Genomic DNA, 1022569 nt, shown 5'->3' with positions numbered 1-1022569 from the left:
CAGCTACACCCCACTTTAGCTGGGTCAGACCTGCCCCCCCCCCCCCCCCCCTCAGCTACACCCCACTTTAGCTGGGTCAGACCTGCCCCCGCCCCTCAGCTACACCCCACTTTAGCTGGTCAGACCTGCCCCCCCCCCCCCCCCCTCAGCTACACCCCACTTTAGCTGGTCAGACCTGCCCCCCCCCCTCAGCTACACCCCACTTTAGCTGGGTCAGACCTGCCCCCCCCCCCTCAGCTACACCCCACTTTAGCTGGGTCAGACCTGCCCCCCCCCCTCAGCTACACCCCACTTTAGCTGGTCAGACCTGCCCCCCCCCCTCAGCTACACCCCACTTTAGCTGGGTCAGACCTGCCCCCCCCCCCCCCCCCCCTCAGCTACACTCCACTTTAGCTGGTCAGACCTGCCCCCCCCCCCCCCCTCAGCTACACCCCACATTAGCTGGTCAGACCCCCCCCCCCCCCCCCTCAGCTACACCCCACTTTAGCTGGGTCAGACCTGCCCCCCCCCCCTCAGCTACACCCCACTTTAGCTGGGTCAGACCTGCCCCCGCCCCTCAGCTACACCCCACTTTAGCTGGTCAGACCTGCCCCCCCCCCCCTCAGCTACACCCCACTTTAGCTGGGTCAGACCTGCCCCCCACCCCCCCCAGCTACACCCCACTTTAGCTGGGTCAGACCTGCCACCCCCCCCCCCCCCCCCCCCCTCAGCTACACCCCACTTTAGCTGGTCAGACCTGCCCCCCCCCCCCTCAGCTACACCCCACTTTAGCTGGGTCAGACCTGCCCCCCCCCCCCCCCCCCCTCAGCTACACCCCACTTTAACTGGGTCAGACCTGCACCCCCCCCCTCAGCTACACCCCACTTTAGCTGGGTCAGACTTGCCCCCCCCCCCTCAGCTAAACCCCACTTTAGCTGGGTCAGACTTGCCACCCCCCCTCAGCTACACCCCACTTTAGCTGGGTCAGACTTGCCCCCCCCCCCCCCCCCCCTCAGCTACACCCCACTTTAGCTGGGTCAGACCTGCCCCCCCCCCAGGTACACCCCACTTTAGCTGGGTCAGACCTGCCCCCCCCCCTCAGCTACACCCCACTTTAGCTGGGTCAGACCTGCCTGCCCGCCCCCCAGCTACACCCCACTTTAGCTGGGTCAGACCTGCCCCCCCCCCCTCAGCTACACCCCACTTTAGCTGGGTCAGACCTGCCCCCCCCCCCCCTCAGCTACACCCCACTTTAGCTGGGTCAGACCTGCCCCCCCCCCCCCCCCCCCTCAGCTACACCCCACTTTAACTGGGTCAGACCTGCACCCCCCCCCTCAGCTACACCCCACTTTAGCTGGGTCAGACCTGCCCCCCCCCCTCAGCTAAACCCCACTTTAGCTGGGTCAGACCTGCCCCCCGCCCCCCCCAGCTACACCCCACTTTAGCTGGGTCAGACCTGCCCCCCCCCCCCCCCCCTCAGCTACACCCCACTTTAGCTGGGTCAGACCTGCCCCCCCCCTCAGCTAAACCCCACTTTAGCTGGGTCAGACCTGCCCCCCGCCCCCCCCCAGCTACACCCCACTTTAGCTGGGTCAGACCTGCCCCCCCCCCCCCCCCCCCCCCCCCCCCTCAGCTACACCCCACTTTAGCTGGGTCAGACCTGCCCCCCACCCCCCCCAAGCTACACCCCACTTTAGCTGGGTCAGACCTGCCACCCCCCCCCCCCCCCCCCCCCCCCTCAGCTACACCCCACTTTAGCTGGTCAGACCTGCCCCCCCTTAGCTACACCCCACTTTAGCTGGGTCAGACCTGCCCCCCCCCCCTCAGCTACACCCCACTTTAGCTGGTCAGACCTGCCCCCCCCCCCCCCCTCAGCTACACCCCACTTTAGCTGGTCAGACCTGCCCCCCCCCCCTCAGCTACACCCCACTTTAGCTGGTCAGACCTGCCCCCCCTCCTCAGCTACACCCCACTTTAGCTGGTCAGACCTGCCCCCCCTCAGCTACACCCCACTTTAGCTGGGTCAGACCTGCCCCCCCCCCCCTCAGCTACACCCCACTTTAGCTGGTCAGACCTGCCCCCCCCCCTCAGCTACACCCCACTTTAGCTGGGTCAGACCTGCCCCCCCCCCCCCCCCCCTCAGCTACACCCCACTTTAGCTGGGTCAGACCTGCCCCCGCCCCTCAGCTACACCCCACTTTAGCTGGTCAGACCTGCCCCCCCCCCCCCCCTCAGCTACACCCCACTTTAGCTGGTCAGACCTGCCCCCCCCCCCCCTCAGCTACACCCCACATTAGCTGGGTCAGACTTGCCCCCCCCCCTCAGCTACACCCCACTTTAGCTGGGTCAGACTTGCCACCCCCCCCTCAGCTACACCCCACTTTAGCTGGGTCAGACTTGCCCCCCCCCCCCCCCCCCCTCAGCTACACCCCACTTTAGCTGGGTCAGACTTGCCCCCCCCCCCCCCCCCAGCCCTAGCTACACCCCACTTTAGCTGGGTCACCCTTGGTATGGGCTGCTGGCAGTGACTCTGAGGTCTGGGGCAAATTCCACGTTGTAAAATTTCAAACATGTTCAAAGGGACTTCACGGAACATTGCCAGGTAAAATTTGTCCTGGTTCCACAGAAAAGGTGACCAAAAGCTTGGTCAAAGAGTTAGTTACTCAGTAGGAATGAAAGATGATGAGGTTGACGGAGGTAATCCGTCTGGTTTCATTTTTTTGGAAGTCGGTCTTATTTATTGATAGACCCGCCCCCACAACTAGAGAACTGAATCACAGTCCTACTCAAAAGAAAATTTAGAAATTTGGAGAAATAAATAAGACCGACTTCCAAAAAATGAAACCTGACGGATCCAACATTCCACGCTTCTACAGATTACCCAAAATTCACAAACCAGGAGACCCCCTCAGACCCATAGTCTCACTACCTGGAACACCAACTTACAGATTGGCCAAGGACCTACACCAAAGACTAAAACACTTAGTAGAAGGCTCATGCCACTCCATCCACTCCACCCAAGAATTCCTGAAGACAATTAAAGACACCAAGATAGAAGAGGTTGAAATAATAGTCTCCTTTGGGTAACAGCCCTATTCACATCCATCAACATCAATCTGGTCAAGGAAACACTGACTACATTATTAGAAGACCCAAAGACACATACACCAAACATCACCAACTGCATCAGCAAGGACAATACCGTCAAGCTAGTGGTCCCATGCCTTACCACTCACTTCACCTTCAACAACAAAACTTACAGACAAACTAACGGAACACCCATGGGGTCTCCAATATCTGGGTTGTTAGCAGAGGCAGTAATCCAGAAACTCTGATAAACAGCACTGCCAACCATCCAACCCAAACTTTGGGCCCGCTACATGGATGACACCTTTGTCATCACTAAATGAAACAAATTAGAGGAAACCTTCAAGACCATCAATAATACCCTTACTGGCATAAAGTTCACTAAAGAGAAGGAAAACAACAATAAACTGCCACTCTGAGATGTCGCAGTAGAGCGAACAGCCAATGGGGAACTTCAAACCAGCGTCTCCAGGAAAACAACACATACGGACCAAATATTGAACTACAGAAGCAATCACCCCAACATCCACAAACGAAGCTGCATCAGAACATTATTTCAATGAGCCACCACACACTACAGCACAGAGGAGCTACGCAGAGCAGAGGAAAATCACATATACGGTGTATTCAAAAAGAACGGGTACCCACTGAACACAGTCCGCCTATTTCTGAGCAACAAACCCAAACAAGCAGACAAAACGCATCCAGAAATCCTCACCACTCTCCCCTACATCAAAGACATCTCGGAAATGACTGCTAGACTACCCAGACTCCTTGGTAGCCCACAAACTCACTAACACAATAAAACAGCAGCTAATGAAATTGAAAGACCCTATACAGACAACAAGCAAAACTAATGTCATCTACAAAATACCTTGCAATAACTATAACAAACACTATATGGACAAAGAGGCAGAAAGCTAGCTACCAGGATACATGAACACCAACTAGCCACAAAAAGACATGACCCTGTCTCACTAGTATCCTCACATACAGATGAGGAAGGACACCAGTTCGACTGGGACAACACATCCAGGACAAGCCAAACAGAGACATGCACGAGAATTCCTAGAAGCATGGCATTCCAACTGGAACTCCATCAACAAATGCATTGACTTGGATCCCATTTATCACCCCCTGAGAAAAAGAACAGAAAATTACATTGCCAACCTAAGGAAACCCAAACATATAAATAGAAAACGGTCTACACCACCAGTGCTTCATTCAGAGGCTCACTGAAGATGTTACCTAGTATGGTGACGAAACGTCTGAAAATGAACCTTCCAGCTCAGCGAGCAAACCTATATCCAGAACCTCAACCTGAGCTACAAATCTTCTCAAAACATGAAACTCCTGTTTTTACATACTAGTAGATCATTGACCACTCAAACACACTGACCCCAGGGACACTGCCACAGTCAAACCTTTCACTATTCTGCAGCAAGTTATAAATTGGGTTCTTTCAGTGACTCAACATTTGCTCATGTTTCAGATTTTAAGAAGCAAGGGATGCAAGACCGAAGAACAATTCAGAAAGGTTCAAGCTAAGGTAAAACTGACAAACCAACAGTACCAGCCTATGTGTGCTGCAGCTGAAAATGTGTTGCTGGAAAAGCGCAGCAGGTCAGGCAGCATCCAGGGAACAGGAGAATCGACGTTTCGGGCATAAGCCCTTCTTCAGGCTTATGCCCGAAACATCGATTCTCCTGTTCCCTGGATGCTGCCTCACCTGCGCTTTTCCAGCAACACATTTTCAGCTCTGATCTCCAGCATCTGCAGACCTCACTTTCTCCTCCTATGTGTGCTGCACACCATTATACTCACGGTCACACTCAATAATACCCAGACTCTGAATTTAACTTTCAGTTTGGCCACTTCTTACTCATGCTGTTCAGTGACAGTGCAACAAACAGCAGAAAATGTGATGATGGGTTTCCTGCAGAGCTTCGAGTTAGATAGTTACTCTTACAGTTGTGCAATCAATGCTGTCACAGTTAGAGAGTCAATGCTGAGGGAGTGCTACACTATTGTAGCTTCATGAGGTTGAAAGTCTCTGGTCCCTAGGGTTAGGGCTGAGTGGGGAAGAGTTTAATGAGACTTGGGTGGACAGGTGACCTCACTGAGAGAGAAATAGCAGATGGATTATTCATAGATTCTTACTTTAAACTGAAAGCATAGAACCAAGAGATTTGGGAGGAATTTAGTGAAGAGTAACTTTAGGGCCATAGTAATTGTGATTTGGGAAATATGGTTAAATACCCATAAAAGATAATTGGAAACAAAACATCTTGAATTGTTTGATGCAGCCATTAAGGATGTTTATATTTCCATGACTGGTGAATAGTTTTATTTCTTGGGATGTGGGTGGCACTGGCAAGACTAGCAATTGTTGCCCTAATTACTGCTCGAGTGCCTTTGCTGTGTGATTATAACACCCGTGTTATTGCAACATTGTGTGTCCAGATGTCCACAAGATGGCTGTGAGCAAACAATAAAGCTATTCGATTAGCGCTATTGGGGCCCAGTGGTGTGTCCATATCTCTGGACCAGCAGGCTTAGGTTCAAGTCCCACCTGCTCTAGAGGTGGGTCCTACCATCTCTGCACAGGTTTAATTAAAATAAACAATAACTATTTGATAACCATCAAGTCACACTAAGTCATTTTGTCTCCCTCAGATTGATGAAGAAGTTCAGAGAAGAAAGTTGCTCCATCAGAAAAGTTTGGAGAGAAGAAGCATTATTTCTGCATGTTACAAGCCACTGAATCCTGCAGTCTATGTTTTACAGGTAGGAATTGTCTCTGTTGATTCACTGAACAGCATTAGATTCACCATAAAAGGCATTAGTGAGATTGTACCATGAATAATGAGTATGGTTTTGGTCACCTTATTAAAGAATGGCTTTCTTTATATTAGAAACAATCCAGCAATGATCCACTGGCTGATTCCTGGAATGAAGGACTGGGTTTGGGGAGTGATTAAATAGGTTGGACAGTAGCTATTGGTGTAGGGATTGTGATGAGGTTAGCCAGCCTAGACCTCAGAAAGAGTGTTTCCTAACAGGGGCTGTTACTCTGGTCCAATCATGGAGCCCTGACAGACACAAAAAGGGACATGTGAGAGATGCTGATACTCTGGTCCCTGACTCTGAATGAGGCCATATTAAAGTTAAGGACTGTTTACGTATAAATAAAGGGCGACTTGGTGATGGGAGCTATTTCAGTGGCAATGGGAGTAATGCGTGATCTTGAAGAAACTCATTTGCAGTAGTCATCTTTGAGTTGGGGTAAGCATTTCTTGCATCATTTGTTGGGAAGCTTGATTCATTTGACTCTGCTGTCGAGGGCAGGGCCCAGTACGTGGGAAGAATGCGTTCATTTTTCTGGGCAGATGAAAAACAACAAGTAAGTCTTCTGACAGCTTGTGGAGCTGCAGCGTTTTTGATTATTAGGAGCCAAACGTTCCCTGAGCTACCACATACCAAAATGTTTCTAGAGCTGATGGGTTTAGTTAAGGAATTTAATAACCCCAAGCCGCCTCTAACTCTCTGAGATGCGATCCGTTTTACACAGCAGTTCGAGAACCAGGGGAATCCATGTCAGGATTTTTGACGAGGTCAAGACGCCTGGCAGAGGCGTGTAACTTTGGTTTAACCCTTAATGAGATGCTGACACACTGTTTGGTATGTGGGATTAATGATGTCACCATGCAAAAGTGCCTACTAGTTGAAGCCCAATTGGATTTCAAACAGGTACTACAACTGGCTTTGTCATTAGAAATGTGACAATTGGAGCAAATGAGTTACAGGGTACGCTGATGGAAGTGGACACCCTCCCAGTCCAACTGAACTTGGGGAACACTACTTGAGTGAAAGCAATTGCATCGCCACACTTGGGCATATCCTGGACAGAGAGACTCTAGGTCAGCCCACAGCAAAACCCAAAACAAAGCCAAGCCTCAGACAAATAGTTCACATTTTCCTCAGGATCCTGGCTGGCAAACCAGTGTAGTTGCTGCCAGGATGTGGACTCAGTTCAGCCCAGTGGGACTCATTTGCTGTCTTGAGTAAGAGAACTCCTAGGCTGATATCCAGGAGTGTTCATACCTTGGGAATCCACCTATATCTAGTTTGGAACAGTTAAATTGCTTAATGACCTCAAAATCAGAACCAGTCAAGATAAAACATCTGGTTAAATGATCACTTGGTTCTAATGGAGGTTGATATCAGTGTGGCTGTTTCAGTAATCGCAGAACCAGTCTTTAACAAAATTCACTCTGGACTCCAGCATTTAACTTTGCTTGAGACCGCAGCTAGACTGAGAACCTGTACCGGGCAACCTTTACAGATTAAAGGTGCAACTTCAGTTCAGGTCTTTAATGAGAAGCAGCTGATTCAGTTCCCACCGAGTGTAATACAGGGCTTGGGCACAGGCTTGATGGGGTGAAATTGGTTGCGAGTGATTATATTTGATGATGGGACCATTGCACATACAGTTGCAGGGATAGCACTGACAGAGTTGCCACTGGGGAGGAGTCTCTGCACCAGGTTAAATCTGATCTTATAGATAGCTAGATACTATTCCTGATAGTCTGGGAACATAGGGTTCATTGTCAGAAAGATTAGAGTCAGACCATTCAGAGGGAAACTTAGAAAACATTTCTTCACCAAAGACAGGGGAAGGAAGGTGAAATGCCAGTGCTGGACACAAGCCTCAGCCGAGTGAGAGAGAGAGTTTGGTGTAGGAATCACAGGAGTGGCCCTACATGGGTAAGAAGCTTGTTTTTATTTTGAAGAAGAACAGTGATGTTCTCTGCAGTGTCTTGATAAATATTTGTTCTTCAATCAACATCATCAAAATCAGATTATCTTGTTGTTATCACAGTGCTATTTTGGGAGTTTTCTGCGAGCATATTGGCTGCTGTGATTTTCACATTGTTCACTGATTATGGTTTAGAAATGTGCTCAAAGAGTCTTTGGGATTGTCCTGAGGTTATGAAAGGAATGATGACGTGTAGTCTGGCTTTCTTTACTTGTGATCGAAGAGTTGATATGCTATTAACTCTCAGTAACCGCATGTTCATGGGTCAAACAGCAGGGGTATCTGATGTTTATGGTGACCAGCACATTCTGTGGTCAGTCTTGTATTAATGAAATTGGTGCAGTGTGAAAAACAATGTCGTGGTTTGTTTTTTTCCCAGGAATCCTTCCTTGCTCCAGAATTCCATGAAATAGTTGCCTACTGCAGAAGTGAGGATGCTGACTTTGAAGGATTGCTGGACCGCATTCACTCACTGCCAGGTCTGTCTTTAAAGGTTTTGTTCAAGCGCAAAAATGTAGGATTCAATGTTTTATACAAATGTACAAATAAACAGGGTCGTTAAATATTTCAGCAGGAATTTAGTATAGCTTGAGGAAAAACGAGGTGTGAAATGACACTTTAACAGTCACAGCAGACCAGTACCCCATGTCCTGGGTGAGCGATGTTGTGCTGTCACATGTTGAGATAGTCTGTACAGCTTGTGTAACTTCTTGCCTGAGTCTTGCAAATTCTTATGTTCTTTTAAGGATCAATTAAAAAAATGAAACAAAGCGACCTCATGAAATCTAGAAATTACAAAAACAAGTCCTTTTTCAGATGCACAAATCTCTTGTTAGACTGCTGCTGAATTCCAGGGAACAATTCTGGGACTAAACCTTGGAAATTAGGAGTGTGCTTTGATCAGGTTTCTCAAAATATCGATAGATAACTAGATACTATTCCTGATAGTCAGTCTAGGATTCATTGTCAGAAAAATTAGAGCCAGACCATTCTGAAGGAAACTTCGAAAACATTTCTCCACCAAAGGATAGTAAAAGTTTGGAACTTCCTTTCACATGAGGCAATTAATGCTCAAGCAGTGGTTTACTTCTAAGAGAGGGTAGATTTTGATGAGCTCGGTGTATGAAAGAATGCTGGGCAAAGTATATAAAGTTAATTGCTGGACAAGCATGATCTCATTGATTGGTGGAACAGGCTAAGGCTAAATGACTTCCTCTTGTTCCAATTTTCCATTGATTCCTATGTGTCTCTGAGAACATTAGGAACAAACTTAGTGCAGAATAAATTATTCTTGAGAAATAAATGTTGTTGCTGGTTAGAAAAATAATATGTAATCCCCATTAGTCTTTACTCCAACTCAACAAGATTCTGTAATCTTTAAAACTAATAGAAGGTTTTATGAAACAGTCATCAGCCGAGTGATGATAAAATAACTGGTACTAAGGGCAGCCTAGACGGAGTATGGAGTGTGTAATCCACAGGGATTCCTGACTGAATCTCCAGTGGTTTCCAGGCAGCATGCTCCCTAGGGAATCTCACTGTATGGATGAAGGCAGAGGGACAGAATTGATCAATAAACAGATTGATTTTTATTTAAGGAGCTTCATTCTTTGTCACCCTAAACTCCTCCCCTCGCAGAATTCTAACACATCTTCCTCGTAAAAGTAATGGAGTCAGTTGAAAATTTCAAAACAGAGGTTGAGAGATTATTATTGATAGTTAAGGATATTACGGAAATAGGATGAGATATAATACAGAGATCAGCCATGATCTAATTGAATGATGAGACAGGTTTGCAGGGGCTGAACAGTTTCCTTATTTGTCTGAGTTCTTATTGCGTTTGAGTTGGTTTACAGATTAAATGGTTTAATGTATACAAACAGTTTATTGAATGTTCCTTCCTTCTGTCTTTCCATCCTTCCTTCTAGCTGAGAGAGTCTATTCAATCCCAGTATTCACTGAGCAATTCTGTGGCCAGTTGATTAGAGAGCTGGAGAATTTTGAACAGTCTGAAATGCCAAAAGGCAGACCCAACACCATGAACAACTATGGGGTAAGATGTGAAGAAGGGCTTGGTGAACTCGCTTGGTTAGGTGTCAAGTGTGTGTTTTGGAATAACGCTAACTATACAGGTACAATTCCCCCTTCTGGCTGATGTACACTGGGACCTGCCTATTCACCTGCTCCATGCTTGATGCAGAGTGGCATTCTCTAGCTATAGATCCAATTGTGTGTCTCTGTTGGAGACAGATGACTCATGGTTGATGATCTGCCTATTCAGTTGCAGTCACAGACACTGTCACCGCCGCCCCCTCCCCCCCCCCCCCCACTCACATACTGCCATGCCATCACAGGCAGGAAAACCAGGGCTTTATAGGCAACTTCCTGGGTCTGAGCTTATAAACTGTTACAAACTTTGACAGAATCCCTGACAATGTTCTCTGCAGCTAGTGAAACTAGTTAAAGTCATGTTTGTGCGTGAAAGCGAGAGAGAGCCAGATAGATAGACTGACAGATCAGAGAGGGGTGGAGAAACTGACAGAAGAGAGAGATCTCAGAGAAGGAATATAAGAAGAAACAACATGATTTAAAATAGGAACTCAATTCAAAGAGCATTCATGAAGCAAATGATACTGGTTCCAGTGACAGCAATCTATTTAATTATTGAATCATTGGCTCTGTTACTCCTCACCCTGTAAACCTTCCAATGAAGGCACAATCTAGAGAATTAGCAACATGGAGGCCAGTCATAGAGTCATAGAGATGTACAGCATGGAAACAGACCCTTCAGTCCAACCCGTCCATGCCGACCAGATATCCCAACCCAATCTAATCCCACCTGCCAGCCCCCGGCCCATATCCCTCCAAACCCTTCCTATTCATATACCCATCCAAATAAGCCTCCACCACATCCTCTGGCAGCTCATTCCATACATGTACCACCTTCTGCGTGAAAAAATTGCCCCTTTGGTCTCTTTTATATCTTTCCCCTCTCACCCTAAACCTATGCTCTCTAGTTCTGGACTCCCTGACCCCAGGGAAAAGACTTTGTCTATTTATCCTATCCATGCCCCTCGTAATTTTGTAAACCTCTATAAGGTCACCCTTCAGCCTCCGACGCTCCAGGGAAAACAGCCCCAGACTGTTCAGCCTCTCCCTGTAGCTCAGATCCTCCAACCCTGGCAACATCCTTGTAAATCTTTTTCTGAACCCTTTCAAGTTTCACAACATCTTTCCGATAGAAAGGAGATCAGAATTGCATGCAATATTCCAACAGTGGCCTAACCAATGTCCTGTACAGCCGCAACATGTCCTCCCAACTCCTGTACTCAATACTCTGACCAATAAAGGAAAGCATACCAAACGCCTTCTCCACTATCCTATCTACCTGCAACCCCACTTTCAAGGAGCTATGAACCTGCACTCCAAGGTCTCTTTGTTCAGCAACACTCCCCAGGACCTTACCATTAAGTGTATAAATCCTGCTAAGATTTGCTTTCCCAAAATGCAGCACCTCGCATTTATCTGAATTAAACTCCATCTGCCACTTCTCAGCCCATTGGCCCATCTGGTCCAGATCCTGTTGTTATCTGAGGTAAATCTCTTCGCTGTCCACTACACCTCCAATGTTGGTGTCATCTGCAAATTTACTAACCATACCTCTTATGCTCGCATCCAAATCATTTATGTAAATGACAAAAAGTAGAGGACCCAGCACCGATCCTTGTGGCACTCCACTGGTCACAGGCCTCCAGTCTGAAAAACAACCCTCCACCACCACCCTCTGTCTTCTACCTTTGAGCCAGTTGTGTATCCAAATGGCTAGTTCTCCCTGTATTCCATGAGATCTAATCTTGCTAATCAGTCTCCCATGGGGAACCTTGTCAAATGCCTTACTGAAGTCCATATAGATCACATCAACTGCTCTGCCCTCATCAATCCTCTTTGTTACTTCTTCAAAAAACTCAATCAAGTTTGTGAGACATGATTTCCCACGCACAAAGCCATGTTGATTATCCCAAATCAGTCCTTGCCTTTCCAAATACAGGTACATCCTGTCCCTCAGGATTCCCTCCAACAACTTGCCCACCACCGAGGTCAGGCGCACCGGTCTATAGTTCCCTGGCTTGTTTTTAATGTCACGGTGATGCTTCACTTGAGCTCTCTCCCAAACAACAGAGTCTTGACTCTCACCTGAAAAGGTATTACAGATGGATCTGATGTGTGAGATATTCATACCAAACCTGGGGCTTGAATGAATTTGCAATGGCGAAGACCTGCTGTTATTGATACTGGGGTAAATTATATGATGATTTTTGTTTACTTCAATCTGATTTGAACGTTTTAGATATGAACTAATTTCTGCTTATTGTCCAAATACATGCTGACTGAACTGCACAGATTAAAACATTTCCATCATCTGATCAAGGTACTTTTAAATGAACTTGGATTTGATGAAACTTTTATTACACCGCTGCGTGAGGATTATCTTCAGCCAATCACATCACTTCTTTACCCAGACTATGGAGGTTGCAGGTTGGACAGTCACAAAGCATTTGTTGTGAAATATGCTGTAAATCAAGACCGGGATCTATGCTTCCATTACGACAATGCTGAAGTCACTCTCAATGTGTCACTTGGGAAAGATTTTGGTGAAGGGAATCTCTGCTTTGGAGACATGAGACAGGTACTGTAGAAATGTTCGTTAATTTAAGCAAAAACTTAGTCCATCATACTTCCCTCACAGTTACTGGATGTGACTCAATTTCCTTCCTTCCTCCAGTACCAGTCACCTTTAACCAGTAACTGTGACATCCCTCAACTATGACTGACTTAGTGCCTCTCTGAGCTCAGAGTGGCTTCTGGTTCCACTTCTGCAATTTTAGAACAAAGTCCAGACTGAGATACACCAAACGTACTTTGGGTCAGTGCTGAAGGAGTGCCGCACTGTGAGAGGGTCAGTACTGAGGGAGTGCTGCACTGTCGTAGGGTCAGTACTGAGGGAGTGCTGCACTGTCGTAGGGTCAGTACTGAGGGAGTGCTGCACTGTTGAAGGGTCAGTACTGAGGGAGTGCTGCACTGTTGAAGGGTCAGTACTGAGGGAGTGCCGCACTGTGAGAGGGTCAGTGCTGAGGGAGTGCCGCACTGTGAGAGGGTCAGTGCTGAGGGAGTGCTGCACTGTCGTAGGGTCAGTACTGAGGGAGTGCTGCACTGTTGGAGGGTCAGTACTGAGGGAGTGCTGCACTGTCGGAGGGTCAGTGCTGAGGGAGTGTTGCACTGTCGGAGGGTCAGTGCCGAGGGAGTGCTGCACTGTCGGAGGGTCAGTGCCGAGGGAGTGCTGCACTGTCGGAGGGTCAGTGCTGAGGGAGTGCCGCACTGTCGGAGGGTCAGTGCTGAGGGAGTGCCGCACTGTCGGAGGGTCAATCCTGAGGGAGTGCTGCACTGTCGGTGGGTCAGTGCTGAGGGAGTGCCGCACTGTCAGAGGGTCAATTCTGAGGGAGTGCTGCACTGTCGGAGGGTCAGTGCTGAGGGAGTGCCGCCCTGTTGGTGGGTCAGTGCTGAGGGACTGCTGCACTGTCGGAGGGTCAGTGCTGAGGGAGTGCCGCAGTGTTGGAGGGTCAGTGCTGAGGGAGTGCCGCAGTGTTGGAGGGTCAGTACACGGTGAATCGTAAAAACCTTTAAAAAGTTGCAGGAACATTTTTTTTTTAGATTACTTTACAGTGTGGAAACAGGCCCTTCGGCCCAATAAGTCCACACCGCCCCGCCGAAGCGCAAACCACCCATACATTTACCCCTTACCTAACACTATGGGCAATTTAGCATGGCCAATTCACCTGACCTGCACATCTTTGGCCTGTAGGAGGAAACCGGAGCACCCGGAGGAAACCCACGCAGACACGGGGAGAATGTGCAAACTCCACACAGTCAGTCGCCTGAGGCGGGAATTGAACCCGGATCTCTGGCGCTGCGAGGCAGCAGTGCTAACCACTGTGCCACCGTGCCGCCCATGGGGTTTCAAGTACAGAAATCTTTCTCAGTGGCAAGATAAGTTAAGAAGGCTTTTAAGCAACAGCGTGTGGGCACCAAGACTTTATTTGTGAAAGCGTAAAGCGTAAAAGCAAGTCGGTTTTAGTAAACCTTTTATAAAACACTGAGGCCTCAGTTGTAGTATTGTCTTTAACCTGGACACCACACTTTAGGACAAGTGTCATAACCTTGGAGAGGGTGCAGAGGCATTTTCTTAGAAGAGACTGAAATACTTCAATGACATTGAGAGACTGGAGAAACTGGGGATTTGCTTTCCTTGGAACAGCGAAGGACCTTATGATATTGAATAGAGCTGTTCAAGATCGAGGCAGGTTTGAGAAGCCATTTTCATTAACAGAAGGACAAGTAATTACAAGACACAGTTCATGGTAATTTGGACAGAAATAGGCAGCATGAGGAAAGACATTTCTAAACCGTGTGTTGTGTTCCCTTGTCCATTGATCAGAAAGGTGAATGGAATATTTAATCATTGATTTCAAAAGGAAATCAGAGAAATATTTGAAATGATATAAAATTAGAGGCGCCTTGCTGTGCTAAATGTGGCACTGTATTTTAGAAAATTATAACAAAGACTACACTTGGAAGTGTTGGTTGTAAAAGGATTTGAATGGTGTGATGTAAATTCTTGTATCTATTGAGCAAAATGTTCTTGTTGCTTTCAACCTGGATCCCATCTGAAGGTGTGCCATATTTGTTACAGATATTTTCGAATCAACCCGGTAGCTCAGTGGTTAGCACTGCTGCCTCACAGCGCCAGGGACCCAGGTTCGATTCCAGTCTCGGGTGACTGTGTCTATGTGAATTTGCATATTCTCCCCGTGTCTGTTTGCTCCCACAATCCAAGGATGTGCAGGTTAGGTGAATTGGCCATGTTTTATTGCCCATAGTGTTCAGGGATGTGTAGGTTAGGTGCATTAGTCCGAGGTAAATGTAGAGTAATAGGGTAGGGGTGGGTTACTCTTCAGAGGGTCGGTGTGGACTTGTTGGGCCAAATGGCCTGTTTCCACATTTTGAGCTGTTATTGGACCCCTCTGGAGCTGTGGGACATGAACCCAGGCCTCCTGGCTCAGAGTTAGGGACATTACAATTGAGCCAAAAGATCCCTATTCAGGAATGTTACAGACACATTGGGCAACAAAAAAATACACTCTTTCGTAACAAATAACCAATACCGTTACCATTTCCAACTGTCTCACTGTGAATAAACCCACTACTCACAGAATGCCGTGGTTCAATAAGGCAGCTCACCCCCACCTTCTCAAGGGGCAACTAGGGACAGGCAATAAACACTGATCCAACCAGTGACACCCACATCCCATGAAGAAAAGGGTTCCAGACAATGAACCCTAAATCACCAACAAAGAACAAAGAGCCACCTCACATTTCTCAATGGGAACAAGATAAAGTCATTCAGTATTTTCCATTCATGAATTATTGTATGGCACAAAACCAACCAATCAAAATACATTTCTCTATCTCCTGTCCATGGATTAAGACCTAACCAACGTAGTGATTTCATAAATTTAAAAAGAAATACGCTATTGAATGGTATAAACTTGGAGAGAATTCTCAGGACATAAACACTGCCATAAATGGACGTGTTTCATTAGCACCGTCCCAGAGTCACTTTCACATCTGTAAGGCTGGTCTCTGCCTATCTCCAATCCCTCAAGTATTACCAAGTATTGAGTGTGAAGCAGGTTCTCTGTTGCTATTTCTCAGGCTGTGAACCTGTATTATAGACAGAGTAGGGAAAGGTTTCCTCACATAAGCAGGATCAAATTGAATAGGAAGACTTGCATTTCCATAGCACTTTTCATCACTCAGAATGGATTAAAGCACTTTCTGGCTGATTAAACACTTTTTAAAATGTAATGGTTGATGCAATGTAGGAAATGTGGTGATCCATTTGTGCACAGCAAGTTTCCAAGAACAGCAGGTGATCAATACCTGCTGATGTTTCAGGGAAAACTGAAAAACTGCAGTAAATCAGAAATTGCTGGAAAAGCTCAGCAGGTCTGGCAGTGCATGTGGAGAGAAATCAGAATTAACGTTTCCGGTCGCATGACCGTTCCATTGGACCCAGCTCTTATTTCTCTGTAACTGCTGAGCTTTTCCAGCAATTTCTGTTTCTGTTGTTGGTATTTCAGTGAAGATGGTTATACCGAGAGAGATGACCCTTCATCTGAATTTGGCTTTTTAGGTTGGATTTTGTATATTGATTTCAAATTCCCAACTAGCTACAATGGGATTTACAATCAGCCTTTGGAGTATATCCCTCATATCCAATCACTGTCCTGGCATTTATGAAAGGACAGACTGGGTCTCACTTTAACACTCAACTGGAGGACAGTGCCTCCAGCAGTGAAGCACTCCCTCAAGGCCTGCAGTTCCCAAGTCTCTGGAATGGAGCACGAAACCACAATCCTTTTGCTCTCGCTGTACCTGGAGTGCTATCGCGCACATCTGAGTGACTTTCCAACCGTCAAAATCATTGTGACTTTGCTTTTTTTGTAAACTACCAGCAATAAAACACTGGTTAACCAATTAAATATTTACATGCAAAGCCCACTCAGAACATAGAACATTCCAGCGCAGTATAAGCCCTTCCGCCCTCAAAGTTGCGCCGACCTATGGAACCAAGCTGAAGCCCATTTAGCCTACACTATTCCATTCTTGTCCATATGCCTATACAATGACCATTTAAGTGCCTGTAAAGTCGGCGAGTCTACAACTGCTGCAGGCAGTACGTTCCACACACCTACTACTCTCTGAGTAAAAAAACTATCTCCGATATCTGTCCTATATCTATCACCCCTCGATTTGAAGCTATGCCCAATCGTGTTATCCATCACCATCTGACGAAAAAGGCTCTCACTGTCCACCCAATCTAACCCTCTGATTATCTTATATGTCTCTATTAAGTCACCTCTCAATCTTCTTCTCTTTAACGAAAACAGCCTCAAGTCCCTCAGCCTTTCCTTGTAAGACCTTCCCTCCATACCAGGCAACATCCCAGTAAATCTCCTCTGAACCCTTTCCAAAGCTTCCACATCCTTCCTATAGTGCGGTGACCAGAACTGCAGGCAATGCTCCAGTTGCAGCCGCACTAGAGTTTTGTACAGCTGCAGCATGACCTCACGGTTCCAAAACTCAATCCTTCTACCAATAAAAGCTAACACACCGTATTCTTAACAACCCTATCCACCTGGGTGGCAACTTTCAAGGACCTATGTACCTGGACACCGAGATCTCTCTGCTCATTTACACTATCAAGATTCTTACCATTTGCCCAGTACTCTGCATTCCTGTTACTTCTTCCAAAGTGAATCACCTCACACTTTTCTGCATTAAACTCCATTTTCCACCTCTCAGTCCAGCTCTGCAGCTTATCTATGTCTCTTTGTAACCTACAACATCCTTTGGCACTAACCACAACTGTACCAACCTTAGTGTCATCCGCAAATTTACTAACCCATCCTTCTACGCCCTCATCCAGGTCGTTTATAAAAATGATAAACAGCAGTGGACCTAACAACAGATCCTTACAGTACCCCACTAGTAACTGAATACCAGGATGAACATATCCCATCAACTGCCACCCTCTGTTTTCTTTCAGCTAACCAATTTCTGATCCAAACTGCTAAATTACCTTCAATCCCATGCCTCTCTGTATTTTGTGCAGTAGCCTACCATGGGGAACCTTATCAAACACCTTACTGAAATCCATATATACCACATCAATCGCTTTAACCTCATCCACCTGTTTTGTCACCTTCTCAAAGAACTCAATAAGTTTGTGAGGCATAACCTATCTTTCACGAAACTGTGTTGACCATCCCGAATCAACTTATTCCTCTCCAGATGATTATAAATCCTATCTCGTACAACTTTTTCCAACACTTTACCCACAACTGAAGTAAGGCTCACTGGTCTATAATTACCAGGGTTGTCTCTACTCCCCTTCTTGAACAACGGGACAATATTTGCTGTCCTGTAGTCTTCTGGCACCATTCCTGTAGACCACGATGACATAAAAATCAAAGCCAAAGGCTCTGCAATCTCCTCCCTGGCTTTTTGGAGAATCCCAGGATAAATCCCACCTTGCCCAGGGGCCTTATCTATTTTTATACTCTTCAGAATTGCTAACACCTCCTCCTTGTGAACCTCAATCCTGTCTAGTCTAGTAGCTTATATCTCAGTATTCTCTTCAACAACACTGTCTTTTTCTAGTGTGAATACTGACGAAAAATATTCATTTAGCGCTTCTCCTATCCCCTTGGACTCCACGCACAGCTTCCCATTACTATCCTGATTGGCCCTAGTCATTCTCTTATCCCTTATATACCTATAGAAAGCTTTAGGGTTTTCCCTGATCCTATCCGCCAACAACGTCTCATGTCCCCTCCTGGCTCATCTTAGCTCTCTCTTTAGGTCTTTCCTGTCTACCTTGTAACTCTCAACCACCCTAACTGAGCCTTCGCATCTCATCCTAACGTAAGTCTTCTTCATCCTCTTGACAAGAGATTCAACTTCCTTAGTAAACCACGGCTCTTGCGTTCGACAACCTCCTCCCTGCCTGACAGGTACAGACTTACCAAGGACACACAAGTAGCTGTTCCTTGAATAAACTCCACATTTCTATTGTGTCTATCCCCTGCAGTTTCCTTCCCCATCCTATGCATCCTAAATCTTGTCTCATCACATCGTAATTGCCTTTTCCCCAGCTGTAGCTCTTGCCCTCCGGTGTATACCTATTCCTTTCCATCATTAAAGTAAACAGAACTGAATTGTAGTCACTATTACCAAAATGTTACAAATACATTAAGGCTAACTCGGGAGAGAATAGAACCCCTCAAAGATCAGCAAGATGGCCTTTGTGTGGAGTCGCAGGAGATGGGGGAGATCCTAAACAAGTATTTTGCATCAGTATTTACTGTGGAAAAGGACATAGAATATATAGAATGTAGGGGAATAGATGGTGACATCGTGAAAAATGTCCCTATTATAGAGGAGAAAGTGCTGGATGTCTTGAAATGCATAAAAGTGGATAAATCCCCAGGACCTGATCAGGTATACCCTAGAACTCTGTGGGAAGCTAGGGAAGTGATTGTTGGACCCTTTGCTGAGATATTTATATCATTGATAGTCACAGGTGAGGTGCCGGAAGACTGGAGGTTGGCTAACGTGGTGCCACTGTTTAAGAAGGCGGTAAGGACAAGCCAGGGAACAATAGACCAGTAAGCCTGACCTCGGTGGTGGGCAAGTTGTTGGAGGGAATCCTGAGGGACAGGACATACATGTATTTGGAAAGGCAAGGACCAATTAGGGATAGTCAACATGGCTTTGTGCGTGGGAAATCATGTCTCACAAACTTGATTGAGTTTTTTGAAGAAGTAACAAAGAAGATTGATGAGGGCAGAGCAGTCGATGTGATCTATATGGACTTCAGTGAGGTGTTCGACAAGGTTCCCCATGGGAGACTGATTAGCAAGGTTAGATCTCACGGAATACAGGGAGAACTAGCCATTTGGATACAGAACTGGCTCAAAGGTGGTGGTGGAAGGTTGTTTTTTAGATTGGAGGCCTGTGACCAGTGGAGTGCCACAAGGATCGGTGCTGGGTCCATTACTTTTCATCATTTATATAAATGATTTGGATGTGTGCATAAGAGGTACAGTTAGTAAGTTTGCAGATGAATCCAAGATTGGAGGTGTAGTGGACAGCGAAGAAGGTTACCTCAGATTACAACAGGATCTTGATCAGATGGGCCAATGGGCTGAGAAGTGGCAGATGGAGTTTAATTTAGATAAATTCAAGGTGCTGCATTGTGGGAAAGCAAATCTTAGCAGGATTTATACACTTATTGGTAAGGTCCTGGGGAGTGTTGCTGAACAAAGAGACCTTGGAGTGCAGGTTCATAGCTCTTTGAAAGTGGAATTGTAGGTCGATAGGATAGTGAAGAAGGCATTTGGTATGCTTTCCTTTATTGGTCAGAGTATTGAGTACAGGAGTTGGGATGTCATGTTGTGGCTGTACAGGACATTGGTCAGGCCACTGTTGGAATATTGCATGCAATTCTGGTCTCCTTCTTATCGGAAAGATGTTGTGAAACTTGAAAGGGTTCAGAAAAAGATTTACAAGGATATTGCCAGGGTTGGAGGATTTGACTATCAGGAGAGGCTGAATAGGCTGGGGCTGTTTTCCTTGGAGAATCAGAGGCTGAGGGGTGACCTTATAGAGGTTTATAAAACCATAAGAGGTATGGATAGGATAAATAGACAAAGTCTTTTCCCTGGGATAGGTGAGTTCAGAACTAGAGGGCATAGGTTTAGGCTGAAAGGGGAAAGATATAAAAGAGACCTAAGGGGCAACTTTTTCACGCAGAGGGTGGTATGTGTAGGAATGAGCTGCCAGAGGATGTGGTGGAGGCTGGTACAATTGCAACATTTAAGAGGCATTGGAAGGGTATATGAATAGGAAGGGTTTGGAGGGATATGGGCCGTGTGCTGGCAGGTGACACTAGATTGGGTTGGGATATCTGGTTGGCATGGATGAGTTGGACTGAAGGGTCTGTTTCCATGCTGTACATTTCTATGACTCTATGCTCACCTAGCTCCAAATTTAACGCCTGGCCGGTTCATTACCCAGTACCAAATCTAATGTGGTCTCACCCTTGTTGGCTTGTCTACATACTGTGTCAGGAAACTCTCCTACACACATTGGACAAAAACTGACCCAATTAAAGTACTTGAACTATGGTATTCCAAGTCAATATTTGAGAAGTTGAAGTCCCCCATAACAACCACCCTGTCACTCTTGCTCCTATCGAGAATAATCTTTTCTATCCTTGCCTCGACATCTCTGGAACTATTCGGAGGCCTATAGAAAACTCCCAGCAGGCTGACCTCTCCTTTCCTGTTTCTCAGCTCCGCCTATACTACCTCAGCTGACAAGTCTTCAAACGTCCTTTCTGTAACCGTAATAATGTCCTTGATTAACAGTGCCACACCCTCCCCCTTTTACCATTGTCTCTATTCTTCCTGAAATATCAAAACCCCGGAGTCTGCAATAATCATTCCTGTCCCTGCTCTACCCACGTCTCTGAAATGGCCACAACATCGAAATCCCATGTTGCAAGTTCACCCACCTTATTCCGGATGCTCTTGGCGATGAAATAGATACACTTCAAATCAACTTCTTGCTTGCCAGTGCCCTCTTGTGACCCTGAAACCTTATTTTAGACCTCACTACTCTCAATCTTCTCTATACTCGATCTACAATTTCGGTTTCTATCCCCTGCTGCATTAGTTTAAACCCACCCGAATAGCATTAGCAAATATCCCCCCCACCAAGATATTGGAACTTCTCTGGTTCAGGTGAAGACCATCCTGTTTGAAAAGGTCCCACCTCCCCCAGAAAGAGCTCTAATTATCCAGGAATTCAAGACCCTCCCTCCTGCACCATCCCTGTAGCCACATATTCAACTCCTCTCTCTCCCTATTTCTCACCTCACTAGCACATGACACGGGTAACAAACCAGAAATAACAACTCTGTTCTAGCCTTAAGCTCCTACCCTAGCTCCCTGAATTTCTGCCTTAAATCCCCATCTCTCTTCCTACCTATGTCGTTGGTTCGTATGTGGACCATGACTTGGGGCTGCTCCCCCTCCCCCTCAAAGATACCAGAAACACTATTTGATACATCACGACCCCTAGCACCTGAGAGGCAACACACCAGTTGTGAGTCTGTCTCGTTTCCACAAAACCTACTGTCTGTTCCCCTAACTATGGAGTCCCCGATGACTAATGCTCTGCTCCTCACCCCCCTTCCCTTCTGAGCAACAGAGACAGACTCTGTGCCAAAGATCTGTGCCCCATTGCTTACTCCTGGTAAATCGTCCCCCCTCAACAGTATCCAAAATGGTATACTTGTTGTTGAGGGAACCGGCCATGGGGATCCCTGCACACACTGCCTGTCGGTTCCCTTTCCGTCCCGTGACGGTAACCCATCTACCTTCTTCTTGCACCTGAGTTACCTCCCTGTAACTCTTCTCAATAACCCCCTCTGCCTCCCGAATGATCCGAAGTTCATCCAGCTCCTTCTCCCGTTCCCTAACGTGGTTTTCGAGGAGCTGGAGTTGGGTGCACTTACCGCAGATGTAGTCAGCAGGGACACTAGTGGTGACCCTTACCTCCCACGTTCTGCAGGAGGAACATTCAACTGCCCTAACCTCCATTCCTACTATTCTAAATTCCCAACAAGCCTACTGAAAACCAAAAGAGAGGAAGAAAAGAAGACGGGCACTGCTGTTCAGAAGAAGAAAACTCGTAGGGCCACAGTCACAGGGGATTCTATTGTGAGGGGAGTAGATACACGTTTCTGTGGGCAAAAACAGGACTCCCGGATGGTATGTTGCCTCCCATGTGCTCAGGTCAGGGATGTTACCGATCAGCTGCAGAACATTCTAAAAGGGGAGGGTGAACAGCCAGTTGTCTTGGTGCATATAGGCACCAACGATATAAGTAAAAAACAAGATGAGGTCCTGAAAGCAGAATTCAGGGAGCTGGGAGAGAAGTTAAAGAGGAGGTCCTCAAAGGTAGTGATCTCGGGATTACTACTAGTGCCACGTGCTAGCCAGCATAGAAATAAAAAACAATAGGTAGGATGAACACGTGGCTTGAGAGATGGTGTAGGAGGAAGGGGTTCAGATTTGTTGGACATTGGGACCAGTTCTGGGGAAGGTGGGACTATTACAAAATGTACGGTCTACACCTGAACCAGACTGGAACCAATGTCCTTGGGGGAGTTTTTGCTCCTACTGTTGGGGAGGTTTTAAACTAATGTGGCAGGGGACTGGGAACCGAAAGAGAAAACAAGTAGGCAGCGAGGTGGAGACTGTAAGAATTATGAAGGTAGCATCAATAAGGGGAAGAGTAGCAGAGAGCAGGTGAGCGCAAAAGAACATGTGTCCTGAAGTGCATCTACTTTAATGCAAGGAGTATAGTGGGTAAGGCAGATGAACTTAGGGCTTGGATTGGTGCCTGGGAGTATGATGTTATTGCAATCACAGAGACTTGGTTGAAGGAAGGGCATGATTGGCAACTAAATATTCCAGAATATAGATTCTTCAGACAGGACAGGGAGGGAAGTAAAAGTGGGGGTGTAGTTGCATTGCTGGTCAGGGACGATATGACGGCTGTGCTAAAGGAGGAAACTATGGAGGGCTTGGGTAGTGAGGCATTATGGATGGAGCTGAGAAATAAGAAGGGTGCAGTTACATTGTTGTGGCTGTATTCCAGGCCTCCCAACGGTGAGCGTGAGGTAGAAGAACAAATAGGTAAGCAGGTTATGGAAAGATGTAGAGGCAATAGGGTAGTGGTGATGGGAGATTTTAATTTTCCCAACATTGACTGGGATACACTTAGCATCAGAGGTCTGGATGGGGTAGAATTTGTAAGGAGCGTCAAGGAGAGTTTTCTGGAGCAGTATGTCAATGAGGGATGGGGCCATATTGGACCTGGTACTGGGGAACGAGCCAGGACAGGTGGTAGAAGTTGCGGTGGGGGATTTTTTGGGTACAGTGACCACAAAATTAGGCAGGAGCTGGGAAATTTGGATTGGACACAGCTATTTGAAGGGAAGTCCACATTTGATATGCAGGATAGGCATCTCCCGTTGAAGGCAAAGGATAGGAAAGGCAAGATACGTGAACTGTCGATGACAGGAGAAATTGTACGACTAGCCAAGAGGAAAAGGGAAGTGTACATAAGGTCTAGGCAACTAAGAACAGAACGGGCCCTGGAGGAATATTGGAAGAGTAGGAGAAGTCTTAAACGAGGAATCAAGCGGGCTAAAAGGGGTAATGAAATAGTTTAGCGAGCAGAATTAAGGAGAATCCCAAAGCATTTTATTCTTGTATAAGAAGCAAGCGGGTAACTAGAAAAAGGATTGGTCCACTAAAGGATAGGGAAGGAAGGCTGTGTGTCGATCCTGAGAGAATGGGTGAGATTCTGAATGATTACTTTGCATCAGTGTTCACTGAGGAGAGGAACATGAATGTTGAGATTAGAGATAGACGTTCGATTACTCTGGATCATGTTGACATAAGTAGAGAAGATGTGTTGGGTAGGCTAGAGGTTATTAAGGTGGACAAATCCCTAGGACCGGATGGTATCTATCCCAGGTTGCTGAGGGAGGCGAGAGAGGAAATAGCTGGGGCCCTGACAGATATCTTTCTGACATCCTTAAACACTGGTGAGGTGCCGGAGAACTGGAGGGTTGCTCATGTTGTTCCCCCAGTACAAGAAGGGTAGTAGGGATATTCTGGGTAACTACAGACTAGTGAGCCTGACATCGGTGGTGGGAAAGTTGCTGGAGAAGGTACTGAGGGATAGGGTCTATTTATATTTAGAAAAGAATGGGCTTATCAGCAACATGGTTTTGTGTGGGGGAGATCGTGCCTTACCAACTTAATAGAGTTCTTTGAGGAAGTGACCAGGTTGATCAATGAAGGAAGGGCTGTTGATGTCATATAGATTAGATTACATTACAGTGTGGAAACAGGCCCTTCGGCTCAACAAGTCCACACCGACCCGCCGAAGCGCGACCCACAGACCCATTCCCCTACACCTAACACTACGGGCAATTTAGCATGGCCAATTCACTTAACCTGCAGATTTTTGGATTGTGGGAGGAGCACCCAGAGGAAACCCATGCAGACACAGGGGTAATGTGCAAACTCCACACAGAGAGTCGCCTGAGGCAGGAATTGAACCCGGGTCTCTGGCGCTGTGAGGCAGCAGTGCTAACCACTGTGTCACCCATATACATGGACTTTAGTAAGGCACTTGATAAGGTTCCCCATTGTAGACTAATGGAGAAAGTGAAGTCACATGGTGTGCTGTGTGTTCTAGCTAGGTGGATAAAGAACTGGTTGAGCAACAGGAGACAGAGAGTAGTAGTTGAAGGGAGTTTCTCCAAATGGAGAAAGGTGACCAGTGGTGTTCCACAGGGGTCAGTGTTGGGGCTACTGTTGTTTGTGATGTACATAAATGATCTGGAAGAGGGCACTGTTGGTATGAGCAGTAAGTTTGCAGATGACACGAAGAATAGTGGAGTAGCAGAAAGCATTGGGACTGTCAGAGAATACAGGAGGATATAGATAGACTGGAGAGTTGGGCGGAAAAGTGACAGATGGATTTCAATCCAGACAAATGTGAGGTGATGCATTTAGGTAAGACTAATTCTAGAGCGAATTATACAATGAACAGAAGAGCCTTGGGAAAAGTTGATGGGCAGAGAGATCTGGGAGTGCAGGTCCATTGTACCCTGAAGGTTGCTGCACAGGTGGATAGAGTGGTCAAGAAGGCATATAGTATGCTTGCCTTCATCGGATGGAGTACTGAGTATCAGAGCTGGCAGGTCATGTTAAAATTGTACAAGACATTGGTTTGGCTGCATTTAGAATACTGTGTACAGTTCTGGTCGCCACATTATCAAAAGGACGTGGATGCTTTGGAGAGGGGGCAGAGGAGGTTCGCCAGGATGTTGCCTGGTATGGAAGGTGCTAGTTATGAAGAGAGGTTGAGTAGGTTAGGTATATTTTCATTAGAAAAAAGGAGATTGAGGGGGGATCTGAATGAGGTTTACAAAATCTTGAAGGGTATAGACAGGGTGGACAGAGATGAGCTCTTTCCCAGGGTGAAGGATTCAATAACGAGAGGTCACTCTTTCAAGATGAGAAGTGGAAGGTTTAAGGGGGATACACGTGGCAAGTACTTCACACACAGGGTGGTGGGCGTCTGGAACACATTGCCAGCAGAGGTGGTAGAGGCAGGCACGGTAGATTTATTTAAGATGCGTCTGGACAGATGCATGAATAGGTGGGGAGCAGAGGGATACAGATGCTTAGGAATTGACTGACAGGTTTAGACAGTAGATTTGGATCAGCTCAGGCTGGGAGGGCCGAAGGGCCTGTTCCTGGGCTGTAAATTTTCTTTGTTCTTTGTTCTTATCAGTGCAGTGCACAGAACCTTTTTTCTGGTGGAAGACGATGGGTGGGAGACACTACTCGAGTAGTGTTTCAGGTAAAGCAACCACCCAAATATAAAGCCTCACTTACTCAGCAGGCCCGTGTCCACTCCTGCTCAGCGTGCGAGGTCAGTTTTTACACTTACCCCTACCTCCCCTCAGGCCTCTGGTTCTCACTGTCACTCCTCCCACTGCAACTGCTGCCAAGGAATGAAGTGATGCAAACTATCAAAGGTGAGAGGGAGGTGGGGAGAGATGGAAGGGACTAAATCAGATGGAGTTCAAAGGGGAAATAAAGCACTGTATCCCCTGCGGTGCCCACCTCTCTGTGAATGCATCGAGACTATTGATGGACACTGTGTGCTCCCTCCCCAGGGGACCATTGTAATCATGGAACCCACAATGTTCTGACTTGGGCTGGAGTGTTACCAGCATTTAACCTGATCCTATTTAGATTTCTACTTACTTCAACACAAACAATCTACAATAAGTCTCGTAATTTCAGTTGAGTCACCTCTTAGTCTTCAAAACTCTAAGTAGATACAAGACCCAACTGTCCACCTTGTGTCATACCATAACCTGCTCATTTCAGGTATTTATTGAGTAAATAAATTGAGTTATCTGAACTGCTTCAACATATTTACATCTTTCCTTAAGTCATGGGATGAGTTATGTGTGCAGTATCTGTGTACTCCTGTTGTGATGTCACCAATGCCCTGTAAAAATCTGAAGCATTACCTCCAAACCTTTGTATACAATTAACATTCTATTAGCTTTCCTGAAGACTTGCTGCAGTTGCAGACTAACCTGTGTGATTCATGCACACAGACACCCAGATCCCTTTGCATCTCAGAACTCTGCAACCTCTAACCATTTAGATTAAATGCTTCCTTTCTATTCTCCCTGCCAAAATGGACAATCTCCCAGTATTTCATTTGCCAGAGACTTGCTGACCCTCTTCAGCTATCCATTGCAGCCTCCTGGTGTCCTCTTCCTGACTGATTTTCCTACCTGTCTTTGTATCATCATCAGATTTATCTACCATAACTTCATCTGAGGAATTTATATAAATTGTGAAATGTTGAGGCCTCAGCACTGATTTCTATGGCATTTGTTACATCTTGTTGACATGAGAAAGGTGCATTTATGGCTACGGTTTGCCAGCTTTCACCAACCAAACCTCTATCTGTGCCAATATTTCACTGTCTACACCAGGAGCTTTAATTTTCCACATAATCTTTGACACAGCAGCTTATCAATTGCCGCCTTGAAATCCAGGTCTATTAATATCCATCAGCTTTCCTTTACCTGTAGCACAGGTTACTTTCTCAAAGATCTAATCTAATCTCCAATAAATTGACAAACATATTGACTTTGCCTAATTATCTGAAATAATTTATAGTGTGCTTTCTTTAAATTTGATACTGTTTGTAACCTTCTTTAGTTAACTCTGGTTGGTTGGTCCACCGTTTTGAAATGTTCTTCCTTGTTGTAATGTATTTATTGTGTGCATTCTGAAATAGTCCCTTAAATATCTGCCACCAAATGTCTATTGACCAGTCCCTTAACCAGTTCACTTTAGTTAACTCTTGTTTCATGCCCTCATAACTGCTGTTAATTATGTTTAAAGTAACTGTTCTTGGATCCACTGTCTCTCCATCAAGCTGAGTGTAAAAATTAATTATTTTATGATCACTGCTTTGCAGACTGTCTTTACTAAGATCATTAATTCTATCACATTACACAATTCAATGTCTGGTATAATCTGCTCGGCTCCAAATTGCTGTTCTCAGAAACTGTACCAAAATATTCTTTGATCTCCTCATTTCGACTACTTTTGCCTGTCTTGATTTATCTGTCTCCATGTAGGTTAAAGTCTCCTGTGATTATCACCAGACCTTTCTGACAAGCATCCATTATTTCTTCCTTTATACGTTGTCCTTCATCTCACAATCAGTTTAGTTATGATTTTAATGAATAGTGGAGCAGGATTAACGGGCTGAATGGTCTCCTGTTCTTCTGTGATGGATTACTCTCCACATGCTGAAATGAATGGAGCTGCAACAGCACTCCAGTAGCTCAGCACCAGTCCGGACAAAGCAATACTTGATCCACTCCCTCCACGACTGATGCACAGTGTTGACAGTGTGTACCATCTACAAGATACACTGCAGCAACTTAAAGTTTCTTTGACAGCACCTTCTAAACCCATGACCTCTACTATCTAGGTTAAGGGCAGCTAACGTGGCAGCACCGCCACTTATAGATTCCTCTCCAAGCCACTCACCATCCTGACTTGGAAACAGATCGCCCTCCCTTCACTGTCACTGGGTCAAAATCCTGGAATTCTCTTCCTAACAGAATTGTGAATGTCCATACATTAAATGGACTGATGCTGTTCAGGAAGACAGCTCACTACCACCCTCTGGAGGGTAATTAGGGATGGGCAATAAATTCTGGCCTTACTGACAACTCTTGCATCTAATGGACAGGGAAATGTAAAAGACGTTGCTGTTATCTAAACATTGCTTTTTTCTGTCTCTGCACCTTCTGGTCCCAGATTCCAACAGATGAGAGAGAGTGTGTGGAGATAGAGCACAGAGTGAGTTACGGATTGCTCCACCGAGGCCAGCACTGTCATGGAGCTTTACCCATCTCCTCAGGCGAACGCTGGAATCTCATCATATGGATGCGGTCATCTCCAGTTCGTAATGAACTGTGCCCAATGTGTAACAAGAAGCCAGAGTTAATGGAGGCAACTGGGTTTGGGGATGGTTTCACTTCTGAGCTATCGGAAGTCTGGCAGGAGCAACAAGAGAAAGTGACTGTCTGCACCTTGAGTTAGTAAATTGTTAGCAGTGTTAGGTTTGTTCCTGCTCTGCTCAACAGTGAGGTTCAGCTTTTGGCTGATTCATAGTCATTGGCAGAGAAAGAAACTCATATAATTGAACAATTGTACAAAATATTCATCCCATTTCTTTATTTCAAGCAGCATCTGTCAATTTTCCAGTAATATTTGTGTGTGTGTGGGTGTCTGTGTCTGTATGGGTGTGTGTGTGGGTGTGTGTGTGGTTTAAGGATATGTGTCTCCACAATGTTTTATTTCTTGCAATTCTGAATTGAGGGAGTTTGTTGCTTTCCTCTCCTATCAACACTCAATTTGTCAAACTTTTGGTAGATGAGATAATTGATTATGGCTGATTTACTATTCCCCTACAAGGTGATGGAACAATGTCTACTTCTTTGACACCTAGATTTCACTGTTAGGATATAAATAAAAGGTAAAACTAGTCTGAAGTACAGGAGGTGAAGACAGGAATTAGATACCAGATAAGTGAAGTAAATCACAAGGTACTCAATCTAGTGAGGTAATCTCATGTTCCCACTGGGATTTTGGTTTCCTCCGGGGATGACATTGTTAAAATCCAGGCAAATTGTCATTGACAAATGTAAAATCATTTTGAAATTAGTGTTTGCATTATATAACATCTGATGAAGATTGTTAGAGCTGTAAATGCAATACTTCACAATGTCATTCGCTCTGGTTCTGGGACTGGATTGCAAGTTGTGAAATTGACGTCAATAAATCTGATTTAATAAAAGGATTTTTGTGAAACCTGATTGATCAGACCTTCACCCCCTGCAAGTTCCCCTCCGAGCCATTCACCATCCTGACTTGGAAGTATATCACTGTTCCTTTAGCATCAGTGGGTCAAAATCCTGGAGCACCCTTCCCCCATGGCATTGTGGGAGACAATGACAGCTCACCCCCCACCTTCTCCAGGACAGCAGGGATGGGAATAATTGCTGGCTCAGTTGGTGGCACCCACATTCCATAAATGAATAATAAGGGGAAAAATCCAGGGAATCCTCTTGCCTGCATTATTTATTGATGCAGCATATTTAATTGGCTCACGTATAACAGTCTGGGAATTCCCACCTCACTGGTCAGTGTGTGGAGCTGCAGAAGGCAAGACACAAGGCAGATTTAGACATGCTGTTTGTAAAACAGCTCTGATCTGAAAGGCTTCTCAAACTGTTTTAACCTCCACAACATCTGGCTAATGTAAACAGCTTTAACTAAAAGGGGAGGGGTCCTTTTTAACTTAGCCCTTCAAGGGACTTTTGTTCTGTGCTAAAAAGAAAGAAAGTGGCAGAGATTCACTCCCACGTATCTCATCCCGCTGTCTCAGACTCTTGCTGCTGCAGCTACTATTACTGATGTAGTTTGAACACTCTTAACATGATCACTGCAGCTCCTTCCCATTGACTGGATGTAGTCATTATCCCATGACCTTCACTGCCCTCATGTAGATTTACCTCCTGGTAGCAGCACACTGAACACGCAAGCCCGGGAGGCAGCTGGGATAAAGACAGTTTGTGAGTGTGGCTGAGTGGGCTTGGCAATAGTCTTTTCTGCTTCACCTCAAAGTTTTCATTTCAAAAAATAAGGCTTCCTTCTTGTTAAGGACAAGTAACACTTGTATCATCAAAGTGGCGATGGCGTAGTGGTATTGTCACTGGACTGTTAATCCAGAGATCCAGGTAATGTCCTGGGGACCAGATGTGAATCCCACCACAGCAGATGGGGAATTTGAATTCAATAAAAATCTAGTCCCGAGATGACCATGAATCGAATGGGGTGGCTCAGTGGTTAGCGCTGCTGCCTCACAGCACCAGGGACCCAGGTTCAATTCCAGCCAGGACGACTGTCTGTGTGGAGTTTGCAAATTCTCCCCGTGTCTGCGTGGGTTTGCTCCGGTTTCCTCCCACAGTCCAAAGGTGCGCAGGCTAGATGAATTGGCCACGCTAAATTGTCCACAGTGTTCAGGGATGTGTAGGTTAGATGCATTGGTCAGGGGTAAATGTAGGATAATAGGGGAGCGGAATGGGTTTGGATGGGATACACTTTGCAGGGTCGGTGTGGACCTGTTGTGGAATGGCCTGTTTCCACACTGTAGGGATTCCATGATTCTATGATTAATGCAGCAGCACAGTAGGTCACATCTTGTGTCTGTTGAGGTCAATCACCAGCAACTGGATAGAGGTATGGAGGAAGCTTTAGGTTTTACATATATTAACCTTTCACTTTTATATTTAGACATCAGTACTGGATCAGCACAAATTTATTCCAGCTCTTGCCAGTATAAGTTTGTACTGTCACATTTAGAATTGATGCTGTCTGTAAACTTGCTGCACTAAATAAAGCTCCTTATCTCTGGAACTGATAGAGTGCCATCATTGACAGGAAGCCCTTTACAGTGTGTCTACTTACAGTCCAGAATGGACAGAAAGCTGTTCACTCCTCACCTGAGATCCATGTCAAAGGTGCTCCGAGCCCTTGACACGGAGTGGTTCTACGCTGACGATGCCACACTAACATTCCACACTGAGAAACAGCTGCAGCAGCAAATGGACAGACTCTCTCTCTCTCTCACGCTGAGAAAGGGTTTGGTTTGACCATCAGCTTCAGGAAGGCAAAGGTTATGCTCCAGGATGTTGCCATTGTCAATGCTGACAGATGACATAATGTGACCCTGGAGGGTGTCGATAGTTTCACATCGCTCCACAGTCACCAGCAATCTATCACTTGATGCTGAAAGCTCACTCCCATCACAAACACTGCAGCTGCTATGCCTGAGCTGAGTGTGTGTGTGAGAGAGAGAGAGTAACAACAACAGAGACTGCAGAGAACATGACACAGAGTTTACCAAACCTGCTTCCTCAGTGCACTCCTGTAAAGTGCTGAGACCTAGACAGTATCTGTTTGGCAGGAGAAAAGGCTGAACAGTTTCAGAGGACAGCACTCAGTACAATACAGGAACAGACCCTTTGGCCCACCAAGCCTGTGCCATAACATGACATTTCTAAACTAAAAAGTGTTTGCCTCTACACAGTCGCTATCCCTCTATTCCTTACCTATTCATATAGCTGTCAAATGCCTCTTAAATATTGCCTGTGTATCTACTACTAACCCGTTTGGCACTGGATTCCAGGCACTTACCACACAGTGTAAAAAAAACTGCCTCTTACCTCCTTTAAATTTTCCTCTTTTTCCCTTAAACCTATGTTCTCCAGTAATTGATATTTCCATCCTGGGAAAAAGACACCCATGCCTCTCAATTTTGTAAAATTCTATCGGGTTTCCCCTCCACCTCCACCGTTCAAGTGAAAACAAACCAAGTTTGTCCAATCTCTCCTCGTAGCTAATACCCTCCAAATCAGGCAATATCCTGGTATGCCATTTCTGTACCCTCCAAGTCTTTTTGGCAGTGTGGCAATCAGAACTGCACACAATATTCCAATTGTAGCCTAATTAAAGTTCTATACAGCTGCGACATGACTTGCCAATTGTTATACTCTGTACCTCGCTAGATGAAGGCAAACATGCCGCATGCTTTCTTGACCTCCATATCTCCTTGTGTTGCTACTTACAGGGACCTATATGCTGGATCCTTCTGTATGTTAATGCTTCTAAAGTTTCTGCCATTTACTGTATCCTTCCCATCTGATTGGACGTTCCAAAATGCATCACCACGCATGATTCAGATTAAGTTCCATTTGCCACTTCACCTCTCCCAAGTCTCCAGCCTATCGATGTGCTACATCTTCAGGCAATCCTCCTCACTATCTGCAGCTCCCCCAATCTGTTGTTCACAAATTTACTAATCAAACTATCTACCAGTATATTAATATGTATTACATACAACAGGGGTCCCAGCAATGTGGAACACCATTGGTCACATCTACAGTCAGAAAACACCGTTTCACTGCTACTCTCACCATGTGACTTCATCTTCTGTGTCAGTAGACGAGAGAGACTTATCAAAGACCTTGCTAAAGCTCATGGAGACAACATCCTCCACCCTGCTCTCAATCATCTTTATCATTTCCTCAAATATTCAATCAAGTTTGTGAGACATGACTTCCCTTCTCAAAGCCACGCTGCCTATCAGTAATAAGTCCATATTTTTTCCAAATGTGAGTAAATTCTATCCCTAAGAATTTTTTCCAATAATTTCCCTACCACTGATGTAAGGCCTGTAATTTCCTGGATTATCCCTGTTGTGCCTCTTAAACAAAGGAACAACTTTGGCTAGTCTCCAGTCTGACCAGAGCGGATGCAAAGATTTCATACCAGGCACCAGTAATTTCCTCCCTCAGTATTCTGGGATAGATCCCATCAGGTCCTTAGGATTTGCCTACCTTAATGCTTTTCGAAACACCCAACACCACCTCCTTTTATATATTGACATGTCCTTTGATATTCTAGGATTCCTCTCGACTCACCATCCATCATGTCCTTCTCCTTTGTGAATTAATTGTATTTGTTAAAGACCTCAGCCACTTCCTCTGGCTCCATGCATAAATTCCCTCGTTCATCCTTTAGCGAACCTACCTTTTCCCTAGCTACCCGGTTTCTCCTTATATATGTATAAAATGCCTTGGGTTTTTCCTTAATTCAGTTTGCCATGGACATTTCACGGCTCCTTATAGCCCTCCTAACTCCTTGTTTACGTTCCTTCCTGCTTTATTTATATTCTCTATCTTCAGTTTCCTAAACCTTACTTATGCCTCCTTTTCCTTTCTGACTAAACTCTTTATTTCTCTTGTTCCCAAATCCTGCCATCCTCATCTAATGAGCTAATGGACAGCGATAAGTTATGGTATTTCAGCAGTGGGGGTTTGAATTTTTATTCCTATCCACAATGCCATGATAGATTGACTAAAATAAATCTGTTCTATTGAAAATAATACATACACTCCCTGCCTTCACTTTAGTCCTCCCAATCGTGTATACATTTTTATTGTATTTAGTGGAAGTGCAACATCACCTTCACATATCCTCAAAGGTCCTGGATCGTGATATTTCTACCAGCACACACTCAATGCTAAACCAATGACATCTGTGCTGGCTCACAGATATCACAGAATCCTCACAGTGTAGAAGCAGCTATTCAGACTACTGAGTTCACATCAAACCTCTGAACAGCATCCCACATTGCTATCCTATACATGTAACTCTGCATTTCCCATTACCAATCCATCTAACCCGCACATCTTTGAACTGTGGGAGGAAATCCACACAGACATGGGGAGAACGTGCAAATTCCACACAGTCACCTGAGATTGGAAATGAACCTGTGTCCTTAGTGCAGTGAGGTAGCAGTGGTAACCACTAGCTATGGGGTCACCACCCACACCGGTGTCCTGTTTCAGGGATATGGTAAGAGAGCTATGAAGGTGGTGGACACTGACAGCTGGGAGACAGTCACTTTCATCTGTGACCTCTGGAGGATGTGATTTGCAGGAAATTAGGATAAATCAAAATAAATACAAAAACTGCTGGAAAATCAGCATTTCTGGCAATATATGTGGAGAGAGAACCAGAGTTAATGTTTTGAATTCAATATGATGTTTCCGCAGAATTGGAAAGCTGATCTGGCTGTGAAAAGGAATGTGAAAATAGGTCATCAAATCTTCCACCCTCATCGCACTGTCTTTGGAAACATATGTGACTGAACCACCTCACAGTGGAGCTCTTGGCATACACCAAACAGTGTTTAACCCAGAATCAACAACAATATGCAAACCATTGCCTCTCAGGGATGGAATGACAAAGATGTGAAATATGTTCTTGCATTTTGTGTGATTTTACTGGAGACTGATTGACTGACAGTTTCAGATATTCCAACCAGAGTTCTCAACTAGCACCATTGGGCTGGAATGGGGAATTGGTTGTTATTTTAAATGTTTTGGCATTTTGTGTTATTTAATGGATTTATAAGTTAGTAACTTATTAAAGAAAAAGTCAAATATTTTGTATGATTATGTAATTGGTGGAAAGACACTCCATTATAGCACTGCCAGAATATTAGAAACAGTGGCCAAGTGATATTTGATCAGCTCACCTGGAATTTGTCAAACCAACGTTGGGGAATGGACTTCCTGCAGATATTATTCAGTATTATTATTTATTTGGTTGTTTTAAAGAAAACCTTTCAATCATTCTGAGCTCTGAAAATTGTTGAAATTGACATAATGTTGGGAACCAGGAACTTTCTGCAGCGGGTCCGGTTTCCGGACGAACAGAAATCAGTGTCACACACACAGCCCGGTAACCGGAAATGCTCGGGGGAGGGGGAGGGGTACAACCAGCAGAACGGAGAGTGAGGTAAAAACAACTGGCGCTAGAGAAATGCACAACATATCCCGGGGACTCGGGGAAAACTGGGAAACGGGAGGAAGGCGGGAACTGCACCCACTCCCTCAGCACTGACCCTCCGACAGTGCGGCACTCCCTCAGCACTGACCCTCCGACAGTGCCCACTCCCTCAGCACTCACCCTCCGACAGTGCGGCACTCCCTCAGCACTGACCCTCCGACAGTGCGGCACTCCCTCAGTACTGACCCTCCGACAGTGTGGCACTCCCTCAGTACTGACCCTCTGACAGTGCGGCACTCCCTCAGCACTGACCCTCCGACAGTGTGGCACTCCCTCAGTACTGACCCTCTGACAGTGCGGCACTCCCTCAGCACTGACCCTCCGACAGTGCGGCACTCCCTCAGCACTGACCCTCCGACAGTGCGGCACGCCCTCAGCACTGCGCGAAGATGGTTGTAACTGTTGTAATGTGGGAAATACAGCAGCCGGTTCATAAAATGCAAGTTGCCAGAACAACAATGTGATCATGATCCGAATAGCTGTTGTAGTGAACATAGAACATTACAGCACAGTACAGGCCCTTCGGCCCTCAATGTTGAGCTTATCTGTGAAACTAATCTGAAGCCCATCTATCCACCACTATCCCATTATCATCCATATGTTTATCCAATGACCATTTAAATGCCCTTAAAGTTGGCGAATCTACTCGTGTTGCAGGCAGTGCGTCCCATACCCTGACTACTCTCTGTGTAAAGACACTACATCTGATATCTGTCCTATATCTATCACCCCCTCAATTTAAAGCTATGCCCTCTCCTGCTCACCGTCACCATACTTGGAAAAAGGCTCTCCCTGTCCACCCTATCTAACCCTCTGATTATCTTATATGTCTCTATTAAGTCACCTCTCAACCTTCTTCTCTCTAACAAAAACAGCCTCAAGTCCCTCAGCCTTCCCTCCATACCAGGCAACATCCTAGTAAATCTCCTCTGCACCCTTTCCAAAGCTCCCACATCCTTCTTATAATGCGGTGACCAGAACTGTACAATAACTCCAACTGTGTTTTGTACAGCTGCAACATGACCTGATGGTTCCAAAACCCAATCCCTCTACCAATAAAAGCTAACACTGTATGCTTTTTTAACAACCCTGTCAACCTGAGTGGCAACTTTCAGGGATCGATGCACATAGACACAGAAATCTCTCTGCTCATCTACACTACCAAGAATCTTACTGTTAGCCCAGTACTCTGCACTCCTGTTACTCATTCCAAGCTGAATCACCTCACACTTTTCTGCATTAAACTCCATTTGCCACCTCTCAGCCCAACTCTGCAGCTTATCTATGACCCTCTTAATCTTGCAACATCCTTCCGCACTGTCCACAATTCCACCTACCTTAGTGTCATCCATAAATTTACTAACCCATCCTTCTACGCCCATATCCAGGTCATTTATAAAAATGACAAACAGCAGTGGCCCCAAAACAGATCCTTGCGGGGATATCAATTGATGGATAAGTAATGGACAGGAGACGGGAAAATTCCCATCTGTTCTTCAGTTAAGATTGTAAGAATTTTAATATCCACATGGGAGGACAGGTGTGCCCTTTGGTTGAATATCTCATTGAACAGAGCAGTGATCCCTTGGTCAAGCCTCGATTATGTGTACAAGCCTGTAGACTGACTGCCAGAACGTCTTATTCTGGGGTTAGAGTGCTACACAATGTGCCACAGCTGACATCCAGGTCTGGCAGATGGAGTACGTTGTTAGAAAATATAAACTTGTCTGTTTTGTAGAATAAAAAAAACATATTATTTCAATGGAGAGAAGTTGCAGAACTCAGTGGTACAAAGGGATCTGGGTATCCCGGTACATGAATCACAAGACATTAGCCTGCAGGAACAACAAGTGATTAAGGAGGCAAATGCAATGTTGTCATTTATCACAAAAGGTATGTGATATAAAAATAGGGCATTGATGAAACCATAACTGGAATGGTATGTGCAATTTTGGTCTCCTTTTTTAAGAAAGGCTATAAATGCATGAGAAGCAGTCTGTAAGATAAAGGAGAGAAGTAGACCTTTTGACCCATTGAATCTGCGCTACCACTCAGTGAGATGATGGCTGATCTGATCATTCTCAACTCCACTTTCCTGCCTTTTCCCAGAACTCTCGAATCCCTTCATGATTAAAAATTTGTCTATCTCATCCTTGAATATCCTTAATGACCCAGCTGTGACAGCCCTTTGTGGTGAAGAATTCCACAGGTTCCCTCCCAGAGAAGAAATTCCTCTTCAGCTCTCTCTTAACTGGATCACCCCTTATTCTGAATTATGGCCTCTTGTCTTCGACACTTCCAAAAGGTGGAGAAAAAAGCCTTTCTGCATCCTAACTCTACTCAGTCAAACTCCCAAAGAATCTTTAGACTGCTGGATGGGCCTCTTTAACTTCAAATAATGGTGATCTTGCTCTGTACACCTCCTGTGTTGCCATAACATAGTACATTCCAGCGTAGTACAGGCCCTTTGGCCCTCGATGTTGCACCAACCTATGGAACTAATCTGAAGCCCAACTGACCTACACTATTCCATTACCATCCATATGTTTATCCAATTACAATTTAAATGCCCTTAAAGTTGGTGACTCTACTACTGTTGCAGTCAGTGCAAGCAGAAGTAAGGCACACCCTAACTTCTCTCTGAGTAAAAAAACTACCTCTAACCTCTGTCCTATATCTATCATCCCTCAATTTAAAGCTCTGCCCCCTTGTGCTCACCGTCACCAGGCTCTCCCTGTCCACCCTATCTAACCCTCTGATTATCTTGTATGTCTATTAAGTCACCTTTAGAGTGGTGCTGGAAAAGCACAGCAGGTCAGGCAGTATTTAAGGAGCAGGGAAATCAACCTTTCGGGCAAAAGCCCTTCATCAGGAAATTCCTGCTCCTTGGATGCTGCTTGACCTGCTGTGCTTTTCCAGCACCGCTCTAATCTCCAGCATCTGCAGTACCCACTTCCGTCTATTAAGTCACCTCTCAACCTTCTTATTTCGAGCAAGAACTTCCTCCAATCCCTCAGCCTTCCCTCCAGACCAGGCAACATCCTGGTAAATCTCCTCTGCTCCCTTTCCAAAGCTTCCGCATCCTTCCTATAATGCGGTGACCAGAACTGTACACAATACTCCAAGTGCGGCCGCACCAGAGTTTTGTACAGCTGTAGCATGACCTCATGGTTCCGAAACTCAACTGTCTCTACTAATAAATGCTAACACACCGTATGCCTTCTTAACAACCCTATCAACCTGGGTGGCAACTTTCAGGGATCTATGCACATGAACATTGAGATATCTCTGTTCATCTACACTACCAAGAATCTTTCCATTAGCCCAGTACTCTGTATTTCTGTTGCTCCTTCCAAACGGAATCACCTCACACTTTTCCACATTAAACTTGATTTGCTACCTCTCAGCCCAGCTCTGCAGCTTATCTATGTCCCTCTGTAACCTGCAACATCCTTCCGCACTATCCACAACTCCACCGACTTTAGTGTCATCTGCAAATTTACTAACCTATCCTTCTACGCCCTCATCCAGGTCATTTATAAAAATGACAAACAGCATTGGCCCCAAAACAGATCCTTGCGGTACACCACTGGTAATTGAACTCCAGGATGAACCCTTCCCGTCAACCACCACCTTCTGTCATTTTTCAGCTCGCCAATTTCTGATCCAAACCGCTAAATCACCCTCAATCTCATGCCTCCGTATTTTGTACAATAGCCTACTGTGGGGGACCTTTATCAAACGCCTTACTGAAATCCATATACACCACATCAACCGCTTTACCCTCATCCACCTGTTTGGTCACCATCTCAAAGAACTCAGTAAGGCTTACGAGGCACGACCTACCCTTCACAAAACTGTGCTGACTATCCCTAATCAACTTATTCCTCTCAAGATGATTATAAATCCTATCTCTTATAGACCTTTTCCAACACTTTACCCACAACTGAAGTAAGGCTCACTGGTCTATAATTCCCAGGGTTGTCTCTACTCCCCTTCGTGAACAAGGGAACAATATTTGCTATCCTCCAGTCTTCTGGCACAATTCCTGTAGACAATGGCAACATAAAGATCAAAGCCAAAGGCTCTACAATCTCCTCCCTGACTTCCCAGAGAATCCTGGGATAAATTCCATCTGGCCCAAGGGATTTATCTATTTTCACACTTCCCAGAATTGCTAACACCTCCTCCTTGTGAACCTCAATCCCATCTAGTCTAATAGCCTGTGTCTCAGTATTCTCCCCAACAACATTATCTTTTTTCTGTGTGAATACTGACAAAAAGTATTCATATAGCGCCTCTCCTATCGCTTCAGACTCCATGCACAACTTCCCAGTGCTGTCCTTGACTGGCCCTCATCTTACCCAAGTCATTCTTTTACTCGTGACATATCTTTAGGGTTTTCCTTGATCCTTCCTGTCAAAGACTTCTCATATCCCCTCCTGGCTCGTCTTAGCTCTCTCTTTAGGCCCTTCCTGGCTAACTTGTAATTCTCAAGTGCTCTAACTGAGCTTTCACGTCCTAACATAAGCCGCCGCCTTCCTCTTGACAAGAGATTCAACTTCTTTAGTAAACCACGGCTCCCTCACTCGACCACTTCCTCCCTGCCTGACAGGTACATACTTACCAAGGACACGCAGTAGCTGTTCCTTGAACAAACTCCACATTTCAATTGTCACCTTGTATACATCACTCTGTCTCGGCACCCTGTCATCTGTCTGTCCTTGTACTCTGTGAACTGCCTGTACAGCTCCCAAAACAATGGTTTTCTCTGTACTTAGGTAAATGAGAACAATAAATCAAATCAAATCAAATCTTATATGTTATAAACATGTCATTTTTCTTAACTCCACTGAGTATAGGCACATTTTCCTCAACTTCTCCACCTAAGACAATTCCTTCATACTTGGGATTAATCTAGTGAACCTTCTCCGGACTGTCTCCAATGCCATCTTATCTTCAAATTGGGACCAAACAGTTTGTAGTTTTCTGGTATAGTATTGACTTGTGTCTTATATAATTTTAGCAAGCCCTCCTTACTTTTATACTCTTTGAAGAAAGGCTAATGTTAAAATTGTCTTTTACCTATTAACTGCTGAACTGTATGATAGCTTCTTCTGATCCACACATGAGGACTTACAAATTCCTCTAAGCAGTAGCTTTCCACAATCTTTCTCCATTCAAAATCTTCTGCTTTTCCTGTCAAAGTGCAAAACCTCTCATTTTCCCACATTATGTTCCACCTGCTAAGATTATGGCCACTGTTTAACCTCTGTATGTACCCCTTTGCGCACACTCTGTCTCAGCCCTTGTCTTCCCACCTGTTTGCATAGATTGAGAGAAGGTTCCCTTGACTGATACCTGGGATGGGAGGCTTGCCTTTTGAGAAAAGGAGGGCTTGGAGTTGCAGGTGAGAAGAATGAGAGGTTTTCCCCGGAGCGTCGGAGGCCGAGGGGTGACCATGTGGAGGTTTATAAAATCATGAGGGACATGGATAGGATAAATAGACAACATCGTTTCCCTGGGGTGGGGGAGTCCAGAACTAGAGGGCATAGGTTTAGGGTGAGGGGGGAAAGATATAAAAGAGACCTAAGGGGCAGCCTTTTCACACAGAGGGTGGTACGTATATGGAATGAGCTGCCAGAGGAAGTGGTGGAGGCTGGTACAATTACAACATTTAAAAGGCATTTGGATGGGGACATGAATAGGAAGGGTTTGGAGGGATATGGGCCAGGTGCTGGCAGGTGGTACTAGATTAGGTTAGGATCTCTGGTCGGCATGGACCGAAGGGTCTGTTTCCGTGCTGTACATTCCTATGGCTCTATGACTCTTAAGTTTATAAGTCCTGCTAAGATTTGTTTTTCCAAAATGGAGCACCTCACATTTATCTGAATTAAACTCCATCTGCTACTCCTCAGCCCATTGGCCCATCTGGTCCAGATCCTGTTGTAATCTGAGGTAACCTTCTTCGCTGTCCACTACATCTCCAAGTTTGGTGTCATCTGCAAACTTACTAACTGTACCTCTTATGTTCACATCCAAAACATTTATATAAATGACAAAAAGTAGAGGACCCAGCACCGATCCTTGTGGCACTCCACTGGTCACAGGCCTCCAGTCTGAAAAACAACCCTCCACCATCACAGCAAATACATGTACATCCTGTCCCTCAGGAGTCTCTCCAGCAACTTGCCCACCACCGACGTTAGGCTCACTGGTCTATAGTTCCCTGGCTTGTCCTTACCACCTTTCTTAAACAGAGGCACCATGTTAGCCAACCTCCAGTCTTCCAGCAACTCATCTATGACTATTGATGATACAAATATCTCAGCAAGAGGCCCAGCATCACTTCCCTAGCTTCCCACAGAGTTCTAGGGTACACCTGATCAGGTCCCGGGGATTTATTCAGGACAACCAGCACTTCATTCCCTGTATTATGGGCATTTTTTAAGATGTCACCATCTATTCCCCTACATTCTATATCTTCCATGTCCTTTTCCACAGTAAATACTGATGCAAAATACTCGTTTAGTATCATCCCCATCTTCTGCGGCTCCACACAAAGGCCGCCTTGCTGATCCTTAAGGGGCCCTATTCTCTCCCTAGTCAAAGTGGTGTCCTTCCTCATCTGTATGTAAGGATACTAGTGAGAGAGGGTCATGTTGTTTTGTGGCTAGTTGATGTTCATGGATCCTGGTGGCTAGTTTTCTGCCTGTTTGTCCAATGTAGTGTTTGTTACAGTCCTTGCACAGTATTTTGTAAATGACATTAGTTTTGCTTGTTGTACGTATAGGGTCTTTCAAGTTCATTAGCTGCTGTTTTAGTGTTTTGGTGGGTTTGTGGGCTACCATGATGCCAAGGGGTCGGAGTAGTCTGGCAGTCATTTCCGAGATGTCTTTGATGTAGGGGAGAGTGGCGAGGGTTTCTGGACACGTTGTGTCGGCTTGTTTGGGTTTGTTGCTGAGAAATCAGCAGATACAGAGAAATCAGGCAGAAAACTAGCCACCAGATACATGAACACCAACTCGCCACAAAACAACATGACCCTCTCTCACTCATATCCTCACATACAGATGAGGAAGGACACCACTTCGACTGGGACAACATATCCATCGTAGGACAAGCCAAACAGAGACATGCATGAGAATTCCTAGAAGCTTGGCATTCCAACAGGAACTCTATCAACAAACACAGTGACTTGGATCCCATTTGAGAAAAAGAACAGGAAATGGCATCACAAACCCAAGGAAACCTAAACACAAAAATAAAAAGCTGACTATATCACCAGCGCTTCACCAGAGGCTCACTGATGATGTTACCTGGTATGGTGACAAACGTCTGAAAATGAACCTTCCAGCTCAGCAAGCAAACTTACATCCAGAACCTCAACCTGAGCTACAAATCTTCTCAAAACTCACTAATGGTCAGTGAATATTTTTAAGAGATAGGTAGGTAGATTTTTGATTCGTAAGTTGATGATTGCCCATAATGGGTGGAAATGTCAGGTTGCGGTCACAGTCACATCAACCATTATCTTACTGAGTAATGCAGCATGCTGAAGGAATGATAGCCCTCCTCTTAACTCATACATGATTGAAATTACACTCCCAGTTTGGTCACGTATACTGTACCCTCCATCAGAAAACATCAAATCACTACCTTACAGAGTATCACTGCTTACTCTCTCAGCTCAGCGTATCATTAACAATAGGGCATTAGGAATTATTCATTACATTTGGAGCCAGATTGTTCTGCCTAGAATTGATAAACTGCTGTTTCAGAAAAATATGGTCATTATTTAAGACTATGGTCATTATTTCACTGGAATGCAGTTGGCATTACGCAGTGCAGTGTTTGGATATCTAGTTGTGTTTTATAAAGGAGGTGGTGACTGATACTACAACATCTTTCTTTTAGATGTTTGATATAATCTTTGGAACAAACGACAATGGGTCGCAGTCGTTCGAGAGAAGATTTGCGAACTAGGAGTGAAGGTGGATCGAGAAGTAAAGTTAAGAAAAAGGAAGAAAAGAAGAAAAGGAAGCGAAGCAGCAGGAGCCCCGCTGTGTCTCACAAACACTCCCGAAGCTCAGCTCGGGGACTCCGCACGGCTGAGCTAACCACACCTGAAAATCCAATCAAACCAAAATGCCATTTGTCATCTTCAACATTATCCTCCTCTTCGTCTTCAGGGAAAGGAAAGCATCAAAAAAGGAGTCACCGTTCAAAAAGGAAAAAAGATAAAGCTAGGAAAAGAAAGAAAAAAAGGGAAAAGGAGAAAAGAAAAGTGTTGACAGTGAAGCCATCGCAGGAACCTCCCGGTGAAGGCAGGATTTCAAGTGAGGCAGTGACTGAGTGTTTGGAAGCAGAACATACTGAAAAAGGTAGTGCTGTATCGTCACGGGACTCTGTAGCGTCTGTTCGTGTTTGTTTAACAGAGTTAAAACAGAGCATGTGTGGTCAAGGTGAATTTGTTTTTCACAGCAAGTGTTTCTACACACACGAGGTGTGACTCAGATGGAGCTTGGGCCTGACCAAGTCAAACTGTTGGATTCCAGTTTTATTATAAATCCAAAACTAAATGATAATAACAACTTCCAATCGCAGTCATGTGTGTACAGACGCTGTGCTCAATTTTCAATTTTCCTTTAAAACGGTGCAAATGAAAAGGACAGCAAATGTTATAACATGTGTTTACCTTGCTGTAGCACACGCATGTTGTGTTTACCTTGCTGTAGCACACGCATGTTGTGTTTACCTTGCTGTAGCACACGCATGTTGTGTTTACCTTGCTGTAGCACACGCATGTTGTGTTTACCTTGCTGTAGCACACGCATGTTGTGTTTACCTTGCTGTAGCACACGCATGTACCTCGCTCGAACTAATGTCACTTTTAGTTGTTACAGATGAACAGAAAACTCGAATTCAGGCCATGCGACCAATGACAAAGGAGGAGTGGGAAGCCAGGCAAAGTGTCATTCGGCGGGTTGTGGATCCGGAGACTGGCAGGTCAAGGTAAAGTTAATGGGTTAACCCTGAACAGGTCGAGGTAAAGTTAATGGATTAACTCAGAGCAGGTCAAGGTAAGGTCAGTGGATTAAACTAATGTGATCACATTTTACTTTGAAGATTTGCAGATTATCAAGCAGCTCTCAGTAAAAACTACATGGAAGTGATGTCAGTTACCTGTGACATTGTGGAATTTCACTTCCTTTCGAAGATTCACTGTAATGTCCTTGATGAGGTGGAGTCTGGTGTGACCTGCAGGTCATGGTAGGGAATCACATCTGGCAGCACCTGGATGCTAATGATTTCACAGCAGATCTGCCCCTCAAAAGATCTGTAATTTTAAAACAACTGAAGAACACTTTTTGTGTATTTTATTTAGGAAGTTGAATGGAAAATACATAGGAGAAAATGTTTCTTTTATGATTGATAAGGAAATAATTGAACCTTAACCCCATATCTTGCAGAGATAATCCAATCCAAAGAAAACAGTCAAGTTGAGATCTGTAATAACTGTGGTTTCAGTTGGTGGCACTGTTTATCACACACTGATTGCAGTGAGTTCTAATAGAAGGATTGAACTTCACTCCAAAGTGTTCTACTTTTCAGTGTGTTCTGGGATTTATCTGCTGCTGCTAGATCTGCATGACTCAAAAAGAATGTCAAAGAGTGGGGCTTGTGTTGCATGCATTTCCCTGGGAGAACAGTGTGACATAAAGGAATTCACAACTTCCATGATCATGACCATCTTCACATCAGCCAAGAGAGAGGAGTTAGTTCTGAATGGTAAGAGGAATTTACATTCCCTCATAACTCATCCAGTGAGGGTGACAGGGACAGTCTGATGGTCGTTCACACCGACTGCATTTTAACCTGTAATTCCAAATTGGAGCTACAGTCCCCACTCGCCCAGACTGAGACAGTGCTGAGTTTCAAACCTCAATGCTGCATGATGTACTCCCACCAAGGAGTTGCTCATGTGTTGACATCAGTACAATACTTCTGCAACAGAGAAGATTGCGTAGGGTAAACCTTCCAAATATAGTGGTTTAATTCAAAGTCTTTGTCGTATTGTGTTCATCTGAGCAATTTGAAATGTTGCTGATGATCAGAATAGAGTGTGTTGGAACATCACAAATAAGAACTAAAATAGACCATTCAGTCCCTCGACCCTGCTCTGTATTTCAGTAAGACCGTGGCTGATCTGATTAAAATGAAGACCTGTGTTTATATCTTCGTAACTACCAGAGATCTCAAAGCATTTTACAACCAACAGCATCTGACTTAGAGGAAGGAAGTGAATGTACTGAAACCACATTTGCAGATGACGCAAAAATAGGTGGAAAGGCAAGTTGTGAGAGGGATACAAATAGTTTACAGAGAGATATCAATAGGTTAAATAAGGGAGCAAAACAAACTGTGAAATGGAGTATAATGTGGGAAAATGTGAAGTTCTTCGTTATGGAAGGGAGAACAAAAGAACAGAATATTATTTAAACAGAGAAAAACTGCAGAAAACTGCGACACAAAGGGACTTGGGAGGGGCGGGAGACTTGTACACTGAATACAGGAAGCTATCACCCAGGGGCAGCAGGTAATCAGGCAGGGCTATGGAATGTTGGGCCTTACTTCAAGGGGGTCGGAGTATAAGGGTATGAAGTCTTACTGCAACTGGACAAGGTGCTGGGGAGACCACATCGGGAGCACTGTGAGCAGGTTTGGTCTTCTGTTTAGGAAAAGATATAACTTTATTGGATACAGCTCAGAGAAGGTTCACTGGGATGATCCCAGGCCTGGAAGGATTATCTTCTGTGTAAAGGCTAAACAGGCTGGGGGGTGAGAAGAATGAGAGGTGATCACACTGAAAGATATCGGGTTGTTAAGGGGCTTGACAGGGTCACGCTGAGAGGATGCTTCTCCCCATGGGAGGGTCTCGGACCAGAGGGCACAGTCTCAGAATAAAGGGGCACCAATTTCACTCTGGGATCAGGAGAGCTGAGAGTCTGTGGGGACAGAGTCTTTGAGGCTGAGACAGATTCTTAATCAGTCGGAGAATCAAGGGTTATGGGGAAGGATCAGGAAAGTGGACATGAGGAATCTCAGTTCAGCTGTGAGTCTGTTGAATGGCCGGCTTCTGTTCAATTTTAGAGTCTAACCAAAGAAAAACTTTTAAATGTAGTTACTGGTATAATGTAGGAAACATGCGAGCTAATTATATGAAGCAAGATATGATAATGACCAGATACATTGAAGGATAAGTATTGGTCAGTAATTCTCCCTGTTTCTTTGAAATTTGCTAAGGAATCTTTATGTGTTTACTCAAGTAAAGAGTTGGCACCTCTCTTTACTGTCTCCACCTGAAAGGTGGCACCTCTGATAGTGTGGCATTCCTTCAGTACTGCATTGATGGGTCTGCCTGGATATTGGAGCTCAAATCTGGGAATGGGATTCAATCTAAAACCTTGTAATTTAGAGACACGAATGCTGTCAGCTAAGCCATAGCTAACCCATAACCATAACTGTGGGGCTTTCCTGTCCTGCTCAGATAGCCAATAGGATTAAGTTTGCTTGGTAAACTTAAGTTTGCTTGGTAACGGAAACCCATGTTCCTATGCTGCAAGCATTGATAAACAGGTCTCCATGTGTTAGAGTGAAGATTTTTCTTTAAACGGGGTAATAACGCTGCTTTTATTGCTTCTGGATAAATATAAAATCTAAAAATTAAGCAAATGTGTTAACTTGTATTTTAAATCACTTTGTAGGATGATTAAAGGTGATGGCGAAGTTCTGGAAGAAATTGTTAGCAGAGAGAGACATAAAGAAATAAATAAGGTAAAAAAAAAGCTCCTGGCTTGAACTTTTCTGAAGGTCATTTTGAGTGAGATTTTGATGATCACTCATTGCGCAACAGAAAGTGGTTTCAGTGAGCTGAGTTTTTTTCCTTGTTTTAACTTTTGCAGTTTTATAGTAGTACTCCCTGTGGAGATCATCTTGGGAAATTTTGAGTGATGTCAGTTAAAAGCTTTCCCAAAAAAGCATTCCTTCTCCTATCCTTTGTCAGCCAAGTGGCGCAGCGGGAGTGTCCTGGACCCATCACCCAGAGGTCAGTGGATCGAAACCATCCTCTGCTGTTGCTCAATATTTCATTGAGCAGCTTTCCTTTGGGGTGGCATGGTGTCTCAGTGGTTAGCACTGCTGCCTCACAGTGCCAGGGTCCCAGGTTCGATTCCAGCCTCGGACGACTGTCTGTGTGGAGTTTGCACGTTCTCCGCGTGTCTGCGTGGGTTTCCTCCGGGTGCTCTGGTTTCCTCCCACAGTCCAAAGATCTGCAGTTCAGGGTGAACTGGCTATGTTAAATTGCCTGTAGTGTTAGGTGCATTAGTTAGGGGGAATGGGTCTGGGTGGGTTACTCTTCGGAGGGTCAATGTGGACTTGCTGGGCCGAAGGGAAATCTAGGGAATCTAATCTAATCTAATCTAATCTAATCATATATGTACCTGCAGCTGGGAATCTCCTTGCCTTTTTATTCCAAAGTAGCACAGAATAAATGTTTCCGTTGAGTAAAGGGACATCAGATGGGAAAGTTGAAGTTCTGTTCTGTCAACTGGCTAGCAGGTTACTTTTACTAACCTACTCTACAGCTGTGATGTAGAATAAAGGATCAAAGAAGCTTTATTCAAGGCTCTCGTTCACGACTCTCAGAAACTAGCAAGTCTTAGCATCTGGTATCTCTTGAAGGAGAGGAGACACAACCACTTTTGTAGTTTAACTAAAAATTGTTTTGGTGAAAGATATCTTGGCCTGAGATGGATGCAAGTGCAAATTCACCCGAATCAGAATGGGGCTAAAGAGGTTACATAATGATGATAGTTTACGCAGATTAGACTTGTGTTCCCTTTACTTTAGAAGATTAAGGAGGTCTATTTTAACTTCAGATTATCTTGTTGAAATGCTTTAAGTGGTCAGATTCAATAGAGTCGATACTGTAAAGCAATTTCCTCTGTTGGGAGAATCCCAAACAAGGAGCAGATCTTAAATTTAATGTTATTTATTGGAAGAGAAATCAGAAAGCATTTTTCAGAGAGAGAAGTGGAATCTTAAACTCTTCCCCGAAAAGCCTGTGAATGCTGGGGGACAATTCCAATTTCCAAAACTGAGATTGATAGGAGTTTTGTTTGTAAGAGTATAAGAGATTATCAAACAAAGTTACATGAACTGGGTCAAGGTGCAGCTGATCGATTATCTTTCCAAATGACAGATGGAATCCACAGGATGAACGCTTTCCTCCTGTTTCTGCATGGATGTATGAATGTGAATAATGATTGTGTTTCAGTGTCCAAAGAGATACATCAACAACAGTGGTAACCTTATGTTTAAGGTTTTAGGGAATCATGGAACCATGCAGTGCAAAAGAGGCCCTTTGGCCCATCGAGTCTGCACCAATATGTCAGAAACACCTGACATTCAACCTGATCCCATTTGCCAGCACTTGGTCCACAGCCCTGAATGTTAGGACGTGCTGAGTGATCGTTCAGGTAGTTTTTAGAGGATGTGAGACAACTGGCCTCTTCCACCCTCCCAGGCAGCACTTTCCAGACCGACACCACCTTTCCTTAGATTGCTTCAAGTTAGGTTTTCTTTGGGGATTTCATCGCCATATTTTCTGACGTTATGATACATTGGTAAAACGTAAAAATTGGATCTTAAGTTAGCAAGAAATTAATGTTAAAGCTGTAAAAATATTTTAAAATACCAAAGAACTGCAGATGCTGGAGATCTGAAAGAAAAACTAAAAGTGCTGGTGAAACTCAATGAAGGATAAAGTTGTCATTGTCCTACCAGACCATGCAGCTGCTGTCTCATTATAGAGAGCTGACTGCTAGTGTTTTAACCTGAGGGTCACCGTGCCTCAAGTGAGGAGGAGAGTCCTTCACGGTAACCTCAGCCGGTACAGGAAATGCATCCACACCGCTGGTGTCACTCTGCATCACAAACAAACTGTCCAATCAACTCCCATAGAACGTCACTGGGTCATCTAACATCTGTGGAGAGAAAGACAGGACAACTCTGTTTCTGTCTCCACAGATGCTGCCAGACCTGCTGAGTTTCTCTAGCAGTTTCTCTTTCTATAAACAATACTGTTTGATTGCGATTAGGTCCAATTGTTCCAATAGGTTTCTCCTTAAGGAAGCGTGCAGAGTCCATGGAGAGGGCACTGATTATCAAGAATAAGAACAATATAAACTCGACAACTTCATTAAAATAGAGAATGTTAAGAGATCAGATAGAGGAATTCAAAATGTGGCAAATGTGGAGATATGCTTACCTTTATTGGTCAGTGTTGAGTGTAGGAGTTGGGAGGTCATGTTGCGGCTGTACAGGACATTGGTTAGGCCACTTTTGGAATATTGCGTGCAATTCTGGTTTTCCTGAAACTTGAAAGGGATCAGAAAAGATTTAGAAGGATGTTGCCAGGGTTGGAGGGTTTGAGCTGTGGGGAGAGGCTGAACAGGCTGGGGCTGTTTTCCCTGGAGCGTCGGAGGCTGAGGGGTGACCTTTATAGAGGTTTATAAAATCATGAGGGGCATAGCTATGGTGAATAGATGAGGTCTTTTCCCTAGGGTGGGGGAGTCCAGAACTAGAAGGCATAGGTTTAAGGTGAGAGGGGACCTAAGGGGCAACTTTTTCACGCAGAGGGTGGTGCATGTATGGAACGAGTTGCCAGAGGAAGTGGTGGAGGCTGGTACAATTACAACATGTAAAAGGCATCTGGTTGGGTATATGAATAGGAAGGATTCAGAGGGATGTCAGCCAAATGCTGGCAACTGGAATGAGAACAGTTTAGGATATCTGGTCAGCACGGACGAGTTGGACCGAAGGGTCTGTTTCTATGCTGTATGACGTGAATTAGAAAGGAAGAATTGACAGCCAGCAACATTGCAGTCAGTTAAAAATGAGTGAGACAACAGCGAGGGTGACAGAATCTGTCGAGGCAGATGGACAGGGTAAAACTGTGTGCAAACACTTGAAAGATGGAATAGAATGTTGTAAAATGTAAGGTTCTGTACTTTGTCAGGAACAATAGAAAACATGAATATTATTTAAATAGAGAATGATAGAATTCTTCATCAGGTGGAGAATGAATTGATTTGGAGACCAAGATCCTGAATCTATATGAGGGAAACTGTGGTGATATGAGGCATGAGTTGATCCTGATGGATTGGGAAATGTTACTGAAAGAAATGACAGGGATGGCTAATGGCAAACGTTCAAAGAGAGAATGGATTAACTACCAAAATTATTTATTCCTTTCTATTGTAAGAGTGTAAAGAGAACTGTGGCCAAACTATGGCTTACTTGGGAAGTTAGAGATAATACTTGATGCAAAAAACGAGGCTTTCAAATTGGCAAGAAATAACAGACATGAGGATTGTGAACAGTTAAGAAATCAGCAAAGGATGACCAAGGGATTGACTGGGAAGGGGAAAATGGAGAATGGGAGTATATTTACAGGGAACAGAAATGTCTGTAAACGTTTCTGTCAGTATGTCATGAGAAAAGAAATTGGTAAAAGCTAATGTAGCTCTCTTCCAGTCTGAAACGGGAGAATTTATACTGGGGAGCAAAGACATGGCTAATGAACTGAATTTATCCTTTGCTTCTGTCTTCACACAGGAGGACAGGAATAACGTCCCAGAAATGACGGGGACACGGGGTTTAGACAGAGTGAGGAACTGGAGCCAGTCTGCATTAGTAGAGAAATGGTGTTGGAGAAATTAATGGGAGTGAAGGCTGATAAATCCAAGGGCCTGATAATCTACATCCCAAAGTATTTAATCCATATGGCCATAGAAATGGTGGATGCATTGGTGGTCACCTTCCAAGATTCTTTAGATTCTGGAACAGTTCCTACAGATTGGAGGGAAGCTACTGTATCCCCAGTATTAAAAAACAAGGTAGAGAGATTTAGGGAGTTATAGACCAGTCTGATGTTGGTAGTCAGGAAGATTCTAGAGATCATTAACAAAGATTTTTTAACAGCACGCTTGGAAAGCAGTGATAGAATCAGACACAGTCAGCTTGGGTTTACAAAATGGAAATCATGCCCTGACCAATCTACTGGAATTCTTCAAGGGGGAGCTGGTGGACGTGGTTAAGTTGGACTTGCAGAAGGCTTTCAACAAAGTCCCATGAAAGATTAATGTGTAAAATGAAACTGCATGGGTTGAATTGAGATAGAGTCATAAAGTCATAGAGATGTACAGCATGGAAACAGACCCTTCGGTCCAACCCGTCCATGCCAACCAGATATCCCAACCCAATCTAGTCCCACCTGCCAGCACCCGGCCCATATCCCTCCAAACCCTTCCTATTCATATACCCATCCAGATGCCTTTTAAATGTTGCAATTGTACCATGCTCCACCACATCCTCTGGCAGCTCATTCCATACACGTACCACTCTCTGTGTGAAAAAGTTGCCCCTTAGGTCTCTTTTATATCTTTCCCCTTTCACCCTAAACCTATGCCCTCTAGTTCTGGACTCCCCCGACCCAGGGAAAAGACTTTACCTATTTATCCTATCCATGCCCCACTCGATTTTATAAATCTCTATAAGGTCACCTCTCAGCCACCGACGCTCCAGGGAAAACAGCCTGTTCAGCCTCTCCCTAAATGGATAGATAATTAGTTAGCAGACAGGAGATAAAGAGGAGTAAATGGGTCTGTGTCTGAATGGCAGGCAGTGACTATTGGAGTACTTCAGGGATCATGTTAATGATGTAAATGAGGGAACTAAATGTCATACCTCAAAATTTATAGGTTACACAGCTGGATGGGAGAGTGAGTTGTGAGGAAGATGCTTATGAGTTAGTGGAGTAGATACAGTATAATGTACATAAATGTAAGGCTATCCACGTTGGTAGCAGAAGTAGGAAGGCAGATCATTTGAATGGCTGTAAATTGAGAGGGGGGAATGTTCAATGAGACCTGGGTTTACTGATGCACCAGTTGCTGAAAGTAGGTGTGTGGATGCAGCAGGCAGTGAAGAAGGCAAACTGTATGTTGGCTTTTATAGGGCGAGGATTTGAGTACAGGAACATGGACATCTTGCTGCAATTAGATAGGGCATTGGTGAGACCACAGCTGGAATATTGTATACAGGTTTGGTCCGAGAAAGGATGTGCCTGCTATCGAGGGAATGCAGAAAATGTTTATCAAATTGATTCCTGGGATGGCAGGACTGACGCAGGAGGAGAGATTGAGTCCATTAGGATTGTATTCACTGGAGTTTAATAGAATGAGGAGGGATCTCATAGAAACCTATAAAATTCAAACAGGACTGAACAGGAAGGAAGGATGTTCCCGATGGTGGGAGAATCCACAGCCGGGGTCATGGTTTAAGGATAAGGGGAAAACCTTTTAGGACTGAGATGAGGAGAAATTTCTTCACCCAGAGAGTGGTGAGCCTCTGGAAGTCACTATCATCAAAAGTGGTTGAGGCCAAAATATGTGCTTTCAAGAAGGAAATAGATATAGCTCTTGTGGCTAAAAGGATCAAGGGATATGGGGGGTGGCGGGGGCAGGATTAGGGTAATAAGTGCTATAACATGTTATGGTCATTTTAAATGGTGGGGCAGGCCTGAGAGACCAAATGGCCTATTCCTGCTCCTAGGTTTTTATGTGAAAGATGGTGGAAAATTGCAACACAGAGGAATTTAGGGGTCCTTGTGTATGAATCCCAGAAAACCGGCATCCAAGTTCAGTGGGTAATAGGGAAGGCAAAGGGAATGGAATATAAACATAGGGATGCCTCGAATGAAATGATACATAACTGGAATACTGTGAACAGTTCTGATCCTCTTAAGTAATGGAAAATTTACTGGCATTGGAGGCAGGCCAGAAAAGGATCAAATGGTTTATTCTGGGGATGGAGGGGTTGTCTTATGAAGAGAGGGTAAGTAGATTGGGCTTGTACTCATTGAATTTAGGAAGAATGAGAGAAAACTTTATTGAACTGTATAAGGTTCTTAGGATGCTTGACAAAGTAGACGTGAAGAGACAATTTCCACTTGTGAGAGAGTCTAGGAAGGGAAATCAGTCTGTGGAAATCTTGACCGCAGAGATTGGATCAGTAAGGGAATCAAAGGTTATAGGGAAAAGGCAAAAAAGTGGGATTGAGGATTATCAGATCTTCTCTGGTTCCACCACCCTCATGGTCAGAGCAGCCTCACTGGGCTGAGTGGCCTCCTTGTATTTCTCCAACATAAAATGGCTGTTCAATGCCAATAAAGGTTTACACACACTTTCCCGATCAAAATGTCTGTCTTCAAAATCATACAAAACAGGTGACAGATTCAGTTTAAGGTAAAAAAAAACAGCTTCTGATTAGCTGGTAGTATGAAGATCCAGGACACATTTAATGTTTTAGCCCATTGAGTCCATGTTGGTTCTGTGTAAAGCGATCCAGTTCGTTCCATTCCCTCAGTCTATCTTTGTAGCTTTACTTATCTAGTTCTCTCAAGTACCCATCCAATTTTCTTTTAAAATTATTTATCTTCTCTGCTGCCACCAACTTCACAGGTACAAACTTTAGATCATTACCATGTTCTGTGTGCCAAAACAATTTTCCAACATTTCTGGCCCATCCTAATCGCTTGGTCAAAACATTAAATGTGTCCTGATCTTCATACTACCAGCTGATGGGAAGCTTTTTTAAATCTTAAACTGAATCTGTCATGATCTTGTTCAGCTTTTATCAAGTCACCCCTTTTATATCCAGGAGAATATCCCCAGTTTATCCAAACTAATTATAACATTTTGGTTTTGCAGCTTGCAACAATGGGCGATGGATTCACTTTCCAGATGAGAATGGGCCTAAATCAAAAGTGATTGGTGATGAAAGTCTTTGAGATTAGTGTTTTCAACTCAAATATGTGCTACAATTTAGAATCTTTTTAAAATATAATTTTCAATAAATTGTGGCGCAGTTTATTCTATGTGTTGTAAAATAAGTTTCAGCTTCCAAATAGCATTAATCAGCCACTAGAAATAGTTGTGTTGATTGTTTTACAATGAATTTGAAACTGCTAGTGAATTACACAGATGTGGTGGATGCTTCAAGTTAATTCAATGGATATATGCTTCCCCCAGCACCTGATATTGCAATTTTATTTGAAGCAATTAAGAAGAAAGCAAACAAATTAAGAGGAGTTGGCCATTGGCCCCTTGTGCCTGCTTCACAATTTTGTTAAGATCATGGCTTCACTTCCTTGCTGAACCTGGTAACCAAAAAGGGAATCAAAAAGGTAGGAATCTCTATAAAAATGTTCAAGGACACTCTCTGGGGAAGAGGCTTCCACAGACTCCCGACCCTGAGAGAAAAGCCTCATCTCTGTCGTAAACAAGGGATTCATTTTAAACCATGTTCCCTTGTTCCAGCTTCTCTCCAGACAGCACCTATCTTTTCAACATCTATCTTGGTAAAGTCCTCTCAGGATCTCATATTCTCCTGAACAAAAATGAATACAGATCCAAGCTATCAAAGTTTTCCTTGTAAGCTAATCCCTTTAATCTCAGGAATCAGTGCAGTGAACCTCTTTTGAGTTGTTTCTAATGCAATTATGACCTAGCCATAGACAATACTCAAGATGTGGTCACGAATAAATTTAATGTCCTGTACAACTCTGGGAGAAGTTCCTTATTCTGATTTTCCATTTGCTTTCCGAATCAGCACGTAGGTGTCTGAAGTATCATGTGCATCAAATTGGCAATGTTCTTTGATCTCTATTTACATAATGTATTGCATTTTTATTTTTCCTGCCAAAGTGAACAAGGTACACCAACCCACATTATAACTCCAGCTGGAAAAAAAATTGCCTAGTTAACCTGTCCATACTCATTTATGGATTCATGCCTTCTCCACAACTTACTTTATCTTTGTGTCAACAAAGTTAGTAACCATTCATTTAGTCGCTTCATTCAAATAATTGCTAGTGATTGGTAATACTTGAGACTCCAGCACTGATTCATGTAGCTGTCCATTTATTACAGTTTTGTCAAACTGAAAATGACCCATTTATACATACTCTTCTCGTCCTGTTAGTTAAATAATCCTGTATACGTGCTATAATCTTACTCCCAGCTACATTGCGCCTTGTTGAGTGTCTCTGGAAATCCAATGACACCAAATTTAGCTTCCTCCTTATCCTTGTTAAGTCCTCAACTGTCTCAATCAATTGGTCAAAACTTCCTGATTGCACTGTGATTGTCCAAGTGTCCTGCTGTAAATGATTAAAAAGTTATAAAAGATACCAGACCAAGGGCTAGCTTTCTCATTAGAAAGAGAGATGACTGCTGGTGATTTAACTTGAGGGTCACCACACCTCAGGTGAGGATCGAGGTTAAGAAGTTCTTCGTAGTGACCTCAGCAGGAATTGAACCTACACTGTGGCATCGCAAACTGGCTATTCAGCCAACTGATCTAACCAACCCCCTTCCTGCTATACCCTCCTTAACAATGGATCTCAGCATTATTCCTGCCAGATTAGGCCAACTGCTTTGTAGTTTTCTGCTTTCTAGCTCCCTCTTCCCTTGGGCAGAGGAGTTACGTTTCCTATTTTAAATTACCTTTTTCTAAATTTTACTATCATGGAAGGACTCTTACTCTGAACTTTCTTTTCCTTTATTTTTTGAATTTATTATGATGATTTTGTACTTTGTGAAGGTCTGTAATGCTGGACCTTTTATTTATTTTTTCAAGAATCTGTACCTAGCTACCTTTCTACCTAAGATAGCACTGTATAAACTTATCACTGCACTCATGTGATGCATGTGACAATAAACCTAATTCAATTAGTCTCTCCATTAAACTGATTGCAAATTTCAATCATGTTATGATCACTGAAGACCACTGAAGTATGGTTCCAGTTTAAAGATATTCATTAGAAATCAGTGACAAAATTTAACATACATTGTTAACTTCATACTCAGGATGTGAGTGCTGCTGGAAAGCCGTAACATATCCAAGCCACTTGATAGTTGAGACAACCATGTTGGTGTTAATTTGGAATTGAGCCAGACTAGGTAAAGATATTAGTGGAGAAAGTGAGGACTGCAGATGCTGGAGATCAGAGCTGAAAATGTGTTGCTGGAAAAGCGCAGCAGGTCAGGCAGGGCTTATGCCCGAAACGTCGATTCTCCTGTTCCTTGGATGCTGCCTGATCTGCTGCGCTTTTCCAGCAACACATTTTCAGCTAAAGATATTAGTGAACTGTTTCAGTTTTCAGAGTGAAATCTTGGTGTATTAGCCACGTAACATAAGCATTAAACAGTTGTATCCTGGTATATTTTAACCATATGTACTGCTGGGTTGTTGTTGATGCTATCATTCCTGTTGGGGTTAATGACAATACAAAGGAGTTCTGCCTGTTCCTTGGAAACATACAGCCCTTGGCCATTACTATCAAAACCAGTTTAATCCTTAACCTCATTGTTGTTTGTGGAATCTGGCTTTACACAAATTGGCAGCTTTGTCCCAGAAAAGACAAAACGGGACTTACATTTATGAGTTTGGGTCTTTTGAGAATGTGAAGCCTGCTTTAAAACAGTTCGCTGTTTCTCTCAGCAGTTCCTTTGAAGAACATGATTAAACCACAGTCAGAGCAACTCCTTCAATCAACTCCATGACACAACCATTGGCAGCTCAGCATGTCTTCTGGGGGAATGGAAAGCTAGCCTAGACTTTGTGATCAAATCCTCGGGTGCTGATTGAACTCTGGAGTGAGATGGGAAGGTTCAATGATGGTCACACTGAAATCAATCAGGACCCTGATTTGATTATAATGGTTAGTGATTAATGAATGTAAGGTTTCATGCTAGATGCCATAGTCAAAGACTTTCCTGCACAAAATGGTAATAAAACAAAGAACTGTGGATGCTGGAAATATGAAACAAAAACAGAAATTTGCTGGAGAAACTCAGCAGATCTGGCAGCATCTGTGGAGAGAAGGCACAGTTAACATTGATTCCGGTGTTAGTTCTGTCTTAGTTTTAACATAGTTATGAATAAAAATAGGACAGGTCCACAGGTTAAAGTGCTAAACTGAAGGAGGACAGTACGATAGGATGAAGGGAGAAGCTGGCAGGTTTAGGAATCCCTGGCTGATGAGAGATATTGAGGTTCCTGATGAAGGGCTCTTGCCCAAAACATCGATTTTCCTGCTCCTCAGATGCTGCCTGACCAGCTGTGCATTTCCAGCACCACTCTAATCTAGACTCTAATCTCCAGCATCTACAGTCCTCACTTTTGCCAAGAGATATTGAGGCTCTGGTCAGGAAAAAGAAGGTGGCATACATTGAGTTTAAGCTGTCGGGCTCAAGTGAATCCCGAGATGACTACAGAAAGTGTGGGAGCATGCTTAAGACGGAAATCACAAGGGCAAAAAGAGGGTATGAGATGGATTTGGCAGATAAGGTTAAAGATAGTCCCAAGAGGTTTTGTAGCTATATTAAACGTAAAACAGTCCCCTTAAAGATCAGCATGGCCATCTATGTGTGGAGCTATAGGCGATGGGGGAGATTTTTAATGAATATTTCTCCTCTGTTTACTGAGGAAAGAATCATGGATGCTAAGGAAAAACTGTAAAACAAGTGGTAATGTTTTGGACTGCATACATATTACCAGAGAGGAGGTGTTTGCAGCCTTAAAGCGCATTAAGTTGGCTAAATCCCCATCTTACGGGCTTGATCACGTTCAACCTTGGACGCTGTGTGAGGCTAGGGAAGAAATTACAGAGACCCTTGCAGAGATTTTTGCTTCATCTTTAGCCACTGGTGAAGTTCCAGATGGGGAACTGGGCTGAGGATTGGCAAATGCAATTCCATACAGATGTGTGACTGTAGCACTTTGGAAATTCAAACCAAGGTAAGACTTAATACTGTAAATAGTAAGGTCCTGAGGAGTGTTGTGAAACAGAGGGACCAAGGAGTACAAGTTCATAGTTCGTTGAAACCGGTGTCACAGGTAGACAAGATGGTGAAGAAGGCATTTAGCATGTTGCCGTGCAACAGTTGGGGCACTGAGTATTGGAGTTGGATATTATGTTACGGTTGTATAAATCGTTGATAAGGCCACATGCAGAGTATTGTGTACAGTTTTGGTCACCTTGATACAGGAAAGACATAGTTAAACTGGAAAGAATGCAAACAAGATTTACGAGCATATTGTCAGGATAGGACTTTATTCCTTGTAATGTCAGAGAAGGAGGGGTGACCTTACTGAGGTGTGTAAAATCATGAGGGGCACAGATAGGATGAAAACATATAGTCTTTTTCACAGAGATGGGGAAATGAAAACAAGAGGGTATAGGTTTAAGGTGAGGGGAAAGGTTTAAGGTGAGGGGAAAGATTTAAGAAGGACCTGAGGGACAACTTCTTTACACAGAGAGTGATGCGTATATGGAATGGGCTGCCAGAGAAAGTGCTTGAGGCAGGTACAATAGCAACATTGGAAGACCATTTGGATAGGAAGGGTTGAGAGGGATATGGATCAAATGTGCACAATTGGAACTAGCTGAGTGGGCATCATGGTCAGCATGGACCAGTTTGGGCCAAAGAGCCTGTTTCTATACTCTATGACTCTATAACAATAAGTAAATTATTCTGATGCTAAAACAAATGTCAGTCAACACTGAACAGCTAACAGCATTTTTCAAACATATGCTTTACCCCTGTGATTAACCCTCAGTGTCAATCACAACTTTACATGGCCTGAAATCAAAATATCAGTGTAATAAACAGGCTTTGTAATTTGGAATTATCTCAGACAATCTTGTGGAAACGTTTATGTGCTATAATTTGTGTCAATAACCAGAATTAAAAAGTGGTACTTCCACGTAACTGCATTGTCTAAGAGTGCAGTGAAATTCAATTGGTCTTGATAGGTACCACTCTGCCAATAATAAAGTTCTGAAGAAGGGTCACTGGACCCAAAACATTCATTTTGATTTCTCTCCACAGATACTGCTAGACCTGCTGAGATTTTCCAACAATTCCTGTTTTTTGTTTCAATTTCCAGATTCTTTCGGTATTTTTTACTTTCTGAGAATATGTTGGTCAATAGGTCCACACTGAAATCAGAAGCAATAAATGCAACACAAAGGAATTTAATGCTGTCCCAATTTCATTTAATCCATATAACATACAATTACGCACAAAAGCACACCTAGGCATAACAATGCATGACAACAGCCAGAAGTAGAAATTTGTGCAAGTTTGGAGTGTTTACATACAAGTGAACAGATTGTAAAAGGTCTCTCTACCGACAATGAACCAAAATCTAAGGAATGGAGACTGATTGCAGCAGCTTAAATCTAATATAGTCTTTAGTTAATTTGGGGTGTTCAGCTATTTAACAGATTGAACAAGTTTTCAGTTGTGTTTATATGTAACATTTCTATAAACAAAATATAACAAACACTTCTGAATAAAAAATTACTGTCAAAGTTATCAATATATCGATGGATTTTGCACAGAACAGTGATGTGAGGCTTCAGCAGCTAATGCTTAAATGCAGCAAGTTGTCTTACCTTTCATCAGCAAGATGACCAAGTGTTCACATGCTTATGAAGGGCATGGCTGGATTTATTGGTGACCCTTCAGTGAGTTAGACAGAGTACTAGAAATCTGTACCATTGTGTTTGTCTACTCAGGATTGTGCTCAGGATTGCGAGAGATTTCTTCTGAGCTTTGGCCAGAAAACCTACTGCTATAGGATTGCTGTATTTGATTTTACTCTAAAGAAATCAGTCTGAGACAAAAATAAATGTCAGTCAAGGCTGAATAGTTAACTGCATTATTAAAGCAAGTGCCTGACCCTGTGATTAATCCTTGATGTCAACTACAACTTTACTTGGCTCAAATCAAAATATCAGCATAATAAATAGGATTTGGAATTATTTCAGAAAATCTGGTCGAAAAATATGTTATAATTTGTGTCAATATGCAGAGTTACACATTGGTTTCTGCATTGTGTGGGAGTGCTGAGAAATTCAATTGATCTTAATTGATGCAAAGGCTGCTGATCTGCTCGTAACACTACAATTGCCTCTTGTATCTCGTATGCGAGATGGTGGAGATCTGAATTTGCATCTCTGATGGGTTCACAGCTAGGGCACATCCATTACCTTGTACAGTTAATAGAGACTCAGGGCAGACTTCAGAACCCAATTGTTTAACACTCAAAAGATCGTACATGTAATGGTGACACCATGAGATCAGTGTCTGCCTTGTAGGGAAGGGAAGTGAAGAAACTCAAGTAAATTCTGATCAGGGCCTCGAGAAAGTTCTCTACTTCAGATTGAAATATAAACACAAAATTTTATTTGGCACTTGCTTCAGCTTTGGGACGAATAGAATTTTGCAGCTTCAAAACAAGGGTCGAACCGATTCAGAATGAAAATATCAACATCTCAAATTATTCAGGGAAAGTAACCAATTACTCAATGTGAAATGCATGCAATGCATTCAGAAAGGGACATCTTGGCAGCTTTGGCTGCCACATCTACCACACCGCATTGTAAGTTCCATTCTTGTATAAAAATCAGGTCCATATTCTGAAACTCAAGGGAACTGGTACCTATCTCTGAAACGAGGGAAGAGAATGAATGTTTTAGCCTTCAGTCATCAAAAGGTCACATTTATTCCAGTCCATATGTTACACTGATTGTCAATGCCATGATTACTGATTATGAATAGTGGTTGTATATTGCACTTGTGCAATGGCAGTAAAATTCTTCTTGGTCCATAAAACAATTTTATATATAATGTTCAAAACAAAATTCAAACTTTCAAATATTAATAAATTTTGAAGGATTTGTCACCTCCTGCAATTTATCTACACAAATAAATACCTCTTGCCTTATTTAGACCTACATTTACATATCTTGCTTTACATTATCTACACACATATTGTTATAGAACATTTCCAACATCCCCCTATCTAGTGCATCTGTTATATGGTTTATCTTCCTTTCTTGTGTGCTAAGTTTTGGGATTTGCCAAAAATCTTCTCAGCTCCAATTGCCTTTTAATGAGATAGTAGATCAACGTGGATGGTTGTACGCAGCAGCATCCAGTACTAAATAAATGGACAAACCTTTCAGTAACAGGAAAACATTACTTATTAATCCACCTGGAACAGTTCCTAATTTAAGTGGAAATACATGCAGTTATCTCGATTTGGAAGAACACAGTGTTGTAATACAGAATGGTGCAAATGAGTCCCGTGCACAATTAGGTCCCTTCCCTCCCCAACACATTATAAAGTTTAGGAAGGAAAGTTCCATCAAACTCAGTTGCCTCCTGGAGGCTGGTTTTAAAGAAGCACAGAGTAGAGGCAGGTCTGCAGATGGTGACTGCTGCAAAGATACCAACAATAATTTATATTCTGGACAAATTATCAGGAATTGGGAATTTACTCACTTCAAAAGTGATCTTTTTGGAAAGAAGCATTCAATCTCATTACCTGTAGAGAAACAGTCCATCTTTGTTGTGAGGAACACTGAAGTTAGTTCCTTCTTCTTTAAAGTAAAATTGAGAGTCAGGTGTTTTCAAAGACTGGACAGAGGTTAATGGCTCTCAGTTCTGTCTCCAAGCCTCACCCCAACACAAATAATTCACACAAGAAAATGTGACAACACCAACCCTAATCATTCAAGGTTTTGTTATCGGAAGCACATGGGTTGACCTACATTTAAGAACCTGATTTCAACAAATGATTTGTGCTAACTGTGTTTAAAAACCTGTAGCAATGCAGAACTCATTCGTTCCTGATGTATATTTCATATACATGTAAGCATCACTGGTACTTAAGAGTAGCTTTCTTGAGTCAGTTCTCATAAAACCAAGGTATTTGTCACATACTTGTAAGATAATGTAACGATGTGAACATGAAAAAAAAGTCTTATTTAATGAACAGAAAATTAAACTGTCCATAGAACAGATGGAAGCTTAAAAGAACTGTCAACTTAGTATCTTTGTTCACATGTTCTGTTAATACTTTCTTTAACCTATTGCCACTTGGCACGGTAATTAGGAGATAATGCATCTACTCATTTCCGACCCTCTGGATCAGCACACACTTAACAAATAACCATCATTTAAACCCTAAAGACCAACACTTGAATTTTCATTACACTTTTAGTCACATCTGCTGCACTCTTCCTCCTGCCTCAAATAGGAATTACAGTCTAGGCTCGAGTTAGATTCTCATCTCCTCCATGTAGCAGTGATGCAAATTCAACTGACAACAGACTTTTAAACTAATTCACAGAAACAGATCATCACAGAACCACCAACATTGATTTCATTTATCAAATGTTTGGCAAGAGATCTAATTTACAATTCACTTTTCATCACTGCAAAAATGGATTCTGTTCCATTGGATGCTACTACATTTCTTATTATCATTCAACAAACCAAGTTCTTCTTAAACATGGCTAACATTTCCACGTGGATGATTCTAATCTGCAATTTCAGGCAATTTGGCAAGATGCCTTGGATTGAATCCTCACAAGTTTACAATCCACACACAAGATTACTCTGATATTAATGTGAAGGTCCTATCATGCACTACGAGGGATGATGCAGTGACAAACGGCAGTAACAGAATTCCAATCTAAAGTTAATCAGTGCAAAAACTGAGGTTTTACAGTATCGAGCTAATAAAGCTAAACTGCATGAAAAATAACAGCTAATCTTACATGATGTTCTTGCTGAATTTCAAGAAAACATATGGGAAATGTCTGGTTAGCAACAGAAACCTAGTGAACTAACATACTATAAGTTATTTGGATAGGAGGCATGGATATTTACAGTAGTCATTGCCAAACCCTGAATAGAAAAGATGCAGAATTAAGCAGGGTCTAAAAGTCTGAACTATGTCTCTATGACTAAGAGAAGGTTTACTTTACAGCTAGTGTTCCCAATGCAACACTGCATTGTTAAGGCCTGCAGTTCACACTAAACACAATGAGTTTACATCTTCAGTATCTTTTTGTTAGCACCATGGTACCCATTTCACCCGCAGTGCTTGCTTCAATGCTCATGTCAGCAGCAGATATTTCATTTGTTATGCTGACCCATTTCCCTGAAGCCGTCTTGCTATCTTTTCCCAGTGTCTTGCCCCTTCTGTTAAACACCAGATTCCAGTTTTGATATGCCTGTGCGACCCCAGCATCCTGCAGTGATGCTCATGCTCCTTTGACTACGCTCCTTGTCTCGATCCCGCTCACTATCAGACTGGCTGTGTGTCCGCTCAGGCTTTGGGGCTGTGGATGCCGTTTGGTGGCTGGAGATAGTGCGCAGCAAATGGTTCCGTTTCCTCAGGAAGTCCGTCTGCCCGGGTAACCCGAAGCTGCCCTTGCGCAGTACCATTCTGGAATTACTTTTAGCAGGACCGGATCGATGGCTATACTCCAGCTGAGATAGATGTGCTGCATATCCATCTGATAAAAACTAGAGCATCACACAAAACATGCATCAAGACATACATTTGATTGGGAGTCTTAAGAAAATATAATAATGCCAATTAAATAGCCATAGATCAGAAAATTTCATCTCTTAACAAAAACACCAAGAAGGATGTTGCCAGGGTTGGAGGGTTTAAGCTATCGAGAGAGGCTGAATAGGTTCGAGCTATTACCCTGGAGCATTGGACGCTGAGAGATGACCTTACAGAAGTTTGTTAAATTATGAAGGGCATGGATAGGTTAAATAGGCAAGGTCTTTTCCCCAGGTTGAGGAGTGTAAAACTAGAGAGCATAGATTTAAGTTGAGAGGGGAAAGATTTAAAAGGGATCTAAGGGGCAGTTTCTTCATGCAGGGGGTGGTACGTGTATGGAATGAACTGCCAGAGGAAGTGGTGGAGGCTGGTACAATTACAACATTTAAAAGTTAAAAATCACACAACACCAGGTTATAGTCCAACAGGTTTATTTGGAAGCACTAGCTTTTGAAGTGCTGCTCCTACAATCACCTGGTATCTCCAGATCATGACCATTTAAAAGGCATCAGGATAGGTATATGAATAGCAAGGGTTCAGAGGGATATAGGCCCAATGGTGACAAATGGGACTAGATTTATTTGGAATGAGTGGTTAGCACGGATGAGTTGGACTGAAGGGTCTGTTTCTGTGCTGATTATCTCTATGACTGTGGGCCCTGTCTGGTGAAAGTTGAAGCTGTCACAGTGCTATTCATATAACAGCAGAGGGGTTCTCTTGCTGTCCTGGAAAATATTACTCTCTCAATGAATGTCATCAAAAGAGAAAAACAATCGTCAGGCCATTTGACCCATTGCTGTACATAAACAAATTGCTCTATTTGTCTCCCAAGTGCTCGGGGACTTTGCTGATACATACGAATAAAGTCCTGACTACTGGAGTCCCGAGCTAAAACCAGCCCGTACTTCCAGCACTATGCCTGTGATTGTTATAACCTATTATAAATAAAACTATCCATTTCAAAATATTTTGACAATGTGAAGCAATACCTGACATTGATGCTGGTACTTTTTAGATGAGCGACCTACAATGTAGATTTGTGATGGTGATAAGCCGAGAGAACTGTAAACCGAAATATCCTTTGTGGATCCGTACGCTGCATGAATCTTCATGGACACCTGCAATTTTCAAGAGTATATAGTGGAATTAATACTTGTGGAGACATTGTGTGTTGAAATATTAAATTATTAGTCTCAGTTTAATCAAAAACATATTGAAGAAGGATAAAATTAGAACTGATCATCAATAATTCAAACATTAGATGAGATGCAATAAAACTAAAAAATGAGATGCTTACATCTTGCACGAGGCTGCGAAGAAAATTGGCTTTGTGCCTGAGGGGGTCGTGGACGAGTCCATCACAGAAGGAGACAATTCCATGGGGGAAGTTATGTTGAGCCAGCCAAGCCACTACTCTCTGCTTCTGCATATCGGGACGCCCTGTTACATATATAATGAAGTAGCCAAGATCCTGCCAGTGTCTGTGAACACAACAGCTAATTAAGAATTGCTGTTAAAAGGTTCTACTTTCACAAGTCTCAACACGATCAGTATTATCCCCTAAATACGAGAGTATGGTGCTGGAAAAGCACAGCAGGTCACAGGAGGCCCAGAGCCTGCAGGCCCTTGGCAGAGTGAGAGGGGGAGTTGAAGAGTTCAGCCACGAGGCGGGTGGGGTTGGTTGGTGCGGGTGTCTCGGAGATGTTCTCTGAAGAACTCTGCAAGTAGGTGTCAGAACGCTTCAGAGAACATCTCCGAGACACCAGCACCAACCAACCCCACTGCCCCATGACCGTATACTTCAACTCCCCCTCCCACTCTGCTGAGGACATGCAGGTCCTGGGCCTCCTCCATCGTTCCTCCCTCACCACCCAACGCCTGGAGGAAGAACGCCTCATCTTCCGCCTTGGGACCCAAGGGCATCAATGTGGATTTCACCAGTTTCCTCATTTCCCCTCCCCCCACCTTACCCCAGTCACAACCTTCCAGCTCAGCACCGTCCCCATGACCTGTCCCATCTGTCAATCTTCCTTCCCACCTATCTGCTCCACCCTCCTCTCTGACCTATCACCTCTACCCCCACCTCCATTTACCTATTGTACTCTCAGCTACCTTCCCCACAGCCCCACCTCCCACATTTATCTCTCCACACCCGAGGCTCCCAGCCTCATTCCTGATGAAGGGCTTTTGCCCAAAACATTGATTTTCCTGCTCCTCGGATGCTGCCTGACCTGCTGTGCTTTTCCAGCACCACACTCTTTGACTCTAAACTCCAGCATCTGCAGTCCTCACTTTCGCCTAATTATCCCCTAACTCTCAAGTTGAATTTTCTTTTGATATACAGCCAGTACCTAATTCAGAGTTTTGTTCTTTTTTTGCAGAGATGATTTAGAACATTGTTCATTCAGATTTGTGATAATCTCTCATTAATTTATTACGACCTCTCAGTTCAGCTGGAGAAGATACAATACACACAAAGGAAGCCAACTAGAACTTTTATAGCACTTCTAATGAAATAAACATCTCCAACTCACATAACAGGAGTGATATCAAACAAACTCTGACACCAAGTTATAGAAGGAGATATGAGGGGAGATAACCAATATTTGATGAAAGGCACAGTGGCTTAAGGCAGTGAATAGTGGGGAGGTTTTAGGGAGAGAATCCAGAGTGAGAACCCAGGCAACTGAAGGCGTGACCACTAATTAAAACTGGATGAGCATCACATACTCTCCTATACTCCCTGTTACATCTCTGACTCTTTCCTTCCTCAACTTCACTGTTTCCATTTCTGGGGATAATACACCAATATCTAAAAGAAACCTACTGATCTCCCACAATTACCTCACACCCTGCTTTTTGTAAGAATACCATTCGTTCTTCCACATCTGTTCTAATGATGCCACCCACCATCTCATTTCTTCTCAATTGAAGATTTACCCTATTGAATGTTGACAGGACCCTCAGCCAGATCCAACCCATATCCTGCATTTTTGCTCTTTCCCCCTCCCTCCCAGAATAATGATAGGGGTTCCCCTTGGCCTCAATTTCCATCCCCTTCCCCTCGTCTCCACGTTCAAAGTATCACCCTCTGCTATTTCTGCCCCCCCACACCAAGCAGGATGCCATGACCAAACAACTCTTTCCCTCCCCTGTCAGCACTTGGAGGGAATGTTCCCTCCAGGCCACCTTGGTCCATTCCTCCATCACTCCTAAAATTCCTCCCACCCCCCACTTCCTGCGCACACACAGGAGGTGTAACAGTTGCCCCATTCCTCTCCTCACTGTCCCAGGTCCCAAACACACCCTCCAGGTTGAAGCAGTGATTTCCTTTTTCTTCCTCCAATCTAGTCGGCTGCTCCCTACGGGGGTCTCCTTTACACTGTAGAGACCAATCACAAACTGGGAGACTGCTTTGTGGAACATCTCTGCTGTCAGTGGGAATGATGCCTTCCATCCCACTCACCCCTCCTTCTGTCAACATCATGAATGGTGATAGAATAACAACTCACTTGGCAGAATTCCAAAAGCATCTTCAATGAAGGAGGAGCCTAGCACTTCAGTGCAAAAGATAAGGCTGAAGCTTTTGGAGCAATGTTCAACCAGAAGTGCTGAATGGATGACTCACTCAGTAGTCCCCAGCACTGCAGATACGTCTTTAGCCAATTCAATTCACTCCACAAAATCATTGGAGGCATTGGATACTACAAAGGCTATGGGCCCTTACAACATTCTAGCAATAGTACTGAAGACTTGTACTCCAGAACTCCCATAGCCAAGCTGTTCCAGTAGTTACAACACTGGTATCTACCCAACAACTGGAACATTGCCCAGGTATGTCCTGTACACAAGAAGCAGGATAAATTAAACCTGCTAATTACTGCTCCATTATTCTACTCTTGATCGTAAGTAAAGAGGTAGAAGGTGCTACCAAGCAGCACCTGCTCAGCAATAACCTGCTAGCTCAGTAATACCCAGTTGCTGACTGCATTTCAGATCTTTAAAAAAACTTTCCTATATGAGCTCGTGTTTATAAGTACAAGGGTTTGTAAGTCAGAGGATCGTAACTCAGGGGCCCCAGCCACGGTTAAAACATGGAATAGAGAAGTAAATTCCAGAGATAAAGTGAGAGTGACAGCCCCTAACACCAAGGCCACATTTAAATACGTGGCATCAAGGTGCCCAGCAAAACCAGAATCAATGGATATTGGGGACAAACTTTCCACTTGGTTGGAGTCATATCAAACACATAGGCTGTGGTTGTTGGAGGTCAGTCATCACAGCTCCAGGACATCTCTGCAGGAGCTCCTCAGGGTAGTATCCAAGGCTCAACCATCTTCAGCTGCTTCAGCAATGGCCTTCCCTCCATCATAAGGGCAGAAGTGGGGATGTTCACCGAAGATTGCATAACGTTCACCATTTGTGACTTCTCAGATACTGCAGAGAGATCTAGACAATATCCAGGTTTGGCCTGAAAAGTGGCAAGGGCTTATCCCCGAAACGTCAATTCTCCTGCTCCTCGGATGCTGCCTGACCTGCTGTGCCTTACCTGCACTACACTCTTTCACTAATTCAGATATCATCGGCATCCCATTACCTAGATGTGGCTTCCTTTTTCTTTCCATTGCTCCCACATCCTGTTGAGACTTTGTTGGGTAATTGACATCTTGAATTAAAATGAATCGGCAGTGAATGAGTAACAAGTATCATCACTGGGTCAGTGACCCCAATACTCACTGTCACATAACGTGCACGAGTTGGTACTGGTAAATGTGAATCATGTCAACTACTCTCCAATACTTAACCTGGCATTTCAAGCCTGAACATTGTCTGTCTGAGCTCCACAATATTTATCATTGAATGTGCCAAGGCCAGCATCGGTTGCCCATCCTTTGTTTCCACTTGGACTGAGCAGCTTGCTAGGGCTATTTCAGAGGAAAGATTAAAGGCTGTGGGTTTGGAGTCACATGGGTAACCACGGCAGGTTTCCTTTTCTAAAGGACATCATTGAACCATAAGGGAATTTACAGCAATCAATAATGGTTAAAGGGTTGCCATTAACCAATTTATAATTCGAGATTCTTTTTAATGAATTCAAATGTCAACATGTGCTTTGGTGGGATTCAAACCCCCATTGCCAGGGAATCAGGAACAAAGTTCTGAAGAAGAGTCATTGGACCCAAAACTCTTTCTTTCCACAGACGCTGCCAAATCTACAGAGTTTTTCCAGCAATTTCTATTTCTGTTTTAGACTTCCAGCATTCACAGTTTCTTTGTTTTTCCAAGGAATCAGCCTGAGTATCTGGATTACTAGACCAGTGCCATTAAAACTACTTCACCATCTCCCCAATATTTCATGAAAATGTCTCACACGATGCTATTGAATATACCAGCTTCATAGGAGAAAGTGAGTATCAATAAAGGAAGAAATGAAGAACACCATTATGGTTCTTGGCCCGTGACCTAAATAACCTGGTCAGCATATTGTTCATCAATGCAACTGGGGCTAGGAAGGTTAAATGAAGCAGACAGATTGCACAGATTGGGGCCTGCGTTCCCTCAAAAATGGTCTCATCCAAGTATTCACGATGAATTGATAGGGTAGATTGTGAGAAATATGCTTCCAGTAAAAGAGGACCAAACAAGGGAGCAATATATTACAATTGGGGCATTCAGTGTATTGCCAGGAAGTACTTTGTCATAAAAAGATTCATAGAAATCTGGAACTCTCTCACCTAACATGTTGAGGTTGGGGATTGATAACATTTTGTTAGGTAGTCGAAGGAAAAAATATGGAGCAAAGGTTGGTTAATGAAGTTGAGATATGGGTCAGCTGTGACCTAAACAGGCTCAAGGAGCAAAGTGGCTTCCTCATGTTTCTGTGTATCTTAACCCTTGTGTGTTTGTTAGTAAAACAGTAAAATGAAAAGCAGAGTGCATTTAATTGTTGAATGTTTCGGTTTTTTGGTTACTGAATGTTGAAAGATATTTCTTCAAAAATGTGCATGCGTTAAGTATATTCACTTACATTGTGTGGGAGGGATTCATTTCCAAACTAACTGCATATTCAAATTTGATTAAAATTCTACTCTGAGGTACAGTAACACAAACCTGGAAGGGGCAAATGCAAGATGTTTGTGCTTATCTACATAAAAATATATGATCAAAATGACATTCATTTTGGAAATACTTAGGTCAGGCAGCTTCTGCAGCCACAGAAACAGAGTTATGAACAGAAGATGTTCCCAGCTCTGTGTCAGGTTAATTTCCTGATTTCGCTGCTTTGGGAAATTTCCCAAGAGGTGGACAGGAAGGGAACTAGGTTGACTGCCAGCTGCCCAGAGAGCTAGGTCTCCAATTGGTCCAGTTCAGGCTGCAAAAAACGGCCCAAAGCTAACATTTTATTGATGCCCCAAGCAGCTCTCCAATCCACACAAAGGCCACTGACTCAACTGAGGCAGCTTCCTAGCAACAGGCCAGTGGGCCATTGGAGTCAGAGGTTCTATATCCCAACAATGTAGGTATAGGGATGAAAGGCCATAACTCTCTCTGTGACTAGCCCTGTGGAGGCCATTTCCCTCCATCCTAATGTCCCAATTGACTTCAGACCTATTTAGCTGATAACCTCTGTTATGCCTACCAGCCTGCCACAGCAATGTCAGCCTCTCCAGATGGGGCTAAAGGCCTGGTATCACTGTGAGCTCTCTTATTGGGCCTGCTGCCTTTGGCATCTGACCTACTGCAGTGGGCATCACCTCAGAAAAGTTACATACTGATAACAGGATGCCAATTGGGCCTCATATCAGCATCCTGCCCCTTGTCCAAAAGCAGCTGATCTGTCCTCAATGTACATCATTCTCTCATTCCTCTCTTTACAGTTCATATTGACCTGCCATATATTTCCAATGTTCCATGTTTCAGATTTCTAGCATCTACAGTTTTTATTTATTCTTCATGATCAAATCACGCATTTATTTTTATTCATTCACAGGATGATGAGGTCATTGGCTAGGTCAGTATTTATTGTCCATCCCTAACTGCCCAAAGGGAATTTGAGAGTCAACCACATTGCTGTGGGTCTGGTCACATGTCGGCCAGACTGGGTAAGGATGGCAGATTTCCTTCCCTAAGAAAAATTAGTGAATCAGATGGGTTTTTTTCCAACAATCGGCAACAGTTTCACAGTCATCATTAGACTCTTAATCCCAGACTATTTTATTGAATTCAAATTCCACTATCTGCCAACACCTTAGCAAGAACGAACACATTTACAATGTTCAGAATCATAGGTCATTCATAAGTGGGCGGCACGGTGGCACAGTGGTTAGCACTGCTACCTCACAGCGCCAGAGACCCGGGTTCATTTCCCGCCTCAGGCGACTGACTGTGTGGAGTTTGCACGTTCTCCCCGTGTCTGTGTGCGTTTCCTCCGGGTGCTCTGGTTTCCTCCCACAGTCCAAAGATGTGCAGGTCAGGTGAATTGGCCATGCTAAATTGCCCATAGTGTTAGGTAAGGGGTAAATGTAGGGGTATGGGTGGGTTGCGCTTCGGTGGGGCAGTGTGGACTTGTTGGGCCGAAGGGCCTGTTTCCACACTGTAAGTAATCTAATCTAATCTAATCTAGTCATTTGATTACAGTTTGCGAGCAGAGTGTTGTAAAATAATTTCATAGCTTTGGGGTCATGCAAACAATATTTCTAACGTTAATGCAGGAACATATACCCACTAAGTGATGGCGAGAACAGAAATTATTGACATTTACCTTACAACATCAACTGCTCCAGCTCTGACCTTGGGATCACTGCCCATAATGGAAACACTGGCTGCAAATGATCCATCAATACTAAACACGACACACTCTGTTCCTTTTGGTAGAACAGTAATGTAGCTATCTCCAGACGTATGATCTCCCCTAGATAAAAGGTATAAGAAAGTCCTATTCACAACCAATCAAAACAAGTTCACACAACAGTACTTACAGAATGGCTTTAAATTAATTATTTACAAATTCACCCTCTGTCAAGCAATTCCTATTAAACAAAACTAATTATTCTTGTGCATTTAACATACTTGTCATATTTAATTGTTTAGTTAGTGTTTTGTTAAAACAGTACTAACTGTTTAGCACAATGAAAATATGTCTCCAAGTGTTGTGCTGCCACATACTGTACTGATACGTCAGCCTGGATTCTGACTTGAATCTGTAATGTTACAAGCACAGAGATAGGTGTGCTATCACTGAGCAATGGCTGACCCAGTAATGATAGATCAGAAGGTAGAACATTAGCCCAATAATGCGGGCTAGTGTTGTTGTGTCCAAGGAACTTGTTAAAATTGGCAAATTTTATTTCATATTGAAGGGTTGCTGCTGGCTTTAGAAATCGAGCTGTCATTTCATTAGGACTGGAATGTATTCATAATATTCTTTGCTGTGTGATAAAAGATGAATTATTTATATTCATGAATATAATTTTTAGAATGTGAATTTCAAAATAGAGGCAGGTAAGAAATGTTTAGGGTTCTGTGAAGGGCTTCCTTTTAAATAAACAAGGTCAGAGAGTCCTTCCAGAACAGTACCAAAATTGAGCATTTCTCAGAAAGTAGGTGTCTGGAGATCCCTGTGGTATTCACAGGAAGATACTATTTGGTTGGGTTTATGCTAGGCAAATATTTAAGAATACTAGTTACCCATTCAGTTCATAAGAATCTAGGATTCAGGGCAGGACTTATACACTTGATGATATGGTCCTGGGGAATGTTGCTGAACAAAGAGTGCAGGTTCATAGTTCCTTGAAAATGGAGTCCCAGGTACATAGGATAATGAAGGCGGCGTTTGGTATGCTTTCCTTTATTGGTCAGAGTGTTGAGTGCAGGAGTTGGGAGGTCATGTTGTGTCTGTACAGGACATCGGTTAGACCACTGTTGGAATATTGCATGCAATTCTGGTCTCCTTCCTATCAGAAAGATGTTGTGAAACTTGAAAGTATTCAGAAAAGATTTACAAGGACGTTGCCAGGGTTGGAGGGTTTGAGCTGTAGGGAGAGACTGAATAGGCTGGGGCTGTTTTCCCTGCAGCATCAGAGGCTGAGGGGTGACCTTATAGAGATTTATAAAATCATGAGGGGCACGGATAGGGTGAACAGCCGAGGTCTTTTCCCCGGGGTGGGGAGTCCAAAACTAGAAGTCATAGGTTTAAGGTGAGAGGGGTAAAATCTAAAACAAACCTAAGGGGCAACGTTTTCACACCGAGGGTGGTGCTTGTATGGAAAGAGCTGCCAGAGAAAGTGGAGGAGGCTGGTACAATTACAGCATTTAAAAGGCATTTGGATGGGTATATGAATAGGAAGGGTTTATAGGCCAAATGTTGGCAAATGGGACTAGATTCATTTGAAATATTTAGTCGACATGGACGAGTTGGACTGAAGAGTCTGTTCCTAGAACAAAGAAGAAAGAAAATTTACAGCCCAGGAACAGGCCCTTTAGCCCTCCCAGCCTGAGCCGATCCAAATCTACTGTCTAAACCTGTCGCCCAATTCCTAAGCATCTATATCCCTCTGCTCCCTACCTATTCATGCATCTGTCCAGACGCATCTGAAATGAATCCACTGTGCCTGCCTCTACTACCTCTGCTGGCAACGCATTCCAGGCACCCACCACCCTGTGTGTAAAGTACTTGCTGTGTGTATCCCCCTTAAACTTTTCACCTCTCATCTTGAAAGCATGATGAATCCTTCACCCTGGGAAAAAGCTTCTCTCTATCCACCCTGTCTATACCCTTCATGATTTTGTAAACCTCATCAGGTTCCCCCCTCAACCTCCTTTTTTCTAATGAAAACAAACCTAACCCACTCAACCTCTCTTCATAGCTAGCACCTTCCATACCAGGCAACATCCTCGTAAACCTTCTCTGCACCCTCTCCAAAGCGTCCACATCCTTTTGATAATGTGGTGACCAGAACTGTAAACAGTATTCCAAATGTGGCCGAACTAACGTCATGTACAATTTTAACATGACTTGCCAGCTCTTATACTCAATAGCCCATCCGATGAAGGCAAGCATACCATATGCCTTCTTGACCACTCTATCCACCTCTACAGCAACCTTCAGGGTAAAATGGACCTGGCACTCCCAGATCTCTCTGCCCATCAACTTTTCCCAAGGCTCTTCCGTTTACTGTATAATTTGCTCTACAATTAGACTTCCCAAAATGTACCACCTCATATTTGCCTGAATTGAACTCCACCTGCAACCTCTCTGCCCAACTCTCCAGTCTATCTATATCCTCCTGTATTCTTTGACAGTCCCCTATGCTTTCTGCTACTCCACCAATCTTCGTGTCATCTGCAAACTTGCTGATCATACCAACAGTGCCCTCTTCCAGATCATTTATGTATATCACAAACAACAGTGGCCCCAACACTGATCCCTGTGGAACGCCACTGGTCACCTTTCTCCATTTCGAGAAACTCCCTTCAACTACCTCCCTCTGTCTCAACCAGTTGCTCAACCAGTTCTTTATCCACCTAGCTAGAATACCCTGCACACCATGTGACTTCACTTTCTCCATTAGTTTACCATGGGGAACCTTATCAAACGCCTTACTAAAGCCCCATGTATATGACATCTACAGCCCTTCCTTCATCTATCAACTTGGTCACTTCCTCAAAGAACTCTATTAAGTTGGTAAGGCACGATCTCCCCCACACAAAACCATGTTGCCTATCACTGATAAGCCCATTCTTTTCTAAATATAAATAGATCCTATCCCTCAGTACCTTCTCCTGCAACTTTCCCACCAGTGATGTCAGGCTCACTGGTCTGTAGTTACTTGGAATATCCCTACTACCGTTCTTGTACAGGGGGACAACATGAGCAACTCTCCAGTCCTCCGGCACCTCACCTATGTTTAAGGATGCCACAAAGATATCTGTCAGGGCCCCAGCTATTTCCTCTCTCGCCTCCCTCAGCAACCTGGGATAGATCCCATCTGGTCCTGGGGATTTGTCCACCTTAATAACCTCTAGTCTACCCAACACATCTTCCCTCCTTACGTCAACGTGATCCAGAGTAATCAAACTTCTATTTCTATGTCCCTCTCATCAGTGAACACTTCTGTGCTGTACAACTCTGTGATTCTAAATGTTTTCGCTTCTGTTTAGAAAACACAAGATTTGATTGCAGAAACAAGTTTAATTTCTCCCCTAGGAGTTCAGGGAACTAGTTACCTCAGCAGAATGTAAAGATTCCAAACCAGGGAGTTCATTTAGAATCTTATTTAGAAATGTTATTAGAAATGAGAAAGTTTAGGTTCAGCTTTGTGGAAAGCACATGTCAGCAGACTTGGAAAGGACTCACTGAATGTCTTCATAGTCCACTCCAAAGAAACTTGAGTTAGTTCAGGTGAAACAAAAGGGGTTGAGAAAGGTTGTAATTTCTCTGCAATAAATAGGGTTGGTAAACCAGATAAAATTTTGTTTTGCTGTATGTTTTAGACCTTGGTAATTGTATTCTATATTTAGATAGCTTTTTATTTTTAAACTTCTTTTATGTATTAAACTTCAGTTGTCAAAGGAAATTTTCAATTTTATGTGAGTATATTTTACTAATGCATGTTTCATTAATGAACAGAGGAAAAGCATATGATCTATCAGTCCAGAGTTCATTCTGGAACCTAACTAGTCCAGTTGTATTATCACATGAGATCATAATAATGAAGACTTTATCAGCTTCCTGTCTCAATTGGGTAATGATTTCAACTTACAAAGAACACAATGCAACCTTTTAGAAATACAAAGGAAGATACATTTGCATAAAGAAAATATATTCCCTGGAGTGTTCATTATTGTGCACATTGACAGACTAACAAGTTTCAAATTTGAACCCATGCAATTACCTAATCACCATTTTTACTGGATAGACACCAACTCCCAGTCTTTTGTCTTTTGGGATGATGTAGGAAATCCTACCACTGTTGTTTGTAATATCAGTGTCAAAATAAACCCACTCTCCTGCAGGAGGCTGAGTCATAATATGAATGTCCACCTATTGAAAGAAAATAAAGAACAAAATTATATTGTGTGGAAATTGAAAAGTAAATATTAAAAGGCATTAGTGGACATAACCTAATATTACTTGAATCTGGCAAAACAGTTTTTACAAAGGTGCCATGAACAGGTTCAAATTGATCTTCAAAGTAATTTCCTGGTGTTCCAAGTCCATTTATCTGACGATTGGTGGCAGTGACTGAGATTCCACAACGGTATAGGAGATAAGTCAACAACACTCTCTACTGCCATTCAGTTCTCTGAGACACTGGCTACATTACATAAAGCCAAGATTTACAACCTGATGAATCCCTGCAGGTATGTATACCATGGATACAGGAGTTTACTGAAGAAGGAAATCAGGACGGCGAAAAGGTGGCACAACACAGCCTGAGAGGATTAGGGTGAATCCAAAGAGATTCTTTAAGTATATTAAAGGAAAAGGAATAACCAGAGAGAGAATAAGACCCCTCAAGGACCAAAATGGACATGTATGTGTGGAACCGCAGCAGACGGGCAAGGTCCTCAATGAATATTTCATCTCTGTGTTTACAATGGAGAAAAACACGAACATGAGGGAACTTTGGGAAGTTAGTGGGGATATCTTGGGGACAGTTCATACCACAGTAGAAGTAGTGTTGGACATCTTAGAATGTATGAAGGTGGATAAATCATGTGGTCCTGACCAGGTGTATCCAAGAACCCTGCAAGATGCTATAAAAGGAATTGCAGGGGCCTTGGTTGATAAATTTGCATTATTGTTCGCCATGAATCAGGTCCTGGAAGACTAGAGGCTAGCGAATGTTGTGACCTTATTCAAGAAGGGCTGCAAAGAAAAACCTGGAACCAAAGACCAGTAAGCTTAACATCCGTGGTAGGTAAGTTATTTGAGAAGTTTCTGAGATAAGATATATATATGCATTTGGAAAGACAGGGTTTGATTAGGAGTAGTCACCATAGCTTTGAGTGGGAGATCATGCCTCACAAATTTGTTGGAGTTCTTTGATGAAGTGACCAGCAAAGTGGATGAGGGCAGGGTGGTAGATGTAGTCTATATGGATTTCAGTAAGGCCTTTGATAAGGTTCCAGGTGGTTAGATCACATAGAATCCAGGGAGAGCTGGCAAATTGGATCCACAATTGGCTCGATGGTAGAAAGCAGAGGGCATTAGTGGGAGGATGCTGAGGCCTGTGACTAGTGGAGTGCCTCAGGGGTCAGTGCTGGGCCCATTGCTGTTTGTTAGCTATATCAATGACTTGGATGAGAAAGGCATGATTAGTAAGTTTGCAGAGGAAACAAAAAAAGGCAGTATCTTGAACAGTGAGGAAGGTTATCAGAAATTGTAGCAGGATCTTGGTCAGGTGGGGAAGTGGGCCAAGAAATGGCAAATGGAGTTTAATACAGATAAGTGTGGAGTGCTGCATTTTGGAAAGTCAAATCAAGGTAGGAGTTTCATGGTGAATGATAGGGCCTTAAGGAGTGTAGTGGAACAGAGGGAGCCTGGAGTTCAGATGCACAGTTCTTTGAAAGTGGAGTCACAGGTAGACAGGGCAGTGAAGGCGGCTTTTGGCACACTGGCCTTCATCAGTCAGCGCATTGAGTATAGAAGTTATGTTGCAATTTACAGGATGTTGGTGAGGCCGTATTTTGGAGTAAGGGACTAAGTTATAGGAAAAGGTTGGACAAGCTAGGACTTTTTTCTCTAGAGTGTAGGAGACTAAGGGGGATCTTACAGAAGTGTATAAGATCATGAGAGAAATGGATAGGATTACCTTTTTTCCCAGGTTTGGGGAATCGAGGACTAGAGGGCATCAGGTTAAGGTTAGAGGGGAAGAAGAAAAAAGGGAACCTGAGGGGCAACCTTTTTTACACAGAGAGTGGTGCACATATGGAATGAGCTGCCAGCGGAAGTGGTTGAGACGTGTACATTAACAACATTTAAAAGGCATTTGGACAAATACATGGATAGGAAAGGATTCGAAGGACATGGGCCAAGTGCAGGGAAATGAGGTATCTGTACACTATACGACTCTATAATGTTGAGAAAATCCAATTTGAGTAACACAGGCCATTCCATGTGGAGAATATCATGAGTTACATTCAAAATGATCTGACTATTGCTGAAAAATAATACTTTATCAAATCTTTTCCTCTTGCATTAATCAGGACATTTCATAATGATATAAATACAAGGGAAAATCAACATTTATACTGCATAAGAGGAGAGTGCTAATTGCCAACCAATCAGGTGGAGGAGTTGCCATGAAAAGTGCACCCATTAATGCTGATTGACAGTTAATAGTCAGGCTTTGTTTAAATTTTAAACCAGGCAAGTCAATTCTGATTGGTCAGGGCATAGCCTGAGAAATTAACCAGCGAATAGTGTGACCTACTTTGTTTAGTTGAAGCAAGTGCAGTTTGTGTTCATGTTCTTTCTGTCTGTACAAAACAGGCCCCTCAGTATTAATATACATAGAATAAGAATATATAAGAATCATCCTGATTGTTGTGAATCTAAAGTCACATATAGGCTAGACTGAATAAAGACAGTGGTGAACCAGTTGGGATTGTAGGACAATCCAGTAGTTTCATAGTTAAAAATCACACAACACCAGGTTATAATCCAACAGGTTTAATTGGAAGCACACTAGCTTTCGGAGCGTCGCTCCTTCATCAGGTGGTAGTGGGTTAGGGTTAGGGTTAGGGTACCACCTGATGAAGGAGCAACACTCAGAAAGCTAGTGTGCTTCTAATTAAACCTGTTGGACTATAAGCTGGTGTTGTGTGATTTTTAACTTTGTACACCCCAGTCTGACACCGGCACCTCCAAATCAGTAGTTTCATGGTCAACATTAGTGACATATATCTAGCAACACCACTACATTTCATGCCCCAAAATAGCTGATCCTAAAATTGATCCTCTGATCATTTTGATGCCATTTTTGGTGAAGAATGCTCCAGAATGAAGAAGCAGTTCACGTATACGACTCAGGAATGGTCAAATTGTGGTTCTATTGTTAGATTTAATAATCCAGATGCTGAGCCAAATAATTGAGAGATGTGAGTTCAAATTCCAGCATAGCACCTGGAAAATTTAAATTCAGTGAATTTAACAAAATATGAAGCAAGTATCTTGATTGTTGTAAAACTACAACTGATTCACTCCTACTTAAGAAATCTTGCTGTTTTTAAGAGTTTTTGTTGTTATGCGAATCCAGCCCTATTTGACTCTTTATCTCCTCTGAAAAGCAAGCTATTCAGTCATATTGAAAAACAAGTGAAAAATCCACATGGAGTGCAGTCAGTTAAGAATGTGACCCATCACCTGGTCAAGGAATGAGAAACAAATGCCGTTCTTGCTGGTGATGCTTACATTCTGGGAAAGAATTTAGAAACAATAAAAACAGTGTTGCAATTTATCAAATAGCATGGATTATTCACACAACTTTAAAACCACTCCATGCTTTACCTTATATAGCGTGAGCTACGACAGTAAAACTAGTGTGTCAAACTAGTGGACATTATCTAATCATTCTAAACTTTGGGCTATAAGTAGTCTATTGGGACTATGTAGGAGCGCTAGCCTCCTCAGGTGGAAGTTGGGAGGTTTGATCTTGTTGCTAACTGAAGTTTGAATAGGTCAACCTTACTTTCATTGAAACAGAAGTTTGGATGCAGGTTAGAAGTGACAAGATACAGAAAATGCTGATCTGGAACATTCCACCTATCAAAATTTTAGAACCTAAAGAAATCACTCTTTTGTTTTCAGTTTTAGTGGAAGGCTGGTGAGAAATTGATTGGGTCATATAGTCCATACAATATAATCCACAGTAAAGACTAAATTAGCCAACGTTTGCCAAATGAGCTTCCAACTCTTTGGATATTTGAAAATAAATTGCCTGATGAAAAGCAGGTTTGGTCTTGGATTTGACCCTGAGTTATGTTGACAGAATTTGCAAAGCAGAAGACAGAGGATGGTTAGAGGAGCAATGAACTCTCCACCCCAAGGGCAGACAGTGACAGATAAACGATTCCTTTATTATACTCTGCTAAAGCACATATTATCTCAAAGCAAACTATCTGTCACCTGATTATATTGAAATGTTTTGTCTCCATTTCTAGTGTTAACACATTTTTTACTAGTCTGTACCCCCAAAGCACTGCACAGAATTTGTAGTCACTTAGATTCATTTATATTTTTATTCATTCCCCTCATCCGTAGTCCTTTCAAGCATGAAGAGTCTGTGTCACTTACACCCCAGTTCCTGAACTCTTAGAACAGTCTATTGGGTCTTCACTGTCCAGGCTTTATGAATTGCGTCTCCAGTACCAGAACAGACTTTTCAAGTTCTGGCCTGCTTAGAGCTCCATACAGCTTTAGAACAGTGTTTTCATATTTGTACTCTACTCCTCCAGCAATTCAGCCCAATATTCAGTTTGGTTTATTGATTAGCTTTGTGCAACAGATGTCAATCATTTCCCAATTTCTTTCACCTTCTGCTCCAGAATGTACAACATGCATTCAGTGTGTAAAACCTTCCACTTCATCTTGCCTGAATGTTTGCCATGTGTGAACATTGTCCTTGCCCTTTTGTACTTCCTGGGATGCTCAGTTTAATCTCTCTCCCAATTACCCAATGTGGTATAAACTGGGAATTTGACCTGACTCTATGGCGCCGGTTTTAACTTTGTCTATGTGCATTCAAATCTCAGTCTAAGGTAAACCCCCTCCAGAGTGTATCCCAATGCCGCTCAATCCTGACATTACTTTCCTATTTAATACTATTATGCTGAAAGTAGAATTGAAAGCTATACCACAATTCTTATGCTGTCTTATTCTTATATAACTGAGTCAACACCATCACTCCATCCCTGTGCAGCTTCTGGTTGTTAATGGATTTGGTGTAAACTGTACTGATCATGGTGGCATGTGAACACATTCTTCAAGGCTGTGGAACCACAGTGAACATCTACATTAGAAACTTTGGCTTCCTGATGCTTTCCTTTATTAAGCAGGCACCATGGCAAAGAACCACTACCATGTGATAGGCTACACTGATAGAGTTTGAAATCTAAAGACTTTGTGCAGAAGGACTACTGTACATTAAATAGGTATTCAAACATCAAACCAGTGGCATTGTGCTTATTTATAGTCACTTATTATTGACTTGTAATGTGAGAAACGCAAGTACAGATTAGTCAGACACTTCATCCTCAGACTGAGGCCCCCAGGGTTGGCTCTCATTTACACACTTCTCAGAGAACATGTGATTATTTTGATCTGGGAGAGATAGTACAGCTACCCAAGAAAAGCTTTCTATTTCCAGATTTTACAACCAGTCAAACAAATGCTCAGGGAGGAGAGTGTCATGCTAGCAATCTCATTGCCATCTCAAGCAGCTTAAGGATGAACTTTCTGGAAACTCTCAACACAGAGTTAGTAACACTCACTGCTGCTGAATAGCTCAACCATACCAACAAGTGGAGTACTGACAGAGACCGTAGAATACATAGCCACACTATAAAAATGCTTGACATTTTAAATCAAGTAACAGTGCTATCAATGTTAACAATACAAGATCCCACTCGAACTCACTACAGGGCTTCATTCTTGTGTCACAGAATCATAGTGCTGAAAGAGGCCATACCGAAGAGCATCGCACCCAGATCCACCCCACAAACTACCCCTGTAATCCTGAATTCCCCATGGTCAACCAACCAAGCCTGCACATCCCTGGACACTACTGGACAATTTCACATGGCCAATCTACATAACCTGTACATCTTTGGGCTGTGGCAGGACACTGGAGCACCTGGAGGCAACTCATACAAACGCGGGGAGAACATTCAAACTCCACACAGCTAATTGCCCAAGGGTGGAATTGAACCTGGGTCCCTTGTGCTATGATGCAGCAGTGCTAACCACGGAGTCACCATGACGGCAGGACTGTAAAGGACCATTGGATCTGTACCAACTTCTGATCATTTCAACGTAATGCCAATCTCCTGCCTTCTCCCTGTAACTCCGCACATTTTTCTACTTAAATAACCATTTAATTCCCTTGAGTACTTCAATTGAATCTGCCTCTACCACACTTCCAGGCAGTGCATTCCAGACCTTAACTATTTGCTGTGAAAGAAAAGGTTATGCTTTTCTTCACTTCATATTTGTTTCTTTGGGAAAACCCTTTAAACCTGTGCCCTGTCATTCTTGATCCTCTTATAAGCAGGAACAGATCAGGCAGCATCCGAGGAGCAGGAGAATCGATGTTTCAGGCAAAAGCCCTTCATCAGGAATGATGCTTGTGAGCTAAGGGGGTGGTGAGATAAATGGGGGTGGGTGGCTGTGGGGAAGGTAGCTGTGAGTGCGACATGTAAATGGAGGTAGGGGTTATGGTGATGGGTTGGAGAGGAGGGGTGGAGTGGATTGGTGGGAAGGAAGATGGACAAGTAGGACAGGTTAAGAGGGTGGTGCTGAGCTGGAAGAGTGGAACTGGGATATAAAGGTTGGGGGGGGGGGGGGTGAATGAGGAAACTGGTGAAATCCACATTGATGTCGAGGGGTTGGAGGGTCCCGAGGTGGAAGATGAGGCGTTCTTCCTCCAAGCATCAGGTGGTTAGGGAGTGGCAATGGAGGAGGCCCAGGTCCTGCATGTCCTTGGCGGAGTGGGAGGGGGAGTTGAAGTGTTTGGCCACGGGGCAGTGGGGGTGGTTGGTGTGGGTGTCCCGGAGATGTTCTCTGAAGTGCTCTGTAAGCAGGCGTCCTGTCTCCCCAATGTAGAGAAGACCGCATCGGGAGCGACAGATACAGTAAATGACATGGATGGAAGTGCAGATGAAACTTTGATGGATGTGGAAGGCTCCCTTGGGGCCTTGGACGGAGGACGGAGGTGAGGGGGGAGGTGTGGGTGCAGGTTTTGCAATTCCTGCAGTGGCAGGGGAAGGTGCCGGGAGGGGATGGTGGGTTGGTGGGGGACGTGGACCTGACGAGGGATTCGTGGAGGGAACGGTCTATGCGGAAAGCAGTTGAGGTGGGGAGGGAAATATATCCCTGGTGGGAGTTCAATTTGTAGGCGGCGGAAATGTCGGCAGATGATGCGATGTATACGGAGGTTGATGAGTGGAAGGTGAAGGCCAGGGGCGTTCTGTCCTTGTTGCAGTTGGAGGGTTGGGGTTCGAGGGTGGAGGTGTGGGAAGTGGATGAGATGCACTGGAGGGTATCAACCACATGGGAGGGGAAATTGTGGTCTTTAAAGAAGGAAGCCATCTGGTGTGTTGTGTGGTGGAACTGGTCCTCGTGAAGCAGATGCAGCGGAGGTGGAGGAGTTGGGAATAAGGGTTAGCATTTTTACAGGAGGCAGGGTGGAAGGAGGTGTAGTCCAGGTAGCTTTGGGAGTCTGTGGGTTTGTAGAAGATGTCAGTATTGAGTCAGTCACCGTTGATGGAGATGGAGAGGTCCAGGAAGGGGGAGGTGGTGTCTGAGATGGTCCAGGTGAACTTAGGTTCGGGGTGGAACATGTTATTGAAGTTGATGAACTGTTCAACTTCCTATAGCTCAGCCAATATTGTATCTGTGTTTCTACTGTCCCTTTTGTTATGAATGATGACTTTCCACACACAACTATTGTATGTCACTTGATTAGTTACTGTTCTTGAATCTGCCATCACTGCTTTCTGGTAGGCATTATCTAATTTTGTAATGGAACCAAATAGCCTATTGCTGTTTTCTATCTCCCTGAAAGGGTTCACACTTATTCCCATTCCCTTGCACTGTTTAAAATTGTTACTTTTCTACTTTTTATCTACTTCCTTATTACGAGCTTTTATGGATTCTGCACCTGCCCCTCTTCCTGGGTGGTTCTTTCAAAAACCCTCAACCTGGTGCCATAGTGGGTTTTCCCACAGTGAGGAGTCCAATATACAGTGTGTGACGTACCTCATAAACCTCAGCAAAGAATTACCTACCTTTTCACCAGTCAGTGTGACCATGTCCAGGGGCCCGTACATAAATCTCCCAGTCAGTGTCTGAGGACCATCTTCAGTAACAATAGCATCACTCACTCGATGATTTGCTGTAACATTCTGTGTGAAACAATATCCAAAAGGAAATTTATTTCACTTTAATTGCAACAAAAAAAAATTCAAGCTGGTTGCACACAACAGACACCTTAATAAAGGTATGTTTATACCCGTATCTTAACTTGCGTCCTCTTGCGAAGCCACTTTTCACGTGGTTTTGAAGGACTAAATACAGAAACCTCTTTCCCGTCCAGGTCCAGAACACTTGCATTTTCGTGTCTCATTACCTAATGTGCATGTGAATAGATGTAAGACATTACTTTGCATTATAACAGTCACTAAATTCGAAAATATCTCAATGTAAACTTTAGGACCTTCCAAGGTTTGATAGACACAATACAAAAATACAAGCTTTCTTTCTGCATCAACTGAGTGTTAACTATTGCTCTCTAAACAGATGATACCTGACCTGCTGAGATTTTCCAGCATTTTCTGTTTTTATTTCTGATTTCCATCATCCGCAGTGTTTGTCTTTTGTCATTCTCTATTATTCCATCATCGATTTTCCACCGTTATTCTACACTGAGAATTTCAATTACATTTTAAATCGTGTTTGAACGTTAAATTGCAGATCTGTCCATGTTAAAATAAAATAGTAACAAAGGAAACTTTCAGACTGATAATTGGAAACATGCTTTAATTTACGTAAGGCAACAACCTTGACTCAGTGTATCAATACCAATCCTCATTAAGAAGTGGGTCATGGGTCAAGTCTCACTCCAGAGATATGAGAATATAATGCATGCTGACACACTCAGTGCAGCACCAAGAGATTGCTAAGCTAACAGAAGGACCATCGCTTGTATGGTGTGGGAAAATGGAGGCATATTCTGCCTCTTTGGTGGACATTATAGATATATAGCAATATTCAATGAGAAAGATGGGAATTCTTCAGGCGTCCTGGCACCTGGAACACGTAAATAATTGATCTAGTAATTTGTGACAGTGCTGACTTTGGGATCTTGCTATGCACAAACTGACTTCAAAGTTTCCTATTGATGATTACACTCCGGAAGTGCTTCAGTGAGTATAAAGCATGAGGTGTGAAAGGTGGGATACAAATGTAGGTTTTTTTTTTCTGACTTGCCTGTCGCAGTAGGAATGAAACAACATCTGTTGACTCCCAGTAACTTGCATGAAATAGATGAGGTAAGGCTACAGTTGGAAAAGCTGTTAGAGCATCTGGGCAGTAGAGAGCATAGTCAATCCTCTTCGTTCCCCACCACCTTGCTGCAACTAAACAACAAGAAATGTTTTCCATTAACAAAGTCACTACAAAGACTTTAGCAATTAGTTTAAATATGAATGCACTATCAAGGAGAAGAGTAGAGTGTAAAATACTGAATAATCCCATTACTGTACAGTAACAAATTTCATTCAAAAGTAAAACGTGGATGCAATGTATTTTGTTAAGTAATCTGTGAGCTAGAAACTGGTGCTGAAACAATGATACCCAAGCTGTAGTTTCCCACAAGTGATAGTGATAGGGTGGTACATTTTTCAGCTGGTTATGTTCTTGCGCAATTACTTTAAGTACTGTTACCAGAGTTCTCTCTAATCTTAAAAGGGCAAAAAGGAATTAAACTGTAGCACTGTAAGAATTTGTACAAGATCAGTACCAACTGGAAAATCTACCCTTGCAAGAAGCTGTCAAAGTTCCACTTAGAAGAAACCTGTCAAATGTTTAGAAGTTTGTGATCTCTTCCTCTGAAGCATGACTTCTGCTTGAAATCCATCACCTATGTAAATAGTCAATTAATAACAGAATAAAAATTCAAATTGTATCTTATATGCCTATACTTATAGTTAAAGACAGACTTTTATCTGTTCAGTAACCTAGCAATTCTTTTCTAGGAGTCAAAAAGAAAATTTATTTGGAGAAAGGGTTAAGAGCAGCTAAAAGCTACATTAAAACTAGATTTGGTTCTACTATCCCAATACCTGTCTGGATGTCCACCTCTGAGACTCTCTGTTGTGTTGGACTCTGTTTTGCAGCAGAATTCACACAATTCTGTTTCAGCTTTTGCTTGTTCTGATTCTGTTTGGACTGATTATAGCCCTGAGAGAAAGTGTATTTTGCAAGGGCTTTGTTGTGTGGGACAAGTTTGAACAAGAAAGCCAACTTTTTGCAATTATTTGGGTGATAATTTTGCTCTGAGAAATGAAAGTAAAACAAAATTCAAATTACACAACACACAAACCAACAGCAAAGACATTGCTTTCTATTTCTAACATTTAATGTTTGGCTTATGACAGAATGGGTTGTCTCTGTTGGGAGAAGAAGTTATTTCAGCATTCATTTGCCTTGTCTCCCCACAGTGCTATCAGTTAATGCCCTGGCTTAGAATGAACAAGCTGAACTCATCTCTGGCTAGCAGCAGACCTTTTCCCCAACCTAAAGACTTCATGGTGGAGTTAAGCATTTGATCGTTGGACTCTTGAGGCTATGAACTGTGCTATATATGTTGTCAGGTCATTGAATCAGATTAATATTGAAGTTTCTATTGATGCTTCTTTCCAAAATCAGTGACCATCTACAAACCAGTTTTTAGATGAGTAACTGAAAATTACAAAATGAACAGTCAACTGGTCTGATGAATACAACAGGATTCCAGCATAATTTTACAAATTGCTTTGCAATTATTGCACCCAGGGTCTTCGAGAACCACTAATGCCTCTACTGTAGATACATCACATACAAAACAGCCGGTATAACATTCTTTCCCGTAGTAATGTGGGATATTGTTTGTGTTCCACTAATTGTGGAGATCACAAAGAAATAGATACAGTGAGGCTGAAACCATTTTAGGCATTGCCACACCAACTGTAAAGCAACACAAGGAAGTCATAGGATCCCTATAGTGTGGAAGCAGGCCATTCAGCACATTGAGTCCACACTGACCCTCCAAAGTGCATCCTATCCAGACCTACCCCCCTATCCTATGTTGGTAACCCTGCTTTTCCCACGACTAATCCACCCAAAAACCTACACATCACTGAACACTGAGCAATTTACCACGGCCAATCAACCCTAACTTGCACATCTTTGGACTTTGGGAAGAAACTGAAGCACCTGGAGGAAACGTACGCAAACGTGGGGAGAACATACAAACTTCACACAGAAAGCTGCCCGAGGGTGGAATTGAACCTGGGTCCCTAGCGCCGTGCAAGCAGCAGTGCTAACCACCGAGCCACTGTGCTGTCCCTAGGAACAGAAAGTATGGGTCAAATATAAAAATAGAAGTTGCTGGAAAAGCTCAGCAGGTCTGGCAGCACCTGTGAAGACAAATCAGAGTTATTGTTTCGGGTCTGGTGACCCTTCCTCAGAACTGGGTTCTATGGGTCAAAACTGTCCAAATAAATACCTCACTGGAAAGATTTATTCAGGCATATGGAAAGGTACAGAAATGTAAATAATCCAAGTAGTTTTCTATTTCTTAAACTTTGCCTATAATTCCTGCAGTTCTCCCATTCTATCCACATGGTGTTCTACTAACTGAAATTGCTGGCAGAGCTCAAGTTTTTATTAATTCAGCTCCTCTGAGAGGCTATGGGGGGTGTGGGGTGCACAATTCTTCCTCTGATCTTCTCTCTTTTGTTGTGAGGTAGAGTTTAGTATCAATTCAAAATCTGCCTGTGACCACAGGGCTGCAAGAAAACAAAAGCAGACAGTGCTGGGAATTCACAGCAGGCCATTCAACCTTGGTGGCGAGAACAAACAATTCCAAATTGTTCTGGGAGCAGCAGCATAGTTACATTTCTGAAGTTCACTGTGACAGCATTTCACTCCACACATCACAATCTGGCTTTGTCACCTTCAGTAATATAACAAATGATCTGACAATGAGCTACACCAATGTGAATCGCACCTGTGATAGAACCTGATTCTTTCTTCCCCAAAGACAGTGTAATACTATTTAGAAGAATTAATGTGTTTTAACTAGATTATTGTGCAGCACGGTGGCACGGTGGTTAGCACTGCTGCCTCACAGCGCCGGAGACCCGGGTTCAATTCCCGCCTCAGGCGACTGACTGTGTGGAGTTTGCACGTTCTCCCAGTGTCTGTGTGGGTTTCCTCCAGGTGCTCCGGTTTCCTCCCACAGTCCAAAGATGTGCAGGTTAGGTGAATTGCCCGTAGTGTTAGGTAAGGGGTAAATGTAGGGGTATGGGTGGGTTGCGCTTTGGCGGGTCGGTGTGGACGTTGGGCCGAAGGGCCTGATCCACACTGTAATGTAATGTAATCTAATCTAATCCTGAATACATTTCAATTAACTGAATGCATTAATGTGTGAATGGATATTTAAGTGAAGGATAGGTGAGAAGGGGAGGTGGTGGTAAATCTACTAGATTAATCCAGAGACCCAGGTAATGTTTTGGGGACCCTGTTTGAATCCCGCTATGGCATATGGGGAATTTGAATTCAATAACATCTGGATTTGAGAATTTCGATTGTCAGGAAAACCCCCATCTGGTTCACTAATACTCTTTAAGGAAGAAAACTCCAGATCCACAGCAATGTGGTTGCCTCAGTTGTAACAATTGCTACAAAGTCTCAAGAAAAAATGAAACCACCTCGCACATGTGCTCTAGAACTTTCCACACGCCTGAACAAACTGTTTCAGCACAGTTACAACACTGGCATCTCTACAAAAATGTGGATGTTTGCTCAGCTATGTTCTGTACACAAAAAGTAGACCAAATCCAACCAGGCCAATTACTGCCCCATCAGTCTTCTCTCGGTCATCAGTAAAGTGATGGGAGGGGTCATCTGTAGCACCTGTTCAGAAAAACCTGCTCAGTGACGCCCAGTTTGGGTTCTGCTAGGACCACTCCGCTCCTGACTTCATTACAGCCTCAGTTCAAACATGGACAAAAGAGGGGAATTCTGTCAAATGAGGCCTTGATGTCAAGGGTTGTCACTCTCACAGCCCTTGACATCAAAACCTCATTCGACAGAATGAGGAACTACGTAGGAACATAGTAAAGCATTCAACTCCTTGAGCCTGTTCCACCACTCAATGAGATCACGGCTAGACTGTGGCCTAACTCCCTACAGCTGCCTTAAGCCCATATCCATTATTGCATTGGCTTAACAAAAATGTATCTTTCTCAGATTTAAAATTAATAACTGAACCAGCATCCACTGCCATTTAGATTAGATTAAATTATCCACAGCGTGGAAACAGGCCATTCGGCCCAGCAGGTCCACACTAACCCTCTGAAGAGTAATCCACCCAGACCCATTTCCTTCTGACTAATGCACCTAACACTATGGGCAATTTAGCATGGCCAATTCACCAAACTTGCACAACTTGGATTGTGGGAGGAAACCCACGCAGACACGGGGAGAATGTGCAAACTCCACACAGACAGTCACCTGAGGCGGGATTCGAACCCAGGTCCCTGGCACTGTGAAGCAGCAGTGCTAACCACTGAGCCACCGTGCCACCCCTGGTATAATCGCTTCTCAAAACTTAACTCTTGAAATCCAAGGATTGTTTTTGTAAACTTATGTTTGAATCTATCCTTCCTAAGGTGTGGTGCCCAGAATCTACTCACACAATAATCCGGGGTAGAGGGGGTGTCTGACCAGGGTTTTGTTTAACTGCAGCATAATTCTGCACCTTTATACCCCAGTCCTCTGGATATAATGGCCAGCATCCCATTAGCTTTCTTGACTATTTTCTGCACCTGTTCATGACGTTTTTAAGGTCTCTGCACTTGAACCCTCAAATAAGACTCTTTGGACACATCTGCTATATTTAACTTGATACCATCTACAAAGTACTCTTATCTAGTCTTTTCAGTCTAAAATGGATAACCCTCATACCTGCTTACATTGAACTCCATCTACCACAATTTTGCACATTCACCCAGTCTATCAATATCTCTTTGTAATTTTGTACAATCATCTACACTGTTACAATACCAGCCAACTTTGTGTCACCAACCAATTTGGATATATGACCTCCTATGCTATTAACTAAGTTATTAATAAATATTGTGAATAAGTGAGGCCTTATCACAGATTCTAGTGGGACACCACTGGTCACATCCTGCCAATTTGAGTATCCGGCCATTATCCCTACTTTCGTTGCCTGTCATTCAATTAATTTCCCGCGTCAGTAATCGTCCCTCAATTCCATTGTCTTCGACCTCAGTTGACAGTCTCTTATGTGGGATTTTATCAAGAACCACTAGCAAAACAAGAGTCAATGGGTATTGGAGGAGAGCGCTCCACTGGTTGGAGTCATACCTGGCACACAGGAAGATTGTTGTGGTTTTTGGAGGTCAGTCATCTCAGCTCCAGGACAACTCTGCAGGAGTTCCTGTGGACCATGTCTTTGGGCCAAAAGTTTTCTGCTGCTTCAGAAATGATCTTCCCTCCATCATAAGGTTGAAAGTTAGAATATTTGCTGATGATTGTACAATGTTCAGCACCATTTGAGACTTCTCATATACTGAAGCAGTTCATGTTCAAATGCAACAAAACCCGAACAATATCCAGGTTTGGGCTGATAAGCGGCAAGTAACATTTACATCACATAAATGCCAGGCAATCACCATCTCCAATCAAGGACAATCTAACCATCATCCATGACATTCAATAGCATTACTATCACCAAATTCCTCACTATCAACATTCTGGGGGCTTACCATTGACCAGAAACTGAACTGGTTAGCCACATAGACACTGTGATTACAAGAGCAAGTCAGAGGCTAATCAACTTGTGGTGACTAACTCATCTCCTGATGCTCCAAACCTGTCCATCATCTACAAGGCACAAGTCTTGGAATACTCCCAACTTGCCTGGATGGGGCAGCTCCAACAACACAGAAGCAGCTTAACACCATCCAGGACAAAGCACCCTGCTTGATTGGCACCAGTTCCACACGGGCACTCAGTGCACAGTACTGTGCACTATCTACAAGATGCCAAAGATTCTTATACAGCAGTGAGTGTCACTGGGTCAAAATCCTAGAATTCCCTCCCCAACAGCATTCCGGGTCTACCTACAGCATTTGAACTGTAGTGGTTTAAGAAGGCAGTTCACCACCATCTTCTCAAGGGGCAACGAGGCACAGGCAATAAATGCTGGCCCCAGTCAGTGACACCTGCATCCCAAAAAGAATGAAAGAAAATGTTAATAAGGAAATATACCGAGCACCATTCCTAGCTCAAACTCCTGAATACACTCTGTATTGTCTGTATGGCGTAGAATATTGTTCATAATCAAGAAATATAGTCCAGATCACTATGTAACTCACATCAAGCAAATCTTTGGCAATGTTTGTAAAATACCGATAGGTATGACTTTGATATAAGTAAATATTTGCACAGTTCCTATTTCTGGTATATTACCCTGAAACGCAAAAGCAATATTATTGTTTATGTTGATTTTCTCCCATCACTAACAGCTCCAACTTACTCTATACATTGTAAGTTCGTTGCATGGAAGGAGCAGAAGCTGAATTTGGCTTGTGAGGACACACTACATTGGTTCATTTTGCGGGACAAAAACAATGAACACTTTTTACTCAATCAACACTTATGTCTGTATCTGAGAGGCCTGGAAAAGACATGTTTAGAATAAAACAGTTGACAGAATGATCAGGGATTAGATTTTAATCAATATGTGACTGCACTGGATCAGCTTGGCACCCCCATGCAACTGTACAGATTGCAGGGTCCTGGTGCCACACTAGGATCAGGCTATTCTTCAAATTCAGTGGAATTCTATTTGTGTTTACTAATAACACACAGGATATTTTTGTTTTCACGTATAGTGGTACTTACTGTTTGCAATGTTGGAAGCTGTGTAACTGTCTGCCATTCCCGACACCTGACTGGCAATGCTGACCTCACTGGCCCTCCGGAATCCCCGGAAAATTGGGGCTGTTAAGGGGGAGGAAGGTGATGAACTTTCCATGAGGATACCAGCATGAGACTGAATAACGTCTGCTATTGAGCCAAAACAAAGAAATCTAAATTAGATCCATCAGCAATACAGATAAACTCACACAGTAGCAAAAAGCATCAATGATCATATCTAAGATTCATTTGGAGTTGACTTCATGGGGAAATAAACACATCAACTGAATTTTGATGCCAAAAAGAAACCTCAAATAAGCAAAGAGACAGAAGGGGAAAACAAACAAGACCAGAGTTGAAGTTGCCTCAGTTTGTAAACATGGAAGATACTGCAGATAGTGAGGGGATGTCAAAGCTTAGCCTTGGGAAATTATAAATTACTCAACTGGGTCACTACACCTGACTCCACATGCCAGATCCATCACCAGAACACTCTTGTCATTGTAGTATACTGGATTAAATAAAATAAATAAAATACTTGCTTAATTATGAATCAGATATCTCTTTCTGATTTTCCCAAGAGGAAATTAAGTTGATCAATAGAAATGGTGAAGAATGAAGCTCTCAGTTGCCAGACGAACCGTCATTATGTCAGCTTAACAGTCAGATGTCAAGGGTTTAAATCTCAGATCCGGCAGGTTCTTTATTTGACTACGAAACTTTGTATTAGGGAGAGGTTGTACTAAAAGGCATTGCCTTCTCAATTAACTCAAGCTTCCTTTACATCATCAAGGAGCACAACTGGCCAGCAGCTGTGGAGAAAGTCATGACCTGACTAGTGCCTATTTCTAAAATGAAGTGGATCTATCAGGAAACTAGTGGAGTAGTATTAAGGGAGAGGTCATTGATAAAGACAAAGCAGCAATAAAATTGTTAACACTTCTTGTATTCATTGTTGCATCAGAGATACTGCAGAGTTCCACATATTCTGATATTGTCTGGCACCACAATGCACTGGTTGACAGGTATAATGTTCTCAATGATACTTTCAATGTGTAGGACAATTAGATTAATTGCTTATATCATGGTTTATCTGTTCTAGGGAAACAAATTAAAGATGATTATTAAATATGCATTTAATTAATGAGTTGAATTTAAACAGTATGAATTATTTCAGTACTAACTTCTCAGCAGCAGTCATGCCAAAGCAGAAACAAAAGCATGAAATGCAAAGTAAAATCCAAACTGTCTCTTGAGAGAGCAGGAGTGGAATAGACTGTTATTCATCAATATGATCTTCAAACATAAATTAACTCCATGCAAAAACACAATTATAAACTATGGCTAGGTAAGATCAAAAACCTGCTCGGTATGTTTTGGTTTTTGATATTGATGGGAAGATGATTCTACAGTATTTAATATAGAAGCTATGCAAAAGCAGTGGATTCCTTTTCTCTGGGGTTTTGCAGTCATGCTGGAGGGTGTCACTCACCATCTATGCACTTGCCAGGGAAGACTCTGTGAATGAAGCCATTCACCAGTTTGTTTTTTTTTATATACAGTACATTAATCAATCTCATGAGACATTGCACCCAGGAAGTTACAGCCAAGTCTTCAGCTGAGGTGAGATTGGGGGGGTAGGGGATAATGGGTGCAGGAAGCACAAATGTAAGTCAGTTCTGATTTTGTAGTTACATATTCTACACGCACTAACATTTCAAATATTCTGCCCATTTAAAAGTGTAAATGAACTGATTACATTTTTAATTCAAAGCTTTGATAAATGCAGATTAAAATCAAACATTTCATCATGCTGAACTTGAAAGAATTTCAACAGCTCTGTACTTAATCCAGTAATATTATTAATTATCAAATATTGCTTCATAGTTGTTCCATTTTGAGATGGAGATTCAAACTGAATTCCTACATAATAGTGCTTGCCTGTGTGTATTAGTGGGTTTAAGTATTTGTAGGATGTGACTTGGGACATTTTACAAATCAAATGATGCCAAATAAACTTGTGTTATTGTTTTTGAAGATGCAATGTGGCCTGGGTAGGTGCACAATTTTCCCTGCCAATTGTGATCATTAGTCTACTCATCATTTCATAATATCCCTGTACACTGTCCCATTCCCACCCACAACAGTGAAAATGTTTCAAGTCCGTTCTAATCACAAAACATATCACTTCTAAACAAAGAAGCAGGCACATAGCACAAATCACAACAATACAGAAGGAGAGACTACACACACTCTGCAACAGTTGGATTCCTACTGGAACCATCTTGCCAGTTAAGGACAGGAACAGGAATACTAGTTTCCATTACACTCTCCTGTCGTTGGAGAGTCACAAATGGAGTTTCCAGGATGAGGGTGGGGTTGTTCTGGATTGTCTCAACTAGAGCAGACGGGAGAAAAACAAAAGGACAGACATCTAGCTACAAACCGTACAGCAAACATCACAGTCAACCACTTAGAGCAACTGAGAAGGTTAATGCTGACAACTTTGTTCATATTTTCTGATTTCTCATGCTACTGAAATAGTTAATAAGTTGATGTTTAATCTAAGTGACTTTACATGTTTTACAATATAAGGATCAAATTTATCTCTTGAAAATTAAGGGAAAATACAAACCTGTTGAAACACAAAACAGAGAGAGAACACAGTTTCTTAGCTATCCCTGTTTTAACAACAATGCCATAGAATCAAATACAATTTATATTCACAGTTACACCTAACAGGTTCCCATTTCTGGTTTCTACTGTACTATAGGAATATTCACACATTTATTATGCAGGAATGGTCTAATTAGTTTATTACTGCAATGAAAATAGGGTCCTCTGCATATGAAACAAATGCTATTTCCTAAACTTGCAGTCTTCTTTAACTTATTTCCAAAACACGAAAAAAAGTCTAATTCTGTTTGTTGGCCAACACACGCTACTGTAAGTTTTATACCCTCAAGCATGTGTAGTTGATTCAAACATTTTCCAAACAGAGCACTTGTTATAATATGTAACTTGTTCTAATGTATAGCTCTGATCATGCTGGCTAATTATTGATAATTAACAAGCAAAACATCCTATACAGTTGTTCCTGGAAAACATGTATAATGCAATCTACCAGCATATCTAACTAGTTGTTGTGGTTCTGTTCGCCGAGCTGGGAATTTGTGTTGCAGACACTTCGTCCTCTGTCTAGGTGACATCCTCAGTGCTTGGGAGCCTCCTGTGAAGCGCTCCTGTGATCTTTCCTTCGGCATTTATAGTGGCCTGTCCCTGCCGCTTCCGGTTGTCAGTTACAGTTGTCCGCTGCAGTGGCCGGTATATTGGGTCCAGGTCAACGTGTTTGTTGATAGAATCTGTGAATGAGTGCCACGTCTCTAAGAATTCCCTGGCTGTTCTCTGTTTGGCTTGTCCTATAATAGTAGTGTTGTCCCAGTCGAACCCATGTTGCTTGTCATCTGTGTGTGTGGCTACTAAGGATAGCTGGTCATGTCGTTTCGTGGCTATTTGGTGTTCATGGATACGGATCGTTAGCTGTCTTCCTGTTTGTCCTATGTAGTGTTTTTTGCAGTCCTTGCATGGGATTTTGTACACTACATTGGTTTTGCTCATGCTGGGTATCGGGTCCTTTGTCTTGGTGAGTTGTTGTCTGAGAGTGGCTGTTGGTTTGTGTGCTGTTATAGTCCTAGTGGTCGCAGTAGTCTCGCTGTCAGTTCGGAAATGCTCTTGATGTATGGTAGTGTGGCTAGTCCTTTGGGTTGCGGCATGTCCTCGTTCCGTTGTCTTTCCCTTAGGCATCTGTTGATGAAGTTGCGCGGGTATCCATTTTTGGCGAATACATTGTAGAGGTGTTCTTCTTCCTCTTTTTGCAGTTCTGGTGTACTGCAGTGTGTTGTGGCCCTTTTGAACAGTGTCTTGATGCAACTTCTTTTGTGTGTGTTGGGTGGTTCCTTTCGTAGTCAGGACTTGTTCTGTGTGTGTGGCTTTCCTGTATACCTTTGTGGTGAATTCTCCGTTCGGTGTTCTCTGTACCATCATGTCTAGGAATGGGAGTTGGTTGTCCTTTTCTTCCTCTCTCGTGAATCGGATTCCTGTGAGTGTGGCGTTGATGATCCGGTGTGTGTTCTCTATTTCTGTGCTTTTAATGATTACAAAGGTGTCATCGACATATCTGACCCAGAGTTTGGGTTGAATTTGCGGTACGACTGTTTGTTCTAATCTTTGCATTACAGCTTCTGCTATGAGTCCAGAGATGGGTGAGCCCATGGGTGTGCCGTTGATTTGTTCATATATTTGGTTGTTAAATGTGAAGTGTGTTGTGAGGCACAGGTCCAGTAGTTTGAGTATGCCGTCTTTGTTGATAGGTTCCCCATCTTGTTGTCTGTTCCGTATGTCCAGCAGGTTGGCTATTGTTTCTCTGGCTAGGGTTTTGTCGACAGAGGTGAACAGTGCTGTTACATCGAATGAGACCATAGTTTCTTCCTTGTCTATATGTATATTTCTGATGATGTCCAAGAATTCCTGTGTTGACTATATAGAGTGTCTGGATCCGCTGATCAGGTATTTCAGTTTCTGTTGGAGTTCTTTAGCTAGTTTAAGCGATGGTGTCCCTGGTAGCGATACGATGGGTCTGAGTGGGATGTCTGGTTTGTGCACTTTAGGTAGTCCATAGAATCTGGGGGTGGTGTTGCTTTCAGGTTTCATTCTCTCCGTATCCATGAACACCAACTAGCCACAAAACAACACGACCAGCTATCCTTAGTAGCCACACATGCAGATGACAGGCAACATGAGCTCGACTGGGACAACACTACTATTATAGGACAAGCCAAACAGAGAACAGCCAGGGAATTCCTAGAGGCGTGGAACTCACTCACAGATTCTATCAACAAACACATTGACCTGGACCCAATATACCGGCCACTGCAGCGGACAGCTGTAACTGACAACCGGAAGCGGCAGAGACAAACCATTATAAATGCCGAAGGAAACAACACAGAAGCGCTTTACAGGAGGCCCCCGAGCACTGAGGATGTCACCTAGACAGGGGACGAAACGTCTGCAATACAAATTCCCAGCTCGTCGAACAGAACCACAACAATGAGCACCCGAGCTACAAATCTTCTCACAAACTTTGAATATCTAACTAGGTTAACTAGTAGCTCTCTGTTGCTGATTGAAAGTGCACCTACCCAGAAGAACAGAGCTGCCATCACCCAGTGGGAATCTCTGATACCGGGGAACATTAAATGGTGGGAGCAGGTGGAATTTCTTCTCCAAAAGTGGCTCCAAGCGGGAAGATGAAGGATCCGCTGGATGGAAGAGATTGTAAACATGTTGACACGCTGGTCTCAACTGGTAGACTGAGAAGGAATGGAATAGATGTGACAATTAACAGACTTTGTTTAACACTATGTTTTCTAAGGTAAACATTAATTTTCATGATTCAAGTAAAACGTTACTGAGGAAAGGGATGTTATTACTCTCACCAGCTACTGGGCAGTGAACCTTCAAATTGATTTTGTACTTTCATTTGACTCCATTTCAGTTACCTATTGGATAGTTTCTTAATAAAAAATTGCAACAGATGAACAACAGCAACAAATAAAAATAAAGTGGGAAAGATCCTGGTTTGAAACAAATGGTGCCAGGATACACCACACACTTCACGGAAAAATGTAGGATATCCAAGATGAGGGGAGAAGGAAGGATAAATAAAGTAACATGTGAAACAGGCTGCAATTCATCAGTAACAATTTTTCACTCACAGCAAGTTAAAGTGAATCCATTAGCATGCCTAGGATATTTATTTTACGCAGGATGAGCAGGATTAGACACAAAGAAGATGCAAAATCCAAATCGGAGAGATAGGTAAAATTCCTCAAATATTTGTTTTCACAGTGTCAGCTACCCTGAAACAGAGTGTTCACTGAGTACAGTGTTTCAGGGAGGAACTGGCTAAGATCTAGCCAGTAGAAGATAGCTTGTAACAGAAGTTGGGTGAGGTTAACTGGCTAAACCAGCAGTCACCATGATCTTTGTAAATTAATTATCTTCTGGATCAGAATGGAATCTCTATGGGGATTTTCTTTTCCTGTTTGGCCACAGATTTTCTTTTGGTCTTGCACAAGATTACGTGATGTGAAATGGTACATTGTTGGTTGGGACAAGTTGGGAGACCCACTTGGATTCCAGTCCTTTTCCTGCTACATTAGAATGGATCATATGGGAACCAGGAAGAGCTAGTCAACTGGATACAAAATTGGCTTGATGGTAGAGAACAGAGGATAGTGGTAGACGGTTGGTGTTCACAAGGTATGTGACCAGTGCTGTTGCACAAGGATTGGTGCTGGGTCGACTGTTGTTCTGCATTTATGAGAATATAGGAGAACATCTCACCCAGACTCAGCGACAGGAAGGATGTTATTAAACTGGTAAAGTTGCAAAGAAGACTTACAAGGATGTTACTGAGTTTGGAATGTTTGAGTTATAAGGAGAGGCTAGTTAGGCTGGTGCTTTTTCCCCTGGAGTGTGGGAAGCTGAGGTTTATAAAATCTTGAGGGGCATAGATAAGGTGAACAGCCAAGTTTTCTGCCACAGGGTAGGGGAGTCCAAAACTAGAGGGCATAGGTTTAAGATGTAAGGATAAAGATTTAAAAGGGACCTAAGAGGCGATGTTTTCACACATATGTTTATGGATTGAGATGCCAGAGGAAATGGCAGATGCAGGTAGAGTTACATCACTTAAAAGACATTTGGATAGATACTTGGATAAGAAAGGTTTAGAGGGATATGGGCCAAATGAGGGAAAATCTAGTTCAATTTAGGAAATCGTCGGCATTGATGAGTTGGGCTGAAGGGCCTGTTTCTGTACTGTATGACTCAATGATATAGATAACTTCCTGAGCAATAAATGCTGCAATACCAAAGCACTTTCCCAGTCAGAAACAAGATGTAGAAACAAAATTTACTGGCACACAATGTTTCAGTTTCATTGTAACAAACAGAGGGAATTGCACTGGTCGAGCTACCCACCATCCAAGCTTGGAATCACTGTCTTCCTCAATGCCAGCACCAGTCCCAAGGGAGAGCCAAACAGAAAGAAGTCAGTCACTTCAAATTCAAACTTCCCAGGGTTTACTCCTTCCAGCATGGTTGAACTACTAGATCGTCTTGACCCAGGATCATTCTTAAAAACGCTAGATTGCAAACTACAAGAAAAAACACAAATATTAATATTTAAGATACCTTTCTTGTAAATTAAATTCCCAATAAAACTGCACCTCAGCTAGGCCATCAATCTGCTATATCAAAGGTTAAACATTAAAAAGAGAGGAATGAGCAGTGCAGAGAAATTACGTCCATTCTACCCTTCAATAGATCTCAATAAACAATGCCTTGTACCCCATGTAGGTGAATTCAGAGGATCAACACAGCAGCAACAGGAAATGGAAAGTGGACATTTTGTCAAAAATGCACAGGTCACAATAAAGTAAACACCACATAAACACCATGGAATTTCATTAAGAGACAAACTAACCACTGCCCCATATTATTCAATGGTGTTACCATCATTGAATCCCCCACTATCAACATCCTGGGAGTTATTATTGATCAGAAGCTCAACTGGACTCACCACATACATGCAGTGGCTGCACAGAATATTGTGGAAAGTAACACTCCTCCTGATTCCCCAAAGCCTGTCCACCATCAACAAGACACAAGTCAGGAGTGTGATGGAATATTCCCCACTTGCCTGGATGAGTGCAGCTCCAGCAACACTCAAAGAGCTTGACACCATCCAGGACAAAGCAGCCCACTTGTTTAGCACTGCATTCACAAGCATCCACTCCCTCCATCACGGACGCTCAGTAGCAGTAGTGTGTACTATCTACAAGATGCATTCAAAATATTCATGAAAGATCCTCAGACAGCACCTTCCAAACCCACAACCACTTCCATCACAACTTCAATTCATAAAACATCAACACTAACAGCAAATCATACTGGGTCAACTTCTCAGGGACAGTGAAAAACAAAGAATAAATAACAAAATAAATATAGCACAGGAGCAGGCCTTCGGTCCTCCAAGCCTGCGCCAATCCTGATCCTCTATATAAACCTGTCACCTATTTTCTTTTTTTTTATAGATATTTTTATTAGAAATTTAACATTTTTACAAGTTTACAAAAATAAACAAAACTCTCAAGTACAAACATTGATATACAATTAAATCCTAAATATATAATAACCAAAATTTAACAAAAGAAAAATACTGAAAAAAAACAAAATTCAACTAACTACTAATCTAACCTACAACTAACCAGAGTGTATATTTACGTCTCTGACATTATTCAAATAAGAGAAAGAGAGAAAAAAAAACAGCGGATAACATCGAAATTAGGTAGTGAGATACATGCTCGGAATGTGTTAACATCAAATGTAACAAAACCCGTATTCGTACGGGATTCCTCTCCCAAGGGGCCCCGGACCAGCCAAGTTCGTAATCTCAATTAAATAAAAGCCCTTGTTAGGATAGCCAAAATATCTGTATTCATATAATTCAAGAAGGTGTTCGGTGCACCATATTTGTAAGTAAGTCAAGGGGGATACATTCCATAATTAATCTGTGCCAATTTGAAAGTCCAGGGGGGCCCTCAGCCATCCAGTTTACCAAAATATTTTTCCTTGCACAGAAAGAGAGAATAGAAAATAGTCTCTTCCCATGCATATCCAGGGAGGGAAAGTTTGAAAAGCCCAAAAGGAGAGATACAGGGTCCACTTTAATTTCCGTTTCTAAAATTTCTGTGAGGGCACTTGCTACTTTAGTCCAGTATTTACGGATCTTATGACAGGTCCATAGACAATGTACAAGAGTGCCCACCTCTATTTTACATTTGGGACACATTGAAGATGCCCCTGCCTTAAATTTTGCCAATCAATCCGGTGCTATATGGGCCCTATGAAGTATATTCAGCTGGATAGCCTGAGTTCTGTTACAGATAGTGATTCTTCTGGCAATTTCCCAACTGTCATTCCACGTTTCTATAGAGATTTCTAGTCCCAATTCCTGATCCCATGTTTTAAGCAGATTATCCATATCTCCCGATACTTCTTCATGTAGTAAATGATAAATAGTACTGATGGAGGATACCCCCATTGGTCGTAGTACTCTACATTCTCGATCTGATTTATAAAGACTATCTAATAACGTAGTCTTCTTCTGTATATAGTCTCGAATTTGGAAATACCGATAGAGGTCTCCATTAGGTAATCCGCATTTCTGACGCAGCTATTCAAAAGACATCAGGACCCCATCTTTAAATAGGTCCCTTAGACATGAGATACCCCTGGATCTCCAGAGTTTAAAAGTGGCATCTGTAAACCCTGGTTGGAATCCCCATGCTCCCACTATCGGCACATAGGGGGATGTTTTATGTGAGTTGCCCTCATTTTGCCGTATTATATTCCAAGCCTTGATTGTATTTAGTATTATAGGGTTTTTACAGTGATCCGTAATGATTTTCCTCTTGTCTGAAAATAAAAGGTTAATAACTGGGTATTTTACTTGAGAGGCCTCGATGTCCAACCAGATTGATTGTGGATCAGACAAGACCCAATCAGCTATGTAACTTAATAGGGAACTTAACTGATATTTCCTAAAGTCTGGGAAGTCCAATCCTTCCCTTGTCTGTGGAAGCTGTAGCTTCTTCACCTTAATGAGGGGCCGTCTATGATTCCAGATAAAGGAACCCAACCAGCCATATAATTTACATAGTGCCAGCCTCGGCAGCATCACCGGAAGCATTCTCATAGGGTATAGGAGACGGGGCAGGACATTCATTTTAATTAGTGCTATTCTACCCAGCCAGGAAATTGGAAGGTCTCCCCATCGCTGGAGGTCCTGCCTTATCCTTTCCAGTAAATGCACAAAGTTAGCCTTGTATAACTGACCAAATACTAGGGTAATAAAAATGCCTGAATATAAGAAATTTTCCAGGGACCAACGAAAGGGAAAATGGGATCCGTCCACTAAGTGGGGTATCATAGCAAGGCCACCCATTGGTATAGCCTCCGATTTTGAGAAATTAATTTTATAGCCTGAGAATGCGCTAAATGTATTAATAACTTGGATTAAGCGAGGTACGGACATCCGAGGATTACTGAGAAATAGAAGAACATCATCTGCATAAAGGGTAATTTTATGTTTACCTGTACCAATCCTCGGGGCCGTTATATTAGGATCAGCTCGTATAGCTTCTGCTAGTGGTTCAATTATTAGCGTAAATAACAATGGCGAGAGAGGACATCCCTGACGGCAACCCCTACCCACACTGAAGCTATCCGAACCTAATCCATTGGTAACCACAACTGCTTTGGGATCACTATACAATGTTGAGACCCATTTGGTAAACACCTTTCCAATGCCAAACCTTTCCATTGTGTAAAACAGATATGACCATTCAACCCTATCAAATGCCTTTTCCGCGTCTAATGAAACTACTACTCCTGGTATCTTTCCCTGATGGCAGGCTTGAATCATATTCAAAACCCTTCTAATATTATTGGATGATCTACGGCCCTTAATAAACCCCGTCTGATCCTCCTTTATGATATGTGGCAGTACCCTTTTTAGTCTCAATGCTAACGTTTTAGAAAAGATTTTAAAATCTACATTTAGCAAGGATATTGGTCTGTATGACATACAATCTTCTGGATCCTTTCTTTTTTTAAGGATAAGAGAGATATTTGCCTCTTTCAGCGAAGGCGGGAGGCAGCCCTGAATATATGCTTCTGTTGTGGGCAAAATCTTAGAGAGAATTGTAAGGGATAGGATTTATGAACATCTGGATAAGAATAATGTGATCAAGGATAGTCAGCATGGTTTTGTGAAGGGCAGGTCGTGCCTCACAAACCTTATTGAATTCTTTGAGAAGGTGACTAAGGAGGTGGACGAGGGGAAAGCGGTAGATGTGGTGTATATGGATTTTAGTAAGGCGTTTGATAAGGTTCCCCATGGTAGACTACTGCAAAAAATACGGAGGTATGGCATTGAGGGTGAGTTGGAGGTTTGGATTAGGAGTTGGCTGGCCGGAAGAAGACAGAGGGTAGTAGTTGATGGCAAAGGTTCATCTTGGAGTGCCGTCACTAGCGGTTTTCGCAAGGATCTGTTTTGGGACCATTGCTGTTTGTCATTTTTATAAATGACCTGGAGGAGGGGTTAGAAGGTTGGGTGAGCAAGTTTGCGGATGATACGAAAGTCGGAGGAGTTGTAGACAGTGAGGAAGGACTTGGCAGGTTACAGCGGGATATAGATAAGCTGCAGAACTGGGCAGAAAGGTGGCAAATGGAGTTCAATGTAGCTAAGTGTGAGGTGATTCACTTTGGTAAGAGTAACAAAAAGATGGGGTACTGGGCTAATGGTCGGATACTTGGTAGTGTGGATGAGCAGAGGGATCTTGGTGTCCATGTACACAGATCTTTGAAAGTTGCCACCCAGGTAAATAGTGCGGTGAAGAAGGCATATGGCGTACTGGCTTTTATTGGTAGAGGAATTGAGTTCCGGAGTACTGAGGTCATGTTGCAGTTGTATAAGACTCTGGTGCAGCCGCATCTGGAGTATTGTGTGCAGTTTTGGTTGCCATACTATAGGAAGGATGTGGAGGCACTGGAACGGGTGCAGAGGAGGTTTACCAGGATGTTGCCTGGTATGGTAGAAAGATCGTATGAGGAAAGGCTGAGGCACTTGGGGTTGTTTTCATTGGAGAAAAGAAGGTTTAGGGGTGACTTGATAGAGGTGTACAAGATGATTAGGGGTTTAGATAGGGTCGACAGTGAGAATCTTTTTCCACGTATGGAGTCAGCTATTACAAGGGGGCATAGCTTTAAATTAAGGGATGGTAGGTATAGGACAGATGTTAGGGGTAGGTTCTTTACTCAGCGAGTCGTGAGTTCATGGAATGCCCTGCCAATAGCAGTGGTGGACTCGCCCTCATTATGGGCATTTAAGCAGGCATTGGATAGGCATATGGAGGATAGTGGGCTAGTGTAGGTTAGGTGGGCTTGGATCGGCGCAACATCGAGGGCCGAAGGGCCTGTACTGCACTGTATTCTTCTATGTTCTATATGCATAGTTATACATGTCCATAAGTGGACCAGCCAATATTTCTGTAAATTCTTTATAGAATTCAGCTTGAAAACCATCTGGGCCAGGTGCCTTACCGCTCTGAAGTTGCCTGATTGCGTCAAGTATTTCTTGGACTGTTAGGGGAGCATTTAGGACCGATACCTGTTCCGGAGATAGGCCCGGAAAGGTCAAATTTTTAAAAAATGATTGCATCTTCCTAGTCCTGTCTTCACAATTCTACGATTTATATAAATCAGAATAAAATTTTCTAAAGATTGCATTAATCCTTTTGTGATCATGAGTCAAAGTGCCCGTACTTTCCTTGATAGCCGTGATAGTTTGAGGGGCCTTTTTTTACTTTGCAAGAAATGCTAAGTATCTACCTGGTTTGTTGCCAAATTCATATAACCTTTGTTTTGCAAATAATATTTCCCTCTTAGCCGTTTGGGTAAGCGTAGTGTTTAGAGCTGTCCTAAGGGCCAGAATCCTTTGCAATTTAATAATAGAAGGTCCATCAGCGTATGCAGTTTCAGCTGCTTTTAAGCGAGCTTCGAGCAGATGCTGTTGTTCTCCCTTTAATTTTTTTCTGGGTCGCTGAGTCGGAGATGATCAAACCTCGCGGGTAAGCTTTGATGGTCTCCCACATCATTGATGGGTTGCTAGCCGCTCCTAAATTAATTTCTAAAAAAGTTTTAAATTCTTGAGAAAAGTACTTTACAAATTTACTGTCTTTCATTAGGAACGGGTCCATACGCCAATGCCGAGGGGATGTCCCATTGTTCCTCGCCTTGGTTTCCATATAGACAGCAGCGTGGTCGGAAATTGCTATACTATCTATTTTACAGGATGATATGGAATTTAAAAAAATCGAGGGGGCAAAAAACATATCAATTCTAGTATGGCATTTATGTGGATTGGAGTAAAAAGAAAAATCTCTGCCCTGTGGATGAAGACATCTCCATACATCTACTAATCCTAATTCTTTGTTCAGATCTACCAATTGTCTAGATCTGGGAGATCCTCCTGTAGTACTCTTGGGAATCCTATCTATTTCCAGATCCATAATACAATTAAAGTCTCCCCCTATAATTGTATGACGGGCAAAAAGAGCCATCAATTTTGAGAAGGCTTCCGTTATAAATTTAAAGGGGTGTGCCGGGGGGCAGTACAAATTTAAAATTCCATATTCCTCTCCATTTATAAGGGCTTTAATCAGAATATATCGTCCAGATTCGTCTTTTATCTGATTTAGGATTTTGAAAGGGAAATTCTTCCGAACAAGAATAACAACTCTCCTACTTTTTGAGCTAAAAGAAGAAAAAAAGGCCTGATCAAATCCACCCTGTCGTAATTTCAAGTGTTCTTTATCCAACAGATGTGTCTCCTGTTGGAGAGCTTTATCAACTCTTTCCTTCTTAAGATTTGATAATATTTTCTTCCTTTTGATTGGCGAATTACTCCCCTTGACATTCCAGGTGCACCACTTAACCGACTGATCAACCATAATCATCCGGGCAAATCCGAGACCCCTCGGGAGGGGAAACCCTATCCAGAACATCCCGAGCATAGAGCATATAAAATTCACAAAAATAAAGCCCCTCTAATACACTCACAACAGTATAATAAAAAACTATTTCTAAATAATAAAAAATATATAAAACGTATTTAAATGGAGATTTTCCCCCTTGTTCCCGAGGGTGTCACTTCCTTTCCAAAGGTCCATCGTATCCTCTCCCAACCAATGCCCCACACTTGACCAAGGCGCTCCTCAATAGGATGAGGAGAATTCAGATATAATACAAAGCTAGAGTTAACAGTGAGCACCCTACCCCCACCCCCCCCACACCTGGATATGTTTGGTAATGTTAATACCATGTATAAACATATATAACTATAAAATTACGATCTCAACAAATAATAATTAAATATAATAATACAAAATAACAAGGGAAAACAACCCCGCTCCTAGAGACAGAGATAAAATAGAATAAGGTAACCACCTCCGCCCAACATTAACTAAACCCCCCGGCTTATATATATACATACATATATATATATATTATATATATATATACATACACACATACATACACATATATATACATACATACATAGAATAATAATAAAAAAACAACCCCAAGGGGGGGAGAAAATTGTAAAATAGAGAACAAATAAATATATCCCTCTCCCCACCCCCCCAAGATAATATTAATCAGTAAGATAAGAAAAAAGAAAAAGGGTGGGGGGATATAAACCGGAGTGGGGGAAAGGTAAACCAACATCCATTGTCTCTTACAATTTATCTAAGAGAGTCCAAAAATTCCTTAGCCTTTTCTGGCGATTCGAAGTTATACACGGATCCTTTGTGGTTAAAGCATAGCGTCGCTGGGTAGCGTAAGGAGTACTGAATATTTAAGTCCCTTAAACGCTTCTTCGCCTCGTCGAATGCCTTCCTCTTTCGGACCAGAGCTGGGGAAAAGTCCTGGAATAACATGATCTTGGATCCTTTATAGATCATAGCTTGGGAATCTTTTCCAAGATTTCTAGAGGCTTCTAGGAGTATCTGCCTCTCCTTACAGCTCTGCAGCCGGAACAGGACCGGGCGGGGATGCTGGTTCGAGCCGGGCCCGCGTATTGCGACCCAGTAGGCCCATTCTACCCTTACCTGGCCTGATCCAGCTTCCAGATTTAAAAGCTGTGGCAGCCACTGTTTGAGAAACGCTGTAAGCTGGCCTTCCTCTTCCCGTTCGGGAAGGCCCAGCAAACGAATATTTTTTCGACGACCTCGATTATCGAGGTCATCAATGTAATTCTCTAAGGTCCGGACTCGCTGTTCGATCCACGGCCGATTGCGCTGTAGTTTTGGAGGTCGCGGCCTTTAGCTCTGCCCCTCCGACTCGGCGCTCGATTTTTTATTTTCTCGGTCGTGCTTTTGCTGTGGGGTTGAGAGTGAGTCCCATCGACTTCGGGATTCTTCAATGAAAGCGTCGATCTTCGCATCCAGTTTAGAGATGATTTCCACAAGGCTTGTCCACCGAGGCGGCTGTGGACGCCTCAGCTGCAGCTGGAGAGGGTGGGGGAGGGGTTCCTGCTTGCTGAGAGCTGCGGGCTCCCCTTCCTTTAGTCGTTTTTACTAAAGATTAGATTATTTAAATTTAATACTAAGCAACTAATTAAATTAAACAGCTATTTTAAATGATTTGGTGAGTGTGGTGGGGATGGGTGGCCCACTTTGCCCAAGTCTTGGGAGGAGCACTATAGACTCAGACTTGCTGGGTCGCCACCATCTTGGATCCCCCTTCGCCTATTTTCTGAGGATCTGTATCCCTCTGCTCCCTGCCCGTTCATGTATCTAGGCGAAAGTGAGGACTGTACATGCTGGAAATCAGAGTCGATTAGAGTGGTTCTGGAAAAGCACAGCCGGTCAGGCAGCATCTGAGGAGCAGGAAAGTTGACATTTCAGGCAAAAGCCCTTCATCAGGATTGAAGGCAGGGATCCTCCAGGGTGGAGTGTAGAGAGGAGGAGAACTTCTTCAAGGTAGGCTTCCTTGCAAGAGGATTTGCAGTAAGGTTAAAATCAACTAGATACTCCCTTTTCTGTTTCAGAACTGTTTCAAAGAAAACCTAGTGGGCGGCACAGTGGTTAGCAGATAAAGGAGGAGCCATTGTCATTCAGAATAGAACAGATTACTGCAAGGAAGTGTACCGACAACTGAACAACCAGGAACACGACAGGCAACTACCAGCTCATCCCACCAAAGAACACACCCTTGAATTAAACACGCTGATCAGAACTTTGGATCCAGTCTTTCAGAGTTCCCTACGTGCCCTCATCCCACGTACTTCTCGTGTAGGCGACTTCTACTGCCTTCCAAAGCTACACAAAGCCAACACACCGGGACGTCCCATCGTGTCGGGCAATGGGACCCTATGTGAGAATCTCTCTGGCTATGTGGAAGGCATCTTGAAACCTATTGTACAGGGGATCTCCAGCTTCTGTCGCGACACTACGGATTTCTTACAGAAACTCAGCACCCACGGACCAGTCAAACCGGGAACATTCCTCGTCACAATGGATGTTTCCGCACTCTACACCAGCATCCCCCACAAGGATGGCATCGCGGCAACAGCCTCAGTACTCAACACCAACGACTGCCAGTCTCCAAACACCATCTTACAACTCATCTGCTCTATTCTTGATCACGTCTTCACTTTTGACAACCAGTTCTTCATCCAGACACATGGAACAGCCATGGGGACCAAATTTGCACCCCAATATGCCAACATTTTTATGCACAGGTTCGAACAAGACTTCTTCTCTATGCAGGATCTCCAACCAACATTATACACCAGGTACATTGATGACATTTTCTTCCTCTGGACCTATGGCGAGGAGTCACTGATAAAACTGCACAGTGACATCAACAAGTTTCAACCCACCATTAAACTCAGCATGGACTACTTTCGACTGTCTGTCTCATTCTTGGACACGTGCGTCTCCATCCAGGATGGACACCTCAGCACCACACTCTACCGCAAACCCACAGACAACCTCACAATGCTACACTTCTCCAGCTTCCACCCAAAACATATTAAATAAGCCATTCCCTATGGACAAGCCCTGCGCGTACACCGGATCTGCTCAGATGAGGAGGAACGTGACAGACACCTGGAAATACTCAGGGATGCCCTCACAAGAATGGGGTACGATGCCCAACTCATCGACCGCCATTTCCGACATGCCACAGCAAGGAACCGTAATGACCTCCTCAGGAGACAGACACGTGCTGCAACTGACAGGGTACCCTTCGTTGTTCAGTACTTCCCAGGAGCTGAAAAACTACGCCATGTTCTTTGTGACCTGCAACACATCCTCAATGAGGAGAAGCACCTCACCAAGACATTCCCCACACCTCCACTACTTGCCTTTAAACAACCGCCAAACCTCAAACAGATCGATGTTCGTAGCAAACTGCCCGGCTCTCAGGACAACTCCATACAACCCTGTCACGGTAGGCGCTGCAAGACGTGTCAGATTGTGGACATAGATACCACTATTACGCGTGGGAACACCTCCCACCTTGTACATGGCAGGTACTCATATGGCTCAGCCAATGTTGTCTACCTTATACGTTGCAGGCAGGGATGCCCGGAGGCATGGTACATTGGGGAAACCGAGCAAAGGCTACGGCAACGGATGAATGGACACCGCACAATAATCAACAGACAGGAGGGTTCCCTCCCAATTGGGGAACACTTCAGTGGTCCAGGACATTCAGCCTCGGGCCTTCGGGTGACCATCCTCCAAGGCAGACTTTGGGACAGGAGGAAGAGGAAAGTGACTGAGCAGAGGCTGATAGCTAGGTTCGGTACCCATAGGGAGGGCCTCAACTGGGACCTTGGGTTCATGTCACATTACAGGTGACCACCGTTGCACTATACATACACACACACACACACACATATACACAGACGCCCACACAGACGCCCACACACACCCTTACAGACAGACAGACACACACACACACACACTCCCACACTCACATATGCACCCCCTCACAGACTTAAGACACTCTGCACTCACTACAAACACACACATACACTTTCTCACACTCACAACCGCCAACCCAGACACACACACAGACACAGACAGACAAAGACCCACATGCACACATATATTTTGTGGGGAGAATTTGTACTTGCTGGGTTACATTGTACTTTGCTCAAAAACTGCATGAATTTATGTAAAACTCCGTTATCTCACTTTTTAGATTAGAATCAATCTAAACATCAGGTCATAGACAGAGAACACAGGGGGCTAACACCTTCAACACATTGTCCAGCTATCACCATTGTTAACAGCTAACCTGAGAATGCAACTTAAAATAAAAGTTTTGTGATTTACACATGAAAGAAGTGAAACTATCACTGTATTCTAACAGATGAAAGGCTTAACAGACAATCAAATTTTCAATGTATAATTTCAGTTACATCACACTGTAAATTTTTGCTATAAATTCTGTGCGTTAGGATTGAGCCCTCCACTATCACCTGATGAAGGAGCGTCGCTCCGAAAGCTCGTGTGCTTCCATTTAAACCTAGAACATAGAACATAGAACAATACAGTACAGAACAGGCCCTCCGATGTTGTGCCGAACATTTGTCCAAGCTTAAGCACCCATCCATGTACCTATCCAATTGCCGCTTAAAGGTCACCAAAGATTCTGACTCTACCACTCCCACATGCAGCGCATTCCATGTCCCCACCACTCTCTGGGTAAAGAACCCACCCCTGACATCTCCCCTATACCTTCCACCCTTCACCTTAAATTTATGTCCCCTTGTAACACTCTGTTGTACCCGGGGAAAAAGTTTCTGACGGTCTACTCTATCTATTCCTCTGATCATCTTATAAACCTCTATCAAGTCACCCCTCATCCTTCGCCGTTCCAATGAGAAAAGGCCTAGCACTCTCAACCTATCCTCGTACCACCTATTCTCCATTCCAGGCAACATCCTGGTAAATCTTCTTTGCACCCTCTCCAAAGCTTCCACATCTTTCCTAAAGTGAGGCGACCAGAACTGCACACAGTCCTCCAAATGTGGCCTAACCAAGGTCCTGTACAGCTGCAACATCACCTCACGACTCTTCAATTCAATCCCTCTGCTAATGAACGCTAATACACCATAGGCCTTCTTACAAGCTCTGTCCACCTGAGTGGCAACTTTCAAAGATCTGTGAACATAGACCCCAAGATCCCTCTGTTCCTCCACCTTACTAAGAACCCTACCGTTAACCCTGTATTCCGCATTCTTATTTGTCTTTCCAAAATGGATATCCTCACACTTGGCAGGGTTGAACTCCATCTGCCACTCCTCAGCCCAGCTCTGCATCATATCCAAGTCCCTTTGCAGCCGACTAGAGCCCTCCTCACTATCCACAACTCCACCAATCTTCGTATCATCTGCAAATTTACTGACCCACCCTTCGACTCCCTCATCCAAGTCATTAATACAAATTACGAACAGCAGAGGACCCAGAACTGATCCCTGCGGAACTCCACTTGTAACTGGGCTCCAGGCTGAATATTTACCATCTACCACCACTCTCTGACTTCGACCGGTTAGCCAGTTTTCTATCCAATTGGCCAAATTTCCCTCTATCCCATGCCTCCTGACTTTCCGCATAAGCCTACCATGGGGAACCTTATCAAATGCCTTACTAAAATCCATGTACACTACATCCACTGCTCTACCCTCATCCACATGCTTGGTCACCTCCTCAAAGAATTCAATCAGACTTGTAAGGCAAGACCTACCCTTCACAAATCCGTGCTGGCTGTCCCTAATCAAGCAGTGCCTTTCCAGATACTCATAAATCCTATCCCTCAGTATCCTTTCCATTACTTTACCTACCACCGAAGTAAGACTAACTGGCCTGTAATTCCCGGGGTTATCCCTATTCCCTTTTTTGAACAGGGGCACAACATTCGCCACTCTCCAATTCCCTGGTACCACCCCCGTTGACAGTGAAGATGAAAAGATCATTGCCAACGGTACTGCAATTTCCTCTCTTGCTTCCCACATAATCCTAGGATATATCCCATCAGGCCCGGGGGACTTGTCTATCCTCAAGTTGTTCAAAATGTCCAAGACATCTTCCTTCCTAACATGTATCTCCTCTAGCTTACCAGTCCGTTTCACACTCTCCTCTTCAACAATACGGTTCCTCTCATTCGTAAATACTGAAGAAAAGTACTCATTCAAGACCTCTCCTATCTCTTCCAATACACAGTCTCCCACTACTGTCCTTGATTGGACCTACCCTCGTTCTCGTCATTCTCATGTTTCTCACATATGCATAAAATGCCTTTGGGTTATCCTTGATCCTATCCGCCAGAGATTTATCATGCCCTCTCTTAGCTCTCCTAATCCCTTTCTTCAGGTCCCTTCTGGCTATCCTGTATCCCTCCACTGCTCTGTCTGAACCCTGTTTCCTCAACCTTATGTAAGCCTCCTTCTTCCTCTTTACAAGACATTCAACCTCCCTCGTCAACCAAGGTTCCCTCATACGACCATTTCTTTCCTGCCTGACCGGTACATACATATCAAGGACACGTCGTATCTGTTCCTTGAAAAAGTTCCACATTTCCACGACATCCTTCCCCGACATCCTATGCTCCCAACTTATGCTCCCCAGATCCTGTCTTACAGCATCGTAATTACCCTTCCCTCAATTGTATAACCTACCCTGTTGCACGCACCTATCTCTCTCCACAACCAAGGTGAAAGTCACAGAATTGTGGTCACCATCACCAAAATGTTCACCCACTAACAAGCCCATCACTTGTCCCGGTTCATTACTGAGTACCAAATCCAATATGGCCTCCCCTCTCGTCGGACAATCTACATACTGTGTTAGAAAAGCTTCCTGGACACACTGCACAAACACCGCCCCATCCAATCTACTTGATCTAAAGAGCTTCCAATCAATATTTGGGAAGTTGAAATCGCCCATGACTACTACCCTGTGGCTTCTGCACCTTTCCAATATCCGTTTCCCAATCTGTTTCTCCACATCTCTGCTGCTATTGGGGGGCCTATAGTAAACACCCAACAAGGTGACTGCACCTTTCCTATTTCTGACTTCAGCCCATACTACCTCCAAAGGCAGATCCCCCTCGAACTGCCTTTCTGCAGCTGTTATACCATTTCTAATTAGCAACGCCACCCCCCCTCCTTTTTTACCACCCTCCCTAATCCTACTGAAACATCTGTAACCAGGAACCTCCAACAACTATTCCTGTCCCTCTTCTATCCACGTTTCCGTGATGGCCACAACATCGTGGTCCCAGGTACCTATCCACGCCTTAAGTTCACCGACCTTATTTCTGATACTCCTTGCATTGAAGTATACACACTTGAACCCATCTCTGTGTCCGCAAGTATTCCCTGTCAGTGCTACCTTCTTCACAGCCTCCCTACATTCTTGGACATCCTGACAAACAGCTAGCCTACTTGCTGGACTACAAGTCCGGATCCCATCCCCCTGCCAAATTAGTTCAAAGCCCCGAAAATAGCTAGCAAACCTACCCCCCAGGATATTGGTGCCCTTCTGGTTCAGGTGCAACCCGTCCTGCTTGTACAGGTCCCACCTTCCCCAGAATGCAGTCCAATTGTCCAAATACCTGAAGCCCTCCCTCCTACACCATCCTTGCAGCCACGTGTTCAACTGCACTCTCTCCCTATTCCTTGCCTCACTGTCACGTGGCACCGGCAACAACCCAGAGATAACGACTCTGTCCGTCCTAGCTTTTAGCTTCCAGCCTAACTCCCTGAGCTCTTGAATGACCTCCCCACCTCTCTTCCTACCTATGTCGTTGGTGCCAACGTGCACCACGACTTCTGGCTGCACACCCTCCCCCTTAAGGATTCTGAAGACACGGTCCGAGACGTCTCGGACCCTGGCACCCGGGAGGCAAAAAACCATCCGAGAGTCTTGCCCATGTCCACAGAATCGCCTGTCCATCCCTCTAACTAGAGAGTCTCCTATAACTAGCGCTCTCCTCCTCTCCCCCTTTCCCTTCTGAGCCTCAGAGCCGGACCTCACGCCACAGACCCGGTCACTGCAGCTTACCCCTGCTAGGCTGTCCCCCCCCACCAGTATCCAAAGTGGTATACCTATTGTTTAGGGGAATGACTACAGGAGATCCCTGCACTGCCTGCTTCCTCCCCTTCCCACCTCTAACTGTTACCCAGCTACCTCTGTTCTCTGGCGTAACTATGTCCCTGTAGCTTCTATCTATCACCTTCTCAGCCTCTCAAATAATCCTCAGTTCATCCAACTCCAGTTCCAGTTCCCTAACTCGTTCTGTGAGGAGCAGGATCTGACTGCATTTCCTGCAGATGAAGTCGGCAGGAGTATCGGTGGTCACCCCTACCTCAAACATCCGGTAGGAGGAACATTCCACTGCCTGCGCTGCCATTACTCTACACCTCGTCTCCAAAGCAAGAACACTGAGTAGCTTACCTGTGGACTTTAAAGTTAGGTTAAAGGAGGAGGATGGGAGGGAGGCCCTACTGTGTAGGGCCTGGGGTATAGAACACACCCACTCAAATATCAATCACTTACCTTCCCGACCAGCTCTGCGCTCCAACCTCACTTCCGCCCAGCTCGCGCCGCTCTCTGCTGAGAAAAGACCGTTGGCGTCGAGGTAAGTTCTTTATATATCACTTACCTTCCCGACCAGCTCTGCGCTCCAACCTCACTTCTGCCCAGCTCGCGCCGCTCTCTGTTGGACTATAACCTGGTGTTGTGTGATTTTTAACTTTCTGCTCCATCTAGACCTCTAACACTAAGTGAATCCCAGTCAATGTTGGGAAAATTAAAATCTCCTATCACCATCACCCTGTTGCTCCCACAGTTTTCCATAATCTGTTTACATATTTGTACCTCTGTTGCACACTTGCTGCTGGGAGGCCTGTAGTACAGCCCCGACATTGTTACCACACCCTTCCCATTTCTGAGCTCTGCCCATATTGCCTCACTGCTTGAGTCTTCCATAGCACAGCTGTGATATCCTCTCTGACCAGTAATGCAACTCCTCCACCCTTTTTACCTCCCTCTCTATCCCACCTGAAGCATCGATATCCTGGGATATTTAGTTGCCAATCATGTCCTTCCCTCAACCAAGTCTCAGTAATATCAATAACATCATACTCCCAGAAACTAATCCAAGCCCTAAGTTCATCTGCCTTACCTTCTACACTTCTTGCATTAAAACAAATGCACTTCAGACGACCTGTCCCTTTACGCTCACCATTTACTCCCTGCCTACTCTTCCCCTTGGTCATGCTGACTTCATTACTTAGTTCCTTATAGGCTTTAGTTACTACCTCTGTACTGTCCACTAACCTCCTCATTTGGTTCCGATCCCCCTGCCACATTAGTTTAAACGTTCCCCAATAGCATCAGCAAAAGAATCCCCAAGGACATTGGTTCCAGTCTGGCCCAGGTGTAGACTGTCCAAATTGTGATAGTCCCACCTCCTCCAGAACTGGTCCCAATGCCCCAAAAATCTGAACCCTTCCCTCCTGCACCATCTCTCAAGTCATACATTCATTCTGCCTATTTTTTCATTTCTACTTTGATTAGCAGGTGGCACTGGTAGCAATCCTGAGAATACTACCTCTGAGGTTGACTCGTTTTAAAATAGTTTTGAGAAATTTGTTGTTTACAAATTTATAAAATTACAAAAATGTAACAATTTAAAATTGTAACAACAATTGCAATGAACTAACCTACTCTACAAGACAAATCAAAACTACACTCACTACAAATCTATAAATAAATAAATGAATGCATAAGGCTACTCAAAGGCAACCACACCGAAGCTCCCAATCTTCAGCAGCATTAATTATTACACCTGTATTTATTCAGGATTCTTCCTCCCAGGATACAAGGCTCATTAAACCTAATCATCATGGCTAACCAAATGCCCTAACAAAAAGGCAGACAAATCTGCTTCCAGATAATTCAAAAGGGCTGTCATGTCTTATAAAAAAGTTCCGTTTTATGCTGCACCATGTTTGTGGGGAAATCCAAAGGGACGTGTTCCATAATTAACTTACAGCCCCCTAACAGGCCCGGAGAGTTCACAGACACCCAGCTCATCAAAATGTTCTTCCTCACACAGTAAGTGAAAATGTTAAACAGCATTTTTCCATGAATGTCTAAGGAAGATAAATTCAACAAGCCTAAGAGAAGAGAGATTGGGTCTGCCTTAACTTTGGTCCCCAGGACCCCCTCTATTACTCCTGCCACAGTGCTCCAGTACCTATGAAGCTTGTGGCATGACCACAAACAATGAGTGAGGGTAGCTATGTTTGTTTTGCACTTGGGGCAAGATGATCTGGGGCCAAATGAACCCTATAAAGAACCTTCAACTACATGGCGTGTATCCTGTGACAGATTGAGTTCTTTCTCGCATTCTCCTAAATGTCGTCTCATGTCTCTGAGGGGATCTCCACTCCCAACTCTTGCTCCCAGACCTCTCACAGTTGCTCAATGTTGTTCAAGGCACGGCACCCCAGTAGGTGGTAGAGAGTATTGTTACGACACAGGATAAACCCTTCTGCTTAATTTAAACCAGCAACATAGAAAAGATTTATCCCGTGCAGTGATCTGTGAAAATTTGAGAGGCCAAGAACTATTTAATGTAAAAATTAACAACTTTATTCCTCAAAGTACAAAAGAGAATAATTAACTAACTACTATTTACAACTCCTTCCTCTAACCTATCTTTTACTTTCCCTTCTATAATACTAGTCTGATAAAACCCTCGATTAAGGTTAACCAAAAATTCAAATGTTCAAAACCAGCCAGATGTTGAATCTTATCTTGTATCTTTCTCTGTCTTCTTTTCTTCTTCTTCTTTGGAATTTCTGAGCAGTCTGCAGATGCTGGTGGCTTGGCAGTTCTCCTCCCAACTGTTCAATTTTCCCTGGTCTTATAACCCCAAAGCATCAGCTTGTGTCATTGGCTTTTAGGATTGTCAATATATAAAAGTCAAACTTGATTGGAGTTTGGTATTTTTTGGGGTATAATTTAAACTGATTGGTCTAATTTAATTTTGTCACCTCCAGGCAACCAGCTAATTGAGTTGTTTGACCAAATGTTACATTATATCTAGTTCTGAACACTTGGCACTGTGTCAGGTAGTTCTGCTAGATTTTAACTCTCTTAAAGGTACAATACACCAACATCTTCATAACATCTCCCCCCTTAAGAAAAAATGAAGCATCATAATGAAAAGATGGCTTCATTTTCTTTTCTGTTTTTTAAACACATTACCCTAACATACAGATAACTTTAATCTAAGCTCACCTGAACCTTTTCCCATAAAAATGTGTACATGTAGACAACTTTAAATAAAGACAAGTCTCATCTAATCTTTATCAGTTAAATCTGCGATAACGCACCTGCGATTACAGTCTTACGACACGCAACATGTATGATTTCTAAATTAAAAGTCTGTAACATAAGACTCCAAGTAAATAGTCTCATATTCTTGTCCTTAAAGCATTCTAAGAATGTAAGAGGATTGTGATCTATGTACACAACTGTCTCCGACACATTGTCCGTGACATACACATTAAAATGTTTTAAGGCCAGTACCAAACTCAATAGTCCTTTATTGCTCGTAGAGTATTTCCTTTGGTGCATGATGATCTTCTTTGAAAAGTAACCGTCAGTTCAATCCCATCTCAATCTTCCTGTAGAAGTACAGCTCCAACTCCTTTGTCACTAGTATTGATGGCAACGTTAAAAGGTTTTGAAACGTTTGGTGTAGCTAAAACTGGTTTGGTGGTTAAAATAGCTTTCAAATGATCGAGTGACTCCTGGCATTGTTCTGTCCACCAAAACTTTGTGTTTTTCCTCAAATTGGTTAACGGTGCCACTACACTGCTGAAGTTTGAAACAAATTTCTGACAGAATCTGCTGAGTCCTAAGAATCAAATTACCTCTTTCTTCGAGGTTAGTCATGGAAGTTCCTTGATGGCCTTCATCTTTGCGTTCCATGGGGTCAACCTTCCATGACCAGTGTTATCTCCAGATAATCTTTCAGATAATAACCCTCCAGAATATTCTCTGCCTCCTTTTTGGAGTATGCATCCACATATATATCTTTTATGCCTTTTCTTGCTGTTGCAACTCTCGTAGTCTTTCAGGATTAAACACTTCTGTCTGACCCTCTGCCTGTTCAGGTTTTTCCTGCATCATTACATCAGACAGGGTGTCTGCTAACTAAACCTCAATTCCTTCACCTTTCTCTTTCCTTTTCGCTTCGTGCAGTGACTTATGATAGTGGCATCTGGTTACCAAACAGTCTGGGAAAATACCAGGATATTTCTGTTTTAACTGCTCAGTTTCTTGGTCTTCCTGGGGCTTTTCCACAACAAGGGGTGTCACTCCCACCTTGGATCCTGCCAAATCATTGCCAAGAACAAACTGAATTCCTGGAACTGACACTCTGTCAATCACTCCCACCGTAACTTCCCCACTCTTAAGTTGGCACTCCAACCTGATCTTACATAGGGGAACGCTACATTTCTGTCTATCTATCTCACAAATTACCACACTCTCGGGTAACAGATCAGAAAGAGTGCATATTCGCTCATTCCTTATTATCAACGATTGGTTAGATCCTGTATCTCTCAAAATTAAAACTTCTTGCCCTTCTCCATCTGTTCTTTCTGAGTAAACTTTACTCACAGAGGTGAATTCTTTATAGAGATCAGGTACTAACTCCATACTCAGCCCCTGTCCAGGCTGTGCACCTTCCTGCAGCTCCTCGGCTCTTCTTGGGATCTCCTTTACTACCTCCTCTATATTGGGGAGACAGGCCGGCTACTTGCGGAGCGTTTCAGAGAACACCTCTGGGACACCCGGACCAACCAACCCAACCACCCTGTAGCTCAACATTTCAATTCCCCCTCCCACTCCACCAAGGATATGCAGGTCTTTGGACTCCTCCATCGTCAGACCACAACAAAACGACGGTTGGAGGAAGAACGCCTTATCTTCCACCTAGGAACCCTCCAACCACAAGGGATGAACTCGGATTTCACCAGTTTCCTCATTTCCCCTCCCCCCACCTTGTCTCAGTCAAATCCATCGAATTCAGCACCGCCTTCCTAACCTGCAATCTTCTTCCCGACCTCTCCGCCCCCACCCCAGTCTGACCTATCACCCTCACCTTGACCTCTTTCCACCTATCACATTTCCGACGCCCCTCCCCCAAGTCCTTCCTCCCTACCTTTTATCTTAGCCTGCTGGACAAACCTTCCTCATTCCTGAAGAAGGACTTATGCCCGAAACGTCGATTCTCCTGTTCCCTGGATGCTGCCTGACCTGCTGCGCTTTTCCAGCAACACATTTCCAGCTACCTTCATTAATGCCAATGGCTTAGCTTCTTTTACCACATCTTTTCCCACAGCGCCTTTCTTTAATGACCAGCACGGTGTCTCACCTTTTGACAGTGAAAACACCTTTACCCAGTGTCCTTCTGAAACTACCAGCACTGTAATTTTCTGTATTCCACTCCATTACAGTGAAAATACCTGAGGCCTTTCACCTCCTGTCCATCCTCTTGGGCTTCTTTTTTATCCTGTGGTAAAATGTTACCAGTGCTCTCTACTTTTGGTTTAGTAGTGAAGGATCTCCCCTTTTCCCAACTTCTATTCCTCACAGGACGAAATTCTGGCCGGAAGCTTGTCTTTTGCACCAACAATGTATTAGACAATAGGTGGAAGAGTAGGCCATTCTGGCCTTCGAGTCTGCACCACCATTCAATATAATCATGGCTGATCATCCTTAATCAGTATCCTGTTCCTGCCTTATCTCCATAACCCTTTATTCCACAATCCTTGAGAGCTCTATCCAACTCTTTCTTAAATGAATCCAGACACTGGGCCTCCACTGCCCTCTGGGGCAGAGCATTCCACACAGCCACCACTCTCTGGGTGAAGAAGTTTCTCCTCATCTCTGTCCTAAATGGTCTACCCCATAATTTTAAGCTGTGCCCTCTGGTTCAGCACTCATCCATCAGCGGAAACATGTTTCCTGCCTCCAGAGTGTCCAATCCTTTAATAATCTTATATGTCTCAATCAGATCCCCTCTCAGTATTCTAAACTCAAAGGTATACAAGCCCAGTTGCTCCAGTCTTTCAGCGTAAGGTAGTCCCGCCATTCCAGGAATTGACCTCATGAACCTACGCTGCACTCCTTCAATAGCCAGAATGTCTTTCCTCAAATTTGGAGACCAGAAGTGCACACAATACTCCAGGTGTGGTCTCACCAGGGCCCTGTACAGTTGCAGAAGAACCTCTTTGCTTCTATACTCAATCCCTCTTGTTATGAAGGCCAGCATGCTATTAGCCTTCTTCACTACCTGCTGTACCTGCATGCTTACCTTCATTGACTGATGTACAAGAACACCCAGATACTTTGTATCTTTGTTCTGCTGCTTTACCTAAATTGATTCCATTTAGGTAGTAATCTGCCTTCCTGTTCTTGCCACCAAAGTGGATAACCACACACATATCCTCATTAAACTGCATTTGCCATGCATCTGACCACTCACCTAACCTGTCCAGGTCACCCTGTAATCTCCTAACATCCTCCTCACATTTCAACCTGCCACCCAGCTTAGTATCATCAGCAAATTTGCTAATGTTATTACTAATACCATCTTCTATATCATTAATATATATTCATCTGCTAATTCTGTTGCCCTTCTCACTTATTGAACTTTCTGTTCCTCCACGTGAATTCTTAGCATCTCTGGAAGTGAGGTTTTAAACTCCCCCAGTAGAATAATCTCTCATAGAGCCTCAAAGGCCTTTTCTATTTTTAAAGCATGCACCCATCAATCAAAATAACAACGTTTAATTCTTTTGAACACCACATCAATCTGACGTGGTTTTGTTCTTTGTTTCTGAACCGCTGTCTATATGCTTTTGGTACCAGTTTATAAGCACTGAAAATAGCCCGTTTAACCAATTCATAATCTCTTGACACCTTATCTGACAGTGTGGCAAATGCCTCACTAGCTCTGCCTACCAGTTTAGTCTGAACTAGAACTACCCATTAATGCTCAGACCACTCCATCTGCCTAGCCATTTTTTCAAATGAAATAAATAAGGCTTCAACATCTTTCTCATCAAAATGTGGCAGAGTTTTGATATATTTGTATATATTGTTATGAAGATGTGGGTGTACCTTTAAGAGAATTAAAAGCAGCAGAACTATCGGACACAGCACCAAGTGTTGTCAATAAGGGAACAATGTAAGTAACATTGGGTTGAACAACTTGAGTAGCTCGTTGCCTGAAGACAAAAACAAATTCAAATTTGGCCCATCTGTTTAAATTATACACCAATAAAAATACCAATTTCCAATCAAGTTTGAATTGAGTATATTGACAATCTTAAAAGCCAATGACACAATCCAATGCTCTGGGGTATAAGAGGAGAACTGCCAAGTCCCAGTATATAGAATGCTTGAAAAGAAAATCTCTCTTCAAAGTCCCTTTTCGATCAGTAACCTGCAATGCAGAAATTCCTAACAAGGGGAAAAGAAGACACAGGAAGATCCAAAGACAAGAACCTACAGCTGCCTGGTTTAGATACACTACAGTAAGGAAACAGGCCCTTTGGCCTCACAAGTCCAAACCGACCCTCCGAAGAGCATTAAATGATTCCTGAAGAAGGGCTTATGCCCGAAACGTCGATTCTCCTGTTCCCTGGATGCTGCCTGACCTGCTGCGCTTTTCCAGCAACACATTTTCAGCTCTGATCTCCAGCATCTGCAGACCTCACTTTCTCCTCCGAAGAGCAACCCACCCAGACCCATTCCCCCACCCTATATTTACCCCCACTAATGCACTTTACACTATGGGTGATTTAGCATGGCCAATTCACCCATCCTGCACATCTTTGGACTGTGGGAGGAAACCCACGCAGACGCGGGGAGAATATGTAAATTCCACACAGAGTCACCCAAGGCTGGAATCGAACCTGGGACCCTGGTGCTATGAGGCAGCAGTGCCAACTACTGAGCCACTGTGCCGCCCCATATCTCTGAATATTATGGACAATTTAGCATGGCCAATCCACCCAACCTGCACATCTCTGGACTGTGGGAGGAAACCCATGCAGACACAGGGAGAATGGCTTTGAGATAAGTGATATTTTGTAAATCTTAATTAGGACTTTTTTCAGACTAGTATTATAGAAGGGAAGGTAAAATATAGGTTAGAGAAAGAAATTGTAAATAGTGGTTAATTATTCTCTGTTATACTTTAAGAAATAAAGTTTCTAATTTTTACTTTACATAGTTGTTGGCCACTTCAAAGTTTACAGATTACTGCACAGGATAAATCTTTTCCATTTTAAATTAAGCCGGAGAGTTTACCCATGTCGTAACAATATCACTACCGTCTCTTTTAATCTCCATCCTGTTAACTTGACTTTGGAGGATCTGAGCTTTAGGGAGGGGCTGAACAGGCTGGGGCTGTTTTCCCTGGAAGCTGAAGGGTGACCTTATAGAGGTTTATTAAATAATGAGGGACATGGATAGAATAAATAGACAAAGTCTTTACTCTGAGGTGGGGGGTCCAGAACTAGAGGGCATAGGTTTAGGGTGAGAGGGGAAAGATATAAAAGAGACCTAAGGGGCAACTTTTTCACACAGAGGGTGGTATGTGTATGGAATGAGCTGCCAGAAGATGTGGTGGAGGCTGGTACAATTGCAACATTTAAAAGGCATCTGGATGGGTATATGAATAGGAAGGGTTTGGAGGTATATGGGCCAGGTGCTGGCAGGTGGGACTAGATTGGGTTGGGATATCTGGTCGGCATGGACGGTTGCACCAAAAGGTCTGTTTCCGTGCTGTACATCTCTATGAATCTATGACTACGGCTAAGTCGCAACTTCTCAAATTCAAATTCTCTCTTTTTGCTCGGTTAAGAAGCTTCTCTCTCTTTCTTTTTCCTCTCTCTCTTTCCTCTCTCTTTGTTTATCTTCTAACTCCATTTTCCTCCATTGTGATTTAAGTTTTTCTTCCTCTACTACATTTGTATGTTTGTCTGACACACCTAAGTGTTTGAGTAACTCCCTTACAATTTCAGTTTTACTTTTGTCCTTGGTTAAACCCAAATCTAATTTATTTGCTAATTCTAAAAGCATGGCCTTTTTCTTTCCTTCTAAACTTTCTTGGCAAATTTGAGAATAATCTTCAAATCCCAGAACCTCTTTATAGCAATTTTAAGAGCCATTTCTCTCACTTCTAATTTAATCAACCATAAGTCACTGAAATTAAACAAATTCTCTCATCTACATTTTATTTAACGATCTAGGACCCTAACCTGCAAATGTCTAAATCTGGTGGGATTTTGTGTACTCCAAATCTATTCAAATCTGTCTAAACCTGTTCAAATCCTAAATTCCAAGTCCCAAATTGTTCAAATCGCAGACAAAAGCCACCAAACTGTTCAAGTCCCAGCAATGTGCCCCCAAACCATTCAAATCTCAGTGACAAGCCCCCAAACTGTTATGACACAGGGTAAACCCTCCTGCTTAGTTTAAACCAGCAACACAGCAAAGATTTATCCCCTGCTGTAATCTGTGAAATTTCGAGACCAAGAACTATTTAAAAGTAAAATTAACAACTTTATTTCTTAAAGTATAACAGAGAATAATTAACTAAAAAACAATTTACAACTCCTTCATCTAATCTATCTTTTACTTTCCCTTCTATAATACTAGTCCAATAAAACCCCCATTTACCAAATATTCAAATTTTCAAAACCAGCTGGATGTCTAATCCTCTCTTATCTTCCACAGTCTTCTTTTCTTCTTCTTAGGGATTTCTGTTTCACAGGTTACTGATCAATAAAGGTACCTTTAAGACAGCTTTTTTTCTGGGCAGTCTGCAGATGTCGCTGGCTTGGCAGTTCTCCTCCCAACTATTCAATTTTCGCCGGTCTTATACACCCAAAGCATCAGCTTGTGTCATTTGCTTTAAAGATTGTTAATATATAAAAGTCAAACTTGATTGGAGTTTGGTATTTTTTGGGTATTATTTAAACTGATTGGCCCAATTTAAATTGGTTTTGTCGTCTCTAGGCAACCAGCTAATCGAGTTGTTTGACCAAATGTTACATTATATCTTGTTCAGAACACTTGGTGCTGTGTCAGGTAGTTCTGCTAGCTTTTAACGCTATATACATCTTCATAACAGTACACCCACATCTTCATAACGGTCTTAACTGATAGAGTGCTTACAGCATGAAGCTCTCTCTCTTCTCCGTAAAAGGCCTATAGGGGTTGGTCAAAACTGTAGTCTAGTTTTGGATAAAATCCCTAACCTGAAAGTAACGAGAAAGACCCCTGCTCAGCAATCCATACTTGCAGCTAATTTGGTCAAAGGACATCATGACCTCCCCTTAAACGGTGACTTCCCTAGTTGCCCACAGTTTGAATCCAGGGTCCATCATCCCTGGCCGGAATCCTGGCATACCAACTACAGAGTTAAGAAAGGAGATTTCAGATATTCTGCCCTTGCTCTGTTGCATTGCTCTCCATGCTTTGACTGTATTTATAATGATTGGATTCCGACAGTATTCCCGAACTGTCCTCATCTTATCCATAAACAACTAGTAAGGGGGCACTTTGAATGGGAGGCCTCAATATCGAGCCATATTGATCTCGGGCCCTCAAGTCCAGTGGCTCACCAAGGACAGAAAGGAGCTTAATTAGTATCTCTTAATATCCAAAAGTCTACTCCCCTCAATCCTTGGGGTAGCTGCAATTTGGCAAGCTTAATGAGGGGCTGCCTGTGATGGCAAACAAACTAAACCAACCAGTGAGTCTCCACAACGTTTGCCTGGGAAATATCAGATGAAGCATTCAAATGGGATATGACAGAAGAGAAAAGACATTCATTTTGATACGGGCTATTCGTCCTTAGCAGGAGATTGGAAGGGCTTCCCATGTTTGAAGGTCTTTCTAATCTTACCAAAGGAGCAAAATTTGCCTTAAATAACTGATCAAAGGTGGGAGTAACAAAAATACCTAAATAAAGAAAACCCCCTGCGACCATTTAAAGGGGAAATCGTACTTCACCTTTAATATCAGGTATTGCCTTAAGAACCCCCACGGGCATAGCCTCCAACTTTGCAAAATTGATCATATATCCTGAAAAAGAGCCAAATAAATTAATACATTGCATTAAATGGGGTACAGAAACTGCTGAGTTTGATAAGAAGAAGAGAAAATCATCTGCATATAACGTAATCTTATGTGCCCTTGATTCCACTTCTGGGGCGCTATGTCAGGATCCTTACAGATAGCCCCCTCTGCCAGTGGCTCAATCACCAATGTGAACAGTAGCGGTGAGAGGGGACAACCTTGCCGACTGTCCCTACCATAACTGAAATTACTGGATCTTACACCATTGGTGAGAGCTGCAGCTAGAGGATCACTATACAGGACCTCCACCCATCTGACAAAGACTTCACCTAGACCAAACCACTCCAGAGTATAAAAAAGATATGGCCACTCCAACCAATTGAATGCCTTCTCTGCAACCAAAGAGATCACCAAACCCTGAACCGATCATTGTTGACACATTTGGACAATATTCAGTAATCTTCTAATATTATTAGAGGACGTACATCCTTTATAAAACCTGTTTGGTCCTCCTTAACAAATTAGGGCAACACCTTCTCCAATCTCAATGCAAGTGTCTTGGATAAAATTTTAAAGTCCGAATTTAAAAGCAAGATGGGCCTATATGAAACACAGTCCTCCGGGGTCTTCACTTTCTTGAGAATGAGAGAGATGTTAGCCTTTCTCAGGGATGGTGGGAGGCAATCATGACTGTACGAGTAGTTGTACATGTCCAGTGTTGGCCCTGACAAGACATTTATAAATTCTTTGTAGGATTCACTCGGGAGACCATCAGGGCTGGATGCCTTCCCTTCCCTCTTTGGAGCTGCCTTACTGCCTCCTGTATCTCTTGCACAATCAAGGGGGCGTTAAGAAGAGACGGCTGTTCTGATGTCAAACCTGTAAGATCCAGGTTCTTAAAGATACCATCTCAGCCCACCGATCCTCACAGCATTCCGTAGGATATAACTCGAGTAAAAACTCTAAAATGCTGCACTAATCTTTTTAGAGTCACACTTAAGAATCCCAGTGCCTTCTCTAATTGGTGTAATGGATTGGAGGATGCTCTTTTTCCTGACCAGATATGACAGGTATTTGCCAGGCCTATCACCATGCTCAAACAGCCTTTGTTTCGCAAAAGAGAGCTTTCTCTTCACTGAGTGAGCATGGAGTTCAAAGCAACCCGGAGAGCCATGACTCGCTGCAATTTAGTCCCTGATGGCCTATCAAAATATGCTGTTTCGGCTGCCTTCAACTGGGTCTTGAGCAGATGTTGTTGCTGTCTCTTCTGTTGCTTCCGACTGGCTGAGTAAGAGATAACTACCCCTCTAGCATTGGCTATAGCAGTACAAACGGGTTACTAGTCATACCTGAATTGATAGCCAAGAACGCTTTAAAGTCACTCAAGAATTCCTCAATAAACTCAATAAATGGATCCATTCGCCAATGCCGCGAACCTGTTCCATTGCTTAATCTCAACCTCCACATACACTGCTGCATGATCGGAAATGGCTGCATTTCCAATTTTACAGCTCATCACCCAATCCAGAAAAACTGAGGGAGCTAAACAAAGGTCAATCCTGGTATGACACTTGTGCAGATTAGAGAAAAAGGTAAAGTTCAAAGTTTGTGAGAAGATTTGTAGCTCGGGTGCTCATTCTTGTGGTTTTGTTCGCCGAGCTGGGAATTTGTGTTGCAGACATTTCGTCCCCTGTCTAGGTGACATTCTCAGTGCTTGGGAGCCTCCTGTGAAGCGCTTCTGTGATGTTTCCTCCGGCATTTATAGTGGTTTGTATCTGCCACTTCCGGTTGTCAGTTCCAGCTGTCCGCTGCAGTGGTCGGTATATTGGGTCAATAAGCACATCGACCTGGACCCAATATACCGACCACTGCAACGGACAGCTGGAACTGACAACCGGAAGTGGCAGATTAAAACCACTATAAATGCCGGAGGAAACATCACAGAAGCGCTTCACAGGAAGCTCCCAAGCACTGACGATGTCACCTAGACAGGAGACGAAACGTCTGCAACACAAATTCCCAGCTCGGCGAACAGAACCACAACAAGGTGAAGTCTCTACCCGTAGGGTGGAGACATCTCCAAGCATCCATCAGCCCCAATTCCACGCATAAGTCAACCAGTTGCTTGGATTGCAGAGATATATTTGGTGGACCTTTGGGCATTCTATCCACTGTGGGGTCTATGAGGTGATTAAAATCTCCTCCATGATAGTGTGTTGTGTTCCAAGGGCAATCAACTTAGAAAGTGCATCAATCAGCAATTTGACAGATGTGCCGGGGTTCAGTAAACATTTAGGATGCCATACTCTTCACCATGTATTAAAACTTTAAGGATTACAAACCACCCATATTCATCTTTAACTTGATCTAATAATTTAAATGAGAGACTCTTCTGGACAAGTATGGCCACTCCCCTGCTCTTAGTGTTAAAGGACGACAAAAACAGCCAATCAAACCCACCCCGCTGTAACTTTAGGTGCTCCTTATCATTAAGATGGGTTTCTTGCAACAGGGCAATATCAACCCTCTCCTTGCTGAGACTCGAAAGTACTTTTTTTCTCTTGACTGGTGAGTGACTCTGCTTAATATTCCAAGTGCACCATTTAAGGAGACTCTTAGCCATATCCCTCTATAACATCCCTTGAACTCCCGAGAACAAGAACCCTACTCACAATGCAACAAGTGTAAATAAGTGGAGACTCATGGAGTCTAGAAAATACACACACTAAAACTACATTAACAAAAACCTGTCAAAACCTACCTCTACTAAAAACCAACAAACTAAACCAATTACAACATGCAAAGTCTTGATGGGAAACTCTTCCCCTGCCCACAGGGAACGCTTACACTACCCACATACACCTTCATAACTCCTTCTAGTTTGAACTGTGACCCAAACTCAGGTGAAGGATAACAAAAAAGGTATTATGGACAAAGAAATTAAAAGTGGGCACTTCACCCTTCCCCAACCCTACACTGATCTCAATTAGCACTGGGAAGAAAAAAAACACTTTCTGTAATAAAATAATAAAGACAAAGGAGAAGTACACTAGGTAGAGAACAAAAAGGGAAAAGAAAAGAGAACCATTATTTTCCATGTTCTTTGGACCTCCAGTCTATTTCCAAGTGTGCAGAAAGTTCTTCCCTTTTTCTGAGGATTCAAAGACATGCACAGACCTTTCGTGATTAAAGTGGAGCACTGCCAGACAGCTGATGGAATACTGAATATCCAGATCCCTCAGTCTCTTCTTCACCTCATCAAAGGACTTCCTTTTGCGGATCATGGCTGCAGGAAGTCCTGGAAAAACATAATCTTTGATCCTTTATAAATCAGGGCTTGGAGACTTCCATTGCCTTTTGTTTCTCCCTATAGAACTGGAATCGCACTAGGACCAGGCCGGGGTGCTAGCCCTAACCGGGCCTGTGCACCGCCACCCGGTGAGCTCTCTGAATCTGCACCTGGCCCGCCTCAGCTTCCCAGCCCAGAAATCATGGCAGTCATTCTTCGAGAAAACCTGGCTGGCTGCGTGCCTTCCTCTCGCTCCGGCAGCCTTACCACCTGGATGTTTTCCTCAAGATCGTCGACCTGTTCTACTATGGCCCATACTTGCTCCTCCAGAGCATGGATACGTCTCAACGAGGACTCGACCACGGTCTCTGATGTCGCAGTCCGCTGCTCAACATCCTCCACTCGCTTCCTGAGACTCTGCAGCTCAGCCCAGGCTTCTGCAAAATGGCTGAGATCGGCTGAGAGCCTAGCCCGACTCTCTACAATCAATGCCTTGATCATCTCCTGGAGTTTCGCGAACTCTGCAGCCAGGCCTTGCTGTGTAGGTGAGTCCATTGGGATTTCCCGGGAGTGTCTGATGCTGCAAGGTAGAGTCCTGCCTGTTGCGATTTACTTGGTCCTTTGCCTGTAGTCATCTTCCCTTACTTAAAAAAAAGACATGTTGCAATTCTACTGATATTAAACTATCGATGTTCTTCAAAATAGCTTTGCTGGGGAGGGTAAACGCACAACCTTGCCTGAATTACAGTGCAGAGCTCAAAAGGCAGACCTGTTAGAATGCTGCCATCTTGGATCCTGACCCCATTCCACCGCCTTCAAGCTGCAATGTTTTAATTTGGCACCTAACTCGCTAAATTCTGCTTGTAGGACTTCATCTCATTTTTTAATTACATCATTGGTGCCTATATTTACCATGACAGCTGGCTGTTCACCCTCTCCCTTCAGAATGTCCTGCAGCCAATCTGAGACATCCCTGGCACGTGCGTCTGGCAGGCAATATACCATGAGGGAGTCTCGTTTTCAATCACAGAACCACCTATCTACTCCTCTTTCAATTGAATCCCCTATGTCTGTAACCCTTCCACTCTTTTTGCAGCCCTTCTGTACAGCAGGGCCAGCCACGGTGCCATGAACCTGACCACTGCTGCCTTCCCCTGGTGAGCCATCTCCCCCAACAGTATCCAAAACAGTATATCTGTTTTGGAAGGAGATGACCGCAGGGGACACCTGCACTGCCTTCCTGCACTGCCTTTTGGTCACCCATTCCCTTTCTCCCTCAGCAATTTAATCTGCAGTATGACCAATTCACTAAACGTGCTATCCACAGCCTCCTCAGCATTGCAGATGCTCCAAAGTGAATCCATCTGCAGCTCCGGAGCCATCACGGGGTCTAACAAGAGCTGCAGTTGGACACACTTCCTGCTCTCAGGGAGCGTCCCTGAGCTCCCACATTGAGCAAGAGGAGCATAACATGGGTCTGACATCTCCTGCCATTTTTAATTTTAAGCTTAACTTAGTCCAACTATATTATCAAATAATAGGTACATGAAAAAAGAAAAAAAGAAAAATTTTCACCAATCACATGATAAAATAAGAAATAACAAAACCTGACCTTCTCAACACAACAGAGTTTTATTTTGGTTAGAGGAGGAAGGCGGTTGGGAGATACTATACGCTACATTAGTGTCTCGTGTCTCGGTGAAGTTTAAAACCTTCAATTCACAGAGGATTGGCTAACTAATAGAAAACAGAGAGGTGGCATCAAGGAGTCATTTTCAAGATAGCAACCTATAACTAGTGGTGTACCATAGGAATCAGTGCTGAGGCCACAATTATTTACAACATCTTGTAATGACTTGGATGAGGGAAATGATCCCAAATTATGGAGGCATTGTCTTATGTGCAAAATTTAACAGGTTGGGACTCATTGGAGAATGAGAGGTGATCTCATTGAACCATACAGGATTCTTACAGGGCTTGACAGGATAAATACTGTTCTTTGATACATGTGACACTAATAAAAGTCCCTTTTACTGCAGCTTTCTGCAGTTTTTTCCTCCATTTACATAATACTGTTCCTTTGCCCACCCTTCTAAAACAAACAACTTCACATTTTCCCACGTTACTCGCCAGTTCCCAACATTTTGCACAGGTGTACAGATCTATAACTAATTCAAGCTTTTATTAACAAATTGTAGTGCATGTAAAAAATGCTGTTGTAAAAGAAAAGCTGAAATAAAATTTTTAACAATGCTGGGAGATTCAGCAGTGATGTCTGTTTTTCTCTCATCTTTCTTTCTAGGTGTTAAAGGTGTTTTACATTTGTAAAGTATTGCTGTCATTTTATCCTGCATAAATTTGTAGTGCCCCTTGTTGAACTACCTCAACCACCTTTGATGTTGTTATCTCTAAACATGATCATCCCAATGCACACTGCGCAGCCTTTCATGTTCTATTTTAAATGTGAACTCATGCAAAACTCTGGCATTGCCTTAACATGCTCCAAATACCTTTGGCCTGCGCCTACCGACTTATATTGGTTCATAGTCCAATAATTCCTTGATTTTAAAATTCATAGCTAATTTGAAATTGTTCCAAAGACTCACTACTCCCCAGATCTGTAGCTACCTTCAGACCTACAACCTTCTGAGACACGTACACTCCTCCAACACTGATATCTTCAACATTCTGGATTTTCCCCTTGTGCCCTGCCATCAGCTGTCAAGGTCCTGAGCTTTGGAGTCATCTCTATCAATCTCTCTTTCATTCTTTAAGACATCCTTAAAACTTACCTTTTTGTTCAAACCTTTGGTCATTTTCACTTATTAATTTTCAGGTTGTGGTTATCACTGGCTAGTCCAGCATTTAATGTTCATCTCTAATTGCCCTCATCTCGGAAATGACTGCCAGACTACTCAGACCCTTTGGCATCATGGTAGCCCACAAACCCACCAACACACTAAAACAGCAGCTAATGAACTTGAAAGACCTATACAGACAACAAGCAAAACTAACGTCATTTACAAAATACTGTGCAAGGACTGTAACAAACACTACATTGGCAGAAAACTAGCTACCAGGATACATGAACACCGACTAGCCACAAAACGACATAACCCTCTCTCACTAACATCCTTACATTCACATCCATCCTAGGACAAGCCAAACAGAGACAGGCACGAAAATTCCTAGAAGCATCGAGTTAGACCCCATCTACCACCCCCTGAAAAAAAGGAACAGGAAGTGACTTCGCCACAGGAAATGACATTACCACCCAAAGAAACCCAAACATATAAATAGAAAGCAGGAATATTTTAGCATTGCGTTGCCTGAGGCTCACTGAAGATGTTACCTAGTAGGGTAACGAAACGTCTGGAAATGAACCTCCCAGCTCAGCGAGCAAGCCTACATCCAAAACCTCAGCCTGAGCTACAAATTTTCTCAAAACTTGCCCTTAAGAAGGTATTGGTGAGCCATATTATTGGAAAAAATGGGCCAGGTGAGTCAGCATTCCCAGTTCCCTACCCTCCTGCCAAAGTGATAAATCGCTCCAATGACACCCCACATATTGGCAAAATCGAACTTTGTCACAGCTACAGTGAGAATACTAATCCGAAACAGCAATGCCATTTTAAGACTGCATGCCCTTGTTCTAGATTTCCCTGTCAGGAAAAACATTCTTCCAGAAACTATCCTGTCAATCCCTGAAGAATTTTACCATTTCAATAAGATTATCCTTCATTCTTCTAAATTCAAATTTGACTCAATCTCTCCTTTAGCACATTAGTTGCATTGCAGGAAACAGTGCAGTGACCCTCTATTGCACTCCATCTAAAGCAAGTATACCCTTCATTAGGCAAAGACAACATATTGACATGTCTGTACATTTTGCTCTAGATCAGTTGGTCGAATCTTTTAAAGTCTTACCTTGAAAGAAAAGCCTGGTGGTGTTTAATTGTGTCAAGCTCATATGTTGAAGAATCACTTCTCTTTCTTGGCAGCTGTTTATTTGGATTATCCATGCTGCTTCGAGGAATGTCAATGTTGCTTCTACTGAGATGCCTGCTGGTTTCCAGGTTGGAAGCATTGCACATACAGCTGTTGTTCACAACTATACCAGGAGATAATAGATCATTGTCCTGTAAATCAATTATAGCACACGGCAATTGGTAACTGCTCCCAAATCAGCAGCAGCAATATCATACCTCAGCCAAATAATCTAGTTATACTTGCACTGCTTTTACATGAAGCAAGATTCATCATTGCGCCACACTCCCTTAACCATAGCTCTCACGTGACTGGTTGATGTAACAACTCAGTTTCCTCAGCCTCAGATTGTTTTTGCTAATTAATAACCATTTAAGTAGGGAAGTGCGCAAATGAGATTTGAAGGCAGAACTTGACATTGAAAAAATGGAACATCAGACCCCTCTATTATTCAACTTCCAGGTTGGCTCAAAGAATCCCTTTGTGATGTTTGCAAGGTTCCAACTCAAGCATTTAGTGCATGCTGACTTTGTTCGTCCCACCACTAGTCCTGTGCCTACAGCTGCCTGGGTCTTAAACCTTAGAATTCCCTCCCCTAACATCTCAACTTGTCTTTCCACCATTAGGAGATGCTTTTAATCCTCTCCTTTCCTGCCAATTATTTTGTTTGGTGCCAAAATTTGACTGATTAAAGTCTGTGAAACATATTGGAACTTTTTAATGTTATAAACACATGACATAAATTCAAGCTATTGCTGCCTCTCTTTCAGCAGCATGAAAGTTCTTAGAATCAACACAGCACAAAGGATAAAAATCCTGAGCTCTCACAATCAACTATCACTTTCCTCCAGAGTTCCCAATCTATGCCATATTATCAGTGAGGGACAGGTAAGCACTGCAGGGTAATGGGACAGGTCCAAGGCAAATCAGACACTATGTAATCAAGTAAATCAAAGTCACCAAATTGAGCACTGATGTGTAAAGAAGGAAAATCTAATATAAGTGGTTATGTACAGTGAAGCATCTAAGATTCTGGGGGGACCCTTGATAAGATGGGTGCTGAAAGGATATTTATTATTGTGGGAGGGTCAGGTGAATTGGCTATACTAAATTGCCTGTAGTGTTAGGTAAGGGGTAAATGTAGGGGTAGGGGTATGGATGGGTTGCGCTTCGGCGGGTCAGTGTGGACTTGTTGAGCCGAAGGGCCTGTTTCCACACTGTAATGTAATCTAAAAAAAAAGAACTACGACATGGATTCATACAGAGCAGAAAAGACCCTTTGGCCCATTGAGTCTGCATCGACATAACTACCACTAAATTCCAATTTCCTGCACTTGTCCCATATCCTTGAATGTTATGATATTTGGAGTACTCATTCAAATATCTTTTAAAGGTTGGAAGGTTTCCTGCCTCCACTACCTTCGCAGGGAGTGCTTTCCAGGTACCTGTTGAGTGAAAAAGCTTTATTCCCAAATCCGCTCTTAATCTCTTGCTCATTACCCTAACATTATGCCCTCTCGAGACTGACCCCTCAACCAAGGGGAACAGCTGCTCTCTATTCACCCTGTCCATACCTCTCATAATTTTATACACCTCAATCATGTTCCCCCCCCCCAGTCTTCCCTGCTCTACAGAAAACATTCCAAGCTTATTTAGTCTCTCCTTATAGCTCAATTCCTCCATCTCAGGCAACATCCTGGTGAACCTCCTCTGTATCTATCCACTCTCATGCTATCATATCCTTCCTGTAATGAGGTGATAAGAACTGCACACAGTACCCCAGCTGTGGCCTGAGATTTTGTACAACTCCAACATTAGATCCTTGCTCTTATACTCTATGCCATGACTGATGAAAGCAAATGTCCCATATACTGCCTTAATTATCTTATTCACATGCTTGCAAGCTTCAGGGATTTGTAAATAACTACCCAAGATCTCTGTGTTTCTCTAAGCTACCCAGTGTCCTGCCATTCAGTAAATACTCCCTCATCTTGTTTCCTCTTCCAAACTGCATCACCTCACACTTATCAGCGTTAAATCCCATCTAACACAGATCTGCCCATCTTACCAGCCCATCTGTATCTTCCTATAACCTACAACCATCTTCTTTGCTATTAACTATTCTACCAAGCTTGGTGCCCTCTGCAAATTTTCTTAACATTCCCCAATGTTTCCATCAGCATCACTTATATATATAAAAAACAATAAGGGTCCTAGTACTGATCCTTGTGGTACACTGTTGGACACCAGATTCCAGTCACTTAAACAGCCTTCTACCAATATCCTTTATGCCCTATTACTAAACCAGTTTCTGATCCATCTCGCCAAGCTTCCCTCAGTTCCACATGCATTAACCTTCTCAATCAGTCTCCCATGTGGGATCTTGTCAAAAGCTTTGCTAAAATCCATATAAACTATATCAACTGAACTTTTCTCATCCACACACAATCACATTTTCAAAAGATTCTAACAGGCATGACCTCCCTCTTACAAAGCAATGTGGATTATCCCTAATTAACCCATGTCTTTTTATGTGGATATTAATTTTCTCCTTCAGAATTTTCTCGCATCACAGAATCCCCACAGCGTGGAAGCAGGCCATTCAGCTCATCGAGTCCACATCAACCCTCTGAAGAATGTGCCACCCAGACCCAGCTCCACTACCTACCCAATCCCTGCATTTCCCATGGCTAACCCACCTAACCTGCACATCTTTGGACGGTGGCCAGAAACCGGAGCACCTGGAGGAAACCCATGCAGATACAGGGAGATTGTGCAAAGTCCACACCGACAGTCACCTGAGGCTGGATTCGAACCCGGGTTGCTAGCACTGTGAGACAGCAGTGCTAACCAGTGAGCCAAGGTGCTGTCCCTACTACTGAGGTGAGACTCACCAGTCTATAATTTCCTGGCCCATTTCTACCACCCTTTTTAAAAAGTGGAACCAAATCAGCTGTCCTCCAGTCTTCCGGCACTTTCCCTTGGCCACAGAGAAACTAAAATTTGTGTCGGAGCCCCTGCAATCTCCTGCCATGCTTCCCACAGCAGCCCGGGATACAATTCAGCTGGGCCTGGGGATTTGTCTGTTTTGTCAAATATAAAGAATCCAAGTATGACCTTCACAGAGCCATTAAGATAGCCAAGGACCAATACCAAATCAAACTAGAATCCCAGACACCCAGCAACTATGGCAAGGACTGAATGACATCACAGGTTCTAAAAAGAGACAGTGCAAGATGGCAGATGATGACATATCCCTCTCAGATCGTCTCAACGCCTTCTATACTCACTTTGAGCAGAATTTCGGTGGAGAGGTAACACCTATTCCAACAAGTCCTGACAAACCTATCCCAACAGTCACTGCATCAGAGGTCAGATCAGTTTTCCTTTGTGTGAAAGCAATGGGACCAGACGGAGTACCAGAAAGTGCACTCAGAGCATGCACTGATCAACTGGCAGAGGTCTTCTCAGACATCATCAACCTCTCCCTGAAGCAGGCCACTGTCCCTACCTGTTTTAAGAGGCCAACATTATCCCAGTGCCTAAGGAGGCTCATGCAGCATGTCTCAATGACTACCACCCAGTGGCTCTAACTTTGGTGGTCATGAAGTGCTTTGAAAGGCTGGTCATGGCATTAATCAACTCCAGCCTCCCCACTACTCTTGACCCACTCCAATTTGCCTATCGGACCAACAGATCCACGTCAGATTCCATATCACTTGCCCTTCACTGCTCCCTAGAACATCTTGACACCAAGAACAGCTATGTAAGGATCCTACTCATTGACTACAGCCTTCAACACTATCACCCCCTCGAGACTGATGACTAGACTTAGTGATCTCGGACTAAACCCCACTCTCTGCAACTGGATCCTCAGTTTCCTGACCCACCGGCCACAATCAGTGAAGATTGTGGACAATATTTCATCGTCACTAACACTCAACACTGGAACCCCCCCAGAGGTGCGTACTCAGCCACCTACTGTACTCACTGTATACGCATAACTGCGTCGCCAAATACCAGACAAATGCCATTTACAAGTTTGCTGATGACCCCACCATAGTCGGTCGAATCTCAGATGGCAACAAAACAGACTACAGACGGGGGATGGAAGACCTGGAAAAATGGTGCACTGAGAACAATCTCGCTCTCAATGCCGGCAAAACCAAGGATCTCATTATTGACTTTTGGCAGCATGTTACTCATGCCCCCCTACACATTAGCAGCACAGAGGTGGAACGAGTGGAGAGTGTCCAGTTCCTGGGAGTGGTCATTCACAACAAGCTTTCTTAGACTCTTCACGTGGACGTACTGGCTACAAAGGCCCAACAACGTCTCTTCTTCCTCAGACAGCTGAAGAAATTTGGCATGAAAGTGAATACCCTTGCCAACTTTTATACTGTCTTCCTCATCCAGTCCTGAATTGTCCTAGACATCTAGGATTCTCTGAACTTATTGCTCCTACATTTCCCTCAAAAGGGCACATGTTGGACCAGTACTCTCCCTAGCTCCTTTTTGAAAGCCTCCCAATACTTACATTTAATGGCTCAACCATTTAAGACAGAGATAAGGAGAAGGGTTTTTCTTAGATGATTATTAATCTTCAGAATCCTCCTCCCAGATATCAGTGAAGGCCAGAGTTATTGAATACTTATAACACTGATGTAACAAGAAAGACGAAGGTTATTGGTCTGCTGGAACGGTTTTTGATTTTTTTCACATTATGTGAATGTGGCTGCCAAAGTCAGAACTTATTACCTGATTGCTTCATTCTTAACTGCTCTGGAGAAAGTGGTGGTGAGCTGTCTTATTAAACTGTTTCAGTCCATCGAGTTTAGGTAAATCCAAGAGCTCTTAGGAAGGAAGCTCCAGGATTTTGACCCAGCAACAGAGAAGGAATATTAATATAATTTCATAGATGACCCACACTACTACGCTGTGCATCAGTGGTGGAGGAAGTGAATGCTGAAGATGGTAGATGTGATGCCAATCAAGCAGGGTCATTTGTATAGGATGGTGCTGAGGTCTTGAGTGCTGTTGGAGCTACATACAAATTGTAAGTATTCCATCGTACCCCTGACTTGTGCATTGAAGATGCACTCAAGAGATAGATGGTGAGTTAAAACAGAATTTTTTGTCTGTAAACTACTCTTATAACCACAGTGTTTATAAAGATGGTCCAGTTCAGCTTCTGGTCAATGATCAGTCCTGGAATGTTGATAGTGGGGATTTGGTCATGATAATATCACCAAATGTCAAGGGATGATGGTTAGATTCTCTTTCATCTGCTTTAATGAAGTCGGGAACTGCGCCATCCTGCTGGAACCCAAACTAAGCATCAGTGAACAGGTTGATGCTAAGCAATTTGATTGATAAAGCAGTCAATGGCATCTTTCATTATTTTGCTGATGATCGAGCGAAGACTGATAGGGTGGTAATTAGCCAGGCAGAATTTGTCCTTTTTTTTGTGCATAAGACATGATGGACAATTTCTGGATTAGTGATGCTGGAAGAGCACAGCAGTTCAGGCAGCATCCGAGGAGCAGTAAAATCGATATTTCGGGCAAAAGCCCTTCATCAGGAATAAAGGCAGACAGCCTCATTTAAGTCTTGGCTTAAGCACTGATAAAGAGCTGAACTCAAGAGAAGTAAAGGAGACTTTTCTTAACATGAGGCATTTTAGAATTAGAATCCCTCCAGGGTGGAAACAGGCCCTTCGGCCCAACAAATCCACAGTGATCGTCCAAAGAGTAACCCACCCAGACCCATTTCCCTACCTTATATTTACCGCTGACTAATGCACCTAGCCTACACATTCTTGAACATTGTGGGCAATTTAGCATGGCCAATTCACCTAACCTGCATATCTTTGGATTGTGGGAGGAAACCGGAGCAGCTGGTGGAAATCCACACAGACCCGGGGAAAATGTGCAAACTCCACAGAGACAGACGCCTGAGGCCGGTTCCCTGGCGCTGCGAGACAGCAGCGCTAACCACTGACCAACCGTGTCATCATTCTTGACCAAGAGTGGCCCTAACAGAGCTGAAGTCAATGAGAATCAGGAGAAATCTCTTTCTCTATTGGGGTCACTATGGCACAAAGAAAGATGTCTATGATTGTTAGAGGTCAGTCATCTCTGTCCAGGACATCACTGCAAGGGCTCCTCAGGGTAGTGTCCATGCCTCAATCATCTTCAGTTTCAATTAACTTACCACTATCATAAGGTTAAAACTGGAGAAGTTTGCTGATGATTACACAATGTTCAGTATCATTCGTGACTCCTAAGACACTGAAGTAATCCATGTGCAAGAAGTGCCATCTCCCCTTGATGTCCAATGCTAGTACAGTAGCTGTACTGAGACAGCTTGGGAAGGGGCACAGCTGGTTCTTGAAAGCACATCTTTAGTACTACTGCTGGAATTTTTGTCAGAGCCTAGCCTTGCAATACCTAGTCAAGATTAGAGTGGTGCTGGAAAAGCATAGCAGGTCAGGCATCATCTGAGGACCAGGAAAATTGATGTTTCAGGAAAAAACCTGATGAAGGGCTTTTGTCCAAAATGTTGGCTGCCTGACCTGCTGCAATTTTCCAGCACTATTCTAATCTTGACTCTAATCTGCAGTACCACTTTCGCCTTGCAGCATCTAGTGCCTACAGCCATTTCTTGCTATCACATGAAATGAATTAAATTGTTGGAGGACTGGAATCTGTGATGCTGAGGATCTCAAGAGGAGGCCGAGATGGGTTATCCACTTGGCATTTCTGGCTGGATAGATTCAAATACTTCAGCCTTGTCTTTTGCACTAATAGACTAGTCTTCACCCATCAATGAGAGCGGGGTATTAGTAGGACATCCTGCTGTTCTAGTTTAATTGTTTACTACCACTCACGACAGAATGCAGCAAGACTGCATCGCTTAAATCTGATGCATTGGTTGTGGAGTTGTTTAGCCCTATCCATTATAAGCTGCTAGTCTTATCTTGTAGATAAAAATGTTGATGCTCCTGACATGCCTTTCTGTACTCTTCTGTGAACCGGCACTGTCCCTTAGCTTAATGGTGAAGTGAAAGATATGCAAGTTTGCATAATGTTTACAAATTCAATTTGCAAAAGAACATCATAAAATGGCAACCAGGCTGTGCAATAAAAACAGAAGAAAACTAAAACAGATTATTATTTTAACCAATAAGAAGCCATCTGGTTGTTACTCTATTTCCTTAAAGTCATCTCATGATATGATCATGACGCTGGCTTTCAGTGACAAATCAGAGAATACAATTCCCAAAGCATACTTAAGGAACCCACTTGACAAGGAATCACAATTTATTTCCAATATGATAATGGGCTGGAAGCAAGTTAATATCTGATTTGTTCATTACCTGTACACTCACAACACTGCCTCTCCTGCTACTGTTCTGGCTCTCAGAGACTGTCTGATTACTGAAGCAGAGTGCATCAAATCCCAGGATTCCCCCAACACAATCTCCAATCAAACATACCTGCAATAAGAGAGACAATATTAAATACGCAATGAGAGCTGACAAATGTGTGCTTTAAATTTGCACGCCTGTCCTTAAACTGCTTTATGGACTGGAAAATATATCCTTTGTACCACGAAATTCAATTTTTAAAGCTTCAAGTCAAGTGATTCCATGTTTGTTTAGATGAATCAATTAAGTAAGAACATTCTAATTTTTTAGAAAATGGCAAAGATGTTTACTTTCCATACAAGGGAATATGCTGCACTGTCCTCCCCATATGATTTTTCCACTATCTCATTATTTCTTCAGAAGATTTCAACTACCCAATATTCTAAAGAAACAGAAACAATTCAGACACCTTGCCCAAGTGTCATGTAAAAGCAGTGGCTACAATTTAACAGTTACTTTACTACTTGGGATTCGCCTTAGGATGTCTGAAGATTGTGAATATAAACCTACAGAAATAGAAGTATGTTCCTTCTTGGAATGTTATTTTTGTAAGCAGTCCAACCAGGAATGATCACGATTAAAGTTTTTCCTGTTAAATATTGTCATCTATTTACTTAAAGGACAGTGAAACCAAATTGGGACTGAGGCCAAGTAAAACAGCAGGCACTCAGTGATTTTTGCTTGTATCTGTCCTTCATCCTGCATAAAGCTCTCTGCAGCTGCAACATGAATGTGACCTGTGGACGTTGTGTCTCTGGATAACCACCTCTACGATAACAATCCAGCCTGCAAAACATTTCAGGTCCATGACCATTCACCCAGAGCTAGGAAATAGATCTTGAGCAAGGGATGGGTGGGACAATAACAAAAGAAAGTTCTACAATAGCCTGAAGATAATAAACTAGGAGTCAGTGAGGTCTGCAGATCAGAGTTGAAAGAGTGGTGCTGGAAATGCACAGCAGGTCAGGCAGGATCCGAGGAGCAAGAAAATCGACATTTCGGGCTGGAGCCCAAAACATCGATTTTCCTGCTCCTTGGATGCTGCCTGATGTGCTGTGCTTTTCCAGCAACACTCTCTAAACACTGAAGATAATTAACAGTTGTTTATGTTTCCTTATTCTTCAGATAAGGTAGGATGTTCCCTGTGGGTTGTGAATTCCATCATCAGGTGAAATGGGAGACAGAAACTGTTTCCACAGTGTGAGAAAGAGTCAGTTGTTGTGACGTGCCCTGGCAACAAATAAGCAGAGGGCAGGTACACCATCCAAATAAGAACAGCAGGAGGGCCAATTAGAGGCATCCTAGTTTAAATGATTCAACACCAGGTTATCATCCAACAGGTTTAACTGGAAGCACGAGCTTTCGGAGCTCTGTTCCTTCATCAGGTGGCTGACCTGATGAAGGAGCAGAGCTCCGAAAGCTAGTGTTTCCAATTAAACCTGTTGGACCATAACCTGGCGTTGTGAGATTTTTAAATTTTGTACATCCCAGTCCAACACCGGCATCTCCAAATCATAGCTTAAATGAAACAGTAGCCTATAATGGGAAGGAAGAAAGAGATGACAATGTTAGAAATGCAGGTCACTTTAAGTGTCAACAAGAACCCCTCCAGAGTAGATTAAAAGCATGTAATGTTCACTGACCTTTGTATTTAAAAGCTGGGTCCTTTGAGGGCTCATGTATTGCAGTGGTAGTGCCTTTATATCTGCCCTGATTCAAGCCCCACCTGCTTCAGAGGTGTGGAATAAAATTTGAGTAGGCTAATTAAAATATTTTTTAAAATAAAGAGCTGGTTCTTGTGATGCAGTGGTAGTGTCCTTATCTCTGAGCCAGGAGGCCAGGTTCAAATTGCACCTGCTCCAGAGGTGTATCATTACATGTCTGAACATGTTGATTAGAAAACAAAATGGCTGGAACATTCATCCTTGAAGCCTTTACACAAAGAGGCGAGCACTGCAGGGCTGGAGTGCATTATCCACCCCCTTCAACATTAAGTTCCCTCTTTCTTTTTCATTCCTTCCTTCATTTCTGTTATTGAGCAGTGCTTGTAATTTATTTGTTAATCGGTCAAGTGAGTGATTTTGATGGTGGGTTCATGAAAAGGACTGGGCTGTTGTTAATTAGTGAATTTAGTGGTAAAATAAACAAGAAGAGCTGGGTTCTTAGTGACTCCTGAAGTGCAGTGGTCGTGTCTCCTTTCTGGGCTAGAGGTCTGGATTCAAGACCCACCTACTCCAGGTGGTTGTTGTAACATATCTAAACAGGTTGATTCCAAACAGAAGAGCTTGGTTCTTGTTCATCCCCAGCTATCCTCTGAGAGGGAGCACACTTTCAGAGAGAGGTGGGCACCACATGGACTGCATCACCTCCCCTTCCAATGCCATTTTGATTAAGATCCCTCCTTTGTTTATCCCACTATTTTTTTTTGTGACATTGCCCCTGGTGGCTGTGCTTATGATTTAGGAGAAAGTGAGGATTGCAGATGCTGGAGCTCAGAGTCGAGAGTGTGGTGATGGAAATGTACAGCAAGTCAGGCAGCATCCGAGGAGCAGGAGAATCAACATTTCAGATATAAGCCCTTCATCAATAATGAGGCTTGTGAGTCAAGGGGGTAGAGAGATAAATGGGAGGGGAGTGGGGCTGGGGAGGAAGGAGGCTGAGAGTGTGATAGGGAGATGAAGGTTGGGGTAATGGTGATAGGTCAGAGAGGAGGGTAGAATGGATAGGTGGGAAGGAAGATGGTGAAATCCATACAGGATTAATGTGCATTTCACCAGTTTCCTAATTTCCCCTCCCAACACCTTATCCCAGATCCAACCTTTTAACTCGGCACCACTCTCATGACTTATCCTACCTGTCCATCTTCCTTCCTACTTATCGCACTCTCAGCTACCTGCTCCTCAGATTTGGCCTGACCTGCTGTGCTTTTCCTGCACCCCACACTCAAATGTGCCAATGATTTGTTTAACTAATTCCTCAGGTGATTTGGTGGAGAATTACAATAAAATGAAAAGCTGGGTTCTTGGGCTCTTATGGTGGAGTGGTAGGGGTTTTATCACTGGGTAAGATGGCCTGGGTTCAAATCCCACCTGCACCAGAGATATCATAACGTGTCTGAAAAGGTAGATTAAAAATATCGATTCTCAGCAGCTTTCAGTTTGGGTGATTTGGTGATGGATGTTTGAAAATAAAACATTCAGGCTTGTGGAGAGTTGACTTCTGGAGAAACATGTCAGCTATGATTGAATGGTGGAGCAGACTTGATGGGCCGAATGGCTCCAATATCTTATGGTCTTAAGGACAGAGCAAAAGGTGCAGAAGGGAAAGGTGGACACTGGTGTTTATGCTAAACTATAGGTTTACTATAAAATCCTGATAAATCTCTGAAAGTCCTTTCTTGTCTAATTGAGCACATAGATATGTGAAACAAAAATGAAGGACCTACAGCTTCAATTTAAAGAACAGGCTTTGCAGTTATGGCTCTCTACATAGTTGCCCTGCTCTTCTGCAATGCCCAGAGACAGGCCTGTCTAGAGCAATCGAATGGTCCCCACAGTTGCCTATAGGATTGTGAAGGCCAAATGGAAAATCCTAATTGACCGAATCTAAATGGCCTTAGGTGAATCTAAATGATCTGTGTCGACTCTCCAGTCTGAGGCCAGTGGTCCTGCTGACCTCACTTTGCCTCTGTGAAAAAATGGCTTATAGGCAGAACGGAACAGAGCCCTTTTCACGTTCTCACCGGCTTCTAATTTTAGCTCTAACAGGGCCTAGAAATTAGCTCAAAGTTATAAACAAAAATTTTTCTTTTCAAATACTTACCTGGCCACTAAAGGAGACACCCTCTTGTGATTTGATAAAATCGCTGTACACTTGATTTGCTCTGAAAATCACCGTAGCAACTGCCTCCTGGTAGTGAGGAGATGATGTTGCCAACAAAGGAAGTGCAGCCAGTGGAATATGATCTTGACTGTTCGACAAACAGCTTTCATCATAGTTCATGGGACTGAGGCTGGAAAAGCAAAAAAATATTAATTAAAATAAAGAGAAAGCTACAATGTTATCTGAAAGCAACTGATACTTGTTACCTAATGATTTGCTGGAATACTGAAACCTAACTGAGAAAGAAATGAAAGGAAAACATTTAAATGGTGTTGGCACTTTTCACAAAAAGCACACCGGAGTTTAAAACAAAATAAACTACCAAAATTGAAATAAGATCAATAGGATTCTTGGCACATATTGTATGGTGTGCTTGTAGTAATAAATTCAAAGCTACTGTTTGAGGCATTAGTGGCAGACATTGAATACAAGATAAGTATGGTCCTGTGTGAAGCAACTGCTCATGGGGTCACTGTATTCCTGCCATCAAATACCTGCTCTTGGTTTCTAATGTGAGGATGCTGCACAATATTTTGATCTTTTTGTAGAAGAGTTTAGTTTTCTCTCATTCATAAAAATTCTTTTAATGATTTCACTTTATTGATGCTGATTTAAGTTACAAATATCCCAACAATTGTACAATTTAAGGAAAGCTCTAAGAACAGGTACATTTGAATGTGTGTAGGTGTATGCAATGAATTCTGAGAGGGCTCACTGTGAGGATGTATTCTTTGGGGGTTCTGGGGGAATAGGGATCAGAGTCTCAGAAGAAGGGATCAATCATTTTGGAATTAGTTGTGAATAATTTCGACAATTAGATGTTTTGAACCTCTGGCGTTCTCTATCCCAGAGAACTGTGGATTCTTAGCCATTTAAAATACTCAAAGCAGAAATTGTTAGATTTTTGGAAACCGAAGAATATTGGGATAAAACATGAGTGTAAAATTGAGATCAGCAACAGACTTACTAAATGGTGGACAACTTGAGAGACTGCATGGCTTATTCCTGCTCTTATTTCTTTTGTTCTTAGCTAGAACAGTGTAGCAACAAGTGGATGTCTGTGGTTTTCACACTGTACAACACTGGGGTATATGTGTATATCGTAATAATATAAAACCTGTGTAATATCAATGAATAAAATAGAGATGATAATTTCCTAATTCTAACATTTAAAAACATGAATATTTATGAATATAGGAACAGGAGTAAGCAACTCAGTCCTTTGACCTTGCTCTGCCATTCGATAAGATCGTAGCTGATCTGATTTTAATATCAACTTTACATTCCTGCATATCACTGATAATCTTTCACTATCTTTTTAATCTAGAATTTACCTATCTGCCTTAAAAATATTTTAAAATCGTGCATCCACTCCTGTTTGAGAAAGGAATTCCAAAGATTCTCAATCTTCTGAGGGGAAAAAAAAGTTTCCTCATCTCTGTAATAAACAGGTGACCCCTTATTTTTAAACTCAGACTGCTCGTTCTAGATTCTTCCACCAGAGGAAACATCCTTTCTACATCCACCTGGTCAAGTCCCCATAGGACCTTAAATGTTTCAATTAAATCACCTCTGACTCTTCTAAACTCCAGAGGACATAGACAATTTGTTCATCCAGGTATTAATCTAGAAAACTTTCTCTAAACTGCTTCCAGTGCACTAACATCCTTCCTGAAGTACGTGCCCTAAGGGCGGCACGGTGGCTCAGTAGTTAGCACTACTGTCTCACAGCACCAGGGACCCGGGTTCGATTCCTGCCTCGGGCAACCGTCTGTGTGGAGCTTGCACATTCTCCCTGTGTGTATGAGTGTTTCCTTCAGGTGCTCCAGTTTCCACCCACAATCCAAAGATGTGCAGGTCAGGTGAATTGGCAAGGCTAAATTGCCCACAGTGTTCAGGGATGTGTAGGTCAGGGGTAAATGTACAGTAAATAGGGTAGGGGTGGATTACCCTTTGGAGGGTCAGTATGGACTTGTTGGGCCAAGTGGCCTGATTCCCCACTGTAAGGATTCTATGTTCCACAGTGACCAGTACCAGTTTACACAATACTCCAGATGCGTTCTGATCAATGCCCTGTATAACTGAAGAATAACCTCCCTACTCTTGCATTCAATGCCTCTAAGAATAAAATATTACATTCTAACAGCTTTCCTGATTAGCTGTACTTTCTTACTAACCTTCTGTGATTCATGCATGAGGATAGCCAGATCCCTCTGCATCTCAGAGCTCTGCAGTCTCTCACCACTTAGACAATGTGCTTCTTTTTCATTATTTCTTCCAAAATGGACAATTGTATACTTTTCCGCATTTCCCACTCCCTTCACCTATACATATCCCTTTGTAAGCTCCTTATGTCCTCTTCACAGTTCACTTTCCTGTCTATCTTTGTGTCATCAGCAGATTAAGCTCCTATACCTTCGATCCCTGCATTCAAAATATTTGCATAAATTGTAAACAGTTGAGGCTCCAGCACCAGCCCCTCTGGCACATGACTTGTGACATCCTGCCAACCAAAAAAAGACCCACTTATTCATAATCTCTGTTTCCTGTTAGCCAACCAATCTTCTTTCCATGTCAATACGTTACACTCTACACCGTGAGCTTTTGTTTTCCTCATTAAGGTTTGATGTGGCAGCTTATCAAATGTTTTCTGGAAATGTAAGTACATTACATGTACTGGTTCCCCTTTATTTGCAGCCCAAGTTACTTCTTCAAAGGATTCCAATGGCATTTGGTATGCTTTCCTTTATTGGTCAGAGTATTGAGTACAGGAGTTGGGAGCTGAAAATGTGATGCTGGAAAAGCGCAGCAGGTCAGGCAGCATCCAAGGAACAGGAGAATCGACGTTTCGGGCATAATCCCTTCTTCAGGAACCCTGAAGAAGGGCTTATGCCCGAAATGTCGATTCTCCTGTTCCTTGGATGCTGCCTGACCTGCTGCGCTTTTCCAGCAACACATTTTCAGCTCTGATCTCCAGCATCTGCAGTCCTCACTTTCTCCCAGGAGTTGGGAGAAAGTGCGGCTGTACAGGACATTGGTTAGGCCACTGTTGGAATATTGCATGCAGTTCTGGTCTCCTTCCTATCGGAAAGATGTTGTGAAACTTGAAAGGGTTCAGAAAAGATTTACAAGGATGTTGCCAGGGTTGGAGGATTTGAGCTATAGGGAGAGGCTGAACAGGCTGGGGCTGTTTTCCCTGGAGCGTCGGAGGCTGAGGGGTGACCTTATAGAGGTTTACAAAATTATGAGGGGCATGGATAGGATAAATAGACAAAGTCTTTTCCCTGGGATCGGGGAGTCCAGAACTAGAGGGCATAGGTTTAGGGTGAGAGGGGAAAGATGTAAAAGAGACCTAAGGGGCACTTTTTCACGCAGATGGTGGTGCGTGTATGGAATGAGCTACCAGATGATGTGGTGGAGGCTGGTACAATTGCAACATTTAAGAGGCATTTGGATGGGCATATGAATAGGAAGGGTTTGGAGGGATATGGGCCAGGTGCTGGCAGGTGGGACTAGATTGGGTTGGGATATCTGGTTAGCATGGATGTTTCCATGCTGTACATCTCTATGACTCTATGACTTTCCTTTACAAAAGCATGTTAGCTCTATCTGATTATCTTTAACCCATCCAAGTGCCCTATTATAATGTCTTTAACAATCAATTCTAATGTTTTCCCTATGACAAATGTCATGTTGATATCTTGATCAACAGTAAATGGTATTTCACAATGTCTGGAAGGTGTTTTGTTCTGTTTTGCATAATTTAACACTATCAATAATTTTGTCAGCAATATGAATGAAACAGCAGAAAGGTGTCTGGCACAATGACAGACTTAACATGAAGCAAGAAGAGATTTGAATAGCCCCATCTTTTCAATATAAATACATACATAATATTTTATAGCACTTAGGAAGTAGATTATGCACACAGTATGAGCAAATATTTGACAGCTGCCAGAGAATGATGTAAACTTTGTACTTCTCCCAGCCACTAACGATATCCTTTGAACCACATGAGTTGGGAAACTCACTTTGATACGAGTGAAAAGGCTTCTGAGCAGATGGCTGGGCATGGAACCAGCTTGACTGCAATGTGGCCTAGGCCTGCAGGGAAGTGCACTCTCATCACCGTGTCAAAGACAGAAGTGATGGTGTTGACATCAGCCTGTTTGGAGGTTTGATCTCCACTGCCAGAGTCCAGAATATTGCCACCATGCAGAATGAGGACAAGGACATGAATCTTGCAGGACTGCAAAGGCTGCTGTGATCCTCCCTCCTGAGAAAAAAAATACAAGACATAATAGAAGTTGTTTTGCTGATGTCCATTCTAAATTGCTATTATGGATTTAAAAAAACACTTTGGTTCAGAAACTCACCACTAACATAGTGTGATCGAGTGATTAACAGTGTGAGAGGGGCAATATTATTTTGATTGATTTTTATCACACCAGAAAAATCTGATAAGCCTCAAAAAGATTATTTTAATCTGCAGTCTTAATAGAATTAATGTGTTTATACCAACGATTTAAATCTGTTTAAACAACACTGAAAAATTATGATCAAGATAATGAATGACATAAATTAGTTGAAAGGGACTGCAGTCTGAACACATATCAACAACTCATCTGGTGCCTGTAAATTTAAATTGTTTATTACCTTTTAGGTGAGCTAACAAGGACTGTGTTGAAACAAACCTGAATAAATAAGACTATAACACATAGGAGTGGAAGTAAGGCCATTCGGCCCATTTAGTCCAGTCTGCCATTCAATCATCGTTGATGGGCATTTCAACTCTATTTACCCGCTCTCTCCCCGTAGCCCTTAAATTCTTGATCTCGCAAGGAACTATCAATCTCTGCCTTGAGGACATTTAACATCCTGGCCTCCACTGCACTCCATGGCAATGAATTCCACAGGCCCACCACTCTCTGGCTGAAGAAATGTATCCTCATTTCCTTTCTAAACTGACCCCTCTAATTCTAAACCTGTGCCTAGACTCCCCAACTAATGCAAACAAATTCCCAGTCCACCCTTTCTAAGCCATCCATTATGTTGGAGCGATAACATGATTTTCTGACAATTGTCAAACAAACCCAGACTTGCCAAAACTTCAGGCTACACCATATAATTCCAAAACAGTTTAAAACTGCCATTTCCAAATTTAAACTCGGGTTTAATATCACATGTAATGACTCACACATGAAGACCAAGAACAAATGTCCTTTTGAATGCTACACTATAGTTTACATAATTATGATGGTTCAAGTGATGTACTTAGGCATACAACTTCACAACCTCTCTTCAGAAATACATCACAAACAAGATTGCGCAAGAAACCAAGCTAAACACATCAACTAAAGCCGACACAGTTATATACTCCACACTGAATAAACATTTCTTTCAGGCTGCGAGTTCCAACTTAACATCATTAGAGACATTCTAATGATTTTTGATTGGATTCTGTCATATTTTGAAATCTAGCTGTAAGTAAAATTGCTACATGTAATTTTTTTCTCAAATACTAAAGGATACTTATGCAGAAGAATTCTGTAAGTTATTAAATCAAACGATCTTAAACAGATTAAGCGGTTACATTTACTAAGGACAAGAATTCTCTGTCAGCATGGCACATTATTACTTTGAATTGTAAATAAAACTCAACTGCTGTTAAAACTGTAAAATAAGATAAAACAATAAGATAAAACTTATGATAAATAAGGTCTTCTTTTTAATGAACTATTAAGGTAGGAGAGGCAAAAGGTTAAATAATCGTAAGCAGGTTGCTCCACACACACAAGCAATCACCAGCTTAAAAAAAAATTAGTCAGCTATTGATGGGTTGTGAGGAGAGAGAAATCAAAATAATCTGGAGGAGGGAGAAGTATTTCCCTGACTATTGATGGTGGAGCAGAAGTGCACAGTGTGAAGTTGTTCACTGCCTTGCAATTCTGTGCCTCATCTTAAAGGAAATAATTTAATAGGATATTGTGCACCACACCAGATAAATACAAAATCCAAGCACAATGCTATCATTTAGCCTATCATTCCTTCCAATGCCAAATTACAAACTGTAGATCGAAACCTTACAAACCACATAGAAACAAAATAAAACCTTTATCCTAAACTATCATATTGACAATATGAAAAGTTTATAAGCAAAGACAAATGAATTAGGTTTATTGAGATGCTATGAAAGTAACCTAAATTATTTGAAGATGTAGATTATTTTCACTAAATCACATCACCAATATTGGAATATTATTATACTTTCACTCTTACTAATAAAATTAATCGCAACATTAGAGGGTGTATTTAATGCATACAGAAGCACAGAATGCATTTTTAATGACTTTCTGATGTTACTGCAACAACATACTTGCTAGCTTTTTAAGGCAAATCCACAGATGACAACAGTGATAGGATGGTGAAGAAACAAATTAAGATTTCAGCACCTCCTACCCCTGTATAGTTTAGACCACTTGCACCAGCTTTTTTACAGCATCTACTCAAAACAGACTGAACTTTCTCTATTATTACTTCCAAGCACCCATTAAGCCAAATAACAGCAACTTGAAGTAATCCAGGAAATATAAACTTCTTGGAGCCAAACACATCAGGAAAGTCCTGGTTAATCTGTAAAGTGAGTTGGTGTCAGTAAAGGCAACAGAGGAGAGTGATAAATGGTTGCCACATACAGGTTATGGAAAAAAAGGAGATCAGGATTCCTGCTCCTATCCAATAATCCCTGAGTGAATGGTGCGAGGCTGAGCTCACCCTGGTGCTGCTCCAGATATACAGCTAGCCAATACTTACTAGCTCAAATCTGTGTAAAATTGGAAGATAACAATGGCCTCTGGTATTATATTTTAGGGAAAGGATTATAGTATTGAGGACAGGAGAGGAAGGGATGAAAAATAAATGTTGATTAAGCCAGTCACAAATATTAACCAACAGTTTAAGTTCTGTTGGCAAGCAAACGTGCCACAGTACAAGTTTATCTCTTGCATACAGCAGAAAGTTATGGCTACTTAGTTAGTATATTGCTCAAGTCAATACACTTAGGAAGTAGTAAGGACACTAAAACTACAGTTTTAATGTTACTTACTGTTGGAACACTTGTAACTGTAATCTGTGGAATACTGGTACTGACACTCTTATTTTTAACAGGACTGTGTATCTGCATGAGAATACAGGCCAGTCAGGAGACCGCAAAAAACCACAGGATTCGTATTCTTGCAGAAAATACATCATATCAACAAAGGTTGCCAAAAACGATATCTGACCATTTGTCAAGCTGTAACATAATAGGCCATGAAATTGATAGAAACTTGCATGACACATGCTGTGGCAGCATTCTGAATTGTTCTACATCAGATAAAATCATTATCATTAATACAGCTGATTAAATGGCAGATTTGAAAGGTCTCCTTTACAATAATGTAGATGAATGAAGTTACTGTGTACTGAACAAGCCATGGTTCTGTTTTTAGTAACATGTAGGGAATCAGATATTCTGAAGGGAGAATGTAGAGAGTTAGGCAGGAATTTAAAAAGGAAGTTCTTGAGAGTAGTAATATCTGGATTACTCCCGGTGCTACGAGCTAGTGAGGGCAGGAATAGGAGGATAGAGCAGATGAATGCATGGCTGAGGAGCAGGTGTATGGGAGAAGGATTCACATTTTTGGATCATTGGAATCTCTTCTGGGGTAGAAATGACCTGCACAAGAAGGACGGATTGCACCTGAATTGGTGGATTGGCAGGGAGATTTGTTAGAGCTGCTCAGGAGGATTTAAACTAGTAAGGTGGGGGGGGTGGGACCCAGGGGATAGTGAGGAAAGAGATCGATCTGAGACTGGTACAATTGAGAAAACAAGCGAGTCAACTAATCAGGGCAGCCAGGGACAAAGCAGAGAACAAGGTCGGACTGATAAATTAAACTGCATTTATTTCAATGCAAGAGGCCTAACAGGGAAGGCAGATGAACTCAGGGCATGGTTAGGAACATGGGATTGGGATATTATAGCAATTACAGAAACGTGGCTCAGGGATGGCAGCTTAATGTTCCAGAACATAAATGCTACAGGAAGGACAGAAAGGGAGACAGGGAGTCGGGGGGCAGCGTTTTTGATAAGGGATAGCATTACAGCTGTACTGAGGGAGGATATTCCCAGAAATACATTCAGGGACCTTATTTGGTGGAATTGAGAAATACAAAAGGGATGATCACCTTATTGGGACCGTATTACAGACCCCCTAATAGCCAACGGGAAATTGAGAAACAGATTTGTAAGGAGATCTCAGTTATCTATAAGAATAATAGGGTGGTTATGGTAGGGGATTTTAACTTTCCAAACATAGACTGGGACTGCCACAGTGTTAAGGGTTTAGATCGAGAGGAACTTGTTCAAACTTGTACAAGACAATTTTCTGATTCAGTATGTGGATGTACCTACGAGAGAAGGTGCAAAGCTTGACCTACTCTTGGGAAATAAGGCAGGGCAGGTGACTGAGGTATCAGTGGGGGGGGGGGGGCACTTTGGGGCCAGCGACCATAATTCTATTGGTTTTTAAATAATGATGGAAAAGGATAGACCAGATCTAAAAGTTGAAGTTCGAAATTGGAGAAAGGCCAATTGTGACAGTATTAGGCAAGAACTTTCAAAAATTGACTGGAGGCAGGTAAAGGGACGGCTGGAAAATGGGAAACCTTCAGAAATGAGATAACGAGAATCCAGAGAAAGTATATTCCTGTTAGGGTGAAAGGAAAGGCTGGTAGGTATTGGGAATGCTGGATGACTAAAGAAATTGAGGGTTTGGTTAAGAAAAAGAAGGAAGCATATGAAAGGTATAGACAGGATAGATCGAGTGAATCATTAGAAGAATATAAAGGCAGTAGGAGTATACTTAAGAGGGAAATCAGGAGAGCAAAAAGGGGACATGAGATAGCTTTGGCAAATAGAATTAAGGAGAATCCAAAGGGTTTTTACAAATACATTAAGGGTAAAAGGGTAACTAGGGAGAGAATAGGGCCCGAAAATGTGTTGCTGGAAAAGCGCAGCAGGTCAGGCAGCATCCAAGGAGCTGGAGAATCGACGTTTTGGGCATGAGCCCTTCTTCAGGAATGAGGAAAGTGTGTCCAGGAGGCTAAGATAAAAGGTAGGGAGGAGGGACTTGGGGGAGGGGCGTTGGAAATGCGATAGGTGGAAGGATGTTAAGGTGAGGGTGATAGGCCGGAGTGGGAGTGGGGGGCGGAGAGGTCAGGAAGAAGATTGCAGGTTAGGAAGGTGGTGTCGGAGGGGGGGTGGTAAGGTGGTGCTGAGTTCGAGGGTTGGGACTGAGACAAGGTGGGGGGAGGGGAAATGAGGAAACTGGAGAAATCTGAGTTCATCCCTTGTGGTTGGAGAGTTCCTAGACGGAAGATGAGGCGCTCTTCCTCCAGCCGTCATGTTGCTATAGGGCCCCTCAAAGATCAGCAAGGTGGCCTTTGTGTGGAGCTGCAGGAGTTGGGGGAGATACTAAAGAAGTATTTTGCATCAATGTTTACTGTGGAAAAGGATATGGAAGATAAAGAATGTAGGGAAATAGATGGTGACATCTTGAAAAATGCACATATTTCAGAGGAGGAAGTGCTGGATATCTTGAAATGCATAAAAGTGGATAAATCCCCAGGATATGATCAGGTGTACCCTAAAATTCTGTGGGAAACTAGGGAAGCGATTGCTGGGCCTCTTGCGGAGATATTTGTATCATCGATAGTCACAGATGAGGTGCCGGAAGACTGGAGGTTGGCTAACATGGTGCCACTATTTAAGAAAGTCAGGGAACTATAGACTGGTGAGCCTGATGTCAGTGGTGGGCAAGTTGTTGGAGGGAATCCTGAGGGACAGGATGTACATGTATATGGAAAGACAAAGACTGATTAGGGACAGTCAACATGGCTTTGTTCATGGGAAATCATGTCTCAAACTTGACTGAGTTTTTTTGATGAAGTAACAAAGAGGACTGATGAGGGCAGAGCGATAGACGTGATCTATATGAACTTCAGTAAGGCGTTCGACAAGGTTCTCCATGGGAGACTGGTTAGCAAGGTTAGATCCCATGGAATACAAGGAGAACTAGCCATTTGGATACACAACTGGCTCAAAGGTAGAAGACAGAGGGTGGTGGTGGTGGAGGATTGTTTTTCAGACTAGAGGCCTGTGACCAGTGGAGTGCCACAAGGATCAGTGCTGGGTCCAATATTTTTCATCATTCACATAAATGATTTGGATGTGAGCATAAGAGGTCTAGTTAATAAGTTTGCAGATGACACCAAAATTAGAGGTGCAGTGGACAGTGAAGAAGGCTACCTTAGATTACAATGGGATCTTCATCAGAAGGGCCAACGGATTGAGGAGTTTAATTTAGATAAATGCGAGGTGCTGCATTTTGGGAAAGCAAATCTTAGCAGGACTTATACATTTAATGGTAAGGTCCAAGGGAGTATTGCTGAACAAAGACACCTTGGAGTGCAGGTTCATAACTTCTTGAAAATGGAGTCGCAAGTAGATAGGATAGTGAAGTAAGTGTTTGGTATGCTTTGTTTTATTGGTCAGAGTATTGAGTACAGGAGTTGGGAGGTCATGTTGCGGCTGTACAGGACATTGGTTAGGCCACTATTGGAATATTCCATGCAATTCTGGCCTCCTTTCTATAAAAAGGATGTTGTGAAACTTGAAAGAGTTCAGAAAAAATTTACAAGGATGTTGCCAGAGTTGTAGGATTTAAGCTATAGGGAGAGGTTGAAGAGGCTAGGGCTGTTTTCCCTGGAGTGTCGGAAGCTAAGGGGTGACCTTATAGAGTTTTTTTAAAAACATGAGAGGCATGGATAGGGTAAACAGACAAGGTCTTTTCCCTGGGGTGGGGAGTCCAGAACTACAGGGCATAGGTTTAGGGTGAGAAGGGAATGATAAAAAGGAGACCAAAGGGGTAACCTTTTCATGCAGAGGGTGATACGTGTATGGAATGGGTTGCCAGAGGAAGTGGTGGAGGCTGGTACAATTGCAACATTTAAAATGCATCTGGACGGGTATTGAATAGGAAGGGTTTGGAGAGATATAGGCCGGGATGTTAGCAGGAGAGACTAAATTGGATTGGGCAAGTTAGACCAAAGGGTCTGTTTCTGTGCTGTACATCTCTATGACTCTAAAACAATGTGCTATTTTTCATAATTTAAATCTTCACACGTAAACTGACAGCCATGTGGACAATGGATTTAACACCCTTCACAGCATACAAGGAATGAAATAGCAATATCATTTCAAAATAGTGCATGTATTCGCATGATCGAGTGAAATACCTTGGTTTGTACAGAGTGTCGGATTAGTAGGGAAACTAATATTTTATGATTGAGTTAGTTTAGTTATAATCGCACAATCAAAATATATTCATTGATTAATATTATATTATTCGGCTAAACTGTAGCAATACAGATCGTGGTACTTCAACATCATCTGACTCTGCTTAGCTTCACTTTACAAAGAAATGCATCATGGAATTGCGAACAGCATGAAGACAATACTCTAATATCTTAGTGTTCCACCTGCAAGGCCAAAGGGCCCCTGTTTAGCTTATAACTAGACATCCAAAGTTGGAGAAGGTGGTATACTCCTGGCTTGTTTGCTTTATCAAGAAATCATAACCACAGCTATACTGGAATTTTGAAATTTGTTTCAAAGTGAAGCAAGTTACAAAATATGACATTGTCATAAAGTTAATTTTAATACAATGTGTTTACGTTTGTAATTGGATAATCCTTTCCACTTTAACATTCCATCTCTAATGATTGGAGGATGCTCAGGTGTGTGATGGGATCCCGTCCGCGCTCACCCCAGCCCGGACAGAATTTCACATTGGCCCCAAGGTCCCGTACTTCCCACGGGAGCCTGTGCCCCACAACCTGAGCCGCCTCCGGAATTTTAATTTTGTCCCTTTTAAGGACGTAAAAAGGGCCCTATATCGACTGCTGCTGCACACCGTCCACCTCTTCTCCCTCATCCACCGTCCGGATATGCCTTGGCGTGCCCATTTGCCACCGGGCGGTGGGGATCCCCAGTGGAGGGCTCTCTACGCGGGAGTCCTCCCCCTTTCTCTCGGGGATCTGGGGTGGAGGGTGTTGCACGCAGCAGTCCCCTGCAACCACAGATTGCGGTGGTTCACGGACTCCCAGTCCAACTGCTTGTTCTGGGGCGCTGTGGAGTCCGTGGACCACGTGTATATTGGGTGTGGGCATTTGCACTCCCTTTTTGATTTTCTGAAAAACCTCCTCCTCTGCTTTTGGTTGCACTTCAGTCCCACGCTCCTGATCTTTGGGCACCCGGTACGGAGGAGGGAGGGCAGGTCTGTAGACCTCCTCGTGGGTCTGCTCCTGGGCCTGGCCAAACTGGCCATCAACAGGTCCAGGCAGCGGGCCGTGGAGGGGCTCGTTAGGGCCGACTGCCTGCCCCTCTTCTGCGGTTACGTTAGGGCCCGGGTGTCCTTGGAGGAGGAGCATGCGGTGTCCACCAACACCCTGGAGTTGTTCAGGGAGAGGTGGGCGCCGCGGGGAGTGGAGTGCATTATTTCCCCCTCCAACTCTATTTTGATTTAGTCCCTACCCTCCCCCTCACTGTTTTGATCACACAGCAACGCCCTTTGATGTGAAGGGCACTGCTTGTCACTGGCCACTCGGGTGTTTTCCTATCTTCCTGGTGGTGGAAATTGAATAAAGATTCGTGCACTTTGTGTCTCACACCTGCACACACACACCATGGGTGCTGGGGAAAAAATAAGCACTACCGCACTTAGATGGTAGTGTGGGGGTTTAAAAAAATAATAAACCAGAGCTACAGAGCATTGCCCTTTGATGTGATGGGCACTGCTTGTCACTGGCCACTCAGGTGTTTTCCCTTTTGAGAGTTGGATCAGTGTGAGTGAGTGAGAAAAAAAAACAGGGGATTGCCCGGGTGTCTCTGGAGAAGGAGCACGTGGTCTCCACCAACACCCTGGAGTTGTTCAGGGAGAGGTGGGTGCCGCAGGGAGTGGAGTGCATTATTTCCCCCTCCAACTCTATTTTGATTTAATCCCTGCCCTTCCCTTCACTGTTTGATCACACAGCACTGCCCTTTGTGAAGGGCACTGCTTGTCACTGGCCACTCGAGTGTTTCTTTCTTCCTGGTGGTGAAAATTGAATAAAGATTCGTGCACCTTGTGTCTCTCACTGTGTCTCACACCTGCACACACACAACATGATGCTGGGAAAAAAATAAGCACTACCGCAGTTAGGTGGTAGTGTGGGGGGGGAAAAAAACAGGAGTGTCAGGTGTTCTGTTCACTCTGAGAGCTGACTCTGCATCAAGGACTGTCCGTGCGTAAATAAAGGGTGACTTGGTGACAGGAAACCAGCCTCTGTGGAGTTATTTCAGTGGCAATGAGAGAACAAAAATGTGCTCCTGAAGAAATTCGCCTGCAACAGTTGTCTTTGAGTTGGAATAAGCCTTTCTGGCATCACGTCATTATTTGGGAAACTTGACTCATTCAATCCTGCCGTCAAAGACGAGGTTCAGTACGTGGAAAGAATGCATTATTTTTCCTTGGCAAATGACATTGGAGCAGATGAAAAGCAATGAATAATTTTCCTGACAGCTTGTGGACACGCACCTTTTTCACTTATTAGGAACCTAATATTAAAACGTTTCAAGAGTTGATGGATTTAGTTAAGGATTATAATAACCCCAAGCCGCCTCTAACTCTCTGAGATGCGATCCGTTTTACACAGCAGTTCGAGAACCAGGGGAATCCATGTCAGGATTTTTGACGAGGTCAAGACGCCTGGCAGAGGCGTGTAACTTTGGTTTAACCCTTAATGAGATGCTGACACACTGTTTGGTATGTGGGATTAATGATGTCACCATGCAAAAGTGCCTACTAGTTGAAGCCCAATTGGATTTCAAACAGGTACTACAACTGGCTTTGTCATTAGAAATGTGACAATTGGAGCAAATGAGTTACAGGGTACGCTGATGGAAGTGGACACCCTCCCAGTCCAACTGAACTTGGGGAACACTACTTGAGTGAAAGCAATTGCATCGCCACACTTGGGCATATCCTGGACAGAGAGACTCTAGGTCAGCCCACAGCAAAACCCAAAACAAAGCCAAGCCTCAGACAAATAGTTCACATTTTCCTCAGGATCCTGGCTGGCAAACCAGTGTAGTTGCTGCCAGGATGCACACTCTAGACTGCAAAGGAGTCCCACTAGGCTAAATTGAGTAAGAGAACTCCTAGGCTGGTATCCAGGCAAGTGCACACTCTGGCTTGGAACAGTTAAATTGCTTAGCAACATCCAAATCAGAGCAAATGCCTGGTTAACGGCAAACACGAGGGGACACAACTTTAAAGTGAGGGGGGGATAGGTATAAGACAGATGTCAGAGGTAGTTTCTTTACTCAGAGAGTAGTAAGGGTATGGAATGCTTTGCCTGCATCAGTAGTAGATTCGCCAAGTTTAAGTGCATTTAAGTCGTCATTGGACAGGCAAATGGACGTATATGGAATAGTGTAGGTGGGATGGGCTTCAGATTATATGACAGGGCGGCGCAACATCGAGGGCCAAAGCGCCTGTACTGCGCTGTAATGTTCTATGTTAAATGGTCATCCAGTGGAGGTCAATACTGGTGCAGCTGTATCAGAGATTGCAGAACCAGTCTTTTAACAAAATTCATGCTAGACTCCAACCCTTAAGTTTGCATAAGACCTCGGCTAGGCTGAGAACCTATATTGGGGAACCTTTACAGACAAAGAGTACAACTTCAGTTACCAGTGATTGTAGTAAAAGGCTTGGGCCCAAGTGGACTGAGCAAAATGTTTTGAGACAAGTTCACCTTGATTGGCTCAATATTTTTTGTTTAGAAAATGGCTGCCTGAGTGAAGTCCTAATTAAATACCTGGATCTTTTTTCAGATATGCATAGGAACAATCAAAGGAGCTAAGGCCACCTTGCATGTTGACCAGGAAGCAATTCCACCATTCTGCAAGGCCCAGCCTGTGTCATTTATGTGTAAAAGTAGAGGCAGAATAAAGGAGGCTGGAAAGTGAAAGAATCATCAAACCAGTACACCTGTCATGCCAAATGTGAAGCCTGATGGGTCAGTTCACCTTTGTGCAGATTTTAAACAAACAGTAAACCTCTTCTCGCAGCTGGACATGAGTCATGAGTACCTGGAACTGTAGTTAGATGAGGATTGACAGAAGTACTCTACAATTAGTACAAGGCTGCCATCTGGGTATCAGCCTGGGTCATTATCCAGCAGACAAAGGAGAACATTTTACAATGTCTATTCCAGGTCACCATTTATGTGATGATGTGTTCATAACAGGGAAGATAAATAAAGAGCACTTAGAGAACTTGAACATAGTGCTTAGATGTTTTTCTCAGGTGGGCATACACATAGGAAGGAAAAATGTGTTCCAGGCACCCCAATTGACCTACTTGGGCGACAAGAGTCGACAAAAATGGATTTCACCTGCTGGGAGATAAAGTGTGGGTGATCAAAGGTGCCCCAGCTCCCATGCCTCTACCAGAACTTAGATCTTTCCTTGGATTGGTGAATTATTACAGAAAGTTCAAACGTAACTGGCCTCCATCCCGGCACCCTTAGACCAGCTTTCGAAAAAAGGTGTCGCCTTGGAAATGGTCTCCTAGCCAAGATATAGCCTTTAGACAGAAGAGGCTAAAGTGTGCCAATACCTTAGATGTGCCAGTACACATCTAAGGTATTGGCACACTATCATCCCAAGTGAGATTTGGTGCTGACGTGTGATGCTTCCCCATAGGGTTTCGGGTAGTATTGGCTCACAGATGGCCCAATGAAGGGGACCCTGATAACAATGCACCCAGGAGTTGGCTGTTGCAGAGGGCAAATACACCCAGGTAGAGGAGGAAGGTTTGGTGGTCATCCTTGGCGAGAGGAAATTCCGCCAATACCTTTATGGACATAAATCTGCCAATAATAATGGACCACAAAACCCTGTTGGGCTACTTAACAAGGGCAAGTAAGTGCAGCCCATAGCTTCATGTCAAATTCAGCAGTGGGCTCTCATTCCAAGCGCATACAATTATAAATTAGAACACTGTCAGGAAGGCCAAGTAGCAAATGTAGATGCCTTGAGATGCGTCCTGCTGGCAGATATGCCACGGGTGCCAGCAATGAAAGTGTCCATTCTGGTTTTAAAATTTCTGGACACCCTTCCGGTCACTGCTGACAATATCAGATCGTGGACGCAAAAGGATTTGGTCCTGGCAAAACTAAAACAGCTAGTGGTGATGACTGGGGAAACAAAAGTGCTATCAAAACCAGGATTGAAACCTTTCTGGACTCTGGGAGATCAGATCATTGTACAGGGCATACTTTATTAAAGGAAACAAGAAATGATTGTACTGAACAAAAGCTGCCACCCAATACTGGCTGAATTCCACCAGGATCATCCACGGTGTCCAAAATGAAGACATTGATGAGAAGTTATGTCTGGTGGCCAGAATTGGATGCAGACATACCCATGTTGATGGGCAGTGCCCAGTGTGCCAAAAAGCACAAAAATTACCACCAGCAACTCTCCCACATTCATAGGAATGGCTGGGTAAACCCTGGACTCAGTTACACATTGACTATGATGGCCCTTTCATGGACCTCAACATTGTTAGAGTGTTGGTCATAGACAACAGACCATCATTTATTAGCAGAGAATTCAAATACTTTCTAAAATCAAAAGGCATTCAGCATGTAAGGATAGCTCCATCCATCGTCCAATGGTCTAGCGGAAAGAGCAGCCCAAACTTTTAAGGCAGACTAAAAGATATGGCCTCCAGCTTCACTCGATACCAAACTGTCCCAGTTCCTATTTGATTATTGGACCACCCCTCATGCAACTACAGGAATAGCTCCAGCTGAATCGCCAATGGGGAGAAGTTTCCACACCAGATTAAATCTGATCTTCCCAGACCCTAGAGGTGGGGGGTTAAGAGCAAGAAATGGCATCAGGAATGTCGATGCTGGATACAACCAGGAGAGATAGTTTACTGCAGGGGATGAAGTTTGGAGCCAAAACCATGGAAATAGCCCTGCATGGGTAAAGCCACGGTCAACATAAGGTCAGGTCCTATGATGTACAAAGTCCGGGTAGGTGATGCGGTCTTGAACATGTGGACCACATGAAAGCTATAAACCTGCAAGCAGAGAAGGAGCAAAACACACGGGGTCTCTGCGAACAGCTAGAACCTGGTGGACTGTCCTTTTCCGTTGAATGTCAAAGAAACCTCTGAGTCTGAGATGGACACTGTGGCCCGTTTACCACCTGAAGAAGATGGACATCTTGTGAGATGCTCTGGGTGCAAGAAACAGGCTATAGTCCAGTACATGCCACTAGTATCCTAGGCTGATTTAGAGGAACCAGACTTAATGTAAAAATGCCCTACGAGAGGCTACAAGAAAAAGAACAGGTCTATGTCCCTGGACAGAAAGGGAGAGGGATGCAGTGACTGTCATGAGGCCAGCCAGGTGGACCTGATAATAGGAGTTCCATGATTAGGGCTGTTAATCTGGTCCAGTCAGAGAGCCCTGGCTGTCAGAAATTAACAGGAGTGTCAAAGGTTCAATTCACTCTGAGAGCTGGCTCTGAGGGAGCTAGATCAGTTTCAAGGACTATGTACGTGTGGAAAGAAAGGACGACTTGGTGATGGGACACCGGCTTCTGTGGAAGTATTTCACACAGGAATCAGCTTTGACATAATAATAATAATACTTGCTCCACTGACTCAGACAGCTGTGGGTTCAAGTTCCATTCCAGATACTAGAGAACATAATGCAAGCCAACACACCCAAATTCAGTCCAGAATGAATGCTACACTATATGAAGGAACAGCACTGAGCATGTACTGAGGGAACACGGCACTGTGGAGGGGCAGAACTGTGGGAGATCTACAATGTCAGAGGGTCAGTCCTACAGAAAATATGCAACTGTAGAGGATTTGGACTGAGGGAATCCTGCATGTCCCATGGACAGTGCTAAGAGAGGGCTGCATTGCTGAAGGTGCACTTAAACTGAGGCCCCACCTGCTGTCTCAGGTGAACATAAAAGATTCCATGGCTCTATTCAGAGAAAAGCAGAGTAAAGTACTTCACTGGCTAAACAGCACACTGTGGGGTTCCTGACGTGCCAAAAGGATGTTGTTTAAATTTAGGTTGCCTCTGTCTTCATGTCTGGGATGGAAAACACACCGCCAACACAGATATTTATAATGTGGTGGTGGGAGGGGGTTAAGAGAAATTCTCTGTGCTTTACTAGGTATTGAGAACAAATGAAAACTCTGGTGTCCTGGAAACAGGAGCAATTCTCAACATTCACCACATTATTGTTAAGCACTGGGCAACAGAAATATATCAAATTTTCTTTGCATTGGGTACATTTCTCCCACAAGTATCAGAGAAGTTGATCTCCAATGTACTATGTTCATACTTACAGTCTTGTCAAGTCTCAGAAGTTACAATTTATTAATTTGTTCTTAATCATGGGATGGTGCCATTTGGGATGAAATTAGATTAATGTGGGTTAACTTGTATCTTCCAATTTTGGAACCTTTTCTATTCAGACGATAGCTGGTTGTTTGGGGTTGATATTGAAATGACTGGCCTCTTTTCAGGTGAGTTTCAAGTATGTTGAAAATTAAATCCCTTCAATCAAAATTTGCTTAAAATGCCCTTGATTTCAAATTTCAACAAGGTCTACTTTAATTTAGATTTGGGAAATGGAGATTATTTCATAGATTTCAAATTACTTTGAATATGTAATAGCTCTGTATTATGTAATAATTTACAGCAGTGAGCATTTTTCATCTATAAGCTAATAAACATTTTAGAGCTCATTACTGTGATACTTTTCTTGAATGTGTTTTTTTACAGGGAATTCCATAATAGAACTGTCAATCCTTCCTGGGAAACACAATAATTTTGGCAACTCTTGAATGGTCAAGAACTTGCAGATTAGGCAGACCACAGGAAAGAGGTAGGGTGAAACTCTTATTTTGTTCCAACAATGCATTATAATTTCAGCACCTGGGCTACAAATCATTTTCTGAAGAGTTACTCTTTCTAGTTTATTGAAACTTTCCTATTTTATGATAAATTTAATGTCTAATCCTTGGGCAATTTCACACATCTCCCCAGAGCTTGTTTCAGAATAGCAGAAACAGACAGCTTTCTGTTTAGACTGATCTGATGTCCAAAGACTGGCATACTTGGGATCAAGACTCTACTGGATTTTTCCTGATTTTGCATTACAATCCAGTTGAACGGGGAAATGGGCTTTACCACCACAGCTCATGTTAGCAAATCAGTGAACAGATATGACCATCAAGTGTAAATGTACCATTTGATATTTGAGAGTGCAAGGTTCAATCCTGAACTTTGCTGAATTGTCTGTTGGTCTGACGTTAATAGCACTGAAGCCACATAAGTGAAAGTAAAGGTAAAGTTGCCATAGTAACACATGACCATAGTTCTGCTCTCTCACAAAAGAGAGAGAGATGACTAGTGGTGGTTTAATCTGAGGGTCACCATACCTCAGGTTAGGGGTGAGATTGAGAGGGACAATCCTTCATGGCAACTTCAGCCAGTATAGGGATTGAAGCCATGCTGTTGATATTACTTTGCCACACAAACAGCCAACCAACCAATTGAGCTAATTGACAGCAGTATGCAAGAACATTTAATAGTTTTACATTTGAGAAAATAACATTTTCTTGGTTCTCTAAGAAAAATCTGCTTTTTTGACTTTCTTGTCCTTAGTGACTTGGATATGTGTCACTCCACACAATGATGGTTCTGTAGCTGTTTTAGCTACACTGTCCAGTGTTTGCACTATTCTCTCTGATTCATTCCCCTGGGTTAGCATGAGAATGGCTTCTCACTTCCCATGCTTACTCTGTCCTGAGGCTGGCATTCACATCTCGAGAGAAAAATATCCCATTTTTGGACATTCTGTTCCCGTGCATGGAGTAGGGGAAACCTAACATTTCTCAAAAGATCTGTATAACGGGATATAACATTCACAAAGCACCAGAATAGGATTTGTTTTGGTTGACTTGATGCTGCAAAGACTTTTGTTCTACAGAAATAAAACTAAATTGCCATTCTGTACTTTCTTGTTGATTATTCTTTTTCCCATTGATAATGTTTATTATCTGTGTTGCATCCACTCCCAAATACAGATATTACAGCAGTATAACACCTTTTGTGTAACAGAATGTCACAAATACCTCAATATGATCGAGCTGCTCGACACTGGTAGGAACACAATCTGTTAATTGTCCTTGGTATATGTCACCTGGGGGATAAAAAAAGGATTCAATAAAGACATGCATACTGTTAATAATGTAGTCAGGGCTTATGCAGACATCTCATTATATATCAAACAATCTATTTCCTCTTAGTACATAAGTAGATTTGTTACTTCCTATATATTGTAGTCATTCATAAGGACTAGATTTTTTTTATTTATTAATGGAGTCAGTCTTGCTTCAGTTGATCTTACACTTACACCCAAATCAGAAAATCATGGTCAAGCCCTAATCCAGAGAGCCAAGCACATAATCTTGGTTGACACTGTCAGGGATGTTAACATTCAGAAAATGACAAGATCTTCCAGCATGTATCAGGCAGATTTCTATTGGCTACCTGACCAATAGGGCTCTGCAATCATTTGCTCCCATGTTTCCGACATTACAACAGGGATGACACACCAAAAGTAATTAATTGGCTGTAAAGTAATGTAAGACATCTCGAGGCCTTCCAATTCTTTCTAACCCAATTCACACTATCACAAGGTGTTTCTGAAAGTACAGTTGGTAGAAGAGTTAGTGTGTGGTGTATCAAGACATTCCTCTTACACTCAGCTCTAAAATCCAGCTAGATCATCATTGGAGGGGAAACCTGAGCTGCTGCCAATAGTGTGTAAAGTGTGTATTACAGGAAAGTAAGAAAGATCTAGGTAAGGAAACTGACTGGTGCATGGTCCTTGTGGATCCCAATGGTCCTATTCAATCCCAATTACACTCTGAATAAAGCACTAATAGTGAAACATGCTCCAAATAGATTCCAAATTTAATCCCCAGTTTGTACTGAGCTGGTTGACCTCTGCTAGAGAAAATTACTGAAAATAAAAGATCCATGGTACATGGGGGAGCAATTTGGCATGGATAGCTAACAAAAAACAGCCAGCAGACATGAATTTTTTTTTCAGATGTCCATATGTAACAAGTGGTGTGCTACAGGGTTCTGCTTACAATTTATACAAATGACTTAGACGGTGGCACTGAAGGTATGGTTGCCAATTTGTTGATGACAAGGGTATGTAGAAATGTAAAGTGTGAAGAGGGTGTAAGGAGGCTACAAAAGGATATAACTTGGTCAAGTGAGCGTGCAAAGATTTGGCAAATAGAACATAATGTGGGAAAATGTGAAATTGCCCACTTTTTTCGAACAAATCAAAAAGCACATTACCTAAATGGTGAGGGATTGCAGAATGTGAGATACAGAGAGATCTAGTGCACAATGCACAAAAAATTAATACAGTAGATAGGAAAGATGTATAGAGTTTATGCTTCAGATATCCAGGGCACAAGAGAGACCACATTTGGAGTACAGTGTACAGAACTGGTCACCTTATCAAAAGAAGGATGTAAGTGTGTTGGAAGCAGTTCGTAGAAAGTTGGGAAAACTCTACCTGTAACAGGTGGGTTGTCCTTTGAGGAAAGGTTAGACTTAGCTTGTGTCCCTTGGAATTTAGTAGACTAAGAGGCAACTTTATTGAACCATAAAAATGACTCTGTTTTCCTGAGGAGTCTTGACAGGGTAGATGTGAAATGGATGTTTCCTGTTATGTAAATTTAGAACTAGTGGTCATGGTTCAAAAATAAGTGGCTGTCCATTTATATCAGATGAGGTGAATTTTTTTTATATCACAGTAGTTTAAGAGTCCCTCTCTGAAATGAGTCTTCACGAGGCTGATTCCTGGGATGTCAGTGTTGTCTGATAAGGAAAGATTGACCACATTAGGCCTATATTCATTGGAATAAAAGAATGAGAGATGATCTTATTAAAACAAATAAAATTCTAAAGGGATTTAATAGAGTAAATAGTGGTGGAATCTAGAACCGGGGCATAGTTTAAAAGAAGGGATCTCCCATTTAAGACTCAGATATGGATAAGTTTATTTCCTCAGAGAGTTGTTAGTCTGTGGAGTTTTCTTCGGCAGAGAGCAGCAGAGGTTGGACACTGAATATATTCAATGTTGAATTAGACAGACTTTTGATTAACAGCTTATGGGGACAGGGAGGAACGTGGAGTTAAGTTCTGATTGAACAATTTTATGTAACGTCATAGCCAAAGGCTTTGAAAGCCTAAGTATGGAGAGACTGTTCACAAATGAAGAAACTGAAGTACAAATAGGCCTAATTCCTCTCACCAACATTTTTTGATACTTATTTTAAATCTGTCAAAACATCTTGGCAAGAGGATGGTGAGAGGAATTAGGACAATTCTTTTGTAAACACAATGAAATGTTATAATCTGGAATATAATCTGGCACTTCCTGAGTGGTCAAGAGAAATAAATTCAATAGGAACATTCAGAGGGAATTAAATAAATATTTGAAGAGGAGAAATTAATGCTTAGGGGAGAGACAGGGGTAGGGAATATTGCCAATGACTTTATAATTCAAATATCACTGAACTGAAATAAAGAAAATTCTTTAAAGCTTTCAAATAACTGTGTGAACAAACACAGCTTACTTTTGCTCTCCTCAGCTTCACAATTCCCTCCAATTTTATCGATAAGATCATTTGAATTCCATTTTGTGATTTCTTGAGGGAAGATCTCCTCATTGTCTGAAAAATCTTCTGCATAGATGAAAAAGAAAACATGAGGACAAAGTGTGAATTATTTTGGAAGTCTGAATGCAACAGAAAACTAGATCAAAAATCATTAACTGTTAGGTGAAATGAACATCAGATCCTTTAGCCCTTTCCACCTGTTACACAATGCCACACTCCTTAATCAGTTAACAACGATGCTGAGCTGAGTGTTCCTGACAACTCTACATCCCTTTTTATAATTAGCATTCCATTCACCATTCTCACTCCATTGTAAAATTCCCATGTTCAACAGCAGAAGCAGTCTTGGCCAATGTGAGTAAATTACAGGAACTAATCAAGCTCAAGAGTTCAGGAAGTTAATACTGCAAAGTCTGCCAAGCCCCATAATCAGCTCCAAAACATCAAAAGGAAGAATTTGTGTCTGCTGCAGACTTCAGAAAGAGGAAGAGGACATTGGCATCATTGCTGAGCTCAACTGACACAACAAGCACAAGATGGTCAGCACAACCAATGAGCTCAGAATACGACACAGCAACCCTGGAAATACATCACCCTTGCTTGGGTTCATTGCAGGTCATAGACAGCAAATCTCAGCAAACTCCCCGCACATGTCAGTATCAAATTATGTCAGTGGAGGTTTGTCTCTTAGTAAACTCAGGATAAGGGTATAAAGGCAGAGCTAGCGAAAGTGAACTTGGCAACTAGTTTAAATGGTAGGGCAGTTGACAGGCATGCTTTTATATTTAATCATTCAGGCAAGCACTTTTCCCAGTTGTTTTAAAAAATTCTCAAGGTCAGGTTCGTAGGAGAGTAGTCTGACACAGAACAAACGACCAAGAGGCGAGTCTGCTAGAATATGGGCATTTTATTCCCCGCAGCGTCGCCACAACGGGTCTGGCTTATACTCACTCTACATGTTACCGGAACTGGGAGCTGTCAGTTCTCGTAGAGCGGTTGCCAACAACCCACGCTCGGCGGTTAAACGTAACCCCGGAGCAGACTCCCGGGTCTGGCTTATACTCACTCTACATGTTACCGGAACTGGGAGCCGTCAGTTCTCGTAGAGCGGTTGCCAACAACCCACGCTCGGCGGTTAAACGTAACCCCGGAGCAGACTCCCCGAACTGGAGACTTTTCCAGCTGATATACTCTTTTCCAGATATAAACATTCATGTGAACAGCAGAGCAAGGCTAAAAAACACATTCCATTCTGGTTACATACAGATAAGAAGATTCACACGGGGAGGTGTGTAATAAGATTCACACGGGACTAAGCAACACCTCCATTCCGGTTAGATTCACACATGTATCGGGACATAATTTTTAACCGTTTCACCACATTCCACTGCTTGGAATTTTACACCACATTCCACTGCTTGGCCCAATACATGTGTTACATTATGCTTAATTCAGTTCAATTCGTTTCAGTTAATTTCAGTTCAGTCAATTCAGTGTAGTTCAATTCAGCTCAGTTCAGGTCTGTTCAGTTCAATTCAATTGTGTTCAATTCAGTTCCGTCCATTTCAATTCAATTTAGCTCAGTTCCATTTTGTTCCGTTCAATTTGATTCACTTCAGTTCCACTCAGTTCAGTTCAGTTCAATCCCATTCAATTCTGTTAACTCCGCTTCAGCTTTTTGGACATGCCCACATCCTCCGCTGTACCCCAGGCAAGGGGTTCTTCGGCAGGACTGGGATCCTCTCTCAAACAAACTGCCACGTACATGCCCACATCCATGCCATCCCGGGACGGTCGGGACCTCCACAGTTTGTTCTTCTGGTTTCTTAGTCTTTTTCCAAAACATTGTTCTGTATCAAAATCTCTCCTCAATTGCGATTGATCCTGCCGACTACGCCAAATGTTTTAAAAAATTCTCAAGGTCAGGTTCGTAGGAGAGTAGTCTGACACAGAACAAACGACCAAGAGGCGAGTCTGCTAGAATATGGGCATTTTATTCCCCGCAGCGTCGCCACAACGGGTCTGGCTTATACTCACTCTACATGTTACCGGAACTGGGAGCCGTCAGTTCTCGTAGAGCGGTTGCCAACAACCCACGCTTGGCGGTTAAACGTAACCCCGGAGCAGACTCCCGGGTCTGGCTTATACTCACTCTACATGTTACCGGAACTGGGAGCCGTCAGTTCTCGTAGAGCGGTTGCCAACAACCCACGCTCGGCGGTTAAACGTAACCCCGGAGCAGACTCCCCGAACTGGAGACTTTTCCAGCTGATATACTCTTTTCCAGATATAAACATTCATGTGAACAGCAGAGCAAGGCTAAAAAACACATTCCATTCTGGTTACATACAGATAAGAAGATTCACACGGGGAGGTGTGTAATAAGATTCACACGGGACTAAGCAACACCTCCATTCCGGTTAGATTCACACATGTATCGGGACATAATTTTTAACCGTTTCACCACATTCCACTGCTTGGAATTTTACACCACACCAGTGAGAAGGAAAGATGCAAAGAGGAGTTTGGTCTCTGGTATTCTTCTCATACAATATGAAATAATGTCTCCCTTTGTAGTGGTATTCTTGTGAATGTCTTGTGAATACTAGTATTCTTGTGACAGATGAAAAGCTTTGTACAAAAGAGTCTATTTTCAGCAATACTCAAGTTCTGTACTATCAAATGACTTACTTGAATATAGATTGGTTCATAATGTGGGACAATGTGAACTTGTACACTGTGGCAGGAGGACTAGAGAAACAGTCTACCAGTTAAATGTGAAGAGATTACAGAACTTGGGTAGAGTGGGAACTGCACACCTTGTTCTATGAATCACAAAAAAAAAGGATCTTGCTACTGCAAGCGCTAAGGAAGGCAAATGGAAAGTATTTATTGCAAGGAGAAAAGAATATAAAAGTGGTGTAGTTTTACTGCAACCATACCGAGCCTTGCTAAAACCATTCCTGGAGAAACTGTGTACAGTTTTGGTGTCCTTATTTGAAAAAAATACATGATTGCGCTAGAAACAGCACAGAGAAGCTTCACTCGAACCTTTTCCCAGCTACAATTCAGTGAAGAAGTGTTACTGGACCCGAAATGTTAATTCTGTCTTCTCTGCACAGACCCTGTTATACCTGCTGGCATTATCATCACTGAACTCCCCACTATAATCATTGTGGAAGTTACCATTGAGCAGAAATTGAATGGGACCAACCATATAAATATTGCGACTACAAGAGCAGGTCAGATTTGAGGAATTCTGTAGCAAGTAATACACTACTTGACTTTCCGAAGCCTATCCACCACTTACAATGTCCAAGAACACCATAATTTGCAAATTCTCTTCTAAGTTGACAGTGTGTTACTGGAAAAGCACAGCAGGTCAGGCAATATCCGAGCAGCAGGAAAATCAACGTTTTGGGCCGGAGCCCTTCTTCAGGAGTGAAGCTGGAAGCCTCGGGGGTGGAGAGATTATTGGGAGGGGGGTGGGGCTAGGGAGAAGGTAGCTGAGAGCGCGATAGGTGGATGGAGTTGGGGGTAGAGATCCACAAGCCTGACTACCCCAGTTGACCCATTGTCTCAGCCTGCTCCTGCCTCACCGAACTTATCTCCACCTACCTTGATACTGTCCTATCCCCCCTGTTCCAGGAACTCCCTACAAACGTTCGGGACACCACCCATGCCCTGCACCTCCTCCAAGACTTCAGTTTTCCCAGCTACCAACGCTTCATCTTCACCAAGGATATCCAGTCCCTCTACACCTCTGTCCGCCATGACCAGGGCCTCCAAGCCCTCAGTTTCTTCCTCTCCCGACGTCCCCACCACTACCCTTCCACTGACACTCTTATTCGTTTGGCTGAACTGGTCCTCACCCTCAACAATTTCTCCTTCCAATCCTCCCACTTCCTCCAGATGAAAGGGGTAGCCATGGGCACCCGCATAGGCCCCAGCAACGCCTGTCTCTTTGTCAGCTACGTAGAGCAGACCATCTTCCAGAGTTACCCAGGCACCACTACCCACCTCTTCCTCTGGTACATTGATGACTGCATCTGCACTACCTCTTGCTCCCACGAGGAGGTCAAACAGTTCATCAACTTCACCAACAAATTCCATGCCAACCTTAAATTCACCTGGACCATCTCTGACACCTCCCTCCCCTTCCTAGACTTCTCCATCTCCATCCACGAGGACCGACTCAACACTGATATTTTTTACAAACCCACCGACTCCCACACCTACCTGAATTATGCCTCCTCCCACCCTACCTCCTGCAAAAATGCTGTCCCATGTTCCCAATTCCTCAATAGCATCTGCTCCCAAGAGGATCAGTTCCACCGCGGAACACACCAGAGGTCCGAAATTTCCCCTCCCACGAGGATGAAGATGCCCTCCGATGCATCTCATCCATGTCCTGCATCTCCGCCCTCGAACCCCACCACTCCAACCGTAACAAGAACAGAACCCCCTTGTTCAAAGAACAAAAGAAAATTTACATCCCAGAAACATTTACGGCCCTACAAGCCAGAACCAATCCAAATCCACCTTCTAAACCTGTCACCCAATTCCTAAGCATCTGTATCCCTCCGCTCCCCACCTACTCATGCATCTGTCCAGACGTATCTGAAATGAATCTACCGTGTCTGCCTCTACCACCTCTGCTGGCAACGGGTTCCAGGTACCCGCCACCCTCTGTGTAAAGTACTTGCTGCGTGTATCCCCCTTAAACGTTTCACCTCTCATCTTGAAAGCATGACCCCTCCTTATTGAATCCTTCACCCTGGGAAAAAGCTTCTCTCTATCTACCCTGTCTATACCCTTCATGATTTTGTAAACCTCAATCAGGTCCCCCCTCAATCTCCTTTTTTCTAATGAAAACAATCCTAACCTACTCAACCTCTCTTCACAGCTAGCACCTTCCATACCAGACAACATCCTCGTAAACCTTCTCTGCACACTCTCCAAAGCGTCCGCATCCTTTTGGTAATGTGGCGACCAGAACTGTACACAGTATTCTAAATGCAGCCGAACTAACGTCATGTACAATTTTAACATGACCTGCCAGCTCTTATACTCAATACCCTGTCCGATGAAGGCAAGCAGACAGTATGCCTTCTTGACACTTTATCCACCTCTACAGCAACATTCAGGATACAATGGACCTGGCACTCCCAGATCTCTCTGCCCATCAACTTTTCCCAAAGCTCTTCCGTTTACTGTATAATTTGCTCCAGAATTAGACTTCCCAAAATGTACCACCTCACATTTGCCTGGATTGAACTCCACCTGCAACTTCTCTGCCCAACTCTCCAGTCTATCTATATTCTCCTATATTCTTTGACAGTCCCTTATGCTTTCTGCTACTCCACCAATCTTCGTGTCACTTGCAAACTTGCTGCTCATACCAACAGTGCCCTCTTCCAGATCATTTATGTATATCACAAACAACAGTGGCCCCAACACTGACCCCTGTGGAACACCACTGGTCACCTTTCTCCATTTCGAGAAACTCCCTTCAACTACCTCCCTCTGTCTCCTGTTGCTCAACCAGTTCTTTAACCACCTAGTTAGAACACCCTGCACACCATGTGACTTCACTTTCTCCATTAGTTTACCATGGGGAACCTTATCAAATGCCTTGCTAAAGTCCATGTATATGACATCTACAGCCCTTCCTTCATCTATCAACTTGGTCACTTCCTCGAGTAACTCAAGTTGGTAAGGCACAATCTCCCCCGCACAAAACCATGTTGCCAATCACTGATAAGCCCATTGTTTTCCAAATATAGACAGATTTGATCCCTCAGTACCTACTCCAGCAACTTTCCCACCACTAACGTCAGGCTCACTAGTCTGTAGTTACCCAGAATATCCCTACTACCTTTCATGTACAGGAGACGACATGAGCAAACCTCCAGTCCTCCGGCACCTCGCCTGTGTTTGAGGATGCCACAAAGATATCTGTCAGGGCCCCAGCTATTTCCTCTCTCCCTTCCCTCAGCAACCTGGGATAGATTCCATCTGGTCCTGGGGATTTGTCCACCTTAATAACCTCTAGTCTACCCAACACATCTTCCCTACTTATGTCAATGTGATCCAGAGTAATCGAACTTCTATCTCTAATCTCAACATTCTTCATGTCCCTCTCCTCAGTGAACACTGATGCAAAGTAATCATTCAGCATCTCAGCCATTTTCTCAGGTTCGAAACACAGCCTTCCTTCCTTATCCTTTCGTGGACCAACCTTTTCTCTGTTACCCGGTAGCTTCTTATATAAGAATAAAAGGTGTTCAATTTTTGTGAGAAGATTTGTAGCTCAGGTGCTTGTTGTTGTGGTTCTGTTCGCCGAACAGCCAGGGAATTCCTAGAGGCATGGCACTCATCCACAAATTCAATCATTCAGCACATCGACTCGGACCCAATATACCGACCACTGCTGCGGACAGCTGGAACTGACAACCGGAAGCGGCAGAGACAAACCACTATAAATGCCAGAGGAAACATCACAGAAGCGCTTCACAGGAGGCTCCCAAGCACTGAGGATGTCACCTAGACAGGGGACGAAACATCTGCAACACAAATTCCCAGCTCGGCGAACAGAACCACAACACTGGTAGTAATCCCGAGATCACTACCTTTGAGGTCCTCCTCTTTAACTTCTCTCCTCGCTCCCTGAATTCTGCTTTCAGGACCTCATCTTGTTTTTTACTTGTATCGTTGGTGCCTATATGCACCAAGACAACTGGCTGTTCACCCTCCCCTTTTAGAATGCTCTGCAGCCGATCAGTGACATCCCTGACCCGAGCACCTGGGAGGCAACATACCATCCGGGAGTCCTGTTTTCGGCCACAGAATCACCTATCTACTCCCCTCACAATAGAATCCCCTGTGACTATGGCCCTACGAGTCTTTTTCCTGCCCTTCTGAACAGTAGTGCCCGTCATGGTGCCATGATCTTGGCAACTGCTGCCCTCCCCTGGTGAGCCATCGCCCCCAACAGTATCCAAAACAATACACCTGTTCTGGAGGGAGATAACCGCACTGCCTTCCTACTCTTTTTCTGCCTTTTGGTCACCCGTTCACTGTTGCCCTCAGCAATTTTAACCTGCGGTATGACCAATTCACTAAACATGCTATCCACAACCTCTCAGCATTGTGGATGCTCCACAGTGAGTCCATCCACAGCTCCAGAGCCATCATGTGGTCAAACAAGAGCTGCAGCTGGACACACCTCTTGCAAGTGTAAGAGTCTTGAATGTTAGCCACGTTCCTGAGCTCCCACATCAGGCAAGAGGCATGAGCCACTGGTCTGGGGTCCCCTGCCATTGTAAGCCTTAGGCTTTTGTCCGATATGTCGATTTTCCTGCTCCTCGGATGCTGCCTGACCTGCTGTACTTTTCCAGCAACACTCTAATCTAAAATCTGGTTTCCAGCATCTGCAGTCCTCACTTCTGCTTAGCTTTATATCAACTAACTAAAACCAAACAATGCACTTAAATATATGAAAGAAAAGAAAGAGAAAAAAACAAAAGCCTTACCTTACAGAGTCTTTTCCTTCTGGTTGGGGCCGGGGGGATATGTGTGAGATACTACACGTGTAGTACCTTGGGTTCAGCCACTGCCCAAATATATACTAAGTCCTTACCGTCCTGGCACTCTCCTGGTCTCCACGTCACCTCCACTCTATCTCCCGCTGCTCCCGTTGGTCCTCACCTTCCAACCCACCAACCTCTGCATAAATTGCATCATTCACTGACATTTCCACCACCTACAAATGGACCCCACCACCAGGGATATATTTCCCTCCCCACCCCTATTCGCTTTCTGCAAAGACCGTTCCCTCCGTGACTATCTGGGTAGGTCCACACCCCCTAACAACCCACCCTCCCCTCCTGGCACCTTCCCACACCACCGCAAATTGCAAAATTGCAAAACCTGCGCCCACATCTCCCCCCCCACCTCCAAGGCCCAAAAGGAGCCTTCCACATCCATCAAAGTTTCACCTGCAATTCCACACGTCATTTATTGTATCCGCTGCTCCCGATGCAGTCTCCTCTGCGTTGGAGAGACTGGACGCCTTCTCGCAGAGCGCTTCAGAGAACAAGCCCACCGCCCCGTGGCTGAACATTTCAACTGCCCCTCTCTGCCGAGGACGTGCAGGTCCTGGGCCTCCTCCATCAGCACTCCCTTGCCATCTGATGCCTCTAGAAAGAATGCCTAACCTTCCACCTCGGGACCCGCCAACCCCAGGGCATCAATGCGGACTTCACCAGTTTCCTCATTTCCCCTCCCCCTCACCTTACCCCAGTTCCAACCTTCCAGCTCAACACCGCCCTCACTACTTGTCCCACCCGTTAACCTTCCTTCCCACCTATCTGCTCCACCCTCCTCTCTGACCTATCACCTTTACCCCCATCTCCATCCCCTATCGCACTCTCAGCTACCTTCCCCCCACTCCCTCCACTACCTCTCCCATTTATTCTCCCCTGAAGCTCCCAGCCTCATTCCTGATGAAGGGCTCCGGCCCGAAATGTTGATTTTCCTGCTCCTCCGATGCTACCTGACCTGCTGTGCTTTTCCAGCACCACACTGTCGACTCTGAACTCCAGCATCTGCAGACCTCACTGCCTCCAAGTTCTCTTCATACACCTGACTTGGAATACTATTATCATTTCTGCTGGGTGAAAATCCTGGAACTCCTTCCCTAATAGCATGGGGTGTCTGATACAAATAGGACTGCAAAGATCCAAGAAGAGGCTCACCACCATCTTCTCCAAGACAACTCAACAATAAACACTGGCAAAGCCAGTGACACCCATATCCCACAAACAAACAAAGGGAAAGCCAATATTTTCTAATTCTAACCGACAATGACCCTCAGAGTACGATACTCAGTTTTGCCATCCAACTTTTGATGTGGGACTTCGTCAAATGCTTTCTTGAAATTATTTGATTAATCCAGAAGTTATAAATCCATAATTGCTGTACAATGTTCTCTGAATTTCAACAGGTCTATCAATATAATTCTTGGGTGGGAGAATAGCTATAAAAATAAAGGATGGTGTATGTAATTTAAAAAGTTTATCTTGGTTTACAATTAAGCAATTAGGTTAAATATTAAATGGTACTGAATACAGAACTTCACTGATTGCATTTTCAATTTGTTATGCTTAAAAACAATCGAAGAAATATTAAAGTATTCCAAATACTGCAGCAAGCCACTCAGGTAAACTGCCCAATCTCCCGGATGTGCTGCTGTAGCCTGGGTTTAACAACAGGCAGGTCGTATTTAAAACCAAGTCCTTTCTACTTAAGTTAACACAAAATAGGTATTATCTGTACATGAAATGATGAGAATTGTGTGACCACACTGAACATGTGATAGAGAAATCAAGTCAACAACCAATCTCTCGACCCCCATTTGTATTCTTGACTATAAAACAACATCGATTCAGTATTAGCAATGAATGATTGGTAGAGGCAGAGTCACTGGTATTTAGGTAATCCAATATTATGTGGAACTCCTTCGCAGAATTAATTATACAGAAATTACAAACAGATCATCCTCTATTAGCCACTCCTATAAACGCTGAAACATCAACCAAATGCTGAGGTAATACAAACTTGTCAGTGACAAATATATACAAGCATATCCAAAATCCAGAAGGAAGATACTGCAACTCTGACCTTGGCGCCAATATTAATGAAGATTTATACTGGTAACTGGGTTACCTGCACCCATTCCCATCGCTGCACAGTAATGTTAGCAAGGCTTCAGTCATTTTCCTAAGCACTAATTATTTAGTACCTTGTGCATCAAAGAATTCATCATCAGAGCTGTCATCAGAGTCTCGAGCAATACTTTGCATTCGCCAGTCTGCTATATTGTGACGTGAAGGGCTGGCTGAGAAACAAAGAAACATTTGTCAGAGGACAGCATCAATATAAGGATTGCTGTACAGTCAGCAACTGCTGAAAAAAAAATTCTAAATAATGTAACGTTGTAAGCCAAGTCACTTGTAAAATTATATTACAAACATTTGCGGGTTTGATGGAAAAATGCGACTATTATTCTATACATTTAAATCCTAAGATAAGTATTATAGTTGTTCAGTTACATTAAGCATAAATGAAGAATAGTTAGATTGTTCAGTTTATGATAGTAACCCACGTTTAGTTCCTCATAAATTGTTAGTATGGTGAAAGATTTATGGCATTATGTACTAAAGCAAAGGTCACAGATGCTCCTGCACATAAACAAGCAATTTTATTTGGTACCTTGCTGTTATAATTAGTTCATTTGCTGTAACGGCTGTTGCATGTTTAGTTTAACAAGTTTGGATGTGTAATTTGAATACCCAGATGTATTGCAAGTATTTTAGAAAGCTGATCTTGCTGCTTGGGTGGCTCGAGATTATGTGCTGGTTCAGGTATCCATGAGTTTCCTGTCGAATCGAGATATTTGGATAATGTGTTGATTATCCAAATATCGCGTGCTAGATGAAAATATACAGTATTCTGTTGTTGTGGTAACGATCAGCTAGAAGAAAATGGTGCCGCCCTTGTAATCACACCCAGTGTAGCTGGAAAACAGTCAGATATCAAACAGGAGAACTGACTCACTCACAAGAAAAGTCCCCTAAGAAGCTATTCCCCTGTGTCCCAAATACATTGTCCATATAAGTTTAGGACTGATTCAGAAGTTCACAGAAACAAATAGGCCAATAGCTCTATACAGTTGGCAAAAAAAAAATCAAACTTGAACCACATTACCTTTTTTTATTGCTTACCTTTCTAAAATGAGCTCCAGGGTTAATGGCACTTTTCCTGTTTTTTCTACAGTATACAAGTTATAAAATAATTCAATCAAAAAAGATCTAAAAGATGACATCAAATCTTAAAGGAAAGAATGCTCAACTCTCATTCAGAAAGTCAAGAGTTCAGTTCCTGCAACTTTTAGGCTCTTGAATGTAAATTTCTTTCACCACTTGAATTCCAACAGTTTTCCATCAGATGACAAGGCAGCAGGGAGTGGCAATAAACAGTCTGTTGTGGCTCTCGTAATGGAAGAATTATAATACTTGGTGAGGACAAATATAGGTCCCTTGCAGTCAGAAACAGGGGAATTTATAATGGGGAACAAAGAGATGGCTGACCAACGAAATACCTTTGCTGATTTTGTGTTCACAAAGTAGGATACAAATCACATACCAGCAATGTTGCGGGACATAGGGTTTAGTGACAGGGAGGAACTGATGGAAATCCATTTTGTAGGAAAATGGTGTTGAGGAAATTGATAGGATCGAAGGCAACTAAATCCTCAGGCTCTGATAACTTACATCCCAGAGACCTTAAGGAATTGCCCTCTGAAATAACGATTGTAGTGACAGTGTAAGGACCCAGCTATTGTTAGTGATTTAAATGTTAATGATTTAAATGAGGCAAAAAAGTGTAATACCACAACAACCAAAGAGGATTGATGAGTGCAATGTGGTACATGTGATCTATTGGACTTCAGTAAGGTGAATTTTCCTGCTCCTCGGATGCTGCCTGAACTGCTGTGCTTTTCCAGCACCACTCTAATCCAGACTTCAGTAAGGTATTCGACAAGGTTCACAAGGTTAGATCTCATGGAATACAGGGAGAACTAGCCATATGGATACACAACTGGCTCAAAGGCAGAAGACAGAGGGTGGTGATGGAGGGTTGTTTTTCAGAATGGAGGCCTGTGACCAGTGGAGTGCCACAAGGATCAGTGTGGGTACTCTATTTTTTGTCATTTACATAAATGATTTGGATGCGAGCATAAGAGGTACAAAGTTAGTAAGTTTACAGATGACACCAAAATTGGAGGTGCAGTGGACAGCGAAGAAGGTTACCTCAGATTATAACAGGATCTTGATCAGATGGGCCAATGGGCTGAGGAGTGGCAGATGGAGTTTAAATCAGTTAAATGTGAGGTGCTGCAATTTCGGGAAAGCAAATCTTAGCAGGACTTATACACTTAATGGTAAAGTCCAAGTGAGTATTGCTGAACAAAGACACCCTGGAGTGCAGGTTCATAGCTCTTTGAAAGTAGAGTCGCAGGTAGATTGGATAGTGAAGAAGGCATTTGGTATGCATTCCTTTATAGGTCAGAGTACTGAGTGCAAGAGTTGGGAGATCATGTTGCAGCTCTACAGGACATTGGTTAGGCCACTGTTGGAATATTGCACGCAATTCTGGTCTCCAGAAGAACGTTGTGAAACTTGAAAGGGTTCAGAAAAGATTTACAAGGATGTTGCCAGGGTTGGAGGATTTGAGCTATAGGGAGAGGTTGACTAGGCTGTTTTCTCTGGAGCATTGGAGGTTGAGGGTGACCTTATAGAGCTTTATAAAACCATGAGGGGCACGATTAAGATGAATCGACAAAGTCTTTTTCCTGGGGTGGGGTAGTCCAGAACTAGAGGGAATAGGTTTAGGGTGAGAGGGGAAAAATATAAGAGAGACCTAAGGGGCAGCTTTTTCATGCAGAGGGTGGTACGTGTAGGGAGTGAGCTGCCAGAGGAAGTGTTGAGCCTAGTACAAGTGCAACATTTAAAAAGGCATCTTGGAAGGGTATATGGATAAGAAGGGTTTGAAGGGATATGGGCCGGGTGCTGGCAAGTGGGACTAGATTTGGTTGAGATATCTGGCCGGCATGGACGAGTTGGACCGAAGGGTCTATTTCTGTGCTGTACATCTCTATGACTCTATTTGCAGATTCACAAAGGTGAATGGGTGGGATAGTGAACTGTGAGGAGGATGCAGTGAAGCTTGAATGTGATTTGGGCTAGCTGACTGAATAGGCAAATGCATAGCAGATGTGGCTTAATATGTGGATAAATATGAGACTACCTACTTTGATAGCAAAAACAGGAGGCAAATTAATACGTGAATATAAATTGAGAAAGGAAAATTAACATGAGACTTGGGTGTCCCGAGACACCAATCACTGAAGACAAGCACGCAGGTGCGGCAGGCAAATAGTATAATGGTCTTCATAGTGACAGGATGCAAGTACAGGAGCAAAGATCTCTTGTTGTAATTGTTTAGGACATTGTGAAAACAAACCTGGAATACAGTGTGCAGTTTTGGTTTCTTTATTTGAGGAAGGATGTTCTTGTTCTAGGGAGTGCAGCAAAGGTTTATTAGACTCAGTCCTGGGATGGCAGCACTGACATGTGAGGAGAGATTGAATCGATTAGGATTATATTCACTAGACTTCAGAAGAATGATGGGCAATCTATAAAAACCTATAAAATTCTAACAGGACTCAACAGCATAGAAGCAAGAGGATTCCTGAAGGCAGAGAGAATCTAGAGCTAGGGGGTCACAGTCTAAGGAATTTGAATTTAATAAAAATCTGGCATTAGGGTTCCATAATGACCATGTTTCTAGAGTTGATTGTTGGAAAACCCATCTGATTTACTCATGTCCTAAAGAGATGGAAACTGCCACAGATCGGCATCTTGGCTCAGTGGGTTGCAGTACTGCCTCACAGCGCCAGGCACCCCGGTTCGATTCCCGTCTCGGGTGACACACTGTGTGGAGTTTGCACATTTGCCCCATGTCTGTGTGGGTTTCCTCCCAGTCCAAAGATGTGCAGGTTATGTGAATTGGCCCTGCTAAATTACCCATAGTGTTCAGGGATGTGTAGGTCACGTGCATTAGTGAGGGGTAAATGTAGGGGAATGGGTCTGGGTGGGTTACTCTTCAGAGGTTTGGTGTAGACTTGTTGGGCTGAATGGACTGTTTCCGCACTGTAGGGATTCTATAATTCTTACCTGGTCTGACCTATATGTGACTCCAGAGCCACAGCACCATTTCTTAACTGTTTTCTGGACAATTAGGGAAGGGAAATAAATGCTGGCCAAGCCAGCGATGTTCTCGTCCCGTGAATGAATAAAATAAAAAATGTGTAGAATTCAAATTTTGCCATTTGCCATGGCAAGATTCAAATCCAGGTTCCCAGAACATTACTTGTGTCTCTGATTTGACAGTTTAGCAATAATACCACAAGGCCATTGCCACCTCATCAAAGCTTATACTCAAACCAAGCTAAGGAAGAAGCTGAGAAACACACATAGAGACTAGGTATAAGGCTCAATATATCTATCCAGCAATCAATAAGCCTCACAAAATGCTGGACCAGGCCTGGACAGCAGAATACACTTCAGAGGCAGTCATAGGCAAACTCTACAGCATTCAGATTAGACTCCATGTCGAGTTATGGATCCAAATGAATTCTACTTTTCCAGCTTTTGAGATGGGATAGTTGATGGTGTAAAGATGTACAAGCTGGTTGAGACAATAATTACTCTGAATGAAGTGCAAGACTAACACCTCTGGACTGAATTTCAAATTGTGGGGTAAAAGGCAAATTTAGGACTGGACGTCAGAAAGTTTTCTTTGATTAATAATCAATAAATCTGAAGGTCTCCCAAGGAACATATGATAGTAAACTACTCATTTTGTAAACTGATGACCAACAGGGTACATTCAAAGGTTTAAGGTTGCTAATTTTTGGTGGGCACATTACTGGAGAGTCAACCAGGTAGAATTTGTCCACTGTTTGCAGATATTAGTGTATTTATCTTGTCTCAATATTTTAGCAGCTCTGGGAGTAATGGAACATAATTATAGCACGGTACACAAAATGCACAATTTTTCAACTAGATGCTGCACTTAAAAGGAAATATTTTGTGAAATCCTGTTGTGCAAACAATGAAGGTGTGTGCCAGAATCTGCCAAGGACAAAATCAATTGAGAATGTCACAGTGGCAATAAGTGAGTGAAGATAAGAACATAGTATCAATTATAGACTATTTAGCCTCTCAAGTCCATTCCAATTTTCATTTCAATCATGGGAACAGGAGTAGGCCATTCAGCCCTTTGAGCCTGTTTCACCATTCAATTAGATTACCCCGATTTGTGGTCTAACTTCATATACCTGCCCTTGGCCCAAATCCCTTACTACCTTTTTAAACAAAAAGTATTTACCTCAGATTTAAAATTAGCACCAGATCCAGCATTCACTGTTAGTGGAAGAGAGTTCCAACTACTTACTGCCTTTGTGTATAGGAATGCTTCCTAACATCTTGCTATTCTGTAGCTCAATGTGTAAATTGTCTACCAATCTAGTGTTTAGGCAATAAATGTTTCAATCTGTTGGTTACAGTAAACATCTTAAAATATCAAACCTTGTCATGTCATTCATTTCATTAGCAACTTTTTTTTAACAAGTTATTAGTCCCCAAGGAGATTGTAACACAACTTCAGTCTTGAAGTGATATACAGTATTTCAGAATGGTGAGTGGCTTGGAGAGGAACTTGCAGGCAGTGATGTTCCCATGTATCTGCTGCCCATGTGCTTCTAGATGATAGAGATCGCGGGTTTGGAATAAGCTGTTGAAAAAGCTGTGGCAAGATACAGAGTGTAGCAGCAGCACCAACAGAATTCAATTTAAAATGGAGCTTGCAACCCCTTCCCTGCTATTTGGTTAAACTGAATCCAGAGATACAAGCCACGATGGACAGTTCGATCCACATGCAGGCCTCACCTACATTTGTCCTTCACAAAAAACATGTTTTTTTTGGCTGCTTCTGGCCTGGACTTTGCTGCTGATTCCGTAATGTATGCTTTTACCATCTTTCAACTAATATCCTCTTTGCTGGTTTCACATCCTCCAAGCTATTCCCAATCCTGACTTGGAAATATATTGCTATTCCTTCAGCATTGCTGTGTCAAAATCCTGGAATTTTCTCCCCAAGGCCATTGTGGTCAGCACATGGACTGCAGCGGTTCAAGAAGGCAGCTCACCACTACCTTCTCAAGGCCAACTTGGGGTGGGCGTTACATGCTGGCCGAGCCAAAGATGCCTACATCTTATGAACAAATATATTTGAAAACACTCTGATTCATCGTCAAGCAGTAACAAGCAGTAACACAGCATCACAGAGGTGGCTTTGGTTGTCAGTGTGGGAAAATGGAAACCTGGGGACTGGAGAGGCACGTTTGCAAACAGTAACAATTTTAAGGGAAATGGTATATTTGACTGTTTTGCTGCAGTACAATAGTCTAATTCACCCAACACAATTTCCAGGAAATGATAATCGTTAACTTAAATTTTTGAAGGAGAGGGGAATAATTTGAATAAAAAACCAGAAGAATTGCAATGCTGTAAATCAGAAACAAAAACAGAAAAAAGCTCAGCAAGTCTGACAGGATCTGTGAAGAGAAATCAGAGTTGAAGTTTCAAGGTCTGGTGACCCTTCCTCAGACCTGAAACATTAACTCTGATTTCTCCTCGCAGATGCTACCAGACCTGCTGAGCTATTCCAACAATTTCTATTTCTGTTTCTGGAATAAGTTATAAATTCATTTGAGTAAAGACAGGAGGAACCTCAAGTGGTCCATAAACACTGGCATGACTGCATTGACCAAATGATCTGTTTCTGTACCATACATGGAGAAAGTGAGGACTGCAGATGCTGGAGATCAGAGTTAAGAGTGTAGTGCTGGAAAAGCACAGCAAGTCAGGCAGCATCTGAGGAGCAGGAGAGTCAACATTTTTTGCCCTCATTTCTGATGAAGGGCTTATGCCCAAAATGTCGAGTCTCCTGCTCCTCGGAAGCTGCCTGACCTGCTGTGCTTTTCCAGCACCAGACTCTCGACTGTGTGTCATATATGCTATGCAATCCTAACTTAGAATGTATCTATTTGGTGATAGGCACCAGGAGATAGGCAAAAGTATTTCAAACCACTCAGTGTGCATGTAGATGCAGCTCACAACAGAGAAAGATATAGTTCAAATAATCAGCTCTTTCAAAGTGAAGCTAATTCGTTCCACTTCCCAATTGCATCCACATAGCCATGCAAAATGTTCCTGACAAATACCTATCCAATTCTGTCAACTAAATCTGCTTTCTTCATCTTTTTAGGCAGCACATTCCAGATCACAACAGAATGCAGAAAAATAAATTCTTCTTATCTTCTACCTGCTGTAGGGGGGGATTGATAGATGAAGCAATAGATATGATTTGGGGCTGGATTAAATTTTTTTCCTTGAAAATTGCTTGTGTCAAGCATTGCAAATTCCCATTCACTATGAGGTGCCATGTTACTGATCAGGACAATAGTCAAAAAAAGGATCTGAGAATATTTTGATCAATTTCATCAGTTTGCCTGCATCTTTTAAATCTGCTTTACTTGCTCTGTGTTTATTTCATATTAGATATTTTCAGATATATTTAATTGTTAGTCATTGAAAATTTAACATCTGTTTCTTCTGCTGTCAAGTCATTTATAGCCTACATTTTGATTTGTGATTTGTCATGGTTTAAAACAACATGAGCCAATTGTGTGAAGTCTGATGTGAAAGTCAGTTGTAGAAAATTGCAATTCCAAATGTGATAGAGAAACCATTGCATTAGATACACAACATTATAAAGACAGGCATTATCGTCTGACTGGCAGTTAGCTCAAAGCAATCATGAATCATCAACAACAACCTGCAATTACGTAACTCCTTTAACAGTAAAACAGCCAGTTTTAAGGAGTGTCTCAAGGGTGCAGAGAGAACTGGAGAGCTGAAAAACAGCACCAGGATAGATTTTCAAATCCTGACGCATTCTGCAATAGCTTTTCAACATTCTGGCAAGAAACTAAGAGTGCACAAGTCAGATTAAATTTTAGATCAAGTGAATAGGGCGTAGGAGGTTGAGGGAGTTATCTTATAGAATCACAGAATCACTACAGTGTGGAAGCAGGCGATTTAGCCCATCAAATCCACACTGAACCTCCGAAGACCATCCCACCCAGACCAACCATCCCACCCAATCCTTGTAATCCTGCTTTTCCCATCAACCTGGATGCATCCCTGGACACTATTGGCAATTTAGTATGGCCAATCCACCTAACCTGCACATCTCTGGACTAGGGGAAGAAACCGGAGGAAATCCATGCACACACGGGGAGAAATGTGGAAATTTCACACAGACAGTCACCCAAGGCTGGAATCGAACCCAGGCCCCTGGAATTATGAGGTAGCAGTAGTAACCACTGAACTATTGTGCCCAGAGAGCTTTATAAAATAATGAAGGGCACAGATGAGGTGAATAGCAAACGTCTTCTCCCCAGGATAGGGGAATTCAAAACTAAAGAGCATAATTTTAAGGTGAGAGGAGAAAGATTTAAAAACTACCTGAGGAGCAACATTTTCAGAGGGCAGTTTGTATTTGGAATGAACTGTTAGAGGAAATGGTAGATGCAAGGACATTTACAACATTTTAAATATATTTAGTCGGGTATGTGATTAGGACAGGTGTCGAAAGATATGGGTCAATCACAGGCAATTCGGGGTATTTAGTTTCTGAAATCTGGTCAGCATGGACGAGTTGGACAGAAGGGTTTGATTTTGTGCTGGATGACTTTATCATTCTACTTGCTGGATACAATGAAGTCCAAGATCCATTCTGATTTAAACAATGAAAAATAAGAAAGAAAGTAAGAAACTTCAGTGAACAAAATTCGTTATATGCTTCAGTATCAATCCTGCAATGAGCCTCTTTAAATATTCAGTAGATGTGGTTTTTAATTATATTGCTGGAAAAGCGCAGCAGGTCAGGCAGCATCCAAGGAGAAGGAGAATCGACGTTTCGGGAATGAGGAGGGTGTGCCAAACAGGCTAAGATAAAAGGTAGGGAGGAGGGACTTGGGGGAAGGGCGTTGGGAATGCGATAGGTGGAAGGAGGTTAAGGTGAGGGTGATAGGCTGGAGAGGGGGTGGGGGCGGAGAGGTCGGGAAGAAGATTGCAGGTCAAGAAGGTGGTGCTGAGTCTGAGGGTTGGGACTGAGATAAGGTGGGGAGAGGGGAAATGAGAAAGCTGGAGAAATCTGCATTTATCCCTTGTGGTTGGAAGGTTCCTAGGCGGAAGATGAGGCGATCTTCCTCCAGGCGTCGTGTTGCCATGGTATGGCGATGGAGGCCAAGGACCTGCATGTCCTTGGCGGAATGGGAGGGAGAGTTAAAGTGTTCAGCCACAGAGCGGTTGGGTTGGTTGGTGCGGGTTTCCCAGAGGTGTTCTCTGAAATGTTCCGCAAGTAGGCGGCCTGTCTCCCAAATGTAGAGGAGGCCACATCGGGTGCAGCAAATGATGTCTGTGGAAGTGCAGGTGAATTTCTAATGGATATTGAAGGATCCCTTGGGGCCTTGGATGGAAGTGAGGGGGGAGGTGTGGGCGCAAGTTTTGCATTTCTTGTGGTTGCAGGGGAAGGTGCCGAGAGTGGAGGTTGGGTTGGTGAGGGGTGTGGACCTGACGAGGGAGTCGCGGAGGGAGTGGTCTTTCTAGAACGCTGATAGGGGAGGGGAGGGAAATATATCCTTGGTGGTGGGGTCCGTTTGGCGGAAATGACAAAGGATGATATGATGTATCTGGAGGTTGGTGGGGTGGTAGGTGAGGACCAATGGGGTTCTGTCCTGGTGGCAATTGAAGGGGCGGGGCTCAAGGACGGAGGAGCGGGAAGTGGAGGAGATGCGGTGGAGGGCATCATCGACCACATCGGAAGGGAAATTGCGGTCTTTGAAGAAGGAGGCCATCTGGGTTGTTCGGTATTGGAATTGGTCCTTCTGGGAGCAGATGCGGCGAAGGCAAAGGAATTGGGAATATGGGATGGCGTTTTTACAGGGGGCAGGGTGGGAAGAGTTGTAATCTAGGTAGCTGTGGGAGTCAGTCGGTTTACAATAAACGTCCGTGTTGAGTTTCATTTCTTTCATGTGTAAATCACAAAACCTTTTTTTAAAAGTTGCATTCTCAGGTTAGCTGTTAACAATGGTGATAGCTAGACAATATGTTGAAGGTGTTAGCCCCCTGTGTTCTCTGTCTATCACTGTATTCTAACAGATGAAAGGCTTAACAGACAATCAGTGTTTCAATGTATAATTTCAGTTACATCATACTGTAAATTTTTGCTATAAATTCTGTGTTACGATTGAGCCCCCCACAATCACCTGATGAAGGAGCATCGCTCCGAAAGCTAGTGTGCTTCCAATTAAACCTGTTGGACTATAACCTGGTGTTGTGTGATTTTTAATTTTGTGCACCCCAGTCCAACACCGGTATCTCCAAATCATGGTAAATATAGTATTACACATTGGTAAGTATACAGTGCATGGAAAGTTACAGTTTAATTTTCCCAATAAATGGCAAGTTTAATTTAATACGGATAATTTTCCCAATACATGGCAAGTTTATTTTAGTACGGATAATTTTCCCAATAAATGGCAAGTTTATTTTAGTACAGATAATTTTCCCAAGTTTGTTTTATTACGGACTCAAAGCAGAGCACAGCGAGATGGGGAGGGAGTGATTTGGTTTTCCTTCACTGTTACAGTTCTTGACTGAGCAGCCCTGTCCATTTCAGAAGGCATAAGGAGCCAGTTTGAATGACAAGGTTTATTCACGCAGCAAAAAGACGTCAGCACCACATTTCTAATAGTTTCTATAAATAAACTGCATTGCAAGTAACAGATGGCGTCAATATCACAAATCTACTTGGAGCCTTTCAGCAACGGTGTATCTCACGCTGACTGAAATCATTCCGGGATATTGGCAATCACAGCTCAATGCAGAGTGAAGGATCCATTTATCTTCAGAATATACTGAATTTGATTATACAGGTTGTGATATAGGTTGCTTATAGTGCATATTTCAATTATTAAAGATTAAAATTGAAGGAAAATATTTACATTTCTGTAAGGCCTGCTTTTCTGTGATTAGAAGCAGAATTGCTCATATCCTGATACCTCGTTTTATGCTAGCTCTGGTTAAGGCAGTTATGTAACAAACACAGGGAATGACAACAACAAACAAAACCTTTGAAAAAAAAATGCTGTCTAAAGAGAATACATCTACTGCAGATTGTTTTGTCCAAATTTAAGGTTTTTGAAATGCAAAATGAATGTAAATGGAGCATCAGAATACTGCGCCAAAAAGTGTTTGATAATTTGCTACATCAACTGCTACCACACCAAATAAAGTTAAAAATCACACATCAGGTTATACTCCAGCAGCCATCAACAGGACAACCATTACAGCAAATCCAAAGCCTCCAGAAAGAGTTCAGAAAAGCCTATGCTCGACTCTCCTGCTGCTCGAATGCTGCCTGACCGGCTGTGCTTTTCCAGCACCACACTTTTTGACTCTGATCTCCAGTATCTGCAGTCCTCACTTTCTCCCTTATTTCAAAGTATAACCTGGTGTTGTGTGATTTTTAACTTTGTCCACCCAGTCCAACACCAGCACCTCCACATCACGCACACCAAATAAAGCCACATAGTGTATGGAAGAGATAGGAAATTGGTTAGCTAACAGAAAGCAGGGAATAGACATAAATGGATAATTTGAGGTGGCAAGGTGTAACCAGTGGAGTGCCACAGGGATGACTGCTATGGCCTCAATTATTTATAATTAATACAAATGATTTTGATGTAAGGACTAAATGTACAGTTACTAAATTTGGTGATGACACAAAGATAGAAGAATAAGTCGTGAAGAGGACAATAGGGAGTTGCAAAGGTATACACATACTGTAGGTTAAGTGAGTAAGTAAAAATTTGGCAAATGTGGGAAAACGTGCAGTCTTCCACTTTGCCACAAAGGACAGAAAGATAGTATATTATCTAAATGTAGTATAGAATGACCCAAGTGTCCGAGCAGATGAATCTCACAACATTGTATGCAGGTGCAGAAAATGATTAGGAAGGCAAATGGAATAATATTGTTTATTGCAAGTGGAATGTGAAAAGTGGGGAAGTTTTGTTATAGCTGAAAATGTGTTGCTGGAAAAGCGCAGCAGGTCAGGCAGCATCCAGGGAACAGGAGAATCGACGTTTCGGGCATAAGCCCTTCTTCAGGAATCAGCCCAAAACGTCGATTCTCCTGTTCCCGGGATGCTGCCTGACCTGCTGCGCTTTTCCAGCAACACATTTTCAGCTCTGATCTCCAGCATCTGCAGTCCTCACTTTCTCCTCAAAGTTTTGTTATAGTTGTACAGGGCATTGATGAGATCACATCTGGAGTATTACAAACATACTTTGTCTCCCTCTGTGACATAATCATATTAGAGTCAGTTCAGAGAGGGATCACTCCACTGATTCCTGGAATGAAGAGTTTATCTAGTAAGGAAAGATTGAACAGATTGGACCTACATCCATTAGAGTTGTGAAAAACGAGAGGTGATTTTAGATTAGATTAGATTAGATTAGATTAGATTAGATTACTTACAGTGTGGAAACAGGCCCTTCGGCCCAACAAGTCCACACCGACCCGCCGAAGCGTAACCCACCCATACCCCTACATTTACCCCTTTTACCTAACACTACGGGCAATTTAGCATGGCCAATTCACCTGACGTGCACATCTTTGGAGTGTGGGAGGAAACCGGAGCACCCGGAGGAAACCCACGCAGACACGGGGAGAATGTGCAAACTCCACACAGTCAGTCGCCTGAGGCGGGAATCGAACCCGGGTCTCTGGCGCTGCGAGGCAGCAGTGCTAACCACTGTGCCACCGTGCCGCCCACTAATGTTCCTCTGAAGCACAGAAGCTCCTGAGGGAACCTGAGAGGTTGTTTTCCCTGATGAGAGAGTCTAGAACCTGGGGACAGAGTTTAAAAAAACAGGAGTCTTTAATTTAAGACAGGGAAGAGGAGATTCTTTTTTCGTGAAGAGGAACATTAGTCTCTGGAAACCTCTTGCCCTGAGAACAGTGGAGGCTGACTTTGAACATTTTTAAGACTGAGTTAGACAGATTCTTAACTAGCAAGAATATCAGGATAGGCAGGAAACAATCAAATCAGCCATGATCTCAGCAAACAGTGGAGTAGGCTTTATGGGCTGACTCCCACGCCTAACTTGCTTGGGCCCAGGTGTCTGGCACAGAGCCTGTCCCTGTTGCACAGTAGGGTAGCAGGGAAAGGAGGAGAGTGTTAGTCATTGGGGACTCAATAGTTAGAGGCTCAGATAGAAAGTTTGTTGGGAACGAACGAGACTCACGGTTGGTGTGTTGTCTCGCAGGTGCCAGTGTCTGTGATGTCTCGGATCATAACTTTGGGATCCTGAAGGGAGAGAGTGACCAGCCTCAAGTCATGGTCCATATAGGTACCAATGACATAGGTAGAAAGAGGGATAGGGATGTAAGGCAGGATTTCAGGGAGCTAGGGTGGACGCTGAGAGCTAGAACAAACAGAGTTGTTACCTCTGGCTTGTTTCCCGTGTCACATGATATGCCATGTGTTAGCGAGGCAAAGAATAGGGAGAGATATCAGCTGAACATGTGTCTGCAAGGATGGTGCAGGAAGGAGGGTTTCAGGTTCTTGGATAATTGGGGCTCCTTCTGGGGAAGGTGGGACCTCTACAAACAGGACGGTCCTCACTTGAACCAAAGGGGCACTAATATCCTGGGTGGGAAACTTTCTGGTGCTAATCAGGGGAATGGGAACTGGAATTGTAGTTGAAGTGCAAAGGGGAATGAGAGGAGGGAGGACAGGGACAGGATTTCAAGTTCACAGGAATGTGCTGGCAGACAACAAGCTAGTTTGAAGTGTGTCTATTTCAATGCCAGATATATCCAAAATAAGGTAGGTGAGCTTGCAGCATGAATAGGTACCCGGGACTTCAATGTTGTGGCCATTTCGGAGACATGGATAAAGCAGGGTGAGGAATGGATGTTGCAGGTTCCAGGGTATAGATATTTCATTCAGAACAAGCAAGGTGGTAAAAGAAAGGGAGGTGTGGCCTTGTTAGTCAAGGATAGTATAACAGTGGCTGAAAGAACTTTTGACGAGGACTCGTCTACTGAAGTAGTGTGGGCTGAGGTTAGAAACAGGTGAGGAGAGGTCACACTGCATGGAGTTTTTTATAGGCCTCCAGGGAAGTGGAAGAGAGGATTGGCAAAATTATTCTGGACAGGAGTGAAATGAACAGGGTAGTCATTATGGGGGACTTTAACTTCCCCAACATTGACTGGAAATGCTAGAACTCTAGTACGTTAAATGGATCAGTTTTTGTCCAATGTGTTTCCTGACACAGTATGTTGAAGGGCGGACAAGAGAGGAGGGCACACTGGATCTGGCGCTGGGTAATGAACCAGGCCAGGTGTTTGATTTAGTTGTAGGTGAGCACTTTGGAGAGAGTGACCATAATTCAGTTACGTTTAGCTTAGCGATGGAAAGGGATAGGTACATGCCACAGGTCAAGAGTTACCGATGGGGCAAGGGCAATTATAATGCGATTAGGCAAGAATTAGGATGCATAGAATGGGTAGCAAAATGCAGGGGATGCAGACAATGGAAATATGGAGGTGGTTTAAGGAACAGATATTGCATGTCTTTGATAGGTATGTCCTTGTCAGGCAGGGAGGAAGTGATAAGTTAAGGGAACCGTGGTTTACTACAGAAATTGCATCTCTTGTTAAGCGGAAGAAGGAGGCTTATGTGTTTATGAGGCAAGATGGTACAGATGAGGTGATGGAGAGTTACAGATCAGCTAGGAAGGATTTAAAGAGAGAGTTAAGAGCAAAGAAAGAACACGAGCAGTCTTTAGCAAATAGAATAAAGGAAAACTCTAAAGCTTTCCATAGGTACGTGAGGAATAAAAGGATGACTAAGATAGGAATAGGGCCAGTCAAAGACAGAAGTGGGAAGTTGAAGGTGGACCCTGTGGAGATCAGAGAGATGCTAAACAAACATTTCTCATCGGTTTTCATTCAGGAAAAGGAGAACATTGTAGAGGAGAAGAACGAGGTACGAGATATTAGACTAGAAAGGATCGAAGTTAGTTACGAACAGGTGTTATCAATTCTAGAAGGAGTGAAAGTAGACAAGTCCCCTGGGCCAGATGGGATTTATCAGAGGATTCTCTGGCAAGCTAGGGAGGAGATAGCAGAGCCTTTGGCTTTGATATTTGAGTCATCGTTGTCTACAGGTTTAGTACCAGAGGACTGGAGGATTGCAAATGTTGTGCCCTTGTTCAAGAAGGGCAGTAGAGATCACCCAGGTAATTATAGACCAGTGAGCCTTACTTCTGTTGTAGGAAAGGATTATAAGAGATGAGATTTATAATCATCTAGCAAGCAACAACTTGATTGCAGATAGTCAACATGGTTTCATCAAGGGCAGGTTGTGTCTCACAAACCTCATTGAGTTTTTTGAGAAGGTGACCAAGCATGTGGATGAGGGTAGGGCAGTTGACGTGGTGTACATTGACTTCAGTAAAGCCTTTGATAAGGTTCCACATGGTAGGCTGTTGAAGAAAATGCAGAGGCATGGAATTGAGGGTGATTTAGCTGTTTGGATTAGAAACTGGCTTTCTGAAAGAAGGCAGCGAGTGGTGGTTGATGGAAAATATTCAGCCAGGAATCCAGTTACTAGTGGTATTCCACAAGGATCTGTTTTTGGGACCACTGCTGTTTGTCATTTATATAAATGACTTAGACGCAGGCATAGATGGATGGATTAGTAAATTTGCAAACGACACTAAAGTTGGTGGAGTAGTGGACAGTTTAGATGAATGTTACAGGTTGCGGGGGACTTAGATAAATTGCAGAATTGGGCTGAGAGGTGGTAAATGGAGTTCAATGCAGCTAAATGTGAGGTGATGCACTTTGTGAAGAATAACAGGAAGGCAGAGTACTGGGTCAATGGAAAGATTCTAGGTAGTGTGGATCTGCAGAGGAATCCTGGAGTCCATGTACATAGATCCCTGAAAGTTGCCACCCAGGTTGATAGTGTTGTTAAGAAGGCATACAGTGTGTTAGGTTTCATTTGTAGAGGGTTTGAGTTCCGGAGTCGCAATATCATGCTGCAACTGTACAAAATGTTAGTGCAGCCACACTTGGAATATTGTACAGTTCTGGTCGCCATATTTCGGGAAGGATGTGGAAACATTGGAAAAGGTGCAGAGAAGATTTACCAGGATGTTGCCTGGTCTGGAGGGAAGGTCTTATGAGGAAAGGCTGAGAGACTTGGGTCTGTTCTCATTGCAAAGAAGGCGGCTAAGAGGGGATTTGATAGAGACAAAGAAGATGATCAGAGGATTAGATAGGGTAGACAGTGAAAGTCTTTTTCCTATGATGATGACGTCAGCGTGTACGAGGGGCATAACTACAAATTGAGGGGTGATAGATTTAAGACAGATGTCAGAGGCAGGTTCTTTACGGAATGCACTATCTGCCACTGTAGTTAACTCAGCCACATTAGGGAGATTTAAACAATCCTTGGATAAGCACGTGGATGATGATGCGATAGTGTAGAGGGACGAGTTGAGAATAGTTCACGGGTCGGCACAACATCGAGGGCCAAAGGGCATGTTCTGTGCTGTATTGTTCTATGTTCTATGTCCTAATTCTCTCTCTCTTTCTCACACCCATACACACACACATATAATTGCTGTAAGGTCTCACTTTTAAAGAGACCTCTGCAAGAAAAGCACTTCTTTCAAAATTCACATTGGTGACATGAATGAACGTGACATGACTGGTTCTGATTTGGATGCGACTAAGGAATGTAACTGTTCCAAACCAGATGTAGGTGGACTTTCCAGGGTGTGCACTGTCTTGGATACCCGCCTAAGAGTTCTCTTACTCAATTTAGGTCCAGTGGAACTCATTTGCAGTTATGCACACTGGCAGCAATTGCAATGTCTTGCCGGCCCGGATACTAAAACAAAGTTAACTGTTTGGTCGAGGCTTGGCTTTGGGGATTTGCTGTGGGCTGACCTAGAGTCTCTCTGTTGAGGACATATCCTGAATGAGGCTATGCAGTTATCTTCAAATGGTGTTCCCTAAGGTGAAAGTGAGGACTGCAGATGCTGGAGATTAGTGTGGTGCTGGAAAAGCATAGCAGGTCAGGCAGCATTCGAGGAGCAGGAAAATCAATGTTTCAGGCAAAAGCCCTTCATCAGGTGTTCCCTAAGCTCAGTTGGACTGGTGAGGGTGTCCACTTCAATTAGAATACCCTGTAGCACCTGAATGAATCCAGTTGGGCTTCAGCTAGTAGGTGCTTTTGCATGGTCACATCATTAATTCCATACATCAAATGGTTTCTCAGCATCTCATGAAGGGTTAAACCAAAGTCACATGTCTCTGCCAGTCATCTTAACCTTGTCAAAAATCCCGATATGGAATCCCTGGTTTTCAAATTGCCCGAGTAAAACCAATGGCCTCTCAGAATCAGAGGAGGTTTGGGGTTGTAATACTCCTTAACTACATCAGTCAACTCTTGAAAGGTTTTAGTATCTAGTGCCTCAGGGAAAGTTAGGCTCCAAATAACTGAAAAAGCTGTGGGTCCATAAGATGTCAGGAGAATTAGTTATTGCTTGTTATTTGCTCGGAAAAAAAAACATTCTTTCCTTGGTCTTCGGAGGGTTGGTGTAGACTCACTGGGTCGAGTGGCCTCTTCCTGCACTGTAGGGATTCTATAAATCTATATATGTGGATGACCATTCAGGAATGCTCCATGTTCAGTCATTCCAAACAAACACTACCTAAGGAGAAGTACATGGGAAGGAAAATGGAGCACCATTACCGATGGATCAAGAATAACAGCACTGAACTTCAGACAAACTAATAAAAGTAAAGACTCAGCATCATTAGTATTTGAGAATGTATACTGAATTAATTCAATTAAAAAACTCATAATTGGAAAATGAATGAATAATTGAAAAAGATATTTACAAAAATTCCAGCATTCTGAATTTTGTACTTCTCACTGATGCAAAGACGAAGACGTTTTAGATGCACCTGAAATAATTTGGACAATGCCTGTAATGCCCTCTCCTCAAGGCCAAACTTTGGCTCTTTCTGTTACACACTGGGTATGACACAATAATCCAATGTCACATGCCTCAGCAAATTCAGCTTTTCTGTCCCTAGAACAAAGAATATTACAACACAGTACAGGCCCTTCGGCTCTTGATATTGCGCTGACCTGTGAAACCAATCTGAAGCCCATCTAACCTACACTATTCCATTTTCATCCATACATCTATCCAACAACCATTTAAATGCCCTTTCAAACTTCCAAACTGCCCCATCCAGCTGGCCCTACAACAAGGTGTTCAGCTCCACAGAAGTAGGCATAAGCTGAAAGACACTAACTGGTAAGCGCCTCTGATGAAGTGATGTAATGTATCAGAAAATCAGGTCAAAAAGATCAATGGAAACCCACTTTATGGAATATTTGTTTAGCAAATGAATGTATTTGCACAATAAAAGGTGTGAAGTGAAAAGAAAATACATGTCATTGTTGGGAATCTAATTTAATGATTGAAGTTTGGCTTCTGGAGCTGAATCAATATAAATTAGTTTGTAATCAGTGAACTCATCCCCAAATAAAAATGAGATATATCACTTGGGACTGGATGATAGAGCCACTTGAGGGTTTAAACTAGCTGGATTATGTCCTCTTTGCCTGTTCAGTATTCCATTCATATTTCAAGCTTGAAATTATACAATTAAATAAATATTAAAACTCATTTTGACAGGTAGATAAAAGTCTATCCAAATAAAACTCTACAGAAAAATTGAGGTAAGGGGGGGCAGAGCGGCATGAACAAAAAAGGTCAAAGTCTCATTCTCTGCAGCTATCCAATAATCTCTGATGGAGCCTTATATGAGGATTTTTTATAGAAGTAGGAGAGGTTTGGCTGTGATACCCCACGTGATTAAACATTGTGCAACTCGCACACGAAGAATGCCACTTCACTGAGGTGCTCAAGGAGCTGTCATGTCACTATTCCAGTGAATAATCAATACTTTTAAGATGGAAGGAGATGGGACAGCATTGGAGAAAGGTTATAAAATAAAAACAAGGTGACTAAGAAAAAAAGTCAGGCTTGTAGGAAACCATTCATATCTGAAAAATGTGTTGCTGGAAAAGCGCAGCAGGTCAGGCAGCATCCAAGGAGCAGGAGAATCGACTTCAGGAAGTCCTGAAGAAGGGCTTATGACCGAAACGTCGATTCTCCTGCTCCTTGGATGCTGCCTGAGCTGCTGCGCTTTTCCAGCAACACATTTTTCAGCTCTGATCTCCAGCATCTGCAGTCCTCACTTTCTCCTAACCATTCATGTCTGCCTGGAATAGTCAATGAAGTCCTTGTGATGAGAAGTGTAGTCACTATTGTAACATAGGGAACAAGATAATCTACTTGTGCACAGCAAGCTCCCATACAAGACAATGTGTTAAACAATGCTGGATTGAGAGATAAAAATTCACCTTAACTATTTTGCATATAAGATGGAAAGTCATAAAGCAGGGAAAAAGTGAATTTTTAATGGAAAGGAAGACTTGAGAAATTTGTAAGCATGAGCTCCCAGATCTTACCTCCTCTTTTTGATGAACGTGATGATTTGGATGATGTCGACCACTGTTTGGTTAGTGATTTTTCTGTTAACGAGCCACTGTACTCCTTCACGGTGACATTTTCAGGTGCTGGTTTGATTATGGAATTGTTGATGTCTAGATCTCTTTCATTGGAGGATTGAATTGGACCAGTTTGCTCGGCTTCACTGTCGTTTAAGTTGAACTGAGTCATGAATTCGGCCATCTTCAGAGCCAGCATGAGTTGTGTTTCACGCTCTAGTCGCCGGATATCCTCCATGGTCAGGCCATACCATTCATCCTGCCAACACCATGCTTGGCGGTGAGCCCTCAGCATGACCTTTCTTAAACCTGCAATACACCAATAATTTTAAGCAAATCAGATACTTGCATCTAAATGAGTTTGAAGGAATTGAAGCTATAACACAAAGGAAAGATTTGATTAAACAATACAAGGTGGTACAAACAAACATACGTTAATTTCCTGGTGGTCATTGTCCATTAAGCAAGGGCTTACAGCCAAGGCACTTAACGACATTCATTTCATGTACAGGGGAGAAGCAAGGTCCTTTGGTATTCAGGTGCTTGCAAGATCAGAGATAATTGGTCCTCTGCGACAAAGTTGGCTCCTGAAATGTCATGATTTCAACGATGGTTGGGTCTGGTGTAGATGGCTGCGCAGGCATTATTGACCATGAGCTCGGTCAGGACTGATAGACTTGCGTTAAGCTATACATTTCTTTTCTTTTATTCTTAAAACTATTCAATATAGCACTGGATCATAGAGACAGTGAAAAACCTTTTCACATATTTTACTGTTTTTCTAACTGTGACAAGAAAATCATAAATCATTAACACATGCACATGCAACAGATGGTGAAGACGACCAATGACATATTGGCCTTCATAAGCATGTAGTTCAAATACAAGATCAGGAATGTCTTGTTGCAATTATATAGGGTATTGGGGAGACTATGCCTGAAGTACTGCATTCAGTTTTGGTCTCCTTATCTTAGGAAGGATGTTCTGGCTCTGGGGGCAGTGCAGCAAAGGTTTACCAGAGTGATTCCTGGGATGGCAGTACTGACATGTGAAGACAGACAGGGTTCATCAGGACTATATTCACTGGAGCTTAGGAAATGAGGTAGGGGAGAGCTCATAGAAACCTTTAAATCCTAACAGGACAAGACCAAGTAAATGCAGGAAGGATACTTCTGATGACTGGGGAGTCAAGAACCAGGATTACAGTCTAAAGGATACAGGGTTGACCATTTAGGACAGAATTGAGGAAACTTTTCTTCACTGAGAGTGGTGAGTTGTTGAATTTTGTCACAGGAAGTGGTTAAAGCCAAAAAACTTTTAAGAGGGAGTTAGATATGGGCTCTTGGAACTAAAGGGACCAAACGGTGTGGAGAGAAAGTGGGAACAAGAGACTGAGTTAGATGATCAGCCATGATCATACTGACTGATGAAGCAGGCTCAAAGGGGCCGTATGGCCTACTCTTGCACCCATTTCCAATAATCCACTATGCCACCACCTTCCCAACAGGATACCAAGGTATGGAAAACAGGCACATCATTAGGCAGAAATTTACTCCACATGATTTCCACAGAATCTCTAAGTAATGGATGGCTAGTTTAGGTCAGATATACAGCAGATTGCCTCCAGTGGCCTTCATTGGTGAAGGTGTTACATTACAGCTTGTTAAATTCCAGAATGCTGAGAAGTCCCAGCTATTGTCTCAGAGTCACAGGATCAGACAGCACAGAAACAGACCCTTCAGTCCAACAGGCTATGCCAACCATAATCCCAAACTAAATTTGTTCTATCTGCTTGTGCCTGGTCCATATTCTTCTAAACAATTCCTTTTCACATACTTTTAAATGTCTTTAAAACATTGTAACTGTAGCCGTATGCACCACTTATAAAGTCATAGAGATGTACAGCATGGAAACAGACCCTTCGGTCCAACCCGTCCATGCCGGCCAGATATCCCAACCCAATCTAGTCCCACCTGCCAGCACCCGGCCCATATCCCTCCAAACCCTTCCTATTCATGTACCCATCCAAATGCCTCTTAAATGATGCAATTGTACCAGCCTCCACCACTTCCTCTGGCAGCTCATTCCATACACGTACCACTCTCTGTGTGAAAACGTTGCCCCTTAGGTCTCTTTTATATCTTTCCCCTCTCACCCTAAACCTATGCCCTCTAGTTCTGGACTCCCCGACCCCAGGGAAAAGACTTTGTCTACTTACCCTATCCATGCCCCACATAATTTTGTAAACCTCTATAAGGAGCAGGCAGGTGGGACTAGTTTAGTTTGAGATTATGTTCAGCATAGACTGGTTGAACCAAAGGATCTGCTTCTGTGCTAAATGACTCTATCACTATGTTTCACCGTGAGGAATTCATTGAATATAGAACATTACAGAACAGTACAGGCCCTTCGGCCCTTGATGTTGCACCAACCTGTGAAACCAATGTGAAGCCTATCTAACTATTCCAATATCATCCATATGCTTATCCTATGACCATTTAAATGCCCTTAATGATGGTGAGTCCACTATTGTTGCAAAGCCTGATGTGCAAACTCTGTTAGATAAAAGAGAAAGACAAACTCATGTTGAGTTTTTGTGGAAAATGGAAAGTTGCACATCAGGCAAACAGAAACCCTACGTAGCTAGATTTTTCTGTAACTTGGTTTATACAATAATCTTCCACAAGTGACAGACAGGAGGCTAACCAAACAAAAACTGCTCTCTCCATTTCTGTATTGTTATGCAATAGATAGTAACAATTCTAATTACCAACAAAAAACCTCAGCAAATTATATGGTCAGAAGAGTTGACCATATATTCTTTTGTTCACAAGCCCATTACCTTATTGATAACTAAGAATAGAAATTTATTGTCATATGTACTTTTACATGAAAAATATAGTGAAAACTTTTATAAATCGCCTCACCACAATACCTACATCAATGACAAATACAGTACTACAATTACAGACAACCTATCACTATTCACACATCATTCATCCACACCATACCTTGATTTCAAAATACTCAACAACACGACACGGCTTCTGGGGACCAAGAATTTGCAAAAAAGGTGAAACTTGTCTCATGTATGCTTGGCCTTCAGAGCACATTTGCCTTTGCTTTATTTAAATTAATTCATTATTAATAGAAATTGCTTGTTTATATGTGAGGTCAATTTAACTAACCATTCTATCAGTTCTTTTAGCTTATAGATTGTAAGGTTGTGACAAATCATAGGTGGTCTTAGGATAAATTACACAGGCATGAGTTGTCTCCAATTACCTTTGTACCTCCATGTGAATATCATGACCTGACTGCAGGCACCTTATAAAACCTTGTGATAAATAATGATAAGGTGATGTGACAATCCATTTATTGATCTACGTGTGCATGAACATTCTGAGAACGTGAAAACATGAAGGTGTCCTTATCTTTTCCGTTAATGGTACACAAGTTGGATTGGCTCCAATCTGTTCCTAGTAATTCTGTGCCTGAACATAAAACTAATTTCATTTGCTAAATACCATATTATTTAAAAGTGTCCAATGACAGATAGTATTAGAAATGGGGCAAATGCCACTCTACCACAGTGGAAACAGCTTTTCTGAAATTGGGGCTTAGGTATATTATTGAAGGAGGGTTGTCTTAACTCAAATTACATTACGTCTTCTAGAATGAAACTGACACTGGATTCCTGAAATGTAAAGTGTTCTGCTCTCCCGCCTTCAATTCACACAAAATAAATATGGAGGTGCACGTTGTGATCTGATTGAAATCACTGACCCATTGTATTCCTTCACTGTCTCCTTCTGTTTTTTTAGATTACATTACAGTGTGGAAACAGGCCCTTTGGCCCAACAAGTCCACACCGACCCGCCGAAGCGAAACCCACCCATACCCCTATATTTACCCCTTACCTAACACTACGGGCAATTTAGCATGGCCAATTCACCTGACCCTGCACATCTTTTGGACTGTGGGAGGAAACCGGAGCACCCGGAGGAAACCCACGCAGACACGGGGAGAACGTGCAAACTCCACACAGTCAGTCGCCTGAGGCGGGAATTGAACCCGGGTCTCAGGCGCTGTGAGGCAGCAGTGCTAACCACTGTGCCACCGTGCCGCCCACAGGATTGTGGTTAATTTATAGCCAAAGATTGCTTCAAAAATTATAAAAGCACAACATTGCAAGGGCGGAAATCTGAATCAAACACAGAGGATGCTGGAAAACTTCAGCAAGGCTGTGGAGAAAAGATAGAGTTGCTTTGAGTCTGCTGTGACTCCTCTTCAGAACGTCAGGAATCCTTAAAACCCTGCCGAAGAAAGATCTATCAGCAACTTTCAAAAGAGACTTCCACCACCCATTATGTGAAGAAATGTTTTTGGCTTTGTTCCTGTTGGCCTTGCTGTAATTCTTTGTCTGCTTATTATGGACTTCCCACACTCCAGGAATGTTTCTCTCTACTTAGCCTAACAAGTGTTTTCATTGTTTTAAACACATCAATTCAAGAAGGCAGTACTTAATGGTAATGTCACTGCAGTAGTAATACAGAACCCCAAGTTCATGTTCTTAGAGTCTGAAATCCCACCATGGCAGATGATGAAATTTGAATTCAATGAAAATAGTTTGGAATAAAATGCCAATCTAATGGAGATCATGTAACCACCATCAATAGCTGTTTAAACCTTATGATTCACTCATATACCTGAGGGAAGATGATCTGTCATCTTTACCTGGTTTGGCCGAAATGTGATTCATGACAACTCTCAACTGCCTCTGGACAATTAGGAGTGGGCAATAAATGCTGGCCAAGTGAGGTGAAGTCCACACCCCATGAATGAATATTTTAAAAACTAGATCATCCTTCAAGTTTCTGCATGTTCCTCAACTGTTCAATAAGATTGGGGATGTGTCCACATTCCACAGAATTCCACTCCCACAGTAGCTCATGTGAAGGATGACAGGAAGAGTTTGAACATCACAACCAAGCTACATTGGGAAGAAGAAGCTGTTTTCCCTGGAGCGTCAGAGGCTGAGGGGTGACCTTATAGAGGTTTACGAAATTATGAGGGGCATGGATAGGATAAATAGATAAAGTCTTTTCCCTGGTGTAGGGGAATCCAGAACTAGAACGCATAAGTTTAGGGTGAGAGAGGAAAGATATAAAAGAGACCTAAGGGGCAACTTTTTCACGCAGAGGGTGGTACGTGTGTGGAATGAGCTGCCAGAGGAAGTGGTGGAGGCTGGTACGATTGCAACATTTAAAAGGCATCTGGATGGGTATATGAATAGGAAGGGTTTGGAGGGATATGGGCCGGGTGCTGGCAGGTGGGACTAGATTAGGTTGGGATCTCTGATCGGCATGGACAAGTTGGACTGAAAGGTCTGTTTCCTTGCTGTACATCTCTAGCACTCTCTAAGAACACAAGAGATTTCGCTAGAGATTTGCTGGTGAATGATTGATCCAATTGCTGGGAATTCATTGGGGGATGCCACAAACTTGAACTTCAAATCTTATTAATAGCTGAAGTTAAATAGATCTTTGGCTTCTCTTCACTGCAAAGAATCCGAATCTCCAGCTCAAGCTGGTGTGTTAGAGCTCCAATCAGTAGAACATATTCCCAAATTCAAAACTTGAATATTTCACACTGCATACAAGTCACATACAATTACTCAAAATAATCTGCTTTTGCCAGTTTAGATTTACATAGCAAACTAACAATTGCATGAAAATATCTGAACAGGACAAATGAGAAAAAGGTGGCTTACAAACCTATTTCAAAATAACTAGCTTCTAACTAACTAGGTTTTAAGGATTCCTAATGTTCTGAAGAGGTGTCACAGCAGACTCAAAGCAGCTGTATCTTTTCTCCACAGCCCTGCTGAGTTTCTCCAGCATCCTGTGTTTGATTCAGATTTCCACCTGCACAATGTTGTGCCTTTATAATGTTTGAAGCAACCTCTGGCTATAAATTAACCACAATCCTGTGAAAGAACAGAAGGAGACAGTGAAGGAATACAATGGGCCAGTGATTTCAATCAGATCATAACTGTGCACTTCCATATTTATTTTGTGTGAATTGAAGGTCCAACTTGCCCTTGCCAATCAAGTTTCCCAAACTAAACTAGCTGTGTTCATTTCTAAGACTGGAATGCAGAAGCTATTTATATGCAACATACAGTTTTGCCATTAAATTATATACTGTATTCCCATGGGTAGCATGTTAAGGCAATATGTCATCCAAAACGTTAAAATGCGAAGTTTAACCTTGAAGCCTCTCTTTCAATGGTCTACATTGATATGATAAATTTTTCATAAGTGATTTTTACTGATATCTACCAAATTGGTAACCAGTACAAATAATTCTCATTTTATCATCTTTCATTGCAAGACTTGAAAACACGAGACACTAATTTTATTTAATGAATTTCATGATAGCATTTAATGGAAAGACACATAAAATACCTTTTCTTGGTAAGTGCATAAGTTGCAAATGACGCATACTTACCCACATCATGGATGAATCTTTCAATTTTGGACTGCATTCCCCAGTATCGAAACTCTACTTTACAGAGTTTGTACGCACACATAATTGGCATTTTTCCAGGCTTATTCTTGCACTCATGTATCCAGTTATCAGATAGAGGCCCTCTTCCTGTCTTGAAAGACTTGTACAATTTAGGATCTTCTTCTGTTTTGTATTCATGAGGAGGAATGGGATCTTTGACAATATCAATCAGATCTAGAACACACAGATACAGGTACCATTTTTATTTAAAATGCAGCATAAAAGAACTAATATTTAAACCTAAAACCTGAAAAGGAAAATTAGTCCCAATTAATACAATGCTGATTATCATTTATAACATATGTGTAATTAACGGAATACACTTGCATAAGTTTGCCCTTGTCCTTACTCCATCTGCAATGTGCAGAAATCAGTTTTGGTCCTCAGTAAAAACTGTTCTGAGCTGAGTACTTCGCATTCTGTCACATCCATCCCTACTTCCCTAATGTCCTTCTCTGGAGAACGTCTTTAGCTTCAACTTAAAACTCCACTCTCAGATTCAGGTTAGCGTCAGAAAAACTACATCACTGAAGACAATTGTGGCATAAAACCACTTTAGACAATATACACCTGTCCCAATTTGTTTGTCGACTGGAAAGATTGGCCAACACAGAGTCAGGCAGCATGGAAACCTTTGGTCCAACTTATCCTTGCCAATTAAGTTTCCCTAACTAAACTAGTCCCATGTGCCTGCGTTTGGGCCCAAATCTCTCTAAACTCTTCCTATTCATGTACTTGTCCAAATGTCTTCTAAGATTTTGTAACTGTACCTGCATCTACCACTTCGTCTGGAAGTTCATTCCATATATGAACCATCCTGTATGTGAAGAAGTTACCCCTCAGTTCCCTTTTAAGTCTTTCTCCTCTCACCTTAAACACCTCTGGTTTTGAACTCCCCCACCCTAGGGAAAAGAACTTTGCCATTCACCTTAATTATACCACTCGTGATTTTATACACCTCATATGCTCCAGGGGAAAATGTCCCAGCCTATCCTTAAAACTCAAACCCTCCATTCCCAATAGCATCCTGGGAAATCTTTTCTGTACCCCTTCAATTTAATATCTTTCCCATAGCAGGGTGACGAAAATAGTACATAGTACTCCAAAACGGGTTTCACCAAAGTTCTGTACAATTGCAACATGACATCTCAACTCCCAGAGTCAATGTTTTGAGCAATAAAAGTAAGCATGCCAAATGCCTTCTTAACCACTCAGTCTACCTGTGACACAACCTTCAAATAACTATGTACCTGACTCCCAAGGTCTTTTTGTTCCAAAACACTTCCTAGGGTCCTATCGGCTTTTGCCCGAAACGTCGATTTTGCCTGTCCTCGGATGCTGCCTGAATTGCTGTGCTCTTCCAGCACCACTGATCCAGAATCCTATCATTAATTGTATAAATCCTGACTGCATTTGTCTTACCAAAATGCAACACCTTGCATTTAACTAAATTAAACACCATCTGCCACTGCTCAGCCCATTGGCCCAAATGAAGAAGATCTCTTTGTAATCTTAAGTAACCTTCTTCACTGTCCATTATAGCACCAATTTTGGTGTCATCTGCAAACGTACTAACCATACTTCCTAAATTCTCTTCCAAAATGTTTATGTTAATGACAAACAGCAGTGGACCCAGCACCAATCTATATGGAACATTGCTGATCACAGGCTTCCAGTCCAAAAAACAACCCTCCACCATCATCCTGTGTCTCCTACCATCAAATCAATTGTTGTATCCAGTCGACAAATTCTCCCTGAATCCTATGTGATCTAAATTTACTAACCAGTGGGTTTTGAGGAGATTAATAGCTCAAGTTTGCTTGGTGAGTGGGAAGGTTTGTTTTCAGATGTTTCGTCACCATACTAGGTAACATCAACAGTGAGCCACCGGATGAAGCACTGGTGGTGAGGCCTGCTTTCTGTTTGTGTGTTTAGGTTTTCTTGGGTTAGTGAAGTCATTTCCTGTGGTGATGCCATTTCCTGGTGGTGGAATGGGATCCAAGTCAATGTGTTTGTTGATAGAGTTCTGGTTAGAATGCCATGCCTCTAGGAATGTTCGTGCGCGTCTCTGCTTGGTTTGTCCTAGGATGGATGTGTTATCTCAGTTGAAGTGGTGTCCTTCCTCATCTGTATGGAAGGATACTAGTCAGAGTGGGTCACGTCTTTTTGTGGCTAGTTGACGTTCATGTATCTTAGTGGCTGGTGTTTTGCCTGTTTGTCCAATGTACTGTTTGTTACAGTCCTTGCAAGGTATTTTGTAATTGACATTAGTCTGAAAACAAACCTTCCAGCCCAGTGAGCAAACCTACATCCAGAACCTCAACCTAAGCCACAAATCTTCTCAAAACTTGCTAACACCTATGGACGCAATCTGCTAAAACTGGCCTGAAAATGGGAAACAAATGTCATCCGACAGAGCCACATCCGCGAACAGCTGTACTTCTTGCACAAATGCCTAAGGAAACAGGTACTACCTAAATGTCTTAAATACATACCTCCCCTTAACACCCCACTAGCCAAAAGAATAGCAGAGCAAAACGACCGCAGAATACTTAAAAGAATTATTAATGATGGCCACAATAGACTCCATAAATACAACCAAAAAATTTCATGCCAAAAAAGATCTTTACTCACGAATGCAACAGACCACGAATGGATAGACACAGTACAACAAGCCATAGACATTAGACAGCGACAAACACAGAAAATTAAAAAAATAGACCTGCAGAAAAAACTAGACAAACTTAAACAACACAGACAATACAGAAGCAAGGATAAAAAACTTATGTGACAGACTTTAACCAACAATGAAAAAGCTGCCTTAGTAAGAGGATTAAATTTAAGTTCCAGGATATGGATAAGAAAGATCTCTTAGCAGCATTAAAAACAACACTGAAAGACAACCAACTCACAGAGGAAACTCAGCAAACCATCAGGCAGGCAGTCACACCAACATTAAGCAGGAAAAAGGAAGGAACCACATTCAACACACAAGAAAGGAAAGCAATAGAAAGACTAAAAAAAAGATAAAAGCATTGTTATCCTTCATGCAGTCAAAGGATGCTTGACAGTCATTTTAAATCAGAGATTGCATCGAGAAAGTGAACGCATTACTTGCAGATACCAACAAGTGGTGATAGACCTGACCTCACAACTAGAGAACCGAATCACAGCCCTACTCAAAAAACTTCAGATATCTGGAAAAATGAATAAGACCGGCTTCCAAAAAATGAAACCGGACGGATCCAACACACCATACTTCTATGGATTACCCAAAATTCACAAACCAGGAGACCCCCCCCTCCTCACCCCCAAACCCACAGTCTTGCTACCTGGAACAACAACTTACAGACTGGCCAAGGAGCTACACCAAAGACTAAAACACTTTGTAGAAGACTCACGCCACTCCATCCACTCCACCCAAGAATTCCTGAAGACCAAAGACAACAAGATAGAAGATGATGAAGTAATGGTCTCCTTTGACATAACAGCCCTGTTCACATCCAACAACATCAACCTGGCCAAGGAAACACTGACCACACTATTAGAAGAACCAAAGATACATATACTAAATACCATCAACTTCATCAGCAAGGACAATATCATTAAGTAATGGACCTATGTCTTACCACCCACTTCACCTCCAACAACAAAACCTACAGACAAACCAACAGAACACCCATGGGATCTCTGATATCAGGGTTCTGTAATGCACAGACTCGAACAAACAGCTCTGCCAACCATCCAACCCAAACTTTGGGTCAACTATGTGGATGACACCTTTCTCAACACTAAGCGAAACAAATTAGAGGAAACCTTCAAGACCATCAATAATCGGGCAGCACAATGGCTCAGTGGTTAGCACTGCTGCCTCACAATACCAGGGACTCAGGTTCGATTCCTGTCTCAGGCGACTGTGTGGAGTTTGCACATTCTTCCCGTATCTGTGTGGGTTTCCTCCGGGTGCTCTGGTTTCCTCCCATAGTCCAAAGATGTGCAGGTGAGGTGAATTGGCCATGCTAAATTGCCCATAGTGTTAGGTGCATTGGTCACCGGTAATTATAGGGCAGGGGAATGGGTCTGGGTGGGTAACTGTTGGGAGGGTTGATGTGGACTTGTTGGGCCAAATGGCCTATTTCTCTACTGTGTGGGATCTAATCTAATAGGAGAAAGTGAGGTCTGCAGATGCTGGAGATCAAAGTTGAAACTTTATTGCTGGAACAGCACAGCAGGTCAGGCAGCATCCAGGGAACAGGAGATTCGACGTTTCGGGCACAGGCCCTTCTTCAGGAATGAAGATCTAATCTAATACCCTTACTGGCATAAAATTCACTAAAAGAGGAGGAAAACAACAAAAACTACCATTCCTAGATGTCACAGTTGAGCGAACAGCCAATGGGGAACTTCAAACTAACGTCTACATGAAACAACACATACGGACCAAATATTGAACTACAGAGACAATCATCCCAACATCCACAAACGAAGCTGCATCAGAACATTATTTCAACGAGCCACCACACACTGCAGCACAGAGGAACTACAAAGAGCAGAGGAAAATCACCCATACCGTGTATTCAAAAAGAACGGGTACCCAATGAACACAGTCTGCCGATTTCTCAGCAACAAACCCAAACAAGCAGACGAAATGCGTCCGAAAACCCTAGCCATTCTCGCCTACATCTCAAAAATGACTGGCAGACTACTCAGACCCGTCGGTATCATAGTAGCCCACAAACCCACCAACACACTAAAGACCCTGTACAGACAACAAACAAAACTAATGTCATTTACAAAATACCTTGCAAAGACTGTAACAAGCACTACATTGGGCAAACAGGCAGAAAGCTAGCCACCAGGATACATGAACATCAACTAGTGACAAAACAATATAACCCACTCTGACTAGTATCCTCACATACAGAAGAGGAACGACTCCACTTCAACTGGGATAACACATCAATCCTAGGACAAGCCAAACAGAGACACGCACAAAAATTCGTAGAAGCATGGCATTGCAACCAGCACTCTATCAACAAACACATTGACTTGGATCCCATTTACCATCCCCTGAGAAAAAGAACAGGAAATGATGTCACCACAGGAAATGACATCACTAACCCAAGGAAACCTAAACACATAAATAAAAGGCAGGCCACACCAAAACTGCTTCCTCCGGAGGCTCACTGATGACGTTACGTAGAAATGTCTGAAGACAAACCTTTACTAACCTGTCTAAATGTGGAACCTTGTCAAAGGTTTTACTAAAGTCCATGTAGACAATGTATACTGCACTGCTCTCATTTAGCATCTTGGTCACATCCTTAAAAATCTCAACCAAATTTGAGAGATGTGCTTTCCCGTGCACAAAACCATGCTATCAGTTCTTGCATATAACTCCTATCTCTCAGAAACCCCCTCAAACAACTTATCCACCAATGACGTCAGACTCACTGGTCTATAGTACCCAGGCTTCTCCTTGCAACCTTTATTAAATAAAGGCACAACATTAGCCACCCTCCAATCATCCAGCACCTCACCCTATATAGTTTAATAACTCTGGTGTACAGTAGCTATCTTTGTATTATGATACATTTTAAATTTCATACACTTTTTGAAGCGAACCAAAACTTCAGTCCAAGTATCTGTATGATTTAAACAAACATAAATAGAAATGTTCCAGAGCAATGCTGGAGATTGTAGACCTTACTGGATTTATCTCGTAAATGTCACATACCCCACAGGATCAAAAACCATAAAGTGGTGCCATTAGTGACACACACAATTAATTTTTGATAAGGCTGTTGGTTTATAATATTCACAAATGGTTAAATGAAACAAGCTGTTGGAGGGATTCCTGAGGGACAGGATGTACATGTATTTGGAAAGGCAAGGACTGATTCAGGATAGTCAACATGGCTTTGTGCGTGAGAAATCACATCTCACAAACTTGATTGAGTTTTGTGAAGAAGTAACAAAGAAGATTGATGAGGGCAGAGCAGTCGATGTGATCTATCTGAACTTCAATAAGGCGTTCGACAAGGTTCCCCATGGGAGACTGATTAGCAAGGTTAGATCTCATGGAATACAGGGAGAACTAGCCAGTTGGATACAGAACTGGCTCAAAGGTAGAAGACAGAGGGTGGTGGTGGAGGGTTGTTTTTCAGACTGGAGGCCTGTGACCAGTGGAGTGCCATAAGGATTGGTGCTGGGTCCACTACTTTTCTTCATTTATATAAATGATTTGATTTAACATAAGAGGTATGGTTAGTAAGTTTGCAGATGACACCAAAATTGAAAGTGCAGTGGACAGCGAAGAACGTTACCTCAGGTTACAACGGGATCTTGACTAGATGGGACAATGTGCTGAGGAGTGGCAGATGGAGTTCAATTCAGATAAATGTGAGGTGCTGCATTTTGGGAAAGCAAATCTTAGAGGGATTCATACACTTAATGGTAAAGTCCAAGGGAGTGTTGCTGATGAAAGAGACCTTGAAATGCAGGTTCATAGCTCCTTGAAAGTGAAGTTGCAGGTAGATAGGATAGTGAAGGCGGCATTTGGTATGCTTTCTTTTATTGGTCAGAGGACAGGAGTTGGGAGTTCATGTTGCAGCTGTACAGGACATTGGTTAGGCCACTTTTGGAATATTGCATGCAATTCTGGGCTCCTTCCTATTGGAAGGATGTTGCGAAACGTAAAAGGCTTCAGAAAAGATTTACATGGATGTTGTCAGGGCTGGAGGATTTGAGCTATAGGGAGAAGTTGAATAGGCTGGGGCTGTTTTCCACTACCACACTACCACTGTGCCACAAGAGTCCTTTAATTTTGCTGCTGCATTCAAAAAGACACAATATGCATGTAACATATGCACAAATGAACAATTATGTGTACGAAACCTTGCCTTGGCTATGTATCAACACAAAGAGCTGACAATGTGGATACAGGAGGATATGTTTAATCCTGTTTCTTTTAGAGTTGTTCAGCTTTAATTTCACTAAGTTACTGCCATCTAAGAGGCAAGCTGACCAGTATTGCCCCCAGGACACACCTGGACGAGGCAAAGCCATCTGACTGAGCTTGGCAGGCCCCATTCTTATCCTGACCTCCACAGATAATGGCCACAGCTAAATGGGCGGCATGGTGACTCAGTAGTTAGCACTGCTACCTCATAGCCTCATACCTCATTATACAGGATAGCCAGAAGGGACCTAAAGAAAGGGATTAGGAGAGCTAAGAGAGGGCATGAAAAATCATTGGCGGATAGGATCAAGGATAACCCCAAGGCATTTTATGCGTATGTGAGAAACCTGAGAATGACGAGAACGAGGGTAGGTCCGATCAAGGACAGTAGTGGGAGACTGTGTATTGAGTCGGAAGAGATAGGAGAGGTCTTGAACAAGTACTTCTCTCCAGTATTTACGAACGAGGGACCGTATTGTAGAAGAGGAGAGTGTGAAATGGACTGGTAAGCTAGAAGAGATACCTGTTAGGAAGGAAGATGTGTTGGACATTTTGAACAACTTGAGGATAGACAAGTCCCCCGGGCCTGACGGGATATATCCTAGGATTATGTGGGAAGCAAGAGAGGAAATTGCAGTACCGTTGGCAATGATCTTCTCGTCTTCACTGGCAACGGGGGTGGTACCAGGGGACTGGAGAGTAGCGAATGTTGTGCCCCTGTTCAAAAAAGGGAATAGGGATAACCCCGGGAATTACAGGCCTGTTAGTCTTACTTCTGTGGTAGGCAAAGTAATGGAAAGGGTACTGAGGGATAGGATTTATGAGTATCTGGAAAGACACTGCTTGATTAGGGACAGCCAGCACGGATTTGTGAAGGGTAGGTCTTGCCTTACAAGTCTTATTGAATTCTTCGAGGAGGTGACCAAGCATGTGGATGAGGGTAGAGCAGTGGATGTAGTGTACATGGATTTTAGTAAGGCATTTGATAAGGTTCCCCATGGTAGGCTTATGCGGAAAGTCAGGAGGCATGGGATAGAGGGAAATTTGCCCAATTGGATAGAAAACTGGCTAACCGGTCGAAGGCAGAGAGTGGTGGTAGATGGTAAATATTCAGCCTGGAGCCCAGTTACAAGTGGAGTTCCGCAGGGATCAGTTCTGGGTCCTCTGCTGTTTGTAATTTTTATTAATGACTTAGATGAGGGAGTCGAAGGGTGGGTCAGTAAATTTGCAGATGATACGAAGATAGGTGGAGTTGTGGACAGTGAGGAGGGCTGTTGTCGGCTGCAGAGGGACTTAGATATGATGCAGAGCTGGGCTGAGGAGTGGCAGATGGAGTTCAACCCTGCCAAGTGTGAGGTTGTCCATTTTGGAAGAACAAATAAGAATGCGGAATACAGGGTTAATGGTAGGGTTCTAAGTCAGGTGGAGGAACAGAGGGATCTTGGGGTCTATGTACATAGATCTTTGAAGGTTGCCACTCAGGTGGATAGAGTTTGTAAGAAGGCCTATGGAGTATTATCGTTCATTAGCAGAGGGATTGAATTCAAGAGTCGTGAAGTGATGTTGCAGCTGTACAGGACTTTGGTTAGGCCACAGTTGGAGTACTATGTGCAGTTCTGGTCGCCTCACTTTAGGAAAGATGTGGAAGCTTTGGAGAGAAGATTTACCAGGATGTTGCCTGGAATGGAGAGGAAGTCGTACGAGGATAGGTTGAGAGTTCTCGGCCTTTTCTCGTTGGAACGGCGAAGGATGAGGGGTGACTTGATAGAGGTTTATAAGATGATCAGAGGAATAGATAGAGTAGAGAGTCAGAAACTTTTTCCCCGGGTACAACAGAGTGTTACAAGGGGACATAAATTTAAGGTGAAGGGTGGAAGGTATAGGGGAGATGTCAGGGGTGCGTTCTTTACCCAGAGAGTGGTGGGGGCATGGAATGCGCTGCCCGTGGGAGTGGTAGAGTCGGAATCATTGGCGACCTTTAAGCGGCATTTGGATAGGTACATGGATGGGTACTTAATCTAGGTTAGAAGTTCGGCACAACATCGTGGGCCGAAGGGCCTGTTCTGTGCTGTATTGTTTTATGTTCTATGTTCTATAGCGCCAGAGACTCGGGTTCGATTCCCACCTTGGGCGACTGTATAGAGTTTGCACATTCTCCACGTGCCTGCGTGGGTTTCCTCCAGATGCTCTGGCTTCCTCCCACACTCCAAAGATGTGCAGGTCAGGTGAACTGGTCATGCTAAATTGCCGATAGTATTAGGTGCATTAGTCGGGGGAAATGCAGGGAAATGAGTCTGGGTGGGTTACTCTTCATAAGGTTGGTGTGGACTTGTTGGCCTGAAGGACCTGTTTCCACACTGTACGGAATCTAATCTAAATGTGGCAGAATGGGGAACAGAACCACAGATCCACACAGAGGCATTGTCAAGCTCTATCCAGATGAGTTGGTCATCACTTTCCACACTTCACCCTGACAGAATCCAGCAGATCCCCCACCGACCGTGAGTTACATTGGAACCCCAGCAGCATTGGTTACTATCACAGAGAGAGAAGGGGGCTGGAGGAAGGAAATGTCAGTGAGACCAGCTGTAACCAACACATCAATGGCTATGGAGAGGATGGCTAAGAGCAGCAGCCCTTCCAAGTGTCAGTGAGAGTAAACCCTCGAAGTGATAGCAACCAGTGAGAAGGAGCACCACGGACCCTCATAACAGTGCTATCAGGCTGTGGCCATGAACAAGAGTTGGCCACAGCAGGTGACCTGGAGCCTGATGAGTAACGGCCCACTCTGGAAGGTCCATTACAGTAAGTGCTGTAAGTAGAATGATGCATTTTTCTTTCATATTTTAAAACGTATTTTATATTAACAGCTACTTTATTTACTAATACTGCACTTTCATATTTAAAGGGCTGTATTCAACTTCGAGGGTACAGGTGTAACATTTAATGCTTTTCACTGATAAAGACAGAACTTTAATAGACAATACTACCAAAACAATGTGTTTTTTTTCTGGTGGAAAAATGCAGGAAAATTGGTAACCATTTCCTGCACCTCAGAATACGAGAATGTACTATATTTTGTTTAATCATCCCTTAACAAAGTACTTTGTTACAGTACAAATTTACTAATAATGCCAAGTAATTTTAAATGCCTTTCAAATAACTGCTCCACACCACAGCTTGAGTACAAATATTTTGGTTGACGCTTGAATACAGTAATTGAGGGAGTGCTGAATTGTTGGAGGTGCTGTCCTTCAGATGTGAAACTAATGCCTCCTATGTCCTGGCTCAGAGAGATGTAAGGAATGCATTACACTATTTTGAAGAAGAGCAAGGGAATGATCCTGGACAATATCTGTCTATTAATCAACATCACAGGAAACAGGTCATCTGATCAGTTCCACGTTGCTGTTTATGGGAGTTTGTTGTTGTGAAAATTAGCTGCATCATTTTCTACATTAGAACAATGACTGCATTTCAGAAAGTGCTTTATTGTTTGCAAAGCTCTATGAGACATCCAGTTTTCATAAGAAGTGCTATATAAATGCATTTCTTTCTTTTACTTTATTTTCATAACACGTTACTTATGTTTTTCCAAAAGGGATGCAAAGTGAATTGTTAATGTATTAACATCTTTCTTCAAGAAAACATTGAAGAAAATTCTTTCCTCAACAGCATGTGGCCTCCTTCAGGTTTGGCAATCTGGGCTATAAATGTGTTGATATCTACAACGACTCAGTGAATGACAAGATGCATATCTACTGTCGAGAATCACATGTTGGTAATGTTCCCGTTCTTATTCAAATTGCAGTGTGCCACCCAGCTTTGTACTTAACCCAGCAGCCTGGCCTAAGACAAGCAAACTTCAACCAGAACATCTGAAAGAAGGTTCATGCCTGTAACTATCAAATCAGGATCTAACTACCCAGCACCATGCCTCTTATGATGATGATCTTCAATAAGTGCAGTGCAATAAATTATGTAATGAAAACAATATAATGGCTCTATACGTTTGGCTTGACATCTTGCTTTAATTATATTCTCTTCTATAACCAAATGTTTAATGAAGGAACTATATTTTAAAAAAAGATAGAAAACAAATACTGTACCAATCATCCTCAGTCTTTTTTCAGCAGTTGAGAGGTTAAATACATTGGCCTGATCTCCTGAATCAGGTTTATAATACGTTTCAATATCAATGGAAAACTTCTCCACAAAGGGACAGGTATATCTGCAACAAAGAAGTGCAACAATTCACAATCATTTCTGCAAAAAACAAGCTTCATCTTTACATTCCTGTAAGAGCAAGGTTTGCATTGAAGAAGCTAGAGGGCACAATTCACAATAGCATGCCCCAAGATTAACCACTTTAAACAAAACCTCATTCATTTAATTACAGCATGTTGATTAGATTATAGTTTGAAATTTTGAATACTCCATTACAGAAAGGATCTTAAAGACCGGGAGCACCCAGAAAAAAGATTACTAAAGTGACGCTCAAGATGTGAAATTATACAAAGATAGAAATCAGGATCAGGAGTGGGCTCTTCAAGCCTGCTCCATCATTCAATAAAATGGTGACTGATTTGAGCAGCCCACATTCCTGCCAACCTCCAAAAACCCTCCAAGCCCTTACTTACCCAGAATCTATTCACCACTGTCCGAAAAAGGGTCAAAGACTCTGCTTCCAATGCCTTTTGAGGAAGAGAGTTATATTTATAAGGATAGATTTGAGAGACTGCAATGATGTGTACTGGAACAAAGATTAAAAATAGATATGTAAAGAGATTTTCAAAGGTAGAGATAGGATAAAGAATGACTGTTGATTCTGTTTTTTGTGTCAATGACAAATTTAAAGTTATCAGAGAGAGTTAGAAGGAATTTCTGTACACAGCAGTTTGCTGGGATTGGAATATTTTGCTACAGGAGTGGTGAGGCAGTGATCACTGGAACTTCTGGGAAATCACAGGAGATAAAGAGCATTTGAGATAGGGCAGGGCAGAGGGCTAAGTTTTTGAACTGGTCTAGCAAAGAGTTAGCATAGTTACAATTGGTAAAATGGGCTTCTGTGCAGTGTTTTGTGTTTCCAAATCCAGGGTGTCTGGTGGACCAGTGCTCTCAACTAGAACATTAAGGCTTCCACTCTTTTGTAAAACTGCTCTCTAATAAAAAGATTCAAATCTTTTGCTAACAATATGCTTAGCTTACAAGTTATAAATCAACCTACTCCATTATTAAATTGCAATCTTGGATGACGAACAGAGAAAACATACAGCAAATTTCAATATTTCCAGAGAGACAGATATGACAGATTAATATTGTAGTAACTGAAACTAAATGTACGTGGATAAATGTCTTTCTTGGATAAGGTTATGACTGCAGGCACAAAATTTGTTCTGGTGATGAGGATAGAAGGTAATAGAAAATCTAGTTTGTTGCAGTGTACTGTCAGATTCATTATAAATAAGGAGTAAATTATGGTTGCAGTATAAGGAAAAACGTTACCAAGAATAATTATTAAATATCGACAATGACATTATGTTACCCTCCATGTTCCTTACATTTCACATCACGGTATTACAATCCATCACAATAACATCATACAGTTCACCATACCTGGATAATTAACCAACTCACAGTAATAAAGCCAAGCAGTGTGGGTTGTTACATCATCCCAAAAACTTGTACACTTTTTCATGCAGAAGTACAACCAGCAGTGCAGGTTATTTCCTGCCATGAAATCCAGTAAAAAACTTTAAGATATATTGTGGTGCCATCACAAAAATCGCTTGTTTCAACCTAAGAAAGACTGAACATTTCACATTGATCCACTGCCATAAGTTTTAATGATGAGGGGCTCCAGTTATTTGGAAAGATTGGTGATGAATAATTGTCTTTAGAAATGAGAAGATTGAAAGGAGATATATTAAAAGGGTGAAAAGCCAAGGAGGATATAGAGTGGCTGGAGAGAAACAATTGCCTTTGGTAGAAGGATCATGAACCAGAGAATACCAACATGAGGGGAATGGATCATGGATCAGAGAAGTTGAAACTTTATTGCTGGAACAGCACAGCAGGTCAGGCAGCATCCAGGGAACAGGAGATTCGACGTTTCGGGCACAGGCCCTTCTTCAGGAATGAGCAGAGAGTGTTCAGCAGAAGATAAAAGGTAGGGAGGAGGGACTTGGAGGAGGGGCGTTGGAAATGTGATAGGTGGAAAGAGGTCAAGGTGAGGGTGATAGGTCGGAGTAGGATGGAGGCGGAGAGGTCAAGAAGAAGACTGCAGGTCAGGAAGGCGGTGCCGGGCTGGAGGGATTCGGCTGAGACAAGGTGGGGGGAGGGGGGGATGAAGAAACTGGTGAAGTCCAAGTTCATCCCCTGTGGTTGGAGGGTTCCCAGTCGGAAGATAAGACGCTCCTCCTCCGACCGTCGGGTTGTTGTGGTTTGGCGATGGATGAGTCCAATGACCTGCATATCCTCGGTGGAGTGGGAGGGGGAGTTGAAATGCTGTGCTACAGGGTGGTTGGGTTGGTTCGTCTGTGTGGCCCAGAGGTGCTCTCTGAATCGCTCCGCAAGTAGGCGGCCTGTCTCCCCAATATAGAGGAGGCCACACCGGCTGCAGCGGATGCAGTAGATGATGTGGGTGGAGGTGCAGGTGAATCTGTGGCGGATATGGAAGTTTCCTTTGGGGCCTTGGAGAGAAGTGAGGGGGGAGGTGTGGGCGCAAGTGTTGCACCTCCTGCGGTTGCAAGGGAAGGTGCCGGGAGTGGAGGTTGGGTCGGTGGGGGGTGTGGATCTGACAAGGGAGTCGCGGAGGGAGTGGTCTCTACGGAAAGCTGATAGGGGAGGGGAGGGAAATATATCCTTGGTGCTGGGGTCTGTTTGGAGGTGGCGGAAGTGACGGCGGATGATGCGCTGTACATGGAGATTGGTGGGGTGGTAGGTGAGGACCAGTGGGGTTCTGTCCTGGTGGCGGTTGGAGGGGCGGGGCTCAAGGGCGGAGGAGCGGGAAGTGGAGGAGATGCGGTGGAGGGCACCGTCGACCACGTCGGGGGGGAAATTGCGGTCCTTGAAGAAGGAGGCCATCTGTGTTGTACGTATTTTGAACTGGTCCTCCTGGGAGCAGATGCGGCGGAGACGAAGGAATTGGGAGAATGGGATGGCGTTTTTACAGGGGGCAGGATGGGAGGAGGTGTAGTCCAGGTAGCTGTGGGAGTCGGTTGGTTTGTAGTAGATGTCCGTGTTGATTCGGTCGCCTGAGATAGAAACAGAAAGGTCTAGGAAGGGGAGGGAGGATGGATCAGAGAACACCAACACAAGGGGAATAGATCATGAACCAGAGAATACCAAGACTAAGTGCCAGTCCTGTGATTAAGCAATGTCATCAAGAGTCAGCAACCATCTGTAAAAGCAAGGGGGTCCAGAAGTGGCTAACTAGGAGCAGACCTTCTGGATAAAACTTTCCCAGAATTGCTTTTGTTAAGTGCAAGTTCAGGATTCCCACTTAGTCCTAATGTAGGAGATTGTCATATAAGGAAATGTTGAGCAAGTCATGCTTATGCTCATCGGAGGTGCAAAGGATGAGCAGTGATCTTACTGAAAGGGGGCTTGACAAAGTGGATGCTCAACAGATGTTTCCCCTCGTGACAACTAGGTGACAATAAGAGGTCTCCCATTCAAAACTTTAAATCAAGAGAATTTTTTTTTTCAGAGGACTGTTGTTTTTGGAATTCTGTTCCACTGAAAGTAATAGAGAGTGGATCATTAATATATTCAAGACTGAGGTTACTCAGATTTTTGATCAGTAAAGGAATCAAGGGTTAAGGGGCATAGGCAGAAAATTGGTCGTACGGCTCCAAGCAGATTAGCAATGAGCGATTGAAAGAAGGACCGACAGTTGGGAGTTAATTCTTACTCTATGACAGGGGAAGAAGCTAGTTGTTGGTGAGTATCTGGTAAATGGCCTATTCTATTCCAAAGGTTTAAAACTGTACAGGAATTCATGATACGGTTAATAAAATATACAAAGAATTAAGTAAGTGAACAGACTGTTCAAGCAGACAGCTAAGCAGCACATTAAAAGCAAAGTTGCCACAGTCCTACCAGACCACAGGGCTGCATTCTCATTACAGAGAGGTGACTGAGGTGGTTTAATCTGGGAGCCACCATGTCTGAGGTGAGGGCAGAAGTTAAGAAGGAATGTCCTCCATGGTAACCTGAGCTGCTGCAGAGATTGAACACACAGTTAGTAACACACTGCATCGCAAACCAGCTCAGCTAACCAACTCCCAAAGACAAGAAAGATAATGTGTCACAGCTGTAGTATGTGGGTACTCCAGAAGGTCCATGTGAGCCAGGGCGAAGATCTGTATAATATGCATTTATAGCTCCAGCAACCTTGGCTCAGAGTTTATGAGCTAGAAAATGAAATATAGACCCTGCAACACATCAGGGAGGGGTATGTTCCCTGAATATTTTGTCAGGAAACTGTCACATCTCTTAGGAGACAGTCTTCGGATTTGATCAATAAGGGAATCAAAGGAGCATGTGAGTGAATCATTTAACATGACCTAAAGGGCAGGGTTGCAGGAACATCAGCCTTTGCAATTATTGAACAATTTGAAGGTTCTTCTTTGGCATTCAGACAAGCATGAGGGCTGTGAGGTGGATGACTTAATTGACTACTACAAAGTGGTTCAGGAAGGCATTTGAGTAGGGGGAGCAAAAAGGAATGTAGTGGTAGCAGGGAAGACACACTAGTCTGTGTGGGAGTCCAGAGAACTATGTCACCAAGCTGGTATCAGTGTTCAGGACATCTGCTCAAGCTTGAACAGGAACCTGGAGTGGTGGAGGAGGGAGGGCAAGAGCCAGTTATCGTGGTTCATAAACAGGACAAGGTAAGAGGTTCTGCATGAACAGTATGAGGAGTTAGGTTTCAAATGGGACAGCAGAATCTCAAGGGTAATATTCTCTGTATTATGAGCTGAGTTACATGTCAATTGGCTGAGGACACATAAGAATAGTGAAACAGACATGTCACTCAAAGATTAGTGATGAAAAAATATGGGCTCCAGTTCTTGGGCACGGACAACCTTACTGTGGAATGTGGATACTATACCACTAGAATGGTTTGCACTAGTGTCCCAGCAAACCGCACTCTAGGGAAGTAGAGAGGGCTTTAAACAATGGGATGAGGGATTAAGCTTGAGGTAGAAATAACAATTCAAAGTGTAGATTCAAAGCAAGATAGCAAAATAATAATACAGGAAATGAAAGTCAGAGAGTGTCAGGAAGGGTCAGAGAGAATAAACCTATGAATATACCAATAGTCATTTTTAGATGTTACAAAAGTAATCTGCCTGGTCTGGACAGACCCTGAGTTTCAAGACAGATAGCTATAGTGCAATTGCACTGGGCAGAGTCAAAAGGTTTTTTCATGAAATGATATCTGTTTTTTACGTAGTGGTTTAAATCTTCTTGCTGTAGGTTTCTGCTCTCAGGACCAGAAAGCAACAAAAATAGAAGGCCAGGCAGAAAGAGATTTCTGCTATTTCTTATGAATTTCAGTGCTGACACTGAAAGCCAAACAATTACTCTGTTTCAATAGCATTATCAACAGGCTGGCACAGCTGAAGCCTTTGGATTGTTGCTTTACTGAATACAGCCTATAGATACTGCTGAATTCAGACAGACAAGGAGCTCTTCTAAGTGTGCGAGGAGTATTGGCCCACAAGCTGCCAAAAGGCCACCTGTGTCATATTGATGATTACAGTCCTATAGTCAATCTCTCGTCAGGGAATGATTCACTCTGTGGGTTGGTTTATTCAAGTAAAGTTATCCATATAAGAAGTTATGAAGCAGGAATAGCAAACCAACTGATTTGTGTGTGTGTGTACACGTGTAAGTTATCGACAGGTAGCAAACTGTCAAACAGAGTATATATATCATATGGAATGAACTTTCTTACAGGTCAGATTAACCCATAAAACTTCAAGGCAGTTAAACTGACAGCTGCTAACTACAGTAAACCGAAGGTTAAAAAAAACATAATTATTCCAGTTCGTCTCCGTAAATTGACCAAAAATGCCTCTTAAATATCTACAGTATTTGGTGAGGTAGTCCTGCAACCTCCTGCACTGCCTTCCCACTTCTGTGAAAATGGCTCGAGGTTGGGACAAAACAGGGAATTTAGCACAAAGACGGATGGTACTACTTTCAGTGCACACCTGCCTCCAACCCTGGTCTTGACAGAATCTGAAGATACAGCCCCAAGTTTATTGCCTCTTCTGCACTCACTAAAGTTCAACTTGAAACACCATAAATCCTAGAAAAACCATATTGTTTGAATAACCCTTTCACATATTCTGATCTTAAAGAAGTCCAAGATAAAATATAGGTTGTATTTATTTAGCAACATTAGTATTCTAGCAAAGCGATTGCATCCATGAACATGTACCTTGTTCTGGTATAGGGGTAAGCATTCCAGGACTCCTCTTCAACACGCAATGCAGCTTTCGGTAAAATAGACCTAAACCAACTGGGGATGTGCATACCAATATGGTAGACTTTACGGGTATACTGCCCTGAACCACCTGGACCATCATTATATGGTCTGTTCTCAAGGATTTCCACACCACTCCCTTCTCCAGAAGTCTCTTCTCTGCTCTTTTTCTGTAAGACAAGAAAAACATTTGCATTCGAATTCAATTGCTGTTTGAATAGCAATGAAAAATCAAAAACAGAGGAACCTCTTTAATCCAATTATTGTCACATGATTTTATTTCATTAAATATTCTTTTAACAAAACCTTAAGTACCAAAGGATTAGAGTATCAAGTTGCACTGCTGTCCTTAGAATTAGACATTAAATCAGGGCACCAACTGCATTCTCAGGTCGATGTAAAGAATCCTTCGGCATTGTTTGCAAAAGGCAATTCTCCCTCATAGCCTGATAAATATTTATCCCTCAGCTGGCAGTTAAAACAGATTACTTACTAACTCATCACGCTGTTGCTTTGCAACATACAGTATGTAAATTAGTTGCCATCCATATCTGATTAGAAGAATAATTACACCTCAAAACGTATTGGCTGCAAAACACTTTTGAGGTACCGTATGATCAAGAAAAATATTTCAGAAGTGGAATTGTTTTCTTGTCTTTCTAAACCAATCTAGAAAGCTACATCTGCAAATCCTGCAAAGCCGGTACATGACCCCACCTGAACTAGTGCAAAAGCAAAATATTTAAGATGCTCAAATATATTTTGTGAGTTTTACATCAGAATCAAAGTTCAATATCTTAGTGGAAAGTACATTATATGATCTTCAAGACACCGAGTCTAAGAACATATTCAAATATATATTTTCAAACACCACAACACAGTCAAACATCCTTAACCATCAATGTTGAAAGTAGTGAAAAATGACTACCACATTTACTTGCACAGTAACAGTATAGAAATGTAAGTTCTTTATTTTGTTATAGTAGGGAGACCAGCGGCTTTTAAACCATAGTTAACACATCACATTTCATTTCCAAATGGCCTTTTGATAGCATCAAAGCTTTGAACAAACCCAGAGTTTTATCAGTGCTTTAACAATAACAAGTTTAGATATGAAGCATTCATTGATGCACAAATAGCGGCAAATAGTTTCTGCAACATTCTGCAACAGGATCTCAAGTTTCTAATGAACACAAATGTCAATAATTCACAAGAATATTTAAAATGAACTAAGTGTTTGAAATCCCTGTGGGAGAGTTCTTACTTTCTATGTCTCCAGTATGAACAAATAAGCTGTCTTTGAAGAAATACCATTGTACATTTTGGCTTGTCATACTGATGTGACCTTTGATATAATCTTTTGTAAGGTTTTAGAGTAGTATCCACTTTGCACACTGAACGGAACATGGCATTGAGAAGTATGCAAATGGGATTGAGTGGATTTTCATTACTATAACATATTTGTTGCAACGTTTGTGAAGGTTTGTAGCTCAGGTTGAGGTTTAGGGTGTAGGTTTGCTCGCTGAGCTATAGGTTTGATATCCAGACGTTTCATTGCCTGGCAAGGTAACATCATCAGTGGCGACCTCCAGGTGAAGCGAAGCTGTTGTCTCCTGATTTCTATTTATGTCTTTCTCTGGGATGGGGTTCCTGGGGTTTGTGGTGATGTCATTTCCTGTTCATTTTCTGAGGGGTTGGTAGATGTTATCTAGATCTGTTTGTTTATGGCGTTGTGGTTGGAGTGCCAGGCCTCTAGGAATTCTGTGGCATGTCTTTGCTTAGCTTGTCCCAGGATAGATGTGTTGTCCCAGTCAAAATGGTGGTTTTTTTTCATCCGTGTGTAGGGCTACGAGGGAGAGAGGGCCATGTCTTTTTGTGGCTAGCTGGTGTTCGTGTATCCTGGTGGCTAGAGATATATTTCCCTCCCCACCCCTTTCCACTTTTCACAAAGACTGTTCCCTCCGTGACTACCTGCTCAGGTCCACACCCCCCCCAACAACCCACCCTCCCGTCCTGGCACCTTCCCCTGCCACCGCAGGAATTGCAAAACCTGCGCCCACACGTCCTCCCTCACCACCATCCAAGGCCCCGAAGGAGCCTTCCACATCCAAAGTTTCACCTGCACATCCACCAATGTCATTTATTGTATCCGTTGCTCCCGATGCGGTCTCCTCTACATTGGGGAGACTGGACGCCTCCTTGCAGAGCGCTTCAGGGTACATCTCCGGGACACCCGCACCAATCAACTCCACCGCTCTGTGGCCCAACATTTCAACTTCCCCTCCCACTCTGCTGAGGACTTGCAAGGTAAAAACAATGACTGCAGATGCTGGAAACCAGATTCTGGATCAATGGTGCTGGAAGAGCACAGCAGTTCAGGCAGTATCCGAGGAGCTTCAGAAGTCCTGGGCCTCCTCCACCGCTGCTCCCTCACCACCTGACGCCGGAGGAAGAACGCCTCATCTTCCGCCTCGGAACACTTCAACCCCAGGGCATCAATGTGGACTTCACCAGTTTCCTCATTTTCCCTCCCCCCACCTTACCTCAGTTCCAACCTTCCAGCTCAGCACCATCCCCATGACCTGTCCCACCTGTCAATCTTCCTTCCCACCTATCCGCTCCACCTTCCTCTCTGTCCTATCACCTCCATCTCTACACCCCCATTCACCTATTGTACTCTTTGCTACCTTCTCCCCAGCTACTCCCACCCCCTCCCCCCCCCCGCCCCCCAATTTATCTCTCCATTCTGGAGGGTTCCTACCTCTATTCGTGATGAAGGGCTTTTGCCCGAAATGTCGATTTTCCTGCTCCTCGGAAGCTGCTTGACCTGCTGTGCTTTTCCAGCACTACTCTGATCTAAACCTCAGCAATTAATGTCTGGTAAAATAAGTCCATGAACTAGCAATTAAGGCCCTTAAGTGGTCAATTAACAGCCACTTAATGACCTCAACTTGCCACCTCCCATCACCAGCCTCCCTGGTAGGCAAGAAGAGTGGCATCTGCCTACTGAATTGCAGAGGAATGGGGGAGTGTCTATCAATTTGGAAATCAAAGGCGTGGACGGGGGCAAGGAGATAATCTCTGGGGGGGGGGCAAGCATGTGGCCTCTGAAAGCCATCACAAAACACACATCCCACGCTTAGAAAAGAAAATCATAAAACTATCCTTGAAATCTCCTTCAGAACTGAAGTCAGAATTGCCACCTGAGCCTTAGGGATTGGGGCTTTGCAGCTCAGTTCTGATTCTAATCCTGTGGAAATTGCAAACCACCATGAGAAAGGAAAGAAAGGAAAATAGAAAAGACAGAAAGAAAAAGAAGGGATAGGAAGGAAGAAAAGAAAGAAGGAACAAGAAGTCAGATACAGAAAGAATATTTGGTAATATTATGTAAATGAGAAGAGGATTTTAAATAATTAATATAAAAACTTGGATTTTAAACAAATATGTGAGCAATAAGTTTGAGGAAGAATGATCTATGAAATGATTGGTAAAGACTTTTACAAATTCAGACTGTATGACTTGTATCTTTTAGTATTAAATGATATTAAAACCTCATGTCAAAGATGGGATTTGTTGGATTTATACTATAAAGAATGGCCATTCAACCAAACTGATAATCATTTTATGCTTCACCTGAACCTCCTCACATCCAGAGATCTAAGGAAGAGTCACTGGACCTGAAAGGTTAATTCTGATTTCTCTCCACAGATGCTCAAAGACCTGCTGAGATTTTCCAGAAAATTCTCTCGACATGAGACATATAGGGTAATCAGAGAGTTAGATAGGATGGACAGTGAGAGCCTTTTTCCTTGGATGGGGATGGCTAGTACAAGGGGACATAGCTTTAAGTTGAGGGATGATAGATATAGGACAGATGTCAGAGGTAGTTTCTTTACTCAGAGTAGTAGGGGCATGGAATGCACTACCTGCAACAGTAGTAGACTCACCAACTTTAAGGGTATTTAATGGTCGTTGGATAAACATATGGACAAGAATGCAATAGTGTAGGTTAGATGGGCTTCAGATTGGTTTCACAGTTCGGCACATGGAGGGCCAAAGGGCCTGTCCTGCGCTGTAATGTTCTATGTCCTGTTTTTGTTCTCCTCCCATTCACCTCACTATAACACAATGTGTTGTTATTTTTCTCAATTAAAAATATCTAGCTTCCCTTAAATGTAACCAGATAAATTACTTCAAATTACTCTGTGATCAAAAATTTCATATTCTCACCACTCTTTTTTCTGAATTCTCTCCAAATGCTGGAAAGTGGGATTGGGTTTGGTGGCTCATTTCTTGGCTGGTGCAGACACAATGGGCCAAGTCTGCTCATTCAGTGCCAGAAATATTCCAAGATACCGTGATTCCAAAAATGGAAACATCTTCTCTATATCTATCCCATCCAACTCCTTAATAATCTTAAAGATCTCAATCAGGTCAGCCTTGTCTTTTTCCAAAGAAAACAGCCTTCATCATTTTTGTGAACCTACTTAACACCTTCTCTAATGCGGCTGCATCCTGATTAAGTAACCTCAAATTATAATTAACACATGTTCAGAATTACAACATGAATAAAAGCTAGTAGATCAACTCCCTCCCATAGCTCTGAATTATCTGCTGAATTGTGATTTTCAATTGATCAATGTCAATAATGTATTAAGATGCTTATCCAATATCAGAACATTCCAACAGGACATTTATCAGACTGCAGTGGAAGGCAGAGTCCAACTGACACAAGACTCTTACAAATGTCAGGAACTGAATTCTGGATCTTGAGTAATGGGACTGAACGATTATAACAATAGCAACATTTTACTGTATGCTGTGATCTATTTCAACATTCCCTCCAGAGTCTAGATGCACTGCACTGCACTGTTTTGACATGTGACAGGATGGAATTACAGTGCTGCAAATTTACAGCAAGTTTCCAGTGTGGACATATGAGCTTATAATGAAACTATACTCAGCCCAATCATCTCCCATCATCCCCCATCATCTAATTGCATTTCATCTGAAGACTATGGGCGGCACGGTGGCACAGTGGTTAGCACTGCTGCCTCACAGCGCCAGAGACCGGGTTCAATTCCCGCCTCAGGCGACTGACTGTGTGGAGTTTGCATGTTCTCCCCGTGTCTGCGTGGGTTTCCTCCGGGTGCTCCGGTTTCCTCCCACAGTCCAAAGATGTGCAGGGTCAGGTGAATTGGCCATACTAAATTGCCCGTAGTGTTAGGTAAGGGGTAAATGTAGGGGTATGGGTGGGTTGCGCTTCGGTGGGTCGGTGTGGACTTGTTAGGCCGAAGGGCCTGTTTCCACACTGTAATCTCGGAGGTCGCGGCCTTTAGCTCCGCCCCTCCGACTCGGCGTTGAATTTCTTCAATCTCACGGTCGTGCTTCTGCAGCGCGGCCGAGAGCGACTCCCAACGGTTTCTGGATTCGACAATAAAAGCATCGATCTTCGAGTCAAGCTTGGAAAGCATTTCTGCAAGACTTGCTACTGTAGGTAAGTCCCCCAGGGCGGCTGTGGACGCCTCTGCTGCAGCTGGAGAGTGTGGGGGAGGGGTTCCTGCTTGCTGAGAGCTGCGGGCTCCCTTCCCTTTAGTCATTTTAATTTAGGATTAAGTTGTTTAAATGTAATATTACACAACTAATTGAGTTACTAAACTATTATAAATGATTTATAAATGATTTGGTGAGCTTGGTAGGGGGTAGGTGACCCACTGTGCCCAAGTCTTGGGAGGAGCACTATAGACTCAGTCTTACTGGGTCGCCGCCATCTTGGATCCCCCTCCACACTGTAATCTAATCTAATCTAATCTAATCTAATCTAATCTAATCTATGTCTGAAATCTTGACTCCATGCAAGCAATATTGAGAGAGACTGACATGTTTGCAAAATAAAAATCAAGCCAGTTTCAATGTTCTTTGAGATACTAAAAACTATGTTGCTGGGTCAATCCATTAGCTCATTTTAAGAGTTACATAACAAATGTTATTTTGGTTAAATACAACAAAACAGTTACATTTGATGCAATTGTTGATATTACTGAAATAGCAAGGTGACAGTTAATAAGAGACATAAATATAACTGAAAGTATTTATCAATATTTAGTGTGTGCCTTAGTAGTTTCATTTCCAGGAGGTGCTCCAAGTTGGCAGGCAACCAACAGACCAAGCCCATAAGGGCAGGTCCATGCAGAATGCAGATTATTTCTCCAAGAAATTAACCAGCAAGTCATGATTAGACATAATGGATTAACTTTCCAAAACCTGTACCTACCTTGACCTGTACTGAAATGTATCAATATCGTTAGTGTTAACATTTTAATACTTGCTTCCATTAAAAAAAATTCAACAATGTAACAGCAACTTCAATTGAATAATAAGGTGCATGAAGGAACGATTAGCTGAAAAGCTGCAAGGTCTGTCGAGGTCAAAAGCCGATATTTACAATCTTTCACTATTTCTCACTATACAGCACCCTGAATGGCCACTGTACAATCCAAAATGCTTCACAGCCAACAAATTACTTGTCGTTCTGGAGATAAATATACCTCTACAAACACGAATAGAATAATCTGTTTTTGGTCCTGGTAATTCAGAGATTAACCTTCCACAGAACTTTGGATGTTTACTTCTGTGACAAAATAGAACTTAGCACATGGAACAATACAGCGCAGAACAAGCCCTTTGGCCCTCGATGTTGCACCAATCTGTGAACTATTCTCAGCTTGTCCCCCTACACTATCCTAAAATCATTCATGTGCTTATCTAAGGATAGTTTAAATCTCCCTAATGTGGCTGAGTTGACTACATTAGCAGGTAGGGCATTCCACGCCCTTACCACTCTCTGCGTGAAGAACCTGCCTCTGACATCTGTCTTAAATCTATCACCGCTCAATTTGTAGTCATGCCTCCTCGTACACGCTGACATCATCATCCTAGGAAAAAGACTTTCACTGTCTACCCTATCTCGTCCTCCGATCATCTTGTATGTCTCTATCAAATCCCCTCTTAGCCTTCTTCTTGCCAATGCGAACAGGTTCAAGTCTCTCAGCCTTTCCTCATAAGGCCTTCCCTCCAAACTAGGCAACATCCTGGTAAATCTCCTCTGCACCTCTCCAATGCTTCCACATCCTTCCCAAAATATGGGGACCAGAACTATACACAATATTCCAAGGGTGGCCGCACCAGTGTTTTGTATAGTTGCAGCATGATAGTTGAGCATATAGTTGAGCTCCGGAACTCAATCCCTCTACCAATGAAACCTAACACACTGTATGCCTTCTTAACAGCACTATCCACCTGGGTGGCAACTTTCAGGGATCTATGTACATGAACTCCAAGATCCCCCTGCACATCCACACTACCAAGAATCTTTCCATTGAACCAGTACTCTGCCTTCCTGTTATGCTTCCCAAAGTGCATCACCTCACATTTAGCTGCATTGAACTCCATTTGCCACCTCTCAGCCCAATTCTGCAGTTTATCCAAGTCCCCCAGCAATATTCTTCCATACTGTCCACTACTGCACCGACTTTAGTGTCGTTTGCAAATTTACTAATCCATCCACCTATGCTTGCGTCTAAGTCATTTATAAAAATGACAAACAGCAGTGGTCCCAAAACAGATCCTTGTGGCACACCACTAGTAACCGGACCCCAGGCTGAATATTTTCCATCAATCACCGCTCGCTATCTTCTTTCAGAAAGCCAGACGTTGTTCATCTATTTGAGCTGACTAACTTGGTCTAACATTTCATCCAAAATACCATCTCCTTGATAAATAGCCCCGACATCATCACACTCAGCCCTTATTACATAGCACCATCTAAACCTGAGTAAGCAAAAACTGAAAAAACTGTGGATGATCGAAATTAGAAATTAAAAGAGAAATTGTTAAACAAAAAAAAGCTCAGCAGATCTGGCAGCATCTGTGGAGACAAATCAGAGTTAACGTTTTGGTTTGAGTGACCCTTCCTCAGAACTGTTCTGAGGAAGGGACACTTGACCCAAAACATTCATTCTGATTTCTCTCCAAAGATGCTGTCAGGCCTGATGAGCTTTCCCAGCAATTCCTGAACTGACTGCCTACTGTTAGGACATGGGGTAAAGCTCTCTGCTAGTTTAAACCCAACACACACAGAAGCTCACCTCATGCCAGAATGTTAAATTTTGAGAGGCAAAGATCTATCCCAGAGGTCACTATTTGAAGTAAAAATTAACAATTTTGTTCTTTACTCCAACAGAGAACATTAAACAACTATTTACAACTCCATTCTCTTAAACCTATCTTGTACCTCTCACTCTACAATACTGGTCTGATAAAAAGAACCCTGATTAAGATTTGCAAAAAAAAAAATCACACTTCAAAACCAGACAGCTTTGTCGATTCTCATTTATAGATTTTCCTCTGTAAATGTTTCTAGGTTGGCTTTTCTTCGGTCTTCTGCTGCACAACTTTCCTTATGAATAGGGACCTTTTAGACAGCAAGCAGTCCAGTTGGTTTTCTTGGCAGTTCTCCCCCGAACTGTTCAAAATGTCTGGTTTTATACCCTAAAACATCTTATCATTTCATTGGTTTGATGTCATCAAAACATTAAATTCAAATTTGATTGGATTTTGATATCTGGGGCATAACTTAAACTTATTGGTTGAATTTAAAGTCGTTTTTATTCCATGGCAATTCAACAGCTATTTGTTTCAACCAAGTGTTACATTATTAAATTGTTGAGGACCCTCTATGCTTTCAGTCAGTACTTGCTAGCTTCCTCTCTCTCAAAGAATCATTACACACCTACACCTTCATAACACCTCCCCCCTTAAGAAAAATGAACTAAGGCCCTCTGCCACCATTCCATCCCTAACATAGGTGATACCAACTCTCACATTTTCTGAGAAGGCAGAATACATTTGTCCAAATGTTCCTCATTGGATTAAATACAAGCAATGGGTTTACAGGATTTATCTACCTTTTCTCCTCTCTGTCTCAGTATACAAGATTAGGATCCTGCCTGCAGCACTGTTGCTCAAGATTAGGTTTAAGTGATGTGACAGGATTCTGGGTAATCCAAGATGGATGATGGGAAAAATTTCTGGCTGTAAGAGCTGTTCCTTTTTTTGAGGTATTTTAGGTGTTGGAGGTGATTTCCTCAAATTCCAGGAGCAGCAATTACTGTTTCCTATGCTGTTGCATTGTTTGAGCTTTGGGAAAAATGTCAAATAAACAGCAATTTTAAAAGGGAGAAGGACAGACAAAGGAAGTACATGGTGAAGTCAGTGCAGGAGAGAGAGAGAAAAAGAAACACCACAGTGAACCTGTCCAGTTACTGCCTTTGCTGTTTGAATTCATGAATCGCTGGACTTTGGAGTGCGTCTGGGAAAATTAACAAACAGTGAAATTCACAACTGATCTTGGAGGAACTGCTGGGCGAAGTTCACAGCACAGAATCAGATAAGTGCATTTTGTTTTAAGTGTGGCCTACAGAAAGTCTGCAGTAGTGAGTACAGTGGGTTCTTTCTTGATTATATGTATTTGGAGATATGTCTCTTCATTAAACTTAAAATATAAGCCATAGCTATTAATTTAACCTGGGGCAGTGTTTGTAGGGAAATAAGACGGTGTTATTTTCTGGGTCTGTAGATTGTGAAGAAGCAAAAACGGCCTTTAGTAGAGTGATATGTGCTTCTTGTCAGATCTGGGAGTTTAAAGAGAGTTTAAGGGTTACTGTGGATTAGATCTGCCATGAATGCTGTTGGCTGCGAATCTTATCAGATCGAATGGATTGGTTGGAGAGACAGTTAGAAGCAATGAGGAATTTGCAACAGCAACAGTATGTGATGGATGGCAATTGTAGGAAGAGAGGAAAGTCTCAGATACTGTCATCTAGATTAGTTAATTCCAGGAAAGGTAAGACCGGTAGGCAGCTAGTGCAGGAGTCCTTTGTGGCTATACCCATTTCAAACAGGTATGCTGTTTTAGAAAATGTAGGAGGTAATGGATTCTCAGGTGAATGTAGCACGAACAACCAAGTTTCTTGTATTGAGACTGGCTCTAATGCAACGAGGGGTACGTCGGCTTCCAAGAGATCAATTGTGTTAGGGGATTCTCCACTCCGAGATACGGCCAAGCATTTCTGTGGCCAGCAGCGAAAAATCAGAATGGTGTGTTGCATCCCTTGGGCCAGGATCAAGGATATCTCAGAGAGAGTGCAGAATGTTCTCATGGGGAGAGGGACCAGCAGGAGGTCATTGTCCACATTAGAACCAACAATATAGGAAGGGAAAAGGTTGAGATTCTGAAGGGAGATTACAGAGAGTTAGACAGAAATTTAAAAAGGAGGTCCTCGAGAGTAGTAATATCTGGATTACTCCCGGTGTTATGAGCTAGTGAGGGCAGGAATAGGAGGATAGAGCAGATGAATGCATGGCTGAGGAGCTGGTGTATGGGAGAAGGATTCACATTTTTGGATCATTGGAATCTCTTTTGGGGTTGAAGTGACCTGTACAAAAAGGACGGATTGCACCTACATTGGAAGGGGACTAATATACTGGCTGGGAAATTTGCTAGAACTGCTCAGGAGGATTTAAACTAGTAAGGTGGGTGGGGGTGGGGGTGGGGGGGGGCAGGGAGATAGTGAGGAAAGAGGTCAATCTGAGACTGGTACAGTTGAGAACAGAAGAGAGTCAAACAGTCAGGTAGGCAGGGACAAGGTAGGACTAATAAATTAAACTGCATTTATTTCAATGCAAGGGGCCTAACAGGGAAGGCAGATGAACTCAGGGCATGGTTAGGAACATGGGACTGGGATATCATAGCGATTACAGAAACATGGCTCAGGGATGGGCAGGACTGGCAACTTAATGTTCCAGGATACAAATGCTACAGGAAGGATAGAAAGGGAGGCAAGAGAGGAGGGGGTGTGGCATTTTTGATAAGGGATAGCATTACAGCTGTGCTGAGGGAGGATATTCCTGGAAGTATATCCAGGGAAGTTATTTGGGTGGAACTGAGAAATAAGAAAGAGATGATCACATTATTGGGATTGTATTGTCGACCCCTCATTAGTCAGAGGAAAATTGAGAAACAAACTTGTAAGGAGATCTCAGTTATCTGTAAGAATAATAGGGTGGTTATGGTAGGGGATTTTAACTTTCCAAACATAGACTGGGACTGCCATAGTGTTAAGGGTTTAGTTGGAGAAGAATTTGTTAAGTGTGTACAAAAAAATTTTCTGATTCAGTACGTGGGTGTACCTATGAGAGAAGGTGCAAAACTTGACCTACTCTTGGGAAATAAGGCAGGGCAGGTGACTGAGGTGTCAGTGGGGGAGCACTTTGGGGCCAGCGACCATAATTCTATTCGTTTTAAAATAATGATGGGAAAGGATAGACGAGATCTAAAAGTTGAAGTTCTAAATTGGAGAAAGGCCAATTTTGACAGTATTAGGCAAGAGCTTTCGAAAGCTGATTGGGGGCAGATGTTCGCAGGTAAAGGGATGGCTGGAAAATGGGAAGCCTTCAGAAATAGATAATGAGAATCCAGAGAAAGTATACTCCTGTTAGGGTGAAAGGAAAGGCTGGTAGGTGTAGGAAACACTGGATGACTAAAGAAATTGAGGGTTTGGTTAAGAAAAAGAAGGAAGCATATGTAAGGTATAGACAGGGTGAATCGAGTGAATCCTTAGAAGAGTATAAAGGCAGGAGGAGTATACTTAAGAGGGAAATCAGGAGGTCAAAAAGGGGACATGAGATAGCTTTGGTAAACAGAAGTAACAAAAATCCAAAGGGTTTTTACAAATACATTAAGGATAAAAAGGGTAACTAGGGAGAGAATTAGGGTCCCTCAAAGATCAGCAAGGTGGCCTTTGTGTGGAGCCGCAGAAAATGGGGAGATACTAAACGAGTATTTTGCATCAGTGTTTACTGTGGAAAAGGACATGGAAGATATAGAATGTCGGGAAATAGATTTGACACCTTCAAAATGTCCATATTACAGAGAAGGAAGTGCCAGAAGTCTTGAAACACAAAGGTGGATAAATCCCCAGGACCTGATCAGGTGTACCCTAGAATTCTGTAGGAAGCTAGAGAAGTGATTGCTGGGCCTCTTGCTGAGATACTTGTATCATCAATAGTCACAGGTGAGGTGCCGGAAGACTGGAGGTTGGCAAACCTGGGTGCCACTGTTTAAGAAGGGCGGTAAGGATAAGCCAGGGAACTATAGGCCAGTCAGAGGTGGGCAACGTGTTGGGAGGGAATCCTGAGGGACAGGATACACATGTATTTGGAAAGGCAAGGACTGATTAGGGGTAGTCAACATGGCTTTGAGCGTGGGAAATCATGTCTCACAAACTTGACTGAGTTTTGTGAAGAAGTAACAAAGAGGATTGATGAACGCAGAGCGGTAGATGTTATCAATATGGACGTCAGTAAGTCGTTCGACAAGGTTCCCCATGGGAGACTGATTAGTAAGGTTAGATCTCATGGAATATAGGGAGAACTAGCCATTTGGATACAGAACTGGCTCAAAGGTAGAAGACAGAGGGTGGTGGTGGAGGGTTGTTTTTCAGACTGGAGGCCTGTGACCAGTGGAGTGCTACAAGGATCGGTGCTGTGGCCTCTACTTTTTGTCATTTACATAAATGATTTGGATGTGAGCTTAAGACGTACAGTTAGTAAGTTTGCAGATGACACCAAAAGTGGAGGTGTAGTGGACAGCGAAGAAGGTTACCTCAGATTACAACAGTATCTGGACCAGATGGGCCAATGGGCTGACAAGTGGCAGATGGAGTTTCATTCAGATAAATGCGAGGTGCTGCATTTTGGGAAAGCAAATCTTAGAACTTATACACTTAATGGTAAGGTCCTGGGGAGTGTTGCTGAACAAAGAGACCTTGGAGTGCAGGTTCATAGCTCCTTCAAAGTGGAGTCGCAGGCAGATAGGATAGTGAAGGTGGCATTTGGTATGCTTTCCTTTATTGGTCAGAGTATTGAGTACAGGAGTTGGGAGGTCATGTTGCGGCTGTACAGGACTTTGGTTAGGCCACTGTTGGAATACTGCGTGCAATTCTGGTCTCCTTCCTATCGGAAAGATGTTGAAACTTGAAAGGGTTCAGAAAAGATTTACAAGGATATTGCCAGGGTTGGAGGATTTGAGCTATAGGGAGAGGCTGAACAGGCTGGGGCTGTTTTCCATGAAATGTTGGAGGCTGAGAGGTGACCTTTTAGAGGTTTACAAAATTATGTGGGGCATGGATAGGGTAAGTAGACAAAGTCTTTCCCCTGGGGTCGGGGAGTCCAGAACTAGAGGGCATAGGTTTAGGGTGAGAGGGGAAAGATATAAAAGAGAGCTAAGGGGCAACTTTTTCACACAGAGGTTGGTACGTGTATGGAATGAGCTGCCAGAGGAAGTGGTGGAGGCTGGTACAGTTGCAACACTTAAGAAGCATTTGGATGGGTATATGAATAGGAAGGGTTTGGAGTGGTATGGGCCGGGTGCTGGCAGGTGGGACTAGATTGGGTTGGGATATCTGGTCGGCATGGACAGGTTTGACCAAAGGGTCTGGTTCCATGCTGTATATCTCTGTGACTCTATGACAGTGTTTTTGCAATAGGCACCATCACATAACAGGTGACATTATGATGCAGTTATGTAAAGAACTCCAAATGAACATTAGAGAAGGAAATCTCCTCATCTATTTAGTACTTGTGTTTAAACAAAAAAAAAATCATGTATGGTCAAGGGCACCATCAGTTGTACAGCACAGATGGTGACATATTCCCTGGCTAAACTAATGGCATTAAATTACATACAATCGGAAATCCAGGGAGCATATGTATTTTAATTTGTTGGAACAGAAATTGCTTATATGCTTCTATAGAGACAAAGCTCTCCTTACTGTTCAGTAAACAGGAGTGCCATTGCTGAGTACAAAGGATTCATAAATGGATTTATAGCACTTCTTGCTGAGACTAAAAGATTTTTCTAGCCTCAGTAAAAGTAGCGCAGCCACAGTTGGATGAAAGGAAACCAATTTGTCAGATAATTTTACAAAACCCTCACTATTGTTAGATTAGATTAGATTACCCACAGTATGGAAACAGGCCCTTCAGGCCAACAAGTCCACACTGACCCTCCAAAGAATAACCCACCCAGACCCATTCCCCTACCCTATATTTACCCCTGACTAATGCACCTAACACGTTGGGCAATTATGTGTGGCCAGTTCACCTGACTTGCGGGTCTTTGGAACGTGGGAGGAAACTGGAGCACCCGGAGGAAACCCGGGCAGACTCCACACAGACAGTCGCCAGAGGCAGGAATCGAAACCGAACCCGGGACCCTGGCACTGTGAGGCAGCAGTGCTAACCAAAATGTAGTCTTTGTAAAATGTTTTAATCGGTAGCATATAGAGACACAGAGCACAGAATTGGCTCATCCATCCATCAAGTCTGCACAAACCTATCTATACCAATCCCACTTTCCTGCAATGACCCATAGCCTTGATAGTTGAAACATTTCAAATGCTCGTACTTTTTAAAGGCTGTGAGATTTCCTCCCAGACAGTGCTTTCCAGATTCCCACCACCTTTTGGATTAACAATGTGTTCCTCAAAACTCTTTAAATCATGCCTCCATGTTATTTACCCTTCAACTAAGGGGAACAGCAGCTCCCTATCTCCCCTGTCCAATAAGCTTGCAAAATGCATGGGTTCTGGTACTCAGGTTGTCACAATCTAAGTGTCTCGCATTCATTTGACTTTGAATTTAATCTAAATAAAAAAGGGATACAAATAGTTTGTTGTAATATGGATGACTGAAACAGCCAGGATTGTGGCTGGGAAACACAAAAGCACAACTGTTTTTCATTACTCAAAACAGAATGTTTCACAACTTTATAACAAGATCCTGTGATGAAAATAACACAGAGGGAATTTTAAACAAAGACCTTAAGCTTTGATACAAAAATGTCACCAGCAGGAGTACACCCTAAGGTCAATGCTTATTGCATCAGGCAACATCTGTGCTTAGAAACAGTGACAACCTTTTGCGTTGATGATGACTGTCTACATTTCACACAAGATGTTAACTGTATATTTCTTCAGCGATGTTGCCTCACCTCCAGATTACTTCAGATGTTTTTGATTTTTATTTCAGATTTCCAGCATTCACAGCAGTTTGATTTTGTTTTATTCAACTCTGAAGGCTTAAAAGGCTGGGTTCAAGAGGCTGTATTCCTGGTTGGAAGACACTAAATGAAGGATCATAGCTTCATTGTAAGACAGTAATCATTTAAGACTGAGATAAGGAAAAGATTTTTTACCGAGAAGATAGTGAACAATATTTCCTCTTAACTGAACTGATGTGCATCCTAGCTCCATCTGGAGGTCCAACAGAGGCTACGCTAAAGAAATTTAAGAGGTTGAGGACTTAATCTCCAGTGTAAATAGAACAGGAGTAGGCCATTCAGCCTCTCAAACGTGTTATACTCTATATACCTGTCCTTGGCCCTTACCCCTTAACATCTTTTGCTTAACAAAAATTTATGTATTTCAGGTTTAAAATTTAGCATTCACTGCTGTTTGTGGGAGAATTCCAATGTCAACCATCTTTTATGTGCAGAAGTGCTTCCTAACATCTCTTCTGAACGGTCCGGTCCTAACTCTCAGGTTATGCCCCCGAGTTCTGGAATTCCCAACTTGTGAAATAGCTTATCTTTATCTACCCTGTCTTTTCATGTTAATATGTCAAAGAATTTAACCAAATCCTTAACCTTCTAAATTCTAGAGAAATCAGACTAATTTGTATAATTTCGCCTCATAACTTAATCCTTGAAGTCCAGATATCATTCTTATAAATCAAAGTTGTACTCCCTCCAATGCCCAGATCTGCTCACAGCACTTCAAGTCGGGTCTTTGTATTATTGCAGCATAATGTCTGCATCCTGACACTCAGTCCTCTAAGATATAAGTATTCCATTTGCTTTCCTGATTATTTTCTGTACCATGTTTTTGACATTTTAAAGATCTATGCACTGGAACCACCAAGACTTTTTTGACATACATTGTCCTTAACTTCATACCATCTAGAAAGTTTCTATCTTTTCTCAGTGCAAAATGGAGAACCTCACATAAAAATAACATAACAAGCTGTGGATGCTGAAGACCTGAAACAAAAATGCAAATTGCTGGAGTAACTTGGCAGGTCTGGCAGCACCTGTGGAAAAATAAACAGAGTTAATATTTCGAGTCTGATGATCCTTCTTCAGAAATAAGTTTTCTTATAAAATCAGAGTGACATGTGCAATGTTCCAACCCAGGATGACCCTTGAATCGAGGGAACGCTTGCAAGATTATAGTTAGGGCATCTATAATGTGCTCCCCCACTTCCTTTAGCATACTACAAAAAAATTAATGTATTGACTGTGAATTTTTGGAATCCTCTAATCCAGACTGTGTGGATAGGAGTGAAATAACTCTACAGAGGCTGGTATCCACAAATAGATAAACACCCTTTATTTATGTGTGTACAGTATGAGGATCTGAAACCTGAATAGAGGCTGAGGTAACTAGTTGTTGTCAGGAACAACCGCTTAACAGATGTTCTTAATAACTTAGATGGCAATAAAATGGCTTCTCCACGCAAATAACATGACAAAATGGCTTTGAGACTGCAGATTGAAAATTCTGCTAAAAGGTGCATAAAATGGCTTTTGAGTTACTAACTACTAATTCTGCTATCGCCGCATAATTGACTAACCACAGTCTGCTTCAAAAGAGATTAGCAGCTCCCTTTACAGCATAGAAATAACTAGACTAGATAAGACAACTTCTTTCGTGACACAACGGATTTCTTACAGAAACTCAGCACCCACGGACAGTCGAACCGGGAACATTCCTCGTCACAATGGATGCTTCCGCACTCTACACCAGCATCCCCCACAATGATGGCATCGCGGCAACAGCCTCAGTACTCAACACCAACGACTGCCAGTCTCCAAACACCATCCTACAACTCATCCGCTTTATTCTCGATCATAACGTCTTCACCTTTGACAACCAATTCTTCATCCAGACACACGGAACAGCCATGGGGACCAAATTTGCACCCCAATATGCCAACATTTTTATGCACAGGTTCGAACAAGATTTCTTCTCTATGCAGGATCTCCAACCAACATTGTACACCAGGTACACTGATGACATTTTCTTCTTCTGGACCCATGGCGAGGAGTCACTGATAAAACTACACAGTGACATCAACAAGTTTCATCCCACCATCAAACTCAGCATGGACTACTTTCGACTGTCTGTCTCATTCTTGGACACGTGCGTCTCCATCAAGGATGGACACCTCAGCACCACACTCTACCGCAAACCCACAGACAACCTCACAATGCTACACTTCTCCAGCTTCCACCCAAAACATATTAAAACAGCCATTCCCTATGGACAAGCCCTACGCATACACCGGATCTGCTCAGATGAGGAGGAATGTGACAGACACCTGGACGTACTCAAGGATGCCCTCACAAGAACGGGATATGATGCTCAACTCATCGACCGCCAGTTCCGACGTGCCACAGCAAGGAACCGTAACGACCTCCTCAGGAGACAGACACGTGCTGCAACTGACAGGGTACCCTTTGTTGTTCAGTATTTCCCAGGGGCTGAAAAATTACACCATGTTCTTCGTGACCTGCAACACATTATCAATGAGGATGAGCACCTCACCAAGACCTTCCCCACACCTCCACTACTTGCCTTTAAACAGATCATTGTTCATAGCAAACTGCCCGGCTCTCAGGACAACTCCATACAACCCTGTCACGGTGGACGCTGCAAGACGTGTCAGATTGTGGACATAGATACCACTATTACGCGTGGGAACACCTCCCACCTTGTACATGGCAGGTACTCATGTGACTCAGCCAACGTTGTCTATCTTATACGTTGGGCAAGGATGCCCGGAGGCATGGTACATTGGGGAAACCGAGCAAAGGCTACGACAACGAATGAATGGGCACCGCACAACAATCAACAGACAGGAGGGTTCCCTCCCAGTTGGGGAACACTTCAGTGGTCCAGGACATTCAGCCTCAGACCTTCGGGTGACCATCCTCCAAGGTGGACTTCGGGACAGGCAGCAGAGGAAAGTGGCCGAGCAGAGGCTGATAGCTAAGTTCGGTACCCATAGGGAGGGCCTCAACCGGGACCTTGGGTTCATGTCACATTACAGGTGATCACCATTGCACTACGCACACACACTCTCACATACACACGGACACAGGTACACACAGACACGCACACACACCCTTATAGACACACACACTCCCACACATGCACCCCCTCACAGACTTAAGACACTCTGCACTCACTACACACACACACACACATACACACTTTCTCACACTCACAACCCCCACCCCAGACAGACAAAGACCCACAGGCACACATATATTTTGTGTGGTGAATTTGTACTTGCAGAGTTACATTGTACTTTGCTCAAAAACTGCATAGATTCATGTAGAACTCTGAGCTCAAAAACTGCATGAATTTATGTAAAACTCGGTTATCTCACTTTTTAGATTAGAATCAAAATAAACATCAGGTTATAGACAGAGAACACAGGGGGCTAACATCTTCAACATATTGTCTAGCTATCACCATTGTTAACAGCTAACCCGAGAATGCAACTTTTAAAAAAAGGGTTTGTGATTTACACATGAAAGAAGTGAAACTATCACTGTATTCTAACAGATGAAAGGCTTAACAAACAATCAATTTTCAATGTATAATTTCAGTTACATCACACTGCAAATTTTTGCTATAAATTCTGTTACGATCGAGCCCTCCACAATCACCTGATGAAGGAGCGTCGCTCCGAAAGCTAGTGTGCTTCCAATTAAACCCGTTGGACTATAACCTGGTGTTGTGTGATTTTTAACGTCAAATAAAGAATATCGTGTATTGATTGGTAATTGTGGGAATGTACTATGCGATCATAGCCTGCACCTTTCTTTAAGTATAAAAATGTCTTTGTTTTAAGCCATGCAAATCGCTCCTCCAAGGAACACGCAAGTGTATCACCTTTATGTCTCTGGATGCTCTGTGCCCGGCCTTATGAAAAATAAAGAGTGAAGTCTTAAAAGCCAGACGGATTGTGAGTGTTTATTTACCGATTGCAGAACTAAAAGACCCCGCTGTGGATCCAGATCTTCAAATACATGGGCTGTGGCCAGCCAGCTTGGAATCAGTCCCTGAACTGAGGAGATTCTGAATCTCCTGTTTATTTATTTTTTCTTTTATTTAACCCCCACACTACCACCTAACTGCGATAGTGCTTATTTTTTCCCCAGCACCATGTTCTGTGTGTGCAGGTGTGAGACACAGTGACAGACACAAGGTGTATAAATCTTTATTCAATTTCCACCACCAGGAAGAAAGGAAACACCCGAGTGGCCAGTGACAAGCAATGCCCTTCACATCAAAGGGCAATGCTGTGTGATCAAAGAGTGAAGGGGGAGGGTAGGGACTAAATCAAAATAGAATTGGAGGGGGAAATAATGCACTCCACTCCCTGCGGCACCCACCTCTCCCTGAACAACTCCAGGGTGTTGGTGGACACCGCGGGCTCCTTCTCCAAGGACACTCGGGCTCTAACGTAACTGTGGAAGAGGGGCAGGCAGTCGGCCCTAACGACCCCCTCCACCGCCCGCTGCCTGGACCTGTTTATGGCCAGTTTGGCCAATCTCCTGTTTATATCTGCCAGCCAGGGCTCCCTGATCGGCCAATCAAGGATCTCATAGTAACTACGAGGAGAATCCGAAGAGATGTGTGGATTGGGCAGGAAAATGGAGGCTGTAGATCAGCCTTGATTTTTTATCAAAAAGCAGGTTTGAAGGGTTGAATGACTGCGCTTGTTCTTATTTCTTATCTTCAAGTATCACAGCATTTATATTCCATAACATGTAAAAGCGTAAATAAAATTTACGAACAAATGTACTGTTTTGCTCTTGACAACAGTAAGAACTGGGAGGTACTCTGACTTTTTTGACTACTTACTTCAACTGCATTATTGTTTACGATTTAACACAACTGCTGCATTCTGAAATAAACAGAAAATACTGAGAATACTCAGCAATTCTCTGGAAACATCATTGAAGAATAAAATAGAGATAACATTTCAGGTCAATTTCTTGGTACCTATCAGCTTTATTCCTTCCCACTCCATCGTATACTCTGCTCCTAAGCAGCATACCAACTAGCAGCAGTAGATTAAATCCACTAGTTTGAATGCGGATTTGAGGTTACAATCAGATCAGCCACAATCTTATTAAATGGGGACAGAAGGGATGTTAAACTTAAAGGCTGAATGGCCTACTCCTGCTCCATGTCTTTTATGAAACTCTGTTTAACAGGGTTCTATCTACTTTCATGTTCCATTTCCCATATAAAACACAACGCATGATTCAATGTCCAATAAAATAAGTGCACTGGTTTTCTTTGGAATACGAGACTCTTCAAAGATATATTTCAGGATGGAATGTTGACTGAGGCAGCACAGATACACTTTTACGTTTCAAAACACACAGTCTGGGCTTCCATTTTGCAGTGCTAACAGTGGTTCACATGAAATTAACAACTTGGCAGAGCTTGAGTTGAGATGCAACTGCAAAAGCCAAAAGAATGTATTTTCACAGCCAAACCAGTGGTATCGAAAAAGCTATGGAATTATCACCACATTAAGTTTCTGAACCCTTGCAATGCTTAACATCCACTTCATTAATTAAATTAATGATTAAGTCTGTTTTCATTTTCAGAGTTATAAAGTTTTAATTTCTATTTCTCTTTGTTCTGGTTCAATCATTAAGCATCATTCTGTTCATCTCCAAACTTATATTCAACACCAGATGCCAGTTTCATCCAAGTAATCATTAAATTGTCTAACAGCTAAGGCAGGAGTGGAGGCAGATGATGCTATGGAACTGGAAATAAAAGGTCTTTGCTATTGGATGACATAATCTTTGACGCTTGAGCAAAAATAGGTGGGCAGAAGTGGGTGGAACAAGACAACAGCCCAAAGCAGTAGGTAGAGATATCAAGATAATCACTGAGGCAGTTTGGGCAGGCTGTGAAGTATAGGCAGGAAATCTAAATTCTTGCCCACATTAAGATCATGAATGTTAAGGGTCTTGATCATGTGTGAACCCATGTTCTGCAGTGAACTGACTAGAGGAGTGAATTGAAGTGAACTAAATTTATTGTCACGTGTCCCGAGGTACAGTGAAAATCTTTTTTTTGTGAGTAATACAGGTCACATAGTTAAGTAGCAATGATAAGTAAATAATAGGTAAACAGCAGCAAAAACAAAAACACAGGTACTGGTGAATGTTAAGAGTTTGAGAGTCCATTCAGTATTCGAACAACAGTACGGAAGAAACTGTTTCGAAAGCAACTGGTGCATGTATTCAGGCTTCTGTACCTTCTCCCCGATGGTAGAGGTTGTAGAAAAACATTGCCAAGGTGGGATGGATCTTTGAAAATGCTAGTGGCCTTTCCTTGACAGCGGGCCTGGTAGACGGATTCTATAGATGGGAGGTTGGCCTTTATGATTGTCCGGGCTGAGTTCACCACTCTGTAACCGTCTCCGATCTTGAATGGTACGGCTGCCATACCAGGTAGTGATACATCCAGACAGAATGCTCTCTCTGGCACACCTATAGATGTTGGCAAGAATATTCGTCGTCATGCCAAATTTCCTCAGCAGCCTGAGGAAGAAGAGATGTTGTAACCAGTGCATCCACATGAAGAGTACAAGAAAGCTTATTGTGGATGACCACTCCCAGGAGCTTGACACTCTCCACTCGTTCCACCTCTGTGCTGTTAATGTGTAGGGGGGCATGAGTAACATCCCGCTGAAAGTCAGTAATGAGTTCCTTGGTTTTGCTGGCATTGAGTGCTAGGTTGTTCTCAGTGCACCATTTTTCCAGGTCTTCCACCTCCCGTCTATAGTATGTTTCATCGCCACCTGAGATTCGACCAACTATGGTGGTGTCATCAGCGAACTTGCAAAGGGTGATAGTGGATGGTCCATGGCACAAGCCAAGGGAACGGTGCTGTGTGATGCAACTGCGGTGGGTGGGTTATTAAGATAGGCCTACAGGGACAGAAAGATCAGCAAGAGAGGATATAGCAGTGGAGATTGCTGTGCTTCATGAGCCAGCTGCAAGTACCTCAATGATCAATTGAAAGAGGATAGGAGACAAAGACGGTAGATTTGGATTTATCCAATGAACATTTAAACCTTGGACAGCAGAAAACGGGGGCACAGTGATGAACTGATGTCGGAATTGGAGAAGAAAGACATACAATGAAAGAGAGATAAAATGTGTCAGATCCCAGGTAGCATGGATGGAAGAAATAGGGTAAGGGACAAAAAGAACAAAAAAAAGCAGAGTAAAGAGAAGCAAATGTGGAGAGCTGCAACATTTGGGAAGCTCCTTGAGTTTCTTAGAGGCAGTCTCAAGCTTCAGTAGCATCATCCCAACCTCACCGACTTACATTGGCTCTCCATTCACAATCAATGGTTAAAATCCTCACTGGTGCAACAAATCCCTATATTTGTAATCTTGAAAGCTCTATAGTGGTGTTTCTCAGATTTTGTTTTAACTGTCATTCCCTCAATTAACGTCAGAGATTTTAGCCAGGCAACTTTGAAATTCTTAAAAGGCATCTCTTCAAACAAGTGTTCAGTTATCATAAGGCACTATATAAATTTAGATCCTTGTTATAAAGCTAGTGAAAGCTTGTGGAATATAATGCATTTTTGCCCATGTACTTTTAGGTTGGGAAAATGTACATCAAATTCCCTGGCCTGTGACAGGAGTATTAGAATAAGACTGTACTGTTCTTACATTACGAGACACTAGACTTGCCAATGTGCTTGACAGCCCATGAAATAGTTTTGAAGTCCTATGTTGTGAACTGTCCATATAAATGTAAGTCTCTTTATAAAAACTGAAAGGACTGCCAATGCTGTATAAATCAAAATCAAAAAGAGAAATTGCTAGAAAAGCTCAGCAGGTTTAGCAGCATCCCTGAACAGAAATCAGAAATTAACATTTCGGGTCCAGTGACCCTTCCTCAGTTCTGAGGAATGATCACTAGACCCAAAACAATAACTCTGATTTCTGTTCACAGATGCTGCTAGACCTGCTGAGCTTTTCCAGCAATTTCCGTTTTTGTTTTTGATTTATACAGCATTTCCAGTGAGCTTTCCACAGAGCTTTTCCACTGATGTCTGCTTTTGTTTCTGCAAGTCTCTTTCTCTTGTTTCTCTCGATCAAAGTTCAACTCGATCAAAGCAAATGATGCTGTCCTATGAATAACGGCATACTGATACATTCAAGCGATTGCACAGAAATGTGCCAGAAATGCAAATTCTAAATCTGATTGGCTGACCATTATAACAATTCGCTCATGTTCAATGTTGTAGTAATATGGTAGTTGACAGCGGACGATTCATCAATCAAAGATGTCTCACTTAGATCAGGAAGATTATTCAGATCTTCAGACCAAAAAAAAAGAAAGATTTAGATTTTTAAAGCCCTTTACATGGCCATCAGACTCTTCAAAATGCTTTCAAGCCAGTTATGTACTTTTTGAAGAATAGCCATTGTTGTAGAGTAGGGAAGGAGAGAGTCAATCACACTCAGCAAACTCCCATAAACAACAATACAATAATGAACCTGTAATGTATTTTTATTGCAATGCTGATTGAGGAATAAGTCTTGGCAGGGTTAGCAGGGAGACCTTCCCTGCTCTACTGTGGAAATAGTGCCATAGGATAATACTAAAGCATTCAGCAGTAACAGAATCCACAGGACCTAAGCAGACAAAGAGGACACACGACAATAAATAAAAAAACAAAAATTGATTAGCTGTCTGAAATCTGGTTATCCTATAAGTAATCCTAGCAGTCCATCATGTAAGAGTTTGCAATGATTTCAGAAACTATGGTATAAATTCAGTCCCCTGTTTGAATCTGTTCGTTACTCATCACATTCCTCTTTGCCTGCAGGATGTACTTTATTTCTTTAGAATCCACTGGCTACAAATATGACTCAATGCATTCAAGATTAGCTTGTACATTTTCATTTCACAGAATGCAAAATAATCACAATGGAGACACGGTAAAGTGGCTAGGTTTCAGACTGCACTGAAATATATCCTGGAAAACTTGTGAAAAGAGTATGAGAAGTTCCTATATAAAAGGGTCTAATTAACAAGTGCCTTTTCATGGCATTCTGAATGGGATTCCCGGATCAGTGGCACTGGTCTGAAGTTCTGTGATAAACCAACGAAAGGCTGGTCTTGTGAGTTTCCTCACTACTGCAGGCAATGCCACTATCACAGGTCAGAGCACAGAATTCAAGTATTGAAAACTACAATGATTTACATCTACATACTCACAGTAATGATGTCTGAGTAAATAATATTGGCATAGATTGAGTTACAGAGCTTTCCATTATTCAAATATTTTATTAAATATAATCACTGAAAATATTGTCCAAATATTTTTCTGGTGTCTCAAGCTTCTATGATGCAGATTTACAGACTTTATAGTCTTAACATATTATTGGCTCCTGCTGTCTGAGAGAGAGTGGGAGCATTGGTAACACCAACTTTAATAACTTTAGATCTTAAGAGAGAGTGTGTGTGTGTGTGTGTGTGTGTGTGTGTGTGTGTGTGTGAGCGAGAGAGAGAGAGAGAGAGAAAAAGAGAGCGAGAGAGTGCATAAGAGCATTGTAACAGTGTGCAGGCTATGGGTACTGAAAGTGGATTGCAGTCATATGCTGGTCGCTTGGAAATTCACTATTGACAGATATGTGGCAAAATGATCTGCACTCCTGAGGGTCCCTATCTTTCCGGACCACAATTTTGGGTCATATGTTTGGGTCTTTTTGCTTAAGCCACATTTTCCATGTTACCTTTTCCCTTTGTGATTACTGTAACTACTTAGGCCAATTCTTTACCTGTTATGATACAGTTCAGGACTGATAATGTAAAGCTTTTTGTATAAAGTGATCAACACCTGGAACAGTATTCATGGATTGCGAATGGAAATAAGAGGCAGTTAAGGCTTCTCGATCTGGAACTAAAACTAGGTTAAGAAAAAAAGATTGATGAGGGCAGAGTGGTACACATGTTTACGTGGACTTTAGTGAAGCCTTTGACAAGGTTTTGCATGGCAAACTAATTAGTAAAGTTAGATCACATGGGATTCAGGGAGAGCATATCAATTGGAAAAGAAAATTGGCTTTATGGTAGGAGACAGAGGGTGGTGGTGGTGGAGGGTTGCTTTTTAGATTGGAGGCCTGCGACCAACGGTGTTCCATAAGGATGGTACTGGGTCCACTTTTGTTTCTCATTTATATTACCGATTTGGATAAGAACATAGGAGGCATGTTTAGTAAGTTTGCGAATTTCACCAAAATTAGTGCCAAAGTGGACACTGAAGATTACGTAAGATTATAAAGTGATCTTGATCAATTGAGTCAATGGGCCAAGGAGTGGCAGATGGAGTTTAATTTGGAATATGGAGGAAGATTTAAACAATTAGTAGTAGGGCTCTGGGTAGTGTTGTAGAAGAGGAACATAGGGATTCAGCTACATGATTCTTTGAAATTTGTATCACAGATAGGGTGGTTAAGAAGGCATTTAGCATGCTTGCCTTCATTGCTCAGGCCTTTGATTATAGGAGTTGGGACGTCTTGCTAAGGTCATACAGGATGTTGGTAAGGCCTCTTCTACAGAACTGTGTTCAATTCTGGTCGCTCAGTTATGGGGAAGGATATTATTAAACTGGAGAGGGTTCAGAAAAGATATTGCCAAGAAAGGAGGGTTTGAGATATAAGGAGAGGCTAGCTAGGCTGGGACATTTATTACTGGAGCGTAAGAGATTGAGGCATGACCTTACAGAAGTTTATAAGCAAGCATATGTCAGGTATAGACAAGATAGATCGAGTGAATCCTTAGATGAGTATATAGGCAGTAGGAGTACACTTAAGAGGGAAATCAGGAGGACAAAAATGGGACATGCGATAGCTTTGGCAAATAGAATTAAGGAGAATCCAAGGGTTTTTGCAAATACATTAAAGACAAAAGGGCCCCTCAAAGATCAGTAAGGCAGGCTTTGTGTGGAGCCGCAGAAAATGGGGGAAGATACTAAACGTGCATTTTGCATCAGTATTTACTGTGGAAAAGGACATGGAAGATACAGAATGAAGGGAAATAGATAGGACATCTTGAAAAATGTCCAGATTACAGAGGACGAAGTGCTGGATGTCTTGAAACGCATAAAGGTGGATAAATCCCCAGGACCTGATCAGGTGTACCCTAGAACTCTGTGGAAAGGTAGGGACGTGATTGCTGGGCCTCTTGCGGAGATTTTAGTATCATCGATAGTCACAGGTGAGGTGCCAGAAGATCGGAGATTGGCTAACGTGGTGCCACTGTTTAAGAAGGGTGGTAAAGACAAGCCAGGGAACTATTGACCAGTGAGCCTGACATCAGTGGTGGGCAAGTTGTTAGAGGGAATCCTGAGGGACAGGATGTACACATATTTGGAAAGGCTAGGACTGATTAGGGATGGTCAACATGGTTTTGTGTGTGGGAAATCATGTCTCACAAACTTGACTGAGTTTTTTGAAGAAGTAACAAAGATGATTGATGAAGGCAGACCAGTTGATGTGATCTAATTGGGCTTCAGTCCGGCGTTTGACAAGGTACCTAATGGAAGACTGGTTAGCAAGGTTAGATCTCACAGAATAAAGGGAGAAGTAGCCATTTGGATACAGAACTGGCTCAAAGGTAGAAAACAGAGAGTGGTGTGCAGGGTTGTTTTTCAGAGTGGAGGCCTGTGACCAGTGGAGTGCCACAAGGTTTAGCACTGGGTCCACTACTTTTTGTCATTTACATAAATGATTTGGATGCGAGCATAAGAGGTACAGATGGTAAATTTGCAGATGACGCCAAAATTGGAAGTGTAGTGGACAGCAAAGAGGGTTACCTCAGATTACAACAGGATCTGGACCAGATGGGCCAATGGGCTGACAAGTGGCAGATGGAGTTTCATTCAGATAAATGCAAGGTACTGCATTTTGGGAAAGCAAATCTTAGCAGGACTTATACATTTAATGATAAGGTCCTAGGGAGTATTGCTGAACAAAGACACCTTGGAGTGCAGGTTCATAGCTCCTTGAAAGTGGAGTCGCAGTTAGGTAGGATAGTGAAGAAGGCGTTTGGTATGCTTTCCTTTATTGGTCAGAGTATTGCATACAGGAGTTGGGAGGTCATGTTGCGGCTGTACAGGACATTGGTTAGACCACTGTTAGAATACTGCGTGCAATTCTGGTCTCCTTCCCATCGGAAAGATGTTGTGAAACTTGAAAGGGTTCAGAAAAGATTTACAAGGATGTTGCCAGGGTTGGAGGATCTGAGCTATAGGGAGAGGCTGAACCGGCTGGGGCTGTTTTCCCTGGAGCATCAGAGGCTGAGAGGTGATCTTATAGAGGTTTACAAAATTATGAGGGGCATGGATAGGATAAATAGGCAAAGTCTTTACACTGGGGTCGGGGAGTCCAGAACTATAGGGCATAGGTTTAGGGTGAGAGGGGAAAGATATAAAAGAGATCTAAGGGACAGCTTTTTCACGCAGAGGGTGATACATGTATGGAATGTGCTGCCAAAGGAAATGATGGAGGCTGATACAATTGCAACATTTAAAAGGCATTTGGATGGGTATATGAATAAGAAGGGTTTGGAGGGATATGGGCCGGCATGGACGGGTTGGACTAGATTGGGTTGGGATATCTGGTCGGCATGGACGGGTTAGACCGAAGGATCTGTTTCCATGCTGTATATCTCTATGACTGTATGACCTGTGGGGGTGGGGGTGGGTGAAGGTGTTGATATGGAATGAACTGCCAGAGGAAGTGGTAGATGTAGGTATAAAGGGTCACCCCCGTGTCCGCTGAATCATTTTTTGCTGTTCACCACGGCCGCAACATATTATAGGGAACGTTCTGGAACCAGGAGGCTGCCGGGAAGGTATGGGTTCACTTCCATCCATGGTTTGGGCTTCTGTGGTAGGCCCTCTATTTACAATATTTAAAAGACATTTGGACAGGTACATGGATAGCAAAGGTTGACAGGAATATAGGCCAAACACAGACAAATGGGAATAGTTTAGTTTAGGAACCCTGGTCGGCATGAGTGAATTCGATTGAGGGCTCTGTTTCCACGCTGTATGACTCTATGACTCCTGGATTCAGGTCCCATGTACTATTTTTATGGCTATATCCAACCCACTAATTCTGTCTCTCCTTCTGCAGATGCTGCCAAATCTGCTGAGTACATAGAACATAGAAAAATACAGTGCAGTACAGGCCCTTTGGCCCTCGATGTTGCGCCGATCCAAGCCCACCTAACCTATACTTTTTGCTCTGACCATGTTTTTCCACAGGAGAAATACAGGAGAATCAACCTCCAGTGGAATAACTAAGATTTTAAAATGTACCTGTTTATTTCACCACAAAATGAACCATTATGTGTAGAATGACAGGAAAAAGTTACTAAATGCTACAAATACTGAAATGAAAATTAGTGAAAGGTAATCACTTCAGAACACAGTAGGTCATCTTATATATGAAGGAAATGGAATGATACTTGAGCCTAAGTCTGGCTCATGATTTCAATTACTCCTGAAACCTGTGCAGATTTCATTCCTTTATTAGCTCTGGCAGCTCATTCATTATCCAAAGTGCTTTCAGCGCTTCAGTTTTCAGCCTCCAGTTTTCTTTTGATGATTGATGCATTCCAGACAAGATAATGCTCAAAGTGCAACATTTATTTAACAAGGACAGCAGACTCCACAAAAATATTTTGGAACTAGTGTGAGGAATTTAAAGGCAATATCAGAAGTCCACATTCTATTTTTGAATTGATTACCTTGTCAAATATAAGATTCACGGTGTTATCATGAACTATTTTCAGCTTTGATTCAAAAACACTTTTTGCATGTCAGAACATTAAGATGCTATTTTAGGACAGTAGGTTGGCCTACATTCATAGGAAGAAGACAGATCACAGGTATAGGCAAATATCTATACCAACATCAGTTGCTATGACAACCTGACTACATCAGCAATCTATTCTTGGTTGATTTAGCTGAAGCTAAGCTCCAACAGTTGGACAGCAACACTGCACACAAATCACTGTCAACATTACACTGTATGTCGTCACTGGTAACCATGGTCCCCACAGCTGAAGTTTCCCCGTGCCCTTTAAAGTATAACATAGAGAGCTTTTTTGCAAAGTTTAAAATGAATAAACTGATTTATAATATGTTCGTTCATACTTTACATTACAGTAAAAATTCAGAAAGACAGGACGTTCCAGCCAACAGACGCTGTGCTCCCACTTGAAAATTACTGGATGGGATACCATGGAACAAATGCAGAAGGTTTAGGATGAGGGGCACAACCAGTCAAATTAATACGAGAGCCAAAGATATGGGCATGAACAGATTGGAGGTTCTACAAAAGAACTTCAATTATGAGGAAAGAAAACCTCCCATTTCTAGAGCATGGAATAAGAAGAGGTTATTCAACCAATTGACACTGGGCTTCAACATTCAACAAGATTATTGATGATCATTTAACTCAATGACACTCTTCTGCACCATCTCCATATCCTCTGATTAATTATTATTCATATATCTATCAATCTCTGTCTTGAACATGCTCTAAGATTGAGCTTTACTGTTCTCTGGGGTGGAGAATTCCAAAGGTTCACAACTCTCAGAGTTAAGAAATCTCTCCTCAGCTCACGCCTAAATGGACTGCCATTTATTCTAAGACCGTTTTCCCTAGTTCGAGATTCAATAGCTAGGGAAAACATCCTGTCCGCTTTCACCCTGTCACTACCTGCAAGATTCTTTTAAGTTCCAATGACATCACCTTTCATAACCTCAGAACCACAAATGAGTAATATAGCCAACAATATACATTTTGGTCTGCAGTTTCTGCTCATGTAGAAAACACAGTATCAACATAGCAAGGTGGCACAATTAATAATGAGAAAAGTTGGAGACAGAGAGGAATTAAACCTGTAAAGGACCAGCTCAGATTGGAAGGCGACATATCAAAAAGGCCTACACCACTTAGCTATGATTTGGAGGCGCCGATGTTGGATTGGGATGTGCAAAGTTAAAAATCACACAACACCAGGTTATAGTCCAACAGGTTTATTTGGAAGCACTAGCTTTTGAAGCACTCACTCCAAAAGCTGGTGCTTCCAAATAAACCACTTAGCTAGGCGTTGAAGAGACCCACCATTCAGCTGTTCTGGTTGCCTGCTTGAGGAGCCTAGATCTAGGGGACACAGTTTAAAAATAAAGGGATGCCATTTTGTTTGATGTGAGGAGAATAGTTTTACTTAGAGGGTTGTGAAACTTTAAAATTCTCTCCCACAGAGGGCTGTCGAAGCTCAGTCTGACTCTGTTTAAGGTATAGATAGATTTTTGATTCCCAGTGGGGATTTTGGGGTTGGGGTTGGGAAAAGGCTGTGAAGTCTTCAATCAGCCATGATTGTATTGAGTGTTGGTGCAGCTGGATGGGCAGAATGGCCTGGTCCTATGCACAGAACCAGCCCATATGAAATTTGAAAGGGCATCACAGAGCAGCTGCAGGACATTCTTCTGGTGGAGGTAAACAGTCAACATTGGTCCATGTTGGCACCACTGACCTGGGTAAGAAGGGATATGTGGCTCTGTAATCAGAAATTAGAAAACTAGATAGAAAATTATCAAGCTGGTCCTCAACTGTAGTATTTGCTAGACTATTCCAAATGGAAGGATAAGGCTGAAGAATGCATTGTTGGAAAGATGGTGCAGGATCGAGGGCTTTTGATTTATAGGACAGCATCTGGGGAAGATGGCACCTTCAGAAGATAAACAGGTTGTACCTGAACCGAGTTCTTTGGGCAAGTCAAGACAAGCAGTGAGAGACAGAAAACGAGAGAGAGAGAGAGAGAGAGAGAGAGAGAAAGAACATGAAAGAGAGAACATGAGGAGGAGACAGAGAGAACATGAGGGGGAGACGGAGACAGGGGGAGACGGAGACAGAGAGAGAGAGAGAGAGAGAGAGAGAGAGACAGAGAGAGAGACAGAGAGAAAGAGAGAGAGAGAGAGAGACAGAGAGAAAGAGAGAGAGAGAGAGAGAGAGAGAGAGAGAGAGAGAGAGAGAGAGAGATTTTGATAGAGGGGGATTCAGTGATGGTAATACATTGAACAGAGTCATACAGCGCAGAAACAAACCCTTCGGTCCAACCAGTCTGTGCTAAACATAATCCCAAACTAAACTAGTCCCACCTGCTTGCTCCTGGCTCCTATCCTTCCAAACCTTTCCTATTCATGTACTTATCCAAATGTCTTTTAAATGTTGTAATTTTACCCACATCCACCACTTCTACAAGACGTTCATTCCACATGCAAATTACCCTCAGGAATTTTCAAAATCAGTCTCCTCTCAACTTAAAGCTGTCCCCCAGTCTTGAAATTCCCATCTTAGGGAAAAGACATCTACCATTAATCCTCGTGATTTTATAAACTTCTATAAACACCTCTCAGCCTCCTACACTCCAGTGATAAAAGTCCCAGCCTATCCACAGTTTTTCTTTATAACTCAAATCTTCCATACCTGGCAACATCCTGGTAAATTTCTTCTGAACCCTCTCCAGCTTAATAATATCCTTCTGATAACTGGTGACCAGAACTGGATTCAGTGTTCCAGAAGAGCCTCACCAATTCCTGTGCAACCTCAACATGAATTCCCAACTCCTATACTTATAGGACTAAGCAATGAAGGCAAGTGTGCAATACACTCTGTTAACCACCCTGTCAACATGTGACTAGGAGAAAGTTAGAACTGCAGATTCCTGATGAAGGGCTTATGCCCGAAATGTCAATTCCCCTGCTCCTCAGATGCTACCTGACTAGCTGTGCCTTTCCAGCACCACACTCTTTAGCTCTGTCAATATGTGACGCAAACTTCAAAGAATTATGTACCTGAACCTCTTGGTCCCTCTGCTCTACAACACTACCATTAATTGTACAAGTCCTACCTCTGTTTGTTTTACCAAAATGCAAAATCTTGTATTAATCTAGATTGAACGCCATCTGCAACTTTTCAGCCCATTGACCAATTTGATCAAGATCCCTTTCTAATCTTAGAAAACCTTCTTTACTGTCTACTATATCACCAATTTTGGTGTCATCCACAAACTTACTAACTATGACTTCTGTATTCTCATCGAAATCATTCATACAAATGACTAACAAAAGAGGACCCAGAACTGATCACTGTGGAACACCTCCAGTCCGAAAAACAACTCTCCACCATTATTCTCTATCTCCTGTATTAAGCCAATTACTTAGCCAATTGGCAAGCTCTCCCTGAATCCAGTGTGACCTAACTTTACCAATTAGTCTACCAGGCGGAATCTTGTTGAAGGCTTTACTAAAGTCCAAGTAAACAACATCTATGGCTCTGCCCTTATCAATCTTTTTGGTAATGTCCTCAAATACTCAATCAAGTTTGTGAGCCATGATTTCCCTCGCACAAAACCATGCTGACTATCTCTGATCAAGTTTTGCCTCTCTAAAAGTCCATAAATCCTTTCAAAATCACCTCTAATAATTTAAATTATTATTTAAACTGAACAACTGAAATCAGATTCATAGGTTTACAGTTTCCTGGTTTCTCCTTACAACCTTTCTTGCACAAACTGCACATTCTGATTGTAAGTCTATTGGCAAAACCGTATTCTGTCTCCAAACTCTGCTACAGATTAAACTAAAATGGCAAAGCATCTCATATTAATGGAGAGATTCTTCCAATTAACTAGTTCAACAACAGGTTCATTCAACTAATCCTAAGTACAAATGGTGAGGCAGCCCATGACAGAATGGCTCAAGAGAGATTTTCAGTGAAACTGAAGTCATTGTGAAACTTAATGAAACCTGCTGGCACACTGTCATTAATGTTTGGGGGGGATCTGTTGAGAAATCTGTGGGATCTATCTTGATTGCACTGCTATTTGATATTCACGGTAGGGTGTTCAAACACTCATTATCCATACTATACATGGTTAACAGATTGTTTTAAGTGTTAGAAAATAAATTGTAAATGTATTGTAGATTATATTAATGTTCTAATGTTGTATAGTAGAATTTATTGTAGTTTGCAGAAAACTTTAGATAGTTTTCTGCTCATACTAACTCACCATATCTTCAAAACAAAGGCTACTGGTCCCTGGATAGATGGTAACATAAATTTGGTTTCTAGGACTGCAACATGTCTCACTGCCAACATTTAAAAACAGTTAAAGTTGGACATCAGATAATGTGGAGACCATATATTTTTACCTTTCTGTATTTTTTTATTGGGGACCGAACTGGACAAGAACTGGTTTAAAGATCAAAGATTGTTGAAGGATTGCTGCACTTTTTAAAAACAAGTTACTTACCTTTGTTAATACAGCTATTGGTTCAAGGAGTAATTTAAGTCTGGCTTGTAGATGAGCTGGAACCAGGGAGCTATATACAAATGAAGACTTGGCAAGCAACAAGTAGCTGACTGGCCTGGGGACTAGTGACTTGCCATCAACCACAAAGGCCTTCTGCCTGCCAAGGTAGTTCCTTGGTAGCTGAACAGCTTGGGACTTGAATGTTTAGGAGAAGTAATTAGACTTTCAGATCAGAAGGAGCTGTGCTTCTGCTCTGCAATTAAAAGCATCTCAAGCCTGAAGATACCTAATTTATCGTCCTTCCTTAGTTGCTGCAAGCAGTGACCTTCATAGAGAGGTACCTCATGGAAACAGACCCTTTGGTCCAACTTGTCCATGCCAACCAAATATCCCAACTCAATCTAGTCCTATTTGCCAGCACTTGGCCCGTTTCCTTCTAAACTCTTCTTATTCATACTTCAATCCAGAAGCCTTTTAAATGTTGCAATTGTACCAGCCTCCACCACTTTCTCTGGCAGCACATGGTTTGGTTAAGAAAAAGAAGGAAGTATATACCAGGTATAGACAGGATAAATCAAGTGAATCCTTAGAACAGTATCAAGGCAGTAGGAGTATACTTAAGAGGGAAATCAGGAGGGCTAAAAGGGGACATGAGATAGTTTGGCAAGTAGGGTTAAGGAAAATCCAAAGGATTTTTACAAATACATTAAGGACAAAAGGGTAACTAGAGAGAGAATAAGGCCCTTCAAAAGATCAGCAAAGCGATCTTTGTGTGGCAATTCATAAGTCTTTCTAAATGTGAGCCAGCCACCCTGTGCCTCCTGCAAACAAGTGAAACTATCTGGAGAATGAAGACTGAGAAGCAGTGTCTGATCATCTCAGCAAACCCTGTGGACACGGGCCACTGAATTGCTTTCCCAGTCTTTCCCTTCACCCAGAACACCCAAGTTTCTTTTTTGTCTCTCTCTTCATGTATGTGGAAGTGGGTTAGATTGTTAACTGTTAGAGTTATATGTTGCCACTTCATACTTATTTGTCAGTAATTAGAATTATTTATTTGTAATAAATAGTGATTCTTGTTAAGTACAGCAACGTCATCAATGTTTTCTGTCAATCGGGGTCTAAAAGACTGCTAAATTGGGGAACTTTGCAAACTATTTAAAAATCTTCAATTTTTTCTGACAAATCCAGGAATAACAGGGCTCGATTTCTAATGCAATCACCCAGTGATGTAGGGTAAAGTTTGGGACTCGTACAGGATTGATTTTAAACAGAGGCATGAGAATGTGGGTCTGGATATGATATTATAGCACGTAATAGATAAAGGAAAACAGTAGTTCTGTATTGTATTTAAGAAAGGGCACCAGGAATGGAATAGTATTTTCTGCAGGTTGCAGAGTTGTGCCTGATAGTCTGAAGGTAATTTCCTAAACTCAAGATGATTGAATTGGTGAGCAAACTGGAGGTAGCACTGTTTCTCAGAGCTTGGAAGGCAGAAATAATTGAGGCACGAGCAAAGCCCTTGGATTTACAGCTGAGTTACAGTTAAACAGCCTTGCATGAGGACAGAATGATAAAGCTGGAGATAGAATTGAGAAGTCAAAGAAAGAGTACAGAAAGATTAGAGAAATAGCATTGAAAAGACTGGGCATAAGAAAACTAGAATTAGAATTGCAAAAAAAAGAGAAAGAGAGGGAATATGAATATCAGCTAAAAGGATGAAGCTAAAATAGGAGATATCAGATCCTGATGCAGGCCTTGGTAGACAAATGGTGATGATAATTTGAAGTCCAGGAAGACGTTTCGGTTCGTATAGGTCCTATCAACGTTCGAGGAAAAGGATGTGGAGGTTCCCTTTATGTAGTTGGAGGAAAATGATGGGCAAACGAAATTGACAAAATGGATATTGCCTATGCAGAGTAAGTTGACAGATAAAGCACAGAAAATTTATGTGTCACTGTCAGAAGGGGTTTTTCAGGAATATGATGCAGTGAAGAAGACTATTAACTGAATATAAGTTAATGCCTGAGCATATAGGTAAAGGTTCTGGAATTTAAAGCAGCTGCCTGGCAAACCTGCAACAAATTTGAGAGGGTTAAGCAAAGCACATTTGACATGTGGTTAAGGGTATTAGAAGGTGAAATTATGCATGAAGCTCTAAGAGAGATGATTCTCTTACAAGAATTTAAAAACTCTCTACCGTCTGTATTAAGAACTCAGGTTGAGGATCAAAAGGTTACAACTGCTAGATAGGCACCAATAACAGTTGACAATTATGAGCTAATCCATAAAACTAAATCTTTTTCCATCACCTTCACAAATTCAGAAGTCATAAAACTTGGGTGAGTGGAAGGAAGGCAAATAGCCAAAGTAAGGAATGAATAGCTGGGAATGCCCCCAGCTCAGAAATGAAAGCACCGAAGGTGAAGGTGAAAATCAGAAGCCAAAAATTGGAACAAAGTGGGACATGTTCATTCAGGATGCTGGAAGTTGCAAGGGAAACACCTGGACTTATTAGAATCCACGAGAATGACTGCAAAAAGAAAATGGCCACAAATCAAATTGTGGTTTTAACTACAACTATGAGATCGGAGGTAATTACTGCGATGAGTGCAGAGAAAGTACATAGAATTGATGAGTGATATTAGGGTTTTTATCGAAAGGGAATACAATCCATTTTTCCACAAGGGAAGCATTCAAGTCTATAACTATATTAAGTACACAAGGAGATGTCAGAGTTCTGAAAAAGGATCACTGGACTCGAAATGTAAACATCGGTGACACCTGAATTTGGTAGTTATCTCATGAGGAAAGACTGGACAGACTGGGCTTGTTTCTAATGGAGTTTAAAAGACAGAGAGGAAACTCAATTTAAGTGCATAAGATCCTGAATTGCCTTGCCATGGTGGACATGGAAAGGAAATTTCCTCGTGTGGGTGAGTCCAGAGCCAGGAGGTACATATAAAATTAGAGGTAGCCTTTCAGCACAGAGATGTAAAGATTTTTTTCTCACAGGATTGAGAGATTTTGGAATTCTTTGTCTCAGAAGGCAGTGGATGCACTCATAAGACAGAGGTAGGTTCATTCTTAGACCATAAGACATAGGACTAGAAGTAAGGCCATTCAGCCCATGAAGCCCACTCCACCATTTAATCATGGCCGATGGGTGTTTCAATTCCATTTACCCGCACTCTCCCTGTAGCCCTTAATTCCTTGTGAGATCAAGAAAGTATTAATCCTCCACTCCCGGCACCTTCCCCTGCAACCGCAGGAGGTGCAAGACTTGCGCCCACACCTCCCCCCTCACCTCCCTCCAAGGCCCCAAAGGAAACTTCCATATCCGCCACAGATTCACCTGTACCTCCACACATATCATCTATTGCATCCTTTGCACCCGATGTGGCCTCCTCTATATTGGGGAGACGGGCCGCCTACTTGCGGAGCGTTTCAGGGAACACCTCTGGGACACCCGGACCAACCAACCCAACCACCCTGTAGCTCAACATTTCAATTCCCCCTCCCACTCCACCAAGGATATGCAGGTCTTTGGACTCCTCCATCGTCAGACCACAGCGAAACGACGGTTGGAGGAAGAACGCCTCATCTTCCGGCTAGGAACCCTCCAACCACAAGGGATGAACTCGGATTTCACCAGTTTCCTCATTTCCCCTCCCCCCAGCTTGTCTCAGTCAAATCCATCAAATTCAGCACCGCCTTCCTAACCTGCAATCTTCTTCCCGACCTCTCCGCCCCCACCCCAGTCTGATCTATCACCCTCACCTTGACCTCTTTCCACCTATCACATTTCCGACGCCCCTCCCCCAAGTCCCTCCTCCCTATCTTTTATCTTAGCCTGCTGGACCAACTTTCCTCATTCCTGAAGAAGGGTTAATGCCCGAAACGTCGATTCTCCTGTTCCCTAGATGCTGCCTGACCTGCTGCGCTTTTCCAGCAACACATTTCCATCTCTGATCTCCAGCATCTGCAGACCTCACTTTCTCCTCTCTAATTTTAAGGCTATGCCCACGGGTCCTCGTCTCCCGCCAACTGGAAACAACTTCCCAGGATCCACCCTTTCTAAGCCATGCATTATCTTGTAAGTTTCTATTAGATTTCCCTCAACCTTGTTAGGCAGGGAATCAAGTTGTCAGGGGTAAATGGAAATATGGAAGTCAAAACACAAACAGATAAGCTATGACCTTATTGAATATCAGAAGAGGCTCAAAGGGTGGAACTACTACTGTTACTATTTCATATGTTTGCATCTACTCCATGTATGAACATTCTTTGATTCTAAGTTATTGTTTGAAGTATAATCCTTTTGCTCAAATAAAGTGTTATACTTCCCTTTTCCAAAATAGTTGCAAGCCTGGCAGCTGTTTCCAGTGTTTTGTGCTGTTGTTTCAATAGAATATGTTTCATTATGAGGCGTGACCCAGCTCTGCTTCCTTTCTGGGAAAACAATTCATTTTGTTTGATTGATTTGCATCTACCTGCCTATTGGTTATAAATAATACTAGACAGATAAAACTTATACAAATGCAATTCAAACAAGCAGAAACTTTAACCATTTAAAAGTATTTACCTAATTAAAGCATATGTTTCATTTATCTAACAAACTGATGAATTTTATATATTTTTTTCTTAAGTCAGTGAAGTAGCCAATATAAATAGCTCGGAGTTTAATCTGGGTGTCAATTCTATTTAAGGAAATTTCAAATCTTCTGGTTCTACAGAAAAAAATATTGCCCAAAACATTAAGTTCCATAGGACGACTACAGCTGACAGTTCTCATAATCGTCTAAGCATATGCAATATAACTATGTGAAATGGAATTACTCTGCAGTGTAAGAGTCCACAAACAAATGTGTTATGACAGCTTTTTAAATGGAACATTGTCAACAATGCCCGAGCAATGATTTTTAGAAATTCACCCTTCAATATTTCTACAGTATGATACTTTTCAAATCATTGTCCTTTACCAACATTGAAATTAATGGGAATCGTAAGAAAATCTCTGCTAGTTGAAGTTACATGTATATCTAGCTCAAGGGAAGATGGTTATTGAAAGACAATCATTTCAGCACCAGAATAGAGCTGCATCAGTTCCTCAACTCACTGGTCTGGGTTACTTCATAAATGACCTAACCTCCTATTATAAACGTATTTGGTGACTTTACTGCAATTCTGAGCACCTTTCATAACTCATCAAATAATGAAGCAGTCTATATCCAAATGCAGCAAGATCTGAACAACATCTAGCCTTAGGTTGATAAGTGGCAAGTAACATTTGCATTCTGTAAGTGTTGAGTAATGACTACCTCTGACAACAGAGAATCTAAACACCTCCCACATTCTCACGAATGAATACCCCAACATCAACATCCTTGTTATCAGAAATTGAACTCAATTAGCCATAAAATTATTGCGGCGGCAAGAACACATATACAAATTAGGAATAGAACTAAGCCCTTCTGTCCATCAAGCCTGCTCTGTCATTTAGTAAAATTGTGGCTTATCTAACTGTAGCCTCAAATCCGCATTTCTTGCTACTCTCACAAAAAAATTAATTCCTTTCTTAGTCAAGAATCTATCTAACTCTATCTTAACAATATTCAATAATCCCATCCCCATAGCTTTTCTGTAAAAGAGAATTCTAAAAGTTCATCATCCTCTGAGACACACACCTCAATTCTGTTTAAAATGAGAAGCTCCTTATTTTTAGACAGTGCCCTCTACTCCTGGTCTCTACATCAGGGTCTTACGATGTTTTAATAGGATCACCTCTCATTCTTTGAGCCCAAATAAACACAGGCCGAGTGTGTCCACCTTTGCTTATATGATAATCACCCATCCAAAGTATTAGTTGAGCAAACCTTCACTGAACTGCTCCCAACACACATCTTTTTTAAAAATTAGATAAGATGTAGGAGCAGAAATAGGCCATTCAACCCATCGAGTCTGCTTTGCCATTTAATGAGATCATGGCTGATCTGATCATCCTTGACTTCACCTTTCTGCCTTCCCCATAACCCTTGATTCCCTTACTGTTTAAAGATCTGTCCTTAGACCACAATCACAATCCTACTCCTTTCTACCTCACAGTGTCATTCTCTCTGCCTGGCTGCCTGGTCCCTTTACCTTGTATGTTTTCCCTTTGTCTCTCCACTCCCAGCCTCTCTCTGACAATGTCCACCACCAGCATTCAATGGCATCAGTATGCAATATGGAACTATATCACAGTACTGACAATTGTGTTCCCTTAACAGATGAATTATGGACAAACAAGAAAGTGGAATTAAGGACAAAATGAGGTCAGCCATGATCATACCAAAGGACAGAGTAAGCTTGAGGGGATGAATTGCCATCTCTGCCCCTAGGTTTTATGTTCTTAATATGCAAAACACCATACCCAACATCTGGGGCTCTGGTGTACAAAAATAAAATATGAATACAAGTGTAATGTATTACAATGATACCCAAGACTCGGTAAAATCTCTGTCCAGAAATGTCACTGACAATCGACCATGTGTTCATGATCACATTAGATTTGAATTAGAGTCTTCTGTCAGACCAAGATGCATTGCAACAACTCAACCAGTCTTTCAACAGCACCTTCCAAACTAGCAACCTCTACCACCTGGAAGGGCAAGGGCAGCTGACAAATGACAAAAACACCACCACCAAGTCATCACCATCCCAAGCCACACACCATCCTGACTTAGAATTTCATGATGATTCCTTCACTATTGCTGGGTCAAAATCTTAGAATTCCCTTCTTAACCTCAGCCTAAAATGAAGGTCTACTACTACAGGGGTGGCATGGTGGCTTAGCGATTGAAAGTATGAGAAGGTGCCAAGACACTCCTAAATTATGCATTATAGGTAATGGTCATACTTGGTCAAGACGTGAGTTACTCATCACAGAATTCCTAATCGCTGACCTGCTTTTGTAGCCACAGTATTTATATCTGTTTCTGTTCAGATTCTCGTCAATCATAAATCCAAGAATGTAGATTTTAATTTTTTTAAAAATCACTCATCAGAGTTGCTATCTATGCCACTATTTATTGCCATCCCTAATTACCTAGAGGGTTTTTTTAAAGGATCAATCACATTGATGTGGGTCTGGAGTTACATGTAGGGCAGACCAGAGGAAATGCCAGGGTTGGAGGATTTGAGCTAAAGGGAAGAGGTTGAAAAGGCTGGGGCTGTTTTTCCTGGAGCGTCGGAGGCTGAGGGGTGACCTTGTAGACATTTATAAAATCATGAGGGGCATGGATAGGATAAATAGACAAAGTTTCTTCCCTGGGATCGAAGAGTCCAGAACTAGAGGGCATAGATTTAGGGTGAGAGGGGAAAGATATAAAAGAGACTTAAAGGGCAACTTTTTCACACAGAGGGTGATATGTGTATGGAATGAGCTGCCAGAGGAAGTGGTGGAGGCTGGTACAATTGCAACATTTAAAAGGCATCTGGATGGGTATATGAATAGGAAGGGTTTGGAGGGATTTGGACCAGTTGCTGGTAGGTGGGACGAGATTGGGTTGGAATATCTGATCGGCATGGACGAGTTGGACCGAAGGGTCTGTTTCCATAATGTACATCTCTATTACTCTATGTTGGTCTCCTTCCCTAAAGGACATCAGTGAACCAGGTGGGTTTTTCCAAAAATCAGCAATGTATTCATGGTCATTATTAGACGCCAGATTTTTTTTTATTGAATTGAAATTCTACCATCTTTCATGGCAGGATTTGAACCAGAGTCCCCCTGATATTACCTGGATCTCTGGATTAATAATCCAGAGCTAATACCACTCAACTACTACCTCCCCGATATTGGGAAAGGGTAATTACATCCAAAGTAATGGCTTGATGCTCACTTGCTGAAGATGGTCATTGAGTGACATTTGTGCAATGCAAATGTCTTAACACTTATCGCCTAAGCCTGAGTGTTGTGCATGTCATACTGCTGGACCTGGACTGCTTCAATGTATGAGAGTCAGTAACAGTCCTGAACATTGTACAATCATCAATGAACATCCCCACTTCTGACTGTATGATGGAGGGATGATCATCAATGAAGCAGCTGGAGATGGTGGGACACTAGGGTAGGAAGCAATCCTGAGGAGCCCCTGCAGCAAAACCCTATAGTTGACCCCTCATAGCCACAAACGTCTACTATACATTAAGTTAAGGCGCAGGTTCACTGGAATCTGAATAAGCAATATATCATTCTGCACATAGTAACTGGGAGCTAAATTCACCGGATTCATGGGAACTAGCAATTAATTGAAACCCAAAAAACCAAAGACAGAGAATTTGCCATGAAAGTTCTCTATTTAGCTAACTTAATCTAGTAAATAATACAATCATTGGGACAGTTAATATTTCCAATTGAAACTGACAAATTCAGGGAATTGTAATTTTTAATAAACTTGTGTCTGAAACATTAAAGTAGAGATTATATTAACAAAGCGCTTGTGTTGCCTACAGGAGCAACATCACCAGTCACACTGTTTAATACTGTCACATACCATTTCCAATTTGTTCCAAGTCAATTTTAAGTGATTTTTTTAAATGTAAAGTATATCTGCAATCAATGCCGGCATACTCATTAAACTAATTAAATATCAGGACCATCAAGAATTTGATTACTGGAAATAAAGTTGAATATCCTTTAGAATTAACAAAAATGAGATAATTACATGAACTGAAGCAGATGCCTGTTTTCACTCAATAGAAATATTCTGGAGCGGGACTGAAAGATCAGCCACTACTTGAAGCCTGTAATATGTTTGCAACAGAATTGGCATTTTATCAGTGTTGTCAACAGAGAAAAGAACAAAAGTGCTTCCAAAGAATAAAACTGGAGGCATCAAGTTTTAGAGACGCTGATAGGAGGCAAACTGCAAGTTTGATTGAAGACACATTTTGAGGACTTCAAAGTGTTGAGGAATGGAAAGCAATGATTGGGTTTGGTGAGGAGAATTTCAAAGGTTAGATGAATGCTTAGCCACCAACACTGGAGACAGGTTTAAGGGGAATAGAAGAAAATCGAAACCTATGGCAGGGAAAAGGGGAATATAATGACAATACAAGACATAAGGATGGAGTGTTGCCTCCTGGCCTAGAAAGGTGCAGGTACAAAACTCGAAATGTTTGACAACATTTAAGACAAAGTAATCTCTGGATAAACATCTCATCGACTTACAAAACATTCACCACCTCCAACAAAATACCCTGGCTGCAATGTACACTACCCATAAGAGAGGTACTGCAGCAACTCACCAAGATAAACCAGCACATAACAAACCATCAACTTTCACCACTAAAAATCTCCAAATCATGACCACTAAAAATAACAGTCATCAAGTACACAGGGATATCAGCAAATCGAAGTTCATCCAAAAGCACTTCAAGGATAAAGATTAGAATGGGATACACCATCTTCACTAGGACTTGTATCACTATTCCTTGATTGTGGTTGAATCTAAATCCTGAAACTCCTCCTGCATTCCAAGTGCCAAATAGACTGCAAAGGCTTAACTATAACACCCAACACCATCTTGTCATGATAACTGAAGTTGGCATAAAATGCTGGCCTTGTCAGGTACAAAAACCAGAGAAACATAGTAAAATGAATAACTCGACGTGGCAGTTGAAGGACATGAAGCCTCATCCTTCTATGTAGCAGAACTTAAATTTGCATTCAATGAAAACAAATTGCAGGATGTCAGCAAGTCAGGCAGCATCTTCCTTCAGAAACATTAACATAACTGTTCTTTCCAGAGACACTGATTAATCTGTTGTGTTTCCAACAAATTCAGATTTTGGTGTTTTATGTCAGGCAGACAGCCTAACAAGACAAAGTTACCAAGTACCAAAAGAAAGGGTAGAAAGATAGAACTAGATTTGGTCAGCAAATATATGGAAGTTGATTCTGAGTCAACAGGAAATCTGATTGCAGGGAAAGCATATAGTTGAGTAAAAGAGGTAATCAGTGATGGATTTTGGGGAGTTCCACAGATAACCAAGTAAAGCTGGAAACAAAGCCTGCAATAGAAATGAACGTTTACTTAACAGGTTAAGATATTAAATAATGCAATTACATCCTTTGTTGTGAATATGTAGTTCTTACATTGTATATTTAGTAAATAAAACTAACCTGTATTTAAAATGAACACAAGGAGTCTTACAAAATGGTCCCCAGAAGTCACGAGTGCTCTTGTGAATTTATCTGTTACTGTACTTGTCTCCAGAAGAAAATCACAAGACATCTTTTGAAATTCAATGAATATTTCCAAAAAACAGAAACTCCTCTACAATTGCCCCCCTGGGAGTTCTTCAAATTTCAGAGAAAACATGACAGAATGAGAGCCATCAAGCTAATGGCTGAGGGAGTTAAAAAGTTTAATTACTTCAACTAAAAGACAAAGAATGGGCCTGTGTCCCAAACCCAGTCTAATCCAGTACCTTTTATGGAAGCATGACTTAACAGTTTTAGGATAGCAGCCATTTTAAGATTTGATCTGTATAAAAAATCTAGCAGTGTACACTCACTGAAGGCAGATACCATCAGGAAAAAAAATCTCTTCAACCAGTCACTTAGAGTCATAGAGATGTACAGCATGGAAATAGACCCTTCGGTCTAACCCGTCCATGCCGACCAGATATCCCAACCCAATCTCGTCTCACCTGCCAGAACCCGGCCCATATCCCTCCAAATCCTTCCTATTCATATACCCATCCAAATGCCTCTAAATGTTGCAATTGTACCATGCTCCACCACATCCTCTGGCAGCTCATTCCATACACATACCACCCTCTGCGTGAAAAAGTTGCCCCTTAGGTCTCTTTTATATCTTTCCCCTCTCACCCTAAACCTATGCCCTCGAGTTCTGGACTCCCCGATCCCAGGGAAAAGACTTTGTCTCTTGATCCTATCCATGCCCCTCATAATTTTGTAAACCTCTATAAGGTTTACCTCCGCCTCCGGCACTCCAGGGAAAACAGCCCCAGCCTGTTCAGCCTCTCCCTGTAGCTCAGATCCTCCAACCCTGGCAACATCCTTGTAAATCTTTTCTGAACCCTTTCAAGTTTCACAACATCTTTCCGATAATATTCCAACAGTGGCCTAACCAATGTCCTGTACAACCGCAACATGACCTCCCAACTCCTGTACTCAATACTCTGACCAATAAAAGAAAGCATTCCAAACGTCTTCTTCACTATCCTATCTAACTGCGACTCCACTTTCAAGGAGCCATGAACCTGCACTCCAAGGTGTCTTTGTTCAGCAATACTCAATTTCTTTAGTCATCCAGCATTCCCTATACCTACCAGCCTTTCCTTTCACCCTGACAGGAATATACTTCCTCTGGATTCTTGTTATCTCATTTCTGAAGGCTTCCCATTTTCCAGTCGTCCCTTTACCTGCGAACATCTGCCCCCAATCAGCTTTCAAAAGTTCTTGCTTAATACCGTCAAAATTGGCCTTTCTCCAGTTTAGAACTTCAACTTTTAGATCTGGTCGATCCTTTTCCATCATTATTTTAAAACGAATAGAATTATGGTCGCTGGAACTAAAGTGCTCTCCCACTGACACCTCCATCACCTGCCCTGCCTTATTTCCCAACAGTAGGTCAAGTTTTGCACCTTCTCTAGTAGGTACATCCACATACTGAATCAGAAAATTGTCTTGTACACACTTAAGAAATTCCTCTCCATCTAAACCCTTAACACTATGGCAGTCCCAGTCGATGTTTGGAAAGTTAAAATCCCCTACCATAACTACCCTATTATTCTTACAGATAGCTGAGATCTCCTTACAAGTTTGTTTCTCAATTTCCTTCTGACTATTAGGGGGTCTATAATACAATCCCAATAAGGTGACCATCCCTTTCTTATTTCTCAGTTCCACCCAAATAACTTCCTTGGATGTATTTCCGTGAATATCCTCTCTCAGCACAGCTGTAATGCTATCCCTTATCAAAAATGCCACTCCCCCTCCTCTCTTGCCTCCCTTTCTATCCTTCCTGTAGCATTTGTATCCTGGAACATTAAGTTGCCAGTCCGGCCCATCCCTGAGCCATGTTTCCGTAATTGCTATGATATCCCAGTCCCATGTTCCTAGCCATGCCCTGAGTTCATCTGCCTTCCCTGTTAGGCCCCTTGCATTGAAAGAAATGCAGTTTAATTTATTAGTCCTACCTTGTCCCTGCCTGCCCTGACTGTTTGACTCACTTCTGTTCTCAGCTGTACCCATCTCAGATCGATCTCTTTCCTCACCATCTCCCTGGGTCCACCCCACAACCTTACCAGTTTAAATCCTCCCAAGCAGTTCTAGCAAATTTCCCAGCCAGTATATTAGTCCCCTTCCAATTTAGGTGCAATCCGTCCTTCTTGTACAGGTCACTTCTACCCCAAAAGAGATTACAATGATCCAAAAATGTGAATCCTCCTCCCATACACCAGCTCCTCAGCCATGCATTCATCTGCTCTATCCTCCTATTCCTGCCCTCACTAGCTTGTAGCACTGGGAGTAATCCAGATATTACGACCCTTGAGGACCTCCTTTTTAAATTTCTGCCTAACTCTCTGTAATCTCCCTTCAGAATCTCAACCTTTTCCCTTCCTATGTCGTTGGTTCCAATGTGGACAATGACCTCCTGCTGACCCCTCTCCCCCGTGAGAACATTCTGCACCCTCTCTGGGACATCCTTGATCCTGGCCCAAGGGAAACAACACACCATTCTGCTTTTTCTCTGCTGGCCACAGAAACATCTGTCTGTACGTCGGACTAGAGAATCCCCTAACACAATTGATCTCTTGGCTGACGTACCTCTCATTGCATTAGAGTCAGTCTCAATACCAGAAACTTGGCTGTTTGTGCTACGTTCCCCTGAGAGTCCATCACCCCCTACATTTTCCAAAACAGCATACCTGTTTGAAATGGTTATATCCACAAAAGACTCCTGCACTTGCTGCCTACCTCTCTTAGTCTTCCTGGAGTTAACCCATCTATGTGACAGTATCTGAGACTTTCCGCCCTTCCTATAACTGCCATCCATCACATACTGTTGCTGTTGCAAATTCTTCATCGCTTCTATCTGTCTCTCCAACTGAAACATTTGATCCGATATGATTCGCATCCAACACAATTTATGGCAGATATAAATCGCAGTAACCCTTAAACTCTCTTTAAACTCCCACATCTGACAAGAAGTATATATCACTGCAAAGACCATTTTTGCTCCTTCACAATCTACAGACTCAGAAAATAACACGGTCTTATTCCTCTACAAACACTGCCCCAGGTTAAATTAATAGCTATGGCTTATATTTTAAGTTTAATCAAGAGACTTATCTCCAAAAACACATAATCAAGAAAGAACCCACTGTACTCACTAATATAGCCTCTCTCGGACAGACTTAAAACAACAATTAACTTATCTGATTTTATGCAGTGAACTTCGCCCAACAGTTCCTCCAAGATTAGTTGTGAATTTCACTGTTTGTTAATTTTGCCAGACGCACTCCGATGTCCAGCACTTCACGAATTCAAACAGCAAAGGCGGTAACTGTGCAAGTTCTCTCTCTCTCTCTCTCTCCCCTGCACTGTCCTCACCATGTGCTTCCTTTGTCTGCTCTTCTCCCTTTTAAGACTGTTGTTGTTTTGACTTTTTTTTCCAAAGTTCCAAAACAATGCAACAGCATATAAAACAGTAATTGCTGCTCCTGGAATTCGAGGAAATCACTTCCAACACCTAAAACAACTCAAAAAAAAAGGAGCTGCTCTTACAGCCAGAAATTTTTCCCATCCTCCATCTTGGATTACCCAGAATCCACTAAGTCGAAGCTGACCAACAAACCCCAAAATACAGTACAGTAGGTTCTAATATAAACAATCGTTGTACTCTCGTGCGATCTCATGTTAAGAAAATTACACAAGAGCCACACCATTTCAGCTAAAGGGGTTGGAATCGTGTTATAGAGCATAGAACATTACAGCGCAGTACAGTCCCTTCGGCCCTCGATGCTGCACCGACCTGTCAAACCAATCCAAAGTCCATCTATCCTACAGTATTCCATTTTCATCCATATGTCTACCAATGACCATTTAAATACCCTTAAAGTTAGCGAGTCTACTATTTTTACAGGCAGTGTGTTCCACACCCCTACTACTCTGAGTAAAGAACCTACGTCTGACATCTGTCTTATATCTGTCACCCCTCAATTTAAAGCTATGCCCTCTCATGCTCGCCATCACCATCTGAGGAAAAAGGCTCTCACTGTTCACCCTGTCTAACCTTCTGATTAGCTGATATGTCTCAATTAAGTCACCTCTCAACCTTCTTCTCTCCAATGAAAACAGCCTCAACTTCCTTGGCCTTTCTTCGTAAGACCTTCCTTCCATAGCAGGCAACATCCTAGTAAATCCTCTGAACCCTATCCCAAAGCGTCCACATCCTTCTTGTAATGCGGTGACCAGAACTGTACGCAATACTCCAAGTGTGACCGCACCTGAGTTTTGTACTGCTGCGACACAACCTTCTGGTTCCAAAACCCAATCTCTCTCCCAATAAAAGCTAACACACCGTATGCCTTCTTAACAACTCGATCAACCAGGGTGGCAACTTTCAGGGATCTACATACATGGACACTGAGATCTCTCTGCTCATCTACACTACCAAGAATCTTGCTATTAGCCCACCACTCTGCATTCCTGATACTCCTTCCAAAGTGAATCACCTCATACGTTTCCGCATTCAACTCAGTTTGCCACCTCTGCAGCTTATCTACACCCTTCTGTAACCTGAAACATCCTTCCACACTATCAACAACTCTACCGACCTTAGTGTCATCCGTAAATTTCCTAACCCATCATTCTATGCCCTCATCCAGGTCATTTATAAAAATGACAAACAGCAGTGGACTCAAAACAGATCCCCACGATACCCCACGAGTAACTGAATTAAAGGATGAACATTTCCCATCAACCACCATCCTTCCTTCAGCTAGCCAATTTCTGATCCAAACTGTTAAATCACCCTCAATCCCATGCCTCCGTATTTTGTGCAATAACCTACCATGGGGAACCTTGTCAAACGCCTCACTGAAATCCATATACACCATATCAACTGCTTTACCCTCATCCACCTGTTTGGTCACCTTCTCAAAGAACTCAATAAAGTTTGTGAGGCCAACTTACCTGTCCCAAATCTGGAAGTTAAAAATCACAACACCAGGTAATAGTCCAACAGGTTTAATTGGAAGCACTAGCTTTCGGAGCGCCACTCCTTCATCGGATGGTTGTGGAGTACACAATTGTGTACTATCCTCTAATGACTTCTCATGTCCCCTCCAGGCTCTTCTTTGCTCTCTCTTTAGGTCTTTCCTGGCTACCTTGTAGTGCCCTAACATCTCATCCTAACATATTCTGCATTCCTGTTACTCCTTCCAAAGTGAATCACCTCATATGTTTCCGCATTAAACTCCATTTGCCACCTCTCAGCCCAGCTCTGCTGCTTATAGAGATGTACAGCACGGAAACAGACCCTTCGGTCCAACTCGTCCATGCCGACCAGATATCCCAACACAACCTAGCCTCACTTGCCAATATCCAGCCCATATCCCTCCAAACCCTTCCTATTCATATACCCATCCAAATGCCTCTTAAATGTTGCAATTGTACTAGCCTCCACCACTTCCTCTGGCAGCTCATTCCATACACGTACCACCCTCTGAGTGAAATAGTTGCCTCTTAGGTCTCTTTTATATTATTCCCCTCGCACCCTAAAACTATGCCCTCTAGTTCTGGACTCCCCCATCCCAGGGCAGAGACTGTGTCTATTTATCCTATCCATGCTCCTCATGATTTTGTAAACCTCTATAAGGTCACCCCTCAGCCTCCGACGCTCCAGGGAAAACAGCCCCAGCCTGTTCAACCTCTTCCTATAGCTCAAATCCTCCAACCCTAGCAACATCCTTGTAAATCTTTTCCGAACCCTTTCAAGTTTCACAACATCTTTCCGATAGGAAGGAGACCAGAATTGCATTCAATATTCCAACAGTGGCCTAACCAATGTCCTGTACAGCCACAACATGACCTACCAACTCCTGTACTCAATACTCAGACCAATAAAAGAAAGCATACCAAATGCCTTCTTCACTATTCTATCTACCTGCAACTCCACTTTCAAGAAACTATGAACCTGCACTCCAAGGTCTCTGTTCAGTAACACTCTCCAGGATCAGCACCGATCCTTGTGGCACTCCAGTGGTCACAGGCCTCCAGTCTGAAAAACAATCTTCCACCACTACCCTCTGTCTTCTACCTTTGAGCCAGTTCTACATCAAAATGGCTAGTTCTCCCTCAATGAGATCTAACCTTGCTAACCACTCTCCCATGGGGAACCTTGTCAAATGCCTTACTGAAGTCCATTTAGATCACATCTACCACTCTGCCCTCATCTATCCTCTTTGTTACTTCTTCAAAAAACTCAATCAAGTTTGTGAGACATGATTTTCCACACACAAAGCCATGTTGACTATCCCTAATCGGTCCTTACCTTTCCAAATGCATGAAAATCCTGTCCCTCAGGATTCCATCCCAACAACTTGCCCACCACCCATGTCAGGCTCACTGGTCTATAGTTCCCTGGCTTGCACTTACCACCTTTCTTAAACAGTGGCACCACGTTTGCCAACCTCCAGTCTTCCATCACCTCACCTGTGACTATCGATGATACAAATATCTCAGTAATTACTTCCCTAGCTTCCCACAGAGTTCTAGGGTACACCTAATCAGGTCCTGGGATTTTATCCACTTTTATGCCTTTCAAGCCACCCAGCACTTCCTCCTCTGGAATGTGGACATTTTTCAAGCTATCACCATCTATTTCCCTACATTATATATCTTTCATGTCCTTTTCCATAGTAAATACTGATGCAAAATACTCACTTAGTATCTGTCCCATCTCCTGCGGCTCCACACAAAGGCCGTCTTGCTGATCTTTGAAAGGCCCTATTATCTCCCTAGTTACCCTTTTGTCCTAGATGCATTTGTAAAAACCTTTTGGAGTCTCCTTAACTGTATTTGCCAAAGCTATCTCATGTCCCCTTTTTACCCTCCTGATTTTCCCTTAAGTATACTCCTACTGCCTTTATACCTTTCTAAGGATCCACTCGATCTATCATGTCATATGCTTCCTTCTTTTTTTTAACCAAACCCTCAATTATTTTAGTCATCCAGCATTCTCTATACATACCAGCCTTCCCTTTCTGCCTATCAGGAACATACTGTCTCCGGACTCTTGTAATCTCATTTCTGAAGGCTTCCCATTTTCTAGGTCCCTTTCCCTACGAACATCTACCCCCAATCAGCTTTTGAAAGTGCTTGCCTAATACTGTCAAAATTGGCCTTTCTCCAGTTTAGAACTTCAACCTTTACATCTGGTCTATCCTTTTCAATCACTATTTTGAAATTAATAGAATTATGGTCGCTGGACCCATAGTGCTCCCCGACTGATACCTCAGACACCTACCATGCCTTATTTCCCAACAGTAGGTCAAGTTTTGCACCTTCTCTAATAGGTACGTTCACATACTGAATCAGAAAATTTTCCCGTACACTCTTAACAAATTCCTCTCCATCTAAACCCTTAACACAATGACAGTCCCAGTCTATCTTTGGAAAATTAAAATCCCCTACCATAACCACCCTATTATTCTTACAGATAACTGAGATTTCTTTACAAATTTGTTTCTCAATTTCCCTCTGACAATTAGGGGATCTATAATACAATTCCAATAAGGTGACCATCTCTTTCTTATTTCTAAGTTTCACCCAAATAACTTCCATTTAAACTGGTGAAATGTGTCATTCAGTTTCAGTGTCAGAAATTTGGTTTTGAAATTATTGACCTAAACTTAAATGAAGGTAGTGACAAAGGGAAAATGTTACAGTTTGTTAAAGCTGACTGAAGAGTAGGTTAAAAGGTAAGATGGTAAAGAAGCACTGGCAGATGTTGAAGAAGCTACTTCATACCTCTCAATAAGGGTTTATTCCATGAGATAAAAAGCCTCTAAGAAAGATGCACCATCTCTGGCTAACTAAGGATATTAAAGATGGTACCAAATCTATGTCCCTCCGGAACCTGAAACATCCTTCTTCTTCCTCTTGCCAAGAGATTTAACTTCCTTGATAAACCGTGGCTCCTGCACTCGACAACTTCCTCCCTGCCTGACCAGTACATAGTTATCAAAGACCCGTAGTAGCTGGTCCTTGAAAGAGCTCCACATTTCAACTGTGCCCATCCCCTGCAGTCTCCCCCATCTTATGCATTCTAAATCTCACCTAATCACATCGTTATTGCCTTTCTCCCTGCTTAACGCTAACCCTGCGATATATACCTATCCATTTCCATCACTAAACTAAACATAACTGAATTGTGGTCACTATCACCAAAGTTCTCACCTATCTCCAAATCTAACACCTGGCTGGGTTCATTACCCAGTACCAAATCGAATGTGGCATCGCCCCTTGTTGGCCTGTCTACCTACTGTGTTAGGAAATCCTCCTGCACACGTTGGACAAAAACTGACCCATCTAAAGTACTTGAACTATAGTCTTCCCAGTCAATATTGGGAAAGTTAAGGTCCCCCATAACAACTATCCTGTCACTCTTGCTCCTATCGAGAATCATCTTTGCTATCCTATCCTCTACATCTCTGGAACTATCTGGCAGCCTACTGAAAACTCCCAACAGGATGACCTCTCCTTTCCTGTTTCTACCTCAGCCCAAACTACTTCAGTAGAGGAGTCCTCAAACGTTCTTTCTGCCATTGTAATACTGTCCTTGACTAACAATGTCATACCACTCCCTCTTTTCACCGTCTTCTCTATTCTTACTGAAACATCTAAACCCCGGAATCTATAACAACCATTCCTGTCCCTGCTCTACCCATGTCTCTGAAATGGCCACAACATCGAAATCCCAGGTACCAACCCATGCAGCAAGTTCACCCACCTTATTCCGGATGCTCCTGGCGTTGAAGTAGACACTTCAAACCAACTTATTGCTTGCTAGTGCCTTCTTGCAACCTTGAAATCTTATTTTTGACCTCACTACTCTGAATCTCCTGGATAGTCGAACTACAATTAGGGTCCCCATCCCCTGCTACATTAGTTTAAACCCACCCGAAGAGCATTAATAAAATCTCCCCCCTCCCAGGATATTGGTACCCCTCTGGTTCATATGAAGACCATCATGTTTGTAAAAGTCTCACCTACTCCAGAAAGAGCTCTTATTATCCAGGAACTCAAAACCCTCCCTCCTGCACCATTCCTGTAGCCATGTATTTAACTCCTCTCTCTCTCTCCCTCTAATCCTCACCTCACTTGCACATGGCACGGGTAACAAACCAGAAATAACAACACTTTGTTCTCACTCTCACATTCCACCCTAGCTCCCTGAATTTCCGCCTTAAATCCTCATCTCTCATCCCACCTATATCGTTGGTTCCTATGAGGACAACGACTCGGGGCTGCTCCCCTTCCCCCTCAAGGATCCCGAAAACACAATCAGAGACATCACGAAACCTGGCACCTGGAGGCAACAGAACAACTGAGAGTATCTCTCATTCCCACAGAACCTCCTATCTGTCCTCCTAAATATGGAGTCCCCAATGACTAATGCTCTGTTCCTCTTCCCCCTTCCCTTCTGAGCAACAGGAACAGACTCTGTGACAGAGACTTCTGCCCCATTGCTTACCCCTGGCAAGTTCCCTGCTCCCCCCCTTTCCTCAACAGTATCCAAAACGGTATACTTGTTATTGAGGGGAACGGGCATAGGGGATCTCTGCAGTGCCTGCTGGTTCCCTTTCCATCCCCTGACAGTAACCCATCTACTTTCTTCTTGTACTTGAGGTGTGACGACTTCTCTGTAACTCCTGTCAATAACCTCCTCCACCTCCCGAATGATACAAAGTTTTATCCAGCTCCAGCTCCCTAACACGGTTTTCGAGGAGCTGGAGTTGGGTGCACTTCCCACAGATGCAGTCAGCAGGACACAAATGTATGCCCTCTGATTTTGGACACGTCTGCCATGGGAAAAAGGTTCTCATGATCTACTCTGTCTATGTCTCTCATAATTTTATATACCTCAATCAGATCTCTTCCTCAGCCTCCTCTGCTCCAGGGAAAACAAACCCAGCCTGTCCAGTCTCACCTCAGAACGAGGACTTTTCAGTCCATGTAATATCCTAGGAAACACCTCTGTACCCTCTCCAGTATAATTACATCCTTCCGATAGTGTGGCGACCAGAACTGCACACAGTATTCTATCTGTGGCCGAACCAATGTTTTATAAGTTCCAACAAGATTTACTTGCTCCTATATTCTATGCCTCGGCTAATGAAGGCAATCATCCAGTCTGCCTTCTTCACCATCCTGTCCATTGGTGCTGACCCTTTCAGGGATCTACGCTCTTGTACATCAAGGTCCCTTTGTTCCTTGGTACTCACAAGGGACCTAACTTAATTGTATATGTTTTCCCTTATTAGACCTCCCAAAACGCATCAGCTCACAATTATAGGGATTAAATTCCATCCACCATAGGTTTGTCTAACTATTCAGCGGAATCTACTCAGACGCCATTAGCCATGCAGCTGATGCAGCTGCCACCTCCACGCTGATTGATGATGTCACTTCCACCCCCATCATGGCCAATCCCACAACCACTTCCACCCCTCAATTCGTCATGTATCACACGTGACATCACTTCCACCCCTCACATCATCGCTGATGCCACATGCTCAGTGACGTCCGCCACCCCTACTGCCGTGGTCACCACCACCAGCGCCACTCACCTGCATTCTGCTGACATGCCCCCCACAGACCCCATTGTCACTATCCCCACCCGCCAGAACCCCGAAGGGAACACTACCACTGCTCATGACTCCACCCCCATTCCCCCCACCATCACACCCACTCCAGTTACAGGCTCCGCCCCCACTCCCACACCAGATCCCAGCTCCCAGCCCTGCCGAGTTTTCACCATCCCCCCCAGACTTCCCCCTCACTGAGGACGAACGATCAGTCCTCAGCAAAGGACTCACCTTCATCCCCCTCCGTCCACGCATCAATGAATTTAATACACGTCGTGACGTCGAACAATTCTTCCGTCGCCTCCGAGCTTACTTTCACAATCAGGACTCCCACCCACCTCCCGAGGACCCCTTCGCCCACCTCCAACACACTGCATCCACCTGGACACCCCACGCTGGCCTATTACCTGCCCTCGACCACTTCATTTCCAACTGCTGCCGGGACATTAACCGCCTCAACCTGTCTACCCCCGTCCTCCACTCCAACCTCTCACCCTCACAACGCGCAGCCCTCCAATCCCTCTGCTCCAATCCCAACCTCACCATCAAGCCAGCGGATAAAGGGGGCGCAGTGGTAGTCTGGCGCACTGACGTCTACACCGCTGAAGCCAAACGCCAACTCGAGAACACCTCTTCCTACTGCCCCCTCGACCATCACCCCACCCCCCATCACCAAACGATCATCTCCCAGACCATACAGAAACTCATCACTTCAGGATTCTCCCACCCACAGCTTCCAACCTCATTGTCCGGGAACCCCGCACTGCCCGGTTCTAACTCCTTCCCAAGATCCACAAGCCTGACCACCCTGGCCAACCCATTGTCTCAGCATGATCGTGCCCCACTGAACTCATCTCTACCTACCTCGACACTGTCCTATTCCCCCCTAGTCCAGGAACTCCCCACATACGTTCGAGACACCACCCACGCCCTCCATCTCCTCCAAGACTTCCGTTTCCCCGGCCCCCAACGCCTCATCTTCCCTCTACACCTCCATCCGCCATGACCAGGGCCTCCAAGCCCTCCGTTTTATTCCTCTCCAGACGTTCCCAACAGTACCCTTCCACCGACACTCTCATTCGTTTGGCCGAACTGGTCCTCACCCATAACAATTTCTCCTTTGAATCCTCCTACTTCCTCCAGACCAAAGGGGTAGCCATGGACACACGTATGGGCCCCAGCTATGCGTGTCTCTTTGTTGGCTACGTAGAGCGGTTCATCTTCCGTAATTACATCGGCACCACTCCCCACCTCTTCCTCCGCTACATTGATGACTGCATTGGCGCCACCTCGTGCTCCCGCGAGGAGGTTAAGCAATTCATCAACTTCACCAACACATTCCACCCTGACCTTAAATTTACCTGGACCATCTCTGACACCTCCCTCCCCTTCCTGGACCTCTCCATTTCCATTAATGACAACCGACTTGACACTGACATTTTTTACAAACCCACCGACTCCCACAGCTACCTGGATTACACCTCTTCCCACCGTACCTCTTGCAAAAATGCCATCCCGTATTCCCAATTCCTCCGCCTCGGCCAGATCTGCTCCCAGGAGGACCAGTTCCACCACAGAACACATCAGATGGTCTCCTTCTTTAGAGACCGCAATTTCCCTTCCCATGTGGTTAAAGATGCCCTCCAACGCATCTCGTCCACATCCCGCACCTCCGCCCTCAGACCCCACACCTCCAACCGTAACAAGGACAGAATGTCCCTGGTGCTCACCTTCCACCCTACCAATCTTCGCATAAACCAAATCATCCGCCGACATTTCCGCCACTTCCAAACAGACGTCACCACCAGGGATATATTTCCCTCCCCACCCCTCTCCGCCTTCCGCAAAGATCGTTCCCTCCGTGACTACCTGGTCAGGTCCACGCCCCTCTACGACCTACCCTCCCATCCTGGCACTTTCCCCTGCCACCGCAGGAACTGTAAAACCTGCGCCCACACCTCTTCCCTCACCTCTATGCAAGGCCCTAAAGAAGCCTTCCACATCCATCAAAGTTTTACTTGCACATCCACTAATATCATTTATTGTATCCGTTGCTCCCGATGCTGTCTCCTCTACATTGGTGAGATTGAGCGCCTTTTAGCAGAGCATCTCCGGGACACCCGCACCAATCAACCACACCGCCCCATGGCCCAACATTTCAACTCCCCCTCCCACTCTGCCGAGGACATGGATTTCCTGGGCTTCCTTCACTGCCGCTCCCTCACCATAAGACGCCTGGAGGAAGAATGCCTCATCTTCAGCCTCGGAACACTTCAACCCCAGGGCATCAATGTGCTCTTCAACAGTTTCCTCATTTCCCCTTCCCCCACCTTACCCTAGTTCCAAACTTCCAGCTCAGCACTGTCCCCATGACTTGTCCAGACTTGTCCTACCTGCCTATCTCCTTTTCCACCTATCCACTCCACCCTCTCCTCCCTGACCTATCACCTTCATCCCCTCCCCCACTCACCCATTATACTCTATGCTACTTTCCCCCCACCCCCACCCTCCTCTAGCTTATCTCTCCACGCTTCAGGCTCACTGCTTTTATTCCTGATGAAGGGCTTTTGCCCAAAACGTCGATTTCGCTGCTGCTTGGATGCTGCCTGAACTGCTTTGCTCTTCCAGCACCACTAATCCAGAATGATATTAGGCTGTAGCCTGAGACTATCCTCCTCACTAGCACAAGACCGGAACTCTCACTGTACTACTTTTAAAAGACTCCCACTCTCCAAATATAGACTTACCTGCAAGCTGTTGCTTCTAGTCCACGTTCGCCAAATCCTTCTAATAATATTGAAATCGGCCTTCCTCCAATTTAGAAACTTAACTGTGCACTATCCTTATCCCTTTCCATGTAGCTGCTCATTGAATACGCGATGACAAGAAATGTTTTTGTGCAAAAGGTTATGTTACTATAGAACCACCTCAGGTGGTGGAGGTAGGGTTAAAGCATTTTTCAAGGTGAAGGCAAAAATAGTCTTGTTAGGCAAGCAAATCAAAGCTTATGGGGATTACATGGAAATGTGGAACGAGAAACACAAATGGGTCAGCCATGATCTTATCAAATGGGAGAGCAGAATCGAGAGGCCAAATAGCCTGGTTCTGTTCTTAATTTATGTTTGTGTGTCAATAAAGTTGCAATGAATGACCTCACCAGAACATAGCAAGGAGAACAAAAAACTAGCAACTAAATCAGGTTTCTCCTGCAATTGATTAACTTTAGAGTGTAAATGTGACTACAAGTTAAGCTCAACAGCAAACCCAGTTTACACAAAATTCTGCAGAAGCTCTTATTGAATGGACTCTTTCATAACTAGGTTATTAGGTTACAGGGTACTATACCAGCTGTGGAGAAAGTGAGGTCTGCAGATGCTGGAGATCAGAGCTGAAAATGTGTTGCTGGTAAAGCACAGCAGGTCAGGCAGCATCCAAGGAACAGGAGAATCGACGTTTCGGGCATAAGCCCTTCATCCTGATGAAGGGCTTATGCCCGAAACGTCGATTCTCCTGTTCCTTGGATGCTGCCTGACCTGCTGTGCTTTACCAGCAACACATTTTCAGCTCTGATCTCCAGCATCTGCAGACCTCACTTTCTCCTCGAAGATTTCAACCTACTGCGATTCCTGATGAAGGGCTTATGCCCGAAACGTCGATTCTCCTGTTCCTTGGATGCTGCCTGACCTGCTGTGCTTTACCAGCAACACATTTTCAGCTCTGATCTCCAGCATCTGCAGACCTCACTTTCTCCTCGAAGATTTCAACCTACTGCGATTCCTGATGAAGGGCTTATGCCCGAAACGTCGATTCTCCTGTTCCTTGGATGCTGCCTGACCTGCTGTGCTTTACCAGCAACACATTTTCAGCTACTATATCAGCTGTGCTCAACCAACACTTTAATCTAAAATGCTGACTCCATAAATCAATTTAAAATCCATGCAATTGCATTTCATCATGTTCAAAAGATGAAAGGGCACTTCAATTATAGAAGAGAAGCTTGTTTGGATTTAAAAGCTGTTGCTTCTGTATTTGCTATTTCAAAACATGTCTAGTGTCCTATCTACCTCTGTAGGTGACAGCATAAAATTACAAAGGGATATTGACAGAATAAGTGAACCAGTAAAACTGCGGCAGATAATGTTAAATGTAGGCAAGCGTGAGGTTATCTACTTAGGATAGAAAGAGGTTAGATCGGGGCATTTTCTCATGATATGAAGTTAAATATAGTGGATGTCCAAAGAGACTTGGAGGTTCAGGTGCTTAGCTCTTTAAAATGTCACAAACACGTACAGAAAATAATCAAGAAAGCTAATGGGATGCTGGTCTTTATATATACAGGATTGGAGTATAAAGATGCCAAATTATGCTGCAGTTAAACAAAACCCTGGTTAGACCCAACTTGGAGTACTGTGAGCAGATGTGACACCACACTTAAGAAAGGATAACTTGGCCTTGAAGGGAATATGACATAGGTTTACAAGAATGATACCTGGACTTCAGGGATTAAGTTATGAGGAGAGATTTTTTGATACAAATTTAGCCTGTCTTCTTTAAACCTTAGAAGGTTAAGGGGTGGTCTGATTGAAGTCTTCAAAATATATTAAAAAGGAAAAATCAGTGTTGATAAAGATAAATTATTTCCACTGGTTCGGGATTCTAGAACTAGGGGGCACAGTCTAAGAATTGGATCCATATTGTTCAGGAGAGATGTTAGGAAGCACTTCTGCACATATAAACTGGTCAGTATTTGGAACTGTCTTCCATAAACGGCAGTGAATGCTTGATCAGTTGTTAGTTTAAATCTGAGAGATAAATTTTTATTAAACAGAAGTATTAAGTATGGGCCAATGGAGTTAGGCCACATATCAACCGCATTTCACTGAATGGTGGATCAGACTTGAGGGGCTGAACGGCCACTCCTGTTCCTACGTACCATATTCTATAAATTCATCAACTTAAATCTCACCCAGAACGTTGTTGTGAGTCTCCTAATTTCCTCCAAGTCCTGTCCACCCATCAGCTCTGAGCTTTACAGTGATTCAAAATTGGGCAATTTAAAATTCTAATCCTTGCTTTCAAATTTCTCTATGGTCTTACTTCACCTTCCCCGTCTCCCTGATCCTCCTGAATTTCTTTGAGATAGCTGCACTTAGAGTCATAGAGATGTACAGCACGGAAACAAACCCTTCGGTCTAACCCGTCCATGCCGACCAGATATCCCAACCCAATCTAGTCTCACCTGCCAGAACCCGGCCCATATCCCTCCATACCCTTCTTATTCATATACCCATCCAAATGCCTCTTAAATGTTGCAATTGTACCATGCTCCACCACATCCTCTGGCAGCTCATTCCATACACGTACTACCCTCTGCGTGAAAAAGTTGCCCCTTAGGTCTCTTTTATATCTTTCCCCTCTCACCCTAAACCTATGCCCTCTAGTTCTGGACTCCCCGACCCCAGGGAAAAGACTTTGTCTATTTACCCTATCCATGCCCCTCATAATTTTGTAAACCTCTATAATGTCACCCCTCAGCCTCCGATGCTCCAGGGAAAACAGCCCCAACCTGTTCAGCCTCTCCCTGTAGCTAAGCTCCTCCAACCCTGGTATCATCCTTGTAAATCTTTTCTGAATCCTTTAAAGTTTCACAACATCTTTCCGATAGGAAGGAGACCAGAATTGTACGCAATATTCCAACAGTGGCCTAACCAATGTCCTGTACAACCGCTCCATGACCTCCCAACTCCTGCACTCAGTACTCGGACCAATAAAGGAAAGCATACCAACTGCCTTCTTCTCTTTGTTCAGCAACACTCCCTAGGATCTTACCATTAAGTTGTACTTCTCTGCCTTTATTCTCTCCATCACTGGCTGCTGCTTTCAATTGCTGATGTCCATAATACTATAGTCTCTCCCAAAATTTCTCTTCCCTTCAATTCTCCATAAAGCGTTGCTTAAAATCTACCTCTTCAGTCATTTGTCGTAATATCACATGCAGCTCAGCATCAATGTTTCTTTGAGAACTCTCTTGGGAAGCAGCTTTGTGCAGTTTACGAAATTAATATGAAAGGGCTTCCTATACATTGAAGGCTCTGAATTCAATGACTGCTGAGGACAAACAGGTAAAAGGAAAATTCGGTGTACTATTGGCTCATTTCTACTTCAATGGTCTCAGTGTGCCCAGACCATCTTGACGGTCAAGTTCTCCAATTTTCCCCAACTGAAATTTACACCCTGAGCCATTACAGACATCTGCCTGCTCTCCCAGAACCTTGTAGCTCGAGTCCTCTCCTATTTAATTACCCTTGTACCAACTCATTGCCATCCTTACACAGCCCAAATTGCTCTTCCTGCTTACATACAAACAAGAGCAGCCACGCAACCTCTCAAGGCTGCTCTGTCAACGAGGTCAAGGCCACATTCCCACCTACCCCTGATAACTGGTTCAACCCATTATAAACCAAGAAGCTATCCACCTCTGTCTTTAAAATATTCAAAACCATTGTTAACACCATGTTTCAGGAAGAGCATTCCAAAGACTCTCATCCCAATGAGAAATTTATTTGCCTGATATCTGTTTCAAGTGGTTGTGGCCTTAATTTTAAATGGTGACTGCTCATTCTAAATTCTTCCATTAGAGAAAATATTCTATATTCTTATGCATAATTTTCAAGACATCTTTAATATTGTAATCATAACCTTTACATGTAAATCTAAATTATTAACCCCCAACACAAACAGCAAGGGCCCCAGTATCAAGCTGTATGGAGCCCCATTGGAAACAGACTCAGTCACAGAAATAACTCTCTACCATTACCCTCTGCTTCCCATCTCTCAGCCAATTTTGGATCCAACATGCCACTTTGCCTTAGATCCCACAGGCTCTTACTTTCTTGACCAGTCTGTCATGAGGATTTTACAAAAAGCCTTGCTCACATCCATGTGGACCACATCAAATGCATTATCCACATCAACACACCTGGCTACCTCCTCAAAAGTATTCATCCAAATTTGTCAAACATGACTTTCCCTTAACAAATCCATGCCGATTATCCTAGATTATTAATCCATGATTCTCCATGTACGGGTATATTCTGTCCCTCAGAATTCTTCCTAATAGCTTCCTCACTACAAGGTAATTTCCTGCTCTACCCTTTCCTCCTATTTTAATAATGGAGCAACATCCAGTCTCAAGTCTTTTGCCTCCAGTCCTTTGGCACGTCACCTGCGGCCAGAGGAATTTGAAAATTACTGCTCGAGCCCCTGATGTCTCCTCCTTTGCATCCCTCAATAGCCTGGAGTACATCCCATCTGTACCTTTGAAAATTATCTTTAATTTTTCTCATTAACCATGGATGTTGTGTTCCTTTCTTGCAACCTTTCTTACTCAGAGGGTCATAGAGTCCTACAGCACAGAGACAGGCCCTTTGGCCCAAACTGGTCCAGCTGACCAAAATGTCCATCCATGCTAATCCCACTTCTCTATCCTTCCAAACCTTCCCTATCCATGTAGTTGTCAAAATGCTGTTTAAATGTTGTTAATGTCCCCACATCAACCACTTCCGATGGCAGCTCAGAGCATATGTGTACCACCCTTTGTGTAAAAAAAATAGCCCATCTGGTTCCCATTACTCCATCCTCTCTAACCTTAAACTGATATCTTCTAGGAAAAAAAACAAGAGTACATTCGCTATATCCATGCCTCTCATGATCTCATATTTCTATAAGAACCCCCCTTCAGTCTCCTGCACTCTAAAGAAAAGAGTCCTAGCTTGTCCAACCTATCCCTATAACTCAAAAGAACAAAAGATATGTACAGCACAGGAACAGGCCCTTCAACCCTCCAAGCCTATACCGATCATCATGGACTAATTAAAACTAAAAAAACAAACCTTCTCCCTTGTTTGTTCTGTATTCACTCCCTATTCATGTCACCAGCCAAATGCCTCTTAAATGTCGCCAACATGTCTGCTTCCATCACCTCTTTTGGCAGTGAGTTCCAGGTTCCTACCACTCTCTCCATGAAAAACTTCTCATGCACATCTCCCTTAAACTTTCCCCTTCTCCCTTGTGCCCTCTTGTAATTGAAACTTCAAACTTGGGAAAAATGCCTCTACCCTATGTATGCCTCTCATAATTTTGCAGACCTCTATCAGGTCTCCTCTCAGCCACCATCTTTCCAGTGAAAACAATCCTAGTCTTTTTAAACTTTCCTCATAACCAATGCCCTCGAGACTAGGCAACATCCTGGTGAACCTTCTCTACATTCTCTCCAAAGCTTCCACATCCATCTGGTAATGTGGCAACCAAACCTGCACACAATACTCAGACCCTTGAGTCGGCAACAGCGTTGTAAATTTCTTCTGTACTCTTTTCAGTTTAGTAACATCCTTCCTATAGCAAGGTGATCAAAACTGAACACAATATTGCTAGTATGGCCTCACCAATGTTCTGTATAACTGCAACATAACTTTCCAACTTCTATACTCAATGCCCTGACTGATGAAGGCCAGTGTGCCAAAAACCTTCTTCACTGGCCTGTCTACCTGTGACTCCACTTTCAGAAAACCGTGCACCTGAACTCCAAGATCCCTCTGTACCACTACACTCCTTAAGGCCCGACCATTCACCATGAAACTCCTACCTTGAGTTGAATTTCCATAATTCAAGACCTCGCACCTAAGGATATTAAACTCCATTTGCCATTTCTTGGCTTACTTCTCCAGCTGATCAAGGTCCTGCTGTAATTTCTGATAACCTTCCTCACTAATCACAGTACCGCCTATTTTAGTGCCATCTGCAAACTTACATTCTTGCACATTCTCATCCAAATCACTGATATAGATAACAAACAGAAATAGGCCTAGCACCGACGCCTAAGGCACTCCACTAATCACGGGCCTCCAGTCCGACAAGCATCCTTCCACTATTACCTTCCGCTTCCTACATCAAGTCAATTGTGTATCCAATTTGCCAGTTCCCCCTGGATTCCATGCGATCTAACCTTCCAAAGCAGCCCACCATATATAACCTTGCTAAAAGCCTTACTTAAATGCATATAGACCACGATAAACCACCCTGCCCTTACCAAACTTCCTGGTTACTTCATCCAAAAACTCTAAAACAAATTTGTGAGGCTTGATCTCTCACGCACAAAGCCATACTCAATGGAATGAATGTACTCTTTGTATTCTGAATATCTCTCAAACGTCTCCAACTGCATCCCCACTGGCCTAAATGTTTTGAATCTACCAGGATTACAGGTATCGCTGAGACATACAATGCTCCTCAAAGAGCTGCTGCCACTGCAACCTGAGATCCATACTCAGTGACATTAGCCACAACATGCATAATCTCAATCTCTCTCTCTCCATCAGCACCATCTCGCATTATATTACAACTATACCAGTCCCCAGTTCCATTTCATTTGCTGTCTCATTTTCCATGCTTTAACAAGAAACCTTTTCTCTTTCTTTCAGCTATTAAGGAATGCAAGTTCCAACAAGTCAAGGTTACTAACATCCCTGTGGATCCTTGCTCCCTTCTCCTCCCTTGTGACTCCATCAATTCAGCTAGTCCTACTTCTTGCTGTGTATTCACTAGGTCTCTGAACCTCCCCTCTGATGCTGAACAGTCTGCACTCAGCAAACGACTAAGGTTTGTTGTTTTATGCCCCCAATCAATAAATTCCAGGCACAATGTAAAGCTGAACTCTTCTCCCAATGTCTTTCCGCCTGTGCCCACGTCTTTGGACAGGGTCCTCTCCCTGCCATACAGACCTCTTCACCATCTCCAATACTCTCCATCCCCCTGACCCCTCCCTTGGCTTTTTACTTGAACTTGACTTCTTCATCAGAACTGCCAATGTGACAACAGCCATCTTAATCTCTCTTCCTCTTCCCCATCCCCTCACCCTTTCTAACCTGACTTGCTCTGAATTTACTGTACTCCATTCCCTCAAGTCTAACCCTGACTTGCTCATCAAACCTGCCCATAAAGATGATGCTGTTGTTCCTGGGCTTGCTGAACTCTACCTGTCAGAGGTTGAGCACCAACTCTCACACACTTCCTCTTCTCTCCCTGGGACAATGTGACCCCATCACTGAGCCTCAGGCTGTTATATCCAAGGCTGTCACTGACCTCATCTTCCTTGACCACCTCCCTTCCACAGCTTCTCACCTCAGAGAAGCCCATGCCCCAGATAGCACACTTAGACTGCCTTCTCAAAAATCCACAAACAGGACTGGCCTGGCAGCCCCATCATTCTAGTCTACTCTACTGAACTTATTTTTTCCTACCTTGACTCTATTTATTCTACCCTTAGTTCCACCCCACTTACATTCATAATTCTTCAGACACTTCACATTAGTTCCATAATTTCCAGTTTTCTGGTCCTAAAGACATCCTCTTCACTGTGGGAGTGTAATCTCTCTAACATGTCCATCCCTCATGAGGGTTGTTTGAAGGCTAACTGCTTTTTCCTTGAAAAGAGATCAGCACAGTCTCCATTCAACACCATCCATCTTCACCATCCGCACTCACTTTGAACAATTTCTCCTTTAACTATCTCACTTTCTTCAAGTCAAGGGTGTAGTCATGAGCACTCACATGGGTCCTGGCCATATGTGTCTCTTAGTGGGGTATGTGGAACATTTCTTGTTCCAGTCTTACTCTGGCCTCCACCCATAACTCTTTCCCAAAACACAATGATGACATAATTGCGATGCTTCCCGCTCTTGATCAGATTTTTAAAAAAATCACCAATTTCCATCTTATGCTCACTTTTATCTGGTCCATCGAGGATTTTCTCTACCCTTCCTTAACTTCTGTGTTTCCATTTCTGGGGGTAGAGTATCCACCAATATCTATCACAAAGCCTTCAGCTCCCACAATTACCTCGACTACACCTCCTTACACGTTATTTCCTGCAAGAAAATGAGTTCTGAAGAAGGGCCATATTGGACTCGAAATGCTAACTCTGTTTCTCTCTCCATGGATGCTGCTAGATCTGTTGAGATTCAGGATTTTATCTGTTTTCTTTTTGAATTATTTCATCTGTTTGTTGAGACAAAAGGAACCCCTTTGTCCTATAAAATTATTTCAAATTTTCCATCCCAACTCATCCAGCTTTCAAAGCCTCATGAAAATGTATGCTTTTGACTGCTTTTGTGCTTTTCACTTCAGAACCTACATTTTCAGCTCAGTGTCCACTCTCTCTTTAGTTTAATCAAGTGGACTTTTACAGATGAGCAATGCATAAATGTAATGTGTTTTTCTTTCTTCATCTACAGATAAGTTCTGTGATTGGATATATTTAAAATCATGAAGGATTTGGTTGGAAATAAAGAAAACTTGTCTTTCAAATGGCTGACTGGTCAATAACCTGAGGACAAAGGTTTCAGGTGTTTGACAAAAAAGAGCCACAAGAAACATGAGGAAGAATACTTATGCAGTATGTCATCAGGACAGCATTGTGGCTACAGATTCAATAGGAATCTTCAAAAGAGAATTGGTTGAGTATTCAAAGAAGAAAAACATGTAGGGACATGGAGAAAGAATGGGGAGTGGAACTAACTGGACTGTTCTTCAAAACAGCCAGGACAGACTTGATAGATCGAGTGATGCCCATTCCATGCCCCTGCCAAGCTAAATCATTTATTTAGGTCCAAGACCTTTAAATTTCAATGCTCTGCATCCAAATCCAAAATTCACTTTTATCCCTTTAAAAGGAATGTGAACATGCGGAGTTTCTCCTTGACTGACAGTTAAAGCATTGAGAGAAATCAGCAGTTAAACAATACATATAGCAGTTAACATCGAGAATCATGGAATTCTTACAGGCTATTTGACACATTACATCCACACTGACTCTCCAAAGAGCATCCCACCCAGGCCCAACTCCATACTAGCTCGGTAACTGCCCGAAACATCGATTTTCCTGCTCCTCGGATGCTGCCTATCTGCTGTGCTTTTCCAGCACCACTCTAATCTAGACTCTGATGTCCAGCATCTGCAGTCCTCACTTTTGCCTATTTCCCATGGCTAAACAACCTAGCCTGCACATCCCTGGACACTATGGGCAATGTAGCATGGCCAATTCACCTAACTTGCACATCTTTGGACTGTGGGAGGAAACCAGAACACCCAGAGGAAACCTACACAGACATGGGAAGAATGTGCAAATTCCTCACAGACAGTCACCAGTGTGTGGAATCAAACCCGGGTCCCTACTGCAGAGAGGCAGCAGTGCGAGCCGCAGAGCCACCACAGAAGTCAAGAAAGGGATGTCATGTTTTTAGAACTAATGACAATGAGAATGACAACAATATTTTAATTACCTACCTCATAACCTGGAGTCATGCGATCCAATTATTAGGCTCACTTAGAAAAACATTAATTGTGAATCATCACTTCAGCCCACTCACAGGATACCAATCACATCCCACTGCTCATCATTTAACTTTGCTTCCATAATTTTGCAGCACCTACAAATAGTGGAGGACTGAGATCAGCCCAGGCAATTCAGCATTGGCTTCAATTAGCAAAGAACAACAGGGAAGTGGGTGATGCTGCAGCAGTCACTGAAACCTAGTTTTGAATTCAGCTCAGATGGAGCAAATAATATCCTCCAGAGTCTGCTATATGGATCCGACAAAATAATTTTGGGAATACCTCTTGGACAGCCATCGATTACTTATTCAAAGGGGTAACAAAACAGCTGTAGGAAAAAAACAAGTGCAACTTTGGTACAATAATGAGTGACTTTCAGGTTGGGGAGATTTCACTTGGTACTTAAATAAAAATAAAATACTGCAGATGTTGAAAATCTGAAATAAACAGAAAATGCTGAAGAAACACAGATTTGGCAACATCTGTGAAGATAGAAAGAGAGTTGATGCTTCAAATACAATATGATCCTTCTTGAAGAGTCATATCACAATCAAAACATCAACTGTTTCTTTCTCCACTGAGGTTGCCAGACCTGCTAGGATTCTCCAGCAATTTTACATGATCACATACTAACTGATCTGGAAGCCTTTTACATTCATGCTGACCACCCAAGATGGAAAGCATTCCATTTACTAATAACAGCCTTCAAGCGTTAAACAATAAGACAATAGAAACATAATAACATCCATGGAGAAATGGTCGAAGTTTGGTACCCTGGAATCTGAATTGGACATGTCAATGAGCACTTACCTTCTGCCTTTGCTATTTGAAAAACACGATGGGAATCACCTACACTTTGACAGCATTTTGAGAAGTTACTACAGATCACTACAGATTGACAGCATTTTGAGAAGTTACAGGCTCCTTAGCGGTTTGAAACGTAAATTCTCTTTTAGATGCAGCAGGAGTGAAAACAAAGAGTTCTTTTGACAAGTCAACAATTTTTACTAAATGTTATGAGCCACATAAAGTCAGTAAAAAGTCCCTTTAGGTAGAGAGGATGTTACCTTATGTTTTGTTCACACATCCTGTTCTTGAGTTTCTCTGCCATTTCGTACATAGAGCAGCGTAACTTGAGCAATCGGAGAAGAAAAGCTTCAAAGTAAAACTAAGTTCAAGCAACTTGTTATCAAAAAAGATACAGGTTCATATTCTAACAAAATGTCAAGGATTTAAAGGTTTGCTGGTTCACCAGCATAAGCAACTCAGCATCTCTGGCTACTTCATTTTAAATTCTGTTAACATCATTCAATCATGTCTGGATTTGACATCGAGTTATTGCTAATGATTATAGATGCTTCATACTGTAGTTGTAGCCAAAACTAGCTGTACATCCTTCAGTTACACCACTTAAAGGTTTAATCTGATTTCTAGTCATACTGGCTGAACTTTGCTATCATATGCAACATACAGTCCATATTACTAGGTAAGGAAGCAAATGCGCCTTCCCTCAAATTATCAGTCAGTATGTATTGAACAGAACAGAAGACATCTGGCCATGAATGAATGAATTTAATTTGAAAGTCTTGCTCATGTTCACAAATGTCATCAGCATCACTGTATAAAGCTACAGGTTTATAAATCTTAATTTCATGATATCCATTATAAAATTAAATAATTAATAACAAAAGAAGAAAGCATTCAATTGAATTTCAGTTTAATCAAAATAGCTTCATTTAACTGCAATTTTAGAACAGTCAACAACAATTAATTTTGTATAAATAAAGGAGGTCATTTCGCCCTTCGAGCCCTTCCACCTTTCAGTATGATCTTGGTTGATCCTCTATGTCAATACAATTTTCTTGCTTTCTCTCCACATTCCCTGAAATATTTAATCTCTAAAAATGTATCTCTCCTTTTTTTCCACGGACTTGGCCTCCACAGTCTTCGGTGACAGAGAATTATATGGGTTCTTTACCCTCAGAGAAGAAATATTTCCTCATCTCAGTCCCAAATAGTCTACTCTGTATCCCCTCGTTGTAGACTCCCATAGGAGGAAAAACATCTGCTTTGCAGCTAATCTGTCCATGCCTGTAAGAATTTTATATGCTTTGATCAGATCCCATCACATCTTTCTAAACTCGAGTGAATGCAGGCCCAGTCGAACCAATTTCTCCTCAGAAAGCAGTCTGGCCATCTCTGATATTAATGAATTTATCTCTCCACCCTGGAGGCTCCCTGCCTTCAGCACTGATGAAGGGCTTTTACCCAAAACGTCAATTTTCCTGCTCTTCGGATGCTGCCTGACCAGCTGTACTTTTCCATCACTACTCTAATCTAGACTCTCATCCCTGTTATCAGTCCAGTGACCCTCCATTGCACTCTCTCTACGGCATGGACATCCTTTCTGAGGCAAGGAAACCAAAACTCTATACAATGCTCTAAGTGTGGTCTCACCAAGGCCTTGTATAGCTGCAGTAAGATGTTACTACCTTTGAACACAAATCCTCTCGCAATGAAGGCCAAAATACCATTTGCCTTTGTAATGTCTTGCTGCACCTGACTGCGCATTTTCATTGACTGGTGTACAAAGACACCCAGATCCTATTGTACATCCATATTTCCAAACATATCACCATTTAAATGAAATTCTTTTCAGTTTTTCTTAACAAAGTGTACAACTTCACATTTAGCCATGTTGTACTGCATCTGCCACGTTTGCCCACTCACTCAACCTGTCTATAAACCACCTTGAAACTGCCTTGTATCTGCCTCACAACTCACAATCGCATTGAGTTTTGTGACATCAACAAATTTGGAAATGTTGTATTTGGTTCCCTGATCCAGATTGTGGTGCCCCACTAGTCACTGCAGGGTACTCAGAAAAAGACCCATTTGTTCCCACTTTCGGTTTCCATTTTGTCAACTAATTCTCAATCTATGCCAATCTATTATGCCATCCCTTGTGCTTTAAGTTTGCCCACTAACCTCCTACATAGGACCTTATCAAAAGCTTTTTGAAAGTTCACATCTACATCCTTTATCCATTTTACTAGATACATCTTCAAAAAACCCCAGTAGATTTACCTTTCAAATATCCATGCTGGCTTTGTTCAATCCCGTTAGTGCTTTCCAAATGTTTTTTTAGATTAGATTACTTTACAGTGTGGAAACAGGCCCTTCGGCCCAACAAGTCCACACCGACCCGCCGAAGCGCAACCCACCCAGACCCATTCCCCTACATTTACCCCTGCACCTAACACTACGGGCAATTTAGCATGGCCAATTCACCTGACCTGCACATCTTTAGACTGTGGGAGGAAACCAGAGCACCCGGAGGAAACCCACGCAGACACGGGGAGAGTGTGCAAACTCCACACAGTCAGTCGCCTGAGGCGGGAATTGAACCCGGGTCTCTGGCACTGTGAGGCAGCAGTGCTAACCACTGTGCCACCGTGCCGTTCTTTTATCACTCCTTTCATAATAAATTCTAGAATTTTCCTGATGACTGATATTAGGTTAACTGGCCTGTAATTCTTTGTTTTTTACTCTCTCTGCCTTTTAAGTAGTGAGATTACATTTCCCACTTCTTCCCTGCCTGACTGGTACACACTTATCAAGGACATGCAGTACCTGGTTCTTGAATAAGCTCCACATTTGAATTGTGCCCATCCCCTGCAGTTTCCTTCTCCAGCCTATGCATTCTAAATCTTGCCTAAGCGCATCGTAATTCTCTTTCTCCCACCTATAACTCTTGCCCTGCGATATAAACCTATCCCTTTCCATCATTAAAATAAACATAACCAAATTGGGGTCACTATCACCAAAGTGTTCACCTATCTCCAAATCTAACACCTGGCCGGGTTCATTACCCAGTACCAAATCTAATGTGGTCTCATCTCAAGTATTTGAACTATCATAATCACAGTCAATATTTGGAAAGTTAAAGCCCCCATATCAATTGCTCTGTCACTCTCGCTTCTATTGAGGATCATCTTTGCTATTCTATCTCCCACATTGAACATAGAAAAGTATAGCACAGAACAGGCATTCGGCCCATATATTGTGCCGAGGACTTAATCTACGTACCCCTCAATTCACTGCTGTCCATGTGCATGTCCAGCAGTTGCTTAAATGTCCCCAATGACTCTGCTTCCACCACCACCGCTGGCAATGCATTCCATGCATTCACAACTCTCTGCGTAAAGAACCTACCTCTGATGTCTCCTCTATACCTTCCTCTTAATATCTTCAAACTATGACCCCTCGTGCCAGTCAGTCCTGCCCTGGAGAAAAGTCTCTGGCTATTGATTCCATCCATGCCTCACGTTACCCTGTATAGCGCGATCAGATCACCCCTCTTGCTCCTCCTCTCCAGAGAGAAAAGTCCAAGCTTAGTCAACCTTTCTTCATAAGACAAGCCCTCCAGTCCAGGCAGCATCCTGGTAAACCTTCTTTGCACCCTCTCCAAAGCCGCTGTATCTTTCCTATAGTAGGGCGACCAGAACTGGACACAATATTCCAAGTGTGGCCTCACCAGGGTGTTGTAGAGCTGTAGCAAAACCTTGCGGCTCTTAAACCCGATCCCCCTGTTAATGAAAGCCAAAACACCATATGCTTTCTTAACAACCCTATCCACTTGGGGGATCTATGTACTTGAACACCAAGATCCCTTTGTTCCTCCACACTGCTAAGAATCCTGTCTTTAATCCTACATTCAGCATTCAAGTTTGACCTTCCAAAATGCATCACTTCGCATTGTCCAGGTTGAACTCCATCCGCCATTTCTCAACCCAGCTCTGCATCCTGTCTATCTTGCGCTGTAGCCTGCAATAACCCTTGAAACTATCGACAGCACCTCCAACCTTTGTGTCATCTGCAAATTTACTAACCCACCCCTCAATCTCCTCATCTAAGTCATTTATAAAAATTACGAAGAGCAGAGGCCCAAGAACCAAGCCCTGCGGGACACCACTTAACACTGACCTCCAGGCAGAATACTTTCCATCTACAACCACTCTCTGCCTTCTGTCAGCCAACCAATTCTGAATCCAGAAAGCCAAATCTCCCTGTATCCCATACTTCCTGACTGTATGAATGAGCCTACCCTATCAAATGCCTTGCTGAAGTCCAAATACACCACATTCACTGCTCGACCTTCGTCGACCTGTCTCGTCACCTCCTCAAAGAACTCAATAAGATTAGTTAGGCATGACCTGCCCTTCACAAAGCCATGCTGACTACCTTTAATCACGTTATGCTTTTCCAAATAGTCATAAATCCCATCCCTCAGAATTCATTCCAAAACCTTACTGACTACAGACGTAAGACTGACTGGTGTGTAATTGCCAGGGATTTCGCTATTACCTTTATTCAAAAGGGGTACAACATTTGGTCCAATCCTCTGGTACAACTCCCGTGGAGAATAAGGAAGCAAAGATCCTCGCCAGCGGCTTAGCAACCATCTTTCTCGCTTCCCGGAGCGGCCTAGGATAAATCTGGTCTGGCCCTGGGGACTTATCAATCTTAATGGTTACCAAAGTTTCTAGCACATCAACTTCATGAATTTTGTCTGTTCAAGCCTGTATCCCAGCTCCTCAAAGTTCTCATTCACAACAAGGTCCCTTTCCTTAGTGAAAACCGAAACAAAAAACTCATTTAGGGCTTCCCCTATCTGTGCACAAGTTCCCTACCCTATCCCTTATCGGCCCTACCTTCTCCCTGATCATTCTCTTATTCCTCACATATGAGTAAAATGCCTTTGGATTCTCCCTAATCCTTCCTGCCAAGCCTTTTTCGTGTCCCCTCCTGGCTCTCCTCAGTCCAATTCTGAGCTCCTTTCTAGCTAGCCTGTAATCCTCTGATGCTGCACTACATCCTTGTTTCCTCCAACCTACGTAAGTTGTCTTCTTCCTTATGACGAGAAGCTCCTCTGTTCTCGCCATCGAAGGCTCCTTAATCTTATCCCTTCTTACTTGTTTCAGAGGGACAAATTTGTGCATCACTCACAATAACTGCTCCTGAAACAGTCTCCACATGTCTGCTGTGACCTTCCTGTGGAACAGTTGCTCCTACTCTGTATTGCCCTACACCTGTCTGATAGCATCATAGTTTCCTTTTCCCTAATTAAGTATCTTCCCTTGGTAACTACTCCTTTCCGTTTCCAAGGCTATGGTAAATGTGAGGCAGTTGTGGTCACTATCACCAAAGTGTTCTCCCACCGCGAGATCTGACACCTCTCCTGGTTCATTGCCAAGCACGAAATCCAAAATGGCCTCTCCCCTCGTCGGTCTGTCTAAATACAGAGTAAGGAAACCCTCCTGAACACACCTGACAAAAACAGCTCCATCCAAACCATCTGCACTAAGGAGATTCCAGTTGACATTGGGAAAGTTGAATCCATGACAACAACCCTGCTACATCTATAGTTTTCCAAAATCTGCCTGCCTATGAATTCTTCAATCTCCCTACTGCTATTAGGGGATCTGTAGAAAACCCCCAATGAGGTGGTTGCTCCCTTGCTGTTCCTAACTTCCCACCCATACTGACTCAGTAGACAAACTTTCCTCATCCACCTTCGCTTCTGGAACTATTTGGAGTCTTATAGAAAACTCTTAACAGGGTAACCTCTCCTTTCCCGTTTCTAATCTCAGCCCATACTACATCAGTAGATGAGTTCTCAAACCATAATACAAGCTTCAATCTGCAATTTGAGAGGGAGGGGGTACAATCAGAAGTGACAATATTTCAGTTGAATAAAGGGAACTATGGAGCTATGAAGGTGGAGCTGGCCAAAGTTCAATGGTGCAATACCTTAGCAGGGATGACAGTGGAGGAACAATGGCAGATATTTCTGGGTATAATGCAGAAGATGCAGGATCAGTTCATTCCAAAAAGGAAGAAAGATCCTAGGAGGAGGCATGGGTGGCTGTGGCTGATGAGGGAAGTTAAGAAACATATAAAGTTAAAAGAGAAAAAGTATATCATTGCAAAGATAAGTGGGAAAGTGGAGGACTGGGAAGCTTTTAAAGAACAACAGAGGATTACTAAGAAGGAAATACGCAGAGGAAAAATGAGGTACGAAAGTAAACTGGCCAAAAATATAAAGGAGGATAGTTTAGGTATGTGAAAGGCAAAAAAATGGTTAAGACTAAAATTGGGCCCTTGAAGACAAAAACAGGGGAATATATTACGGGGAGCAAAGAAATGGCAGAAGTATTGAATTGGTGCTTCAGAGCTGTGTTCACTGGGGAAGACACAAGTGATCTCCCTGAGGTAACAGTGGCTGAAGGACCTGAACTGAAGGGAATTTATATTTGCCAGGAAGTGGTATTGGAGAGACTGAAGGCTGAAGGCTGATATGTCCCCGGGGCCTGATGGTCTACATCCCAGGGTACTGAAGGAGGTGGCTCTAGAAATCGTGGATGCGTTGGTGATTATTTTCCAGAGTTCGATAGATTCAGGATCAGTTCCTACGGATTGGAGGGTGGCTAATGTTGTACCACTTTTTAAGAAAGGTGGGAGACAGAAAGCAGGAAATTATAGACCAGTTAGTCTGACCTCAGTGGTGGGAAAGATGCTAGAGTCTATTATAAAGGATGAAATTACGACACATCTGGATAGTAGTAACAGGATAGGTCAGAGTCAGCATGGATTTATGAATGGAATTTTTTGAGGATATGACTCTGAAGATGGACGAGGGAGATCCAGTAGATGTAGTGTTCCTGGACTTTCAGAAAGCTTTTGATAAAGTACCACATAGGAGGTTAGTCAGCAAAAATAGGGTGCATGGTATTGGGGGCAAAGTACTAACTTGGATTGAAAGTTGGTTGGCTGACAGGAAACAAAGAGTAGTGATAAACGGCTCCATTTCAGAATGGCAGGCAGTGACAGTGGGGTACCGCAGGGATCAGTGCTGGGACCGCAGCTTTTTACAATATATATTAATGATATAGAAGATGGTACTAGTAATAACATTAGCAAATTTACTGGTGATACTAAGCTGGGTGGCAGGGTGAAATGTGAGGAGGATGTTAGGAGATTACAGGGTTATCTGGACAGGTTAGGTGGGTAGTCGGGTAGTCAGATGCATGGTAGATGTATTTTAATGTAGATAAATGTACGGTTATCCACTTTGGTGGCAAGATCAGGAAGGCAGATTACTACCTAAATGGAATCAATTTAGGTAAAGGGGCAATACAAAGAGACCTGGGTGTTCTAGTACACCAGTCAATGAAGGTAAGCATGCAGGTACAGTAGGAATTGAAGAAGGCTAATAGCATGCTGGCCTTCATAACAAGAGGGATTGAGTACAGAAACAAAGAGGTTCTTCTGCAGCTGGACAGGGCCCTGGTGAGACCACACCTGGAGTATTGTGTGCACTTCTGGTCTCCAAATTTGAGGAAAGACATTCTGGCTATTGAGGGAGTGCAGCGCTCACGAGGTCAATTCCTGGAATGGCGGGACTACCTTATGCTGACTGGACTTGTATACCCTTGAGCTTAGAAGACTGATAGAGGATCTGATTGAGATGTATAAGATTATTAAAGGATTGGACACTCTGGAGGCAGGAAACATGTTTCCGCTGATGGGTGAGTGCCGAACCAGAGGACACAGCTTAAAAATATGGGGTAGACCATTTAGGACATAGATGAGGAGAAACATCTTCACCCAGAGAGTGGTGGCTGTGTGGAATGCTCTGCCCCAGAGGGCAGTGGAGGCCCAGTCTCTGGATTCACTTAAGAAAGAGTTGGATAGAGCTCTCAAGGATAGTGGAATCAAGGGTTATGGAGATAAGGCAGGAACAGGATACTGATTAAGGATGATCAGCCATGATCATATTGAATGGTGGTGCAGGCTCGAAGGGAAGAATGGCCTACTCCTGCACCTATTGTCTATTGTCAAACGTTCTTTCTGTAACCGTACTACTGTCCTTGACTAACAGTGCCACACCATTCCCTCTTTTACCATTTTTCTCTGTTCTCATGGAAACATTTGAATCTGGGAAAATGCAATAACCATTCCTGTCCCTTTTCTACCCATGTCTCCAAAATGGCCACAACATCGAAAACCCAGTTACCAACCCATGCTGCAAGTTCACCCACCTTATTCTGGATGCTCCTGGCATTGAAGTAGACACACTTCAAACCAACTTCTTGCCTGCTGGCGCCTTCTTGTGACCTTGAAGCCTTCGATCTGACTTCATTACTCTCATCCTCCCGCATACTCGAACTACAACTTTGATTCCCATCTCCCTGTTGAATTAGTTTAAACACACCCAAAGAGCATTAGCAAATCTTCTCCCCACCCAGGATATTGGTACCTCTCTGGTTCAGGCGAAGTCAATCCTGTTCGTAAAGGTCCGACCTACTCCTGGAACACCCCCAATCATCCAGGAGCCCAAAACCCTCCCTCCTTCACCACCTTATAGCCACGTGTTCAACTTTTCTCTCTCCCTATTCCTTGCTTTGTTAATACGTGGCATGGGCAACAAACCAGAGATAACAACTCTGTTTGTTCTAGCTCTAAGCTTCTACCCTAGCTCCCTAAATTTCTGCTTTAAATCCCTAACTCTCTTCCTACCTATGTCATTGGTGCCTATGTGGACCACAACTTGGGGCTGCTCCTCCTCCCCCTCAAGGATTCCAAAAACATGATCAGAGATATGACAAACCCTGGCACCTGGGAGGCAACACACCAACCATTCTCTTGTTCTCACAGAACCTCCTAACTATAGAGTCCCCAATGAAGAAATGCTCTGCTCCTCTTCCCCCTTCCCTTCTGAGCAACACGGACAGACTCTGTGCAAGAGACCTATGCTCCATTGCTTACCCCGGTTAAGTCGTCCCTCCCAACAGTATCCAAAACTGTATACTTGCTGTTGAGGGAAACGGCCGCAGAGGATCCCTGCACTGCCTGCTGGTTTCCTTTCCATCCCCTGAAAGTAACCTATCTACCTTCTTCTTTTACCCGAGGTGTGACTACCTCTCTGTAACTCCTCTCAGTAACCCCCTCCGCCTCCCCAATGATCCGAAGTTCATCCGGCTCCTGCCCCAGTACCCTAATGTGGTTTTCAAGGAGCTGGAATTGGGTGCACTTCCCACAGATGCAGTCAGCAGGGACACTACTGGTGACCCCTACCTTCCACATTCTGCAGGAGGAACATTCAACTGCCCTAACCCCATTCCCACTATTCTAAATTCTCAACGAGACTACTGAAAAACTAAAAAAAACACAAAGAAACCAGTTACCTTACAATCTGCTGCACAGGTGGAGACACTACCCGAGTAGTGTTTTGGATAAAGCAACCATCCAAATATAAAGCCTCACTTACCCAGTAGTTTCGTGTCTGCTTCCACTCAGTGTACACTCTGCCTATACACGAGGTAAATCTTTGTAGCTTTTAAAATTCTATATTTCTCTGGTCCTCGCTGTCGCTCCTCCCACTCCAACTGCCGCCGAACAAAAGTGAAGAACGTTGAACTCCTGGAGTCAGCTTTTATATCTTTAATAATTTTACCTGCCTGTCGGGCCTCTGATCCTCACTGTCAAATCTCCCACTCCAACTGCTTCCAAGAAAAAGTGATGTCAATTTGCTGGTGGTTAGTTCAGGGTCCTTGTGGTTCATCAGTACTTGTTTCAGTGTATTGGTAGGTTTGTGGGCTACCATAATGCCAAGAGGTTGGAGTGTCATCACGAAACGGAACAAATTAGAGGAAACCTACAATATCATCAACAATTTCCTTACTGGCATAAGTTTCACCGAAGAGGAAGAGAACAACAACAGACTTCTCTTCCTAGATGTCACAGTGGAACAGTCAATGGAGAACTGCAGCATCTACAGGAAAGCAATACACACAGACCAGATTCTCAACTATAGGAGCAATCATCCCAACTCCCACAAACAGAACTGCATCAGGACATTAATTAAATGGGCCACAACATACTACAGCACCCAGGAACTACGAGCAGCAGAAGAAAAATACCTGTACAATGTATTCAAGAACAATGGGTACCCGATGAACACAGTCTGCCGATTCTTAAGCAACAAACCCAAACAAGTAGACACAACATGCCCGGGACTCTAGCCACATTACCATACATCAAAAACATCTTGGAGATGGCTACCAGACTACTCCGACTTCCTAGCATCATGGTAGCCCACAAACCTACCATCACACTGAAACACCTACTAATGAACCTAAAGGACCCTGTACCAACAACCAGCAAATCGAATGCCATACACAAAATACCCTGCAAGGACTGCCACAAACACTACATCAAACAGACAGGCGGAAAACTAGCCACCAGGATACATGAGCACCAACTAGCCACCAAAAGACCAGACCAGCTATCACTAGTGTCCTTACACACAATCGAAGAAGGACAACACATCCATCCTAGGACAGGCTAAGCAGAGAAACACACGGGAATTCTTAGAAGCCTGGCATTTAAACCAGAACTCTATCAATAAACATATTGATTTGGACCCCATTTACCAACTTTTGAGAAAACGAACTGGAAAGGATATCATCCACCTTAACAGACCAAGACACACAAATAAAAAGCAGGACAGAACACAAGCGCTTCACCGGAGGCTCACTGATAATGTTACCTCGTGTGGTGACAAAATGTCTGAGAACAAACCTACCAGCTCAGCGAGTAAACTACAACCAGGATATTCAGTGTCCAGGGTTACTGGAATTTAAGTAAACTGAAGTCAAAAATGAATGCTTTTGTCAGGATATTAAACATCAAGAATGACACAAAAAGCTGATTATAAAAAAAACTTCAAATCTTGTAATGCCATCGAATGGGAATGAATAAAAATAATTTATGGCTTTGGTTACATATTTGGTGTATAAATAGGATCCTGGCTTACTCATAGCCCTATACAAATGTTTGTCCTTTAATCTGAAAAAGCATTGTGGAGCAGAAGAACACCTTCACTTTAGAATACTTTTAATAGATAGGCAGGAGGCTGGAAGAACACAGCAAGCCAGGCAGCGTCAGGAGGTGGTGAAGTTGATGTTTCGGGTGTAACCCTTCTTCACAATATTTTTAAACAATATTAGGTTTTTCTGTCAGTTTAAATATCACTTCTGATTTTAATGGCTAGCTACAATGCAAGGCTTATATTCAGAGAATTTTTCCACACATGAAGATACAATTTAAATCATACTTCAATGGTCACAAAATATTTGTATACAAGACAAAATTACCCTGTGACACATCTTTCAATATAACAGTGATAAACGGTTATCGTGCTTTATAAACCCAAAACAATTCTGTCAGCTGAAGCACGGAGCATTTCCCTCCCAATCAAACAAAAATAAACCAGTTAAATTATCACTCATCTTTAATATTCTCTAACTGAGGTCAATCATACCTGGATCATGTAGAGTTGTGCAATACGATACTCCTCAACACTCATGGGAAGAGGGATGTGGTATTCCTTGATAAGCATCTTGCTTTTAGCAAAGTCCTTCCACAACTTAAAACTAATTCAAGGACTGTCAGCAAAATCTCAGAGTGTGAGATTCATAAATATAGCTGAAAAGAGGAAGAAGAAATAGCAGCATGTTAAACATATCAAGTAAATATTTATAATGTTCTTAACTCTATGTGTCCACCCACCTTCATTACCTTTGCAATTTATTGGCTAGAATTCTCAAAGCAGGGTCTTAATGCCCACCCTTTTCACTCCATTTGTCGAAAACCTGGCACTCATCTCTGATTTAATGCAACTAATCACTGCTTTTTGTATAAAAGCCACTGCTGAAAATAAACAGCGCTTGGCTTTCATTGCTTCCATTTCATTTCTCTCAACATTTTCCACCCTGCAAAAAATGTGTTTCAACAAGGCATTCTATCTAAGGTACATACATCTTTTGTGCTCATTGGTTCTTCTGAAGTCTAAAAGCGCAATTTGTGCAAATAGCAGGCAGGTAGATCATTATTGACTCAGCTTTAGTTGGAAGCTGTCAGTTTCAAGAGAAAATATTTTATCATAGCACTAAAAACATATCATAGACAGAAAAAGTACTTTGGCTTCATGATGGCAAAGCATCTCTATTCTGTTAGATTTCAACAAAAATAAAAACAACCCATGTTACAAAATGAAAACACGTACAACCTAAAAGATAACTGCTAAAATTAAATCATCCAAATGATCTAAAATTCAACTATTTTGATTGAATTTGTAATAAGTTCAGATGTTACAAAATGGACTGCACTTAACTTCTGCTGTGGTTGTAAAAAACATCTATACCCCTTTGGCTACAGTAAAGCTTTATCAGTTTGTCCACTCCATTTCATGTCCTTGTTAGCAGGGCAAGTAAAAAGTGACTTTGGGTGATTCGTTCAGGGCTATTTACTTCTTGTTGAGTCATGAAACCCCTAGCTTCTGATCAGAAAGTGCACAAAGTCTAGTTTTTTAATGTTTATAATTGAAGCTTATTTTTGAGATAGATCTCTGCTGTTACAATTTAGAGAATTATATCTAGATTTCATCACTGATTTAAGGATAATACTAAACACACATCACTCCCTTTACATTCAACAATAAAAGCCTACTTTTTAAGGTCTAAGTCCATTGAATAATGGCTAAAATTTCCTTGGGGTTGCACTTACTTGGTTTTAAGTCCAGGGATCTTTCAATACATTTTTCTTACAACAACAGAAAATTCTCTGAACAAATACCTTTAGTTTCAAATATTGCATAGTTACAACTTAGCTGCAGAAATTAATGATAGCATAGTTAGGAAATTTATGTAACTTACATAATCATTCAATGGATGTTGCAAAATCAGAATTTGTGAAAATCACATTTTCTCTCATTTTCAACATGTGACTATCTACTGTCAAGTGGGGAATATGGTTAAATGGTTTTTAACCAAGGAGATATGAGATTTCACAGGATTTCTGGACTTAGACTATTGAGATTCCTTTAAATATTAGACCTTCTGAGAAAGATGATAAATCAGGCCTAAAAGGATTCATTCTTGCATGACCTGTTTGCAAAGCAACCATTGTGGTCAGGCAGTAAATCACTCACAATTACAAACACTTGCTAATAAAGTTGAGGTCCTTCTAAAGTTCAATGTTACTGAACCATAAAAAATGAAACACTCATCAGCTGCCCTTATAATTCCAGGTGCAAGAGATAGCGTGTTTGGAAGGGGCAAAGGACTTTTGACAGTTTGCTGCTGTGCATCGTGGAGGCATAGTTGAATGGTGAAGATGGTGGAAGGGGTGCCAATCAAGCAGGATATTTCATCCTGGATGGTGTCAAGTTTTCTGAGTATTGTTGGAGCTAGCCTTAAGCAGATATTATGTCATACTCTGACTTGTGACTTATGGGTGGACAGATTTTGAGGAGTCAGAAAGTGAGTAACTTGCTGCAGAATTCACCATCTGTGGGCTGCTCTTGTGGCTACAGAATTTATATGACAAGTCCAGTTTAGCTTCCAGAGTGCAGGGGCACCAGTTTCATAAACAGCAGGAAAGAGAGTGGGGTTAACAGCTTCATTAAGAACAGTGAGAGAGAGGGAGACGAGCGGCTTCTCAAACAGTGAGAGAGAGGGGGGTGAGCAGCTTCTCGAACAGAGAGAGAGGGGGGTGAGCAGCTTCTCGAACAGAGAGAGAGGGGGGTGAGCAGCTTCTCGAACAGTGAGAGAGAGGGGGGTGAGCAGCTTCTCGAACAGTGAGAGAGAGGGGGGTGAGCAGCTTCTCGAACAGTGAGAGAGAGGGGGGGTGAGCGGCTTCTCAAACAGTGAGAGAGAGGGGGGTGAGCGGCTTCTCAAACAGTGAGAGAGGGGGGTGAGCATCTTCTCGAACAGTGAGAGAGAGGGGGGTGAGCAGCTTCTCGAACAGTGAGAGAGAGGGGGGTGAGCAGCTTCTCGAACAGTGAGAGGGAGGTGGGTGAGCGGCTTCTCAAACAGTGAGGGGGGGTGAGCAGCTTCTCGAACAGATGGGGGGGGGGTGAGCGGCTTCTAAACCGGAGGGGGGGGAGGTGAGCAGCTTCTCAAACAGAGAGAGAGAGGTGGGTGAGCAGCTTCTCGAACAGAGAGAGAGAGGGGGGGTGAGCGGCTTCTAAACCGGAGGGGGGGGAGGTGAGCAGCTTCTCAAACAGAGAGAGAGAGGTGGGTGAGCAGCTTCTCGAACAGAGAGAGAGAGGGGGGGTGAGCATCTTCTCAAACAGTGAGAGGAGGGTGAGCATCTTCGCGAACAGTGAGGGGGAGGGTGAGCGGCTTCTCAAACAGAGAGGGGGTGGTGAGCATCTTCTCAAACAGTGAGAGAGAGGGAGTGAGCGGCTTCTCAAACAGAGAGGGGGGTGAGCGGGTTCTCAGAGAGAGGGGGTTGAGCAGCTTCTCAAACAGTGAGTGAGAGAGAGAGAGAGAGAGAGAGAGAGAGGGGGGTGAGCAGCTTCTCGATCAGAGAGAGAGAAGAGGGTGAGCATCTTCTCAAACAGTGAGAGAGGGGGGTGAGCATCTTCTCAAAGAGTGAGAGGGGTGAGCATCTTCTCGAACAGTGAGAGAGAGGGGGGTGAGCAGCTTCTCGATCAGTGAGAGAGAAGAGGGTGAGCATCTTCTCAAACAGTGAGAGAGGGGGGTGAGCATCTTCTCGAACAGAGAGGGGGTGGGGGTGAGCAGCTTCTCGAACAGTGAGAGAGATGTGGGTGAGCAGCTTCTCAAACACTGACAGAGAATATGGGAACAGCAGCTTCATAAAAAGTGGACCAGCATGAGAAGGAGATAAAAACTGGCAGTAAAGTGCCTCTTCAATCTGTTTCTACCTGTCAGAGCCAAAGTGCCTCTTTTGGTTAGCCAAGTAGTTTAAATTAGAGGACATGACTGCAGCTGAAGAGTACTGTTAAGAAATTCACTTTTAACATGTTGAACATCCTAACTAAATTGAAATGGTTGATCGGGCAATGTGTTGCAGCTGTCTTTTGTGGGAGCTGGTTAATGAACAAATATATTAAAAAATACGCAATAACCTTTCAGAAATTCTGATGAAAGGTCATTGACCTGAAATATTAACTCTGCTTCTTTCACTACAACATTTTCTATTTTTGAATGAAAAACCAAGTGGGACATGTAATCCTGAGTCTGAACAGTTGACTAACTGAAGATACAATTTCTGAACTTTTAAACCAAGTAATAGGTGACACATATTTGAAATACCTGAATCCAAAAATCAATGCAATTCATTTTTTTGAAGAGTTTTATTTCAAGATGTCATCAGACTGTAAATTGCATCTTCCAAACTGATGCATAAATAAACAACATTTCTGCATCATGCCATTTTTAAAATCAATTTAATTTAATCTCTCTTGCTTTTCCTTTCGATTTTTCTTCTCTCAGCTGCATTTATACTCGTGCTTAAATTGCTATGCTTCTTAAACTTCCTTGGTTCTCATGCAATATTCGAGGAGAAAGTGAGGACTGCAGATGCTGGAGATCAGAGCTGAAAATGTGTTGCTGGAAAAGCGCAGCAGGTCAGGCAGCATCCAAGGAACAGGAGAATCGATGTTTCGGGCATAAGTCCTTCTTCAGGAATGAGGAAAGTACACACTGAAGAAGGGCTTATGCCCGAAACGTCGATTCTCCTGTTCCTTGGATGCTGCCTGACCTGTTGCGCTTTTCCAGCAACACATTTTCAGCTCTCATGCAATATTGTCAATCTGATTCATTAACTTGGTTGTTTTCTCCACACATTCTGTCTGATCTGTTATGTATGACTCGCAATATGTTTTTATAATGGTTTTTAATAGTTTTCCAGATGTACAGAGACAGCAAAAGCAAATGATTTGGATTTTTATCACCATTTCTTTCCTATATCTATATTCACCATAGCTCATCTCATTAGCTGATCATGAATTATGCATCACTTTCTAAAACTTTAAACTGCAACTAAAGAATGTTCTGTATTATTCTAGTCTCTTACATACTTCAAGAACTTCATCATCAGTGCCATCTGTGAAGGGTTTCACAATCAGCTCCTGTCTGTTCACCTTCAATAAAGGTTCATCACTTTCATAGATCAAACTAAAACTTTAGAACAATTTGAAGGGGTAATTCAAAATAATAAAGGCAATTGAATCAGTACAGGCTGATTTCCTGCATCAAAACCAAAAGCAAAACAGAAACTCAAGAACAGTTCAAAAACGATAAAACCAACAGAATATAATTCTAGTAACAAGGCCCACACAATAATTGGACACTGAAGGAGCTCGGTATGCCCAATAGCCTTCCAATGCCCTTGAATACAAAGCTAAGTCAAATTGCACCCATGGTAACTCACACCAAAGTCATTGACACTCATCCCAGAAGACAAGATGCACTTGTCTGGTTAGGATTTGGGCTTCTATTATAAAATAAATCATTCACATGTCCTTTTCAAGCCAGATCACAAGATCAGTTCAGTCGGTAATTTTCTAGCATTAACGTTGGACAGTGTACAGTCATGGTATTTATTTTAATAACCTTCAACATAATTTGTATTGAATTTTCACAACAAGAATGAAACTCATCTCCTGCATTTGGTCATAGATATAACAATTTCTGCCCAACATTTGTTTGGTTGCTGTTTTGGCATTCCCCAAAGTCGGAGATTTGTTAAAAATGATTTAAGTCATTTCTAAATACAGAATATCTGAGCAATTACATGAGCCATGTGGCTCATCAGTATTCTTTAAAAATGTGGGCTGGAAATGTGTTGCTGGAAAAGCGCAGCAGGTCAGGCAGCAACCAGGGAACAGGAGAATCGACGTTTCGGGCATTAGCCCTTCTTCAGGAACTTTGAGGAGAAAGTGAGGTCTGCAGATGCTGGAGATCAGAGCTGGAAATGTGTTGCTGGAAAAGCGCAGCAGGTCAGGCAGCATCCAGGGAACAGGAGAATCGACGTTTCGGGCATAAGCCCTGATCTCCAGCATCTGCAGACCTCACTTTCTCCTTCTTTAAAAATGTGTCATACAGCCGAATCTGACTTTCCTGCTCACTCAAAGTACACTTTTCAACATCTATTTTGTTTAATTTCACTCTACTCATTCTCCATTTACTTTCATATCCCTATTTCACATGTAATAAATTTCATTTTAAAAGCAAATATGGGCTATGTTTCAACAATCACTTGTGACAGAGAATTCCACATTCTAGCCATGATTTAAGGAAAGAACATTTTTCTAACATTTCTTCTGTATCTTCATGTTCAGCTTAACATTAATGTCCACTCCTTACCATTCCATCTACCAATGCAAAAGCACACTACTTTATATAGCTGTTCTTCAGATTTGAATTTCACTGCAAGGCTAGAATTTATTGTCCATCCCTAACTGCCTCTAAACTGAATGGTCTGCCATGCTATGGCAACTATGAATTAACTACGTTTTAATGGATCTGGAATTACATGTGGGCCAAATCAGGCAAGGGTAGGTGATTTTCTCTCTTTAGATTAGATTACTTAGTGTGGAAACAGGCCCTTCGGCCCAACAAGTCCACACTGACCCACCGAAGCGCAACCCACCCATACCCCTACATTTACCCCTTACCTAACACTAGGGGCAATTTAGTATGGCCAATTCACCTGACCTGCATATCTTTGGACTGTGGGAGGAAACCGGAGCACCCGGAGGAAACCCACGCAGACATGGGGAGAACGTGCAAACTCCACACAGTCAGTCGCCTGAGACGGGAATTGAACCCGGGTCTCTGGCGCTGTGAGGCAGCAGTGCTAACCACTAGTTGTCCTGTAAACTAAGACATTTAGATTTTATTTTGGCAATTCAACAGTTTCACAATCACTCTTCCTGAGGCTAGCCTTTTAATTCCTTTTTATGAACGAATTCAAATTTAAATTTCCCTAGCTACCATGGTGAAAATTGAACTGTCTCATGGTCGTTAGCCCAAATCTCTGAATTAAGGAAAGCTCCCTGGTCTCAGAGGACCATAGGTCTTCTCTTTCATTAATGATAGATGACTGATGGTGGTTTAACCTAAGGGTCATTATGCCTCAGACAATGGGGAAAATTTGAGAAGGTGGGATATTCATAGCAACCTCACACAGTAATTGAATTGAACCCATGCTGTGGTGTTACTTTACATTGCAAACTAGTTGTCCTGTAAACTAAGATAAGCAAGCACAAGGTGTCTGGATTTTTAGTTCAGTGACACAACTACTGTCCTTTTTCCTCCTTAATTTACATTATCATTCTTCATAATCTTGTACACTCAAATAAACATTCATTGATCGGGCTATTCAAGTTGAGTTACTTGCCTCTAGATAATGGTATTTCAGGGACCAGTTTATGATTCAGTTGTCACATGGGCTATGATATAGGAGGCCATGAAATGCATTAGTCATCACTATGACTAATGCTTTAATTTCCACTTTCTCTCCAAAGAAAGTTCAAAGCCTTTTGCACAAAAAAAAATCAATAAACTTTGATTCAGGGAAATGGCAAGAGAGTGGCATTAGGAACTCTGCTGTTGTCAGGAGCTGGAAGTGGACATAAAGGGCTGAATGGCCATGTCTTTGCTACAGACACTCAAAGACAATGTGAACAAAGACTGTGAACGTTCTCAGCTCTAATGAAAACAGATTCGTAACTTGTATTTTTCCAGTCTTTCCTCCATGGGTGAGTTGTGTCACATTGCCTCGAACTGACACGTATTTTGGAAAATCATGGTAGGATAGTCTGACCCTGAACACTGGAAGAAAAATTGTTATGCATGACGTGCATGTAAACTTGCCAAAGTAAAATTATGGGCACATTGTGCACTCAGCTTATATTTGTTTCACATGGTTAATCAAAATTTCCTTTCAAACATACCATTCAAAATGCTTTAGTTAAAGGAATACATTCACAATAAAATGCATTTCCTCAACTTCAAACATGAATGTTAAACTTCTATTCCTTGAAGTTTCATTATCCAGAGGCAATTAACTCAACCGGAATCCAAGTCAGCTGGCACAAAATTTAAATCCCTTCTGTAGTAGGAATTAATTTTCCAGAAACAAGGCAGTAGACAATAGTCCATTGTGTCGAGAGAGGCATTGAACTAATACCTATATAATCAGGCATGGTACTACATTGAACTGTAGAGTTTCAGTTCAAAACAGTTCAAGGTAACATGCTTATATACTAAAGCTTCTGCAAAAAGGCAAAAGTGAGGACTGCAGATGTTGGAGATTAGAGTCGAGAGTGTGGTGCTGGAAAAACACAGGTCAGGCAGCATCAGAGAAAACTTATCAGGGAATTCTTGATGAAGGGCTTTTACCCGAAATGTCAATTTTCCTGCTCCTCGGATGCTGCCTGAACTGCTGTGCTTATCCAGTACCATGCTCTCTCCTGCAAAAAGCTTCAAGCCCCTACATTCAATTCTCAAATAAGAACCTCTGTCCAGCTCTTGATTACATAACCTAATCTGATCCTCACAGTACTGAGGCAGCTGCATCATCAGAATTGAAGCTATATAAATGTGCTATATAAATGCGAGCTACCAGTTGTTGGAACTGGCATGGTAATCGAGTGGCTTTCTGCATCTTCAAAACCACTTAGCAGCAGCATCCAAAATTCACAGCAACCACAATAGGTAATTTATTTTTTGTTAGACAAGATTGAATGTGACAACCACATTCTGTATTTAAGCACAATCCTACAGTGGGAGAAATTATTTCAGCCCCTTTTCCACTTTGTTGGTCACAAGCTATTTCTCTTCTCATTCCAATGGTTAATCTTTACTCAAACGTTTGTTTGAGAACTGTCAAGTGCAACAACAATAAAATTCAGAACATTGAATAAAATAGAATAGACTCCCTGCAGTGAGGCAATTGGCCATTTGGCCCAACAAATCCACAGCAACCCTCCAAAGAGTAACCCACCTACCCATCCCTGAACACTGTGGGCAATTTAGCATGGCCAATTCACCTAACCTGCACATCTTTGGATTATGGGAGGAAACCTGAACACCTGAAGGAAACCCACACAGACACACGGAGAATGTGCAAACTCCACACAGACAGTCGCCTGAGGCTGGAATTGAACCCAGGTCCTTGGCGCTGTGAGGCACCAGTGTTAACTACTGAACCACCATGCTGCCCCGTTGTGATTCACTCTGCCACCAGTGAACATTGGTGAAGCCAGACAGCTGCTGCATCCTTGGAGAAAATTCACTCCTTGCTAACCAGAGAAGGTCAATTCAATGCTGATAAGAATTGCAAAGGCGTTTACTAATTTTAGTCTGTATCACTTGAATGGCTAAGCTTCATTTTGAATAACATGCAGACTTTACAAAAGAAATCTTGATCTACAAAAAGAAATTAACATATTTGGCAGATTTCAGAGAAAGCCAGTGATCATGACATTATTTGGATGTCCTCAGATAAAAGTAAGGAACATTAAATTTGCCAGGACTTCAGTGTAAGGATTCTTTTGTTCACCTGGTAACCGGAACCCTGGACTGATAATCCAGAAAATGAAGCTTGAATACTACCACAGCATTTGATGATTTGATTTTTTTAAAGTTATTTTTGAAAGAACACTAAACCTCGAAACAGCATTTTGTGCTACATTTCTTTAGAACTCTGATTCACAGATTCATACAGTGCAGAAAAGCCCTTTGACCCATCGAGTCTGCACCAACATAACTATCACTAAAAATGCGTTAATCCCAATTTCTGGACTTGTCCCATATCCCCAAATGTTATGATATTTAAAGTACTCATCCAACTAGGTTTTAGAGGTAGCAAGGTTTCCAGCTTCCACCACCTTCCCTGGCTGTGCATTCCAGATTTCAAACAGTGAAAAAGCCTCCTTTCTCCAAATCCCCTCAGAATCTCCAGCCCTTATCCTAACATTATGTCCTCTCGTGATTGACCCCTCAACCAAGCTGCTCTCTATTCACCCTGTCCATACCTCTCATAATTTTATACACCTCAATCATGTTCCCCCCTCAGTCTTCCCTGCTCTATAGAAAACATTCCAAGCTTATTTAGTCTCTCCTTATAGCTCAATTCCTCCATCTCAGGCAACATCCTGGTGAACCTCCTCTGTATCTATCCACTCTCATGCTATCATATCCTTCCTGTAGTGAGGTGACAAGAACTGCACACAATACCCCAGCTGTGGCTTGGCCAACGCTTTGTACAACTCCAACATTACCTCCTTGCTCTTATACTCTATGCCATGACTGATGAAAGCAAATGTCCCATATACCACCTTAATTATCTTATTCACATGCTTGCGGTTTCAGGAATCTGTGAATAACTACCCCAAGATCTCTGTGTTTCTCTAAGCTACCCAGTGTCCTGCCATTCCTCATCTTGTTTCCTCTTGTTTCTTCTTCCAAACTGCATCACATCAGACTCATCAGCATTAAATCCCATCTGCCACTGATCTGCCCATCACACCAACCCGTCTATATCTTCCTGTAACCTACAACCATCTTCTTCGCTATTAACAATTCTACCAAGCTTGGTGTCCTCTGCAAATTTGCTAAACATTCTGCCCAAATTTTCATCTCCATCATTTATGTATATAAAAAACAATAAGGGTCCCAGTACTAATCCTTGTGGTACACTGCTGGACACCAGTCTTCAGTAACTCAAACAATCTTCTATCACGACCCTTTATGCCCTATTACTAAACCGGTTTCTGATCTATCTTGCCAAGTTTCCCTCAATTCCGTGTGCTTTAACCTTCCCAATCAGTCTCCCATGCGTGACCTTGTCAAACGTTTTGCTAAATTCCATACAAACTACATCAACTGAACTTCTCTCATCCACACACTTAATCATATTTTCAAAAGATTCTAAAAAATTTGTTAGGCACGACCTCCCTCTGAAAACGCCATGCTGATGATCCCTAATTAACCCATGCCTTTCCAAGTGAATATTAATTTTGCTCCTTCAGAATTTTTTCCCAATAGTTTCCCTATCGCTGACATGAGACTCACTGGTCTGTAATTTCCTAGTTTGTCTCGTCCATCCTTATTAAAAAGTAGAATCACATTAGTTATTCTCCAGTCCTCTGGCACTTCCCCCACCGTCATGCCATCCCGTTCATCCCCCACTCCCCACCCCCCACCCGACTCTCAGTCGAAGCAAAACGCTCAGAGACATAGTGTAGTTTTACCTCCATCTTTATTTCTGGCCCTGAAGGGAGAGAGAACGATCGCCCATGTGCACAGGGACATGAGTTCTTGGCCTTCTCTGGAAGAGCAGTTTCTCAATGAATTATATAGTCATTTTACAGGGGGGAGCATCCAGATAAGGCAACATACATATTAGTTGGGTGACCATACATACAAGTATCAATAGCAGAAACCAAGCCTTTTACTGTTATACAATGAATGTTCTTAACCTTGTTAACTGGATTCATACAATGGATACTTTCCCCTTGTTAGCTGACCTTGCACATACTGAATGCTTCCAATATTGTGAAATGGCTCTACATAATGACTGTTTTTCCACCTTGTTAACCCATCTCCCTTGCCTCCAGCACCCCATTGTTAACTGTAAGTTCTTAACTGATCGGAGTCATGCTCAGTGGAACCTCTTGTTTCACAAAACTCAGAACTTAACTCTTTCCCTGCCTGCTCATACCTGATATACATTCTCACTCAGGAAGGAATTAAAACTTAGTTGATTGAAAATGTGCAGGGTAAGTGTGCCCCTTTCTCTGGATGTCTACATAATGTAGAATAGACAAAATATTAAACTTGAACAGAACAGAATGACAGCAGAAATTAATGAAGACAAACCAGAGCTGAGTAGTGGCCCCAATCATATCAACAAACCAATTTGTGGGATAGGCTTCTGCAAAAAGCAATAAAGAAACATCAATTGCTTTTACAGAAATACTAACTGGTATTTCGAGACTATATAGAGATCTCATTCAAGATGGACACAAAAAAAGCCAAGCTTCTGACACCCAATCACTGCTCAGAAACTACATTGTTAAGCACTGGCTGACCTCAGATACTGCCCTGGCCTTAACAATCTGACAATATTAAAAGCAGCTCCCTATCAGAAATGACTAAATTTACTAGATGTTCTGAGAAAGGCTCACTGGACCCAAAACGTTAACTCTAATTTCTCTCCATTGATGCTGCCAGACCTGCTGAGCTTTTCCAACAATTTCTGTTTTTGTTTGTGATTTACGAGATGATAAAGATGCCATTAGAACTATATACTGTCAAGTGTCAGAGGCCTAAGAAAGAACAAATTTTATTAAAGAGCAGAAATTCTAGAGGTATTCATAAAATATGATTTATGGAAAGAATGGGTATGAGACTGGAAAGAAATCTGGAAGAAGAAAGAGATTTTGTTCGATAGAGTGAAAGCAGCTACTTCAGATGTGTGGAACCTATAGCACCTAATATTCTGAATATTCTTTAACAAATTGTGCCTTGAAGTGAGAAACATTTTGATGCATTGTGTTGAATTTCAATCAAAAAATGATTCAAATCCCTTTGCTACTGCTCAGCATCAATTAGGAATCAACACTTTCCAAACACATCCATGGTACTTTTACAGCTACCTTCAGTAGATTTTGGCACTTGTGATATTTAATGGAATATTTTATTAAGGAGGCCAATAAAACGGACTGCAAATAAAGATCCAACTTAATAAAAGATCAGCCAACATGAAAAATGATAAATCTAAATAAAACCACTCATTTTCATTTTTAGATCCAAACCTGACCCATAAATATTGCAGTTTTTTTTTAACCTATTTCCTGATGTTCATATATTAAATTTTGAAGACTAAGGAACAAGGGGAGGCTGCTCAATTCTTCCAGCCTGCTCCACCATTCAATAAGGTTGTAGTTGATCTAATTTTAACCTCAGCTTTACATTCATGCTTGAACCTGACAACTGTTCATCCCCTTGGTAATCAAGAATCTAGTTTTCTTTTATTCATTTGAGAGACATGGCCATCATTGGCTGGGCCCAGCATTTACTGCCCGTCCCTAGATGCCCCTTGGAAAGGTGGGAGTGAGCTGCCTTCTTGAACTGCTGCAGTCCATGTGCTGCGGGTAGAACCACAATGTCCTTAGGGAGGAAATTCCAGGATTTTGACCGAGTGACACTGAAGGAACAGCGATATAGTTGCAAGTCGAAGTGATGCCATGTATCTGCTAACCTTGTCCTTCTAGACAGAAGTGATTGTGGATTTGAAAGTGCTGAGGAGTTTTGATGAATCTGCTGCATCTTTCAGATATTACCCACTGCTGTTACTGAGCAGTGGTGGGGGAAGTGGATGTGGTGCCAATCAAGTTTTATCCTGGATGCTGTAAAGCTTCTTGAGTGCTGGAGCTGCACCCATCCAGGTAATTGGGGAGTATTCCATCACCATCCTGACTTGTGCCTTGAAGTTGGTAGACAGGCTTTGGGGAGTCAGGTGAGTTACTTACCACAGTACTCCTAGCTTCTGACTAGCTCTTATACCAGTGTTTACATGATGAGTCCAGTTAAGTTTCTATTCAGTGGTAACCCCCCCAGGATTCAGTGATGGTAACACCACTGAATGTCAAAGGGCTGTGGTTAGATTGCCTTTATTGGAGATGGTCATTGTCTAGCACTTGTGTAGTCTGCAAGTTATTTACTACCTACCAGCCCAAACCTCATAATGCCCAGATTTTGTTGCTTGAGAACATGGACTGCTTCAGCATCTGAGGGGTTGTTAATGCTGCTGAACATTGTGCAATCATCAGCAAACATCTCAATTTCTGACTTAATTATGCAGGAAAGGTCACTGATGAAACAGGTGAAGATGGTTGGGTTGTTTCGTGCGCGTTAGCTAATTCTCTATCCGTGTCAATATTCTACCTCCAACACCTTGAGCTCTTATGACTTAATCTTTTGAGAGACACCTTTTTGAATGCTTTCTGGAAATCCAAACACAATATATATATTGGCTCCTCACTGTCCACTCTGGTTGAGACTTCCTCGAAAAACAAATAAATTAGTCAAGACACAATTTCCCTTTCATGAAGCCATGCTGGCCCTGCTTGATTAGATTAGAATTTTCCAAATGTGCTGCTATTACTTCCTCAATAATTGATTCCAACATTTTTCCAACAATCAATCTTAGCCTAATTGACATTGTTCAGTTCCAAAAATAAGCATGGCCATTTTTCAAGGCTGCGCATCAAGCATGCTTGGCTCAGGCTTTGTACTGTGAATGGGTATTAATAGCCTGATGATGAATATATACCGAAGCACTATTCCTTCATATTAATACACCCTGAGCTTTCCATGATGTGCTCCTATGTATTTTCCACTTTAGCAAGTTCATTTTTACATGGAATCTCTGCTTAAATGAAACCAGTATTCTGTCCCTTTTGTTTACTGTGAATAAATAAACAGTGATGTGCGAAACAAAGAAGTGAAAAATAAGGTAATGGTAAATCTATTTAAATCACTGGTCAAATTGGAGGGTGAACACTGTCCCAGATTTGGGTGCTTTCCTTCAGGAAGGACGTCAGAAATATGAAGAAGTCGCAAAAGCAGTTCACAAGGATGATAATGAGAGGAAGGGGTTGTGGTTAAGAGTGGACATTCATGGAACTGGGAATCTGTTCATTACAACAATAAAAATATTAATTTGTATGAAAGGTTTTCATAAGTTAAATTGGGAAAAGCAATTTTCACTGGTGGCTAAGTTAGTAATTGCTGAGCATTAAAACTGGGCTAACTGATTGATGACATTCCTTCAGCCACAAAAATGACCTTAAGATTTACCCTTTATTCTTTGATAACAGCATCAGATAATACCAAAGGTGAAGCACATCCATTTGGAAATTGGAATGTTATAAGTATTTTAACCCATAATGTTTGACACATTAAACAGAACATCAACATAATATTAGTTTTCATAAAATCTACCTTTTGATATTTTCAATGGTTGTGAATCTGATTCAATCTTTTGATTCATATTCTGCAGATAACTTTAGAAATGGTTTGTCTTTCAATACATTCCAATGCATCTTTCATTAGTTAGGAGTAAGAAACAGCAACAGAAGCAGGTTACTTATAAATGAAGCAGCATTTCCTGTGAGCTTAATCTACCTCGCTAAAGATTAAAGCATTTGTACATGGTCCTTGCAAAGTAATGTTCAAAAATACAAACAAGAAAATACATATGGTGGAAAAATAAATATCGCTGAATTATCTATGAAGCCATCAAATACATTAAATCAGAACCTTTCTAAAATAATATTAATGGGTAAAATTTATTGGAATGAGCTGAACAAGAAGCAGAAATAATACATTGAGCAGTACAAGAACTAATGTGAAAGTTTATTACACAATTCTACATTAAGACACTCATTTAGACCATAAGATATGAAACATAGAACAGTACAGTCCAGGAACAGGCCCTTCGGCCCACCATGTTGTGCCGAACATGACACCAAATGAAACTAATCCCTTCTGCCTACCCTTGGCCCAGATCCCTCCAGCGCTGAAAAATGTGTTGCTGGAAAAGCGCAGCAGGTCAGGCAGCATCCAAGAAGCAGGAGAATCGACGTTTCGGGCATAACCCCTTCTTTTCCAGCTCTGATCTCAAGCATCTGCAGTCCTCACTTTCTCCCAGATCCCTCCAGTCCTTGTATATTCATGTGCTTATCTAAAAGACTCTTAAACTCCACTATCATATCTGCCTCCACCACCACCCCAGCAGTGAGTCCTCATTCTTACCATTGTGTATAAAACTTTCCCCTTAGACCTCCTTTGAACTTTCCCCCTCTCACCTTAAATACATGCCCCCGAGCATTTGACATTTCAATTCTGGAAAAAGATTCTGACCGTCAACCCTATCTATGCATCTCATAATTTTATAGACTTCGATCAAGTCTCCCTTCAGCCTTCGTCGCTCCAGAGAAAACAACACAAGTTTTTGTAGCCTTTCCTTATAGCTCATACCTTCTAATCCAGGCAGCATTCTGGTAAACCTATTCTGCACCCTTTCCCAAGCCTCCACATCCTTCCTGTAATGTGGCGACCAGAATTGAACACAATACTCTGTTATCAAGTTTTGAGAAGACTTGTAGCTCAGGTTGAGGTTCTCGATGTACGTTTGCTCGCTGAGCTGGAAGGTTCATTTTCAGATGTTTCGTCAGTATATTGATAACATCATCAGTGAGCCTCCAGAGAAGAACTGGTGTTAGTGACCCGCTTCTAGTTATGTGTTTAGGTTTCCTTGGGTTGGTAATGTCTGTTCCTAAGATAGTGTCATTTCCTGTTCTTTTTCTCAGAGGGTGGTAAATGGAATCCAAGTCAATGCGTTTGTTGATAGAGCTCCGGTTGGAATGCCATACTTCTAGGAATTCTTAAATCCACAATACAGTATGTGTGGCCTAACCAAACTCTTATAAAGCTGTGACATGACATCCTGACTCTTGTATGCAATTCCCTGATCAATAAAGCCCACCATGCCATACGCCTTCTTTACCACCCTATCTACTTGCTTGGCCACTTTCTGAGAGCTATGGACTTGAACCCCAAAATCCCTCTGCACATCAATGCTGTTCAGGGTCCTGCCATGAACTGCATACTTTTCCTTAACATTTGATCGCCTAAAGTGTAGCACCTCACAATTATCGAAATTAAATTTCATCTTCAATTTCTCCGTTCATACCTGCAACTGATCTATACTACGCTGTATCCTTTGACAACCTTCTACACTGTCCACTACTCTACCAATATCCCGCACTGCCTTCTGCCTTCTACAGGAAAGTCAATTCTGAATCCATGCAGCCAAGTCACCGTGAATTAGAATTAGGCCATTCTGCTCATCAAGTTTGCTCCACCATTCGATCATGGCTGATATATTTCTCAATCCCATTACTTGAGATCCCCTTACAAATCAATAAATTATCTATCTCAGTCTTAAAGATACTCAAGTGATTTGGCCTTAACAGTCTTCTGTGACAGGTTCCACAGATTCACCAGAAATTCCACCCCATCTCAGTTCTAAAGTTTGTCGCTTTACACTGAGGTTGTGCACTCAGACCCTAGTCCCTACTACTACTAGTGGAAACATTTTCACCATGTCCACTCTATCCAGGTCGCTCAGTATACTGTAAGTTTAAATCAGATCCACCCCTCATCTTTCTAAACTCCATCAAGTACAAATCCAGAATGCTCAACAACCCTCAAATGTCAAACCTTTCATCCCCGAATCATTCTTGTAAACCTGCTCTGGACCCAACCTCTCTCCTCGGCCAATCCATTTTTCTTTAGAAACAGGGTGGCATGGTGGCTCAGTGGTTAGCACTGCTGCCTCACAGCACCAGGGACCGGGTCAATTCCAGCCTCAGGCAATTGTTTGTGTGGAGTTTGCACATTCCTGCGTGTCCATGTGGGTTTCCTCTGGTTTCCTCCCACAATCCAAAGATGTGCAAGTTAGGGTGAATTGGCCATGCTACATTGCCCACAGTGCTCAGAGATGAGTAGGTTAGATGTATTAGTCAGGGGTAAATGTAGAGCTTTTGGGTAGGGGAATGGTCTGGGTGGGTTACTCTTCAGAGGGCGTGGATTTGTTGGGCCAAATGGCCTACTTCCACACTGTAGGGATTTTATGATTCTATGAAAACTTACTCACAACATTCCAAATGAGGTCTGACCAAAGCCTTATACAGCCTCAGTAGTATATTCCAGCTTTTGAATCTAGACCTCTCAAAACAAATGCCATCATTACATTTGCCTTCCTAATTGCTAACGGAATGTTAACCGTATGATCATTCCTGAACGAGCACTCCAAAGTCTAATTGTGCTTAAGATTACCAAAACCTTTCCCAGTTTAGAAAATAATCTACACTTGTATTCTTCTGACCAAAGTGCAAAACCTCACACTTTCCCATATTGTGTTCCATCTGCCACTTCTTTGCCCACTCACTTAACCTGTTCAAGTATTTCTGCAGTTTCCCTGCTTCCTCACTACTACCTGTCCCTCAATCAATTTTTGTGTCACCTGCAAGCTTAGCAACAAGTCCCTCAGTTCCTTCTTCCAGATTGCAAATGTATAACATGAATAGTTGTGGTCCCAACATGGACCCCTGCAAAACTCCACCAGTCACCAGCTGCCAACCTTTATTCATACTCTCTGCCTTCTGACAGTCAGCCAATCCTCCATCCATAACAGTAGCTTGCCCCTAACACCATGACTTTAAATTTACTTAGCAGCTTCCTTTGCACCACCTTGTCAAAGGCCTTCTAGAAATCCAAATAGATCATGTCCACTGGCTCTCCTTTGTTCAACTTGCTTGTTACTTCCCCAAAGAATTCCAACATATGTCAGGCACTTCATCTCCTTAATGAAGCTGTTCTGATTCAGCCCTGTTTTACCACGCACTTCCAAGTATTCTGCAATCTCACCCTTAATAATGGACTTTAAAATCTTATCAATGACTGAGGTCAGGCTATCCTATAATTTCCTGTCTTGTGTCTTCCTCTCTTCTTAAATAGGGATGTGACATTAGCCATTTTACAATCCTATGGGACCCTCCCTGACTCCAGTGATTCCTGAAAGATCACCATGCCTCCATAATCTTCTCAGCTATTTCGGTTTAGTACCCTACGATATGGTCCATCTGGTCCAGGGTTATTTCCTCACCTTCAGACTTTTTAAGCTTTTCCTTAGTCTCGGCCACTTTGTTCACCTCTGCCCCCTGACTCTCGAAGTTCTACCATGCTGTTGGTCTCTCCTACAAAGTACCTATTCAGTTCCTCCACCGTTTCTTTATTCCATATTACTACTTCTCCAGCCTCATTTTCTGGCAGTCCAATGCCCACTCTTGTCTCTCTTACTGTTTAGATATCTAAAAGAATTTTGCAATCTTCTGTTATATTACTAGCTAGCTTATCCTCATATTTCATCGTCAACCTTACTGCTTTTTAGTTGTCCTCTGCTGATTTTTAGAGGCCTCCCAATCCTCTGGCTTCCCACTAATCTTCATCACATTGTATTCTTTGTCTTTTGCTTTTATGCTGTCCCTGACTTCCACTGTCAGCTATGGTTGCCTCACCTTCCCTTTGGATGTTACTTGGTTCTTGGGATGAATTTCTGCTGTGCCTCCCAAATTACCCTCAGAAACTCCTGCCATTGCTGCTCCACCATCTTTCCTTTCATGTCTTTGCTACCTTTACGGAAGCATATTACTGTTACATCAGATTCCAGCAAACTGCAGGGTGAATTCTGTCACATCATAGAATCACTGCCTTAACCTTAAGCTTCCTAATCAAGGCTACCTTATTACATATCACCAAATCCACAACTGCACGTTCCCTAGTGGGCTCTACACAAGATGCTCCAAAAAAACCATCGCATTGACAACCCACAAATTCCATTTTTTGGGATCCACCATGAATCTGCTTTTCCAGTCCAGCTGAATATTAAAGTTCCCCCATGATTATTGTAATAGTGACTTCTTACATAAAAATCACAGAATCCTACAGTGTGGAAAGAGACCGTTCAGCTCAGTGAGTCTGTACCGACCCTCCGAACAGCATGCCACCTAGACATAGCACACCATCCAATCCCCAAAACCCCATATTTACTGCAGCTGGTTCAATTATCCTGCATATCTTCAGACGTGGAAAGAAATTGGAACACTTAGAGGAAACTCAAGCAGATAAAGGGAGAATGTGCAAATACCACATAGACAATCAGCAGAGGGCGGAACTGAATCCACGAGCCTGGTGATGTGAGGCATCAGTGCTAACCATTGAGCCACTCTGCCGCTCCTTGCCTTTTCTACCTCCTGATAGATTTTCTGTTCCACATCCTGACAACTGCTCGGAGGCTTGTATGTAACCTCCGTTAGGGTGATTTTTCCTTTTGTTGTTCGCCGACTCTCATCAACAGATGCTAACCCTATTTTGCTACTTGCTATTGATTTAATTCCATTTCTTACTAACAAGACAATCCTATCCCTTCAATAGAGTTCTGAAGAAGCATCACTTGATTTGAAAAGATTCATTCTTTCCCTCTGCAGATGTTGCTAGGCCTGCTGAGTTTTTCCAGCAATTAGTGGCTTTGTAATTGATTTCCAGCATCCACAGTTCTTTGATATTTTGTGAAGAATTCTACAGATTGACTGCCCCGGAGAGAAGAAATTCCTCATCTCTAACCTAATTGAGTGACCCCCGTACTGAGACGATGCCCACTGATTCTAGACTCTCCAGCAAGAGGAAAACAAGCTCTCTGCATCTATGATTTGGAGATGCCGGTGTTGGACTGGGGTGTACAAAGTTAAAAATCACACAACACCAGGTTATAGTCCAACAGGTTTAATTGGAAGCACACTAGCTTTCGGAGCGACGCTCCTTCATCAGGTGATAGTGGAGGGCTCGATCGTAACACAGAATTTATAGCAAAAATTTGCAGTGTGATGTAACTGAAATTATACATTGAAAAATTGATCGTCTGTTAAGCCTTTCATCTGTTAGAATACAGTGATAGTTTCACTTCTTTCATCTGTAAATCACAAAACCCTTTTTTTTAAAAGTTGCATTCTCGGGTTAGCTGTTAACAGTGGTGATAGCTAGACAATATGTTGAAGGTGTTAGCCCCCTGTGTTCTCTGTCTATGACCTGATGTTTAGATTGATTCTAACCTAAAAAGTGAGATAACAGAGTTTTACATAAATTCATGCAATTTTTGAGCTCAGAGTTCTACATGAATGTATGCAGTTTTTGAGCAAAGTGCAATGTAACTCTGCAAGTACCAATTCACCCCACAAAATATATGTGTGCATGTGGGTCTTTGTCTGTGTGTGGCGTCTGTCTGGGGTGGGGGTTGTGAGTGTGTGTGTGTGTGTAGAGTGTCTTAAGTCTGTGAAGGGGTGCATATGGGAGTGTGTGTCTATAAGGGTGCTTGTGGGTGTCTGTGTGCGCGTCTGTGTGTACCTGTGTCCATGTGTATGTGAGAGAGAGAGAGAGAGAGAGAGAGAGAGAGAGAGAGAGAGAGAGAGAGAGAGAGAGAGAGAGAGAGAGTGAGTGTGTGTGTGTGTGTGTGTGTGTGTGTGTAGTGCAATGGTGATCACCTGTAATGTGGCATGATCCCAAGGTCCCGGTCGAGGCCCTCCCTATGAGTATCAAACTTAGCTATCAGCCTCTGCTCAGTCACTTTCCTCTGCTGCCTGTCCCGAAGTCCACCTTGGAGGATGGTCACCCGAAGGTCCGAGGCTGAATGTCCTGGAATGGCAGGTACTCACGTGACTCAGCCAATGTTGTCTATCTTATACGTTGCAGGCAAGGATGCCCGGAGGCATGGTACATTGGGGAAACCAAGCAAAGGCTACGTCAACGGATGAATGGGCACCGCACAACAATCAACAGACAGGAGGGTTCCCTCCCAGTTGGGGAACACTTCAGTGGTCCAGGACATTCAGCCTCGGGCCTTCGGGTGACCATCCTCCAAGGTGGACTTCGGACAGGCAGCTGAGGAAAGTGGCCGAGGAGAGGCTGATGGATAAGTTCGCACCCATAGGGAGGGCCTCAACCGGGACCTCGGGTTCATGTCACATTACAGATGATCACCATTGCACTACACACACACAGATATTCCTACATACACACACTCTCACATACACATGGACACAAGTACACACAGACACCCACACACACCCTTATAGACACACACTCCCACACTCAAACATGCATCCCCTCGCAGACTTAAGACACTCTGCACTCACTATATACACACACACACACACTCACAACCCCCACCCCAGACAGACGCCACACACAGACAAAGACCCACAGGCACACATATATTTTGTGGGGTGAATTGGTACTTGCAGAGTTACATTGCACTTTGCTCAAAAACTGCATACATTCATGTAGAACTCTGAGCTCAAAAACTGCATAAATTTATGTAAAACTCTGTTATCTCACTTTTTAGATTAGAATCAATCTAAACATCAGGTCATAGACAGAGAACACAGGGAGCTAACACCTTCAACATATTGTCTAGCTATCACCATTGTTAACAGCTAACCCGAGAATGCAACTTTTAAAAAAAAGGGTTTTGTGATTTACAGATGAAAGAAGTGAAACTATCACTGTATTCTAACAGATGAAAGGCTTAACAGACGATCAATTTTTCAATGTATAATTTCAGTTAAATCACACTGCAAATTTTTGCTATAAATTCTGTGTTACGATCGAGCCCTCCACTATCACCTGATGAAGGAGCGTCGCTCCGAAAGCTAGTGTGCTTCCAATTAAACCTGTTGGACTATAACCTGGTGTTGTGTGATTTTTAACTCTCAGCATCTAGCCTGTCAAGTCACTAAAGAATCTTGTACATTTCAATAAGGTCATCTCTCAAAGCCAGTGTTTCTCTCATCTCTCTCATTTCAATAAGATACAAGTAAAAAGATATCGAGCAATTGGTGATACATACCCAGCCTCCAATCAATGTATAATCTCCCTCTGATACATAGAATCATGCAGAGGAGTAAATGCATCAGAATGCACAGCAGATTGTACAGACGCAAAATATCTCCCAGGCCCAAATACACCCTCCAATATTCTTAACGTGACAAAACACCCTGAGTGCCTGACTTGAGGAGTTAGTTGCTTAAAAATGTGTTGCTGGAAAAGCGCAGCAGGTCAGGCAGCATCAAAGGAACAGGAGAATCGACGTTTCGGGCATAAGCCCTTCTTCAGGAATGATTCCTGAAGAAGGGCTTATGCCCGAAACGTCAGTTCTCCTGTCCCTTTGATGCTGCCTGACCTGTTGCGCTTTTCCAGCAACACATTTTTAAGCTCTGATCTCCAGCATCTGCAGTCCTCACTTTCTCCTCGAGGAGTTAATAGTCTAGATTAGAGTGGTGCTGGAAAAGTACAGCAGGTCAAACAGCATCCGAGAAGCAGGAAAATCGACGTTTCGGACAAAAGCCCTTCATTTCCTGTTGAATGGCTTTTGCCCGAAATGTCGATCTTCCTGCTCCTTGGATGCGGCCTGACCTGCTGTGCTTTTCCAGCACCACTCTAACCTAGACTCTGATCTCCAGCATCTGCAGTCCTCACTTTCACCTTGAGGAGTTAGTACATAAGCAGAAGAGCACTGGCCACCAGGACAGTGACACTACTTTCACAAAGCAGAACAAGAAATGTGGATTGTGTGATAAAGTGCCATCAAATATAAAATATTCAAACTGTTGCGCTATTGGGGATAGGCTTTTGGGAGACAGGGGATGAGGTACTTGCTGCCGGATTCCTAGGCTCTGACCTGCATTAAATTTCATCAGAAATTGTTCCGACGTTGATGTATTTTGTCCGACTCATTCTCAAATGTCGAAGTTAGTTTCTCTGATTCTAATACTCTTACTTTTACATCATCTTCATGTTTAACAGTAACACGGCAAATTTGAGGATCAAACTGTGAGGTTCTCAAGATTCAGAGCTATCAGGAGAGCCCCATGAATAAACTGATGATTTAACTACATTGAAATAATTTAAATGACCACAGTTACATAAAATATATCTCATTTTATAGAAGTGTAAGGGAGAAGCAAATGAAGATCTTCCTAAAAATGCCAGATCACAAAACAAAAGACAACTGTTAAATCTGATGGTTATTGCTATGGTTGCGATTATCTAACTAATCTGCCTAATGATTTAAAAACAAAATCTGCCATTCTTTGCTTGTGGGATGAGGATTTGATTAAGGCATGTGGTGGAGATAAAGTGCTTACATTTCACCATTTACATTCCGGAACTTTCAATCAGACTACTTAGGGTAAAACAAGGACGAACCAACATTGTGTAGAGCTCACAAGGCACAATTTGCTCATCTTTTGCTAAGTCAGCTTTTATAGAATAACAGAATGGTTTGAGAGCAGATGGGGCAGCTATTCAGCCTGTCCAACTCTCCTGTCCTTTTCCAATAGTCCTACAAATCTTTTCACTTCAGTTAATTACCTTTTGAAAAGTCCCAACTGAATCAGCCTCCACCACACACTCAGGTAGCACATTAACTACAAGTTGAATAAAACACTTTTATCATATTGCCTCTGTTTCTATTGCCAATCACTTCAAATCAGAGTCCTCTGCTTCTCAAGCTTTTCTGCCTTGTCTCTCATGATTTAGAACACAATTATAAAGCCTTCTCTTGATTTTCTCTTCTCTAAAGGGAACAGCCCTACTTTCGTCATTTGAGAGTCTATATCAATGAAACAACAAAAGCTAGCATCCAGGCTCAGTAGGTAATAGGGAAGCTGAGCAGATTAATGGCCTTTATTTCAAAGGAATGGAATGTAAAACCAGGGACACTTTACTAAAACTACACGAGGCACCAGTCAGACCCCAGCTGGAATACTGTGAACAATTTTGGGTCCCTCATCTAAGAAACAATAAACTGTATTGGAGGCAGTCCAGAGGAAGTTCATGAGGCTGAAACCAGGGAGGAGAAAGTGAGGTCTGCAGATGCTGGAGATCAGAGATGGAAATGTGTTGCTGGAAAAGCGCAGCAGGTCAGGCAGCATCTAGGGAACAGGAGAATCGACGTTTCGGGCATTAGCCCTTCTTCAGGAATGAGGAAAGTTGGTCCAGCAGGCTAAGATAAAAGATAAAATGAAACCAGGGATACAGGGACTGATTCATGAGGAGGGGGAGAGTAAGTTGGGCCTATACTCTTTGCAAATTAGAAGAATAAGAGGTGACCTTATTGGAACATATAAGATTCTGAGGGGACTTGACCATGGTAAATGTGGAGAAGTTATTTCCCTGTCTAGGACCAGAGGGCATCATCTCAGAATAAAGGGTCACTCATTTAAAACTCAAGTGTGGAGAATTTCTTTTCTCAGAAGGGGGTGAATCTGTGGAATTTCTTTTACTGCAGAGGGCTGTGGAAGCTGAGTTGTTAAGTATATTCAAGGCTGAGATAGAGAGATTCTTAATCAGTAAGAGATTCAAGAGTGATAGGGAAAGGGCATGAAAATGAAGTTCAGGGTCATCAGATTAGCCATGATTTCACTGAATGGTGGAAGGGACTTGATGGGCTGAATGGTCTGTTTGTATTCCTACAGAGAACAATTAAATAAATAGCAAAACTGAACCTGTATCAAACAGGATGAAAGGATATGATTCAGCACATGTGGAGAAATAGCTTCAGGATCATAACTAAAAGCAATAAATACGAGGTAGTCACTCAGGAGTGGCTAAAACATGGAAGTCACTGTCATGAGCAGTATTTAATATGAATAGCACAGAGTCAAAGAGAAGTTAGATAAGTACCTGAGGGCAAAAAGGCAGAAGGATATTTTGAAGAGGTCAGACAAAAGAGTGAGAGGAGGCTTGAACAGAACATAAAAACTAGCACAGACCAGTTGGGCTTATTAGCCTCATCCTGTGCTATAAATTCCATGTTCGCTGGGCAATATTTTCGATAATCATCATTAAACAGGTTGGCTATTGGATACTTCATTGGTACTTGTGGAATCTTGCAGTATACAAATAGATTTATGGTTTTTTTTTTACATTGACCTGCAAGGCAGACAGGAGCTCAGTTTTAATATCTCATCCACAAACTAATGCTCCAACTGTAAAACAGTGAAATGTCAGCCTACATTTTGTGTTTGAGTCTCTGGGATTGGACTTGCAATTAAATAGAACCTTGCCCAATCTACAACCAAATAAATTACTTGTGAATTGTCACTATTGAAGTGCAGCTGCCAAATTGCATATACCAAGACTTTAGAAACAGCAATAAGGTAATAAAGGAATCTGCTTTAGGCAGCTTATTCAGTTTATGGTTTCAAGTTTTCATCACTTGCTTTTGATTTTCCATATCATGACCAGACTTGATCACCACCTGGCTGTAAATGTGCATTTACAGGAGATAAATACCATTAAATATTATCTGTAAACACTATAGCCAGTTTTCAGTAGTAAAAACATACAGCATTATGATTAAGGTGAAACCGATGCACCTCATTAATCTACAAATTATATTCCACAAGTATCCAGAGGCACTGAGGAGTTCTGTTTTGGCGATATTTTATTAAATCGCAGTGCAGAATGCACTGTTTACTCCATTTGTGATATTCAAATTATTAAATGAGTTCAGCTAATGAGCCATTACCGAATCAGCAGAAATACCCTGCTTTTTTGTACAGTCTGAAAATAACCTTGTCTGAAAAGTGAATTTTTTTTTAAAAGCAGGAGCACCTGCAAATATAGAAACTTCAATTAGTGTTCTACAAAAACTGCTTCTGCATGTTGGACATATGAAATCATTAACTGAGCCTCTTGAAAATATTATCCCAAGTCCAAGATTTCTATTAAATATTTCACCTCCAGCAGTACAGAAATACCAGATACGAATACTTCTACAATGAATGCACAACGAATGGAAAATATATCTTCTAAATAAATAAGCACTGCTGAGCATAGATATATATGTACTATTAATAAAGTTAATATGTATAAATACTGTAATTATCAGCTACCGTTTAGAAACATTTTCTCACATTGTTGTCTGCTTACAATTATAATGGGAAGTGTCACTGGGAACCAGTTTCGGTGGAATAACTCTCTCCCCTTATAGTGTCATTACTGGCAGCAACATATAATGACAGCCTGATCAATTTTATTTAAAATAAAAATGCTCATGAGGATGTGGGCATCAGTGGTTAGGCAAACATTTAATAACTACCCTTAAATGCCCTTGAGAATGAGGTGATGAGCCACCAAACGTGGAACTACTGAACCTTTAACCAGGTTGAACTGCTGCAAATCAATGTGGTGTATCTACACCCATGCAGCTGTTAAGAATAGAACCACAGTCTTTTTCCAACAGCGATGAAGGAATGGCAATATTGTTCCAGGTAGGGATTGTGTCTGGAGAGGAAATTGCAGATATTGATAGTTCAGAGGTGTCATGATGAACTGTGAACATATTTATTCAAAGAACAAACTTAATGATATAACTCTTTACATGCAACTTAGTTCAATCATTCCCAACTTCTAACCTGCTTCACCTGAAAACCATACTTAATTCACTTTTAAACTGTAACAAATATGAACTTTTTGACAATGAAAGTCATGACCTTAAGTCTTAATCTTTTTCAGACAAAAGAAACATATTAATCCAGACTTTTTTGCTGCCACGTTCTAGACCACTTGCAGTTGGAACAGAGTCAAATCTCTGAAAATACAGTCGGCACTGTCATTCTCTGTATTTCAAAAGTGCACGTATATTTCACCGATAATCACTTGGAAGATCATGCCATGTCACCTGTTTTAGAAGTGAATAATGGTTCAATAATTGTCATCTGCATTAAGAGTATTGGACATGGGCTGCAGTAACTCAAGGAGGCAATTCAACATCACCTTCTCCAGGGAAACAAGTGATGGGCTATGAATGCTGGATGAGCCAGGAATGCTCACATTTCACAAATGAATAAAGTCAGGTTTTTGAAATGCTGGATCACACGACAGAGTAATGAAATATATTCTACAATAAATAACTGGAAAGGATTTAAGTTTCTCTGACATTTAGAATTATGCAGAATCAAGAAAATTTCACTTCATTATATCACAAGTTAAGATAAACTGAACCATCCAATTCATAAATGATCAAATATACAAATGGATATACTTGTAAAGCGAGGACTTTACAATCTATTGACCAAGATTGCAGAAGACAAATATCACAGTTGTCATGAGCTGTCTCTCGTCTGTATCACAAAAGGTGACTTGATAGCAGATGACACATGAACCTGAGGCTCTGAAGGGAGAGACTTGGACCCACTGGATACCAATAGAAAGAGACAGATGATGAGTTCAGCAATTCTTGAACTTCAGAAAATAATTTTCATGGTGGGTTTGAGTGGCCTAGGATGTTTGTGCATCAACTTGGCACAGCTGGAGGTAGACACTAAGTCAGTTATGGCTTGATTGCGGGAAGAAACCGCGAGTGTATATGTTTCTGTTTGGAGGTTCCTTACCACATCCACAATTTTGCTTTACAGCACTGGCAGCTCGACCAAACAGGAGAAAGAGGAAAAGGACTGCTGGAGAGCGAGTGAGGGTGCAGAGGACGAGGAAGAACAGCTTCAGAGAGAATGGGGACACTTGAGTTGGGGAGAAGAGACCTTATGTAGATGGATGAGGGATGAAGGTTGAGGAAGACTGGGAATTAGGGTCAAGATTAGAGTAGTGCTGGAAATGCACAGCAGGTCAGGCAGCATCCGAGGAGCAGGAAAATCGATGTTTCAGGCAGGAGCCCTTCATTTGGGATGAGGAACCGCAATGAACCCTCATTCCTGATGAAGGGCTCCTGCCCAAAACATCGATTTACCTCCTCCTCGGATGCTGCCTGACCTGCTGTGCATTTCCAGCATCATTCTAATCTTTGACTCTAATCTCCAGTCCTCACTTTCACCTGGAAGACTGGGAACTGCAGAGTTTGTGCAACTGATGGGGATGTGAGGGGCTTCACTGCGCCTTCTGTCATCTGGGCAGAGAGAGATTAAATGAAATCTATATAAGCACATATAATAATAAAATTTTTATAAGTCCTTTAAATCAGATTTTCACATTTACATGATGATACATTGAAATACAATACACAAACTTTAATCATTTTACACTGAATGTTACCATGGTGCTTTATTGCAGTTTTGTTTTTCCTGACATTTGGGATCACGTTAATTTTCAAGTAAGGTGAGAGAGGAAAGATTTAAAAGGGACCCAAGGGGCAACTTTTTCACGCAGAGAGTAGGGCATGTATGGAATGAGGTAAAAACAATGACTGCAGATGCTGGAAACCAGATTCTGGATCAGTGGTGCTGGAAGAGCACAGCAATTCAGGCAGCATCCGAGGACAGGCAAAATTGATGTTTTGGGCAAAAGCCCTTCATCAGGAATAAAGGCAGAGAGCCTGAAGCGTGGAGAGATAAACTAGAGGAGGGTGGGGGTGGGGATAGAGTAGCATAGAGTACAATAGGTCAGTGGGGGAGGAGATGAAGGTGATAGGTCAGGGAGGAGAGGGTGGAGTGGATAGGTGGAAAAGGAGCTGGGCAGGTCGGACAAGTCCGGACAAGTCAAGGGGATCATGTTGCTGGAGGTTAGAAACTAGGATGAGGTGGGGGAAGGGGAAATGAGGAAGCTGTTGAAATCCACATTGATGCCCTGGGGTTGAAGTGTTCCGAGGCGGAAGATGAGGCGTTCTTCTTCCATGCGTCTGGTGGTGAGGGAGCGGCGGTGGAGGAGGCCCAGCACCTCCATATCCTCGGCAGAGTGGGAGGGGGAGTTGAAATGTTGAGCCACGGGGCGGTTTGGTTGATTGGTGCGGGTGTCTCGAAGATGTTCCCTAAAGCGCTCTGCTAGGAGGCGCCCAGTCTCCCCAATGTAGAGGAGACCGCATCGGGAGCAACGGATACAATAAATGATATTAGTGGATGTGCAGGTAAAACTTTGATGGATGTGGAAGGCTCCTTTAGGGCCTTGGATAGAGGTGAGGGAGGAGGTGTGGGCGCAGGTTTTACAGTTCCTGCGGTGGCAGGGGAAAGTGCCAGGATGGGAGGGTGGGTCGTAGGGGACGTGGACCTGACCAGGTAGTCACGGAGGGAACGGCCTTTGCGGAAGGCGGAGAGGGGTGGGGAGGGAAATATATCCCTGGTGGTGGGGTCTGTTTGGAGGTGACGGAAATGTCGGCGGATGATTTGGTTAATGCGAAGGTTGGTAGGGTGGAAGGTGAGCACCAGGGGAGTTCTGTCCTTGATGCAGTTGGAGGGTTTGGGTCTGAGGGCGGAGGTGCGGGATGTGGACGAGATGCGTTGGAGGGCATCTTTAACCACGTGGGAAGGGAAATTGCGGTCTCTAAAGAAGGAGGCCATCTGGTATGTTCTATGATGGAACTGCTCCTCCTGGGAGCAGATACGGCCGAGGCGGAGGAATTGGGAATACGGGATGGCATTTTTGCAAGAGGTAGGGTGGGAAGAGGTGTAATCCAGGTAGCTGTGGGAGTCGGTAGGTTTGTAAAAAATGTCAGTGTCAAGTCGGTTGTCATTAATGGAGATGGAGAGGTCCAGGAAGGGGAGGGAGTTGTCAGAGATGGTCCAGGTAAATTTAAGGTCAGGGTGGAATGTGTTGGTGAAGTTGTTGAATTGCTCAACCTCCTCGCGGGAGCACGAGGTGGCGCCAATGCAGTCATCAATGTAGCGGAGGAAGAGGTGGGGAGTGGTGCCGGTGTAATTACGGAAGATCAACTGCTCTACGTAGCCAACAAAGAGACAGGCATAGCTGGGGCCCATACGTGTGTCCATGGCTACCCCTTTAGTCTGGAGGAAGTGGGAGGATTCAAAGGAGAAATTGTTAAGGGTGAGGACCAGTTCGGCCAAACGAATGAGAGTGTCGGTGGAGGGGTACTGTTGGGAACGTCTGGAGAGGAAAAAACGGAGGGCTTGGAGGCCCTGGTCATGGCGGATGGAGGTGTAGAGGGATTGGATATCCATGGTGAAGATGAGGCGTTGGGGGCCGGGGAAACGGAAGTCTTGGAGGAGGTGGAGGGCGTGGGTGGTGTCTCGAACGTATGTGGGGAGTTCCTGGACTAGGGGGGATAGGACAGTGTCGAGGTAGGTAGAGATGAGTTCAGTGGTTCAGGAGCATGCTGAGACAATGGGTCGGCCAGGTTGGTCAGGCTTGTGGATCTTGGGAAGGAGGTAGAACCGGGCAGTGCGGGGTTCCCGGACAATGAGGTTGGAAGCTGTGGGTGGGAGATCTCCTGAGGTGATGAGGTTCTGTATGGTCTGGGAGATGATGGTTTGCTGATGGGGGGTGGGGTCATGGTCAAGGGGGCGGTAGGAAGAGGTGTCCTCGAGTTGGCGTTTGGCTTCAGCGATGTAGAGGTCAGTGCGCCAGACTACCCACTGCGCCCCCTTTGTCTGCTGGCTTGATGGTGAGGTCAGGATTGGAGCAGAGGGATTGGAGGGCTGCGCGTTGTGAGGGTGAGAGGTTGGAGTGGGGGAGGGGGGTTCGACAGGTTGAGGCGGTTAATGTCCCGGCGGCAGTTGGAAATGAAGTGGTCGAGGGCAGGTAATAGGCCAGCGCGGGGTGTCCAGGTGGATGCAGTGTGTTAGAGGTGGGTGAAGGAGTCCTCGGAAGGTGGGCGGGAATCCTGATTGTGAAAGTAAGCTCGGAGGCAGAGGCAACGGAAGAATTGTTCGATGTCACGGCGTGTATTAAATTCATTGATGCGTGGACGGAGGGGGATGAAGGTGAGTCCTTTGCTGAGGACTGATCGTTCGTCCTCAGTGAGGGAGAGGTCTGGAGGGATGGTGAAAACTCGGCAGGGCTGGGAGCTGGTATGGGTGTAGAGCTGGGAGTGGGGTCGAAGCCAGTACCTGGAGTGGGTGTGATGGTGGGGGGAATGGGGGTAGAGTCATGAGCAGGGGTAGTGTTCCCCTCTGGGTTCTGGGGGGTGGGGATGGTGACAGTGGGGTCTGTGGGGGGCGTGTCAGCAGAATGCAGGTGAATGGCGCTGGTGGGGGCGGAAGTGGGCAGACACGACAGTAGGGGTGGCGGAAGTCACTGAGCGTGTGGCATCGGCGATGATGTGAGGGCCGGAAGTGGCTGTGGGAGTGGCCATGATGGGGGCAGAAGTGACATCATCAATCAGCGTGGGGGTGCATCAGCCGCATGGCTAATGGTGTTTCCGAGGCCAGGGGAATCTTCTGGAATGTTCGGGTCCGAGGCCAGGGGAATCTTTATGGAATGAGCTGCCAGAGGAAGTGGTGGAGACTGGTACAATTACAACATTTAAAAGGCATCAGGATGGGTATATGAATAGGAAGGGTTTAGATGGGCCAAATGCTGGTAAATGGGACTAGATTAATTTAGGATATCTGGTTGGCATGGACGAATTAAACTGAAGGTAAAAACAATGACTGCAGATGATTTCGCTGCTCCTTGGATGCTGCCTGAACTGCTGTGCTCTTCCAGCACCACTAATCCAGACTGAAACTGAAGGGTCTGTTTCCGTACTGTATATCTCTATGACTCTGTGTTAAAAATGGGGACAAATAGGTAGTGGAGCACTGTTGTAAAGACCACCAATTTTTGTTTCTGTGATGTGCATGAATAACTTCACTTCTGGTACCCTGCAAAAAATTCTACATTGAGTGACCCTGGTTGAATACTTGATCTATATGTATTTGTAGTGGCAGTCTTCACACTCAGAAATTTGGCAAATTGCTTTAAACCGCAAGAAATGGTCACTTGAATTGCACCAATCATATCATCTACAATTTACAAATCACAGTCTCATCGAAATCAGATTAAATGTGCAACACTGGTAAATAATTTAATTCCCAAATAAATTCTTCAATACTGAGAAGATAGGTAGCTATCTCTTATACCCCTGAAAGTTTAAATTAGGTATTATCAATAATCAGGTTTCCAATTATTGCTAAATTTCAGGATCATATCGATACATTCTGACATGTAAATTCATATCACAGCAACTAACAACATAAATTGATTACTCTCAGCTGGAAAAACACTGCATGATCCTGGAAATAATCACCCCAAATATTCCTCTTACAACATTTAATTAAAACATTTAAATCGGGATTTAAATAAGTCTGCTTGCAAAGCTTTGAGCAATAAGAAACCAGATCTTAGTACTGCCTGGTGTTCAGCTTCATTAAGAGAGTCTTTGTAAAAATTAAAACAACCAGAGTTAATGAGGCCACTGGTAACTCAACTGCATTATGCTCATTATCAAATCTACTCACCATAAGTAAAGGGTAAGCAATTTACTCTCATGGCATCGACAAATTCTAAATTCCCACCTGTTAGTTTCCCTGGCGTCACTTGTCAATTCTAAACTGAGATGAGCAACTGTCAAAGACAAAGTGAGAAACCGCCCATGGAGCATAAAGTACAGGACACACAACACAGATCATTTGACTCCTAGTCACTTGAGATACTGCTGCATTGTGGCAAGTGCCATCTTTCAGCTGAGATGTTCGACCTAAGATTTCGCTTGCACTGTCAGGTGAAGACACTCAAGATTTTATGGCATCATCTGAAAGAATAGCAGAGGAGTTCTCCTATTCATACAGGCCAATATTCAACATACAATCAACATTATTAAAGACATTGCCTGATCATTATAACATTGTTTTTTATGGGCTGAATACAAAATAGCTGTGCATATCCAACATTACAACAATAATCACACTTCAAAGGCAATCACTTTGGGATCTTCAGGGTTTTTGAAAGTTGAAAGTTCTCGCCCGGTAAATTTCAGGCATTAATCGATTAGGTCTTAAGCAAGCTGTGACTATTTTGTTATTATTCATTCAGAGGATTGGCGAGACCTGCATTTATTGTTTCTTTCGATGAATGCAACAAAGTGCATTCTTGGTATCTTCAGGCTGTTATTGCCAATCAAGCACATCAGCGTGGGATTGGAAACATATACAGGGTCAAACTGCGTAAGAATGGCAAGTTCCCCTCCCTAAAGGGATATCAGTGAAACAGCGAGGGTTTTCAAGACAATCCAACAACTTCATTCTCTCTGGAAGTGGTTAATGCAAGAATACTTAAACAGGTACATGAAGAGGAGAGGTATAGAGGGATATAGGCCAAACACAAGCAAATGGGGTTCGTTTAGTTTGGGAAACTTGATCAGCATGGATGAGTTGGACTTAAGGGTCTGTTTCTGTGCTGTATGATTCTGTGACTATTTCCAAATTTTGCTTTTTGAACTAAGTTTAAAATCTCAAACTGCCACAGTAGGATTTTAAATCATCTACCAAGAGATATAACAGAAATAATTTTAGAATAAAATGGGAGTTGAGGGACAGTTTTACAGACAAAAGGGTTACCAGATGATGTGTGACAGTACAGCAGACACGATGGACCAAATGACCTCCACCTATGATTCTATCACTCAATATCAGCACCTTCATGGTTCCACAAACTCTCATGATTAGCAAGGCCTTCAACAAGGTTCTGTATGGTAAACTGTTAAGAAAGGTTATATCACATGCTCCACGGAGACCTAGCCAATTGGATACAAAATTGACTTGATGGCAGGAGACAGAGGGTGGTGGTAGAGGGTTGTTATTCAGATCGGAGGCCTGTGACGAGCAGTATGCCACAAGGATCGGTGCTGGCTCCACTGCTGTTCGTCATTTATACAGATGATTTGGATGAAACATAGGAGGCACCGTTAGTAAGTTTGCGGGTGACACCAGAATTGGTGGTATAGTGGACAGTGAAGAAGGTTAGACTCGAGAGTGTGTGGTGCTGGAAAATGTCATGAGCATCCAAGGAGCAGGAGAGTCGATATTTCGGACAGGATTTCTTCACCTGGAAGAAAGTTATTCAAGAGTACAATGGGATTTTGATCAAACGGGCCAGTGGGTCAAGAAATTGCAGATAGAGCTTAATTTACCTAAAATGCAAATTGCTGCATTTTCATAAGACAAACCAGGGCAAAACTTACAGTGTTAATGGTAGGGCCTGGGTGTGTGTTGTCGCACACAGTGACATAGGGGTGCAAAGAGATAGTTCTTTGAAGGTGGCATCACAGGTAGACAGGATGGTGAAGAAGGCATTTGGCACGCTTGCCTTCATCAGTCAGAGCACTGAGTACAGGAGTTAGGAAGTCATGTTACACCACGAGAAGACATTGGTGAGGCTACATCTGAAGTACTACGTACAATTCTGGTCACCCTGCTTTAGGATGGACATTATTAAACTGGAAAGGCTGTAAAAAAGATGTACGAGGATTTACTGAGACGGAAAGGTTTGAATTAGAAGGAGAGGCTGGATCAGCTGAGACTTTTTTCCCTGGAACATAGGAGGCTGAAGGACATTATACAGATCTTTCAGAGGTTTTTAATATCACAAGGGGCATAGATAAAGTGAATAGCCAAGATCTTTTCCACAGGGCAGGGGATTCCAAAACTATAGGGTGCAGTATTAAGGTGAAAGGGGAATGATTTAAAAGGGACCTGAGAAAGTGATAGAGGCAGGTATAATTATAACATGCAAAAAACATTTCAACAGGTACACAGATAGGAAAGATTTAGAGGGAAATGGGTCAAACACAGGCAAGTGGGACTGGTTCATTTTCAGAAACCTAGTCAGCATGGACAAGTTGACCCAATGGCCTGTTTCCATGCTGTTTATCTCCATGACCACTCGAAAACAGTGATGGAATACTACAACCTATTTTCTAGGACTCTTAGTTTCATTGTATTGTCTACTTTTTCTCATTTTCATTACTAATGAAGAAACAGGAGAGAAAACTTAGTGACTCAAATCCTATAAGCACTTTATGTGGCTGGTTTGGATTAATAATAAATGATCAGGGTAAGATGGACAAAGTTTTCACACAAGGTTCTGAGTCAGTTCTGGAACAATGAACATGGAAGCATCACGAGGAAAATTTGGTGACAATAAGAAAATGCTAATGCCTTCAGAATTCCAGTTCATTTTGTCTAGCATTCAATTGAAGTTTGCTTCCCTTATGCTGCAGATTCCATTACTTTAATTGGTAGATAGAGTCATAGAGATGTACAACACGGAAACAGACCCTTCGGTCCAACTCGTCCATGCCGACCAGATATCCCAACCCAATCTAGTCCGACCTGACAGCATCTGGTCCATATCCCTCCAAACCCTTCCTATTCATATACCCATCAGATGCCTTTTAAATGCTGCAATTCCACTCACCTCCACCACTTCCTCTGGCAGCTCATTTCATACACGTACCACCCTCTGCGTGAAAACGTTGCCCCTTAGGTCGCTTTTATATCTTTCCCCTCTCGCCCTAAACCTATGGCCCCTACTTCTGGACTACCCCACCCCAGAGAAAAGACTTTGTCTATTTATCCTATCCATTATCCTCATGATTTTATAAACCTTTATAAGGTCACCTCTCAGCCTCCGACACTCCAGGGAAAATAGCCCTGGCCTATTCAACCTCTCCCTAAAGTTCAAATCCTACAACCCTGGCAATATCCTTGTAAATCTTTTCTGAACGCTTTCACGTTTCACAACATCCTTCCAATAGGAAGGAGACCAGAATCGCACGCAATATTCCAACAGTGGCCTAACCAATGTCTTGTACAGCCGCAACATGACCTCCCAACTCCTGTAGTTAATACTCTGACCAATAAAAGAAAGCATACCAAACGCCTTCTTCACTATCCTCTCTACCTATGACTCTACTTTGAAGGAGTCTATGAATCTGCACTCCAAGGTCTCTTTGTTCACAACACTCCTTAAGAAGTGTAGAAGTCCTGCTAAGATTTGCTTTCCCAAAATGCAGCACCTCGCATTTATCTGAATTGAACTCCATCTCCCACTTCTCAGCCCATTGACCCATCTGATCGAGATCCAATTGTAATCTGAGATAACCTTCTTCGCTGTCCACTACACCTCCAATTTTGGTGTCATCTGGAAACTTATCAACTATACCTCCTCTGTTCACATCCAAAAAATTTCTATAAATGACGAAAAGTATTAGACCCAGCACCAATTCTTGTGGCACTCCACTGGTCACAGGCCTCCAGTCTGAAAACAACCCTCCACCACCACCCTCTGTCTTCCACCTTCGAGCCAGTTCTGCACCAACACATTTATCGTTTCAATAAAAAGAAAACTATATCTTCCATTAAATAGACTTTTTCTCAATTTAAGTTTGCCCTGGTGGCCTGACTGTGATCTAAACAGGATCTCATATTATCCACAATGCTAAATTACATTTGCTTTGTTAGCCTTTATTATTACAATTGGTGTTTGCAACATCAGTACAGTATCTGATGTTGTTAAAATACAAATATCAACGGAACTTATGATTTTTTTAAAAACTGGGAAATTGTTAAATCTGCAAATAATAACTTGTGCTGTGTACAGTAACACACAGTCAACCTTGAAAGGGATAAATGCACAACGTGAAATACAACCATTCACTGGGCAAGCATTTACTAATCTATGTTGCAACGTCCAGGATGAACCTCGACTATATTCAGCAACTGTTAACCCAGAAATGTCAAAATAGGTAAACTGGGTAAGTTTGACTGGATCTATTTATATTATTAAATGCCTCATGTCAAGAGTGTGCACACAGTATCACAACTCTCAGAGCATCACAGAACAAAAAAACTTTGTTCTTATATCCTTTATCTTAATCCGCCGCCTGTTATCTAAGGATCTGTATCCTTTTGCTCCCAGCCCATTGATGTACCTTTCCAGATACATTTTAAACAAAGCTATCATTCCCACCTCTACTACCTCCACTGGCAGTGCATCTCAGGCATCCACCATCCTCTGCGTGAAGAACTTTCCACATATATCTCCCCTAAACTTGTCCTCTCTCACTTTGAAATTGTGACCCTTACTAATTGAGTCCTCCACTCTGGGGAAAAAAGCTTTTTGCTATCCACTTTGTCTATATCTCTCATGGTTTTGTAGGCCTCAATCAGGTCTCCCCTCAAACTCCTTTTTAATGAAAATAATCCTAATCTACTCAACCTCTCCTCATAGCTAGCACCTTCCATACCAGGCAACATCCTGGGGAACCTCCTCTGCACCCTCTCCAAAGCATCCACATCCTTTTGGTAATGTGGGGACCAGAACTGTACGCAGTATTCCAAATGTGGCCGAACCAAAGTCATGTACAACTGTAACATGACCTGCCAACTCTTGCACTCAATACCCTGTCCGATGAAGGAAAGCATGCTGTATGCCGTCTTGACCACCACTCTAGAGACCTGCATTGCCACCTTCAGGGAACAATGGACCTGAACCCCCAGATCGCTCTGTCCATCAATTTTTTCCATTTAGTGTATATTTCATTCTGGATTGCATCTTCCAAAATGCATCACCTCACATTTGCCCAGATTGAACTCCATCTGCCATTTCTCTGCCCAACTCTCCAATCTATCTATATTCTGCTGTATTCTCTCACAGTCCCCTTCACTATCTGCTACTCCACCAATCTAAGATTAAAGAAGTGCTGGAAAAGCACAGCAGTTCAGGCAGCATCCGAGGAGCAGGAAAATCGACATTTTGGGCAAAAGCCCTTCATCAGGAATGCAAAAGCCCTGCATTCCTGATGAAGGGCTTTTGCCCGAAACGCCAATTTTTCTGCTCCTTGGATGCTGCCTGAACTGCTGTGTTTTTCCAGCACCACTCTAATCCAGAGTCTGGTTTCCAGCATCTGCAGTCATTGTTTTTACCTATCCACCAATCTTAGTGTCATCTGCAAACTTGCTAAAGAGGCAACCTACACCTTCCTCTAAATCATTTATGGATATCACAAACAAGTGTTGCCAGCATGGATCCCTGTGGGACAGCACTGGTCACAGCTCTCCACTTTGAGAAGCTCCCTTCCACTACTACTCTGTCTCCTGTTGCCCAACCAGTTCTCTATCCATCTACCATGGACCCCAGTTGAAAAGTGTGGTGCTGGAAAAACAGCAGGCCAGGCAGCATCTGAGGAGCAGGAGAATCGACATTTTGGACATAAGCCCTTCTTCAGGAATGAGGCTGGTGTGCCAGGCGGGTTGAGATAAAAAGGTAGGGGGGAGGGAATTTGGGGGAGGGGCACTGGGAATACGATAGGTGGAAGGAGGTGAGGGTGATAGGCTGGAGAGGGGGTGGGGGCGGAGAAGTCGGGAAAAAGATTGCAATTCAAGAGGGCGGTGCTGAATCCGGGGGTTGGGGTGGAGATAAGGTAGGGGGAGGGGAAATGAGGAAGCTGGAGAAATCTACATTCATTCAGTCTAGTTGGAGGGTTCCTAGGCGGAAGATGAGGCGATCTTCCTCCAGGCGTCGTGTGGTCAGGCTCTGCCGATGGAGGAGGCCAAGGATCTGCATGTCCTTGGCGGAGTGGGAGGGGGAGTTAAAGTGTTCAGCCACGGGACTGTTGGGTTGATTGGTGTGGGTGCCCCAAAGGTGTTCCCTGAAACGTTCCGCAAGTAGGCGGCCTGTCTCCCAAATGTAGAGGTGACCACAACGGGTGCAGCGGATACAGTAAGTGATGTGTGTGGAGGTGCAGGTGAATTTGCGACGGATATAGAAAGATCCATTGGGGTCTTTGAGGGAGGCGAGGGGGGAGGCGTGGGCACAAGTTTTGCACTTCTTGTGGTTGCAGGGGAAGGTGCCGCGAGTGGAGGTTGGGTTGGTGGGGGGTGTGGACCTGACGAGGGAGTCGCGGAGGGAGTGGTCTCTCCTGAATGCTGATAGGATTGGAGAGGGAAATATATCCCTAGTGGTGGGGTCTGTTTGGAGGTGGCGGAAATGACGGAGGATGATACGATGTATCTGGAGGTTGGTGGGGTGGAAGGTGAGGACCAGTGGGGTTCTGTCCTGGTGGTGATTGGAGGGGCAGGGTTCAAGGGCGGAGGTGCGGGAAGTGGAAGAGATGCGGTTAAGAGCATCGTCGATCACGTCGGAGGGGACATTGCGGTCTTTGAAGAAGGAGGCCATTTGAGTTGTTCGGCAGTGGAATTGGTCCTCCTGGGAGCAGATGCGGCGGAAGTGGAGGAATTGGAAATATGGGATGGCATTTTTACAGGGGGCAGGGTGGGAGGAGTTGTAATCTAGGTAGCTGTGGGAGTCGGTTGGTTTGTAGTAAATATCTGTGTTGAGACGGTCGCCCGAGATAGAAATGGAGAGGTCTAGGAAGGGGAGGGAGGAGTCTGAGACGGTCCAGGTAATTTTGAGGTCGGGATGGAAGGTGTTAGTAAAGTGAATGAACTGATTAACCTCCTCGTGAGAGCACGAGGCAGCGCCAATATAATCACTGATTAGATTAGATTAGATTACTTACAGTGTGGAAACAGGCCCTTCGGCCCAACAAGTCCACACCGACCCGCCGAAGCGCAACCCACCCATACATTTACCCCTTACCTAACACTACATGGCCAATTCACCTGACCTGCACATCTTTGGATCGTCGTAGGAAACCGGAGCACCCGGAGGAAACCCACGCAGACACGGGGAGAACGTGCAAACTCCACACAGTCAGTCGCCTGAGGCGGGAACTGAACCCGGGTCTCTGGCGCTGTGAGGCAGCAGTGCTGACCACTGTGCCACCGTGCCGCCCACACGATGTAGCGGAGGAAAGAGGTGGGGGGTGGTGCCAGTGTAGCTGCGGAAGATGGACTGTTCCACATATTCGACGAAGAGGCAGGCATAGCTGGGGTCCATACGGGTGCCCATGGCTACTCCTTTGGTTTGGAGGAAGTGGGAGGATTGGAAAGATAATTGTTCAGGGTGAGGACCAGTTCAGTCAGTCGAAGGAGGGTGTCAGTGGAAGGGTACTGGTTGGGTCGGTGGGAGAGGAAGAAGCGGAGGGCTTTGAGGCCTTTGTGATGGAGGATGGAAGTGTATAGGGACTGGATGTCCATCGTGAAGATAAAGCGTTGGGGGCCGGGGAAGCGAAAATCATGGAGGAGGTGGAGGGTATGTGTGGTGTCCCAAACTAGGTGGGGAGTTCTTGGACTAAGGGGAACAGGACAGCGTTGAGGTATGCAGAGATGAGTTCGGTGGGGCAGGAGCAGGCTGAGACAATGGGTCGGCCAGGGCAGTCAGGTTTGTGGATTTTGGGCAGGAGGTAGAAACGGGCGGTGCAGGGTTGTGGGACTATGAGGTTGGAGGCGGTGGATGGGAGATCCCCTGAGGTGATGAGGTTATGGATGGTCTGGGAGGTGATGGTTTGGTGGTGGGAAGTGAGGTCATGGTCAAGGGGGCAGTAGGAGGAGGTGTCCGCGAATTGGCGTCTAGCTTCAGTGGTGTAAAGATCGGTGCGCCAAACTACCACTGCGCCTCCCTTGTCTGCCAGTTTGATGGTGAGGTTGGGGTTGGAGCAGAGGGAGTGGAGGGCTGCACGTTGCGAGGGTGAGAGGTTGGAGTGGGTGAGAGGGGTGGACAAGTTGAGGCAGTCAATGTCACGGCAGCAGTTGGATATGAAGAGATCGAGGGCGGGTCAGAGGCCAGCATGGGGTGGATGGGGTGTGTTGGAGGCGGGAGAAGGGGTCGTCAGAGGGTGGGCGAGAGCCCTGGTTGAAGAACTAGGCGCAGAGGCAAAGGCAGCGGAAGAAATGCTCGATGTTTTGCCGCGTGTCAAACTCATTGATCCGGGAGCGAAGGGGGATGAAGGTGAGGCCTCTGCTGAGGACTGATCGTTCATCCTCAGAGAAGGGGAGGTCTGGAGGGATGGTGAAAATACAGCAGGGCTGGGAGCTTGGACCTGGTGTGGGGCTGGAGCTGGGGGTGGGGTCAGAGTTAGGCATGGGGGCGGAGTTGGTCGTGGGGGCAGAGATCGACATGGGAGTGGTGAAGCATGCGGTGTGGGACGTGGGAGTGTATCCAGCCTCGATCTCTTCATATCCAACTGCCGCCGTGACATTGACCACCTCAACCTGTCCACCCTTCTCTCACACTCACAACGTGCAGCCCTCCACTCCCTCTGCTCCAACCCCAACCTCACCATCAAACATGCAGACAAGGGAGGCGCAGTAGTAGTTTGCTGCACCAATCTTTACACCACTGAAGCTAGACACCAACTCGCGGACACCTCCTCCTACTGCCCCCTTGACCATGACCCCACCTCCCACCACCAAACCATCATCTCCCAGACCATCCATAACCTCATCACCTCAGGAGATCTCCCATCCACCGCCTCCAACCTCATAGTCCCACAATTGCGCACCGCCCGTTTCTACCTCCTGCTCAAAATTCACAAACCTGACTGCCCTGGCCGGCCCAATGTCTCAGCCTGCTCTTGCCCCACTGAACTCATCTCTGCATATCTCGACACTGTCCTGTCCCCCTTAGTCCAAGAACTCCCCACCTAGTTTGGGACACCACCCACACCTTCCACCTCCTCCGTGATTTTCGCTTCCCCGGCTCCCAACGCCTCATCCTCACGATAGACATCTAGCCCCTATACACCTCCATCCCCCATCACGAAGGCCTCCAAGCCCTCTGCTTCTTCCTCTCCCGCCAACCCAACCAGTACCCTTCCACTGACACCCTCCTTCGACTGACTGAACTGGTCCTCACTCTGAACAACTTCTCTTTCCAATCCTCCCACTTCCACCAACCAAAGGAGTAGCCATGCGCACCCGCATGGGCCCCAGCTATGCCTGCTTCTTCGTAGGATATGTGGAACAGTCCATCTTCCACAGCTACACTGTCACCACCCCTCACCTTTTCCTCTGCTACATCGATGATTGTATTGGCCACATCTCGTGCTCCCACGAGGAGGTTGAACAGTTCATCCACTTTACTAACACCTTCCACCCCGACCTCAAATTTACCTGGACCGTCTCAGACTCCTCCCTTCCCTTCCTAGACCTCTCCATTTCTATCTCGGGCGACCGACTCAACACAGACATTTACTACAAACCAACTGACTCCCACAGCTACCTCGATTACACCTCCTCCCACCCTGCTCCCTGTAAAAACACCATCCCATATTCCAATTCCTTCGCCTCCACCGTATCTACTCCCAGGAGAGCCAATTCCACTGCCGAACAACCCAAATGGCCTCCTTCTTCAAAGACTGCAATGTCCCCTCTGACGTGGTTGACGATGCTCTCCACCGCATCTCCTCCACTTCCCGCTCCTCCGCCCTTGAACCCCGCCCCTCCAATCGCCACCAGGACAGAACCCCACTGGTCCTCACCTTCCACCCCACCAACCTCCAGATACATCGTATCATCCTCCGTCATTTCCGCCATCTCCAAACACGGATATATTTCCCTCCCCACCCCTATCAGCGTTCCGGAGAGACCACTCCCTCCGCGACTCCCTCGTCAGGTCCACACCCCCCACCAACCCAACCTCCATTCCTGGCACCTTCCCCTGCAACCGCAAGAAGTGCAAAACTTGCGCCCACACCTCCCCCCTCACTTCCCTCCAAGGCCCCAAGGGATCCTTCCATATCCGTCACAAATTCACCTGCACCTCAACACACATCATTTACTGCATCCGCTGCACCCGATGTGGTCTCCTCTACATTTGGGAGACAGGCCGCCTACTTGCGGAACGTTTCAGGGAACACCTTGGGACACCCGCACCAACCAACCCAACAGTCCCGTGGCTGAACACTTTAACTCCCCCTCCCACTCCACCAAGGACATGCAGGTCCTTGGCCTCCTCCATCGCCAGAGCCTGACCACACGACACCTGGAGGAAGATCGCCTCATCTTCCGCCTAGGAACCCTCCAACTAGACTGAATGAATGTAGATTTCTCCAGCTTCCTCATTTCCCCTCCCCCCACCTCATCTCAGTCCCCGGATTTAGCACCGCCCTCTTGACCTGCAATTTTCTCCGCCCCCCACCCCCTCTCCAGCCTATCCCCCTCACCCCTTTCCACCTATCATATTCCCAGTGCCCCTCCCCCAAATTCCCTACCCCTTACCTTTTATCTCAGCCCACCTGGCACACCAGCCTCATTCCTGAAGAAGGGCTTATGTCCGAAACGTCGATTCTCCTGCTCCTCGGATGCTGCCTGGCCTGCTGTGTTTTCCAGCACCACAATTTTCAACTCTGGTCTCCAGCATCTGCAGTCCTCACTTTCTCCCACCATGGACCCCATACAACATCACCTTCTTCATCAGCTCACCATGGGGAACCTTATCAAATACCTGACTAAAGTCCATGTGTATGACATCTACAGCCCTTCCCTCATCAATCAACCTTATCACCTCTTCCAAGAGTTCTATTAGGTTAGTAAGACATGACCTTCCCTGTACAAAACCATGCTGCCTATCATTGACAAGCCCCTTTTGTTCCTAATGGGTATATGTCTTCTCACTTAGTATCTTCTCCAGTAGCTTCCCAACCACTGATGTCAGGTCTATAACTACCTGGATTAACCCTGCTACCCATCTTAAACAAGACGACATTAGCAAGTCTCCAGTCCTCCGGGACCTCACCCATGTTCAAGGATGCTGCAAAGATATCTGTTAAGGCCCCAGCTATTTCCTCTCTCGCTTCCCTCAATAACCTGGGATAGATCCCATCCGGACCCGAGGACCTGTCCACCTTAATGCCTTTTAGAATACACAAGACTTCCTCCCTCCTTACGCCGACTTGCCTTAGAATAATCAAATATCCGCCGTGCCTCTCTCCTCGGTGAATACCGATGTAAAGTATTCATTAAGAATCTTACCATTTTCTCTAACTTCATACATATCTTCCTTCCTTTGTCCTTGAGTGAACCAACTATTTCCCTAGTTACTCTCTTGCTTCTTGTATATGAATAAAAGGCTTTGGGGTTTTCCTTAACCCTGCTCACTAAGGATATCTCATGATCTCTTTTAGCCCTCTTAATTTCTTGTTTCAGATTGGTCCTACATCCCGATATTCTTCCAAAGCTTCATCTGTCTTCAGTCACCTAGACCTTATGTACGCATCCTTTTTCCACTTAGCTAGTCTCATAATTTCACCTGTCATCCATAGTTCCCACTGTCTTGGTCTTGCCATTTCTATCCGTCATTTTCACAGGAACATATCTCTCCTGAACTCTAATCAATCTCTCTTGAAAAATCGAATATCACTTCAAACAGCTGCTCCCAATCCACATTCTCCAGCTCCTGCCAAATTTTGGTTGAATTGGCCTTCCCCCAATTCAGCACTCTTTCTTTAGGACTACTCTCATCCTTGTTCATGAGTATTCTAAAAGTTATGGAATTGTGATCACTATTCCCGAAGTAATCCCCTACTGAAACTTCAACCACTGGCCGGGCTCATTTCCCACCACCAGGTCCAGTATGGCCCCTTCCCGAATTGGACTACTTACATACTCCTCTGGAAAACCCTCCTGGATGTTTCGTACAAATTCTGCTCCATCCTGACCTTTAACTTAGCGAATCCCAGTCAGTGTTGGGAAAATTAAAATCTCTTATCACGACTGGCTTTTTGCTTCTACATCTTTCTATGGTCTCTCTTCATATTTGCACCTCTCACGCTCGCTGTTGGGAGGCCAGTAATACAATCCCAACATTCTTACCTTTCTATTTCAGAGCTCTGCCCATATTGCCTCACTGCTCGAGTCCTCCATAGTTACCTCCTTCAACACGGCAGTGATATCCTCCCTGACCAATAATGCAACTCCTCCACCCGATTTATCTCCCTCTCTATCCAGCCTGAAGCATCGATATCCTGGGATATATAGTTGCCAAAAATGCTCTTCCCTCAACCAAGTCTTAGTAGTAGCAATAACATCATACTCCCCATCAGGTCCCCCCTAAATACTTTTTTCTAATGAAAATAAACCTAACCTACTCAACCTTTCTTCTTAGCTAGCACCTTCCATACAAGGCAACATCCTCATAAACCTTCTTGCACCCTCTCCAAAGCGTCCACATCCTTTTGGTAATGTGGTGACCAGAACTGTACACAGTATTCTAAATGCAGCCGAACCAACGTCATGTACAATTTTAACATGACCTGCCAGCTCTTATACTCAATACCCTGTCCGATGAAGGCAAGCATACCATATACCTTCTTGACCACTCTATCCACCTGTGCAGCAACCTTCAGGGTACAATGGACCTGCACTCCCAGATCTCTCTGCCCATCAACTTTTCCCAAGGCTCTTCTATTCATTGTATAATTCGCTCTAGAATTAGTCTTACCTAAATGCATCACCTCACATTTGCCTGGACTGAACTCCATCTGCCACTTTTCTGCCCAACTCTCCAGTCTATCTATATTCTCCTATATTCTTTGACAGTCCCCTATGGTTTCTGCTACTCCACCAATCTTCATGTCATCTGCAAACTTGCTGATCATACCAACAGTGCCCTCTTCCAGATCATTTATGTATATCACAAACAACAGTGGCCCCAGCACTGATCTCTATGGAACACCACTAGTCACTTTCTCCATTTCGAGAAACCCCCGTCAACTACTACTCTCTGTCTCCTGTTGCTCAACTAGTTCTTTATCCACATAGCTAGAATACCCTGCACACCATGTGACTTCACTTTCTCCATTAGTTTACCATGGGGAACCTGACTAAAGTCCATGTATATAACATCTACAATCCTTCCTTGATCTAACAACTTGGTCACTTCCTCAAAGAACTCTATTAAGTTGGTAAGGCACGATCTCCCCCACACAAAACCATGTTGCCTATCACTGATAAGGCCATTCTTTTCCAAATATAAATAGATATTTTTTTCCCTCAATACCTTCTCCAGCAACTTTCCCACCACTGACGTCAGGCTCACTGGTCTGTAGTTACCCAGAATATCCCTACTACCCTTCCTGTACAGGGGGAACAACATAAGCAACCCTCCAGTCTTCCGGCATCTCACTATGTTTAAGGATGCTACAAAGATATCTGTCAGGGCCCCAGCTATTTCCTCTCTCACCTCCCCCAGCAACCTGGGATAGTTCCCAACTGGTTCTAGGGATTTGTTCACCTTAATTACTCCAGCCTACCCAACACATTATATATCTGAACTCTAGGTTTCTCTGTTCTACAACACTCCCAAAGCCCTACTGTTAATTGTACAAGTCCTGCCCACTATACCACCAAGTTTGGTGTCACATGTAAAATTACTAATCATGACTTCTATATTGTCTCTAAATCATTTATACAAGTGACAAACAAAACAGTACCCAGAACAAATCCCTTTGGAACACAGCTAGTCACAGGTCTCCAGCCTGAAAAACAACCCTCCATCATCACTATCTACCATCATTAAGCCAATTTTGTATCCAATTGGCAAGCTCACCCAGAATCTCATGTAATCCAACTTTTCTAATTAATCTACCATGTGGAACCTTGTCAAAGGCTTTACTAAAGTACAAGTAAATAATGTTTATCTTCCTGCCGTCCTCAATAATCTTGGTTAATCACTCAAAGAAAAATCAAGTTTGTGAGACTCTATTTCCCTCACACAAAACCATACTGACCATCCCTAATCATTCCTTACCTCTCCAAATGCATATAAATGCTATCTTTCAGAGTCACTTCCAACAACTTAGCCACCACCAAAGTCAGACTCACAACTCTGTAGTTCCCAGGCTCCTCCTTATATCCCTTCTTAAACAAAGGCACAACATTAGTCACTGTCCAGTCATCCGCCACCTCACTTTCAGTTATAGATGGTACAAATATCTCTGCACCAGGCCCCACAATTTCCTCCCTAACTTCCCACAGTATCCTAGGATACACTAGATCAGATCCTGGAGATTTATCCACCTTTATATTTTCTAAGACCCCTAGTACTTTCTCTTCTGTAATTTGAGCTGTTTTCAAAACATCAATATTTGTTTCCATGAATTGTCCAGCTGCCATTTCTTCATTTATTACCTTTCCCATCTCCTGAGGTTCAATGCAAAGACAACTTCTATGATGTTTAAGTGGCCCTACTCTCTTTCTAGTTTCTCTCTTGCTCTTAATGTACTTGTAGAATGTCTTTGGATTATTCTTAACCTTATTAGTTGAGTGTGTTCCTGGAAAAGCACAGCAGGTCAGGCAGCATCCGAGGAGCAGGAAAAATCGACGTTTCGGGCCAGAGCCCTTCATCAGGAATAGAACATAGAACAGTATAGCACAGAACAGGCCCTTCAGCCCACGATGTTGTGCCGACCATTGATCCTCACGTAAGGTAAACCTAATGTACGAACCCTCAAATTTCTGTGACCATATGCATGCCCAGCAGTCTCTTCAATATCCCCAATAACCTCGCTTCCACAACTGCTTCTGGCAACTCATTCCATGCTCTCTCAACTCTCTGCGTAAAGAACCCACCTCTGACATCCCCTCTATACTTTCCGCCAAACAGCTTAAAACTATGACCCCTTGTGTTAACAATTTCTGCCCTGGGAAAAGGTCTCTGGCTATCAACTCTATCTATCCCTCTCATTATCTTGTACACCTCAATTAGGTCCCCTCTCTTCCTTCGTTTTTCCAATGAAAATGTCCGAGCTCAGTCAACCTCTCTTTGTAAGATAAGCCCTCCAGTCCAGGCAGCATCCTGGTAAACCTCATCTGAACCCTCTCCAAAGCATCCACATCTTTCCTATAATAGGGCGACCAGAACTGGACACAGTATTCCAAAAAACGTTTTATAGAGCTGCAACAAGATCTCACGACTCTTAAATTCAATCCCCCTGTTAATGAAAGCCAAAACACCATATGCTTTCTTAACAACCCTGTCCACTTGGGTGGCAATTTTAAGGGATCTATGTACCTGCACACTAAGATCCCACTATTCCTCCACTTTCAAGTTCGACCTTCCAAAATGCTCCAGGTCAGGCAGGTTGAACTCCATCTGCCACCTCTCAGCCTATCTCTGCATCTTGTCAATGTCAGGCTGCAGCCTCCAACAGTCTTCTAAACTGTCAACGACACCTCCAGCCTTTGCGTCGTCTGCCAACTTGCTAACCCATCCTTCAATCTCCTCATCCAAGTCATTAATAAAAATTACAAAGAGTAGAGGCCCAAGAGCAGAGCACTGTGGAACACCACTCACCACTGACTTCCAGACAGAATACTTTCCTTCCACTACCACTCGCTGTCTTCTGTCGACCAGCCAACTCTGTATTCAGACAGCTAAATTTCCCTGTATCCCATTCCTCCTGACCTTCTGAATGAGCCTACCATGGGGAACCTTATCAAATGCCTTGCTGAAGTCCATATACATCACATCCACAGCTCGACCCTCATCAACTTGTCTAGTAATACCCTCAAAGAACTCAATAAGATTTGTGAGGCATGACCTGCCCCTCACAAAGCCGTGCTGACTGCATTTAATCAAGCCATGCTCTTCCAGATGGTCACATCCAAGGAACAGGAGAATCGACGTTTCGGGCATTCCTGAAGAAGAGCTTATGCCCGAAACGTTGATTCTCCTGTTCCTTGGATGCTGCCTGACCTGCTGTGCTTTTCCAGCAACACATTTTCAGCTCTGATCTCCAGCATCTGCAGTCCTCACTTTCTCCTCTTCCAGATGGTCATAAACCCTATCCTTCAGAATCTTTTCTAACACCTTGCAGACGACAGTCGTGAGACTGACTGGTCTGTAGTTGCCAGGGATTTCTCTATTTCATTTCTTGAAGAGAGGAATTATATTTGCCTCCCTCCAGTCCTCAGGTATGACTCCGGTGGAGAGCGAGGATGCAAAGATCTTCGCAAGCGGTGAATCAATCTCATTTCTCGCTTCCCAAAGCAGCCAAAGACAAATCTGGTCTGGCCCTGGCGACTTGTCAATCTTAATGTTTGTCAAAATTTTCAGCACATCAGCTTCCTCAATCTCTATCCGTTCCAGCATGCTTACCCACTCCTCAATGGTTTCATTCACTACAAGGTCCTTTTCTTTAGTACAGACAGAAGCAAAAAACTCATTTAGGGCATCCCGTACATCCTCTGACTCTACACACAAGTTCCCTATGCTATCCCTGATCAGCCCTACTCTTTCTTTTATCATTATCTTATTCCTCACATACATGTAAAATGCCTTTGGATTCTCCATAATCCTTCCTGCCAAGCCTTTCTCGTGCCCCCTCCTGGCTCTCCTCAGACCATTTTTGAGCTCCTTCCTCACCTGCCTGTAATCCTCTAGAGCTGAGCAAGACCCTTGCTTCCTCCACCTTACATAAGCTGCCTTCTTTCTTTTGACGAGAAGCTCCTCCGCTCTCGTCATCCAAGGTTCCTTTATCTTACCCCTTATTGCCTGTCTCAGAGGAACACATTTATGCATCACTCGCAACAATTGTTCCTTAAACAGTCTCCACATGTCTAAAGTGCCCTTTCCATGGAACAATTGCTCCCAGCCCATCCTTCCCAACTCACGTCTGATAGCATCAGCACATCAGGCAGAATGAGGCAGAATAAGGCTTAACCTTATTAGCCAAGGCTATCTCTTTCTACCTTCCTGATCTCCCTCTTAAGAATGCCCTTACACACTTCATAAAAACTAAAAAGACTGTGGATGATGTAAATGAGAAACAAAAACAGAAATTGTTCAAAAAGCTCAGCAGGTCTGGCATCATCCCTGGCATACAATCTGAGTTAATATTTCAGATCCGGTGATCCTTCCTCAGAACACCTGTTCAAGAAATTCATTTGAACTCCGTTGTCTGTAATATTTGATTCTTTTTTATTTTGACAAAAACCTCAATATTTTTTATTCATCCATTGTTCTCTAATCCTCAGTCTTACTTTTCATACCATCAGGAACAAAATGACTCTAAGCTCTCATCATCACACATTTGAAAGCCTCTCACTTATCAAACATCTCTTTACCTGCGAACAGTCTACTCAATTTTTGAAAGTTTTTGTCTCACAATACTAAAATTTACCTTATTCCAATTAAGCCTTTAATTTTTACAGAAGGCTGATCCTTTTCCATAACTATTTTAAAACAAATCGAATTATGATCACTTAATCCATGTGGAATGGTGTGAAACAGATAGTTGCACGATGGGAAAACTGGCTAACGCTTGGTTATAACATACAGTTTGACTGTCCTTTGGAAGACCCCAGAGCTGCCTGACACAAGTTATGAATATAACAAAAGGTCAAAGCATTGCTAACCTCAGCAGGACTTAATGTAGGCCGAGTCCACATAAATTCTTTAGCCTTGGTAGTCCTCGGCAAAGCTTGATCAGGCTCGCTCCACATAAATTCTGGGATAGTGACTAAGCCCAAATAAAGACATTCCACAATATCCTCTGAGCCCCCTCAAGGATGAGATTATGAGATGATGCATGTGGCACAAGGTTTTGAAAAGGCAATATGATAAACCTTGGAATTAATAACACAGATCATAATTCAATGTACCAGTCTAATGGATGACTAACCTCTAGTGATAGTTATTGATAGCTACTGATAAGTTTTAAGTATAAAGATTCCTCATTTTCTCTCTGTAAGCGCAAACTTGTAAGAGAGACTCAGAGCTGTAATCAACTCTCTCTTTTCCAAGTTCAGCCACTCTGCATGCAGTTTCCTTGTTAATAAAGACCGATTGTTTTGTTGGACCAAGTTTTGTTGAACTTTGGTTGAGTTTGTTTAGCGCTCTCAGTCCTGTAGCTATTTTTAATCCATTTCTACACTCAAAGTGTTCCCTTGTTATCACTTCAGACACTTGCCCTGTCTAAGTACCCAAGAGAAAGCCAAGTTTTGCTCCTTCTCCAGTAGGAGAATTTATATGTCGATAAAGAAAGTTATCTTGAAAACGTTTAACAAATTCTTCATCATCCAAACCTTTAACACAATGGTAGTCTCAGTCAACGTATGGAAAATTAAAATTAAAATTCACAGACTGAAATGGCTTTCCTTGAAGCAGAGAAAGTTGAGGGTGCCCTGATTAAGGACAACAAGATTATGAGAGGCTTAGATACAATTGATAGGAATTAACCTTTCCCTTAGTCGGGGGATTGATTAGCTGGGGGCAGAAATTTAAGGTAAGGGTTAGAAAAGGGATTGTTGAGGGGATTAAAGGAGTGCTTTTTTTCATCCAGAGGATGGTGGGGTATTTGGAATTCATTTCCTGAAAGGATGTTAAGGGCAGAAACCCTCAGAACATTGAAGTAGTATTTAGATGAACATTTGGAGTGCCACAGCAAATAAAACTATGGGCCAAGTACTGTGAAATGGGGTCAGAAAAGATAGGTACTTGATGACTGGTGTGGACACAACAAGCCAAAAAGCCTGTTTTCACGCTGTAATATTCAAGGACTCTGTGATGTCTGTATTCTCATAAATCAAAACCATTAAAATAATGGCAATATTCACGAAAGTGCTGGGGAAGCATGCCAACTAAAGCCATCACTAAAACCAAAGAATCACACAGGTTTGTGGGTAGAAATGTAGATATATGGCACAGGAGGAGGCATTTTGCTGGATGGAAACAAGCTATCTAATTTTGTTTCATCTTCATTTCTTAGCCGTCTATAGTCATAAACATGTAGAAAGTAAGAGCAGGAGGAAGTTATTTGGCCCTTCAAGCCTACTCCACCATTTACTCAAGAACCTGCTACTGCTTTTCCCCATGTCCTTTGGTACCTTTAATCGCAAGTGCTATAGCTATCTCTTTCTTGAATCATACAATGTTTTGGCCTCAACTGTTTTCTGTGGTAGCTAATTCCATAGGCCCACTAATCTCTGAGTGAAGAAATTTCTCCTCACCTCAATCCTAATGATTTATCGCATACCGATTAGGCAGTGATCCTGCTTCTGGCCTCCCCAATCATCTGTAACATACTTCCGACGTTTACCTGTTAGAAGTTTACAAATTTCTACATGACCCCCCTCATTCCTCTGGACTCCAGCTAACATAATAGACAATAGGTGCAGGAGGAGGCTATTCTGCCCTTCGAGCCTGCACCACCATTCAATATGATCATGGCTGATCATCCTTAATCAGTATCCTGTTCCTGCCTTATCTCCATAACCCTTAATTCCACTATCCTTGAGAGCTCTATCCAACTCCAGAGACTGGGCCTCCACTGCCCTCTGGGGCAGAGCATTCCACACAGCCACCACTCTCTGGGTGAAGACGTTTCTCCTCATCTCTATCCTAAATGGTCTACCCCATATTTTTAAGCTGTGTCCTCTGGTTCGGCACTCACCCATCAGCAGAAACATGTTTCCTGCTGCCAGAGTGTCCAATCTTTTAATAATCTTATATGTCTCAATCAGATCCCCTCTCAGTCTTCTAAACTCAAAGGTATACAAGCCCAGTTGCTCCAGTCTTTCAGCGTAAGGTAGTCCCGCCATTCCAGGAATTGACCTCGTGAACCTACGCTGCACTCCCTCAATAGCCAGAATGTCTTTCCTCAAATTTAGAGACCAGAACTGCACACAGTACTCCAGGTGTGGTCTCACCAGGGCCCTGTACAGCTGCAGAAGAATCTCTTCGCTTCTATACTCAATCCTTCTTGTTATGAAGGCCAGCATGCTATTAGCCTTCTTCACTACCTGCTGTACCTGCATGCTTACCTTCATTGACTGGTGTACAAGAACACCCAGATCTCTTTGTACTGCCCCTTTACCTAAATTGATTCCATTTAGGTAGTAATCTGCCTTCCTGTTCTTGCCACCAAAGTGGATAACCATACATTTATCCACATTAAACTGCATCTGCCATGCATCTGACTACTCACCGAAACCTGTCCAGATAACCCTGTAATCTCCTAATATCCTCCTCACATTTCACCCTGCCACCCAGCTTAGTATCATCAGCAAATTTGCTAATGTTATTACTAATACCATCTTCTATATCATTAACATATATTGTAAAAAGCTGCGGTCCCAGCACTGATCCCTGCGGTACCCCACTGGTCACTGCCTGCCATTCCGAAATGAAGCCGTTTATCACTACTCTTTGTTTCCTATCAGCCAACCAACTTTCAATCCAAGTTAGTACTTTGCCCCCAATATCACGCACCCTAATTTTGCTGACTAACCTCCTATATGGGACTTTATCAATAGCTTTCTGAAAGTCCTGGTACACTACATCTACTGGATCTCCCTAGTCCATCTTCAGAGTTACATCCTCAAAAAATTCCAGAAGATTAGTCAAGCATGATTTTCCCCTTCATAAATTCATGCTGACTCTGACCTATCCTGTTACTACTATCCAGAATGCGTAGAACACTCCACAGTGTGGTCACGCCAATGCCCTGTATAACGGAAGCAAGATATCCCTGTTCCTGTACTCAAATCTTTTCACTATAAAGGCCAACATACCACTTTTTTTTAAACTGCCTGCTGCACCAGTATGCTTACCATCAGTGACTGGTATAGACAAACAACCTGATCATTGCACATTTCCCTCTCTCAACGTATAGTCGCTCAGATCATAATCTGCCTTCCTGTTTTTGCTACCAAAGTGGAGAACCTTTCATTTATCCACATTATAATGCATCTGCCATGCATTTATCCACTCACTCAGCCTGTCCACATGACACTGAAGTATCTCTGTATCCTCCACTCAGCTCACTCTTCCACCCAGCTTTGTATCATCTGCTAACTTACATTTGCAGATGTTACATTTAGTTCCCTCATCTGAATTATTAAATATTGTGAATAGCTTAGTCAAAAGATTATGGTCCTCAATTGCATTTCCAACATTTCTTAAATTTGATAAGGGTTTCTGCTGCTCCCACTCCTGCAGGTTTTGATCTTGTGTTGCACTATATATTTGAGTGCTTTGAACCCAAACAGTGTTTACCTCCTCATTAATTTTTTTAATGATATTTTCCTTTCGAACATAAGTGAAAACAATATTGTTTCAAAAGAACTGAACTGTGCAAAAAATTATAGCTGTCTTGAAATTGTTGCTTCTGATATTTACAACATTTCATCCCAAAAACCTGTCCATCAAAGAATAAATACTTTTATTAATTCAGCCAAAGTACTCCAATACTCTTTTAAGACTGGAAAGAAATCTGCTTTCTGCAAATTATGAAGCTCGCTTTCATGCTGGATGTCACTATGAGAATGGTAGCTTTTTTTTAAATGTACTATTTCCATGTTAAAGTGTGATAATTCTGTGAATTATGAAGCCCGCTTTCATGCTGGACGGCACTATGAGAATGATAGCTTTTTTTTAATGTACTATTTCCATGTTAAAGTGTGATGTAACTGAAATTTTTGCTATAAATTCTGTGCCTTACAATTGTGTCCTCCACAATCACCTGATGAAGGAGCGTCGCTCCGAAAGCTAGTGTGCTTCCAATTAAACCTGTTGGACTATAACCTGGTGTTGTGTGATTTTTAACTTTGTACACCCCAGTCCAACACCGGCATCTCCGAATCGTATTGCCATGTGTCTCACTAAGGATGATACTGAAAATAATATTTCCATTGTTTTGCTTCAGTGTTGTAATTTGTTTGTTAATAATGTTGACAATTGTTTTAGATTTCCTAAAGAGCCTCTGGCCCTGGAAACTCAGCACTCTCAACTCAGCGGGACATCGGTTTGTCTGTTTAACACACTAATTTGTGCTGATTGATTTCACAGCTGTGGAGATTGGAAAGGCCTGTTCTTAATATTTGAATACAGGCAAAATAGTGCGGATGCAGGAAATCTGAAATAAATAAAGTATACTGGAGAAACTCAGCAGGTCTGGTAGCAACACTATTCTGAAGGAGAGTCCTGTCAGACTCAAAGCATTAGCTAAGGGCAGTTGATAATTTCATTATGGTATTAATAGTTAGCTATACCAACAGTAGAGAATAAAGACAGAAATCTCAGCTCATTAGAAATTAGGTTTGTTTATGGAACTGCGCCAGCCATTTCAATGAGGTGAAGTAATGAGGAAAATTGAACAGCCTGAAAATTCCTTTTCTTCTTATCTTCCTGCAAGACCTTTATTATAGCTTTAGTTTTATTGAGAGGGTGAATGAATGAAAGGGAATATGTTGTTAAGTGATAACTTGTACTGGGACGGCTGTGATCTTGTTTATAACAACAGATGATGTATTCTTATAAAGATGACAATTGATATAGCCCCCATAACCCAAACAGGGAGACCTCAAGGGATTTACTAAGTAGCAATGGAATCCCTCAGTCTGCCACAATGCTATCTCATGCTGCCATTGATCATACCTTTTATTACAATAGCTGTGATATTTAAAACCAGTGACATTTTTGAATTATCACACTTATTACAGTTGAGTAGCTTTTATTTGTCATTTCTACCATATGGAACTGGTACAGTAAAAAAAAGAGACTGTGTTCCTCCAGGGCTGAGGGTGTTACATGGGCAGCACAACTACACAATCGCAGATAACATAAAGCGCATAAGAAGTGCAAAACATACAATGTAACAGAAAAATGATAAATAATAGACATTTTCTAGCAGCAATTCAAAGTCGTGCAAAGCATTTCAGATGGAAAAGAGTTTGATCATACTGTGTTAAGGGGCCTGATGGCCAGGGGGAAGAAACTGTTGCTCAGTCTGGCCATGAGACACTGAATGCTCCAGTATCTTCTGCCAGATGGCAGAGAGGGAGGAGAGTTTGAGTGAGGGGTGTGTGGGGTCTTCCACAATGCTGTTAGCCTTTCAGATGCCGATGTGGTGTAAATGTCAGTAATGGAGGGAAGAGAGACCCTGATGATCTTCTCAGCTGTCCTCACTATCCGTTGTAGGGTCTTATGATCTGAGAGTGTGCAATTTCTGAACCGGGCAGAGATGCAGCAGCTCAGGGTATTCTCAATGAACCCTCTGTAGAATGTGGTGCAGATGGTGGGAGGTGGGCTTCCTCAGCCTGCACAGAAAGTAGAGATGCTGCTGGGCTTTCTAGGCTATGAAGCTGGTGTTGAGGGTTCAAGTGAGATTCTCTGCCTAGTGTGTGCTAAGAGATTTGGTGCTCTTCATGATCTCCATGGGGGAGCTATTGATGGCCAGCGGAGAGTGGTAGCTCCATGCCGTCCTAAAATCAACAACCATCTCTTTAGTCTTGTCCATGTTCAGAGACAGGTTATTGGCTCTGCACAGTCCATTCGTCGCTGCACCTCCTCTCTGTTGTCGTTCCTGCTGATGAGACCCACTACAGTCGTATCATCAGTGAATTTGATGTGATTCAAGCTGTGCATTGTTGCACAGTCGTGTGTCAGCAGGGTGAACAGCAATGGACTGAGCACATAGCCCTGGGTGGGGGGGGGGTGTGGAGAGAGAGATGCTCAGTGTGATGGTGTCGGAGATGCTGTTCCCAATCCGGACTGACCGAGGTCTCCGAATCACGAAGTCTAGGATCCAGTTACAAGGGAGTATTTAGGCCTAACAGACCCAGCTTTCCATTCAGATGCTGTGGAATGATTATGTTTAATGCAGAACTGAAGTCTATAAACAGTAGTCGGACGTGGGTGAGGGCTAGATGGTAGAAATGGCATAATCTGTTCAGCAGTTGGGACGATACTCGAACTGCAGGGTGTCCAGTGAGGGGGACAGCAAGATCTTAATATGCCTCATCTCGAGCCTCTCAAAGCACCATGATGATGGATGTAAGCACAACAGGGCGATAGTTGTTGAGATAGGATACTGAAGACTTATTCGGTACAGGGATGATGGTAGCGGCCTTGAAGCATGTTGGAATTATGGCGCAGCTCAGGGAGATGTTGACGATGTCCATGAGAATATCTGCCAGTACGTCAGAGCATCCTCTGAACACTCTGCCAGGGATGTTACCTGGTCCAGCAGCCTTCCGTGGGTTGACTCTGCATGGGGTTTTCCTCACATCGGCCGTGGAAAGACACAGCACCTGGTTATTGAGGGGCTGGGTGGACTTTCTCACTGCCACATCATTTCGTGCCTCAACCATGCATAAAAATTGTTAAACTCATCCAGGAAGGAGACATCAGCAGCACAATCAGGTGATGCTGTTGTGGTTGGTGATGGCCTGGATGCCCTTCCACATTCTCCGCGTATTGCCGCTGTCCTGAAAGTGGCTGTGTATTCACTGTGTGCACGCTTTGCCTCTTTGATGGCCTGTGTCAAGTTGGCCCTCGCTGTTGTGAGGGCAGCCTTGTAATCTGCTCTGAAGATGGAATCACGGGTGCTCAGCAGCGCACACACCTTTGCTGTCATCCATGGCTTCTGGCTGGGGTGAGAAGTGATGGTCTTGGACACTGTGACGTCGTCAATACACTTGCTAATGTCGCAAATCACCAACGCTGTGTACTCCTTTAAGATGATGGAATTGCCATTGGTTGCCGCCTCCCTGAACACGCGCCAGTCAGTGTGCCCAAATCAGTTTTGAAGAGCAGAAATGGGTCCTGCTGATAACTGATTGTTCAGATTATGGTGCAAAGGTAGAGATAGAGGACAGAGAAAGGTTCAGAAGAAAGGGGTCCATGCTGCACACAGATCAGGATAATTAATGTCAGGAAACAAAACAAAAAGCAAGCACCTGGCAGGATTCACACACAAGGCCTCTTTAAGTCATGTGAAGATCAAAAAGTGATCAGAGAGTGCCACGCAACCGCAGTGCTGTGTGAAATGAAGCTAATGGCCCACTTCCTGCCATCAGGCAGTTGGAGGGCTCGCGGATGGAGTGCAGGAGGAAGGGTGTGCATGCACGAGCGGGCAGCAGCGGCGATAGCTTCGTTACAGCAACTGTTGCCTTGTGAATAAACTGCTGTAGTCCTGGAGACCGTTACCCACCAATAACTGCTCACAACAGCAGCAACCAAATTAATATTATTAGTATTATTATATATCTGTTGTTTCTCTCAGTCCCAAAATGCCCTTACTGCCTGCTTCATACCATGCCATGAAAAGTCACAAACCATCGATAACCATCGTTAATGGGGACTGGAGGTGGTGTCGGTATCACCAGTGTTGGTAGTACCGCTTTGATATAACGTTTTTATGGGATCTTGAGATCTTGTTTGAATCATCCAAAAATTTGGATTACTGATGTTCGGATAACCGAGGTTGTTCTGTACCAGGTTTCCTAGCTACTAACACTTCTGATGATCAGTCATTGGTTTCAAAATGCTAACTCTGCTTTTCTCTCCACAGAAGCTGCCAAACCTGCTGAGTTTTTCCAGCAATTTCTGTTTTTGTTTCATAATTCATAGTTTTATGTAAGAAATATATCAGACTCATTAATTCTGTGTTTCTCTCTCCACAGATGCTGCCAAATCTGCTCTGTTTCTCCAGCATTTCCAGTCTTCACATTTCCATGTTTGAGTCTTGCTGTGACAAAACAAGAGGCTACACCATCTCTCACCACAAGTTGGAACAGGTTACATTTCAAGGGGGCAGGAGAGCAAAGACACTATATGTGGAGAGAACCTAGAACTACAGTCCATAGACACAAGACAGTCACAAATAAATCCAGTAAATAATTCAGGAGAAACTTTTTTAGTCACTGAGTGGTGAGAATGTGAAAAACACAAACACACAAAAAAAGTGGAGGTAACATTTCTACATTTCAGGAGAAGATAGCCAGGTATAAGAGAGAAAAACAAGTGAAAAAGTAAATGAAATTAAATGTTGGAAGGGATTTAAAAAATATGAATATTGCATTTTAGACCAGGTGGAGGCAAAATATCTGTTTCATGCTGGAAAATGCAAAGTCATTTCACAATAGCTCAGGTAGCTCACTAAAATGCATTGACAAAGAGAAAGACTTTTGAAAAGTAAAGTGTAATTAAAGAGATGAGGAGGATTCTTTTCTCTCACAGAGTGTGATTCTGTCTAAGTACCATAGAGGGCGTTTAAGGCTGAGGTCATTAAGTATGTACAAGGTCGAAACAGACAAATTTCTAATGATTGACAGAATTAAGGATTAAGGGGATAAGTCCAAGGAACGATCAGATCAGTTTTGGTCTCAATGAATGGCGGATCAGACTTGATGGGCCAAATGGCCTACTTCTGCTCCTACATTGTATGGTTAAGATCCTGAGGAAAGAACTAAAGAGAACAGAAAAAAAGACGAAGCCCTACAATTGCAGACTGCACATTCAATACTGAATGTGCCTACTTTGACAGCTGATCTCATCATTTGGAGTGCAGTGAGTCAGGGAAATGGCTCGGCCCCCACTTTCTCAAAGGTAAGCAGTGATGGGTCACAAATGCTGGCCTCAGCAGTGACGCTCACAATGTCAGAGTAAAGATATTAGTGAGCAACTGAGGTGAGTGTGATCCTGTCTTTGTTGAACTTGCACAGGCATCATTCCAGCAGAGCTCAGCAAATGTCAGAAATAATCTCCCAACAAAGGCTGCAGAACAATCAACCTACCTGGGATAAGAGCAGGTAACTCTGGACAGACCAGGGCTTAAATTCAACACCTCCCATCTGAATGGTTAGCTACTTACTATACAAATCTACCAAACAGAAAGGAAACTGCATCAGAGAGTGGTTTGATGTATTTGACACTGTGTGGGTGTCTGCATGCTACAACATGTAATTGGTATAATACTGACAGAATGACTCAATTTCACAGCAACATAAATGAAGATTGAAGAAACTGACAACCAACAGTGGTTCCTTGGTCTGCATGTAACACCTACTACATACTCACTTTACAAACAAAAGTTGTAATAAAATGATTTTTCTAAAACAGGTCGTTCAATACTTGGAAAAGTGAAATACCGCAGACCTTAAAATTTGGTACTAAACCATTAATATTGGAAATAATCAACAGGCCAGACAGCAACTGGGAACAGGAAGACAGTTACTTTTCATGTTTGTAACCTTTCATCAAAACCTAGTTTTTCCTCACAATTTAAAATTGCAATGTCATGTGTGTACAAATGTAGACAGTCTGTGGGACTCCTGGCTGGTTTCACACATTCCATCCTCTGCAAACTGGAGATCATCTAAATATAGCTAAATTTGCAGCAGACCCTATCACTCCAATTAAGCAACACCCTGATATTAAAATCCTCATTCTTGTACTCAAATCCTTCCCAGACCTTGGCCTTTCCTAAGTCTGTAACCTCTTTCAACTCCACAACCTACCAAGTTATATAAACTCCTCTAATTCTGGCATCTTGCAAATAAAAAGACTGCTCCAACATTGATGGCCTTGCCTGATAAGGGCAGCAGATAGAGATGAGAAGAAATTACTTCACTCAAAAGGGTCGTGAATCTGTGGAATTCACCACCCCAGAATGTAGTTGATGCCAGGACATTGAGTAATTCAGTAATTTAGGAAACTAAATCCCACAACTACAGTTTCAGATTTTGATTTCAGTTTAAAAGTAAAATTAGGAAATTAGAATACCCCCACCAGTAGAAGTGATCATGAAGCAATTAAATTATTGTTAAACAAAAACACAGAGTGGTGGAGAAACTCAGCAGGTTTAGCAGCATCTGTGGAGAGAAAAAAAAGAGTTGCCGTTGGAGTCCAGTATGACTCTTCTCTAGAAACAATTGCTGATGATGGCTTAGTGGTATTATCTCTGGATGAGTAATCTAGAAACTTGGGTAATCTTCTGGGGATCCAGGTTTGAATCCCACCAATTCAATATAATTCCAGAATTAAAAATCAAATAACAACTGTAAAACAACTATCGTTGATGGCCTCGTCAGATTTTTCTTAAAACCCAACTGGATTGGTAATGATGTTTTAAGGAAGGATACCTGTCAATTAAGTGGCATAATATGAATAAAACAAATCAATATGGTTTTACAAATGGGTAACTCTGCTTGATAGAGTCATAGTCATAGAGATGTACAGCACGGAAACAGACCCTTCAGTCCAACCTGTCCATGCCGACCAGATATTCCAACCCAATCTAGTCCCACCCTGCCAGCACCTGGCCCATATCCCTCCAAACCCTTCCTATTCATATACCCATCCAGATGCCTTATAAACGTTGCAATTGTACCAGCCTCCACCACTTCCTCTGGCAGCTCATTCCTTACACATACCATCTTCTGCGTGAAAAAGTTGCCCCGTAGGTCACTTTTATACCTTTCCACGCTCACCCTAAACCTATGCCCTCTAGTTCTGGACTCCCCGATCCCAGGGAAAAGACTTTGTCTATTTATCCTATCCATACCCACGATTTTATAAACCTCTATAAGGTCACCCCTCAGCTCCGACACTCCAGGGAAAACAGCCCCAGCCTGTTCAGCATCTCCCTGTAGCTCAAATCCTCCAACCCTGGCAACATTTTTGTAAATCTTTTCTGAACACTTTCAAGTTTCATAACATATTTCCGATAGGAAGGAGACCAGAATTGCACACGATATTCCAAGTGGCCTAACCAATGTCCTGTACAGCCGCAACATGACCTCCCAACTCCTGTACTCCATACTCTGACCAACAAAACAAAGCGTACCAGGCGCCGCCTTCACTATCCCATCTGCGACTCCACTTTCAAGGAGATATGAACCTGCACTCCAAGATCTCTTTGTTCAGCAACGCTCCCCAGGACCTTACCATTAAGTGTATAAGTTTTGCTAAGACTTGCTTTCCCAAAATGCAGCACCTCGCATTTATCTGAATCAAACTCCATCTGCCACTCCTCAGCCCATTGGCCCATCTGATCAAGATCCTGTTGTAATCTGATGTAACCTTCTTCGCTGTCCACTCCACCTCCAATTTTGGTGTCATCTGCAAACTTACTAACTGTACCTCTTACACTCACATCCAAATCATTTATGTAAATGATGAAAAGTAGTGGACCCAGCACTGATCCTTGTGGCACTCCACTGGTCACAGGCCTCCAGTCTGAAAAACAACTCTCCACCACCACCACCCTCTGTCTTCTACCTTTGAGCCAGTCCTGTATCCAAATGGCTAGTTCTCCCTGTATTCTGAGAGATCTAACCTTGCTAACCAGTCTCCCATGGGGAACCTTGTCGAACGCCTTACTTAAGTTCATATAGATCATATCTACTGCTCTGCCCTCATCAATCCTCTTTGTTACTTCTTCAAAAAACTCAATCAAGTTTGAGAGACATGATTTCCCACGCACAAAAGCACTAATAGGACATTTTCAAGTCGATAGGCACTGAATAACGTACAGGGGTCAGCGCTGGGGCCTCAGTTTAAAATTTATACTAACATCTTAGATGAAGAGGCCAAGACTCACGTAGCTTGTTTTCTTAACCACCTATCAGATATGTGAAGGCACAACTTTGGAGCATATGGGAATTGACTGCGGAGCTTTTTGGTTGAGAGGTAGGGACACTACCACTGTCCACAAGGGTTCCTCATCCAGGTTTGCTTATGATACAAAGCTAGGTACAAAAGTAAGCTGTGGGGTTGAATAAAAAGGCTGTAAAGAAATATAGATGTGTTAAATGAGTGTGTAAAAATGAGAGATGGAGTATAATGTAAGGAAGTGTGAAGTTGTTCAGACAGCAAGGCAGAATACTTTTCAGACAGTATGAAACTTGAAATGTAGATATTCAAAGAGATTTGGGTGTGCACATGCAAGGTATACAGAGAGTTAGAAGGCAAATACACAGCAAGCAACAAGGAAAGTAAATGGCAGGTTAACCTTTATTGCAAGGGGGAATTAGAGTATAAAGAAGTCTCATTATAATTGTACAGGTCTTCTTAGTGACCACATCTGGAGAACTATGTGCAGTTCTGGTTTCCACATTTAGGACAAGACATAGCTACTTTGGAGGCAGCACTGCAAACGTTCATCACATTAGTCCCCGGGATGATAGACATTGAGCAAATTGAATTTATATTCTCTGGAGTTTAGAAGAATGAGAAATGATCTCATTGAAACATACTTGATTCTGAAGGGGCTTGATTGGGTAAATGCGAGAGATTGCTTAGAGAGATTAAAATGTCGGGGGAAGAGTCTCAGGGTAACGGGCTGGTCAGTTCAGAAAATGTTGAAAAGATGCTCCTTCACACAACCAATTCTGAACCTTTAGAATTCTCTGCCCCGTAGGCTTGTGGAGACTCAATGAATACATATAAGATGGCTAAAAAGACATTTAGTCTTTCAGGGAACAAAGGGAGGTGAGGAGTGTGGAGGAAACAGCAATTGAGATCTACAATTAGTCATGATTGTAATGAACTGCAGAGCAGACTTTGTAGACTGAACACTCGTTCTTTTCCACTTTCTTGTATTCATCCTTAGCGCCACTGTTCTGTATGTTACTCGACTCCCTAAATCAATGTGGTTCACTCTCAACAACCCACTACAGTTCCTGGCACTACAAGGGCAACTAGAAATGAGCAAGAAATGACAATTTTGCCAGAGATGCCCACATCGCAAAAACGAAAAATAAGGACATAATTGTAACTGATGAAAATATCAACATTTGCAAAGACCTCCAAGTTTGGTTGTAAGACTGGTAAAATAAAAACCAGAGTTTCAACAATTATCCAAGGAAAAACTTATTCAATGTACTTTACACACAAGATTACACTTGGAATCGACTATAACTGATAGTAAACAAACCTCAAATAGAATAAAAACAAAAAAAAATTGACAAAAGTACAGCTGTTCCTTCAAGGCTTAAAGTTGGAAAATAATTCAACGATATCATCTTAAAATTATACTTCTTGAAAGCGTAGCAGTAAACAACTGGTTTTGAAAGTATTTTATTCCTCAATACTTCATTTTAATTTATGAAGAAACATTACCACTATAAGTCTCAACATGTTGGAAAAGGCAAAGGAAACCATAGAGCTTTGCAATCAAATGTTTTCTGTAAGATCTTCTCACTTGTTTGGAGAAAATAACCACAGAACGTGCTCAGTAACCAGTATGAACAGGTTATCAATATAACCATTAAAAAAATGTGATACAGGTTCTGACTAAGATTTGGCAATTTAAGACATGGGAGAGCATATTGGTTTTAGTACATAAATTCCTTAGATCAGTTACCTTTTTGAAAACAATCTTTGTTTCACAAGATGTTTTAAAAGTTTCTGGCTGAAGAACCTAAAATTTGAGAATAACACAGCATAGAAGGTCATTCAGCCCATAGTTTGTGCTGGCTCTTTGATGAAACAATCTCATTAGTCCTGCTCCCATGCCCTTTTTGAAAAGCTTTGCAAAAGACATTTATCCAATTCCCTAATGAAAATGATTCATGATTGCATCCATCACCCTATCAAAATTGGTAAGTGAAGACGACTAACACATTGCAGGACAAGGTGAAATTTATAAAGTACACTTGTGTTTTCTTCTTGTTCTTTCATGGGATATAGGTGTAGGGCCAGCATTTGTTACCCATCCTGAAATGCCCTTCATCTGAATGCCTTCCTCGAGCCACTTCTGAAGCTATTGCTGTAGATGTGGAATACCTGAGCAGATACAGGTGACAGACTTTCTTCTTTAAAGGAATCAATTGATGAGAGTATCACAGTCACCACAGCTGAGAGTCGCTTCAATTCCAGGTGTTTTTTTCTTTGATGATTTGCTGAAATTTGAACCCAAGTGTCCAGAACAACAGTCTGTGCCCCTGGTGACATGACCACTACTCCAGCATCTGAATGTCTGCTAGCTACACTGCAAGGAGATGTAGCAGCACTGCCATCATTACTGCTTGGTCTATGACTTCACAGGTCCCCGAGGAAAGATAGGTAATAAGTAGACAGTTCCACTTCTAAACCAGCAGATTGCAATATTATAATGAATGTGTGGATGACCTGAAACAGTTGATCATTCCTGGTTAGGACAAAAGTAAAATTTTCCATGGTTGACATGGGAAATTTGGGACAGTATGGGAAATTTGGGACAGTATTAGATCCGAGGAGGCATTTAATGTGGCTAAAAATAAACAGACCTGAGGATTGCAAGCAGTTTAAAATTCTGTAAAGGAGGACAAAGGGATTGATTTAAAAAGGGAAAATAGGGTACAAGGCTAAGCTTGAAGGGAACATAAAAAACGACCGGAAACGTTTCTATCAGTATATGAAGGTAAAAAAATTGAAGACAAATGTAGGTCCCTGGAATTTATAATGGGTGACCAACTAAATGTATAGTTTGGTTCTGTGTTGATAAAGGAAGACAAAGATGACATACCAGAAATGCTGGTGAACGTAGGGTTTAGTGAGAGGAAAGAACTGAAGAAAATCAGTATGAGTAGAGAGATGGTGTTGAGGAAACTGATGGAGGTGAAGGCTGATACATCTTCAGGCCCATAAACCTATATCCCAGAGTACTTAAGAAGGTGGCCAAGCAACAGTGGTTGTATTGGTAGTCATCTGGACTCTGGAACATTTCCTACAAATTGGAGAGCAGCTAATGTAACTCCTCTGTTTAAAAAGGGAGGCAAAGAGAAAACCAGGAATTATTGACCAGTCAGCCTGATGGCAGTAGTGGGGAAAATGCTAGAATCCATTATAAAAGATTTAATAGTCGACCACTTGGAAACCAGTGGTAGGACCCGACAGAAACATTCTGGATTTATGAAAGGGAAATCTTGCTTAACAATCTTGGAATTTTTCAAGGATGTGACTTGAGTTGATGAGAGGGAACCAGTGGATGGGGTTTATTTGGACTTCCTGAAGGTTTTGTTAAAGTCCCACATAAGAGAGCAATATATAAAATGCAAGCCTACGGGATTAGGGTAGTGAATTGAGATTGGTCATTAGCAGACAGGAAGTAAAGAGAAGGAATTATCAGGTCTTTTTCCAAAGGGCAGGCAGTGACTAGTGGGGTGCTGCAGAGTTCAGTGGCTTGAATCCCAGCTATTCACAATACAGTAAAACCTCAATCATCCGAACGAGACAGGTGGGAAGTATTTTGTTTGGATAACTGATAATCGGATAATCGATTTGATTGTAAACAAGCCGTAATTTGAGTGCCAGTTATCCGAACATGCCTCAGTTATCCAGCAATACATGCCATAATGCCATTTAACTGACAACTGAGTGCTGAGTTGTCTAATGTTGAAACTTTATTGCTGGAACAGCACAGCAGGTCAGGCAGCATCCAGGGAACAGGAGATTCGACGTTTCGGGCACAGGCCCTTCTTCAGGAAAGGCCCTTCTTCGGCCTGTGCCCGAAACGTCGAATCTCCTGTTCCCTGGATGCTGCCTGACCTGCTGTGCTGTTCCAGCAATAAAGTTTCAACTTTGATCTCCAGCATCTGCAGACCTCACTTTCTCCCTGAGTTGTCTAATGCCATTTTTCGGATAATCCGAAATTCAGATAATTGATGTTTGGCTAATCGAGTTTGTACTGTATATGATAATTACTTGTTCGGGATCTGAACGCAATATTTCTAAGTTTTCAGATAACACAAGTTGGATGGGAGGGTGAGCCGTGAGGAGGGTGCAGAGATGCATCAGTGTGATTTGGACAAGCTGAGTCAGTTGGTAAATGCATGGCAAATGCAGTATAGAGTGGATAAATGTGAGGTTCTCCACTTTGGGAGCAAAAACAAGAAGGCAGATTATGATCAGAATGGCTGTAAACTGAGAGAGGGAAAGGTGTCCTCATATGTCAGTCACTGAAGGTAAGTGCACAGGTGCAGTAGGCAGTGAAGAAGGTAAATGATATGTTGGCCTTCATAGCAAAAGGATTAGGGTACAACAGCAGGGATGTCTTGCTGCAATTATACCCAGCATTGGCGAAACCACACCTGTGCAGTTTTGGTTTCGTTATCTGAGGAAGGATGTTCTTGCTATAGAGGGAATGCAGCGAAGAATTCCCAAATTGATTCCTGGGATGGCAGGACTGATGAATGATGAGAGTTGAATCAGTTAAGATTATATTCGCTGGAATTCAGAAGAATGAGAGGGGATCTCATAGAAACCTCGAAAATGTCATCTGGGGTAGACAGGGTAAATGCAGGAAGGATGTTCCCCTTGTTGCAGAAGTTCAGATCAAGGCGTCACAGTCTAAGGATACAGGGTAGATTATATAGGAATGAGATGAGGAGAAATTTCTTCACTCAGAGAGCAGTAAGCCTGGGAAATTCTCGACAACAGAAAGCGGTCAAGAAAAAAAACAATGCATGAATTCAAGGAGTCAGATATAGCACTTGGAACTGAATAGTTGATTGGGTATGGGGGAAAAGTCAGAATAGGCTATTGAGTTAGATGATCAGCCATGATCAAAATGAATAGCAGAGCAGGCTTGAAGGGCCAAATGGCTTACTATTATCTTCTATGTTTCTATGACCTGGTCTTGTAGCCATTGAAATGATACAGAAAGTCAGTTTATTTTCTGGTCAATGGAAATCTCCAGAATGGGTGAATCAGTTATGGTAACACCACCCAATGTTAAAGGGAGGTGGTTTGAGGAAACAATGTTTTGGCCAATCCAAGAATCATAAGAATTTCAGCAGCGGGAGTCAAGAGAGCACGAGCCAAAGGCCTCCTGGGAAGGTAAATTTGAATATAAAATACTTACCTCATGCATCAGCAGAGCGAAGGCTGAACAGGGGTGGAAGGGCACACAGGGACTGCTGGGTAAGTTAACTAATATATTCGGGCAGTGGCTAAACGCAAAACGCTACATGTGTTGTGTCTCCCATCCATCCTCCTTCTCTAACTAAAACAAAACTGTCCAGAAGGCTCATACGGTGAACTTGTATTTTTTTAAAACTCTTTTGGCAATTTAGAGCAGGGGGATGGAAGCTAGGGCAGCTGCATACTCCTCTTGCAGGATGTGAGAGGTAAGGGTCACCACTAGTGTCCCTGCTGACTTCACCCCCCCAGAAGTGCACTCAACTCCAGCTCCTCACAGACAATGTTAGGGAACTGGAGCTGGAGCTGGATGAACATCAGATCATTTGGGAGGCTGAGGGGGTGATAGAGAGGGGTTATAGGGAGGTAGTCACACCTAAGTTACAGGATAAAGGCAAGTGGATGACCTTCAGGAGAGGGAAAGGGAATAGGCAAACAGTTAAGGTATTCCCTGTGGTAAAAAACAAGGACTGCAGATGCTGGAAACCAGAATCTAGATAAGAGTGGTGCTGGAAAAGCACAGCAGGTCAGGCAACATCTGAGGAGCAGGAAAATTGACGTTTCGGGAAAAAGCCCTTCATCTGGAATAGAATCCTGGAATAGATAAGGTATTCCCTGTGGCCGTTCCCCTCAATAATAAGTACACCGCTTTGGATACTAATGGAGAAGAACTACCTACCAGGGAAAGCCACAGCAGCCAGATCTCTTTCACTGAGCCTGGCTCTGTGGCTCAGAAGGGAAGTGGGAACAATAGGAGAGTGATAGTGATAGGAGATTCAATGATGAGAGGAACAGGTGGGAGATTCTGTGGTCACAAACGAGACTCTTGGATGGTACGTTGCCTCCTGGAATGTCTCAGATCAAATCTACAGGATCCTTAAAGGAGGATGGCGAGCAGCCAGAAGTTGTGATACATATTGGTACCAATGATATAATAGACAATAGACAATAGGTGCAGGAGTAGGCCATTCAGCCCTTCGAGCCTGCACCGCCATTCAATATAATCATGGCTGATCATTCCTAATCAGTATCCTGTACCTGCCTTATCTCCATATAGCTAGGAAAAGGGTTGCCAATGGACCTAAAAAGATGAATGCAGAGAGTTAGGTTGGAAGCTAAAAGGCAGGATAAGCAGAGTAGTAGTCTCAGGATTGCTACTGTCACCACAGGCTAGGAACAGAGATTGGCTGAATACGTGGCTGCAGAGCTGGTGTAGGAGGGAGGGCACCTTCTGGGGAAGGTGGAACCTATACAAGGAGGACAGGTTGCATCTGAACTGGAGGGGCACCAACATCCTGGACGGAAAGTTTGAGAGAGCTGTTCAGGAGGGTTTAAATTAGTTTGGTAAAGGGATGGCAATTGGAACTACGGATCAGAGGATGGGGTAACTGGTGAACAGATAGATACCAGCATACAAAGTGCCTGTGAGGAAGGATAGACAGTTGAAAGAGCAAAGTTGCAGTCAGTGTGATGGGCTGAAGCGTGTAAATTTAGAACATAGAACATTACAGCGCTGTACAGGCCCTTCGGCCCTCGATGTTGCACCACCCTGTGAAACTAACTTGAAGCCCATCTAACCTACACTATTCTATTCTCGTCCATATGTTTATCCAATGACCATTTAAATGCCCGTAAAGTTGGTGAGTTTACAACTGTTGTAGACAGTGCGTTCCATGCCCCTACTACTCTGAGTAAAGAAACAATCTCTGATATCTGTCCGATAGCTTCAAATTAAGGGGTGATAGATATATCCCCTCATGCTAACTAGCACCATCCTAGGAAAAAGGCTCTCACTGTTCACCCGATCTAACCCTCTGATTATCTTCTATTTTAATGCAAGAAGAGTCAAGAATAAGGTTGACGAACTTAGAGCATGGAGCTAGAATGTTGTAGCCGTTACAGAGACTTGGATTTCACAGGGGCAGGAATGATTATTGGATGTTCTGGGGTTTAGATGCTTCAAAAGGAAGAGGGGGGGGGGAGGTAAAACATTTGGAGAGTGGCACACAACAGCTGCAGAAATGGAGGTCGTTGAGGAAGGTTTTTCTACAGAGTCAATATGGGTGGAAGTCACAACAGGAAAAGAGCAGTCACTTTATTGCAAGTTTTCTACAGATGCCCCAATAGCAACAGAGACACGGAGGAGCAGATAGGAAAGCAGATTTTGGAAAGGTGCAGAAGTAACAGGGTTGTTGTCAAGGGTGACTTCAACTTCCCAAATATTGATTGGAACCTCCTTAGTACAAATAGTTGGATGGAACAGACTTTGTCAGGTGTGTCCAGGAAGGATTCCTGATTCAATATGCAGACAGGGCTGACGAGAGGGAAGGCCATATTGGATTTGGTGCTTGGCAATGAACCAGGTCAGGTGTTAGATCTCTTGGTGGGAGGACATTTCGATGATAGCGATCACAACTCCCTAACTTTTACTATAATCGTGGAGAGGGATAGGAACAGACGGTATCGGAAAGTATTTAATTGGGAGAGGGGGGATTACAACGCTATTAGGCAGGAACTGTGGAGCATAAATTGGGAACAGATTTTCTTAGGGAAATGCATATCAGAAATGTGGAAGTTGTTTAAGGAGCACTTGCTGCTAGTGCTGGATAGTTTTGTCCCACTGAGGCAAGGAAGGGATGGTAGGGTGATGGAACCTTGGATGACGGGAAGTGGAAAATCTAGTCAAGAGGAAGAAGGGAGCTTACTTAAGGTTGAGGAAGCAAGGATCAGACAGGGCTCAAGAGGGTTACAAGGTAGCAAGGAAGGAACTGAAGAATGGACTAAGATGAGCTAAAAGGGGGCATGAAAAAGCCTTGGCAGGCAGGATTAAGGAAAATGCCTTGGTATTTTCCATCTATGTGATGATCAAGAGAATGGCCATAGTGAGGGTAGGGCCAATCAGGGATAATTGAGGAACTTGTGCCAGGATTTGGAGGAGGTAGGGGAGATCCTTAATGAATACTTTGCTTCAGTATTCACTCGTGAGAGGGACCTTGTTGTTTGTGCGAACAGTGTGAAACAGACTGATATACCTGAACAGGTTAATGTTAAGGAGGAGGATGTGCTAGAAATTTGGAAAAAATGTAAGAATTGATAAGTCCCCTGGGCCAGACAGGATATACCCAAGGTTGCTACGAAAAGTGAGGGAAAAGATTGCTGCGCCTTTGACAATGATCTTTGCATCCTCACTGTACACTGGATTAGACACAGTATTTATAGCAAAAGTTTACTGAAATTATATATTGAAAAAGACCTGTATTATCTTTTTCACTTTCTAATCTCAATTACAGCACACTGTAAACTTTTGCGATAAATTCTGTGTCTTACGATCTTACACTCCACAAACCACCTGATGAAAGAGCAGCGTTCAGAAAGCCAGTGCTTCCAAATAAACCTGTTAGACTATAACCTGGCGTTGTGTGGTTTCTAACTTTGTACACCCAGTCCAACACCGACATTTCCAAATCAAGAGTAGAGAGCACTGGTAAGAATTAGCGAGTTTTGAGAAGATTTGTAGCTCAGGTTGAGGTTCTGGATGCAGTTAGCTTGCTGAGCTGGAAGGTTCCTTTCCAGACGTTTTGTCACCATACTAGGTAACATCTTCAGTGGGCTCCCGGGCAAAGCACTGTTGATAATTCCTGCTTTCTATTTATATGTTTGGGTTTCTTTGGATTGGTGACGTCATTTTCTCTGGTGAAGTCTATTTCTCAGGGGGTGGTAGATGGTGTCTATCTCAATGTGTTGGTTTGATAGAGTTCCGGTTGGAATGCCATGCTTCTAGGAATTCTTGTGCGTGTCTCTATTTGGCTTGTCCTAGAATAGATGTGTTGTCCCAGTCGAAGTGGTGTCCTTCCTTACCTAAGGATACTAGTGAGAGAGGGTCATGTCGTTTTGTCGCTAATTGGTGTTCATATATCCAGGTGGCTAGCTTTCTGCCTCTTTGTCCAATGTAGTGTTTGTTACAGTCCGTGCACAGTATTTTGTAAATAACATTAGTTTTGCTTGTTGTCTGTATAGGGTCTTTCAATTTCATTAGCTGCCGTTTTAATTTGTTGAAGAGTTTGTGGGGTACCAAGGAGTCTAGGTAGTCTGGCAGTCATTTCCGAGATGTCTTTGATGTAGGGGAGAGTGGTGAGGATTTCTGGATGCGTTTTGTCTGCTTGTTTGGGTTTGTTGCTCAGAAATAAGCGGACTGTGTTCAGTGGGTACCCGTTCTTTTTGAATACACCGTATATGTGATTTTCCTCTGCTCTGCGTAGCTCCTCTGTGCTGTAGTGTGTGGTGGCTCATTGAAATAATGTTCTGATGCAGCTTCGTTTGTGGATGTTGGGGTGATTGCTTCTGTAGTTTAATATTTGGTCCGTATGTGTTGTTTTCCTGGAGACGCTGGTTTGAAGTTCCCCATTGGCTGTTCGCTCTACTGCGACATCTCAGAGTGGCAGTTTATTGTTGTTTTCCTTCTCTTTAGTGAACTTTATGCCAGTAAGGGTATTATTGATGGTCTTGAAGGTTTCCTCTAATTTGTTTCATTTAGTGATGACAAAGGTGTCATCCATGTAGTGGGCCCTAAGTTTGGGTTGGATTGTTGGCAGTGCTGTTTATCAGAGTCTCTGCATTACTACCTCTGCTAAGAATCCTGATATAGGAAATCCCATGGGTGTTCTGTTTGTTTGTCTGCAGGTTTTGTTGTTGAAGTTGAAATGTGTGGTAAGGCATAGGTCCACTAGCTTGATGATACTGTCCTTGCTGATGAAGTTAGTGGTGTATGGTGTACGTGTCTTTGGGTCTTCTAATAGTGTCGTCAATGTTTCCTTGAAAAACATGTTGATGGAAAAACACAGCAGGTCAGGCAGCATCCAAGGAGCAGGAGAATCGACATTTCAGGCATAAGCCCTTCTTCAGGAATGAGGAGGGTGTGCCAAGCAGGCTAAGATAAAAGATAGGGAGGAGGGACTTGGGGGAAGGGCGTTGGGAATGCGATAGGTAGAAGGAGGTTAAGGTGAGGGTGATAGGCCGAAGAGGGGGTGGGGGCGGACAGGTCGGGAAGAAGATTGCAGGTCAAGAAGGCGGTGCTGAGTCCGAGGGTTGGGACTGAGAAAAGGTGGGGGGAGGGGAAATGAGGAAGCTGGAGAAATCTGCATTCATCCCTTGTGGTTGGAGGGTTCCGAGGCGGACGATGAGGCGCTCTTCCTCCAGGCATCGTGTTGCCATGGTCTAGCGATGGATGCGGCCAAGGACCTGCATGTCCTTGGCGGAGTGGGAGGGGGAGTTAAAGTGTTCAGCCACGGGGCGGTTGGGTTGGTCGGTGCGGGTGTCCCAGAGGTGTTCTCTGAAACGTTCCGCAAGTAGGCGGCCTATCTCCCCAATGTAGAGGAGACAAGATCGGGTGCAGCGGATGCAGTAAATGATGTGTGTTGAGGTGCAGGTGAATTTATGACGGATATGGAAGGATCCCTTGGTGCCATGGAGTGAAGTGAGGGGGGAGGTGTGGGCGCAAGTTTTGCATTTCTTGCGGTTGCAGGGGAAGGTGCAGGGAATGGAGGTTGGGTTGGTGGGGGGTGTGGACCTGACGAGGGAGTTGCGGAGGGAAGGGAAATATATCCTTGGTGGTGGGGTCTGTTTGGAGGTGGCGGAAATGACGAAGGATGATTTGATGTATCTGGAGGTTGGTGGGGTGGTAGGTGAGGACCAGTGGGGTCCTGTCCTGGTGGCGATTGGAGGGGCGGGGTTCAAGGGTGGAGGAGCAGGAAGTGAAGGAGATGTGGTGGAGAGCATCGTCAACCACGTCTGAGGAGAAATTGCGGTCTTTGAAGAAGGATGCCATCTGGGTTGTTTGGTATTGGAACTGGTCCTCCTGGAGCAGATGCGGCGGAGGCGAAGGAATTGGGAATATGGGATGGCGTTTTTACAGGGGGCAGGGCGGGAGGAGGTGTAATCTAGGTAGCTGTGGGATTACAGGTTACTGCAGAGAAGAAATGGGCCAAAGTGCACCAGATTGTGTTGCCGGTAGCATTCAGACAGGAAGTGTTGCAGGTAGTACATGAACTACCCGTAGGAGGTCACCTAGGGGTACGAAAGACTCAGGCTAAGATACAAAAACATTTTTATAGGCATGGAATGCACAAGGATGTGGTTAACTTTTGCTGTCTACGTCATACATGCCAGATGGTAGGTAAGACACAGGTGACTATAAAACCAACACCTTTGTTGCCAATTCCCGCATTTTAAAAACCTTTCACGCGTGTTATAATTGACTATGTAGGTCTCCTCCTAAGAATTACAAGTGGGAACCAGTACTTGTTAACCATAATGGATGTGCCTACCAGATTTCGGAAGGCAATTCCATTCCGGAGTATCAAGGTAAAAAAGGTTGTAGAGAAATTAGTAGCTTTCTTCTCATGGTATGGACTACCCAGAGAGATTCAGTCGGACCAAGGGTCAAATTTTACTGCTAGGCTGTTTAAGGAAGTTATAGATAGCTTAGGTATAGAGCACTTTAAATCCACTGCATATCATCCTGAATCCCCGGAAGCTTTATAAAAGCGGCATTAGACATTGAAGACCACGTTAAGAGCATACTGTCAGGATTACCCGAATGATTGAGATAAAAGGTATCCCATTCATATTGCTTACCATTGGAGATGCCCCAAATGAATCTGCTCAGTTCGCTCCCTTCAAGTTAATGTTCAGTCATGAAGTGAGAGACCCTTTGAAATTAATTAAAGAAAACTTGACAGGGCCAAAGTCGGAGATCTCACACTTAAGATTATGTATCGGAGGTGAGGGAGAGACTAAATCGAGGGTAGGTGAATTAGCAAAACAGCACCTAAAAAGGGCACAGTGTAGAATGAAGCAGGTGGCAGATAAAAACTCTGAGACTCAGATGTTTTCCCAAGGGGACGACATGTCAGTACTGTTACCAGTGATAGGAGATTCCTTCAAAGCCAGGTTTAGTGGCCCCTATCAAATTGAGAAACAGTTGAGTCAGTTGGACTATCTAGTAAAGATGCCAGATCGAAAAAAAACGTATCGGGTATGTCATGTGAACATGTTGAAACTGTGTTATACTAGAGAGAAAGAACTGAAGAAACAAGGGTTAGTTACTGCCCCACTGAGTGACAAATCAAATCCAAATGATATGGATTTTGATGTGCCTCAAAATAGATTAAAAAAATGAAGAAGTCCTTCAGGAGTGGGATAGGTTAGTAAGCTATCTGTCTCAGGACCACAGAACACGGTTGAAAGATTTGTTGCTGCAGTATAAGGACATATGTAAGAATCAGATGAGGAGGACTAATGCTATTGTACGTGAAGTAGACGTAGGGTATACTGCTCCAATAAAACAACACCCCTATTGGCTTAATCCTTTCAAAGCCAGACATGTCTAGATGGAGGTGGAGGCCCAGCTCGATGAGGACATCATCGAACCAAGCCATAGCGAGTGGAGGTCGCCAATCGTCTTGAACTCAATGATTCTGACTGGATTATCGGAAGGTGAAGGGCGTTACAAAATCGGACTCACATCCAATTCCTCAATTGGAGGACTGCATCGAGAAAGTCAGTTATATCACCAAGTTGGACGCAATGCATGGTTACTGGTAGGTACCTTCATCAGAAATTTGTGTTTGGAACCCCAAATGGGCTATGTCATTTTAAAGTGATGCCCTTTGGAATGAAGAATGCACCCGCCACATTTCAGAGATTCATGAACAGAGTTGTCGCTGGGTTAATGAACTGTGCAGTCTAGATGTCTGATGTCATGATCTTTAGTAAGTCCTGGAAAGATCACATGGTACAGTTAGCAGAGCTCTTTGAATGACTGCGAGAAGCAAAACTGGTGATAAGTTTAAATAAAACAGAATTTGAGAAAGCAGAAGTGAAGTTCTTGGGAGATAACACTGGTCATGGAAGGTTGACCCCTTGGAATGCAAAGAGAAAGGCCAACGAGGAATTTCCACAACTAACCTCGAAGAAAGAAATACTTTGATTCTTTGGATTCTGTCAGAAATTTGTTCCAAACTTCAGCAGTGTATTGGCACTATTAACAGATTTGAAGAAGAACACAAAGTTTCGGTGGACAGAACAATGCTAGGAAGCATTCAACCATTTGAAAGCCATATTAACCACCAAACCAGTTTTAGCTACACCAAACTTTTCAAAACCTTTTAAGAGTCTCCATTGATACTAGTGACATAGGAGTTGGAGCTGTACTCTTACAGAAAGATTCGGATGGGATTGAACTGCCAGTTGGTTACTTTCGAAGAAGATCAAATCCACCAGAAGAAATACTCCACAATTCAAAAGGAACTATTGAGCCTTACAACATTTTAATGTGTATACCATGAATAATGTGTCAGAGACAGTAATGTACACGGATCACAATCCACTTACATTCTGAGAATGCTTTAAAGACAAGAATATGAGACTATTTCGTTGGAGTCTTACATTACAGACTTTTAATTTATAAACTCTACATGTTGCAGATCGGAAAAATACAATCGCAGATGCGTAATCGCGGATTTAACTGATAAAGGTTAGATGAGATTTGTCTTTATTTAATGTTAAATGTATATATACATACATACACAGGTATACGGGAAGAAGTTAAGGTGAACTTATATTAAACGTTATCTGTATGTTACAGTGATGTTTTTAAAAAAAGAAAAAAGTGAAGCCATCTTTTCATTATGATAGTTCATTTTTTTCTTAAGGGGGGAGGTGTTATAAAGATGTGGGTGTACTATAACTTTAAGAGAGTTAATAGCTCGCAGTGACAGCAGTAAGTGTTCTCAATAAGAAACAATGTAACATGTGCTCCAGCTGCTGGGATAGCTAGGATAGCTGGTTGCCTGGAAACAACAACAGATTTGAATTAGGCCAATTAGTTTAAATTATACCCTGGAAAATACCAAACTCCAATCACGGTCGAATTTATTGTATTGACAATCTTAAAAGCCAATGACACAATCCAATACATTGGGGGTATAAGATCAAGGAAAACTGAACACTTGAGAGGAGAACTGCCAAGCCACCAGCATGTAAAAAGATTGCCCAAAAATTAGCTCTCTTAAAAGGTACCTTTATCGATCAGTAACCTGTGAAGCAGAATCCCCAAGAAGAAGACGACCGCAGATCAGAGGAAACGAAAGCTGCCTGGTTTTGAGATAAGAAGCTTTGTTTTGTAAATCGTAATTGGGAGTTTTATCGGACAAGTATCATAAAAGGGAAGGTAAAAGATAGGTTAGAGGAAGGAATTGTAAATAGTTGTTAGTTAGTTATTCTGTTATACTTTAAGAAATAACTTTGTTAATTTTTACATTAAATAGTTCTTGGCCTATCGAATTTTCAAAGATTACTGCACTGGGATAAATCTTTCTTTTAAATTAAGCAGGAGAGTTTACCCCGTGTCGTAACTCTGGGACTACAGATCACATAATTGGGAACCACTGCATATTTAGAATCTTTAGCATTCTGACAATTTTGGGAATAAGGAGCTTGATCTTCAGTGTGCTACCTAATGACGCGTGACAAAAGAAATCTACTGTCCTATGTGATTCTACAGTCCATGGCAATGTGGCTGACTCTGAAGTGCCCTCTGAAATAGCCTGCTAACCCACTCTGTTCAAGGGCAACAAATGCTGACTGTGCCAGTGATCATAAAAGGATCGAGAAAAGTACAGAGTTTGGATGATCTAAACCCTGCATGGCTTCATCTGTACAGGAGATCTAAAGCAATTACCATCATGATCTAAGTATTAAAGTGGATTCCACATCGCGTATGGAACCTGCTGTTGATCTTTAATTAAATTCATCTGAGAGGCTGCAGTGCATAGAGCAACCATTTCCAAACATTCAACAGTAACATTACTTAAGAAGGAAACTAAATGAAGTAATGATGCTCAGCTAAAGTTGTGACTTGCAGATTTTTTTACAAATAAACATGTATAGATGACAACATCGCTGCTTACAAAGAAAGCTTAACATATTCATCAATAAGACCATCACATATTTAAATATTTTTGCAAAAGCCACACATCTGGAGGGGGTAATGCTACAAACTACAAGAGGAAATACACAGAATGTACAGTATGGGAAATTTAATTTGTCTACAAATAGACTAGTAATCAAATTCACCAAGCAGTAATGGTGCACAGTACTCACAATGTCAACTCATTCAGGATGATCTTTTCCAGGGTAGCAGTTCAACCACTATATCAGGACATCTGGCTAATCCCTTTAGAGCAAATTCTTGTCTGTACACGTAAAATATCTTTAGTCAGGAATGTATCTTTTATCTGAACAATCTGCCTCATTTTAAGCTGGCCATTTTCTTACAGTGCTCCAAACTGCCAAACAGAAAGTGGTCTAACCAAATTTAAAAATTATAGCTAATTCTTGATGTAGGGTAAATTGATGTAGGTTAAACTATCAGGAATGAGTTCAACAGATTTGTGAATTTTAAATAAGTGAAGTGTTTCGAGGTAGGGGACAGGGAGGGGAAGTGGAGTTCAGGCCATAATCAACCCTCAAGTCAATCATTATTTTAATAAGTATCAGTACATGGCGAAGGGGCCAAATGGGAGAAAGTGAGGACTGCAGATACTGGAGATCAGAGTCGAGAGTGGGGTGGTGGAAAAGCACAGCAGGTCAGGCAGCATCCAAGAAGCAGGAGAGTCATAATTTCAGCAAGAGCCCTTCATCAGGAATTGCCCGAAATGTTGATTCTCTTGCTCCTCAGATGCTACCTGACCTGCTGTGCTTTTCCAGCACCACACTCTCAACAAGGGGCCAAATGGCCTACTCCTGCTCCTAATTCTACATGTTGCTTATATATAAACTGCTCATTATTTAGTAATGCTGCAGTATAGAGCAACATAGAAGGTAGGAGGAGGAGTAGGCCATTCGACTCCTCACCCAGACATCCTTGCTCCTGTACGCAAACCCTCTTGCTGTGAAAGCCACACATTTGTCTTCTCTACTGGTACAGAAGGACATCCAGGTCTCCCCTCTCCCAATTTACAGCCATTGAAATAATAATCTGGTAGCAAAATAAGGAAGGCAAAACGGATATCACATTTATCCACCTTACACTTCATCTGCCATGGATTTACCCACTCACTCAGTACTGTTCCCAGTGAGGCAAGAATGACCTCGAGAAGTGCTTTTCTGAGCTGTTGCCAACAGGATGCTTTAGGAACCCACAATTACCTGTCTGTCACAAACATCCTCACATCAGGAAAACCCACAGTTACAAAACAAAGATATCAACTGTGGTGATTAAGAATCGACATAGCTTTTCTCTAGTGTCGCCAGTGTTGAGAAACTTACAGATTCCTGAAATCTGAGCGCATGGTTCAAAATTTAAGTTTAAATATTTCAGTTAAAATCTCAAATTAATGAAAAACAAAAACTGACATAATTCATTTTTTTAAAAAGTCATTAAATGTGCTGCAAATCTTCAATTGACACATCGATGTTGCGCTGACCTGTCATACCAATCTGAAGCCCATCTAACCTACACTATTCCATGTACATCCATATGCTTGTCCAATGACAACTTAAATGTACTTAAAGTTGGCGAATCTACTACCGTTGCAGGCAAAGCATTCCATACCCTTACTACTCTGAGTAAAGAAATTACCTCTGACATCTGTCCTATATAACAAGAGCTGCTCAGACAAACACAAATACTTTTATACCCTGCTGTTCTACATGGTGTTGAGGTCAAATTCAGAAACGTGATGTGAGGACATTGGCAATCTATTTGACTTGAGAGAAGTAGACTCAACCTCCTGTAGAAAGCTCTGCTGTATAACCCTTACCCTATCTGAACACAATGCCTACAATGGGTCGCTATTCTTTATCCTTCAAAATTTTTATTTGTCAAATAGTTAGTAACAGAACTGCATTATTAATGATTTCACTGTCAAATATTCCAATTATAGTTCATAGCAAGTATTAAGTGGCTAGAATTTCATTGTGATCTCAGAGTTACCGATCTACATTTAAATGATTAAATTAAAATTAAGTGATATCTTTTATACAGGAAGCTCTCAAATATTTTTTAAAAAGTATGTCCTATTCCACAGTCCTTATTCTTCTTCCCAGATGCTATCTCATCTTTCATCACCCACAGTGAAGACTGTATTTCAGTGGCTTATTCACAGTTTCATCAATATCATAAGGATTAGCCATTTGAGAAGTGCAAATGCAACTTGGGCTCATCAATCCTCATTTGGCCGATCACACTTTAGCATCTACTCAGCAGTTCTACGCAGGACCACTGCTTATATTCAAAGGCAGAATTATTCTGTACGGAAGGATATCTCCACAGTACAGCATATAAGTGGTCTTACAACTGCCTTCTGTTGGAATGAAGGATAGTAAATAACTGAGTTTACGTGATGGCTGAATGCGAAGATAACATCCAGCTTTAGCATCAATTCCATACATTTTGGAATTTAGAACCAGGCAAGTTTAACTGTATTAATCAAATATTTCAGCTATGAGAAACTCAAATATTTTGGTCTGACTAACAAATGTGACAGAGCAAGAACTCTCAGCCCCACAAAAAGAACAAGCTTTAGCCTTGAAGTCACTGGCACAATTGCACTGAATGCAAATGCATTATGTGATAACAAGATAAAACATTTCAATTCACAGTTTCAGTCCCAAGTTTCAAAGTATCCACAACATAGAGTAGAATTATAGGTTAAACCTCTATGATCTATTATGATTTTCTTACACAATGCAAGACGAAATGGAGTACTCAGAAAAGTACCAAATCACTAATGAGATCTTTGGTAATTTTTCACTGGTTTTACTTCAATGTTAAACCCTTTATTCTATTATAAAAGCAGATCCTGAGGTTGAATTGACATATGGGATTTGAAAGATGCATTGGCCATCACAGCAAATTAATATGAACATTTGGAATAGACAATGCCAATTTTCAGTGTAGCTTGGAATACCGCTCCATCAAGCTTTCAGTAACTGAGAGAAGTTTTTAAAATGAGTTAAAATGCTGAGTTCAACCAACAGATGTGGAATAAGGTCACACTCTTGCACAGGATCTCATAACTGTCAGAACAGACCTTCCATTCAGTATTATACACTATGTGCAAAACCCTAAATTGTAAACAAGGGAACAGTGCATCCCATTAGGCATTATTCAGTCCCTCTGGCCATTTTTGAGTGAAATTGAAATCCAACAATTGAAGTAGCCAACATACATTGATAGCAGATTGTTAACTCAAATAGTGAAACCTTGGTGCAGACTATGGCAACAATGCAATTCAGTTACTGCACCAGCAAAACAGTTCTTGGGGTATCTCTCTTAACCTTGGGTCCTAGTAATGTCACATCAATAAGATATGTGAGATCACAAACCGTTTTGAAAAAAAAGTTTTCTCATTTAATTTTAAAGGCTGCGTTTGCTGCCAGTGTGACCACATGGGCTATATTCAAACACCATGGAGTGCCCTCACATTTCTTGCAGTTACAGCAAGGGCAGGGCAACAATCACAGGGCCTGGTGCTACACCTGGCATGGGGCTCTGACTTGAGCATGGTGGCCCCATCCCTACCCCACGCACAGTAGCTTCGCCCCCAACCTCAGTACATCTGCCCTGCCCACAATCTGACCATTACAGGTCACCAACAATAGGCTTGAGACTGCTGCTGTATTTAGATGGCACAATCTCCCATTACAAAGTGTAGGCTCATAGTCTCTCACAATTAAACGAAGCTCCCACCCCATCACAGCGACCCAATTCAGTCTTATGCCTCTTCCATGTCCATGACTCTATGGCTCTATTAACCATGCAAGCTTCCCTCTTCAACTAGATGCCTAAGTGCCTCTGTCACATTTGCTATGGAGTCTATAGGAATGGGATGTTGAGGTGGGAACCAGGCAGCAGGACAATGTGGACAGCAGCAAGGCAGGAAGCTAGCAGTAAAGACTTTAGCTAGTGGAAAGGGAGACAGGAAACAGGTTGGACATTGGTACAGCGAGGAAGAAGCAGTTAGAATAGATGTATTAGTTTCTTTTCTGGTTCCAGTATGGTGTTTGTGCACAGCAACAGCATAAATCGTGTCAATTTCCTATTCAAGTGTGTTGGCAGGAGATGCACTGAATACTGAAATGAACTTTGCTGGGCTTAGACATGGAGAAAGTGAGGACTGCAGATGCTGGAGACCAGAGTTGAAAAGTGTGGTGCTGGAAAAGTGCAGCAGGCCAGGCAGCATCCGAGGAGCAGGAGAATCGATGTTTCGGGCCTGAAGATGGGCTTAGACATGGCCATCACTGATGCAAGTTGACTATAACTCTGGATATTTCCAAACAGTAATTACAAGAAGGAGCTTAGACATCCTTTCACAGTGTGGACGTTGCAGTCAATGACACAAAAGAAGAATTGCCAACAGCTAACAAAGAAAACCACTGAAACACATATGCCTATAGAGGCACTAACAGCCTTTCATTTATTTAATTGTTTCAGAGAATAAGGGTGTCATTAGCTAGAGAAGCACTTACTGCCCATCCCTAAATGCTCTTGAGGTGGTGGTGGTGAGCTTCCTTCTTGAACTGCTGCAATCCATTTTGTGTGGGTACATCCACAGTGCTGTTTGTGAGAGAGTTTCAAGATTTTGTTTCACTGACAGTGAAGGATCAGTTCAAAGTCAGGACAGTGAATGGCTTGGAGAGGAATTTGTAGTTGTTGGTGTTCCTTTGTAACTGCTATCCTTGACTTCTAGATGGAAATTATTATGGGTTTGGAAGATGATGCCTAAGCAGTCTTTTTGAATTTCTCCAGTGCATCTTACTGATGAGACATACTGCCGCTACTGTACTCTGTTGGTGGTGTGAGGATTGAATGTTTGTGAATGTGGTGCCAATGAAGCAGGCTGCTTTGAACTGGATGCTGTCAAGCTTCTTAAGTGTTGTTGGAGCTGCATTCATCAGGCAAGTAGAAAATATTCCATCACACTCCTGTCCTGAGCCTTGCAGATGGTGGATGGGCTTTGCGGAATCAGGAGGTGAGTTACTTGCTGTAGTATTCCTAGCCTCTGACCTGCTCTCACAGCCACTGAATTTCTTCAGCAATTCCAGTTTCAGAGTCTGGTCAGGATGTTGATAGTGGGAAGATTGCACAACGATAATACATTGAATGCCAAGGGGCAATGTTTGGATTTTCTTCCTTTTAATATGGGCATTGTCCTGCACTTGTGTGGCGCAAATATTAGTTGCTACTTTTTAGCCCAAGCTGGATATTGTTCAGGTTTTGCTGTTCATGCACTGTTTTGGTCTCTGAGGAGTCGTGAATGATGTTGACCATTGCACAATCATTAGTGAATCTCCACTTCTGACCTGACGATGGAAGAAAGGTTATTGATGAAGCAGCTGAAGATGGTTGAGCCAAGGGCACTACCTAGATATAATCCTGCAGAGACATCCTGTAGCTGAGATGACTCACCTCCAACAACAACTGTCTTCCTTTGTGCAAGGAATGACTCTGACCAGCATAGAGATTTCCCCTTGATTTCTATTGACTCCAGTTTTTATCGGAGTTCATAATGCCAAACTCAGTCAAATACTACTTTGATGTCAAGACCTGTCAACTGTCAGCTCAGCTCTGGAATTCTGCTCTTTTGTCAATGTTTGAACCAAAGCTGTAATAAGGTTAATAGCTGAGTGCCTTTGGTGGTAGCCATACTGAGCATCAGAGAGCAAGAGATTCCTAAGCAAGTGCTGTTTTATATAATCCTTGACAACACCTTCCATTATTTTACTGACCATCAAATATAAATGGATGGGATGGAAATTATCCAGGTTGGATTTGTCCTTTTGAGCAAAGAGCATACCTGGTCAATTTTCCACATAGTTGAGCTGATGTCAGTATTGTAATATCTGGGAGAGCTTGGCTAGGGCTGCAGCATGCTCTGGAGCACACGTCTTCAATATTAAAGCCAGCATGCTGTGAGGGCTCATAGCCTTGGCAGTAACAAGTACGAGAGTGTGGTGCTGGAAAAACACAGGTCAGGTAGCATCCAAGGAGCAGGAGAATTGAATTTTCGGGTATAAGCCCTTCATCAGTGTTAAATGCTTAACTGTCCACCGCTATTCATGGCTCAACATGGGAGGCTGCAGAACTTGGATCTCACCTACCTTGATGGGGGATTGCTTAGTCTTGTCTATTGCTTACAAGTATTGTAGCTTTTAGGTATGCATGGTGTTGCTCCTAGCATGCTTCCTGCACACTTCATTGGGCCAGAGTTACTCTCCTCTGCTGGCCTTGAACTTATAGATTGTATTAAAGTATAATTCTGCTCATTTGTGAACTGTGGTGGTGCTACACAAAACGATTGAGTCTAGGCTCATGCTTACCACTAATTCAAGTAGCTTCAGTTGCAATTTCACAATTCTCAAAATACTGTTGATATATTTCTCAATCGCACTGTAACAAAACATGCATGTTTTTGGCAAGTGTGTTTCTTGTCAAAAGTAGAAAATAAATTGGGAAAAAGAGTTTCCAACAAAAATCACATAACCACTCTGCCTGACATATTGGAGTGAAGTGTGGATGATCTGGAGGTGCAAGAAAGGTTTTTTAGTCAGAAACAATGGTTTTGAGATTGTTTCGAGGAACATAGGAGTTTTTTTCAGCACAATCCATTTCACAATTTACATTGTTAATTTAAGGGGCATAAGATTTTATTTTGATTTGTAGAATCAATGTTTAGAATGTATGGAGACAAAGAAATGCCTTATTCCCAGTTTGCCCTCTCTACTGACAATAACATCTACTCAGTTTCCAGTTGAAAATGGAGTGAGGCTTTGACATTTGCTCCATGAGATCAAACTGCTGAAAATAAAAATAAATACTGCTTGGAAGCAGAAACATGTAGAATGGGATATGAGACACAACCTGTGTACATTGAGTACACTGTCAATATGTGTACTGAATCTGAAACTGAGTACCCATAGAGCATGTCTTTGCATTACAAAATTAGCATGTTGCTATACTCAAAAGCATGTCACACAAAAATGCAACTGGAGACTGAGTACTTAAATCTGGGATTTTTGTGAGAGAACTCAATGCAGCAACAGAGGTGGTGGTGCTCTGGACTTTTCCCCAAGGAGTGGTTTAGGACACCTCCTCGGGGCTGGAGAGGAATTTAAGAATGGGAACAGAAATTCGATGGCACCAACAACATAAGTACAACGACGAAAGAAGGCCTGCTAAGCAGCTGAGGGTTAAATTAGAAAGCAGAAGCCAATGTGACCATAGCTGGGAATTCAAGGTGTGAGGTGTCTGAAGTTTCTAAAGGCAGGAAGATTGGAAAAGAAGAAAGGGCAGCTCAGATAACAAAGAGTGAGTAGAACAGTGAGAAATGATCTTGGTTCAGAAGATCAAATGAAGAATACTTTTTACAGAGGTACTAAATAACAAAGGAAGTTACTGATGAGAGTAGTTTATAGGCACCCTGACAGTCGGACAGAGCAAACGCAAAATTATGGGGCCTATGAGAAAGATACTCCAATTAGATAGGAGACTTTAATAAAAATAATACTACAGATACTGGAAATCTGAAATAAAAATGGAAAATGCTGTAAAAACCTCAGGCAGTCTTTCAGCATTTACAAACAGAGAAACAGAATTAATGTTTTGAGTCTGGTATAACCCTTCTTTGGAAGATTCTTCGAGATATATCATCATATAAATTAGATAAATCAAACTGGCAATGGTAGCCTGAAGATGAGTTCATAATATATGCAGGACAGTTTCTTACCACAATGCATTTTGGAATCAGCTATGGAACAGACTACTTTACACCTGGTAACGTGTATGAGATGTAATTAATATATTGCTTCATTACAAAGAATCCACAACTTAAAAGTATAGAGAGTCATAGAGATGTACAGCACAGAAACAGACCCTACGGTCCAACTCGTCCATGCTGACCAGATATCCCAATCCAGTCCCACCTGTCAGCACCCGACCCATATCCCTCCAACCCCTTCTTATTCATATACACATCCTATTCATATATCCCATTGACCTACCTGACCAAGATCCCGTTGTAATCCAAGGTAACCGTCTTCGCTATCCAATACGCCTCCAATTTGATGTCACCTGCAAAGTTACTAACTATACCTCTTATGTTCACAGCCAAATAGTTTATATAAATGATGAAAAGCAGTGGACCCAGCACCGATCCTTGTGGTTACAGGCCTCCAGGCTGAAAAACAACCCTCCACCACCATCCTCTGACTTCTACCTTCGAGCCAGTTCTGTATTCAAATGGCTAGTTCTCCCTATATGCCTTGAGATCTAACCTTGTTAACCAGTCACCCATGGGGAACCTTGTTGAACGTCTTACTGAAGTCCATATAGATCACGTCTACCGCTCTGCCCTCATCAATCCTCTTTGTTACTTCTTCAAAAGGTTCAATCAAGTTTGTGAGACATGATTTCCCACACACAAAGCTATGTTGACTATCCCTAATCGGTCCTTGCCTTTCCAAATAAGTGTACATCCTGTCCCTCAGGATGTCCTCTAACAACTTACCCATCACCGACATCAGGCTCACTGGTCTATAGGTCCCTGGCTTGTCCTTACCACCTTTCTTAAACAGTGACACCACGTTAGCCAACCTTCAGTGTTTCGACACCTCACCTGTGACTATCATTGATTTCAGCAAGGGGCCCAGCAATCACTTCCCTAGCTTCCCATAGAGTTCTAGGGTACACCTGATCAGGTCCTGGGGATTATTCCACTTTTATGCCTTTCAAGATACCCAGCACTTCTTCCTCTGTAATATGGACATCTTTCAAGATGTCACCATCTATTTCCCTACATTACATATTTTCCATGTCCTTTTCCACAGTAAATACTGATGCAAAATACTCGTTTAGTATCTCCCCCATCTCCTGCGGCTCCACACAAAGGCCACCTTGCTGATCTTTGAGGGGTCCTATTCTCTCCCCAGTTACCTTTTATCCTAGATGTATTTATAAAAACCCTTTTGATTTTCCTTAACCCTACTTGCCAAAGCTATCTTATGTCCCCTTTTTACCTTCCTGATTTCCCTCTTAAGTATACTCCTATTGCCTTTATACTCTAAGGATCGACTCGATCTATCTTGTCGATACCTGATATATGCTTCCTTTCTCTTAACCAAACCCTCAATTTCTTTAGTCATCCAGCTTTCCCTATACCTACCTTTCACCCTAACAGGAATACACTGTCTCTGGACTCTCATTTCTGAAGGCTTCCCATTTTCCAGTCATCCCTTTACCTGCGAACATCTACCCCAATCAGCTTTTGAAAGTTCTTGCCTAATACCATCAAAATTGGCCTTTCTCCAATTTAGAACTTCAACTTTTACATCTGGTCTATCTTTTTCCATCATTTCTTTTAAACTAATAGAATTATGATTGCTGGCCCCAAAGTGCTCCTCCACTGAATCCTCAGCCACCTACTCTGCCTTACTTCCCGGTAGGTCAGGTTTTGCACCATCTCTAATAGGTACATCGACATACTGAATCAGAAAATTTTCTTGTACATGCTTAACAAATTCCTCTCCATCTAAACCCTTAACACAATGACAGTCCCAGTCTATCTTTGGAAAGTTAAAATCCCCTACCATCATCACCCTATTATTCTTACAGATAACTGAGATCTCCTTACAAATTTGTTTCTCAATTTCCCTCTGACTATTAGAGGGTCTATAATACAATTCCAATAAGGTGACCATCTCTTTCTTATTTCTAAGTTTCACTCAAATAACTTCCATTTAAACTGGTGAAATGTGTCATTCAGTTTCAGTGTCAGAAATTTGGTTTTGAAATTATTGACCTAAACTTAAATGAAGGTAATGACAAAGGGAAAATGTTACAGTTTGTTAAAGCTGACTGAAGAGTAGGTTAAAAGGTAAGATGGTAAAGAAGCACTGGCAAATGTTGAAGAAGCTACTTCATACCTCTCAATAAGGGTTTATTCCATGAGATAAAAAGCCTCTAAGAAGGATGCACCATCTCTGGCTAACTAAGGATATTAAGGATGGTACCAAAATGAAAGAAAAGATGTACAATGCTGCAGATTAGTGATAGACCAGAAGATTGAGAGAAGTGCAGAAATCAGCAAAAGATGGCATTGAACATAACAAAAAGGAAGAAAGTGGAGTGCGAGAGAAAAGTAGCAAGAAATATAAAAACAGTCAGTAAAACATTCTACAAGAAAGAGGAGACTGAAGAAGTCATAATTGGAAACAAGGGAGTGGCAGAGACTGAAAAAGTATTTTGTATTTGTCTTCACAGTAGACAACATCAGAAAGTCCTAAGAACAACAGAAGAGCAGGGAAAAAGCAACAGAGAACTATTTGAAAAATCACAACCACGAGGAGAAATATAGCACGGATAAAGAGCTGACTAACTATTAGGATACTGAGATTCATGAATAAATGGAGTCATTTTAAGGTGGACAAACTATAACTAGTGCAGCATTTCAAGTATCAGTGCAGGAACCTGAACTGTTTACAACCTTTTTTTTATTCATTCACAGGATGAAGGCTTCGCTGTCTAGGCCATCATTTATTGCCCATTCCTAATTGCCCAGAGGCCAGCTGAGAGTCAAACACATTGCTATGGTTCTGGAGTCACACGTAGGCCAGACCATGTAAGGATGGCAGTTTCCTTCTCTAAAGGACATTAGTGAACCAGATTTTTTTTTACAACAATCAACAATGGATTCATGGTTATCATTAGACTCATAATTCCAGATTTTTTAAAATTGAATTCAAATTCCACCATCTGCCAAGGTGGGATTCAAACCCGGGTCCACAAAACATTATCTGGATCTCTGGATTAACATCCAGCGGTAATACCACAAGGCCATTGCCTCCCCTTAAACCTACACTAATGGGAGACAAAAGGACCAAATGTTTGGTTTGGGAGGAACACAGAGTTCTAGTGATAAAGATGGCTTAGTGGTAAGCATAGCAACGGGGACCGGGTTCAATTCTTACCCTGGGGTGGCTGCCTCTGTGGAGTTTGCATGCTCTGACTGTGTCTGTGTTGATTTCCTCCGGGTGCTCTGGTTTCCTGTGCAGATTAGGTGGATTGCCACGATAAATAAGGTAGCCAGGAAGGACCTGAAGAGAGAGCTAAGAGCAGCAAGGAGGGGACATGAAAGGTCCTTAGTTGGTAGGATTAGGGAAAACCCTAAGGCTTTCTATAGGCATGTAAGGAATAAAAGAATGACTAGGGTAGGAATAGGTCCAGTCAAGGATAGTAGTGGGAAGTTGCGTGTGGAGGCTGAAGAGATTGGGGAGACACTGAATGAATACTTTTCGTCAGTATTCACTCAGGAACAGGACATTGTTGTCGATGTGAGTACCGAGTCACAATTAAGTAGAATGGATGGCTTTGAGGTATGTAGAGAAGAGGTGTTGGAAATCCTGGAAAGGGTGAAAATAGATAAGTCCCCTGGGCCTGATGGCATTTATCCTAGGATTCTCTGGGAAGCAAGGGAGGAGATTGCAGAGCCATTGGCCTTGATTTTTATGTCCTCATTGTCTACAGGAGTAGTGCCAGAAGATTGGAGGCTAGCAAATGTGGTTCCCTTGTTTAAGAAGGGGAGTAGGGATAACCCTAGTAACTATAGGCCGGTGAGTCTCACTTCTGTTGTGGGCAAAATCTTAGAGAGAATTGTAAGGGATAGGATTTATGAACATCTGGATAGGAATAATGTGATCAAGGATAGTCAGCATAGTTTTGTGAAGGGCAGGTCGTGCCTCACAAACCTTATTGAATTCTTTGAGAAGGTGACTAAGGAGGTGGACGAGGGGAAAGCAGTAGATGTGGTGTATATGGATTTTAGTAAGGCGTTTGATAAGGTTCCCCATGGTAGACTACTGCAAAAAATACGGAGGTATGGCATTGAGGGTGAGTTGGAGGTTTAGATAGGGTCGACAGTGAGAATCTTTTTCCACGTATGGAGTCAGCTATTACAAGGGGGCATAGCTTTAAATTAAGGGGGGGTAGGTATAGGACAGATGTTAGGGGTAGATTCTTTACTCAGCGAGTCGTGAGTTCATGGAATGCCCTGCCAGTAGCAGTGGTGGACACTCCTTCATTATGGGCATTTAAGCGGGCATTGGATAGGCATATGGAGGATAGTGGGCTAGTGTAGGTTAGGTGGGCTTGGATCGGCGCAACATCGAGGGCCAAAGGGCCTGTACTGCGCTGTATTCTTCTATGTTCTATGTTCTACGTAAATGCAGAGTTACAGGGAAAGGGTGTGGGAACTGGCTTGGGCGCAATGCTCTTCCGAGGGTCGGTGCAGCTTCAATGGACTAAATGGCAGCTCTCCACACTCCAGGGATTCTAAAAGTTTAGTGGATAGAGTATAAATGTTGAAAAATGTGAAGTTGTGCATTTTGGCAGGAAGAAAATAAAAGCAGAATATTATTTAAAGAAAGAGGGTGTACAAAGTGCTGTGATACAGAGGGAACCTTGCTCTAATCATAGAAATCATAGAATTCCTCCAGCGTGGAAACAGGACATTTGGCCCAACAAGTCCATATCACCTCTGAAGAGTAACCCAACCAGACCCATTCTCGCTGCCCTAGCACTCTACATTTACCGTTGACTCATACACCTAACCTACATATCCCTGAACACTATGGACAAGTTAGCATGGCCAAGTCACCTAACCTGCACACCTTTGGATTATGGGAGGAAACTGGAGCACCTGGAGGAAAATCACACAAAGGGAGAGTATGCAACCTCCATACAGACAGTTGCCCAAGGCTGGATTCGAACCTGGGCCCCTGTCGCAGCAGTGCTAACCACTGAGCACCGTGCCACCCCTTATTGGACTCACATCATTAATTCTGTTTCTCTCCCAACAAATGCTGTCAGACCTGCTGACCTTCTCCAGTACAGTCTGTTTTGGTTTCAGAATTTCAGCATCCACAACAATCTGCCTTTAGTTTAATGTCAGACTGTTGCCAATGGGATAGAGTTGGTTGCTTGGGAATGGAGTTTGCTACACAGACTGAAGACAAAGTCCTCCCAATGTCAAACAAGTTGTAATTAACCAAAATCATTTGGAATGTCTTAGATGCAAGGCAACACAACACTTGAACTTAATCAAGGCCAGGATTTTATTAGTGATTTACAGTGTCCCTTTTAGATCATACACTCCATTCTGGAGTGAAATGTGTTTGGATTCAATTATAAAATGAATCAAAACCAATTAGAAAAAACCTGTTCTATGTACAGAAACAAATTTGCAGATTTAGCTGCAAGGCTTATGCATGTATAGACATGAGGGCTAGATCATGAATGTATGGGATGGCATCAAGGCCTCTTCTGCAGCACAGGGCACAATAATCCAACAGGCCAACAACAGCTCCAACTATCATCACTAAAGCCCATCCCCAAGCAATGGAACTAGGAGCAATTCAGTAGCACAAACTCACTATGAAGAGAAATGCATTTCAGAATTCTATTAGTCTCACAGTATATGGTGCACAATGACTCTTTGAATGTAAATGAGGGGTTAGCCACGTGCCTCTTCCACTTCAAATTATGTGTTAAATAGTTCAGAATCTCAAGCTGGAAACAACTCGTCGTCTTATGGATAAATTCCAACTTTCAGCTTTTGTTTTCTCAAGCATTACAGACATAAACCCAAATAGCAGCTTGCGCAGGATCTGACATGAGCCTGAAATCTCCACAAGTTTCTATACAGACTACTGAGTATAGGAGTTGGGACAATATGTTGAGGTTGTACAGGACGTCAGTGAAGCCACTTTTGGAAAATTGTGTAGAGTTCTGATCACCCTGCTATAAGAAGGATATTATTGGATGTAAGTTTGCTAACTGAGCTGGAAGGTTCGTTTTCAGATGTTTCATCACCATACTAGGTAACATCATCAGTGGCCTCCAGTGAAGTACTGGTGGTATGGCCCGTTTTTTTATCTGTGTGTTTAGGTTTCCTTGGGTTGGTGATATCATTTCCTTTGGTGATGTCAATTCCCATTCGTTTTCTCAGGGAGTGGTAAATGGGATCCAAGTCGATGTGTTTGTTGATACAGTTCTGGTTGCAGTGCCTTGCTTCTAGGAATTCTCACATGTCTTGAACAAAGCAAGAGCACAATAGCTAATTATATACTAGTCATGTACTTTAGTCAAATATTAATTATATAATACAATACAGCACAGAAACCGGGCCTTTGTTCCATCAAGCTTATGCCAATTCTAACTCTTATTGCCCATATGTGGTTTCTATCCCTGTTTGCCTCACGTTCATGTGTCTAACAAGATATGCCTTAAATGTCACTAATGCGCTTCCTTCCACAACCTCCACTGGCAGTGCGCCCACCACCCTCTGTGTTAGAAATTTTTCCTGCACTTCATCCCTAAACTTTCCCCTCTCACTGTGAAACTTCCCTCTTATAGTTGGCCTTTCCACCCTGGGAAAAAGCCTCTGACCATCCATCCCATTTATGCCTTTTATAACTTTGTAGACCTCTATCAGGTCACCCCTCCTCCTCCGTCTTTCCCGCGAAAACAATATGACCCTATTCAATCTCGCCTCACAACTGAAACCCTCCAGACCAGGTGACACCCTGGTAAACCTTATCTTTATCAGGTCTTTCTTTCTTAAAAAAAAACTTTGTATTTGTAAAGGGTCTTCCATCACCACATAACATCCCAAAGTTCTCAAATGCCTAAAATGCACTTTGAATGTAGTCGTCATTGTCATTAAACATGGCAACCAATCTGTGCACGACAAGTTCTCACAAACAGCAATGTGACACTGACCAGTGATCTGTTTTAGTGACTGAGGAATAAACATTTGCCAAGATACTGGGTAAGCTGCCCAGGTCTTCTTCAAAATAGTCTTTTTGGATCTTCTCTATCATTTGACTTATCATTTTGACGTGAAAAATGAGAACAAAAGCTAAATTCAAGTTAGCATGTTGTTATTTCAGTGAAACATGTTAAAATAAATGCTGTACAGTTTGTGGTATGAATGACATTTATTAATGTTCATACCCATCTCCTTTCCTCTACACAAGATAAGAAAAGCAAACTAAACATGGGGCAGTGATCAGGAGTTAACAAAATATAATGTAAAGACCATATCTTTTCATTTTTCTGTCTTTGATTGTGGAATAAAATTGGAAAAGGACTGTTTTCAAAATCAAGTTCTGTTGAAGGGATTGCTGCACTTTTTAAAAACAAGTTATCTGACACTCATTGGGGCAGCATGATGGCTCAGTGGTTAGCACTGCTGCCTCACAGTGACTTCAGGCTAGGTGGATTAGCCACAGGAAATGCAGGGTTACAGGGATGGTGTAGATCTGGGTGGGATGCTCTTCAGAGGATAGGTGCAGACTCAATGGGCCAAACAGCCTCGCTTCCACACTGTAAGGATTCTATGATTCTATAATGCTGTTTACACTGCTGCTTGTTCAAGCAGTAGGGTAAAGACTAGAAATCGGCTACAGTCAGGAAGCATGTACAAAGAGAGATTCAGTGGTCAACAAGTAGCTGATTGGTCTGTAGAAAGTCGTCAATGTCAAAGGGCCTCTGCCAGCCAACAGCAATGTAATTGGCTCCCATTTAGATGAAAAGCTTGTGGATGTGAATATTTGGTCAGAAGCCATACAACCTCTGCAAACAAAGGTGCTGTCCTTTTCTCTGCAGTTGTATAAACTGTCAGAGACTTTATAAGCGAAGTATCTGTCACTCTGTGCTTTCTACAGGCAAATTAAAGTACTTGGAGAAAGAAGATTGAAGAACAGCAGGTCCTGACAAGCCAAAAGGATAATCTCTGCAAACCCCGAGGACAGGGACCATTCTCAGTCTTTCCCTCTGCCCATAACACCCATTCATTTTGTATCTTTTACATGTGTGAAGGGAGTTTATAAGGGGGTTAGAGTTTTAACTGGTAGAGTTCTGTGCTGACGATTTATAATTGTTCATCTGTAGCTAGAATCTATTTATTTGTAAGAAATAGTAATTCTTGCTAAGGATAGAAACCTAGTCTATGCTTTCAGTCAACCTGGGTCTAAAAGAGGGGGAAACAGGGGAATTTTGTGTACTTCTTTAAAATCTTTGAGACAACTCTGAGAATAGCTTTACAGTGTGCTATACTAGTGAGGGGTAACAACAAACAAAATGTAATACTGTGATCTTTGGCATTACAATTCATTTAGAAACTAAGTAGAGGACTTATACAGCAGTGTATTAGAAATAAGTTCTAATTAATGAGAAGAAAATACACACCAATACAGATGGAAAGGCACAATCTATACATCGCTACCAAACAGAAAGGGGTTAACAGACGTGAAAACAAATACAAAAATAAGTGTCAGTAGCCAATTCACAGTACTCCTAAAAGTCACCTAACCTCAAACTTTGTAGAAAGAAATACCTTAAATTTCCCAAGGAATTTTACGACTTCTCATCAATAGTTACTTTATTCTGCCAGTTTGTCAATGAAAAACCACAAGGAGAGACCTCTAGTAATCTTTACTTAGTTAAAACCGAAAGATCCATTTGTTACTTCAAGGATCTCAACAACATTTTTAACATTTGCTTGAATGTTAGTGAATACATGAGTTAATTGTATAATTTTATTAGTAACGATTAAATAATTGACACAATGCCTGAGTAACTTTGGTTCATATATCTCATTTCCTCTGATGTTGCACAAGCTATCTTAAGTTTTGATTTTTTTGACATAACTGACTGCAAAAGAGATGGTAGCCCTGTTCATTACTGTAACTGCAGCACAGACTTAACTCCAGTACCAATATATTCAATTGTAATAGTGCAAATAACTTACCTTTTTAACACATTTGAAGCCTTGGTTACTCACACATCTTCATGGATATCCTATGAAATTGGAAGTGCGTTCCATTTTAACTTCCCTGCAGCTGTGAGTTCACCATTACTTTTCATTGACATACAGCAGACCAGAGGGATACAAACATGCAGGCATTTCACTTTGACTGGAATGAGATGTTCAAAAAGAATACTGATTCTCTTGTCTGCTGGAACCATCAGCGCAAGTTGCCATGGAGAAAGGAGCTGCTCAGAGGCCTGAAGGAGCAGCACACGATGCCACAAGACATACGAGACAGTAATGGCCAATCAGCAGAAAAACACATCTCACTGCAACCAGGAGCTTCCCTCAGCTCAGCATTAAAGACTGCACCCGTGATCTATATGCAAAGCCAATCAACAAGCTATGCAACCATTTAAAATGAAAGGCTCCTCCTCCTAATACATTAATGCTTTCTACTTAAAAGCTTTAAATATTGCCTGAAATTTCATTTTTCAATTTAAGTGGAAGACAATAACTAGCTAATTAATAAATCAACACTGGCAGATTACTTAATGAGCTAATTTATTTGGAAGAATGCAGTTTCTTTTCTCAATTGTGGTCAAATTACACCTCCATCAGCAAAAAATCTGGTTTGTGAACAGAATCCTTTAAATATTCTATACGTGCATCGACCTGATCTCAAGTCATTCAACTAGTAATCAAACAGCAACACTGCTTTTTGCCCCAGGTCTACTTTTGTTCCCCTACAATGAATATCTGATACACGTTTTTGTCATTAAATCACAATCAGCACCTGATAAAACCTTAACGTCACTCTGCTCCAATCATGAATAACTGCTCCTTGCATAATATGCAAGCCTCAATACACAAAGACTGGCACCTAAAGCCAAATTCAGAACAAAAGGAATGTGCAACCTCCAATGACCATATTGTTGCTTAGCAACTCAGATGTGGTCTTGGCATCAGCAGTCTTAATGGTCACTCTTCCGAACACTGTCTGCAGCAGTGCTTTTCATTGCTTTGCATTTCTGGAGCTTCTCATCAATACAAAAATAACAGTGGCTCATCACTGCAGATAGTTAGTTGTGTGCTCTCATTTTTACATCCTTAAACTTATATAGCTAATACATCAGCATAGAATGCAAGGGAAAAATTAAAGAACCCCATTGAGGGGCAAACATTATCATGAGATATTAAAAATCATATAGTGTGCTGCTAGATTATTGACTCCTCCTCCTTAAGTCTCTGGCATCACAGATGTCAGTGTTCAGCCAATTTGATTCATTCCATCTAAGATCAAGAAATGGCTGAAGGCTATGGGCGCTGACAACATCAGGGCAACAGCATTGAATACCCATGCTTCAGAACCAGCTGACCCCTCACCATGCTGCCGAGTATAGCTCTACCACTAGCATCTACTTGACAATGTAGAAAGTTGTCCAAGAATGACAGTGCACAGAAGTCAAGACAAATCCATCCCAACCAATTAGCAACAGAGTCATACAGCAGGAAAACAGACCCTTCGATCCAACTCATTCAAGCCAACCAGGTTTTCCAAACTAATCTGCATTTGGCCTATATCCTTCTAAATCTTGTCTATTCATGCATCTGTCCAAATGTCTTTTAAATATTGTAACTGTACCTGCATCTACCACTTCCTCTGGAAGTTCGTTCCATACATGCACCACCTTCTGTGGAAAAAGTTGCCCCTCAGATCCTTGTTAAATCTTTCCCTTCTCATCTTAAACTTATGCTCTCCAGTTTCGAATTCTCCTACCCCAGGGAAAAAAACTTTGCTATTCACTTTATCTATGCCCCTCATGATTTTATCTATGCCCCTCATGATTTTAGAAACCTCTATGAGGTCACCTCTCAATTTCCTATGCTTCAGGGAAAAAGTCTCAGCCTATCCAGCCTCTCCCTATAACTCAAACCCTCCAGATCCTATGACATCCTTGTAAATCTTCTGCATCCTCTCCAATTTAATAATACCTTTCCTACAGCAAGGCGACCAGAACTATACACAGTACTCCAAACGTAACCAATTGCAGTCCCATTGATCTAATCTCAATCAGCAAAATGCAAGTTGATGCCATCAACAGGGCTGTTACACAGCACTTGCACAGTAATAGCATGCTCACTGATGGTCAGTTTTGACTAAGCTGGGCATTGGGTCCCTGATCTCAACAGTGTTAGTCCAAAAATGGATAAAACATCTGAACTCAAGAGGTCAGGTGAGACTGACCCAGTTGGCATCAGGGATCTCTAGCAAAACTGGAGTTAATGAGAATTATATGGGGGGGGGGTCATAAAAGGAGGCTGATAATGATTGTTGGAAGTCTGTCATCACAGTCAAAAGACATCACTGCATGAGGTCCTCAAGATAGTGTCCTAGGCCCAACTATTTTCAGCTGGTGGTTGACCAGTAGATTAATGGGGCAGTAATGGAACAGGTTGGGTACAGAGCATACCAGCTAAATTGTTAGCTGCAATGCTGTAACTGTGCTGGAACAGCTTTGACTAGATGTTTGGACATTTCTGGCATACTATCTTCAGTACTGTTGCTTTTCTTCTTCTTACTCACTCTCAAGACGTAGGTAGCACTGGTTGGGACATTTATTGCCATCCGACGTGCCTCTGGGAAGGTAGTAGTGAATTGTCTTCTAGACCTACTGCAGTCAATGTGCTTTCGGCAGACATCAGGTGGAATGAATCAGATTGGTTGAAGATTGCTGAGTACTTCAGGAGGAGAATGAGATGAATTGTCCACTCAGCACTTTTCACTGAAGATGGATGTAAAAGCTTCAGCTCTGTCTTTAGCACCGATTTGCTGGGCTATTCTATCATTGAGAACTGGGATATTTGAAGCGCTTCCTGGAGTTTAATTGAGCACCAGCATTTACAGCTGGATGTTACAGTACTACAGAATCCGATCTAAGCTGTTCAATTTTTATTTAACCCATTTTTCTAATCAACAGAGATGTTATTACTCATCTCTGGAACAGGTGGTAATTGAACGCCCAGTCCAGGGTAGGGATTCTACCACTGCAGCACAAGAGGACCTCTGATCTATCCAATGTGGAAAGCCTTGTCTAATACATGCAGTTTCCACTGTTCAGCAGGCAAATACTCTTGTATTGTGAGACCTAATTTTTAGGTATGGCTGATGCTGCTCCTAGCATTCCCTCCTGCACTCTCCATTGAACCAGGCTTGATCCCCAGGCTTGATGGTAGACTAAAGGATAGGCCGGACCATGAGGTTACAGATTCTGGCTTAATAGGTGATAATCAAGCTGAGGTTTTTGTTCAATCTTGCAAATCTCATGAGTAACAAAAATACTAACTGTTTTTGTCAACTGGATTCTGGTCTCTCTATTCGCATGGCTAGAAATATGAGTAAGTTAGAACAATTGTTTTTCTTTTCTATTATATTAAAGTTTTACAACAGCTAACTGCAATGACAAGGGTGAGTTCTTCTGAACTCCCAGAAAGATTAATTCTAAGGAGCTAGTGAGAGTTCTGATTTTGTGCAGAGTTAGTCATAAAGAGGTTTATTCCCCATTCTTATTATTCTCTAGTTTCTCACAGGAGAAAGTGAGGTCTGCAGACGCTGGAGATCAAAGCTGAAACTTTATTGCTGGAACAGCACAGCAGGTCAGGCAGCATCTAGGGAACAGAAGATTCGACGTTTCGGGCACATGCCCTTCTTCAGGAATCCTGAAGAAGGGCATGTGCCCGAAACGTCGAATCTTCTGTTCCCTAGATGCTGCCTGACCTGCTGTGCTGTTCCAGCAATAAAGTTTCAGCTCTAGTTTCTCACACCCAATCTGTACCTCTGAAACATCTCAAATCAGCTTCATATATTGTCTACTTTTAATCAAGGCAAAACCCACAGTCTCAACCACTGTTTGATTAGTTCCAGCATTCGTACCTCTCCAATACCAACTTTTTCAAACTTTTTGTTCTTGGATAAAACTGGATTCAATGCTTACCCCATGATGCCTTTGACAATCTGGCACCTTAATTGTCATTTTTCAGATGAGTTTGGACAAAGGAGCAAAACTGAGAGGAGGCACGTTATCAGGCAAAATGAAATAAAATTGCAGTCATTATTTCTACTTGGAAGGTCGGTGATTACCACTCTTGGTTAGGAATGGAGAGAGCATGTTTGGAAGAATGATGCAAGACATGTACAGCCAGATCAATTATGTCAACTGCAACTACAGCTTGGTTTGGCCTTTGATTCACAAGGTTAAATTCAAGGATTTAAACTCAGACTTACAAACCAAATAGTTACACTTACTGATTGCAGGTAGGCATTTAGATTCAAGGAACAGAATTCTAGTTTTCAGTCTATGTCCACATGATTGGATAGTCATGCTCTAGCTGGATGTGCAGGAATTTGATTTAAATTCATTTGCTCATTTTGAGAAGGTAAACATTCGAAGCAGTTCCAGTAAATTATTTTCGATATTATGCATGAAGCAATAAGTGCCCTCATGCTCACAAAAAAAATCAATAGGTCTTCCAGCAAGGACATGGAGCTGCATAGGTTTATTGATGCATATCAGTGTTGAAAACAGTCCTGACTTAATTTGTTTATTGATTTCACACAATTGTTGAAATCACAAGATTGACAAGGAGCATGAAGGACTGAGATTGACACACCCACAGTTAGGGAAAGTCATAGAAATTGATTGTGTTTTTTTTTAAACAGACAAAGGAAACAAACAACTTCTTCTTCCTATTTGGTTGTTGCACCAATTTTAGAGAGATCAAAAATTTTGTTTGAAGCAATAAATGCAAAATAGAGAGCCAATGACCAAATCAGGTGCATTTGGTACCACTGGTCTGCACAGTAACTAGAAACCACTGCATTCATTATATGCAATATCTTTGAATTAGCATTTGAACTGAGCTATGAAACAAACTAGTCATTCTCAAGAAGTCAAATGCAATAATCAAATCCCAACAGTTTAATTTCTGAGCTTCTGTAACAAATTTACCATTTTAACAACATTAGAATTGTAAGAGCAATTTTTTTTTACAAAAAGTACTTGTCCTCAACAGTGTGTTAGTTTACTAAATATTAAACAAGATGCAATGAGTATCTAGTAGCTGGGTAGGAATAACTAATGGAAATTCAAAATAACATTTATACAAAACTTATAACCTATTCATAACATTTCTTTTAAGATCTAATTAATTATAAAAATGAAAGTCAAACATTAATGCCCTTTTGGGAAGGAAACCTGCCATTCTCACCAGTATGGCCTACATGTGATTCCAGACTCTCAGCATGTGGTTACTTTTCAACTGCCCTCTCAATTGGCCAAGCAAGCCCTCAATTATACAAGACTGCTACAGAAAAGTTGAAAAGGAATAAAATCAGACAGACTACCATGGCAACGTATCAACAATTGCACACCCAGCCAAAACAACCATACAAAGTCCTTCTCACCAAAGTCAGGAGATTTGTGCCAAAATTGAGAGAGCTATTTGACATAGTAGCCAAGCAGCAGGTTGTATTCATGGAATCATGGCTTACAACCAATGTTTCAGACATTTTCATCACCATCCCTGAGTAGGAGCAAGATCATTCAGTCCATCAAGCCTGCCCCGCTATTCAGTTAGATCATGTCTGATCTTCCACTTCAATGCCACTTGCTCACATTTTCTCCATATACCTTGATGATATTAGTCTCAAGAAAACTATCAATTTCTGGCTTGGACATACTCAATGTATGAGCTCCCGCATGCTTCCAAGGTAGTGAATTCCATGGTTTCAACATGTTTCGCATTGTCTCAGTCTCAGAAACATACTGGACATAACAGTCCTGATACTATGTGGCCAAGGTGTTATACAACTGGAACATGGCATCTTCTCTACTGGCTCAGTGGTTAGCACTGCTGCCTCACAGCGCCAGAGACCCGGGTTCAATTCCCGCCTAAGGCGACTGTCTGTGTGGAGTTTGCACATTTTCCCTGTGTTTGCGTAGGTTTCCTCCGGGTGCTCTGGTCTCCTCCCACAGTCCAAAGATGTGCAGATCAGGTGAATTGGCCATGCTAAATTGCCCGTAGTGTTAGGTAAGGGGTAAATGTAGGGATATGGGTGGGTTGTGCTTTGGCGGGGCGGTGTGGACTTGTTGGGCCGAAGGGCCTGTTTCCACACTGTAAGTAATCTAATCTAATCTAAAAAAAAAATGGTTTACCTTATCCTGGCCAATCTGGTTCACTAATGTCCTTCAGGGAGGGAAACCTGCCGGAATGTCTACGTGACTCCAGACCCACAGCAATGTGTTTGATTCTCAAGAGGTCTTGAGACAATAAATGTTGGTCTAACTAGCAACACCCAGATCCCATCAATGAAGAATAAATCAAAATAACAACCTCTAGTTAACTCCCTGTATGACAAATATATCCTTGCTTAGTTTAAGAGAAACATACTGGACATAACACTCCAGATACTATGTGGCCAAGGCGTTATACAACTGGAACATGACATCTTCTCTACTGGCTCAGTGGTTAGCACTGTTGCCTCACAGCGCCAGGGACCCAGGTTCGATTCTAGCCTCGGGTAACTGTCTGTATGGAGTGTGCACATTCTCCCTATGTCTGCATGGGTTTCCTCTGGGTGCTCCGGTTTCCTCCCACAATCCAAAGATATGTAGGTTAGGTGAATTGGCCATGCTAAATTGCCCATAGTGTTCAGGGATGTGTAGGTTAAGTGCATTAGTCAGGGGTAAATGTGGAGCAATAGGGTAGGGGAATGGGTCTGGATGGGTTACTCTTCAGAGGGTCGGAGTGGACTTGTTGAGCCAAAGGGCCTGTTTCCACACTGTAGGGGTTCTAATAAATCTTCTTGAAATAAATGCCAATTAAACATGTGGTTTTCTAATCACCTGCTGCATCGCCAGGCTAGATTTTAGTGATAAGGACGCTCAGATACTTTTGGACACCCACACTTCCTCAACTTAAGAAGCATTCTGCTTTTCTGTTTCTTCTACCAAAGTGAATAACTTCACTCTTACTCTAAATATATTCCACCAATCATGGTCTTGCCCATTCACATAGTTATCTTAGTCCTCCTGAAGTCTCTCTACTGAGCGCCCATTAAATAAATATGGAGAATATAGAACTGTACAGCACAGAAACAGGTCATTTGGCCCACCCTGTTGTGCCAAACATGATGCCAAATAAACTAATCCCTTCTGCTTGCCTTTGGTCCATAACCCTTCATTCCTTGCATATTCATGTGCTTATCTAAAAGCCCTTAAATTACCCTATATTATCTACCTCCACCACCACCCCAGGCAGCATGTTCCAGATTCCTACCACTCTCTGGGAAAAGACTTTCCCCTCACATCTCCTTTGAACTTTTCCCCTCTCAGCTTAAGTGTGTGCCCCATACTATAGACATTTCAACTCTGGGTAAAAAAAATTCTGTCAACCCTATTTATGCATCTCAATTTTATAGACTTGTATCAAGTGTCCCTTAAGTGTCCGCCGCTCCAGAAAAAAACCCAAGTTTTTCTAGCATCGCCTTATTATTCATATGCTCTAATCCAGGCAGCATGCTGGCAAACTTCTTCTGCACACTCTCCAAAGCCCTCACATCCTTCCTGTAAAGTGGTGACCAGAACTGAATGCAACACTCTGTGTGTGGCCTAACCAAAGTCTTATAAAGCTGCAATATGACATCCTGACTTTTGTACTCAATTACCACTGGCCCCCACATCCAACTAACTTATGCAGATTTTGAAAAGCTGTGGACCTAGCACTGACACTTTTGGTAGCCTACTTGTAACAGCCGATGATCTGTTTATTTCTACTCTGCTTTCTGTCTATTCATCAATTCTCCGTTCATACTGCTTCATTTCCCCAATGTTACATCTAGGCTCACCAGAGGTGGCATTACAGTGACATAGAGCCAGGTCAAAGTTTTTGTGAGTGCTTAATATTGATTCCAGATTCATTACTAAGAGTAGCTCAGTAACACGACAACTGACCGGGTTGGCCAAATCCCCAAGGACATAACTGCTGGTCTGAGCCTGTGACAAGTGGTGTGAGCACCAACAACATAAAGTCCTGTCTTCTCAATGAACATGTACACCATTGTGTTGTGCAGCACTACCACCTCGCTAAATGGGATGGATTTCAAACAAAAACTGGAAAGCCATGAGACGGTCAGCATCATCATCAACTACTGTCTCATGGCTTAGCATATCCCTCACTCTACCATTACCATCAAGTGGAGGGGGTTTAATCCTGATTCAACCAAGAGGGCAGGAGGACATTCCAGTTGCAACATCAGGCAGGCCTGAAAATAAGGTGTCAACTTGGTGAACTTCGATCAAAGAATCATGTGCATGCTAAACTGTAGAACCAGCACTTGAAAGACAGATCTAAATGACTCCTTAATCAAAGGATTAGATCAAAGCTCTGCAATTCTGCCACATTCAATTATAAATGTTAGTGGAAAATTAAATAAATAATTGTGGGAGAACAATGCACAGATGTTTTCATCTTTAATGAGTGTGTCCAGTTCATCAGCACAAAAAAAAAGACTGAAGCACTGCAACCACCATTAGTTGGAAGTGCTGAGTGGATAATCAAGATCCGCCTTCTCAAAATCCTCAGCATCACTGACAACCTTCAACCAATTCAGGCAACATGATGGCATTCAATGCTGCAAATGATAAAGACTCTGACAGCATTCCAGCTTTAGTATGGAAGACTTGTGCTCCAGAACTAGCTGCACCCCTAGGCAAGTTATTCTCGTGCAGCAGCAATACTGGCATCCAGTCAACAACATAAAAACTTGTCCAGAAGCATACCGCACAAACAAAAAAGGACAAACGTAATCAAGCCAAGTTCTCCCCTAATCAGTGTACTTTTGATAATTCGGGGCGGAAGGAGTCACTGACAATGTCATAAAGAGCACTTAGTCAACAATAACCTCCTCACTAATGCTCAGTTTGTCTTCCAAAAGGACCATTCAACTCCTGACCTCATTACTGGCTTGGTCCACACATGGACAAAAGAGCTAAACACCAGAGATGAGAGACAGTGACTGCCCTTGACATAAACGCATCTTAACAAAGTTAAGCATCAAACGGAAGTCACTGGGAATCGGTGGGAAAACTCGCCACTGGCTTTAGACATATTCAGCACAAATAAAATTATAGCGTTTGCTGGAGTTCAATCATCTCAGCGCAAAGGTATCCCTTTAAGGGTTCCTTAGGGTACTGCTCTGGGCCTGAATGGGAGAACAGGCATGATGGCTGTACGGCCTATTTCTATTCATGTGTTCCTACAATCCTAGAAGGTGAAAGGTGTAATAGAAGTGCAAGTTAGTTCGTCAGAACAATCTTGAACCTCAGCGATGAGCTAATTAAATAGCACATCTTCAATATAATTTCCAAAATTAAAAATGTACTTATATTTTAACATTTACCAACAAGGATAATTTTCTAAAAACATCTAATACTCCATACTAAGAAATCTCCATTCCGGTGGCTGATTTCCAGCCATTTGCTAAGGAGAAACTGCCGTCATTTCACAAGGGACTATGAACACAGTGTAAGCTTACATTTCACAAATAAACTCACAATGTTCTCACAATGCAGCATACACATTTTTAAACAGGTACATTCTGTCTAATGACAAGGAGAAAATCGGAACAACTTTAATGTTCACAATTACTTCTCAACGTCTACACTCTTAATCACTGCCAGCAGAAATAGTAAAGTTTAACAACAGCAGAGGTTCTTGATTTAGCTAAATAAATACTGAATTAATCAGATAAAATTTTAACTTCATTTCCAATTATATCAAAAACTATGAACAGTCAAAATATTCCAAGTGGAGTGTTCAAATTCCAATTTTAAGAGTATTTGTTTTACATATGCTTTTTCACAATATATGTCTTGCATACATTTAGAAATAACAGTTACTTATTAAAAGTTCACAGTTTTGTGAACACAAACAATTTTATTAAGAATTAAGAACATTTTAATGCGAATTTGAAAGGGTGGTCAAGGATAAAATCTGTACAAACAATCGATTCCAAAATTAATTTACTGTGACTGTAACTGTAACACCATGGAGTACACCACTGGTCTCATCCTACTATTCCACAGGACACGGTCATAAAACAAAAATAGGTTTACCTGTTATCAAGAAGGCCACTTAAATATCTTCTCTACATCAGGTTGTATTGATAGAAATGGAGAGGGATTGTTCCTCCAATTATAGACTGATTCTTTCCTGTGCTTGCTGCAGGTGAGTACTGACATCCAACAATGTACAGTGCCCTGCATTGCAACTGAAAGTGGGAGAATTTGGGTATAGCCTTGTGCAGTTCTATTCTAGTGAGAAGTATTATAATATTCATCAGCTTCAGTTAAAATGTTCTTTGCATCAGTTAACCGGAAGGTTCAAGAGCATTAATGCATTGTTAGGAACAGTTTGTGACATTGCAAACCAGGTTCTTGACATTCAAAGAGGGCACTTGGCTTGGAGCAGCAGTCAGGAGACCCTGCAGCAGCAGCCAGAAGTTGGGGAGGGACACAATAATTGGGAAACTGCTGTGGGAACACAGAGTATCTTCAGTGTGCCTCTGTTGACATCATAACTTCAAAAGGTGAGAGGGGCTCCGGATTGGTGAGTACTGGGCACCTGACAATTAATGGTTAACCCTTTCTTATCCTACAGATTTAGAGCAGTGGAAACTCATTTACAGTTGGCCTTTTCACAATCTTAGCGATAGAGTAGGATGTCTAACAAAATAGACTAACAATTCCACTTTAAGACCTAAATTATACACTTAAATGCTGTCAGGAGAGGCCAGATAAGCCAAATGTACAACTTGTCACATGAAGAATCCTGGATGCTGCCAGTGTCCCAGGTGACCACATGTGCAGGACGTGCTCCCAGCTGCAGAAGCTGGAGCTGCAGGTTTCAGAGCTTGACCATCGATTGGAGACACTGTGGCATATCAGTGAGGCTAACAGTACATGGATAGCATGTTTAGAAAGGCAGTCACGCCACAGCTCAAGGGACTAGAGAAATGAACGGAATGGGTGACCACCAGACAGTTCATAAAGAACAGGCAGGTAGTGCAGGTGTCCCATAGGGTCCCACTCACAAACTGGTATTCCATTTTGGAAGCAGATGAGGGTGCTGGTACCTCGGAGAAATGCAAAGAGAACCAAGCTTCTGCTAATGACAAGCAACCTGACTGTACAAGGGGCTTGGAACAGCAGTAGTGATAGAGGATTCTTTAGTCAGAGGAGCAGACAGGCATTTCACATGTTTGAAGGCCTGATTCCAAGATGGTGTGTGCTCTCCCTGGTGCCAGGGTCAGAGATGGCACGAAACAGCTGCAGGGCATCCTGAAACTGGTGATAAATTAAAGGTCCTGGTACATGTTGGGACCAATAATATGGGCAAAGTAAGGAATGAGGACTTGTATCAAGAGTTCAGGGAGCTAGGCAGTAGATTAAAAAGCAGAACCTCAATAGTTGTAATCGCTGGATTACTCCCAATACTATGCACCAGCGAGTTTAGAAATGAATGTGTTGCTCAGGAGTTGACACAAGAGGGAGGGTTTTAAATTCCCGTTTTTTGGAAAGGTGGGACATGTACAAACAGGATGGTCTGCACCTGAACCACATTGGAACCAACATCTTGCAGGTAAGGTTTGCTTGTCCTGTTGGGAGGAGTTTAAACTAGTCTGGCAGTGGGGGAAGAGACACAGAATACTGATGAAACAGAGACACATGTTACTATCTGTGTGGTGTTTGAATGTTCTCAGTGTCTGCATGGGTTTCCTCCAAGTATTCTGGCTTCCTCCCACAATCCAAAGATGCTTATGTTAGGTGGACTGGCCATGCTAAGTTGCCTATAGTGTCCAGAGATGTGTAGGTTAGGCGGATGAACCATGCGAAATGGTGGGTTACAGAGATAGGGTAGAGGAGTGAGTGTGAATAGAATGGTCTTGAGAGAGAGAGGCAGTATGAACTTGATGGGCAGAATGTTTTGCTTCTGCACTGTAGAGATTCTATGATTCCATGATCATACTACAGCAAAGGAAGCAAGTCATACTGAGTTCAACTATGTTAAGTGTCAAGAGCATAATGCAATGCTGGATGTTCTTTTACTTTAATGCTCAGAGTATAATAGGTAAGACTGATGGGTTAATGCCACGGATTGACACATGGAAGTATAATATTGTTGCCATCACAGAAACATGGTTGAGAGAAGGGCTGGACTGGCAACTCAACATTCCAGAATATAGGATCTTCAGTGACACAGAGGAGGGTGTAAAAAAGCTGTTGAGTCACACTATTAATTAAGGAGTCACTCACTGCAATAAGGAGAGATGATATCTTGGAAAGGTCTTCAAACGAGGCTTTGTGGTGCAACTCAGGAATGTGAAGGGGGCAGCCACTTACTGGGGACGTATTATAGGTCCCCAAAGAGTCAATGGGAAATGGAGCAGCAAATATGTAGACAGTTCACACCGGTGTCTAAGAATAATAATAATCAGGTAATTATATTCAGAGATTCCAACTTTCCCAACATAAATTGGGATACTCATAGTGTGAAGGGTTTAGAGAGGGCAGATTTCCTGAAGTGTGTCAGGGGAGTTTATTGTATCTACTGTATACATAGAAGGCGCAACAAAGCATGGTGCAGTGCTGGTTCTAGCTCTGGGAGAGAAGCCGGACAACTGTTCAATGTGGCAGTGGGGGAGCATTTAGGCGATAGAGACCACAACACAGTATGGTTCAAATTTGATCTGGACAAGGAAAAAGGTGGCTTTGGATTGGGAGCAGGCAGATTTTATTAAATAAAGCAGGATGTGGCCACAATAGACTGGGAATAGCTCCTCACAGGCAAGTCGACAGCAGAACAGGGCGGGGGGGGGGGGGGGGTTCAAGAAAAGAAACTGGGGAGAGTATCCTTTAGAAGGAATCGGACTGGATTTCAGGACGAAGAGCAGGAAAAAGGACAATTCAGGACTGGATGAGGAAGAAGAGTAGGACATTTAGCAAGTTCAAAGGGAGTAATTCATCTCTGCAGGAATACTGAAAGTGCAGGAGGGAACTTAAGAAAGCAGTTAGAAGAGCAAAAAAGGAGGCATGAAAAAAGACACGTGAGCAGGATTAGGGAAAAATCCAAAGATACATTAAACAGAAGAGGTTACCCAGGGAAAGAGTCGGGCCCATTAGAGGCCAAGGGGGCAATCTGTGTGTGAAATCACAGGATATTGGAAGGGTGCTAAATGAATATTTCTTTTCAGTCTTCACTCTGGAAAAAGAGAATATAGGTACGGAATTCAGGAAAACGGACTGTGGGGAACTTGCACAATTTCACACAGGAAATGGGATTTAATAGAGGCTTTGTCGGACTTAAAAACAGACAAATCCCCTGACCTAGATGAATTGCACTCCAGGCTGCTGTAGGAGGCAAAGCAGGAGATTGCAGGACCTGTGACACAAATCTTCAATTCTTCTCTGGCCAAGGGGAAGTGCCAGAGTACAGGAGGACAGCTAATGTGGTTCCACTTTTTACAAGAGTTGGTAGAGATGAACCAGGAAAGTACAGACTGGTGAGTCTCCCATCAGTAGCAAGATTTTAGCAAAACTTTTGACAAGGTCCCACATGGGAAAATGATTGAGAAGCATGTGGAACTGAGGGAACCTTGGCGAGATGGATCAGAAACTGATTTAGTAATTGGACATAAAGGATGTTGGTAGAAGGCTGTTTAAGTGACAGGAGGCTGGTGTCTAGCGGTGTGCCACAAGAAACAGTATTGGGACCCTGATGGTTTATTATATACATAAGTGATGTAGATGAAAATGTGGGGGGTGGGAATTTTAATTAGGTATTTAACCCTCTTATGTGTAAAGTGCTGCACTTACGAAGAAGAAACAAGGGATTTTGTTGTAATTATTCACAGATCCCTGAAACCAACAAGCACATGAATAGGTCAGTTAATGCGGTATATGGGACATTTGCTTTCATCAGTCGTGGCACAGAGTATAAGAGCAAGAAGGTAATGTTGGAGTTGTACAAAGCATTGGCCAGGCCAAAGCTGGGGTACTGTGTGCAGTTCTAGACACATCATTACAGAAAGGATGTGACAACACTGGAGGGGGCATAGTGGAGGTTGACTTGGACGTTGCCTTGGATGGAGAAACTGAGCTGTAAGGAAAGACTAGATAAACCTGGATTGTTTTCTTTCAAACAGAAAAGACTGAGCAGGGACATGATTGAGGTGTCTACTATTATGAGGTGTATGAACAGGGTGAATAGAGAGCAGCTGTTCCCCTTGGTTGAGGGGTCAATCACGAGAGGGCATAGTGTTAGGGTAAGGGGCAGGAGATTCAGAGGGGATTTTAGGAATAAAAACCTTTTCATTCAGCAGGTGGTGGGAATCTGGAATGCACTGCCTGGGAAGGTAGTGGAGACTGGAGACTTTATGACCTTTAAAAACTATTTGCATGAGTAATTCAAATATTTTAGCTTTCAGGGATATAGGACAAGTGCAGGAAATAGGAATTAGTGCACCTTTGGTGATAGTTATGACAGTGCAAACTCGATGGGTGAAGGGCCTTTTCTACACTGTATGAATCTATGATTCCACAGTGCCTGTTGGTTATTTTCCATCTCTCAGTAGCAATATAAGAGACATCACCACATCTACCCCAACAGCTTTTCTCCTGTCCAGCTCCGATCAATGTATATATTATGGAGCAATCACCTGAGAGTGCAAAAGAATTTAGTAAAATTGTAATGATTTCTTTAAAACAAAATAATGCGACAGACACATGGCTTGCAGTGAAGTCGAGTGATGTTAACAGTCAGTATGAAATGTTTACTTGAAATGGAAGCTTTCGTTTTATGTAGCTTGAGGAGCTCTAATGATAGTACAGTTGGCAAACTGGCTTTTCCTGTCATAATGCTCCTTGTACATAGTGATATACTGTCTGCACAGTTAGAACTCAGTGTGTGAACAACTTTTGGTTCCATAAATTGAATGTTGCCTGCACCAAGTGTCTCTTCTGGATCACGATGAAGAGGATATAGTCAGTCTGCCCGGATGTGGTCAATCATGAGATAGTCTGTTTTTGTATTAACTTTACCCGAGAAAAGAAATCGCTCCACAAAATCTTTGTAATGCCTCTCGCTGCCCTTACCACAGCCAGTTATATTTTTTATTCATTCTCAGGGTGAGGGTGTCATTGGCTAGGCCAGCATTTATTGCCCATCCCTAATTGCCCAGAGGGCAAGTTAAGTGTCAATCACAAGGCTGCGAGTCTGGAGTCACATTTAGGTCAGACCAGGTAAGACTGGCAGTTGCGTTCCCTGAAGGGCATTAGTGACCCAGATGGGTTTTGCCAACAATCAACAATGGTTTCAAGGTATTCGTTAGACACTTGATTCCAGATTTTTATTGAATTCAAACTTCACAATCCGTCATGGCAGGATTCGATCCTGGGTCCCCAGACCACTCCCTGGGTCACTGGATTCCTGAAGAAGGGCTTATGCCAGAAACATCGATTCTCCTGTTCCTTAGATGCTGCCTGACCTGCTGCACTTTTCCAGCAACACATTTTCAGCTCTGATCTCCAGCATCTGCAGTCCTCACTTTCTCCACTGGATTCACAGTTCAGTGATAATACCACTTGGCCATCGCTCCCCCACAGTTCAACAAAATATACTCCCACATTAGAAACATGGAATGGTGGGGAACTGGCATACTCTTTCAGCTGTTATAATAGGAAGTGCTCCACGGGTTTTATTTTTATTTTCTCAAAATTTAGACAAAATGATGGTTCAGTGGTTAGCAGTGCCACCTCATCGCCAGGGACCCAGGTTCGATTCCCGCCTCGGGCAACTGTCTGTGTGGAGTTTGCACATTCTATGTCTGCGTGGGTTTCCTCCAGGTACTCCAGTTTCCTTCCATGGTCCAAAGATGAGCAGGTTAGGTGAATTGGCCATGCTAAATTGCCCATAGTGTTCAGAGATGTGTAGGCTAGGCGTATTGGTTTGGGGAAATGTAGAGTGATAGGGTAAGGGAATGGGTCTGGGTGGGATACTCTTCAGAGGGTCAGTTTGGACTTGGCCAAATGGCCTGTTTCCACACTGTAGAGATTCTACGATTTCTATAATAATTGTGTTATTTACAATAAATAATGATAGAGTAATAAAAGAATGCCAATCTATAAAACTGTAAAATGTTGTTTAAACTGCTGTAGTGTACATTATTTTGATCACATAGGTATTTGACACATGCAGAAAACTACCACACTTCAGAGTTCTTATTTCAGGCTGCTAAAAAATTACATTTCTTGATATTTTCTATACAACTCAAAGAGATGTAATGACATACCTCTGGTGCAGGTGGACCTGAACCCAAGTTTCCTCGCTCAGAGTTAGGGACATTATCAGTACACCACAAGAGCCCTCTTAAGGAACTTTGCAGAGCCTGTTACAAATATTTTTACTGAATCTGCTTTGCTAGGATTTGAATCTATACCTCCCAAACAATAATCTAAGATTCTAGATTATTAGTCTAGTAACATTAGGGCGGCACGGTGGCACAGTGGTTAGCACTGCTGCCTCACAGCGCCAGACACCCGGGTTCAATTCCCACCTCAGGCGACTGACTGTGTGGAGTTTGCACGTTCTCCCCGTGTCTGCGTGGGTTTCCTCCGGGTGCTCCGGTTTCCTCCCACACTCCAAAGATGTGCAGGTCAGGTGAATTGGCCATGCTAAATTGCCCCTAGTGTTAGGTAAGGGGTAAATGTAGGGGTATGGGTGGGTTACGCTTCGGCGGGTCGGTGTGGACTTGTTGGGCTGAAGGGCCTGTTTCCACACTGTAATGTAGTCTAATCATGTAATGTCGTCTAGTCTAATGGATTAGTGGTGCTGGAAGAGCACAGCAGTTCAGGCAGCATCCAAGGAGCAGCGAAATCGACGTTTCGGGCAAAAGCCCTTCATCAGGATTCCTTGTACATAGCGATATACTGTCTGCACAGTTAGAACTCAGTGTGTTAACAACTTTTGGTTCCATAAATTGAATGTTGCACCAAGTGTCTCTTCTGGATCACGATTCCAGCACCACTAATCCAAAATCTGGTTTCCAGCATCTGCAGTCATTGATTTTACCCAGTCTAGTAACATTACCAAGAGATCAACCCAGCTGCCTTGAAGGTCTGTTTCCCCAAGTGAGGCCCATTAATCAAGGTACTCCTGATTGACTTTTAAAGGTAGCAGGAAATGGTTTTGATTAATCCAGAGACACAGGGAGTATGGTGGGCTGACTGATGACTGGTGCTTAACAACACGACGATTATGTCAATGATAATGAGAATAACCACAGGGCTTACTAAGTGGGCTCTGATGGGATGTTTTTATTACCCTTCTCTTTTTCCAAGATGGTCCTACAGTCAATTGAAAAAAAGTGAGTTGTTTTTCTTCCTTAAAATCACTTGTTGTAAAATAACATAGCCTAAAAGACTTGTATCTCACCTGTCTCACTGAAGTATTTGGGTAGAGCATCAGAAAAATTATAGATGACTACACAAAAGCACAAGGCAGACTATCAAATTTGGATCATAAAGGTGGGTACAGTTATACCTCTGAGTCATGCTGTTTACTGTTTGGTTAAGTACTGAGCTGATTGGGCACATATAGCATTGAAGTGAGTATGGAATCAAGGAGCCTGAATAAAACTGGAGTAAATAAAAATTAGGGGAAAATTTCCAGTAGATGGGAGTCAGAACCAGCACAAAGGAAGATAGCTATTCTGGCTGAAGGTCAGTTATCTCAGCCCCAGATCATCACTGCAGGAAACAGGGTAGTTGGCCAAGGCCCAACAATCTTCAGCTGCTTCATCAATGACCTTGCTTTCATTGTAAGGTCAGAAGCAGGAATGTTTGCTAATGATTACACAATGTGCAGCAGCATTCGCAACTCCTCATATATTGAAGCATTATATGTCCACATGTATCAAGACTTGGATAACATTCAGGCTTTGTGTAATGTGCCAAGCAACATTCACAATACAATAGGCAAGGCAATGACCTGCACCAACAAGAAAGAATCTGGAATTGAAATCCAGTTACAAGAACAGGTCAAAGGTTGGGAATTCTGTGTGGAGTAACTCACCTCATGATCCCCAAAAGCCTGTTTACTATCTGCAAGGCATAAGTCAGAAGTGTGAAGGAATACTCTTCACTTGCCTGGATGAGTGTAGCTTCAACAACATTCAAAAAGGACGGCACGGTGGCACAGTGGTTAGCACTGCTGCCTCACAGCACCAGAGACCCGGGTTCAATTCCCACCTCAGGCGACTGACTGTGTGGAGTTTGCACGTTCTCCCCGTGTCTGCGTGGGTTTCCTCCGGGTGCTCCGGTTTCCTCCCACAGTCCAAAGATGTGCAGGTCAGGTGAATTGGCCAGGCTAAATTGCCCGTAGTGTTAGGTAAGGGGTAAATGTAGGAGTATGGGTGGGTTACGCTTCGGCGGGTCAGTGTGGACTTGTTGGGCCACACTGTTTCCACACTGTAATGTAATCTAAACTAATAAAAAAAACTAATAAAAGCTTGACACTATCTAGGCTAAATCAGCCCGTTTGACAGAAATGCCAACATCCATATGCAACTCAACCAAAGCACAGTGACAATTTTGTGTACAAACACAACATGCACTGCAGTAACTAACCTCGCCTCTTTCGACAATATTTTCCAAACCATGACCTTTACCATATATAAAGACAAAAGCAGTAAATACATGGGAAAGCAACTACCCAAGCCGTACGCCAACAGCGATACAATGGAACAAGGGTAACATCACTGGAATGACTAGTTATTCAAAGGCTCAAGCAAACGATCTGGGGACACAGATTCCAATCTCACCATGGCAGCGGGTGGAATTGAACACAGACATAGAACATTCCAGCACAGTACAGGCCCTTCAGCCCTCAATGCTGTGCCAACCTGTGAAACCAATCTGAAGCCCATCTAACCTACACTATTCCATTATCATCCATATGTTTATCCAATGACCATTTAGATGCCCTTAAAGCTGCCAAATCTACTACTGTTGCAGGCAGGGCGTTCCACGCCATCACTACTCTGAGTAAAGAACCTACCTCTGACATCTGTCCTATAACTACCATCCCTCAATTTAAAGCTATGTCCCCTTGTGCTAGCCATCATCATCCCAGGAAAAAGGCTCTCACTGTCCAACCTATCTAATCCTCTGATTATCTTGCTTGTTGTTATTAAGTCACCTCTCAATCTTCTTCTAAGGTAAACAATCTTAAATTCCTCAACCTTTCCTCATAAGACCTTCCCTCCATACTAGGCAACATCTTAGTAAATCTCCTCTGCACCCTTTCCAATGCTTCCACATCCTTCCTATAATACGGCGACCAGAACTGTACACAATACTCCAAGCTGAAAATGTGTTGCTGGAAAAGCGCAGCAGGTCAGGCAGCATCCAAGGAGCAGGAGAAACGACGTTTCGGGCATAAGCTCTTCTTCAGGAATGAGGAATGTGTGTCCAGAAAGGCTAAGATAAAAGGTAGGGAGGAGGGACTTGGGGGAGGGGCATTGGAAATGCGATAGGTGGAAGGAGGTCAAGGTGAGGGTGATAGGCCGGAGTGGGGTAGGGGCGGAGAGGTCAGGAAGAAGATTGCAGGTTAGGAAGGCGGTGCTGAGTTCGAGGGATTTGACTGAGACAAGATGGGGGGAGGGGAAATGAGGAAACTGGAGAAATCTGAGTTCATCCCTTGTGGTTGGAGGGTTCCTAGGCGGAAGATGAGGCGCTCTTCCTCCAACCGTCGTGTTGCTATGGTCTGGCGATGGAGGAGTCCAAGGACCTGCATGTCCTTGGTGGAGTGGGAGGGGGAGTTGAAGTGTTGAGCCACGGGGTGGTTGAGTTGGTTGGTCCGGGTGTCACAGAGGTGTTCTCTGAAAAGTAGGCGGCCTGTCTCCCCAATATAGAGGAGGCCACATCGGGTGCAGCGGATGCAATAGACGATGTGTGTGGAGGTGCAGGTGAATTTGTGGCGGATATGGAAGTATCCCTTGGGGCCTTGGAGGGAAGTAAGGGGGGAGGTGTGGGCGCAAGTTTTGCATTTCTTGCGGTTGCAGGGGAAGGTGCCGGGAGTGGAGGTTGGGTTGGTGGGGGGTGTGGACCTGACGAGGGAGTCACGGAGGGAGTGGTCTTTTCGGAACGCTGATAGGGGAGGGGAGGGAAATATATCCCCGGTGGTGGGGTCCGTTTGGAGGTGGCGGAAATGACGGAGGATGATACGATGTATCTGGAGGTTGGTGGGGTGGTAGGTGAGGACCAGTGGGGTTCTGTCCTGGTGGCAGTTGAAGGGGCGGGGCTCAAGAGTGGAGGAGCGGGAAGTGGAGGAGATGCGGTGGAGGGCATCGTCGATCACGTCTGGGGGGAAATTGCGGTCCTTGAAGAAGGAGGCCATCTGGGTTGTACGGATTTGGAACTGGTCCTCCTGGGAGCAGATGCTGCGGAGACGAAGGGATTGGGAATATGGGATGGCGTTTTTACAGGGGGCAGGTTGGGAGGAAGTGTAGTCTAGGTAGCTGTGGGAGTCGGTCGGTTTATAGTAAATGTCCGTGTTGATTCGGTCGTCCGAGATAGAAATGGAGAGGTCTAGGAAGGGGAGGGAGGAGTCTGAGACGGTCCAGGTGAACTTGAGGTCGGGGTGGAAGGTGTTGGTAAAGTGGATGAACTGTTCAACCTCCTCGTGGGAGCACAAGGCAGCGCCGATACAGTCATCGATGTAGCGGAGGAAAAGGTGGGGGTGGTGCCAGTGTAGCTGCGGAAGATGGACTGTTCCACATATCCTACAAAGAGGCAGGCATAGCTGGGGCCCATGCAGGTGCCCATGGCTACTCCTTTGGTTTGGAGGAAGTGGGAGGATTGGAAAGAGAAGTTGTTCAGGGTGAAGACCAGTTCAATCAGTCGAAGAAGGGTGTCGGTGGAAGGGTACTGGTTGGTACGGCGGGAAAGGAAGAAGCGGAGGGCTTTGAGTCCTTCGTGATGGGGGATGGAGGTGTACAGGGACTGGATGTCCATGGTGAAGATAAGATGTTGGGGACCAGGGAAGCGAAAATCATGGAGGAGATGGAGAGCATGGGTGGTGTCCCGAACGTAGGTGGGGAGTTCTTGGACCAACGGGGACAGGACCGTGTCGAGGTATGCAGAGATGAGTTCGGTGGGGCAGGAGCAGGATGAGACAATGGGTCGGCCGGGGCAGTCAGGTTTGTGGATTTTGGGCAGGAGGTAGAAACGGGCAGTGCGGGATTGTGGGATTATGAGGTTGGAGGTGGTGGATGGGAGATCCCCTGAGGTGATGAGGTTATGGATGGTCTAGGAGATGATGGTTTGGTGGTGGGAGGTGGGGTCATGGTCAAGGGGGCAGTAGGAGGAGGTGTCCGCGAGCTGGTGTTTAGCCTCAGCCAAACTACTACCGCGCCTCCCTTGTCTGCTGGTTTGATAGTGAGGTTGGGGTTGGAACGGAGGACTGCACGTTCAGAGGGTGAGAAGTTGGAGTGGGTGAGAAGTTGAGGCGGTTAATGTTGCGGCGGCATTTAGCTATGAAGAGATCGAGGGCGGGTAAGAGGCCAGCACAGGGTGTCCAGTGAATGGGGTGTGTTGGAGGCGGGAGAAGGGGTTGTCAGAGGGTGGGCGAGAATCTTGGTTGAAGAAGTAGGTGCAGAGGTAAAGGCGGCAGAAGAATTGTTCGATGTCTCGCCGCGTGTTGAACTCGTTGATCCGAGAGCATAGGGGAATGAAGGTGAGGCCTCTGCTGAGGACTCCAAGTACAGGCCATGCCAGTTTTGTACAAATGCAACATGACTCTGTGGCTCCAAAACTCAATCCCTCCACTAATAAAAGCTAACACACTGTTAGCCATCTTAAGAATCCTATCAACCTGGATGGCAACTTTCAGGGATCTATGCACATGGACATCAAGATCTCTCTGCTTATCCACACTACCAAGAATCTTACCATTAGCCCGGTACTTTGTATTCCTATTACTCCTTCCAAAGTGAATCACCTCACACTTTTCCACATAAACTCCATTTGCCATCTCTCAGCTCTGCAGCTTATCTATGTCCCTCTGTAACCTGCAACATCCTTCCGCACTATCCACAACTCCACCAACTTTAGTATCATCTGCAAATTTTACTAACCTACTTCTATGCCCTCATCTAGGTCATTTATAAAAATAACAAGCAGCAGTGTCCCCAAAACAGATCCTTGTGGTACACCACTAGTAACTGAACTTCAGGATGAACAGTTCCCATCAACCACCACCCTCTGTCTTCTTTCAGTGAACCAATTTCTGATCCAAACCGCTAATTCACCCTCAATCCCATACCTCCATATTTTGTGCAATAGCCTACCATGGGAACGTTATCAAACACTTTACTGAATCCTCATACACCACAACGACTGCTTTACCCTCATCCACCTGCTTGGTCACCTTCTCAAAGAAGAAACTTTATTGCTGGAACAGCACAGCAGGTCAGGCAGCATCTAGGGAACAGAAGATTCGACGTTTCGGGCACATGCCCTTCTTCAGGAATGAGCAGAGAACTCAAAGAACTCAATAAGGTTTGTGAGGCACGACCTACCCTTCACAAAATTATGTTGATTATCCCTAATCAAATTATTCCTTTCTAAATGATTATAAATCCTAACTCTTATAATTCTTTCTAGCAATTTACCCACAACCGAAGGAAGGCTCACCGGTCTATAATTACCAGGGTTGTAATTACTTCCTTGAACAAGGGGACAACATTTGCTATCCTCTAGTCTTCTGGCACTATTCCTGTAGACAATAACCACATAAGGTTCAAGCCAAAGGCTCTGCAATCTCCTCCCTAGCCTCCCAGAAAATCCTAGGATAAGTCCTACCCAGCCCACGGGACCTATCGATTTTCACACTTTTCAAAATTACTAACACCTCCTCCTTATGAACCTCCATCCTGCCTAGTCTAATAGCCTGTATCTCAGTATTCTCCTCAACATTATATTCACACAGGAAAAAGACAATGAAAAATATTCATTTAGCGCCTCTCCTACCTCTTTGGATTCCACGCACAACTTTCCACTACTGTCCTTGACTGGCTCTAATCTTACTCCAGTCATTCTTTTATTCCTGACATACCTATAGAAAGCTAGTCTCAGTAACAGTGACCATTTCCTTTACGCAAGGAAATCTGCCATCCCTACCTTGCATTGTCTGGTTTATGTGTTACTCCAGACCCATGATAATGTAACATGACAATGGAAAAGCTCAGCAAGTCTGGCAGTATCTGTGGAGAGATATCAGAGTTAACGTTTTGGCTCTAGTAATGCTTCCTCAGAATTCTCAATACCATAAGACCATAAGACATAGGAGTGGAAGTAAGGCCGTTCGGCCCATCGAGTCCACTCCGCCATTCAATCATGGCTGATGCGCATTTCAGCTCCACTTACCAGCGTTCTCCCCGTAGCCCTTAATTCCTCGAGACAACAAGAATCTATCAATCTCGGCCTTGAAGACATTTAGCGTCCCGGCTTCCACTGCACTCCGTGGCAATGAATTCCACAGGCCCACCACTCTCTGGCTGAAGAAATGTCTCCGCATTTCTGTTCTGAAATGACCCCCTCTAATTCTAAGGCTGTGTCCACAGGTCCTAGTCTCCTCGTTTAACTGAAACAATTTCCTAGCATCCACCTTTTCCAAGCCATGTATTATTTTGTACGTCTCTATTAAGTCTCCCCTTAATCTTCTAAACTCCAACGAATACAATCCCAGTATCCTCAGCCGTTCCTCATATGTTAGACCTGTCATTCCAGGGATCATCCGTGTGAATCTCCGCTGGACACGTTCCAGTGCCAGTATGTCCTTCCTGAGGTGTGAGGACCAAAACTGGACACAGTACTCCAAATGGGGCCTAACCAGAGCTTTATAAAGTCTCAGTAGTACATCTCTGCTTTTATATTCCAACCCTCTTGAGATAAGAGACAACATTGCATTCGCTTTCTTAATCACGGACTCAACCTGCATGTTTACCTTTAGAGAATCCTCGACTAGCACTCCCAGATCCCTTTGTGCTTTGGCTTTATTAATTTTCTCACCATTTAGAAAGTAGTCTATGCTTTTATTCTTTTTGCCAAAGTGCAAGACCTCGCACTTGCTCACGTTAAATTCCATCAGCCATTTCCTGGACCACTCTCCCAACCTGTCGAGATCCTTCTGTAGCCTCCCCACTTCCTCAGTACTACCTGCCTCTCCACCTAACTTCGTATCATCAGCAAACTTTGCTAGAATGCCCCCGGTTCCCTCATCCAAATCATTAATATATAATGCGAACAGCTGTGGCCCCAGCACCGAACCCTGCGGGACACCGCTCGTCACCGGCTGCCATTCTGAAAAAGAACCTTTTATCCCAACTCTCTGCCTTCTGTTAGACAGCCAATCCTCAATCCATCCCAGCAGCTCACCTCGAACACCATGGGCCCTCACCTTGCTCAGCAGCCTCCCGTGTGGCACCTTATCAAAGGCCTTTTGAAAGTCTAGATAGACCACATCCACTGGGTTTCCCTGGTCTAACCTACTTGTTACCTCTTCAAAAAATTCCAACAGGTTTGTCAGGCATGACCTCCCTTTACTAAATCCATGTTGACTTGTTCTAATCAGACTCTGCTCTTCCAAGAATTTAGAAACCTCATCCTTAATGATGGATTCTAGAATTTTACCAACAACCGAGGTTAAGCTGATTGGCCTATAATTTTCCATCTTTTGCCTTGATCCTTTCTTGAACAAGGGGGTTACAACAGCCATCTTCCAATCATCCGGGACCTTTCCTGACTCCAGTGACTCTTGAAAGATCTCAACCAATGCCTCTGCTATTTCCTCAGCCACCTCTCTCAGAACTCTAGGGTGTATCCCATCGGGGCCAGGAGATTTATCAATTTTAAGACTTTTTAACTTTTCTAGCACTATCTCTTTCGTAATGGCAACCATACTCAACTCAGCCCCGTGACACCCTTTAATTTTTGGGATATTACTTATGTCTTCCACTGTGAAGACTGACGCAAAGTACTTGTTAAGTTCTCCTGCTATTTCCTTATCTCCCATCACTAGGCTTCCTGCATCAGTTTGAAGTGGCCCAATGTCTACTTTTGCCTGTCGTTTGTTTCTTATGTACTGAAAGAAACTTTTACTATTATTTCTAATATTACTGGCTAGCCTACCTTCATATTTGATCCTCTCCTTTCTTATTACACTCTTTGTTATCCTCTGTTTGCTTTTGTATCCTTCCCAATCTTCTGATTTCCCACTGTTCTTAGCCACTTTATAGGATCTCTCTTTTTCTTTAATACATTTCCTGACTTCCTTTGTCAGCCAAGGTTGTCTAATCCCTCCCTGGTTAATCTTTCTTTTCTTGGGAATGAACCTCTGTACAGTGTCCTCAATTATACCTACAAACTCCTGCCATTTTTGCTCTACTGTCTTCCCGGTTAGCCTCTGCTTCCAGTCTATTTTAGTCAGTTCCTCTCTCATGCCCTCATAATTACCTTTATTAAACTGTAATACCACAATAATGTAACTGGCTCTTGATCGATCTCTGAAATGACCTAGCAAGCTACTTAGAAATTCCTCAATTAGGGATGGACAACAAATTCTGGCTTTGCAATCAATGAGCACATCCCATGAAAGAATTACAAATCTTGACATGGAGCTATATCACCATCCTTTCACTGTTGCTGAATGAATTCCTGGATCTCCCTTCCAACAGTATTAAGAGTGTACCTAATTCCCCAAGGACTACAGTTGTTTAAGAGGGCAGTTCACCATCATCTTTTTAGGACAATTTGGGATGGGCAATCAATATTACCATATCCCATGAAAAAATAAGAAAAGAATATTTGACGGGAAGATCATTAATGGGAGTAACCACACACTGTGTAGCTAAATAACGTTCACAGCTAACCCAACTTGAAGAGGTGTAGTCATGTTAAAGACAGTTAACTGTAGTAACAAAGAAACTTACAAGTGACTAACGTAATTGTGCTCTTTTAAGAAACAAAAACAATTATGTTAATAAGGGAAATGCTTTGGATATTGCTAACAAATTTTCAGACATGCCACACTGGAAGTATTAGATTCAGGCACAGTATCAGGCCATTGTTATTTTAAACATACATAAATGATTAGGAGTAGAATCTTGTGGATCCAACAGTAGTCTCACCCAACAGCCAGAAATCCAGTGAGACTACAATGTCACCACTTTTCAGGAAGGTCTGACCCAGTTTATGTAAATTACTTAATAGACTGGTTCCAGATCATGGATTTAGAGTTGGAGGTGCGATTCACCCCTAGGGCTGTTGGCCAATCAAAAGCTATTTCTATGCTCTGTAGTGCTGCTATATACCACATTGAACAGAATTGAAGATTGAGCAGGGACTCAGGGTTGGATGAGAGATGGGCAGAGGATGCTGCACAATGGCAGGGTATGGCTCTCAAGGGGCCACCTGCTACTTGATTCTGGATCCCTCAATCAGGCACCAAGTGCCTTTGAATGAACACCAACTCCACCCAGCAGCCCAGGCTTTGCTGGTCAAGTTTCCTACATGTTCAGTCCCTTCCTGAAACTGGGCCGTTAATTGTTAATTGAGGGCCTCAGTTATCAACAGGGCCATGGACTTAACTGGGAGCAGCAACATGGGATTACCACCTTTTACTCTTCTACCTGATTAAATGCTCACCTACCATCCAAATTTGCCATGGGGCAGGGCACAGGAGTCTGCTCTTGAACTTAGTTTAGCAAGAATATGAAGGTCATTGAACAGATGCAGAAGAAAATCATGAAGACAATTTTTTCTGTGACATCATAGAAACGGTAAATCTTCAAACTGAAAATGATTAATATTGATCAATATGTGTAAATTTACATATATATACATAGATAAGATAAATTAAGAAAAGTATCTTCCAAAATTCACAATCAGTAGCTAAAAGTAAGTGTATTTAGGATTCAAATAGAAATTCTGATGCTCACAATGCAAATCTGAAAAAGTAATAAATTATCAGATGCCAAAATAGCCAATGTATAGAAGCTCAATCCTTCACTGAAACTTAAAATTCTACCCATTCCTTCAGTCTACCAATTACCTTATTAACCAATGCAAATACAGTCCTTAAAAAGGCGAACAACATTTCAACATTTGAGCTCTCTTTGGTTTGAGGAGCGTCCAATATTGTTTTTTAATGCAATCTATGTTACTTCTGGTTGATGAGCACATGGAAATAATTCAGCTGCTAGCTAACACATGGAATTGGGGTGAATATTGCATTCAAAAAATCAGGTCAGATGCTTTAGTTACTGATAGTTATTATTTATCCTTTTCATCAAGAAAAATGGGTAGACTCACAGAATTCAACTCTCAAAATCTAAGTAAAATTCTTGGAATAAATATGGAACATAAACTTGGTATATTCACTCACAGTAAACCGGTCTTTGGATCCACTGGAAAATTCATTTTTGACAGTTAAGAAATTAGTCAAATGGCAATCGCCAAAACCACAAACAGAACTGCCTATCATTTCACCCTTTTAATTGCCCCACAGCCCTTACTTGCTCCTGCCCAATTCCTTGTTTTTCTCCTTTCCAGTCTCTTTCCTCATCTGCAGCTCCTCCAATACCTCCTTGACATGAATTCTAAACATTTCCTGAGCCCATCTCCTTTTTCGCGATAAATGTTCTGCACCTCAATCCCCCACCATATTATCCCTTGCTTGTTTCTTTAATAAGCTCACCAGTCTTGCATAAACACAAACATATGAATTAGGAACAGGAGGCAGCTATTCAGGTCCATAGGTCTCCTCTGCCATTCAATAAGATCAAGGCAGATTTGATTACTCCACATTCCCATCAACCCCTCAGCTCTGTGTCTTGGAAATATTCAAAGATTCTGTTTTCACTACCTTTTGAAGATGACAGTTGTGAACCGGTGAGAAAACAAATTCAACTCATCCTTTTTGAAATGGGCTGCATCATATTTTTAAAATAGTGCCACCTTGTTCTAGGTTATTTCACAAGAGGAAACATTCTTTCCATATCTACCATGTCAAAACCCCTCAGGATGTTGCCTTCCTCCATTCGTATGGAGTCTACTTTTTGGCTTTCATCATTTCCTCTAAACAAGGAGTGCTGCTGTGGGAGCTCTCACTGATCCTAGCTATGCCTTGATAGTTAGGGGATATATATGGAAGTTTCTTTGGTCCAGTACACAGATCCCAGCCATCTCATCTTTATCTGATATTAGTGTCGGACTGTATTGGTGTTATTTCTTGCTATAGTTCCAACTGAAAAAGTTAGTCAGCTTTGCTACAATTCCTGCTCTGCTCCCACTTCACATGATCTATTTGCAAGTCTTCCATTTTTCTCATTTCTCTTTCTCTACTTCTGGCATCAGGCTTTCAAACAATACCTACTATAACTCAGTGGTTTCCATAGCAACCTTGATTACACTTCCTTCCATCCTATTATCGATAAAGTGTATTACATTCTCATAATTTGTTTCTTTCTATTCGGAGAACGCTACCTTCCAAACTTAGGCTTCTGATCCCCCTTTTCCCCAAGCATCAATTCCCCACCACCTTGGTTTGCTGAGTCCTCAACTGTATCATGTCTATTTCCTACACCTATTCTTATCCTCTCTCCTGTGTAGCCAATGAATCTAATCTATTTGGATTTCCAGGAGGCCTGTGACAAGATGCCACAGAGGAGGCAGCAAAATAAGATAAGAGCCCGTGGTGTTAGGGGCAAGGTACTGTCATGGATAGAAGATTGGCTGATAGGTAGAGGCACAGGATTGGGATAATGGGACCTTTTTCAGGATGGCAGCTGGTGACGAGTGGAGTTCCACAGGAGTCAGTGTTGGGACCTCAACTATTCACGTTATGCACTAATGACCTGGACAAAGAATCTGTGGTCATTATTTCTAAGTTTGCAGGTGACATAAACGTGGAGGGACAAGTTATGTTAAGGAAGTGGGGAGGCTACAGAAGGAATTAGACATGCTAAGAGAGTGGGCAAAGAAGTGGCAGATGAAATACAATATGGGACAAAGTGAGATTTTGCACTGATTGGAAAAATGGAGATACAGACTATTTTGTAAATGGGGAAAACCTTCAGAAATCTGAAGTGCAAAGGTGTTTGGGAGTCCTAGTTCAGGATTCTCTTAAAGTTAACATGCATGTATAGCTGAAAGTTAGGAAAGCAAAAACAATGTTCACATTCATTGTGACAGGGCTAGAATACAAGAGTGGAGATGTACTGTTGAGACTGTATAAGGTTCCTGAAGAAGGGCTTATGCCCGAAACGTCGATTCTCCTGTTCCCTGGATGCTGCCTGACCTGCTGCGCTTTTCCAGCAACACATTTTCAGCTAAGGTTCTAGTCAGACTACTTTTGGAATATTGAGAGCAGGTTTGTGCCCTGTACCTAAGGAAGGTTGTACTGGCATTATAGGGGTGCAGACAAGGTTCACATGAATGATCCTGGGGGTGAAGGGCTTGTCACATGAGAAGCGGCTGACAACTCTGGGTCTGTACTCGATGGAGTTTAGAAGTGTGAGGGGGAATCTCACTGAAACTTACAGAATGCAGAGAGGCCTCGATGGAGTGAACATGGAGAAGATATTTCCACTAGTAGGAGAGAGTAGGACATCGGGCACAGCCTCGAAGAGAAGAGACAACCCTTTAGAATTGAGATGAGGGAGAACTTTTTCAGCCAGAGGGTGGTGACTCTGTGGAATGCATTCCTGCAGTGGGATGTGAAGGCCAAGACATTGGGTGTATTTGTGACTGAGATAGATAGGTTCTTGATTGGTAAGGCAATCAAGAGTTAAGGCAAGAGAATGGGGTTGAGAAATATATCAACCATGATCGAATGGTAGAGCAGACATGGGCCAATTGGCCTAATTCTACTTCTATATTTTATGATCTTATGGCCCTTCCTCCCAGAATCTGAACAGAATGCTCAGCACTTCCCCTCCACCAGCTTTTGTATTCAACACATCATATTCTGCCATTTTCATTGTCTCTAGTGTGATACATAAGAACATAAGAACTAGGGGCAGGAGTAGGCCATCTGGCCCTTCGTGCCTGCTCCCTCCATTCAATAAGATCATAGCTGATCTTTTGATGGACTCAGCTCCACTTACCCACCCTCTCACCGTAATCCTTAATTCCTTCATTGTTCAAAAAAAAAATCTACCTTAGCTTTAAAAACATTTAGAGTAGTACAAAGTTAGAAGTCACACAACACAGTTTATAGTCCAACAGGTTTATTTGGAAGCACGAGCTTTCAAAGTGCTGCTCCTTCATCAGGTGGTTGTGGAGTATAAAATTTATGGCAAAAATTTACAGTGGGATGAAACTGAAATTATATATTGAAAAAGACCTAGATTGTTTGTTAAGTCTCTCATCTTTTAGAATGACCATGTGGGTTTCAGTTCTTTCATATATAAATCGCAAGGCTTTTTTTTTAAAAGTTACATTCTCAAGTGAACTTTAACAAGTGGTGTCATGTCGGCCCAGATAATGCACTGAAAGTGTGAGCTGCTCTGCGTAGGGCTGTCTGTTCCACAACAATTAGACTGATTCTAATCTTAAAAAAGACAGGATTTACAGAATCTTGGATTCATGCAGCTTTTAAGCAAAGTAAATGTAATTCTGCAAGTACAAATTCACCCACAAAACTATATGTGTGTGTGTGTGTGTGTGTGTGTGGGGATATGAGTGTCTGTAGGAGTGTGTGTGTGTGAGTGTGAGTGTAAAGGTGTATAAGTCTGTGAGAGAAAAGGTGTATAAGTCTGTGAGAGAATGGGTGAGTGTGGAAGTTTGTGTGAGCATGGGAGAGTATGTGTGAGCATATGAGAGAGGGTCTGTGCGAGTGTGTGTCTCTGTAGGAGAGGAGAGTGTGTGTGTCTGTAGGAGTGCACGTGTGTGTGTATAGGAGTATCTGTGTGTGTGCATCTGTCTGCGTGTGTGCATATACAATCAGGTCACCTGCTGTGTGACATGAGCCCAAAGTCCCGGTTGAGGCCATCCCCGTGGGTACAGAACTTAGCTATCAGTCTCTGCTCGGTCACTTTTCATTATTGTCTGTCCCGAGCTCCGCCTCGGAGACAGTCACAAGAACATCAGAGGTTGAATGTCCCAGACCGCTGAAGTGTTCTCCAACTGGGAGGGAACACTCCTGTCTGTTGATTGTTGTACAGTGTCATTTATCCATTGCCATAGCCTCTGCTTGGTCTTGCCAATGTACCATGCCTCAGGGCATCCTTGCCTGTAGCGTATGAGATAGACAATGTTGGCTGAATCACGAGTACCAGCCACGGACATGGTGGGAGGTGTCCCCACACGGTATCCACGTCGACATTCTGACACACCTTGTAGCATCTACCATAACAAGGTTGTTGTCCTGAAAGCCGGGCAGTTTGCTACGAATAATGATCTGTTTGAGGTTTGGTGGTTGTTTAAAGGCGAGAAGTGGAGGTGTGGGGAAGGTCTTGGCGAGGTGCTCATCCTCATTGATAATGTGTTACAGGCCACGAAGAACATGGCGTAGTTTTTCGGCTCCTGGGAAGTACAGGACAAGATTCTGCAAGATTTTGTAAATCCGTCTTTTAGATTAGAATCAGTGTGACCATTGTGGCACAGACCTTAAATACATTATCTGGGCCGACATGACACCACTTGTTAAAGTTCACTTGAGAATGCAACTTTTTAAAAAGATTTTGTGATTTACATATGAAAGAACTGAAACCAACATGATCATTCTAAAAGATGAGAGACTTAACAAACAATCCAGGTCTTTTTCAATATATAATTTCAGTTACATCCCACTGTAAACTTTTGCTATAAATTCTGTGTCTTACGATTTTATACTCCACAACCACCTGATGAAGGAGCAGCGATCCGAAAGCCAATGCTTCCAAATAAACCTGTTGAACTATAACCTGTTGTGATTTTTAACTTTGTACACCCCAGTCCAACACCGGCATCTCCAAATCATTTACTGAAGTAGCGTCAACTACTTCACTGGGTAGGGAATTCCATAGATTCACAATCCTTTAGGTGAAGTTCCTTCTCAATTCAGTCCCCCTAATTTTGAGACTATGCCCTTTTGTCCTAGTTTTACTCACCAGTGGAAACATCATCTTTACTTCTATCTTATCTATTCCCTTCATAATTTTATATGTTTCTGTCAGATCCCTCCTCATTCTTCTAAATTCCAATTACTATAATCCCAGTCTACTCAGTCTATCTTCATAAACCAACCCCCCCCCCCACCCCACCCCCACCCTTAACTCCAGAATCAACCTCGTGAACCTCCTCTGTATCTCTCGTGCCGGTACATTCTTTCTCAAGTGAAGAGACCAAAACTGTACGCAGTGCTCCAAGTACAGCAGCAGCCTGTAGAGCTGCAAAATAATCTCCCTGTTTTTAAACTCAATCCCTTTAGCAATGAAAGACAAAAATCCATTTTCCTTCCTAAATCCTTGTTGTACCTGCAGACCAACCCTCTGTGATTCCTGCACAAGGACATCCAGGTCCCTCTGCATAGCAGTATGCTGCAACGTTTTACCATTCAAGTAACAGTCCTTTTTGCTGTTGCTCCTAAGAAAATGGATGACCCTTCCATCTGCCAAACCTTTACCCACTCACTTAAAGTATTGATGTTCCTCTGCAAAGTTTCAGAGTCCTCTGCACACTTTGCTCTGCCACTCATCTTAGTGTCATCTACAAACTTTAACATATTACACGTGGTCCCCAACTCCAAATCATTTAAATGAATTGTGAATAATTGCGGTCCCAACACTGATCCCTGAGGTACACCACTAGTTACTGATTGCCAACCAGAATAGCACGCATATATCCCCACTCTTTGCTTCCTGTTAGTCAACCAATCCTCTATCCATGCTAATACTCTATCCTTAACACCATGCACCTTTATCTTATGAAGCAGCCATTTGTGTGGCACTTTGTAGTAAGCCTTCTGGAAATCTAGTGGGTCTCTGTTCTCCACCATGCTCGTACTATCTTCACAAAAATCCAAAAGATCAGCTATGTATGACTTGCCTTTCATGAACCCATGCTGCATCTGTCCAACAGGACAATTCCATAGAATACAGCGAAGAACTGGCTCTTCGGCCCTCGATGTTGCGCCGACCTGCAAGCTAATCTAAACCCATCCCCCTACGCTATCCCATCATCATCCATATGCTGATCCAAGGACTTTTAAATGCCCCTATTGTGGCTGAGTTAACTACATTGGCAAGCAGGGCATTCCACGCCCTTACCACTCTCTGAGTAAAGAACCTGCCTCTGACATCTGTCTTAAATCTATCACTCCTCAATTTGCAGCTCTGTCCCCTGGTACAAGCCAATGTCACATCCTAGGAAAAAGGCTCACTGTCCACCCTATCTAATCCTCTGATCATCTTGTATGTCTCTATTAAATCCCTACTTGTCTTCTTCTCTCTAATGAAAACAGACCCAAGTGCCTCAGCCTTTCCTCATAAGACCTTCTAGATTTCTATCTAGATGTCTTGTTATTTCTTACTTGACAATAGACTTAAGCATCTTGCCCCTACAGAAGTTAAGCTAATGTTTTGTCTACCACCCTTTTTAAACAGGGGCATCACATTTGCTGTTTTCCAGCTTGGTGACTCAATTCCAGTACATCTATTTTAAGTTTGCATGGTGCAATGTGTTCGATATTATGTAAACTGAGACGCAAACAGGCTGTCAGATTTATTTCCATTACATCACTGTCCTAAGAGGAGAATAGGTATCTTGAATCTACACTATCAGCAGAAATCAACAGGCCATAAAGAATCACATTCATATGAATTCTGGTTCGGCTGGGACCTCAACCCTAGTAATCTGAAGGCCAAAGTACACTTTGGTCCCTGCAGAGATGGAACAAGAAAAGGGGGAAGAAAAGAGAATAACACCAGCACTTTATAAACAGTATTTGATAAAGATCAAACTAAACAAAAACTGAGACTTTTCAAACAGCAGCAAGTCCAGGGTTGTAAGTACATTCAATGGTGTAACACGTCACAATATACATTAGAAAGGGGTCAGATACAGAGGAACCTTGATTATCCAAAGTTCAGGTGATCCAAACAAGATCGCAAGGTCCCAATGGTTGTCTATGTTATCTGGAACTCAATTAACTGAACGAAATACTCCTTGCTCACGTCCTTCGGATAATCAAGTTCCTCTGTATGTGCCTGAATCTGGGTTGCGCTATAAGCACTAGAAATTTTTTTATTCGTTGGATGTATATATCACTGGCTCGGCCAGCATTTATTCCCCATTCCTAATTTCCCAGATGGCAGTTAAGAGTTATCCACATTGCTGTGGGTCTAGAGTCACATACAAACTGGATCACACAAAGATTCAATTTCCATCCCTAAAGGATATCAGTGAACCAGATGGGTTTTTTCTACAATAATCAACTCTTAATTCCAGATTTTTGTCAAATTCAAATTCTAACATCGGCCATAGTGGGATTTGAACCTGATCCCCAGAAATTTACTTGGGACTCGGGAGTAATAGTCTAGCAAGAATACCCTAAAAGCATCACCTTGCCAACACTCTGAGCCAGAGGAAAAAGGGGATAAAGATAATCAGAATTATTGCTTCTAATCTCTTAACCGGTAACCCAGTGAAACCTAAATGTATGCAGTGTCAAGAACTGAACCATTTTGGATCCTGTTGACATTTTCATAGCTGACAGTTTATCATTCACTACGCCAACTACTACTTGAAGGATCACTCCTCAAACAAGTGATTAAAACATTGCAGTTATCCTGTAACATCACCACTATTTTCAACACACAAAATGGAAAATAAATCCAGAGCAAAATAAAAATTCAACTTTCAACTTACACACTGCAATGTGTTAAATACTCAAACATATTATGGTAACACATTGGTGTCCCACATTGTAATTACCTTTTACAATGATCAATTTACTTTGTTCTGCAAGAGAATGGTAGCATGGTAATGGGGACACTGGACTAAGTGAAGAACCAAACTAATGCTCTGGAAATGGATTCAAATGGGGAAATTTACAGTTGCACTAAAAATAATCATGAACCTACCAGTTTGTGCAAAAAAAACGTGGTTCGCTAATGTCCAAGGGACAAAACCTGCAATTCTTACCCAGTCTGGTTTACCACATGACCCCAGACCTTCAGCAATGTGGTTGACTCTGAAATGGCCCACCAAACCACTCAGTACAAAGGACTAGAAGAGGTAGGCAATAAATGCTGGCTTTGTTAGCAACACTTACAACAAATATGATTTTCCAATATGGAGCCCATAAATGTGGATGAACTGATATTTTGTCTTTGAACTGGAAGGCAGCACTTGTTCTGGGCTCTCAGGACATAAAATCACAGGGCTCCAACTGGTACATTTTTAACATCCAAATATTCCATCCAGCTTTGTAGTAAAATCTTGAAATCACAATGTGAACACAACCAATGACCTGCAGTTGGCCATCACAGACCAGTGTGTCTATGCTGGAGTGTTTTGCGAGATGTTCAGCTTTCCCCCTTAAGCTGCTACCTGGAGTCTATTCACATTCCACCTGCTACCATTGATGCGAAGATAGCCATCAGCCCTGAAACCAGCCGGAGATGTGACCATTCTAGTAGATTGCCACACCAGCCAGGGGTGAGAAACTGTCGGTGTACCTGCCTTCAAAATAATCTTTCATCTCCTGGTATCAAGCCAGTTGATAAGCAGTATATACACCAAATTATATTACTGCATTAGATCTTGGACAGAAAATACATATTCCTGAACAGAAGATACAAAACCACTTAGAGGAGTGACCAAAACTGCTGAACTTGACAATATCGAAGGCAGGTCCAAATTTGTAACACCAATCAATAGTTAGAAATCTTTAGTTGGTTGCCAATATTTATTAGTAAACACAGAAATCTATGTTGCAATGTAGCAACCCAATAAACAAATGTTGAAAACTGGTGACATTTACCACAGGCAAGTAAGTTTTAATGACAAAAGGTTGCATGGGAGGATCTGGACAGACTTTAATCCTGCCATTATTAAATTAATGTGACTTTCATCAATGCCCCTCCTTATAATGAATCCAGCTGGTTTCTAACCATTCACAGATCTTTATTAAACTTTGGAAAGTTGACATGTGCTAATCAAGTTAGATTAGTAAACATCGGATACCTGTATTTCGTCACCTCCTTTCTCAATTATGTATAATTGTTTTGTTTTTTTCTATTTAGGAATGCATCTCTATGATTGGAGCCTCCCTTCTTCCTCCACCAAGAGTTTTCTGCTGATTCTACTTCAAGTTTTCAGTGTGTTTTCTGTACTGCATTCACTGACCTAACTTCGGCCTAACACAAGATGTCATTGACCTTTCCATCAATCGGTTCCACCAGTTGATCATGGCCTTTATATTTCTCAACTCTATTCTCCTGCCTTCTTGCCGTAACCCTTGATACCCTTACTGATCAAGAACCTATTTATTTCTGTCTTACATGTACTCAATGATTTGGCCTCCCTCTCTACAGCCCTCTATCACAACGAGCCTCCCTCTCTACAGCCCTCTATCACAATGAGCTCCACACATTCACTATCCTCTGGCTTAAGAAATTCCTGCTCATCTCCGTTCTGAAGGGTTTCTTTTTCACTCTGACGCTACACCCTCGGGTCCTAGTCTCTCCTACTAATGGAAACATCTTCTCAAGTCCACTCTGTCCTGGCCTCTCAGTCTTCTGTAAGTTTCAATGAGATCCCCCCCCCCCCCCCCCGAGTACAACGGGATCTTGATCAAATGGGCCAATGGGCTGAGGAGTGACAGATGGGGTTTAATTTAGATGAATGTGAGGTGCTGCATTTTGGAAAAGCAAATCAGAGCAGAACTTATACACTTAATGGTAAGGTCCTGGGAGTATTGCTGAACAAAGAGATCTTGGATTTGCAGGTTTATAGTTCCTTGAAAGTAGAATTGCAGGTAGACATGATAGTGAAGGAGGCATTTGGTATGTTTTCCTTTATTGGTCAGAGCATTGAGTATAGGAGTTGGGAGATAATGTTGCAGCCGTAGAGGATATTATTTAGGCCACTTTTGGAATATTGTGTGCAATTCTGGTCTCCTTCCTATCGGAAAGGTGTTGTGAAATTTGATAGGGTTCAGAAACGATTTACAAGGATGTTGCCAGGGTTTGAGGATTTGAGCTATAGGGAGAGGTTGAATAGGCTGAGGCTGTTTTCCCTGGAGTGTCGGAGACTGAGGGGTGACCTTATAGAGGTTTATAAAATCATGAGGGGCATGGATAGGATAAATAGACAAAGTCTTTTCCCTGGGGTGTGGGAGTGCAGAACTGGAGGGCATAGGTTTAGGGTGAGAGGGGAAAAATATAAAAGAGACCTAAGGGGCAACCTTTTCATACTGAGGGTGGTGCGTGTATGGGATGAGCTGCCAGAGGAAGTGGTGGGAGCTGGTATAATTACAGCATTTTATAAGTATCTGGATGGATATATAAATAGGAAGGGCTTATAGGGATATGGGCCAAGTGTTGGCAAATGGGACTAGATTATGTTAGGATATCTGGTCAGCATGGACGAGTTGGACTGAAGGGTCTTTTTCCATACTGTAAATCTCTATGACTCTATAAGTCCCTTTGTGCTTCAGATTTCTGAAGCCTTTCTCAATTAGAAAATAGTCTGCGCCTCTATTCTTTCAACCAAAGCGTATAACCTCACACTTCTCAAAATTGTTTCCATCTGTCACTTCTTTGCCAAGTCTGTCCAAGTCCTTCTGCAGCCACCCCACCTCCTCAACACTATCTGCCCCTCCACCTAGCTTTGTGTCATCTAAAAACTGAAACAATGTCCTCAGTTTCTTCATCTTCTCTTGTCCCACCTGCCTATCTCCTTTTCCACCTATCCACTCCACCCTCTCCTCCCTGACCTATCACCTTCATCCCCTCCCCCACTCACCTATTGTACTCTATGCTACTTACTCTCCACCCCCACCCTCCTCTCGCTTATCTCTCCATGCTTCAGGCTCTCTGCCTTTATTCCTGATGAAGGGTTTTTGCCCGAAATGTCGATTTCACTGCTCCTTGGATGCTGCCTGAATTGCTGTGCTCTTCCAGCACCACTAATCCAGAATATATATTTTTTATATCATTTGATCGAGTAAATAGCACCTGTATTACCTTTAATCTTTTGTCTACAAGGAGCATTAGTTGCAAAAAGCTTGACACTTTTTGGTAGAGGGAAAAGTTAATCAGATTTATTCATCGAACGTTAACTGGTAAACTCAAGACACTGATGAAGCACTTTTGAGGATACCTGCTGTTCTCAACACTTAAAGGAGAAGTGAGTGGGGGAGAAAGATGAAAGATGAGAGGAGGGAGAAAGAGGAGAGGATGGAAGACAGTAACAAATGATAAATTTTAGTTTTGCAAATCTGGTGTGATGAAATCAATTTGGATATTAAGAGAGACAGTAGGATTATAGATACCATTTGGACGAGTTTGCAAACCTTTTAAATTTTCTTTATACCTTTTTATTTAAGCTTCACTGTCACTTTAGTTGAGCAATAACACTTTTATTTTGCTTAACAAGTCCAAGAATATTTCAACAAGTTCAACTATTCATGAATATCAGCTATTATCAAATGATGTAGCAGACTTGATGGACTGAATGGTCTAATTCTGCTCTTATATCTTATGGCTTAATCATGAAAAGCTGGCTTAATTCACTATACCAGTTATGAAACAGGATTTTACAAGTGATACATCTAGACAACATTAATATATTAGAACACTTCAGAATTAGTTTCAAGTGCTTTATAAGACAGGTTCATCAATAGAAGAACAAGCATTGGCTAAGCATTTATCCTCTCAGTCACAGGCTTTCATTATTAGCTATAATTTAATATTCAGAATTCTGCAAATTCCTCTTAATGCAGAATAATAATCAACAGTTCTGACATTCAACATTTTTCAAAAGATCTTTCCCAAGATTCTGAGGGTTTCAAAATGTTTATGCTGAGATGGTGTCAGTCATGGGAAGATCTGCAACTGGACATACAACTTATTAATAAGGAAACCACTCATTTAACTCACCAGATAAAGGGCCATTTTTATCTCAAAGGGTCACTACTCTTTCGAATTATCTCCTGCATCGTACAGTGGATGTGAATAATTGCATATAGTTGAAGCTGAGTTACACAGACTTTTGATCAACAAGAGAGTCAGATTATTGTGGACAGGCAGGGAAAGAGACAAAGTTGCAATCAGATCAGCTAGGATATTATCAGGTAGCAGAGCAATTTTTCCCATTCTGCTCCTATTTCTTATATACTTCCTTTCAGGAAATGAAAAATATTTAGGCATTTTTAAAATTCCCAATTAATATGAAATATATTCATCATTTACATACACAACTATGGTTTATATTCATATTCAAACAAATGGATAAAACAGTGACTAAAATGTAAAGGTGTCACTTTCCATGGAATAAAATTGCAGCTTTTGTTGAAAATAAACCAGCCACAGAAATATCTACTTTCAGCTTTTGTAGTTATGGTGGAAGTTTATGTTTCTAAGGCAGTGACTGTTTTGTAGAGTTCTCAAGCTAGATGGCATAATTAAAGATTACTAGAATTTTATTCATTTGATTCATTTCAAGGTCCAACTTGAATAGTACATTTTAAAAATAATTTATTGCATCACAAAATAGCACCTTATTTCACTGGCCTCTTACCAGGCATACACATCTGCAGGTTTGAAATTAATATCATGAAATACAATATGGAATTTTGGAGGAGACCACCGACGAAACTGAACTGAAAGTGACAAGTGTGCATGAAGGGGGAGACAGTGGAGTTGGTCACAGGCAGTGGACAGTGCTATGAAGATTGGGAAAGCACTCGGTTATCTTTTTATCTTTTGACATCAGCTCCAGTAAGTTTTCCTAACAAAACGAGGACTCATGTTGGAAAATGTTTATATTTTCTGCTGTGTGATGTATTTGGAGTATTTTGAAAGGAGTATAATTATTTTCCTGATTAGGTTCCAAAAGATGTGTAACAAAGCTGAGGTTGCCAATGGAATGAAAAGATAAGCAAAGGATACACAGAAAGTTAGCTCCAATGGGAACGGTCTGCCCATTTTCTGTTTGCACCAATTCCCAGAATTCAGAAGTGCTAAAGAAAAACAAGCAAGGCTCTTACTGACGGAACAGTTTTCTGTTCGGCAGTCTTCAACAAACTGTGTCGTTCAAACAGAACACTGAGAACAGAATCTCATTTATTCCTGGTGTTGCTGCTAGCTTGTTGGTAATAACAGAATGGAGGAATTTGCCAGGCCATTGTGGTTGAATATAATTCTACAGATGACTTACAGCATCTCATAAATGCCAAGATTTAACTTGCTAGCTCATTCAAAATCTATTTAACACAGTGATCATGTGACCCAACATGTTGGCTAACATCCCCAGAATGAAGATGGGTCTTTGTCTCCACAATGGGTTACTCATCTCATCACTACTGTCATGAATAGAAGTATGGAAAAATGAAATTATAGATTAAAATTGTAGCAATATCCTCTTTAACAAATCATTTCATATACATTAGCATATTTTGCAGTTTCAATTACTTCTCCTTTACAAAACTCAATTAATTCCTAATTGTAACCTAAACAGAATTTCATAACATGCTTTAATGTTTTTCATCACCATAAAGGACATGAATTAGTAAATCTACTTTTCTTAGTCCCATTCACATATTCAAGAATTTGGTTGGGAAGTAAGAGAGAAACTGTTTCCTCTGGTGAGGGAATCCAAAACAAAAGGACATGATATTAAATTCAGAACTCTTTTTGGAGCAAAATCAGACAGCCATACTCTCTCACATGGGCTGGGAATCAGGAACTCTCTCCCTCAAATGACTGTGAATGCTGGTGATCAATTTTATCTTTCAAAGGTTGAAATCGATGGATTTTGCCAATACTTGTTAACTGGCCAATTTATTTACAGCATTTTACTATAAATTTTTTTTTCAGATGAACACATCAACAGATATGGATTAAGGTGAGTGGCTATACTCGAATACAGATCAGCTAGAATCTAACTGATGGCAGAGCAGACTCAGGGATCAAATTGCCTATTGTGGCTTGATTTGTGTCATTTCCATGCATAGTTTGCCAAATAGTTTCAAGTGTTTTCTTTTGTAAAAACTCAGACAACAGAACATTTATATTATCTGTTGGTATCAGTTGTTCTTGTATGAAACGCTGATATGTGTATATTTACCTAGGGCACACTGCAAATTGCATAAAAATTCATTTTAAGTTAGCATTTTTATTTGAAAGGAGTTCTCAATAGATTTTGGAAGGACTCAAGTGCATTTTACACTTTTTTAAAAAACATTTACAGCACTCTGTCCATGAATAACTATAAACATTGCAATCCTCAAGTATCACTGCCAAAGCTCGCAACATTCCCTCTCTAAACGGTGTAATACTAATCCTTTCAAAATTTGGCTAAAGGATTTTGTGCAATAATTCAAATACTACAAATAAGATTTACTTTGCTTAAGGATTGCAAATATTAGCAGAAGTAGAACTTCTTGAACAATACATTTTCTGCAGAATGTTGTCAATAGATTTTATTTCAACCTGAACACTTTTCTTTTTAAAAAAAAGTTTGTTTTCTGGCTATTGGGAAAAGCCAAAGCATAACAATGATAACTTCAAAGAATCTCAGAATGATCATGGTGCAAAAAGTGACCATTTGCCCATCGTGTCTGCACTGGTTCTCTGAATGATCATCACGAAGTCGGGCCATTCCCATAACCTTCCCCCCCACCCCCCATAACCCTATATATTACTTTTATTTAAATCATCTAATGCCCCTTTGCAAAAATACGTAGAATTTAACAGACTCTCACTCCATTAAAAAGCTTAACATATTTTGAAAGCTTGTTTTGCTAAAAATTGAAACTTTGTTATGCAATGCCATCATACTCTCATCATCAACTTACCAAATAGCTACTCGTTGATGCACCAAGTCACAAATCAAACCACAAAGTCAGCATGCAGATAAAGATCTGTGAAACATTTAGACACATTTCCTTTGCAGTTTTGTAAAGCACCGATAAATAGATGAAGCAGAAACTTTGGCGCTCAGGAAATATTCTATGTAAATTCATCACAGGAATGAATTTGAAAATGTTTCTCTAGAGTTGTACCAGACAAATACTAAAGGGTAAATCTGCTGTGTGCATTTAAGATTTCTACCATCACTCAGTCTCAATACTTGAGGTGTCCTAAGCAATCTTTGACAAGTTAGTGCTTATCAAATGTTAAACAATTAGAGCTTACACAACAGGAGAACAAACACAGTAGCATTTGCTTCGGTACCAGATTTGGCCCTGAGCTGTTTGGAGTTTGATAGCCTGAGCCAGGCCACCTGTACAATGCACTTCAGTCCTGGTTAAGATGTTCCAAAGTCGACAGACATATACATGGGCCTTGTAGGGTAAGAAGTATTCAGGCTGACAATACACAAGTAGGGTGACAAATAGGAAGATTGGGTAGGGTGAAGAGGAAACTGATACACAACAATGGAAAATAAAATAAAAAGGAATCGGGGGGGCAAACTGGAAGTGTATCTATTTAAGCAAAGAAACAAGGGAGTGAAACGGGTCACCAGAGTTTCAATAAAAGCGATGTAGAGAAGAGGATATTGAAAAATACAAGCATTGGCCAAATAAGGCCGTGAACCCGATTCAGTAATGTTTCTCTTCAGTACTACCGAACTGAATTGCAGAAAACCTAACCTGTATTATCACTTCATTGAACTAATTATTTTGCACTACATTTCAGAGTTTGGTTTTTTTCTAAAGTTTAAAACAAGCGTGTCAACTTTGATACTTGACAAATTTGAAATAGTTGGCTTTAAGAAACGAAATTGAGCATTTAATATTCGGTTTTCTGCTGCTTGATTTTCCAAAATACTGGTTGACTGACTCCCACATCTGTTCAACTCCGTTAAATAAAATTTCAGTTCTTGCCACAGTACCAAAGAGTTCTGGTCAGGGTGACCAATCACATCCAATGTGACTAAGATCATTTTTCCCTTTTAATCCTGTTTACAACCTTTGACACAACTCCATCCTCCTCATACAACTCTCCAGTGTCTTCTCATAGGTGGGACTATTCTCATCTGGTTCCATTCTTATCTATCTAATTATAGCCAGCAAATTACTTGCAACAGCTTCTTGTCCTACTCACATGCATTTCTCCAAGGATCTATCCCTGTCTCTTTCCTATCTCTTATCTCCCTGTTGTCCCTCAATTATATTATATAAAGGCATAGCATCAGTTTTCATGTAGCAAAATGACACCTAGATCTACATCACAAACAAATTTCACAACTCTTCACCTGTGTTAAATTATCAGAATGGTTACCTAATATCCAGTATTGGATGAGAAAAAAAATTCCTCTAATTTAAGAAGGTTGAACATGGACAAAAAACACTATTTCCTAGCTAGGAGAAAGTGAGGACTGCAGATGCTGGAGATCAGAGCTGAAAATGTGTTGCTGGAAAAGCGCAGCAGGTCAGGCAGCATCCAAGGAGCAGGAGAATCGACGTTTCGGGCATGAGCCCTTCTTCAGGAATTCCTGAAGGGTTCATGCCCGAAACGTCGATTCTCCCACTATTTCCTAGCTACCAACTTCAACCCTCTCCCAAACAATCTGCTTGCAACCTTATTTCACATTTGATCCTTAAATGAGCTTCCAATCTCATTCATATGCCATTACTAAGTTTGAGCTAAAAGTGTGGTGCTGGAAAAGCACAGCTGGTCAGGCAGCATCCGAGGAGCAGGAGAACCATTGTTTCGAGCATAAGCTCTTCCTCTAAACAGCTTATGTTCAAAACGTCAACTCTCTTGCTCTTCAGATGCTGCCTGACCAGCTGTGCTTTTCCAGCATCACACTTTTTGAGTCTGAACTCCAGCATCTGCAGTCCTCACTATCTCCCATTACTAGGTTTGGCCATTTTCACCTCTGTGATATTGTCTGTCTTTGCCCCATCTCAGCTGATCTGCTATTGTTACCCCTAGACTTTACTATTTTAATACAATTCTGGGCTGGTCTTCCATACTCTGCCCTCTGTAAACTTTAGGTCTCCAAAACTATATACAGCAAGTCCAATTCAACCTGTTGACCCACACTGGATCCTGGTTTTTAAAATTTCTATCGATCTTTTCACATCCTTCCAAAATCTTGTTGCTCCATATCGCTGATGTGATATTGAGCTCTACCCCCTCTGAATTACCTGAACTCCGCTAAATCTGTTCTCTTGTTCATTCCTGTCAGACCAAGCTTTTGGTTGTCTGAACTAATATATCCTAAGGCTCAGTATCAAACCTTGCTTTACAATGCTCCTGTGAAGTGTCTTGGAATATTTCATGATATTAAAAACTGTAGTACAAAATAAGTTGTTGTTATTGTTGAATCAACCCACTTTGATTCAGTCACCTCTAAGTATTGATATTTACTTCAAATCAATAGTTCCTGACTCTTCATCATGAAGTGCTTCACCTGATGAAGGTGCAGCGCACCAAAAGCGTGTGATTTCAAATAAACCTGTTGGACTATAACCTGGTAAAAACAATGACTGTAGATGCTGGAAACCAGGTTCTGGAAACCAGATTCTGGATTAGTGGTGCTGGAAGAGCACAGCAGTTCACGCAGCATCCGAGAAGCAGTAAAATCGACGTTTCGGGCAAAAGCCCTTCATCAGGAATAAAGGCATGAGCCTGAAGCGTGGAGAGATAAGCTCGAGGAGGGTGGGGGTGGGAAGTAAGTAGCATAGAGTACAATAGGTGAGTGGGGGAGGGGATGAAGGTGATAGGTCAAGGGCGGGGTGAGGGTGGAGTGGATAGGTGGAAAAGAAGATAGGCAGGTAGGACAAGTCATGGGGACAGTGCTGAGCTGGAAGTTTGGAACTAGGGTGAGGTGGGGGAAGGGGAAATGAGGAAACTGTTGAAGTCCACATTGATGCCCTGGGGTTGAAGCGTTCCGAGGCGGAAGATGAGGCGTTCTTCCTCCAGGGTCTGGTGGTGAGGGAGCGGCGGTGAAGGAGGCCCAGGACCTCCATGTCCTCGGCAGAGTGGGAAGGGGAGTTGAAATGTTGGGCCACGGGGTGGTGTGGTTGATTGGTGCGGGTGTCCCAGAGATGTTCCCTAAAGCGCTCTGCTAGGGGGCGTGTGACTCCTGATCTCGGTCAGCAAGAGAGTAATTTTAACTACACTTAACATTATTTTTCTGAGAAAGTTGTTGTTTTACAGAAAGTCTAACTCAACTGCATAAATGAAATTCCACAATAGGAGTGAGAGAAAAGTGTTAAATCCAAATGCAGTTTTCTCTGTATCAATAAGCCACTGGGCCATGGTAACATATCATGCTTTCTCACTATCCTAGCTTTCACCTGTTGTCCAAACCAATAACGAATTAGTCATACAAGCTTGTGTAAACATCACAGTCAATATTTCTGCAAAGAACAAAAATCTGGACTTACTAACCATGTGTATATCTGTACAATGCACTCTTTCACCTTCCTCTACCAAAAGATAGTTGGCAAGTTGACAAGAGAAAACCGGGGATGTTAAGAATGCAGCTACGTACCCTGATTGTACGCAACTTCCACTTGGTTTCAAGATACAAGGAGGAAGTCAGAACGGCATCGCTGCTTGCTGACGTCATGACAGCTGCCTCATTTACACAGCAAGTATCTGAGGAAATGAACACAGACGTCGTGGTTACTACTGTTTACTTTTACTGTTGTGAACATTTATACCATTTAACAAACCGAATCTTTCCCTCTCAATTGAATTTGAGAAGCACTGTTTGATCAACATCGCTCATAAATACCATCTCAAGCAGCATTGAGAGATCCAGAAACTCCATGCACCCTGTTACCTCTCATTGGGATTGGGTGCTGGAAATCAAGCCTTGCTATCCCCAGAGACATTTTAAAAGTTAAAGATTTGAGAGTAGCACACAAAACTCCCATTTCTTTTAAGACTCACAATCTAAAGATTTGCAGGCTAGGGTGGATTGGCCATGCAAAATTGCCCACAGTGTCCAGGGATGTGCGGGTTAGGTGGGTTAGCCATGGGAAATGCAGGGTGACAGGGATAGTGTAGGAGTGGGTCTGTGTGGGATGCTCTTCAGAGGGTCAGTGTGGATTTGATGGGCCGAAAGGTTCACCTCCACACTGTAGAGAATCTGTGTTGCATGGGTAGAGGGTAAAATTGGGAAGGCAGTTTAATGGTCCCTGACCACAAGATTTGCTGAGATGATCCTTTTGGCTTGTCAGGACATGCTGCTCCTTGAATTCTCTTTGGCAGACATTTTCACTCATTTGCAGAAGACACAGAGTGATTGGTTCACAATTTATACAGTCTCCCCAATCGGTTGTACAAATAACATGGGAGGCAATAGCCTGGTGGTATTATTGTTAGAATGTTCATGCAGAAACTCAGCTAATTTTCAGGGGAGCCAGGTTCAAATCCTGCCATGGCAGATGGAGTACAAAGTAAAACAAAATGAAATATCTGCAATTGATAATCTACTGATGACTACTGTCAATCATGGGGAAAATTGACCTGGCTCACTAACGTCCATCAGGGAAGCAAATCTGTCATCCTCACATGATATGGTCTACATACAATTCAGACCCACAGCAATGCAGCTGACTCTCAAATGCCTTCTGAAATGGCCGAGCAAGCCACTCAGTTGTATTAATTGCTACAAAGCATCAATAAAGAAATGAAACTAGACAGTCCATCTGGAAAAGATAATTGCAGAAATACTGCAGTCAACCCTGAAAAATCTTACTAACATCTGGGGGCTATTGTCAAAATTGGGAGTGAATTGAATTGAATTTATTGTCACATGTACAAAGACACAGGTGAAAAGCTTTGTCTTGCAAGCAATAAGGCATATCACAGTTAAGTAGCATAAATAAGTAAATAATAAGTAAACAACAGCAAAACCAAAACACAGGTACAGGCGAATGTTAAGAGTTTGAGAGTCCATTCAGTATTCTAACAACAGTAGGGGAGAAATTGCCTCAAAATCAACTGGTGCGTGTGTTCTGGCTTCTGTACCTTCTCCCCGATGGTAGAGGTTGTCGAAAAACATTGCCAGGGTGGGATGGATGTGAGAATGTTGGCTGCCTTTCCTTGACAGCAGGCCTGGTAGATGGGAGGTTGGCCTTTGTGATTGTCCAGGTCGAGTTCACCACTCTCTGTAACCGTCTCCGATCTTGAATGGTACAGTTGCCATACCAGGTAGTGATACATCCAGATAGAATGCTCTCGATGGCACGCCTGTAAAAGTTGGCAAGAGTATTCGCCATCATGCCAAACTTCCTCAGCTGCCTGAGGAAGAAGAGACATTGTTGGGATGTACTGTAACCAGTACATCCACATAAAGAGTCCAAGAAAGCTTGTTGTGCATGACCACTCCCAGGAGCTTGACACTGTCCACTTGTTCCACCTCTGTGCTGTTAATGTGGAGGGGGACATGAGTAACATTTAGCTGAAAGTCAGTAATGAGTTCCTTGGTTTTGCCGGCATTGAGAGCTAGGTTGTTCTCGGTGCACCATTTTTCCAGGTCTTCCACCTCCCGTCTGTAGTCTGTTTCGTCGCCATCTGAGATTTGACCGACTATGGTGGGGTCATGAGGAAACTTGTAAATGGCATTTGTCTGGTATTTGGCGACGCAGTCATGGATATACAGTGCGTACAGTAGGGGGCTGAGTACACACCCCTGGGGTGCTCCAGTGTTGAGTGTTAGTGAGGATGAAATATTGTCCCCAATCTTCACTGATTGTGGCCAGTGTGTCAGGAAACTGAGGATCCAGTTGCAGAGAGTGGGGCTTAGTCCGAGATCACTATGTTTAGTCATCAGTCTCGAGGGGGTAATAGTGTTGAAGGCTGAACTGTAGTCAATGAGTAGGACTCTTATGTAGCTGTTCTTGGTGTCAAGATGTTCTAGGCAGGAGTGAAGGGTAAGTGATATGGTATCTGACGTGGATCTGTTGGTCCGATAGGCAAATTGGAGTGAGTCAAGGGTGGTGGGGAGGTTGGAGTTGATTAATGACATGACCAGCCTTTCAAAGCAATTCATGACCACCAAAGTTAGGGCCACTGGCTGGTAGTCATTGAGACATGCTGCATGGGCCTTCTTAGGCACAGGAAGGATGTTGGCCGTCTTGAAACAGGTAAGGACAGTGGCCTGCTGCGAAGAGAGGTTGAAGATGTCTGAGAAGACTTCTGCCAGTTGATCTGCGCATGCTCTGAGTGTGCACAGCCTGGTACTTTGTCTGGTCCCATCGCTTTCCTTGGATTCACACAAAGGAAAACTGATCTGACCTCTGATGCAGTGACTGTTGGGATAGGTTCGTCAGGACTTGTCAAAATAGGTGTTACCTCTCCGCCGAAATTCTGCTTAAAGCGAGCATAGAAGGCGTTGAGAATACCTGGGAGGGATGTGTCATCGTCAGCTATCTTGCACAGCTCTTTTTAGAACCTGTGATGTCATACAGTCCTTGCCATAGTTCACATAGTGTTGTATCACAGATTGATCAAACAACAGCCTGGCATAATCATACCTTACAGTCAATGTCCCAGACATCATCGTCATCTCTGGATATGTCCTGTCCTACCAGGTGGACAGTCCCAGCAGAAGTGTCAGCACAGTGGTTAACAGTCGGGAGGGAGTTGTCCTAAGAGTCCTCAACATTGACTCTGGACCCCATGAACTCTCACAGCTTCAGGTGAAATATGGGAAAAGCAACCTCTGGCTGGTTACTAAGTATTGTCCTCCCTCAGCTGATGCATTGGTACTCTTCCATGTAAAACAACATTTGGAGGAACACGGAGGGTGGCAAAGATGCAAAATGTAGCCTGGAAGGGGGATTTCCATATCTACTATCAATGGATGATCCATCTAGACCTCCTGTAGAAATCCCCAGCATCACAGATACTAGTCTTCAGCACATTTAATTCACTTAAGAAATGGTTGGAGGCAGTGCATACTGCAAAAGCTATGGACCCTGACAACATTCCAGCAACAGTACTGAAGACCCATGCTCTAGAACTTGTGGCTATCTTGGTGAGCTCTTCTAGCAGGCTCTTCTAGGGGCAGCAGATACATTGAAACATCATCCCCTGCAAGCTCCTTCACTGTCACTGGGTCAAAATCCTGGAATTCTCTCCCTAAGGACATTGTAGGTCTACATACAACACATGAACTTGCAGCGATTCAAGAAGACAGCTCACTACCACCTTCTCAAGGGGCAACTAGTGATGGGCAATAAATGCTGGCGACTTACTTTTTTAAAACTGCTACAACTCTTGGTTCTTTGGAAGTCCTTTTCCCATTTCATCAACGATCACAAATACAGAATAATAAACTGTTACAGTTTTACAACCCCTTAATCTTGAGCTTGCACCTTCTTCTTAGTTCCAGTAATAAGGCGATTTCTTTCCATGTCAGCAACACAAATTATTTTGACCACCACTATTATTGCCTACGTGTGTCTTTTTAATCACTTGAAACCAGACTTTTCAAGTGCAACCACAAAATACATGGCATTCAGACTGTCTCAACCCATAGGCTCTCACACACTTCATCAAACTCTAATGGCCTTCCTTATAGAGTCATACTGCATGGAAATAGTCACTTTGGTCCAAGCCGTCCACGCCAACCATGTTTCCACACCAAACTGGACCCACTTGCCTGCATTTGGCAGATATCCCGGCCAAACCTTTTCTAGTCATGTACTTATTCGAGTGTTTTTTAAAAATATTGTAACTGTACTGCATCCATCACGTCTTCTGGCAATTCATTCTTTGTGTAAAAATGTTGTCCCCCATGTTCTTTTTTTAAATGTTCTCCTCTCACCTTAAAAATATGTCCCTAGTTTTGAACTCCCCTATTCTAGGGAAAAGATATTTGTTCTTTACCTTATTTATACCCCGAATGATTTTATAAATCTCTAAAAGATCACCCCTCAACCTCCTACACTCCAATGTAAGGAGTTCCAGCCTAGCTAACCTCTCTTTATGACTCAAACCCTCCATTCCAGTAATGTCCCGGTAAATCCTTTCTGAAACTTCTCCAATTTAATAATTTCCGTCCTATAGCAGGGTGACCAGAGTGGACACAGTATTCCAGAAGAGGCCTCACCAATGCGCTGCACAACCTCAACATGACGTCTCAACTCCTATCCTCAAAGACCCCTGAGCAATGAAGGCAAGCATGCTAAATACCTTAACCACCCTGTATACGATGAAAATTTCAAAGAACTATGTACATGAATCTCTCTGTTCTACAACATTACGTAAGGCTCTAGCATTAATTGTATAATTCATATCTTTGTTTGTTTTACCAAAATGCAATAGCTTGCATTTATCCAAATTAAATTCCATCTGCCACTCCTCAGCCCACTGACCCAATTGATCATGATAACTTTGTAATCTTCGATAACCTTTGTCACTATCCACAATATCACCAATTGTGGTGTTATCGGCAAACTTACTAACCATAATAATAAATAAATAACAAATTAACACACAAACAGACATATTCCCCTTCCAATAGGTCACTATTAAGTTAATTTCTGAATTACATTTCAGAGATGGCTTGCTTCAAAACTGTAAAATGGCATGCTTCTGACAGGTTCAGAACTTATGTTAGATCAGCACGGTCGAAGATGATGTCAAATTTCTAGTAATGTGCAATAACATCTCAGGGACTGTTTTACGCCAGTGCTTCCCATACTCTTTGCCACTATGATCCAATCTTGAGACTTGAACGTTGTCAAGATCCTTAATTGATAACATTGAGAAAGAAGGAGGGGTAGGAATAGATCTACACAAATGAGAGGGGAGCCTGTAAAGGTAGGGACCTGTTGAACAGGAGTACAGCTGTTCACATTCCAATGGTTCATGACGCCTTGGAGATCATGACCCCAAAACCTCAAGTCATGACGTCACTTTGGTTTCCTACGCCTACTCTGGAAAGCCTTGATACACATAGTGGAAGCATGTTATTTAATCCTGTACAAAGCAAGTAGATTAACATTAATCTTTGAGGTCATGGTCTTACATCAGAACTGGGAAAACTGAATAGGTTTTAAGCAATTAACAGGATGATGGTTGAAAAAGAATAATGAGAGTCTATGACAGAGTGGAAAACAGGAGAAATTAAATTACCAAAGTTTCTGGTACAAAGCCAAAGACAGCAGGAACGAAACAAGAGAAAGATTGGGAGAATTATTTTTCCATGGAGTTGAGAGTCATTGGAATGCTCTTCCTCAAAGTAAGCAGTCTTGGAATATTTTTAAGGTAGGGGTATACCCCTACTTAAAAATGGGGTAATGGTATATAGGGCAAAACGATGATAGAATAAACCACTTCTGACCAAGCTTCTCTACTCCACCTGGTGTTTTTCTTACTTTTTCTTTTTCAATTTTCTCTCCCCTGAGCACCGGAGGCTAATCCTGGAGCACAGTGCAGGCTGAGAGACCCAGGCGAAGACCAGTGCAGGAGGGAGGGCAGTCTTGGAACTTACCTTGGAGCAACTGAGTGCCAATGTGGAGTGGACTAGAGGCTTGGAGGGGAGTGAGGACAGCTGTTCGACTGGTCTGATGCAGGTGGTCAGACCATATGCTAAGGCCCTGCACTGAGCTGCTACAATGTAATGTTTATTTGAAAATTTTACCTGGCTGTAAAGTCAATCCTTTAATGATGTCTTATTTCTAATTTATTTTATAAACTCTGTAAAGTAATGCAATAACTTTTTATTCCTCTTTTGTATCCAAGATTTGTACTAAGGAACCTAAGATGGCACCATAAGAAGAAGACATTGTAAAAGCTTTTCACTGCTGTGCTCTTCCAGCACCACTCTAACCTTGACTCTGATTTCCAGCATCTGCAGTCCTCACTTTCGCCTAAGGGAAGTAATCAGATCAGTCATGATCTTATTGAACACTGAAGCAAACTTGAGATGTTGAGTGACATACTTCTGCTCCTAATTTGTAGCTTGTTTGTATGCTCCTAATTTGTAGCTTATTTGTATGTACAGAGGTAGTGTGAATGGGAGAATTATGAACAACCTTACAAAAGCAAAATCAATGGAAAGTAAGATTAAAAACTACAACCTGCAAAAAGGGAAGCAACATATGGACAGATCACAATCTGAAATGAATGAAGTCAGTATTGAGTTCAAGGGTATAACGTGCCTAATCGTAAAGTGTGTTGCTGTTCTTGAAGCTTATGTTGAGGATCAATGCAATGCTGCTCTTATGCTGAGCTCAATGTGCTTAGTCTCCTGCTAGGCAGAGAATTAAATGACAGATATCTGAAATGTCAGGTCACATTCTCAGACAGAATAAAGGTGTTCCCACAAAGCAGTCACCCAATGTGTGTTTGGCCTTCACTCTCCTACACTCCACTCCAGATCTGAGAGAATACAGGACAATTACAAGAATGAAAGAAAAGTGAAGAATGTAACCTGAATAGAAGGATCCTGATACAACACAGTGTGCTACTGCAGCCTCACAAGTGGGCCTGTGCAATGTTACAATCCAGCAGAGCCTCAAGCAGTCAGGGGTCAACTGGAAGCAGATCAGCCATGACCTCCTTTTATTCACTCGCAGGACGTAGGCATCACTGGCTGGGCCAGCATTTAGTGCCCATTCCTGGCTGACATTTACTGGTGAAACAAGTTCAAGGGGCATATGGTTTATTCCTGCTCCTATTTCCTTTGTTCTTAACGGTTGCTGGTAGGTATCCTGCAAGACACAGCCAATTTATCTTGGTTTGATTAGTAATACACAACAAACCTAATCACCTAAACAACAAGCAAAATGTTGGAGATGCTAGAAATCTGAAATACTCTCACAATGCTGGAATCACTGACCAAATTGGTAAGCATACTGCAGAGAGAGAGAGAGAAAGAAAGAGAGAGAGAGCGAGCGAGAGAGAGAGAGAGAGCGAGAGCGAGAGAGAGCGAGAGCAAGAAACAGAACAGTTCATATTTCAAATGCAGACCTTTGGTACAGCCAAAACATTAACAGGGCAGCATGGTGGCTCAGTGGTTAGCACTACTGCTTCACAGCGCCAGGGACCCAGGTTCGAGTGACTGACTGTGTTGAATTTGCACATATTCCCTGTGTCTGCGTGGGTTTCCTCTGGGTGCTCTGGTTTCCTCCAACAGTCCAAAGATGTGCAGGTCAGGTGAATTGGCCATGCTAAATTGCCCATAGCGTTAGGTGCAGGCCCTTCAAGCCTGCTCTGCCATTTAATAAGACCATGGCCGATCTTTTCATGGACTCAGTTCCATTTACCCATGCTCTCACTGTATCACTTAATTGATTTATTGTTCAAAAAAAAACTCTTATCTTTATGAACGTTTACTGAAGTAGCATCAACTACTTCACTGAACAAGGAATTCCACAGATTTACAGCCCTCTGGGTGAAGAAGTTCCTTCTCAATTCAGTCCTAAACTGGCTCCCCCTAATTTTGAGGCTATGCCTTCTTGTCCCAGTTTTACCCGCCAGTGGAAACATCCTCTCTACTTCTAATTTATCTATTCCCTTCATAATTTTATATGTTTTGATAAGACACCCCTCATTCTTCTAAATGCCAGTGAATATAATCCCAGTCTACTCAGTCTCTCCACATAAGGCAACCCCCCTCAACTCCGGAATCAACCGAGCGAACCTCTGTATCCTCTCCTACTGCCAGTGCTTAAGTAAGGAGACTAGAACTGCACGCAGTACTCCAGGTGTGGCCTCACCAGCTGGCTGTACGGCTGCAACATAATCTCCTGCTTTCAAACTCAATCCTTTTAGCAATGAAGGATAAAATTCCATTTGCCTTCTGAATTACTTCTTAATCCAATTCATCGATTCGCCTGTGCCTCAGATGCTGCCTTGCCTGCTGTGCTTTTCCAGCACCACACTCTCGACAATTAACCCTCAAGCCAGGTTCCATATTGGGATCATAATAGAAGACATAGGAAGACTCCTTGAAATACTTAAGATCCAGGGGTTCAGTGAAATGTGAATTTGAAAGAAATCAGTATTAGTTTAAAAAAAGTTGCTTTGGGACAAATTAATGGGACTGAAAGTTGATAAATCCCCAGGACGTGAAGACCTTAACCTAAGAGTGTTGAAAGGTTGCAGAAATACTGGATGAATCAGTGATCATCTTTCAAAATTCTGCTAATTCTACAACTGTACCTGCAGATTGGAGGATCATAAGGTCAGGATGAAAGACTTATGCTCGAAATGTCAACTCTCCTGCTTTTCAGATGCTACCTGACCTGCTGTGCTTTTGGCTCTAACCCAAGCAGGACCTGGACAAGTGTTGGAGGAGACCTTGACTTAGTGTCAAAAAACCCTGAACTAAGGCTGTACCCCTTGACATGTCAGAGCACTGTAGTAGTATGGCCTGGTATCTCTGGCTAAAGAGGCAAAGCACAAAAAGGCAAGGCAAGGCAATGTGGAGGGATGTATTGAGCATCCAGGTAAGCTCAGAATGCAACCAGAACAAGCCCAGACATGCTGCCTGGTCCACTCCATGAGCTGGTGCATGTCCCTGAGCATAAAGTGTCCTTGTTACAGATTTACAATGACAGTCACCAGTGCAGCCCGAGGTCCAAAAGCATCCTGTAAGTGGTTCGAAGATATGCCGTCAGTATTCTTAGAGGTTGACACATTGCGGATGGGAATGTCCATGGATGCACGGTGCAGGTGGCTGGTACCAACAAAGTGTGCCATGAGATGTTCATGCTGGACCTATAGCATGGAGGTTATTTGAAGAATGTGGTAAGCTGAATATATCAGGTGCTCACCCTGACTACCATATTGATAATTCTCAACATTCAGATTGTAGGAAGCTGCACGTTAATGAAGAAATACATGTATTATTAAGGCTGTCAATCTAAGAAAGCCAGTTCCTTTGAAGAAACTGACAACTGTCTCCCAACAGATACTGTTCACTTGAACAGAAATGCCCATGTTATCAGCTTAGCACAAACCGATAATAAAAGGTGTAACCAAAATGAATTGCAACAGTGATCAGTCATCATAATAGCGTTGGAACATTATATAATGAGATGAATCCTGGCTAAAGCTCCGGCAGTTCAAAACATAATGGTTTGTTGGTTTTCAATGTAAATACGATGAATCAAGTCACTCTGCAACAAATAGAAAGCATCTGCAGATCCATTGCTGACACACCCAAGACAGCCAGCAGTCATGACAAATTGAGCAAAGAGAAACCTATTCAGTATCAATAAAAGCTGTGTAAAAATAGTGGTCCTTTGTCATGCAATGCAGAGTTAAAACAAAATTTCAAATGTTCTATCCAAGGTACATCATGGTCATTTGCGTAATTGGAAGAATTTGCAATCAAATGTCTTGAAATCATCATATGCAATAGTTGCAGTCTCCAAATGTCAAAATAGAATCTTGAGAGGATGAACAAAAATTAAAAATGTAAGTATATGATCTGTATTTAAGGGAGATTTTTATGGAGAGTTTAAAAACGACCCTTCTCAAAAAAAAAATTAGTGTGAAATAAGGCAATCTGAAAACTACTTGGCTGTTTTTCCTTTAACTTCATTCTTTAGTGGTAGGTTCTGCTGTCAGCTGCTGGATCTAAACACCACTGCAAGTACTGCATGTGGAAGGATTAACAACAACAGACTGTCATGTTATCCTAGCAAAAAACAGAATTCCAAAAATCAAAGCAATCATTCACATAATCTTTCATTTGTTGAAATGAAAATTGTTTTAATTATTACAATGTTAACTATGGAAATATGCAAATTTAAGTTTTAAACATTGGAAGTAATAGATAGTAAAAACACTGGCCTAGAAATGTCATTATGTGATACCCCAGCAATGTAAATTTTGAAGTAATTGACTGGCCTTCTTATTTTTATTTTCATAAATGTATTGATCCATTTATTTTAAAATAAAACATTTTAAAGCCTCACTTGGTGTGAACAATGAATTTCTGTCAAGCAAAGTAAACTTAGATGTGCTAGCCTGGGGTTTAATATCAGATCTATAGCAGAGGTATTCACTTATTTCTTTCTGAGAAAACTGTCATCAGGGAAGAGAGAAAGAGAGAGCCAAGAATGCCATTTGGGATGATGTCGCTCCTTTAGAAAGGTTATGGTGTCCTTGGCTCTTTTTTCCCCAGAGAAGTTGTAAAGGATACAGACTCAAAAAAGTCTAAGTTTGAAGGGCTTTAAGGCCAATTTGATTATAGCTAACAGATACTGCCTCAGACAAAAGGTTTTCAAGTTTTAAAAAAACACTTGTACAATGAAGATAAAGATCACACCACACCACACAGTCCAAAAGGCTTATTTGTAAGTGCAAGCTTTCGGAGTGCTGCTCCTTCATCAGGTAGCTAATGAAATAGGATCATAGGACACAGAATTTATAGCAAAAGATCATAGTATCACACACTCATGTGATATATTGAACAAATCTAGATTGCTTGTACATCCAAATAAACCTGTTAAACTATAACCTGGTTTCATGTGATTTTTAACTTTGCCCACCTCAATCCAACACCAGCATCTTCACATCATTGTACAATAAAAGGGGAGCGGCCAGTTCTTCCAGCTCAGCTTTTCTCTGACTTGATTTGGTTTTTGTCAGTTTGGCTATTCACTGACAACAGTCAGGCAATTGTGAAGCTGCTGGACCCAAGAGAAGCAGCTCCATGCTGACCCTTCCTCTCACTGACTTCTCTGTCCTGGAAGATCTTGTGTTTGATTTTACCTTTTGTGGCTAGTGGTGTTTAATGGGATTGTTGCAAGTATTGGGAATTGCATAATTAAATTAGTATAATTTGTTAGGTTTCCAGATAGGTTAGATTATTCAGTATTCCATTCTAATATGTTTGTGTTTCATTTGGTAATCTTTTAAATGATTTTGGTTTTGTTTGAAACTAAGTGGTTTGACTAGCTGCATCTCTCCTGGGTCATCTGTGTTACACCTGGCCCATAACACAGTGAAGTACAATTCGAAAAGTCAGTCATCAGAGGCTGTCACCACGAATGCCCTGGAATCAAAAATTATTTGCATACAATGAACTGAAAATGGATTGCAAAGAACAAAAAGAAAGGAACTTTACACAGCATAATACTATTGAGACAGCTCTGGCTGAAGGTCTACCTTCCATTCCTATATCAGCAGATGTTTATCAGTTAAGGATCAAAGTATATCCATAAAAGGCAGTAAATATATTTAAGGTGTAGATAAACCATTCTTTAATTGAATGATGGAAAGCAGAAAGCCACCTAAGGTGCAACCTTGAAAGAATATCGCTGTGACATGGCTTTGGCCCCTCAGGTGTCAAAACAAATGATTTTTATAAACATATCCAATTTTTTTAAAATCAACCTGTTCAGAGAGGTTACTGCACAGCTCTGAAGCAGAAGAGATGTCAAGCCACATCTCCTGGCTTAGAAGCAGGGATATTACTACTATACCGCAACAGCCCCGATTTGTTTGCTATATGATGGCTATAATGAGGTTATATTTTATTGATGTCAGCTGAAGAGAAGATGATTGATTATGCTAAACTATTTGGCTAGGTTTTTTTGAAGAAGTGACATGGAAGGTTGCTGAGATGCACATGCACTTGCAAATCGCATTTAGTAAAATTTAATTTAATAAAATGACATGCAAAAGATTTGTGCGTAAAGTTAGAGCTCAGTAAATAGAAGGAACAGTACAACATAGATACAAATTTTATGGAGTTACAGGAATCAAAGTACTGGTTATGAATGTTTCTCAGCCTGCAGTAAGGTTAATGGTGAAATTCACCATTGGCAAATATTCAGATTCCTGCTTTTCCTGATTGAAGTATGAATGACAGAGATTTGGATGTACAGGGCATAACTTTAAAAGCTGCAGATAATACAAAACTTGTGAACTGTGAGGAGGGTAATGTAGAACTTAAAAATTATATAGACAGGCTTCTAGAATGGGGACAATTGGCAGATGAAATTTAATGCAAAGAAAAGAGTAATGTGATTCATTTTGGTATAGAAGGGCACAACAAAATAAAGAATACAACTCGAAAGGTGATGGGGTAGCAGAGGGTCCAGAAGGGATATGTGCAGAAATTATTGAAGGATGGCAGGGTAGATTGAGACAGCAGAGGTGGTGTCCCTACCTCTGAGCCAGAAGACCCATGTTCAAATCCCAACTGTTCCAGAGGTGGAGCAGTCCTTGAGGCAGAGTTCTCTGAATAGCTCTCTGAACCAGTAGATTAAAAATTATCTATGGCATCCCAGATTTATCTAAAGGACACAGACTGCAAAAGCAAGGAGGTTTTGATAAACTTGTATAAAACACCAGTTTGGCCTCACCTGGAACATTGTAGTCATTTCTGGGAACCACACTTTCAGAAGGATGTCAATACATTAGTCGTGGGAATGAGTCCAGGGATGAAAAGCTTCAGATATGTAGAGAAATTTGAGAAGATGGGGCTGTTCTCCTTGTAGAAAAGGACATTGAACAGATATTTGTGAGGTGTTTTCAAAATCATGACAGATCTGGGGAGAACAGTTAGGGAGAAACTGTTCCCAATGATCAAAAAATTAAAAACTGCAGGGCACAACATTTACATAATTGGCAAAAGAATCTAATGAAGGAAAACCTTTTCATGTAATGAGTGGTGAGGATCTGGACTGTGTGGTGGATGGCATTGAAAGGGAAATGGGATTACTATCTGAAAAGGAAAAATGTGCAAGGATATAAGGAAAGGGAAAGAAGTAATAACCAATGAATGATTCTTATATGTAATGTAGGCATAACAGTTCAAATGACACTCTATCTAACCATTCCATTTTTTCAAGATGAGAGAAATGCAGCAGGCTTGTATCTACAAGCTGGGCACTTATTTGAGAAGTGCTCACATAAACAAATAAACTTGCAGAACTAATTTCAATAGGGACTGCAAACTTTGGGAGCACAAAATTGGAGTTCTGTGGCTTGGAGCCATTGTGGTGAATAGTGGAGCTTTGGTACAGCAGATGAGGTGCTGGGATTTGGAATAACAAAGGAGGTGCTATATTCTGGAGCTTCTGTACATTTGCAGTGAGTGGTAGGTTAGGTTTGAGTCCTGCAAAGGGCCAGTTTATCCTAGTTACTGAAATCAAAAGATGGGAAGACTGAGAAAAGTGCAACAGGTAGGCAACAACAGATTATATTTATACAGTACCCTTAACAATGAAACGACCCAAGACCCAGGATTACAAGAGCACTACAAAACAAAACAGAAACCCCAGCTACATCAGTAAAGGCAGGACAGACAACTAAAAGCTAGATTGAAAGGAGGTTATGGGAAGTTAATGGAGACGTGATGGGCTGAGGGGTCTCTTCAGTGCTGTGGAGGAATACAAGGCAGAGAGGCAGAAAGAGAGCGCCAAAGCTTGGGGCCTAGGCAACTGAATTGCAAATCCATTATAATAAGGAATACACAAGAGGCCAGTATTAATGACCGCTTATATCTTGGAGGATCAAGCTTCATTAGGTAACAGAGATAAAAAGGGGGCAAGGATATGGAAGTATTTGAAAACAAGGACAAGAATTTTAAATTCAAGTCATTGATTGATGGGAGCACAAGGATGATAGGGAACAGGCCTTGGTATGATTTAAAACTCGGGTAACAAAGCGACTGCCATTAGAATTCCATTATTACTTTACAGATAATGCCCGGCCAAAGAAAGCCTTTCAGATACAGAACTCTACCCAGTGACACTGGGCTTACTGGTGACACCACAACAGGCCTACTTGAAAAACTCAAATAAAGAAGTTGAGCTTACAGGATTTTGACATTGCTGGCTATAGCCAGCATATATTACCCATCCCTAATTGCCCTAGTGAAGGATGGTGGTGAGCTGCGTTGACTGTTACAGTCCATAGGGACATAAAGATATAAGAGGTAAAAACAATGACTGCAGATGCTAGAAACCAGATTCTGGATTAGTGGTGCTGGAAGAGCACAGCAGTTCAGGCAGCATCCTAGGAGCTTCGAAATCGACGTTTCGGGCAAAAGCCCATCATCAGGAATAAAGGCTGTGAGCCTGGAGCTCTCCACGCTCCAGGCTCACTGCCTTTATTCCTGATGAAGGGCTTTTGCCCGAAACGTCGATTTCGAAGCTCCTTGGATGCTGTCTGAACTGCTGTGCTCTTCCAGCACCACTAATCCAGAACATGAAAGATATACACCCAGCAGCAGTGAAGGAACAGTGATAGATTTCCAAGCCAACATGGTGCGTGAAATGGACGGGAAACTGCTGGTAAAGGTGTTTCTATGTATCTGCTGCTTGTCCTTCTAGAAGGTAGAAGTCATCGTTTTCAAATGTATTGTCTAAGGAATCTTGTGAGTTACAGATGGTACACACTGCTACCATTGTGTGTCGATGAAGAAGGGAATGGAAAGGAAGGGAAGAAGAGAATGTTGATGAAGAAGGGGGCTGCTTTGTCTTGGATGGTGTCAAGATTCTCAAGTACAGTTATAGTTACACCTCCTCAGGCAAGGGGGCAGTATTCCATCACACTGTTTTGTTCCTTGGAGATGGTGAACAGCATTAGAGAGACAGGAAGTGACTTATTCTCCACAGCATTCCTTGCCTCTGATCTGCTCTTGCAGCCACAGTGTCTATATTGCTGGTACTTAGCAGTTTCCGGTCAATGGTAACCCCCCACAACATTAATACTGAAGGATTCAGCAATCATAATGGTTAAAATCCCTACTGTTGGAGATGGTCATTGTCTGAAACTTGTGTGGCAGAAATATTATCTGCCATTTGCCAACCCAAGCCTGGATTATGTCTAGGTCTTCCTGCATATGGTCACACTCTGCTTCAATGTCTGAGGAGTGGCAAATGGCGCTGAACATTGTGCAATTAACAGCACACACCTGATTTCTGACCTTACGATGGAGGCAAGGTTATTGATGAAGCAGCTCCGTTGGCCAGAACATTTCTCTTCTGCCACTAGGCAAGCTGGAACAGGTTAATTGAGCAAAGCAAGAATACATGATGCTGGTGATGTAACTCCACTGTATTCATCATTTGATGCTTGTCACCAAAAATCATTTTAGCATCAGTTTGAATGCTCTGTCCATTCCAGCTTAGCTTTCCCTTTTCTAACACTATCCACTAATGGTATATACACTTCTTTATGTGAAACACTTAGAGAAAATAAAATAAAATCATTTACCATTGGGTGTATTCTCATTAATAAAGTATTTAGAAACACCACGTCATGATTAACGTTGCTATATAAATTCATTATACAAAAGACATAAAAAATTAAAATTGAATCTTGCAATACTGATCCTGAACTGTCACCACGTAACCAACCAGCTGCGAATATCTATGGCCCTTAATTACCATTAGAACATAAGCTCATCCGATATAATCAAAACAACATCCTCTACACTCAGTGAATTTCATATTAAATGTCAAAAGAACTTGGCATTAAACATTTAAAACTGCAAGACTAATATAACTCCCCTACTTCAAGGGATAGACATTAGTCTAATTTAACAAGATATAAATCTTCAATTCTTGTGAAAGATATGTGATCACATAAAAAATGTAGTTATTTTGAAGTCTACTTTTTTGAAAATGAAATTCAGTACACAATGTGGTTAAATAATAATTGAACCCTAATTGTAACCTCAGCAAAAGATTACAACTGAATTTATTCAAGACTAGAGTTTTCTAAAATTTCAGTCAGCTTTCAAATAAAACAACCAGTATTTTATTATTTTCCATTCAACTTTCACAATCTTCATAAGTATTGCCACTGCATGCAGCCATTTTGTCTCAAAGGCAGTAACACTAAGATGCTGGGCAGAATCGATTATGTTCCTGATGCATTGAGTCATGGAAGTAGTGCTGGAGATTTTAATTAGTGGAATAGTTGATATTTTGCTAATGAACGGTAGTACACAAAGCCACCCTCACATCCAGCCACAGTCATGGCTTTCAAATGGGAAAAACCTTTGATATTATTCTTTAGAATCATTGAATATTACAGCACAGTAGGTGGTTATTTAGCCTATCAAAGCCTGTGCTTGTTCTTTTAAAGAGCAATCCAGTCATTTTCCACATCCCTTTTATCCCCATATCACTATTTTGTTCCACTTGGAATGCCCCACAGCTAATATCAAATAGCAAATACAGGTAAGACGTATCCCACAGATTTAACAATACTAACCCGACCAGGGGTTAATAGGGATAGATGATCATAAAATTTCACTAAACTGAACAAAGGATTATTATAAAGATTGCATATTTTTGCTTTTTGATTGTGGACTAAAATAGAAAAATACTTCTCTTAAAACCCAGGACTGAGGAAAAGCTGCTGCAGTTTTGAAAACAAGTTACTTAACACATTGCGAGTTGTGTTTGGGGAAAGAGGACAGATATGCCATCACTAGGGTCCGTGCGCAGAGGATGATTTGCCTGGTAACAAGTAGCTGATTGGTTTATGCAAATATGATTAGTTGTGAACGCCAGAAGTCATCAACCTGGCGATGGCTCGCTGATCAGCTCCTGGACAGGAAAAAAGGTCAGAAGTTGATAATAGAGGGGGAGAAGCCTCCAGAACACTGAAAAGAACAGTTCTCTATCTCTTTGCAGTAAAAGTACATGAAGCCTGAAGACAGACACTTCTGTCCCTGACCAGTTAGTAAAAGCTGTCGCCTTTAACCAGGAACTAAGAGATTTGTGAAGAAGTGAAAGAACCTGGACAAAGGACACCGAAGAATTGAAGATCATGTGAACCAAAAGGAACATCTCATCGAACCCTGCGAACTGGTGCTGTTGGATTATGTTTCCCCAGTTTCATTTTCCTCCACACATAACCCTAAATTTTTTTTCCTGTCTATTGCTATCTGTGTTTAGGGGTTTAAATGAGGGTCAACAGTAGACTTATACAATGTGTTCTGGTACAAAAAGACTGTTGCATTCCTCTTCAGCCTCACGCAATAGAAAATCGCACTGTACGAAATCGCGATAGAAAAGCGTGATACACATTAAGTAGAAAGCTTGCGTTATCCAAATAGCGTCCACAATTTGTGAATAGCGCTATAACCAATGTTATATCAGAATGCTCTGTATGTTGATAATTCATGGTTTTGTTTACCTGTGTCTAGAACCTATTTATATGGAATAAACAGTAGTTCTTGTTAAGTATGCAAACTTGGACAGTGGTTTTTGTGAACCTGATTCAATCAGACAGGTAAATTGGCAACTTCATGTACTTCAATTAAATTGATAACTTTTCTGGTGACCCAAGAGGCAGTGGAGTTGAGGAATCAGTGCATTTCCAGAATAGATTGTAAGATTATAATTCTTCATTTTTGATGATGTGGCCTTGAAATTTCCTCTTGAAAAGTCACTCTGCCTCAAGGACTGCTTCCGTCCTGATTGATTACCCTCCCTTCCTGGTGCCAAGTTCCACCAGGCTTCAAAACTGCACTCTGACACCGACTCAACAAGCAACACGACAGCTTTACTATCCTCTGGACGTTTCCCCTGAGCAACAATCTTAATTGATTGTACCGATCGTAGATATTGCCCATGAACCTTTTAACCTAAACTCTCACTGTTATGCCAAGTGAAATTGAATTTCCCAAGTAGCAATTGTTGGAACTATCTTCTCTCAGCATTAGGAGGCATAGATTGCTGGATTTCTAAGTACTAAAGAAAATGAATACAAAGAGAGTTTCATCTTACATTTTGAAAACTACTACTGAATAGGCATCTAACACCCTTGATCCCAAATGTCAACTGCTGACATCCTACGGGTTGCTGTGGATCACAGGTTTGGAAAATACTGTCAGGGCAGATTTGGCGGGTTCCTTCAATACATTTGGAGTTGTGACAAAGTGAGGATTTTTAAAATATTCTTTCAAGGGATGTGGAAGGTACTGATTAAGTCAGTGTTTATTGCACATCACTAATTATTCTTCAGATGGTGGGAGTGATCTTGATTCTTGAACCACTGCTGTCCTTGCAGTATAGGGACATCACTGTGCTGTTGGGAAAGGATTTCCAGGATTTTGAAGTAGTAACAGTGGAGGAATGACAATAAAGTTCTAAGTCAGGATGGTGCATGATTTGAAGGGTACCTTGGCTATGTTGGCGTCCTCATGTATCTTGTCCTTCTGAAGTAATAGAGACTGCAAGTTGGAAAGATGCTGTCACAGGAGCCTTGGTGAGTTAGTGCATTGCATCTTGTAGATGGTACACCCAGGACTGCCACTGTGCCTCATGGATAGAGGAAGTGAATATTTAAAGGGGGATGCCAATCAAAAATGCTGCTTCCTTCTGGATGGTTTAAGTTTCTTAAGTGCTACTGGAGTTGCATCTTTCCAGACAAGTGGAGTCTATTTCTCCACACTCATGACTTGTGCGTTTTAGATAGTATTAGACTTTGAGGAATCAGGAGAGGAGTTATTCTCCACAGAATTTCTAGCCTCTAACTTGCTATTGTAGTCACAGGATTTATATGGCTGGATAGTTCCGTTTCTGATCGAATGTAATTCGGGAGGTTGATAGTGGGGGATTCAAACCACAATTATATCAAGCAGCACCTTTTGAGTGGTGAAAAGGCTCAAGAGGTCTTTTGAGCAGCTCATGTTCCATTTTTAAACTTCTGACTCTATTTTATCAGCCCAACTTCCCAATCCGTCTAAATCTCTCTTGCACCTGATCAACAAGTTACTGATTGCTATCAGTTCCTCCCTTTGCCTTGGCATCATTTGCAAGTTTTATGCTACACAATTGTTATGCACCAGGCCTGACGCCCTCAAAACACTAAGGTAGTCCAGACGCAGCTGGTCAAACCACTTGGTTTTAAGCGAAACAGAATTTACTTATATACTTCAATTGAAACACAAACAAAACAGAATTTAAAATAACAACTATTTAGAAATCCATTCAACTCAAAATTGCAACTTAATAAAGGAGCTGTTCCAATCTCCACAATATGGCAAAACACACACCTTGACAAATGGTGAATTAAAATTCAAGTTTGTTAAGGCAGCAGAGATTGCAGAGAGAAGAGTCAGGCAAGAAACATCTGTTGAAGGATGAAACCTCTTTTCACAGTAATAACTTCTCTATTAACAGCAGACTCTGACTGCCTGCTAAAACAAACCAAACTAGAAAAAACCTGAACTGGGAGAACTGGCCACATCCCTGCCATTGCTTAAAGTAGCCATTTCCAGACATATTGGCACTTCCGCCTTTACAACCCCTCTTGAAAAAAAAACAAGGACGAAATAACCTTGTTAAAGGGCAACATCACTACAACAACACACTATAGGCAGTGGGAATATCTTTATTACAAACGTTTAATCTGTCGTTACAAAAATAAACACAAGTCACAATTGTATTTGAAATATATATTTTAGGAAGCAATTCATGTCCTGTTGTCATCACCCATATTTGCACAACCATTCTCTATAGTGTCAGCACTACAGCCAAACTTTCCTACATGATCTAGACTGTCCCCCTTCACAAGTACTCTTTTTATTTCATAAATGTGGGTTAAAGCTCTGTTTTGAAGCAGCACTCTTTTTCCCTTGGCTATGTGGCTGAGAACTAGCTCAGTCCATCAAAATCTCAGGCTGAAAAAGTCAAATCAAGAAAAACATACAAATCCTCATCTGGGGCCTCCTTATCTTCAGCTCAAAATGCATCTAGATGAAAATCTTTCACCAGTGTTCAAGTATCAGAACTAGCTCAGCTGTACGGTAGCATAAGGCCAAGGAGAGATCTGAAAACAAGGGTTTAAATTTTACATTCAGGCACTGCCTAGCCAAGGGCCAGTGAGGGCAGCAAGACAGAGTAATAACAGGTGAGACATAGTGCAAAGTATGACATGAACATATGGTTACAGAGGTGAGAAAGAGGAGTCATTGCTGGAATAGTCAAACCTGGTGTGACAAAGGTTTGGACAAGGGGCTCACCAGCAGATGAGCTGACAGAGGAGCAGAGTTGGGCAATGTTTTGGAAGTGGAAATTGTCAGTCTTGGTAATGACACAGACATTTGATATGAATCTCACCTAAAATTGCACCATGGCTTGCTAAACACACAAGTTAAAAACTACTTTAATTGAAATTACGGGTATGGTAGCATAGCGGTTACATTACCAGTGGCTTGGAGTCACGAATTAAAATACCATCACAGCAGCTGAGAAATTTAAATTCAATTAAAAACATTTGGAATAAAAAGCTAACCTTAGCACTGATAATTATGATGTTACTAGATAGTTATGAAAAGCCATTTGGTTCACTGGTGTCCTAAATGGGAAAGAAATTTGTTGTCATTATCTGATCTAATTTATGCATGAATCCAAATTCACAGCAAGTTGCTTAAGTTTTAACTACATTCTAAAATGGTCTTGCAAGTCACTCAGCTCAATTTAAGAAGAGGACTCACCACAGCTGCCTTAAAGGCAATTAGGAAGAACAATAAATGCTGATCTCAGTGACATCATTTCCTCTGAAATAAAATGTTTAAAATACTCTAAATGAACACTTTTTCCAGTTCAAATATGCAGAAAGAACTTATCATTAAAATAAATTAAGTTTTTAATGACTAAAGTGAATAATGTAAAATCTTTTATGGATGTTAATAAATCAAACCAAAACTTGCATGCATATTTCAACCTGGCTGCTGTAGCAAAAGAAAGTTTTTAAAAATGAACATTAAAGTTAACCTTGAAGTAGGATGCAATGTTTTAAAACAAATATATCACTGAAAACATAAGATTAGTTGAAATAACAGTAAATCTTGTTGAACCATGTGACTGTGATCATCAGTGGTTACAATTTATAACACAAGTATTGTGATCTTATGACAAAATTGCTAATTTCATGAAATTCTATAAAGTGCAATCATCAGAATTTGTTTGCAACTCTACATTCCTATATAAATCATCACACATTCATTTATTTATTTCAGTCATAACACATTTCATACACTAATATTGCACTCTAGCTGCATTTTTATACATATGGAGAAGTATTTTTGTTATGTATAATAAATTCTAGAATAACTTGAAGTTATAAGTGTTGCTGATAATGCACAGAAGTTAGTGCACATGTTTAGATTCTGGTTTACTTGCTTTTAAATCAAGTGGAGACTCATCCAGAGGCTGATCTTGGAGTGGAGATGAACAACATCCACATGACAAATACACTAAAACTTAACAGTATTAACAATAAATTAAAACAAATTTAAATACTAGGTCCATGTGTCAAATGTGGCCAGAAGTTCTACAACCACCCAAAGAAAGCCCCAATAGCTTCCCTCAAAATGCAGGCAACTCAGTGATATGAGTTTTTATTCCTTAAGCTTTAACTGTTCTGTTTGAACTTTGTGTGCCATGCAGATTGGAAAGGGTTTTTAATACTCCTTAGCAGAGAAATAATTCAAATCATATCAGTACCTGGGGTCGAATCAGCTGAATGATGTGCATACTAGGTGGACTTGCCATGGTTAATGCAGGGCTCCGGGGACAAAGTCAGGGGCTAGGTCTGGGTAGGATGCTCTTTGGAGGGTCAGTGCAGACCCAATGAGCTGACAGGCCTCTTTCCACGCATCAGGGATTCTACGAAAACCTCTACTGTCCATAAATCATAAATAGCACTCCATCTGAATCAGATCTTAGCTACTAGTGAAACAAATGAGAGCATCATCTAACCTTAACTGCCAAAATATTTACACAGTGGATAATGACATGGCTGATTTCAATTAAGCAATCATGTTTCATGCTCAAGTGCCCTGTCATTTCGTGGTTTCAAAAAAATAGCATGTGGGAAAGAGAAGAATAGATGAACAAGTGGCCAACAATCAATCACAGCATGGGCCGGGTTACAATCATGGCTGCACTATCACGATCTTGGGACAGTGTTCTCCATTAAATTCATTCACAGGGCTCACTGTTGGGGCCACAATTATTCGCAATACATATGAATGGCTTGGCTGTCAGAATTGAATGTACTCTCACTAAGTTAGAGTATGACACAAAAGTAAGTTGGAAAGCAAGTAGTGAGGATGGGTCTAAAGTGGGATATAGACAGGTCAAGTTAAAAACTTGATAGATGGAATATAACATGGGAACTTATGTATTTTTGCAGAAAACATTAAGCAACTGAATATTATTTAAATGAATAATGGACTGCAAAAGCCACAATACCAAGGAATTTGGGTTGAAACTTTATTGCTGGAACAGCACAGCAGGTCAGGCAGCATCCAGGGAACAGGAGATTCGACGTTTCGGGCACAGGCCCTTCTTCAGGAATGAGCAGAGAGTGTTCAGCAGGAGAAGATAAAAGGTCGGGAGGAGGGACTTGGAGGAGGGGAGTTGGAAATGTGATAGGTGGAAAGAGCTCAAGGTGAGGGTGATAGGTCGGAGTAGGGTGGAGGCGGAGAGGTCAAGAAGAAGACTGCAGGTCAGGAAGGCGGTGCCGGGCTGGAAGGATCCGGCTGAGACAGGGTGGGGGGAGGGGGGATGAAGAAACTGGTGAAGTCCAAGTTCATCCCCTGCGGTTGGAGGGTTCCCAGTCGGAAGATAAGACGCTCCTCCTCCGACCGTCGGGTTGTTGTGGTTTGGCGGTGGATGAGTCCAATGACCTGCATATCCTCGGTGGAGTGGGAGGGGGAGTTGAAATGCTGTGCCACAGGTTGGTTGGGTTGGTTCGTCCGGGTGGCCCAGAGGTGCTCTCTGAATCGCTCCGCAAGTAGGCGGCCTGTCTCCCCAATATAGAGGAGGCCACACCGGCTGCAGCGGATGCAGTAGATGATGTGGGTGGAGGTGCAGGTGAATCTGTGGCGGATATGGAAGTTTCCCTTGGGGCCTTAGAGAGAAGTGAGGGGGGAGGTGTGGGCGCAAGTGTTGCACCTCCTGCGGTTGCAAGGGAAGGTGCCGGGAGTGGTGGTTGGGTCGGTGGGGGGTGTGGATCTGACAAGGGAGTCGCGGAGGGAGTGGTCTCTACGGAAAGCTGATAGGGGAGGGGAGGGAAATATATCCTTGGTGCTGGGGTCTGTTTGGAGACCCCAGACCCCAGCAGACCTCCAAACAGACCCCAGCACCAAGGATATATTTCCCTCCCCTCCCCTATCAGCTTTCCGTAGAGACCACTCCCTCCGCGACTCCCTTGTCAGATCCACACCCCCCACCGACCCAACCACCACTCCCGGCACCTTCCCTTGCAACCGCAGGAGGTGCAACACTTGCGCCCACACCTCCCCCCTCACTTCTCTCCAAGGCCCCAAGGGAAACTTCCATATCCGCCACAGATTCACCTGCACCTCCACCCACATCATCTACTGCATCCGCTGCAGCCGGTGTGGCCTCCTCTATATTGGGGAGACAGGCCGCCTACTTGCGGAGCGATTCAGAGAGCACCTCTGGGCCACCCGGACGAACCAACCCAACCAACCTGTGGCACAGCATTTCAACTCCCCCTCCCACTCCACCGAGGATATGCAGGTCATTGGACACATCCACCGCCAAACCACAACAACCCGACGGTCGGAGGAGGAGCGTCTTATCTTCCGACTGGGAACCCTCCAACCGCAGGGGATGAACTTGGACTTCACCAGTTTCTTCATCCCCCCTCCCCCCACCCTGTCTCAGCCGGATCCTTCCAGCCCGGCACCGCCTTCCTGACCTGCAGTCTTCTTCTTGACCTCTCCGCCTCCACCCTACTCCGACCTATCACCCTCACCTTGAGCTCTTTCCACCTATCACATTTCCAACTCCCCTCCTCCAAGTCCCTCCTCCCTACCTTTTATCTTCTCCTGCTGAACACTCTCTGCTCATTCCTGAAGAAGGGCCTGTGCTGTGGTGTAAAATTATGTCCCAATACATGTGTGAATCATTATGCAACACATGTATTGGGCCAAGCAGTGGAATGTGGTGAAAGGGTTAAAATTGTGTCCCAATACATGTGTGAATCTAACCGAAAATGGAAGGTGTCGCTTAGTCCCGTGTGAATCTTGTTATACACCTTCCCGTGTGAATCTTCTTATCTGTATGTAACCAGAATGGAATGTGTTTTTTAGCCTTGCTCTGCTGTTCACATGAATGTTTATATCTGGAAAAGGGTATATCAGCTGGAGAAGTCTCCAGTTCGGTAGAGTCTGCTCCGGGGTTACGTTTAACCGCCGAGCGTGGGTTGTTGGCAACCGCTCTACGAGAACTGACGGCTCCCAGTTTTGGTAACATGTAGAGTGAGTATAAGCCAGACCCGTTGTAAGTACGAGACTGGTTGTGGGGACACTGCGGGGAATAAAACTATATTCTAGCAGACTCGCCTCTTGGCTGTTTGTTCTGTGTCAGACTACTTTCCTGCGAGACTGGTCCTTGACCTTGAGAATTTTTTAAAACATTTTGGCGTAGTCGGCAGGATCAATCGCAATTGAGGAAAGATTTTGATACAGAACAATGTTTTGGAAAAAGGCTAAGAAACCAGAGGAACAAACTGTGGAGGTCCTGACCGTCCCGGGATGGCATGGGCCGTGGCATGGCGTGGCAGTTTGTTTGAGAAATGGTGGGGGGCGACCGGAGGACTGGGAGGCCGAGGGCGTAGGAACCCCAGGGTCGCTGCTGTCCACCCTTGAGAGGATCCCAGTCCTGCCGAAGAACCCATTGCCTGGGGTACAGCGGAGGATGTGGGCCTGTGCGGCGGCTTGTAGACAACAGTCAGACAAGCGCCAAAAAGCTGAAGCAGAATTAGCCCTCCTGAAACATGAGCAGGGACTCAGTTCGGGAGATGCCTCTATGTTGAGGCAGGAAATTATGAAGTTAAAAGCTGAATTGACAGCATTAACTGAACTAGCAGGACGAACTATTATGTATTTGTCTGCTAAGAAACGGAAAGAGAAAAGGAAGGTCCCTCGAACCCCGGACCCGGTACAAGTACGGGCGTTTGTAGCCCAGTTAAATAACGGGGATCGGTGGGATATCGATCATTGGGATGGGAACATTTGGGGAGATTTAGATGATCAGTACGAAGAGGACCCACCCGTACTCCAAGCTAAACCAGTGGTTAGGAGAAAGCAGGTTCAGAGACGTCTCCCAGTGCAACGGGAGGTAATGTTAGATGAGAAAGGAAACCCTATACGGAATGAACAAGGGGAGGCAATTATGCATGAATTACCGCGGGCTCAGCCTCCCGCAGAATTCTCTGAATTAACGGAAGACTTCACTACCGATGAGGTGCTGTTTATCACCCAGAAAACCCGACGTAATCCTGGGGAGCCGTTAGAGCTATGGCTAATTCGGCTCCTCGAGGAAGGGGGGCAACAAGTGCAGGTAGACTATCAGGATGCTCCCAAGTTTGGTGGATTAGCAAAGGATGCTGCCATAGACCTGGGGTACCGCAACCAAGCCAAGGATATGGTAATAGATCGCAGTATGGGGACCCTATTTGGGATGTATGCCAGGGCAGTGGCCGAACAGTATCCCTTCCCGTCCGATTGGCCCCCCTTGGAAGGAACTTGGACAACGATTAAGGAAGGGGTTCAGAGGCTAACCCGTTTGTGTGTGCGGGATGCCCTGTTGCTGGGAGTGCTGGACGAGGTAGATAACACAAATGTTAGTAGACAGACTAGAGACCATCTAGTGAAGACTGCCCCCCCCCATTATAAACCACTGTTATTAACCATAATGTTGAGTGGACGGGGAGAAACCCTAGGAGATGCCCGTAGTATGATGAGGGAGATGGGTGGTTTGGGGGATTGGGGACCCACAACCCGTGCTTCTCAGGGGGGCACGGAGGGGCGTCGCCCTGAGGCTCGGGCAGGGGGAAAAGTAAACCCTAATCAAGGAAGTAACCAAGGCCCCTCACGGCGTGCTTTGTGGCAAGCTTTGATACGGGCGCAGGTCCCAGCATCGGAGATTGATGGCCTACCTACACCGGAATTAAAAGACTTATGCAGACGAAAGGGACTGAAGGTGTCCCGGGTAGAGACGGAGTCCCGACCCACTATGGAAGACCTAGTGGAATTACTAACACAAAAATGTCAGACACGGGGTCCGGTTGTTAATGAGCCTCGAAGGGGTAGAACTTCCACTTCCCAGCGGTGGGAATCCTCGGAGGACGAGGAGGAGGAGGAGGTACGGCCTCCCCTCCGAGAGTGTTATAAAGTGGATAGGCGTGGCCGGAAACCTAGTAAGAAAGGCAAGAACAAAGAAGGGCGAGGCAAACGTCTTTACCCAGTGCTGTCTGGGGAAGATGAATGGGAGGAACAATAGGAATCGGGCCAAGCCCCAAGGGTTTGCCCACGAACGAGCCAATGGTCAGCAGACGACATTCGACCTCATGTATCATTGACTATCTATTGGCGCAAATCCGTCCAAACCGTTATGGCTCTAGTGGACACAGGGGCGGAGGCCACCTTAATCTATGGGACGCCCCATAAGTTTAAAGGAACCCCAGTCACGCTGGTTGGGCTGGGAGGTAATCTGATTGAAGGAAGAACAGTACAATTGCCCCTAAAGATAGGTACAATGCCCATTAAAACTTATTCAATTATCATTACACCGGTTAGAGAATGGATCCTGGGAATGGACATTCTGGCCGGTTTAACACTTCACCTCCAACAAGGGAAGTTTGAATTTGGAATCACGAAAATGGCTTTGCGCTGTAGGACGGTGTTAGTGGGAAAGGTTAAGATGGACCCCTTCCCCATCCCGATCGCCGATCGCGTAATAAGCCTTAGACAGTATAGGATTCCCGGCGGACATAAAGAAATATCCGCCACAATTAAGGATTATTTGGAAGCGGGAGTGCTTAGGACATGCACCACGGCGTGGAATAACCCCTTATGGCCCGTACATAAAGCCGATGGGTCATGGCGGATGACGGTAGATTATCGGCAACTAAACCGTCACACTCCGGCCTTGACGGCAGCGGTCCCGGATGCCGTCACTATTATAGGACGAATCCAACATCATCCAGGGGTGTGGTACGGAGTAATTGATTTGGCCAATGCCTTCTTCACAATTCCTATTCCCGAAGATAGGCAGGAACAGTTCGCATTCACTTGGGAGGGTAGACAATTCACGTTCACACGACTGCCCCAAGGATATCTGCATAGCCCTACTATCTGCCACCGGATAGTTGCAGAACACTTGGCTGCCTTTAAAGTGCCTGACGAAGTGATGATCTCGCACTATATTGACGATATGATGATACAGGGGACAAGTCAGAAGCAGGTTCAGGAATTGCTGGACCAACTGGTTCAACATATGCGAGGATATGGGTGGGAGATCAACCCAGCCAAAATCCAGGGTCCCTCACAAACGGTAAAATTCTTAGGAATCGTGTGGAACAAGGGGGAAAGGGAAATCACTGCGAAAGCTAAAAATAAGATTCAGGTCTTTGCCGTCCCTCACACCCAGAAGGACGTGCAGCAATTTATTGGGTTATTCGGATTCTGGAGACAGCATATTCCCCATTTAGGACAAATTTTAAAACCTTTGTATCGAGTTACGAGGAAAAAGGCAGCGTTCGAATGGACGGAGGTCCATCAAACTGCATTTGAAATGGCCAAGCAAGCGATACAGCAAGCTGTGTCCTTGGGAAAGATACAGTCAGGACCTGTAGAACTGCAAGTCTCAGCACAGGGGGATTATGCCAATTGGAGCTTATGGCAAAAACAGGAAAGGACCCGTAAGCCACTGGGATTTTGGTCCCGAAAATTACCCCCGGCAGGGGAACGGTATACCCCCTTTGAGAAACAGTTATTAGCATGCTACTGGGGCTTGGTGGAAACCGAAGCCCTGACCATTGGACATGAAGTGATCATGAGAACAGCTATCCCTATTCTTCCGTGGGTACTTAGTGACCCCACTACCCACCGAATAGGAACTGCCCAAGAGAGCAGCATCATTAAATGGAAATGGTATGTGTCGGAGAGAGTGCGGACTGGACAGAAAGGAGTGTCAGTCCTACATGAGCAAGTGGCGGAGGCCCCTGAGGAAGGGGAAAAGCGGTTTGAGGTGATTGAATACAAGGAATCACCCGTTAAGATGGGAAAACGGTATGATGAACTGACCCCGGATGAACAAGCCACGGCTTGGTTCGTAGATGGGTCAGCCCAATGGAAAGCGGGACAGCGTAGATGGAAAGCTGCCGCCTTTAACCCAAAACAAGGCACTACCCTAGAAGAATTAGGGGAGGGAAAAAGTAGTCAGTGGGCAGAATTAAAAGCAGTGCATATGGTAGTCATGCAAGCAGGGGTCATGGGAGTTTGTTTGTTCTCTGACTCGTGGTCAGTGGTTAACGGCATGACACAATGGATGCCAACTTGGCAGGCCAATCAGTGGATGATCCAGAATAGGGAAGTGTGGGGTAAACAGTTATGGGAGGATATATGGGAGAAAGCTCAATACCTGGTCATATACATCACCCACGTAGATGCCCATACCTCTCGAAATGATGTGGAAGCTCTACATAACCGATATGTGGATGGTATCGTCCGAACCATGATGGTGCAAAGGGGCACCTCAGTGGACCTAGCTAGATGGGCACACCTTAAGGCTGGGCACTGGGGAGTGCAAGGAACCTTGCACTGGGCTCGAGACCGAGGAATAGATCTTATGGTAGATGATGTTAAGACTGCAGTAAACCAGTGTGAGCAGTGTCAACATCAGCGGCAGGGAGTGCCCCAACACATGATGGGACATATCCATCGGGGGGATGGTCCGGGACAGAGCTGGCAAATGGACTTTGTGGGTCCCTTACCCTCCTCACAAGGATGTAACCACATATGTACAGCTGTGGACACTATGTCTGGGGTTTTGGTAGCCCATCCCTGTCGTCACAACAATCAACAGGCTACCTTGCGATGTTTAGATTTGATTGAACAATTCTATGGATTGCCCATACAGGTCCAGAGTGACAATGGCTCCCATTTCACAGGAAGGGCGGTAAAGCAGTGGTGTCACGATAACCACGTGGAATGGGTTTATCATGTACCCTATCACCCACAAGCTGCGGGACTTATAGAACGAATGAATGGGCTTCTGAAGTCCTCACTACGAAAAGCAGGAGGTTGCAATGACTTAACGGGTTGGAGGAAGCAACTAATTCGGGTGGTGAAACAAATTAATAACCGCCCATTAGGAAATGGGGTAACACCCTTGAATAGGATGATACGAGTATGTGATACCCCAAAGACTCAGCCTATTAAAATGTGGAAGTTCGCTGAGGAAGCTGATATTCCCGTAAGGGCCACGCCGGCTTCGGCTGGACTGGACCTACGAGCACTAACTGCCCAGACTTTGATCCAACAGAAACCTATGGTGATTAAGACCGGGTTAGGGTTGATTTGTCCCCCTGGAACCTATGGGCATATCCTCCCGCGGTCGGGACTGTCACTAAAGGGGATTGATGTGATGGCAGGCGTAATTGACGCAGACTACCAAGGGGAGTTGGGGGTGATCCTGGTCAACATCACCGCTGAACCTTACGTGATACAGAAGGGGGACAGAATAGCGCAATTGGTCATTAAGCCATGTAACCTTACAACGGTGGAAGAGATGGGAGCTCCCGTTACGGTTACTGAGCGTGGGACGGGGGGATTTGGGTCTACTGACACTAAGGGGGCCAAGGTATGGGTGCGCCAGACGACCGGCCCCCCCAGGCCGGCCGAAATCATAGCACAGGGGAAGGACAGTCTGGTCACCATTATGTACCCCGGAGACCCGACCTGGGCAAACGTCCCGGCGAACCAGTGCTACTTACGTGAGACCTAAATAATGTTGTAATTGCTATGCACCCGCAGGCTGACCCTCCGCCTTGAACATGGGGTGGTCATGGGGATTGCGACTCCTATTGGCGATGTTCGCGATCGGATGGCCACTCCAGGGCATCGGTATCACGGCCTGGACGCTGGTACCGGTCGCCCGCCATGAGGTGCGGTGGGAGGCCAGTAGCCAGCGACGGACGCAGGACGACTTTACATGTGAACCCGGTCAGCAGTGCGTTGTTCTGACTCTCACCAGCGACTGTCAATTGTACACGTGTGCACAGTGCTACATGCGCCGGGATGGGGAAAAATATGACATATCGTTCATACCGCCTAATTGCACCCTGGTGGTAAATGCCCAAGTCAAGACGTGTTTGTGGGACCGACGCACCCAGACATGCGGGACAACGGGGACTCATTGGAGCGTCACAGCTCGGGGGGAAGATCTGTGGCTGCGCAATGCCACCGATATTCGGAATCGTCATCGATTCATGTGGTTAATAATGGTACTGCCCTCGACGAACGCCCCGTCTGTGGCGTTTTTAAACCCCACGCGGGGCGGGCCAGCACCGAAGAGGGGTGCCACGGGGGGCGTGCGGTCGCATCGAACACAGTTGGCCCCTATTATGTCAACTTGTCAACAGATGGCCCGGGCGGTACTGCACACTGATGTTCATTGGCGGGTACAGTTGCCCCTCATACCCGAGTGTCATACCAAGAGGCGGCGACGAGCGTGGTACGACACCCTGCTGGGAGGCGCAGGAACTGTTATGGGTATCTCGAATGCCATTGACTCTGAGGTAACCCGTACTAAATTATCTAACACGGGACAGGCCACCTCACAAGGACTACATACTATTGGAAGGTGGATGCCATCCGTAATGATGACTCAAGGAGAGACAGCTGAAATAATGATACGATCTCTGCAATGGGAACTGGATGTCTGGGGCGCCACTCAGGAACTGTTTGAGAACATTACGGCTCAGTTAAATTGGACTGCCTGTCATATTCAAATGTTGCATGCTCAAATACAGAAAGAACGCTTTTTGCGTGTGGTAACATCCCCCAATGTACAGGCGTGGAGGGGACTATGGAATGTATCTGAGAAATTGTGGATGATAACCCATCCAGAGCGAACATGGTGTAACGCAACTATGTGTAACGGATACTGTGTTACCATGAATGTAACCCACACTGTTACGGTCTGTCGATATTATGTATTACCAGTGATTACATCTTCTGGATATTATTTTCTGAAGACAAGGGGACAGTGGTTTAGCCCAGATACCAATATTACCTATGATCTGTCCGCTTGTGAACAGACTGATCAGGGGAAAACTTGCCTACTGATGGACAGGTATCGGGACCCTTGCTTGACTAAGGGAACGGCCCTGTGCGAATGGACTGTTGAGACTCCAAGGGACATGATGTGGCAGATTGGGCCACACACGCTCTGTGTGGCTACCAATAATCCACATCCTATGCTTCCCTCAGCACCGTTCTCGGGATGCCTCTCAAATGTCTATCAGTGGCACTGGCAGAATCACACCTATTTGTTGACCACTTATAGCAGTGCTCGCCACTTTACCAAGGTGCAGTGGAAAGTGCTGAGGAATCCCTGGAACATTTCCCTGGATCGGTTTAAGCGGGCATTGGACCGATCCGAGGAGCTTAAGCAGATATTACGAAAGCATCAAACCAATGTCACCAAGGTTACGGTGTCTACCTTTATACATGGACAGGAGGTAGTACATGCTGCCCGTGTAGTGGACGTGGAGTCAGCTCATCATTGGTGGGACATATTGAGTGGTATGTCCTCCACTGCGGGGACATTCCTGTTCCCACCCTTGTCGATCCTGGTAGCGGTCCTGGTGATTTTAACATGCTGTAATGTCCTGACTTGCTTGTATATTTGGCGTGTACGTAGGCGCTTGTTAGAAAGAATACATATGGGCATAATGTAACACATGTATTGGGTCAAGCAGTGGAATGTGGTGTAAAATTATGTCCCAATACATGTGTGAATCATTATGCAACACATGTATTGGGCCAAGCAGTGGAATGTGGTGAAAGGGTTAAAATTGTGTCCCAATACATGTGTGAATCTAACCGAAAATGGAAGGTGTCGCTTAGTCCCGTGTGAATCTTGTTATACACCTTCCCGTGTGAATCTTCTTATCTGTATGTAACCAGAATGGAATGTGTTTTTTAGCCTTGCTCTGCTGTTCACATGAATGTTTATATCTGGAAAAGGGTATATCAGCTGGAGAAGTCTCCAGTTCGGTAGAGTCTGCTCCGGGGTTACGTTTAACCGCCGAGCGTGGGTTGTTGGCAACCGCTCTACGAGAACTGACGGCTCCCAGTTTTGGTAACATGTAGAGTGAGTATAAGCCAGACCCGTTGTAAGTACGAGACTGGTTGTGGGGACACTGCGGGGAATAAAACACTTATATTCTAGCAGACTCGCCTCTTGGCTGTTTGTTCTGTGTCAGACTACTTTCCTGCGAGCCTGGTCCTTGACCTTGAGAATTTTTTAAAACACTAACTCTGAGCTGGGAGGCCAGAATTCAAGTTCTACCTTGCTCCAAATGTGTGTAATAATAGCTCTGTAAGGTTGATTGGGAAAAATAAATCATGAGACGTGGTGCTCTTGCGGTGAAGTGATAGTGTAACTGCTTCTGAGCTCGGATTCCTGAGTTCAAGTTCCACCTACTTCAGTTATGTATCAAAACATGCCCAAACAGGTTGGTTTCTTTTTCAAGTAGAACCTGCCTAAGTAAAAACATATTAACTGTTCAAACATTAGATCAAGTTGAGGTCATAATCATTATTTCTTTCTTTTTCAGGTAGCAGTGTATAATTGTTTTGGATTTCCTTTAGGACCATCTTTTGTTTGTTACTTGTCTTATTACCATGCATTCACACTTTTGACACTTAATCCTTCTTGCTTTCTAACCCATCATAGATTTTGGTGATCAAGGAATTGAGGGATTTGGGGACATGGCAGGAAAGTAAAGGTGAAGTAAAAGATCAGCAATGATTGTGATAAATGTTGAAGCAAGCTCGAGGGTCTCTGACTCATGATATTTTGAATACAGGCCCACAGCCAAAGTCATCATGACCTGGCATTTAAAACACAAATAGCAGAAGTAGTTCGAACACAGAATAGACCCTTCGGCCCTCGATGTTGCAGCACCCTATGAAACCCTCTGAAGCCCATCAAACTCTGACATCTGTCCAAATCTATCATCCCTCAATTTAAAGCTATGTCCCCTCGTGCTATCCATCACCATCCTCAGAAAAAGCCTCTCACTGTCCATCCAATCCAACCCTCTGATTATCTCATATGTCTCAACCCCTTCATTCATCTGGAGTGTAGCCAACTGAGGCCGTTAAGATGTGATTAATTTGACATGTTTTGCCAGCCATGGAGAAACAGAGGGAAGGAATGAAATCTTGATGAAATGGTGAATCGGGCTCGAACCATCTACTTCCCCCAGTCACAAAACAGTTTTCAACAAAGGGAGATCACCCCCACTTTAAGCATATAAAATGTCCTATCTAAGAAAAAGAATAATCAAAAGATTTCTAAGAATTAGTTGTAGACTATTCAAATTACTCCTAACTAGTACTACTAATTAGAATCATAGAGATGTACAGCACAGAAACAACTGCGGTCCAACTCGTCCATGCTGACCAGATATCCCCACCTAATCTAGTCCCACCTGCCAGCATCCAGCGCAAACCCTTCCTATTCATATACCCATCCAGATGCCTTTGCAACTGTACCAGCCTCAACCACTTCCTCTGGTAGCTTATTCCATACACGTACCACCCTCTGCATGAAAATGTTGCCCCTTAGGTCTCTTTTATATCTTTCCCCTCTCACCCTAAATCTATGCCCTCTAGTTCTGGACTCCCCGATGCTATGGAAAAGACTTTGTCTATTTATTGTTGTGGTTCTGTTCGCCGAGCTGGAAGTTTTTGTTGCAAACGTTTCGTCCCCTGGCTAGGCGACATCATCAGTGCTTGGGAGCCTCCTGCGAAGCGCTTCTTTGATGTTTCCTCCGGTGTTCATAGTGGTCTGTCCCTGCCGCTTCCGGTTGTCAGTTTCAGCTGTCCCCTAGTGGTTGGTATATTGGGTCCAGGTCGATGTTTTGTTGATGGAGTTTGTGGATGAATGCCATGCCTCTAGGAATTCCCTGGCTGTTCTCTGTCTGGCTTGCCCTATGATAGTAGTGTTGTCCCAGTCGAATTCATGTTGCTTGTTGTCTGCGTGTGTGGCTACTAAGGATAGCTGGTCGTGTCGTTTCGTGGCTAGTTGATGTTCATGTATACGAACAAATCAACGGAACACCCATGGGCTCACCAATCTCGGGACTCATAGCAGAGGCAGTTATGCAAAGGTTAGAACAAACAGTCCTACCACAAATTCAACCCAAACTCTGGGTCAGATATGTCGATGACACGTTTGTAATCATTAAAAACACGGAAATAGAAAAAATAGAGGGAGAGAGACAGAGAGAGAGAGAATGAGAATGTTACCAAGACTGGAGAATTTGAGTTATAAGGATAGGCTGAGACTTTTTCTTCCCTGAAGCTTAGGAAGCTGAGGGGTCACCGTCCAGAGGTTTGGGCATAGAAAAGGTGAATTGCTGACATGTTCTCCTTAAGGTAGGGGAGTTCAAAATTGGAGGGCATAGCTTTAAGGTGAGAGGGGAGAGATTTAAAAGGGATCTGAGGAGCATTTTTTTCACAATGAGGGTAGTGCATATATGGAACAAGATGGAGAAAGTGAGGACTGCAGATGCTGGAGATCAGAGCTGAAAATGTGTTTCCAGCAACACATTTTCAGATATGGAACAAGATGCCAAAGGAAGTGGTAGAGGCGAGTACAATTACAATATTTTAAAAAATTGGACAAGTACACAGATAGGAAAGATTTAGAGGGATATGGGCCAAAAACAGGCAAATGGGACTAGTTCAGTTTAGGAAACCTGGTTGGCATGGATGAGTTGGGCCAAAGAATCTATTCCCATGCTGTATGACTTAAAACCAAAGCAAGTAAATGTGAAACACAAAAATTATTTTCATCATGACAGTAAATATTACTCCCCATTTCAAAAATGAGGAGACAATTTAAGATTAGAGGTGGAAGGACAGATAAAACTCCAGGACAAAAATTAATTGGCATTTGCAAAAGTACCAGAAAATTATTAAAAGTCAGCACAGATTTGTTAAAGCTAAATCATGTTTAATTAATTAGATTGAATTTTGAAGTAATAGAGCAGATAGGGTAATTCTGTATTACTTCAGAACATATCATTTGTCATTATAATTACTCACTGTTATATGTTTACTTTATAATTTATATGCAAGGAGTTCCAATTCCTCCAAAAGAAATTCTGCTCTTCCATTCTTCCTTTGAGGTGGAAATTTCACATGTTCCCACATTACATTGCACCTACTACCTTCATTTAACTGGTCATATCCTTTGCTGCCTCTTACCCCTCCTCATTTCCTACTCTCCCATCTTGCTCAGCACTGTTAGCATTGTTGGATGATATCATCTGGATTTTGTGATCATAATGAGAACAAAACTGCTAGCTTTCAGTGTTATTGTTCTTCTGAAATTGACAGAAATTGCTGGAGTCTGCACATAAATGTTAAGCACAAAAATTCAGGAATTGCCATAAATGCTTATTCTCCAGAGGGTTTTCTGATGAACCATGGATAGCAATCAATAGAAAAATCAATTGAATTTCTGCTTTTAGTTTCCTTGTTAAAAACTCTTATAAAACTAACAACTTGTTCAATGAGCTTTAATTGGCTTTAAAGTTGAATACTAACTCCATAATTACTACTAAACCCTTAATCACTTTGTAAAGTTAATTTTACATTTGTGAGAAGCCAAATTTCATTATGAGATAAAACGATTTCTTTATTATTTTAAAAGTTTGCTATTTTAGCTGCTACCTAAATCCCACGCGTATGTTCCACTTACTAGTTTTGCTATCTATAAAATTTAAAAATTGAAGTTCTCAGTGTTTCTTAACATTCTGGTTTGCTGAATGTGAGGTGTTATCTTGCTCAATGAGAATTGTAACAGAACACCCAGAAACACACTTCACTTAGCACTAAATTCAAAGTGAAATTGGAAAACGGGAATCCTCTCTAGCGTTTACAAAGATTTTGTTTGCAATTTTCTTCTGATTCAACATAAAGTGTCATGGCAAAGTCCTTGTGTGTCTTTAAGGCCGAGATAGACAGTATCTTGATCAGTTACGGATCAAATATTACGGAGAAAAGACAGGAAAGTGAACATAAGGAATGTAGGATCAATGAATAGCAGAGGAGGCTCAGGGGACTGAACAGCCTATTCCTGTTACTTTTTATGGCTTTACTGATGACCTCAAATTAAGAGGCATTACATCTGTCCCCTCATCTAAATTATTGAAATAGACTGTAACTTTGTGATATGTGGTATATACTAAGATCGGGCTGTGCTGGTAAATCCAAAATCGTTGTTAAAAGGAGGCTGAAATTCATAAGAAATAATGCTGCTTTCCCAGTTTCAGTATCAATCACTACTTCCATGAATGATTCAACCATCTTACTCATGATGAGCATTCAATGACAAACAACACAAATTTTAATGTATTGCTTGATGTGAAGCGGGTAGTGATAAACTTAAAAAGGACTTTAAAGAGGTGATCAGATGTATTAGCTGAGGGCAAGCATTTGACATCGTTTATGTGGACTTCAACAAGGCTTTTCCAGAGGGTTTTCTGAGGACACAGGGAGATTGGTAATGAAGCTTAGGGACCATGGTGAATTTAGCTAATTGGATACAGAATTGGCAGAGTGACAGGAAGCAGAAGATTGTGATCGAGGGGTGTTTTTCTGACTGGAAGCCTGTGTCCAGAGGGATTCTGCAGGGATCAGTGTTGGGGGCCTTGTTATTTGTGGTATATATAAACAATTTTGACATGATTGTAGGTGGGTTATCAATAAGTTCATGGATGATACAAAAATTGGCAGGTTGGTAAATAGAAAGTAGGACGGCCTTGTATTAAATGAGGATATACATAACTGGTCAGATGGTCTTATTAGAGAATACATGATAAACAGTAAGATCCTGAGAAACACCAAAGATCAGAGGGATCTTGGCATGCATGCTCACCGGTCCCTTAACGGAGTGGGACAGGTATATAAGTTAAGAAGGCATTCGAGACACCAGTCTTCATTAGCCGAGGCACAGCGTACAAGAGCAGGGAGGTGCTATTAGAACTGTGTAAAACATTGATTAGGCCACAGCTAGAGTACAGTGTGCAATTCTGGATTCCACATTATAGGAGGGATGTGACAGCACTGGATGGAGTGCAGAGGAGATTTAACAGCATGTTGCCTGGCCTGGAGAATTTTAGCTATGAAGCGAGATTAGATAAACTGCAGCAAAGGAGACTGACTGAGATGTATCACATTATGAGGGCCACAGAAAAGATAGGCGGGAGGGAACATTTCCCCTTTGTGAAGAGTTCAATATTGGGCATAGACTTAAGGTAAAGGGCAGGTTTAGAGGAGATGTGAGAAAAAAATATTTTCATCCAGAGGGTGGTGGGAATCTGGAACTCACTGCCTGTAAATGGTAGAGGCTGAAGTATTTAGATGTGCAAGGCTATGGGCCAAGAGTTGGAAATGGGATTAGAATAGTGTTATGAAGATGTGGATGTACTGTACCTTTAAGAAAATTAAAAGCTAGCAGAACTTCCCAACAGCACTAAGTTTTCTGAACAAGATACAATGTAACCTTTTGGTCCAGCAGCTAGTGTAGCTGGTTGCATGGAGACAAAAACAAATTTGAATTAGGCCAATCAGTTTAAATTATACCACCAAAACAAAAACCAAACTCCAATCAAGTTTGAATTTAGTATATTGACAATATTAAAAACCAATGACACAATCCAATTGGGGGTGTAAGACTGAGCAAACATGAATAGTTGGAGGAGAACTGCCAAGTCATCAGCATGTACAGACTGCCTGAAACACAGCTCTCTTAAAGGTACATTTATCTATCAACAACCTGTGAATGAGAAATCCTAAGAAGGAAATCTCCAGAGGAAGATACAAAGAGAAGATTTGACAGCCTGGTTTTGAAATTTGAATTTTTGGTAAATTTTAATCAGGAGTTTTATAGAAGGGAAAGCAAACAAGAGGTTTGAGGAAGGAGTTGTAAATAGTTGTTAGTTAATTACTATGTTACACTTTAAGAAATAAAAGTGATAATTTTTATTTTAAATAGTGACTTTTGGAAATAGTTCTTGGCCTCTCAAATTTTCACAGATTACTGCATGGAGTAAATCATTTCTGTGTTGCTAGTTTAAATTAACGGAGGTGGGAGGTTTACCCCATGTCATAACAATAGTTGGGTGGTTGTTTTTGACCTGCACAGACCCGATGGACCAAAGGGCCTTTTATTGTGCTGCAGACCTGTATGGCAGGCTGGTGGAATGGGTGGACAAATGGATGATTAAATTTAAGGCAGACAAGTGTGAAAAAAATTATTTGAGTTTTTGGGACTGTTCTCCTTCGAAAACATTGAGAGGGGTTCTGATGGGGGTGTTCAAAATTTTGAGGGGTCCAGTGAGAGTTAATAGTGACAAACCAATCCCATTAGCAGAAGACTGAGAACTTAAGAAGACTGGTTGAAGTGACTGGCAAAATAAGCAGAGATGGCTTGAGGGAAAACTTTCTATGCAGCAAGTGGGTACAATCTGGAATCCACAGGAATATGGAAGTGGCAGTTTCAATTGAAGCCTTCAAAAAGAAAAAACTGTACAACTACGCAAAAACAGAACATGTGCAGGGCAATGGAGAGAGGAAAAGGCAAATGGAACTAAGTGACACAATGACTTCATATGCTACAATCATTCTATTTCTGTGACAGAATGATGAACATACCAGAGAATTAATAGCTGAGGCAAGGTCTGGGTTACAAATTCCACAGTAAAGAAATAATAGATAAAACACAAGAAGAAATAGCTTTTAACACAGGTTAATACAATAATTAACATTCAGGATTTGTTTCTTAACAAAGGTTTGGAAAACAAAGTGCAAGGTGACTAAGAAGGGAGAAAAAGGAGGATACAGTCATGTGATTTTTAGACATTTTCTTGGTGGACCAATAAAATTGTATAGAACAGTCTTACTCAATGGGGCAAAGGTTGTTAAAAAGTGAGAGATTGCAGACAGGTTTGCAGAATAGGAGGAGGAGACTATACTGAAAATACAGGAGACATAATTGACAAACATGCACCAGGTGCTGACAACTTATTTTGGCAACCTCCTGAAAATTACAAGAGGATACTACAAGTAAAGCCTCTTGATTAGAGGTAGAGTGTTTTTGCAAAGAAACTTTGGAATGGGGGAGGACGGTCGCATCTAAACAGAGTAGAATAGAGAGCTAGATTTGCTACTAGTCTGAATTTCTTTCGTTCCGAACTAACACAATGGTGTGTAATCTCTCAAGCACCAGATAAAGGTCAGAAGTACATTGATATTTAAGTTTCTTGGGAAGGGGTGGGATCAAGCAGAAAGTTAGCTCATTGCAGCATTAATAACAGCCATTTGCTACTAGGTGAACTAACCAGGATATAAGACTGAAATTGAAAATGAACATTCCCAGTGGATGTTAGCAAGGAGCTTACAATCAATCATAGCCGAGTAACTGTTTCAATTCTTATTTGATATCATTCATACCGGCAGCTGTTAACAGAAAAGTAATTGGAAAGGCCACTTACCACTCCTTTGTATGCAACATAAATATTATGATGAATTTTCATTAGTCTTGTGAAAATAACGACAATTATTGATGATCTTTTAGGCTCTGCATTATATATGTGTTTATAACCCACAAGCTTCCACACTCACTTTTAAGCAAAATAATGATACACTTTGTTGAAATTGATCTATAATTATGTGGGCGTCATCCAACAGAACAACAGGACTATTCAAACCTGATCAGTTACAACCACTTGACACCCAAATAATCAGCAATTAATTGACTCACCAGATAGTTCAAACCTCTGACCAATCGAGACATAAAGTCAAGGGGGGTGTGAACTTTTTATAGTGATTGGGATTAATAATATCAGTAATCAGAGAGGAGGATCAAAACCACAGCTGCAAACACACTGCTAATCCAAGATACAATGGGTTGTTCATCATTTTGATGTATAAATTGGTTTGATTATGTCATTTGGTACACATACGCAGACAACATTGCATGTGACACGCACTAATAAAATTCTTGAAATCTGTGGAGCTTTTGTCAGACAAGGTAAACAATGCGTCAAACTGAAATATCTCCCTCTTGGCATAGCATTAATCCCTGTGTCTCTTTTTTTTTCCTCATCTCTCTCTCTCAGCACTGCTTCTAAGTATTCGACTCATTCCTTCCCCGATCCTAACCCTATCATTTGCATAAATACCCCACTTCTCAGCTGCTTTCAGTTCTGATGAAGGGTCACTGAACTCAAAATGTTTTTTTTCCTTCTGTGGATGCTATCAGACCTGTTGAGTTTCTTCACCTTTTTCTGTTTTTGTTCAAGACTAATCTAAAGTGGAATTCTAAATTGGAAGATAGATAATTTCAATGGGGTGAGAAGGAATCCAGCCAGAATGAACTGGAACCAAATACTGACAGGATGGCAATTATAAACCTGAGTATATTCCAACAAGGGCAAAAGATGGAGAAACCAAAGCCGGAACTCTGGATGATGAAAAAGATTGAAGAGGATACGCTATGCAAGTCAGGTGAGTTCTTTAACTGAGACAACATAACTCAGGCAGCCTCCTGGAAATCTCAGCACCCTGACGACTGCAATCACACCCCTCTTAAACCGCGGTCACCAGAACTGCACACCGTACTCTTCCTGTGACCTAAACAGTATTTTTACATTTTTCAAGCAAACCTTCTTGCTTTTGTATTCTGTACTTAGCTAAAGAAGGTAAGTATCGTGTAAGGAACTTGATAATGAAGTCAGCATGACAAATGGGGAGAGTAGGCAGGGAGCAGATGATGAACACAAAGGGACAGGTGGTCTGACATGCACTTGTTTTAATGCGACAAGTGTAGTAGGTAAGGTACATGAACTTAAGGCTTAGATTAGTACCTAAGAGAATGATGTTATTGCTTTTACTGAGACTTGGTTGAGGGAAGGACATGATTGGCAACTAAATATCCCAGGATATCGATGCTTCAGGTAGGATAGAGAAGGAGGGAAAAGGAGTTGAGGAGTTGCATTACTGGTCAGAGAGGATATCACAGCTGTGCTATGGAAGACTCAAGCAGTGAAGCAATATGTGCAGAGTTCAGCAATAGGAAGAGTGTGGTAACAATGTTGGGGCTGTACTACAGACCTCCCAACAGCGAGCATGAGATAGAGGTAGAAATATGCAAACCGATCATAAAAAGATGCAGGAGCCACAGGGTGGTGGTGATGGGAGATTTTAATTTTCCCGACATTGACTGGGATTCACTTAGTGTAAGGAGCATCCAGGAGGGTTTTCGAGAGCAGTATGTAAATGGTCCAACTCAGGAAGGGATCATACTGGACCTGGTGTTGGGGAATGAGCCCAGTAGGTGGATGAGGTTTCAGTAGGGGATTACTTTGGTAATAGTGATCACAATTCCGTAACTTTTAGAATACTCATGAACAAAGACAAGTGTGGTTCAAAAGGAAGGGTGCTAAACTGGGGGAAGGCCAACTATTGCAAAATTTGGCAGGAGATGGGAAATGTGGATTGAGAGCAGCTGTTTGAAGGTAAATCCACATTGGATATATGGGAGGCTTTTAAAGACAGTTTGATTAGAGTGCAGGACAGACGCGTTCCTGTGAAAATGAGGAATAGAAATACCAAGATTAGGGAACCATGGATGACAGGTAAAATTGTGATTCTGGATTAGTGGTGCTGGAAGAGCACAGCAGTTCAGCAGCATCTGAGGAGCAGCGAAATCGACGTTTCGGTCAAAAGCCCTTCATCAGGAATAAAGGCAGTGAGCCTGAAGCGTGGATAGATAAGCTAGAGGAGGTTGGGAGTGGGGAGAAAGTAGCATAGAGTACAATTGGTGAGTGGGGGAGGGGATGAAGGTAATAGGTCAGGGAGGAGAGGGTGGACCCCGCGCTGGCCTATTACCTGCCCTCGACCTCTTCATTTCCAACTGCCGCCGGGACATTAACCACCTCCACCTGTCTACCCCCCCTCCCCCACTCCAACATCTCACCTTCACAACGCGCAGCCCTCCAATCCCAACCACACCATCAAGCCAGCGGATAAAGGGGGGGCAGTGGTAATCTGACGCACTGACCTCTACACCGCTGAAGCCAAACGCCAACTCGAGGACAACTCTTCCTACTGCCCCCTCGACCATCACCCCACCACCCCCTATTACCAAACCATCATCTCCCAGACCATACAGAAACTCATCACCTCAGGAGATCTCCCCTCCACAGCTTCCAACCTCATAGTCCGGAAACCCCGCACTGCCCGGTTCTACCTCCTTCCCAAGATCCACAAGCCTGACCAACCTGGCCGACCCATTGTCTATGCATGCTCCTGCCCCACTGAACTCATCTCTACCTATCTCGACACTGTCCTATCCCCCCTAGTCCAGGAACTCCCCACATACGTTCGAGACACCACCCACGCCCTCCACCTCCTCCAAGGCTTCCGTTTCCCCGGCCCCCAACGCCTCATCTTCACCATGGATATCCAATCCCTCTACACCTCCATCCATCATGACCAGGGCCTCCAAGCCCTCCGCTTTTTCCTCTCCAGACGTTCCCAACAGTACCCCTCCACCGACACTCTCATTCGTTTGGCCGAACTGGTCCTCACCCTTAACAATTTCTCCTTTGAATCCTCCTACTTCCTCCAGACCAAAGGGGTAGCCATGGGCCCCAGCTATGCCTGTCTCTTTTTTGACTACGTAGAGCAGTTGATCTTCCGTAATTACACCGGCACCACTCCCCACCTCTTCCTCCGCTACATTGATGACTGCATTGGCGCCACCTCGTGCTCCCGCGAGGAGGTTGAGCAATTCATCAACTTCACCAACACATTCCACCCTGACCTTAAATTTACCTGGACCATCTCTGACACCTCCCTCCCCTTCCTGGACCTCTCCATCTCCATTAATGACGACCGACTTGACACTGACATTTTTTACAAACCCACCGACTCCCACAGCTACCTGGATTACACCTCTTCCCACCATACCTCTTGCAAAAATGCCATCCCGTATTCCTAATTCCTCCGCCTCCGCCGTATCTGCTCCCAGGAGGGCCAGTTCCACCACAGAACACACCAGATGGCCTCCTTCTTTAGAGACCGCAATTTCCCTTCCCACGTGGTTAAAGATGCCCTCCAACGCATCTTGTCCACATCCCGCACCTCCGCCCTCAAACCCCACACCTCCAACCGTAACAAGGACAGAATGCCCCTGGTGCTCACCTTCCACCCTACCAACCTTCGCATAAACCAAATCATCCGCCGACATTTCCGCCACCTCCAAAAAGACCACATCCCCAGGGATATATTTCCCTCCCCACCCCTTTCCGCTAAGACCGTTCCCTCCGTGACTACCTGGTCAGGACCACGCCCCCCTACAACCCACCCTCCCATCCTGGTACTTTCCCCTGCCACCGCAGGAACTGTAAAACCTGCGCCCACACCTCCTCCCTCACCTCAATCCAAGGCCCTAAAGGAGCCTTCCACATCCATCAAAGTTTTACTTGCACATCCACTAATATAATTTATTGTATCCGTTGCTCCCGATGCGGTCTCCTCTACATTGGGGAGACTGGGCGCCTCCTAGCAGAGCGCTTTAGGGAACATCTCCGGGACACCCGCACCAATCAACCACACCGCCCCATGGCCCAACATTTCAACTCCATTTCCCACTCTGCCGAGGACACGGAGGTCCTGGGCCTCCTTCACCGCCGCTCCCTCACCACCAGACGCCTGGAGGAAGAACGCCTCATCTTCCGCCTCGGAACACTTCAACCCCAGGGCATCAATGTGGACTTCAACAGTTTCCTCATTTCCCCTTCCCCCTCCCCCACCTCACCCTAGTTCCAAACTTCCAGCTCAGCAGTGTCCCCATGACTTGTCCGGACTTGTCCTATCTACTCCACCCTCTCCTCACTGACCTATCACCTTCATCCCCTCCCCCACTCACCTTTTGTACTCTATGCTACTTTCTCCCCACCCCCACCCTCCTCTAGCTTATCTCTCCACGCTTCAGGCTCACTGCCTTTATTCCTGAAGGGCTTTTGCCCGAAACATCGATTTCGCTGCTCCTTGGATGCTGCCTGAACTGCTGTGCTCTTCCAGCACCACTAATCCAGAATCTGATTTACAGCATTTGCAGTCATTGTTTTTACCTTGGTGAAATTGTGAGACTAGCTAAGAGGAAAAAGGAAGCATATATAAGGTCTCGGCAACTGAAAACAGATGAAGCTTTGGAAGAAGATCGGGAACGTAGGACCAATCTGAAATGAGGAATTACGAGGACTGAAAGGGGTCATGAAATATCTTTAGCAAACAGAGTTAAGGAAAATCCCAAAGCCTTTTATTCATATACATGGAGCAAGAGGGTAACTAGAGAAAGGGTTGACCCACTCGAGGACAAAGGAGGAAAGTTATGCGTGGAGTCAGAGAAAATGGGTGAGATTCTTAATGAGTACTTTGCATCAGTATTCACCGAGGAGAGGGGCATGGTGGATGTTGAGGTTAGGGATAGATGTTTGATTATTCTAGCTCAAGTCAGCATAAGGAGGGAGGAAGTGTTGGGTCTTCTAAAAGACATTAAGGTGGACAAGACCCCAGGTCCAGATGGGATCTATCCCAGGTTAATGAGGGAAGCGAGAGAGGAAATAGCTGGGGCTTTAACAGATACCTTTGCAGCATCCTTGAACATGGGTGAGGTCCCGGAGGACTGGAGAATTATTAATGCTGTCCCTTGTTGAAGAAAGGTAATAGGGATAATCCCCTAATTATAAACAAGTTAGCCTGACGTCAGTGGTAGGGAAGCTGCTGGAGAAGATACTGATGGAAGATCCTTGCAGCAGAAAGCGGCGAGAGCTGGGCAGAAGTGAAGTCGGAGCGCAGAGCCGGTTGGGAAGGTAAGTGATTGTTATTTAAGAACTTACCTCGACGCCAACGGTCTTTTTGCAGCAGAGAGCGGCGGGAGCTGGGCGGAAGTGAAGTCAGAGCACAGAGCCAGTTGGGAAGGTAAGTGATTGTTATTTGAGTGGGTGTATTCTAGACCTCAGGTCCTACAAAGTAGGGCCTCCCTCCCACTCTCCTCCTCCAACCTAACTTTAAAGTCCACAGACTTGCCCCAAAAAGAGAGTCCAGGGAAGGTCCTGTTGAGAGAAGAGACAGTCTTTAGCTCAGGAGTCTTTGACAAGGAGGTTGAGTGAAGTGATTACACCACAATTGAAGAGGGTGAAGACATGACTGCCCAGCTGGTTCAGTGTGCTTCATGCATGATGTAGGAGGTCAATGACTCTGGTGTATCTGGCTCGAATATCTGTGGAAAGTGTGTGCACCTTCAGCTATTGACAGAGCATATCGTAGCACTGAAGAGAGAACTCAAGAACCTTAGGCTCATCCGAGAGAACGAGATCTTTCTGGACAGGACCTTCAGCGATGTTATTACACCGACCACACCAGAAGAGAGCAGAAGAGTGAAGACGATGAGGAAGGCAGAGAGGAGACAGGTGCAAGAGACCACGGGGGAAGTACCTGTCAGGAACAAGTTGCATCTTTTGGAAACAGTCGAGACAGATGATACTGCCAGTCCGCGAGGCGGTCAGGTCTGTCAATCAAAAGTTGGCGTGGAGGCAGAGCCAAGGAGTCAGACATTGCACAGAGCCATGGTGATAAGGGACTCCATAGTGAGAGGAACTGAACGGGGTTTCTGTGCCAACAGGCGGGATTTGAGGATGGTGTGTTGCCTTCCTGGTGCCAGGATTAAGGACATTGCAGACAGAGTGCAGGTGATCCTCAAGGGCGAAGATGAAGAGCCAGAGGTGGTGGTACATGTCAGAACAAATTATGTCAGGAAGAAGAGGAGGGACATACCACAGCTGGACTTCAGAAACTAGAAAGAAGGCTGAAAAGCAGGACGTCAAGAGTGGTTATCTCCGGTTTGTTTCCAGTTCCTCGGGCTGGAGAGGCCAGGAACAGGGAGATGATGGACTTGAATGTGTGGCTGGGGAACTGTTGCAGGAAGCAAGGATTTAAATTATTGGGTCATTGGGGTATGTTTTGTGGTAAGCATAAATGAAACAAAAGAGACGGTTTGCACCTTAATAGGTTGGGGACCAGATTCTGGCAGGTAGGTTTGTTACTGCAACACAGCTGCATTTAAACTAAATAGCGGGGGGGAGGGGACAAACTGGAAGTTTAAGGAGGAAATTGAAGGGAAAGTTAGAACAAAGGAAGTCAAGAAAGACAACGGTATCAATGAAGCAGAAAACTCAAAAAGGGGTCATGCCGTAAGGTTGAGTGAAATAGGGGTTGATAGGAAGGGTGAGGGCAGTAACAAATTAAAAATACTAGTATTTTTAAAGTATTAGAAATAAGATGGATGAGCTTGAGGCTCTTTTGGAAATTGGCAGCTACGATATTGTGGGGATAACTGAGACGTGGCTTCAAGTGGTCAGGGCCTAGGAAATGAATATTCAAGGCTATAAGTGCTATCGTAAGGACAGACTGATGGGCAGAGGGGGTGGGGTTGCCCTGGTGGTAAGGGATGATATTCAGTCCCTTGCGCGGGGGGACCTAGAATCAGGGGATGTAGAGTCAGTATGGATAGAGCTGATAAATTCTAAGAGTAGAAAGACCCTTTGGGGGTTATCTACAGGCCCCCAAACAGTAGTATGGATAAAGGGTGTAAATTGAATAAGGAGCTGAAATTGGCCTGTCGCAAAGATGTTACTACAGTTGTTATGGGGGATTTCAACATGCAAATAGACTGGGAGAATCAGGATGGTTTTGGACCTCAAGAAAGAGACTTTGTGGAGTGCCTCCGAGATGGATTCTTAGAACAGCTGGTGCTGGAGCCTACCAGGGAGAAGGCAATTCTGGATCTGGTATTGTGCAACGAACCAGAATTGATCAGGGACTTCGAAGTGAAGGATCCATTAGGAGGCAGTGACCATAATACAATAAGCTTCAATCTGCAATTTGAAAGGGAGAGGGTACAATCGGTAGTGACAATATTTCAGTTGAATAAAGGGAACTATGGAGCTATGAGGGAGGAGCTGGCCAAAGTTCAATGGTGCAATACCTTAGCAGGGATGACAGTGGAGGAACAATGGCAGATATTTCTGGGTATAATGCAGAAGATGCAGGATCAGTTCATTCCAAAAAGGAAGAAAGATCCTAGGAGGAGGCACGGGTGGCCGTGGCTGACGAGGGAAGTTAAGAAACACATAAAGTCAAAAGAGAAAAAGTATAACATAGCAAAAATGAGTGGGAAAACAGAGGACTGGGAAGCTTTTAAAGAACAACAGAGGATTACTAAGAAGGAAATACGCAGAGAAAAAATGAGATACAAAGGTAAACTGGCCAAAAATATAAAGGAGGATAGTAAAAGCTTTTTTAGGTATGTGAAAGGCAAAAAAAGGTTAAGACTAAAATTGGGCCCTTGAAGACAGAAACAGGGAAATATATTATGGGGAACAAAGAAATAGCAAAGAGTTGAATTGGTACTTCAGATCTGTGTTCACTGGCGATCTCCCTGAGGTAACAGTGGCTGAAGAACCTGAACTGAAGGGAATTTATATTTGCCAGGAATTGGTGTTGGAGAGACTGTTAGGTCTAAAGGCTGATAAGTCCCCGGGACCTGATGGTCTACATCCCAGGGAACTGAAGGAGGTGGCTCTAGAAATCGTGGATGCGTTGGTGATTATTTTCCAGAGTTCAATAAATTCAGGATCAGTTTCTGTGGATTGGAGGGTGGCTAACGTTGTACCACTTTTTAAGAAAGGAGAGAGAGAGAAAGCAGGAAATTATAGACCAGTTAGCCTGACCTCAGTGGTGGGAAAGATGCTGGAGTCAATAAGAAAAGGATGAAATTATGACACATCTGGATAGCAGTAACAGGATAGGTCTCAGTCAGCATGGATTTATGAAGGGGAAATCATGCTTGACTAATCTTCTGAAATTTTTTGAGGATGTAACTCTGAAGATGGACAAGGGAGATCCAGTGGATGTAGTGTACCTGGACTTTCAGAAAGCCTTTGATAAAGTCCCACATAGGAGGTTAGTGAGCAAAATTAGGGCGCATGGTATTGGGGGCAAAGTACTAACTTGGATTGAAAGTTGGTTGGCTGACAGGAAACAAAGAGTAGTGATAAACAGCTCTCTTTTGGAATGGCAGGCGGTGACCAGTGGGGTACCGCAGGGATCAGTGCTGGGACCGCAGCTTTTTACAATATATATTAACGATATAGAAGATGGTATTAATAGTAACATTAGCAAATTTGCTGATGATACAAAGCTGGGTGGTAGGGTGAAATGTGAGGAGGATGTTAGGAGATTACAGGGTTATCTGGACAGGTTAGGTGAGTGGTCAGATGCATGGCAGATGCAGTTTAATGTGGATAAATGCATGGTTATCCACTTTGGTGGCAAGAACAGGAAGGGAGATTACTACCTAAATGGAGTCAAGCTAGGTAAAGGGGCAGTACTAAGAGACCTGGGTGTTCTTGTACACCAATGAAGGGAAGCACGCAGATACAGCAGGTAGTGAAGAAGGCTAATAGCATGCTGGCCTTCATAACAAGAGGGATTGAGTACAGAAGCAAAGAGGTGCTTCTGCAGCTGTACAGGGCCCTGGTAAGACCGCACCTGGAATATTGTGTGCAGTTCTGGTCTCCAAATTTGAGGAAAGACATTCTGGCTATTGAGGGAGTGCAGCGTAGGTTCACGAGGTCAATTCCTGGAATGGCGGGACTATCTTATGTTGAAAGATTGGAGCAACTGGGCTTATATACCCTTGAGTTTAGAAGACTGAGGGGATCTGATTGAGACGTATAAGATTATTAAAGGATTGGACATTCTGGAGGCAGGAAACATGTTTCTGCTGATGGGTGAGTCCCGAACCAGAGGACACAGCTTAAAAATAAAGAGTAGGCCATTTAGGACAGAGATGAAGAGAAACTTCTTCACCCAGAGAGTGGTAGGTGTGTGGAATGCTCTGCCCCAGAAGGCAGTGGAGGCCCAGTCTCTGGATTTGTTTAAGAAAATGTTAGAGCTCTCATAGATAGTGGAATCAAGGGTTATGGAGATAAGGCAGGAACAGGATACTGATTGAGGATGATCAGCCATGATCATAATGAATGGTGGTGCAGGCTCGAAGGGTAGAATGGCCTACTCCTGCACCTATTGTCTATTCTGTTTCCATTTGGAAGAAAATGGGCTGATCAGTGATAGGCAGCACCAGTTGTGCAGCGAAGGTCATGTCTTACCAACCTAACAGAATTCTTTGAGGAAGTGACAAAGTTGACTGAGGGAAGGGCTGTAGATGTCATACACATGGACTTCAGTTAGGCGTTTTATAAGGTTCCCCATGGTAGGCTGATGGAGAAAGTGAAGTGTCATGGGTTCCAGGATATACCAGCTAAGTGGATAGAGAACTGGCTGGGCAGCAGGAGACAGAGAGTAGTAGTGGAAGAGAGTTTCTCAAAATAGAGAACTGTGACCAGTGATGTTCCACAGGGATCAGTGCTGGGACCGCTGTAGTTTGTGATATACATAAATGATCTGGAGGAAGGTATAGGTGATCTGATTAGCAAGTTTGCAGATGACTCTAAGATTGGTGGAGTAGCAGATAGTGAAGAGGTCTGTCAGAGACGGCAGCAGAATAGACAGATTGGAGAGCTGGGCAGAGAAATGGTAGATGGGAGTTCAATCTGGGCAAATGTGAGGTGATGCATTTTGGAAGATACAATTCAAGTGCGAACTACACAGTAAATGGAAAGGTCCTGGGGAATATTGATGTACAGAGAGGTCTGGGTGTTCAGGTCCATTGTTCCCTGAAGGTGGCAACACAGGTCAGTAGAGTGGTCAAGAAGGCATACGACACGAGGTATTAAGTACAAGAGATGGCAGGTCAAAGTACAGTTGTACAGGTCTTTAGTTTGGCCAAATTTAGAATACTGCGTTCAGTTCTGGTCCCCACATTACCAAAAGGATGTGGATGCTTTGGAGAGGGTGCAGAGGAGGTTCACCAGGACGTTGCCTGGTATGGAGGGTGCCAGTTATGAAGAGACGTTGAGTAGATTAGGATTATTTTCATTAGAAAGACAGAGGTTGAGGGGGGGGACCTGATTGAGGTCTCCAAAATCATGAAAGGTAAAGACAGGGTGGATAGCAAGGCGCTTTCTCCCAGAGTGGGGAACTCAATTACTAGGGGCCATGAGTTCAAGGTGAGAGGGGAAAAGTTTAAGGGAGATATGCATGGAAAGTCCTTTACGCAGAGGATGGTGGGTGCGTGGAACACTATGCCAGCAGAGGTAGTAGAGGCATGACGATAGTGTCATTTAAGATGTATAGAGACTGATACATGAATGGGCAGTGAGCAGAGGGATACAGATCCTTAGAAAATAGGCAACAAGCTTAGATAGAGGATCTGGATAGGTGAAGACTTGGAGGGCCGAAGGGCCTGATCCTGTGCTATATTTTCTTTGTTCTTTATCCTGGAAACCTTCTTAACCCCATTATTACTTGCCCTGCTACCTTCGGGGTTCTGTAGATATGTATACTAAATTCCCTCTGATCATCAGTACTTAACAAGGTCCTACTGTTCACTATGTAATCTCTTGCCTTGTTAGCCTTCCCCAAATACATTATCCCGCATTTTTCTGGACTGAATTTCATTTGTCACTGTTCTGCTCACCTGCCTCGTCCATTGATATCCTCTTTAGTTTACAGCTATCTTTTGGTTTACCACCTTATTAATTTTTATTTCTAGTGCATATCTCCCACATTTCAGTCCAAATCACTACTGTACACTACAAACAGCAAGGCTCTAGAACTAAGCCCTGTGGAACTCCACTGAAAACATACTTCAAATCAAAGAAACATTCCTGTACTCTCAGAAGCCCACTCTGGATCCAACTTGCCACTTTGCTTGGATTCTATGGGCTCTTGCTTTCTTGACCAGTCTGCCATGAGAATCCTTATCAGAAGTCTTGCTAATATCCATGCAGACTGTGCTACATTTGTCAATACTCTTTACTTCCTCCTCAAAACATTTGAACAGATTTATCGAATACAATCTTCCTTAATAAATCAATGCTATCTGATTAATCATGTCTCTCCAAATGCAGATATATTCTGTCCATCAGAATTCTTTCTAATAAATACCCCGCCCTGAAGTTAGTTCTAATTTCCTGGTTGATCCCTTCCTCCCTTTTTTAAAAATAGAACAATGTTGTAGTCCTCCAGTCCTCTTCACTTGTGGCCAGAGACAATTTGAAAATTACTGCAAAGACCCATGATATCTACTTCCTTGTCTCCCTCAACAACTTGGAATACTTCTCATCTGGGACTGCAGACTTATAAAATTTTCTGAATGCTGAACATTCTAGTCCCTCTTTCCATGTTAATTTATTCTAATATTTCACAGTCCTCCATTCTGACATCTATGCCACATTATCTTTTTCCATCGTGAACCCTGTTGGAAAGCAGTCATTGAGGACAGTGCCCGCATCTTCTGGGTTCACACAGATTCTCTGTGTGGTCGCAAATACGCTCTGGTCATTACTTTGCTGTTCATATACTTTTAAAAATCTCTTTATTCTACACATCAATGCTTTCTCAGACACACTGCTTTACTAGTTTCCTTTTTAAGCTTCTAGCCTGAACCCTTTATATTCCACCGCTCTGACAACTTTGTGTTTGCAGCTGCTCCCAGTCCACTTAGACCAATGTGTATCTAATCATTGTTGTGATTAAACCTCAACATTTACTATTTCTTTTCAATGTCATTTATTGTAAGTTTGGTTATTAGTTTGATTTAGGGACACATGGGCTTTTAATGTGTTGAACTTGTAACTATTTCTGTAGCCATGTGTTTTCTTTTAAAAGCTTTTGAGGCCTGTCCTTAGAAGTATTAGGTTTCTCTTGATTGTGTTGTGACCCAGCAAAGAGAAATAATGGGGATTCAGAGAAGTTCTTTGTTAAAGATTTCTGAAACTTAATTTTTTTTTCCAGGCTTAAGGGAGACCCCATAGCTTAAGAGATATTTTTAGTTTTTAGTTTTGAACAGTCACTGGTTGGGCCAGCATTTATTGCCTGTCCTTTATTGCCCCTTGAGAAGGTGGTGGTGAACTGTCTTCTTGAACTGCTGCATTCCACTGCTGTGGGTTGACCCACAATGTTATTTGGGACAGAATTCCAGGATTTTGACCCAGCAACAGTGAAAGAACTGTGATATATTTCCAAGTAAAAATGTGAGTGGCTTGGAGAGGAACTTGCATGTTATGGTAATCCCATACATCTGCTGCCTTTGTACTTCTAAACAGAAGGTGCTGTATGAAGAGTTCTGGTGAATTTCGGTAGTGCATCTTATACATAGTACATACTGCTGCTACTGTGTGTCAGTGGTGGAGGCTGTGGATGTGGTACCAATTAAGCAGGGACTGCTTTGTCCTGGATGGTGTCAAGTTTTTTTGAGTGTTGTTGGAGCTGCCCCATCCAGGCAAGTGGGGAGTATTCCATCACACTACTGACTTGTGCCTTGTAGATGGTGGAACAGACTTTGAGGAGTCTGATCCCAAGATGTTGATAATGGGGGAATTCAGTGATGGTAACACCATTGAATGTCAAGGAGTGATGTCAAGGACGGTCTCTTATTAGTGATGGTCATACGGCATTTGTGTGGCACGACTGTTACTTGCCACTTGGCAACCTAAGCTTGGATATTGTCCTGATCTTGTTGCATTTATATACTGACTGTTCCAGTATCTGAGGACTCACGAATTTTGCTAAACACTGCAATCATCGGTGAACATTCCCACTTCTGATCTTATGATGGAGAGAAAGCCGCTGATGAAATAGCTGAAGATGGTTGGGCCTAGGACACGACCCTTAAGAACTCCTGCAGAAACATCCTGGAGCTCAGATGACTGACCTCCAACAACCCAACTATCTTCCTATGTGACAGGTATGACTCCAACCAGCGAGGGTTTGCCCCCAATACCCGTTGATTCCAGTTTTTCCAGAGTTCCTTGATGCCACACATAATCGAATGCAGCCTTGATGTTAATGGCTGTCACTCTCTCCTCACCTTTGGAATTCTTGTGTCCATGCTTGAAGCAAGGCTGTAATGAGGTCACAGGAGCTGATGGCTTTAGCAGAATGCCAGCTGGGTATTACTAAGCAGGTTATTGCTGAGAAGGTGCTGCTTGGTAGCACTGATGACACCTTCCATCACTTTACTGATGATTGAGAGTAAACAGAGATGGAGCGATAACTGTTCAGATTGGATTTATATATATTTATTTACTTTTTCTGTAAATGACATGTAAATTTCTGTGCAATTTTCCACATAGTCAGGTAGATGCCAGTATTGTAACTCTACTGAAAGGGCTTGGCCAGGGGAGCGGCAAGTTCTGGAGCACAGGTCCTCAGTACTATTGCTGGGACCTTGTCAAGAATACTTGCCTTTGCAGTATTAAGTGCTTCCAGACATTTCTTGATATGTGGAGTGAATTCAATTGGCTGAAGATGAAGAATTAACCAATCTACACTTCTGGCTGAAGATTGCGGTGAAAGCTTGAGCCTAGTCTTTTGCACTCAATCGCTGAGCTTTTCCATCATTGAAGATGGGGATATTTGTCAAGCCTTCTATTCCAGTGAATTGTTTAATTGTTCACCACTAGTCATGACTGTGACTGCAGAGTTTAGATCTGACCTATTAGTTGTGGGATCACCTGACCACAATGGCATCATTTAAAAGGCTGGATGGGTATATGAATAGGAAGGGACTGACAGGTGGGTCGAGATTGGGTTGGGATATCTGGTCAGAATGGACGGGTTGGACCAAAGGGTCTGCTTCTGTGCTGTACACCTCTATGACTCTATAGCTCTTTCTGTGACTTGCTGCTTATGTTGTTTGGCACACAAACAGTCCTGTTTGGTGACCTCGCTGGGTTGACACCTCATTTTCAGGTATGCCTGGTGCTGCTCCTGGTATGCTCTCCTGCAGTCTCCATTGAACCAGGGTTGATCCCCTGCCTTAACGTAATGGTTGATTGGGGATATGCCAAGCAGAGGTTACAGATTGTGCTGGAGCACAATTCTGTTGTTGATGGCCCACAGTGCCTCATGGATTCCCAGTTGAGTTACTGGATCTGTTTAAAGTCTGTCCCATTTAGCACGGTGATAGTACCACACAACACGATGGAGGGTACTGTCAACGTGAAATCGGAACTTCTTATCCACAAGCATGGTGCGGTAGTCAGTCATACCGATAATGTCATGACAGCAGATTGGTAAGGATGAGGCCAAGTATATTTTTCCCTCTTGTTGGGTCCCTCACCACCTGCCACAGACCCAGTCCAGCAGCTACATCCTTTAGGGCCCGACCAGCTCGATCAGTAATGCTGCTGCTGCTCCACTCTTGGTAGTGGACAGTGAAATCTCCCATATTCTGTGCCCTTTCCACCTTCCGTGCTTCCTCCATGTGGTAGTAGACATGGAGAAGTCCTGATACGTCAGCCAGGGAAAAATGTATCATGGTATTCAGCAGGAGATTTCCTACCTATGTTTAATCTGAAGCCATGAGATTTCATGATGTCCAGAGTGAATGTTGATGATTTCCAGAGCAACTCCCTTCTGAATGTATTCTAGTGTGCTGCCACCTCTACTAGCTGTGTCCTGTTGGTGTGACAGGACCTATCCAAAAATGTTGATGGGGAGATCTGGGACATTGTCACACTCATGAATCATACCTTACAGGCAATATCAGGCTGTTACTTGACTAGTCTGTGAGGCAGCTCTCCCAATTTTGGCACTAGCCCCTAGATGTTGACAAGGAGGTGGACTTTTCAGGGTCTTCAGGGCTATTTCTGCGATTGTCTTTTCTGGTGCCTAGGTCGATGCCAGGTAATCGCTCCGGTTTTGTTTCTTTGTAGTGATTGGTACAACTGAATGACTTGTGAGGGGCTGAATTGTCTACTCCGGCTCCAAGTTCTTCTGTTCTGGCTGGCCTTCATAAACGAATCATCACTCTTTCTATTTTCCAAGGCCTAAAACTCGCTAGGCATCAAGCGAGATGAACTCACAGGACTCACTCACTACCTGCCTGATCTCCTTCTGACTGATGGTCACCCATTCCTTCTCTGCCAGCATGTCCTTATACTGTAAAGTAACTGCATCTCGAATCAAGCTCCTCAACCTTGTGAATGCACAGTACTGTACCCAGCTGCCAATCAACAGCAACTTGGAGCTCAAGTCATTCAGTCTACATCCACACTCCAACAATTTAGGATTTGCAAATCACAGCCTCCACGGACATACTGCAACTAAATAGCATGCAAATCCTTGTTTTCGTTTTACCTTTACTCAAGTATAGACTAGAAAAGTGTTATTCTTCTTTATGGCTCAAGTGGCACTCAGGTTTTTCACCAGTCTTTCTGCAGGGTCCTCACCTTACCCATTCTTTTCAGGTAAGGCTGACAGGATCCTGACCTTGCCCTTTCCTTTCCCTAATCTGACCTAATTTGCCGGAAAATCTTTTACGATTTGTACATCCTTTTCTTTCTTGTGATAGCTATCTTACTTTTCTACCTGCTCTTTCTAACTTTCCAAATTTTCCCTCCCTTGAACCTTCCACTGTCTCCTCTACCCTCACCCCCGAAAACATTTTAAAATTCAATCTACAGTCCTGTTTATTGATTTGACAGAATTCTGTTCCCAGTATGATTCAGATAATGTCCATGCCAATGGGACTGTTCCCTCTTTCCCTGATACTGGAGCCAGTGCCCAGAAAGATCAACTTCTCCCATACCAATCTTTGAGCTGCACATTCCATTCTTTGATCTTCTTGGCCCTGTGTCAATTTGTTTATGGATCAGGTAGCAATTCAGAGATTATTATCTTTTGTAGTACTGCATTTTTAAACTCTCGTAGCTGCTCATACTCCTTCTGCAAATCTTCTTGCCCAGATACCTTTTTTGCTCTGTGTTGGATCTCAGTGTCCAAAGTTCAGAACTCAAAGTTCCTCAAATTACTGAAACTTACTGTTGTGGATCAACAGTGTTTAACCACAGTAGAAATTGGAAGACAGCTAGCAACCAGGCTTTTAAAATTCTTTCAAGGAATAAGGGCATCACTGGTCAGGCTGGGTCAGCATTTGTTGCCCTACCCTAATTGCCCAGAGAGCAGTTAAGATTCAACCACATTGTTGCAGGCCTGGAGTCACATGTGAGTCAGACCTGGTAAGGATGCAGATTTCCTTTCCTAAAGGATGTTAATGAACCAAACAGATGTTTAAGAAAACTAACAATGGTTTTGTGTTGACCATTAGGCCAGCTTGCATTAAAAATTCCAGAGTGTTTTTTGTATTGAATTTGAATTTCTGCTCTGGCGGAATACACTGAAATAATCAAAGCTGATAGCATTCTTGTGGGTAATCTTGGGAATGACACAGATATGTAACAGAAAGGTCATTTTGGGATCACATGTTGACCCAGGTTAGCAAAATCTGATTCAGCTTCTGACAGTGCCAGAGACAATGAGGGAATGGAATTTTGTGGCAGGATATTAATACACTGGCTCTGGTCTTTCTAATACTAAATTAGAGCATTAACATTATCAGACATTTTAGTTTAATTACATTTAAATGTCAAATACCACAACAATTAAGGTCCATCCTAGTTACTGGAGAAAGTGTAGTCACATAACTGCAATGGCTGCTTGGTTCTATAAAAATAACTTGACACTTTTGAAAACAGGGTTACATTAGTTATTTTCCAATATAAAGAAACATTTCCCAAATCTAAAGTTAAAAATCACACAACACCAGGTTATAGTCCAACAGGTTTATTTGGAAGCACTAGCTTTCGGAGCGCTGCTCCTTCATCAGATGGTTGTTCACCTAATGAACACCGTCCAAAACTGGCGTCTCCAAATCATGATTTCCCAAATCTAATGAGTTTTAGAAAACAACGCATCAACTATCTCACTAGCTACTTCTTTTAAAACTCTAGGATGAAATCTATCAGAACCTTGGGATTTGTCAATTCACAATTCCAACAATATTTTAAAAGTTTATTCAATCACGTGACAAAGACGTCACTGGATAGGCCAACATTTGTTGCCCATCCCTTATTGTCCAGAGGGCAGTTAAGAGTCAACCACATTTCTGTGGGTCTCGAGTCACATGGAGGCCACACCAGGTAAGGAAGGCAGTTGCCTTTTCTAAAGGAGATTAGTAAGCCAGATGGGCTTTTCCAACAATCGGCAATAGATTCATGGTCATTATTAAACTCTTAATTCTAGATTTTGATCAAATTCAAATTCCACCATCTGCTATGGCAGCACTCGAACTCAGAGGTTTGTCTGAGCTAAGAGTGGGGTCTTGCATTTTGGAAAGTCAAATCAAGGTAGGAGTTTTGTGGTGAATAATAGGGCATTTGAGGAGTGTAGTGGAACAGAGGGATCTTAGACTTCAGGTTCACAGTTCTCTGAAAGTGATGCCACAAGTAGACAGGGCCGAGAAGGCGGCTTTTGGCACACTGACCTTCATCAGTCAGGGCACTGAGTATAGAAGTTGGGAAGTCATGTTGCAGTTATACAGGACATTGGTGAGGCCACATTTGGAGTATTGTGTTGTGTTTTGATTACATTATTATAAGAAGAATATTATTAAACTGGAAAGAGTGCAGAAGAAATTTACAAGGATGTTGCTTGGACTCAATGGTCTGAGTTATAGAGAGAGGTTGGACAAGCTAAGACTTTTTTCTTTCAAGTGTAGGAGACTGAGGAGAGATCTTATAGAGGTGTATAAGATCATGAGAGGCATGGATATGGTGATCTTTTTCCCAGGACTGGGGAATCAAGGACGAGAGGGCATCAGTTTAAGGTTAGAGATGAAAGAATAAAAGGAAATCTGAGGGGCAACTTTTTATTTTACACAGAGGGTAGTGCGCATTTGGAATGAGCTGCCATTGGATGTGGTTGGATTTGGGAGATCAGGTTGTGGATCAGCCTTATATAAGACTAATACTGTACACAGTATTTCAGATATGTTCCACCAATATCCTGTACAGGTGAAGCATAACGTTGCTGCTTCTGCATTCAGTTTTCCTTGCAGTAAATGATGAAAAGGCAAGGATTCATCTGGAAGATCCATTACCAACCTTTTACACACCTGGTACCTTAATGATGGAGTCAAAGTTACCAATCAATTTATCAACCCAAAAGATATGAAGTAAGGAAAATCTCAATGGGGAGGGCTGAGAGAGCCATATGTACAAAGGGTAGAGGGATTGAGCTTCAGAGCCACGAGGTCATGCTGCAGCTGTACAAAATTCTGGTGCGGCTGCACTTGTAGTATTGCATACAGTTCTGGTCACCGCTTTATAGAAAGGAAGGTTTGGAAGGGGTTCACAGAAGATTTACTAGGATGATGCCTGGTATGGAGGAAAGGTCTTATGAGGAAAAGCTGAGTGACTTGAGGCTGTTTTCATTAGAGAGAAGACTGAGAGGTGACTTATATATCTCAATTAAGATAATCAGAGGGTTAGACAGGGTGGACAGGGAGAGCCTTTTTCTCGGATGGTGATGGCTAGCATGAGGGAACATGGCTTTCTATTGAGGGGTGATAGATATTGGACAGATGTCAGAGGTAGTTTCTTTACTCAGAGTATTATGGTGTGGAATGCAGTGCCTACAACAGTAGTAGACTCACCAACTTTAAGGGCATTGAATGGTCATTGGACAAACATATGGATGAAATTGGAATAGTGTTGGATAGATGGGCTTCAGATTGGTTCCACAGGTTAGCGCAACATCAAGGGCCAAAGGGCCTGTACTGTGCGGTAACGTTCTATGTTCTAAACGCACAAATTCACTTTTTATCCCAAGCACTTGCTACCAACTGTGACTAGAATTTCCTTTTAGAGCTTAACTGAAAGAAAATACTAAACTTATCAATCATCTAAATCCTTCTACACAAGAATCAAATGGTTCGCCTTCATTGCCCCAGCAATTCTGGGACTGAACAAAAACACAAAGCCATTAACAACTTCCTTTAGCAATCCAGTTATAAGATTCTTTAACAAGTATGCAACAACTCCACAGCATTTTTCCCCAAATATTCTCACTTGCCATTTCCCCAAATGTATTCTCTGAGCCATATGATCTAGAGGAGCATTACTGCCTGATATCCTGTTGTTTAGTTTCATTTTGGCTAGAGTTGAAATACAGTCTAGTATGGTGCCAACTTTACAAATAAAACTCTCAAGAGGCTGTCACATCAGTTCATTAAGACTAAAAATGTAGCTTGTATTTAAAACTAAGAGCTTGGCAGAGAGTCATGAAAAATCAAAGTTACATGCGCATCTTCATGTTGCAGTTTTCAAGTTAAAAAAAAAAACCTGCAAATCCTAGTGTTATCTAATATTTTACCTAATTCACTTTCCATGTTATAAAATAAAACATTTCATGTCATGAGATACCATTCCTAGCAATGACCATCATTCAGGAGTTATCAACGTCAGCTCAGCCTATTTGCGGCAAGAAGATCATATTCCATTGGTCTTCATAATGTTTTATCCTGTTACAAAGCAAGTACTTTATCACAATGACCTTGTGCGCTGAGCTACCACAGTTGAAATGGTATTTAATCTTGTTAGACTGTGTTTATGTAGTAAATGTTACTAAAGGATTAAGTACAAAACAATAATTATATACTACATTTAAAAATCAGACTGTAACTCATTCAACTATGCCCTATGATCAACTCTAGCTTAACATTAAATTAAATCTTGAAACCATTTCTAACTTACATTACTCCATAATCAAAAACAAACAGATAGTGGTGTTGTAAATCTGAAACAAAATCAGAAATAACTAGAGACACTCAGCAAGTCTGGCAGGATCTGTGGAGACAGAAACACTGGGGTGCTGTATCTCTGTCTTATTTGTTCTGATGATACTGCCTTCCAAAGAGGGCCTCAGAAACGTCCACCATTTCCTCAATGAAGGCTCCCTCACCAATGTGCTTGACAGGGCCCTCAGCCATGTCAGACATGTTTCCCACAATGCTGCCCTCACCCCCTCCTCACAACCCCAATAGGGTTCCCCTTGTCCTCCCCTACTATCTCATCAGCACCCACATCCAAAGGATCATTAGCCACTATTTCCACCATTACCAACAGGATGCCAGAACCAGACATATGTTCCCTCCACTCCTTTGCCAGCCTTCCACAGGAACTGTTCCCTCTAGACATCTTGGTTCACTTCTCCTTCATTCCCAACACCTCCCCTCATCACCTACCCATGCAATTGCAGAAGATGTAACACCTGCTTGTTTACTTCCTCCCTTCTCATGATCCAAAACCCCAGACACACCTTCTAGATGAAGCAGTTCACAAAGTGGTCTCCTCTATATTTGGGAGACTAAACTCAGACTAGGTGACAGCTTTGCAGAAATCTTATGTTATGTCTGCAAAAATGACCTTCCAGTTGCCTGCCACTTCAACATGCCAACATATTCTCTGACCAACATCTCTACCTTGGGCTTGCTGCAGTGATTCAGCAAAGCTCAGCACAAGCTGGAAGAACAGCATCTTATTTTCTGCTTGGATATCATGCAGCCTTCAGGACTCAATCTTTTAGGGCCTGAACATATTCTTCCTCTGCACCCCATTACACTTCACCATCCTCACTGTCACCCTCAGCATACATACCTTTTCCTAGCTACAATCACTTCTGTAGAAAGGTCATTAGATGCAAAACAGGGACTCTGCTTTCTCCCCATAGATTCTGCCAGACCTGTTGTGTTTCTCCAGCTATTTGTAGTTCTGATACATTATTTAAAGATTCCCATGAGGAAATGGAACAGTCTTGTATCAGGATTTCACTATACGAACTCAGTACATTTTAACTTAGATCATGTAGGGGTTATATCACATTTTTCCTGCTTGTCCTTCCAAAGTATTTCTCACAGCACAGTCCTGGGATTGTTGGGAGTCTGCAGAAACTCTTGAGGTTATGTAAGTGAGCAGTGAAATAGGGCCTTGCTCAATGTGGGCTTGGTATGAGACTGGAGAGGGAAGCAGAGTGAGACTGTATTGTGGGCAAAATGACTTAGCTGTTTCTCTTGAAGGGGAGGACACATGGAGATGGATCAAGAGTGGCAGGAAGATCAGCAGGTAAACCCACAGTTACTGAGGGTGGGAATCGCAATCTGGTGAATTTAGCAGTGACAGAGATGAGAGGTTTGTAAAATTTTACTGCTTAAACTCAATTAAGGTTCACAAAACGTAAGTTTTCCTAGGAATTAAGAAGATTTTAGAGTAAAACTTAGATGAAGAAGGATCCATAATTACTAATTCATTTGAAAAGTGATCCTTCAACCAAAAATGTTTGAAACGACTGCTTTGGGAGGCAACACACCACCAAGGATCTTGAGTCACTTCAGATGCTGAAGTCATTTGTGCAATGTACAAGAGATTCTTAGGCCACTTCTGTTTCTATAAAGTTTCATAAACTAACAAGTTGTGGGGGTAACAGAGAAGAATATTTGGAAGAGATCTGCAAAGTCTGACCAAAATCTCAAATGCACACCTCTTCAGCACCAATAAACCGGGCAATAAACTTTACATTTTTCTTCCTAACATTTCCAATTTTTCTTTCAAACAACCTACAGCAAACAAATTAATGAAACACATTTTGTTATTAACTTGAGAATATCATAAGCATTCAGAGCTAAAAAGCCTGTCATACAGTCAGACAACACAGAAACAAGACACATTAGCCCAACTCATCCACACCTAACAAACCTCCCAATCTGACCTAGTCCCATTTGCCAGCACTTAGCCCATATACCTCTGAACCCTTCATATTCATATCTATTCAGATGCCTTTTAAGTGTTGTATTTGTACTTACCTTGACCACTTCCTCTGGTAGGTCATTTCATACTGGGTTAAGATGGTGGCAGAGTAGGACGCATCCAATGGAGTTCATCCATTCAATCCACTTGCTATTCTCGTTTCTCTCTTTTTTAGTTTATCTTTCTTCCTCTCTCTTCTCCCGGTCTCTGACTCAGCACAAACCCGGCACGGCAACCTCCCGGCCTGGCATGGCTGTCTCCTAGCCCGGCTGACTTTCTGCCTGGTGTGGCAGTCTCTCGGCCCTGCATCATGGTTTTTCAGCAGTACATGGCGTCACTCTGCCCAGCATTGTAGTCTTTCAGTGGTACATCGTGATCTCTTGGTCCGGCGTAGCCTCAGCGTGGACTTCCAGTCTCAAGGGGATTCCTCCCACCATAGCTAAGCACTTAAGACTGCAATGTTTGAACTTTCAGATTTATATATATCTTTTCTACTTTAAACTAAGAAGGACTGCAATGTGTAACTTTTAACCTTTTTCCATGTGTTTTACACTATATTATCATCACTGCTATGTTTAACTTTAACTTTCTTTCTACCTTGTACTTGATACTTGAATCTAAGATGGCGCCTTGTGTGGCAACACTGCACACTTTTCACTGTACTCCTGTACTTTTGTACTTCAGTACAAATGATAATAAAAATAAAAATCAGATAAAATCACACTCGCATCACCCTCTGCATGAAATGTTACTCATATCCTTTATAAATATTTTCCCTCTCACCTTAAACCTACGCCCTCTAGTTATGGATCCTCCCACCCTAGACAACAAGACCTTGGCCATTCACCCTATCCATGCACCTCATGATTTTATAAACTCTATAAGGTCACCCCTCTCCCCTCTAAACAAAACAGCAAGTGAGTCTGTCAGGCCAAGTGGCTTTTTCCTATTCGTAAATATTTTTTAAATTCATTGGATGTGGGCATGAATGGCTAGGCTAACATTTACCGTCCATCCCGAATTGACCAGAGAGCAGTTAAAAGTCAACCACATTGCTGTGGGTTTGCAGTTACATGTAGGCCAGATTAGGAAAGGATAGCAGTTTCCTTCCCTAAAAAGACATGTGAACAAATGGGTTTATCCTGACAACCAGCAATGGATTCATGGTTAACATCAGATTCTAACTTCTAGATTATTACAGAATTCAAATTCCACCATCTGCCATAGTGGGATTTGAACCCAGGTCCCCTGAACATTACCAGAGTCTCTGGAATAACAGTCAGGCGACAATATCATTATGTCATTGTCTACCCCTAACTCTTGTAACTTTTGTGCCAAAGCCATGCACCAACTTCACAGCTACAAGACCTGTCAACCTGTTATGTTGTTATATCCTCATCCCTGTTCAATGCAGGTTCTAGTTTGAGCAATGAAGATCTTCAAATCTTCAGGGTTGCATTACTGTGGTGGTAGAGGGCATTCAAGGAAATGTTTCATCACTTGAGAAGCTACTTGCCAAGTACTGGAAAATTGATTAGAATAGATGGATGTTTGATGACAGGCATGGACATTACAGGCTGGAGGACCTCTTTCTGTACTAGCAGAATATTCTATGACTCTTCAGAGTCACAGCTGACAAAATTTGTTTTGGCTGTTTCTCCATTACTGTAAAAGAGACTTGCAGTGACTGACACCGATCCAGAGGCGATTGAGACACAGTCAAATAGGCTTTTAACTCATGTTCCTCCTGCTCTTAATGGAAGGGATTTCCAGGGCCATTAGAAAATTTGTGGGCTAGTCTGTGTAATGTTGACCATGCAGCAAAGCAATAACTATGCAAGGTATAATCTAACACCTCGATCGTACAGAAGCTGCCCCTTAACTTGAGCGTCTTTGGTAGTGCTTCTTTCTGGAAGGGAGGATGACAAGGATCACGGTTTTCTCCATTCTATTTTTGATATAACTTTCCTCCTTAAGACAAAGTTAAAAATCACATAACACCAGGTTATAGTCCAACAGGTTTAATTGGAAGCACACTAGCTTTCGGAGCGATGCTCCTTCATCAGGTGATAGTGGAGGGCTCGATCGTAACACAGAATTTATAGCAAAAATTTGCAGTGTGATGTAACTGAAATTATACATTGAAAAATTGATCGTCTGTTAAGCCTTTCATCTGTTAGAATACAGTGATAGTTTCACTTCTTTCATGTGTAAATCACAAAACCCTTTTTTTTTAAAAGTTGCATTCTCGGGTTAGCTGTTAACAATGGTGATAGCTAGACAATATGTTGAAGGTGTTGTCTAGCTATCACCATTGTTAACAGCTAACCCGAGAATGCAACATTTAAAAAAAGGGTTTTGTGATTTACACATGAAAGAAGTGAAACTATCACTGTATTCTAACAGATGAAAGGCTTAACAGACAATCAATTTTTCAATGTATAATTTCAGTTACATCACACTGCAAATTTTTGCTATAAATTCTGTGTTACAATAGAGCCCTCCACAATCACCTGATGATGGAGCGTCGCTCCGAAAGCTAGTGTGCTTCCAATGAGTGGACTAGAACCTGGTGTTGTGTGATTTTTAACTTTGTACACCCCAGTCCAACACCGGCATCTCCAAATCATGACTCCTTAAGACAAGTGGAGTATAACCAGAAAATAAGTACAGATGACCTTTGTTAGCATTCAGATAAGCAGTGTTAAGAATGTGCACGAACCTGCTGCCATGGACACAGCATAGCCAAACTAAACAGACACATTCAGCTTCCAAGACGCATAGGACAAGGATATTTATTTGCAATGTTTTCACATCAGTTTCCACTTAAAGAATACAGCAGGATATAGATCAGCTAGAAAGTTGTGTGGAGAAATGAAGATGGAGTTTAATCCAGACAAGTGTAAGGAGGTGCATTTTGGGAGGTCAAATGAAAGAGGAAAGTGTACAGTTAATGTCAGGACCCTTTAGAGCATTGATATACAGAAGGATCTTAGGGTTTAAGTGCATAGCTCTCTGAAAGTAGCAACATAAATATATAAGGTGGTAAAGAAGGCATATGACATGCTTGCCTTCATTGATCAGGGCACTTAATATGAAAGCCGTTAAGTCGTGTTGCAGCAATAATTTGAAATATTGTGTGCCGTTCTGCTTGGCAAATTGTAGGAAGGATATAGAGGCTTTGGACAGTGTGCAAAAGAGATTTACCAGGACGTTATCTGGATTGAAGTGTATTAGCTGTAAGGGAAGGTTGGACAAACATGGATTGTTTTTGCTAATGCACTGGAGATTAGGAGCAACCTGATAAAAGTATATAAATTTATGACAGGCATGGATAGAGTGAATAGTCGAAATATTTTTCCCAGGGTGGAAATTTCAAATACTAAGGTCATTGGGCTAAGGTGAGTGGGGAAAAGTTTAAGGAGATGTGCGAGGAAAGTTCTTTTTTTTGCTTAGAGGGTAGTAGCTGCCTGAAACAGGCTGCCGGGGAGGTGATAAAAGCAGATACATTAGCAACATTTAAATGGTATTTAGACAGAGACATGAACAGGCAGAGAGTACAAAGATATGGACTATGTGCAGGCAGATGAGGTTAATTTAGAATGGCATCATGGTTGGCACAGACATTGAATCATAGAATCCCTACAGTATGGAAAAGGTCCTTTGGCCCAACAAGTCCACACCGATCCTCCAAAGTGTAACCCACCCAGACCCATTCCCTCTACCATATATTTACCGCCAACTAATGCTCCTAACCTACACATCCCTGAACACCATAGGCAATTTAGCATGGCCAATTCACCTAACCTGCACATTACTGGACTGTGGGAGAAAATCCGAGCACCCAGAGGAAAACCACACAGACACTGGAGAATATGCAAACTCCACACAATCACCCAGAGCTGAAATCGAACCCAGATCCCTGGAATTGTGAGGCAACAGTACTAACCACTGAGCCACCATGCTACCCACATGGTAGACTGAAGGGCTGTTCCTGTGCTAAACTGTTCTATGTTAAGTTGAGGCAGTTTCCTTAAGATATTGCATCTTGCATCCATCTTCATCAGTCCTTTGATGACAAGATCTTGAAACTTAGGGTGTGACCTAATGTTGCTCTAAAGCATACTGGATTAAGGTTGTGTGTCAGTACTCATGTCACAGCTCCTGTCAGGTTTTGTTGCAATTGTCAGGAGTGCAAATCCTTCTACAATGCTACACCCAATTTTCTACCACTGAAATTTCTCAAACAAATAGTGAAAACAGAAGAATAAATTTATTGCTGTTCACAAAGGACATCAACTATTTAGACTTTGGAATCAAACACATGATGTCAAACTTTGTGGATGACAACAAATTGAAGGTAATAGTTAATACAGAGAAAGACTGCAACAAATTGCAGAAGAACACTGATTAACTTACAGGTTGGACAAATAGTTAATAAATGAAGTTCAAGCAGATAAAATGTAACACAGAAGGGAAGGGAATGGCCTAGTGATATTAACGCTGGACTGTTAATCGATGACCAGTCCTGGACTTCCCACATAGGTGCGATGGTCAGTAAGGCACAAAAACGCCTCTTTTTCCTCAGGCAGCTCAGGAAATTTGGCATGTCCATAAGGACCCTCATCAACTTCTACAGATGCACATGGAAAGCATACTGTCCAGGTGGATAACGGCCTGGTATGGCAACTGCTCCCAATACTGTAAGAAACTACTGCACAGCCCAGATCATCAGGAAGCTAACCTCCCACCCATGGACTCTATTTACATGGCTCACTGCCATAGAAAGACTGCCAACATTATCAAAGACCCACCGCACTCCAGAAACAATCTCCTACACCTCTTCCATGAGGCAGAAGATACAGGAGCCTGAACACATGCACCAACATGTTCAGGAACAGCTTCCTCCCGGCTGTTATTGGACTGATGAATGGACTCTCTAGCCTCAAATAATGCTGATCTTGCTAACGTTGATCTCACCTAGTGCACATCCTGTGCAATGTAACCTGTATGCCTCTAACTAAGACTTTTTGATCTGTACATTCTTGCTTACTACGATATGCCATAAATAAAGCTTTTCACTGTTCTTCAGTACACGTGACAATAAAATCAATTAGTTTAAAAAAAATCAATTCAGTAATGTTCTGGGGATCTGGGTTTGAATTCCACCACTGCAGATGGTGAAATTTGAATTCAACAAATATCTGGAATTAAGAATCTAACGACGATCATGAAACCATGGTCGATTGTCGGAAAGACACATCTGGCTCACTGATGTCCTTCGTTGTTAGTTTGTCTGGCCTACACGTGACTCCTGACCCACAGCAATGCAGATGACTCTTAACTACCCTCTGGGCAATTAGGATTAGGCAATAAATACTGACTTAGCCAGTGGCACCCTCTTCCCATTAATACGTTTTAAAAAAAAGAATTATTTGGTAGGAGGAATAGGAAGTTGCAGGTCAGGTACAAGAAGAAATACACCCCATCCATAAAAGTTAATTATGCATTAGCAAAACTATTAAAAAAACTAAATCCATCACTCGATTTGATTTCTAGAGAAACAGTTTGAAAAGCAGTGAAGTTATATTAAACCTGTATCAAGTTTTGTTCAAACAATAGAAAGGGTACTTGAGCAGTTCTGGTTGCATAAACACCAGCATGGACTGGTAGTGTTCCCTGCCATACATTCAACGTAATTCATTTAATTTTTAAATATGTTTCCAGACTGAAGTTCATTTTAAATGTGCTACAATACTTTCAGTAAATGGATAAAGTGTAAATGTTAGCTTCTGATTGACAACCTATTTAATAGGTATGATCTCAACATTATTATTACATGTTAGAACTTAAGCTCAAAACTGATGTTTTCTTCATTAAAAAAATCAGTCATTTTATCCACCTGAGTTTTCACATAGCTAGTTGTTAGGGTATGGACTACACTGTCTGGAGGTATGATGGAGGTCGGTTCAATTGATGCATTCAAGAGGATATTGGATGATTATCTGGATATAAACAATGTTCAAGGGCACAGGGGAAAAGCAGGAAACTGATAGTAGGTACTCTTGCTCATTTGAAGAGCTGGAGCAGACATGTTGGGGCAAATAGCCGCCGCCTGCTCTGCAAGACTTCTGTGATTCAAAATGCAGGTGCAATGCAAAATGTAAACTTGTAATTCAAAGCAATTCAGTGCTAAACACATTATTTATATATCCTGCAGTTTAATTCAATATTATCTTTTGGAACAGGAACTGTTTAAAAGAGATCACTTTGTTACCTTATAATTCATTGTTGTAACAAACATTCTGTGACTCAAGCTCCGACATCATGAGCCAATGGGCCTGCTCTGTGCTGTACTTATCTGTTCTAAAAGATCCATTGTGTTTGCTTCCAAACAGGTCAAAACATGACATCGGTTTTGTGCTGTTGTAAACAATCAATGTGGATTACTGGTTTAATGTAACTTTATTAAAGATGAAAATTTTTACAAGTTTAAAAAAATTGAAAGATCTTGCATTATAATGTGGTTTAACAAACATCATGCATTGTTCGCCACAATATATGGTTGCACTTGCTCCATATGGTGGATTCTCCTGTCAACGGGTACGTATTCAGCAAGCAAACCACTGTCCAAGATGGTAGCAATTTATATGCGTTGTAAACAAAACCTTAGTTTGTAGATTTGACTGAAAGATTACGTTCAGGTTCCCCCCCAACACCACCTTTAAAGTACTGTTCGCCGAGCTGGAAGTTTTTGTGGCAAACGTTTCGTCTCCTGGCTAGGCGACATCATCAGTGCTTGGGAGCCTCCTGCGAAGCGCTTCTTTGATGTTTCCTCCGGTGTTCATAGTGGTCTGTTCCTGCCGCTTCCGGTTGTCAGTTTCAGCTGTCCGCTGTAGTGGTTGGTATATTGGGTCCAGGTCGATGTGTTTGTTCATGGAGTTTGTGGATGAATGCCATGCCTCTAGGAATTCGCTGGCTGTTCTCTGTCTGGCTTGCCCAATGATAGTAGTGTTGTCCCAGTCGAATTCATGTTGCTTGTTGTCTGCGTGTGTGGCTACTAAGGATAGCTGGTCGTGTCGTTTCGTGGCTAGTTGATGTTCATGTATGCGGATTGTTAGCTGTCTTCCTGTTTGTCCTATATAGTGTTGAGTGCAGTCCTTGCATGGTATTTTGTACACTACATTCGTCTTGCTCATGTTGGGTATCGGGTCCTTCGTTCTGGTGAGTTGTTGTCTGAGCATGGCTGTTGGTTTGTGTGCCGTTATGAGTCCTAGGGGTCGCAGTAGTCTGGCAGTCAGTTCCGAGATGCTCCTGATGTATGGTAGTGTGGCTAGTCCTTTTGGTTGTGGTATGTCCTCGTTCCGTGGTCTTTCTCTTAGGCATCTGCTGATGAAGTTGCGCGGGTATCCGTTTTTGGCGAATACCTTGTATAGGTGTTCCTCCTTTTCTTTTTGCAGTCCTGGTGTACTGCAGTGTGTTGTGGCCCTTTTGAATAGTGTCCTGATGCAGCTTCGTTTGTGTGTGTTGGGGTAGTTACTTTCATAGTTTAGGACTTGGTCTGTGTGTGTGACTTTCCTGTATACTCTTGTAGTGAATTCTCCGTCTGGTGTTCTCTGTACCACCACGTCTAGGAATGGGAGTTGGCTATCCTTTTCTTCTTCTTCTCTCGTGAATCGGATTCCTGTGAGTGTGGCATTGATGATCCGGTGTGTTTTTTCTATTTCCGTGTTTTTAATGATTACAAATGTGTCATCGACATATCTGACCCAGAGTTTGGGTTGAATTTGTGGTAGGACTGTTTGTTCTCACCTTTGCATAACTGCCTCTGCTATGAGTCCCGAGATCGGTGATCCCATGGGTGTTCCGTTGATTTGTTCGTATATCTGGTTGTTGAATGTGAAGTGTGTTGTGAGGCACAAGTCCAGTAGTTTAAGTATGCCGTCTTTGTTGATAGGTTCAGCGTCCTGTTTTCTGTTCTGTATGTCCAGTAGGTTGGCTATTGTTTCTCTGGCTAGGGTTTTGTCAATCGAAGTGAACAGTGCCGTCACGTCAAATGATATCATGGTTTCTTCTTTGTCTATGTGTATATTTCTGATGATGTCCAAGAATTCCTGTGTTGATTGTATAGAGTGTTTGGATCCGCTGACCAGGTGTTTCAGTTTCTGTTGTAGTTCTTTGGCCAGTTTGTATGATGGTGTCCCTGGTAGTGATACGATGGGATTCTGGATCAGTGGTGCTGGAAGAGCACAGCAATTCAGACAGCATCCGAGGAGCTTCGAAATCGACATTTCAGGCAAAAGCCCTTCATCAGGAATAAAGGCAGAGAGCCTGACATGTGGAGAGATAAGCTAGAGGAGGGTGGGGGTTGGGATAGAGTAGCATAGAGTACAATAGGTCAGTGGGGGAGGAGATGAAGGTGATAGGTCAGGGAGGAGAGGGTGGAGTGGATAGGTGGAAAAGGAGCTGGGCAGGTCGGACAAGTCCGGACAAGTCAAGGGGACAGTTTTGCTGGAGGTTAGAAACTAGGGTGAGGTAGGGGAAGGGGAAATGAGGAAGCTGTTGAAATCCACATTGATGCCCTGGGGTTGAAGTGTTCCGAGGCGGAAGATGAGGCGTTCTTCTTCCATGCGTCTGGTGGTGAGGGAGCAGCGGTGGAGGAGGCCCAGCACCTCCATATCCTCGGCAGAGTGGGAGGGGGAGTTGAAATGTTGAGCCACGGGGCGGTTTGGTTGATTGGTGCGGGTGTCTCGGAGATGTTCCCAAAAGCGCTCTGCTAGGAGGCGCCCAGTCTCCCCCATGTAGAGGAGACCGCATCGGGAGCAACGGACACAATAAATGATATTAGTGGATGTGCAGGTAAAACTTTGATGGATGTGGAAGGCTCCTTTAGGGCCTTGGATGGAGGTGAGGGAGGAGGTGTGGACACAGGTTTTACAGTTCCTGCGGTGGCAGGAGAAAGTGCCAGGATGGGAGGGTGGGTCGTAGGGGGGCGTGGACCTGACCAGGTAGTCACGGAGGGAACGGTCTTTGCGGAAGGCGGAGAGGGGTGGGGAGGGAAATATATCCCTGGTGGTGGGGTCTGTTTGGAGGTGGCGGAAATGTCGACAGATGATTTGGTTTATGCGAAGGTTGGTAGGGTGGAAGGTGAGCACCAGGGGCGTTCTGTCCTTCGTGCGGTTGGAGGGGTTGGGTCTGAGGGCGGAGGTGCAGGATGTGGACGAGATGCGTTGGAGGGCATCTTTAACCACGTGGGAAGGGAAATTGCGGTCTCGAAAGAAGGAGGCCATCTGGTATGTTCTATGATGGAACTGCTCCTCCTGGGAGCAGATACGGCGGAGGCGGAGGAATTGGGAATACGGGATGGCATTTTTGCAAGAGGTAGGGTGGGAAGAGGTGTAATCCAGGTAGCTGTGGGAGTCGGTGGGCTTGTAAAAAATGTCAGTGTCAAGTCGGTCGTCACTGATGGAGATGGAGAGGTCCAGGAAGGGGAGGGAGGTGTCAGAGATGGTCCAGGTAAATTTAAGGTCAGGGTGGAATGTGTTGGTGAAGTTGATGAATTGCTCAACTTCCTCGCGGGAGCACGAGGTGGCGCCAATGCAGTCATCAATGTAGCGGAGGAAGAGGTGGGGAGTGGTGCCGGTGTAATTACGGAAGATCAACTGCTCTACATAGCCAAAAAAGAGACAGGCATAGCTGGGGCCCATACGTGTGCCCATGGCTACCCCTTTGGTCTGGAGGAAGTGGGAGGATTCAAAGGAGAAATTGTTAAGGGTGAGGACCAGTTCGGCCAAACGAATGAGAGTGTCGGTGGAGAGGTACTGTTGGGAACGTCTGGAGAGGAAAAAAACAGAGGGCTTGGAGGCCCTGGTCATGGCGGATGGAGGTGTAGAGGGATTGGATATCCATGGTGAAGATGAGGCGTTGGGGGCCGGGGAAACGGAAGTCTTGGAGGAGGTGGAGGGCGTGGGTGGTGTCTCGAACGTATGTGGGGAGCTCCTGGACTAGAGGGGATAGGACAGTGTCGAGGTAGGTAGAGATGAGTTAAGTGGGGCAGGAGCATGCTGAGACAATGGGTCGGCCAGGTTGGTCAGGCTTGTGGATCTTGGGAAGGAGGTAGAACCGGGCAGTGCGGGGTTTCCGGACTATGAGGTTGGAAGCTGTGGAGGGGAGATCTCCTGAGGTGATGAGTTTCTGTATGGTCTGGGAGATGATGGTTTGGTGATGGGGGGTGGGGTCATGGTCAAGGGGGCGGTAGGAAGAGGTGTCCGAGTTGGCGTTTGGCTTCAGCGGTGTAGAGGTCAGTGCACCAGACTACCACTGCACCCCCTTTGTCCGCTGGCTTGATGGTGAGGTCAGGATTGGAGGGCTGCGCGTTGTGAGGGTGAGAAGTTGGAGTGGGGGAGGGGGGTCGACAGGTTGAGGCGGTTAATGTCCCGGCGGCAGTTGGAAATGAAGAGGTCAAGGGCAGGTAATAGGCCAGCGCGGGGTGTCCAGGTGGATGCAGTGTGTTGGAGGTGGGCGAAGGGATCCTCGGAAGGCGGGTGGGAATCCTGATTGTGAAAGTAAGCTCGGAGGCGGAGGCGACGGAAGAATTGTTCGATGTCACGGCGTGTATTAAATTCATTGATGCGTGGACGGAGGGGAACGAAGGTGAGTCCTTTGCTGAGGACTGATCGTTCGTCCTCAGTGAGGGGGAGGTCTGGAGGGATGGTGAAAACTCGGCAGGGCTGGGAGCTGGGAGCTGGTGTGGGTGTAGAGCTGGGAGTGGGGTCGGAGCCAGTACCTGGAGTGGGTGATGGTGGGGGGAAGGGGGGTAGAGTCATGAGTAGGGGTAGTGTTCCCCTCGGGGTTCTGGGGGGTGGGGATAGTGACAGTGGGGTCTGTGGGGGGCGTGTCAGCAGAATGCAGGTGAGTGGCGCTGGTGGGGGCGGAAGTGGTGGCAGACACGGCAGTAGGGGTGGCGGAAGTCACTGAGCGTGTGGCATCGGCGATGATGTGAGGGCCGGAAGTGGCTGTGGGAGTGGCCATGATGGGTGGGTTTGAGTGGGATGTCTGGTTTGTGTACTTGAGGTAATCCATAGAATCTGGGGGTGTTGTTGCTTTCCGGTTTCAGTCTTTGTAGGTCAGCTCTGGTTATCTGTCCGTTTTTTTGTAGATTCCTTAGTGTGTTATTTATCTTATTGGTGAGCTGTGGGGTGGGGTCAAACTCCCTCTTTTGGTAGGTGTTGGTATCTTCAAGTAGTTGTTGTGCTTTTTGGATGTAATCAGATTTATCTAGGATGACCGTCATTCTGCCTTTATCTGCTGGTGGTATGATTATGTTCTTATCGTTTCTTAGTGATTTCAGTGCTTCCCTCTCCTTGGTGTTGAGGTTATGTGTTTGTCTTTTCCTTATTATCATAGGTACGACAGTTTGTCTCACTGTTTGTTGTGTCTCTTCTGTCAGTCCATTGTTCCTGAGTGTGCCTTATAGTGCTGCTAGGAAGTCTGCTGTCTTGGCATCCCTGTGGTTGTAGTTGAGCCCCTTGGCCAGTATTGTTCTTTCCGTGTCTGTAAACTGTCTGTGGGAGAGGTTTTTAACCCAGGTGTGTGTTGTAGTGTCCTCTTTGTTGTGTGTTAGTTTGGCCATTTTTTCTTTTAGTGCCATTTTTTTGCGGTGTGTTGTCCTGTTCTGTCCTATGGTGACAGCCTGTTCTATGGTCCGGGTCCATTCCTGATTCGTGGTTTTTGAAATTAACGACTTTTGGCGCGCAATTTCATGTCTGTATCTGTGAAGTCGGTTGTGCGCGTCTGTGATAATGACCTGGATCATCCTGAATCCGTTCTGCTGGGCAGTTTCCCTGGCTTGTGGGTTGTTGACTGGTGGTCTGTATCTGACACATTGTGGAAGGATTCGATTCTTTCGGCATTCATGCAGGAACCGGAGTTGTTCGTATGTGGCGCTTAGTCGGTTAGCGCAGGATTCCCATTTCCTGGCTTGTCTCAGCGTCTTTCGCTCGTAAGTGTTCAAAGTTTGTGCGAAGATTTGTAGCTCGGGTGCTCGTTGTTGTGGTTCTGTTCGCCGAGCTGGAAGTTTTTGTTGCAAACGTTTCGTCCCCTGGCTAGGCGATATCATCAGATAAATCTGATTACATCCAAAAAGCATAACAACTACTTGAAGATACCAACACCTACCAAAAGAGGGAGTTTGACCCCACCCCACAGCTCACCAATAGGATAAATAACACACTAAGGAATCTACAAAAAAAACGGACAGATAACCAGAGCTGACCTACAAAGAATGAAACCGGAAAGCAACAACACCCCCAGATTCTATGGATTACCTAAAGTACACAAACCAGACATCCCAATCAGACCCATAGTATCACTACCAGGGACACCATCATACAAACTGGCCAAAGAACTACAACAGAAACTGAAACACCTGGTCAGCGGATCCAAACACTCTATACAATCAACACAGGAATTCTTGGACATCATCAGAAATATACACATAGACAAAGAAGAAACCATGATATCATTTGACGTGACGGCACTGTTCACTTCGATTGACAAAACCCTAGCCAGAGAAACAATAGCCAACCTACTGGACATACAGAACAGAAAACAGGACGCTGAACCTATCAACAAAGACGGCATACTTAAACTACTGGACTTGTGCCTCACAACACACTTCACATTCAACAACCAGATATACGAACAAATCAACGGAACACCCATGGGATCACCGATCTCGGGACTCATAGCAGAGGCAGTTATGCAAAGGTGAGAACAAACAGTCCTACCACAAATTCAACCCAAACTCTGGGTCAGATATGTCGATGACACATTTGTAATCATTAAAAACAAGGAAATAGAAAAAACACACCGGATCATCAATGCCACACTCACAGGAATCCGATTCACGAGAGAAGAAGAAGAAAAGGATAGCCAACTCCCATTCCTAGACGTGATGGTACAGAGAACACCAGACGGAGAATTCACTACAAGAGTATACAGGAAAGCCACACACACAGACCAAGTCCTAAACTATGAAAGTAACCACCCCAACACACACAAACGAAGCTGCATCAGGACACTATTCAAAAGGGCCACAACACACTGCAGTACACCAGGACTGCAAAAAGAAGAGGAACACCTATACAAGGTATTCGCCAAAAACGGATACCCGCGCAACTTCATCAGCAGATGCCTAAGAGAAAGACCACGGAACGAGGACATACCACAACCAAAAGGATTAGCCACACTACCATACATCAGGAGCATCTCGGAACTGACTGCCAGACTACTGCGACCCCTAGGACTCATAACGGCACACAAACCAACAGCCATGCTCAGACAACAACTCACCAGAACGAAGGACCCGATACCTAACATGAGCAAGACTAATGTAGTGTACAAAATACCATGCAAGGACTGCACTAAACACTATATAGGACAAACAGGAAGACAGCTAACAATCCGCATACATGAACATCAAGTAGCCACGAAACGACACAACCAGCTATCCTTAGTAGCCACACACGCAGACAACAAGCAACATGAATTCGACTGGGACAACACTACTATCATTGGGCAAGCCAGACAGAGAACAGCCAGCGAATTCCTAGAGGCATGGCATTCATCCACAAACTCCATCAACAAACACATCGACCTGGACCCAATATACCAACCACTACAGCGGACAGCTGAAACTGACAACCGGAAGCGGCAGGGACAGACCACTATAAACATCAAAGGAGGAAACATCAAAGAAGCGCTTTGCAGGAGGCTCCCAAGCACTGATGATGTCGCCTAGCCAGGGGACGAAACGTTTGCAACAAAAACTTCCAGCTCGGCGAACAGAACCACAACAACGAACACCCGAGCTACAAATCTTCGCGCAAAATTTGAACCTTTAAAGTACGCTTCAAGGGCACACTTTCATTCTTGTGCACTTGTTGAGTAGGGAAGATTCCTAGATATCACTGCTTTCATTTCCATTTTAACTCTGTTACTGAAAACCTCAAATTTATTTTTTGTAAATAGCCAAATTATTGTTTTCTACACCACTTCCCCAGACTGCCTCACACTTTACTGCCCGTTGTTCCCTTCCTGTGACCTGACCTCCACCAACCACTTCCTTCTCCAAAAGCAAAGAAGCAGTGAGATTGCTTCTCCATTTGCATAAAAATTTAGGAGCAGGACTGGGTCATTCAGGACCTTGAACTTATTCCACTATTATAGATCATGGCTGATTTACAACCTAATCCTCATTATCCCATGACACTGCTAGAGCTGTTGATGTCATTAGTATCCAGAAATCTATTGATCTCTGTCTTGAACACTCATTGACAGAGCTTCCATAATCCTTCCAAGATTTCATCACTGAATGAAGAAATTCCTCATCTCCATCCTAAATGATTTGCCCTTTAGCGAGTTTTGAGAAGATTTGTAGCTCAGGTTGAGGTTCTGGATGTAGGTTTGCTAGCTGAGCTGGAAGGTCCATTTTCAGATGTTTCATCACCATACCAGGTAACATCTTCAGTGAACACTGCTTATGATTCCTGCTTTTTATTTATATGTTTAGGTTTCTTTGGGTTGGTGATGTCATTTCCTCTGGTGAGTCATTTCCTGTTCTTTTTAACTAACAAACACATTGACTTGGACCCCATTTACCACCCCTTGAGAAAAAGAACAGGAAATGACACACCATAGGAAATGGCAACACCAACCCCAAAAAACCCAAATATATAAATAGAAAGCAGGAATCATCAGCAGTGCTTCGTCCGGAGGCTCACTGAAGATGTTACCTGGTATGGTGACAAAACGTCCGAAAATGAACTTTCCAGCTCAGCAAGCAAACCTACATCCAGATTTGCCCCTTATTCTGAGACTGTGTCCTTGGTTCTAGGTGCCTCAGCCAGGGGAAATGTTATTTCTGCACCTACCCTGTCTTCTATTTAAAAAGTTCTGAAGTTTGAATAAGATCACTTTTGATTCTTCTAAACTTCAGTCAAAACAGGCCTAGTCTCCTCAATTTCTTCTCACAGGTCAGTCTGCTGTCAACGTTTTGTTAATCACATCAGTTTGTTCATGCTTTTTTTAAGGTTAAGAAGAAACAAGTGGTGGCTATTAATTTACTGACCATATATGCATAAACAAATTTTATACAATTTCTGGAAACAGGTTTCATCTGGCTTTTGATACAACAGTGTATTCCATGTATATGAAGCGAAATAATTTGTCTGGTCTGCTCTTTATCAAGCTACTTGACTTGGGCGGGTGAGATGAGATTTTAGTTGGTCCAGAAAACACATTTACCTATTTACTTTTTCAAAAAGTAATATACATAAGGAAAATGAGGGCTCTTCTGCCACAGTGGGCTTGTCTCTACCCCTGGATCAATGGCCCAGGTTCAAGTCCCACCTTCTTCTGTCTTATCAACTGACTTGCATCCAAATAAACATCAACCATCCCTGTAATTAGATTGGTGAACCACTGCTGCATTCCCTCCATGGCATGCAGATCCTTAAAGAATGTGGCTAAAACCAGTCCAGATATAGTCTAACCAAGCTTCTATACAAATGAAACCTTTATTACTGTACTCAAATCCTTAAGTGATAAAAGGTCCACAAACAATTCATTTTCCTGTTGCTAAATGCACGTCAGTTATCAGTGACCAATGAGTAAGGACATTTTAGGTCTCTTTGAACATCAACACTTCACACTTTCTCACGATTTATGAAATACTCTACACAACCATTCGCAATTTCAGAATTATCCACTTAATATAGCTACCATGTTCTTGCCTACTGACTCAGCCTGCCCAAATCCCCTATCTGCTATGTCAATCATAAACTTAGAAATACATTTGGTTGTCACTAATTAATATTAGAGCCACAATCATTGAAATAGATTGTGAACAACTGGAGTACAAGCACTTGGGGTTTCCTACCTGTCACAAATCATCCAAAGTGAAGATGACTCATTTATTCCTACTTTTCCCTATTAACCAATCCTCAAAGTCTATATTATCCTATGTTCATTAATTTTATCTACCAATTTCCTATATGGACATGGACATGGACAATATCCAAGCTTGGGCTGGCTAGTGGCAAATAATATTTGCACCACACAAATGCCAGACAAGGACCATTACCAGTAAGAGACAACCTAAATCGCACCTTTGACCTCACCTTCACTGAATCTCTCACCATCAATATCCTTGGGGATTACCTTTGACCAGAAACTCAACTGGACTATCATATAATACAGTGGCTACAAGAGCAGGTCACAAATAGGAATTCTGCAGCAAGTAATTCACCTCCTCACTCCCCAGAAAATGAGCACCACCTAGAAGGCAAAAGGTAAAGTGTGTGTTGGAACACTCACCACTTGCCTGAAGGAGTGCAGCTTCATCAACACTCAAGAAGCTTGACACCATCCAGAACAAAGCTGCTTGATTGGCACCAGATCTACAAGCATCCACTCCATCCACCATCACATTCAATCGCAGCAGTGTGTACCACCTACAAGATGCATTGCGGAAATTTATCACGCAAAGTAGCATCTTCCAACTCACAACCACTACCATCTAGAAGAACAAGGGGCAGAAAATACACAGGAACACAATCACCCACAAGTTCTTCTCCAAACTACTCACTGTCCTGACTTGAAATATATCGCTATTCCTTCATTATCACTGGATTAAAATCCTGCAATTCCTCACTAAAGACATGGTGGATCTACCTACAGTGTATGGACTACAGTGCTTCAAGAAGGCTGCTCACCTCCACCTTTGCAAGGGCAAGTAGATATGGGCAATAAATGTTGGCCAGGCAGCAAAGTCCACCTCCTACAAATGAATTCTAAAAAGAAACACTGGCCATTATACTGACAAGAAATGATCGAATGACTAACTTTGTTTTGAGGATAGTCATATAAAACATCTTTCACAGGCCCTCATGGTTTACTGTGTTGAAAGCCTTGCTCATCTGAACAAATAAACAAAGATCCTTGTTCTGTTCACATGACTTTCTTACAATTTGACACATTGCAAAATCATGTTGACTGTTCCTCATGCAGCACAAAAGCTATAACTGTACAGTTTGTAAGATGAGTAACCCATGCAATAATTTTTGCCACTTTGAGAAAAGTTAAAAATCATGATGATTGCTATAGGTGGACTTGGCTTCCCTCCATTTGAACAAGGGAATTATTGAAGCATCCTTTTTATCTTAAGACACAATGCCCTAGATCCAGATTAAACAAAAGCTACTGAATTCCTAGACACCTGAGCTCCTCCTAAAAATCTCCTTATAAACGCGAGGCTAATAAAACAGTGCTGACACTTCAAAGTAATCCATTTTTTGTGAAGACTTTAGGATATCATGAGGAAATGACAAGGTGCAACAGTATATCAATCTTAAATTAATCTTTCCGGCCATCAAGCCAAAAACATACTTCAAAACCAAACACAAATGTGACAAATTCCATTCTCACTGTGCTAACGCCACCTATATTTGAATAGTAATCAGTGAATATTCTATCTCACTGATGATGTTACCTCGTATGGTGACGCAACATCTGAAAACAAATCTTCAAGCTCAGTGAGCTAACTTACGCACATACCTAAAACATATTTAATAGCCCTACACAGTAACATGAAACAGTAATGAAATGATAAATACGCAGCATGTTGACAGTTCAAACACTGGTTTTCATCAAGAGATATTTATTAATAGCAAATTCCTGTTCAACTGAAATATATGTCTTGTTACAAGTGTATTCAGAAACCTTAGCACAAACACAAATGGCTACATCAAAAATGTACCATTCGCTTTCATTTTTATCCAGTGGTTAGAAACTGACCCCCATTCCCTACAAGAAAAGAATAAATCCTCCCCATCATAAAAAGGAATAACTTTCAATTCAAAGAGAGCTGATATCGGTACTTGAAACAAGCAGCTCACCAATTATACTGGAAAATGTCCAAGGAGAATAACTTTGTTCACAATATCTTATTACGTTGAAAAGTTTACAGAAGGAAATGATGTGCAACAGTTTATACATCAATTGCATTAACTTACTGATAAACATGATGTGTTATTTCCCAAGAGCTTTGTCAAATGTATACCAGTTCTTCACCTAAGAATGGCTTGAGTGAACAGGGACAACAGAGCTTGCTTGCCAATTTCAGAATGTAGTTAAGAATCAACATTTGGTTTGGGTGTGGGGTCACACGTAGGACAAACCAGGTAAGCATTCAGATTTCCTGCTTTAAAAGGACATTAATAGTGCAGATGGGTTTTTATGCTGGAATCTCAGAGGTCTCAGCAACATGGGCTATGGCGAGAAAGTGACAGAATCAAGCAACAAGTGTGACAATGTCCATCTCAACATCGATTCAGCTCCTGCTCTGAATGACCTATTGGAAACCAGGAACCACCATCTCAGGGCGTACTTCATAGGCACCAGCCACACACATTTTACATGAACATACATTGACATCTGATACTGTGCAGCTTCTAAGATTCCTCAGTTCACATCTTCAAGTTTAAGGTCAAAAGGGTAACTAGGGAGAGAATAGAGCCCCTCAAAGATCAGCAAGTTGGCCTTTGTGTGGAGCCACAGAAAATGGGGGAGATACTAAATGAATATTTTGCATCATTATTTACTGTGGAAAAGGATATGGAAGATATAGACTATAGGGAAACAGATAGTGACATCTTTCAAAATGTCCAGATTACAGAGGAGGAAGTGCTGGATGTCTTGAAACGATTAAAAGTGGATAAATCCCCAGGACCTGATCAGGTGTACCCTAGAACTCTGTGGGAAGCTACAGAAGTGATTGCTGGGCCTCTTGCTGAGATATTTGTATCATCGATAGTCACAGGTGAGGTGCCCAAAGACTGGAGGTTGACAAACGTGGTGCCACTGTTTAAGAAGGGCGGTAAAGACAAGCCAGGGAACTATAGACCGGTGAGCCTGACCTTGGTGGTGGGCAAGTTGTTGGAGGGAATTCTGAGGGACAGGACGTATATGTATTTGGAAAGACAAGGACTGATTCGGGATAGTCAACATGGCTTTGTGCGTGGGAAATCATGTCTCACAAATGAGTGAGTGTTTTGAAGAAGTAACAAAGAAGATTGATGAGGGCATAGTAGTAGATGTGATCTATATGGACTTCAGGAAGGCGTTCGACAAGGTTCCCCAAGGGAGATTGATTAGCAATGTTAGATGGTCATGGAATACAGGGAGAACTAGCCATTTGGATACAGATTCTGGATTCGTGATGCTGGAAGAGCACAGCAGTTCAGGCAGCATCCGAGGAGCAGTAAAATTGACATTTCGGGCAAAAGCTCTTCATCAGGAATGCTGTATTCCTGATGAAGGGCTTTTGCCCGAAACATCGATTTTACTGCTCCTCGGATGCTGCCTGAACTGCTGTGCTCTTCCAGCATCACTAATCCAGAATCTGGTTTCCAGCATCTGCACTCATTGTTTTTACCTATTTGGATACAGAACTGGCTCAAAGGTAGAAGACAGAGGGTGGTGGTGGAGGGTTGTTTTTCAGACTGGAGGCCTGTGACCAGTGGAGTGCCACAAGGATCGGTGCTGGGCCCTCTACTTTTTGTCATTTACATAAATGATTTGGATGTGAGCATAAGAGGTACAGTTAGTATTTTGCAGATGACACCTAAATTGGAGGTGTAGTGGACAGCGAAGAGGGTTACCTCAGATTACAACAGGATCTGGACCAGATGGGCCAATGGGCTGAGAAGTGGCAGATGGAATTTAATTCAGATAAATGCGAGGTGCTGCATTTTGGGAAAGCAAATCTTAGCAGGACTTATACACTTAATGGTAAGGTCCTCGGGAATGTTGCTGAACAAAGAGACCTTGGAGTGCAGGTTCATATCTCCTTGAAAGTGGAGTCACAGGTAGATAGGATAGTGAAGGAGGAGTTTGGTATGCTTTTCTTTATTGGTCAGAGTATTGAGTACAGGAGTTGGGAGGTCATGTTGCGGCTGTACAGGACTTTGGTAAGGCAACTGTTGGAATAGTGCATGCACTTCTGGTCTCCCTCCTATCAGAGAGATGTTGTGAAACTCTCCGTCCCTCTCGCCTCACTAGCACGTGGCATATGCAACACACCAGAGATGATAACTCTGTTCGTCCTTGCTCTACGCTTCCATCCTCGCTCCCTGAATTTCTGCCTTGAATCCCCATCTCTCTTCCTACCCATGTCGTTGGTGCCTATGTGGACCACAACTTGGGGCTGCTCCCCCTCCCCCTTAAGGATCCCAAAAACACGATCAGAGACATCACGAACCCAGGCACCTGGGAGGCAACACACCAACCGTGAGTCTGTCTCGTCCCCACAGAACTTCCTATCTGTCCCCCTAACTATGGAGTCCCCAATGACTACTGCTCTGCTCCTCTTCCCCCTTCCCTTCTGAGCACCAGGGACAGACTCTGTGCCAGAGCCCTGTGCCCCACTGCCTTCCCCTCGTAAGTTGTCCACCCCCCCCCCCGCCACCAACAGTATCCAAAACGGCATACTTATTGTTGAGGGGATTGGCCACAGGGGATCCCTTCACTGCCTGCCGGTTCCCTTTCCGTCCCCTGATTGAAACACATCTGCCTTTTTCTTGTACCTGAGGAGTGACTACCTCCCTGTAACTCCTCTCAATAACGCCCTCTGCCTCCCGAATGATCCGAAGTTCATCCAGCTCCAGCACCCTAACGCGGTTTTCGAGGAGCTGGATTTGGGTGCACTTCCTGCAGATGTAGTCAGCAGGGATACTAGTGGTGACCCATGCTGCAGGAGGAACATTCAACTGCCCTCACCACCATTCCCATGATTCTAAATTCCCAAAGAGACTGTTTGAAAAAATAAGGAATAAAAAATAAACTCATTACCTTACCAATCTGGTTCACAGAACCTTTTTTTTGGTTAGAGGAGGAGGATGGGTGGGAGACACTACCCGAGTAGTGTTTCGGGTAACGCAACCACACAAAAATATGACTTCCCAGAAGTCCTTTGCTCCTCCCTAGCACCTCAAAGCAAATAGAGGCCTTACTCCCGAGGTAAATCCCTTTAATGTGGGAAAATACGCCCTTCCCGGCAGCCCTTGCTTCACCTCTCCTTCTCTCCTCGCTGCTCTGGCAAAATGGAGCACTTGAAATGTCATAGCAAACAAGACGATGGGCCAAGTGCAGTAAAATGGGATTAGAATTTCTGGATACTTGATGACCAGCACTTGCACGATGGGCCAAACGCTCTTTCCATGGTGTAATAACTTTAGGCTCTGTCTTTTTTAGGATTTGAGTAAAGACATATTGCTGCGATTATTTGGAGCCCTGGTGAGTTGTTGTATTGTGTACTGACTTGGTATCCACAAATGTTTACCATGGAAGTGGGTGGGGTGCAATAAAAGTTTGCAAAACTGATTGCTGGGTTGGTAGGATTGCCCTAGTAGGATAGATTGAGGCAGCAAAGCCTGAATCTCTAGATTTTAGAAGAATGGGAAATGATCTAATTGAAGTATGCAAACTTCTTATAGGAATTAACAGGATAGGTGCTGAAAGGATGATTATCTTGCTTGGGGGATGTCTTGCATTAAGGAGCATTGACATAGAATAAGAGAGAGGCCATTTAGGACTGCAATGAGGAGAAATGTCTCGATTCAGTGGGTGGAAAATCTCTGGAATTCTCTACCTCAGAGAGGTATGGAACCTCATTAATTGAATGTGCTCCAGACAGAGATTGATAAACGTAACTGCAAGCAATCTATATGGGGATAGCATGCAAAACTGATTTTAGATTACCTGCATTGTCGAAACAGGCCCTTTGGCCCAACCAGTCCACACCGACCTCCGAAGAGTAACCCACCCAGACTCATTTCCCTAACACTATGGGCAATTTAGCATGGCCAGTTCATCTGACCTGCACATCTTTGGATTGTGGGAAGAAACTGGAGCACCTGGAGGAAACCTGCACAGACACGGGGCGAATGTGCAAACTCCACACAAACAATTGCCCAAGGCTGGAATTGAAACTGGGACCCTGCTGCTGTCAGGCAGCAGTGCTAGCCACTGTGGTGTTGGCATAGAAGATCTATTGGAAAGATGTTGTGAAACTTGAAAGGGTTCAGAAAAAATTTACAAGGATGTTGCCAGGGTTGGAGGATTTGAGCTATAGGGAGAGGCTGAACAGGCTGGGGCCGTTTTCCCTGGAGGCTGAGGGTGACCTTATAGAGATTTACAAAATTAAGAGTGGCATGGATAGGGTAAGTAGGCAAAGTCTTTTCCTTGGGGTTGGGGAGTCCAGACCTAGAGGGCATAGGTTTAGGGTGAGAGGGGAAGGATATAAAAGAGACCTAAGGGGCAACTTTTTCACGCAGAGGGTGGTATGTGTATGGAATGAGCTGCCAGAGGATGTGGTGGAGGCTGGTGCAATTGCAACATTTAAGAGGCATTTGGATGGGTATATGAATAGGAAGGGTTTGGAGGGATATGGGCCGGGTGCTGGCAGATGGGACTAGATTGGGTTGGGATATCTAGTCAGCATGGACGGGTTGGACTGAAGGGTCTGTTTCCATGCTGTACATCTCTATGACTCTTTGAACTCGGATTTCACCAGTTTCCTCATTTCCCCTCCCCCCAGCCTGTCTCAGTCAAATCCATCAAATTCAGCACCGCCTCCCTAACCTGCAATCTTCTTCCCGACCTCTCCGCCCCCACCCCAATCTGTCCTATCACCCTCACCTTGACCTTTTTCCACCTATCACATTTCCGACGCCCCTCCCCCAAGTCCCTCCTCCCTATCTTTTATCTTAGCCTGCTGGACAAACTTTCCTCATTCCTGAAGAAGGGCTAATGCCCGAAACGTCGATTCTCCTGTTCCCTGGATGCTGCCTGACCTGCTGCGCTTCTCCAGCAACACATTTCCATCTCTGATCTCCAGCATCTGCAGACCTCATTTTCTCATCTCTATGACTCTATCTAGACAAATGACACAGGAGGAGTGAGGGGCTAGATGACCTATTCGTCCAATTTCCCAAGTTCTCTTGAACTTCATTCCCCATTACATTTCTGAAGTAAGTTTGTCGACGGTGCTACGACCTGAGAAGCAAATCTTCAAAAAAAACCTTTGTTGGTTACCTACTATGCCACAATTGGCATCCCTCATATCTGTTTTCTGTCTCAATTTAACAGACACCATTCCCAGAACAACTCACCACTCCGTCGATATCCCAGAACTCATTGGCATTCCTTGCACCCACATCATCTTTAAAGCTCATTAGGCACCCAGTCAAGTACCGTTACTCTACAGTTGCTCGGCATTGTTGCTGACATTTTTCCAGGGCATAGCAAACAGGAGAACTTGGTTCCTTGCTTTGCAGACAGGGTCCTGGAGATCTAGTTAGTTGGAGTGGTGCCAATGTGGAACTTCCTCCTTCCACACGACCTGCAGTGGAGGTCATGACAGCAGATTTGCCAGCTTATTCTAAGATGGCTCCCTGGGATAAAACAGTCTCACCCACCTGGAGGAATGCTGTACAGTGTAGGAAGGGCAGTATCCTACTCTGCTCCATCAGACTAAGGTCCAGCATCATCTCTTTTGATACCTCACACTCACTCACTCTCCACTACTCTACCCACTTCCCTTCAAGGATAATGCTTTAATATTCTTATTATTGCTCGAAACACCTTCCCCGCTCACTTTCACCCACCCCAATCTCTGTCATCACTAACTCTACTTGGTATCTACACTCCTTTCACATGTGCTGGAACACCTGCACCTATCTACATCAACAGTAATAGATGTGCTGCCATATTTCATCTCCTGCAATATTTGCCTGTCTCTCATTCCATGACGAATACAGCCCACAAAGGGCAGAGAGTCAAGATGGGTGGTGTGCTGCACGACATTTACTACTTCACCCTGAATAAGAAAATCCTGATCACCCTGCGCAGGGCTCTTTCTGGGTAGGTGGGACCTCTACAAGCAGGATGGTCTTCATCTGAACCAGAGGGGTACCAATATCCTGGGGGTGAAATTCACTAAGGCTATTGGGGTGGGTTTAAACTAATCCAGCAGGGGGATGGGAACCAAAATTGTAGAAAAAGTTGAGAGTAGGGAGGTCCAAAATCAAGTTTCAGGGATACAAGATGGCACTGGCAAGCAGGAAGTTGATTTGAAGTGTGTCTACTTCAACGCAAGGAGCATCGGGAATAAGGTGGATGAACTTGCAGCATGGGTTGGTACCTGGGACTTCAATGTTGTGGCCATTTTGGAGACATGGATAGAGCAGAGACAGGAATGGTTGTTGCAGGTTCCAGGATTTAGATGTTTCAGTCAGAACAGAGAAGATGGTAAAAGAGGGGGAGGTGTGGCATGTTGGTCAAGGACAGTATTGCAGTTGCAGAAAGGAGTTAGGGGACTCGTCAACTGAGGTAGTATGGACTGAGGTTAGAAACAGGAAAGGAGAGGTCACCCTGTTAGAAGTTTTCTATAGGCCTCCGAATAGTTCCAGCGATGTGGGGGAAAGGATAGCAAAGATGATTCTCGATAGGAGTGAGAGAGACAGGGTAGTTGTCATGGGAGATTTCAACTTTCCAAATATTGACTGGAAACACTATAGTACGAGTACGATAGATGGGTCAGTTTTTGTCCAGTGTGTGCAGGAGGGCTTCCTGACACAGTATGTAAACAGGCCAACAAGGGGTGAAGCAACAAGCCCGGCCAGGTGTTAGACTTGGAGGTGAGCACTTTGGTGACAGCGATCACAATTCTGTTACGTTTACTTTAGTGATAGAAAGGGATAGGTGTATACCACTGGGCAAGAGTTACAGCTGGGGGAAAGGCAATTATGATGCAGTTAGGCAAGATTTAGGAAGCATAGGATGGGGAAGGAAACTGCAGGGGATGGGCACATTAGAAATGTGGAGCTTATTCAAGGAAAAGCTCCTGAGTGTCCGAGATAAGTATGTACCGGTCAGACAGGGAGGAAACTGTAGAGCACAGGAGCCATGGTTTACGAAGGAAGTGGAATCTCTGGTCAAGAGGAAGAAGGCAGCTTATGTTAGGAGATGTGAAGGCTCAGTTAGGGCACTTGAAGGTTATAAAGGTAGCCAGGAAAGACCTAAAGAGAAAGCTCAGAAATGCCAGGAGAAGACATGAGAAGTTGTTGGCGGATAGGATCAGGGTAAACCCTAAGGTTTTTATAGGTATTTAAGGAATAAAAGAATGACGAGAGTAAGATGAGGACCAATCAAGGATAGTAGTGGGAAGTTGTGTGTGGAGTCAGAGGAGATAGGGGAAGCACTAAATGAATATTTTTCGACAGTATTCACTCTAGAAAACGACAAAGTTTTCGAGGAGAATACTGAGATACAGGCTATTAGACTCGGTGGGATTGAGGTTCACATGGAAGAGGTATTAGAAATCCTGCAGAGTGTGAAAATAGAAATGTCTCCTGGGCCGGATGGGATTTACCCTAGGATCCTCTAGGAAGCCAGGGAGGAGATTGCCGAGCCTTTGACATTGATCTTTAAATTGTCATTGTCTACAGGAATAGTGCCAGGAGACTGGAGGATAGCAAATGCGGTTCCCCTGTTCAAGAAGGGGAGTAGAGACAACCCAGGTAATTATAGACCAGTGAGCCTTACTTCAGTTGTTGGTAAAGTGTGGAAAGGGTTATAAGAGATAGGATTTATAATCATCTAGAAAAGAATAATTTGATTCAGGATAGTCAGCACGGTTTTGTGAAGGGTAGCTCATGCCTCACAAACGTTGAGTTCTTTGAGAAGGTGACCAAACAGGTAGATGAGAGTAAACCGGTTGATGTGGTGTATATGGATTTCAGCAAAGCGTTCGATAAGGTTCCCCTAAGTAGGTTATTGTACAAAATGCGTAGGAATGGGATTGTAGGAGATATAGCAGTTTGGATCAGTAATTGGCTTGCTGAAAGAAGACAGAGGGTGGTGGTTGATGGGAAATGTTCATCCTGGAGTCCAGTTACTAGTGGTGTACCGCAAGGTTCGGTGTTGGGTCCACTGCTGTTCATCATTTTTATAAACGACTTGGATGAGGGTGTAGAAGGGTGGGGTTAGTAAATTCGCAGATGACACTAAGATCAGTGGAGTTGTGGATAGTGACAAAGGATGTTGTAGGTTACAGAGAGACATAGATAAGCTGCAGAGCTGGGCTGAGAGGTGGCAAATGGAGTTTAATGCAGACAAGTGTGAGGTGATTCACTTTGGTCAGAGTAACCGGAATGCAAAGTACTGGGCTAATGGTAAGATTCTTGGTGGTGTAGATGAGCAGAGAGATCTCGGTGTCCAGGTACACAGATCCTTGAAAGTTGCCATCGAGGTTGACAGGGTTGTTAAGACGGCATACAGTGTTTTAGCTTTTATTAATAGAGGGATCGAGTTCCGGAACCATGAGGTTATGCTACAGCTGTACAAAACTCTGGTGCGGCCGCACTTGGAGCATTGTGTACAGTTCTGGTCACCGCATTATAAGAAGGATGTGGAAGCTTTGGAAAGGGTGCAAAGGAGATTTACTAGGATGTTGCCTGGTATGGAGAAAAGGCTGAGGGACTGGAGGGTGTTTTCGTTGGAGAGAAGAAGGTTGAGAGGTGACTTAATAGAGACATATAAGATAATCAGAGGGTTAGATAGGGTGGACAGGGAGAGCCTTTTTCCAAGTATGGTGACGGTGAGCAGGAGAGGGCATAGCTTTAAATTGAGGGGGTGATAGATATAGGACAGATATCAGATGTAGTGTCTTTACACAGAGAGTAGTCAGGGTATGGAATGCTTTGCCTGCAACGGTAGTAGATTCGCCAACTTTAAGTGCATTTAAGTCATCATTGGACAAACATATGGACGTACATGGAATAGTATAGGTTAGCTGGGCTTCAGATTGGTATGACTGGTCGGAGCAACATCGAGGGCCGAAGGGCCTGTACTGCGCTGTAATGTTTTATAAATGTTATGCTCATCTAAATACTTCATAAATGTCTTATGGATTCTTGCCTCTACCAGTCTTTTACTTCTAGATAACCATCACCCACTGGGTGAAAAATATTCTATTCAAATCACCTCTGAAACTGCTGCTCCTTAATATATAACTGTGCTTTCTGGTTATTGACCCTCTGACTGAAGAGAAATGTTTCTCCCCATCTACATGTTCTATAGTCTCTAGAACTTTGCATACCTCAATCAGCTTTTCCCTCAGCCTTCACTACTTGAAGGAAATAATAACCCCAGCCTATTTAGTCTGTCTTCATACAGGAGTTGCCCCAAACCAGCCAACATCCTGCTTAACCTACTCTGCACAGTCTCTCATACAAATCACATCCTTCCTAAGTGTGGTGACCAGAACTGCACACAGTATTCCAGGTATAGCCTAACTAACATTGTTAATATATAAGAACGTTATAATCAACATATCATAAAGCTCCATCACTGTCTCCTTGCTCTTGTGCTGAATGCCTTGATTAATAAACGGAAGTGTCCCAAATACCTCCTAAACTGCCTTACCTGCCTGCCCTGCTGCCCTCAATGATCAATGGACATGCACACCAAGGTCCCTTTGATCCTCTGCAGAGTCCGACCACTCGACATGTACTCCCTTGCTTTGTTAATCCTCCTAAAACACGTCACCTCACATTTTTCAGGATTAAATTCCATTTGCCACTGTTCAGCCAATGTAGGCAGCCCACCTATACTGTCCTGTAGACTAAGGCTTTACCACATCATCAATTTTCATATCATCCTTGAAGCCTATACTATAATGATAATATTTCAAACATCCATATCAAGATCACTTATATACACAAGAAACAGTAAGTGACTCAGCATCAAATCAGGTTTCCAATCACAAAAACACCCTCTGATCATCACTCTCTGCTCCCTATTAGCCAATGTGAATCTAATTTGCCAAACGACTTTGGATCCCATGATGTCACTTCCTATGCGAGACCATGTCAAAAGCCTCACTGAAGTCTATACAGATTATGTCCATTACACTACCCTCAACTACACACTTAACTCCTCAAAAAAAAATTCAAATTTGTTAGACATTTAAAGAAATCATGCTAACTATCACTGATTAATCCTTGCCTTTCCAAGTCAAGATTAATTCTGTGTCTCAGAATGTTTTTCCAATAGTTTCCCTATGACCCATTACCTCACTTTCTAGTAGTTTCTTGGTTCATTCCAACCAACTTTCTTGAATAATGGTACTATGTTAGTTGTCCTCAGGTACCCCTCCTAAAACTGCAAGAGTCTGAAATTAATGTCAGAGCTCGTACAAGCTCCTTGCTCACCTCCAACAACAGCCTGGGATACATCTCATCAGGGCCTGAGGCTGAATCCAACTTTATTCCTGTTAAAATTGATAATATCTCTTCCCTCTCAATGTTAATTCGTTCAAGTATATCACAGTCCCCTTCTCTGATTTATACACCTTTATCACCCTAAGCCCTAAGCTAATTTTCTCCCCAATAGTTAATGATGTCGTTCTAAATTCCTGGTGAACTAACCCACAAATGAGGGCCAACCAATTTGTTTATCTGAAATATCAAGCCATCTTTACTAGTTACAACTGATCTCCTATTACAACAAACTTCACGATCATCATAACAAAAACAAAAAAAGACAAACATTCCTATTTCTCTAAACCTACCCAACTGATTTACATGGATGTTCTGGCTGACAAATATCTATCAAAGGACCAGTAGTAGATTTAAGACATTATTCTAGGTCATGTGATGGGGCAACTTTATTGCTGGAACAGCACAGCAGGTCAGGCAGCATCCAGGGAACAGGAGATTCGACGTTTCGGGCACAGGCCCTTCTTCAGGGCCTGAAGAAGGGCCTGTGCCCGAAACGTCGAATCTCCTGTTCCCTGGATGCTGCCTGACCTGCTGTGCTGTTCCAGCAATAAAGTTTCAACTTTGATCTCCAGCATCTGCAGACCTCACTTTCTCCATGTGATGGGGCAACTCATGGTGCATTTTAGCACGGTGAGATGTCGGCTCAATTCCCGATTTCAATTTGATTTTCACTGTACAATATATCAGCTCCTGTCCATCTTTCTTTATTCCTGATCATAATTACAAGATTACACAGGGTCATCAAGAATACCTCATGAGAAAAGTCAAGTAGCTCATATCCTCAATGACAAGACAACTGAAGCAAAATTCCCCTTGGATCATAGCACATAGTAGCAACAACAAATCATCTGCCTGTTTTACACTCTGCCTTGATCATCATAAGACCATAAGAAATGGGAACAGAGTTAAGCCATTTTGCACAGCAAGACTGCTCCGTCATTTGATCATGGCTGATATGTTTCTCAATCCCATTCTCCTGCCTTCACCCTATAATCCTTGATCCCTTTACTAATCAAACTCAAAACAGATTAGCATTTTCGCTGAAGTCAATGCAGGCAAACAATTTATTCCGCTGGTGTCCAAGGCAGATTTTACTGTCATGGCCTTAAAAGCAGTGCAGCAGGGAGCAAAATGCCCAAAAGGTGTTTTAACACAAGTTATTTACAATTATTAAGGGGTTTAACAGGACAAACATAAAGGTGTTTCTATCATTGGGGATAGCAGAAGTAGAGGCCAACTGTTAATTCATAAATCCAGTAGGGAATTTAGGAGAGTGGCAAGATTGTGGAACTCACTACCAACTGGTAGGTGTTGAAACAAATAGGATGGTGCATTTATGAGGTTAAACAAGCACCTAATGGCGTGTTGGTTGGGTTGGGTGAATGAGGGTAAAAGGAGGCACGTATGAAGCATAAACACCAAAATAAACAAGTTGTGCCAAATGGCCTGTTTCTATATACTTGATCATAGATATTTTTAATCAACCTGTTCTGACATGTTATAACATACCTCTGGAGCAGGTGGGACTGAACCTGGGCTTTCTGGCCCAGAGGCAGATTCACTACCACTGCACTACAAGAGTTCCTGTATATTTAATAAAATGTGAGGCTTAAAAGCGAATGCAGATTTAAAGCACATATTATGACTGTAAATAGCCAGGAGAAACAGAATGTGCCAGTACATGAAGACTGGGACAAACAAGGTGGCGCTTTACCAATTCCCAAGGCAAATTATGTCTCTTCTCCTCATCACCAGCATTATGGCCTGCAGCCAAAGTCGTGGAAATGGAATTCGTGCACATCCCTTAAAGCTGCTTTAACACTTAAGCTCAGTTTTTGAGAAAGAGGCTTGAATTTGTCACTTTCCATTTCACTTGTTTTCTGTGAAGCTGATCACCTTGCAGACCAGCAGCACATATCCTTACTTCATACATACACAGAGAAACCAATGTGCATACACAAGGCAATGTCATTGCAATCTCAGAGCACAATGACATTACAACAGCATTCCAAACCTCTAGAGTGTTGAGGGCATTCATTGTGCTTAAAGCCACTGCCATAACAAGTGGGTCTCTGGAACATTTGATTTTAATAAAAACACTGGTGTCACAGACTGCATTGAATTCATGATCATTAGTAAGCAGCACAAGATCAAGATAGAGACAGCTGAAGTAATGAGAAATCTTTTTCTCTCCTTATGAGCTATAATTTGTATAAAAGGTCACAGTGCTTAAGTATTTTCCTAATTCATTTGTTCGCAATACAGGTTGCTGTCTTATTGACATTATGCCTAACACATCCAATCTGCAAACATACAGAGTAGTCGCAGATGCAAGAAGGCTGATAAATAATCGCACAAATATTTCACAAACTGAAGATGTATTTGAAAGGAAAGGTGAGATGGTGTATAGCTGCAACAGCAGATGCAGCTGACTTTAACCTTCAAAGTGTGCTCAACAAAATTCCTCAGGTGAGGGTAAAATGCAAGGTTCAGACTCAGGATCATTGATAAATTACTGAGAGGGGGAGAGAACTAGTTTGGCAACAGAATATGTCAGTAATCAAACAGGCACGCATAAGCTGTGGAGTTTCAGAAAACATTCTTCTGGGGACCAAACTCTTCTTATTGCTTCTGAATGGTACAATACAATGATTAGGATGTCAAATGATTACATTTGATTTAAAGATCGTGAGAAATCTCAATAATCAAACAAAACATCATCCAAACTTTACATAGCAGGTAGGATGCTGGAGCACTGTAGCCGACCAACCAGTATCTTCCTCCGTTACTTAGCACACAAATCTCATGTCAAGAATATTCTTCAACTCAGGTATTTGGTCAAATTGTCTTTCCAATCTGGAGACAGTTCAGTCTTGACAAAAAGTATAAAACTTATGAAACTATATTTATTTCAGCACCAATTCACAAAGAGCGGCACGTTGAAGTGAACACTAAGTTCTGGTTTTAATATCTACACCAAGATAGATTAGATTAGATTACTTACAGTGTGGAAACATGCCCTTCGGCCCAACAAGTCCACACCGCCCCGCCGAAGCGCAACGCATCCATACCCCTATGTCTACCCCTTACCTAACACTACGGGCAATTTAGCATGGCCAATTCACCTGACCTGCACATCTTTGGACTGTGGGAGGAAACCGGAGCACCCGGAGGAAACCCACGCAGACACGGGGAGAATGTGCAAACTCCACACAGTCAGTCGCCTGAGGCAGGAAATGAACGCGGGTCTCTGGCGCTGTGAGGCAGCAGTGCTAACCACTGTGCCACCGTGCCGCCAAACATATCCTCCAGTGCAGTACTGAAGGAGCGCAGCACCAATAAACAGGCCAGAGAGCCATACTAATAACCAGGGGAACAGGGTTCAAATCACACCATTGTAGCTGGAGGAATTTAAATGCAATTAACAAATCTGGAATTTAAAGCACATCATCAGTGTTGACATAAATGAATCAATCAATATCATAAAAGTCCATTTGATTCATTCTGTTTTTTCCAGAAACAAAAACAGAAATTTCTGGAAAACCTCTATTGATGCTGCCAGACATACTGAGAGAAAGCAGAGTTAAAATTTCAAGTCCAGTGACCTGTCTTCAGAACGGATCAGTAATATATTTGTCTGGGTTACAAGCAACTTCAGATCCACAGCAAAGCAACTGATTATTGTCATATGTGTGGTCATTGCCATCAGAACCATTTGAGATATTCTAGGCCAATTCACTGTCATCAACCATACTTATCGATATTCATGTTAAGTTATTGGCACAGTGAGGAAGGACACCAACATAAACTCTTTGGCAGAAAAAGGGCACAGTCTTGATAAACAAAAGTGTATTGCATAGTACTTAATCAGGAGTAAATCTGCATTTGAGTTACATAAGAGGCTCTTCTGGGAAGGGAGGCTAATAGGGAAGACCATGCAGCAGCAAGGGAAAGAGTTCCTGGGGGGCAATTCGGGAGGCACAGCAGAAATTCATCCCAAGAAAGAGGGAGAGAGGATGAGGCAACCATAGCTGACAAGGGGAAGTCAGAGACAGCAGGAAAGCAAAAGATAAAGCATACAATGCGGTGAAAGTTAGTGGGAATCCAGAGGATTGGAAGGCCATTAAAAACCAGGATAACTGTAAAAGAAATAGGATGGAGAAGATGAAATATGAGAGTAAGCTAGGAAGGAATATAAAAGAAGATTGCTCGAGTTTTTTGATAGATATCTAAAAAGTAAGAGCGGCAAGAATGGACATTAGATGCCAGAAAACGAGGCTAGAGAATTAGAACAGGGAACAAAGAAATGATGGAGGAACCGAATCGGCACTTTGCATTAGCATTCATGGTAGAAGGCTCAAGTAGCATGCCAGACCTTAAAAAGATCTGTGTCGGGAAGGAGAGGTGAGTATAGTGACCATCACGAAGGAGAAGGTGCTGGGGAAGCTGCAAGGTTTGAAGGTGGATACATCACCAGACAGGGTGGGCTACACCCGAGGGTTCAGAAGGAGACACCTGCAGAATAAGTGGAGACATTGATGACGATCTTTCAGGAATCAGGAGTCATACAGCAGATCCTTTGGTCCAAGTAGTCCACGTCAACCATGTTCCCAAACTAAACTATTCCCACTGCCTCCATTTGGCATATAGCTATATCCTTCCAAACCTATTCATGTATCTATCCAGATGCCTTTGAAACGGTGTGACTGTACCTACATCTACCACTACCACTGGCAGTTCATTCCACACACAAAACACTCTAGGTAAAACAAGTTGACCCCTACGTCCTTTTTAAATTTTTCACTTGCCACCTTAAAAGTATGTCCTCGGTTTTGAACTCCCCACTGTAGAGAAAAAGACTTTGCTATTCACCTTATCTATACCCCTCACAATTTTATAAACGTCTATAAGGTTTATAGACCTCCTACAGTGCAGTGAAGAAGTCCCAGCCCATCTAGCCTATTTTTATTAATCAAACCCTCCATACCCAGAAACATTCTGGTAAATCTTTGCTGAACCCTCTCCAATTTAACAATGTCTTTCCAATAACATGACATCCAGAACAGTACAATGTACTCCTGATGAGGCCTCACCAATGTCTGTACAACATCAACATGATATCCCAACTCAAAGGTCTCAACAATGAAGGCAAGCATGCCACACACCTTCTTAACCATCCTATTTGTGATGCAAATTTCAAAGAATTATGTACCTGAACCCCTAGGTCTCTATGCTCTGCAATACCACCCAGAGCTCTACAACTTATTGTCTAAGTCTTGCCTTTGTTTGTTCTACCAAAATGCAGTACCTCACATTTATCCAAGTTAAACTCCATCTGCCACTCCTCAGGGTCTTGTAAAATGCCTAATGTAAAACCCCTGTTTAAGAGGAGGAGGCGGCAGGAGATAGGAAACTAAAAACTGGTGATCCTGACCTCAGTCATTGCTAAGGTTTTAGAGTCTATTATTAAGGATGAGATCACTGAGTACCTGGAAGTGAGTGATAAAATAGGGCTGAGTCAGTACAGCTTTGAAGAGAAAATGAGGTCTGCAGATGCTGGAGATCAGAGATGGAAATGTGTTGCTGGAGAAGCGCAGCAGGTCAGGCAGCATCTAGGGAACAGGAGAATTGACGTTTCGGGCATTCCTGAAGAAGGGCTAATGCCCGAAACGTCGATTCTCCTGTTCCCTAGATGCTGCCTGACCTGCTGCGCTTCTCCAGCAACACATTTCCATCTCAGTACAGCTTTGTCAAGGGGATGTCATGCCTGCCAAGTCTGAGAATTCTTTGAGGTGGTAAAACAGCAAGTTAGACAAAGGACAGCCAGTGGACGTGGTCTATTTGGATTTCCAGAAGGCCTTCGATAAGATGCTGCAGAGGACACTGCTAAATAAAATAACAGCCCCTGGATTTAGAGGAAAACTACTGGCATAGGTAGAGTATTGGGGATAATGGGGTCTTTTCCAAGATGGCAGCTGGTAACGTGAAGTTCCACAGGGGTCAATATTGGGATCACAACTGTTCACATTATACATCAATGATGTGGACAAAGGAACAAAGGGCATTTTTGCTGAGTTTGCAGATGACACAAAGATAGGTGGAGGAACAGGTTATGTTGAGAAAATAGGGAGGCTGCAGAAGAACTTAGACATGCTAGGCAAGTGTGCAAAGAAAAGGCAGATAGAATACGGAGAGAAATTGTGAGGTTTTACACTGTGATCGGAAGAATAGAGGCGTAAATTATTTTCTAAACGGGAAAAGGTTTGGAAATCTGTAAAACTAATGGACTTAGGAATACTAGGTCAGGATTCTTTCAAGGTTAACATGCAGGTTCATTTAGCAATTAGGAAGGCAAATGCAATATTAGTATTGATTTCAAGAGGGTTAGAATACAAGAGCAATACTGATGAGCTTGCATTTGGAATATTGCGAGCAGTTTTGGGCCCCATTTTTAAGGAAGGATGTGCTGGCTTTGGAGGGAGTTCAGAGGATGTTTACAAGAATGACTCCAGGATGAAGAGCTAGTCATATGAGGAGTGGTTGACAACTTTGAGTCTATACTCGATGGAGTTTAGAAGGATGAGGGGGGGATCTGATTGAAATTTACAGAATACTGAGGCCAGAATAGAACAGATATGGAGATGTTCCTACTGGTAGGAGAGACTAGGACCCGAGGGCACAGCCTCAGAGCGAAGGGTCGACAAGTTGGAACTGAGATGAGGAGAGATTTATTCAGCCAGAGGATGGTTATTCTGTGGAACTCACTGTCACAGACGGCTGTGTAAGCATAGTCATTGGATGTACTTAAAACAGAGAGAGATAGGTTCTTGATTAGTAAAGAGATTAAGGATTATGAGGTGGGAGAATAGGGTTGAGAAACATATCAGCCATGGCAGAGCAGACTTGATGAGCCGAATGACCTAATTCTGCTCCTATATCTGACAGTCTTATAAATGGTTATTGTATCAAAGATTCATATGTTGCTGGCACTAAGTTGTTCATCAGCAGCGTCAATAGGCATAACTTTCCTTTCACGTTAACAGTCTACTATCGTTCTCTCCTGAATGCATCAGCTGCCATTGGGGTACTTGTTTCTTCTTGGCCCAATTGCACAGACTCTCCCACTTGGGTATAGGTCTCTCACAGAGTCATACAGATGTACAGCACGTAAACAGACTCTTCGGTCCAACTCGTCCATACCGACCAGATATCCCAATCTAATCTAGATCCATTTACTAGCACTTCACTCATATCCCTCTAAACCCTTTCTATTCATATACCTATCCAGATACCTTTGAAATATTGCAATTGTACCAGTCTCCACCACTCGCTCTGGCAGCTCATCCCATACACACACCACTATTTGCCCCTGATGTCCCTTTTAAAGCTTTCCCTTCTCACCCAAAACCTATGCCCTCTAGTTCTGGACTCCCCCAACCCAGGGGGAGTCTATTTATCCTATCCATGCCCCTCAAGATTTCATAAAACTCTATAAGGTCATCTCTCAGCCTCTAATGCGCCAGGAAAAAACAGCCCCAGCCGATTCAGCCTCTCCCTACAGAACAAACAACAAAGAACATTACAACACAGGGACAGGCCTTTTGGCCCTCCAAGCCTGTGCCAATCCATATCTTCTATCCAAACCTGTCACCTATTTTCTAAGGATCTGCACCCCTCTGCTCCCTGCCCATTGATGTATCTGTCTAGATATATCTTAAATGATGCTATCGCACTCGCCTCTACCACTTCCGCTGGCAACGCATTCAAGGCACTCACCATCCTCCGAGTAAAGAATTTTCTACTCATATTTCCTTTAAACTTTTCCCCTCTCATGTTGAACTAGTGACCCCTAGTAATTGAGATCCTCACTCTGGGAAAAAGCTTCTTGCTATCCACCCTGTCTATATGGAGAAAGTGAGGACTGCAGATGCTAGAGACCAGAGTTGAAAAATGTGGGGCTGAAAAAACACAGCAGGCCAGGCAGCATCCGAGGAGCAGGAGAATCGACGTTTCGGGCATAAGCCCTGAAGAAGGTCTTATGCCCGAAACGTTGATTCCCCTGCTCCTCGGATGCTGCCTGGCCTGCTGTGTTTTTCCAGCACCACATTTTTCAACCCTGTCTATATGTCTCATGATTTTGTAGACCTCAAATTAGGTCCCCCTCAACCTCCATCTTTCTAATGAAAATAATCCTAATCTACTCAACCTCCCTTCATAGCTAGTGCCCTCCATACCAGGCAACATCCTGGTGAACCTCCTTTGCACCCTCTCCAAAGCATCCACATCCTTTTGGTAATGTGGGGACCAGAACTGTATGCAGTATTCCAAATGTGGCCAAACCAAAGTCCAATACACAACTGTGACATGGCCTGCCAACTCTTGTACTGAATACCTTGTCCGATGAAGGAAAAAGCTCCTTTCCTTTTATTCCTGCATGGGATGAGGGCATCACTGGCCAGGTCAGCATTTGTTACCCATCCCCAGAGGGCAGTTAAGTGTTAATCACATTACTATGGAATCTGGAGTAACATGTAGGACAGTCCAGGTAAGGGCTGCAGTTTCCTTCCTTAAAAGGAAATTAATAAACCAGTTTTTTTTCTAACAATCAATAATGGTTTCATTGCCATCATTAGACTCTTTATTATAGGTATTTATTGAATTCAAATTCCACCATTTGCCATGGCAGGATTTGAATCCGAATTCTCAGAACATTAGCTGAGTTTCTGCATTAACAGTCTAGCAATAACACCAATAGGCCATCACTTCCCCAGTATCAAAAGGGAAAGGTATTGCTTATTCTGCCGAAACCTGGAATTGAACCAGGGACTTTTAGATCTTCAGTCTAACACTTTCCCAACTGAGTTATTTCAGCTATTTCTCCCATCACAGAGGAAAATGTAGAAACAAAATAAGTCCAAAATAAACTGCAAGACTTAAACATTTCTAAACCAAATATAGAGTAAAGTACCAAAAGTCTCCGGTGAAATGGTTAATATGTTTATACAGTAAATAAAGTACATGTCTTGAATTATGTATCAAAAGAAAGAAATCAATATTTAAAATAGAACTCCGAATTATAATACTTTGTATCAATTTGCATGAATTATGTTAAGCATGTTTGGAAAAGGTGCAAGAATGGTGAACTATATTTAACATAAAAACAGCACGTTCCCACTTTGAATTAAAGACAATAAGAAAATTGCATACAAAACCAAAGGGTTTCTTTTTATTTGCCTTTTTGTAACAGCTTGTGATGAGTGGAATTTTCTTTTCTGATATACTATATTTAGATTCAATAAAGTTACTTTTAAAACAAACTTTAACTTAAGATGCATAGATGAAAAAATGTTTTTGGCTAATGATTCTCATCATAAATGTTTCTAATAGCACATTCAGAATCATTCATCATCTCAGCGACACTAGAAGCAATAATTGTCATAACCCGTAGAACCTGTTCCTGAAACCAAAGGCATAAGCCATAAATATTGTGTGGTTATATACCACTCATACAAGTTTATTTTGAGGAAAATGATAGTTTTTGTTAAAATAATAATTTGAAAATCTCAAGTATACAACAACTACCCTTTCTCATGAAAATACATTGCAATTAGAAAAGGCTTAGAATGCAAACAGGAGGAGCCAACATTTATATGCAGCTGCAGCCCAGTCCTAGTTTCACAGACCTGAGAAAATCTCTAGAAGACAGAAAGATTAGGAGCACCTAACAGATGCCTTTAAGACTCTGAAAGGTTTAACAAGATAGATGTAAAAATGTGATCTTTCCAGTTGTGAAGTCCATAATTCAAGTTATAAATTCAAGATAGTAATAAATCAAGATTGTAAAAGAAATAGTCATACTCCTGAAGGTGAGAATGTGGAATGCATTACTACAGGAGCTGGTGTGGAAAACAGCACTGATGCATTTAAGATGGAGCTAGATCAGTTCATGAGAGAGAAAATAAAGCTGTGTTAAAGTGGTGGGATGAAGAGAGGTGGAAAGAGATTTGTGCTGAACTTAAATACTGCCAAATGGCCTTTTCTACAACTTCAAAGTCTACTAAATTCAAAGCAAATGTACTGCACTTAGCTTGTTCCTAAATAAAGCTGGCCTTATCAGATAAAACATTCAAATTTGGTTTTGCTTGAGACAGGAACAGTTTCTCTCCCAAGGCAGAAAATCAACTATCTCCAATCTGTACATGAGATTATCAAAGTTTATTTCCTGGTCAAAATTTCAAAATAAAAATGTCACTGAAAATATACTCTGTTTGAACTCAATAAAATGACAATAATGGCAACGAAAATTCATTTAAGGTTTCTTTATATTTCTTGAGTCCAGAGTCTTGAGAAATGGGGTATAGATATTTTTAAAGCCCCATCTACTTCTTCATCAAAATTTAGCCAATGACAAAAAAAAGCCAAAGCAAATTTAAAATATAATTCTCTTCTCATGTCAAATAACAGACACCCAAAAACAGTTTCACAACAGCAGTTGATGCAATTGGTAAAAACTCAAAAACAAAATTAAAGCAGTTTAAAAGAAAAAACACTGGCCCAGATTTTTTAGTCAGTAATTGCAGACCATGAAAAAAAAATCTGCCGACATAAGATCTAGCAGTCTCCAGTTCCCATTTCCCAATGTTAATTTTATTCTGCTTTCAGTTGGAGGGGAGCTCTGGTATCCAGCAACAATGAATCATCAAGCAGGCTAAACAGTTAATCAGTGAAAAATCAAATGCTACAAAGTCAGAAAGTAAAAGGTTGTCACTTTTTCTCATTTTACAGCAAAAAAAAATTGGGGAACATGAAAACTGAAATATCATAAACTTATTTGAAAAATCTGGAAAGTTTTTGCATAGATTGGGAAACATCTGACATGTATACATTAGCTTTTCAGAGCCAGAAAGGGTGTTCAACAATAACTGAATTTTAATAGACAGTTACATTGCATTCAACAAAGTGTAAAATTAACAGTGTTCACATTGAGACTAAGAATACAAATTTTTCATTTGCCAGGGCTTCAACTGTGCTCCCTCGGAAGCAGGGAATGGTTGACAACCATGCATGGATTGCCACATTGTACTGCACCTGATGAGTTGCTGGAGGTTACTCTCAGTGAAACAACTGCTATCTTTGCATTCTTAAACTGTCAATACAACCACAAAATCTGGGGTATTCATCTATTGTATTGAACGTGTTTTACACTAATGGGAAGTTTTCCACGCTGAGCACCAACTTGGGGAGGACTTAAATGTACATCACCAAGAATGGCCAGGAAGCACCATAACTTTCTGAGCTGACCAAATCACCTGAAAGACATAACTTCTAGATTGAGGCTGTGGCAGGTGGGAATCTAAAAAGGGAAAACTACTTGACGCCATCTTCAGTAATCTGCCCATGACAGTACAGGTAGGCATAACCACTGAACATTCCTTGTCCATACTCCTTTAGAATGTTGGTGATGTCACACAACACAATGGAGGGCATTCCTCAAAGTGAACTTGGGACTGGACAGAGTTTGCAGCAGTCAGTATCACTGCATTGATGACTGGGAGCAAAGTTTCGTTTAAGCAGTACTGACCAGCATTGACTTCCAGTTTCTGAAGCTGTTGCCATGGATGGACCTCAGAGGTCAGATCAGCAGAAAAAAAATTAGAAGGAACACTGACGAAAAGAAGCATGCAGCAGTTAGTAATACTTTGAAGCATGCTGGGGAGACTGCACAGCATTAGCATCACTATGAAGTAGACTGGGAGGTGTGCACAGTGGTCAGCATCGCAGTGGAACAGACAGGGAACAGCGTGCAACAGTGAGCATCACGATGAACCAGACTGATCAAGACTAAAACAGTGCAAGGTATAGCACTTTCATAAAAAGGATGGACCTTTCAAACAATGGAGAGAGCGCACGCGGGAGAGAAATGTTGTTGTTGAAGTAACAGTAATTAGCATTGTTGGGGTAAAGGAGACTGTTCACTGCAGCAAAGACAGAATCATAAAGGTTATATCACATACCTGGAACCAACGAGAAGAGCATCTCTTCTGCACTGGAGAAAAACTGAAGAGAAACTGAAGAGTGGGAAAGGAAGGACCCAGTTATCATGGTCCACCAAGATACCAACAACATAGGCAGGACAACAAAACACTTAGCAAATATGAGCACTTGATGGGCCAAGGAACGGCAGATGGAGTTTAATTTAGATAAATGCAAGGAGCTGCATTTTGGTAGGGCAAATCAGGACAGGACTTACAGACTTAAAAATTAGGTCCTGGGGAGAGTTGCCAAACAGAGAAACCTCAAAGTGCAGGTTCAGAGTTCCTTAAAAGTGGAGTTCCAGATAGACAGGATAGTGAAGATATTGTCAACGTATTGAGTATAGGAGTTGGGCGGGCACGTTGCAGCTGTACAGGACATTGGTTAGGCCACTTTTGGAATACTGTGTTCAATTCTGGTTATCCTGCTTTGGAAAGATGTTGTGAAACTTGAAAGGGTTCAGAGAAGATTTACAAGGATGGTGCCAGGGTTAGAGGGTTTGAGACATACGGAGACAATAAATAGGCTGGGGTGCTTTTGCCTGGAGAATCAGAGGCCAAGGGGTGACTTTATACAGGTTTATAAAATCATGAAGGGCATGGATAAGGTAAATAGTCACGGTCTTTTCCCCAAGGTAGGCATAGGTTTAAGGTGAGAGGGGAAAGATTTAAAAAGGGACCTAAGGGGGAATGTTTTCGTGCAGAGGATGGGGTGTGTATGAATCACAGAAGCATAGAATTCCTACATTGTGTAAACAAGCCATGAGGCCCAACAAGTCCACACTGACCGTCTGAAGAGTAACCCACCCAGACCCATTCCCCTACGTTTACCATTGATGCATGCACCTAACCTACACATCCCTGAACATTATGGGCAATTTAGCATGGCCAAATCACCTCACCTGCACATGGTTGGACTGTGGGAGGAAACTGAAGCACCCTGAGGTAGCCTATACAGACACAGGGAGAACATGCAAACACCACAGAGTTGCCTGAGGCTAGAATTAAACTTGGGACCCTGGTGCTGTGAGGCAGCAGTGCTAGCCACTGAGCCACCGTGCCGCCCTAAATGAACTGCCAGAGGAAGTGGAGGCACGTACAATTACAACATTTAAAAGGCATCGGATTTTATGAATAGGAAGGGTTTACAGGGATATGGGCCAAATGCTGGCAAATTAAACTAGGGTCTGTGTTGTACATCTGTATGATTGAGGGCTAAATTCAAAAGCAGAACTACAAAAGTTATGTATGGATTCCTACCAGAACCACATGCAAATTGGTGTAGGTTAAAGAGGACTAATAATTAGATTTAACGAGTAATGGGTTGAAAGGTTTTTGGGAGCAGACAGAAAAGTGATCAAGAAAGAACGAGAAGAGATTGGCCATGATCATATTAAATGGCAGAGCCAGCTCAAGGACTGAGTTGCCTACTCCTTGTCCTTTTTAGGGACTCACCTGGCTCAAAGGTTGGCGAGATAGAAATGGGTTACAATTTGTGGAGTACTAGCACGAGGGAAAAAGAGAAATGATCCATTGGGACAGGCTTCATTTCAACCATGCTGGGACCAATGTCTTGCTAAATCGTACAATTGTGGATAGGGGTTGAAATTATTTAGGGTGGGGAAAGATTCAGTTGAAGAAAAGTTTAGAAAATCAAAAAGAAATGATACATCATAAGTGCAGGACAAAGAAGAGGTGAATGATAATCAAAGTTAGATAGGAAAGGTAGAAAATAGTGGAAGAGTGAAGCAAAAGTTAGAACCAGAGAGAGCAATCATCATAAAAAGTTTAAGGCTGCTTATCTGAATGCATACAACATTTGTAATAAGATGAATTGATACCACAAAGGGTGGCAGAGGCTTGGAACTCTCTCCCACAATTGAAAATTGATGCCAGGTCAGTTATCAGTTTTAAATTGGAGATAGTTTTTATTGTTTAGCAAAGGTATTAAGAGATATGGACCAAAGGCAGGTATCTGTTCTCATATTTCGAAATAAAACACAATTAATATGACTTGATAGCTATTACAGAGATTTTGACCAAGGCTGCAAATTCAATATTCAAGGGTATTTCACATTCCAGAAGAATAGGCAAAAAAGAAACATAGATGGGAAGACTTGTTAATAAATAATGATATCAGTGTGTTGGGGAGTAATGGTAAAGATGCAATTGATCATGGTGTGGAATACATTTGCATGGAAATCAGGAATGGAATGGCAAGGGAAAGAAGTCACTATTAAGAGATTTCTATAGGCCCTGAGCAGTTGCCTCACTACAGGGGAAAGTATAAACCAATATATAATGGAGGCTTATAAAAGGTTTGTATATTGAATAGACAAATCAAACGAGCAAGGGTTACTTGGAAGATGAATTTCCACATTCCTAAATAAAAAATGAATACAACTTAATAGCTATTACCGAGATGTGGTTACATGGTGAGCAAGACTGCAAACTCAATAGTCAAAAGGTAAACATAAACAAAAAGGGAGCCTACCTGAGAATCAGCTATTTTAAATCTAGCAACATGTAACAGGATGAGATTAATAATAGATCACGTAGTGAAGGATCCTCTCGGGGATAGCAATCACAACCTGAGACATAGAATTTGAGTCTCAGGGAGAGAAACCCAAGTCCTCATCTTAAATAAGGGCAATTAGAGAGCTATGAAGAGAGAGTTACGTAAAGTGGGCTGGCAAAACAGATTAAGACGAAAGTCGGTGGATGAGCAGTGGCAAACATTTAAGCAGATATTTCACAACACTGACCAAATATTTCTTCCGGGTCAAAAGACCCAATGAGAAGAATGAACCACTTGTGGTTAATAGTCAAGGCAAGTATCCAATCAAGAACTAAGCAATACAAAGCAGCAAAAATTAGGTAGGCCTGAGGTTTTGGAATTATTTTATGAATCAGATGTATTATAAAATATGGAAAAATGGGAAACAGGTAAGAAAAAAAAACAAGGAAAGGAAAGATAATGTAAACAAAGATTTTGCACTGGTCTTCAAGAAACTATAAACATCCCAAAGGTAGCGGATAAGTAAGATGTTAACGGGAGGAAGGATCCTGTAACAGTCTCTATCACAAGGTACAAATTATTTGACAAAACTAATGGGACTAAAAGCAGGCAAGCCCACAGCATCTGATGGCCTGCATCCGAAGGTTTTAAAGGAAGAGGCTGCAGAGATAACGGAGGCATTGATCAAAATTTCCCCGAATTTACTGGATTCAAGGAACGTTGCTTCAGATTTGGAAACTACTAATGTGATACCAATATTCAAGAAGTGAGGGAAACAGAAAATTGAAAACCATAAGTCAGTTAACCTAACACCTGCCATTAGGAAAATGCTTGAGTCCATTATTAAGAAAGATAGTATTTGGACAAATAGAAAAGCTTAATGCAATTAAACAAAGTCAACATGATTCTGTGAAAGGGAAATAATGTTTGACAAATTTATTGGAATTCCTTGAGGAGATATCAAGCAAAATTGACAAAAGAGAACAGGTAGATGCAGTGTGTTTGGATTTTCCAAAAGGCATTCATAAGAAACACAAACTAGCAGGATTGGCTATTTGGCCCTTTGAGCCTGCTTCTCCATTCAATATGATCCTCTATCTCAATGCCATATTCCTACTTTCTCCCCTTGGCGTCTTCAAAATCTAAAAATCTACTGATCTCTGAATTGAATATATTTAGTGACTTGGTCTCCACAGTCTTCTGCAGTCGTGTATTCCACAGGTTTGCGACTCTTAGACGTTTGGACAACTAGATGAATAGGAAAGATTTAGAAGGAAATGGACCAAACCCAGGAAAATGGGACTAGTTTAATTTGGGAAACCTGGTTGGCATGGACCAAAGAGACTGGTTCCATGCCATATGATTCAGTCCAAAATGATCAATCCAATATCCTGAGACTGTGACCTTTGGGTCTAAACATTCCAACCAAGGGAATTATCTTTCCTGTTCTTGTCTGTAAAACCAGTTAGAATTTTAGATTGTTTTAAGGTGCCAAATTATTGAACGACATAGGAGCTCAAAGTATTGGAGATAATGTATTAGTATGGATCGTGGATTGGTTAACACAGAAGGAAGAGTCCTGATTAATGGGACTTTTTCAGGTTGGAAAGATATAGCTACTGGACTGCCATTAGGATTAGTCTTAGAGCTTCAAATATTTATTATTTATATTAATTCAGAACAGAGGACATTATGTGATATCTCCAAATTTGCTGACAATACAAAACCAGGTCGGAGGGCATGTTGTGCTGAGGACATTGGGAATCTGCAGTGGGATACTGACAGGTTGAGTGACTGGCAAAAACTCAGCAGGTGGACTTTAATGTATTCAAGGATGAGACAGGCAGAATCAAAAGTAGATGAGAAAGATGCCAAAATAAGTGTAGTGCAGAGAAGTCTCTTTGTTCTTGCTCATGAAACACAAAAGATTAGCATGCATGTCCAGCAAGCAGTTAAGATGGCAAATTTGATTTTTTTCTTGTCTTTTTGCTAGGGGTTTGGAGCTTTAAAATAGGAAATTCTGGATTAGTGGTGCTGGAAGAGCACAGCAGTTCAGGCAGCATCCAAGGAGCAGCGAAATCAACGTTTCGGGCAAAAGCCCTTTATCAGGAATAAAGGCAGTGAGCCTGAAGCGTGGAGAGATAAGCTAGAGGAGGGTGGGGGTGAGGGTGGGGGTGGGGGTGGGGGTGGGGGTGGGGAGAAAGTAGCATAGAGTACAATGGGTGAGTGGGCGAGGGGATGAAGGTGATGGGTCAGGGATGAGAGGGTGGAGTGAAAAGGAGATAGGCAGGGAGGACAAGTCCTGACAAGTGCTTGGATGCTGCCTGAACTGCTGTGCTCTTCCAGTACCACTAATCCAGAATCTGGTTTCCAGCATATGCAGTCATTGTTTTTACCTCTTTAAAATTGGAAAGTCCAGTTACAATTATACAGTGTGTTGGTGAGGGCCTATCTGGAGTTCTGCACGTAGATTTCGTCCCGCATTTAAAAAGAATATACTGGCATGGGGGGGCAGTTCAAAAGAGGTTCATCTACCTGATTCCTGGGATGAAAGGGTTGGCTTACTAAGAACTACTAAACAGTTTAAGTCTTTATTAATTCAAATTTAGAAGAATGAAGGTTGAAACATATAAGATTCTGAGGGGGGCTTGACAGGATAGATTTGAGATAATGCTTCCACTATCAGAGGAATCTCAAACTAATGAACACACTGACAGAACAAGGGGATACTCATTTAAAATTACATTGTAAAGGAATTTGTTCTCCCTGAGCACAATGATTGTCTGGAATTCTTAACCCCAGAAGCCAGATCATAAAGAACTTAAAAAGGTGAAGGACAGATGTTTTAAGTATTAGAAAGCTGACAACTATGAAAGAGAAATTGAAGCATGAAAGCTGGCAAGAATTAGGATTTAAGGCTTGGGCAAATCAGCTTTAATCTTGTTAAATGGCAGGACAGGATTAAGGGGCTGAATGGAATACTCCTGGCTACATTTGTCATGTTTGTTGCCACAAGGATTGTGCAATGGTCACTAACAGTTATGTACAAACACATCTGCGTAGGCAGTTGGTGAGGATGAGGGCAAAAATGTTTTTGCTTCACCATCTTCCACAGATCCAACCTAGCAATTACATCCTTTAGGATTCAGTCACTCAGTCGTGGTGCTGCTGAACCACAGTATCACAGACATTGAAGTCACCTACCCAGCATTAATTGCTCCAGGGAATACTGATGGATTTTCAGTTCTGTCACGGTTACTTTAATAGACTCCAGGGACAGGACAAGGCTCACCACCTTCACCTGGACAGCAGACTGTTGATTGGAGGGAGCCACGAGAGGCAGCTCCATCCCATACTCACACTTCACCCCAGGAAAGGGGGGTCCATACTCCTGACCACCCCTGGGGCTGGGGGTGGGGGTGGGGGTGGGGGTGGGGGAGTCCCACACTCTCGCCGCCCCCACCCCCCGGGTCCCACACTCTCACTGCACCGCCCTCCCCCGGGATGGGGGGGGGGGGGGTCCCACACTCTCACTGTGACCCCGGCGATGGGGGGGGTCCCAGTTGGATTTAATTTTAAAGGTAACTGACATTCACGAGCACGAGCGCGGGCGCGGGTGCGGGTGCCGCGTGCCGGCGCCGCTTTACCCCCAACCCCGGCGTCTCTCTTTCCCAGTAAAACACAGCGCGCTCACCTCCCGGAGACACTCCGCCCGAGCTGCGGGACGTCCTCGCCAGGCCGCTTCACTCATACTGCCCTTCACCCTTTCCGTCCACTCACACCGAGATGTGCCAGTCCGGTTCGCCGCTGTGGAGACTCCCGTCCCCCTCTCCGTACAGTCCAGAGCCGACCCCTAGAGTCGCTCCGACCAACTGCCGGAGGCGGCGGCGGCAGCTCCTCCCCGGGAGGACAGCGCCACCTGCAGCGCAGGAGTCTTCAATGCAACAGCATCAACAGGCAGAGTGTGACAGCACCGCAGGAGATGGGGAATTGGGACAACACCCCAAAGATCAGGAGGCTTAATAATCAGAAAGCACAGATTATTTACCAGCGACAACAAGCAAAGGGAAATGATGAGTCTGACTTTTTAAATACAATCAGTTACGATGTGCAATGCACAGAGCAATGGAAGCAGGTGCAACAGTAACTTTCAAAAGAAAGTTGGATAAATACTTGGAAACCGAAAAGCAAAAGTTGTTGGGTATGAATAAAGACTGAAAAAGCACAACTATTTGGTGGTCTCTTTCAGAACGTCGACACACATATAGGAACCTTCCCAAACGAAAGCAATTCAAACCATTCCAAGTGTCTCCCCCTATTGTAAATACATCATCCCTGATAGCATTTGCTAAATCTCTGCACCCTTTCCAAGGCCTACACAATTTTTGAAAAGTGTACTATCCCTGAAATGTCCACAGTGATTTAAGGAGGCTTTGCCTAATTGTTATTGTTCAAGTCTGAATATTTATAAAGCTTAGAATGCACTAAGGACCCATCTGAAGTGTGAATCTAGAAAATATTGCAGACAGCAAGTTTTGAGAACATTTGTAGCTCAGGTTGAGCTTATGGATGTCAGTTTGCTTGCTGAGCTGGAAGGTTCGTTTTCAGATATTTTGTCATCAACCCAATGGTGGCACCAACCCAAGGAAACCCAAACACACTGGGTCACTAACACCAGTGCTTCACCAGAGCTTCACTGATGATTTTCTGATGTTTCGTCACAGTATGGTGACGAAACATCAGAAAATGAAACTTCCAGCTCAGCGAGCAAACATACATCCACAATGTTGCAGACAGCATCATGGAATGACCTCAACTCATTAGATTAGATTACCTAGAGTGTGGAAACAGGCCCTTCGGCTCAACAAGTCCACACCAACCCTCCGAAGAGTAACCCACCCAGGCACATTTCCATCTGACTAATGTACCTAACACTATTTTTGGTCTTACAGTAGGATAAAAAGAGGGCTGAAGGGTCTGTACTGTGCTGTACTGTTCTACATTCTGATGTATATTTTTCTAATTTTGCTCATGACACAAAACTAGGCAGAATGTGTGTTGGTTTGAAGTGAATTTAGAGAGGCTAAATGGTATGGCAAAAACATAGTAGATATAGTACAGAATGGAAAAGTGTGAAGTTATCTACTTTGGTAGGAGGAACTGAGGTGCTGAGTTTTTCTTAGATGGTGAGAGATAAGAGAGTGTCATTTTCCAAAAGAACTTGAGCATCATTGTTCATAAATCACAGAAAGCCAACATGCAAGTACAGTAAGCAATTGAGAAGATAAATGCTATGTTAGCATTTATTACAAGAGGATTTACTATACATAAGTGAAAATATTTCACTTCAGTTGTCCAAAATTGTGGTGAAACTGTTTAGGTCCCCCTATTCAAGGGAGTATAGCCTTGCCATGGAGTATGAGCAGTCCAGGTTCACCCGATTAACTCCTGAGGTACAGGACTATCCTAAGGAGCAATTGTATTCTGGATGTAGGTTTGCTCGCTGAGCTGGAAGGTTCACATTTAGACATCTCATCACCATACTAGGTGACATCTTCAGTGAGTCTCTGGATAAAGCATAGGGTCATACAGCATGGAATCAGACCCTTCGGTCCAACCTTTCCATGCCGACCAGATATCCCAATCCAATCTAGTCCCACCTGTCAGCACCCAACCCACATCCCTCCAAATCCTTCCTGTTCATATATCCATCCATCCATCCAAATGCCTCTTAAATGTTGCAATTATACCAGCCTCCACCACATCCTCTGGCAGTCTGCTTTGTATTTCTATGTTTGGGTTTCTTTGGTGATGTCATTTCCTGTTCTTTTCCTCAGGGAGTGATAAATGGGGTCCAAGTCAATGTGTTTGATGATAGAGTTCCAGTTGGAATGCCATGCTTCTAGGAATTCTCATGTGTGTCTCTGTTTGGTTTGTCCTAGGATGGATGTGTTGTCCCAGTCAAAGTGGTGTCCTTCCTTATCTGTATACAAGGATACTAGGGAGAGAGGGTCATGTCATTTTGTGGCGAGTTGATATTTGTGTATTCTGGTGGCTAGTTTTCTGCCTGTTTGTCCAATGTAGTGTTTGCTACAGTTCTTGCACAGTATTTTGAAAATAACATTAGTTTTGCTTGTTGTCTGTATAGGTCTTTCAAGTTCATTAACTGCTGTTTTAGTGTGTTGGTGGGTTTGTGGGCTACAACGATGCCAAGAGGTCGAAGTAGTCTGGCAGTCATTTCCGGTGACTGTATTCTCTATGACTTTGAAGGATGACAGGTAATCTAACTGAAACTGACAAAATTCTTAAAGGGCTAGATAGCATGATGCATGATGGATGTTTCACCTGGGATTCTAGAACATAGGAACAGAGTTTCAGAATAATGAGCAAACCATTTAATACGAAGTTATTCTCTACCCCATATAGCTGTGGAGACCTAGTTATTGAGTATTTTCAAAGTCGAAATCTAGTATCTGATTATCAATAATGACGAGGAAGAGGGAAGTAATAGGAAAATGCAAAGGAAGGTGATTATCATGGTCTATGAAGTCAGAACAGACATGAAGAACTGAATGGCTTACTCCCTTCTCTCTCTCTCTCTCTCTCTCTCTCTTACACAAGCTTACACATACAAACTTTAGTTTTATATCTAAACATAGATTTCTTTTGGTGTTGTAAAATGTAAAGTTGTAAAGTGTTGTACAATCTAAATTAATTTCATAAATTTAAAACAAAGTTTTAAAAGTTAACATGTGAAGTAGCCAATTAAAATAAAACAACTGCATACATTGCATACTTTAAAAAGTTTACTTAACAATCTATTGAAGAATACAAACCTTTATTTTGTTTTGACATTTTATTCATTTCCTGTCTTGGTTCAGGGCCAAATAAGTCATCATTCTTTATAATTAAACAACCTAATAATGTGGATCTTCGTAAGTCATGTAAAAACAGCCATGTATATTGAGTTTTTCATTTTTCAGGTCTCAGTGTGTTTTTTAGCTAATTAAATAATGTTTGAACCACAGTCACTGCTATCATTTAGGGATGGCAAAAGACAATTTGTACATAGCAAGAACCCACAAACAACAATGATCAGTTTTCAGAAATATTGTGAATATTGTTTAAGGGATAAGCAATGGCCAAGACAGAGGAGAACATTCTTGTTCATCAAATGTGATCATTTACATCTACTGAGGGGGCTTCATCTTATTCCAAATACAAGCCTCCCAATGGGGAGCACACTCTCCGTACTGCACTAATCAGTCATCTCAAATTATAGTTCAAATCTCTGGAGAAAAATTTGAACTTGCGTTCCCCTCAGTGTGAGTCAGCTGCTATTTAAGACTGACAACATGGTTCAGTATTCAACTGAGATGCAGATTTTTCAATTCATTTCAACTGTCAAAGAGAAGAAATGAAATCCTAATTTTCACCAAGTTAATCCATAAGCGAACATTCAACTGAAAAGAAAAACTACACCAGCTGAACAAATAAAGGATCTAGACTCCTCTGATCTATATGACTCCTTCATACACAAGGGTTCAAACACAAGACTGCCCTTATCTGTTTATAGTCCAACAAGTTTATTTGGAAGCACTAGCTTTTGGAGCAATGCTCTTTCATCAGGCAGTACTCCACAACCACCTGATGAAGGAGAAGCATCCCAAAAGTTAGTGCTTCCAAATAAACCGGTTGGACTGTAACCTGGTGTCGTGTGATCTTTAACTTTGTCCATCCCAGTCCAACATTGCACCCCCAAAACTTATCTGTTTCAATCTGATCTATCAAATCCAGGGCTTCTGAAATGAGGTCAGCATGTACTTCTGAATGAGTCACATTTGCATTCCCACTCTCAGATATTTGCACCTCACCCTGACACCCTCTGCCACAGGCAATGGCAAGGAGAAACCTTAAACAGACTTCTCAGTTACTGCCCAGAGGAATCCAGAGAAAAAACAGCAGCCTGAGACGACTGTGCACAAAAGTAGAGGTCAAATTCTGATACAATCCAACAAATACAAGTTGATTGGTCACTATGCACGCACAGTTAAGATTAGAGTGGTGCTGGAAAAACACAGCAGAGGCTCATTCCTGATGAAGCGCTTTTTACTGAAAAGTCAATTCTCCTGCTTCTCCGATGCTGCCTGACCTGCGGTGCTTTTCCAGCACCACTCTAATCTTCACTCTAATCTTCAGCATCTGCAGTACCCACTTCCGCTACTATGCATGCGCATCTGTGTTATATGCAAAGACTATCTGTTTTCATCAATCCTCCTCACACCACTGCTGAAAAACCCTTAATCATGTCATTATCACTAGGTTTGACTGTTCCAATGTAATCCTGGTTAGAATCCCACATTTTACCCTCCATTATCATAAAGTCATCCAATACTCTGATGCTAATGCCCTTACATCAATTCCTGTTCATCTATCTAGTTGGTAGATGGATTGGATTTATGAACTCTTTCCAGTGTATTTTACACACATGGATAAATTTCCATATTGTCTGATGCATTTCCAGTATCATTGCTGCTCAGCAACAATTAAGCTAGGGAGGCAATGGTTCATGGTTTAAGGTTCACAAGCCTCAGCTCTACAGCAAATAAGTTAATAGAGCTCACGGATTTGATGTAAAGTACACCGAGTTGCATCATGTCAACTGAGTGAACTAAACTAAATGGGTTTTATGAGGCCAGAAGAAATCCACATTAATCCTAATGGTATTATTGCTAGAATATTAATCCAGAGAAGTAGGTCATGTTCTGGGGACCCAGGTTCAAAGTGCACCATGGTAGACGGTGAAATTTTAATTTGATAAACAAAGCATCTAGGAATATGAGCTATACGCTTAATGACCACCGATAGTTGATTGTTAGAAAACCCATCTGGTTCACTAGTGTCCTTTGGGGAAAGAAATCTGCCAGCCTTACCTGGTCTGGCCTACATATGACTCAAGACCCACAGCAATGTGGTTGACTTTCAAATACCCTCTGGGCAATTAGGGATGGGCAATAAAAACTGGCCTGGTAGTGACATCCGCATCCCATGAATGAATAAAAAAAACCTACTAACTGGAGACAGTAAGTGAATGCAAGAAAAACTATGTGGAGAATCACTTCCTGATTGGTTGCTTAATCCAGCATCACTATCAAGTAGATGAGAACGTTGCCGTGATTCACGTGTGCAGTTCTTGCAGCACGAAAAGCAGTCATTCTAGTATCGGCATTCAATTTTTAATAAGTTGCCCAAATTTCATTTTATGATATTATATACTCAAACCTTGTTGGCCAACAAAAGAAAGCCTAACCTGGTTTAGTAATTAGAAAGAAACTTGGAGATTGAGTGATGTTAACACTGTTAAAGATATTGGCATCACTTTCACAGATTCTACAAAACTTGCTGCAGGAACCAAAAAGTAGATAAATATGTAGCTTTTTCTTTCAAGATATTCTCTTTGAATTAAGACACTTCATTGCAACAAGGTTTAACCTATAAGTTTATTTAACTTCACTTTTATATTTTTTTGAAAAATTAGTTCAAGAAAATGTATTGCAACATTGAATATAAAATGTTAAAAAATTCTGAGAAACAAAACTCCCAAGTCTTCAAAATATTTGGTTACATTTTACATCTCAGTGGAGGTTTTACAAGCAGTAACCACTCTATATGATCTACATCCAATACAAAAGTACAGATATTGTGCATTCTCTAAACAATACTAAAATATATCTTGTAGGGATTTGGTTCTAATTTTTAATTCACAAAACTAGTACATTATGACTACATTCGTAAAAAAGGCACAGAATATTTTGTTACACTTACAGTGTGACCTCTAATATATAGACACACATATTAAGGCCATCATTCAGTTTCAATATTCCAAAATAAACCCATCTTTTATCAATGAGAAATGTGCATATACATGTAGTTTTAGTGCAAGTAATGATTTGGTCAAATAAGAGCAGGAAACAGCTTACAAATTTGCAGAAGTTCGTAAAATATGAAACCGCTTCAATGTCATACGGATTGATCCTAGATCCCGATTGATTTTTTCTAAACGATCTTCCAAAGCTTCCTGTGAAAACAGTTCAAATTATAGCAGTACATAATGCAAACTTATGTACATTCATGTATATATATATATATATATGGTGTAAACGTGCAAGATGTCGTTTGTGATAAGAGGACGATCTGTTCCCCCAATTCCACTAGGACAGATAATTGAGATCAGACAGGTTTAGGCTTTTCAAATTGTTTCAACCAAGTTACATTTCTGAGAAAATGGGTTTATTTTATACACAGTTCACTGCATCTTTTCCCTGAAATTCAACTTACAGACATTACCTGTCTGCATCTTCCACAAAGATCATTTAGGTAGTTAGAAAATGGAAGGAAAGTTGAAACATTGTCACAGGCTTTTTAAAATGTTTGATCCAAAAGTATTTTACAGCTATTGCATATATATATGATTATTTGTTGACATACAAATTCCCCTCAAGTGATAGCTGCCTCTGTTCAGTTCGTCTTGATATGTTCTGGGTCTTGTAGAGATCCCAATTTCACCAGCTGCTGCTGCCTCCTTCCATATTTCCTCTAATTTCCAATTTTTAGTAAACTGCAATGTCGATTTGCCTGCTATAAATATCCTTCTGCTTTTATTGGACAAGCACAGTAGTCATTCCTGCTGTTGTTTCACATACTTGTTTTTGATTTAATTATTCATTAGTCACAGAGCCAAAGAGATCTATGGCACAGAACAAGACCCTTCAGTCCACTGACTCAAGGCCAGTCAAAATCAACCACTAATCCCACTGTTTTCAGGATGTGGCTAATATTGGCAAGCCCATTTTAATTACCTATCCCTCGATGAAGTAACTGATGAGTCATTTACAAAGAGTTCATAAAGTCATTTCTGCAGACACTAGAAACCAACTAGAAGGCCAGAAGCTGTGGTCCAAAGCTATCAGATTGTGGCTTCATCGGTGAAAAAATGCACTTTTATGTCCAGTCTGGAAAATTTTCTCTTAACAAACTGCAAGTTACTAGATGTATAGAATTCAATTTCACTATTTGCTTTAAAAGGTTTACTTTTAACAAGCTTAGGATTGACCAATGACTTTCTAGTTCCAAATAAATAATTCCTGTTAAAGTCCAAATAGTGCTCCTCCAATTCTCTTCAGTTTTATTTAGATTCTCATTGTAATAACTTCTCAGTTCCTGTGATCTTTCAAAGATATCACTGATTAAGCAACCTAATTTTAGTTGCAAGACCATTGAAAACTAGTATGTAAATTTATATTTTATTGCTTTTTATTTTACATTGTATCATGTAGTCACCACTTCATGCATTTTTGCTTGTCTCCCTACACTGGCAAAAATTAAGTCAATTCCATTACAATAAAACACAGGCTACGACCAAATTACATCATACCTTTTCAAGCCTTGCTTGCAGAGTCATTCTACCTGTTGAACCAGGTATGCGACTTAACGCAGCTTCAATCTGGAGTGTAAAATTAAGATACTAAATTCAGCAACGGTAACATGTTTAAAGAAAACTTAGCAAAGGAAAGAGCTGCAATTGCCTATCTATACTAAGTTATGCCGTGACACTTTGCTTCGCTTATAACAAAATAAACAGTGAACTTCCTTGAACGTATGCATTTCAAATGCATCCAGTTTCACATTTTACACTATAAATGTTATAGTCTGACCTGCTTAACTAATTCTAATTCCCATCCTCCTTCGTCATTGTTTTGTACTTCAGAACTAGACTGTAGGCATGTGACCAGTGGTGCGCTGCAAGGCTCATTTCTGGTTCCATTGTCATTTGTCATTTAGATCAACTACTTTGATGAGAATATAGGAGGTATGAGGAGTAAATTTGTGGATGACAAAAAAATTGTGGTATAGTGGACAGTGAAGAAGATTATCTAAGATTACAGAGATATTGATAAATGGGCCAATGGGCTGAGATGTAGCAGATGGAGTTTAGTTTACATAAATGCAAACCAGGGCAGGACTTGTACAGTTAGTGGTAGGGCCTGGGGAGTGTTGTTGAACAGAGGGACCTAGGGGTGTAGATTTATGGTTCCTTGAAAGTGGGGTCACACGTAGACAGGTAGGTGAAGATGAAATTTGGCATGCTTGCCTTCATTGATATAACAATGAGTACAGGAGTTGGGCTATCGTGCTGCGGCCACACAAGACATTGGTGAGGTCACTTTTGGAGTAATGCATACAATTCTGGTAGCCCTACTGTAGGAAGGATGTTGTCAACCTAGAAAGGAAGCATAAAAAATTTACAAGGGCATTGCTGGGACTGGAGGGTTTAAGTTATAAGGAGAGGCTGAAGAGACTGGAGCGTTTTTCTCCTGGAGGCTGAGAGGTGACCTACTAGAGGTTTATAAAATCACAAAGGGCATAGATAAAGTGAATAACCAAGGTCTTTTTTCTAGGATAGGAGAGTAAAGATATAAAAGGATGGAGGGGCAACATCACACAGAGGGTGGTGCGCTTATGGAATGTGCTGCCATAGCGAGTGGTACAGGTGAATTCAATTACATTACTTAAAAGACATTTGGATGGGTGTGTAAATAGGAAGGGTTTAGAGTGATATGGACCAAACACAGCCAAACATGACTGGTTAAGTTTAGGATACCCGGTTGGCATGGGTGCGTTTCTCTGCACAGACTGCTTGTGGCAATCACTTCATACTAGCCATTCACCTATATACCAACTGAAACTACTATTTTTGTTTTCAGTTATTCCTTGTGGGATGTCAGGCATTGCTGGCTAAGCCAGCAAGCATTTATTGCCCATCCCTCTGTTCCAAGAGAAGATAGTGGTTATCTGTCTTCTTAAATTGCTGCAGGTGGGAATTGGGAAGGGAATTCCACAATTTTGAGATATTGAAGGAATTTACACGTCAGGATGGTGTGAGACTTGAAGAAAGACTTGCAGGTAGTAGAGTATTCCCAAACATCTGCTGCCACTGTCCTTCTGGTTGGAAAAAGACACGGGTTTAGAAGGTGCTGAGGGAGCATGGGTGAGTTATTGCAATGCATCTTGTAGATGGTATACACTGCTGCCAACGTATATCTGTGCTGCGGGGAGCGAATGTTCAAGGTGAGATGTCAGTAAAATGGGCTGCGTTGCCCTGAATGGTATCGAGCTTCTTGAATGTTGTCAAAGATGCATAACATTCAGTCAAGTGGAGCATGTTCCATCATTGGTGTCCAGGCTTTGAGTAGACAGGAGGTAAGTTACTGACAGCAGATTTCAGAGTCTCTGACCTGCTCTTTTAGTCATAGTATTCATATGGTTAGTTCAATTCAGTTTCGTAAATCTCCAGAATGTTGAAAAACAACCAATTCAGGATGACATAACTTTTAGAAAGCAATTTCAAAAGCAATGGCTACCTTAGAATTTTTTTTTAAAACCCTTAGTGTCATTATAGTGTCTTACAGTATGGAAACAGAACCTTTGGTCCAACCAGTCCAAGCCAAACATAATCCCAAGCTAATAGTCTACTCCTTTTTCTCTGGTTAATTTTCCATTACTGGATAATTACTACTGCAAATAGTAGTAGTAGAAAATTATTACTGCAACCTCCTTAGTGTAAATAGTTTGGTTGGAGCAGATTGTGTCAGGTGTGTCCAGGAAGGATTCCTGACTCAATATGTAGATAGGTCACCTAGAGGGGAGACCATATTGGATTTAGTGCTTGACAACAAACCAGTTCAGGTGTCAGATCACTCGGTGGGAGAGCATTTCAGCGATAATGATCACAACTCCCTGACCCTTACTATCGTCAGAGAGGGATAGAAGCAGACAGTATGAGAAAGTATTTAATTGGGGGAAGGGGGATTACAATGCTTATAGGCAGGAACTGTGGAGCATAAATTGGGAGCAGATATTCTCAGGAAAATGCACGACAGAAATATGAAAGTTGTTAAGGGAGCTGTTGCTGCAACTGCTGGATATGTTTGTCCTACTGAGGTAAGGAAGGGATGGTAGGGTGAAGAAACCTTGTACTGACTCGAGATGTGGAACATCTCGTCAAGATGAAGAAGGAAGCAATGATCAGACAGGGTCTAGGGGGTTACAATGTAGCCCCCTAGAAGTTACTAGGAAGGAACTGAACAATGGACTTAGGAGAACTAGAAGGAGACATGAAAAAGTCTTGGCGGGTAGGATTAAGGAAAATGCCAAGTCATTCTATATCTATGTGACGAACAAGAAGATGGCCAGAGTGAGGGTAGGATCGATCAGGAATAGTGGAAGGAACTTGTGCCTGGAGTCAGAAAAGGTAGGGAGGTCCTCAATTAAAACTTTGCTTCAGTGTTCATTAGTGAGAGGGACCTTGTCATTCGTGAGGACAGCGTGAAACAGGCTGATAGGCTCAAACATGTTGATGTTAAGGAGGATGTGCTGGAAAGACATGAGGATAGTTAAGACCCCTGGGGCAGACAGAATATCCCCAAGGTTTCTACAGGAAGCGAGGGAAGAGATTGCTTCGCCTATGGCAATGATTTCTGCATCCTCACTGTACATTGGAATAGTACCAGATGATTGGAGGGTGACAAATGTTAATCCTGGGAATTACAGACCAATCAGTCTTACGTTGGTGGTGGGCAAATTATTGAAGAGGATTCTGAGACACAGGGTTTATCATTATTAGCCCTGAGGAAGGGCTAATGCCCGAAACGTCGATTCTCCTGTTCCCTAGATGCTGCCTGACCTGCTGCGCTTTTCCAGCAACACATTTCCATCTCTGATCTCCAGCATCTGCAGACCTCACTTTCTCCTCATTATTTGGAAAAGCATAGCTTGATTAGAGGCAGTCAGCATGGCTTTGTGAGAGGCAGGGTATGCCTCACAAGCCTAATTGAATTCTTTGAGGATGTAACAAAACACAGTGATGAAGGTAGAGCAGTGGATGTGATATAGGTAGAGCAGTGGATGTGATGTACATGGGTTTCAGCAAGTTGTTTGATAAGGTTGTCCATGGTAGGCTCATTCAGAAAGTAAGGAAGCATGGGATACAGAGAAATTTGGTTGTCTGAATACAGAATTAGCTGGCCCATAGAAGACAGAGGGTGGTAGTAGATGTAAAGTATTCAGCCTGGAGCTCGGTGACCAGTGGTATTCCGCATGGATCTCTCCTCTGTGACTTTTATGAATGACTTGGATAAGGAAATGGAAGGGTGGGTTAGTAAGTTTGCCAGTGACATGAAGGTTGGTGGAGTTGTGGATAGTGTGGAGGACTACTGTAGGTTACAACAGGACATTGACAGGATGCAGAGATGGGCTGAGAAGTGGCAGATGGACTTCAATCTGGAAAAGTATGAAGTGATTCATTTTGTATGTCAAATTTGAATGCAGATTACAAGGTTAAAGGCAGGATTCTTGGCCATGTGGAAGAACAGAGGGATTTTGGGGTCCATGTCCATAGATGCCTCAATGTTAGAACATAGAACATAGAACAGTACAGCACAATACAGGCCCCTGGGTCCTTGATGTTGTGCCAGCCTTCTATCTTGCCACCCAACTTGATAGGGTTGTTAAGAATCCATATGCTGTGTTGACTTTTATTAGCAGCAGGATTGAGTTTAAGAACTGCGAGATGATGTTGCAACTCTATAAAGTCCTGGTTAGACCACACTTGAAATATTGTGTTCAGTTCTGGCCGCCTCATTATAGGAAGGATATGGAAGCTTTAGAGGGAGTGTAGAGGAGATTTACCAGGATGCTGCCTGGACTGGAGGTCATGTCTTATGAAGAAAGTTTGAGGGAGCTCGGGCTTTTCTCATTGGAGTGAAGAAGGATGAGAGGTGACATGACAAAGGTGTACAAGATGATGAGAGGCAAAGATAGAGTGGACGCCAGAGACTCTTCCCCAGGGCAGAAATGCCTCTCAGAAGGGGTCATAATTTTAAGGTGATTGAAGGGAGGTTTAGGGAGATGTCAGAGGTAGGTTCTGAGTGGTGGGTGCATGGAATGCACTGCCAGCAGTGTTAGTAGTCAGATACATTTAAACAACTCTTGGATAGGCACACGGGTGATAGTAAAATATAAGATATGTAAGTTATTTTGATCTTAGAGTAGGATAAAAGGTCGGCACAACATCAAGAGCCGAAGGGCCTGTACTGTGCTATACTATGTTCTACATCCAGCTGTGCTCCCTTTCTTGTCATTGAGTAAGAGTCATTGCAGACCAGAAGGTGGTCGTTCAACTCACGGAATCCAGACTGGCTCTCTGCACAGCAATCCACTCAGTTACATACACCTCACTATCCCGATTTCCATCAATGCTGTATATTTCCTTTAAGTAATTCTTCATCACCACTTCTATCACCCTCAAATGCAGAGTTCCAGATCATTTTGATGCACCTTCACTCCTCATATCTTTGCCAAAACCTAAACCTGTGATCCTTGGTCTTTAGATCATCAACTAGCAGGAACCGTCTTTCTTTGTTTCTTTTATCTAAGCCCATCCTCATATAACACACTGCTCATAGATCTCCCCTTAACTCCTTTGCTTCAAGAAGAATAACCCCAACTTTTCAAATCTAACCTTGTAGCTAAAATCCCTCATTCCTGAAATCATTCTCGTAAATCTCCTCTGCACCCTTGCATTCTGTTGCAACTTGTGCTAACCAGGCTGGAGGCAATATTCCAGTCGTGCCCAGAATGTTATACAGGCTCAGTCAACTTCCTTGCTTTTATATTCAATACCAATGTTTAGAGTACAAGATTGATACTTGACTAAGTACTGTCTCAGTATGTCCTGCTATCTTCAAAGATTTGTGCACAAAAACCCTCAGATGTCTCTCTGATTTTGAACACTCTAGATTTGTGTCAGTAAGTCCACGTTGCATCTTCCGATTTCTTCCACCAAACGCACCTCACTACTAAATTTTATCTGCCACTTGCCTGCCAATGCTGCTAGTCTACGTTCAAATCAGTTGATAGCAACTTCACGGTTTGCAAAATTCCCTCCCAAATGGCATTGTGGGTCAACCCACAGCAGGAGGACTACAGCAATTCAAGGAGGCAGCTCACAACCACCTTCTCAAGGACAACTGGAGACAGGCAATAAATGCTGGTTAGCCAGCGATGCCCACACCCCAGATGAACTTTTAAAAATTTAATAACATCAGCATATTTCCAATTTTTTTCATATTATTTTGTATGTAGGAGTTCTACAGGAGTTTAGGTGTGCTTCATACCTTTTAAAAGTAATTCACTTAACCTTATAACTGCCTCTCATTGCCAGTTTATTTGAGAGCAGTTAAAATCTCATGATTATTCTTCTGATCTTGATTAATTTCATATATTTGCTTATGTAGCACTTGCTCCCTCACCTTCCCACGATTAAATAGTTTGCATTATTCCCCTTTCAATGATCCATTCTATTTTAATTCATATGCATTATTTTTCGAACCCACAGCTAGTTTCAAAAGCAAAGCTGAGAAATAGAACAATAAAACTTTTGGAATGTCAACTAAATTGCACATTTCATTAATTTCTGAAGATAAAATAAGTTAACACTAATTAAGACCTCATCTTACTCAGCTCATAAATTGCTTTATTCTGGTCAATAAAACACATTGGTTAGGCCACTTTTGGAATAGTACATTCAATTCTGGTCTCCCTGCTATAGGGAGGATGTTGTGAAACATGAAAGGGTTCAGAAAAGATTTACAAGGATGTTGCCAGGATTGGAGGGTTTCAGCTATTGGGAGAGGATGACTAGACTGTGACTATTTTCTCTCAAGCGTCAGAGGCTGAGGCGTGACCATATAGAGGTTTATAAACTCATGAAGGGTATGGATAGGGTGAATAGCCAAGGTCTTTCTCCAGGGTAGGAGAGTCCAAAACTAGAGGGTATATGTTTAATATGAAACGGGAAAAGTTTAAAAAGGGACCTAAGGGGCAATTTTTTCATGCAGGGGTGAACATGTATGGAATGAGCTGCCACAGGAAATGGTGGAAGCTGGTATAAATTACAACATTTAAAAGGCAGCTGGATGGGTACATGAATAGGAAGGGTTAGAGGGATATGGGCCAAATGCTGGCAAACAGGACTAGATTAGTGTAGGATATCTGGTCAGTATGGACAAATTGGACCAAAGGGTCTATTTCCATGCTGTACATCTCTATGACTCTATACAGAATAATAACACAGTTTTTAAAAAAGCTTAGTATAAAACGTTATATTTGTTTGCAGCATCAAATTACTATCTGGAATAGCTAACTAGATCAAACAGGGCTGATCTCCAGCATCTGCAGACCTCACTTTCTCCTCAATTCAAAACCCATTTTAAGACTATTCGTATGAGAAAAAAAGCAGAATCTCAAACCATGCAAGTACTTGCTTCATGTTTTGGAGCAGCGAGAGGCGGGAGCCGGGAGGAGGTGACGTTGGTGCGAGGTGATTGTCGGGAAGGCCGGTAAATCTATTTAAACTTCTTACCTTCAGGCCAGCAAGGGAGGAGTGAGCAAAGGACTTCTGGGAAGGGTAAGTAGAACAGTTAATATTTGCGTGAAAACAGTGGGGCACCTGCTGCTCAGAAGGGAAGGGGGAAGAGGAGCAGAGCAGTAGTCATCGGGGACTCGTTAGGGGGACAGATAGGAGGTTCTGTGGGGACGAGAGAGATTCACGGTTGGTGTGTTGCCTCCCGGGTGTCAGGGTCCGTGATGTCTCTTATCGTGTTTTTGGGATCCTTCGGGGGGAGGGAGAGCAGCCCCAAGTCGTGGTCCACATTAGTACCAACGACATAGGTGAGAAGAGAGATGGGGACTTGAGGCAGAAATTCAGGGAGCTAGGATGGAAGCTTAGAGCTAGGACAAACCGAGTTGTTTTCTCTGGTTTGCTGCCCATGCCACGTGCTAGTGAGGTGAGGAATAGGGAGAGAAAGGAGTTGAACACGTGGCTACAGGGATGGTGCAGGAGGGAGGGTATCGGGTTTTTGGATAATTGGACCTCTTTCTGGGTTAGGTGGGACCTCTACAAGCAGGATGGTCTTCATCTAAACCAGAGGGGTACCAATATCCTGGGTGGGAAATTCACTACAGCTATTAAGGTGGATTTAAACTAATACAGCAGGGAGATGGAAACCAAAATTGTAGGACAGGTACAGAAGAGAATGAGAATAGGGAGTTCCAAAATCAAGTATCTGACACTGGCAAGCGAGAACCTGGATTGAAGTGTGTGTGTACTTCAATGCAAGGAGCATCTGAAATAAAGTGGGTGAACTGGCAGCGTGGGTTGGTACCTGGGACTTCGATGTTGTGGCCATTACAGAGACATGGATAGAGCAGGAACAGGAATGGCTGTTGCAGGTTCTGGGATTCAGATATTTCAGTAAGAACAGAGAAGATGGTAAAAGAGGTGTGGCATTGTTGATCAGGGACAATGTTACAGTTGTAGAAAGCATGTTTGGGGACTCGTTAACTGAGGTAGTATGGGCTGAGGTTACAAACAGGAAAGGTGAAGTCACCCTGTTGGGAGTTTTCTATTTCTCCGAATAGTCCCAGAGATGTAGAGGAAAGGATAGCAAAGATGATTCTTGATAGGAGTGAGAGAGGCAGGTAGTTGTCATGGGGGACTTCAACTATCCAAATATTGACTGGGATCACTACAGTATGAGTACTATAGATGGATCAGGTTTTGTCCAGTGTGTGCAGGAGGGCTTCCTGATACAGTATGTAGACAGGCCTACAAGGGGCGAAGCACTTTAGATTTAGTACTGGGTAACGAGCCTGGCCAGGTGTTAGATTTGGAAGTAGGTGAGCACTTTGGAGACAGCGATCACAATTCTGTCAGGTTTACTTTATTGATGGAAAGGGATAGGTGTACTCCACCAAGCAAGAGTTACAGTTGGGGGAAGGGAAATTACGATGCAATTAGGAAAGATTTAGGAAGCGTAGAATGGGGAAGGAAACTGCAGGGGATGAGCACATTAAAAATGTGGAGCTTATTCAAGGAAAAGCTCCTGTGTGTCCGAGATAAGTAAATACCTGTCAGGCAGGGAGGAAGATATAGAACACGTGAGCCATGGTTTACTAAGGAAGTGGAATCCCTGGTCAAGAAGAAGAAGAAGGCTTATGTTCGGACAAAATGTGAAAACTCAGTTAGGGCGCTTGAGGGTTACAAGGAAGTCAGGAAAGACCTAAAAAGAGAGCTCAGAAGAGCCAGGAGGAGACATGAGAAGTTGTTGGCGGATAGGATCAGGGTTAACCCTAAGGCTTTCCATAGGTATGTCAGCAATAAAAGAATGACGAGAATTAAATCAATCAAGGATAATGGGAAGATGTCTGTGGAGTCAGAGGAGATAGGGAAAGCACTAAATAAATATTTTTCGACAGTGTTCACTACAGAAAATGAAAATGTTGGCGAGGAAGATACAGAGATACTTGCATTTAGATTGGAAGAGATGTTAGAAATACTGCAGAGTGTGAAAATAGACAAGTCCCTGGGCCGGATGGGATCTATCCTAAGATCCTCTGGGAAGCAAGGGAAGAGATTGCCGAGCCTTTGGCATTGATCTTCAAATCTTCATTGTCTACAGGAATAGTGCCCGAGGACTGAGGGATAGCAAATGTGGTTCCCTTGTTCAAAAAGGATAATAGAGACAACCCTGGTAATTATAGACCAGTGAGTCTCACTTCAGTTTTTGGTAAAGTGTTGGAAAAGGTTATAAGAGGATTTATAACCATCTAGAAAAGAATAATCTGATCAGGGACAGTCAGCACGGTTTTGTGAAGGGTAGATCGTGCCTAACGAATCTTATTGACGTTTTTGACAAAGTAACCAAACAGGTCGATGAGAATAAACCGGTTGATGTGATGTATATGGATTTCAGCAAGGCGTTCGATAAGGTTCCCCCCAGTAGGCTATTATACAAAATGCGGATGAATGGAATTGTGCGAGACATAGCAGTTTGGATCAATAATTGGCCTGCTGAAAGAAATCAGAGGGTTATAGTTGATGGAACATGTTCATCTTGGTATCCAGTTACTAACAGCGTAACACAAGGGTCGGTGTTGGGTCCACTGTTGTTTGTCATTTTTATAAATGACCTGGATGAGGGGTTAGAAGGGTGGGTTAGTATATTTGCGGACGACACTAAGGTCGGTGGAGTTGTAGATAGTAACGAAGGATGTAGTAGGTTGCAGAGAGACATAGATAGGATGCAGAGCTGGGCTCAGAGGTGGCAAATGGAGTTTAATGTGGACAAGTGTGAGGTGATACACTTTGGACGGAGTAATCTGAATGCAAAGTACTGGGCTAATGGTAAGATTCTTGGGAGTGCAGATGAGCAGAGAGATCTCGGTGTCCATGTACACAGATCCCTGAAAGTTGCCACCCAGATTGACAGGGTTGTTAAGAAGGCATACAGTGTAGAGGGATTGAGTTCCGGATCCAGGAGGTTATGCTGCAGCTGTACAAAGCTCTTGTGCGACCACACTTGGGAGTACTGTGTACAGTTCTGGTCACCGCATTATAAGAAGGATGTGGAAGCTTTGGAAAGGGTGCAGAGGAGATTTACAGGATGTTGTTTGGTATGGAAGGAATGTCTTAGGAGGAAAGACTGAGGGCCTTGAGGCTGTTCTCATTAGAGAGAAGAAGGTTGAGAGGTGACTTAATAGAGACATATAAGATAATCAGAGGGTTAGATAGGGTGGACAGAGAGAGTCTTTTTCCAAGTATGGGAACGGCAAACATGAGGGGACACAACTTTAAAGTGAGGGGAGATAGGTATAAGACAGATGTCAGAGGTAGTTTCTTTACTCAGAGAGTAGTAAGGGTATGGAATGCTTTGCCTGCAACGGGAGAAGATTCACCAAGTTTAAGTGCATTGAAGTCGTCATTGGACAGGCATATGGACGTACATGGAATAGTGTAGGTCGGATGGGCTTCAGATTAGTACGACAGGGTGGCGCAACATCGAGGGCCAAAGGGCCTGTACTGCGCTGTAATGTTCCAAGTCCATTTTAGGATATATGATATGATTCAACTGCAAAAGAATTCTAACTTATTATGGTCAGGTTAATTTGGTTGGGCGGTCCAAACATTAAAGCATTCCTTATGAGTTTAATAAAAGCAAGATTTAATTAATCAATCATAAAAACTGATAAAGGCTGACAATACCTGAAGAACAGGAAACCTTTATCTATCTAATGTATTTATTTGAATTATGTAGGCAGCACTGGGTAGGCCAGCTTTGAAACGGCGTAAATCTTTAGGCAAACCAAAACCGAAGCACTGTACACTGTAGGTACATCTCATTAAGTGTAAAGAGATTAATGAGAATTGTTGCCCGGACTGAGAAAAAAATCCAACAATAAGAAAAAAATTGGATAGGCTGTGTTGTTCTCTTTGGATCAGACAGGGCTTCAGGGAGATTTGATTGAGATGTATAAAATTGTGAAGGACCAGGATAAAATGGATGGAAAAAGTCTACTTCCTTAGCTAAGAGATAAGAGACTAGCGGCACAGATTTAAAGTGAAAAATGAGATTAAAGATGAGAGGGGAGAAGAGGGAAAAAGTATTTATCCCTGGTGTTAAGAATTTAGAAATCATTCCTTAAAAGGATGGTAGAGCCAGAAATTAGAGACTCATTTGAAGGGTGTCTACAAAAGTGCCTTAAGTCCATAATGCAGGACAGTGGGATTAGGTTTTGCGGTTCATTTTTCAGCTGGCATGGTTATAATGAGCAGAGTGGCCTTTATCTGTGCAATAAATTATCTACAATTCTATGATTTGAACCCCATCCCCAAAATACCCTTGGACTGAGAAGTTTAATAGGCCTTTTCAGAGGACGGTCATTTCGATGGGCAGTTAAGAGTCAACCACATTGCTTTGGGTCAAGAATGAAGAAATGGCCAGATAAGGTTGGCAGATTCCTTTTCCTAAAGAGCATTAAATGGGCTTTGCAACAATGAAAGTTATCATGGTTAGTATTTATGGTACTAGATTTCTTAATTGAATTTAAATTACTTTAGTTGCTATAGCTATCACGTCCCAGATCATGAGACTGAACTTCAAGTTTACCACATCATTCTGATCATCACTATACTACATCTCCCCCTGAGGTTTATATGATGCTTACTTTGCTGGACACAGTGACTGTTTTGCCTGACAGTAAATGAGACCACTTATAGAATCTATTGCAAGTAAGAAATTGTAAAAAAAAATTGACATTAATTGATACACTGTCAATTGAAGAGTTTCACAAAATTCGAGAGCTTTATATATTGATAACAAATAATTTAGCTGAAAGCATTCCAAATTCATCTGCATGAATTGTAATTTCCTTATATTACCTGCTGTTTTTCTTGTGTAAGTGCATCAAAGAGTTTCTCAGTTTCTCCTAGTGCCTCCATTCTTGCTTTGTATGTCAGTTCTGTCTCATACGGAGTTTGCAGCATCGGAATTTTCTTCTCTTTCTGGAGAAAAGTGGTCATCTTGTCTTCCCAAGCTGGTCGACTAGTAACAGACCCCACCTTCATCGCATTTAATACAGAATCTGAAAGTGTTTCAACTTGAAACTTAGCATCAACATAACTCCTTGAATTTTGTACTGCTGCAAAAAAGTTTCACATTGTTTTTAATGAACAATTAAAATACATCTATTTTCTCAGTTTTGCAATTCTGAAAAATATTTCAAATAATTTTATATTCTATGTGGTTACCTTTTGTATTTTCCAGTGGAAGGAACTGAAGTCTCTTTCTTGGACTTGAACTGTGAGATGGGACTGAATTTGGAAGCTCCATTTCATCCAAGTTTACGTCAAACCTAAGAATAAAATGATGCACTCTGAAAACAACTATTCTCTAAATAACTAAAAACCCTCTGTGCAGAATGCTAATTTTTTTCCAAATCCAGCAGCCTAGATATGCAGAAATTAGAACACCTCAGTCAACTCAATACCATTATTATGATAATCCAGGTGTTGATTAACCAGGCTCAATCAACATGCTGATATAACACTACCAATAACACCGAATGTTAAGCTAGGTTATGAAAATGTCTAATGTTATATTTAGTGGTTTCTCTGCCAAAGTCATAACCATGTGGCAGTCATATTCTCAGGTGCGCTGTCGATAAAGTCAAAAACAAATCCATTACTGCCTTGGCATGAAGCAATGTTGAATGCCTCCACAAATTAGTGGACTATTTATCTCACAATTGCTCAATCACAATTCAATAGGACCCAACCCGACTTTCTTATCTGACAAAAATCAAAGAACTACAGATGCTAGACAAAGAACAGTACAGCGCAAAACAGGTCCTTCGTCCATCTTGTACAAGCTGATGTCATCAACCTAGAAAAAGACTTTCACTGTCTACCCTATCTAATCCTCTGGTCATCTTGTATGTCTCTATCAAATCCACTCTTAGCCTTCTTCTTTCCAATGAGAACAGACACAAGTCTCTCAGCCTTTACTCATAAGACCTTACCTCTAGACCAGGCAACATCCTGGTAAATCTCCTCTGTACCTTTTCCAATGCTTTCACATCCTTCCTGTAATGGGATGACCTCCCACAGTCCAATGTGGGTTTCCTCCCACAGTCCAAAGATGTGCAGGTCAGGTGAATTGGCCATGTTAAATTGTCCGTAGTGTTAGGTAAGGGGTAAATGTAGGGGTATGGGTGGTTTGCGCTTCGGCGGGTCGGTGTGGACTTGTTGGGCCGAAGGGCCTGTTTCCACACTGTAAAATAATCTAATCTAATCTAATCTAATCTAAACACATCCACCTATGACTGGGTCTAAGTCAATGACAAAACAGATCTTATGGCTCACCACTAGTAACTGGACTCCAGGCTGAATATTTTCCATCAACCACCACTCATTGCCTTCTTTCAGAAAGCCAGTTTCTAATCCAAACTGCTAAATCATCCTCAATCCCATGCCTCTGCATTTTCTCCAACAGCCTACCATGTGGAACATTGTCAAAGGCTTTACTGAAGTCAATGTACACCACATCAACTGCCCTAACCTCATCCACATGCTTAGTCACCTTCTCAAAAACCTTAATGAGGTTTGTGACACACCACCTGCTGCTGATGAAACCATGTTGACTATCTGCAATCAAGTTGTTGCTTGCTAAACGATTATAAATCCTCTCTTATAATCCTTTCCAAAACTTTTCCTACAACAAAGGTAAGGCTCACTGGTCTATAATTACTTGAGTCATCTCTACTGCCCTTCTTGAACAAGGGCACAACATTTGCAATCCTCCAGTCCTCTGATACTAAACCTGTAGACATTGACGACTCAAAGATCAAGGCAAAGGGCTCCAACATCACCTCCCTAGCGTCCCAGAGAATCCTCGGATAAATCCCATCGAGCCCAAGGGACCTATCTATTTTCATTCCTTCTAGAATTGATTACACCTCCACCTTACTAACCTCAAATCCTTTCTAATCTAATATCCCGTATCTCAGTCTTCTCCTCTACAATATTCTCCTTTTCCTAAGTGAAAACCAATGAGAAATATTCGTTTAGTACCTCTCCGATCTCCACAGGGTCCACACACAACTTCCCACTTCTGTCTTTGACTGGCCCTATTCCTACCCTCTTCATCCTTTTATTCCTCACATACCTATAGAAAGCTTTAGGGTTCTCATTTATTCTACCTGCTAAAGGCTGCTCATGTCCCCTCCTTGTTCTTCTTAACTCTCTCTTTGATTCCTTCCTAGTTAATCTTTAACTCCCTAGCACCTCATCTGAACCATCTCACCTCAATGTCACATAAGCCTCCTTCTTCCGCTTAACAAGAGATGCAATTCCTTTAATAAACCATGGTCCCTTACCTGATCACTTCCTCCTTGCCTGACATGCCTACCAAGGACATGCAATATCTGTTCTTTAAACCAACTCCACATTTCAATTGTTCCCATCTGCTGCATTTTGCTACCCCATTCTATGTTCTAAGTCTTGCCTAATTGCATTATAATTGCCCTTCCCCCATCGGTAACTCTTGCCCTATGGCATGTACCTATCCCTTTCTATCGCTAAACTAAATATAACCAAATTTGGTCACTCTCTCCAAAGTGCTCACCTACCACTAAATCAAACACCTGCCCTGGTTCATTATCAAGTACCAGATCCAGTGTGGCCTCCCCTTTTGTTGACCCTTCGACATACTGTCTTCTAGGAGAAAGTGAGGACTGCAGATGCTGGAGATCAGAGCTGACAATGTGTTGCTGGAAAAGCACAGCAGGTCAGGCAGCATCCAAGGAGCAGGAGAATCGGCGTTTCGGGCATTAGCCCTTCTTCAGATTCCTGAAGGACTCATGCCCGAAACGTCGATTCTCCTGCTCCTTGGATGCTGCCTGACCTGCTGCGCTTTTCCAGCAACACACTTTCACCTTCGACATACTGTATCAGGAAACCTTCCTGCACACATTGGACAAAAACTGATCCATCTGACGTACGAGAGTTATAGCATTTCCAGTCAATGTTGGGGAAGTTAAAGTCCCCCATAATGACCACCCTGTTCCTTTCACTCCTACCCAGAATCGCTTTGCCAATCCTCTCCTCCATATCCCTGGAACTCAGCAGAGGCCTATAAAAAAACTCCAAGCAGTGTGACTTATCCTCTCTTGTTTCTAACCTCAGCCCATACCACCTCAGTAGACAAGTCATCGTTAAAACTTCTTTCAGCAATTATTATACTGTCCTTGACTAACAAGGCCACACCTCCCCCTCTTTTACTGCCTTCCCTGTTTTTAATGAAAGATCTAAACCTTTGAACCTGTAACATCCATTCCTGATCCTACCCTATCCATGTCTCTGAAATGGCCACAACATCGAAGTCCCAGGTACCTATCCATGCTGCAAGCTCACCTACCCTATTTCTGATACTTCTGGTGTTAAAGTCGACACACTTCAAACCAGCTTGCTGTCTGCCAGCACATTCCTGTGATCGTGAAATGCTGTCCATGCCCTTCCTATTCTCATCCTCCTGTGCACTGGAACTACACCTCAGGTACCCATCCCTCTACTGAGCTAGTTTAAACCCACCAGAATAGCACCAGCAAATTTCCCAACCAGGGTATTAGTACTCCTCTGGTTCAAGTGAAGACCTGCTTGTCGAGGTCCTCCCTTCCCCAGAGTGAGCCCCAATTATCCATGTACCTGAAACTCTCCCTCCTGCACCATCCCTGCAGCCACGTATTCAGTTGGTATCTCTTACCATTCCTTGCCTCGCTATCAAATGTCACAGGTAACAAACCAGAGGTAACAACTCTGTGTGTTGTAGCTCTCAGCTTCCACCCTAGCTCCCTGAAATCCTGCCTTACAGCTCTGAACTCAAACGAAAACAGACATTGCTGGAGACCTTCAGTAGGTCTAGCACGAGAGAGAGAAAGAAAGAAAAGACAGAGAGCAGAATCAGAAAGAAGTGAAGAAGGGTCACTAGACCCAAAACATTAACTCTGTTTCTCTCTCCTTGGATGGTGCCTGACCAGCTGAGGTTCTCCAGCAATTTCTGTCTTTGTTTCCTTTCTGTTTTTCTCTGTATGCTTAACTGTACAAGGTTTACTAATACTTTAGGGCATGTACTAAAAGAGAAAACATATTAACAACGATAACAATTGCATATTCTAGGTAACATTTTACTGCTCCTAATCAAGTGTTGCATGCAACATTTGCCATCTAAAAGCACAACTGTATAGTTCAAGACGGAACACTCACCTAACTGAAGTCATTAGACAAACATTTGTTTTAAAAGAGAAACATTCAAGTATGTTATAGACAAAAGCAAATGTGAAAATATTTTCAGTAAAATTAACTAATAGCAATATCATTTTAAAAATAGACACAGCAAAACAGAAGTACCTTGTTACAACTGAATCTCAATGGTCCAAATAGCTCCTTCTGTGTTATAATGACTCTATGCCAATGACAATTAGAATAAATGCTCCATGGTATTCTAACTTGTTTAACTTTTTAAAACTTTTTAAAGGTACTGTAAACATTAATATTAATCAGCAATAACAAAACATTACAAGATATAATTAATGGTTAGAACATCAAGGGTTTAATGCTCTTGATGAAAGCATCTTCAGACAAATATCTTTGAACAGCATCTCCAGCTCTACATACATTTTGTAGTGTTCATGTTGCACAGACAAGCCCTGATATCTTGTCATTTGATTAAGAACTCATGGAAATTGACCCATTATGCTTAAGTTTAAATTCAACAATGAAGAGCATTACTTTGTCACTGTGTTTTCTTCTTTGCCAAGGAGATGATTAAACCCAGGAGACAGATTCTCTTTAGGACAGCGTTTGGGACTGGACTTAGCAGACAGCGATGTTAGCAAAGTATTCCGTTTAGCTGTGAAAAAAGAAAAAAGAAATTCAATACTCGAACGATTGCACTCTAAAATTAATCAACTGAGTTATAGGCATTTTCCAGAAGAAAAACAACACGTGAACAGGTAATAAAAATACAGGTGCCAACATTTAAAATGCCACTTCCATCTTCTAAATTATTTCCTGTCTTCAGTTTCCAGGTCCTGGTATCTGATACTCATAGAAGGAGAAAGTGAGGACTGCAGATGCTGGAGATCAGAGCTGAAAATGTGTTGCTGGAAAAGCGCAGCAGGTCAGACAGCATCCAAGGAACAGGAGAATCGACGTTTTGGGCATAAGCCCTTCCTGAAGAAGGGCTTATGCCCGAAACGTCAATTCTCCTGTTCCTTGGATGCTGCCTGACCTGCTGCGCTTTTCCAGCGACACATTTTCAGCTCTGATACTCATAGGCCAGGCAAGTGACTTGTTGCCAGCATGTTGTTACGTCCCACAGCTCAATGGTAAAAGATGCTGCTGGCTGCAATAAAATGATTTTCTCAGTTCACACCACACTTTTTCTGAGTGCCTCACAAAACTGGGTGGAAGGGTGAACCATCAGGAGGACGCAGAGATGCTTCAGTGTGATTTGGACAAGTGAAATAAGTGAGCAAACGCATGGGGAATGAAATATATTGCAGATAAATATGAGGTTTTCCAATTTGATAGCAAAAATAGGAAGGCAGATTACTAATTGGCGATATATTGGGAAAGGGGGAGGTGCAATGAGACCCGGCAATCCTTGTGTACTAGTCATTAAAAGCATGTAAGTGCAGCAGGCAATAAAGGCGGCAAATGGTATGTTGGCTTCATAGGGAGAGAATGTGAGTACAGAACAAAGATGCCTTGGTAAAGTTCTACAGGCCTTTGACGACACCACACCAAGTTCTGTGAGTATTTTGGTTTTCTTACCTGTGGAAGCATGTTCTGGGTGTGGAGAGTGTAGTGATTGTAGTGAGGTCAGCAGGTGGACCTCAAAAGTATAGGAGTTTCCTGATTGGGGTTGTTAATCTGGTTGAATCAGGGAGCCCTGGTTTACATAAAAACTTCCACTATAATCTTACACTCTTGACATTCTGGTGCCTGAAAGTGAGGACTGCAAATACTTGAGATCAGAGTTGAGAGTTTGGTGCTGGAAAAGCACAGCAGGTCAGGCAGCATCCGAGGAGCAGGAGAATCAACGTTTCAGGCATAGGTCCTTCATCAGGAATGAGGCTTGTGGGCTGGGAAGCTGAGAAATAAATGACAGAGGGGGTGGGGTTGGGGGACAAGGTATACGAGACAGTACTATAGTCAAGGGCTGTTCATGTGCAAATAAAGAGTGGCTTGATGACCGGATACAGTCCTCTGTAGAGTTACTTTAGAGGGACTGCAACAAAGGTCTACCAGACTGATTCCTGGGATGGCAGGACTGATGTATGGAAACGGACTGGATCCATTAGGAATATATTCACTGAACTTTAAAAGAATGACAGGGTATCTCATAGAAATCTATAAAGATCTAACAGGATTAGACAGGATAAATGGACTAAGGATGTTCCTATTGATTCGGGAGTCCACATCAAGGGATCAAAGTCTCAAAGGACAGAGTACAGCATTTAGGACTGAAATAATTTCTTCATTCAGTGTGGTGAGCCCGTGGAATTCTCCACCCAGAAAGCAGTTGAGGCCAAAACATCAATTATTTTCAAGAAGGAGTTAAAAATAATTCTTGGCCAAAGAGATTAAAGTGTGTGGGAGAAAATAGGGCAGGTTACTGAGTTTGATGATCAGCCATGAACATATTTAACGGCAGAGCAGGTTCAAAGTGCTGAAAGGCCTGTTCCTGCTCATATTTTCTACGTTTCTATGTCAGAGGCAGGTAGAGCAGGTCTAATTTGTTATTTCATAAATATATAAACTCATAATGCTATAAACAAACACCAAATGAAGTACTGCAAATATCCTTATTTAAATAGCCATCATTAGTGGTAGCAGGAAAGGTGAAAATAAAATGCATTGCTCCTTATTCTTTGAATATCAAAGATTTACTCCATCTCTCCAGAACATCTGTGTTTTCATTCTGTCAGAAAACTTCAGTAGCAAGTGTGGATTTCACTTTGTTACCTGGAAAGCTGGTTTGGTTTTTGCAAATGATGCAAGACAAAGACTGTCTTCAAACTAAGGATCACCCAGACAGCTACCTCCACCTCCCCCTCTTTCCACACACTCTCAGCCCTAAATCTCCCTAATTTTCTCCTTCTACCTAACTCTTATCATTTCTTCATCCTGCTGTCTTCTCCAAGCTGAGGTCATCTATGAGAACTACTTCCTGCTGAATTCCATTTTTCTGCAATCCTATTCAAAACTTCCTTTTCTGGTCACGATATTTGGTGATATCACTGAGTATTAATGAAAAAGAGAGACATCTCAAAGTTTTTCATCTTGTTCTTATGAGGACAGAAGTAATAATTTGAAATATGAAAGTGTACAATATTAAATCATGGTATAATTTTCAATTATTTTCTTTCCTGTTCCTTTCCCTTCCTCCAACTTTCACCACCCTCATTCAAAATCTCACACTCAATTGTCCAACTTTTTGAATTGTGGCTCCAGTTCCACACGCTCTTTCTTCTCCAAAATCTTAGAATATACTCTCACCTTCCAGCTGTGTCCATATCTACTGAAACACATCCATTTCAGCTTTTAGACAGCAATATGCAGAAGTCACAAGTGGAATCTCTTGTCCCTCCTTGATTGACAGAAGTGGATCATACATTCTCATCTAATAGCTCTGCTCCCCATGTGACTGTTCGTGCAATCGTGCATTCAGACAGGAATGTACTAAAACTTTGCGAGAACTACAAAGCAAAGAAGCTATGACCTCAGAAGGCCCCTACATGTCATTCTCTGCTTTTTTAAACTGAAAAGAAAGCTTGCTTTACATTACTCTCATCCAACACTCCCAGGCCAGGTACAGCACAGTGTTAGATAAAGAGTAACATTTCCTCTACTCTTTTAAACTGGGAAATATGTACAATGGTAATGGCCATCTCTATTCTTCGCCATCACCACTCAAAACTTGTTAATTATCGACCTCATTGTCCAATACAAATCTTTGAGGAGTTACAACTCCCGGATAAACAATGGGAAAGATGTAGACACTGCCTCTAACTCAACATTACAAACTCTGCTCTTTTCTCATTGACTCCATTTTCCGTTTGTCAGTTCCCAGACTGACCATATGCTCAGAAATATTGACATCCTGTTCCACTCTGGGCAAAGCTCTAAGTTCCAACTCATCCTGAATGAGATTTTGGCTCCAAGAGGGTATTTCACCTGATGCAGCAAGACTTACATTACAAAAGACAACCTAAGAAAGTAGATGCGGATACCAGGCATTGAAATAATCCAATACTCAATTACCACAACAGCTATAAATATATAAATATTACATTATTAGGCATCAAGTCTAAATTAACACCATGTAATTGGATTACAGCTGAAGAGCATGTTTCTAGTGACGTGCCATGCTTCAAGTAATCCCAGGGTAAAATGGGCCCTGAGATCTATATAATTCTCAGGTCACATGCTATGATACAATGATCATATCATGAGCATTTTCCTCAAAAGATATAATGACATACTGACCACAAGACAGAACACAACCCACATGACTTTTCCGTCAACACCAAGATTATTTACCTCCTAAACACTGCCTACTACCATCCCTTTGGCACTGAAACTCTATTACATGGCCTTGAGATTGAGATTATATTATACTAATTCTTTTCCCTTGCTGTAATATCATAAGACATTGGAACAGGAGAAGGCTATTTCCGCCCTTGACTGCTCTGATATTCAATAATATCATGGCTCAACTGGCACTTCCCGTGTCCACTTTCTTGTCATTTCACCATTACCCTTGATTCCCCTACTGATCAAGTACCTATCTCAGCATTAAAGATATAAAGATTCTGCCCCAAAGCTCTCTTTGGCAAAGAGTTCCAAAGACTCAACCCTCTGAGAAAACATTTCTCCTCATCTCATTCTTTAATTAGTGCCCCTTCATTCTGAGATGATCCTCTCTGGTCCTAGATTCTCCCTTTCTCTCAGCATTTATCCTGTCAAAGTTTTAATAAGATCACCTCTTATTCTTCTAAATTCTAATGAGTAGAGTCCCAAACTGCTTCAACTTTGCTCATAAAACAATCCCTTCACACTGGAGATCAACCTCATGAACCTCTTCTGAACTTCCTCCAAATGAAATAATATCTTTCCTTAAATAAGAGACCAAAACTTCTGATAGTATTCCAGATGTTGTCTCACCAGTACCTTGTACAGTTGCAGTTCCTTACTCTTATACTCTAATCCCCTTGAAATCAGGTCCAACATTCCATTAGCTTTTCTGATTACCTGCTGTGCTAACTTTCTTTGCTTCATGCAGGAGTACCCCAAGTCCCATTGTGTTGCAGCTTTCTGTAGTTTTTGTCCATTTCAGTAAACTGTTCTTTCATTCTCCCTTTCAAGACATCCGGCACTTCCTCCTCTATAATATGGACACTTTTGAAGATGTCACCATCTATCTCCCTACATTCTACAGCTTCCATCTCTTTTTCTACAGTAAATACTGATGCAAAATACTCGTTTAGTATCTCCCCCATTTTGTGTGGCTCCACTCAAAGGCCGCCTTGCTGATCTTTGAGGGGCCCTATTCTCTCCCTAGTTACCCTTTTGTCCTTAACATATTTGTTAAAAACCCTTTGGGTTCTCCTTAACTCTATTTGCTAAAGTATCTCATGTCCCCTTTTTGCCGTCCTCATTTCTCCAAGTTTACTCCTACTACCTTATACTCTTCTAAGGACTCACTCGATCTATCCTATCTATACCTTACATATGCTTCCTTCTTTTTCTTAATCAAAACTTCAATTTCTTAAGTCATACAGCATTCCCTATACCTACCAATCTTTCCGTTCACCCTAACAGGAATATACTTTCTCTGGACTCTCGTCATCTCATTTCTGAAGGCTTCCCATTTTCCAGCTGCCCCTTTACCTGAGAACATCTGCCCCCAATCAGCTTTTGAAAGTTCTTGCCTAATACTGTCAAAATTGGCCTTCCTCCAATTTAGAACTTCAACTTTTAGATCTGGTCTGTCCTTTTCCATCACTATTTTAAAACTAATAGAATTATGGTCGCTGGCCCCAAAGTGTTACCCCACTGACACCTCAGTCACCTGCTCTGTCTTATTTCCCAAGGGTAGGTCAAGTTTTGCACCTTCTCGAGTAGGTACATCCACATACTGAATCAGAAAATGTTCTTGTAGACACTTAACAAATCCCTCTCCATCTAAACCCTTAACACTATGGCAGTCCCAGTCTATGTTTGGAAAGTTAAAATCCCCTACCCTAACCACCCTATTATTCTTACAGATAACGGAGATCTCCTTACAAATCTGTTTCTCAATTTCTGACTATTTGGGGGTCTATAATACAATCCCAATAAGGTGATCATCCCTTTCTTATTTCTCAGTTCCACCCAAATAACTTCCCTGGATGTATTTCCGGGAATATCCTCCCTCAGTACAGCTGTAATGCTATATCTCTTAACAAAAACTCATCCATCACATTCCTTCAAAATGCTTTTGAAACCTGTGCTTCACAGATTCTGTTCACACAGCCATCATGCTTGCCCTTGTTGACCTACATGTCTTTGTTAGCCAAAAGCACCTTATAATATTCTGGATTTCTCTGCTGTTTGGCTAAATGGTTGCACTCCCAATTGAGTTTAAACATTGTAGGTTTAAATATTGTTATCTCTTGTATTCATACTGTGCACAAAGTACATCTTCATTTGCAAATGTTTCAAATGAACAAAATAAGTGATAGTCACTTGCTCATTCATTTCTCCAGGCAATATCTTGACTAGAGTCAGAACCTGGTTTAAAGTCTGACCATTACATATTAGTCACAATCTAACTGGTGCATTCTCTATGGCAATGTCTCTACCAAATAATCAGCACTATCCTTCCACATAATATAAATGCTGTTTTCCTTTAAATTGACATTCTTGAAAATTGCCCAGATCAGTGCAAGATGAAAAGCTTTGACAAAATGAGTCTTTTTTTCCAAGAATGCTCAAAATCTATACTACAACTATTGGAAGACTACATTGTGAAATCACATTGCACATAAACCAACAATGAGATTTTAATGAAAACAACCTTGAACTTTGCACTTTACCACTGGACTTTTAGCATTACCAACAAAAGCCAATATGGGAAAGTTTGACAGGTTAACAAAAAAATTGGAGAACAGGAAATAGTCAACAATCAAACTTTTAAAACATTCGAAGAATTCAGAGAAATATTTTTACTTGGTGTAGAAGTGGGTGTTAGCCTCCGGTTTGAAGGGGGTACAGAAGATGATCTTTGACCTGGGGAAGAACGGCTACTTTTTGATCTGGTTCGATCCTTAACAGAGTCCTCAGACTTGTCTCCACTGCAAGTGGAATCTGCAAATCCTACAGTCTGTCTGCGATTCAAGAATTCTGTTAAAAACAAATGAATAAATGACATGCCTAGCTAATTGGACAGAGTTTCAGTTCTGAACAACTTTTTGTTAGCTTCCTCATTGTCTGGCTCAGTTTCACATTACAGTCAATCTAGAAATATCAGATTTAGTCTCTGTTTCAGATAATTTATCTTAGTCATAACAGTACAACTGGCTGCTATTATTGGATTCACACTGCTCCTGTTGACTACAGAGGAACCTTAATTATCAGAATATCAATTATCCAAGTATTGGATTATCCAAAGGGGATCTCAAGGTCCCGATAAAAACATTACATCAAAGAGCTGTTTCAACCCTGATCGCGTCTTTTGTTTACAGGTACAATAATGAAAAATGAACTCAGCTCACTGAAATGCTGCCAAGAACAGTCCAGGCACCGTCTCCAAATGACTGACCTCCCCCCCCCCCCCTCCCCACACTTTCCATGAAGTTCTACACAGGGGTGAACCCTAAACCCCACTTCCCCAGATAATCTCTCAAACATTGTCCTGTACAGGGCAAAGGTGGAACCTGTCAAAAAGTAGTGTGGTGGTGCATAGGTCGGACGAGGGTGCGGGGTTGGGGAGATGAGGGAGCAGAGTTGGAGGTGGGCGAGGAGACAGGGTGGGAGCAGACAGGGGCGGGGTCTCTCCCGCAGCGTTCTTTTGCCTTGTCTCCTGAACGGGGAGCAGACTTGACAGAAAACTCCGAGCCCCAGAGGAAATCAATTAACTGAGTAATCTATTATCCGAATGAAATAGTGCCCGCCCATCTTGTTCAGATAATCGAGGTTCCTCTATACTTCGTTACCCCGTTGGCAAGTGAGTGTGTGTGGGCACAAGTTACTTATAGTACAAAAGAGGTACTCAGCCCATTGAGTCCATGTCAGCTTGCTGCTAGGGCAGTCCAGTCATTCCTATTGCCCTGCTCATTCCCCATGGCCCTGCAAGTTATTTTTATTCAACTGCCATCCAAGTTCCATTCGAAATCATTGATTGTTTCCACATTCACCTGCTTTGTGGGCAGCATGTTTTATATCATTACCACGCGCTGTGCTAAGAAATCTCTCTCATTCTCCCTGCATCTCTTACCTGAAATTTTCAAGTGTGGCCCAATCGCCTGTGGGAAAGGTTTTTCACCTGCCATTTAAATGCATTATATTATTCTTGTTAACATCTAATAATCTCAGTCTCCTTCTGACCCAGGAGAACGACTCCAGCCTTTCCAATCTAATTTTGTAACTGAAATCCCCTTTCTGGAACATTACTGGTAAATCTCCTCAGCAGCCTTTCAAAAGCCTTCATATCATTGCAAAAACTGGGACATAACTGGAGCCCTGTATTGCTCTCCATAACTTGTTTTAGTACTCAAGACCTCCATTTGTCAAGCCCCCCAAGATCTCTCATATTTTGCTAACTACTCTCTCAATACGTCCTATCACATTCAAACACAGATGCACATGTATTCCCAAGACTCTCTGTTCTTGCATACTCTTTAGAAATATGTCATTAAGAATATATTGTCTCTTCTGACAGAAAGAACGCCCAGCTTTGGCTCAAGGCCACTCTTCATCCCAGATTTGGCGAAAGGTTGCCTCCAACCCTGGGCTTGGTAAAAGCCACTTCAGCCTCTCAAAGAGCTCCCAGAAACTTCCTCATTGCTTCCACTTCATTACTTTGATGCTCATCCACTCACAGTTTGCTTCTCTCCTGTAATGGTTGGTGATAGGCTCATTAAAGCAAGAGACATGACAGAACCAGTCTGTGATTGGAGAGCCATTCCTCACCATTTCCTTCCACTCTTTTTACATGAGTAGCTTTTCTCCAATTCGGCATTTTTGAAGAAACTTTCCTGGGTGATTTGAGGCTTTCACAGGTGAATTCACTCACCACCTTTATAAGTTTTGAGATGAGGAGAGATCTTTTAGCTTTTGAGCGTGCTCCACTTGCCAATAAAGTCATGGCTGATCTGACTGTAATTTCAACTCCACTTTATTGTCCATCTCTCATGACCCTTGACTCCATTATTTATCAAAAAGAGACAGAAAAATGTTCCCACTCATGAAATAATTGAGAACGAGAGGCATATATGTAATGTGTCAATAAAAGGAGAAATGCTATGAGGAAAAGCTTTTTCATGCAGAAAATGGTTAGGGTCCCAAATATATTGCCTGATAAGTGTGTGGCTTTCAAAAAAAGAATTGGACAGTTATTTGGAAAGGAATATTGTGAGGGTTTACAGGAAGAAACAGGAGAATAGTAGGTAAGCTGCCCATTCAAAAAGCCAGCAAAGGCACAATGGATTAATCTTCTGCACTGCAACAATTCTGTGATTCTGAAAGTGCAACTTACTCAGACTTGAATAATTTAAGGTGACCCAACCTCCACTGCTGCCTGGGTAAGAATATTTCACAGACTGACCACCCTCAGAAAAAAATCTCCCAGCTTCATCTTAAATGCAAAACCAGTTATTGTTGAATAATACTCCAAACATTAGCAGTCTCAACAAATCCCTGTACAATTGCAGTCAAATTTCCCAACTTTTATTTTCCATTCACATTGCAGTAGACACTAACCTTCTATATGTCTGCAATGAACTTTGTGATTCAGTGACATATCTTGTCTAAGCATTTTTAACCTATCCATTGTCTCAGCTACCTTCCCTTCTACCAACATTTTGTCAAATTTCTCTTCTTAGAAAGCACTGATACAAATAATTTAGTAGTCTAGACTTACCATGCACCTCTAATTCACGACATCCTTAATAGGATCCACTGTACTTCCCATTGTTTAAATGCTGGTAGAAGATTTTCAGGTTCCTTTTCATGTTGACTGCCATTCAAATCTCATTCTCTTTTTGCCAATCTTATCTTCCTTTTCTTTCCTTTTATCAATTTATTGTATTTGACCTGGTTTTCACTTTAAGAACTTACCTATCATCCATTATACACCCTCTTTTTCTGCTTCATCGTAATCTCTAACTCCCTCCTCAGATAAGAAAGCCCAGTTTTCGCCCCCTTTTCTTTTGCCCTTTCTGGACTGTACCCAGCCTGTATTTGATGTATCCCTTCCTTAAAATTAATTGTTCCAGTACCGCTTTTTTCTCTCACTTGGGAAGTTTCAGATTGTGTCTGTTTTAATGCTTCACAATCAAAATGCCTTAAAGGATGGAAGGGGCTCTGTGTAGTGAAGAGCAAAATGGTTTAGGGTAGAGGTACAGTTTCATTGGTCATTAAAGGCAGCACCTTGGGTCGATAAGGCTGTAGAAAAGTGGGTTTTATAATGATGTGTAAAATATAAAAGGCAATATGTAAAACAAAAACAAAGTTTGAGTACTGTGTAAAGTATTGGGCTCGACATTAGTTATTCAGACTTTGGGCAAATTAGAATGCAGGTGCACTAGAATACTGCTTAGTATTAGGAAAAAAGTGGCGACGAAAAGATCGAACAACATTGTTCTAACAAAAAAAGGGTCCAAAAAGAAGTATGAGTTGATTTGACAGAAGTGTTTAAAGATGCTAAAAGAAACAGACATTTTTATCTCTGTTGGTTACTTCAGCCAGGAAGACAGATAGGTTGATATGTTAACACAACATAAATTTAAAAAGTCAGCCTTTTGGAAGTTGACTAATCCTTGGACAACATAGTGGATCCTTAAAAATGTGAGAATTTAAAATTCCAAGACAACAGAGACTGGAAGAATTTCCACCTCACAGAAATCCAGCACAATTGAACCTTATTTTGTGAGATAATAATCCAAAGTTAAACCTTATGTTTGAAAAGTGTACCCAGGAAGGTATCTGCAACAATATCAGAGAGAAGATTCTCAGCTCAAAAAGAAGGTTTCTGAAATCAAAGTCCTGCTGACAGTGAGTCCAGGAAACCTGCAAGTGCCTTAACTGAAGAACTAGTGGAGATCAAGAAACTTTCTCTCACAATCTCTCAAATCTTCTGAGCCCACCTTTTTAAGCAACCTTCAACACTTCAACTACAAAAGCCATTGAAGCTGTTAAATTCTGACTTCAAAAAAGCTTTCAGCTACATTCACCCAGGAGCAAGCAGCAGGCCTACAAACATAATAGACTGATTTGAACTGCAACTTTATAACATCTTTCAGTTTATCTACTTTTCATCTTTGTATTGTGTCTAAAGTTTTACATCAAACTTACACCAATAGTTGTGAAATAAACTATCCCTTGTCCTCATTTAAAACTAAAGTTTTTCTGGTTAGTTTTAAGTTGGATGACGAAATTCACAGTTCACAGGCTGCATATGTACTAGGTATGGTCATGACATGTGCATTTCACTAACTGACAATTTAACCTGCAATCAATGTTTCTATTTTTATAGTAATGTTAGTCCTCAAGCAATTCAATTCAATTCAAGAGCTCATTCACTCATAATAAGATTATAACATACTGACATACATCAGAGGAAAGAATTCACATGAACATCTAATGAACACAAATTGAATTGCTAGGATACTATGCAATTACATTATCAAAGTCCGAGAAATCAACAGATAACAAAAAAATAATTTTAAAGGATTTAGTCACAACACAGTGGGCTGAACAGCAAATATAATGTGGTGAGAAAGGCAGAATAAAACACAAATATAAAATGAGCCTTACTTGTAGCATCACCTGCTTCTGAGACATGTTTTGGTGCTTCTGCTTCCCAGCTTTCAGATACATTTCTGGAATCAAGCTTTTGTAATGCTTTGAGAATAGGAGGAATTGGCTCCTCCAAACCATTTGAAGGATCTCGCTGATTAAAGGGATTATCTTTCTCTGGTGGAGAATGGTACCTAAGCAGATTGACAACAATAAAAGGGTTCAGAGTACCAATTATGCTTGTGTAATCCCTCTGGCATGCTTGGGAGGTCAAAATTAATGCAAATATCAAAATTTATTGTCAGTGTAACAACATAAAAACAATATATTTATACTACCAGTCAAGGCTCCCAAAAAGAGTATTTCTGTGTGACTGCAGTAAGTGAGAACAAAAGTCAAAACTTTTCAGTGAGCTTTACTCAAAACCCACAGCAAGGTAGTTGACTCTTAACAGCCCTCTTGGCAATTAGGGATTGGCAAAGAATGTTGGTCAAGCCAGCAAAGCCCAAGTTCCGTGAATGAATGAGTAAAGTAAAATTTCATATTCAGTATGAAGATGACAAATCTAGGTCTGAAATATATCTTAAATTTAGTAAAGACAATTTCAATGATATGAAGACAGGTAGTGAAAATGAATTAGAAAAGTAGGTTAAAAAGACAGCAGAGCAGTGGGAGACATTTAAGGAGATATTTCATAAACCTCAAATATTTCATTTGAAAGAAAGTACTCATTGAAGAATGAACAATTCATGGCTAACTAAGTTAATTAAGGATGCTACCAAATTGGAAAAAAAAGCTACATATTGTTGCAAAGATTGAAAACATTTTAAAAACCAAAGGATGAGGAGAAAACAAAAAGGGAGGAAATAGAATACACGGCGTAAACTAGCAAAAATGTTAAAAATGCTCAATACAACTTCCTGCAAGTATATTAAATAAAAAAGTATACCTAAATTAAATATTGGTCCCTTATGAGGTGAAACTAGAGAATTAGTAATGGGAAATAAGCAAACGGCAGAGGACTTGAACAAGTATTCTGCATCTGTCTTCACAATAGTAGACATAAAAATAGCCCACTAATAATAGGAGAAAATCAAGGACTGAAATGGAGAAAAATGAACACTGTCACTAGAGAAACGGTCACAGAAATAATGAATGGACTTAAACATTGACAAGCCCCTCAGGGCTGTTGGCCTGCATCTAGCCTTAAAGGATATGGCTGCAGAGAAAATAGATGTGTTAACTGTAATTGTCCAAAATTTCCTAGATCCAGCACCAGCCTCAGAAATTTGGTTAACAGCAAAAGTAATAAATCCAGGAAAGGAGGAGGGGCCTTAGAAAGCAAGACTTGCTAGCCCAACATTTGACAGGGAAACATGCTGGAACCATTTTTAAGCAAATAGCAGCATGGCATTTTAAAAAACAAATTAAATAAATCATCTTGACTTCACTCAATTGTATGAAACAGAAATAGTATTTAACAATATTGTTTTAAGCGGATGAAACAAGCAAAATGAATAGAAGAAGAACCAGTAAATTTAGTGTTTTTAAAATTTACAAAACAGCTTTCATAAGATGTCACATAGGGGTGTCCTGGGAACACAGAAGTAGCAATAGGACCTTCAAGCTACTCAAGTTTGCTCCACCAGGCTAGCTCATGACTGATCTTCAAACTCAATGCCATATTCCTGCACTACACCCATATTCTTTGATGTCATTTGTAGCTAGAAATCTGTTTCTCTGTCCTGAATGTATTAATAACAAGCCTACACTCATTCAAGTTTATAAAAATAAAAGGGCTTGACAAAGTAGAAGTTAAGAGAATGTTTCTTCTCATGGGAGAATCGAGAACTAGAGAATAATAAGGGGTTTCCTATTGAAGACAGGGGTAATGAGTAATTCTATCTTCCAGAGTGTTGTTAATTGTTGGCATGTTCTTCAAGGACAGTAGTGGAGTTTGAACCTTGGAAATTATTCAAGGCAGAGTTCAACAGATTTTTGACGTACAACGAAGTCAACAGTAAACACTTCACCAGTTAAGCAAAATTTACCCATTTAATCACCATGGTATTTTGTACTACAAGTTATTAAAAGTGCAAGCTGAATAATCTGAAAAAAGGAATTAAGAATCTAATTGGAAGGAATTTTGTTTATCTTCTTGGTTGAATAAGTAAAATAAAAGAATACAATAACCGAGAAGGAAACAGTAATTTCAATATCAAATCAGGTACAGAAAGTCAAACAAAAGGAGAAAGAAAGATTGGATTGTGAAAGAGAGTGAGAAAGAAAAAAAAAAGCAGTTTGGAGACTAAAAATTGACTTTTCTTTTAAAAAGAAACACATAATTAAAAGCTGAAGAAAAGAGATTTCCTGTGTATAATATAGTTATTTTTGGGTGCCAGGAGAATCATCGGCAGCAATTAACGCATATCATATTAAAATCTGAAAGCTAATTCAGGCTTAATCAATGATCTATTGATTTAAAATACCTCCAAAGCAGGATCTTTACATTGTTTCCGATCAGCTTTTACATTCGGTGGCAAATTTGTTTTGTAATTATCATGTTAATACAGATACATCTTGCAGCTCAATGCATTTCAACAGTGAGTCAGTAAATGAGATGTCATGTTCACAAAGCTAATCATGGAACCGTACATCTCAGATAGGGATTTGTGAATTTTCATGTTTAATTGTGCATCTTCCCTTATCTGAACAGGCTTAAATATGTATTATGCATCCCTTAAATATGTATTATGATTATTAGTCTTACTGTTATTTTTACAGCAAATTACAAGCCTATCCACTAATATATATATAATGTTATACCATATATATCCACGTTATATGGTATAACATTGCTGGCCTTATATCACCAATTTATTTTAAGCTATTCCAAGGGAGATCATTACTTTTAAAAGTAACATTCTGTTCCACATTTCAAAATATTTTGAAGGTCAAATGTTACAAATGTATAGAGTGAAAAGAATTACTGCAATGAGAATGTTGTGCTAACCTTCTGGGCTGCAGGTTCGTCTCCCCAAAGTCATTGCTACAAGCATTACAGTGATTTTCCAAAGGCTGTCCTGTGAAGATGGAATAGTCAGAACCTGGAGTCAGCCACTTGCGTCTTGCAACATCATCAGGAAGAGTTTTTGTAGGAGAATGATTTTCATCAGGTTGATGGAAAAGGCTGTTTATGGTAACATATTAAAGAAAATATTTCAGGAAAGCCATGCACATAAAAAAATTATGAGCAGCCCAATTTTGCAATTCATATTTTCATGTTTTAAGGAATTAAAACACTGTAAGCTCTCTAAATGGTGTGTGAAGATCCAAGCTGCTGTTATTACTGGATAAATCCAATCCCAGATAAGAACCTGCTTTCATAGATCATGTTCTGGTTTAAACACAGTGATGTCTTGCTCAAACATAAAAACACAATGCTGTAGATTTTGTTTTAAAAACAAAATAGAAGCCTATTAAAAGAAATGAAAACGAAATAAACAATTTCATAAACCATCTATGTATAATATAAATTCAAAGATTTTTAAGGTAAAAGCATAATTCCATTATTGCCAAAACACACCTTTATAAACTGAACAAAATAGTTTTTGTATAGCACCCAAAACATACCACTCATACAGTACTCACACCCAAGTCCCTTTATCTAATACCTTGGTAGGTTTAAGTCATTTTGACTTCAACTTTTAGACTAGAACTGCAGATAGGTTCTTCTTGGATCCATCACACATCTGTATTAAGTAACCACTTCACTGTTTTATCCCAACACTTCTGGTCAGCGACTAACACTGACTCTTCACTTTAAGGTAACCTAGTTCACTATACATCCTTCCCTTCTCAGGTACACTGGTCTATACAGTTAGGAGAAAGTGAGGACTGCAGATGCTGGAGATCAGAGCTTAAAAATGTGTTGCTGGAAAAGAGTAGCAGGTCAGGCAGCATCAAAGGAACAGGGGAATCAACGTTTCGGGCATAAGCCCTTCTTCAGGCATATATATTTAGGCAACGTCGATTCTCCTGTTCCTTTGATGCTGCCTAACCTGCTGGTCTATACAGTTGCCCTGTTCCAAAGACTTCACAGGGTATATAAACAATATAGATGTGAATTTGTGGGAGAGAGTATGATAATTAAGTTTGCAGACACAAAGATTGGTACAGCCATTAATAACAAGGAAAAGGGTTTAGATTACAAGAAAATATAGATGAGTTGATTAGACTGGCAAATCAGTGGCAGATGGAATTTAATCTTAAAAAACATGAGGTGGTACACTTTGGAAGAAGTAACAAGACAAGGGAGAATTCAACAATTGCTAAGGAGCTTGGAAGTTCAGCAGAACAAAGGAATCTTGGCTGCTTGCCCACTGATTCCTGAAGGCAGCTTTAAACTAACTTTGCTCTAACTCACATACCAAACCATCTCAACTTGTTCTTGCAAGCACTGTGGAAATTACATCTCCAGTTCTTTAGCAAATTAAGATACCAGCTGTTTTAAGATATTTCCTTTCCAGATGTTAACCACTTGTCAGCATGGGCACAACATTGAAGTTCCAAGAGATGTCAAGCATTTACTTCTGCAAATTTACTCATAGGAAGTAGGAAAAGCTGGTTAAGCTAAGAGGTTGTATAATGGCATAGATAGTGAATTGGCCAATGTGCAGGAAACAGAACGGGAATAGGGTTGGTCCAATTCAGTTTCTGCTTAAATGTCCACCAGGTTGTTGTCCAGGACTTGCTCCATACATACAGGGGCCGCTGCAAAATTTGAAGTATCGCAATCGGTGAACATCCTGACTTCCAACCTTATGATGTAGGGAAGGCCATTGATATAGCAGTTCAAGATGTGTGGTCTAGGATGTTACCTGGAGGAAATCAACAACATTCTTCTTGTGCCAGTTATGAATCCTGTCTCTGAAATCATATTCTGGCTGCCGACTAAAGGTGCTCAAAATGATCTCTTCTTTCCATAAGGAAATTATGGGTATGGTCAACAATAACCAAGCAACACAGGAATCCTTTGACATTTGTAGTGGGGTCAAACTGTGTTCGAGCACTGAAATTATGGCACAATTTTGTCTTTGTTGCTGTCATATATCTCCAGGTCATCTACAGATCAGAATGGACAGAAAGCTATTCATTGATGCCTACCTAAGATCCCAGATGAAGGTACTCCAAGTCCTCATCATAGTTGGGCTCTGCTACATTTACTAAACTATCATTCCATACCAAGGAACATTTGCAGCAATGATGGTCCTGGTCTAGCATGTTGACACATCACCCTCCATTAATACTGATAATTTGGCTCTGAAGCTGATGCACATACAAACAAGAAATAAAAGTGGACCACTTGGCCCTTTGAGCCTGCTCCACCATTCAATAAGATCTTGGCTCATCTAATTTTAACCTCAATTCCACATTCTTGCATAGATAATCTTTCATCCCCTTAGTAAGCTAGAATCTATCTACCTGTGCCTTAAAAATATTTAAAGATTCTGCAAGCGCTGAGGAAGGGAGAGCTCTAAAGGCTCACAACCAACACAGAAAAAAATGTTTCTTTATCGCCATTTTAACTAAGTGGCCCCTTATTTTTAAACTATGACCATTAGTTCTAAATTTCTCCCAAAACAGGAAACATCCTTTCCACATCCCCCTGGTCACATCCACTCAGGATTTTGTACGTTTCAATTAAGTCACCTCTGAATCTTCTGAATTCCAAAGGATACAGGCCTAGCCTGACTATTCTTTCTTCATAATGCAGGCACCGCTCATTCCAGCCTTTAGTGTAATAAACGTTCTCTGAACTGGCTTCAATAAATTAACATCCTTTCACAAGTATGGTGACTAATACAGTGCACAGTACTCCAGATGCAATCTCACCAACGTCCTGCATAACAGAAGCATAACCTCCTTACTCTTGCATTGATTTCCCCTTGCAATAAAGGATAATATTCTACTAGCTTTTCTGATTATTTGCTGGACTTACATACTATCCTTCAGCCATTCATGTATTAGGACACCCAGATTTCTTTACAGCCTCTCATCATTTAGATACATTTGGAATGCCAGCCTTTATATCTAGAGGAGTGGAGTACAAAGATAACCAAGTTACCCTGTAGTAACACAAAACTACGGTTGGGCCTACTTGAAGTACTGTGAACAGATCTGGGCACCATACTGCAGGAAATATATATTGGCATTTGAAGGATTTATAGGAATAATATCTGGACTTCAGGAGTTAAGTTATGTGGAGAAATTGTATAAATTAGGCCCTTTTTCTCCAGAATTTAGACGGTTAAGGAGTGACAGGGTAGATAAAGAAACATTTTCCACTGGTTGGGGATTCTGGAACTAGGGACCATAGTCTGAAAATTAGGGTCAGACTGTTCAGAGAGATGTTAGGAAGAATTTCTACACACAAGGGGTGGTAGATTTTTGAAACTATGTTCTATGAAACTTTCTTCCATAAATAGAAGTGAATGCTGGATCAGTTGTTAATTTTAAATCTGATAATATCATTGTTAATGAAAAGAAACTAAGAAATATAGGCCAAAGGCAGGCACATGGAGTTACACCATAAATCAGCTGTGATCTCAATAAATGGTGGAAGAGGCCAAGGGGCTGAATGGCTTACTCCTGTTTCTGTATTCCTATAATATGCTTTATTATTCTCTCAGTCAAAATGGGCAACTTCATACATTCCCACATTGTATTCCAATTTCCAGATCTTTGCTCACTCGCTTAACCTACGTATATCCCTTTGTAGGCTTCTTATGTCCTCTTCATAACTCACTTTTCTATCATTTTATCATCAGAAAATTTAGCTACCTATAGCTTCCATCCCTTCATCTCAATCATTTATATGCCTTAATGGTAACATCACACATCAAGGCTCTACAATCACCAGTAATCGGTCACCCATCACAAAAGCTGCAGCAATTATGCCTACATTGAATAAAACAGTACAGAATAACAGTAACTTGTGAGAACGACAAACTGAAAGTCTACCAAATCTCATCCCTGTGCACCCCTCTAACATCTGGCCAACATATGGTAGGCTAGAGAAAAGGTTGAACAAATGCAACTTCTCTATCACAAACTTGTCAAGCCAAGATGTCAAGAATAAGGTCACCAACTCAGAAGGTCCTGGAGCACATTAATTCCATCACCATATATTCATTGATAAGTCAAGTCTATGTTGGTTAGGATGAGGGCCATTGAACCATCAAACTTACACATATTGAATTGGACATTGGATCACAATGGGGGTCCTTTGCAATTCTGAGAGAGTGTGGCCCTCAGTTGAGGCATAGTTGACTGTAGAGAGGTTAGGTGCATGGCTGCGAGTGTAGAGCGGAGATCCAGAGGGAGAACTGCCCTGGGCATTCTGACCACTGTAACAACGACAGCAATAAATGCAATGTGAAGATGCCAGGCATTGACAAACAGGAGATCCATTACTGATGGCCATGACCTCTGGAGGCTGATGACTTGGCAGAGTATTGGAAGGAATGAGCAAAAACATAGCTGGCCAGGAAGAGGGCTCAGAGGAACCAAAAAGTAAAATAAAAGAATCACACGTTTTCTCAGCTCACACTTTTCCTTGGCAACAAATGCCTCAGACTCCCAGAGTGTGAATCTAGAGCCACAAAAGGTGATGCTCAATTCAAAGAGTTTAATGCAATAGAACAAACCTGTCGCTCATTTTCCAATATAAAATAAGTAAAATACATAGCAATCATATTAGTCACTTGGATGCATATGCACAGCTTAAAATGAAAATTGCCCCCCCGTCCCAGTTTTTGGTTAGTTGGCTTGATTTGGCAATCAAACCTGATTGCTCAAACTATTGCTCACTTTGAAATGTGACATTCTTGTGTCTGTCCCTTTAAATGCGCAATGTAAAGCTTCAAGAACATATCTTTTTCCTTCCTCTCTATTTTTCAGAAAAAACAATTAGTGGAATGGAAAAGTGCTGTTTTAAGTAAAATGTTTTTACCTACTGCTTGATGTCCGTGAACAGCAATGTGCCCCCAATCGGACCTTCACATAGTTTCTCTCATGTTCCACTTGTCGAATTTGAGCTTCAAGTTTAGAAGCAACCCTGGAATGCAAGTGTGAATAACATCATGACGAGAATCATTGAGTCATAGAGATGTACAGCATGGAAACACACCCTTCAGTCCAACTCGTCCATGCTGACCAGATATCTTAATCTAGTCCCACTTGCTAGCACTTGGACCACATCCCTCTAAACCCTTCCTATTCATATACTCATCCAGATGCCTTTTAAATTGTACCAGCCTCCACCACTTCCTCTTGCAGCTCATTCCATATATGCACCACCTTCCGCATGAAAAAGTTGCCCTTCAGGGCTGGACTCCCTACTCTCCACCCCATCCTCCCCACCAGGGAAGAGACTTTGTCTATTTATCCTAACCAGGCCCCTCATGATTTTATAAACCTCTATAAGGTCACCTCTCAGTCTCCAATGCTCCAAGGAAATCAACCCAGCCTATTCAGCCTCTCCCTATAGCTCAAATCCTCCAACCCTGGCAACATCCTAGTAAATCTTTTCAGAAACCTTTCAAGTTTTACAGCATTCTTCCAATAGGAAGGAGACCAGAACTGCATACAATATTCCAAAAGTGGCCTAACCAACATGACCTCCCAACTCCTATACTCATTGCTCTGACCAATATAGGAAAGCATACCAAACGCCTTCTTCACTATCCCTCATTCAAACACTTCTCCCTCCTACCATCTGGCAGAAGATACCAGAGAATTTGGTCTCATGGCCAGACTGTGCAACAGTTTCTTTCCCCAAGCCATCAGTCTCCTTAACACTGTATTCCATCTGCAATTCTTTGCAAGACTTTTCGAATCATTGCTAAAACAATAGTTTATGAATGATCATTCATTATTATACTGTAATTTGTCCAGCACTATACCTATTGTCCTGTCAGGAATTACTGTGCTCTCTTATGTGTTTTGCACTTTTCTTACGCATTTTATGCTGACCTGTGTATGATTATACTCTTGTGTAATTTATGTTGTTCGTGTAGCACCTGGTCCTGGAGGAACGTGGTCTTGTTTTTAACTTTATCAGTTGGAAACGGTAGAAATTTCCGCCACCTCCAAACAGACCCCACCACCCAGGATATATTTCCCTCCCCTCCCCTATCAGCGTTCTGGAAAGACCACTCCCTCCGCGACTCCCTCGTCAGGTCCACACCCCCCACCAACCCAACCTCCACTCCCGGCACCTTCCCCTGCAACCGCAAGAAATGCAAAACTTGCGCCCACACCTCCCCCCTCACTTCCCTCCAAGGCCCCAAGGGATCCTTCCATATCCGTCACAAATTCACCTGCACCTCCACACATATCATTTACTGCATCCGCTGCACCTGATGTGGCCTCCTCTACATTGGGGAGACAAGCCGCCTACTTGCGGAACGTTTCAGAGAACACCTCTGGGACACCCACACCAACCAACCCAACCACCCCTTGGCTGAACACTAACTCTCCCTCCCATTCCGCCAAGGACATGCAGATCCTTGGACTCCTCCATCGCCAGACCATGGCAACAGGACGACTGGAGGAAGAGCGCCTCATCTTCCGCCTAGGAACCCTTCAACCACAAGGGATGAATGCAGATTTCTCCAGCTTCCTCATTTCCCCTCCCCCCACCTTTTCTCAGTCCCAACCCTTGGACTCAGCACCGCCTTCCTAACCTGCAATCTTCTTCCCGACCTCTCCGCCCCCACCCCTTCTCCGGCCTATCACCCTCACCTTAACCTCCTTCCACCTATCGCATTCCCAACGCCCCTCCCTCAAGTCCCTCCTCCCTACTTTTTATCTTAGCCTGCTTGGCACACCCTCCTCATTCCTGAAGGAGGCTTATGCCCGAAACGTCGATTCTCCTGCTCCTTTGATGCTGCCTGACCTGCTGCGCTTTTCCAGCAACACATTTTTCAGCTCTGATCTCCAGAATCTGCAGTTCTCACTTTCTCCTATATGGTAGAAATGACAACTAAAGCTACCCTTGACTCGTGACTTGCGACTCTACTTTCAAGGGACTATGAACCTGCACTCCAAGGTCTCTTTGTTTAGCAACACTCCCTAGGTCCTTACCAGTAAGTGTACAAGTCCTGCTAAGATTTGCTTTACCAAAATGCAGCATCTTATATTTATCCAAATTAAACTTCATCTACGACTCCTCAGCCCATTGGTCCTGCTGATCAAGATGTTGTTGTAATTGGAGGTAACCACCGCTGTCCACTACACCTCCTATTTTGGTGACATAGAACATAGAACAATACAGCACAGAACAGGCCCTTCGGCCCACGATGTTCTGCCGAACATTTGTCCAAGCTTAAGCACCCATCCATGTACCTATCCAATTGCCACTTAAAGTTCGCCAATGATTCTGACTCTGCCACTCCCACAGGCAGCGCATTCCATGCCCCCACCACTCTCTGCCATCTCCCCTATACCTTCCACCCTTCACCTTAAATTTATGTCCCCTTGTAACACTCTGTTGTACCCGGGGAAAAAGTTTCTGATTGTCTACTCTATCTATTCCCCTGATCGTCTTATACACCTCTATCAAGTCACCCCTCATCCTTCTCCATTCCAATGAGAAAAGGCCTAGCACACTCAACCTATCCTCGTACGACCTATTCTCCATTCCAGGTAACATCCTGGTAAATCTTCTCTGCACCCTCTCCAAAGCTTCCACATCTTTCCTAAAGTGAGGCGACCAGAACTGCACACAGTACTCCAAATGTGGCCTGACCAAAGTCCTGTACAGCTGTAACATCACTTCACAACTCTTGAATTCAATCCCTCTGCTAATGAACGCTAATACACCATAGGCCTTCTTACAAGCTCTATCCACCTGAGTGGCAACTTTCAAAGATCTATGAACATAGACCCCAAGATCCCTCTGTTCCTCCACCTCACTAAGAACCCTACCGTTAACCCTGTATTCCGCATTCTTATTTGTCCTTCCAAAATGGACAACCTCACACTTGGCAGGGTTGAACTCCATTTGCCTCTCCTCAGCCCAGCTCTGCATCATATCTAAGTCCCTTTGCAGCCGACAACAGCCTTCCTCACTATCCACAACACCACCAATCTTCGTATCATCTGCAAATTTACTGACCCACTCTTCAACTCCCTCTTCCAAGTCATTAATAAAAATTACAAATTACAAGGACCCAGAACTGATCCCTTGTAACTGGGCTCCAGGCTGAATATTTACCATCTACCACCACTCTCTGACTTTGACCAGTTAGCCAGTTTTCTATCTAACTGGCCAAATTTCCCTCTATCCCATGCCTCCTGACTTTCCGCATAAGCCTACCATGGGGAACCTTATCAAATGCCTTACTAAAATCCATGAGAGAAAGTGAGGGCTGCAGATGCTGGAGATCAGAGCTGAAAATGTGTTGCTGGAAAAGCGCAGCAGGTCAGGCAGCATCCAAGGAACAGGAGAATCAACGTTTCGGGCATAAGCCCTGAAGAAGGGCTTATGCCCGAAACGTTGATTCTCCTGTTCCTTGGATGCTGCCTGACCTGCTGCGCTTTTCCAGCAACACATTTTCAGCCCCGTTACTAAAATCCATGTATACTACATCCACTGCTCTACCCTCATCCACATGCTTGGTCACCTCCTCAAAGAATTCAATAAGACTTGTAAGGCAAGACCTACCCTTCACAAATCCATGCTGGTTGTCCCTAATCAAGCAGTGTCTTTCCAGATATTCATAAATCCTATCCCTCAGTACCCTTGCCATTACTTTGCCTACCACCAAAGTAAGACTAACTGGCCTGTAATTCCCGGGGTTATCCCTATTCCCTTTTTTGAACAGGGGCACAACATTCGCCACTCTCCAGTCCCCTAGTACCACCCCTGTTGACAGTGAAGACGAAAAGATCATTGCCAACGGCTCTGCAATTTCCTCTCTTGCTTCCCATATAATCCTAGGATATATCCCATCAGGCCCGGGGGACTTGTCTATCCTCAAGTTGTTCAAAATGTCCAACACATCTTCCTTCCTAACAAGTATCTCCTCTAGCTTACCAGTCCATTTCACACTCTCCTCTTCAACAATACGGTCCCTCTCGTTTGTAAATACTGAAGAAAAGGACTCATTCAAGACCTCTCCTATCTCTTCCGACTCAATACACAGTCTCCCACTACTGTCCTTGATTGGATACTCCTTGAATTGAAGTATACACACTTGAGCCCATCTCTGTGTCCGCAAGTACTCCCTGTCAGTGCTACCTTCTCCACAGCCTCCCTACATTCTTGGACATCCTGACAAACAGCTAGCCTACTTGCTGGACTACAAGTCCGGATCCCATCCCCCTGCCAAATTAGTTTAAACCCATCCGAAGAGTGCTAGCAAACCTACCTCCCAGGATATTGGTGCCCTTCTGGTTCAGGTGCAACCCGTCCTGCTTGTACAGGTCACACCTTCCCCAGAATGCAGTCCAATTGTCCAAATACCTGAAGCCCTCCCTCCTACACCATCCTTGCAGCCAGTGTTCAACTGCACTCTCTCCCTATTCCTTGCCTCACTGTCACGTGGCACCGGCAACAACCCAGAGATGACGGCTCTGTCCGTCCTAGCTTTTAGCTTCCAGCCTAACTCCCTGAGCTCCTGAATGACCTCCCCACCCCTCTTCCTACCTATGTCATTGGTGCCAACGTGCACCACGACTTCTGGCAGCACACCCTCCCCTTTAAGGATTCTGAAGACACGGTCCGAGACGTCTCGGACCCTGGCACCCGGGAGGCAACAAACCATCCGAGAGTCTCGTCCATGTCCACAGAACCGCCTGTCCGTCCCTCTAACTAGAGAGTCTCCTATAACTAGTGCTCTCCTCCTCTCCCCCTTTCCCTTCTGAGCCTCAGAGCCGGACCTCGTGCCAGAGACCCGGTCGCTGCAGCTTACCCCTGCTAGGCCGTCCCCCCCAACAGTATCCAAAGCGGTATACTTATTGTTGAGGGGAACGACCACAGGGGATCCCTGCACTGCCTGCTTCCTCCCCTTCCCACCTCTAACTGTTACCCAGCTACCTCTGTTCTCTGGCGTAACTATGTCCCTGTAGCTTCTATCTATCACCCTCTCAGCCTCTCGAATAATCCTCAGTTCATCCAACTCCAGTTCCAGTTCCCTAACTCGTTCTGTGAGGAGCAGGATCTGACTGCATTTCCTGCAGATGAAGCCAGCAGGAGTATCGGTGGTCACCCCTACCTCAAACATCCTGCAGGAGGAACATTTCACTGCCTGCGCTGCCATTACTCTACACTTCATCTCCAAAACAAGAACACTGAGTAGCTTACCTGTGGACTTTAAAGTTAGGTTAGAGGAGGAGGATGGGAGGCAGGCCCGGGTCTAGAACACACCCACTCAAATATCAATCACTTACCTTCCCGACTAGCTCTGCGCTCCAATTTCACTTCCACCCAGCTCGCGCCGCTCTCTGCTGTCATCTGCAAACTTACTAACTATACCGCCTATGTTCACATCCAAATCATGTATATAAATAAGAAGCAGTGGACCCAACACCAATCCTTGTGGCACACCACTGATCACAGGCCTCCAGTATGAAAAGCAACCCTCCATCACCATGCTCTGTCTTCTACCCTCGAGCCAGTTCTATATCCAAATGGCTGGTTCTCCCTGTATTCCATGAGATCTAACCTTGCTAAGCAGTGTCCCATGAGGAATCTTGTCGAATGCCTTACTGAAGTCCATGTAGATCGTGTCTATCGCTCTGCCCCCATCAATCCTCTTTGTTACTTCTTCAAATAAGTTTGTGAGACATTATTTCCGACCCACAAAGCCATGCTGACTATCCCTCATCAGTCCTTGCCTTTCCAAATATATGTAAATCCTGTCCCTCAGGATTTCTTTCAACAATCTGCCCACCAACGATCTCAGACTACTTAGTAAGATAAAATTACTAACTCAAATGTAGCTCATATGAATATTAAATATCAAAACACAGCCTCAAACACTGAATCAGTTCTGATTAAAATTCACAGACCCAAAACACTATATCTTCCTTTCTTCTTAGATGCTGGCAAGTCACCTGGGTTTTTCCAGTATTTTCTGTTTTTATCTAAAAAATTACATTCTGAAATAAACAGGACTCTTAAAAGACAGATTGATCATTAGAAGCTACTGCAAAGATACAGGGAAAAGTGCCAATGTTGCCCTCCCAAGTGGGAAGTGCTCAACCTTTGCACTCTCTCCTGAATCACAACCAATTGTTTAACAATATTAAGTAAAACAAAATGTTGGAAAAAAATAGGAAATTGGAAATGCTGTAAAGCATAACCTCCCTTATTTCTGTATTCAATTTGCTTCACAAGATTGGCCAAAATTCTTTTAATTTTTCTTGATTACTTGCTTTACATGCATACTAAAAACTTTTGTAATAATGCACCATGTCACCCAGATCCCTCTGCTCATCTCACCAATTAGATAAAACACTTCTTTAAAGATTTTACTGCCCAAATTAACAATTCACATTTTACTACATGACATTCCATTTGCCATATGTTTACCTACTAAATTAACCAGTTTACAACCTTTAGTAGTCTCCTAATGTCCACATCAGAATGCACTTTGGCAGCACACCAAGGGACAACTGGGATGATGATGAATTCAGTGGTCTGACCTTACTTGAACATAAATTTCCAAATATTACTGCAGCTAAATATATCTGCTAACCGTCAAAACTATATTGAAGGAAAGCCCATATTAAATTTCCCAAGAAGCTTTACAGCATTATGTAACAAAATCCAAGTTCCAATTGTCTAACCTTTTCAACTCAGAGATTTGAGAATTTGCATCTACTAGTTTATCTTCTGTTGTACTCAAAGTTTCCTGTTAAAAAGAAAGAAAATATCAACAGCACAAATCTTTATATGTTCCATGTCAGGATAATCACTTGGGTTCATAGCAATAAATAATAACTTTTATAGCAGCCTCCTAACTCTGCAAGTGAATGTGAAATTACCTTTACTCGTTCGTGTTCTTTTCCCAGTGACTCATATTCTACAAGTAGCTGCGAATGGAAAAGGGGAGATTAGCTTTTACATCTGAACCAAAATGTAAACACTGTATTTACAAAGTTTGTTAATGAAAGAATGAGCATTCCTACAGAGAAAAAAAAACCATGAATACAAATATTGGTTTTATTATTCTTTCAAGCCAATTTCATTTAAGAAAATTCAGAACTTACATTCTGTAATATTTTGTGCTCTTGTTTCATTCTGGCGTCTTTATTATCAGAATGTTTGTAAGCTTTTTCAAAGGCGTCTTCTAGATCTTTCAGCCTGCTATTGAGTTTGTTGACCATGTTATCCTTCTCCTTGTTGTCTTTTCGCATTTCGTCAAGACGCTGTTGTAATGCATTGGCCGTGGCACTAACTGCATCGTAACGTGCTGGCCAATCAGTCTAACCCAAAATAACAAGATTAATTTTGAATAGTAAGATATTGTTGTATTTTGTATAGATGCTATAAGTGCTTTACCTACTATCCAACTTCTAACCATGTGCTACAGAACTACCTAACTAATTGCATGGTCTTCACTTAAGACCAAGGTCAGCCTCCTTAAAATTTCTGACTACAATACTGACACCAATTTATACATAAACTTTCCTTCCATTATTCAAGGACTGCTACTCACTAACTCCATTTCCATTAAGTAGTTCTTGTTCTCCAGATCTTGAATACGATTACCAGCTTCAGTTAAAGCTCTTTCCAGTTGTTCACACCTGAAAATTTAAAATAAGCATTAGCAATAGTGTGAAGACTTACACTAAGCTATTAACAATCATATAATCTTAGAATAGTTATAATACAGAAGGCCAATGGTCCTATTGTATCTAAGCAGACTTTATGCAAAATAATTCAGCTTTTCACCTTAGGCTTGTAAATTTTCTCTTTAGATAATTATCCAAATCTTTTTGAAATCCATGATTGTGTCTATCACCACAAAGTTCAAGCAGTATATTCCAGATCCTAACCATATGCTGCATAACAATTTTTCTCGTTGACTTGATTCTTTTGCTGGTCATTTTAAATCTGCATCCACTGGCTCTCAACCAGTTATCCATGGACAACAGTTTCCCTCCAAGTCAAAAGCCCTCATGTTTTTGAGCATCTTTCAATATTCTCTTCCAGAAGGACAAGCCAACTTCTTCAACCTACCAATGTAATTGAAGTTACTCATTCTTGGATCCTCACAGACAACTTTTTTCCACACCCTCTCCAACAATTTCACAACGTTCCTCAAGAACGTATGCTGAATAGGACACAACATTTTGAGGCCAAATTAATGTTTCATAAAGGTTCACAAAACAGAGTCATAGAGATGTACAGCATGGAAACAGACCCTTTGGTCCAACCAGTCCATGCCGACCAGGTATCGCAACCCAATCTAGACCCACCTGCCAGCACACACCCCATATCCCTCCAAACCCTTCCAATTTGTGTTCTATTCTTCTATTTATTGTTATGGACTCAGCCAGACCATTCAAAATATTCATAAGCAGGCAGACTAGACCATAACAATAAACAGAAGAATATAACACAAATTGGAAGGGTTTGGAGGGATATGGGGCATAAGTAATCTAATCTAATAACTGTGCAATTCTTCACTGTACACTTACCAAGACAATTACCTGGAGTAAGTTAGCTGGGTTGACTACCAGGTTTTAAACAGACAAACATTTATTCAGAAAATTAATGAAATGAAACACAAAGAACGGAATAAAGAATATCTACAGAACCCAGTCTATCCAAAACAGACTTAATTATGCTGTTTTAATGTGCACAACAGTCCCAATAAGCAAACTTCCTTAAAAAAAAAACAATAAAAATTGAACAAAGTCTTACAGGTCAAAGTTAGAAGGGCAGAAGGAGAGAGAGTTTCGCAACCTGTTTTCACACATCCCATTGCTGAACTCCTTAACTAGTTCTGGACTGAACTGCTCAGCTAGAGAGCTGACCGCTCCCCTTTCATTATATAGGTCACTTCTAAAACATGACCACTTTGGTCTGAAGTCTCATCTGTTTATATCTAAACAAAAGGCCTCTTAAAATCCTTTCACCTCTGTACAAAACCCAGCTCTTTCAGAGCCCAAAGTCTTTTATGACCTCTCTGAAAAAAATCAAGGACACAGTATCCTTGAGAAAAGGAATAACTTTGTGCCATTATAAAGCCCAGGATCCTATATGCCTTATTAACTACTTTCTCATCCAACCCAGCCATTTTGAACCATCAGTGCACCTATACCAAGTCCCTCTGTTCATGCAACCCTACAGAATTGCATCCTTTTGTATTGCCTCTCTCCTTTTTTCCCTATCAAATCTCTTTTTTCATATCAAAATGAATGACTTCATACTTTCTCAATTCAACTTACACGGTACAATTGCAACATGTCTGCCCATTCCATCAGCCTATGTTCACAATACCTCTGTTTTGTGCCATCTACCAATTGGAAAATTGTATCCTGGAAATCTAAGCTTTTTTGAAAAAAAGTAATTCATAGAATATTGCAGTCACTGGCTGGGCTAGCATTTATTACCATCCCTAACTGCACATGAACTCAGCGGCCTGCAAAGACATTTCAGAGGACAGTTAAGAGTCAACCATCAATCACACTGCCACAGATCTATGAGTCAAATATACAGACAGTCCAGGTAAGTGTAACAGATTTTCTTTCCTGAAGGCCATTAGAGATCCACATTTATTTTTATGACAATCAACAATGGTAACATGTTTACCATTAGACTAGAGATTTTTAATTTCAGATTTTTATTGAATTCAAGTTTCACCATTTGCCAGGATGGGATTTGAATTTATGTCCCCAGCACAATAGCTGGGGACATAAATTCAACTAGTGACATTCGACTAGTGACATTATCACTTTGCCACCACCTCACTATATAATTAAAATAGATTAAGAAAACAAATGGCCCTGGCACTAAACAAGGGCAAATTGACCTTCATCCAGCTCATAAACCACTTGCCTCTACTATGTATCCTGTCATTCAGGAACTTTACATCCAAACTGCAACCATTTCTTTTATTCCATGAAGCTTCCACTTTGCTGACAAGCTTGTTATGTGGGACTTTATCAAATACTTTTTTGGAAGTCTGTGTATACAATATCAACCCTCCTTGTTAGTTCATCAAAGATTCCAACAAGTTATTAAAACTAAAGTTACCCTTAACAATGCAACCCCAACTTTCCTTAACTGATCCACATTTGTCCAAGTGATTTAATTTTGTTCTGGATTATCATTTCTAAAAACCTTCCCACCACCAAGGTTAAGCAGCTGCCCTGCATTTGCTGGGGGATCATTACATCCCGTTTTGAATAAAGATTTAACACTTGCAATTTTTCAATCTTCTCGTACCACCCTAGTATCTAAGTAAGAATGGAAGTTTATGACCATGGCCTCCACAATTTCCACCCTTACTTTCTTCAGTCATTTTGATACACCCAAGACCCCGGTAATGTATCTGCTTGAAGCAAAGCCTGCATATCCAATACATCTCGATCAATTTTTAGACCACCCAATGTCTCAACCACATTCTCTTGACTAAGATATGGGCTGCATCTTCTCAAAACTGCCTAACTGAAACCTCAGCCATGATCTCAAGTTCTTGAATAAATCCCCTTTTCGGTTTGTAATTGGCCTCATCCCATCTTTTACTTTACTTTTAATATTAATACGCCAATAGATCTTGAGATTCCCTTTCGTTAGCTACCATTCTCTTCTCATACTCCGTTCTTCTCATCTATTTTTTCATTTCACCTCAGAATCTTCTATATTCAACCTGCTTCTCACTTATGTTATTAACCCAACATCTATGATATGCACCTTTGTTTTACTACACTCTCTATTTCTTATCATTAAGGAAGCTCTGGCTTTGTTTGTATTCCCATTGACATTTGCAGGAATTTTTCAAATGGATCCAAATCATTTCCTCTTTAAATTCAGTCTATTGTCCTGTTACAGGTTTGCCTAACAATCTTCTATTCCAATTACCTGGGCAAGATCTATTCTCATCATAATGAAGTTGGCCCTCCTCCAGTAATTATTTTTACTCCAGATAGCTCCTTATCCTGTTCCCATAGCTGAACTAAACATTACGGTTATATGAGACTGACAATGCCCATATAACATATAAGCATTATTTAGCATTTTGATGAAAAGTAGGAGAAAATTGAAACAAAAAATAAGCAATGATCTCAACTTTTTAATTGTTTTTGTCATCACAAAAGAAGTTCTGAAGAATCATTGGACTTGAAACATTAAATCTGCTTTCCCTACATAGAAACTTCCAGATCTGCTGAGCTCCTCCAGCAACTTCTGGTTTTGTTACAAAAATATACATTTGGTTATGCACTTAAATGAAAACTTAAACAGAAGAACTGAGGGTGAGGTAAAGGAAACTAAATATAAATGGTTAGGTCAAATACGTGTTTTATTGAAACCAAAAATCACCTTTTTAAAAGATCCTCGTTATGTTTCTCTGCTTCAAATATTGTAGAAGATCCATTTAAGCTTGCCAACTTTTCCCGAAGGCTGTTTATTTCTGCCTCATAGTATGCCCTAATGTCAGCCACATGACGTGCATGCTTCTCACGTAGATTTAGGCGAGCTCTAGAAATAACATTTCAACATGAAAGAATCTGAATTTATGTTCACGGTGTAATTGGAATTAATGTACAATATTTTATTTAGCATTTGAACTATTATCTGCTTATGCAAATATCACATGGAAAATTTCAAATTATGTATGCGTACAGTATTCCATGATGAAAGCCAAATTCAGCAACAACAGAAAATAGCTGTCATCATGGTAAAACACACCAAAATGCGTTTAAACATTAGAAGTTGTCTGAGAACAGTTGAGAGGTCTGAACAGATTTTCCACAAATCAAAATGAAATTTCTTAAAATGTGAAGCATTTTGGTAAAATAAAGTGTTACTTACATAGATAATACAATAGGATCTTCAAGAGATGATGCAGATACGCGGTGATCCTCTGAGCCACTTACACTGTTTTTGATCCCCGATGGGCCAAGAGAAGGGACAGGTAGTTGTGCCAGTGTAGAACTGCACCCCTCTACTTGACCATGCAATGAGCCTGCATTCCTTGTTGGCTGTAAATTTTTAGAATGTGGACTGTTGACAGCAGAGAAAGCCCGAGAGGCAGGATGGAGATTCCAGCTCTTTAACTGCTGGGAACATCTGGAAGTACTGGTCAATTCTGATCCTAGCAAAGTATCTACATGTAATTCTGAATTATGATCAGAATAGTTTTGTACAGTTATATTCATTATGGAGTCTGGGCTGACTGAAGACCGAGTATCAGATTCTGAAACTGCTACTGGAGTAGAGAAGTCATATTGTGGAGAAAATGCAGCAGGTGGCTTCATATGAAGAGTAGGATCAAGTGTTAAAACCTTAATATGTGGAGAAAAGAATTTAAAGATTTTTGATTTCAGAAATTAAATCTCATTTCATAAACATACAATTCTAAAAAGCAGGCTTCAACCATTATTGTTAAAAGGATAGAACAATATATTTTACAAAAAAAATCCATGCAATGTGGCTCTGACATGTTGATACATTAGGAGGGCTGTTTTTGTACATCTATTAGCAACAGCTATTTAACTAGGAGAAACAATAACGTGGAACTGGCTACCACATGGAGTGGTGGGTAAAGTTGAATAGTTGATGCAATATTCAATGGTATTTTATGTACTGCAACTACACCAGTATCTTGCATTAATAGCATCTCAACAGATTATTCAAATAGATGGCAAATCAGTCACCCCAGAAAGCCAATTTGCTAACTGTTTAACAGCACAAGTTGGAACTTTCAGAACATCGCATGGGTTGTAGATTTTCACAATTTAGTAGATTTATGTAAGGTGAAGTACCATCGCACAGAAACAAGTAGATAACGAGGATAGCCTTAATATAAACAAAGATAAAGTGCAGTATACAAAGATCTCAAATGCTGATCCTGAGCCATGTTAGCCAGCACCAGAGGGCACAAATTGGCCTAAGAATACCCAGGCTTGGAAGGAGGAAAAAGAAAGTGGAAATGATGCACAAATTCATGCAATAGAAAGAACAGTACCCAAATTGTGCAGTGCAATCAATGAGCCATTTTGTGGGAAATAAAATGCCTCAGGGGAAATTGGGTGACACGTGGCCTAGGCGCTGGACTTTCCCTAAGGTCCTAGGCTCAAATCCTATCCAGATGTCTAGCAATTAAAACAAAGTACAGATCACATTTGAAATACATTTTAACTATTCCAAATACATTCACCTTGGTTTACAAGCATTAAAGTGCTCTAACTGGTTACCTCACTCAGAGGTAAATAGCAGTTGGTGTTAAGAATGGATAACTATCACACTGGAGTGCATTTCTGATTTTTGGGTAGGAGATAAGATAGGTAACTTATCTCTGTAACAGGCCGCATAGCACTGATAATCAGCTACATTCGATGTACATCAAACAGAAAATATTCAAATTCTCGGCAACAATATTCCCCATCTTGATGAGCGAAAAATAAACCAGCTAAATTGGCAAAAGGAACAAAAACTTCATCAGACACTGAATGGTTAAGGTCTGGAACGCAATGCTCTGGAGTATAGTGGATGCAAATTCAATTGAAACATTCTAAAAAGGAAACAGACTGCCACTTTAAAGGAAAATTGCACAGGGTCTTTTGATGGGGTGAGAACAGGCAGCAGGATGGCAAATTGAAATGCTCATTTGGACAGCAGACAACGGGCAGACTGGCCTCCTTCTGCATTGTATAAATTCTGTGAGATTGGAAAACTACAATGAGTGGGCCATCCTTCATTTAATGAGGAGCAGCAAGATCTCACCTATGGATAACAGTGTAGTATCATAACTAGGTCATTTCATAACAGCATTTGATCAGATGTGCAAAACCAGCCGAGTTATGCCCATTCTCAGCCAGGAATGTTTTCAGCCACTGCAAAGCTAAAGAGGCCAAATAATCAACTCACTCAGTACAGGTTAAATGTTAAAGTTCGGACATTTACTATATTATATTCAGAGTTCTAAAACAAGATGGAGAATCCACTAAGTTTAAATTAACATGTTCCAGCATTGCTTTAAATCCATGTTTAACAATTAATTTAAATGAAATTTAAAACTTTCAATTGTCTTAACATATAAATACCAGATTGGAAAGTTGCTTGATTTTAAACAATCAAAGCCATTTAAAGATGATAAATATTTGTGGTTCTAATGTCAACTTGGATCACTTTTTTTCATTTCATTCATGCTCACCAATGGGTAAACCTTTTATCCATTCACACTTCTAATGCCATCAGGTTCAACTTCTCAAATTCTATCCCACTGTTGCAAATTTCACTCTATTGACATTCAAGCCACTTGGAAAGCTTAGTCATTGATGACATATCCAAAAGTCCTCACCTCCCCTTGCCATCTTCCAGATTTTTTTGTAGACTTTAGAAGACTTGTCCCTATTTAAAAATCTCCCTTCCCTAGCCCACATCCAATCCCTCATCTTTCACTCTTATTTTTGACCTACTGTACACCCAGCTCTGCTTAAGCAGTTTTAATAATACTGACCTTGCTTTCTGAAATTCTGTTTCTAAACTAATCATGCGACTACATTCAAAAAAGTATAGAATCTAATTCTCTGGTTATATCAATTCTCTTAACTCATGCCTGCTAAATCAATCAGCACACCACTAACTTCCCTCTGTACTTCTGTAAAGCATTTAGGGATGTGTTGCTATGATGACGGCACAAGCGCGAACTGCTGCTGATACCGAGAACCGTCTTACCTGTGGGGGAGACTGACGATGTGGAGGGGAACTCAATTCCCAGCCAGGTGCACTCTGATTTTCCTTCTGCTTCACATTATAAATCTCCCGCAGTGAAGAGACTTGCCATCGGGAGCCCACTGGAAGCTAAAAAGAAGTTTGATTTCTTTCACAACTGTGACATGATCTGTGCCAACTTTTTTAGCATCATAATAATGGTTACCATCGGGTAATTCTCTGACAGAGCTAATTGTTGGTTTTTAACCTTGCCAATTATTTTCTACCTTTCCAAACAGATGAATGCTCACCTATACACTATGATGGAAACTTACAAGTTAAGATGTTAACATTACAGGCAGTCTCCAGGTTGCAAATGAGTCCCATTCTCAAGTCTGTTTGCAAGTCGATTTCATATGCAAGATGGGACACAATGCAAGTCAATGTAAAATAACGATTCGCAAGTTAAAGGAAACTGTAAGTCAGATCTTTAGTATTAACACAGCCCTATATGGGATCACATTCTTAAGTTCAAGCATTCGTAAGTCTAACATGGATGAATCAAGAACTCCCTGTATATAATTTCTAATAAACACTTTAAGATACAACACAGAAAGAGGCCATTCAGCTTATTGCCTTTGTCAGCTCTTTGAAAGAGATATCTAATTATTCCATTCCCTTCCCATTTCCCAATAGCCCTTCAAATTTTCCTTCAGTACCCATTCAAACTCCCTTCTGAAAGAATATCAAGTCCCAACACCCTTCCCAGCAACACTTTCGAGAGCATAACTGTCTTCCTGGTGTCATCTGATTTTGCCAATTATCTCAACTGACTCTTCTGCCATTGAATATATTTTCTCCTTAATTCTATTATTACAAAAAGCCCTTTACAATTCTGAATATGTCTGTGACAGGTCTCTTTAACTTTTTCTGTTTCAAGGAAAACAATTCCAGCATCTCTAGTCTTTGCAGCTCCTCTTGAGATCCTCATTAATGATACCAGTCTTCAAGCCATACAATTCATTCCACGTGATAAAGTAAAAAAGAAGACACTGGATTTGCCCGGACAAGATCTCATCAGTAATACTGAAGACTTGTGCTCCAGAACTATGTCGAGAGTGTGGTGCTGGAAAAGCAGAGCAGGTCAGGCAGCATCTGAGGAGCAGGAGATTCAATGTTACAGGCAAGAGCCGTTCATCAGGAATTAGGCTTTTTGAGCTGAGGGGCGGTGAGTTAAATGGGAGTGGGATGGGTCTGGTGGGGGTGGGGGAGAAGGTAGCTGAGAGTGCGATAAATAGATGGAGGTGGGGGTAATGATCATAGATTGGAGAGGAGGGTGGAGCGGATTGGTGGGAAGGAAGATGGACAGGTAGGACAGGTCATGAGGGCGGTGCCAAGTTGGAAGTTTGGAACTGGGATAAGGTGGGCAGGAGTGGAAATGAGGAAACTGGTGGAGTCCACATTGATGCCATGAACTATGCCCCTAGTCAAGCTGCTCTAGTACAGCTCTAGCACTGGCACTTAATGGACAATATGCAAAATTGACCATGAAGATTAACCCACAAAAAGCAGGAGAAATCAGTCCTCTTGCAATCATCAGAAAAACAATGCAAGTTGCACTGGTATCATCATCAAGTGAACACTTCCTCAGCAACCACCTGTTCACAATGCTCAGTTTGAATTCAGCCAGGGCCACTCTGCTCCAGATGTCATTGCAGACTTGATAAAAACATGTATAAAAGAACTGAATTCCAAAGAGATGAGAACAACTGCACTTGACATCACAGCATCATTTGACCAAGTGCAGAATTAAGGAGTCCAGCAAAATTGAAGTCAAAGGAAATGGGGAGTAAATCTTCACTGGCTGAAATTATACACAGTACAATAGAAAATGGTCTTGCTTGTTGGTGGTCATTCAGTCCCAAGACATCAGTGCATAAATTCATCAGAGTAGTAGCCTAGGCTCAACCACCTTCAGCTATTTCATCAACCCATCATAAATATCAAAAGTGGACATGTTCATTGGTGACTGCACAACATTCAGCACCATTTGCAACTCTATAAATACTAAAGCAGCTTGCGTCCCTTTGCAACAAGACCTGAACAATATCGAGGCTGATAAGTGGCAAGCAACATTCGTACCTCAAGTACTAGGCAGTGACCATCTCTCAAAACTGGAGAATCTAACCATCTGACTTGACAGTGATGATTTCCCCCATCAATATCCTGGGATGTACCATTAACTGAAGAACTGAACTAGAGGAATCATAAATACTATGGCTACAAGAGCAGCTTAGAGGCTAGGAATTTGACAATAAGTAAATCAGGCAGGAACAGGACACTGATTAAGGATGATCAGCCATGATCATATTGAATGGTGGTGCAGGCTCGAAGGGCAGAATGGCCTACTCCTGCACCTATTATCTATTGCTAGGAATAGCCGAGGCCTGTCCAGGTTTACAAGTCACAAATCTGGAGTGTGATAGAACATTATTCGTCTGAAAAAGTAAAACACTAACAACATTCGAGAAATTTGACACCACCAGAAATAAAGAAGCCCATTCACTACTTTCATTATTCATTTATTACCACCAGCACAGTGGTACCAGGGCGTGTGATCTACAACTCCACAGCTGCAACTCACCAAGGGTTCTGAAAATGGCATCATCCAAATCAGTAGCCTCTATCATTTAGTAGAACATAGGATGTGTGCTTGGGAATTACCTTTTTAAATAGTCATTCGCGAGACTTGGACATCACTGGTAGGCCAGCATTTATTACCCATCGATTGTTGCCCTTGAGAAGGTGATAATGAGCTCCCATCTTGAACTGCAGCAGCCCACATGCTTCCAGGATTTTTACCGGCTACAGTGAAAAAAGTGATATATTTCTAAGCCAGGATGATGTGTAACTTAGAGGGGAACCTGCAGATGGTGGTCTTCCCATATATCTGCTGCTCTTGTCCTTTTGGATAGAAGTGGTCATGCATTTAGAAGGTGCTGTCAGAGGATCTTTAGTAAATGCCTCCAATGCATCTTGCAGACAGTACACACTGCTGTTTCTAAGCATTGGTGGTGGAAGGACTGGATGCTTGTGGATGTGGTGTCAAAACAGTGAGCTGCTTTGTCCTGGATGGTGTCAAGCTTTTTGAGTGTTGTTGGACTGCACTCATCCAGGCAAGTGGAGTGCATTCCATTACACTCCTGATGTGTGCCTTATAGATGATGGCGAGACTTTGGGGACTCAGGAGATAGGTTATTTGCTGCAATATTCCTAGCCTCTAACCTGGAGTAGTGGAGCACACCTTCAGTATTATTACCAGAAAGCTGTCAGTGCCCATATCCTTTGCAGCATCCATTTCTTCCAACCATTTCTTGTCGTCACTGTGTTTGTGTGGGGAATCTAGTTGAGTTTCTGGTCAATGTTAACTGTTGATACTGAAGAATTCAGGGATGATGACAACAGTGAATATCAAGGAGTGATGATCAGATTGTCTCTCACTGGAGGTGGTCATTGCCTAGCATTTGTTTGGCACAAATGTTAACTTGTCACTTGTCAGCTCAGAGATGCTTTAGAATCTGAGGAGTTATGAATGGTGTGGACATTGTGCAATCATCATTGAACATCCCCACTTCTGACCTGATGATGGAGGAAAGGTCATTGATGAAGCACCTCAAGATGGTTAGGCCGATTACACTATTCTCAGGAACTCCTGGAGAGATGTCCTGCAGCCGAGATGACTGACATCCAACAACCACAACCATCTTCCTTTGTGCCACGGACAAGTCTAACCACTGGAGAGTTTGTCCCCGATATTCACCGATTCAAGTTTTGCTAGGGCTCCATGATATCATACTCAGTCAAATGCAGCTTTGATGTAAGGGCTATCACTCTCAACTCATCTCTGGAATTCATGTTTGTCCATGTTTGAACCAAGGCTGTAATAAGGTCAGGAGCTGAAAAGCTCTGGCAAAACCCAAACTGGATGTCACTGAGCAGGTGCTGCTTGATAGCACTGTTATGATGAGAAAGTGAGGTCTGCAGATGCTGGAGATCAGAGCTGAAAATGTGTTGCTGGAAAAGCGCAGCAGGTCAGGCAGCATCCAGGGAACAGGAGAATCGACGTTTCGGGCATAAGTCCTTCTTCCTGCAGAAGGGCTTATGCCCGAAACGTCGATTCTCCTGTTCCCTGGATGCTGCCTGACCTGCTGCGCTTTTCCAGCAACACATTTTCAGCACTGTTATGATACCTTCCAACACTTTACTGATGACCGAGAGTAGACTGATGGGGCAGTAATTTGCTGGGTTGGATTTGTCCTGCTTTTTGTGTACAGAACATACTTGGGCAATTTTCTGCACGGTTGGGAAATTGAACTGAAGACCTTGACTAGGGGAACAGCAAGTTATGCAGCACATGTTTTCAGTACTATTGCCAAAAGGTTGTCAGGGCTCGTATCCTTTGCAGCATCCAGTTCTTCCAACAGTTTCTTGATATCATGTGGAGTGAATCGAATTGGATGAAGACTGGTATCTCTAGTGCTGGAGAACCACTGGAGGAGACTGAGATGGATCAACGACTTCTGGATGAAGATTGCAGCAAATGCCACCGCTTGCAAACTCCCCTTCAATTGGTTGCACCCACACCACATGTAGTGCAACGTTTCAAGAAGACAGTTCAGTACCATCCACACAAGTGAAATTAATCATAAGTATTATGTGCTGGCCTTCCACACAATGCTCAGCAGAATAAAAATAATGTTCCCAAATTCCTCATAGAAGATCCTGGACTAACACTGAATGGATTCTTTTAGGGCAATAAAGAGAGCATTAAATTAATTGGGTGAAGGGGGTCTAGGACAGGAGAAATGTAGACTTGCAAAGCAAGAGGACTTGACAGCATTAAAAGGTAGCTATTTGGATAATGATACGTAGAGTAGGACAGGAAGAGACACAGTATACAAATTGAGGAAAACAACAATAATATGGGCTAAAGGAGAAAATAATGATTAAAAAGGCAAAGTTAGGTCTTTACTTGAATGCACTAGTATTTGTAAGAAAATAAATTAAATAATGGCATAAATCCAGGTCAATGTATACATTTTATAGCCAATGTAGGGACAAGAAAATCAAAGCTGGGAACTAAATATTTAGGAATATATAACTTTTTTCAAAAGAACAGGGAGGAAGGAAAGAGTGGTGAGGTAGTATTATTGGTACAGGATGAAATAAGTGCGATAGTATGGAATCAGTCCAAATGATCTGCGATAGAAACACACAATCCTTTTGGTGGAGGTTACAAATAAAAAGGGAAAGAAGTAGCAGAAATCTATAGGCCCCTAACACTAGCTCTACAGTGGGATCGAGAATAATGAGGGTATATAACAAAAGCAGTACTTATTCATGGATGATTTTAATCTCCTTGTAGATTGGGATAGTCAGATTCACAGAAGAAGCCATGAGGAAGAACTCACAGAGGGTATTCAGGACAGTTTCCCAGAACCTGTGGATCCAACCAGAATTTAGGCTAATTGGATCAGGTGATGTGTAATGAAACACGTTCAGTAAATGATATCACAACAAAAGATCGCTGGGACAAAGTGACCACAACATATGGGTGTGGTGAAGGCCAATAATTTTGTCTTTTTACCATTGTTTCCACCCTTAACCTTATTTAGCATAGAATTTAACATTCAGTTTGATGGGAGAAATTCGAGTAAGACACAAATGTGCTTAATTTTTTAAAAAATGGTAATTACAAAGGAATGACAGCAGAGCTGGCTGCAATGGACTAGGAAAGAGTTTAGCACTGAAGATAATTGAGGAACAAATGGCAGACATTGAAGGAAATAATTCACTGTTCACAGTAAAGACACATTCCAGTGGAAAATTAAAATTCTAAGAAGGGAATAAGCTTATTATATAATTATAGAATCCCTACTGTGTGAAAGCAGGCCATTTGGCCCATCCAGTCCATGTAGATCCTCCAAAGAGCATTCCTCCCAGACCCACCCCTATCCCTGTCACCCTGCATTTCCCACGGCTAACCCACCAAGCTGCATGTTCAGGACACTATTGGATAACTTAGCTTAGCCACTCCACCTAACCTGTACAGCTTTGGACTATGGGGGAAAAAACCAAACACTGGAGAAAACCCATCCAGGGAGACATAGGGAGAATGTGCAAACAGATAGTTGCCAGAGGATGGAATCAAACCCGGGTCCCTGGCACTGTGAGGCACCATGCCACACATGGTTATAGCTTCCACACCATAACTACTGTTAACCAGGGAAGCTAAGGATGGCATCAAATTGAAAGTAAAAACATACAAGATGGTGAAGATCAGTGATAAGCCAGAGGATGGAGAAGTTTTCTTTAAAAACACCAACAAAAGGATGACCAGAAAAAGCAAAGAGGAAGAAGATAAACTCTTGAAGGGCAAACTTGCAAGTAATATCAGACAAACAGAAAAAGCTTCTTTAAATACATGAAACTGAAAAAGATAAACTAAAGTGAACACAGTTCCCTTAGTGGATGAGGCTACAGAACCAGGAAGTGGCAGAGGTGTTGAGTGAATACTTTGCATCAGTATTCGTAAGAAAAGACAATAATACTCTTATTATTCCAAACTTACTAAATAATTAAGGGACAAAAGGAGAGATAACAAATACAATAACTATCACTAGTGAAAAGGTGGTAGGAAACGAATGGACCTAACTGGATGCATCTCAGGATAATAAACATAGTCGCTACGGAGATATACAGATAGTAGTCCTCCAAAAATGCTTAAAATCTGGAGAAGCCCCAGAGCATTGGAAAAGGGAAGAAGACAAAACACAAATAACTACAGACCAGTTATTAGGAAAATATTAGTGCCTATTAAAAGCAATGTAATAGCAAAGCATTTAGAAACACTTTAATGATCAAGTAGAGTCAGCATGGCTTCATGAAATGGAAATAATGCCTGACAAAAAAACAATTTTTTGAGGAGATATCAAACAAGATTGATAAAGGGGCCTTGACTGCTTTCAGAGGTAGCAAATCCTATAGACTCAACTCTCAGGGTGAAGAAATTTCTCATTTCAGTGCGAAATGACTTACTCTTACGCTTAGACTGACACAAAGAGATTGAGGAGGGATACAGGCAAGAGAAAGTGAGGACTGCAGATGGTGGAGATCAGAGTCGAGAGTGTGATGCTGAAAAAGCACAGCAAGTCAGGCAGCATCCGAGGACCAGGAGAATCGACATTTCGGACATAAGCCCTTTATAAGGAAACTGATGAATGGGATACAAATAGGTAAAGCGCATGGGCAAAAAAATTGGCGAAAGAAACACAACATGAGGTTTTGCACTTTGACAGGAAAAAGAGACGAGCTCAATATTATTTAAAGGGACAAAAACTGCGGAAAGCTACAGAACAGAGGGATTTATAAGTCCTCATCTATGAATCACAGAAAGCCAGCATCTAAGTTCAGCAGGTAATAGAGAGGGCAAATAGAATATTGGCCTTTATTTCAAGGCCAAATTGAGGGAGGTTTTGCGAAAATTATACTAAGCACTTAGTCAGGCAACAACTGGAATACTGTGAACAGTTTTGGCCCCTTACCCAAGTAAAGATATATTAGAATTAGAGGCAATCTAGAGAAGATTCATTAGGCTGATACCAGGTATGGAGGGACAAAAACAGAAATTGCTGGAAAACCTCAGTAGGTCCAGCAACATCTGTGGAGAGATATCAGTTAATTTTTCGGGTCCAGTGACCCTTCACCAGAACTGATGGTAGCAAGGAAAAAGTTGATTTTTATGCAAAAGATAGGGTGGAGGGATAAGGAACAAATGATAAGTGGAGGTAGAGCCCAAAGAGAGAGAAGAACAGTTGGACAGATAAAGGAGTGGATAATGATAAGCCTGGAAAGATGAATAGCTAACGGGGACAATTAGTCGTTAACAATAGGCTGTGTGTAATTTGGAGATACCATAACCAGGTATGGAGGGGCTGATTTGTGAGGACAGGTTGAGTAGGTTGTGCCTGTGCTCCTTGAAATTTAGAATAATGAAAGGTGACTTTATTGAAAATAATCAGATGCTTAGGGTTGGTGCAGAAAAGTCATTTCCCCATGTGACAGAATGTAGGACCAGAGGGCATAATCTTAGACTAAGGAGCTGCATATTTAAACCAGGAATAAGGAGAAATAAAGCTGTGGAATTCTTTGTTACAGAGGGCTGTCAAGGTCTGATCATTAAGTACAGTCCTAAGTACAAGTATGTTGCTTGCTTTTGCTGAGATACACAGATGTTGTATTCTACATAACTAAAAAGCATTTGCTGAATTAACAAAGCCTTTTCTACGTGCCTGATATCTATCAGTTTTGATGGAAGAAAATGTGTCAACAAGGTCAGCCTCCTTGTTCTTTGGTAAAGAGTGATACAGCTCCCTTTCATTCAGCCTCCAATAAGAAAGTCCTAAAATTTAAAAAAATTAAAGTTAACAAAGGCGCAAGTTTTCAAAGAATACCTGATTTAAAGATGTAAGTATTAGAAAACAAAGTAAGAAATTATATGGAGATTCTTGAACTTCCAAGAATACATTTTTAAATCACAGAGAAACACCTAGACCTTTGCCTCTTTTTTTAGAATCATACAACATAGAATAGGTCCTTCAGCCACCATGCCTATGCCGACCAACAAACACAACTACATTAATTCCATTTACCCGCACTTGATCCATTCTATACCTTGGCATTTGAAATGCTTGACCAGATGCTTATCAAATGTTGTGACAGTACCTGCCTCCACCATCTTCTCAGACAGTGCATTACAAAATCTACAACCCTCTAAGCGAGAAAATGTTTCCTCAGATCTCCTCTAAACAGTTTATTCTTCACCTCAAGCTTATGCCCTCTAGTCTTAAGATACATCTACCAGAGGGAGGAAAAGATCTACCCGGTCAATGACCTTCCCCCACCCTCCTCCCTGACCTATCACCTCCATCCCCACCCCCAATCACCTATTGTACTCTATGCTACTTTCTCCCCACCCCCATCCTCCTCTCATTTATCTCCACCCTGCAGGCACTCTGCCTCTATTCCTGATGATGGACTTTTGCCCGAAATGTCGATTTTCCTGCTCCTCGGATGCTGCCTGAACTGCTGTGCTTTTCCAGCACCACTCTAATCTAGAATCAGAAAAGATTTAGCAAATATTTACCTGAAATATTAGATACCACAGAATTTGGACTGCTAGAAGGTCTGCTGAGGTAGAAGGAGTTGTGAGATGAGCTTGCAGATAGCAAATGAATCTAAAATTTAAAGAAACAATTTAAGTGTAAAACACTTTAATCTACAAAACTTATTGAAAAAAAGTAATCTTAAATTGCTTAATAACTATTCTTTCAAGTGCTTCTCAGACTACAGGTGCTACTGCTTGAATTGCCCATCCACATGTGCCCAGAGATGTTAGTGATGGGCCTTTCTGAACTCCTGTGGTCCTGTGACAGTGTTAGCAGGGAATTGACAAGTTTGATGAAATTTTTCATTGTGTATTTGAATTATATAATTAATAAACATGAGTGAATTTTTAAAAATTTTCATTAAGGAATTCAAAATATTAATTAAACTTATTTGGATTAGAAACATTCCTACTTCTATAACATGGTAATGCAGTGGATGTTGTCTACACAGATTTTAGTAAGGCATTTGACAAGTACCAATATGGCAGACTGGTCAAAAAAATAAAAGTCCATGGGATATAGTCTATTGTTTTGAATTGGATTCAAAGTTAGCTTTGAAACAGAAAACAGAGGGTATTGTTCAATGGTTGCCCTTGTGAATGGAAAGCTGTTTTAAATGGTGTTCTGCAGGCCTCAGTGTTGGGACCCCTACTGTATGTTTTACATATTAACGACTTGGACTTGAACATTAGGGGCCACGATTGGGAAATTTGATGTAAGTTCCAAAGTTAATAGATTGGTGGAATGAGCAGGAAAGTGGCAAATGGAGTTCAACTCTGATAAGTGGGAGGTCAAACAGTAAAAAGAAATACGCAATAAATGGGACTACAGTGAAATGAGTAGATGAAGTGAGAAATCTTGGCGTGCAAGTGCACAGGTCTCTAAACGTAGCAGTACAAGTTGATAATTTTGTAAGGAAGGCATGTGGAATGCTTAGCTTTATTGGCAGAAATACAGAATACGAAAGTAGGGATAATAATAAAAACTATGTAAAACACTGGTGAAGTCACAACTGGAGTGTTGTGTGGAATGACAGGAAGGAGATAATCGCTCTGAAGAGATGCAGAGAATATTTACGAGGATGTTGCCAGGACTGGAGGATTGTAGCTACAAGGAAAGACCGGAGAGGCTAGGGTTGTTTTCTTTGGAACAGAAAAGCTTGAGGGGATGACATTTTAGATTACATTTTTTTAGATTACATTACAGTGTGGAAACAGGCCCTTTGGCCCAACAAGTCCACACCGACCCGCCGAAGCGCAACCCACACATACCCCTAACCTAACACTCCGGCAAGTTAGTATGGCCAATTCACCTGACCTGCACATCTTTGGACTGTGGGAGGAAACCGGAGCACCTGGAGGAAACCCACGCAGACACGGGGAGAACGTGCAAACTCCACACAGTCAGTTGCCTGAGGTGGGAATTGAACCCCGGACTCTGGCGCTGTGAGGCAGCAGTGCTAACCAATGATTGAGGCATGCAAAATTGAGGGATAGAGATAGAGTTGACGTAGCAACCTGTTTCCGCTGGCAGAGAGTTCAAAAACCGGGAGTCACAGATTCAAGTTAAGTAACAAAAGGATTAAAGGGGACGTGAGGAAAATCCGTTTTTACGCAAAGGATAGTGGATATCTGGAATCAGCTTCCTGAGTTGACGGTGGAGACAACTGGCAATTCAAGTTTACATAAAGCACAAGAGATATTGATAGCTCTTGTAAAAACTAGCTAACCATTGCTTTGAACAGGTTATGAAGTACCAAATACAATTAAAACTTCACCACACACAATAATTGAATTTTAACTGACAAGTTTCCTCCATTAAATTTAATTTCAAAAATTCTGTTTAAAGCACAGGGCAAGTTCACCAAGACAGACTTGTATCAAAGAAGAATGAGTTTCAATGTACTATATACACAGTTTCATGGCATCAGAAACTAACAGATAGTTTAATTTCAAAAATGCTCTGAGAATTTAATTACAACCTGTAGTATACAATGCTGTATCAAAGCAGCAATGACTCTGATGAATCTCCATGTTGATCAGCTAACTCTCCAAACATGAAGTGAAATGGCAACGAAAGAAAGCAATTAAGATTTAGTCTGTTAAATGGTATTAAAAGCATAGGATTTGGTCTGTTGGGGTGTAAATTTATAGAATGTTCTAGAACAGAAAAAGCAACATAAATTATAATCAAATTAAAAACTTTAAGGCAATTGTCTGCTATAAAAGGTGTAAATAAATTATGGATGCAGATTTCATAAATATACAGAAAAATCTCCCAGAAGAGCAATTTTAAATGCAAATTAACAACATTGACACTTACATCTTCTGGTGTTTCAGTTTCCTGGGGCTGCCCACATTCCTTTGGCTGCATTCTCTCCAATCCAGCTGAATTTACAAATTTTGATTTGTGATTCTTCTGTCTAACTTTCTGTGCCCATGATGTCAACCTTTAAAACGTGAAAATTAAATGCCATCAGATATGCTCATGTAAACTGGGATAAGCTAACTAACTGCCCACAAAACTGGCTCCCTGCTTTCTTATACTTTCACCATTGTCAAGATAAAAGTAGTGGGCCTATCTCTATGCAAAAAGCTCTGGGGTCAAGTTCCACTTGATGGCCAAGTTCATAACACAGTCACACAGCGAGAGTATAAACTCATAAATCTATCCAATAAAAGTCAATTATAGGTGGCAAGACGAAAAATTCTTGATTAGCTACATGATGTAAAGAGGTTGGAGCCTCTAGTATTATTATCCCTAGCCCCAGGCTGTCATGTATATCTGATGAATCCTGAGCCAATCAGGGTTCTAACATTGTCGAGGTGGGCGATTTTCCCAGCAATGCTGAAGAGGATAATCATGATTATTAAGCGCAGCTCCAATCTGAATATTCTTGTCCAAGAATTTCATCAGGCGACTGCAACATCACAGCACTGATGTTTCAAGCATCAAAAAGAAAGCTGATCATCTGCAAATAATCTTTTTTTAATTTGGGAAATAAAAATAGAATGTTAGTTGAAGTAATCAGACGTGTTATGTTAACTGCAAGTCACATATCCAGCAGTGGCAGTGAAGAGTTTTTCCAGATTGGGTGAAAATATAGTCATGCTCTTCAGGGATCAGATCTTGGACTACTATTGTTCTTGATTTGTGTTAATGACTTTGCCCATATATCCAAGGCTCAGTTTCAAAATGTGCAGATAATAAAAAAATTGAAACAGTTATAAATACTGAGGAGAGTTCACAACTTCAAGAGAACATGGATGGACTGTTGTAATGAACAGACATATGGCTGCTAAAACTATGCAGAGGAATGTGAATTGATAAGAAGAATAAGCATCGGCAATAAACTAAAATTATAAAGGGAGTCAAGAAACATACATATAGGAGGCTATACATGCACAAATTGTTGAAATGACATGGTTGCTTAAAGTCATTAAAAGTGCACGGGGATCCTAGATTACATAAAATGAGGCATTGAGTAAAAGAGCAAGGAAGGCATTATTAGCCTTTGTAACAAACTGCTGTCACCTCAACTGGGGTACCATGTCAATTCTGAGTACCATACATTGGAAGGATGGGCAAGAAATTATGAAAATTGTTGCAGGGATGAGGGTCTTCAATTAAGAGTGCAGGTTCCCTTCTTAACAGCACTGTGGGTATACCGAAGCACCAAAGACTGCAGCAGTTCAAGAAGGTAGCTCATCATCACCTTCGTGGGCAATTAGAAAAGGGCAATAAATGCATGCCCACAGCCCACAAATAAATAAATTGTAAAAGTCATTTGAACCCTTAAACCCTTCATCAGGAATGTCAGGCTTATGTCTGAAACATCGACTCGCCTGCTCCTTGGATGCTGCTTGAGCTGCTGTGCTTTTCCAGCACCACATTTTTTGACAAGTGCGTATAAAGCCCTAAAAAGCTAATTAAAAGACCTGTTTATTAAAATTCACTTGTACCCTGTTAAAAATAACAACACATTAGAAGCTGTCTTCTAAAAGATTTATCATCAGTGTCTAACTGTACAAAGTGAAATTTATTGGAGAGGAAGTTAATTTAAAGTATTAGTTCTTCCTGCCAGTACTTGGACCTCAGTTGCTCATAATTTATTTTAATGATTTAGATAGGGAACTAAATGTAATATCTCCAAGTTAGCAGACAACATTAAGCTTTCAGATTATTATCTGAATGGCAATCGATTGGAAAAGGGCAAGGAGGGGGTAAAAGATACAAGACCTGCTGTCCCGTTGTCTTACTAACTTGATTGAATTTTTCAAGAAGGTGACGAAGGTGATTGAGGCGGGTAGACTAGTGGATGTTGTTTACATGGATTTTAGTACCACTTTCAACAGGATCCCTCATGGTAGGCTCTTCCAGAAGATTAAGCTGTAATTTCCCTCTGGGAAATTCGGTATGGGCAATAAATGCTGGTAGAGCCAGCGATGCCATCAACCCATGATTGAATGAATTTAAAAAATGCATAGGAACCATGGTGACTTGGTGTGTGGATTCAGAATTGACTTGCCCATAGAAAACAAAGGGTAGTGGTGGAAAGGTGTTTTTCAGGCTGGAGGTCCATGACTAGTGAGGTCTGTACTGGGATATCTACTGTTTGTGATATATATAAATAACTTGGATGAAAATTTATGTGGGTCGGTGAATAAGTTTGCAGATAATACAAAGACCAGTGGAGTTGTGGATAGTGTATAAGGTTGTCAAAGGATACAGCGGGGTATAGATCAGTTGTTGATACTAGTGGAAAAATGGCGGATAAAGTTTAATCTGGATAAGTGTGTGGTGCTGAATTTTGTAACGTCTAGTATTCAGGAAAAGTATACAGTTAATGGCAGGACTCTGAATAGCATTGATGTACAGTGAGATCTTGGGGTTCAAGTCCACAGCTCCCTAAAAGTGGCCACACAAGTAGATAGAGTGGTAAAGAGGGACTGTGGCATGCTTGCCTTCATTGATCGGGGATTGAGTATGAAAGCCAGGATACCATGTTGCAGCTTTAGAGTACTGTGTTCAATTCTGGTCACTATTTTACAGGAAGGATGTGGAGAGGATGTAGAAGAGGTTTGCCAAGATACTGCCTAGATTTGAGATTATGAGCTACAAGGAGAGGCTAGGAAACCTCAGGTTGTTTTCTCTGGAGTGGCAGAGACCAACGGGAGACTTAATAGAATTATAAAATTATGAGATGCATAGATAGGGTTGACGGTCAGAATCTTTTTTCCAGAATTGAAATATCTAATTTTAGGGGGCATGCAATTAAGATAAGAGTTGGAAAGTTCATAGAAGATGTGAGGGGCAAGTTTTTTTTTTAAAACATAGAGAGAGTGGCAGGAGTCTGGAAGGTGCTGCCAGTGGTGGTGATGGTGACAGATATGATAGTGGAGTTTAAGGGACTTTTAGATAAACACATGAATACGCAAGGGAGGGATATGGACTAAAGACGGGCACAAGGGATTAGTTTAATTTGGTATCATGTTCGGCACAAAATCGTGGGTCAAAGGGCCTGTTCGTGTTCTGTACAGTTATCTATGTTCTGTAAACTCCTCTGTTCACCACATGCTGAAAGTAAGTTTGCAAGTCCAGCAGTTGGTGAAGAAGGCAAAAGGTATGTTGGCCTTCAGAGCAAGAGGAATTAAGTATGGAGTAGGGATGCATTGATGCAATTATAGAGGACGTTAGTGAAACTTCACCTGGAGTATAATGTCTAGTTGTGGTGTCCTTTTCTAAGGATGTTCTGGCTATAAAAGGGATGCAACGAAGATTTATCAGACGGATTCCTGGGATGACAGGACTGAAGTATGAGCATTTTTTTGACTGGAATTTAGAAGAATGAGGTGGGAACTTCAAAGAAACTTGTAAAATTCTAACATGAGTAGACAGGGTAAACACAGGAAGGATGTTTCCAATGACTGGGGAGTCCAGAAGCAGGGGTCATAACCCAAGGATACAGGTAGGCTATTTAGGAGTGAAATAAGCAGAAATGTCTTCACCCAGTCAGTTATGAGCCTGTGGGGAATGCTGCTACCGAAAGCGTTTAAGGCCAAAACACAATGTTTTCAAGGCAGAGTTAGATATAATTTTTGGGGTTAAAGGGATTAAATGATATGAACAGAAAGCAGGAACAGGGTACTGAGTTGGATGATCAAATGTGACGTTATTGAATGGCAGAGCAGGCTCAAGGACAAAATAACCTGTTTCTATTTATCATGCTTCCCTTTTTTTAAAAAATCCAAACCTTTGATACATACCCATTAGCCTTATTCTGCTTCCCCGGCAGACTCTCAGGTGCAACTGTCGCTTCCAAATTGGATTTATTGCTACTCTCTTCCAGGTTAGTCCTCAGGTCTTGAATTGATTTGCTTGTGACAGAGTACTCATTAGCAGTAGCAAAAGTCACTGACGACTGTCCACTTTCTTTCAGCTGAGGAAAATGGGATAGATAATGCAGCCGGACTGGATCATTTTCCTTCATATTCTGTTTACTGTTTGCAGTATTCAATTTGGAATTATGCACTGTACCAATACCATGAAAATCAGATTGCATGGATGCTGAAAATTTTCCATATTCACTGGTCAGTGGCACGTTGTCCTGAACTTCTTTCCATTCATGATTACATTCATTGCTAGCCATTACCTGTTCTTCTGTTTCACTGCAGTCAGATTGTACATCAAATGATTTTATTTTACATTCCAGTTCCTCAAAGCCATCGCCATTAAGAAAAGTGGATGCAGTTGTATCAGTTACAAGTTTTGTAAAGGATGGTAACCTGGCTGTAGAGTGTCGGAGACCAATGTCATTTTGCAATTGAATTAATGCTTTGATTTCATCTTGAATAAGCTGGAAATAACAGAAGAAAAATACACCAAGAGGTAGCTGCTACATTGAGAATACAATAAGTCACAGTAGTTGCAGAGTTCAACTTCCACTTGTCCATTAAACCAAGTTTTTTGATTGCAGTTGCATAAGTTATAATTCAGACTTGTCATAGAGGATTGGAGTGGTGCTGGAAAAGCACAGCAGTTCATGCTGTATCCAAGGAGCAGTAAAATCGACGTTTCGGGCAAAAGTCCTTCATCAGGAATACAGGCAAGTGGATAGCCTGTTTCTATTTACCATGCTTCCCTTTTTTGTAAAAAATCCAAACCTTTAATACATACCCATTGGCCTTATTCTGCTTCCCCGGCAGACTCTCGGGCCCAACTGTCACTTCCAAACTGGATTTATTGCTACTCTCTTCCAGGTTAGTCCTCAGGTCTTGAATTGCTTGTGATCGAGTACTCATTAGCAGTAGCTCCCCTCTCCCCGACCTATCACCTTCATCCCCTCCCCCATTCACCTATTGTACTCTATGCTACTTTCTCCCCACCCCCACCCTCCTCTCACTTATCTCTCCACCCTTCAGGCTCTCTGCCTGTATTCCTGATGAAGGGCTTTGGCCCGAAACATCGATTTTACTGCTCCTCGGATGCTGCCTGAACTGCTGTGCTTTTCCAGCACCAATCAAATGTAGACTTTGGTTTCCAGCATCTGCAGTCATTGTTTTTACCATAGAGAATTGGGGAAAACTGAATGCTGCAAATAGTATGTTACAATACCACTTTATATAACTGCATGTATCTACACAATTTCAATACTTTCTAAATCACTCCATAAATTTTAATTTATAGCTATGCAAAGGAAACATGACTATCCTTCACCCCTGCCAGGAAATGTCAATCAGAATGGCTATATTGAATACAGAACCCAGCAGTTAAATGTTTCAACTGGCAATGACTGGATCAGTGCACAATGTTTTTAAGTTTAAACCTAAAGGATGTTACCTCTCTTTATAAACTTTACAACATACTTACAATCCCACTTTCAAACTACATACAATTTCTAATAATGTCCCAAATTACAGTGGGTGAATGGGTTGTAACAGCAGTATTAAGAAGTGTGTCAGTTATACAGAACACTTAAAAAAATACTCAATTATATTTCCAGCATGTAATATGAGTGAAACATTACTATTACCTCACCACAATAATGGAGGGACAGGGCTCTCAATAAAAATTTGAATTGGTTGTGGGAAAGTAATCATGTGGGAACACAGAATATTAAAATTGCACTTGTCTTTATCAAGTTAAACCATTGCAACAATTTTGCAAGTTCCGTGTCCCTCCCTCCCTAATCTACTTCAAGACATCTGTACTTCTACCTCAGCACAGAATATTAATGCACTAGGGCAATGCGAGAGAGACAAAAGCAATCTATTCTGATGAGACCATTCATTATCACTCAGATACCGGCATCGTCACCATCTCTGGATTATTCAATACAGAATTCTGGTAAAACTGCACTACAATTGGCGAACACAAAGATGTATTGTCATGAATATCCTGCCTCGCTACACCACACTAAAACTGAGACCTAAGTAGTTAGTACCACAATTTTTTTGTGAAATGTAAAATGACTGTAGCGGGAGGATTAAAAATTATACCTTCAAACCAGATCATTAAGGATTATTACAGATTCATACAGCATGGAAAATCGTTAAGGTTTAATTGGACATGATGATGAGCAATTGAAATAAAGTGGAAAAGTATGTGAAAAACAGGCCTAATGCAAAATTGAACCTGTTTTGACTGAGAGGTGACTATGTGACAATAAACTGACTGTGAGATCTATCCTGTTGGGCCATCACATGGACCCACTTGGAGACTTTTTCTGTATAATTGAATGTCTGCAAAGTACTGAAACCACAAATGGTAATCTTAGATTCTTAGATTCAGACTGATACTAATATCAGGGACTTTGCCCCATTCATTAGACTTCACCAAGAACTGAGATTTGCAACTGTAAGGTGGCATGAAACTTGATGCCAACTTAACGCATGTGTTACTTGCTATCAGACTTCATCTTGGACCAGGATGGCAAACGGTACCAGGAACCCTGATTTCTCTTGACTGGTTGTCATAAAGCAAGGTCCCCAACGGGCAGAAGGGAAGGACACTCATTCTCAATATACATTTACTGCTTTATATATTTATTGTTACACAATGTGTCTGTGTATACATGTATGTGCACACACATACATGTACGCACACACAAAAATATAAATTTATATGCATACACTGCTTAACATATGTTTACCACTTTATATATATCTACCACTTGACATAGAAACATAGAAACACAGAAGATAGGAGCAGGAGGAAGCCATTCAGCCCTTCGAGCCTGCTCCGCTATTTATTACGATCATGGCTGATTGTCCAACTCAACAGCCAAATCCTGTTTTCTCCCTATAAACCTTTGATCCCATTTGCCCTAAGTGCTATACCTAGCCGCCTCTTGAATACATTTGATGTTTTGGCATCAATGACTTCCTGTGGTGATGAATTCCGAAGGCTCACCACTCTTTGGATGAAGACATGTCTCCTCATTTTCATCCTAAATGGTGTACCCAAATCGTCAGACTGTGACCCCTGGTTCTGGAGATCAAAATTGCACACAATATTCTACGTGTGGCCTCACCAAGGTCTTCTATAACTGCAAAAACACATTCGTGCTCCTATACTTGAAACCTCTCGCAATGAAGGCCAACATACCCTTTGCTTTCTTCACCGCCTGCTGCACCTGCATGCTTACCTTCAGTGACTGGTGCACAAGGACACCCAGGTCCCACCGCATACTCCAGTCTCCCAATTTATACCCATTCAGATCATAATCTGCCTTCTGTTTTTGCTTCCAAAGTGAATAACCTCACAATGATTCAAATTATACGCCATCTGTCATTGATTTGCCCACTAACCCAACCTGTCCAGATCATGCTGAGGAATTGGTGCATCCTCGTCACAGTTCACCCTCCCACCCAACTTCGCATCATTTGCAAACTTTGAGATCTTACGTTTGTTCCCTCATCCAAATCAGTAATACATATTGTGAATAGCTGGGGTCTCAGCACCGATCCCTGTGGCACCCTAGTTACTACCTGCCAATTTGAAAAGGACCCATTAATTCCTACTCTTTGTTTCCTCTCTGCCAACCAGTTTTCTATCCATCTCAATACACTCCCTCCAACCCAAAGCACTTTAATCATGCACAATAATCTCTTTGACTCCGTCAAACGCTTTTTGAAAGTCCAAATATACCACATCAACTGACTCCCCTTTGTCAACTCAACTAGTTACATCTTCATAGAATTCCATCAGATTTGTCAACCATGATTTCCCCTTTATAAATTCATGCTGACTCTGTCTGCTCCTGCCACTGCTTTCTAAATGCTCCACTATTATAAAGGCCTTCATAATGGATTTGAGAATTTTTCCCACTATTGATGTTAGGCTTACGGTCAATACTTCTCTGGTTTCTATCTACCTGCCTTCATGAATTTTGGAGTAACATTAGCTACCCTCCAATCTGCAGGGACTGTACCAGAGTCAATACAATCCTGGAAGATGACCACTTTTACATATATATTTACTGCTTCATCTGTACATTTACTGCTTAACATATATTTAGCACTTAATATATAAATTTACTGCTTAATATAGTTATCACTGATATAATGGCTAATAAATCTATTAACTTGGATCACTTGACACTTAAGAGTTTTTGTTACATCCCATCGAATCCAGTATTGAATCTTAACAATGCCTTTTACAGTCTTAAAATGCTTTTGAGACAGCACTAACTAGACCACAACACTATACAAACTTTTCATCAAATTATGAATCAAATCAGAAAAACAGAAGGCATGGGAAGAAAGGGAAGTAACAAGTGTAACTGGCGCAAATGAAAATGTTCAGATTAAGAAGAGTCGCAGGTAGATAGGATAGTGAGGAAAGCATTTGGTATGCTTTCCTTTATTGGTCAGTATATTGAGTACAGGAGTTGGGAGGTCATGCTGCGGCTGTACAGGACATTGGTTAGGCCACTATTGGAATATTGTGTGCAATTCTGGTCTCCCTCCTATTGGAAGAATGTTGTGAAACTTGAAAGGGTTCAGAAAAGATTTACAAGGACGTTGCCAGGGTTGGAGGATTGGAGCTATAGGAAGAGGTTGAATAGGCTGGGGCTGTTTTCCCTTCAGCATCGGAGGCTGAGGGGTGACCTTATAGAGATTTATAAAATCATGAGGGGCACGGATAGGATAAATAGACAAAGTCTTTTCCCTGGGGTGGGGGAGTTCAGAACTAAAGGGCATAGGTTTAGGGTGAGTGGGGAAATATATAAAAGAGACCTGAAGGGCAACATTTTCACGCGGAGCGTGGTACGTGTATGGAATGAGCTACCAGAGGAAGTGGTGGAGGCTAGTACGATTGCAACATTTAAAAGGCATCTGGATGGGTATATAAATAGGAATGGTTTGGAGGGATATGGGCCAGGTGCTGGCGGATGGTACTAAATTGGGTTGGTATATTTGGTTGGCATGGACGAGTTGAACCGAAGGGGTCTGTTTACGTGCTGTACATCTCTATGATTCTGAGAAACAGCAAAAGATTTTCTCTACATTCACCTTGTAATCAGAGACCTGAGAGTACTTGATGTAAACAATGGGTGTCCAATGAGGAAATGTCATAACTCCTGACAAATGATATTCCTCCCTTTACAGGGCTCAATTTATTCATCAAAAATACAATTTTAAAACATTTCTTTGAAAAGTAACAATAAAAATTGGTATCCTTTACTCACTTGGATCTGACATTGGTATTGGTCCTGTTGAGACAAAATCTGATCCTGGTATTGTTTTTCCACTAGTTTAAAGAGCTGCAACCATCTTGCCTAATAACCCACAGGAAGAAATACACAATATATTATCTATCAAATTTCACTCACTAATAAATTTCTCTCATATTTATAACTCACAATTCTATCATCGATGTTCAGTTGGATATGAACATAACGGTTAATATTGCTCATGTCCACTTGATGAATCGGGAGCACTCTCACGTCATGAGTAACAAGATTATCTCACTCGAGGATTTTGGTACACTATGCAGATAGTAAATTCAGTGCAATGCAAGACGGTTGCATTGTTAGAGGTACTGACTTTTGAACGGAACACCAAACTCCCTAACTTATAGTTCAGATGAGCATAAAAACACTACAAGGCACATTTTCAAAGAACGTTCACTATCTCAATTCAACATTAATTCTTCAACCAACATCACAAAAATGCATCAATTGATCCTTCATCAGTTGATATTTAGAACACCGTACAGTACAGGCCCTTCAACCCACGATGTTGAGCCAAGCATTTACCTTAATCCAAAATCAACCTAACCTATGTCATCCTGTTTCCCAATCCACTTATCAGTTGAAGCAAACACTCAGACACAGTATGATTTTACCTCCTTCATCCTTATTCCAGGCCCTGGAGGGAGAGGGAACGATCACACATATGGACAGGGTCACGAGTTCTCCGTCTTCTCTCAAACAGCAGATTCTTAAGGAATTATATAGTCACTTACAGGGAGCAGCATCCAAATAAGGCAACATCTAAATTGATTGGGTGACCGTTACAATCAGAGAGCATCAACAGTAAAGATTACACCATCTAGCATTATTCAATGGATGTTCTTAACCTTGTTAGCTGGCATTACATAATGGATGCTTTTCACCTTGTTAACTGGCATTACATAATGGATGCTTTTCACCTCATTAACCTACTACCCTTGCCTCCAGCATCTCATTGTTTACTGCAAGTTCTTATCTGGTCAAAGTCATGCTAGCTGAGCCTTTGTCTCATACAACCTAAAACTTTAATCTTTTCCTACCTGCTCATACCTTATACACTTTCTCACCTACACACCCCTCAACTTACTGCTGTCCACATGCTTCTCCAGCAGTCGCTTAAATTTCCCTAATGTCTCTGACTCTACTAGTACCGCTGGCAGTGCACTCTACACACCCACCACTCTCAGTGTAAAGAACCTACCTCTGACATCTCCCCTATATCTTCCTCCAATCACCTTAAGATTATGATCCCTCATGACAGCCATTTCTGCCCTGGGGAAAAATCTCTGCCTATCTACTCTACTCCGGGTGCCTCTCATTACATTGTACACCTCTATGAAGTCACCTCTCTTCCTTCTTCTCTCCAATGTGAAAAGCCCTAGCTCACTCAACCTCTCTTCATAAGACATGCCCTCCAATCTGGGCAGCATCCAGGTAAATCTCCTTTGCACTGTCTCTAAAGCAGCTACATTTTTCCTATAATGAGGTGACCAGAACTGGACACAATATTCCAAGTGTGGTCTAACCAGGGTTTTATAGAGCTGCAGCAAAATCTCATGGCTCTTAAAATCAATCCCCCTGTTAAATGAAAACCAAAACACCAGACATCTTCTTAACAACCCTACCAACTTGGGTGGCAATTTTGAGGGATCTATGTACTGGACCCCAAGATCCCGCTGTACCTCCACACTGCCAAGAATCCTGTCTTTAATCCTGTATTCTGCATTCAAATTCGACCTTCCAAAATGAATCACTTCATATTTATCCAGGTTGAACTCCATCTGCGACTTCTCAGCCCAGCTCTGCATCCTGTCAATGTCTTGTTGTAGCCTGCAAAAGCCTTCGAGACTATCTACAATACCACCAACTTTTGTGGCATCATCAAACTTACGAACCTACCATTCCACTCCTTCATCCAAGTCATTTATAAAAACTACAAAAAGAGCAGAGGCCCAAAAACAAATCCCTGCGGGACACCACTGGTCACCGACCTCCAGGCGGAATACTTTCCATCCACTACCACTTGCTGTCTTCTTTTGGCCAGTCAATTCTGTATCCAGGCAGCCAAATGTCCCTGTACCCCATACCTCTGAAATTTCTAACAATGAGTCTACCATGGGGAACCTTATCAAATGCCTTCATGAAATCCATATACACCACATCCACTACTCGACCTTCATCAACTTGTCTTGTCACATCCTCAAAGAACTCAATAAAGCTCGAGAGGCACAACCTGCCCCTCACAAAGCCATGCTGACTATCTTTAATCAAACGATGTTTTTCCAAACAGTCATAAATCCTATCTCTCAGAATCCTTTCCAGTACCTTGCTTACCACAGATGTAAGACTGACTGGTCTGTAATTCCCAGGGATTTCCCTATTCCCTTTCTTGAATAGAGGAACAACATTTGCCTCCCTCCAATCATCCATTACTACTCATGTGGAGAGCGAGGATACAAAGATCATCACTAGAGGTACAGCAAACTCATTCCTCGCTTCCCGTAGTAATCATGGATATATCTGGTCCAACCCTGGGGACTTATCTATCTTGATGCTTCCCAAAATTTCCAGCACATCTACTTTCTTAATATCAAATCTGTTCAAGCCTATTAACCTGGTCCACTGTGTTCTCACTATCAACACGATCGCTCTCTCTAGTGCTTACTGAAACAAAAAACTAATTTAGGGCCTCCCTACCACTTCAGACTCTAGGCTGAAGTTCCCTCCACTATCCCTGATCGGTCTTACCCTCTCTCTGATCATTCTCTTATTCCTCACGGGTGAGGAATTTATTTGTCGGATTTTATGTGTGACTGTCTCAAGAGTAAAGGTGACAGAAGTCAAAGTTATTTCTTTCTAACCATAACCACGCAAAGTGCAGCACACTGGCGCATTGGTTAGCACTGCTGCCTCACAGTGCCAGGGATCTAGATCCAATTCCAGCCTCGGGCAACTGTCTGTGTGGAGTTTGCACGTTCTCCCAGTGTTTGCGCGGGTTTCCTCTGGGTGCTTCGGTTTCCTCCCACAGACCAAAAGATGTGCAGGTCAGGTGAGTTGGCCATGGTAAATTGCCGATAGTGTTAGGCGCATTAGTCAGAGGGAAATGGGTCTGGGTAGGTTACTCTTCAGAGGGTCGGTGTGGACTTGTTGGATCGAAGGGCCTGTTTCCACACTGTAGGGAATATAATCTAAATCTTAAAAGGTAAGTTCTTTCAGGAGGGCAGACAAAAAAAATTGGTTTTTTTTAAATTTCAAACATTTTTGGCTTATTTCTTTTCTTAAGAATGTGGAAGGGAAGCAAAAATGTTTTAGAACAAAAAAAAAATTAATCAAGTTGCTTAATGTTTAAATGAAATAGCATTTCAGAAATAAAAAGCCAAACTAGGAAAGTCATAGGAGAATGTGAAGGTGATGCCAAATGTTGAGAAAAATGAGTGGTTGAGGTTACTGCTAAGATCAGCTAATTCAAGGCAGACCAAGAAGCAAGCAGCAACCTGACAGTTTAGCACACACACACACATATCAATATATTTGTTCATATTAACATAGCACAATAAAAATATTACTTTATTTTCAAAGGGAACTCAACAACTAACCTCACAGTTCTTCAGAATCTCAGGATCTGTCCCACTGGTATTTTGAATCTCTTGCATTAAAGTCCCCAAGGTTTCAAGTGCGCTTGGATTAATCAATGGCAAATTTTTGCTCAAATTTTCATGAAATGGATATCTAATTGGACAGCGAGAAAGATATGGGGAGAGGGAGTGTTAACTTATAAACATTAGATGTAAGAAAACAATGAAAACTTCTCACCATATAGTGATTCTGACTTTGTAAACGAATTGGAAATACCTATAATATTCCCAGAGTGTAGAGCAGCAATTCCACAACAGTAAAGTATACCCTTCTTTCAACACTCAACATCCACAAATACTTGCTTTCATTGTTGTTCCATAATGATTTAATTATTTGTTCTGTGGTTTAATTTGATAATCATTTTAAAATTTAACTACAGTAGTTAGTTCAATTGGGTAGTCTTGGAGCAGAAAACTCGTCAGCACTGTTCAAGTACAAATGTTTAACACTCGTAGCAAATTATATTATTTTCATACAACATTAATTATTCAGTACCCTTACTCGTGGATTTAGAAGATGTATTCACTAATGGCTACGTGATTGAATGTGTGAAATATAATGCAAGATTTTTAATTACTCCACCATGAATAACTAAACAAATTACTTTTACTGTTTCCCTTTCTCAGTGAACTTGCAACATCTAGTGGCAGAAAATAGAACATGCAGATACATAGCTTATAAATGTTTTTGCAATTTTTATTCATAGCTCTAGCTCGATAGTCACCTGACTGATTTTCTCTTTACTTGTCAATTTACTGGTCATCATTGGCTGAATTTTAAAATCCTTTCAATTCTCTGACATTAGTCTATTTAGCAACACCAAGATTTTCTTTTAATCTAATACTATGCCTATCATCTCATTAAGCAAAGTTTGCAACCTTTCCTGCAGAATTTTAAATCCCTTAAGGGAATATAATTTGCAGCAGATTTTGAATTAATTCTTTAAATGTTTGTTCACATTGTTTATTTAGCATGATACCATTAAATTTAGTTTCCACAATCTACCTTTACCAACTTGCCCTCATAACTGTTTTGTATAATATTATTGCTTTAATTGAACAATTCTCCTTTCTCACAAAATACAATCATACCAGGTTACTAACTGACCCAATTTGTTTTTCATATGTTTTCATAAAAATGCACAAAAACACATCATGATTTACGATATCGATGAACAATCACTACTGGGAATAATTAGTATTCCTGCAATGGTCACTGGGTCTCCTCATTATGTATACACCAAATAAGTGATAATCAAATTCTAACCCTTCATTTGACACTTAGAAAACATTAGTAGGATCGGATAGAATCAACACTATTTTATGAAAGGGAGTCATGTTCAACAAACCTGTTAATTTTTGTTTTAAGATGCACCCAGCAGAATAGATAAGAAGGAACCAGTGGATATGATATATGTATAAAATAATTTACAAAAACTTTTGACAAGAATCATATAATGCCTTCAGCGTGGAAGCAGGCCATTTGGCCCATCGAATCCACACTGAGCCTCCAAAGAGCATCCCATCCAGATGCACCTCCCTACACCCAACCCTGCATTTCCCACAGGTAATCCACCTAGACTGCACGTCTTTGAACTGTGGAAGGTAACAGAAGCACCCAGAGGAAAGCCACGCAGAGACAGGGATAAATACATACAGTCGCCTAAGGGTGGAAACAAACCAGAGCCCCTGGTGCTGTGAGGTAGCAGTGCTAACCACTGAGCAACACAGAGCTGCCCAACAAGGTGCCACATAAAAAGGTTAGTAAACAACATTTGTTCATTTCAAATGGGTGGGGGTGGTTTGGACTGAGAGTTTCTAACTGTATAGAAAACAATGTAGGAATAAGACAGTGATTTGCAGGTTGGCAGATTGCACAACCTAATGATATTGAATGCTGGATTGAGATCCAGCGAAAACACTTCTCTTCAGTGAATAGTGGCATGAAATAGTTTATATGATCAGAATTAAAGATAATCTCCTTTTGAGGATTTCATACAAACTTTGACTATTGTAAGAGGTGGATTTGTACCCAAGGAAGAGATTTAATCATATCCTCAATAAGGTGTTTAAGAACTTATGGAGATTGAAAAGAGTGGAAACTACATGGCCAAAACATTTCCCTCAAAACACGACACAAAGCTTGGTAGTATTTTTGTAACTTTTATACATTTTTAACAAAACTATAGAAAAATGTGACATTGGAATCTTACTGTCAGTGAAGCATATGTAATAACAGAAATGGACAATGTTAATGATAAACTTAAAGGGGATTTGGAGACACTGAATCTGTCAGTAGAAATTCAGCAGATGGAATTAATTTTAAGAACAGTGGAGGTTATCCACTTTGGTAGGAAAAACAGAAATAGAGGAGTTACTAAAAGGCAAGCAGCCAGTGTCAAACTTCAAAAGGACTTTTAAAAAAAAAGTAATCGACGTTAACAGGCATGTACAGCAAGCAATTAAGGAGGCAAGTGGCTTGTTGATCTTTATTACAAGGGAATTTAAATATAAGAGTAAACATGTCTTAATACAATATATAAAGCCTTGGTAAGATCAAATGAGCTATTTTGGTCACTTTGCCCCCAGAAGGATATACTCACGAGAGGAGGAACACAACAAAGATTTACCAGAATAACTGCTGGCATGGAAGGATTGCTCTATGAGGAAATATTAAACAGATTAGGCCTGTATTTTTTTTAAAGTATAGAAAAAATGAGAGATAATCTAATTCAAACATACAAAATTCTAGCAGGGTTCAACAGGATAGGTGTTGGAAGAAGGATTCTCCCGGTTGGGGTTAAAGGAAGGGAATGATATTCAGGACTGAGATCAATACATTTCTACATTTTAAAAACATAAAGGGATGTGGGGAATATTGCAGGAAAAATGTATTAACGCAAATGATCAAGAATTATCTCACTGAATATTGCAGCGAGCTCAATGGCATATCTCTACTCCAATTTATTACAAGGCCTGAAGACATTGAAGCAGGAGTATGCCATTCAGTCCATTGAGTCTGTTGTATATTTCAATTAGATCTGATAACCCTCAACTTTACTTTCCTCCCTCACTCACTCACTGAATAAAAGTCTCAGGCTTGAATATACACAGCGATCCAGGCTCAGCAGCCCTCTTTGGTAAATACAGGGCATTGGTAACTGTAAATCCAAATTATACAAAGCATTGGTGAGACCACATCTGAGGAACTGTGTACAGTGCCATTCATTGTACTTACAAAAGGATGCTAATGCATTAGAAGCAGTTAACAGAAGGCTTACTAAGCTAATATCTGGAATGAGCAGATTGCCTTACAAGGAAAGGCTAGATAGGCTAGGCATGTATTCTCCGAAACAAAATCTGAAATTGCTGACAAATGTCAGCAGGTCTGGCAGCATCCATGGAGAGAAATTAGAGTTAATGTTTCGGGGCCAGTGACATTTCTTCACAAAGGTTCTGATTTCCAGTATCCGCAGTTCTTCGGTTTTATGTGTTCTCTGGATTTAGAAGATTCAGATGTGATTTAGTTGAAACATACAAAGATCCTGAGGAGACTTGACTAGATTCTTTTAGGAGAATCGAGAACTAGGGATAATAATTTAAAAATAAGAGGTCACCTATTCGACAGGGATGAGGAAACATTTTTTTCCTTACAGAAGGTTGAGTGCCTTTGGAATCCCTTTTCTCAAAAGGCATTGGATGCAAAATCTTGCATTTTTTTAAAGACAGAGGTAGATAGACTCTTGTTTAACAAAGGAATTAAAGATTACTGGAGGAATTTAGAGCTCAAGTTTAAAAAATCAGATCGGCTGTGATCTTATAGAATGGCAGAGCACACTCAAACGGCTGAATGGTTCAGTCTTGTTCCTCATGTCTAAAGAATTCCACAGATTCACTAGCATGCACCCCTTATTCTGAGATTATATCCTCTGGTCCTAGACTCTACCACAAGGGGAAACAAGCTCACCACATCTACTCTTGCAAGTCCTCTAAGAACCCTGTATGTTTCAATAAGGTCACCTCTCTTCCATCTAAATCATAATGAGTACCAGCCCAACCAATTTTTCATTACTCTCAGCACTGTTGCAAAACTGAGTGCAGAGAAAATATAATGAATAAAATGTGGATCAGAAGCTCCAAGGTGGCAATTTGCTTACTCTTGTAGGTCAGACAAGAGAGCCATAGAGGTGTACAGTACAGAAAAAGACCCTTTGGTCCAACTCTCCATGCTGACTAGATATCCTAACCTAATCTAGTCCCATTTGCCAACATTGTGCCCGTATCCCTTAAACCCTCCCTGTTCATGTACCCATCCGAATGCCTTTTAAATGTTGTAATTGTACCAGGCTCCATCATTTCTTCTGGCATTCCATACATGCACCACTGTCCGTGAAAAAGTTGTCCATTGGGTCCCTTTTACATTTTTCCCTCTCATCTTAAACCTACTTCCTTAAATTTTGGACTCCCTCGCCTGGGGAAAAGACTTTAACTGTTCACTCTTTCCATGCCTGTCATTATTTTATACACTTCTATAAGGTCACCCCTCAGCCTCCGATGCTCCAGGGAAAACAACTCCAGCCTATTCAGCCTCTCCCTACAGCTCAAACCCTCCAACCCTGGCAACATATTTGTAAATCTTTTCTGAACTCTTTCAAGTTTAACAATTCCTTTCCTGTAAGGGAGACCAGAATTGAATCCATTATTCCAAAAGTGGCCTAACCAATGTCCTGTACAGCCACAACAAGACTTCCCAACACCGATACTGCACCGCACTGACCAATAAAAACAAGCATACCAAATACCTTTTCACCACCCTGTTCCTTGAAAGTGTAGTCACAGCAGACAATGAACCTGCACTCCAAGGTTTCTTGCTCAGTAACATTCCCCAAGACGTTATCATGCTCCTCTGCTCATTTCCGATTTTCTTCCCCTTTCTTTCCCCCGTTCCCCCTCTTGGGGTTCTCTCCTGAGGTAAAGCAGCTGGTGACATGGAGCGGAGCAGGGATGGCCAGCGGGCTGGGTGCCCACAGGGAGCAGAGACAGCAGTGGGCTGCAGACCTGAGTGGAGAAGGGACATCCAGCGAGCTGCAGGGCCAAGTGGAATGGGGACAGCCAGCGGGCTGGAGGCCCAAGCAATGCAAAACAGTTGTTGAACTGGGAACTGGTGCAGGCGATCAGCAGCTTGTGAGCCCAGGGAGACCAAATGTAGAAGCGCCCTGCACTGATCGACTGAAAGACTGTAGTGCTCATCTTTTTAACTTTGCTCTCATTTTTCTAACTTACACTATGCAGAACTGTACATAACTTTTTTCCTTCCTTTTTTGCTTTATTTTTGTACTTTGTAACCAAGATCTGTACCTTGGTACTTTGTACCTTAGATAGCGCTATATGGGACAACTCGGCAAACTTTTCACTGTACTCCTGTACTTCCATACTTGAGTACAAGTGGCAATAAAGGATATTCTAATTCTTAAGTGTATAAGTCCTACCCTGATTTGCCCTGCTAAAATGCAGCACTAAAATGCAAGACTGGCAACTTCAACCAAGCCAATCTAAGAAAGGTGTTTCCCAAGTACCACCAGCACATTACCTGCCCCATGACGGGCCCGAACACTTTAGACCACTGCTACACCATTGTGAAAGAGGACTACCGCTCCATCCCCCGCCCTCATTTCAGTAACTCCGATCACAATGCTATGTTTCTTCTCCCGGCATACAGGCAAAAGCTCAAGCAGGAGACCCCCCTCGTGGATACAGGTCCAGTGCTGGTCGGACGAAGCAGAGGATCAACTCTGGTGCTGTCTGGAATCAGCTGATTGGACCATGTTCAAACAGTCCGCAGGTACCTTGGACGAGTACGCCACCACCGACACAGACTTTATCAGCAAGTGTGTGGAGAATTGCATACCTAGGAAGTCAATCCGGGGTGTCCCCCAACAGGAAACCCTGGATGAGTCAGGACATACAGAACCAGGCAGGAGGCCTTTAGATCAGGAGTCCCACTCAAATATAAGAAATACAAGTACGACCTTCACAGAGCCATTAAGACAGTCAAGGACCAATACTGATCCAAACTAGAGACCCAGACAGACACCCAGCCACTATGGCAAGGACTGAATGACATCACAGATTCCAAAAATAGACAGTGCAAGATAGCAGACGATGACATATCCCTCCCAGATCATCTCAACATCTTCTATGCTCGCTTTGAGCAGAATTTCGGCAGAGAGGTAACATCTATTCCAACAAGTCCTGACAAACCTATCCCAACAGTCACTGCATCGAGGTCAGATCAGTTTTTCTTCATGTGAATCCAAGGAAAGCAATGGGGCTAGACGAAGTACCGGACCGTGCACTCAGAGCATGCACGGATCAACTGGCAGAGGTGTTCGCAGACATCTTCAACCTCTCCCTGCAGCAGGCCACTGTCCCTGCCTGTTTCAAGAGGGCCAACATCATCCCAGTGCCTAAGAAGGCTCATGCAGCATGTCTCAATGACTACTACCCAGAGGCCCTAACCTCAGCGGTCATGAAGTGCTTTGAAAGGTGGTCATGCCATTAATCAACTCCAGCCTCCCCACCACCCTTGACCTACTTCAATTTGCCTATTGGACAAACAGATCTACATCACTTGCCCTTCACTCCTCCCTAGAACATCTTGAAACTAAGAACGGCTACGTAAAAACCCTACTCATCAACTACAGTTCAGACTTCAACACTATTATCCCCGCGAGACTGATTGCTAAACTTAGTGATCTCGGACTAAACTCTCTTCAATTAAATCCTCAATTTCCAGACACAAAGGCCACAATCAGTGAAGATTGTGGACAATATTTCATCGTCACTAACACTCAACACTGCAGCCTCCCAAGGGTGCGTACTCAGCCCCCTACTGTACTCACTGTATACCCATGACTGCATCGCCTAATACCAGACTAATGCCATTCACAAGTTCGCTGATGATACCACCATAGTCGGTAAAATCTCAGATGGTGACGAAACAGACTACAGAAGGGAGGTGGAAGACCTGGAAAAATGGTGCACTGAGAACAACCTAGCTCTCAATGTCAGCAAAACCAAGGAACTCATTATTGACTTTCAGTGGGATGTTATTCATGTCCTACACATTAACAGCACAGAGGTGGAACAAGTAGAGTGTGTCAAGCTCCTGAGACTGGTCATCCGCAACAAGCTTTCTTGGACTCTTCATGTGGATGCACTAGTTACGAAGACCCAACAATGTCTCTTCTTCCTCAGGCAGCTGAGGAAATTTGGCATGACGGCAAATACCCTTGCCAACTTTACAGGTGCGCCATCGAGAGCATTCTGTATGGATGTATCATTACATGGTATGGCAACTGTACCATTCAAGATTGGAGACGGATACAGCAAGTGGTGAACTCGACCCAGACAATCACAAAGGTGACAATAAATTCAATTCAAATTCAATTCAGTACCTTACATTTATCTAATATAAACTCCTCAGCCCATTGGCCCATCTGATCAAGATCCTGCTGTACTCTTTAGTCTTCACTGTTCACTCTCCCACTAATTTTAGTGTCACCTGCAAACTTACTAACCACACCTCCTACATTCACATACAAATCATTTATATAAATGACAAAAAGCAGTGGATCTAGCACTGGTCCTGGGGCAAACCACTGGTCACAGGCCTCCAGTCCAAAAAACAATCCTCCAACACTATCCTCGGTCTTCTCCTTTGAGCCAGTTATGTTTCCAAATATCTAGTTTCCCCCATGCAAAGGGGCCTTCTCTGATTTCACATGGTTGTGCTCTACTATGTCTACTGGTATACCGTTATTGTACTCCTTACTTGTGACATTCGTTTAATTCCAACTTTTCTATACTTCCAGTTCATTTTTCTGTAATTCATGCTAATGAAGTTATCAACTTTAACTCTTTATTGGTCTAAGAAAAATCTGGGTCCCTGGCACTGTGAGGCAGCAGTGCTAACCACTGAGCCACCATGCCGCCTTTTGTGTGCAATTCTGGACTCCTTTGTAAGGGAAAGATGTTGCGAAACTTGAAAGGATTCAGAAAAGATTTACAAGAATGTTGCCAGAGTTGCAGGATTTGAGCTATAGGAGAGGTTGACGAGGTTAGGGCAGTTTTCCCTTCAGCACTGGTGGCCGAGGGGTGACCTTATAGAGGTTTATAAAGTCATGAGGGGCATGGATAGGATAAATAGACAAAGTCTCTGCCCTGTGGTGGGGGAGTCCAGAACTAGAGGGCAAAGGTTTAGAGTGAGAAGGGAAGGACATAAAAGAGACCTAAGGGGCATCTTTCTCATGCAGAGGTACATATATGGAATGAGCTGCTCGTGGAAGTGGTGGAGGCTAGTACAATTGCAACATTTAAAAGGCATCCGGATGGGTATATGTATAGGAAGGGTTTGGAGGGATTTGAGCTGGGTGCTGGCAGATAGGACTAGGTTGGGTTGGGATATCTGGTCGGCATGGGCAAGTTGGACCAAAGGAACTATTTCTGTGCTGTACATCTCTATGACTCTAAGACACTCAGACACTTATGGGAAACAGGGATGAGACTGTGTTAAATAGTGTTAGTTCAATGAAGGTTTAAAAATAGAATGAAGAAAATAGGACTGGAAAGTTGGAATGCTCTTAGATAAATCAATCTGAGAGAAATATTCAATTCTCCAGGAAATTCCACTTTAAAAAGAATCCAATTAATCCTAAAAAAAAAAGCTTAATAATAAGGATTTTAAAAATCCATGTTTATGAGAAAATAAGCAGGCTGATTAAACAGAACTTAATAGAGCACCACACTGAAACCAAATAAGAAAGGTTCAAATCACAACAAAAAAAATTCAAATAATTCTAAATTAAAGCAACAGGTCTTAAACTTTTAAATTTAATTGGAAACATACTGTCTATATATAGCTATTTCTTTTGGAATATGGACTTTGGCATTGAGAGTTGTACACGTAATTTGAACATATGAACAAAGAGCAGCACTAGGCAATTTGGCTCCTCAAGCTTGCGCCACCATTTAATAAAATCATGGCTGATCTGATAGTAACAATAAATCCATATTCTCGTCAACCCTGATATCCCTTCACAACATCATAATAAAACACATCCATTCCAGGTATCAGTCTAGTAAGTTTTCTCTGAACTATAACCTACACATTTACATCCATTCTTAAATAAAGAGTACATACTGCAAACAGTATTCCAGATGCAGCCTGGAGACAGTGAGCACAAGACATAGATAGAATGCAAGCACGAGAGAGATAGAGAGAGCGTGAGAGAGAGAGAGAGCACGCAGGAGAGAGCTCGAACAAGTGTAAAAGAGACAATGAGCATGTGAGAGAGAGAGCAAGCAAGCATATGTGAGGGAGTGAGCATGAGAGAGAGAGAGAGAGATAGAGCGTGCACGTGGGTATGACAGAGAGAAAAACTGCAAGTATGACAGAGAGAGTGCGAGCATGAGGAAGAAAGGGAGGGGGAGAGAATGCACAAGAGATGGTGAGTGCCAGAGATTGCTGGAGAGAACATTGAACAGTATAGCACAAAAATAAGCCCTTCAGCCCAACATGTCTGCATCGACCATGATGCCATTCTAAACTAATCCCATCTGACTGCACATGGTCCATATTCCTGTCTTCCCTATCTATTCATGTGTCTGTCTAACTGCCCTCAAACATTGCCATTGTATCTACCCAAAGTAGACAGGCATGAAGCTGGAAGAATACAGCAAGCCAGGCAGCATCAGGAGGTGATGAAGTCAACGTTTCGGGTGTAATCCTTTTTCAGGGCTGGGATGGGTGTAGGGGGAGCTGCAGAAAAAGGAGGTGGCGGGGACCAGTCGATGAAGTGGGGAATAGGTGAAGGCAGGTAGAGGGCAAGATCTTGTTGGTCAATGGGAAGAATCAATCTGGTTGTTCGCAAGGAGGAGTGGAAGGGAGGGGGAGGGTCTGGGAAGGGAGTCAGGGATAGGAAGGAAGGTTATTTGAAATTGGAGAACTCATTGTTGAGTCCTCCGCGCTGTAGGTTGCTCAGGCGGAAGATAAGGTGTTGTTCCTCCAATGTGCAGTGTGGTTCATTGTGGCAGTGGAAGAGGCCAAGGGTGGTCATGTCAGAAAGGGAGTGGGAAGGGGAATTGAAATGGGTGATGTCTGGGAGGTCCGGTCAGCCCCTGCGGGCCTGGCTGTGATGCTCAGCGAACTGTTCCCTAAGTTTACGTTCGGTCTACCTGATGCAGTAAACCAGGTTGGAAGAGAGGCAGGTAAACCTCTTGTCTCACCTGGAAGAATGTTTGGGGCCCCGGACGGAGGTGAGGGTGGTGGAGTGCTGGCAGGTTTTGCATCTTTTCTGGTCGCAGGGGAAGGTACCTGGGGGTTCAGGGGGGGTTTGGTGGGGAGATCTACTCATACCAACTCCCTTGGCTGTAGCGTTTCGGATAGTTACTACCAACTGTGTAAAAAAAAAACTTTCCTTGCACATCTCCCTAAACATCCCCACTTGAACATTAAACCCAAGGCTTTAACTATCCACTCTATCTATGCCTCTCATAGAATTATATAAAATTATCTGGTCGCCCTTCAGCCTCTGAGGCTGTAGTGAATCCAAGTTTGTCCAACCGCTCCTTATAGCTAATACACTCCAATCCAGGCAACATCCTGGTAAACCTCCTTTGCACCCTCTCCAAAGCCTCCACATCCTTCCTGAACTGTGGTGACCAGAACAATGCACAATACTCCAAACGTGGCCTAACTGATGTTTTGTATGGTTGCAACATGACTTGCCAACATTTATACAGAATATACAAGTATGGGAGAGTGTGAATGTGTCAAACAGACACATAGAAGGACAGAGAAAAGACATAATGGCAGTTAGGGCAACTAAGCTTGAATGAATCTTTAATTTATAGAAACATCATTTAAACAAAATGACAAATGAAGCCAAAATATGGGCACAGAAAAACAACAGGTTATTTTGTGAACTTTAAGAAATGGAACCTGGCACCTTGTCTGGACTGGTACAGGACCTTTTGGGAGAAGACAAGCTGGACTCCATGAGCAGCAGTGTTGAATGCACTATGTGAACTGAGAAGTTATTCAAATGTATCAAAATACCTTTAACTAATATTCCAACTGCCACATCTACCAACTGAAAGGGCAAAGGCAGCCAATGCATGTGGAACAACATCACATCCACATTCCTTTCCCAGTCCACCAGCTACAAAAACAGAAACTGTTGGAGACACTAGCAAGTCTGGCAACATCTGTGGAAAGAAAGCATTGTTAACATTCCAGGTCCAGTGACCCTTCTTCAGAACTGGAAGAACAAAAGCTCATTTACTGCTTGGAAACCTTGCAGCCTTCTGTACTCATTATCAACTTAAACAATTTTAGGGCTTGAGCACCTTCTCCCATGTCCTTACACCAACTCCAATACACCATACTTTGTCATCACATGGCTGCGACCAAAAACAATCCATAATGGTCTTCATTAGCAGCTATTCATTCTCCCAGGCTGACTTTTACCCATCCCTTTGGCTGCCCAACTGTGTTTCTCTCTTTCTGGGTTTCATCTCCACCTATTGTCATTCTTTCACCACTCTCCAAACAGATGCTGCTGAGTTTCTCCAACAATTTATGTTTTTGTTTCTGATTTCAAGTATCCACAGTGCTCAGCTCTATCCAACCTAGTTCCACATTTCAAACTTCTTTTGAACTTAAGAAATCCCTCTCTAATATCATCATTAACTAACAGAGTCACTCCTTTATCTCTTCCTTGTTAGCTGTCCTTACTACAGCCTTCAATATTCAGGCCCCTATCCATGTCATGAATAGCCATGTCTCTGTGATGTTCACCAGATTGAATTAAATAAATTCAATCTGTATTTGCATGCTGAGTTTATCAGCTTGTTTCAAAGGCTATATACATTCAGATAAATCAGCCTTTACAGTCATAGAGATGTACAGCATGGAAACAGACCCTTCGGTCCAACTTGTCCATGCCGACCAGATATCCCAACCCAATCTAGTCCGACCTGCCTGCACCCAGCCCATATCCCTCCAAACCCTTTCTATTCATATACCCATCAAATGCCTCTTAAATGTTGCAATTGTACTAGTCTCCACCACATCCTCTCGCAGCTCATTCCATAAACGTACCACTCTGCGTGAAAACGGTGTCCCTTAGGTGTCTTTTATATCTTTCCCCTCTCACCCTAAATTTCTGCCCTCTAGTTCTGGATCCCCCCACCCCAAGGGAAAAGACTTTGTCTATTTATCCTATCAATGCCCCTCATGATTTAATAAACGTCGATAAGGTCATCCCTCAGTCTCCGACACTGAAGGGAAAACAGCCCTACTCTATTCAGCCTCTCCCTGTAGCTCAAGTCCTCCAAACCTGGCAACATCCTTGTAAATCTTTTCTGAATGCTTTCAAGTTTCACAACACCTTTCTGATAGAAAGGAGACCAGAATTGCACGCAATATTCCAACAGCGGCCTAACCAATGTCCTGTGCAGCCGCAACATGACCTCCCAATTCCTGTACTCAATACTCTGACCAATAAAGGAAATAATACCAAACACCTTCTTCACTATCCTATCAACATGCGACTCCACTTTCAAGGAGGTATGAACCTGCACTCCAAGGTCTCTTTGTTCAGCAACACTCCCTCAGACCTTACCATTAAGTGTATAAGTTCTGCGAAGATTTGCTTTCCCAAAATGCAGTACCTCACATTTATCTAAATTAAACTCCATCTGCCACTTCTCTGCACATTGGCCCATCTGTTCAAGATCCCGTTGTAAACGGAGGTAACCTTCTTTGCTAGGAGAAAGTGAGGACTGCAGATGCTGGAGATCAGAGCTGGAAAATGTATTGCTGGAAATGTGCAGCAGGTCAGGCAGCATCAAAGGAGCAGGAGAATCGACATTTCAGGCATAAGCCCTTCTTCAGGAATGAGGAGGGTGTGCCAAGCAGGCTAAGATAAAAGGTAGGGAGGAGGGACTTGGGGGAGGGGCATTGGGAATGCGATAGGTAGAAGGAGGTTAAGGTGAGGGTGATAGGCCGGAGAGGGGGTGGGGGCGGACAGGTCGGGAAGAAGATTGCAGGTCAAGAAGGCGGTGCTGAGTCCGAGGGTTGGGACTGAGAAAAGGTGGGGGGAGGGAAAATGAGGAAGCTGGAGAAATCTGCATTTATCCCTTGTGGTTGGAGGGTTCCTAGGCGGACGATGAGGCGCTCTTCCTCCAGGCGTCGTGTTGCCATGTTCTGGCGATGGAGAAGGCCAAGGACCTGCATGTCCTTGGCGGAGTGGGAGGGGAGTTAAAGTGTTCAGCCACAGGGCGGTTGGGTTGGTTGGTGCAGGTGTCCCAGAGGTGTTCTCTGAAACGTTCCGCAAGTAGGCGGCCCATCTCCCCAATGTAGAGGAGACAAGATCGGGTGCAGTGGATGCAGTAAATGATGTGTGTGGAGGTGCAGGTGAATTTGTGACGGATATGGAAGGATCTCTTGGGGCCTTGGAGGGAAGTGAGGGGGGAGGTGTGGGCGCACGTTTTGCATTTCTTGCGGTTGCAGGGGAAGGTGCCGGAAGTGGAGGTTGGGTTGGTGGGGGTGTGGACCTGATGAGGGAGTCGCGGAGCGAGTGGTCTTTCCAGAACACTGATAGCGGAGGGGAGGGAAATATATCCTTGGTGGTGGGGTCTGTTTGGAGGTGGCGGAAATGACGAAGGATGATACGATGTATCTGGAGGTTGGTAGGGTGGTAGGTGAGGACCAGTGGGGTTCTGTCCTGATGGCGATTGGAGGGGCGGGGCTCAAGAGCGGAGGAGCGGGAAGTGAAGAAGATGCGGTGGATAGCGTCATCAACCACATCTGAGGGGAAATTGCCACACCGCATGCGTCTCCGCCCCCGCGCCAATCCCCACCCCTGCACCGATCCCCGACCCCACACCGAAACGCACCTCCATGCCAATCTCCACCCCCGCGACTAACCCCGCCCCCGCGTCCAGCTCCAGCCCCACACCAGGTCCTAGCTCCCAGCCCTGCCGTATTTTCACCATCCCTCCAGACCTCCCTCTCACGGAGGATGAAAGATCATTCCTCAGCAGAGGCCTCACCTTCATCCCTCTACGCTCTCGGATTAACGAGTTCAACACACGGTGAGACATCGAACAATTCTTCTGCCGCCTTCACCTCTGCACCTACTTCTTCAACCAGGACTCCCGCCCAACCTCTGACGACCCCTTCTCCCGTCTCCAATACACTCCATTCACCTGGACACCCCGTGCTAGCCTCTTACCCGCCCTCGACCGCCTCAACCTGTCCACCCCTCTCACCCTTGCAATGTGCAGCCCTCCACTCCCTCCGCTCCAACCCCAACCTCACTATCAAACCGGCGACAAGGGAGGTGCGGTGGTAGTTTGGCACACCGATCATTACATTGCTGAGGCTAAACACCAGTTTGCGGACACCTCCTCCTACTGCCCCCTTGACCATGTGTGGTGTAAAATTATGTCCCAATACATGTGTGAATCATAATGCAACACATGTATTGGGCCAAGCAGTGGAATGTGGTGAAAGGGTTAAAATTGTGTCCCAATACATGTGTGAATCTAACCGAAAATGGAAGGTGTCGCTTAGTCCCGTGTGAATCTTATTATACACCTTCCCGTGTGAATCTTCTTATCTGTATGTAACCAGAATGGAATGTGTTTTTTAGCCTTGCTCTGCTGTTCACATGAATGTTTATATCTGGAAAAGAGTATATCAGCTGGAAAAGTCTCCAGTTCGGTAGAGTCTGCTCCGGGGTTGCGTTTAACCGCCGAGCGTGGGTTGTTGGCAACCGCTCTACGAGAACTGACGGCTCCCAGTTCCGGTAACACGTAGAGTGAGTATAAACCAGACCCGTTGTAAGTACGAGACCTGGTTGTGGCGACGCTGCGGGGAATAAAACACTTATATTCTAGCAGACTCGCCTCTTGGCTGTTTGTTCTGTGTCAGACTACTTTCCTGCGAGCCTGGTCCTTGACCTTGAGAATTTTTTAAAACACCATGACCCCACTTCCCACCACCAAACCATCATTTCCCAGACCATCCATAATCTCATCTTCTCAGGGGATTTGCCATCCACCGCCTCCAACATTATTGTCCCACAACCCCGCACCGCCCGTTTCTACCTCCTGCCTAAAATCCATAAACCTGACTGCCCTGGCCGACCCATTGTCTCAGCCTGCTCCTACCCCACCGAACTCATCTCTGCATACCTTGACACAGTCCTGTCCCCCTTAGTCCAAGAACTCCCCACCTACATTCGGGACACCACCCACGCCCTCCACCTCCTCCATGATTTTCGCTTCCCTGGCCCCCAACACCTTATCTTCACCGTGGACATCCAGTCCCTATACACCTCCATCCCCCATCAAAGCCCTCCGCTTCTTCCTTTCCCGCCAAATAGGGCCTTGGATAAAGGTGAGGGAGGAGGTGTGGGCGCAGGTTTTACAGCTTCCTCATTTCCCCTCTCCCCACCTTATCTCAGTCCCAACCCTCAGACTCAGCACCACCTTCTTGACCTGCAATCTTCTTCCCGACCTCTCTGCTCCCACCCCCTCTCCGGCCCATCACTCTCACCTTAACCTCCTTCTACCTATCGCATTCCCAACGTCCCTCCCCCAAGTCCCTCCTCCCTACCTTTTATCTTAGCCTGCTTGCACACCCTCCTCATTCCTGAAGGGCTCATGCCCGAAACATCGATTCTCCTGCTCCTTTGATGCTGCCTGACCTGCTGTGTTTTTCCAGCAACACATTTTTCAACTTACCTTCTTTGCTGTCCACTACACCTCCAATTTTGGTGTCATCGGCAAACTTACTTACTATACCTCTTGTGGAATATAGGTAATGTTATTTCTGCAATTATAAGTTTTGATACAGAGTAAATGAACTCACATCAGTGTGTAATTGTTTCAGCCAAGAGCTGAGTCAACAAGAATGGGGACTATGTGGAGGAAATATAAAATTGTTTTCGTCTCAGCTATGGTAGAAATACAGGCACTAGATAAAATGCTGTGAAGAGAGGCCTGTATAAACAGTAGGTTTCCCACTTGTACGGAGACATAGGAACAAACCCTAATTAAAGAGGTCATAAAGGTCAGAGTGGCCTCCGGAGAGGCCCAGATGGAAGGAATAGGAATAGGTACTGATAAAGAAAGAATATGCCTAACGATGACCTGCAGTGGAATGACGTCAAACGACCTTATGGGGCCAGAGATAGGCATTTGTCATGGACAAGGCCGGATAAACAGAAGTTGTGGGATCAGTCTTAGGGAAATGAGTGACGTAAGCCGGGGAGGGGGGGGGGGGGGAGGGGGGAGACAATGAAATAGAAAAAATATGTAGGGACTCAAATTGTATAAATTTCGAGAGTTTGTTGAATTTGATGAGTATTTGTCCTCTGCCTTGTCTGGCATTAGACATTGCACCCACTTGCAAGTGTAAAAATAAAGGACACTACTGATTCAGATTTTTGTCTCAGACTGCAATTATTGAAGTGAGTGAGCTTTGTTTCTCACACCTCTTATGCTCACATCCAAATCATTTATATAAATGAGTAAATGTAGTGGACCCAGCATCGATCCTCGTGGCACTCCACTGGTAACAGGCCTCCAGTCTGAAAAACAACCCGCCGCCACCACCACCCTCTGTCTTCTACCTTTGAGCCAGTTTTGTATCCAAATGGCTAGTTCTCCCTGTATTCCACGAGATCTAACCTTGCTAACCAGTCTCCCGTGGGAACATAGACCTGGACCCAATACACCGGCCACTACAGCGGACAGCTGAAACTGACAACCGGAAGCGGCAGGGACAGGCCACTATAAATGCCGGAGGAAACACCACAGAAGTGCTTCACAGGAGGCTCCCAAGCACTGAGGATGTCACCTAGCCAGGGGACGAAACGTTTGCAACAAAAACTTCCAGCTCGGCGAACAGAACCACAGCAACGAGCACCCGAGCTACAAATCTTCTCACAAACTTTGAACCTTGTCAAATGCCTTACTGAATTTTTTTAAAACTTCTAGGCATATATGTTGAGTTACTCTTCGGATACTCCCTATCCATCCTGTCACTATCAATTTATTATTTCTCATACTAATGCTTTTCTCTTTTGCCCTGTCAGAGAATAACTTTGCATGTACTCCAGATAAGGCAAACTTCTTTTCCAAAGGGCACTAGAGAACCAAATCTAAAGTTGTTTTTTTTTTAAATAATCAAACCATTATTCTATCAATTTCAATTTACCATGATGTGCTTTGAACTTATGATTCTGTATTATAAAATAGTTACATGAACACTAGATTTCATACTTTAAAAGGTAAAATCTAAGAAAATGACAGAGATAGAAGTCATGATGAAGCTTTCCAAGACACTGGTCAGGCCACACCCCCGAAGTATGTCAGCAGTTCTGGGCATCACACTTTAGGAAGAACATATTAGTCCTGTAGAAGTTTAGCACAGATTGAATCAAATTAATGTCTGAAAGCCCAGAGTTAAATGAAGAAATATCACACAACTAGAGTTTTCATTTCTGGATCTATATGGTTAAATAGTAATTTGACCAAACTTAACAAAGAGAAACTGATGAGATAGAAAGAAATCGTTTCCACAAATTGAGGACGAGGGTCAGAGACTTTTCTGATGGAGTGAAGTTAGGAAACACTTCTATACACAAAGGGGAGGTGAAGCTCGAGACTCTCTTCCACAAACACTAGTTGAAGAAAGAACAATTGGTTATTTTAAATCTGATACTCATAATAGATTTTTTGTTAAAGGGGAAAAAATTCATTTCATAAGAGCAGAAGTAGGCCACTCAGCCTCGATAGTCTTCTCTGCCATTCAACAGACATCACGGCTGTTGTGATAATCCTCAGCTCCACTTTCTTGCCTTTTCTCCATAACCTTTGATTCCCTGACCGATTAAAAATCCCTCGGCCTTTAACATAATTAATAACACAGCATAAATAACCTTCTGTAGGAGGGTTTAATTTACTTCTGTGCTAACAAAGCGATCCCTTTGTCCTGGAATTTTCCACAAGGAAAAAGCAAACCTTTCAAGTTCCCATGAATCTGAATAACAGACTCAAAACATTAACCCGGTTTCCAGCTCCACAAATACTGCTGAGTTTCTCCAGTATTGCGTTTTAATTTCCCCAGTATCCGGAGCATTTTGCTTTAATTCCCCAAAAATCCTGTTATGTCTCAACAAGAATGGATGAGGCAAGGGTTGATGTAAAATCACCCACGGAAGATTGTGGGGCTAAATGGTCACCTCCTAAAGGATTGCAACTTTTTAAAAACAAAGCAAAAGTACATGACAATGAAAACATGCTAAAGTAATATGCGTAATCAACTTCATTCAATCAGTTAATCAGTGTACTGGTTACTCAATTCCACTTTTCAATTTATTTACGAAGAAAAATAAGCTATCCATGATTAAAGATTAGTTGATTAGTAAGCTCCATACCGGTTCTCTTGCCTGTACCTATCTGAAGGCGATGCAGTGTCCGTCTGCTGTGCCACAAAATTACAATGCGGATCTTGACGAACTGCAGTTTTCGGCGAATTTTCTTTAACAGTTTGCACAGACTCAGAATCGGAGTCCTCCATGGTCCCCTAGAGTCGAGGCAGGTGTTGTCATCCACTGGAGAGCTTTTCTGAATTAACCTCGAAGGCCATCTACTAAAAAGGAACATAGATGTTAAGTTGGACGACGTTCCAATGTCAGAACCGCTTCACCTGGTCTTGTCGGTGCTCTCGGTTTCTTGTGTGACTGCGGACTTTTGAAACCGAGTTGAGATAGACATCATCATCTGCAAATGTTGTTTTCCCCAAAGCTGAATGGCGATAGTCGGTCAAAAATTAAGCAAGGACACGCGTAGCTAAAGAATGCACATTCGTTGACAGCAAGTAAAAACAAATTGATTCACAAACTCTTGTTTCCTCAATCAGTTTATAGATGATGAAAATTAGGGCCTCATTTTATACCAATGGATGCGGAGGAAGGGGTTGAGGATGCAGCATCCACACAGACAGGAAAGATGCCCCATCCCTACGTGACCGAAACACTGCAGCTTCACACATACACACACTACTGCAATGTAGAGCTCCTATTTTCAGCAATAAACAGGCGGAGACGACCTAAGGGGGAAGGACGAGGGAGAAACATAAACAAAGTCCCATTGACAACAGCTGCCTGATGTCGAGGCTGAGTCCACGTTTCGATTACGGTTTGAATCGGTAAGGGAGGGGAGGGCGGGATCAATCCAGTCCAGTCCAGTCCCCATCCTTTACTGATTGGTTGGCTTGAGCCTCAACGTTTTATTTTTGAACGTTTCCTGTCTGATTCCATCCGCCAATTGGCCGCTCCATCTGCCAATCACATACCCACCTGGCCAATAGTAGCATCCCACTGGAGGGCGGGGTCCGCTAAGTCAAAATGCGCACGATTCGGTACAGCCGTTAACGGATTCCAAAGATTGTCTGGCGACGCGCAACAAAAACAACAATTGCTGTAATGATCGCAGGAGATTCCCAATGGGCCGTTAGATTGTCACTTCCCAGCGCGGCTGTTTATTTTCAACCGCCTCAAGCCGCCAAGGGACAGCCGCTCCGCACGAGTTGATCGGTGCAGGCCTCCCGCTCCTCCCCCGGAAGCGGGAAAACGTTCATCCGCTCAGAGCAACGGCGAGGGTTGGCCGTGGGAGGAGGGGGGGAACATTGTCACTTCAAGGTGAAGGTAGGGATAAATATAATAAAAGAAGAACCACACGGTAGTATAACGTCCTTCAGTGACTGATATTATTTTGTACTTACTTTTAATGGGCCTTTTGCTTTGACAATAGGCATGTTCCCTCAATTCCGTTGTTATTAGGTGCGTTCACTGCTGCTGGTCCCCATCACTTTACTGCGAGTGAGCGACAAATCAAAATTCTGTCTGTTTCAGCCTCGGGCACATTCCATGACGGGTATCCATACACATCTGCGTTAGACAATCTTAAAAAGATTGACAGTCTTTCTCCGTGAAGATATTTTTGGGTCTACCCATACATATCCCAGGGAACGCAGCGGCTCAAGAAGTTCACTTCTTCCTGGTCATTCGAACAGGAGTAGGCCATTCAGCCCCTCGAGCCAGTTGTGCCATTCACGGAGATCATGGCTGACCCATAGCCAAACTCCCTTTAACAACTAATCCAGCATTCGCTACCGTTTGAGGAAGAGCTTTCCAAACTTCTACCACCTTTTGTGTAGAAGTGCTTCCGAACATCTCCTGAATGGAAACAGAAATTGCTGGAAAACCTCAGCCAGTATGGCAGCATCTGCGAAGGGAAATTGGTGTCTGTTTTGGGTCCGGTGACCTTTCTACATAACTGTTCTGTGAAAGGGTCACTGGACCTTAAATGCTAACTCTGATTTTTCTTTGCAGATGCTGCCAGACCTGCTGAGCTTTTCCAGCAATTTCTGTTTTTGCTTCTGATTTAAAGCATCTGTCGTTCTTTTCGTTTTTATCTCCTGAATGGTCTGGCCCTGATTCTCATGCTTTACTGTCATTCTAGAATTGAAAATGTGTTGCTGGAAAAGCACAGCAGGTCAGGCAGCATCCAGGGAACAGGAGGATCGACGTTTCGGGCATAAGCCCTTCTTCAGGAATGGGGAAAGTTTGTCCAGCAGGCTAAGATAAAAAAGTAGGGAGGAGGGACTTGGGGGAGGGGCGTCGGAAATGTGATAGGTGGAAAGAGGTCAAGGTGAGGGTGACAGGTCAGACTGGGGTGGGGGCGGAGAGGTCGGGAAGAAGATTGCAGGTTAGGAAGGCGGTGCTGAATTCAATGGATTTGACTGAGACAAGGTGGGAGGGGAAATGAGGAAACTGGTGAAATCCGAGTTCATCCCTTGTGGTTGGAGGGTTTCTAGGCGGAAGATGAGGCGCTCTTCCTCCAACCGTCGTTTTGTTGTGGTCTGGCGATGGAGGAGTCCAAAGACCTGCATATCCTTGGTGGAGTGGGAGGGGGAATTGAAATGTTGAGCCACAGGGTGGTTGGGTTGGTTGGTCCGGGTGTCCCAGAGGTGTTCTCTGAAACGCTCCGCAACTGTCATTCTAGAATCCCAACCAATGTATGTAGCTTATCTGTCCTGTTAATATCTCGAAGATTTCGATCTGATCACACATTAACCTTCTAGATTCTAGAGGAAACAGACTTAATTTGTATAATCAGTCCCAACCCTCGGACTCAGCACCGCCTTCTTGACCTGCAATCTTCTTCCTGACCTCTCCGCCCCCACCCCCACTCGGCCTATCACCCTCACCTTAACCTCCTTCCACCTATCGCATTCCCAACACCCCTCCCCCAAGTCCCTCCTCCCTACCTTTTATCTTAGCCTGCTTGGCACATCTTCCTCATTCCTGAAGAAGGGCTTATGCCCAAAACGTCGATTCCGCTCCTTGGATGCTGCGTGACCTGCTGCGCTTTTCCAGCAATATATTTTTCAACTCTGATCTCCAGCATCTGCAGTCCTCACTTTCTCCTAGTTAATTTGTATAATGTATCATGAAATCCAGGCATCATTCTTGCAAACCTATGTTATACTTCGGAACACTTCAACCCCAGAGCATCAATGTGGACTTCAACAGTTTCCTCATTTCCCCTTCCCCCACCTCACCCTATTCTAAACTTCCAGCTCAGCACTGTCCCCATGACTTGTCCGGACTTGTCCTACCTGCCTATCTCCTTTTCCACCTATCCACTCCACCCTCTCCTCCCTGACCTATCACCTTCATCCTCTCCCCCACTCACCCATTGTACTCTATGCTACTTTCTCCCCACCCCCACCCTCCTCTAACTTATCTCTCCAGGCTCACTGCCTTTATTCCTGATGAAGGGCTTTTGCCCGAAACGTTGATTTCGAAGCTCCTTGAATGCTGCCTGAACTGCTTTGCTCTTCCAGCACCACTAATCCAGAATCTGGTTTCCAGCATCTGCAGTTATTGTTTTTACCATCTTTGATTTAGTCAAACTGCATTCAAACAAAAGCAAAATTATGACGCTAGATGTTTGTGCACAGATGCTGCCACACCTGCTGATCTTCTCCAGCTCTTTCTGTTTTAGTCAATAATGCAGACAGTTGTTTTCATGGGTATTTTTAAGATAGTTCCAGCCATTTTATCTGGTAGCGTTATCATATTTGTCACCTGAAAATGCAGTATAGGTCTTGTGACTGAAGTGCAATCTTAATATTCTTAATAGTTGTTTCTGATTAAGAGTATCTAAATTTCTATGACTTTATCAACCTATTCAGTGATGCTATGATACACCAGTGGACAAGGAGAGATTTGAACTTGGACCTCCTTGGCCAGAGGTAGAGATATTGTCTCTGCACCACAGTCTTTCAAGATGGAGACGGAATAACAGGGCAGTCTGGGGGCTCTTTCCCAGTTCTCAGCCATTTTTTCTTTTAATTCTCTTTTTCTTTCATTTTTCTTTTCTTTGGTAGGTTAATCAGCAGCAGTGAGAGCAGGCCACGTGAGGAGGGGCAGTAGCCTCCTGGCAGTCATTGGCAGCAAACAGCAACTCCCAGCAATTAGAGATGGTGGCAGCAGCAATAACAAAGATGTTCTCTTGTTGTTCAGGGCTGGCAGCAGCAGGCTCTTCAAGATATGGTGCTGGTTAGGCAACATTTCAGAGGAGGGAAGCCAGTGTGGGACTCTTAGGTAGACAAGCAGGAGGCTGGAAGAACACAGCAAGCCAGGCAGCATAAGGACGTGGAGAAGTCAATGTTTTGGGTGTAACCCTTATTCAGGATGGTTGCAAGGCAGTGGCTTGGCCTTGCAGCAGAGCTAGGAACTCCTGGTTGCAGTCAGCTCAGACTGGGGAGAGGGGATCATCTCCTTTAAAGGAGATGTGAGATGCATATTTTTTACATAGAATGCTAGGAGTCTGGAAGGTACTGCCAGTGGTGGTGGTGGAGGGAGATATGATAGGGGCATTTAAGGGACTTTTAGATATACTCATAAATATGCAAGGAAGATGGGGTACTGGGCTAATGTTCGGATACTTGGTAGTGTGGATGAGCAGAGGGATCTTGGTGCCCATGTACACAGTCCTCTGAAAGTTGCCACCCAGGTAAATAGTGCGGTGAAGAAGGCATATGGCATACTGGCTTTTATTGGTCGAGGAATTGAGTTCCGGAGCCCTGAGGTCATGTTGCAGTTGTATAAGACTCTGGTGCGGCCGCATCTGGAGTATTGTGTGCAGTTTTGGTCGCCATACTATAGGATGGATGTGGAGGCACTGGAACGGGTGCAGAGCAGGTTTACCAGGATGTTGCCTGGTATGGTAGGAAGATCGTATGAGGAAAGGCTGAGGCACTTGGGGCTGTTTTCATTGGAGAAAAGAAGGTTTAGGGGTGACTTGATAGAGGTGTACAAGATGATTAGGGGTTTAGATAGGTTGACAGTGAGAACCTTTTTCCACGTATGGAGTCAGCTATTACGAGGGGGCATAGCTTTAAATTAAGGGGTGGTAGGTATAGGACAGATGTTAGGGGTAGATTCTTTACTCAGCGAGTCATGAGTTCATGGAATGCCCTGCCAGTAGTAGTGGTGGACTCTCCCTCTTTATGGGCATTTAAACAGGCATTGGATAGGCATATGGAGGATAGTGGACTAGTGTAGGTTAAGTGGGCTTGGATCGGCGCAACATCGAGGGCCAAAGGGCCTGTATTGCGCTGTATTTTTCTATGTTCAATGAATGGAAGGATGTGAACCAGGCAGAAGGAATTAGTTTAATTTTGCATCATGTTTGGCACAATATCATGTGCTGAAGGGCCTGTTCCTGTGCTGTACTGTTCTATGAATTCCGCTGTTCATTGTGCAAATATATACCTTTTTTTTGCATATCAGTTTATCAGGAAAGCAAAGTTTACAAGTACTCCCTTGTAAGGTAGCAAAACATACAAAAACAATGATAGTTACACAAAATTAAATGTTAACTAAATATAATCCAATTTTTGATTTTTTTTTGTCTAACAAGATTAGGTAACAACTTATTCTTTACAGAAGGTCAAGGAAGATATCCACAGATGAAGATTGAGCTATTGACTTTGCAGCAATTTTCTATGTTTGTTTTCTGATTTACAGCATTTGCATTTTTGAATCATTTCAGTCAAATTCTTACACTAGACGCTTTTTCAAAGTGTTCACCATCCCTTCTCAGAGATTGCAGGAATAATGCCTGTAATGTCAGATTGTGAAATATGCAATTAAAATTTAGACATGGTTAGTCACATTTTTGATTGATTATTACATGAAAAATTGATTAGATTCAACATATGACCAGTGATCTCAATATTTGTATTGGCCAATACTGTATGCATGTGTACTTGAACCCAATTCATGTACTTGATGGTAAAATGATAAGACAAAACACAGTATGACTGTTTTGATATTTAAGGGTATTTCCTTGGCTGTTCAATGATGTTGGATGTTTATGAAGTAAATATACACATTTAGAATGAATTTACTGTTCAGTGAATATGCAACACATTTGGCTCAGTGTCACTTAACTACATCTGTGGCTCATCAGTTTCTATTGGATCAGGGATGGAGAGATGAAAATAGTCTGTATTATCAATTAAACTTTTTAATTAACCTGTTCAGACTTTAGTTACACACCTCTGGGATAGGTGAAACTGGGCTTTCTGACAGAGGTAGGGGCACTGCCACTGCATCCCATGAGCCACAGCATTCGCTCTCTTACGACTGCTTTCCAGCAAATCTTGGTTTAAAGTGCATGTGCTCTTCAGGTGGAAACAGGTTTGGTTTGACTGATGCCGTCTTGTCCAAAAGGAATTGCCTACCAATAATCATTAAATTACATCAGGAAAACATGATGCTGACCAGTCTATTAAGTTGTTATACCAAACATGTAAGAAAAGTTACGTAACTTCTTAAAAGCAGATTTTATTATATGCACTGTGTGGCCATGAAAATAAAACCTGCTATTTGTTTATTTTTTCATGATCACTACTGAGATTCTAAAATGAACAACTTTTATTTGCACAAGACATTAAACCATGGAAAGCTTTTTCCACTTTGAGAATCACACAAGACAGTCCATCAAGCCTGATGGTGTGGCATTGGAAAAGCACAGCCAGTCAGACGGCATCCAAAGAGCAGAAGAGTCGACATTGAGTGTCAGCTGTTAATCAGGGATGGGGAGACGAGGGCTGAGCAATAAATGGGAGAGGGTGGGGCAGGGGGAAGTTAGTTAGGAATGTAATACGTAGATGATGGCGATAGGTCACGGTGGAGCAGATAGCTGGGGATAAAGATGGACAGGTAGGACAGTGTCGAGTTAGATCTGGGATAAGGTGGGGGGAGGGAAAATGAGGAAACTAGTGAAATCGACATTGATTCTGCGTGGTTGGAGTCTAAAACCTTTTTTTTTTGCAGATCTTCTTTCTCCTTTTCCATAGCAAACTTATGGATTAGTGGTCAATATCATGAATACCCCCCCCCCCCCCCCAACTGTCATCTCAAATTAATGAGCAGATGAGAAGTGTACTTAAGAGTGTTAACTGTATAGCTGTCACATTCTAATCAGCCAAACTTGAAAACTGAACTTAAAAATCACCACTTCCCTAAAACTAAGCCAGTTTTCCCTATGATTTGTAGATGTTCTGTAAATACTGGTATTGGGGAACTAGGTGTGCAATGTACTGATCTACAATTGTGCTTTGGAATGAAGTAGGAAGAATAGATTGAGATTGTTGTATCTCAGCCTTGGTAAGAGTCTTCAAAGTTTGTGCGAAGATTTGTAGCTCGGGTGCTCGTTGTTGTGGTTCTGTTCGCCAAGCTGGGAATTTCTGGTGCAGATGTTTCGTCCCCTGTCTAGGTGATATCCTCAGTGCTTGGGAACCTCCTGTGAAGCGCTTCTGTGATCTTTCCTCCGGCATTTGGAGTGGTTTGAATCTGCCGCTTCCGGTTGTCAGTTCCAGCTGTCAGCTGCAGTGGTCGGTATATAGGGTCCAGGTCAAATGTGCTTATTGATTGAATCTGTGGATGAGTGCCAAGCCTCGAGGAATTCCCTGGCTGTTCTCTTTTTGGCTTGGCCTGTAATTGTAGTGTTGTCCTCTGCCTGTGTGGATACTAAGGATAGCTGGTCGTGTCATTTCATGGCTAGTTGGTGTTCATGGATGCAGATCGTTAGCTGTCTTCCTGTTTGTCCTATGTAGTGTTTTGTGCAGTCCTTTGTAGTGTAAAAACCAATGTCGTGTAAAAAATCCCATGCAAGGACTGCACAAAACACTACATAGGACAAACAGGAAGACAGCTAACGATCTGCATTCACGAACACCAACTAGCCACAAAACGACACGAACAGCTATCCTTTGTATCCACACACGCAGAGGACAAGCAACATGAGTTCGACTGGGATAACACTATTATATGCTGAAAATGTGTTGCTGGAAAAGCGCAGCAGGTCAGGCAGCATCCAGGGAACAGGAGAATCGACGTTTCGGGCATAAGCCCTTCTTCAGGAATGTGATTCCTGAAGAAGGGCTTATGCCCGAAACGTCGATTCTCCTGTTCCCTGGATGCTGCCTGACCTGCTGCGCTTTTCCAGCAACACATTTTCAGCTCTGATCTCCAGCATCTGCAGACCTCACTTTCTCCTCTAACACTATTATATGCCAAGCCAAACAGAACAGCCAGGGAATTCCGAGAGGCTTGGCACTCATCCACAGATTCAATCAATAAGCACATTTGACCTGGACCCTATATACCGACCACTGCAGCTGACAGCTGGAACTGACAACCGGAAGCGGCAGATTCAAACCACTCCAAATGCCGGAGGAAAGATCACAGAAGTGCTTCACAGGAGGCTCCCAAGCACTGAGGATGTCACCTAGACAGGGGACGAAACGTCTGCACCAGAAAGTGGTAAGAGTCTAAACAAAATTAAAACTTTGGCATAATTTGTAATTTCTAGTCTTTTCTGATTTAAATAAACTAAGCTTGTACTCCTTTTTTGGACGATTAATCATTTTAAAGTAGCAATCAATTGACAGTTTGGCTAGCTAATACACCAGTGGTCTCAAGTAGTTTTTTAGTCCATTTATAAAGAAAACCACCAAATGCAATCAGTACTATTGATTTAATGGTGTCAAATAATACTGTAGCTGCACTAAGTGGAAACAATTAGCTGCTTTTTTTGTGCTGTCATAATAGAACAAACAGCTTATGAAAAGAATGGAAACAAAGAGGGAAAAAGTGTATGGCTGTGAAGGATTGAGATTTTGAAACCGACAGCTGGAGATCTTCAGGAAGTGATGATATAGAATAATGGGAAAGAGCAAGTACATTGCTATGAAATGATTTCTATGCTGTCATTGCAGGAATAATGCTCTAGTTCTGCGATAGTAAAATATTAGTGATCATGCTTAGCTACAGGAGCTCAGTAGATTTCAACGTATGCTACTGTTAGCACTGTACAATAGCTTATCAAATCAAATTTTGTGAAGATGTTTTGTCAAATAAGGTTAGCCTTGATATCAGCAGATTGAGTGGATCAAGAAAAGTCTGAAAATAAAAATATCCTATGTACAGTAACAAATCTAAGCAAGTGTCATTTTGACTTCTAAGTGGTAGTTTCAAGGAGAGATGATCAGTCTAATGATAACAGCAGTCAATAAAATGGTATTAGGGCTGATAAAGGATCTTGATCATAGCAGTAAGCAGACATTTCAGCATCTGCTCCCTTGTTAAATTTTAACCAGTTTACTAACATTATTTTGTGTTTTTCAGAAAACCTGCATTGTAACCCAACTTCTGCATCCTATGACTGCTTCCATTTTATACAATTGCTTACTGTCATTAACAAGAGCACAAGCACTTTCTTGGAGACAATGGAATTCAACCAGTTCAGCAAAGCCATTTTTGGATGTCAAACATGCACCTTTATTAGTGCCTTTTGCTGGGAAAAAGAGCTTTCTAGACTTGCCTGATATAGTAGAAGATGAATTAGAGGAACAGTTTGTCAGAGGACGTGGTCCTGGGGGCCAAGCAACTAATAAAACCAGTAACTGTGTAGTGCTGAAGCATGTTCCAACTGGAATTGTAGTGAAGGTAATTGTAGATTCTATGCTACAGAAACAGTAAGATTGAAATAGCATGCTCCTTATGACTTCTTCCTGTCATGCAAGTTCAATTATTTGTAAACAATTTGTTTTTTGCCTTTTCAGTGCCATCAAACCAGATCAGTAGATCAGAACAGAAAAATAGCCAGAACAATTTTACAAGAAAAGCTTGATGTACATTACAAAGGTGTAAACAGTGAAATTATGAAGCAAAAACAAGTACAGCAATGGAAAAAACAAGAAAAGAAAAGAAAAGCAAAAGATAATTTAGAAAGAAAAAGACAATTTAAAAACCTTTTAGAAACTGCAGATGCGACTGAAATGAAAAAGTAATTTGATTTGTTGCATGACTTCTGTTCCATTTAACCAGCAGAGTTAGATTGTACAATTAAGAGACTGGTCTTTATCTTAACTTGTGTAATAAATTAAAATGCAATAAATATCTAAAACACTGATTTAAAGCATAAGTAGAATCACTTTTGCACCTTTAATGTATGTTATTAGTGGATTCATGCCCCACTGCTGATTGAGAGCTAATGATTTAATCCGATAGCTTAGTGCAATATTAGGGGTTGGTTTGTGTTGGATGGGGGATAGTGCTGTGTGTTCGAGTTCTTGTGTGGAGCTGGAGCTGAATCAACACCACACTGACAACCTTAGTCTTGCTGCTGCTGCTAATCTTCCTTGCATTCTTTCCTAATTGCCAGCTTCTGCTTTTATTGTTGTAATGCTGCCAGCTTAATTTCAGGCCAGCAGCTCAGCTACCTGATATAGAGACTAGCAGTACTGAGGCAGGTTGAAATCCAGAAGAGCACAAAATATTCAAGGGAATGTAGCTACTCAGCTTCTTGAAAGTACCCAATTTGGGTTTTGACAGGACTGCTCAGCTCCTGACCTCATTACAACCTTGGTCCAAAACAATAAAAAAAAGCCTAACTCCTGAGGTGAGGTGAGGTGAGTGCCTGTGCTCAACTTCAAGGTAGCATCAAGGAAATACATGAAACTACAGTCATTTGGAATCAATCAGGGAGATGGAGGCAGGGCCTTTCCAGTGGCTAGAGTTATTGAGCACAAAATCAGACCGTTGTGGTGGTTGTTGTTGTTCATCTCAGTCCAAAGCCAGTGGTGCAGGAATTCATTAGCGTAGTGTCTAAGGTGCAACCATCTTCAGCTGCTTTTTCCATCTTCACACAGTCATCGAGTCAGAAGTGAAGTGTTTGAGCATTCACCAATGTTCAGCAACATTACAACTGTTCATATATGGAAGTATTCCATGGACAAGATGATTTGCTATGTATGACAGTGTTGGTTTGTGTGCAGATCATACCAAAGTGGGCTAAATAACTACCAAGAAATATTTGTGCCACAAGTGCAAGGCAATACGGTAAAAAAAAACTTAAGCCTGAAGAAAGCCAGTTGATTTCACTCACCAGTTGCCATCAGCTGTTTTTAATCAATAAGTCAAAGACGGTCAGAGAGGAGGGTGGAGTGGATAGGTGGAAAGGAAGATAGGCAGATAAGACAAGTCATGGGGACAGTGCTGAGCTAGGAGTTTGAAACTAGGGTGAGGTGGGGGAAGGGGAAAATGAGAAAACTGGTGAAGTCCACATCGATGCTCAGGGGTTGAAGTGGTCTGAGGTGGAAGATGAGGCGTTCTTCCTCCAGCCGTCGGGTGGTGAGGGAGCATTCAAGAGCATACAAAGCAGGTAATGAAAATAAGCTTTATTACAAGAAGAAATCAATACAAAGATGCCTAATTTCTGTACAATAGCAAAAAAATTATAATTTAGAGGAAAAATCTTGTTCTGCAAAGTTCCAGGAATATCCATGTCTCCAGTTTGATCTCAAGTGCAAAAATATGTTTTTCGAATTGTATCCCTGTATTTTGCTTCAAAAAGATTCAAAAATTAAACATTAGCCTGACAAGGTTATACAGATCAATGAGCTGTATTGTTTCAATTAAATAAACAACTTGGTCGTTGCAACAGTTGAGTCGATTCTAAATTGTGAAGAACCAAACTTGGATGAAAAGCCAACATTTTCTTCAAGTATTCTCCAGAGTAAAGCATCTTTTACATCACCATATTGTTATAGCTCAAATACAAAGCTGACAATGCTTAAAGAAAATCAGTGTGATCAGGAAAAAAAAATTACAAAAGTAGCATTTCCTTCTCCAAAAATAAACCACAAAATCTTGAAGTCCAATATATAACCTCAGCTGCACTAAAGCTATGATCTTGCATTGCGTTCAGTTTCAGCCAGGCATTCCCTCACTAATCCTCGAGCATGAATAATTCCTGGAATATGAAAAAGGGAGACAATCACATTCTGTTCTAAACAGTTTTATTTGAATTAAAAGATCAACTCTTTTGCTGTTGCTTGACTGGAGTATTTCCAGCATCTGAAGTTAATTTTGCTTGTATGATAAATACGTAACCAAATTCAGTTCTAAAACTGAAGCAACTGATGCAAATGACTAAACAGCTGCATTTGTCCATTTTTGCTCTTTTATTTTTCTCAACTTGTAGCTCATAATGGGATCACTGACAGTTCCCAGCCAGAAAATCCAAAGCAACATTTTTCACATCAGTTTAGACAAATTCTCCACCAAGAACAAATGATTTCAGGATTAACTCTTAACTGTTCCTCATACAACTCCCTCAATGACAAAGCCATAGGGTACTAGAAGCAAAAGCAGCAGGTCAGAGGCAGAAATGTTAACAAGTACAATGCATGTTGAAGTGGCACCTCAATGGATTCAACATTAACTCGATGTTGTCATGGTTGTTGAGTTTTTCCAGTACTGTTGTTGTTTTTGAAACTTATTTCAATTGTGCCAGCAAATTGGTAACAAGTGAAGACAGTATACAAATTAGTACAAGTAGTGTGAAGGGGGAAAAACCTTTTGAAAAAGAATTCAAAATATAAATATTAGAAGGGATTGAAGCCAAATCAAAGAAAAATATTAAAGTATTAGGAGAGCAGAAAAACAGGTTGATCGTTGGCAGTAAACTCAAGGGAAGATAGTAGCATTGTGCCAATGTTACTGAGCTAGTAATCCAGAAATCAAGGTGAATGTTTGAGGGATGAAAACTCAAACATCATTGCAGCTGGTGGAATTTTAGAATTATTAATTTGTACAGTCTGAACTGTTAATCTTTGCAATGGTGACCGTAAAAACTATCAAAGTTATGATTCGCTTTGATGAACTGCCCTAATTTACCTGTGGTTCAGTATAATTTTCTGTGAAGCACCTTGGGTATGCTTTCTCACATTAAAAAAAAGGTAAAAAAGGAGGAGGGGTGGCGTTGCTAATTAGAAATGGTATAACGGCTGCAGAAAGGCAGTTCGAGGGGGATCTGCCTTTGGAGGTAGTATGGGCTGAAGTCAGAAATACGAAAGGTGCAGTCACCTTGTTGGGTGTTTACTATAGACCCCCCCAATAGCAGCAGAGATGTGGAGAAACAGATTGGGAAACAGATTTTGGAAAGGTGCAGAAGCCACAGGGTAGTAGTCATGGGTGATTTCAACTTCCCAAGCATTGATTGGAAGCTCTTTAGATCAAGTAGATTGGATGGGGCGGTGTTTGCGCAGTGTGTCCAGGAAGCTTTTCTAACTCAGTATGTAGATTGTCTGACCAGAGGGGAGGCCATATTGGACTTGGTACTCGGTAATGAACTGGGACAAGTGATGGGCTCGTTAGTGGGTGAACATTTTGGTGATGGTGACCACAATTCTGAGACTTTCACCTTGGTTATGGAGAGAGATAGGTGCGTGCAACAGGGTAGGTTTTACAATTGGGGGAAGGGTAATTACGATGCTGTAAGACAGGATCTGAGGAGCATAAGTTGGGAACATAGGATGTCGGGGAAGGATGTCGTGGAAATGTGGAACTTTTTCAAGGAACAGATACGACGTGTCCTTGATATGTATGTACCTGTCAGGCAGGAAAGAAATGGTCATGTGAGGGAACCTTGGTTGACGAGGGAGGTTGAATGTCTTGTAAAGAGGAAGGAGGCGGCTTACATAAGGTTGAGGAAACAGGGTTCAGACTGAGCAGTGGAGGGATACAGGATAGCCAGAAGGGACCTGAAGAAAGGGATTAGGAGAGCTAAGAGAGGGCATGAAAAATCTTTGGCGGACAGGATCAAGGATAACCCCAAGGCATTTTATGCGTATGTGAGAAACATGAGAATGACGAGAACAAGGATAGGTCCGATCAAGCACAGTAGTGGGAGACTGTGTATTGAGTCGGAAGAGATAGGAGAGATCTTGAATGAGTACTTTTCTTCAGTATTTACGAACGAGAGGGACCATATTGTTGAAGAGGAGAGTGTGAAACGGACTGGTAAGCTAGAGGAGATACTTGTTAGGAAGGAAGATGTGTTGGACATTTTGAACAACTTGAGGATAGACAAGTGCCCCGGGCCTGACGGGATAAATCCTAGGATTATGTGGGAAGCAAGAGAGGTAATTGCAGTACCGTTGGCAATGATCTTTTCGTCTTCACTGTCAACGGGGGTGGTACCAGGGGACTGAAGAGTGGCGAATGTTGTGCCCCTGTTCAAAAAAGGGAATAGGGATAACCCCTGGAATTACAGGCCAGTTAGTCTTACTTCGGTGGTAGGCAAAGTAATGGAAAGGGTATGAGGGATAGGATTTGTGAGTATCTGGAAAGACACTGCTTGATTAGGAACAGCCAGCACAGATTTGTGAAGGGTAGGTCTTGCCTTACAAGTCTTATTGAATTCTTTGAGGAGGTGACCAAGCATGTGGATGAGGGTAGAGCAGTGGATGTAGTATACATGGATTTTAGTAAGGCATTTGATAAGGTTCCCCATGGTAGGCATATGCGGAAAGTCAGGAGGCATGGGATAGAGGGAAATTTGGCCAATTGGATAGAAAACTGGCTAACCGGTCGAAGTCAGAGAGTGGTGGTAGATGGCAAATATTCAGCCTGGAGCCCAGTTACAAGTGGAGTTGTGGGTAGTGAGGAGGGCTGTTGTCGGCTGCAAAGAGACTTAGATATGATGAAGAGCTGGGCTGAGGAGTGGCAGATGGAGTTCAACCCTGCCAAGTGTGAGGTTGTCCATTTTGGAAAGACAAATAAGAATGCGGAATACAGGGTTAACGGTAGGGTTCTTAGTGAGATGGAGGAACAGAGGGATCTTGGGGTCTATGTTCATAGATCTTTGAAAGTTGCCACTCAGGTGGATAGAGCTTGTAAGAATGCCTATGGTGTATTAGCGTTCATTAGCAGAGGGATTGAATTCAAGAGTCGTGAAGTGATGTTGCAACTGTACAGAACTTTGGTTAGGCCACATTTGGAGTACTGTGTGCAGTTCTGGTCGCCTCACCTTAGGAAAGATGTGGAAGCTTTGGAGAGGGTGCAGAGAAGATTTACCAGGATGTTGCCTGGAATGGAGAATAGGTCGTACGAGGATAGGTTGAGAGTGCTAGGCCTTTTCTCGTTGAAACGGTGAAGGATGAGGGGTGACTTGATAGAGGTTTATAAGAAGATCAGAGGAATAGATAGAGTAGACAGTCAGAAACTTTTTCCCCGGGTGCAACAGAGTGTTACAAGGTGACATAAATTTAAGGTGAAGGGTGGAAGGTATAGGGGAGATGTCAGGGGTGGGTTCTTTACCCAGAGAGTGGTGGGGGCATGGAATGCGCTGCCTGTGGGAGTGGTAGAGTCAGAATCTTTGGTGACTTTTAAGCAGCAATTGGATAGGTGCATGGATGGGTGCTTAAGCTAGGACAAATGTTCGGCATAACATCGTGGGCCGAAGGGCCTGTTCCGTGCTGTATTGTTCTATGTTCTATTAAGGTACAACAGGAATGCAAGTAGTTGTTGTGACAGTGAACCAGTTAGGTTTTTACAATAATAGAAATCTCTGTGGTTAACACCACCAGCACCAGTCGCCTTATATTCAGACTTTAAAATTTTCATGTTGGTGGCATCTGAACTCTGTCTCTCTCAAATTATGCAAGTGGCATAATCACACCACTGTGTACCGTGCAGTGACCGATCCACCGTTTCAGGTGGAAAACTTTACAATCCATTAAAAAAAAATTGTGAAAAAACTACTCACTTGGTCACACAACTGGAAGATTAGAAATAGCACATTATTCAATTATAAAGACAAGAAAATTGTTCTGATATATACCACGTTTTAATCGCTCCATTGCACTTTTACTGCCAGCATAAGTTGGTCGGATGTCTTTCCCTAGCTCTTCAATTATAGTAAGTAGCTCCGCATATTTACTCTGTGGTGCCTGATTACTACTCATTCCCTAAAGAAGAAAAAAAAGTAAGTTGAGAAATGTACAAATCACATTGAAAGTTCAGTATACTTAGTAGCAATGACCAGTAGGAAACATCAACTTGCATTTATGTCATAGAATTACAACAAGATGTTGTTTGGCACATCTCTGGAAAGCATCTTAAGAGTTGTTGACAAGTCAGTTTTTATAAACTGGGAACTAGAAAGTCGAATCATGTCTCAGTGCAAATTACAAACGGTGTAATGCAGCTGGGATTGTTCTCCTTTTGTTTGATTCCACCAATCATCATCACAGATTGGCTGCTTTGGAGAAGGAAGTGAACAAGATTTCCAGATCTACAGCAACAATTGCTTCTCAATCAGGGAGAGTCTAAGTGCCAGATTTTCCATTTCCTCCTGTCTGATTTTGAGGGTAGAGGACTGATTGTTGACATCAGTGATATCTGGAAGGACAGTTACCAACTCCAACCTGTGCATTAAATGGAGGATTTGTCTAGGTCCCACTAGCACATACTGTTGATCTCAAATCTAGATGGAAAAGATTCTGTGGCCACAGGCCAGAATGACAAGGAGAGCAGAATATTGCATATAGAAGAAATGGCAACATTACAAAAACTAACTGCACTGAATATTAAAAATTGATTGTTTCTATATTTCTTGGCAATTTACTTTCACAAAGTTAAAATTAACAAAACCAGGTTTGGTCCAACAGGTTTATTTGGAAGCACTAGCTTTCAGAGCACTACGCCTTCATCAGGTGGTTGTCACAACCATGTTGTGTTGTGCGATTTTTAAGCTTTGTACACCCCAGTCCAACACTGGCACCTCCAAACCTTTATGGGCGGCACGGTGGCACAGTGGTTAGCACTGCTGCCTCGCAGCGCCAGAGATCCGGGTTCAATTCCCGCCTCAGGCGACTGACTGTGTGGAGTTTGCACGTTCTCCCCGTGTCTGCGTGGGTTTCCTCCGGGTGCTCCGGTTTCCTCCCACAGTCCAAAGATGTACAGGGAAGGTGAATTGGCCATGCTAAATTGCCCGTAGTGTTGGGTAAGGGGTAAATGTAGGGGTATGGGTGGGTTACGCTTCGGCGGGTCGGTGTGGACTTGTTGGGCCGAAGGGCCTGTTTCCACACTGTAAAGTAATCTAATCTAATCTAATCAAATCATACTTTCACAAACAGCAAGAGCTTCTACCAGTAGATTAAAAAGATCTGCAGTATAGTGGATTGGCAATGTTAAATTGTCCAGTGTGCAGGCTAGGTGGATTAGCAATGGGGAATGCAGGGTTACAGGAATAGGATAGGATTTGGGTAGGGAGGGATGCTCTTCAGAGGATTGGTGTAGAGTTGATGGGCTGAACGGCCTTCTTCCACACTTATGGATTCGACAAAAAGAGTTGCACAAGTTGAGGATGCAACTGGATAACTGATAAAAGGGAACAGAATTTAAACCAAAATTTGCATTGTCTTCATGTCGAAGGACACTATAAATATCTCAAAGACATGGTTAAGCAAGGTGCGAATGGGAATAAAAAATTTGTCATCACTTTCACGAGGGACAAATTAGTCAATAAAACTTATGGATCTCGAAGGGATGTCACTGAGCAGTTGCAAGACATCCTGAAACAAGATGGTAATAAGGCAGAGATCATGACATACACTGCAAGTAAAGATATAGGTAGAGTGAGGGATGAGGTTGTGCATCAAGAATCCAGGGAGCTAGATAGTAGACTAAAGAGCAGGACTGCAAAGAATTCAATCTTTGGGATTACTGTTGGTGCCACTTGCTAATGAGTACAGAAATAGAACAGGGCAGATTAATGTGTGACTCAGAAATTGGTGCAGGAGGGAGCGTTTTAGATTCCTAGATCATTTGAGACCATTGCTGGGGAAGGTAGAACCTGTATAAGTAAGATAGTCTGTACCCGAATCAGGATGGGACCAACATCCTTGGGGGTAGGTCTGCTGGTACTGTTGGGAAGAATTTAAACTAGTTCAGCAGGGGGAAGGAGATACAGTGTTAGTATATTAGGAACACAGCATAATACAGTAAAGGAACCAAGACAGAGTTTAGCCATGGGTCTCAAGGGAGTAAGGCGAAGTTGGATGGCCTCTAATGCCAGCAGTATTATAGGGAAGACAAATTAGTTATGGGTGTGGATTGACACATGGAATTGTGATATTGTTGTCATCAAAAACATGGTTGCGGGGTGGCAGAGGAATAGCAACTCAACACACTGGGATGGAGTTCAGAAGGATGATGGGAGTATCTCATTGAAATTCATGGAGTACTAAGAGACCTGGATAACATGGACATAAAAGAAAATGGTTAAACTAGTAGGAGAGACTAGGACCTTAGGGAAGGGATAACCTTTTAAAACTGAGATGAGAAGGAGTTTCTTCAGCCAAAGTATAGTGAATCTCTGGTACTCATTGCCACAGAAGGCTGTGAAGGTCAAGTCATTGGGTGAATGCAAGACAAAGATAACTAGGTTCTTGACTGGTAAGGGGATCAACTGTTACAGGGAGAAGGCAGGAGAATGGGGTTGAGAAACATATCAGCTACAATCAAATGGCACAGCAGTCACGATGTGCCTAATGGTCTAATCCTACTCCTATATGGGCCAATACAGAAGAGGTCCAGCCCTCTACAGAATGCGAGCCCAGCATAGCTAAGCACTTAAGACTGTTGAACTTTTAACAGTATTTCTTCATTTTTCTATTTTGTATCAAAGATGGTACCAGGAAGGGTGTCAATGTACACTTTTCACTGTACTCATGTACTTCTGTTCTTAAGTACACATGACAAAACTTATGGTTTCATTGGGTACAGACGTTTCAGGCAAGAAAGGAGGGGGGAGAAAAGAGACAGTGGTGTCCAATATTAATTAAGGAGTCAGTTGTGCTGTGAGGAGGGATGCTATCCCAGCAGAGTCTTCAAATGAGGTTTGTGGGTTGATCACAAAAACAAAAAGGGGAGACACTTTTTGGAGTATACTGTAGACCATCCAGCCAGTGGGCAATAGAGCAAATACACAGACTATTCCCTGAGGTGCACAAAAACAATAAGTCTAATTATAGCCAGTACTTATAATAAAGGAAATCTCAACTTCTCCAACATCAACTGGGATCAACCCAGCAAAAACAGCTTAGAGGGGACAAATTTCTTGAAAATGTATTCAGGACAGTTTTTAATATCAACATATAGAAGGACCAACTAGGGACAGAACTGGACATAATTCTGGGGCACCATGCCAGATGGGTGTTCAAGATGGCAGACAGGTGTTCAAAATGGCAGAGTGAAAGAGACAATCTGCATTTTATTGACAGCGGCAACAATATGTGTTTTCAGTTTGGAAAGGAAAACAACGGTCTGCAAAAACAAAATTTTGAATTGGGGTAGGGGTGGTTGGAGAAGACAGATTTAATTAAATAAGGCTGAATCTGGCCAGTGTAGAGAAAGAATAACTGCTTCTTGGCAAATCTACAGAACAATGGGGGGGGGGGGGGGGAAAAGAGTTCAAAAAGGTACTGGGGGAAACATAGGACCAACGTTTGCTTTAGAACATAGAACAATACAGCACAGAACAGGCCCTTCGGCCCACGATGTTGTGCCGGACATTTGTCCTAGCTTAAGCACCCATCCATGTACCTATCCAATTGCTGCTTAAAGGTCACCAAAGATTCTGACTCTACCACTCCCACAGGCAGCGCATTCCATGCCCCCACCACTCTCTGGGTAAAGAACCCACCCCTGACATCTCCCCTATACCTTCCACCCTTCACCTTAAATTTATGTCCCCTTGTAACACTCTGTTGTACCCATGGAAAAAAAGTTTCTGACTGTCTACTCTATCTATTCCTCTGATCATCTTATAAACCTCTATCAAGTCACCCCTCATCCTTCGCCGTTCCAACGAGAAAAGGCCTAGCACTCTCAACTTATCCTCGTACGACCTATTCTCCATTCCAGGCAAATCTTCTCTGCACCCTCTCCAGCTTCCACATCTTTCCTAAAGTGAGGCGACCAGAACTGCACACAGTACTCCAAATGTGGCCTAACCAAAGTCCTGTACAGTTGCATCACAACATCACTTCACGACTCTTGAATTCAATCCCTTTGCTAATGAACGCTAATACACCATAAACCTTCTTACAAGCTCTATCGACCTGAGTGGCAACTTTCAAAGACCTATGAACATAGACCCAAGATCCCTCTGTTCCTCCACCTCACTAAGAACCCTACCGTTAACCCTGTATTCCGCATTCTTATTTGTCTTTCCAAAATGGACAACCTCACACTTGGCAGGGTTGAACTCCATCTGCCACTCCTCAGCCCAGCTCTTCATCATATCCAAGTCCCTTTGCAGCTGACAAGAACCCTCCTCACTATCCACAACTCCACCAATCTTCGTATCATCTGCAAATTTACTGACCCACCCTTCGACTCCCTCATCCAAGTCATTAATAAAAATTACGAACAGGGTGAAATTTACGAATAACATGCCCAAAGAATTCGGATTTTTAGGAATATTCAGGACTAGATAAGGGCAAAAGAAAAAGAAAGGTTTTTAACAGGTTCAAACACAGTAATTCAATGGAGATTCTTTTTAAAAAAAAATTCATTCATGGGACATGGGCATTGCACAAGTGATATAAAGGAGAACTAAAAGTGTAGGGGTGAACTTAAAGAAATTCAGACAGCAAAGAAAGGACAAGAGAAAACATCAATGGTGGGCAAGCTATTGGAGGGAATCCTGAGGGACAGGACGTACATGTATTTGGAAAGGCAAGGACTGATTCGGGATAGTTAACATGGCTTTGTGCATAGGAAATCATGTCTCACAAACTTGATTGAGTTTTTTGAAGAAGTAACAAAGAAGATTGATGAGGGCAGAGCAGTAGATGTGATCTATATGGACTTCAGTAAGGCGTTCGACAAGTTCCCCATGGGAGACTGGTTAACAAGGTAAGATCTCACTGAATACAGGGAGAACGAGCTATTTGGATACAGAACTGGCTCAAAGGTAAAAGAGGGTGGTGGTGGAGGGTTTTTTTTTCAGACTGGAGGCCTGCGACCAGTGGAGTGCCACAAGGATCGGTGCTGGGTCCTCTACTTTTTGTCATTTACATAAATGATTTGGATGCGAGCATGAGGTACAATTAGTAAGTTTGCAGATGACACCAAAAGTGGAGGTGTAGTGGACAGCGAAGAAGGTTACCTCACATTACAACAGGATCTTGACCAGATGGGCCAATGGGCTGAGAAGTGGCAGATGGAGTTTAATTCAGATAAATGCAAGGCGCTGATTTTTGGGAAAGCAAATCTTAGCAGGACATATACACTTAATGGTAAGGTCTTAGGGAGTGTTGCTGAACAAAGAGACCTTGGAGTGCAGCTTCATAGCTCCTTGAAAAGTGGAGTTGCTGGTAGATAGGATAGTGAAGGCAGCATTTGGTAAGCTTTCCTTTATTGGTCAGAGTATGGAGTACAGGAGTTGGGAGGTCATGTTGCGGCTGTACAGGACATTGGCTGGAATATTGTGTGCAATTATGCTCTCCTTCCTATCGGAAATACGTTGTGAAATTTGAAAGGGTTCAGAAAAGATTTACAAGGATGTTGCCAGGGTTGGAGGATTTGAGCTATGGGAGAGACTGAACAGGCTGGGGCTGTTTTCCCTGGAGCGTCAGAGGCTGAGGAGTGACCTTATAGAGGTTTACAAAATTATGAGGGGCATGGATAGGGTAAAAAGGCAAAGTCTTTTCCCTGGGGTCGTGGAGTCCAGAACTAGACGGCATAGGTTTAGGGTGAGGGGGGAAAAGATATTAAAAAAAAGAGACCTAAGGGGCAACATTTTCTCAGAGGGTGGTACGGGTATAGAATGAGGTGTCAGAGGAAGTGGTGGAGGCTGGTAACAATTGCAACATTTAAGAGGCATTTGGATGGGTATATGAATAGGAAGGGTTTGGAGGGATATGGGCCAGGTACTGGAAGGTGGGACTAGATTGGGTTGTTCCATTAGGTCACCATGGACGGGTTGGACCGAAGGGTCTGTTTCCATGCTGTACATCTCTATCACTATGATCAGCAGGTAAGATTAGGAAAAATCCTAAGATATTTCATGTCAAGGGGAAAAGGATAACCAGAGGAAGAATAGGCATATTAGGGACCAATCTGTGGATAGAACCAGAGGACATCAGTGGGGTGTGAAATTAGCACTTGGCACGTGAAATGAGCACTTGGCACGCGCCTTCATTTTGGAGGGGGAATTAGATACAGTATTCAGGCAGAGGGACTGAGAGATTCTTCAGCAATTTAATAGGGGCAGCTGTTTAAATCTGGTGTTTTATGGGCTGTCAAGAAATGATTATATCATATCTCTATTTGGGATATGAACCTATGACCAAGTGGTTAATGGTCCTAACCATTGTATAACTGTACCCGGTGATGCAAATATATATTTTACCATACCTGTAAATAACCCATAGAGGGTGGTCCATAGTCATTGATCAGTGGCCTAAATGACTGCACTGAGCTCCCCATACTTGTTGAAGGAGATGGAACACTTCCAACTGTTGGAGGAAAATTTGTATTACGATGCATTAGTTTGTACACTCTGAACTTTCAGCTTTTTGTTCACAAACAGCTCAAGTTGTTCATCACATTATACTACAAAGAGAAAAAGCTCTATGACCCCAGGCATTCTATTGAATATGCCACAGTTTCAAAGCAAGCCAGTATATCCATAGGTCCAACTCTGCACAAGTTAGCTGGGAAAGGAAACAGCCAAACCAAATCCTGGCTACAAACCAGTCTGACTGCAACAGGCAGCAGGAAGTGCAAAACTTTCAGATCCAATACCCTCAGTTGAAGAGGAAGACCATGAAAAACATTGAGTACTCAGGGTTAAAAATGCTGTTCAGTGACACCTGTTGTGAGAATGCACACACATTGAGGAAAAGTAGCAGATCAGATGATCCTTGACCTGGCGTCCAAGTCTGGTGTGGTATCTTCAGGAGATCAGTCAAAGTGACGATACAACCCATTTTCTGACTGAAAGCAGGATACAACCATAAACACCGGTTTAATAACACCTGCATTTTGAGCACACTGGTACTGTATTAAAATGATAGATCATATACTGTCTCAAATAGTCCTCACAAGAGGCAACTGGGCACACATTTGGCCATGCGCTATTCCTGCCATTTCAACGTGACACACTGAAGACTACAATGAATTAATGAAAAGTCAGTTATTTTTAAGGGGACACACGAACTCTTGTTACTTCCATTTTCAAAGCTATCGTAAAAGATAACCAGAATCAAGGTAGGCTTCAGACTGTTAAATTTAAACTTTAAAAACTGCACTGACCCTTTTCCCATTAGGGTCTTGAATTTCATGACAGATAAAGGAAATTATAATCTAATACAATTTCCTCTTATTAGTAACATTTTAGTTTTTAGTAAACCCATAATCACCACATTATCTAACTGTTTGACTAGAATCTAGAAACCACCTATATGTGGTGAACTGGCCAGGTTCATTCCCACAAGTCTGTTCTTGTGAAGTTAATCTTCTGATTCAGTATATGGATGTATCTACGAGAGAAGGTGTAAAACTTGACCTACTCTTGAGAAATAAGACAGGACAGGTGACTGAGGTGTCAGTGGGGGAACACTTTGGGGCCAGCAACCATAATTCTATTAGTTTCAAAATAGTGACAACTTTATTGCTGGAACAGCACAGCAGGTCAGGCAGCATCCAGGGAACAGGAGATTCGACGTTTCGGGCACAGGCCCTTCAGGAATCTTCCTGAAGAAGGGCCTGTGCCCGAAACGTCGAATCTCCTGTTCCCTGGATGCTGCCTGACCTGCTGTGCTGTTCCAGCAATAAAGTTTCAACTTTGATCTCCAGCATCTGCAGACCTCACTTTCTCCTCAAAATAGTGACAGAAAAGACTGGATCTAAAAGTTGATGTTCTGATTTGGAGAAAGGCCAATTTTGATGGTTTTAGACAAGAACTTTCAAAAGCTGATTGGGGGCAGATGTTCACAGGTAAAGGAATGACTGGAAAATGAGAAGGCTTCAGAAATGAGATAACGAGTCCAGAGACAGTATATTCCTGTTTGGGTGAAAGGAAAGGCTGGTAAGTGCAGGGAGTGCTGGATGACTAAAGAAATTGAGAGTTTGGTTAAGAAAAGCATATGTCAGGTATAGACAGGAGAGATTGAGGACTGAATCTAAGAAAAATATAAAGGCAGTAGGAGTATACTTAAGAGGAAAATCAAGACGACAAAGGGGACAGGAGATAGCTTTGGCAAATAGAGTTAAGGAGAATCCAAAGGATTTTTACAAATACACTAAGGATAAAAGGATAACTGGGGAGAGAATAGGGCCACTCAAAGATCAGCAAGGCGGCCTTTGTGTGGAGCCGCACAAGATGGGGGAGATGCTAAATGAGTATTTTGCATCAGCATTTACTGTGGAAAAGGACATGGAAGACAGAATGTAGGGAAATAGATGGTTACACCTTGAAAAATGTCCATATTACAGAGGAGGAAGTGCTGGATGTCTTGAAACGCATAAAGGTGGATAAATCCCCAGGACCTGATCAGATGTACCCTAGAATTCTGTGGGAAGCTAGGGAAGCGATTGCTTGGCCTCTTGCTGAGATACTTGTTCCATCAGTAGTCACAGGTAAGGTTCCAGAAGACTGGAGGTTGGCTAACATGGTGCCATTGTTTAAGAAGGGTGGTAAGGACAAGCCAGGGAACAACAGACCAGTGAGCTTGACCTCGGTAGTGGGCAAGTTGTTGGAGGGAATCCTGAGGGATAGGATGTACATGTATTTGGAAAGGCAGACTGATTATGGATACTCAACATGGCTTTGAGCATGGGAAATCATGTCTCACAAACTTGATTGAGGTTTTTTTTTGAGGAAGTAACAAAGAGGATTGATGAGGGCAGAGCAGTGGACATGACCTATATGGACTTCAGTAAGGCGTTCGACAAGGTTCCCCACGGGAGGCTGGTTAGCAAGGTGAGATCTCATGGGAGAACTAGCCATTTGGATACAGAACTGGCTCAAAGGTAGAAGACAGAAGGTGGTAGTGGAGGGTTGTTTTTCAGACAGGAGGCTTGTGACCAGTGGAGTGCCACAAGGATCAGTGCTGGGTTCATTACATTTTGGATGTGAGCATAAGAGTTAGTAAGTTTGCAGATGGCACCAAAATTTGAGGTATAGTGGACAGCGAAGGTTACCTCACATTACAATGAGATCTTGATCAGATCAGCCAATGGGCCGAGAAGTGGCAGATGGAGTTTAATTCAGATAAATATGAAGGGCTGCATTTTGATTAGATTAGATTACTTACAGTGTGGAAACAGGCCCTTTGGCCCAACAAGTCCACACCGCCCCGCCGAAGCGCAACCCACCCATACCCCTGCATTTACCCCTTACCTAACACTATGGGCAATTTAGCATGGCCAATTTACCTGACCTGCACATCTTTGGACTGTGGGAGGAAACCGGAGCACCCGGAGGAAACCCACGCAGACACGGGGAGAACGTGCAAACTTTGGGAAAGCAAATCTTAGCAAATATACTTAATGGCAAGGTTCGAGCGAGTATTGCTGAACAAAGAGACCTTGGAGTGCAGGTTCATACCTCCTTGAAAGTGGAGTCGCAAGTAGTTAGGAGAGTGAAGGCATCATTTGGTATGCTTTCCTTTATTGGTCAGAGTATTGAGTATGAATGTTGGGAGGTCATGTTGCCGCTGTACAGGACATTGGTTAGGCCACTTTTGGAATATTGCATGCAGTTCTGGTCTCCTTCCTATTGGAAGGATGTTGTGAAACTTGAAAGGGTTCAGAAAAGATTTACAAGGATGTTGCCAGGGTTGGAAGATTTGAGCTATAGGGAGAGGTTTATTAGGCAGGGGCTGTTTTCCATGGAGGGTCGGAAGCTGAGGGGTGACCTTATAGAGGTTTATAAAATCATGAGGGGCATGGATAGGATGAATAGACAAAGTCTTTTCCCTGGGGTGGGGGGGGTGGGGTGGGGGGGGTGGGGAGTCCAGAACTAGAGGGCAGAGATTTAGTGTGAGAGGGGAAGATATAAAAGAGACCTAAGGGGCAACATATTCATGCAGAGGATGGTATGCATATGGAATGAGCTGCAAGAGGAAGTGGTGGAGGCTAGTACAATTGCAACATTTAAACAGCAGCTGAATAGGTATATGAATAGGAAGAGTCTGGAGGGATATGGGCCTGGTGTTGGCAAGTGGGACAAGATTGAGTTGGGAGATCTGGTCGGCACTGACAAGTTGGACCGAAGGGTCTGTTTTCGTGCTGTACAGCTCTATAACCCAGGGTCTTTCTTCTCTTCACAATGGTCAGTCTCAAGCAATGCCTTGCCTCCTTTGCACAAGGCCCTCATCGTTCTGAATTATTTGTCTGTTTCCATGGTTCTCTTGTAGCCTTATTTTGCCTCTTTTTTGCAACCCGAGGTCAAATAACCTTTAGAATCTGCCATTTGCCTGTTTAGCAATCTGCTTTTACTGCCAGCGAGTCGATCTGGTGTTGATGTAAACTCAGCATCATTTCTCATCATGTTTGTCAAACTTCAACTGTTATCCATAGGGCCAAAGTTAGCCATAAGATCACAACCCTGCCCATCTACAGATAGCATGGGATACAGAGTAGAAATCATCAGAGTCAGCTCAACCAATATAGTAATGACCCAATCCAACCTGGAAAGGTTGTCAGTGGCAGCCAGTGCTTCAACACCAAATTAGTTTTAAACAGCAGTAGCAAAATCATAAAATAGCCCAAGGCATGTGAAATGAGTGAGCCATACGGGCTTATGGTACAAGGTCTAATGGTCCAAAAATGTCCGCCACCAATTCAGACAATCAAAAGCTTACAAACATGGAAATTAAATGAAGTATCCCAATCAGCTCCTCGAGCCTGCTCATCCATTCATTGATGATCATGGTTGATCTATTTGTGCTCCAAGTTCCACATTCTCATCAACTTCCAATGACTTTTGTTTTTTTTTGCCTAATTACAAACCTACCTCCATCTTAAGCATTCAACGATCCCATCTCCACTGCCTTCTGCAGCAATGAGCTCCAAAGTCTCAAAGCTCCTCAGAATTCTAATCTCTGTTCTAAAAGGATGATCCCTAATTTTAAGTATTCTCCCAGTTCTGATCTGAGCCACAAGGGGAAACATCCTTTCCGAACCCATTCAGGATTTTATACACTTTAATCAAGTCACCCCTCCCTATTCTAAACTCCAATGCAAACAATTCCAACGTTTTCTCAGAAGTTGACATTTTCATATCAGTGTAGTAAACCTCTTCCAGTACATTCACATTCTTCTTTAAATAAGGAGACGATAATTGTACACAGTATTCAAGATGTAATCTCACCATCATGCTGTACAACTGAAGCATAATATCCTCATTTATTTTATTGAACATAAAAGTAAGTAAATTTTAAGAAGTGCCTTGAAGGAGGAAAATAAGGCTTTACGTAAAACAAATTAGGCATCTGAAGGCACGGCATCTCATGCAGGAGTGCCTAAAAGATGCCAGAATTGGAGAAGCACAGAAATCTTGTACTGTTTCAGGCTGCAAGAGATTATGGAGACAAGGAGATGCAAGGCCACAGAGGTATTTGAAAACAAGATTAAACAGGATAAAATACAGAACACCAGTCAAGAGTGCATCAGAATAATCGAGTCTGGAAGTAACAATGGCATGATGAGGGTCAAGTGAGGATATTCCAATATTTCTCAAAGTAGACAATTTGAGCACAAATACAATAGCACAATTGGTCATTCAACCCACGATGCCAAAGTTGGCTCTTTATCAGAGCTGTCAAATTTGCTCCATGCCTTGTCTTTGTTCATAACATTTCAACTGTTTCAAGTGTGAGGTGATGATGTACTTTGATCAGAAGAACTATCTAAAATAGGGGCTGGAGTTCTAAAGGAGGTGCCGGAGCAGAGGGTCTTGGAGTATACAGATCATTGAAGATGGCAAGATAGGTGGAGAGAATAGTAAATAAAAGTGTTCTTGTTTTTATTAATTAGACATAGAATACAAGAGCAAGAAAATTATGTTAAACTCATACAATATTCTGATTGGATCTCAGCTGGAATACTGTGGAAATTGTGAGCACTACATTTACAGGAAAGATGCAAATGTGTTGGAGAATGCAGAACAGGTTAACAATAGCAGCTCTGGAGAAGAGAAGCTTCAATTACAAAGATAGATGAAAGATTTGGAACTATTCTCCCTAGAGAAAAGGAGGCTTAGACAGAGCATTTCAAGCAGGCAGAGTATAATAGATAGGATGACATTGTTTCTGAATACAAAAGGAAGAAGAATAACAGGGCAAAGGTTTAAAGTTATGTGCAAATGAAGCAAGGCTGAGAGAGATTTGTTTCCCCACAGTCAGTTGTTAGGATTTGGAATGCATTGCTTGGAAATGTAGAGAAGACAGGTTCAATTGACCAATCAAGGGAGCACTGGCTAGTTATTTGGATAGTAATAGTAGGGATGGGGGAGGGAAGGCATGAGATCAGCTCGAGATAATAGAGCCATCGGAGGCACAATGGGTTGCAATGGTCTCCTGCACCACAATAATTCTACAACTCGATTATTTATCCAATTCTGTTTGAAAGTGAATATTGAACTTGCTTTCACCATGCTTCCAGCAAGATCATTCTGACCCATTAAAAAAAATTGGCTTCCACTTTTTTTGCCAATCTAAAATGGTTCTATCAGATTTGAGGTTACATCCAATAAAAACAAATTTCCTACTTAATTCTCATTAAAACTTTGTAATTTAGAATGCCTCAATTAAAAACCACTTTCTCTGCTCTGGGGAGAAGACATCAACTTCCCCAGTTTCTCCACAGAACTAAGCTCCATCAGCCGTGGCACTATTCCATTAGATCTCATCTGAACCCTATCTTACAAGCATATTACTTCCCTTTTTAAACACCATACCTTACTGGTAAAGATGAAGGGTAGGCTGAGATGGAGAAGCTTTGCATTACAGTAAGGATAGGAGTTCATATCACTGCAGCCTGCACAAAAGCACCCAAGACTCAGTAGACAGCAACAGCATCTTTGCTGTTTCCCCATCCCCTCAGTTTGATGCTGCCATTCAGTGGTGTGATGTCATTACAGAACATTCCAGATCATTTTACAATTCAGACAAATGCTGCAGCAAAACACCAGGTGAGAAATCAGAGTTTAGCTGTGACATTAAAGAAAAGAACAAACAGCTCATTTTATTCCAAACTAGATTTTTAAAATAAGTGACTCCTGAAGCACATTCAGTAACAATCTGAACCGGTTTAAAAAACAAACAAATCTCGTCAATATAACTTATTTTAGCCTGTGAAACCAGAAATCTCTTATTCACGACTGATTGAAATAAGTCCAAGATTCCAACTATAACTGCTAATTTTGTATTAACTGATTAAGAATAACCAGGAATTCAGTAATCATTGGGATAAACTCAATAAAACTGCTTAATAGGAAAAGGGATTATTTGGATTAAACCGCCATTCTCCCTTTCCCCTTTATTCCCCCCCATTTCCCCCTTTGAACTCCGTCTTCCTCCGCCTCCTATCCCCATCCCGCCGGTATTAATGCTGTTGGGAGCAAACTGAACATTCCTTCAATAATATTTCAGGTTTATCGCACTAATTGAGACCAAATTGGGAATCTCTTCATCAAACCAGGTTTAGACCTTACCCTGACTGACAGAGAGTCCAGGCCCGACGCTCGCTTTGCTGCTCATTCCCAACCGGCTCAGGCCGCTGAAGATGGCGCCAAAAGTCCTCCGGCCCTAACATCCGGGTATGACAGATTGGCGTCACCCCTTCATTCCCTTGGAGACACCCACTGATTGCCACGCCCCTTGAAACCTGTCCCGCCACTCACAGATTGCCTCGCTCCTCGAAACATTTTCCCCTCCCCTCGAGACCGGCCCCGCCCACTCAGTATGCCCCGCCCTTTAAGGCTTGCCACGGCCGACTCACTTATGCCCCGCCCTCTGACCGCGTCTTTAACCCTTTCGGCCCCGAGCCGCTGTCAATTTCAATTCCCTGACTTCCCGGAGATCTTGATGTGCAGGTGTCGGTGTTGGATTGGGTTGAACAAGGTTAAAAATCACACGGCACTAGGTTATGGTCCCAACAGGTTTATTGGAAATCACAAGCTTTCGGAGTCCGGCTTCTTCTTCACCTCCTAACGCGATTTAGTAAACTTGCAGAACATTGAAGGAGATGTGCATTGTAAGGATCATCAGAGGGTATAGCAGGATATTGATCATTTGCAAATATGGGCAGAGAAATGGCAGATGGAGTTTCATGTATGCAAGTGTGAGGTGCTGCACTGTGGGCGATAAAGTGATAAACGAAACGATAGAGTTAATGGCAGGACCCGCATACAGCATTGATAATCAGAGGGATCTTGGGGTTCAAGCCCATAGCTCCCTGAAAATGGCTATGCAAGGAGATAGGGTGGGAAAGAAAGCGTATGGCATGCTTGCTTTTATTGGTTGGGGAATTGAGTACAGACATCAAGATATCATGTTGCAGCTTTATAAGACTTTGGATAAGCCACACAGAGTATAGGCGGCACGGTGGTTAGCACTGCTGCCTCACAGCGCCAGAGATCCGGGATCAATTCCCACCTCAGGCGACTGACTGTGTGGAGTTTGCATATTCTCCCCGTGTCTGCCTGGGTTTCCTCCGGGTGCTCCGGTTTCCTCCCACAGTCACAAAGATGTGCAGGTTAGGTGAATTGGCCATGCTAAATTCCCGTAGTGTTAGGTAAGGGGTAAATGTAGGGGTATGGGTGGGTTGCGCTTCAGTGGGGCGGTGTGGACTTGTTGGGCCGAAGGGCCTGTTTCCACACTGTAAGTAATCTAATCTAATCTAATCAGTACCATGCTCAGTTCTGGTCACCACATTACAGGGAGAATGTGGAGGCTTTAGAGAGGGTGCAGAAGAGGTTTACCAGGCTGCTGCCTGGATTTGAGGGTATGAGTCACAAGGAGAGGCTAGAAAAACTGGTGTTGTTTTCTCTGGAGTTGTGGGGGGTGAAGGGAGACTTGATTGAAGTCTAGAAAATTTGAGGCATAAATTGGCGGAAAAAGATTCTGTCAAGCCCCAAGTCAAAGTCTAAAACTAGGGACATGCATTTAAGGTTTAAAGGAGATGTGAGGGGCAAGATTTTTTTTAAAACAGTGAAAGTAGGGCTGGTGATGGAAACAGATATGATTGGGGCATTTAAGAGACTTTTAGATAAGCACATGAATATGTAAGGTAAAAGCAATGATTGCAGATGCTGGAAACCAGATTCTGGATTAGTGGTGCTGGAAGAGCACAGCAGTTTAGGCAGCATCCAAGGAGCAGCGAAATCGATGTTTCGGGCAAAAGCCCTTCATATTTTATTCCTGATGAAGGGCTTTGCCCGAAACATCGATTTCGCTGCTCCTTGGACGCTGCCTGAACTGCTGTGCTCTTCCAGCACCACTAATCCAGAACATGAATATGCAAGCAGTGGAGAGATATAGACCCAATGGCAGGCAGAAGGGATTAGTTTAATTTAGCATCATGTTTGACACAACATTGTGGGCCAAAGTACCCGTTCTTATGCTGCACAGTTCTATGTTGATAAACATGTGAAGGTGCTGGCATTGGACAGAGACGGACAAAGTTAAAAATCACTGCTCCACTTTTTTTTATTTCAAAAATATACTTTATTCATAAAATAATTTGATGGTCTATACAGTTGGTCATGCCATACATATGTAAACATTTGCATACAGAGATCAGAATTTATCATTTGTATATACAGGTCTGTACATTTATCAATCATATAACCATATATTTAGCTGAGGCATCAGCAGAGCCCAAAAGACTGCGTGGGCCCCTGTTCTTCTTAGGCAGGCAGATGTTACATGGTGGTCTTTCCCCACTGTGCCTTGGCGGCAGCTGCCCCAAGCTTCAGTGCGTCCCTCAACACGTAGTCCTGGACCTTGGAATGTGCCAGTCTGCAACACTCAGTCGGGGTCAACTCCTTCAGCTGGAAGATCAACAGGTTTCGGACCGCCCAGAGAGCGTCCTTCACCGAGTTGATGATCCTCCAGGCACAGTTGATGTTCGTCTCGTTATGCATCCCAAGAAACAGACTGTAAAGCACGAAGTCCCGCGCTGCTCAGGATGAACCTCGACAAACACCACTGCATTCCTCTCCAAACTGCATAGGCACAGCCGCTTCAAGGGCAGCGTGCGGTGCGGCTGAGAGTCTGGGCGTGCATAAAGGATCTCACAGGCAGAGCCCTTCTCACCACCAGCCAAGCCATGACTTGGTGCTTGTTGGAAAGTTCTGGCGATGAGGCATTCTGTCAAATGACTTTGACAGTCTGCTCAGGGAACCGCTCGATAGGATCCACCCTCTCCTTTTCCCGACGGGTCTCAAGAACACTACGTGCTGACCACTTCCTGATGGACTTGTGGTCAAAGGTGTTTTTCTTCATAAACTTCTCCACGAAGGACAGGTGATACAGAACGATCCAACTACTCGGAGAATTCCGCAGCAGCGAGGCCAGGCCCATCCTTCGCAACACCAGGGACAGGTAGAACCTCAGTACGTAGTGACACTTGGTGTTTGCATACTGAGGATCCACGCACAGCTTGATGCAGCCAAACACAAAGGTGGCCATCAGGGTGAGGGGGTATTTTATGCCCCGTTGCCCAGACCTTTATACATCAAGTCCCTCCGGACCCGGTCCATCTTTGATCTCCATATAAATTGGAAGATGGCCTGGATGACTGTAACAGCACAGGTTCTGGGAATAGGCCAGGCCATGTATAACAGCAATGACAGTGCCTCACACCTGATGATCAGGTTTTTTCCCACAATGGAGAGCGACCGTAGCTTCCATCTACCCAGTTTCTGCCTCACTTTGCTGATATGCTCCTCCCAAGACTTGGCGCACGCTCCAGCCCCCCCGAACCAAATACCCAGCACCTTCAGGTGATCGGTCCTGATGGTGAAGGGGATCGAGGATTGGTCAGCCCTGTTCCCGAAGAGCATGGCCCCGCTCTTACCTCGGTTTACCTTGACCCCCGAGACCCGTTCAAACTGGTCACACATACATGAGTCTGTGCACGGGCAGCGGATCCGAGCAGAAAACAGCAACGTCATCCATCTACAGGGAGGCCTTGACCTGCAGACCCCTGCTGCCAGGAATAGTCACCCCTCTCGGGCTTGCATCCTTCCTGATGGACTCGGCAAATGGCTCGATGCAGCACACAAACAAGGCAGGAGAGAGAGCAGCCCTGCCTGACTCCAGATCTGAGTGGGAAGTTATCTGATTCCCACCCATTGATTGAGACTGCACTGACAATGTAGGTGTAGAGCAGTCTGATCCAATTGCAGATTCCCTCCCCAAAGCCCATTTTGGAGAGAACATCGCTCATATACATGTGTGATATCCTGTCAAAGGCTTTCTCCTGGTCCAGGCTGATCAGACAGGTATCCAACTCTCTGTCCTGCACATAGGCGATCATATCCCTGAGGAGTGCGAGACTCTCAGCAATCTTCCTGCCAGGTTTGATCAGGGTGAATCACCGACCCCAGAGCAGACCTGACCCAGTTGGCGATTACTTTTGACAAAATTTTGTAATCCGCATTCAATAGTGAGATTGGTCTCCAATTTCTGAGTTCCTCCCTCTCCCCCTTCCGCTTGTAGATGAGGGTGATGATGCCTTTCCTCATGGATTCACTCATGGTACCTGCCTGAAGCATACTGACATACACCTCCAGCAGGCCCTGGCCAATCAAGTCCCACAGAGCGGAATAGAGCTCGACCAGTAAGCCATCGCTTGCGGGAATTTTATTCTTTTTGAAGGACTCGAGGGCCTTGGTCAGCTCGTTCTGAGATAGTGGCTGGTCCAGCCACTCCCATGTTCTATCATCCAAGACCTCAGTGATAGAGGACAGGAACGACTGGGAGGCCACGCTGTCAGTTGGCTTCGCATCATACAAACTGGCATAGAAGGATTTACTCATCCTCATGACGTCAGCCTGAGATGACGTTATCGAGCCATCTCGATAACTGCTCCACTAGCTACCTGATGAAGCAGTGCTCCAAAAGCTTGTACTCCCAAATAAACTTGAGGGACAGTAACCTGGTTTTGTGAGGTCTTTAATTATGTTGACATAGATCAGTTGGAGGAATGTACTAAAAGATGGCAGATGTAGTTTAATCCAGACAAATGTGAAGCAATGCATGTTGAAAGGTCAAGTAGAGGTTGAAATTATACAGTGACAACTGCATAAGTAGGAGTAATGATATGCAGAGGGTATCTGGGTGTGCAGATCCACAGATCACTGAAGGTGGCAGTGCAAGTAGATAAGGTAATAAAGAATTAAATTTTATTTTGCTCAAAAACTGCATGCTTGCCTCTATTGGAAGGCATGACGTGAGGAGCTGGTGTTGGACTGGAGTGAACAAAGTCAAAAAACACAACACCAGGTTATCGTCTAACCGGTTTATTTGGAAGCACTAGCTTTCAAAGCTGTTCCTTCATCAGGTAGCTGTGGAACAGGATAATAAGACAGAATTTATAGAAAAAGATTATAGTATCAGGTAACAAACATTATATTGAACAAACCCACATTACTGTTAAGTCTTGCATCTTTTAGAATGGGTTGCAGGTTTCAGTTTATTAATATATAAATCCCAGAAATTATCTAGAATGTGATTTGAAAGAAGTTAAGGTTTTATTTTTAAAAAGTGACATCTTAACTCATACAAAACATTGAAGGTGTGAGATTAGAGTCTATCTGTATCCCAATCTTGAGTCAGACTAGTTGTATTTCCAAAGTGGAATTTATAAAATATTACATGTATTGACTACCTGCAGCTTGTGTGCTTTTTGAGAAAAGCATTAGAGACACGATACATAAAAGAATAAAGCTCTATTGAATGTAATGGGTAAGTAGTTAGACCTACTTGTTGGAAATGATTATGGCCTGATACTTACTCAGTATCAGTGTTACTTGCTACTCATTGCAGACTTGGATTGGACTTACACATAGATTGAACATGGTGCAACCAGCAGTAAACATCCCTACTTTTCACCTTGGGGTGGAGAGACGGTCATTGAAGTGGCTAAAAATAGTGGAGTCAAGGGCACTAACCTGAAAAACTCCTGCAATGACATCCTGGGGTTGGGATGATGGGCATCCAAATACAGCTATCTTCTTTTATGCCAAGTTACCTCTCCAACCAGTGTGTTCATTGTCATGAAGACATTGTTCATAATGTACATGTGAAACTACAGACCTCAGCATGAACATAGAACAACACAGTGCAGAACAGGCCCTTTCGGCCCTCAATGTTGCACCGACCTGTGATGCAAAGACTATGCATCTGGACAAAATCCTGGGGGGGGGGGGGGGAGGGGGGTGTGTGTGTGTGTGTGTAAAGAGGTACACGTCTGAGCAGGTGTTTACGTGGCAGCATGTGTGAGAGCTTGTGTATGAGACAAGGTCTGTAGGGGGGGGGGGGGGGGGGGGAAGGGGGGGTGTTCACGCGCGTGTGGTGCAATGGGTTCACCTGTAGTGTGACATGAATCTAAGTCCCGGTTGAGGCCATCCCCATGGGTACTGAACTGGGCTCTCAGCCTCTGCTCGGCCATTTTGCATTATTGCCTGTCCTGAAGTTTGCCTTGGAGGATAGACACCTGAAGGTCAGAGGCCGAATGCCCCGGACCGCTGAAGTATTCACCAACTGGGAGAGAACACTCATATCTGTTGTTGTGCGGTGTCCATTCGTCTGTCGCCGTAGCCTCTACTTTGTCTCGCCACTGTACCATGTCTCAGGGCATCCTTGACAATGTTGGCAGAGTCACTACTACCTGCCCTTATTGTGGTATTTCAGGAATTCCTGATGGAGGGCTGAAAAATCTATTCTCCTGCTCCTCAAATGCTACCTGACCTGCTGTGCTTTTCCACACTGACTCTGATCTCCAGCATCTGCAGTCCTCACTTTTTCCATATATGAAGGATCGTCAGAGGCCATAATATACTTGGGCAATGTAGAAAATTACCAATATGTAGCCCTCTGTCACAGCCGTACTGGAAATGCTGGACTCTGGGTGCAGTAAATTCCAGGGCACAAACCATCAATACAACCTCAAGCACATACCCACATGCACACACACAAGTTTGTGGGGTGAATTTGGACTTGCAGAATTACATTTTATTTTACTCAAAAACTGCATGAATCCACAGAAAATTCTATGAATCCCTTTAGAAATACAATCAGACTAAACTTTGGGGCACTGATAGCCTCACACCTTCAATGCATTAACAATAGGTACTGTTGTCAGCTCAGATAAAGTTCACTTGAGAATGTAACTTTTAAAAAGGGCTCTTGGATTTATGTATGAAAGAACTGAAACCAACTCGGTCATTCTAAGATGAGAGACTTAAACAATCCAGGTCTTTTTCAATATATAATTTCAGTTGCATTACACTGCAAACTTTTGCTATAAATTCTGTCTTACGATCTTATATTCCACAACCACCTGATGAAGCAGCGGCACTCCGAAAGCTTCCAAATAAACCTGTTGGGCTACAATCCGGTGTTGGAGGTTTTTAAACTTTGTACATCCCAGTCCAAAACCCGCACTTCCAAATCTTGATGTTTTGTCATTGTTTGTCAATTGCTCCATAACCTTCCACTTGCTCTGTAACCTCCTCTAGACGAACATCGGTTAAAGTCCAAAAAACCTTGGCTGGGATGATCCGGGCGTGGAATTTTTTTTTGAGGAGATTGGGCTGGTTGGGTTGGGCTTGTTCTTGCTGAAATTTAAGAGGAGAGGTGACCTTTTTGAAACACTGGGACTTTATGGCATAGATGCGGAGGTTTCCCCTGGAATGTCAATTTATGGACTACTTTACTGATGTTGGAGGTGTGTGTGATATGTAAATAGTCAGGTGTTCACTGCATACAGCTGGGCTTTGAACTAGTCAGATTTCTGATGCATTTATTTAAATTACAGATGTAAATTAAGAGACTTGTGAAAGCAGTCTAGTCCATCACACAAACTAGCCTTCCTTCATAGACTGTGTACACTTACTGCTGCCTCTCAACCTGGTTGTACTCTCTATCAGCCAGAACATGCATAAGTTTGAAAACACAAATTCAAGAACTGTTTCTTCCCTGCTGTTATCAGACTTCTGAATGGACCTTATATATTAGATTTGATCTTTCTCAGCACTTTGTCACTAACATTCTTCTGCATTCCATTCTGTTATAAAGTTAGCATGCAAATACTTTTCACTATCTCAGTACATTTAACAGTAATAAATCAAATCAAAATTTAAAGCAATGCAACTTCAGATTCTGCAGGGTCATAATTATTTACAATTTTTATTTGATTACACTAGCTTATTTTTAAGAATACAGCGCAAGAACAGGCCCTTTGACGCATGAAGCCAACACACACATTTTGCCCTACCATTCACTAACGGGATCCATGTATTCATCCAGGTGCTTCTTGAATGCTGCTATTGTGTCTGCTTTCACTACCTCCTCTGGAAGCACTCACCATCCTGTGTCAAAAGCTTGCCTTGCACATCTCTTTTAAAAAAAAACTTCCACACACACCCCCACGAGCACCCTCCACCCTGGGGAAAAAGCCTCATACTTTCCACGCCATTCACAATCTTGTAAACCTCTATCAGGTTATCCCTTAATCTGTGCTCTAGTGAAAACAAACCCAGTCTATTCAACCTTTCTCCATAGCTAAAATCCCCTATACCAGGCAACATCGCAGTAAACCTCCTGTACCCTCTCCAAAGCATCCTCATCCTTCTGTCATTGTGGTGACCCGAGCTGTATGCAATATTCCAATTTATAAAGCTATCCCTATACTCAATATGTCTTCCAATGGACAAAGTTAAAAATCACAACACTAGGTTATAGTCCAACAGGTTTATTTGAAAGCACTAGCTTTCATAGCACTGCTCCTTCATCAGGTAGCTGTGGAGCAGAATCATAAGACATAGAACTTATAGCAAAGATTAGAGTGTCAGGCAACTAAAATTGAACAAACGTAGATTGCTGATAAGTCTTTCATCTTTTAGAATGATTTGCAGGTTTCGGTCCATTAATATGTAAATTTCACATTTGCAAATCAACACAGCTGAAGTGCTTTGATGTTCCAGTAAAGGTTTTGCCCAACTTAAGAAATCTAGATTTGAAATGTTACAAATTCCAACATCTACCCCTTACAAATTGGAACACAAAACAGGTCACATTGAATGTCTTGCTTTGTAAACCTCATTGCTATCTCAGCCTTCCAAAGAAAGGTTAGTATCCTGAAACATTACACATCTTTCGTATAGAGATGTACAGCATGGAAACAGCCCTTCGTTCCAACCCGTCCATGCCGACCAGATATCCCAACCCAATCTAGTCCCACCTGCCAGCACCTGGCCCATATCCCTCCAAACCCTTCCTTTTCATACACCTATCCACATGCCTCCACCACATCCTCTGGCAACTCATTCCATACACGTACTACCCTCTGCATGAAAAAGTTGCCCCTTAGGTCTCTGTTATGTCTTTCCCCTCTCACCCTAAACCTATGCCCTCTAGTTCTGGACTCCCCGACCCCAGGAAAAAGACTTTGCCTACTTATCTTATCCATGCCCCTCAATTTTGTCAACCTCTATAAGGTCACCCCTCAGCCTCCTACACTCCAGGGAAAACAGCCCCAGCCTGTTCAGCCTCTTCCTGTAGCTCAGATCCTCCAACCGTGGCAACATCCTTGTAAATCTTTCCTGAACCCTTTCAAGTTTCACAACATCTTTCTGATAGGAAGGAGACCAGAATTGCACGCAATATTCCAACAGTGGCCTAACCAATGTCAAGACTGTGGTGCTGGAAAAGCACAGCAGGACAGGCAGTATCCAAGAAATAGGAGAAGCGACGTTTCGGGCATAAGATCTTTATCAGCACCACATTCTCAACTCTGATCTCCAGCATCTGCAGTTCTCACTTTCTCCATCTTTCATTAGCCATAGATGTGCGCAATTGGCCAAGTGTTATTAATGTTGTGTGTAATCTCAAGCCTTGTTGCTAACAATCAAAGTTTCTCTCTCAGGTCCGACGCTCAATCATCACAGTTAACATTGCAAAATAAGCCATAGAATTCCCTTCCCAGACACAACTTTGGCTTATCAACTGCTTGAGGTGTTGCTGAACATAAATCAGAATTTTTCAGATTCAATTCAACATCCCCATGCTGGGGGGTGAATTGTACATGCAAGGGACAGAACTTTTGCTCCAAAGAATTTTGTTACATATCGAAACCTTGCAACATATTTAAGGTTCTATGATTGAAGCGCACCAGCCATTTTGAAAGAGATAGTTGAGGAAAACTGAATATAGATGCTAAGGTTTGGAAAAACATAACCTTCATTCCAGTCAAAAGATTGCCAGTATTTATATATAACTTTCTTCTTAACAAGGAATCTGTAAATTGTGCTTATAATCTTTGAATTAGCATATTTTTTTTTAAAGAAGATTTGTAGCTCAGATTGAGGTTCTGGATTTTATGTTTGCTTGCTGAAGCTTCATCCAGAGGCTAACTGAAGATGTTACCTGGTATGATGACGAAATGTCTGAAAATGAACCTTACAGCTCAGCAAGCAAACATAGATTCAGAATCTGAGTTGTCCTATTTAAATATCCAATACAGTCAAATGCATCTCAAGCTAAAATAACAGCCAACATTTAATTTAAAGTCTTAAAAACAGTGACCAGGATCATGGATTCAATGGATCAGAAACCAAATGGTGCAAAAAAATGTTAATTATAGAAGCAAACAATCTCCAATTACACAGGGCAGAGAAGAAACTTAGTGTCTAATAAGAGCAATAATGCTAAAGACAGAAGCAGAAAAGCTCAACATTCCTTCATCCTCTTCCCCAAATGGATCCGAAATTTCCATATAATTTCAATTACTTTAAGACAATAGATGAACCAGGTAGCATATCCGTTTCACAATGAAATTCCTGCTACTCTTAATCAGTTATTCAGTCATTGTATACACAAACAGCATCTCTGTATCCTGCAGAAAGCACATGACCACTTTTCCCATCTTTAAAAACTCTACACCACTAGTTTCCTTTAGTACAATGATTTATTAATAGTTTGCTGCAAGTCCAGTGTCGAGCAGCAATTTATTGACAATTCTAACTTAAATATACAGTTACAAACAATTCAGCATCTCCAGTAGTGCAACTTGTGCCAGCATGAAATGGCAGACTTCCTTCACTATTTTGATAAAGTTGGCAAAACTATTTATAGTCAAAACATATTGATATCGTAGCTGAGACTATACACATTTGTACAGTACAAGTCTTACTAAATAAAGTAATATGTATGCTGTGTTAATTAGTTAACAGGTTTGAACTTGAAAACTGTACATAGTGCTGTTCTCTTCAGAGGCCCTCTGCTTACATTTTACAATTTAACTAAGCCATCAGTTTATCAATGAGTAAAACATGTAACCAGCCTGTGGCAATCAAAGTGCACAAAATGTACATATCTTACTTGACTTATTAGCTTTGATATTTTACGACTCAGGTGCTGGTGTTTAAACCTCATACCAGCCTCAACTTGCATGCACGCAGAATAACCAGAATATGGCATTAGTCTTCACAAATTATAGTTTATTTAAAAACTGTTCTCCACTATGTCGGAAGATGCTGTCTAAACTACACTAAGTGCTGCATAAAATTGCTTGGTAGAAAATAAGTAACCAGTAGATGATTAAATATGAAGCTGTTAAAGTGGTTCTCAGAATTTTAATATAAAATCACCAGATAATTTAAGATTGTGCCATGAAACACAAATACAGAACATACATTTTGCAGTTACCCAGAAATTACACATTGTGGAGAAAGAAAGCATATCAACATATTCAAAACAGCTTCTGTATAAAGTAATTAATTCCCCAATAAACTTTCAATAATGCTGTTTTATTTTAAATAGGCCAGAATTTCTGCATTGTTTTTGTATCATATTTACATCCTGTTCATAGGATATACATGATAAACAAACCCTGAAAGAATGCTTATTTACTTTTAAGACACAGGGTTTACAAACCCAGTCTCAAGATGGAAAGTATTTTACAGGGTTTTAATTTCAATAAGCATGTATTTAACATGGAACATTCTAGATACGTACACAGCAAGTAACGTAGCCTTCAGCATCTCTCTAGAACCAGTGCACTCATTTGTAACAAGCTACAAATTGTCCTCAGTTGTGATACAAAACAGGACGTAGGAAAAGAAATAAAATGAAAGTGATTTCAAGGTAAAGCGTTCGATGTGTGCAAAGTATGCACATGTTGCTTTCCATTACTTGAACAGTAGAAATGAAAGTGGAGAATTATAGCAGCTGTAAAGAACAAAGTGCTAACATGAAGAGTCATAGAAAGGGAAGGAAAAAAAAGTAACATGTCCAAACATCTTGGCCTTCAACGTTCACCCGTTTGTTAAACAGAACTTGTCTCTGATTTACGGGTATTCCCAGATTCAGTGTTCACCAATACTTCACTAATTAAGGAATCTCTTTGGAACATGACCCTGAATTCCTGAAAAGAGTGAAGGTCACATGGCGTTGACACTTCTGTAAGTTACAGTTTTCAAGTAAGGTTAGCTCTGGTACATGTGGCGAGTCACTATGTGTTGCTCATATGACTTATGCTCTGAGGGTGGAGCTGCTGCCACATCTGCTGTTGCTGCAGTGCCAGCTGTTGTGACTGGTCCGACGTTGACAGAATGTTTATCAATGGAGAGACACAGTTCTGAGGAATGATCAAACCTGAAAAACAAAGTTTAAAACACAGATTCAATAATTAATTACTTTCAATCAAGCACAACCCAAAATTCCTGCAAGTGAAACATACCCTTTGGATCAGTTTCAGGGTTACATTAAACCCAAGAATTTCAGTTAAAAAAACCAACCAGCTTTGTACCAGAGTTACCAACCCAGACAAAGCTAAAACGTTCAAATATAAAAACAAGTGGATAAAATTAAGCCATCTTTTTTGACTGTTTATTTCACAGCTGAGACTTTTCAAATGGAATGAAATCAGCCAGAGTCCTAGTCATACAGGGCTCCATCCTGGTCACTGACAATAAGTCATCCCATTCTTGGCAGCAGAAATAAGAGATGACCATTCAGCTCTATGCGCCTGCTGCGTCAGTCATCATGATTACAGCTGATCACCCAAATCAATAGCCTGTTCTTGCTTTCCTCCATATCCTTTGATCCTTTTAGTTCAGAGTGAGAGTCTGATTCTTGAAATCATACAATGCTTTGGCTTTCACCGCTTTCGGTATCTGTGAATTCCACAGACTTACCCTCTCCAGGTTAAGAATGAATAAATGAGACTCAGGGATTCAAAGCATGAATGAGAAATTTGATGCATTCTCTTTAAAAAACCTACAAAATATTTGCTTTCCAAACTGTGAACTTTGCAAGTATGGAGCTGTGCTGTAAAGAACAATGTGCAAGCCCAACGGCAACCCCAACTAAAAGAACCCTAGTGAAAGTAAACTCTTACTGAGAACTCACATTCCAAGACAACTATATGGTAAACAATAGATTTGAATCGTTTGAGTGCTTGTAATACTGCAATAGGACAGGGTGTTCAAATCTAGTGAAAAAGGACTGAAGTACGGGAACTTGTTTTAGCAAAAGTTTCAATTAGCGATTTTTGAGAAGATTTGTAGCTCAAGTTGATAGGTTAGCTAGCTTGCTGTGCTGAAAGGTTGTTTTCACATGTTTCATCACCATGATTAGGTAACATCTTCAGTGAGTCTCTGGTAAAGCACTAGTGGTATGTCCCACCTCTCTATTTATAGGTCTTGGCTTCAGATGGGTGATGTAATTTCCAGTTCTTTTTTTCCCCAAGGGAAGGCAGCTGGAATCTAAATCAATGTGTTTATTGATGGAGTCACTAAGAATTCGCCTGAGTGTCTTTGTTTCACCTATCCTAGGATGTATGTGTTGTCCCAGTCGGAGCAGTGTCCTTCTTTGTCTATATGTATGGCAACTAGTAATAGTGGGTCGTGTCTTTTGGTGGCTAGTTGGCGTTCATGTATGCTGGTGGCAAGTTGCCTGTTCGTCCGATGTGTTTTATTTTATAATTTTTGCATGGTATCTTGCAAATGACATTAGTTTTGGTGGTAGTATCTAATTGATCCTTTAGGTTCATTAGTCACTGTTTAAGTGTGTTGGAAGGTTTGTGGGCTAACATAACACCAAGGGGCCTGAGTCGTCTGGATGTCATTTCTGATATATCTTTGATGTAAGGTACTGTGGCTATAGTGTTTGGTTGCATTGTCTGCTTATTTGGGCTTGTTTTTGAGGAATTGGCAGGTTGCATTTATTGGGTACACGTTTTTCTTGAAAATGCTGAACAGATATTATTCCTCTTCTGTAAAGAATTTTCAATTTCTGACCTTCACATCAATTATTCCACTCCAACATGTAAGTTCAAGATTGCATCAAGATTTTTTTTAAAATAAAAAAGTGATATCGTCTTACAGAAATTCAACTACACTTTCTATTTTAAAGGAAGGGCAAAATACTGCAGATGCCGGAAACTCTAAATAAAAACAATGCTTGAGAAACTCAAAAGTCCAACAGCATGTGGAAAAGTAACAGAGTTAACATTTCCAGTCCAAAACAACTCTTCATAGAAACTGAAAGTTCAATCTGTTTTTGGCTGACCAGATTACAACGTGAACAGTGGGTGAGAGATTCTGATCTTTTATTTCTTTGAAGGGGTTCATTTTGCACACATTCAAGTCAAAACAATACAAAAACTATTCAGGCCTATTATACTCGAGTCAAATCTAGGAAATAACTATCTAATTTATCAAACTCCCCTGCCAAAACTTTCTAACACTTCATAAATCTACTCTAAGGATCCATTCAACCTATCCCTACTTAGGCGACATCTCATTAAGGTTGACAATACTCAATTTACATCTTGTTCAACCTCCTTACAACTTCATCCTTTGTGACAGAAGCTAAAGAAGAGGATGATGCCAGAGAAAGGGACAGTACAGAGCCATGCCCTCAGCATCCACAGATCATTTAGTGTTCTGAAGGTGTAAAGGTTTACGAGTTGAAAAGCTAGCAGGGACTGACATAGCACAGAGTCCTGAACAAAGTAAGACTGCAACACTTGGTTGAAACAAATATCTACAGCTGAGTTGCCATGAAACAAAAACAAAATCAAATTTAGCCAGTTTAAATTATGCACCAAGATACCAAAATCCAATCAAATTTAAATTTAGTATTTTAACAACATCAAAACCAATGAAATGATCTGATGTTTTGGGGTATAAAACCAGACATTTTGATAAGTTGAGGAGAACTGCCAAAGATATCCACAAATGTATACTGCTCGTTGTAGAGCTCTCTGAAAGATACCTGTCTCTAAGAAGTTTGCACAGAACATTGAAACCAACCTTGAGAAAATCTACAGAGAACAACGTACAAAGAATCGACAAAGCTGACTGGCTTTTGAAACAATTTTTTTTAATATAGATCTCAATTGGGATTTTTTTTTTTTAACAATCAGACCAGTACTGGAGAGTGGGAGGTAAAAAACAGGTTTAAGAAAAAGGAGTTGTTGGTTTTAATATTCTCTGTTGGACTTAAAGAATAACATTGCTAATTTTTACTTTAAATAGTGAGTTCTGGGATAGTTCTTTGCCTCTTGAATTTTAACAGATTATAGCAGGAGGTGAACTTTTTATGCGGCCGGTTTAAGTTAACAGAGGGATTTATCCAGTGTCATAACATCGCTCCTTAATTGACCCTACTGGTTGACAATCATATAAAGAACTTGTCACCTGCTACTCTATTATAATGCACTTGTTTTATAGCTGTGCTCCTAACTTGTATGCAATTTGGTTCTGCAGTACACTAGCATCTTCTGTAACACTTCACACAAGTTTACAGTTGCAGGGTTCCCAGATTATGCTACATCAGCTGGCTGTGGTTGATGTTTCTTATATGAAGCGATTACTTTTCCCACTGAAATTCCAAATGAACACTTCAACTTTTCCTTTAAAAAAATGGTAACACCACCAGAACAAATAAACTACAAAGAACAAATAATGCTACTCTGAATAGTAACCAACGGCCTAGTGACATATTCTAACATAAGGCTACATACTTACGATCCAAAGAAACGCTGCATCATATAGGAGCCAGCAACCAAAGTTCTACATAGAAGGAAGCTCATTGAAAAACAATGACCAACTGGACTTACAATACAACCATATCACCCTTGCTGGGACAGCCCAAAAAATCCTTCCCTAACGGCATCGAGGGTGTGCTTTTCTGCGTTCTTTCAATAAAAGCAGGAATCATTGGCAAGGCAAACATTTGTTTCCCAATCCTGAACTACCCTTGAAATAAAAGTGGCCATTTCAGAGAGCATTATCAACCATATCACTATGGATGTGGAATTGTATGTAGGTCAGACAAGGAACATGTGACAGATTCCTAAAAGACATTAGTGAACTCCTGAAACTAGCTTTCAATTCCACCTGTATTAATTAGATGTGACAGAGAGAAAGGAACAGGTCAGAATCACTCCCTCTGCACTAGCTCAAAGTTACAGCTCTCCCCTTCTAAGCTCAGTTGGAGCTGGGCATTAAATGCTGGCCATGTCAACAATGTCACAACCGATGAACAAATATCAAGTTGGACTAGTCTCAAGGAAAAAAGAATGAAATGCATTCAAATTGCAATAAAGGCCATGATAAATAGTTAATGCGTGATGTTTCAAATTACAATACATTAAAAATGACAAGTCTACATTGATGAAATTTTCATTGATAAGTGGCGCAATGACTTGTGCAATTACACAAATCTGAGGGCTCTGATCTGATGAGCAACAGATGGAATCTAAACAGTAGATTTGTGGCTGGCAATTTTATCTTCATCCGATTACTGGTATGTCGCCAGCTTTCAAGGAAAATGAATGGCTTAAAAATTAATACCTTAAATACCTAAAATAAATGATCTGGACAAGGGCACTGGTGGTCTAAACAGTAAGTTTGCAAATGACACAAAAATCGATGGAGTAGCAGAAAGCATTGGGGTCTGTGAAAGTATACAGGAGAATATAGACAGGCTGGAGAGTGGGGCGGAGAAGTGGCAAATGGAGTTCAATCCGGGCAAATGTGAAGTGATGCATTTTGGAAGACAATTCGAAAGCCAACTATACTGTAAACAGAAGAGCTTTAGGAAAAGTTGATGAGCAGAGAGATCTGGGAGTTCAGGTCTATTGTACCCTGAAGGTGGCTGCACAGGTGGGGTGGTCAGGAAGGAATACTGTCTGCTTGCCTTCATTGGACGGGGTATTGAGTACAAGAGCTGGCAGGTCATGTTAAAATTGTACAAGACTTTGGTTCGGCACACTTAGAATACTGTGTACTGTTCTGGTCGCCACATTACCAAAAGGATGTGGACGCTTTGGAGAGAGTGCAGAGAAGGTTTACGAGGATGTTGCCTGGTATGGAAGATGCTAGCTATGAAAAGAGGTTGAGTAGGTTAGGTTTGTTTTCATTAGAAAAAAGGAGATTGAGGGGGAGACCTGATTGTATATCCTTCATGATTTTGTAGACCTCAGAGGGTGGATAGAGATAAGCTTTTTCCCAGGGTGAGGGATTCAATAACGAGAGGTCACGTGTTCAAGGTGAGAGGAGAAAAGATTAAGGGGGATACATGTGGAAAGTACTTTACACAGAGGGTGGCAGGTGTCTGGAATGCGTCGCCAGCAGAAGTAGTGGAGGCAGGCACGGTAGATTCATTTAAGGTGCGTATGGACAAGTGTATGAGTAGGTGGGGAGCAGAGGGATACAGATCCTTAGAAATTGGGCAATAGGTTCAGACAGTGGATTTGGATCAGCACAGGCTTGTAGGGCTGAAAGGCCTGCTCCCGCACTGTAAATTTTCTTTGTTCTCAACACAGAGTTAAAGGGGTTCTCCACTCCAAGTAACAAAGAAACCACACACACATCACCAAAATTCAAACTGCAGCTTGTGAAACATCAGAAAAAAAGTCCTTACTTTACAAACTTTGCTGGAACTTATTTGTAAATTCTACAAGACCACAAACAAAAATACAATGACATTGTATTTTTGACAGGTTACAACCCAGCTCATGAATAAGCAAGCTGGACGTTCCTATTTGCAGTATAACGGTAATCCATTGCTCACACTCACCTACAATCCTTTGCCCGTCTTCTGTTTTTAATCGCACAATCTGCATTTTTACATTAGCCCCACTGACTGAGGCCAAGACTCCTTCCACCTTTGTCCAGACACTAAGAACTGAACCACAGAGGACATGATAAGTGCGGCACCTCAGCCCGACTTCACAAACCATTCCAAGGCTTACTTTTTTGCAGTTTCCACGCCTGTATGGATATTAAAAAAAAGTATTACAAAAAAAGTACTTTAGCATTTCAAAAGGATATTAGCTCAAGACATGGGTTTTGAAATAAACTGGGACCTGCTCATTGTGTTAGACAAACACATCCTACATTTAGAAGACAGGCATTTTTCTGCACTTTGGATGAATTGAGTCAAATAACCTTTGTACTTTAAAATGGAATTAACATTGCTAACCTATGCTGAAAAATGTGTTGCTGGAAAAGCGCAGGTCAGGCAGCATCCAAGAAGCAGGAGAATCGACATTTCGGGCATAAGCCCTTATGCTCGAAACGTCGATTCTCCTGCTCCTTGGATGCTGCCTGACCTGCTGCGCTTTTCCAGCAACATATTTTTCAGATCTGATCTCCAGCATCTGCAGTCCTCACTTTCTACTAATTGCTAACATATGACCATATTCAAAGCTGACATAGTTCCAGCATGCACACCCTTGATCCAAACATCCCCACCTGACATTGAAGCCTATGGAGAATATTGTAAGGACTTTACTAGTTACTTTAATTGCACAAAGGTTCTGCCAAAGATAGATAACATAAGGACGTGGAAATTCTCCAACAGATAATCTAACCATTGCCCAATGATGTTCAACATCATCACCATCTCAGAGTACCCCCATCAACAACTTAAGGGTGACCATTGATCAGAAATTGAATTAAAATAGCTTTCGAAATACTTTCGGAGATCAGAAATTCTGGAGCAGGTAACTCACCTCAACTCCAAGAACCTGTCCACCATCTAAAAGGCTCAACTCAGGAGTGTGATGGAATACTCCTTACTTGCTGGGATGAGTACAGATCCAACAACACAAGAAGCTCGACACTATACAGAATAAAGCTGTACCAAAATCATCATGTTCAACGTTGACTTGGTCCAACAGTGACAGTAGAATGAACCATCTATGGGATGCAGTGCAGTAACTCACCCATGACTCCTTTGACATTACCTCTAAATTCATGACCTCTGACACCAAAAACAGGGCAGCAGGTGCACAGGAACACATGCGCATGTTCCTCTTCAAGCCACACACCATCCAAACTTGGAAACTTATCACCATTTCTTCATTGCTGCTAAGGTTGGAAGGGTCTGTTCTGTGCTGTATTGTTCTAAGCCAATATCCTAGAATGCCCCCAAGTACACCACTATGGGTCTACCTACACCCCATAGCCATCACCACCTCCAATGCAATGAGATGTAAGCAATAAATAGTCAGTGATACTCACATCCCATCACTGAAAATAAAAGGACTTCAAGGGGAAATCTGTGATCAAGGCAACATAATCAGAGCAAAATCAAAACCAAAACAAACAAGATTAAAGAGCACTGCCCATTTCTCATCCACAACTCCATTAGCACTTATAATTCATTTACAGCATTAACACAACCGTTGAAACTGACGGCTCAAATATGGCTAGTTTATCTTTTAAATCCTGAAGCCCATTATTTTACAACACCTACTTCCAAGTAGCTATACGGTTAAGCATCTCAATTCTAGTCTCCTTCCTATTGGAAAGATGTTGTGAACCTGGAAAGGGTTCAGAAATGATTTATAAGGATGTTGCCAGGGTTGATGGATTTGAGCTGTAGGGAGTGGTTGAAAAGGTTAGGGCGGTTTTCCCTGGAGCAGAGGCTGAGGGGTGACCTTATAGAGGTTTATAAAATCATGAGGGGCATGGATAGGATAAATAGACAAAGTCTTTTCCCTGGGGTTGGGGAGTCCAGAACTAGAGGGCATAGGTTTAGGGTGAGAGTGGAAAGATATAAAAGAGACCTAAGAGGCAACTTTTTCACAGAGTGGTACGTATATGGAATGCGCTGCCAGAGAAAGTGGAGGCGGCTAGTACAATTGCAACAGTTAAAAAGGCATCTGGATGGATATACGAATAGGAAGGGTTTGGAGGGATATGGGCCAGGTGCTGGCAGGTGGGACTAGATTGGGTTGGTATATTTGGTCGACATGGACGAGTTAGACCGAAGGGGTCTGTTTACGTGCTGTAAATCTCTATCACTCTTATAAATGATTCTGCAAATGATGTAGTCACTTCCACATTCTCATACCTCCTGTACAACGCTCATCTTGGCTAGGAGCACAAAATATAATACTGAACATAACCAAGTCATTTTTCTAACAATCCAAGACTTTTGCAAGACAATACAAAAATGATTCACAATGGTTTTCAAACTAATACAGTACTGGGTAAAAAATTACTATTTGTCAAAAAAATGGAAACAAACAATTTTTTCTCTTTCAAACTCCAACAGACTATGAAAGCACCATGAATGAGAAATGACAGGGGCACAGCTGTTCTCACCCCACTATTTCATTGTGTCACAACTTCAAATATAAACTTTTTCCAAGTACCATGACGACCAATTAAGCATGCCATATTATTAGGTTTTAAACACAATCAACCAAGTTTCTTAATAAACACAATTGTTAGCATATCAAAGCCAAGTAGCTGATTAACATACAGTCAGGATATATAGAAGTATAATTGTTTATCCATCTAAATATGCCCCAAACACACTTCACAAGAGAATAGGAAACAGATTTACTTGTAAACATCAGCATTCTGGAAACAAAAGACTTTGGCTAGGTATTTTAGTAGGGTAAAGGATAAATTATATGTTTCAGGGTGTTTCTGAGACATTTCTGGCACTTGTGGTCAAGTCACTAATTCATGCACAGGTGTCTCGTAGTACTTAAGAAAAAACAGAATTTCAAATGCAGGAAATCAAAAACAAAATCAGAAATTGCTAAAGAAAAACTCAGCAGATCCAGCAGCATCTGTGGAGAAAAAGCAGAGTCAATGTTTTAGGGTCAGTGACCCTTCCGAATTTGTTGTAGACATTGCTTGTTCAGAAAGTAAGTTTCTTCAATCACTCTTACAAAAGAACAAACAAGTTTCACCCTGCACTCCAAAATGAGGTTTTATTTTCAGAAAAGACAGGTCAGCTGGGTAGCTTGTTCTGAGCTGGTTTCTCTCCATGTGAACCAGAAAAACAAACATAAGAACGTCTCCAGGTCAGTTCATGTTCAAATCTGGGCATACACTTAGGAAATTTCATGAGTGCCTGTTCTAATATTTTAGGTAAAAACAACTTTGGTTTTGACAGTTTTGCAAAAATTTGAGTTATATCAGATATGAATAAAGCCTCTTTTTCAAAGGCTAAAATCCTAATCACAAGTTTCTTTTATACCAGCTTTCTAGTTGCTATCAGTTCTCATTTCTTGTTCAGGCTCAAATTTGCACCTGACCATGTACTTTAAATCAATTTTGCTTTCCTAATAAATTAGGAATTGCATTTATTAAGAAACTTGTTCAATAGATGTTTAAAGCCCAATTATAGGACATACTTAATTGGCTGCGTTGGTAGCCAGAAAGACTTAAAAAATTTAATGCTGTGACCCCTAGAGCAATGAGACAAGAATGACTATGTATCCCTCCAGCCTTGGTAGTCGCACTTTGATAGCCTATTGGAATTTGCCTGGACAGTGGCCTTAGCAACATGCCCAGTGATAAGTCTATTTCAACAGACAATCTTGCTCTTTGACAAGAAATCAGAACTGATCTCAACCAAAAAGCCAGCATAACAGAAACTGGATTATTATTTTAGGCTTTGAAAGAGATGCTGTATTCTCATCAGGTTAATAAGTAATTGGCAAAATTGTTGAAAGCAGAGTTGTCTTTCCTTAAATATTGAAACAAGCACTCAAAATTTCCTCGTTTTGTACCCAGAAGGGGTCTACAGCAAAATACTTATTGCCATTCATATGATTCACAGGGAGACTCGTTTAAAAAGACACTCGTGACTACAGAGAATTCTCAACGGCATCTTAAATAAACCACTCCGGGTATTTCCACAATCCTTAAAAACTAACCTAAATTTAAAGCTTCTTTCTAACAAATGCCAAACACAAGCCACTGACTTGATTGCAGTTTGAGAAGGTTAATTTCTTAATTTTGATTGATAAAACATGATAGAGCTGGTTATCAGTGCATAGGCAGAAGCCGAATATCAAGTCTTCAGATGGAATGATCCATGTTGACAAGAGAAACCAGGAACAGACTATTGTACTTACTTGCAAGACACTGGAGGGCAAGCGGAAAAGTAAATGCAATAGGCAATTTGGTTAGAATGGGTTAGACAAGAGTGAAGCAATGTCAGGACAGTCCCAATGAATTGGACAAAAAGACCCAATCTGTCAAAAGGCACTCAGATGTTGCAAACGACAAGGAGAGCTAATTATCTGAAGTGTTAAAATGAGGCTTTGGCTTTAATATTTTTGCTCCAGTAACAAGCGTAAATCTGATTGTAAAGTCAAAATATGGAATTTGTGTTGCAGACGTTTCGTCCCCAGTCTAGGTGACATCACAGAAGCGCTTCACAGGAGGCTCCCAAGCACTGAGGATGTCACCTAGACAGGGGACGACACGTCTGCAACACAAATTCCCAGCTCGGCGAACAGAACCACAACAATGAGCACCCGATCTTCTCACAGACTTTGAACAAAATATGGAATAACGGGAAACACGGGTAGAGGTGTTGGAGGCGACATCTGAGGATTTGAGAGTCAAATGGAAAATAAACAGTAAGTTGCAAAGGTAGAGGGATCGAGGATTTGTACGGAGTGAGAAAAATGAAAATATGAAGAGAAAGTTAGAAACATCTTAACCAGTCTTTAATTTCATTACTAACCAATATGCATGAGTACAAGTGTCTGCAGATGACTTGTACTGTTCCACCCAATGTGACTCTGCTTCTGCAGATGTTACCTGTGAAGATAACAAAATTAGAAGTTAAACCAGAAATACTTCCCAATTTAACAGTGACCTAACATCCACAGCCTCAGTTAGGCAGCTGCAGAATTATTACTACAATAGCAGATCTATTGGCAGTTGTCAATACATTGACTTTCAAAAGTTACAATAAGAACAATACTAATACAGCAGTATACTAATGCCTGGTCCTGCAATGAGGAAAATCAGTTTTTCAGGATTTAGACATTAGCTCCAAAGTTTAATGTCATAATACAAGCATGCTGACTTCTTACACAGTGCACATTTAATTAGCACATTTTAGTCCACGTTCCTTTACCTTTTTATATTTCTTTTTTAGTTCAATGTAAGTCTCTAATTTGAGTTGCTTGCCAGTGTTTGGTCTGTACATCATGAACAGTCTCTTCTTGCTGTTAACTTCCTTAACCAGAATTGCTGTCTTTTTATTATTTCTTATCTGAAGCAAACAATAAAACAAACATTGTTATTCACTAAAAATACATGGGTATGTTGTCTTAGGTCATTATAATGTATCTTACAGTAAAATCTTACATAAAACAATAAATTAACTTCGATGAAACTGCCCATTTCTGCTAATTTAGATCTCAGGATGTGATTTCTACAGTTGACTTCAAACCTGGAAGTTATAATTCAGAACGAGGGGCAAGAGCACAAAACTGTTTAATGCAATCCACCATTTAACAGGTATCAGTGGACTTCATGGGCGCCTCACTTCTAAAATGTAAATTCAGAAAATCTTCAGAAAGGCAGATGCTTTCAATGGTATTTATCGAATTCATTCATTTATTGCAATTCCCAAAACTTCTAAAAAAAAAAGTAGATTGCTATTTTTCAGATAAAAATTACTTTGAAACTTTAGTGTCATAAATTGGATAAATGTCAAAGAAACTACCATTGGAGATATAGAGATTACAAAACTTCCTCAATAGCAGGAATGATGTATTTATGGGTAGAATGGCTAAGTAACAATTTCTGAAGATTGACCCTCAAAGCATGTTCAAATCAGCTATCCATATGGTTTAGTTACTGTGTAGATGGTGAATTTAGCAAGGCAACCAACCATAAGTATTCAAACACCCAATCTTGTGCCTTGACAAGAAATAAGAACCAATTTCAACTAGGACGACAACATAAAAGGAAAGTTCTCATCATTTTAGGCTTTGACACAGATGCTGTAGCTCAGGTTGAGGTTTGGGACGTACATTTGCTTGCTGAGCTAAAAGGTTCATTTTCAGACATTTCATCACCATGCCAGGTAACAACAACAGTGAGCCTCTGTATGAAGCACTGATGGAATGGCCCGTTTTCTATTTGTGTTTAGATAGTGCCATTTGTTGTTTTTCTCAGGGGGTGGTAAATGGGATCCAAATCAATGTGTTTCTCTGCTTTGCATTGGTCAACTAGTCCTCCATCCATGCTAGTACATTCCCTACAACTCCATGCATTCTTATCTTATGGAGGAGTCTTGTATATGGCACCTTATTGAACTCCTCCTGGAATCCAACTATACAACATGTACCTATTCCCCTTCATCCACTATGCTTGTGATACCCTCAAAGAACTACTGTAAGTTTGTCAAACACAACCTTCCCTCCCTGAATCCATGTTGTGTCTGCCTGATGGATTCCATTTCATCCAGATGCCTCACTATTTCTTCTTTAAATGAAAGCCTCCACCATTTTCCCAACTACAGATGTTAAGCTAACTAGCCTATAATTACCTGTCTTTTAAAACAGTGGCATGATATTTACTGTCTTTGTCTGCCAGGAACTGCCCGGAGTCCAATGATTTCTGGTAAATGACCATTAATACATCTTCAAAGTTTGAGAGAAGATTTGTAGCTCGGGTGCTCGTTGTTGTGGTTCTGTTCGCCGAACTGGGAATTTGTGTTGCAGACGTTTCGTCCCCTGTCTAGGTGACATTCTCAGTGCTTGGGAGCCTCCTGTGAAGCGCTTCTGTGATGTTTCCTCCGGCATTTATAGTGGTTTGTCTCTGCCGCTTCCGGTCATCAGTTTCACAGATTCAATCAATAAGCACATCGACCTGGACCCAATATACTGACCACTGCAACGGACAGCTGGAACTGACAACCGGAAGCAGCAGATTCAAACCACTATAAATGCCGGAGGAAACATCACAGAAGCGCTTCACAGGAGGCTCCCAAGCACTGAGGATGTCACCTAGACAGGGAACGAAACGTCTGCAACACAAATTCCCAGCTCGGTGAACAGAACTACAACAACTAATACATCTATAACTTCTGCTATTTCTTTCAATTCAACTTTAAAAATCTGCAATGATATGCTGATGACAATAAAGTGTCAATGGTCCCACCTGCTTTATTAATTTGATTCAAAGAAGGAAATCTTCCATCCCCACCTGTTAGACTGGTGATTTCAGAACAGATTGCAATGGGGTGGAGTCTTAATTGCCATCTAGACAACTACAGGTGGGTGATAAAATATTGGCCCAACCAGCAATAAAGTGAAATGACTCAAATTGAATTGCCGCCATCCAAATTTGTTACAAGCCTTCTCAAATCCATAATCCTGTCAATAAATGCAATTCCTGGTCTGATCCCTCCATGAATTGTAGTAACACAACAGAAACCTCTCTAACTACCCGACTTGCACTTCCTATCTACCAAGATGCAAAAGAAAATGCTGCAAATATAGCACTTAAGTCTGAAAAGGAATGATTTTTTTGTTTTAGTTGCTCTGAAGAATTTAATTGAAACCAGATTCCTTTTTTCTCATGTGTTTCTGGCTTTAACATACTTTTTTCATTAGCTGGAACCTGCAGAATTTTGAAGAATGGAAACCATGAAAGGAAGGGTCTCAAATGTCTTTTAAAAACCACCTTAGTGAAATATCTTGCTACCTTCAAGGGATTTGTGGAAATGCACTCAAATTCCTCGGTTCCTCCGCACCTCCCATTTATAGTGCATTCTTTTTTTCTTAAAGGAAAAATTTCACACACACACACAATGCATGTCACTTTACCAGGTTAAATTCCATCTGCCACCTGTGTGCCCACCTGACCTGTTCATTGATACCTTCCTTCAGACCACAGCTTGCTCAACAAATCAGTCAATTTTTGCAGTGGTTGCAAACTCTTGAACATCATTTACATTCATTCATGCTTGTACCAACAAAATGGTAGACCTCACCAATATAGTTTTCAATTAACACATTTCACATTTAGCTACCTTGGCAATGCAGTTCATGTGAAACTGCAAATAACAATTAATAATGAGGGACAGGCAGAGTGAAAATCAGCCATATTATATGCAGCTTAACTTCATCAATTCCAATTTACTAAAGAACGACTATTACTACTTCAATGCACCAAAATGTGATCTTTTAAATATCAACTCATTATCAGTAACTGCAGCGATTTCTCCTGTTCTCCTTGTTTACCTGCATTGACAAATAGAAGCCATCATCTATTCCAGTTTGCTCTGCCCAAATCTTTGTAGCTTCTTCCCAGGACATGCCTCTTTCGACACTTATCTAAAAAAAATACAAAACACCCCGTACATTTGAAAAATAAGTCAACTCCATATTGATTGACTACAAGACATTCAGACATTTAAATTTTCAATGAGTTTGAAGACATTTGCTTTTGTAACTATTTGCTGATGCTGTGCAAAGTTACAATTTGAGGCAGCATGATGGCTCAGTGGTTAATACTGCTGCCTCTCAGTGCCAAAGAGATCATAGTTTGATTCCAGCCTGAGGTAACCACCTGCATGGAGTTTGCACATTCTCCCTGCCTGTATGAGTTTCCTTTGGGTGCTACAGTTTCCTTCTTCATCCCAAAGATGAGCAGGTTAGATGGACTGGCCATGCTAAATTGCCCATAGTGTCCAGGAATGTGCAGGCTAGGTGGGTTAGCATGGGAAATGCAAATTCAAATGGATTGGGGCGTGTGGGTGGGATGCTCTACGGAGGGTTGGTGCAGACTCAATGGGCTGAATGACCAGATTCTAAGTTTGGGAATGGATATTATCTTATCTGGAGCAATGACCTATGAAGATCAGTTACAAATTCAGTCCCTGATCTGTGCTCATCCCAGGTTTGGAAGCAAGATGAGTAACAGCCTTACAGGAGAGATAGTGCATTAGGTGATGTCATGCTCGTCATTCTTACCCATCAATTTTCACTAGAAGTACGCATATGGGCATGCCTCATGTGGGCATAGGCTAGCTCCATTGATACATTGGCATAACCTTGGAAGACCAAGGAAACTATACTCAGGTGAGGTAAACATTTCTAGGCCACAGGCATGTAAAAGAACAGAACATGCAAAATACAAATCACTGCAACAAATGATCAGACACTTACAGTATAAATTTCAACATGTCCTGAAACAGAATACCCTGGAGTTAAGAATTTCTTTGCTTCTAGTTTCTTCACCTTCTCGTCCCCGGAGCCCAGATCTGTGCATAAACAGAAGCAAATCAGCAACTGCCATGCAATAAACTTCGCTTCACAACAGTTGACAACCAATGACTTACCCAAAATTCCCATATCATATCTTCCATTCTTCTTAGCATTCTGAATGACAGCATTTAAAGTGTCTGAAAAATACTGGAAGAGTGCATTCTGTTGATGTACCTCCATACCAAGGATTCGATTCAAGAATTTGCCAATATTGTTATAGTCTGAAATGAATTCATTACGTCGTTAGACTAGGGAATTAGAGTTAACAAAAAAAAAATCAGCAACAAGTCAAATATTTTAATGCATTTTTACCTTTATCCAATGTGAGAAGCCCTGAACGGTCTTCCATATTTATCAAGCCCACGCCAATTAATCCCTGCCGAACGTCTAGAAACACAAATAAATGTTGCATGAAGTGTACTCCGTAAGAAATTATACTCAGACATTATGAAAATCAGTAGTTATGAAACTGCCCCATGTGCCAAGCAAGCCATGTCACCCACTCTACTAAGTTGGGCACTCTCAGTTCGTAGTGCCCTTGGGCTAAACCAAAAGGCTGAATTCAAGGCCCAGCACAGGATTTAATCACAATGTCCAGCATTGTTACATTAAGTAATATATTGGAAATTGCAAGCCTTAAATTCTTTTATTTAAAATGCAATCTGTAATCCAGACTAGTTTGAAGGTCAGGTGAGAATTTAATCCATTGATATGAATTTCAAAAGCAGAAACATCAATTGCGTACTTCAGTGATTCATACTCAATACAGAAACATGCAAATATTAATTCAATAAAGCTTGTCACGCGAGTGTTAATACCATAGATAAATACGTGCACAAAGTTGGCTGGTTAACATACTAACTGAAATGTTCCCTCAATGTTCTTCAAGGAAACTCTGCCACTCTGGCATCACCTAGCCCACACAATCCCATGACATGTAACTGATCTTACTGGCAACATTAACAACTCAAGACAGTCATGATGCCGGATTTATTGTTAGAGGAGAAAGTGAGGACTGCAGATGCTGGGGATCAAAGTCAAAGAATGTGGTGCTGGAAAAGCACAGCCAGTCAGGCAGCATCCAAGGAGAATAGATGTTTTGGGTTTAAACCCTTCAGAAATCAGCCCTGATGAAGTGTTTATGCCGGAAACGTCAATTCTCATGCAGCTCAGCTGCTGCCTGACTGGCTAATCTTTTTCTAGCACCACATTCGGACTCTACATTTATTGCTGTTTTTGTTGACTTCACTAACATCCAAAGGATATTTTAAATAAAATTTGATGCGCTTTCTGGCACAAGAAAATTCAGCCCTATCATGCAATATTACAACTTGATAAAGATCAGAAAAACAAAGAAAATTCAAAGAAGGAACAAATGAACTCAGTTAATACCTATAAAATTATTTAGTGTCCCAAGTTACACAAATACATACTCATATTGCCAATGTATTAAATAGCTCAAAGGCGACATTACAGCATTTATCGTGTAACTCCACATGTATAACTACGCGGGGACAGGTGGCTGGAAAGATAAGCCGGTATTAGATTAGGCAGATGCTGTGTTAGGCTGGTAGTTGGACAGAACACTGTGGCGCTTTTATAAACACGATATTCATATTGGACAGAGCAGAGGCTGCTGGTTCAAGACCTGGCATCAAGAGAAAAAAAAAAGAAAATCCTAAATTTTGCATTTCTTGCGGTCGCAGGGGAAGGTGCCGGGAGTGGAGGTTGGGTTGGTGGGGGGTGTGGGGACCTGACGAGGGAGTCACGGAGGGAGTGGTCTTTTCGGGACGCTGATAGGGTCCACACCCCCCCACCAACCCAACCTCCACTCCCGGCACCTTCCCCTGCAACTGCAAGAAATGCAAAACTTGCGCCCACACCTCCCTCTCACCTCCCTCCAAGGCCCCAAGGGATACTTCCATATCCGCCACAAATTCACCTGCACCTCCACACACATCATCCACTGCACTCGATGTGGCCTCCTCTATATTGGGGAGACAGGCTGCCTACTTGCGGAACGTTTCAGAGAACACCTCTGGGACACCCGGACCAACCAACCCAGTGGCTCAACACTTCAACTCGCCCTCCCACTCCACCAAGGACATGCAGGTCCTTGGACTCCTCCATCGCCAGACCATAGCAACACCACGGTTGGAGGAAGAGCGCCTCATCTTTCGCCTAGGAACCCTCCAACCACAAGGGATGAACTCAGATTTCTCCAGTTTCCTTATTTCCCCTCCCCCCACCTTGTCTCAGTCAAATCCCTCGAACTCAGCACCGCCTTCCTAACCTGCAATCTTCTTCCTGACCTCTCCGCCCCCACCCCACTCCGGCCTATCACCCTCACCTTGACCTCCTTCCACCTATCGCATTTCCAACGCCCCTCCCCCAAGTCCCTCCTCCCTATCTTTTATCTTAGCCTGCTGGACACACTTTCCTCATTCCTGAAGAAGGGCTTATACCCGAAACGTCGATTCTTCTGCTCCTTGGATGCTGCCTGACCTGCTGCGCTTTTCCAGCAACACATTTTCAGATCTCCAGCATCTGCAGTCCTCACTTTCTCCTCCTAATTAAGAGTTATACTTCTATAGAAAAACCATTAAGTGAAAATCCTGACAACCCCAACAGAAATGGAATAAAATGTACTGCACCTTTGAAAAAGTCTCCAACATAGTCTTTAGGTGATGACACCAGTGGACTATCCAGATTTACAATAGATTTCATGACTATTTCCAAGGCATTCCTTCCATACTGCAGAAGTATCAAACAAGCAAACAGTTAGTTTATTTACAGCAAGAATGCTACACAACACAATACAGAAGAATATTTTGTGTTAAAAGAATGTTAAAAGTTGGCATGTTAGGCATTATGTGGGCAAAATAATTTCACACCTTCCAAGTGGGCCGAAGGGCCTGTTTCCACACTAAGTAATCTAATCTAAAAAAGTGTGAAGCAGAGAAGGTGCACAAATTGAGTTATCAAAATACTTTAAAAAGTAGTTATGGAAAAATTTTCAAGTTAAATACTTGAAATTAAATAGTAAAGTCCATTTAAATGATTCTAAACAAAATAAAAACATTACCTTGTTATCAAAATTGAACCTACTCAAATCTCTGGTTTCAGTGGCTCGTCTGTCACCATGCGTAAGAGCACCCTATCCAAAGGAGGAAACATCAGCTTAAAAAGCACATTTTGGTATGCAACCTTTACTATGAAAGGGAACATGAGTGACCAGATAAGGATAAACGAAAATAGTATCTTATTTATTGGATCAGACATCTGCTAAATTGTTGCCACATTGAGTGCAGTTTTCAGTTAAAATGGCTAATTCAAAACAGTAACTTTCAAATTTGTGGGAAGTTTCATTTTCACAGAAAACTCCAAGCCCCCGCATACATTCCTATCATTATGTTCAGTATAATCTAAATAGGTCCTTGCAGCTCATGAACACAGAAGCATTGATGCAGACCAATTACTGTCTTACAAGATGAAAAAACACAGCTTCAATGAAATGAGTCTTGTGATCCTACTGAAAACACCAGTTTCTTAAATAGTTGCTGGGACTCAGTTCAGTCAATCAAATATGAACTTGAATCAAATTAAATAGGAATCATATTCAGTGTTCAAATGGTCTCTGAAACATCAAGCCATGAAAGGGCACTTTGACCTCAATGCAGGTAGCTGCTGCAGATTACAGGGATGCAATAAAAAAAGTAAAATGCACTGCGGGTTTGGCAGCTTCTACAAAGTTAATGTTTGAACATTATTCATTAAAATGTTAATTCATTCTGGAGACACTACATATTTCCAGCATTTCCCATTTCAGTTTTGGATTTCTAGCTTGTGCAGTGCTTAGCTTCTCTAGAAAATGCAAAATCTTTCTTCTCTGCTGGAGTCATACTCTGAATCACTTGCTTAAGTGAGAACAGTTCATTGCATTTTCTGAACTGGGGAGAGAAGACTTGTATTTAAGCGAGGGTACTTTCACAGACCACTGTATTATATTATTCAGAATACTGAGTCCAACTAATCACAATGAAGTACAGCACAAAAACAGTAAACATATGACAACATATCTGTCAAAGGAAAGATCTCACACCATTATAATTTAGATAGTCATTCGTACAGCAGAATGAGAGAGAGACGGTCAAAGAAATTTAGTACATTTTAGTACATTGTAAGAGCAACTCATGGAACAGAGCTGAAACAATGAAAGCAGGGAATGTTCAAAACTGTTTTGAAAAGACGTTAACTTACCAAACTTTCCAGTCTTTTTGCAACAATTGAAGCAAATCTTTGTTCCCCTGCCAATTCAGAGATGAGAAAAACATACTCAGGAGAGGTCACTTGGTTTGACCGATGGGTTCTACCTGCAAATAAAATATCATTTTCACAATTACAGCAAATAAAAATCAACTTCAATTAACCAGGTACTGTTGAGTCTGGTTAGAAGCTATTCTTTTGGTATCCTTACATCCATATTTACATGTAGTAGTACAACTGCATTAAGATAAAACAAAGAATTGTGGATGTTGGAAACAACAACAGAATTTGTTGGTGAAACTCAGTCTGGCAACTCCTATGAGGAGTCACCAGACTTGAAACGTTAACTCTGCTTTCTTCCCACAGATACTGCCAGACCTGTCGAGTTTAACCACAAATTTGTTTGCTACAAAGAGCATTGCATCCATTACACCTGAACTTTACAAATAAATTCAACTACCAAAGCTTTTGAGCCATCTCGAAGCAGCAATACAACACACCCAATCAATCCACAGTACAGGGTGCATACAGACCATTGACAAGTCACAAGTCATGTCACTTATGACCAAATAAGGATTGTAGATATTCACAAGTAACAACAAACATGAGGTACAGCCCAACTGTTCTTTCCACATTTTCTTGATGTGAACAGTCATCCTGATCCCATGCATCTGTTCTGTTTTATCCCTCTGTTCCCATTCTCTTAAAGGCCCAAGAGAATTCTTTACTCAAGTGTTTATAAAAATCTCTGCTTCAACCGAACTCCGCCTCAAAAGCCTGTATATGAAAGAAATTTGCACTGGTTTCTGCACTAAATTTCTTCCAATCTTATATCTATGCCACTCATTTTAGACCCTTCAAATCACTTTGTCCCACTCCTGTGAAATCACATTCATCTAATTTGAACAAAAATAGCCCTTAACTCCCACAAGCAAACAAACAGATTGTTTTTGTTGCAGGCTTTGAAAACACTTTTCAACTTGTCATTAGCTTTACCTTGAGGTAGCTTTAGAGGACCTTGAGGAAAAAAAATATGATACTCAATCTGATGCTACCACAATCCCACTTGCAAAATAGCAATAAGCATGCTCTGGTCTTCTATTAAGCATTAAATTTACTCAGTCACCTGACAGTTTGTTGTTTTAAAAAGGTCAACGTAAAATGCGATTGCGTTTCCTGATCTGGAAATTTTAAAGAAGAAATACAAGAGCTGCTCAGGTACCTGTATACATGAACCCCTTGCAAATTCAAATAATTGCACATTACCCTTAGTCTACAAGACTTCACAGATGCACAAATATGCCATTCAGCCTGTCTAACTTTCTCCATTCAATCAGGCCATGACTGGTCAGTAACACAACACCATTTACACATGTTGCGCCATTTCTGGTAACATCCGTCTTTAAAGTTAAAAATCACAACACCAGGTTATAGTCCAACAGGTTTAATTGGAAGCACACTAGCTTTCGGAGCGTCGCTCCGAAAGCTAGTGTGCTTCCAATTAAACCTGTTGGACAATAACCTGGTGTTGTGTGATTTTTAACTTAGAACACCACAGTCCAACACCAGCATCTCCACATCCTTCTTTAAAAATCTTTATATCTCAGTTGAAAATGCAATTTCAACTAAGTTTTCATCATTCTTTAAATTAAAAAAGTCCCTTCTAATGCAACTCCTGGACGGCCAAATCCCCCTTTAATAATACTCAAATGTCTGGAATACAAGATTACTAAATAAACATTAGCAAATTAAATAAAATTTTAAGATTATCTCACCAAATTGCTGAATAGCACGGTCTGCACTCCAAGGCAATTCCAAGGTCATGTGCACACGTCGCCTTTGGTTCTTAACTCTGCGATCTGCTTGCAATGATATACCAGAACTGGCTGCTTCCGAAATGATTGCAATATTCTGATAAGCAAATAGGACAATTTGTTATAATAGTCTGTACAATTTCGGTTCGAAAAGAAGTTCAATTACTCATACCTTCTCTCCATCCATAAACCGCTGTTTTTCTGTTATATTCAGGATTTCAACAGGAACATCAAGTTCGGATCTAGATTCATAAGATATGCTACCATCATCATTGCTCACAACCCTGCCTTTCCGGCCAGTCATCTAGGAAAAAAAAAGTTATAATTAACAAATGTAATCAATTTTCATTTAAAGAGACTTGATTCAAGCAGATCAATTTAGGAACCAACCAAAATAATCTCAAGCAGAAGCTAACAAAACAGTGTGACATCATACAAGTTACTTTGATTAAAGGTCAAAGGTTAGCAAATGTGCGGCAAAACGAAATTGCATTCCCTAACATTATTTGTTTTGCCCAACTGTACAGTAGCCATAAAATTAATACTGATATTATATGAAAAATGGAATAAGAGCAAGCAGTTGCAGAAGCAAAAAGAGAAAGCAAACACTTATGAAGTTGAAGGCGTGTATTGTATCTTTACGAGAGTGTGAACACTTTTGTACAGAGCTTACAAGTACCTATAATATTACGAGCTAACAGTGTCAGTGTACTGGAAAATTGAAAATGTAACATGAGGCTGTGAAATGAGTACCTGAGTTGGTTGCTGTTTTGACTACAAATAAAATTTAACTAGTTTACGTTATGCCTCAGGACACTAAAACACAATCAAGTTTGTATTTATTATTTTGCTAACATCAAACCAATGAGAACAATCCGATGTTGGGGGTATTAAAAAAAAGACAGGCAGTTTGAAAGTCAGACAGTAACCATCATAGAGAGAGAGAAGAGAGAGAGAGAGAGAGAGAGAGAGAGAGAGAGAGAGAGAGAGAGAGAGAGAGAGAGAGAGAGAGAGAGAGAGAAGAGAGAGAGAGAGGAAGAGAGAGAGAGGAAGAGAGGAAGAGAGGAAGAGAGGAAGAGAGGAAGAGAGGAAGAGAGGAAGAGAGGAAGAGAGGGAGAGAGGGAGAGAGAGAGAGAGAGAGAGAGAGAGAGAGAGAGAGAGAGAGAGAGAGAGAGAGAGAGAGAGAGAGGGAGAGAGAGAGAGAGAGAGAGAGAGAGAGAGAGACCCAAAAGATTGAAACACACTATCATATGAAACATATTTGCAGTCAAAGAAAGACGATGACCATGGGAGATCTTCAGCCAGAAAACAGATGGCGGAGATGACAACCACCATATAGTTTTGAACTTAAGTTGATGTAATTTTACTAAGTGTTTTATTGGAACAGTATACTGTTAGAGTTGGAGGCAGGTAACAGTTAGTTGGGAGGGGAGTGCAGGGGAGGTTTTAGGAGTTGTGAATAGTTGGTATTTAATGTTCACTCTTAGAGTTAAAGAATAAATTGGTATTATTTTCTTTAATTAATAGAATCTGGGAGCTCTCAGTCACTCATGCTTTAACAGGTTACGAGGCGAGGTGAGCTTTTGTGGGTGTTTATTTTAATTAATAGAGGGGTTCACCACCATGTCATAACACTACCACTTGGGGAATTCTACCCGTCAGGTCTAAAGATCTGTGGCCCAAATTCACACCTTTCAGATGCATCGTCAGCTGTGCCTTTAATCCAACTTCACCTAAATTTCCTTTTGGTCTTCAAGATACTCCACAGAACTGTTTGATCATTTGCTCAATTCTCTCATGATGTTAACCATTCATTTTAACACTCCTGTGAAGCATCTTGGGATGTTTGCCTGCATTGAAGTTATTAGATAAATAGAAATCTTCATTGTAAATGCAACATTGCCAGAATACTTTCTTCAAACTAACCTCTGCTACATTATCTGGACCACCAAGCTCATCTATTAATTCATCCAGGGTGTTGGGAGGCAGGTCTTCAGCAAGCCTCTCCAACTTCTCAAGCAACTCTCGTTTCAATTGTTGCGCTCTTTCTACTGCATCTTCACTGGCTACAATACTATGGCTGCTATTACCTATTGGTTTCATTTGGAGAAGAAAGGGAAAAAGAAAATAAAACATGTTAACAGGAAAGGACTTGAGAAATTTCAAAAGATTTAAACCTGTGCTAGAATGTCAATATGTAGTACAAACATATTGTCTCTACCAAACAAACAAACAAACATCGCTCCAAAGCAGAGTTAAATTTCTACCTATAACTGACTGAAACGTTTTACATTTCCACTATCAGTACCTGAAGGAATTGTATTGTTTGTTGTGCTACTGACTGTGGTGGTTGAGAAACTAGGCTTTTTTGATCCAAGGCCAGATGCTAGTAAGGCACTTTGAATAGAATCAGGATCAATACTTTTCTTTTTCTTCTTCTTGTCTTTGTCTTTCTTGCGGTCCTTCCTCACTAACCAAGGATCTGTTAGAGACAGCAGAAAAAAGTTGAACAGCAAACAGAAATTGAACATTCATCAAAACGGAAGGAAGATTCACCACCCAAAAGGCGCAGAAACACTGAAGTTGCACAATGAACCAGTCCAGGGCTTTGTTGATTATTTAATATCATGACAACTTTTCACATGCACCAATGGCATGCAAAAAAAATATTTTGAGAGACAAAGAAATACATTTCTCATTGATAACACCTTTGAACCCTTACCTCCGTTCCAGAAAAGTTTCTTGGGGCTGTTAACAGTACACCTTGCTTCCAATTCCCACCGTGACCTTCTACCCATCATGGTATCATTCTCCTCAACAAACTCAACACCTTATTCAAGATGCAAACACCAAAATTGCATTCCTCCTTTCTAAATCACAGCCCAATTCCTTTCATCCTCTTTTGAAACTAAAAAAAAATTGGATTATTTTGTCCCAGAGTCACTTTTTTGCTACAGCAGTGTCTCACCCACCCTGAGCCATGATCACTTCTCAGAATATAATCTAGGTTCTGACATAACCAAACTAATCTCTAATACTCAGACAAACTCCTTTCATATTCTTGGCGTCACAAAACTAACTGACCTCAAAAATGGATACACAAACTACTATAACTACTCCACTTGACCAGGAGTGGAATTTCTATTATGCATTCAATCCCTTTGAAAGTTCAGGATTTGCCCCATCTATCCTACTACATATTATGTCCTGCCTGCCATTCCACCTCCCGTGTGCGTCAGCAATAATGGCTAATTCAGTATAAAAGCTATCACCAACAGATCATTCCACGTCCTCAGACTATGTCCACATTGGGGCATCAGTCTACATTTTCCAGTTTTTGAAGTGAAGCTTATATGGTAATCCTTGCCTACTGCCAACACCAATTCTAGAATTCTCTCCTACACCAAAAGCCAAGCTAAGAGCTCTCTCACCATCAGAAGACTCAAAGTTTATTCCTTCAGTCCTCCTTTAATCACATCCCCTACTCTGACTGATTTGTGCTAAGAGTCAAAGGTCCCCTACTTCCAATGAAATATCCTGCAATGTTGATAGTGAAGATACTATGCAAGTTACATAGTACATTATTTAAAGTGTTTGATGCCCAACTGTTGAAACACTCATTTAGTGCTAAACTGACTATTACAAAAAGGATAATTTGCTGAATCATGCTCGCACTTCTCCATCTGCAAATTACCTGCCATAACAATCACCATTTTCACTGACTTACCATCTTCTTCATTCGAAGATTCATCTCTGAAAGGGTTGAAGTCATCATCACCAGAACTGACCGACAGAAAACTTTCTTCATCACTTCCTTCGCTTTCAGATACTTCAGACTCACTCTCTGAAGAGCTGCTTCCAGCAAGTCCTTTGCTCTTACGAGGTTTCTTTGCTTCCCTTTTGTCCTCATTAGCTTAAAATGAAAATTTGTAAAAGTTTTCTTTTTTTAAAAAAAACTTTGTAGTGGGTTGAGGGAAAGCAACATAACTAACTGCCTGGAGAAGTGGAGAGTTTAAGAGTACAGATGAAGGACTGTGGTGTTACGGGGAAAATAAGACTGTAGGAAAATTCAGGAGCTGGGTGAGGCAAAGTCACAGAAGAATTTTGAAAGGGTGCTGTCTTGGCTATTCACATGGTGCTATAGCCTCAGAATGATGGGGAGCATTGTGACTGAACGATTTTCAGTGTACTAAGGAAGTAATTGAGTCAAACAAAAACATCTGCACTACGAGCTCATACAAAGAAAAAACTTGGGTAGAATGAAAGACCAACCCTCTACACAAGGCTGACCAGGCAGTGGCTTGTCTTGGCAAATACCACAGACTAATATACAAGTAGAGCTTGTAAAAGAGGATGGCAGGGCAGTTCTCAAAAACTAGTTGATAAGTTAGCTTATGCCTCATTCAGTAGGAAAGATATATTTTTGTGCAGTTTAACGCAATTTAGTTCTTGCAAATCTGTCTGCTGTCCAATCGCGTATTTGGGGTTTACATTTAAAACTTGCACACTGTATTTTCAAGTAATTTTTTCTAAGCACCAGAGAATACATGTGGCAATGAGAGGTCACAATCAGAATGCAAAAAGGGTTTCATGTTGTGCTATTTGACTAGATGGATGCAAAACTCCATTATGCAAATATCAGTTACACTAAAGTGCAAAGATTACAGAACTTACAATCTCAAATATACAACATGTACAGATGCATTTCCGATGAAAACAGCTCAACAAATCAGATTTAGTTTACATTCTGAAAGAATGATCTTTCATCATTGCCACACCCACTGGTAGTCACAAGGTATGAAGCAACCAGCATCACAATCAGCAAAATCAAGCAAGCTTGTACCTTTTCGCTTTTTTCCTTTGCTGTGTCTTGATGGACTGTCAGTGGGAGAGTCATGATTACTGGACACAGTCATATCTATCCCCAACAAACTGTACAGCTTCTTTCTGTCAGGTGCTGGGAAGTGTTTCTCAGTCAAAGACTGAAGGACTCCTCTGAAATTATTTCAAAAATGTTTTAATAATCAAGTTATGTAAACAATTGCCCTGTATTCTTCAATCTGAAGACATTTTAAGATTCTGGCTGTTGTGACTAATTTGATAGGTATTATCAGCTCTAATTTATTATATACATACACATTGTAGGTATGGTGAGAGTCTTTGGGTCTGAGCCAAATTGCTTTCTAGCAGAAATCAGTAAATAATTGTTGGGTCTGCAGTCAACATTTTACCTCTGATAATAGCTGTAAACTCAGCACAGGTCAAATATAACCTTTTTTTGGTCAGTATGGCTGGTCTGTTCTGCCATAGAGAAATCCTCACCAAAATGAGTAGTTTTTAAATAGGACACAAAACTGAAACACTTCTAGCCATAACAGAAGACCTACTATTAAGATTCAATTTGCAAAACTGAGAGGATGAATCCTTTCCAGGTCTTCTGTTTAGAACTTAAAATACCAAAACTTTTTATTCTGCTATCTGCAGTGACTTGTCAGGAGTGAGTAAAAAAAAAGGTAATTAAGTAGCTGAAAAGGACATTGAGACATTCTGAAATTGTGGAAGCTAACACAAAAATTGGTCTTTATTTCGAACAGCATGCTTGCAAATGACCAACTGAGTGTGGTGCTGGGTTGATGTTTGTGTAGGACCATGTTTCAAATCTTCCCATGTGTCACAATTTCCATTGCCCAAGGTATCATTCATATCTTACTGAAAATGGCAAACCTTTGTAGTGGCATTTCTACGGGTTACCTGCAGTAATTGTTTGAAATATTTAGACTATACAGCCTTAAATTGTCCAACAAGCTACACAAATCCAACCTGGGCTTGAAATTTTCAAATGTTTGACATGGGCGATAAACAAAAAAAATTAAGAACTGACCTTTAAATTCAAGACTATTAAAATAAACATTGCGAGTAGCTTTAAAAATTACATTTCTATGTCCACTCTTGCTTGAGAGCTTTCATAAAGTTGACAAAGAACGTGCAGTTATAGAGGTAGAGCCTAATGAAATCTAGTAATCAAGAATTTCACAACTAAGTAATGAAATCAGGAAGACAAATATATCAGCAATTAAAAGGTATACTAAATCATGAAGAATTTGTACAAAATTTTCCTTCCTTGCACCGGATATTTACGTTCAACTGCACATGTAGCAAACATGTAAAATTCTAAGTTGCAAATGATTGCACAGTAAGATAAAGCTGACAGTAACTTTCAGCTGCATAACTAATTTAGAGACCTGAGTTGATAGTTTACAAAAGGTATTTTTATAGAAATTGGCAAGAGTAATTGATGCTTTTTAGAAACATTGATTAATTTACAATTACAGGCAGTAATACTATTTAAACATACTTAGCAGTTGAAACAAAATCATTCAGTTCACCACCACCTTCCTCCAGAGCTTCAAGAGTTCTTGCTTCGCCAGTAGATTGCAGACCAATAACCACGCACTACAATTCCAAAATAAAACCATTAGAACAGGTAACATCATTTTAGTCAACAATTGTCTGTACAATTATCCCTTTAAAACTTTATTTAAAACAAAGTCTAAATCCTGTGGAATGGAAAGATATAATTTTGTTGGGCACTCGGGTATAATGTAGGCAAACTTGCAGAAGCCTTGGGCGGCACGGAGGCTCAGAGGATAGCACAGCTGCCTCACAGCACCACGGTCCCAGGTTCAATTCCAGCCTCGGGCGACTATCTGTATGGAGTTTGCACATTCTCGCAGTGTCTGTGTGGGTTTTCTCCGGGTGCTCTGGTTTCCTCCCACAGTCCAAAAATGTGCAGGTCAGGTGAATTGGCCGTGCTACTGCTGCCTCACAGCTCCTGAGACCTGGGTTTAATTCCCGCCTCAGGCGATTGACTGTGTGGAGTTTGCACATTCTCCCAGTGTCTGCGTGGGTTTCCTCCTGGTGCTCCAGTTTCCTCCCGGTGCTCCAGTTTCCTCCCACAGTCCAAAAATGTGCAGGTTAGGTGAATTGGCCATGCTAAATTGCCTGTAGTATTAGGTGAAGGGATAAATGTAGGGGAATGGGTCTGGGTGGGTTGCTCTTCGGAGGTTCGGTGTGGACTTGTTGGGCCGAAGGGCCTGTTTCCACACTAACTAATCTAAAGTTCTTATTATTCTATTACTCCAATATTTTTTGACCTCACGTGAAAATAGTGCACATTTCTTCATTGTCCACACCAGCAACCTGTGATCTTCCAACATTAACATTCACTAATGCATAGATTATTTTCTTTAATTCACATTTTAAATTTTTATGCTTACCAATAAATGGATCTACTAATAAATAGAACGTAGGCATCAGTGACTGAACAAGCCAGTTATGAGCCATTACTGATTGCCTTGATAAAGTGGTAATGAGCTGTCTCCCTGAATGGCTGCAGCCCTTGGGCTGTAGGCACAATCATAGTGCACTGAAGTTCTAGGATTTTGAAGCAGTGATAGTGAAAGGTGAATAACAGTTCCAAGTCAGGATGGAGGCTAAGAGGGAATCTTGCAGGTGGTAGTCTCATTTATCTGCTGCCTTTGTTTTCCTAATTTGGAGATGCCAGTGCTGGACGAGGGTCATAGAGATGTACAGCATGGAAACAGACCCTTTGGTCCTATCCGTCCATGCCGACCAGATATCCCAACCCAATCTTGTCCCACCTGCCAGCACCCAGCCGATGTCCCTCCAAACCCTTCCTATTCATATACCCATCCAAATGCCTCTTAAATGCTGCAATTGTACCAGCCTCCACCACTTCCTCTGGCACCTCATTCTGTACCTGTACCACCGTGTGTGAAAAAGTTGCCTCTTAGGTCTCTTTTATACCTTTCCCCTCTCACCCTAAACCTAGATTTGGTACTGGGTAATGAGCCCGGCCAGGTGTTAGACTTGGAAGTAGGTGAGCACTTTGGTGATAGCGATCACAATTCTGTTATGTTTACTTTAGTGATAGAAAGGGATAGGCGTTATTCACTGAGCAAGAGTTACAGCTGGGGGGAAAGGCAATTACGATGCGATTAGGCAAGATTTAGGAAGCATAGGTTGGGGATGGAAACTGCAGGGGATAGGCACATTAGAAACGTGGAGCTTATTCAAGGAAAAGCTACTGTGTCCCCTAGTTATGTATGTACCTGTCAGGCAGGGAGGAAGCTGTAGAGCACGGGAGCCGTGGTTTACGAAGGAAGTGGAATCTCTGTCAAGAGGAAGGCGGCGGCTTATGTTAGGATGAGATGTGAAGGCTCAGTTAAGGTGCTTGAGGGTTACAAGGTAGCCAGGAAAGACCTAAAGAGAAAGCTCAGAAGAGCCAGGAGACGACATGAGAAGTTGTTGGCGGATAGGATGAAGGTAAACCCTAAGGCTTTCTATAGGTATTTAAGGAATAAAAGAATGACGAGAGTAAGATTAGGGCCAATCAAGGATAGTAGTGGGAAGTTGTGTGTGGAGTCAGAGGAGATAGGGGAAGCATAAAATGAATATTTTTCGATAGTATTCACTCTAGAAAATGACAATGTTGTCGAGGAGATTACTGAGATACAGGCTACTAGACTAGGTGGGATTGAGGTTCACAAGGAAGAGGTATTAGAAATCCTGCAGAGTGTGGAAATACACGTCCTGGATGGGATTTATCCTAGGATCCTCTGGGAAGCCAGGGAGGAGATTGCTGAGCCGTTGGCATTGATCTTTAAATCGTCATTTCTGGCACTATTCTTGCAGACAGACTAAGCAAATGTGGTTCCCCTGTTCAAGAAGGGGAGTAGAGACAACCCTGGTAATTATAGCCAGTGAGCCTTACTTCAGTTGTTGGTAAAGTGTTGGAAAAGGTTATAAGAGATAGGCTTTATAATCATCTAGAAAAGAATAATTTGATTAGGGATAGTCAGCACGGTTTTGTGAAAGATAGGTCGTGCCTCATAAACCTTGAGTTCTTTGAGAAGGTGACCAAACAGGTAGGTGAGAGTAAACCGTTGATGTGGAGTATATGGATTTCAGCAAGGCATTCGATAAGGATCCCCACAGTAGGCTATTGTACAAAATGCGGAAGAATGGGATTGTGGGAGATATAGCAGTTTGGATCAGTAATTGGCTTGCTGAAAGACGACAGATGGTGGTGGCTGATGGGAACTGTTCATCCTAGAGTCCAGTTACTAGTGGTGTACCGCAAGGGTCGGTGTTGGGTCCACTGCTGTTCGTCATTTTTATAAACGACCTGGATGAGGGCGTAGAAGGGTGGGTTAGTAAATTTGCAGACGACACCAAGGTCAGTGGAGCTATGTATAGTGACGAATCATGTTGTAGGTTATCGAGAGACATAGATAACCTGCAGAGCTGGGCTGAGAGGTGGCAAATGGAATTTAATGCGGACAAGTATGAGATGATTCACTTTGGTCGGAGTAACTGGAATGCAAAGTACTGGGCTAATGGTAAGATTCTTGGTAGTGTAGATGAGCAGAGAGATCTCGGTGTCCAGGTACACAGATCCTTGAAAGTTGCCACCGAGGTTGACAGGGTTGTTAAGGCGGCAAATAGTGTTTTAGCTTTTATTAATAGAGGAATCGAGTCCTGGAACCATGAGGTTATGCTACAGCTGTACAAAACGCTAGTGCAGCCGCACTTGGAGTATTGTGTACAGTTCTGGTCACCGCATTATAAGAAGGATGTGGAAGCTTTGGAAAGGGTGCAGAGGAGATTTACTAGGATGTTGCCTGGTATGGAGGGAAGGTCTTACGAGGAAAGGCTGAGGGACTGGAGGCTGTTTTCATTGGAGAGAAGAAGGTTGAGAGGTGACTTAATAGAGACATATAATCAGTGGGTTAGATAAGGTGAACAGGGAGAGCCTTTTTCCAAGAATGGTGGCGGTGAGCACGAGGGGGCAGAGCTTTAAATTGAGGGGTGATAGATATAGGGGTGATAGATATAGGACAGAGGTCAGAGGTAGTTTCTTTACTCAGAGTGTACTCAGCCTTTCCTCGTAAGACCTTCCCTCCATACCAGGCAACATCCTAGTAAATCTCCTCTGCACCCTTTCCAAAGCTTCCACATCCTTCTTATAATGCGGTTTATGACCAGAACTGTACACAATGCTCCAAGTGCGGCTGCACTAGCGTTTTGTACAGCTGTAGCATAACCTCATGGTTCCAGAACTCGATCCCTCTATTAAGGGTATGGAATGCTTTGCCTGCAACGGTAGTAGATTTGCCAACTTGAAGTACATTTAAGTCATCATTGGACAAGCATATGGACATACATGGAATCGTGTAGGTTAGATGGGCTTCAGATTGGTATGACAGGTCGGCGTAGCATCGAGGGCCGAAGGGCCTGTACTGCACTGCAATGTTCTATGTTCTATGCCCTCTAGTTCTGGACTCCCCCACTCCAGAGAAAAGACTTTGCCTATTTATCCTATCCACGCCCCTCAATTTTATAAACCTCTATAAGGTCACCCCTCAGCCTCTGACACTCCAGGGAAAACAGCCCCAGCCTGTTCAGCCTCTCCCTATAGCTCAAATCCTCCAACCCTGGCAACATCCTTGTAAATCTTTTCTGAACCCTTTCAAGTTTCACAACATCTTTCAGATAGGAAGGAGACTAGAATTGTACGCAATATTCCAACAGTGGCCTAACAAATGTCCTGTACAGCCTCAACATGACCTCGTAATACTCCATACTCTGACCAATAAAGGAAAGCCTTCTTCACAATCCTATCTACATGCAACTCCACTTTCAAGGAGCTGTGAACATGCACTCCAAGGTCTCTTTGTTCAGCAACACTCCCCACGACCTTACCATGATGTGTACAAGTCCTGCTAAGACTTGCTTTCCCAAAATGGAGCAATTAAACTCTATCTGCCACTCTCAGCCCATTGGCCCATCTGGTCCAGATCCTGTTGTAATCGGAGGTAACCTTCTTTGCTGTCCACTACACCTCCAATTTTGGTGTCATCTGCAAACTTACTAACTGTACCTCTTATGCTCGCATCCAAATCATTTACGTAAATGACAAAAAGTAGAGGACCCAGCACCGATTCTTGTGCCACTCCACTGGTCACAGGCTTCCAGTCTGAAAAACAACCCTCCACCGCCAGCCTCTGTCTTCTACCTTTAAGCCAGTTCTGTATCCAAATGGCTAGTTCTCCCTGTATTCCACAAGATCTACCTTGCTAACCAGTTTCCCATGGGGAACCTTGTCGAATGCCTTACTGAAGTCTATATAGATGACCTGTACTACTCTGCCCTCATCAATCCTCTTTGTTTCTTCCTCAAAAAGCTCATGTACAAAATTAAAAATCACATGGCACCAGGTTATAGCCCAACAGGTTTAATTGGAAGCACTAGCTTTTGGAGCGCTGCTCCTTCATCAGGTAGTTGTCACAACCACCTGATGAAGGAGCAGCGTTCCGAAAGCTAGTGCTTCCAATTAAACCTGTAGGACTATAACCTGGTGTCGTGTGATTTTTAATTTTGTTTTCCTCGCTCGTTTTGGTGACATGTTTGGAAGATGCTGTTGAAGGAACCGAGATGACTTCGGCTGGTACACACTGCTGTCATTGGTCAATCATCAATTAGGAAACTTGCAAGTCTTTTTAAACAGTTGATAGACTCCATGGCAACAGATTTTGATTCAACTCACTTCTCATTTTGCCTTCAGATGGCTGGTACTCACTCCACCCTTCTGTCGAGGGATCCTCTGTTTGTTAACTTGTCCCATTTGCTTCACACGACCACACTTAGCATTTAACTTCTCCTGCCTTCCACCCTATCACAGATTTCCCCTTTGGCACCTTCCCATTCTTTGTCCTTTATTTGATTAAACCCTATTACAACTCCAACTGATGAAAAGTCAATGACTTGAAGTGCGAACTCTCTCCAGAGATGGTAACTGACCCGAATAGCTCCAGGAAGTTCTTTTTCTACTTCAAATATGCAACATCTACAGTTTCATTTTCTTCAGCTATCCAGGACAATGCTCATGCTCCAATCAGATCACCCATGAACATAGCCAACGATAACTCTTAGATTTGCATAAGCTGGAAGAGTTTCCCTCTTTGCCTCAAACACTCACTCAGTCAGGTAGTGGGTTCATATTAAAACCACTCTTTGGATAAAGAAGTTCCTAAAGAATTTATTAACAAGCAATTTAAACCTATCTTCCCTGGTTCCATAATACAATTGCTGACATAAGGAAGAATTTCTCAATACCAGTCCCTTTGAGATCACTTTACCTTTCCATTTTTGATCTCTTCTCGGGCCAGTTGTACTATCCTTCTAACTTTGGATGCAATGCAGAGGTATTTGAAAAATCTCTGGTGTGCTGACCAGAACTGACCCCACATTGACTTTTTCATCCGTTGCTCTGCATCAATCAGCTCAGCTGACATCTGAAATTTCTCCCTGGCCTCCACCCACTGAAAGACAAAAAACACAAACAGCTCGAGTTTAGGCTTGCAAAATTCAAATCTGTTGGTCCAACAGAGTACAGGAAATTTCTGTAATGAACAATAGAAAGATGATGATGAAGTGGTAAAATTGTTTAGACTGCGCAATAAATTCTACAAAATGTTTTCAAGGCTATGGGAACACAATGATCTGCTGGTGGTCTCAAATGCTCAGCAATTTGCTAACATGACTGAGAAATTTAAATATAGCAAAGTTACCAGGCCCATCATCCCACCTAATGTACTAAAGGTATCCTGAACGTGCCAAGTCCCTGTTCAAGCTGTTCCAGGACATTAGCACCTGTTCAACAGTGCAGAAAATTGCCTAGGTACACCCAATCTAACCTAGGCAAGTACTTTTCCAATCTTCTCTTGATTAGCAGTGATACAAGGTGACATCCACACTGCTATTAACTTTTTAAAAATTCATTCATGGGATGAGAGCGTCACTGGCTGGGCCAGCATTTATTGCCCATCTCTAATTGCCCAGAAGGCAGCCGTGGGTCAACCACTTTGCTGAGGGTCTGGAGTCACATAAGCCAGACAAGGTAAGGATAGCAGTTTCCGTTCCAAAAGGACATCAGTGAACCAGATGAGTTTTTCTCACAATGGTTTCATGGACATCACAAGTCTCTCAATTCCAGGTTTTTACTGAATTCAATTTCCATCATCTACCATGGCAGGATTTGAACCCAGGTCCCCAGAGCCTTAGCTGGGCCTCTGAATTCACAGTTAGTGATAATACCACCAGGCCACTGCCTCATCAGGATTTATTCACCAATAAACTCTTCATGCTCAACTTGGTTTTTACTAGGACCAGTGAAGTCCAGACCACATTATGAACTCAGTATAAACATGGAGAGGTCCAGAATACAAGCAAATGGTGAGCGCTTGGAATCAAGGCAAAAACTGACAAGATATAGCATCAAGAAGCCCAAGTAAAATTAAGTCAATATGAATTAGACAAAGTGCTCCACTGGCTGGAGTCACCCCAAGTACAAAGAAAAAATAGTTGTGGCTGTTGGAGGTCAACCATTTCAATCCAAGGACATAGCTGCAAAGTTACTCAACGCTTTAAGACCCAATTATCTTCAACTACTTCAATTACCTTCCTTCGAACAAAAGGTTAGAATAATAATTGCAGACTATTCAGCATTATTTGCAATTCCTCAGATCACGAAGTAGCCCATGTCCAGATGCTTCAAGAACTGTACACCAAGCACATGTGGACAAGTGGTTGCAATCATGTTTCTCATCACTCAAGTGCTAGTTGGCCAAATCAAATGCAATGAGAAAATTTAGCAGTTTACCTGCAACATTGAAGGGCATTATCATCACCAAATCATCCTGGAGCTGACCATTAACCACAAAGTCTCAAGTAATTAATTTATAGTTGACATTTGGTTCACCACTCAGTTCTGTACTAAGTTATAATTTTTCAAGCACAAAGACAAAATAAGGTTCTGCCTGGTGATAAAAGATTCTGTGACACTTTTTGAAGACACACTAGAAATTTGTCCTGGTGTCCCCAGCCAGCATTTTAAAATAATTCAGCTCATTACCACTGTCATGTGTGGAAATTTGCTGTTGATCAAATGGCTTCCATTTTCCTCACTGTGTCTGCACTTAAAATGTGATTCAGTAGTTCTAAGAGCACCTTGCAAAGTCCTGAAGTTGTGAAAATGTTATCCAAGAAAAGTTCCAGTTAAATGTTTTGTCCTACTATACCCCGACAAAATCAATCATTGGTTAGAACCTTTAACACATTTCACAAGGATTACAAACGTCAAGTTCGCAGATTCATCCGGCATTGTTCTTAAATCCAGTACTAGTCCAATTGATTTGATCCACACTCCAGCACTATTCTGGTTCACACAAGAATTAGAATATTTGGCCTCATGAGATTCCTCTACCGTTCAATAGGATAATAGCTGACCTCAGCTATATGTTCCCATTAACCTGCTTACATTGTTTTCTGAGAGAGAAATTCAGCAAACAAAAATCCTCAACAAAAAAATTTCTCAAGTTAGTCTTAGATGGGAGGGTATAATTTTTAAACTGTACCCTTGGCTCCAAGCTCCCTACATGAAAGGAAGCATCTCCCAAGTATCCTCTTTATGGTATCTCCTGAGGATCCCATATGTATTAATAAGATCACCGCTTGCTAAACATAGAGTACAGGCTCAATCTGTTAAACCTTCCTCCCTAAGATAACTCTAATCACAAGTTGAAATTTTCATTCTGAAATCAGCTAAGTAAACACTGTCTGAACCTCCTCTGATGCAAATATACACAGTACCTCCTAAGGTAAGGTGACCAATAGTGTGCATGGCAGTACAGATGTGATCTTTAAGGCCTCCGTGAGACATCATGGAACTTCCCTACTTCATTCTCAATTCCCCTTTCAATAAATGTCAACACTTATAGAACATAGAACAATACAGCGCAGTACAGGCCCTTTGGCCCTCGATGTTGCGCCGATCCAAGCCCACCTAACCTACACTAGCCCACTATCCTCCATATGTCTATCCAATGCCCTTTTAAATGCCCATAAAGAGGGAGAGTCCACCACTGGTACTGGCAGGGCATTCCATGAACTCACGACTCGCTTCATTTGCTTTCCACATGCTCCGTTCCTATTTTGATATCCCTCAAACAATTACCTCAAAAGATATGCTACATTAAGTTGCTGGGGAAATTAAAAACAGTTACAAGCAATCTACACCTATAGCATTGCTTTCTCACTTCTCTCACACCATGGAGCAAAAGGTTTACAACCAAGTAAAGAAACCAGCAGTAGACAAGATCCAAAATCCATGACATTTAATGCTCAAACTACACTGAAGTGACAGCGGCTCAATGGCTAGCAAGGCTGCCTCACAGCAACAAGGACCCAGGTTCGATTCCAGTCGAGTGACTGGAGTTTGCACATTCTCCCGGTGTCTACGCAGATTTCCTCCGGACGGTCCTGTTTCCTCCCACAGTCCAACAATGTGGTTAGATGGATTGGCCATGGGAAATGCAGAATTACAGTGAAAGGGTACACAGTGGGGGGAGGTCTATGTGGGATGTTCTGCAGAGGGTCAGCGTCGACTTGATGGGCTAAATGGCCTGCTTCCATATGTAGGGATTTGACGAAACACACCTACTCAAAAAAAAATCTGAGAAAAAGTCATTGCGTCAGAGACAAAATCAAGGGAAGCTCTACCTCCTATCTCAGGATCTATTTCTAATGTGTTGCTCCAGTTCCACCATGAGTTCCATCTCGCACACTTTTGAATAGGCGAGGAGAAATGTGCATGTCTGCAGAGAGCAGAGACCCCTATTTCAGCTGGGTCAAGGGAGAGGATGCATTGGCCGGCACAAAAAAAGGTCTGCTAAAACATCGTTAATGCAATGTGCAATTTCATTTATCACTGATCAAGTTTAGAGACACTCAATATTCAACAAGCCAAAATATCTTTCGATAAATGGGAGGCAATCAAGATATCCAAGCACTTAAATCTGTTATATACAGAAGCACAGGCTATGAAGGGGTATTTACCTCGATATTCAGCATCTTACTTTCAATTTTAAGAGGAAGCAGTTTACAGACTTTTTCCCCAGTTACAGTAAAACTTCTGGAAATCAGTTATGATGTTTTATATTTTTATAGTGCATTATGAATTTAACCAGTTACTTCCATGAGCGCATTAAAAATAGTATGAGATTTATTTATAGTAAATTACAAACATTAAATTCAAATTAAAATATTAATATATATACACACACACAATCTTTGGTATTTGTACATTTATCTGAAGAAACAGCACCGAAATAAAAATTAACACATTCAGAACTTAATATTGCTGCATGTCTGCATCCAAATTAAAGCCTTCAAAAGAATGAAGGATCCCTTGTAAACCAAAAAGGTATAGCATGAAAGACAAACATTTGTCTCTGAGCAAATCTCACAAACAGCCCTCAAAAAAAAATTTATTTTTCTCAGTGGTGGCCACCACACACACACAGTACAATGGAAAAGGATTTTGGCCATCTAATCATATTTTCCCTCTCATTGCTCAAGAACCTTCAACACTCCAAAGAGGTTGATTTGAATTCCAAAGTTTATACATCCAATGAAAAGTCTGAAGCTTAAACAAAGACTTACCAGTTTAACTGCTTTATTATACATCTTGATGTAATCTTGACTGAGGGGAACTTCTTCAATTTTGAAGGTCACTCCGGAAAAGCTCAGCTGTCTTGCTATATACATTCCTCTTAGCTTCATATCCATGGCAACAATCTCCATTGCCCCAACACCTCTGGTTTAAGGGAAAAAATAAATCAGTGCAGTTATATTCCTTGTAACTTTATTGTAAACAACCACAAAACCTTTGAGAAGCAGTTTTTTACATGAGAATCTTTGTTAAAAATAGCTGGATTACTGAACAGAGCACAATATTTATGAATCAGATTGACAGACACAAAAGGAAATAGAGACCTTGTTGCCACACTCCCCTCAAAGTTCACTTTACAGACCTAGTAAAGAGTAGTCTTGCAGATAATCTTCCAAACCAAAATAAGCTCAGCTCAAATGGGAGTGCAGTGGAATAATATGGTCCACCCTATCAACAAATTATGTATAAAGTTGAATTTATCGTAATCTAGTTAATTCAGATATCAGGAATGTAAAGCAACATATCATCTGGAATAGTTCTATGTAGAGAAATAAGTTTCTGATTATATCGTTAACGTGATAGAAAATAGCTTAATAAACTCTTAAGGGTCATATGAAATTTGTACATCAGGTTATCATGCTAACTTTAAAAAAAAATTAATTAAATGGTGCCACACAAGGATCTGTGCTGTGTCCACTGCTTTTTGTCATTTACAGAAGTGATTTGGAACTGAACACAAGAAGCATTAGTAATTTTGTAGATATGGACACCAAAATTGGTGATGTAGTAGACATCCAAGAAGGTTCCCACAGAGTGGGACGAGACTTTGATCAGATGGAGTATGGGCCGAGGAGTGGCAGATGGAGTTTAATTTAGATAAATGTCAGGTGCTGCATTTTGCAAAGGCAAATCAGGGCAGGACTTACACACTTAATGGTAAGGTCCTGGGGAGTGTTGCTAAACAAAGAGACCTTGGAGTGCAGGTTCATAGCTCCTGTAAAGTGGAGTCACAGGTAGATAGGATAGTGAAGGCAGCATATGGTACACTTGCCTTTATTGGTCACTGCACTGAATGTAAGAGTGGAGTGTCAAAAAGGGTGGCACTGGAAAAGCACAGATGATCAGGCAGCAGGACAGGCGATGCTCCAGGCATAAGCCCTTCATCAGCTCCCAACCTGATGTGCTTTTCCAGCGCTACCCTTTTCGACTGATTCTCCACCATCTGCAGTCCTCATTTTCTCATAGGAGTTAGGAGGCCATGTTGTGGCTGTATAGGACGTTGGCTAGGCCACTTTTGGAATACTGTGTCCAATTCTGTCTCCCTGCTTTACGAAGGATGTTATGAAACTTGAAAGGGTTCAGAAAAGAATTACAAGGCTATTGGCAGGTCAGATGGGTTTCAGCCATATGGAGAGGCAAAATAGTTTGGGGCTATTTTCCTTGGAGCGTTGGAGGCTGAGGGGTAACCTTTTAGAAGTTTATGAAATCATGAGGGGGATAAATGGGGTGAATAGACAAAGTATTTTTCCCCAGGGTAGCAGAGTCCAAAACTAGAGGGCACAGGTTGAAGGTGAGAGGGGAAAGATTTAAAAAGGACCTAAGGGGCAACTTTTTCACGCAGAGGGTGGTGCATGCATGGCATGAATTTACAGAGGAAGTGGAGGAGGCTGGTACAAATACAACATTTAAAAGGCATCTGGATGGGTTAATGAATAGGAAGGGTTTAGGGGGATATGGGCCAAATGCTGGCAAACAGGACTAGATTAATTTAGGATATCGGGTTGGCATGGACAAGTTGGACTGAAAGATCTGTTTCCATGTTGCTTAACTATGACTCTAAATACTGCTATAAAGAGAAAATTCTAACTGCTCTGGGTCAGGAAAAAGTTATAACTTAGCAAACCCTGCTATAGATGTTATGCAAGAATGGTGATTAGTTCAATTTTATAATTTGTTCTTGGAAAATGAACAATACTGGCAAGGCACTATTTATTGTTTGTCACTTCCTGCGAGAGCATTACAAGTTTATCAGGTAAGCTTTCCCTGTCTCAAGACAAGTGAATTAACTGCATATAAAAGGATACAGAAACATTATCAATTTCTTGTATTCACTGGGGAGCATTAGACAACAGACCCTAGAATCCATCACATCAATCACACAAATATGAAACTGGGAATGGTTTAAATAATCTGACAGTGAAGTTTACTTTTTACCTTCTTTCCACAGCTTGAATAAAATCATTGAATTCTTTGAAGGGTGTACCTTCACCCCAGATTCCAAGTCGATTCATATAAGCCATATTTCGTGGTTCCGATGCACCTATTTTGAAGAACAAGAGTTTACTCAAATCCAACAGAAGATTGGATCAAACTATTCAGAATTCCAAATAACTCAACCAACAAGATATTAATTGACTACCATTAATCACATCCTTCAGCATGAAATCACAGATAAAAACTCCAACAGTCTTGCTTTAGCACTTGTAGTGAAAAGGTAATAGCTGACAAGGAAGGACCACCTTTATTAACTGACATTTTACAGCTGAATGAAGCATGAAAGAACTTTCAGCTTTTTTTTTTTTTAAAAAAGGTTTGCTTCCAATTTCCATGCTTGTTTCACCTTTATGAAGTCCATCTCTGATTTATCCTTTCCTTTCTATGAATTTGCCTCCATCACGTGTTACAAACCCAAACCCCTCAGCTTCCTTGACTAGTCTGCCTATCACTGATTCTCCCAGTCTACTTCACATCTGTTTTGGGATGTTATCTTCCATACACGTTTCTGACACATCTTCCTTGTTCCTCAATCAAAGAATTCCTTCCTGTGATTAATAGGGTTTCAACCAAGCCTGACCCTTTTCCCATACTTCTCACCTCCCTCCTTTTTCCAAAAATCATGACAGGCGACCTCACCTTCCATCCCAGACTCTACTCAACATGTCATCCTCTGCTATTTTCACCATCTCTACTGTGAAGTCATCAAATCACTTTCCTCTCTGCTCTCAGTTTTCTGAACAGATCATCCTGGTCCATTTTTAAATTGTGCAGAAACAGGAAACTTGAGCAGTAAGCCATTCAGTCCTTTGAGGAGAAAGTGAGGTCTGCAGATGCTGGAGATCAGAGCCGGAGATGTGTTGCTGGAAAATCGCAGGTCAGGCAGCATCCAGGGAACAGGAGAATTGACGTTTCGGGCATAAGCCCTTCTTCAGGAAGGGCTGAAGAAGGGCTTATGCCCGAAACGTCGATTCTCCTGTTCCCTGGATGCTGCCTGACCTGCTGCGCTTTTCCAGCAACACATCTCCGATTCAGTCCTTTGAGCTTGTTTCGCCATTCATTAGGATTATGGCTGATCAAGTCTACAACATAATTGTGATCCTAGCACAGATCCCTGTGGAATTTAAACTGGTAAAAGTTACAGCTTGCCATCCCAAAAAAGCCTCCTGTAATCAAACTCTCTTCTATTGGCCAGCCAGTCCTCTCTCTTAACAACAGGCTCTTATATAGCTTGTGTGGGGTACCTTACCAGAGACCTTCTGGAAATTCAAATATACAGATATCTCCCACTTTTCGCCAATTCATTTTTACAAAAGACGTACTTTAATACAGGTTCACAATCTTTTATCCAAAATGCTCAGGATCAGCTGGTTTTCAGAATTCAGAACTTTTCAAATTTCAGAATAAGTGACAGTTTGATGGTGACATTTTTAAAAATCTTGAACAGATGTCTGTAAAACAGGCCCTGAGAAAGAACTGAGGCCTGCCAGTGCCAGGCCATGCCACCCTCCACCTTTCACTAACCAAAAGAGGGCTTTCACTTTTACAAAAAAGCACGCGCAGCGAGAGTGGCACCATCAAGCACCTTTTCTAAGAACTATACTCACCATCAAGACGCCATAGCTTTGAACTGCGTCTGAGAGCATCTGTGCTTTATCGCTATTTATTCTGTGCACTCATTAGCAAGATGTGTCCTAAGGTATCTCTGCCTCCTATACCCCAGTCGACAATATCTTTCACCACCACAACCTTTCAACAGCCATCATCATATGTTAGTTTAGGTTGCGTGTGTTAATTGGGAGGATTTGGTAGGCTTTTTTGGGTCTGGGAATGCTCAAGAATGTTTCCAATATAAATTCATGGTAATAGCTTTTTCACCTCACCATTTCAGCTTACAAACTGCTTCATAGGAACGCTCAACTTTCAGATAGCAGGGGAAACATGTACCATTTCCTTTTTAATCTTGTTACCTCAATTAATTCTAATAAATTTATCAGGAATAATATCTCCTCCATGAAGCCATGCTGACTCTGCTCAGCAAGAGAGGACAATAACTAGGCCATTCAAATCATATCTGCCCCACTATTCAATACAATCTTGGCTGATTGAACATTTCAATTCCTTGAGCTACCCATTCCCATAACCTTATATAATACTGTTCACAAATCTTTGTCTGGTATATATACATGCTTGCTCTATTACATTCTTTCGAATGAACTCTAACACTTCCCCAATGACATGTTGAGCTAACCAGCCAACAGTTTCATTTGTCTCTATCTCTTTTGTAATAATGGCATTTTAATGGCAGCTTTCCAATCCTCTGGGGCTTCTCCAAGATCTACTGTCTCTATAGCTACTTCCATTAATATCCTTTAATATAAGCAATTCGGTCCAGGGGTCTTATCTTAAGCCCCATTAGCTTCCACAGTACTTTTCTTCTCTGTACTTATTTCTTTACTGATCCTAGATTATTTCATATTTTCAAGAATGTTATTTGCGCTTTCTACCATAAAGAACTGCAAATTATTTCTTCAGCTCCTCTGACAATTCCTGGCTCCCAATTACTATTTCTTTAACTTCATTATTCAAGGGTCCCCATGTTTACTTTAGCCTCTTTTTTATATATATATTTGATTAACCTCACTGTCCATTGTTATACGACTTGCTCATTTATCCTCAGTTTATTTTCTCAACATTTTGTTGAGTTTTAAAACTTTGCCAATCCTCTGGCTTACCACTTATCCTTGCAAACATTGCTTTTTTTTTCTTTAAATTAGGTATTAATTTTCCTGTTTAACTATGATTGAGTTATGTTCTACGAATCTTTCTTCCTCATTGGGATATAATCTTGCTATGAGCAAGGAGGGTTGTTTCTTTTTAAAAAAAAGTTTGTCATTGCTCATTATGGGTGGCATGGTGGCACAGTGGTTAGCACTGCTGCCTCACGGCGCCAGAGACCCGGGTTCAATTCCTTCCTCAGGCGACTGTCTGTGTGGAGTTTGCACATTCTCCCCGTGTCTGCGTGGGTTTCCTCCCACAATCCCCAAAAATGTGCAGGTTAGGTGAATTGGCCATTGTAAATTGCCCGTAGTGTTAGGTGAAGGGTTAAATGTAGGGGAATGGGTCTGGGTGGGTTGCGCTTCAGCGGGTCAGTGTGGACTTGTTGGACCGAAGGGCCTGCTTCCACACCGACTAATCTAATCCAACTTCTTCTACCATACTCCTTCCCCAGTTCACTTCAGCCAACTCTGCCCTCATTCCTTCATAATTAGACTCATGTTTGTCACTCATGCTAAATAATACCATGATATAGTCACTTTTTTTTTAAATAGCCTGATCCTTCATTGGATCCAGCCATATTGTTATCGATAACTGCCAAATACACTGAATTCTTTTATCTCTGCCAATTTGAGTTTCAGTCTACAAGATAATTGAAGTTTCCCATTAATAATGTACAACCTTTCTACATGTTCTCGTTACCTCTCAATTAAATCTTCGCACAGTTAGGTGCTCATAAACTACTTGTGTCTTCTCCCTGTTATTTCTTTCCCTCACCAATATGGATGCTATATCATTTAATCAAATACTTTTTTTGCTTTTATACTTATTCTCTCTCTTTAATAAAGACCAACCCACCACCATTTCCCTTCCTGCCTTCTTTTGAAAAGTCATACAGAGCTGAATATGCAGTTCCCAGCTTATCTCTTCATAACATTGTCTGCATAGTAGTTGAGCATTACCTTAATTGCTGCCCTTAAATAATCCAATATTCTAATTGCTTTCTAAGTCCACATTAACATTCCCCCAAACCCTTAACTGCTGTTTAGTCTTCTTTCCAGTGCTAGTTACTGCATTCAAGACAAGTGAAATTCATCCCACCAGAACTTCAAGCCTCCAATCTTCAAGCCATGCCCAACTCCCTTACTTTATTTAACCTATGCCAGTTTGCCCTTGGCCCCTTTAAAAATCCCTTTACAAAATCATGTTAATTCCTCAGAAGGTGACGAACCATGGGAACACTTTACCCCGAGAACAGTGGAAACTCAATCATTGAGCATTTTTAACTCAAGGAGTTAATAAGATTTTTGAAGATGAACGACATCAAACGGGCTAGAAAGTGTGCAAAAGTGGCACTGCAAAAAAAAAAGTCAGTCATGATCTAAAGGAATGGTACAGAGCCCAATGACATATTCCTGTTTAAGTAACAAACTCAATCACTCCTTAGTCAATAAACCATAATGAAACTTGCATACCTGTCGCACTAGCATACACCACCCTTGCTTTTGGCAACTTGTTCTGTAGTTCCAGTACAGCCAAACCTGTTTTGGTGGGTTTTGAGGATCCAACTGGAGACAAGTTTTTAGCTTTGTGGCATTCATCAAAAATAATCTGAAATAATTCAGTCAAGGTCATTTTTAAATTAAGTGTACCAGAAGTGACATGTGTCTGTGCAGATTGATTAGACTACTGGACCAATCTATTCCATGGTTAAGAAGCCAATGTTGAAGAATTTTCGCAACGGCACTATGTTAAAGGTTTCTTACAACATACTAAACCTCCAGATAATTTATTACAGAAAATGGTAGCTGTAATGACCCCAGACAATAAAGAAATTCATGAAGTTTTACTAATGGTCTACAGATGTTGAACACTCAAATTCATGAAGTGTTGCAGTTTTAATTGATGAATTCCACTCCAAAACGAAAATTTGTATACTCTCCCTATTATGCACCAATTCATTGTAGAGATGCAAAGGAAGAAAACTGACATCATTCCAAAAAGATTATAACTACAAAAATAGAAGTACTGTCTGATTCAAAGAACCTCATGGCTGCATCCCAGATCAAGGGGATGGATTTAAGGGGGACTGGCAGAGAAGTCTGTTACAGAAACTGAAGGAATGAGACTGTGGTAGCAGGAACAAGGTGCACAAGAGGCTCAGTGACAAGAATAGAATGTTTGTCATTTGATGATATGGAAAAGTTGCAGCACAGACGAAGAACTCCCATTTATGTTTGATGACGACTACATTATAGTGAGGGCGGACCTTAAACAATGACAAGTAGAGAAAAGAGGCAAAAGAGCTTTAGTGGCATGGTGTAATGACGACAATCTCTGCTCCAATGTCAGCAAAATAAAGGAGCTGGTCATCGACTTCAGGAAGCAGAGTGGAGGACTTGCTGGTTTGTATCAATGGTGCTACGGTGGCGGCGGTCGAGAGTTTCAAGTTCCCAAAAGTAAATATCACAAGTGATCTATCCTATTCATCCACGTTGATGCTACAGTCACAAATACTTCTATTATCACAAAGCAAAGAAAATTCAACCTGTCAACACTTAACCCTGAGAACTGTGGAAACTCAAATCATTGAGCATGTTTAACTCAAGGAGCTAATAAGATTTTTGAAGATGAACGACATCAAACGGGCTAGAAATAGTGTGCAAAAGTGGCAATGCAAAAAAAAAGTCAGTCATGATCTAAAGGAATGGGACAGAGCCCAATGACCTATTCCTGTTTAAGTAACAAACTCAATCTTTTAAAGATACATCATAGAAAGCATCCTATTCAGAAGAATCGTAGCTTGCTTTGGCAATTGGTCTGCCCAAGACTGCAAGAAATTAGGGAGAACACCGCCACTATCACAAAAACCAGCCTACCATCCACTGACTCAACCTACACTTCCCACTGCCCCAGGAAAGTAGCCAACAGAATCAAAGGCATCACCCATCTCAGTTATATTGTATTTCATTCTCTTCTGTTGGGCAGAAGATACAAAGGTTTGTTAACATGTACTAACATTCAAGAACAGGTTCTTCCCCACGGTGATCAGATTTTTAAACAGACCTCATACTCCAGAGTTAATATTTCTCTGTAGCTATAACACTATATTCTCCATTCTATTTATGTAAAGAATAACAACTGAAAAGTATGCTATACATTGTATCTCAATTCTGCATGCTATACATTGTATCTCAATCAAAAGATAGAAGGGATGAACCACAGTGTAATTCAAGTTGAGAATTTTAAATTGGAAGCAATCTTATGAAGGACAAATCCACCTTAACACAAGATATAGAAACAATACGCAAGAACGACAGAAGGCCAGCTAGGACAGCTAAAGAGGAGACAGGTTTGAAATTGACAAAAGCAGGGGCAAGACTTTCATAATAGATCTGCTCTGCTCGTACAAAGATATGCGGAGCTTGGACAAGAATGAGTTGTCTTCACAATATGGAGGCTATGGGTAAGTTGTTCAACTGTTCAGTGGCAAAAATACAACACAAGTTGTCAAGTGTCCCAAGAGAGAAATGAAACTAATTACAGCAGACAGAAAACATTTCTGATGCTTATTGAAGAAAGGTGCAGTTCACTGATATCAGCGGTGATGAGATTAAGAGATAGGGTGAAGTGATATAGCATAGTGACTACATGTTGACTCAAAATTTAAACTCTGAAGTGATAAACACGCGAGAGGAAAACCAAGGCAAAGAACGTAGCCACAGGGTCTCTGAGACACAGTGCAGTGATGTGAATGGAAATGAAAATAACAACCTTGGAGGAGAATGACGTTTCCAAGCACATGAAAGATTGTAAAGATGTAGCAAGATAGAGAATCGGGGTCTTCCCCTCTGCCGCAGAAAACAGAACAATCACACTTCATAATTAAGCAAAATGGGCAAGCATGAGGTAGTTAGCAATATGACAACTGAATTTCAAAATTTTACATCAAATATATCATTGTGCATCATTTTGATCTCAAAGTGACTTGCAGAAGCAAACTTACGGCAATGTGGAGCATTAGTTATAATTCAAATATTTCGCAAAAAAAAAAGGATACTACTCCATCAAAATCTTCACCACACCAGTGCAAAAGTTGTTTTAACCTGGTTGTATATTTTCCACCCGATTGACTTTCGCCAATTAGTGAAGAGTATGTTGCAAAAATTACACCTTTCTTCACACTTCCATTTTGTTTCGAAGATATTTTTCCATATTTGAACTTGAAATGTAATAGACAGAATAAACAATTAAACTAGGTTGAGCTACAATTTCAGCCACCACTGTCACTCATTATTGTTAGTAATTTGTCATAGCAATGTAGCACCAGCTGGAGGTCCACGACTAGTGGTGTTCCGTAGGGATCCATACTGGGACATCTGCTGTGAGCTATGTATAAATGACTTGGATGAAAACATAGATGGGTGGGTTAGTAAGTTTTCAGACAATACCAGTGGAGTTGTGGATGGTGTAGAAGGTTGTTGTCAAAGGTATATAGATCAGTTGCAGATATGAGCAAAGAAATAGCAGATGAAGTTTAATCTGGTAAGGTGTCAGATGCTGCACTTTGGGAGATCAAATGTTAAGAACAAGTATACAGTTAATGGTAAGGTTCCGAAGAGCATTCATATACAGAGGGATCTTGGGTCTCAAGTCCATAGCTCCCTCAAAGTGGCCACCCAAGTAGAAAGGGTAGTAAAGGAGGACTACAGTGTGCTTGCCTTCATTGGTCGAGGAATTGAGTATGAAAGTCAGGATATCATGTTGCAGCTTTAGAATACTGTGTTCAATTCTGGTCACCACATTACAGAAAGGATGTGGAGGCTTTGGAGAGTGTGCAGAAGAGGATTACCACAATGCTGCCTGGATTAGAGGGTATGAGCTACAAGGAGAAAAACTTGGTGTTGTTTTCTCGAGTGGCGAAGGTTGAGGGGAGACTTGACAGAAGTCTATAAAATTATGAGATGCATAGATAGGGTTGACAGTCAGAATCCTTTTCCCCCAGAGTTAAAATGTCAAATACTAAAGGCCATGTATTTAAGTTTGGAGGGGCAAGTTTAATCGAGATGTGGGCAAGTCTTTGTACAGTAGTAGGAATCTGGAACGCACAGCCAGGGTGGTGTGGAGGAGGCAGATATCTTAGGGGCATTGAAGGGACTTAGATAAGCACACGAATATGCAAGTAGTGGAGAGATATGGACCAACAGTAAGCAGAAAGGATTTGTTTCATTTCGGGTCATGCTCAGCACAACATGGGCCAAACGACACGTTCCTGTGCTGTACAGTTCGATGCTCTGTGTTCTAAACTAGCTTTAGGTTGAGTTTGTGATAATGCCATGGCTTTAAGAGGTATGTTTTGTCCTTGTTTCTTTTAAAGAAAGATCAGGGGACAGGCGAAGAGAGTCCATGAGAAGATTAACAATTTGAGACACCTTGGGCTTTTCTTTGTTAAGGTAGAACAACAGAAGCAGCCCGCGTGGGTGCAGTCAAGCTCTCATAGATCGAGAGTTTTTCGTTAGCTTTCAGCAATTCCTGTTGTGGGCTTGAAAAAGTGGAAGCTATTTTTCCCTTCTCTTGATTACAGCCAAAAGTTGGGGGTTCTCCCCCTTGGGCTTCAGGAACACACGTGAGATGAAGTCTCTTTACCAAATTAGCCTTTTTGTCAAAGGGTGCTTTTATGGGCTGTTAATATATTGAAACAGTTAATTAGTAATAGTTACAGTATTTATTATTCTTTTAAGTCTTCCAATAGAGTTGTTATTCTGAGTTCTTTTTTTTTGCTGTATTTTACCTGTGGTGTTGGAATAAATTGTGTTTTGTTTTACGTCAAGTAGCTTGACCAGACGAATTGGATCTGGAACACAATGCGTTATACGGGACTTTAAAATAAGACAAAATTAGGGTGTAGGCTATCAAAATATTTTGAGGGGGGCTGGTCTGGTCCATAACAAGTTTAATGGGAGAAAGAAGAAGAAGAAAAAAAGAATTTGAAGGTGTTGAGGACAGTTTTTTTTCAGAAAATTAAAACATACAGCACATCAGAATTCCCAAAAGTGAAATGATTATAAATGCTTCTTGCAATATCAAAAAGCTGCAGTCATCTCTTCTAGAAGAATCATTCAGCACTTGGTTAGAAAAAGGAGAGAAAACACCTCAAGTTTACACTTAGTGCAACAGGGGTAAAGATTTCATGAAAATTTGCCAATTCTTGACCATCAGAAGAGGAATGTCCCACAAACCAGGGCAACTTGAGCCAATGTAGAATTTCCATTGAGGAATTCAAAGAGCCATTAACACGAGTAATCATTTGTAATCAGGAAAACTGGGAATATTTTTGGGTAGAAACGTATGTTTGTGTGTTTAATCATTGGATGGCACCAAGTAATACTTACATTCTAAAAATCTTCACATGTAATAGAGAACATAATGAAACAAATTAAATAAGTGGATCTTTTCCTTCAAAGTGCAGCTATAACTTTATATGGAAGAATGGCTTAGTAATTTACCTTATTCAGCGCATGAACCTGGATATTTTTTGCTCCAATGTCCCGCAGGTCCCGTTCAGCATCATACTTTAAGTCATTGGATACACTAAACCTGTAATAAGCACAAAACATAACAGAAGATCAATAAAAGCTCTGTTTTCTGCAAGTTGAACAAATCCTGATCTCCACTTACCATAGTGATCGTTTTCTACCAAGAAGGTAATTCTCAAAAATAATGCCAGCAATGGTTCTTCCTTTACCCACACCAGCACCATCCCCTATCAGAAAGGCTGCACGATCCCCATTGGGGAGGAATGTTTCATGTTGCTATGGTTTAAAAAGAAACAATACTTCAATACCTGCACTGAAAACATTACGTATTAAGAAATCAAATTTCAGTAAAGCCAACGTTTTTAAAACCCAATACCTGAGAAGCATAGGTGATTGCTTCCAGCTGCAAAGCAGAAAGCCAACCATTATCAATAGTCTCCTCTTGTAAAGTTAGACGATACCATACATCAGGCGGTGTTACACTGGACAAAGAACTGGTCTCCACAACTGGATCGGGATGACGCAAGCCAACTTTCACTGTTAAGAAAGGCAATTGACTTTTAAATAGGTGTATATATGTTCACAACATACTTTCTAATATATGGCAAAGTGGAATTTGATTTAGATGTGGTGTACTCCACTACAAGTCTTAGAAAACACACAACTGCAGGTTTACAAAGACAAAAAGACAACAAGTGACATTATATATGTTTCATCTTCACCAAACAAAGGAGTGCACATCCAATTTGTTGATGGAATCTGCACAAACCAATTGTTGTATATTTCCAGTGTTGTCTTATTTCAGTTTTCCACTTTTCTTCATTGTGGAACATTGAGAATATTACTTGTATGCAATTTCAACAGTTGAGTGTTTATCTGAAAATACATTTTAGTCCGGACTCCTACCAAACCCTGCAGTAATTCCTAGAAATAATTCAAATTGACAAAGTAGAAAATGATTTTTGTACTAGTTAATTACAAAAGATACAACTTCCATTTATATATCACTTGCCTTAGTTGCAGAATATTAGAAAATAATGCACAACTGAAGAGGAGGTCCTCAAGAGTAGTAATATCAGGGATACTCCTGGTGTTACGAACTAGTGAGGGAGGGATAGGAGGAGAGAACAGATGAATGCATGGTTGAGGAGCTGGTGTATGGGAGACTGATTCACATTTTTGGATCATTGGAATCTCTTTTGGGGTAGAAGTGACCTGTACAAGGAGGACGGATTGTACCTAAATTGGAAGGGGACTAATATACTGGCAGGGAGATTTCCCAGAGCTGCTCGGGAGTAAGGTGCGGGGGTGGGACCCAGGGAGATAGTGAGGAAAGAGATCAATCTGAGACTGGCACAGTTGAGAACAGCAGAGTGTCAAACAGTCAGGGCAAGCAGGGACAAGGTAGGACTAATAAATTAGACTGCATTTATTTCAATGCAAGGGGCCTAACAGGGAAGGCAGATGAACTCAGGGCATGGTTAGGAACATGGGACGGGGATATCATAGCAATTACAGAAACCTGGCTCAGGGATGGGCAGGACTCACAGCTTAATGTTCCAGGATACAAATGCTACAGGACGGATAGAAAGGGAGGCAAGAGAGGAGGGGGAGTGGCGTTTTTGATAAGGGATAGCATTACAGCTATGCTGAGGGAGGATATTCCTGGAAATACATCCAGGGAAATTTAGGTGGAACTGAAAATAAGAAAGGGATGATCAACTTATTGGGATCGTATTATAGACCCCCTAATAGTCAGAGGGAAATTGAGAAACAAACTTGTAAGGAGATCTCAGTTATCTCTAAGAATAATAGGGTGGTTATGGAAGGGGATTTTAACTTTCCAAACATAGACTGGGACTGCCATAGTGTTAAGGGTTTAGTTGGAGAGGAATTTGTTAAGTGTGTACAAGAAAATTTTCTGATTCAGTATGTGGATATACCGACTAGAGAAGGTGCAAAACTTGATGTACTCTTGGGAAATAAGGCAGGGCAGGTGATGGAGGTGTCAGTGGGAGAGCACTTTGGGGCCAGTGACCATAATTCCATAGGATTTAAAATAGTGATGGAAAAGGATAGACCAGATCTAAAAAAGTTGAAGTTTTAAATTGGAGAAAGGCCAATTTTGATGGTATTAGGCAAGAACTTTCAAAAGCTGATTGGGGGCAGATGTTCTCAGGTAAAGGCTGCAAAATGGGAAGCCTTCAGGAATGAGATGACGAGAATTCGGAGAAAATATATTCCTGTTAGGGTGAAAGGGAAGACTAAAGAAATTGATGGTTTGGTTAAGAAAAAGGAGGAAGCATATGTAAGGTATAGACAGGATAGATCGTGTGAATCCTTAGAAGAATATAAAGGCAGTAGGAGTATACTGAAGAGGGAAATCAGGAGGACAAAAAGGGTACATGAGATAGCTTTGTCAAAAAGAATTAAGGAGAATCCAAAGGGTTTTTACAAATACATTAAGGACAAAAGGGTAACTAGGGAGAGAGTAGGGCCCGTCAAAGATCAGCAAAGCGGCCTTTGTGTGGAGCCGCATAAAATGGGGGAGATACTAAACGAGTATTTTGCATCAGTATTTACTGTAGAAAAGGATATGGAAGATAAAGATTGTAGGGAAACAGATGGTGATATCTTGAAAAATGTCCATATTATAGAGGAGGAAGTGCTGGATGTCTTGAAACGCATAAAGGTGGATAAATCCCCAGGACCTGATCAGGTGTATCTGAGAACTCTGTGGAAAGCGAGAGAAGTGATTGCTGGGCCACTTGCTGAGATATTTGTATTATCGATAGTCACAGATGAGGTGCCCGAAGACTGGAGGTTGGCTAATGTGTTTAAGAATGGCAGTAAGGACAAGCCAGGAACAATAGACCAGTGAGCCTGATGTCAGTGGTAGGCAGGTTGTTGGAAGGAATCCTGAGGGGCAGCACATACATGTATTGGGAAAGGCAAGGACTGATTAAGCAAAAGTAGGCAAAAGCTCTGTTCCTGATGAAGGGCTTTTGCCCGAAACGTCGATTTTCCTGCTCCTCGGATGCTGCCTGACCTACTGTGCTTTTCCAGGACCACTCTAATCTAAGAACTGATTAGGGATAGTCAACATGGCTTTGTGCGTGGGAAAAAAAATGTCTCTCAAACTTGATTGAGTTTTTTGAAGAGGTAACAAAGAGGATTGATGAGGGCAGGGCGTTGGTATGATCTTTCTGGACTTCAGTAGGGCGTGCGACAAGATTCCCCATGGGAGATTGGTTAGCAAGGTTAGATCTCATGGAATACAGGGAGAACGAGCCATTTGGATACAGAGCTGGCTCAAAGGTAGAAGACAGAGGGTGGTGGTGGAGGGTTGCTTTTCAGACTGGAGGCCTGTGACCAGTAGAGTGTCCTCTACTTTTTGCCAATTACATAATTGATTTGGATGCGAGCATAAGATGTACAGTTAGTAAATTTGCAGATGACACCAAAATAGGAGATGTAGTGGACAGCAAAGAAGGTTACTTCAGATTACAACAGGATCTTGACCAGATGGGCCAATGGGCTGAGAAGTGGCAGATGGAGTTTCAGGACTTATACACTTAAATGGTAAGGTCCTGGGGAGTGTTGCTGAACAAAGAGACCTTGGAGTGCAGGTTCATAGTTCCTTGAAAGTGGAGTTGCAACTAGATAGGATAGTGAAAAGGCATTTGGCATTTGGATTTAGATTACTTACAGTGTGGAAACAGGCCCATCGGCCCAACAAGTCCACACCAACCTGCCGAAGAGCAACCCACCCAGACCCACTCCCCTGCATTTACCCCTTCACCTCACACTACAGGCAATTTAGCATGGCCAATTCACCTAACCTGCACTTTTTTTTGGACTGTGGGAGAAAACCGGAGCACCCAGAGGAAACCCACGCAGACACGGGGAGAATGTGCAAACTCAACACAGACAGTTGCCGGAGGGAATTGAACCCGGGTCTCTGGTGCTGGGAGGCAGCAGTGCTAACCACTGTGCCACCAGTATGCTTTCTTTTATTGGTCAGAGTATTGAGTACAGGTGTTGGGAGGTCACGTTGTGGCTGTACAGGACATTGGTTAGGCCACTGTTGGAATATTGCGTGCAATTCTGGTCTCCTTCCTATCAGAAAGATGTTGTGAAACTTGAAAAGGGTTCAGAAAAGATTTACAAGGATGTTGCCAGGGTTGGAGGATTTGAGCTACAGGGAGAGGCTGAACAGGCTGGGGCTGCTTTCCCTGGAGCGTCGGAGGCTGAGGGGTGACCGTATAGAGGTTTACAAAATTATGAGTCTTTTCCCTGGGGTCGGGGAGTCCAGAACTAGAGGGCATCGGTTTAGGGTGAGAGGTGAAAGATATAAAAGAGACCTAAGGGGAAACATTTTCACACAGAGGGTGGTACGTGTATGGAATGAGCTGCCAGGGGATGTGGAGGAGGCTGGTACAATTGCAACATTTAAAAGGCATTTGGAATTTGGATGGGTATATGAATCGGAAGGGTTTGGAGGGACATGGACCGGGTGCTGGCAGGTTGGACAAGATTGGGTTTGGATATGTGGTCGGCATTGATAGGTTGGACCGAAGGGTCTGTTTCCATGCTGCACATCTCTGACTCTAATTCTGAAGTGCAGTCACTGTTATAACAATGGAAAAACTGTCAACTTTGCATAGCAAGGTCCTGTAAACAAGTGATAATTATGATAATAACCAGAATCTCTTTTAGTGATGTCATTTGAAGTATGAATATTGGACAGGATCAGAAAATACCTGCACTGTTCCTCAAATAGATCTTTGACATCTTTTACAAACACCTAAAGGGAAAACAGGACTTTAATTTTATCAACTCTCCCAAAAAAAAAATAAAATGAATGTGCAGATGGCAGAGGTGCAAGTCTCAAATGGGACACGAATCTACAGTTTACCAAGTGAGAGGCAAGTGTGCTACCAAAGAACAAAGACTTCAAGCTCAAAATTCTGTCATTGAATGGTTGGTCCATTTGACAATCTCACTGGAACTTGACTAATAAACTGCTTCAAACTTGTTACATCACAGTGGTATGCCCAAACTCTCAAAAAACATTGTCTATATCAGAGTGCAATTTACACATCTCAAATACTGTAGTCAAAATTACTTAACTAATTTTACCATCCAAACAGTTTCCTTGACAGAAAAATCCATCAACGGTCAGAAATTCATACAGACCCAATCACCTGTATAGTTTAAAAGTAGGTCATCAATTGCCATTTAGGAAGACCATAAACAATAGTTTGGTCACTGATAAAATGATCACTAAGCAACATAAGCATTAAGCTACACTAATTATACTTACATTTATTTAATTTTATAGATGTTCTGGAAGTAGACAATTCAATTTGACTGAAGAATTAGACTTACATTTCATTGGCATATATTCAGCATATGTGTCTGCATGGCCTAATTCATCATCATCTTCCTCCTCAGGCTCCTCCTCTTCTTTCAGAGGTAATTTCTATTAAACATTTGAAATGGAGATTAGGACTACAACCTCATCCATGTTCTCGATTGCAGAGATAGACTCATATGGTCACCTCCAGAGAGGCCAACATTACATTAATTTAAACTTTTGCTTTTGATGAATTGAAGAAATTCAAAGTTAATTTTACAAAATCTTAAATAATTCTGAATTGGTTGCCACATAACTTTATCAGACTTCACCTGGTTAAGGTGCATATATAATGAACACAACTTTTGCTTAGTGAAAAGTTGCATTCTCATTCAACTACCAGTACGGTGGAAGTGGAAGAAACCCCATGCCTGTTACTAAGATGCACTCATCTGTAAGGAAGGGCAATTAGTCAACTGTAACCTCATTTGTTTACTGCTCTTACAGTTACTTTACAAAAATATTCAATATAAATTCAGCCAATATTGGTTTTCAGTAAGATTTCTAAGCAATATTAAGGTCTTAACAGATCAAAATAAAAATTAAGTTTGTGGTGCATACAGCTACTATAATTGTGACAGGTGAGGGAGTAGAAGGGGAGATGCACTGGAGGGTAGAAATCCAAGAATGAAGTAGTTACAGCAGGTAAAGGGTGGAGAATATTTAATATACTAAATTCAGCTTGCAAGGAATTGGAAATACACCAAGCATGACTACAATAGCAATGCAATTCCTTTGTTTGTTCACAGCACTTAGATGACTCACCATAAAATCAAACACCAACATGGACCAAATGTTAAGCTACATCCGCATCAGCGCAGATATCCACATAAGACCCCAACAAGCACACATACATGAAATAGCAACCAACTATTGAAAATGAGCACTCTCAATAGAAGCATACTTATTGTTCCAAACAAAAATTTGAAGCAGAGACAGATCATTACCAAAACCAAACATCAAAATTTTGAAAGTAAGTGTACTTACTGGAGTTGGAGAGAAGCTTCGCATTTTAATATCCTCATTGACCCATACCCGAGTCACTTCTTTACTCAATGATTCCTTCCTTGCAACACCATTGTTCAAGTCAGCTGCAGATAAAGTATATTATTTAAACTCTCATACCCAATATGAAGTGTAAGTATATAATACTTCTGAGGAAGTTTTGTATGCATTATTCAGTGCTTAGTGGCTAAATTCAACCCTTAATAATACTTCAGGGTAGCACTTGACTGTATTAAGTCTGATCAATAATACACTTTGCCAAAAACCTTACTAGCCCTAAAACAGCCAAGAGAAGACGCAATTGCAAGTGATGAATCTTTTGGACTGCATTTATCGCATCACGTTTTCCTTTGAATTTTAAGAATATCAAAGTTCACACTGAAAACCTCCAGCAGGTCGGGCAGCATCTGAACTTAACATCTCAACGTTAACTTAATCGTTCTCACCAAAATATTCTGCCAATTTGCAGTGTTTCCACCATTTTTAATTCAGTTTTCCAGCAATCATAATACTTTGCCAACGATGAAATTTATGACACCAGGCAATGTTTGAAATGTCCATAGGTGACAGATCCTCATTGCATTTCACGCACTCAGCTTGAATTACTGGTTACTTCCATTCTTAGAGTTTGCATTTTACTAAAATGGTAAAATATAAATTGGTAACCTCAATGTAAACACTTCTGCATGTGAGAAACCAAAAATTGGAATTTTATAACCTGAACTATTATTTGGCCACTTGAGATAACTGATAATTCTATACTTACATGATGCTACAAAATTTACACATGGATTTATCACCTTAAAAGTAAATAATACCTTGCGCACATCTACTGTGTGCACACATTGGCGATATATTCAGATGTTTTGTTGGCAAATTATTCAGAGTTTGCAGTCACAGTTAGATCGATGATCCGAAAAAATACACTGTGCTCAAGATGACAAGGACAGAGCAAAGATTTCTTCCTTGACTACTACTTTGCATGTACAATGACAGCTGAGTACTTGATAATTCTCAATTATAATGCCTAAATGCTCAAATAGTCAATACCAACAATTCAAATTCACATAATTAGAATGCTCATTTGATTGGACATGAAAGTAAAATCAGTGACTGAGAATTATATCCTAACATGAGTGCTTTCAGAAAAGGGCATGTAGGAGGCAAAAATTAATACCTAAATGACAAAACTGCTTAAAAGTCTGTTTTGGACTGCAGGTCCACTACATATAAACCAGATATATTAGACTGGAGTGTCCAAATTTACTTTCTTTTTTACTGGCATTGTTTACACCTGGTTGCCTGAACAGTTACTGGTAACTCTTCATCTATGATCTCTTTCTTAATTTTGACAGTTGACTTTTTTGAAACTTCCTGATTTTCAATGTCTGGGATAAGAATAACTGATTTTAGGTAGAATTAAAAGTGCATAGAATTCCAAGTCCATTGAAAAATGGCATATTCATTTTTTGTTGCTTTTTAAGTTCAAATGTTCATGTCACTCAGCTGACCACTCAATATTAACAATTATGACTAAATGTCAGAATTAGATTAGGAAACTTTAAAATATTTGTTCATGGGATGAGGACATCACTGGCTAGATGAGCATCTTTGCACATCATTTATTTCATTTGGCAAGGCTCCATACAAAAGGTCACTACACAAAACAGATGGTCATGACACAGGAGCTAACATATTAGCATGGACAGAAGATTAGCTGACTGGCAGAAAACAGTAGGCATAAATGAGTCTATTTCAGATTAGCAGGATGTGTCAAGTGGTGTTCCCCAATAGGTTTGCGCCAAATCCTCAACTTTTTATGACGTATATCAAAGAGTTAGATAAGTAGAGCAAGGGCATGGTGACTAAATTCATGGAAGACAAAAATGAGGAAGATCAAGTGTGAAAACATGAGTTTGCAGACAATAAAGTGGGCAAAAACTAGCAGATACATGTGCCTTTTATCACTTTAATCTGAAAAGAATTTACTATATAATGCAAAAATATGCGAAGTCAGTCACTTTGGCAGGTAGACTAAAAAGCACACAGAGTATTACTTAAATGGAGAATAGCTGAAGTCCAAGGTGCAGAAGGACCTGTGCTTTAGTGCATGAGTTGCAAAGGTTAGTATGAAGGTGCAGCTTGTGGGATGCCAGCTCATATTTCAACAAGAATTCAATATCAAAATAAGGATAAACAAAAAAAAAAAGGCAGATACTGGAAATCCAAAACAAAAACTGGACCTGAAACACTGACTCTTTTCTCTCCAAAGCTGCTGCCAGACCTGCGGAGTTTCTCTGACAATTTCTGTTTTTATTTAATCAAAGTAAGGATCTTATACTTCATTTATACAGGACAGTGGTGATAGCATCCCTCAATTACAACGTGCAACCTTGGTCGCCATATTTAAGGCAAGATGGAAATATACAGTGTGGGGGGGTTCAGAGAAGGCTTACTAAGATTGATAACTGGAATATGGCTTTTCTCAGGAAGAACAGGTTAGCCAGGCTGGCTTGCTTCCAGTACAATGCAGAAGACCAAAACATTTGATTGAAGATTACAATACCCTGAATGATGTTTGACGAGGTGGACTTGGAAAGGACATTTCCTCTCGTGGGCATCCACAATTAGAGTATACTGCTTTAAAATTAGGGGTCATTTCAGGTCACAGATTGGAGGGGGGGGGGGGGGGGATTCTCTCTGAAGGTTGCGTAACTTTGGAACTCTGCCTCAAGGCAGAAGGGTTATTTATATTAAGAGGGACTAAGATTTTTGTTGAGCAGGGGAATTAAAAAGATCAGGGATAGATGGTCTTGTAGAATTTGGATCAGCCATGAATTGTTGGATGGCAGAAGCAACTTTTAGGGCCAACTTATCTTCTATTTATAATTCATATGTTCACAAATATCCCCTGGAGAAGGTGACAATGAGATGTCTTGAGCCACTGTAATCCTTGTGGTGTAGAAATACCCACAGTGTTGTTAGGAAGGGAGTTCCACAATCTTGATGCGCTGAGTGAAAAGACTGCAACATATTTTCAACTCAGAATGGTGTGGGGCTTGGAGAAGAACTTGCAGGTGCTGGTGTTCTCATGTTTCTGCTGTTCTCTTCTTTCAACGTGGTAGAGTTTGCAAGTATAAAAAAGGCACTGCCAGAGGAAACTGGCAAGTTACTGGAATCTATCTTAAAGATACTCACTGCTGCTGTCATGGTTAATTTTGAAGGTATTAGGGAAGGAGTCAATCAAGCAGTTGCTTTGCCCTGAATGGGGTCAATTCAAAAGTTACTAGAGCTGCATTCATCCAGACAAGTGAACAACATTCCATCCAATCCCAACTTGCAAACGGTGGACCAGCTTTTGTTCACTGCAGGTTTCTAGCCTCTGACCTGCTCCTGTAGCCACAATATTTCTATGGCTACATGAATCCAGTTTCTGGCCAATGGGAACTCCCAGTTCTGACAGTGGGTCAGAAATGGGAATATCAATGACTTTCAAGAGGACTGTTGGAGATGGTCATTGCCTGTCACGTTACAAATCTAACTTGCCTTTAGAGGCAGTCACAAGGCTGCTTTCAAACCAATTATTCACCATAAAAGGGACATGCACATATAAATGAACCCAAAATGTGTTAGAATTGATGCTTCCATACACTGTTACCATATCCTTATACATCTTGACGGAAAAAAAAACTGCAGATGCTGGAATCCAAGGTACACAAGGAGGTGGCTGGAAGCATACAGCCAGACAGACTGCATCAGGAGATGGAGAAGTCAACATTTTGAGTATAACCCTTCTTTAGGGCTGGGGTGGGTGGAAGAGGAGCTGCAGATAAAAAAAAGGGAGGGGTGAGTTTTGGGTAGGGAGGGGGCAGGGATCGGTGAACACAGGCAGAGAGTATGACCTGGTTGGTGAATGGAAGGAATGAATCTGGTTGGTAGCTGGAAGGGAGGGTTGATCAGAGGAATGGAAGAGAGGGGGAGGGGCTGGAAAGGGAGTTAAGGGACGGGAAGGAAGGTTATTTGAACTTGGAGAACACAATGTTGAGTCCTCCAGTCTGCCCAGGGGGAAGATGAGGTGTTGTTCCTCCAATTTGCCGTCTGATTCGCTGTGGCAATGGAGACGGCCAAGGATGGTCACATTGGAAAGCGAGTAGGAAGAAGAATTAAAATGGGTGGTGACTGGGAGGTCAGGTCGGCCCCTGCAAGCCTGGCTGAGATGCTTGGTGAAATGTGCCAAGTTTACATTTGGTCTCCCTAATGTAGAGAAGGCCACATTGGGAGCACCAGATACAGTAAACTGGGTTGGAGGAGAGGCAGGTGAACCTCGAATAGCAGTTGAGGCCCTGGATAGAGCTGACAGGGTGGTGGGACAGCAGGTTTTGCAGACTCAGTTTACAGTTTTACAGTTGCAGAGGAAGGTACCTGGGGGTTTTGGGGTGTTGTTGGGGAGATTGTTGCAAAGGGCATTGTCCTTGCTGAAGGCAAAGAGGGGTGGGAAAATGATGTTCTTTGTGGTGGGGGCTAATTGGAGTTGGTGTAAGTATTTAAAGGTAATGCGTTGGATGTGGAGACGAGCGGGGAGGCAGGTGAGTTCAAGGGGGACCCTGTCTTTATTGAGTTTTAAAGGGGAGGGCTTAAAGCAGTGGTGAGCAGAATGGAGGTGGTGCGGTGGACTGAGGGAGCAAAATAGGTGAACATCTGCGATGCTGAGCAGCAGAACGTGTCCTCATCCGCACAGATATGTCAGAGGAATTGGGAAAACAATACAGAATTCTTCTGGGATACCGAGTGGGAGGCGGTGTAATCCAGGTCGTTATGACAGTCCGTGGACTCATAGTAAGCGCGAGATGAAAATGGAGAGGTTAAGAAAGGGAAGGGAGGTATCCTTTCACATGCCCATTTCATCAACTACTCTAATCCATTACATATTGACAATCTCTTTCAATCATGAACTCTGACTGTGAAATGCAGTGTCAATCAGACTCACCTTACTCAAATTAAACATTTAATACATCCTTTTCAGGTTAAAGTGATAAAAGACAAGCGATTTGGAACAAATAAGTAGAAAATAGGGTGGTTACACGCTATTAATTACTAATTTATTTGATCCCAATACCAATGTGCAACACCAAACTGTACTGCAAGGCTGGTCTTGATGCCAAATTTGACAAGTGACATTGATAAAAAGCAAGAATCCTCAGATTCTGAAAGGCATACAGTGTGCAGTTTTGCTTTGTGGAGATTCAACAAACTGCCATAGTATGAAAATAGATACACAATTCAAGCCCTCAGGCTGCAAAAGCATATTACTTCCTTGCTTAACATGCAATAACCAAAGGAGGTGAGCTTCACAATCGATTGCCTTGTCTTTTACAAGTAATGATTTTGCAATTAACTGCTATTGTATTAAGGTCTTACACCTCATCAGAAAAGGAGTGTACAGTACACCCATTGTGGAGAAAGTGAGGACTGCAGATATTGAAGATCAGAATCAAGAGTGTGGTGCTGGAAACGCACAGCAGGTCAGGCAGCAACCGAGGAGCAGGAGAACCTACGTTTCGGGCATAAGCCCTTCATCAGGAATGACTGATGAAGGGCTTATACCCGAAACGTCAATTCTCCTGCTCCTCGGATGCTGCCTGATCTGCTGTGCCTTTTTAGCACCATACTCTCTCCCGTACACCCATTGTGTCTATTTCTTGTGGCTTGATAGCATCATTACCTTACCTGGGTTATTCATCATCTTAGAAGTGAGCAGTACAATTCCTGTAAGAAAGTTAATTAGGAAAAAAGTTTCTAACATCCAGTGCTAGCAATTCTTTTGTACCAAGAAGCTTGCATCAATATCAAGTGTTATGTACACAGCTACCTCGATAAACAAAACTAAATAAACACTTGATAAAAATAAACCATCACATTTCAAACATATTGCAAGTAGGTTCTTAAGGTTTTGATGGACCATGGCTTGCACAATATTTTAGATATACACATTCAATAAAAGCATTATTATAAAGTTCCTGCAATAATAGTTTGTCTCTGTTGTTTTTACAGTTTTGTCAAAATTAAATAAAGGGTCTACTTTCCTCAAAAACTGCACCTCCTCTTCACAGTAAACCTGTAAGCAGTCATGTAACTGCAACTCAAGCTGGTGACCATGGAGCATGCATCAGTTTTCTCTCTCAGAATGCTGCTGTGCTCTCATTTTTGACCAACTATAAATGGGTACAGCCATTATGTAAATGGAACAGAAAAGGAAGAATTATAGAAGGTGAAGACTCAGATTTTTGCCAAATTCAGGATGTGCGTGTTCTGTATAAATGAACAATTTATTTTCAGTAAAACATTTCCAGGACCACATTTGTGTGAAGAGACATCAAATGCACAAGCATATCAAAACAGACTGACACATACAACACAGAATTTAAACAGATTCAACAAAACTTTTGCATCCTTCCCAAAAATGTGTACAAAAACATTTTAAATTCAACTTGGCCACTTCAAGGTATTGCCAGTGTTTATGAATCAAACTTTAACAAAGAAAATAAAGCCAATCAACTTTTTACAGATACTTGTATGTTTAGGGGTATTGAACGCACAATAAATACATTTGAATGGAATAGCATAACTTACTGGCTGCTGTTGTAATTGGCTGAACAATATTGGATGGTGGCTTCATTTTCATCAGTTCGGATAGACTATTGCTTTTAAGCAAGTCTTTAAGCTGTATCTGATCCTTGGTTGAGGCTGTAGCTACAGTTGGAGCTGCTGTAGATGATGGTGCAAGTGAGCTGGTCTGAACAACCTTGGCTGCACTAACTGTGGGACGAGACACTGTATTAACAGGTGCCTTTGTCACAATTAATGCTGTCCCCAGGTTTGGAAGCTGGTTCAGCTGATTCAGTACAAATGTGGTAGCTGTAGGTGGCTGTTAGGGAAAAGAAAATTAAGTGTTATTTGTTATAGGTTATAAGCAGAACTACTAAGACGAAATACCTAGTATAATTCTCAAGACTGTAACCTAACAGAAACTTGAAAATTACCATGTAGCTCCAGAGGGAAGACAAAGTTAGTTTTTTTGTGTAAAACAAAAGCCAACATAAAATTGCTGCATCAAAAGTCTTAATAAAAAGATAATTTTTCAGACACAACAGGCACAAAAATCAGAAACAGACCTAAGGGCCAAGTGGCCTACTCTTGCTCATATTTAGAAACACTGTATAAATACAAGCTTGCTCTTACTGATTAACTCCTTCCAGGACCATACGACTAAATTACATTTACACATTCACTTTGAGCATTAACCTTTCTGTAATCCATTGAATCAGCCGATATTATAGCAGGTATATTTCCATGCCAACTTAAAAAGTGGCTATCCAGTCTCGTCCCAATTTCCAGTTCAATCCATGTCTCCATAGATTACGATCATCAACTGCATATGTTACATTAAAAACTGAGGATTGCTGCCCATACTACTTTTTCAGGTTAAGTTCAACAACAGAGAAATGAAAACGATGCCTTTCCGCTGAACAGTTAACCAATAACATTTATCTCCAGTGTAAAGGAATCAGTGCTTCTATACAATATAAAATAATATGCAAATTGAGAATAAGAGTATTAGACAATCAATCAGCCCTTAACCCTGCTCCAGCAATGATCTCATTAAATAGCAGTCTACTTCAAATTCCATATGAATCTTTGATAATCTAATTCCCCTGCCCCTGCCTTGTCTCCAAAGATGTCCAGGTCAGGTGAATTGGCCATACTAAATTGCCCAAAGTGTTAAGTGCATTAGACAAGGGTAAATACAGATGAAAGTTGAAACTTTATTGCTGGAACAGCACAGCAGGTCAGGCAGCATCCAGGGAACAGGAGATTCGACGTTTCGGGCACAGGCCCTTCTTCAGGAATGAGCAGAGAGTACAGATGAAACTCGATTATCAGAATGTGATGGGCAGGCACTATTTCGTACGGATAATCGATTAAATACCTTTCCTCTGGGGCTCGGAGTTTCTAAAGTCTTCTCCCTATGCAGGAGACTGCAGCAGCATGCGAGACCAGCCCCCACCCCAAACCTGGCACAAAGTGCGTGAGCACCCACCCCCCAACCCTGGTCCAACTCCGCCCCCTGCTCCCAACCCGGTCCTACCCTGCCCCCAGCACAAAGTGTGCGATCCCCCACCCCTAACACAGCCCCCTCACCGCCACCAATCCACCACCGCCGCCTCACCGGGGCAGCTGGACTGTACACCAACAAGACTGCTGCTGCCACTGCCTTTGTGGGCTAAGTCTCCAAACAGGAGAAAGTGAGGACTGCAGATGCAAAGTGAGGACTCCTTGATGCTGCCTGACCTGCTGCGCTTTTCAAGCAACACATTTTCAGCTCTGATCTCCACTTCTTCAAAGACAGCAATTTCCCCCCAGACGTGGTCGACGAAGCCCTCCACCGCATCTCCTCCACTTCCCGCTCCTCTGCCCTTGAGCCCCGCCCCTCCAACCGCCACCAGGACAGAACCCCACTGGTCCTCACCTACCACCCCACCAACCTCCCTATACAGCGTATCATCCGCCGTCATTTCCGCCACCTCCAAATGGACCCCACCACCAGAGATATATTTCCCTCCCCGATCAGCGTTCCGAAAAAACCACTCCCTCCGTGACTGCCTCGTCAGGTCCACACCCCCCACCAACCCAACCTCCACTCCTGGCACCTTCCCCTGCAACCGCAAGAAATGCAAAACTTGCGCCCACATCTCCCTCCCCCTTACTTCCCTCTAAGGCCCCAAGGCCCCATATCTGCCACAAATTCACCTGCACCTCCACACACATCATTTATTGCAGCCGCTGCACCCGATGTGGCCTCCTCTATATTGGGGAGACAGGCCGCCTACTTGCGGAACGTTTCAGAGAACACCTCTGGGACACCTGGACCAACCAACCCAACCACCCCGTGGCTCAACACTTCAACTCCCCCTCTCACTCCACCAAGGACATGCAGGTCCTTGGACTCCTCCATCGCCAGACCATAGCAACACCACGGTTGGAGGAAGAGCGCCTCATCTTCCGCCTAGGAACCCTCCAACCACAAGGGATGAACTCAGATTTCTCCAGTTTCCTCATTTCCCCTCCCCCCACCTTGTCTCAGTCAAATCTCTCGAACTTAGCACTGCCTTCCTAACCTGCAAACTTCTTCCTGACCTCTCCGCCCCCACCCCACTCCGGCCTATCACCCTCACCTTGACCTCCTTCCACCTATCGCATTTCCAACGCCCCTCCCCACCTTTTATCTTAGCCTGCTGGACACACTTTCCTCATTCCTGAAGAAGAGCTTATGCCCGAAACGTCGATTCTCCTGTTCCTTGGATGCTGTCTGACCTGCTGCGCTTTTCCAGCAACACATTTTCAGACACACACACACACACACACACATTTTTACTGCAATTTTTTGACAAGTTCCATGTTTGCCCTGTACAGGACAATCTTAGAGAGATTATTCCTGGGAAGGGGAGGGTGGGGGTTAAGGTACACCCCTCTGTAGAACTCCAGGGAAAGTATGGGGAGAAATAGAGGGCGGGAGGCTCGTCATTTAGAGACGGTGCCTGTTTAATCACTAAATAAAAGACGCAGTCACTGTTGGAAACAAGTCTTTGATGTAATGTTTCTATCAGGACCTCGAGGTCTCCTTCGGATAATCCGATTTTCGGATAATTGGTATTCGGATAATCAAGTTTCATCTGTATAGGGTAGGGGAATGAGTCTGGTTGGGTTACTCTTCGGTGGGTCAGTGTGTACTTGTTGGGTCAAAAAGGTCCGTTTCTATATCGTAGGGAATCTAATCTAATCAAATGCATTTGCTTTACTGAGAGCTATTATTACAAGCCTAATTCTTTTGTAGAAATTAGGACTGCAGCAATACGACAAGAAAAATATTTCAGTTCAAGGGAGATCCTGCTACTCATCTCCCTCTGGAGCTTCTCTCACAATTCATACTTCGACTGGAACAAAGTTTGAGTATTGTTACAACAGTACAGAAGTTCAAGAATGGAATTACATATTGTACACTGATGCAAATTCATTGTAGCCCAACGCCATTTCTGAAAATTATGCTGTGGTGGAAATAATCAGAGCAAGTTTCATAAGGCATCTGCTTAAGGTTTTAGCATCTTACTAATTAATATCTCTTGACGTTGTTTCTAATGTCATTCCCTGGAAAAAAAAAAGAACAGCTTCTCTGTCAAGAGGTGTCAGTCACAAACACATTATTAAGCCGGTTCAACGGCCTCTTCACTTGGAAATAGCATGATTGTAGACATTGGGTGTTGCATATTGTGTAAGCACATAACTTTGAAAAAGGGTTCCTGCCTCAAAAACTGAAGTGCAGAAAGAGGTAATTTGAAGTGACTATAGTTTGATTAGACAATGCCAAACTACTTTTGGCTGTTTAAAAATTTTCACAATTTGCATTGACTCATGAATCACACCTATTAGAAGATGGAAAATCTAAGTGTCCATAGGTTGCCCGTGGTGTGCAGTCCCAAAGCAGGGTGTGCAGAATCTGACATGTCACAGCCTGTGCGAGAAGGTGAACACAACTGTATCTGCCATTTCAAGTGGTTGTGAAGGGTACCAACAAATTTGAAAGGGTGCCTTTTCTCCTGTTGATCTGGCTGATCCCATTTGGCAATGTAATTTATCATTGGTGGGATTCTAACAAATACAGAAAGTCTGGTGCACTTCTTACCAATGATCCACCTAAAATTGTTTCGCATGTCCAGAAGACAAGAGCAAGACTGAGTAATTGGAGGGCAGATTATCAAAAAGTTCAAGTGGCAGGGATATTGGTGTTGAATATTAGCATGACTTCAAATTAAAGTTAACAAATCCAAACACCGTAATTAAAATCACACTGGACTTGAGGCATGAATTGTTTCACCTCTATAGTTGCTGCCAAACTTGCCAAGTTTCTCTCGTAATTTCTGTTGTATCATTGAATTTGAATCCCTAGTAGTTTGGGGTTGTGGGGGGGGGGGGGGGTGGCCATTCAGTCCATCAAGTCCACACAGATCCTCCGAAGAGCATCCCATCCAGATTCAACCTTCGAACCTTATTCCTGTAACCCTGCAATGCCCACAGCTAATCCAACTGGCCAGCATATCCCTGGACACTACTAGCAATTTAGCAATCCACCTAACCTGTACAGTGTTTGGAGTGAACGGTGGGTGGAAATGGAGCACCTTGAAGAAACCCACACAAACATGGAGAATGTGCAAACTCCAGATACACTAACCCAAGGGTGGAATTGAACCTGGGTCCGTGGTGTCACTAGGCAACAGTGCTAACCACTGAACTGTGCCACCCTAGTTTATTTCAAATTTCCAGCACTGCAGTTGTGTTTTAGTTTAGCAATCATAACATGACCTTGCTCTCCCCTGTGAAATCAGTTCACTACTCCAACATCATTCCTGCATCAAAGGTCAATCTCATCTTTTCTCTCCAGCAAAAGCCTCCTTAAACCTGTTTATTTCTTCCAACCTCACCCTCAAATGCAAGGCATTCATGAACGCATCCAAGACTACCTTAATCTGTTATTTCCCTCCTTTTCTCTTGTCCGCAAGTGTCATATTCGACTATGATTTGTGTAACCAACTACATAGGTGGCTTCACCATACTGCCCATTTCAACATCTGGAATGTCATCTCAGAGTCACACAACACGCAAACAGTCCAAGGTCCAACTCATCCATGCCGACCATGTTCCCAAACTAAACTGGTCCCACTTGCCTATGCTTAGCTCACATCCCTCTCTACCTTTCCTATTCACATATCCACCCAAACCTCTAAAATGCTGTAGCTGTACCTGCATCTATCACTTCCTCTGGCAGTTCATTCCACCTACAAACCATCCCGTGTGAAAATATTGCCACCTTTAAAATCTTTCTCCTCTCACCTTAAAGGTACACCCTCTAGTTGTGAACTTCCCCACCTTAAGATCTTTCCCTATCAATGTCCCTCATGACTTTATAAACCTCAATATGGTCATCCCTCAACCTCAGACATTCTGGGGGGAGAGAGAAGTCCTAGCTTTTCCAGCCTCTCCTAACTTAAACACTACAGTCCTGGTAAAATCCTTGTAAGATGTTTTGTGCATACTTTCCAATTTAATATATCCACTCCAACTCTGCCTCAACTCACCCACTAGATTGTCAATGCTTTTGTTACCAAAAGACTTCGTCAATTCCACACACTCCTCACTAACATCCCATGTTCTCCCTTCCATGAACACAAGGTCAATTAAAACTCTGCCAACCAAGTCCTGATTCATACCAAATCTTGTTCACTCATTGGAGGAGAAAGTGAGGACTGCAGATGCTGGAGATCAGAGCTGAAAATGTGTTGCTGGAAAAGCACAGGTCAGGCAGCATCCAAGGAACAGGAGAATCGACGTTTTGGGCATAAGTCCTTCTTCAGGAATGGTTTCACTCATTGCCCACGTTTACTGAACTACACTAGCTCCCAGTTCAGCAATACATTAAATTTAAAAATTTGCATTCTTGTTTTCACTATCTTCTATTACTTTGCTCTTTTCTGACTTTGGTCCCCCAGTCCTATCAGGCTCCAACATATTTGCGCTTCTCTAATTAAGAGCTCTGACCATCCAGATTTCTGCAACTCCAATTCTGATGGCCATGCCTTCAGCTAAGGTTCTGAGCTCTCTAAATCTCTTCACTTTTTCCTCATTTTAACAAGCTCTTTAAAACCTGTTTTTGCCTAAACTGCTGGCCATTGCTGCTACCCAACATGATGATGCTTCTTAAGTGTTTTGCAACATTTTATTTACATAAAACCTTAACACAAACTGTTGTCACGAAAGACGAGCAGAACGAAAAATACTACACAACCTCAACATATCAACCAAGCTTTGGGACAAAAAATATCTGCACAGCAAGTGTTATCATGCTCACCGGAGTCCCAGGCTCCGATTTCACCGCAGAAATTGTCCTGTTCTCAGTCAAGTACTAAAGAACTGATGGACATTGAGTAAGGAGTTGGGAAAACTATTTGAAATAGTAGACTGCATTCTTTATGGACAGACATTCCCTGACTAAATTCAGTCCTACTCCTAAATGCAGAAAATCATATTGACATTCCACTGCAGTACTATATTGTTATACTATTTTGCTTATCATGTAATGGCTTTAAATAAAACTATCCACTGAAACAGTCTAGAGAGCCACCAAATCAGTTCAAGGGCAACTAGGCACATGCAAAAAAGATGCCACCCTAGCCAGCAAAATCCATTCAAGAATAAAAGGAATTACCCGATTGCTTTTTAAAAGTCAAAACTGAACTTTAGCTGTTTGTTGAATAGAACATGACCCTTCTGTATGTTTTGTTAAAATACACATTCAGAATTTCAGCAAACTACCAGCTGAAGTTACACAAACACGATACAAATACTAGCTTCCCCTTCCATTTAATGAGGAATACTGTTGACAAACTGTTGATAAAGATACAATATAGAATGGCACAAGTTACAATAACATGCCCAAAATAAACAAGAAAATTGTGGACTAAAATTAACATACAAAATTAGGTATCAAAAACCACTTTTACCTGTTGTAAGCCACTGGATGGCAGAGGCGACATCAAGCCAGTGTCAAGTGGATCCGCATCAAAGAGGTCATTAGGACTAATTCCACTTTCACTCAAAGCAGCAAGTAGAAGATCCTGACCTGGGTCTGTCATCTGTAGATTAAAATAAAAACAAGGCTACACCAGGATTGCATATTAAAAAAGCCTCCACTGTTCATAGTATGACATTCTCAAAGAAAATTTATAGAATTGAAAAAGCACAAGAGCAGTCGACAAAAGCAGCTTCTCTTGCATATTCTGGTATGCTTCAGTTTAACTACCTTGTTGCTAGAGTATATGGTTGATTTATATTGAAGGCTTGCAGGTTCAAATTATGTCCCCTACATAATTGTGAAACTTTCAGTTGCTTCCAAGATTTGAGATTTAACTTGCAGTACAAGAAAAACAGAAAAGGCAAACTATTCTTGATATATTTTTCCCGTTGTCTAGCACAGCCTTGAATATACTTGATGACCCAGCCTCAACTGTGGGTGGCACAGTCTGGCAGTCATTTCCAAGATGTCTTTGATATAGAGGAGAGGGGATAGGGTTTCTGGATGCGTTTTGTCTGCTTGTTTGGGATTGTTGCTCAGAAATTGGCACAGTGGTTAGCACTGCTGCCTCTCAGTGCCAGAGAGCCGGGTTCAATTCCCACCTCAGACAACTGTCTGTGTCGACTTTGCACATCCCCTGTGTCTGCGTGGGTTTCCTCCGGTTTCCTCCCACAGCCCAAAGATGTGCAGGTTAGATGAATTGGCCACGCTAAATTGCCCATAGTGTTATAGAGACAGAGATGAACAGCATAGAAACAGACCCTTCGGTCCAACCCGTCCATGCCGACCAGATATCCCAACCCAATCTAGTCCAACTTGCCAGCACCCGGCCCATATCCCTCAAAACCTTTCCTATTCATATACCCATCCAGATGCCTCTTAAATGTTGCATTTGTACCAGCCTCCACCACACCCTCTGGCAGCTCATTCCAGACACGTACAAACCTCTGCATGAAAACGTTGCCCCTTAGCTCTCTTTTATATCTTTCCCCTCTCACCCTAAACCTATGCCCTCTAGTTCTGGACTCCCCGACACCAAGGAAAAGACTTGGCCTATTTAACCTATCCATGCCTCTCAATTTTGTAAGCCTCTAAGGTCACCCCTCAGCCTCTGACGCTCCAGCGAAAACAGCCCAAGCCTGTTCAGCCTCTCCCTGTAGCTCAAGTCCTCCAACCCTGGCAACATCATTGTAAATCTTTTCTGAACCCTTTCAAGTTTCACAACATCTTTCCGATAGGAAGGAGACCAGAATTGCACGCAATATTCCAACAGCGGCCTAACCAACGTCCTGTACAGCCGCAACATGACCTCCCAACTCTTGTACTCAATACTCTGACCAATAAAGGAAAGCATACCAAACACCTTCTTCACTATCCTATCTACCTGCGACTCCACTTTCAAGGAGCTATGAACCTGCACTCCAAGGTCTCTTTGTTCAGCAACACACTCTAGAACCTTACTATTATGCGTAGAAGTCCTGCTAAGATTTGCTTTCCAAAAATGCAGCACCTCGCATTTATGTGATTGAAACTCCATCTGCCACTTCTCAGCCCATTGGTCCATCTGTTCAAGATCCTGTTGTAATCTGAGGTAAACCTCTTCGCTGTCCACTACACCTCCAATTTTGATGTCATCTGCAAACTTACTAACTGTACCTCATGCTCGCATCCAAATCATTTATGTAAATGACAAAAAGTAGAGGGCCCAGCACTGAGCCTTGTGCCACTCCACTGGTCACAGGCCCCCAGTCTGAAAAAAACCGTCCACCACCACCCTCTGTCTTCGACCTTTGAGAAGAAAGTGAGGTCTGCAGATGCTGGAGATCAGAGCTGGAAATGTGTTGCTGGAAAAGCGCAGCAGGTCAGGCAGCATCCAGGGAACAGGAGAATCGACGTTTCGGGCATAAGTCCTTCTTCAGGAATGGGGAAAGTTTGTCCAGCAGGCTAAGATAAAAGGTAGGGAGGAGGGACTTGGGGGAGGGGCGTCGGAAATGTGATAGGTGGAAAGAGGTCAAGGTGAGGGTGATAGGTCAGACTGGGGTGGGGGCGGAGGGGTCGGGAAGAAGATCTCAGGTTAGGAAGGCGGTGCTGAATTTGATGGATTTGACTGAGACAGGGTGGGGGGAGGGGAAATGAGGAAACTGGTGAAATCCGAGTTCATCCCTTGTGGTTGGAGGGTTCCTAGCCGGAAGATGAGGCGTTCTTCCTCCAACCGTCGTTTTGTTGTGGTCTGACAATGGAGGAGTCCAAAGACCTGCATATCCTTGGTGGAGTGGGAGGGGGAATTGAAATGTTGAGCTACAGGGTGGTTGGGTTGGTTGGTCCGGGTGTCCCAGAGGTGTTCTCTGAAACGCTCCGCAAGTAGCCGGCCTGTCTCCCCAATATAGAGGAGGCCACATCGGGTGCAGAGGATGCAATAGATGATATGTGTAGAGGTGCAGGTGAATCTGTGGCGGATATGGAAGTTTCCTTTGGGGCCTTGGAGGGAGGTGAGGGGGGAGGTGTGGGCGCAAGTCTTGCACCTCCTGCGGTTGCAGGGGAAGGTGCCGGGAGTGGAGGTTCGACCTTTGAGCCAGTTCTGTATCCAAATGGCTAGTTCTCCCTGTATTCCACGTGATCTAACCTTGCTAATCAGTCTCCCATGGGGAACCTTGCCGAACGCCTTAGTGAAGTCCACCTCGATCACATCTACTGCTCTGCCCTCATCAATCTTCTTTGTTACTTCTTCAAGTTTGTGAGACATGATTTCCCACGCACAAAGCCATGTTGACTATCCCGAATCAGTCCTTGTCTTTCCAAATACATGTACATCCTGTCCCTCAGGATTCCATCCAACAACTTGCCCACCACTGAGGTCAGGCGCACCAGTCTATAGTTCCCTGGCTTCTTTACCGCTCTTCTTAAACAGTGGCACCACATTTGCCAACCTCCAGTCTTCGGGCACCTCACCTGAGACTATCAATGATACAAATATCTCAGCAAGAGGCCCAGCAATCACTTCTCTAGCTTCCCATAGAATTCTCAGGTACACCTGATCAGGTCCTGGGGATTTATCCACCTTTAACCGTTTCAAGACATCCAGCACTTCCTCCTTTGTAATATGGACATTTTGCTACCATCTATTCCCCTCCAGTCTATATCTTCCATATCCTTTTCCATAGTCAATACTAATGCAAAATATTCCTTTAGTATCTCCATTTTCTGTGGTTCCACACAAAAGCCGCCTTGCTGATCCTTGAGGGGCCCTATTCTCTCCCTAGTTACCCTTTTGTCCTTAATATATTTGTAAAAACCCTTTGGATTCTCCTTAATTCTATTTGCCCAAGCTATGTCATGTCCCCATTTCGCCTTCCTGATTTCCCTCTTAAGTATACTCCCACTTTCTTTATACTCTAAGGATTCACTCGAGCTATCCAGTCTATACCTGACATATGCTTCTTTTTCTTAACCAAACCCTCAATTTCTTTACTCATCCAGCATTCCCTATACCTACCAGCCTTCCCTTTCACCTTGACAGGAATATAATTTCTCTGGATTCTTGTTCTCTCATTTCTGAAGGCTTCCCATTTTCCAGCCATCCTTTTACCTGCGAACAGCTGCTTCCAATCTCTGAACTCAACAAAAGCAAATTGCTGATGAAACCCTGGTCCAGCAGTATCCGGGGTCACTGGACTCGCGTTGGCCTATTACCTGCCCTCGACCTCTTCATTTCCAACTGCCGCTGGGACATTAACCGCCTCAACCTGTCGACCCCCCTCCCCCACTCCAACCTCTCACCCTCACAACGCGCAGCCCTCCAAACCCTCTGCTCCAATCCTGACCTCACCATCAAGCCAGCGGACAAAGGGGGCGCAGTGGTAGTCTGGCGCACTGACCTCTACATCGCTGAAGCCAAACGCCAACTCGAGGAAACCTCTTCCTACCGCCCCCTTCACCATGACCCCACCCCCCATCACCAAACCATCATCTCCCAGACCTTACACAACCTCATCACGTCAGGAGATCTCCCACCCACAGCTTCCAACCTCATAGTCCGGGAACCCCGCACTGCCCGGTTCTACCTCCTTCCCAAGATCCACAAGCCTGACCACCCTGGCCGACTCATTGTCTCAGCATGCTCCTGCCCCACTGAACTCATGTCGACCTACCTCGACACTGTCCTATCCCCCCCAGTCCAGGAACTCCCCACATACGTTCGAGACACCACCCACGCCCTCCACCTCCTCCAAGACTTCCGTTTCCCCGGCCCCCAACGCCTCATCTTCACCATGGATATCCAATCCCTCTACACCTCCATCCGCCATGACCAGGGCCTCCAAGCCCTCCGTTTTTTCCTCTCCAGACGTTCCCAACAGTACCCCTCCACCGACACACATTCGTTTGGCCGAACTGGTCCTCACCCTTAACAATTTCTCCTTTGAATCCTCCCACTTCCTCCAGACCAAAGGGGTAGCCATGGGCACACGTATGGGCCCCAGCTATGCCTGTCTCTTTGTTGGCTACGTAGAGCAGTTGATCTTCCGTAATTACACCGGCACCACTTCCCACCTCTTCCTCCGCTACATTGATGACTGCATTGGCGCCACCTCGTGCTCCCGCGAGGAGGTTGAGCAATTCATCAACTTCACCAACACATTCCACCCTGACCTTAAATTTACCTGGACCATCTCTGACACCTCCCTCCCCTTCCTGGACCTCTCCATCTCCATCAGTGACAACCGACTTGACACTGACATTTTCTACAAACCCACCGACTCCCACAGCTACCTGGATTACACCTCTTCCCACCGTACCTCTTGCAAAAATGCCATCCCGTATTCCCAATTCCTCCGCCTCCGCCGTATCTGCTCCCAGGAGGAGCGGTTCCATCATAGAACACACCAGATGGCCTCCTTCTTTAGGGACCGCAATTTCCCTTCCCACGTGGTTAAAGATGCCCTCCAACGCATCTCATCCACATCCCGCACCTCCGCCCTCAGACCCAACCCCTCCAACCGCAACAAGGACAGAACGCCCCTGGTGCTCACCTTCCACCCTACCAACCTTCGCATAAACCAAATCATCCGCCGACATTTCCGCCACCTCCAAACAGACCCCACCACCAGGGATATATTTCCCTCCCCACCCCTCTCCGCCTTCCGCAAAGACCGTTCCCTCCGTGACTACCTGGTCAGGTCCACGCCCCCCTACGACCCACCCTCCCATCCTGGCACTTTCCCCTGCCACCGCAGGAACTGTAAAACCTGTGCCCACACCTCCTCCCTCACCTCCATCAAAGGCCCTAAAGGAGCCTTCCACATCCATCAAAGTTTTACCTGCACATCCACTAATATCATCTATTGTATCCGTTGCTCCCGATGCGGTCTCCTCTACATTGGGGAGACTGGGCGCCTCCTAGCAGAGCGCTTTCGGGAACATCTCAGGGACACCCGCATCAATCAACCAAATCGCCCAGTGGCTCAACATTTCAACTCCCCTTCCCACTCTGCCGAGGATATGGAGGTGCTGGGCCTCCTCCACCGCCGCTCCCTCACCACCAGACGCCTGGAGGAAGAACGCCTCATCTTCCGCCTCGGAACACTTCAACCCCAGGGCATCAATGTGGATTTCAACAGTTTCCTCATTTCCCCTTCCCCCACCTCATCCTAGTTTCTAACCTCCACCAACTCGACTTGTCCGGACTTGTCCGACCTGCCCAGCTCCTTTTCCACCTATCCACTCCACCCTCTCTTCCCTGACCTATCACCTTCATCTCCTTCCCCACTGACCTATTGTACTCTATGCTACTCTCTCCCCATCCCCACCCTCCTCTAGCTTATCTCTCCATGCTTCAGGCTCTCTGCCTTTATTCCTGATGAAGGGCTTTTGCCCGAAACGTCGATTTTGCCTGTCCTCGGATGCTGCCTGAATTGCTGTGCTCTTCCAGCACCACTAATCCAGAATCTGGTTTCCAGCATCTGCAGTCATTGTTTTTACCTCAATGTTAACAGTTGTCTCGCCACAAATGGTTGCAAAACCTGCTAAGTTTCTTTAGAAAATTCAGCCCTTCAAACTAGCTTCACCATTCTTTCGTATGGCTGAGCATCCACTCAATAGCCTGGATCTTCCTTCCCCCATTTTTTTTTCCCCATCCCTTTAGCCACAAGTGCTATACCCAACTCCTTCATGAAATTACACATTTTGGACTCAACTGCCCTCTGTGGCCATGAATTCCACAGGATCACCAAACTGAGTGAAGAAAATTTCTCATTGTAGTCCTAATAGCTTGCCCCATATTTCTGACAGATTCCTGCTTCTTTCCCAGTCACTAGGAACATCCTTTCGACAAACTCTCATCTATCTTGCCAGAATTTTATAGGTACCTATGAGATCCCCTTCTTTCCACCAAACTCCAGTGAAAAAATTACTAATTTAACCTCCTCATACAGCAGTCCCAACATCTCAGGAATCAGTGTGGTAAACCTCTACTGAACTCCCTCCGCAGCAACAGCATTTTCACTTAGATAACAAACAAAACTGTATACAATCTCTCAGGTGTGGTGTCATTAAGGCATTGTAAAATTGCAGCAAGACATACCTGTTCCTGTATGCTAATCCTCACCCTACGAAGGTCCACATTTCACTTGCCTTCTTCACTGTCCTTTGCACCTATCTTCAGTGACTGGTATACAAGGACACTCAGGTCTCACTGTGCTTTTGCCTATTTCATCACATAGCCAGATATGAATATGCCCTATTTGTCTACCAAATTGGATGACCTAACATCCACATTATATTGCACCTGCCATGCATTTGACCAATTGCTCAGCTTGTCCAAATCATAATGAATCACTGTATCCTCCACCCAGCTTTGTTATCTACAAATTTGAAGCTATTACATTTAGCTCCCACATTTTAAATCATTATGTATGGTGAATAACTGGTCTAGTACTGATTCATGCAGTATCCCACTAATCACTGCTTGGATTCGGATAAAGACTTTTTTTTGAATTCCTAAAGTGTGGAAACAGGCCCTTCGGCCTAACAAGTCCACTCTGACCTTCTGAAGAGTAATCTATCCAGACCCATTCCCCTACCCCTATATTTGCCTAATGTCCTAACCTACACATCCCTGAACATTATGCAATTTAGCATGGCCAATTCACCTAACCTGCACATCTTTGGATTGTGGGAGGAAACTGGAGCACCCGGGAGAAAACCCACACAGACTTGGGGAAAATGTGCAAACTCCACACAGACAGTTGCCAGAGGCTGGAATTGAACCTGGGTCCTTGGTGCTGAGGCAGCAGTGCTAACCACTGAGCCACCGTGCCGCCCATTCCTACTCTATTTTCCATCTGCTAACCAGTGTTCAAGCCATCTCAATTCATTACCCCAATCCCATGAGATTTTGTTATACACCACTAATTTTTTTAAAATGGGACAGTGCTGAAAACCTTCTGCAAACCCAAATAAACCACATCCATTGACGTCCCTGATCAACCCAAAGTTACAAAGAATTGCAGTAGATTTGTTTCCTTGTTGAGAATCTAGTCCTGTTCAGTTTTCCAAGTGGTCAGCTAGTATATCTTTTACAACAGACTCCAGCATTTTCCTCAGTACAGACGTCAGACTGACTAGTCTTAGTTCCAGTTCGATTCTCCTACTCCTTGGATGCTGCCTGACCTGCTGCGCTTTTCTAGCAACACATTTTTCATCTCAGTTTTCTGTTGGCCTCCCTTTGTAAATAGAGGGGTTACATTAGCTATCCTTCAAATTACAGGAAGGTTCCCAAGTCTATGGATTCTTAAAGATGATAGCCAACATATTCACCATTTTTAAGACCACTTAAGTACTACTGAGGATCTGAAACCTGAATACAGGCTGAGGTAACTAGTTGTTGTCAGGAACAACCACTTAACAGATGTTCTTAATAACTTAGGTGGCAATAAAATGGCTTCTAGGCTGCAAATTGACAATTCTGCTATAGCTGTATAATTGACTAACCACAGTCTGCTTCAACAGAGATTAGCAGCTCCCTTTACAGCATAGAAATAACTAGACTAGATAAGCCATTACTGGCCATCCTAACTGACCTTCAGATGCAGTGGCTAGGTTAGTGAGATACGGGTGGCCTGAGTGTGGAAAACAAAATTGATTCCCAGGAAATATCATTGGACAAAGTAAACAACATCGTGTACGGATTGGCAATTGTCGGAATGTACTATGCGATCATAGCCTGTACATTTCCTCAAGTATAAAAATGTCTGTTTTAAGCCATGCACGCAGCTCCTAAGGAACAGGGAAGTGTATAACGTTTGTGTCTCTGTACACTGTGCCCGGCTGTAAGAAAAATAAAGAGCGAAATCTGAAAAGCCAGATCGATTGAGTGTTTATTGACCGATTGCAGAACCAAGAGACCCCAACTGGATATCCAGATCTTCACTATGGGACATAGACCAACAGGGCCTGGGGATTTATCAACCTTCACCTCCATCAATTTCCCCAACACTATTTCCTACTCAATGCTGATTTTCTTCAGTTCCTCTCTCTGACTAAGCCCTATGTCCCCCAACATTTTTGCAATGTTATTCGTGTTCTCCTTTTGTGCACGTCAACTAAATGCATATTTTGGAGGAGGGTCACTGGACTCAATGTTAATTTTGTTTGCTCTCCACAGATGCTTCCAGACGTGCAGAGATTTTCCAATGATTCCTGTGATTATGTATTTAGTTGGTCAGTTACATCTTTGCTCACCATTATAGTTTCCTGACTCTGACTCAAAGGTACCATACACTTGTCTTCAATCCTTTTCTCTCTCCACAACTAAAGGAACTTTTATATTCAGTTTTTACGTTCCCCTCATACCATGGTTTCTTTTATTTAGATTCAGGACCTTAGTCTAGAATCATGTTGCACTTTAAAAAAGGGATTTCTATCATATTATAGTTGGTCATTCCAAGGCCTCACACAACTAGACAGCCAATTAACATCAACAAAAAGAACTGAGAATGCTGGAAATCTGAAGCAAAAACTGTACAAAGAAATGAACTTTTTCTCAACATAAGTTTCTCCAGCAATCTGTGGATTGCTAATTATTCCTTTTCACATTGTATCATAATACAGGACTAGTGAGGATGGCCTGTTCTCTAATTGGGTCCTCAACATATTGGTCTAGAAAACAGTGTACTCTCCTGGAATTCCTCCTCTGTGGGATTGTTACTCATTTCATTTGCCTAATCTATATGCCGACTAAAGTCTTTCGATTATAGATGTTCTTTTGTTGCATGCTTCTAATTTCCTATTCACTGTCTTTGCCAGCATTTCCAAGTGTCTGGGGTTTATACACAATGTTTATTGCCCCTTGGTGTTCCTCACACAGATTCCACATCATTGGAACTAATGTCCATCCTTGTTATTGCATCCATTTCCTCTTTAGCCAGTAATGTAACTCCATCACCCTTTTGGTTTTGGAATTTATTTAGGTTTATTGTCCTGTGCGTTCATGAGTACAGTGAAAAATTTACAAATCGCCACTTACAGCACCAGCTTAGGTACAAAGGTACCAAAGTACAAAACCTTAGTTACAAAAGAAGAAAAATCAGGAAAATCAAGTTAAAAAGTTAAACATTACAGTTCTTCTTACTAATAAGTAGAAAAGCAAAGAAACAGTTAAAATTTCAACACCACAGTCCATAAGCACTGAGCCATGCTGAACTCACTCCTCAAAAGGGCTCAAGCTTCCCCGCTTGCACTTCATCTCTGCAACAGGCTGCACACTCCAGCTGCCTTGCAAACTGCACCCGGTCTCACTGCCCTAGACTGCCTGCTCTCTGTCTTGCTGCCAGCCATACTAAGCTGCCCTTCCTCAGTATTGAATACACCTGGATACTCATACCTGTTTTCATCTATATGTGCAATTAATTCATCCACTTTATAGCAAATACTCTACACATTGAGGTATAAAGCCTTAAGGACGGACTTGTTAACATCACTCGTACAATTGCCCCATTATTTCTCAGTGGCCCTGTGTGAGCCTGGCCCTTGATTTCTCTATGCATTACTTTTCTTATTCTCCTTTTTGCTTTTTGTTCTGTCCATAATTCCCAGTCTTCCTTTACCTTCATCTATCCTGTAAAGCTCCCTAAGAATTGTGTGTAGTTCAATAAGGCACGTCATTCTTCTAAAAGCCAATAAGTACAGGCCAAACCTCATAAGACAATTCTTCCAGATGCCAAACATCAGACTCATGAACCTTCTTTGAACTGCCTTCAAGGCTGATATTTCTTTCCTGAGATAAGGGGACCAAAACTGTTCACAGTATTTCAGCTGTGGCCTGACTGATGCCATGTTAAGTTTTAGCAGGACCTCCTTAATATTATTTTCCATTTCCTTTGAAATAATAGCCAACATTCCATTTGCCTTCCTTATACCTGAACTTGGATGTTAGATTTTTGTGATCTGTGCACAAGGACACCCACATCTCTCTGCTTTCTGCCATCTTTCTCCATTTAAATAACTCAGCTCTTCTATTCTTCCTGGTAAAATGCAGAACCTCACATTTCCCTACATTATATTCTATCAAACTTTTGTCCATTGTTCATCCCATTTATATCGCTGTCGACTCTCATCCTCACCACTTGCCTTCTAACCTATTTTTGCGTCATCCACAAACTTAGCTGGTACACTCACTTTCCGCATTCAAATCATAATATTTATTCTAAATAATTGTGGTCCCAGCATTGATCCTCGCAGCAATTCACTAGGCACAGGCTGTCATCCTGAAATCACTCAGTCCCCCCTGCCAGTCTAAACTGTCCAACTTCAACATTAGTTAAGAAGCTTGATACCACAAAGCTGGCTACTTGATTGGCACCCCACCCACTACTGGCGTGTGCACCATCTCCAAGTTGCACTGCAGCAGGTCATCTAGATTCATTCAACCTCTACCACCTAGCAAGGCATGGGCATGCCAAGCAACGATTAGTGGGAATTATACCCGACATGCTCAACCGACCAATCCAGCAGAAATAACAGAATCTCAATGGTATTAGGAAAAGCTAAAAGATAATCCAAGAACATCTCTGTCAAACAAACTTAGTTTTTGAGGCCACACTTGGTGTTGCTGAATCCGTTCATAGTATTGGAGGTGCTAAACCATTCTGGTATTGCGTCAACAACGTAGTAGAAAAATCACCTAGGTAAGGCCTGTCCACAAAAAAACAAGTATGGATATTGGCTGATGGCACAGCAGTAGCAACAGCTCATAACAAAGCAATCAGTCCCAATCTGTTGTAACATGAGGACAAGCATCAGGCAATGGCCATTGTGAACATCCTGGTATCATTTTCAACGAGAAATGTAACCAGACAACAAAAAAAAGTGGGTACCGAAGGAGGTGCAGAGGCATTAATTGACTTCCAAGTCATTTTCAGTATTTACAAGGAGTACGATGGAATACGTTACCAAGATGAATGCAGTTCCAATAAGTTTGATGCTAAAGAAACCTACTTTTACAGCACTTCACATACTACCATGTACACTAATTGGCCAATCACAGTAACACCTGCAAGTTGCACTAAAGCACTTTCCAAACCCACAACCTCCATCACCTGGAAATGTTCTAATAGCAGCCAAATGACAACACCTCAGGTTTCCTTAGGTCTCAACATCTTGACTGTGTGGGAAATATATCTTTAATCATTCACTGTTATCAGTTCAAGATGCCTCATCACTTCCTTCAAACACAAACAGAAATGGCAATAAAATTACCTTGCCAACATTATCCACAGAGATTTTGAAGGCCCTATATCATAATAGGATGAGAATACACAAGCAAGAAGGATTAGCTTCAATTGTATAGAGCATTGGCGAGACTTCAGTTGGAGTACTGTGCACAATTCCAGCTGCCTTAAGTTTCCCAAAATAGAGCTAAATTGCAGATTTATAAACTCAAGATCGACAAGCAAGTCATTCGCAACTGGACTGACGACATGACCAACATTTCCAATTGAATCAGTGTCTCTTAAAATCAAAGTAGAAATAGTCTGTTTAATGAAAATCATTATTTGAAGTGAGACAAAAAAAATTCTTTTCAATCTGTCAAGGTAGATCTAGTGCAAATCCAATTAATACACAAGTCGAATTACACCAACAGCAAAACTCTAATCCTGAGAGTCATAGAGTCAAAGAGACATACAGCACGGAAACAGACTCTTCAGCCCAATCTCTCCATGCCGACCAGATAGCCCAACCCAATCTAGTCCCACCTGCCAGCACCTGGCCCATATCCTTCCAAACGCTTCCTATTCATATACCCATCCAGATGCCTTTCAAATGTTGCAATTGTACTTAGCCTCCACCACTTCCTCTAGCAGCTCATTCCATACACATACTACCCGCAGTGAAAAAGTTGCCCCTTAGGTCCCTTTTCTATTTTCCCCCTCTCACCTTAAACCTATGCCCTCTAGTTCTGGACTCCCCGACATCAGGGAAAAGACTTTGCCTATTTATCCTATCCATGCCCCTCAATTTTGTAAACCTCTAAGGTCACCCTTCAGCCTCCGACACTCCAGGGAAAACAGCCTCAGCCTATTCAGCCTCTCCCTATAGCTCAAATCCTCCAACCCTGGCAGCATCCTTGTAAATCTCTTCTGAACCCTTTCAAGTTTCACAACATCTTTCCAATAGGAAGGGACGTCAGTCACACTACACATTATTTCAAAACAATATGGTGAACGTTGATCAGCAAGCAACAGGAAACAGTATCAGCAGAAAGAGGTTGCAAGAAAAAGGTAGAGAAACCCAGCTACATATTTTAGTAAATGGTCACTTTCCTAATCTCTGCCATTAGTTTTTATATTTTAGATCTCGTTACAATCAAGGGAATGCTTCACAAATCCCAATTAAATGATATTCCCATGGTAGGCTCATTCAGAAGGTCAGGAGGAATGGGATACAGGAGAACTTAGCTGTCTGGATACAGAATTGGCTGGCCAACAGAAGACAGTGAGTGGTGGTAGAAGGAAAAGACTTCCAGGCAGAATATGTGGTGAGTGGTGTTCCACAGGGCTCTGTCCTTGGGCCTCTACTGTTTGTAATTTTTATTAATGACTTGGATGAGGGGATTGAAGGATGGGTCAGCAAGTTTGCAGACGACACAAAGGTTGGAGGCGTCGTTGACAGTATAGAGGACTGTTGTAGGCTGCAGCGTGACATTGACAGGATGCAGAGATGGGCTGAGAGGTGGCAGATGGAGTTCAACCTGGATAAATGCAAGGTGATGCATTTTGGAAGGTCGAATTTGAAAGTTGAGTACAGGATTAAGGATAGGATTCTTGGCAGTGTGGAGGAACAGAGGGATCTTTGTATGCAGGTACATAGATCCCTTAAAATGGCCACCCAAGTGGACAGGGTTGTTAAGAAAGCATATGGTGTTTTGGCTTTCATTAACAGGGAGATTGAGTTTAAGAGCCATGAGATCTTGTTGCAGCTCTATAAAACTTTGGTTAGACCACACTTGGAATACTGCGTCCAGTTCTGGTCGCCCTATTATAGGAAAGATGTGGATGCTTTGGAGAGGGTTCAGAGGAGGTTTACCAGGATGCTGCCTGGACTGGAGGGCTTATCTTATGAAGAGAGGTTGACTGAGCTCGCACTTTTTTCATTAGAGAAAAGGAGGAGAGGGGACCTAATTGAGGTATACAAGATAATGAGAGGCATAGATAAAGTCGATAGCCAGAGACTATTTCCCAGGGCAGAAATGACTAACACGGGGGGTCATAGTTTTAAGCTGGTTGGAGGAAAGTGTAAAGGGGATGTCAGAGGCGGGTTCTTTACACAGAGATGAGAGAGCATGGAATGCGTTGCCAGCAGAAGTTGTGGAAGCAAGGTCATTGGGGACATTTAAGAGACTACTGGACTTGCATATGGTCACAGATATTTGAGGGTGCATACATGAGGATCAGTGGTCGGCACAACATCGTAGGCTGAAGGGTCTGTTCTGTGCTGTACTGTTCTATGTCTATATAATGTCATCCACAACTGAAAAACAGAAGTAGATTTATAACAAAAAAATTGGGATCAAACAAAAAAAAATCACTTCAGGTAGGTTCTTGCATCAATGACATATGGAGAAGATAATGGGCATTAATACATGTACATGGGTAACAACATGCCATTTGGCTTAACATCTATTAAATGTTACAACCTATTATAAAGCATCACAGAGCATTCAGAAATGCATAACATAATCAAATACAGTCATCAGGTTTCCTGAAGGGAAAATCATACCCAACAAGAAACCAGTAGATGTAACATGTTTGGATTTCCAGGTGTTCAGTAAGATACAACATATGAGGCTACTTAAGAGCCTATGGCGTTGGGTGCTCAGGAGCAGTATATTAACAAGGTTAGAGTAACTAACGAATAAAAGACGGAGTTGGGATAAAGGGGCATTTTCAGAATAACAACCTATAATGAGGTGTGTTATATATTAAGCTGGGGTCACAATTGGTTACAATAACATTAACAATTTGGATATGAAGTACGAATCTACTCCACATCCAAGTTAGCCAGGTTTACAGATGACAAAGTTAGCTGGAAAAGCAAGTGGTGAGAATTGACACAAAGCTGGTCCCTTTTTCTTTCTAAAAGCTGTTCCGTGGCTCAAGGAGACTCTGCCTTTGATTTTTTTCAGAGGGGTATTAAACTGGGCCAGACTCAGAAGATAGAACATAGAACAACACAATGCAGACAGGCCCTTCGGCCCTCTGTGTTGCACTGACCTGTGAACTACTCCAATCAGTCTGGTTTGGTACAGAGATGAAAAGGATTTTGACAGGTCTTTTGCTTATGGCCAAAGAGACTTCAGGCCAAAGAGGTAATGTTTTAGAAGTGGCCTGTATAAATAAAGGGGAGTGGTCAACTCTCTAGGTGAGCTGAGCAGTTTCAGTTTAGTCTTGAACTAGTTGGAATTCAACAGGGAAGAGTGTAGAAACTTGCTCTCTTTCTGCCCTTCAACTTTAACCTCTAGGCATGTGTTTGTTCCATTTATACTGGTTTTTAAAGGGAGCTTGCTTATTGGGACTATTGTGTATATTCGGAACTGCAAAATTAAGTCTAGTTGGATAGGTTGAGTTCTGTAGGGGTTCTTTATTCTGTTCTGTGTTTCATTGTGTGATTTTGTGAATAACGTTTTGTCTGTTTTAAAATTTAGTAGTCAACCTAGCTAACTTATTCCAGGTAATTTCCACTGTACACTTCCCTAAACCAATTGCAAAGTTATGATCTGAACTGTCTGCTTAAGAATGTTGAGTGGTCTGGCTTAGTCCATAGCAGATTGGGGGCTCTTTGCAGGATTTTAAACAGCGAGTGATAGCTGCTAGTGTCTTTATTTCGGGTGTTGGTTTGGTTGGTAAACAAAGCTTGGATAGCAATGGCTCTTTCAGTCGCCAAATGTTTCTGTATGTGGATGCGGTGACTTTGGAAATTTTGCAAAAAATGAAGACGACAGGAGTTGCAAGAATTAGCAGAGCAACTGGAATTGGAACTGCCTGCTTCTGTGAGCAAAGGAGAGATAATTACAGTAGTTCAGCATTTAAACATGCTGGAGAAACCATCAATCTATAGAGATGGCAGAACTCAATTGCAAATGAAGCAGCTCGAGTTAGAGGCGAGAAATAAGGAAAGGGCAACAGAATTGAAACAGTTTGAGTTACAATTAAAAGCAGAAGAGGGGGCACAAAAAAGAGCTTTTGAACTTAAAAAAAAACTGACTTAAAAAGGAAAGTCAGCTTAAAAGCCTGGAGATAAAGACGGAGGGTAGGCTTAGTGAGGAAGAGTGAGGATGAGCAAGCTCCTCAGAGATGTAGGCGAGAGTAGACAGGGTTTCTAGAGGCGTTTTGTCCACTTGCTAGGGTTTGATGCTGAGAAATCGATAGACCGTGTTCATTGGATACCCGTTCTTTTTGAATACGCTGTATACGTGATTTTCCTCTGCGCTGCAGTGCGTGGTGGCTCATTGAAATAATGTTCTAATGCAGTTTTGTTTGTGGGCGTTGGGATGATTGCTCTGGACTTCAGTATTTCGTTCGTATGTTTTGTTTTCCTGTAGACGCTGGTTTGAAGTTCCCATTGCTCGTTCGCTCTACTGCGACATCTGTGAATGACAGTTTGTTGTTGCTTTCCTCCTCTTTAGTGAATTGTCTGCCAGTAAAGGTATTACTGATGGTCTTCAAGGTTATCTCTAATTTGTTTTGTTTAGTGATGACAAAGGTGTCATCCATGTAGCTGACCCAAAGTTTGGCTTGGATGGTTGGCAGAGCTGTTTGTTCGAGTCTCTATATTACTGCCTCTGCTGAGAACCCTGATAGCAGAGATCCCATGGTTGTTCCGTTGATTTCTCTGTAGGTTTTGTTGTTGGAAGTGAAGTGGGTGGTAAGGCATAGGTCCACTACTTAATGATATTGTTCTTGCTGATGAAGTTGGTGGTGTTTGGTGGATAATGTCTTTGGTTCTTCAAATAGTGCAGTCAGTGTTTCCTTGGCCAGATTGATGTTGATGGATGTGAACAGAGCTGGTATGTCAAAGGACACCATTACTTCATCCTCTATCTTGTTGTCTTCGATGGTCTTCAGGAATTTTTTGTATGGAGTGGTGCAAGTCTTCTACTAAGTGTTTTAGTCTTTGGTCTAGCTCCTTGGCCAATCTGCAAGTTAGTGTTCCAACTGTGGGTCTGAGGGGGGTCTCTGGTTTGTGAATTGTGTGTAATCCGTAAAAGCGTAGTGTGTTGGATCCATCTGGTTTCACTTTTTGGAAGTGGTCTTATGTATTTCTCCAAATTTGTGAGGTGTTTTGAGTGGGACTGTGATTCTGTTTCTAGTTGTGGGGTCAGGTCTATTGCCGCTTGTTGGTACTTGTTGGTATTTGCAAGTAGTGTGTTCACGTTCTCAACGTAGTCTCCAATTTAAAATGACTGTCAAGCATTCCTCGTCTGCAGGTAGGATAACAAGGTTTTTCTCTTTTATTTTTAGTTTTTCTAGCGCATTCCTTTCTTGTGTATGGAGTATGTTTCCTTCCTTTTTCCTGCTTAACATTGGTAGACTATCTGTCTGTAGTTCGCTGGGTTTCTTGTGAGTTGGTTGTCTGTGTGGTTTCTAATGCTGCTAAGAAATCTTTCTTCTCCACACCCGGAAGTTGTAACTTCATCCTCTTACTAAGACAGCTTTGGCAGTGTCTGTTAAGGGTCAGTCACACATATGTTTATTATCCATGCTTCTGTGTTGCCCGAGTTGTTATTTTGTGCAAGTTTGTCTAGTTTTTTTTTTTGCAGGTCTAGTCTTTTTCATTTTCTGTCTTTGTCACTGTCTAACGTCTATGGTTTGTTGTACTGTGTCGGTCCATTCATGGTCTGTTGCATTAGTGAGTAAGGTTGTTTTGGTGCGAAATTTCCCAGTTGTATTAACAAAGTCTGTTGTGGGCATCATTAATCATTTCTCTAAGCATTTGGTGACTGTTTTGCTCTGCTATTCTTTTGGCTAGTGGAGTGTTATGGGGAGGTTTGTATTTAAGACATTTAGGTAACTGTTTCCTTCAGCATTCGTGCAGGAAGTACAGCTGTTTACGGGTGGCACTGGAAATGACATCACCAACCCAAGGAAGCCTAAACACAAATAGAATGTTTCATCCGAAGGCTCAGTGATGATGATATCTCATACGGTGATGAAACGTCTGAAAACGAACCTTGCAGTTTAGTGATTAAACCTCAACCTAGGATACAAATCTTCTCAAAACTTGTTAATACCTATATTGAGTTTGAAAGGATCAAACAGAGTAATTTTGATATCTAGATAAGAGCCTGAAAAGCCGAGCAAACCTATGATGCCTTTGGAAGGGTAATTATTTTGGAGGAATTCAAAAATTCACTTCCTGAAGTAGTGCAAACTCATGTGGAAGAGCAGAGAATTAAAACAGCACGGTTAGCAGCTGAAGTGGCTGATGATTATTAACTGGTCCATAATACTCGGTTTGGCTTCCAAAATCAATTTCAGTCCATGTGGAATAGAAATTGGGTCACAAAGAAATCCTTACATGCAAAGTGAAAGGTAGATCTCAATGAAGGTAAGGAGAACGTACCACAGGTTTAAAAAAGAAACCAGAGGGAAATGGAGGTGAAAGGCTCCGGTGTTTTCATTGTAATAAACTGGGCCGCATGAAATCACACTGTTGGTGGGCTAAGAGAAAACCAGATGGAGAAAAACTAGACAAGCCTCGCACTTTTGTTGGACTCGTAACAAGACGCACAAGGGAAGTTAGACAACCGCCTCAGAATGTACAAGATGATCAGAGGTTGATTAAGCAACAAGTGCCAGATCTGCTTAAAAAATATACATGCAAGGGTAAAGTTTATTCACATAGACCAGGAGCAGTAGATAGAGAGGTTACAATATTAAGGGACACAGGATCCTCTCAATCTGTAATGCTGAAGGATGAGCAGATATGCACATCTGAGGGACTACTGCCAGAAATAGGTACTGGTAACAGGAATTCACATTGAGATAAAAATTGCTCAATTATGTAAAGTGAGGCGAGAGTGTCCAGAGAAGAGTGGAGAATTTGTGGTAGGTTTACTGGACAAACTCTCTGCTCCAAGAATACAATTTGTCCTTGCAAATGATATAGCTGATTCACCATTAGGCGTGTTGAAAAGCCAGTGGAAAACGCAGGCAACTGAAGGTGTCGAAAATATTTATCCAGGAATTTTCCCTGATTGCACGATTACAAGATCGCATAGGTACAAGCTGAAGCAGGAGAGATCAAAAGGCACAGACAAGGAAGCTGACAGCGTTACCTAATCTAAGAAAGTTTCGGATAAGTGGAACAGACAAGGAGCAAATAGATAAACATGCAAGCATCTTTAGCTCTACTAAGCTGATCTTTTTAAACTCATCTCTCTGCTGTAATTCAGTTACATCAAAAGACATACAGAGAGAAGGAGAGTGAATGCCTCCCTGGGTGTTATTACTTAACAAATGATGTCTTAATGAGCAAATGGAGACTATCACACATTCAAGCAGATGAGAAATGGGCAGAGATTCATCAAATTATTTTGCCAGTAGGGTATAGAAAGAAGGTGCTGCGACTGGCACAAGTTACCACTTGGAGGCAATTTAGGGGTGAGAAAACACAGGCATACAATAACATTTTACAAAGATGTAACTGAATTTTGCCAGACATGTCATACACGTCAGCTAATTAACAAACCATAGGCAGTAATAAAACCTGCACCTTTAATACTTATTCCAGCATTTGTGGAACCTTTCACACAAGTCTTGATTGTTTGAGTTAGGGGGCGTATGCAATCAAAAAGTGGAAATAAGTATTTATTAACAATAATGGATGTGTCAACTAGATTTCCAGAAGCAATCCCATTATGCAACACCACAGCTAAAAGGATTGTAGAAGAACTAATTAATTGTTTTACTAGCTACAGACTACCAATCGAGATTCAGTCAGATCAAGGATAAAACTTCACATCCAAATTATTCAAGGTGGTTATGAATAACTTGGGAATAAAGCAACTCAGATGTACTGCATACCATCTGGAATCGCTAGAGAGATGGCACCAAACACTAAAGACCATGTTGAGGTCAGGATTGTCCAGATGATTGGGATAAGGGAGCTCAGTTTGTACTTTTTGCAATCAGAGATGCACCAAATGAATCGACCAAATTCAGTCCATTTGAATTAATTTTGGGGCATGAAGATGACCGTTAACATTGATTAAGGAGAAATTAGTAAGTCAGAATTTAGAAACCACTCATTTGGATGTATTAAATTTTAGGGAACAATTAAATAGAGCTGTAGAGTTGGCTAGACTGCATTTCAACGTATCTCAGCATACAATGAAACCGAAGTGGATAAGAAATCACAAATTAGCAATTTTGCAATTGGGTTTTCCAATAACAGGTGAACCTTATCAAATTGAGTGAGATGAACTATTTGATAAGGACTCCAGATAGGAAGAAATCTCAGTGTGACACGTAAATACGCTGAAAAGGTATTTTGATCGGGAAGGAAAGCAAGAGGAGGTATTAATGATTACAGCACAGAAGAACGAACAAAATTCAGAGGATTCTGAACTGGACATTCTTCAAATCAAAGTGGACAATGAGGAAGTTGTCAAAAATTGGGATAAATTACTGAGTTACATTCCACAAGAAAATCAAAATGATCTGAAAGAGTTTTACTATCACACGGGGAGATATGTGGAAATAAACTGGGAAGTACTAACCTAATTATGCATAATTTAGATATAGAAGATACTGCTCCAATTAAGCAATATCCTTACAGGCATAGCCCTATTGGCACAGGTTCAAAAGGATATATAATGCATGCTCCAAGATGGCAAAATCAAAGTGAATTAGTGACTGAAGCTCGCCCATTTATAGTTACGGCGCCAAAGCCAGATGGTACCCAATGGTTATATATGGGCTATCGCAAAGTCAACGCCATTACAAAGACTGATGCATTTCCAATATCACAGTTGAAGGACTGTGCCGGAAAAAGCAACCAACATTTCTAAGTTGGATTCACTCAGAGGCTACTGGCAAGTGCCTCTGTCAGAGAAAGCAAAGACAATTTCGGCTTCTGTAACACCAAATGGACGACATCAGTTCAAAGTCATGTCACTTGGTATGAAAGTCTCTCCAGCCACATTTCAGAGACTAACTAATAAGATCATTGCCAGATTACCCAACTGTGTGGTGTATATTGATGACCTGGTGATTTTTAATCACTCCTGGAAGGAACATTTACAGGTGTTTATTGGACTTATTCAATCGACTTCAGAAGGCAGGCTTGGTGGTAAATCTAGCTAAACGTGAATTTGCCAAAGCCCAAGTCACCTTCCTGGGCCATGTTATTGGACCCAAGGGATGCAAAAACGAAAGTAATTGGGGATTGTACTGCAGGTTTGTGCTTAGATGAAGTATCTTCATACATAGATGAAAATAAGCTACAGCACAGAAAGGTTTGTGGATCCTTGTGCATAAATAACAAAAAGCTAGGATACAAGTTCAAGAGGTAATAGGGAAGGTAAGGGGAATGCTGGCACTTATTTCAAAGGAAATGCAGTATTGAAAATAGAGAAGTCTCACAAACATATAGTCGACCACAGAAAATCTGAAATGCTTGTCGTCATCTGATCTACAGAAGGATATATTGGCATTGCAAGCAGGCCTGGTGAAGGATCCCTTCTCTGATCCTGGGTCCAGGGAAGGGATTTTCTTATCATAAGAGTTTGAGTAGGTTAGGCCTTCTCATTGCCATTTAGAGGAATAAGACCTATTTGAAACATACAAGAGTTTTTGTTGGCTTGACAAGGTAGATGTGGAAAAGTTATTTTGCCCTATTGGACAGTCTAGGATCAGAAAGCATAATCTTAGACTAAGAGGGTTGCCCATTTAAGATAGATGAGAGGAATTTTGTTTCGCAGAAGGTACTGAATCTGTGCAATTCTTCAGAGAGCTGAAGAGGCTTAGTCATTAAGCATAATCAAGGCTACAACTGACAGGTTTTTTTAAAATCAGTAAGGGAATCAAGGATTATGCAGAAAAGACAGAAATGGGAGTTGAAAATTACTAGATCAGTCATGGTCTCATTGAATTTGGGGGGGGTGGGGACAGCATGAAGGATGAAATGGCCCACTTCTGAACCTACACTTCATTATCTTAAGGATACAAACTGAACTGTTTTCAGAATACATATTTAAATTACTAAATTTATTGAGGTACAGCACCCCAATGGTCAATACCTGAGGGATCAGCAGCAAAATGGAATATCAAATCTAATGAAGGCAAAATTTATAACTTTAAATGACTGAAAGCTGCCATCTTATCAGGAAAATATAATCAGGTCTGAAGGGACAGACACGCACAGCATAGACTCGAGTCCAATCTCATCGTGTGGTTAGCTCAACACCCGTACATTAACGTTGGATTGTTAATGTTGTTCAAAGAACAACCACCACGGCACTTCATTGACTAAATTAAGAAAATAATAAAGATGCCTACAGTTAAAGTGCCATCTTTCTATATGCAAAGCAATTTTTAAACCACTAAATGAATAATCTAAGTATCACAAGAATGGAATAGCACCCTATTGAAAACAAATAGCTACACGGACAATAAATATTCAAGTGCCTACACATAACACAACACGTTCAAATATTTATGCACACCAACTAGTTAAGTAAACAACTTGAACCAATGCTCCACTGACCATGTGGACTTATTAAATCTGATTATCTATCAAGAAATTGTGTCCACATGTTGAGCACAAAGCCATCACCAAAGTTTATGTTTATACTTTGGTCTCTTACTCCTATACTTGAAGATCAGGACTATTTCACGAAAAGTAACATCTCACATATCTAGTTATTTTCCCTTTTAGCTCATAAAAGGGCGCAAAACTGGAAATTCGGGATAAACGATCTAAAGTAAACATCGCCAAAGTGTCAACGAAAGTCAAACTCTCGTCCACTTGCATTTACTTCCGCTGTTGCAGGTTGGGCAAAGCAATTAGAGTGACTTTATTTCTCCCTTCCATCGGTGATTCGGATATAAAGGAAATTAAAGGTTAGTTCTCGGGCTGTCCTGCACAACAGCAAATTGAAACGTGTCAACATTACGTCTTGTGTTTTGAGGGAACGGTGCGTGGGGGAGGGGAAAAATAAAAGGAATAAAAGAATGTTCGCATTTGATATCAATAGAACACAAGCAAAGTCACAATTTTTGAGATTTCTACGCTCAGGATACTTTTTATGCTATCCCCGAGGGAAGGCTCTGCAGCATTCAGACTCTTGGTGGGGCCGGGACAACTTTGTTTACAGCCTTCGATGGCCAATTCTGGAACTCTGGCCGTTCATACAAAGATAGACATTCTCAGGACGGTTAAACCATTGAACGCGGCCGTCCAAGGACGTGAAAATAAAGTGGAAATGAGGCCCATTAGAAAGGGAACACAAGAGATTTGGAAAACGAAATCCACACAAAAGATGATGCGAAGGAAACGATAAGAGAAAGGGAGTGAAACCTTAACCTTCTGCTTTACAACACGTGCTCAGTACGGACAAACTTCCGGGTTGTTTTCTAGCTGTGTAATGGTGACTAAAGGTGAGAGTAGCCGAAACCCTAAGACTTTAAGCAAACGAGACAAACATAATAGAAACTGAATGAAATGGAATTAAACTATGGCACCAACCCCCCCCCCCCTTACACACACACACAAACTCCCAAACAGCCAGGCCCAACCGCCTCATGCCGGATACTACCCAAATATCGCCGCCCAATTCCTTCTTTTGTCTTTATGTTAATCACACAACTAAGAGAAATTGATGAAGATGTGATTAGCAGCCCGGCTGTAGTCCGAAGTCGTTTACACGGCGACGGGAATAAAAAAAAAACCGACCGACCGAGCAGCGCCTCGCGTTCACGTTAAAGACGGGAACGGGGGTTATTTCTGTTTTTAAAAAAAACAAAATGACTTCTTCCGTCGGATTTTACCTCAAACTCAGTCTATTTCTCTGCCGGTAGATTCCCCGGTAAACAGAGATGCAGGTTGTGTGGCTGATGCGAACGAAGAGCGGCTCCAGTGACTGCCAGCGGCGCTGAGCTGAAGAGACAGTGCGCGCACGGCCCGCCCGCTAACCACTCGCCGCCATGTCAGGCGCCGCCGCCATCGTCCATCACGTGACCCCCGGCCGGGCACTGTCTCCAACCGCCCGCTCGGATGGCTCCGGACCGCTGACCGTTTCACGCCCACGTCGTACCGCCGGAACCAAACAACCCCATAAAAGAGTTAAAGGATGTGGCATAATTTTGTTGAATTCACGTTTGTTTTTTTTTCACTCTCCCCAAATCACCGGCGGCTACAGCCGGTCATGTGACCGCGCGCACTCTTCCCCCACACCCCCCGTAGACCAACCAATCCCCACCCGCCTTGACGTCAGCGCCACCAATGGAAAGCGAGCGCGCAATTCAAAATCTCCGGTGTCGAGGGGGCTGAACCTTTGGAGTGGGTGGTGGGGCTCTCTCCTGATGGATAGGTGGGATAGCCAATAGGCACTGAATATCTGGGCTCGCAAGCTGGGATGGTCTCAACTTCCCTCCAATCAAAGGCTGTCCTATCGAACCTTTAATGAAGTTCGGCTGGCGGGTCGAGCGTCTATTTAAATAGTTGATGAAGGGGGTTATAAACGTTCAGTTATTCTAAAAATTGTGTGTTCTTCAGGCAAAAATTATTCTTGAATCTTTCTGCCGCTTCTTTTTCAGTGAATTGTCTGCAGGAAAATGGGTATGGCTTCATTCTCCTTATTTTGTGCATCTGTAGACCGTAATTTTATTATCTGGGTCTGTATTATGTCTATACGTTGCGCCCCCTGGCGGTGATGCGGGCTGCTGGCCGCGATTTCTGGTAAATACGGTATTTATTTAAAGATGGTGGAGGGGGCGCGCTGCTAGGCCCGGAACCGGTTTCCTTTCCGAGCGAGGACGTCCCCTTGTTCGCTGGGATATCACAGAGATATGTTTTAATCCTTCAGGGAAAGTCAAGGCCGTGGCTCCGAGAGCGGCGAATAAAATCGCCGGAGGCGAGGCCGCGGCGGCCAAGGAGAACCAGCAGCTGGCCATGAGTGAGGTACGTTTGACGGGGACCGACCAGTGGGCTCTAATCAAAACCCCAGGCTTGGTGACTAAGGCTGCGTGTCAGTGCGGTATTCCCTACCCTTCGAGAAAGGAGTGGCCTTGGGTGTTGCTCTTCTACCCATAAATAACTTATTATTTCAAATCTATTTCCAAAAGCCTCTCAGGGTTCAAGGGTTATGGGGATTAAGGATGATCAGCTATGATTATATTGAATGGTGGTGCAGGCTCGAAGGGCAGAATGGCCTACTCCTGCACCTATTGTCTCCGGCGTATTAAAGGCGGCATTAAGGCAAATTGCTGTGATTGGCATTTCGTTCTAAGCTTGTAACTTATGTTAACGTCACCTTTTAAAGAAATATTTGTTTAACTAATGTTAAAATCGAAGGCTGTTATTAAAAACAAGCACAGTCCAATTTAGGAAAACAACATTGTCTTGACTGTGGACAGTGTTGGTATTCATTGCCCTGATCCTGAGGTGATAAGTATTTTCTCCATGACTCACTGACACAGGTATCTGTGTGGCACTGCAGCTGCATTGGTGCCAGGGAGATGCATAGCGAGTGGGATAAGCTGTGCTGTCAAAATCTCTTGCACCTTATTGAGAGAAAAGTTCCCACCATACCTCTTCAATCGTCCCCGTTGTCTCTTTGAGGTGATCTACTGGCTCTGTGATTTTTCATGCAAAAATTGCAGAATGTTTTATTTCCGCTCCCCAGCAGAAACGTTGCTTAATTTCTTTGGTAACCTGTGTTGTAAATCCAATTCCTTTTCTCATTTTTATCTGCACTGTAATGACTTATGGGTGGAGTTGTGGAATATGATCTCCAAAAGTGGCAGCAATAAACAGTTGCAGTAAATATCATGAATGCTTGGCTTGAAATCAGTCTTGGCAACAAATTTTTGTTGTGCATCTCCATCTGCCTCTTCCCACAAAAAATAAATAAAACTTAGATGCTAATCATAGAATCATACAGCACAGAAACCGACCCTTTGGTCCAAACCATCCATGCTGTCCAAGTTTTCCAAACTAAACTAGATCCATTTGGCCCATATCTATCAAGACACTTTCTATTCATATACCTGTCCAAATGTCTTTGAAACGTTGTAACTTTCTCTGGCAGCTTGCTCCATGTATGAACCATCCTGTGTGTGGGAAAAATTGCTCCTCAGGTCCTTTTTTAAATTTTCCTGCTGCTCTCACCTTAAACCTATGCCCTCTAATTTTGAACTCTCCAACTAGAGGAGAAAGACCTTCCTTTGTTATTCCCCTTGTCTATGACCCTCATTAAGTTATCTCTAACACATCACATCAAGGAATTTGACCAATTGGAGAAATGACAGAGATTTTGTTATCACTAAGTACAGACTTGGTTTACATTGCATTACTGAGTAGGCCTGTAATAACTGATTCTTTTAATTATCTCTCAGTGGAAGTATTTTAGTTTTGATACACCAGTCAGTAAATTTATGATTTGATGGTCATAGCTGTGTATTTATCTCAATAATTTTATGTACCCGATTCCAATTTGCACACTGCTCAATTAATGGAAATCATAACCTTTTGAGCTTTTACTTTGTAATTTATTATCTAATTCAACATACTCTCCATCTATACCCTCTTCCTTACCTCAACCTAATTCATTGGTTCCTACATAGTCATACAGTGTGGAAATGGACCCTTCAGTCCAACCAGTTCATACTGAACATAATCCTAAACTGAACTAGTCCCACTTGCCTGCTCCTGAACCATTTCCCTCCAAATTCTTTCCTATTTATCCAAATTCTTTTAAGTATTTGTAATTGTACCTGTGAAGGTCATTCCACACACAAATCACCCTCTGTAACAAAAAAAATGCCTCCATGTCAATTTTTAAATCTTTCTCCTCTTACCTTAAAAACGTGCCTCCTAGTCTTGAAATCTCTCTTTCAAATGAAAAGATAACTACCATTAACTCTATCTATACTTCATTATTTTATAAACTTCTATGGACCATGACAACTGGATGCTGTCCCGCACATTGCAAATTCCTTTCCAGTCCTGATCAAATAGACGATAAAGCATAGAACAGTACAACACAGGAACAGACCCTTCAGCCCATTTGTCTGCACATGATCTTTATCTCTGCCTTTCCTTCCTGTACATGTACCTGTACCTGCTTAAATGTCTCTTAAATATTGCTATCCTGAAGTCTGGCACCAAGTAGGCCACAAGCTGCCTGGACTCTTGCTTTTGCTGCAGACAATGGTGTCAATCCATTCTCACATCACTGCACCATCTATTACGACTTGTTGCTTCTCCTAGTTAAATAGCTTTGTGCCATGGTGCTCATCCAATCTGACCAAAAGAACGTCTAATCTATTGGACAGTTGCAGAGGCTGACACTCTTATCTAATGGATCCCCTGCCTGTCTCACTCACTGTCATTCTCTCCTGTCCCTGACCATTGACCAAATTAGACCTTATTTTAAGTAGTGGAAGTGTCTTTTGTTCAAAGAATCCAGGCACATTTCCCTTCTCTTGTGCATTGTAGTCTTGAGTTCAGCCTGTAGCTTATAAATTCTGACAGAAGCTGCTCAAACTTCTTTCATTCACTCGTGATGCGAGCATCGCTGGCTGGGTCAGCATTTACAGACTGCAGTGCCATCAGGGAGGGAATTCGCATTTTAACCCAATGAAAGTAACAGAGTTTGTGGTATTCTGAGCTGTAAAAATTGATTTTTTTTTTTAAAGTTTATAACTTGAAGATGTTAGCGTTTTTAAGGTTGCTACCTGCAACATGATGATCCTTCCTATTCCAGTAGCCAGTTGGAACCAGAATGCCTGACCGGTTCATAAGTTAATTTGATTGTCTAATGTTATGGTCATTTTGACCTAACTGGGCTATTTATTGCTGCATTTCCTTTTTAAATTCATTCAATCACAATTGCTTCCTGACCATCTGCTGTGGGTCCTCAGACATTACCAGGGTCTCTGGATTAATAGTCCAGCGAAAATACCACGAGGCATCACCACCTCGATACAACTGGCAGATCTTGCATGCAAACTATCTGCTTGTTTTCAATAACATATTTCACAGTTGAATAATTGCTTTTGAAACACTTTGCTTCATCCCGTAAACACCGTAAATGGTCCATAACTAAGTTCTTTCCCTTTCTTCTTGGACAATGAATGTGTTTCACCAGAAGAATGTGCGTGTAAAATCCAAGATCTGTCATCGTTTGAGATCTGCAAAATCCCCTCCTCCTCGTGCCCCACTGCAAGATGAAAACTCTGCTTCAAATAAACAAATGAAGTTCCAAGTCACATGTACTGTAAGACGTGAAATGCAGAAAGAGGAAGGAGGTATGTAAGGTTATACATGCAGATGTTTCCGAAGCAAATCTCTAAAGAATGCAAACAGTTTCAGAAGGCCTTGATATTTACTTGGTGTGACACTATAATGATTGATACAGGGTATCATCGCCCATGTTGCTTCGTGGCATTAAGAAATACATATGCACTATAAAATTACAGAAATAGATTGTTCATTCAGATCTGGATAATCCTTGAGGCCACAATGCTTGTGGCACTGAAATGTTGAATGTTCTTCATTGATGTGCAATTCTCAGCCAGTTTGAGTTTAACGTCTTGCATTTTTTGCCTTTTTTTATGCTGTGTATTAATGATATATTAATCATAGCCTGAACCTAGTTGCTCATGACAACTTCCAACTGGTGGTGTCTTGTGTATGTCAGTTGTTCTGAACTGCAGTTCTGTAGGAAGAAGCCCCCATTTCAGATTCAAACACCAACGTAGTTGTTTTCTTTGAGCTCTTCTAGAGAGGAATAAGTTGACTAGGGATAGTCAACACAGTTTTGTGAAGGGCAGGTCGTGCCTCTCAAATCTTATTGTCGTCTTTAAGGTGACCAAACAGGTAGATGAGGTTAAAGCGGTTGATTTGGTATATGGATTTCGGTAAGGTGTTTGATAAGATTCCCCACAATAGGCTATTGCATAAAATACGGAGGCATGGGATTGAGGGTGATTTTAGTGGTTTGGATCAGAAATTCTCTAGCTGAAAGAAGAGAGAGTGGTGGTTGATGGGGAATGTTCATCCTGGAGTTCAGTTACTAGTGGGGAACTGCAAGGATCTGTTTTTGGTCTACTGTTGTTTGTCATTTTGTTAAATGACTTGGATGAGGGCATACAAGGAAGGGTTGGTAAATTTGTGGATGACACTAAGGTCAATGGAGTTGTGGATAGATGTGGGAGGATGTTACAGGTTACAGAAGGACATAGATAAGCTGCAGAGCTGGGCTGAGAAGTGGCAAATGGATTTTAATACAGAAAAGTATGTGGTGGTTCACTTTGGAAGGAGCAACAGGAATTAAGAGTACTGAGCTAATGGTAGATTAGATTAGATTACTTAGTGTGGAAACAGGCCCTTCGGCCCAACAAGTCCACACCGCCCCGCCGAAGTGCAACCCACCCATACCCCTACATTTACCCCTTACCTAACACTACGGGCAATTTAGCATGGCCAATTCAACTTACCTGCACATCTTTTGGACTGTGGGAGGAAACCGGAGCACCCGGAGGAAACCCACGCAGACACGGGGAGAACGTGCAAACTCCACACAGTCAGTCGCCTGAAGCGGGAATTGAACCCAGGTCTCTGGTGCTGTGAGGCAGCAGTGCTAACCACTGTGCCACCGTGCCGCCCATCACAGGAAGATTATTGGTCGTTCCAATGAGCAGAGAGATCGGTGTCCATGTCCATAGATCTCTGAAAGTTACCACCCAGGTTGATAGGGTTGTTTAAGGCGTACAGTATGTTAGCTTTTATTGGTAGAGAGATTGTTTCAGAGCCACAAGGTCATGCTGCAGCTGTACAAACTCTGGTGCAGTTGCACTTGGAGTATTGCATATAGTTCTGGCCACTGCATTATAGAAAAGATGTGGAAGCTTTGGAAAGGGTTCAGAGGGGATTTACTAGGATGTTGCCTGGTCTGGAGGAAAGGTCTTATGATAGGCTGAGGGACTTGAGGCTGTTTTCATTGGAGAGAAGAAGGTGGAGAGGTGACTTAAAAGACATAATCTTATCAGAGGGTTAGATAGGGTGGACAGGGAGAGTCTTTTTCCAAGAATGATGATGGCTAGTATAAGAAGACATAGCTTTAAATTGAGGGGTGATTGATCTAGGACTGGTGTCAGAGGTGGTGTCTTTACTGAGTAATAGGGATGTGGAATGCACTGCCTGCAACAGTAGTAGACTTGCCAACTTCAAGGGAATTTAAATGGTCATTGGATAAACATATGAATAAAAATGGAATGGTGTAAGGATAGATGGGCTTCAGATTGGCTCCACAGGTCAGTGCAACATTGAGGTCAAAAGTAAATTTAACATATTGGGGGGGGGAAAAAATATTGTTAATACAGGCATAGAGGGTGGTAGTCATCACCACTTTCCGGTGCAGTTGTGGTTCCAAAAATGGATGGCTGTGGTTGATTGTCTTCTGACTGTTTGTTTCTTGGGAGTTAGTTTAGATTGTGAGGTATGCAGTACAAGAACCAATTACAAAGGTGAATAGTATGTATAAGAGTAATGCAGTCCTTCAGGAATTTAAACAGGGCTTATACAGGAATTAGACAAGAATATTCTCCCCTCAAAGGGAGATCGATGAATGTTGATTAGTTTAATTTTTGAGATGAAGCTGCTCAAGGTAAATGACTGTACCCCTCCGTGCTCTGGCAGCTGACATCTGTGCATGCGCAGAACTAGGCATGCAAAACGATCGCCGCTGGAATCGCACTATTGCGAACAGGGCTCGGTGTTCTCAAAGATCGTCCTCTAATTCTTCAGAGACGTTTACAGCCAAATCTCTCTGCCAGAACATGCTTTATATGAGAACTACCTGCAGTTTTATTTCCTATTTTTAATTATGCTCCTGAGAATTTGCAAAGACAGAAACAAAGCTGGTCACTGAGCTGACTTCTTATTTTGAATTTATCTATTGTAATTATTTCAGCTTAATTTTCTAATTTTCATATCCATTGTACCTGCAGATGAACGAAATGGTTGTATCTTTGCTGACCATTCTACCAATCCCAATAAGGAACTGAACAGTCAAACAAGTGCAATCATTGAGGAAGAAGCAGAGACTGCAGCAAATGACACCCATACTGACCGTGATACTGCTGTAAAGAATGGGTCAGCTACTCTGTATTCTGTGGGTGGGAGTGGCCCTAAAACAAGTGCAAAAGCTGTTCAGCGGAAAGACAAAGCAAAATCTTCAAAACGTATAGGGTAAGTTAAATGCTTCAGGGTTACATATTTAATCATCTGTTGCATTTGTGCTTTGTCATCTTGAGCTACAAAACTTCAACAGAATGTGGAAGGAGAAATTGTTTCCATTGCTGGTAATCACAGGAAACAGATTGAAGATAACGATGAGGGTTGAGTCAATTTGCTCAGCAAATTGTGATCTGGAATGTGCTGCCTGAAAGGGTTGTGGACACAGACATGATTGTAACATTCAAAAGCTAATTGAATGGATGTACCTAAAAACAAAGGAAACATTCACAGGGCTAAGGACGGGGAAAAGCAAAGACACAAAACTAATTGGGTAGGTCTTTCACAGGAGTGGATGACCATGTAGCTGTTTAATTCTATATTTCCATTGAATGCATAATTAATTCTGGAGAATTAAATAAGACAGATTTCCAAAAAAATGAAACCAAACTGATCCAACACAACATGCTTTGATGGATTACCCAAAATTCACAAACCAGGAGCACCCCCCCTCCTCCCACCCCAAGACCCAACGTCTTGCTACTTGGAACACCAATATACACATTAAACAAGGAACATAGAACCTTACAGCGCAGTACAGGCCCTTCGGCCCTCAATGTTGCACCGATTTGTGGAACCAATCTGAAGCCCACCTAACCCAAGCTATTTCATTCTCGTCCATCTGCCAATCCAATGACTATTTAAATGCCATTAAAGTTAGCGAGTCTGTTGCAGGCAGTGCATTCCATACCCCTGTTCCTGAGTAAACAAACTACCTCTGACATCTCTCCTATATCTATTATCCCTCAATTTCAAGCTATGTCCCCTCATTACAATCTAAGGAAAAAGATTCTCACTGTCCAACCCCTCTCACCCTCTGATTATCTTGTGCTTCAATTAAGTCACCTCTCAATCTTCTCCCTAAAGAAAACCGCCTCAAGTCCCTCAGCCTTTCCTCATAAGATCTTCCTTCCAGACCAGGCAACAGCCTAGTAAATCTCCTCTGAACCCTTTCCAAAGCTTCCACATCCTTCCTATAATGCAGTGACCAGAACTGTATGTAATACTCCAATTGTGGCTGCACCAGAGTTTTGCACAGCTGCAGCATGACCTCATGGTTCTGAAACTCAATCCCTTCACCAATAAAAGCTCACATGCCATATGCCACCTTCCCAACCCTATCATCACTGGGTGGCAACTTTCAAGGATCTATGTACCTGCACACAGAAATGTCTCTGCTCATCAAAACTACCAAGAATCTTACCATTAGCCCTACTGTGTATTCCTGTTACTCCTTCCAGAGTTAATTGCTTCACACTTTTCTGCATTAAACTCCATTTGCCACCTCTCAGCCCAGCTCTGCAGCTTATCTATGTCTCTGTAACTTGCAGCATCCTTAATCACTTTACAACTCTACTGACCTTCGTGTCATCTGCAAATTTAACAAACTCATCTTCTATACTCTCATCGAGATCACTTGGGTCCACTGTTTAGTTATTTTATAAAACAGATCCTTGCGGTTCCCCACTAGTAACTGAACATTTTCAGCCCTTCATCGGGCTTTTGCCCGAAACGTCGATTTTGCTGCTCCTCGGATGCTGCCTGAACTGCTGTGCTCTTCCAGCACCACTAATCCAAAATTTTGTGCAATAGCCTACCGTGGGAAACCTTTTCAGACACTTTATGAAATCCATATTCACCACATCAACTACTTTGCCCTCATCCACCTGTTTGGCCACCTTCTCAAAGAAGCTACACCAAAGACTAAACTGATTAGTAGAAGACTCTTGCCATTCCAACCAAGAATTCCTGACCATCATCAAAGACACAAAGAAGAGGATGAAATAATGGTTTCCTTTGATGTAACAGCCCTGTTCACATCCATCAATATCAACCTGGCTGAGGAAATACTGACTATGTTGTTAGGAGAACCAAAGACACAAACACTAAACACCACCAACTGCATCAGCAAGGACAATATTGTCAAGCTAGTGGACCTATGCCTTACCACCCACTTCACGTGCAACAAAAGCTACAGTCACTCCAATGGAACACCCATGGTATCTCCGATATCGGTGTTCTTAGCAGAGGCAGTAATGCAGAGCCTTTTTACAGTTCTGCCAACCTACTCAACCCAAACTTTGCATCTGCTACGTGGATGACGCTGTCATTACGAAACAAGATAAATCAGAGAAAACCTTCAACACCATCAATAATATCCTTACTGTCATAAAATTCATGAGAGGAGGAAAACCACAAAACCTACCATTCCTAGATGTCGCAGAGCGAACAGCCAATGGGGAACTTCAAACTAGCGTCTACAGGAAAGCAACATATACGGACCAAATATTGAACTACAGAAACAATCATCCCAACATACTCCGTGTGGAAACAGGCCCTTCAGCCCAACAAGTCCACACCGACCCTCCAAAGAGCAACCCACCTCGACCCATTCCCCTACATTTACCCCTTCATCTAAAACATCGCAATCCAACTGGAACTCTACCAACAAACGCATTGACTTGGACCCCATTTATCAGCCTCTGAGAAAAAGAACAGTGAATGATGCAATAGGAAATGATATCACCAACCATAGGAAATGATATCACCAACCCAAGGAAACTTAAACACAAACAGAAAGTGGGTCGCTAACACCAGTGCTTCACTGGAAGCTCACTGATGTTTCATCGCCATAGTAGATAACATTTGAAAATGGACCTTTCAGCTCAGCGCGCAAACTTCCATCCAGAACTTTAACCTGAGCCGTCACAAATCTTCTCAAAACTCACTAATTCCACAATTATTTTAGATTGGATGGCTTTGGGCAGTGGGTGTCTCCAGATTGGTTACTACTTCTCCTACAAAACAGCTCCTCAAGATTAAATTAGATTAGGTTACCTACAGTGTGGAAACAGGCCCTTCGGCCCAACCAGTCCACACTGATCCTCCGAAGAGTAACCCACCCAGACCTATTTCCCTCTGACTAATACACCTCAAGCTATTGGCAGTTTAGCATGGCCAATTCACCTGATCTGCACAAATTTGGACTGTGGGAGGAAACCCTTGTAGACACTGGGAGAATGTGCAAACTCCACACAGTCACTCGAGGTTGGAATCTAACCTGGACCCTGAGGCAGCAGTGCTACCCACTGAGTCACCGTCCCACCCCAAACTAAATGTTGCACCTTGAAGGCTCTTCTCACTTTTTTTCAGGAATATAATGGAGCTTACATGTTCAGATTGTGTGAACTGAACAAATCGAGGGCTTGGAGTTCTAACGTACACAACGTCATTGATGTCTTGATACAGAAGTCATGGTATCATCCCCTGAAGTGTATTTGACTTGTACCAACTGCAGAGGGAGGAGGAAAGTTCCCCAAAAGAGAGCTAACACATTTGGAACCTCTAGCCTGCAAACTGCTGTTATCAGAAAGCACATCTGGGATGTTGATGCTGTTGGGTTTGCATTTGTTTAACTGCACAGGGGTGAAGAAGTAACTTGTATTTAATCTGCAGATTGTTGAGGGGGGAAGAGATGAATTTCAGAAAAAAACACTTTCATTGGTTTTTTTCACTCATCACTTCAATCCTACAATGCCTTTTTGTCCTGAAATGATTTTTTTTTTCCCCAGTGCAAAAAACCCAGCAGGCCGGAATCGCAAGGTCACTGATTATTATCCTGTTCGCAGGAGTTGCAGGAAGTGTGAAGGACAACTGAAGGTAAATCTATATTCGTATCCCTTGTAGTAGCACAGGGAATTGAGTCCTAATTAAAATTCACACCAGTTGTTTTCTATGCTGCTGCCTTGCACTGCTGAAATGGGCAATTGGTTTATGTTGATTTGTTGTACAATCCACAAATTGACACCCCTCAGCTTAATCATCTTTTCTGTCATTCCTCCAACAGTCAGAAGAAAAGAAAATAATTGATGATCTGATTCGCAATGGGAAGGAAGAAGGAATGAAGGTACTCTTTAAAAGACTGGAAACTAACAGGACAAGCTGATTTGTCTGGGGATCTGGAAGGTGCAGTAGGTTCAACTAAGTCTCGCCCTGGCTGCTAAAATGATGGATTCACTAAATTGGCATTAATTGTCATTCTGAGATACGCATGGTTGAGAGAGGCACTGCAGCTCGCTCTTTTCCCCCAGCTGTTTTCATTTCTTTCTGTTTATCAGTAAGAAAGAAAACCGTTTGTGTTTTACCTCCTTGGTTGCTGAATGTGTAAGTGTTACTGTTATGCATGTATGAAGTGTGTATTTTCAGCTGGAATTTGTGGCTGTGACTATGTTGGGTCAGTCAGCCTCTGACCCACCTGTAGTTCAACTGGGCAAGCCTTCTAACTGTTCTCTCTTCGTTTTCTCAGGTTGGTATAATTGATGGAAAAGGTCGTGGTGTGATGGCGACAAAACCTTTCCAACGTGGAGAGTTTGTGGTGGAATACAATGGCGATCTCATTGAATTTACAGATGCAAAGAATAGAGAGGCTAAATATGCACAAGATCCCTCCACTGGCTGCTACATGTATTATTTTCAATACCTCAGTAAAACATATTGGTGAGTCCTCCTCTTTATCCTTGTTGGTCTCAAGCTGTTTCACTACTCCGATCATGGCTGCTTTGATCATGGTCTCAAACTACACTGATACCATTTACCTGCACTTGGTTCATTGCCTCCAATTAAGTACTGGCATTTTAAGTACTCATCTGGAAGTTTAAGTGTTGAGAGTATTTGCCTCTTCCATCTTCTCGAGTAGCTCATTCCATATTTCTACCATCCTCTGGGTGGAATTTCTTTTCTCATATCTTTTAAATCACTTACCCATCATCTTTTAAATGTATGCCCTCTGGTCTTCTGTCATAAAGTCATAGAGTCATGAGGAAAAGATTCTTGCTGTCTACTCTGTTATACCTCTCATAATTTTGTATACCTCAGTCAGGTTCCTCCCTCAGCTGCTTCTGTTCCAAGTCAAACAAGCTCAGGCTATCCAATCTCTCCTTTGTATCGGAGACTTTTTATTCCAGACAATATCTTAGTGAATCTCCTCTGCAACCTCGTGATTGCAATTGCATCCTTGCAATAATTTGGGCAATTAGAAACTCGGTACAGTTCCAACCTGTCTGACCTTTCCTGATGCACTGACTCAATGCAAGTATACATAGCTTTTTATGCAAACATACATTGCTGGAGCAGGTTAGCAGGTCTGGTGGTGTCTGTTAAGAGAAGCAGAGTTCAGTCCATTCTGACAAAGGCTCACTGGACTCAATGCTAACTCTGCTTTTCTCTGTGCATATACTGCCAGACCTACATTTGCAGTACTTTTGTTTTTAATACTGTGCATATACCTGTAGCTATGTTTACTGAGTTCACTACCAGCAGTTTTCATTGATTTAACCTCTTCCATTATCTATTCTGCTTTCCTTGTCCCAACTTTACTTGTCAATCATTTGGATTATTTTAAACTTTTATATCAATGGGTGATTGAGGGAAAGGACAGGGAAAGTTAATTTCCTTTCCTCCTTGTATGCAATGCCATGGGAGGTCAGCAAATAGATTCTGAGCGTTATTTTAAATGTGAACATTAATGTATATAACTACTATAACACCTCTGGCATCGCATCACTAATTTGGCCTTGAATGGTTTGAACAATAATTTATCCTCCCTTCCTTAGACAGAAAACACTCAACAGGTCAGTCAGCCTCTGATCAGGGAAACCCCAAATTAAGGCTTTAGGATGTTGACATTTTTTATTTGTCCACAGGATAAAAACATTGCTGACTGGGCCAGCATTTATTGCCCATCCCTAATTGCCCTTGTGAAGGTGCAGGTGAGCTGCCAATTTGAACCACTGTGCTCCATGTGCTGTAGGTAGGCCCCCAGTGTTAGGGAGAGAGTTCCAGGATTTTGACTTAGCAACCATGAAAGAACAGTGATATACTTCCAAGTCAGGTGGTCTGGAGGGGAACTCTGTATGGGTATTCCCAATATCTGCATTGTTCTTTTGAATATAGTAGTTGCTGGTTTGGAGACTCGGTAAGTTGCTAAAATGCATGATTTTTTTTCTAATTTCTGCATTTTCTGTTTAAAATTTCCAACATTCACAACATCTAGCTATTTGTTTTAAGCTTCAATTTCAATGACCAAAAGTACAGTGGTACTTTGAGTACCTGTGGTTTAACCAATAGGGTGAATACACGTACAGTCAGTCATGGCAGAGCGACCGCTGCCTATTCACATTGAGCTGGCTTCTAGGTTGTCATGGAAACCTTGTTTGTGTAATTCGTGAACTGTAGCTCTGTCAGCCAGCTGTGATGTGAGTGATTTTATAAATTCTTCATCACTGAACGTTCACTGCATTGAACCTACAAGTGGAAAATTCAATCCTGCTGTCTAAATAGCTAATAGACTTGATAACATATTTTTCACAAGATCTGCTTTAGATGAAGCAGGAATGTGGGTTAATCTGCTCTTTTGCTTCCAGAGGCAATCTGTTCAGTAGAATCCAGTATCCTGTGTCTCTGTTGCTTTCTGGCAACAAAGATGGAGAGGGCTTTCTGTCCACATGTAACTGTTTTTTTATTGACAGATCTTTAGATTCCTAGCTTCCATTGGGTTTCAACAGCATGTGTCACTTGATTCACAAATTAATTCCACTAATGAGGAAAACCTTTCTTTAGAACAATCTTTTATTTGTAAAGCTCCATGTTTTAAGGTGAACCAGTGTTAGTCATTCCTGATTGAAGAGTTTATGCTTAATGTTGACTCTCCTGCTCCTTGGATGCTGCCTGACCGGCTGTGCTTTTCCAGCAACGCACTCTTCAACTGTAAAATAAGTAGGCATTCTGTTTCCCTATTTTTTTTTTGTAGAAGGTGTTATCTTGAAACTTCCACTAAAACATCGGGGAATTTTGCATTTGTTCAACATCTTGACCTTTTTATACTCAGAAAATTTGCATCCTGCTATTGGAGTTAATCAAGGCAAACTGCAGATACTTTGAGGGAAAGCTAGATCAAAAGGAAAGAAAAATAGTGGGGCAAGATTGTGGTGTAGGCTGGATCATGGGATATAGCCACCATAAATCAAAATGGACTGAATGGCCTGTTTTTGAGCTATCTATCATAGAACATAGATGACTGCTATTAGTGACTGATCTTAAGAGGCGTTGACCCCAACAACCACCACCACCATGTTGTTTCAACTTTATCTTGGCTGTGTTTTAGTGTGGACGCAACAAAGGAAACTTCGCGTCTCGGCCGGTTGATCAACCACAGCAAGAACGGAAACTGTCAGACCAAGTTACATGATGTTGACGGGAAGCCACATCTTATACTTGTTGCTTCTCGGGACATTGCAAAGGGTGAGGAGCTGCTCTATGATTATGGAGACAGAAGCAAAGCGTCAATTGCTGCACATCCCTGGCTGAAGCAGTGAGCCAAATTTCGCTGTTTTGAATGAGCAAAACTATTTAAAGTGTTTGATCCAATGCTTGCTCTGATTTGTGATGCAGCACGTAATCAAAATCGTCAATAGAGACTACTGGATTTCACTAGTACTGCTGAGGTGGTAGTCTTGCATCTTTAGAACTTTTATATCTTAATGCTTTTGTATATTTTGTACACAAGTGTGCTTTAGGAGCTTGCAGTCATGAGGCAGGTTGCATTTTTTATGTAAACAATTCCAAAATGTCCAGCTCTGTTGTACAGTATTAGCAACCTAGGTCTGCTTTTGTGCTCTGACAAATCTTTTTGCATATTTAAGAGATGAAATGTTGTCATTTGAACCACTTTTTTAGAAAGCCCTCACCCCTTATTCAGAGTAATGAATTTGGTGTCGCTTCCAACTGGAAGCTGTATTTGGACATTTCTGAATACAAAGAATGAGCATTGATTTGCATTAGCTGAGATTCAGTTTTTAAGGCAGGGCTTCACATCATATGCCAGTGCATGTGTTGTAAACCGCTATTTAAAATTTGTATACAGAAGCTTCATGTTGAAGACTATTTAAATAAATTCTGTGACTTAACTATGTTGTTGTGAGTGACTGTACCTCCTCCATTTTACAATGAAGTGATTTTCAGCACTTTCCATCCCACAGACTCTTGATTGCATATACCTCTGTGAGACACTGACAGTGATAAGCTCATTACTGTGGGCTGACAAAGACTATGTTGAACAGTTGGATAATCTTAATCCATTTTCAGCACACATGAATGGAAAGGCTGCAAACATCTGCTATCTCTCATAATCAGTAAAGATGGATTGTACTGATCTGTTAGCATTCTAGTTAACCAGAATGGAAAGTGTTCAATGTGCTGATCTTTTGTTTCGCTGCCTTTAAAGAGCGCGTTGCCATTTATTGCAAGATGAGCAAAGCAACTAATAAAAATGTGTGCGGTAGTCCTTATGATCCAGGTTCATCTATGCACTGTAATAAAAACTTGTACATTTACTTGATGGCTAACCACAACCACACTGATTTATCATGTAACTGGGCATATGACACAATGGAGGGGCTTCATGGGATGGTTAAGCAGCACCAGATTGGGATGGCACTGTAGTTGTATACGACCACCAGTTTCTTCTCTGAGGTGCCTCACTGGTGTAGAGTGCTAGATATCAAGTTACCTCACAAATGTTAAAAGATTTTAAAGTATGCAGAATTTCACCAGTTTACTCATTTTCATGGAGTATGGACCAGGTTTCTGTACATAACAGAAATTACTATTATACCACGGAGCTGTCAACATTAAGTTCTAATGGTGTTATAAAACCACCCCTTCATGATCCTTCTCTAGCTACTTTAGTTTACTTGCAAAAGCTACAGTGTGGCTGCTTCACACTTTATAAAATATCTGCCTTCTGCATTAGAAGCAGAGGTTTATGACAACCGCTAAAGGAAAAAAACAGGCTTTCTTTGGGTTGAAGCTGCTTTTTTTCCTTCGCTGCAGAGAAGAGAGACAGTACCTCGTCCTGTGGAGATCTGATAGCTTTTCCCTATCTCGTACAATCCCAAGCTGTCCAAATACCTGGGATTCAATCACATTGTTATTGGCAGGCCAAAAGACTTTGTTAGTCATAGCTGGTCATTAGTCAGCAGGCCAATCCGCTACCTCTTGCTGTCCAAAGCTCCCTTGGCTCCAGTTCATCTGCACTAAAGCTTGAACAAGCAGTTGTGGAAACGACACTTACAATTAGTGTCAGGCAGCTTTTAAAAAGTACTCCAATGTATTGACAATCCTCTGTTTTAAAAAGTTTGTTTTTCCATTTCATTCCATGATCAAAAATACACCATGATTTTACAACATGCCTTCTGTAAAGGACATTGCTGATCCAGTTACAACATTCTAGCCGCTTTATAATCACTATTACTGATGCTGTGCTATTAACTTCCAGATTTCTTTGAACTGAGTTCTTAAAATATTTCTCATTTTCCTGACAGAATTCTATATGTTCAGATGTCTAGCCTTAATGTGATGGAGGTTTAATCTAACCTGAACAGTGCAGGGTATGCAGTTGTTGAAGTTAGCTTCAAACACAATACGGTTACTAAGTTGAAATTCAATAGGTTTTTCAGATTTATTTTTATTAATTGTTTTTCAGTTACAACACTACCTACTGTATAAATAGAAACACATTTGTTGATGAGGACTGATCTCCCCCTGTGACTGTTCATTTCATTCTTCAGTTTTGCTTTCAATGATTAGAACTAATACTTATGTTCAGTATAGCTAGCAGCATTTCAGGGACAACAAATATTTTGGGTAAATAAATACATATTTTGGATGATTTTAAATATAGTCCTACTACTTTAGGTTTATTTGTTCCACTTCAGAGTATATGGTTGAAGTTAAATTTACATGAAATGGAAGAATAATACCAATGTTCAGGTAACTTGACTGTTTAATTTTCCAAAATTCATTTCAGAAAACTGACAGAAACCTGAATTACCTTCTCTGTACAGTTTGGTCAAGTCCTTTTATGTACAAAGAACTTTTATGCTTGACCATCTTAAGGTGTTTATTTTTAAGAAGACCTTGCACAGGCATCTCTAATGCAGTTGTATGTTTTGAAAAATGTTTACATTCCAAATCAGAAGTTTTTTTATTAATGACCGGGAAATAAATGCATTTGGCTTTTTGATACATTGTTAGGAGAAAACATTACCTATCAAATGCTGTAATTGGATGGTGGTGAATGACATAGATAATTAAGATAGGCTGAATGGAGTCTCTCATTTATCCTGATGCTGTTTTGTGAGTTGTTCCACATTTGGATCCTACTCCGTATACCAGAATTTTGAGCAGAAGACCAACAGGCCCTTTGATTTTGGATTAGTGGTGCTGGAAGAGCACAGCAGTTCAGGCAGCATCCGAGGAGCAGCAAAATCGACGTTTCGGGCAAAAGCCCTTCATCAGGAATAAAGTCCTTTGATCCTACTTCACTGTTCAACAGTTCATAGTCTTATCTCCCCTTTGCTCTCTGTCCCTGAAACCCCTCACTCTCACTAGGAGAAAGTGAGGACTGCAGATACTGGAGATCAGAGTCAAAAAGTGAGACACTGGAAAAGCACAGCCGCTCAGGCATCATCCAAGGAGCAGAAGAATCAATGTTTCGAGCATAAGCTCTTCATCAGGAATGTGTGTGTGTGTGTGTGTCTGTGTGTGGTGGGGGGAAGGTAGCAAGGGGGACTGAGAGACAGTGTCAATTTCACTAGTTTCCTCATCTCTCCTCCTACCACCTTATCCCACATCCAATCCTCCAGTTTGGCCCCACCCTCTTGAACTGTCCTACCTGTCCATCTTCCTTCCCACCTATCCACTCCATCGCGCTGTGACCTATCACCCTCCCCACCTTCATCAACTTCTCACATTCTGACATTTCACAAACATTCCTGATGAAGAGCTTTTGCTCGAAATGTCGACTCTCCTGCAGCTTGGATGCTGCCTGACCGGCTGTACTTTTCCAGCACCACACTTTTTGACCCCTAACTCTGCTGTTCATCAAAAGTCAATATAAATCGGCCTTTCTTCTTCTCAAGGGAGAAGCATTCCACAGACTAACATGAGGAGAAAAGAGTTCTACTCGTATCTGTATCAAATAGGAGACCATTATTTTTAACTAGGTTTTTCTTTAATTCAGACCTGATCAGGTGTATCCTAGACCTGTGGGAAGCGAGAGAAGTGATTGCTGGGCCCCTTGCTGAGATATTTGTATAATTGATAGCCACAGGTGAGTTGCTGGAGGTTGGCTAACATGGTGCCACTATTTAAGAAAGGTGGTAATGAAAAGCTAGGGCACTATAGACCAGTGAGTCTGATATCGGTTATAGGCAAGTTGTTAGAGGGAATCCTGAGGGACAGGATGTACATGTATTTGGAAAGGCAAGGACTGATTAGTAATAGCCAACATGGTGTTGTGTGTGGGAAATCATAAACCACTAAGTGGATTGTGTTTTTTGAAGAAGTAACAAAAAGAATTGATGAGGGCAGAACGGTGGATGTGATCCATATGGACTTCAGTCAGGCATTTGACAAGGTTCCTCCTGGTATTCTGGTTAGTGAGATTATATTGTATGGAATACAGGGAGAACTAGCCTTTTGGATACCGAATGGGCTCAAAGGTAGAGAATGGAGGGTGGTGGCAGAGGATTGCTTTTCAGACTGGAGGCCTGTGACCAGTAGTGTGCCACAAGGATCAGTGCTGGGTCCACTGCTTTTTGTCATTTATATAAATTATTTGGATGTGAACATAGGTGGTATGGCTAGTAAGTTTGCAGCTGATATCAAAAGTGGAGGTATAGTGGACAGCAAAGGTTATCTGAGAGTACAACAGGATCTTAATCAGATGGGCCAATGGTCTGAGGTGTGGCAGATGGAGTTTAGTTTAGATAAATGTGAGATGCTGCATTTTGGAAAGGCAAATCAGGGCAGGACTTACACACTTAAAGATAAGGTCTTGGGGAGTGTCACTGAACAGAGACCTTGGAGTTCAGGTTCATAGCTCCTTGAAAATCAAGTCTCAGGTCGATAGGATAGTGAAGAAGGCCTTTGGTATACTTTCCTTTATTGAGTACTGAGTACAGGAGTTGGGAAGTCATGTTGTGGCTGTTGTCTGAACTAAACTCCACCTGCCGCTCCTCAATCTATTAGCTCATCTAATCAAGGCCCTGTTGTACACTGAGATAACCTTCTTCACTGTCTACTACACCACCAATTTTGGGGTCATCTGCAAACTTATTAACCATTCCTCCTATATTCACATCCAAATCCTTTATATAAATGACAAAAAGCAGTGGACTCAACACCTATCCTTTTGGAACACTGCTGATCACAGGCCTCCAATCTGAAAAACAATCCTCTACCACTACCTTGTCTCCTAACTTCCTGTGCTTGATGTATGAGTAACATTTTGATATCAGCCCTGATTGCCACTACTTTATGAAGCACACTTGAGGGTCAACAAATCACAGCTTATACTGTGGATTTACTCTGGGCAGCATAAGGAAGCAGACCCAAGCCTTAAATAAAACAGAACTATGGATGTTGAAAATCTGGAACAAAAACAAAGTGCTTTCGAGATCAGTGATTCTTCTGGACTTGACGTGTTAACTCCTTCTACAGATGCTGTCAAACTTGAGTTTCATACAGCAATTTCTCTTTTTTGTTTCAGTGTCAAATCTATAACAGCCAGAACAGAGATTGAATCATGTACTGTTGGTGTTATTTTGAATACTACATTGGCCATCTACCAACTGAGCTAACTGCCACATCTCATCCCAAGTGATTATTGTACACACTCGAAACACTTGCTCTGGTGCTTTATTCTTTCAAGATTTAAACAACCAGAATTCTGTTCTTCCAACCCAGAATTGGCTGTTCAATGTACAACCAAATGTTTAAATTAAAAGTAACAAATTGATTAGTATTGTACCACATCTTGACTGAACACAAGTTACTTTTTTAAAAAATTGTATTCATGCAGGAATCACTGGCAAGACCATCATGTATTGTCTATCCCTAATTGTCTGAGAAGGTAGTATTGGACAATTTTGAATTGCTGCAATTTTTTGCGTGTATGGTATTCTCACAGGAATTTTGGATCTGTGTTTTCAGGACATCAACCCAGCAACGATCAAAATATATGTGCGCAAATCAGGACGGTGTGACTAAGACCTTTGTGGCGATGGTTCTCCCATGCCCCTGTTGCTCTTGTTTTTTTTAATTGATTGTGGTGCTGTTGAAGAAGCCTTAGTGGATTTTAAATTAATTTCTAATTATTATTAGCAAACTTAAACCATGTAGTCAGAAATCAAAGCTACTGAACATAATTATTCACCCAGTCTTGCAACTTTCAGCAGCAGTGATCACTTGAGCAGGAATCTAAGAAACTGTCTCTTAGGGAAGAAAATATAGAGCAGCACAGTGGCTCAGTGGTTAGCAATGCTGCCTCACAGCACTAGAGACCCAGGTTTGATTCCAGCCTCAAGCGACTGTCTGTGTGGAGTTTGCACATTCTCCCTGTGTTTGCGTTTCCTCCCACAGTCCAAAGATGTACAGGTTTGGGTGGATTGGCTATGCTAAATTACCCATAGTGTTCAGGGATGTGTAGGTTGGGTGCATTAGTCAGGGGAAAATGTAGGGGAATGGGTCTGGGTGGAATGTTGTTCGGAGAGTAGGTAGAGGCTTGTTGGGCCAAATGGCCTGTTCCCACACTGTAGGGATTCTGTAGTTCTGACCTACTTTGGTTGGGCTAGACTACATAATTAAATGGTTCAAAGTCGCAAAATATACCTAGGTCCTTTGATACCTCATGGGAGTTGCAGGACTTTAACCTGTCACTCAAGAATCATACAGAAATGAGGCCATTAAGCCAACAGTTCCCATGTCACAACCTTGTGATTGTCTCATTAGACCTACTCCTGTGCTTTTTCTAAATTGATCCATTCCATTTTGAAAGTTAAATTCTTTATTGGGCAGTTACATGACTATACTCCAATGAAGAATGTTAACTATTATAGCAAAACTTTCAAGACTGGTTATGCCTTCAACTTCTCCTGTCTCTGGAATTCACTCTTTAAATTTCTCCACCCACTCCCTCTCTCCTTTTAAATGTTATTTAAAATTGACCTCACCCAGACCTACATGTTACATCGCTCAGTGTCAAATTTTGCTTTATACTCTGCGGTAAGTGTACCTGGAGGTATTTTATTCCAAAAGTACTATACAAATCTAAGCTTGATCATTACCATTTTCCAGTTAATGATCTATTTATGATCACAGATCTATGATCTCCCATTTCAGTGCACGTGGCTGGGACATGCTATTACATATTCTGCTTTTGCCTTGGCCAAGATTAATCTCTCAGCCATCTCCATCCATGTATGATCGCACCCTGGTCTGCTATTTGTGAAATTGTGTGTGGGCCAACAGACTATCAAATATCCTCACATAAAGGTGAATTGAATTATCTGAAATCACACCCCCCCCCCCCCCCCCTCCCCCCTTCCCCGTAGACCTAACATGAGAGTTCTGTATCTTACTATTATCTATCTGCCTAGATCATATCTGAGAGCCGTCCACTTGAGCTGACTACAATTCCACTCTTGTGCAGTAGGTGGCAGCCTTGCACTGGCTAGTGCTGCTTCCAACATCCCATTTCCCTTTACACATTAGACAAATGTTAACTCTGAACTTGAGGGGTAAATGTGATGAAAATAACCGTTGCCCCACATCTGTTCATAGATTTTTGGGGACTAAACCTATCTCAGATTTAAAATTAACAGGTGGAAGGCAACATCATAGCAATCTTCACCTGCTCCACCTTCTTCCATCCTGATAATCACATTATACAATGATAATAGAGCTACTGAGCAATAGGTGATCAATCTCGATAAATGAGTCTACAATAGACACAGGGCAACAAAATCCTGGGAACCAGACTTCCAAAATCCTCTACCTCCAAACATATTCATAATTCACCAGCTCTCAAATTACTCATCTCTCAAATTGTTACCTAACTTGCAGGTGAATGAATTAACGCTAATATTACCAGCTAAAGTTTAACATCAGCTGAAATATCTTTGGGCTGGAAATTCTGAAAATAATTTCAACTGAAAAGTGAGATGAATGAACAGATTAAGATAGGAATTATACTTTGAGGAGAAAGTGAGGTCTGCAGATGCTGGAGATCAGAGATGGAAATGTGTTGCTGGAAAAGCGCAGCAGGTCAGGCAGCATCTAGGGAACAGGAGAATCGACGTTTCGGGCATTAGCCCTGAAGAAGGGCTAATGCCCGAAACGTCGATTCTCCTGTTCCCTAGATGCTGCCTGACCTGCTGCGCTTTTCCAGGAATTATACTTTGTCTTGCTGCAAGTCCCATTCGACCCTCCATCAGCTTCAGTTGGTGCAATCTTTTGATTTTAAACTTCTCACTCAGGTTTTCAAATGCCTCCATGTCCTTGAGGCCTCCCTATTTCGGACTTCCTTCCAACCCACCTCCCAACCTTCCCAGTCTGGTTATCAAATTTCAGTTTCTTAAGCATCCATGAATTGTAGGCAGCAATGCCTCCAGCTGCTAAAAGCCCAAACTCTGGAAGTCCTTTCCTAAACGTGTCTACTTGAAAACATGCCTTAACATTCTCCCTCTTTGACTGAACCTTATGTCAGCTGTTTTAATGTGGCTAAATTATTTGTTATATAACACACTTATGAGGTGCCTTCAGATGCTTTATTAAAGACACCATATAAACTCTAGTTATTGTTGTCAATCTCCCACATCACACGAGGAAAGTCAGATGTAACTGGATGGAAGACAATTCAATCCTCATTTGAAAGTCAATAATTCATTGTGTGCTTAATATTTCCGTGAAAAAGTCCTAAATATCGTATTTTTTTCACCAGAAACTGCCCATGTTTGTGTGACATAGTGTAATTACACCCTCCTACCAGTATTAATGCTGTTGGTAGGGTCGACTCACAATCAATGTGACGAGTTTACATGGTGTTTCCATGCTAATTATGGACCTTGAAATTTATAATAGCAAAAATATTGAAAGGAAATGTCCATAAACGCAATGCTTTTATTGTAGATAGATACACAGTAGATGCCTATCAGCTGAAAAGATTAGAATGTACTTTAATCAGCAGCCACTCTGCAATTAATACTTCACAATTACTTTGGCAAAACAAAAGGTATTTGCACGTTGGAGTGTTGCCATGTAGTATCTACATTAGAGAAATATTAAAGGCACAAAATCAAAACCTACATTTACAAAAATGAATCTGCAGTCTATCCCACTGAAGTATACATTTCATTAGAGCCTGAAATTTGTTTCTGGACTATTTCAAAATGTACAATAACAGAGTAGAAACCTTCTTCCATCACTTTCATATTCAGTACAGATTAGGACACAGTGAATGGGTCAGTGTCCTAACTTCACAATGACTTTCGTATTGCTTATATAAAAAAAATTGTGTCAAAGTCTGGCAGTTAATTGACAACAGTTATTAATCCGTGCATTTCCCAAGGCAACACCTGCACCAGAGTCCACTTGCCAACCAATCAGCACTTGTTTCTCTTGCAATATAAATGATGGTTTTCTGTTGAATTTGTATTCTTACAAATAATGAGTGTAAGGTGAAAAGCTTTGACAAAATATATCTTTTTTTTTAGCAATTATCAAGTTCCTTACCAGCAAACAACTTACAATAAGCAAATTCTTTGTTTAAATCTTGTTGGCCCACATGAACAGCTCAGGGTTCAACAACCGCAGTTTTAATGTGAATGGTGTCAGGACAATGTTAAGAATCTCCTTCACGGCTCAAGACAATTCCAAGGTCACAAGGCATTCCTGCTAGTTATTTACCAGTGAATCACTTATAATTTATCATTTGCATGATCAGCTATAAATTTGCAGACAAACACAAATGTGACTTGAAACTACATTTCAGTTAAATAGATGGTATAAGTCTTACATCTGTATGCAATCATCCTCAATAATGGAAATTACAGGATCAACACATTTTAAATGAAAATTATCCATGTAAACATAATGCCTTCAGGACACTCCCAACCAGTGGTGATGCTACAGCACCGATCTCGGCAGGAAGAAGTCACGACAATATAAAATACTGCAATGAATTTAATAAACATTCAATTTTTCCAAGTTGGAGAAATCTAGAGATGTAATTGTGACTGAAATGAAAAACAAACTTTAACCTAGTATTTGCTTCGAGTACCTTTGGCACTTTGACAGATCTAACAGCTTTGAGTGCTAAGGTGATATTAATAACTCCAAGTATAGCCATGTTGCATTGGTGTGTTCGATAGATTATCTTCAAAGGGTAACTGATGTCCAGATAAGCAAGTTTTCAAAAATGCATCTTGCATCAGAACAGATCTTGATGAAACATTATTAATCGGTTAAAGTTTGTTAACTATGTTTGTCTCTCCACTCAAAACAGGATTGCTTTTTTCTCTGAGGAGTTATAACAAAGGTTGGCACATTCCAGTTTACTTTCCTCAGTCAAAGACCTGAACAGTATGGAGCTGAGCTGCAAACAGAAATATGCAGCATAAGCTTAATGCTGAGATGAAGGTCCTTTTTTTGCAAAAAGAAATAGAACATCTTACATCTGGACACAGGTCACTGCTGAGTGGATTGATACACAACACAAAAATAACTGCCAGAAACTAAGCTTCAAATTAAAAACCTGTCTCTTCTAATTTGAAAATGTGTTTTTAGTTCTCCTTCTCTGGACTCCAATGCTGTCAGTTAGTAGTTCGAGGCCACACATACTTGGGAAATAGACTGTATGATTCTGCAGAAAACAAGCATTAGAATTGCCTTCTTTGAGAGAGTTAAGAGCACAGCAGCTGTATAATCCGCAGATAAATACCTTTTGGTTTAGTGTATTGCGTTGCAGGTTCTGCATTCACAAGAAACGCCAATACTATTACTACAATGATACTGTGAGGTCATCACAAATTTACCTTTCCAAAAATAAGGTTAGTAATTAGAATACAACAGTTCACCATGGTAGTCAGTCCAGCTCTAGCAGCCCATTAACTGTTAACCTCAGACTTTCAATGCTAAATAGGCGAGAAAAGTCAATTTCCAATTATTCTCATTATTTAGATGCAAGATGCCAGCTGTCCAGATTCCTAAACCCAGGGATGTATCCAGGGGCTGCAGTTATAGATGTTGTAATGCTTCTTGTCCTTGCTCTGTGACAATCCCATCGTGCTCTGAAATTCCCCAAACTCCTTGATATCCCTGCAATCGATGACGCGTTTCTGCTCGTTTGTCTCGTGAAAATAAATTAAACCTGGGGAAGACACAAAAACAAATGACATTTATTTCACAGCAATGTATACTTCAAAGTCCATATCATTTGTTAACTCTCACTCCACTCAAAGAAGAACAGAATCAATTGGAACATAGCTGTAAAATAATTCAATGGAAAGCAGCATGTTAAAAATAATCAGTGGTCACAAACAAGTTACATATCCTAGAAAATGAAATGCTGGGTCAAAATCCTGGAACTTCCTCCCTTCCTAACAAAGTGGTCAACCTACAGCACATGGACTGCAACAGTTCAACCACTGATGAATCACCGAAGAAGTTGCTGTCAGGGCTCAGGAGTACAGCGGTGACCTTTGGCTTCTAACACGACTCAAGACCTCCATGTTGGAATCCATAGAATTGCCCTGTACATTAACAGCTCAAAGCCATAACAGATCCATTAACTGCTTGGAAAATTCTGGTCGAAGGGAACAATTACGTAATCATATATTATTTATAATGACCAAATGATGCAACTATCTAATGTTGAGCTAAAGATCTGCCCCTTTAAATACCCAAAGTCCAACTGCTGTCCAGTAAATACTAGGTGAGGTCAGAGATCAACTGCTGCTCAAAATATTAATGTAACATTGTTTTCAAAATAAAGTGGTGATTGATGAAGATCACTCAGGAGGGACAGATGTTTTGATTCCGGAGTTAAAATTACTGTTCCTTTACACTTGTATATGCACATAAATTTAAGTTGAGGTTTTATACTTTGGGAAGTATACTGGTCAACTTCAAATCTCCCGTCAGTAGATCTAGTGTTTGTAAATTGTTTTGCCTCTGGAACAAAACTGTGGCGGTGGGAGCTTGCACACACAAACCATTTTTAGGTTTTAAAGTCAGTATATCTTAAAGTCAGTATATCTTAAAGTCAATATTTTTAAAGTCAATATATCTTAAAGTCAACAGCATTGACAAAAGGAGGCCATTTGGCTAACAATGTTTCTGACAGCTCTTTGAAAGAACTAACAATGGGTCGTGCTCCTCGACAACTTGTTTTTGCAGATGGTTACAGATTTTAACTAGAGTCACTCACACAAAGAGTTGCTTCTGCTTATTGGGTAATCCCGAACAGAGTTACAATTTCAGGATAAGAACTAGGATGAAGGGAAATGTCTCCTGTCAAAGGGCTTGCAATGTTCTGTCGCAGAGGGTTGTGGGAGCTCAGCTGTTGGAGATCAGCGGTGATGTTACTGAACAGTGACGCCGTTCAAGGGGCTGAATGGCCTGCTCCTACTGCTTACATTTTGACAATGAACTTTAGCTGCTCTTTTGATGATTGACCAAATGCAACTGATCGAAGTTGTTTTATTTTAATATTTTTAAATGTGTCCCTCTTTTTGAATCTTGCAAACTAGAATGACCTAATATTAAAGATGTTTCTTGACCTGATGCAAATCCCCTTACAATTTAGAAATTATTTAGCACGAAATGATCTAACCACATTGTAAAAACATGATAAAACCTGCTTAATAACAAAGGAATATTTATTAATTTATGACTTCAGAAAGTGAGAAATTCACTTTTGGAAAGGGAAGAACGTGGCCAAGATTTTGGATCTCCTGCTGATAGTTTTGCTGGGATGTAGAACGAGGGACTTCTGTATTATAGAGAGACGAAAGCATGGTTATTATTAAATTATCAATAGAACATTTCAAAAGGGAAATCTTACAGGGCATTGAGATAAAAGCAGTTGGTGGAATAAGGAGAAAGCTCTTTCAAAGAACTGGCTCAGGCACAATGGGCCAAATGACTTCTTTCTGTGCTGCATCACTTTGTATTTTGTGGTTACTTAGGAAATGATATAAAATACAACCTCCTTCCTCACCATCTCAGCTCCCTTCCCACTCAGAATAAAACTATACCAAGGAATGATTTGGAGATACCGGTGTTGGACTTGGGTATATAAAGTTAAAAATCATTCAACACTAGGTTATAGTCCAACAGGTTTAATTGGAAGCACACTAGCTTTCAGAGCGCGACAACCACCTGATGAAGGAGCATTGCTCCGAAAGCTAGTGTGCTTCCAATTAAACCTGTTGGACTATAACCTAGTTTTGTGAGATTTTTAACTTTTTACCAAGGAAAACAGCATACTGCAAATGCTCAAAATTGACAATAGAATCAGAAAATGCTGGAAACAGATAAGACAATATTATGGCTGAATAATCTTTCAACAGTTGTGTTGAAAGGTCCTCAAACTGTAACATTAATTATTTTTCCCTCTCCACAAATGCTACTAGACTTGCTGAGTATTTCCAGCACTTTCTGCTTTTGCTGGATAAAGGGACCTGCTCATTGAAGAACAGGTTGAGCTTTACAAATGCTGTGATGGAGAGTGAGCAGGGGTATGCATGAGGGAAACTAACTATCTCACATGCCTGTCAAACCCAATGGGATCCCGCTCCAGAACAGACTGAGAAATTGACAAGTTATCATGGAAACAAGACTTACTGCTCTGGCTTAGTACTACAATAACACCCACTGCTATTTTTAAAAACAAGTTTACCGATTCTTTAAATCAGACATATTGAAAAGCAAGCAATAAAACAGAGAAAGGCACAAGTCAAAGGATCACACAGAGAAAAAAGTGTGGGTCAAAGGTTAGTGTACACAAAGGTAAAGGTTGAAGGGCAGCATACAGTTACAGGTCAGAGGTTAACACAAAAGTGCAGGTCAAAGATTAACACACAGGAGACAAAATGACTGATTACGCCAACATTCACATGCATTTGGTACTCTGATTGGCTGAACTATCAAGCAACTGATTAACCAATCAGAATGAGATGAGTAGAGGTCAGTTTCATGCAAGCTAAAAAATGGGAAGATAATAAAATAAATGATCGTACAAGGGAAATAAGTCTTCTGATTGGCTGTAATGTGGGATCATCTGGAATCAATCCAGCAGCTACCATTGGCATTATGGCAGTAAAGATCCTGGTCAGAGAGTAACAGACACACAGAATAAAGAGCAGGAAACAGTCAAACAGATGCTCATTCCAGTACAGCACAGCAAGAGATTGTGACTGAATAGTTACTGCTTTAAAAATTAGTTCCAGTACAGTGCTGGAAAACTTTTCCCCTTGTTTGTTGTAATAACTCCACTCCAACCAGTTACACTCAACAGAGAGAGACAGAGAGAGAGAGAGAGAGATGAATGATCAAATCTGCTGTCTGCTAGCAGAGAACAGAATGAGTTACTTACTGTATAGGACCTCATCATCAGAGGGGTTTTGTTAAATGTTGACAGTATGAAAAATATGAAAAAAAGGATCCAAACAGTTTAGACAAAAATGAAAATATCACAGTCAATAGAAAAATGAAAAAAATGCAGCTTTAATGATCCAATAATTTCTTGAGGAGGAAAGGGGGTGGGGGGGAGAGAGCGAGAGCGAGAGAGAGAATAGTGTGTCCACCTTATATCCTTATACTGCAGCATAGCCAGTAACAACATGCGATACTGCAGAGGACCCAGCAATACAGCAAATTCCTCAACAATGTAGGGTACTATGCATCATCCAAACTCTGTAATTTCGTTAGAACAAGCAGCAAGGGAATCACCTGCTTGAAAATACTCAGGCAACTGTAACTGCACCTTTACTACATGCACATCACTGGGACAGAGAAAAACTGCTTTGAACAAGAAAATATAGATTTCCCAAAATTATCTTAACTTAAAAAAGGATGAGCATTAGGACTTCTGATTTATTTATTGTTGACTTATAATATTTACATGAACAAAAAGGAAAGATGTCACTATTTTTTAAAAGGATATCAGGGTCTGATGCACAGGAAACTTTACTGGAATCACAAACAGAATGGTGCACAAAGTCATTCGACCATTAGGTTTGCATCGGTTCTTCAAATAAGCATTAAACTTAGTGCCTTTTCCCCATATCTCGGCACATTATTTCTATCCAAATACCCATCTGATATCCTCTTGATTGCCTCAACTGAACCTGCCTCCGCACATTTGCAGAAGACATAAAAATTGACTGCAAAAGCTTCTACAGATATGTGAAGAGAAAAGGCTGGAGAAGACAAACGTAGGCCTCTTGCAGTTAGAATCCAGTGAATTCATTATGGACGGCAAAGAGATGGCAGAGCAGTTGAACAAATACTTTGGATCTGTCTTCACTAAGGAGGACACAAATAACCTTCAGGAAACCACTTTGGGTGGCACAGTGCCTCAGTGTTTAGCTCTGTTGTCTCACAACGCTAGGGACCCAGATTCAATTCCTGCCTCGGGCAACTGTCTGTGTGGAGTTTGCACATTCTCCCCGTGTCTGTATGTTTCCTCCAGGTGCTCCCGTTTCCTCCCCCAATCCAAGATGTGCAGGTTAGGTTAACTGGCAATGCTAAATAGCCCATAGTGTTAGGTGCATTAGTCAGTGGTAAATGTAAAGGGGTGGGTTACTCTTTGGATGGTCGGTGTGGACTTGTTGGGCCAAAGGGCCTGCTTCCACACTGTAGGGAATCATCTAAATGGGGGTCAAGCATGAAGAAGGAACTGAAAGAAATCCGTATTAGTCAGCAAACTGTACTGGAGAAATTGATGGGATTAAAAACCGATAAGTCCCCTGGGCGTGATGCTCTGCATCTCAGAGTACTGAAGGAAGTGGCCATAGAAAAGTAGCCATTTTTCAGCATTCTGTAGGAGTTCCAATGGACTGGAGGGTAGCTAATGCAACCCCACTCTTTAAAAAAGGAGGGAGAGAGAAAATGGGGAATTGTAGGCTGTTTAGCCTGACATCAGGTGTTAGAGAGAATGCTGGAGTCAGTTATTAAGGATGTACCAATTGAACATTTGGAAAGCAGTGACAGAGTCGGTCCAAGTCAGCATGGATTCACTAAAGGGAAATCGTACTTGACAAATCTTCTGAAAGTTTTTGAGGATATGACCCATACAGTGGACAAGGGTGAATCAGTAGATGTGTTTCTGGACTTTCAAAAGGCTTTTGACAAGGTTCCACACAAGAGATTAATTGGAAAACTGAAGGTCAAGATATTGGAGGTAAGATATTGACACGGATAGAGAACTGGTTGGCAGACAGGAAGCCGAGAGTTGGAATAAACGGCTCCTTTTCAGAATGGCAGACAGTGAGGAGTGGGCTGCTGCAGGGTTCAGCGCTGGAACCCCAGCTGTTCACAATATACATCAATGTTTTGAACGAAGGAATTGGATACCATAGAGTCATAGAGATGCACATACAGCACGGAAACAGAGCTTTCAGTCCAAGTTGTCCATGCTGACCAGATATCCCAACCCAATCCAGTTCCACCTGCCAGCACCTGGCTCAAATCCCTCCAAACCCTTCCTACTCATATACCCATCTAGTCTCTCCACATTTACAGATGACACGAAGCTGGGTGACAGTGTGCTATGAGAAGGACACTAAGAGGCTGCAGGGTGACTTGGACAGGCTGGCTGAGTGAGCAAATACTTGGTAAATGCTAAAAAATGTGCATATATGTGATGGTATTCACTTTGGTCACAAAACCATGAAGGCAGATTATTATCTGAACAGCGGCAGTTAAGAACAAAGTGAGATAAAACGAGCCCTGTGTATCATGGTGGAACAGTCGCTGAAGGTTGGCATGTAGGTGCAGCAAGCAGTGGGGAAAGCTAATGGCATGCTGGCCTTCATAGCGAGAGGATTTGAATACAGGGATAGGGATGTCTTGCTGCAGTTATACAGGGCCTTGGTGAGACCACAGCTTGAGTCTTGTGTGCAGTTTTGGCCTCCTCGTCTGAGAAAGAACATTGCTGCTATTGAGTGAGTCCAGTGAAGGTTCACCAGACTGATTCCTGGGATGGCAGGACTGACATGAGGAAAGACTGGATCGACTGAGCTTGTACTGACTGGAATTTAGAAGAATGAGGGGGAGCGTTCTCGTAGAAATATATAAAATCCTGATGGGACTGGACAGACTAGATGTGGGAAGAATGTTCCTGATGTTGGGGAAGTCCAGAACAAGGGATCACAGTCTAAGAATAAGGGGCAAGCCATTTAGGACTGAGATGAGAAAGAACTTCTACATTCAGAGTTGTGAACCTGTGGAATTCTCTCCCAAAGGAACTGCTTGGAGCAGTTTATTAGATAGATTCAAGAGGGATCTGGACGTGGCCCTTGTGGCTAAAGGGATCAAGTGGTATGGAGGGGAATTAGGAATGGGATACTGAGTTTGCATTATCCACAGGCTCAACAGGCTGAATGGCCTACTCCTTTCTATGTTCCTATTTCCAGGCAGTGCATTCCACACCCTAACTACTCGTCGTGTGAAAAAAGGCTTTTGTCGAATCGCATTTGATCCTTTTTAAATCACTAAATCTGTGCCCTCTTATTCTTGATCCTTTGACATACAGATGTCAAGGAGAAGGGGTTTTGGTTATGAGGAGTAATTGGAGACACCGGGGTTGTTCTCCTTAAAGGGCAGGATGTCAAGGAGGATGAAGAGGCAGGTTCAAAATTATAAAGGACTATGATTAAGTAAAAGAAGAAATATGCCACTGGTGCAGGCATCAACAATTTACAGGGTTGGTATTCAGACTGGAGGCCTGTGACCAGTGCTGTGCTGCAAGGATTGGTTCTGGGCCCGCTGTCGTTCATGATTTATATCAACAATTTGGAAGAGAATATCGGAAGCATGATTAGTAAGTTACCAAAAGTGCCGGTAAAGTGGACAGTGAAGAAAGTTATCCAAGAATACAATGAGATCTTGATTAGATGAGCTGAGGAGCGGCAGATGGAGTTTAATTTAGAGAAATGTGAGGTGCTGCACTTTTAAGGCAAACCAGAGCAGAAGGTTAATGGTCGGGCCCTGGGGAGGGCCCTGGGTACAGAGTTAATGGTCGGGCCCTGGGTAAAGAGTTAATGGTAGGGCCCTGGGGAGGGCCCTGGGTACAGAGTTAATGGTAGGGCCCTGGGGAGGGCCCTGTGTAGGGCCCTGGGTACAGAGTTAATGGTAGGGCCCTGGGTACAGAGTTAATGGTCGGGCCCTGGGGAGGGCCCTGGGTACAGAGTTAATGGTAGGGCCCTGGGGAGTGTGCTGAACAGAGGGACCTAGGAGGGCAGGGTCACAGTTCCTTGAAAGTGGAAGCACAGGTAAAGAGGATGGAGAAGATGGCATTTGGTACGCTTGCCTTCATTGGTCAGAGCATTGAATATAGGAGTTGGGATGTCATGTTCAGGATATTGCTGAGGCCACTTTTAGCACACTGTGTACGATTCTGGTCACCCTGGTATAGAAAGGATGTTGTTAAAGTAGAAAGGGAACAGAGAAAATCTACAAGGATGTTGTTGGGACTAGAGGGTGTGAGTTATAAGGAAAGGCTGCATAGGCTGGGACCTCTTTTACCCTGAAGTGTCTGAGGCTGAGAGGTTTATAAAATCATCAGGAGCATCAGTAAGATGAATAGCCGTGGTCTTTTCCCAAGGTGGGGGGAGTCCAAAAACTAGACGGCATAAATTTAAGATGAGCAGAGAAAGATTTTTAAAGGGACCCAAGGGGAAACTTTTTCACACAGAGGGTGGTGCATGTATGGAATGAGGCATAATTATAACATTTAAAAGACATTTGGACAGGTACAAGAATAAGAAAGGTTTAGAGGGATATGGGCCAAATGTAGGAAAATAGGACTAGTTCAGTTTAGGATACCTGGTCAGCATGGACAAGTTGGACTGAAGGGTCTGTTTCTGTGCTTATGACTCCATGATACAGACTGGAGATAAATGACAAAACAATCACAGGGAAGATGAATAAAACAGCAAGTTGAGATGATCTGAAAGATGCTGCCTGAAAGGGCAATGTGAACAAATTAGTAATATCTATCAAAAGAGATTTAGACATACTTGAAGGCTGGAATTTGCAGGGCTGTGTACTGATGCAGCATGCATGAGATTAACTGAATAGTTCTTAGAAAGATCGAGGAATGGCTTATTTTCATGCTGCAAGAACTTATTCGTTGAAATAAATTGTGTTCCTGAGCAAAGTCTTTTAATCTAATAAAAGTAGTCACCAGGCAGGAGCTTGCTGCTTTGAGTGGGGTCTGAGCTGGAGGATGGTCAGGCTGCTGTGAAAAGTATGAAAGATGAAGTCAGGAGATGTCTGTCCCATCAGCGCCAAAGGCTGGGGAGCTCACTCAAAGATTTTGCTGGGGCTGGTCTTAACCATTCTTTGGGTTAATGAGGGGTAAAACACTAAACCCCAGCTGTCAGAGATGCCTTGTTTAGGGTAACAGTTAGCAAAATTAACTAAAATACTTGCATTTCTGTAGCACTGTTCACATCCTCGGGACATCCCAAAGTGCTTTCTAGTCAGTGAAGAACTTTTAAGAAATACAAGTCTATTTGTGCACAGCAGGATCCAACAAATAGCAATGTGGCAATGACCAAACTAGCTATTCTTCAGTGATGTTGACTGAGGAATAAAACAACACTGAGGAGAGCTCCTAAGCTGTCTGTCAGAGTTGACAAAGTAGGCAGGGCATCAGGTTCGTATACTGTATAACCCAAAAGGCAGCATCTCTGATTGGTTAGTACTAAGAGATTCTACACGGTCCGCCTCAGGAACTATCCCCCAAATAAAATGAAGTTCTGTCCAGGGTGAAACTGAGCACAAAGACGTGAACAGCTAAAGAACTGATGCTGCCCAATGAGTTTGATTTTAAGAAAAGTGAATTTCAGAAGCTGTACATTGAACTGTTAAATCACAGATGTTTCCAGTGAGATGGACAAGGTTTGAGGTGACAATCTACATTGGAGTGACTGCACGCCGTCCAATCTGGAAGAAGTCACAGTTTAACAGTAGGTACCTGCCTGATTACAAGGAAGGGACTGCAGGACAGGCCTGGGACGAGAGGGTAAGGTGTTATTTAGGGAAAGGAGAAATGTGGACTAATGAGATTAACCTGATTTTATTGAATTGTGGAGCAGGGTCCAGGGGCCAAGTGAATTAATCCTGTTTTGAAGCCTATGGGGAGGCAGTGGGGGTTACTGAACTAGTAATCAAGATACACTGAACTAATGTGCTAGGTTCAGGGGTTTGAATGTGAACATGGCAAATGGTGAAATCTGAATTCAATAAAATCTGGAATTAACAGCTACCCTAACAGTGGCCATGTATGGACTGTTAATTGCTGTAAAACCTATCTCATTCACTAATGTTCTTTCGGAAAGGAAAGCTGTCATCCTTACCTGGTCTGGCCAACACGTACCGTCAGGCTCATAGCAATGTGGCTGACTCTGAACTGGCCTCCAGGCAATTACAGATGGACAATAAATGCTGACTCAGCCAGTGATGGCTACATCTCATGAACAGGTTAAACCAAAAAAGCTGTCATTAGGGTCTGCAGCATAGAAATATGCCCCTCGAGGTGGAAAAGCTTTTCAACACCTCCCCTCTAAACCTCCTAGCCCTTACCTTCAATCTATGCACCTCCACCCTGATCACTGATCTCTCCATCAAGGGAGAAAGTTTCTTCCTGTCTACCCTATCTACACCTCTAATGATTTGTTACAATCAAATCCCACCCCACCTCAATCTCCTCTGCTCCAATAAAAATAACCCCAGTTTGTCCAATCTCTCTCCATCATTGAAACTAGCAAGTTATTTGTTTAGTTGAGATACGTCACTGTGTTCCAAAGAAAGGCCATCCTGTTTCTCTCGCCACAGATGTTGCCAGACCTGCTGAGCTTGCCCAGGACTTTGTTTTTATCGGAATGTAACCAAACTCGTTGAAGACAGGGTTTTGAATGGACATTGGATCTCATTCTGAATTTTAAAATTTAGATGTGATTTTAGAAACTCAGACAACAACTGGAATGACTTTCATAGGGTAGGTACTCCACATGGGAACAGCAATTCAAGCACATTCTCAGTGTCTGTCATGGGAGATTATGAAGACAGACTGCATTGTTTTGGTTGGATTCCCTTCAGGTTGGAAGATTGACTGGTGGTGTGATTGAGATGGTAAAATAATTCAATACAGAAACTATTTCCTCTGATGGAAGAATCCAGAACAAGGGGCACAAAATTAAACTGAGAGCCAGGTCATTCAGAGGTGAGATTGGGAAGCATTTCTTCATACAAAGAACATAAAAGATAGAGGGGTTAGGATTTTCAGGAATTCAAGGTGCCAGTGTTGGACTGGGGTGTAAAAAGTTAAAAATCACACAACACCAGGTTATAGTCCAACAGGTTTATTTGGAAGCACTAGATTTCGGAGCACTGTTCCTTTATCAGGTGGTTGTGGTAGGATTTTCAGCACATTGACCCTTTTCCACAATTCACCGGGAGAGTCACAGACATTAGACCAATGGTAATGTCACTGGATTAGCAAATCAGAGACCCAGCTTAATGCTCTGGATGCCCGGGTTCAAATTCCACAAGACAGCTGGGGAAAAACATCTCAAACTGCAAACTAGTTCAGCTGTGGTGACCATGAGATGTTCATTGATTGCCATTAAAAACCATTTGGTTCACTGATGTCCTCAGCAAGGCAAATCCACTGTCCTTAGCTGGTCTGGCCTACTGGTGACACCAACAAAGATGTTACTGTCTGCTGCAAAAATTAAAAAGCCACTCAATTCATGGGAAATTGGGGATAGGCAACAAATGCAGGCCTTGCCAGCGATGCCCACATTCTATCAAAGAAAGTTAACATCACAGTTCATCTTCTCAAAACAAGAGTGCTGGAGAAACGTAGCAGAGTCTAACAACACTTGGGTCGTCAGCAGTTACCCATGGTCACATTCGCAAAATATTAACTTTTTTTCCTCGACAGATGCTGCCAGATCTGTTGAGTTTCTCCAGCAATCCTTATTTTGAGAAGATTTCCAGTATCCACAGTTCTTTGTTCATTATTATGGCAGATCTACTTCGAGACCTAAACATAATGGAAATCTGGAACTCCACCTACCCCCCCCACCTCCTTAAATATTGTAAATTCTGGACATTCAAGACTAAAATCAACAGATTTTTGTTAAATGTATTCAGGGATACAAAGCTAAGCTGGGTAAATGGAATTTACCTGATCAAACTGAACAACAAAACAGGTTTTAAGAATTGAAAGTTGCTATGTAAATTGTGAAATCATGTTCCGTATTGGCCAAGCAGGTCCATGAGATTCAATGCTGATGTTACGAGATGTCGAGCAGCTTCTGAATATTTCAGATATTGCTGGGCTCCAACCCTCCCTGAGTAAGGATGAGTGAATACAAAGGGAAGCCATTCATTCCCAACAGGACTTGGTATCCCTGGCGAATAAAGTAAAAGAATTTGATCTGCAGGTCCCTGTGCTACACAACCTTCATTCAAATTAGGCACATGCACCAAATCAGTAACAGAAGCAGACAGTGAATCTTTTAAACGGAATCATGCAAAAAGGGAAGCTGGCTTCACTTACAGTCGTCTGATACCAGATTCTGGCTGGGTTGCTGGCTTTGGCTGTAATTGTGGGGTTGGAGGGGGGTTTGAGGGCCCGTTGTCTTCCTCCAATTCTTCACTGTGAAAACAAGGTGGATCGTTAACATGAGCCTTTTGTGACAGAGTGAAGGATGACAATCCAAGTACAAAAACCCAGGTAGGAGGAACAAGTCTCTCTACCTTTTGTAATAAGCCATCTCTTCCTGAAGGAGGAACACCTTGGCCTTCAGCTCATTCCTTTCATGAAGGACATCCCTCAGCTCTTGTAATGTGAAGCGAGGTCGGTTAGGGTCATTTAAATCTAAAAGCGCCTTATCAGATTGAAAGTCTTCTTCACTGTCCGGCTCTGTCTGTTAAAAAAACGTATTTGTCAACATTTACCCAATAATTACTAGCAACAGAGAGTATCACTCACTCCCAATGTCCTAAGTAACATTTAGTTCAATAACATAAAAGTCCACACCATTAGCTGCACCAATCGACCCAATTATTTTTAGATCGTCATCTGTGCCCCCAAGTTCACTACATCATTGGCAAAAAAAATACAAAGACAAACCAATTCAAATTCTTTGAAAAGGGGCAGATCTTTGTCTCCAAGGAGGAGACAGGAAAGAACTGCCATAAATGTTTCTCATGATGTCATGAGCAAGCAATGATGTGACATCTACTGAGAGCAAATGCCACAACATGGAGCTGTCACAATCCCAAGAAAAGGCAAGTTGTCTTTAAGGAAATAAATCAGTTAGTACAAATGGATCAACAAAGCCATGTCAGGGTTATGCAATGTAATACCTCCTCTGGTTACAAAAGGCCATCAAACACAACCAAAACACAGCTGAAGGGGAAGCAATCTGCACAAATTTAAATCGCACAACAAATGCTCTGGGTTTGTTCATAAAAACTTAATGTTACCAAAGTCCACTAGGAGAGGCAACCTGCCATCCTTGTCAATGGATGATTCCTGTCCCATACTATCTGTAGAAGTTCTGTGGTCTCTGAAGTGGCACAGCAACCAATTTAGTTGTCCAGACAACAGGCCAATTGATAATGGACAAAGTCGCAAGAAAACTATCAATATAACCCACACAGCAAAACTTTTATCAGGTGGGTCAACATCTCAATGTGAAAGAGCTCAGCTGTAGCTGAATCACGTTTTAACTTCAAGTTGCAATGTATGGCTCTCCCTCCAAAATCCACCTGGCGGTTAGAACATTTGAAAATAAAATATCATTCAGCAGTCCAATAAACACACTTGCAATTGGAAAAACGAGAGACAGCTCAATATAATCAGTGCCGTGATTGAACAATCTATGGAATGGATACCATGGGACAAATTGTAAAGGTTCACAGGGAAGGCAGGGTCAAGTGGAGGCAGAATTTTTTTTTACATTCTCTGGTGGGTTGTAGATGTCACTGACAAGACTGCATTTGTTACCTTTCCCTCAAACTGAGTGGCTTGCTATGCCATTTCAGAAGGCAGCTTACTGTGGGTCTGGAGTCATATTTAGGCCAGGTCTGGTAAAGGTGTGGATCATAAAAGTGGAGATAATTTACTTTGGCTGAGTGGCCCCCTTCTCCATTGTATATTCTACAAAAAGGTAAACCTGATAAATGTTTGTATTCCAGATAATCTGTACTTACTGATGCTGAAAGTCATAATTACTAAAGGTAGTTGATTTTATTTCTATACATATACTTATATTTTCAAAATTAAAACTGCAGAGCTTTCAAACTTACAAACACTCTTTGCTACATCTGTGCTACGTTTTGGAAGTTTGTGTGGTGGTATCTCACATCGTAGTAGAACATCAGCACTAACCAGGTTCTTGAGCCAGAACACAGAGAAAAACACTGCAGTAGTGCATTAAAACAGCTGGAATGTCAGAAAGTAGAACATAGGTCATTCTATGGGAGAACTGAACCAGAGCTGACAAGGTTAATTCCAACTGCAGTGTCAACACCACCCCCTGGCCTCTTACTTTCTGCTGAAAAGAATGTCTCAGATACCAAAGTGACCTTGTCCTTGTTATTAAGCAGAATTCATTTTGATAAAATGATATTTTTAAAATAATTAATGTTCATGGGTCTCTCCAAAGATAGTGCTGAACTGTCTGCTTGAACCACTGCAGTTGTGGGGTGTTTCAGTGCCAGTGTCGTTAGGGAAAGAGTTCCAGGATTTTGACCCAGCGACAGTGAAGGAGGGGACAATACATACCTGAGCCAGGGTGATGAGAGACTAGGTGGTGATGATTTTCCCATGATATTGCCACTTACGTCCTGAATGTTATTGGAGTTTGTGGGATCAGTAGGTGCTGAAATTACACTCGGACCCATCGTGGGCCAAAGAGAGAGAGGACAGGAAGTGGTTCAACCCTCTATTCCAGGACTATCCAGCCTGACGCCAGCATCCATCACTCCTGCCTCAACATTCATCTCTACACTCTGGGTGCAAATCAAAACGTACAAACGAATGAGCAGTCTTTTGTATTTGGTTAAGCTGAAGGGGTTGGAAAGGCAGAATGGTCTCCATGTTACTGAAATATTTGGCCTTTTAAAAATGTCAACGGCATGTTAAAGAAGCAATTATATACTGGAGGCAAGTATACATTTCCAAACATCCTCCCTCCTCGAGGGTTTTATTTGCAGTTTCACCTTAGCAAACTTTTCTTTACCACAAACACAAAGGTCAGCTCTGAACTCCACTATCCAACACATGCTCAGCTAATATGAGTAAAGCAGTCCTCAGGAATATCGCTTTTGTTTTGTTTTCAAATTAGTTTTAATACATAGCGCAAATTTTACTATTTCACACATTATAAGGTGAGATTTAAAACACAAACATAATTGTCCACAGGCAAAACAGCTCAACCTTGGATGTGCACACAGCAAACTGTAACACGACTAAAGCATTACCATGAAATACTCCCTTTCACATTCCTCAATGTTCGGGAAGAAAGCAAGCTGCTGTACCTGAAAGCAATGAAGAGAGCAACGATAGATTACTCAGACAGACTCCTGTCCATAGGCAGTGAATGTGGTTAAAGCTGCCAGTTACACACTGAAGGAACATTAGAACATTTCAGAAATCAGATCTTTTGCATGCCCTAGAAATATACTTCACATAACAGCCACAGAAATGAATCCTACTTCTTTTTTATCTAAATGTAGGTTCTCTGAACATAAAGCCAAGGAAACACATTCAAGGCAAATGCTTCAGAGTAAGTGTGGAAAACTGAAGAAATCCCATTTGTCCTCAAAAATGGATCCACAATATAAACACACCAGTGCGGTCAAATAAATCCCAGCTTTGATTCTGGACTTGAGGTTGTATGTAAATCTGAACTGCTGCAAAGAGCCATTCATTCCCCATGCTTGATAAAAACAGAAAGAACACAACAAATCTACATTTCTATCCTGAAATGATCCAAAGCACTTCACAGCCTATTTAATGTTTAGAACAGTAATCGCAACTGATTGATTTCATTGAATCCTGTTGATCTCGTCAAAAAGACCTTTGGCAGGCCATTCGGTCCATCAAGTCTGTACTACCAATGAGATCATGGTTGATCTGCTCATCCTCAACTCCACTTTCCTGCCTTATTCACAGTACCTTTGATTCCTTTACTGACTAGAAATCTGTCTGTCTCAACCTTGAACACACTTAACGATCCAGTCCTGAAAACCTTCTGTAGAAAATAATTTTACAGATTAACTACCCTCAGATCAGAAATTCCTTCTCAGCTCGGTCTTAAACAGGAAACCCCTCAAGGATCCCTTGCGTGCAAATTAGCTTTCTTTTCTAATATCACAACACTGAAGACATCAGAAGCTCATCATTCACTGAGTTCACGAAATGGGTTTCTGAAATCTAAGTTTTTGTTGTAATGCCCACAGCTGTAGGAAACTGAATGAATGAAATCAAAGGGTGATTTGCTGGTGGTGTCATGGTTTGTCCATTGATAGCACATTTTGAAGCTGCAGCTGTTTCCCTGATGCCCAGTTAGGAACTTGTGCAGAGTGTGCACACCCATGTTCACCTGTGTGAAAGGCTCCAGCTCTGAACACTAACCCAGAGTCTGAGTCTGCCTGTCCTGCTGGAAGCATTCCCAAGGCACAAATAAACAATGAGGCCCAAATGTACCACCAAATAAATCAACTGAGCACACAGGCCTACAGTAGTTGAATGGGACACTAGTAACTCTATCCCCCTCTATGCAGAAGACATCAATTTTCCAATTTTACACTGTGTGCACCTTGAACTGTTTGACGACAGGGGCGTCACATCTGCCTTGATCTTGCCTTCACTTGCTAAACATACAAATGCACTTTCCAGTAGATGACTTAGTGCACTGCTCTCTAGTAGATAATGGAAAGATGAAACTTGAACCATTCTTACTTGGTGAATAATTATACTGAACCACTCAAGATCCCAGAATATTCTCAGGCATAAGGAAAGAAACAATATACCTTCAATTGGTCATCTCCATTTTGTGTGGGCTGTCCATGGAATTTCTCCCTCAGCTTCCCAATTTCCATTCTCATGTTTCCCATTTCCTGTTCTTTGGTCTGCAAAGTGGTTTCAAGCTCCACCTTCTGCTCAATCAACCCTTTCCCCTGTGCATCGATCACTGTCACCTTGTGTCGCAGCTCATGGTTTATCTTCATCAGCCTGTTCTGCTGCAGCTGTAACTGAAAGGGATAGAACGACCAGGGCATCACTCAGTGAAAGGGTCAGTGAAACGTTACACTCAAATCCAGAAGACTGCGACACGTTATAACCCCATCCTAAAGACAACAACATCTTCAGATATTTAGAGCAAACTATTTCTTCATTATACATGTATATAACAAAGTGTCACCAGTTAAGACTTGAGTACATTATCTGTTTTGATGCCAGCTAAGAACCAGTACAGATTTGAACCATGTGAATTTCTCTTCTGAATGATAGGATCCCTGACAGTGAGCACTCTCAGAATCCACAGGGAATGCTAAACCAGATTAAGGATCCCAATCCGTGGACTGGACCTTGAAACAAAATCCTTGCAACCCAGAAGTGAGAGTGTTATCCACAGAGTCACAGTCGAGGCTCAATCACCAGAAATCATCAGGTGACACACTCAGCTTCATGCTCAACATTAAACAGTAAATTTGCACAGTAAAAGGTCACTGAATAATTATCGGAATAGGTAGAAGCGCTGTGATAAACTTGATTACCCTGATACAGAAGCAAAAAATTCTGGGAATACCTAACAGGTTAAACAGCATCCATGCAGGAAAAAGCATGTCAATGACCTTTCAAAAAACGAATGTAAAAATCCAAGATTCTTGATGTTTGGAACAATTCCTACAAATTGGAGGCTACCTAATGTAGCCCCACTAGTTTAAAAGGAAGGTAGAGAGAGAACAGGGAATTATAGACCATTGTACCTGATGTCGGTAGTGGGGAAGATGCTAGAGTCAATTCTTAAGGATGTTATAGCAGAGCACTTAGAAAACAACAGAAGAATCAGACAGAGTCAGCATAGATTTATAAAAAGGAAATCAGCAGGATATGGGCCAAATACTGGCAAATGGGATTAGATCAATTTCGGCTATCTGGTCAGCATTGGACAGAAGGATCTGTTTCTGTGCTGTACATCTCTATCACTCCTGGCATTCTTCAAAGATATAACTAGTTGAGTCGATAAGGGAGAGCCAGTGGATGTGGTTTATTTGGACGTTTGAAAAGTCCTATGTAAAAGACTCGTGTAAAATTAAAAGTGCGTGGGATTGGGGATGCTGTATTGAAATGAATAGAAAATTGGTTAGCAGATAGGAAACAAAGAGAAGGAATAAATGGATCTTTATGTGAATGGCAGGCAGTGATTAACTGAGTACTTCAGGAATCCCAGCAATTCACAGTGCATGTTAATGATTTACACAAGGGAACTAAGTGCAATATTTCCAAATTTGCAGATAACATGAAGCTGGATGGGAGACTGAGCTGTGAGGAGGAGGCAGAGGTGTTGCAACATAATGTGGACCGACTGAGTGGGTGGACAAATACATCGCAGATACACTATAATCTGGAAAATTGAGGTTATCCACTTTGGTAACAAAAATAGAAAGGCAAACAATTAGTTGAATGGCTGTAAATTGAGAGGGGGGAATGTTCAATGAGACCTGAGTTTCCTGACTTTCCTGCTGAAAGTAGGTGTGTGGGTGCAGCAGGCAGTGAAGAAGGCAAACTGTGTTTCTAGAATGTGACTTGAAAGAAGTTCTGGGATTTTATAGAGTTGATCTCATTGAAATATTTAAAACTCTTAACAGGTTTTATATGGTAATTGCTGATTGCTCCTGGCAAGAGTCTAGAAAACAGGATTCCAGTAACAGGACAAGGGGCTGGCCATTTAGGATGGAGATAAGGAGAAATTTCTTCACTTAGAGGGTTGTTTATAGGGCGAGGATTTGAGTACAGGAACATGGACATCTTGCTGCAATTAGATAGGGCATTGGTGAGACCACAGCTGGAATATTGTATGCAGGTTTGGTCCGAGAAAGGATGTGCCTGCTATCGAGGGAGTGCAGAAAATGTTTATCAAATTGATTCCTGGGATGGCAGGACTGAAGCAGGAGGAGAGGTTGAGTCCATTAGGATTGTATTCACTGGAGTTTAATAGAATGAGGAGGGATCTCATAGAAACCTATAAAATTCAAACAGGACTGAACAGGAAGGAAGGATGTTCCCGATGGTGGGAGAATCCACAGCCGGGGTCATGGTTTAAGGATAAGGAGAAAACCTTTTAGGACTGAGATGAGGAGAAATTTCTTCACCCAGAGAGTGGTGAGCCTCTGGAAGTCACTATCATCAAAAGTGGTTGAGGCCAAAATATGTGTTTTCAAGAAGGAAATAGATATAGCTCTTGTGGCTAAAAGGATCAAGGGATATGGGGGGGGAGGGGGCAGGATTAGGAAAATTGAGTTTCATGGTTAGCCAGGACTGTACTGAATAGTAGAGCAGACTTGAGGGGTTGAATGGCCTACTCCTGGTATCTTCTATGTTTCAATTCCCACAGCTCTATCGGTCACAGGCTAGGAATGCCACAGTGAAAAACTCACATTCTGCGTCTGCAAAGCCTGTTCATCATTTCAAAGGCACAAGTCAGGAGTGTGATGCAATGGTCCCACTCGCCTGAATGGGTACAGCTCCGACAACACTCAAGAAGCTCAACACTATCCACATCAAAGCAGCTCAACTGATTGACACCACATCCACCATCTTCAACACTCACTCACTCCACCACCAACACAGAATTTGCAGTGTGTGTTACCTATAAATGCAGCAGTAATATAGCAAAGCTTCTTGAACATCACCTTCCTAACCTGCAGTCTTTACCATTTAGAAGTACTTTGCAGCCTGCAACACATTATCGATGGGGATGAGCACCTCGCCAAGACTTTCCCTATGCCTCCACTTCTCAACTTTAAATAACCGCCAAACCTTAAACAGACCATTGTCCACAGCAAATTGCCCAGCCTTCAAAATAACATTGACAACAAGACCATACAACCCTGTCAATGGCAACCACTGCAAGAAGTGTCAGAGTATCAACATGGATACTACCATTACACATGGGGACACCACCCACCATACACACAGCAGGTAGTCATATCACTCGGCCAATGTTGTCTATCTCATACATGGCAGACAAGGATGCCCCAAGGCATGGTACATTGATGAGACCAAGCAGACGCTATGACAACAGATGAATGGACACCGCACAACAATCACCAGGCAGAGATGTTCTCTCTGAGGCAGGGAACACTTTAGCTGCAGCCTGGGATCTTCACGTGACTTCGAGATACACAACAATGCAGAGTAGCCAAGCAAAGGCTGATAGCGAAGTTCAGTACCCATGAGGGTGGCCTCAACTGGGACCTTGGGTTCATATCACACTACAGGTGACCTCACTGCACGATACACTCACACACACACCATTACATACTCTCACACTCACATAGACCCTCTCTCATAGACACACTCTCTCAAACACACACACACACCTACGCACACACCCTCTCAGAGGCATACACTCTGTCACACTCACGCACACACTATGCCAAGTATACATATACACACACACACACACACACGTGTCTATGGTTGAATTTGTACTTGCAGAACTTAATTGCAGATACATTCTAATTTGTTCAAAAAGTACACAATCTGCAGACAGCAAATGCAGGCAGTCAATCCATGTAACATTTGATAAATTACTACTTTGGAAAAAGAACCAGTCTGACTCAAGACAGGCTCTAACCTCACACCTATGTTTGTCTGAGCTGAGATGTCACCTTTTCCTTTTTATAAAACCTTAGGTTATCTCTAAAATGTGACTTGAAAGAGGTCCTGGGATTTTATAGAGCTGATCTCATTGAAATATTTAAAACTCTTAACAGGTTTGATATGGTAATTGATGATTACTCCTGGCTAGAGTCTAGAAAACAGGATTCCAGCAACTGAATAAGGGGCTGGCCATTAAGGATGGAGGAGACATTTCCTCACTCAGAGGGTTGTGAATCTTTGAATTTTCTAAGGAACTGAGATTCTCATTTATTGGGAACGTAAAGGACTGCTATCGAGAGATTCTCAATTTGTCAGTATAGTTGGGAGTATTGCAGTCGGTGTAGTAAATCAGCACTCTCTTAAATAGTAGAGCATGCCTACTCCTGCTCCTATTTTTGAAATTATTACATAACACCCATAACAGACTACCCTGCTCAGACAAACAAGCTGAACTCCAGTGAATGTGGGACTTGGTCACAGCCCAGTGGCACAGTAAATGTAGTTGTTACTCCCTTGAAATTCTTCTCTTGCACAGACCTCAGGTCCCTGTGCGTTAGCAAATTCCAAAACCAAAAGTCAATTAATTGATGTGGTAATCGGTGTTTGTGGATCCTCGAAGCAGCTGTGCAGCTTTGAGGGAATGTGACATGGGGTGCCCACATTTCAGAATTTCCAGCACCAGGTCCCTAGCAGAGAACCTGCTATTCAGAAATTAAAACAAATTGCAGGAGAAACTCAGCAGGCCTGGCAACAACTGTGGAGAGAGAAACAGAGTTCATGTTGAGTCCAATATGACTTCCCCTTCGTGTGTACAATTAACATTGACATGACATGCATTAGAGGTACATTAATTTCATCTCTCCACTCTGCAGGCATCCTGCCTCTATCCCTGATGAAGGGCTTTTGCCCGAAACGTTGATTTTCCTGCTCTTCGGATGCTGCCTGACCTGCTGTGCTTTTCCAGAACCACTCTAATCTAGACCCCCATACATTAATTTCAGTCCAGGCTGAAGAGACAAACACTTACGGCTTCAACATCTTCGTTTTTGAGAGTTAATTCTCGGTCTTTAGCTCTGAGCTCATCCCGCTGTTTATCAACCACTTCCTTTAGCTTCTTCATCACTTGCCATTCTCTTTCTGACATCCCAGCTAAAAGACAAGAGAAATCAGCACATGACTGTTGGTGATTGCCAATGGAAAGGATTTTAATCCATTTTGATGATGTGAGCATCATTGGTTTTTACTGATAACCCTACGTTCATGATTCAAAGCCATGTATTTTGCTTGACATTGTGCCTCAGGTGAGACTGATATTCACTGGGTCACATGAATATGATGAGATCTTAAAAATCACAATACCAGGTTATAGTCCAATAGGTTTATTTGTAAATACTAACTTTTGGAGTGCTGCTCCTTCATCAGGTAACTAGTGGGACAAGGTTATAAGACACAGAATTTATAGTAAAAGATTATTGTGTCATGCACCTGATACAATATACTAAACAAAAACCGAGATTGCTGTTAAGTCTTTCATCTTTTAAAATGGGCGGCACGGTGGCACAGTGGTTAGCACTGCTGTCTCACAGCGCCAGAGACCCGGGTTCAATTCCCGCCTCAGGCGACTGACTGTGTGGAGTTTGCACGTTCTCCCCGTGTTTGTGTGGGTTTCCTCCGGGTGCTCCGGTTTCCTCCCACAGTCCAAAGATGTGCAGGGAAGGTGAATTGGCCATGCTAAATTGCTCGTAGTGTTGGGTAAGGGGTAAATGTAGGGGTATGGGTGGGTTGCGCTTCGGCGGGTCGGTGTGGACTTGTTGGGCCGAAGGGCCTGTTTCCACACTGTAAGTAATCTAATCTAATCTAAAAAAAAAAAATGGGTTGCAGGTTTTGGTTCGTTAATATGTAAATCCCAGAACTTCTTTCAAGGCACATTCCCAAGAAAATTTGAGGTTTAATAAAAAAAAGTGTGACATCTCAGTCCAGACAACACATTAAAGGTGTGAGGTTAGAGTCTGTCGGTATTCCAACCTTGAGTCGGGGAGGGAGCAAGAGGGGGAGTGAGGGAGCGAGAAGAGAGAGTGAGTGCCTGGTACAGCATGAGAGAGAGATGGAGGATAAACCTGTGAATGGCTGTGTGCAGGGCATATGTGCTGTGTGAATGAGAAAGGGTCTGCATGAGTGTGTATGTGAGTGTGAGAGAGAGACAGAGAGAGAGAGAGAGAGAAAAGAGGGTGCGTGAGAGAGTGCGTGACAGAGAGAGAGACAGAAAGAAGAGTGTATCAGCCTCTGCTCAGCCACTCTGCGTTGTTGCGTATGCCAAAGTCCATCTTGGAGGATGGTCACACGAAGATCCGACACCAAATCAAAGTTACCATTTCAGGTCCACTGACTGTTCTTCAGAACTGATGGTAGCTTGGAAAATGTTGGTTTACATGCAGAAGATAGACAGGGAGAACAGGATAGGAATAAACAATAAGAAAGCAAACAACCCAAAGAGAGTGAAGAACAATTCTACAGACAAAGGAGTCGATAACAATCTGGCTGGGAGGCAGAATAGCTGTTAATGGAGACTGTTAGTGGTGAATAGGTATGGTGTAATGACAGGCTATGTGATAACAAGGCCTGGTTTTTGTGGTAGGGGGCTAGGACATGGGAGAGTTCAGCCCCTAAAATTATTGAACTCTATATTGGGTCCGGAGTCCCCAAGCGGAAAATGAGGTGCTGTTCTTCCAGTTAGCGCTGAACTTCACTGCAGCATTGTAGCAAGCCTGAGACAGAGGTGTTGGCCAGCTAACAGGCTGGGGTGTTAAAGTGGCAGGCAACTGGAAGCTCGAGACTTTTTGCGGGCAAAATGTAGATGGTTCTGCAAAGCAGTCACCCAGTCTATTCTTCGTTTCCCCAGTGTAGAAGAGACCACATTGTGAGCTGTGAATGCAGTAGGTTGGATTGTGAAAAGTGCATGTAAAGTGCTGCTTCACCTGAAAGGTACATTTGGGCCCTTGGATACCGAGGAGGGAGGGGGTAAATGGGCAGGTGTCACACCATCAGCAGTTGCAAGAAGACTCCATTCCATTGCCTTTGTTATGATGAGGCCACTTCGACAAGGGAGCTTCTGAAATGTCCACCTTCTTTCTCAACTGAGGATTCCCCAGCACCATTGTCAAGTGGGCACTCAACTGGGCCTGACCCATCTCCTGCATTCCCCTTCTTCCCACCTACAACAGCAATAGAGTTCCCCTTTGTCCTTACCTACCATCCCACCAACGTACACATCCAGAAGATCATCAGCCACCATTTCTGTCTCATTTCAAGTGAGATTCCACCACCAGACATATTCTCCACCCCTCCCTTGTCCGCCTTTTGCAGGGACCATTTCCTCTGGGACACCCTGGACCACTCTTCCTTCACACCCAACACCCCTCCACAGAAGCTACCCCTGCAACTGCTGAAGGTATGACACCTGCCCATTTTCATCCTCCCTCCTCAGTATCCAAGAACCCAACGTACCTTCCAGGTGAATCTGCACTTCTCACTGCATTTACTCTCGCAATGTGATCTCCTCTAAATTGGGGAAACTAAGCGTAGACTGGCTGACTACTTCGTGGGACATTTATATTCTGCCTGCAAAAACAACCCTGAGCTTCCAGTTGCCTGCCACTTTAAAACACCACCCTCTTGCCCAGGCAATATCACTGTCTCAGGCTTGTTGCAGTGCTCAAGCAAAGCTAGAAGAATAGCACCTCATTTTCCGCTTGAGGACTCTGCAGCCCTCAAACCCAATATGGAGTTCAAGAATTTTAGGGCCTGAACTCCCCCATGTCCTAGACCCCTACTATACACACCAGGTCATTCGCACCACACTACTGCCACACATTTTGACTCTGATCTCCAGCATCTGCAATCCTCACTTTCTCCTTGTTACCACATAGTCTGCCATTACACACGAACTATTGTTAGCCACTAATAGTCTCCATTAACAGCTATCCACCCTCCCAGTCAGATCATTATTGGCTCCTTTGTCTAAAGTTTCTTCGCTCTCTTTGGGCTCTATTCTACCTATCATTTACTCCTCTCCCCTCTCCCCCCCACCCTAACTTCTGCATATAAACTGACATTTTCCTAGCTACCATCAATTCTAAGGGTTACCCAATCTGAAATGTTAACTTTGATTTCTCTTCACAGATGTCACTAGATCTGCTGTGCTTTTCCAGCAACTTCAGTTTTTGTTACTGATTTACAGTATCCACAGTTCTTTCCGGTTTCCTTTTAAATCTTTCAACTCTCACCTCAAACCTATGCCCTGTAGGTTTGGACTCCCCTACCCCAGGGAAAAGATCTTGTCTATTTACTCTATCCATGCCACTCATGGTTTTATAAACCTCTAAAACGTCACCCCTCAGCCTCCGACACTCCAGGGAAAATAGCTGCAGCCTGTTCAGCCTCCCGCTTTAGGTCAAATATTCCAATTACGAGCACTGATTTATTTACATAATGTGTTGAATTGGTTGTGGTATATTGGGCCGAGGACAGGGAGATGTCACAAAAAACAAGGTACTCTCAAGATCCTTTAAACCTGCAGAAAACACCTCTGTTAAATAATGAGAGTTTCAGAGTAAGTAAAAATAGGACTGAAGGTATTCTGGATTTGGCCCCTGAAGAACAAATCTTTCAAACCAGACTTATTTGAAAGGTTGACACAAATATTTGATTATGAATCATTAAGTATGAGACAGGAAATAAATACTGGTTATGATTTTTAAAGATCAATTGTCCATCTGGTCATACTACCAGCAGAGTATTAGAATGATGATGCATTGCAGACCCACATACTATTCTGGGTGTGAATTTCTCAGCCTGTAAGGCATCAGCTGAAGCCATGAGCTTCAGATCCCATAACACAGACCCAGATTACGCTGCAAACTCCTGCTAGAAAGCGTCCAATAATAGTTCCTCTCTGTAACAAGACTGTTAAATGCTGTTTTGAGGGCAGCACGGTGGCACAGTGGTTAGCACTGCTGCCTCACAGCGCCAGAGACCCAGGTTCAATTCCCACCTCAGGCGACTATCTGTGTGGAGTTTGCACATTCTCCCCGTGTCTGCATGGGTTTCCTCCGGGTGCTCCTCCCACAGTCCAAAAATGTGCAGGTTAGGTGAATTGGCCATGCTAAATTGCCCATAGTGTTAGGTGAAGGGGTAAATGTAGGGGAATGGGTCTGGGTGGGTTGCGCTTCGGCAGGTCGGTGTGGACTTGTTGGGGTGAAGGGCCTGTTTCCACACTAAGTAATCTAATCTAATCTAATTCAGTTCAGGACATAGTATGCTCTTGATTATGGATTCAATTAATAAAATATCCAGTGTGACATTGATATAGCCAACAGCCTGCAGAGAATTAATAGTCAACTCTAATTTGCACCAGGAACTGGGAAGCACTAAATTTGGAGTGAACCTATTTCTCACTCCCATTTCACTGAGAGTGGAAATAACTTTAACCTGTCCTGTTCCATAAGAAAACTGAAAAGATTGAGAGAAATGCTGGTTTTATCAAATTTACTATCTATTGAAAGCAGGGGAAGGTGTGTGCAAAATCTGTATTCCATCCATTAAACAGAGTTTTAGCTTCTCTGTCACTGTGGACATCTGCAACCAACAGTTTAGGCCAGAGTCCAGACTAGATCTTTCTCATACACACAGTGTTCAAAGTTACTTGCGCTAATTATTATTATTGGATGTTTTGTTGGTGGTAACAATATACACATCACTTCAATAATGACGTGACCTTTGGTATTTTAATGTCTTTCCATATATTGCAGGATAAATATACGTCATCACGGGCTAACAAGAAACTCAGAATTGGATTTATCCATTAAGGTGCAGGCATTATATTTTTAGGTGACAGACTGCCAAGATTTTTATCATGCCCAGTATTTGAAATAATGCCCTCTGCAAGTTCTAGTTCACCTCTGAGTGTGTGTAATAGCTGTTGGAGTGAGAGAGAGCAGAAGAGGTCCACAAGATTGTGTCTCAGCTTAGCACCCAGGGGACAAAAATAACTTTACAGTTTAATGTCAGTGGGTCCCTTGCATGTTTCGAAGATAGATTTTGAATTCTGTTTCTATTTCAGTCCTCACATCACATCTCAGCATTCTGAAAATACAGACTGGAGTTGCAATGCACTTCAAAATGTCAAGGCACTCATTGCTTGAAGCATGCTAAGATAAAGTATTCTATGTAAGTGTGAACATTATTAGAAGTCAAAGTGTCAAGCTAAGTCAACGAAGTGTAGGTAGACAATCTTTATCCAAAATCTCGAAGGCTTTTTTGTGGAGTTTTTTTTCTCTTTAACAAGGTTGTTTGGCGTGCAAACAGTTAACCCAAGTCACCACCCACTCAATGCGTGTCACCAGATGCAACGGGTGGGGTGGGGCCCAGCACCGGCAGGCCTCGATTCTTTCTCAAGGCCCCATTTTATTTAGCGAGTGTATTCCTCCAGTAAGATTTTTAAAAATTTCACCAAACTATCATTTATTCTGAAATACAAAAATTCTGAATTCTTAAAACAAGCTGGTCCCGAGCATTTTGGATAAAGGATCGTGCACCTGTATGGCCTAACCTGATCACATCTTTTACATCCATATGAGGGACTACCCAGGAGCCTCCTTCAGTACCAACATCAATCAACAGTGTGACTTCTGATTCAGAAATGAGAGTGCGGCCAACCAAACCATGGCTAAATAATGAGAAATAATTATAAAGATATCTAAAAGTATAGACAAAGAGGAAAGTTTTAAAGAGTGTCTTAAAGGTGGAGGGAATGCCAGAGTTTACAGATGGAGACAAAGCTGCCAATGGTAAAATAACGGGAGTAAAGGATGCATATGAGGCCACAGCTGGAGAAATATTGAGGTATTGGAGGAGGCTAAAGAGATAGGGAGGGATGAGACTATAAGTGATTTAAAGACAAGGATGAGAAGTTTAAAAATTAAGTTGTTACCTAATCAGGAGCCCAAGTCAGACAGTGAACAAAGACTTTGTGCAGTTCTAACATGGCCAGCAGAGTGCTGGTTGAGTTGAATTTTATTGAAGGTGGAAGCTGGGAGCCGAGTAAGGAGCACTCTTGAATAGGTGAGTCTAGCAGTAACAAACCCAGGGATAAGATATTTCAACAGCAGTCAGCTGACACAGAGGCAGAATTAGGCGATACAAGGAAACAGAGATTGTTGTGGTGACTGAAAACAATGGCCTTGGATTTTCCACGTGTTAAATTGCAGAAGGTCATGATTCACCCAAGAAGGAACATGGTTTGCACAGTTGGTAAGGGAGACAGAAGAGAGAGAAGCAGTGTGACAAATCACAGAAGGGGCAACAAAGAGGGCTGTTATCAATGTTGAATTATTATCCTTCTATTTTCCATCGTTCGTTGAGAGAGAACTGTCCAATAGCCAAGAATTGGAACAGCTTGGATGTATTGTGGCCTCGCTGTCCATGTGGGATTCAATCCTGGTAGGAAGCACATGCACCTCTGGGCCAGTCCTCCTGATTCAACTTGGGTGGGATACACGTGGGATATCGTCAAAGAGACAAATGGTCAATTCGAGGAAAATAAAGTTTTAGACAAGAAGGAACAGAACACAGCAATTCTCTAGATAGAGATGAAGGCTCAAATTCTTTAACTGCCGTGGTGAATTTGATCTTGCATTCTCTGGAATATTAATCAAGTAAAATAAACACAACACCACTCTCACATGCAGTGCAAAAGTCAGCGAAGTTGTTCAGGGCACCTGAACAGGGGAATTAAAATATATTATTCACTGATGCCACTGGTCTCATTGTCCTGTCAGCCTGAAAATACATTTTGGTTTCCACCCTTCAATGTCTAATTCTCTTAGTTAGAATTAGTGAGTGCCACAACATAAGAGACCATTTGGCCCATTGAGTGTGCATTGGCTCTTTCAAAGAGCAATCCAGTTAGTCTCTGCTCTTTCCTCAGAACTCTCAATTATTGTTCTCCTTCAAGTATTTATCAAGTTCCCCTTTTAAAGGCTGCTATTGAATCTATCAGGTAGCACATTCCAACTCTTAACTGCTCATGTAAAAGGTTTTGCATTTTGCTTCTGAATGTTTTTCTAACCACCTTACATTTGGATGCACTAGTACTGCATGTATATCATTTCAATAGCAAACACATAGCCATGTTTACTCAAATTAATTCCGCTCTTTTAGTTCTAGGCATTCCTTCATTATTAGTCCATACAGGGTGAGGGAAACAGTTGTTTCAAGCAAACTGACTCAGAAAACTTCTTGTTGTTTTTACCTTCCTGTTTCAGGATTTCTTCTTCAGTCAGGCTTATATCTTTGTGAGAAAGGTTCATCGTCAGCTGTTTGTTTTCCTCTTGGAGTTTTGCGATCTGAGTGAGTAAATCCTGAGCCTCCCCTCTCCACACGTCCTCGACCAGCACGAGCTCCTGATCAAAGATAGTCGAATTAGAAAGATCATAGGACCCTGTTCCTGTGACCCTGCCTCCCCACCTCTCACACATACGTGCACACATAGGAAGCTGGCCTATACATTAGTTGCTCCATTGCATTTCAGGAAAAATATAGTGTGCTCTTCGGAATTACTGACAATTCATGTTCTGGAGGAAGTAGAGAAGGGAAAGTTTTATTACTTAAGAACTTGATCAACAATTTTATCAATTTCGGACATTGTCATTCTCTAAATATTAATAATAAATAATAACAACAATAATGCACAAAATTAATAGCTATTCTCATGGCACAGATGATCAGAATCCAGAGACCAGCTGTTTATTGCAGTTACAGAGAGTCAAAGTGGTGTAAGCCACTATTTATGCTTCACCTTAACTCATCTCAACCACTGTCCCATTGTTCTAAATGTTCTAATAGGAGGAGTTTTGGGTCACTGTTCAAGTATCCTTACAGAAAAATGACAAGAACAGGTAAATCCAGCTAAGTGTACCTGTTCTTCACCGTACTGATCCAAGGCTTCTCCAAAATTGGCCACATCATTCCTGCCTTGATCCCTTGGGGTTGCAAAGAAGAAGAGACTTAGTCTTTGAAACAGTCTCATGATCCTATAGCTCTCCTTTTCATCTCTCTTGTTCTGGTAGACATTCATCACTGTCTTCCTTCATGAGGAGTGTGGTTACTTCTTTCCAAACTCTACTGCATAGGAAGAGGAAGGAAGCAGGCACATGGGAACATGACCAGTACCGCCTGCTTGAGCGATATAGTGCCATTCAGTGTCTTTGGGGGGGGGGCACAGTGCTCACTCCACTGTCTCAAGGACAACCTGGATTGTGCTGGTTTCACCACTGACAAAGAATAAAGAACAAAGAAAATTACAGCACACGAACAAGCCCTTCAGACCCTCAAGCCAGCGCCAATCTGGATCCTCTATCTAAGCCTGTCCCCTATTTCCAAGGGTCTGTGTCCCTTTGCTCCCTGCCCATTCATGTATCTGTCTAGATACATGTTAAATGACACTATCGTGCCAGCCTCTACCACCTTCGCTGGCAAAACGTTCCAGGCACCCACCAACCTCTGCATAAAGAGCTTTCCACCTATATTTCCCTCAAACCTTTCCCCTCTCACCTTGAACTCGGGACTCCGAGTACTTGAGGCCCCTACTCTGGGAAAAAGCTTCTTGCTATCCACCCTGTCTATACTACTTATGATTTTGGAGACCTAAATCAAGTCCCCCCTCAAACTCCATCTTTCTAATGAAAATAATCCTAATCTACTCAACCTCTATTCATAGTTAGTGCCCTCCATACCAGGCAACATCCTGGTGAACCTCCTCTGCCCCCGCTCCAAAGCATCCACATCCTTTTGGTAATGTGGGGACCAGAACTGTATGCAGTACTCCAAATTCGGCCAAATCAAAGTCCTATACAACTGTAACATGACCTGCCAAACTCTTGTACTCAATGCCCCGTCCGATGAAGGAAAGCATGCCCTATGCCTTCTTGACCATTCGATCGACCTGTGTTGCCACCTTCAGGGTACAATGGACCTGAACACTCAGATCTCTCTGTACGTCTGTTTTCCCCAGGGCTTTTCCATTTACCATATAGTTCGGTCTTGAATCGGATCTTCCAAAATGCATCACCTCGCATTTTCCTGGATTGAACTTCATCTGCCATTTCTCCGTCCAACTCGCCAATCTATCTATATTCTGATGCATTCTCTAAGAGTCCCTTTCACTATCTGCTACGCCACCAATCTTGGTGTCATCTGCAAACTTGCGATTCAGACCACCTATACATTCCTCCAGATCATTTATGTATATCACAAACAACAGTGGTTCTAGCACAGATCCCTGTGGAACAACCTGGTCACAGTTCTCCATTTTGAGAAACTCACTTCCTCTACTACTCTCTGCCTCCTGTTGCCCAGCCAATTCTTTATCCACTTAGCTAGTACACCCTGGACCCCATGTAACTTCACTTTCTCCGTCAGCCTACCATGGGGAACCTTGTCAAACGCCTTACTGAAATTTATGTATATGAGATCTACAGCCCTTCTCTCTTCCATTAACTTTGTCACTTGCTCAAAGGGTTCTATTAAATTATTAAGACAAGACCTCCCCTGCACAAAACCATGCTGCCTATCACTGATAAGCCAATTTTCTTCCAAATGTGAATAGATCCTATCCCTCAGTATCTTCTCCAGCAGCTTCCCTACCACTGACATCAGGCTCACTGATGTGATGCTTATATTCTCAGGATAAGAAAAGAAGCAAGAATGGCTCAATATCTGGCGTTTGTCTAGCAACACCCATTTTCTGGGAAAATTTGATAATGTCTAACCACAAGTCACATTAATTCTAAGTACACCATTTTGGCTAGCTCAGTTGCCTGGAAGGCTGGTTTGCGATGCAGAGCAACTCCAACAGCACAGGTTCAATTCTCGTACTGACTGAGGTCACCATGAAGGTCCTGCCTTTTCAACTTCGCCACTCCCCTGAGGCGTAGAGACCCGCACATCTCTCAATAATGAGAGTATCCCTTTGGTCAGCTGGGACTGCGGCAACTTTACCTTTAACTTAGTTACCTTCCATTGGTCCTACTTAATACATGGGACAAGAATCAAATCTGAAACCTGTCAACATAAAGGGAAGGTGCACTACATTACCCATTAACTGAAGATAATTTGATACTTTGTATTGGTGATGGTCGTGGCAGTAATTGCAACATGGCTCTCAGCTATTCTGAAATACAGTTGAGATTAGAACTTCCTAATCTTCCTAAGTATTCCTGTTGCCTGGCTCAGTCAAAACACAGAGGAATCAGTCAGCATTCTGGATCTGATCGCAGTCCTGAGACTACTGTGGGATTGAGTGCATCAACATGGCATTGGGTGAAATGCAATCAGCCTTGGTACTCTGCAACAGGCTGTGAGGTTGACCAATCAATAATGATTTCACCAAATTCCCTGCAGCCCAAAGAGCTGGAGCTATTTCTGGCTGGGAAAACATTAAAATGGTAAGTACTGCAAGAATTATCCTGAACTAGTTTTGATAATCAGAAACAAAATCAGAAATTGATAGAAAAATTCAGAAGGCCTGGCAGCCTCTGTGGAGAGAAAGCAGAGCTAACGTTTCAGGTGCAGTGATCCTTCCTCAGAACTCATTACAGATAGGAAAACATTCAGGAGACAGTGCAGACTGGACGATCACTTTGCAAAACATCTATGTTCTGTCTTCAAAAATTACCCTGAGCTTCTGGTTGCCTGCCATTTCAACACACCAGCCTGTTCCCTGGCCAACATCTCTGTCTTGGGCTTGTTGCAGTGTTCCAGTGAAGCTCAGAGCAAGCTGAAAGAAGAGCAAATCATCTTTCATTTGAGAACTCTGCAGCCTTCTGGACTCCGTATTGAGTTCAACAATTTTAAGGCTTGAGCAACTTCTCCCATATCCTTATCCTAACCCCCTGCACACTGGGCGTTGTCATTACATGGGCTGCTACCACACACAACCCATTGTCAGCCACTAATCGTCCTCATTACAGCTATTCACTCTCACAGACTGACCTTTATCTATTCCTTCTGGATTTGTGGTGCTGGAAGAGCACAGCAGTTCAGGCAGCATCCAAAGAGCTTTGAAATCGACGTTTCGGCTTTTGACCGAAACATCGATTTCGAAGCTCCTTGGATGCTGCCTGAACTGCTGTGCTCTTCCAGCACCACTAATCCAGAATCTGGTTTCCAGCATCTGCAGTCATTGTTTTTACCCCTTTATCCATTCCTTTGTTGACCCAACCATTTTTCTCTCTGAGCTGCATCTCCACCTATCGTTTACTCTTTACCCCTCCCCCACACTATCATTTCCTACCTACTATCAGTACTGAAGAAGCGTCACTGAACGTGAAACATGGTCAGGTCTACCCTGGGATCAGTGATTCACCGAGACCAAACCTGTGCTATACCAAACAGGAAGATCACTCAGTCTCACGGTCCTCAGGAATATGATAGACTATGTGCAGGATGGGAGAGGATGAAACTTGCCTCGTCAGCCTGGACCAGGAGAAAGCCTTCAACAGGATATCGCACACCTACATGAGAGATGTTCTCTCCAAAATGGGCTTTGGGGAGGGAATCTGCAATCAGATCTGACTGCTCTACACCAAGATTGTTAGTGCAATTATTATGGACCAGGCCAGACACCTTCAAAACATTTCAAGAAGGTAGCCCAGATCCTAACTTTGCTATTTGACTTTAAACAGGTGTACAGTGGATATTCCAGGAGAGAATGAGCTGGTCCAACTACTTAGTTTAAAAAAAAAACTTATTTCCAAGATTACTGAAAGAAACACAAAGAACAGAAAACAGAATACAGAGGAACCTCGATTATCCAAATATCAGATTATCCGAAGGAGATCTTGAGATCCAGATAGAAACATCATTACATCAAAGACATGTTTCCAACACTGATTGCGTCTTTTGTTTACAGCACTTAAAAGTGAGCTTGGCTTACTGAAGTGCTCCTGGACTGATGGGAGCCCAGGCACCGTCTCCAAATGACTGACCTCCCGCCCTCACTCTCACCACAAACCTTCCCAGGAGTCCTACAAAGGGGCATACCGTAAACCCCCCCTTCCCCAGATAATCTCTCCAACACTGAAAAGTGCAACCTGTCAAACATGCAGTAAAAAGTTGTGTGTATGTGTGTCTCACCCCCCCCCAAAAAACGTAGCACCTCAGCAGTCTTGTTGTTGGTGTTCAGTCCGGCTGCCCCGGAGACAGGGCGGGGGCGGACAGGGTTGTGGGGCAGGCAAGGAGTAGGGCAGTATTGGAGGGGGAGGTGGGTATGAGGGCGGGAGCGCACGGTGGGTGAGGGGTCAGTGTTGGCCAGGAGACGAGGTTTTGCTGCCTCGTCTCCTGAACAGGGAGCGGACTTAACAGAAAACCCCAAGCCCCAGTAGAGAGGCATTGAATCAATTAACTGAATAATCAATTAACTGAATGAAACAGTGCCCTCCCATTTCGTTTGGGTGATCAAGGCTCCTCTGTACCAAATAAATTATCCTATCCAAAAACCCAATAAGCCATCTCAACTTAATGATGTTGTTTTAAAATACTTGCAACAATCCCATCAACACCCCTTGGCACAGAAAGGAAATATCAAATAAGTTCTTACAGGAGAGAAGTCAGAGACAGAGAGGGTCTAGCAGCCTTTCTTCACTACATACACACTGCTACATTAAAACTAAACCAATAGCTGAGCTGCTAGAACTGGTCACTCCCCTTTCATTATATAAGTGCTTTATTTTTAAACTTGAAGGCCTTCTGCCTGAGACAGTATCTGTTAGCTGTAAACAAATTGTCCCTAAAATCCATCCAACCTCAGGTTTGTTTGGAACCTGTGTCATTTACAACCTCTCTGAAAAACGCCAAGGACAACCTAACCTTGTTAAAGGAACAGTTTCAATCAGTGGGTGGGAATCTGAAAGCGTTCCAATCAGATCTGGAATCATGCAGGGCTGCTCCCTCTCACCTGCCTTATTTATATGTTGTATAGAGCCTTTTGCTGAGTCCATCAAGGAGAATGTGAGCCTGAGAGAAGTGACTATTCCTGGCAGCAGTGGCCTACAGGTTAAGGCCTCCCTGTCCATGGATGACATTGCCATTTTCTGCTCGAATCTGCTATCAGTGCACAAAGTCATGAACATCTGTGACCAATTTGAACAGGCCACAGGAGCCAAGGTGCATCAAGGCAAGAGCGGGGCCATACCCTTTGGAAACTGAGCCGACCAATCCTTCATCCCCTTCACTGTCAGACAGACCACCTGAAGGTGATGGGTATTTAGTTTAAAGGGGCTGGGGTGTGCACCAAGTCTTGGGAGGAATGTAATCACTGAAGTGAGGCAGACATTGGGCAGATGGGAGCACCGGTCGCTCTCCATTGTGGGCAAAAACCTGGCCATCAAGTGTGAGGTGAGGTGCTCTCAGTGTTGTTGTACGTGGGTTTAGATCAGAGTGGTGCTGGAAAAGCACAGCAGGTCAGGCAGCATCAGAGTAGTAGGAAAAATCGACGTTTCATCAGGAATACGTGGCACAGGTCTGGCCTATTCCCCAAACCTGCGTCACTGCAGGCACCGGTGACACCTTCCACCTCATGTGGAGATCGAAAATGGACCATATTCAAAGGAACATCATGTATAAAGATCTGGGCAAAGAGGGAAAAACACACCCAATGCTACCCTCACCCTGGTGTGCACTGTATCAATCTGTGTGCAGATCCCCGGTACGCAAACACCAAGTATCACGACATACTGAGGTTCTACCTGTCCCCAGTGTTGCGACGGATGGGTCTGGCCTCGTTGCTGCGGAACGTTTCAAGTAGTTGGATCATTCCATATCACCTGTCCTTCATGGAGAAATGTGAAGGAAAACACCTTTGGCCACAAGTCCCTCAGGAAGTGGTTAGCACATAGTGTCCTTGAGACCCTGAGTGGGTGGATCCTGTCCATTGGCTCCCTGGGAACACTGTCAAAGTCATTTGGCAAAACGACTCATCACCAGAACTTTCAAACAAGCAGCAAGACATGGCTTGGCTGGTGGTGAGAAAGAGATCCTTTATGCATGCCCGGACTCTCTGTGCCTCCACACGCTGCCTTTGAAGTGGCAGTGAAGGGGACGAGACTGTCACACACCTCCTTCTGGAATGTGCCTATGCAAAGGAAGTCTGGAGAGGAGTGTAGTGGTGTTTGTCGAGGTTCGTCCCAAGCAGCTCCGTGACATAGGACTCTAACCTACAGTCTGTTCCCTAGAATGCACACCAGCACATACATCAACTGCGCCTGGAGGACCACCAACTCGGTGAAAGACGTTCTTTGGTTTGCCTGAAACTTGTTGGTCTTCCAGTTGAAGGAGTTAACCTCAACTGAGTGCTGCCAACTGTCCCATTCCAAGGTCCAGGACTAAATGCTGAGGGACGCGCTAAAGCTTGGGGCAGTTGCCACCAAGACCCAGTGGGGAAAGACCATCGTGTAAAGTTCTTCTGCCAAAGCATTATGAGTGTCCATTCAGTAATTGGGCCCTGCTGACGCCTCGGCTAAATGCCAAGAGGTTATTTGTAAATATAGAAAATGGTGACCATCAAGGCTTAATTTGTTCTCCGTAAGTAGAACTGCTTCATTCATGGCACATGTTTCAAAAAGATTTTCATGAATAAAGTATATTTTCACCAATAAAAAAACTCTGCTTTCTCTCTACAGATGCTGTCAGATCTGAATTTTTCCACTCACTTCTGAGTTTGTTTCTCATTCCCCGCATCTGCGGTTCTTTGGTTTTTTTTTAGTTTCGTTAGTCGGAAAGGATTGGAGATCAATTTCCAGTTGTTACTACCTACTCCCTGCAAGTTATTATTTGCAGATCACAAGAGCTGAAAATGTGTTGCTGGAAAAGCGCAGCAGGTCAGGCAGCATCCAAGGAACAGGAGAATCGACGTTTCGGGCATAAGCCTGAAACATCGATTCTCCTGCTCCTTGGATGCTGCCTGACCTGCTGCGCTTTTCCAGCAACACATTTTTAGCTGTGATCTCCAGCATCTGCAGTCCTCACTTTCTCCTTGCAGATCACAAGATACAAGATGAAGTGAGGAATGTGGGACAGACTTTAACTGTCCATCATTAGATGTTCCTCTGCCATCTAGTGAATGGTGAAAAGCTCAATGGGAGGTGGTATTCAGTGAGTGTGGGAAGGGATGATGGTAGTGGAGGGTCATAGCCTTCAGAGATCCCTATACAGAAATCATGGACAAGTACCAATGAACAAAAGAAAAATAAAATAACATTGGAATGATAATGTCAAAAATGTGTGTCCACTGAAGCAGGAAGTGCAATTACTGATCCCAATGCTTACGATCTGCAATTTGTCAACACTACAAAAGTAGATTATTGCTCACAAATTCAAGACCTTTACAGAGATTCTCAAACTCCCCAACACTTGTAAATCAAACAACGATGACACTGACTGCCACCACTTCAAATCAATTAGTCATTTTGCACACGAGCAACCGCAGCATGGTAAATTTGTATTGCTACTGAGTTTTACAATTAACAGTGATATGAAAATGAAAGCAAATCAACAGGAGCTGCTGCATATGGTAATTAGAAATTCAGATGCACTTGGCAGTTTTAAAATCAGTGTTATGAACATGAGACTGACCTGATCCAAGAGGACAGCCAGTTACCCAACCACACCCTTCAAGAAATTTCTCACTCAGTAAAGGTTAATAATAGTGTATAGATAAGCTCCTGTATGTCTGGATCACAGCAACACACAAGTTCAAAATGTGGGTGTTTCTAAATCCTTTGGAGATTTGCAAGAAAAGAAGCCTTTCTGGTGTCCAGGTCATCATAAGACCATAAGACATAGGAGTGGAAGTAAGGCCATTCGGCCCATCAAGTCCACTCTGCCATTTAATCATGGCTGATGGGCATTTCAACTCCACTTACCCGCATTCTCCCCGTAGCCCTTAATTCCTTGTGACATCAAGAATTTATCAATTTCTGCCTTGAAGACATTTAGCGTCTCAGCCTCCACTGCACTCCATGGCAATGAATTCCACAGGCCCACCACTCTCTGGCTGAAGAAATGTCTCCGCATTTCTGTTCTGAATTTACCCCCTCTAATTCTAAGGCGGTGTCCACGGGTCCTAGTCTCCTCGCCTAACGGAAACAATTTCCTAGCGTCCACCCTCTCCAAGCCATGTATTATCTTGTAAGTTTCTATTAGATCTCCCCTTAATCTTCTAAACTCCAATGAATACAATCCCAGTATCCTCAGCCGTTCCTCATATGTTAGACCTACCATTCCAGGGATCATCTGTGTGAATCTCCGCTGGACACGCTCCATTGCCAGTATGTCCTTCCTGAGGTGTGGGGACCAAAACTGGACACAGTACTCCAAATTGGGCCTAACCAGAGCTTTATAAAGTCTCAGTAGCACATCGCTGCTTTATATTCCAACCCTGAGATAAATGACAACATTGCATTCGCTTTCTTAATCACGGACTCAACCTGCATGCTTACCTTTAGAGAGTCCTCGACTCGCACTCCCAGATCCCTTTGTACTTTGGCTTTATGAATTTTCTCACCGTTTAGAAAGCAGTCCATGCTTGTATTTTTTTTGTTTGCTGTCGTTGGATGTTTATACAGTAACCCATTAACGATTATTTCAGCCAAAGGTTATTTTAGGAGCTGGCACACTCCCGGAACTGCTGCCAGTTGTTTTGGTGCATACATCATCCCATGATAACGGCTCACAACCAAACATGCAATCATGTTTAAAGTGGGCCTGGGACTTGCATTCTGCTAAAATTACACCAAAAACTCCAGTCATTAAAACTAACTCAGCAGCTTTTGATTGTAACTTTCCATACACTCTCTTCTTTGCCAGACTCTCTTCTCATCAGATAACTTTCAGCACATGGTGAGTCAACTCTGGTTCAATGAGGATCACACCAGCCTCCAAATCAGAGGCTGGAGATTTTCAAGCCCCATTTGAGGGATTTGAATGCAAAATCTAGGTCAACACCTGAGTATTCAGAGTGTACTGCACTGTCAACAGGAGTAATGAGGAGGGGTTACTGCATGGTCAGAGGTTGAGGAATGGAACAGTACTGAGGGCACACTGCAGTGTCGAGGGAAGCAATACTGAGGGAGAGTGTGTATAGGCAGAGTGGGGTTCAGTGGGAGACACTCTCTGTACTTACTGCAGCATTTCATTCTAAGAACTCAGCCAGTGAAGCAGACTTGGCATTCCACTTGAGAATGATACAGTTCAATGTATCTAACAGGAGATGGAGGGCAGCACGAATATTACCATCCTCAATGGTGGGCAAAGACCAGCATATCAGACCAGGTGGATTGCACAGGTTCAAGGTGGCAGCTCACCACGACTTTCTCAAGGACAACTAGGGACGGAGAATAAATGCTGGCCAGCCAGCAAAGCTCACATCCCACAATTGATTTTTTTAAAACTCTATGCAAAAGACAAAGCTGAAGCATTTACATCCAGCCATAAATGCCAAGTGGATGATCTATTTCAGTCTCCTCCTGAGATCCCCAGCATCACAGATGCCAGCTTCACCCATTCGGTTCATGCCATTTATTATCAATAAATGGCTATAGGCCCTGATAACACACGAGGCGAAAGCCCTTCCTGATAAAGGGCTCCTGCCTAAAACGTGGATTTTCCTGCTTCTCAGATGCTGCCTGACCTGCTGTGCTTTCCAGCATCTCTCTGATCTTGACTCTGATAACCCACTGACAATAGTACTGAAGACGTATTCTTCAAAACTAGCCAAGCCCCTAGATAAATTGTTCCAGTACAGCTACAAAAGTGGCATCTATTCAGCAGTGAAGAAAACTTCCGAGATACGTCCTGTCCATGAAAAGCAGGTCATATTCAATCCTGAAGGAGGGCTCATGCCCGAAACGTCGATTCTCCTGCTCCTTGGATGCTGCCTGACCTGCTGCGCTTTTCCAGCAACACAGTTTCAGCTCTGGTCTCCAGCATCTGCAGTCCTCACTTTCTCCGTATTCAATCCAGTCAATTAACGTCTAGTCTCGAAGTGATGGAAGGGTCATAGGCAATAGTATTTAATGTCATTGACAATGAGCTTGGGTTCCACCAAGATTATTCTTTTCCTGACCTCATTACAGCCTTGGTCTACACATGAACAAAGAAAGTGAGGTGAGTGAGACTGTCCTTGACATCAAAGCAACATCTGACAGAGTGTAGTGTCAAGGAGCCCAGCAAAACTGGAGTTATTGGTAAATAGGGAAAAGCTTGCTGCTGTTTCAAGTCATACCAAGCACAAAGGAAGATGGTTGTGGTTATTGGAGGGCAGTCATCTCAGCTCGAGGACATTTTTGCAAGAGATTCCTCAAAGTAGTGTCCTAGGCTCAGCAATGTACCATCGATAAGATGTAGTGCAGCAACTCAGCAATGCTCCTCTGACAGCTCCTCTTCAAACCTATAACAACCACCATTCAGAAGGACAAGGGCAATAGATACACAGGAACAGTAACCCCTGCCAGCTCCCTTCCAAGCCACTCATCATCCTGACTTGGAAGTACTTGCTTTTCCTTCATGTGTTGTCGGGTCAATATTCTGAAACTCCTTTCGAAGAGTACAGTGGGTGTCCCTCCATCACATGGACTGCAGCGGTTCAAGGCAACAGCTCAGCACCACCTTCTCCATGGTAATTAGGAATGGGCAATATATACTGGCTGAGCCAGAGATTCCCACTTCCCCTGAACAAATAAAATCAAATCAGTTCAAAACAATTCATTATGAGTCACTTTTGGAGGGTTTGGAGAATGTGATGATGATGATCTAAATAAGATGTGTTCATTCTTAAGGTGCTAATTATGTATAATAGTTTTGCTGCTGACTGATACAAGCTCCACTTCAGGCTCACTGTCTCTCCCTATGTGGAGGTGGAGGGCTTTGCGAAGATTTACTGCTTAGTTACTAGGCCCTATTCCAGATAAAAAAGTCTATTTGTTCATCTGACAAAAGATAAAGTTTACATCAATAGAGGCAAGAATGTGAAAATTACATCACGAGTAGTGAATAGTATTCAAATATTTAAGCAGAATCTAGATTAAGTACATGAGGGAGAAATAAAAAACAGAATTTGTTGATTGGGTCAGAGGAACTCAGTTCGTAGGTGACACGTGGAATTTAACAATAGGAGAATTATGCCATTGGCCCATCTCTGTTGTGTCATTTCTATCAACTTGGAGGCCTATTGGCCAGTGAACTTCATTGGTGAAATACATCTGCCCACAATGCTTTTCGACCTTCAGAATACTAGCTCACCTCCACTGGGTATCATATAAACAACCTGGAGGAAGCAATGATGGTAGCAAAGATGGAGAATGTACACTGGACGGGTAACTTGAATGTCCATCAAGAATGGCTCAGCAGCACCAATACTGACTGAGTTAAAGGATATCTGCAGCAGGTGGTGAGGGAACCAACAAGACAGAAAAACATACCCGACTTCATCCTTACCAATTTGCCACCTGCAGAAACAACTGTCCATAACAGGATCAGTAAGAGTGACCATTGCACAGTCCTTGTGGAGACAAAGTCCTGCCTTCAGGACTGACAGTACCCTCCATTGTGTTGTGTGGCGCTATCACCATGCCAAATGAGACAAACTTGGAGTAGACTTAGTAACTATAGGCCCTGACAACATTCTGGCATTGGCAGTGAAGACTGTGCTCCAGACCTTGCTGCTCACCTCGCCAAGATGTTCCACGACAGCCCCAACACTCTCAGCTACCTGGCAACCGGAAAATTGTCCAGGTGTGTCCTGACCATTAGAAGCAGAAAGACTCAAGGCCAATGTAAAATCATTACTAATGGCAACGAAACGGTAGCAACCATGAAGTGTAGTTGCCCAGTCTCAATATGGAATCAATTCAAAATAATGTGTTGAAGAACGTGAATGCTTGATTTTACTAGAATCCATATATTAGTGGAAGGCATTGTCATTACTTGCACACCAAACCTAGGATTTGGTGATTTGTTTGATAAATGGCACATTTCTATGAGTTTTAAAGGAAAACTCCAATGTTGCACCTCTGCAAAAAGAACTCTACCTAATAGTGGGACTGGCTACAAATACAGCCTTATTTGATAGTGTCTATCCTGTCCCTGCTTTGGAAAAATTCAGACAAGGGGCAAAACCATAAAATGCATTTATATTATTCAGGGGAGATGTTACAGCGTTATTCAGAATGCAAACAGTCCCTCCAGTCCAACTCATCCATGCCAATCAAGCTTCCCAAACCAAACTAGACCCACTTGCCTGTGTTTGGTCCATATCCCTCTAAAGTCTTCCTACTCATGTACCTGTCCAAATATCTTCTAAATGGTGCAACTGTACCTGCACCTACCACTTCTGGCACTTCATCCCACATGTGAATCATTGTGAGAGAGCGTGTGAGAGTGAGTGAGAGACTTGCTCCTTAGGTCTCTTTTAAACCTTTCTCCTCTTCCCTTAAAAATGTGTCCTCTTGGTTTGAACTCTCTCACCCTGGAGAAAAGACCTTTGCCATTCACCTTATCTATGCCCAGAATCATTTTACAAACCTCTTTAAAGGTCACCCCTCCACCTCCTTTGGCCCAGTGAAAAAGGTCCCAGCCTATTCAGCCTTTTTTTTATTACACAAACCTTTCAGTCCCAGCAACATCACTACTGAGCCCTCTCCAATTTAATAATATCCTTCCTATAGCAGGGGACCAGAACTGTACACATTACTCCAAAAAAATGGCCTCGCCAACATTCTGTACAACCTCAACATGTCATCCCAATTACATACCTGAACTCCTAGATCTCTCTGTTCAACAACACTACCCAGGGCCCTATAATTAACTTTATAAGTTCTGTCTTTTCTTTTTAGGGGGGCGCGGGGAGCAGAAATCTTTCTCCAAAATGCTATTGAAACTGGGATCAATTGGCACTTACAAGCTAATTGAATGGGAAGGAGGAGGAATGACAAGCCTGCTCTGCCATTCAGTCCTAACATGGGTGTTCTAGGACATCAACACCTTCCCAACAACTTCCCATTATCCCTTGATTCCAAGGCCAAGGTCTCTCCTCGTCTTAAAAGTGTTCAACCAGAGAATACAGACCTGCCAACTACCAACCTTTTAAATCAAGGAATATCTCTGAAAGAAAAGCAAAGAACTGCAGATGCTGGAAACCGGAAAGAAAAACAGAAATTGCTGCAGAAACCCAGCAGCATCTGTGAAGAGAAAACAGACTTAATGTTTGAAGTCCAGTGAAGCAATTTCTGAAGAAGGGTCACTGGACTGAAAAGTTAACTCTAATTTCTCATCACAATCCTAAACAATCAGCTCCTTATCGAGAAACTGTGCATCCATGTTTTAGATTCCTCAAACAGCAACAACAATTTCTCACAGCTGAATTCAACTGATATTTTTTGTTGAGATCAAACAATCAAGAAAACATAGAACCAAATATGGATCAGCCAAAAGTGGACCAAATGAAGAAACAGTCTTTTGGAGCTAAATGCCCTCCTTCTAGTCCCAGTGTATTAAAATAGCATTCCTGTTTCTGCTACTCAAATCACTTTCTTTTTAGAATCCCATTTCAAGTACATTAATGTTAATTGTGGAGCAGACCTTTATATTGTGGAATGTAGCTTCCTGGGTAAACCTGTGTGCTGCCACCCTTTCAGAATAAGTATATCGAACTTAAATATTTACACCCCAAACCCCACCACCATGAAGAAGGCTGAATTCATCAGGTTCTGACTCCTTCGGTAATTGTGGGACGACATGGTGACCTTCCAGGCACTTTCGGTACACCTCTATGTCTGTGCCATCCAAGCAGTGCCAGCCAAGACACTGCTTTGCCCAGAGTCAGAGTCAGTCGCGCTCTGCAGCCCTCTCCAGTCTTACATAAGCACATCTCTGCATAGTTCAGACCATAGTTCCCCCATCCATCTCAAGGCTGGGTCTTCAGCAAGCACTTTGACAGCAACTGTCCTGCAGATTCTCAATGTACCCCCAGGAGTCTACAGATCTTTTTGAGTAATCCTGGATAGATAACTGTAATATGCCCAGTGGAAATTTCTTTTCTAAACGTTGAATGGATTTTCAGACGATATCCCCACTCACCGGAAACTGGGTTTCCTAAATAAGAACAGTTACAACGACAGGCACACTAAACTGCATCTGAGGGGAGAAGTAGTGGTAGGGGTCACTTGCTTTTTGTATGAAAGACCATAATTACCACTTTATTTATGCCGCAGAAAGCCAAAGCAATGCTTCTGATGCTACACTATTTGTTTCTTGTGTGAGGCTGTTTTCTCCAGCAGGCCAAATTTCTCACGACCAGTTTCAACCAGATGAGTTCAAAAGGACTAAATCTGTATCAGCAAAGCTTTACTAATGACAGTTTTTATAATCCACAGACGCATCACAATCCACAATCAACGGAATTAGTCTCCAATACTGCTCGCATTTATCCTCTTGTTAATACTCCCGGAAATACCAAACCTAACGCCAAAATTTTGCTTTCACCATGAGTGACCTTGAGGATTTTGTTTTACACAAGAATATTTCAATTGAACAATCGAGTTTCAAACACAAGATTCTTACAAACTACACTAATGGTTACCAAAGTGTTTCTTCTGAAGGACTGGTTATTCCAATACATCAAACAAAAGCAAAATACTGCAGATGCTGAAAATCTGAAATAAAAACAGAATATACTGGAGAAACTCAGTCGGCCTAAGAACATCAATACAAAAAGAAACAGAATTAACATCAAGTCCAAAGACTCTCTGGAACTAATGAAACAGTCAAGCAGGAGCCAGACAGCTATCATCAGGCTGATGATTTCCAGAATCCACAACTGGTCACAACTGCACTGAACAATCAGCAGCTTGCTGCTCAACCAATGACACTCAGCACAAATATCCCAATACAGGGTACAGAGTATTTTATGACTCCTTCCTCCATCTTCTTACAAAGCAGCAGTATAAACATAACTTTCATTGAGTTGCAAGAACTTGTTTTCTAAACTGCAATAATTCCTTCCACAGTCCTACGCTTTAAAATTTATTTTAATAGTTCAGAATCGAAAGCCAGTCTCAGTAATAGTGACCAAGAAATTTTCTTTGATTAAAATAAAAGCTGATCTGATTCACTAATTTCATTGAGTCATAGAGATATACAGCATGGAAACAGACCCGTCAGTCCAACCCAATATCCCAACCCAATCTAGTCCCACCTGCCAGCACCTGGCCCATATCCCTCCAAACCTAAGAACATCAATACAAAAAGAAACAGAATTAACATCAAGGCTGGATGGAAGAAGACAGAGGGTAGTAGTTGATGGCAAAGTTTCTTCATGGAGTGCCGTCACTAGTGGTGTTCCGCAAGGATCTGTTTTGGGACCATTGCTGTTTGTCATTTTTATAAATGACCTGGAAGAGGGGTTAGAAGGTTGGGTGAGCAAGTTTGCGGATGACACGAAAGTCGGAGGAGTTGTTGACAGTGAGGAAGCATGTGGCAGGTTACAGCAGGATATAGAGAAGCTGCAGAGCTGGGCAGAAAGGTGGCAGATGGAATTCAATGTAGCTAAGTGCGAGGTGATTCACTTTGGGAAGAATAACAAAAAGATGGGGTACTGGGCTAATGGTCGGATACTTGGTAGTGTGGATGAGCAGAGGGATCTTGGTGTCCATGTACACAGATCTCTGAAAGTTGCCACCCAGGTAAATAGTGCGGTGAGGAAGGCATATGGCGTACTGGCTTTTATTGGTAGAGGAATTGAGTTCCGGAGTCCTGAGGTCATGATGCAGTTGTATAAGACTCTGGTACGGCCGCATCTGGAATATTGTGTGCAGTTTTGGTCGCCATACTATAGGAAGGATGTGGAGGCATTGGAACGGGTGCAGAGGAGGTTTACCAGGATGTTGCCTGGTATGAAAGGAAAATCGTATGAGGAAAGACTGAGGCACTTGGGGCTGTTTTCACTAGAGAAAAGAAGGTTTAGGGGTGACTTGATTGAGGTGTACAAGATGATTAGGGGGTTAGATAGGGTCGACAGTATGAACCTTTTCCCGCGTATTGAGTCGGGTATTACAAGGGGGCATAGCTTTAAATTAAGGGGGGGTAGATATAGGACTGATGTTAGGGGTAGGTTCTTCACTCAGCGAGTCGTTAGTTCATGGAATGCCCTGCCAGTAACAGTGGTGGACTCTCCCTCTTTATGGGCATTTAAGAGGGCATTGGATAGGTATATGGAGGATAGTGGGTTAGTGTAGTTTAGGTGGGCTTGGATCGGTGCAACATCGAGGGCCCAAGGGCCTGTACTGCGCTGTATTCTTCTATGTTCTATGTTCTATGTTCTAAACCCTTTCTATTCATATACCCATCCAGATGCCTTTTAAATGCTGCAATTCTACCAGTCTCCACCACTTTTTCTGGCAGCTCATTCCATACAAGTACCACCCACTGCATGAAAAAGCTGCCCCTTAGGTACCTTTTAAATTTTTTCCCCTCTCACCCTAAATCTATGCCCTCTAGTTCTGGACACCCCGACCACAGGGAAAAGACTTTGTCTATTTATCCGAACCATGCCCCTCATGATTTTATAAACCTCTCGGGTCACCCCTCAGCCTCTGACGCTCCAGGGAAAACAGCCCCAGTCTGTTCAGCCTCTCCCTATAGCTCAAATCCTCCAACCCTGGCAACATCCTTGTAAATCTTTTCTGAACCCTTTCAAGTTTCACAACATCCTTCCAATAGAACAGACCAGAATCGTACGCAATATTCCAACAGTGGCCTAACCAATGTCCTGTACAGCCACAACATGACCTCCCAACTCTTGTACTCAATACACTGACCAATAAAGGAAAGCATACCAAACACCTTCTTCACTATCCTATCTAGCTGCGACTCCACTTTCAAGGAGCTATGAACCTGCACTCCATGGTTTCTTTGTTCAGCAATACTCCCTAAGACCTTACCATTAAGCATATAAGTCCTGCTAAGATTTGCTTTCCCAAAATGCAGCACCTTACATTTATCTAAATTAAATGCCATCTGCCAGTCCTCAGCCCATTAGCTTATCTGATCAAGATCCCGTTGTAATCTAAAGTAACCTTTGCTTTCCCCTACACTTCCAACGTTGGTGTCATCTGCAAACTTACTAACTATACCTCTTATGCTCACATCCAAATCATTCACGTAAATGACGAAAAGTAGTGGACCCAGCACTGATCCTTGTGGCACTCCACTGGTCACAGCCCTCCATGAAAGATGATATATATTAAAAATTGCCCTGGAGGGATTTTCTTTCACAAAGTCATTACATAAGTAAGAAACACTGTAGGTGTTTTCATTGACCCCCATGAATATTGACACACTTCTCAAGGACTCCACTGTAATTTTAATTTCCATGGGACCCTGTAACGATTGTGTGCATGTGTGATCACATTGAATGAAGGCTGAATCAGATTTCTCTATAATGCTATCCATCAATGACTGAATAGCTTGCTATCACTCACCATCAAATTCTCAAAATAATTTATAGCTACTCAGGAAACTGACAGTCATTAAACTAGAGCTCAAAGCAACCAACAACTTCCAGAGAGGAAAGGTGAACAGAAAATGCTGGAAATATTCATCTGATCTGGCAATACCTGTGGAGATGGAGACACTAAGTCAACATTCCAGGTCAAAGACCTCACATTAGATCTGTTGAAGGGTCATTGAAAACACTGTGTACTGACTGCATTCCAACCATAGTTGTGAACTGGCTGCACCATGAGTCAAGCTATTCCAATACAGTTGCAACACTGGTATCCACCTAGCAATGTGGAAAACTGTACAGGTGTCTCTTAGCTTGGAATGATAAGTTAACATGTAATATTTATGCCATGCAAGTGCTTAGCAATGTCTATCAACAAGAGAGAATCCATCCATTGCCCATTGAGATTCAATGGCATTACAATCACCCACTGACCAGAAACTGAGCTGGATTACCCATGTAAATACTGAGGATACAAAAGCAGGTCAGAAGTTAAAAGTTCTGCAATAAATAACCTATTTTCTGTCTAACATTTTCTCTAATTTGTTCTCTGCTGCACAGACTCCAGAGTCCCATGAACGGTACAGCTTCTAGAAGCAAAAACCACGCGTCAGCATACCAATCCCCATGCACTGCTTTCCAGCATACCAATCCCCATGCACTGCTTTCCAGCAGCCTTGCAGAAATATTGCTCTTGTCTCCCCACAGCCTGTCCACCATCTACGAGACACAAGTCACAAGTGTGATGGAGTACTCCCCACTTGCCTGGATGGGTACAGCTCCAAGAATACTCAAGAAGCTTGACACCACCATGCCAAAACATAACTTGATTGAGTGTAGAGGATGTTGGACAGCCAGTCAGTGGCAGCAGTGTGTACCAGGTTCAAGGTGCACACAGTCAGACTCCTTTAGCAGCACGCAATATTCATTCCCTTCCCCAGCAACACACAGTGGCCATAATGTGTACCATCTCCAAAATGCACTGTGCAAATGCACCAAGATTCCTTTAACCGAATAGTCCAAATCAGCAATCTCTACCACCTAGTGGGTGGCACTGTGGCACAGTGGTTAGCACTGCTGCCTCACAGCGCCAGAGACCCGGGTTCAATTCCCGCCTCAGGCAACTGTCTGTGTGGAGTTTGCTCATTCTCCCAGTGTCTGCGTGGGTTTCCTCCGGGTGCTCCAGTTTCCTCCCACAGTCCAAAAAAAATGTGCAGGTTAGGTAAATTGGCCATGCTAATTGCCTGTAGTGTTAGGTGAAGGGGTAAATGTAGGGGAATGGGTCTGGGTAGGTTGCTATTCGGAGGGTCGGTGTGGACTTGTTGGGCAGAAGGGCCTGTTTCCACGCTGTAAGTAATCTAATCTAATCTAATCTAAAGGATACAGGCAGCAGATTCATGGGGAAACACCATTCGCAAATTCCCCACCAAACCACACATCATCCTGATGCTGCTGCTTCCTTGTCACTGGATCAATATCCTGGAGCATCCTCCCTAACAACATGTGGGTATATTCACACCAAATGGACAGCAGTAAATTCAAAACAGCAGTTCACCACCACCTTGCCCAGGGCAGTTAGGGAGGATGGGCAATAAAGGCTGCTCCAGTCAATGACACCTACATCTTGTGAATTAACTTAAACAAAACCTCACAATCAGTGATCATAATTTAAACAGTAAATTATTTTTCATCCATTCCAGTATCATAGAAAGAGGTGATGATTTGGTGGTATTATCACTGGACTGTTAATCCAGAGACCCAGGTAACATTCGGGGGACCTAGGTTTGAATCCCACAACAGCAAATGTTGGAATTTGAAATCAATAAAAATCTGGAATTAAGAGTCTAATGATGACCATGAATCCATTGTCAGAAAAACCCATTTGATTTACTAATGTTCCGAGGGGAAAGAAATTGCTATCTTTACCTGTTGTGTCCTACACATGAAGCCAGATCCACAGTGATTCTCATGAGCTATAGGGAGAGGTTGAAGAGGGCTGTTTTCCCTGGAGCGTCGGAGGCTGAGAGGTGACCTTATAGATGTTTATAAAAACATGAGGGGCATGGATAGGGTAAACAGACAAAGTCTCTTCCCTGCGTGGGGGAGTCCAGAACTAGAGGGCATAGGTTTAGGATGAGAGGGGAAAGATATAAAAGGAACCTAAGGGGCAACATTTTCATGCAGAGGGTGGTACGTATATGGAATGAGCTGCCAGAGGAAGTGATGGAGGAGGCTAATACAATTGCAGCATTTAAAAGGGTATATGAATAGGAAGGGTTTGGAGGGATATGGGCCGGGTGCTGGCAGGTGGGACTAGATTGGGTTGGGATATCTGGTCAGCATGGACAGGTTGGACTGAAGGGTCTGTTTCCATGCTGTACACCTCTATGACCTGCCCTCTGAGCATTTAGGGGTGGCAATAAATATAGACCTCGCCAGCAATGCCCTCTTTCTGTGAAAGAATTTAACAAATGGCTATTTTGCTAGAATTCCCTTGCATATTTTGTATTTTTAAAATTTCTATTTACGTCACTTAAAACCTTTTAAATTATAGGAGTGCATACTGGAAATTAGAGTGGAGGTTCAGGAAAACATTCTTCACAAACAGAGCAGACTAAATGTTGAAATCTCAAGGGAGAGGAATATGAAACCTTGTGGGGGAGTGTGATTAGAGGTGGTGGATTACACAGAGTGTGGAGAGGGGGACAGAGTGGACTTAGACTGTGGTATAGTCAACGCTTTGGGGAGTGATGGAGGAGATCGAGTGGGAACAGAACAGAGGAGAGCAAGTATGAGGAGGACAGGAAGGAGTGAGTGTGATTAGACTGTGTGGGGAGCGAAGGAGAGTGTGTGATATTAGAGACAGGGATGAGTGAGATATTGAAAAAAAGAGAGATTAGACTGGGTAACTGATCTAGTGGCTCCTGTTCCTGAGAACATTCCATTTGTAAATTTAAACGAAAAAATGAACATCTACAATCGCCTTCCACCAGACTGTTACTCGGAAAGAGTGAAGTAAGGAGTTTTAGCAAAGCCAGCTTTGTTGTGGTCGGTTCAGCCTGAAGCTAGCTGGTTGCTCAGACTCACTCCCTGGAGGGTTTCCATCAGAGGCAGCGTGTTTTGGAAACAGCAGTACTGTATTTATCTCTCCCTCCCCCCGCGGGCTCTGACCTGCTGGTGTTTCCTCTCCTTCTCGATGCGGTCCATCCTCTCCACCCTCAGCCGGTCCAACTCCAGGCGCAGTTCGTCAATCTCTGGGTTCATGTGGTTGCGGCTCACCAACACCTCGAGCATCTCCAGAACCCGCACCACTTTCGGCATCAGTTTGGCGATCGCCTCGCAGCCGAATACGTCGATGATGCGCTCAAATTCCTGGCCGACCACCGCCGCAATGTCGTAGACATCCATCACCGAGAGCTCGGTGGCGGTCTTGTCGAGTGCTGACACCGCTCTCTCCATGGTGTGTCTCCCCAGCCTCCTAAACCCCCTTTGTCTGCTCGCCTTTTCCTAACCTTCCTGCATCGAAACTTGGAAAAGAAGCCTTCCTCTCCCTGTTGTTGTTTAGTCTTTCTTCTCCAAACAGTTCTCTCCCTGGACTAGGACTTCCCTGGGAACATCCTGCCTGAAATTCCGATAAAGTGCCCTGGAAACAGACATCGCCAGGCCGAGTGAGTCTGAGCTAGCTTTGCGCATGAGCCTGCCCCCACCCCCGGATACGGGAGGGGCTGCATACTTCTCCCAAGCTTCCAGCCAGCGGAAAGAGGATCCCAGGAAAACACAGCTCACCACCAGAGAGCAACAAGCTGCCTGCTTGGAATTAGCTACTCCTTCTCCACCCTCCAGGAATTAAACTCCCGACACACTGCCTCAGGGAGAACATGAAGGTTTTTGAAATGTTTCTGTAAGGATTGGAAGTAACAAGAACTCAGTAAACTGCAAACCACTTCTCTGGTCATTTAAAGCGAACTGCAGATGCTGGAGCACAGAACAACCATCAATCAGTTCCAAGACTTCACTAGTCCCCAGAAATAGAAATGGATTAAGTGCCACAGCGATAACGATCGCCAAGGCAGCAACACTCTCTACAGCAGGAACATCAATTTATGAACAAAGAGTTGTGAGACAAACAGCAAACAACATCACACTGTGCACCATTGGGTGACCTGCACTATTTAAAGTCCTTGTATGCAATGCACTTGGAGAGACTGACAAAAGTGGAACTTATTAGACTGAACACACAATTCTATTCATAAAATAAAATTTTCATTAGTGACTATGCATATTGGTAGAAGAGACCCTGAGTGGTGCTATCAATTAGCATTTGCAAAGGAATAACCTACTCAATGATGCTCAGTTGAGGTACTCTCATGGCCTTTCAGCTCCTGTCCTCATTTTGTCCTAAGATGGACAAAAGAGCTGAATGCCCTTATTCGAAAAGGGAGGCAGGAAGTAGGAAATTACGGAGTAGTTCACTTAAGATGCATCATTAATAGATGTTAGAATCTATTATTGAAGAAGTAAGAAAGTCCAAATACAATCCATCAGAGTCAGCATGGCTTTTTGGGCATAAGGCATTTTGATTAATTTGTTGGAGTTTTTCAAAGATGTAGCAAGTAAGATGAGTAATGGGGATCCTGTAGATTTTAATATATTTGGATTTCCAGAAGGCATTTGATAAGATGCTGCACAAAAGGTTAACATACAAAGTAAGATCAGAGGGGTTAGGAGAAATTTATTAGCTTGGATAGAGGATTGGCAACCAACAGCAAGCAGACAGTGGAGATAAATAGGTCTTTTCGGCTTGGCAAGATGCAACTAGTGGAGTGTCACATGGTTTGGTCTTCAGCCCCAATTATTTACAGTCTAAATGTCTGTATTGATTTGATCCAGGGATAAAATGTACTGTAGCTAAATTTGCAGATGATGATAAAATATATGGGAAAGTAAATTGCAATGAAGAAATAAATTTTTTTAATGGATATGGATAGGTGAGGTGAGTGGACCAAAATTTGACAAATGGAGTTTAATGTTGATAAGTGTGAGGTTATCCATTTTGATCAGAGGAATAGAAAGGCAACTTATTATCTAAACGGAGAGAAACTTCAGAGCGATTTGGTTCAGAGGAAGCTGGGCATTGTTGTGCATGAATCACAGAAAGATAATACAAGTCATTCTGCTATAATGCCTTTTTGGTTAATGTGAATTTTCTATAATATGATTGATGAATTGAAGACACTGATTCTAAAACGCAAACTTTTAAATCGTGTGTTGGCTGCAACATGATTACATCGCTGTTTCTAAAGTACAATTTTTCTATAGCACAGGGTTGCACAAGAACGCAACAATCATGCTATCGAAGGACTACCTGTATACAGGACCAGAAAGGCAATTAGAATTTTAGCATTTATTATACAATCTTGGGACCCTTACTTGAAGAATCATGCAGTTGCAATGGAGGCAGTTCAGAGAAGATTCACTAATGATTCCAGAAATGAGAGGTTTGAAACGAGAGTGCAAAATTTTAAAAAATTAAACATTACAGTTCTACTTAATAAAAAGTAGAAAAACAAAGAAACACAGTTAAAAGTTCAATATCACCGTCCAAAAGCGCCTGGCCATGCTGGTCTTGCATTCTTCACAACGACTCGACCTCCCCCACGACAGACTCAACTTCACCCTGAGCTGCTTGTTGTCCCCACCAGCTGCCCTGAGCTGCCTGCTTTCACTCTCACTGCCCGCTACACCAAGCTGCCTGCTCTCACTCTCACTACCAGCTGCCCTGAGCTGCCTGCTCTCACTCTCACTGCCAGGTGCACCAAGCTGCCTGCTCTCACTCTCACTACCAGCTGCCCTGAGCTGCCTGCTCTCACTCTCACTGCCAGCTGCCCTGACCTGCCTGCTCTCACTCTCACTGCCCGCTACACCAAGCTGCCTGCTCTCACTCTCACTACCAGCTGCCCTGAGCTGCCTGCTCTCACTCTCACTGCCAGCTGCCCTGACCTGCCTGCTCTCACTCTCACTGCCAGGTGCACCAAGCTGCCTGCTCTCACTCTCACTACCCGCTACACCAAGCTGCCTGCTCTCACTCTCACTGCCAGCTGCCCTGAGCTGCCTGCTCTCACTGCCAGCTGCACCAAGCTGCCTGCTCTCACTCTCACTGCCTGCCGCTCTGAGCTGCCTGCTCTCACTCTCACTGCCAGCTGCTCTGAGAGGCCTGCTCTCACTGCCAGCTGCACCAAGCTGCCTGCTCTCACTCTTATTGCCAGCTGCTCTGAGCAGCCTGCTCTCACTGCCAGCTGCACCAAGCTGCCTGCTCTCACTCTCACTGCCTGCCGCTCTGAGCTGCCAGCTATCACTCTCACTGCCTGCCGCTTTGGGCTGCCTGCTCTCACTCTCACTGCCAGCTGCACCAAGCTGTCTGCTCTCACTCTCATTGCCAGCTGCCGCGAGCTGCCTGCTCTCACTCTCGCTGCCAGCTTCCCTGAGCTGCCTGCTCTCACTCTCACTGCCAGGATGCTCTGAGAGGCCTGCTCTCACTGCCAGCTGCACAAAGCTGCCTGCTCTCACTCTTATTGCCAGCTGCTCTGAGCAGCCTGCTCTCACTGCCAGCTGCACCAAGCTGCCTGCTCTCACTCTCACTGCCTGCCGCTCTGAGCTGCCAGCTCTCACTCTCACTGCCTGCCGCTTTGGGCTGCCTGCTCTCACTCTCACTGCCAGCTGCACCAAGCTGCCTGCTCTCACTCTCATTGCCAGCTGCCACGAGCTGCCTGCTCTCACTCTCGCTGCCAGCTTCCCTGAGCTGCCTACTCTCACTCTCACTGCCAGCCGCTCTGGGCTGCCTGCTCTCACTATCACTGCCAACTGCCCCGCGCTGCCTGCTCTCAGTCTCACTGCCAGCTGCCCTGAGCTGCCTGCTCTCACTCTCACTGCCAGCCGCTCTGAGCTGCCTGCTCTCACTCTCACTGCCAGCTGCCCTGAGCTGCCTGCTCTCACTGCCAGCTGCACAAAGCTGCCTGCTCTCACTCTCACTGCCAGCCGCTCTGGGCTGCCTGTTCTCACTCTCACTGCCAGCTGCATCAAGCCGCCTGCTCTCACTCTCACCATATGCCGCTCTGGGCTGCAGCTCTCACTCTTGCTGCCAACTGCCCTGAGCTGACTGCTCTCACTTTCACTGCCAGCTGCCTGCTCTCACTCTCACCGCCAGCCGCTCCGAGCTGCCTGCTCTCACTCTCACTGCCAGCTGCACCAAGCTGCCTGCTCTCACTCTCACTGTCAGCTGCTCTGAGCTGCCAGATCTCACTCTCACAGCCTGCTGCTCTGGGCTGCCTGCTCTCACTCTCACTCCCAGCTGCATCAAGCTGCCTGCTCTCACTCTCACTGCCAGCTGCCCGGAGCAACTTGCTCTCACTCTCACTGCCAACTGCCCTGAACTGCCTGCTCGCACTTTCACTGCCAGCTTCCCTAAGCTGCCTGCTCTCACTCTCACTGCCAGCTGCACCAAGCTGCCTGCTCTCACTCTCACTGCCTGCCGCTCTGAGCTGCCAGCTCTCACTCTCACTGCCTGCCGCTCTGGGCTGCCTGCTCTCACTCTCACTGCCAGCTGCACCAAGCTGCCTGCTCTCGCTCTCATTGCCAGCTGCCACGAGCTGCCTGCTCTCACTCTCGCTGCCAGCTTCCCTGAGCTGCCTACTCTCCATCTCACTGCCAGCCGCTCTGGGCTGCCTGCTCTCACTATCACTGCCAACTGCCCCGCGCTGCCTGCTCTCACTCTCACTGCCAGCTGCAACAAGCTGACTGCTCTCACTCTCATTGCCAGCTGCCACGAGCTGCCTGCTCTCACTCTCACTGCCAGCTGCCCCGAGCTGTCTGCTCTCACCCTCACTGCCAGCTGCCCCGAGCTGTCTGCTCTCACCCTCACTGCCAGCTGCACCGATCTGCCTGCTCTCACTCTCACTGCCAGCCACTCAGGACTGCCTGCTCTCACTCTCATTGCCAGCTGCTCTGAGCCAGCTGCTCTGAGCTGCCTGCTCTCACTGCCACTCTGAGCTGCCTGCTCTCACTCTCCCTGCCAGGATGCTCTGAGAGGCCTGCTCTCACTGCCAGCTGCTCTGAGCTGTCTGCTCTCACTGCCAGCTGCACAAAGAAGCCTGCTCTCACTCTCACTGCCAGCTGCCACGAGCTGCCTGTTCTCACTGCCAGCTGCACCAAGCTGCCTGCTCTCACTCTCATTGCCAGCTGCTCTGAGCCAGCTGCTCTGAGCTGCCTGCTCTCACTGCCGCTCTGAGCTGCCAGCTCTCACTCTCACTGCCTGCCGCTCTGGGCTGCCTGCTCTCACTCTCACTGCCAGCTGCACCAAGCTGCCTGCTCTCACTCTCATTGCCAGCTGCCACGAGCTGCCTGCTCTCACTCTCACTGCCAGCTGCCCCGAGCTGTCTGCTCTCACCCTCACTGCCAGCTGCACCGATCTGCCTGCTCTCACTCTCACTGCCAGCCACTCAGGACTGCCTGCTCTCACTCTCACTGCCAGCTGCCCAAAGCTGCCTGCTCTCACTCTCACTGTCAGCTGCTCTGAGCTACTTGCTCTCACTCTCACTGCCAGCTGCACCAAGCTGCCTGCTCTCTCATTGCCAGCCCCCGGGAGCTGCCTGCTCTCACTTTCACTGCCAGCTTCCCTGAGCTGCCTGCTCTCTCTCAATGTCAGCTGCACCAAGCTGCCTGCTCTCACTCTCACTGCCAGCTGCCCTGAGCTGCCTGTTCTCACTCTCACTGCCAGCTGCACCAAGCTGCCTGCTCTCACTCTCACTGCCAGCTGCACCAAGCTGCCTGCTCTCACTCTCACTGCCCCGATCTGCCTGCTCTCACCCTCACTGCCAGCTGCACCGATCTGCCTGCTCTCACTCTCACTGCCAGCCGTCTTGGCTGCCTGCTCTCACTCTCACTGCCAGTAGCTCTGAGCTGCCTGCTCTCACTCTCACTGCCAGCTGCCCTGAGCTGCCTGCTCTCATTCTCAGTGCCAGCTGCACCAAGCTGCCTGTTCTCATCTCACTGCCAGCTGCCCCGAGTTGCCTGCTCTCACCCTCACTGCCAGCTGCACCGATCAGCCTGCTCTCACTCTCACTGCCAGCTGCCCTGAGCTGCCTGCTCTCAAGCTCACAGCCTGCTGCTCTGGGATGCCTGTTCTCACTCTCATCGACAGCTGCACCGAGCTGCCTGCTCTCGTTGTCAGCTGCCCTGAGCTGCCTGCTCTCACTCTCACTGCCAGCTACTCTGGACTGCCTGCTCGCACTCGCACCGCCTGCAGCTCTTGGCTGCCTGCTCACACTCTCACCGCCAGCTGCCTGAAGCTGCCTGCTCTCACTCTCACTGCCAGCTGCCCTGAGCTGCCTGCTCTCAATCTCACTGCCAGCCTCCCCGGGCTGCCTGCTCTCACACTCACTGCCAGCTGCCCTGAGCTGCCTGCTCTCAATCTCACTGCCAGCTGCTTTGAGCTGCCTGTTCTCACTCTCACTGCCAGCCGCTTTTAGCTGCCTGTTCTCACTCTCACTGCCAGCTGCCCTGAGCTGCATGTTCTCACTCTCACTGCCAGCTGCACCAAGCTGTCTGCTCTCACTCTCACTGCCAGCCGCTTTGGGCTGCCTGCTCTCACTCTCAATGCCAGCTGCCACGAGCTGCCTGCTCTCACTCTCAATGCCAGCTGCCCTGAGCTGCCTGCTCTCCCTCTCACTGCCAGCTGCACCAAGCTGCCTGCTCTCTCTCACTCTCATTGCCAGCCCCGGGGAGCGGCCTGCTCTCACATTCACTGCCAGCTTCTCTGAGCTACTTGCTCTTACTCTCACTGCCAACTGCCCTGAGCTGCCTGCTCTCCCTCTCACTGCCAGCTGCCCTGAGCTGCCTGCTCTCACTCTCACTGCCAGCTGCCCTGAGCTGCCTGCTCTCCCTCTCACTGCCAGCTGCACCAAGCTGCCTGCTCTCACTCTCACTGCCAGCTGCCCTGAGCAGCCTGCTCTCACTCTCACTGCCAGGTGCCCCGAGCTGTCTGCTCTCACCCTCACTGCCAGCTGCACCAATCTGCCTGCTCTCACTCTCACTGCCAGCCGCTCTGGGCTGCCTGCTCTCACTCTTACTGCCAGCCGCTCTGAGCTGCCTGCTCTCACTCTCACTGCCAGCTGCCCTGAGCAGCCTGCTCTCACTCTCACTGCCAGCTGCCCTGAGCTGTCTGCTCTCACCCTCACTGCCAGCTGCACCGATCTGCCTGCTCTCACTCTCACTGCCAGCCACTCAGGACTGCCTGCTCTCACTCTTACTGCCAGCCGCTCTGAGCTGCCTGCTCTCACTCTCACTGCCAGCTGCCCTGAGCTGCCTGCTCTCACTCTCACTGCCAGCTGCCCTGAGCTGCCTGCTCTCACTCTCACTGCCAGCTGTCCCGAGCTGTCTGCTCTCACCCTCACTGCCAGCTGCACCGATCTGCCTGCTCTCACTCTCACTGCCAGCCGCTCTGGGCTGCCTGCTCTCACTCTCACTGCCAGCCACTCTGAGCTGCCTGCTCTCACTCTCACTGCCAGCTGCCCTGAGCTGCCTGCTCTCAATCTCACTGCCTGCTGCACTGGGCTGCCTGCTCTCACTCTCATCGACAGCTGCACCGAGCTGCCTGCTCCCACTGCCAGCCGCTTTGAGCTGCCTGCTCTCACTCTCACTGCCAGCTGCACCAAGCTGCCTGCTCTCACTCTCACTGTCAGCTACTCTGGACTGCCTGCTCTCACTCTCACTGCCAGCTGCACCAAGCTGCCTGCTCTCACTCTCACTGTCAGCTACTCTGGACTGCCTGCTTGCACTCTCACCGCCTGCCGCTCTTGGCTGCCTGCTCTCACTCTCACCGCCAGCTGCCTGGAGCTGCCTGCCCTCACTCTCACTGCCAGCAGCTGTGGGCTGCCTGCTCTCACTCTCACTGCCAGCTGCCCTGAGCTGCCTGCTCTCAATCTCACTGCCAGCCTCCCTGAGCTGCCTGCTCTCACTCTCGCTGCCAGCTGCACCAAGCTGCCTGCTCTCACTCTCACTGCCAGCTACTCTGGACTGCCTGCTCGCACTCTCACCGCCTGCCGCTCTTGGCTGCCTGCTCTCACTCTCACCGCCAGCTGCCTGCTCTCACTCTCACTGCCAGCTGCCCTGAGCAGCCTGCTCTCACTCTCACTGCCAGCTGCCCTGAGCTGTCTGCTCTCACCCTCACTGCCAGCTGCACCGATCTGCCTGCTCTCACTCTCACTGCCAGCCACTCAGGACTGCCTGCTCTCACTCTTACTGCCAGCCGCTCTGAGCTGCCTGCTCTCACTCTCACTGCCAGCTGCCCTGAGCTGCCTGCTCTCACTCTCACTGCCAGCTGCCCTGAGCTGCCTGCTCTCACTCTCACTGCCAGCTGTCCCGAGCTGTCTGCTCTCACCCTCACTGCCAGCTGCACCGATCTGCCTGCTCTCACTCTCACTGCCAGCCGCTCTGGGCTGCCTGCTCTCACTCTCACTGCCAGCCACTCTGAGCTGCCTGCTCTCACTCTCACTGCCAGCTGCCCTGAGCTGCCTGCTCTCAATCTCACTGCCTGCTGCACTGGGCTGCCTGCTCTCACTCTCATCGACAGCTGCACCGAGCTGCCTGCTCCCACTGCCAGCCGCTTTGAGCTGCCTGCTCTCACTCTCACTGCCAGCTGCACCAAGCTGCCTGCTCTCACTCTCACTGTCAGCTACTCTGGACTGCCTGCTCTCACTCTCACTGCCAGCTGCACCAAGCTGCCTGCTCTCACTCTCACTGTCAGCTACTCTGGACTGCCTGCTTGCACTCTCACCGCCTGCCGCTCTTGGCTGCCTGCTCTCACTCTCACCGCCAGCTGCCTGGAGCTGCCTGCCCTCACTCTCACTGCCAGCAGCTGTGGGCTGCCTGCTCTCACTCTCACTGCCAGCTGCCCTGAGCCGCCTGCTCTCAATCTCACTGCCAGCCTCCCTGAGCTGCCTGCTCTCACTCTCGCTGCCAGCTGCACCAAGCTGCCTGCTCTCACTCTCACTGCCAGCTACTCTGGACTGCCTGCTCGCACTCTCACCGCCTGCCGCTCTTGGCTGCCTGCTCTCACTCTCACCGCCAGCTGCCTGCTCTCACTCTCACCGCCAGCTGCCTGCTCTCACTCTCACTGCCACTGCCCTGAGCTACCTGCTCTCAATCTCACTGCCAGCCTCCCCGAGCTGCCTGCTCTCACTCTCACTGCCAGCTGCCCTGAGCTGCCTGCTCTCACTCTCACTGCCAGCCGCTCCGGGCTGCCTGCTCTCAGTCTCACTGCCAGCTGCCCTGTGCTGCCTGCTCTCACTGCCAGCCGCTTTGAGCTGCATGTTCTCACTCTCACTGCCAGCTGCCCTGAGCTGCCTGCTCTCACTCTCACAGCCAGCTGCCCTGAGCTGCATGTTCTCACTCCCACCGCCTGCCGCTCTGGGCTGCCTGCTCTCACTCTCACTGCCAGCCGCTCCGGGCTGCCTGCTCTCACTCTCACTGCCAGCCGCTCTGAGCTGCCTGCTCTCTCTCTCACTGCCAGCTGCCCTGAGCTGCCTGCTCTCAATCTCACCGCCTGCTGCTCTGGGCTGCCTGCTCTCACTCTCATCGACAGCTGCACCAAGCTGCCTGCTCTCATTGCCAGCCGCTTTGTGCTGCCTGCTCTCACTCTCACTGCTAGCTGCACCAAGCTGCCTGCTCTCACTCTCAATGCCAGCTACTCTGGACTGCCTGCTTGCACTCTCACCGCCTGCCGCTCTTGGCTGCCTGCTCTCACTCTCACCGCCAGCTGCCTGGAGCTGCCTGCTCTCACTCTCACTGCCAGCTGCCCTGAGCTGCCTGCTCTCAATCTCACTGCCAGCCTCCCCGAGCTGCCTGCTCTCACTCTCACTGCCAGCTGTCCTGAACTGCCTGCTCTCACTCTCACTGCCAGCTGCCCTGAGCTACCTGCTCTCAATCTCACTGCCAGCCGCACCAAGCTGCCTGCTCTCTCTCACTGCCAGCTGTACTGAGCTGCCTGCTCGCACTCTCACTGCCAGCTGCTCCGGGCTGCCTGCTCTCACACTCACTGCCAGCCGCTTTGAGCTGTCTGTTCTCACTCTCACTGCCAGCTGCACCAAGCTGCCTGCTCTCACTCTCACTGCCTGCCGCTTTGGGCTGCCTGCTCTCACTCTCAATGCCAGCTGCCCTGAGCTGCCTGCTCTCACTCTCAATGCCAGCTGCCCTGAGCTGCCTGCTCTCACTCTCACTGCTAGCTGCCCTGAGCTACCTGCTCTCAATCTCACTGCTAGCTGCTCCGCGCTGCCTGCTCTCACTCTCACTGTCAGCTGCTCTGAGCTGCCTGCTTTCACAGCCAGCTGCACCAGGCTGCCTGCTCTCACTCTCACTGCCAGCTGCACCAAGCTGCCTGCTCTCTCTCACTCTCATTGCCAGCCCCCGGGAGCTGCCTGCTCTCACTCTCACTGCCAGCTGCCCTGAGCTACTTGCTGTTACTCTCACTGCCAACTGCTCTGAACTGCCTGTTCTCACTCTCACTGCCAGCTGCCCTGAGCTGCCTGCTCTCACTCTCACTGCCAGCTGCCATGAGCTGCCTGCTCTCAATCTCACTGCCAGCTGCCCCGAGCTGCCTGTTCTCACTCCCACAGCCAGCTGCCATGAGCTGTCTGTTCTCAATCTCACTGCCCGCTGCCTTGAGCTGCCTGCTCTCACTCTCACTGCCAGCCGCTCTGAGCTGCCTGTTCTCAATCTCACTGCCAGCTGCTCTGAGCAGCCTGGTCTCACTCCGTCTGCCAGCCGCTTTGAGCTGCCTGCTCTCACTCTCACTGCCAGCTGCTCTGAGCTGCCTGCTCTCACTCTCACTGCCAGCTGCTGCGTGCTGCCTGCTCTCACTCTCACTACCAGCTGCCCCGAGCTACCTGCTCTCACTCTCACTGCCAGCTGCTCTTAGCTGCCTGCTCTCACTCTCACTGCCAGCTGCTCCGAGCTGCCTGCTCTCACTCTCACCACCTGCTGCACCGAACTGCCTGCTCTCACTCTCATTGCCAGCTGATCTGAGCTGCCTGCTCTCACTCTCACTGCCAGCTGCCCTAAGCTGCCTGCTCTCACTCCCACTGCCTGCTGCTCTGAGCTGCCTGATCTCACTCGGACTGCCAGCCGCTCTGAGCTGCCTGCTCTCAATCTCACTGCCAGCCGCTTTGAGCTGCCTGCTCTCACTCTCACTGCCAGCTGCCACGTTCTGCCTGCTCTCACTCTCACTGCCAGCTGCCCTGAGCTGCCTGCTCTCACTCTCATTGGTAGCCACTCTGGGCTGCCTGCTCTCACTCTCACTGCCAGCTGCCACGTGCTGCCTGCTCTCACTCTCACTACCAGCTTCCCCGAGCTACCTGCTCTCACTCTCACTGCCAGCTGCTCTGGGCTGCCTGCTCTCACTCTCACTGCCAGCTGCTCTGAGCTGCCTGCTCTCACTCTCACTGCCAGCTGCCCTGAGCTGCCTGCTCTCACTCTCACTGCCAGCTGCCCTGAGCTGCCTGCTCTCACTCTCACTGCCAGCTGCTCTGAGCTGCCTGCTCTCACTCTCACTGCCAGCTGCTCTGAGCTGCCTGCTCTCACTCTCACTGCCACTGCCCTGAGCTGCCTGCTCTCACTCTCACTGCCAGCTGCTCTGAGCTGCCTGCTCTCACTCTCACTGCCCCGAGCTGCCTGGTCTCACTCCCAATGCCTGCTGCTCTGAGCTGCCTGCTCTCACTGTCTCCGCCTGCCACTCTAGCCTGCCTGCTCTCACTCCCTGCTGCTCTGGGCTGCCTGATCTTGCTGCCAGCCACCCCTGGGTGCGTGCTCCCAGACGCGCTGCCAGTCAGATTGAACAGTTTAGGCCTTTTAAACTCTTGAGAATGAAAAATGAGAGGAGATCTAATTCAGGGATATAAGATGCTAACATAATATGCTGTGTATTAGAGGATGTTTTGTCATGTGGACATTCTAGAATCAGAAGTCATAGTTTCTGGATAAGGAGTAGAGATGAAGAAAAATTATTTCTCTCAAAGGATTGTGTAGAATCCACTACCCCGAGAGTGCAGTGGTTGTTGGAATACTGAGTAAATTTAAGGAGGATATAGACAGATTTTTAGAACATATGAACATAAGAAATAGGAGCAGGAGTAGGCCATCTGGCCCTTGGAGCCTGTCCTGCTATTCGGTAAGATCACAGCTGATCTTTTTGTGGATTCAGCTCCAGTTACTTGACTGCTCACCACAATCCCTAATTCAATTTTTTTAAACAAATCAAAAACACAAAATAATTACCATTCAAAAATCTATCTTTGCTTTAAAAACAATCAACAAGGTAGCCTCAACTGCTTCACTGAGCAGGGAATTCCACAGTTTCACAACCCTTTGGGTGAAGAAGTTCCTCCTCATCTCAGTCCTAAACCTGCTCTCCCTTATTTTGAGGCTATGCCCCCTAGTTCTAGATTCACCCTCTCGTGGAAACAACCTCCATGCTTCTACCCTATCTCTTCCCTTCATAATTTGATATGTTTCCAGAAGATCCCCCATCATTCTTCTAAAATCTAATGAGTATAATCCCAACCTACTCAGTCTCTCCTCATAAACCAATGCTGTCAATTCCAGAATCAACTGAGTGAACCTCCTCTGCACCACCTCTAATGCCAGTTCATCCTTTCTCAAGTAAGGAGAGCAAAGGTGTACACAGTATTCCAGATATGGCCTCACCAGCACCCGATACAGCTGCAACATAATCTCCCTATTTTTAAAGTCCATCCCTCTAGCAATGCAGGACAAAATTCCATTTGCCTTCTTAATTACCAATTTTTGTGATTTATGCACAAAGATACCCAGGTCTGTCTGCACAGCAGCATGCTGCAATTTTTCACCGTTTAAATAATAGTCCATTTTACTGTTATTCCTACCAAAATGGATGACTTCTCATTTACCAACAATGTTAAAAATCACACAACACCAGGTTATAGTCCAACAGATTTATTTGGAAGCACTAACTTTCGGAGCACTACTCCTTCATCAGGTGATTGTGGAGAATAAGATTGTAAGACACAGAATTTATGGCAAAAGTTTACATGTGATGTAACTGAAATTATATATTGAAAAAGACCTGGATTGTTTGTTAAGTCTCTCATCTTTTAGAATGACCATGTTGGTTTCGGTTCTTTCATATGTAAATCACAAAACGTTTTCTAATAGTTACATTCTCAAGTGAACTTTAAGAATTGGTGTCATGTCGGCCCAGATAATGTATTGAAGGTGTTAGCTCCCTGTGAGGCTGTTTGTGCCACAACAGTCAGACTGATTCTAATCTGAAAAACGGATTTACAGAATCTTCCATCGATTCATGCATTTTTTAAGCAAAGTAAAATGGAATTCTGCAAGTGCAAGTTCACCCCACAAACTTATATGTACATGTGTGTAAGTATGAGTGTAAAGGGGATTGAGGATGTTTGTGGAAGTGTATGTGTGAGTGTATGAGAGAGGGCCTGTTTGTGTGTGTGTGGGAGTGTCTGTTCATGTCCGTCTGTCTGTGTGTGTGTATGAACCCAAGGTCCCCATTGAGGCCATCCCCATAGGTACTGAACTTGGTTGTCAGCCTCTGCTTGACCACTTTTTGTTGTTGCCTGTCCCGAAGTCTGCCCTGGAGAATGATCACCCGAAGGTCCAAAGTCGAATGTCCTGGACTGCTGAAGTATTCTTTGACTGGGAGGGAACATTCCTGTTGATTGTTCTGCAGTGTCAATTCATCCATTGCCGTAGCCTCTGTTTGGTTTCGACAATGTACCGTGCCTCACAGCATCCTTGCCTGCAGCATATGAGATAGTCAACATTGGCTGAGTACGGACATGGTGGGAGGTGTCCCCATGTGTAATGGTAGTATCCGTGTCGACACTCTGATACGTCTTGAAACATCTACCGTGACAAGGTTGTATGGTATTGTCCTCAAAGCCAGGCAGTTTGCTACAAACAATGATCTGTTTGAGGTTTGGTGGCTGTTAGTGGAGGTGTGGGGAAGGTCTTGGTGAGGTGCTCATCCTCATTGATAATGTGTTGCAGGCTGCGAAGAACATGACATAGTTTTTCAGCTCCTGGGAAGTACTGGACAACGAAGAGTACCCTATCAGTTGCAGCTCATGTCTGTCTCCTGAGGAGGTCATTATGGTTCCTCGCTGTGGCGTGTCGGAACTGGCGGTTGATGAGTTGAGCATCGTACCCTGTTCTAATGAGGGCATCCCTGAGTACTTCCAAGTGCCCGTCATGTTCCTCCTCAGCTGAACAGATCCTGTGTATGTGTTGGGCTTGTCCAAAGGGGATGGCTGTTTTAATATGTTGGAGAAGCTAGAGCAGTGTAACATCGTGAGGTTGTCTGTGGGTTTGCGGTTGAGTGAGGTGCCGAGGTGCCTATCCTTGATGGAGATGCATGTGTCCAAGAATGTGACAGATAGTAAAGAGTAGTTCATGGCGAGTTTGATGTTGGGATGAAACTTGTTGATATTACTGTGTAGTTTTTTTTCAGTGACTCCTCTCCATGAGTCCAGAGGAAGAAAATGTCATCAATGTACCTGGTGTATAGTATTGGTTGGAGGTCCTGTGTAGAGAAGAAGTCTTGTTCGAACCTGTACATGAAAATGTTGGCATTTTGGGGTGCAGATTTGGTCCCTATTGCTGTTCCATGTGTCTGGATGAAGAGCTGGTTGTCAAAGGTGAAGATATTGTGATCAAGGATAAAGCGGATGAGCTGTAGGATGGTGTTTGGAGACTGGCAGTTGTTGGTGTTGAGTACTGAGGCTGTTGCCGTGATGCCGTCATTATGGGGGATGCTGGTGTAGAGTGCGGAAACATCCATTGTGACGAGGAATGTTCCTGGTTCGACTGGTCCGTGGGTGCTGAGTTTCTGTAAGAAATCTGTAGTTTCACGACAGAAGCTGGGGTCATATTTATCAACACTGTACTCCATCCGCCAGATCTTTGCTCACTCAATTGACTTATCTCTATCCCTCTGCAGACTTTCAGTGTCCTCTCCACACTTTGCTCTACCACTCATTTTAGTGTCATCTACAAACTTTGACACACTACACTTGATCCCCAACTCTAAATCATCAACAGTAAATTGTAAACAATTGCAGTCCAAAACCAATCCCTGAGTCACACCAGTAGCCACTGATCGCCAACCAGAAAAATACCCATTTATCCCCACTCTTGGCTTTCTGTTACTTAACCAATCTTCTCTCCATGTTAATATATTGCTCGTAATGGTGTGCACCTTTATCCTACATAGCAGCCTTTTGTACCTTGTTGAAAGCCTTCTGGAAATCCAGATATACTACTTCCATCAGTTCCCTATAGTTCACTGCACTTGCAATGTCTTCAAAGAATTCCAGTAAATGAGTTAAATGTGACCTGCCTTTCATGATCCTATGCTACATTTGCCTGGTGGGATAATTTCTATCCAGAAGTCTTGCTATTTCTTCCTTGATTACAGATTCAAACGTTTTCCCCACTACAGAAGCCAATGGGCCTATAGTTATCTGCCTTTTGTCTATCTCTTTTTTTAAAACAATGGCGTCACACTTGCTGTTTTCCAATCTGCCGGAACAACCCCAGAGTCCAGGGAGTTTTGGTAAATTACCACAAGTGGATTTGTTATTTCCTCCGCTCTCTCATTTAGTACCCTGGGATACATTCCATCAGGGCCAGGAGACTTGATGACCTTTAGATGCATTAGCTTGCCCAACACTACCTCTGTGGTGATAATGATTGTTTCTAGGTCCTCACCTGCCAGAGCCTCCTTGTCATCAATTATTGGCATGTTATTTGTGTCTTCCACTGTGAAGATCGACACAAAATACCTGTTGAACACCTCAGCCATTTCCTCATTTCCCTTACTAAATCATCCTTCTTAAATCTGTTTTAATTAGTAAATGGATGAATTGTTATGGGGAGTGGGCAGGAAAGTGCAATTGAGGCTGAGATGAGATCAGCCATGATCGTATTCAATGGCAAAGCAGTTTCAAGGAGTTGAATTACCAACTCCTGTTTTTGGTTTTCATGACTTTCTTTGATATCCAGGAAGCATTTAACTCAGAATGGTATCAAGAACACTTGACAAAACTACAGTCAGTGGAAATCGGGGAAAAATTACGCTGGTTGCAGACATCCTTACACAGAGAAAGATGGTTGTGGTTGTTGGCGATCAATTATCTCAGACGCAAGACATCACTCCAGTAGTTCCCCACAACAGTGTCCTAGATCCAATCATTTTCAGCTTCTTCATCAATAAACCTCCATCATAAACCCAGAACTCGGGACATGCACTGATGACTGAACAATATTCAGCACTTTCACAACTTCTAAGATTCTGAAGCAATCCATGTCCAAATGCAGATAGACCTGAAAAATATCCAGACTTTGGCTGATAAATGTTAAGTGGCATTCACATGACACAACTGAGAGGCAAAAGAGAGAATGTAACCATTGCTGAATGACAATCAATGGTATTATCACTGCTGAAACCCTCCACAGTAAAAATCCTTGATTGGGTAAAAGGGAGGGGAAACATGTGGCAGTGTAACCACTGACCAGAAACTGCTCTTTCACCAACACATTCCACCCTGACCTTAAATTTACCTGGACCATCTCTGACACCTCCCTCCCCTTCCTGGACCTCTCCATCTCCATCAGTGACGACCGACTTGACTCTGACATTTTCTACAAACCCACCGACTCCCACAGCTACCTGGATTACACCTCTTCCCACCCTACCTCTTGCAAAAATGCCATCCCGTATTCACAATTCCTCCACCTCCGCCGTATCTGCTCCCAGGAGGAGCAGTTCCACCATAGAACACACCAGATGGCCTCCTTCTTTAGAGACTGCAATTTCCCTTCCCACATGGTTAAAGATGCCCTCCAACGCATCTCATCCACATCCCGCACCTCCGCCCTCAGACCCAACCCCTCCAACCGCAACAAGGACAGAACGCCCCTGGTGCTCACCTTCCACCCTACCAACCTTCGCATAAACCAAATCATCCGCCGACATTTCCGCCACCTCCAAACAGACTCCACCACCAGGGATATATTTCCCTCCCCACCCCTCTCCGCCTTCCGCAAAGACCGTTCCCTCCGTGACTACCTGGTCAGGTCCACGCCCCCCTACGACCCACCCTCCCATCCTGGCACTTTCCCCTGCCACCGCAGGAACTGTAAAACCTGTGCCCACACCTCCTCCCTCACCTCCATCCAAGGCCCTAAAGGAGCCTTCCACATCCATCAAAGTTTTACCTGCACATCCACTAATATCATCTATTGTATCCGTTGCTCCCGATGCGGTCTCCTCTACATTGGGGAGACTGGGTGCCTCCTAGCAGAGCGCTTTAGGGAACATCTCCGAGACACCCGCACCAATCAACCAAATCGCCCCGTGGCTCAACATTTCAACTCCCCCTCCCACTCTGCCGAGGATATGGAGGTGCTGGGCCTCCTCCACCGCCGCTCCCTCACCACCAGACGCCTGGAGGAAGAACGCCTCATCTTCCGCCTCGGAACACTTCAACCCCAGGGCATCAATGTGGATTTCAACAGTTTCCTCATTTCCCCTTCCCCCACCTCATCCTAGTTTCTAACCTCCAGCAACTCGATCCCCTGACTTGTCCGGACTTGTCCGACCTGCCCAGCTCCTTTTCCACCTATCCACTCCACCCTCTCCTCCCTGACCTATCACCTTCATCTCCTTCCCCACTGACCTATTGTACTCTATGCTACTCTCTCCCCACCCCCACCCTCCTCTAGCTTATCTCTCCACGCTTCAGGGTCTCTGCCTTTATTCCTGATGAAGGGCTTTTGCCCGAAACGTCGATTTTGCCTGTCCTCGGATGCTGCCTGAATTGCTGTGCTCTTCCAGCACCACTGATCCAGAATTTGGTTTCCAGCATCTGCAGTCATTGTTTTTACCCAGAAACTGCTCTGGCCTATCTATATAAATATTATGACTTCAAGGGCAGGCCAGAGACTACGAAACCTACAGTGAGTAATTAACCTCCTGTCTGCCCAATGCCAGCCCACCATTCACAAGGCACAAATTAGGAGTGTGATGAACTACTCTTCACTTGCCTGGCTAAGTGCAACTCCTACAATAGACAAGATGCTTGACATCATCTGGGACAAATTGCCCACTTGATAGGCAGCCAATCCATTATATCAACATTCAATGCCCTCACCATTGCAAAGTGGCAGCAGCATGCAACATCTACAAGATTTCAAGCACACACCCTCTATCAATTAGAAGAACAAGGTGCAGCAGATGCATGAGAACATCACCACCTGCAAGTTCCCCAAAAGCAACACATCATCTTGACTTTAAACTAACTTTTAAAAATTCCTCATGGGAGATGACACGGTGGCTCAATGGTTCGCACTGCTACCTCACAGCGCCAGTTGACCTAACAACAGTGAAAGAATATCAATATATATCCAGGACAGGATGGGAGTGGCTTGGGGGGTGGCGGGGGAGTGGGGGGAGAGTCTTGCAGATGGTGGTATTCCTATGTGTTTGCTGCCCTTATCCTTCCACGTGGAAGTAGTCATGAGTTAAGTTGCTGTCTAAGGATCTTTGGTAAATTTCTGCAGTGCATCTTGCAGATAGTAGACACTGCAACTCCTGAGCATCACTGGTGGAGGAAATGGATACTTAAGGATGTGGTGCCAATCAAGTAGGATGTTTTGTCCTGATCCATGTCAAACTTCTTGATGGTTGTTGGAGCTGGACCCATCCAAACAAGTGGGGAGTATTCCATCACATTCCTGATTTCTATCTTGTAGATGGTGAACAGGCTTTGCGGAGTCAGGAGGTCAGTTACTAGCCGGAATATTGCCTCATAACAGGAGTTCTGAGGAAACGTCACTGGACCCAAAACATTAACTCTGATTTCTCTCCACAGATCTGCTGAGCATTTCCAGCAATTTCTGTTTTTGTTTCTGATTTACAGCATCCACAGTTCTTTCAGTTTTTATTTAGTAACCTCCAGGATGTTGATCGTGGGGGATTCAGTGAGGGTAACACCATTTAATGTCAATGGCCGATGGTTAGACTATCTCTTATTAGAGATGGTAATTGCTTGGAATTTATGTGGCATAAATGCCAACTGCCACCTGTCAGCCCAAGCCTGAATTTTGTCCAGATGTTGTTGCAGTTGAACATGGATGGCTTCAGTATCTGAGGAGTGGTGAATGCTGCTGAACATTGTGGAATTATCAGTGAACATTGCCAGTTCTGACCTTGTGATGGACAAAAGATCATTGATGAAGCAGTTGAAAATGTGGGCCTAAGATACTAATCTGAGGAACTTCTGCAGAGATGTCCAGGAGCTGAGATGACTGACCTCTAACAACCATAGCCATCTCCTTATGTGCCAGGTATGACTCCAACCAGCAGCGAGTTTAGAACATAAGATCTAGGAGCAGGAGTAGGCTATCCAGCCCTTCGAGCCTGCTCTGCCACTCAATAAGATCATGGCTGATCTTTTCGTGGATTCAGCTCCACTTACCCGTATTTTCAGCATATCCCTTAATTCCTTTATTTTTCAAAAAATATCTACCTTAGCTTTAAAAGCAATTACTAAAGTAACGCCAACTACTTCCCTGGGCAAGAAATTCCATAGATTAACAACCATCTTGGGGAAGAAGTTCCTTCTCAATTCAGTTCTAACCCTGCTTCCTCTAATCTTAAGGCCATGCCCTCTCGTCCAAGTCTCACCCACCAGTGGAAATGTCCTATCTCTTTCTATTTTATCAATTCCCTTCATAATTATATATGTTTCTATAAGATCCCCCCTCATTCTTCTGAATTCCAATGAATATAATCCCAATCTACTCAGCCTCTCCTCATAAACCAACTCCCTTAACTCCGGAATCAACCTAGTGAACCTCCTCTGCACCCCCTCCAGTGCCAATACGTCCTTTCTTAAGTAAGGAGACCAAATCTGCACACAGTACTCCAGGTGTGGCCTCATCAGCACTTTGTACAGCTGTAACATTACCTCTCTGCTTTTAAACTCAACCCCTTTAGCATTGAAGGACAAAATTCCATTTGCCTTCCTAATTACTTGTTGTACCTGCAGACCAACCCTCTGTGATTCATGCACAAGGACACCAAGATCCCTCTGCAAATCAGCATACTGCAACCTTTTACCATTCAGGTAATAATTTATTTTGCTGTTACTCCTACCAAAATTATGACTTCACATTTATTAACATTGTATTCCATCTGCCAGACCTTTGCCCACTCACTCAATGTATCTATGTTCACTGCAAAGTTTCATAGTCTTCAGCACACTTTGCTCTGCCACTCATCTTAGTGTCATCGGCAAATTTTGACACACTACACGTGGTCCCCAACTCCAAAACATCTATACAAATTGTAAATAATTGTGGTACCAACACTGATCCCTGAGGCACACCACTAGTCACTGATTGCCAGCCAGAATAGCCACTCTTTGCTTCCAGTCAGTCAACCAATCCCCTATCCACGTTAATACTCTATCCCTAACACTATGCATCCTTATGCAGCAGCTTCATGTGCGGCACCTTGTCAAAGGCCTTTTGGAAATCTCGTTACACTGCATTCGCTGGGTCCCCATTGTCCACCTTGCTTGAAATGTCTTCATAGAATTCCAAAAGGTTTGTAAAGCATGACCTGCCCTTCATGGACCCATGCTGCGTCTGTACAATGGGACAATTTCTTTCGAGATACCCGGCTATTTCTTCCTTGATAAGAGACATAACCATCTTCCCCACTTCAGAGGTTAAGCTCACTGGTCTATAATTCCCCACCTTTTGTCTACTTACTTTTTTAAACAGTGGCATCACATTTGCTATTTTCAAATCTGCTGGGACTACCCCAGAGTTCAGCAAATTTTGGAAAATTACTGCCAGTCCACCTGGTATTTCTCCTGCTGTCTCTTTGAGTACCCTGGGATGCATTCCATCAGGGCCAGGAGACTTATCTATCCTTAGCTCCATTAGCTTACCCAATACTAGCTCTTCTGTAATAATAATTGTTTCCAGGTCCTAACCTACCTTTGTCTCTTCATCACTTACTGGCATGTTATTAGTTTCCTCCCACCGATGCAAAGTATCTTTCAATGCCTCAGCTATTTCATCATTTCCCATAACTATCTGCCCCTTCTCATCCTCTGAAGGATGAGTAGGCTAATTTACTTTAGCCACTCTTCTTCATTTTATATATTTATAGTAACCTCTGCTCTCTGTCTTTATATTCTGAGCTAGTTTTTCTCATACTCTATCCTACTTTTCTTTATAGTTCCTTTTGTGGCTTTCTGCTAACCTTTAAAGCTTTCCCAATCTTCTAGATTCCTGCTGTTTTTGGCCACTTTGTATGTCTTCTCTTTTTTCCTTATACATCCATGGCAGATTATCCCTCCTCTTACAGTCCTAGCTTCTCACCGGAACACACTTTTGCTGAGAACTTTGAAAAATTTCTTTAAAGATCCTCCACTGCTCGTCAACCATCACCCCGATAAAGTCTCTGTTTCCTGTTTACTTTAGCCAGTCCTCCTTCATTCTATCATAGTCCCCCTTATTCAAGCACAGGATCCTGGAATTCGATTTTATATTCACACTATGCAGCTGTATTTTAAATTCAACCATACTGTGAAATCTCCTTCTAAGAAGATCCTGACTATGAAGTCATTAATTATTCCTGTCTCATTACACAGGACCAGATCTAGGATAGCTTGCTCCCCCGTCTGTTCCATTACATGCTGTTCAAGAAACTATCATGGATACACTCAACAAACTCCTCCGCAAGGCTACCCTGACCGAGCTGGTTCGACCAATCTACATGCAGATTAAAATCCCCCATGTACCATTTTTACAGACATTAGTTATTTCCTTGTTTATTGCCCGCCCCAATTTGATGTTATTATTTGGTGGCTTATAGACTAAGCTTATCAGTGACATTTTCTTCTTGGAATTCCTAATTTCCACCCAAATGGATTCGACCTCACGCTCCATAGAACCTACATCTTCTCTCAGCACCGCCCTGATGTCATCCTTGAATATCAGAGCTACACAACCTCCCTTTCATTCCTGTCTGTCCTTCTGAATAGTCTGGTACCCCTGGATATTTATTTCCCAGTCATGACCATTCTGCAACCATATCTCCATTTGGTCCTGGATTCCAGTTTTTCTCGAACCCCTTTATGCCAAACTCAGTCAAATACAGCTTTGGTGTCAGGAGCTGTCACTCTCTCCTCACCTCTAGAATTCAATATTTTTTCCCATGTTTGAACCAAGGCTGTAATGAGGTAAGTAGCTGTGTGGTCCTGGCAGAACTGGATGATGAATCAGTATTCTTCCATGTTGAACAACACTTAGAGGAAGCACTAGGGGTAACAAGGGCACAATATATAGTCTGGGTGGGGTATTTCAATGTCCACCACAGGTTGGCCTGGCAGTAGCATTACTGATCGAGCTGATCAGGTCTTAAGAAACATAGCTGCTAGCCTGGTCTTCAGTAGATGGTGAGGGAACCAACAAGAGGGAAAACGTACTTGACCTCATCATTACCATTCTGAATGGTATCTGTCCATGACATTATCAGTAGAGTGAACAACTCATAGTCTTCGTGGAGACAAACTCTCGCCTTCAGATTGAGAAGACTCTGCATCATGTTGAATGGCACTTTCTCTGTGCTAAATGGGACATGATGTGGAGGTGCCGGTGTTAAACTGGGCAGACAAAGTTGAAAATCTCATGACACCAAGTTATAGTCCAACAGGTTTATTTGAAAATACAAGCTTTCGTAGTGCTGCCCCTTCATCAGGCACATAGTAACCAGCAGGAGGTTTCCTTCCCATGTTTAACCTGAAGCCATGAGACTTCATGGTGTCCAGAATCAATGCTGAGGACGGCGAGGGCAACTCCCTCCCGACTGTATACCACTGTGCAACCGCTTCTGCTGGGTCTGTCCAGCCGGTGGGACAGGACATATCCAGGGATGGTGGTGTCTGAGACATTGTCTATAAGTGTGATTCCATCAGTCAGTCTCCATCAGGCTGTTGCTTGACTAGTCTGTGAGATAGCTCTCTCAGTTTTGTCACGAGGCCCCAGATGTTAATAAGGAGGATGTTGCGGGGTTGACAGGGCTGTTTCTGGTGCCTAGTTTTGTGCCAGTTGTTCCTTATAGCTTCATTTCTTTGTAATGAATTGTTATAACTGAAATGGCATGCTGGGCTTGCATCATTTCAGAGGGGAATTGAGAGTCAACCACATTGCTGTGCATCTGAAAATAAATGTAAGGGTGGCAGATTTCCTTCCGTAAAGAGCATTAGTGAACTAGATGTGTTTTTCCTCCAACAATCAGCAATAGTTTCACCTTTACATTCTCAATTCCCGATTCTTTCCGTTGAATTTAAATTCCACCATCTGCCATGGCAGAATTTGAACATTAGCTGGATCTCAGACTTAGTAATAATACCATTAGGCCATTGTCTCCCCTAAATCACCATTCCATCAGTGTCACTGTGGAAAATCTTGGAACTCTCTCCTTCACAATATTATGGGTGTTCCAAAACCCAAAGGCTGGATATTGTAATTTCACATAAAATTTCACGCAGATAGGGCCTTGAACCCAATTCATCTGTATCATTGTTTAAGTTCAACACAAATCTGCCATCATCTTATCCTCCTGTTCTTGTTGCCCCCCATCCAGTTTTCCCTGAGAAGTGCCGAAAGTATTCACCTTAACTACTCAATGAGGCAGTAAATGGTACGGTTACTAAACAGAAAGGTGAACATTTATTAATTTATGAGTCAAAAAACAAATACTTATTTTCACAAGATTAAGAATGAAAGGAATCATGAATTATTGTAAAGCTGCTTACCTGAATTTACTCCCACAGACCATGTCTGACTCGCTGAATCAGCAACTGTACTCAACACAAATTCCTCCTTGTCTCCTAACATACAAGAGAGAAAGCATTGCAGTTACATAATTTTCATGACTTCAGAATATCCCAAAGTCAATCACAGTTTATGTACTTTTGAAGCGTAGGCCCTATTTAATTCAAGAATGATGCCTGAGTTTTGTTTAATGTGCATCATACACCTTCTATAAACTAGAACTCATCTAAAATTGTTGCTTCTATCTATTCACCTAACACCTTGTGTCCACTGACCTACATTGGTTCCCAGGCTGGCAACAACTTTATTTTAAAATTTTCATCCTCGCTCATAAAATCTGCCTTGGTCTCTCTGCAATGCCCTCAAGTTGCACAGCCCTCTGAAATCTCTGCGCTCCTCCAATTCTGGTCTCTTCTATCGTATAGATTTTAATCCCTTTCCTTTAATGGCTACATCTTCAGGTGCCTGAAGTCTAAACTCAGGAACTCCCCAAACCTTAGCTTCTTTTTCCCCATTTTTAAGCTGCTCAAGATTTTGATTTGGTTTGATTTAATACTGTCCCATGTATTGATATACAGTGAAAAGTGTTGTCTTACATGCTTTACAAGCAGATTGAACTACACAAGTGCATCAGGACAACAGAACAGAGTGCAGTATACAATGTTACAACTACTGATTTCCCTCTGACAAAATTTTTGATCACCTGTCTAACATCTCCTATGACTGGTATCTTTGTCCGTAGAGTCATAGTCATAGAGATGTACAGCATGGAAACAGACCCTTTGGTCCAACCTGTCCATGCCGACCAGATATCCCAACTCAATCTAGTCCTACCAATTATGGTCATGTGAAGCATTTTGGGAAGCAACCTTGCAGGATGGCTGTCATCCCACCCAATAGTGATATTTACAACACTCAACATTAAAGGCAATGCATGAGGTTTAAATGACTTCTTGCTTTGAGGTGACATTGTTAAAGCCTCAATTATACACAGAAGGAATGTGAATTATTGTTTATGTACATGAGTATGCCTTAAGACATGTGGACAAAGTTAAAAGTCGCACAACATCAGGCTATTGTTCAACAGGGTTATTTGGAGGCACTAGCTTTCTAAATGCTGCTTCGTCATCAGATGATTGGACTATAACCTGGTGTTGTGTGATTTTTAACTTTGTCCACCCTAGTCCAATTCTTGAAAGATGTGAACATATTAACGTGAAGGAATAACTTGCACATAGATAAAACAGATTTCTAATCAGCAAGGAAATCAAGGGTTCCAGGAAAAAGGAGCACTGTGGAGTTTAGGATTATCTGATCAACCATGATCTCATTGAAGAGGATCAAACTCGATGGTCGAATAGCCTACTTCTACTCCTACATTTATGGTCACCTCTGTAGTACCTTATCGATACTTAGGAAACACCTAAAATCATGTCACATACAGTAATTACTTTCAAGTGGTTTTGCTTGGTTAGGCAAACATGGTAACAGAACTATAAGTGGAAATAATGACTTTCATTTTTGATTCAGATGAGGATGTCTGGTCTTAACCTCCTGCCTTTGCATAATACAAATAAATTGTTAACACTCGCCTAAACTACCCACAGGAACAATCAGACACTCCGTTGATATCATAACAAAATCATTTCACTCCAAAAGTAAGGCTTTAAATGGATAGCGGCGCGCATGCGCACTCCAGTGAAATGGCGATGAAGTGCGCAGGCGGGGTTGCGCAGCAGTCATGCGCTGGCGCGCAGACGCGGCGTCGGCCCTGGGAACATCACGGCGCGCAAGCGCGGCACCGGCCAATGTGGGGGGGGACCCCGCGCATTGGCGCGGTGTCGGCACCAGGGATAGCCTGGTGCGCAAGCGTGGTGTCAGCCTGGGGGTGAAAATAACGCTGTGCGCAGGCGCGGTGCCGACCTGGGGCAAGCCCCCAGCTCAGGCGCTGTGTTGTCCTGGGCATACTGACGCGCAGGCGCGGTGCAGGCCGGCGGTTGATGTGACGTGGCAGAAGGTGAGGCGGGCTTGGCGGCCTCGGCGTGGACAGGCCGCGGCTCCTCAAGATGTTGACGTTCTGTGAGTGCTCGTTGCTGCTCGGCCTCCTTAGCTACCTGTGCGGCGCCTCGGCATACTTCGTCAGCATCGATGCGCACGCTGAGGAATGCTTCTTCGAGAAGGTAACGTCCGGCACCAAGATGGGGCTGATCTTCGAGGTGGCTGAGGGCGGCTTCTTGGACATCGATGTGGAGGTAAGAGAGCGCACGGCGCCGACTAGGCCTCAGGTTGAGCCAAGAGTCCGAGAGGGGAGAGCAGACCCACCTCTCAGCCCAGCGGAGATGCCCAATCCACCCAGAGCTTGTCGTCTGGAAGTTGCCTGGGAACCCGAGGCTGGTGCCTGATCCTGTCCCTTCCTTCGCTGGAGGGGCATATACTCACCCGGATTCATCATTTAATAAAGTCCGCTGCAGTGGTCCGGTAGTCGCCGAGGAGAAGGCCTCGCAGTCGTGGATCTGAGATCTGTACAACTGATGTAGCTAAAGTTGTGAAATATTGAACATACATTGTCTGCATATAATCAGCGCATTTGTGAAATGTTTCACAGTTTGTTATGTAGGAAAGTATGTGGAACATATGGTGTGATTGGATAAATTGGTTTGCCTGTAAAGTAGTCAGCATATATTTTGTGTTATTACTTCATTCATTTGTTCTACAACCATACTGTTAATGTGACGTGGAAAGTAGCATTGTGAGTTCTTTGATAGTACATGACACAGTGAGTGTGATGGCCTTAATTCCACGCTGTCTTATGGTTTTATGACAGAAGTTCGTGTGTGTGCACATTTTCATGATAAAACAGACAGGATAGGTGTATAGGTAGGATGGGTTTATTAATGAAATGTGTAAAGTGAATAATAATTTGCTTAAAGTCTGCATGCTAGAATGGGTGAGGTAGTTTTTTTGTACTGAAAGGTTAAAGACTATAAAGTATTCTGTGAAATTGTGCTGAAGAGTTTGTGTATTTGAACGTTATGTTCAAAGTGGTATATTATCCAGTACTGTACTTTTTTTCCAACAATATACTTAGCTTAGTGTCTCCATTTGAAATAAAATGGGAAATAACTTTAAATGTACACTAATTGACTGTGAAATCTAAACTTTTAAAAAACAATTTATGATAATCTGAAGTTTTATCAAGTGTTTGATGCCATATGGTGTGTTAGTTTGACTTCATTCTATTGGCCAATCCTACATTTTTCTTTTTATTGTCGAATCTGTGTATTCTGTTTATACTTCACTTAGAGTATGATCATGATTGTGCCAGATAATCAGTATTTTATAACATTAGAACTAGGAGAAGGAGTGATCCATCTAGCCCTTCGAGTTTGCTCTGCCATTCAATAAGATAATGGCTAATCTTTTCCACTAATCTTTATTGTTTAAAAAAAACAATCTTAGCTTTAAAAACATTTACTGAAGTAGCATCAACTACTTCACTGGGCAGAGAATTCCAAAGATTCGGAACACTTTGGGTGATGAAGTTCCTTCTTAATTCAATCCTAAATCTGCTCCCTCTAATTTTGAAGTTATACCTGTTTGTCCTAGTTAAAAATCCCAACACCAGTTTATAGTCCAACAGGCTTATTTGGAAGTAATAGCTTTTGGAGCGCTGCTCCTTCAGGTAGCTGCTGATGAAGTATAGCTACCTGATGAAGGAGCAGCGCTCCAAAACCTTGCACTTTCAAATAAGCCTGTTGGACTATAGACTGCTATTATACGAATTTTAACTTGGTCCACTCTAGTCCAACACCAGCACCTATACCTCTTGTCCTAGTTTCACCTGCCAGTGGAAACATCCTCTCTACATTTGTCTTATCTATTCCCTTCATAATTTCTTACGTTTCTATCAGAACTCCTCTCATTCTTCACAATCGCAATGAATATAATCCCAGTCTGTCTGCATAAGCCAACCCCCTCAACTCCGGAGTCAATGTATTGAACATCCTCTGCGCCCCCTCCAGTGCCAGTATATCCTTTCTCAAGGAGACCAAAACTGCATGCAATACTCCAGGTGTGGCCTCACCAGCACCTTGTACAGCTGCAACATAACCTCCCCCTTTTAAACTCAAATTTGCGTGGAATTATGGTTGGTAATAGTTTGAAATCACGGATAAATTAGCATATTATCCAATTTTAGATTGCCATCCAGTTGCCATTTTTTGGTTGAATTGGATAAAAAATGGCTATTTTGTGGAGTTCTGCTAATTCAAGTGTGAGTAGATTCCAGGCAAAGTGGTTTTCAGGCTTTGTAAATTTGACCACGTGTTTAACTGAGGTCATTCACAAAAAAAATTGTCCTGTAAGTTAATGTGAAGGTACTTTGTTGAGAACTTTACCCAGTCCTAACTACCACATTGTGAACAGTGTCACAAGTTTGATTATTTACAATACTTGTAAGGCTAGGAGAAAGTGAGGACTGCAGATGCTGGGGATCAGAGCAAATAAATGTGTTGCTGGAAAAGCGCAGCAGGTCAGGCAGCATCAAAGGAGACGGAGAATTGACGGATTCCTGAAGAAGGGCTTATGCCCGAAACGTTGATTCTCCTTCTTTGATGCTGCCTGACCTGCTGCGCTTTTCCAGCAACACATTTTTAAGCTCTAATACTTGTAAGGCTACAGGGATAGAAATGAGCAGCAGGACAATAAATATCAATCCATCAGAAAAGAGACTAGATTAGATTAGATTAGATTACAGTGTGGAAACAGGCCCTTCGGCCCAACAAGCCCACACCGACCCGCCGAAGCGAAACCCACCCATACCCCTACATTTACCCCTTACCTAACACTATGGGCAATTTAGTATGGCCAATTTACCTGACCCTGCACATCTTTGGACTGTGGGAGGAAACCGGAGCACCCGGAGGAAACCCACGCAGACACGGGGAAAACGTGCAAACTCCACACAGTCAGTCGCCTGAGGCGGGAATTGAACCCGGGTCTCTGGTGCTGTGAGGCAGCAGTGCTAACCACTGTGCCACCGTGCCGCCCACCAGACGAGCTCAAAATTTGGGGTAGAGTAGAAACTATTCGTCCAGTCATCCCTGTGCTAATGCTATCAAAGCACTGTTCAGTGTCCTTTGCTCTCCATTTCATCTCTCAAAAAATAATTGGCTTAGGGGTGGCATGTTCTCCACTTCACCTTTTATAGCATTTCAGAATTCTGTTTGCAGTTATTTATGATGGGACAGTTCATGCCCTAATATTCAAATTAAAAATGTTTCTAGTTTGTATTTATACAGTTACACTTTAATGCTAGCCCTATAAATAGTAAAATTATGCAATGAATTCTTGATATTTCAAACTCAAAGTTTTGTATTTTAATGTAAACTGTTCAATTGAAATTGTTTTCATGTTTTTAAAGCACTTATGGTAGAACCTAAATGCTGCTGAGGTTTTTTTCAATTTGTGAAAAGGACTCTGGAGTCTTAACTATCCATTTCCTCCCCTTAACAGTGAACAAACTGTAGTTGCAGCTGCTGTTATCAGACTGTGTGCTTGTGGTCTCCAAAACAACAGCTTTATGGTACTTCATTGGTGTATGGAGATTTTAATTGGTGCAAAATATTTAAATAATTTATGATTAATGGGTCTGAGAAATGGTGTTCTGATGTTGTCACTTCTCTCAAAAACTGCATCACTTTCAGCTTTTCAACATAGGGTGGACATTCACTGTCTTGTCTGCCTGGAAGCAGTCCTGTGCCGTTTCTCATTAATTTTGTTCCTTCAAGGTTGACGTTTGGGGGTCTAGATTTGAGTGGTGCTGGAAAAGCACAGCAGTTCAGGCAGCATCAGAGGAGCCGGAAAATTAACGTTTCGGGCAAACGCCTTTCTAAACCATGTAAACCCAACATACTGGAACGACAGAGGTTTTAAGGTGTTTATGGTGATCTCTGAAAATTTAATACAACCAAAAAGGGGCTTTGTAATCACCAGGAAATTTCCCTGGTTAATGCACAGCAATGCAGGATATATGCATCCTGGCCAATGCTACATTATTTAGATAGAATTCCAGTTTGCAAAGTATAGAGTAAAATCCATGAGTCTGTGCAACCAATTGTCCCACTCCCTTACTTTTTCCCTATTATTTTACTTTCCAAATATATACCCAATTTTCAAAAGTTAGTTTTCTACCTGGTTCCAGACAGTACATTCCAGATGATAACAAATCAATACCTAAAATGTAAACAAAAATCCTTCTTGCTCTTCTCTGGTTACATTGTAAATTCCATAATCTGTCTTTGGGTTGTTGGACTGTAATTCTACCATCCTGACAGTAGTGACAATGCAGTACCATTGTTAAAAGGGAATGGGATTCACATGACAATTACGTGAGCAGCTTTCGTTATAAATATGGAAATAGGACTTTTAATGTAAGAAGTTAGCAGTGCGTGCAGCTTGAAGACTTTTTTAAAAAACTCTCATCTATGTAACAAAACCAGTAACTTTTTTTGAAGCTAACTTGGGGTTAATTGTGGAGTTGAGTAGCTCCAAGATGACACCTTTGGGAATAACGCTGTTCTTGCAAATAAATCCCCAACAGGTGGATGCCCAAGACTAAGACTAGGGTGTACCAGTACTTAGACAACCAACTTAGCTTACTCACAAAGCCTGAAAAGTTAGAATTGTCACTACAGGTTGGAAACCATTCTTGTCAATGACAGATGATGCTGTGAAACCAATTTCCAAACTGGTTGATCGCACAAATGACAGGAGATTTCGGTGTTCCCAGCTTCTAAGCTCTTGCTTTTGTGAGTTAAATTCTCATGTCTATCTCTGAATGCATTTGGAGGTTCATTATCCTTTGGCTGATTGCATGTGGCTCTTCACAGAAAAAGAATATTGATCTCTCAGTGACTCTTGTAAAGTTAGGGATTTCTTTATGAATCAGATTGTTGGTTTTCTCAGAAATGTGCATATACCTCTTTTTGCATTGCAGTGATTTTTAGATCATTTTTACAATGCAGTATATGTTTGCCACCCTGAATATGTTTTATGATTGGTAGTTGTACTTTTAACCTCTTCCTTGTGCTTGACACATTCTAGAACACTCGCTAGCCTTGTGGTACAGAATGAGGTTATCATCCACATGGCTCATGAGAGGTCTCAGCTTTGGTACTGGTCTGTGCTAATTTCAGCCAAGGTATCAGGTGGCTCATGCAGCTGGAGTCCACCTTTGGCAAAATTAACTGATAGCTAAACCTCATACTGTGATTTGGTCATTTCCATCACTCTTTAGACAGCAGGTTGGAATGGGGATATTTTGCATCATTGCTTGTGTGAAATTTGTACATCTTTTATTATCAATTTTTAATGTACATTCTGATCTTTTGTGGAAGATTTAAAAAAAATCTAGTTTCCTCTTGTGTCCATTCAGTTTATACTTGACAGAACCTGTATCACGTTCACTGATAAGTAATTTTGTTTCCCACAGATTACAGGACCAGATGGTAAAAATATTTATAAGGGAGACCGGGAATCCAGTGGGAAATACACTTTTGCTGCGCATATGGATGGAACATATAAATTCTGTTTCAGCAACAGAATGTCCACTATGACCCCCAAGATTGTGATGTTCACTATCGACATTGGAGAAGCACCAAAAGGGCATGATATGGAGACAGAAGGTGGGATTTTATACTCACTGGGAGGAGAAAGTGAGGACTGCAGATGCTGTAGATCAGAGCTGATAATGTGTTGCTGGAAAAGCGCAGCAGGTCAGGCAGCATCCAAGGAGCAGGAGAATCGACATTTCGGGCATGAACCCTTCTTCAGGAATGAGGAAAGTGTGTCCAGCAGGCCAAGATAAAAGGTAGAGAGGAGGAACTTGGGGGAGGGGCGTTGGGAATGCGATAGGTGGAAGGAGGTCAAGGTGAGGGTGATAGACCGGAGTGGGAGTGGGGACGGAGAGGTCAGGAAGAAGATTGCAGGTTAGGAAGGCGGTGCTGAGTTCGAGAGATTTGACTGAGACAAGGTGGGGGGAGGGGAAATGAGGAAACTGGAGAAATCTGAGTTCATCCCTTGTGATTGGAGGGTTCCTAGACGGAAGATGAGGCGCTCTTCCTCCAGCCGTCGTGTTGCTATGGTCTGGCGATGGAGGAGTCCAAGGACCTGCATTTGGTGGAGTCGGAGGGGGATGTTGAAGTGGGGGGGGGGTAGTGGTCTTTTCGGAACACTGATGGGGAGGGGAGGGAAATATATCCCTGGTGGTGGGGTCCGTTTGGAGGTGGCGGAAATGATGACGGATGATAAGATGTATATGGAGGTTGGTGGGGTGGTAGGTGAGGACCAGTGGGGTTCTGTCCTGGTGGCGATTGGAGGGGCGGGGCTCAAGGACAGAGAAGTGGGAAGTGGAGGAGATGCGGTGGAGGGCATCGTCGATCACGTCTGGGTGGAAATTGTGGTCTTTGAAGAAGGAGGCCATCTGGGTTGTACGGTATTGGAACTGGTCCTCCTGGGAGCAGATGCGGCTGAGACGAAGGAATTGGGAATATGGGATGGCATTTTTACAGGGGGCAGGGTGGAAGGAGGTGTAGTCTAGGTAGCTGTGGGAGTCAGTCGGTTTATAGTAGATGTCCGTGTTGATTCGGTTGCCCGAGATAGAAATGGAAAGGTCTAGGAAGGGGAGAGAGGAGTCTGAGACGGTCCAGCTAAATTTGAGGTCGGAGTGGAAGGTGTTGGTAAAGTGGATGAACTGTTCAACCTCCTCGTGGGAGCACGAGGCCGCGCTGATACAGTCATCGATGTAGCGGAGGAAAAGCTGGGGGGTGGTGCCAGTGTAGCTGCGGAAGATGGACTGTTCCACATATCCTACGAAGAGGCAGGCAAAGCTGCGGCCCATGCAGGTGCTCATGGCTACTCCTTTGGTTTGGAGAAAGTGGGAGGATTGGAAAGAGAAGTTGTTCAGAGTGAGGACCAGTTCAGTCAGTCGAAGGAGGGTGTCAGTGGAAGGGTACTGGTTGGTACGGCGGGAAAGGAAGAAGCGGAGGGCTTGGAGGCCTTCGTGATGGGGGATGGAGGTGTACAGGGATTGGATGTCCATGGTAAAGATAAGGCGTTGGGGACCCGGGAAGCGAAAATCATGGAGGAGGTGGAGGGCATGGGTGGTGACCCGAAAGTTGGTGGGGAGTTCTTGGACTAAGGGGGACAGGACCGTGTCGAGGTATGCAGAGATGAGTTCGGTTGGGCAGGAGCAGGCTGAGACAATGGGTCGGCCGGGGCAGTCAGGTTTGTGGATTTTGGGCAGGCGGAAGAAATGGGCGGTGCGGGGTTGTGGGACTATGAGGTTGGAGGCGTTGGGTGGGAGATCCCCTGAGGTGATGAGGTTATGGATGGTCTGGGAGATGATGGTCTGGTGGTGGGAGGTGGGGTCATGGTCTCCAACCACTAGGAATGAACTCAGATTTCTCCAGTTTCCTCATATCCCCTCCCCCCACCTTGTCTCCGTCAAATCCCTCGAACTCAGCACCGCCTTTCTAACCTGCAATCTTCTTCCTGACCTCTCCGCCCCCACCCCCACTCCGGCCTATCACCCTCACCTTGACCTCCTCTCACCTATCGCATTTCCAACTCCGCTCCCCCAAGTCCCTCCTCCCTACCTTTTATCTTGGCCTGCTGCACACACTTTCCTCATTCCTGAAGAAGGGCTCATGCCCGAAACGTTGATTCTCCTGCTCCTTGGATGCTGCCTGACTCACTGGGAGGAGGCTGAGATATGTACCTCGCATCAGGGGTGGGCTTTGTTGGTTATTTCCTTTTTCCTACTGTAGCTCTTGACAGTTGAAGCAAAAGTCATGGAATGTTTCATCACATTTGCAGTTTTATACAAGGTTTGGGATTAACCTCATATACCTAAATTTTTCAGCATTTGAATATTCTTGTGTAGCAGGGAAAATGAGAAATAAAGGTGTTCAGCTGTCTCAGCTCTTCCCTCGCGGTCACTAATCTTGCACCACAGATTCTCTTATTCATGTGGAGTTAATTTTTAAAACTTTTTTATTGGACTTGTTTCATCACATGCTCCAGCTCTTGTTAAGGATACACAGATATTTAGTTACGAATTTCACTTTTTAAAATGGCCATCACTTTGTATCTGTTATTATTCGTTTCATTTCCTGTGTTTCTCACTTCTGTCTGATTTTCACTGCTACTGCAAAAGCAATGAAAGCAAAGCTCCTAAGAATTATTAAAGACAATATTAATTCACTAATTAATTGCCCCAAAACTTGTGCTGGGCCTCCTCCCTAAACCGTGCAAAGAACTGTTTGAGATAGTGATTAGCTTGTTAAGCAATTGCAGAAGGTTTTTAAGAGTCAGTTACATTCATCTTGGGATTAGCGTTGCATATAAGACTAAACAGAATAAGGTTCATTGACCCTAAAGAACATCAGTAAATGGGTTTAGTTTTTACAGCAGCCATTGGTTTCATGGTGCCTTCTATTCAAGCCAGTATTTGGTTTCCAGCTTATTTTAATGAAAGTATACAAAGATGTCAGTGTTCCTGATATTTTATAGGAATTCCTTCCTTAAAGTTGTGTCCTCAAAGTGAAACTTCAAATGCAATAATATAAAGTGAATCAGAGTTTTCCTGTATGACCAATGTAAAATCAGATTCTGTAGAACCATGCTCATCAAGAACAAAAATTAAAACTTTGTAAACTTTAATTTTCTATAGTGCTAAAAAATCTTCTAAATAAAACAGCTTAAAATATAATGGAATATATTGACATTCCTGTTTTCTTTAAATATTCATAAAGGGATGTAGTAATCTCTGGCTGGGCCGCATCTATTGCCTGTCCCTAGTTGCTCTTAAGAGGGTAGTAGCGAGCTGCTTCCTACTGGTTTCCTCTTTCAAACCCTAGCTGTAGGTGAAGGTTGAGGAGGTAAATGGCAAGAGACAAGAAACTACCTAGGGGGAGACAGCAGCTTCAAGTTGCAATATCCTGAAAAGCCACAAACTGGAGTGGGAGTCAGCTCAATGCCATTCTAAAATGGCATTGATTGGATCACATAATCCAAAATCACGCTGGACATAAAAATACATTAATGAAAATGTATTAAAGCTGTGTCTTTATACCAACCCCATTGAAATCACACAACATTAATACTGAACAATGTAAATCAAAGACATACAATATATCTAAAGACAAAAACACAAATTGCTGCAACAGCTCAGCAAGTCTGGCAGCATCTGTGAAGAGAAATCAGTGTTAATGTTCCAGGTTGAGTGACTCTTCCTAAAAAAACAATTTTAGATATATATGTGAAGATTGTATTGACATACTGTACAATAGTGTAATACTACATTATCAGTTTTGTTTAGTATGACGAATCAGGTTCAAACACAATAGTGATGTTTTAAAATAGTCATGTGATATTCTGCAGCTATATTCCTATGTATTTGTCTGGTTAATTTCTTATGATATGACACTTTCTGACCCAAGTAATTAATACTTGAAAATGCCAGTGGCAAAGGAGAAGTAGAATTAACTGATTAAATGCATCTATTCTTTGACAAAGAATTCTTCATCTCCAAGGTTCCCTTGTGTGGATTTGAATGATGAACAAAAAAGCTTCCTATTGCATGTTAAAGTCTTTGATTTCACTTGAGATACCTTTTTTATTGTGATTGTCACCTTTACTACTTTTGTTTGTCATTTTGACAAATATCCTGTTTCTTTATAATTTGAAGCTGTACATTATAGCATTCTACTCTACATAATTATTTGTGATTAGATTGTCTAAGCTTTTGTTATGCACGAGAACTGTGCAAGTGGTTCTGGGACTCTGAAATGTGGGTCTTGATCAGCCAGCAATGTAAACCTGTTGAGGTATTTTATGCTATGGGATATGCTATTGATCGTCGGGCCACATGTCTTCACCTGTCACAGTATGAGGTGACCCACACTTCCAGATCCCCAGAGGCACAAGCATGATATAAAAGCACCTTGTTTTTCACTTTGTCCCTTTTTTACTTAAGTGTTCCTTTATCTTGAACTTTTATTTATCCCGTGTCCTTCTGTTTACCCTTTCCTTCAGGTGGTGGGGATACATGGGATGGTATGTCAATCAGTAAACAATTTTAATGTCTCTTTCTGCTCTCTTCATTTTTGTTTTGTACTTTCCTGTTGATTGCAAAATTGAGCTTTTGGAACTTCTTTGTAGTTGTTTTTATCACCATTGGAGGAATCATAATGTCAGTGTTTCCAATGAAGTGTTATGGCTGTTTGTGCTTACAATACTAACCCAGATATGTAGGCAGAGTATGAAAATGGGGAGTTGCTGCTGACATTTTGGAAGTGTTTACAATGAAACTGCACAGCAACCAGATGTATAATCTTACTCACCTTGTTATTTTAAACCATTAGGTGGGGTGGCAGTCAATCTTGGGTCCCTTTTGTATTTTTTAATTGTGGCTATTTGGGGGCTTACTTTTTGTACAAGGAAGCAATATATTAATCACTGTAGTTTCATTAATCAGATTAGTAGATATTTAATATGCATTGATTTTGCTATCTCATTAAAATCAAAATATGCAATTCATTTATAAATGACAGCAGGCTGAAGCATGTCACAATTACACTAATGAATTACTACAGTGTAATGGAGCTCTCTTCTTTTGAGCTATTAGTACTTTGCATAAAATTTGAAACTGATACTTGCTATTCAAAAGTATGATATTTTACCTTCCAAAATTGTCCCTTAAATTTTGTAAAATGAACAAAGTTATTGAAGACTAATGTGCAGTTTGTCTTGTTGGCCATTTTTGACCGAGCCACTCACAAGTTTTTGGAGCTTCAGAAAATTGGCTGTTTACTACGAGGAATGGCTTTAACTGACTGAACAAATTAATGCATATTTGAGGCGGTTGCATTCTGATTTTGTTATTTGTTTCATAAAGCTCACCAGAACAAGTTAGAAGAGATGATCAATGAATTGGCTGTGGCCATGACAGCAGTGAAACATGAGCAAGAGTACATGGAAGTACGTGAGAGGATACACAGAGCAAGTATGTACACTTCCTTTCTTTTGAGCCATGTTTAGCTCGCTTTCACACTCATTCCCGGGCTGTGACATCTCCTATTTCCTCTGGTAAGAGGCCCTGGGTGGACAGCCCATTTATATGGGGCAGTGAAGCCAAATCCAAATCTATCCATGAGATGGTGTCACTAACTAACCATCAGGGTGGGAACACAAGTACTCCTCCCACGTGTTCAGACCAGTTTCTGCTTCCTTTGAGATCAATTTCTGGTACAGCCTGAGAATCAAAACACAGAATTGTTGGTTTGGATGACTGAGCATCTCATGTCCTACATGTATTTAATGTCACATCACATACCTGACTCGTGCTTGCACAATTTACACCTCAGGTTTGATGATTCATTTTTGAGATATGGACAATACAGGCAAGGCCTGTTGCCACTTGCCTGAGGTTATTAAAAATCAGTCCCACAGAATGGGGTAGCCAGTAGACTGTAGTAAATTATTGGTGTGGAGTTAGACAAATTAGGATCATATTCCCTAGAATTTGGAAAGATAAGTGGTGTTTTGATTCTGCTTTTAAGATATAGGGAGAGAGGATAGCATTTAGTCCATGATGTCTGCTCCATCATTCATTCAGATCATGGCTTATCATCTACCTTAAATGCCTACCTCTCCCTATATTTCCATATTTCAATTAATATCATTAGTCTCCAGATACCTTTCTGCTTCTGTCTTGGCTTGAGCTTACACAGCTCTCTGGGGTGGAGAATTGCAAGGATTCACCACTATCTCGAAGTGAAGAAAGTTTTCCCAATCTCAGTGAACGGCCAAGCCCTTATCTGAAATTATGTCCCTGATGCATGATCTGGAAGGGTGCTGACTCTGCATGAGCTAAAAATTGGAACAATATCTATTGGAAACACTTCTCTAAAGGATGGTGAAAATTTAAAACACACTTTTGCAAATAGTAATCCATGTCGGATTGACTATCAATTTTTTTCTTTGTAAAAATTTTAATGAGAAAAAAGATTTTAATTTTTTTACAAAATTACAAAATCACTACAAAATAGTATAACAACCATATAATATAATGACAATAACAGAAAACAAACTACTATTCTACTCCACAAACCACTGAGGAGAGGAAAAAAAAACTTCAATAAATAATTCTAAGAAAAAATATTAAATTAAACCATGTTAAACTAAGATAAATTAATTATATTCAGTTAAATTACTGCACTCAACGTAATTCCACCAAAGCTCCCCACCACTGGGAGCTTTTGTAAGCAAACCTGTATTTGTTCAGGATTCTTCCCCAAGTGTCCTCTGGACAGCCAGACATAGCCCTCATGACTACACAAAGGCCCTGATCAATATAGCCGATAAGTCTGCATCTATAGAAACAGAAAGGGCCGCCATATTCTATAAAACAGTTCTGTTTTCTGGAGCACCATACTCGTAAGGAAGTCCAGCAGGATGTGCTGCTTCACAAATCTATGCCAGTCTGAAAGTCCTGGGGGATTCTCCAACACCCAGCTCATTAGAATGTTCTTCCTTGATCAGAATGACAAAATATTAAACACTTTCTTCCTATGCACGTCCAAAGAGGGGAGATTTGGCAAACCCAAGAGGAGGGACTCCGGATCCAACTTAATCTCAGTTCCCAAGAACTCATTCCAAACACTCGCTATGGCACCCCAGTACCTATGAAGCTTGTGGCATGACCACAAGCAATGAGTAAGAGTGCCAACATCTGTTTTACATTTGGGGATGCTCCTGTCTTAAATTTCGCAAGTCGCTCCGGTGCCAAATGAGCCCTGTGGAGTACCTTCAGTTGCCCAGCCTGCGCCCTGTTACAAGTCGAAATCTTCCTTGCGTTCTCCCAAATATCCTCCTACACCTCCGATGAGATTTCCACCCCGAATTCCAGAGTCCAGATTCCACAGAGCCGCTCAATGTCCTTCGAAGCATTACTTCCTAACAAGTGATAGAAGGTGTTGACTGAGAGAGCGCCCGTAGACTGGAGCACACTCCTCTCCATATCCAACTTATAGGGACTAACCATCAATGTAGTCTTTTTCTATATGAAGTCCCTGACCTGAAAGTAACGAAAGAGGTCCCTCCGAGGTAGCTCATATTTCCGACTCAGCTGCTCGAAAGATATCATGACCTCCCCGTCAAATAAATCTCCCAAACAGGAGACTCCTCTAGACTCCCAGACCTTAAAGTCAGAGTCCATCGACCCCAGCCGGAATCCTAACATTCCTGCTATGGGAATGAAACAGGAATTTTTTTGTAAGTTGCTCTCACCCAGTTGCTTTATTCTCCATGCTTTAACCGTGTTAAGGACAATCTGGTTTCTGCAATAGTCCATAATTGTCCTCATCTACCATAAACAACAAACTGATGAGGAGGCATTTTGCCTGGGAGGCCTCTATGTCGAACCAAATTGACCGCAGGTCCTGGCAGGCCAAGTCAGCCACATAGGATAGTAAGGAACTCAATTGATATTTCTTAAAGTCCGGGAAATCCAAACCTCCCATCCCCTGTGGAAGCTGCAATTTGTCCAGCTGAATAAAAGGCGCCTTTGATGCCAGATGAAACATCCAAGCCAACTGTAAAGCCTCCGTAGTGCTTGCCTAGGGAGCATCAAAGGCAGCGTTCGCATGGGATATAGTAAGAGGAAGAATATTCATTTTGACCAGAGCTATTCTTACCCAACGAGGATATCAGAAGATCCTCCTAGCACCGAAGGTCCTGACTTAGCTTCTCCAGCAACTGCACAAAATTAGCTTTATATAATTGATCGAAGGCCAGGGTGATAAAAATGCCTAAATACAGGAAACCTACCTGTGACCACCTGAAAGGGAAATGGGTTCTATCCCCAAACTCTGATTTTCTAGTAAAATCAGCCACTGGCATGGGCTCCGACTTCATTAAAATTAATTTTATATCCAGAGAGCAAACCAAATAGATGAATCGCTTATATCAAACGGGGCGCCGATGTTATCGGATCAATTAAAAAGAGAAGCATATCATCCGCATAGAGGGTGATCTTGTGCTTGTCTGGTGCTACCTCCGGGCAGTTATGTTGGGATCCCTCCGGATGACCTCCACCAGCGGTTCAATCAGCAATGTAAATAATAGTGGCGAGAGAGGGCTCTTATCAGCTGCCACTGCTGATACTAAAATTATCCGACCTTATACTATTCATGAGAATGCTGCTTTTGGGTCACTATAACACTGTAGCCCACTTGGCTAAAACTCCTCCAAGACCAAACCGCTCCCGTACATAAGAGGTATGGCCACTCCACCCGTTCAAATGCTTTCTCTGTATCCAGGAGACTACCAAGCCCAGAATCGAACCTTGCTGGTATACCTGGACCATGTTTAATACACTTCTAATATAATTAGTAGACCTACGACCCTTGATAAAACCTGTCTGGTCCTCCTTTACAATGAAAGGTAAAGCCCTCTCCAATCTTAATGCCAGCATTTTCGATAGAATTTTAAAATCCATGTTCAGTAACAATAAGGGCTTGTACAAAGTGCAATCCTCTGGGGATTTCCCTTTCTTAAGAATAAGAAAATTATTTGCTTCTCTGAGAGGATGGGAGGCAGTGCATATCCAAGAGTGGCGTGGCCAGCATGTTTAAAACTCCGTATAAAACTCACTTTGAAATCCGTCTGGGCATGTCACTTTACCACACTGGAGCTGTCTTCTAGATTGTCAGGGGGGCATTCAGAAAGGATGCCTGCTCTGAAGTTACACCCAGAATGTCCAGGGTCTTAAAAAAGGACTCCATCTTCAACAATCTGTCCTCACAGCCCTCAAACCGGTACAGCTCAGAGTAAAACTTCCTAAACGCTGCATTAATCTTTTTGGCATTGCAAGTAAGAGTACTAGCATTCTCTCTGATGGATGTGATAGATTGGGGGGCACTCTTCTTTCTGGCCCGGTACGCTAGATATCTACCCGATTTATCACCGTACTCAAATAACCTCTGATTCGCAAAGAGATTTCCCTCTTTGCTGTCTCATTGAGTGGAGCATTCAAAGTAGCCGTGAGGGCTGTAATCCACTGCAATTTGTTTACAGACGGTCTGTAAAAGTATGCTAACTCAGTTGCATTCAGGTGAGCCTTGAGCAAACGCTGCTGCTTTCCCCACTGCCGCTTCTGGGTCGCTGAGTAAGAAATTAGTCAAACCCCATGCATAGGCCTTGGCAGTCTCCCAGAGCACCAATGGATTATTGGCTGTATCCAAATTCATGTCTAAAAGAACTTGCTATCCTTCAAGAGGAAAGGGTCCATGTGCCAGTGCCGGGAGTCTATCCCATTACCACTGGCCTTGACCCCCATGTACACTGCCGCATGATTGGAAATGGCTATGTTCCATATTCTGCAAGAGAGCACCGAATTCAAAAAGGTCAGTGGGACAAAAAACATCAGTCTTGTATTGCACTTATTTGGATTAGAGAAAAAGGTGAAATCCCTACCTTCAGGGTGAAGACATCTCGACACATCCGCCAACCCCAGCTCCCTGTTCAGGTCCATCAACTGCCTGGATACCTGCAAGACCCCTAGGCATCCGGTCCACTTCAGGGTCAATAAGACTATTAAAGTCTCCCCATATAATTGTGTGACGTGCCCCAAGGGCCATCAACCTGGAAAGCGCATATGTTAAAAATTTGAGGGAATGTGCCGGGGGGCAATATACATTCATAATCCCATATTCCTCTTCATGTGTTAAAACTGTAGGAATTATAAACCACCCATGTTCATCTGTAATTTGGTCTAACCTTTGAAATGGGAGATTCTTCCGGATGAGAATAGCAACTCCTCTACTTTTCGAATTAAAGGACAAGAAAAACATCTGTCCAAACCCTCCCTGCTGCAACTTCAAGTGCTCCTTATCTGTTAAATGTGTTTCTTGCAGCAAGGCTACATCGACCCCCTCTTTTCTAAGGCTTGAAAGTATCTTTTTTCTCTTAATTGGTGAATGACTCCCCATAACATTCCAGGTGCACCATTTAAACTAATAGCTAGCCATAGCCATCCGAAATGGTTTGTGACCCCCCCAGAAGGAAGAGCCCCTCTCGTAGCGTGCTGAGTGAAAACAATAAACAGTTCATATAAATTTAAAAATACAACTTGCAAATCTACCAGATCAAAACTTCTAGCAGCTCCTTTTACAACATACCAACATATAATACAAATGAAAGGAGATTTTCCAACTTGCCAACATGTTACGCACTAACTCCTCCGTGGCTCCTTATAGCTGAAGCCATGCATCAGTCCCAGACAACACAAAGTAAGAAAAAGTACACAAATCTTGTAACAAGAAAGTTAAGAGTGGGCACTCAACCGTCCCATCCACACTGTAACCCTAGGTACCCCTGATAGAACAGAAATATATAACACTCCTTCTCTCCCCCCACCACACACACACCTCCCATCCCATACCAAAGAGAACATCAAAAGGAAATGATAAAAGAACAAAGGGTGACAGGACAGGAGAGAGAAGGGAGATGAGAGAGAAAAAGGAAAAAAATAAGATAAACCCCATGTATATTTAACCCCCCCCCCCACACCGACAACCAGGGAAACACAAAATAAACATTATTGTCCATATCATTCAAGCCAGCCAATCTGTTTTAAAGCATCCAAGAAGCATTAAAGCCTTTTCTGGTGACTCAAAATTCCTTCCATGGCTGAAACATAATATTGCCAGATATCTTATGGAATACTGGATATTCAAGTCCCTCAGCTGCCTTTTTACCTCATCAAAGGCCTTCCTCTTACGAATCACAACCGCAGAGAAGTCTTTGAAAAGCATAATTCATGATCCTTTGTATATCAGAGACTGTGGATCCTTCCCGAGTACTCTAGGGGCATCCAGAATTATTTGCTTATCTCTGTAGTGCTGGTGTCGTACTAGGACCGGGGGCTCTGGTTCGATCCAGGCCTGCGCACTGCGGCCCGTTTGACCCCCATCCGGCCTGCCTCGACTTCCAGCTTCAAAAACTGCAATAGTGGTTGCTCCAAGAAGCGGACAAGTTGGCCTTCTTATCGTTCTGGAAGCCCCACCAGACGGATATTCTTCCGACGGCCTTGATTTTCCAGGTTGTTGACCTGTACCTCCAAGGTCCATTAATGCTTTTCCAGAGCCTGGACCCGACCCACTGAGGATTCCATCGCAGTTTCGGAGGCCACGGCCTGTAGCTCAACCTCCCTGACACACTGCCTGAGACACTGGATCACTTGGTCATGCTTCTGCAGCATGATTGAGATCGGTTCAAGCCTGACCTGGATCTCCTCAATTGCTGAATCGATCTTCTCTCGGAGTTTCACAGACTCCGAGACCAGGCTCTGCTCCAGAGGTAAGATCCCTGGGATGATCGTGGAGGCTGACATTGCCGCCATGGGCGTGTCCGTTCCAGGGAGGGTCCCTGCTTGCTGCAATCCTCGAGGTCCCTTCACTTTGATCATTTTCCTAACTAATTTAAAATAACACTGAACAATTCCAGGGATCAAAAAGATAACTATTTCTCCCACATTGGGTAATAAAGGGACGGTGGGTGCACCATTTTGTCTGGGTTCTGGTGCAGGACTCGCAGGCAGACCTACTGGGTTGCCGCCATCTTGAATCGCCCCGACTATCAATTTTAAATTGGCTATTTTTATATTGTGCAAATGTATTAAGAGATATGAGGCAGAGACAAATATATGGATTTGGGCCGCAGGTCAGTCATGATTTCACTAAAATGCAGAATGAGTTTGAAGGCTGAATGGTCTTCTGCTATTCCTGTGTTCATTTGTCTATTGGTTGTACAGATTATGTTCCCTGATGGGGATGTTATAAAAGTGTGGCATATTTTGTGCTAATCTTTTTCAGACATCCACCCACAATAAATGCAATTTTCATCATTTTAAACCTCTGCAGTGCTACTTCATTGCTGTAACCACTTGGCTATCACGTCATTCCATGTTCAGAGATGATTCCTATTTGGAAGGAACAGAGGAAAGTCAGTCCTTGTGTCCATCTTAAAAACTTGTTATGAAGTGGCAGTCTTTTTAAAAAAAAAAGCTACTGAAGTGCTGTTTATAGGAGAGTGTACACAAGAATCAAACAGCCAAATTTTAGTTTGAAGAAGGGAAGGATGACAAGAATTTATGAATCAGAAATGAACAAATTGGTGCAATCCCCTGATTACAAACCAAACTATAAGCGATGCCAATCTGAATATGATTTTTTGTGATTTTACAGTAACATTATTAGTTATGTGACTGGATCAGTCCTGTTTAATCCTATCTTATTTTCTCCACAGTCAATGACAACACAAACAGTAGAGTGGTCCTCTGGTCTTTCTTTGAAGCTCTGGTACTAGTTGCCATGACTCTTGGACAGATCTACTACCTGAAGAGGTTTTTTGAAGTCCGAAGGGTTGTGTAGCAGCCTCTTTTAGAAGTTCAGCATCGGAGCCACAATCTGAAAAGGATCTGGTCACAACAGCTTTTAATACTTTGTCACTTGACTGAAAATCTTTCACGCACTGTGTTATTGGTCTTCATTTACTGCTGTTTATATAAAATCCTTTGTAGTACAATATTGGGAGTCCATGGGTATAAAAGAATAATTTGCAGAGGCCATAAGTTGCAATGTAGGGGATTTTTAATGCTCCAAATCAGCTCAGATCAACTGTACAAAGGGATCTGACGAATGTGCAAGCCCACCTGATGTTTTTAAAGCATTTCTGTAACAGTGTGTAAGCAGTTTATTTTGTTGGCAGTGCTGTACATAGATTGCCCAGCTTTTTGGAACATTAGTAGTTCTCTACAGTTTATTTTTCAAAGTGGCTGTGCGTTTCTGTGGAGGATTTCTGAAAATTTACAATTAGTTTAATACATAAGATATAGATTTACTGTAACTGTCCAGCCATTTTCTTGTTGTCACAGTTGATTTTCTTTTTCCTTTCATTATCCGCTTTCACCACTGGAACCAAATGAACCCCTGGGTTTTATGGTGGATTGTTATGGGTGTGGATGTTTTTATAAAAATCCATATGAAAATGATTTTTATTTGCTTTGCTGTAATTAGTTTCTAACATTGATGATGGGCTTAAACTGCAAACAAGATGGAAAAGCATTAGGTGTGTGGGTTGCTGATTAAGATGTGACCAGTGTGAATAAGTTGCTTGTACTTGGTCTTTTGAAAATCTTTCACTCGACAATTTTGTACAATTTATTTACAGTTATGGTTTATCTTCATGTTTAGAGGTAAACTTGTATTACTTTAGGCGGGAAACCAGCAGATAAAGCTCCACAATCCCACAACTTCACATTATCAAAGGTTCTTTTATTTTTTTAAGAATAAAGAGAATGTTTCTTGATTCTGAAAATGCAGCAGTTTAAAGTAATCCTGCATGTCATGGGCTATCCAGGCGCCCGATTGCACTGGTTGTTAACTCTTTGCCAATGATCGGTAATCTTTCTCGCAGAATAAGTATTTAATTTTTGGCTGTGATGTTGAGCAGTATTTTGTTCCCAATTTCAACTCTTGTACCGAGACTTCAGAATATTTGTGAAATCCCCATTAACTGAAACATTCTTTATTATAAAAGTCCAGAAATTAAAGCTCCGAGGAAGAATGAAGGTAATTTGGGGAAGGGTTGGTGAGATTTTTCACATTTTAAAAAAAAAGTCCGGACCGACTTTACACCCCAAACAATGCTGCATTTATAATGAGATTTTGCAGATTTTGAACAGTGGAAAATTAATATTTAATTTGCCAGATAAAACCGATTCTCGGTTTGGAGAAGGTTGCAGATCTTCAGTGGCTGGTAATGTATAATTAAATGCTGTCTGGTATTTTGAACCACGGAGCATCTGCATTGATTTGGAATTTGACTTATGGATATTGGCTGGAAAGACTTTTGATGGATTAAAAACTTGTGGTGATTGTGGGATTTTCAAAAAGAACAGGTTCATAAACCTTCACCTGATTTAAAAAGAAATCAGCTGTCTGCCAACACTTTTTGAAATCTTTATGTAACATCACATCTTAAATGGATCAGATGTGATATGATGTAAATTCAAGTCTAAAGTGTATCTCTAATAAAATGACCCAAGCCAATGATAATTAACGTAACATTCTCACATTCTCTTCAAATGATTTGAGGTGCAGAGGAGCAGTGATCATTGTGTTTGCATTTTGTCTTTTGTAAACATTTTGCTGCCTATATGTGTACAGGTAAAGTTCATTACAGTAAACAAAATTCCAATTGCATTTTTAATTCAAAGGGAGGCAGTATGTACATAATCTTGCCAAATCATGAGAGCATTGTTTATTTGATCATTTCAGGTGTGTGTTATAACGTGCTGCTTTGTTGGTAGGAATTTGAACCATATGATCGAATAGCCTCACACTGGTGTCTCATTCAAAGCCAAGAGTCAGCTAATGCTGTAAGACCAACAGGGTTTTACCCGAGCTGCTCCGTACCTCGCACCTCTTCTTCTCACTCTTTTCTTCTCCCCCACCTCCCAAAGAGAACTCCATCTCTTCCTCTTCCTCTTCCTCTTCCTCCTCCCTCCACCTGATGAGGGTTCAGCTTTGTGAATGATCCTGAGTTAGTATTACCATGGTTGCTGAATGTCTGTAGTTTGCCAGTGGTGAGTATTATTGCTGCAGTGATCTGGTGTAGCAGGAATCACTAAAGACACTCAATTTTTAAAATGATATTCTGCAAATGCAGTTTTACTCTCTTGAATAAAGTTGGCCAAATTAATTTGAATAAAACAAAAAGGTGAACTTGCAAAAACTGAGAATCTGAAACAAATGCAATAAGGGTGAAGTTGATGTTTGGGGTTTGTACAATCCTAATGAAGAGGAATACAAAATGCTCACCGTCTCTTTACATATGCTAGGATTAGTGCAGCAAATGTATAATATGGTTATTAACCAGAAATTTGTCATTTAAGACTGTTTTCCAACTGTCCTTGTACAGTCACCTCCATAAAGATACCTAGTCTTCCACGTTTGAAGGTTGTGGTACAGTGACAGATATCTAACATGTGGTAACCACTCAATTGAATTCAGTTCCAATCTTATTTGTATTATTTTCCATGAGTGTACTTTCAAATAAAAAATATATTCATTAAAATAATTTAAGTAAATCAGGACAATCCTGTTGAATTTCCTAGGCCAAGGTATGGAGATGGGAGGTGTTCAAATTACATGTGGTTGTGGATTCTGTTGTTCTTATCACCTAAGATTTTGAAATGATTTCCTAACTTACCTGTTCGATTGACATTTTCGTTATACTCCCACCCTCCAGGTGCTTTGGTTGAATCGAATAGATCTGAGCAAAAAATACTTTCCTTACTCAGTGCTTTGATATTAATTGTGAAAGTTAACTCCTTTTTCAGTGACCTTTGCAGTAAGAATTAACTTGTTTAAATTGCAAGATCATTACCTTTTAATACTGGAAGGATTCTCTGGTGGATGATGTGGTACAAGCCTTAGAATTCAAAATCCATTTTAACCTTGAACTGTGTTAAATTAACTGATATTTGGGACCATACGAAGAATCCTCTGCCCTAGTGGGATAAACAAGAGTTCCTACCTCCTGATTGTGAACTCGAGTGAGGACAGAATTGTGCTTGGATCCTTCCTCCAGGCCGAAAACCTACTGTCGCTCACTTTTTGTGACTGATCACTGTAACAGGGTATTATTGGGTGTAATGGAATTGTGTCTTAGCTTGAAGCTACTAGTTTCAAGAAATGAAGGGGATGTTTGACATGGAAATGAATACCGACACTTTTAGAATCTGATCTTTCTAACTTTCCTTGTGAGCCATCGTGGTTATTAGTTACTGCAGCTTGTTTCCCTGAGGCTTGTTGAGTTAAACTGTGCATCATTCTGCGGTGCCATTGTTCAGACCACAGGTTGTTTCTCAGCATGTCTTGAAATAACAGCCATTCATTGGCAAGAGATGCCTTTTTAAAGCAAGAAACAGCTTTCATTATGCAACACCCCAGGACATCCTACAACACTTTACAATCAATGAAATACTTTTGACATGTATACAATATTGAAACGCTGGAAACACAGTAGCCAAATTGGAAGCATGACATTACTGGGATAATAATCAGATCTATTTAATAACACTTGAGGGATAATTGTTGGTCCCAGGACATCAGGGAGAGCTCCCCTACCTTGAAATTAATTGCAGAATTGGATTTGGGGTATTGCAGGGAGTCATTTTCTTGATTATTGAGCCGAGCCAATTTACTTCAGAATTTGACACTAACAGCTCTTGCTGTTTTGTCTTGTAACTTGAAACATGTAACTGTCCTTACACCTGCTTTAGGCACCTCCACATGTTCACTAGTGGGGAATGTGACCACTGGAAGTTAATTTCTGTAATTTTAAAATAAAACCTTTTAATAAAGTTACACATTGCAGTTTACAAAATTGGATGCATTTAGTTGATTTATCAATATGGTCTTGGTTTGTATGATTCAAAATTCTGACTCTGTTATCAAAGTGGAATTTTGTTTTTACTGATCAGGTTTTGTACAGTGTGATGTGGGAGCTGAAGTGGAGCAGACCTGGACTAGCTGCTCTTTTTAATAAAATGTTGAAACGTTAAATAAAGAAAATATCTGGACAACTTTTTAATTTACTTTTTCAGCTTGTAATCAATCTTTTACATCTGTTCTGTGGCTGACTTCTCAATTCTGCTCCATAATTTCATCTCTTCAGTCCTTCCTATTTCCTGAACACCACCCTTCCTCTGTCCAGTGTTTATAATGGCAGAATGTCACAGGAATTTATTTTTTGCCCATGAGTTCTGTTGAACCATGGAGTTCTGAAATTGACGATGAGCATGAATCATTACATGGTTTAACTGGAGGCTGTAGATTGTAATACCTCCACTGATGCTGATGCATTTTTACATATTTTATCGATCAGTGGATGTATGTAAGTGGCAAGACGAGTATTTATTGATAATCCCTAATTGCATTTGTAGTTAGTGATAAGTTGCCACTTTGGGCTGTAACAGTCTGAAGAATAAAGCCACAGTGTTTGTTAAGGAGAAATTTCAGGTTTTTGACACAGCAATAATAAAGTCACAATGGTGTGTAACATGGTGTTCCTATCTGTATGCTGTCCTTGTTGGTCAAAGCATTGTGGATCATAGGCACTGCAGCTGTGATGTTCCACAGTGGATGGGTAATTATGGAGTGTTGGATCTGCACCCATCCAGGCAAGTGAAGAATATTCCATCACACTCCTGACTTGTGCTTTGTCCATGTTGGATAGGCTTTGGTCAGTCACCTCCTGAAGAATCCTTGGCTTGCTGTTGTAGCCACAATATTTATCAGGCTGGTCAAGTAAAGTTTCTGGTCAGAGTTGACCCCTACAATGTTAATGAGGTATTTGACAGTGTTAATGCATTGAATACAGAGGGCAGAAGGTTTAGAAATGGTTGCTATCTGGCACTAATGTGACTTGAAAAATACTTGCTGCCACTTGGCCAATCTGAGTGCTGTCTTGAAGCATGTGGGCATAGAAAGAATTGTGAAAGGTTCTAAGCACTGATCATCAGCAAATATTTCCAATTCTGACCTTATGGCGCAGGAAGGGCTATTAATGAAGCAACCGAAGGTAATTTAAGCTAGGAATTGACCCTAAGGACCTCCATCATTAATGAAGCTGAGATCATTTATGTGCAATGAACACATCCACGTTTGTTTGTATTTAGGAGAAAGTGAGGACTGCATATGATGGAGATGAGAGTTGAGTGTGTGTTGCTGGAAAGCCACAGCAGGTCAGGCAGCATCCGAGGAGCAGGAGAATTGATGTTTCAGGCATATGCCCTTCATCAGGAATGAGGCTTGTCTGCAGTCTCACCTTCTCATAATTGATTTAAACCCTACTGCGAAGCCTCTTCCAAGGATGCCGACATTGAAGAAGTTGTCTCTCTCCAAGGGCCTCAGTGAGTCAGTCGTCTTTACCATCTATCCACTCCATCCTCTTCTATCTATCACCTTCATCTAACTATTACATTCTCATCTACCATCCCCCACCTAGCCCCACCTCCTCCCATTTCTCTCTCAGCCGCCCGGCCCACAGGCCCAAAATGTCAATTTTCCAGCTCGTCTGAAGCTGCTTGATGTGCTGTGCTTTTCCAGCAACACACTTTTGACTTCCTTTTTATTTAGTATGACTCATGCAGTGGAAAGTTTTCCCCTGATTTCCACCAACTTCAACAGGGACATCTTGATGCCACTCTCCGTAATGCTTTTTTAATGCCAAAGATAGTCACTTACACTTAATTTCTTGAATTTGTCTCTTTAGTCCAAGTTTGAATCAAGCCTGTAATGAGATCTAGAGCTGTACTCCTGTTGGACCACAGATGGAGCGTCAGTGAGGAGGCAGTTGGTGAGGAAATGCTGTTTGCTACCATTTATGATCTTTTCCATCACTTTACTGATTGAATGAAGAGATACCGAATGGTACAGAAATTGGCTGGATTGAAATTGTCATTTCTATCTCAATGACATCCTTGATAATTTTCCACTTTTTTGTACAAATGCTGTTGTAGTTGTTCAAGAACTACAACAATTAGTGGCAAGTTCTGGAATTACAGCATGTAGTACTTTTAGCTGTTTCTTGATGCTGCTACAATGCTTCAGCCTTTTGTACAAATGATTAGCTCTGACATCACTCAGCATGGTCAGAATTAACACCATAAGACATAGGAGCAGAATTAGGCCATTCAGCCCATCACGTCAGCTCTGCCAGTCAATCATGATTTATAAGTTTTCAACCCCATTTTCCCACGTTCTCCCCATAACCCTTGGTCCCCTTGATACTCAAGAACCTATCTATCTCAGTCTGAAATATACTCTGACCTGACCTCCACAGCCTTCTGGCTGAAGAAGTTTCTCCTTATCTGCATTCTAAAAGGTCTTTTACTCTCAGGCTGTGCCCTCGTCCTAGCCTCCCCTGCGAATGGAAACATCTTCCCAACATCTACTCTGTCCAGACCATTCAGTATTTTATACGTTTCAATAAACTCCACTGAGTATAAACCTCCTTTGGTAAGCTTTTCATTCCTGGGGCTGTTTGCGTGAACCTCCTCTGAATGCGCTCCAGGGACACTACATCCTTCCTCAGAAATAGGGCCCAATACTCCAAATGCGATCTGACTAGAGCCTCAGAAGTACATCCCTGCTTTTATATTCAAGTTCTCTAAAAATAAATGCCATTATTGCATTTGCATTCCGAACTACTGACTCACCTTGCAAGCTTATTTTGAGAAAATCCTGGATCGGAACTTCCAAGTCTCTTTGCACTTAAGACTTATGAATTATCTGTTGTGGTTCTGTTCGCCGAGCTGAGAATTTGTGTTGCAGACGTTTCGTCCCCTGTCTAGGTGACATCCTCAGTGCTTGGGAGCCTCCTGTGAAGTGCTTCTGTGATCTTTTCTCCAGCATTTATAAATGCCAGAGAAAAGATTACAGAAGCGCTTCACAGGAGGCTCCCAAGCACTGAGGATGTCACCTAGACAGAGGACGAAACGTCTGCAACACAAATTCCCAGCTCGGCGAACAACCACAACAATGAGCACCCGAGCTACAAATCTTCGCACAAATTATGAATTATCTGCCCGTTCAGAAAATAGCCCATGCCTCTTTTCTTCTGCAATTTCTTTGTCCGCTCTCCTAACCTATCCAAATGCTTCTACAGCCTCCCTGCCTCGTCAATGCGACCTGTCCCTCGACTTTGTATAGTCTACAAGCTGAGCCAGAATGCCCTCAGTTCCTTCATGTATTTAATTAATGTATAAAGTGAAAAGGTGTGGTCTTAACACTGAATCTTGCAGAATACTATTTGTCACTGGCTGCTATCCTGAGAAGGACTCTTATCCCCACTCTGCTTTCTGAATTGAATTTATTGTCATATGTACCGGGGCACCGTGAAAAGCTTTGTCTTGCGAGCAATACAGGCAGATGACAGAGATAAGTAGCATAGATAATAGGTAAACAGCGGCAAAACCAAAAACAGAGATAGAGGCGAACGCTAAGAATTTGAGAGTCATAGTGTCATAGAGATGTACAGCATGGAAACAGCCCCTTCAGTCCAAACCATCCATGCAGACCATATATCCCAACCCAATCTAGACCCACCTGCCCATATCCCTCCAAATCCTGAAAAATGTGTTGCTGGAGAAGCGCAGCAGGTCAGGCAGCATCCAAGGAGCAGCAGAATCGACGTTTCGGGCGTAAGCCCTTCAGGAATGAGGAGGGTGTGCCAAGCAGGCTAAGATAAAAGGTAGGGAGGAGGGACTTGGGGGAGGGGCGTTGGGAATGCGATAGGTGGAAGGTGGTTAAGGTGAGGGTGATAGGTGGGAGGACGGGAAATGAGGAAGCTGGAGAAATCTGCATTCATCCCTTGTGGTTGGAAGGTTCCTGGGCGGAAGATGAGGCGCTCTTCCTCCAGGCATTATGTTGCCATGGTCTGGCGATCGAGGAGGCCAAGGACCTGCATGTCCTTGGCGGAGTGGGAGGGGGAGTTCAAGTGTTCGGCCACGGGGCGGTTGGGTTGGTTGGTGCGGGTTTCCCAGAGGTGTTCTCTGAAACGTTCCGCAAGTAGGCAGCCTGTCTCCCCAATGTATAAGAGACCGCAGCGGATGCAGTAAATGATGTGTGTGGAGGTGCAGGTGAATTTGTGATGGATATGGAAGGATCCCTTGGGGCTTTGGAGGGAAGTGAGGGGGGAGGTGTGGGCGCAAGTTTTGCATTTCTTGTGGTTGCAGGGGAAGGTGCCGGGAATGGAGGTTGGGTTGGTGGGGGGTGTGGACCTGATGAGGGAGTCATGGAGGGAGTGGTCTTTCCAGAACGCTGATAGGGGAGGGGAGGGAAATATATCTTTGGTGGTGGGGTTTGTTTGGAGGTGGCGGAAATGACGAAGGATGATACGATGTATCTGGAGGTTGGTGGAGGACCAGTGGGGTTCTGTCCTGGTGGTGATTGGAGGGGCAGGGTTCAAGGGCGGAGGAGCGGGAAGTGGAGGAGATGCGGTGGATAGCATCGTCAACCACGTCTGGGGGGAAATTGCGGTCTTTGAAGAAGGAGGCCATCTGGGATGTTCGGTGTTGGAATTGGTCCTCCTGGGAGCAGATGCGGCAGAGACGAAGGAATTGGGAATATGGGATGGCATTTTTACAGGGGGCAGGGTGGGAGGAGGTGTAATCTAGGTAGCTGTGGGAGTCAGTCAGTTTATAATAAATGCCCATGTTGAGTCGGTTGTCCGAGATAGAAATGGAGAGGTCTGAGACGGGCCAGGTAAATTTGAGATTGGGGTGGAAGGTGTTGGTAAAGTGGATGAACTGTTCAACCTCCTCGTGGGAGCACGAGGTAGCGCCGATACAATCATTCATGTAGCGGAGGAAAAGTTGGGTGGTGCCAGTGTAGCTATGGAAGATGGACTGTTCCACATATCCGACGAAGAGGCAGGCATAGCTGGGGCCCATGCGGGTGCCCATGGCTACTCCTTTGGTTTGGAAGAAGTGGGAGGATTGGAAAGAGAAGTTGTTCAGAGTGAGGACCAGTTCAGTCAGTCGAAGGAGGGTGTGTCAGTGGAAGGGTAGATTAGATTAGATTACAGTGTGGCCCAACAAGTCCACACCGACCCGCCGAAGCGCAACCCACCCATACGCCTACATTTACCCCTTACCTAACACTACGGGCAATTTAGCATGGCCAATTCACCTGACCTGCACATCTTTAGACTGTGGGAGGAAACCGGAGCACCCGGAGGAAACCCACACAGACACGGGGAGAACATGCAAACTCCACACAGTCAGTCGCCTGAGGCGGGTATTGGTTGGTTTGGCGGGAAAGGAAGAAGCAGAGGGCTTTGATGCCTTCGTGATGGGGGATGGAGGTGTATAGGGACTGGATGTCCATGGTGAAGATAAGGCATTGGGGATCGGGGAAGCGAAAATCATGGAGGAGGTGGAGGGCATGGGCGATGTCCTGAACGTAGGTGGGGAGTTCATGGACTAAGGGGGACAGGACCGTGTCAAGGTATGCAGAAATGAGTTCGGTGGGACAGGAGCAGGCTGAGACAATGGGTCGGCCGGGGCATTGTTTGTGGATTTTGGGCAGGAGGTAGAAACGGGCGGTGCGGGGTTGTGGGACTGAGGTTGGAGGCGGTGAATGGGAGATCCACTGAGGTGATGAGGTTATGGATGGTCTGGGAGATGATGGTTTGGTGGTGGGAGGTGGGGTCATGGTCAAGGGGGCAGTAGGAGGAGGTGTCTGCGAGCTGCCATTTAACCTCAGCAATGTAAAGGTCGGTGCGCCAAACTACCACCACGCCTCCTTTGCTGTTTTGATGGTGAGGTTGGGGTTGGAGTGGAGGGCTGCACATTGCGAGGGTGAGAGGTTGGAGTGGGTGAGAGGGGTGGACAGGTTGAGGCGGTCAATGTCACGACGGCAGTTGGCAATGAAGAGATCGAGGGCGGGTAAGAGGCCAGCACGGGGTGTCCAGGTGAATGGGGTGTGTTGGAGGCGAAAGAAGGGGTCGTCAGAGGGTGGGCGAGAATCCTGGTTGGAGAAGTAGGCGCAAAGGCGGCGGATGAAATGCTTGATGTCTCGCCGCGTGTCGAACTCATTGATCCGGGAGCGTAGGGGAATGAAGGTGAGGCCTCTGCTGAGGACTGATCTTTCATCCTCAGATAACATCTGCCTCCAATCAGCTTTCAAAAGTTCTTACCTAATAATGTCAAAATTGGCCTTTCTCCAATTTAGAACTTCAACTTTTAGATCTGGCCTATCCTTTTCCATCATTATTTTAAATCTAATAGAATTATGGTCGCTGGTCCCAAAGTGATCCCCCACTGACACCTCAGTCACCTGCCCTGCCTTATTTCCCAAGAGTACATCAAGTTTTGCACCTTCTCTAGTAGGTACATCCACATATTGAATCAGAAAATTTTCTTGTACACACTTAACAAATTCCTCTCCATCTAAACCCTTAACACTATGGCAGTCCCAGTCAATGTTTGGAAAGTTAAAATCCCCTACCATAACCACCCTATTATTCTTACAGATAGCTGAGATCTCCTTTACTAGTTTGTTTCCAAATTTCCCGCTTTCTTTTCGGGGGTCTTTTATACAATCCCAAAAAGGTGATCATCCCTTTCTTATTTTTCAGTTCCACCCAAATAACTTTCCTGGATATATTTCTGTGAATATCCTCCCTCAGCATAGCTGTAATGCTATCCCTTATCAAAAATGCCACTCCCCCTCCTCTCTTGCCTCCCTTTCTATCCTTCCTGTAGCATTTTGTATCCTGGAACATTAAGCTGCCAGTCCTGCCCATCCCTGAGCCATGTTTCTGTAATTGCTATGATGTCCCAGTCCCATGTTCCTCACAATGCCCTGAGTTCATCTGCCTTCCCTGTTTGGCCCCTTGCATTGAAATAAATGCAGTTTAATGTATTAGTCCTACCTTGTCCCTGCCTGACCTGACTGTTTGACTCACTTCTGTTCTCAACTGTACCAGTCTCAGATTGATCTCTTTCCTCACTATCTCCCTGGATCTCCGTTCCCCCCCCCTCCCCCACCTCACTAGTTGAAATCCTTCCAAGCAGTTCAGCAAATTTCCCAGCCAGTATATTAGTGCCCTTCCAATTTAGGTGCAATCCGTCCTTCTTGTACAGGTCACTTCTACCCCAAAAGAGATTCCAGTGATCCAAAAATGTGAATCCTTCTCCCATACACCTACTCCTCAGCCATGCATTCATCTGCTCTATCCTCCTATTCCTGCCCTCACTCGCTTGTAGCACCGGGAATAATCCAGATATTACGACCCTTGAGGACCTCCTTTTTAAATTTCTGCCTAACTCTCTGTAGTCTCCCTTCAGAATCTCAACCTTTTCCTTTCCTGTATCGTTGGTTCCAATGTGGACAATGACCTCCTGCTGGACCCTCTTCCCTGTGAGAACATTCTGCACCCTCTCTGGGACATCCTTGATCCTAGCACCAGGGAAGCAACACACCATTCTGTTTTCTCGCTGCTGGCCACAGAAACGCTTATCCCTACCTCGGACCTCAGAATCCCCTAACACAATTGATCACTTGGAAGCCGATGTACCCCTCGTTGCATTAGAGCCACTCTCAATACCAGAAACTTGGCTGTTTGTGCTATGTTCCCCTGAGAATCCATCACCACCTACATTTTCCAAAATAGCATACCTGTTTGAAATTGATATATCTACAAAAGACTCCTGCCCTAGGTGTCTACCTCTCTTACCTTTCCTGGAGTTAACCCATCAGTATTCTAACAACAGTAGAGGAGAAGCTGTGTTTTCAAACCAGCTGGTGCATGTGTTCAGGCTTCTGTACATTCTCACCGATGGTAGAGGTTGTAGAAAAACATTGCCAAGGTGGGATGGATCTTTGAGAATGCAGCCTTTCCTTGACAGCGGGCCTAGTAGATGGATTCTATAGATGGGAGATTGCCCTTTGTGATTGTCCGGGCCGAGTTCACCACTCTCTGTAACAGTCTCTGATCTTGAATGGTACAATTGCCATACCAGATAGTGATACATCCAGACAGAATGCTCTCAATGGCGCACCTGTAAAACTTGGCAAGGGTATTTGCCATCATGCCAAATTTCCTCAGTTGCCTGAGGCCGAAGAGATGTTGTTGGGCCTTTGTAACCAGTGCGTCCACATGAAGAGTCCAAGCAAGCTATTGTGGATGACCACTCCCAGGAACTTGACACTCCACTCATTCCACCTCTGTGCTGTTAATGTGTAGGGGGACATGAGTAACATCCTGCCAAAAGTCAATAATGATTTCCTTGGTTTTGCCAGTATTGAGAGCTAGGTTGTTTGCGGTGCACCATTTTTTCAGGTCTTCCACCTCCTATCTGGTCCGTTTCATCGCTGTTTGAGATTTGACCGACTATGGTGGTGTCATCAGCTAACATGTAAATGGTATTAGTCTGGTATTTGGCGACACAGTCATGGGTATACAGTGAGTACAGTAGGGGGCTGAGTACGCACCCCTGGGGGGCTCCAGTGTTGAGTGTTAGTGACAATGAAATATTGTCCCCAATCTTTACTGATTTGATTAGATTAGAATCACCTACAGTGTGGATAGAGGCCCTCTGCCCAACAAGTCCACACCGAACCCTCCTAAGAGTAATCCACCCAGACCCATTTCCCTCTAACTAATGCACCTAACACTATGGGCCATTTAGCATGGCTAATTCACCTGGCCTACACATCTTTGGACTATGGGAGGAAACTGAAGCATCTGGAGGAAACCCATGGAGACAAGGGGAGAATATGCAAACTCCACACTGACAGTCGCCCGAGGCTGTGAAGCAGCAGTGCTAACCACTGAGCCATCGTGACGCCATGGTGACCTGTGTGTCAGGAAACTGAGGATCCTGTTGCAGAGAGTGGGGCTTACTCTGAGATCACTAAGTTTAGTAGTCAGTGTCGAGGGAATAATAGTGTTGAAGGCTGAACTGTAGATAATGAGTAGGATTCTTACGTAGGTATTCTTGGTGTCGAGATGTTCTAGGGAGGAATGAAGGGCAAGTGATATGGCATCTGACATGGATCTGTTAGTCCAATAGGCAAATTGGAATGGGTCAAGAGTAGTGGGGAGGCTGGAGTTGATTAATGCCATCACCAGCCTTTCAAAGCACTTAGAGTCATAGAGATGTTACAGCACAGAAGCAGACCCTTCGGTCAAATTCATCCGTGCCGACCAGATATCCCAAACTCATTGAGGCCCACCTAGCCCATATCCCTTCAAACCCTTCCTATTCATATACCCATCCAGATGCTTTTTAAATGTTGCAATTGTACCAACCTCCACCAGTTCATCTGGCAGCTCATTCCATACATGTACCACCTTCTGCGTGAGAAAGTTGTCCCTCTTATATCTTTCCCCTCTCACCCTAAACCTATGCTCTCTAGTTCAGGACTCCCCCACCCCACAAAAGAGATTTTGTCTATTTATCCTATCCATGCCCCTCATGATTTTATAAACCTCTATAAGGTCACCCTTCAGCCTCTGACGCTCCAGCGAAAACAGCCCTAGCCTATTCAACCTCTCCCTATAGGTCAAGTCCTCCAATCCGGGCAAAATCCTTGTAAATCTTTTCTTCATGACTACCGAAGTTAGGGACACTGGGCAGTAGTCATTGAGACATGCTACATGAGCCTTCTTAGACACAGGGATAATGTTGGCTGGGACAGGCAGGGACAGTGGCCTGCTGCAGGGAGAGGTTGAACATGTCCGAGAAGACCTCTACCAGTTGACCTGCACATGCTCTGAGTGCACGGCCTGGTACTCCGTCTGGTCCCATTGCTTTCACACGAAGGAAAACTGATCTGACCTCTGATGCAGTGACTGTTGGGATAGGTTTGTCAGGACTTGTTGGAATAGGTGTTACCTCTCTGCTGAAATTCTGCTCAAAGCGAGCATAAATGTTGAGACGATCTGGGAGGGATATGTCATCGTCTGCTATCTTGCACTGTCTCTTTTTAGAACCTGTGATGTCATTTAGTCCTTGCCATAGTGGCCTGGTGTCTGGGTCTCTAGTTTGTATTGATATTGGTCCTTGACTGTCTTAATTGCTCTACGAAGGTCATACTTGAATTCCTTATATTTGCGTGGGTCTCCTGATCTGAAGGCCTCTCACGTCTGGTTTTTAGCAGGTTGTGTGTGTCCTTACTCATCCAGGATTTCCTCTTGGGCAACACTTGGACTGACTTCCTCGGTATACAATCCTCCACACACTTGCTGATAAAGTCTGTGACGATGGTGGCATACCCATCCAAGGTACCTGTGGACTGTTTGAACATGGCCCAATCAGCTGATTCTGGACAGTATTGGAGTTGATCCTCTGCCTCCTCTGACCAGCACTGGACCTGTATCTGTGAAGGGGTCTCTTGCTTGAGCTTTTGCCTGTACGCCGGGAGAAGAAACACAGCATTGTGGTCGGAGTTCCTGAAATGAGGGCGGGGGATGGAGTGGTAGGCATCTTTCACAGTGGTGTAGCAGTGGTCTAAAATGTTCAGGCATCTAGTGGGGCAGGTAATGTTCTGGTGGTACTTAGGCAACACTTTCCTTAGATTGGCCTGATTGAAGTCACCAGTTACAATGTTCCGTCTCCCAGGGTGTTAGTGGTGGAGTACAGCACATCCAGAGCTTCCTCAACCTTTGCTTGTGGGATGTACACAGCAGTTAGTACAGCAGCGGTAAACTCCCGTGGTAGACAGAAGGGGCAGCATTTGATGGTGAGGAATTCAAGATTTAGGGAGCAATGGCTGCCCAGGGTTGCAATGTTTGTGCACCACAAGTTGGTGATTAAAAAGCAAACCCCTTCACCTTTTGTCCTACCTGAGGACGCTGTACGGTCCATACAATGGGTAGAAAAACCATCAGCCTGAAGTGTGCAGTTGGGAATGGATGGGTTGAGCCAGGTTTCTGTGAAGCAGAGTGCGCAGCAGTCCCGCAGTTCATGCTGGAAGCTGAGCTGGGATCTGAGTTCGTCCACCTTGTTCTCCAGAGAGTGTACGTTTGCTCGGAGTAAGCTAGGAAGGGGGGCTCTTGAAACCATATTGTCTTAGTCTTAGTCTTATGAGCAGGCCGGCACGCTTACCCCACTTCCTCGCAGGTTTCTTACATTTGAGTGATCTGGTGGAGTGGATTGTGACTGCTTCCAGTTAACTGATCCTTCCTAGGACCCTGTGGAGCAGGTAGGTTGCAGTTTAGTATATTTTTGCAGAGGGTCTGCTTCAGACCCAGTGTAGCAGGTAATTTACTGTGTGGTTTTGTTTTACCGGAGGGAGTTTGCTTAGGACCCGGTGAAGAAGATCCTGGTTTCAGTTGCTGCCAATTTGCTGCTCCAGGTCCAGCCATGTTTTGTGTGGAAGTGTTTAGGCTGCTCTCCAGGCACATTCTGATAGATTTCATGTCAGACAAGTGTCTTATGGAGTCGAGAGCATTTCGTGTTAGTTCTTCTTCTCTCGGGTCCCTCCATTTTCCGGCAGGCCCCAAGCCTGCAGCTCATAGGCTGCCTCTGGCTGACCTGGCCTCTTCCTGCAGTGATCGGATGGGTCGTGGGCACCTCATGGTCTGCTGCATTCATCCAGCATGCTGACTTTGAGGATCGGAGGAGCTTCAACCTGTGAGTTTAGTTAAAACATAGTTATTAGGTTTCTGGCTTTCTGACAGACAGCCAAGCATTTATCCATGCTAGAACCTTGCCTCTGATACCATGGGCCCTTACTCAATAACCTCCTGGGCGGCACCTTGTCAAAGGCCTTCTTGAAGTCCAGGTTGATAACATTCATTGGGTCTCCTTGGTCTAACCTGCTTGTTATTTCCTCAAAGAACTCTAGCAGACTGGTCAGGCATGACCTCCCCTTGATGAAACTATGCTGACTTTGCCCTATTTTCCCATACACTTCCACATATTCAGAAATCTCACCCTTCACAATAGATTCAAGGATCTGCCTGTAATTTTCCGGCACTTGATGAAGAAGCAGCACTCCAAAAACTTGTGACTTTAAATAAATCTATTGGGATTATAGGAAGAAAGTGAGTATTGCAGATGCTGGAGATGAGAGTCAAGAGTGTGGTGCTGGAAAAGTACAGCAGGTCAGGCAGCATCTGAGGAGCAGGAAAATTGACATTTCAGGTATGAGCCCTTCATCAGGAATGGAATTATAACCTGGTGTTGTATGACTTCTGACATTGTCCACCCCAGTCCAACACTGGCATTTCCACATCATGATTACTTAGTATGGGAAGGTTTGTGAAACTACCTCATCATTTTATTTAATTATCCACAGTCTGATAGGTTGACAGGGCAGAGCTTTGAGCTGATCTGTTGGTCATGATGCTCAGTTCTGTTTACAACATGCTGCTTTTGCTGTTGAGCGCATATTACAGTTTCACTGGGTTGCCACTTCATATAGGCACCAACGATATAAGTGGAAAACGAGTTGAGGTCCTGAAAGAAGAATTCAGGGAGCAAGGAGAGAAGTTAAAGAGGAGGACCTCAAAGGTAGTAATCTCAGGATTACTACCAGTGCCACGTGCTAGCCAGCGTAGAAAGGAAAAATAGGCAGGATGAACACGTGGCTTGAGGGATGGTGTAGGAGGGAGGGGTTCAATGTGTTGGACATTGGGACCAGTTATGGGAAAGGTGGGACTATTACAAAATGGACGGTCTACATCTGAACCAGACCAGAACCCCAATGTCCTTGGGCGAGTTTTTGCTGCTGCTGTCGGGGAGGTTTTAAACGAATGTGGCACGGGGCTGGGAACCAGAAGAGAAAACAAGTAGGTAGCGAGGTGGAGACTGTAGACTGTAAGAATTATGAAGATAGCATTAATAAGGGGAAGAGTAGGCAGAGAGCAGATGAACGCAAAAACTTGATGGCCTGAAATGCATCGACTTTAATGCAAGGAGTATAGTGTGTAAGGCAGGTGAACTTAGGGCTCGGATTGGTGCCTGGGAGTATGACGTTATTGCAATCACAGAGACTTGGTTGAAGGAAGGGCATGATGATTGGCAACTAAATGTTCCTGGATATAGACACTTCAGAGAGGACAGGGAGGGAAGTAAAAGGGGAGGTGGAGCTGCATTGCTGGTCAGGGACGATATCACAGCTGTGCTAAAGGAGCACACTATGGAGATCTTGGGTAGTAAGGCATTATGGATGGAGCTGAGAAATAAGAAGGGTGCAGTTACATTGTTGTGGCTGTATTACAGGCCTCCCAACGGTGAGCATGAGGTAGAAGAACAAATAGGTAAACAGATTATGGAAAGATGTAGAGGCAATAGGGTGGTGGTGATGGGAGATTTTAATTTTTCCAACATTGACTCAGATACACTTAGTGTCAGAGGTCTGGATGGGGTAGAATTTGTAAGACGCGTCCAGGAGAGTTTTCTAGAGCAGTATGTCAATAGTCTGACGAGGGAAGGGGCCATATTGGACCTGGTACTGGGGAACGAACCAGGACGGGTGGTAGAAGTTGTGGTGGGGGATGTTTTGGGAACAGTGACCACAATTCTGTAAGTTTTAGAATACTCGTAGATAAAGAAGAGAGTGGTCGTAAGGGAAGAGTACTAAACCGGGCCAAGGCTGATTATATCAAAATTAGGCAGGAGCTCAGAAATGTGGATTGGACACAGCTATTTGAAGGGAAGTCAATATTTGAGATGTGAGAGGATTTTAAAGATAGTGCAGGATAGGCATGTCCCATTGAAGGCAAAGGATAGGAAGAGCAAGGTTCATGAACCGTGGATGACAGGAGAAATTGTACAACTAGCCAAGAGGAAAAGGTCTAGGCAGATAAGAACAGAATGGGCCCTGGAGGAGTATTGGAAGAGTACAAGAAGTCTTAAATGAGGAATCAAGCGGGCTAAAAGGGGTCATGAAATAGCTTTAGCAAGCAGAATTAAGGAGAATCCCAAAGCATTTTATTCTTATCTTAGAAGCAAGCGGATAACTAGAGAAAGGATTGGTTCACTAAAGGATAACGAAGGAAAGCTGTGTGTCGAACCTGAGTGAATGGGTGAGATTCTGAATGATGACTTTGCATCAGTGTTCACTGAGGAGAGGAATATGATGAATGTTGAGATTAGAGATAAAAGTTTGATTAGTGTGGATCATGTTGACATAAGTAGGGAAGATATGTTGGGTAGGCTAGAGGTGATTAAGGTGGACAAATCCCCAGGACCGGATGGGATCTATCCCAGGTTGCTGAGGGAAGCGAGAGAGGAAATAGCTGGGGCCCTGACAGGTATCTTTGTGGCATTCTCAAACACAGGTGAGGTGCCGGCAGGACTGGAGGGTTGTTCATGTTGACCCTCTGTACAAGAAGGGTAGTAGGGATATTCCAGGTAACTACAGACCAGTGAGCCTGACATCAGTGGTGAGAAAGTTGCTGGAGAAGGAACTGAGGGATAGGATCTATTTATATTTAGAAAAGAATGGGCTTATCAGTGATTCCTGAAGAAGGGCTTATGCCCGAAACGTCGATTCTCCTGTTCCCTGGATGCTGCCTGACCTGCTGCGCTTTTCCAGCAACACATTTTCAGCTCTGATCTCCAGCATCTGCAGACCTCACTTTCTCCTTATCAGTGATAGGCAACATGGTTTTGTGCTGGGGAGATCGTGCCGTACCAACTTAATAGAGTTCTTCGAGGAAGTGACCAGGTTGATAGATGAAGGAAGGGCTGTTGATGTCATATACATGGACTTTAGTAAGGCGTTTGATAAGGTTCCCCATGGTAGGCTAATGGAAAAAGTACAGTCACATGGTGTGCAGGGTATTCTAGCTAAGTGGATAAAGAACTGGTTGAGCAACAGGAGACAGAGGGTAATAGTTGAAGGGAGTTTCTCGAAATGGAGAAAGGTGACCAGTGGTGTTCCACAGGGGTCAGTGTTGGAGCCACTGTTGTTTGTAATATACATAAATGATCTGGAAGACGGCACTGTTGGTCTGATCAGCAAGTTTGCAGATGACACACAGATTGGTGGAGTAGCAGGAGGATATAGAGAGTTGGGTGGAAACGTGGCAGAAGGTTTTCAATCCAGACAAATGTGAGGTGATACATTTCGGCAGGACTAATTCTAGAGCGAATTATACCATGAATGGAAAAGTTAATGGGCAGAGAGATCTGGGAGTGCAGGTCCATTGTACCCTGAAGGTTGCTGCACAAGTGGATAGAGTGGTCAAGAAGGCATATAGTATGCTTGCCTTCACTGGACGGGGTATTGAGTATAAGAGCTGGCAAGTCATGTTAAAATTGTACAAGACATTGGTTCAGCCGCATTTAGAATACTTTGTATGGTTCTGGTTGCCACATTGCAAAAAGGATGTGGACGCTTTGGAGAGGGTGCAGAGAAGGTTTACAAGGATGTTGCCTGGAATGGAAGACGCTAGCTATGAAGAGAGGTTGAGTAGGTTAGGTTTATTTTCATTAGAAAAAAGGAGATTGAGGGGGGATCTGATTGAGGTTTACAAAATCATAAAGGGTATAGACAGGGTGGATAGAGATAAGCTCTTTCCCAGGGTGAAGGATTCAATAACGAGAGGTCACTCTTTCAAGATGAGAAGTGGAATGTTTAAGGGGGATACATGGGACAAGTACTTCACACAGAGGGTGGTGGGCGTCTGGAACACGTTGCCAGCAGAAGTGGTAGAGGCAGGCATGGTAGATTCATTTAAGATGCGTCTGGACAGATGCATGGGTAGGTGGGGAGCAGAGGGATACAGATGCTTAGGAATTGGGTGACAGGTTTAGACAGTGGATTTGGATTGGCTCAGGCTTGAAGGGCCAAAGGGCCTGTTCCTGGGCTGTAAATTTTCTTTGTTCGTTTTAAATACACCTGGTGCTGGTCTTGATGTGTTCAATGAGAAGTGTAAGTCAACCAATCTATGGTTCTCAACTCATCTGTACAGTTTTCAGCAGCTACAGCTGTTCTAAATCTGTCCAACTTGCATGGTGATAATGCAACTCAATATAATGGATGGTGTTCTCCATATGAAGATGGCTTGAGTATGGTGACTGGAGGCATTTGTGAGTTAGATTTATAAGGACAATGTTAGGTTTGCTTTCCCCTTGGAATTTTCTCAAACTTCCTACCACAGTCCCAATGTGGCAGTATACAATCTCCTACCTCTGGCCCAAATATGCCTGGGGTCAAGTCTCATCTGTACGTGATGTGGACACAACATGTCTGAACAGGTTGATATAAAAATATTTACAACCTTCTCCCTCCTGGCTCTATATGTCTACTGCATTTGTGGTGCTGCAGATGTGACCGAACCTATCCAAAGATGCTAATGTAGCACCTGGACACTTGCAGATAAATACAGTGACCAGAGGGGAAACAAACTATATTTTACCAGCAGAAGAATCATATGTTGGATCATATAGAGACATAGGAAGCAGGAATAGGTCATTCAGCCCTTAAGAGTCTGCTCTGCCATTCAACGTGCAACTCAGTACCCTGATTCCGCTTTCTCCATATACGATTTGATTCATGTAGACCTAAGAACTATATCTTCAGCTCTGATTTGGACTCGAACTATTAGCTTGCTCTCTCCGTGGATGCTGCCTGACCCTCAGTGATCTCCAGCATTTATTGTATTCAGTATATCTTGCCCCTTAATACCCAATCACTGCGACCGTTAGTATTTGAATTAAAATAAAACAGTTGAATTAAAGCTTCAAGGACTAATGGAACCAACACTCCCTCAATTCCAGGGACAACAGCGCCCCTGCGGAAAGTAACGCGGAACCAAAGAGTAGGCTGGCGGGGGGGGGGGGGGGTAGAGGGTGACGGACCGGAACAAGGAGCGGGCCGGCGGGGCGGGTAGAGGTTGACGGACCAGAACAGGGAGCGGGCCGGAGGGGCGGTTAGAGGGTGACGGACCGGAACAAGGAGCGGGCCGCGTAGAGGGTGACGGACCGGAACAAAGAGCGGGGCGGGTAGAGGGTGACGGACCGGAACAAGGAGCGGGCCGCGTAGAGGGTGACGGACCGGAACAAGGAGCGGGGCGGGGGACGGTGACGGACCGGAACAAGGAGCGGGGCGGGTAGAGGGTGACGGACCGGAACAAGGAGCGGGGCGGGTAGAGGGTGACGGACCGGAACAAGGAGCGGGGCGGGTAGAGGGTGACGGACCGGAACAAGGAGCGGGGCGGGGGACATTGACGGATCGGAACAAGGAGCGGGGCGGGGGACGGTGACGGACCGGAACAAGGAGCGGGGCGGGGGATGGTGACGGACCGGAACAAGGAGCGGGGCGGGTAAAGGGTGACGGACCGGAACAAGGAGCGGGGCGGGTAGAGGGTGACGGACCGGAACAAGGAGCGGGGCGGGTAGAGGGTGACGGACCGGAACAAGGAGCGGGGCGGGTAGAGGGTGACGGACCGGAACAAGGAGCGGGGCGGGTAGAGGGTGACGGACCGGAACAAGGAGCGGGACGGGGGATGGTGACGGACCGGCGGCCGGTGCAAGAGGAAGATGGCGGATCCAGGCGACTGGGAGACGATGGCGAATAAGCTCCACCCGCGGGTTTTACAGACAATCCGAGAGCTCCGCTTCACTCACATGACTCCGGTGCAGGTAACCCCGGGGGCGAGGGCAGCTGGGGCCCGAGTGTCGGTGAGGCGGATCCGCAGCACAACCCGGCTCGGCTGGGGACGGGACGGGCGAGGAGGAGGCCATTCAGCCCTTCGCTCTTTCCGTTTGTCTAGACCGTGGCTGATTGTACTCATCAATTCCGTCATGTACTATCCGGTATTCCTTGATACCATTAGTAACTGGAAATCCAACAATTTCTGACTTGAACCTACTCGATGAAGTTGAGAATTCCAAAGATAACCCTCAGTGAAGAAATTCCTCCTTATCTCGGTCCTAAGTGAGTGCCTTTTTAATGCTAAGACTGTCTTCCTTAGTTCCAGACCCGTCAAGGTAAGTATTCCTCTTGTTTTGGCACTCTCTTATTTTTAGATTTTCTATCCTCTCATTCCTGAAGAAGGGCTTATGCCCGAAACGTCGATTCTCCTGCTCCTTGGATGCTGCCTGACCTGCTGCGCTTTTCCAGCAACACATTTTCAGCTCTGATCTCCAGCATCTGCAGACCTCTGTTTCTCCCCATTCAAGACAGTACAAGCCGGATGTCCTCAGACAACAGCCCCACCATCCCGGGTATCAGCCTGATGAACCTCACTACCTGAGATGATGTTCTTGTTCCTAGTATGGTTGTTCTTGCTTGTTCAGGGCCCAGGGCCCCAGAAATCTGAAGCCCTCCTTCCTGTGCCATTTTTCCAGCCAAGAGTTCATTCATTCAATCTTCCACTTTCTCTTCTCTCAAGCATATCTTACTTGGAGTAATCTTGAGACTACTGCCTTAGAAGTCCTACTTTTCAGTCTCTTGCTAGTTCCTTATCTATGTTGTTGGTGCCAGAAGAGACCCACAAGCTCTGGTTCCTCCTTGCAAAAGGAATGTCTTCCAGCCACTTTGTGATTTAGCATACCTTGGCGCTAGGGGGGAGCAATGCACTATCCTGGAGTCACTTTTCCAGCACAGAAATGCCTGTCTGTGGAAATTAATTCAAAGTATTTTCAGTTGAAGAACTAGCTCATGATGGCTGGATTGCCTTTCATGTTGTACTTCTTTGAATCAAACCTGGGAACCTTTGAATCCTCGTGTTTCAGTTTCCAGACTAACTTTCATTAAGTTTAAGTTGTTAATAAACAGCTTTCCTTTGAAACTGCTGTTGAAAAGCTGTCAGCCTGAAACTGTCTAGAACGTCAGCTGTGCAACAAATCAACTTAACCAAACACCTTCACTGCCCAAACGTTAAAGTACTCACAGTTCGGTATCTCAATGAGAAATTCCACCAAACTAAGGGAATCAAATTTGAACAGACTTCGGAGAGTAACAATGGTAGCATTTAGATAGCATTCTTAACGTAGTAAAGTGTTCTAAGCTGCCTCGAACTAAGTCAAATGAAGATTGATTTCATCAGAATAGGCTTTGAGGAGTCTCTTTAGGGGGAAGGAGGTGGTTAGGTTTATAAAAGGAATTCCAGTGTTGACACCAGTGCTAAATCCAATACTGACGTGAAATACCTGAGAATGTCCATGTCTTCAGAAGTGATACATAACCCTATTATCAGATATAACTCTACTATCTGTGTGTTTTCTTGCAGTCTGCAACAATCCCTCTGTTTATGAGCAACAAGGATGTAGCAGCAGAAGCTGTAAGTTATCTAATTCTGTCTCTGGTATTGGTTCAATATTCAGCTGCCATGTGATAATCTTCAGTATTACTTTAACTCAGGTAACCGGCAGTGGGAAAACCTTGGCTTTTGTCATTCCTATTTTGGAAATTCTTCTAAAACGGGAGGAGAAGTTAAAGAACCTGCAGGTTCGTTTCTGATGGAGATTTATCCCTTTCTGTGTTTTGTAAAATAAATATTTGAATTTAATGTTTGAAATTGCATTGTGGTATTACTTGGCCTTTAGTTTTAGGGAATGTTACTTAGCAAGGGAAGCATTACTCGATTCATTCTCTCAGCACCCAGGGCCTATAGTCCAGGCTGCACTACAGCTCTAAATGAATTCTGCATTGTCTGCCTTTCAGATGAAATGTTAGATGATATTTTGATCAAAATGACAAAAATGTGTCACTTTCATTGCTGGTTGTGGGATCTTGTTGCGTGTAAATTGACTCCATGTTCCCTACAGCAGTGACTACACTTCAAAAGTAAGCAATGGGCTGTAAATCCCATTAGAGGGGTTGAAAGGTGTTAAAGAAAACCTAATTTTTTTTGTTTGCTCTTCTACATCTTTTTGTTTCTAAATATAATGTAGGCTGCAGCTCCTCCCGATATCACTGGAGATGAGCTTGAGCACAGACTGTCTCATCCAACACTGCAAGTTGACGGTATTCTGGTCAGATTTTTGTCTCCCTGGTTGAGGGAGGCTGAAATCCTGATTGCCGCTGCGTCATTTATCAGCTAACAGTCCACACTGGAGACCAGGCTCTGGTCTTTATGGTTCTGTCTCTGCAGGGAAAGCTTGGTAAACAGGAATGAGGGTTAATGATCCCTATTATGAGAATTAAGAATCATGTAGATATTTGCTTTGATGCTTATTAACACGTGGGATCTTACCTTTCTCTAGGCTAGCTGAATGATTTGGCTGTGTGTTTATTCTGACCTTGGCATTACACTCTGGGCTATTCCATCTCCCACCCAGTCCAATCCCACCCTTCTGCTCAATTCCTGTAATCCTCTCATATCATCTAACATGGACTAGAAACCATACAATTACTCTCCAAACGAATGTCTGGATTGGGAAAACAGCAATCCTGCAGATAACTTAATATTTTAGCCAGCTTCAGGTTTTCTAACCTTCCTGTAATTTGTTTGTGATGATCTTAAAATTAAGCCTGTGGTTTCCATCTCACTGTCCAGTGAAGCTTTTTAAAAATATTTATCTGATTAGAACCCACCATAATCTTAAAAATTAACCTCAGCTCAAGTGAGAAAATCCTAACTTCTCAATTACATCAGACCCCCCTCAATTCCCTATAATGTTTCAGAAATCCTAGTGAATTGTACAGAGGTTCATTCCCAAGAAAAGAAAGATTAACCGGGGAGGGATTAGACAACCTTGGCTGACAAAGGAAGTCAGGAAATGTATTAAAGAAAAAGAGAGATCCTATAAAGTGGCTAAGAACAGTGGGAAATCAGAAGATTGGGAGGGATACAAAAGCAAACAGAGGATAACAAAGAGTGTAATAAGAAAGGAGAGGATCAAATATGAAGGTAGGCTAGCCAGTAATATTAGAAATAATAGTAAAAGTTTCTTTCAGTACATAAGAAACAAACGACAGGCAAAAGTAGACATTGGGCCACTTCAAACTGATGCAGGAAGCCTAGTGATGGGAGATAAGGAAATAGCAGGAGAACTTAACAAGTACGTTGCGTCAGTCTTCACAGTGGAAGACATGAGTAATATCCCAAAAATTAAAGGGTGTCACGGGGCTGAGTTGAGTATGGTTGCCATTACGAAAGAGATAGTGATAGAAAAGTTAAAAAGTCTTAAAATTGATAAATCTCCTGGCCCCGATGGGATACACCCTAGAGTTCTGAGAGAGGTGGCTGAGGAAATAGCAGAGGCATTGGTTGAGATCTTTCAAGAGTCACTGGAGTCAGGAAAGGTCCCGGATGATTGGAAGATGGCTGTTGTAACCCCCTTGTTCAAGAAAGGATCAAGGCAAAAGATGGAAAATTATAGGCCAATCAGCTTAACCTCGGTTGTTGGTAAAATTCTAGAATCCATCATTAAGGATGAGGTTTCTAAATTCTTGGAAGAGCAGAGTCTGATTAGAACAAGTCAACATGGATTTAGTAAAGGGAGGTCATGCCTGACAAACCTGTTGGAATTTTTTGAAGAGGTAACAAGTAGGTTAGACCAGGGAAACCCAGTGGATGTGGTCTATCTAGACTTTCAAAAGGCCTTTGATAAGGTGCCACACGGGAGGCTGCTGAGCAAGGTGAGGGCCCATGGTGTTCGAGGTGAGCTGCTGGGATGGATTGAGGATTGGCTGTCTAACAGAAGGCAGAGAGTTGGGATAAAAGGTTCTTTTTCAGAATGGCAGCCGGTGACGAGCGGTGTCCCGCAGGGTTCGGTGCTGGGGCCACAGCTGTTCGCATTATATATTAACGATTTGGATGAGGGAACCAGGGGCATTCTAGCGAAGTTTGCCGATGATACGAAGTTAGGTGGACAGGCAGGTAGTACTGAGGAAGTGGGGCGGCTGCAGAAGGATCTTGACAGGTTGGGAGAGTGGTCCAGGAAATGGCTGATGGAATTTAACGTGAGCAAGTGCGAGGTCTTGCACTTTGGCAAAAAGAATAAAAGCATAGACTACTTTCTAAATGGTGAGAAAATTAATAAAGCCAAAGCACAAAGGGATCTGGGAGTGCTAGTCCAGGATTCTCTAAAGGTAAACATGCAGGTTGAGTCCGTGATTAAGAAAGCGAATGCAATGTTGTCTCTTATCTCAAGAGGGTTGGAATATAAAAGCAGAGATGTACTACTAAGACTTTATAAAGCTCTGGTTAGGCCCCATTTGGAGTACTGTGTCCAGTTTTGGTCCCCACACCTCAGGAAGGACATACTGGCACTGGAACGTGTCCAGCGGAGATTCACACGGATGATCCCTGGAATGACAGGTCTAACATATGAGGAACGGCTGAGGATACTGGGATTGTATTCGTTGGAGTTTAGAAGATTAAGGGGAGACTTAATAGAGACGTACAAAATAATACATGGCTTGGAAAAGGTGGATGCTAGGAAATTGTTTCAGTTAAACGAGGAGACTAGGACCCGTGGACACAGCCTTAGAATTAGAGGGGGTCATTTCAGAACAGAAATGCGGAGGCATTTCTTCAGCCAGAGAGTGGTGGGCCTGTGGAATTCATTGCCACGGAGTGCAGTGGAAGCCGGGACGCTAAATGTCTTCAAGGCCGAGATTGATAGATTCTTGTTGTCTCGAGGAATTAAGGGCTACGGGGAGAACGCTGGTAAGTGGAGCTGAAATGCGCATCAGCCATGATTGAATGGCGGAGTGGACTTGATGGGCCGAATGGCCTTACTTCCACTCCTATGTCTTATGGTCTTATGAATTTACTTTTTATTTGTTACTTTTATGGTTTTTTAAATCAAAACGTTCAGGTGTGCTATGATACATCTCTGGGGTAAGTGGGACTTTAACTCAATCCCTTTGGTCCAGATGTAAGCACTCTATTGCTGCACCACCACAGCCCCCTCTTGCTTTTATATCCTTCCTTTACTTATGTATAAAACTGAACTACCTAATGGCTGTGTAATATTTTGTATTTAATTCTCTGGATGTAAAAACAGCAATCCTATTTACCACCTTCAAGGCCTTATCAACGTGCTACCCCCATTCTTCTGACCTGTGGTTTCATTCTCTGGGCGTGGGTATTGATGATGAAATCAGTATTTATTGTTCAGCTCTAATTTCCTGTGAGCTGTCTTATTGAGTACTTGACAAGGCCTTTTTAAAGGGCTGTTATGAATCTCATGTAGGTTTAACCATGTAGGGATGACAGATTTCCTCTCCAAAGAGACATTAGTGAAGCATCAGCCCTACTCAAGACCCAGAGAATTCACAGTTACTGTTGCAATTCACAGTCATTTGGGACAAGTCTGGTCCAAATGTCCAAGCTTCGAGAACGTTGATGTGAAAGATATGTATTTTATCATAACGTTGAAAGCCATGCAAAGACCTATCTTGTTTTCCTACATTATAATAGTCGTGCACTTGAAAATAGAACTTCACTTGACTTTTGTACTTGTTATGGAAAGTGCTACATATAAATTCTGAAGAGTAATCTTTATCCTACTGCATTTAGGTTGGTGCACTCATTATTACTCCAACACGAGAGCTTGCTATCCAAATTGATGAAGTGATCAGACAGTTCTTGGTGCATTTCCCACAGTTCAGGTCAGTTTGGATACGGTGAATGTATATTGCATATAAGAAAGTATTCCTTGTGATAGATTTAATAAATTTTACGTTTTGTGTTCAGACAGATTATTTTCATTGGTGGGAACAATCCGATGAAAGACGTTAAGAAGTTCAAGAAGCAGGGGTAAGTGTGGACCCCACTCTGCTGTTGTTGGTTCATTGACAGGAGAGCAGATCAGAGGGTCTTTTCGAATCTGCCATTGTATTATTTCAATCTTTCAGCTCATTTTTTAGTTGATCTGTTATTTTGGTGATGAATCGGAACACAAGAGCATGAGTCGGCCATTCAGCCTTTCAAACTACTTCTGTCACCTAATACTATCATGACTGATCAAACATTTCACTGCTTTGTACCCACATTTTCCTCTTAACCCTTTACACACCTGCATGTTAACATTTAGTGACATATTGCATATCTACGTTTTCATACCCCTCGCCATTTAAGAAATACTCTGCACATCTGAATCTCCCATCAAAACAGATAACCTCAGATTTTTCTGCATTATATTCTGTCTGCTATGTTCTTGAATGATCATTTAAGCCTGTCCAAATTCTCCTGAAAATGTTCATCCTCAATTCTTAATTATTGAATATGTGTTGCAAAAGGTTGGGACACAAGTACTGGGCCTTGTGGTACTTCCACTGGTCACAACTAAGTAATGTAAGAATGATCAACTAATTCTCACTCTGTTTTCAGTCTGTTAGCCAATCATTAATCCATGCCAGTATATTATTTCCTATCCCATATGGTGTGATGCTAACCAACCTGCTGTAGGGGGACTTTATCAAAAGCTTTCTAAAAGTCCAAATAAACCATGTCCATTGACTTTTGTCAATTTTTTCATAACATCAGTAGCCCAACCTCCTTCAGTTGCTTCATCAATTACCTTCCCTCCATCATAAGGTGAGCATAATGTTCAGCACCGTTCACGACTCCTCAGTTATTGAAGCAATCCATGTTCAAATGCTAAAAAATCTGGACAATATCCAGGCTTGGGCTAAAAAATGGCAAGTAACATTCACACCACACAAATGCCAGACTATGACCATGTCCAACAAGACAGAATATAACTACTGTCTCTTGACATTCAATGGTGTTACCATCCTCTGAATCTCCTCCTGTCAAAAACCTGGGGATTTACCATTGACCAGAAACTCAACTGGACCAGCCATTTAAATACAGTGGTGATGAATAGGTCAGAAGCTAAGAATAGGGAAGCGATTGACTCCCCTCCTGACTCCCCAAAGCCTGTCCACAAGGCATAATCAGGAATGTGATTGAATGCTCCCCATTTGCCTGGATGGGTGCAGCTTCAGCAACACTCAAGAAGCCTGACACCATCCAGGACAAAGCAGTTTGCTTGTTTGGCACCACGTCCGTAAACATCCACAACCTTCAATATCACTGCTAAGTAGCTGCAGTGCAATGTTTAGATTAGATTAGATTAGATTACTTACAGTGTGGAAACAGGCCCTTCGGCCCAACAAGTCCACACCGCCCCGCCGAAGCGCAACCCACCCATACCCCTACATTTACCCCTTACCTAACACTACGGGCAATTCAGCATGGCCAATTCACCTGACCTGCACATCTTTGGACTGTGGGAGGAAACCGTATTGCGGAAATTCACCAAAGCTGCTTAGACAGGACTTTCCAAACCCATGACCTTTACTATCAAGAATGGCAAGGGTTAGGTTTAGCAGGTAAATGGGAACATCACCTGCCCCACCACTACACGCCATCCTGACTCAGAAATATATCACCATTCCTTCAGTTACGTTGTGTCAAAATCCTGGAATTCCCTCCCTTATGACACCATTGTGTTCTGACACCACATGGACTGCAGTAGTTCAAGAATGTTGCTCACCACCATCTGAATGGCAGCTCGGGACAGATAATAAATGCTGGCCCATCCAGCGATGCCCTCATCCTATGAATGAACTTTTTAAAGAAGTTGAATCACTCACAGAGAAATTGCACTGTCTTGTGGTACTGATTGAGGACTTGAAATTTGGAATGAAATCAGTCAAATCAGGTAGGTGTGTGAATTAGGCTGGGCTGCTTAGCAACTAAACAATCGAAGGACATTAGCGGAGAGAAAATAATGGCTGTCATACTTGAGAAATTGTCCATTGTGTTCCAGGGCCTATCCTTGTCCTTACCCCAACACATGCTCAATGGAATCTCCTCTGGCCACCTAAGTGTGTAGGTTGGGCCTTGATTTAATGCCTATTTAGAAGCTTAAAAGTCCCAGTGTCACCAGAGCACTCCCTCCGTCATTGACCTACATCTTCAAGAGTGGGGCTTTCTGACTCTGATGAGATATGCAAGCTGCAGCTTTTGAAGAAAGTGGAATGATGAGGTAATTTGATAAACAGAGGAAATGTTTATCTTTCAATGGAAGTAACTAAAAGTTTGATTCTTGTCTTTTTGACAGAGGGAACATTGTTGTGGGCACCCCTGGCCGTTTAGAGGACATGTTCAGGCGGCGGTCTGATGGTCTGGACTTTGCCAGTTGTGTGAAGACCCTGGAAGTGTTGGTACTGGACGAGGCTGACAGGTTGCTGGAGATGGGGTTTGAAGCCAGGTAACCACTGCAGAAGTGTTTTAAGGAGGAAGGAAAATGATCCAGGAATGAACTTCTCTGTAAAGAAACAAACAACAGAACAGTTACATTTTTGCCAGTTTTGGGATTACCTGGGACTTTTGTGGTTAGAAGATTTCCACTCTTGTTTTAATGCAACTGCCCTGTTGCTCTCAAGGACCTTGTGTTGCACAAGCTTGCTGTTTGGCTTTTATTTAAGTGCTACTCGTTCAGGCCAATTGTGGCTAAAAATGTCATAGATTAGTTAAAAGAGCTGATTTTTCTGTTAGCTCTCTAATTTGGCACTAATTAAAGTGTCATCATTGATACTGGGGTAGGTAGACGTTGACAGTACTTGTGTTCATACGGCGCCTTTTCTGGCTTCAGGACCTCGTAAACACCAGGTCGGTATTGTTTTGTAGTGGTTCATTTCATATTGTTGGGAAATGTAGCTAACTGTTCTTACACAGTGGCATCAATCAAAAATATTTTATTGGTTTTGTTTGATTTATTCACGGGATGAGGGCATTGCCAACTAAGCCAGCATTTATGACCCATCCAGAGGGCAATGAAGAGTTAACCACATTGCTCTGGGTCTGGAGTTACATGTAGGCCAGACCAGTATGGTAGTTTCCTTCCCTAAAAGGTATTAGTGAACCAGATAAGTTTTTACAACAATTAACAATGGATTCCTTCTCATCATTAGACTATTATTTACAGATTTTTATTGAATTCATTTTCCGCCATCTGCCTTGGCAAGATTCAAACCAGGTCTCCAGAACATTACCTGGGTCTCTGGATTAACAGCCCATCAATAATACCAGTAAGCCATTGCCTCCCCTTTTGTATTATTTATGGAAGAGCATTTGTCCTTCACTACTCTTTGAATGGTGCTGTGGGATATATAGGTATCGTTAACAGGACACCTTAAAGGTGATGCGTCCAACAGTTTAACACTTCCTCTGCACCGAAGTGGAGTACTAGCTAGAGTATGTGCCCAGCTCCAAAGTGGAATCCAGATGCACAAGCTTCTGATTCAAAGGAGGCGATGCTAACACAGCTGTGATTGTTATTTACAACTTGACTTGTACATTGTATAGTTCATGGACTTGAAACCCTTCCGTCTGTTTGACCTCTTCTCAATTGTACAAACATATGAATTAGGAGAAGGAGTTGACCATACTACTACTTGAACCAGTTCTACCACTTGATGGTGGCATGGCTGATGTGTTGTGACTGTGAGAAAGGGAGGACTGCAGATGTTGGAGATCATAGTCAAAATGTGTGGCAATGGAAAAGCACAGCAGGTCAGGCAGCATCTGAGGAGCAGGAGAGTCGACGTTTCGGGCATAAGCCCTTCAGCTCCACATTCCTATTTACCATTCATCCTGCCAAACCAAAGTGAATAACCTAAATTATTCACCAAAGGGAATCTGTTTGGTTACATAAATCTATCGACATGTCTGGTTGAAGATGGGTGTGAAAACCTTAGCCTTACCTTTTGTACTAATGCATTGGGCTCTGCCTTTGAGGATGGGCATATTAGTGGGAGCCTTTTCCTCCTGCTAGTTGATTGGTTAGATTTAATGGGATGGTAGAGTTTAGATCAAATCTATAGTTGTGGGATCGCTTAACTCAGCATAAGCGGCAAGTAATAGTTTATCTTGCGAGTCGACCTGTTTGTTAGCTTCACCAGGTTGGCACCTTATTTTCACACATGCCTGGTGCTACTCCTGGTATGCCTTCCTGGGTTGATTCCTTGGCTAGATGGTAATGCTAGAGTGAGGATATACTGGACTATGGGGTTACAGTACAATTCTGCTGCTGTTGATGGTCCTTAGCGCCTCATGGATGCCCAGTTTTGAGTTGCTCGATCTGTTTGAAGTCTGTCCCATTTATCACCATCTCGCATAGCACAATGGAAGGTGGTATTTGTCTCCATGTGGACTGTGCGGTGGTCGTTCTTATCAATGCTGTCATGGACAGATAGGCCTGCGACAATCAGATTGGTGAGGATGTTTTTCCTTGTTGGTTCCCTCGCCATGTGTCTGCCTTTCAGGCCCAAGCTGCTCAGTTATGCATTACTATGACTAACTGTCATGACTACATTGTGATGAAGCTTCACTTTCATATGAAACTTGTGTCTTTTCCATTTTAACACACCAGCCTGAACGCTATCCTGGGGTTTTTGCCAAAACAGCGAAGAACAGGCCTCTTCTCAGCCACACAGACACAGGAAATAGAGAATCTGGTCCGAGCGGGACTCCGTAACCCTGTCCGGATCACAGTGAAGGAGAAAGGAGTGGCAGCAGACAGACCCCAAAAAACACCAGTCCAACTGCACAACTATTACATGGTAAGACTTGAGAATGTGAATGAGTCTTACAAGGCTGTTTGAGCAAGAAATGCTTGCTGTTAGTCTGAGCAGATCACCTGCCCCTAATTTTTCCTCAGCACTGAGGAGAAGGTATTGAACATGTTGCTTTTGTATTTGGTTTCTTTCTGTACAAAGTTTGTCGTCTTTCCCTATCATCTGATCTTGATTGATTCCTTCTTGAATTCTGTACATGTTTATTTTTGTAAATATATTTATTAGCAATTTGTTTAACTTATAAAATTATAGAAAAAGAATCACAAAAATCAGTATAATAAAAATAAAAAAAACACAAATTACAATACAACTGCTATCTACTAACTATTAACCTACTCTATAATACAAAGCAAACCTTAACACTGTGCAAAGCAACACCAAAAAAAAAAAGAAAAAAACACAAAATGCAAAACAGCTATGCTCGGCGCAAGGCTCCCAAACAAAAGAACGGGGGCATTGTACACATCCCCGTGTTAACTCGGGAGACCCCCTCCAGGGCCCAGGGCTTGACAAATCTAATCATCCTGGTTAAACAAACTCCCTAGTTAAGATAACTGATAAATCTTTATCCAAATAACTCAAGTAGGGTTGCATGTCTTATAAAAATGGTCTGTTGTGTGGTGCACCATGTTTGTGAAAAAGTCCAAGGGAATGTGCTCCATAATTAATTTCTGCCATCCCAGCAAGCCCAGCGGGTTCTCAGACACCCAATTCATCAGAATATTCTTCTGTGCACAGTAAGCAAGAATATTAAATAGTTTCTTCCCATACCTATCTAAAGATGGTAAATTCGGTAGACCTGAGAGGAGTGATATCGGGTCTACTTTGACTTCAGCCCTCAATACCTTCCCAATCTCTCCCGCCACAGAGCTCTACTAAACACTGAGCCTGTGGCATGTCCAGAAGCAATGGGTAAGAGTACCTACACTTATTTTAAATTTAGGGCACACTGAAGATGCCCCTTTTTTAAACTTCGCCAGATGGTCTAGTGCCAGATGAGCCCTGTGCAGAACTTTTAACTGCGTAGCGCATGCCCTGTTACAGATTGAGAACTTTAGAGTGTTCTCCCATCAAAGAAGTGCTTCGCAGGAGGCTCCCAAGCACTGATGATGTCGCCTAGCCAGGGGACGAAACGTTTGCAACAAAAACTTCCAGCTTGGCGAACAGAACCACAACATTATATCCTGAAATAGCCCGAAATGAATTGATACATTGTATCAAATGTGATACGGAGGTCATCTGGTTCGATTAAAAATAGAAGGACATCATCTGCATACAGTGTAATCTTGTGCGCCCTCGATCCTACTTCTGGAGCGGTTACGTGGACGTTCTGACGAATGGCCTCTGCCGGCGGCTCTATCACCAACGTAAACAACAATGATGAGAGGGGGCAGCCTTGCCGACTACCCCTACCAATCCTAAAACTCCTAGACTTCACCCCGTTGGTGATGACTGCGGCCAGAAGGTGGCGATATAAAACCTCCACCCACCTAGCAAAGATTCCAACCAACCCATTCCTGAAGAAGGGCTAATGCCCGAAACGTCGATTCTCCTGTTCCCTAGATGCTGCCTGACCTGCTGCGCTTTTCCAGCAACACATTTCCATCTCTGATCTCCAGCATCTGCAGACCTCACTTTCTCCTCAAAGATTCCAACCAACCCAACCTGTTCTAAGACATTAAAAAAAGATACGGCCGTTCCACCCGGTCAAATGCTTTCTCTGTATCTAAGGAAATCACCAACGCCTGAATCGATCGTTGCTGACAAACTTGGACCACATTCAGCAACCTTCTAATATTATTAAAGGACCTATGGCCCCATATAAAGCCTCTCTGGTCCTCTTTAATAATATGGGGCAACACCCTTTCCAATCTCAGCGCAAGGATCTTGGACAGAATTTTGAAATCTGAATTTAATAGAGAGATGGGCCTGTATGAGGCACAATCCTCAGGAACCTTCCCCTTCTTAAGGAAATATTAGCTTCTCTCAAAGATGGTGGTAGGCCTTAGTTCGACCCTCCACCACCTCCAGCCTCACCCCAAGGCCCTGGATCTCCTGCTCTTGCTTCTGCAGCATGGATGCAATAGGTTCACCTGGGCATGAATCACCCCGTGGATCTCCTCAATCGCAGCTGCAACTTTCAAGGTAAGTCTCTCCATCGCCGCAGCCAATTCCTGAGAGTCTTGTCAGTTCCCCGGGTGAACCAGCCCTTGTGTATTCAACCTCTCCCTATAGCTCAAATCCTGCAATCCTGGCAAAGACCTTGTAAATTTGTCTCTAAAGGAAATCTTTCTCTCAGTCATGTTCATGGTGTTTCAGCTGAGATTCAGCACCATGGCTTGGGTAGAATTGCAAGAAATCTCCCACTGTATTGTCCTGATGTTGTTCCGTCAGCCTGTATCTGACCCTTTTATAATTCCCGCTTTGTGTCTGACCTTGAGACTCTTTCTGCTGTCAGTGTGTCTAATCTGTATACTGTTATCTCTGTCTATATGTGTCTGACCCTGACACTGTAACTGCTGTCTTTGTGCCTGACCATAATTCTGTTCCTGCTGTTTGTGTGCCTGACTGTGATTATGTCCCTGCCTCTGTCCATTTCCGACTGTGATTCTGTCCTTGCCGGCTGTGTCCGACTGTGATTCCGTCCCTGCCGTCCATGTCCGACTGTGATTCTGTCTCTGCTGTCTGTCCGTGTCCGACTGCGATTCTGTCCCCGTCTGTCCGTGTCCGTGTCTGACTGCGATTCTGTCTCTGCAGTCCATGTCTGTGTCTGACTGCGATTCTGTCTCTGCCATGTCTGCTGACTGTGATTCTGTCCCTGCCGTCTGCCTGACTGTGATTTTGCCCATGCCGTGTGTCTGTGATTCTGTCCCTGCCGTGTGTCTGTCTGTGATTCTGTCCAAGCCGTCTGTGTCTGTCTGATTGTGATTCTGTCCAAGCCGTCTGTGTCTGTCTGATTGTGATTCTGTCCCTGCCGTCTGTGTCTGTCTGACTGTGATTCTGTCCCTGCCGTCTGTGTCTGTCTGACTGTGATTCTGTCCCTGCCCTCTGTCCGTGTCCGACTGTGATTCTGTCCCTGCCCTCTGTCCGTGTCCGACTGTGACTCTGTCCCTGCCGTCTGTCCGTGTCGGACTGTGATTCTGTCCCTGCCCTCTGTCCGTGTCCGACTGTGATTCTGTCCCTGCCCTCTGTCCGTGTCGGACTGTGATTCCGTCCCTGCCTCTGTCCGTTTCCGACTGTGATTCTGTCCCTGCCGGCTGTGTCTGACTGTGATTCTGTCCCTGCCGTCCGTGTCCGACTGTGATTCTGTCTCTGCTGTCTGTCCGTGTCCGTGTCCGTGTCCGACTGCGATTCTGTCCCCGTCTGCCCGTGTCCGTGTCTGACTGCGATTCTGTCTCTGCCGTCCGTGTCCGTGTCTGACTGCGATTCTGTCTCTGCCGTCCGTGTCCGTGTCTGACTGCGATTCTGTCTCTGCCGTCCGTGTCCGTGTCTGACTGCGATTCTGTCTCTGCCGTCCGTGTCCGTGTCTGACTGCGATTCTGTCTCTGCCGTCCGAGTCCGTGTCTGACTTTGATTCTGTCTTTGCCGTCTGTCTGTGTCTGTTTGACTGTGATTCTGTCCCTGCCGGCTGTGTCTGTCTATGTCTGTCTGACTGTGATTCTGTCCCTGCCGGCTGTGTCTGTCTATGTCTGTCTGTCTGTGATTCTGTACCTGCCGTGTGTCTGACTGTGATTCTGCCCCTGCTGTGTGTCTGTCTGACTGTTATTCCGTCCCTGCCGTGTGTCTGTCCGACTGTGATTCCGTCCCTGCCTCTGTCCGTGTCCGACTGTGATTCTGTCCCCGTCTGCCCGTGTCCGTGTCTGACTGCGATTCTGTCTCTGCCGTCCGTGTCCGTGTCTGACTTTGTGTCCCTGCCGTCCGTGTCCGTGTCTGACTGTGATTCTGTCTCTGCCGTCCGTGTCCGTGTCTGACTTTGATTCTGTCTGTGTCTGTCTGACTGTGATTCTGTCCCTGCCGTGTGTCTGTCTGACTGTGATTCTGTTCCTGCCGTGTGTCTGTCTGACTGTGATTCTGTTCCTGCCGTGTGTCTGTCTGACTGTGATTCTGTCCCTGCCGTGTCCCTGCCTCTGTCCCTGCCTCTGTCCGTGTCTGACTGTGATTCTGTCCCTGCCTCTGTCTGTGTCCGACTGTGATTCTGTCCCTGCCTCTGTCCGTGTCCGACTGTGATTCTGTCCCTGCCGTCCGTGTCCGTGCCTGACTTTGATTCTGTCCCTGCCGTCAGTGTCCGTGCCCGTCTTTGATTCTATCTCTGCCGTCCGTGTCCGTGCCCGACTGTGATTGTGTCCCTGCCACCTGTCTGACTGTGAATCTGTTCCTGCCGTGTGTCTGTCTGACTGTGATTGTGCCCCTGCCGTGTGTCTGTCTGACTGTGATTCTGTCCCTGCCGTGTGTCTGTCTGACTGTGATTGTGCCCCTGCCGTGTGTCTGTCTGACTGTGATTCTGTCCCTGCCGTGTGTCTGTCTGACTGTGATTCTGTTCCTGCCGTGTGTCTGTCTGACTGTGATTCTGTCCCTGCCGCTGTCCGTGTCCGACTGTGATTCTGTCCCTGCCTCTGTCCGTGTCCGACTGTGATTCTGTCCCCGTCTGCCCGTGTCCGTGTCTGACTGCGATTCTGTCTCTGCCGTCCGTGTCCGTGTCTGACTTTGTGTCCCTGCCGTCCGTGTCCGTGTCTGACTGTGATTCTGTCTGTGTCTGTTTGACTGTGATTCTGTCTCTGCCGGCTGTGTCTGACTGTGATTCTGTCCCTGCCGTGTGTCTGTCTGACTGTGTGTCTGTCCCTGCCGTGTGTCTGTCTGACTGTGATTCTGTCCCTGCCGTGTGTCTGTCTGACTGTGATTCTGTTCCTGCCGTGTGTCTGTCTGAATGTGATTCTGTTCCTGCCGTGTGTCTGTCTGACTGTGATTCTGTCCCTGCCGTGTCCCTGCCTCTGTCCCTGCCTCTGTCCGTGTCCGACTGTGATTCTGTCCCTGCCTCTGTCCGTGTCCGACTGTGATTCTGTCCCTGCCGTCCGTGTCCGTGCCTGACTTTGATTCTGTCCCTGCCGTCAGTGTCCGTGCCCGTCTTTGATTCTATCTCTGCCGTCCGTGTCCGTGCCCGACTGTGATTGTGTCGCTGCCACCTGTCTGACTGTGAATCTGTTCCTGCCGTGTGTCTGTCTGACTGTGATTGTGCCCCTGCCGTGTGTCTGTCTGACTGTGATTCTGTCCCTGCCGTGTGTCTGTCTGACTGTGATTCTGTCCCTGCCGTGTGTCTGTCTGACTGTGATTCTGTCCCTGCCGTGTGTCTGTCTGACTGTGATTCTGTTCCTGCCGTGTGTCTGTCTGACTGTGATTCTGTCCCTGCCGTGTGTCTGTCTGACTGTGATTCTGTCCCTGCCGTGTGTCTGTCTGACTGTGATTCTGTCCCTGCCGTGTGTCTGTCTGACTGTGATTCTGTCCCTGCCGTGTGTCTGTCTGACTGTGATTCTGTCCCTGCCGTGTGTCTGTCTGACTGTGATTCTGTCCCTGCCGTGTGTCTGTCTGACTGTGATTCTGTCCCTGCCGTGTGTCTGTCTGACTGTGATTCTGTCCCTGCCGCTGTCCGTGTCCGACTGTGATTCTGTCCCTGCCTCTGTCCGTGTCCGACTGTGATTCTGTCCCTGCCGTCCGTGTCCGTGCCCGACTTTGATTCTGTCCCTGCCGTCCGTGTCCGTGCCCGTCTTTGATTCTATCTCTGCCGTCCGTGTCCGTGCCCGACTGTGTTTGTGTCCCTGCCACCTGTCTGACTGTGAATCTGTTCCTGCCGTGTGTCTGTCTGACTGTGATTGTGCCCCTGCCGTGTGTCTGTCTGACTATGATTCTGTCCCTGCCGTGTGTCTGTCTGACTGTGATTCTGTCCCTGCCGTGTGTCTGTCTGACTGTGATTCTGTCCCTGCCGTGTGTCTGTCTGACTGTGATTCTGTCCCTGCCGTGTGTCTGTCTGACTGTGTGTCTGTCTGACTGTGATTCTGTCCCTGCCGTGTGTCTGTCTGACTGTGATTCTGTTCCTGCCATGTGTCTGTCTGACTGTGATTCTGTCCCTGCCGTGTGTCTGTCTGACTGTGATTCTGTCCCTGCCGTGTGTCTGTCTGACTGTGATTCTGTCCCTGCCGTGTCCCTGCCTCTGTCCGTGTCCGACTGCGATTCTGTCCCTGCCCGACTGTGATTCTGTCCCTGCCTCTGTCCGTGTCCGACTGTGATTCTGTCCCTGCCGTCCGTGTCCGTGCCTGACTTTGATTCTGTCCCTGCCGTCCGTGTCCGTGCCCGTCTTTGATTCTATCTCTGCCGTCCGTGTCCGTGCCCGACTGTGATTGTGTCCCTGCCACCTGTCTGACTGTGAATCTGTCCCTGCCGTCTGTTTGTGTCTGTTTAACTGTGATTCTGTCCCTGCCACCTGTCTGACTGTGATTCTGTCCCTGCCGTCTGTCTGACTGTGATTTTGCCCATGCCGTGTGTCTGTGATTCTGTCCCTGCCGTCTGTCTATCCGTGTCCGACTGTGATTCTGTCCCTGACGTGTGTCTGTCTGTGATTCTGTCCAAGCCGTCTGTGTCTGTCTGATTGTGATTCTGTCCCTGCCGTCTGTGTCTGTCTGACTGTGATTCTGTCCCTGCCCTCTGTCCGTGTCCGACTGTGATTCTGTCCCTGCCCCCTGCCCGTGTCCGACTGTGACTCTGTCCCTGCCCCCTGCCCGTGTCCGACTGTGACTCTGTCCCTGCCCCCTGCCCGTGTCCGACTGTGATTCTGTCCCTGCCCTCTGTCCGTGTCCGACTGTGATTCTGTCCCTGCACTCTGTCCGTGTCTGTGTCCGACTGTGATTCTGTCCCCGTCTGTCCGTGTTTGTGTCCGACTGTGTTCTGTCCCCGTCTGTCCGTGTCTGTGTCCGACTGTGATTCTGTCTCTGCCGCCTGTCTGTGTCTGACTGTGTTTCTGTCCCTGCCGGCTGTCCGTGTCCGACTGTGTTTCTGTCCCTGCCGTCTGTGTCCGACTGTGATTCTGTCCCTGCCGTCTGTGTCCGACTGATTCTGTGTCCGACTGTGATTCTGTCCCCGTCTGACTGTGATTCTATCTCTGCTGCCCATGTCTGTGTCTGACTGTGATTCTGTTCCTGCTGCCTATGAGCCTGTGACACTTTGTTTTAAATTTTCTGCTATTTGTATTTCAGACATGTCGAGCAGACGAGAAGTTTAACCAATTAGTTGTCTTCCTTCGCCGGCATAAACAAGAGAAACATCTCATCTTCTTTAGGTGATTATTATTCTCCCTGCAAAAGTAATTTTTAAAAATGTTTTTTAGCTTTTAAGGCTATAAGACATAGGAGCACCTGTAGGCCGTTCAGCCCATTGACTTGGTTCTGCCATTGAATGACATCATGGAGGATCTAATAACCCTCCACTCAATTTTTCTGTCTTTTCCTATAACCCTTGGTGCCCTTCCTGATTAAAAATATGTCTATCTCAGCCTTGAATATACTTATTGAACAAGCCTTGACAGCCCACTGCATAAAGAATTGTTTGGATTCACTACCCTCTGTGAAGAAATTTTTTTCTAATTTCTGTCTTAAACGGGAGACCCCTTATTCTGAGATACTGCCTTCTGGTCTGAGACACTCCCATGAGAGGAAACAATCTCTCTGCATGTACCCTGTCAAACCCCTTAAGCATCTTGTATGTTTCAGTATGCACTGAGTAACAAATTAACTTAATTCTGTCAGGGATGAATGTTAACTTGGACATTGGGCGATACCTTCTGTTTGAATAACACCTTGGGTCTTTCACACACTGAATCAGATGCTGACTGGACACTTGAGGGGGAGGTTTAGCATCTCTTTGAGAAGGTGGCACCTCCAGTGGTGTAGCATCTCCTGAATGAGGCATCCAAGTCCTGCACTGGGACTCTCACCCAGAACCTTTTGATGTGGGTGAGAAGCTGCTGCGTCAGTGAGGTGAAGCTCCCAAACTTTCACTGTCACTCTGTTACTGGTCTGAGCATGTTATTGATAACTGACCATATCTACCCAATAGAATTGCTGACTAGCCATTGCCATGGCAGCAGATTCACTCATTTTAGTGCAATAACAACTTGTATGCTACCTTTGAAATTATAAAACATATCAAATTCCTTTAAAAAAATTCCATCTGAGATTTTATCCACTGGTTGGGGAGTCTAGAACTAGGCAGCATATAGTTTGGGCCAGATTTTTCAAGAGAGATGTTAGCAAGCCCTTCTGTACATAGAGGGTGGTAGGTATTTGGAATCATCTTCCATAAATGACAGCCAATGCCAGATGAGCTGTTAGTTTTAAATCTGTCATAATTTTTTTCTTAAGCAAAGGTATTAAGGGCTATGGACTGAAGGCAAGTGTATGGAGTTAGGCCACAGGTAAGCCATGATCTCATTGACTGGTGAGCAGGCATGAGGGGCTGAATGGTCTACTCCAGTTCTTAGGCTGCAAATGCTGACCTTGTGGAGGAGATTAGAGATTGATGCCATGGAGGAATTTTAAGAAAAGCATGAGAATTTTAAAATTGTATTGGGTTACCAGAAGCCAGCATGGGTGAACAACCATGAGAGGGATAGGTGAACAAATCTGGTGAGAGTTCAGACATGGGCAGTAGAAGTTTAGATGACTTTCAGTCCATAGATGGTGCAATGTGGGAGGCTGACCAGATGAACTGAGATGGGACAGAATTGGGTAACTGTATGTACCTGGAGCAGGTATTTTTGTTGGTTCTAATGTGGTTGGATGCTTATTATGATAACGTTTGACACTGAAGTTGAAAACAGTCTTGACTCAATCTCATTCAGTTGACAATGAGCAGGATGGAGTTTGCACTGAAGACTGAAGTCTGTCTTAGAACATAGAACAGTACAGCGCAGAACAGGCCCTTCGGCCCTCGATGTTGCACTGACCTGTGAACTAATCTAAGCCAAACCCCCCCAAACACTATCCTGTCATCATCCATGTGCTTATCCAAGGACTGTTTAAATGCCCGTAATGTGGCTGAGTTGACTACATTGTCAGGCAGGGCATTCCACACCCTTACCACTCTCTGCATAAAGAACTTGCCTCTGAAATCTGTCTTAAATCTATCACTCCTCAATTTGTAGCAATGCCCCCTCGTACAAGCTGATGACATCATCCTAGGAAAAAGACTCTTGCTGTCTACCCTGGCTAATCCTCTGATCATCTTGTATGTCTCTGTTAAATCCCCTCTTAGCCGCCTTCTTTCCAATGACAACAGACCCAAGTCTCTCAGCCTTTCCTTATAAGACCTTCGCTCCAGACCAGACAACATCCTGGTAAATCTCCTCTGCACCTTTTCCAATGCTTCCACATCCTTCCTGTAATGGGGCGATCAGAACTATACACAATATTCCAAGTGAGGCCCTTGTGTTTTGTACAAAAAACTAGTGTTTTGTACAGTTGCAGCATGACATAACGGCTCCAGAACTCAATCCCTCTACCAATAAAATCTAACACACCATATGCCTTCCCAACAGCGCTATCCACCTGGGTGGCAACTTTCAGGGATCTATGTACATGGACTCCAAGATCCCTCTGCACATCACACAACTAAGAATCTTTCTATTGACTCAGTATTCTGACTTCCAGTTATTCTTCCCAAAGTGAATCACCTCACATTTATCTGCATTGATTTGCCACCTCTCAGCCCAATTCTGCAGGTTATCCAAGTCTCCCTACAACATTCTTCTAAACTGTCCACTCCTCCACCGACTTTAGTGTTGTCTGCAAACTTACTAACCCATCCACCTGTGCTTGCGTCTAAGTCATTTATAAAACTGACAAAGAGCAGTGGTCCCAAAACAGATCCTTGTGGCACACCACTAGTAACTGGACTCCAGGCTGAATATTTTCCATCAACTACCATTCGCTGCCTTCTTTCAGAAAGCCAGTTTCTAATCCAAACTGCTAAACCACCCTCGATCCCACGCTTCTGCATTTTCTCCATCAGCCTACCATGTGGAACCTTATCAAAGGCTTTACCGAAGTCCATGCACACCACGTCAACCGCCCTACCCTCATCTACATGCTTTGTCACCTTCTCAAAAAAACTCAACGAAGTTTGTGAGATATGACCTGCCCTTGACGAAACCATGTTGACTATCTAAAATCAAATTGCTGCTTGCTAGATGATTATAAATCTTATCTCTTATAATCCTTTCCAAAACTCTTCCTACAACAGATGTTAAGGCTCACTGGTCTATAATTACCTGGGTCATCTCTGCTGCCCTTCTTGAACAAGGGCACAACATTTGCAATCCACTAATCCTCTGGTGCTAAACCTGTCAACAATGATGACGCAAAGCTCAAGGCCAAAGGCTCTGCTGTCTACTCCCTAGCTTCCCAGAGAATCGTCAGACTTATCTCCTTTCACATCTTCTAGAATGGATAACACCACCTCCTTACTAACCTCGATCCTTTCTAGTCTAACAGCCCGTATGTCAGCATTCTCTTCTATAATATTCTCCTTTACCTGAGTGAAAACAGATGCGAAATAGTCCTCTGCGTCCCTGGATGGTCTTGAACCACCAGCCTTTCAGTTAACAGCCGAACGTGCTGATCAATTGCGCCATAGAGACTGGCGAGTATTTGGAAAGGAAAGGACTGATTAGGAATAGCCAACATGGCTTTGTGCGTGGGAAATCATGTCTCACAAACTTGATTGAGTTTTTTGAAGAAGTAACAAAAAGGATTGATGAGGGCAGAACAGTAGATGTGATCTATATGGACTTCAGTAAGGCATTTGACAAGGTTCCCCATGGGAGACTGGTTAGCAAGGTTAGATCTCACAGAATACAGGGAGAACTAGCCATTTGGATACAGAACTGGCTCAAAGGTAGAAGATAGAGGGTGGTGGTGGAGGGTTGTTTTTCAGACTGGGGACCTGTGACCAGTGGTGTGCCACAAGGATCGATGCTGGGACCTCTACCTTTTGTCATTTACATAAATGATTTGGATGCGAGCATAAGAGGTACAGTTAGTAAGTTTGCAGATGACACCAAAATTGGAGGTGTAGTGGACAGCGAAGAGGGTTACCTCAGATTACAACAGGATCTTGGTCAGATGTGCCAATGGGCCGAGAAGTGGCAGATGGAGTTTAATTCAGATTAATGCGAGGTGCTGCATTTTGGGAAAGCAAATCTTAGCAGAACTTGTACGCTTAATGGTAAGGTCCTAGGAAGTGTTGCTGAGCAAAGAGACCTTGGAGTGCAGGTTCATAGCTCCTTGAAAGTGGAGTCGCAGGTAGATAGGATAGTGAAGAAGGTGTTTGGTATGCTTTCCTTTATTGGTCAGAGTATTGAGTACAGGAGTTGGGAGGTGATGTTGCGGCTGTACAGGATATTGGTTAGGCCACTGTTGGAATATTGTATGCAATTCTGGTTTCCTTCCTCTCGGAAAGATGTTGTGAAACTTGAAAGGGTTCAGAAAAGATTTACAAGGATGTTGCCAGGGTTGGAGGATTTGAGCTACAGGGAAAGGTTGAACAGGCTGGGGCTGTTTTCCCTGGAGCGTCGGAGGCTGAGGGCTGACCTTATAGAGGTTTACAAGATTATGAGGGGCATGGATACGATAAATAGACAACGTCTTTTTCCTGGGGTGGGGGAGTCCAGAACTAGAGGACATAGGTTTAGGGTGAAAGGGGAAAGATATAAAAGGGACCTGAGGGCAACTTTTTCACGCAGAGGGTGGTACGTGTATGGAATGAGCTGCCAGAGGAAGTGGTGGAGACTAGTACAATTGCAACATTTAATAGGCATCTGGTTGGGTATCTGAATAGGAAAGATTTGGAGGGATATGAGCCGGATGCTGTCAGGTGGGACTAGATTGAATTGGGATATCTGGTTGGCATGGACAGGGTGGACCGAAGGGTCTGTTTCCGTACTGTACACCTCTATGACTCTATTCGTTTAGCACCTCTCTGATTGTCACAGGGTTTGCACACAACTTTCCACTTCTGTCTTTGACAGGCCCAGTTCCTACCATAGTCATCCGTTTATTCTTCACATACCTATAGAAAGCTTTAGGGTTCTCCTTTATTCTTCCTGCTATAGACTGCTCATGTCCTCTCTTTGCTCTTCATAACTCTCTCTTTAAATCCCTCCTAGCTAATCTGTAACTCTACATCGCCTTATCTGAACCATCTCATTTCAACGTCACATAAGCCTCCCTATTCTACTTAACAAGAGATACAATTTCTTTAGTAAACCACGGTCTTCCCAGTATTCTAGTTAAAGACACCTCACAAGCAATACAGATACATCTGTTTCACTCCAAGATATTTACTGAAGAAACTAAGGATGTAAAATGATCATGCACTTTGTTTCTCAACCCACTATTTAGCTAACATAAAAGGTAAAGTTCAGAGATATGGAATGTTTCATATTGAAGTGGCAAGTCCAATGATAATGTCTGTTTCTGTTATTCATTACCTAATGGGATTGCTCATCAATTCTTTGTTGCTTTCAAGTTCAAGCTCCAGCAATCTGAATGGGTTGAGAAATGCTTCTTTTTTTTTAAACAGTTAAATCTTAAATAAATGATAACCAAAATCTATCAAACAAGAAAACAGAAATACCAAGAGAAAAAAAAGACAAAACTCAACTAACTACTCATCTAACTTACAACTAACCAGAGTGTGTCATTAAAATTCTTAAATTATTCAAGAGAAAAAAAAATCCAACGGATAACACATAAAATGAGCAGTGATATCCCTGCTCTGGATGTGGTAACATCAGACCACAACAAAACCCGTATTTATCCAAAACATCCCGAGCATATACAATTCACAAAAATAAAAGCTCTTTAGTACATTCAGACCAATATAATAAAAAAACCATTTCTAAATAGTAAAAAAAAAGTATAAAATGTATTTAAATGGAGATCTTCCCCCTTATTCCCAGGGGGCATCACTTCTTTTCCAAAAAACCCATCATAACCTCTCCCAACCAGTGCTCCACCCTTGATCCAGGCACCCCACGATAGGATAAAGTAAATTCAAGTATACTGCTGAACTCAAACTAACAGTGAGTACCCTATCCCCCACCCCCACCCCCACCCACACCAACACCTGGATATATTTGGTAATGTTAATACCATATATGAACATATATGACTATAAAATTACAGTCTCAGCAAATAATAATTAAATATATTAATACAAAATAACAGGGGAAAACAACCCCACTCCCAAGGACAAAGATAAAATAAGGTAAGGTAGCCACCTTCTCCCCATCTACATTAACTAGACCCCCTGGCCTATATATTTAAAAAAAAAGGGGAAAGGAAATCGCTCAGTAAAGGATGAATAAATAAGCCCTCTTCCCACTTCCTGGAGATATAAACAGTAAGATAATGAAAGAAAAAAAAAAGAGGGGGTACACCGGGGTGGGGGTAGGGCAAAACAACATCAATTAACTCTTATAGTTTGTCTAAGAGAGTTCAAAAGTTCCTTGGCCTTCTCCGGTAACCCGAAGTTATACATGGACTCTTCATGGCTAAAGCGTAGTATAGCTGGGTAACGCAAGGAGTATTGAATGTTTAAATCCCTTAAACACAAAGGATGTTGCCAGGGTTGGAGGATCTGAGCTACAGGGAGAGGCTGAACAGACTGGGGCTGTTTTCCCTGGAGCGTCTGAGGCTGAGGGGTGACTGTATAGAGGTTTACAAAATTATGAGGGGCATGGATAGGATATATAGGCAAAGACTTTTCCATGGGGTGAGTGAGTCCAGAACTAGAGGGCATAGGTTTAGGGTGAGAGGGGAAAGATATAAAAGAGACCTAAGGGGCAACTTTTTCAAGCAGAGGATGGTACGTGTATGGAATGAGCTGCCAGAGGATGTGGTGGAGGCTGGTACAATTGCAACATTTAAGAGGCATTTGGATGGGTATATGAATAGAAAGGGTTTGGAGGGATATTGGCCACGTGCTGGCAGGTGGGACTAGATTGGGTTGGGATATCCGGTCGGCATGGACGGATTGGACTGAAGGGTCTGTTTTCATGCTGTACATCTCTATGACTCTAAATGCCTTCCTCTTTTGAACCAAAGCTGAGGAAAAGTCCTGAAATAACATAATCTTGGATCCTTTATGAGTCATGGCTTGTGGATCTTTCCCAAGATTTCTGGAGGCTTCCAAAAGCATCTGCCTCACCTTATAGCTCTGCAGCCGGAACAGGACCGGGCGGGCGTGCTGGTTTGAGCCAGGCCCGCGTATTGTGACCCGGTAGGCCCATTCTCCCCTTACCTGGCCTGATCCAGCCTCCAGATTCAATAACTGCAGAAGCCACTGTTCAAGGAACCTTGTAAGCTGACCTTCTTCCCGTTCGGGAAGGCCCAGCAAACAAATATTTTTTTGGCGACCTTGATTCTCGAGGTCATCAGTGTGGTTCTGTAAGGTCCGGATTTGCTGCTCGAGAGTCTGGACCCGACCCACGGCCGATTCTGCAATGGCCTCGGAGGTCGCGGCCTTTAGCTCCGCCTCTCCGACTCGGCATTCAATTTCTTCGATGTCTCGGTCCTGCTTTTGTAGTGTGGCCGAGAGTGAATTCCACCAACTTCAGGACTCTTCTATGAAAGCATCGATCTTCGCGTCGAGTTTGGCGATTATTTCCGCGAGGCTCGCCACCGTAGGTAAGTCCCCCTGGTCGGCTGCGGATGCCTCTGCTACAGCTGGGGAGGGTAGGGGAGGGGTTCCTGCCTGCTGAGAGCTGCGGGCTCCTTTCCCCCTAGTCATTTTTACAGGAGACTGAACTGTTTAAATTTAGTAATAAGCCACTAATTACATTAAATAAAAACTATTTTTAGTTGATTTGGTGAGTGTGGTGGGCGAGGGTGGCCCACTTTGCCTAGGTCTTGGGAGGAACACTATTGACTCAGACTTGCTGAGTCGCCGCCATCTTGGAACTCCCCGAGAAATGCTTCTTACTACTTTGTTCAGTCCTTTATTGCAGAGTTTAATTGCAGTTCCTCTTTGTTTCAGTACGTGTGCATGTGTGGAATATTATGGGGCTGCATTGGATGTCTTTGTGAAAAATGTACAAGTAATGTGTATCCACGGGAAAATGAAGCACAAACGGAACAAAATATTTACTGCGTTTCGACAACTTCAAAGGTAAGGATTTTTATTTGAGCGCAAAAATTGTATAGATTAGAGTGGTGCTGTAAAAGCATAGCGGGTCAGGCAGCATCCAAAAGGCAGGAAAATTGACATTTTGGGCAAAAGCCCTTTATCAGGACTGAAGGCAGGGAGCCTTCAGGGTTGAGAGATAAATGGGAGGGGCTGGGGAGAAGGTAGCAAAGAGTACAATAGTTGGAAGGGGTGGGGATGAAGATGAGAGGTCAGACAGGAGGGTGGGGGAAGGTAGCAAATAGTACAGTGGGTGGATGGGGGTGGGGATGAAGGTGATAGGTCAGAACTTTCTACCCTATCAACCTTCACATAAACTGCATCATCCGCCGACATTTCCGCCACCTCCAAACAGACCCCACCACCAGGGATATATTTCCCTCCCCGCCCCTTTCCGCTTTCCACAAAGATCATTCCCTCCGTGACTACCTGGTCAGGTCCACGCCCCCAACAACCCACTCTCCCGTCCTGGCACCTTTCCCTGCCACCGCAGGAATTGCAAAACCTGCACCCACACCTCCTCCCTCACCTCCATCCAAGGCCCCAAACGAGCCTTCCACATCCATCAAAGTTTCACCTGCACATCCACCAGTGTCATTTATTGTATCCGTTGCTCCCGATGCGGTGGTCTCTACATTGGGGAGACTGGACGCCTTCTCACAGAGCGCTTTAGGGAACATCTCCAGGACACCTGCACCAATCAACTCCACCGCCCAGTGGCCCATTTCAACTCCCCCTCCCACTCTGCCGAGGACATGCAGGTCCTGGGCCACCTCCACTGCCACTCCCCCACCACCCAACACTTGGAGGAAGAACGCTTCATCTTCCACCTCAGAACACTTCAACCCCAGAGCATCAGTGTGGACTTCACCAGTTTCCTCATTTCCCGTCCCCCCGTCTTACCCCAGCTCCATCCTTCTAGCTCAGCACCATCCTCATGACCGGTCCTACCGGCCAATCTTCCTTCCCACCTATCCGCTCCACCCTCCTCTCTGACCTATCATCTCCATCCCCACCCACATCCACCTATTGTACTCTTTGCTACCTTCTCCCCAGCCCCATCCCCCTTCCATTTATCTCTCCACCCTGGAAGCTCCCTGCCTCTATTCCTGATTAAGGGCTTTTGCCCGAAATGTCTATTTTCCTGCTCGGATGCTGCCTGACTTGCTGTGCTTTTCCAGTACCACTCTAATCTAGATTCTGATTTCCAGCATCTGCAGTCCCCACTTTTGCTGACAAAAATTGTATAACTGAGTCAGCAAGTACCTGAACCATTTGGACCAGTAAAGCTTCAGCTTTGATTTGAGCCTGATGCTGAGTTATGTAGTTTCAGATGGAGCAATGATAAATGTTTATGGGACAAGCGTGTTTACTAAAATTATCACTTCTTATCCTAAACTTTTTTTATTTGTTTATGGGATATGGCTGCCCCATGGCTAGGCCCAGTATTTATTGTCCATCTCTACTGCCCAGAGGGCAGTTAAGAGTTAACCACATTGTTGAGAGTCTGGATCCATTTATAGGCCAGGCAGAGATAGCAGATTTTCTTCCTTAAAGAACGTTAGTGAAGTACATAAGTTTTTACAACAACCGACAGCCATTAGACGAGACTTTTTTAAAATACAGAGTATTGTTGAATTCAAATTTTAACCTTCTGCTATAGTGGCACTCAAAGCCATGTCTTCAGAACATAAACCTGAGATTCTGGATTACTAGTCCAGTGATATTACCATTATAAGTGCATCTTCTCAAATCCGTCAGTTGATGTCCTGCTGATCACTGTAAACATGGACTGCTCTGGTACACGCAGGGCACTGCACCCTTTTGTAGTTTTTTGCATCCTGTTTTGCACTGACTGAACATTGTATTAAGCAATCTTTTTCTTCCCTTCACAGTGGTATTTTGGTTTGCACTGATGTCATGGCTCGTGGTATAGACATTCCTGAGGTTGACTGGGTTCTGCAATATGACCCTCCAAGCAGTGCCAGGTACTTTTACTCCCTCACTTTGTTAGCCCCAAAGGGCAGAATAAACTGTTGAATGGAAAACAATTCTATAAATGGAAGGGAAATTGGTCCACTGTATTTAAACTAATACTTTAGTTGATGAAAGCATTATTTAAATGTGACTTTTAGTTGGTGAATGGAATGCAGTTTGGGGGCTTTGAGAGGGAAGCAGCATGAGTGACAATATCATGGTGGTAGTTACATTGCTGGAAAAATAACCCGCAGACGTTAATCAACTAGATGTCTGCATCCAGTAACTTGTGGGTTGAGTGGGTGCTGTTAGAGTTGAGCACTATTTAATTTATATTGTTTTTGTTTATTTTTAGTGCTTTTATCCATCGTTGTGGACGGACAGCTCGTATTGGTCACCATGGCAATGCCCTTGTATTCCTGCTTCCTATGGAGATGGCCTATGTCAACTTCCTCTCCATTAGTCAGAAAGTATATCTGCTTATTTAAAAAATAACTGTGTGACTTCTCTTCCAACCTCACTCCGTTCTAAGTCTGTGTAAACTAATGCACCTGCTTGGGGGTGTGCCAGTGATGTTGCATACTTTGTGTACACTGTATGCTGGACATTTGTTCAGAAATCATCACCAGTATTTCTAGCAGTGGCCTATTCTGTTAAAACCTATTACCCGAAGTTGTGATCTAGCAATGGTGTATCTTCTTAAAAGTAGAAACTTGTGGAAACTTTAGAAGGTTACAATTTGAAGTTGAGTCACTATATTGAAACTGGTTTTATTACATAAATCTTTGATATTCCAAAATCAGATACTTAGCAACATCCACACTTCAGGATGATTTACTGTATACGAGTTCAATTTGTTCTAATACCAGGGTGCTAGCAGTTGTATCTTAATTGAGCAGTGATGAGTTTTTGTTACAGATCATATACCTCTACCCTCTCTCAATTTATTGAAATGTGTTTGTTCCCTCATCAGTGTCCAATAGAGGAGATAAAACTGCTGAAGGATTCTGCTGATGTCCTCCCAAAGTTAAAGAAGTTGGCTGTGTCTGATCGAGCCATCTTTGAAAAAGGGATGAAGGCATTTGTGTCTTTCATTCAGTCTTATGCTAAACATGAGTGCAGTTTGATATTCCGCATAAAAGGTAACTGGATAGCAAGATCAGAATCAGATGTTTTTATGGGCTGGTGATATAAATGGTGGATCTCTTCAGCTCACTGTTTTCTTAATAACACCAGGACTCTGCATACAAACTTGTTACTTATGAAGAAGAGAGCACTTTAGTGGTTTTTTTTTAAAGAAATGCATGTTTTATGCTATTTCTTGATCTTTGTTTTCAAAATAAGAAGGTGAAATTAGAATGCAGGGGAGGTGATGGGCTGATGGTATTATCAGTCAAATATTAATCCAGATGTAGAGACGCCAGTGTTGGACTGGAGTGGACAAAGTCAGAATTCACACAACACGAGGTTATACTCCAACAGATTTATTTGAAATCACAAGGTTTTGGAGCGCTCCTCCTTCATCAGAGAAGTGACTTCCTCTGACGAAGGAGCAATGCTCCAAAAGCTTGTGATTTCAAATAAACTTGTTGGGCTATAACCTGGTGTTATGTGCCTTCTGACTTTATAAATCCAGATACCCAGGCAATGTTCTGGGGACTTGGATTTGAAACCTGCCATGGCAGATTTGAATTCAGTAAAATTCTGGAGCGCGGAGTCTAATCATAGAATGGAATTTCAGTGTGGAAACAGGTCACTTGGCCATCAAGTCCACACCTACCCCTGAAGAGGCACACCCAGAATTTCCAGTATCCTTTGTCAGAAAAGTGTTTTCTGATTTCATTCCTGAATGGCCTAGCTTGGAGTTCAAGGTTCTGCCCCTTTCATTCTGAACTTGCCCCATCAGAAGAAATAGCTTCTGTCTAACTCTATCAGATCCTTTCACAACTTAAAACACATTTTCTCAACTCTTAATCTTATATAGTTGAATAATTATAAGCCTAGTCTATGCAGTGTCTTCATAATTTAACCACTTTAGGCAAGAATCTGATGAATTACTGAACCCCACTAAGATAACCCTGCCTGGGACACAGTCAGAAACTGAAGATAATTATTCCAGTTGGAAGCCGAACGACTGATGCCTTTTTATTCCATCCCACATCAGGTCATGGCCAACATTCAATTAGCTTTTCTGATTTTTTAAAAAAAAATACCTGAGGCCTGTAATATCTGTATTTGGGACACCCAAACTGGTTTGCTTCTCCACATTTGGTTTTGGTTTCTCACCACTGGGAAAAGATATCAATTTGCTTTTCTCTGGATCTAGAATGGATGACCTAGAACTTGCTCTCATTAAACACCATTTGCAAATTTTGTCCACTCATTTTGTGTTTGTCATTTTGTAATTTAATTCTCTTTGTCTGCAGGAAGGAAACCTCCTGTATTGATTTCTGCGATGGTTTGTTTTGCAGATCTGGATTTTGCAGCTGTTGCTAGGGGCTTTGGCTTGCTTAAGCTTCCCACGATGCCAGAGTTGAGAGGAAAAAGTTTTCCTGATTTTATTCCTGAGAACATCGACACAAACTCCATCCGATACAGAGACAAAAACAGAGAAAAGCAGAGGCAGAAGATGTTAGCAATGCAACAACAGGACAGACAACAAAATGAAGGGAAGAAGAAATTTGTGAGAAACAAACCCTGGTCAAAGCAGAAAACAAAAAAAGACAAGAGAAAAAAACAAGCAGACAAAAGGAAGCGAGATGAGGTGGGTTGGAGTCGACAGGAGGGGAGTGATGGCTGATGTGTCTCAAGTTTTTTATATTTCTTTAAGTGACAGATTGTCTGCCAACTGTAATGTAGACAAGTTCTAAACTATTGATTCAAATTATTGAAAGGTTAACAGTGTGAAGGATTTTCCAGCAATCTTGCAATACTGAAATGTTTCTCAGTAAATTTCTTTTAACTTGTTCTGTCTACTGAAAGTTGAAAGTAGCAGAATGTTTCAGAAAATGTGGCCAGAAAAATTGCCTTTCGGGTACCAGAAGCCAGATCTCCCAGCTGCACCATTCCATTCAGATTAAGTGTAGCATTAAAATATCATTATCAGATCATAGAGCCAGCAGTATTCACTACTACTTGTGAACTGCCCTGCCAATGGGAGAAGGGTAGACCATTCGACCCCTTAAGCTTGCTCCACCATCCAATAAGATCATGACCAATCTGTCTATGCTTCGCATTTCCATCTAACCCCCGATAACCTTTGATTCCCCTTCCTAACAAGCATCAGTCTACCTGTGCCTTAAAAAATATTTAATGACCTGTAAGTTTTAGACAGGAATTGGGGAATGTAGAATCTGGCATATTGGAATCATTTAAAGGAGTTTAGGACCAGGATGTTCCTTTGAAAATGAAAGATAAGAGTAGCAAGATTCAGGAACTTTGGATGGTACGGTGGCGTAGTGGTTAGCACTGCTGCATCTCAGTGCCAGGGACCCAGATTTGATTCCAGCCTCAACTGACTATGTGGAGTTTGCACATGTTCCCCATGTCTGCATAGGTTTCCTCCCACAGTTCAAAGATGTGCAGGTTAGGTGAATTGACCAAGTTAAATTGCCCATTGTGTTCAGAGATGTGTAGGTTAGGTGTATTAGTCAGGAAAATGTAGAGTAATAGGGTTGGGGAACAGGTCTGGGTGGGATACTCTTTGGAGGGTTGGTGTGGACTTGTTGGGCCAAATGGCCTGTTTCCATCCTGTAGGGATTCTACGATTCTATGAAAAAGGAGGCATATGAAAGGTTTAGGAAACTACAGAGTCCTTGAAGAATACAAAATAGCAGGAAAGACCTCATATAAGGAATTAAGGAGTCATGAAATGTCTTTGGTAAACAGGATGTAAATCCCAAGGCATTTTATACATATATAAAAAGCAAGCGTATAGCTAAGGAAAGAGTAGGTTCACTTGATAAAGGACAGAATTTGTGCACAGAGCCAGAGAATGTAAATGAGGTCCTTAACAAATACTTTGCATCTGCATTCACAAAAGAGAAGGAAATGGTGGCTGGGAAGTGTTTTTCTGACTGGAGATCTGTGACCAGTAGTGTTCCGCAGGGATCAGTGCTGGGACTCCTATTGTTTGTCTATATTAATGACTTTCAGGAAAACGTTGGTGGACTGATTAATAAATTTGGATGTGACAGAGATTGAAGGAATTGTGGTTGGTGACATGGGGACAGGTAATATTGAGGAAGCAGGGAAGCAGCAGAAGGACTTGAACAGAGGAGGCAAAGAAGTGGCAGATGGAAGACAATGTGGGAAGTTGACAGATTATGCACTTTAGTAGCATAAAGAGAGACATAGATTATTTTCTAAGTGAGGAAAGGCTTTAGAAATCAGAGGCACAAAAAACTTGGGAGTTCTAGTTCAGGATTCTCTTAAGGTTAACATGCAGGTTCAGTTGGCAGTTTGGAAGGCAGATGCAATATTAGCAATTTATTTCTAGAGGGCTAGAATACAAGAGCAGAGATGTAATGCTGAGGCTGTCAATCCACATTTCGAATATTGTGAGCAGTTTCCAATCTTGGGGTTCCAGAGGAGATTTACAAGAATGATTCCAGGGATGAAGGGCTTGCCATATGAGGAGCAGTTGAAGACTGTGGGTCTGTGCTCACTAATTTAGGAGGGTGAGAGGGTATCTGATTGAAATTTACAGAATACATTACAGAGATTTGGACATGGAGATATTTCCACTCGTTGGAGAGACTAGGACCAAAAGGGCTGAATGGCTTAAATCTGCTCTTATATCTTATGGTCTCAGCGAGCTTTGGGAAAATCTGTAGCTCAGGTTGAGGTTTTGGAAGTAGGTTTGCTCGATGAGCTGAAAGGTTCATTTCCAGACGTTTTGTTACCCCAAGTTCATTAAAAGATGCTATACAGACAACGAGCAAAACTAATGTCATTTACAAAATGCTGTGCAAGGACGGTGGCACAGTGGTTAGCACTGCTGCCTCACATCGCCAGAGACCTGGGTTCAATTCCTGCTTCGGGCAACTGTCAGTGTGGAGTTTGCACATTCTCCCAGTGTCTGCGTGGGTTTCCTTCGGGTGCTCCGGTTTCCTCCCACAGTCCAAATAAAAATGTGCAGGTTAGGTGATTTGGCCATGCTAAGTTGCCCATAGTGTTAGGTGAAGGGGTAAATGTAGGGGAATGAGTCTGGGTGGGTTGCTCTTTGGAGGGTCGGTGTGGACTTGTTGGGCCGAAGGGCCTGTTTCCACACTAAGTAATCTAATCTAAAAATCAAGGGTTATGGAGATAAGGCAGGAAGAGGATACTGATTAGGAATGATCAGCCATGATCATATTGAATGGCGGTGCAGGCTCGAAGGGCTGAATGGCCTGTTCCTGCACCTATTGTCTATTGACTGTAACAAACACTACATTGGACAAATAGGCAGAAAACTAGCCACCAGGATACACGAACACCGACTAGCCACAAAAAGACATGACCCTCTCACACACGGATGAGGAAGAACACACTTTGACTGGGACAATACATCCATCCTAGGACAAGCCACACAAAGACACACAGGAGAATTCCTAGAACCATTGGCATTCCAATTGGAACTCCATCAACAAACACATAGAGTTAGACCCCCTGAGAAAAGGAACAGGAAGTTACTTCACCACAGGAAATAACATCACCAACCCAAAGAAACCCAAACATATAAATAGAAAGCAGGAATTTTCAGAATTGCTTCGCATGAGGTCCACTGAAGATGTTACCTAGTAGGGTGACGAAATGTCTGGAAATGAACCTTTCAGCTCAGTGAGTAAACCTACATCCAATGTCTTATGGTCTAGGAGGATTGCTAGAGGATATGTTAGGATTAGATAGGCTGGACACTTGAGCAGAGAAATGACAGAGTTTAATGTGGACAAATGAGAGATGATGCATTTTGGAAGGTCTAATGCAGGCAGGAGATATACAGTAAATGGTAGAACCCTGCACAGCACCAATATACAGAGATCTAGACATAGAGATCTGCAGTTTTCTGAAAGTGGCAACACAAGTGGATAAGGAAATCAAGACTTATGTATGCTTACCTTCATCAAAGTTAAAAATCTCACAACACCAGGTTGTAGTTCAACAAGTTTATTTGGAAGCACTAGCTTCATCAGGTAGCTTTGGAGCAGGATCATAAGACAATTTATAGCAGTGTCATATATTGAACAACCTAGATTACGGATCATGAAAAAGACTTAACAGGTTTGTTCAATATATTTCAGTTGCATAACACGGTGATCTTTTGCTATAAATTCTGTGTTTTATGATCCTGCTCCGCAGCTACCTGGTAAAGGAGCAGCACTCCGAAAGCTAGTCCTTCCAAATAAACCTGTTGGATTATAACCTGGTGTTGTGTGATTTTTAACTTTGCCAGTCAAGGCATAGAGTATAAAAATTGGCAAGTCATGTTGCAGCTGTATAGAACTTTGGTTTGGCCACATTTGGAATAATGTGTCCAGTTCCGGTTGCCAACTACCAGAACGATGAGGCTTTGGAGAGTATACAGAAAAGGGTTGCCAGGATCTTGCCTTTTTTGTAGGGTATTAGCTACGAGGAGAGATTGGACAAACTTGATTTGTATTTACTTGAACATTGGTGAATGAGGGATGACCCAATGGAAGTTTACAAAATTGAGAGTCATGAATAGAATGGATAGTCAGAGTCCTTTTCCCAAGGTAGAAATGTCAATTACTAGAGGACATGGATTCAGGGTAAAACGGGCTAAGTTTAATGAAGATGTGAGAGGAAAGATATTTGTACAGAGGTTGGTAAGTGCTACAATATGCTCCCAGAAGGGGTGAAATGGTGGGAGGATACAAGAGCAACGTTCAAGAGGCACTTTAACAGACACACGATTCGACCGGGAAGAGGGATTATGGATTGCGTAGAGGCAAAAACTTTAGTTTAGAAAGGCTTCATTTGTCACCGCAGCCTTGGTGGGCTTAAGGCCCTGTTCCTGTGCTGTACTGTCCTTTGACCCCCCTCCCCTGCCTTCTGAGGCAGAGTTCTTCAGATGGCTTTCTAAATGGTGGAAATGGACTACCAACCCATTGATTTAATAATTAAATCACTTTCCATCGTATCCTGTAATTATAGATTCTGCCACACACTCGAAACAGTTTTTAACAAATGAGGATAGAAATGTTTAGTTTCTTTTTTTAAACATACTTTATTCTTGCAGTTAATAAACTACCAATGCATTGTGAGATTAGTAGGTTAATGCTTTCTTGTTCAATCACAAAGCAAATCCTCATGTTTCAAGATACTTACACTGCCATCTTGCAGGGATCTGACATGGAGGATGAGAATATTGATGAACTTCTCAATGATACCCGATTGTTGAAGAAGCTGAAAAGGGGTAAAATAAATGAGGAGGAGTTTGAAAAGCAGCTGTTGGGAACATAAAGGCAGATGAACTGGAAGATGTTGAACTGTGCAACTTTCTATGAAAGCAATTCCTTTTATTCCTGGACTTTGTGGAAAAACAGTTTGTAAAATAAATTTGCTTCATTAACAAGAGTATTTTTTTTCTTGATTATTGGTGTGGGTATTGTTGTCTGGGACACCATTTACACTGGAGAAGGTAGCATTGAGTTGCCACCTTGAACACTGCTGCTTAGGAGGAAATTCCAGGATTTCGATACAGCAACACATTTCCAAGTCACTGGGAAATGACCTGGAGGGGGAACCTGCCATTCCTACATATTTATTGCCCCTGTCCTTGTTTGCAGTAGTTATGGGTTTGGAAGGTGCTGCCGAAGGAGCCTTTGAGAATTATTTAATACTTTGAAGCAAAACTAACCTTTTTGTGGCTCCACTGTGAGTTAAATACTAAACTTAAAATAATAATTTGCAAAATGAAAGAAAACTATCTGTACCAGTGGGTGACTCTAGACTTGGGCCTTTAATCTGGGCTGACTTTCATAATGAAGTACTGTGGGACTGTTGCATGGTCAGAAATGTGATCCCTTGGAGGGATATTGCTGGTGAACCAGCCAGTTATGTTCCATAACTTGAATACAAGCAAATTATCTGGTCATTATTGCATTGTGGAAGGGTCGTAGGGAAAACCAAACCATAAATCTCATGACTTAAGTGTGAACTGACAAAATACTTAAGAAAAAAGTTCCAGTTAAGTTGAGGAAAGATGAGCCAGTAATTTTTTAATAAATAAAAGGAATGAAGATGGGAAACCATAAACAACACATAATTAGTCATATTTATTTTTATTCATAGTGCTGCACCCAGGAGCAATGGTAGTTGCTGTACCTTAAATCAATAGACCAGAAATGAATCTGTTCCCTCAGCAACTGGGGAGGTAGTTAGGTCCCATTCTGAAAAGAGTATTTACCATTCCTGTGCAAGACAAATTCTGGTTTCTCACATCAATAAAAGCAACTAGTCCATCTCTTCACCTTACAAGGTGCAGAATTCAGAAATGGATGTTTCATCTTTCTGCACCCAAAAAAATTCAGGTCCCATTTCTCCAAAACATCCTATTTTAGATTAGGTTATAATTCCCAACAGTGTGGAAACAGGCCCTTGAGCCAACCCTCTGAAGAGTAACCCACCCAGACCCATTTCCCTGTGACTAATGTACCTAACACAATGGGCAATTCACCTGACTAGCACATCTTTGGGCTGTGGGAGGGAAACCCGGAGCACCCGGAGGAAACCCACGCAGACATGGGGAGAATGTGCAAACTCCACACAGTTACCCAAGGCTGGAATCGAACCTGGATCCCTAGCATTGAGAGGCAGCAGTGCTAACCACTGAGCCACCGTGCCGTTATTTTAGATAATCAACTGAAGTATTGATTCTACAACACATCATTTGGCCCATCATCCTCTTGCTAGCTCAGTGCCTCTAACCCTTTAAAATATTTATCTACTCCCCATTTTGGGGACCACTGAATTCTGTTTACAGCCTTGCTTTGAATTTAAATGCTCCTTCCACATAGAGATGTACAGCACGGAAATAGACCCTTCAGTCCAACCCATCCATGCCAACCAGAGATCCCAACCCTTTCAAGTTTCACAACTTCTTTCTGATAGGAAGGAGACCACAATTGCATGCAATATTCCAACAATGTCCTGTACAGCCAAAACATGACCTCCCAACTTCTGTACTCAATACTCTGACCGATAAAGGAAAGCATACCAAAAGCCGCCTTCACTATCCTATGAGAAAAAAGTATTTATCTCTGCTTTTGTTCTTTTGATCTTAACTTTCAGCCCTATATTTACAGGTGTACAAACCTTTGGTAGTAGAGGTCTCCAATGCTCAATGGATACACATATCCACAGGGTTTGAACTGAAATTCAAAGCTGAGCTCCAGTCTGTGCTCACCCAAACTCCCCAGAGCAATATTTGAACATGGTACCTTCTGATTTTGAGTCAGCATTGCTGTTGAGCCAGGCTGCCTCCAACTGCACTTGGGTCATTAGTTCTGTTGTGACTTACTTTACAAATATGGTTGCAGGTAATTAACTTAAAACTCTCCCTTGAATTGGCCTGGACTTTCACCTTTTCGGAACATTCCTGCATTGGGGTGAGGAAGGCTACACAATGATGCTCCAAGTTGTGGCAGAGGCCGATTCTTATTGTTTTCGATGCTCTGGCCATTTCAAAACAAATATTTTTGGCACTTCATGCAAGCAATTTAGTAAGAAATACTAATTGATACTAGGACATATCTAAAAGATTTATGCCATTTGTCTATCTAGTTTTACCTGTCACCTTGCTTGTGGTTAGTTGCTGTGCAGTTTAAAAAGTCCACAGTCTTAAATTACAAGTATAATTTAATTAATTCATCACTAACAGCAGATGGTGTGAGAACCCCAAGATCGGTGAACAAAAGTGTAATGAACGACGGTGGGGTGTAATCCACTGTGGGATGCTCAGCTGCAAGATTCTTCACTGATTTCAATGTGTCTGCCTTGTACTGTTTGAAATAAAAACAAAAAATTAATATGTTATAATCACTTCGATCACAGCAGAAGGTCACTCAGCTCTTTGCTTGGACAATTTAAAGCAAATGAATATAAAATGTGCAAGAGGGAAATTAAGAAAGTAAAAGGGGAAAAGAAAGGAAAATCAAGTTATTTTACAAGTACATTAAGGATAAAACAGTAACAAGGAAAAGAGTTGTTTCCCTTGGAGCAGAGAGGACTGATGGAGGACATGAATGAGTTGTATAAAATTGAGGGCATAAATAGTGTAGACAGGAAGGAACATTGATGGAGGGATCTGTGACTACGGGATAGGAGGTTTAGAAGAATCCGAGGAAAATCTTTCAGCCCCAGAGAGTGGTGGGAATCTGGAACTCTAAGGTTGGTAGAAGCAGAGGCCCTTATAATGTTTTAAGTATTTTGATATACACCTGCAATGCCAAGCCCCACACAGCTACGGGCCAAGTGCTAGAAAATGGGATTAGAACAGTTATGTGGTTATATTTGACCGATGCAGACGCAGCAGGCCAAAGGACCTTTTCCTGTGTTGTAGATCTCTGTGGCTAAATCCTATTCCTCATTGCCCTGTATTTCTGCTGAGAAGATAACTAGATACATCATGAATCACTTGCTAGTACAGAACTTGAGTATTGTAGGGAAAAAATGGGACACATTTTGTCAATGTTTTTTTACAAAATGCTTTAACAAAACATGTCTATTTCAGGAATACACAATTTTAATACAATGAGTCGGCCCCAATTTGACAGACTTGTAGGTTCATGACTAACTATAATCTAGTCTTCTCAAGATTTACACTCATTAAAAGCAAGAGGAACTTCAATTTACACAAATGCCGAGTTTGGTTTTCTCACCTTAAATCGATCAGGAACATCTTCCTGATTAAGGGGATAAAGGCGGACAAATTTGAAACTCTCTGCCACCACGTAGAAAGGTTTATTGTGTGATTTTGCACACACAGCCATTTGGTAAGTTCCAATCTGAAAGGAAAAAACAATGTTATTCACTCTGATGGCAATGGTGAGAATTGCAAAGAAGGAATTAAACCTCTGACAACTTTACTGTGCAGAAATGTTTGCACCTATAAAGCACTGATCAGCAAGATCTCAAACTTGTAATTTGACATTTGGAGCTTGTCATTTTCAGAAACATTCTGAAACATATCACTGCAGCAAACACTTCACAAAGGGACTTAGTGATTTCAAATAGCAGATTCACATGTAAATAATGGATGTACTTTTGAGATGTGCATGTATGCTGAAAATGTGTTGCTGGAAAAGCGCAGCAGGTCAGGCAGCATCCAAGGAGCAGGAGAATCGGGCATGAGCCCTGAAGAAGGGCTCATGCCCGAAACGTTGATTCTCCTGTTCCTTGGATGCTGCCTGACCTGCTGCACTTTTCCAGCAACACATTTTCAGCTCTGATCTCCAGCATCTGCAGTCCTCACTTTCTCCTAGACGTGCATGTATGGGCTTGTTTTGCACAAGTAACTTGCTGTCCACTGCGAATGGTCAACAGGACGTATTGTTTGAGAGGGCTTAGAACTAGAGTAAAAGAATTTGTACTGCACCAAATTCAGGATGTCCCAAAGCACCTCCCAGCCAATTAAGTGAACGGACAGGACCAAACTGTTACCTTGTTAATGATGCCTCCACTTTCCACCACCCCTTCAGCACCAACCAGCAGCAGATCCACTTTCTCCATAATGTACCTGCAAAGGGAAAAATCTCTGTGATTGCTGCCGCATTATCACTAATCATCTCATCAGTTATATTAGTAATACATTTAACACAGCATAAATAACATTACCACATCTGGTACAAACTAGCAAAAACAATGTTCTTTATCATACCCCACTGAAGCATCCAGGATCACTGTTACAGGAATGTTCAGCTTCTGCAGCTTTTCTGCACTTTTCAGTCTGTAACGCAAATAGCAAAACTGATTGACTGCACACAACAAGAAACATTTTATATAAAAGCCCACAAAGCTGCTGAAGTGGAAACATTTAATGTTCAATGCTGGGCAATGACTTAATAAACAAATTCTACAGAGCCCATTAGTGGCTAAGGCTTTGATGTTGACATGGAAAAATCAATAGTAAACTCTATGCCAGAACAAAGTTCCTGATAACTGAGCAGCAAGTGATGCACAATGAAGGACTTCTAAAAACAGATGAATTTACGTCCAGGACAAGGTGGTCCAGGCAAGAATCACAGTCAAGTGCAGTGGGGTAAGAACGCAACACAATGTAACATTCAAAATATTGGCAATCGCAAGGGAATTCGAGCAGAGCTGTTGATAACAGTCAATATCTTTGCTGAGCAAAATGTAGAAATCTCCAACTAATTTGTCATATGGGTACCATACAAAGCTAACATTGCCCCTGTTAACACAGTTTTTTCATGGCACTAACTGAGCAGAGATGTTGTTAGTCAACTGTATGGTACAGGCAGAATTGTTCAATGAGAGTATTGTACTTCTGGAGCAGATACTGCACAGGAGTTTCTCTGAGTGACTAGTATAAGAAGCCCACACTCCACATGTTTTACTTACCCTGCTAAATCAGGTTGTGATTCTGTGATATAAACAGTAAAGCGTTTCTTGGCTTCAGCTGCTCTCTCCAACACTCGCAGCACAACTCGTGAGGAAGAATGAGTTAATATTTTCTGTTAAAGAGATTAAAATTGTAAAAGAATATGGATTGAAGTGCAGAGCATACTCATTCTATATACCATATGCCAAACACTAGGCTTTAATTGTCAAATTATTCCTCATTTAAACGTGTACTTTAATGAAAAGTAACAAATGCAGCAAAAGATTACTTCAGAGAGGGGCAAGCATCTCAGGACATCTTCAAATCAACAGGACATTCAGCCTTCCACCTCCATATTATGTTTCAGTTTCCATGGTAGAGAAAGAGATCAAAATACCATAGAGACCATGGATGTTAAGCTAAATCAGGAGGAGGAACCTAGTGGATTTCATACAAGTTTTTAAAAAAAGAAAATAGTTGAACTTGGAGTAGGTAAGTCTGCAAGAACTGATGTTTATCAATGGAAAGTATTAAAAGGTGAGAAAAGCACAGCCATAATTTTAAGAAATGCTTCAGAATTGGGAATTGATCACATGGGTCAGAAAACTGCTGCTCTATTAATTGAGAGAAACAGAAAGATATCAGAAACTGAAGGATGTCAGTTTAATGCTAATGGTGGAGAAGTTACATGAATCCATCAAATAAGAAACCTTGATATTAATCTGTCCCATCAATGAATGGCCTTTTTCTGTAGTATCCATCTATCATTTGGAAAGAAAGGCCAGACAATTGAGCAAATTCAAATCAATACAAAGATATTTATAGCAACTGCTTTGGTCATATCATTTCATATTGATAACTAACAAAAGAGTTATTGCTGGGTCTAGTGGGACTGAAGAATGACATGGACCAAGTGTCTGAGGGAACACTGAGGTAAGAGTGATTATCGTATTATAAGATTCAGATAGAACAGCAATAAACAATTTGAAGTAGAACCTCTAAACTGGAAGAGGTCTAAATTCAATGGGATGAGAAGGGATCTAGTCAAAGGCTGACAAGAAAAATAAGAGAACAATGGGTGATCTTCAAGGAGGAGATGTTCCAGATACAGGCTTTCTACAGTCCAATAAGAGTGACTGAAGAAGAGACGACCCAGGAAAACCCAGCAGAGAATCTACAGAGAAGAATCTATAAAGCTGATTTTTTTTTTTGTAAATCTTAATCAAGATTTTTAAAAAATCGGACCAGTATTGTGGAGTGGAACGTAAAAGATAGGTTTAAGAGAAAGGAGTTGTAAATGGTGGTTTCAATGTTCTCTGTTGGACTTAAAGAATAAAATTGTTAATTTTTACTTCAATTAGTGAAATCTGGGACAGTTCTTTGCCTCTCAAAATTTAACAGATTACGGCGCAAGGTGTGTCGGATTTAAATTAGCAGAGGGGGCTTACCCTGTGTCATAACAGCTTCGGAGCTCTCGTCCACTTAGACAGATCTAGTCTGAGATTTGGACAGATTTGAATAGATTTAGGGTATGAAAGAAAAGCCCAATGGATTTAAACAATTGCTTGTTAGTGTCCTATATCTTTAAATAAACGTAGATGAGACAATTTGTTTAACTTCAGTGACTTGTGGTTGGTTAAATTAAAAGTGAGAGAAATGGCTCTTAAAATTGCTAAAGAGGTTCTAGGGTTTGAAGATGATTCCCAAATTTGCCAAGAAAGTTTAGAAAGAAAAGACCATACTCTTAGAATCAGTAAAGAGGTTAGGATTGGATTTAACCAAGGACAAAAGTAAAGCTGAAATTGTAAAGGAATTACTCAAACATTTAGGTGTGTCAGAGAAACAGACAAGTGCAGTAGAGTTAGAAAAACTTAAATTAAAATTGAAGAAAATGGAGTTAGAAGATAAACAAAGGGAGAGAGAAAAAGAGAGAGAGAATTTGAACTTGAGAAGTTGCAACTTAGCAAAATCAAGTTAGCAGGATGGAGATTAAAAGAGAAGGTAGTGATCTATGCAAATATGTCAAAACTCTGCCACATTTTGACGAGAAAAGTGTCGATGCCTTCTTTATTTCATTTGAAAAATTGGTTAGGCAGATGGCATGGTCCAAGGTTTAAAGGGTAATACTAGTTCAGACTAAACTGGTAGACAGAGCTAGTGAGATATTTGCCATGCTGTCAGATGAGGGGGTCAAGAGATTAGGAAGAGGTCAAACAGGCTATTTTAAATGCTTATGAATTCAGAACAGAAGCGTATAGACAGCTGTTCAGAAACATAAAGGAACCAGGTCAGACTTGTGTTGAGTTCCAAAAGAATTAAATGGAGTCATTTTGATAGATGGGTTAAAGATAGATAAGACCTACGAGGCTCTAAGAGATTATTCTGCCGTAGGAGTTAAAAAACTCACTTCCAGAGATGATAAGAATTCATGTGGAGGAACAGAAAGTTCAGGAAGTGAGAAAGGCAGCAGACTTATCAGATGAATACATGTTGGTGCATAAGACAAGCTTCCAGCCAGAATTTCGTCCTGTGAGGGGTACGAAACAATGAGTAGAGAACACTGGTAGATGTTTACCACAGGTTAACAAAGAAGCCCAAGAGGGTGGAAAGGAGGTGAAAGGCCTCAGGTGTTTCCACAGTGGTAAAGTGGGACATGTAAACTCACAGTGCTGGTCGTTAAAGAAAGGCACTGTGGGAAAAGATGTGGTAAAAGAAGCTAATCAGTGGCATTTGTGAAGGTAGTAAAGGAAACCCCAAGAAGAGCCGAGAAGCTGCAGGAGTGCACAGCCTGGACAGGGGCTGGGTATGGAGTTAGTGCCTGATCTCTATAAAGAATTCACCTCTGTGGTTAAGATTAGTCAAAGGACAGAGGGAGAAGGACAAGAAGTCATAATTTTGAGAGATACAGGATCTAACCAGTCTCTAATAGTAGGAGATGAGCGAATTTGCACTCTTTCTGATCTGTTACCTGAGAGTGTGGTAATTTGTGGGATAGAATGACAGAAATTTAGCGTTCCCCTATGTAAGATCAGGTTGGAGTGCCAACTCAAGACTGGAGAAGTAATAGTGGGAGTGTCAGTTCCAGGAATCCAGTTTATTCTTGGGAATGATTTCGCAGGGTCCAAAATGGGAGTGACACCCTTGTTGTGGAAAAGTCCAAGGAAGACCAAGAAACTGAAGAGTTAAATGAAAAATATCCTGGTATTTCTCAGACTGTGCAATAACAAGATCCCACTATCATAAGCCACAGCACGAAGCAAAAACTAAAGAGAAAGATGAAGGAGTTGAGGTTGACACCCTGTTTGAAGTAATGGTGCAGGGAAAACCTGAACAGGCAGAGGGTCAGACAGAAATGTTTAGTCCTGAAGGGCTAAGGAACTTGCAACAGAAAGACAAGACGATAAAAGATATATATGTGGATGTGTGCTCCGAAAAGGAGACAGAGAATATTCTGGAGGGTTATTATCTGAAAGATAGAATGCTAAGATGGAAATGGAGACCACGGCAGGTTAGTGCAGAGGAGAAATGGGCCGAAGTGCACCAGATTGTGTTGCCGGTAGCATACAGACAGGAAGTGTTATGGGTAGCACATGAATTACCTGTAGGAGGTCACCAAGGGGAAAGAATGACTCAGGCTAAGATACAAAAACGTTTTTAACTGGCCTGTAATGCACAAAGATGTGGTTAACTTTGCCATACGTGTCATACATGCCAAATGATAGATAAGCCACAGGCGGCAATAAAACCAACACCTTTGTTGCCAATTCCCACATTTGCAGAACTTTTCACGTAGGTTATAATTGATTGTGTAGGTCCCCTCCAGAGAACTACAAGAGAGAAAGAACTGGAGAAACAGGTGTTAGTTACTGCCCCACAGTGAGGAATCAAATCCAGATGTTGTGGATTTTAATGTGCCTCAAAATATGTTAAAAAATGATCAAGTCCTTGAGGAGTGGGATAGTTTAGTAAACTATCTGTCTCAGGAGTAAAAAACACAGTTGAAAGGTTTATTACTGTAGTATGAAGACATAGGTAGGAATCAGAATTTCCATGAGCAACCTTGGAGAAAGAGGTGCTTGGATTCTGGGACTAAGCAGATTCTATCAGAAGTTTGTTCCAAACTTCAGTAGTGTAGTGGCACCAATAACCAATTTGCTGAAGAAGAACACAAAGTTTTGGTGGACAGACAATGCCAGGAGGCACTCAACCATTTAAAAGCAATATTAACCACCGCACCAATTTTAGCTGCAACAAACTTCTTGAAACCTTTCAAAGTTGCCATTGATGTTAGTGACATAGGGGTTGGAGCTGTACTGCTAAAGGAAGATGATGATGGGATTGAACTGTCAATTGGTTACTTTACAAAGAAACTCAACAGCCACCAGAAGAAATAGTCCACAATCGAAAAAGACTATGGAGTTTGGTACTGGCCTTACAACATTTTAATGTATCACGAACAATGTATCGGAAACAGTTGTGTGCACAGATCACAAGGCGCTTACATTCTTGGAATGCTTTAAAGACAATAATATGAAACTATTTTGTTGGAGTCTTATGTTACAGACTTTTAATTTATAAATCCTACATGATGCGGGTCATAAGAATGTAATTTCAGATGCGTTATCACGGATTTAACTGATAAAGTATAGATCAGATTGGTATCTATTCAATGTTTATATATATGTGGGAAGATGTTAATATGAACTTAGATTAATGTTATATGTATGTCATGATAATGTGATTAAGGAGTAGAAAAAAATGAAACCATTTTTTCATTATGATGGTTCATTTTTTCTTAAGGGGATAGTGTTATGAAGATATAGGTGTGTATTATACCTTTAAGAGAGAGAGGAAGCTGGCAAGGACTGACTGAAAGTGCTCAACAATGTAAAAATATAACACTTGGATGAAAGAAATATAAGGGGTTGCATTGCCATGGAACAAAAACAAATTCAAATTCTGCCAATCAGTTTAAATTAAGTCCCAGATATCGACAAAGCTGACTGATTTTGAAACGTGATGTTTTTTGTATATCTTAATCAGGGTTTTTTTAAAATTGGACTAGTATTGTGGAGTGGGAGGTACAAGATAGGTTTAAGAGAAAGGAGTTGTAAATAGTGGTCTTCATGTTCTCTCTTGGATTTAAAGAATGAAAGTGTTAATCTTCACTTTAAACAGTGAAATCTGGGATTGTTCTTTGCCTTTCAAATTTAACAGATTACGGCGTGAGGTAAGCCTCTCTGTGTCGGGTTTAAATTAGCAGAGGTTTACTCTGTATTGTAACAATAGTGAAAATGATAAATTTTCTTTTAAAATCAAAGCGAGAATCAGGCCAAATACACAAAGTTGAGAAGAGGAAATGAAAACAACACTTGCAAAGAGACAATATGCGAATAGCTATTAGATGGAAACTCCAAAATTTTCTACTGCATGTAAATAGCAAAGAGGAAGTAAAAGGTAGCGTGAGGCCTCAAATAGATGAAGAGGCTCATTGAGTAGGATCGTCAGTGTCAATATGTCTTTAAAAAGAAAAGGAGAAAATAATAAGTAATGGTAAATGGAGGATGATGGACAGTGGTGCTCCCCAAGAGTCAGTGCTGGATCCAATGCTTTTTGGATAGGCAGGTATTGTTCAGAAATAATCATCACTAAGATTTGAGGCAAATAAACAGATTATCTTTAATTCAGAAAACGGGACAGAGTATTTTGGCACAGGGATAGGGAGTAGCAAAATAAAAACCTCATGGCAAATGTCTAAAGAGTACGAAGGGATATTAGGGTGGAGAGGTATGCAGTTCACATGCATCAATCTTTGAAGGAGAGCAAGTAATGAGAAAACCATACAAGGTTATGGGCATCATAAATAAGTAGAGCTATTCAGCACAAAAGCAAGGACATTTGACTGAACCTTTATGAGGTTCTAGTCAGGTCACAACTAGAGTTCTGTGCCCATTTTTGTCAGCACAAACCAAGGAAGGATTTAAGGGTTCTTGAGAAAGTGTAGAGGACACTTACCAGAACGGTTCCAGGCATGAGAGATTTTAGCTGTAAGGTTAGACTGAAATAAGCTAGGGTTGTTCTCCTCAGAGCTGTGATGTAAACTGTGGGATTTACTTTCATAATTTTTAAAATATTTGTGGTGAGTTTAGGTTTGGTTTTTGAGTTAGTACCCAGTGGATTTTTCTGTGTGTCTCAAGTTAGGAGTTAACTTATCAGTATTTCTGTAACCACGGTGATTTCTTTTTAAACGAAGCCTGGCAATAGAGTGAATGTGTTTTGTGCCCTAATGCACTTTTGTTCATTTTACAATAATTGTGAGCCAGCAGGGTAAATAATGGGGCCTCAAACATTCGTTAGAGAATTCTGTAATCTGGGGTTTCTTTTAAGCTCAAGGGAAATGCCCATAACAGAGAGAGACACTCTGTAGTGATTTCATTCCTGTGACGACATTGAAACAGGGTCGCTGTTTAGAGCAGTGTACCTGCGAAAATAAGGATTTGGTGAGTTAGTCCTCAGAATGGCATCAGTGCTGGTTTTAGAACAATTAAAGATCCAGGACTGGTTGCATAAGCTAATTGCAGCAAAGTTCAAGTTTACGATAGCTCCAGAAAAAAGCCATCATATTTCAAATCCCGAGTGACTTAAAACTACTGAGGTGTTAGATACAGGGACTCTGGCGTAAGTATTGTGTATGTGGTGTTTTGAAGATAACATGCTGATGTTTCAGCAAGAGAGCTCTTGGTAAAAACCAAAACAAAGTTATGATTTATGAAGCCAGGTTGCTATCCAAGACTTGACTTGTCTGGTGTAACAAAAAGCTGTGTTCATAACAAAGCAAAGAAAATTGAAAAAAGATTTAATAGAAGCATACAAGAAAATTAAGACAGGTTTAGACAAGGCAGACAATAAAGAAATTTCCATCACAATGTTACAAGGACGAGTGTACACAAATTTAAAGCTCAGGGCATGAGAACCAGGGATAGATGTGGGAAGAATTTTTTTGCAGCAAGTGTGAACAACCTGGAACTCTCTGCCTGTGTGGCTGGTGGAAGCAGCGTCAATCAATGATTTGAAATGGAAATTTGAGGGATATAATCTTAAAGGATTACAGAGCTACAGCAGGACAAAACTGAACTGACTCCGTTGCTCTGCTGAGAGCCAGCATGGATACATGGGTCAAATCGGTTTGTCTTGTGCTGAAGTGACTGTGTTGAGCTCAAGCAAGGCACATCAAACCAGGTGAACTGGGAGGAATTCGAGTAGAGTCAGAGAGTCATACAGCATGGAAAAGCAGACCCTTCGGTCCAATTCATTCACACCAACCAAGGTTCCCAAACTAAACTAGTCTCACTTGCCTGCATTTGGTTCGTATCCCGCTAAACCTTTCTTATCTTTGTAAACGTCTTTTAAATGTTGTAACTGTACCTCATCTGAAACTTCCTCTAGCAGTTCATTCCACATATAAACAACCCTGTGTGTGAAAAGGTTACCCTCAATTCCCTTTTAAATTTTTCTCCTCTCACCTTAAAATTATGCCCTCTTGTTCTAAGCTCCCCAAACTTAGGGAAAGCACCTTTGCTATTCATCTTATCTATGGCCCTCATGATTTTACAAACCTCTATAAGGTCATTCCTCAAACTCCTAAGCTCTAGTGAAAAAAGTCCTAAGTTATTGACTCTATCCTATAACTCAAACTCTCCAGTAACATCCTTGTAAATATTTTCTGCACCCTCTCCAATTTAATAATATCCTTCCTACAGCAAGGTGACCAGAACCGTACACAGCATTCCAAAAGTGGCCTCACCAAAGTCCTGTACAACTGCATCATGACATCCCAATTCCTACGCTCAATGATCTGATCAATTAAAGCAAGTGTGCTAAACACCTTCTTTACTACTGTCTCCCCGTGACACAACTTTCAATTAGCTATGTAGGTCTTATTCCCTGCAACACAGATCATCATCAGGCTGATTCAGTACTTACAGCTCCATCTTTTATAAATACGTGACATAGATTTGCAATCTTATTCCTCGAGACAGATATCTTCTCCAAGTAAAGCTCTCCTCTGTCTATCATTGTCTTTTTGCATTTTGAAAAATCCTGCAATAACAAAGTAATATTAGGTCAAACTCCGAGATACTAAAGAATAAAAGAAAAACTGGAAATCTCAAAAATATCCAAAATTAATCTTGAAACATTGCACACATTAGAATTCTATGTATCCTTCCCTGAAGTGGGAATTAGGTCAGGAATGAGACCAGGGAATTTTTTAAAATACGTATTCATGTACAGGATGTGGGCATCACTGGTTGGGCCTGCATTCTCTGCTCATCGCTAACTGCCCTCTGGGCAGTTAAGAGTCAATTGGAGATGTTGTGGGTCTAGAGTCACATGGAAGCTAGACCTGGTAAAGATGGCAGTTTCCTTCCCTAAAGGATATTAGTGAACCAAATGGATTTGTCTGACAACTGACAATGGATTCATGGCCATTATTAGACTCTTAACTCCAGATTTTTATTGAATTCAAATTCTACCATCTGCCATGGCAGGATTCAAACTCAGGTCCCCAGGACTTAACCTGGGTCTCGGGGTTAACATTTCAGCGATAATACCTTAAAAACGGGAACAGGTGATGGGGGCTCATCCAGGATATGAACCCAGGACTTCTCCCATCTTTGTCACATATAACCCCAAACCCGAGACCCACGAGCCATAGCCCTGAAACTTAATTCAGCTCCATTTTAAGGTTAGGCATTCTGTCCTTATTTTTATACTTTTATTCTAAATTTATATGTTTGCATCTATAATGTAAACTGTTTGTGAAAACTTCTCATGTTGCAATGGCATCCTTAGCTCCTAAAGCAGCACCACAACATCTCCAGTAGAAGAGGTCTGGAATTACACTGTCACATTTTTAATCACAAATGTGGATAGGGAATTTATAACAAAAAGAAATTGACAGGAAACGTCAAAACAAGACTTTAAACTGATTGGTTGGCATAAAAACAGATATCCGCATAAGCTGAAACACACTTAGAACAAATACTATTTCATAAGTCACTGCACAAAGAGAGTTGAGATGGAGTTTTGTAACTCCTGCCAAGTTGTACTTCATTGAACTCCGTTTCTGTGGATCCATGGCTGGAAAGACCTTTAGAAATTCCATATCCAGGAATCCACATCACTCACTGATGATCATAATCAAAAGAGCTCAGATCAGGGGAACAATCACGACACAAAAAACAACTGCTACAGGCAAATAAAGGAGTTTTTATATAGGATTGCAGGATCTACTGAGAGTACGCAATACTACACATTTATCAAAATTAACATAAGGTTCAGCTGTTGTTGCCACATACTGTGAACCACACTTAGTGGTATGAACTGCCATATGCACACTCCCAACCTCCCTTTCCATCAGCACCACGTCACGCTGTCTCAGAGAGTCCTGCCCTCTTCATTCTCCAGCTTGTTTGATGTTCTAAAAAGAAATGTTTATCTTCATTTCAAACATTAAGGAACACAAGTTGGAACAACTCAGAGATACCCACACCTCTCTGGAACCTTCCTCCTCTCCCCTTGCTCTGACTCCATCTTTTTCCTGATCCCACTACTTATCAGATATTTACTATCTCCTCTGACTTTCTTCTCTCTGATGTTGAACCTTCTGTACTCAGCAAAGGTCTTAGCTTTATGTCCCCACGTCAATGAATCTCGGGCTAGACATGACATTGAACTTCCATCACCTTCGCCTCAGTGCCCATTTCTTTGGATACAAGTCCTCTCCCCAATCCACAGATCCTTTCACCCACCTCCAACACTGCCCCTCCACTTGGACACTTCCCTCTGATCTTTTACCTGCACTTGATTTCTTTATTAAGAACTGATGACGTGACATCTGTCACATTTCCCATTTGAATTAATCTCCCTCTAAACTGACTGCATTTCTGTGCTCTCAGATACAATCCTGACTTTGTCATTAAACCTACCAACAAGGGTTGCACTGTTACTGTCCGGCAATCTGACCTTTACATTGCAGAGGCTGAGCGCCAGCTCTCTGACACCATCTGGGTGTGTCTGAACCAAAAGCTACAATTTAGAGCACCTATAATCTACATTGTCACCTCGAGTATACTTAGCTAACAGTGTGGGTTCAATTCCCATCACCGACTGAGGTTACCATAAAGGACTCTCTTCAAACTCTCCTCTTGCCTGAGGCTCACAGGTTAAACCACCACTCATCTCTCTCCATGGTCCATTAGGACTAGGGCAACTTTACCTTAATGCTTACTGAAAAAAGCTACATTTTATATAGCATCTTAGCAAATAAAGCAGCACAAGCCTCTTCATAGGACCGATACCTGACACCAAGTCACGTAAAGAGATATAGGACAGGTGACCAAAATCATGAACAAGGAGGTAATTCAGAGGCATGCATTATTGCAGCAGATACAACAGAGGTGAAAAGAGCAAATTCAAGAGCTTACTTTTAAAAATATATAACATGGGTTTCACACACCCAGTACATACCGGGTGCTCCAAGGATGTGAGACTGATAAAACGAAGGAAAAGTTCACCACCTGAAGACACTGCCACTGAAGAATCTACACTGGTCAGGGTTTTTATAGCTGCCTTCAGATTCTCTCTCAGACCCTGAATGGTTTCACCTAATTCCAGAAAACAAACAAAATTGACTGCTTACAGCTCATGGAGAGTGGAAAACAATGCTATTAGTTTAGACATCAACATGTGTTTTACCAGATTTCCAAGGTATTGCATGAGCCACGTTACAGCATATAACATAGAGAAAGTATATTCCTGTCAGGGTGAAAGGAAAGACTGGTAGGTATAGGGAATGCTGGATGACTAAAGAAATTGAAGGTTTGGTTAAGAAAAAGAAGGAAGCATATGTAAGATATAGACAGGATAGATCGAGTGAATCCTTAGAAGAGTATCAAGGAAGTAAAAGTATACTTAAGAGGGAAATCAGGAGAGCAAAAAGGGGACATGATTTAGCTCTGGCAAATAGAATTAAGGAGAATCCAAAGAGCTTTTACAAATACATTAAGAACAAAAGGGTAACTAGGGAGAGAATAGGGCCCCTCAAAGATCAGCAAGGCGGCCTTTGTGTGGAGCCGCAGAAAATGGGGGAGATAATAAATGAGTATTTTGCACCAGTATTTACTGTAGAAAAGGATATGGAAGATATAGACTGTAAGGAAATTTAGATTACTTAGAGTGTGTAAACAGGCCCTACGGCCCAATAAGTCCACACCGACCCTCTGAAGAGCAACTCACCCAGACCCATTCCCCTATGTTTACCCCTTCACCTAACACTATGGGCAATTTAGAATGGCCAATTCACCTAACATGCACATTTTTGGACTGTGGGAGGAAACCCACGCAGACACGGAGAGAATGTGCAAACTCCACACAGACAGTTGTCTGAGGCGGAAATTGAACTCGGGTCTCTGGCGCTGCGAGGCAGCAGTGCTAACCACTGTGCCGCCCGATAGATGGTGACATCTTGCAGAATGTCCATATGACAGAGGAGAAAGTGCTGGATTTCTTGAAACGGGTAAAGGTGGATAAATCCCCAGGACCTGATCAGGTGTACCCGAGAACTCTGTGGGAAGCTAGTGAAGTGATTGCTGGGCCTCTTGCTGAGATATTTGTATCATCGATAGTCACAGGTGAGGTGCCGGACGACTGGAGGTTGGCAAACGTGGTGCCACTGTTTAAGAAGGGTGGTAAGGACAAGCCAGGGAACTATAGACCAGTGAGCCTGACGTCGGTGGTGGGCAAGTTGTTGGAGGGATTCCTGAGGGACAGAATGTGCATGTATTTGGAAAGGCAAGGACTGATTAGGGATAGTCAACAAGGCTTTATGTGTGGTAAATCATGTCTCACAAACTTGATTGAGTTTTTGAGGAAGTACTACAGAGGATTGATGATGACAGAGCGGTAGGTGTGATCTATATGGACTTCAGTAAGGCATTCGACAAGGTTCTCCATGGGAGACTGATTAGCAAGGTTAGATCACATGGAATACAGGGAGAACTAGCCATTTGGATACAGAACTGGCTCAAAGGTAGAAGACAGAGGGTAGTGGTGGAGGGTTGTTTTTCAGACTGGAGGCCTGTGACCAGTGGAGTGCCACAAGGTTCGGTGCTGGGTCCTCTACTTTTTGTCATTTACATAAATGATTTGGATGCGAGCATAGGAGGTACAGTTAGTAAGTTTGCAGATGACATCAAAATTGGAGGTGTAGTGGACAGCGAAGAGGGTTACCTCAGATTACAACAGGATCTTGAACAGATGGACCAATGGGCTGAGAAGTGGCAGATGGAATTTAATTCAGATAAATGCGAGGTGCTGCATTTTTGGAAAGCAAATCTTAGCAGAACTTATACACTTAATGGTAAGGTTCTAGGGAGTATTGCTGAACAAAGAGACCTTGGAGTGCAGATTCATAGCTCCTTGAAAGTGGAGTTGCAGGTAGATAGGATAGTGAAGGTGGTGTTTGGCATGCTTTCCTTTATTGGTCAGAGTACTGAGTACAGGAGTTGGGAGGTCATGTTGCGGCTGTACAGGACATTGATATTGCATGGAATTCTGGTCTCCTTCCTATCGGAAGGAGACGGGAAAAATGTGCAAACTCCACACAGTCAGTCGCCTGAAGCGGGAATTGAACCTGGGTCTCTGGCACTGTGAGGCAGCAGTGCTAGCCACTGTGCCGCCCACAACCTTATAGAGGTTTACAAAATTATGAGGGGCATAGATAGGGTAAATAGGCAAAATCTTTTCTCTGGGGTCAGGGAGTCCAGAACATCGAGGGCCGAAGGGCCTGTACTGCGCTATAATGTTCTATGTTAACTAGAGGGCATAGGTTTAGGGCGAGAGGGGAAAGATATAAAAGAGACCTACAGGCAACTTTTTCACACAGAGAGTGGTACGTGTATGGAATGAGCTGCCAGAGGAAGTGGTGAAGGCTGGTACAATTGCAACATTTAAGAGGCATTTGAATGGGTATATAAATAGGAAGGGTTTGGAGGGATATGGGCAGGGTGCTGATAGGTGGGACTAGATTGGGTTGGGATATCTGGTCAGCATGGACGGGTTGGACCGAAGAGTCTGTTTCCATGCTGTACATCTCTATGACTCTATAGAACAGTACAGCACAGTACAGACCCATAGCCCAGAGCAGAAAAGGAAAGTACTCTTTCCAGAATTTTCAGTTCTTAAAAGAAATCCATAGAAACAATTGGAAATGTCAATTCAGTTAAAAAACTGAAAATACTCCTCTAAGTCCTTTTCTACACATAAATCTCAGCATGATTTTAGATCCGTTATATAAAATTTAATATGGTAAGATTGCACAGACTCAACGACCCTGTATGTATGAAAGTTGTTTAAAGTGTTAGAACAATTCTGTTCTCAAGTACCTTTGTCTCTCTTCAAAAACTCCAACAAGGTGCGAATGGCTGCAACAGCTGAAGCAACATCCTCATTCTCTTTCATCTGGATTTTGAAATAGTCCACAAGATCTGCAACAGGCCAGGTACCACTTTTTAAATTCAACTAATTTACCAACATTGTGTTTGATTTTCCCTATGCAGACCATTATTTTTGTCTACTAGGACAGGTTTTCAATCAACAACTTGCATTTACTTTAGTACAATAAAATGTCCCAAACATAGGTACATAAGGAGACCATTCTATCTGGATACAGAATTGGCTGGCCCATAGAAGACAGAGGTTGGTGGTTGATGGAAAATATTCAGTCTGCAGCTTGGTGACCAATGGTGTTCCGCAGGGATCAGTTCTGGGACCTCTGCTCTTTGTGAGTTTTATAAATGACTTGGATGAGGAAATGGAAGGGTGCATTAGTAAGTTTGCCGATGACATAAATGTTGGTGGAGTTGTGGATAGTATGAAGGGCTGTTGTAGGTTACAATGAGACATTGACATGATGCAGAACTGGGCTGATAAGTGGCAGATAGAGTGCAACCTGGAGAAGTGTGAAGGCGTTCACTTTGGAAAGTTGAATTTAAATACAGAATACCGGGTTAAAGGCAGGATTCTTGGCAGTGTGGAAGAACGGAAAGATTGTGGAGTCCATGACCATAGATCCCTCAAAGTTGCCACCCAAGTTGATAGGGTTGTTAAGAAGGCAAAGGGCGTGTTGGCTTTCTTTAGCAGGGGGATTGAATTTAAGAGCCGCGAAGTTACGCTGCAGCTCTACAGAACCCTGGTTAGACGACATTTGGAATATTGTGTTCAGTTCTGGTCGCGTCATTGTAGGAAAGATGTGGAAGCTTTCGGAGGGTGCAGAGGAGATTTACCAGCTTGCTGCCTAGATGGGAGGGCATGTCTTATAAAGAAAGGTTGAGGGACCTCGGGCTTTCTCATTGGAGTAAAGAAGGGTGAGGGGTGACTTGATGGAGGTGTACAAGATGTTGAGAGGCACAGATAGAGTGGATAGCCAGAGATATTTTCCCATTAGGGAAATGACTATCATGAGGGGTCATAATTTTAAAGTAATTGGTGGAAGGTTGAGAGGAGATGTCAGAGGTATGTTCTTTACTCAGAGAGTGGAGGATGCGTGGAATGCACTGCCAGCAGTGATTACTCACAGTGTGGAAACAGGCCCTTCGGCCCAACAAGTCCACACCGACCCGCCGAAGCGCAACTCACCCAGACCCATTCTCCACTTCACCTAACACTACAGGCAATTTAGCATGGGCAATTCACCTAACCCGCACATTTTTGATTGTGGGAGGAAACTGGAGCACCCGGAGGAAACCCATGCAGACACGGGGAGAATGTGCAAACTCCACACAGACAGTCGCCTGAGACGGGAATTGAACCCGGGTCTCTGGCGCCGTGAGGCAGCAGTGCTAACCACTATGCCACCCAGTGATAGTAGAGTCAGATACATTAGGGACATTTAAGCGATTCTTGAATAGGCACATGGAAGATAGTACAATGAAGGGTATGTAGGTTAGTCTGATCTTTTAGTAGGATAAAAGATTGGCACAACATTGAGGGCCGAGGGACCTGTACTGTGCTGTATTTTCTACGATTCAATGAGATCAAGGTTCATCTGTGGCCTAACTTCATACACCTGCCCTTGGCTCATTTCCCTTAATACCCTTGCTCACCAAAAATATATCTACCTCAGATTTAAAATTAACAATTGAACCAGCATCAACTGCCATTTGTCAGAGGTTGAATTGGGTTGGATTATATTCACTGGAGTTCAGGTGAATGAGCGATCTTATATAAACCTACAAAATTCTAACAGAACTAGACAGGTTAGATGCAGGAGAAAAGTTCCCAAAGACTGATCGTGTTAGTGTGGTTATGGGGGTGGGCATGGGAAGAGCCCAAAACCAAGAGTCACTGTCTAAGGATACACAGTGGACTATTTAGGATTGAAACGAAGGAGAAATTTCTATACTCCGAGACCGGTGAGCCTGTGGAATTCCCTACCACAGAAAGCAAACTATGTCAAAGCATTGTATGATTTCCAAGAGTTGGATATAGCACATGGCTGAAGGGGTATGGGTAAAAACAGAAACATGGTACTTCAGTTTGTCAGTCACGATGGAAATAAATGGTGGAACAGTCTTGAAGTGCCAAATGGCCTATTCCTGCTCCAATTTTCTATGTTTCTAGAAATTCATATTGGCTCCTAAAACAGCACCTTCCAAACCCACGGCCACTTCCATCTAGAAGGACAAGGGGCAGTAGATACATGGGAACACCACCCCCTGTAAGTTCCCCCCCAAGCCCCTCCCCATCCTGACTTGGAAGTATATCACCATTCCTTCACTGTCATTGGGTCAGAATCCTGGAATTGCCTCCCTCAGGGATATTGTGAATTCACCCACAGCACATAGAGTGCAGCGGTTCAACAAGGCAGCTCACCCCCACCTCCTCAAGGGGCAACTAGGGATGGGCAATAAACACTGACCCAACTAGTGACACGGGAATCCTGGAGACCGTTCAGCCTGTCAGTCCATGCTGGTAACTAAACTCTATCTCAGTCTCCGGGCATTATTCTGTAATTTCCCGGACAGTGTGGCCTCAATGCCCAGGGTTTACGGATAATCCTGACCAATTACCTTCCTCCTCCATTCTCACAACAGCCCGCGCTCCCGACCAACCGTCAACAGAACTCCGGCTCCGGGGACACCCGACAATCCACTCCCCCGGAACACACTGCCAGCGACAAGCGGGCCGGAGCCACCCGGACATACTTCATCGTTGCACTCGTCAGGGGGGACGGATTGAGAGCAGAGCGACATGGCGGACGGTGAGGAAGAGGGAGGGTAAATGGAGGGGAGTGTGGAGAGAGGGGAGCGGGTAAAGGGAAGGAATGATGAGAGACAAAAGTGATTGAGGCTGACAGAGTGTACCCTCTCCTATTCTGGTAGTTACAAATTAGAATGACCATGGAGTTATTGACAATTTCCAGTGATCAGTCTTTATCACCAAGTCTACAACAGATGTAGATTTGAAGTGAGATCCCCACCCCATGTAGATTTTTAACTATTTTACCAAATCGAATCGCAAAATGGTCAGTGAAGAAGGTTACCTCAGGTTACAACAGGATCTTGACCAAGTGGGCGAATGGGCTGAGAAGTGGCAGATGGAGTTTAATTCAGATAAATGTGAGGTGCTGCATTTTGAAAAAGCAACTCTTAGCAGGACTTATACACTTAATGGTAAGGTCTTAGGGAGTGTTGCTGAACAAAGAGACCTTGGAGTGCAGGTTCGTAGCTCCTTAAAAGTGGAGTCGCAGGTAGATAGGATAGAGAAGAAGGCATTTGGTATGCTTTCCTTTATTGGTCAGAGTATTGAGTACAGGAGTTGGAAGGTCATGTTGTGGCTGTACAGGACATTGGTTAGGCCACTGTTGGAATATGGTGTGCAATTCTGGTCTCCTTCCTATCGGAAAGATGTTGTGAAACTTGACAGAGTTCAGAAAAGATTTACAAGGATGTTGCTGTCAATGTTGGAGGATTTGAGCTATGGGGAGCGGCTGAACAGGCTGGGGCTGTTTTCTCTGGAGCATCGGAGGCTGAGGGGTGACCTTATAGAGGTTTATAAAATCATGAGAGGACATGGATAGGATAAATAGACAAGGTCTTTTCCCCCTGGGGTGGGGAAGTCCAGAACTAGAGGGCATAGGTTTAGGGTGAGAGGGGAAAGATGTAAAAGAGACCTAAGGGGCAACTTTTTAACGCAGAGGCTGGTACGTGTATGGAATGAGCTGCCAGAGGAAGTGGTGGAGGCCAGTACAATTGCAACATTTAGAAGGCATTTGGATGGGTATATGAATAGGAAGGATTTGGAGGGATATGGGCCAGGTGCTGGCAGATGGGACTAGATTGGGTTGGGATATCTGGTCGGCATGGACGGGTTGGACCGAAGGTAAAAACAATGACTGCAGATGCTGGAAACCAGATTCTGGATTAGTGGTGATGGAAGAGCACAGCAGTTCAGTCAGCATTCGAGGAGCAGTAAAATCGACGTTTCGGGCAAAAGCCCTTTATCAGGAATACAGGCAGAGTGCCTGAAGGATGGAGAGATAAGAGAGAGGAGGGTGGGGGTGGGGAGAAAGTAGCATAGAGTACAGTAGGTGAGTGGGGGAGGGGATGAAGGTGATAGTCGGGGGGGGAGGGTAGAGTGGATAGGTGGAAAAGAAGATAGGCAGGTAGGACAAGTCATGGGGACAGTGCTTCGGTTGGACCAAAGGGTCTGTTTCCATGCTGTACATCTCTATGACTCTAATATATACCTTTTTTTACATGAGGATGGGTATGTGAATAGGAAGGGTTTTGAGGGATAGGGACCAAATGCTGGCAAATGGGAGAAGATCAGATTGGGATTTCTGGTCAGAGTGGACAGGTTGGACCGAAGGGTCTGTATATTGCTGTATAACTTATTCTCATCCATAAGAGAACAAGTCATTCAGCATGTATACATACCCTTCAGCCCATTTGTCCGCCCTGGCCAGACATCCCAACCTGATCTTTTCCCATTTGCCAGCATTTGGTCCATATCCCTCTAAACCGTTCCTATTCACATACCCATCCATGTGCCTTTTAAATATTGGAATTTAAATACCAGGCACCACCACTTCCTTTGGCAGCTGGTTCTATACTTGCACCACCTTCTGCATGAAAAATTTACCCCTCTGATCCCTTTTAAATCATTTACCTCTCCTCTTAAACCTATTGTCTCTTGTTTTGAACTCCCATACCATGAGGAAAGTGCCTCAGCTATCCGCCTTATCTGTGCCCCTCATGATTCTAAATTGGGCCTGATTCTGTAAGAACAGCTTTTATTTCATAATCTCCCTGTCCAAGCATCATTTTACTCATGATGTATTCAAATTATAGAGCAAGCTTAATGGGTTTGAAGGACCCTTTTCTGCTTCATTATGCATTGGTGTTCACTTCCAACATAGTTGGTATCTCACTGATTGCATTGAAGCTTGTAGATTTTGTTGCATTCGAAGACTTGCAACAATCCAGAGAAACAACAGACATGTGCTCATATTTTCCTTGTATGTTTTCCTGCAGATGGTGATGTTAGTCTGCTCGTTATAGTGGTGGATGTAAATCCTATTTGGTGGGGTCAGCAGATCTTGAAGGAGTCCCAGGTAAGAAGAACACATTGAAGCAAATAATGTTGTTTCATTCAAATGAAAATTAATACATTACTTTCAGAAGGTAAAATTTCAGAATGTAATTTGAGTGATGGTGTGTAGTGAAATTAGTTTTCTTTGGGAATGAATGCTGACACTGGGCGTCTGGTTCCTAAATGCTTCCCTCAATCTTGATTGTAGGGGTTTTGTGAGCACGGTTACCCAAGACTCGGCATCAACGAATGATAGTAATATTATGATAGTTTAGAAACAGCAGTTTATATATGGTACATTGGTTAATTAGTCATAGAAAGAAAAATATACAAGCCATGACAGATAAGAATGCTTCACTGATCCAAAAACAATTCTTTGACTGAAGGAGTAGAGGCAGCTCCTGGTTCGACTACTTGTGTAGCTGTTGTGTCAACAGTCTGGCTGATACAGGGAAACATCCCCCAAGAAGATAGGGTGGCGTATGACCCTCAATCCTTTTGCCCCTTCCTCCCCTCATGTCCCTATTAATGTTCCTTAATGTGGGGGCTGGCGAGCAATGCTATGTCTAATCTCTTTCAGCCAGTATCATAGAGTCATAGAGATGTACAGCACAGAAACATACCCTTTAGTCCAACTTGTCCATGCCGACCAGATATTCCTATCTAATCTAGTCCCATTTGCCAGCACTTGGCCCATATCCCTCTAAATCCTCCCTATTCATATACCCCTCCAGATGTCTTTTAAATGTTGCAATTGTACCAGCCTCCACCACTTTCTCTGGCAGCTCATTCCATTCACGTACCACCCTCTGCGTGAAAACGTTTCCCCTTAAGTCCTTTTATATCTTTCCCCCCTCACCCTAAACCTATGCCCTCTAGTTCTGGATTCCCCCACCCCAGGGTGAATTTATTTATCGTCTATTTATACTATCCATGCCCCTCATGATTTTATAAACCTCTATAAGGTCACCCCTCAGACTTCGATGCTCCAGGGAAAACAGCCCTAGCCTATTCAACCTCACCCTACAGCTTACATCTTCAAACTCCTGGCAACATTTTGTAAATCTTTTCTGAACCCTTTCAAGCTTCACAACATCCTTGCGATAGGAAGGAGACCAGAATTGCACACCATATTCCAACAGTGGCCTAACCAATGTCCTGTACAGCCGCAACATGACCTCCCAACTCCTGTACTCAGTACTCTGACCAATAAAGGAAAGCATGCCAAACACCACCTTCACTATCCTATCTACCTGCAACTCCACTTTCAAGGAGCTATGAATCTGCACTCCAAGGTCTCTTTGTTCAGCAACACTCCCTGGGATCTTACCATTAAGCATATAATTCCTGCTAAGATTAGCTTTCCCAAAATGCAGCACCTCACATTTATCTAAATTAAACTCCATCTGCCACTTCTCAGCCCATTGGCCCATCTGATCAAGACCCCATTGTAATCTGAGGTAACCTCCTTTGCTATCCACTGCACCTCTAATTTTGGTGTCATCTGCAAACTTACTAACTCTACCTCCTATGTTCATATCAAAATCATTCATATAAATGATGAAAAATAGTGGACCCAGCACCAATCCTTGTGGCACTCCACTGGTCACAGGTTTCCAATCTGTAAAACAACCAACCGCCACTACCCTCTGTCTTCTTCCTTTGAGCCAGTTCTCGAAATGGTTAGTTTTCCCTGTATTCCATGAGATCTAACCTTGCTAACCAGTTTCCCAAGAGGAACCTTGTCGAACATCTTACTGAAGTCCATATAGATCACATCCACCGCTCTGCCCTCACAAACCCTCTATGTTACTTTTTCAAAAAACGCAATCAAGTTCGTGAGACATGATTTCCCACGCACAAAGCCATGCTGACTATATAAAAGCAAATTGCTTTCGCTTTGACAAAGGGTCAGTTAGACTCGAAACATCAGCTCTTTTCTCTCCTTACAGATGCTGCCAGACCTGCTGGAATTTTCCAGCAATTTTTCTTTTGGCCATGCTGACTATCCCTAACCAGTCCTTGCCTTTCCAAACATGTGTAAATCCTGTCTTTCAGGATTCTCTCCATCTACTTGCCCACCACTAACATCAGGCTTACTGGTCTATAGTCCCCTGGCTTTTCCTTACCACCTTTCTTAAATAATGGTACCACGTTTGCCAACCTCCAGTCTTCGGACACCTCACCTGTGGCTATCGATGACACAAATATCTCAGCAAGAGGCCCAGCAATCACTCCTCTAGCTTTCCACAGAGTTCTCGGGTACACCTGATCAGGTCTTGGGGATACATCCACTTTTATGCGTTTCAAGACATCCAGCACTCCCTCCTGTATAATATGGACATTTTCCAAGATGTCACCATCTACTTCTTCACATTCTCTATCTTCCATGTCCTTCTCCACAGTAAATACTGATACGAAGTACTCGATTAGTATCTCCCCCATCTCCTGCAGCTCCGCAAAACGGCCGACTTGCTGATCTTTGAGGGGCCCGATTCTCTTCCTAGTTACCCTGTTGTCCTTAATGTATTTGTAAAAACCCTTTGGATTCTCCTTAATCCTATTTACCAAAGCTATCTCATATCCCCTTTTTGCCCTCCTGATTTCCCTCTTAAGTATACTCCTACTGTTTTTGTACTATTCTAAGAATTCAATCGATCTATCCTGTCTATACCTGACACATGCTTCCTTCTTTTTCTTAAGCAAACCCTAAATTTCTCTAGTCATCCAGCTTTCCCTCCACCTATTAGTATTTCCTTTCACCCTTACAGGAATGTACTTTCTCTGGACTCTCGCTATCACATTTCTGAAGGCTTCCCATTTTCCAGCATGGGACAGTTACTCTGTCCCCTTGCCCACCTTCATTTAAATATTCATGTTCATTCCTTAAAATTATGCCCCCTCATCATAGACATTGTAAAACGGTGTATTAGTCTTACATTAGGAGGGAGCAATGTTCTTAGATAGTATCCAAGAGAACTCTTTTAGTTGGTACATAGAAAGCTGAACAAGGCAAGAGGCAGTACAGGACCTATTTTCAGAAATGAGCCCAAGCAAATGGAAAGCATATCAGTAAGGGAGCATTTCGGAATTAGTGGTCTGACACAGTTAGATTTAGAGATGGAAATGTGTTGCTGGAAAAGCGCAGCAGGTCAGGCAGCATCTAGGGAACAGGAGAATCGACGCTTCGGGCATTAGCCCTTCTTCAGGAATGGGGAAAGTTTGTCCAGCAGGCTAAGATAAAAGATAGGGAGGAGGGACTTGGGGGAGGGGCGTCGGAAATGTGATAGGTGGAAAGAGGTCAAGGTGAGGGTGATAGGTCAGACTGGGGTGGGGGCGGAGAGGTCGGGAAGAAGATTGCAAGTTAGGAAGGCGGTGCTGAATTTGATGGATTTGACTGAGACAGGCTGGGGGGAGGGGAAATGAGGAAACTGGTGAAATCCGAGTTCATCCCTTGTGGTTGGAGGGTTCCTAGCCGGAAGATGAGGCGTTCTTCCTCCAACCGTCGTTTCGCTGTGGTCTGACGATGGAGGAGTCCAAAGACCTGCATATCCTTGGTGGAGTGGGAGGGGGAATTGAAATGTTGAGCTACAGGGTGGTTGGGTTGGTTGGTCCGGGTGTCCCAGAGGTGTTCTCTGAAACGCTCCGCAAGTAGGCGGCCCGCCTCCCCAATATAGAGGAGGCCACATCGGGTGCAAAGGATGCAGTAGATGATATGTGTGGAGGGACAGGTGAATCTGTGGCGGATATGGAAGTTTCCTTTGGGGCCTTGGAGGGAGGTGAGGGGGGAGGTGTGGGCGCAAGTCTTGCACCTCCTGCGGTTGCAGGGGAAGGTGCCGGGAGTGGAGGTCGGGTTGGTGGGGGGTGTGGATCTGACGAGGGAGTCACGGAGGGAGTGGTCTTTACGGAATGCTGATAGGGGAGGGGAGGGAAATATATTCTTGGTGGTGGGGTCCGTTTGGAGGTGGCGGAAATGGCGGCAGATGATCCGTTGTACATGGATGTTAGTGGGGTGGTAGGTGAGGACCAGTGGGGTTCTGTCCTGGTGGCGGTTGGAGGGGCGGGGTTCAAGGGCGGAGGATCGGGATCCCCGCCCCTCCAACCGCCACCAGGACCCTGCCCCTCCAACCGCCACCAGGACACTTCCCGATCCTCCGCCCTTGAACCCCGCCCCTCCAACCGCCACCAGGACAGAACCCCACTGGTCCTCACCTACCACCCCACTAACCTCCATGTACAGCGCATCATCCGCCGCCATTTCCGCCACCTCCAAACGGACCCCACCACCAAGGATATATTTCCCTCCCCTACCCTATCAGCATTCCGTAAAGACCACTCCCTCCGTGACTCCCTCGTCAGATCCACACCCCCCATCAACCCAACCTCCACTCCCGGCACCTTCCCCTGCAACCGCAGGAGGTGCAAGACTTGTGCCCACACCTCCCCCCTCACCTCCCTCCAAGGCCCCAAAGGAAACTTCCATATCCGCCACAGATTCACCTGTCCCTCCACACATATCATCTACTGCATCCTTTGCACCCGATGTGGCCTCCTCTATATTGGGGAGGCGGGCCGCCTACTTGCGGAGCGTTTCAGGGAACACCTGACACCCAGACCAACCAACCCAACCACCCTGTAGCTCAACATTTCAATTCCCCCTCCCACTCCACCAAGGATATGCAGGTCTTTGGACTCCTCCATCGTCAGACCACAGCGAAACGACGGTTGGAGGAAGAACGCCTCATCTTCCGGCTAGGAACCCTCCAACCACAAGGGATGAACTCGGATTTCACCAGTTTCCTCATTTCCCCTCCCCCCAGCCTGTCTCAGTCAAATCCATCAAATTCAGCACCGCCTTCCTAACCTGCAATCTTCTTCCTGACCTCTCCGCCCCCACCCCAGTCTGACCTATCACTCTCACCTTGACCTCTTTCCACCTATCACATTTCCGACGCCCCTCCCCCAAGTCCCTCCTCCCTATCTTTTATCTTAGCCTGCTGGACCAACTTTCCTCATTCCTGAAGAAGGGCTAATGCCCGAAACGTCGATTCTCCTGTTCCCTAGGTGCTGCCTGACCTGCTGCGCTTTTCCAGCAACACATTTCCAGCTCTGATCTCCAGCATCTGCAGACCTCACTTTCTCCTCACAGTTAGATTTAGGATAGTTGTGGAAAAGGACAAGGATGGATTGAGTAAAAAGCTTTAAACTGGGGAAAGGCTAATTTTACCAGGATATGATTTGACCCAAGTGGACTGGGAGCAGCTAGATGCAGATAAAATTGCAACAAAGTGGTGTGAGGCATTCAAGAGGGAAGTAGTGAAGGTAAGGCACAATGTGCTCTTGTAAAGATAGAGGGCGAGATCAAGATCGAAGACCCCTAGATGTTAAAGGACATAAACGTTAGGATTAAGAAGTAAACAGAAAATTATGACAGATACCAATATGGCAGTGTCCCTAGAGGATTGTTAAAAAGTGCAGAGCGAGCTTAAAAAATGAGGAAAGTAAAGAGAGTGCATGAGAAAGCATTTATGAGTAGAATAAAAGAAACCCAAAGGGATTTTTTAAATATAAAAAGGGCAGGAGAATAACTAGGTAAAGAGTAGGGTCCGTTAGGGACCATAAAATTAATCTGTGCATGGATACAGAATGTGTGGGCACTGTCTTTCAGTGAATACTTTGTGACAGTCTTCACAATGGCAAAGGACAAAGCAAGTATAGACACTAAGACTCTGGATTGTGAAATATTAAAATATAACATAGAAGAGAGGAGACACTTTCGGATTTAGCATTCTTAAAAGTGGATAAATCCACGGGCACAGATGAGATATATCCTAGCCTATTGTTGGAGGCAAAAGAGGAAATATCAGGTGCCTTGATAGTAATTTTCAAATTTTTCATAGCTATAAGTGAGGTGCCAGAGAACTGGAAGACTGCTAATGTTGTCTCATTATTAAAAATGGGATGAAGGGATACAGACCTCAGCCAGAATTTATTCTCACTGGTGGGGAAATTAGTAGAAAAATTTACGGAACAGAGTGTATCTGTATTTGGAGAGGCACAATCTAGTCAGGAATAGCCAGCATGGATCTGTTGGGGAAATTCACGTTTAACAAATTTAATCTTTTCTTTGAGGAGGTATCCAAGAGTATTATATATTTGATGTGGTCTTTATTGACTTTAGTAAGGCTTTTGATCGGTTCCCTCGTGGCAGACTGGTCAAAAAAGTAATAGCACATTGGAACCAAAGCAAAGTAGCAAAGTCTGAGCAACTACCCTCCAACATCCAAGCCTTTAACCTGCAGTATCATTCTAAATGGCGCAGTCTGTCTCGAATCAGAGTTGAAGTTTGTGTGTGAAAAAGGTTTGCATGGTGTCTGAAACTATAGGAGCTGACACTTAAGTGAAAATTGATAGAAAAATCTGTTAGTGTTTCCCCGAAAAACCCAAGATCTCCTCAAATTGTTGATGTGTTATTTGGTTTTGTAGTTTATCCCATCCCTTGTGTATATTTTTAGAGGCCAATCGAGTGGAATTCTAATTATAAAGTAAAAACAAAAAATGCTGCGGTGGTCTGGCTAGGTCTGCAGCATCTTCAGAGCTTCTTCTGAAATTTTAGCTGTATTTCTTTAACCATGGATGCTGCCAGACCTGCAGGGTTTCTCCAGCATTTTCTGTTGCTATTTCAGATTTCCAGCATTTTCAATATTTTGTATTTATTGGAATTTTAACTAACTTGTTGGGGGTGGGGAGAGACTGGACCCCGAGCCATCGGTAACATGCTGTATAGAATTGACATGTTTTACAGTTCACCCTGTCGAAATGTATGGATGCAGTGATGGTAATGGGAAACTCCCATTTAGCCATGAGCCGCAAACACAGACTGGCGATCATAGCAAGTCACAGTCAGGAGAGGTAAGGATCACTGCAAGGTCTGTTATGTCCAGTAGCTTAGGAGAAATCTGTGTTTGTGTAGCTGTGACCCTGGCTTCTCCAGGACCACAATACAACATATATTCCAATATTTTATTTTTGTTCCTGCAGCCGTTTTCTATATCCAGGTAAACAATGGAAAATGGGAAACTTTGCAGAAAGTGGTGACATCGGTTCCACAGAATCAAACTGTTCTGGAAGTAAAGATGGTAAATACGAACTCCTAGCCATTGGAAATGACATAATCACAGAGGAAATCAAAGATCTAATGTCAAAGAGTAAGTGTCGAGCTGCCCGTTAATAATCACTATATTGTAACTTCAAAATGAGAGGAGACATTGTTCTGCCCAGGTTTCGGGGCACAATGGATGTGCTTTTGTGACAACTTTCTTTGCTGTTTTTCAGCTGAAGTGAGAGCCCAACTTACAGAAACTTTATTGGCAGGATCTTTGGCAAAGGCACTTTGTTGTATCCTTGCATAAAGAATGACTTCAGAAGCTTTGAGATTTTTTTGATTTAGTTACTATATGGTTAACTTTGTGAAGATGCTAATTGTTTTCCACTTATAATTTTTTAAAAAATTCATTAGTTATCTGCAAAGAATTCAGCCTAATTCAGAGGTTTTCACTAGTTAACTGCTTCATTTCCCACAGGGAGAAAGTGCTGATTACGAATCACGGCAAGATTAGTAACTGAATTTCTTTTCAACACAAGCAGTGTATAAATACTGACTGCTGGAATCCTACCTCTTTCATGTTTTAATAATATTCCAGTTGTAGAGACATTGCCATTTGAAAGGGGAGGAGTAGACTTGAATGAATTAAAATAAAAGAGAAGGAAGTAGTAGATAGGTGATCTATACTTCAGGTTGATAAAGCATCAGAGACAGAAGGAGATGTATCCAAGGATTCTGAGGAAAGTGGAAGTGGAAATTCTGGATGCACTAGCCAGAATTTTCTTAGACCTTGGATGGTGCCAAGTCATAGAGATGTACAGCACAGAAACAGACCCGTCAATCCAGCTCATCCATGCCAATCAGCTATCCCAACCTAATCTAGTCCCACATGCCAGCACCCAGCCCATATCCCTCCAAACCCTTCCTATTCATATACCCATCCAGATGCCTTTTAAATGTTGTAATTGTACTAGCCTCCACACTTCCTCTGTCAGCTCATTCCATACACATATCCAAGGGGAACCTTGTCTAACGCCTTACTGATGTCCATATAGATCACGCTACAGCTCTGCCCTCATCAATCCTCTTTGTTACTTCTTCAAAAAACTCAAATTTTTGAGACATGATTTCTCAAGCACAAAGCCATGATGACCATCCCTAATCAGTCCTTGCCTTTCGAAATACATGTACATCCTGTCCCTCAGGATTCCCTCCAACAACTTGCCCACCACCAATGTTAAGGCTCACTGGTCTATAGTTTCATAGCTTGTCCTTACCATCTTTCTTAAATAGTGGCACCACATTTGCCAATCTCCAGTCTTCTGGCACCTCACTTGTGACTATCGATGATACAGATATCTCAGCAAGAGGCCCAGCGATCACCACGCTAGCCTCCCACAGCGTTCTCGGGTATGCCTGATCAGGTCCTTGGGATTTATCCACTTATATGCGTTTCAAGACATCCAGCATTTCCTCCTCTGTAATATGGACATTTTTCAAGATGTCACCATCTATTTCCCTACATTTTATATCTTCCATCTGCTTCTCCACAGTAAACACTGATGCAAAATACTCATTTAGCATCTCCCCCATCTCCTGCAGCTCCACACAAAGGCTACATGCTGATCTTTGAGGGGTTCTATTCTGTCCCTAGTTACCTTTTTGTCCTTAATGTATTTGTAAACATCCTTTGGATTATCCTTAACCCTATTTACCAAAGCTATCTCATGTCCCTTTTTTACCCTCCTGATTTCCCTCTGCCTTTATACACTTTTAAGAATTCACTCGATCTCTCTTGTCTATACCTGACATATGCTTCCTTCTTTTTCTTAACCAAACCCTTAATTTCTCTAGTCTTCCAGCATTCTCTACAGCTATCAACTTGTTGCACCCTTATTCAAAAAATTGTCTAATGTGAAGCCCAGCAGCAATCGGTTAAGCCCAATCAGTTCAGTAGAACATAGAACAATACAGCACAGAACAGGCCCTTCGGCCCACGATTTTGTTGTGCCGAACATTTGTCCTAGCTTAAACACCTATCCATGTACCTATCCAATTGCCGCTTAAAGGTCACCAATGATTCTGACTTTGCCACTCCCACAGGCAGCGCATTCCATGCCCCCACCACTCTCTGGGTAAAGAACCCACCCCTGACATCCCCCCTATACCTTCCACCCTTCACCTTAAATTTATGTCCCCTTGTAACACTCTGTTGTACCCGGGGAAAAAGTCTCAGACTGTCTACTCTTATCTATTCCCCGATCATCTATCAAGTCACCCCTCATCCTTCGCCGTTCCAATGAGAAAAGGCCTAGCACTCTCAACCTATCCTCGTACGACCTGTTCTCCATTCCAGGCAACATCCTGGTAAATCGCCTCTGCACCCTCTCCAAAGCTTCCACATCTTTCCTAAAGTGAGGCGACCAGAACTGCACACAGTACTCCAAATGTGGCCTTACCAAGGTCCTGTACAGCTGCAACATCACCTCATGACTCTTGAATTCAATCCCTCTGCTAATGAACGCTAATACACCATAGGCCTTCTTACAAGCTCTATCCACCTGAGTGGCAACTTTCAAAGATCTATGAACATAGACCCCAAGATCCCTCTGTTCCTCCACCTCACTAAGAACCCTACCGTTAACCCTGTATTCCGCATTCTTATTTGTCCTTCCAAAATGGACAACCTCGCACTTGACAGGGTTGAACTCCATCTGCCACTCCTCAGCCCAGCTCTGCATCATATCTAAATCCCTTTGCAGCCGACAACAGCCCTCCTCACTATCCACAACTCCACCAATCTTCGTATCTTCTGCAAATTTACTGACCCACCCTTCGACTCCCTCTTCCAAGTCATGAATAAAAATTACAAACAGCAGAGGACCCATAACTAACCCCGGTGGAACTCCACTTGTAACTAGGCTCCAGGCTGAATATTTACCATCTACCACCACTTTTTGACTTCGACCGGTTAGCCAGTTCGCTATCCAAACTGGCCAAATTTCCCACTATCCCATGCCTCCTGACTTTCCGCATAAGCCTACCATGCGGAACCTTATCAAATGTCTTACTAAAATCCATGTACACTACATCCACTGCTCTACCCTCATCCACATGCTTGGTCACCTCCTCAAAGAATTCAATAAGACTTGTAAGGCAAGACCTACCCCTCACAAATCCGTGCTGGCTGTCCCTAATCAAGCAGTGTCTTTCCAGATACTCATAAATCCTATCCCTCAGTACCCTTTCCATTACTTTGCCTACCACTGAAGTAAGACTAACTGGCATATAATTCCCGGGGTTATCCCTATTCCCTTTTTTGAACAAGGGCACAACATTCGCCACTCTTCAGTCCCCTGGTACCACCCCCATTGACAGTGAAGATGAAAAGATCATTGCCAACGGCTCTGCAATTTCCTCTCTTGCTTCCCACATAATCCTAGGATATATCCCGTCAGGCCCGGGGGACTTGTCTATTCTCAAGTTTTTCAAAATGCCCAACACATCTTCCTTCCTAACAAGTATCTCCTCTAGCTTACCAGTCCGTTTCATACCCTCCTCTTCAACAATACGTCCCTCTCATTTGTAAATACTGAAGAAAAGTACTCATTTAAGACCTCTCCTATCTCTTCCGACTCAATACACAGTCTCCCACTACTGTCCTTGATCGGACCTACCCTCGTTCTCGTCATTCTCATGTTTCTCACATATGCATAAAAGGCCTTGGGGTTATCCTTGATCCTACCCGCCAAAGATTTTTCATGCCCTCTCTTGGCTCTCCTAATCCCTTTCTTCAGCTCCCTCCTGGTTATCCTGTATCCCTCCAACGCTCTGCCTGAACATTGTTTCCTCAACCTTATATAAGCCTCCTTCTTCCTCTTTACTAGATAGTCAACCTCCCTCGTCAACCAAGGTTCCCTCACACGACCATCTCTTTCATGCCTGACAGGTACATACATATCAAGGACACGTCGTATCTGTTCCTTGAAAAGTTCCACATTTCAATGACATCCTTCCCTGACGGCCTATGCTCCCAACTTATGCTCCTCAGATCCTGTCTTGCAGCATCGTATTTACCCTTCCCCCAATTGTAAAACCTACCCTGTTGCACGCACCTATCTCTCTCCATAACCAAGGTGAAAGTCACAGAATTGTGGTCACCATCACCAAAATGCTCACCCACTAACAAGCCCATTACTTGTCCCGGTTTGTTACCAAGTACCAAATCCAATATGGCCTCCCCTCTGGTCGGACAATCTACATACTGAGTTAGAAGAGCTTCCTGGACACACTGCACAAACACCGCCCCATCCAATCTACTTGATCTAAAGAGCTTCCAATCAATATTTGGGAAGTTGAAATCGCCCATGACTACTACCCTGTGGCTTCTGCACCTTTCCAAAATCTGTTTCCCAATCTGTTTCTCCACATCTCTGCCACTATTGGGGGGCCTATAGTAAACACCCAACAAGGTGACTGCTCCTTTCCTATTTCTGACTTCAGCCCATACTACCTCCAAAGGCAGATCCCCCTCGAACTCTCTGCAGCCATTATACCATTTCTAATTAGCAACGCCACACCCCCTCCTTTTTTACCACCCTCCCTAATCTTACTGAAACATCTGTACCCAGGAACCTCCAACAACCATTCCTGTCCCTCTTCTATCCACGTTTCCGTGATGGCCACAACATCGTAGTCCCAAGTACCAATCCATGCCTTAAGTTCACCCACCTTATTTCTGATACTCCTTGCGTTGAAGTATACACACTTGAACCCATCTCTGTGTCCGCAAGTGTTCCATGTCAGTGTACCTTCTCCTTAGCCTCCCTACATTCTTGGACATCCTGAAAAACAGTTAACCTACTTGCTGGACTACAAGTCCGGATCCCATCCCCCTGCCAAATTAGTTTAAACCCGACCGAAGAGTGCTAGCAAATCTACCTCCCAGGATATTGGTGCCCTTCTGGTTCAGGTGCAACCCGTCCTGCTTGTACAGGTCCCACCTTCCCCAGAATGCAGTCCAATTGTCCAAATACCTGAAGCCCTCCCTCCTACACCATCCTTGCAGCCACGTGTTCAACTGCACTCTCTCCCTATTCCTTGCCTCACTGTCACGTGGCACCGGCAACAACCCAGAGATGACGGCTCTGTCCGTCCTAGCTTTTAGCTTCCAGCCTAACTCCCTGAGCTCCTGAATGAGCTCCCTACCTCTCTTCCTACCTATGTCGTTTGTGCCAATGTGCACCACGACCTCTGGCTGCACACCCTCCCCCTTAAGGATTCTGAAGACACGGTCCGAGAGGTCTCGGACCCTGGCACCCGGGAGGCAACAAACCATCCGAGAGTCTCGCCCATGCCCACAGAACCGCCTGTCTGTCCCTCTAACTATAGAGCCTCCTATAACTAGCGCTCTCCTCCTCTCCCCCTTTCCCTTCTGAGCCTCAGAGCCGGCCCTCGTGCCAGACACCCGGTCCCTGCAGCTTATCCCTGCTAGGCCATCCCCCCCCCCCCCCCCAACAGTATCCAAAGCAATATACTTATTGTTGAGGGGAATGACCATATGGGCTCCCTGCACTGCCTGCTTCCTTCCCTTCCCACCTCTAAAGTAGTGGGGAACCTTCTGGACATAGTAATTCAGGACAAACTAATGGCCACTTGGGCAAATGCAAGTTAATTAAGGAAAGCCAGCATGGATAAATGCAGGGGAAGTTTTTTTTAACTAACTTCCTAGAGGTTTGGGAGATGTAACAGAGAGGGTCAATGAGGGTAACTCTGTTGGTGCAATAACTTTCAAAAGATGAAAGTTTTGACACAACAACAGACTTGTGAGCAAAGTTAAAGTTCAAGAAACAAAAGGGACAGGGTAACATGATTGATTACAAAATTGGCTGAGTGACAGGAAATAGCAAGTGGCAGTTAATGATGTTTTTCAGGCTGACGAAGCTTTATAGTGGAGTTCCCCAGGAGTTCGGACCTTTTCCTGATACATATTGATGACCTAGACCCTGATGTATAGGGCACAGTAAGCATTGAAAACTCTAAGGTGGATAGTGTAGAACTTCAATAGTAAATGGACAAGTTGGTGGAATGGGGGGACAAGTTCAATGCAGAGAAATGTGAGGGATCTGGACAGAGATGATCGGGAGAAACTGTTTCCACTGGTGAAAGGATCACTTTTTCATGCAGTATGTGGTTAAGGTCCAGAATGCATTGTCTGAGAGTGTGGTGGAGGCAGGTTAAATCAAGGCTTACGAAAAGGAAGTGGACAGTTTTACAAAAAGGAAGAATGTGCAGTGTTATGTTGAGGGTTGAGAGAGAATGGCACTAGGTGAGATGATTATTTGTTGGTGGTGCTGCAGATTCAATGGGCCGAATGGTGGCCTCTTTCACTGCAGAGTTTCTAAGATTGTCGCTATATCTCTCAACATGAACAGGAAGAGCTAGCTCTTTGGTAATTGACAAAATGTAAATACAATACCTCTTAAAAATTATATACGTATTTTAGATATAAAATTGAATCCCGTTAAGATCAACGTTCCTTGATGATTACACAATGTTCGGCACCATCTCGACTCTTCAGTTACTGGAGCAGTCAGTGTTCAGATGCACTAAGATCTGGACAATATCCAGGCTTGGGCTGAAAAATGGCAAGTAACATTCACGTTGCACAAATGCCAGGCAATGACCATCTCCAATAAGAGATGATCTAACCTCCGCCTCTTGACATTCAGTGGTGTTACCATCACTGACCAAAAACTCCACTGGACTCACCAAACAAATGCAGTTATTACAAGAGTAGGTCAGACACTAGGAGTACTGCAGCGATTAACTTACTGCCTGACTCCCCAAAGCCTATCCAGTATCTCGAGGCACAAGTCAGGAGTGTGATGGAATACTCCCCATTGCCTGGATGAGTGCAGCCCCAACAACACTCAAGAATCTCGACATCATCCAGGACAAAACAGCTTGCTTGATTGGCACCATATTCACAAACATCCACTCCCTCCATCACCGACGCTCAGTAGCTGGAGTGTGTACTATCTACAAGATGCACTGCTGAAATTCACCAAAGCTCCTCAGGCAGCACCTTCCAAACCCAGGACCGCTTCTACCTAGAAGGACAAGTGCAGTAAATACATGGGACCACCAACACCTGCAAGCCCCTTCCAAGCTCATCATCCTGACTTGGAAATATATCGCCATTCCTTCAATACTGCTGGGTCAGAATCCTGGAACTCCCTCATGAAGGGCATTGTGGGTCTACTTCATTGTGGATCTGCACATGGACAGTGGCTGTTCAAGAATGCAGCTCACCACCACTTTCTGAAGGTGCGTCTAGGACAGGCAGTAAATGCTGACACCCAGGTAAAATGTACGAATTTTTCAAACAAAAATCACTGATGGAAATCAATTTTCCCTCAGACTGTTCAAAGAATTCTCTCTAATAAGTAACCACTTTATTTTGTGCATTTTCTCTGCTTCTGATGAGGTCTGGGTTGAAAGGGAATCGCAGTTCTGGATTAATTTGAACAATCTATTTTAATCCATTATTATCTCAGAATATTTCTGTTTTTTCATCCCTGTTCTGTTGACATTTTTCTTGACACTTCTGAACTAAGATATTCACAAGGTGAATAAAGAGTTGGAAGGTATTATTGCTTACTGATCTGTTGTGTCATTATTCTTAGTTGACTATGACTAACAATTTCTTCTTAATTGAAGTAATTCATTTTGTTTGTTTTATGTTATCAGTCTCTTTGAGGAGGTGGTGAATAATAGAATCTTGCCAAAAATAGTTATGACATTCAAAGATACCTAGATTTGAATGACAACTAAGGCTGCTGTTCACATTCATGACTGCTGAATGGGGATTACCACAATCTGCAAACCTTGACACCTGTGGGCTGTCCGCAATATTTGAAAGGACCTGATAAGTAGATAGAAACTGTTTCTTTTGCTGGAGGAATTCAAAATAATAGGTCATAATCTTAAAATTAGAGCTTTAATGGTTCAGGGTAATGACAAGAAGCACTTCTTCACACAGTGGGTAATGGAAATCTGGGTCAGTCTCCCCCAGTATGCATCTGGGTCTGGGGTTCAGTTGAACTTTTCAAAACTGAAATATGTCAAATTTTGTTTGATCAGGATGTTAAGATTTACAGAACTGAAAAGGTAACTGGACTTAAGATACAGATCAACCATGTTCTAGTTGAATGGTAGAACAGGTTTGAGGGCATGATAATCTGATCCAATGATATTTCACTTGCGAGCTAATTTTAGTTTTAATGTTATAAGTAAGTAGTGTGAGAGAGTGTAAGGTATTGTGATGGTGTTGATTGTGCCCCGACTTAGCAATAGTTTTGAGTTTCTTTTGTAAATTACAGCTCATGTTTTGTTACAAAAGAGTTTTCTTTTTCCTCCCATACAATACAGTTGGGCAAGAGCTGAATTCCCGAATATTGGTAAGTGTTCTACAGCTACTGTAGTCAAAGTTTGTTGTTTACTTGTTGCTGCATCAAGGGGTGAAGGGATCAGCATTTAATTCAAACTCTCTGAAATGAGCCGTGGAGTAATCAACTTATGACATCCAAGCACATCTCTTGACCATCGAGCCCACAAGTGGGTGCTTGGAGGTCAGGAACCAGACTGTCTGAAACCAGAATGAGTGGAGGATGAGGAGAGGAGAACTTTCAACTGGATCTGCAAATTCTCCAACAAACCAGTGATATGTTTGCTGTATTTAAACCTGTTCCACCTATTAATGCAATGCTGTGCTGGTGTCTCTTTAGTTTCTGTTCATTTTGTTTGTTTCCTCCCTCCATAGGTTATTAAAGCTGCTGAGGACTCTGCTTCCCAATATATGAATTTTATGAATGTTATCTTTGCAGCACAGAAACAGGTAGATTTTCTGTACCTTTTACAGTATCTAGGAAAAAGTGAGGACTGCAGATGCTGGAGATCAGAGTCGAGAGTGTGGTGCTGGAGAAGCACAGCAGGTCAGGCAGCATCCGAGGAACATAAGCGGTCTCATTCCTGATGAAGGGCTTATGTAGATTCTCCTGCTCCTCAGGTGCTGTCTGATCTGCTGAGCTTTCCCAGCACCACACTCTCAACTCTGTACCTTTTCTTTAGTCATGCTTGGACAGTGCCTTTCAAACCCACAATCACTTCTATCTGGAAGGACAAGGGCAGCAGATACATAGGAATACCTCCACCTGCAAATTCCCTTCCAAGCCACTCACCACCCTGACTTGGAAATATATTGCTGTTCCTTCACTGTTGATAGATCAAAGTCCTACAGTTCTCTCCCTAAGGACATTGTGGTTGACCCAAAGCACATGGACTGCAGCAGTTTAAGAAGCCAGTACGCCCCCACTTTCTCAAGGGCAACTGGGGATGGGCAATAAGTGCTGGCTAGTGATACCTATGTCCCATAAGTGAATGAATAAAAAAAAGGACCGAGCATTTGTTGCCCACCTTGAAATGCTCCTTGAGAAGATGGTGGTGAGCTGATTTCTTGAACTGTTGCAGTCCACATGCTGTGGTAATGTTAGTACGAAGGGGTGTTTCAGAATTTTGATTCTGTGACAGTGAAGGAATTGTGACAGATTATTAATTCAGGACTTGAGGGAGCTTGCAAGTGGTGAAGTTCCTACATGTATGCTGTTGAATATTCTTTTATATGTTAAAGATTGAGGGTTTGGAAATTGCTGTCAAATGAGCCTTGGCAAGTAGTGAGGATTTTCCTTCATGCATGTGATAAAGTATATGTTATCCCCTTAATGTAAACTAGGTATTGATATTGTGGGCAACAAAATCATCATTGCTAGAAAAACTCATCAGGTCAGGCAGCATCTGTAGAAAGAAAACAGAATTAATGTTTTGGGTCTAGTGACCCCTCTTCAGAACCGACAGTAACTAGTAAGTTAGCTACTATAATTTCTGAGGTAGGGTCATTGGACCTGAAGTGTTAATTTTGCTTTCACTCCACAGATGCTGCCTGACCTGCTAAACTTTTCCAGCAATTTATGAATTTGTTTCTGATTTCCAGCATCTGCAGTTCTTTAGTCTTTTATAGTTATTATGGGACCGATGATTCCAACATATGGCTATTACATGTGAGTATCATATACCAACATCACATTCTTCAGCCATGTAAGTGTCTGAGCTAGTGTTAAGCTACAAGGGTACAACAGAGGAGTCTGCTTCCTGTATAATGTCATGTTTCGGGTGATCTGTGGTAAGATGGAGTCTGAGACGTTTATACTTTGGATCTCATGGTGGGCGGCACGGTGGCACAGTGGTTAGCACTGCTGCCTCACAGCGCCAGAGACCCGGGTTCAATTCCCGCCTCAGGCGACTGACTGTGTGGAGTTTGCACGTTCTCCCCGTGTCTGCGTGGGTTTCCTCCGGGTGCTCCGGTTTCCTCCCACCATCCAAAGATGTGCAGGGTCAAGTGAATTGGCCATACTAAATTGCCTGTAGTGTTAGATAAGGGGTAAATGTAGGGGTATGGGTGGGTTTCGCTTCGGCCGGTCGGTGTGGACTTGTTGGGCCGAAGGGCCTGTTTCCACACTGTAATCTAATCTAATCTAATCATACACAGTGATGTCATCAGTGTGTCTCTTAAAGGTATACTTGCTGAACGTAAAATGAAACAGCGAGTTGCTGTATTCAGTAGACAGTACACATTTCTGCCATTGGTAGAAAGCGAGAGAGAAGTTTTTGCAATATAAAATATTTGGTAACTTTGTCTTTTTCAGAATATTCTGATTGATGCATGTGTTTTGGACTCTGAATCTGGGTTACTGCAGCAAGTAAGTTAGTATTTGCACACTTAAACTAAAAGTCTGCAGAGCATGACATGAACATGAACTCCAACCTTGGAAAAAGTACTTTTTAAAAAATGTCTGTCAACATTATCTGGTTGAATAATAGTAACAATAGAGCACTTCAGGGGCACTTAATGTTTAATGGTGGATACTAAAATGGAAACCTGTGTTCTTACTGAGCTGCCCTGTTCTATTTAGTTAATTAGCCTTAGCCCACAAAGATGGTAAGGGGGGTTGTAGAGAGAGAAGAGGGGAGAGAGAGAGAGACAATTGGCTACATAACTGGAGGGGCAGCAGTCCTCAGCAAGTGTGGAGCAAAGTGAGGAGGCAGGGCCTCCATAAAAAATAGTGAGTCAGTGCACGAATTGAAGTAACACTGTTGGTTTTATTCTGCAGCATGTTGCAAGTAACTGAGTGAACCAACCCACGCATCTGCCCTGTTTAATTCTGTTATTCCTTGGAGAATCTTAGTGTTGAAAGACAGATGGAGATTGGCAGTGACAGGAATTGCTGATCATTAATCTCTATTGCCTGTGGAAACCTCGATGTCACCAGGTTCACCTATCGTAAAGTCATACAGCCTAAAAGAGGTCTTCGGCCCATTGTGCCTGTGCTAATACTGCTTTCCAGCATTCACCGTCTTGAATGATGTAACATTTCAATTGCTCATTAAGTGCTACTTAAAGGTTGTGAGGCTTCCTGCCTCTACTAGCCTCCCAGGCAGTGCATTCCAGATTCTCACACCCCGCTGGGTGAAATAAACCTTTCCTCAAATCTTCTTAAACCTCCTTAAAATTATGCCTGTATTGTTGACTCCACTAACAGCTACAGCTGCTTCCTATCCACTCTGTCCGTACCCCTCATAATCTTACCCATAGGTCCTGCTCTCCACCTTCTCTGCTATGAGGAAAACAACCAAGCCTATCCAGCCTCTCTTTATAGCTAAACTGTCCTAATTCAGGCAACATCTTGCTGAATCTCCTCTGCAGCCACTCCAGTGCAATCATATCACTCCAGAAATGCACACAGTACTCCAGCTGTGGTCTAACCAAAATTCAAACATAACCTCCCTCCTCTTATAATCCATGCTTCAGCAGATAAAGGAATCCTGTGTGGCTTCTTAACTGTTAACTCTATTAACCTGTCCTCTCATCTTGAGGAATCTGTGGACAAGCACCCCAAAATCCCTCTGTCATGATTAGAAGCCTACTTTGTACATTCTTGGTGAATGTAGAAAGAAACACATTCAGAATTTTGAGTTCATGACCAGCAGGATTCTTGCACCTAGTGGGCAGTCCCCTACCACATGAATCCTCTGTGCGCCTTTTCAGAGCCAATAAAAACTGGATACTGACATCTGAATCTGATCTAGCACAAATCGTTGTGTAGTAACAGGCATGGGTAGGAATTTTAAACCTTTCATTGAACAGTTTTTTTTAATCTACAGGCGTCTGATATAACTGGAGGGTTATATTTAAAAATACCACAGATGCTCTCACTCTCACAGTATTTACTGGTAAGTTATAATCACATAAAAACAGAACTTGCTCATCCTGAAATGAACAAAAATAGAAATTGCTGGCAAAACCCAGCAGTTCTGGCACTATCTTTGGAGGGAGAAAGTTAACTTTGAGTCCAGTGCCTTGAACAGGACTTGAAATGTTAATTCTGTTTTCTCTGCACAAATGCTGCCAGACCTGCTGAGTTTCTCCAGCAATTTCTGCTTGTTTTGTTTCTCATCTCCAGTATCAGCAGTTCTTTCTTTGTTGCTTCCTACAAATTTTGTTTAGCAGTGCAGAACATGCATGGGTGAGTGGCTGGGACAGGTGTTGCAATTCCACAGCTACACCTGGAATTAAGTCATAAATGACAAGAACCCATTGTTCTTTCTCAATTCTAATTTAAGTCAATAGAGTATTGCAGCGCGATAAAATGCCATTGACCCTTCATGTCATCAACCACATATCTATTCTTATCCCACTAAGAGGAGGAAATGGCTCATTGGTATTATCACTGGACTGTTAATCCAGAGACCGAGGTAGTGTTCTGGGGATCTGAGTTCGAAATCCACCATGGCAGAAGATGAAATTTGAATTGAATGAGAAAATCTAAAATTAAGAGTCTAATGATGACAATGAATTGATTGTCAAAAAAACCCATCTAGGGAGATCCAAGATGGCAGTGATCTGAGAGGTCTGCTGTGCTGGGGCTCTGCATCAAAACCCAAGTAAGATGGGTTTTCACTCCACCATCACCACCACCACTAGTCATTCGTAAAAAAGATTCATTAAAATAACATCCAAAGTACCTAGAACCTTTTAAATTTGGATCCTGATGATCTGGGAATAAGATGAAGTCAAAAGAAGGAAAGGGGGCCGAAGGATCGCAGCCAGCAGAGCAGTCCCCAACAGTGCGGAAGGCATCCGCAGCTGAGGCCCTGACTCCCACGGTGCTGCTTTTGAATCTGTTGGACCAGCAGAATCTCGTCTTGGAGTTTGTTAAATTCCAAGAGAAAATTAACTCAGTGCTGGAACAGATCTCTGCCATGCTAAAAAAGCATGAGCAGGAGATCCAAGTATTGGATTGACGTGTTAGAGTGGTCAAACAAAGGACTATGGCGAAGATTTTGGAGGGGCAGATCCAAACACTGGAAGACCAGGATCGGACCCTGTTGGATCAGGTTGACGACCTCATGAATCAAGGTCGGAGGCAAAACCGTTGGATGGTTAGGCTCCCGGAGCCTGAGCAAAGTGAGAGCCTGGTTACCTTCCTGGAACAGTGGCTCCTACAGCTTCTGGGGCTGGAGATCAAGTTGGGCCAGGTGTGTGTGGAGCAGGCACATGGGAATGTGATGCGCAAGTCTGGGTTGGATCAGTGCCCCCACCCAGTCCTAGGTTGTAAAGAGAAGCAGCTGATAATGGAAGCATCCAGAAGTCTGGGAAGAGATTCACAGGCCTTGGTGTACTAAGGATCGAAAGTTTTATCAAATTTTATTTTTGTTTTATCAAAAATTCTCTGGGGCCGTAATCAAGAAGAGGAAATCCTTTGATGAGGTCAAGAAGAAATTGAGAGACTTGAATATACAATACTCTTTGAGGTACCCAGCAGTACTATGCTTTAATCATGGAGGGTCTGTTTTTAATTTTGACTCGGCAGAAAAAGCGAGGAACCTTTGGACTGTTTGAAATCAATGATCCAGGTCAGGTGAAAAAAAAACAAAGGCAATTATGGACAACGGTGAGAGGTTGTTATTTCCTTTATGTAAGGTGAATGGGGCCGGTGTGTGGAGGGGACAGGGTGGACGCTTACTGTTAACTCCCATGTGTGTAAATAATAGATGTTCTTTGTCTTGGTATTGCTTGGGTCTGGGGCACGGCCTTAGCTAGAAGGAATTAGTATGGTTTTGCCATCGGTTTTGCCTCGGACCTTGATTCATGAGGTCGTCAACCTGATCCAACAGGGTCCGATCCTGGTCTTCCAGTGTTTGGATCTGCCCCTCCAAATTCTTTGCCGCAGTCCTTTGTTTGACCACTTTGACGCGTCAATCCAATAATTGGATCTCCTTCCTCATTCCTGAAGAAGGGCTCATGCCCGAAACGTCAATTCTCCTGCTCCTTGGATGTTGCCTGATCTGCTGCGCTTTTCCAGCAACACATTTTCAGCTCGGAATTAGTATGGTTGTAAGGTTTAAGATGAATACCCCTCCCTGTGGGAGAGGGTGGAAATCTCCAGCGGTTTGTTGTTTATGTGTTTGTTCGGTTAGGTTAAGTGCAGTGGTTAGTTTTTTATTCTAGTAATATTTGTGGGGATAGTTTTTAGATCTTATAAATGCTGTGTTTTTTCCAATCAGTGCACCAGGAATAAGCTGCTACTTCTCAGGGGACTGTGGGTTGCTGTGGGTGGACACGGCTAGTGGCTCGTTAAAATGGTGCACCTGGAATATAAAAGGGAGCCATTCTCCGATTAAAAGAAAGAAGGTGTTCTCAAACCTCAGAAAGGAAAGGGTTGACATCGCTCTGTTGCAGGAAACACGCTTAACTGACAGGGTACATGTGAAGTTGCAGCAGGGAGGATTTGGTAGGGTATTCTTCTCCACTTTCAACTCCAAAAATAGAGGAATGGCCATATTAATACAAAGATACCGACAAATCAAGGATAAATACGAGTGCTTCATCATTCTCAAGGCCTTAATACATGGGGAAGAGTATGGCATCCTGAACGTCTATTGTCCCCCAGCGCATCCCCTTAAATTCTTAATTGATGCAATCTCTAAATTAATGGCTCTTGGGGTGCGCCGTATGATCATAGGCGGAGACTTTAACTGTCTCATGGACCCCGACGTCGAGAGGTTGCCAAGAGGTCTCTCATGTGTCTCCCTGCAATCTAAACAGCTGGTGGACTGGAGTGGGAGTTGAGGTTGATGGATGTGTGGAGATGCCTGCATCCTAATGGCAGGAGTTTTACCTTTTACTCCAACCCATACACATGCCAAACAAGAATTGATGTGTTCTTTCCTCCACCAGTCTGTTTGGATTTCGTGCTATTCTGCAGGATTGGGAACATAGATATCTCAGACCATACGGCAGTGAATTTGATGTGGAGATTAAGGATAATGGAATAGACGCATGGCATTGGTGCATGGATCTGTTTCTTTTGAAGGACAGTAAATTTATAGAGTACCTCAAAAGAGAGTTTGGGGCCTTCTGGGACATCAACTCGGGTACAGCTAGTAATCTGTCGGTGCTTTGGGAGACCACCAAGGCATACTTAAGGGATTTGATTATCTCGCATTCAGCAACCAGGAAAAGGCAGAGAGGGGAACAGATGCTCAAGGCTCGGCTGAAAGCAGCTGAGTCGGCGTATTACAATAGACCATCTGTGGTCAAGCTGCAGAGGGTCACGGCTGTCCATGCTGCTCTGACTTCAGTGCCTACTCAGGCGGTGAAGAGAGAGATCTCCTTTGCAAAGCAAATGTTATTTGAGTACAGGGATAAGCCAGATAGATATCTGGTTTATTTGGCTAGGAAGAAAAATGCTCTGCAGTCCATTGTGTCCATTAGGGAGAGAGCTGATACTATTAGTACCAGTTGAACGGCTGAGGATCCTGGGATTGTATTCATTAGAGTTTAGAAGGGTGAGGGGAGGTCTAATAGTAACTTGTAAGATAAGGCATGGCTTAGAAAGGGTGGATGCTAGGAAGCTGTTTCTGCTAGGCGTGGAATCTAGGACCTGTGGGTACTGCCTTAGAATTAGAGGGGGTCAGTTTAGAACGGAAATGAGGAGACATTTCTTCAGGTGGAGAGTGGTGGGCCTGTGCAATGCATTGCCATGGAGCACAGTGGAGACCGGATGCTAAATGCCTTAAAGGCAGACATTGATAAATTCTTGATCTCACAAGGAATTAAGGGCTACGAGGAGAGTGCGTGTAAGTGGAGTTGAAATACCAATCAGCCATAATTAAAATGCAAGGTGGACTCGATGGGCTGAATGGCTTTACTTCCACTCCTATGTCTTATGGTTTTACCATTCATGAGTTGAAAAAGATTAACATCATATTTCTGAAATTTTACGTGGAATTATACCGCTTGGAGGGCTGTGGGATGGGGTGGCAAGAATAGAATCCCTTTGGAGAACTTGGACCTTCCTGGCATAATTGCAGAGCAAGCCTCCATTTTAAATGCACCCTTAACAACACAGGAGGCTCAAGAGACAGTAAGCCAGCTCCTAAGTGGAAAAGCACCTGGCCCAGACCAGTTCCTGAGTGAGTTCTACAAGGGGTTCATAAACATGTTGGCTAAGCCAATCCTGGGAATGTATAATCACTCATGTAACCAAGCCTGCCTTCCGCCCTCTTTTAGGGAGGCCACTATCTCCCTCATTCTAAAGAAAGAAGACGACCCTGAGCCGAAATGTCGATTTTACTGCTCCTCGGATGCTGCCTGAACTGCTGTGCTCTTCCAGCACCACTAATCCAGAATCATACCTGTATAGACCTATCTCGTTGCTGAATATAGATTTTAAAATCCTGTCAAAGATGCTGGACCTGAGATTGGAAAGGTACTGCCCACTATTATAAAAGAAAACCAGACTGGCTTCATTAAGGGCCGTAGCTCTGCCAATAACATCAGGAGGGTGTTGAACATAGTGCAGGTGTGCCAGCAGAGGTTAATTCTGGGTTTGGTGGTCTCCTTGACCCGAAAAGGTGTTTGATCGGGTAGAGTCTCTGTATCTTTTTGGTGTCCTAGAACACTTTGGTCTTGGGGGGTGGGGAAGTTTCGCGAAGTGGTAGCAGTGCTATATAATGACCCCAAGGCAGCAATTCTTACAAACTGTGTTAAATTGGATAATTTTAGCGTCGGGAGAGGCAGTCGACAAGGGTGTCCTCTCTTGCCACTATTATTTACCTTAGTAACTGAACTGTTGGCAGAGGCCATTCGGAAGGACCCTGAAATAGTGGCGCCAAAGGTAGGAATGGTAGGAACACAAAATTACTCTCTACGCTGATGATGTTCTCCTATTTTTGGTAACCCGGAAAAGTCGTACTCCGGTTAATACAAAAAGTTATATTATTTGGCATCTTCTCGGGATATAAAATAAACTTTACAAAGTTGGAAGCTATGCTCTTTCGGGGCTTGGTGGGAGTGTCTGATCTGGAGGATGGGACACAGTTTCCCTTTTCATGGTTGCAAATAAGTTTTCTTTATTTGGGTATTTTCATTACTCCCATTTTCCATCAGCTGTACAGAGCTAACTTTGCGCAATTGTTTGATAGGATAAGACAGGATCTGCAGTGGCAGGAGTGTTTTACCAATATCTTGGTTAGGCCGAATAGCCTTGATTAAAATGAATGTTCTTCCTCGGCTACTATATCCTATGAGAATGCTGCCCAGACAGGTGCTGCGGAGGTTAATTGCTGGCTTGGGTCCTTCATCTGGTGTCATAGACACTCTGTCATTAAATTTAAGAAGATGCAGCTCATGCAGGATATGGGTTGGGGGGGGGGGGGGGGGGTGTGGACCTCCCAGATTTGAAGTGATATCGGGGGGGGGGCGGGGGTGTGGACCTCCCAGATTTGAAGCGATATCAAACAGATGCCCTCTTGCATTATGTGGGTGACTGGATGCGCAAGGATCGGGGGTCGATATGGCTTGACATCAAGGCTTCGCAGGCAAGGTGACCCCTCATTAATGTACTGTTTATGGATAGGGTGAAATCCGTGACTGAACATTGTAAAAGCCCGATTATCTTAAACATGGTCAAAGTTTGGAGAATAATGTGGCAGGACAAGGGGAATTCACATAAGACTTCACCATTCACCCCTGTAGTTGGAGCCTCAGGATTTAGGCTGAGGTCAGTAGACTCCCGCTTTAAGGCATGGGAGGTCAAGGGAGTCTCTTGTTTGGGAGATTTATCTGAAGGTGAGGTCCTGATGTCTTTTGACCAATTAAGTCACAAATATGAGCTATCTAGTAGGGACCTCTTCCATTATTTCCAGATTAGGGACTACAGGCAGAGAAGGATCACTGTTATGGCTCAGCCCTATAAGTCTGATATAGAGAGAAGAGTGCTGCAGTGTGCAAGTACTCTCTCAGTTAGTATCCTATACCATTTACAGACAGGGAGCGCTCTGGAGGATATGGAAAGACTCTGTGGAATCTGGAGTCAGGAAGTAGGAGAAGAAATTTCATTTGAAACACGGGAGAATGTGAACAAAATTTCGATATGCAATAAAACGCAAGCTGTGCAGTTCAAGATTCTTCACAGGGCCTACATGGCTCCAGAATGGTTAGCAAAGTTCAAGAAATGAGCATCTGCAAATGTCCAAAATGTAAAATTAGCATAGGCACCCTTACGCAGTGTTTATGGTCATTTTACAGGATCCGTGTATATTGGGTGCCATAGTTAGTAAGTTGGAGGGGATCCTGGGAATCAAGGTTGTATCCCTTCTTTTGGGATTGCCAAATTTGACCTCGCTGCATGAACATGGGAAGAGATTATTAAACATTCTCTCTCACTGTGCAAGGAAGAACATTCCAATGAACTGGATCTCAGAAACCCCCCCCCCCCCCCCAGGTCTCATGGGGAGGCGTAGATTGGTGATTGAGCACATCCCCCAAGATTATCTTACAAATGTAGTGTGCCAGAAAACAGAACCATTCTATAAGACGTGGCGGCTCTTTTTAAATTACATCGAATCGGACTTGTGGGCAATATTGACCTGGGCCTTTATATCGCCACGGGAGCCAGGTTTGGATCTGTCCTATGTATACTCCTCTTAATTTTGTACACCTCAATCAAACTCCCTCTCAGCATTCTCTGCTCTAAGGAAAACGGTACCAGCGTATTTAGTCTCTCTTTCATAACTGACAGGCTCCAGCCAAGGCAACATCCCTGCGAATCTCCTCTGTACTTTCTCTACTGCAATGACATCCTCCCCATAGCTCTGCAACCAGAACTGCTCACAGTACTCCAGCTGCGGCCTACTTAATATATTATACAGCTCCAGGATAACCTTTCTGCTCTTGTATTTGATACCTCAACTAATAAAGGCAAGTATCCCTTAAACCTTTTTAACTACTTCATCCATCTCTCCTTGCCGTGTACGTGCAGACTAGGGTCCCTCTGAAGCCCTTAACTTTCTAGGATCCTACTTTTCATTGTGTACTCCTTTGCTCTCTAAGACTTCCCAAAATACATCTGCTCACACTTCTCTGGATCCTGAACTTCCACTCAGTTAGATCTTGGCTCACGTGTTTGTCAATTTCGTTTACCCGCCGTTGTCCCATAAGTCATCGATACATGACTCAGCAAAGATTTATCAAAATAATAAAGGCTAAATTGTAAGTTCTTGTGGGTTTTAATCCTCTGTTTGTATCTTTTTCCTTTCAGTGGGTATTTTTACCAGACCCTGAGCAGAGGTCTCAGCTTGTCCTACCCCCTCCAGTTCATGTGGATTATCGAGCTGCCTGTTTCTGTCACCGTAATTTGATTGAAATTGGTTACGTGTGTTCAGTCTGCTTATCAAGTGAGTTTCAGTGCAGCTAGGTCTTTTTTTTTTACTTGACTAAATAGCAATTAGTTATTAATTAATTTCTCTCTTTAATTGTCAGTATTTTGCAACTTTAGTCCCATTTGCACTACATGCGAGTGAGTATTATACAATTCAGTTGGTTGAATTCTTTTGAATATTTGATTTTTATATAATTTGGTGACGATATTTTTTTATTAAATCAGGACTGCTTTCAGAATTGCTCTGCCACCTGTATTGAAAACCAAGAAGAAGAAGCCGAAACTCTCAACACACAACTATTTGACGAGCTGACACCAATGAACAAGGATCATTCAGTTCGCCTTTCTCCTTTGGAGTTTCTTCACTTTTACCTGCTTCAAGTGTTTGGTGGAATCAGTGCAATAATCCTGATCCACAACATCCCCTCTATTACTTCTGTGATACAACAGCAGGAGGATTTCATACTGTAACACAAAGTGTTAAACTTTTTAAATTGTGTGGTTGAAATAGGCACAATTGTAAAACATCCATTTTTTTCAAGTTTCATTGACCAATTTGCTGTGTCACGTTTTGGAAATTCTGATGTAATTTGCAGATTAAATACACGTGCAGATTCTGCCCTGGAAAAGATGTTATTAGAAATAAAATGCATTGGTTCCACTTCAAAATTCAGAATTATTGCTAATCCACGTTTGAGCTCCTTTCCATTGTTTGGTTTTGGATGTTTCTCTTGCCCTACAGATCAGAGAAGGAGCAGAAATTCCACTTCTAAGAACCTCCTGAGGTTAGGAATCCGAAGATGTTAAATGACTTTGGTCTCTCAAAGTTGTGCTAAACCAACATAGTTTGGTTCTGTGGTGAATTGAAACGAGTTTGGAGTCACAGAAAATGGGGGAGATACTAAATGAATATTTTGCATCAGTATTTATTGTGGAAAAGGATATGGAAGTTATAGACTGTAGGGAAATAGATGGTGACATCTTGCAAAATGTCCAGATTACAGAGAAGGAAGTGCTGGATGTCTTGAAACGGTTAAAGGTGGATGTATCCCCAGGACCTGATCAGGTGTACCTGAGAACTCTGTGGGAAGCTAGAGAAGTGATTGCTGAGCCTCTTGCTGAGATATTTGTATCATTGATAGTCACAGGTGAGGTGCCGGAAGACTGGAGGTTGGCAAACGTGGTGCCACTGTTTAAGAATGGCAGTAAAGACAAACCAGGGAACTATAGACTGGTGAGCCTGACCTCAGTGATGGGCAAGTTGTTGGAGGGAATCCTGCGGGATAGACTGTACATGTATTTGGAAAGGCAAGGACTGATTCGGGATAGTCAACATGGCTTTGTGCGTGGGAAATCATGTCTCACAAACTTGATTGAGTTTTTTGAAGAAGTAACAAAGAGGATTGAGGGCAGACAGTAGATGTGATCGAGGTGGACTTCACTAAGGCGTTCGACAAGGTTCCCCATAGGAGACTGATTAGCAAGGTTAGATCTCATGGAATATAGGGAGAACTAGCCATTTGGATACAGAACTGGCTCAAAGGTAGAAGACAGAGGGTGGTGGTGGAGGGTTGTTTTTCAGACTGGAGGCCTGTGACCAGTGGAGTGCCATAAGGATTAGTGCTGGGCCTTCTACTTTTTGTCATTTACATAAATGATTTGGATGTGAGCATAGGAGGTACAGTTAATAGGTTTGCAGATGACACCAAAATTAGAGGTGTAGTGGACAGCGAAGTGGGTTACCTCAGATTACAACAGGATCTGGACCAGATGGGCCAATGGGCTGAGAAGTGGCAGATGGAGTTTAATTCAGATAAATGCAAGGTGCTGCATTTTGGGAAAGCAAATCTTAGCAGGACTTATACACTTAATGGTAAGGTCCGAGGTAGTGTTGCTGAACAAAGAGACCTTGGAGTGCAGCTTCATAGGTCCTTGAAAGTGGAGTCACAGGTAGATAGGATAGTGAAGAAGGCGTTTGGTATGCTTTCCTTTTATTGGTCAGAGTATTGAGTACAGGAGTTGGGAGGTCATGTTGTGGCTGTATGGGACGTTGGTTAGGCCGCTGTTGGAATATTGCGTGCAATTCTGGTCTCCTTCCTATCGGAAAGATGTTGTGAAACTTGAAAGGGTTCAGAAATGATTTACAAGGATGTTGCCAGAGTTGGAGGATCTGAGCTACAGGGAGAGGCTGAACAAGCTTGGGCTGTTTTCCCTGGAGCGTTGGTGTCTGAGGGCTGACCTTATAGATGTTTACAAAATTTTGAGGGGCATGGATAGGATAAATAGACAAAGTCTTTTCCCTGGGGTGGGGGAGTCCAGAACTAGAGGGCATAGGTTTAGGGTGAGAGGGGAAAGATATAAAAGAGACCTAAGGGGCAACTTTTTCACGCAGAGGGTGGTACGTGTATGGAATGAGCTGCCAGAGGAAGTGGTGGAGGCTGGTACAATTGCAACATTTAAGAGGCATTTAGATGGGTATATGAATAGGAAGGGTTTGAAGGGATATGGGCCGGGTGCTGGCAGTTGGGACTAGATTGGGTTGGGATATCTGGTCGGCATAGAAGGGTTGGACTGAAGGGTCTGTTTCCATGCTGTACATCTCTATGACTATGAATTCCATTTGTTTACTTTTAAGAATTTTCTTTCCTTCATGTTGAGATCTGAAGGGAGCAAGTAAACTTGTATTACAAACCCTGGAACCATTAAGTGTTGCTTCATTAAATGGGTCATCAGCCACAATTCATTCTTGAGATTTTGTATTTAGGTGAGGGAGGAGTTACAATATATACTTTCACATCTAAACCAGGGAATGATATCGGGCATGGGAAGAGGGAGGAAAACAACAGAAGGCATTGTGCTGATTTTCTGCAAAATCCTTCTGAACAGAACTAGCAATGTCTCCTCCCCAGCAGGGTCTTTGAAAACAAGAAGAAAGGGTAGATCAGGAATCAAACTGAACCAGGGTACAGAAAATAGTTGATTCCAAACTTCCATTACAGCTACATTATTTATTAAACAGACATAGAGTTCATCACATGTCCTTAATTTGCAGTGGTGAGTGCTGTTGGTTTAGTCCAGATTTTCAATCAGTCTTTGGCTAACCATGTTTTAACAATGCACTGATTTTAGTAGAAAATGGTCCAGAAATATGAACCTATTTCTGATCTTGATCAGAATAAAATGTACCCACTTACCTTTTGGATTAGTTCTGGACAGGAGGTCCTTGTAAACATTCCTTCACTGTGTGTATATGGATGGGATTGCTGATTCCATATTAGCTGGAAAAGCACAGCAGGTCAGGCAGCATCCAAGGAGCAGGAGAACTGACGTTTCGGGCATGAGCCCTTCTTCAGGAATGAGGAGGGTGTGCCAAGCAGGCTAAGATAAAAGGTAGGGAGGAGGGACTTGGGGGAGGGGCATTAGAAATGTGATAGGTGGAAGGAGGTTAAGGTGAGGGTGAAAGGCAGGAATGGGGGTGGGGGCGGAGAGGTCAGGAAGAAGATTGCTGGTTATGAAGGTGGTGCTGAGTTCGAGGGTTGGGACTGAGACAAGGTGGGGCGAGGGGAAATGAGGAAACTGGAGAAATCTGAGTTCATCCCTTGTGGTTGGAGGGTTCCTAGGCGGAAGATGAAGCGCTCTTCCTCCAGCCGTCGCCGTTCATCCATATCTGCCACAAATTCACCTGCACCTCCACACACATCATTTACTGCATCTGCTGCACCTGATGTGGTCTCCTCTATATTGCGGGATGTTTCAGAGAACACCTGTGGGACACCCGGACCAACCAACCCAACCACCCCATGGCTCAACACTTCAACTCCCCCTCCCACTCCACCAAGGACTTGCAGGTCCTTGGACTCCTCCATCACCAGACCATAGCGACACGACACCTGGAGGAAGAGCGTCTCTTCCACCTACGAACCCTCCAACCACAAGAGATGAACTCAGATTTCTCCAGTTTCCTCATTTCCCCTCCCCCCACCTTGTCTCAGTCCCAACCCTCGAACTCAGCACCGCCTTCCTAACCTGCAATCTTCTTTCTGATCTCTCTGCCCCCACCCCCACTCCGGCCTATCACCCTCACCTTAACCTCCTTCCACCTATCGCATTTCCAACGCCCCTCCCCCAAGTCCCTCCTCCCTACCATTTATCTTAGCCTGCTTGGCACACTTTCCTCATTGCTGAAGAAGGGCTCATGCCCGAAACATCGATTCTCCTGCTCCTTGGATGCTGCCTGACCTGCTGCGCTTTTCCAGCAACACATTTTCAGCTCGGCTTAGAGATCGCTATGCTGGGCCAAGAAGAGACCATGCCAGGTCTGTGCTGAGGCTGAGAGTTCATGACATCACCAAAATAAACAAAGACAAAAAGAACAAATGAAAAAAAAGAGATGGATGGAGCAGAGGGGTTGAACTGTTTAGAGCAGTTTTTCTCCACCCAGGGAGAAATTGTTTGCATGGCCAGCTAAAATAAATATTGGTCCCTTGCAGAATGAGACTGGGGAGTTAATAATGGGAACACAGAACTGACGGAGACACAAAGACAATATTTGCTTCAGTTTTCACTGCAGAATACACTAGTATTATCCCAAAAATAATAGATGATGCTTAGGTTATAGAAAAGGAGTAACTTAGAACAATCAATATCATTAAGGAAAAAATCCTGAGCAAATGATTGTAATTGATGGCAGAAAGGTTCCCATAGCCTTCGTCGCCCATCATAGGGTCTTAGAGGAAGTGGCAGCAGAGATAGCTTATGATATTGCAGACTTCCCTAATTCCATAGAGAAAGGTTCCCGTACATTTGAAAAATGTTTGTATAACATATTTATTCAGAAGGGAGGGAGGCAGAAATCAGGAAACTATAAACCAGTTAGGTTAACATGTGATGTTGGAAAATTGTTGGAATTGATAAGACCATAAGAAATAGGAACGCGAGTAGGCTGTTCAACCCCTTGAGCCTGTTCTGCCATTCAATAGAATTAGGGCTAATCTGACATTCCTCATGCCCACTTTCCTGCTTTTTCCCCATAACCCTTGATTCCCCTACAAGAAGAATCAACAAGCTATCTATCTCAAATTCAAATGTATACAAGGACTATGCCCCCATCGCTCTCTGTTCCAAAGACTCTCAACTCCCTGAGAGAAGACATTCCTTCTTGTCTCAGTTTTAAATTGGTGCCCCTTCATTTTGAGATTATGCCCTCTTGTGCTAGACTGTCCCATGAAGGGAAACATGCTCTCAGCATTTACCCTGTCAAAACCCTTAAGAATCCTATATGTTTCAATGAGATCACCTCCCATTCTTCTAAACTCCAGTGAGTAGAACCCCTCACTGTTTAATCTTGCTCATAACACAATCCTTCCATACCTAGTGAAAGTTCTTTGAACTGCCTCTAATGAAACAATATCATTCTTTAAATTTGGGGACCAAAATTGCTCATGTACTGCAGATGTGGTCTTACCAGCACCAGGTATAGGTGCTGGCAGACTTCCCAACTCTTATTCTCTAACACCCTTGAAATAAGGGTAAACATTTTGTTGTGGTAGATTAAATTATGAATAATCTGAGGAGTTTTGAAGTACAGGTCAACAATTATTCATTGAGCCAGCACTGGAAGAGTCTACCCCATAAAAGATTCCAAGGTTGCACTCTAACTCAAAGAGGATTCATCAGATGTTTATACATAGTAAGTCACCTGGACAAAACACCTTGTTTTATTTGCATTCCAAAAGTGGCAAGCCACCTTTTACCCCTGGTCTCCCCACCTCCTATCCTCCAAGGTGCTAACCTATCTCCTCCCTGAAGCCTTGCTTCATTCCCTGCCTTGACTAAACCCCATTGCTTTGTCTTTATTGCTGTGATTATAGAGTTATAGAGTCATAGAGTGATAGAGAATTACAGCATGAAAACAGACTCTTCAGTCCAACTCGTCCATGTCGACCAGATATCCCAACGAATCTATTCCCACTTGCCAGCACCCGGCCCATATGCCTCTAAACCCTTCCTATTCATATATCCATTCAGATGTCTTTTAAATGTAGCCATTGTACTAGCCTCCACCACTTCCTCTGGCAGCTCATTCCACACGCGTACCACTCTCTGCGTGAAAATGTTGCCCCTGAGGTCTCTTCTATACCTTTCCCCTCTCACTCTAAACCTACGCCCTTTAGTCCTGGACTCCCCCACTCCAGGGAAAAGACTTTTGTCTATTTATCTTATCCATGCCCCTCATGATTTTTTAAACCTTTATAAGGCCCTCCGACAGTCAGGGAAAACAGGCCCAGGTTTTAGATCAGAGTGAAGCTGGAAAAGCACAGCAGGTCAGGCAGCATCCAAGGAGCAGGAAAATCGATGATTCGGGCAAAAGCCCTTCATCACGAATTCCTGACGTCGATTCTTTTCCAGCACCACTCTGATCTAAACTCTGGTTTCCAGCATCTGCAGTCCTCACTTTTGCCTGCCTGGAAAACAGCCCCAGCCTATTCAATCTCTCCCTATAGCTCAAATCCTCCAACCCTGGCAACATCCTTGTAAATCTTTTCTGAACCCTGATAGGAAGGAGACCAGAATTGCATACAATATCCCAAAAGTGGCCTAACCAAGCCTTGTACAGCCACAACATGACCTGACAACTATGGTACTCAATACTCTGACTAACAAAGGCAAGCATACCACATGCCTTCTTCACTATCCTATCTATCTGCTTTCAAGGAGCTATGAACCTGCATTCCAAAGTCTCTTTGTTCAGCAACACTCCCTAGGACCTTACCATTAAGTATATAAGTCGTGCAAAGATTTGCTTTCCCAAAATGCAGCACCTTGCATTTATCTAAATTAAACTCCATCTGCCACTCCTAAGCCCATTGGCCCATCTAGAACATGGAACATAGAACATTTCAGTGGAGTAAAGGCCCTTTGGCCCTCGATGTTATGCTGACCTGTGGAACCAATCCGAAGTCCATCTAACCTACCCTATTCCATTCTCGTCCATATGCCTGTCTATCGAAATCTGATCAAGACCCCATTGTAATCTGAGGTAACCTTCTTCACTGTCCACTACACCTCCAATTTTGGTGTCATGTGCAAACTTACTAACTAGACCTCTTATGCTCACATCCGAATCATTTATATAAATGATGAAAAGTAATGGATCCATCACCGATCCTTGCGGCATTCCACTGGTCTCAGGCCTCCAGTCTGAAAATCAACTTTCCTTCACCAACCTCTGTCTTCTACCTTCGTGCCAGTTCTGTATCCAAATGGCTAGTTGTCCCTGCATTCCATGAGATCTAACCTTGCTAACCAGTCTCCCATGGGCAACCTTGTCGAACGCCTTATTGAAGTCCATATAGATCCAGTTTTGACAAAGGGTCAGTTAGACTCGAAACGTCAGCTCTTTTCTCTCCTTACAGATGCTGCTAGACCTGCTGAGATTTCCCAGCATTTTCTCTTTTGGTTTCAGATTCCAGCATCCGCAGTAATTTGCTTTTATCCATATAGACCATGTCTACTGCTCTGACCTCATCAAGCCTCTTTGTTACTTCTTCAAAAACCTCAATCAATTTCATGAGATGTGATTTCCCACACACAAAGCCACGTTGACTTATCCTCCTATTCTATTTCCAAATAAAGCCTCAGAATTAATGCTGGTTTAACTTTGTTGCATTTTCATGGAACTCTAACTGCTACATCATTATCTGAGTATTTTTCTGCAACCTAACTTCAACCACAGGGATGCAGACAGAAAGGACTTCCTAGCAGCCCTGGAATCAACCATGAAAGACAACAGATTTACTGAAGATATCCAGCAGGCCATCAGACAGACAGTAGCACCACCACTAAACAGAAAGAAAGAAGGGAACACACTCAACATACTGGAAAGAAAAGCCCTGGAAGTACCTAGAAAAGACAGAAATATTCTAATCCTACTGGCAGATGAAGGGCACATGACTGTCATTCCTGAACAGAACACAATACATTGAAAAATCAAACACACCAGTTGCAGATACCTACACCTACTTACAGGCGATGATGGACCAGACTGCACAGTTAGAAAACTGCATTACAGCATCTCTGAGGAAACTTCACAATACACGTGAAGATAACAAAACAGACCTCCAAAGAATGAAACCTGAAGGATTGAACCCCGTTTCTACCAATCACCAAAGGTACAAAAATCCTGTACTATCAACCGTGCAAGGATTGCAACTAACATTACATTGGACAGACTGACAGGAAACTAGCCACCAAAAGACACAACTAACTATCACTAGTATCCTTACACCAGACAGCACCAACTCCATCAGCAAGGCAGCATCCTCAAACTAGTAGACCTGAGCCTCACAACCCACTTCACCTTTAATGACAGACAAGAGACACCAGTTCGACTGGGACAATACATCCATCCTGGGACAGGCTAAACAAAGACACGCACGGAAATTCCTAGAGGCCGAGCATTCAAACTGGAACTCCATTAACAAACACTTTGATTGTTAATTTATCAAACTCTCAGAAAAAGAACCAAAAGTGATATCACCCACCACAACAGACCAAGAAAGCGGGACAGTACATCAGTGCTTCAACAGATGCTCACTGATGATGTTACCTAGCATGGTGATGAGAACAAACCTTCCAGCTCAGCGAACAAACTTACAACCTAAACTAATGTTTATCGAGTCATACAGCACAGAAACAGACCCTTCAGTCCAACTCATCTACACTGATCAAATTTCCCAAACTAAACTAGTCTTACTTGCCTGCAGCTGACCCATGTTGAGAGTGTGGTGCTGGAAAAGCACAGCAGGTAAGGCAGCATCCTAGGAGCAGGAGCCCTTATACCTGAAACATGGATTTCCCCTGCTCCTCAGATGCTGCCTGACCTGCTGTGCTTTTCCAGCACTACATTCTCAACTCTGATCTCCAGCATCTGCAGACCTCACTTTCTCCAGCAGTTGGCCATATCCCTTTAAACCTTTCCTATTCATGTGACTATCCAAACTTTTAAATGTTGTAACTGTACTTGCATCCACCACTTCCAAATACGAACCATCCTCTGTGTGAAAAAGTTACCGTGCAGGTCCCTTTTAAACCTTTCTCCTCTCACCTTCAAAATATGCTCCCTAGTTTTGAACTCTTCCCACCCTTGGGAAAACACATTTGCCATTTACTTTATCTATGCCCTTCATGATTTTATAAAATTTAAGGTCATCCCTGAAACTCCTACACTCCAGTGAAAAAAGTCCCAGCCTATCCAGCCTGTCCTTAGAATTCAAACCTTCAGTCCAGGCAACATCCTTGTAAATCTTGTCTGAACCCTCTAATTTAATAATATCCTTTCCTAAATGGTGTGACTAGAACTGTACACAATACTTCAAAAGTGGCCTCACTAATGTCCTCTACAACCTCAACATGACGTCCCAACTCTTAATAAAAAAGAAAAAACTGCAGATGCTGGAAATCAGAAACAAAAACAGAGAATTAGCTGGAAAATCTTAGCAGTCTGGAACTTCTGTGGAGAGAAATCGAAGTTAACATTTTTGGTCTTTCATCAGATGGTATCTAGGTAAAGTTAAAAATCACACAACACCAGGTTATAGTACAACAGGTTTATTTGGAAGCACTTTCGGAGCACTTGAGAATGTAACTTTAAAAAAAGTTCTCGGATTTACATATGAAAGAACTGAAATCAACATGGTCATTCTAAAAGATGTGGAAACTTAACAAACAATCCAGGTCTTTCTCAATATATCATTTCAGTTGCACTATACTGTAAACTTTTCCTATAAATTCTGTGTCTTACAATCTTATACTCCACAGCCACCTGATGAAGGAGCGGTGCTCCGAAAGCTAGTGCTTCCAAGTAAACCTAATGGACTATAATCTGGTGTTGTGTGATTTTTTTTTTTTTAAGATATTTTTATTAGAAATTTAACATTTTTACAAGTTTACAAAAATAAACAAAACTCTCAGATATAAACATTGATATACAATTAGCTCAAATATACAATAGCCAAAATTTGACAACAAAAAAAAACAAAACAAAACAAAACAACAAAAAAAACCCCCCCAAAAAAAACAACAAAAAAAAAACAAACAGACAAAACTCAACTATCTACTAATCTAACCTACAACTAACCAGGGTGTATATTTAAGTCTCTTACATGCTCGGGATGTGTTAACATCAGATATGATAAAACCCGTATTCGTGCGGGATTCCTCCCCCGAGGGGCCGCGGACCAGCCAGGTTCATAGTCTCAATTAAATAAAAGCCCTTGTTAGGATAGCCGAAATATCTGTATTTATGTAATTCAAAAAGGGCTGCCATATTTTATAAAATAATTCGGTCTTTCGGTGCACCATATTTGTAAGGAAGTCAAGGGGAATACATTCCATAATTAGTCTGTGCCAATTTGAAAGTCCAGGGGGGCCCT

At 42.8% G+C, this 1022569-nt stretch overlaps 13 protein-coding genes across 49 annotated transcripts in view; 7 read left to right on the top strand and 6 right to left on the bottom strand.

Annotated features, from left to right (window-relative positions):
* Window positions 1-31191, top strand: part of ogfod2 (2-oxoglutarate and iron-dependent oxygenase domain containing 2) — a 34934-nt gene extending 3743 nt beyond the window's left edge. The window contains exons 2-9 of one of the 3 annotated variants that reach the window (XM_043692601.2): window positions 4559-4615; window positions 5743-5853; window positions 8265-8364; window positions 9814-9938; window positions 12287-12314; window positions 12406-12572; window positions 25955-26023; window positions 28528-31191. In XM_043692601.2, coding sequence (XP_043548536.2) covers window positions 4559-4615; window positions 5743-5853; window positions 8265-8364; window positions 9814-9938; window positions 12287-12314; window positions 12406-12572; window positions 25955-26023; window positions 28528-28812 — 942 coding nt within the window. In that variant the 3' untranslated portion in view covers window positions 28813-31191. Of the gene's footprint in view, window positions 1-4558; window positions 4616-5742; window positions 5854-8264; window positions 8365-9813; window positions 9939-12286; window positions 12573-25954; window positions 26024-28527 lie in introns of all 3 variants that reach the window. The other 2 variants (XM_043692600.2, XM_043692602.2) reach the window with 2 other exon arrangements.
* A 3900-nt stretch (window positions 31192-35091) lies between these two features.
* On the top strand, window positions 35092-54191 carry arl6ip4 (ARF like GTPase 6 interacting protein 4). 5 transcript variants are annotated; one of them, XM_087999846.1, is made up of 5 exons: window positions 35092-35142; window positions 43111-43577; window positions 44100-44208; window positions 46962-47031; window positions 54030-54191. In XM_087999846.1, the coding sequence occupies exons 2-5, from the start codon at window positions 43142-43144 to the stop codon at window positions 54087-54089; spliced, it is 675 nt and encodes a 224-aa protein (XP_087855972.1). In that variant the 5' UTR covers window positions 35092-35142; window positions 43111-43141; the 3' UTR covers window positions 54090-54191. The 5 variants fall into 5 exon arrangements, with proteins under 5 accessions (XP_087855972.1, XP_043548543.1, XP_087855973.1 ...); XM_043692608.2 differs by having other exon boundaries at window positions 44091-44208; XM_087999847.1 differs by lacking the exon at window positions 54030-54191 and adding an exon at window positions 47160-47219 and having other exon boundaries at window positions 44091-44208.
* Window positions 54192-59346: 5155 nt separating this feature from the next.
* pitpnm2 (phosphatidylinositol transfer protein, membrane-associated 2) lies at window positions 59347-548476 on the bottom strand. 11 transcript variants are annotated; one of them, XM_087999844.1, is made up of 27 exons: window positions 547963-548476; window positions 438944-439050; window positions 298800-298963; window positions 219501-219715; window positions 213154-213275; window positions 202024-202257; window positions 195472-195819; window positions 175880-175975; window positions 166033-166140; window positions 163501-163568; window positions 147203-147447; window positions 143112-143301; window positions 139239-139358; window positions 131801-132012; window positions 98738-98913; window positions 96895-97065; window positions 93948-94094; window positions 91682-91846; window positions 85825-86037; window positions 84971-85119; window positions 83994-84110; window positions 83770-83886; window positions 75654-75802; window positions 71522-71671; window positions 65057-65240; window positions 64749-64877; window positions 59347-63713 (listed from the first exon to the last, which is right to left on the bottom strand). In XM_087999844.1, exons 3-27 carry the CDS (start codon window positions 298875-298877, stop codon window positions 63390-63392), a joined length of 4227 nt encoding a protein of 1408 aa, XP_087855970.1. In that variant the 5' UTR covers window positions 298878-298963; window positions 438944-439050; window positions 547963-548476; the 3' UTR covers window positions 59347-63389. The 11 variants fall into 11 exon arrangements, with proteins under 11 accessions (XP_087855970.1, XP_087855964.1, XP_087855961.1 ...); XM_087999838.1 differs by lacking the exons at window positions 85825-86037; window positions 438944-439050 and adding exons at window positions 68357-68425; window positions 541733-541786 and having other exon boundaries at window positions 547963-548475; XM_087999835.1 differs by lacking the exon at window positions 85825-86037 and adding an exon at window positions 68357-68425 and having other exon boundaries at window positions 438841-439050; window positions 547963-548475.
* Window positions 548477-553750: 5274 nt separating this feature from the next.
* On the bottom strand, window positions 553751-650866 carry mphosph9 (M-phase phosphoprotein 9). 6 transcript variants are annotated; one of them, XM_087999825.1, is made up of 24 exons: window positions 650727-650866; window positions 649803-650017; window positions 631249-631381; window positions 627608-627697; window positions 622182-622771; window positions 618238-618364; window positions 615894-615984; window positions 615040-615149; window positions 606713-606838; window positions 603845-604317; window positions 603353-603511; window positions 599520-599607; window positions 599071-599286; window positions 598846-598893; window positions 598648-598712; window positions 591803-591907; window positions 586802-586978; window positions 583807-583982; window positions 579001-579174; window positions 572512-572632; window positions 567976-568079; window positions 567607-567866; window positions 555703-555771; window positions 553751-554346 (listed from the first exon to the last, which is right to left on the bottom strand). In XM_087999825.1, exons 2-24 carry the CDS (start codon window positions 649943-649945, stop codon window positions 554245-554247), a joined length of 3747 nt encoding a protein of 1248 aa, XP_087855951.1. In that variant the 5' UTR covers window positions 649946-650017; window positions 650727-650866; the 3' UTR covers window positions 553751-554244. The 6 variants fall into 6 exon arrangements, with proteins under 6 accessions (XP_087855951.1, XP_087855952.1, XP_087855953.1 ...); XM_087999826.1 differs by having other exon boundaries at window positions 649803-650014; XM_087999827.1 differs by lacking the exon at window positions 650727-650866 and adding an exon at window positions 650324-650555.
* Window positions 650867-650921: 55 nt separating this feature from the next.
* mtrfr (mitochondrial translation release factor in rescue) lies at window positions 650922-659925 on the top strand. 2 transcript variants are annotated; one of them, XM_043692633.2, is made up of 3 exons: window positions 650922-651074; window positions 659139-659459; window positions 659576-659925. In XM_043692633.2, exons 2-3 carry the CDS (start codon window positions 659172-659174, stop codon window positions 659801-659803), a joined length of 516 nt encoding a protein of 171 aa, XP_043548568.2. In that variant the 5' UTR covers window positions 650922-651074; window positions 659139-659171; the 3' UTR covers window positions 659804-659925. The 2 variants fall into 2 exon arrangements, with proteins under 2 accessions (XP_043548568.2, XP_087855957.1); XM_087999831.1 differs by lacking the exon at window positions 650922-651074 and adding an exon at window positions 658205-658274.
* On the bottom strand, window positions 655732-679651 carry cdk2ap1 (cyclin dependent kinase 2 associated protein 1). Of its 3 annotated transcripts, none has more exons than XM_087999832.1 (4): window positions 679534-679651; window positions 672228-672328; window positions 665641-665767; window positions 655732-656184 (listed from the first exon to the last, which is right to left on the bottom strand). In XM_087999832.1, exons 1-4 carry the CDS (start codon window positions 679577-679579, stop codon window positions 655985-655987), a joined length of 474 nt encoding a protein of 157 aa, XP_087855958.1. In that variant the 5' UTR covers window positions 679580-679651; the 3' UTR covers window positions 655732-655984. The 3 variants fall into 3 exon arrangements, with proteins under 3 accessions (XP_087855958.1, XP_043548569.1, XP_087855959.1); XM_043692634.2 differs by lacking the exon at window positions 655732-656184 and adding an exon at window positions 660815-661767; XM_087999833.1 differs by lacking the exon at window positions 655732-656184 and adding an exon at window positions 660815-661767 and having other exon boundaries at window positions 679544-679634.
* An 11019-nt stretch (window positions 679652-690670) lies between these two features.
* sbno1 (strawberry notch homolog 1 (Drosophila)) lies at window positions 690671-784663 on the bottom strand. The gene is made up of 31 exons (XM_043692636.2): window positions 784524-784663; window positions 760910-761041; window positions 753930-754224; window positions 747282-747385; window positions 746267-746360; window positions 741252-741412; window positions 741018-741151; window positions 740846-740936; window positions 738400-738561; window positions 735815-735950; window positions 731502-731607; window positions 729278-729431; window positions 724915-725097; window positions 719049-719146; window positions 717537-717688; window positions 716421-716606; window positions 715002-715175; window positions 714620-714783; window positions 712866-712997; window positions 712655-712790; window positions 710874-710986; window positions 709699-709770; window positions 709268-709367; window positions 706926-707000; window positions 706688-706834; window positions 706515-706609; window positions 705588-705680; window positions 702467-702604; window positions 702068-702144; window positions 697142-697335; window positions 690671-691705 (listed from the first exon to the last, which is right to left on the bottom strand). The coding sequence occupies exons 2-31, from the start codon at window positions 761039-761041 to the stop codon at window positions 691563-691565; spliced, it is 4041 nt and encodes a 1346-aa protein (XP_043548571.1). The 5' UTR covers window positions 784524-784663; the 3' UTR covers window positions 690671-691562.
* On the top strand, window positions 783715-804853 carry LOC122551012 (N-lysine methyltransferase KMT5A-like). 6 transcript variants are annotated; one of them, XM_087999824.1, is made up of 8 exons: window positions 783715-784133; window positions 785561-785655; window positions 788846-789005; window positions 791709-791949; window positions 795567-795654; window positions 795842-795901; window positions 796301-796491; window positions 804605-804853. In XM_087999824.1, exons 1-8 carry the CDS (start codon window positions 784121-784123, stop codon window positions 804693-804695), a joined length of 939 nt encoding a protein of 312 aa, XP_087855950.1. In that variant the 5' UTR covers window positions 783715-784120; the 3' UTR covers window positions 804696-804853. The 6 variants fall into 6 exon arrangements, with proteins under 6 accessions (XP_087855950.1, XP_087855948.1, XP_087855947.1 ...); XM_087999822.1 differs by lacking the exon at window positions 804605-804853 and adding an exon at window positions 799157-799958 and having other exon boundaries at window positions 783727-784133; window positions 788849-789005; XM_087999821.1 differs by lacking the exon at window positions 804605-804853 and adding an exon at window positions 799157-799958 and having other exon boundaries at window positions 783729-784133.
* Window positions 804854-807994: 3141 nt separating this feature from the next.
* On the bottom strand, window positions 807995-860629 carry rilpl1 (Rab interacting lysosomal protein-like 1). 5 transcript variants are annotated; one of them, XM_043692642.2, is made up of 9 exons: window positions 859821-860629; window positions 838347-838497; window positions 831066-831187; window positions 826180-826401; window positions 824626-824682; window positions 821893-822062; window positions 821693-821791; window positions 813135-813222; window positions 810125-810262 (listed from the first exon to the last, which is right to left on the bottom strand). In XM_043692642.2, exons 1-9 carry the CDS (start codon window positions 860106-860108, stop codon window positions 810257-810259), a joined length of 1203 nt encoding a protein of 400 aa, XP_043548577.2. In that variant the 5' UTR covers window positions 860109-860629; the 3' UTR covers window positions 810125-810256. The 5 variants fall into 5 exon arrangements, with proteins under 5 accessions (XP_043548576.2, XP_087855945.1, XP_043548578.2 ...); XM_043692641.2 differs by lacking the exon at window positions 813135-813222 and having other exon boundaries at window positions 807995-810262; window positions 859821-860624; XM_087999819.1 differs by lacking the exons at window positions 813135-813222; window positions 859821-860629 and adding an exon at window positions 847591-847699 and having other exon boundaries at window positions 807995-810262.
* Window positions 860630-885588: 24959 nt separating this feature from the next.
* On the top strand, window positions 885589-906831 carry tmed2 (transmembrane p24 trafficking protein 2). Of its 2 annotated transcripts, XM_043692645.2 has the most exons (5): window positions 885589-885868; window positions 891109-891301; window positions 895713-895733; window positions 896575-896682; window positions 903987-906831. In XM_043692645.2, the coding sequence occupies exons 1-5, from the start codon at window positions 885683-885685 to the stop codon at window positions 904109-904111; spliced, it is 633 nt and encodes a 210-aa protein (XP_043548580.1). In that variant the 5' UTR covers window positions 885589-885682; the 3' UTR covers window positions 904112-906831. The 2 variants fall into 2 exon arrangements, with proteins under 2 accessions (XP_043548580.1, XP_043548581.1); XM_043692646.2 differs by lacking the exon at window positions 895713-895733 and having other exon boundaries at window positions 885611-885868.
* Window positions 906832-925719: 18888 nt separating this feature from the next.
* On the top strand, window positions 925720-961550 carry ddx55 (DEAD (Asp-Glu-Ala-Asp) box polypeptide 55). Its single transcript, XM_043692647.2, has 14 exons — window positions 925720-925860; window positions 927453-927503; window positions 927584-927670; window positions 931695-931786; window positions 931872-931934; window positions 934249-934398; window positions 936562-936751; window positions 944008-944090; window positions 951848-951979; window positions 953890-953982; window positions 954327-954441; window positions 954945-955113; window positions 956443-956735; window positions 961316-961550. Exons 1-14 carry the CDS (start codon window positions 925759-925761, stop codon window positions 961433-961435), a joined length of 1740 nt encoding a protein of 579 aa, XP_043548582.2. The 5' UTR covers window positions 925720-925758; the 3' UTR covers window positions 961436-961550.
* A 137-nt stretch (window positions 961551-961687) lies between these two features.
* Window positions 961688-982735, bottom strand: eif2b1 (eukaryotic translation initiation factor 2B, subunit 1 alpha). Its single transcript, XM_043692649.2, has 9 exons — window positions 982667-982735; window positions 979982-980083; window positions 977067-977203; window positions 974520-974636; window positions 966557-966669; window positions 965853-965921; window positions 965636-965711; window positions 964855-964980; window positions 961688-963975 (listed from the first exon to the last, which is right to left on the bottom strand). The coding sequence occupies exons 1-9, from the start codon at window positions 982677-982679 to the stop codon at window positions 963820-963822; spliced, it is 909 nt and encodes a 302-aa protein (XP_043548584.2). The 5' UTR covers window positions 982680-982735; the 3' UTR covers window positions 961688-963819.
* A 69-nt stretch (window positions 982736-982804) lies between these two features.
* On the top strand, window positions 982805-1012797 carry gtf2h3 (general transcription factor IIH, polypeptide 3). 3 transcript variants are annotated; one of them, XM_043692650.2, is made up of 13 exons: window positions 982805-982857; window positions 985133-985212; window positions 991996-992102; window positions 992232-992398; window positions 992526-992588; window positions 999915-999944; window positions 1000729-1000757; window positions 1001120-1001194; window positions 1003059-1003112; window positions 1004575-1004643; window positions 1012017-1012152; window positions 1012238-1012274; window positions 1012362-1012797. In XM_043692650.2, the coding sequence occupies exons 1-13, from the start codon at window positions 982848-982850 to the stop codon at window positions 1012447-1012449; spliced, it is 945 nt and encodes a 314-aa protein (XP_043548585.1). In that variant the 5' UTR covers window positions 982805-982847; the 3' UTR covers window positions 1012450-1012797. The 3 variants fall into 3 exon arrangements, with proteins under 3 accessions (XP_043548585.1, XP_043548589.1, XP_087855943.1); XM_043692654.2 differs by lacking the exon at window positions 982805-982857 and having other exon boundaries at window positions 991978-992102; XM_087999817.1 differs by lacking the exons at window positions 982805-982857; window positions 1004575-1004643.
* The last annotated feature ends 9772 nt before the right edge of the window (window positions 1012798-1022569 follow it).

This window comes from Chiloscyllium plagiosum, unplaced genomic scaffold (assembly GCF_037043375.1).
Source record: "Chiloscyllium plagiosum isolate Xiang-an unplaced genomic scaffold, Cpla_swu_hap1 HiC_scaffold_24, whole genome shotgun sequence".
In the NCBI taxonomy this organism is placed as follows: Eukaryota; Metazoa; Chordata; class Chondrichthyes; order Orectolobiformes; family Hemiscylliidae; genus Chiloscyllium; species Chiloscyllium plagiosum.
This window is presented reverse-complemented; position numbering and strand designations above follow the sequence as displayed.

Bases quoted from the DNA above. Each gene is read 5' to 3' on its own strand.
- arl6ip4 (XM_043692608.2), top strand. From the start codon at position 43,142: ATGGGTCGCAGTCGTTCGAGAGAAGATTTGCGAACTAGGAGTGAAGGT. The intron at 43,578-44,090 runs GTAGTGCTGTAT...TGTCACTTTTAG, and splicing joins AGCAGAACATACTGAAAAAG to TTGTTACAGATGAACAGAAA. The intron at 44,209-46,961 runs GTAAAGTTAATG...ATCACTTTGTAG, and splicing joins CCGGAGACTGGCAGGTCAAG to GATGATTAAAGGTGATGGCG.
- pitpnm2 (XM_087999844.1), bottom strand. From the start codon at position 298,877: ATGCTTATCAAGGAATACCACATCCCTCTTCCCATGAGTGTTGAGGAG. The intron at 86,038-91,681 runs GTAAGTACCACT...TTCATTTCTCAG, and splicing joins AGCTTCCAACATTGCAAACA to AGCAAAATTATCACCCAAAT. The intron at 75,803-83,769 runs GTAGGTAATTCT...TTCTTTCAATAG, and splicing joins TCACACTGACTGGTGAAAAG to GTGGACATTCATATTATGAC.
- mphosph9 (XM_087999825.1), bottom strand. From the start codon at position 649,945: ATGGAGGACTCCGATTCTGAGTCTGTGCAAACTGTTAAAGAAAATTCG. The intron at 631,382-649,802 runs GTATGGAGCTTA...CTGTCCAATTAG, and splicing joins AGGTACAGGCAAGAGAACCG to ATATCCATTTCATGAAAATT. The intron at 586,979-591,802 runs GTAAAAACATTT...TACCATAAACAG, and splicing joins TCACGGACATCAAGCAGTAG to CCTTTTCCATCAACCTGATG.
- mtrfr (XM_087999831.1), top strand. From the start codon at position 658,233: ATGTCACCTAGACAGGGGACGAAACGTCTGCACCAGAAAGTG. The intron at 658,275-659,138 runs GTAAGAGTCTAA...TGTGTTTTTCAG, and splicing joins AACGTCTGCACCAGAAAGTG to AAAACCTGCATTGTAACCCA. The intron at 659,460-659,575 runs GTAATTGTAGAT...TTGCCTTTTCAG, and splicing joins CAACTGGAATTGTAGTGAAG to TGCCATCAAACCAGATCAGT.
- cdk2ap1 (XM_087999832.1), bottom strand. From the start codon at position 679,579: ATGAGCAGCAAAGCGAGCGTCGGGCCTGGACTCTCTGTCAGTCAGG. The intron at 665,768-672,227 runs GTATGGTAAAAT...TTTCTTCTTTAG, and splicing joins CCTCTATGGGTTATTTACAG to GGAATGAGTAGTAATCAGGC. The intron at 656,185-665,640 runs GTATATATCAGA...GATTATTGGTAG, and splicing joins AATGGAGCGATTAAAACGTG to GCAATTCCTTTTGGACAAGA.
- sbno1 (XM_043692636.2), bottom strand. From the start codon at position 761,041: ATGACAGACCCAGGTCAGGATCTTCTACTTGCTGCTTTGAGTGAAAGT. The intron at 741,152-741,251 runs GTATTGGGTTTT...TTTAAACCATAG, and splicing joins CAATCACCTATGCTTCTCAG to CAACATGAAACATTCCTCCC. The intron at 719,147-724,914 runs GTAAAGTGATCT...TTGGAATTGTAG, and splicing joins AAGAGATCAAAAATGGAAAG to TGCGTGGTTATTGGTCTGCA.
- LOC122551012 (XM_087999821.1), top strand. The intron at 795,655-795,841 runs GTAAATCTATAT...TTCCTCCAACAG, and splicing joins AGTGTGAAGGACAACTGAAG to TCAGAAGAAAAGAAAATAAT. The intron at 796,492-799,156 runs GTGAGTCCTCCT...GCTGTGTTTTAG, and splicing joins TACCTCAGTAAAACATATTG to TGTGGACGCAACAAAGGAAA.
- rilpl1 (XM_043692641.2), bottom strand. From the start codon at position 860,108: ATGGAGAGAGCGGTGTCAGCACTCGACAAGACCGCCACCGAGCTCTCG. The intron at 821,792-821,892 runs GTAGAGAGACTT...TTGTTTTCACAG, and splicing joins GAGATGGCTTATTACAAAAG to TGAAGAATTGGAGGAAGACA. The intron at 810,263-821,692 runs GTAAGTGAAGCC...TGTCTTCCCCAG, and splicing joins GAATCTGGTATCAGACGACT to GTTTAATTTATTTTCACGAG.
- tmed2 (XM_043692645.2), top strand. From the start codon at position 885,683: ATGTTGACGTTCTGTGAGTGCTCGTTGCTGCTCGGCCTCCTTAGCTAC. The intron at 885,869-891,108 runs GTAAGAGAGCGC...TGTTTCCCACAG, and splicing joins TCTTGGACATCGATGTGGAG to ATTACAGGACCAGATGGTAA. The intron at 891,302-895,712 runs GTGGGATTTTAT...CCTTTCCTTCAG, and splicing joins GCATGATATGGAGACAGAAG to GTGGTGGGGATACATGGGAT.
- ddx55 (XM_043692647.2), top strand. From the start codon at position 925,759: ATGGCGGATCCAGGCGACTGGGAGACGATGGCGAATAAGCTCCACCCG. The intron at 927,504-927,583 runs GTAAGTTATCTA...ACTTTAACTCAG, and splicing joins AGGATGTAGCAGCAGAAGCT to GTAACCGGCAGTGGGAAAAC. The intron at 954,442-954,944 runs GTATATCTGCTT...TTCCCTCATCAG, and splicing joins TCCTCTCCATTAGTCAGAAA to TGTCCAATAGAGGAGATAAA.
- eif2b1 (XM_043692649.2), bottom strand. The intron at 965,922-966,556 runs GTAAGTAAAACA...TTTGCGTTACAG, and splicing joins TCACAACCTGATTTAGCAGG to ACTGAAAAGTGCAGAAAAGC. The intron at 965,712-965,852 runs GTATGATAAAGA...TTCCCTTTGCAG, and splicing joins ATCCTGGATGCTTCAGTGGG to GTACATTATGGAGAAAGTGG.
- gtf2h3 (XM_043692650.2), top strand. The intron at 992,589-999,914 runs GTATCCTTGCAT...TTCTGAACTAAG, and splicing joins TTTGGCAAAGGCACTTTGTT to ATATTCACAAGGTGAATAAA. The intron at 1,001,195-1,003,058 runs GTAGATTTTCTG...TGTCTTTTTCAG, and splicing joins TCTTTGCAGCACAGAAACAG to AATATTCTGATTGATGCATG.